Source organism: Anthonomus grandis, chromosome 7, assembly GCF_022605725.1.
Source record: "Anthonomus grandis grandis chromosome 7, icAntGran1.3, whole genome shotgun sequence".
NCBI classification, from domain to species: domain Eukaryota; kingdom Metazoa; phylum Arthropoda; class Insecta; order Coleoptera; family Curculionidae; genus Anthonomus; species Anthonomus grandis.
The window spans coordinates 30,772,122-31,925,386 of NC_065552.1; the positions used below are offsets into that span (position 1 = coordinate 30,772,122).

The following is a 1,153,265-nucleotide window of genomic DNA, read 5'->3' on the forward strand; positions in this document are numbered from 1 at the left end:
TAACAAATCTTATAATCTAGATCGTATGCATTAATTAATTATTATACGCATACCTACTTGGAAAAATCATGAGAGTCTCCCTTGAATATATTTTTTATCATTTATCAGCAAAAAAAAACATATTTATTTTGACAAGAAAACTGTACATTTGATTGGCATTGCTTTTAGATATTTGTAAATATTTTTTTAATAATTAGCGATAAGAAATGATACAGTATTATGATGGCGATCATCGTACATAAAATTACTGTTCTATGTAAATAAATTCTTAGACATTTTAATTTCCGTAATGTAGAAATGTTCCAGGGGTAAACAGATAATAAAATTGGCAATTTAATTTACTTCAATCATAATTATTCAAGATTTCAGCACGTGTGTGGGTGAGTTAATCTGTAAAAAGGGTTAAATAATTGTGGACATTTAAGCGTTTGCTGAATTTATTAATAATATTCGAGAGTGCTGTTGTAATTGCATTACGGGGTTTTACAAATTAGTCAATAAAATCAACTCTTGCATTTTATGGCAGGTAGCAAGATACTTTATCTAAATATCTCGTCGTCTTTAAGGAAGTGAATGCTTAAATGATTCTAAGAAGAAAACTTAAACTAAACTTTTGAGCTACAGCGTGTTTTTTGCAAAACATTGTTTTTGATAATTCCTTAAATATTTATTGTCACACCTTTAATGACTTCATTGGTAAAGCTAAAAAGTTTTCAGTCAGAAAGTTTCCGATGTGGCTCTTCACTGAACTAAATAAACATAATATGCAAATTCAAAGACTAGCTTTATTATCACAAACAGAGTTAAGGTAAAATGAAGATCCTTTAGTCTCCCTCCACTTATTTATTAAACATTTAGTTAACTTAATATTCTCTACATATTTCGGACACAGTGGTGTCCATCATTAGGGAGTAAAAGGTTTAAAATTGGTAACAGGCACACGCCCCAGAGTTTGATTACATATCAAAAACTTGATGACTAAAAACTACTTGACAAGTGTCGAGTAGTGAAACTCGACACGCAACTTGTACTTGCCGTTCGGAGTCGGTAAATCACTCGATGTCAAAGGCGCCAAGTATCGAACTTGGCAAATCTTTTTCTTCGCGCCACATTACTTGGCGACTTTGGGTTAAATACGGCACGTTTTTTTAGCAAATGATGGAGTGCTCTAATGAGGTAACCTTTGAATTTTTGGACCTTTATGAGAAAGAAATAATTATTTGGGACCCGTCTCACGCATTACACAAAAATCGAAATGAAATCTACAATGCATGGAAGCGAATTCATATGGTCTTAGAAAATTATATTAAAATCACTCGTGACTATTACATTCCTGTTGACCGGCATATTGGACAAAAGAGGTTCAAGCTTCTCCATAAAATGAACCACATTTTTAGAAGGAGATCTGTAAATAAACCAACTTATGCAATAAACCATTAAGAATTCAAGAACTTTTCGAAGTCATTATAAATTATAGAATATTTCCTCCATGATAAAACTCACTTCAACGACATTTTGAGACAATCGTGTTATCAGTCAAATAAATTGGCTCATTTGGCCTCAACCAATTTTCAGTAAGGCCAACCCATAGACTCAATAAATAGTTTAAACTCACCCATTTTATTTTTAGCTAAATGTATGTTTAATAATATTGTGCTCCTGCTGGCACGCAACTCCTCCTGGCTTTCTTAGTATTACAATGTTGCCAAAAAAAATTCTTAATACTGCAATTGTCAATAGAATCGGAAGGCCGACCATAAATACCAATAGTGCTCAAAGTCAAAATTTAAAAAGTCTATGAATAACTCTTATACTGCCGGTATTTAAATTTGAAAGTTCGTTAATAGTGTTCTTAATATATTTATAAGTATATGGAGAGCAGAATGAAAAGTCGCACCACAAAACTAAAATTAAATTTGTATCTACCTATAGATAGTAATTTCTGCTATATATATTGTACCTATAGATAGTAATTGAGAAAAGGATTGTTTAGTATAAGTTAAATTTAAATAAACAATAAAGCTATCATTTTCTCCGTGTTCAAAAGACTAGCGAAAATTGTTATTTGTAACATATTTACTAATGCAGTTGCTGAAGACAGTACCTGATATTTTAAAACAAGAACCCAATATATTTACCACGGGACTTGCGCAACCTCGAGAGCTGCTTGTTATTCAAGAAAATAAAGCTCATCAAAATATAAACTGAGAAAACAATTAAAAAAAAATATGAAAAATTTTGATCTTTTGTTAGTAAACGAAAAACTTGTTCCCTTCCGCAATAGCCTTTATTATTTAAATAGGAAAAGTCAGGTGAGGCAATCGCTAGTTTGTTTGCTAATTACTTATCAAGTGATTATTAATCACCTGTATCTGTACGTAATATTTTTGATATTCCTATGCCTAAAATATTTATTTCCACCAGTCCGTTATCATCACCATATGATTTTAGGTATATTCAGTAATCTATGTTCTCTTGACACAAACAAAGGCCCTGGACCAGATGGAATACCTAAATGTTTTATAAAAGATTGCAGTTTTAACCTATCTAGATAGTTGCATCACATCTTTAATCTCTTTTTATAAACGTGGGATGTTTTCAGATTGTCAGAACGTTTTAAGTCAGATAATAGAGTGCCTATCACTAATTATCGTCCTATATGCATGCTGAGTGCAATTCTCAATGTTTGTGGCTTGGTACATCAAGGTCTGTAACTTTTTGCAGATCAAACTATTAGATCCAATATTGCTGCAACAACAAAATAGGATTTTGACTTTGTCTCTGTTACCAGAGGCCTTGGCGTTGCCCTTAATGAAAACTTTTAGTTTATTGTTCATTTGGGTAAAGATGTTGCTTAACCCGTAGCTACTACTGATGGGTCCTAAGGACCCATCCTATTTTTAAATAGGGTATAATTTTTAAGTTTGGCAACATTGGATACTCGCTGTCTCGGTACTCCTCCGCAATACCATACGCAATATCATACGTGATTTCGCTGACATAGATTCATACTTCAGAGTTCAGTATTCGTTCGTGCCGGCTAGGTTCGAAGGCAGTGTTTACTGGATCAGGAGTAAATACGCGACAAGTTAATAACTGCTTATTGGTTTGAAAGTATCTATTTCGTTGTTATTTTTTGCAAGGTATTTATCTATTTCACAAGAATAGGTACTAGTGGCCATAAGGTATAAGTTAATAGATATAAAATGTGTTTTTTTACTATCTTTCAGTAAATGCAACGCAATAACGTCCAGTTCTAGGGCATTGTCAGAAGATGCATTAAGAAATATTTTAGACTTTGAAGACTTTTGGGAAAGTATGGAAGACTCAAACCAAATGGGCTCGAGCAAGAAAAGTGTATCCGTTGGTGTTCCAAACATAGAAGCTGTGTTAGAGGAACTAGAAAGATTGGCTGAAGAGAGTGACGAGAATGAAGAGGACAATGAAATACTGAGCGACCACAATTCCGAAACAGAGCAAGAAAACTTCAGGAACAGTTGGTATGGGAAAGATAATACCAAATGGTCAAAACAGCAGGTATTAGAGGTAGGACCCCTGCTCATAATTTGGTTACTATCTTGCCTGGCCTTATTGGCCCTGCTCGTAATAATCCTCCACGTGAGCCTGTAGATGCTTGTAGTCTACTAATTTCTAATGAGATGATACAAAAGTTAGTTGAATTTACCAATTTAAAGATAACCTTCACCAGAGAAAACTAAAAAAAGTCTAAAAGGTTTTCTCAGTCACAAACTAAATTTTGGCCTTCGTTTACTGAAAATACCAACATATGTGAAATCAAGGCGTTTTTTTGTTGTTGTATCTTCAGTCCATCTTTAAATCTAATCACGAAGACGTCCGTTCTATGTGGGCCACAGATGGGACAGGAAGACCTATTTTTTGTGCTACTATGAGTCTGGCCAGATTTTCGTTTTTATTGAGCTGTCTCAGATTTGACAATGTAGAAACCCGAGAAGAAAGAGTAAAAACTAATAAGTTGGCCGCTGTGTCGGAATTATTTGATGAGTTTGTAGCTAGATCAAAGTCATGTTATTCACCGGGAATTTACCTAACTGTAGACGAAATGCTTGTGCCGTTTCGAGGAAGGTGTGGATTTCGGATGTATATTCCGAACAAACCTGCCAAATATGGAATTAAAGTGCAGGTTTTGGCTGACGCTAAAACCCATTATCCTCGTAGATGCAGAGATTTATGCCGGTCTCGAAATAAAAGTTGATGGTGCAAAAAAGCCTACATTATCAAATCCAACAAGAGTAACTTAGGCTTGTGGAGTGTATTAAAGGCACCAACAGGAACATCACCAGGGACAACTGGTACAGTCCAGTGGAACTCGTCGACGAACTCAAGAAAAACAGTTTGACGTACGTGGGAACGAAAAAATAAAAAATCTGTACCACCTGGATTTTTACCGAACCGAAAACGTGCAATTCATTCATCAACGTTTGGATTTACTTCTTCAACCACCATAGTGAGCTATGTACCAAAAAAAAGTAAAAGCGTTATATTACTTTCTAGCATGCATCATGACAATTCTGTCAACGAAACAACCAAAAAGCCGGAGATAATTCATTTTTATAATGAAACAAAATCTGGAGTTGATGCATTAGATGCGAAATGTGCGTTGTATTCAGTATCCAGAAGAACTAACCGTTGGCCAATGGCAATTTTTTTTGCTTGTGTATAAATTCTCGAGTATTGTACCAATTTGCATCAAAAGGTAAAGAAATAAAATGATACTCATTTATCAAAACTCTTAGGAAGCAATTCATAGATGAACATTTGCGACTCAGAATGGCCAACAAGAAGGTGCAGTCAAATGTACGAATCCTCATTGCAGAACTTTTGGGGGTTGCGAATCCAGTTTCTGAGCAGCCTCAAGTACCTCCTTAAAAAAGTCAAAGAAAAAGGTGTGCCATATGCCCCACTAACAAGGATAGGAAAACTGCTATCCAGTGTGACATATGTAAGTTGCCCATTTGCAATCAATGCTGCAAGAAATTGTGCTCTAAGTGTTCTGAAAAATAATTTTAGGTTTTTTTCGGTTTATGTACTGTAATATACCCAAGTAATTTTAAATTTTTGAATAAAAGTTTTTTTATTGATTATATGGCAATTTTATTATTATGGGTCCTAAGGACCCATCAGTAGTACATATGTAATAAAAATGTGTCGGTAGTAGGTCAGGGTTAAAAATTCTCTACTGTACCCTTGTACATCCTCACCTAATATGGATCTTGTATCTGGTCCCCATACTAGGGAATTTAGATTAACAACCTCAAATTAGTTGAGCATAAGTTTCTAAAATGTTTGAGATAATTATAAAGATTCCCAAATATCTGAATTGCTAAATATGACCTCTATTACAACACGTCATTAAAAAAGAGATTTCTTAAATTGATGTGTATGTTCCATCAAGACCAGCAAATTGCAATATTAGTTTATATAGTGAAACTTTTAAGGTTAAATTAAATTAAAATGTAATAAAAAAACTGCTTTAGTTATAAATTATGTTTTTCTTAATTTTGAACAGTCGCTTCATGTATTTTGTTGAAATGCCACTAAAACAAAAATTATGAAATAAACGTCGAATTTTTCACTAATAATTTTATTAAAATGTAATAAAGCAGAAAAAAAAGACATAAATATAAAAATAGCCTGCATCGGTGGATCTTTGTTTTAGGAACTCTCACTCCTAATCGATGTGTATAATATCAGATAGGATAAAATATATTGCATTATTGCTAAATTGTGTTCAAAGATAAACATAATTTCACTTTACCTATACGCGTTTATTATTAAATTGCCTTTTATAAATATATGCTAGCAGTTTTTACGTTAAATTAAGTATTATCATTGTACATATATTTTTTTGGCATAGGAATTTGTATATCGATTTTACGATATACAAATCACGCACCTACGGAAAGGCACCTACGGAAAGTAGGAATCTAAACATTCATTTGCTAAAAAATAAAAATGTTTAAGATGTATGTAAGAATGTGAAGTATTTATTACATATTTACGAGAAGTAAGTTGATCTTTGTTAATGACTTGACAAACTTTTTTTTTTAGTTTTTCGTGTAATAGGTGTAGTAATAAATGTAACATAGATTTACGATATATTTTAACATTAGTCTAAACAAATTGTATTTAATTATTTTCTAATATGTAGAACAGCTTTTGTTATAGGTTTACTTTAGGAATAGTTATTATGAAATATTATTTAATATATTTTAGATAGTTTATGTCTGAGTGTGCATGTTTGATCATTGAATGTATACATCGTATGATTGCGGTAATAAGGTTCCAGTGTATTGGTGTGAACTAGTTTTGGGTAGAACTAAGAGAGTGCTATTATTAAAAAGTCGGATATTGGACACTAACTTACGAACGCTGTAATAGAATGTAGTAAAATGTTCCTCAAAGTGTTTTTTTGTTAATTTCTTCCATGCGTAGAACTGGTTTCTAAATATCCCTTAAACTGGATATTACATGACGACCCTGCCAGTCGTATTGGAAGGATGAATAAGTTTTTTAATTAAAGCAACAAAAAATTACATATTTTTAAAAAAATGGGCACTAATCAATCTAAGGAAGAAATGATAGTGACGCAAGCTGGTAATAGTAGTGGCGTAACGGCCGATGTTCCTGTAGGAAAGCTGCGAATTTCTGTGAGTTAAGGTTTGGGCATAGCAGCCTCCTGCCTCATTTTGGTCATTGTGGTATGGGTTTTGGTGCGATAAGGCAAGAAGATGTTGGAAAAAAAAGATAAGGAGAGAAATCAGAGCCAGCCAAGAACTTCTGTAGGCTATGGAGTGAAGGAATGGGGCGGAATGGAATAAAAGTGTAGCAGTAAGTCGTTTAAATTCCGTTGTTATATTTTATCCTAATTATATGTTTGTGTAGGAAATTAGATAAATCACTATTGTTAAGGAATTTTTAGATTTAAAGGATATATTTAGTAAATTTTATGATAATATTAAAAAAGAGCCGAAAGATAGGCGAGGAAAGCCAGAGAGAATCAATAAGTTATTTTCAGATTTAGCAAAATTAGAACTTAAATTTAATGAGTTAGGAGAAAAATATTCTGAAACGAATGACTCAATAGAGGATAGTATAGGTTTTATCAGAAATATTTAAAAAAAATGGTAGGTTATTATTAATAAGTTGGGTAAAAGTAGTTAGGCCAGGTAGTACTACTAGTTCGGGTAGTAATACTTGAATGTCATTAGGAACTTCTTATCCGGTAGGTAATATTGTCGAGGAAAACATGTCAGGGAAATTTGATTTAAGGACAGCCGCGTCCCTCTTACCAAGTATGGATGGTACGGAAGACGTGACAAAAAAGTTGATTGAAGCTATTGACTTATATAACGATTTTCTAGATGACAGTGAGAAATCACATTCAATTAAGTATGTTTTGAAAGCAAAAGTGTCTACAAGTGTTAATTACGACTTAAAATGCAGTATAGAAGAATTAATCACAGATATGAAAAACAATTTGTTGACTAGAAAGGCACCAGCGGCAATTTCACGTCAACTACATTGACAGACTATTGAAGAATTTGCTAAAGTAGTAGAACAATTGTTGGTTGATTTGACGTTAGCGCAAGCGGATAACGATAATAGGGTAGTTTAAATTTTGCAACCAATAAATGAAAAATTGGCCATTAATTCATTTTGGTTTAAAAACCGACGAGTTGTAAACAATGATAAAGGCCAGAAATTATGAAAATTTAAAACACGCAATAATGGGCGCAAAAGAAGCTGAAAAAGGGAGATCACCACAAAATTTTATGTACCACGTACGAGGCAGAAATTTTAATAACCGTGGATTTAGGTCACGACCAAATTTTAACAATTTTAATAATCAGGCTAGAAGATTTATTAATAATTTTAATAATAACAATAATTTCCGTCAGTTCCATTACAGATAGAATAATTATCCGCATTCACATTTTATTATCCATAATAATAACAACAATAATAATTATCGTCACCAAAACACGAGGTTTCAAGGACAGTCGCGAGGACGCTGGATGACTTAGGGCTCAGCGGTAGTAAATCGGGGTCGAGGTACGACCATGCATAGAGGCTACTTTACTGAGGGAGCACAAATTGAGGAAATTTAGTGGAGATAGGTTTTTTCGAGTCTAAGAGTGAATGTGATGTAAATTTCGGTATGAATGGGATAAACTATGTATATGCAAGATGTGAAGGACGAATGTTTAAATTTTTGATTGATACAGGAGCCAGCATTAGTTGCATTTTTGCTGAATATATTAGAAATTGGAGTAGTGTTGATACATATAACAAAACAAAAATACAAGGCATTGCCGAGTCGACAATATCAGAAGATTCGGCAAATATTTTATTTTGCATTGGTAATAAAAATTTTTCGCATGATTTCAGTATTATTAAAATAATATGAATCGAATATTAGAGTTACCGTGCCCTTAGAATCAGAAACAGATGATTATATTATTATTCCACCTCGATGTGAAGTAATAAGGTATTGTTCTGTTAGTATGAATGAGGAATGTGTGAGGGTGTAATGATGGCCAGTGTTATTGCTGAACCAAAAGATAAAAAAGTTCCCACAAAAATTTTAAATATAAATGAGAGAGAGGCTAGGTTAAAAAAATTTCGACCAAAAACGGAGAGTCTTTTTAGCTACGACGTATGTGAGTTTCAGAAAAATAGTATAATGTGAGTCGAGTAGATAAAGTTTTGGATTTGATAAATACTAAAGAACTTAATAAGGAGGAAAAGTTATCAATTGAAAAAATTTGTGCAAAATACGCTGATGTGTTTCATTTGGATGGAGAGCCACTGAGTGTGACAAATATGTTTAGCCAAAAAATTCGAGTAAAAGATGGAGCAAGTCCAGTGTATGTGAAACCATATAGAATACCGCATGCGCAAAAGAAAGTTATGAACGAACAAATTAAGCAAATGTTGCAAAATGACAATATAGAAGAAACTCGCTCAGAATGGTCTTCACCAATATTAATGGTACCCAAAAAAGTAGACAACAACGGTGTAAAAAAATTAGGAGTTGTATTAGATTTCAGGTTGTTGAATAGGCAAACTAGGGATGATGAAAAGTTTCCTTTGCCTAATATTACAGAAATTCTGGACTCTTTATCAGGCACTAATTATTTAAGCCATTTAGATTTAGCCCAAGGATATAATCAAGTAGAACTTGATCCTGAAATTAGGCCATACACAGCATTTACAACAGATAAGTTCCATGCGTAGAACTGGTTACTAAAATATCCCTTAAACTGGATATTACTATCGTACTAATTATGACTTGATTATCTTGACCTCTAAAACTAGCAGACTGGGTAAGCAACACTCTAAAATTGACTCCTTTGGTTCGTTACATACATTTCTGAGGCAGACATTGGACAACACCCATATATTCTTATTGTTTTAAGTTTGGCTTATTTGATTTATGATTTAAATAAATAATATTGCACTGTTATTTTTAAGATATTTGATTGTTAAGTTTACATATTTTGTAATTCCAATAAAGAAAGTTAGCAAACGCAGATCTTCTTTCGATTCTTCGATGATCATCATTAACCTAGGTAGCTTCCCAGCATTTTAAATGAGCAAAAAGAATAAGTTTATGATCCAAATATACCTCACCTAATTCACTCATTATCCTAGTTATTAAATATCAAAAGTATTATTATATATTTGGCATGTTGTTTTAATAAAACTGAAATACATTAACTCTATTTCGCTACAGCATTAAATTGTTACTCGAATATGAATAAAAGTAATTAAATATTCAATGTAAATAAATTTTTAAATTACTATCTACCTATCATTTACTCTTAATATTTTATTAGTCGAAGCATACTAATTTAAATTGTTCGCTTACCATGCAGTTGAGCGCATGTTCTGTCCGCCTCTTCCACAATAACAAACTTTAACTTCGAAAGTTTTCGAGGCGCGCTTTCAACAGTTTGTTCCAGACTCTTCATCTAGAAAAACGCGCTGGTGAGTCCAACACAAAGTTTTGTATTTAGTTTTTACTTTAAATGTGGGTAGATTATCTTAGTTTTATTAGGAATTTAATTAGAAAAATATTTCTTGAGGCTTAGTAAGCTTTTCCTTAATTTTTAGCCATATTTTTTAAGATATACAGGGGTCTTTGGAATAGGCTTAACTCATTGTTTTAATTCCTTATATGAATTTTTTTTTTTGGTCTTATGTCGAGTACATTTAGCCACAAGTTTTAGGCGAAACAACGATATTCATGTTGTATGATGGCAAAGCCACTTATAGACCTGTGTCTCAAACAAATTAGAAAAACCCATTGCTTTATTACTTATTATTGCTTGATTATCCAAAAAGTTATAGCTAACTCTCTATAATATAAATATCTGCTTATATCAATTATTTTTATATCTGCGCTTATAATGCTCATTTACTTTATTTATTTTTATATATCTCTTACCTAATAGGAAAGAATAGGAGATGTTTTGAACATTTTAGACAGGGTGACTCAGATAGCTAGGAAAATAACACCAGGAAAAATATAGGGAGTGTTTTTAACTATCTTATATTTTACATCATATGTCTAATTTTATCTAGCTAAACTAGCATAGTATACAGTTATAATTTTACTATTTATTACTGCAAGTCAAGTTTTTATGTGAATTATATTTTATTTTTACATAGCTTTAAAAATTTTTAAAAAATTGCTTATACTTTTTTATTTGTGGTAATTTCTACCATAAGTAGAAGTGAGGATAGTTTTCCAAGTTCCATGTTTAAAAATTAAATGGCTTGAAAATTGTTTTTACAAGCAAAAGTCTATGATTCAGATCATCAATTGACTGATTATCACAATCGCAAATATCTGTGTCTTTCATGTTTATTTTATATAGGTATTGATTAAAATTACCGTGTCCTACCGAAAATCTTGGAAAGTTATGGCTAAAGACTAAAGTGTTTTTGTCAGCCTTTTTTTAATTAAAGTATAGGTATTTTTTGTGTTTGATACATATTCTAAAAATATGTTTTTTCAGCATTCAAATGCTTTTAAGTAAATAAAAGGAAATAAGTCCCTGTAGTGTACTTTAGGTATAAAGTTGTTGCAAGAAATGGCTTTCTTTGCTTCCTTATCTACTTACTCATTACCCAATAATCCTGAGTGAACTTTTATCCAAACAAAGATAATTTTTTTGTTATACCAAAACAGCTCTAATTTTGAAAATAATTGGATGGTTTAAGTTGTGTCCATTACCTAGAGTTTGTATGACTGATGTAGAGTCCGACAGAATTAAAATATTAAAGGAAGTATTGGCATTGTTTACATGTTCTAAAGCTATATGGAATTTTTATATTTCTGATTAAATTTAAGCAATTCTTAAGTTACATATCATTTACTTAAAATAATTTATTTTTAAACTATAGAATTTGCATTAAAACACTTATTTGCCTTTAATTTTGATAACCTCTTTAAAAAATAATGAAAACTTGGGTTTGGTTATTTTTCGAAAAATGAAGATTCTGTAGGAAAAAGTTTATATAGTAAAACTTTCAAGGTTAAATTAAATTAAAATGTAATAAAAAAATTGCTTTAGTTAAAAATTATTTTTTTCTTAATTTTGAACAATAGCTTCATGTATTTTGTTAAAATGCCACTAAAACAAAAATTATAAAATGTAAGTCAAACTTGAAAACTTACTTATTCTGATTAATATATCAAAAACATTTACATTTCATTAATAACTTTATTAAAATGTAATAAAGCAGAAAAAAAGACATAAATATAATAAAATTAGACATAAATATAATAAAAATACCCTGCATGGTAGATCTTTGTTTTAGGAATTCTCACTCCTAATCGATGTGTATATATAATATCAGATAGGATAAAATATATTGCATTAACGCTAAATTGTGAAGTTCAAAAATAAACATAATATCACTTTACTTATACGCGTTTATTTTTAAATTGCTATTTCTATATGCTAGCTGAGCAGTTTTTACGTAAAATTGCGTATTATCGTTTTAAATATATTATATTTTTTGGCAGAGGAACCTGCATATCGATATTTATTTCAAATTTGTCTTTAAGCTGTGAAATATATACCGAGTGGCGCATCGAAAACGAAAGAGAGCCAATTACGGGCAGTCCATTAACTTTTAAAAAAAAACGCGCGGATCCGTCGATTTTATTTTCGAGGGGGACACTTAATAATCACAAAATCAGTTTCCCACCTACAACCCCCTAAGCGGGGGTGGCACTACCCCTAAAATCTTAAATGGGAAGGGAGGTCGAGTGATACCTCATTGGAAAGGTCTTTTAATTCTCTCTACAAGGGTTTTCGCATTTAAACCTTAAAAGGTAATTTTCAATATTTTTACTTTATCATAGACTACTAAAGGTACTTTTAAGAAAAACAATGCCAGGCAGTAGGACAAAACCATCAAGTATTATGAAATTATGAGACAAAAAATGAGATAGCTCTATCATATTATAGAATATTTTGACTTTAAGTCTAGTCATTCAAAAAATTATCGCAAAATTAGATTTAAAAAGAATTTGCTTAAGTGTTAGCTTATAATAAATGTTCAAAATGGCCACCTCCATTCTTCATACAATAAAAAAGATTTTGCTCAAAGCGTTGTCGCACGTTCTGCAATACTTCAGACGTGATTTGAAAACACTCATTTACAATTCTGCCTTGTAAATCTTCTAACGAAGTGGGTTCACTCTCATAAACTTTGCTTTTTAAGTGACCCCAAAGAAAAAAGTCTAGAGGTGATAAATCCGGCGATCGTGGAGGCCATTTAATAGCACCTCTTCTTCCAATTCATTGTCCTGGAAACGTCCGATCCAAATATTCTCGTACGAATAACGTATAATGTGGTGGGGCACCATCCTGCTGAAACATCAATCTATCCTCATCGTATCTGTCATTTTGAGTTTCAATTGTAGCTGTTAATGCTGGATCAATGGCCTGTTGTAATAGCTCTAAGTACATTTCACCTGTCAGATTTCCAGGTAAAAAAAAATGGTTAAAACTAAATTATCACCAAAGATAACAGCCCAGACATTTAACTTTTGTGGGTATTGGGTGTGTACCTCACGATACACTCTAGGATTATTATCGGACCAATATCGGCAGCTATGATGATTGACCAAGCCATTCAGGAAAAAAAAGCTTTCATCAGAGAAACACGTATTAAACAAAAAATTTGGGGCATTAATAATTCGTTCACTCATAATTTCACTAAATTGTGATCGCCGATCGAAATCATCTTCATTCAGCTCTTGCACAAGATGTATTTTGTACGGATGAAACTTATGAGCTTTTAAAGTTCTTTGGATACTATGTCGACTAATACCTGTGACAGTTTCCAATTGACGGGTACTTAATGTAGGATCTAGTTTAATATGCCCTAGTACAGCCACTTCCATACCTTCATTCCTTACGGGATTTTCAATATTGCGTTTGCGATTCGCCACTGATCCAGTTTCTCGAAATTTGGAAACAAGCTCCGATACATACTTTCGCTGCACCTTGCTGTTTTCATGTCGCTCATTAAATAATTTCGCCGTTCTATTAGCACATTGATTATTTCCAAAAAATAATTCAATTATTTCAACTCTTTCTGCCGTTGTATGCACCATTTTTATTTTAAAAAATAGATATTACCTAAAAAAGACAAAGTCCCGCACTATAAATCACCTTTTTAACAGCGTACTACATTTAGAATAAATTGAGAATAATTCAATTTTTAGTTTTGGTCAACAAGAAAATTTTACAAATATTTGTAAAAATTTTTGGCTGACCCGTTCTCTAGTTCATCCATATTATTCTAATGATATTTATTACCTGTCGTTAATAAATTAATATTAATACTTACGTGGTCTGTGATTGAGATAGTGAACTAAAGTAAATTCTTTTTAAATGTATTTTTGCGATAATTTTTTAAATGTCTAGACTTAAGGTCAAAATATTCTGTAATATGATAGAGCTATCTCATTTTTTGTCTCATAATTTCATACTTGATGGTTTTGTCCTACTGCCTGGCATTGTTTTTCTTAAAAGTACCTTTAATAGTCTATGATAAAGTAAAAATATTGAAAATTACCTTTTAAGGTTTAAATGCGAAAATTTTAAAAAGTACTTACTTAAATTGCGTCAAGCCAAGTACCCTTGTAAAGAGAATTAAAAGACCTTTCCAATGAGGTATCACTCGACCCCCCTTTCCATTTAAGATTTTAGGGGTAGTGCCACCCCCGCTTAGGGGGTTGTAGGTGGGAAAGTAATTTTGTAATTATTAAGTGTCCCCCTCGAAAATAAAATCGACGGGTCCTAGCGTTTTTTTAAAAAGTTAATGGACTGCCCGTAATTGGCTCTGTTTCGTGTTCGATGCGCCATCGCGCCACCCGGTATGTTTTATTTAATTGGGCACCCACAGAAAGTAGGAAGCTAAACATTCATTTGCTAAAAAATAAACATGTTTAAAATATATGTTAACAAAAATGTTTAGTATTTATTACATATTTACCAGTAGTAAGTTAATCTTTGTTAATGACTTGACTAATTTTTTTCTTTGATTCCATAATTCGGTCATTTTTAAGATGTCGAGCCTATACTCCCTTTGTGTCTTGGAAAAAAATTTGGAAAAAAACTATGGAGGACAAATTTGTTTTAATAGATATACATTTTTATGCCTCTTAAAATATACCGAAAAGAAAACCCAGAATATGTCTTATGGTTGGCACGTTCGATGTAATGCTCAAATCATAAAACTGTAAAATTATATTGTGTGAACAACATTTCATAGTATACGGATTGAAAATTTTCACAATAAATTTTGCAAATTTTTGCTATAAATTCAAATGTTTTTAACAAGGAATTTCGTATGTAATTAGAAGTTGGCTTGTTGGTCTTTAATCCTTAGAGATAAGCAGAAATCAGTTTATAATTTTTTTTTATATTATTAAATTGCACTATACCGGGTGGTGCATCGCCAGGCGGAACATAGGAAATCCCATTTCTATACATAGTATATAGTAACAAACTTAAAACAAGAAAAGTTGGAAATTTAAGCCGGTAAATACACTAAATATGAAAAAATCAATCATAGATAAAAATAATTATCCTTGTTGTCCAAAATAATTAAACAGGGTCTAGTTTAGTTCTATCATGCTTCCCAAATTGCAATATTTCTGATTATTTAGTATATACTAATTTGTGGCTTTTATTAACATTTTACAATTAGTTTATATTTAATTGGGATTTTATGAATAGAAAGTATTTTATGAATTGAGATTCTATTCATTTAAAATAGCGAATAAAATATCCAATATAGTTATCCAATATCATTAACAAGTTCTAATTATATTATATAAGCATGTCCATAATAACTAATGTAATGCTTCAAAAAACATTATTTTGCTAAATAAATTTAAAAAATCATAATTAAAATGTGTTTAATTTATACATTTATTACGTATATAGGGTGTTTCAAAATAAAATGTTATTTCTTGAGAGGGTGAATTTTTAGATGATTAAAAAAAAATTAATTAACTTATATCCTTGGTCTCTTAATTTTTGAGCTACAGATTGTTTTATTAATATTTTTTTCTCCGTTTTAATTTTTTAATTTTATTATGTTTTTATTATAGAAAAAATTTATTCAGTGGTGTCTAAAAGAGAGGAGATAATAATATTTGTAGATCGGTTGTAAAAAAGGATAAGAAACCAAGTTTATTCTACAATGAATGGAATTAGTACAAAAAAATTTTAATTTTATATTTTATATTTTTCTGTGTTATTAGTTTGACAAATTAAAATTATTAAAAATGACGAAAGAAAATTCATTGACAAACAGACAAACCCACACCTAAACGTATGCTAAGGTAATAAGAAAAATAAATTTACGGTTGAGTCATTATCAAACTTTTAAAAAGTGCCTGTTAACGTGTGCCGTTACCGTGAAATAAATACTTTGTACGGAAGCTGTCTAGTTTTTGACAATGCTTATATAGGGTCTACCAATAAGAACGATATAAGTTTAAATTGCTAAAAAATAAAAACGAATTGGTTAATTTCTATGATTGATGTTTCATGTTGTAGTTTATTATGTAACATTATATTTTAAACAAAATATCATTAAGATGTCCACCTCGGCTACGGCGGCAGACGTTTAGACGATGAACCCAATTTTCAATCACATTTTCTAACAAGTTGGGCTGAATTTCGCGAATAACCCTAGTTGTGTTAACTTTCAACTCATTGATGGTTTGAGGATTGTTAGAATACACCTTCGACTTCACATATCCCCAAAGAAAAAAGTCCAGGGGAGTAAGATCACAGGACCTTGGTGGCCAGTTGATATTGCCATGTCGCGAAATTATTCGATCTTCAAAACGCTCTCTTAATAAATTAATTGTGGCTCGGGCGGTGTGTGATGTTGCTCCATCCTGTTGAAACCAATTCTGTTCGAAGTCTCCACCATCAATTGCAGGCCAAAGAAAGTTTGTTATCATGTCGCGGTAGCGCTCTCCGTTGACTGTCACAGTACGCCCCCCTGCAACCTCAAAAAAGTATGGACCGATAATTCCACCGATATGCAAACCACACCACACAGTCACTTTTAACGGGTGTAATGGCACCTGTACTAATTTCTGGGGATTGTTCTGACACCAGAAGCGGCAATTTTGCCTATTGACAATGCCACTAAGACAAAAATGGGCTTCATCGGCGCAAAATAGACACATTGTTATTCGCGTCAACACTTTCTTTTGCAGCGGCGATATTTTCAGCGGTCGTTGCACTTTTTTGTCGCGTTAGTGGCTTATTATCCAGAAGAGTGTACTCCCGTTCAAACTTATTAATTGTGCGCCTTATTGCGAGCTCAGAAGGCCGTCCACGATGGCTAAAATCTTCTCTAATAGCACGATAACAGACTCTAACCGATTGCGCATTTTCGTAATACGTTGCTCTTGACTTAAACGATTCATGATGAAATGTCAAAGTATACTTAACACAACTGACGCTTGATCCGCGTTTTGACACATACCATTTTGCGTACATGGCCCACTAAACTTCTATCACTTCTATTGGTAGATCCATTATTTGACTCCACAAGCGGTCTATAGGAGTTTTAGCATGTCCAGTTAAGATTATTTTTTAAGTATAATTCTCGGAGGGCTAATTTTCCCTATCTTTACCAGCTTATCTCTGATGTGGATTGGACTTTTATATACACCCAGTCAGATGTTAATGAGGCAGTTAAAACCTTTTATGATAAAATCCATGAAATTTTTCATCTAGCTGTTCCTCGTTTTCGACCCTCTAATAGTAAATACTCATATCCTGTGTGGTACACTCATGAAATTAGGAAATTATTAAAATTAAAGTCTAGGCTACATAGGAGATGGCTTCATACACGGTGCTCTGCTGCTTATGAGGATTTTAGAGCTGCTAGGAGGGTAGTAAAAACAAAAATGGATCTTGCTTATCACGAGTATATATCCAGGACTGAGTCAGCTATTCGGAGTGATCCAAAGCAATTCTGGAGGTTCATTCACCTTAAACGAAACAACTCTCGTATTCCAGATTCTATAAGCTATAAAGATACCACTGTTGTGGGTCCTAAAAGTATTGTAAATACTTTTTCTGATTTTTTCAGGAGTGTTTATGTTGAGTCCTCTATTGCTCAGCCCAAAGAATCTGATACGTATGGTTCAGACAACATTTTGGTCCAATCTTTTGTTGAGGCAGATGTAAGAAAAGCTTTACAGAAGTTAAAAAACAAAGAAACTGCGGGTCCTGACCAAATACCTTCATTTCTTTTGCGTGACTGTGCATCGGCCCTGGCTGTACCACTCTTACAAATCTTCAACTTATCACTCAAGACCAATAGATTTCCAGAAGAGTGGAAAAAGGCTAAAATATGTCCAGTGTTTAAGAGTGGCGACCATGGCAGAATAGAGAACTATAGACCGGTGTCAATTCTCTCTAATTTTTCGAAGGCCCTTGAGATATGTGTGCATGATAAATTGTCTCCTCAAATTAAGCACATAATTACAGAAAAGCAGCATGGTTTCTTTCAAAAAAGATCTACTGTCACAAATATGGCTTGTTTTTTGGAAACAGCATATCTAGCTATAAATCAGAAAAGCCAGTTGGATGTGCTGTACACAGACTTCTCGAAGGCTTTTGATCGGCTGGATCACGGTTTGCTGGCACGGAAGCTGGCTTTGGCTGGATTTCATCCTTGTCTGGTGGAGTTCTTCATCTCATATTTGACTGGCAGGCTTCAGTATGTCAAATTTAATGGTTTTGGGTCTGAGTATTACATGCTTCGAGTGGTGCGCCCCAAGGCAGTAACCTCGCCCCAATGCTGTTCGATCTATTTATTAATGATTTAGTTGATTGTATGGCGAGTTTCTGTCTTTTATTCGCTAATGATCTGAAGTTGTTTCGTATCATTCGTACTATGCTGGACTGCCTGAAGCTACAAGAGGACATGAATAGGGTCTTTGAATGGTGTGAAAGAAATAAACTACCCCTAAACTGTGACAAATGTAAAAAAATGACAATTTCTATTCTTCATAAAGAGATTTTATATCCATATATATTTAGTGGTTCTCAGTTGCTAGACTGTTCTTCAGTGAAGGATTTGGGCATTGAAGTAGATAAGAAGGTCATCACACGTCACTAGTTCAGCCTTAAAATCCCTCGGGTTTATAGTAAGGTCCACTTCTCAATTTAAGAATATATCCAGCTTGACTGTATTGTACAATTCATTAGTAAAGTCTAAATTAATGTATGGCTCTATGTTGTGGTTCCTCATCTATGATGTTCATGTTAACAGACTGGAGTAAGTACAGCGCAGATTCTTAAAGTTACTTTCTTTTAAGTTGGATGGAGTATATCCAGTAAGAGGTGTGGAACAGGAGTACCTGCTGAATAGATTCAACTATTTGTCACTAAAGCAAAATACTATTCTCTCTAGTCAGATATTTTTATATAAACTTTGCAATAATAAAATTGATTGTTCTGAGCTCTTAGAGAGGCTACCTCTATTTGTTCCTCCTGCCAATACAAGGAGGCACCATATATTTTATCCCTCTCTTAACTTAACAAATCTGTCCAGCAAAGCTCCACTGTGTCGTGTTTGTACCTGGTATAATCAGATGAATGCTATAGATGTCGACATCTTTAGCAGCACTGAAATTTTTTTAAAAAAAGGATGTGTTCCTCTCTTAATTTGAATGATACCTGATTATTTTTCTGTGATTGTTATCATTTGGTTAGTGTGTCTTATATTCTTACAATTATGCTATTGTTTTAAATTTTGTTATCACTCTATATTGGATCTTATATTTTTTTTGTGCTACTTATTTAAGGTGCTTATAACTTGTACTGTTTTAATTTTAATTATTTCGATTGTCTTGTAATTGGGAATTTTCCTGTTGGACAATAAACTATTTGAATTTGAATTTGAATTATTAAAATTAAAAAGAAAATTCTAAATAAATCCCCTTAAAAAAAGACGCAGCATAAAAAAAACAATTTGCTTTTACCTGCATTGAAACTACTTAGAACAAACATATTTTTTAGAGGTTGTTACAAGTTTTATTAGTGCTTCTTTAAAAATTTATAGTGAGAAAGGAAAATATGCTCTAAAAAGTGGACTTGGCGTTAATTATCAGGATTTTCCTTAACATAATTTGAAAAAAACATTTCATTGCCTTGCAGTTAATATAAAGTAATGCTTTTTGGTAAGTGTAGCTTTAAAAAAAAATGAGATTTGGAAAAAAAAATTTAATCGCAATAATCTCAAAATGGATAACGAATTAAAAGGACGTTTATAAAACCAAAGTTATTCATTTTGGTCAAATAAATTTTAAATATTGCGGGATAAACTTGGATCACCCTGTATAAAGCAACCTTTATATTTTCAGCAATATTTTTTTAAAAACCTACATATAAGAGGTAAATTTACACATTTATCCATTTAAATCCATCCAATAAAAGTATGATAAAAAATCGGCTCTGTCCATCTGTATGGAACTAATCGAGAGCGAATACCTACGATATATTTTTCGGCGGTTTTTCGAAATCAGAATCCCGATATTTTATATTATATAGGTGATACGTCTCCTGGGGGTAATGGGATACAGAGATTATATTTTATTGAAACGTTCAAATGGATTCGATTTATGACTTTGTGTAACAATTTAACATGATCAGATTCAATACCTTACACATTTCTAATTTTAATTTTTAAAATATTATACAAAATTTATTAGTATTATTAATTTATGTTTAATCTAAATGTCATAATTATAAAGAATATTACTTGCAACCAAATACAGTGTGCCAGCGATAAAAGGAACAAATTTATTTAAAAGTCAGGTAATTTTTCTTCTTTTATTTTTTTGGTTACATTGATTATTAGTAGTATCACTTGCGCGTTTTTTAAGATAAAAAATTCTTTACAGGATGCCTCAGATAGAAACTATGGCGTCAACATTTATTTTTTTTTAAATGAACTACCCTGTATATTATGGAGATTTACAATTCTATGATATATTCCGAATACTTTTTGTATAGCAAACCATATGCCTAAAGTCAATGGTTTGTTAAATATGACGTAACAAATTAACGAAACATGTGAAATTAAAAAAAAAATTAATTCTAGATTGATTTATTGCAACTAATGTCTAATTTGTTTTCATCATTTGATTCAATGCGCCCTTTGTACTGAAAATTTTGGTTATAGGATGTCCCAAGTAGAAACTGTAAAGCCAACTTAATTCTTTTATGTGATTTCTAGAAAGTAAGTATGCCTTATTATATTCAAACAGTTTCCAATTTTAGAATCTATTTGATAACGGTTTATTATGCATTTGTGAGTATAATTGTCATATTCATCATTGCACGCATAATTTTTTTATAAAATGCATTTATCTGAGAAAGAATGAATTGAAATACTCATTGGTTTTGGAGACCGGCTACTTGGACCTAATAACCAGATATGCTTTCAACACTTTGCCATCTTAATTCTTGATCACAACTTTTCTTAACAGATGGATTGGACGAAGATGACCGATTGAGTGGCCACCAAACTCACCGGATATAACCCTATTAGATTTTCTCTTATGAGGCTATTATAGGCATTATAAATAACGTTGATGATTTAAAGCAAAAAATTCGACAAGAAATTAGACTAATCGATCCGCAAGTGATGATGAAAATGTGCAATTGGAAGTTATTTACCGAGCTCAAATATCCCAAATAAATGATACACAAATGTAGCTTTCATGTTTATTATTAATGTTTATCTAGTAAATTAAATCAAATAATAAATAAATTCTACAAAAAGAAGAAAAAGACGCACTTTGTCATATTATGATTTATTACAAAACATTATGATCCTTAACCTAAGTTTTTCATTAAAAAAAATCTTAATTGTCTAAAATTATTAATAAAAACAATAATTAATTTTTGTGGTGGCTAGTGTCAGTTTCTTGAAAATGGAATGCTGTCAAAGTATTGCTGAGCCTCGGGTTCGCAAAATTTTTTAAGATCTTGTAAATCTTTCCACTTTGCATGACTCAATGGTAATGGACCTAAAATTTTAAATTCCCTATAATAGTAAAACTATTTAAAAATTTATCATACACTAAACTCACCATCAAATAACAAATCGGGAAGATTAAATTCTCTAGCTTTAAGCAGTTTATTAGGTCGAAATTTTCTGTTTGTTATGGGGCTTGATTCCTACATCCCATTGTAGCTGTTTCTGGGTATGTTCTCTCACAATCTTCAGTTCTCTTATCGGTCTTGTTGAAAAAGGATATTTTCTTCTATATCTGGGCTTCAAAAAGGACGTCCAGTTTTTACATCATACGTAATCATAGTGATCATACCAGTCTGTGGGTAATTCTGCACGTATTTTTTGGTTAATGAGACCAAAATCTTTGTCACATTCCATGTAACTATGGCCTCTGATTGGGAGTGTTATTTTAACTGAATCTAGTTTCTTTTCAGTATGTACTATGTAATGAAGAGCACGAATTAAAGTGTAATTTTTATTTTGGCCTCTACACGAGTCACAAAAAATCTCCAAATGTTGAACATATTCACCAAGAAAGTTAAATAAAAAATGATGGAGTAGAGAGCTAACGGAGTCACTACCTTTATTTCCAGTAATTTCTGGAGTCATGTAAAACACTGAATGGGATGTGGATAAAACATGAATGTTGAATGAATAGATGGAAAGTTGTCTTTTTTAATAAACATCATTCGTTGTTATATTAGAAACTGCCAGATTTTTTGCGTAATCTAAGCAGAATGCTCTTCTGGCTGTTTTTCTTTGCATTTCGTTTCCTCTGGTAGAATACTTCTGCTTTTAATTTGTGTAACTTGCTTTCCATTTCAAGTTTTTTTATGTCTTTCTCTATTTGTTTATATTTTGCAGATATTTTGTCTTCTATGCTTTGTTTACTGGCTTCCAAATTTTTTATTTTCGCCAAATGTGTATCACACTCACTGCAGGTGTCTGACCTTGGAAAGCCGAAAGCTAAATTAAATTCTAAACTAAATATAGTTCGATATGTTTTATATGAAACTTTTATCAGGGGAAACTTCTCTTCAAACATTTTAAACATCTTTTTAATGTTCAAGTCTTCAGGCAAATAAACTTTGGTGGTTTTTCTTAGGCTATAGTGCGTCTTACGCCCTTTAAAAGATTTAATATGATCCCGGACTAGGTTTTTGCAGTTCTCTGAAAGCTTATGAGGACGATTCAAGTGTTTGCCCCTGTGGTCACGTGGAGCCTCACCTTTTTGTTTTAAGGACCTTTGAAGTACTTCCAGTTTTTTCCTTTCAATGCCATGCTTTTCTTGTATGCTTCCATTGGCAGAAAATCTTATTCTATAATGATAGGAGGCATCGTGAAGTACAGCAGCTTCTTCTGTTTTGCGAGGCCTTCTCTGTTTTATTGGTAATACTGTGATTAAACCGCATAAGTAAATATTTTGCTCATCAACCGAATTTAATTCGTTAAACCGCCTAATTACCTGTAACCTTTCTACTTCGGGCACATTTTCAAAGCACTGTTGCAACCACAATCTTTACAGACAGGCACTACTACATCACTACTTTCAGATTCCGACATAATTATTGTGCATAAGCACCACATGTTGAAATAAACAAACTAAGCCATAATTTACTACGAAATGCAAATAAATAACAAAAAAGCAAAGGTTTAGTCTGACTAAGAGGCTTCTTACCCAGCACCGCACTGACATGGCGCCTGTTTAGGCTGTTCGTCAATATTAAAAATTGAAATTACTCCTGACTGAGCGCATTTATAGCCTGAACGATAGGATAGGGTTAAACTTTTGAAATTTTTCTAATAGATGGCACTGATAACTCAATTTCCTTAAATAATTGACATAGCGCCTTCTGTGCCTGTGGTCTTCATATTATAGAATTGTAAAATATCATGATTTATAGGGTGTTCCATTTAAAAAAAAATGTTGATGGCGTCAACATTATATTATTTAGTTTATTCATTAGTTTCTACTTGAGGTAGCCTGTAGAGAAAATTTATTTTAAAAAACGCGCAAGTGACAATAATAAAAGTAAAAAAAAACAAAACAAAAATAAAAGAAGAAAAAAACACCTGAATTTTAAATGAATTTGTTCCTTTCATCGTGAGTATCCTGTATAATAAAATCCAATTTTTTAACATGGATTACCTGCTTAAATATAACTGAATAAATTGTATATAATATTACTATTTTCCCGTGCAATTAGAATTTCTTTGCACAAATTACTGGCGAAATATTGGTTCTTTTAAAATACTATTAGATCTCTTTTACGAAGGTGGTCCCGGAAGTACCCGGCCTGACCTAGAGATGTCGGTACTAGTTTGAAAAATATCAGTGTATTAGAAAGTATACAATCTGTAAAGCATATGTTTCAAGTTTGAAGACGCCACGTTGTTTAGTATTTGTTTGGCAATAGTGAATTTGTGAAAATGGAGAAAATTGGTCATCGTTATGTGATACAATACTTTTATTTGAAAGGCCTCAGCCCAACCAATATAAAAGCTGAACTGAATTCTACTCTGGGTGAGTCTGCTCCTTCGTTAACAACAGTAAAATATTGGATAGCAGAGTTTAAACGAGGCCGTACGAGCTGCCAAGACGAGCATCGCAGTGGTCGACCAAATGAGCTGACGACTTCAGAAATTTTAAAGAAAATTCACAAAGCGGTGCTGGATCTGGCTTCGTCGACTGAAAGTGCGCGAGCTAGCGGACATAGTAGGCATTTCAAAAAGTCGCATATTAACTGAAAATTTTGTAATGAGAAAGCTGTGTGCAAGATGGGTGCCGCGTTTGCTCACACTCGAGCAAAAACAGTGTCGTGAAGATGTTTCAATTGAGTGTTTAGCGAAATTTAATAGCAACAAAGCAGAATTTTTGCCTCGTTTCATAACTTTGGATGAAACATGGGTCCATCACTTCACACCTGAGACAAACGAACGATCAAAACAATGGACTCAAAAGGGAGAACCGGCTCCAAAGAAGGCGAAAACCGTTTCATAGACAGGCAAGGACATGGCGTCGGTTTTTTGGGATGCGCGAGGGATAATTTTCATTGACTATCTTGAAAAAGGTAAAACTATCAACGGCGAGTATTATGCGAACTTATTGCAACGTTTGGGCGAAGAAATCAAGTAAAAACGGCCGCATTTGATTAAGAAGTATGTGTTGTTTCATCAAGACAATGCACCAGCTCACAACTCCGTTATTGCAATGGCCAAAATTAACGAATTAAAGTTTGAATTGCTACCTCGTGCACCCTAATCGCCAGATTTAGCCCCCTCAGATTAGTTTCTGTTTCCAAACTTAAAAAACTGGCTCAGTGGTCAAAGATTTTCCAACGATGAAGAAGTGATGTCTGCAGTTAATGGCTATGTCGAGGCGCAAGACAGTTCTTATTATAAAAAGGGTATCGAACTTATAAAACATCGCTGGGAAAAGTGTATAGAGCTGAAAGGAGATTATGTTGAATAATAAATACTTTTTTTCCAAAATTTTCGTATTTTCTTTCTTGGGTCGGGTACTTCTGGGACCACCCTCATATATTACAATTATTTGATCAAAAAATTGTAACACCGAGTATATCAAAATTCAAAATAAATATCTTAAGAGCGTATTGTTGAAGTCAAAATAAGAGTTTTTTCCTATAAGGATGTGTCCTAAAATGTACTCCCTTGGAGCTATGATTCGTTAAAGAAAATCAATTATTTCGAACTGTAACTACTGCAATGCGTCAAATCTGCTGAAATTTTGAAGTCACCGTTTACTTGGCTACCTTTTTTAATCTTTCTTCCAAAAGTGGTGTAAAGTTAATTTTAGGATAAAAGAGGATAAAAGGGAATTACCCTTCTGATGAACCTTATCTTATGTATCCAATAAGAAAATTAGAAATATAGCAATATGCCATAAAATAATCTAAGATTTTGGTTTTTTGCATTTTTTTTTTAAATACAATTAATCGTTTTCGAGAAAATAGCTGCTTAACGACAGGGGAGCTTTATTATTATATCTAATTTCACGGTGGGTGCTGGATAATATCCAAATGGGATTATGGTAATTTACCCTGATGCCACTGGGACATTTGGGCATTAAATAACCGTCATGCTATTTGGACATGCAATACATGGACATGAACATGTCTTGAAATACTTGCCTAGATGATATTATTGTGGTAGGAAAATCATTTGAAGACCACATAAAAATCTAAAAGACGTGTTCATGAGGCTACGAGGTTCTGGATTAAAGTTGATCCCGAAGAAATATCATCTGTTTCAAAGAGCTGTGTAGTATCTGGATTAAATCTTTTCCTGTTAAATAGTTGCTGTTGATTTTTTTTTTATGATAAACAAAAGCACAAGAGGAAAGTCCTATGTCACTCTTGGAGTGGTGCTTGCGCGAAGATATTTGTAGGCATTTATCTTGAATCGCTGCAGGTTGTATGCGTCGGGAAATATGTGAGGTGGAAGCCCGTTCCACAAAGAAGATGTTCTCCAGATGAATGAGTCCCGATACAGCGACGTCCTTGGGGTAGGCAGGTGGACTCGATGTTGATGAGCCGCAACTGCTAGACGCGTCCTTCTTGCCCAGAGCCAGCTCAGGGGAGCACTTACCGTGATAATAACGGTAGAATAAACAGAGATCAGCCACCTTTTCTCCTGTGCTACAGACTATCCAGACTCTTTGTCAGTTCTGGATTGTCGATAAGACGAATAGCTCTCTTCTGTATAGAATCCAGCAGCTTTAAACTATGCTTGGGTGCAGAGCTCCAGACATGCGAGCAATACTCGAGGGAAGGGCGTATTTGAGCCTTATAAAGAGTCAGCAGCTCTTCTGGTGTATACAGTTTTTTCGTTTTGAAAAACACTCCGAGTTTTTTGGAAGCTGCCCTGGCGATCTCGGCAACGTGGTCATGCCAGGACACACTGTTGGTGACTTGAGCCACCAAGGTTAGTCTTCATCGTAAATACTGCAGCCTGCGTTTTTTTAGCGTTAAAATTGACCAGATTGTTACCGCCTTACTCCAAGATTGCTCTAATATCGTTGTTGGTTGAAGCTACTTGTTGCTGCCTAAGATTCTGAGAACTTGTGGCGGTCATTGGTTTGGCGGACTTAAATGTGGAAATAAGTGTGTGATAAGGCCAAGGTCTAGACTACCAAAGATTGGCCAGTTTCTAAAGGACAAGCATGACGGACGCAGCTACTTGGGATTATGTACTACTTACCAATGCTATCTGGAGGGATGTGCCAATATCGCAAAACCATTGAGTGGACTAACAGAAGGAGAACGAGAATTTCAATGGTCCCGAGGCAGTCAGATAACCTTCGATCACCTAATAAAATTTCTGACAAGCGCATCTATCCTCAACTATCCTTGATCTGAAGGGAAATTTGTCACACCAGCCCAAGCAATGTGGGTATAGGAGCTGTGTTGTCCCGAATCCAGGATAGTATAAAAGAAAAAGTCATTAGCTATTTTAGTAAGACGCTGTCCAAGCCAGAAGGCATCTATTACGTCACTCGCCGAAAGTTGGTAACTATTGTTAAGGCAATTTATATCAGTAATTTAATAAGTCGATCTATGGGAGATAGTTTTTGCTGAAAACTGACCATGTAGCTTTAAAATGGCTTCTTTAGTTGCAAAAACCAAGAAGGTAAAGTGAAAAGATGGAGACAGAAGTAACAGAAGTTTGACTTTGATACTGAACATCAAGCATGGAGAGTCCATGGAAATGCAGATGCCTTATCAGACCCTTGAAAGACCCTTTAAAGAAGAAAGAAGGGCAGAGGTAGTAAGCAGCGTTGTTAAAAATCATAATCGTCGATAATACTTGCAAAATTGGGAACTTATAAGAGATCAAGAGGAAGATCTTAATATCCAGATCGTCCGAACCTGGATAAAAGAGGGAAAAAAGGCAACCTGAGAAGAAGTTGCCAAGTATTTTTCCAATATCAAACCATATTAGGCAGAATGAAACTCCTTAATATTTAAAGATTCTTAAGGCAAAAAATGTTTAATGATGACGGCAGAGGAAAAGAATCATTCATTCAATCATCAATCAGAAAATTTTCAATAGGAAAGAAAGGAAATCGTTGTGCTTAATGTCGGATTTCGGATTTGCTAGAGGAAATCCATGCCGTAAGGCACTTTGGAGTAACAAAGGCTCTGGAAAAAGTAAGGAAAAGATTTCACTGAGTCAATAGCATGGCAGACGTAAGACGACTTGTGCAGGAAATTCGTTATATCTGCGGCAAGTAATGCGCCGCCGCCGCAGAGGAGTCAGACGGCTGCATCAGCACAATATAGGACACCCTCCCGAATCACAAGTAGGGAATAAGTACGTCGCAGTCATGATAAACTACTTCAGCAAATGGGTTGAGGCATTTGTTAATGGGTTGGTGATAATAGGGCTTTAAGACAAAATAGCGTGTCACTTGCATTCTCCTGATGCTCTAGCCAAGGCCATCTCAGCTCTTATTAAGGCTCAGCAGCAGTACAAGATCCATTTCTGTACAGGCAAAATTTGAGAAATCAAATAATAACAGAAACTTATAAAATCATTTGATAAAGAGCTCTTCAGATAGGTATTAGTGATTAGAAAAATTTAGTGTTTGCTAGAGAACACCTCAACTAAATCTTATATAACTAAAGTACTGCCCAGATAGCACAAATCTATCCAATGAATATCCATTGGATATCACCTTTTGAATAAAGGGACTGTCCGATAGATATCCATGTAGGAACAGCAGTGGATACTACGAATGATACACTCATGTAAATCCTTATGGACACCATTTGTGGATACCCGCTGGATTCCAATATCGGATATTTAGCGTTACGGTTTTTACTCGGGAGCAATAAATGGTGCGTAGATCTCGTATTTTAAATTACAGTACGCATATTTTTTAACAGCAGCAAAAACCTATCTAGTGGTGGATACCAAGCGATAATCTCATATATTGATTATTATTTATTCGATTATTTCATATATTGCTTTCATCTCTTGACCACTACCAACTTAGTTTTTCCTTAAGGCACCCTACTTAATTGAAAGCAGATATCTGTATGAGATTATAGGACTTGTTGAAGTATGTCAGTTCTTCTTCTACGGTTTGGTTTAATAAATAATTATCAAATGTAATAACATATCCATACTTATATGAAGGTCCCCTGGAATATAAAACATCTTTTAATAAATAACTTTAGTCATGCCGAAATTGGTATATCCACTGGATATCCGTATAGCTTACCGGAATGTATTTGGACATTTCATGGATATGTACTGTAAAGTCTGTGCTATCTGGGTGTATTGTTCTCAGATGTATTATGAATTATTCTACAGCATTGTTAATAGCATTAATGGAATGTTATTGTTAATGAGTAGGTTCATGAAAGTATGAAAAGACGTTGCAGAGTAGCGATAAGAGCAAAGCGTGACCACTGTAAATATTAATTTTTAGATATAATTAATATTTCTATTTAACTCTAAAAGATTAAAGGTCTGCTTATTATTTTTTTACTTTTACATATATCTGTTTTATTTTTGATTTTTATAACTACGTCTATTATCTTTCTACCTAAGAAAGGGGGAAGTACAGTGACATTGTTTCCCATTATAAATACTTTGTAAATTTTCATTAAAATCTTTTCGGAAACTAACTACTTATCTTAACGTTAAAATAGAACATATTCCAAGATTTTTCGCCAAACTCGAGAGAGAGATTTTAATTAACCCGCTAAGAGTCTATTTAAATGAGATCTTCATTTCACGAACTTTGCGGCCGCTAAAAAGGATTAAAATATTTAATTGGTCCAAATCCAGTTTTACAGCTCTGTAATCTTTGCTTTATATTATAGTGAGGAACTATTATTTTCATTTAATGATCGGTTCATTTAATTATTTAACTAGATGGATTCAAGAAGGAAATTTGTTTGAAAATGTTGTTAGTGGTGATTCATGGGGACAAAAATTGGCAATAGATCACATGTAAGATGGGGTTAGGAGTTCAAGGCAATATTTGTTGTTTTTTGGAGGGTAAAGTGACACAAAGCCAATGGTCTTAGTGTATGTTTAATTTTTAAGAAACTATTACACGTGTTTCACTTTTCGCTTTATACACATATATTTTTTTATCGGTATGTCACATCTTATTATTGTAATTCATTTACGTAATTCGTGTCTATGTGTCTCATGTTGTTGTTTTTTATACTGAAGTTGCTTTCTACTTTGAGATCTGATGATGCCTTAGGGCAAAACACGTATCATAGTTTTTTAAAAAATACATGCACTGAGAACGTTCACTTTGTATCCGTTCATCCTTTGAAGTAATCATCCTGAAACAGACCTAAAACTGGTATCAGGGCTTAAAAATTAACAATTTTTTTCAGTTAAAGAGTTTGAAAATTACCACAAATAGGGGAGAGTGTTCCACAATCAGACACAAAATAGATTATGCTAAGTATTGACCTTGTTTATTGAACCAACCAAAATATGATTATCACTAAAATAAATTAAGGCTAAACATAAGTTTTTATGGCAAAACAAACATCATGAACCAAAAACTAATTTTAAAAAAGTTTGTTTAACAAAGGAAGGACAGTTGTCTGTTAGTGGAACACACATGTTCCACATCCAGACACTGCATGTTCCACAATAAGACAAATGGTAATAATGTTTTAACGAACTTCTTAAGCTGAAAAATTTACTTCAAACTTCAAATAAGATTGTTGCCGCTTTGTTGTTCCCACATGTGCTGGTTTTGGTAACACCATCTTAATGTTTTCCAAACATACCAATGAGACGTCTTCTATTTTGGGGTAAATGAAACTGTTATTATACGGACTTTCTCAAAAATTTGACCTCGCATTCCTTATCCTTTTTACAGAACACTCCAACTATGTAATATTTTTTTCTTTTTGTCCATAAATTCTATCAAAATAAAATCGCCAACTTCGGGCTCTTTATTAAGCTTATCTAGAAGTGGTGGTGGATCGATTTCTTCTACAAAATCAATATCATCATCGGAACTTTCAGTTACAAGCATCGTCGCGTCTTCATTTTCTTTGTCTTGAGTTGAGTCTTCATCGATTACTTTTCTTTTCACGACCTTATTCTTCTTAACACTTTTTTTTCTTTCTCGCTCCATTTGTTTAGCTTCTAGGGCGATCTTTTCTGGAGTTTCCGTGGCGATAATACTTTTGGCTTTTTCTCTCTTCTTTCTCTGATTTTTTCGTTCTTCAGCTTTTGGGTATCCTTTAAATTATTGTGGACTTACAAAAGTTTCTTTGTGATTTTGTGTAGGTATTTAAACTAACTGTTATTAAAACTAAGGAGTCTGATATTATATTTTCTTCAATGCATTTTGATGTTGATGGTTGATTTGGATACATAAGTCGTTGAGCTTCTTCATTGTTTTGATCCACATTCCTATCAGTTACGCTGCTAATTGCAAAGTCGTCATCTGTAAATATGAATTTATCGAAGGGATAAATCCCAGTTTTTCGAAATCCGGATTTGATATTAGCGGGAGTCATCGATTTTTCAAATGCATAAGCAACACAGCCAGCGATATTAAAAATAGAAACAGGTATTCCAGGGTGCTCTAAAAGCCATGTTTGTAAGGCAGTATTGTAGAATGATTTAAACAAAAAAAACACCGAGACATCTAATGGTTGCAGCTTGTTGGAAGTATGGGGCGGTAAGGTCAAAATGATCACTCCATTTTCCTTGGCTAGATTTAAACCTTCTATCGTTAAATGACTCTCGTGATTGTCAAAAATTAGGAGAGAAGGGTTTTCTTTTGTGCTGGACGTATGTTTAATGAAGTGCCTTACAACGCTTGGAAACAATTCACCAGTCATCCATCCAGAATCGGAAACTAATCCCAAAGTACCATGCGGTGCTCCATAAGTCATTCGAGGATTAAACTTTTTTCGTGGAAAAATCATGACTGGTGGTATTGTATTCCCGGATGCTGATATAATACAACAAGTGGTGACCAGTAAACCTCGTTCGGCGCTCGTGCAGGAAGAGACCTGCTTGATCCCTCTCTGAGCAACAATCTTTTTCGGTTTTTGGACGGTTATGGTGGCAGTTTCATCTAAATTATAAATTCTTGTACCGCTGTAAAAATTTCCATGGTTCTGAAACACTTTTTCCAAATTTTTGAAAAAAAGTCCAACATTGTGTTTATTGCATGATGTCGCTCTGGAGAGGCTACATCCTTCAGGCTTAATTCTGCATGTCTGGACATAAATCCAAGGAACTATTTTCGTCCAGCTTCCTTGTTTGTTTGCCAATTTTCCGGAATTTTACAATTATTAATAGTTCCCATTTTATAAGCCAGTTTTCTGATATTAATGACCGTTTGTCCGTAACACATTTTTGAGCAAGTTAATACGTAATCGGCTAGGGCTTTTTCTTGATTTTCAGAAAAAACTTTTCTATAAGCATAGTTTGGAGTCTCTTTGGTGGGATTCTGTTTTTGCCTTTTTACATATTCATAAACCGTTTGAAATTTTAAATTGTATCTTTCAGCTGCTTGTCTTGATATCTTCTCTTCGGTGACTGCTCTAACAGCGGCTCTCATGGATTGTTCATCAAATTGCCCCTTATCGCTTTTTCGCTGACGTCCTCTAGCCATTTTTCCTGAAATATAAATTAAATTTTTACAAAAACAGTTACTTTTTCAACAACACTCCAAACAAGCGTTGTGTTCTGTGTGTTCAGTGTCTGATTGTGGAACAAACATGCTGTCTGAAGGTGGAACACAACCTACAATACAAAATTAAATTTAATTGTGACCTTCATGCATAACCTACAAAAGTAAACTTGCTTATAAAATGTCGACAAAATAGCCCAAAATCTGATGTAAAGGTTGTTTTTGTAATACTAGTTTCAGAAGAAAAATTAGAGCATATAATATCATTTCAACGATAGAAAAAACTTACCTTGAAAAACGATTTTTTATTAAAAAATGCACAAAACCAAGAGAACAGCGCTCAAACTTTGTTTACCACATCGGCGTGTATAACCGCACTATCCGAACGAAAAACGTCAAACTTGCGGCGGGAATTTCAAAATTACATGCTTTGTCTGATTGTGGAACATTCTCCCCTACATTATTCTTATAATAGAAATAACAATACTACTATATATAGAATATAGAATGTACGATCTTGATACTGTTTCGTTTACATTTTTTGATGAATCTCTTTGGAGTTTTAGAACTCACAATACTTTACTTAAATCGCGAGTGGTCAAACGTAGTTGGGTTATTGATGCAAATTAAGTCGGGAGATCTTATAGGTCCATTTATTTTAAAAGTTTAAGCCAATAAGTTCAACTTTAACCCGTTCTTACAGACATGAAGGACTGGTGTAGAGTCCTGTATCAAAGTTATGACCTAATTTTAGAATGTGATTGGTGAAAGGAGAAGTCGTATTAACTATCACAGCATCTCTTTCCACCTTGACCCACGTAGCAAACCTTAGATTCTGTGATTTTTTTCCAGTTAAACCGATTCAAAATAGGCCGAATATGCCAACAATTCTATCGTTATGCCAAATTTTATTTGTTTGAAAAGTAAAAAAGTTATCTGCATATCTGCAAATATTTAATTTTTTAAGAAAAAATAAATACCTACAGATTTTTTTATGGCTCTATAGCCAATAAATGCAAATAAAATTTTGGTTGACGTATGTTTAAAAATTGTTTCATAATTTGCACGCATACATAGCTAAATAAATAATACCATTACCACTAATTAGACTTCTTAAACTTTTTCTAAATTGGTTTATAATCAAACTATACCTGCTACTTACTTGTACGTTTTATTAAATTCAAAAAGGTCACAATAGAATATTTCGGAATAAATTCATTAAAATTTCGCTTGACATGCGCTGACTATAAGCCTGTTTATCGGAAGCCCAGATTTAATATAAACCGAGCGTAAACTGATTTGAAAGGTAAACATAATAATAATCAATTGAGGCACTTTGCTTTGCATTTGGTTCGTTTGTCTTCTTAAAATGTGGCAATTAAGGCGACGAAACTTGACTGTAATCTAAACGCTATTTGACGCCTTTTGTCTCGTCTGTTTCTTTTTTTTCATAATTAAAAAAAGTTAAAGTTAACCTGTACAAAATAACTTTTTTTTATTGAAATAGAGAATATTTTTACATAAAAACTTCGAAATCTTAGTATTTGTTTCGATTTACTTTTGCTTCTGAAATTATATTCATAATTTTTTTAACCATTTACTAACTCTCTTTAAATGTTAATAAAAAATGTATTAGGGGTCAAAAATACCCAATTTTTATATTCATAGTATATATGTCATTTGTTCCGAAAAAAGCCTACGTCTAGATTTTTTGTTTAAAATTTAAACAAACTATTTTCAGGCTGTCTACTTTTAAATTATTGATAAATTATTTGAGCTCTGGTTGAGTTCAAGAAAAGTAAAATAATTTAAATAAAAAATGCTGGTCACAAATGTATTGCAACTTTCACAGATATTGACCTTTTTTACAGTCGTTATAATGTAAATGTAATAATAAGACACAAATGTAACTTTTCTTTGAAATTTATCCTAAATTACCTGAATTTTATTCTAAACCAACTTACTAAATAAGACTAATAGAACTAGTAATATTACGTGATATATTAGCTTTAATATATTTGTGCAACAAGCATTCTGGTATCCATTTAAGTTATGCCTTAAATGGATCATTTAATATTTATTTTTAGTTTCTAAATTTTTTTGTACTTCTGTATATAAATTAATTAAATAGAAATGTGTTTAAAGTCAAGAAATAGCGGATAGGGATGGCCATATTTTTTACTAAGAAAGACTTATTGTTCTAATGACTTTTTTTGAATTATGACATTATTCAAAGAAAGTCACTAAAATTATTTGAATCTTATTAGTGAGTGATTTTCTTTAAATTATATTTTTTAAGTATTTTGATGCAGTCACAATTAAAAAAAACCCTGGGATATGTGAAACCCTTTATTCTATCTCTGATCTGAATAGTATACATATACAGGGTGTCCAAGATAAGAATCTTAAGCATGGGGATCTCGGTACCTGTTGGAGATACAGCTTCGGTTAAATTAGGAAAAAGTTGTGCACTTTGAAGCGTATTTACATGCCGTTGAGAAACTTCAAAAATTTCCATGGCCTGCTGAGATATTTAGTAAAAACGGAAATTTGCCAATATCGATTTAATTTTTTCCTGGCTTGATATCAAAAAACTATTAACACTTTCTCATTAACACTTTTGAAGTAGTACGTGATGGCGCTTTTAAATTTTATATCCGACGTTTCGTTTCCGAGAAACCACCATCAACTTTATTTTTTTATATGGCGTGAAAAGAAAGTACACCCTGTATCTGATTCCATTTTTTATTACAAATTCAACGATGTACCACATATCACATTTTTTTGTTAGTTAAAAGAAAAAATACAATTTTTCTTTTTTTTTTAACATATTATTAAGTAGGCTTTGGAAATAAATGCTTTGACACTTTGACGTAAATACCTTTTACCCTGTCACATATTTTTTATTAAATATTAATTGCCGTTGTTGTTACCGTGATTGTCGAGGTGTTGTTTGTTGAGTAATTATTGTTATTATTATTTACTGTTGTCGTTATTAATGCTAAAATTGTGTTATTATCTTCAAATATGCCTGGTGGTCATTATAGTCATGAAGAGAAGTTTGACATGCTGTCGTGCTACATTTTGTGCTACAAAAATACTGTAAATACAGCAGTAATGTATCTTAATAAATTTTCAGATAGAAAGCAACCATGTAAATCCATTTTATTAGAGTTGGCTCGAAATTTAAAAGAATATGGTTCGTTTAAAAAGCCTGTTTTATCTCGAAAAAAGGAATCTCTTGAAGAAACTTAAAATAATGTTTTACAAGTAGTTATTGAAACCCCGAGATATCAACCAGGCAAATTGAAAAAAATGTAGGAGTGGCCAAATCTACAGCTCAGTTTATTTTACGTAAAAGCAGATATCACCCCTACAAATTTAGAATTTGCCAAGGACTTAAACCTGGGGATTTCGAACGACGTCAGCATTTTTGTGAGTGGTATACACGTGCCTGTGAAGAGCATTTTAATTTTCCATCAAAAATAATATGGTCCGACGAAAGTATGGTCACTAATATTGGTATCTTCAACCGCCGCAATAGTCATTACTTGGTCCAACAAAATCCGCGTGTTAAGAAAATATCTAGACATCAACAACGTTTTGGGTTTAATATGTGGTGTGGAATTTTAGGAACCAAAATACTAGGTCCATTTATTTACCATTATTCATTAACAGCAGAACGATATCTTAATTTATTGCAAAATGATTTAGAAGACTGCTTAGATGATTTACCTCTGGCACAAGTCAATAGCTGTTGGTTTCAACAAGACGGGGCTCCTGCACATAATTCTGGGCAAGTTGAACAGTACCTTTCGCAGCGTTTTCCTGAAAAGTGGATTAGAACCTCCAGTGAAGTGTCTTAGCCAGCGCGATCCCCGGACTTAACCCCTTTGGACTTCTTCCTTTGGGGATTTATTAAAAACCGAGTCTATTAACATTCTTTTGGAACTCAGCAGGAGTTACGAGAATGTGTGACGGCCGCTTTTCAAAGTATTACGCCAGAGATATTGCGTGATGTTTTAACTGCTACTGTAAGAAGATCATACTTATGTCTAGAAAATAACGGAAACCTGTTTGAACACCTGTTTTAAATTAAATTTATAAAATGCGTTAATTTATTTGCTTTTTTCGTTATTTTTAAAATGTATTCATTATTTGTTGCATATCGTTAGAAAAATCATAAAACATTTGTCTATTACTGGTTACATTTTTTTATTTATAAGTAGTACAATGTACAATACAAATCAATGCTTCATTTAGCTTCATTACTCTCTAAATAGATATTAAGAAAAATGTGACAGACTAGGTAACAGGTATTTACATACGTCAAAGCATTTGTTTTCAAAGCTTACTTGCTAATAAATATGCTAAAAAAATAGAAAATTTGCATTTTTCCTTTCAACTAACAAAAAAAATGTGACATGTGATACATCATTGAATTTGTATTAAAAAATGGAATCAGATACAGGGTGTACTGATTCTTTTCGTGCCATATAAAAAAATAAAGTTGATGATGGTTTCTCGAAAACGAAACGTCGGATATAAAATTTAAAAGCGCCATCACGTACTACATCAAAAGTGTCAATGAGAAAGTGTCGATAGTTTTTTGATATCTTTTAAAATAAAGCCAGGAAAAAATAAAATCGATATTGGCAAATTTCCGTTTTTTCCAAATATCTCAGCAGGCCATGGAAATTTTTGAAGTTTCTCAACGGCATGTAAATACGCTTCAAAGTGCACAACTTTTTCTAATTTAACCGAAGCTGTATCTCCAACAGGTACCGAGATCCCCATGCTTAGGATCCTTATCTTGGACACCCTGTATATTATTTAAATAGTATACTGTTAACTAAAAATCTATATACCTGGCAATAAACCGAAACTAATTATTGACTCTACTATAAAATCTCCAACAACAATTCAAAGTTTTTGGCAAGGCAATTTGTTACATTAACATTACCTTAAAGTTTTTTTTTAGTAAAGAACAATTTTTTTCTCCCAAAAATACGTGTCGTTAATAAAATAAAGAGTGTTGGTGTAGTGATTTCAATGTCATACCAAAGGTTCCAATCATAGCACTATAATTTAATAGTTTGGAAATATGTTTTCATATGCATCTGCTGCACTTTCATTCGTCAAATTTCTGTTCAGATCAGTTTCAATAAAGACATCGTTTGTCATTTACAGATTTGCAATATATGGGTAGTACTATACCTGTAAAAATTATTACTGCACATAAAACAAAACTATTTTAGAAAATATATGCCTTTACTAAAAATGAGTTTTATGAAGCGATCAGAATGGTTGCTGTTTTATCAAAAGTACTTTATGTATACTGGTCGTAATTAAATAGGATAACAGATTGATTTGTTTCAGTGGAAAATATTTTTACGGTATCAGTAAAATGCCGTTGTGGCAGTTAATGTTTAATGGAAATAATTTAAGTTATATCTTCTTAGGTAATCTGCTTTGGGTGTTAAAAATGCCAAACGTTATTTATCCCTAGGATAAAATAGGACGAAAAAACTATGATGGCTAGAACGTTTTTGAACCGATAAGATTTATACCGTTGTTGCTCGTATACCTTTATTCCCTTTTTAAATATATTGCAGGTATTGCTCATATTTGCTTCCGAATAATAATCTACCTTGTGATGTTTCTATATGATCTTCCTAAATAAATCCTCGATTGGCTTGCATTGTAATGTATTGATTGTAATTGTTAAAATCTTAAATTTTCTATAGGAACCTTTAGTATATTTAAGAAAATTTTTATTATAGGAAGAGCTTATTGTAACAAATTTATTTGCCATACATAGACAAAAGTTAGTTTCATACATTAACAGGAGCAGACACAATCAAGTTAATGATATTAGGGAATTCGATACAAAAGTTCTAAGTTATAAAGGGTGTTTTTTTAGAGGCAGAGAACTTTTATTTGGCAACACTGTTTTTTATGACAGCCGACCTGACAGTTCTGAGTTATTTTTAGATTAGTTTGGTTTGGCAATTCATCATGAACAGACTCACGCCGGAGCAACGTTTTCAAATTGTTCAAATCTATTTTGAAAGACATGGTTCTATTCGAGAAACACATCGGGCATTACGTGAGTTTTATGGTGCTCATAATCGTCCTTCAGAGAGATTAATTCGAGAAACTGTTGATCGTTTTCGCAATACTTTTACTCTAGTCGACAATACGCATCCCGTGTGTCAATTCGTCGTCGTTCTCAACAAGTGAACTTATGTCCATCCACTTTATGGAAAATTTTGCGCAAAGATCTCGGATTGCGAGCATATAAAATTCAACTTGTCCAGGAGTTGAAACCCCAGGATCATCTTTTGCGCCGTACATTAGCTGAATGGGCGGAAGGCAAGATTGTTGTTGATTTCATATGAAAATTTTGTTCAGTGGTGAAGCACACTTTTAGTTAAATGGCTATATAAACAAGCAGAATTGCCGAATTTGGGGGGAAGAGAATCCACGAGCTATTGGCGAAAAACCGTTACATCCAGAAAAACTAACCGTTTGGTGCGCTTTATGAGCCGGTGGAATCATTGGTCCTTATGTCTTCAGAAATGCTGATGGTCAGAACGTTACAGTAAACGGTGAGCGATACAGAAACATGATAACCAACTTTTTTGTGCCTCAATTGGAAGCCGTTGCAGGCGTTGCAGAAATGTGGTTTCAGCAGGACGGTGCCACGTGCCATACAGCGCGCCAAACAATTAATTTACTGCAAGAGACATTCGAGCAACGAATAATTTCAAGAAATGGACCTGTAAAATGGTCAGCTCGTTCGTGCGACTTGACGCCATTAGATTATTTTCTTTGGAGTTATGTTAAGTCGCATGTCTACGCTGATAAACCCGAAACACTTGAGCACTTGGAAGCCAACATACGACGCGTGATTGCCGAAATACAGCCTGCAGTACTGGAAAGAGTGTGTGAAAATTGGACCTCTAGATTACGCCACGTACGCGTCAGTCGTGGGGGTCACATGCCCGTAATCACTTTTAAATATTAATGCCAAAAAAAATTCTTTAATATAAAAGGAAATTCATTCATATCAATAAAATATTTTGTGTTTAATTTCAATTTAAAGTTCTCCGCCTGTATTTCATGCATTGAATTTGATGAATCAAATGATGATAGTATGGCTGATATGCATTTCGTATCATCAAATGATAATGAAAATTCAGCTACAATACAAGTAAGGCATGAACTTGTTTTTGTTTTTATGCCTCATCATAATGTTGATCTTAAGAATATTTCATCATAGGGAAGCTCTTATTTACCTATACCTACTCAATTATCAAGAATAACTGAAATTACACCTGAGGCAAGGAAAGGACCAGAACTATAAACGAATGAAAAGGAAAAGAAGACGAGAATATCTCATAAAATTCTAGATTCCTATGATTTTCCGAACGGTTCTCTTCTTGGTGCAATTAACTACTTGCTGTGAAAAAAACAAGGTCAAGAATTTAGTACACAGCTTACAGCTAAGTAATGGATGTTTATTTTCGCTACATGAGAAGTTTCTATGGTTTGGCAATTGTCAATGTCACTCTGCGTTGACATTTCTCTTCAGTGGCATTTCATGTTTCTAAGATTCGAAATAAGAATATGAATTAAAAAAGCTCGAAACGCATTCAACAATAGAAAAAGTGGTTCATAAGCAAAATCTAACAAGTCTGGTCAAGTATTATATATTCCCAGTCTTGTTTATGGAGCAGAGGTATAAACTACAAGGGAAACCACTTTGAAGACATTTAAATCCTTTGAGCTCTGGATATCCTGGATTGACTAAGATGAAAGTGATGCGCAGAATAGACAAAAGGAAGTTCGGAAGTTTGAATACTTCAGACATATAACGTCTAGCAAAAGATCGGATATCACAAGTAGAACAAACACTAACTTCTTTCGCATTCATCAAAAACTTTAGGTTTTCCAAAATAAAATTATTTATTTTCTTGCATCTCAATATATGGTGTTCCTGGTTTATTTGTAATATTTTAATGTCTACTATTGTTAGTTAATCTATAGCTTGTATGACACTCAGTATTTTATTATTTCCCTACAACAGTTAATTAATAAAATATAAAAACTGCTTATAGTATGACTATCTGGTTTTTCTGGCAATACAATTAAAATAAAAATTTGCTTTTACATATTAATTAGGTGCGTTTACACGATTCCGACTATTTCATTATCCTAAAAGGTTTTTTAGTTGTTTTTCTGATTCCTAGGAGAATATGTACACTAGATACATATATAAAAAACAAATTCAGATCGATACATTTACGTTGCCAGTGTTAAATAAAAAGATATAATGAATATGTCTAAAGGTATAAAAAGGTTGTGTATACAGGGTGAGTCGGGAGAAACGCACCAACCTCGCGTATTGAGAAATTAATTGTAAAAAACTCAAATGTTCTAATGGGATTTTCATTTGTTGTCAAAGTATAGCAAAATTAAAAATACACAAAACTACTTATATTAATATGATTTTAATTATATCTCTGTTTTACCTAGTCTTGTTATTTTTCTAAGTAATTCCTGTCTTTCTTAAAATTCCAATAAATAGTCCACCTTTTCTCAAAGAGACCGCCTTAGATTAAATAGTAATGAAAACAAACTCCAAGTCACAGGTCTCAAATTTATTAAATTATAGTCAGCGGATTACAAGTGTTTCGCCCATACCAGGCATCATCAGATCCACTTGTGTATTCACTAATAAAAAAGAACAAAAAAAAAGCAGAGGACAACATTACATGATACAAATCAAGGGGAGAAGAACACGTGTAATCCTCTGACTTTAATTTAATAAATTTGAAACCTGTGACATGGAGTTTGTTTTTATTATTATTTACTGTTTTTCTTTGACAAACGTCGCATTTCTACATAAATACATTTCATGAGTCTAAACTTTCACTTTATACACTTTATTTTTAAACCAGCCCCACAAACAATATTCCCATGGTGTGAGGTCTGGAGATCTTGGAGGTCAACTAATAGCACCACCGAAACCAATTCATAGTTCTGGAAACTCGTCGTCCAGATATTGCTTGACCTGACGAGCGAAATGTGCGGAAGCTTCTTCGTGCTGATAATATATTTGCCTTTGGATGTTTTGAAGAACTTCCTCTAATAATCTTTTCAATTGATTTTGCGCAAAAAAGTAAGTACTTCTCTCCTGTGGAATGATTTTTCAAAATGTGTGGGCCAATTAAATATCTAACAACTATACCACACCACACGTTTACCGAATACTTGTGATGAAAATTAGTTTAGACTGTTCCGTGTGGATTTTCGTCTGACTATACATAAGAGTTGTAAGCATTGATGCCATCACGGATGAATGTTGCTTTATTGGTAAAAAGAATGCCCGATAAAACAGCACGATTATTATTTATCGCAAAGCTTGTTAAAAACTCTGATTAATACGTGTTTGTCCAGATTTTGTAAGTGTGGAAATTACCGACGGTATTCTTGAATAGCAGCTAATCATTCCCATTACCAAAACCATATTTATACCATTTAAATCGTGCAAACTCGTACAATGTTGTATGTACAATGCTCACCTGGAGTTTGGTGTGTTTCACCCGCCTTATCTCTCTGCATATAATTTATCAATTGTTCATTTTTAATGCATTTATCTTTCTTTACAGTTATGGCTGCCTATATCCACCACGTGGCAGTTACACTGATTTTACTGCTAACGTGGTTTTTTATATCATCAGCTAGAATAGTGTCTGATATATCCGATAATGATCCTGACAAGGAAATGCCCCTGGAAATTAAAGAAAGAACCAGAATCTTCCCTGATGAACTCAAATTCTCCGATTATACGTTTAGTCGTCCATATAGGTGAGGGCTTGATAGACAGAGTTTGATATCCATTTAAGTTATGCATAACTTTAAACTCTTTAACAAAATCGTTCTAGAGCCATAAGAAGAATAATGAAACCCAGAGCTACACGGATCGGTGAAAATTTATTCACTGCAAGAGGTTACGGAAAACGGGCTGGAAAAAACGACATGGAATTATTGAGTGCTAGAACCTATGGAAAAAGGAATGAGGATCAATTGTCTTCTTATTTGTGGTAAGTGTTAGCTTAGTTATTGTATTTATATCAACAATATCCAAATATTGATAAAAAGTTAATTTTTTAGTAAGAATATAATATGTTTTTTTTTAGTGAGAATACAATAATTAATACAAGAGGATTACAATCAATTTACTAAAATAAACTTTTTTAACAATTTGGATTTTTAAAGGGACATGTGCTTATATACATTATATCCTAACTCTATTTACACATGATTTTTGTTCGTCACTGTATATTATATGAAAAAAAAGTTAAGATAAAAAGTGTTTGTTGAGAAATACTAATTTTGTTGACAGTATTGGTAAATGTACAGTGTCTCAAAAAAAACAAAGTTTTCATTGTCAAGTAACTTTTTTCAAACGGAATGTTTTGCATATTTTACCAAATTTTTACTCTGAAATGCTACACTTATTTTTAGAATGTACATCAGTTACATGGGGTACAGCTGGACCTCAACTATAAAAGGGCCTAAAATAGATAATATATGATTATATACAAATTATTAATTATAACAATTAAATTAACCCTGGATTTACGATCTTCGCTTCTAGGGCAAAATGTACATCTGCCTATGATAGAAGCTGGTCTTATTGGTGCTTTTACTACATTTGTTTTAATTAGTACATTAGAAATGGTTTGGCGAAGTTCGCTTCCTAAAGTCGAAGTCTCCAAACGATGCTCTATTTGAGGATTTATTAAATCAATTGCTAGTTTTTTCAAGTAAGCTGTTCTGTTAGCCTCATAAAAGAATCATTGAGTGATACCTTACAATGGTAAACAAATTATAGAATAGGCATAAGCTCCAACGACGCGTTTTTCGACTAGTAGCATAGGTGCGACAAAGTTGGTCCAAGGTGTGTACTCCTCCCTTAGTGGAATTATAAAATTTAATAATTTCTGGGAGCTCACTCGAATATGGCTATATATTTTTGATGCATTATAGAGAGCATTAAAACCACTGTTTTTTTATTTTTCAGTGAGGCTGGCAATAAGATAAATGTGTTAGTTCTCCACTATAGTACAACATAGGAATATTTATTCCCGTCTCCTTAACTTCCAAAAATGATGGAGGAATCTATATGTATGTACCTACAACCATAGTTGGCTTATTTAAAAGCATTTTTACTTTGCTTATAGATGTAAGCCAATTGTCTGCAGTCAAATTTCTATTCGTTCCATGAAAGGAGCAGGTAGTTTTGTCGCAATAATACTGGGCAATAGGAACATCAATTGGTGTGGAGTCCTTATTAAAATAAACTTTAGCATTAAGTGCAAAAGCTGTTTTAGCATCACAGCACACCATAGGTTTGATGCCGTATTTATCCGGTTTTCAAGGAATGTACATTTTGAAAGGACATCGACCACCGAATCCTATTAATAGCTCATCAATTATTGTAGTATATTCAGATGGTACATATAAGTTCTTCATTTTATTTATGGATCTTTTAAATATCTCTCAGAACGCTGCCAGTTTGTTAGTTTTTCTTCTTGAGCTTTGGTATCTTTATTGTCAAATCGTAGGCAGTTTACTAAGCATGTAAAACAAGTTTCTGGCATTGTTGCTCGAAATGGGTAGATTTTTGGCGCCCAACATGTGAGTGGCTCTAATGGATTATATTCCACGAATATACCAAACTATGAATAAATAATATTCAATTTTTGATATTGAAACTATAGGCGATAAATCCCCTTTTTATAAATTCTACGCATTGAAGAAGAGAAATAATAAACGTAAAAAACCTATTAGTTGGTTTATTTAAGTAACTCCAATCAATCCGGTTACGACTGCCCTTCCCTATTTCATCCAATTACCTAATAAGACCAAACAGGCACACTAACCTCAAAACCATTTTATTTCGAATTCATATTGTTTAAGAACAATTAATGAGTACGAAATCTAAAGTTTACCTAAGATGCTTGGAACATAAGATGTTATAGATATTTACAATTAACCATATTTTGCTTATACTAATCTATAAAATTTCATTACATCTTTTAGTATTTTAAAATATTAAAACACTATGTATAACAAAAACTTAGAAAGTCGAGAAGGATCCAATGATAATCGCCTTGGACGTTCTAGCACAATAACGACAGATAAAAATGTTAAATCAATGAATAAATGTTTCTTGCTCAAAAACCACCATATCCACCAAATCCAGTTTCTTGCGACTGTTTTTGAATTTATATTGCTGAAAAGTTCCCTTAAAGAGCAGACGTTAAACACCGAATTGCTAGAGAAATTGGTACACCAAAGATCGCCTATAAATAACTTGGAGAAGAATTACTTACAAAAGAATAACATAAATCCAAATTTTTTGAACATATCACAACTGACTTTATTTATTTAACAAAACTAATATGTTACTCATGGAGATCTTACCTATCACCTGAAACAAACTACAATTTGGTAAAGAAAAATCTTGGTAACAATTAAAAATCATTCAACAGCCAAAAGTGTTTTTAAATTGAATTATATCAACAATTATTGAGTGAAGATTTTTAAATTAGACGTGCATTAACTTGAGCGATTTAAGATATGCATGCAACACTAGTGTATTCGACGAAGCTCCTGTTATATGTCCGCTAAAAGTTGTTAAATCAAATAAAGCTCCTTTATCAGTATCAACTGTTCAGCCTGTTTCTACCGCTTTTCTTACATTTTTTCTAAGAATTAAAAGAGTAAGAGAAAGTGGAAGTAACCAAAGTATTAGGCAATTACAGGCTGTAAGTATAAGGGGGGCAAGGCAATACCCAAATCCTCAAACAATAATAATTTAAAAAATATATAAATAAGGAGAGTATGTATTGTAACTTGATCAAATTGTACAAATTATTATTAATTATATTCTTATTGATGCTGATCAAACTGCAAAGAAAAAATAAAGGTCTTCAATATCTTTAACCCTAAAATGGCTAAAAGAGATAAATCTTAAGAGAGAATGGTGCTAGTGATTGTGAAAAAAATATTATATAAGTAAATTTTATTTTTAAATTAAATGAAAAAAGCTTATAAATTTAATAAAAGTAGAAATTTGGGGTATAACCAACCAAAGATTGCAAATAATTAAGTTTACTCTAGTAGAATTCGATGGAATTTTAGTTCTTCATTTTCTATACCAATATCAATGCACAATTGATTTAATAACGAGATCACTTTTTAAAAATATTAAATTCTTTGTAATTTTCGATAGTCTAATAATAATTATTGAATTCAAACCCTGCTCTTCTTCTCAGCAGCATTTTTGTTAGTGCAAATTAATCGCAATATGAAATAACAATAAAATTAAAATTAAAAGATCTGTATGAAAAAATTCAGTTTTAAATTTGAAGTTAATAGAAAAATAGCGCACACACAAACGGTATATACCTAACAGTGGGTTACAGTTGATATTTCATTTGGTTTAATATGAGTGGGGTATAATAGGATTTAATATTCTATTACTCCCGTCAAGCCGCATATATGGAATATTTCTCGAGGAATTAAGGCTTAATTTAGGATATTAAAAAATGCTATTTTTAGTTACTTAATCTTAACAAAATATATAAAAATAAATTACTCGCGTACTTTTTAATAATATAATTGTGGTGTTGACTGAAGCGACATTATACCTAATAATTTTACTAACTTAGAACTAAAATGCCTTCCTACTTTACATAACCATACTACTAAATAGGTCGAAGGAAGGTCTATTTTACAAAAACTGTTTGTTTAAACTTATTGAATATCAGAACCACGTTTTTTCGTCAAAATGTTAATCATTTATCTCCGAAGCTGCTCAGATATAGAGGTTCGGTTTTTACATCTTTAATGAAGTATTTTTAATAATAAATACATTGTATGAAAATGTAAATGCGTTAATTTTTTTCACAGTTTTTGTACTGTTTTGCTCATATTTTGTCGTTTAAATTGATTGTTAGTTAGGGTTCTACTTACAGTTTATAATAAACTACACAGTTTATTATTTTTACTCATAGTGTCTAGTTTTAAAGCAGTTATTCTTGTTTCAGGGCCCTATTTGGGCCTCAATTTCGCTTATATTATTATAAATCCCTATAGTTTCATAGAATTTGTATACTTTATATGCTTTAATTATTAGTATTTTCTTGAGATTATTGGTCTCCATAGGAAATACTAATGTAGAAAATTCTAAACATTTCTAAATGATTCCATCGTTTTGATTAGCTTTGTTGTTTATCTTGGAAACATTTAAACGACAGTCAAAGCAAGTCAAGTTTGACGTTGCCAATAAATACTGTGTTCTTGACAAAAAGTATTCCTAAATGAATGTGTTCCTGAATTACGATACAATTGGCGTCAGAAGTGGGATATTTCGAAGCTCATTATTTTAGTGTATGCCTTTAGCAAAATGTCAGGCCAAAATAGACACCGAGAAATTAATGGAGCTGCTATTAAAGAAGTTTGAAGAGCAGAGAGTTGAACAAGAGGAAGAAGACCGTAAACAAAAGAAAGAATAAGAAGAACGAGACAAGAAACAGGAAAATTTATTAAAGACAATTAAATCGGATCTGAAGAAAGAAAACGAAGATCTGATTATGACCATGAAAGATGACCTGAATAAAGAAAATAAATATTGAGACAGATAACAAGAAAACTTTATAAAGGCCATGAAAGAAGACTTACTGAATTTAAAAGATGAACTTAAAAAAAAGCAGGATGAATGAGAGAGAAAACAAGAGGAACGAGATTTATACAAGATATGAGAGTAAACCGTGGCCCTCTTTATCTCGATCCTCAAATACAAACAATTGTGAAAGTAAAGCCTCCAAAATCCAATGGCTAAACTTGAACCAGTTTGAGGCAGTTAAGCTATGTCTGAGAGGATAAGCTACAGAAATACTAAGAAAAGTGCCATATGAGGATCAGCTTAATTTCAACGTACTGGTGCGTACCTTAACGAGATACGTTGAAGCCCATCTACAACAAATGTAGCAGGCACAATTATTGAAATCTAAGGGAAAACAACCCGGGAAAGCTCTCCAACAGTTTGAGGCCAATGTGGCTCGATTATTAAATCTGGTTTACGCTTCAACCTTAACCGAGTTCTGGGAATAAATTTATACAAATTGTTGTATTGACGGGGTTCGAGATTCAGATACTAACTATACTCTAAGGATGCCTCACCATAAAAGTATTTTGGAAGCTTTGGTTCATGGACTAGAGTATGAGGAGCAACTAGAAGGCAGACCCCGACAAGACAAATCAGAACTCTGGAGTGACCTCGAAGACCGCGTGAAGAACCTTGAGTCATTTTTGGGCTAGAAAACCTAAGAGATTATTCCGCTGTTGAAATTGTAAAAGGAGGAGTATCTTATACGTCAATGTCACAAGCCTTTACCAGACCCAAAGAATCAGTGACACTTTACGAGGTTGAAGCTATCTGGCTGCTACGTGTTGGAGAGAGCTTGGTAGCATCAGGAAAAAATATGCGGCCGTGATTGTGAGATGATGGTTAATACAGTATCCAGTCATACCATCGTAAAGCCAAATAGCGTAGCTCACTATAGAATTTCACTACCATTAAATTTAAACCTTGAGTCATTGAATCGAAAAAGAATCCTGACAATTGGATTACATAAAACTAAAGTCACCATTGGCTTAACAATATTCCAGTAGCAAGTATTAGTATCAGAAATTATAGGTGACGTTATATTAGGATCAAATATTATGAATGCTCAAAAGTTTAAAATGGATATATATATAACTAGATGTTGATAACGAAAAGTGAAGAGAAGAGATCCTCATGCAGCTACAACCGTAGGTGCGTGAGGGCATATCCAATATCTACATGAAGATTCGTTAAGTTATCTCAGGATATTACCATACCACCTAACTCAGAGATATTGGTGGCTAATACCACAAAGAGAGGAAAAACTGTTTTGATTGAGCTCATAGATAGCTGTAAAATATATGGTCAAGAAACTCTTTCAGAAAAGATGGTATTCAATACATCAAAACAGTAGTTTTCCTCATTTACCAGAGGAACACTTTTGTTTTGATTTGAATTGTAAACTTTAAAGGATTAATGCCTGAAACAAGGAGTGAACATTGGCATATGCTTTGAAGTAGCGAGAGTCATGAAAAATGCTGATAGAATTCCTCATTTAAATAAACCTGTTCCTGTATAACAATGTTTACAAGACGTTTTTGAAAAATCTTATGCTAATTTGACCATGAAACATGCCCATGGAAATTACGACGACTTATTAAAGATTTGATTGAAATCAAGATGTGTTTTCCTTGCACGATAACAACCTGTGAAGTACGGATTTAGTGCAACATCCAATTAACACTGGAGACAATGCTTTGATAAAACAAGCACCTCGAAGAAACGCCAATAGATAAATAATTGAAATTTCCTCCATGTTTCAAGAAATGAGGATTCAAAGGGTGATAGAACCATCCAGAATTGGCCACACCCTGGAAACGCTACCAGGCTCAATTTTGAAAACTGAATACTGGCAGCTGAAAATGCATCCAGAAGATAAGGAAAAGAATGCAATCTCGACTGCTTATAAAAATTTTAACTATATAGCAACATTGTAGTAAGTCCCCCTCAAAATAGCAGTTCCAACTATGATCCGCGATCTCCAGATAATGAGACCTGCAGTCTTTTTTGCATTATTTTTCAGTGAATTTTCCTCACTATTAACCCTTGAGGCAACCTTATAGGTCTCTGGATTTCTTTTTATTTGCTATTTATATCTTATCAAAAGCTTAACCTCTATACTATTCAAATTTTCAAAACTATAAATATTGCAAAAATAAGTGTTAATATTAAAATCAAACAGACCTATTAAAGTCCTGACAGACGTAGCGTCGGGCGATAATTGATTAAATAACCGAGTGGTGCTATTGTTGATATATTGTTATCAGTCAACTGATAATGTGTTGATATCCTGTTAAAATTATTTGCAATACAATAAGGATGAGTTGCCATTTTCTAAATTGTGGATTTTTTCGCAATTACCCCAGACCACAATTTTTTTAACACTATACGTTTTTTTTCAACCAGAAGAAAAATCCATATGTATGTACTAATAATTTCACTCTCATATATAAGTCAGTGTAGAGCTTTTGACCCCAGTGTATATATACCAGTCTTTATATACTTCTTCTGGACTTACCTTTATCCCGCTAATTATTTTTTCGTAACTAAAAGTTGATCGAGTTAATTCGTAATTAGGATTCACGACATAAGAGTGACAGGCTTTACTCGATACTATCAAATAAACAAAACATATCAAGGTGAACCACTAAGAATAATAATCCAGACCCTAATATCATTTCAAAATTTTCTATACTTAGCGGAAAACGAAAAACTTGCCAGAGAAACGGAACGCAATAAAATCCTGGAGAAAATATTTGGCTGCAGTACTATGGATACTCAATATCTTATGATGTTTTAATCTTTAATCAAATTAATTCATTATTGAATTATTTCAGGTTCATTTTATCTATAATTAACGGCTCCCATAAATAAAATAATAATAGTAAAGTTGTAAAAGATTGAAGAATACATCGTTAAATACCTAAGCCATGTAATGACCAAGTGGTGTACTACGCTGCAACTTAACACCGTTGCTAATTAACAGCTAATTAACGCAAAAATAATGAAAATTGAATGTGGAATTTTGCAATGAGATGCCTTGAGTGCCTTGTATTTGTCTTAGGCCTTAAAACCGTTAACTTCCTTGCTGAATAGCTTAAGTTTAGCTTAAGGATAGCTCGAATATATAAATGCGGTTTGGATTTGAAAAATGCAAGGTCAACAGCATGGAGAAAGGAAAGTGGCAAAATAAGCCAGGGTTTAAAATACATGCTACAAATCTATTTTTCTAGACTGAAAGCAATACATCCAAAATCATAACTGTGAATGCTGCTTCCATGCTATTATACACCTTTGATATTCTTAAATGATCGACTACGGAATTATAAGATTTAGAAAGACAAACAAGAACACACTTTCGCAAACACCGCTGTCATCATCCTCAAAGCTCTATCGAAAGGTTCCATTTACCGAGAAATAAGGGTGAATGTGAAATACTAAGCATAATTAGGGAACATACAGAACAGATAGACAATCTGAGAAGATTCTGTATCAATTAAGCTAGGCCCAGCAAGGTATTCCAAGAGCTTAAAGATGCGGACAAAAAGCGACCGTACTGCAGTAATGTAAAAACTTTAATCCTCTTCTAAATATAAAAACATGGGAAGAATTTAGAGATCAATGGCGTAAAAAATCAATGCATGGAAAACACCTAACCTCAAATCATCAAAAAACCTATCAATCAACACTGAACAAAATTTATAAGTACAAATGCTATAGTTAGATAAATTTTCCTTGTGAAAAAGTACAAATAGGGACAATAATAAATTATTAAAGCAATTTCTATAAAGTTATAATTCTATAAAATGTCAATATTCTGTATTCAATATTTCTGTAATATAATGAACGTTGCTGCAATATAACATGCCGACAGGGTACAGTCATCATAACAGACATAACAATAGTTGACAAAGTAACAAAAGAAGTTATGCTCATTAATATTTCAATCCCTAATAGTGACAATATTGAGGCAAAAATTAAGGAGAAAGTTAAAAAAAACGAACCTTTTAAACATGTAATCAGGGCACTCTGAAAGCTTGAGCATGTCGAAATTGTCTTGTTTAGTTGTTTAGTGAGTGATATTAGCAGTTGGTCTCATCTCGAAGAACCTGAAAAAAACTTAATTAAACTAAAATTATTAAAAAATACTTACTAGACTATGCAAAAATCTGTAATCCTGAACACCATGCACATCATAAAGTCAGTTTGGAAAACTTGAACCAACGTACCTATTCTACTGTGAAAGCCGATACGTCACCTGAAATAAACCGAGAAAACTCGAGTATACTAAATAAAATAATGACTTAACTATTAAAAACCTAAATCAAAGCATATAAAAGGCGAGGTTGAAGTTTAGCTTCAACTATGTTTTATAATTTTACTTTTAGATAATAATAATAATTGTAACTTGTAACTTGTGTTAGATGTTTAGAATATTTATTTTAAATTTTGTTATTTTATTTATATATGGCTATTGCCTCTATAAATTCTAGATAAGAAAAATCAATATATCCTATGGAAGCTAGATCCTCCTTTGTATGACATTGGTTTGTCGTCCTGTATACATTTTGTTGGCAAATAAAGAATATTATTATTATTATTATTATTATTATTATTATTATTATTATTATTATTATTATTATTATTATTATTATTATTATTATTATTATTATTATTATTATTATTTTTACAGCCAGTTAAGGCTCGCACTCCCTCTAAGGGAGGAGGGGGGTGATCATTTACTTATTCCAGATACCTCCGATATCAAAAGGATTAAGCTCTGTGGTCTTTGGGGGCCTTTTCGGTGCCCTTAAGTCACCTGAAATGTAGAGTTATCTCCTAGGAATTTTCGGCTGCTACGAGTACTGCCTTTTGCATGTGCTTATATAGATGTTCGCCAGTTCCTATTTCTTTAAGGTATTCCAGTAGACTCTTTGGTATTACACCCGTTGTCGATATAAAAATTGGGATGGTCTGAACATTATCCATTCTCCATTGCCTTCCGATTTGAATTTCTAGATCTCTGTATTTGGCGATTTTCTCAGTGTGTTTCTCTTGCAGGTTATTGTTGTTCGGTATGGCTACGTCAATTAGAGTTGTTTTGCTGGAAATTTTATCTATTAAAATAAGATCTGGTCTATTATGCCTTACATGTTGATCGGTAAGTACACTGCGGTCCCAATACAAATTATATCGGTCATTTTCCACTACGGGTTTTGGAGTTTATTTATAATACGGAACCTTCTCTGTTGTAATAAGTTCCAACTTCATTGCCAGCTCTTGATGTAAAATTTTCCCAGCTGAGTCGTGCCGTGCCGTTCTTTGTATTCTGTCGCTGCAAAGGACTGAGATCCTCCTGTTATGTGTTGGATTGTCTCTGATGTTTGGCATCCATACCAGCATTTGTCGTTTTGTACGGACGGATCTCTGACGATGTGCTTGAGATAATTATTTGTTGGTATAACCTGATCTTGGATGGCGAGTAAATAGCCCTCGGTTTCTGGAAACATCTTGCCTGATACCAACCAATAGTTCGACGAAGCAGTGTCGACATGATTTTGGCTGATCTCATTAGGATGCTGCCCATGAAGGGGCTTCTCCATCCAGATACGGAGTTTTTCCTGGTCCGTATGATGGTAGCTGCGCGCTTCCTCGCTCCGAGTGGAATCGTCTATTTGATTTATTGCGCGATGCAGCGTGGAATTTTCTCCTTGCCTGTAAAAATAGGATCTTAAGTAAGTGATTTGTTTTTCAAGTTGTTTACCCAGATCTTTAATCCTCTTCCTCCAAGGTGGCGGGGAAGCATTGTTCTTTCAATGGCACTTCGAGGGTGGTGGTTGTATGTTTTAGTAAGTAGGGTCCTCACTTTTCTTTGTAGCCTTTCTATGTCTGTCCTACTCCAATTAATTACCCCAAAAGAATAACTAAGAGCTGAACATGCGTAGGAGTAAAGTGCCTTAAACATATTTTTGCTGTTGAGATTGGTTCTCAAAACTTGTCTTACCCTTTTCACAAACTCGTTAGTCAGTTCGCATTTTATTGTTTGTTGTTCAATCGTTTGTGATTGTTTCATCCCCAAGTATTTGTAAATTTCGTATTCGCCCATGACCTCGATGGTCTGAAAATTCTGCATCTGATATTCTCCTGGCTGAATTTTTTCTCGGATTATATTGAGAGTACGGCATATATCTAGTCCAAATTGCATACCGATGTCGTTGGAGAACTCTTCTACTATATGCAGCATTTGGTTTAGCTGGTTCCTAGTTGCAGCCATTATTTTTAAATCATCCATATACAGTAAGTGATTTAACTTTGCAATCTCGGTGTTATTATCTCGGATGCTAAACCCATAGTTGGTAGAGTTAAGACGGTTCGAAAGAGGGTTCATAGCAAGGCAGAACCATAATGGGCTCAGTGAGTCCCCTTAGAAGATTCCTGTTCGAATTGGAATGTTGTTTGTACTTATTGCGCTTTTACCCTGTACTTTGAGCTAGATCGTTGTTCTCCAACTTGTCATAGCGCTCTCTAGAAAAGACAAAGTATTATTATCAACTTTATACACTTTTAAAATGTTTATAAGCCATTCGTGTGGTACTGAGTCGAAGGCTTTCTTATAGTCGACGTAGGCAGTAAAAATATTTCTCTTGTTGTGATATGCCTGGTTGTTGATGACAGAGTCGATAAAAGAGAGTTCTTTACAGCCCATAGAACCTTTAGCGCATCCTTTTTGTTGTGCGGCTATGATGTTGTTTTCCTCACAGTGTTGATAAATGCGCTGTGTTAAACATGAAGTGATAATTTTATACAAAGTCGGTAGGCACGTTACCGGTCGGTACTTAGACGGATCTTGTGTGTTGTTCTGGTCTTTAGGCAGTAGATAGGTTACTCCTTGCGTTAGGAACGCTGGCATTTCCTGTGGGTTAAGAATAACGTGGTTAATTAATTCTGAGAGTTTAGGATGCATACTCCGTAGTTTCTTTAGCCAAAAGTTATGAACTCCATCTGGGCCAGGTGATTTAAAATTATGCAGTTTTTGGATAATCTGGTTGACTTCCTCGATAGTGAATGGTCGATGTTCCATCTGGCTATATTTATTACTGTTTTGTTTCTCTTCAGTAACCCAGCTTGCGTTGATATTGCATGTTGTTTGAGTTGCAAGTTGTTTGGCCCAAAAATCTTGAATTTCTTCTTTCGTGGGGTATTGCTTATCTGGGTGATCTGATTTTGAATTTAGCTCTCTATAAAATTGTATTTCGGCCTTTTCAAAACGAAGATTGTCACGTTTTCGGTTATTACTGGTCTTGTATCTTCGTAGGCGCCCTGAAAATAAGGAAAGTTTCTATTTTAGAGTATCCAGGCATTGTTGAGCTGTATTATTTTCTGGTTCATGCCGAGTGTGGATGTTGTTTCTCTGCAAAATTTCATCAACTTTCTATTATTATTATTATTATTATTATTATTATTATTATTATTATTATTATTATTATTATTATTATCTTAAGCCTAGATATTCAACAGCATATTTTATTATCTGACCCGCACAGTTTAATAAATACATAGATATTGATACAATAAATAGACATTCTTATTAGCTAATACATAAATCTAAAATGATATTGGCTAATTCCTCTTCAAATTTTAGCAAATACGTAATTAAGTATTTCTTAAATCTCTTTTCTCTTATTGATTTCACTTACTCTCACTCTACACTCTACTTCTACATATTAGATTGAGCGAAGTCCTGTACATTTTTCCAGTATTTGGAAACTAGTCGCTATCTCAAATATGAACCTAATTGCTGCTCTGATGTTACTAAGGTAGTGCAAAAAGTGGTTTAGGTTAGTTTTGTCGTTATTCTATATATGTAATATCGTCCACATACCGGGGCCTAACTTTATCCTAAATAGTTAAAGTTACACATACTCATTGCATATTCTTCATGTCTTTCATTCAATGAAAATATTTGCTGCACACTGGTGACACAAATTGGAAGTCTCTTGTCAGCAGTAATATGGCTTTCACCTTTAAAAGCTACAGAATCGTAAGATATCTACTAAGAAAGAAAACAAACAGGAAACAATCATAGGACCAGTGGTTTTCCTAGTATATATTAATGATTTACTTAATCTACCAAACCCTAGAGGAAAAACAGCATCAAACGCGGATGATACAGTAGACATTGTTGCTGAAAATAGTTGTGATGAAACAAAGATTGCTGCTAAAAATAAAATTCAACAAACCTATGCTTGGCTGAATACTAACTTCCTTAGTTTGAATACTATACAAAATTCCTTGTTTTTTCTGTACATGAACGCTTAACCAAATTTTAACAGTTCATTCTTGTAATAATAAAATTAACTGTAGTTGCAACCTAACAAAAATTAATGACATATGATATTTTCGACTACAAATAGTTCAACATCTCAGGTAGAACTATCATGTTGAAATTACTTCGAATAAATTAAGGCGTAACATTTATAAATTGAAACACCTAAAAGGCTTTCTTAGTATCAAAATACTCGAACCTCGAAACCTTGTTTACTTTTACCTTTTACCTTCTAAGGATGATCAGGGGCAGCTCATAGAGGTCAATAATATCCATTATACTTGTCGAGGAAATTATTTATTTATTCACCTATCTTTAACAATATTATATAGTCTTACAACTGAGACATGCATTTTAAGCAGTTACTTTGAGTTTTTTTTTATTTATATTAATAAAAACGTTACATGATAAAAAGATTGTGTAGAGTCTTAAAATCAACGCTTAATTAGAGAAAACTACACTCACTTTTAATTTTTTGACATTATCTAGTTTGATCTTAAGTATTCTCTATTTCGACCCAAACTGGATATTGAAAACTGAACAACAGTTTGCTCCCTACAACTACAAATATAACGACAAAAATGCCTGTTAAAACCTATACTTACCAAGTATAATAATACTAAAAAGTGACATTTTTATTTAATTTTCAATAAGCCCCGTATCAATATTTAAGACTGCTTCATCTGTATCAACAATAAAAATATCACGTTTAATCGCATGCCTACACGTTCAACTAGAAATGTTCGCACATTTAAGCAAATTGCTTTTTTTAACATTGTATTTTATAATTTAATTATGGCACACGAGACAACAATTAGCGCTAACTTAAGTCTATTTTTGCATTACATAGGGCGAATACAATAATCTTTATGGTATAAACAATAAAACATGTATTTAATATTTATTCAATTTTATCACTTATCAATAAAAAAACGTTTCATTCAACAAGCGGATTTATAGTGATTTCAATTTCAGTTTTTTAATTAATGTAGTAAAGAAATTTTATTTTTATATTTTAAGAAATTGTGATGACCTTTCAGTCACTACCTTCAATTTATCTAGGTAGTAAACATCACCCCCTGTAAGAAAGATGAAAAACTTATTGTCTCGTATTGAAAACCTAAATAAGTTGCCTCAAGCTTTGAGACTTCAAGAAGAGGGAAAGTTAAGAGGGAATCAATAGATTCAGGTGAAAACGCAATCACGTGATTCCAGGAAATATTTTCTTGAATTGTTTACTTGTTTTCAGGAGGCTCAATCGTGCCTTATTGTCGAATTTTCGACGTTTAATCATTTCTCGTTAATGATTACTTTTTGTGTCTTATCTTAATACGACAGTGACTCAAACAAAATGGCTAAAAAATTGTAAAATTACTCTTTTACTCTTAGTGTACGTGCACCAGGACTACGATGCTATGCCTTTGATTACTTGCTATATTTTGGTTGTGTTTTAATAGAAGGCGATAAGCAAAAGCGTAGTAACTTTTAAACCTCTGCCTGCGTCAGTTACAGCTACCATGGAATTATTATTATTAGAAAATTAATTTTTACGATATATGTATATAAAAAAAATGAAAAGTAAAAAAAAGAAATGGGTACATGAAATTTATCGTGAACGATTAACCTACGGAGAAATTTAATTATTTGTTCTCCGAATTAACCCTATATCCTGACAAATTTTGAGAATATAATGAGAATAATGTCTTTGGAAACATTCATACTTATTGAAAATAGTATAACACCATTAGTGGAAAAAGTGACAACAAAATGGAGGGTTCCAATCAGCGTTAAAGAACGCCTTGCCGTAACGTTAAGGTAAGAAAAAAATGCTTAGATATATGCGAGTACTTAAATATTTTATTTAAAATTCGCTACAGTTATTTCAGGGGAGAATTGTGTAAGAACTATTTGTTTCTGTGGAATAACCGTGTGAAGCCAATGGTGTTGCCACAAAAGTGTGTGTCATTTGAGGCTGATGAGGGCAAAACTTATATTTTCAACATGGTGCTCGTTCACTGTGGCTTGGTAAAGCAGTTCCTGCATCTTGAGATGAAACCACATCTTTGTTTCAAAACGCTTTTTTTTTAGCGGTGTATGGAAACTCATAAGAAAGTGATAATCATCATCCTGAGTAATCTGAGATTGTGTCGATAAAACGGAATTATTTACTTTAAGAACGTCAATTTTTGGTTGCTCTAATTTTAAAAATTCTTCAATATCAAAGTCTTCTTTCTTTTAGCTACTCTTTTTGTAGGACGTTTTGGCGGATGCCCACAGTCAATTGGCTCTTGACGTACATTTTTATCTGAACTAGTAGTTGCAATAGTTTGGTTGTTGTGATCAGATAATAGTTGTTCTGATTCAATTCTTTCATCCGGAGTAACAGATGTCTCATCGTCGATGTCATCAGGAAATAAATGATCATTAGATATATCTTCGTTTAGTTGGCTTGCGTTATCGTCAGTGGGTAAGTTGCCAGTTAGCTATCTCGGAGTCATTTGATCCTTGAGGAACCATAAAATCTTAAAGTAAGTCCACTTTGAACTAAAGTTTGAAGGAGTTTCGTCTCCAGATTTAGGTTTCGGTAACTTCTTCAGCTCATTTCTGAAGACATCTCGTAAAGATCTTTTTTTAGCAGCTTCTTCTAAAAAAAAAAGAATAAAATTGTATGTTTTCCAAAAGTAATCTCGTTTTAATGAATCAATTATTAGTTAAAAATTAACAGTAGAATGTTGACATATCCCTTAACATATCACTACAGATAATTTACTAAGGGCCAGTTCTACAAACATGGTCTAACTTTTTTCCTGGAGTAATTACTATCACAACGATTGTTGATACAATTGTAATTTTAGCAATTATTCTAAAAATAAACTTATACCATGATTGTAGAACTGGCCCTTAGTGATAATAACACACTAATTGATTCTCCTTTTTCCAGGTTTCTGGCGACAGGTGCCTCTTATAGAAGCCTAGCATTCTCTTTTCGCATTGGCGTTTTAACTGTGGCAAAGATAGTTAAACAAACGTTGCTGTTAAATGTTGCTGCATATTTGCCGGTCCCGGCGAAAGAAATTTTTAGTCCTTCCGCCTCTGACTATTGGAATAAATGGAATTTGCCTCATTGCATCGGCTCAATTGATGGTTAAACATGTACGAATGAAATGTCCGGCGAATTCAGGAACAATGTTTTACAATTATAAACAATATTTTTCCATCGATTTACAAGCTGTGGCTGACGCCAACTATAAATTTCTGACCATAGAAGTGCGTGCATATGGAAAACAAATGGAATCTTTCAGTCGTCACAAGCATATGCTTTGTTAAAAAATGAAAAGTGTAATTTACCCAAGACAACAATATTACCTCATTCAGACATAGAATTCCCGTTCTATTTGATTGGAGATAAAGCATATCCGTTGACACATTTCCTAAAGGCAACTCACAGATGAAAATGAGAATTTCAACCGTAGGCTATGCAGAGCTCGGAGGTGTGTGGAATGTCCATTTGGTATTCTAGTGGCTAGGTGGAGAATATTAACGAAAGCAATAGAGACCGACCCTTCCGTAGCAGAAATCATAATTAAATGCGCTTGTTTTCTACACAATATTATAATATACCGAGAAGGAATCCATGATTATGATATAAACAATCACGAACAAACTTACAGTAACATGATCAGCCAGCCTGCCGCACGTGTAAACAACAGAGCGTCAAAACAAGCATATGAATTAAGAGATATTTTGAAATCGAATTTAGTAAACCACTTATATAATTGTTATTATATTTATCGTAAATTAAAAAAAGTTTTTTTTTAATATAAAATAGACTAGTATGTAAACACCATGTTTAACTTACTTGAAACGTTTAGTTCTGCAGCTTCCTCCTGCCATAATTTCCCAACTTTGTCCCGATCTCGATAGCCTTTGTTTTGTTGATCCCAAAGTGGAAGACGCACTCGGACTGCATTTATTAATTTTTCTGCATCCATACCACACGAAATACGGAAAAATATAACTAGACAATAACTAGCAGCGCGAGGACCCAAGCGATTAAAATCAAACTTGCTTGAAAATCAAATAGACGCGCGAGATCGCGTTGCATCGCATCGCATCTTAAAGCAGCAACAAGCGCGCTGTTTGAACGCTTGCTTGTGATTTTAGAGGTTTGTATTAATCGCACCGCATCGCATAGCATCGCTTAATCGCGTCCTGTGTGCACGTACACTTACACGATTCTTGAGGATACCCAATAATAACAATACTAAAAAGTAAATTATAATAGATCGCGAAAAACATAATAGGAGGTATAAGAGAAATGAAATAGAACACCAATCAATAGAACCCTCACTTTTCTTATACTTTTCTTAGATTTATAAAGTACGAAACAATCAAGCCAGGTGTGTTTGAAGCAAAATTATTAATTTATTAATAATTTAGCAGAGTACTTTTTATGAGCTTGGTGTGTTTTTTATTTATTTTTTTGATGTAAAGAAAAAATTATTTTAAAATTAAATATAAAGAAATAAAATGTACTGACGTGTCAGTAATGCACATGATTCTAAAGACGGATAACATTTAAGACACACCACTTAACGAAAAAAAAAGGGAAATTTCTAAAGAAAGGGGAAACGTTGGTGCCCTTCCATGTTTCTGTTAAACAGCTAAAAACGCAACGTTAAAATGGCTTCGAGTCATCTTATTTTCAACTTTACTTCAAAGTCAGCATCATATCCTTTTGAAAGGATATTGGCAAAAGATGGTAATTCTAATTATATAGTTTCTAATTCGTTCTAATAGTATAGCTTTTCCCGTTCTTTAGGTATGCATTCAAACAATCGAAAATAGTCAACTAATTTATTTACATACTTCTATATTTATTGGATATTTATTTTTACACTATTTATCCAGATATATTTAAATTTCGCGTCAATATGCCGAACTTTACTTAACTGAACTGACAAGTGACAACTATCGGCGATGCGGCTCCTTATATACTCAGCAGAACGCTGTTGAGAGTTCATCTATATCCTGTTTTACCACAAAAAGGTAATGCTATTCTTCACCACTTCAACAATGATTCTAGTACCAGTGTCAGACGAACCAGTAATGTATTTACATTTCTCGAGAGACCATTAGGCGAACTTTAAGAAGAGATGGCAGATATTGTATCAAATTTGCCGAGTACAAGAACTTTTGACTAGAGATTTTGAAAGGCGTATTCAATTTTGTCAGTGGTTTATTAATGCCGTTCGCATTACTCGAATAGGGCTTCTAAATATGTCAAACAAAAATCTGTGGATGCATGAAAACCTATATGCTATGCGAAAAGATCGCTTTCAAAATCAGTTTAGCGTAAATGCTTGGATTGGAATGATTAACAATCAACTTATAGGTCCATTTTTTCTTCTAAGCCGTCTTATTGGTAAATATTTTTTACACTTATTGCAAGAAGAACTTCCTATTCATCTGGAAGATTTAGCCCTAAATATAAGACAGCGACTTTGGTTTTAATTAGATGATTGCCCTACACATTATAGTCGATCTGTTTAAAACTGGCTAAACATTAATTATCCTGGGCGCTGGATCAAAAGGAGTGGTCCTGTAGCTTGGCCTGCAAGATCTCCCGATCTTACACTGCTTGATTTTTTTCTTTGGGGGTCATTTAAAAGCCCTGGTTTACAGATATCGATTAAAAACAAGAAAAGTGCTTATTGATTTAATCCAGCTTTGCTGTCAACAAATAACACCTGGTCAGATAGCAGCAGCAACGCGTTCAGTACTTCAAAGGTGTCGAAGTTGCGTGGCACACAATGGAAGCCATTTTTAAGCACTTCCTCGCCAGTAATTTAAATTGACATATAAGGATTTGTGTATTACGAAAGAATTTTTGTATGATGAGTTTGACAAATTAAAAATGACAAAAAAAATTCTTTGACGAACATTGACGAACAGACAAACCCCTAACGTATGCTAAAGTAATAAGAAAAATTAATTTACGGTTAAGTCATTACCTAACTTTAAAAAATGGGCTATTAATCTGTGCCGTTACCATTTTTTCGAATGTTGACAAGTTTACAAGTTTTATTAGTGCTTCTTTAAAAATTTTTAAAAAGAGAGGAAATTTAGAAAAAATTTTTAATTTTGGGGCTCTAAAAAATGAACCTAGCGTTAATTGTCAGGATTTTCCTCAACGTGATTTGAAAAAGCATTTCATTACCTTGCAGTTGATATAAGATAATACAATAAAAGTTATTCATTTTGGTCAGTAGAAGTTAAATATTGCATACTAAGCGTGGGTCATCCTGTATATATACCATGTGTTAAAAAAGTCCTGAATTCCTTTAATAATTCGTGAATTTTTATCAAAAGGTGTCCCAATTAAAAATCTCTTTCCGATCTACATTAGGAATATGCCTTTGCATATACAGGATGCTGTGATGCCTACAGCAGTAATAGACCAAACTTACCTTATTTTAAATAAAATGGTGTATTTTTTTATACATTTTCCGATTTTATCTAAAATTTTAACACAACTTCATGTAACATATGCTATACCTAATTTCAACAGATTAAAAGATAAAATTGTTTAAACAATTATTATGTAAAATTTATAATAAATAAAACATTCAAATACTAATCGATATAAAAAAAAGTATTTAAACAATAAACCTCTTTATTTCAATGATGAAAATGACCGACTTAAACGGTTGGACAATGTGCCAAATTGTAGTAAAAATCCGTTTATTTTATTCAGAATATTATAGATCTCACGGTTTTTATATTATCTTTTTTCGTAATTGCTATCTATATAACTTAGTATATGTTTTTATTTTAGCAATTGTAGGCTAAGTTAATTAGCTCTAGGCTAGGTTTTGCTTGTGTACGTTTTGGCATAGTAAAGACATTAATTATTTATATATTTATTTTCGTAATTTCAGCACGGAGTATTTCACTATATTGAATTAATTAAACTTTACTAAGGAACGCCACTGTGCTACGAGCTAGTGTATTTTATACTAAATAATGAATATACAGTGACCGCCTAAAGTTCCGCATAAATTCGATAAAAATTAGAGACATGATTTTTTGAGAAAAACCGTCGATTTTTATTTTAAGTTGCGCATTATTTGACATAAATTTTTGTGTACAGGGTGGAATAAAAAAAAAGATATGACGTCATCGGTCATTTTTTTAAATGGAATGCTATATTTTGTTATTGCATCTATGAAATATAGTCGAAATTCCAAGCAAGTTTCGTATAACACACCTTATCTCAAAACTCAACTGTTTCAGAAATATTTACATTTAACCAACAAGAAAGCAAGTAAGTACGTCTATTTACAAACTAAGATAAAATGTTATAAACTGTGAAAACTCTTATTAATATATCAAGTGTTCACACTGATCCCCATTTACTTCTTGGCAGAAAGCAAGATAATTTACAAACTCATGTAAAACACTATTAATTATCACACTATCTAATTCTATTTTTTAAATCTTCCACGCTGTTTGGCTTCTCAATATAAACTTTACTTTTCAGGTACCTTCATAGACAATAGTCGCAGAGATTTAGATCTGGTGACCTGGCCGGCCACTCTATTGGCCCTCTTCGTCCTATCCATCTTCCTGGGAACACTGTATCCAAGTAATTACGGACATCTCGAAAGAGATGTGGCGTTGCGCCGTCTTGCTGAAACCACAAATTATCTGTCGGGACAGCAGGATCTTGTTCGTCTGGGTATAAGGCAGCCAAGTGGATTTGACACTGATCAGTACCAATAATTTTGCCGATTTACGACACCGTTTAAACAAAAAGTTGCTTCATCCGAAAACAAAACTCGTAACACAAACTGACGGTTATTATTGCAAATGTTCATCATTTGCTCGTAAAATTAATTTCTTCGATCAGGATCGTGCTCATTTAATTCGTGTATTAGTCTAATTTTATAAGGGTGGTATTCATTTGCTTTTAAGATGCGTCCTACTGACGTTCCGGCTATTTTATTATCAACTGAAATTGTGAAGTTGCATTGTTTGGATTTTCTTCGACGGAGAGCAGAACGTTTAATTTTGTTTCTTCGGAAATTTTTGGACGACCTGATCTTGGCAAATCCCTAACATAACCTAAGTTATGAATTTGTGCTCTTTTCTACTAACTGTTGACTAAGAAATAGGTTGGTTTAGGTATTTGCCATTAAACAGTTCACTTACTTCTTTTTGCGTGCGCACTCGATCCCCGTACCCTAGCATCATCAAAATTTCAATTCGTTGGGTTTCCGTTAAAATAGCCATAATTTATTCTGATAAAAACTATTAATTTTTGAACTGACAGTGACATTCGAAAATGGAGATTCTTTACAAGTGCAATCATGGAAATAGAAACAATTGGCAGTGTTTATAACATTATTTTTATCCTTGATTTTACCTTAATTTGTAAATAAATAGACGTACTTATTTGTTTTCTTGTTATTTAAATGTTAATATTTCGGAAACAGTTTTGAGATAAGGTGTGTTATACAAAACTTGCTTGGAATTTCGCCTTTATTTCATAAATGCAATAAAAAATATAGCATTCCATTTAAAAAAATGACCGATGACGTCATATCTTTTTTTTTGTTCCACCCTGTATACAAAAATTTATGTCAAATAATGCGCAACTTAAAATAAAAATCGACGGGTCTGAGCGTTTTCCCAAAAAATCATGTTTTTATCGAATTTATGCGGAACTTTAGGCGGTCACTGTATGTATAAAAGGAATATAGTCATTTTCAGCTTTGGCCTTTAAATCAACGCAAAAAAGGAATTGTATTCCTGGACTGGACGGTCAGTAGGCGATAGACCCTTTGCAATTATCCTGAAACAAATTAAAAAGTTCGCCAGACCACATCAATAAAACCACATGAAAATATTAAATATACCAAGTTAATAATTTTGCCTTATAGTGTTGCTCATCTAAAAGCCTGAGATTACTGAGTATTTCAATAAGGTTAAAATACACTTACTTGACTTATGATTGCCTTATTGTACCTAGTTTGCTTAATTATCACTATCTATTAGTTTTTAATTTTTTGACATGAATGGCTTCCTAGCGCAATATGAGTAAATAAAATCCTAACAAAACCAGATATTTGCGCTAGTAAATGGGTGAGTTAATAAGTTTGGTAAAACAATGAAAGCTCAATGTAAAGAAATTGCCTTTTCAGTATATCAAAAGAAATTGAAAGTACAAAACAAATCCTGGATACATGCATGGAAACGTTTCTCGTAATAAAAGTCTGGAATTAAATTTATTTTCAATAATACGAGCTGAAAGCCGGAGTGGAGGTGCTGCTAGCCGGGCTATTCCCTGGATTCTTGTTTTAGAGATTTCTTCGATATAAAGTTAGATTGCCTATTATTTTAAAAAAATCCATCCGTTCCAACTTTACCCAACTACATCTCTACCTCATCCAAATGCTGATTTTCTCGATATAGATGGAATATTAAATTTAGAAATAGTTTGAAATTAAGTAATGAGTTTTAGGTAGCTATAGAGAAAAGTTATGAAAATGCTAAATATTTCTTGTTACTTATATACCTTAGTAATTTAACTTTCTTTTAAATATCAATGCTCTTTATATTCAAACTAAGTTCCGGAAAAACGCGTTTAACATAAACAAATAAAAACCATCCATTAATCTGTCTACCAAGTAATAGACTCCCATAATACGGTAAATCAGCGGTCAGTATGGGTAAATTAGACAAAGCAAACCCTATTATCAGCTGTTATAATTAATCCGGTTTCACCCCTTTGATAAGTCCATATTACGCTGTTTAGTATCCTATATTAAGGAAATCTAAATCAGATAGTACATCTGCCATGGTAAATATATGTGCGTTATTGTTTAGAATATTATTACTAAAATAAATTGATTTGATTTGCATCTAACAGGATCAAACATAAACTATTGTTAGCATTAATGTATTTATTTTAAACAAATCATAAAATAAGAGACACATTTTCTTCTTTACCACTCTAATATCTCAGCTCTAACTCCTACAGTTTATGTATCTGAAAACGCTTTTTCGTTGTTGTGAGGATTAAACCAGGAAAATTGGCATTTCGTTTAGTGTGACGAAAGAACCATTCTCAGAATTATTATCGAGTTAATATTTTTTAATTTTATGGATATTGCAATGAAAAACTTGGCAACACAAACAATTTCCAAGAATACTAAAGGACCGTTGTATGGATTTTAATTTTTTTACACAAAAACGGTGCGTCGATGCGCAAAAATTAAATGACCCTTTTTCTGTTAAAAATTAATTGAATCTATAAAAAAAAATTCTTTACAATAAAACAGTATTGTATCCTTTTTAATACTCATATGCTGCAAATCTATCGCTGGAAAAGTCAAATTAACCGGTCTATAACCACCACTATTTCAAACTTAAAAATTTTATTAAAATCGCTAGAAGCGTTTTTATTGCAGGGAAGAAAAAAACGATTTTTTTGAAAAATTTCAGTAACCCGTATTTGGGCAATGACGCAGTTTTGACGATCGGTGGCCTATCACAAACTAATTTTCTCTTGTTCTTGTACATACTATAGCATTTTTGACCAGTCGAAGGGGAACATCCTGTATAGACTATTCCAAATTCTTAGTATCGAAGCAAATTTTAATATTTAAAAAAATTATCTTAGATTTATTCGTATTTAGGCAGCGAACAATTACTTATTGTAACGGAACGCACTCCTTCCTGGAACATTCTATAAAAATGTATCCGATATATCTCGTTCACTTTATCACAGTCACATTTCTATACCGACATCCTTTTCTAGCATTAGAGAAGGTAAACAAAGGTGGAGCCACTGCAATTCAATCAACGTTCCCAAGATATATATGTTACGCTCAATAGTCGAATTTCTAAATTACCAGCTCTAATTCTGCTTTTTTTATTCAATTAGCGCCAGCATCGGAATAAATTAGATATAAAGTTGGAAATGGTATTTAAATTCATTTTATTTAAATTAAAAATATTCTAACAAATACAAAATCAAATAAATAATTATTCTTTGGTAAGTATCCAGTTAATTTAAAAATATTATATATTTAAATAAGAGCTTGAATGATGACATTTAGAACTACAGAGGACATTTTTCTTTCGACAAGAGCATGATCTGCTAATACACTTTTTAATGCTATGCAATGCTTTTCTTTTCTTACAATTTTGCTTATCAAATAAATTCTTTAAATTTGGATCCGGACCAATTATCAATTTCTTGTAATACTTTTCGTAGGAGGATGATTGTACATCTAATGAATCAGCAGGGTATATAATTTAAGTTCTTTTTTTTTAACTTTTTGAATGGTTGTTTTCTTGAGTAATTTATTACAATTTTTGGTATTGGGATCATTTTATTTATTTATTTATTTATTGTCTGCAGTAATTTTTCTATTTTTTGTTAATTAAAAAAAAAATTAATCTGTTTTTTGGGTATTTGCAGTGTGTATTGTTTTGCTTGATGTTGTGTCTTGATTTGACTGTCAAATTTAGAATTTAGAACTCTTATATGTAGGTTTATTAGGTATATGATTAAAGAAAAAGCTGTATTTAATCAGTTATTAGTTAAGCGTTACTGTTAATGAGCGTTACTGAAATTACCATTTTTTTTTAATGAAGTGTGGGGCCACAATGTTAAAGACCAGAATCTGCCATGGCAGAATTCTGAATTTGTAGGCCTTTTATTTGCGTAAATTTATTGCTAGATTTTGTAAACTTGTATTTTTTTTGTTTCTTCTATGCAAATAAAAAATATTTATTATTATTATTATTATAATGCACATACATGAAATAAATCCTTGTTTAGGCCCTGATATATTGGATGATGCTGTTCTAAGTGATATTTCTTTGTCGTTCTTTTCGCCAAAATTGTTTTTCTCTATAAAAATATTATTATCAGCCAACTGAAACTCGTTTCTACAAAAATGTTTTTGTAAAATTGCAAACTTTGTTGCTAATTTGTAAAACCCATCATCAATTAATTGGAAACGTATCATCCATTTTTTCTCTAAGAGACCAAACGAAAACAAAATAAAGGTAAAAACACAAAGTCACGGTCTCATCAAATCCATATAATTTTTTTAAAGCTACACGTGTTTCGCTCCTAGAATTAAAAATTTTTTTTTACTCCTAGAGTTTTTTTTTTAGAGTTGTAATGTGATCTGTCTGATAGGAGCGAAACACGTGTAGCTTTTAAAAAATTATATGGATTTGATGAGACCGTGACTTTGTGTTTCTACCTTCGTTTTATCAATTAATTGAACAACTGCCATTACATTTCGTGGTGCTAATCTGCCACGATCCACGTCTGGTATGCGTACAAGGACATTGTCACCAACTGAGGCTGGTTTATATGTTTTATTTGATTGTGCGAGCATTAAATTGCCTTGTACTTCCAAACCTCTTTTAGCGTTTTCACGATTCGTAATTGTATCGCAGGAACGTTGGCAAAGAAAACATTGAAACTCTGATTCCAATTCGTTGTTAACTTTTAAAATGCTGTAGGCAGCATGAATTTTTCCTTTGCACTTTGAGCAATTTTCCACGATGGTGTTAGGCATTTGACACACAGTACATAACGAAAGTCCATTTTCTTTTCTCGTGTTTTCAATGGCTATATTAGCTTTAGAAGTTTCATCTTCTCCTTTTTCTCTATCTTGAATAAAATCCTGCTCTTCACTATCTAGTTCCACTTCGGTATCATCCATATTATCCTTGTTGACTATAAGAACTTCCACTTTACTATTTGCCATATTTTCCCTATGAATCATAGAAACTTGCACGTCATCTTCAACTGTTTCGGTTTCATCTATAGATCCTCTAGTATTTTGAAGTTCGTTGCTTTCATTTAACAGTTTTTCGAAATCGTCTTCAGTTTCCAAAAAAGCAACTAAATCTTGGGGCAAGTCAGTATCCTTTAAACCATTTCTCTGAGCGCAACCAAACATAGCCTCGTATGGGGATCGCTTAATTGCACTGTGGTAGCTTCTATTTTTTTTTCTTGACTGGACGAAACACAGTCCATCGGCCCAGTGTTTTGTATTTTCATCCAACATATAAGAGCATCTCGCACATCTCTGTTATACCGTTCCACAGAACCTTGACTCTGTGAGTGGCGCGGTTTTCCATGAACGATTTTCAAATGTGGGCACTGGCATTTTAAATTATTAATGACCTGATTGGAAAAATTCACGGCCATTATCAGAATGAAGTATTGACGGAGCTCCAAATAAACAAACAATTTCTATTAGGTTTCTGGCAGTTTCTACAGCAGTTTTACTTTTCATTGGGCGTAGAACACAAAACTTAGTCAAATCGTCTTGATAGTTCAAGATGAATTTGTAGTCTCCATCTGGGTCGGTCTGCATATTAATAAGATCAACTTGGCACCGAGAATTCATTAGTTTACTTAAAATAGGCTTAACAACGATTCCTTTTCTAGGTGCCGTTTTTTTCAGTTGACATATTTCACACAGTTTTAGGTATATGTTAATAGTTTCTCTAGTAATGTTTGTGTATTTTTTCTTTAACTCTTCTTCCAATGCTGAAACAAAATGCATACATTATAAAAAAATTCTAGATTGAGATCTAACGTGCCGGTACCGGTATCCGAATAAATCCCGGTAATAAGACGTTCTAGGCAACCAATAACCTAAATATTAGTTTATTGGTTGCTAATAATTTTACCTAACCTTATAAGTTATTGTTAATTCTTGTTGTTATTCTACAATTTCCTGGCATTTGTTTGGATACCGGTAGCGGGAGGCATATTTACTAAATTAATTTAATATTGTATAACTCAAGTACCGCCCGGACGCACCATAGCGTGCCGTCCCATTGGCTAGACAAGCCGTTAAAAACAGCTACATATTTCAGGATTCTATTGGGTGATTTAGTTTACAACTTTGTTTGTGTTAGTCCAGGTTGGTTTTGATTAGCTTAAGTTAGTTTTTTTGGTTATTCAACACGCTAAATCAAAACAAACCAACTTAAGGTAATCAAACCAACCTGAACTAACCCAAACTAATTTGTAAACTAAACCAGCCAATAGGATCTTGTAATATGTGGCTGTTTTTAACGACTTGTCTAGCCAATGGGGCGGTACTTGCATTGTACAATATTAACATTAGATTTGGTACATAATTAGTGTTGTTCCAAAACATACTACTTTTATGCCGTTTATGACCCGTAGAAATATGTGCCTGGTGAACGATAGGAAACACTTCATCCGTGGAAACAAAATATAGTATGGCATCAGAATCTTCTTTGCATTTTTTAATTAATTTTTCCACGCCACTTAAGCACTTATACGTATTATATTAAAACGCTTTATTCTTCTGTACTGTTTAGCAGATAGGGGTTTTGATTGGGCTTTGCACAAATTTGCTTCCTTTACATCATTAAGTATAGTGAGGTAATAATCTTTCCCCATAAGATTATGTTTTTGAGTACCTTAAGCCTCCAATAACCGAACTAATTGTGACTTGAATTCAGCTTGCATTTTTATAGAGGTAAATGGTTAAATATCGTACTTAAAATAATTGTGCATCAACATAAACATAACCTACTTTTTAGCTGGGTTTGGGAGGCTGCAAAATAAGCAAAACTATTTGCTGATAACACAGAAATATACAGAACTAGTTCTGTTCATTTCATATTGCGCAAAACTAGTTTTGTTTATTTTAAAATGCTCAATAGTCGTATAAAATATTTTAAAAAATAATATTTCTTTCTGTTTTGTGATTTATAGATATAAATATTATAGGAATAGGAATGGCGTCTTGTCAAATCAATTTTTTATGAAGGTATAAAAATCTTTAACCACCTACCAGAGGACATTAGAGGGGCAAAATCTCTCATCAAATTTAAGTTTCTCTTGAGGAGATTTCTGAGTGGTCGAGCTTAATACTCTGTGGCTGAATATTTCAACGACAATCAGATTTTAATTAATTATGGGAGACCTAGCTCTTTTCCTAACCTGTTTATTTTAAATGTTTTTCTTTTTTTTTATCCCTAAATGTTGAACTGTACTTAGTTAAGAAAAGTTAGATATAGTTGATTTTATTAATTCAAAAAAAAAAAAAAAAAATTAAATTTTAACTGTTTAACTTTGATTCGTCATTGTAACTTGTATTTGTAAATATAATTCTAACCTTGTAACTCTGTCTCTTTAGGATTGGGTGAAGCTTTGTTTATAACAATATTTTGTTCAAACAATAAAGCATATTTGAATTTGTATTTGAATAATTTGTATATTTGTCATTTGATATCGCATTTTTTCCTTTTCTAGTGCCATTACAAAGTGCCATGAACCCTATCAAACGTCCCCGAACATAAACGAAAATATGATGGCCCGAATGATGGAACGGCGAGATACAGAGTTGCCCAATGAACTGGAAATGGACGAAGACTGAGTTAAATTTAATATCCTTTAAATAACTAATAATATTATAACTTTGCAGATTAATAAAGTAATCCTTTAGTATGTTAAAAAAGTTACAAATGTGATCCTGAACGTAGTATAACTTCTTGTAAGATAACCTTAACGAGTAAATTAAGTTCACAAAATATATATAGATGACAAAATATTATGTTAACTGTTAAACTCTATGCAAAGTTACTTAAAATATCAGTAGTTTGCTTAACAAGTATAGGCCTTATACAGACATCATCTGTCAGTATGTTTTATTTATTAGTGACAATAGAGGCACCTGCCAAGCAGATTGCTGGTATTCCAAATGACATTATATAAACTATAGGGAAATTTATTTTATTGGAAAAAATAGCTTTTATTATTATTAGATTATTCGAACAGGACTCTATATAAAAAACGAATTGAAAACAACAATAAAACTTTAGGCAAAGTAAAAGTACGTAAATTATATTGTTATATAAATATGTTACTTTATATTATTGAAATATCTGTTAGCCTAATGATAAACTATATTAAATTAAGTAAATAAATATAGAAAAAAGCAATATATGTTGACAAATATTTTTTGAACTAACCCATTTAAAATATTCTTTTATTAGTGAATGATCCTTGACAAATGCGTTTTTAGGTCAATACGGTGACATTCTCAAGATTTAGTTATTTTAATTTCAGATTTAGCTTACTTTGAATAAAAATATGATATCCGTGTTCTTTTCAGGTTTACCTAAATTTACGACCATTCAGGTATGTAAGTTTGTAAATTTAAAAAATCATTACAAAATAGTAGTTTTCTGTGCCCACCTTTTTGTATATTAAAAAAAAATAATTATCTTAATATAAAATAATAGTATGCCCAGAAGAAAATATTGTTTGTTTCATATTAAAGCATAAAGAACCAACCTTATTTTTTTCAAATCTCTAATTCTTATTTTAGTTAAAATTTTGGAAATCCTTTGTCAGGTTGTAGGCAAATTATTTTTTTTTATTATTTAATAATTTAAAAATTGTTCTTAATTTTTGAGTGTCAGTTTTGTAAGATGTTTAAGATTTTCTAGTCAATAAAATGCAACTAAAAGAATATTGTCTTGCATTTCTAAATATTGTAGCGTTTTTTTTTTGTTTGTTAGTTGTGAATTAAAAGAATTGAAAATGGTCAACTAATACACACTTACACTATGAAAATATAATAACTGGCGACTACTAGAGGTACCTATTTATTTTTGCTGTATTTATTTACAACTAATTAAGTCTCGCGCTCATATTTCGAGCTTTACTTCACTGAACTAAAAACTGACATTCATCGGCGATGCGACTCCTTATAAACTCGACAGAACGATACTTCGGAAGATTCTCGCTAACCTTCGAGACGTTGTGCAGTCTGTCACTTGTGTCATTCCGAAATGACGAAGAATCAGCTGGTTTCTTGGTGTTTGTAATATTGTTTCACTACCTCCTCCTTAAGCTCAGATCTTCCCGAAGAGATTTCAAAGATGGCGGATGTCGATATTGGGAGAATATTGCTCGACCTCTTGTAGGAATAACAATCAATGGTTTTCTCCAGAAAAACAACGTTGGGGACGTGTGACACACCTATAGACCTGAAGACCACTCCTAAGATGCTGCAAATCATTCTCCAGTCCAGGTGTCCAGGTTATCGAGTCCGGATGCGAGTTTGGGAATTTCTAGGCTTCCCAGATTCTTGTCAAGTAACTCTTACTTTATAGAACATAAAGCATCCCAAACGTCCTTATGTGTTGGCTTCTGATGTGATGCCTCTTTCATAACCAAGTGGAAGATCTTTCTACTCTGGAGAGTCTTTTCATCGGTTATCTTAAGTAGCTGCCCGATTCTGGGGTTGAATCGACACAGCTCTTAAATTTTTCCGAACTTTCCACAACTTTGTATGGCCCATTCGATGATGTTTGACGTTTCGGTGACAAATATTTCCACAAACGCCAATAGCACTCCGTTCAAAGGGACTTGCCAAGTTTAACTGACGCATTGAAGCCTGCTGCTTTCTCTGCGTCCCGTTACTTCCCGCATATACAACGCATTTCCTGCACCAGTCCCTTAGGTGTGCCTTGCTTTTGACCCAGTAAAATCTTTCCCTCATTTTTGAGATCAGGATCTTTGTTACTCAAAGGTGTTTTCCTGACACATTGGCATGGGTTTCCTCTATCAACTCCGAAATCCTTTTAAGATTTGCCTTTTTTCCTCTTTGCCATCATCTTCCGCCTCAAAAGTCTTTCAAAATAAGGAGTTTCATTGAGTTCAACTTGACATTGGAAGAATATACTTGGCAACTTCTTTCTAAATTGGCTTTTTCCCTTTTTTTAGTCAGGTTAGGACTATCTGGATATCGCAATCTTTCTATAAGTCTCTTATAAGATCCCCATTTTGCCAAGTACCATCGACCATGGTAGTTCTTACCAACTGAGTATCTTTCCTCTCTGCCCGCTAACAATATTTGCAGTTCTTTGGATGGGTTCTTGATGATAAAACATCTGCATTTCCATGGATTTTTCCTGCTCAGTATTTAGTATGAAAACCAAACTCCTGTAGTCTCTCTATCCATCTTGCCACTTGACCCTTTGAAACTGAAGGAGCCATTTTAAAACTGTATGGCTCTTTAGAGCTGCTTGGACAGCGTTTGACTAAAATGGAAAATAGCTTTTTCGTCTTGGACATCTAGGATTTGGGACAAAACAGCACCTATGCCCATATTGCTAGCATCGGTATTCAGTACAAATTTTCCTTCAGTTAAGGGATAGTTCAAAAGCTTGTCAGAGGTGATCGATAGTTTCCTGACAATTTGGGAACTTTGCCTTTAGTTGCCTAAGTCTGCTCTTGGAAGCGTAATTGGTCCACTAATTATAGAATATTTCAGATTTTAATAAACTTGTCTCATATGTGACACAGTAGGAGAAACCCTTTACAATTTTTACAAATACTTTTTAATTAAATTTAATATCTTAATCTCCGCTGTATTAATATTTTATGGGTTCCTTATTACGAACATTCTGTTACAACTGAAACTGGTCACACCAATATTAAATTGTTAAATATTAATTTAAGGAAAGGTCAATGTTTATTCCAAATTTGTGGTTTAAATGTCAGCTGTGAGTCATTAATTCTCCATTCTTATAAATAAATATTTCACTCATGTACAGGATGACCATGTTTTTTAATGTGAGAACTTTAACAGTATACAGGTAGGGGGAACTAAAGGGTGTCCCAATAAGAGCGCACGTTTTAATTAGTAAATAAAAATCATAATTTATATTATATTTTAATGAAAAGCACTGCAATTAAACGTGAAAAATAATATCTGGCAAATGGCCGCCTCGACTTTCGTGACAGACTCTTATTCGTTTTGAGAAATTTTCAATTACATTTTCACATAATTGCGGCCCAATTTCGCTAATGATACGTCTAATTTCATTTTTCAACTGTGGAATTGTTGTTGGGTTATTAGCGTATACGAGAGATTTTAAAAAACCCCAAAGAAAAAAGTCACAAGGCGTTAAATCGCATGATCTTGCGGGCCAGTTCTGGTCTCCATTCCGTGAAATGACACGACCGGGAAACTTTCTTTGCAACAATTGAATTGCTTCACGTGTAGTGTGACATGTCGCACCATCCTGTTGGTACCACATACCGCCCGTATCCATACCATCCAATTGAGGCCATAAAAACTCAGTGAGCATATTACGATAGCGTTCGCTGTTCACGGTAACTGTATGTTCAGCCTCGTCCTCTAAGAAGTACGGTCCAATTACTCCACCTATCCAAAGTTCGCACCAAACAGTGACTCTTAATGGATGCATTTTCTTCTCATGAATGTCTCTAGGATTTTCTTCGCCCCAAATTCGGCAATTTTGTTTATTAACAAAGCCATTAAGGTGAAAGTGTGCCTCATCGGTAAATAAATTTTTTTTCGAAAAATCGACATCCATTTGTTGTTTTTGCAATACCCAAGAAGAAAATGTACGGCGCGTCGCATGGTCCACTGGCTTTAATTCTTGGGTCAATTGAATCTTATAGGCATGTAAGTGAAGATCTTTTGTTAGAATTCGGTGGGTAGTACTCTTCGAAATGTGCAACTGCTGTGCACGATGACGGATAGATGTTCCCGGATTCTCGCCAACACTTTCACGCACTGCGGCAATATTTTCAACAGAACGGCTAGTACGGTGACGCACTGGTGTTTTTACATCCACGACAGAACCATTTTGTTCAAATTTATCAATTAGTCTTTGGACGGTCGTGTGATTTGGTGCATCGTATCGACCAAAAATGCCCCGCAATTTACGAACTGTTTCCGCAAAACATTCTCCATATTTGTAGTGTGTTTTAACAATAATAATTCGTTGTTCGACCGTATATCGTTCCATGGCTACTAATCGCAAACTGTATTATTTTATTTAATTAGATGCTCAAAATGCATTCCATTTTGTATAATTTATATAAACTATTTTCAAATTTATTTCTCACAATTTGAAACACTTCTCTTTAAAAAGACGCATATATAATCCGTTGCCGAAGATCATCGAGTGAATCTGGTTGCGTTTAAAAAAAAACGGTTTTTAAGCGACTCCAGAGAAAAAATTGAGAGGTGTTAGATCTGGTGATCTCGCCGGCTATTCCATTGGACCTCTTCTCTTATGCACTAAGAAAAATTCCAAAATTTAATTGCTTCGAGACTTTCATTGAGAAATAATGTCTTCGTTGCTAAGAATTATAGGCATCCATATTTTGAAAGTGGTGTAGAAAAAAAAACGACAAATTTTATACAAATATTCCCGAGTATAATGATGAAGAGTTTTACAATTATTACAGAATAATATGTAAAAAATAATTTGGCGAATTGTTAACTATGTTAAAACAAGACATTTAATGTAAAAATTTAGGTGAAAATGTTGTTGTTGTGTTGTCGTACCAATGCGGTACCGCTGCGTTTCTACCGCATCCGTTGAAACCGGATCGTGTATACCCGCACTAACAAAAACCCAAAAAACGACAAAAAACGTCACCTGCGACCCGTTCATAGCGTCACTGCAGCTAGTGCTGCCAACTTAAATCTGGCGCCTTTTAATTTCTAACCATTAATTAAAAGATAACTATGTAATTTTTATGGCGGTTAATTTAAATATATAACTTTAGATAATTTTGCAAAATATCACAGGTAGTTTTTTGTTTTGAATTTTTTAAACTATTTACTGCTATGGTCTCATAAAATAATTAATGTGTTATTTATCGTATACATGTTACTAATTTTTATTTTGGTTAAATATATTGTTGTATCACTCTTTTTTATATATATTTTACGTACATCATAACGTTATTTTAATTACATAATAGTTTTTTTCTTACTTCATCCAAAGAGCCATAAAAATATTTCATAGCCTCCATATAACATGAGTTTCAAGGAAGCGCCGACATAATTAACAAGTAAATTCCACAAAAAAAAATCATGCAATGTATATTTAATTTAGCATGCCAATGGACCAGTCTAAATAATAACCCTTGCGGTATCGTAAAAGATTAAGTGTATTGTTTAAGTTGCTATAAGCGCTAGTAATTTGTTGTCGTAAAAATATAACCATGAACGCGAAACAAGCAATTAAAGCTAAGAAAGGTGTAAATTATTCGGTGCACATTGTGGAGCTCCGAAAACAATATAATCCTTAATTCGGGTGAATTTAAATTAATCATAAGTTTAGATAATTAATGGATCAACATTGGAGGAAAAATAAAACGAGGTTTTCTGGTTTTTGATACAATTTAATAAATCAGATATTAACGGACATGTAACAGACACGGGTGTTTCGCATGGGCGGAGTTAGGGGGGGGGGGGGGCTTAGCCCCCTTTAAAATGAAATTAGCCCCCCCAAAAAAATTGTTCAAAACGTAAAAAAAAACAGAAAGTATAAGACTTAAAGAATATGTGGTTGAAGCTTCCACTTCCGCAGTACACGAAGAAACGTTCTTAAATTCACCTTTGATAAAAAATGAGGCACAAAAGGTTTGGCTAATTTCAATTTATTATAGGTCTCTCGACAATATAACAAATCATCTAAAAATAAGATTTTCTTCCGAAAGTCAGAAATTAGCTACAGAAACGAGCCACAACATTACCATTTCTGATATTAAAGATGTATTAAGAAAAGAGACTTTTCCAAATGCATATACCCTTATGCAAATAGCATTAGTTTTGCCAATTTCTTCAGCGTCCTGCGAACGCTCTTTCTCAACAATGAGAAGAATTAAAAATTGGTTTAGGCCAACGATGGTCAGGATCGATTTAGTTCTTTAGCACTAACCACTCTTAGGCCGTCGTCCCACCAAAGATACGCGACGGCGACGCGAAGGCGATACGATTTCGCCTGGACACATTCAGACGACATGCAGTTGCTCCACCAAAGATACGCGTTTCGTGTTTCCTACGTTTATAGTATTGAAAGTGGTCTAACAAAGTCATTGTCACCAGATGAAATTTTAAAAGAGTTTTTAAAAAAAAGGAAATCGAAAACTTTTATTAGAGTAGTTATAAGATAATTTTATTGGATTTCATTTTATTTAAGGATATTTTAAATAAATTTTGCGTTTACTATTTTTGAAGAGTTATTGCGTTTTATTAAAATGATATTGGTTTTGAAGGTGGCAGACAATGGAGAAGTAATATCTAATTGTCGGATTTGCATTGTCTTAATTAATTTAAATAAAGTTACACACGACGTTTTGGTTGGTAAGTATCTCCAACCGTTACCAAGTGTAAACTACTAGTTTACACTTAATATAACATTTTAATATAATAATGGTTGGAGATACTTATCAACCGAAACGTCGTGTTTAACTTTGTCTAAATTAATTAAGTCCGACAATTAGATATTAAAATGATATTATCTTAAACTTTTAAATTTTTCTTGAAAGTTTAAATTTTTTTTAAAAACTAGCAACTTTTGACTTTTGCTGTGTATGCAATATACTCCAATACATATACAGAATGGTTCATACATTATGGATATTGCAATAAAATTCAGAAACGTTTTCCTTGGATGAAACCTAATATGAAAATAAAAGTAAAACAAATTCATGATATTATGTATATTGTACAGCAAATTAGAATAGAAGCTGTTTAAGACTATTCCTTTTTTTTAATAATTTTAACGGCTTATAAGTGAAAATGAAGGTGCCCACCAGAAAATTTGTTACCTCCGGCGGCGCCTGCGGCGGACTTTTCTTTGATGGCCACCCCCTCACCTCTTCGTGTAACTGTGCCCCTGGATGGGGGCTTTAGCCCCCCCATTTTTGGGGCTCTACCTTCGCCCATGGTGTTTCGTGTGGAACGTTTTTTTTAATGATTTTATATATATATTTTTTAATCTTCTCTAGGTTATAGAAATACTCATTTTTAACCTAAAATTGTTAAAGAAATAGAAAATTAGTTTGATATTCATGGTTGGAGCGCCACCCCACTATGTTCTTCCTGTGAGTCCAATTTTTACATGATGCGTCTCCAGATCAATTTATTATTATTATTATTATTATTAAAAAAGTTTATTGGAACGGATGTGTAAAAGAAAAAGTAAAGCCACCGGAGAAAGACTATCGGAAAGACTATAAAGTCGGTTATTACCGACATCCTAGAACCATCGAATAAATCAATATATTCACCGGTAAACACAAATGAAATAATTAAACATATTTCGACACTAAAAAATAGTGCTGCATCAGGAATAGATCAAATTCCAACGTGAGCCATAAAAATAGCAAATAACTATATAGCAAAGCCTTTGAGCAATATTATAAACCTTATTTTCACAAACGGCTCAATACCAAAATATTTTAAGCAGTCGATTGTCACGCCAAAACATAAGAAAAATCCCACAGCAAAAATTGAGAATTATCGCCCAATCAGCCTAATAAACAATTTTTCAAAAATTTTAGAAAAATGCATTAAAGATCGTTTAAAAATGTTTTTGAATTTACTTTTGAGTTTTATCAGATATTAAATTTGGCTTTTCAGAGGGTCAGTATCAGTACAGCACATGCTATATATAAAGTAACATCAGAAGTCACTAAAAATGCATAGCTGTTTTTATTGATCTTGCTAAGGCCTTTGATACAGTTCCTCACAATATCCTTTTAGATACGTTAGAGCATTATGGGGTTAGAGGTCTAGCAAAAAAGTTACTCCAAAGTTAGTTTGAAGAGAAAAAACAATACGTCAAACTAAATGGTACCTTCAGCGATCCAGAGATAATAAACATAGGTGTGCCACAAGGTACAATACTGGGACGAATTTTATTTGTCTTTGTATTTGTGTATGAATGTTATGTGTAATTTTATATACATAAACTCTTTGCTTAAACTAAAAATATCTGGCCAAATAGTCAGCTTTGCAGATGACATGACGTTAATATTTAGAGGCAATACATGGGAAGAAGTAAAAAATACTTTACGTGTGGGTTTTGGGGCAGCTAAGAGATTGGTTATGTACCCAGAAACTCATGATTAACATGGAAAAAATAAATTATATAGCTTTTTCCTTATGTAATAAGAGCAGACCACTTTTTACTACTATCACTGTCAACACTACAAGAAACGAAGTAATCACAGAAACAAACAAAACAAAATATCTTGGTATTATAATTGACCAATACTTAAAATGGAGTGATCATATTTATTATCTTTGTGGTAAATTCCGAAACCTAAAATTACTATAAGTCAATATTAAAGTCAATACATTAATAAATGTATTGACCTATTATATATAAATTTATTAATGTATTGACCTATTAAAAAGTACAATAGGAAAACAATACTTTTTCGAAAAAAGAGTAAAACCTAAGATATCCCAGGTGCCAGTCCTTTTTTAAATATTAGGTGAATCAGAAAGTGAATTTGGGTTTATAATATTAACACCTATAATTTTTCGTATTAAAATATTTTAATTAATTTACTTATTACAGATTACCTATCTAAAAATAAATTTTAGGTAATGGGAAGTTTTTGTCTTACATTACATTTATACCCTAGAGAATGTTGAATATTGCTTTCTTAAAAGAAATTTACACCATACCCAAAAAAAAATGCTAGTAATCAATTAAACGGGAATAGGCTTTAATCAGACCACTAGTTAACTATCACCTGACCGTCTAACCCAACCAGACGCACTGTCTCGCCACCCAACGCATATTATTACCATAACATTAATTAACTTTCTCTCAATAATTATAGTTTTATTCTTCATCTTCTAGATTCTTATAGTGACATTCCTAATCGACGTTAACAAAACGATACTTGACAAGCGAACGATGTTTATATTTGGTTTATACGTTTACGTACGTACCACGTTATAGTTGTACCGTATGTACAGTTTGGTCGGCATTAAAACGATAATCAGGGGTCACGTGAACGCGAAATTAAAAGTACTTAGACGCACGCGATTCGGCCGCTGTCAATCAGTGACCGGAGGTGCGCTGATTCGAAACAACCGCGAAATTCTCTTGAAATTTAAAGAAAAATTACTTTTTTTACGGTTTTTTTTTCAACCAAAGATGGTTTCAGCCTAATTTACAAAAATCTGCATTTTTTTCGGTTTGGTCTTTTTATTTCTGCTAAAATCTGCAAATATGGTGCTAAAGCTAAAAGAGATGATGAACATTTCGGAGAACGAGAAGAAGGCACGCGATGAAGACTCCGCGCCTCAAGGTAAGATAGTTTTTTTTATAATTAATATATCTTAAAATTATTATAACATGAACATAAATAATAATAAGAATTTTTTTGGTTGATGAATTTTACTAATTTTCACTTAAATGGATTTAGATTATACCTATCGAAAAATATTACACATAAATGATTTAGAAATACTTATGGTATTATGATATGTTGCAAATAGCATTGCAATTACAATAGATTCATTTTCATCTCATTAAAGGTAAACGAAGAAATATTCAATTGAAAAATGATTAATTCCTTAATAGTATGATTCTTGAATAAAAAATATTTTATTGCGAAACTTATTTAGTTAATTGTAAAAAAGGATATCTACTACTTATGTTGGCGCTAATAACCATCGAGTTAATTTTTTTTACTGAAATATTCTATACAAGGTTCACATAACTCATAGTCCAAACTCAAGTAGTTGATAAAGGATAAAGTTTGTTTCTCATCATAAAGAATTTATACTTATAACATGTTGTCCAAGTCGTCACTTTTTGTCATTTTTACAAAGAAAAACTTTATTAAAACATGATATAGAACTAAAGTACTTTTAATGATTCTCTCACAATTTTCTAATATCCTGTATAGTGTTAATATGTTTTCTACTCTATGGGAATCGAAACTATGTCCTGAGAATGGCTTAATATAAGTCACGAACAAGTTGTATTTTTGCTTCATTTGAAAATATTTTTCAAATTTCTACCATGATACTGCTATTGGGTAATAAGAACTTTAATTACATATAAAAAATATGGGTCTTTATCCTCATCATAAACGAAAAGTATTTTGTACACATTGTGATAATATAGTTTTTTATACAAACGTGTTTTTTTAATCAAGTAAAACAGTTCCTATAAATGTATGTCCTAAATGCCTTAGATTTTACACTACAGGGTGGTAAAGTTGAAAGAAAAAATATTTTTTTTGAAAATTGGTACACACTAAGCATCCATAGTGTTCTTCCTACAGACAGTTTTAATTTTTATATTCGCCATTGGCATTCATGCGGAGTTTGAACTGAATATTTCTTTAAAAAAAAGGATACGCCACTGGTTCTTCTTATAATAAAAAAAATTTTGAATTCTTTTTTTCTTTCGGAGCATATCTGATTTCTTTGTCGTTGTTCGCTAAATGTACGATTTTCGCATAAAAAACCAATAATTTTTTATATTATTTTACTGCATTTTTTACGAAACTGAAAATTTGTAATTTAAGAAATTTTCGCTCCTCCATTTTTTTCATAAAATAATATAGTTTTTGAGTGATAAAATAAAATACGCCATTTTTATTAATTATTTATTCAAAATATAATTAAGAAAAATTGTTCAAAGTGTCCACCTTGAACATCAATACAAGCATCTCGTCTACCTCGCATTGATTGGCGGACACGTTCAAAAATACCTGGGGTCTGTCGAATTATTTCACAAGACTCTATAATGTGATTCCGTAATTCCCTCATATTTTCAATTGGAAGTCTATAAACCAAATATTTAAGGAGAGCCACAAAAAAAATCAAGTGAATTTAGGTCGGGAGACCATGGGGTCAAAGGTAAGGTGTACCCAAAATGTGCTGAAGCACCGTCGCGTCATGTAAGAAAAACATTCCTTGTCTAAGCTGAATAAGAACATCTTCAAGTAGTGCTGCCAAAGTATTTTTAAGAAATTTATTATATACATGTTTAATCTTCCCAATAAATAAAATTGGCCAATCAGAAAGTTTTCAATAATTGCAACTCAAGTATTAAGCAAAAACTGGTGCTGATGACAGCTTTCCGAAATGGCTTGTGGGTTCTCATCACTCCAAATGTGATTGTTATGGAAATTTCATGATTAGTGATTATTCGTAAAGAGTACTTTTTTAAAAACGGTGCATCTTGTATATATCCATCCTTGCATCCAACGACACAATGCCACTCTTCGAAAAATCATTCGCCAAAAATGCCCGAATGTGATAGAGCTTTAAAAGATTCCTTTTAAGGATATTCCAAACTGTAAAATGCCTAATGTGTAACGTCTGATGCATATCTGTGCGATATGCACTTTGGTAATAAAACATTTCTATGTTTGTACCGTTTATGAAAATAATCACTTTGAATGATTTTACTGATTCCAATGTCAACTGATGAAAACAATGCTTATAAAATGTAAAAACTGGTGGCAAACAAATACTTTTTTTTTGGTCAAGATGAAAGTACTTAAATGTTTTAAATAAAATCCATTTTTGATGCATATCAGATGATGTGTTTTGATGTGTTCAGATGTTTTAGCGGAAAATTTTCAAAATAAAATTGCTGAAAATAGAGTTATAAAAGTAGTACTTGATTAAGATAATCAGATTTAGACGTTATGCCTATCCACAATAATAATTGAAAAATACACTTTTTTACAAGAATAAGCAGTGATGTACCCTTTTCTTTTAAAAAATAGTCAATTCAAAGCCCGCGTGAATGTTAATGGCGAATATAAAAATTTAAATTATATATAGAAAAACGCTATGGATGCTTAGAAACTGCGTACCAATTTTCAGAAAAATATCTACAGGGGTATCAAGTTTGTCGAAAAATAAATGTGTCCTTTCAAATCTATCACCCTAGTCTAAAATCTTTCAGGACATATGTTCATAGGTACTTTCTTGCTTGATTTCGCCCAAGGAATACGCCTCTGAGATTTTATCACAGTATTAAAAAACACCCTGCATAAGCAACACAATAGTTAGACTGTCAATAGTTGGACTGTCTTTAGACATTCGTCCTTCAGCCGGGATAATTAATGGTACTGTAGTTTTTCAAAACTCTGTTTTCCCAATATTATATATCAGTAACACTACAATACCAATTATTAGTCCAGATAATTGTTTGTTATCAATAAAATCAGATCTAGTCTATTATAATCTACGGTTCCAGCCGTTTTTAATAGTCTGTCCCAATAGACAACTGCTAGGTATAAATCTAGTACTGCTACAGATTGATATTTTTAGAATACTGGACAACTATTTAATAATCCATGTTTAAGTGCCATTTGTTTATGAATTATCCTTGCTCCTTTATTGTACCGGCCTATATAGGCACTGTTTGCAAGGCTTCGATGCACTGCAATTATATATTTAATAGTATCGCTGATTATACCGCATTTCCTACATTTGTCCTCTACAGTTTCAAACAATGCTTCTCATAGCTGTATATTTGTATAACTCTATAGTAGAAGTCAAAGATGTTACTTGATCATTATCTTCTTCCTCTAGGTCTTTGGGAAATTTACCGTGCAAAGTTTCTTCTTGCCCTAAAGTTTTTTCTTCATTTCAGGTGGTAATTTTGAATTCCATTTGTTGGTGTTGCATTTCATTTGTCGAAAGTGTAGCTCTTTTTTACTATTGCCGCTAACTATCTTTACTCGATCAAGCTCTCAGCAGATTCTCCTGATTGTCTACAGAGGTATAGGCCCTTTTATTGAAACATTGGTATGCAAACAATTAGTTAGAATTGGTCTAGCTCAGATACTTTGCTATCGCTTTATAAAATTTATCAATAAAATTTACTTTTAATTGGGTGTGGATAATTAGTTGGTTTTGGATGTGCCTAAATATTTGAATATCTTGACAAGTAGGGAAAGCATTTTCCTCAAAAAAAATGGGTTATAGTTTATTTTTTGTGAACGTGTCAATATAATTAGTTTAACTTTCTAGTCTGATAAAGAACACTTGCCGAAATGATGAGCCTCCTGATATTGGAATTGGCATTTTATTTGTGGACAAAAGACGTCCAATACTTTTTCTTAATTTGTATCTCTAATGTCATGGTAGCGTTGCTCGACATTCTACACGTCACCCTTTTTAAAGTTAATTAAAGCACCTATCAAGATACCAACCGACATACCAACGTCACTATTTAAAATTCGCAGTAGATCTATTAGCGAATGGACATCAAATGATATTTTAATATTTTCAGCATTGCTGTTATTAATTAGCATATTTGTCTAATGTTAAAGCACAGCTCTTTTGAGTGGACTTATAATAAATCTTTAGTATCTTCATAAGCCAATGATGAGGCACTGAGTCAAAGTTTTCTACTAGTCAATATAACACATATTTAGATTTTTCTCTCTGTTTATGTTTACTTTAGAACAACAGCGTCTATAGAAATTGGTGTTGCAATTTATTGATCCTCGAATAGACCTTTATGTTCTTCTTCCAATATATTGGAGTCAATTCGTCACTGTGCAAGCAATAACATTGACGATATATATCGTTATTAAGAAGTGAAGTAAATACTTGATGAATAGAATTACCTCTAAGCAAAAATCAGAAATTCCACTAAAATATACATTGTATATTTATATAAATAAAAAAATCTAATCTCAAAAAAGATATATCATATTAATTTTAAAGCTTTTATCTATTTCGAGCGAGTCTTCATGATTTTTAAATTTTTAATGGAAACCAAGCGAGTCTAAAAGTAGGTCATGGTGAAGTAAAAGAGATCAGAAGATATTTTAATTAGATTCAATATAATACTTAGAAGAACATTTCTCAAATATATAGTTGAACTAAATTTTTAATAAATTTCATACCTACCTACTGATTATACTCTGGATTAACGAACTAACGACTAACGTAAAAACGCACAATGGGCTATAATTTCTTAACCAAAATAGATTTTCAAAAACGTTAAAAACCATATCGTTAGTACTAACAAAAAAACCAAAACGTTAGGAGGATCATTTGATATGATGCATCATTGAAAATTAGTTCATCAAGTTGTGCGAATGCAAAAGTTAAATCTTATTTTAAGCGAGAAACTAATAATCATTCCAAATTGATTAGTTTTTAATAGGCAACCATATAAATTACTGTTGTTCACATTACAAATACCAACTGATATTCGCTATATCTAAAATTTACTACTACTACTACTTACTACTACAGAACTACTTACTCGCTAAACAAAACAACAATTGTATTTTGGAAGTAGCGCAAGATATATAGCAAACCCTAAAGAATAGATTCTAAATAGAAGCATCGCTACTGAGGTCTTGAGTGCAAAAGTCCAGATCGTAACTTGGGAATCTATATAGGAATCTGGGAAGCATTATCATTCTCTAACGCTTTTTTGATTTACTCTAAGAAAGAGATTTGCGAGATATGATATCATCGTCAATATCATATGGGCATTGTCTCATGCAATGAATACCATCAAGAATAGAACCTATATCAGAATAAAAGTCACAACAGAGTTATAAGATCTTTAATAACAGTTCTCTATTTGGGAATAATAATGACAAACTTCAACAATTCACTCGTTCATTTCTGGGTTCGCATCGTATTACCACTTTAGAGTATCTAGTATCGAGAACTATTATTTATAAAGTAAATTGCTTTAATTGATTCCTGCAATTGCTCTTGCATAAGCCGTACTCGTAGATTATTGAATATCAGAACCCCCTACCCAAAATTACTTCTGCTTTTGGTAAACGTATTAGTTCTTTCAGCCACAGTTTCAAGTCCAAATTTTACTCTCAAGATTCGTTGCAACATTGTACCTAAAAATTTTAAACGTGTTATTTTTAGATAATAATAATTATGTTACTAAGGAACTCAATAATCAAGCCTTCTCGTTTTAGTGCACAAGTGAATTTTCGTGAGTCTATTCTCTCATACTTATTTCTCCATTTCCGACTTCGCGATTCTTTCGTTTTTGCCGTTTGAATGTTTTGATTTCGTTGTTTAACAAAATTCGTTGTCGTTGTCATTTATACTATTTATGAGTGAGAGTCCTCTAATAGATCTCCACATCTTCATTTACGTTGTCGTCAATAATCTTTTCGTATATCTCTTGCTTTTGCTAATTAGCTCTAATTCTAGGTGCGTAGGTTAGAACCAGTCTCACAAATCATCTCTTACGTCATGATTCATTCCTATTCCTACTCATTTTTCCATATTACGCGGTGCTTTTAATTGAAAACAAATCAAGGAAGTTTAATTTTGCATTTAGTAAAGGTCTATCAATCACTTCCTCTGCAGTTCAGCGAATCTCACTTTAATATGTCAAATAAGAACCCTCATCCTATGATACATACAAGCAAATAGTAAGAAAAAATGTGCGGTAATAATAGATATTTTAACTTGCACTTTAGAATATGAAATAGCTAAACTATAACGTAATAGGACTGCCCTGAGGTGTCAAAAAAGTTTAAGCTAATTGACTCATAAGCAATTATGGTGTAAAAAGACGTGTTAAAATAAACAGTTTATTTAATGCAAATCTTTTATTTTATTAAATGCTCAATTTTTCGACAATATTTGAGAGACAATGATTATGTCTGAATTGTCGAATTGAATTGTCGAAACAGTGGGCTGCCAAGGCAGTTGTGCATATAGGTCTCCTGATGGATCCGTCATGCCCCACCGGGGTTTAGCAGAGCCCAACGGCCTTAGAGAATCCGATAAGGCTCTCTGGTCTGAAGGACTTTAAGTCACTCGGTACGCTGAAAGTGTTACCCAAGTATTTGAACCTGGCGCGCGTGAGTGCTAGGCACTCACAGGGTTTCATCCTCCTCACAGCACCATCGTGCGCTTTGGCCTGTCTAATACCAGGGGACTCAGTCCATCTTCGGTGGGTCCACTTGTCCAGTAGACCCTTCATTGACGCGACCGCAACGCATTTGGCGATACCAACTATGGGTTCCGGCCCCATCGGCACATTCGCGGAATTCAGTCTGGCCATAGAGTCCGCTTCCTCATTGCCTGCATGGCCTGCGTGGCCAGGTATCCAGACGAGCTGGACCCTACAGCCAACCTGTACCAATTTTTTCAGGACTTCTATGCACTCTAGTACAAGCTTGGAGCTTACCTTTGCGGCCGTGATAGCCTTAATGGCAGCTCTGCTGTCCGAGCATATTGATACGACTGTATTGCGGTGTCCGCAGCTTAGGATTTTCTGTCCGCATTTTAATACAGCGAATACTTCGGCCTGGAAGACAGTGGCGTGCGCCCCCAGCGAGTATGCCCTACTGATGATTATGTCTGTTTCGAAATTCCTCAAGAATATTAGCAAGGGTTTATCCCCCAATACCTCTAAATTACTTTCATTCAATCTTTTAAATCATTAATATATTGAGGTATGCCTTTTTAAATATACCTAATAAAAAAAGTTTAATGGAGTTAAGTCTGGGGATCGTGCGGGCCATTCAATCGCACCACGCCTGCCACGTCACTAGAAAGTTCATTATTCTCAAACTAGCAAAACGGAATGCAAGAGAGCTCCATCTAGCTGAAACTGCATGAATATTTTCACTTAGTATCATAACATTATTTTCTTCTACATGATTTTCTAAAGATGGGACAATGGAGGGTATATCGCGTTTTCTAAAAGGATTAAATAAATATGCCCAGCTTAATTATCTTTCAAAGAAAACATCTCTATGATTTCATTACCTGCTCTGTTCATTTTTTCTGGATAAAAAAGGTGCGGATTCTTATTATGATGTATCTATTATTACCACATATTTTTGCTGCTTGTTATTCGCTTGTACATCAATGAATTACATTTTTATTAGTTGAATAGACAATTTTATACTGCCTATAATGATGTAAGGTTCCATTTGACATAGGTTAGCTAGAGGTAAAAAGATCATTGACATAACTTGATCCACCTTCCCCTGTATATCTAAATTAACGCTTATTTTTAAGAAAGGTATTGAAAACTCTGTATATTCCATGTAGCATAATGTTCTGCTACTTTATTTTTTATTCCTTTACTTCTTGCACAGTGTATCTATTGCAAAATACCTCTATTTGCTTATTATGATCATTAGCCACGTGGCAGAATATCACAATAATTTGCTATTATTGCTTCTCCTATGATCATATCGAAGAGATATAGGCTGAGGCTGTTCCTTTGTCTCATTCCTGTTAGCAGTTCCCATGTAAAGTATTCGTTTTAAAAATCCTTTACTTTATTAATAGGCTTAAAAAGGGTTTAATGTTTGTACTATAGTATGTGTTTACCGTCACACGTAAATGTATGCTACTACAGCATAGCTTTAATCTTAAAAAAGGAGGCTTATTTATAATAAAATTTATTTATTGTTTTTAAATTATAAATCTCAAATAAAAGAACAAAGAAATCTTTTAACCTGATCTTATTATTTAATTTAAATGAAATATAATCGTCTAAAGTCTATGTCGAAACCATAACCATATATCGGTATTAAAATTTACAGCAAAATCACATTTGGCACGTTTTCGCTAATAAATTAGACCTTAAAAAGATAATCGTTTAGGCAAACAATTATATTTCGCGATATATAGCAATACTAATTACCTGTAAAAATAAAAATACCTTTAGCGCAGGTACGTCTAAGTAGTTAATAAAATTGCGCACACGAGATCATCACGAGATATTTTGCCAGAAATCTCGTGGATTTATTTGATTTGTTTATTAGATGGCACTTAGTGGGATTTGTCGAGAGTGATTGAGCATATATTTAGTCTAAAAAGTTTATTGTTGATCTTTAAGTAAATAAGTTAAAGGTATGAAAATGAAAATGCTTTAATAGGATCTATTATTTAATGGCCTAATCATATTGTTGGAGCCTATATTTATTTTCCAATTTTTGATTTTAGAAAATTGCGGCACAATAAATGCAGATCTAATTTGTAATTAAACATTGACATACTGCAAAATTTGTGCTCTTAGAAATTTGAACATATCGCTGGTTTAATATATTTAATTATCGAATTTTTGTCATTTATCGTAGTGGTTGTTGTTAGTGATTTTCATTTTATTCATTAGACTATTGTATTTACCTAAAAAAAAATTGATTCACTACAATGTATGTTTGCACGTGTAATATTTATGGACCGCAGGTTTTTACTTTTCATCGCCCTGAAGATGGCCTTTATAGGCTGAAACGTAACAGGAATATTAAAACTTTAACCCTGATGAAAGATTTTTATTTGACTCCAAAAGCGATTGACTTAGCACAATGGCACAATTTTTGCGACTATTCTGTAATAAAACAAACATGTTAATATAACAAAATAAAAAAAATTATTTTCAGGAAGCGCACATTTTATTCCATGAGGTGAAGGTCATTTACAGTCAAGGTTTTCGTTTATTCTTTTGATTTTATTGACGGTCGATTTACCTAAGCTATTATATGGATTTTATTTTCCGCTAGATAATATAATGTCTGACGGGACAAATATATTTACAAATAAATAAATTTAATTAGAATTTCAAAATATTCTCAGAACAAGGAAGTAAAGAAGCGAGTAAGAATTGTAAATTAGTTAAAGTTATTTACGACATAAAAATCCAGAAATAGTGAGAGAGTCGAGATTTGACGGTTACTTTAGGACTCACAGACTAGCACTAAATAAATATAAAACTAATACAACAGAGACCTGGGAACAATTGAATACATTGAATGCCCTGTTGTTCCTTGTTGTATATATATAAAAAGATAGGCTATTTACATAACTTAGGGATTCTTTAAAACAAAGAACATATTTGATAAAAAATAAAATTAAAAGTTAGGGCAGCCCATAACTCAGATTTTTAAATATCTGTTTGGTTTTTAAACATGTTTGAAAATACTCAAGAAATGATATTTTAAAACATTAGGTTAGAAAAACTGCTTAAAATAAAGCTCGACAATACTACCATAATTTACAATAGTCACTTATTGTCACTTATTTCATCCTATATCTCTACAAACCCAAAGGTCCTCATGCTATCTCACAATTATTTCACTCCTTTATATAAATGTTTCCGTAAATGTATGCCGTCTTTTTATAAATTTATTACTAGAGTCTTCAAATTTGTCAAATTGCCAATAAAAATAAATTATTTGAAAATTGGAGTATGGTCTATATAACATTTTTAAGACCCTTTTTTAATAGCCTATTCAATAACAAAAACTAATAGTGCAGTAAAAACGCGGTCGAAAGACGCTTATTTATCGATTTTTTTTTTTGATATAGATATAACCAGATCAAATCTATACTATCTTATTAGGCATGTTTATTGGAATCTGAAATCGAGTTTTACGACATCGCTAGGGTGACCCAATTTTTTTCATATTCAAAAAACCTCAAAAATCGCGGTAATTTTAAAACTCAACTTTTTGACACATAACTCGCTCTATCTCAAAAACCGCTCTACCTACTAAAATGATTTTTTTTTTAAATTTTGAAACGCATCTCTTTGCGCACATATTGCAATAGAAAAAACTGAAGTAGTGTTTTTTTTGTTTATCAAAAAATTTAAAAAATGTGCTGGTCACCGTTTATTGAGAGACTTTTTTCAGCAATCGAAAAACTTTTTTATTTGAAGGAATTTTACCATACAGTCTGCGAAAAAATATAGCAGACACATTAAAAAAGTTAAAAAAAAAACTGCAACCATTTATCTCTAATAGATCTTGAGTTATCGATTTTTCAATTCGGGGTTCCAATCGCAGGAACACTTTCGAGGTTGTCCCGCGGCAACTTTCTACTAACCGCGCGCACTGCAAGTACGCTTTACTAGGTATTTATTATATTGAAATTTTTAATTTGAAATACCTATTTATTTGAACAGTTGATACCCCAAAATTTGAAATTCGAAAAATTGGCATGCACAATATTTTTAAATGCGTTTAGTATACAAATCAACCGGCGCGGCATCCCGGCAATCCTGCGCACTCCGTTTCGTTGAGATTAGTGGCGAGTCGAAAGTTTTTCAAAGACGTTTTCATGTTAGTTGTTTTTATGACTTCTTGCGTTGTTTTACGAAAATAATATTAAAAATAAGAATCAAAGACGATTAATGTGCGCATATAGTATATAGTGAGTAGTTGTGTTTTAGTTAGTATAATATAGTAAATGAGTGGTTCTAAACATTGAAGAGATGGATGTGAAATGTATTTTTTGTGGCAAATCTGTAGACCAAGGTGATAGTTTGGTAGTTCAGAATCCTACCAAAACCGGCCTGGAGACAATACTTCAGGCAGCAGAAAAAAGAAAGGACACTTGCGGGAAAAAATTATTGGAAATGAAAAAGGAGATTTTGGATGGTAGGATTAAACTTAAATTTCACGTTGCAAGTACTTACCCCAAATATTGGACTCCTATATTAACCACGAAAGAACCTGTACCGGAAAATCTTCGAAGTGCTCTATCAATTTGCTGTTCCGACAGAGGCTGCACCACTCGATGTGTTTGTGTGCTGCCAATGCAAATGCAAATCGTGCAGCAATAAAATGCAGTACTAAATTTTGGAAAGTAAAAAACTAATGTAACGAGTGCCTTTTATTTATGGAGAAAAGTTTTACATGCAGCAAGTGCATGGGAGCAAACCGTTCATAATTTCGATTTATCCTCAGAACGCCACTCCGACTATTTTTTTTTTATTTTTTTAGAATTCGTTTCCCTTGTCAACCCTATTTTCTGCCTTTTGTTTAATCCAAACCCTAATTAAAATCGTATTACATCGAAATCACTAACCGGCAAGTCAGACAGAAACGTATATAGTAAACTGAACAGACTGTTACAGTAGTAAAATGCCCCAAAACTGCTGGGTGCTCCTACGGTCGAATTTTCAGCAGGCGGATGGAAAAGCGTGTTGAATTCGACTGATCCATTGTCGTGTTTCCACCGGAAATTGATAAACCTCTTTGATGTCTCTTTTCCCATGGTGAAAATTAGACCAAAAAAGAACAAGAAGTGATGGTTAACTAGGGGACTTAAAACTTCATGTAGAAATTTGAGATCTTCATCAGCTTTTCATCAATATTTTAATTCTTATAGGTCTTTGTATCGGCGACTAATAAAAATCGCCAAAAGATCCTTCTACTCAAATTGCCTAAATAAGGCCACAAACAAGTCTAAAGAATGCTGGAAGATTGTTAATGATATACGTCAATCATACAGCAATTATTCCATGGCAGTCCTTGAATGTTCTGCTAGTCATATAAATGATTTTTTTTATTGGAATTGCTGATAAAACCCATAAAGATTTGGGTTTCCCAACAACAGATCCACTTACTTATTTATCAAGCACCAGTATTCAAGGATCATTTTTCTTTATACCTACAGACTTCGTTGAGTTTAAAGAGGTATTAACTTCTATAAAAAACAAAAATATAAGGTATAAATATAAAGAGGTAATAACTTCTATAAAAACTCAGCCGGGGAGGATGGCCTATCTGCCAAAATACTCCTAAACATGCCAGACATCTCTCTAAATGTCCTTGTTGAAGCTATAAATGCATCATGGGTTATGGGCACCTTTCCCGCTTGCTTAAAGTCTGCTAAGGTTATCCCAATTCATAAGACGGGCAGCCTCGCTAAACCATCAAACTTTAGACCAATATCCCTTCTGTTCACACTTTCAAAGATTATTGAAAAATTGGTTAAAAAACGTGTGATGTCTTATTTAAAATCAAAGATTATTCGTAGTGGTTCTCAGTTTGGCTTTCAAGAAAATAAAAACACAAATGACGCAATGTTTAACTTTATGAATGATATCTACTGTCAGATTAACGATGGTGGAGTTTCCGCTGCTGTGTTTTGTGACTTGTCGAAAGCCTTCGACTGCGTCAGTCACGAGGTTCTGGTGCGGAAGCTCTTCCACTATGGTTTTAGGGGCTTAGCGGCGAGTTGGTTTTGTTCATATCTATTCAAGGGTCATCGTCAGAGAGTGTGTGTGTGGTCGGAGTATTCTGAATATCAATCTGTTGCCTGGGGAGTACCTCAAGGGTCGGTACTGGGACCAATACTTTTTCTTCTATATATTAATGACCTCGTCCGACTTAATATCCAGGGAAAATTCACGCTCTTTGCTGACAACACCACCGTTCTCTGGCATGGGTATGATACCGACTCTTTAAGAATAGCCATGCTGGCTGATCTTTAACTTATATATGAGTGGTTCAGGGCAAATTTACTATCATTAAATCCAGAGAAGACCAAACTAATTTGTTTTACAAATAACCGTAGTCTTGATAATATTCTTATTGCTAACTGCCCTGTCCCGCCTTATTCTAACAATAAGTTTTTGGGTCTGGTGATTGACAAGGAACTTAAGTTTGAGGACCATATACGGAGTCTCAGCAATAGGGTTTCTGCGGGTTGTTTTGCTGTTAGGGTGACCTGTCGGGAGCTTAGCATGGGGATTGGGAGAGCCGTGCACTTTTCCCTGATTGAGTCCCATCTCAGGTATGGTGTCTGCTTTTGGGGTAGTGCAAGCAACTATCTTCTACAGATGTTGTTTGTTCTACAGAAACGTGCTGTGCGTTATATATGCGGGATATCACCTAGGGAATCATGCCGACCATATTTTATCAGGGAGGGCATTCTTACAATCTACTGCCTATACATACAGGAGGTGGCATGCCTTATTTTCTCCCATCAATACAGGTTTGTCCTACAGAATCCACGATATGTCACTCGCCAGCTGAATAATTTGCGGCTTCCCATTCCAACATCTGCCTTGGTAAAGAGATCAATTTTTTTTTATTTGAAATTTGAATTTGAAAAAGTGCAGTTAAATTAAGTATAGTACAATAAAGTACAGTGAGTAAAAAGAAGAAATTGTCTGTGACTACAACCCGCGGTGAGTGAAATAAACCCCTTTTCAGTTGGCGCGCGATCACTTGCGATTTAAGCTCCAAATTCAAAAATCCATAACTCAAAATCTATTAGAGATAAATGGTTGCAGTTTCTTTTAAAAACTCTTTTAATGTGTCTGCTACATTTTTTTGCAGACTATATGGTAAAAGTCCTTTAAATAAAAAAGTTTTTCGATTGCTGAAAAAATTATCTCCATAAACGGTGACCAGCACATTTTTTAAATTTTTTTGAATAACAAAAAAAAACACTCCCTTAATTTTTTCTATTGCAATATATGCGCAAAGAAATGCGTTTAAAAATTAAAAAAAAAAAATTTAGTAGCTAAAGCGGTTTTTGAGATAGAGCGAGTTATGTGTCAAAAAGTTGAGTTTCTAAATTATCGCGATTCTTGAAGTTTTTTTAATATATAAAAAATCGGGACACCCTATCGATGTCGTAGAACTCGGTTTTAGATGCCCAGTAATATTCCCAATAATTTAGTATAGGACTTATCTGGTTATACCTCGAAATAAAAACGCGAGAATTCGAGCCGGTTTTTACTCCGCTATAAACGATGTTTCTAAACAAAGCAATTATTTACAAGCATTTAAATTTATATTTAATTTTTGCGATGAATAAGGAGTTTAGTTATTTTGCTATTTATAGCGCGTATTTTCCACCATTTAGAGCTCATAAAATAGTTAAAATGAAATACATCATTATAGAATATGTAATATATCATTTTTTTCTTAATTTTATGCAATTATTTTGCTATTTTGAAAAAAAATTTTTACTTGTAGTTTTTTATAATCCATCGATTATTTTTTACGGAGGACCGTTCTCACCATAGTCTACTGGGAAAGTCAGACTATTATAGTGGATGATGGTAAATGGATTAATTGTTGAAAGTAGCTTAAGCTTCTTAGTCCATATAAATAAGAAATTGAGCATTGCTTATATGCATCTAAGTGGTCTGCATAATTTAAATGTAATAAATTAATACTATCTTTGTTTGACTATTGCGATATGGTTTATAATAATGCAATTTCTAATTTTATCCAAAAATTACAAAATTCCTGTGTGAGGTTCTCTTAGGGAATCTCATGCAGAAGTCGCCTAACTCCTTTTATTAATCTTCACTCTAATCTAAATATGGAAATAGCCAAAAATATTATTTATACTGTTTCATTTATCGCATAATCAAAACTGGGCAACCACTGTACATAAAAGAGCTATTTAATATTTGTGATCACTCCCACAATACAAATATAGAGTAGACCAACATCGTACAGCCGAGTATCAGGAATCACTTACCCGCCTATGCAGAAAATTATTCTTTTTATAGATTCAGAAAATGTATTAAAAGGTTTCTTTTTAGAATTTCAAATCAATACATCATCCATTATATGCATTCATAGTTCCTTGATTAACTATTGGTAATAGATTTTTTCTTTTATTTTCAAATGAAAAATTTGCATTGTGTGCGTTATTGATATCTCTGTTTTGTCGATGGTTGTAAGTAATTTAATTAAAATCGATTTAATTTATTTTAACTTGAATTGCATATTCTGAAATAATATTAGATATTCATTTTTTCGCTTCTGCCTACGCCTTCCTCTTCTGTTCATTGCCTGCCCTTACCCTTAGCATCCACATTGTGTGTTTTTTTTTATTTAGAAAAAGTAAATATTTGTGTTCAACTTAAAATATATTTTCTAAGGGTGCATCGCATAAGCCCTTTTATATTTAAAGTGGGTTTATGGATCACTTCTTTTAAAATCGAGATGCATACCTATTTGATAGGAAATTAACGTTATAAAGTTAGTAATTGACATTTTATATTTTTATTTTCTTTGTCAAACAAATGTTTTTTGAATATGAATTTGAATTAGAACTCCTGTTAATATCTTTTTCTATTTAAATTTCTTATATTATGATCAAATTGCTGAGCAGCTTAAATAGCACTGGAGTAAATGAGTAAAGTGCTTTTTCCTATTTTATTTGTCATAGAGTATGTATTTAAAAAACTAAGAGACTACTATTCTATTAAAACAATCTTAATTTTTTTTTATTGAGTTTCCCGAAAATTTTCAAAAAAACATTGCAGAACCATTGCATCCCCAAGGTTGGTAACTTCAAACATGTTATAACTTTGGCGGTATGGTCCCTAAAGGATATGTATTATCAGGGTATATTAAATTATTTTTAACTTTATCATATTATACTATAGTCTGTATAATTATTACACTAACTTATACGATACTAATAAAGTTAGCGAAACACGTTTAGAAATTTTAAGAAAATGTTTTTCAAGTGGTTACATATTCTGACTCCAAACAAATATTTATTTACATTTTAAAATTAACCACTGATTTGGTGTTTTGTAATTACTAAGCCACATATGTGTAATTTATAAATTAAAAAAAAAACTTGTTTACGGTGAAAAGTTAAATGAGAAAATTGGCGTTACTCATGTAATTTGCTATTATTATCAGCCCGTGCGTAATAAGAGTTGCAAATTATTTCAAAATTACCTAGATTAAATAATAAAACAGGTCGTTTATTATTATTTGTTAGTACTCAATATAAAACAACTGTTTTTCATAAATAAATAAGGATTCTTAGAATATATTACAGTAGCTTATGGTCTTATGTGGATATGCTTTTTTAGGCTTTTTTTTGTTGATTTAACAGTTTAGCATGAAATATAAAAATAATAAAATGACATAACTTATTCTTCCACCGCGGAATAATACCTTGATATTGTAATGTTGAAGGTATATCAATGCCATGTAGTTGACCATGGTGTGTATTTTGTTTGCGAATTAAGTTAAACAACTCGTAATGCAATTTACATAAATTAAAACATTATGAGAGTTTTCATGAAATTATTTAATATAAGTCACTTAAGTCCACTTCCTTTGTCGTAATAAATTGTATAATAAAGTCATATGTTGAAAAATGCATGTAAGAAAAAGATCATTTTGAAAATAATTAAATAATTAATGCCTTTTATTTTATTATTATTATTAAGTTGCAAATAATAAATATTTTTTTAAATACATCTTAAAATTTTGTAGTGATAGGTTAACTAGGTTTATCGTTAGTTTATTTTGAATTCTTGCTGCGTTATAAGAAAATGATCTCTAGAACCTGGCGTTGTGCTGAGGTGGAATTGAAATTTTATTATTAAACCTAATATTCAAGTTATTATTAGTATTACAAAAAAAATTATCTATTTTTAAGGGAGAGAGCAGAAAAGTCTGCGCATGCACATTTTTATCCATTTAATATATGATACAAATGAGATATATGATCAAATTTTTAAAGTCGATAGACAAACCTCACAGAAGCATTTTAAACTCTTTGAATATTCCAATTAATTCCATAACAAATATTTAATTCCAATTTTCCAAATCTAGGGCAAACCGACAAAACGGAAAGTGCGACAAAGCAAGAGAATCGCATAATTACTTTTGTATCTTTAGTTTTATTCAGGGTGTCCCATTAATAATGGTATATATTTTAATACCAGATTCCTCTGATAAAAATAATGAGGTTACAAGATACAGGGTGATAAACATTAAGTATTTTTTTTGAATTTTGTCTATAACTTTAGCAGTTGTTTTTTGTTTTTAACTAAATTTGGCATTTGAAAGTTTTTTTATATGCCAAATCTAATTTTATTAGGTTTTTTTTAATTATCTCATAGAGGGAGCCACATTTTAGTGGTTTTTTGAATTCCATAGCTTTTTTACGCCCTGTATAATTTTATTTTTTATTTTAAATAAGCATTCTACAAGTATTTTTGCTTACAAAAGGTATACTCTATGATTACTCTTTTTCTAGATATTTACATTTAAAGATTTTAAAGACATCCATGAAAACCATATTTTAAATAATTGATAAATAAAAATATAAAACCTAAATAATTACTTAAAAATAAAAATTATCAATATTTGCCAGTAAGTGTTCCACATCGCCTCCATTTGTCTCAAGACATTTTAAAATTCTTTTATTAAAAGACCGCAGAATCTTAAAAAAATAATTGTTCATTTCAAAATGGCTCAGCAGCGACTTGAATTTTTTCTAATAATTGTTCCCTTGTGTTTATTTGATTTTTGTAAACAATGGATTTCATGTATCCCCATACGCAAAAATCCAATGGGTTAAAATCAGGACTTCGTGCGGGCCAAGGTCTTCTTGACTTCCACGTCCTATCCAGTTGAAATTATCATTAAGATATTCTCTCACGGGTCTAGCAAAATGCGCAGGAGCGCCATCTTGCATAAAAATCATATCTCGGCGCAGATTTAAAGGCAAATTTTCTAAATAATCAATGAGTTTTGTTTCTAAAAAGTTTAAATATAATTCACCGTTTAGATTTGGAGGTCCTAAAAAATTGTCTATAAAACCACACCAAATATTAACTTTAAATTCGTGTTGAAAGTGTCTTTCAGTAATGAGGTTTGGATTTGCAATATTCCATGAAAATTCCCCGTCAGATAAAAGTCGCTTCATCCGTAAACATAATTTTATTAATAAATAGGGGATCTTGATTTTGTTGTTCCTGGATATAGCGGGCGAAATCTAATCTCGCTGGAAGATCTGTCTCCAAAAGATTTTGTACTCCATGATATGGATAAAGACGCTCACTATGAAAAATTCTTAAAACTGAGAACTTACTAATTCCAGTTCTTGCCGCCATACGCCTTACACTTATTTCTGGATCTTCAGCAACCTGGACTAACAGTTCTTCTTCTTGGTCCACATTACGTCTATTTGGACGCCCGACATCTCGCTTTGGCCTGAATGAACCCGTTTCTCCAAGTCTCTAGTAAACGTTTTTAAAGAGTTTAAAATCTGGCTGCCTCCTATTTGGATACAATTGCGCATAACGTCGACAAGCTCTTAGACCGCTGTAATTTGCTTGGGCATAAACACATACCATATCTCGCATTTCCGAATTAGAAAAATATTGATGTCTAGGCATTTTAACCTAAAGTGATAAATAAAGACTACTAGAACTAACACTAACGCAACAAGTAACAATTAATAACTAACAAAAATAACGCAATAAAAGGTAATAAAGTAACTAATCGTGTGAGCTATAACGCGCCACAGCAACTAAAAAAACATAAATCGTGACAGTGACAGTGACAGTGACTTTGTTTGTTTTAATTTTTTTGTTAGATATAGCCTATTTTTTTTTAACTTAAAGTAGAAAAATATTCATTTTTTCTTGAGCGCATTGCAAGTTTTAAGTCCAAATATCTCGAGAACGGTAAATCCTAGCGACATTTTTAAGGTATACCTTTTTTAAGGAAAAACACTTGCAGAATAGAAATTTATAATAAAACATTACATTATACAAAGTGTAAAAAAGTTATGGAGTTTAAAAAAGACTAAAATAAGGCTGATGACGCCCTCTATGAGATGATTTAAAATAATTTAAAGTTTTATATTTGGCATATAAAGAAACCCCTACAAACCAAATTTCATTAAAAACAAAGAACAAATGCTTAAGTTATGAGCAAAATTAAAAAAAAACTTAATGTTTATCACCCTGTATCTTGGTTGCATTTTATTTTCGGACTAGAAAAATTTAACCTAACCTCATTATTTTTAAGAGAGGAATCTGCTGTTAAAATATTTACCATTATTAATAGGACACCCTGTATATTTCGATATTATATAGTATTATTAATGACACAGTGCTTTGGAAAATGTTCTTAAAATTGTCTCTAATTCTCAATTCATCGTCTAAAATGACTCCAAAGTTTTTAGGAGAGCTTACATATGCGAATCTTATATTATCAATTATTTATTAGGATTTAGTTTTAAATTAAGAATATTTGAATTCATGCCCGTTTCTAGCTCGTCATTCGTAAGTAATCATGATAGTCAATGAAATCAAAAAAATTGTAAATTTGCGTATCTCAAAAGCGGATATAAAATATCTACAATATAGATTATAAAGCATGTAACATCGCAAGTAAGACTATCTGTTATAAGAAAAAAAGTTTGATATTTATTTTATAAATATAATTGTAAAAGCAAATATAAACCAAATTACGAGACAGTTTTACTACTAACCAAAACTCTTTATTTTTGGTTAGTGGTAAAACTGTCTCGTAATTTGAGTGTTTAACCAAAGGTTCCAACCATAGGACCAAATTTAAACCAGTATTAAAACCGTAGTATTTAAGCCTTGTCTACAAAAAATCATGGTTGATATTGTCAAATGCTGCAGAAAAATCCAGTACTCCATACATATTTTTATCCTATGATTTAAATATATCATCAGTTACACTAAAAAGTGCTACTAAAGTGTTAAAGCGTATTTGGCATTATATGATATACAAAGAAGATTGAATTGAATCATTTTTGTTTTAATAAATATTAAAATTTGTCAGTGCATTCCGCAACTGTTAAGGTTTATTTTTATTTATAAATAGTCAATGAACATACTTCCTCTTCTCCCTCTGGACCTTAGTCAAAATGACATTTCTTAAATTTTTGGAAATATTCTAACCTTTTATTCATTTTTGAGTTTTTAAATATACATAGAGCCACTGCTCTATGTATATTTAAAAACTAATATAGTGTCATAATTTGTTTTTGTTTTTTTGTGAGCCATTGTGCCTTAAGCTTTATACTGCGGGACTTTAGGCGTGTCAAACAGGTGTAAATAAGATCATTAAGAATATTTATTTTAATATTTATGTTATTTGAGTAAAATATATTATTTCAAGGTAAATTGTGCATTTTGGCATTAAAACGGTATACAGGGTGTTTCAGAACTATGGGATCAAACTTCTAGGGGTTGTTCAGTGGAACAGTAGAATCCATTTGAGTATAGAAACCCATGTCCGGAAATGTGTCACTACGCCACTACGGCCCTAAGACGCGTTTAAATTTAGAAAAAATATTAATTACCTAAATAAGATCTGATGCAATGATTTTTTTTACCTAAGTTTGGCGTAAATTAAATATTCATTATTTCTAGACATTTGCGCTAACTATTTGCTTACACATTTACCGATTTCATTTTTTGTTGGTACGTTGAATAGAGAATTTTACGCTGCTTACTATGATGTATCACACGATTTTTAATTTTCTGGCATTATTATGATGAATTTTTCATTGATAAAAATTCTCGGCTTTCTACATGCTTGTGAAACAGAAGACAAAGAGAGAACAAGAGTAATAAGAAAATACCAGGAAAAAATATATATTTCTTATGGGATATTACTACCTATATTTCTATAACCTTAAAATATTCTTTTTAAGAAAAAGTAGGAATCCATTTTCCCATATATTTCCAGTAGAGGAAGATTTTAATTGTGACCCTCTATTGTCGTAAATACATAAAATTTTAAAAAATGTCACTTTTATTAACCGGCATAAATCAAATCTAATTATTTATTTCCAATAAGAAAAATGATTCCGGAACTAACATTTGTACACATACATCAACTATTATAGCTTTCCATTCTGACATGAATTTTTATCACTTTTTATCAGAAATAAGAATGTACGCGATGATATCATCGAAAGCCTTCAATGACAATAGCCATAACTTACTTACGTACATTCATAGGTCACATATTATCGCTATTTTTTATTTGTACAGCAGCTTTTATGTGGTATTGGGTGGCAAGGTAAATGACAGCCTTTACATACTAAAATGACAAAACGGATGTTTATTTTCGCTTCGCTTGCCATAAATATTTATGAAAATTTTCGGAAAGAACCACTATTGTTATTATTGTTTTAAAAAAAACCGTTATTATACAACAAATAATCGATTTGCAACAGCTTAGAAAGCCGTTACAAGAACTGAATCATTTCAAGGTATTTGTTATTCATAGTTGGTTGATTAATGATTATTAGCATGTTTTTAACTGACGTGAATGATGAAATAAGATCGGTGTAGCTAGTAGTTATTTAAAAATTCGAATCTGTGCACAGATATTTCTTTTGTAGCTTAAAATACATTTTATTTTGTATCTGTAATAATTATATAAATTGCATAAGTTAATTCTAATATAAACATTTTTCTTGTCAAATCATATCAAGTTATTTGCGCTAAATTAAGACAAAAACGTTAGAGTTGTTATCTGCCCTACTGCTCTTGGAAATTTGATTCAACGGGTCAGAATCATCTCACTTGCATAGATAGCACAAATGGACTCGAAAACATGCCGGCATAAATTAAATAGTAAAAAATTAAACTTCAAGTCACAGGTCTCAAATATATTGAATATAACGTCATAGGATTATACGTCTTTCACACCTGTACTAGGCATCATCAGATCTTGTGTATTTACTAATAGAACGGAAACCAGAAAAACAACATTACATGTCCAGGATAAAAATTAAAAGTTAACAAAGTGAGACGGGCAGACTAGTTATCGCATATTAAAAAAAATAGTACATGCGAAACACGTATACTACTTTGACCTTATATTCAATATATCCTCCTAGGACCCGGACATGATTTGTTAAGTTAGGGTTGTGAGGCTTTTAAATATAATAAAAAATACATAAATAAACATTGTTTACTAATAACTTTTCTTATTTTTTTTTCTTACTTTCACAGATACATGACGTCCATTAAAATGGACTTTGGGTCTTAACCTAAACAAAAATTCCTAATATATAATTTTTTTTTCAATAACATTTCAGTCTAAACCCATGAAAACGCAGAAAATAAATGTAAACTTAAATTTATTTGCTATGGAACTTCATGAAACAGTGTTTTTTTTGGCACAAGAGTCATTTTTACATCTAACCGAATTTTTTAAGTCTGTGACAATTTGTGGAAAGTGTTGTTTCCGTTTTCTTTTGGTGCCTAAAGATGACGGTGAATCGACAAAGACATTTCCCCCAGGATTTCTTCTAGTATCTACACCTCGGATGTTTTCTTGGGACTCACTTTGTGGGTTGGGTGTATTTGTCAAAAGTTAAGTGGCAATTTCGATTTTAAAATCTAAATATTGTTGTATTTTGTGTGGAGGGATTTTAATTTTTTTTTTCTTTTCGATAAAAAATCCATGATCTAGCCATTGCTAGATCAAAGAAATGGAAAATGACCCTTACAGTCCATTTTTTTGATCTGGCTCGAATTCTATAATAGCTAATCATTCGGTCTATCAAGTCTATTCCTCCCATACAATCGTTGTATTTAGCAACAACGTAAGGTCTTTTAACCTGAATGTATTTAGTCTTTCTTAGACCACCTTTTACATTCATCGCTAGGTTGAATTCCTAGAGCAGTAGATGCCAAAAGTACAGATTTCAGATCATACCATTGTACAACTATTATTTCGCCATCTTGTCTTACAATTTGTTCCGAGCTGCCTCTACCTATCTAGGCCATCATTTTTTCCGAAGTTAAATTTACTGCCGCTGGTACACGAGATTTCATAATGGTTCCAGTACAATATTTTTTTTGTTGACGAAAATATTCGAGAAGTGGTATTGTCGTGAAATATCTATCGCAGTACACATGACTTCCAGGAAATAATGTCCTTTCAAGGCGAACAAAAGCAGAAGGTCCAACACCAAGTCGTTTTACAGAATCATCTGGAAAAGTATCTTTTTCTTGATTTAATTCAAAGTCTACGACAAGACCATCAGGAGCAGCAACAACAAAATTTTTCAAACCCTTTGGATTTGGCTTTCCTCTAACGAACTGCTTTATTTTACAAGTCGCTGTAAATGGGATCATCTGTTCATCTACAGCAACCACTTTCTCTCTAGGTAGCTGCAAACACCCCTGCCATACTGCTTTTATAATAGGACGTACTTTCCAAAATTTGTCAAACAGACCTGCGTACCTCTTTAGCGATGCTGCCATCAATGACGATTTTAAGGTTACTTCTTATAGCAAGAAATCTATCTTGAGTCATTGTATCTGCAATAGCTGAAACTTTAGTGGTTTTTGCCTAATACATTCTGATTTTGGGATATTTTAGAGAGGACCTCAAACAAACTATTCCAAAAAAAATGTTTAATCTCATTAAAAGTCAATTTAAGAGATACTCCTTTAAGTTCAACGTATCTTGCATTTGTGCAATCACACACTTTTTGGAATAACTAATCTTCAAAGTACATGTCTAAATACGATTTTGCAGTCCAATCATACCGAAGCTCTGCATTCACTAGAGAAGCCTTCAAAATTTGGAGGTGCAAAAGTATCATCTCTTCTCCAAGACTTTCGCTTTAAAGGATCCACAGATTGCTTGGCCATTTTTAAGTTTTCTCTGGACACTAAGAGGAATTCTGTCTTCTTCTTCTTCTTCTTCCTCACTGCTGCTTACTAGCTCTTCATTAATTATTTCTTCTTCTCTCCCCATTAAATTATCCATAGTTTGTTGGGTAATAGTTAAACTTTCACCAAAATCATTATAAAACGTTTAAAAATAGGCTACATACCATCATAACGAGAACCACGTGCAGCCGCCATCATAACAGAAAACAAACAACTGATTCCCAGCACATGTGCACAATTAAAGTCGACCAAATCGGACTGGGCGCATCCACTACGAAGTGTCCATCGTAGTGGATGCGAGGTCTAAGCTGCTTAAATAATAAATTAACTAAACTGGAGACATAAAACTGGCTTGTCCATTTAAATGGACGCTAGGTTCCAGGAGGATATTTGAAACCTGTGACTTGAAGTTTAATTTATCTAAAGATTTCCTCTATTTAGAAATATAAAGGTCTAATGCAAATCCATTTAAATAATTTAAAAAAATCTAAGGGATCAGACAATTATTATAAAATACAACCGCCATAGGACAACTGAATAAAGTTCGAGAAGAATAAAATATGGAAATCTAATAATGTAATATCTACGATAGGTTGGCAAACTTTATCTAAATATTCGTTCCCCTTAAGAAAACTCCAAAAATAAAAGTCATATGAGAACAAATCTGGAGGTCTAGTAGGCCATTTATTATCGTCAGTCTCACTAATGAGTTGGTTGGGAAAAGTTAGTATTTTTTGTCATAACCACATTATAAATAGGATAACCGTCTTGTTGAAAATCGACCAATCCTAGGTCTAAATCAAAGAGGAACTGAATGGCAAAAAGAACTTGGTTTTGTAGCAACTCATATCATTCAATAAAAAATTACCCTACAAAAACAGCAAGAATTGGGTTTCCAATGTAATGGAAAAGAAGATTTATCGAAAATTGGAATATTTCGTAAAAAAAAATTAATTTTTATTTGCTTTTTAATCATCATCATTTTAGCAAATACTGGTAATAGTTTTATGGTCCACACCCAGTTTCTCTTCAATACTTGTACTTGACTGTAGTAAATCCACTTTTAGGGCACTACAAACCAGTCGTTCTTGCTTCTGGACTCTTTCGATAGAAGGTTCTTGCACTTCAGTGTGGCATTTATATGTTGAAGACAAAAGGATATTACAAATATTCAAAATCACAATTCAAATTGTTTTTGTAAGAAATCGATATATATTCAAATGTAATTGGAAGCAAATTCCTAAATTGTACTGCCAAATTGCCTCAATAACACGATTATTTAATAATTTGAACTCTTTCAGAAGAAGTATAAACAGCTAAAATAGGTTGGACAAAATAGTGCTTTAAAATTAACAGTGCAGCATGCAGTCACATGGTAAAAAGAGGCATGCCGATGTTATTACTGTTATTCTTTAACAAATAAAAAGAGCATAATATACCTATCAAACGACCGGAGACTAATTTTTAATTCTCCAACCTGTATTAATAGACAGATAAAGGACTAGGGAGTACTATTCTCTCTAAAACCTCTTAAAAATTATGAAAATGGAGAAAATTTTATATTGAGATTCTAAGTACAACCATGACTTACTCCAAAAAATGCATTTAATTTTTTATAGACAAAACTTATTCAAAGAAAAAAAATCATTTTCTCTTAATAAAAATCAAGGATATAAAACACTTTTATAAATTTATGTATGTGTGTTTTAATAATCTTATTTTAAATTAAATGTTGTACTAAATAAGAGTATTAAAAAAAATGTAGAAAAAATGTTTTCTAAGTTAAATATTGAAAAATTTATTTTTTTAGTTTCGTTTAAAACGCCTTAAGATTTATATTTGCAATTATTTTTATATAACCCTAATTTAATAGACTTAATAAGAAATAAATTTCACTCAATTTAATTATACAACCAAAAACAAATTGTGAAAATTTTTATCTGGGTTAAACGGTGATTATAATAGAATAATACCATTGGCAGGAAATGTTTTGTTTAACGCTAAACGGCCGGAATGCATTTGCTTTGCTTGACTTAATGGGATAACGCAATTATGCAACTGATTTCCTTTTTTTTATTTGCCCTGATAGGATTTTTGTTTCCGGATTTAACAATTATATCATTCGCATAGTATAGAGTAAATCAACTCGATTTTTGAGTAAATTATTCGTGTATACTCTCAGCATAAGGGATTACATGCAAACTGCGGCAACTAAAGCGATATAAAATCTGTTCAGCCTTCCGAACCTGGTGGTTTACATGTATCTTCCTACATATCCTTGGGGAACTATGGTCTGGTGAGACTGGTCATGCAAAAATCTGGTCTTGTACAGAAGTACCATCTCCTTCTAATGGGAATTTCCTGTATGGCACCTGAGACTGTGGTTTATAAGGGTTTTGTGATCCACATTTTAGGCAGAGAGGAGTGGCAGTACTTCAATGGGCCTACACTATTAAATAAAGGGACCAGCTAGTATACAGATGGGTCCAGAATGAATAATAGAGCTGGTGCAGTGGTAGTGAGTTCCCACAGACCATCGGAGAATACTCGCGGAGGGAGCAAGCTGCTATCGTTCAGGCTGAAGTTTTTGCTGTGTTGAATTTCGGAGCGAAAATCCTAAATCCCGAGTGTCCCAAAACTATATTTCCATTCAAACTTCAAGAGGTGGTAGGGCACATCAAAACAACTATTCTTTGTCCTGTAAACGTATACCACCAAACATAGCCGTTTGGACTCTACATTAAACAAACTGTTTTTGGTACTAATATTTTATACATTAACTGAATTGCTATTTACAGTGCAAAAAAACATTTCTTTATTATTAACATTCCAAACACTTTTTGGGATTAGTTGACATTTACATTAACTTGCATTAATTTAAAATTTGCAATAGAATAGCAAATAGTTTCTCACTCTCCTTGAAGAAGACCTTGCCGATATGCATCTGGCGTACAGTGCAGCTCTGTGCAATGGAAGACCAGCAGTTCGCTTGTATGAAGAGGGATATTCAAATCATACAACCTTTTCTTCTATTTATCGTCGTCTTGAAAAGACTGGAACACTAAGACCACCAGCTCTATCAGGATGCTGGTCACCCAAGAACATCGAGTACTCGCTTTTCATTATTTTTTTTGTTAATGGTTTCATGAATCGTAACGAGCCTGAGGAATATTAATTTCAGATAAGGTTTGTTTTACACACGATGGTTACCTCAATATCAGAAACAGCCATATTTGGCATGATGAAAATCCGCACGCTGTGAAGACACCAACAATAATTTTCTGTAAATATCTCAACTGATATTTTTGGAGAGAACATAATTGTTTTGCGCGTTTGAATTCAGATATTTGCCTTCTTAGTTTCTACAAAATACTTTGCCTCAATTATTAGGAAATATCTTTATAAACCTTACAAATAACATCCAGTCTAAACATGACGAGGCACCTCCACATTTTGGTGCAAACGTGCGCCGGTATTTAGATCAACGATTTTCCCAACGATTGGTTGGAAAAGGAGGTCCCGTTGCCTGGCCTGCGCATTCTCTTGATCTCAACCCTCTAGATTTTTTTCGAAACACTTATTCTTAATTCCCGCCTGCTAGTAAGGATAATGGCAGTCTGTACCCATGTAGAAGTTATTCCCGGAGTGTTCCAAAGATTTCGCGTCTTAATAACCCAACGGGGTAATCTTTGCATTGAAACAAATGGTTGGCATTTTGAGCAACTACCGTAAATAATAATTCAGTTGCCAACAGAAATTCAGTTAATGGGCAAAATGACCAAAAACAGTTTTTTTTTTAAATTTTAGTTTCATTTGCGGACATAAAATATGTGTTTTGAGGTCCCCCTGCCACCCCCTGAAGTTTGTAGGTATAATAATGGGATACGCTGTATAGTCGTATCAATTTGCTCGGATAGGAGGGCTGCAATTAGGGCTATCTCGGCCAAAAATATAAAATCCAAGCTCGTAATGGAGTTCGTAAAAATCCTGGAGGAACTGGTAAAGGTGAACTGCAGGATTCAACTTGTCTGGCACTCAAACCATGCTGGAAATGGGGAAGTGGATTCCCTTACTAGACAAGAATCTGCGAAACTACCAGTGGGGCCTAAACCTCAAATTGGTATAAGTAAGTGTTTAGCTGCATCAATGAAGAGTTTGCTGGACAAGTAGATCCTTTAAAGATGAACTAAAGCACCTGGCAGACCTAAGAAAGGCTAAGGCACTCATACGTGCCGCACCAGAAATTTACTGTGCTTAATAAGACTGAAAATTTGGCTAGTGACAGGTCTGTTAACCGGACATTAGCATTTAAAGGATCATTTGCATACTATCGGCATTGCAAAACTCAAAATTTGGCTAGTGACAGGTCTCTTAACCGGATACTGGCATTTAAAGGATCATTTTCATACTATCGGCATTGCGAACAACCCGGAATGCCGATGGTGTTCGAAGGAGGACTAAACGTTACAAAGGTGACCCTCAGTGGGGCACAACGGGTCCATCAGATGACCTATGTGCATAACAGCCTGCGATCCATCTTACACTACAAATCAATGCCTATATCTGAGGAACCAAATTAAAAATCGCTGAGAACCATTTTTTATAATAGGGAAGGAAAAACAAAATAATAGATAACATTTGTTTACTTACGCCTTTACCTCCAGCGAATTTAGCTTTATATTATTGAATCGCAACCTCTTGCTTCTGATATCTCATCTAAAAGCCCTTAAAAAATGTTTTTCAATGGTACCCTACAAAGCTACTTTAAATGTTGTAGTTCTCGTCTTGCTTTGAAGTTACACGTTACTTAATTAAATTAAAATTGTATTTTTTATTACTTATTTTAAAAAAATTCTAATTTAAAAATTTTTCTAGTTTTATGCTTATAACGTACATACATTTGCAAATGTTTCTCTAGAAATAAATCGGCATTCTATACTATTCTTTTCATCAGTTACTCTGTTGCTAGGTTGCATCTTAAAAGATCAGATTTTCGATGGTTTTGAAGCAAGAAATTTAAAGGCGATAGGTCCAGGGATGTAGAAGGTCATTCAACAGGACTTTTCTTTCTAATCCCTGAATTAGGATAATTATTTTCTAACTGCTTTCTAATTGCCTAATTACATATACAAATACAAATACAAATACAAAATCGTTTATTTGTCAAAAGAAAAAAGAAGAATACATTTTATGAAAAAAGAAGCATGACAAAAAGGACAGTTCCTCGATTATAAAAAACCGCTTCAGACTTAGAACATTGAAAGGCCTTTCAATATTCTAAGGCTTCAGATGCTCCTTATATTAAGGAAAGCATATGTGAACTATCCTATACATAAAACACAACATAACGTGACATCCTGTAGAAAAATCTCGTAAAATCAACTCTGATTCTCTAAATTATTAACAATCGAACGTTCGATAAATGAACCTAGCATGTTGGCATATAATTTGCTTATTAAATTCCCTATAAATACCGGAACAATAATTTTCTAATATAGCCTGAAAGTTTGTGAGGGTATTCCGTATGTCCTACTTTAAATACTCGTGGATTCTCGTCATTCCAGTAAGTACAGTTCTGTATTTACATGCGCATTCAAATAGAAAGTGCACTCATTACTAAAACAAAAATTGTTGATAAAGCTGTTGATTCTGCAGAAATTGTAGATATCACAACTTTACAAAATTTAATTATCTACTTACTTTTCTTATAGATTCCCGGGATTTGCGTCTATTTCCAAGTCGATAAACTAGTTTATTGCTCTAGCTAAATACTTGGTAGGTATCCTCAGGTATCCTTACTCCATATTGTTGCAGATTACTGCTATTTCTTCTGCAAATGCATATAACGAAATGGTTTAAAGTTAATTAAAAAAAAACCGTTTTATTTTTTGACGAGAAAAATGAGTAGTACGATCCTTTATAACTTCGTAGAAGCTGCAAATTCTACTAAGAGGAATATAGGAAGGTTGTGGCAAGAGACTGATGATATGAAAGAAAGGTATAATGATCCAAGAAGAGCAACAGAACCTCTACAATCCATACGATTTGTTTGCCTTCAGGTATTACGAAAGCCCGATATTACTGCCAACTAGATAAGAAGATGGTTTAAAATATTCATGACGTTAGTTTACAGACACTGCTTAACTAATAAAAGCTGCCGTACCAGAGACAACCAAAGAGACGCGCAACTGTACGCTAATAAAATATCCGATTATTTTCCATCTTTGTCTCTCTTCGTGAAAGGTGAGTGTAGATGGCGCAGATAGCGTTTGCGGCCATTATTCAAACCTCGTCTGTTAAGCATTTAATGAATTATTTTAATTAAAATCAGCCGTTATGTCTCAGAAGTCAGAACAGCATAATTATGTTCTGAGACAGAACGGCTTTTAATTAAATCAAATAAAAAAGTATTGATATGTTTTTAATTGCTCAGAACGATGGTAGACTTTAATTAAAACAATGCAATTTAATAACATTTAAATTAGGGAACTAAATAAACTAAATATAATTCTGAAACGTTTCGTATTGTATTTTCAGTACATGGTATAACTATAAGATGTGCATGCATTTTCTTAATTATTTTCATAATTTATAATTAGACGGTAACAGTAACATGTATATACATAAATGCAATTAAAATACAGAAAGATTTTAATTATCACAGTACTATAATAATATTCCAAAAAATATATCCTTTGGTGTAACACTCCATGGAATACCTATTTTAACTACAGCCTTGACAATTACCTGATTACCTTAATGAACATATTTCTGTTCCTAACACATGTCAAAACACTGAATTCTGTATCCTACAAAAAAGTACAACTACTAACTACTGTAACCAAGTTCACCTAAATCCGGTAGGTAATAAAATACGTAAAATTTAAACACTCGTCCAAAATCTCAACTAATGATGTAAAACAAAACAACATTAATCAGCAGCAACAACTATTCAGCCATATTGAAATTCACGCGTTCATGTTGAGCAAGGATTGCACTGTTGCCATACTTAATTATAATTTTAGAAATACTAGAGAATTGGACACAAGCTATCCCGTATTTTTGATTCATTTAGACGGAGTTGGAAGAATGTTTTCTCTTGACTGCTCTGATAATTAAATACATTTACCATTGCGATAGATTAGTATTGTGGCGCCACCTTAGCTCACCTTTCATAAAGGAAGAGAGAGACAACGAAATACAATATATACAGATTAAAGAGAGCAACAACAATAGGATAAAAATTTCTATCTAGTTGCACGTCTCTTTGGTTGTCTCTGGCCGTACTATCCTGTAAAAATCGCGCGAGAAGATTAGGATGAGCCGAAAATCTCAGTATTGGAAGAGAGTGAATGCGCATGTATTCTTTTTACCGGAGGATCAAGGTTTGGTTTACTTCCTAATTCAAGAAGGCTAAGGGTATGGCGAACAACTGGCAATACGTCTTGCTTATAAGTTGACAGGTACCAAGGTGGAACTCTGGTGGTTTGAACTGGAGCTTCGATAGATTTTCAGACTAATTGGAGACTCCCATTGAAGGGTTTTTAACAATAGACGAACATCAGGTTTCAACTTTGGAACACATTTTTAATCCACCTGCTACAGAATTTTACTTGCGCAATCCCCTGACTAAAATCCTATCGAGCACGTTTGGGATATGTTAAAAAGGAATATTTTGAACTAAGAAATAATGTTTAATTAGCAAAACGGAATTGACAATTTAATTATCAGCATGCTAAATAGATGTCGAGCTGTTAATAATAAGAAATAGTTACATTTTCTGTTTTTTTTTCTATTTATCACGTAATTATCATCCATAATATCTAGTTTTTTCTAGTTTATATTCATGATTTCCATGCTGCATCAAACTGATCATATTGGGTTTTCAAGTAATGACACAATTCAAAAATTAAAACATTATAAATATTTTGAGAAATACCGATATATGTACATATTTATTTGCGTATGCGCAAAAAAGTTTCCTTTATGCTATTTTGATTCCGTTTTTTTAACTTTTATGCAGCAACATTTACGTCTTATTAAATCGTTATAAATGGTATTTTAATAATGGAAAATTTAATTACAAAATGCTATTTAGGTGACTTAAGGCGAATGAGTGAGACACACCTTGATACGTTGCCAAAAACGTCGGACAGCTCATTATATATTTAATCTAGACACTCCAACCTACTATCTGAGCAATTAAAACCCATACCCATGTTAGCGTTAAGTTTGCTAAAAAAATCGCAACAATAAATAGACAACAATTCCGACCTTGACTCGTTTTTTCTCCGGCCGCCTTAGGATCGTAGGCGCACCGCAATGCTGTCATTAAAAATTTGTCGGGCAAAGGTATTTTAGGTCTTGTTGATTCCGGCAATTTAGTTTCGGTGTTTACTATTGCGATATCGTGTGTGAAAGCCTTTTTTTCCTCGACATTTTCGGTTTTTCAATTTGTTGTGAAGTGTCAATTTTATTAAGTGTTTATCCGGTAAAAAATATAATTTTTTGCGATTAGTGGGCCCGTTCTCCTTCAGACTACGAAAGCTTTTATCTTTTGTCAAACTTTTTGTTTTATTCAATGGATTGTAAAAAAAAATGAGAGTGAATGTGCTTTTTATACTTCGCCATAAATAAATGCAGTCTTTATCGTTATATCTTTAAAAAAATCTTATTTTAGATTTAGATATTATAAATCCTGTAATATCTTCAGCATATCAATTTTTCTAAGAAGGTAATATCAAAGAGTTTACAATTTTTATGCACATTTAGAAGGAAACATGTTCTTTACTTTCCTTGTATTTTTCAAGAAATTCAAGATTATAAGGCAATTTAGGTATTTTACTTTGCAGAACTTGAAAAGCGTAGGAAAAAAACTAATGCATGAAAAACATTTCTAAATCTTTTTTAATACGTTTTTATTCAACTGTTTTTTCTTCGAGTTTAAATACCTACCTACATCGATTGTCTTACATTTTTTGCAAAGTACGGGAAAATTCAAGAAATTCGCAATTATTCCTCTTAAATGGAAAACCTGGACCTGTTAAATGATTATTAATAAATCCATTTTTGTTGTTTATTTTAATTAATTCATTCAATGAATAAATTAGGTAATACTGCAAATCCACCAACTTTTGTCAAAATGAATTTACTTCAGTTTTTTTTTTGTAAAATCACTCCGTTTAACGTAAACTTAACCCAACCCAATATACCCAACCCAGTTGGTATACTGGTAAAAAAAAGTATGAATTTTTATAATAGCACGACGACTATATTTCTTTGTGCAACAACTTGTCGCATACACATAATTAAAATATAAATTCCATTATAATTCGGTGTTTTCGTAATGTAGGTGATGGGAATAAGCCACTGATAAGGGTTTCTATAGCTATTTTCAAGTTTAAAGAAAATCGATTTTACGCATTTTCAAAGTGCTATAATTCCCTTAGTTTTTCTCGAAACTCATTATAACCCGGTGTTTTCAACAAGCCGCTGGTATAGTTAGTTCAAATTCGAAATAAATTAATTTTTGGTGAAAAATTCGATACGTGGGGATATACCCTTAAAAATGAAAAATCCCAAACTTTGGAGGTCCATATCTCGGCTTCTATGGCAACTATCGGGAAAATTCCAACGATTTTGACTTAGGTTCGTCCTTCTGAATCCAACGAGACCATCCGCAAAGTCGTAGCTCCCATAGTAGTTGAGATCTCTCATTTTTAGAACCCATTTTTGGGCTCAAAAGCGGGGTCAAAAAATGAATTTTTTCCGAATTTTCAAAGTGCTTTAATTCCACTTGTTCTGATCCAATTCCGTTATAATTCGGTGTTCTCGTAATGTAGGTGATAAGAAAAAGCCGCTGATAGGGGTTTCTATAGCTATTTTCGGGTTTAAAAAAAATCGATTTTTCGCATTTTCAAAGTGCTATAATTCCCTTAGTTTTTCTCGAAACTCATTATAACCCGGTGTTTTCGTGTTGTAGGTGATGGGAACAAGCCGCTGGTATAGTTAGTTCAAATTCGAAAAAAATCAATTTTTGGTGAAAAATTCGATACGGGGAGGTATACCCTAAAAATGAAAAATCTCAAACTTTGGAGGTCCATATCTCGGCTTCTGTGGGCCCTATCGGGAAAATTCCAACGGTTTTGACTTAGTTTCGTCCTTCTGAATCCAACGAGACCATCCGCAAGGTCGTAGCTCCCATACTAGCTGAGATCTCGCATTTTTGTGGCCCATTTTTGGGCTCAAAAACGGGGTCGAAAATTGACTTTTTTCTGAATTTTCAAAGTGCTATAATTCCACTTGTTCTGGTCGAATTCCGTTATAACCCGGTGTTTTCGTATTGTAGGTGATGGGAATAAGCCGCTGATAGGGGTTTCTATAGCTATTTTCGGGTTTAAAGAAAATCGATTTTTCGCATTTTCAAAGTGCTATAATTCCCTTAGTTTTTCTCGAAAGTCATTATAACCCGGTGTTATCGTGTTGTAGGTGATAAGAACAAGCCGCTGGTATAGTTAGTTCAAATTCGAAAAAAATCAATTTTTGGTGAAAAATTCGATACGGGGGGGGTATACCCTGAAAATGAAAAATCTCAAACTTTGGAGGTCCATATCTCGGCTTCTGTGGGCCCTATCGGGAAAATTCCAACGGTTTTGACTTAGTTTCGTCCTTCTGAATCCAACGAGACCATCCGCAAGGTCGTAGCTCCCATACTAGCTGAGATCTCGCATTTTTGTGGCCCATTTTTGGGCTCAAAAACGGGGTCGAAAATTGACTTTTTTCCGAATTTTCAAAGTGTTATAATTCCACTTGTTCTGGTCGAATTCCGTTATAACCCGGTGTTTTCGTAATGTAGGTGATGGGAATAAGCCGCTGAAAGGGGTTTCTATAGCTATTTTCGGGTTTAAAGAAAATCGATTTTTCGCATTTTCAAAGTGCTATAATTCCCTTAGTTTTTCTCGAAAGTCATTATAACCCGGTGTTATCGTGTTGTAGGTGATGGGAACAAGCCGCTGGTATAGTTAGTTCAAATTCGAAAAAAATCAATTTTTGGTGAAAAATTCGATACGGGGGGGTATACCCTGAAAATGAAAAATCTCAAACTTTGGAGGTCCATATCTCGGCTTCTATGGGCCCTATCGGGAAAATTCCAACGGTTTTAACTTAGTTTCGTCCTTCTGAATCCAACGAGACCATCCGCAAGGTCGTAGCTCCCATACTAGCTGAGATCTCGCATTTTTGTGGCCCATTTTTGGGCTCAAAAACGGGGTCGAAAATTGACTTTTTTCCGAATTTTCAAAGTGCTATAATTCCACTTGTTCTGGTCGAATTCCGTTATAACCCGGTGTTTTCGTAATGTAGGTGATGGGAATAAGCCGCTGATAGAGGTTTCTATAGCTATTTTCGGGTTTAAAGAAAATCGATTTTTCGCATTATCAAAGTGCTATAATTCCTCTAGTTTTTCTCAAAACTCATTATAACCCGGTGTTTTCGTGTTGTAGGTGATAGGAACAAACCGCTGGTATAGTTAGTTCAAATTTAAAAAAAATCAATTTTTGGTGAAAAATTCGATACGGGGGGGTATACCCTGAAAATGAAAAATCTCAAACTTTGGAGGTCCATATCTCGGCTTCTGTGGGCCCTATCGGGAAAATTCCAACGGTTTTGACTTAGTTTCGTCCTTCTGAATCCAACGAGACCATCCGCAAGGTCGTAGCTCCCATATTAGCTGAGATCTGGCATTTTTGTGGCCAATTTTTGGGCTCAAAAACGGGGTCGAAAATTGACTTTTTTCCGAATTTTCAAAGTGCTATAATTCCACCTGTTCTGGTCGAATTCTGTTATAATCCGGTGTTTTCGTAATGTGGGTGATGGGAATAAGCCGCTGATAGAGGTTTCTATAGCTATTTTCGGGTTTGAAGAAAATCGATTTTTCGCATTTTTAAAGTGCTATAATTCCCTTAGTTTTTCTCGAAACTCATTATAACCCGGTGTTTTCGTGTTGTAGGTGATGGGAACAAGCCGCTGGTATAGTTAGTTCAAATTCGAAAAAATCAATTTTTGGGAAAAATTCGATACGGGGGGGTATACCCTGAAAATGAAAAATCTCAAACTTTGGAGGTCCATATCTCGGCTTCTATGGCCCCTATCGGGAAAGTTCCAACGGTTTTTTCTTAGTTTCGTCGTCCTGAATCCAACGAGACCATCCGCAAGGTCGTAGCTCCCATATTAGCTGAGATCTGGCATTTTTGTGGCCCATTTTTGGGCTCAAAAACGGGGTCGAAAATTGACTTTTTTCCGAATTTTCAAAGTGCTATAATTCCACCTGTTCTGGTCGAATTCTGTTATAATCCGGTGTTTTCGTAATGTGTGTGATGGGAATAAGCCGCTGATAGAGGTTTCTATAGCTATTTTCGGGTTTAAAGAAAATCGATTTTTCGCATTTTCAAAGTGCTATAATTCCCTTAGTTTTTCTCAAAACTCATTATAACCCGGTGTTTTCGTGTTGTAGGTGATAAGAACTAGCCGCTGGTATAGTTAGTTCAAATTTAAAAAAAATCAATTTTTGGTGAAAAATTCGATACGGGGGGGTATACCCTGAAAATGAAAAATCTCAAACTTTGGAGGTCCATATCTCGGCTTCTATGGGCCCTATCGGGAAAGTTCCAACGGTTTTTTCTTAGTTTCGTCGTCCTGAATTTAACGAGACCATCCGCAAGGTCGTAGCTCCCATATTAGCTGAGATCTGGCATTTTTGTGGCCCATTTTTGGGCTCAAAAACGGGGTCGAAAATTGACTTTTTTCCGAATTTTCAAAGTGCTATAATTCCACTTGTTCCGGTCGAATTCCGTTATAACCCGGTGTTTTCGTAATGTAGGTGATGGGAATAAGCCGCTGATAGAGGTTTCTATAGCTATTTTCGGGTTTAAAGAAAATCGATTTTTCGCATTATCAAAGTGCTATAATTCCCTTAGTTTTTCTCAAAACTCATTATAACCCGGTGTTTTCGTGTTGTAGGTGATAGGAACAAACCGCTGGTATAGTTAGTTCAAATTTAAAAAAAATCAATTTTTGGTGAAAAATTCGATACGGGGGGGTATACCCTGAAAATGAAAAATCTCAAACTTTGGAGGTCCATATCTCGGCTTCTATGGGCCCTATCGGGAAAGTTCCAACGGTTTTTTCTTAGTTTCGTCGTCCTGAATCCAACGAGATCATCCGCAAGGTCGTAGCTCCCATGTTAGCTGAGATCTGGCATTTTTGTGGCCCATTTTTGGGCTCAAAAACGGGGTCGAAAATTGACTTTTTTCCGAATTTTCAAAGTGCTATAATTCCACCTGTTCTGGTCGAATTCTGTTATAATCCGGTGTTTTCGTAATGTGGGTGATGGGAATAAGCCGCTGATAGAGGTTTCTATAGCTATTTTCGGGTTTAAAGAAAATCGATTTTTCGCATTTTCAAAGTGCTATAATTCCCTTAGTTTTTCTCAAAACTCATTATAACCCGGTGTTTTCGTGTTGTAGGTGATAAGAACAAGCCGCTGGTATAGTTAGTTCAAATTTAAAAAAAATCAATTTTTGGTGAAAAATTCGATACGGGGGGTATACCCTGAAAATGAAAAATCTCAAACTTTGGAGGTCCATATCTCGGCTTCTATGGGCCCTATCGGGAAAATTCCAACGGTTTTGTCTTAGTTTCGTCGTCCTGAATCCAACGAGACCATCCGCAAGGTCGTAGCTCCCATATTAGCTGAGATCTGGCATTTTTGTGGCCCATTTTTGGGCTCAAAAACGGGGTCGAAAATTGACTTTTTTCCGAATTTTCAAAGTGCTATAATTCCACCTGTTCTGGTCGAATTCTGTTATAATCCGGTGTTTTCGTAATGTGGGTGATGGGAATAAGCCGCTGATAGAGGTTTCTATAGCTATTTTCGGGTATAAAGAAAATCGATTTTTCGCATTTTCAAAGTGCTATAATTCCCTTAGTTTTTCTCAAAACTCATTATAACCCGGTGTTTTCGTGTTGTAGGTGATGGGAACAAGCCGCTGGTATAGTTAGTTCAAATTTAAAAAAAATCAATTTTTGGTGAAAAATTCGATACGGGGGGGTATACCCTGAAAATGAAAAATCTCAAATTTTGGAGGTCCATATCTCGGCTTCTATGGGCCCTATCGGGAAAATTCCAACGGTTTTGACTTAGTTTCGTCGTCCTGAATCCAACGAGACCATCCGCAAGGTCGTAGCTCCCATATTAGCTGAGATCTGGCATTTTTGTGGCCCATTTTTGGGCTCAAAAACGGGGTCGAAAATTGACTTTTTTCCGAATTTTCAAAGTGCTATAATTCCACCTGTTCTAGTCGAATTCTGTTATAATCCGGTGTTTTCGTAATGTGGGTGATGGGAATAAGCCGCTGATAGAGGTTTCTATAGCTATTTTCGGGTATAAAGAAAATCGATTTTTCGCATTTTCAAAGTGCTATAATTCCCTTAGTTTTTCTCAAAACTCATTATAACCCGGTGTTTTCGTGTTGTAGGTGATGGGAACAAGCCGCTGGTATAGTTAGTTCAAATTAAAAAAAAATCAATTTTTGGTGAAAAATTCGATACGGGGGGGTATACCCTGAAAATGAAAAATCTCAAACTTTGGAGGTCCATATCTCGGCTTCTATGAGCCCTATCGGGAAAATTCCAACGGTTTTGTCTTAGATTCGTCGTCCTGAATCCAACGAGTCCATCCGCAAGGTCGTAGCTCCCATATTAGCTGAGATCTGGCATTTTTGTGGCCCATTTTTGGGCTCAAAAACGGGGTCGAAAATTGACTTTTTCCGAATTTTCAAAGTGCTATAATTCCACCTGTTCTAGTCGAATTCTGTTATAATCCGGTGTTTTCGTAATGTGGGTGATGGGAATAAGCCGCTGATAGAGGTTTCTATAGCTATTTTCGGGTATAAAGAAAATCGATTTTTCGCATTTTCAAAGTGCTATAATTCCCTTAGTTTTTCTCAAAACTCATTATAACCCGGTGTTTTCGTGTTGTAGGTGATGGGAACAAGCCGCTGGTATAGTTAGTTCAAATTTAAAAAAAATCAATTTTTGGTGAAAAATTCGATACGGGGGGGTATACCCTGAAAATGAAAAATCTCAAATTTTGGAGGTCCATATCTCGGCTTCTATGGGCCCTATCGGGAAAATTCCAACGGTTTTGTCTTAGTTTCGTCGTCCTGAATCCAACGAGACCATTCGCAAGGTCGTAGCTCCCATATTAGCTGAGATCTGGCATTTTTGTGGCCCATTTTTGGGCTCAAAAACGGGGTCGAAAATTGACTTTTTTCCGAATTTTCAAAGTGCTATAATTCCACCTGTTCTGGTCGAATTCTGTTATAATCCGGTGTTTTCGTAATGTGGGTGATGGGAATAAGCCGCTGATAGAGGTTTCTATAGCTATTTTCGGGTTTAAAGAAAATCGATTTTTCGCATTTTCAAAGTGCTATAATTCCCTTAGTTTTTCTCAAAACTCATTATAACCCGGTGTTTTCGTGTTGTAGGTGATGGGAACAAGCCGCTGGTATAGTTAGTTCAAATTTAAAAAAAAATCAATTTTTGGTGAAAAATTCGATACGGGGGGGTATACCCTGAAAATGAAAAATCTCAAACTTTGGAGGTCCATATCTCGGCTTCTATGAGCCCTATCGGGAAAATTCCAACGGTTTTGTCTTAGATTCGTCGTCCTGAATCCAACGAGACCATCCGCAAGGTCGTAGCTCCCATATTAGCTGAGATCTGGCATTTTTGTGGCCCATTTTTGGGCTCAAAAACGGGGTCGAAAATTGACTTTTTTCCGAATTTTCAAAGTGCTATAATTCCACCTGTTCTAGTCGAATTCTGTTATAATCCGGTGTTTTCGTAATGTGGGTGATGGGAATAAGCCGCTGATAGAGGTTTCTATAGCTATTTTCGGGTATAAAGAAAATCGATTTTTCGCATTTTCAAAGTGCTATAATTCCCTTAGTTTTTCTCAAAACTCATTATAACCCGGTGTTTTCGTGTTGTAGGTGATGGGAACAAGCCGCTGGTATAGTTAGTTCAAATTTAAAAAAAATCAATTTTTGGTGAAAAATTCGATACGGGGGGGTATACCCTGAAAATGAAAAATCTCAAATTTTGGAGGTCCATATCTCGGCTTCTATGGGCCCTATCGGGAAAATTCCAACGGTTTTGTCTTAGTTTCGTCGTCCTGAATCCAACGAGACCATCCGCAAGGTCGTACCTCCCATATTAGCTGAGATCTGGCATTTTTGTGGCCCATTTTTGGGCTCAAAAACGGGGTCGACAATTGACTTTTTTCTGAATTTTCAAAGTGCTATAATTCCACCTGTTCTGGTCGAATTCTGTTATAATCCGGTGTTTTCGTAATGTGGGTGATGGGAATAAGCCGCTGATAGAGGTTTCTATAGCTATTTTCGGGTTTAAAGAAAATCGATTTTTCGCATTTTTAAAGTGCTATAATTCCCTTAGTTTTTCTCAAAACTCATTATAACCCGGTGTTTTCGTGTTGTAGGTGATGGGAACAAGCCGCTGGTATAGTTAGTTCAAATTTAAAAAAAAATCAATTTTTGGTGAAAAATTCGATACGGGGGGGTATACCCTGAAAATGAAAAATCTCAAACTTTGGAGGTCCATATCTCGGCTTCTATGGGCCCTATCGGGAAAGTTCCAACGGTTTTTTCTTAGTTTCGTCGTCCTGAATCCAACGAGACCATCCGCAAGATCGTAGCTCCCATGTTAGCTGAGATCTGGCATTTTTGTGGCCCATTTTTGGGCTCAAAAACGGGGTCGAAAATTGACTTTTTTCCGAATTTTTAAAGTGCTATAATTCCACCTGTTCTGGTCGAATTCTGTTATAATCCGGTGTTTTCGTAATGTGGGTGATGGGAATAAGCCGCAAATAGAGGTTTCTATAGCTATTTTCGGGTTTAAAGAAAATCGATTTTTCGCATTTTTAAAGTGCTATAATTCCCTTAGTTTTTCTCAAAACTCATTATAACCCGGTGTTTTCGTGTTGTAGGTGATGGGAACAAGCCGCTGGTATAGTTAGTTCAAATTTAAAAAAAATCAATTTTTGGTGAAAAATTCGATACGGGGGGGTATACCCTGAAAATGAAAAATCTCAAACTTTGGAGGTCCATATCTCGGCTTCTATGGGCCCTATCGGGAAAATTCCAACGGTTTTGTCTTAGTTTCGTCGTCCTGAATCCAACGAGACCATCCGCAAGGTCGTAGCTCCCATATTAGCTGAGATCTGGCATTTTTGTGGCCCATTTTTGGGCTCAAAAACGGGGTCGAAAATTGACTTTTTTCCGAATTTTCAAAGTGCTATAATTCCACCTGTTCTGGTCGAATTCTGTTATAATCCGGTGTTTTCGTAATGTGGGTGATGGGAATAAGCCGCTGATAGAGGTTTCTATAGCTATTTTCGGGTTTAAAGAAAATCGATTTTTCGCATTTTCAAAGTGCTATAATTCCCTTAGTTTTTCTCAAAACTCATTATAACCCGGTGTTTTCGTGTTGTAGGTGATGGGAACAAGCCGCTGGTATAGTTAGTTCAAATTTAAAAAAAATCAATTTTTGGTGAAAAATTCGATACGGGGGGGTATACCCTGAAAATGAAAAATCTCAAATTTTGGAGGTCCATATCTCGGCTTCTATGGGCCCTATCGGAAAAATTCCAACGGTTTTGTCTTAGTTTCGTCGTCCTGAATCCAACGAGACCATCCGCAAGGTCGTAGCTCCCATATTAGCTGAGATCTGGCATTTTTGTGGCCCATTTTTGGGCTCAAAAACGGGGTCGAAAATTGACTTTTTTCCGAATTTTCAAAGTGCTATAATTCCACCTGTTCTGGTCGAATTCTGTTATAATCCGGTGTTTTCGTAATGTGGGTGATGGGAATAAGCCGCTGATAGAGGTTTCTATAGCTATTTTCGGGTATAAAGAAAATCGATTTTTCGCATTTTCAAAGTGCTATAATTCCCTTAGTTTTTCTCAAAACTCATTATAACCCGGTGTTTTCGTGTTGTAGGTGATGGGAACAAGCCGCTGGTATAGTTAGTTCAAATTTAAAAAAAATCAATTTTTGGTGAAAAATTCGATACGGGGGGGTATACCCTGAAAATGAAAAATCTCAAATTTTGGAGGTCCATATCTCGGCTTCTATGGGCCCTATCGGGAAAATTCCAACGGTTTTGTCTTAGATTCGTCGTCCTGAATCCAACGAGACCATCCGCAAGGTCGTAGCTCCCATATTAGCTGAGATCTGGCATTTTTGTGGCCCATTTTTGGGCTCAAAAACGGGGTCGAAAATTGACTTTTTTCCGAATTTTCAAAGTGCTATAATTCCACCTGTTCTAGTCGAATTCTGTTATAATCCGGTGTTTTCGTAATGTGGGTGATGGGAATAAGCCGCTGATAGAGGTTTCTATAGCTATTTTCGGGTATAAAGAAAATCGATTTTTCGCATTTTCAAAGTGCTATAATTCCCTTAGTTTTTCTCAAAACTCATTATAACCCGGTGTTTTCGTGTTGTAGGTGATGGGAACAAGCCGCTGGTATAGTTAGTTCAAATTTAAAAAAAATCAATTTTTGGTGAAAAATTCGATACGGGGGGGTATACCCTGAAAATGAAAAATCTCAAATTTTGGAGGTCCATATCTCGGCTTCTATGGGCCCTATCGGAAAAATTCCAACGGTTTTGTCTTAGTTTCGTCGTCCTGAATCCAACGAGACCATCCGCAAGGTCGTAGCTCCCATATTAGCTGAGATCTGGCATTTTTGTGGCCCATTTTTGGGCTCAAAAACGGGGTCGAAAATTGACTTTTTTCCGAATTTTCAAAGTGCTATAATTCCACCTGTTCTGGTCGAATTCTGTTATAATCCGGTGTTTTCGTAATGTGGGTGATGGGAATAAGCCGCTGATAGAGGTTTCTATAGCTATTTTCGGGTATAAAGAAAATCGATTTTTCGCATTTTCAAAGTGCTATAATTCCCTTAGTTTTTCTCAAAACTCATTATAACCCGGTGTTTTCGTGTTGTAGGTGATGGGAACAAGCCGCTGGTATAGTTAGTTCAAATTTAAAAAAAATCAATTTTTGGTGAAAAATTCGATACGGGGGGGTATACCCTGAAAATGAAAAATCTCAAATTTTGGAGGTCCATATCTCGGCTTCTATGGGCCCTATCGGGAAAATTCCAACGGTTTTGTCTTAGATTCGTCGTCCTGAATCCAACGAGACCATCCGCAAGGTCGTAGCTCCCATATTAGCTGAGATCTGGCATTTTTGTGGCCCATTTTTGGGCTCAAAAACGGGGTCGAAAATTGACTTTTTTCCGAATTTTCAAAGTGCTATAATTCCACCTGTTCTAGTCGAATTCTGTTATAATCCGGTGTTTTCGTAATGTGGGTGATGGGAATAAGCCGCTGATAGAGGTTTCTATAGCTATTTTCGGGTATAAAGAAAATCGATTTTTCGCATTTTCAAAGTGCTATAATTCCCTTAGTTTTTCTCAAAACTCATTATAACCCGGTGTTTTCGTGTTGTAGGTGATGGGAACAAGCCGCTGGTATAGTTAGTTCAAATTTAAAAAAAATCAATTTTTGGTGAAAAATTCGATACGGGGGGGTATACCCTGAAAATGAAAAATCTCAAATTTTGGAGGTCCATATCTCGGCTTCTATGGGCCCTATCGGGAAAATTCCAACGGTTTTGTCTTAGTTTCGTCGTCCTGAATCCAACGAGACCATCCGCAAGGTCGTAGCTCCCATATTAGCTGAGATCTGGCATTTTTGTGGCCCATTTTTGGGCTCAAAAACGGGGTCGAAAATTGACTTTTTTCCGAATTTTCAAAGTGCTATAATTCCACCTGTTCTGGTCGAATTCTGTTATAATCCGGTGTTTTCGTTATGTGGGTGATGGGAATAAGCCGCTGATAGAGGTTTCTATAGCTATTTTCGGGTTTAAAGAAAATCGATTTTTCGCATTTTCAAAGTGCTATAATTCCCTTAGTTTTTCTCAAAACTCATTATAACCCGGTGTTTTCGTGTTGTAGGTGATGGGAACAAGCCGCTGGTATAGTTAGTTCAAATTTAAAAAAAATCAATTTTTGGTGAAAAATTCGATACGGGGGGGTATACCCTGAAAATGAAAAATCTCAAACTTTGGAGGTCCATATCTCGGCTTCTATGAGCCCTATCGGGAAAATTCCAACGGTTTTGTCTTAGATTCGTCGTCCTGAATCCAACAAGACCATCCGCAAGGTCGTAGCTCCCATATTAGCTGAGATCTGGCATTTTTGTGGCCCATTTTTGGGCTCAAAAACGGGGTCGAAAATTGACTTTTTTCCGAATTTTCAAAGTGCTATAATTCCACCTGTTCTAGTCGAATTCTGTTATAATCCGGTGTTTTCGTAATGTGGGTGATGGGAATAAGCCGCTGATAGAGGTTTCTATAGCTATTTTCGGGTATAAAGAAAATCGATTTTTCGCATTTTCAAAGTGCTATAATTCCCTTAGTTTTTCTCAAAACTCATTATAACCCGGTGTTTTCGTGTTGTAGGTGATGGGAACAAGCCGCTGGTATAGTTAGTTCAAATTTAAAAAAAATCAATTTTTGGTGAAAAATTCGATACGGGGGGGTATACCCTGAAAATGAAAAATCTCAAATTTTGGAGGTCCATATCTCGGCTTCTATGGGCCCTATCGGGAAAATTCCAACGGTTTTGTCTTAGTTTCGTCGTCCTGAATCCAACGAGACCATCCGCAAGGTCGTAGCTCCCATATTAGCTGAGATCTGGCATTTTTGTGGCCCATTTTTGGGCTCAAAAACGGGGTCGAAAATTGACTTTTTTCCGAATTTTCAAAGTGCTATAATTCCACCTGTTCTGGTCGAATTCTGTTATAATCCGGTGTTTTCGTAATGTGGGTGATGGGAATAAGCCGCTGATAGAGGTTTCTATAGCTATTTTCGGGTTTAAAGAAAATCGATTTTTCGCATTTTCAAAGTGCTATAATTCCCTTAGTTTTTCTCAAAACTCATTATAACCCGGTGTTTTCGTGTTGTAGGTGATGGGAACAAGCCGCTGGTATAGTTAGTTCAAATTTAAAAAAAAATCAATTTTTGGTGAAAAATTCGATACGGGGGGGTATACCCTGAAAATGAAAAATCTCAAACTTTGGAGGTCCATATCTCGGCTTCTATGGCCCCTATCGGGAAAATTCCAACGGTTTTGACTTAGTTTCGTCGTCCTGAATTTAACGAGACCATCCGCAAGGTCGTAGCTCCCATATTAGCTGAGATCTCGCATTTTTGTGGCCCATTTTTGGGCTCAAAAACGGGGTCGAAAATTGACTTTTTTCCGAATTTTCAAAGTGCTATAATTCCACCTGTTCTGGTCGAATTCTGTTATAATCCGGTGTTTTCGTAATGTGGGTGATGGAAATAAGCCGCTGATAGAGGTTTCTATAGCTATTTTCGGGTATAAAGAAAATCGATTTTTCGCATTTTCAAAGTGCTATAATTCCCTTAGTTTTTCTCAAAACTCATTATAACCCGGTGTTTTCGTGTTGTAGGTGATGGGAACAAGCCGCTGGTATAGTTAGTTCAAATTTAAAAAAAAATCAATTTTTGGTGAAAAATTCGATACGGGGGGTATACCCTGAAAATGAAAAATCTCAAACTTTGGAGGTCCATATCTCGGCTTCTATGGGCCCTATCGGGAAAATTCCAACGGTTTTGTCTTTGTTTTGTCGTCCTGAATCCAACGAGACCATCCGCAAGGTCGTAGCTCCCATATTAGCTGAGATCTGGCATTTTTGTGGCCCATTTTTGGGCTCAAAAACGGGGTCGAAAATTGACTTTTTTCCTAATTTTCAAAGTGCTATAATTCCACCTGTTCTGGTCGAATTCTGTTATAATCCGGTGTTTTCGTAATGTGGGTGATGGGAATAAGCCGCTGATAGAGGTTTCTATAGCTATTTTCGGGTTTAAAGAAAATCGATTTTTCGCATTTTTAAAGTGCTATAATTCCCTTAGTTTTTCTCAAAACTCATTATAACCCGGTGTTTTCGTGTTGTAGGTGATGGGAACAAGCCGCTGGTATAGTTAGTTCAAATTTTAAAAAAATCAATTTTTGGTGAAAAATTCGATACGGGGGGGTATACCCTGAAAATGAAAAATCTCAAACTTTGGAGGTCCATATCTCGGCTTCTATTGGCCCTATCGGGAAAATTCCAACGGTTTTGTCTTAGTTTCGTCGTCCTGAATCCAACGAGACCATCCGCAAGGTCGTAGCTCCCATATTAGCTGAGATCTGGCATTTTTGTGGCCCATTTTTGGGCTCAAAAACGGGGTCGAAAATTGACTTTTTTCCTAATTTTCAAAGTGCTATAATTCCACCTGTTCTGGTCGAATTCTGTTATAATCCGGTGTTTTCGTAATGTGGGTGATGGGAATAAGCCGCTGATAGAGGTTTCTATAGCTATTTTCGGGTTTAAAGAAAATCGATTTTTCGCATTTTCAAAGTGCTATAATTCCCTTAGTTTTTCTCAAAACTCATTATAACCCGGTGTTTTCGTGTTGTAGGTGATGGGAACAAGCCGCTGGTATAGTTAGTTCAAATTTTAAAAAAATCAATTTTTGGTGAAAAATTCGATACGGGGGGGTATACCCTGAAAATGAAAAATCTCAAACTTTGGAGGTCCATATCTCGGCTTCTATGGGCCCTATCGGGAAAATTCCAACGGTTTTGTCTTAGTTTCGTCGTCCTGAATCCAACGAGACCATCCGCAAGGTCGTAGCTCCCATATTAGCTGAGATCTGGCATTTTTGTGGCCCATTTTTGGGCTCAAAAACGGGGTCGAAAATTGACTTTTTTCCGAATTTTCAAAGTGCTATAATTCCACCTGTTCTGGTCGAATTCTGTTATAATCCGGTGTTTTCGTAATGTGGGTGATGGGAATAAGCCGCTGATAGAGGTTTCTATAGCTATTCTCGGGTTTAAAGAAAATCGATTTTTCGCATTTTCAAAGTGCTATAATTCCCTTAGTTTTTCTCAAAACTCATTATAACCCGGTGTTTTCGTGTTGTAGGTGATGGGAACAAGCCGCTGGTATAGTTAGTTCAAATTTAAAAAAAAATCAATTTTTGGTGAAAAATTCGATACGGGGGGGTATACCCTGAAAATGAAAAATCTCAAACTTTGGAGGTCCATATCTCGGCTTCTATGGCCCCTATCGGGAAAATTCCAACGGTTTTGACTTAGTTTCGTCGTCCTGAATTTAACGAGACCATCCGCAAGGTCGTAGCTCCCATATTAGCTGAGATCTCGCATTTTTGTGGCCCATTTTTGGGCTCAAAAACGGGGTCGAAAATTGACTTTTTTCCGAATTTTCAAAGTGCTATAATTCCACCTGTTCTGGTCGAATTCTGTTATAATCCGGTGTTTTCGTAATGTGGGTGATGGAAATAAGCCGCTGATAGAGGTTTCTATAGCTATTTTCGGGTATAAAGAAAATCGATTTTTCGCATTTTCAAAGTGCTATAATTCCCTTAGTTTTTCTCAAAACTCATTATAACCCGGTGTTTTCGTGTTGTAGGTGATGGGAACAAGCCGCTGGTATAGTTAGTTCAAATTTAAAAAAAAATCAATTTTTGGTGAAAAATTCGATACGGGGGGTATACCCTGAAAATGAAAAATCTCAAACTTTGGAGGTCCATATCTCGGCTTCTATGGGCCCTATCGGGAAAATTCCAACGGTTTTGTCTTGGTTTTGTCGTCCTGAATCCAACGAGACCATCCGCAAGGTCGTAGCTCCCATATTAGCTGAGATCTGGCATTTTTGTGGCCCATTTTTGGGCTCAAAAACGGGGTCGAAAATTGACTTTTTTCCTAATTTTCAAAGTGCTATAATTCCACCTGTTCTGGTCGAATTCTGTTATAATCCGGTGTTTTCGTAATGTGGGTGATGGGAATAAGCCGCTGATAGAGGTTTCTATAGCTATTTTCGGGTTTAAAGAAAATCGATTTTTCGCATTTTCAAAGTGCTATAATTCCCTTAGTTTTTCTCAAAACTCATTATAACCCGGTGTTTTCGTGTTGTAGGTGATGGGAACAAGCCGCTGGTATAGTTAGTTCAAATTTAAAAAAAAATCAATTTTTGGTGAAAAATTCGATACGGGGGGGTATACCCTGAAAATGAAAAATCTCAAACTTTGGAGGTCCATATCTCGGCTTCTATGGGCCCTATCGGGAAAATTCCAACGGTTTTGTCTTAGTTTCGTCGTTCTGAATCCAACGAGACCATCCGCAAGGTCGTAGCTCCCATATTAGCTGAGATCTCGCATTTTTGTGGCCCATTTTTGGGCTCAAAAACGGGGTCGAAAATTGACTTTTTTCCGAATTTTCAAAGTGCTATAATTCCACCTTTTCTGGTCGAATTCTGTTATAATCCGGTGTTTTCGTAATGTAAGTGATGGAAATAAGCCGCTGATAGAGGTTTCTATAGCTATTTTCGGGTATAAAGAAAATCGATTTTTCGCATTTTCAAAGTGCTATAATTCCCTTAGTTTTTCTCAAAACTCATTATAACCCGGTGTTTTCGTGTTGTAGGTAATAGTAACAAGCCGCTGGTATAGTTAGTTCAAATTTAAAAAAAAATCAATTTTTGGTGAAAAATTCGATACGGGGAGGTATACCCTGAAAATGAAAAATCTCAAACTTTGGAGGTCCATATCTCGGCTTCTATGGGCCCTATCGGGAAAATTCCAACGGTTTTGTCTTAGTTTCGTCGTCCTGAATCCAACGAGACCATCCGCAAGGTCGTAGCTCCCATATTAGCTGAGATCTGGCATTTTTGTGGCCCATTTTTGGGCTCAAAAACGGGGTCGAAAATTGACTTTTTTCCGAATTTTCAAAGTGCTATAATTCCACCTGTTCTGGTCGAATTCTGTTATAATCCGGTGTTTTCGTAATGTGGGTGATGGGAATAAGCCGCTGATAGAGGTTTCTATAGCTATTTTCGGGTTTAAAGAAAATCGATTTTTCGCATTTTTAAAGTGCTATAATTCCCTTAGTTTTTCTCAAAACTCATTATAACCCGGTGTTTTCGTGTTGTAGGTGATGGGAACAAGCCGCTGGTATAGTTAGTTCAAATTTAAAAAAAATCAATTTTTGGTGAAAAATTCGATACGGGGGGGTATACCCTGAAAATGAAAAATCTCAAACTTTGGAGGTCCATATCTCGGCTTCTATGGGCCCTATCGGGAAAATTCCAACGGTTTTGACTTAGTTTCGTCGTCCTGAATCCAACGAGACCATCCGCAAGGTCGTAGCTCCCATATTAGCTGAGATCTCGCATTTTTGTGGCCCATTTTTGGGCTCAAAAACGGGGTCGAAAATTGACTTTTTTCCGAATTTTCAAAGTGCTATAATTCCACCTTTTCTGGTCGAATTCTGTTATAATCCGGTGTTTTCGTAATGTAAGTGATGGAAATAAGCCGCTGATAGAGGTTTCTATAGCTATTTTCGGGTATAAAGAAAATCGATTTTTCGCATTTTCAAAGTGCTATAATTCCCTTAGTTTTTCTCAAAACTCATTATAACCCGGTGTTTTCGTGTTGTAGGTGATGGGAACAAGCCGCTGGTATAGTTAGTTCAAATTTAAAAAAAATCAATTTTTGGTGAAAAATTCGATCCGGGGGGGTATACCCTGAAAATGAAAAATCTCAAACTTTGGAGGTCCATATCTCGGCTTCTATGGGCCCTATCGGGAAAATTCCAACGGTTTTGTCTTAGTTTCGTCGTCCTGAATCCAACGAGACCATCCGCAAGGTCGTAGCTCCCATATTAGCTGAGATCTGGCATTTTTGTGGCCCATTTTTGGGCTCAAAAACGGGGTCGAAAATTGACTTTTTTCCTAATTTTCAAAGTGCTATAATTTTCTCAAAACTCATTATAACCCGGTGTTTTCGTGTTGTAGGTGATGGGAACAAGCCGCTGGTATAGTTAGTTCAAATTTAAAAAAAATCAATTTTTGGTGAAAAATTCGATACGGGGGGGTATACCCTGAAAATGAAAAATCTCAAACTTTGGAGGTCCATATCTCGGCTTCTATGGGCCCTATCGGGAAAATTCCAACGGTTTTGTCTTAGTTTCGTCGTCCTGAATCCAACGAGACCATCCGCAAGGTCGTAGCTCCCATATTAGCTGAGATCTGGCATTTTTGTGGCCCATTTTTGGGCTCAAAAACGGGGTCGAAAATTGACTTTTTTCCGAATTTTCAAAGTGCTATAATTCCACCTGTTCTGGTCGAATTCTGTTATAATCCGGTGTTTTCGTAATGTGGGTGATGGGAATAAGCCGCTGATAGAGGTTTCTATAGCTATTTTCGGGTTTAAAGAAAATCGATTTTTCGCATTTTCAAAGTGCTATAATTCCCTTAGTTTTTCTCAAAACTCATTATAACCCGGTGTTTTCGTGTTGTAGGTGATGGGAACAAGCCGCTGGTATAGTTAGTTCAAATTTTAAAAAAATCAATTTTTGGTGAAAAATTCGATACGGGGGGGTATACCCTGAAAATGAAAAATCTCAAACATATCTCGGCTTCTATGGGCCCTATCGGGAAAATTCCAACGGTTTTGTCTTAGTTTCGTCGTCCTGAATCCAACGAGACCATCCGCAAGGTCGTAGCTCCCATATTAGCTGAGATCTCGCATTTTTGTGGCCCATTTTTGGGCTCAAAAACGGGGTCGAAAATTGACTTTTTTCCGAATTTTCAAAGTGCTATAATTCCACCTTTTCTGGTCGAATTCTGTTATAATCCGGTGTTTTCGTAATGTAAGTGATGGAAATAAGCCGCTGATAGAGGTTTCTATAGCTATTTTCGGGTATAAAGAAAATCGATTTTTCGCATTTTCAAAGTGCTATAATTCCCTTAGTTTTTCTCAAAACTCATTATAACCCGGTGTTTTCGTGTTGTAGGTGATGGGAACAAGCCGCTGGTATAGTTAGTTCAAATTTAAAAAAAATCAATTTTTGGTGAAAAATTCGATACGGGGGGGTATACCCTGAAAATGAAAAATCTCAAACTTTGGAGGTCCATATCTCGGCTTCTATGGGCCCTATCGGGAAAATTCCAACGGTTTTGTCTTAGTTTCGTCGTCCTGAATCCAACGAGACCATCCGCAAGGTCGTAGCTCCCATATTAGCTGTGATCTGGCATTTTTGTGGCCCATTTTTGGGCTCAAAAACGGGGTCGAAAATTGACTTTTTTCCGAATTTTCAAAGTGCTATAATTCCACCTGTTCTGGTCGAATTCTGTTATAATCCGGTGTTTTCGTAATGTGGGTGATGGGAATAAGCCGCTGATAGAGGTTTCTATAGCTATTTTCGGGTTTAAAGAAAATCGATTTTTCGCATTTTCAAAGTGCTATAATTCCCTTAGTTTTTTTCAAAACTCATTATAACCCGGTGTTTTCGTGTTGTAGGTGATGGGAACAAGCCGCTGGTATAGTTAGTTCAAATTTTAAAAAAATCAATTTTTGGTGAAAAATTCGATACGGGGGGGTATACCCTGAAAATGAAAAATCTCAAACTTTGGAGGTCCATATCTTGGCTTCTATGGGCCCTATCAGGAAAATTCCAACGGTTTTGTCTTAGTTTCGTCGTCCTGAATCCAACGAGACCATCCGCAAGGTCGTAGCTCCCATATTAGCTGAGATCTGGCATTTTTGTGGCCCATTTTTGGGCTCAATAACGGGGTCGAAAATTGACTTTTTTCCTAATTTTCAAAGTGCTATAATTCCACCTGTTCTGGTCGAATTCTGTTATAATCCGGTGTTTTCGTAATGTGGGTGATGGGAATAAGCCGCTGATAGAGGTTTCTATAGCTATTTTCGGGTTTAAAGAAAATCGATTTTTCGCATTTTCAAAGTGCTATAATTCCCTTAGTTTTTCTCAAAACTCATTATAACCCGGTGTTTTCGTGTTGTAGGTGATGGGAACAAGCCGCTGGTATAGTTAGTTCAAATTTTAAAAAAATCAATTTTTGGTGAAAAATTCGATACGGTGGGGTATACCCTGAAAATGAAAAATCTCAAACTTTGGAGGTCCATATCTCGGCTTCTATGGACCCTATCGGGAAAATTCCAACGGTTTTGTCTTAGTTTCGTCGTCCTGAATCCAACGAGACCATCCGCAAGGTCGTAGCTCCCATATTAGCTGAGATCTGGCATTTTTGTGGCCCATTTTTGGGCTCAAAAACGGGGTCGAAAATTGACTTTTTTCCTAATTTTCAAAGTGCTATAATTCCACCTGTTCTGGTCGAATTCTGTTATAATCCGGTGTTTTCGTAATGTGGGTGATGGGAATAAGCCGCTGATAGAGGTTTCTATAGCTATTTTCGGGTTTAAAGAAAATCGATTTTTCGCATTTTTAAAGTGCTATAATTCCCTTAGTTTTTCTCAAAACTCATTATAACCCGGTGTTTTCGTGTTGTAGGTGATGGGAACAAGCCGCTGGTATAGTTAGTTCAAATTTAAAAAAAAATCAATTTTTGGTGAAAAATTCGATACGGGGGGGTATACCCTGAAAATGAAAAATCTCAAACTTTGGAGGTCCATATCTCGGCTTCTATGGGCCCTATCGGGAAAATTCCAACGGTTTTGTCTTAGTTTCGTCGTCCTGAATCCAACGAGACCATCCGCAAGGTCGTAGCTCCCATATTAGCTGAGATCTGGCATTTTTGTGGCCCATTTTTGGGCTCAAAAACGGGGTCGAAAATTGACTTTTTTCCGAATTTTCAAAGTGCTATAATTCCACCTGTTCTGGTCGAATTCTGTTATAATCCGGTGTTTTCGTAATGTGGGTGATGGGAATAAGCCGCTGATAGAGGTTTCTATAGCTATTTTCGGGTTTAAAGAAAATCGATTTTTCGCATTTTCAAAGTGCTATAATTCCCTTAGTTTTTTTCAAAACTCATTATAACCCGGTGTTTTCGTGTTGTAGGTGATGGGAACAAGCCGCTGGTATAGTTAGTTCAAATTTTAAAAAAATCAATTTTTAGTGAAAAATTCGATACGGGGGGGTATACCCTGAAAATGAAAAATCTCAAACTTTGGAGGTCCATATCTCGGCTTCTATGGGCCCTATCGGGAAAATTCCAACGGTTTTGTCTTAGTTTCGTCGTCCTGAATCCAACGAGACCATCCGCAAGGTCGTAGCTCCCATATTAGCTGAGATCTGGCATTTTTGTGGCCCATTTTTGGGCTCAAAAACGGGGTCGAAAATTGACTTTTTTCCTAATTTTCAAAGTGCTATAATTCCACCTGTTCTGGTCGAATTCTGTTATAATCCGGTGTTTTCGTAATGTGGGTGATGGGAATAAGCCGCTGATAGAGGTTTCTATAGCTATTTTCGGGTTTAAAGAAAATCGATTTTTCGCATTTTCAAAGTGCTATAATTCCCTTAGTTTTTCTCAAAACTCATTATAACCCGGTGTTTTCGTGTTGTAGGTGATGGGAACAAGCCGCTGGTATAGTTAGTTCAAATTTTAAAAAAATCAATTTTTGGTGAAAAATTCGATACGGTGGGGTATACCCTGAAAATGAAAAATCTCAAACTTTGGAGGTCCATATCTCGGCTTCTATGGGCCCTATCGGGAAAATTCCAACGGTTTTGACTTAGTTTCGTCGTCCTGAATCCAACGAGACCATCCGCAAGGTCGTAGCTCCCATATTAGCTGAGATCTGGCATTTTTGTGGCCCATTTTTGGGCTCAATAACGGGGTCGAAAATTGACTTTTTTCCTAATTTTCAAAGTGCTATAATTCCACCTGTTCTGGTCGAATTCTGTTATAATCCGGTGTTTTCGTAATGTGGGTGATGGGAATAAGCCGCTGATAGAGGTTTCTATAGCTATTTTCGGGTATAAAGAAAATCGATTTTTCGCATTTTCAAAGTGCTATAATTCCCTTAGTTTTTTCCAAAACTCATTATAACCCGGTGTTTTCGTATTGTAGGTGATGGGAACAAGCCGCTGGTATAGTTAGTTCAAATTTTAAAAAAAATCAATTTTTGGTGAAAAATTCGATACGGGAGGGTATACCCTGAAAATGAAAAATTTCAAACTTTGGAGGTCCATATCTCGGCTTATATGGGCCCTATCGGGAAAATTCCAACGGTTTTGTCTTAGTTTCGTCGTCCTGAATCCAACGAGACCATCCGCAAGGTCGTAGCTCCCATATTAGCTGAGATCTGGCATTTTTGTGGGCCAATTTTTGGGCTCAAAAACGGGGTCGAAAATTGACTTTTTTCCTAATTTTCAAAGTGCTATAATTCCACCTGTTCTGGTCGAATTCTGTTATAATCCGGTGTTTTCGTAATGTAAGTGATGGGAATAAGCCGCTGATAGAGGTTTCTATAGCTATTTTCGGGTTTAAAGAAAATCGATTTTTCGCATTTTCAAAGTGCTATAATTCCCTTAATTTTTCTCAAAACTCATTATAACCCGGTGTTTTCGTGTTGTAGGTGATGGGAACAAGCCGCTGGTATAGTTAGTTCAAATTTAAAAAAAATCAATTTTTGGTGAAAAATTCGATACGGGGGGGGGGTATACCCTGAAAATGAAAAATCTCAAATTTGGAGGTCCATATCTCGGCTTCTATGGGCCCTATCGGGAAAATTCCAACGGTTTTGTCTTAGTTTCGTCGTCCTGAATCCAACGAGACCATCCGCAAGGTCGTAGCTCCCATATTAGCTGAGATCTGGCATTTTTGTGGCCCATTTTTGGGCTCAAAAACGGGGTCGAAAATTGACTTTTTTCCGAATTTTCAAAGTGCTATAATTCCACCTGTTCTGGTCGAATTCTGTTATAATCCGGTGTTTTCGTAATGTGGGTGATGGGAATAAGCCGCTGATAGAGGTTTCTATAGCTATTTTCGGGTTTAAAGAAAATCGATTTTTCGCATTTTCAAAGTGCTATAATTCCCTTAGTTTTTCTCAAAACTCATTATAACCCGGTGTTTTCGTGTTGTAGGTGATGGGAACAAGCCGCTGGTATAGTTAGTTCAAATTTTAAAAAAATCAATTTTTGGTGAAAAATTCGATACGGGGGGGTATACCCTGAAAATGAAAAATCTCAAACTTTGGAGGTCCATATCTCGGCTTCTATGGGCCCTATCGGGAAAATTCCAACGGTTTTGTCTTAGTTTCGTCGTCCTGAATCCAACGAGACCATCCGCAAGGTCGTAGCTCCCATATTAGCTGAGATCTGGCATTTTTGTGGCCCATTTTTGGGCTCAAAAACGGGGTCGAAAATTGACTTTTTTCCTAATTTTCAAAGTGCTATAATTCCACCTGTTCTGGTCGAATTCTGTTATAATCCGGTGTTTTCGTAATGTGGGTGATGGGAATAAGCCGCTGATAGAGGTTTCTATAGCTATTTTCGGGTTTAAAGAAAATCGATTTTTCGCATTTTCAAAGTGCTATAATTCCCTTAGTTTTTCTCAAAACTCATTATAACCCGGTGTTTTCGTGTTGTAGGTGATGGGAACAAGCCGCTGGTATAGTTAGTTCAAATTTTAAAAAAATCAATTTTTGGTGAAAAATTCGATACGGTGGGGTATACCCTGAAAATGAAAAATCTCAAACTTTGGAGGTCCATATCTCGGCTTCTATGGGCCCTATCGGGAAAATTCCAACGGTTTTGACTTAGTTTCGTCGTCCTGAATCCAACGAGACCATCCGCAAGGTCGTAGCTCCCATATTAGCTGAGATCTGGCATTTTTGTGGCCCATTTTTGGGCTCAAAAACGGGGTCGAAAATTGACTTTTTTCCTAATTTTCAAAGTGCTATAATTCCACCTGTTCTGGTCGAATTCTGTTATAATCCGGTGTTTTCGTAATGTGGGTGATGGGAATAAGCCGCTGATAGAGGTTTCTATAGCTATTTTCGGGTATAAAGAAAATCGATTTTTCGCATTTTCAAAGTGCTATAATTCCCTTAGTTTTTTCCAAAACTCATTATAACCCGGTGTTTTCGTATTGTAGGTGATGGGAACAAGCCGCTGGTATAGTTAGTTCAAATTTTAAAAAAAATCAATTTTTGGTGAAAAATTCGATACGGGAGGGTATACCCTGAAAATGAAAAATTTCAAACTTTGGAGGTCCATATCTCGGCTTATATGGGCCCTATCGGGAAAATTCCAACGGTTTTGTCTTAGTTTCGTCGTCCTGAATCCAACGAGACCATCCGCAAGGTCGTAGCTCCCATATTAGCTGAGATCTGGCATTTTTGTGGCCCATTTTTGGGCTCAAAAACGGGGTCGAAAATTGACTTTTTTCCTAATTTTCAAAGTGCTATAATTCCACCTGTTCTGGTCGAATTCTGTTATAATCCGGTGTTTTCGTAATGTAAGTGATGGGAATAAGCCGCTGATAGAGGTTTCTATAGCTATTTTCGGGTTTAAAGAAAATCGATTTTTCGCATTTTCAAAGTGCTATAATTCCCTTAATTTTTCTCAAAACTCATTATAACCCGGTGTTTTCGTGTTGTAGGTGATGGGAACAAGCCGCTGGTATAGTTAGTTCAAATTTAAAAAAAATCAATTTTTGGTGAAAAATTCGATACGGGGGGGGGTATACCCTGAAAATGAAAAATCTCAAATTTGGAGGTCCATATCTCGGCTTCTATGGGCCCTATCGGGAAAATTCCAACGGTTTTGTCTTAGTTTCGTCGTCCTGAATCCAACGAGACCATCCGCAAGGTCGTAGCTCCCATATTAGCTGAGATCTGGCATTTTTGTGGCCCATTTTTGGGCTCAAAAACGGGGTCGAAAATTGACTTTTTTCCGAATTTTCAAAGTGCTATAATTCCACCTGTTCTGGTCGAATTCTGTTATAATCCGGTGTTTTCGTAATGTGGGTGATGGGAATAAGCCGCTGATAGAGGTTTCTATAGCTATTTTCGGGTTTAAAGAAAATCGATTTTTCGCATTTTCAAAGTGCTATAATTCCCTTAGTTTTTCTCAAAACTCATTATAACCCGGTGTTTTCGTGTTGTAGGTGATGGGAACAAGCCGCTGGTATAGTTAGTTCAAATTTTAAAAAAATCAATTTTTGGTGAAAAATTCGATACGGGAGGGTATACCCTGAAAATGAAAAATCTCAAACTTTGGAGGTCCATATCTCGGCTTCTATGGGCCCTATCGGGAAAATTCCAACGGTTTTGTCTTAGTTTCGTCGTCCTGAATCCAACGAGACCATCCGCAAGGTCGTAGCTCCCATATTAGCTGTGATCTGGCATTTTTGTGGCCCATTTTTGGGCTCAAAAACGGGGTCGAAAATTGACTTTTTTCCGAATTTTCAAAGTGCTATAATTCCACCTGTTCTGGTCGAATTCTGTTATAATCCGGTTTTTTCGTAATGTGGGTGATGGGAATAAGCCGCTGATAGAGGTTTCTATAGCTATTTTCGGGTTTAAAGAAAATCGATTTTTCGCATTTTCAAAGTGCTATAATTCCCTTAGTTTTTCTCAAAACTCATTATAACCCGGTGTTTTTGTGTTGTAGGTGATGGGAACAAGCCGCTGGTATAGTTAGTTCAAATTTTAAAAAAATCAATTTTTGGTGAAAAATTCGATACGGGGGGGTATACCCTGAAAATGAAAAATCTCAAACTTTGGAGGTCCATATCTCGGCTTCTATGGGCCCTATCGGGAAAATTCCAACGGTTTTGTCTTAGTTTCGTCGTCCTGAATCCAACGAGACCATCCGCAAGGTCGTAGCTCCCATATTAGCTGAGATCTGGCATTTTTGTGGCCCATTTTTGGGCTCAAAAACGGGGTCGAAAATGGACTTTTTTCCTAATTTTCAAAGTGCTATAATTCCACCTGTTCTGGTCGAATTCTGTTATAATCCGGTGTTTTCGTAATGTGGGTGATGGGAATAAGCCGCTGATAGAGGTTTCTATAGCTATTTTCGGGTTTAAAGAAAATCGATTTTTCGCATTTTTAAAGTGCTATAATTCCCTTAGTTTTTCTCAAAACTCATTATAACCCGGTGTTTTCGTGTTGTAGGTGATGGGAACAAGCCGCTGGTATAGTTAGTTCAAATTTAAAAAAAAATCAATTTTTGGTGAAAAATTCGATACGGGGGGGTATACCCTGAAAATGAAAAATCTCAAACTTTGGAGGTCCATATCTCGGCTTCTATGGGCCCTATCGGGAAAATTCCAACGGTTTTGTCTTAGTTTCGTCGTCCTGAATCCAACGAGACCATCCGCAAGGTCGTAGCTCCCATATTAGCTGAGATCTGGCATTTTTGTGGCCCATTTTTGGGCTCAAAAACGGGGTCGAAAATTGACTTTTTTCCGAATTTTCAAAGTGCTATAATTCCACCTGTTCTGGTCGAATTCTGTTATAATCCGGTGTTTTCGTAATGTGGGTGATGGGAATAAGCCGCTGATAGAGGTTTCTATAGCTATTTTCGGGTTTAAAGAAAATCGATTTTTCGCATTTTTAAAGTGCTATAATTCCCTTAGTTTTTCTCAAAACTCATTATAACCCGGTGTTTTCGTGTTGTAGGTGATGGGAACAAGCCGCTGGTATAGTTAGTTCAAATTTAAAAAAAAATCAATTTTTGGTGAAAAATTCGATACGGGGGGGTATACCCTGAAAATGAAAAATCTCAAACTTTGGAGGTCCATATCTCGGCTTCTATGGGCCCTATCGGGAAAATTCCAACGGTTTTGTCTTAGTTTCGTCGTCCTGAATCCAACGAGACCATCCGCAAGGTCGTAGCTCCCATATTAGCTGAGATCTGGCATTTTTGTGGCCCATTTTTGGGCTCAAAAACGGGGTCGAAAATTGACTTTTTTCCGAATTTTCAAAGTGCTATAATTCCACCTGTTCTGGTCGAATTCTGTTATAATCCGGTGTTTTCGTAATGTGGGTGATGGGAATAAGCCGCTGATAGAGGTTTCTATAGCTATTTTCGGGTTTAAAGAAAATCGATTTTTCGCATTTTCAAAGTGCTATAATTCCCTTAGTTTTTCTCAAAACTCATTATAACCCGGTGTTTTCGTGTTGTAGGTGATGGGAACAAGCCGCTGGTATAGTTAGTTCAAATTTTAAAAAAATCAATTTTTGGTGAAAAATTCGATACGGGGGGGTATACCCTGAAAATGAAAAATCTCAAACTTTGGAGGTCCATATCTCGGCTTCTATGGGCCCTATCGGGAAAATTCCAACGGTTTTGTCTTAGTTTCGTCGTCCTGAATCCAACGAGACCATCCGCAAGGTCGTAGCTCCCATATTAGCTGTGATCTGGCATTTTTGTGGCCCATTTTTGGGCTCAAAAACGGGGTCGAAAATTGACTTTTTTCCGAATTTTCAAAGTGCTATAATTCCACCTGTTCTGGTCGAATTCTGTTATAATCCGGTTTTTTCGTAATGTGGGTGATGGGAATAAGCCGCTGATAGAGGTTTCTATAGCTATTTTCGGGTTTAAAGAAAATCGATTTTTCGCATTTTCAAAGTGCTATAATTCCCTTAGTTTTTCTCAAAACTCATTATAACCCGGTGTTTTTGTGTTGTAGGTGATGGGAACAAGCCGCTGGTATAGTTAGTTCAAATTTTAAAAAAATCAATTTTTGGTGAAAAATTCGATACGGGGGGGTATACCCTGAAAATGAAAAATCTCAAACTTTGGAGGTCCATATCTCGGCTTCTATTGGCCCTATCGGGAAAATTCCAACGGTTTTGTCTTAGTTTCGTCGTCCTGAATCCAACGAGACCATCCGCAAGGTCGTAGCTCCCATATTAGCTGAGATCTGGCATTTTTGTGGCCCATTTTTGGGCTCAAAAACGGGGTCGAAAATTGACTTTTTTCCGAATTTTCAAAGTGCTATAATTCCACCTGTTCTGGTCGAATTCTGTTATAATCCGGTGTTTTCGTAATGTGGGTGATGGGAATAAGCCGCTGATAGAGGTTTCTATAGCTATTTTCGGGTTTAAAGAAAATCGATTTTTCGCATTTTCAAAGTGCTATAATTCCCTTAGTTTTTTTCAAAACTCATTATAACCCGGTGTTTTCGTGTTGTAGGTGATGGGAACAAGCCGCTGGTATAGTTAGTTCAAATTTTAAAAAAATCAATTTTTAGTGAAAAATTCGATACGGGGGGGTATACCCTGAAAATGAAAAATCTCAAACTTTGGAGGTCCATATCTCGGCTTCTATGGGCCCTATCGGGAAAATTCCAACGGTTTTGTCTTAGTTTCGTCGTCCTGAATCCAACGAGACCATCCGCAAGGTCGTAGCTCCCATATTAGCTGAGATCTGGCATTTTTGTGGCCCATTTTTGGGCTCAAAAACGGGGTCGAAAATTGACTTTTTTCCTAATTTTCAAAGTGCTATAATTCCACCTGTTCTGGTCGAATTCTGTTATAATCCGGTGTTTTCGTAATGTGGGTGATGGGAATAAGCCGCTGATAGAGGTTTCTATAGCTATTTTCGGGTTTAAAGAAAATCGATTTTTCGCATTTTCAAAGTGCTATAATTCCCTTAGTTTTTCTCAAAACTCATTATAACCCGGTGTTTTCGTGTTGTAGGTGATGGGAACAAGCCGCTGGTATAGTTAGTTCAAATTTTAAAAAAATCAATTTTTGGTGAAAAATTCGATACGGTGGGGTATACCCTGAAAATGAAAAATCTCAAACTTTGGAGGTCCATATCTCGGCTTCTATGGGCCCTATCGGGAAAATTCCAACGGTTTTGACTTAGTTTCGTCGTCCTGAATCCAACGAGACCATCCGCAAGGTCGTAGCTCCCATATTAGCTGAGATCTGGCATTTTTGTGGCCCATTTTTGGGCTCAAAAACGGGGTCGAAAATTGACTTTTTTCCTAATTTTCAAAGTGCTATAATTCCACCTGTTCTGGTCGAATTCTGTTATAATCCGGTGTTTTCGTAATGTGGGTGATGGGAATAAGCCGCTGATAGAGGTTTCTATAGCTATTTTCGGGTATAAAGAAAATCGATTTTTCGCATTTTCAAAGTGCTATAATTCCCTTAGTTTTTTCCAAAACTCATTATAACCCGGTGTTTTCGTATTGTAGGTGATGGGAACAAGCCGCTGGTATAGTTAGTTCAAATTTTAAAAAAAATCAATTTTTGGTGAAAAATTCGATACGGGAGGGTATACCCTGAAAATGAAAAATTTCAAACTTTGGAGGTCCATATCTCGGCTTATATGGGCCCTATCGGGAAAATTCCAACGGTTTTGTCTTAGTTTCGTCGTCCTGAATCCAACGAGACCATCCGCAAGGTCGTAGCTCCCATATTAGCTGAGATCTGGCATTTTTGTGGCCCATTTTTGGGCTCAAAAACGGGGTCGAAAATTGACTTTTTTCCTAATTTTCAAAGTGCTATAATTCCACCTGTTCTGGTCGAATTCTGTTATAATCCGGTGTTTTCGTAATGTAAGTGATGGGAATAAGCCGCTGATAGAGGTTTCTATAGCTATTTTCGGGTTTAAAGAAAATCGATTTTTCGCATTTTCAAAGTGCTATAATTCCCTTAATTTTTCTCAAAACTCATTATAACCCGGTGTTTTCGTGTTGTAGGTGATGGGAACAAGCCGCTGGTATAGTTAGTTCAAATTTAAAAAAAATCAATTTTTGGTGAAAAATTCGATACGGGGGGGGGTATACCCTGAAAATGAAAAATCTCAAATTTGGAGGTCCATATCTCGGCTTCTATGGGCCCTATCGGGAAAATTCCAACGGTTTTGTCTTAGTTTCGTCGTCCTGAATCCAACGAGACCATCCGCAAGGTCGTAGCTCCCATATTAGCTGAGATCTGGCATTTTTGTGGCCCATTTTTGGGCTCAAAAACGGGGTCGAAAATTGACTTTTTTCCGAATTTTCAAAGTGCTATAATTCCACCTGTTCTGGTCGAATTCTGTTATAATCCGGTGTTTTCGTAATGTGGGTGATGGGAATAAGCCGCTGATAGAGGTTTCTATAGCTATTTTCGGGTTTAAAGAAAATCGATTTTTCGCATTTTCAAAGTGCTATAATTCCCTTAGTTTTTTTCAAAACTCATTATAACCCGGTGTTTTCGTGTTGTAGGTGATGGGAACAAGCCGCTGGTATAGTTAGTTCAAATTTTAAAAAAATCAATTTTTAGTGAAAAATTCGATACGGGGGGGTATACCCTGAAAATGAAAAATCTCAAACTTTGGAGGTCCATATCTCGGCTTCTATGGGCCCTATCGGGAAAATTCCAACGGTTTTGTCTTAGTTTCGTCGTCCTGAATCCAACGAGACCATCCGCAAGGTCGTAGCTCCCATATTAGCTGAGATCTGGCATTTTTGTGGCCCATTTTTGGGCTCAAAAACGGGGTCGAAAATTGACTTTTTTCCTAATTTTCAAAGTGCTATAATTCCACCTGTTCTGGTCGAATTCTGTTATAATCCGGTGTTTTCGTAATGTGGGTGATGGGAATAAGCCGCTGATAGAGGTTTCTATAGCTATTTTCGGGTTTAAAGAAAATCGATTTTTCGCATTTTCAAAGTGCTATAATTCCCTTAGTTTTTCTCAAAACTCATTATAACCCGGTGTTTTCGTGTTGTAGGTGATGGGAACAAGCCGCTGGTATAGTTAGTTCAAATTTTAAAAAAATCAATTTTTGGTGAAAAATTCGATACGGTGGGGTATACCCTGAAAATGAAAAATCTCAAACTTTGGAGGTCCATATCTCGGCTTCTATGGGCCCTATCGGGAAAATTCCAACGGTTTTGACTTAGTTTCGTCGTCCTGAATCCAACGAGACCATCCGCAAGGTCGTAGCTCCCATATTAGCTGAGATCTGGCATTTTTGTGGCCCATTTTTGGGCTCAAAAACGGGGTCGAAAATTGACTTTTTTCCTAATTTTCAAAGTGCTATAATTCCACCTGTTCTGGTCGAATTCTGTTATAATCCGGTGTTTTCGTAATGTAAGTGATGGGAATAAGCCGCTGATAGAGGTTTCTATAGCTATTTTCGGGTTTAAAGAAAATCGATTTTTCGCATTTTCAAAGTGCTATAATTCCCTTAATTTTTCTCAAAACTCATTATAACCCGGTGTTTTCGTGTTGTAGGTGATGGGAACAAGCCGCTGGTATAGTTAGTTCAAATTTAAAAAAAATCAATTTTTGGTGAAAATTTCGATACGGGGGGGGGTATACCCTGAAAATGAAAAATCTCAAATTTGGAGGTCCATATCTCGGCTTCTATGGGCCCTATCGGGAAAATTCCAACGGTTTTGTCTTAGTTTCGTCGTCCTGAATCCAACGAGACCATCCGCAAGGTCGTAGCTCCCATATTAGCTGAGATCTGGCATTTTTGTGGCCCATTTTTGGGCTCAGAAACGGGGTCGAAAATTGACTTTTTTCCGAATTTTCAAAGTGCTATAATTCCACCTGTTCTGGTCGAATTCTGTTATAATCCGGTGTTTTCGTAATGTGGGTGATGGGAATAAGCCGCTGATAGAGGTTTCTATAGCTATTTTCGGGTTTAAAGAAAATCGATTTTTCGCATTTTCAAAGTGCTATAATTCCCTTAGTTTTTTTCAAAACTCATTATAACCCGGTGTTTTCGTGTTGTAGGTGATGGGAACAAGCCGCTGGTATAGTTAGTTCAAATTTTAAAAAAATCAATTTTTAGTGAAAAATTCGATACGGGGGGGTATACCCTGAAAATGAAAAATCTCAAACTTTGGAGGTCCATATCTCGGCTTCTATGGGCCCTATCGGGAAAATTCCAACGGTTTTGTCTTAGTTTCGTCGTCCTGAATCCAACGAGACCATCCGCAAGGTCGTAGCTCCCATATTAGCTGAGATCTGGCATTTTTGTGGCCCATTTTTGGGCTCAAAAACGGGGTCGAAAATTGACTTTTTTCCTAATTTTCAAAGTGCTATAATTCCACCTGTTCTGGTCGAATTCTGTTATAATCCGGTGTTTTCGTAATGTGGGTGATGGGAATAAGCCGCTGATAGAGGTTTCTATAGCTATTTTCGGGTTTAAAGAAAATCGATTTTTCGCATTTTCAAAGTGCTATAATTCCCTTAGTTTTTCTCAAAACTCATTATAACCCGGTGTTTTCGTGTTGTAGGTGATGGGAACAAGCCGCTGGTATAGTTAGTTCAAATTTTAAAAAAATCAATTTTTGGTGAAAAATTCGATACGGTGGGGTATACCCTGAAAATGAAAAATCTCAAACTTTGGAGGTCCATATCTCGGCTTCTATGGGCCCTATCGGGAAAATTCCAACGGTTTTGACTTAGTTTCGTCGTCCTGAATCCAACGAGACCATCCGCAAGGTCGTAGCTCCCATATTAGCTGAGATCTGGCATTTTTGTGGCCCATTTTTGGGCTCAAAAACGGGGTCGAAAATTGACTTTTTTCCTAATTTTCAAAGTGCTATAATTCCACCTGTTCTGGTCGAATTCTGTTATAATCCGGTGTTTTCGTAATGTGGGTGATGGGAATAAGCCGCTGATAGAGGTTTCTATAGCTATTTTCGGGTATAAAGAAAATCGATTTTTCGCATTTTCAAAGTGCTATAATTCCCTTAGTTTTTTCCAAAACTCATTATAACCCGGTGTTTTCGTATTGTAGGTGATGGGAACAAGCCGCTGGTATAGTTAGTTCAAATTTTAAAAAAAATCAATTTTTGGTGAAAAATTCGATACGGGAGGGTATACCCTGAAAATGAAAAATTTCAAACTTTGGAGGTCCATATCTCGGCTTATATGGGCCCTATCGGGAAAATTCCAACGGTTTTGTCTTAGTTTCGTCGTCCTGAATCCAACGAGACCATCCGCAAGGTCGTAGCTCCCATATTAGCTGAGATCTGGCATTTTTGTGGCCCATTTTTGGGCTCAAAAACGGGGTCGAAAATTGACTTTTTTCCTAATTTTCAAAGTGCTATAATTCCACCTGTTCTGGTCGAATTCTGTTATAATCCGGTGTTTTCGTAATGTAAGTGATGGGAATAAGCCGCTGATAGAGGTTTCTATAGCTATTTTCGGGTTTAAAGAAAATCGATTTTTCGCATTTTCAAAGTGCTATAATTCCCTTAATTTTTCTCAAAACTCATTATAACCCGGTGTTTTCGTGTTGTAGGTGATGGGAACAAGCCGCTGGTATAGTTAGTTCAAATTTAAAAAAAATCAATTTTTGGTGAAAAATTCGATACGGGGGGGGGTATACCCTGAAAATGAAAAATCTCAAATTTGGAGGTCCATATCTCGGCTTCTATGGGCCCTATCGGGAAAATTCCAACGGTTTTGTCTTAGTTTCGTCGTCCTGAATCCAACGAGACCATCCGCAAGGTCGTAGCTCCCATATTAGCTGAGATCTGGCATTTTTGTGGCCCATTTTTGGGCTCAAAAACGGGGTCGAAAATTGACTTTTTTCCGAATTTTCAAAGTGCTATAATTCCACCTGTTCTGGTCGAATTCTGTTATAATCCGGTGTTTTCGTAATGTGGGTGATGGGAATAAGCCGCTGATAGAGGTTTCTATAGCTATTTTCGGGTTTAAAGAAAATCGATTTTTCGCATTTTCAAAGTGCTATAATTCCCTTAGTTTTTTTCAAAACTCATTATAACCCGGTGTTTTCGTGTTGTAGGTGATGGGAACAAGCCGCTGGTATAGTTAGTTCAAATTTTAAAAAAATCAATTTTTAGTGAAAAATTCGATACGGGGGGGTATACCCTGAAAATGAAAAATCTCAAACTTTGGAGGTCCATATCTCGGCTTCTATGGGCCCTATCGGGAAAATTCCAACGGTTTTGTCTTAGTTTCGTCGTCCTGAATCCAACGAGACCATCCGCAAGGTCGTAGCTCCCATATTAGCTGAGATCTGGCATTTTTGTGGCCCATTTTTGGGCTCAAAAACGGGGTCGAAAATTGACTTTTTTCCTAATTTTCAAAGTGCTATAATTCCACCTGTTCTGGTCGAATTCTGTTATAATCCGGTGTTTTCGTAATGTGGGTGATGGGAATAAGCCGCTGATAGAGGTTTCTATAGCTATTTTCGGGTTTAAAGAAAATCGATTTTTCGCATTTTCAAAGTGCTATAATTCCCTTAGTTTTTCTCAAAACTCATTATAACCCGGTGTTTTCGTGTTGTAGGTGATGGGAACAAGCCGCTGGTATAGTTAGTTCAAATTTTAAAAAAATCAATTTTTGGTGAAAAATTCGATACGGTGGGGTATACCCTGAAAATGAAAAATCTCAAACTTTGGAGGTCCATATCTCGGCTTCTATGGGCCCTATCGGGAAAATTCCAACGGTTTTGACTTAGTTTCGTCGTCCTGAATCCAACGAGACCATCCGCAAGGTCGTAGCTCCCATATTAGCTGAGATCTGGCATTTTTGTGGCCCATTTTTGGGCTCAAAAACGGGGTCGAAAATTGACTTTTTTCCTAATTTTCAAAGTGCTATAATTCCACCTGTTCTGGTCGAATTCTGTTATAATCCGGTGTTTTCGTAATGTGGGTGATGGGAATAAGCCGCTGATAGAGGTTTCTATAGCTATTTTCGGGTATAAAGAAAATCGATTTTTCGCATTTTCAAAGTGCTATAATTCCCTTAGTTTTTTCCAAAACTCATTATAACCCGGTGTTTTCGTATTGTAGGTGATGGGAACAAGCCGCTGGTATAGTTAGTTCAAATTTTAAAAAAAATCAATTTTTGGTGAAAAATTCGATACGGGAGGGTATACCCTGAAAATGAAAAATTTCAAACTTTGGAGGTCCATATCTCGGCTTATATGGGCCCTATCGGGAAAATTCCAACGGTTTTGTCTTAGTTTCGTCGTCCTGAATCCAACGAGACCATCCGCAAGGTCGTAGCTCCCATATTAGCTGAGATCTGGCATTTTTGTGGCCCATTTTTGGGCTCAAAAACGGGGTCGAAAATTGACTTTTTTCCTAATTTTCAAAGTGCTATAATTCCACCTGTTCTGGTCGAATTCTGTTATAATCCGGTGTTTTCGTAATGTAAGTGATGGGAATAAGCCGCTGATAGAGGTTTCTATAGCTATTTTCGGGTTTAAAGAAAATCGATTTTTCGCATTTTCAAAGTGCTATAATTCCCTTAATTTTTCTCAAAACTCATTATAACCCGGTGTTTTCGTGTTGTAGGTGATGGGAACAAGCCGCTGGTATAGTTAGTTCAAATTTAAAAAAAATCAATTTTTGGTGAAAAATTCGATACGGGGGGGGGTATACCCTGAAAATGAAAAATCTCAAATTTGGAGGTCCATATCTCGGCTTCTATGGGCCCTATCGGGAAAATTCCAACGGTTTTGTCTTAGTTTCGTCGTCCTGAATCCAACGAGACCATCCGCAAGGTCGTAGCTCCCATATTAGCTGAGATCTGGCATTTTTGTGGCCCATTTTTGGGCTCAGAAACGGGGTCGAAAATTGACTTTTTTCCGAATTTTCAAAGTGCTATAATTCCACCTGTTCTGGTCGAATTCTGTTATAATCCGGTGTTTTCGTAATGTGGGTGATGGGAATAAGCCGCTGATAGAGGTTTCTATAGCTATTTTCGGGTTTAAAGAAAATCGATTTTTCGCATTTTCAAAGTGCTATAATTCCCTTAGTTTTTTTCAAAACTCATTATAACCCGGTGTTTTCGTGTTGTAGGTGATGGGAACAAGCCGCTGGTATAGTTAGTTCAAATTTTAAAAAAATCAATTTTTAGTGAAAAATTCGATACGGGGGGGTATACCCTGAAAATGAAAAATCTCAAACTTTGGAGGTCCATATCTCGGCTTCTATGGGCCCTATCGGGAAAATTCCAACGGTTTTGTCTTAGTTTCGTCGTCCTGAATCCAACGAGACCATCCGCAAGGTCGTAGCTCCCATATTAGCTGAGATCTGGCATTTTTGTGGCCCATTTTTGGGCTCAAAAACGGGGTCGAAAATTGACTTTTTTCCTAATTTTCAAAGTGCTATAATTCCACCTGTTCTGGTCGAATTCTGTTATAATCCGGTGTTTTCGTAATGTGGGTGATGGGAATAAGCCGCTGATAGAGGTTTCTATAGCTATTTTCGGGTTTAAAGAAAATCGATTTTTCGCATTTTCAAAGTGCTATAATTCCCTTAGTTTTTCTCAAAACTCATTATAACCCGGTGTTTTCGTGTTGTAGGTGATGGGAACAAGCCGCTGGTATAGTTAGTTCAAATTTTAAAAAAATCAATTTTTGGTGAAAAATTCGATACGGTGGGGTATACCCTGAAAATGAAAAATCTCAAACTTTGGAGGTCCATATCTCGGCTTCTATGGGCCCTATCGGGAAAATTCCAACGGTTTTGACTTAGTTTCGTCGTCCTGAATCCAACGAGACCATCCGCAAGGTCGTAGCTCCCATATTAGCTGAGATCTGGCATTTTTGTGGCCCATTTTTGGGCTCAAAAACGGGGTCGAAAATTGACTTTTTTCCTAATTTTCAAAGTGCTATAATTCCACCTGTTCTGGTCGAATTCTGTTATAATCCGGTGTTTTCGTAATGTGGGTGATGGGAATAAGCCGCTGATAGAGGTTTCTATAGCTATTTTCGGGTATAAAGAAAATCGATTTTTCGCATTTTCAAAGTGCTATAATTCCCTTAGTTTTTTCCAAAACTCATTATAACCCGGTGTTTTCGTATTGTAGGTGATGGGAACAAGCCGCTGGTATAGTTAGTTCAAATTTTAAAAAAAATCAATTTTTGGTGAAAAATTCGATACGGGAGGGTATACCCTGAAAATGAAAAATTTCAAACTTTGGAGGTCCATATCTCGGCTTATATGGGCCCTATCGGGAAAATTCCAACGGTTTTGTCTTAGTTTCGTCGTCCTGAATCCAACGAGACCATCCGCAAGGTCGTAGCTCCCATATTAGCTGAGATCTGGCATTTTTGTGGCCCATTTTTGGGCTCAAAAACGGGGTCGAAAATTGACTTTTTTCCTAATTTTCAAAGTGCTATAATTCCACCTGTTCTGGTCGAATTCTGTTATAATCCGGTGTTTTCGTAATGTAAGTGATGGGAATAAGCCGCTGATAGAGGTTTCTATAGCTATTTTCGGGTTTAAAGAAAATCGATTTTTCGCATTTTCAAAGTGCTATAATTCCCTTAATTTTTCTCAAAACTCATTATAACCCGGTGTTTTCGTGTTGTAGGTGATGGGAACAAGCCGCTGGTATAGTTAGTTCAAATTTAAAAAAAACAATTTTTGGTGAAAAATTCGATACGGGGGGGGGTATACTCTGAAAATGAAAAATCTCAAATTTGGAGGTCCATATCTCGGCTTCTATGGGCCCTATCGGGAAAATTCCAACGGTTTTGTCTTAGTTTCGTCGTCCTGAATCCAACGAGACCATCCGCAAGGTCGTAGCTCCCATATTAGCTGAGATCTGGCATTTTTGTGGCCCATTTTTGGGCTCAAAAACGGGGTCGAAAATTGACTTTTTTCCTAATTTTCAAAGTGCTATAATTCCACCTGTTCTGGTCGAATTCTGTTATAATCCGGTGTTTTCGTAATGTGGGTGATGGGAATAAGCCGCTGATAGAGGTTTCTATAGCTATTTTCGGGTATAAAGAAAATCGATTTTTCGCATTTTCAAAGTGCTATAATTCCCTTAGTTTTTTCCAAAACTCATTATAACCCGGTGTTTTCGTATTGTAGGTGATGGGAACAAGCCGCTGGTATAGTTAGTTCAAATTTTAAAAAAAATCAATTTTTGGTGAAAAATTCGATACGGGAGGGTATACCCTGAAAATGAAAAATTTCAAACTTTGGAGGTCCATATCTCGGCTTATATGGGCCCTATCGGGAAAATTCCAACGGTTTTGTCTTAGTTTCGTCGTCCTGAATCCAACGAGACCATCCGCAAGGTCGTAGCTCCCATATTAGCTGAGATCTGGCATTTTTGTGGCCCATTTTTGGGCTCAATAACGGGGTCGAAAATTGACTTTTTTCCTAATTTTCAAAGTGCTATAATTCCACCTGTTCTGGTCGAATTCTGTTATAATCCGGTGTTTTCGTAATGTGGGTGATGGGAATAAGCCGCTGATAGAGGTTTCTATAGCTATTTTCGGGTTTAAAGAAAATCGATTTTTCGCATTTTCAAAGTGCTATAATTCCCTTAGTTTTTCTCAAAACTCATTATAACCCGGTGTTTTCGTGTTGTAGGTGATGGGAACAAGCCGCTGGTATAGTTAGTTCAAATTTTAAAAAAATCAATTTTTGGTGAAAAATTCGATACGGGGGGGTATACCCTGAAAATGAAAAATCTCAAACTTTGGAGGTCCATATCTCGGCTTCTATGGGCCCTATCGGGAAAATTCCAACGGTTTTGTCTTAGTTTCGTCGTCCTGAATCCAACGAGACCATCCGCAAGGTCGTAGCTCCCATATTAGCTGAGATCTGGCATTTTTGTGGCCCATTTTTGGGCTCAAAAACGGGGTCGAAAATTGACTTTTTTCCGAATTTTCAAAGTGCTATAATTCCACCTGTTCTGGTCGAATTCTGTTATAATCCGGTGTTTTCGTAATGTGGGTGATGGGAATAAGCCGCTGATAGAGGTTTCTATAGCTATTTTCGGGTTTAAAGAAAATCGATTTTTCGCATTTTTAAAGTGCTATAATTCCCTTAGTTTTTCTCAAAACTCATTATAACCCGGTGTTTTCGTGTTGTAGGTGATGGGAACAAGCCGCTGGTATAGTTAGTTCAAATTTTAAAAAAATCAATTTTTAGTGAAAAATTCGATACGGGGGGGTATACCCTGAAAATGAAAAATCTCAAACTTTGGAGGTCCATATCTCGGCTTCTATGGGCCCTATCGGGAAAATTCCAACGGTTTTGTCTTAGTTTCGTCGTCCTGAATCCAACGAGACCATCCGCAAGGTCGTAGCTCCCATATTAGCTGAGATCTGGCATTTTTGTGGCCCATTTTTGGGCTCAAAAACGGGGTCGAAAATTGACTTTTTTCCGAATTTTCAAAGTGCTATAATTCCACCTGTTCTGGTCGAATTCTGTTATAATCCGGTGTTTTCGTAATGTGGGTGATGGGAATAAGCCGCTGATAGAGGTTTCTATAGCTATTTTCGGGTTTAAAGAAAATCGATTTTTCGCATTTTCAAAGTGCTATAATTCCCTTAGTTTTTCTCAAAACTCATTATAACCCGGTGTTTTCGTGTTGTAGGTGATGGGAACAAGCCGCTGGTATAGTTAGTTCAAATTTTAAAAAAATCAATTTTTGGTGAAAAATTCGATACGGGGGGGTATACCCTGAAAATGAAAAATCTCAAACTTTGGAGGTCCATATCTCGGCTTCTATGGGCCCTATCGGGAAAATTCCAACGGTTTTGTCTTAGTTTCGTCGTCCTGAATCCAACGAGACCATCCGCAAGGTCGTAGCTCCCATATTAGCTGAGATCTGGCATTTTTGTGGCCCATTTTTGGGCTCAAAAACGGGGTCGAAAATTGACTTTTTTCCGAATTTTCAAAGTGCTATAATTCCACCTGTTCTGGTCGAATTCTGTTATAATCCGGTGTTTTCGTAATGTGGGTGATGGGAATAAGCCGCTGATAGAGGTTTCTATAGCTATTTTCGGGTTTAAAGAAAATCGATTTTTCGCATTTTCAAAGTGCTATAATTCCCTTAGTTTTTCTCAAAACTCATTATAACCCGGTGTTTTCGTGTTGTAGGTGATGGGAACAAGCCGCTGGTATAGTTAGTTCAAATTTAAAAAAAAATCAATTTTTGGTGAAAAATTCGATACGGGGGGGTATACCCTGAAAATGAAAAATCTCAAACTTTGGAGGTCCATATCTCGGCTTCTATGGGCCCTATCGGGAAAATTCCAACGGTTTTGTCTTAGTTTCGTCGTCCTGAATCCAACGAGACCATCCGCAAGGTCGTAGCTCCCATATTAGCTGAGATCTGGCATTTTTGTGGCCCATTTTTGGGCTCAAAAACGGGGTCGAAAATTGACTTTTTTCCGAATTTTCAAAGTGCTATAATTCCACCTGTTCTGGTCGAATTCTGTTATAATCCGGTGTTTTCGTAATGTGGGTGATGGGAATAAGCCGCTGATAGAGGTTTCTATAGCTATTTTCGGGTTTAAAGAAAATCGATTTTTCGCATTTTCAAAGTGCTATAATTCCCTTAGTTTTTCTCAAAACTCATTATAACCCGGTGTTTTCGTGTTGTAGGTGATGGGAACAAGCCGCTGGTATAGTTAGTTCAAATTTTAAAAAAATCAATTTTTGGTGAAAAATTCGATACGGGGGGGTATACCCTGAAAATGAAAAATCTCAAACTTTGGAGGTCCATATCTCGGCTTCTATGGGCCCTATCGGGAAAATTCCAACGGTTTTGTCTTAGTTTCGTCGTCCTGAATCCAACGAGACCATCCGCAAGGTCGTAGCTCCCATATTAGCTGAGATCTGGCATTTTTGTGGCCCATTTTTGGGCTCAAAAACGGGGTCGAAAATTGACTTTTTTCCGAATTTTCAAAGTGCTATAATTCCACCTGTTCTGGTCGAATTCTGTTATAATCCGGTGTTTTCGTAATGTGGGTGATGGGAATAAGCCGCTGATAGAGGTTTCTATAGCTATTTTCGGGTTTAAAGAAAATCGATTTTTCGCATTTTCAAAGTGCTATAATTCCCTTAGTTTTTCTCAAAACTCATTATAACCCGGTGTTTTCGTGTTGTAGGTGATGGGAACAAGCCGCTGGTATAGTTAGTTCAAATTTAAAAAAAAATCAATTTTTGGTGAAAAATTCGATACGGGGGGGTATACCCTGAAAATGAAAAATCTCAAACTTTGGAGGTCCATATCTCGGCTTCTATGGGCCCTATCGGGAAAATTCCAACGGTTTTGTCTTAGTTTCGTCGTCCTGAATCCAACGAGACCATCCGCAAGGTCGTAGCTCCCATATTAGCTGAGATCTGGCATTTTTGTGGCCCATTTTTGGGCTCAAAAACGGGGTCGAAAATTGACTTTTTTCCGAATTTTCAAAGTGCTATAATTCCACCTGTTCTGGTCGAATTCTGTTATAATCCGGTGTTTTCGTAATGTGGGTGATGGGAATAAGCCGCTGATAGAGGTTTCTATAGCTATTTTCGGGTTTAAAGAAAATCGATTTTTCGCATTTTCAAAGTGCTATAATTCCCTTAGTTTTTCTCAAAACTCATTATAACCCGGTGTTTTCGTGTTGTAGGTGATGGGAACAAGCCGCTGGTATAGTTAGTTCAAATTTAAAAAAAATCAATTTTTAGTGAAAAATTCGATACGGGGGGGTATACCCTGAAAATGAAAAATCTCAAACTTTGGAGGTCCATATCTCGGCTTCTATGGGCCCTATCGGGAAAATTCCAACGGTTTTGTCTTAGTTTCGTCGTCCTGAATCCAACGAGACCATCCGCAAGGTCGTAGCTCCCATATTAGCTGTGATCTGGCATTTTTGTGGCCCATTTTTGGGCTCAAAAACGGGGTCGAAAATTGACTTTTTTCCGAATTTTCAAAGTGCTATAATTCCACCTGTTCTGGTCGAATTCTGTTATAATCCGGTGTTTTCGTAATGTGGGTGATGGGAATAAGCCGCTGATAGAGGTTTCTATAGCTATTTTCGGGTTTAAAGAAAATCGATTTTTCGCATTTTCAAAGTGCTATAATTCCCTTAGTTTTTTTCAAAACTCATTATAACCCGGTGTTTTCGTGTTGTAGGTGATGGGAACAAGCCGCTGGTATAGTTAGTTCAAATTTTAAAAAAATCAATTTTTGGTGAAAAATTCGATACGGGGGGGTATACCCTGAAAATGAAAAATCTCAAACTTTGGAGGTCCATATCTCGGCTTCTATAAGCCCTATCGGGAAAATTCCAACGGTTTTGACTTAGTTTCGTCGTCCTGAATCCAACGAGACCATCCGCAAGGTCGTAGCTCCCATATTAGCTGAGATCTGACATTTTTGTGGCCCATTTTTGGGCTCAAAAACGGGGTCGAAAATTGACTTTTTTCCGAATTTTCAAAGTGCTATAATTCCACCTGTTCTGGTCGAATTCTGTTATAATCCGGTGTTTTCGTAATGTGGGTGATGGGAATAAGCCGCTGATAGAGGTTTCTATAGCTATTTTCGGGTTTAAAGAAAATCGATTTTTCGCATTTTCAAAGTGCTATAATTCCCTTAGTTTTTCTCAAAACTCATTATAACCCGGTGTTTTCGTGTTGTAGGTGATGGGAACAAGCCGCTGGTATAGTTAGTTCAAATTTAAAAAAAATCAATTTTTAGTGAAAAATTCGATACGGGGGGGTATACCCTGAAAATGAAAAATCTCAAACTTTGGAGGTCCATATCTCGGCTTCTATGGGCCCTATCGGGAAAATTCCAACGGTTTTGTCTTAGTTTCGTCGTCCTGAATCCAACGAGACCATCCGCAAGGTCGTAGCTCCCATATTAGCTGTGATCTGGCATTTTTGTGGCCCATTTTTGGGCTCAAAAACGGGGTCGAAAATTGACTTTTTTCCGAATTTTCAAAGTGCTATAATTCCACCTGTTCTGGTCGAATTCTGTTATAATCCGGTGTTTTCGTAATGTGGGTGATGGGAATAAGCCGCTGATAGAGGTTTCTATAGCTATTTTCGGGTTTAAAGAAAATCGATTTTTCGCATTTTCAAAGTGCTATAATTCCCTTAGTTTTTTTCAAAACTCATTATAACCCGGTGTTTTCGTGTTGTAGGTGATGGGAACAAGCCGCTGGTATAGTTAGTTCAAATTTTAAAAAAATCAATTTTTGGTGAAAAATTCGATACGGGGGGGTATACCCTGAAAATGAAAAATCTCAAACTTTGGAGGTCCATATCTTGGCTTCTATGGGCCCTATCGGGAAAATTCCAACGGTTTTGTCTTAGTTTCGTCGTCCTGAATCCAACGAGACCATCCGCAAGGTCGTAGCTCCCATATTAGCTGAGATCTGGCATTTTTGTGGCCCATTTTTGGGCTCAAAAACGGGGTCGAAAATTGACTTTTTTCCGAATTTTCAAAGTGCTATAATTCCACCTGTTCTGGTCGAATTCTGTTATAATCCGGTGTTTTCGTAATGTGGGTGATGGGAATAAGCCGCTGATAGAGGTTTCTATAGCTATTTTCGGGTTTAAAGAAAATCGATTTTTCGCATTTTCAAAGTGCTATAATTCCCTTAGTTTTTCTCAAAACTCATTATAACCCGGTGTTTTCGTGTTGTAGGTGATGGGAACAAGCCGCTGGTATAGTTAGTTCAAATTTTAAAAAAATCAATTTTTGGTGAAAAATTCGATACCGGGGGGTATACCCTGAAAATGAAAAATCTCAAACTTTGGAGGTCCATATCTCGGCTTCTATGGGCCCTATCGGGAAAATTCCAACGGTTTTGTCTTAGTTTCGTCGTCCTGAATCCAACGAGACCATCCGCAAGGTCGTAGCTCCCATATTAGCTGTGATCTGGCATTTTTGTGGCCCATTTTTGGGCTCAAAAACGGGGTCGAAAATTGACTTTTTTCCTAATTTTCAAAGTGCTATAATTCCACCTGTTCTGGTCGAATTCTGTTATAATCCGGTGTTTTTTTGTAATGTGGGTGATGGGAATAAGCCGCTGATAGAGGTTTCTATAGCTATTTTCGGGTTTAAAGAAAATCGATTTTTCGCATTTTCAAAGTGCTATAATTCCCTTAGTTTTTCTCAAAACTCATTATAACCCGGTGTTTTCGTGTTGTAGGTGATGGGAACAAGCCGCTGGTATAGTTAGTTCAAATTTAAAAAAAATCAATTTTTGGTGAAAAATTCGATACGGGGGGTATACCCTGAAAATGAAAAATCTCAAACTTTGGAGGTCCATATCTCGGCTTCTATGGGCCCTATCGGGAAAATTCCAACGGTTTTGACTTAGTTTCGTCGTCCTGAATCCAACGAGACCATCCGCAAGGTCGTAGCTCCCATATTAGCTGAGATCTCGCATTTTTGTGGCCCATTTTTGGGCTCAAAAACGGGGTCGAAAATTGACTTTTTTCCGAATTTTCAAAGTGCTATAATTCCACCTGTTCTGGTCGAATTCTGTTATAATCCGGTGTTTTCGTAATGTGGGTGATGGGAATAAGCCGCTGATAGAGGTTTCTATAGCTATTTTCGGGTTTAAAGAAAATCGATTTTTCGCATTTTCAAAGTGCTATAATTCCCTTAGTTTTTCTCAAAACTCATTATAACCCGGTGTTTTCGTGTTGTAGGTGATGGGAACAAGCCGCTGGTATAGTTAGTTCAAATTTAAAAAAAATCAATTTTTGGTGAAAAATTCGATACGGGGGGGTATACCCTGAAAATGAAAAATCTCAAACTTTGGAGGTCCATATCTCGGCTTCTATAAGCCCTATCGGGAAAATTCCAACGGTTTTGACTTAGTTTCGTCGTCCTGAATCCAACGAGACCATCCGCAAGGTCGTAGCTCCCATATTAGCTGAGATCTAGCATTTTTGTGGCCCATTTTTGGGCTCAAAAACGGGGTCGAAAATTGACTTTTTTCCTAATTTTCAAAGTGCTATAATTCCACCTGTTCTGGTCGAACTCTGTTATAATCCGGTGTTTTCGTAATGTGGGTGATGGGAATAAGCCGCTGATAGAGGTTTCTATAGCTATTTTCGTGTTTAAAGAAAATCGATTTTTCGCATTTTCAAAGTGCTATAATTCCCTTAGTTTTTCTCAAAACTCATTATAACCCGGTGTTTTCGTGTTGTAGGTGATGGGAACAAGCCGCTGGAATAGTTAGTTCAAATTTAAAAAAAATCAATTTTTGGTGAAAAATTCGATACGGGGGGGTATACCCTGAAAATGAAAAATCTCAAACTTTGGAGGTCCATATCTCGGCTTTTATGGGCCCTATCGGGAAAATTCCAACGGTTTTGTCTTAGTTTCGTCGTCCTGAATCCAACGAGACCATCCGCAAGGTCGTAGCTCCCATATTAGCTGAGATCTGGCATTTTTGTGGCCCATTTTTGGGCTCAAAAACGGGGTCGAAAATTGACTTTTTTCCTAATTTTCAAAGTGCTATAATTCCACCTGTTCTGGTCGAATTCTGTTATAATCCGGTGTTTTCGTAATGTGGGTGATGGGAATAAGCCGCTGATAGAGGTTTCTATAGCTATTTTCGGGTTTAAAGAAAATCGATTTTTCGCATTTTCAAAGTGCTATAATTCCCTTAGTTTTTCTCAAAACTCATTATAACCCGGTGTTTTCGTGTTGTAGGTGATGGGAACAAGCCGCTGGTATAGTTAGTTCAAATTTAAAAAAAATCAATTTTTGGTGAAAAATTCGATACGGGGGGTATACCCTGAAAATGAAAAATCTCAAACTTTGGAGGTCCATATCTCGGCTTCTATGGGCCCTATCGGGAAAATTCCAACGGTTTTGACTTAGTTTCGTCGTCCTGAATCCAACGAGACCATCCGCAAGGTCGTAGCTCCCATATTAGCTGAGATCTCGCATTTTTGTGGCCCATTTTTGGGCTCAAAAACGGGGTCGAAAATTGACTTTTTTCCGAATTTTCAAAGTGCTATAATTCCACCTGTTCTGGTCGAATTCTGTTATAATCCGGTGTTTTCGTAATGTGGGTGATGGGAATAAGCCGCTGATAGAGGTTTCTATAGCTATTTTCGGGTTTAAAGAAAATCGATTTTTCGCATTTTCAAAGTGCTATAATTCCCTTAGTTTTTCTCAAAACTCATTATAACCCGGTGTTTTCGTGTTGTAGGTGATGGGAACAAGCCGCTGGTATAGTTAGTTCAAATTTAAAAAAAATCAATTTTTGGTGAAAAATTCGATACGGGGGGGTATACCCTGAAAATGAAAAATCTCAAACTTTGGAGGTCCATATCTCGGCTTCTATAAGCCCTATCGGGAAAATTCCAACGGTTTTGACTTAGTTTCGTCGTCCTGAATCCAACGAGACCATCCGCAAGGTCGTAGCTCCCATATTAGCTGAGATCTGACATTTTTGTGGCCCATTTTTGGGCTCAAAAACGGGGTCGAAAATTGACTTTTTTCCGAATTTTCAAAGTGCTATAATTCCACCTGTTCTGGTCGAATTCTGTTATAATCCGGTGTTTTCGTAATGTGGGTGATGGGAATAAGCCGCTGATAGAGGTTTCTATAGCTATTTTCGGGTGTAAAGAAAATCGATTTTTCGCATTTTTAAAGTGCTATAATTCCCTTAGTTTTTCTCAAAACTCATTATAACCCGGTGTTTTCGTGTTGTAGGTGATGGGAACAAGCCGCTGGTATAGTTAGTTCAAATTTAAAAAAAAATCAATTTTTGGTGAAAAATTCGATACGGGGGGGTATACCCTGAAAATGAAAAATCTCAAACTTTGGAGGTCCATATCTCGGCTTGTATGGGCCCTATCGGGAAAATTCCAACGGTTTTGTCTTAGTTTCGTCGTCCTGAATCCAACGAGACCATCCGCAAGGTCGTAGCTCCCATAATAGCTGAGATCTGGCATTTTTGTGGCCCATTTTTGAGCTCAAAAACGGGGTCGAAAATTGACTTTTTTCCTAATTTTCAAAATGCTATAATTCCACCTGTTCTGGTCGAATTCTGTTATAATCCGGTGTTTTCGTAATGTGGGTGATGGGAATAAGCCGCTGATAGAGGTTTCTATAGCTATTTTCGGGTTTAAAGAAAATCGATTTTTCGCATTTTCAAAGTGCTATAATTCCCTTAGTTTTTCTCAAAACTCATTATAACCCGGTGTTTTCGTGTTGTAGGTGATGGGAACAAGCCGCTGGTATAGTTAGTTCAAATTTAAAAAAAATCAATTTTTGGTGAAAAATTCGATACGGGGGGGTATACCCTGAAAATGAAAAATCTCAAACTTTGGAGGTCCATATCTCGGCTTCTATGGGCCCTATCGGGAAAATTCCAACGGTTTTGTCTTAGTTTCGTCGTCCTGAATCCAACGAGACCATCCGCAAGGTCGTAGCTCCCATATTAGCTGAGATCTGGCATTTTTGTGGCCCATTTTTGGGCTCAAAAACGGGGTCGAAAATTGACTTTTTTCCTAATTTTCAAAGTGCTATAATTCCACCTGTTCTGGTCGAATTCTGTTATAATCCGGTGTTTTCGTAATGTGGGTGATGGAAATAAGCCGCTGATAGAGGTTTCTATAGCTATTTTCGTGTTTAAAGAAAATCGATTTTTCGCATTTTCAAAGTGCTATAATTCCCTTAGTTTTTCTCAAATTTCATTATAACCCGGTGTTTTCGTGTTGTAGGTGATGGGAACAAGCCGCTGGTATAGTTAGTTCAAATTTAAAAAAAATCATTTTTTGGTGAAAAATTCGATACGGGGGGGTATACCCTGGAAATGAAAAATCTCAAACTTTGGGGGTCTATATCTCGGCTTTTATGGGCCCTATCGGGAAAATTCCAACGGTTTTGTCTTAGTTTCGTCCTTCTGAATCCAACGAGACCATCCGCAAGGTCGTAGCTCCCATATTAGCTGAGATCTAGCATTTTTGTGGCCCATTTTTGGGCTCAAAAACGGGGTCGAAAATTGACTTTTTTCCTAATTTTCAAAGTGCTATAATTCCACCTGTTCTGGTCGAATTCTGTTATAATCCGGTTTTTTTTTGTAATGTGGGTGATGGGAATAAGCCGCTGATAGAGGTTTCTATAGCTATTTTCGGGTTTAAAGAAAATCGATTTTTCGCATTTTCAAAGTGCTATAATTCCCTTAGTTTTTCTCAAAACTCATTATAACCCGGTGTTTTCGTGTTGTAGGTGATGGGAACAAGCCGCTGGTATAGTTAGTTCAAATTTAAAAAAAATCAATTTTTGGTGAAAAATTCGATACGGGGGGTATACCCTGAAAATGAAAAATCTCAAACTTTGGAGGTCCATATCTCGGCTTCTATGGGCCCTATCGGGAAAATTCCAACGGTTTTGACTTAGTTTCGTCGTCCTGAATCCAACGAGACCATCCGCAAGGTCGTAGCTCCCATATTAGCTGAGATCTGGCATTTTTGTGGCCCATTTTTGGGCTCAAAAACGGGGTCGAAAATTGATTTTTTTCCTAATTTTCAAAGTGCTATAATTCCACCTGTTCTGGTCGAATTCTGTTATAATCCGGTGTTTTCGTAATGTGGGTGATGGGAATAAGCCGCTGATAGAGGTTTCTATAGCTATTTTCGTGTTTAAAGAAAATCGATTTTTCGCATTTTCAAAGTGCTATAATTCCCTTAGTTTTTCTCAAAACTCATTATAACCCGGTGTTTTCGTGTTGTAGGTGATGGGAACAAGCCGCTGGAATAGTTAGTTCAAATTTAAAAAAAATCAATTTTTGGTGAAAAATTCGATACGGGGGGGTATACCCTGAAAATGAAAAATCTCAAACTTTGGAGGTCCATATCTCGGCTTTTATGGGCCCTATCGGGAAAATTCCAACGGTTTTGTCTTAGTTTCGTCGTCCTGAATCCAACGAGACCATCCGCAAGGTCGTAGCTCCCATATTAGCTGAGATCTGGCATTTTTGTGGCCCATTTTTGGGCTCAAAAACGGGGTCGAAAATTGACTTTTTTCCTAATTTTCAAAGTGCTATAATTCCACCTGTTCTGGTCGAATTCTGTTATAATCCGGTGTTTTCGTAATGTGGGTGATGGAAATAAGCCGCTGATACAGGTTTCTATAGCTATTTTCGGGTTTAAAGAAAATCGATTTTTCGCATTTTCAAAGTGCTATAATTCCCTTAGTTTTTCTCAAAACTCATTATAACCCGGTGTTTTCGTGTTGTAGGTGATGGGAACAAGCCGCTGGTATAGTTAGTTCAAATTTAAAAAAAATCAATTTTTGGTGAAAAATTCGATACGGGGGGGTATACCCTGAAAATGAAAAATCTCAAACTTTGGAGGTCCATATCTCGGCTTCTATGGGCCCTATCGGGAAAATTCCAACGGTTTTGTCTTAGTTTCGTCGTCCTGAATCCAACGAGACCATCCGCAAGGTCGTAGCTCCCATATTAGCTGAGATCTGGCATTTTTGTGGCCCATTTTTGGGCTCAAAAACGGGGTCGAAAATTGACTTTTTTCCTAATTTTCAAAGTGCTATAATTCCACCTGTTCTGGTCGAATTCTGTTATAATCCGGTGTTTTCGTAATGTGGGTGATGGAAATAAGCCGCTGATAGAGGTTTCTATAGCTATTTTCGTGTTTAAAGAAAATCGATTTTTCGCATTTTCAAAGTGCTATAATTCCCTTAGTTTTTCTCAAATTTCATTATAACCCGGTGTTTTCGTGTTGTAGGTGATGGGAACAAGCCGCTGGTATAGTTAGTTCAAATTTAAAAAAAATCAATTTTTGGTGAAAAATTCGATACGGGGGGGTATACCCTGAAAATGAAAAATCTCAAATTTTGGAGGTCCATATCTCGGCTTCTGTGGGCCCTATCGGGAAAATTCCAACGGTTTTGACTTAGTTTCGTCCTTCTGAATCCAACGAGACCATCCGCAAGGTCGTAGCTCCCATACTAGCTGAGATCTCGCATTTTTGTGGCCCATTTTTGGGCTCAAAAACGGGGTCGAAAATTGACTTTTTTCCGAATTTTCAAAGTGCTATAATTCCACCTGTTCTGGTCGAATTCTGTTATAATCCGGTGTTTTCGTAATGTGGGTGATGGGAATAAGCCGCTGATAGAGGTTTCTATAGCTATTTTCGGGTTTAAAGAAAATCGATTTTTCGCATTTTCAAAGTGCTATAATTCCCTTAGTTTTTCTCAAAACTCATTATAACCCGGTGTTTTCGTGTTGTAGGTGATGGGAACAAGCCGCTGGTATAGTTAGTTCAAATTTAAAAAAAATCAATTTTTGGTGAAAAATTCGATACGGGGGGGTATACCCTGAAAATGAAAAATCTCAAACTTTGGAGGTCCATATCTCGGCTTCTATGGGCCCTATCGGGAAAATTCCAACGGTTTTGTCTTAGTTTCGTCGTCCTGAATCCAACGAGACCATCCGCAAGGTCGCAGCTCCCATATTAGCTGAGATCTGGCATTTTTGTGGCCCATTTTTGGGCTCAAAAACGGGGTCGAAAATTGACTTTTTTCCTAATTTTCAAAGTGCTATAATTCCACCTGTTCTGGTCGAATTCTGTTATAATCCGGTGTTTTCGTAATGTGGGTGATGGAAATAAGCCGCTGATAGAGGTTTCTATAGCTATTTTCGTGTTTAAAGAAAATCGATTTTTCGCATTTTCAAAGTGCTATAATTCCCTTAGTTTTTCTCAAATTTCATTATAACCTGGTGTTTTCGTGTTGTAGGTGATGGGAACAAGCCGCTGGTATAGTTAGTTCAAATTTTAAAAAAATCATTTTTTGGTGAAAAATTCGATACGGGGGGGTATACCCTGAAAATGAAAAATCTCAAACTTTGAGGTCCATATCTCGGCTTCTATGGGCCCTATCGGGAAAATTCCAACGGTTTTGTCTTAGTTTCGTCGTCCTGAATCCAACGAGACCATCCGCAAGGTCGTAGCTCCCATATTAGCTGAGATCTAGCATTTTTGTGGCCCATTTTTGGGCTCAAAAACGGGGTCGAAAATTGACTTTTTTCCTAATTTTCAAAGTGCTATAATTCCACCTGTTCTGGTCGAACTCTGTTATAATCCGGTGTTTTCGTAATGTGGGTGATGGGAATAAGCCGCTGATAGAGGTTTCTATAGCTATTTTCGTGTTTAAAGAAAATCGATTTTTCGCATTTTCAAAGTGCTATAATTCCCTTAGTTTTTCTCAAAACTCATTATAACCCGGTGTTTTCGTGTTGTAGGTGATGGGAACAAGCCGCTGGAATAGTTAGTTCAAATTTAAAAAAAATCAATTTTTGGTGAAAAATTCGATACGGGGGGGTATACCCTGAAAATGAAAAATCTCAAACTTTGGAGGTCCATATCTCGGCTTCTATGGGCCCTATCGGGAAAATTCCAACGGTTTTGTCTTAGTTTCGTCGTCCTGAATCCAACGAGACCATCCGCAAGGTCGTAGCTCCCATATTAGCTGAGATCTGGCATTTTTGTGGCCCATTTTTGGGCTCAAAAACGGGGTCGAAAATTGACTTTTTTCCGAATTTTCAAAGTGCTATAATTCCACCTGTTCTGGTCGAATTCTATTATAATCCGGTGTTTTCGTAATGTGGGTGATGGGAATAAGCCGCTGATAGAGGTTTCTATAGCTATTTTCGGGTTTAAAGAAAATCGATTTTTCGCATTTTCAAAGTGCTATAATTCCCTTAGTTTTTCTCGAAAGTCATTATAACCCGGTGTTATCGTGTTGTAGGTGATGGGAACAAGCCGCTGGTATAGTTAGTTCAAATTCGAAAAAAATCAATTTTTGGTGAAAAATTCGATACGGGGGGGTATACCCTGAAAATGAAAAATCTCAAACTTTGGAGGTCCATATCTCGGCTTCTGTGGACCCTATCGGGAAAGTTCCAACGGTTTTGACTTAGTTTCGTCCTTCTGAATCCAACGAGACCATCCGCAAGGTCGTAGCTCCCATACTAGCTGAGATCTCGCATTTTTGTGGCCCATTTTTGGGCTCAAAAACGGGGTCGAAAATTGACTTTTTTCCGAATTTTCAAAGTGCTATAATTCCACTTGTTCTGGTCGAATTCCGTTATAACCCGGTGTTTTCGTAATGTAGGTGATGGGAATAAGCCGCTGATAGGGGTTTCTATAGCTATTTTCGGGTTTAAAGAAAATCGATTTTTCGCATTTTCAAACTGCTATAATTCCCTTAGTTTTTCTCGAAACTCATTATAACCCGGTGTTTTCGTGTTGTAGGTGATGGGAACAAGCCGCTGGTATAGTTAGTTCAAATTCGAAAAAAATCAATTTTTGGTGAAAAATTCGATACGGGGGGGTATACCCTGAAAATGAAAAATCTCAAACTTTGGAGGTCCATATCTCGGCTTCTGTGGGCCCTATCGGGAAAATTTCAACGGTTTTGACTTAATTTCGTCCTTCTGAATCCAACGAGACCATCCGCAGAGTCGTAGCTCCCATACAAGCTGAGATCTCGCATTTTTAGGACCCATTTTTGGGCTCAAAAACAGGGTCAGAAATTGACTTTTTTCCGAATTTTCAAAGTGCTATAATTCCACTTGTTCTGGTCCAATTCCGTTATAATTCGGTGTTTTCGTAATGTAGGTGATGGGAATAAGCCGCTGATAGGGGTTGCTACAGCTATTTTCGAGTTAAATTTTGGAGGTCCATATCTCGGCTTCTATGGGAACTACCGGGAAAATTCCAACGATTTTAACTTAGTTTCGTCCTTCTGAATCCAACGAGACCGACATGCTCTGCACAAGTCTGATCCAAGAAATTCATGTAGCGTATTAATATCAATAACGTGACCCTTATCGGAAATACCACATTCGATCCATACTTTAGATTTAATTTTATGAAAGTTACCTTTAATTACTTAATTTACCTGAGACACTTCCAAAAGACGCCAGTGAGTTCTTATTTTTTTCAGGAAATGTCAATTCGGTATATTTTTGTAGGTACTTCTTTGGAATTGCCAAGAAATTTTTAGAACAAATTGAATGGCACCCATGAGGTTCAGTCACATATTCAGGAAGATCAATTTCGCCGTATTTCATGTGCACCGCTTTACGAACACATAGTTTTTCTTGGCATTGTTTTAATTTTTTTTCAGTGAAAATTAATATTTTCTCCTAAAACTTGTAATTCATCGCAAATAAATACTCTTGTAAATGAGTCGAGAACATGAGGCCTAATCCTAAAAATGAATTTCGATAACACTATTGTTACTTTTACAATTCTACTAATTGACTCATTCATTTAACTGCGCTCAATAGGGACTAAATCCGGTCGAACGGTGGGCCCACCGCACTTTTTTAACGAATCCAACAACAATACAGGAAAATATCGATCGATGTATGGCCATGAGTCGGATAATTACTCGTAAAAAACCCCTTCAAGAAGTACGAGCAGCCGTCATCAGTCACCAAAAACGCAAAAGGCTTAAAAGAAACCGGTTTTTATTATAATATATCGACTTACCTCACATTCAGTTGAGTTAAGCCGGACCGTTTTTGAATTATTTACTCGCGAAATTTACTCGTGTAGGAAGCCGGTAGTGTAATTAATAATAGCAATGAGTCGGATCATGAAAAAATCAAATGTTTATTGTTTGGAGGCGGTGTACGAAAAGGAGATGAATGTGAAAAGTAACAAGGAGGGTAAGTCATTGAAAAAAATGTTTTGTCTTCTAGTTAGCGCGAAAATAATTTAAATATTGGCCTGTGATTGGTTGGCTATATGAGCCGACGTTTAAACAGCCAATGAAAAAGTTTCTTGATATCTAGTTATTATATAATTCGAATTTGTTGAATTTCTTATTGGATTTAATTAATTTTTTTATTATGAAAGTGAGATATTGCTCTAAAAAAATATTTAGTGATAGTGCAAGAATTATGTTTAAAATGAAAAAAAAACTTTGACAAAAAATCTCTGTAAGGTTATGACCTATATTTTTTGTATACGGATATTAGAATAGATTTTTGGCAAAATTAAATTATGATATTATGTAATCAATAGTTGCAACCTTCTAAATGGTTTATACTTCATTCCACTATGTATTTATATTTTTATAATCAATGTAAAATAAATTTATACATTAATTGCCTAAATTATGCTAAAGAGAAATTCATTTAGAAGTTTTCTTAGGTTAAACATTTGTCTTAAATCTTATACTTCATAATTAATCTTATACAGGGTTACCAGGTATCCCAACTCTATTTATTTGGAAATTCTAATTTTGTTTAGATTTTTGCTAAATGTATAGAGTGTCTTGAAAACAAAGTTTTCATTGTCAAGTAAGTTTTTTAAATAGAACGCGATTTACCGAGCAAAATTTTGTGTTAGTTGCAAAAATGAGGATAATTTTGAACAATTTTTGTAAAAACCGATTAATTTAATTTGAATATTGTATGTAAAACTGGGGAGGCTTTTTATAGAACCTTTTAATAATAAAAATGTAAAGGTATATTTGAATTTAATACCTCATATCACATTTCAGGAATTACATAAACCTATTATGAAACGTATTATTAAGGCATATTGAAAAATTGACTAAAATAATATTTACTAACATTTACTCAGGAGCAGACCTTTTTTTTAAATAACACATAAAAGGGAATATACTATTTAGAATATAATGGAAACATAATTTTTGATTCTAAACATTTTGTAGTATCATGTCAGGGTACCTACATATATATACGATTGAATATGAAACATCCTGTTTTTCATATTTTAACTTTGTATGTACCAATATATAAAAAATTCAATTATTAATAATAAATTTCCTTCAAAAAAAATGCCAAGTAATCAGTGAAACACAATAAGAGAAACAGATATGCCTTAGTAACACACAATACGATCCTTATTCGTCATCTTATGTTTCTTTAAGATAAGACTATTATAATACATTATTATGGGTTAAAAAGAAAACAAATAATACTGTAAAATCCTTTATTGTCTGGTTTGATCTTTTGTTTGTCCTTAGATATTTATTTTGCATTTCTTAGCTTTTCTCGGTGATTCATTTAATAAAGTAACATAGCTTAAATTTTTTATGTCTGTTTATTGACAATTACCTTATAGTCGTAAAAAGGTAAAAATAATTATTTTATTTCCGGTTCTTCTTTAAAAAATGTCTTAGTAATATTCCCTGACTTCTGAAATTCTTCTTTTTTAAAACTTATTCAATATTAAAGATAACGATTTGTAGAGTTTAGCAAATTGACCGAAGAGAACAATCTTTTATCATTGCCAACAAATATTCAATAACTATGACGCATAGTCTATTTAAAATGAATTCGAACAGCAAAAAACCAAATCACAATGAATAAGCGGCATCTTCTTTATAAAGCATAGGCGTGCAAAAAATAGACAGCTATTATTTCTTAAAATATTTTAAAAATCCATTAATTGGTTATATTTATTAAAATTTTAAAATCATTCTATTTTAGGATAGTTATTGCCTGTAATGTTACGCATGTTTTATTATTTAGCTAATATTTTATATACTTTTTTTAGTAGTTTTGTTATAACATATTTAACTTAAATTTGAATAGGTACCCTATATAGATAAAAACTAGTTATATTCAGTAAAAGTAAGCGATGTATGGATAATGTAATTCAAATGATTTATACGAGGGTTTATAAACTTATTATATTTATTATTATTCATTATACTTAGTAATTAAAATGTTTATAAAAACACTCAAAAATCACTGTTTGAATCTTCGAACCTGGAGTCCAAACTTGGATTTATAATACTGGGGTTAACATGAGGTAAAATACCATACTCATTCATTCTCTTTTTCAATAACACTCCGAATACAATTCCTCCATATGTCTGTTTTATTAATTTCTTCTATAACTGCCCTTATAGTTTCTAATACGAAAGTATCGTTAGTTGGAGATTGATTATATTTTCTAATTCGGTCCTTTAAAGTAGCCCAAATCATCTCTATGGGATTAAAAGTACAGTAGTACGGCCGTAGACGTAATACGGTGTGGCCATTTGCTTCGCAGAGTTTATCGATAACGTATTCTTTTTTAAAATGTTCATTTTTTATGGATTCTAACCAAATTTTCTTTGTGGCTTTTTGTGAAATGCTCATATTTTTGCTTTCCATAAATTTAAGAATTTCATCCTTTTTTGTGGAATTATCAGCCGACGAATCCTTTATATTTTTGGCCGACAACAACAACGCATTGGGGATGAAGCCGTTATCACCACCTGCATGTAAAATTATAACACGTTTACCGCGAGAACTTGGTCCACTTAGTGAGCACTTTTTAGTGTCGTCCACCCAACCATACTTAACGACATCATGAGTATCATACCAAGTTTCATCTAGGTAAACTATGTTCCTGTTTAATTGACGGTATTCCTTTATTTTTTCTAAATATTCCTGTCGCCATGTTACAATTCGCGGAGATTCCATAATAACCATACTTTTATCAAACTTTTTATATTTAAATCCACATTCTGCTAGAATACACAACGTAATGTAGCAAGACTTTTATATTTGTAGTCGGGATAATCCGTTAGCAGCTTTCTTTGAATGTCTTCTAATGATGGAACTTTGTTTTCACTATAAAATTGATAAATAGATCGACAAATAACATTTTTGTCGCTATCATCAATTTCAAGTTTTTTATCACATTTTTTTCGTTTTACAGAATGATCAATGACATTTCCCGCTTTTATCACACTGCAAACAGTGGTACGAGCCAGCTTAGTAAGCTCACAAATTCTTGTTAAAATTTGATTGTGTGAGGCTTCAGGCATTTCACTTTTCAAGCAATTAAAAATATTTAATATTAGCCGCTGTGATTGAACATGTAGGTCTTTATTTAAAAATTCGTTATGTTCCGGCCTTTCAGCTTCGTTATCTGACACATCAAAGGGTCTCCACAATGCCATCTTGGTCGTATAATTTACGACAATTAACGACACAAAAAAAAACATATTTAGCAATAAAAACAGCAACACAGCAGCAACAACAACAACAGCAAAAACAGAACAAAAAACAGCTTATAAAAAGAACTGCCAAATACAAAAAAAAGCGATAAAGAAACGACAATAAGGGAGCACACTTTTAAGTACCTGCCAAACAGATATTTAAATGTAAAATAATAGAAATTAGAAATAAAATATCATCCCCGGCCGCCCGCACATGGAAAACCACGGCCCGTCCAACAATCAAACCCTCGAGCTCGATTTCGCAGTTTTTTTCCTCGTCTGTTACACGATATTGAGCTCTCATCGGCGTATCTCTCTCTGCCAAAAAAATCATTGTTGAACGGTCCGGAGCCTGGTGATTCCGTGGCCAGACAGCCTAAAGTATACCAGGACGGCTCGCATATATTTTGTTTATTTTTTTTAGTACCTTGTTGTGGATTCTTGACCGTTCCTGAAGAATGAAAGGATGATTGCTGAGGGATTTATTTCAGGATTTATGACAATGATTCTATGGATATAATACTCAAAATACTTGACTAATACCCGAAGATATCTCAAGCGAAAGTTGATATCAATCAATGCTTTATTGTCAAGAAATTGTTACAATTTGTAGACAAAGCTGTAAAACAAAAAAGACACAAAAATACAAATAAAACACAATTAATGAAAAGAAAAACAAAACAAAATTTAAAAAAAAAAAAAATAATCATTTTTAATTAGTACCTAACTACACTCGCCGGCACAAAATTCCGCCACCCTGAAATATTGGCCAAGTTTGATGTTTTATAAATTTTTGATTTTTTATCAGATTCTCACGATGTTGCCATCAGTTTTTAGATACATTTGTTGTGATTTTTTAAAATCATTTTGTAAAGAGGCATTTTTCGATTAGGCTATATTATACAGGAGTATAATAGTTGTTTTTTCTCGTAATTTCAAAAGACCCTGTAGGAAAATTAAGGTGGATAGTTTACATACTGTTCCTTGTAATCTTTGATGTATTTTAAACATTTCGATTTTGATTCATTCCATTATCTCATTTCTGCTGCGAGCTGCAAATTTTTTATTAAAACGCTGATTTGAAGCTTATTTTTAGATAATTAATGTCAAGTTTTTGGTTAAAAATTATCGACGTTGACTAAGGACGCAATTAATGTTACATAAAGTTTGACAGCGTCACTATTATAATTTGTTGTGTGTCAATATGGTATTAACTCCAGCAGACGTGGGTAGAATAGAGGATGGCCGTAGCAAAAGTTATGTCGCCCGTACTCTGACACTGGTATTCATAGTCCATCTCCGAGAGAGCCGCTGAGATATCTCTCGCCGGCAAATATTTCGGCGGACAAATAGGTGGCAAATCACCGAAATGTGTATTTCATAATGGAACGCTGAAGAACGGACGTCGCCGCCGCCGATCCGTCGTTACATCAGGTATATCCTCCTGTATATTCTCATTGTCCTGAATGAATATGTCGCCGAGATTATCGTTTAGGCCAATGGCTTTATTATGTAACACCGCACAAGCTACAATTATTGTAAAAATCGTTTCCAATTTATTACCTAGACCTTTCGCCAAACAAGGAAATCGTCTTTTCCAGGCTCCAAATAGTCGTTCCACTATATTCCTAGTTCTTATTTGGCTGGTGTTATATCGGTTTTCAGCATCATTTTGTGGATGTAATAATAGAGTCATAAGATAAGGTAAACAGGGATATCCACTATCACCTAATTGATATCCATGTAAGTGACCAGCTTCAAATCTGGCTTTTAAAACACTATTATTAAAAATCATATTATCGTGTTCTCGACCTGGCCATCTAGCCACAAGGTCCATAATTTTTAAATTTGGGCTTGCAACCGCTTGTACAGTTATGCTGAATGTACGTTTTCTGTTCCGATATATTTCAGCAAATGGTCCTCCGGGATTTTTTATAGGAATATGCGTGCAATCAATGCATCCAATAACTTCAGGAAAGCGAGAGATTCGGTAAAATGCCTAATAAGTTCGCTGTTCCTCTGCAGGTATGATAGGCATATTAATTTGATTTCGAGCTTGGTGGGCTATAACTACGGAAACTTTTTTTATTAAAAAGTAAAAATTATTTCAGATAATAGAATAGAATTACATACCTGGAAACTTCCTGTTGCGTAGAATCTTAAAGCACATAATAAAGCAATTAGAGCAGGCACCGGTAAACCACGCATATTCACTTTCTGAAAATGCGGTTGTATTAACGCTGTCAAATGATGAAGAACTACAATTTTACTAAATCTATATCGCCTCCTAAATTGCACATCATTTTAAAAATCAAGTGGATTGTCAAGGTCCCTTATATATCTTCGACGAAGTACAGGCCCATGTAATATATTATTTATGTCATTGATTTCATCTTCTTCTGCATTTAATCTCACAATATCGTAGGCGTCTTCCATTATTATCGTTTACCAACGTGTTTCCTTTTTGGCGCGTCGCGGAAGTACCTATCTACGAAATCCGATCGCCACGCTGAAATCTGGAGGAATATTCAAATTGCGAAAGTATTATCCCGACGGGAGATTGTCTGTGAAACACTGCTCCCGAGTTTTATCAAATCGCCCGCCGGCGAGAGATCACCTTGTTTTCAGTTGACATTACGCATGCGACATTCGGCGGGCGATCGACTATGAAACGAATTTGACAAAATCTTCGAAAATTTCTTCTGGCGAGCAGCTGGAGACGGACTATGAATACCAGTATAAGATTTCCGCGGTCTACAGTTCGAGATGCCTGGAATAGGTATTTACAGACGGGAATTTTTACTAGACGACAAGGCTCTGGCAGAAGGAGAATGACCACTGCAGCTGATGATCACTTTGTCACCATTAGTTCTTTAAGAGATCGAAGATCTACTGCTGTGTGTCTAAAAATGACTTGCGAATACTTCATGGAGTAAGTGTAAGTGAAAGAACGATACGTAAAAGATTAGCAGAAGCTGGACTTTATTCACGAAGGCCAGCAAGATGTCCACAATTACTTCCTCGGCATCGGCAACACCGACTGAGGTTTGCAAGATCGCATTTTGAGTGGACACTAGAACAGAGGGGAAACGTACTATTCACAGATGAATCAAGGGTTTGTTTAAGGACGCCGGATGGTCGTGAGCGGCTATACAGACGTAGAAATCAAAGATATGCTGACTGCACCATTTCAGAACAAATATCGTGGCGATTCAGTCATGATTTGGGCGGGTATTTCTACCGAAGCACGCACCAATCTTGTATTTATTAAAAATGGAGCTTTAACCGCCCACCGTTACATTGAGGAAATCATTCAAGAAGTTGTTGTCCCATTTGCTCCATTCATTGGGAACCAATTTACATTAATGCATGATAATGCTAGACCTCACGTTGCACATGTAGTGAGCGAATATCTGGATGAAGTTGGACTCCCAAGATTGGAATGGCCCGCATGTAGCCTGGATCTCAACCCAATAGAACATCTTTGGGATCAACTTAAAAGGGCCGTTCGTCGTCGTCCTGTACAACCACAAACCTTGCAAGACTTACGACTAGCGCTGATCGAAGAATATGAGGCTATTCCTTAAGAAAGAATAAGGAACCTTATTCATTCGATGCCGCATAGACTGCAAGCTGTTATTGCTGCGAGAGGAGGAAATACACGCTATTAAAATTGTTTTTTTTTTAATTAACTTTATGATATACCTAGTGTTTGTTTCTCCTAATAAAAATACGCTTCGAATCAGCGTTTTAATAAAAAATTTGCAGCTCGCAGCAGAAATGAGATAATGGAATGAATCAAAAATCGAAATGCTTAGAATACATCAAAGATTACAAGGAACAATACGTAAACAGAATTATCCACCTTAATTTTCCTACAGGGTCTTTTGAAATTACGAGAAAAAACAACAGTTTGTTTTACTCCTGTATATAATATAGCCTAATCGAAAAATGCTACTTTACAAAATGATTTAAAAAAATCACAACAAATGTATCTAAAAACTGATGGCAAAATCGTAAGAATCTAATAAAAAATAAAAAAATTATAAAACATCAAACTTGGCCAATATTTCAGGGTGGTGAAATTTTGTGCCGGCGAGTGTAGTTAGGTACTAATTAAAAATGATTATTTTATACCCTTTCGAAACCTTTTGGTAAAATAAACTTAATAAGAAAAAATACATATTACTAATAGAAAAGGGAATTTTTTGAGCTATCATGAATAGTAAAATATCAAAACCTCTGTCAATTCCCATTATTATCTATCTCAAAATTCTACTTATAAACATAATTAGCAGATTAAGAAAATTGGCATGGTTTTAAAGCATCATATTGTATAATAATAAAATACGAAAAATTAAGAATGCTATAAAAAATTATTCGTTGACGTTGTGAATCACTTTATATAATCCTATTATTACCTTTAGACTTAATAGGCTTCGTTGTTTTAAAATATGTTGTCATTTAGATATTTTTTAAATCTCAACTTAAAAAAAGTTGGGGAATAAATTACTTTTCACCTGTGCCAAACGTGATTTTATTATCACGTGTAAAATGGATGAGTTCCAATTTTTTTCTAATTACGAACCCGTTAAAATGTCAAAGTGAAAACAATTTTATTAACATAGATCCAAATGGAAAATTTAGGGATTTTGCGCCGAAGCTTTTTAAGCTAAAATGGAGTGGTTAAATTTCTATTGAAATATCATTTGTAACCACAACCTAAACAAACTGACATGTTATTTGAATATATAGTAAAGGTTATGAAAAGTGCAATTTACACCCCAGAATGACAGCAAAACATCTTATATTTATTTTATAAGTAGATTTAAAGTATATTTACATGACCCCTAAGAAAAAATATGAAACCTTTGAAGAAAATTCTCCACTACTCCAGTTGAACCCGAAAAGTAACTTTTTTTAATACATATGTTTTTCCTAATTTCCTACTGAATATGTTTAACTATTAAAATAATAATAAAATTAAATATTACCTAAAAATAATTCTCAATATATATTTTTTTTAATATTTCCAGTATGGTTTGGAACAAGACACTTCGTAACATTCATGCTCTTCCTGGGCATGGCAAATGCTTACATCATGAGAACTAACATGTCGGTCGCCATAGTTGCCATGGTTAACCACACCGCTATCGGAGCAAACTCACATTCCTCCAGTGAGGGAGTTGATATGGAGTGTGGAGTAGAGAGTCTCAACACCGTGAGTAAAAATTTTCGGTTTATACTTAATAAAGCTACAATACTCTTTTTTTTTTATAATTTCAGTCCAGTTCCAGCTCAGAAAACGATGGTGTATTCGTCTGGGAAACTGATATCCAGGGATATGTGCTGTCATCTTTCTTTTACGGTTACGTAATAACTCAGATTCCTTTTGGAATTTTAGCCAAAAAGTATGGAAATATTTACTTCTTGGGTATCGGTATGCTTATCAACTCGTTGTTTGGATTGCTAGTGCCTATCGCTGCTTATATGGGCATCTGGTGGTTGATTGCTGTTAGGTTTATACAAGGACTTGGAGAGGTGAGTTTAAAACTTACAAAAAAATAATTTAAATTAAAAAATTGACATTTCCTTTACTATCTGAAGTACCTAAGTAACCAATTTGAAGCTCGAAAACCTATAAATACATCAATAATTTATATCAAAATTTGGGTTTCTAATTCAAAGATTTTCTTTTAAAAAAAATTTATTGATTTGAACATTATGCACCATCTAACAAATAAATACTAGTTTTAGCCTGATCTTAGCATTAACATAGGACAACAGCGCTGGACGAAGTATTTTTACTACTGGCGACACCTAAAAGTCAGGTTTTAAAGCATAAATTAAGGTCACTGGAGAAGAGAATAATACGAAATCATTCTTGTTGATTAAAATATTGTTCTCGTATTGGTTATAATACCAAACGAATCAGAAGCTAGAATTATGATTTATAAGAAGGATTGATTGTATTATTGAATTACTAAAATTGTACTTTAGGAATAAAGGACAGAAACTGGGTCGGCGACGAGCGAAAAAAGGACGTTGATCGGAAAAAAGATGAAGTAGATGGATGAGAAAAGTTATCAAAAGAAGACGATGAAATTTCAGTAAACAAAAATTGTTTTAAAGGATTCTGATAGTGAACAGTAATGCTACACAAAGAGTAGGACAAATTTTAATAAGGTAAAATTAAAAACGATACGCTAAGAAAAAGAAGACCGGTGAACACAAATATGGACAGCGACAGATAAAAATAAAAGTATGAAAGACGTTATAAAAAGAAAAGAAAACCAAATATTAAAAAAGTATTAAAAAGGGAGATACAAGGGTGAGATAGAACATAGCTGGAAAGAAATGAAAGAAGAAGCTTGTGTTAGGACTTAAAATATTTAGAATGTAAGTTGATGGGAATGCAAGAGTAATAACAGAGAGTGAGGATCAAGAGATAAGGAGAAAACTGGTAAGAGAAATATGACATATAAATAGAATATATATAGACCTAATACATAAGGAACAACAGAGATATATTCGATGAAAAACCAAAGGAAAAATCAAGAAAGTCAATAATATAAATTAATAAGAGATAGTAATGAAACAAATTGCAGCGGATAAAAAGAACAATGCCAGCGATTAAAAAAAAGGTATTTGGAGTATATAAAGAAAAATAAACGTTCAGAACATTAAAAATGGTTTAGAGGTAGCTAAATCATTTTATCTTAAATTCTGAAGTTACTTGTTTTAATGTTATCCGTCTTTTCTTTTCTTTTAAAATTTCTATAAAAATACTAACACGATAATAAAATCAAGAGAAATATAAGACATATATTAAAAAGGAAAGACTGTTAATAATATTCATATTTATCTATCAATTACAATGTTAGTAATTATAAACATGAAGAAACAATTGATAATAATAATATTAACAAAAATTAAGATGAAAAGTGTTAAATATAAAGAGAGAAGTGGGAAGAAATGTAAAACGTGAGATAAAAGTTATTTTTCAAATAGATGTAAAGATATAAGAGAAAAGTGGCAGTACGATAAAAATTAATATAAAAGAAAATAGAAATAAATGTGTTAAATTAGGAATTACCTAGATATGTTAAAAACTGATTAACTTTTGTTCTTTGTCAAAGATAATGGAAATAATATAGAAAGATATAAAAAATATAAATACGAAGAAGAAAGATGCTGAAGTAGTCAAGCAATTATAAAATATGTATCTGTAATTAAAGAGGGTGGTGCAAGCACCATAGCACTTAGGCCGCACTAAACCCATTGTTCACCTCTGTTCTTGAGAGAAAAGAAAACTTCTCCTTTAGCTCGTCATTCAGTCCAGCAAATCAATCAAGGGATGGATTGGATATACTTAGAATGTTGCTACATATTGACAAGAGCGCAGGGCAGTCACAAAGTATAGGCTCCATTGTCTCGTCTTCATGGTCGCATGCCCTGGTTAGTTTCATATTAAAAAGATTTTAGCCATTTTATTAACAGTGACCAGTTAGGATTCCTGTTATAAGACGTAGTTTCCTTTTAGTCAGAGACAATTTGCGGATTAGCTCCAAGTTTGTTCGGGTAGCTGAGAAGCTCATTGGACAAATTGCAGCCTTAAGTATCATGCCAGTGAGATATTATTAACTTTTTGATATTCAGCGGCCCGATTACCCTTGCTAAAGTTATGCCCCTTGATAGTCGACTCTGTTTTTGGAAGAAGCTTCCACAAGGGTGCGATCCTCCAGTATAAGGAGCGAGTTTGTTGGTTCTTGCTAGAGGCGGGCTCTTTGCAGGCCTGTCGCCATATTTCACTAGAATGAAAGCGCATCATTGTAAATAAATTGACCTCCTTGATATGAAAGAGTCTAGAGCTGAGTCTGTTGATCTCTTTGGCGTGTATGCTTGTTGGTTAGGATGAAGCGGGTTAGACATCAGGATTTCATCCCTTATATATACCTTTCGCTCAGCTTTTCTAATTGATAGACTAATAGGGCGATAAGCTTTGGAAGTTCCATAGTTCAACCTTCCTGCTTTATGAAAAAATGTAACTCTGACTTCTCTTTATGCCTTAGGAGCCTATCTTAGCATCCAAGATGCTTTAAACGTTCCCACCAAGTGCGGCAATTAGTGTTTCAGGTTCCACTGAAGTAATGCTGAATACTTATTGCGCGATTGTCTTATTTTGTCATTGTTTGATTATGGTGTCTATGGAAATTCTTTATCTTCACAAAGTAAAAAAATTATACAAAAAGTCCAAAATTCCTGTATGAGCTTCTCTTATAGTATCCCCTACAGAAACCATATATCGCCAATCAATAATAATAAATTATTAAATATGAACAATAGAAGAAAGCTACATATGTATAATTTTGTATATCGCATAGTAAATAATAATCAACCATTTAATTTAAGAAGTCAGTTTCAAGAATTCGAACATGCGCATGCCACACGAAATAACAACGTTTTTATCGTACCATTGCATAGAAGCGCAGCATTTCAACGTTCTTTTAAGTATGTAGCTGTTCAAATGTGGAATGGCTTAAACAATGACATAGCCATAACAATGACAAGCAAATGCCCTTGGGAGCTTTCTCTAGTCAAATCAAAACTAAACTACTTATGGAACAAAGAATTGGCAATTAATTCAAGTAGGGTGATATATAAAATGTGATAATGCGTATAATAACATAATACAAGAAATAGTAACATAAGATATACATGTGTATATAATATGCTAATTTTTTGTGGAATGTTCGGAGATTATATTTTAAAATTCCGTTTTTAGTTTTATTCTTTCTTTTTCCGTAACATACATACGTATATTTTTGATAGCCTAGGCACTAGAGGCACTTGGGGTTATTTTTTTTTTTTTTTGGAATCTTTTCGCCTCGTCTGTCCTCTCTCCTTGCTCGTCCGTTGTCGCACTGCCGCTGCCTGACTTAAAATCTTAGGTTAATTAATTGTATATCTTACTTTGCATTCCTATATAAAAACGTTATTTTTATTTTATAAAATTGTAAAATTGTTTCTGTAAATTGTAAAGGGCTTTTTCATCCCTTCTTTGCTTGTGCTTACCAGGGAAAACGGTTTTATAATCGAGAGAATAGTCTTATTTGTCAATGTAATTTTTTTTTCCTTGTAATTTTTATTGACCAAAAAAACTGTAAATTTTGACAAATAAACCATTTTGATTTGATTTGAATAGATGCAAGTGAGCTGTATCCGATCCTCCGTAACGCTGGAAGTGGTATCAAGAAAGTCTGTATCAAATATAGCTTTTGGAATCTCGAAGCATTGGTATAGCGCCCTAATTCCCTGCAGTACGTTCTCCATGCTTCTCTCTTCTTTTGTCTTGCAACCTTTCTATTTTGATAAAGGTACCAGTTCTCTGCTACTTTGTTTTTTTCTGCTTTATTGAAAGCTTTTCTTGACTCTGTCCTGAAATGTTGGCACCACCAAGCCCAGGTTTTACCAGAGTTCTGGAAACGCCTCAATGGGCATGACTTTATAATGGAGATTTGTACGCTAGTGTGTTACTCATTACGATTCCAATTCCTGCTCATTATTGAGTATTTAAACAACTATCATTCATAGGGCGTTCTTAAGACAATTACAGTAAAGAAACCGTTTTCTTAGGGTCTCGATACAGTCTAGAGGTTGTGATATTACAGTTAAGCTGAAAGTTATCTAGCGATGATCGGCCATGGAAACTTCGTCAGAAACAGTTAAGTGACTTTGATATGAAGTGGGGTGCACAGTTTTATATCTACTACATTTTGACTACGGGAGTTAATGAAAGTTGGTAAAGTTCCAAAATTGCAAATAAAGAATCTTTATCTATGACTAGTTCGTAGAGCGACAAGATTACAACTACGATAATAATACTACTATATATTCAAGAAATAGTATGAGAAGAAAAAAGATGATAACAAAAATACTAATAAGTTTTTACTAGAAGCTTAGCTTTTAATAAAAATAACACAATTCTAATATTTGCTTGACTTAACAACAGAAGATATTATTATAAAAAGATAGTAAATATATGCTTGACTATAATTTGATATTAATAATGTTTTTTATTTATCACTTAAAATTAGAACACAATTTGTCTTTAATGTAGATTGATTTTTTTGAACTCCTAGAACTTCTAGAGCCTATGTTCAAATGTCTGTTTTTTTATTAGTTAATATTTTGCTTAAGTCACCTCTTTAATTTTTAGGGCCCAATAGTTCCATGCACCCACGCTCTTCTAGCCAAATGGATTCCACCCAATGAAAGAAGTAGAATGGGTGCATTTGTCTATGCAGGTAATTTTTTTTTATATAACCTAAAAATAAATAGTAATTTTTCTATAAACTCGTAATATTTTTTAGGGGCACAATTTGGTACGGTCATTTCTATGCCGCTAAGTGGACTTTTGTCAGTGTCACATGCAGGTTGGCCCTCAATATTTTACGTCTTTGGTTCAGTCGGGACGATCTGGTGTGTGGCATTTTTGGTATGGGTCTACGAGGATCCAGAGGTAAATCCTAAAATCAATCCTGAAGAAAGGATGTACATTCAGAAGGCTTTGGGAAGGATTTCTGGACAATCGGTAAGGATAATTACACGAAGTAGATATATTATAATAAGTTATTTCCAAGTTTGTGTGTATCCACCTTAACCTTTAATTTAAAAAATTTAAAAAGTCTATTTATTTTTTTTTAATGTGTATAGTTGCTTCCAGAAAAATTATTTTCGTATTAATAAAAATACAAACCCATTCCAATTGGAATACTAAAAATTTGATAATTTTGTAAAGTTGTCTCTTCTTTAGAACGCAGTAGAAAAAAAATTTAACTTTTATCTTAAAATCACGTCCATGCAGTAGCGCCTCGAAAACATCCTGTAATATTGACATTTATATATAATTATTAATATTTTATCAATTGACCATACCTAATTCAGGTAGACAGTTAATTGTTGATTGTCTCCGTTATAATAAATGGTTATGTAAGTCACTTAATAGCTTCTCATCCATTGTTATGAATAAATGAATCAAACTCAGACATATAATCTACTTAAACTCTTGTTTTTTTTTACATAATTTTACAACTAAACTGTTACCGTGTATCCGTGCCATACCAAGAACAACTGCTAACGGTACCAATTATTTTATTATCTTCCATATTGTTAATCTTATTGGCCTTGATAAAATATTTCTGCAATTGTAAATTCCTACAATTTGTGTTCATATTTTATACAATTATGTTGAAAATGCGTTGTTAAATAAAGTTGTAAAAATTCCTTGAAATGCGATGCAATAGAAAATGTCTGAAACTAATTAGTTATTATATTTTACTTACAGACATCTTTACGGTATCAATAAATTCACTATCCGAATAAAATGAAGTAGGTACTGGCCTGCAAACCTTTATGAGTTATTAAATATATAATCTTCAAACCCAGTGGGTAACGTTTAGAAACCCACATTTCTTTTGCTAATATAACCCTTTTTTATAGGTTTTTTTCACCAATCTATGGAAAAAGGTTTGTTGGATATCTAAAACTGCTGGAAAATATAATAAGAGGTGTACTAATATGTTTTAAACCATTAAAATATTTAATTGGGAAATTTGTATCTTTCTGAACTTTCACTATACTTTTCATGTAGTTATAAGTATATATTAATTATTTGTCTAAAATATTTTAAAAAAACAAGGCCAAAGAGCCCTAGGAAACAATATTTTTTAAAGCCGCTTTTCACATTCACCCAAATATCTAAATAGTTATAATAATTGTGATTAAATTTAATCCTTCATTTGCAATGATGTCATTGCTCACATTGCATAAACCTAGACGTATAAAAGGAACATCTGAATTTACTTCATTTAGCTAATAATTTACTAAAAAAGTAATAATATTTTTTTTGCTTGCCTGGAAACTAGATGCATTATCTTGCTCGTTAAACACCTTTAGATGTTTTTCTTCATTTCGGTGGTTAGTTACCATTATTAATATTCCGACTTTAAACACAGCTTCTTTGAATATTTAAGATGACCCGGCGAAACTATTAGCTCAAGTTTTAAAGGCAAGATATTCTTTGCCTTCCAATAGTCCTTCAAAGAATTTCAAACCGTAAACCCTCTAATAATGTGGCCGAGATATTGCATAATCTCTCCATGAGACTTTCACCATCCTATGGCAGGTTCACATCTCAGAGGCTTCTAGCTTCCACTCTCAATGTATATTTAGGTTCTAACTGTGGGACTACAACGTTACTGATTTAGTCGGTGCTGCGTCCATTTTTCGACGACTTGTTCCCGTGTTGCAGGTAGGAGCGCACGTAAAAAGCAATTTTTTTATTTCCGAAGTTTGTGAAGCAGGAAGTGGTCAATATGGTTTGTAATTTATAGTCCTTAATCTTGTTCCTTTAGGGAACCGTTTAATTCATAATTCTGATGCAGGATGCCCAAGATTTTGATGGATAGAGAATGAAACTTAGCAAGGGTTTTACTTTTCCGTTTTCCTCTATATTCTCCTTCAATTGTTGATGACTGCAAGCTTTTGATTTCCCCGGAAATTGAAATTGCTGAAAGCGGTAAAGCTGGAGCCAGAGTTAGAGCTAGTATTAGAGATTCCCAGTCCGGATAGCTGAGCTACAAACGGCATACATTCATAGACTCGGTTTTGAAGGCTAGTCGTTTATTTCTTGGAAGAATATACAGGCCAGTTTATTCCATTTATTTAAATATTACTAACCATAGATTTGTCTCACTTATTTAAATTTTTATTAATATACCTTTAATTTCAATTTATTGCTACAAATATTTAATCAATATCATAATTTAATACGTCAATTTATTATCTATAATTTTAGTTATTTTTTGTTCAGTATTTTTCAGTAGCTTTTTTGGTAGTTAAGTAGATATAACTCGGTTAAGGCTGATATGCCTTAGGTAAAAAGGTTCATGAACTTTCCCCTGCGTACTACAAATATATACAAAAAACTTTAATAATTGCAATTTATTTTTCAAGTGCTGAAATCTACCTAGTAGTGAAATCATAATTTAAATGTTACTTTTGTCAAATTTATTTTAATCATATCAACATTATTCATATTTTAATTCATAATAAATTATTAATATTTAACAGATTAGAACATGAGGTATACATACATCTTTGATGTAAATATAATTTGGTTGTATTGTTAAGATATTTTTTTGTCTCTTTAAATCTACTTTATTCAGGGTCATTTAATTGTTAATTGAAACCTATATACCAAGTCTTTTTCTTAGTTTTCTTTCTTTATAAAAAAATTAAAAAAAACTAAGTGGCGCCCTCTTATTTAATAGTTATAATCAAGTTTAGATTCTTTAATAGCCAGTCATAAGTGAACCTTCGAACAATCCCAAGCCTCCAATAATTCTGTGCTACCGTGTGCAAACTCTTGGCAAAATAGTAACACTGTTAACGCCACAATATTTGGAACGTTTTGCATGTTTTTGGTAGGAAGTACTATATTACTACACCGCAATTTACACAGTAAGATTTTATCTAAGTAACGGATAAAAAGCAGGAGCGTCGGAAAGGCGGCACCTTGGACTAACGCGTCACTTAATTTACACTGACCTCATGAGTTTTGATTGGACGTTGGCAGAAGCTCTTTGACTTCCATAAATTTTTACGACTATTTGTGTATCTCTTGTGTCGAAGTTTTTCGTTCCAGTGTTTTTTACTGTATTATAAGCTTTGTTGCTTAAAAAAAATTGGCGTACGTACTTTGATTAACCAAATACATACTTCGTAATACATTACATAATCACTTTCTAGGCCAAGAAAGCTTCTGTTGAGACAGACACGTCTAAGCCAGAATATCAGGTATATTTTGTTCTAGTTACATTCCACAGTGGCCGACTTTAAAAAAGATCTTTGGTGTATGGTTCTTTAGACTTATCATACCGTGTATTCTTTCCAGTTTTTGGCACTCTACTTTTAAGGAATTGTGGTAAATGTAGAATGAAGCTGTTCATTTTATTTATCTTATTAAATCTTTACATCGTCTAAATGTTGTTCTTCATTTAACTTAAGTACATGATCATTAATAGTAAGTAAAAATTATTTGTACTTTATCTTATTGATGGAATAATATTAAGCGATCCTTTAAGTTTTTTTCTAGTGATTTGAACAAAACATTTTTTCCTATATCATTTCTAATTTAAAAATAATATTTGATTGAGTAGACTTTATGTCTATACTCTCTACATTTTGATTCATACCTTAATAGGTATGGCTAAACTAATACCTCATAAGTTCCTTTTGTTCTTGTTTTAAAAATATTATATATTTTTTATTTTTCACTAGATTAGATTAGATTAAAATAAGGGTGAAGTTACACTGCGATCTATAAGATCTATTGTGTGCCGCTTTTTAATTACTGCTTGATAAGTCAAATTACTTCATAAAATCCGATTGCTTTGATAAAGGCTAGTATTTGCGACGTCTATAGTGATGAGATGATTCTTTCTAAAACTTCATAGCTTCCAAGTCGTATGACACGATTCCTCTGCAACGGGCTCGCATGCAGTTACTAGGCATTCTGGGATTTCTTCCTGTTCCACGCAGATTTTGCATTCACTTGTCTGTTCTAGTTTTAATTTCCTTAGCTGTTCTCGAAAGTGACAATGTCCCGTTAAAAAAACTGTGAAAATACGTAGTTAAACTTACTAGCCTTAGATCTTTTTGGAGTGATTATTCCAAGGAACATTTTGGATTGCCTCAACCCCGAACGATCATCCCAGAGGCGTTCTCTGAGTTGTTTCTCTATTTTTAAAAGCTTGTATAGGTGAGGACTCTTGCTTATGCCGTAAAAAGGTTCCGGTCCCATAAACTGAGAGCCGTAACTCTTTTTTGCTAAAACATTGGCTTTATCGTAACCTTGCTTGCCTGTGTGCCAAGGAACCCAAAATATAGTTCTATGGTTGTAACCTTTGGTACAATACTCTATAAAATCACAAAACAGTTTTACCACTAACCAAACCTCTTTATTTTACTCCCAAAACGAGTCCAGGATTAATTAATCACATCTTTCTATAGCGTGTATTTCTGCTTGAAAGACGATGTTGTGTTTACCCAGCGACTTTGAGTGTTTGGTTTCATGTGCGAATACTCCAATCTTTTTTCGATTTTAAAACCATTTGATGGTATTCGATTTAAGTGATTTTTCCATTTTTCCAACCACTTTTGCTATGAATTATTAAAGTGAAATTCCTCACAAAGTGATATTTCTTAGTTATATTGTCCTTAAGAAGATCGATCAGGGGAATAGATCTTATTTGAGATGTCCGGGCTCTCTGATCGATATTCTTGCTGTTCGTTCTATCCTTGACTAATCTAAACAGGGCCCTTTTAGCAGCACCCTCTACTCCTATATGAAGAAATTCTAGAGTAGGTATAACTTCTAGTGCTTAAGTACTAGAAAATACTTCTAAGCATGTGAGTCTTTGCACTTTGTCAAGTTTAGGCCTTTCTGTGCTGTGCCTAACTTTGTTGAGTCATATTATTCCTCATTATCTTCTACGTCTTTTGGGTGGCTGCCTTTATAAATGAATACACGAACGCGTACCTTTAGTGAATTCTACGGACCATTTCCGCGACAAAGACTTTTAGCCTGTATTTGTTGATTAAATACATTTAATTCTTTTGTAAAATAAAGTCACCTTATTTTTTTTCAGATTCCACCAATTCCTTGGATGTCCATTTTGAAATCTTTACCGTTTTGGGCCATTTTACTTGCCCACATGGGACACAACTATGGATATGAAACGCTTATGACCGAACTACCTACGTACATGAAGCAAGTGCTGCATTTCAGTATTAAAGACGTAAGTATTTTGAATTATTTAATATACATATTTTTACAGGATGACTTCATTTTAAAGCATAGTGATTTACGCGAGTTTTATGTGGTTTTTGTAAATGCTTCTCTAATGCACTTTCTGTAGTTAACAAATGGATGAATTCTGGATAGTCCAGTAGGTATAGTTGTTGTTACGTAATTTTATTTGTAAATTTCTTTATTTGTCGTAATTTATTTCTAAGCAAATAACATTATTTCTATGAAAATATGTATTTAGCTATTTGCTTAGAAATAAGTTACGATAAAGTATGTAATTAATATAATTGTTGCCGTAATTTCTGTATGATCTGTACTGGACTAGACAAGGCTACAACAAAGGTACTTTACGAACAAAAATACCACAATATTAGATTTTTTTGCTTATCTGTGACCCTTTTGGTTGAATGTATCATAGCTGGAAAAATCGTAGACTCCTCTTAAAAATTCCAAAGCTTTGAGAACCTGTCTAAAAAAGAATAAGACCTTTTTCCTGTTAACAGAAATTTATGAAATTTTAAGCAATCATGAATCCCAATGTAAGAAAAAAAAATATACAGTGTGGCCCAAATTGGGTGTACATGTATGGGTATCTTGGAAACTATAAGAGATAGAAAATTCTGAAAAAAAAATGGGGAAAGTTGAAGGGCATTTAGTTACTAATTAAGTGCCGCTTTCAGAATGATTTTATCTTTTTCCGATTTTGAAATATAATAATTTGGGCCACACTGTATAACGGTCACAGCTTCTATTTAAAATTATATATTAATAGACTGGGATCTGTATTTATTAAAATGAAAGGACAAAATAAATAATAATAAATATAAAAATAATAAATAATGATAAATTACTTTCTCAAAAAATTACTCTTCATAACTGCAAATCCTTCATAAGGAATGTGTCAAGGATCAAAATTCTTTCACCATACTCACTCAAGCAACTTGCAAATTATATAAAGGAAAAATTACTACTCACCTTATCCGATGTTTTCCAATGTTGAAGAATAAGACAGTACGTAATGCAATATCTTATTTTTGGATCATCCTGTATTGTTTCGCTCTGGATAAAAAGACATCTCCCTAGAAATAAAAATTGAGTGTTCGAACGTTTTTTTCCAAACCATATAGGAGTATCACAAATAAGGGTGGGACCTTTTCGGTAGGCCACCCTGTATATTTTAAACAAATCATAAATATTTACGATGTTCCTGCAGTTGAATATTAAACATTAAATTTTAATAACTTACGTTTACAATATTGGCTAATAAATTGCAAAAATGTATTACTTTGTTTTTAATTCGATGAGGCCTATAGTTAGTCTGTGTATGTTTCTAATTGGTTTTGTCTTCTTACTTGATTTTAATTTATAATTATTTCATTGCATTAATCTTTACACGTTCGAGTGTTTAGTCACCAAGGTGCTACGTTGCAATAGTTTTCTTTTTATTATGTTAAGTATTTGTCAAATTATTCGTGGTTATTACAGCTCTGATTTTGTTATTATAATAATAATTATGTCCGGCTAAATACTACAGATAATTATAAATATGCGAAGGCAGAGGGTGCAGGACTATTATTAATCCAAATAAATAAAAGGTACCTTTATTGCTATACATTTGATTTTCTTCCTTCGTTTTTTAAATCTGAAAAAAGTTATACAGGAGGTAATTTCTAATAAAAAAAAATGTAGTCAGCAAAGTTTATATTATAATATAGTGCTCGAGTAATAATACTATTCCTCATTGTGTTCAAGCACAAAACATATATTTTTTTAACCAAAACGACTAAATTTAATTTATTAAATTTATAACCCTGGGTCTGTATTATAGCCCACAAAACACTCTTTAAAATAATTTTTACTTTTTTTAGAACGGATTTTTATCTGCCCTACCATACCTCGCTATGTGGCTCTTCTCCATTTTCATCAGCCACGTCGCCGACTTTATGCTGACCAAACCATACTTCACAATCACCATCGTCAGGAAAATCATCAATGGAATTGGTAAGCTTCCCTATACAGATCATTGTCAATAATTCTATCGTCATCATTCACACTGATTTCGAAAGCGAATTTTCTTTTATCGAATTCTAAAAGAATGATTTTTCAGGTCAATACGGTCCAGCAGTAACTCTTTTCATAGCAGCTTTTACTGGATGCGACCGGTGGCTAACCGTTGCCATTCTCACCATTGGAGTGGGACTCAATGGTGGAATTTATTCTGGATTCAAAGTAAACCATCTGGATATAAGTCCTCAATTTGCTGGTATTTTAATGTCATTTACAAATTGCTTGGCCAACTTAGCTGGGCTGCTGGCTCCTATTTATGCTGGTTATATGGTTAAGGGAACGGTATGTATCTTAGGATTTTAAATTAAAAAATTAATTTCATGTTCAATTTTTTCTTCTTACAGCCTAGTATTGCAAAATGGCGCAAAGTTTTCATAACAGCCGCAGGTGTGTACGCAGCCTGTTGCACATTCTATATCCTCTTCAGTTCGGGCCAAAGACAACCCTGGGACCAACCACAAGAGCCAGAATCCAAAGATAAAAAAGAAGAGGAAGAGAAGCAACAAAAGGATGATAAGCCCTCCATAGTTATCACTACGCAAACGTAGTAGTTGTAGAAATGTGTGGGATTCTGTTACTACCTGTACATACTTACTAACTATTATTGTTATTAAAAATATGGTGATGTAAATTTTGAAAAAAAAAATATGTGATTGATATTAGTTGTGTAGTTAGTTTTATCTTTGTTTTATTTCCTAATGTAAATATAAGCTTCTAATCAGTATTCAATGGTTGATAAACTAAGTCGCTAATGAAATGTAATAATAGTAGAGATTTTTACGGTTCCTTGTTATTATTTTGAGTCTAATGTATGAATTGTGTCGCGAATCTTAAATGATTACACTATTTTGGCATTTTATATTTTACCAAAGAACAAAACAGTTATTATTACTTGTTGATTTTTTTTCTGGTTGTTTCATTGTAAGTTTTAAAAAATGTGTCAAGAATGTTGTGACTTTACACTTATATTATTTTTTACTTTGTCATTACTACTATTTCTATTGTTTAGTTGATATTTTATGATAATATTTAAACCATATGAGTTCAAAATTGAGTTTTATTTTAATTAGAATAGTTTTTTTACAGCTCAACCCAAAACGTAAACCACTGCATATAATACATATAATAATTTCTTAAAATACAAATAATTATTTTAAAGGACCAAATATAATAGTTAAATCATCTGGAGTCTAGCTTAAAAAAAAAGTTATACTAGACTTACAGTTACAACTATTTTTCTAAATTGTCAAATGCTTTTAAGACATCTGTATATACGGAATCTGTTATAGGAACAGCTTTCATAGTTAAAGAATTAAATTACTTATTATCGGTCTATCGAACACGTTCTTTGCTTGATATTAAAAATTCTGATTCTCCGGAATGACACAAGTGGCACACCGCACGACGTCTCGAAGGTCAGCGAATCTTCCGGAAAGGTCAACCGAGTATATAAGTCAGTTGTCTGTTCAGTGCAGTAACATTCGGATTATTAACGCGAGATTTAAATCAGACATAAATAGTTGTAAATAAATACAGTGAAAATAAATAATTCAAGTAGTCGTAAGAGGTCGTGTTTAGTAGTGTAAGTGTGTAAATAAATTAGTTGACTATTTCTGTGCAATCGAATATTTAATTCATACATAACGAAGGAAAAAAATTGCTTTTTCCTGGTGGGAACTGCATCCGGCTTTAAAATAGCTCTTTTATTTAAAAAAAAAACCAGAGGGTCAAGTGAAAAGATGAATAGAGAGGATAGCGGAGTTTGACTTTGACACTGAATATCGAGTAGGGAGGATCTATGAAAATGCAGAAGCTCTATTAAGAAGACCATGTCTAGAGGATTCGAAAAATTGTCACAGAGCAGAGAAGAAATATGCTTAGTATAAGATATCAAGAGGAAGATCTCGTTTTCCAGATAGTCCTACCCTAGATAAAATAAGGGAAAAAGCCAATTTTAAAAGAAGTTGTTAAGTATTTTTCAATGTCAAGTCATACTGAGTACAATGGCAAAGAGTAAAGGAGGCAAATTGTGCCTAAATGTCGGATTTCGGAGTTGTTAGAGGAAATCCATGCCGATATGTCAGGAGGATACCTTGCGACCTCACAAACACCCTGGGAAAAGTGAGCGGCAGATTTTACTGGGTCAATAGCAAGGCAGACGTAAGGAACTGATGCAGGAAATGAGTTTTATGTCCCTTTGAAAGGATTGCTATTGCCGTTATTGGTCTGTTTCCCAAAGCAGAAGTAGTGATTAAATACATCGTGGTCGTGATAGACTACTTTAGCAAATGGGTTGAGGTTTGCTCTCTACCGAACTGGGAAGCCTCTACTATTGCCGACGTCTTCATAAGAGAATGGATCTGCCGATTTGGTGTATCTTTAGAGCTACATTCAGACCTCTTGGTCTTCTGGATTTAAAAGTTCGTCTTTACGAAATTTAAAATCCAGCTTGTTCCAGAACGTCTGTAAGACGCTTGAAATTAAGAAAACGAGAAATAATGTATTATATCCGCAATCATATTGCATGATGTAACGAATAAATAGGACCATTAATCGGTATTTGCCCAAAATAGTCTCTAGCCACAAAGGAGACTGGAATAGGTTTCGTTATTTATTCCTGCTGGCTTATCAATTGGCCATCCATGAAAGCACAGGTCAGCCTCCGGCTCCAATATTGATAGAAGAGAACTTTATCTCTCATGCGGTTTGAAGTTTAGTTGCCCGCCAGGAACCGATGTTGCTAAGGAGGACTACGTCAGTGAGTTGCGTAGGAGAATGGATCTCGATACGGCGTGACCTGTGAAGTACAGGAAGACTTGCTTAGTGGTCTAGCTGAGTATGCTCTGGCAAATTGTGTAGGTCTGGATTTACAAATGTCAGGAGGAATGGCTAAAGCTTTCCGTAGAAAGTTCGGAAAAATTCAAAAGCCGCGTTGGTCTAACCTAAAGTCGGGCAAGTCCGAGTACTCAAATAACCGATAAAGAGACCGGTAGAAAATCTTCTATCTGGTTTCCAAAGAGGCGTCTTACCAGGAGCCAACCTATAAGAACGTTTGAAACGAGTTATGTTCTCTAAAGGAGTTACTTGCCGAGGATCTGAAACGTCTAGCAATTTCCAAATTTGCATTCGGACTTAATAACCTAGACTGGTTGTAGAGGATGATTCGCAGCACGTTAGAAGTGGTTTTTAGGTTTACAGGCGTACAAGTGTTGGTATGCTGTTATACTCCTCACCATCGTTCTCTGGAGAAAACCGTCGATTGTTATTTCTACAAGGGGTCTAATTGCAAGAGGCGAACCTTCTACTGATATCCACCATCTTTACAACCGAGAAACCAGCTGATTTTATGTTATCCCGGAACGACACAAGTGGAACACCGTACGACATCTCGCAGATCAGCAAATTTTCCGAAATGGTCAGCCGAGTATATAAGGACCCGCGTCGCTGCTGGCAGTGAGTTGTTAGTTCAATGCAGTAAAATTCGGAATATTGGCGCGAGATTCAAATTAGACATAAATAGTTGTAAATAAATACAGTAAATATAAAATATATTTCTAGTAGTCCTAAGTGATCGTGATTATTAGTGTAATGTGTTTAAAAAGTCAAAAATGACTGATTCAGAGAGATTGGGTATGAAAGAAAAAATAAAATACAAATGAAAATAGTTCCACAAAAAACTTTATTTAAAAGTATATAAATGTTAAAAATAATAAAAGTTATGAAAAAGTTAAAAATGGAACAATTCAATGACAGCACTAAATCAGCCTAAATTCTCTTATATAGTCCAATCATTTTTCCGTCAATGACAATTTACATTAAAAAATAAAGGAAGTAACTTATACTTAACTATAAAATTATTTTATATTATGTTACAAATAATTTTTAGAAAGCATACATTATAATAAATATCGTTGACAGGATAAATGAACTGAACCCTCTAGGAAGCCTTTAAATAATACTTGTGATAACCCAAATATTATACTTAATAAAATCAACTCAGTCGAGAAAAATTATGATTTGAGATTCCTCAAAAATAAAGTTAAATTAGTTTATTGCGGAATAAACTTAATTTCCGTATGCATTTGAGAGAACAATACGTAAAGTTGTGAATCGAGACCGATTCTGCTAATTTCTGCCACTTTTGCGATGTTACTCTTGGCTTCTTTACGGACCACGGCAACACCGGAAATTCTCATCATGTACGAGTCTTGTTCGGTGGAGGCACCACCTGGACGTTCCAGTTGGATGTGGCAAATCACGTCTACGTGAATGTGTTTTTCTATGGTAGTTCCTTTTGGAGTTTGTATCTGAAAATAAATAATTGACAACTATTAAAAAGGATCCAAATTCATAGTAGGAAAATAACGGTAGTTTTGATCAATAGATTATCATTTTGAAGCGGTACTTTCTTTGCATTTCTATTTAAGTAGCAAGCCAGTAAAACACTTAAAATCACCACCCTTAATAAGAAACAAAAGCTATTTTAAACGAGTTATATATTTCACTTAAAAGACAAATTAGTTTCGACTTTCTAAACTTGCATAATTAAGTTTATAGAACCAAAAAATACTACGAATTATACTGTATTTTAAATAGGTAGAGAGAACTAAAATGTTAATTTCCGGCGTAGGTAAACTTAGTACCTAGTTAATTAATAAAGCGAAAAAAAATATAGGGTTTGAATGCTATGAGAGCGGTCTGGTAACTCCTTTTATGGATCACTTTAAAATATATGGATTTTGCATGGAAAAAGCATAATCGCAAATCAATTCTACTGGAAAACGATTAAATTGTTTGCTGGAGAAAAAAATTCCTAAGAACCAGAAAGCAGTACCGCAAGAAGCAAAAGATATTTTTTATCTTGATGACACCTGGCTTACCGAAGGACATCTTGTTCAAAAAATACGGCAAGATAAAAAGATAGCCATCAGTGCCCCCCAAGTATACATGGAAGGCATGTCAACGGGCATTAAAGAGGCATCGGGAAAAGGCAAAAGACTTATAATTACACATATTGAGGACAGTTTCGTAAAAGAAGGTTTTTCTAAGTTTTGAGTCATGCCGCACAGAAGATTATCACGAGGATATGAATGCAAGATGTTTTCGAACATTATTTTGGAGAAATTGTAGACTTAGAATAAACTTAAGTTGGCTGATTCGGTGGTGGGCTTGGACAAGGCAAGCTACCTTTCACGGCGCATAGAGAAGACCCCCGTTAGATGCTGGAGAAAACAAAAAATTATGTATTGACTAACTGACAAGAATATTGAGTTTGAAGCCAACCAAAAGAGTTTCTAAACTGGCAAACCCAGGTGGTACTATCTGCACCCCGTAAAAAGAATGAATTTCGCAATGGAAACTGGAATGCAATGAAATACATTATAAACTGTACGCCTTTTGCATAGTTAATCCTTATTAACTACTACTTATTAATCCTTATTAATCCTCATTACTCTCTACCGATTTAAAATAGACTATAGGTAACAAATGAAAGCAGTGCCGGATACGAAGATATTGATAGGGACGAAGAGGAATGGAGACGATGACATGGATGTAACACATTATACTCAATCTTGCTCAGAACCTACAGTATGTGGAAGTGAAGAGAAATAATAATTATGAGAATGATATTTTTTGATGTCTTTCTTGGTTATGGACTGACCTAACAACAAAAATCAAGATCCGAGATATTTCATTTGTAGCGATTTAATTTCAGTTTACTATATAGGGTGACTCGGAAATCTCTCGGATCCAGGTAGAAAATAAAAAAATAATATGGAACTTTCTTGTAGGCCTTCCCTACAAAGATACGGTCACTTAAAGACGCCGCTGGAAATCGGGTTTTCTTGGATAACTTTTGAAATATTTGGTATAATTTAATAAAAATTTAATGTGAAGCTACACTACTAAGGATCTGTGGTAGATTTAACGTATTGGTAGTTGCAATGCTAAAATGCGAACCAACCTTTACGAATATCTTGTTGCTAAAACCACTACAAAAATGTATCTCTGGTAAATACTGGGAATTTTTAATATGGACTATTTCTTTAAGTCATATAACCTACATTCGACAATTTCTTGACGACTTTAAAAAGACATCAAACTTGTCGATTTAAGTATTTAGTGAAACATAAATATGATTAGAGTAGTATACTAATGTAAAAAAAATTAGATTTATCCTTGGATTTAACGTGGTTTAATTTGTATAAAGAAAATCAGATCATATTAGGAAACTTGCATGGCGTAATGGACTAAACTGTTGCTTACGAACTTTTGCGAGTAGAACCAAACCTTTCAGTCATGCAAATAAAGATAGTAGGTCTTATGCAACACAAGGATATCTGATATATAAGTTAAGGAATATTTTTAAGAGATATCGTAGTATTGCATCAAGTAAAGGCATTCTTTGCGATATTAAATATGCAGTCATCTCAGAATCGCTTTTCTTTTAGATGTCCTAGTGTTACTCTGATGCTCTAAAGAGAAATTGGATTTGCTCGTGCTTAGAGAGCCACTTCAATCAGTTTAACAACAATGAACTAAAGACATTATACATGAATATCATATCAGGGTGTCCACATCGACTAAAACCGCATCTACGTACAAGCGGCAACGGCAAATGCGTAACTTCACCAACGAGTATGGAGTAAAGAATTCAGAATGCTACCTTTACATTACTGCCGAGATATTGCAGAAGTTTCTAGTAAATTACCCATGAGCCCTACTCTTAATCCTGTACCTAATATTCAAATATTTAGTGTATGATTTCCCATATTTTTTTCCATTCGTTTAAGAACATAGCATAGGAGTGTATATTAAGGAAACTTGTTTAAATTTAGCGGGATTCTTACCCCCACGTAGGTGAATTTGTTTATGTAAATATGTTGGAAACAAAGTCAACAACCTTTTATTTGTATATGTTGTATGTAACATTTTGATGATAATATTATATTGAATTTAGCACGCCTATGATAAAACGCCGCGCCAGTATTTTTTCAGTCTGAAATGTGACAATGACATTTTGACTAATAATCGTGAGTTAATTGCGCGATAAGAATTTATCGTTAGTGCATCTTTGACAGTGAATGAGGCATGTACTTCATGTTTCCTCAAATTTTAATTTTAAAGCAGAAATGCAACTCGCTGCACATAAAATGTAAATAGGTGTAAATAAAAGTTTCCTGAACCATGTAGTGTCTTTTCTCCTGACTCGAGCGACATACAGTCCACTTTTCTTACGAAGCCATTCCCGAATATGTGCTCCAACAAAAAGCCTTGCACAAAATATTTATGAGTTAATTAATTCTCTCTAATCCTAACTTAAATTCCTTACTTAACTGAATATTTAGGTAAAGAGGAGTAAATACTAATAAATTTGCAATTACATTCCGTTTCGGATTTATTTTCCCTAATCCTAATTGTAAAACTTACCTTTTCAGTTTTCTCCTCAAATTGTGGTTTATCGTCCCTAAAAACAGTCGCTTCACCAATAATTTGATCTCCGGCCTGAACGTTGAATTTCATTCCTTTGCTTACTGCTCGCGGTTCCAACCCTAAACCATCCGGATGGTTATCTGACCACAAGAAGTTATCTGGATTGTTTAGCGTATCGGGTTCAAAAGTAAGTCTCTACATAAAAAATGTAAAATTATTAAACTTAGTGTCGAGTTCAAAAAAATAGATTATGATTATAAAAAAATAGCTTGATCTATTTGGTTTTAATTTTCTGAACAATTAGACCTTAGAACTCAAGACAAATTAAGCAAAAAAAAAACATAACAAATAGGGGAAGTCTTTATCTCCAAGAAAAATGCATGTGGGACACTTAGGTAAATGTCATATGTTTTTTGTAATGTTCTGTATCTGATGATGGCTGTTTACACAGCCGAAATGCATAATACATTTACCTAAGTGTTCCACATGCATTTTTCTTGGAGATAAAGACTTCCCCTATTTGTTATCTTTATATACGCATTCTCCTACAAAATATGGACTTCTATTCAACAAAAAAAAAAAACATTATTGTTAAATTATTACTTTATTTTCCTTACCTTTGCATATCCCATTCCTATGCTAATAAGCCTTAGTGCTCTACCACCAAACAGATGGTACTTTTTATTGTTAGGCCTCACTTTGTAGGAGAATCCCGGGATTACTCTCGAGTCCACGTAGGTACCTAAATTATTAAAATAAATACCATAACATAACAAATAACCATTTATAATTTCTTTAACGTACCTACGACAGGTAACTCGTACGGTTCCAGTCCAGTCATAGTATACTTAGTAGGCACGTCATTAATATCTTCTCCTCTAACAGTGACTCTCCTGTAGTTATTTTTAATTCCAGGCACCAAATAATATCTCTGCTTCTTAATGTGGATATTGACCACTTTAATTACTTCTGCGGCATTTTTGCCTTTGAACTTTAAGGCGACGGCCACACCGGTTAGCAAAGTCGGCTTTGCCACGCCGGTATCGTAAAATTCTACTTTGCCTGTAAATTTAACATTGGCCCTTTTTTCAATGCCTTGTTTAGTAAATGAGCTAGAAATTTCTAATTGAGGACCCTGAAAGAATGAGCATCATAAGAAATCTGGGGATTGGTTCTAAACGATCTATATCGGGCGGATTTGATAGTTGAATTGATTATTTTAATGAAATTATTAATAAATGACCTTCTTTCAAAGAGGTTTCTAAAAAATCCGAAATTCTTACTTAATGATAAAAAAAAATTTGATAGTACATTCTTTTTTACGCTGAATATGTGGTTTATTTTACTTTGACTTTCCCGATAGTCAATTACAGCATATACAACTGACGAAGTCTATTGAAAAATATTTTAATAGGTTGTAATTAAACATAGAACTGTATTAATAATAAGCATTTTTTTTTCAATTGCAGGTATCAAAAATTGTTATTTTCTAAATATAGAACTTGTATGACTACCAAACTTCAGAGACAGATATCCTTCTTAAATATTTAATTATTTAATAAATAAATCGGTCACTTACGGATCGGTTCATCGGTCATAGGAACTGGATTAGAGTTCTTAATATTAGCTGTCAAATCAGCAGTTTAAGATTAGACTAATAGCTAAGTTTTAATAACATTTAAATTTTCAAAAATAAAAAAGAAATTTGAGTATTTAAATAATGCACATTGCCCTTAATCTTGCTCACAACCTATAGTAAGAGGAATACAAATAATTATGAGAAGGATGTTTTGGATGTCTTTCTTGACTATGGACTGACCTAATAATAAATATCGAGATACGAGATATCTAACTTTTAGCAATTTTTTTAGTTTCAGTTTAATATCTTTAGTTTAATGTCTTTTTTTCCAAACTTAAATAACGCACCATTATTCATTACATTGAAAGTAGTTATGGCTTCTAGATTAAAGTCCGAAGAACTTGCAATTGATTTTTAAGAAAAATTGCCAAAGAAAAAATTAATAATAATTAATTGAATAAATTCATTTTTTCAGAATTTTGAATAATTTTATTGTATAAAACACATATCAGTATACATCACTTATTTCATGTTCTACCTAATGTCTTTATTAAAAATACATAGGATTAGTAAATATGTTTGTAAACAAAATTCCCCCTTGCCCCTAAGCGCATGTGTTGGACTCAAACAGTCTTTTAATGTTCTAAATACAGGGGTCATAGACAATTATCTCATTTACATTGTAATAAATTCTAGAATTTACTTAAAATAAACAATTCAACTTTTAAATTGCCCAATACAGGTGTCACATATTTTTAAAGACTTACGACAGCACCATGCCGAACGGTGGTTTATTAATTTTTTGGTCCATAGTGTATTTTTTTGACTTTATTGTTTCCAGATGCGGCGACTCGAGGTTTATTAGAGAGAGAGCTCCGGCTTCTGATAAAATATGGGTTTTCTTGCAAAATTTACCTAAATTTACTTTCAGCGGCCCCAAAACGAAACCTTAAGTATTTACAAAACTTAAGGTTTACACATACTTTGTTAGGTAATATTTTATGAATAATAGTTTCTTGGTACGTTAACATTATTGCAAATAATGTCTTTTATTCGTCTTTTATAACATTAATGGATATTTTTACCTATTAAAAGTTGAAAATTTAGCTATTTTGACTATTTACAAGAAAAAAAACTTAATTTCTCATAAAATCTCAGTAGTTGAGCTTTTTTGTTTAAGAAAAATCAATACGGATTTATTTTAAAGATAAATCAAAAAAATACAATTGGATTGAGAAAAATGTGCAATACAATGTAATTATTGTATCTATTCTCTTCCTTATATCATTAAAAATATCCATTAATAGTCTCTTTTTCCGCGAAGATCACACAATAGGGGACGCTGAAGTCCACTAACTACACCACATAAAAATGATTTAAAAAAACGCCAACTTACTTCAACTTTTAAGATTTCCACAGTTCCCTGGGCTTCTCTATTCATATCAAAAATGGTAAATTTATCTCCTTCGGAAACGACTTCGAGCTCGAAAGCGTAACCCTCCGGCCTGTTGTCACTATAGAAGTAGTTGTCGTTGTTGTTTAGGTGGTTTTTATCTGATTCGAATGTTAAACGCCTGGCAAAACCTTAAAAATAATAAAGTTTCTTTACAATAGGATTTAAAGGGTTGATTCATTTAAAAAAAAGCTGTTTTATCCAAAAATAATGTTCTTATAAGAGATATATTGATGATTTTATGATTATAAGAAATTCTGAACTTATATTATAAAATATTTAAACACTGTAGATACAGATGCAAATAGAGTTCAAATTGGAGTTGGAAATAACGACTGTGTTCCAATTCTAAATATTGTACTTATCAGAAATGCAAAAAAAAATTAATTCGGATGCCATAAGAAGATTTTCTCCAAAAATAATATATTACAACATTCCAGACATAAATTTTCTAGCTTTAATTTATTTTTTTACCGGTGTTTAAAGTACTATACATATATTGTATAAAATACCTTAGTTCTGAATTTGAATAAAACCAACTCGTACATGTTCTACAAATTCGCTATACATTTCTTACTTTGGTAATTTATTTTTATAAATTTTTATTAGTATTTCTAAATTTTGACGCATCTCAATATCGTTTTTTTTTCTTTGAAAACAAGTAACCCATGTTAAATACTGGTATGAATTGCTATTTGCTGGTAAGATATACTATAAATAATAAAATGGAAATGCCCAGAGATTAATGTAGAGTGGTGGCCAAAAGTATGGAAACTTTTTTTATTTGTATTTTTTTTAAGAAACCAGGAACTATAATAAAGTTACTCATATTGTGATAAAGTATATATAATATATTACCTAACTTAACATATTAATTTGAAATTAAACGTATTATAAAAAGAAAATGAAATAAAATTAATATTTCCTTGGCCAGAAGTTTGGAAACTGAAGAAAGTTATTTATAAAAATTATATCTAAATCAAAATCTGCTAATATTTTGTGACATATCCCTCCGAAATTATTACTTCTCTACATCTTCGTGGCATAGAATCGACAACTCATGCACAGTCTTTACTGGAAATAGCAGCCCACTCAGTTTGCAGTATTTCCCTCAGTTGAGCCTTATTTGAAATCGAATGGTTTCGAATCTTCCTGTCCAAATGATCCCATAAATTCTCTATGGGATTCAGATCTGGGGACTGTGAAGGCCAATCCATTAAAGCAATGCTCTGTTCATTTAACCAGTTTTTCACAAATTGAGACTTGTATTTAGGGGCATTGTCTTGCTGAAACAACCATCTCAATGGCATTTCCTCCTCAGCATAAGACAATTGTTGTTCTCCAATATGTCTTTGTATAGAAAACGGTCCATTATTCCATCAATTTTAACCAGGGGGCCAACACCTGATCGGGAGAAACAACCCCACACCATTACGCTTCCACCACCATGTTTTACCGTAGGCATTTGGTATTTGTGGCTGTACCTGTCGCCGGACATAACGTCTCCCGTCACTCCCAAATACTTGAAACTAACTTTCGTCACTAAACAATACAGTATTCCAATTTTGGTGAGACTAGGTACGATGATCTCGTGCAAATTTCAAGCGATCCTTTCTATTTTTCTTTGATATTAGTGGTTTCTTTACAACAACTCTTCCAAAAAGCCCCACTTCATTTAGCCTTCTTCTCACCGTGCAAGCAGACACAAAAATCCCCATTTCACTCATTTCTCCAGAAATATCTATAGAAGTTTTCTTTGGGTCGTTCATCGATGTTCTTTTCATTACCTTCATAGCCCTTTTGGACAACTTTCTTGGTCTTCCTTGCTTGTGGGCTACCGAAACATTTCCTCTCTCTTCAACTTTTTTAATTATTTTTTAAACAGTGCCTTTTAAAATGTTTAAATTTTGACCTATTTCAATTTGTTTATAACCCTTCTGGTATAGTTTAACTATTTTACTTTTTTAATCACTAGATAAGTACTTACACTTAGGCATGATGCCTGTCTTCACTCAAACAAAATCGTACCGTTAAACAGCTTGTAGTAAACAATTATTATGATTTTATCAAATGTTTCCATACATTTGGCCACAGAGAAATAACTCCTCTTTCATCAAAACTAATAAACAACATTCTTTTGCTTTACCTCCATTGGAATTTCTTTATTTGCTGATAAGCTGTTTATATATATTTTTGAATGTTTTCGCATTGCGACATTTTCTGAATTTTTTGAAAAAGTTTCCATACTTTTGGCCACCACTGTAGTTTGGCCGATTAATTTTCTTTAAAATCCAAAAATACAAACATCAGTTTTGTTAAATCTTGCGATACAGATAAAAAAATCTGAAATTACTTTAAAAATCATTTGTTATCCGCCAAATACTCATTCCCTAGTTGCTAAGAAAATATTCGAGGATTAGAATTAGGTATATGTATTGAAAAATATTTCATAAGCGAATAAAAAACTCTAGACTGAAAGAACTATTATACCAAAGCCAAAGGAACAAACTGTCTACTCCTATAGAAACGTATCATCCATTTTTCTCTAAGAGACCAAACAAAAACAAAACAAAGGTAAGAACACAAAGTCACGGTCTCATCAAATCCATATAATTTGTTTAAAGCTACACGATAGGAGCGAAACACGTGTAGTTTGAACAAATTATATAGATGATGAGACCGTGACTTTGTGTTCTTACCTTTGTTTTGTCTACTCCTATAATTTGTAGAATTTTGTTTTATTATAAAATTACCCAAACCTGCAATGAAACAAACACAAACAACCTGTCCTATTTATCGCTTTTTTACAAATAGATTATATTAGAATTAAATTATTTTGCTATTAATTAAAACGTTGGTCTGCAATACATTTGAAATTTAAAATTGTATAGTCTCATTCTAATAATGCACTAACGTTGGTTTGTGTTTTTATCATATTAGTTGTGCTACACCTAGTATCATTATACAGTGCGTTCCAAAATTTAGGTCTAAATTCATTTAAAATTAAGCGATAAGTTTTTTGCAAAACTCAGACCTTGCACTTTTTTGTACGTGAAGTTTGTGTATAAAATGGTTGCTCAAAAATAAATTTCGATCATGAACTCCATTTTTTCAAATAAAAGCACCTTTTTTTATTTCATTTTTGATTGTCGCGTGGAATTCTACGTATCTTTCGTGCATCATGTCCTATACCTAAAGTCACCAATTATCGAGAAAAACACGATTCATGTAACCAAATAATAAAAAAAGAACAAAAATTAAATTAAATGTTCAAAATGGTTGCCTTTCACGGCTTGATAATATCCAAGCGATCAATAAAATTTCGTTGCACCTCTCTTTTAAGTAGTCTAGTCATTTAGACGTCGCCTATTAACAAATACCATCAACTTGAAATATCCCCATAAAAAAAGTCCATTGGTGTTAAGTAAGACGACCTAGCAGGCCATTTGATGGGTCCTCTCCTTCCAATACACCGATTGGGATAGGTTTCATCCAAAAAAGTAGTAGTGCGGAGGAGCACCATCTTGCTGGGAAATTAATTCTTCGTCAGGATAGTCTGGGTCCAATGGAGTTGGACGTAAAGCTAATAATGCTGGAATTTATTCAATTTGAAAAAAAACGAGATACACTTGTCCCGTTAAAGTCTCTTCAAAGAAAAAGGGTCCTATTACTCTTCCTCGTACTATTACCACACATTTAGTTTTTGAGGGTCCTAGGTATTTATTTCCATCCAATTCGGATTCTCTGTTGCCCATTATCGACAATTTTATCTGTTCGCACACCCATTCAAGCAGAACGTGGCTTCATTGCAAAATTGATATTTGTTACTAAATTATTATTTAGATTAAATTTATTTGAAATTATTATTTTTGCACATGTTTTGCAAGCGGTCACAAAACTCATTTCGCTTATCAGAATCGTCATCAAATAACTCTTGCGGTGAAATAACTCTATATGAGTGATATTTGTGCTTTTTAACTGTTCCATGAACTTCAGATTTCACCATGTGTAAATTAGCCCCGATCTGTGACAGAAGAGTGGTAGAAAAAAAAAGAAAAAGAAAGCAAAACGTCAAAATGTTCATTTTTATCTCGAGCTGGACGACTAGATTTCGGCATATCTCTAACATTACCGAATTCTGTAAATTTAGCCCCTATTCTACTCACCGCCTTTTGACATATCGGAAAACGATCACAATGGATTTTATTGAATAAATGAGCACCTTCTCTTCGAGCACATGATCTGCCACCAAATCCAACTACGTACAAAATTTCAATTTTTTCTCGTTCCTTTAACTTCACCATTGTCAAAACCGCAACTTTGTTCGCACGCTTGACGATATCTGTTTGGCGTACAACTGTCATACAGTCTATGAAAATACACAATCTTTTGCTCTATTTATAAAAATTCTCAGAGATAAGGTACGGCTTTCAATAACAATGTTCGGCGGTGTTTTTTTCGATAACTGTGTAACTAGGACTAGGTATAGGACATGATGCATGAAACATACGTAGAATTCCACGCGAAATTTAAAAATTAAATTTAACCTTAACCCTGTATATACAAACTTCACGTACAGAAAACCGAACGTATAAATTAAAAGCGACGTTTTAAAATTTATACATAACTTTTGGGACGCATTGTATAAATTTAACTAAGATTCAGTATTGCCAGATGCCGAAAAATGTTTACATGAGAATATTTCGTAAAAGCATGAGATTTAAAAAAAAAAGCATGAGATCGCGCTGTTGTTAATAATACCCTAGCAGGGTGTTCATTTATTGTTATACAACGTATTTTTTTACCTTGATTTTAAATTAAATTTAAATTGATATTAAAAAAAATATATTTTAAAATAAAAGAACAAAATATATTGCCCCAGGAAATGAAAAACTAACAATATTTTAAAGATTTTTTATTTATGGATAGGTTAAACGGGATAAACACATAACATAATAACATGTCCTATATTTAAAAACTTAAAGATTATATCTAAGTGCATATAATAGATTCATAGTTTAGATTGTTTGTTTTGTTTTGCAATTTAGGTTTATATTAGGGCGAAAAAAAATACCAGCAAGTCCTCGCACACCGTACTAGCTCCTGAGGGCTGGGGGCATTATGTATTTATTGTCGATGTTTATTAAATTGACTGGTATTTCTTTTGTTATATTGCATTTGAAAATAAACATTATTATTATTTTATTATTTTATTTTATTTTATTTTTATATTATTGTATAGAATAATATATTTAAAAATAAAATGTTAATCAGAGTCAGATTCGTAGATCTGTTGGCTGAGGTTTCTAATCATTTCTTTTGATATTGAGAAATTTGCACAAATAAATTTGTTTTTGTTCACCAGATCTTTTGTATGCAGTATTGCTGATAGTAATACTGCATATAACTGGTAGTAATGATAGAAGTTTTTAGCCTATTTCTTTGTTTTGTTTTGTTTAAATTCATGGCGAAAGATACTCTTTCCACATTAGCACTTAAAACAGGCAAAGTAAGTAAATTGAAGAAGAATTTTGTTAGATTTGGAAAACGCTGACCACTATTATCTAAAGTTCTTATTTGTGCAATATATTAACAAAATTCACTCATCCGTCATGCGTCTTATCAGTCTTAAAATCAATTTCAAAGTTTCTTAGAGCTAACCACTCATTATCAATTTCTTGTATATTAACATCAAGCAAGTTTGGAAATAATTTGGAAATATGACTGATAGATCTGATCTTTCGAGATTCAACAATTTCTGGATCTGTAAATTCCATTTTTTCAAATATAGAATCTTTAAGAGGAAATCTTGTATACATTTGCTGAATACTTTCGATCTAAAAATTTAAGCTACTTAATTTAACTGTTTCTAGCCTATTTTTTTCTAAACTGCTTGAATTTATTTCTGCTGAGGAATACACTTCATCCCGTTGTAAAAAATTTCTGAGGCTTTTAAAATTTATTTTATAAATAGTTGTAGAGCTAATATTCTCGTCTTTTATAAAAAAGTCTACAATTTTTTTTACTACGTTGGCTATTTTTTTGTAAAGAAATAGCCAACTGATAAAAACTCCAGATGATTTTCTTCCCTATTCAGTTTTTCTCGTTGATTGAATAATAAGCTCAATGAACGGTTTTTCTAAAATAAGATCTGCCTGACTAATATTATTGGCAGTTTGATCCGTAAAATAAAGTTTTAGAGCGTTATATTGATTTAACAGTCTTTTCACCACACTCTCCAATTAAAGCCAACGGGTTTGGGTTGTATGAAGGATTTTAACTGGAGCAACACATATATATTCCTGAAATTCCTTTAATTCTTCCACTGACTAAGGAATTTCTAATACCCACCATATTACTGGCGCCATCCGAGGCAAAACCAATAAAGTTTGTTTTATAAGGTATATTGTGTTTTGTGAAAAAGTCCATAAACATCTGTAAAAAAGCTGCTCCTGTAGTTTCTGCTACCGGTATCAGATCCAAAAAATTATTTTTAATTTCCATTATATTTTATTTTCAATTTCCATTCTAACCACTGAACACAAATGTTTGATGCACGAGTTATCTGTCGATTCGTCAGCAATTAAACTAAACTTATTATTTTTCATGAGCTCTCTCAAATACGACTTTTGTGAAGATCCTGTTACTTTTTTAAGAACCCTAGTTATTTTGGTTCTGCTTTAATTTTTTTTGCTATATCGGAATCGGTACACACAGCATTTAGTTAATCAATAAAATGTTACATCAAGTTCATGGGTAGATTATGTTCGGCCAAAAAACCTGCTGTACGTATAATACCTTCTTTCGCCTTTTGGTCTAAGCTTATTTTACTCCTACTCTCAGCAAACATATCAGCAATATTCTGCTGCTTTCTACTGCTAGTTTCAGCCTCCTGGACTAGTCTTTTTATATTTACCGGAAGTGTTTAGAAAGTTGCGATAAAAGTTAATGATTTTTTTTTCTTTATGGGTTTCTTGCTATATTTTTAATAGCAAGAAAGAAAACCATAAACAAAAATATAAAATTTAAAAAAGTTTTTTTGGTATAGCTAAAAAGGCTAAAAAGCATGAGATTTTTAAGCAAAATATTGAAAACATGAGATTTGTTTAAAAAACATGAAATCTCATGCAAACACTTCAGACCTGGCAACACTGCTAAGATTTACCAAGATGTATGCAGAAATGTTAAAGCCCATAGGTAACGAATGACGAGAACCAAAGCAATATGCAAGTAAAAGACAAACCCGCCCTTCTATTTGTTGTCGCTCATCCATCGTTTCTATAATATTTTTGGGTAAAATTGAATGAGAAATACATTAGTCTAACAGTAGTTTTAAAACTTTTGAAATAAAAAACATACCTCTGCCAATGCTTTGTAACATAAGCGCCCTCTCTCCAAACAGACATTTATTAACTGTAGACTTTTCGCCGACACGTGGTAACGGACGCACCTTATACTTGAACCCTGTAATGATCCTGCTGTCGATGTACACCCCGCAAACGGGCAATTGGTGAGGCTGTAGAGCACAAATGGTATAGTGCGCAGGTAGATCTTTTAGCGTTGAAGCGTCTAGTTTTACGCATGATTCTTGTGTCTTAATGTAGTGAAGTTTCGATAAGATTGATGACTCCTAAAATGCATAAAAATTAATAGGCTTTGTATTTTAAAATGGTTTATCAGCTTACAGTTAAGTCGAGGCATTCGTTATCGCTCTCTACATCGCTGCAAGGTTTTTCTTCTTGTGGTGGCGGAACGCAAAGGTGGTTCCAGGTGTTCTAAAACAAGAAGTTGCAGGTAAATAGAAAGTAAATTAGGTTATTACTTTTATTGTGTGTGTTTAGTAGTGTATATAGAACTTGTGTATAATAGAACTTGAATAATTGCTCATTTTTGAGAAAATTCCAAATACTTCTTTTTTAGTACTTAATGAAATAATAAGTAGAAGAATATCTTTAATCTAAACAATCATAGCAATAATACAGATAACATTAGGTTGCTCTCTATGCAATTTCTCTGGACTCCGTAGATTCAATTATTTTAGCGAGAAGTTAGAAATACTATTTTAGTTTTTGGAATGGCCATCAGGTAGTGCATAAACTTTAATGAGTAAAAAGTGTTATTTTTTCTATTCATATCCTTGTTTCACTTTATTGAAAACTATTTTTGACATTTCCATCATCAAATAAAACAAAAAAATTAATAGGGTGAAAAAACGAAGTTAGAAGCAATACGTGAAAATATTTACTTTCATGTCCAATCTTTCAAAAGCTTATTAGAAATGCTATAGTTGCTGCAAGGGTATATATGCATCAATATCTGAATAGACGCCACTCGAGAAAGAAAGCTTTCTTCACATATTCCATCATCAATGTAATCGTAAATCAACTGGAATCATTCCCTGAACTCATTTTAATTCTTAGCAAAACTTACAAGTTTAAACCACCACTACAAACTTTATAATAAACTGTTATACTGTGATACAACATATTACTTTGCTTGTTCTTTAGATTCAGAACTTTAAAGTACATCCATAATATTAGTTATTCCCACACAGTGTCCTACTACAGTCGTTGAAACAACTAGTATTCTATTATGGAAAGAACGACATTTATAGTTCTTTTACAGTTCCACTTCTCTGCTACGTATGGACTTTTACACTAGTATTTGTTCAAAATCTGCCTTGTCTATTATGTATTTGTAACTTGTGATGCGAATACCATTGTACTTAGGACTCGGTAATCGCATTGTGTCTGCTGAAATAAAAGAGAGGCTGCTACCCTCTACTTGTCATTCAGTCCAATGAATCAACGATAGCGACAAAGTTGCCAAAAGGAGATTCGTTGATCTTTCCAAGGCATGGATGGGACACCAAGAATTTTGCAGCATATTTACAAGAGACAGTTGACTAGGTAGATAACATACATAACATCAGTTTTTAAGAAGCGTCTAAGTAAGTGTATGTTTTGATATTTGTCATGGGCAGACCTATGAAAGGGTCCAGCCCTACTAGTTTAAGAGTGGCAGCCCTCTTGGGGAAGAAATCGGCGACCCAATTACCCTGACTGGGTTTGAGTCTCTTGATACAACCAAATTGTAGGCTATTTGTGATGAAAGCTTCCCTAATAACTACGCTATTGTTGCACTCGTTCTGACATGAGGAATAGTCAGTCTATAGTAGCTATTTGAATAAAATCTGTTTTTTCAGTTACCTTATTGCTGTCTAGTAGTCCTACGGTCAGAATTATGGCATGTATTTCTGTTGAAAGAACACTTGGCGTAGCCCCTAATGAATAAGTTTATTGGAAGCACAACCTAAGTCTGTCTTGGTTTTGAAACCATCTAAGTAGATGTTAGTGATGCCTGCCATTTCATTGATACTAATGCCCCTTATGTCGATTATGGATAATACATGCCAATCTATGCATTCATGCTGAGTTTAATAGAGCGAAAGCGAGTCTTTGTGAGTAAAACAACCTTCTTGACATAAATGTCCAGGGGCGCCAGGCACAGTAATATATAGAAATCTCTAACTACTAACTGGTTCTCATGGCTCTCGTTATATTGAGGCCATTCGTCAAATGGTCTAGTTTCTGAAAAATTATGGCCCCAGACAACAGCATCTTACGTTAGCATAGATCTTATGATGAGAGGCCTCAGATCCTACCAATTGTGCGCCTACACTGTTCATCTGAGATGTACGCTTTCTGTATTTCCTTTGTGATATTTCCAACTTGATTGATTGCTTTGGAGTGTCACATTAAAGTACCTAAAGTACCTATTATTTGATAATTTAGGTACCAGAAGAGTCTCAGTCTTTGGAGTTAACTGCACACTATTTCTCTATTATTTAAAGAGCTGCTCGTTTACGTTCGCAAAACGAGTACTTAAATCTGCTTATTTGTAGAAAAACTAAGTTCCATAGAGACCTAGCACACGATTGCCCTGGATGCAAGAATTCCACCAGCAGCGTTTTTAGCCTGGAAATTATGTACAGAAGTTCCGAATGATAAAAGGATTTCCAAATCTATAAAAAACGATGGAGAGTAGTGTCAACATTTATGATATGATTAACTAATTTATTTTACATATAATTTTAAAGTGTGATTTGTGATTAAATATTCCTAATTTAGTTAACCTCCATAAAACTTTGCTCTCTAATTCAAGGTGATCTTTCGGAATCACTACTTTAACTAATTTATCATCTGTTTGTCCTGCCAAATCATCTGTCAATATTTTTTTGAGAGTTCTTAAGATATAGCCGAGGCCCATTCTTAGATGTCATATTAAATTAAAATAATACTTTATCTAATCTCTATGTTATAAAACGTTATTGTTTTAATATAAAAAGAACATTACGGTCATAAAATTTGCAAGAAGATAAATAAAATAATTACTTTTTAATTTTAAGTATTTATATCCTACTCATTCAAGATGCATTGTAATTAAATTGATTGAATAAAGAAATTGAAAATATCTGTCTGTCATTGTTAAAATACAATTAATTTAGATAAGTTTAAACAATAAGTCATAACAATGACATAACAGAAGTATTTTGATTATTATTTGATTACAAATTTCCCCCAGACACAAAATCAGCAGCTATTAAGTCTAGCCATATGTACTTGGCGCCAAAGTCAAGTGTGCAAAACTACGTCGTTAAAATTTAAATGTGGTAGAATAACAAACTATAAATAGTCCGGTTAATCTTAATTACTGTAAATGAAAATAAAATGCTTTAATGAGCGGTTTGTTATGTAAATAGATGCTTAAATATCCATGATTAAAAATAATATGTGAATTAAATTAATTTGATTTACCTTTCATTAAATTAATGTCTCACATAAATCAAAATAAGAGTGTTTTTCCGTGACTCATGTTAGATCGTAAACTGATATAATATCTACATATTCTTTTAGAGAAGGGTTTGAATACACAATATATTTATAAAAATACGTTTAAAATTTAATTAATGTCAGGCAAAGTAAAATATGGCCCAACACCGACCCACGGTCCTCAAGTGGTAACCCGATATTTATTGAAAGCTAGGCTGGTTATTAATTTCGGTACTTAAGATGGGTTTCATGGAATCGTATTGATGTGCTGATGAAAGACTTTTAGTGTTATCATTTTATTTGGAAACAAGCTAAGAAAATATATTGAGATTTTAGTTTTAATAGACGAGTCTTAAAAAGCACATCCGTGTATTATTGAGTCATCCTGATATTAATAAAACTTTTTTTTAACTGACAGCATTTTAGAAAACTAGTATTTTATATATCTATCATAGTTGTGATAGATACTGAATGAAATGCTAAATTGGTTTTTGCAGAACTTTTGAATGTTTGCTCAAGAATCTTTCATAGTACTTAATTTAATTCGAAAGTAGTTGTCCATTTTTTCTTAAAGATACTTACTTCTCCAAAACTTAATGTTTTCCGTGTTTCGTCCCTAAAGGCATCATCAGACTTAAATGAAAATAATTAAATACCTATTCAAATTAACATATATAATGGAAAGAAGTACCTAATCAACAGTTTCTAAAATATACATTCTGCTTACTTGTTATTTGAATAGGTTATAGTATATTATACGTTTATCGGGATACTCCGTAAGACGGGAAGCAGAACATGTAAAGATGGTACTTGCCGACACGTGTTTCTGCTTTTTGACTTCTTCAGGGTAGGGCAACCACAAACCCAAAGAAAAAAGTTAATAAAAAAAATTAATAAGGGATCACCAACAGGAGGAAACAACCAATTTGTGTAATCAGCTCTAGTAACTTTGGTTTTGGAGGGAAAATACAGCATCTACACAAGTAGAGATATATAAAGATCAAACAAACAACGAAAAGGAATAAAAACTAAAAAGAGAAGAAAAGAAAAGGCAATAAATAACACAAAACAAGAATTAAAAAAATTAAAAAAAATCTGATCAACAGATACATAACTAATTTTAGATATCAAAATGAGTGGTTAAAATACTCTTTAATGCTTGTAGTAAGCTTCTGGTAAGATTAATTTTCTCTTCTAAGTTCTGTAAGAGTAAAAGTTAAACACTCATCATTTCCCAAAATAACATTTATATTTCCGTAATATTAATTATAACTTATACATTTATTATAATAACGAAATATTCGTAGCCAACAAAATATTCGAGGAACTTCAACCGATATCTTTTAGTCACTCCTTTCTGCCTCGCTGCGATTCTTCACAGTCGTGGCTTATCGCTGACGCATCATTTTTAGAATTCCTTAACAGTTCCCTCCTAAACTTTTTAAGGTCTGTAATAGTCCTAATCGAGAGAGGAACATGATTAAATATTTTACGACTCATAAATATAAGAGAGTTTCTTTGAAATCGATAATAATCCCTACTATGTAAAGGCCTAAGCGTAATAGAATAAAAGTCTTATCAACATTGAATACAAGATGATTACATATGCACCATGCTTTAATTTTGCGAAGTCCTCTACTATGAGAGATCCAACTACTTATTATTGATCTTTGTTATGCTACAGTATTTTAGTATCATCGGCAACCTAAACCACTAGTCCATGCAGTGGTAGAGAGCTTCGGTCATTAACGTATAATAGAAATAAAATAGGACCTAACACTGACCCTTAGGTGGGGTATACCACACTACGGTTGTGTAATCTGGGTGCGACCAGATAAGTATGATTTCAACTATTTGAAAACCACCTCTCCAAATCCGTAAAAATCAAACTTTCACAGCAGTATTCCATGATCCACACCATCGGAAGCTTTGATCAAGAACACTGCTGCTGCAGCATTTTTGGAGTTCATAGATAGGTACAAACCCTCCAAGAATCTGAAAATGACATTGAATTATCTTCAAGCATCTATCCTATTCCCGCATCAAACTCTCAATTTGCTGTTCATAGTCTGACACCTTTCCGTCAATAAAATGTATAGTCTACAAGCCTTATAACCCTCAGATTGACATTCGAGGCAACTAGGGCGAAAGATGAGTTGCAGACTAAAAAATCCTTATTTTACAGCACTTAAAGCTACGATTCATCTTTCCTAAAATCTAATTCTAAGGTGATACTCTAATAAAACTCTAACCAGAAACTTCTTAAAAAGCATTTTTCCTCAGGCAATTATTTTCTGCAAAAAAACGTGTTTTATTAATCATACCCTTAGCCCCCCACCCACCCCACACAACTTACCAGTAAGTAATTGATTTAAAAAAATAATTGTTTTTCAAAATAATACGCATGAATAATAGCTGGTTTCATATTTAATATCTTATGTAATAACACAGTTTGTATATTTAAATTTAATATAATTATATATATGTAAATTAATAAATAATTAATACAAAAACAGTACTATTAGGTTAGATATTATAGACGAAAAACGGTGATTTTTCAGCAGAATTTCTTACTGGGCAAACGTTTAGGGTCGGTGGGGGGTTAAGGGTTGTGTTGATGAAAAACAATATTTTAGCAGAAAACATATGTGCATTATTACATTATTAACACTGTTTATTTAAATTGAATATAATTTTATATGTCTATACATATTTAGTATAAAAACAATTTCTTTAATTACGGACTATTTGACAAGTTAGCAGTGATGTAATATTTGTGAAATAACTGATAATGTGGCAAATTACAAGTCTCTATATTTATACGCAGATGATAAACAGATAGTGTTTTTGATCAGCGTATTAACACGTATGCCAGCGGTTCTTCAACTACTAGATGCTGTGTGAAATGCTCTTAGCCCAAAAAGACTAAAATGGTGCTAGTTATTAAAAAGATCAACTTAGTATTCCTATCGGTACCTAAACTATCAGGTACCTCGCTATGTTGTGTTTTGGAAATCAAGTACCTTGGTGTTCTTTGGATTCTTGTTGGATTCTTAACACCAAACTAAATACGAGCTTCTATATCACAAAGACAATACCAAAATCATTGCATCTGAATAGTGTAGGGTCACAATTGGACCTAGGGCTTGTCTCCCAGTATAGGTGTGTATATATATTAAAATATATAAGAAAGTCGACAAAATCAAACAATAAAGTCGAGCGAGTCACAATTTCTCGTCATGACTTGATTAACTTGCTCACAATGACTCGCTTCCGGTATGTTGGAAGCAACATGAATCCGATAAGGATCGCTTCTAATAGGAATCAACAAACTTGCTTTCTCAGCTTGCTTGGAAATGACACCAATGAACTGGTCGGCATCACTAACATCTACTCAGATAGGGGTCCAAACTTAGATAGGCTAGCCTAACTTTTATTTATAAAAACAGTATTAATTTAACGTAAATAAGAGAGACTTATCATTTATTTTTTAAGAAATGTTTTCACACTGCTTCTTTTAAAAAAATGATCAGTCATTCTCCTTTTTAAGCACAAATTACTTAAAAAAACAACAAACGTTTTTTAATAGATTTGAACTAATTTAATATATTTTTGTTGCATCTTACTTGTCTTGGTAAGGTGGTCAAAATATCATCTTCAGTTTCATTGACTTGCTCGAAGAATGCCGTGGAAGATGAGGCATTACGTCTACTTCCTTGCCAAACTCGTTGCATTACTTCGAGTTTCGCTTCTTCTTGAATATCTTGGTGGTGAGCAAACATTGTTAACTTTTCTGAAAAAAAAACATCAATATTATTTGAGAAAGCAATATTGAAAACATACAAAATAATTAACAGGCGCAACAGTCCAATTTATAAAAAAAAATAACTGATACATTAGAAAATTCAATATTCCACAAATATTGTCTCATATGACTGGAATAAAAATAACAGATATCGATATCTGGTTTCTTAAAATGTGTCAAGGAATACCTCGCGGTAATATAACTGTTTTTGGGTGGTAAAAATATATCAGACGTTCAACTGAAGGTAATGAAACTCGACCTTGCTAAGCTGGTTTGTGATTTCAGATGAGCAAAAAAGACTGGTTAATTTAATTTTATAGTTTAACAGTAAAACAGCAATTTGTTTCAATGAAATGTAAAATCATCTTTTAATATACATATATCGATAATTGAATATACCCAATATACAGAATAAACATTAAAAAACACGAGGTAGAAAATTTCCAATACTTTTACTATACCGGGTGTCTTAGGAAAGTAGTTCGCTTCTATAACTTTTTTAATTTTTAAGTAAAAAAAAATGAAATTTGGTACGTAGGTGTAGCACCCAAATTGGGATTTGCTGACGTATTCAGTTGTTTTCTGTCACTTCCGGTTTAACCGGAGATGGCCCTAACTTGCTTATTTTAAATAGGATCCCCCAATTTTTTTGACATATTTTGATAAAAAATGACATTCTAAGAAATATAATACCCCATATGTCAACTTTTGACATCTAACGTTTAAATTATTTAATTTTTTTTAAATTTCAATCTATAGAGTGCCATGAATAATTTAAAATCGTAATTTTTACATCAGTAGTCTTAGAAAAATATAATTGACTCTTTTTTGGTTTTCACAGCTTTCCTAGATGCGTCTAAAGTTTGCAAAATCGTATTTTCGGCTTTAACTCAATTTTTTCAAATGGAACTAGGGTGGCTCATTACCATAGTTAAAAAGTGTATTTTTTTACAAATAATTTGATATAAGACTATCGATAGTGAGAGTCCAATTTATCGTTAATCTTGGTTTTTTAATAGATATTACGCAAATGCTACTAAATGCTAAAAAGTCGCTACAAAATCTATTTAAAACAAAAACAAATAATTTATTAATTCACAGCAATCTTTGGGTTTTTCAATTGGGAAAAACTGGGAAGGTATGCGGCGTTAAACTGTTTTTTACTTTTTCACTTTCTCTCACAAAAAAGTCATAGTGGCGAACCACTTTCCTAAGATACACTGTATAGTTTGCTAAATCCTAACTTCAGTTGTTTTTCAAGCATTAATAATAACAAAAGATTACCAACTAAATCACACCTTTAATGAGGCATAACATCCAAACGACTTAATTTTGTTAACAATAACATTTTCCTAACAATTTAGTACCTAAACCCAAAGAGAAATTAGGCACACTGGTACCTGTTGATGAATTAGGAATGGACAAGAGTCCAAACTATGGACTTAAGGTTATATATTGAACAGTTTAAAGAAATTAAATTTTGATTTTTTTCTTATAGAAAGAAATAATTATATATGAGAGCATACTCATCCTATAAAATAAACATATGTTATAATCTAATGCATTAAAGTCAATAAATGAAAAAGAATATATTTTAGTATTTTGCAGAAGTATCAACTTTTGAGATGATATGCAGTGAATTACTAGTTTATAAAATTTCATGACTCTCCCTTTAAATTGGTTTTTTAAACGTAACATCTTTAAGTAATTGTCGTCATTTTTAGAAAACAAAATTGGGTTTTTTGCCTAGATTCAATAGGACTATTGAATAGTCTTTCTCTAGTTCCTGTGATTATTCATCACTAACAATTACAGGTTATTTTATACTAATATTTGACATTTTTGTAGTACACATTGCAGTGATCACCTATTTGATTGGTAATGTAAATTAATACAAGCTGATTGAGTTATTTTTAATAAATAAAAAATATATAAGAAAAATATAATATAAATAAATAAATTTCTAAGACATTTTAAAAACGTACCAACAAAATTTTGCTAAAATGCCCTTCAGTCAAGGTTATTTTGCTGGTGAGGTGGCAATGGATAGGATTAATTTTATTATTGAATTATTTAGTTTTTTTTTAAATTTTTACAAAGATAATATTTCCCTTCCCTGTTTATTGTTATTATTTTTACATGGTTTGCAATTTATTTCGAAATTAACACAATAATCAGTTTGACAAAAGCAAATTTCTATATTTTTTATTGAATACTATATTCCGTCCTAGAAATGAGTCTAGTCGCTAGTTTTAAGTGAGAATTACAGGTAATTGTAAATTAAATCGTAAGCGCTAATAAAGCTAGTTGTTAGCCGTAAAATGACAATTATAGATCCAGAAAATTAGTATTGCAATTGAGTAAATTACTAGTGACACAAACAAGAATTATAAAATTAAATTACAAATAAATTTAACGAATAGCAAAATGAATAGATATTTCTTTATATGTTTAACATAAGTCCATTTATTAAAAAAAAATGTGACAAAAAAATGTTTTCCAAGAGATCATAGACTGTAGTTACCAAGACAATTAGATTTCTTTAGTTAAACTTTTTAATTTAAAACCTTAAAATATTTGACTTATTCCAACTCTACTTTCACGTAAATATACAAGCGATTATAACCATCCAACAACAATATAATTAAAAAAATGGTAGAATAATAGCAATTGCATCTTAACGAGTAAAATGATTCGAAAAACAGTTATTAAATGTTATTAATGATACCTTTCTCTGTTAATTTTATTATATGTTGCACATCGTACTAAAGTTAATCTCTTATGAAAAATTTATTAATTAAATAATGTAAATAATATAATAATTCTTGCTTAGTATTCCAAAAAAATTTAACTGTGTTATTTATCAAACTACTAGGTTAAAAATATATATAAATGTATGAACGTGCATTCTTATTGAATTTATTTCTTCTGAATGTACATTTCAAAATGATTTTAGAATTTGGATAATTCGATTCGATTTGACTGTATTTGGTTCGAACTATCCAAAATTTTTTTGTTTTTTGTTAAAGAAAAAAATTATGACAAAATCCATCAAAAAGCAGAAATATTAATATAATTTATTTACAAACAACTGTTCCAAAATATATACACCTAACTCATTCATGACATTTAAGATTTTCTACTACGTAAATACTTTATCACTAATTAATTAAAATACTCATAACATGGATCAACCACGATGTTGAACGTGGGTTTATTAATAAATATATCAAATAAAAATGATAAAAATATTCCACTTAATGATACAGGAAATTTACCCCCCAGATATGCAATAAAAAATTTGTTCGTAATAAGGTTATGGGTCAAGAATATAAATTTGATTGTAATTGAACATTATTATTTTGCACACAAGATAATATTAGATTGACGTCAAACAGCATTTGTTTATAATATTATTAAGCCCCATGAAAAACTGTTAAATGTTTCAAAGTCGAGGAATGCATTATGGTTCAGTCGTTTCAAGTTAAGTAACCTATAGGCATTTTGCCAGGTTAAAAATAAAACTGCAGAGTAAACAAGGTTGATGATTAATGTTTACTCCTGTAAACCAAAAATCTAGAAAATCAGGAAAATAATTGAGAAACATTTATCTTGTAACAAAAAAATGCCATTTTGGACGATGTTTAAAGAGTATAATATTTGCATATTATAACATATAAGCAAGTTCATCAAAAAACATTGAAATACACATTTTTTCTAACACGGTTGCACTTTTTGACTTGATTTTTTATCTTTTAAAAAGAATTGAGATCTGATTGTAATTATAAGAGAAGTCAATTTTTTAGATAATCGAATAATGACGAGACCAAATCTTAGTAAAATTTCTAAGGTAGAAATAACTATATACAGTGAAACCTCCCGATACGGACACCTCCAATAGACGGACAACTCCCTTGAGCGGACATTTTTTTTGATCCCATTGAAAATACACTAAATTCCCATATGCTTTAACGGACACTCTCTCGGGCGGACGCGGACACCTAAAAGTGGTCCGAAGAACGGCTAAACCACGCTAAACCTTCTCTTGAGCGGACACAGAAAAAATTTAAACACGCAATCGGGGGTTGCATTGGCGCCAGAGCCTGGGTTTTCCCCGATACGACGGTACTCCTCGCATGGCGCCGGTTTGTCGGGATGTTTTTGTGTTTTGACTGTTTTGTTAATGCATTTGGCTTTAGTTTATTGTCGTATCTTCTAGCGTTATTAGCGTAACAACCGATATGTCGTCGAAACGTCGAAGTGCTAACTCTTAAATAAAAAGTTGAGGTAATTCAGATTTTTAATAAAGACAAACGGTTTGGAATAGGAAAAACACAGGCAGCTGAGATTATTAAAAATAAGGATGTTTTATTAAGTAAGTTCCACTCAAATGTAAATGTGAATGAAAAAAGAAGCTTCCTAAGAGAAGAGGGCAGAAATATTGACAGACAGTGCTATGAGTGGTTCATTAGAGCTCGAAGCAAAAATATTCCATTATCAGGTAACATACTTCAATTATTATACATATTACTGTATATTTTACATGTGCCTATTATCTTTTTAGGTTAAAACGAAAAGCCAAAGAAATCACTGATGGTTTGGGGTATAGAACTTTCAGTGCATCAGAAGGTTGGCTGCAAAAGTTTCGTACCCGGCACAACATTGCTTTTAGAACTATCAGTGGGGAGGACGCAAGTGTGAACTCTGCCGATGTCACGACATTTTGGGAGAAAGTACCATCTATAATTAAGAACTATGCTCCCAAAAATATCTATAATGCTGATGAGACTGGGCTATTTTTCCGAGCAGTGCCAAACAGGACTCTACATTTGAAGCGAGAAAGAAATTGAAGGTAAATTTTCAAAAGAGAGACTGACTATACTTTTTTGTGTAAATATGGAGGGACAAAAAGAAAAACCTCTAGTGATCGGAAAAACGGCCAAACCAAGAGCATTTAAAAATATTAATGTGAAAGAATTGCCAGTTACTTATAGGTGGAATAAAAAAGCTTGGATGACCGGTGAACTAATGGCCGAATGGTTAAATCAATTTGATGAAAAAATGATGCGTGAAAAACGAGAAATTTTATTATTTCTCGACAATGCATGTTGTCACCCAAAGGATATAAGATTGAAAAATATTAAATTGATTTTTTTGCCTCCAAACTGCACTTCTATTGTACAGCCTTTAGATCAGGGCATTATTAAGGGTTTTAAAACATTTTATAGGACAATCATTATTAAAAAACTTTTATTAGCCATAAATACTGCTGAATCAGCCCAAGAATTAGCCAGAAAAATACACGTCCTAGATGCAATTTACTTTATAAACATTGCATGGGACCAAGTGACAAAGAAAACGGTTCAAAATTGCTTTATTAAGTCTGGAATTACACACTCTAATAGTTTAGAAAATAGAGCAGAAAACCTGGAAATGTGGGAAAATGAACACGACATTCCATTGTCACTTTTAGCTCAAATGTTGAGGAATAAGGATAATTTTGGAATGATAAACAATAATGATATCAACAAATTTTTTAATGTAGACAATGATTTAATATTGGAGCAAATTAATGACCTTTCTCTGGACGTTTCGAATCAAGAGGAAGTAGTGGTATCATCCGATGAGTCAGAAGAGGAACACGTTGAGGAAGAAGAGGTATTGACTACCTATCAACAGGCTTTTAATATGACGCAGTTAAAACGCTTCACTCAGGCTAGGGGTGACCTATCTGCTTTAGATTTACTATCTAAGCTTGATCTTCATTTCAAAGATACTTTGCTCAACAAAAAAAATCGACAAACGTCTTTATTAGAATATTTTAATCATAAACAATGATCTTAATTTGTACATGTGTTCCAAAATATTTACATATTATTTCTTACAAAAATCTTTATATGTATGTATGTACTAGTTTAGTTTATTTTCGGTTTGTTATTTCTTAAGTTTTTGTTTTGGTTTATTTTTTTTGCATAATTATAATTATTTTGTAACCCTAATTATATACTTATTGTCATTAAATAATTAGTATTAAACTTGTTTAAAAAAATAACATGCTGTTTTAATGTGAATTAAACCTTTTGCGTCTTTAATTTTTTGACACTCTCATTTTTTTATATAGTTTTATTTCTGTATATACCGGGTGGCCAACAAAGGGAACTTTAAGTAAATAAAATTTGGCATGTAGTTATGTTACGTGCATGCTAATATTTTGAGGTATTTTTTAATTCGCCGTTTTATTCGTAATTACCTTAATTCGCATTACCTTGTGGTACGCCGGACGTTTTATGTATTTCAATAGAAACATAGGTACACTACCGGCCAAAAATGAAGAAACATTTACAAATTTAACAATAACATCTTAACATACAAGATATTATTTTACATTTTTAGTAGAAAATATTTAGCTCTATTATTGCAGCATAAAAACACATCCTTCTTGTTTGTATTTACCTTATCAGTTGATCAAAAAATTATTTATGCTATTTTATGCGGACAAAAGTGAATAAACATTCCATAACAAATCTTATTTGGTATTTAAAGTGATTATTTATCATTAGTTTGATCTTAACGTTGAGTGTTAAACTGTTATATACGATTTGTGCAAAATGCCTCGCGGAATAGATCTGAGTATTGATCTCCGAAAATTGTTTCAAAATTTCAAGCTGGTGTAAAACAAAGTGAAATTGCTAGGCAAATTAATCGTAATAGATCCGTAGTTTCAAAAACTATTGCTGCTTTTAAAAAATATAATAGTGTGACTACCCGTCCAAGGTATGGACGGCCAGGGAAAACGAATAAAGTTATTGAGAGAAAAATAAAAATGTCGGCAACAGAACATCCCTTTATGCCCGCCACAGAAATTTATAATGAAATACCTGGGGTTTCGGTATCTATGCATACTATTCGTCGTCGTTTGACTGAATTTGGACTTTATAGCCGTCGTGCAGCCAAAAAAACATTCATTTCTAAAAAGAATAGATTGGCTAGACTCCAATTTGTACAGGAACATCTTGATTGGACAACCCAAAAGTGGAAAACGGTTCTATTTTCTGATGAAAGTAAGTTCTGCCTATTCCGATCTGATGGAATGAAATGGGTTCGTCGTCCTGCCAATACTAGACTTAATCCAAAGTACACCAGGGCAACTGTGAAACATGGAGGAGGCAATATCATGGTTTGGGGTTGCTTTTCCGGATCAGGAGTAGGACCATTAAGAAAAGTTGAAGGAAAAATGGACAGATTACAATTTTTAAGAATTCTTCAGAATCATATGCTTCCATATGCAGAAGAAAATATGCCGCTTCGATGGTTGTTTCAGCAAAATAACGATCCGAAGCATACCGCAAAAGTAGTAAAGAAATGGTTTGAAGACAACAATGTGCCCCTTATGAAATGGCCCGCACAAAGTCCGGATCTAAACCCGACAGAAAACCTATGGGACCATTTAGATAGGAAAATCAGACAAAAAAATAAAGATAAATTTAGAAACCAGGATGATTTGTTCACAGCTCTTGAAGAGTAGTGGAATTCCATTTGAGCAGATTATATTGACTGCCTAATGAACTCTATGCGAAATCGGTGTGCTGAAGTTATAAAAAAATAAGGGTTTTGCTACACATTATTAGTCTTTGTATGTACAACTAACTAATACATTGTGTATAAAAAATAAATAAAAATAGTGTTTCTCCACTTTTGTCCCCTGTAAAAACAAGAATAAAATTAGGTGTCTAAAGTACGGTCTGGACCATCTGGAAAGTTTATTTTCCTGGCATAGTTTACTTAATTACACATTATAGACACTTAAGCAATATTTAAAGGGTCTTATTTTTTCATTAGAAAACTGTTTGTTTCAGATTTTTATGGTCAGTAGCTTTTGAGATATTTGACATTTAGTGACAGTATGATCGACGTTCTTTTCGTGAATTGATACCTGGATAACTTAGAAACTTTTACCTCAATCACTTTACACCTTAAGCAATATTTAAAGGGCATTGCTTTCTTATTATAAAACTGTTAGTTTTATATTTTTATCTTGAGTAGCTTTTGATATATTCGATTTTTAGTGAAAATATGATCGACGGTTTTCTCTTGGGCTGTTACTTAGATTTGGGCCTGGATAACTTGGAAAGTTTTATTTCAATCACCTTACACCTAAAGTAATATTTATAAAGTATTATTTTCTTATTATAAAACTATTAGGTTAATATTTTTATCTTCAATAGGTTTTGAGATATTTGACTTTTAGTGACAATATGATCGACGAACGAATGATCGAAGAAAGATTTTAGGCACTGGTAGTTATTTTAATACGCCCTCCTACATTAAAAGAGTATTGTGTTTTTAATCGTTATTTATTTAATATAGGAGCAGAGTAAAAATATTTTAGATAATCATAAAAGTGATTAGTCTGCGATAGAACCATAGCATATTTTTAATTTTTGTGTCCATAAGTAAATAGAAGCATAGGAAAATCGTGATCCATATACAATTTAATTTAAACATACGAAAAAAAAATTAATAATCGTTGGGTCGTAAATTGCTCAATCACCGAATTTAGTTTGCAGTAACAAATGTAAACTAATGTATGTACCTGCATAAAATGGCCTCTTTTTCGGTGAAATCCGGTTCTAGTATAATAAAGAGAGACTTTTCTCGAAGCTTCGAGCTTAATTCCGTATCTATTTATTCTGGTACCTGTTATATTATTGTCTACGCCCAACGAATATTTTATTTAATCCTGAAAGGCATTTGGAGTGGGAGAGGTGAAATGCCTAAGAAATTTTATAGCTTCAATGGCGTACGAAATTATTTTTACTATATCAGTACTTATTGCTATAAATACTGATATAGTAAATATACTAAAATATTCATGATAATTGAAATTATTTCTAAAAAGAGCGTTTTTCATTTACTTTACTTAACTAGTGTTTTACTTGCTTTATTGATAAAGTAGGTAACATTTTGTTTGATTCAGGGGTATAGTAAGAATTTTTGGGGGTTGTCGTATCTCCCCGCAAATTTTTAGAAGTCAGCAAATCTCGAATATTTAGGCATTTACTTTGCAAAAAGAAAAAGTAAGAAAATTCTCGTAATTTCGGAACAATGAATGTTAAAAAATAAAAAATTTCTATATTCTATTTATATCTAATTAAAGATTTTCACACTTTAAATATTATCACCGTTTTGAAAATTGTACTAGAGATTTCATTGTGATAAACAACTGATCAATTTATAGCATAACTCGAATTAAAAGGAGACGTAAATATTTGGTAACTTCATTAATATAATATTCTAAGGCAATGAAATATTTATTTAAGTATTTCACAGTTACTTAATTTAATACTCTTTATGAATATAGTAGAGCATATTGAAAAATTTAGTGTGTAAGTAAAAATGTAGAGGTTGTTCATTAGATTGAGATATTAGTTTTAATCTTGAAAAATAGTGTACACGAAAAAAGTAAGTCGGTGATTTTATAAAAGAATTTACGACAAAAATCCTTCATAATAAACAAGATCATGTTTTATATTATTATAATAATAACCTTTGACAGGATCTCCTACACTACATACACTCACTATCCTCTACAAAAGCAAAATCAGGACCAAAAAAAAAATAAGTAGGTCAATGAAAGCTTCCTTTTTGTCTTGCCTTTATCATCAAATCTCCTTCTTACTAATATAATACTTCTTATTGTATTTTCTTTAAAATTAAATAAGTTCTTATTGAGGGCTATGCTTTCAAAGTAAAAGTAAAGAAAGTATATTATCTGGTTGATGTGCAGACTCTGCAGCATACAATTTCTCTACATTACGTCATCCAACTATTAATTTAATATGTAAAACATTTCATTTTTATTATAAATTGTCCCAACTTAGACCTATGATATATCAATATTGTTCAGAAGTGGGAATATTATCATTGATTATCGATGTTCCAGGCAAATTCTAGAATATTCCGGAGTAAGATACAATAATTGGCTCCAACATCGCTACGGCTTGCTATACTATTGATCAGGTAAACTGTTAAAGATAGACTTAAGACACCAAAAATAAGACCTTAGGGATATAAATATATAATCATTAATAACATAAAACATTACGCATATAATTAATTATGTATTAAAATAAACTTACCAATTAAATCACAACAATAAGATCAGAGTAAGTAGTCTCAATGAGAGTAATTCACAACAGAATTATACAGGAATTCGCTGAAAGTAACGGTGAACCACACGCTGAGACGTCTAGAAACAAACTGAAACGTTGCGTATTCGGCAAGTTTCGTCGGTGACTAAATTTATGTTTTATATCTCGATCTCTAGACTGGCAGACAGGCGCTCCCTGTGCATGGACTTTGCTCGATAAATGTTTGTTTATCGACCCAAAGCTCGTGAACGAAACCTGCTTTCACAGTGTGAGGCATTTACAATAAGATTAGTTAATAATATACAGTGTGTCTTTAAGAAAATTTGGGCAAAACTTATAGCAATACAGTTTTTTTTTAATTTAAATTGTAAAACGTGAGTTTTATTACAATATTTCACAATGTTAAAATTTTTTTAAAGCGACATGACCCAAAACAATAGGTTTGTTCTAGCAGATAATCTTTAGATAATCAATAAGAAATGTATATCGGATTTGAAGTTTGATCTTGTGGTTTGATCACGTTTCATTGTGGGATAATTGAAATCTTAAATATCTAAAGGTAGGCATATAAAAAATTCAATAAAATTCTGTGTAATTTTACATTATACAGGGTGTTTCCTAACTACGGTACGAAACTATACAGGGTGAATCGTTAGGTCGTTTTATGAAAAAAAGTTCCTATGAACGTATGTTAGGACTTGCTTTGTTTCTGAGATACAGGGCGATGAAGGTTCAAAAAAATAGCGGTATTTTAAAAATACTATAACTATCCTTAAACCGATTTGGTTGAAATTTGGTGCAGTTATTTGAAGTTATAGGACGCTTATTTAGCTGTAACTAGATTGAAATTATTAGGTCCAGTGGCGTGTCAGTGGGCACCACATGCTTATTGTTGAGAAAAAAACAAGGCCAATAATTGTTTTGCAGCTTTTTATTTATTTTTGTATTTAAGCAACTAAAAATACAACTTTTTCGTATCTTATCTTATTATCTTCATATTTGGCTTTGTTTCCGAGAAAAAAAATTTAAAGTATCTTTAACTCATTCTAAAAATTATCCATGGACAACAACATGAAATAAAAACCAATTAATTCGATAAACAATTTCGCCCTTAAAGTAAATTAGCAAAATGCCCACCTTCTGATAAAATACACGACTGCAAACGATTTGTCATTGAGTGTCTGACATGCTCAAAAATACCTGGAGTATCCCTTATGATATTGCAATTGACAATTATCCGATTCCTCAAGTCATTCACATCTAGAACAGGAGTTTTATAAACAAGAGTTTTCAGATGGCCCCATAAATAGTAATCCAGGGGATTCATCTCAGGACTGCGAGCCGGCCAATTTTGAGGTCCTGCACGTCCAATCCAGCAATTAGGGTAGATGACGTCGAGATGCTGACGAGCAAGAACACCGAAATGAGCTGGAGCACCGTCGTGCATAAACCACATGTTGACTCTTACTTGTAGGGGTACTTCTAATAAAGTGGGTAAATGGTGTTGCAAGAAATCCGTGTAGGATTCACCTGTTATTCTTGCCGGTAAAAAAAATGAGCCAATTAGGTAGTCACCAATAATTCCTATCCAAACGTTCAGCGAAAATTGTTGCTGAAAATGAGTTTCTCTAATAACGTGGGGATTTTCGTCGGCCCAAAAATGATCATTGTGGAAGTTCATAATAGCATCTCTAGAAAAATTTGCCTCGTCCGTAAATAAAATATTTGGTAGGAAATTATTATTGTGTGCCTTCGTATGAATCAACCACCTGCAAAACATTAATCTTGGATGAAAATCTCGAGGCAGTAGAGCTTGTACACGCTGTATGTGATATGGATGCAGGAGGTTTCTTTTTAGAACTTTCCAAACGGTTTTTAAACTGACTTCAAGCTGCAGTGCAATCTTCCCGATACTATTGGAAGGATCTTCTTCTATCGCATCAAGTATAGCTTCTTCCAGTTCAGGCGTTGTTATAGTTTCTGGTCTTCCACCACCCATATTTTTATTAAAACTCCCAATTTCACATAATCTTGCATGTAGTTTTCTAAATGTTTTTACACATGGAATTACTTTGTTAGGATATCTGTCCTGGTAAATTCTTCGTGCTTCTTCCGCATTTCCATTTGCTAATCCATAAATAAAGTGCATGTCGGTCATTTCATGGTTAGTAAAATTATTCATGATGGAGTAATGAATCACTGCTAATTGACAGCTGAATTTTACTTATAGCAATTCTATCACTGTCAGCTGGTCTCCAAAGCAGGTAGGTACAAAGGAGGTACTTGAATGGACTTGCCAATTATTTGTCATAAGAAGCAATGTATTTGTTATTTTGTTGTATTTCAAAAATCTGATAATAAAAATCGTAGAAGTTGAATATTTATTATCATAGTAAACAAGACACAAGAGACCAAAAAGTCGTGCATTGGAGGGTGGACATTTTGCTCATGTACTTTAAGGTCTGAATTGTTTATCGAATTAATTGGTCTTTATTTCATGTTGTCGTCCATGGATAATTTTTAGAATGAGTTAAAGATACTTTTAATTTTTTTTCTCGAAAACAAAGCCAGATATGAAGATAATAAGATAGAAAGAAAAGTTGTATTTTTAGTTGCTTAAATACAAAAATAAATAAAAAGCTGCAAAACAATTAATTATTGGCCTTGTTTTTTTCTCAACAATAAGCATGTGGTGCCCACTGACACGCCACTGCACCTAATAATTTCAATCTAGTTACAGCTAAATAAGCGTCTTATAACTTCAAATAACTGCACCAAATTTCAACCAAATCGGTTTAAGGATAGTTATAGTATTTTTAAAATACCGTTATTTTTTTGAACCTTCATCGCCCTGTATCTCAGAAACAAAGCAACCCCGACATACGTTCATAGGAACTTTTTTTCATAAAACGACCTAACGATTCACCCTGTATAGTTTCGTACCGTAGTTAGGATACATCCTGTATATTGGGTATATAAATATATCCTAATTTCTATTATTACGCGTTTTAAGAGAATCCAGAATGTCATCAGACTTTTCAAGTTCGGATTCAAATCATGGATTTGATTCTAATGTATCGAGTGATGATGAACTAATAGATATCCTGTTCCAAGGCCACGGGAGACCAATAAACGCGAAGGCTACCTCAGAGTTACTGTACCACTGTACCAATTAAACAGGAATTTGTTGAGCATTTTCGAGTTAGCAGACAAGTGGCTCAAGATATTAGCCATAGATTTGAAGAAGTGAGTTTTTTCAGTTACAATCTGGTAGAAATAGTAGTCAAGCTATCAGCCTATGAACAAACATAATTTTTTTTGTGGTTTGCTGGTCATGAAGCTTCTTCATTTAGAGATGTTGGAGATAGATTTAACATCACAATTAGCTGCCTTTTTTACGTTCTTAAAAGGACGATACATTTCCTAAGTAGAACGTCACCAAATGGTCATCTCATCTTGAAAAGACAACTATTGAACAACATTTCAGAGAAAATCGATTCCCAGGAGCTATTGGGGCTGTTAATGGTACTCATATAAAGATTGATAAGTCTAAGAATGATCCAGACTCATATTTAAGTATAAAGAATTTTTACTCCATCCAGGTCAGTTAAATAAGAAATACCTATTTATAGTTTTTACTGAGTTTTACCACTTAAACCTCTAGTATTTTTTGATTAATATAATTTTGGAATATTAAGTCTGAAGATTCTATTTTTTGACCTAAACAACTATTTTGTTCACTCCACCTTTTAAAATTATTTTTACGGGAAAATAAACCATATATTTTCGATAGGCAGTTTTCATGCTAAATTATGTATGAAAATTTTAAATTAAAATATGTCTCCTTAGTAATTGAATATTATCTAAGGCCAAGCTTTCAAAAAGATATATTTTTCAAAAACCCTAAGTATTTAAAATATGCTAGATTTGGGGGTAATTAAAAAATATAGATAAACATTAAATGTAGAAAAAACTAGGTAATAACTTATATAAATAACTTCTTACTTACTAAGGTTATAAATAATATAATATGCTTATTAATAATATCTTCATATTGCTTTTTTTATCATCGACTGATGTGACATTGTACCACTTTATACATATCTATATAGTTAACCTAAAAGCCTATTTAATATATCTATTACAAGAAAATATTTATATTTTTATAAGAAAAAAACTGTTATTTATGCATAAAATGTACAATAGTAGTACTTATACATATATACAGGGTGTCCTAGAATATTCGGGTAATGTCCCTTTTTTCCTAGAGCCTTGCTTTTCCTGTTTACGAAGTTATAAGACTCTAAAAGAAGCCTCTAATAATAATAATATAATACGCCGATAATATCTGCTGAGCTGTTGAGGCAGATAGTGGAGAATTCCTTCAACTGGAAAGCAGCTGGTAAACACCGAATTCATAACTTTTGGTACAAACGGTTTAAATGCACTCATACACATTTAGCTCGTCATTTTAACAGATTTTTGCAGGAACCAACCACAGTACCAACTTACATTGCGCAAGGACTAACATATTTGCTGCCAAAAGATAACAAAACCGAAAATCCTGCAAAATTTAGGCCACCTGCCTGCCTACAATCTATAAACTGCTTACAGCATGCATTGCAAAAATAATTTATAAGCACTGCGAAGACCACGGAATTATCGCTCTAGAACAAAAGGGCTGCATTAAGAGATCTCAAGGATGTAAAGAACAGCTACTTATAGACACTGTAATTATAGAACAAGCAATACAGAAGCAGAGAAACTTATACACCGCCTTTATAGCTAACGAGATAAAACAACAATGGAGGCAAGATAATGTATATATACTCCCTCTAGTTATTTCATCCACTGGAATTGTCCCTTTAACACTGTCCAAAAACCTTAACGCATTGGGTCTTTCCTCCTGGACGATTGTCACTATACAGAAATCTGTTATACTGTATACATGCAACATTGTTCGAAAGTTCCTAAATCTACCATAGCAAAATTCATCTTGCTTTTAGGCGGATGAAATTGACAACAGCGAGCTAAAACAGAAAAATTTTAATAATAATGATCACAGTCTCTCACCTCCGACGAAATATATAGTAAGAGAGAAAATTTGCAGGATGACTCGTTGAGTTTACTCTGATTTTGCTTGGCCACGAATCCTCTGTCCATGATACCTAATAGTACAGGTAAGGCATTTTAACAGAGAAAACTACCAGACTCCATCTTCCATCTTATGTACATGGATGAGATCAACCACTACAGCCAACAAGCGCTAGGCAACTAAAAGACCTTATTGATTTTGATTGATGCGACTTACACCTTCTCAAACGACATTCGGATGGAATTTGGACTAGAAGAATGCAAAGGCATGTATATTGAAAAGAACAAAATCATTAATGGTGATGTTGCGCTACGAAATCAGGATATAAACTAGGGAGAAGCTCACAAATATCTAAGATATCAACAAGCTAAATTTCTCCAAGACAAACAAGGCAAAGTGAGGAGAGATGGATTAGTAACCCCACGAGTAAAAGCTCTAGTAAAAATAGAGCTAAACGCAGGAAATCTCATGCCAAAATATCACCCTAGAGCATAATACGGGGGATGGTATACTCAAAAAATGAAAAATCGCAAACTTTGGAGGTCGATATCTAGGCTGCTGTAGGCACTATCGGGAAAATGCAAACGGTTTTGACTTAGTTTTGACCTTTTGAATCCAACGAGACCATCTGCAAGGTCGTAGCTCTCATATCTACCGAGATCTTGCATTTTTAGAGCCTATTTTTGAGCTCAAAAACGAGGGCAAGAAATGACTTTTTTCCGAATATTCAAAGTGCTCCCATTCCCTTAGTTCTGCTCAAATCTTATTATAACACGGTGTTTTCGTGATGTAGGTGATGGGAATAAGCCGCTGGTATAGTTAGTTCAAATTCCAAAAAAATCGATTTTTGGTGGAAAAATTCGATACGGGGGGTAGGGTGGAGTGAAAATGGCCGATTTTTTTTATTTGTGAGATATGGCAATGCCTATATTTGAAAAAGTTGCCTTTTCAAACCGTTGATTACTACGCAAAATCTGGGTTTGGTGTGACCTTATCTTTGGCTGCCCAACGAGGCATGAATATTTAAAAAAAAAATCAAAATTTTTCCAAATTTCTATGCAGCTCTTCGCTTATTTCCTTTTAAAATTTTATTGAAACTACTTTTTTAAAAGAAAATAACCCAGAACTCACCACTATATTATATGCTCATAATTTTTTTAGTTCTCAAAAACTTTATAATATTGACTTTTTGTTTCAGATATTGACAATGCGGCTCTAGAAGCTATTTTGGACCTTATATAACCATCACGCGCATCAAAGCCACAGACTGCAGCTGATACTTCAGTTACCAATTTGACGCAGCGTTCCACTGCTTGTGAATGACATGGAAACTTTAAAATGTCAATTTCACTTGGAACTGCTGAGATCATTTCCATAAGGCTGCTATCGGAAATCCACACTGTAAGGGGAGGCTCGGTAATTGTTATCGACTGCCAATCAATTAGGTCAATGTAGTCTGTGGCCTTGAAATTTAATAAGGGTACCTTAAACTCACGTACTTTTAGTCCTAATGGCTTGTGTTGTCTACATTTTAGCAGTCTTCTTAAACCTAATTCTCTTACTGCTTTTCTACTATCAGAGAGCATAGCTAACAACATGTTTTCTGGGTGAGCGAAGTACCCGTTTCTTTGAATGACTAGGTGAGGATCAATAATATTTCTAATTTCTTCTGGTAAGAATCTGGATTTTTAAATAGTTCCAAAAACATGTTTGCTGCCATGCCTACAGGAAGGTTTAGATTTTATTTCAAACCATGAAACAGCATACACTTTCATAATATATTGCGTTAAAATTTTAAGATTTGTTGATGGATTTTCGGTACCAACATATAGTCTCAAAATTCGATTGGCTGTAGTTAACCACCTGGAATGATTCAATTTTCCTGGTCCTCTCTGCGACAAACTCAAAGAAATGTTTCCTGTTGAAATTGCAGTATATATTTCTTAAAGGTATTGCTGGTCGGTACTAAGTTCACTTGGAGTAATTGCAGGCAAAGTAGTTTCCATTTTTTTAAACTTTTTAACAGGCATTTTTTCACAGTTTTCCAAATGTTTTCGTATTTCGCCGCTATATCCTTTAGGCCCAATAGTACCGCCCTCCAAATTTTGCAGTAAATGACGCAAAGGAAGTTCGTTTGCATGTATCAAACAAACGAACCATTGTAAAGGTCGTCTAAGAGAAACTTCAATTTGTCTCAATATTCCATTTTTTATACCAGTATTGACTATGGAACTGAGATCATTTCCATAAGTATTGACTGGTTTCTTGTACCATCACATCCAATAGCCTGAAGTTTAGAAAGATCCATGTTTTTCTCTAGGAAATCTAAAATGCTTTTTTTGATGTTGGTCGAATGACCAGAAGTTGGAGTTACATGACCTAAATACGTGGATCCTGGCTCCGATACTAGTACAATATGCTCTTCTATTATGGTTTTTCTTGAACATGTATTTTCGCCTTTGACTTGAATTATTTTTTGGTCTGTCCGTCCGTCAAAATATAAACCATATAATGGAAATGATATTACCTTATCTTTTCTTTTTAGGTCATTACGCGCTTTTGTTCTCTCTCTTCTTATTTTGCTTCGATCGACGATCTTGGAAGGGTCTTCTTTGGTTAAAATTCCCTTATCTGTTAGAGCTGCATTTACAATAATTGCGGCAGATCTATCGGATACGCCTGTTCTATTGCAAGCTTGCACTAAACTTGGAAGTTTTAGTCTCATTTGAGAAGTTGAGGGGCAGCTTTCTTCTATAGAACTTTCGCTATTTGCCTGGGAATATTCTTTTTCTATAATTTTACTATTTTTACTGGAAGAAGAAGGTACTTCCGACTGGTTATCTGTTTCAGTTTCTTTCAAGAGATGTCGTTGTTTTCTTTCTTCCTCCTTAGTTTTACGCTCTAATTTTTTTTGGATTATTTTACTAACCTTGGCGTCAATATTGCCAATTGCCATTTTTTGAGTGGTTCGCTGATCTAACAGAAAATCCCGTTCAGCTACAGGCATTTCGGTCTTGCAGGCACATTTTTTAAAATCTTTATATAAAAGGCCCGCGTAATATTAAAAGCCAATTTTTAAGGTCATTTCGGCAGCCAAAGGTGACGTCGTAGAAATCTGAAATTTTGCACACCAATTTGTAATAACAAGACGCAACTTTTCCGCATATAGGCATTTTAAGTTTCAAAAAAACTTTTTTTCGCTCCACCCTAACTGGGGGGTATACCCAAAAAATGAGAATCGCAAATTTTGGAGGTCGATATCTCCGCTGCTGTAGGCGCTATCGGGAAAATTCCAACGCTTTTGACTTAGTTTTGACCTTTTGAATCCAACGAGACCACCGTCTATAGATTACAACTAAATAAATATTCTGACTAATATAATTACAATAGACTGACAACAAAATATAGTTGTAATCTATAGACGGTGACGAGACCATCTGCAAGGTCGTAGCTCTCATATTAACCGAGATCTTGCATTTTTAGAGCCTATTTTTGAGCTCAAAAATGAGGTCAAGAAATGACTATTTTCCGAATATTTAAAGTGCTCTCATTCCCTTAGTTCTGCTCGAAACTTATTATAACCCGGTGTTTTCGTGATGTAGGTGATGGGAATAAGCCGCTGGTAGAGTTAGTTCAAATTTCAAAAAAATCGATTGTTGGTGAAAAAATTCGATACGGGGGGGTATACCCAAAAAATGAAAAATCGCAAATTTTGGAGGTCGATATCTCTGCTGCTGTAGGCACTATCGGGAAAATTCCAACGGTTTTGACTTAGTTTTGACTTTCTTCATCAGAATGAGACTATTTGCAACATCGTAGCTCTAATATTTACCGATATCTGGCATTTTTAGGGCCCATTTTTATGCTCAAAAACGAGGTCAAGAAATGACTTTTTTTCGAATATTCAAAGTGCTCTCATTCCCTTAGTTCTGCTTGAATCTCATTATAGCCCGGTGTTTTCGTGATATCCATGGCCTTAATTCTGCTCGAATCTCGTGATAACCCGGTGTTTTTGCGATGTAGGTGATGGGAATAAGCCGCTGGAATAGTTATTTCGAATTCGAAGAAAAATTGATTTTTGAACTGGTTTGAAATATTTTTGAGCATATACTTATTTTTTTACTTCACTAATATACATTTAATAAAAAATCATGATGGTTTGTATAATACTAAGATTTATAAAATGTTGCCATACTTTTCTTTGCAACTGTAGATGGAATATTCTACAGATATTGATGCCGTCTGAAAGTAGAGTATCGCACAGTTAAGGTCAACAAAAAAACCTTAAAAGCGTACTGAAACCATAACCTAAAAGAAACTCTTATTAGTGACACAAAAACAACTTAAAATAGGTTTATAGAGATATAAAATATAAAGAAACCATTAATTTCTATAAGAGTAACAATAAAATTATTCGGTTCATTTATACACTATAACTAAAAAATAAAATTATACTAAATATCTATATAAAACAAATCTAAACGAAATAACGACGTATTTATTGATCAAAATTTTTTCCATGTAATCAAAAAGAAATATACAGACTGGAAGGAAATATGTACCACAATTTTATTTTAAATAAATTACAATTATGCAGTTCAAGAACATATATCTGGGAGCCATCTAGGAGAAATCGTTTAACATGCGAAACCAAGTTTGCAGATAATTACAAACAGGTTTTTCATGTTTGAAGACATACGCGATAGATAGCGCCAGGCAAATGAATAAATTAATCAAAAAAATAATTTGAATACTTTTCGAACAGGGATTGAGTGCCAAGCTAGGTATAGCATACATCATATAGAGTTTAGCTGTTTTGTTCATTTTTATTTGCTTATAGTCTGTCCAACTTTTATTCCTGTACAGTCAAAATAAATTAATCCGCTGCTGTTATTTCGCAAATGTATGGGTACTTAGTGAAGAAAAAAAAAAGAATTTTCTTTTTGTTGAATACTTATTGCTACACATTTTAATTATTATTAATTATTTATGTTTTTTGTTTTATAAAAATACGAATATAAACTTATAAATTAATTCGACTATACGTTTTTAACTTGATTGTTAGAATTTGAACTTGAATATCTTATCTTATAGAAATTAAAGATTTAATACAAAAATTTTCGAATAAAAGAAGAAATTTTCAATTACATATTAAATATAATCAAAGTCAGCCTAACGGAATATTGTAATTTTCGTGAACCAATTTCTCAAGAAGAACGCATGGCTGTAACTTTAAGGTAAGTTTTTTAATTTACTTTCAAGAAACCCAAAGAATGAAAACAACAAACTATATAAGCAATTTTTTTATATTACATATACCTCAAGAATACTTTTCTTGTTATGTTTTAACCTTAACCAACTACTGTATAATAGTAAAGGGATTTAACTAGAATTAAAATTTATTTATTAAAATAAATTTATTTATTAATATATTAAAAGTATTGAAGTATGTCGGATTAAACTGTTGGAAATATCAGGCAAGGACTGGTAACTCTCTGTAGGGCTTTGTAAGTCAGATTGAATAGGAGTGGTTGCTGCAGAACTTAAATATCCACTGAGCGAATTTCTAGAGGTCGTTCAAGATGCAACTTGTTGTTTGTGCATGTACTAACTGACTCGAAGTGAACATTTGTTCATTGATTAAGACCTGTTGTAATTGTGATCTCACAATTAATTTTCTTGATACAGGTACAGCTTTTAAGTAAGGCAAAAGGCTCATTAAGAAATGGTAATCATCATCTCTTCCATTGTCTTCAAAATACTTTCATTTTCTTTCCTTGATTTTCAAAAGGTTTTTATCAATAATAATATACTTTAAGCTTTTTTAACTTTTGGTTTAGGATTATCAAAATTTTAGTTTTGTGCATGATTACTGTTTATCGGTAAGTCATGATGCAGTACACCAGCCTCTTCTTGCTATATGCTCTCTTCTGCATATCTGGATTTTGTGAATCGTCAATTTCATAATCTGACGCTTCTGATTCTGCTTCTGTGGTGCAATGGGCGCCATCAGGAACACTGCTTTTTAGCCTTCTGGGGATCATTATATCTTTAAGAAATAGTAACATTTGGAAAAACGGCCATTTAGATATGAATACGGTATCTGCTCCATCACCTGCCCTACTTTGTGTAGACTTTTTAAGCTCTTTTCTGAACGTTTCCCTTAAGTTTCTCCATCGTTGTTTCAACTCGTCAATTGCAAGCGAATTTTTTAGGTATTTGGCAACGGGATCTTCGTTCATGCATTTGGGGTTTTCTTTTAGAATTGAAAATAATAATATAATGAATACGGTATCTGCTCCATCACCTGCCCTACTTTGTGTAGAGTTTTTAAGCTCTTTTCTGAACGTTTCCCTTAAGTTTCTCCATCGTTGTTTCAACTCGTCAATTGCAAGCAAATTTTTTAGGTATTTGGCAACGGGATCTTCGTTCATGCATTTGGGGTTTTCTTTTAGAATTGAAAATAATACTGTAAGCAAAAGTGTACATGAAACATGTAAAGTAATTTGGGATTGCGTTCATGAAGCTCATATGCCTTTCCCATCTAATGAAGCAGTTTGGAGTTTTTTTATAGTTTTACAAGCTCTAGCTGATCCTGACTACAGATTTATTTGTATAGATACTGGAGCTTACGGCAAGGAAAGTGATAGTGAAATTTTTGATAATTCCAACTTATCGAGACAACTAGAAAATGGCGCCTTAAACATCAACATAGGCAAAGCATTGCCAGGAACTGACATTCACATGCCTCATGTTATATTGGGAGACGAAGCATACCCACAAAGAAATTTGGGACCCGAAGAAGAAATATTTAATAGGTGTTATATAATACACGGCAAGTGGTAGAATGCTCATTCGGAATTATGGTTAGTAAATGGAGATTATTACTAAAGGCTATTGAAACTACTTCAGATCGAGCAGATGTAATTTTTAAATGTATTTGTTTGCTTCACAACGTAATTATTGATAAAGACGGTATTACAAATATGAATATGGAACTAGCTAATCAAAAAACTAGAAGATCTGGTAGAACTCTGGGTGAAAACAGAACTCGAACGGTAGCTTACACAGTCTGCGATACATTAAAATCGTATTTTGTACGTAACCGCTAAGTTTATTTAGTACTTTAGTAAAAATAGTAATTTGTTAATACACAAAATTTAAAAAGTACGTACTTGGAACGTTTATTTCTTTAGAAACTTCTTTCCAAAGGCACCTTTGTATATCACGGTGATGGTAATTTGATTCTCGCTGATACCAAAGGCATTTTCTTTCTCGTACGAGTTCTATTAATTTTTCTGTATCCATTTTTTTCAAATGAAAATGTAAATCAGCAAGAACAACCTACAATTCGTCCGAAAAAAAACGCAACAATTCCCAACCAAACGGGACACGTTTGCAAGTCGCAATTGTACGCAAATATACGCGCGAACCGATCCGCAGCTAATATGCGAACTTGTATTTAAAGAAGCAGTTAGGATGAATCATGCGTAATATTCAATTGTAGACGCGTCCACTGTGAGAGTAGCCTAAAAAAACAATGAACGTCAGAGCCGTATAATGAATAAGCAATTTCTTGGTCTTAAAACTGATAGTCTCTAGAACAAAATAATTAAAAACATTTGACATTTTTAATAAAATCATTAATATATAGTTACAACCAGAATAAAACATGCTTTGACGTGACGTGACTTTCTGAATTGAAAAGCTGTTAAATATTGTTTTTAACAACGATTACTTTACATGAGATAAACCTGTCATAATATGAATTTATTTAGGTACAGGTGCATTTTTTCGGTACAAAAATATTGTCGTTTATCAAAAATTTCCAGAAAGTGTTTTTTTTTACCTATAACCACAAGTTAATTCGAGTATATGTATTTCATTCTCTGTACCATTTTATCAAAGAGGAGACAGGCACTTTCTAGTGAGAGGTGGTAAAATTCAGCATTATTGCTCTACTTAAGTACCCGAAAAGATAAATGAAAAACAGAAAAACATTTTTAACAAAATATTAGTCTTAATCCTAAATAAATGATATAATAAACGTACCTTACATCATAACCTTTCAGGCCATCAGAAGAACAATCTTTAGGTAAACCTGAAAAATACAGTATTACTGCCACTTCTACCTCAGTATTTGACTCAAATTTTCTTCCTCTGAGTTTTTTTTTTTTTAAATCAACAAAAAGTCACTCGCAGCTAGTTCTGGTCAATACGGTGGATGTTGAAGCAATTCGAACTTCAATTCTTCTGAGTTCGACATTGCGACCATGCACGCACTCGCGCGTTGTCATGATCAGACAGCATCTTCCACCTTTAATCGGTCCAATAACGCAGCATAATAGAGTCCATTGATGGTTTTCCCTTTTTGAAGGTAATCAACCATAATTACACTACGGCTGTCCTAGAAAATTGTCGTCATCACTTTTCTGGCAGAAAAAATGACCTTCACCTTCTTCGGAGCTGGTTTCCCTACCCCAATCAAGCATTGACGGTTGTTTATTCTCCGGAATATCGTGATGGATCCATATTTTGTCGACAGTATATGTAAAAAATAGTATAGACTTCAAGATGTGTGACCTATGGCACACTACGATTGATCTAAAAAAAATCTGAAAACGAACTCATAAATATCATTCTTTGTTGCCAGATAAGTATTAAAACCAAAGTATTTTAACTTTTTTTAAGAGTGTTGCATGGCAAGGGTTGTCAAAAGCATTGTTGAAGTCCTAAAACACAACCGTTCATTTCTTTAAGACTTTAATTTTTTAGTAAATTTTTGTATTTGTAAATAGTCAAAAATATATTAAATTATAGCCTAAATTAGCATAAGCAAAACAAAATAATAAAACCTGAAAACAGACGAATAAATAAAAGGTCAAAAAATCCCTATGGCATCCAGACCCTCTTAGAAAAGCCGGTGAATTATTGAATCGCTTTGCTCCTCCTATCTTATCTGTCCGTTGTTGTCTCTCTAATGTGAGACACTCCTTTGTAGATCCTGCAAATTAAACTTTAATTCGACCCTTAAAGGAGCTTTAGGGAACAGAACCCCACTATTTAAGATGACAGATAAAATGACAGATTTTTCGTTCAAATTTGTTGAAGGGAAAAATAGGTTTTTAATGAAAATGTCCGCAGCGTTAAAAGTTTTCGTGCTTTTTATGTCAGATTATATCTTAAAAAGGTGTGCCAATCAATATTTAGCTAGCATGAGATGGGTTTAGGAGTAATTGTACAGATATTGTAAATTTATTAGACTTTTTTATTTAACTTATGTCTTAAAGGCTTTTATTTTAAATTAATTACAGCGTGTTCTGAATGAGGGATCTCTTAATTATTGGACAGGCAAGAGTGGTAGAATAAAATATTCCAGGAATATGCAAATTGTTGGCATAGATTATTCCTTAAATATTGACCCTCAAATGTCCATAGATATTTTAATAAATAGCCTGTTTAATGCATTTAACTATAATATAGGTTAGAAAATCCATTTATCTATGATTCACTAAATAATCCAAAAAAAAATTAAAAGTTACATGGTACAATGACCATTACTATTCCACTCAAATTTAGCAAATAAAGTTTTAAATTATAAGGTAATTTAAATATTACCTTTTATGTTTCTTGTCAAGCAAGTGTCCCCTAATTGAGAACAAAAACGTTCAATAATTATTTTTACATGGAAAACATGTAATTTTTTAATGGATTTTACAGTTAAGGTTGTATATAAAAAATATAAATTTAGCATATTACTTTTTTGTTATACATCAGCCTCTTATTAACATAATGTTAGGCAGTTGTGCTGCATTAGTAGTTGTTAGTGTTATTAGCTATGGCACTCATGGGTTTGAGACACCAAAGCAGAATTTCGTAAGTTTATTTATTTCTTTGACCAAAGCTCTTTAACATAACATTAGCAGCTTATAAGGAATCAAATTACAAATGAAAATTACCGTAAAAAGCAGGTCTTGGTAGAAAAAAAAATTGGAAAGATGTTGCGTATGATAGGCATAACTTTGCAAACATTTTTGTTCATTATTTTAGTACTTTTGGAAAATAATTGACAAAATATCATGCTATCAAAAGACTAAACTTCAAAAACCTAGATTTACTATAGAGGATGCAATAGTATAGGACTTTTGTCTATAAAGGCCACTAAATTCCCTTTAATCTTAAAACTTTCGTAAAATTTTGAAATAATTCCTAAACATTTGTGATATATACGTTTTAGGAGACAATTTGTTTTTGTAATTTCAGACAAATGTAGTAGAAAGTTTTGGGTATCCCACGGAGGTGCACGAAGTTGAAACCGAAGATGGATATCTTCTTAACGTCTTTAGAGTTCCTTATGGACAGAAGAGTGAAGCAAAGCAACCAAATGAGGTAGGATTATATGATTTTGATTAGATAATTTATTATAGCACAACAAATTATGTGAGGGAATAATTTAAGCATGGCAAGTTGTATATATCTTTTAAGAAACTTCATATTATCAGAAACAATTTAAAATGTCCTTTCAGAAGCTAACCAGAAGTAGTAGTAATAGTAGTAATAGGAAAGGTGGAGGAGCCCAAGCTCGGCAAATACATAGGCCTAATAGTCCTTTTTGCCAACCCCAGAATTACCCACCCCTATGCCTCCACTCCCAATGCGCGGTCTTCACTGAGTCGGCTCGTCCTACGGTCCAGATCTTTAAGACGTTCTTATAGAAGTGCTATAGCTCCAAAAATTTTCCTTCTCGGGTTACCTTATCTATTGTAAATTCCTAATATGTGGTATGAAGTTTCCTCCCCTGTACCGCAATTCGGACACAGTGGACTTTCTCTTATACCAAGAGGTGTAGACGCCTGTTCAGGCATTTATGCCCAGTAAAGATTCCCACCAAGTCTTTGATCCTTTGTCGGCTCCTTGTTAGCGTAATTTTAGAGGCATCATGATCTGGTTTCATCTACTTGGTCTGTCTATATTATTTTCTCATTCACCCAATCGTTCCTTTTTTTTCCCAGGCCCAATTATTATTAAGTTCCTGGGAAATTTGTTTTTTACTGAGGTAAAATTTACGAGACACGGCTCGGGACCTACGAAGGGGCTAACGAAACTTTGTCTTGCTAGTTCGCAAGCCCGTAAATTGCCCTCGATACCCTGGTATCCTAGGATCTACCTCAATCTCAGTTTCTTTTCTGCTGCCAGTTTTTCCAATGCGTCTCTGCACTCCTGGATTACCGCTGAGTTGGCCCTAGGTTTTGGATTGCCTTGAAGGCAGCTTGACTATTAAAGTAGATACAAATTTTCTCATTACCTTCCAATGTTTTCCATTTATTTTCTACTTCAAGTATAGCAAACACCATACCCATCTGTGTACTAGGCCTGACCACCGCTTAGACCCTAGGTTTGGCTCGTTCGCCATTCTTCCCTTGTCGGGATTTCCACTCGTTATCCTTGCTTTAACGTTAGTTTGCCACTTGCTGTAGTCCATCAGGATGTCAGAATTGGTATGTTCTTATAGATCCTCAGAGCGATCGTCATGTGGTCTTATCCCAAGTGAATATTGCGCCATTCTTAGCTATCCTTTATCCTCTTATGTGTTGCCATCGCCTTCCTTTCAATTCAAACTGGGAGTTCCAGTAAGCTATCTAGAGCTATCTAAGTTTTCCCTCTAGAAAATTTACTGAAACTCTTTTTAAATTAAATCGGTTCTACCACCTAGGGGGCTCTATTACTTAATTATAAGGAATAAAAAAGGTAGTTGAACAGCTTGATATATAGAACATTTCTGATGAGAACAAATAGTGTTTCTATTATTAATTCTGGATTGCACCCTGGAACTCAAGAATAAGGTCCAACATATTACAGTTCTTAAAAATTCAGTATTTTTAATAATATATTATACACTGCTTTTTTTAATTAATCATTTATTTTAAAGGAAGATTAATCGCGTGGATGTTTTATTTTTCCTCTAAAATAGAGGAATTTTAAAAACAGTTAATATCTACCTCCTTTGAATCATGAATTTCGAGTTACTTAGCATATCCTCAGTTATTTCCAAAAAAACTCACATGAAAAAACAACGATAAACGATAAACGAAACAACTGTATTTTGCGTATTTAATGCCATACAGACTAACTTATAAAAAAATCATATTGTCATGGACTGGTTAATTATTAAAGCAAGAACTCATTATAATCAACTAAATATTGTGACTGCAATTTGGTCTTTAAGAAATTAATATTTAGGCGAGTTTTCTCCAAAACAGCCAATCTCGTCTATAGAGTATGAAAAACGACTAACAATAAACAGTCTTAAACTAAAAAATATCAAAGCTTTGTGAAAAAGCCTGAAATTGCTGCATTTTATGAAAAAATTATTATGACAGAACCTGTTTCTACTATTGATTGAATGTTAATCAAATCAATTAACAATAAACAAAAATAATAAAAATAAGTGAAAATAAAAAACACAAAATCTTATCCTCCGCTTAATTTATTAGGTTCCCATTCCTTTATTAGTAGAATGAATGAGTAAATTTGTTTTTATGTTATCCCAACATAGTTCGGTTGTAGAATAAGAATTTTAAAAAGAGCTCTAAAAATTCAATGTGAAGGTTTTTCAACAATTAAAAAAATTGAGGAAAAAAAATTTAATTTTTTTTTAAAAGTCTTAGGCTGTATAAGTTAGGCAAAATCATTGTTCGAATAGCTTTAGTTAAGAGTGTTTCACAAAATTTTATTATGTAGGCTTTTTTAGAGGTAAGAAGACTTTTCTCTTCTTATAATTCATTTTTGGGATAATTTTTACTTAGGAAACTTTTGTTATCAGAAGCATCCTGATATTCATCAAATGAGACAATTACTCACACTTAATATATTATAGCATTTTTCTCGTTCGTTAACGTGAATTAAAAACTTAATTCAACAAAAATAGTCAACTGATTCATTTATACACTTACACTACTAAACACGATTATACTACACACATACAACTACTAGAATGTTGATTTTAAATATGGCGCCAATACTCCAAGCTTCACTACACTGAACTGTTAACTGACTTCTCTGCGACGACGCGGCTGCTTATATACTCGGCCTAACGCTGTCCGAAAGATTCGCTAAACTTCCATGCGTCTCCAGAGATGTCGCGCGGTGTGCTCGCTTGTGTGGAGAACAAGTAGTATTGGCATTCTTGCCAATATCGTTACAATATAATTCTCATGTAAAAAATGGATGGAAAATCCGAACCAATTGGTACGCCTAAAATTTTATTTTCGCTAACATAAGAAATTATGTTGTTATTTATTTTAACACTAAAACTTTTTTTAATGTTTGAATCCAGAGTATTATTTTCAAGGCACAATATTGATCTTTTGATTTAATTAATTTTTTTAATTGTTATCTCTACAAAATAATGCAATGCTTTTAACATCAAAATTAAACTTAATGTTGATGTCCCGCATATCTGTTAATGGAAACGGCATATCTGTGTATATATCATTGGTATATTGCTGTGTTTTAGAATTGATCGGTTCACATCAGAAACACAAATTAAAAATAACAATAGCCCCACTATAAAGCCCTGATCATATTTATAATACTTATACACATATACTTCTATATTTTTTTTAACCTAACGTATCTCCCGTTAACATTTAAGGAAATAAATATATATAAGCAACGGTTAGCCTTAGTTGTACCTGTATATTAGAACTGAACTATACAAATCACACAATATTAAAAAACAACTAAACAAGTAGAAGTGCACATTTAAATAACTTGACAAATTTCCAAATATTCCAACATATGTAATTTTCTGCTATGGAAGATGTTATGCATTTCAAAATTGGTACTCATTTCAAAACTATAATCTGTCTGTTTCAACTGAAATTTAACTGCAGGTTCATTATCATTTTAACATCGTTAGGTGTTTAAATATAAAGTTATAGACGCCACTTTCATCAAAGGTTTCTTTCTTATCATTGCTTCACAAATTATTTTTTATTATTAGATCTCAAGAGGGCACTCCTATAGATGTTTTAAACATGTTTTAAATATTGGCTTTATAAGGGTTGTTTTCTAATGACTGAAGTAACCGGCAAGTAGCAGTATAGGGGCAAGTAAAACAAAACAAATAGAAGTTGTGAACGTTTTCTCTCTCGTCTCTTATGTCTTTTAACTTTATAGGTCTCGGAGTTAATATTTAATTAACTCTAAGCCTAGGTTTCAAAATCACCATTTTTTCCGTTTTTACTCTTTCAAGTTTTTACTCTTGCCAGAAAGATTAACAGACTTCTTATTCTAAATGTCTTTTAATCTAAATAATTATAATCGACTAAAGTATCGGACTATTGCAGATATGAAGCAGTTGAAGATATCGTCAAAAATTGTACGGATATCTCATTGGCCGAGTTCGTATACTTAGTTGCAATAATTAATTCTAATTAATGCAACTAAGTGTGTAAATAGTGGAAATAAATTGTTACATACAAGATAACTGGTTACAAAAATATTTTTTAAATAACGAGTAATATCCACAAACCATACTAATACTGCTGATTAGTGCTGAGACACCATAATTCCCAATATAAATAGAAATAGTATTATTAATAATTAACATTAGATCCGTGTCAAAGCTAGTTGCTGTTCGGCTAATCTTTCAACCTAAAATTAAGTTTTAATTAATCATTTGTACAGTGTGTGTAATCCTTTTGTAGTAAATAAAAGTTTTTTAAAAGGAAGTTTGCCGGCCTGTGTATTTAATTAACGTACAAACAGAACAAGTAATTAGTGCAAAGTATCTTTGAACATAACTGAAAATCGCCGTCCATAGGAAACATTCAATACATTTTGCAAGACGTACTAAGGAAAAAAGGTAATTCGATTTCTAGTCATTACCTCCAATGTCAGTTCTCGAGTGTCAATTGTTCCCAATGACCACTTTCCAAAATTGCAATTGCCCCAAACATTTTTTTCCGGACTTATCGTATTCCCAAACAACATTGTTCCCGAATCACTATTATCTCGAAAAAAAACGCTTAAAACACCATTTTTTCTAAAAAGAATATCACCTGAACTTTTAAGCTACTTAGGGGGTCAATAGAAACAGGCGTTTTTCTTTAAATAAAAATTGTTGAATGGTAGTCGTAAAAAGTCCAACCCAACCGTAAATTACTCAAAAAAAAAAAAATTGTACTGTAGTGTATGAAAAGTGCCATAAGGTAACTTAACGAGAAAACTAAGGGTAAGTTAGTACAAACATCAAATCCTAGAAACTGACCGAGCCCAATGAATGCTGGAAACCTGAAAGGACGTGAAAATTCTTGTGGCTCTCATTTGGTCAATTTATACACCAAAGTTGCTCAATTACAGAACAGTTTAAAAGCTTCCCCAAGTAACAATTTGTAGTCACCTAAGTTGAGATTACCATTATTTGCACTAAATGCAACGTTGTTTTTAGTGCAAAATTTAGTTGGTTTTGCAACGACGTTTATTTTTGACCTGTACGTACTGCACCTATGTCGCAACTGTTGTAGAGCTCTGCTTTACAACGTATTTTTTTACTATATATGATAGCAGTAGTAATTTACACTTAAAGCAACGACGTGCAAACGTATACAATTTTTCGAATTAAAAACCCATTAAGAATAACGTTACCTCATCGTTAGCAAATGGGGATTACATTGCCTGATTGTTTTTGTTGAGCATTTTTCGCTCTATCTAGATTTTTAATTTTTATAATTAATTTTTTGCTTGGAATTATTGAGATTTATTATTTTCGTTTTGCTTTAAAAAATGATAATAAATAATGAAATATGAAGACCTTAAATATTCTGCAACTTACTACAGACGCAAAAAAAAGTTGCAATAGAAGCAAAAATACCTACAACTAACTTACCTGCAGTTGATATGGATTATGTAGAATTTATGGAAGTGGCGGAAGATACCAGTAAAAAGTAATTGTGTAAAATAGTAATACTGTAAATTCAGAGCGCGCGTGTTATTTAGGGCTAAAATAGCATCTTTCACAGTAAACTACCTTCTGTTTATAAATTAAGTTGTTGTAAATCTTTCAGAACAGCTATTTTACCCGTATAATTCACTATATTAAACTACATACAAAACAAATATTAATTAAGGACTGTTCAAAAGATGGATTAAAAAGGTTTTATTTTAGGAGTAGCTGCCTCCTAGAGTTATCTATTAGTTTATTGTTAAAAAAGTAATTGATTTTTCTGGCTTCCATCCGTCCAAAAATCAATAACTCTAAAATGGTGCAAAAGCGTTTAGAAAGTTAACGGGTAGTCACTGCGTAACGTTAAGACGACCAAAAAAAATCTTTTTCAAATTGATGTAAAACGGGGTTGTCTCTACAGTTAAGACAACGTAACAATGTAACGTTGCGTCGCAATTTGCAACGTTGTCGCGTCGAAAAATCGCTAATTGGGTCTAAACTAAATTATAATGTCATAATCATTCAAATAAATAATATCTTTAATAACAAGAAAAAATTCAAGAACTTACAAAAAATAAACACGAAATTAAAAAACATACAAGCAGAACAAGTCTTTTAATCTGAAAAAAGAAGAGCCATCTTACCAGATCCAGATTCAAATCAAGTTCAGAACTCAGACTCTGAAATAGATTTGGATAAGACACAAGAAACAAAAAACAAAACAAGACACAAACAAAAACAATACAACGAATACCGATAGAACAATTTCCTACATTAAAATTCAAGAACAACAATCCTTTAATAACACCACACAGTAGTTTATCATTTAATAACTCTAAAACTAAGGCAAAAAAAGAACAAATCCCCTTTCTTGAAAAATTAAGGACGATTTAATTATTGCAATTAAAACGCAGTACCTTTTTAGAAAATCCAATTATCGGTGCTCTTTTCATTGTTGTTAATCTAAATTGAGAAAAATATCTTAATCTTTTGAGAGAACAAATTATTCTTACTCTTTAGCGCCCAAAAATTAACTTGAAATGACGGTTAGCCTGTTCATAGTGGAAACATGGTTGGCTATTTTTCAGAAGCTACCTTCATTGATTTCATTCATTAGCACATAATTTCTAATTTATATGCACAGTCATGACGTGCCCCTATTTAAAAGAACTTGGTATCAAGGTATGTGCAAGTAATATTACAACACTAAGTACTATTCCAGCTGTGTGTGTGTGTGCAAGTGTTGCAAAACACTGATGGAGAGTTTTACAACAGGTTCGGATATTGTTTGGCTTAAGCCTCTGGTACTTTTGAATATCTAATTAAATAGACTCTTTAAGGCTGAAACATTATTTTTATTACAATAATTATTATTAATTTGCAAAGCATTCATCTTGAGGCAGCCGTGCAACATCGATACGCAGCTTTAATAAACAAAATTATATTTTTTATATTAAATCGATAAGTTTTAGGATCTTCCTCTTTAGCTACAACTGCTGGCCTTGTTACATTTTTAAAAGCCTGTCCTCTATGTACGGGTTGTATGGATAAGGAAAAAAAGCGACTGTATAATAAAGTTTAAAAGGGATATTTGCAAAGAGAAAAGAATATTGAACAATTATTTTTATTGTTTATTAATATTTTAACTTTTAACTATCAAAACTGTTCCTACTTTGAACCTGACAAGCAATCTAAAATAGACCATTAGGGGATTAATTACATCACATTCGTTTAGAACACAATTAGCTAAGTGAAGATTGGACAGGGATAGAGAATAAAGAAACGATGAGATATATTCTATGTGACTGTCCAGAACTGGAAAGAACCAGACAGATCACCTTGGGATTACCTTATCTTAAGGGGAAGATATTAAAACGTGGCCCCCAAATAATATAAAACTGCACAAAAGGGTGAATTTGGTTAGTGAAATTAAAGTATATAAGACGCAATAGGTCAGTGAGTTGCAGTGGAGGGCTGTCAATCAATCACTTATATTTAACCGAACCTAAACTTATGGATTAATGAGGTTCAGCCGCTAACCCTACTTATCCAGACACCCTGTAAATAAAGCTTGAAACAGTTATTGCCTTTAAAAAAATTCACATTCACATTCTTCTTCACAATTCTAGTATCCCGTAATTATCAATCATGGTCTGATGGGTTCAGCTGAAAATTTCATCATAGGAGGACCGAAAAAGGCGTTACCGTACGTCTTAGCAGATCACGGATATGATGTATGGTTATGCAACGCTAGAGGCACTCATCATTCGAGGAAACACAGGACCTTAGATCCAGATAAAGATATGGCCAAGTTTTGGAGATTTTCGTAAGCAAACTTGCATCTGTAAGTGCTTTTCTATACTAAGTTATGTTTTTTTTAGTTGGCACGAAATAGGAGTTTACGATTTACCAGCTGTTATTGACTATGTTCTAAACATCACTCAAAAGTCTAAAGTTAACTTTATAGGTCATTCTCAAGGTACTACCACATTCTTCGTTATGGGAGCTGAGAGGCCCGAATATAACGATAAAATTGGCGTTATGGTTGGGATGGCTCCCTCGGCTTTTTTGGGGCACCTGAAAGATCCATCTATAAGATTTTTTGCTCCAAATTATCGATATTTACAAGCAAGTTTTTGAATAGGGGTTATAATAAATATAACAATTATGTTTATTTTAGTCTCTAGCAGAATCCTTGCAAGTCTATGAGCTGATACCAAAATTTTTGCTTTCAAACGAAGCCTTGAGATCAATTAGCAAAATTCTGTGTGAAGAAGATGCTCCAACTAGAAATATTTGCTCTAACGTGTTGTTGGCAATGGCAGGATATACTCCTGGACAAATAGATCCTGTAAGTTTTTTTCAAATTGTATTAAATGCAGTTATAAGAAAAGTTAAATTTTTGACCATTCAACCAGTAGGTACTATGCTACATAATTATTGAAATAATATTCATTAAATAAAGTATTTTAAAAATCTTGTTTAGGACACGATAACTTTAATAGTAAGCACCGGACCTGGAGGTGCTTCAGTTTACCAAGCCTTACACTATGCTCAACTAGTAACCACAGGTAAGTTTAGTTCACTCACTAATTTCAATAGAAATTTTCGTCTTGAACCGAGCTCATAGTAAAATTGCGAAGTATCTTAGCCGGAAGGCAAACATATTTCACTCGGAAACTCTACGGCGCTATTTTTTGTTCGGGGTTTTAAAGGGAAACTTTAGTTCGTTGCCGTTGTTTCGTTGAGTTTCATGGGTGAAGTTTCGCCCTTAAGGGCGGATCTGGAGAAAATAAGAGTTTAAATTTAACAAGGTTTTTAAATTATATCGCTGAAGTATATAAAACTTAGTTTAATTTTTATAGTTTTGAGTTAATTTTTAGTTTTTTTTTAAAGTCATATCCCCTAAAATATATTTTTATTGCTATTCATTAAAGATAAAAATGTGAAGTTGCAACAAATTTCCGTAGACCTCGCTAATAATAATATTTGTGGTTTAACGGCTATACTGTAATTTTAAGATGTACTGTTTATTATTAAAATATCTAATTTTATTTATAGCAATAGAGATAAATTCTGAAGATTATTTGGCCATTTTTATTACCCCTCATCACATTCTGTACGCGAACGACCCATTATTGTTTACATCTGCTTCTGATTTTAGTGTTTTAAGTAAACAAATCTTTAATTTAGCTAATTAAGCTACTATTCTGCGTTTTCTCTGCTTATTCTGCCATTGTCATTTAGTCAATAAAAAATTGCGCTATGGGGTAACTATACTACTGCTCTTATACCGACCTCATAGTGAAAATGTGCATTATCTTAGCCAAAAGGCAAACCCATTTCACTTGGAAACTTTAAAACGGCGTGCTGAGGATCTTTGTGGTATTAGCCATAAGGCAATGTTAGGATTTTAGCGATTTTTACTAGTATATGTAATTTGGCATCCTTCATTGTTAGACATTAGACGAAGTGTTTATATATACTTTTGTATTACAGCGGCAGGAAACATTTATTATATACTCGTACATTTTCTATGCTATTTTTGATTGGTTTTAAATAGCCTGATGATTTAGGTATCGTATAAAATCAGATTTTGATCATGAATTTTTTGAAGTAGATTTGATATTTAGTAAGTGACATTAGGCTTATGTAACATTGAAAAATATTGGCAAGCATTTGGTCTGTTTGGCTACTCTTAAGTCGGTAAGAAAATTTAGCGATGTGTATATTATATAGAAGATTGAAAGGCTAGAAGTAGCATACCGTGGACCTATGGGCAGTTTGTTTGCTTCCAATATCTCTAATGTAGAAATTGCAAATAAAAATAACTTTATAGTATCGTAAAAAAGACACAAAACAACACTGCTGTTCCTCCTCACTAAAATATCATTTTTTTTAATAAACTATAAAAAGATACTTTTTAATGAAGTCGATATTCAACGTTAAATGAATGTTTATAATGTATTTTAAAGAAAAAGATAATGACATGGCAACACTGCTCGATCCTTTGTTGATGTTACCGACACAAGAAATCACTACCAATGGCGTCGTCAAAAAATATTAACGTGATAAATATTTATTAATAATAGAGAATGCTTTAAATAAGTATAAGTAATACTACCGTTTATGAACTATTTATGTGTTTTTTAACGTACTTCATTACAGTAAATATACCTAACTAATAAGAAGCATTTCTATGTAAATTAAATATGTAATAGATTCCTTAATAATTTATGTTTTCAGATATACATTTTTAATATTTTGCTTAATTTTATTGTATTAGACAAATATCAGTTTTACATCACTGATTTTATATCACATCAGATAATATATCAATATAATATACATCAGATAATATACCTAATGTCTTTATTGTAAATATATAATAACTATAAATAGATATACATAGGTATTATGCCATTTTTCTGCCAAAACAACAACAAAACATAAATAAAGTCCTGTTAGTAAAACCATGGACACGTTTTCTTTTTTTTAACTCTATTAATAGTTAATTTTTTTCAAAAAAATATTAAACTTTAAAAATACATTATTATTTCATTTATACTCGTATTTCACATACACATTCACATTCAAGTTTTGATTTAGGCTTATTTCTAAGACCGCCATTCTACGTTTATGAAGACGGTTCTCCCATGACGTGATGTTGTGAAAGTGTCGGCATTTACTTGTGAAAAGATCGGCTTTAATTGCCTTTTTTCCATGCTGCGGCACAAGTTTTTACCGTCGTAACATTTCACAAAAACTAAGTCTTTGATTTTTGTCAGTCGTGGTCTTATATGAGGAAAGGTTATAAACAAATCTATACAGATCGTGTTATCGTGAGCTACGTATTACCCAAAACAATGGCAACACCGCTTGGTTGCGGCTTGCAGGCGGCGGAATTTTTCGTTTTTATTTTTTGAACCGGGAGTCAGCAGACCTTACTTTGCTGTGTTACTGCACGTTGCATTAATAATTTTTGAGCGTTATTTTCGTGTATGTTTCAACGAGACCATCCGCACGATCGTAGCTTTTACGATAGCCCAGATATGGCATTTTTGATGCCCATTTTTGGCCTCAAAAACGAGGTCAAAAAGTGACAAATATCCGAATTTTCAAAGTGCTCTCATTCCCTTATTTCTGATCGAATCCTGTTATAACCCGGTATTTTCGTGATCTACTTGATAAGAACATTCCGCTGGTATAGTTAGTTCGAATTCGAAAAAAAAAAATTTCTGAAAAAATTCCAAACGTGGGGGTATACCCAAAAAATGAAAAAACCAAAACTTCGAAGGCCGATATCTCGGCTTCTATGGGAGCTATCGAGAAAATTCCAACAGTTTTATCTTAGTTTCGTCGTTTTGAATCCCACGAGACCATCCGCACGATCGTAGCTTTTAGGATAGCCGAGATATGGCATTTTTGATGCCCATTTTTGGCCTCAAAAACGAGGTCAAAAAGTGACAAATATCCGAATTTTCAAAGTGCTTTCATTCCCTTATTTCTGATCGAATCCTGTTATAACCCGGTATTTTCGTGATCTACTTGATAAGAACAATCCGCTGGTATAGTTAGTTCGAATTCGAAAAAAAAAAATTTTCTGAAAAAAATCCAAACGGGGGGGTATACCCGAAAAATGAATAAACCAAAACTTTGAAGGCCGATATCTCGGCTTCTATGGGAGCTATCGGGAAAATTCCAACGGTTTTATCTTAGTTTCGTCGTTTTGAATCCAACGAGACCATCTGCATGATCGTAGCTTTTACGATAGCCGATATATGGCATTTTTGATGCCCATTTTTTGCCTCAAAAACGAGGTCAAAAAGTGACAATTTCCGAATTTTCAAAGTGCTCTCATTCCCTTATTTCTGACCGAATCCTGTTATAACCCGGTATTTTCGTGATCTACTTGATAAGAACAATCCGCTGCTATAGTTAGTTCGAATTCGAAAAAAAAAAATTTGTGAAAAAAATCCAAACGGGGGGGTATACCCGTAAAATGAAAAATCCCAAACTTTGAAGGCCGATATCTCGGATTCTATGGGAGCTATCGGGAAAATTCCAACGGTTTTATCTTAGTTTCGTCGTTTTGAATCCAACGAGACCATCCGCATAATCGTAGCTTTTACGATAGCCAAGATATGGCATTTTTTGATGCCCATTTTTGGCCTCAAAAACAAGGTCGAAAAAATACTCGATTTCTTAGTTCTGCTCGGATTTCCTTATAACCCGGTATTTTCGTGATCTACTTGATGAGAACAATCCGCTGATATAGTTAGTTCGAATTCGAAAAAAAAAAATTTCTGAAAAAAATCCAAACGGGGGGGTATACCCAAAAAATGAAAAAACCAAAACTTCGAAGGCCGATATCTCGGCTTCTATGGGAGCTATCGAGAAAATTCCAACAGTTTTATCTTAGTTTCGTCGTTTTGAATCCAACGAGACCATCCGCATGATCGTAGCTTTTACGATAGCCGATATATGGCATTTTTGTTGCCCATTTTTGGCCTCAAAAACGAGGTCGAAAAAATACTCGATTTCTTGATTCTGCTCGGATTTCCTTATAACCCGGTATTTTCGTGATCTACTTGATAAGAACAATCCGCTGGTATAGTTAGGTCGAATTCGAAAAAAAAAATTTTCTGAAAAAAATCCAAACGGGGGGGTATACCCGAAAAATGAATAAACCAAAACTTTGAAGGCCGATATCTCGGCTTCTATGGGAGCTATCGGGAAAATTCCAACGGTTTTATCTTAGTTTCGTCGTTTTGAATCCAACGAGACCATCCGCATAATCGTAGCTTTTACGATAGCCCAGATATGGCATTTTTGATGCCCATTTTTGGCCTCAAAAACGATGTCAAAAAGTGACAATTTCCGAATTTTCAAAGTGCTCTCATTCCCTTATTTCTGATCGAATCCTGTTATAACCCGGTATTTTCGTGATCTACTTGATAAGAACAATCCGCTGGTATAGTTCGAATTCGAAAAAAAAAATTTTCTGAAAAAAATCCAAACGGGGGGGTATACCCGAAAAATGAATAAACCAAAACTTTGAAGGCCGATATCTCGGCTTCTATGGGAGCTATCGGGAAAATTCCAACGGTTTTATCTTAGTTTCGTCGTTTTGAATCCAACGAGACCATCTGCATGATCGTAGCTTTTACGATAGCCGATATATGGCATTTTTGTTGCCCATTTTTGGCCTCAAAAACGAGGTCGAAAAAATACTCGATTTCTTGATTCTGCTCGGATTTCCTTATAACCCAGTATTTTCGTGATCTACTTGATGAGAACAATCCGCTGGTATAGTTAGTTCGAATTCGAAAAAAAAAATTTTCTGAAAAAAATCCAAACGGGGGGATATACCCAAAAAATGAAAAAAACCAAAACTTCGAAGTCCGATATCTCGGATTCTATGGGAGCTATCGAGAAATTTCCAACGGTTTTATCTTAGTTTCGTCGTTTTGAATCCAACGAGACCATCCGCATAATCGTAGCTTTTACGATAGCCAAGATATGGCATTTTTTGATGCCCATTTTTGGCCTCAAAAACAAGGTCGAAAAAATACTCGATTTCTTAGTTCTGCTCGGATTTCCTTATAACCCGGTATTTTCGTGATCTACTTGATGAGAACAATCCGCTGATATAGTTAGTTCGAATTCGAAAAAAAAAAATTTCTGAAAAAAATCCAAACGGGGGGGTATACCCAAAAAATGAAAAAACCAAAACTTCGAAGGCCGATATCTCGGCTTCTATGGGAGCTATCGAGAAAATTCCAACAGTTTTATCTTAGTTTCGTCGTTTTGAATCCAACGAGACCATCCGCATGATCGTAGCTTTTACGATAGCCGATATATGGCATTTTTGTTGCCCATTTTTGGCCTCAAAAACGAGGTCGAAAAAATACTCGATTTCTTGATTCTGCTCGGATTTCCTTATAACCCGGTATTTTCGTGATCTACTTGATAAGAACAATCCGCTGGTATAGTTAGGTCGAATTCGAAAAAAAAAATTTTCTGAAAAAAATCCAAACGGGGGGGTATACCCGAAAAATGAATAAACCAAAACTTTGAAGGCCGATATCTCGGCTTCTATGGGAGCTATCGGGAAAATTCCAACGGTTTTATCTTAGTTTCGTCGTTTTGAATCCAACGAGACCATCCGCATAATCGTAGCTTTTACGATAGCCCAGATATGGCATTTTTGATGCCCATTTTTGGCCTCAAAAACGATGTCAAAAAGTGACAATTTCCGAATTTTCAAAGTGCTCTCATTCCCTTATTTCTGATCGAATCCTGTTATAACCCGGTATTTTCGTGATCTACTTGATAAGAACAATCCGCTGGTATAGTTCGAATTCGAAAAAAAAAATTTTCTGAAAAAAATCCAAACGGGGGGGTATACCCGAAAAATGAATAAACCAAAACTTTGAAGGCCGATATCTCGGCTTCTATGGGAGCTATCGGGAAAATTCCAACGGTTTTATCTTAGTTTCGTCGTTTTGAATCCAACGAGACCATCTGCATGATCGTAGCTTTTACGATAGCCGATATATGGCATTTTTGTTGCCCATTTTTGGCCTCAAAAACGAGGTCGAAAAAATACTCGATTTCTTGATTCTGCTCGGATTTCCTTATAACCCAGTATTTTCGTGATCTACTTGATGAGAACAATCCGCTGGTATAGTTAGTTCGAATTCGAAAAAAAAAATTTTCTGAAAAAAATCCAAACGGGGGGATATACCCAAAAAATGAAAAAAACCAAAACTTCGAAGTCCGATATCTCGGATTCTATGGGAGCTATCGAGAAATTTCCAACGGTTTTATCTTAGTTTCGTCGTTTTGAATCCAACGAGACCATCCGCATAATCGTAGCTTTTACGATAGCCAAGATATGGCATTTTTTGATGCCCATTTTTGGCCTCAAAAACAAGGTCGAAAAAATACTCGATTTCTTAGTTCTGCTCGGATTTCCTTATAACCCGGTATTTTCGTGATCTACTTGATGAGAACAATCCGCTGATATAGTTAGTTCGAATTCGAAAAAAAAAAATTTCTGAAAAAAATCCAAACGGGGGGGTATACCCAAAAAATGAAAAAACCAAAACTTCGAAGGCCGATATCTCGGCTTCTATGGGAGCTATCGAGAAAATTCCAACAGTTTTATCTTAGTTTCGTCGTTTTGAATCCAACGAGACCATCCGCATGATCGTAGCTTTTACGATAGCCGATATATGTCATTTTTGTTGCCCATTTTTGGCCTCAAAAACGAGGTCGAAAAAATACTCGATTTCTTGATTCTGCTCGGATTTCCTTATAACCCGGTATTTTCGTGATCTACTTGATAAGAACAATCCGCTGGTATAGTTAGGTCGAATTCGAAAAAAAAAATTTTCTGAAAAAAATCCAAACGGGGGGGTATACCCGAAAAATGAATAAACCAAAACTTTGAAGGCCGATATCTCGGCTTCTATGGGAGCTATCGGGAAAATTCCAACGGTTTTATCTTAGTTTCGTCGTTTTGAATCTAACGAGACCATCCGCATAATCGTAGCTTTTACGATAGCCCAGATATGGCATTTTTGATGCCCATTTTTGGCCTCAAAAACGATGTCAAAAAGTGACAATTTCCGAATTTTCAAAGTGCTCTCATTCCCTTATTTCTGATCGAATCCTGTTATAACCCGGTATTTTCGTGATCTACTTGATAAGAACAATCCGCTGGTATAGTTCGAATTCGAAAAAAAAAATTTTCTGAAAAAAATCCAAACGGGGGGGTATACCCGAAAAATGAATAAACCAAAACTTTGAAGGCCGATATCTCGGCTTCTATGGGAGCTATCGGGAAAATTCCAACGGTTTTATCTTAGTTTCGTCGTTTTGAATCCAACGAGACCATCTGCATGATCGTAGCTTTTACGATAGCCGATATATGGCATTTTTGTTGCCCATTTTTGGCCTCAAAAACGAGGTCGAAAAAATACTCGATTTCTTGATTCTGCTCGGATTTCCTTATAACCCAGTATTTTCGTGATCTACTTGATGAGAACAATCCGCTGGTATAGTTAGTTCGAATTCGAAAAAAAAAATTTTCTGAAAAAAATCCAAACGGGGGGATATACCCAAAAAATGAAAAAAACCAAAACTTCGAAGTCCGATATCTCGGCTTCTATGGGAGCTATCGAGAAATTTCCAACGGTTTTATCTTAGTTTCGTCGTTTTGAATCCAACGAAACCATCCGCATGATCGTAGCTCTTACGATAGCCGAGATATGGCATTTTTGATGCCCATTTTTGGCCTCAAAAACAAGGTCGAAAAAATACTCGATTTCTTAGTTCTGCTCGGATTTCCTTATAACCCGGTATTTTCGTGATCTACTTGATGAGAACAATCCGCTGATATAGTTAGTTCGAATTCGAAAAAAAAAAAAATTTCTGAAAAAAATTCAAACGGGGGGGTATACCCGAAAAATGAATAAACCAAAACTTTGAAGGCCGATATCTCGGCTTCTATGGGAGCTATCGCGAAAATTCCAACGGTTTTATCTTAGTTTCGTCGTTCTGAATCCAACGAGACCATCCGCACGATCGTAGCTTTTAGGATAGCCGAGATATGGCATTTTTGATCCCCATTTTTGGTCTCAAAAACAAGGTCAAAAAGTGACAAATATCCGAATGTTCAAAGTGCTCTCATTCCGTTATTTCTGATCGAATCTTGTTATAACCCGGTATTTTCGTGATCTACTTGATAAGAACAATCCGCTGGTATAGTTAGTTCGAATTCGAAAAAAAAAAATTTTCTGAAAAAAATCCAAACGGGGGAGTATACCCAAAAAATGAAAAAACCAAAACTTTGAAGGCCGATATCTCGGCTTCTATGGGAGCTATCGGGAAATTTCCAACGGTTTTATCTTAGTTTCGTCGTTTTGAATCCAACGAGACCATCCGCATAATCGCAGCTTTTACGATAGCCCAGATATGGCATTTTTGATGCCCATTTTTGGCCTCAAAAACGAGGTCAAAAAGTAACAATTTCCGAATTTTCAAAGTGCTCTCATTCCCTTATTTCTGATCGAATCCTGTTATAACCCGGTATTTTCGTGATCTACTTGATAAGAACAATCCGCTGGTATAGTTAGTTCGAATTCGAAAAAAAAAATTTTCTGAAAAAAATCCAAACGGGGGGATATACCCAAAAAATGAAAAAAACCAAAACTTCGAAGTCCGATATGTCGGCTTCTATGGGAGCTATCGAGAAATTTCCAACGGTTTTATCTTAGTTTCGTCGTTTTGAATCCAACGAGACCATGCGCATGATCGTAGCTCTTACGATAGCCGAGATATGGCATTTTTGATGCCCATTTTTGGCCTCAAAAACAAGGTCGAAAAAATACTCGATTTCTTAGTTCTGCTCGGATTTCCTTATAACCCGGTATTTTCGTGATCTACTTGATGAGAACAATCCGCTGATATAGTTAGTTCGAATTTGAAAAAAAAAAAAAATTTCTGAAAAAAATTCAAACGGGGGGGTATACCCGAAAAATGAAAAAACCCAAACTTTGAAGGCCGATATCTCGGCTTCTATGGGAGCTATCGGGAAAATTCCAACGGTTTTGTCTTAGATTCGTCGTTCTGAATCCAACGAGACCATTCGCACGATCGTAGCTCTTACGATAGCCGAGATATGGCATTTTTGATGCCCATTTTTGGCCTCAAAAACGAGGTCAAAAAGTGACAAATATCCGAATTTTCAAAGTGCTCTCATTCCCTTATTTCTGATCGAATCCTGTTATAACCCGGTATTTTCGTGATCTACTTGATAAGAACAATCTGCTGGTATAGTTAGTTCGAATTCGAAAAAAAAAAAATTTCTGAAAAAAATCCAAACGGGGGGTATACCCGAAAAATGAAAAAACACAAACTTTGAAGGCCGATATCTCGGCTTCTATGGGAGCTATCGGGAAAATTCCAACGGTTTTGTCTTAGATTCGTCGCTTTTAATCCAACGAGACCATCCGCATGATTGTAGCTCTTACGGTAGCCGAGATATGGCATTTTTGATGCCCATTTTTGGCCTCAAAAACGAGGTCGAAAAAATACTCGATTTCTTAGTTCTGCTCGGATTTCCTTATAACCTGGTATTTTCGTGATCTACTTGATGAGAACAATTCGCTGGTATAGTTAGTTCGAATTCGAAAAAAAAAACATTTCTGAAAAAAATCCAATTTAGAGTTTTCTAAATGAGGTCGAGGATACATATTTTCGTTTTTAAGCTTTCGCCATTGAATAACTGAACTTTTTAGATAACTGAATGACTGTAGAACATCTTCTTTTCATCGCAAATATATCAATTATTGGAATTTTTTGATCAAACATTATATCTTTCCATAGCATCTCAATCCCGAATTTGCGTCGAAGGCAGCAAATTAAGTAGCATAGGAAACAATATGCTTCAAACATTAAAAATGTCAAATTGTTTGACGTAACCATTTTCCACATACTTTTAATAGGCCAATTAAAGTAAAATAGCTGCCTTTTTTTAGGTGTTACTATTTTCATGAAAAAGCAAAACTTCAACAAAAACTTCAAAACAATGGTTTCAGCCAACAATAACAACTTTTATTTTTTCATTCGTCGCTCTTTTATTTACCTTGACTGAATTGGTAATCGAATTACACGCCTAGGTCGGTAAACGAATATCAATTAATTTTTTTATATTCTTATAATGTTTAAGTAGAGCAAAATGTCTCGATTTTGACGAAATTAGATTGGTTTTCAAGTCTCCCAATAGCCGTGATCGTCTAGTGGTTAGGACCCTACGTTGTGGCCGTAGTAACCCAGGTTCGAATCCTGGTCACGGCAATGTATTAAGCATTGTCACGGGGGAGACTTAATTTTTTTTTTTAATTTTATAGAATTTTATCATCATATAACCGTTTGTAGCATTACACCCTTTTATACAGGGTGTGTGATAGTAGTAGATGATATACAGTGTGTCTCAGAATGAGCGAATTTATACGTAAAAATGACAAGAAATTTTGTAGAGAAATTTTACTGTTTGGCATCCAGCTTGATTAAAAAATAAAATTTAGCATATTTTTATTTTTTTAAAATCAAGCATGCATTGATATGAGCATTTTTAAAATTTTATGAGTAGGTAAAGTAGTATTTTCAGGCAAGATATTAAAAAAAAATTATAAGCAAAAGTTGTTTGAAATGCAAAATTATGCCTGAGTACCCAATTTCATAACCATAGGCCTACTGTGATTTTTACATTTTGTGCACCAATTTTTTTTACTCATATTTAATTATTAGAGAAAAACTAACTGATTTATTTATCTAATAGTTAAATCACTGATCTAAGAACTACAAACCATCCTCAAAAATATGTTTGTAATAAAATGTACGTCGAATTTAACAAGAAAATTTCATTTTATTTACTTATTTTAAATTTATTCAATGTCGAAACATTTTTCAATATCTTTCCTAAACATTTTAAAAGAATTTCTAGTTTCTTCAATGGAAATTGAATTACAAGCGTCTCTAATTCTTTGTTTTAGTAATTTTTTGTTTTAATTATTTTTTTTTTAATTTTCTTTGTTTTAATTCCCTGTTATTTGATAATGGCTCGGAATAAACAATTTGTTTGAACCGACTGCATAATAGGAATCAGAAATGGTTAAATCAGGTGACCTTGGCGGCTACTCAATTGGGTTGCATCTTCCAATTCATTGATTCGGCAAAGTTCTATTCAACCATTCGGCTACTCAAATAGAGGAGTGCGCTGAAAATAAAGATTTATTCTTTGATCAACTGGTAAAGGATCTAAGTATTCTTCAAAAAATCATTCCAAAATTTGAAGATACGTTTCTTGATTAAGAGATCCTTCAATAAAGTATGGTCCAATAATACCTAAATGGTAAGATATGGCGCACCTAACGTTGAAAATATTGCCTCTTGCCATGGATTACAAATTTTGGCGTTTCATTGGACCAAAATCGACAATTTCGGGATGAAATTACACCATTTGTCTTGAAAGTAGAATCGTCCGAGAATATTATTTTTTTATGAAAATCCGTAAAGATTATGGAGTGATGTGCTGTACATCTACTTTTTTAAATACAATTTAAGGGAGAAAACAAAACAGCTCGTAAACACACTCGACGCAAGTCGCCGATGAGTGTGTTTACGAGCTGTTTTGTTTTGTAGGAAATTTTGAATTTAGACATATGAAGTAGAATTTACTTAAGTCATAGAAGGAATTGATCAGCAAGAAAAACTGGTTTTCCATAAAAAAAGCAAAAGAGATTTAACATATAAGATTAATTTGTCTTTAAATATATAAAAATATTTGCTTTATCTCTTTTCTAGCCTTATAAATTGTAATATTATAATAATAATAATACACCCTATCGATATTTTACGCTGAAAATCTGATTCGTGTATTTTGCAGTTAAAACAAGAGTTGTATGAAAACCAGATTAATATACACACATCAAAATGGTCTAGGGAACACATACAAATATGTTAATATTTTTGAGAAGATTGGAAAAAAGTTAATTATTGCAATTTTTTACATTATTCGAATAAAATAACAATATAATTATTAACTTTTTTTTGTAGATTATAATTTACTCATAATTTAGGGTCCAAATAAAAATAAAGAACAAAATCCCATTTATTACCGTTTATTAAAAAAAATATAAAAATAAAAATTTACCAAATACAAAGTAAACTAGTAGCCAGATGGTCCACCTCTATTATTAATAACACTTTGGCATCGCCTAGGCATACTTAAAATTAAATTATTAATTAATTCTTGGGGCAACTCCTCCCAAACATGTATCACAGCAAGACGAAGCTCCAGAGCGCTTTGAAAAAAGTCAAATCGTTGAAAAAGTTGCCTTTTTAACCAATCCCAAACATGCTCAATTGGATTAAGGTTCGGTGAGGTAGAGGGCCAGAGTAGAAGATTGATTTGATTTTCCTCAATAGCGATTCGTACAAGCCGTGCTCGATGTGGTGGGGCATTATCTTGTTGCAACAACGAATTTGGGCCCATTTCGCGTAAATATGGAACAATTACAGGCAGTAGTATATTATCTCTATAACTTATTCCAGTCATTGTATTTTCCACAAAAATGAGGTTCGTTTTTCCGTCAAGTCTAATACCACCCCAAAACATTAGTGATCCACCACGTTGCCTTACTACTTCCCGGGCATGACGCAAACGACTTTCATTTCCTTCCTCTCTCCAGACACGAATTCTACCAGAATCAGAATAAAATGAAAATCGAGACTCATCCGTAAAAAGAACTGTGGCCCATCTTTCTTGATTCCAATTAACATGTTCTTGGCACCACGTTAATCTTGCACCTCGATTTCCTAAAGTTAACCGAGGAACCCTTAGGGGTCTTCTGGCATGAAGTCCTCTCTTATGCAAGCGGTTTCTAATAGTTTGACCTGAAACATCGACGTTATGCACTCGTGAGAGCTGCTGAACCAAAACAGAGGCTGTTACCGTGGGATTTCTTTGAGCTTGCAAAGTTATAAAACGGTCTTGGGTAGGTGTGGTAACTCGCGACGGGCCTTGATGCCGTTTTCTAACATCATTTGTCTCTCTATATCTTGTCCACAAACGGTTAATTGCACTGGGAGATGTATCCAAAGCTCTTGCAACGTTTTTTTGACTTATTCCGGCCTCAAGCATTCCGACTGCTCTTAGCATTTCCTCTCGAGTTAAATGTCGTCTTTCCATTTTTATTGAATAAAAACTAAATCACAATTGTTCGGTTGGAACCACAGAAAGTGCGATATTGCGTTAGAATTTAAAAATTATAATCTGCGTTATTTCGACAAAATGTGCAAGTAGCAAAAAACGCTGTTCTGGCATGATTTTTTGTACCCAAATATTTATTTTACTTCATTGGTATCTTAATATTAAATAGTATCTATTCCGTATGAAAATATAAATATATAAAAATTTATAAGGCGAAAGCAACTATTTTTCTAAGTGTTCCTTAGACCATTTTGATGTGTATATAAGATACTGAATGACCAATTGATACTGAAGACCCATTTTACGTTGATTGACTAAAGGTTAACGTTAATTCGTTTGATATTACTAATATTGGATCTTTGTAAATATTTGTATATACGATCATTGGTTGAATAATATTAAGTATATAGAAAAAGAAAAGGAGAGAAAAAAAGAAATTAAATAGAAATCAAGACCAGCAGACAGAATATTAATACAAATGAGTATAAAGTAAATAAGAGATTACTTGTTGCTTATAAATTATCGCAGCTTTAGAACTTTTTAACTATAAAATCAGAAATTAATTTAGATTTTGCTAACGTTCAATTACTGTCAAATTACTCTAAATTTTTAGAACAAATAAAAGAATATTTATTACCATTAAAGTTTAATTAACTAATTTAATAAAAGCTTAAATAGATTAGATGATCCGATCAAGAAATTCTCTTACAATTTATAAGCTTAAAAAGAGACAAAAAAATTTTCACGTAGGTATTCAATTGCAATAAAGACAAAGAATTCAGAAAAGATTTATATTAAAAATAAAGTATTAATAATTAAATATTTTTATTATACTTGTGACTAAAAATTGTGAATTAGTAGACGTGATATTTTGTAGACAAAATGGTCAATTTCTGAAGAAAACTATTTGTTTCTAGCCAACATTTTGAATTATGTTTAACTCAAAGTCATAATAACTAATTAAAAATATTAAGTATTTAAATTAATATCGAATCTCATTTGCTCAAGAGATATCCAACTTTGTCTTTAAACCTTGCACATTTGGGCAAGAGATATCCGTATTATGATGTTTATTAAATCGTTAGTATATTAATTAAAAAATGTATTGCTCATAAATTTATCAATTTTTAAGATCCTTCCTTAATCATATTAATACTTTTTTTTTTTATTTTCGACCGTTTTGAGATTTTATTTATGATATTCGAAAGTATTTTTGTTATTTAACAATTATTTAATTAAACGTTGCCTTGTTCTTTTTCAGGTCGATTCATAAAATACGACTGGGGCTCGAAAGAAAATCTTAAAAGATACAACTCGACCAAACCCCCAGAGTACAATTTTAACAATATAAAGAGCCCCGTCGCATTGATGTATGGGGAATCCGATATTGTTGTTACCAAAGAAGTAAGGAATAAGTCAAAGAAAAAAAAAATAAATTGGCTTTATTGCGGCGTTTCTTTTTTGCTTTTAGGACGTCGAAATTCTGGCAACTCATTTACCAAATTTGGTCGATTTTTATAAGGTGCCATATGAAAGTTGGTCCCACATGGACTTTGTGTGGGCCAAAGACTTGGATAAATATGTTAATAAGAGGTTATTAAGAATACTAAAGAAATTTAGAGAATAATTAGATTTTAATAAAATATAGCCATAAATAAATTGTTAAAATATTAATGTAATATAGCGTTCGTTAGGTGCGAATTAAAACAAATGATTACGCATGAAAATAGTCAACTAGTTTATTTCCTACTATTTAAATCCGATTTAAATATCGCGCCAATATTCCGAACTTCTCTCTCAACTTAGTCCCAGCAGCGATGCGGCGCCTTATATACTCGGCTGACCATAATTCAGGACGATTCGCTGACCTTTCACGCGTCTCCAGAGATGTCGTCCGGTGTGTCACCTGTGTCATTCCGGAATAACGGAGAACAGCTGTTATTCTACGCATTTCCAATATCGTTACAGTAATAGTAAGTTAAGTGTTTTTTTATCAGTTAACAGAAACTGTTTATAAATGTTTTTTAAATGGTTCACATAGGTTATTGACGCACACTATTATATCTAATAGGTACAAGCAGACTACCTAAAAACAGTCATTTTAGAAGGAAACATAATGTTCAATGTCTAATTTTCTTTAATAATAATAAATTTTGTTGTATCACGCTTACTTATTAAAATTAACTGTGAGCTTAGATCAAGATTGGGATTTGCAGGCTCGAGTTTTCTAAGTAGTAGAGTGATAACAGAATAGATACAAAAGTAAAATAACAAAAAGAGTGAAAAGTATATTGAATTTGATTGAACTTAAAATTTTATTGATACTGAAATTGAACATTTTTTTACCGAAGCCTTTAAGCCATTAACATCTAGCGTTACTATATAATAAGAAGTGTTTAAGTTCCCTATAATGGATGCTGCAGGTCTATTTTTAGATCCCTTGGAGAGATGGCACTGTCAATCTCTTGAAAATAGTTCTAACTTATTGATTAGTTCATAACAGATCTATAGGACATTTATACTAAGTACCTATGCTTGTAATTCTTAAGGTGTTTTTGCTACGGCGCATAAGTGCTATGAAGCTAAACTTTACCTAGGTATATATGAAGTTCGAGTTTTTTTTTATAGAACTGTTTCGAACTTTATTAGAAGAAGAGGTATCAAATATTGTATTAGTTATTTTCCAACCAAATATGACTCATGCCATGTAAGCTATAGATGTATACAGGTTGGGGAATCGATCATTACTTATAGAAAGGTGCTTAAAGGTGAGATATAGCAACGCGCACGCATGCATTTCGTGTGCTCTGCTACTTGCCTGCGACGTTGTTGGTTTTCATTACGACGTCTGACTTTGATGGAGCTAATTTAAAGCTTAATAAATGAAAAATTTGTGTACTACTTGCAATATAATTTCGCAAAATATTAAATTTTTCTGATGCAGGCTTATCATACATCGGTGTACAACCCACATCGTATTCTCAAAATGTTAATTATGCTGTTTATTGTATAACGAAAATTAAAGCGTTCATCTAATAAAAATAAAATATAAACTCTGATAAAAGTGAAAAAAACTAACACGATATAAAAATAAAATTAAAACTCTTAAAAATTAACTTAACAAAATCAAACAGATCTCATTTTGCACTTCCAAAATAGTTTTTGGTGAAATAGAATTGACACATTCAAAAATTTTCTAGTAAATTCGTGTTTGTAAATGGTCTCCTTAAACCCCAAAAATAAAAGTGATTTGGAGACAAATCTGGAGATCTAGGAGGCCACTTAATTTCGTTAGTCCCTCTAATAAGACAATTAGGAAAACTGTTTGTTATGACACATTCAACGAATTTCTATTAAATTCGTGTTTGGTAATGGTCTCCTTAAACCCCAAAAATAAAAGTGATTTGGAGACAAATCTGGAGATCTAGGAGGCCACTTAATTTCGTTAGTCCCTCTAATAAGACAATTAGGAAAACTGTTTGTTATGACACATTCAACGAATTTCTATTAAATTCGTGTTTGTTAATGGTCTCCTTAAACTCCAAAAATAAAAGTGATTTGGAGACAAATCTGGAGATCTAGGAGGCCACTTAATATTGGCAATCTCTCTAATAAGACGGTTAGGAAAACGGTTTGTTAAGAATTCTTTTATCATATCCGAATTATGAGCAGCATAGCCGCCTTGTTGAAAATAGACTGATCCTAGGTCTAAATCAGGGAGAATTTGAATTGAAGGAGGAACTTTTGGCGTTTGAAATACCATCAATAAAAAATGGTCCTATAATATGGTCGCACAAAATACCAGCCCAAACATTCTGTGCTCATTTTCTCGCGACCACTATCGATCACTGGAAGGATTGTATTTTCCATGTAATGGAAAAGAAGATTTATCTAACTATAGAATAATTCATGAACATTTTTATGTTTTTTCATCACTGTTTCACATAATTGAATTCTTCGCCACTGGTCTTCGGGAAACTTCTTATGAGTTTTGAAACATTTGTACCCATGCTTTTTCCGAATACTGGTAACACGTTCATAGTCCATACCTAGCAGAGGAACCTCTCCAATACTTCGTTGTATTGAATCTACATCTAGGATACTACAAGCCATTTCTTCTAGTCGTTTTTGCTCCTGAACTCTTTCGATAGCAGCTTCTTCTACTTTAGTATGGTATTTATAACAATGTTAAAGACTAAAGCATGTCTCTTTGAAACCACATTAATATTATTATTTCGAAATATTGTAATTGAAATCAAATCCCTACATTGTACTGCCCAAGTGCCTACATAAAACGATTTTATAATTTGAACTCTTTTGGAAGGAGTATAAACAGCCATAATAAGTTTAGAAAAAAATAATAGCTCTTTAAAATTCAACAGTGCAGTGTGCAGTCACACAGTAAAACAAGGCATGTTGAACAGTTCGATCCCGTCTCCTTTGCCAACGCAAGATATAGTATCTTCCATTACAAAAATTACTGTTGATGTAGGAGACTTCGACTGGATTCAACGTGATTTAAAACCAAATCGCCAAATTTTTCCAACACGTGAGCTCAAGCCATATAAACATTTAACTCCTATGGAATTATTGGAATGGTTTAGTGATGACAACATAATATGTATGTATGATGATCGAGGAAATGTTCAAGTATGCTTAAATCAAAAACTATGCTGAACCTAAAGTATCTATAGAAGAAATAAAATGCCACATTGGAATTGTTATTCTTAGTGATTATAATAATTTACTAAGGAAAAGACTCGAATAATGAAAGGAAGAATAAACTGGCTTAAATCAACTGATTCCTAGCGGCGATACGGCTCCTTATATACTCGGTTAACCATAATTCCGGAAGATCTGCTGATTTTCTAGGCCTCTCCAGAGACGTCGTGCGGTGTGCCACATGTATTTTAATCAATTACAGAAATTGTTTATAAGTGTTTTTCAGTATGCAGGGATTGCATTTTGCAAATTTTAATCCCTCTTTTATATGATGAATATACATAATATTTGTATTAACCATATACTATATTAAACCCGGTCAGTAAAATGTTTGAAGATAAACTGTTTATGGACAAATTTATTATACAATTTATGTCATACATATTAAATAAACACGTTCTAATGGCCCATTAGAATAAATTCGTGCTCTCACTAAAGTAAATAAATTATAAACGTAGTATAAATTATAACGTATCACATAGCTGTAGGATTTATATATTTGTAAGCTGAAAATATAAAATAGTTCAAGGCAACCATGTTATGTGTTTTAATCTCGTTACTATGAAGCTTCATTTTAAATAGATCAAGAAATAATCATGTCGCGATTTTATATGACTTCCGTATGGAAATCGATCGAAGTGTGAAAGGGTGTATTTTCTTATAAAGAAAGAAACACTGAGGGAATTGCTTAGTTTTTGTTAAATAAAGATGAATATCAGCTTAATGAGAATAATATTGAAACTGTTAAATAAATAAATGATAATCGTAGTTATTTGTAAAAAAAATTAAATGTACCGTCAAACGGGACCAGGGGGTCAATCGGGACAGTTTGACATTTTTTTACAAATACGTGATTTTCATGCATGCAGCAAATGTTTTTAGGATGGGTATTATGAAAAACCTGTTGTAGACACAACAGCTGTTTGACATTCACGCGTGGCCGTTAGTTATTTGGAAGATTCCAGTGCGTACAGGTGTCCACGTATTAGAGCGAAATTTAACGTTTTTTCAATCTGCTGCTAACTTTATTTGGAAAAGGTATTTATTGGGGGATTTGAGCATTGGATTGGTAATATAGTATACCTGTGGGTATTTTATAGATGTTGAGTGGACTTTTGTGAAATTATTTTGCCTATAGTCCATTTCTTAATCCGTAGGAGCACACGAAAGGGTCGATAGCCATAAAACGGTCGTAAACCATTGGCGTCCCACTTTTCAAGTAGATTAAGACCTGAATGTTTTCATTTGTTGGGTTTATTTAATAGTGCAAGAAATAGGCCAATTTTAGCCATAAATTCTTTGAATTACTTAAGTACCTAATGAACAAGTTCTTTTAACCCTTATAAGTAGATATTGTCTAGGTAGGTAAATATGAAGGTATAAGTATTATAGGTACCTAAATTGTGCAATCTTAAATGCAAACAGGTAGCTATATTTTATGGTATATAATGTAGATTTATCCTAAAAACTTAATTTATTTTTTAGTATTGTTGCGCATTTGTTGTAAAAATGTCAAAGTTTAGCCCCGTAGTGTGTAAAGTTGTTTTAGATTTTAAAGCAAGGACTATAGTACTAAACGTACATGATGCACTTGTGCATCAAATGCCTCTAAGTACTGTTAGAAATCTAGTTTCTACATATGCCAATATGACAGGCATAAGGAAAGCAACAATTTACAGACTTCTTAGTGACAGAAAAGTCTTCTTAGAGGCCTAAGAAGAGTGTAAAGAAAAGTGTGTGAAAAATAAGTGCCGGTAGGAAGCCGATAGCAGTTGATGAGACAGCAAAGCATATCATCAGGAGGACAGTACATTCATGTTATTTTAAGAATGAAATCCCAACTATCGACAAAATTTTGACACTTATAAAAGACGACGAAAATGTACCAGAAATGGGAAGATAAAAATTATGGAAAATTTTACAGGAATTACATTTTTCTTGGCAAAAGCAAAATAGAAAATCTATTTTAATAGATAAAGAAGAAATAGTCTGTTGGAAAAGAAAGTATTTAAGGTAAATTAAGGAGTATCGAAAGGAAGGAAGAAACATTATTTGGATGAAACCTGGCTTAACGAAGGACACACCATGAGCAAGTGCTGGCAGGAAATGTTGGAAGCTCCCGTCAGGCTTTTTTAAAAGGTTTATCGACTGGCTTGAAGTCTCCTGGGAAGGGCCACAGATTAATAATTACACATATTGGGAGCTATAAAGGATTTTTAAATGGCGATCTGTTTAAATTCGAATCGAAATCAACTAAGGATTACCACGAAGGCATGAACGCTGATGTTTTTGAATATTATTTTTCCGAAATGATTCAATTCCCGAAAATTCAATTATTGTTATGGACAATGCCAGCTACCATTCAAGATTAATAGAAAAATTACCATCATCCTGCTGGCGAAAAGGGGAAATAAAAAACTGGCTTACCGAAAAAGAAATACCTTTTGGAGATGACGCGGTAAAAGCAGAGCTTCTGACAATAGTTACAGAAAATAAATCAAAATATAAAAGACACATTCTTGACGAAATGGCAAAACAAAACAATATAACTGTACTTCATTTGCCACCTTACCATTGTGAATTAAATCCTATAGAGTTAATTTGGGCTCAAGTAAAAGGATTTGTGGCTAGAAATAATAAAACCTTTAAATTTGAAAGATGTGAGAGAACTTCTGAAAGCAGCAGTGGATAACGTTACCCAAGAAAACTGGAGCAATGCTGTGAATCATGCTATAAAAGAAGAAGAAAAGATGTGGACCCTCGATAATCTTCTAGAAGAAACTGTCGAACCCTTAGTTATAACAGTGAGAATGTCTGATTCGGATGAAAGCGATGAGAGTGATGAAATGTGTGATTTATAAATTGATTTTTTTTTTGTATATTTCGTAAATATTTTTATTGTAATATATGTAAATATGGTTAATAAATTAAAAGATCCTTATATTTATGTACCTTTCTTATAAATGAGAAGATATGTTTGGAGAGTTGCATTTTTTATTGGTTGGTATTAAAAAAATGAAATTTTACAACAATTTTTCAAACATTTAAAAAACAATCAAATTGCGGTATTAATCAAATTTTTATATTTTATTTTATTTGCCATAGTTTTATAATGAGGCTTTTCCGCTTTTAAGAAATGTTTCTTGGTAATTTAATAAATATAGGTTATACCTACCAACCATACTTTTTCTAAAAATCTTTATCTAATAGTTAATAGATAAAATCCAACATTATTTATAAATTTTTCATAACAGATAATTATTTAACTTAAAAATTAAAATCAATATCCATAGTCTGGACGACACTGGCAACCCGTTTGTCATAAAAAAGAACTCGAAACCATTGTTCCGAATTTTACGACCTATTGTATCTGAGACCATACAAGACTTGTCCACTTAAAATTGGTAAAAACAGCCTGGTTTATCATTTTGTTACATGTAGAAAAATGGAAGACTCACCCTATATTTATGCTACTTCTGCATAAATAATGAGGCACTGTGCTCTCACCAAAAAGGAAATAGAGTATAATTTTTTTATTATTAATTTTTAAACATAAAAACTCGCTTTCAGGGGTGAATCGGGACAATGGTCCGGAAATACAAAAAAACGCCTGGGACTAAGGTCGATCAGAATAATTATAGTCAAGAACAACTGGAAAAGGCTCTGAGGCACTTCAAAAGAGTAACTCTTCGAGACGCAAAGGAGTTATATAACATCCCGAAATCGACATTACAGCGTAATGCGAAGCAGAAGCCAAAGAAACAAGGTGGTCAAACAATTTTGACAGGAGCTGAGGAATCCAGACTGGTCCATTTAATGGTACTGGTGGGAGAGTGGGCATACCCAATGGAGAAAACTACTATTCGATACATTGTAAGGGGATATCATGAAAGAAAAGGGGTAAGAGTGGCGAAATTTAAAAATAATATGCCCGGTGTTGATTGGGCGAATTTGTTTTGTGTCCGACATAAAGAACTTCTGACTGAGAGACTGTGGGAGAATATCAAACGGTCTCCTGCAGCCGTGACTCGGGAAAGAGTAAATAAATACTTCGATAATCTCCAAACCAACTTGCAAAACGTTGAACCTGAGTCCGTCATTAATTATGATGAAACATGCTTTGTGGATGATCTCGGACGGAAAAAGGTCATCGTAAAAATAAAAACAAGGCATCCAGAACGGATCATCGATTCAACAAAACAATCGACATCAGTGATGTATTGTATATTATTGCAGTAAGTGGTGATGGCCATCTATTACCCCCATTTGTTGTTTATAAAAGCGAGCATCTTTACGATACCTGGTTGACAAATGGGCCAACATGTGCGCGGTATGGACGAAATCAAAGTGGTTCGACCAGCCATTGTTTGAAGACTGATTCATTTCCATAGCTCTACCTTTCTTGAAGAGGCGTCCGGCTCCAAGGGTTGTCATTGGCGATAATTTGTGTAATCATTTGTCGCATAGGGTGATTGAATTATGCGAAGAAAATAATATTCGGTTTTCTTTTTTGCCGCTAAATTCAACTCATTTAATAGAGCCACTTGACGTGTCCGTTTTTGGCCTGATGAAAAGGGCTTGGAGGTCAACTCTAGAAGGTTGGAAAAAATAATACAAGGGTTCTTTGCCGAAGGAGTATTTTCCTTCTAGTTTGCTATTTTAGCAAACTAGAAGCAACTCTAACACAAAATATTTAAAGCGGTTTTCGTGGCACGGGAATCATTCCCATCGATAGAAATTAAGTTTTGAAAAGGTTGCCACCAGAAAGAAACCTCGAAGAAGATGATCCTAATGACTGGACGGAATCTGTGGTAGAAGTGCTTAACGAAAGCAGGAATGCATGCAAGCCTACTGTAGCAAGGAAAAAGAAAGTTACAGTCGAGCCAGGCAAAAGCATTTCTACCATAGATTTTTTAGAAGTGCAACCGCAACCATCAACAAGTAAGACAACAGTGCCTTAAGACTCTCAAGGGGATGACATTTTCGAACTTGAGCCAGATAAAGCAGAATCTGAAGCAATGGAACTGGACGAGTGCTTTGATATACATGGCATCCAATGGAAATAGCATTGCCACTGACGATTTTGTCGAGGTTAAGTTTAAGACAAATAAAGTGGAAAAATATTTTATCGGGCAAATTAAGGGACTCTTTGGTAAAAGTTTTGAAGTTAAATTTCTCAGATCAAACCGAAAAATAAAAAATTGTTTAATTTTTCCAACAGTGGAAGATATTTGCATAATTACGCCGGAACAAATTAATAAAAAACTACCTAAACCAACCGAATTGAGACGAGGGGGATACAAATTTCCTTTACAATTGATGTTAAAATCTTATGCCATCTAATATCATTATATTATTTCTGAAAATATATTTTTTTAATGGGGTTATTTGAGTTTGTAACTAAAAACTGTAAAATAAAGACTGTTTTTGTATTTTACTGTAATATTTTTTTTGTTTTTATACTTAAAAATATATATTTTTTTAATTTTTGGTCCCGATTCACCTCATACGCGGGGCGACATGCATTTTGCATGGCCTAAAATGGCGCGTCCCGATTCGCCCCAAAACAGGGTCTATCGGGACACCCTATATTTATTTATTTTTTTTATAATTCATGGAAATTAAAAAATAATCGAATACATATTTTTGCTGCTGTATAGACTACGGTCACTTTTTGCTAAATTTTAACTTTGGCAGTTGTATAATAAAAATATAACATAAATATCTAATAGTCTCCCCGATTCAACCCGCTTGACGGTACGATGATGAAAGTTAGAAGACGGGAAAATTCCCAATTATTTTATGAATATCATAAGAATAATTAAAGCTCTAATCTTAGAATTAATCTTAGAAACACAATAGGCACAGTTAAATACGAAGGTGGAAATATCAAACTGTGGAGCTGTTTTTCCTACAATGTAGTAGGTCCCATATTTTGGATTAAAGAGACCATGACAAAAGAAATTTATTTGGATATATTGGATAGAGTCGTGGCTACCATATGCTGAAAAAAACATGCCTATTAGATGGATGTATCAACCAGATAACCATCTTAAACATACGGCAAGGATTGTTAAACAATGGTTTACACAAAATAGGGTTTCGGTTCTGGAATGGCCATCATAATTGCCGGACCTTAATCCTATTGAAAACCTGTGAAAGGAGCTGAAAAACCGATTAGCTTGTAAAAAAACAACAAATAAGCAAGATTTATGGAAGGAAGTTCAGGATGCTTGGTATTCCAACCCAGTTAAAACATGCCAAAAGTTGTTCGATTCGATGCCACGAAGATCTGCAGCCGTTGTAAAGAATTAAGGTGATTCTACCAAGTACTGATTTACTTATCTAATGCTTTCGTTTTTTTTGTGGTACATTGTAATTATAATTGTTTATGGCCAATTTTGAAAAATACTCTTATTTTTTTGTCCACCATAAAACGTGTAAGAAATAAATTATTTATTTACAATTACAAATTAAACTGGCAAAGAATAACGTGTATTTATTTTTTTTATCACTGATGGCATATGTTGTACAAATATGAAATCGTTATTATTTTTTTTCTCTATGTAGCACAATATATTATTAAGAATATTCAAATAAAACCAGGCACTCTTATTTTTTTGGCCACCACTGTATATCATGTTTAATAAAGAAACATGTTTACGTCAATAAAAACAGACAAATTGAAATTTTGATAATATGTTTATTATGTTCATAACTTATCCTATTTACAGCAGTCTTCTATATTCAGTCCTCTCGTTACCAAGCGTTAAGAGCAGGAGTAGCATAAGCATATGCAGCTGGAGCATGAGCTGCGTAACTGTAAGCAGCTGGGATATGATTGGCGTAACTAAGAGCAACTGGAGCCTGAGCAGCATAACTGTAAGCAGCTGGGATTTGGGCAGCATAACCATAGGCTGGTGCAGCATGGGAGTAAGTAGCCGGAGCTACAACTTTAGCAATAGTTGCTACGGCTGGAGCGGCATATGCAACGGCGGCAGCTTTTTGAATAATATCTTCTCTGTATGTATGACTTACAGCAGCTGGAGAAACAACGGTCTTAGTGGTAAGAGGAGCAGCTACAGCAACTGAATCAGCGATAAGGGTTTTTGCAAGGACTGGCTTAGCAACAACTGGAGTAGGTACGGCAATGGGCTCAGCGACAATAGCTTTAGTTACAACTGGGGCAGCATAGGCAACAGCAGCAGGTTTATGGATAGTGTCTTCTCTATAAGTATGGCTTACGGCAGCTGGGGACACAACAGTCTTCGTAACGATGGGAGCAGCTACTGCAACTGGTTCTGTTACAATGGTTTTAGCTACCACTGGTTCAACGATAGCTGGGGCAGCGGCATATGCAATTTGGGCAGGCTTGCTGATAATATCTTCCCTATAAGTGCTACTTACGGCTCCAGGTGTTACAAAAGACTTAGTAACTACTGGTGCAGCTACCTCATGGTATAAGCTAGGCTTAGCCAAAGCAACGGCGACGAGAGCAGACAACACCACCAATTTGAACATTATGATTGTTTAAGAGGTCTGTGTTGTGAGTATAGAAACTGACTGAATGAGACTGATATCGAAATGTAATGGAAGGCACATATTTATATGAAATTACGAATACCCAAAAAAAAGATGTAGAAGATAAAAGTATAAGTGACATTGAAAAAAACCAGATCACTGAAGTAACAGGATCACCTTATTCGCCCGGAAGAATTTTGCGTGTCATTGATTACATTTTTAAAGGTAAACGGGTCCAACGCCCATCAAAGAATTCTTTTAATAGATTTGGCGATTTATAATAATTAATTTAATTCATATAGTATTAAATGTAAGTCATCTAAATTGTTGCAAATTCGGTTTCTAATTAACTTTTTTTATAAAAACTAATATTGGGCATATTTAATTATATTGTTTTTTTTAAGGAATTTAGCTTGATAAGAAAAAAAAACAAATTATTTAATATAATGGTTATACACATGTTTAATGGTACAACCTAAAACATTATTTATATTATGGTCAAATCAAATTTTGCTCAAAATAATCATATACAAAGATGATATTTATGGGTGTCGTGTTTAAGTGTGAAAATTGGGTGCTTAATTACCCTCTAATAAAATATCTTCTAGAGTTGTGTGTTTTTAACAATAAAAAAACTAACTTACATTTTGTTATATATTCTAAAAAAAAATTATATTAAATTTGTTCTATTTTTTTGTCTAAAGAATGAGTTTGCTTTTGAAAAGGCAAAATTTAACGCTTTATTGTCTTTAATTCTTTTGCAGTTATTAGATTTATTAGAGCTCCCTCTTTAACCTTAAACCATCACCGAATTTTAAAATGATCCATTTTGTTCCAGTTTTTCTTAAGGAGTTATAACCTCTATCCTTTGCATACTCCAGTACCTGCAAATGGCCCTGAAAATGGGCCTTTAATTTATAACTTTTCAAATATATCCTGACAAACCATTACAGTCAATAGCCCTATTATCGCTTAATGTTACACACTTAAAACTTTTAAGTTGAACTGGCATCTTTTCATCCATAGCAACTTACAAAACTTTCATCTTACCCCGTTGGCTGTCTAGCTGTAATGGTTTTCAAGATAAGCAACATTACTAATTAAAATGTCAAAAAATATAAAGACTTCGAACAATTTGGAAATGCTTGGAAATTTCTACATTATTTTTGCCGATGGAGGCGAATAATTTCAAGAGAACACTGGAAGTATATTAAGCATTTTATATACTTCCAATGTTCACACACAGTCTATTTTTATTGTTAATCGTAAAATTAAAGGATATTTGAAAGCCGAATTTAGTGTATGCTTTCAATAAAAAGTTAGGCCAAGATAGAGACCGAAAAATTAAGAGAAATGAGTCAGTACATAGGAAGAACCAGGTAAGAAGCAACAAGAAGAACAAGAGCAATGTGACAAGTAACATAAGTCTTCATGTAATCAAGAAAAAAGATAATAAGGAGAGATGAGAAACAAGAAAACCTAATGAAGACTATAAAAGACAAATTACTTAACTCAAAAGCATTTCTTAAAAAGGAGCAAAAAGAACCTGATGATCTTGGAATGCAAATTATGAAAGTTAAGCCATTAAAGTTCGACGGCATAGAAGCATGAAGTATTTTCAATTATGAGATAAGTAAAGCAGGCTCAATTAAAGTGTAAGAGACTACAACCTATATATAGAATGGAATCACGATATGACATAAAGGCGAATTTTACCGGTTTAAATCTTGGAGATATAGTCTGATTATATAATGCATGGAGGACGAAGGACGCTTTATCAAAGCGTCAGAAGGTTTTGGGTTCATTTCATATGATCACCAGAATTGACGACTTGTTCTGGATCCACCATCGGCTGACAATGAAGATGAAAATTGTAAATATCGGCGTCTAGCGCTTTATGATTCAAGTAGGCGTATCTGTGACCCTGAAGGTGTTGATTGCGAGAATCGAGACAATCAAGTTTCAGAGGAAAGCAGCGAATTAAAAATGTAATTCTATCAGTTATTCTCATAGTTTTTGTACTGTTCTGCTTGTATTTTATTCTTTAAGTTGGTTATTTTTAGTTCTGGTTTGGCCCTGAATTTAGATTATTTTATTGTAAATCCGGGTAGTTTGATTTAAAATATTAAAAGTAATATGATCAAAGCAAATCGATGTCCTGCTATCAAATGCTTGATAACATGATTGATATCTTTCATCGTGAAGCGTTTAGAAGCAACTGTAAATCTTGGGGTATTCATCACAGGGTATATATAATTAAAATAAAATACTTTCCATTCTTTTACAATTCTTTAAAAGAATATCATTTCTTTTAGTGCTGATATGCTCTAGCTTGAAAACAAAGCCAATTGCGAACTCCGTCTCGAAATTGACCAAGCATTCGATGGTTGAAGTTTGTCTACATACTTTATTAATACATTGAATATTTAGTATTTTATTTAGCAGGGGAGACTGGAGTCAATTGTAACACGGGTCAATTGAAACAGTAATCTTTCTTTCGCTACAAGATAGAAACAAATTGCGCGCGTAATATAGACCATAATATCGACAACCATTTTCTGGCAGTATGCCGTGGGCCATTAAACAAAGTATAGAACGTACCTAGTGCGAGATTTTGTGTTTTCACGTATCCAAAGTAAGTATTTGCTATATTTCTTATGCATGTGTAAATGAGTCTGTATGTGTATTTGGTTAGTTTGTCGGTTTTCATTAGTTAGGCCATTAACTTAGCTTTATTTTAATTTGGTGTCATTTATTTAAAAAAGTCGTTTGGGGTCAGTTGTAACGTTTCAACTGACCCCGCCGTTCATTTCTAAAATGAAATAAATTGTAATTGAGTCTGTAGTGTGTTTAGTTTGTTTGTCAGCTTTCATTAGTTAGGACATTGATCTAGTAAATTAATTAGTTTATTTCATTTTAGATGCCCCGTAAAAGAGTCTCGAAAACTGACCGTTCAAGTCGAGATATATCTTTATCTGAATCTACATATGCAGAGCTCAAAAATGAAAGTTCTCTACGCTTAGCTGCCGACCAATTTGGGATCTCTCATGTGTCTTTGTTGAGATACAAGCGAAAGAAAGAAGCTGCGGGTAAAACTGAAGGTCAACCACCTGTTACAATGGGCTATAAACCTGCAAATAAAGTTTTTAATGAACTTCAAGAAACCGAAATGGTACTTAAAGCGAAAAGTACATAAAAAAAGCTGCAGACCAAAGATATTCGGAAACTTGCGTTAGAATTAACCATTAAATATGATATAGATAAACCGGACACTTGGATTAAAAACGACATGGCAGAAGAAGACTGGTTTTCCGGTTTTATGTCAAGACACCGTGACTTATCAATAAGAGCACCACAAGCAATCAGCTTAGCCAGAGCAACCAGCTTCAATTGTGCAAATGTTTTTGTATTTTTTAATAATCTTGCCAAAGTTTTGGATCGAGACAAATTTGAAGCAAAGGATATTTACAACGTAGACGGAACTGGTGTGACAACAGTCGTGAGCATGAAACAAGTGGGTGCAATTACCTCACAAGAACGTGGTATACTCGTAACAGTTACGGTGGCAATAAACGCACTAGGCAATTCGATTTCGCCCATGTTTATTTTTTCTCGACTGCGGTTTCAGGATCATTTTATTTGTGATGGTATATTCTACGGTATATTGGAGCTGGAAACGGGTCAGGATGGATGCAAGAAAAAGAGTTCGTCTTGTTCTTAAAACACTTTTAAAAGCACACAAATTCTTCACAAGCTCATAAGGTTCTACTCACACTGGATAACCACTCATCCCATATTAGTATAGAACCTCTAGACTATTGTAAAACTCAGGGAATAGTAATGCTTTCTTTCCCACCCCATTGCTCGCTTAAATGTCAGCCCCTCGATAGAACAGTTTTCGGTCCTCTTAAGAAAGCAATAAACTCTGCTTGTGACGATTGGATTCGTAGTCACCCTGGTAAACCGATGTCTATATATGATTTACCCGGAATTGTCGCAACATTATAGGAAGTCAACTGTGTACACCGTTATACCGGAAAAGGAGGAAATAGAGAGAGAAGCTAATAAGAAAACACAAAAGGTCAAACGGAATCTGGAAACCGAAAAGAAGGGTCTAAAGAAAATCCCAAAAAAAGCACCCGTGAGAACAAGAAAGAAGTCATCTGAAAATTCTACCGACGACGAAAGTGAATGTTTTTGTTTGGTGTGTGTTGAACCATTTAATAAAATTAAGCCAGGTGAACAGTGGATCCGATGTACTAACTGCAAAATGTGGTCGCATGAAGCATGTGCACCACAAGAGCTTACATATTATGTTTGCCATAATTGCCAAAGTGATTGACCAAAAATTGAAAGTTAAGTATTACACATCTATATTATAAGAACCACCAGTTGTTGTTTTTTGTTTTTAAACTTTTCCTAAGTTTTATTTTATGTTCCTACGTTTCTGTTTAATGTTCCTTCTCATAAGTAGAATATTAGCTTCTGTTATTTTTTTGTTGTTGTTATGAGGCATTTTTTACAGTTTCTATATGATTTTGAGTCTTTTTTGAATAATAAAAGAAAATAAAAAGAAATTGTTTTTTTTATTTAATCTATATTGCTTTTGTTACAACTATGCCCATAATGTGTTTCAATTGACCCTTGATCGGGGTCGTTTGAAGCATTATGCTCCACCACTTATTTTTATTTGAATATTTTTTTTCGCTTATCTATAGTCAAATTTAACTACTAGCTCAAGTATGTCAAGTTTCCAGCTATATGTTACCTATTTTTTGATCATATTATAGTATTTATCTAGCCAGAAAAAAAATATTTGTACAAAATGGTTCAATTGATCCCAGTCTCCCCCACTCATTAGAAAACGAACTTTTTTAGGAAGATGAATGGAATAAAAAAATCTTATATTTCGCTCTCATATTGCAGTAAAAAAATAATCGTAGGACTTTATATAGATGATTGATTATCGGTGATACTAAATTTCAGTTTGCGAACAAAATTTCCCTTGGGCTTTTTTAAGGGGTGATTGAAGATTGTCTTAGATTGACGCCAAACTAATAAAAATTTTACGACTCCTATCTTATAAAGTAAATTCATTTGAAAAAATTAATCTACTTAAATAAAATTTGTTAGTTTTTTGAACATTTAGAAATGTCAGCCTTTCCTGGCAACTCATTCATTTTAGATACAACAAATTAAATTAATAAAAAAAAAAACTCTAAAAGATGTTTCGAATAAGTTATCTTTATATAAAGTAAATATACATTTTAATTTAGTTTTCTTTAATGTCTTAGGAATAGTCGAAGATAGATGGCCATACACCTTTAAACATCTGATAAAAAAACATTTTTTTTTACTAACAACTGAAGAGGAAAACAAAATATGTAGTGGCTATTATTTTAGATCAGCGTTCATGTAATACATTATAAATATTTACTCCTATCTGGAAGTTTTTATTAAAGAATTAAGAACATCTGAAGAAACATCTAAGCTGATTCAAGTCTAGGCTCTGACATCGGTAGGACCAGAACACTTACTGTTTTTTAAAGACATGGTTTTCAGAAGCTGTTGATCAGGTCTGATGACGCCTTTAGGAGCAAAACACGTGTTTGAGACTTTTGATCAAACCTATACGAGTAGTTTTCTTATATCAAGTTACAAATATACAGTAATAATGAAAGTATGGGCATTTGCTTAAATAAGTGCGAGGCCACTGCGTAAGGAAGTCACTGGGATAATGAAAAAAAGGCAATAAGAATGCTGTCACCTGAAGATCAGCCAAACTATGACGACTTCTTCAAATTTAATGATCAATTCTTTAGGAAATCTTGTCTCTCACCATTTTTGAGCAAGGTCTTCATGAGTCACTTGGAGGAGAAAATCATGAAAAGTCGTTTTGCAGGCTTTTTGAGAGCTTATAAAAGGTACGTGGACGATTTGTGCGTGTTGTGGGTTGGTGACTTCTTGTCATTTATTAACCCCCTTCATAATCAGATCTCTTTTACGCTGGAAAGAGAGACAAACGGAAAATTACCCTTTTTAGATCTTCTTTTATACCGAAATAATAACAGTATTTCTTTTGAAGTATATCGCACACCTTCTGCAACAGATAATATAATCCAATTTAACTCCAATTCCTCTTATCAACACAAATATGCAGCCTTTCATTCAATGTTCTACCGTTTATTTAAATTACCTTTGTCCAAAGACGCTTTTCAAAAAGAACATAATATTATAAAAATAATTGCTGTAAACAATAATTTTTCACTTTACAGCTTGAACAAATTATATTACAAATTTTATAATAAATATAAACTGTCCTATCACATCGTCCACCCACCGAGCAACATCACCAACAATAATAATTTTAGATGCTTTAGTTATTTCGGCGGCATTTCTCAAAAATTTGCAACATTTTTTAGCCTTTCCATAGCTTTCAAAACGACTAACTCGCTAGGAAAGAACCTAGTAAAGACGTTGGATAAAAGTGACCCTCTATCCAAATCGGGTGTATATTGTCTTAATTGTAGGGATTGCCCTGCTGTTTATGTGGGACAATTAGGAAGGAGAGTATCCACAAGGGTACAGGAACACCTAAGCCGCGTTAATGAGTTCAGGGACACCGACACCACAGAAACTAAGTCAGCATTTGCTAACCATTTATTATCAACGGGTCATAGTTTTTCCGTCCCTGAAAATGTTTCCATTGTTCACGAGTGCCTTAAGGGTAGAAAGTTGGATCTCTTGGAGAAAATGGAAATCACCAAAGCCAAAAAGAGTCCAATTTTGACATGCGTTAATGATGTTTTCACCTTTGAGCCAGGACTTATCATCTTATCTAACCTCCTGTTTCTGCTCACGATACGCATATATGCCTTTGACTCTAACATTCATAAGCAGGGCTGGCCGAGTGGTTAACGGTCTGGTGTTTCACCGATATCAACTTTAGAGCGTGGGTTCAAATACTACACTAGTAGCGTTTTTCCTTTTTATATTTTTTGTTGAATTTTTGTGCCATGTTATTGTTTTTTATTATAAAATATGTGGGTATTCCCAGACCTAATGGTCTAATTGAAATCTAGAAGAGACTAGATCTAAAAAAGGCCTTTAAGGTTTAAGGTCGATGTTGTTCGATTGGTAAATCTGACTTAACCTTCCACACCAGCATAGTTTGGAGAATAAATCTTTATATCAAATTGTTTTATTAAAATTGATTTTATATTTATTATTTTATAGTTTATTTGCCAAAGGTGCCGCTAAAAGACTTTGACAGCAGTAGATTTGATGACAAAAAAAACCACAAAATAGATTATAGGTAGGAGTTTCGGAGAGGGCTAAAACGCGTCGAGCTAAGTTTTCACCCAACAGTGGATATTTGGATTATTTATTTTCTTTCCTTTAATTACTCTTAGATACTTCTTTTAGAAAATATTTAAATATGGTTGATATCCGTCAGCTCCTGCTTTACATTAGAAATGGGAGCTTTGCCACCGGTTCACCTTCTTCGCGTAGAGAATGGATTCGGAGTCGTACGCACGCGTTTTTTCTTTCCTCTTTTTCTTTCATGCGGATTTTTCAGCCTGAGGTTAAATTGAGATGCTAGAGATACCCTTACTTGATTTATTATGTGAAAATTAAATTTACATTTATATAAGTGTGTGTAACTCTTCGGAAATGATATTTACAAATAGAGTTGGCAACATCATGTATTTCTACTAACAGAAATATTACTCAGTTTATTTTTCTTTTATTAATTAGTCATATAATAAAGAATATGTTATCATAAATCTAAATATGGCCTGTTCAATACCCATTTATGTGACTGCATCGTTTATCACCCTATACAAGTTAGGTAATGAAATGTATAAGGGTCAAACCAGTCTGAATGACGCCAACGCAAAATGAATGTGACCAATTACGTAAGTATGAAAGTATCTCTTTCGCTTGGACTATGATGTGTAAGAGAATCAGCAAGAGCAAGGAAACCCCAAGAACGTATGTCTCTTCTTTATCCAGCTAAATATTAATCTGTTGCGCTCGGCTGCTGACTAAAGCTAAAGTTATACTAAAGAGTATGTGCTAAAAAATAGATTAATGACACAATTTACATAATTGAATCCTTTGAAAATAGTTCAGATGTTGATACTGTTTTTTGTTTATTGAATTATGTGTTAAATTGGTTTTAATTGAGATAATTTTTAATCCTGGGTAAGATCGTTCTAAAAAGTATTTGTCACTAGCATTTGGTATAGTTTCAACCCCTATCAATTTTTTTTTCATTAGTATAATATATAACAAACACAAAAGTCACTTTATTTTGGCTAACGACTTAAATGATCCATTACAATTTCGAAATGTTACTATAAAAGTTTGTGATAATAAATATATGTTATTCAAGGTATATATGTTATTATCCCTATTTCCCATTTAAAAAAATTGACATGGTGGCTCTGGAGGATGGATCTGGATCTTAAGGAGATGACGTCAGAAAAACGCAATTTCTGTCAATCCTTCAATATTAAATTTGACGTGTTCAGGCGTTTTTGGCTAAACAGTTTATTTTTCAAGATTTTCAGGGTGGACTGTTTTGTCTCGGACAGCCTGTATAGCTTAGGCATTTTTGTGGGGCACTAAATATTGTATGTCCATATTCGACCATTTCACTTAACATAATTTTTATATTAGTTTTTAATTATTAAATACACCGGACACATTCAAACAGCCATGCCAAGACTAGGGCTCGAACCCAGGACCTCACGATTGCACGGAAGGTAGTTAACCTATCACGATGCTCTGTTTAGCTCTCCGGATTCCTTTAAGTTTGTTTTCTTGGTAGCTTAAATTAATGTATTTAATTTATTGGCAAATACTATACCATTTTCACTATACCATTTCACCTTTTTTTCTAGAGAAGAGTTGCAAGACCTATTTTTTCTTTTTTTGGTTCTTTAGTCCAGTCTTTGATATCCGGTCTAGGCTTATTTTCTTTCTGTCTTAATTAAAGTCCAGTCGCCTTTTACCTGTCGTAGACTACCACGTGTCAGGAATTCTTCATTTCAAATTGTAGTTTTCTAGTTTTTGGGAAACTTGCCATCGAGAAGTTAAGCAACAAGATTTTGAACTTTCATGTATTGAATCTAAAAAACTATCTTTAACTATGCTAAAGGTTTTATTAAACAACTGATAATATTGTATTCATACAATATAATATTCATACAAAATCGAGTTTTTAGACTTTTTAATGTAGATTAGAAAAGATTCATATTTATTTGCATGTTTTCACAAAATCCTTTAATACTTAATAAAGATAAAGACGTATTCTAAAAAGTTATTAGCAATATCTTTTTTATTTACTATTTGCTGACCGTTAAGTCTTTTAGCCATTGGACAATTAGTACCTACTTGATGATCTGTTGCTGTAGTAGCTACGAACATTTGCACCGTTAACATTTGATTCCGGAATGTATAGTTTACCTAATATAAATAAAGTGATGTGTATTTTAAGCTTTAAATATCGGTTATAAGCAATTTGTCACTATGGGCTACACGGATAACGCAATTTAAAGAGGATTCTAGACCAGATTCCGATACATTCGTCATTACAGTAGAGTCGTACCGTACCGTTCAAGCAAAATTTGTTTTTGACAGTTTGTGAATTAAGTAAGAGCCACCTGTTGACAGTTAACCTGCTGCTTCCGAGCATATTTTCTTATTTTAGATGCTTGGAAAACGTAGGTGATATTATTATTTAGTTGTGAGTTTTTCTCTGAGATTTATGAATCTTTACTAGCCCGATTTATTTACTTTTGAAACAGTTGTTTGGTCCTATCTTTCTTTGGTTTTGTAGCGCAAACAGTAGACGCACTCAACCATGTCCAAGTGGCCGATGAGATGCGCAGACGACAAGTCAGTGTGCAACAGGAACAGAAAACGATAAACCAAAATTACTATATTTTAACTGAGTTTACAGTCGCCATATTTTAGCCGTGAAACTTCTGAATTTCGCAATTTTAAGTAATATTTTTCAGATAAATATAGTAAATAAAATTCTTTAAGGAAGTAAATTAAATTTTTAATATAAAACATTTTTAATATACAGAGGTGATGTTCTATTTATTATTGTAATCTTACGTTGAAATAAAATAAAGGTTTTATAGGCGTCAAGGCAAAATGATTCATTTTACAAAAATGTATAAAATTTGTTCTTTTTATTTTTTCAGTTTTCTCTTACTCTATAATGCAATATTTTTCTAGATAAAATGTTTTACTCTCTTTATACTGGACATTTCTTATGTTAAATTCAAATGTAATTTATTTATCTAAAAAACAAAAGACAAAATAATATTTAAAAAATCCATATATTATTTTACAGTTTCTTCTTCGACGGTTAAGTTTCGTAATTCTTTTTATATTTCCGGCAATTCGCGATACGTTCAAAATCTGTATCAGTTTCTGATTTACAAATCCGTCTGATCAGTTCCTTCCTTCTACATTATTAAGAAGCTGATCCCCAACAATATCTACTAATGGCTCTTTTGAAATGGGGTTCCATTTGTCAGGCAAAAATTCTTTAAAAGATTGATCACAGCATACCACAACTTAATTAAAATTAAAATATGCGTTCTTTTTTACTACATATCTATTTAATTCAGCTCAAAAAAACTCTTGGGCTTAGATCCGCATGTCATGACTTTTTGCTTTAAAGAGTTCATCTATTACATAACACTTACACTTTGGTTTGTAAAGCTTTATTATATTATATAATTTTGGCTTCAACATAGATTCATCATAAGCAAATCCATTCTTGCATTTCCACTTTGCTTGACAAAGTTGCTGGTGCTTTTACCACAGTTCTTGATTTAAATTTGGAATCAGAGTCTCCGTGACCCACTTTTTATAATGTTCGTAGTCCATGTCATGACGATTTCCAATTTACATATGCATTGGAAACAAGCCCGTTTTCACTACTTGCATGTACTATAATAAGACGTAGTCCTTTGCCTATCAGTTTTTTAATAACTTCAAAACTCAACCACAAATGGAATGATGAAGTTTATTTTTTAGTGTGGGTATGAGATAAATTTTTTCATCAATGCACATTATGTCGCGCTTTTCTTCTCTATACTAACGCATTTTTCTAGGAAATGCAATCCTAAGCGATCCAATGTGTTGCAACACTTTTCGATTGTTTGTTGAATTTTCTCCATCAGAAATCAATTTGGTGGTCTCTTTACATCCTTGGTAGTCGTTATTTTTGACAAATTTTTTGTCAATTGCTTTTAATGTACGAAACGTCTTTGCCATCACATTATGATTAATAATAGTTTTCCACAAAATACTCAAATCTGCATTATCAAGAAGAGTTTTAATGCTTCTGTTTCGGTTTCTTTTTTTGGAAGTTAAAAATGATGTTGACTGCATTATGGGTGGATTATTATTTATATTTAAGAAAACATTTATTAGACAGTAACTTTTTAGAGGAATCTTAACTTTTCCAGCCACTGTTTTAGTTTCCATAAAATTTAATAAATTGTTAATTATTTATTCTGGACTTTGGTCAATTAATAATTTATTTTTTATTTTACTTTTAAACTACATTTTAAAATTAATAAGGCTGGAAAATACACACAAAACACCAGTCACTATCACTGGATTAATCTCGATTAAAATAACACTTTAATGTAAACTAATAGACATCTACGACCGAAGTTCTTTAAATGAGCTAAGTACTGGGATTCTAAAATTACGATTCGACACGATTACTCGATATGACTGATTCTAAATAAAATTTTCAATCCTGAGTGTCTTGCGGATTGGCTAGTTTTTAACGATTTGTCGCCGACACGCTTGGGTATATCGTATGCACAAGACGATATAGCTTCTTCCTTATTTAATACGTGCATAATGTGTCAGCATCTTTTTTTAAATGTATTTGCTTCATTCATTGTTTACCAATAGTTATACCGGGTTTTCATTAGTATATCAAGAGGCTTTCTTAAGGGCCAAATTATGGACCGGCTGGTAAAGTGTCTGGAAAAGTTATCCTGCTGGTAACATTTAAAATTGTATTATGAACTTCTTACCGTTTGTCTTACAAGCGAGATAATTCTTGCTTACCGTAGAATAAGTTAACAACAGGAAAAAGGAGCGTATAGAAGGTTTACCAGGAAATTTATAACTTCAAATTTTTCAAAGAGTTGGAGCTTGCATAGTTTTGCATAATATTCTAAGTTTTGCATAATAATCTAAAGTTTGTGTATAATATTCTAAATTTTATTCTTAATCTGTATAAGTATTTTGTTATTTTTTATCTGGTTAAATCTCTCTTTATTTAATATGATAATGCCCGACTTTAGGTTACACCCTTCCCTCACCTGCCCCTCTTTGCTGGCTATGCCACTGTTATATGACTGAGAAATGAGAAGAAAACATACATCTAAGAAATCCCATATAGGAACGTCAAATTTGAGACCTCAACACTCTGTTATTAAATTATAAATTATTTCCTTATAGGTAGTAAAAGGTGTTATGGTTGCACTACCGCCACCAGTTTTAAATATTTTCTGGTTGTTCTTGGCTACTTTTTTTCTTAGATCTTTTATATCTTGATACTTTCTTCAAAGATTATTCAGGGTTTGAACCACCCCTGACATAGGGGTTTTTATATTAAACTCTGCTGTCAATTTTTCCCAGGTCTGATCTTTTTCTTTCCGAGATGTTGCATCAGTCTTTTTGATTAAATTGTACCTGCATATTGACTACAGAGCAAAATAACTTTTTTTTCAGAAAAGCTTACCGACCTCTTTTTTTATTAGATTATTGAGACATCCTCTAAAAAAATAACGTAAAAAAAATGATTAAAATTTTACCAAATTCATTGCCCAGTGTACAATTTCTAAAAAACTGTGTACTGTGATTCACTGGCAAATGTCTGGTGGGATACTTACAAACAATTAGTATGGTATTAATACTAGTACCAACAGAAATAATATCGGATTTAGCATAAAACAAGTATACAAGTACCTTTAACTATTATCACAAGTGAAAAACCAAATACTTTCATTATTTTTGTTTGTTTTATTTATTTTCTCAGGACCGGTTATTCATAACCCTAATCTTTTTTTCTTAAGATTATTTTACCGGCCACAACAATTATGTTGTTGCCGAACTTTAAACCTTCTGCTACTTAAAAACAGGTTAAAATTTGGTTCATAATTCCTCCTACAGCTATTGGTAGGTTTACCGAGAGGATAGCATTTATCTACCTGATAACACACAGGAACATTACCAGCTGGTCCGTAATTTGGCCCTAAATACAACAACTAATAGATCTAATTCGACCCTATTTTCCACAACATTCTGTTAATAATAGAGGCAGAGGAAGTAGAGTTACCATTCCATTGAATGGGTAGTTTTAGTATGTTTTTGAAGGTGGTAGACAATGGTACAGTGAAAACATCTTGTCGGACTTGCATTGTCTTATTTATTTAATGTAACACGACGTTTCGGTTGGTAAGTATCTCCAACCGTTATCAAGTGTAAACCAGTTTAAAGAATGAAAACGTCGTGTTACATTAAATAAATAAGACAATGCAAGTCCGACAAGATGTTTAGTTTTAGTATGTCCAGATTTTATTCCACAGATTGTTACCAAAGAAGCATTGGACAAGATTTTAGATTTGGAATTAGCGAAACTACTGCAAGTCATTGGATCCATAAAATTACTGAAATCATTGACGATCACCAAAAGTGGATGAACACAACAAATTTTTGTGATTTTCCATGAATTCAATTATTATTTCCCAATGGGTAGTGGTGTATATAGGAATATATTTAAATAAAAAAACACAGAGGCAACAAAAAATTAACAAAATAAACGAATATTCTTAGTGTTTATCAATAGAAAAGACAATTGACGTTCCCATCTGTCAAATATTAGGGAAAATAACAAATATATGCCAAGAAACCTAAATCTAATCGAATAAAATGAGTTTAGCCGACGATTGAAATTTAGAATCACCCTTCTCGTCGGCGACTGAGTCGCGATCGAATTCGAAGTCGTGATCGTATCGAGATCGAGTAGTGATTTTAGAATCTTAGCCAAGATTTTATGCCACAAGTTAATTTTAATTTTGGAATTAGCGAAACTACTGCAAATCATTGGATCCATAAAATTCCCGAAATTATTGACAATCACGTTGCTGACCGATCCATTAATTTTCCAAATACCAGAGATGAGAGACAACTTAATAAATTTGTTAGTATAGATTATTATATTATTATATTATGTATAGATGCTATTGATTGCACCCGTGTTGCCCTATTAAAACCAAAAGTGAAATTTAGAATCACCCTTTTCGACACGACTGAGTCGCGATCGAATTCGAAGTCGTGATAGTATCAAGATCGAGTCGTGATTTTAGAATCCCAACTGCGCATTCAAATTTTATTGGCCACTTGGATATGGTTGAGTTGTAGTAATTATTACTCGGGCTTATCTTTATTCGGTTTTGTAAGGCAATTAATAACCAGTTATAAGTTTAAATGTTAACAAAGCAGTGGAAAATGTTGAGCTGTTTGCTTGGTAGTGCTGTATTTCTGGCTTTGCTACTAGAATATCACTTGCATCCGTAACCTGTTATAGTATTAAGTTGTCATAATAAATGTTGGATCACTACCTGATTTGTCAACTGTTTACAAGCTTACCCAAGAGGCAATAGGGGACTCCTTTGATTACTCCCGAGAATTTTTTTGTTGATTATCCTTTTATTTTTGTAGATAACAATATAGCAAACATTGGGGAGTCGACAAAAACCCTGGATCGCCAAAGTAAGAGGTAAAGTAAGAAGTAAGGTATTCCGCACAAAGGAATTTTTATTCCATTGTGCATACATTAATTTACGTACACCGGAAGAAACCCACCACACATTTTTCTGAAATTGTATTTAATTTGATCCACTTTCTCACTGAGTTGACTTTTTTTTGTTTAATTTCACTTTTCGATTCAGCAGAAGGTTCCGAAAACACCTTCTAAGTTTAAATCTATTTTCTCTTCTGACCCAAGCCAATCTCAGTCTTAGCCATCTCCTTTATTATCCAATATTTGAGTAAAGACCTAAGCTTATCACTGCATGACTGCTTCCGATACTGTCTTTACATGAAAATATAATAATAATAATAATAATAATAATAATGGCTTTTATTTGAAAATATACAATAACAAATACAGTAAAGAGCTATTACTACAAGATATAATATGGCGCAGTCTAGCTTAGACGCTACTCTACTGAACCATTTGATATTGGTCTAAATCTAAATAACAAATAATAACACAGATCTGTCATAATAATTAGCATATAACCCCAAAAAGCATTCACTTATCAGAAGAATATCAATAAAAAATAGCAATATGTATAAGTTAATAAATAAACATAGGAAAATCAATATTTCATGTACATCCAAATTTAAATGCCCTTACTCACAGTATGAACCCAATTACATTGACCATTTTCATAAAGAAATAACTATTGTAATATAAAGTCTTCTACATGAATAAGTAATCAATATTAGATCTAATAAACCTTTTGAAAGAAACTAGTGTGAGAGATTTTATATGTAGAGGAACTCTATTATAAAGTCTCGCTATATTGTAACTAAAAGACCTTTCAAAAATAGAAGTTGAGTGAAGAGGTATAGTTACACAGCTCGTATCGCGAAGATCTAGATTATTATTTTATAAAATAACAAAACTGACGCGGCGCCTCTCATCCATTCTAAGCCAATGCACATCTCTCAACTTAGCCGACATTCCCCGCTCTCTACCCCGTATACCCCCAATTAGTCTTACACAGTGGTTTTGTATTAACTGAATGCGATATTTATCCCTTTCCAGCAAACATGGGCCATAAACTACATCGGCATAATTGAAGTGCGAAAGCACTAAAGAGTCACAAAGCATTTTCTTTAATGACTCTGTCAATAGATGCCTTTGTTTAAATATAAGCTTTAGATTTAGGAATGCTCTCTTAATACATATGCTGACATGCTCAGTAAACCTCAAATCACTGTCCAGAACCAGCCCTAGATTTTTAGCGTGGTCAACAAGTGCAAGTTTATTATTATTATTTAAATTTATTTGAATGCTATCCTTATGCAACTGTCGTGATTGAGTTCTGGCAAAGAGCAACACCTGAGATTTGGAGGGGTTAAGAGTGACGCAGTGCTTATGAGAAATTAAGGGCAGTGACTCCAAATCTTTATTTATTTCATTTATGCAATCGAGAACACGACCCGGATTTGTAGACCTGCGTATCATCTGCATAAAAATGTACATTACAAGATTCAATGTATTTTGCCATTTGAGAAGTAAATAAGGTAAAAAGAAGAGACCCCAAAATTGAACCTTGTGGAACCCCAAAACATAATGGCACGGATTCAGATACTTCGCCATTGACTTTAACCCTCTGACTTCTACCCTTTAAATAACTGGTAAGCGGTAGTGTCGAATCCCAGATATTTTCAAATCGCCAAAAGAAGATTATGATTTATTCTGTCAAACGCTCTTGAATAGTCTAGAAGGACTAAAATAGTTAATTCGTTATTCTCGATAGCTTAAAATATATCATTTGTTACTTTCAAAAGCGCTGTTGAACAACTATATCCTAGTCGAAATCCAGACTAAGTGGCTGGTAATAAATTGTACTGTTGAACATATTCTCGCATTTGATTATTAAGAATACGTTCTAAAGTTTTAGACAGAGTAGGGAGAATGCTTACTGGCCGTAAGTCCTTTAGTTCAGTTAAATTATTTACCTTAGGTACAGGTATTACAATGGAACACTTCCAATGATCGGGAAAGCATGATGTTTCTATGGAGAAGTTCACTAAGTGTGTATTTACAGGTAATATTAGCGGGCAGCAAAAGAGTAGCATCTCAATGCCAATGTCATCATTTCCAATGGCCTTGGATTTAACTAAAAATAAAGCATCTTTAACTTCCTCAATATTAGCCAATCTAAAACGAAAAATATCCCGATTTGACAATGTATTATTTAAGTAAAAATTTAGAATATCTTCATCTGGATCAATCTGCGGAATATTAACAAAGTAGTTATTGATTTCATCTGCTGACCAGCGACCGCTAGGAATTACCCTACTACATTTCCCATAAACGTCCAGATCCCTCATAAGTTTCCAGTTTTTTTTAGATCCATTTATTCTTATTCGATGTTCCAGATAAGCTTTCTGTTCCCTCCTGGTTGTTGCAGTAACTTGATTTCTTAGCTGTCTATAAGATTCCCAGTCTTCAGGAGAATTGCTTTTTTTGTATTTAGTCAATGCTTGATTTCTAAGTGACATTAGATATTTTAAATGAGGTGTTATCGAAGGAAGTTTTTTCTTGGTAATCCGTGCCGATCTTTTAGGCTTTCTTTATCTTTTAGCTCTTTTTTCTTATATCAATATGATTAACCACATTTTGCAGTATTCTATATTTGTTGACTGAACCATGATGAATTTAAAAACACACAAAATACAAATTTGTTTAATAACAAACACTTTAATTTACAGTTTATGCCTTGAGTATTTCAATCGCAAATCTAACCCTTTGGGTTCATTAAATTATCCCTATTTCACTACGCTCAAGTATATCTAAGCCCTAAACCCTCCCGTTTTCCCGTTACGTTATACCTGCTGCTGCTGCCTGAATATTATTGACATTTAGTAGCAGCAGCTCCGCGACTGCTTCCAACGGTCCTGCCGCAGTATTTTTAGACGCGTCCTGCTGCGAACTCGCGCTCTCTCCAATTTCGTTTTCGCGGCGATCCGATCGATCTCCCAGCCGTTTCCAGTTATTAACTGGACTAGGATTAAACGCAGCAAGAATTGATATTCACTTAAAAGTTTAAATTCTATTCACTAAAAATGGCAGACGATCAACAGGAGATGAATAACGAGGACTCGAATGACATGAACACCAAGTTCGGGTTACGATTGAAGGGACGCAAAGGGGCCCTGAAAAAGAAGAACGTCTATCAGATCAAAGATCATCGGTTCATTCCGAGGTTTTTTAAGCAGCCCACCTTTTGCTCCCATTGCAAAGATTTTATTTGGTGAGTGCGTCTATTAATTAATAAATAGCGGCTACATGACATTCGTTGCAACAGTACGTGTTGCATGTGTTTAATTTATGTGATTGCGCTCAATCAACAAATGGGTGTTTTTGTTTGTAATTGTAATTTAGCAGATATATGATCCAATTACTTTGGGTGCATTCTACGAAATGTAGGTTGCCGTGGATGCATTTAAGATTAGCCCTTTCGCACCGGTCGATATCGCTATTAACATATAAATTAGATTTTGAGAATTCATTTTTACATTAGTTTTCTTGGTACAATACAATAAAAATAATAAACGCAGTAAATTTACAGGATCTCATTAAGTTATGTGTTACCCAAGTTGGGCGCCAAAATGTTTTTTTGTTCTATTTAAGGATGAAAAAAGTAAATTTCATATTAAAGACATAACAGTTAAATGATTAATATTTTTTATGCCAAAGGGGTAAGTAAGTACAGTAACTATTAGTACTAGAAGCATTTTTTTATTTTCTTTACAGATTTGTAAATAAAATTAAAAAAAAACATTTTATCTACATTTCACTTTTTTGTCATAGGGTTGAAAATAGCTTTTTGCTTTTCCATTTGAATTTCTATATAACTGCATAAGAAGGGATCATTGTCACTTAAGATTTTCGCTAGAGCTAAACTTAGGATGCGTAATTTATAAAAAAATATTTTTTTTATAAAGACTCGTAATTTAGTTTAAAAATGAACCTAAGCAACTGCCATGGCATGATGTACATTATACTAATAATATTACTGAAAAAGTGACGATAATGAATAATAATATTACTTATATAATTAATAAATATGCCCATATTAAAACAAAACTTTTACTGAAAAACCATTTACTCCTTGGACTACTACCAATTATTATATTGGTCGTCAAAAATTAATGAAGCAGAAAACTGAAAATAGTATTATTACAGAGAGTTAAAAAATTAGACTAAATGCGTAATAAATAGGGAAGAATTAGTTTACTTTTAACAAATGTCATTAAAAAAAGAAAGGAATTTTGGAATAATGCTAAAAAACTAAATTTTACAAAAAATAAAACCAGCTAATTGCTTGATAATTTAAATAATGCAGAAAACTTCATCAATTTCTATCTTACTAATAAAAAAATATAAATCAGCTAGAACTTAACATAAATTTAATAAATGAAGAGAAAGCTATACATATTATAAAAAATATTGGAATTAATGCGGTAGGAATTAATAGAATTGCTATTAAAAATCTTAGGATATATCTTCCTTACTGCCTGAAACCTTTGGTAAATATTATTAATTGTATTTTGCAAAACAATTTCCAAGTAAATAAAAGAAAGCTATAATTGTCCCCTTGCCCAAAGTACCATGTCTTTAAGATTTTAAAGCTATTAGACCTATCAGCATTTTACCAGAGGTTTCAAACATTTTACAACTCATATTTATAATGGAATTTTAGGATGGATTTTGTCTATCAGTTAAAAACAATCCCATTCTGTCAACCAGGTTTCCGAAAATCATTTAACACTACCACAAGTCTTTTGAGTATTGACATTAGAGCCAAAAATTATATTATAAGAAATAGCGCGTTTAAGCTTGCTGAACTTTATTAAAGCCTTTGATACCATACATCATACATTACTACTATCTAAATGACAGTACTCTGGGTTTTCTTATCTTCAAGATCGCTGTTACCGTGTTCGAGTAAGAAAAGATTCAGATCAAGAATATTCAAACTTCTTGCCATTAACTACAGGCGTCCTACAGGGTTCTATATTGGAACCATTACTTATATGACTGATATGGAGGACTACCTATAATATTCTAAATTGGCACAATACGCAGACAACTCTCAGGTGTATATCTTTTGACACACCAGACTTGCTCATAGCTCAAAATAAAATTACCAGTGATATAGAAAAATTGGCTCCATTCGCTGAAAATCATAAGTTAAAATTTAATGCTTTAAAGTCTTGTGTGATGGTTGCTACAAACAATAAAAATAAATTAACTGAAGTTATGAATACTTTTAAAATAACTATAAAGGGTTAAACTATACCCATTGTTATTCAGAAAAACAGTTTAGAAGTGGTAATTGAATGAAATTTAATTTTTACAATACATGTTAATAATAAGATGAAGGCCGCTTATCCGTGATTGAAAAGTCTACATCATTACAAAATCATGCTACCACCAAAAATAAAATATTGATGTGCTTGTTTTATCATTACTCGATTACCGAGACATTATGTATGGTGATTCTTAAACAGTTTATTTATCTAAAAAAAATCAAAATTTACGAAATAGTCGTAAAGTAAGATGACAGCATTTTAATTTAACAGTAGGAATGTAGCCTGCAGAGAAGATTTAATTAATATATACTTTGGAGATATTAAAGCTCTCGCTCGATTTACTTTTAATATAATAGACAGACCTGCGAGCGCCGAATTTTACTTTGCAACTGCACTTTAGAAACTTATATTAAATCCATGTGGGTATGAGAATGTTAATGATAATGAGGCCGTTCCATATGATTGCATGGAAAAGCATGTTTTTACCTATTGAATTTTTATAAACGTACTTAGAGATCAAATAGATTGTTGGCTGATGTTTTGCTATCTTCACTTCTTCTTCATTCTTCTATTTTTGCAAACTTCATTTTTTCAAAAGGCAGCCTTTCATTCATTTTTAAACTTTTCTTATAGTTCTAAACCGATATTATGTATAACAAAAGGCAAAAAAAACTAAATCTCGATACGCCCTTTAAAGGTACGTATAAATTTGTTATAAATTAATCGTTTTATAAATTTAATATATGAAGAGTGGAAATTCCAAACGTTCTAAGTGCCTTTAGCTATTTTTTTCAGGAAAGGAAAAAAACTGTCTAAGTCAAATGTTAAGTTAAAAGCTTTATTAAAATGTATTTTACTTGTAACTCTTAACCTCTGTAATTAAAAAGAAAAAAATAACTCCATATATGCTAAAAAAAACTGTATTTAAAGAACGTTCTATGTACCGTGGTACTTAGAACCATTTGAACGGAAAATGTATTATTACATAAAACATAACTAACCAAAGAATTATGAATGACATACTAAGTTATTACAAATTTTTATTTTAGAATATTTTGGTAATAACCTTTAGCAGTTTCTGGCAAAAAATCCAACATAGCTGACAAATCTTTTTTCTTGCCTTCCGGCAAAAGTGGCTTAGAAATTAATGGTATGCAAGCTTTTCCAATATCTTTAGGTTTAGCACCTTTTTTTAGTACATTGATACATTTCTAAGTTTCTATGTCACTGTATGTGGTCTTATACTGAATAATACCTGGATAATGTTTAGAAACTTTTACCATAGTAGCTTTTGATATTGGAAAATTTACTTTTAGTACGGAATCGCAGACGCTTTTTAGGTCTAAAAAGTATGAATTTTCCATGTCAACTACAGTAAATGGTTCCCCTGTAACTTTAGCTAAAGCAACCACTTTCTGTAAATCCATCGGGGTAAAACACTTTGACTCTTTTCCTTTTTTCAATAATCGCAAAGTCCCGATCACACGATAAGAAGCTATGCCCGCTTAATAGAAATTTTTGAACAATCTCTTCAAAATGTCCAATTTGCACCAAAAACATCATTAAAAAAATAAGAGTGCGGTTCTTATTTTGTCTTGCACAATTGTCTGACTATAGAACGAGTTTCTTTTTATCAAAAATTTCATAATAATTCACTAGACGTAAAATGCAGGATCCAACTTCATTGCTTCCACGACAAGGTTTTGTTTCATCCCACATACACATAAAAGCTTTATTTAGATGAGATACATGGATGTAGTACATATTACTATGAGTTAAATTTGGTACCAGTAAAACTTGCTGAAGATCCACAGATATCATATAAAAGTCACAATTGGGAAAACGTGAATCGTAAGACTCCTTATTCATACATTCAAGGGCTCTCTTATACTTGCTGTGATGAAGAAATTGCTCTCGTTTAGCAGTTACTAACCCAGATCCACTGGAACATGAAATCTTACAAGCAAGCAAATCGCAGGTCCTGCAAGTATCGGTCCTGGGACGGCAAAATGAAATATGTGGAAAACATTTCAGAAATACTTTTCGATAGATTTGTAAGTAATTTTGCTTCCTGGATTTTTGCTGGTAAAACTTCTGTAAAGACGACTAATATTAAGATCACTACTAAATGTTACTTTTAGCGCGACCATAGTGACTTTCATCGCATGGAAACGAGTTAAAACGAGCTCCCAATCTTCGTTTGTGTACTTTTGGTGATGTGCGTTTCCCTTTCTTTTGTCTGTGTAAGTGATAAGTCCTTCTTGACACCGACTTTGTAGAGTTTGTAGACGTCTGTGCGATACTGCAAAAATATCCTGGAAAGTTTGCTTGCACACTTGGAAGGAGCTAGCTGTATTATTAGGAACAGAATAACAAATGGTACATTTCCTGCGACTGTTAGTCGGGGTATCATAGGTCCCATGGCGCCTCCGCTTTATTTGTGACATAGACAAAAGTCGCAGCAAAAAAGTGTTCTGCAAGTTGTGATTTTCCATCTTCATAAAATCTTCAGGTAATTTGAGTTTCAAATCGAGCGAGATATTTTTGCAGCCGTATTTGCCTTTGCAAATTGCCTGTAACAATAAAAAGTGATTAAATTTGCGATAATGATTTTAGTAACAAAAATATGTAAGTTTTTATTACTGCACGCACTTAAGAAAATGTTTTGACTAAAAATTTTAAAGAGCCCCCCTTGCTATAACTTATTACACAATTTATTGACATTTTTTATATAAAACTTAAGTGCATTAAAACAAAATACTCACGTTTTCTTGAGGAGGTGGCAGCGCTGGAACACTTTTATTCTTTCGATTTTTATAGGATTTACCAGAAACGCGATTTTTATACTGTTCTGCACGCTTAGAAGTTTTACTGAGTTCACACACATGCTTATCTGTTTTATTTTCCATTTTGTATTGGGTATTTTCTAAGAATTAAGCGAAACGCTTCCTAACCTGAAAGTCTCTAAAACAAAAAATAAATACAAGGCAGTGACTCGAGTCCGTTAAACGGACGGCTAATTTCAATAAAATTCGCTGACGGCACATAGAACGTTTGGAAAAATTATAGGTCGCGTACTTAGAACATTGTCATTCTTTAGTTAGGCAACATACCACGTTTAAAGGGGTTTGGTACTTGGAACGTTTTCAGGGTTGTTGGCGATGGCACATAGAACATTTTTAAGGCAATATCTCTATTTTGAAAAAAAATGGCACTTTGGAACGATTGGAATTTCCACTCTTCATATATAAAAAAATAAATAAATTACGTATTTTCGAAATTGCAAAATTTTGGTACTTGGGAAATATTTTAAAAATCTGATTGGATAAAACCATTTCGTATCCACATTAACTTGCAAACATATTTGTAGGCTTCCGAGATCCCAACACCAACATCAATGACCAATTTGGGACACTTTATATTTAATAGTTACAGTTTGATATTTTACAAAATTATATATATATTTATTTGAATGATTACTTATAGGGTTTCTTGCTGATTTGCCGCCAAATGTTTTTTTTGTCATCAAATCACTGTAGTGCTTATTACTTAATTAACTATTTCTTGCCTCTCGTTGACTAACATAATAATCTTTTTCTATTTTTTTCTATTTTACCTTCCATTTTTCTATCGAACGACATGCAATTACCAGTAACTACTGTACACTATCCACAATCAACATCTATCGATATTTGTCAAAATCTAGTTGTGCTGCGCTAATACCGCGCCGCGTTGTTTATGTGTTTATAGGTATTGTTCCATTTAAAAATCCGGATATTTTTAGGGGCATCACTAGTTGGTAAAGATAACAAAAATGTGTTATGAAAATTATGCCTAATGAAATTCCTTTGGCGTTTATCGAATTTAATGATTTAGTGACAGTAATTTCAAAAATTGAGCAATAAATCACTTTACCAGCGCCATCTCTAAATTGCCCCCAATTAGCAATTTTTCGACGCGACAACGTTGCAAATTGCAACGCAACGTTGCATTGTTACGTTGTCTTAACCGTAGAGACAATCCCGTTTTACACCAATTTGAAAGAGATTTTTTTGGTTGTCTCAACGTTACGCAGTGACTACCCGTTAACTTTCTAAACGCTTTTGCAACGTTTTTAGAGTTACTGATTTTTGGACGGATGGACGCCATAACGACAGAAAAATTAATTACTTTTTTAACAATAAGCTAATAGATAACTCCAGTAGGCAGCTACTCCAAAAATACAACCTTTTTAATCCATCTTTTGAACAGCCCTTATTAATATTTGTTTTGTATGTAGTATAATATAGTGAATTATACGGGTAAAATTAGCAAGAAGCAAGAGGAAGAACGGATGGACCGAACCTAAAATTTTAATATTTCAATTATTATTTACAGTTTGTTGCGCGTATGCAGCTCGTTTTTTTACAAACTTTAATAAACAAAAACTTTAACTTTTACAAAAAAATTCATAAGCTCTTCGAAAAATATAAACTCACAATGTAATGCTAACATTACATTCTGAATTCTCATTGCTGCTGCTCCTATATAAATCCTAAAAAATTAAACTTTCTAAAACTTACCATTGTTTGTAAACTGGTTAGTCGTAAGAAAGGCTATAAAGTAGGATATAGGAACCATGAAGGAGACCATTTACAAAAAGTAAACCCAGTATTTTAAACTTTAAATATGTAGAATTTAATACAAACCTTTTCACTACTATCTTTCGCCACTTCCATTGATTCTACATAATCCAAATCAACTTCAGGTAAGCTAGTTGTAGGCATTCTTGCTTCCATTGCAAGTTTTTTTTGCGTCTGTAGTAAGTTGCAGAATATTTAGTCTTTATATCTCTTCATTTTTTAAAGCAAAACAAAAATAATAAATCCCAATATTTCCAAGCAAAAAATGGATAATAAAAATAAAAATATAAATTAAGTAGGTTATGTTGAATTGAATATTTTTTCTTCCTCTTATTCTCTCTACCTTGTTTTTCATCTTCTTCCTAAAACTCTTAACATGTCAAAAAGTTTCCTCTACAGCGAAAAATGCTTAACACAGACGATCAGGCAATGTAATACCCATTCGCTAACGATGAGATAATGTTGTTCTTACTGGGTTTTTGATTCGAAAAATTGTACAGGTCTGCACGTCGTTGTTTTAAGTGTAAATTACTACTGCTACCATCTATAGTAAAAAAATACGTTATAAAAACAGCAGAGTTTTACAATAGTTGCGATACAGGTGCAATACGTCGAAGTTTGGTTGAAAATAAACGTCGTTGCAAAACCTACTAAATTTTGCACTGAAAACAACGTTGCAACTAGTGAAAATAAGAGTATTCTCAACTTAGGTGACTTTTTGTCACAATTGTTACTTGGGCCGTCTCTTTTTTAGAAGGCAGTTTAGGAAAAAACTTAAACTTTTGTCCTAAAATAACGGGTATGTTACGCCCTTAAAGTAGCGGCCTAAGCTTTTGCAACTCCCTGTATCTAAAAGATGACTGCCAATCCAGAAGTAAATTTTACTGAATTGTCATGTTGGGGTTGCGAGTAATTTCCTTGTAATAGGCTTCATTAGTATCAGAGCAAAATTAATATGTTATAATAAGGGTACAAGCTAATGGGTAGACAGTCTCCGTAGTCATGACAGGGACAGATCTACTTCAGGGATGCGACCCTGCCTACGCTAGCTTTCAAATATTCTATACCTAAATCGAGAGATACACAGGTCCCAACTAGAAGCCAATTATCCTTTCCTGTATCTATCCTATAACTACACCAAAGAAAGTGGTGCTGCCTCAGTGTGTCACTTCGCTTCAATAATCATCATGAATAAAGGAAAGTATACGACCCAACTAGCAATGAAAAAATGGGTTACCGGTCATGATCATCTAGGAGACCACACATATCATGAAAACCGGGTGTCTAGAATTAAAATTTCGGACATTTTTTAAATAAAAGGTTCGTGGTACTTCCTGGCAGTAGTAGTTAAACATAGTGTAAAATAGTAGAAAATAGTCATTGATCGTATCATTATTGTAAGATTTAAGAACATTCCAAATATATGCTCCAACAAGCGAAGCGAAAGAAGATTAAAAAAGATGCTGGAAAAACTACCAAATAGAGAAATCTAGATAGTCCTAGATGATTTCAATGCTTAGAGTGTTGCTTCTAACAAAGATATATGAGGATAGCGTCTCTTGCACTTCTGTACTGAGACAACTTATTTATATTATTGTTAGAAGTTGTAAATGTATTTGCGAAGCTTGTTGCCTAACTACAATATGTAGTTTTTAATTAAGCTCGCGGACTATTAGACCCCTGTCAAAACATGACAATGGTACGCTTGCAGCGGACTATTGTTTTTTCGTTTTTTGTAAAAAGACAGAGCGTTGATCTGCCTCTTTCTTTGCAACTATGAGTGTGTAAATAACCTTGGCATAAAACCAATACCTTTACCGGTATCTAAGTAGGTTAATCTTGTAAAAGGTGATCGGAGATGGACATTCACTTTTGTAACCAATTAATTATTCAAAGATGAAAGAACTCTTTTAATACACCCGGCTGTCTATCGCATAACCAAGAGATCCTTATAGCATCACATAATTATATACCAACCTATTTATATATATTATCAACTTATATGAACAGAGGCTTTCAGCACCACTCGAGACGTTTGATATAACCTTGCAACAAAACAGAAAAATTAAATTATGATAAAATCTCGCTGGAAAACTAACGGAAGCATAAGAAACGATAAATGATCGTCCTAGATGGCATATGAGATCCAATAACACATACATAAGAGCCGTGATACCGGATTACCTATACTTAAACGTGCCGCAGAATCACAACAGTCGCTTAACATTGTCTGGACGAAAACAAAATCCATATTAAATAATGCTGCTAAAACCATCAAATGTCCTGGAAGAAAAGAGGAAGCAATGGATAACAGATTTTACTTGGGACAAAATTCAAATAAGGAAACAACTAAAAGCTCCAGAACTAGAACATAAGATTGATAGAGAGGCCTATCCAGCACTGAACATTGAGATTAAGTGACTCTTTCAAAAAGACAAAAACAGCCACCTATATTAATTATGCAAAGAAATAAAAGAACATAAAATCAAAACTGAGAGTAAGGAAATAAAGCAGATAACTCATTCCTTCGCACCAAACCGTAATGCCATTAAAGATGAAACCGGGGTTCTACTCACAGCCAGACAAGACTATAATAAATAGATGAAGACAATACTGCGAAAATCTGATAATGGAGTAGGATGTAGAGAAGTCATCAATATAATTGAATAGCCATTAGAAGACAAAAAAGCCCCACTGGTATAGATAATTTACCCATCAAAATGATTTGAGCAGACAGACGACTGGACAATATCAATATATATTCTACTTACATAAAAAAGGAGCAAGGAATTTATGCAGCAACTACTGCACAATTGCGGTAAAATTGTTACAAAGAATTCTAGCAAAGGATAAAACTATTGCTACTACATGATATTCCAGAAGAACAGGCAGGTTTCGTCCCAGGACGTGGCACAAGAGAGCAAATATTGAATATAAGGAAGATCATTGAAAATGATATACATATGTATTCGGCGAATAGATTATGCGAAAGGCCAGTAATGCATGAAATAACGGGATCACTATTGAAGCAAGAAAGATTTTCAATCTAAGTGTGAAGTGAAACTGTGCCAACTGTTAGGTAGAATGAGAAAATCATGAGTAACAATAACGGACCCACGTGAGTTTGGGACAATTATTTTGCGTTACAATTATGAGCGAGACGCTATTCACTGAAACATAGTTCAAGCAGCTTTCCGTAAGCAGTTTAAGTAGAGTAAATGGGTTGGAACTTATCATGATATTTTGTAGACAGTTTTTAGGACTCTGGGAAGACTACACTACTTAAAAACTCGTTGATAACATCTTATAGAAGAGCACACCACAAAACACTTGCTTTGATGTGTCACTTGTACCACCACCAAAGGTCATTAACTATTTCTTGTATTCTGTCATTCAAGTATTAGTCCATCATGTACTTGCGTTGTATTTTCAAAAATTTTATCTGTTTATCGTCAAGTTATAAAAACAGTTAAGCAACAATATTTCTATAATGGAATTGAAACTTCTTCTAACAAACAGAGAGAGTCTTGGCAAATTATGAATGAGCTACGGAGTGTGGCACTTGTTGGGAATAGTTTGAAATCTACATTGATGGCTAATGATCTTAATACTGCAGCGTTTGTGCCATTAGATAGATGTGCATTACATACTCGATTGCACAGAAATAGTCAACGAAACATTAATATAAATGCAGGTCGCAAAATAAACAGAACAAAGACAATTCATGGCAATAGATAGAGCAAACCACCAAACGAAAATAAATAATATCGCTGTTGTTAGTCAACTTGTATACCTGGTATCTGCAATTATGGCAGACGCACTAAGGCAATTAAACGTAGAGTAAAGTGGGGCAAAAAGACACATTTAGGAGAAGTTAACTTATAAAACCTAAAGTTTCAAAAAATGTTTTATTGATGTATAAAACTTAAAAGTTTAATCCCTTGGTAGTACAAATAAATGCTATTTTGTATTTAAAAATACGTTTTTAAACATCACAAAAAATAAAATATTTAAACATACAAAATAAGACTTTTGCCCCACCCACGGGGTAAAAGTCCGATTGATATGGGGCAAATATCCGTAACTAATTTAATTGCAAAAGTCGCACTGAAAAGGTCCAATATTCTCATATTCATACAGCTTTCGTGCTACCACTCCTTGCAGTAATGCACTGGATCCAGGACTCAAGCGGCGGTTCTTCATACGGCCCGAGGCAGCCCGGACATGCGTTCGATTTGGTTTTCCGTTGTTTTAACCCTTCGATCTGATCAGTATTTTTTCTCTTGGCGCAGGTTTTGGATTTCAGGCTTTTCTTTCTCAATTTTTCTTCAGCCAGTGCTTCCTATTTATTCTGGTTGGGCGTACTGGACAAAATTGTAGACTTTTTATTTTGACGCCTCCTTTTCTGTTCTTCCTTTCTTTTCGAAAACGGAATAATTTGTTCAGGTGTAACCGATGGAATTTTGTGTTGATGTAGACGGCTTTTCTGGTGTCAAAAGATTTATTGTATTGGAAGTGGATGGTAGTATTATTGCTTGGTTTCCAGAATTCTCTTGTGCTCGGAAGAAAATAAGACAAAGGCATATCATCCGAGTCTGCTACAGAGTCCAAGTCATTTTTCTTTTTCTCTGCTTCTTTATCTGTGACTTTGGAAGAAAGAAAATCATCTTCTGTAAACAGGTTCCTGTTTATTGGATATATTCCACACACTTCAAAACCGGTAACACCTCTGTCCATAGTCAAACAACGTTCGTATGCCTTGCCAAGTAGCTTAGAAATTTGGAAGTGAGCAATTTGCCTTCCTGGATTGTTCGTTAACCACTGGTCACATTAATCTGTATAGAACGTTTTAAGGGCCTTAAAGTAGCATCTGTCTAATGGCTGAATTCTGTGACTACTGTGTGGAGGTATCGTTAACAAATGTATGTAATTTTCTCTGCAGTAGTTCACGTCTTCTAAACTTTCATGGGAGGAGTGATTATCCATAATCAGCAGCACAGGATGTTCTTTATCTGGCCTTACTTTAAATTTAAAATTCTTAAGCCACTGTATGAACAAAGTACTGTTTATGTATCCCGAATCGGAACACATTGCAATGGATTCTCGTGGAGCACCATCCATAAGCTCATTTTTTAGTTTTTTACGGGGAAAAACTATGGCGGGAGGCACAAAGCTTCCCGCAGCACTCATGCAACAAACAATAGTAACAATTTTCCCTCGTTCAGCGAATGAAATCTTTCCCGCCATCCTTTTTCCCTTAGCAGTTACAATCTTTGGTATTTTATTCGGAACAGTTGATATACCGCTTTCATCCATATTAAATACAGCGCTAGGAGGAAACTGAAACTCGTTATAAACTTTCGTCAGATTTTCAAAAAATACATTTATTTGGCATTTATTGAACCCCATCATCCGTGCGAGACTCGTAGCTGTAGGAGCTCTTAACGAAAGGTTATATTTTTTAATAAAACTAAATGCTCAGTCTCTGCCTGCCATTTTTAATTTTGAGGCAAAAGGGTTTTTTATATTATTCAAAGTGGCGTATTCGTATGCTATTTTTCTTAAAGCCTCGAAAGTGAGATTGTAAAAACGATTATCCAAATCTTTGCAATGCTGTACAAGTTGAAGCTCCATTTCTTCTGAAAAAACAGATCTAAACCTTCCTAGCTTTTTCACTCCGTGTCCTGACTTTAACAGTTTTCGTAATGTAGACTCATCTATTTTTAATTCTTTTGCTGCAGTTTGAAGAACCATTATTAATCATTCCTCTGGCAGTGTCCAACATATCCTCGGTACATATCTTACGATCGGTTTTCCTTTTATATAACCTAAAACAAAATAAGTGAGGATAAATACCAAAAAAAATTTTTGATTCTTATGGGGCATAAGTCCCCAGTGCGGATTTTTACCCCACACACTACTGCGGACTTTTTCCCCAAATGTAACGGGCTCACAAAAATATTACCTACGTACAGCTAAGATGGAGGCACTACTCTTTATGCTTTGCAACCAAACTTAATCTATATATTGTAAATATTATAAATGCGTATTTAAAGTAATCAGTTTTTAGGTACACCTTAAATAGTATGATAAAAAAATTACTTGAACAGCATGTAAATCTGTAACTTACCTCATAATTCGCACAATTATTCACCTAAACCAGAAATATTTTTCTCGTCGATACATGCATGTGTAAGGCTAAAACCACTTGTTGCGACATTGTCAAATTGCAACGGATATATCAGTAAAATCACTTTCGGACTTTTGCCCCATGCGACTTTTTGCCCCACTTTACTCTAGATCAGGAAACTGACAAAAAGAGTATAGATGCATTCGAGATGTTTTGCTGAAGACGTTTTCCTCATAATTCCTTGGATAGCTCACAGAACAAATGTGTCAATAAGAATAATTTAATATTAAGAATTGACTGAGACCAGAGCAAATAATAGGCTATTTTGGACAGGTGTTTTGAAGAAACGCTCTTGAGAAGCTTGCGATACAGGGAGGCGTGAAATATGAAAGAGCAAATATTGGCGTCCCACTATGAGAATGTGCAAAATTGATGGATTACTATATTTATTTTGGGTGGTTAAATATGTCGTACCGACTTATCCATAGTATTTTAATATCACATTGTAACAGAATTATTATATCCTCTGTATGATGATAACGAGTTTCAAACAAATATATCTAGAATATCTCCGTTGATACATTTATCATTTTTGTGTTATTAACATAGTAGCCAGTGATGTCGTCAAACACCCAGAAATTCCAATCAATATAGAGTGGATTTAAGTGTTATAAATTTCTGAGATAGATGTGATATAAATTCTTAAAAATCTTGTTTTTTTATGCTTTGTTTGTTTCTAGGTTTCGTTCGTACCCCATGATTTTTATTCGGGATTTTCTCACCTTTGTTATGACACTATCATAATCCATATGCTTGTTTATAGTTTTTTAAAGATATCTAGGTCTCTTCTATTGTTGCCACATTTTACTAAGACATGATAAGAACAGTTATTTATATTAGGTATCAAAATCCATAATGATAATCAACATTAATAAAATGTGACATTTCCATTATATGATATAAAACACAATTACTTTTATAGTTATAAAAGTAAAACTACCGATAATAAGACATTAATAGTTCACTATTAATTTGTCTAACAAAAAATAAATAAAATAAGTCGCAGGCTGTTATACCTTCTTTATTTATTCAGAAACATTATAATATCAAATTAATAAGTAGGTATCCAAACAAAGTAACAAAAATAGCTTCGGGAAACTTATAATTAGAGGATCGATCGAGCGAATGTAATCCAGTTACCCATGTTGCATCCTGTCATCGATTCACTGGATCTTTTATGCTACCACCTTTTTTAAATTATTTTATAAACCTGTCGAAGCGTTGCGACAACAATAATAAATAAAATCTATTTTTATTAATATTATAGGAAAATTACCCATTTTTATTATACATAAAACACACTTAGTATCATGTACGATTTACGTTAAAACAGATAAGTTAAAACCAAATTACCGCAGGATCGGTTTGATTTAATACCGATTAATTATGGCAGATTGTCTTATTTTCTACATTCTATATATTAGCAAAACGCCAACAGGCATTTAGTGATAACAGCATTTATTTACATCATTTATCGAACAAAAAATAACAGGGCATTTTATCTATCAAATGCCACATTAAATATGTATAAGCTTTTTATTTGTTTAAAAAATTACCTGCGTAATAATTAAATTTAAGTCATAATGAAAACAGTAGCGTAATTAGGTAATACTACTTAATGCACCACAGCGTAATATTATGTGATACCTACATATCTTATATTATGCAAATATACTACTGAATGTGATGCTATTTTTATAAGCGTAATATGGAATTTAGTATAAAAAATAAAATATAGTATATAGTTTTTAATTTTAAAGTTTGAATTTCGCGCCTTTAGCTATAACGTCATATGTGCGGACAGTCATTACGTTTTGTTAGGTTGACATGAGTGATGAAGAAGGACAAGTAGAGGTTATTATGATGTGACTCAATTATGGCGAGACGTATTAATTTATGTATTTGAAATTATGGATTTATTAGTTATGAGTTGTAATTTGCGTATTTGTTTAATTAGTTTAATAAAAGGCTATTCTAGAAGTATATAAAAGGTGTTTCAATAAGAACGCAAGATTTTAATTGCAATTATAATGTCACATGATTATGACGTGACAGATCGAAAGTTGACAGATGGGAGCTAGTAAACTTGGAGCATTACCACGAACTTATAAATATGGGTATGTACCGTTTTCAACTGTCAGTACAGGATTGTACTGTGCTGATTTTACTGTAATTTGTCGTTCCGATTTTACACAGCGTGCTATTTTGCTCCAAAAAAGGAACAGTTTTCAGCACCGTTTTCACAACCACAACATAACCTATAAAACCTAACCTATAAAACTTTCGATCAAACATATTTCCTGTGAGAAAGTAAAATACACATGTACTTTTGTGCCTTTTTATTTCTGCAGTGCAGTATGTGCACAATTACGAGTTTTCTCAAAAATTTAAAGGGCTAAAGAGCGCAAATTTGTGGTCCTAGGACTTAGGACTTGAGTGAAAAATATCGTTTTCTTCACTAGTAATGTAATATAATATATTATCTTTTGAATTTGTACCTAGGTACCTGAAATGCATCCTAAATTCCTCTTCGGAATATAGGTTTATCACGTTTTCCAAATAATTTGGAACGCGAATACGGGCCTGTCCTTAAGCCTGTAATTGGCCAATATAAAAGTCTTCTTGGTCCAGTTCATCTTCCTCATTATCAGTTAATAATAAAACGGAAACGGTGTTTGCCACTATCATGGCTGCTACATTATTGGGGTTCATAGCCATAGTTATTTTGAATAATTTATGTTTTGAACTTGGAAAATAATTCGCACAAGGTAAACAAGAAGATTCAAGAAATCAACATCAACAATACTTCTGACAGTTTTGATATTCCCCCACTATTTTACTGTACCTACAGTAGCTTTTATCCCCAGTCAATCCAGTAAAGATTAATGACGTCACTGACGCATTTATGACGTCATTAAGTACTGAATCAGTAAACTGAAATAAATATCGGAACGACGTCCAGTAAATTCAGTACTGACAGTTGATAACGGTACATACCCTTAATATATTTTTTGTTGGCAACACTAAAAATTTTCAGAGTGACCAACATCAAAAGGACACAACTACTACAAAAATGGCGGCCACCATGCAGTGGTCATTTTTATGTATCGTGGCCATATGCATTAGCACTCCAGGTATATTTATAAGTTCGTGAGCATTGCACGTTCTAATTATCAAAAATTATTATCAAAATGAAAAAAGTTTAATTGCCACTATTCGTAAAGTGCGTCCAATGTTTGGTGGAAATAAGGTTCCTAATTCATTTATTATAAAAAGAATAATCAAAAAATTGAAAAGTATTGATTTAAGCTCGTAGAGGTCTTACTAAAGATTTACAGCTGCATGCCCACAAAATCCATATATTTCAACAATCAAATAACTTCTTGGTCCAATCTGAGAATTCATCAATTGAACCCTTGAGCAACCTGCTGATTTTCCAAATAAAATTGTTTTTAATGATGAGGCCCATTTTCACCTCGATGGCTTTATTAGTAGGCGAAACTGTAGTATTTGGGGCTTGGAAAATCCACGAATGATTTATTAAAAAGCAATGTATTCACAACGTGTCAAACATCATGGTCTGGAGGAATAATTGGACTGTTTTTCTTCGAAAACACAGAAGATAATGCAGTTACGAATGATATCGTGCTATAACAGTTTCTTGTGCCTCATTTGGAAGCAGGACGGTGCTACATGTCATACCGCCCAGTGAAACATTGACGATCTTTCATGAATTTGCTCCTGCTCTTGTGTTATTGAATCTAATGATACATTACAGAAACGTTTCTTTCTGGATTGCTAGGCAGTATTTTAAGATTTATTCAAGGACAGTCTTTTTGGGAAATAAAACTTAAGTACTCTGTTTTTCAATAGTTCTATAAGAGACAACTTACAATTATCTTAATTTTTTCAAGTAGTAACAATTTTGTTTAAGGCTTTAAAATACTACATTACTCCCAAACCTTTAAAGCAATAAAAAAACAACTTGAGGCATAAATTTGACCCTAGATCTAATCGCACAACCTAAATGACGTAGTTCTCACTGGTCATTTTCGATCCTTTAAAGCCACGCGCCCCTAGTTTTCCTTATAAACTATTTTAACTGTAATAACGGTTAAAATTACGTTAATCTCCATCCTCAAGGTAAACCTTCATAAATATATCCAGTTAATTTGAATAAAGTTGATAAAGCCCAGGCAACACATACATTGAGACAAAATATAAAAAAATCTAGACAAATTTTAAAACACACTTCTTATATGTTGTCTATGGTGTCTTAAGACCTTAATGGAGTACTCAAAAAAACATGGCTAAAATATTTTTGGGTTGATGATAATGACATGAGAAAATTATTGGATAACTATTAAGTGTTATCTATTTATAATAAATCAAGATTTAGACGCCTTTATAAATTTTTATTAGAAGATGCAAGTTTTATTCAGTAAGAACTCGTGGACAAAGAATATTTAATAATGGCTCAATATCGACTGTTTGGCAGGCTACTAATTAAATTGTCAATGACATTTTGCTTAATTTGTAGTCATTGCTCTTGAACAATGGATTCCAGAATTTAATCTGGTTAATCATTTGCTGTTAAAAACCCTTCAATAAGAACAAAATTTGTTCAAAAGCCTATTGAAAATTCAGACTCAACCATCAAGGTACCCCCTTAGTACCTGTAAACTTCTGTTTGTAAGCGAGACGCGTTGCCAGACATTCGCCATGACTGAAGCCAAACCTTGATTCATTCAGAAGAAGAATGCATGCTCATTTACGCTCTTGCCAATCCTAATCTTCTTGTGCGATATCGCATTAATCACATAATGAAAGTTTGAAACTTAGATTATGGATTAATAACTCAAAAATCATTTGGACACAATATGTTGTTTCAAAAACGAAAATAATTTCACTTTTTGTATTTTTTTTCTTATTTTGACCCACTATACGATACCACCATCTAAATTAAACAGGCCAAGGGTGATTTTTTCTCGCGTTCGACCTTCTTGTAAATCTCTTGTAGAAATTCAGTAGTAAATTTCTGTTTTACGTGTTTCAAGGGCTCTAAGAACGATTAATTCATATATATTTTTATGAAAATTTTGTTTTTTGTTTGAATTGCAAATGTGATTTTCCAGATCGCCATAAAACTCGGCTTACTTTATTAATTACCGTACTGTTTATATTTAAAATAAATATTTGCCAGTAACTTGTATACATTTTTTCCCGTATATATTATGTTTATGGAGGCTTTTCAGTAATTTTGTTGATATATTATTAGAGAGGTAATAAAATGAATGTGTTTTGTTGGTAACGATGTTGGTATATTACTGTATGTGGTTATCGTCAAGAAATAATGTTTAGTGTAGTATACAGTTTTTTTTAAATAAATGCAACACAATTAACTATTTAATTTGTTTCAGGGGCTTCGGAAAACAAGGTTACCAGTGTCAAGGTAAGTTTAACCAAAAGGTGTGAAGAGAATTTTCAATAACATTTTGGTTATTATACAGGGTGGTAATAAAAAAAAAACCCAAACTTTACCCCCATGGACTCTAATCATCGAAAAAGCAACAAGCTCGATCCCTTATTGATCTACCTAATTATAATTTTCTAAATCTTCCTGGGTACACACAGTATATTTCGCATCCTAAGAAAAACAAAATGCCCTATAAGTAAATTCTATAACAATTTAATTATTTTAATTTCCTTTTTGAGTCCATGTGGCACCATCTAAAAGTAGTACTTCGAAACATAAATCAGGGTCACTGGATCCGAAAAGGTACATAGAACATTCGAGTGAATATGCATTGAAAGAAAAATTAAACAAAATAAATCGATAGTCGTATAAAAACTAAGAATTCCAAATAAAGTATCAAAGATAACCTGCGTTCTTGTATCACAATACAGGTGATAGTTTTCTTCCAAGATTTGTAGGCTTCGTATTTATTTACAGAGAGTACGTCAAGGTTCGATTAGGATAAATCTTCCAATACAGAAGTTCAAAGTTTGGCCTTAAGCTTATTACATTGATTGGGTTCTTCAGAGAACTACTGCTTGCCTAAAAGCTCTTATTATCTTGTTTGACTTTAAGAGGAGGAAAATATAAGACTGGCTTTTAATAGCAGTCCCGCTGATTGTATTCAAATATTAATATTCATTTTAGTTTGATCATTGCCATCCATATTACGAGTGTCTCTTTCCTGTACTACTGTAGAATTTATCAAGGACATAGGTTGTCAAAGTTTTTATCTTAAACATCTTTTTGAACAAAGTGCTCGTAAACTTTTGAACAAATGGTATAAAATAAGAATGGGATCTTCTAGGTTGAACGGTTATGCTCTGAAATTTGTAATGTTAGATTCTTATCTCTTTCCCAGTACTCCGGTATTAAAGAGAGTAGAAAAAAAATTGAGCTAATTTCATAATGGAAAAAGAATATCACAGTAAGGCTTAGCCATGACCAAAATTTCCTTGACTTCCGCAGACATTCTATTTGAAAGCAGCTCCTTTGCCTGAAAGGTCCCAAAATGGTTTGTTCTTTAGCCTCTCCCTTTCTGATTATAAAAATACTTATAGAAAGGTTTAAAAGAACGCATAATACAACGGAAGAATGTTGACAAATCACAAAAAGATCGTCTAAGTAATGGTGTTTAAGAGAATCTTTCTTTGCTTTAAAATGAGGATAATTTTTATGAATTTGTGTATACTGACGATGAACTTGTGACAGTTTAATATTTGGATACTAATGTCATTGTCGCTTCTGTGCCTTTTGCAGTTTAAATTGACGATGATGAGGTTCAAAAGGACAAAGATAAGAAAATCTGTAACAATGGAATCGATCCCTATTTCTATCACATCAGCTGCACTCAAATACATTAACGGTATTTTCCAGTTTCTTCAGTCGCAAAATACACCACAACATAAATCTGTTCGTTTAGCCAAAGTGAAAATTAGTTCAATAAACATCGTTTATCGCTATCAATTAGAAATGTTTGTAAAAATAGTTCTTAATTATATTTTTCATTAAGCAACCAATTACCATCATTCTAAGCCTTCCTATCTCATTTTAAAATTAAAGCAACAATAGTTGCTATGCAGTATTGTCTAATTAACGTCAGTTCAACGTTAATTTTTCTCGAGTGCCAAACACGCAGCCCAACGACACCCCCGTGAGAAATTTCGTGTTCGAGGGCCGTTCTCTCATTCCGCATTTCACATGCGATAAAGTTCAATTTGTGGAAAAAGGAAGTTGAAAATAAAGTTCTAGAACGCTGTTATGATGATTTTAGATGATGTTCCTTAGGTAGTAAGTTTTGTTTTCTTGTATCATAAAAAAGTATAAATCTTTAAGATCTCAAGAAAATGTGAATATAGGTATAGTACATATTGCTTACAAATGAAAAATACATGTTGGCCTTTTTGAGGCACTGTATTGTTTTATTATTGTGACAAAATATGGAAAAGGAGCAAAGTTCTATGAGGAACATGATATATTGAATTTAGTTTTACTGTTTGACCCCATTGGCTATTACATTGTACAGAGTACATCAATTAAGAAGAAGATACTGGGTGCTTGGATGGCCTCTAAGATAACCTCTGTCTGACAGATTAAATTGTACTATTTCGGTTTCCTGGCTTTCTTTGACTTATTCCCCTCTTGAAATCATATTCCATCAGTATCCATCTTGAAAATAGTGAACACTTTTGTTTGAAAGTCACTACGATAGATTTCGGCTCTTGACAGATCTGTGTGGGCCATTCTTTAATCATCTGTGTATTATATTTGCAAATCCTTCCGACATCGAACCTTTGTGTTAGGCCCTTCATGCCTACTTACCATATCAACTCTAAACAAATCTCTTAGCCATAGAGTGTTCTCCGGATTTGTATTAAGAGGCAACAAAATTGACGTTTCCCTCTACACCAGTTTGGTGATGGATGTATATCCTGCTACCCCAGGTCGATAGTGCCATGTGGCGCTATCCTTCATCCTTACATAGGCCTCCCTCTGACAGTGGCAGTTCCGGCAAACACAGGATGATATTGAGCGATGCACCTGGTGTGGTTCCCATCCCACATGTAATGCTGGAACAGGTCAACCTTTGCAGTCTAGCTAGTTTTTGAACATTTGAAGCCTTGTTTGTTGTCGGCCATCACCACGCAATACATTATTCCAGATCTAACCACAGCAGTATCTGAGTGTAGGATATTGGCTTTTATACTCCACTTCCTACGGAACTTGACATAATCATCAAATGTAAGAGCTCTTATAAGAATAAACGAGGTCTGGCTATTAAATAACGAGATATAATAACTGGTTATGAAAAATGGTTTTATTTTTCGTACTTACGTTTCAACGTATATTATTCTCCATGTGAATGCTCCCCTGCAAAATATTTCCCTCACCACACACCTTTCCATACGTTTTTTCCATTGATCGCAGCATTGCTGGAAATCTTGTTTGGTGAGGGCCTCTCGACTCAAATCGGGTACCTTTCAAGGCAGAAGCAAAATCCACGGCTTATTTTTCCACAAATCGGGCTGTTTCTTACTATCTCGTTCTCCCAGTGGTGCCAAAACTGACAAATAGTGAGTCTGGTTAGCACTCTGACCCTCTAGATCTCATTCAGTCATTATGATACTGTTAATGTCGAAAAAAAAAATTAACATTGCCTTGAATTTTGATTTGCACATCCTTGCTTTTTTGATTCTGGGCGATTCAGATATCTTCCAATACATCGATAGCCGCTTTGTTTTAACATCGTGTTCACGTGTGTCATCGCAAGTAATAATGTTTTTCATTAGTCCCGGATCTTCTTCTAACCTTTCAAAAAAATCTGAGCAAGCCTGTTAAAGTAAGAGCTTTAGGTCAGGGGTCAGGTTTTTTGGCACCAACTTCGCACAGACTTTTGTCATGTGTAATTCCTCATGTAAAATTGTTCTAACCGTTTCTTCATCAGTGCATAGTGTGTTTCTTCGGCACAATTTGGTTGATTTTGGTCACTGTTTCCGATGTTGAAATACTGACAGGGCGACCTGGGCGCTGATCATCTTCAGTGCTCCCTCGATCCTTATAGAAATGCTTATATCACTCAAAAACATGCGCACAAGAGAAAGAATTGTCCCCATAAGCCTCTTGCAATAATTTATAGGACTCGGTTAGAGCCTTTTTCAATTAAACGAGAAATTTGAAAGTGATACGTTGCTTTTTTCTTAACACATGGTTTTTGGCACGAGAAAAAACACGTTCGTTTCAAACCGCTAGTGCCTAAATACTATTATAGTGACAAAAACGTGTTGTGGTACATAAATAGAGAAGATTTCTAGCTACCCAACGCACTACTTGTTTTTTCCCACTCCTCTAGGGCGCTCTCAAACTCTAGTCCATTTTAGGAACTGATCTTATCTAATAATCGCTTATATGTATTTTACGATATTAAGGTTATCACCTAACAACAATATTTATCATCATCATCGTCATTTGCTTGGACATTATCATAATCGTCAGTGGGCGCAACAAGACTAAAGGAAAAGAAAGACAGATTTTTGCAATCTCGGTAGATTCAATAATTTTATTTCTGTTCAAGAATAATTTGGCATATAGGAATATTAAATATTGTTATCTATAAATATTTGTTTTTTCTGCCTTTTTCAGCTACTCTATATATCCAAAAAGTTTTCAAAAATAATTAAATCAACAGTTTCTTTACTCTAATTGAACTTTTGCATAATTTTTATCACATTGTAATTTACAAGCATTAAACACCATATTTTATAACGATATTAAAAAAGCAATATTTTACTTTTAATAAAGTAAGCTGGAAACGATCCGGAAGTTTATAAGTTTCCTATCTCCACGAAACTTTTTGATTACTTCGAACGTAATCTGAAACTTTTCTATACGTCTGGAAAAGTCGAAATGCCGAATAATTCTGGAAAGTTTAAATTCAATGCCACTTGTTTACTTTCAGTAATTAATTTATTTAAACTAGTTTTATTATAGACTTTTAATTAAGTTTAAAGGGGTTTTTAATTATTTTTTTTTAATTTTCAGTGTGCAGCTTCGTTGTACACAAGCGCTGCCATGAGTACGTCACATTTAAATGTCCTGGGGCCGATAAAGGAGCTGATTCGGATGTAAGTAGATTAAATATACTAACCAATTTTAATGCCGATTCAACTATGTGTATCATATATAAATGCAAACAAAAGAAATAAATAAGTTCAAGCAATATGCGATGTTAATAAATTTGCTCAGGTTAAGAAATAATCTAAAATAATCAATCATGGTTCCTGCTAAGTGAGTTGGACGTGAGGTCGAATAAAACTCAAGTTGTAGATTTTAATATCACAGAATTTCAGATTACCATATTCAACAACAATTAGTCAGATGAAACCATGGACAGATATGAGATATACAGAATCCAGACAACCTGTGAAGATAAAACTTAATGAATAACGTCGAATCACATAGATTTTTTTAAGAAGAACCAATACAATCTATAGGAATCTTGCATCGATCTTTCAGAACACAATAGTTTGCATTGCTTCTTGAATGTGCAGGCAGGCCTGAAAGTACTTGCTTTGATTTAACCCCAAGATTAAATTAAAGCTAGAATAACTGCCTGATAAAATGTAATGTTAAAGTTATGTGAGTATGTACCCACAAATGAGAAAGAGGATGAATTTACTAGGAGAGGATTTGCTAGTTCCATTATTGGACCAGAGTAGTTTGTATTGAAAGTGCCAACGAGCACCACATGCGCAAAAATAGGAATCTGGGTTTCGAGGCCACATCAAATTTACTGAATAGAAATACGATAAATGAACAGGGACAAGGTGTTTATGAAATTTTCTATAAGCAAAAAAACACCAGAGATGTTCTAACGTTTACAAGAAACAAAGTCTGGATAACTATAAGGCTTCGAATGGAATACATGGCAATTAAAGAACACCTTGATAGAGTTAGTGTGTACAACGGAAAACAGCATCTAACACGTTTAATAGAGGAACCAAAAATTAATACCATGACAATCAAAAATCTGTACAGGCTAGTGCAGAGCATTGTTAGGCTGGGTAAAATTTACAAAGATAATAAGATATAATGAGGTAAGCACAATAGGTCTGTTTAGGATGAAGTGAACTCGAGAATAAATACAATTCCCAGGAAAGGAAAAAACTTCAAATGTAATCTATTATCACTAATGAAAGATGATTGCTGATGATTTTTTTAGATGGAGCTGGAGAACCTATCTATCCAAGAGAGCCTGTGAATAACTTTATTATTTGGGATGTTTCTTCCAAATTTTGATGCTTCGAGAGATATGTTGTCTTCACAGTAATTCTTAGAGAATACTTTAAACAATTTTTAAGTCAAATTGATAAATGCAAGATATCGATCCTAGTGCTATCTATAATTTACCATATTAAATCTATATAAATAGAAGTAAATCTCTGAGCTAATAAGTTGAGACAAGAAGGTGATAAAATAGACTAAATTATTTCTTTTATAATTTGTTGAACTATTATCGGTATTCGATTTATTTGGATTTCGAGTAAATTATTGAATGGAGCAAATATATTAGATATTAAAAATTGTATGATCCTCATTTTTCAAAGAAGACAAACGTATTAATTATTTTTAATTGGAACCCAAATTCATTTAAGATTTGTAATGTTTAGTACTTTAGGCAAACTAAATCTTGAGTTTTCCGAGTGCGCAAAAAGTGAAGAGAACTAGAACTTAGAAAAACGAAGAAATTTTCCTTTTAATTAAAGAAAATCTTAAATCTTTGCATCCATTATATATTTTACCTAAAGACTCTACCTTTACGTAAAATATATAAGACAAACATATTAATTTTCTTAATTAATATTATGTGTAGTTGAGCAACAAGAAGTATTGTATGTCTATCGAATCTGCGGCTACAAAAAGAATTTGGATCAAAATTTTCGAGGTTGTCATTTCATTTTGAAACTCATTGTTGTGCAATCATAAAAAGATATGTAGGAATTGTTACATGATCTTGAAAGTTATTTTGATATCTAATAGCTACATTTTCTTACATCTTGATATAGTTTAAAGTTAACATTTTTCCAAAGATCTAATCCGTATCGGTTAAATTTGCAACGTCATGCAAAAGAGGCGTATTGATGAGGTCTTACAGCATCCAATTGGTTGCTGGAGATTGGAAATTGGTTCCTTGGTTACGGAGAAATTCAACTCGCGATTGGAGATACAGGGTGACAATTTAAAAACTTGAAATAGTTTGAAATTAGTTTCTATAAATCTTACCTGCAACCCCTGAGACAGGGTGGAATACATTAATACCATAGGAAGCCATTCACCAATACCATAGAAAGCTACATTTTAGAAAATTCTTCGCTAATTCTCAAGGAAAACAATAAATAAAAATACTATTTTGATTTTTTTATTATTATTTAATTAAATGTTGAAAATAATTTCCGATATTTTGTAGACAAATCTAAAGCCTACTTCTAAATTCTTCACATAAACATATATTTACTGGATATAGCACGGAATTCCTGCACTATTCTATGCTGGAGTTGTTCTAGTGAATCAGGTTGCGTTTTAAAAACCACAGATTTTGGGTGACCCCATAAAAAAAGTCAAGTGGTGTTAGGTCCGGGGATCTAGGTGGCCATTTAATAGGACCTCTTCTTCTAATCCAGTGGTTAGGATAATGATCATCCAACCACTGCCTAACGGGAACTGCATAATGAAAAGGTGCTCCATCATGTTGGAATTGTAGTAAGCCTTCTTCTAAATATAAATTTCCGTGTATGTCCCTCTGAATTCCCGCCCTATTAGTAGTTCGATAGATCTCTGTAGCATTTCAGCATGCATGTCGTCATTTAAGTTTTCTGGTATAAATATTCGGCTCCAATATACCAGCCCAAACATGTTATTGCAATAATACAGTAACAACAGTTTTGCCCTAATAACATGTCCATTTAAATAAAAGGTACACTCATCACTGAATCAAATAGTTTAAACTGGATTCTTCTGTTCTTAATGTCAGTATTTTTAGTTGATAGGAATGCAAATTAATATTTATAAACAACCATTACAATACAAAATATCTAGGGGCTTGCCTGTATATCAGTGGCTATTAATTTAAACATTTAATTAAATAATAATAAAAAAGTTCAAAAATGTATTTTATTTATTATTTTCCTTGATAAAAATTTTCTGAAATGTAGCTTTCTATATTATCATTGGAAAGTATTTTTCAAGAAACCCCTTTTGTTCTATTTAAGATTTTAGGGGTGTATCTCCCCCTGTCCAAGAGGTTTCAGATAAGGGTAAGATAATATGCTTGTTTTTGTTTTGCCTTTGTTTTACAGAAACGCAAATTACAATTATTAAGTAAACCTCTTAGATTAATGTAATCGAAGCAGGTACTATAAGTAAGGCTATAAATACCAAGTTCACAGAAAATAAAAGTCAAATAATGTCGTTTTGCATAACATCATTTTATTTGTCCTGCTAAGCATTTCCATTATTTTTTAATAAAGATGTGATATGTTGCTTAAATCGCAGTTTGTTATGTATCAAGACACCCACAGCGTTGCAACTTTTTCTCTAAGTATATATTATGTTACTACGAATGTAAATATCTGCCGTATATGAAGTAACATAATTTGATAACAAGGAATCAAATCACATTTTAAATTTGCATGACAATTCTACCTATTATCTAAAAAAATTTTATACATTCTTAATAAATCTCTAGAAAAATATCAAATGCGAAAAAAACAAAAATGTATCAATGTATCTTCCTTTTTATTTTTTCCGCAATAAAGTGACCGCAGTTTTTAGTTTCTTTATTTACCATAGAAGTTTTAATCGACGAGTTGTAAATCGAATATTATACCTAATTAATTAATCACCGTTTTAATACAAATGGTACGAAATGTGAAAAGATACCGAATAAATTTAAATATAATATAGTATTTAAGTGGGAAAAGGTGTAGAAGTTTGTTTATGTATCGCATGAGAAAATTCCAATATAATTAACTATATCCGCCTTACTATTAAAAACTAAAAAAACAGATCCGTAATGTGACAAATACAAAACATTTTATTAATACAGAAATAATAATTTAAAATATTTTTATTGTCAAATTTTATAAACTAGATAAATCTATATTATTATAAAAATTGGTAATTAATTTAAAAATACTTTATATACCAATTTTGTATCATAATATATTTTCGCTATGGCTCACAAAAAAAGTACCCTAAGCATATATCTACAGTGTCAATGTGAATATCTAGCAAAATAAAATAGTTGAAAAAACCCGGTTTGGAATATCTGTCAAAATAATTCCAAACAAACTACATCAAATCAAATAAAGTAAGAAAACGATATTTCACGACATAAAACTGTCAATAATAAACTGACGAACAGGCAGAATATACTGAACCGGTGCTCCAACTTCCTGAACATTTAATAAATCATCCACCAGACTCCTGTTGGCATCAATATCCAACTGATCTTCTAGTTTTTCAACAAATAGTAGTTAAATCTTGGTTTCTAAAATTTCCAAATAAATATTGCCATTGAAATTATTATTAATAGACATTAGCCTGACAACAGTCTCACCTTATATTCCTCCTACTCACACGTTTATTCTTTCTTTATACTGTAAATGTGTCATTCCCTAATGTGGGTTTTCATCACTACAGGATCTGCAATTATATTTATTGATAGAACCGTTAAATGAAATATAATGGTTGCTGGCAAAAATATTCTTCAAACATTTCTGTTTTTTCCTCGCAAAATTGGCAAAATTATGCTGTATTCACGCAACTCTGTTTAGGTGAATAAAGGTGTAAACACTTACAATTTTAACTGGTCTTTTATAGATAAGTTGCACTAGTCTTTTACTATTAATTTGCACTGTAATTTTTAATAATTAGCTATTTTATGCGAAGCGGAATAAAATATTGTTTACTATTCTGCGAGCCTACAATATGATTGATAATTGTCCTGATAATTAGCTCCTTGACACTTCCACCTATACCGCTTGATCAAATAATCTTCCTAAAGCCCTCTTCCTATTTGTCAGATCCGTATTTTTCAAATTTGAGAATCAATTTTCTGACATAAGTGTGACTTACATATTCTCCAGGGTTTATGTTTCTTAAATGCTTCATTGATATGTTATTGGCATGACGTGAGTATTTTTAGCAAGATCAATTATGTTTTAAAGAATTTGATGAAATATTTTTAGTAATAAAATAACCCTTACCAATAATGTTTTTTTAATTTATTATTTTTAAAAAAGAATCTAAAAAAACGTACAAAAAAAGCCTTTTACACTACAAGTTAGTATAGGTAATTTCCTTGTTTATAGATTTATTTTCTCGTATACGTATAAAATGAACAGCAGGTAATTACAATTTTTATTAATCATTTTAATCCCGGATATTGAATTTTTACGATCGGTTTAGCCGAATATAAATTAGTTTATTCTCGAATGTATGAATACGGGCCCATTTCGAAATAATAAAATTCTTTTAGCTTAATTGCCAAATTGCAATTTTATGATGAAAAATGGGAAGTTTTAGTTGCTAATGTTTGGCTTTATTATTAGGTAAAATACCAGGATGTTTATAATTTATTGGTTTTTAAAAATCCAATTTTCCGTTTCAAATACCCACTTATCGCAGATTTTTTTGATTCATATAAACTTTAAACTGGAAATAGAATGAAATTTTAAACAAATGATTTTATTTATACGAAGATAGCCCAAAATAGATTTTATATTATGTATATGTTACAAACCATATGTAAAATATAACAGTATATTATACAGTATACACTATTTATTTAAAAGGGGGAATTGAGTTAGCCTAAAAGTGAAATGGTGTCAAATGATGTCCAGAACGAACCCGATAGCAACCTAATCCACCAATTATATTACCGTTTAAGCAAGGCTTGGTCCAAAAGTTATTAGTTTAGGAAATAGAAGGTATTGAAAAGCATGACTTGAATCAGTCCAACACTGTAAAATTGGACTTAAGACTAAAATTGTTATTTTTTGGGACAAGAGACGATAAAATACTATTTTTATCTAAACTCTTAGACGTCACCTTTTTCTGTAATTGCCTAATAAATATCTCTTCATATTCGTACGTGTTACCATCTAACGTCTCATTTATAGAATTTAATTGGCAGAAGGTGATCCTGATCGACGTATGGAATTCTGCGAAGTAATGACCGAGAGAATAGAACGCTAACTTGCTTATGTGAAGAACGGTGATAAATGTACTTTTTTTTGAAAGTTAATGTTCATGTCCGTTGTTGGAGCGAGGTAATTCCCCACATATTTCGTGAAACACACACACAATACCCAGAAAAAAATTAATGTGTAGGCTGGCATATTAAGGAATCACATTGTTGGGCCTTTCTTTTTAGACCAAAATTTGTCAAGAGAGCTTAACTTAAACATGTTGGAAAATGCAGTAGAACCACTGATCCTTAAGATTATTGAAGACAATCCTGATGAATTTGAGTTGGAAACAGTTTTTCTATAAGATAAGGCACCGCCTCACTTTAGCAGAAATGTTACAGAATATTTGACTAATACTTCCCGTAATGGGTGGATTGGTCGTCGAGGGCCTACCGAGTGGCCAGCCAGACCACCCGATCTTACACCTCTTTTTTTATGGGGCTACTTGAAGCAGCCACAGATGTTGAACTGGTTCAACATCGAAAGAACTAAATTATGATGTTCAAAGAAGTAAAAAATAATCAATAGTAATATTTGTATCTCTACCTCAGTTCGGTCTGTCTTAAAGAATACTAAATGCATAATTCTTGTGTAAACTACATTAGAAAAAATTAATTTTCATACTATCCAGGCAGTAGTTATTTTTTTAGGAGTATAAATATGGTTTATAGTCATATATATCCCCATCTCCATCTGATGATGTTTCTTACTTCATTATGCAAACTATATCAGCAAAATCTAATTTTCTCCTGATTGAAGAGAAACAACAGGAAGTTAAAGAAAAACTATTTATTAGACCCATATTGTAATACGTAACATTTAATTAGTTATATCAACTTATAATTTAGATCTTCATTTAAACCTCTAAATTAATTAAAAGTCTGAAATAGTCTTTGCTTACTTGAACCCACAGATTTTGAACCAGAATCTTCGATCAACGTCAAAAAATAATTGATGAATGTCGCAATATTGATGTTGCCACTTTCCAAAATGTTGGTAAAGAGTTTTCCAATAGATTATTTTACTGTGTTGAAGTTAATAGCGCAAATTTTCAACATTTTTTGTAATGCAACAATTACATTTCTGTATTACTTAAAGCTTAATTATTTTAAATGGAAACAATTTTTTATATAAACGCATTCAAAAGATAAGAGGGGGGAGGGGGCAAATAAGAGCCGCACTGTATATAATAATAGGTATAATAGTGGCTGTGCTGCATCCGTGCCCCTTTTCGAAATCTCATTAATTACAATGAACAATTTTATTTACTGTGAGATCTCTCACGATGATGATGTTTTGTTGTACGCATCATGGTGCGACTGGGATAAGTCCCCTTTTCATTGCCTAAGATTTCTGAAATGCAAAAGAGAGATGTCTACGCAATTGAGGACGATATAGGCGGTTATAGACTGAATATAGGTTTGGCAGATCCGGATAGGCCCTTCTGAAGAGAGGACGGATAGCTTCTGATCGAGGACAACACCGAAACAACAGGCCTGAGTGGACCATCTGAGATTATTGGTATTTTAGATGACCGCGTGATACTCTTGACCTTCAGTCTCCATTAATCCATTCAGAAGTAAATTAATGAGAGCTGTCTTTACAATCGGAATTTTATTTTACAACGCTTTGTGGGAAGCGGTTATCATCGGTGTACTGCAGCAAGATTAGTAGTTACTCTACAATTGAGGCAAATCATCCATAAAGATACTAAATAAAAGAGAGGATGTGAAAGCATCCTTGGGGAACTCGTGCTTTTGTAAGGCGGTAGGTGAATGCGAATCCGTCAGCCCAGACACGAAATGATCGGTTGTTTAGAAATAAATGAACAATTTAATTGAAGAAGGTACTCGGAAAAATGGACAGGGACAAATTTAACGATAACTATATGTATATTCTTATTGTTTATTATGAAATCGGTAAAGTTGTCAAAGATGTCCATGCAAAGGATGTTTTTATATGTAATAAAGAATTCATCAATTTAAAAGAAAATTAGGATCCATATAAGCCATGATACTATTTTTTAAGGTGCACAATACATATTTGTTAGCAAATCAATGAACAACATTAATTTATTTAGATTATAAAAGATATCAAACAAATCTATAGTATTTTTATTTAATTGTTTCATGTTAATAGATAGCATATTGATTTAAAAAAAATAGCAATGAAATAACCAGTTCGTATAATTTTTATCCTCATTTTTCAGGACACCCGAACAAAACACAATTTTAAAATCCACACATATTCGTCTCCTACATTTTGCGACCATTGCGGATCTCTGCTTTATGGCGTCCTGCATCAGGGCATGAAGTGTACAGGTAAGAATCAACAAAAACAATTATATTATAAAATGAACTTAAAGGGACAGATAACTAAACGAAACTCTCTATTAATTATAGAATGTCTCTTAGATTATAGATTTTTTTTCAATTTTTTTAATCTTGAAGCTCCTACGTGTACCATCAACTTATGTCAATACTTTAAAAGGCTAGAAATAAAACGAGAAGCACTTAGCGTGCAAAACGTGACTATTTCTTATTATCGAGCAGACATTACCTGCCATGTATAAAAAGGGGAAATTACAGTAATGCGCGTTACGATACTCCGGTGAACCGGAATAAAACTCAGAGGTGAAACGAGAGGCCCTCTAAAATAATTGAATTAACAGCGCAAGGTGAGAGAGTGCACTTTTCTCCAAAGCTTCGGGGTTCCGCTTTTAAGGTTTAACATCCATTTAAAGGATGTAAAGATTCGCTTCCATTTGCGAAGTGTTCAAGAATGATTTTATAAAAAGTTCCATTTTCGTTTGATTTATCATAGCGAAATTCAAAATCAACAAAATGGGGATACTTAAAATTATTAAGGGAAACAGTCAGTTTAAACAGATTTCTTTTAATTACCGTTATTATCCTTTATTCTGTCAGTTGTATTCTACAGGGTGGTCCAGTTTGGAAAGCGGAAACTTAAATGACTAAGAAAATCTCAAATAAATACCATTTTGTTATATAAATTATATAAAGTTTGATTATATTTCCAAAACTACTTTAGATATTTAATTGAAATTAGTTATATTTTGATAAGTAGCAAAGGTAGATCTTTTTATGAAAAAAAATATTATTTTACTTCAACTAGTACCGTGCGTACATATTTGCACAATTTTATTGGAAAAAAATGGTGCGTCACTGGGTTTTCTCCCATCAAAGTTTTTTTTAGAATCTTTATTATAGTTTACAATAAAAAATTGCGTTTAAGTTTTTTTATTTGATTTGCCGTTTGCCACAAAAAAATTAAGATACATACTGACTCCAAAAAAAAAGTAACAAAAACGAAAATAAAAAACTTATTAAAATTTTCACCAACAATAACAAATGTAAAAAAATAAATAAAATTCAAAAATTTTTAACAATTTAGTCCGCGATGGCGTCTGCGATATTCACGAACTGCTGCTTCCACATTTGCATCACAAAATTCGTTGAAAAAATAAATATCTGCGTATTCGTTTGTTTAGATATTTTTACCGTATTACATAACTTTAATCGCAATGTTAATAATAATTATTTTGAAAATAAATGCCCTAACATTTAAAACACTGACAGTGTTTATATTTTTTGTTTCATAGCCTACTCAAAAATGTTTTAAAAAAATTAGGTCTAATTGCCTAAGGAATTTATTTTTTTTAGCAGGTTACGTATTTAATTTAAAAAAATAGTAATTTTTTGTTGCAAACTAATCAAGGACTCTAAAAATAATTTTTATTTAAAATAATATCAGTGACGTAAAATTTTTGTCATTAAAATTGTGCAAAGATATTTCCGTACGCACGCCACTGCCCAGGTAGCAAAATGACGCCTTGAGAACGTCGTTTTTCGTACTTTTTGTTCTATTTGACGAGTCATTTTGACGTCCTTACGACCTTAAAGTGACGTACAATTATCACATCCAAAATGACGTCTTAAGAAACGTCGCTGAGAGTTATGATGACAAAATTATGTACTGAAAAAACTCAATATTTACCTGTGGTAAAAGAAACTCATTTTAAAGACCAGAAAGTAGACGCCAAATAACGTGAAATGACCAATCAAAACGATATAAAGACGTCTATCATTGACGTCAAAGTCTGTGACCTAACTGCGACCTAAAAATGATATCGCGTAAAGTCATTTGACGTCAACTTGCTACCTGGGTAGTAAAAGTAAAATAATAAAGTTTGCGCTAAAAGAGGGCATACCTACTAACATAGACTACCTCCGACGCTTGTATATCCGTTTCCACGACGTCTATGGAATTGGTGCAGCCGAAGTGAAAGAAGAGCTCTCCGCTTTTGGATCCTTCTTTTCTTCAGAAAAAATTTTAAGGCTTCAAAAAATACGAGAAAGTCAATCTAATTATTTTTCCAGTGGTTCCTCATCTAGGAACAAACATTTTTAAATAACGTGACGCGACCAGAGGATCAAGCACCCTCTAATAAATCGGATGATAGCAAACTTAGCGTATTTCTTCTTAACATTCAGTCCTTAAGACACAAAACTAATGAATTATTTCTTTTATTAGAAGAGCTAAATTTTCCAGAAATAGTTGCTATAACCGAAGACTGGCTAAACATTGATGAACCTGTTTTTGTTCAAAGTTACACTACAATAGCAAGATTTAATTGTGTTTTGTGATCTATCCAAAGCATTTGACTGTGTGGATCATGGAATACTGTTATCTAAGCTCGATAAATATGGTTTTAGGGGCGTAGCGTTGCGATGGCTTGAGTCCTATCTATCAAATCGTACTCAGAAGGTTACAGTGTCTGGGCGTTTGTCTGCTTCTAGATCCCTGAAATGCGGCGTTCCCCAGGGTTCAGTGTTAGGACCACTGTTATTTTTACTATATGTGGATGACTTGGGTTCATTGAAACTGCATGGCAAGTTGGTTCAGTTTGCTGATGATACCACCATACTATGGAGCCATAAAATATATTAAGACTTGTATCCTTGAAAACCTTCAGATTTTATCAGGGTGGTGTGCTTCCAACAGGCTCGTGTTTAATGTAAGAAAGACGTCTATTATGGGGTTTAAGTGCGATGTTCAGGGTCTGATGTTTGACGAAAATTCCCTCTTGCAGAATAAAGAGTGCTGCAAGTTCCTAGGAATTACCATTGATGGTCGCCTTCGGTTTGAAGATCATATTTGACATTTAGCTGGGAAATTGTCTTCTGGATGTTTTGCAGTAAGATTTTGTATCGATTTCTTCGTATGATATTTATTATTTTATGCGTTACTTAATTTTAATTGATTGTATTTAAGTATATAGTTAATTAAATGGTTTTGTATCATTCCACGAATTATATCAATATGTGTTAGGATGCTTATTCAATTGAAATTAAAACGATACTCAATATGCATGCTTGCCTGCATCTGATTTCCAGGCCAGATTCCTCATCAGTCATGATGCGATTTATCCGGGATCTGGAATTCATAGAAAATTATTCACCTTTTTGTAAGACTTTTGCATCAGGGCTAAACTGATTAGTAGTTAGACACATTGCAATTTTAAAAAACCCTTAAAAAATTGATAAAAAAAATCTTCATAAAGTTATCTGTTATGATATGTCTACCGTATGCACCTTACATGTTAGTGGGTTTTCTTTGAAAGTCTTTTATAGTTTTGATGAAATAGGTTTCTGATGATTGTCACATACTGAGAAATAATTTGTCTTCTTCTTCTTCTTCTTCTTCTTCTTCTTCTTCTTCTTCTTCTTCTTCTTCTTCTTCTTCTTCTTCTTCTTCTTCTTTTTCGCGTTCTATTTCCTCGTCACAGGTTCGAACTCATCGAGGCAATGCTCACTTCATTTATATGGCTTCTAAACAATTGTTTTAATTTTTATCCAAATGAATCTCTTAAGTTCTTAACCTAAAATGTTCTTCTCCCTTCTTGTCTCATTTTTCTTTTTATTAGGTATGTTTGGAGTCATACATATTTCGGTCCTCTTCGGTTTTTAATATTACTTCCTCTTTTGGATTCTCAGACGTAATTCAGTGTAGGAGACTTTATAGATTTATGAAATTTTCAATAAGGGTCGATAACGCTGTCTTTCAAATGCCTCAAGCTCTTTCAATTCCACCTTTCTCAGCGCTCAAGCCTTTGCAGCAAAGACAAGACTTAAAAATATTGTATCACTAATCAGATAATTTAAAATTACTCTTTTTACTTGTTGGTGTATTATATTCCGAATGTATTTTCACTATATAATATCTACGTTTTCCGTTAATACAGCCTTAATATTAATATTTCAGGGGCCGTATTTTTGAAACCATTCGACGTTGATTCGCATACGAAATTAGAGGATTTCGCACGAAAAATCGATATTCGTATTTTTGACCGCTTCGTATGCGAACTTTTTCGCATGCGGTGTCTCGAATGGGTATATACCATTCGAATTTCAAAGTTCGTGTGCGATTCTGCCACTTGTCTTGTTTTGATTTTAAATTAGCTTTGTTTTTTTTTTTAATTTGTGAGTTGGTTACGTATTTTTGTAGTGTTTTCTTGTTGTTTATTGAAAAAAAAAACAATAATCAAATGGCAAGATTAAACATTCTTGTGCAAAGAAACGTCGTCGATGCACTGGAAGAGACTGAAACTCTGTCAGATAGAAGAAATAGGATGTACTCTTTATTTCTTGACCCATTTGAAATGTATTCAGATGCTCAATTTAATAAATTATATAGATTAAGCAAACCTATTACGATAGAATTGATGTGCTCTTTATGAGCTCCAGAGACTGTGTAATCTGTCCCCTACTTTTATCCACAAGGCTTGTGCAGGTTTAGCCGAAAAATTTTGAGTGAATTTGCCCGACCTTAATTCCGGGGGCTCTTCCATAAATGAAATTGGTTCTTTCTTTTGCTCACTCGACACAAAACCGCAATATTTTTTATTATTTGAATTCATTAAAAAAAAAAGTAAATTCGCAAAAACCCAAGAAACGCCATGAAAAAACCTCAAAATTCCCTGATGTTTTTAAACTTAAATTTTAGGTTAGGTTACAAAATCTTTATCATCTTTATCCCGGTTGACACGGCCTCCAATAGCACTCGACTTTGCTACGTTGCCACTACATTTCATGTTCGCATGCGAATGAAATTTCGAATGCTGTTCAAAAATGCACTTTTTAATTCGTGTGCGAATTTTGCCGCTCGACTTTGTTCGCATTCGAAGATTCTCGCATGGTTTCAAAAATACGGCCCCAGGTTACGTTACATACCCTGAATAAAATACTCTTTAAATTAAAAAAAATAGTCTCTTCTGTGACAATATTGCCGTGACCAGGATTCGAACCTGGGTTACTACGGCCACAACGTAGGGTCCTAACCACTAGACGATCACGGCTACTTGGAGACATGAAAACCAATCTACTTTCATCAAAATTAAGATATTCTCATCTAGTTTAACAATCAATAGACTAAAAAATTAATCGACTTTCATTTACCAATTTTGGGCGAGTCATTCTGATCTCGGTGCGTTCAAGGTGAGGCCAATTAGGGCCATCAAATGAGAAAAAACTAATTATATATTATAGTATATAATAAGGGACGAAAGGTGGTGATTTCAGACGAGTGTTTGACGTTTAAATTAACAACAAATTTAATGTACTAATTGAAATCTTATTGTGACCTTAAAACCGACGCATTTTTTTCATTAATTTTCGCGTATTTTTTAAATCTAAAGGTTCCTACAGACTCGTTCTTTGCCAGCCAGTTGTATCGCCAGGATTCGTAACCTCAAAAACAGCAAATACCGTAGTGGTAGAAGACCGTTGTATTGCATAGTCCTACTAAATATCTGCTGAAGCTTGACTTTTAAAACGACGTTTCGTCAGTTGATTTCTATACTAAGAACCACTTCACACACCTTTTTTTTCACCCGTTTATCACCGAGATTCGGAACGTCCTAGACAGCACCCAATAGGTATCCGTACAATCTACCATCTATATCTCATTTAACCAAATATATAACCATATGCCTGGCATATGCAGAGGCAATATTCCTGGCATTTCTTTAACAGGAGTAAAGTCTTCTTGTACAACCGTAACTTCAGTAGTACCGCAAGGTTCTCATTTGGGAACGATTTTGTTCTCAATCTTTTTAAACGACATTGGTTAATGTTTCTCTATCTGTAAATATCTTGCATATGCAGATGATCCAAAAATTTTTACAAGAATTAAGAGGGTATCAGATTTTCGTGCCTTGCAATCTCAACTTGCAAATTTTGAAAGGTACTGTACTTTAAATAAATTATTTATTAATCCAGAAAAATGTCATTCTATACTTTTAGCAGAAAACCATCTTAGACACAAAACAAATGTGATGTCTATCTCAGGAGCACTATCTTGAAGTATGTAGAGTTTATTAAGGATTTAGGTGTGACGTTGGATTCCAGACTGCTCTTCGACGTTCATATACAAAATATTGTTCAGAAAGCTCTAAAAAATCTCGGTTTTATATCTTGAATTACAAAGGGTTTTAGTAATCAAACATCATTAATACAATGCATTCATTAAACCTACTATAGAATATGCAACAGTAGCTTTGAATCCGATGTGTCACAAATATATTGACCAAATTGAAAAGGTACAACGCAAGTTTGTAAATATAGTAAATTTCCGCTTTATTAGACAACGACATTTAAAGTTTTATGGTATGAAGCCCTTCGAGAGTCGTAGAAACAATTTTGATTTAATTTTGATTTATAAAATTATTAATAATTTAATAGACTGCCCTTTCTGTCTGGAAAATTTACATATCAACGTTAATCCCTATATTTTGCGTAATAGATCGACCTTTAGCATCTCAAGATATACTTTAAACTATTTGTCTAACTCTCCATTGTTCAGATGCGCCCGTAGTTTTAATAATTTGAATATTGATATATTTTTCGCCAGTTTGGCTTGAGCTATGTAAGCTATGGCTATTTAAGCGATACTCCACCTAATTTCGCAAGGAACGATAAATCTTGTCCTATTTTTCCTATTGTCATATGTATAGATGCTTGTTTATTGTTTGTAAAAGATATTATTAAATAAGGTAGTTAGGTTTATGTTACTTGGTATATTTGTTAAGTTTGGTGAAAATGTAATATTTGGCGAAGCGCTTACTTGTATTTAAATTCATAAGACATTTTGTACTTTCCTGTTATTGGATTGCTTAGTCTGTAGGAGAGCCTTGTACTTAAATAAATAAATAAATAAACAGATATGCAGAGAATATTCAATTTCCATATCTCTGTGATACTCCAAAAGCATAAGTTATTTAAAGTAAATAACAGTTTTTTGTAATTGTAAGTAAAGTATATATTTAATTTTCAAAATTTTTTGGGGGCGGGTAGTGTCTTCATTTTATCGAATATATATTTCATTTTTGCACTTAATATACCATTCAAAAATATTGGGGTGAGGGTGCTTAGGGATGACTCACCCCTTGACAAAATACGGTGGCTCAAGTTTTTCCTGTCTCTACGACTGTTATTTCATACCGCATTCTTTCAACTCCTATATTATTCAAGTTATATGTTCACACAAAAACTTTTTAAATTGTCACTCTCTATAGATAATTAGGTATACCAGGTATTTTATAATTTGGAAAAAATACCGCAGGCCTAAAAATTAAATATTACTGAAATATCAAGAGATATGCCTAGATTATATTCTAGCTTATGGTGGATTTTATTGTGACCTTAAATATCTCCTAAATATGACCAGAATATGCCAAGCGAGATATCAGATATTCCTGGCAGATATGAATATACCAATTAGATATCCTGGGGATATGCATGCAATGTGTTTCTGCTGTCGGCGTTGAATTGCAATTCAAGTATTGTAGTATAACAAACCCAGGTTCGTCCATAAAGAATGGATGAGATAAGTTTTTTTTTTTTAATAAATAAGAAAAAGATCGAACGAGAAAAAAAAAAGAAACCAATACCCTCCCTACGTTGTGTTTTGTAATAGAATCACTCTCTCTACTGTTATATTGGCGGTTTCAGATGATAATTATTTTAATTTAGAAGCTATATAGCTTACCTGCTTTATCGAATTAATCTTCAACATAATGAATTTGCTTGGACACTTTTTCTAACGGCTTTTGCACTATACTTAATTTCCGCTTTTTGCTTACCACTCATAAACTTGACTGCTTTAAATTTTGATCTTGTGATGTTGATGCGTTAGGAGACATGAAAGTTCCTTCAAATATCAAAAAATAGTATAAGATTGTAGAAGTATTTTATGGCACAGCAAGAAATGTAATAATATTTTAGATTTCGGTACAATTTACTGTAAAGGAATTATCCTCAATTCTGTTTGTACTCGAGATGCTTTTCCAGATAACTTGGTCGACTAAAAATGTCAAATAGTGAAAATACCATAAATGTAGCTTGTAAAAATCATCTGTCCGAGCGTCAGATCCTAGTATATCGACTTGAATAGCTTTTTAAATTCTTTTATAAATGTTGCGCATAAAAAATTTATTTTATTTTTTATGGTTTGTATTGTTGCTTTACATTTACTTCCTAATATTTGCTGCTATTTTGTACACGTTATGTTTTTTGTCCCTATACTTTTAACATTTTATGAACAATAAATATAGAAACTGTCGATCATATCGATAAAGTGAGTTATAAATTTTTTACTAAGAAATCTTTGATCCGTTTTTAACAATAACTTAAGGGTGAGTCGTTTTTAAATGTTAACATCAAAAGTCTTTTAGCTTATGAAACTCGTTTATATATATATATATTAATAGAATGTTTTTTGGGGTGGTTTAATTCATTTATTTTTATGTAACTCTAGCTTGCTTTGGCATTCTTAGCATAGAAACCTTAGAGAAGTTTTTTTAATATTCACCTAATAATTTTTAATTGTTTTATTAAATGTATCCGAATAAGTCGTAAAAATAAATTAAATACTTTTGTTTTAAGAATCATTTTACAATCACCCTTCCCACTTCACTACGCGCCATTCTATTGTATTTTTCCGTTGATCAAGCAATGTTGGGAGTCTTTTTTTGTAAGAACATTTAGGAGTTCCGTCGATTTTTGCTTCTTTTCTTCCAACATCTGAAATCGGATTTTTAAAAACAGCCTTGACGTTTGGAAGCGAAAAATTCACAAGATACTAGGTCAGGCCAGTACAGCGGTTCTTTCTTTCAGTACTGGTGACTAAATAACGCTTCACAGATAGCGCTTTATGGGTAGATGCATTATCCTCGTGCAGGTATTTGACTTAGATTTCTTAATTTTTAAGTGGAAAATGCACGAAACAATGCACAGCAATCATTATTTGTGATTTTTCAAAAGCCATTCATTGTGTGAATCATAATATTTAAATTTAAATAATACAGGAATACAAATTTAGAGCAATACAAATGCCTATGTATAAAGTGAGTCAATGTCTTTAGGCCAATAGAATGTGGAGTTCCCCAGCATTCGGTATTCGGTGCTATTTTGTTTTTGCTTTTATCAATGACATTGCTAGTCTGGACATTAGCGGTAAAATTTATCTGTTCGCAGACGACTAATTGCATATGGAGCAACCCAAACATTACTGCACTTCATAGGACCGTGTAGTGACTTAATATTCATCAAATCATGCTAATTACGTCTTGTTTAATTCAATTTAAGCTGTCGTTTTTTTTTTTCATTTAAAATATTAATTCTTCCGTTCTTGTCTATATCTAAATCTATTTCTTCACTCTGATCCAAATCTTCATCTCTGCAAGGCTAATTTATAACTAGCCTCTTGGGATTGCGTAGTATGATCTTTATCTGCTAAAATTACGCTCACAATTAAAAAATCCCTGCATTCTTTATTAAGAAAAAAAATGCACAATCATCTGCCATTTTAAATCAGGTCCTCAACATCCCTTCCCATATTTCTCAAGACTTTAATATTATACTTACGGCAGAGCCTCATATGAAATTTTATATGCAGTAAACGAATTTTTTATGCATATATAATTATGAACATCTCACATACTGGATTCTTATTAATTGTATTGTCTACAAATTTACAAAATGAATTGACAATCAAGCATTATGATTTACTTAAAGCATGTCTTGTCTTTCCACAACTCCGGCCGTTTCTTACAAACTCGCATCCGCAAACTTTACTTGTTGTCAAAACTTTCAGTTAATAAGTTTGGTTTTCGGTCTGTCCCTCTGGAATCCATCAAATTCTCAAACTGCCGTTGATATTGAAAAACCACAATTAACATGGCTTAATAAATTTTCAGTTCACAACATCTTTTTCTTTCGTTTTCGAGTTCTGAGTTGGCGCTTAGGTTTAACGTGGTATTAAAGCATCCACTTTTTATCGCAAGTAGAAATGTTTTCTATCAATTGATGCTGTTCATCTAATTTATTCTAAATCATCATTAGGTAAATTTTTTTTTAAATGTTACTGTAAAATGATGCTAATCAAATGTCTTATGTTACGTTAATGTAAGTGTTAAATAATATACCTATTTTCATCACAAATATTGAAGATTGCTCCTGACATAACATTTATGTGACTTACTTATAAATATTATTTTTCAACTTAACTTAAAATGTAGCTTTAACAATTTGGTCAATGAAACTTTGCAATTATTTGATATTGCAAAAGAGTATTATAATACAACAGTATATATTGTCTTCTAGTTTCTTTTTACACCATTTGTTCATCGAGGGTGGGCCAAACTAAGGATAGTATAGCCAAGAAGGTGACATTTAAAATATATTTATTTGCTGTTTTCTCAGTAGCGTTTTTTTCCCATTCGTTAGGTGTGATTTAAAACAATCGAAAATAGTCTACTAATTTATTTACTTACTTTACTACGAAAACACGTTCACTGACGACTACTTCAGCTATTTATTTTTACTGTATTTAGTTATAACTATTTAAATCTCGCGCCAATATTCCGAACTGATAACTAACCACTATCGGCAGTGCGGCTCCTTATATACTCGGCAGAACGCTGTTTTAGAAGATGCCCGCTAATCTTCTAGACCTCATGCGGTGTACCACTTGTATCATTTCAGAATGACAAAGAATCAGCTGGTTTCTCGATGTCTACAATATTGTTACAATACATACTACAAGAACGTTATCATTAGCAGTCATGAAATATCACACTTTATTCGCTCTACGCGCCCCTAAAGACTAGGTCTCCATAAAAAACAAGATTCGTATGTATGAAACTTACATTATCCCAATCATCTTCCTCTACTCGGACATTTCTATCCGCCATGTGAAAAGACTTCAAGCAATGAGAAGCCGAGCTTTATAATCTCAGACTTACTCTGCTACCTGCACACTATCCCTTTGACATTTAACTTCCTTTTTTCAAAACTATATTGACTCAGGTTAAAGTTATATCATACACGTTAAGTAAAGCCGAATCCAGATTGTCTAACAAAATATATTATATAACTTATACAACAAATTTGTTGTACAACTATGCTTTAAAAATTGTTATAAAATAGTAGAGGCATCCAGACTATGTAACAAATCAAATCTAAATAAAATGAGTGTACATACTGCGTGGCAGTTGCAGTATTTAAAATGTCCCCAAATATAAAAGACAACTCTGATAAAGGATTTAGCAATGGATGACATAGACCCACTGACAGGAGACATTAAATGTGATAGTAGTTAAAAAAAAGAAACGACATTCCGAGATGCAATACCAGTAAAAGAAAATTGATGGTTACGTTGAGATTTATAGTAAGTATACTCTATGCTCACGAAATAACTTAATTAAATGAGTTGTGAGTTCCTTTCACTATTACATCGCGTAAAAAAATTAAGAAAAATCAATGTGCGCAAATCGAGAGTTCTGGCAATACTAATTTCAAACTCCGCTGTTCTGTTTAATAACACAAGTGTGGACAAATCGTAGCGCGTTATAAAAAAAAGTTTTACAACTTTCTTTGATCTTTACCGACACCTAATGGATATGATAAATTATGCTATATAGCAGAAAAATTATGTTATATAATCTTTTTACTTCAATTTTTTTAGTTATACAGGGTGCCTCCGATTAAGTCGGCACTATTGGTATCTTTGTTAATATTTAAGATACAGGGTCGGTTAAATTAGCAAACTAGTAGGATTTTTTCTGTTGATTAAAATGGTGAAAACAGAAAAAAAATTGAACATCACGTTTTCGAGAAAATGTGAAAAATGTACTTTTGTTAAATGGAATCCCCTGTATATTTTTACATAAATCAAAAGATAATAATTTTCTTAATAAAAAAGTTTATTTACACTAATAGCCTAAACCTAAAAATAACAAAGTTATAGCGATATTAATAATTTTGTCAAATTTAGGCAAGTTGGCTTTGAAATAAATAACATCAAGTAAAACTACTAATTTACAATAAATGTTCTAATCATTTCTGAGCACACTTAAGCATACGTCTTGTAGCTTTTAAGATTGATCTTCTATCTATTGATCCAATTATTTGCCTAATATGTGTTTGAAGTTCATCAACGGTTCTGTATTTTTTTTATACATTTTTTATGTAACCCCAAAAATAAAAATCTAGAGGGGTTAGATCTGGTGACCTAGGTGGCCAACGAATCGGGCCACGTGTCGCAATCCATTTATCGTCAAACAGTCTATTAAGTAATATTCTTACATCATTTAGTTGATGGGGAGGTTCTCCATCCTGTTGAAAATAGATTTGTTGCCGTCCCTCCAAGTTAACATTATCCAAATAATCTTCCAGCGCTCCAGATAATATGAGATGAACATATCTCCTTCCAGTCAAAGTGCCATCATAAAACACAGGTCATATTACTTGGCTTCCTATTAAGCCGCACCAAACGTTTATACTAAATTGATTTTGAGGATTTCTGGGATCAGTAAGGAAAAGATTTTCTTGGGACCAATAGTGTACATTTTTACGGTTAAACATACCTTTGTTTGAAAAATTAGCTTCGTCGCACCAAATTATACGGTTTAAAGTATTATCATTAGCTTCATATGCATTCCGTAACCAGTTGCAAAAAGCAAGTCTTCTTTCGTTATCGCCAGGCAACAATGTTTGTACTGGTCGATACTTATATGGCACAAATTTGTGTTTCTTTAAGACCCGCCAAATTGTTACTAAGCTCACACCGTAAGCTCTTGCTAAATCTCTAGTTGAGTTTTCCATATGAGCTTCAAAATATGCCAAAATAGAAATTTCAACATCCTCGCTTACTATAAATTGGTTCCTTCTTCTAGTTCTTTTAAACACGTTTTCGTTACTTCTAAATTTTCTGTAGAGAATTAAAAAGTATCTACGGTTTGGCAAGTTACGAGTCTGGAATCTTTGGCGGTACTCTTCTAGCGCTCTGTCACTATTTTTTCGACATACAAGGTAACATTCTAACATATCACATTTTTCAATATGCGTAAAAGGCATTTTACTAATTTAGATTTTACAAAAATCACAAACTTTGCTAACATGTAACTGTCAGTATTTCTTTATTTAATAAAATCTCTACAGCTACTGTCATTTTATTATTAAAAGAATGATTTATTTGTTTTGCTCTCAAAAAGTTCAAGGCCAACTTGCCTAAATTTGACAAAATTATTAATATCGCTATAACTTTGTTATTTTTAGGTTTAGGCTATTAGTGTAAATAAACTGTTTTATTAAGAAAATTATTATCTTTTGATTTATGTAAAAACATACAGGGGATGCCATTTAACAAAAGTACATTTTTCACATTTTCTCGAAAACGCGATGTTCAATTTTTTTTCTGTTTTCACCATTTTAATCAACAGAAAAAATCTTAATTAAAAAAAAGACGTAAAGTTGTGTCATGCTTTCTTAGTAAGGCTATTATTTTCTTCTAAAACCGGAGGTACTAGAGCTGTTTAAACAAATCGGTTATTAGCTCTTATTCTTAATCCCTAATGTATTTTTTTTTGTTTACTGGTTCCTTGCCCTGAAGAACCCAATAAGTCGAACCAAGTTTCAATGAGTTTTACCTTCATATTGTCTACTTCCTTGCTTACGAAGTATCGCCACAAATATGAACTTTTACCATTTTTTCTCATTGTTTTAATTTTAAATGGCCACAATGTTTTATAAGCGTTACTCTATATAGTGAAAAATTAAAAATAAAAGAATTGTCTCTCTCATTGCCGTGACCAGGATTCGAACCTGGGTTACTACGGCCACAACGTAGGGTCCTAACCACTAGACGATCACGGCTATTGTAAGACATGCAGTACAATCTAATTTGGCAAAAAAACAAGATATTTCGATCTACTTTAACTATCAATAATACAAAAAATTAATTGACGTTTATTTACCGACCTGGGCGTGTAATTCGCGTAAGGCGTGTAGTGCATTCAAGGCGAATCGAATTTTTGATATTTTTACATAACAAGACAATAACCATTATTTCTTTCTTTTAAAAGAGACAACATTGGTGATAACTCAGAAATTTGGTAATTAGTTAAAAACTGTCGGGGATCAAAGAATGCGTCGACGTTGACCCTGAAACTCTTTTTCAAGGTTATTTTAGACTGTCCAGTAGTCTTTATATATTGTATTCGGCTTTACCTAAGATTTCTTTTAAATGGAAAAAGAGATGCTAAATATAAGAGGCATATAAGATTTTAAAATCCTAGCCAGGTTCAAAGTAAAGAAATATAACTAAGCCAGTTCCAAAGCAACGTGAAGTACCTATAGTATTAGCCTGAGGATTGTGGTACTTGTATAGGAAGAAGGAATGCTAGCTGGGGTTCCAGTTTTGGTGAATAAACATTTGGTACCAAGGGTGTCGGTCCAAGATGCTTTCAGTAGGAAAGGGCCAGATCTTTTGATACACGATAGAGAGAGCTATAAGAAGCTGCTTTCAGGATCCACGCTAGTAAGAGAAAGGATCGTTTCCCTGTTGGCATATGATAGAGATGGATCACACTTTATTCGCTCTACGCGCACCTTAAGTCCAGGTATCCGTAAAAAACAGGATCCGAATGTATGAAACTTACAATCTCCCATAATCATCTACCTCTACTCGGACATTTCTCTCCGGCATGTGAAGACTTTAAGCAATGAAAAATAGGGTTTTATAATCTTAGACTTTCTCTGATACCTGCACACTCCCCCTTTAATATTTAGCTTCCTTTTTTTTCAACTATATTGACTCGGGTTAAACTTATATCACACACCTTAGTAATGCTGTAACTTTCTTCGAAAAGCGGAGGTACTAGAGTTGTTTAAAAAAATTTCCTACTAGCTCTTGTTTATGATCCGTAATGTATTTTTTTCTTTTGTTTCCTGGTTGTCTTGCCCTGAAGAACCCAATAAGTAGGACCCCGTTTCAATGAGTGCCACCTTTATTTTGTCTACCTCCTGACGCATGGAGTATCTGGACAAACCTGAACTTTTTCCACTTTGTCTCATTGTTTTAATTTAAAATACGCATAAGATTTTATACTTATTCTACTAGGTAGTGATAAAATAAACATCAAAAAAATTGTCTCTCTCATTGCCGTGACCAGGATTCGAACCTGGGTTACTACGGCCACAACGTAGGGTCCTAACCACTAGACGATCACGGCTATTGTAAGACATGCAGCACAATCTAATTTGGTAAAAAAACAAGATATTTTGATCTAGTTTAACTTATCAATAGTACAAAAAATTAACTGACGTTTATTTACCGACTTGGGCGTGTAATTCGCGTAAAGCGTGTAGTGCGGTCAAGGCGAATCGAATTTTTGATATTTTTACATAACAAGACAATAACCATTATTTCTTTCTTTTAAAAGGGACAACATTGGTGATAACTCAGAATTTTGGGTTAATTAATTAAAAAATGTCGGGGATCAAAGAATGCGTCGACTTTGACACTGAAACGGTTTTTGAAGGTTATTTTAGACTGTCCAGTAGTCCTCATATATTGTATTTGGCTTTACCTAAGATTTTTTTAAAATGGAAAACGAGATGCTAAATGTAAGAGGCATATAAGATTTTAAAATTCTAGCCAGGTTCAAAGTAAAGAAATATCACTAAGCCAGTTCCAAAGCAACGTGAAGTATAGTATTAGCCTGAGGATTGTGGTACTTGTATAGGAAGAAGAAATGCTTGCTGGGGTTGCAGTTTTGGTGAATAAACATTTGGTACCAAGGGTGTCGGTCCAAGATGCTTTCAGTAGGAAAGGACCAGATCTTTTGATATATGATTGAGAGAGCTATAAGAAGCTGCTTTCAGGATCCACGCTAGTAAGAGGAAGGATCGTTTCCCTGTTGGCATATGATAGAGATGGTTCACACTTTATTCGCTCTACGCGCACCTAAAGACTAGGTATCCGTAAAAAACAGGATCCGATTGTATAAAACTTACAGTCTCCCAATCATCTACCTCTACTCGGACATTTCTCTCCGGCATGTGAAGACTTTAAGCAATGAAAAATAGGGTTTTATAATCTCAGACTTACTCTGATATCTGCACACTCCCCCTTTAATATTTAGCTTCCTTTTTTTTCAACTATATTGACTCAGGTTAAAATTATATCACACACCTTAGTAATGCTGTAACTTTCTTCGAAAAGCGGAGGTACTAGAGCTGCTTAAAAAAATTTCCTACTAGTTCTTGTTCATGATCCGTAATGTATTTTTTTCTTTTGTTTCCTGGTTGTCTTGCCCTGAAGAACCCAATAAGTAGGACCCCGTTTCAATGAGTGCCACCTTTATTTTGTCTACCTCCTGACTCATGGAGTATCTCGACAAACCTGAACTTTTTCCATTTTATCTCATTGTTTTAATTTAAAATGCCCATAAGATTTTATACTTGTTCTACTATGTAGTGATAAAAAACATCAAAAAAATTGTCTCTCTCATTGCCGTGACCAGGATTCGAACCTGGGTTACTACGGCCACAACGTAGGGTCCTAACCACTAGACGATCACGGCTATTGTAAGACATGCAGCACAATCTAATTTGGTAAAAAACAAGATATTTCGATCTAGTTTAACTATTGATAATATAAGAAATTAATTGATTTTTATTTACCAACCTGGGCAAGTAATTCGCGTAAGGCATGTAGTGCGGTCAAGACGAAACGAATTTTTGATATTTTTACATAACAAGATAATAAATATTATTTCTTCCTTTTAAAAGAGACAACATTGGTGATAACTCAGAATTTTGGGTTAATTAGTTAAAAACTGCCGGGGATCAAAGAATGTGTCGACTTTGACCCTGAAACTGTTTTTCAAGGTTATTTTAGGTCAACCAGTTTTATTCCCCCATTCCCTCGATGCTCCATACCGACTTTCCGATGTACTCTGCCATTACTAGCCTCTTCTTTTTTTATCGATGTTTGCCAACGCTCTGGCTTCCATCTTTGTCTGACAGGCAGTACCAACCACTATTCAGTGAACCTTTACCTAAGATTTCTTGTAAATAGAAAAAGAGAAGCTAAATGTTAGAGGCATATAAGATTTTAAAATTCTACCAGGTTCATAGTAAAGAAGTGACGCTAAGCCCGTTCCAAAGCAACGTGAAGCATAGTATTAGTCTGAGGATTAATTGCATTACTTTTACAGACTTGGTGAATAGGCATTTGGTACCAAGGGCGTCGGTCCAAGCTGCTTTCAGTAGGAAAGGGCCAGATCTTAGTAAATAGATCAGCTAGTAAAAGAAATAATCGTTTCCCTGTTGGCATATGATAGAGATGGATATAGTAACTAAGCTACTATTAAAATTAACGTCAGCAGGAGGACTATGAATAATAATTGCCACTTTCATTAATCTATGCCTGCAAGGACTAGTTTAGACCGTCATCTTTATTGCTATCAGCAAAAAAAGAGATGAATTAGAAAATTGATTTTTTATAGTAAAAAATGCATACTAAGTTAATTTTTAATATGCACAACATCCACATAAACGCATAAACTTTTTTTTACCGCATCTATTAGTCCCAACTCATCAGCCAGCAACCCTCTATTTTATATTATTCCTCTACGTATATGCAGATATATCGATATTAGCGTCACCCTCACATCCTCGCACCTCACCCACTCCCCTTCGAGAGCCTACTATACAACACGTTTGACATTTGATATTTAAAGGACAATAGAGTCGCAGAATGCTGTCAGGGACGCGCTTACAATTTGATGTATTATCTGGAAAACAAATAAGGATCAAATACGTCGCGTTAGAGCCACTGGCTGGTTGGTGTTTGCCAGGTTATAATGCCACTTTAAATTTAAGTGGAGACGTATGAATAAAACGACTTATTTCGCTTGAAAAAATTATTAAATCGGTTTATTTGCTAAATCTAACTTGAGACCGTTATTCTTTCTGGTATTTATAAATGATTTAATCACTATCAATAAGAAACTCCTATTTGCCGATGACCTCAAGATATTTTCCACTATCGTAAACATAAATGATTAATATTCCTTGCAGAGCGACTTGAATTGTATTGGTTTGTGGTGCACTAAAAACAAATTAAATCTTAATGTCTTAAAATGTGAAGTGCTTACTTTTTCACGAAAAAACAATCCAATTGAATTTAAATATAGTTTATGAACAAATCTAAATCGGTGTGAATCCATTTCGGATTTGGGTGTACTCTTTGACCCTAAATTAACCTTTGTGGATCAGATGGAGTCTGTCTCTGGTAGGGCACTGGGCTTTATAGTACGCAACTGTCGGGGTTTTAATAACATAGAAGCAATAAAAACATAATTTTTTAGCTTTATACGTTCTACATATTTGTAATTCCTATACCAGAAGCTTTGGAATATCTTATTGAACTTCTGGAAAGTAATGGTTTCGATAATATCCAAGAAATAATGTCACAAAATATTTTTCCGTTTAACAACTCATACTCTCAACTAGAAAGTACAGCCATGGCTGACCTCTCTCTCCCTTCTCAGCAGAGCTATTTAAGAACCGTTTTGAGTTAAATGCAAAAAATCCATTCCAATACTTTCCACGAGTTTGGTTAAGATATGTTGATGATGTGTTTGCCGTGTTCGACAAAAGCAAATGCAATATTGATAATTTTGTAGAACAACTCAATAACGGTTTTCCATCTATTAAATTTACCTTCGAACAAGAAACAAATAACCAACTTACATTCTTAGATACTCTTGTCATCAAAAATAATAAGTTAGAATTTGATATTTATAGGAAAGAAACAAATACTTTTAGATATATAGTGGCTCTAACCATTGTTTTCAACATAAAATGGCTAGCATGGTACATCGTTTGGTCTCATTTCATCTAAGTAATAGCAGATTTAATAAAGAAAAAGCAACAATTAAAATAATTGCTAGGGTCAATGGTTATGACGATAAGATTATTAATAAGCTGATTAGAAGACATAGGTTTAAAGTTAATCTTAATAACTCTACTCAGTTCAAAAAGATAAAAATATGTGAACTTTTGTTGCATTGCCATGCGATCCTCTCTTGACGAGAGGCTTTGATAGGGTTTTCAAAGACTTAGCTCTAAAAATGGTCTGTCATCAAAGTTCGGCCAAGTTACGAAATCTTTTAGGAAACCCAATAGATAAAATGAGCAAATGAAAAAATGAAAAAAACCCAATAGATAAATTGAGCAAATTCTGATTCTATGCCAGTGTAATGGGACTAAGTTCATTATTGGTGGTGTTTATATACCTCCACAATCACCTCGGGATACTTATATCTGGCATTGTCAAACCATGAAGTGTGTTACTACTCAATATGCCAACCTAAATGTATATCTGTTTGGAGATTACAACCTACCAAGGGCTGCATGTGGCAATGACGAGCATGGTCTCCTGGTTCAATGCCCAAGAGGCGACCCAGCTTTAGATGTTGCACAAAGATTTGGTTATTTAAAATTTTATCAATGTAACTTGATTCCTAATGATAGAAATGTATTTTTAGATCTGGTTTTTTCTAATGTTAAGGATTTAAATGTTCTTAAAGCTTCTGACCCTCTTTTTGAAGCTAATTTTCATCATATTGGATATGAGTGTCATTTGGATATTTCAACAGCAAATAACTCAATTTTTTCAAATCTAGCTTATGAAGAATTTTTTTATGATTTCCGAAACGGTTACTACAATGTGCTTAATATCTTTCTATCCTCAATTAATTGCAACGAGTGTTTATCTCATAGTGATCTTAACTTATCAATCAGCGTTTTTTATGGATATCTCTCTATGGGGATTGCATATTTTATTCCTTTAAAGAAATATAGAACTTCCTCATTTCCTAAGTGGTTCTCCCCTGAACTTAGAAAGTTAACTAGGAACAAAAGGAGTGCTCATTCATTATATATGAGAGATAATACAGACAAACTATATAAAATTTTCTCGCCTTAGGTCTGAATGCAAACGTATGTCTGATTTGTGCTTCCGACAATATATTGAAGGGATAGATTCCGGCTTACAGAATGACCCTAAATCATTTTGGAAATATATCAATGATAAGAGGTCCAATTATACCCTTCCCAATACCCTCTTTTATGGTGACAAGCAAGCGTCCAGTGGTTTGGATATTGCAAACATGTTTAAAGAATTTTTCCAAACTGTTTATTCTCCTGGTATTGATAATAATCAGCTGCAAAATGGTCCCGCTAATGGTTTAAATTTAAACATTACTAAGATCTTAACATATGATATATTTGAAGGTATTAGCTCACTCCCTAACAAGATTACTGCAGGCCCAGATGGGATTCCGAATTTTTTCTTGAGGAGATGTGTATGTACTCTTGCCATTCCTTTATCTTTGTTATTTAATGCTTCCTTACAAACATCCACATTTCCAATTGCCTGGAGGGAAAGTTTTATTGTGCCATTGTTTAAAGCTGGCCGTCGGGATGTCATAGATAATTATAGAAGTATTTGCATTCAATCTTCAATATCTAAACTTTTTGATAGCCTTATAGCTAATCAACCTTCTTGGTTATGCAAAGGCTTAATATCAGATTCACAGCATGGGTTTTGCAAGAATAAGTCTACTGCCACTAACTTGATCTGTTACCAATCTGATCTTATGAGTAAATTAGAGGATCATAAACAAATTGATTCTATATACACCGATTATAGTAAGGCGTTTGATCGTATTGATCATCAAATTCTTCTGTCAAAACTGATCTCCGTAGGGTGTCATGTTGATTTTGTGAGTTGGATTAAAAATTCTTTAACTGGCCGTATTCAAAGGGTCAGGGTAGGTGGACATCTTTCTGATCCTATCAGCGTAACATCAGGTCTCCCTCAGGGAGGGCATACTTCACCCTTATTATTTAATTTATTTATTAATAATATAGTTAACTGTTTCCTGTATAGTCAGTGTTTGATGTTTGCAGATGACTTGAAATTTTGGAGGGTGGTTGGTAGTATTGTGGATCAAGAATTACTACAAGCAGATATGGATCGCTTAAATAATTGGTGTGAAAAAAACAATCTTCATTTAAATGTTAAGAAATGTTGTGTTATTAGTTTCACTCGCAGGATCAACCGGTTTCAATCCAATTACTTCATTAATAATGACCCACTGAATTATGTTGCATCTATTAGGGATTTGGGAGTTATTTTTGATGAGAAACTCACATTTATTGATCATATTAATTCAATTTCTGTGAAAGCATCAAAATTGCTATGGTTTGTTATGAGAAACTGTTCATATTTCTCAGTCTCTTCAACAAGAAGGATTTATTGCTCCCTAGTAAGAACTATATTGGAGTACTGCTCTGTAGTTTGGTCTCCATACCACCAGATTCATATCGATGCTTTAGAAAGAGTTCAACATAAATTCCTGAGATATTGTGCTCATAGAACTTTAACTGTTATTGAGAACCATGACTATTCTTATATTGAAAGTCAATTATCTATTCCGACACTGTTGCAACGCCGTAATATTTCTGGTGCTAGTTTTATATATAAGATCGTTAATAGGCTTATTGATTGCCCTGATCTGTTGGGTCGCATACGATTTAATGTTCCTCATCACGGGTTGCGCTATAATGTAACCTTTAACATTCCATTCCACAGAACATCTTATGGAATTAATAATCCTATGGATAGGTATATGAATTTGTTAAACAATTCGAATATTGATTTGTTTAACATAAGTTCCTTAATGCATCTAAAGAGGTCACTTACTTCATAATTGTGCATAAAATTTTGTATTTACATTCTTGCATATAAATTATTAAGGTTGTTTCTAGTATATGTAGTACAGGTGTTTTTTACTTTGGTATTAATTTTTTAAGTAGGTTTAGATTATGATAGTTGTTTATGTAAATATTATTGCTTTGTAAAATTTACAGTTAATGAGGTTTTCCCGTAATATAAATAAATAAATAAATAGACCAATGAAAAGGGATTTATGAGATTAATTGCAACAATTGTTATAAAAAGTACATAGGGTAAACCAGAAGATCAATTAATGTCAGATTTGAATGTGAAATATGGAAGAGCTGGAAAGTCAAGTGTGGCTAAACATATTTTAAATACTGGTCACTGTAGGGATAGACAACTTAAAATTACTTAAACCAGTTAATAACAATAAAAAATTAGATGTTTAATTGTTAAAATTAGATAAAGGTCTAATCCCTTATAGTCAATTATATAGTTTAGTTAGTATTTAAGATTTCTTTGACCGTGCTTCATTGCTTTTTCCGCTCTATTAGTTACATCATTAGTATATAAGGAGATTTGTAAGTGGTTTTAGTTTAGTTTTGGTTAAGTGGTAAAACTGTCTCGTAATTTGAACATCACACCATAGGACTATGAGTAAAACATGTCAATGTGTGACCTAAAAACAATAATTAATTTTTTTTTTATTGTACGCCACAGAAAAAATTTAGGATAGTTCCAGTCTGACCGAGAAAGCGCTAGTTTTTGAAAAAATATCACTGTATTAGAAAACATGTGTTTCAAGCTTGAAGACATTGGTTAGGCAGCCATCGATAGTGAACGCTTTCAATGAAATTGTTAAAATGGACAAAATTGGTCATTGTTATGTGGTACAAAACTTTTATTTGAAAGGCTTTAGGTCAACCAATATAAAAGCTAAGCTGGATTCTACTCTGGGTCAGTGTGCTCCTTCATTTACAATCGTAAAATATTGGGTAGCAAAATGGAGCATCGCAGTGGTCCATAAAGCGATACTGGATGATCTTTGGCTGCAACTATAGTAGGCATTTCAAAAAATACAATATATCGCATATTATCTAAAAATTTGGAAATGAGAAGACTGCGTGCAAGATGAGTACCCCGTTTGCTCACCCTCGAGCAAAAACACCTGAGATGAAAGAACAATTAAAACAACGAACAATTCAAAAGGAAGAGTCGGCTCTAAAGAAGGTGAAGACCGTTTCATCTGCAGGCCAGGTCATGACGTCGGTTTTTTTAGATAATTTTTATGGACTATCTTGAAAAAAGTAAAACTATCAACGACAAGTATTATGTTAACTTATTGGGATATTTGAGCGAAGAAATCAAGCAAGAACGACCATATTTGGGTAAGAAGAAAATGTTGTTTTATCAAGACAATGCATCAACTCATAAATCAGTTATTGCAATGCCAAAATTAATGAACTAAAGTTTACATTGCTATTCTCTGGATTTAGCTCACTCAAATTATTCTATGTTTTCAAACTTAAAAAAATGGCTGACTTTCTAACGTTGAAGAAGTAATGTCAGCAGCTAATGACTATTTTAAGGAAGAAGATAGTTCTTATCATAAAAAGGGTAGCGAATTTATGGAACACCGCTGGGAAAACTCTATAGAGCTGAAAGGATATATGGATGCATTTTGGTATAAATACGTGTCAGCAATATGTAGAACATAGGTAAGCGGCAAAAAGTAAGCAAATAAAGAATGGAGCAACAGATAACGAAAAAAGTAATAACATCCGAATTTAATAAAAGGCTAAATCAACTTTTAAAAACTGGACTTAATTGCAAAAACCTATCTATGGCTTTTAACATATATGTTTGCTTAGAGCTATATCCATTGAATTGGAATTATTACATGAAGCCAAAGCGACAATAGCCAACTTCAAAGGAAAATTAAGACATTAGTTACTAAGCACAAAAACCACTAACCAAGGACTTTTCCTTGTCCAAGAGAAAATTTCTAAATGCCCCAGAGCTTAAACCCTTTTCCCCTTCATAAGTAGGTATTTGGGATAGATAAATATTTCTCTATGAGGGCGGCAAGCTCTTTAGTTAAAAATCGTTCGAAATTGTTTAAAAGTTCAGTGTTAAAAAAATGATTAAAATTGCCCTAGATTGAAAAGGTAAACTCTCTGGAAAGTGCATAAATTAAGTAAATGAACTGACGGTTTGCGTTAGTAAATATTAAGTAAGGGATTGGCTGATATTTATGCATTTCTATAAAAATGTTCGCATTTCCTTTTACCTCCACCCCTCATCCCCCAACAAAATGCAAGCTGCATATCAAACGATATTTCCTTTATGACCCATGAAGATAAAACAGAACAAATATGTATATGACACCTTGAGCGGATTTGAATGCGGGAGCTTTTACATGCAAATCGATCCATAACAACTACGCTAACAAAACTGACGAACAAATTTTTGAGAGGAGGGCAATTTAAATAATATTGCTATTTCTTATTTGTAAATATTTTTTTTGAAAACATTGCTCCAAGAAATGTATATAATATAAACTTTTAATAATCTCTAACTTTTTCGTCCACAATGAAATTAATATAAATTTTATATCGCTGATAATTTTGACAAATAATAAATTAAATTTTCATAGAAAGAAAGCTAACAAAGTGAGTAATAGAATGAGATTTTTCAAGATACTCCGTAAGGCAGCGGAAGAAGTAAAGGTGGTAGGTGCCAACACGTGTTTCTGCTTTTTGATTTTTTAAAGCAGATTAACCAGAAAAAAAGAAGGAAAAAGCACATACAGAGTTAACGAACTCTAGTCTCTCCGGTTTTAAAGGAAAAATACATATACTATGTTATGTAACCTTATAACCTGAATAAACATAGTTTCAAAGAGAGAAAGCTAGCACGGAAAGTTCAATGGTAAAATGATAATGTAACGATATTTTAAACACCGAGAAACCAGCTGATGCTCTCGATATTCTAGTATGACACAAGTGGTACACCGCACGACATCTCGCAGGTTAAGCGGGAATCTTCCGGAACAGCGTTCTGCCGAGTATATAACAAGCTGCATCGCCGATAGTAGTCAGTTGTCAATTAAGTGAAGAAACGTTTGGGATATTGACGCGAGATTTAAATAAATACAGTAACAATAAATAATTGTAGTATTTGTGAGTGTTCGTATTTTCGTAGTGAGGTGTTTAAATAAATTAATTAGACTATTTTCGATTGCTTTAATTCACACTTGACGAACAAGAAAAACGCTACAAAAGATTTATCAAAATACTCTTTAAATGTACCTTTACTTAAATTATCAAAATAATGGTTAATGATCCCATAATTGTCTTATGTCTAAAGATTTTTATCCAAAAGGTTAGCAACAGAGATAAATTTAAGACAATTTTGCTAATCCATATATATTTTTAAAACCCATAGACTGAAATAAAATTTTTAGACTAAACATAGAGTTGCCAAATAAATTTCAGCAGGTATAGACGAAGTGCCAATAACAATACTAAAATCAGTAGCCTAATTGATATGTACACCTCTAACCCTTATGGTTAATGAATAATATTTATAATTTATATATAAGCAGAAATGTTTCCTTTCAAACTTATATAATGACTAAATTAATTCAAAGAATCTAAAGTCTTTGAGAAGCAACTTGCAGCCGAGTAATGAATTTTATAAGTAGGCATAATATTTTAGTATACTATCAATATGGTTTTATAGCAAAGAAATCCGATTTCTTAAATGCAGCATAGATGACACAGGATGTTCTTCACATCTTCATCTTAGAGTCTCTATTTTTTCTTCTTTGTTTAAATGTCTTCCAGACCTTAGGGGGTTTCTCAGAATCTTGTACTTAAATAGTTTATGGCAAAATGAAATCAAACAAAACTTATCTCATTTAATTTTCTATAAAAAAATCTTTATATGCTATATTAGAAAAATGATTTTTACAATTTGGAATTGTTATATTAATATTTAAATTAATTTATTTATTATAAACTAAAATAAAAATGTATCTAGATCTGTATTTAGACTATTTTTATTACTTTTATATAATTAAAGTTAATCTTTTTAATAAGTATAAATTTGGGTAAGAAAGTATATAATTTTTTAAGGATCACATTCTTGTAGCACAATAGTTCTAATTATATTTGGTATTTTACATTTTTATTTTTTATGATTTTTTTTGGTAGGACGTATACTAAGTGCAAATTTTTTTTATACAGTGCTTTCATTTCAAAACGAACTACCCTTAATAACCTCTTTAAAAAAATCACGTCAATCTAGATATACATAGAAGAAGTTTAATTTTATTTTTGGCAAACTTCTGTCAATCACCTTCTCACCTCTAGCTAACCTCACTTTGATATGTTAAATGGAAACGTCCATCGTGTAATACATTATTGTAAGCAGCATTAAAACGGCTCTTCAACAGTGCCAAAAAAAATTAAATCGGTTGACGTACCAGCAGATAGTGACCAAAAATGTCCGTTTTTTTTTTTTTTTTTTTTTTTTTTTTTTTTAAGAAGGTATTAAGTGTTGTTTGTTTTGAAATAAATGCACTGTATAAATAACAGTATAGCCCAAGAGTTAAGAGACTTCATAGGATTATTTTAATGTTCCTTCTTAAAAACACTTTCATTTCCCCCTCGATTCATCTCTTTAAAGATTAGCGTCGTATTTTGAAACACTTTATATATTAATGTATCTTTTATAAACTTCTCCGGCTTCTGGATCATAAAACTCGTTGTAATAAAAACAAACTTAATAACCAATAGATTCTAAGTTGCCTGTAGAATCATCCTCAATTGTCTATAAAAGTGTCTTTTTGGCAATAAACGTAAACCTCGAACACGTCTGACCTACATTTTAGTCGCCCTATTACTTCGCCTCTAAGGGCCTTAATGAACATTTTTCGAAACGAACGGGCCCCTGAAAAAAACGACTGAGAGCCCTCGAATGACGAATAAAATGCCTCCGTAAAACGTTTAAAACTGTGCCTATTTTTATCGATTTTTTTTTTCGTTTTTTTCAGCATGTGATATGAACGTTCACAAAAGGTGCGAGGAAAGTGTGCCAAACTTGTGCGGCTGCGATCATACCGAACGACGAGGGAGGATTCAATTGAAAATTAGTTGTGTGGGCAATAAGTTAACTGTTGTAGGTAAGTGTTTAAATACAGTATGTACCACCCTAATTGAAAAAATTCGATTAAATGGAAAAACAACCAAAGACGTCTCTTGGTAACTTAAATACGGATTTTTTTCATTTATCAGTTAAAACCAACTTTCTTAGTCCTAATAGAACACTTTGTATTTTATGCAATTTTTCGATTCCTCGCTATTATTATAGATAGGAAATATTATGTATTTTTAGATTTAATGCAAAACTGTATATAATTATTTTAAGGTTTAATTTTGTAGAAATTTGTTCCGACATTCCCCTATGATGAAAAGTATAATTGTGTTAGATCAGGGAGTTATACTGGCCATACCTTCGATACCGTTCTTCCTATTAACGGGAATTTTATTTGAAAATATTTGCTGGAGTTTATATACTTACCTAAACCATATCATATTTGCTGGAGCTTATAAGATAAAATAAAAAAGTAATAATTATTAACAAAGTAAGTGTGAACCAGCAATCTGTTTTTATATCATACCTACATATCTCAAGTTATCAAAGCATCTTTTTCGCCCTCTAAAAAATACGGAATTAATAGCAAGCTATACAGGTTGAAGAATCAACCATTACGCGTGATTGCTTCCATTGATGTTTTACAGAGAGGTACTTACAAAAAAAAATTTGAAATGTGATTTTAAATTGTGAGACATGACTTGATTTGTCATAAATGCCACACTAGAGTGCAAGTACGTTCTATCGAAAGGGTATCATTATTATCATTCTATTTTCAGAATCTGCGATAATGATCTCGGGAAAATGACCATAGAAACTTTCAATTCAGTATCAATAAAAATTGAATGTTTGGGCTGGTATTTTGAAAAACCATATTATAGGGCAATTTTTTATTGATTGTACTTTAAACGCCCAAATATGCCTTAAGTTGCTGCAATACTAAGTTCTTTTTGCCATTCAAATCATCCTTGATTTAGAGATGAGATCGGTATTTTCAATATTCTCCTTATATACCAAAATATCAATACCTCATTACCAAATACTTTTCTTAGCCGTCTTATTAGTGGTACTGATGATATTAAATGACCTCCTAGCTGTTCGGATTTGTGCTCAAATGATGAATTGAGATGATGAAAAAGTTGTTAAATATGCAAATTTCACTCAGCATAATCAACATTTTGAAATGATAATTCTATGCGGGTTGTACACTCATGTTTATATATAAACCCTACATCAGAAAAATGTTTTAGAAATGCCTGAACTTCCACGTAATATTTTGAGAAATGCTATTGCAAATAATATCATCAAAGCCAGATACTTACTAACGTCGTATGGAAAAACAATGACTTAGCAAACGAGTAGCAGAGCGTACGACATGCATAAATACGCGTTGCTATATTTCGCTTTTAAGTTAGTAATGATCGATTTCCCAACCTGTATATCTAAAATGCCAAGTATCTTCAAATTGAATATTATAAAGCATGTTGCATTTAAAATGCGAAAGTCGGTATTGGCTTCTGTTACAGGACACATTTTATCTTAAAAGTTTATGTTAAAGAAGATACGCAAGAAAAAAAATAAATTAACATGTCCCAGTTATTTCGTATTATAACACTTCGAAACTTCATTATAATTTGGTGTACTATTATCCTATTGACTCTGAGTTGGATGAGATGGATTGTTGCAGATAACCGCATTCTTCAGTTTTCTGATCACTAGATATGTCATCTATTTGATCTACGTTCTCCTGGTGTGTTCTTTTGAAGTGGTTCAGAAAACAAATAAAATCGATATACTCAAATTTTTATTACTCCAAGATTCAAATCAAGCTCAATTTCTAACAGGACCTCATGCTTAGATCCTTACCTTGGACTAAGTATTCAAATTGAGCGATAAATATTCTATAATGATATATAGTGATTATAGTGATAACTTATTTTTTTAAATCATTTACCGTGATATAGACGGTATTAGCTTAGGTTAATTTTACAGTCACTGTTTTGAGCCCATACTCCTCTGAGACTCAATGGTCTATTTAGATTTCCTCCGGCAGATCCTATCTTAAGGAGGACCTTGAGAAGTTCGATGCATGATGCTATCAACACCTATATTTCGTAAAATTTTATTAATTCGCCGTGATGAATCCTATAAAAAAAGTATTTATTTATTGAATCAGATAGATCAGATATTCAAATATGCCATGTCTTGTAAATCTCGAAATGATTCGGACGAGTTTTCTTAAAATTCTTCCATTATTTTAAATTGTGCGATCTTTAAAGGCAGTTTGATTGATCACGCCACTTAGTATCTGATATATTGCGGTTATTTCCATTTATTATCTAGAAATTTACAAATTGAAACTTTCCACCTACTATCTGAAGTGGAATTAAAATAATTCCTGCAATGGCCCGTACCATTTAAATTCTCGAACCTAGTATTCTTGGTGTATTTTTGTTTTTTAGTATTTCAATCAATCTTATAATTTCCAATATTAAAAGATCACAAAAGAATGTCCAAAGAACTTATAAAAATTGAGCTTTAAAACTGGCAGTTTTAACCTTTAACCAAACACATACATTTTTCATTTTATATCTTAAATTGACGTTAAATGTGTGCTTTTAGTATGCCAGGGAAGAAACTTGATACCCATGGACCCAAACGGCTTGAGCGACCCATACGTAAAATTAAAACTAATCCCGGGTGATTCGGATAATGTCAAAAAGAAGACCAAGACCATTAAATCAAATTTGAATCCAGAGTGGAATGAAACCCTTACTTTGTAAGTAGCTTTTGTTTTTTATCAACACCTATGGTATAGCTATAGTTTCTATAGAAGCAATACTTTAATCGGATAGTTTCAACCTCAAAGTGACAAAGGTAGAAAGTTACTTTCTTTTATCTTGTATCTTTTAATAAACGTATGCACAGTCTTAGTATTTATCATTAAACATCTACGGCATAATTTTATATAGCTAAATCTTTATAATTTTCTCTATTAATATCATAAATGGGCATTTGCCATTATTAATATCTCCGAAACCTTAATATATTAACACACACACATACTCCTTAAAAGCTAAAACAAAGTCGTTTAAATTAGAAAAAACTTATAAAAGTTGGTTTTTTAAAATCCATAGTATCCGTACAAGTCATGGAAATTACAATCAGAATAATCCATCACAAGTAATAATAACATAATAATTTCTTTAAAAAATTCTGTTTTGTATGCCTTTTACATTCAAAATACTGATTGAGAAAATAAGTATTGACGATTTGACGATTTCTGATTTACTCGTTTGGTTTTAAATTAAGAAACACATCTGAAAAAATATTCTGCTTTAAATTAGCAGCCCTCAATTATAAATCAAAATATTAGCAAAGCTAGTATGATGAAATGAGAATACATAAGGCAACTAAACATCTGGAAGACCATAACTCATAAAGTAAAATTAGCGAATAAGTAAGTCTCAGCAAATACAAAACCTAATCCACTGGACAAAACTGACGTAATTAAATAGATACAATATGCTACAAAATTAATATTATATAGGCAAGAAAACCAAAATGAAAGGCATAGGCAAGGTCGAGTAAATAGAACTAGAGTGTTCTACTGAAATTTCAAAATATGCAATAGGGAGCTTAAAACTGTCCAAAACGTAATTTGTACATGAGGAGAACTGTGATACAGCATATGCCAAAGATTTAGATGAAAGAAGGACTAAACCCAGCAGAACTAAGAACCACAGAAGCAAACAACTTGTACAGGGTGTCCCAAATTCGAGGGTGACCATTGGGATCTCGGAAACCTTAAGAGTTACGGGGCCGGTTAAATAGAGGCAAAGTTGCGCAATTTGGAGCCTAATAAAATGACGTTTAAAAAATTTTAAAATTCGGAGTTATACGAAAAAAATCGAAAATTATCAAAATCGTTTTTACCTTCTACTGACTTTATTTAAAGAGACATCGGAAAACTAAAAACAGTTTTTTATTGTCACTTTTTAGCCAATTTATATATCCTTCTCTCTTGCACTCATGGAGTTCTTATGGGAAGTACTAGAAGGAGTAATCCGACATGCAAGTGCGATACCTCATTTTAAAAGCAATTAAAAATACTTTTTAAAATCTAATATGGCGCCCATAAGAAAATATAAATTGAAAAAATAAATTAATGATGATCGAAAAAAAAGGAAACGTCGGATTTTTTTAGTTTGTGCGCCACATTGTAGAGCATAAAAAGTGGCAATAAAAAACTTTTTACTTTTCTGATGTCTCTTTAAATGAAGTCGCTAGAAGGTAAAAACGATTTTGACTAATTTCGGTTTTTTTTTCGGATATCTCCGGAAGTATCCGGAATTTTAAAAGTTTTTAACGTCATTTTATTAAACTCCAAATTGCGCAACTTTGCCTCCATTTAACCGACCCCGTAACTCTTACGGTTTTCGAAATCCCAATGGCCACCCTCGAGTTTGGGACACCCTGTACACACCTGTGCTTAGGTAATACCTTAGGAGTACCTTATATGTTAGGGAGTTAGGGTAGGTACAATAAGTATTTTTAGGATGAAGTGTATTTGACATTGTGAATGAGTTGGAATGAGCTCAAATCACTAGCTTTATAAAATACAGAAATGTTAAGACAAGAAGCAGTAATCATTAAAAAAAAACATCTGCGCAAACAGTTTTGAATATTACTCCAAGTATATAGGCACTGCAGCTGGCTCAAACGAAGCGTAATCTAAAAATTCAATTCTCGACACATTCAAAAAATCTTCCTCCGAGGCCTATTGGTGCACACTTAAGACATATTTTCATAAGAAATTATCCATCACTCTAATCCAACTCACAGGTCCATTGCGGTTAAATATGCAGGAATTGAACGTTTATTTCCATAAATTGAGTTTATCTAGCAGTGTCTTTGAAGAAGTACGAGCCAATAATTTCACTAGCTCCTAGAGCACATAAAGGCTGTTTTTCTTACACAGATACTGTAGTTTTTGACTAACGATGTAAATCGCATAAAAAAAGTGCCTCGTCCCTAAATAAGATAATTGGGTAAAAATCCCGAGGCAGCAGAGTTTACACCAGCAGGTTTGCGGTCTTCTTACCACTATTTCTCTAGATCTTTCTTAAAAGATCTTCTATCGCATCAAGTATAACTTCTTCTACTTTAGGAGTTGTTACGGTATTCCGTCAACTGTATTTTTATTAAAGGTCCCAGTTTTATATAATTTTTTAAAATATATGCCCTGGTAAATTTTCCGATTACCACTAATCCATAAGTAAAATGCATCAGTACGAGTAAAATTATTTATGATGCTGACTGACATCTATGAATTTTACGGCTATGGAATACTGTCAGCGTGGTGTGTACAGATAAGAAGGTACTTGATTGGACTTTTGGTAATATTTCTGAAAATAATGGGTTAAAAAAGTAGACGTTATATTCCAAAATTTTGATAATAAAAGTCGTAGAAGTTTAATGCTTATTTATCTAGGAAACAAGAAATAAAGAGAATACAACAGGCCAACAAGTTGTGTATTTATTTACCTAGAAAAAATCTATTTGTTAACTAAATCTAACGATTTTAATTTCGTTGAAGCTAAATAGCGCCTGATATTTTAAATATCAGAAACGAAGTAACTCCGGAGATAACTATATTCATAGCAGCTTTTCTTTTTATAACGACCTAACGAAGGTGAAGCGCAGTTAAGAAATAACCTGTTTAATAGTATCTCTTGTGACAAAAACTAATGAATCTAAAATATATTTTTAAAAGTATCTATAAAATAAGATCTGCTTTCGATTAGTGTATAGGTGGTATATATTATCCTTGTACCTTATAGGGTAACATTTCGAGACTGGATTTTTTAAAGTATACATAGAAGTTGCACCGTTTAGTGAATAAATGACAATACTGTTTTCAATATTTTGTATAGTTATATCAAGTAAATTTGTCGCTTCTATGTCTAAAACCAGATTTCATTTCTATGTCCACATATTATCTTAATGAAATATTCTGTACAGAAAAAAGAAAAAAGTCTTATCTACCTGATGTGCTTTAAACTCGATCTCCATGTTGTCCAAACTAGTTAAGAAGAGAAACAAATAAAATTCATTTTAGTGATTTGAAGCCTGAAGACAAAGACCGTCGATTGCTCCTAGAGGTATGGGATTGGGACAGAACGTCTCGAAATGATTTTATGGGATCCCTATCATTTGGGATTTCGGAAATTTTAAAAGCCCCCGCTGACGGTTGGTTTAAATTACTTACTCAAGAGGAAGGAGAGTTTTATAATGTTCCGGTGCCGGAGGAGGGTATTGATATTGCACAAATTAAAACGCAAATGAGGGTAAGTCATATATGTGCCAAATTTAACCTGTTTAACTATATATAATCATGTATCAACTGATCAGCGAACTTCTTACATCAAAGTGTTCTTCTAGGTCTACAATAGATAAAATTCTTATTAGAAGAAATTATTGTTTGCTAAGATCAAATGTTTTTATTATTTATTGACAGATCTTTAGACCTCCGCACGTTTATCCTATTAACTTAATTATAAGTGACCTAATTAACTTAACTTATGTGTTTATGGATCGAAAAAGAAATAATTCTTTAAAGTATCTGCTCAACTGAGTACATGTTTTTTATTCAGTAAATCTACAACATCTAAACCGTCAAACATAGTTATAAGCTATTGATATAGATATTGCAGAATCTTTATCTTCGAGAATGAGCGTTTTTTAAGGATTTGGCAAGTAAAAGAGAGACATACTGGTCCCAAAAGAGCCATACAATGTTTCTTACTGTAAGTCAGCTGAGAAATGAAGCTCAAAATTATTGCATGAATATTGCCAGTGTATAAACTATTTAGAATTAATGACTTCAGAGCAATATTCACTCACGGCATTCTACTATTATGTGCTTATTGGGTTCCAGGAACGTGGCACCCAGACTCTAAAAAAATTGCATCATGCAATTAGAATGAAGGGAGAGGAGGGAGATGATTCTCTCTTATCCTCTCCTTTTAATAGAAAGCGACTATAGCGATGGAGCATTGATCGGAAATCCCTTGCTGCAGGATCAATGTGCTTACATCGTAGGCAAATCTACAGAGACGGCGCTGCATAGGCTCATAACTATGGCAGAGCAGACTCTGGAAATCAAAGAGTTGTTACTAACTGCCTTCCTGGACGTCGAAGGAGCTTTGACAATGGAGTAGACGCGAGAGCATACAGGTGGATAGACTGCATGCTCAGAAGCAGGACAGTAATATGGGAACTGCTGGATGAAACTCTGGAAGCCTTTGTAACTCAGAGATGTCCACAGGGAGGTATTCTTTCACCTAGGGGAAAAAAGCTTTAGAACTACAGGATATGCAGGTGACTTGGTGATACTGGTCCAAGGAGAATTTAATATAGTGAGACAAATTCCTCGGAACATCGTGAAAAACTGGATAGAGAGGGAAGGTCTTAAGACCAGTCCCGTTAAATCCGCATTTGTACCATTTATCAAAAGACGACAGATTGAGGACCTTGGGTGACTATTCTTGCATGGTAAAGAAATTCCATTGTTGGGAAAGGTAAAATATCTGGGGCTTACCTTGGACTCCAAATTACTAGCGCATTAGGAACGCATAGGATCGACAAAGTAACCAAGCGATCGGAATTAATTTTATTGACGACCAAACGCAGCCCAAAATAGCGCACTGGATCTATACCAGAGTTGTAGTGCCCACTATAACTTATGCTGCACTAACGTAGTGGCCAAAAACTTTGCAAGTAGGAGCAAGGATTAAGTTGAGTAGAATACAAAGACACCATACACCAACCGCATCCATGGAAGCCCTTCTTAACCTCCCACCATTACACCTGATTCAAGGAGAAGCAATGCTGAGACTGGAGCAAATGGGAAATAACAGTTAAGCTAATTTGACAAAACACCAAAGAATATCAAGAATCTGTGAGGTAATCAAATTAAAAATGATTTCTAAACGCATGATTCCAAAGTATTGCTTCCGCACACCATTTAAAGTTGAATATCCAACAAGAAAAGAATGCAGAACCGCAGACCAGACGGATCTCTTATTTGGTACAGAGATAGATCCCAGACCGACAAGGGAACGGGAGCTGGAATTTCTTGAGAAAACCCTAAGCATGAATCGTTCCATCCGCTTGGAAGACATGCCACAGTTTTTCAGACAGAAATATTTGCGATATAATAATAACAGATAGCCAAGTCTCCCTAAAGGCCCTATCAAACCCTAGGGTTACTTAAAAGCTGGTTTGGGAATGCCTCATAGAACTGAAAACCTTAGGAGACCGCAACTCTGTGTTTGTTTTAAAGTTTTATATGGGTTCTGAGGCGTACAGATATTCCAGAAAAGGAAATAGCCGATGAATTTGCAAGTAAAGGCTTGACGACACCTTATATCGGACCAGAACCTGCACTGGAAGTGCCACGAAGGGTGAAAAGAAAACATCAAGCTCATTGGACAGAAATGAAACAGCTGAAGAGAGAAAAGTGGTTTATGAACTTTAAAATAGACGAAACAATGACAAAGGAACAAACTCAGAACACTTGTAGATATCAGAACGGGAAACATGGTCGATAAAGAACACCTGAACAGAATTGCAGTGTATAATGGAGATCTTAATTGCTAATTGTGCGAAAATGAACTAGAAACAGTCCGACATGTAATTTGCAATTGCAAGGCCTTGTGCCGCAAAATGCAATAAATATTTAGGACTAGACACACTAGACCCAGAAGCACTAGTTGCCACAGCAGCAAAAGACCTGTACTGGCTGGTACAGAGTAGTATAGATTTATACCAGGGTGAGCACAATAAGCCTTTAGGCTGAGGTGTATTTGGGCACAATGGACGAGCCCCAAAAGAGAACAAAAAGCTACTATATGGCACCTGTGATAGTAAACTATAAAGGTTTTGTGACCCATATGGAGAGGAATCGCAGAACTTTAATAAACCTGCATGGGGGACCAACTGATACATGGACAGCTAATTATACAACTGGTGCAGTCCCCACATACCACCTGGGGAGCATGCTATTTTCTGTGTAACAATGCGAATAAAAGATGTTGATACCGCAACACAGTGGCATGCATTTGGTTGGACAGCAGAGTCGCCATTAAGATTACTAAGGGTTGAAAAAGTGGGCTTCAAGCTTGTGCTGGATTATACAAAAGTCTTAGAGGCACTATTTGAAGTTTTAGCTTGTCTGAGTAACCGATCACTCTGACAACGCTGGAAATGTGGAGACTGGGATCGTAAGAAGAAAGAGACACGAAATGTGGCTAGTGACCGGTCTTTTAACTTGACACGTGAGTGCCGTTGAAGTAAGGAGAAGGAAAGAACTGCAGACCACGTTATCGGAACTGCCCAGCACTTACAAATGCTAGGTTTAAATATATAGGCAACACTTATACATAGTTTGCCCAACGATATACAATTCATTAGACCAAAGTACCTGATTGGCTTTTCCAAGGCTATTGGCCTCTGATAACCTTTGGTAGATTACGACGGTTTCATCAAGAAATCTATGTGCGCAGCAGCCTTCTGGCTGCCGACTGTTTCAATTCATTCATTCACTCATTAACTTTGGAAACTTTATCAAAAACGAGAACCGTCATGAATTGCATTTAAGATAGAGGATGTAGTAAAAATCATGCTACGCATTGTACTTGCAATTCATTCATGAAATTAACAGAAGACACTATATAGAAAATCCGATGATATGAGGTTTTTTGAACTAATCTCATTCCTATTAAAAGTTTTTCCCTTTTTTTCATCCACACACGGCACAAATCGAAGGGCTTTTATAATGCGTGACAATATTTTCCCACTCAATTCTCTCCATGTTCCAAGAACCATGAATAACTAACTTTTGGAGCAGCACAACATTTAGATATTGCGAAGGCTTAGGCAATCATCCGATTTGAATTCTAATGAGATTATAGATAGGGAAAGGGATTAACTGTATGGCAGAGTAATAACAATTTGTTGACCAAGACGATATTTGATAAGAAGTATACCAAACTTATATCAAGCTATGAACAAAGATGCAATTATTTTTAAATTTTCGTCTGGTTTTTGAACTTCTGATAAATTAAATTAAAATCAAATATCGAGATTTGTTTAATTTCAATATTTTCTGAATAAATTATCGAATTACCATTTTAATTAATTTATTTTCAATCACTTTGTCCTCTAGACTATTTTGATGTGCGTATGTACTTTGGTAGAGTGGTAAAACCTGTCTCGTTTTAAATAAATTAAATTTTTGCAATAAAAATGGAAATATTAAACATTTTAGGAATGTTTGATTCTTAGCGAGAAATAAAGGTATTTTTTATGAGTTTTTTAATCAAGCATTGAACCTAAATTAATTAAATACTAAATTAGTTAAATACAACACTAAATTTTCTATGTTTGTTCTAAAGTTTTTGGTTCCTATAAAATGTTTAATTAATTAAAATCCAAAATTTAATTTTCGTTTATAGTTACAAACTACTAAAAGTTTCTATTTATTTATCTAATTATTTATTAAAAGAAATTAATTTCTAGAAAACCTCTATTACGAAGAAACCTTCCATCACCCAAGACAAAGATGTTCCACACAATATGGGCAAAAAAGACATCATTAGGGCATCAGATTTTAATTTTTTGATGGTGCTGGGAAAAGGATCTTTTGGAAAGGTACTAAATAAACTAAGCTTAATTTATGAGAACGTTTTTTGTATTGTACTAATTTATAGGTTATGTTAGCCGAAAGAAAAGGCACTGATGAATTATATGCCATTAAAATTCTGAAAAAAGACATAATTATTCAGGACGATGACGTTGAATGCACCATGGTTGAGAAAAGGGTGTTGGCATTATCCAGTAAACCACCGTTTTTGGTTCAGTTACATTCCTGCTTTCAAACTATGGTAAGTAGTAGCTACTGGATTTTAAATATGGTTTTGGAGATCTTTCATTAATACGTGATTATCAAAAACCTATTTAGAAACTCGAACTGGCTAAACTACTTTCTTGGACTTCAGCTTGGTTGTATTTATTTTTAGATACACTAAATAATTGATATAATATATAAATAAATAAATCGGTGAATGTTCCTGTATTATCTGACAAAACTATAGTTTAAGTTTTAATATTTTAATAACCTTACTATCCTATATTTGTTATTTTAGGATAGACTCTATTTTGTGATGGAATACGTAAACGGGGGCGATCTCATGTTCCAAATTCAACAATGCGGCAAATTTAAGGAACCTGTTGCTGTGTAAGTATAAAAAAATAATTTCATTAAATACGTACCTCAAATATCAAATCCATATAAAAGTAAAATTAAAAAGTAAGCTTCAATAATTCAATAATCCATTCCACTTTTCACTGGCAGTCTATCAAATTCAGCATTCTATTAAACGTAATCCAATAATACGGCTTTTGAACCCAACTGAAAATATCAAAAGGGAATTAAATAACTTCGTTTCACTTTATAGCTTTTATTTATTTAAATTAATGCTTCGATTCGAACTCGGATTTGATAACAAAACTGTTAAAATAGTCTCGCAGGTAATTCTTGAAAAATTATTAAAAAAATTAATGTGAATGTTATTTATGTTTTGAATATTTTTTTATGTTTATTAATATTTCAGTTAATATAATAACTGGTTAAGAACAGTCTAGTACATCCGCAATAAGGCACCAAAAAATTAAATAAATATAGCACTTAGGTTAAATTTATCAAATAAATATATAAAAATAAAGGTGCCAAATTTTTTAAAGCAAGAATTTTTTTTCATTCTTTAACCTTTCAACCAAAATTTTTTTACTTTTTACAATTGGGAGGAAAAATTCAAGAGTTTTTGATATTTTTCTTCAATTTATACAATAAATAAAAGAAAGATTTCGCCTTAAAAAATAGTGGCTCTTTATGTTTCTACAACCTTATCCTATTCCGTTAGTCTAAATTTTCTTATCCTATGGAAAATTTCATGAATCCATGAATCAATCCATGTGGCATAAAGCGTGTGTCGTCGTTCAATATATTATAAGTAAAATGGCATAAATAACCAATATAATATAAATATAGTAATATACAAATACATACTTTTACTCTTTCACGCATCGATCGATTATGTTAAAACTATAATTGGGAAAATCTGAAAATTTGATAATATACCTACTAAAGTTGATGATGCAACAATGGGTGAGGTAATATGCTTGTTTTTGCTCTCCTTTCGTCTTATATAAACTGTTTTCAGCGTTTTTTATTCAGTTTTTTGTTCCTAATATATGGCCCATTTAAGTTTTTAAATTGTCACCGTGTATATATGATAAAGTTCTTTTAAGGATGTGAGATCCATTTGCGACCCGATTTTCGGAAAAAATAGAAACCAGAAAAAAAATACTGACAAAAAATGTATACAAAACTTTGGAATAATAAGAGTCAATGTGCAAAGCAACGGCCAGAAAAATCCACTAATTATTACGAAAGAAAATAATCATAGAATGAAGAGCTACAAAAATCATTTTAATAAATCTTCTGCAGAAAGATATGGGAAACTGGAGAGTGGTCCGATGACTAGACAAAGTCGACTTTCATCCCTCTATTAAAAAAAGAACTCTGCTAGATTGCAATAGTTAAAGAATGGTAGCATTAATATCACACGCAAATAAAGTTATACTTTATATCAGCGTTACTCAAAGTGTGAGTCCGCGGAGCCCCGGTAGGGCTCCGCCAGCAGTCATAATAAATGAATGCATGTATTCATATTGAAAAGTTAGTAGGGGAAATAAGCAATCGAATAATCTCGGTTCGTCGCGCTGTTTTTCGTGCTCGTGCGTCGACGCGTACTTCGGAGAAAATCGTCTGGCTCTCCGAAGTTTCTGAGGAATTCGAGATGATTCGATGGTTGCTGGTAAAATATAAAGCCGCGTCCAGATCTGTACCACGTCGCGCAACCGTACCACGTCGCGTACCACGATGCGAGCAGAAAACCCACGTTCACGTATGCTGTACCGAACAACGCTTCGCACCTCGCATTGCAACCGTTTGTGCGATCCATTTTACTGATATTTTAATTTTTGTCAGTAGTTAATTTAGAGTTCAGAATGGATGTTGCTGCTGCTGCGTATATTTATATTCATTAGGCTTTATCAAGTAAAAAACCGAAACGGAAACAAAGTCGATGGTGGCAAACAGAAATTTATAGAAATAGACTGAAATATGGTGCGAATAATTTGCTTGCGGATTTAAAGATTACTGGTTAATACAAAAATTTTACGCGAATGTCAGATTTTGAGTATTTCGTGAATGCGATTAGGCCCAAAATAGGAAAGTACGATACTAAGTTTTGAAAAGCAATCTCGGTTCAAGAAAGACTTGCTGTAACCCTATGTTTCCTGGCAACAGGAGATTCGTACACAAGTTTACAATATTTGTTCAGAATCTCTAAGCAGTCCATTAGCGAAATAGTTCCAGAAGTATGCAAAGCTCTAGTTGAAGGACTGAAGGGAAATATTCAGGTAAAATTTTAACTCCTAGCATATTTTGTATTTATGTATTTTTAAACAAATTTACAAATGAGTTGCGTATCACTGCATTTACAAGGTCTTCATTATGTAGGTTCTTCTGACGAAGGGTTTCCAGGAAAACATTGGGGGGGAGAACAAAGTAATGAAGGTGAATTACGGTAGTCTGGTGGCGACATAGGATATTGAGAGAGCTGAGAATTTGGGCGTTGGTTCTGGGAATATGACAAATCTTGAGATGTTATTGTAGAAGCAGAAGAATAACTTTATATAAATAAGCAAAATAGTTATCTTCTTTTTAATTTCATCCACCATTGTAATTAACTTAGAGAATATTTGAGTCCAAGAATCAAATTTTTTATTTTTGTTGTAATAGAATGCATGTTTTAGATTCCATAAACATTCATGATGCCTATAGAACGCAATTAAAAGAGATATACGCTCGTCAGTCCACTCCATGACTCCTGCCGATAGCCAAAATAATACTAAAATAAAGAAACAAATCGTGTCGTACGGTCTCGTCGTTCGTTTCCCATCCAGACTTGCTTGGCGTCGTCGCGTACCAATCCTTTAATGTTTCGTCAGAAAACCGACTCGCCCTGGATCGCGACGAGCGCCGAGCTGCAACACTTTTTAAGTTCGCGACGGCGTTCGTTTCGATGTCCAAATTGGTTCGCGACGTGGTGCAGAGCTGGACGCGGCTTAAAGGAGGATTGTTTGGCGCGGAGAGTTTATTAATCAAGCAACGTACCGTAAAATTTACTCACACCGCGCTCAGTATTTTATGTTCGCTTGTCTTGTTGTTGTTCGTAGTTATTGTAAAATCTTGTATTTCGTGCGTCAAGAGATACTATTTGTCATAAAAATTACCAAATAAAATTAGTGTTAAAGAAGAATGGAGCGCTGGCTTAAAGGTGTTGCAAAAAATGTGGTTCGCTTGGATGATGCGTCAAATTCAAATCAAGGTGGTATGACGGCGTCAAGTAGTAAAACATCTAATGACACACTGAAGGTGAAAAAACGAAAGTATGACGAATCATACGTTAATCTCGGATTTGTTGATTCCAACGGCTCACCTCTTTGTATGTTGTGCAGCAAACTCCTTCCTAATAGTTCGATAGTACTTGCTAAGATGCGCCGACATTTAGAAACTGTACATCCTGACTTCAAAAACAAAAGTAAATAATTTTTTCTACGTAAAAAAGAACAATTATTAAGAAGCCAAAAAACTATGACGTATGCGACTCAGACTATGAATGAAAAGGCCGCGGAGGCATCGTATTTGGTTAGTTACCGCATTGCCCAAGCAGGAGAAGCGCACACTATCGCTGAAAAGCTAATAAAACCATGTGTGGTAGACATAACAAAATGTATGCTCGACGAAAAATCTGTAAAGCATCTTTCTACTGTGCCGCTTTCGAACGATACAGTTACGCGCCGAAACAAATTCGTCTTGCAAATGGAGAGTTGCTAGTAATTGTGTGATATCCATATAAATATTCGCTCGAAGAAAACTTGCTTATGTACTCATCGCTGCCTACTAACACAACCGGAGAAGAAATTTTTAACACGATTAACATGATTGCATTGATATTTGTACCGATGGAGCCAAGGCAATGACAGGTAGAACAGCAGGAGCAATATCACGAATAAAAATGAAAGCTCCAAATTGTAGTTCCAGCCACTGCATCCTGCATAGACAATCACTCGCGGTTAAAAAAAAGGCCACCAAATCTAAAATTGGTTCTTGATGAGTCTGAAAGTTTGAACTAAGAACAGAATTAGAAGCTTTTCTTACAGATGTTCCTTTTAATTTAAAAGACCGTTTGTCCGATAAAAGCTGATTATTTAGACTAGCATTTTTAGCAGACATGTTTGGAAAACTTAACGAATTAAACCTGCCACTACAAGGAAAACAGACAATAGTTTTCAATGCTAACAACAAGATAGAAAAAGAGAAATCGAAAGCTTTTCATTGCTAAGTGAGTTCCTTAGTCACCATAGTCTTAGTGATACAGAAATATTCAAAATGAAATATTTGTTGAATTGGTGCAATACCTCAATGATCTGCAAGGGACTTGAATCTTACTTTCCTGAAGAACAGAATACAAAACTGAAAATAAACTCATGGATTCAAAACCCTTTTTCATCTAAATTGCAGAAGCCTGAAAATATGTCAAATCAGATCTATGAATCATATCAAAAAATGACATCGGATATAAGTATGGAATCATTGTTCAAAACAATTTCGCTAAATGATTTTTGGTGCAGGGTTCGTGATGAATATCCATAACTTGCCACAGAAGCTTTGAATGTTCTTTTGCCGCTCCCAATAACATATTTGTGTGAAACGGGATTTTTAGCATATACAGCTAGAAAAAAAAATACCACAATAGACTGGATGCCGAACCAGATATGAAAATTCAACTTTCTTCTATCAAGCCTGACATTACCCAGTTGATGAGGAATAAAAAACAATTACATGCCTCTTATTAAATGAACTTAGTGTTATCATTTGCTTACTAACTCACTACTTACTGGATCTATCTTTTTTTGTATGATTATTAATAAACAATTCACATATAACTGCTTTTGCTTTTAGTTTAGAGTTAAGAGTTCCGTTAAAAATTAAGTTTTTTAAAATGTAACACTGCTTTATATAATGCACGGAGGACTGAAAAATTTTCTCTTTCCCAAAATATCAAAAGTACTATGGCATGAATTAGCTCTAGAAAAGGCACAAGAGAATACATCCTAAATGTGAGACAGTTAACCAAAAAAAGTCGTAAATTTAATACCCCTATGTTTATGTGCTTTGTGATTTACACAAAGGCCTTCGATAAAGTAAAATGGCAGCATCTATGGTTAATACTAGCGGAGATTGGGACGAAAATAATAAGTGCAGAGAAAAATAGATAACACACATTTCGATAATTTTAGAACTGACACCGGTATTAGTCAGGGCTGCATCATTTCTGTTTAATATGTACGATGAAAATATTATGTGAAAGGTACTAGATACGAGGGCGGGTCAATAAGTCCGTGACTTTTCGGATAAAAGACAGGTTTTTATATAAAAAGTTATTTTATTTTTCAACATAGTCTCCTTTGAGTTCTATACACTTAGTCCAACGTTTCTCCAATTTTTTTATCCCTTGTGACGAAATTTTTTATCCCTTGTCCACGGTGACGAAACGACGCAAAAATTCGTCCATATTGCGGTTGAATAACGCCAAACCCTCCTGGGAAATTGTCACACGGTTGCGTTTGTGGTCGATTGTGAGCAAACGCGGCACTCATCTTGCGTAAAGCTTTCTCATACCCAAATGATCATTCAAAATTGAAACTACTGAACCATGTGAGATGCCTATGGCTTCCACAATCTCTCTCACTTTCAATCTCCGATCGGCTAAAACCATATCGTGAATTTTTTCGATTGTTTTGGATATAGAGACCTCGACTGGGCGTCCAGAACGTTCGGCATCTTCCGTGCTTGTACGGCCACATCGAAATTCAGTAAACCACTTCTTTACCATGGAAATGGATGGTGCAGAGTCCCCATAATATTTATCAAGCTTAGCCTTGGTTTGAGTGATTGTTTCTTTCCGTAAAAAATAATGCTTAATGAGCACACGAAATTTACTTTTTTCCATTTTCTTCTCAAAACGAGTGGTAGTCTGCTATTAACAGCTGTCAAACACAAACTAAATGACGCAGCTTGTTCAAATTTTGACAGGCGTCAACTGACAGTTCTTTGTTGACAGGAGCAGAGTTGTCATTTCCATTAAAGGGCGGGAAATTCAAAAAGTCACGGACTTATTGACCCGCCCTCGTAGATAGAGGGGTGGAATATCAGTTTAAGATATGCCGATGACATATTCGATGATCATCGCTTCAAATCAGGAAGAAATAACAAACACAATGAGAAGTCTGGAAAAGAAAGCAAAGAGTTTGTTGCCTAAACCTTAATAGGAGTAAGACAAAAATCATGATAATTGACAACAGATCAGGGAACAATCTTGAAAACATTAAATAAGTAGTAAATATCTTCATATATCTAGGGTCTCTTATAACAAACGAAGGAAGTTGTGACAGAGAGATCCGTAGAAGAATTATACTATTGCAAGAACAGCTATGGTGAAACAGGTAACAATTTGTAAAAATTATATTCTAATTTCAATAGAAGTATACACAACGAACAATACATACAAAATTAAGGCTAGTAAGATCACTAATTTTTTTTAATGAAAATAAAATACTTGAACGAATAAATGTATCAATACTACAACTTACAGTATAAAAGATATACTGCTTCAACAAATAATTTAGGTCACATAGCCAAAAGAACAGGTACGATGGAAAAACTGATAATCAAATGCAAGAGTTGAAGAAGGGTGGTAGTCTCTAAAAATTAAAATTCAAAATTCGTCAAAAGACTGTTTTTGAAATTGTATGCTAAAAGAAAAACAAACTTTTAGCAAGCAAAACGAAGACTTTTTATGTTGCTAATATTAGATATAAATTCCTAATTATACTTATTTATACATCTTAAAATTTGAATTAACTAAAATTTAGAGCAAAGTGCATGTTTAAAAAAAAATTCACTTTAATTGTCATGAGCATTCAAAAAATACAGTTTAATTAGTTGTATCTGTCGAAATAATGGTTTAATTGAGCTAATTATTCATAAAATATATGAAATGATTTAAACAAATAAGAGTAAACAGATTTTTTGGCACGAAAATAGTAAAATTTAAAAATTGTTTTCTCGTAAAACAGGAATTACATTTGTGCCCTGCCAATAAAAATATTGTTTGTGAACGTTTTCTCCGTTTTTATTTTGCTATTGTGCGGAAAATTACCATAAAATAAAATCGTAAAATGGCTAGAGACAGATGTTTTGAGCGTGCTTGAAAGACTGAAATCAATACTTCACAATACGGCGAGTACATACATTTTCATTATCCTATACATTTTTTAAAACCACTAGATTCCGGCAATTTTCATTTTTGTTCATAATTTTTTTTAATCCATCGAGTTGCCTACGTGTATCAAATGTAAATAAAAATAGGTTTTCTAGAATAATGACGAAATGGTCCAAATTTATCCGAAAACTCTCTCTAGCTAGATTCCTACAAGTGTCTTCAAGATATTTAATCAATTCTCTCAATATTGCGGCCTATATAAATATTATAATACATGCAATTAATCTGGTAAATAGGCAGACCATTTCATTTTTTGAATACCGTGCATTGTACCATGTTTTTGCACCGATTTCGATAAAATGCTCACCAAACATCAAGCATTTACTATGTAATGGCACAATAATTGCTTCAACATGTCTATATGTTTGAGGGAGCATTGTCAATAATTAGAACTAACAAGTCTGCATAGCCATTGAAATGACTTGTTAGTTCTAATTGTCTGAATGAGAAGTGCTGTTGAAAGTACAATTTTGTTACTATTAAAAGTTGCGTTGTGTTCCCCAGCTTATCATCACCTATACAGACTCTACATTCTCTATTTAGAGTGAGCTATTTGGTTTGAAATTAGAAGTGTGTCCATCGCTTGATTGAATCGAGACCACAGTATACCAAACATAATTTGAGTTTCGCCTCGTAGTAACTTGTTTAGATTTTGCGGTCATTATCCTCTCTTAAATAAACATATGCTCTTTGCCATATAGCAGTAACGTTGTGTAATCCAAAGCAATTTCGAATATTTTCGAGACCAATCATTATATTGTTTTGTGACCTTACATGGGAGGATAGGACATTAAAATACGGATCATAAAAGATACCGTAAACAGTTATTTCAAAGGATTTAGTTGTTGAACGAAATTAATGCATAATATTGAGAATTGAAAGTATGAATTCTTTAAAGTTTTGTAACCGTAGATTTAATAGCCTTATGATACAAAGCTATTATATATTTATACAAGCTAAACATTTAGGCTATTTATGTCAGCAATAACAATGAGCGTTCTGTTCTTTTTTATTGAGGTTAGTATTTACATCATTTAAAATTCACTTTTTCCTAAAGAAAATTATAATCTTTACAGTCGAAATTTAATAATTATTTTCGGTTTAGTACAAATTAAAACTTTGCTTGTATTTTTAAGAAGTTGACAGATATCTTAACAAAAACAGGTTACTCGACATAGAAAAGTAACAACGGTAACAAGGAAGACAGTACGGAAGTAAGGCTTAGTTTGGCGATTGCTGTAGCCAATGAGATCTTAAGGCTTTAGGTGCGTGCGTTTATAGCACGAACTTAATAAATATACCTGGACTGCCAATCCATTAAAAAATAAATGACCTCTACTAGGTGGCTCGATGTTGGTCACTCTGACAAATTTCAGTAGTGCCAATTCAAGGGAAACAAAATACTTAAAGTTTTTGGAAGGTTATGTTTATAAAAACAAAATATAAACTAGAAAGTTCCACTTTCGCGTCATGCTTTACTCAGTCAATACGTGGTTATTCTCCTCCTTTCCTATCTTACGGATTGCTTTCCTTGACACCTTCCTAACCCTTGCCGTTAGTTACAACATGCATTTCAGAATAAAACTTTGTGAAAATTTTTATCCCACTTCCGCGTTATCCTTCATCCCATCAACACGTGGTTGTTCGTCCTTTCCTATCCTTTAAATTCCTTTTCCAGGCCCTTCCCTACCCCTTGCCGGTGGTAGCTGATCCTATAGTTTACGCCGGTAACCATGCCGGATGATGCCGGATGCATCGTGGGGGAGGCGACATCGTGAATTGAAAAATTTCGTATTGTGATTGAGGAATTAATATTGTGAAAGTGTCGATTCGGGGAACAGGGTACGTACCCGACGGTTTTCCCGAATCTCCAAATCGTGCTGGCAATTGCCTCGTAGCAGCGCCATTAATTAAACAAGAGCAACAAGAACAAACTAGAAAGTTACATTTAGTTAAGAATTTAAGATAGTTGCATTAGTTCTGATATTTTTCTTGTACTTGTTTAAGAATCTCGTCAAAATTTACGAAGTTTCAATTAAGTTATAGATAGATGCACGCACTTAAGAATAAGTGTTTTATGGTTCTCATAAACTTGTATCTTACACCATAAAAATGATAGCCTTAACATTTTTTTTAAAATTACAAACAAAGGTTATCGAAACCCTTTGGTTTCGAAAATCATTTGGTTTTTATTTCACTTACCCATTTCAACATCTCTGATCTCTAGCACATATGTTCTAATTTAGAATATGGTTTAAAATCAATGAAAATAATCAGATGGCGAATAAACATTATAAAATGATGTAACTAAAAAGTATGTACTTTATGGTTTAGATAACAAAATACAAATGCGCTAACCAATACTATAAAGTAGGTTTTATTATTTAAATAAAATTATACATGGAATGGAAGGTAACTAGTTTCGCGACTTAATGAATACTATACTCTTTAGAGAAAAGCTTTCCAGAACATGGACAAAAACCTCCTGCAAAGTTATATACCTTCGTTAATTTTTGAACTATGATTTTCATATAATATATAATATGATTTAATTATTTATGAGTAAAGAACGTGCACGACGCTGTACGAGTCACGACTTTTTATATTTAAGTTCATGCAGATCAAAAGTCAAATTTTAGCGTCGTCAACTTCATTACCTTTATTTAATAATAGGTATATCTTTATTCTTTTGTTGGCACACACTGAAAATGTTCAGAGTGACGGTTATTTTTGATCATGGTGGCCATTTGCATTAGCAGTCCAGGTATATTTATAAGTTCCTAGATTATAGATTTTGAACAAAACGTTTTTTACTTCTGGCTTATTAATGAATACGGCATCTATGTACCTAAGAGACGAAGCTCCTGAAAATTTAATTGACTTTGTTGCAAATGAAAATAGAGAACTGTAATTTAATTTTTTATAGATGAAATGATACTGAGGATATAACAGGATGTTGACGATTTTGTAATATTAAGGAAATATTTAAATTAAATAATAAATATAAGGAATATCATTCTATAACGTTGACATGTTATAGTTGCCGTCAGAAATAACGTATTTTGGACACCTGTCCAAACCGCTTTTTACCTGTCTTGTTTGCAAGGTTCTTTAACACGTTCAAGCAGGTAAACAAAATAAATTAGGCGTCGACTATATAACTCTTGAGTACCCAGTAAAGTGGAAAATGCAAAAGATGATTAAAAGCACTAATAAAAATAAAAAAAAATTGTGATAATTTAAAGTTTCTTATAACCTACTCTAAACTAGATTCGAATAAAAACCAATATGTACTAAGATCAGGAAAGACTTGACAAATATTCTTAGTGAACCTCTTTAAATGATTCAAAGATTTAAACAGTGACACAGACTGTTGCAATCTGCTTGAAAGACAGAAGACAGACTACAACTAGAAAAGCCCTCGTATTATATAAATTGTGAGTAGACTCAGTTTAAATGAAATGAATATATTTTCTAATACTTAAAACTTAAACTCTCATTTGCTAAAGATGAGGATGGGGATATTATAGGGAAATTGTTTCCGTAATCAAGTAAAAGCAAATCGTTTAATAGCAGTCAGCTACGAGGCTTTTTAACTAGACAGACATATCGTGAAAGATGAATCTTTTAAAATAAATTAATAATATATTTTATTATGGAAAAAATCGATCCTTCTATTTTCATGCTAACATACGTTTAAATCTAAATCAAAAATTGAGTATTTGCAGCAAAAAATACATTGTTATTAAAATCCCTATTTACTTTTGTTATAGATTTTATTCGGCTGAAATAGCCATAGGTCTCTTTTACCTCCATACAAGAGGAATCGTCTACAGAGACTTAAAACTGGACAACGTCCTGCTAGATCAAGACGGTCATATTAAAATCGCCGATTTTGGCATGTGTAAGGAAGGCATCAACGGTGATAAAACTACCAAAACTTTTTGCGGTACTCCTGACTATATTGCACCTGAAGTAGGTTTACCGTTTCTATCGTCTAATATAATCGGTTTTAATTTATATTTTGTCTCAGATTATTTTATACCAGCCTTATGGAAAATCGGTTGATTGGTGGGCTTATGGGGTGCTCCTGTACGAAATGTTGGTAGGGCAACCACCGTTTGATGGTGAAGATGAAGAAGAATTATTTGCATCTATTACCGACCATAATGTTAGTTATCCTAAAGGATTGTCCAAGGAAGCAAAAGAAGTTTGCAAAGGGGTAAGTTATTTGTCGTTATAATTATAATAAATGTTTCACTGCCGTCAGTAAATAACACACTATAAATTCATTATGGAAATGTGTATTAACATGCAGGAAAGGTGTAAACTAAGAAAAAACAAATGTCGCACTTGGTATGGTTATTTGAAAAATACTACGCGTAACACAAATATAATAATAAATAAGGTGTTTTACGCTGAGATTATTATTCTTTTTACACTGGCTACGTTTATTAATCAACTCTTACCTTAGAATTTAAATGAAATTAATTTACTGTTGCTATAACCCAATTGTTATTTACAAAAACAGTAAAACAGAACAAATTTTATTTAATCACGTTTTCCCTCCACAACCGACAAAATGGTAACTTTATTACGTTTTATTCCAAATTTACTTTATTACGTGCTTGTTCACTTTAATTAAGGTTTTTATTTGAGATGTCGGGTATTTTTGGTTTTAAATTGAAATTCTTGGATCGTAGAAAACTAGTTTATATCCCGCAGGAAGTAATGAGATTAGAACATATTTTCTTGATGAAAATTGCATTTTTATTGGGTTTATCAAAATGTAGTAAGAACTTCTTATTAAATTAAGTGAATGTAAATTCAAGACTACTCGCAAATACCTACAAGGTTTTGCGTTATTTTACTACATATATTATATACTGTAGCGTTCTTACCGTTTGTCGAGGTGTGAATTAAAATAATCGATATACGAAAATAGTCAACTGATTTGTTTACACACTTAAACTACTAAACACGATCACTTACGACTACTATAAATATTTAGTTTCACTATATTTAGTTACTACTATTGTGTTCGATTTGAATATCGCGCCAATATTCTGAATTCACTGCCCTGAACTGTTAACTACTACCCAACGGCAACGCGGCTCCTTATATACTCGGCATAACACTGTCCGGAAGGTTCGGTAACCTTCCAGGCTTCTCCAGAGATGTCGTGCGGTGTGCCCATTTGTGTCATTCAGGAATGACGAAGAACAGGTGGTATTGGCGGTGTTGCCAATATCGTTACAATGCAATACAACATATATATTTAGATTTTTTTAGATGATGTAAAAAGTTTTTTCAATCCATTGAAAAACCACTTAATAACTTCAAAATTATTGTATTTATAAGTAAACCTTTAAAGTAAAGAACTTTTTATTGAAGAAACTCATTAGTGAAAATAAAATGGCCTTAAAGTCTGGCAAATTATAGTTTTCATAAATACACCTAATTTATTAAGTTAAGATTGACTGATTGATTTAAATTGCGTCATCACATGCATAAGATTGGGCGCGTGGAAATGCCATGAGTAGATTATCGCATTAGCCTATTTGAATGCCTGGTTCTGCAAAAAATTAACGTATTATCGTTAAAACTTTGTCACTTCATTCAGAAGCAGAAGGGAATACTCTTTACTGAATTCAACTCCTAAGCAGCTCAAATTTTTCCATATACTTGCCCTGTAATAATTACTAAAAGATCACTGCTCAGAAGTAAAGCAACAAGGGAAAGCATAGTGAAAACTATGATATAATAGAGGTTATACTTGCATTTCAAGCATTTCTCAACATATTGTGTAAAATGATTTTACGGTTTGTCCTAACAAAATTATATTAATTAGCCTAACTTATTTCCGTCTTCTTTAAGGTGGTAAGATCTGGTAAGTACCATCTGGTGCATTTTATCTATCTTCTCCATGAATGCCTTTAGTAAGTAGATTTCATTGATGATTGTCGAACCACGCATATGCCATCAGCTTTACTGTTACAGCCTTTAACTTTCCTTTATAAAAACAGGTTTTCTCAATTAGGCTCAGTAACCATTATTGAAGATACGTAAAAATATTTTTTTATTTTTACCCAAAATCCTCTAATGGTGGATTCTGAACCAATGTCTTTCAAAACATAATAAAAGGTACCTGAGGTTAATATATATACTTCTTTATCCTCTCAAGAATTTTTACATTTCCTTGGTTAATGCCAGATGGGTTTGACCAGATTCCTTCAAAGTTTGCCAATATGTCAATTTGAAGTGTTTTCAGTTCAAGTTCTTTGATGAGGCTTTGGCATTTTGGTTCCATTAATTTTTTAATACATGTCGATGCTTACATTGGAAATATGATCTGGGAGTATTCAGCTAGGTTTCAGGATTTTAGGAAATATAGTTGACTTCCAATGACTCTGATCAGCTTTAACTTCATTGGTTGAGTTTAGTGAGAGAGAATGTAAAGCCAAAACAAAATTAATAAATTCAAATAGGTTTTAAATTTCTAAGCTCAATATATTTTTTTATTATTCTGACATAAGGAATCCATCCAATATGCATACATAGCTATACCAGAACTAAAAAACTAGAATTAGAAAACCTAATAGGAAAAGCAAGCACCAATGTTTTGCATTTGCAGCCCAAAAAGATGGCGTGATATTAGGGTCAACCCAAATTAATGAAAACAATTACCAACAAAAGCACACTATTTAATACTGATAGCAAGACCTAAAGACAGTAAGAACAAGAACTTTTTCGCATTAAGAGTGCATACATATAAGAAACGTACCTAATATCCTCGGAGAATAGAATAAGCATCCACAGTTGCCATCCGGAAAACAGGACACCTATTGGACCCAAATTAATCCTCCTGATAACTATTTACGCTGTCCGAAAACAAATAAGTGATGAAACAGATAAGTGATAAGGAAACAGATCAAACTGTCCCTAAATAGACCAGGAAAATTCAACTTTAAATACGTCCTAAATTTTCAAACAAAAACTAAATAGATCTGAGCTACAGTACATCGAGTCTCGAGGATTGTACGATTGAACCATTTTACTAGTAAGGTTTCTTTTCTTCAGAAGTGTATAGAAAAAACGAACTTCATAAATATACCTGGACGTGGACTGCTAATGCATATGGCCACGATACCCAAAAATGACCACTGCCTGGTGGCTGCCATTTTTATAGTGGTTGTATCCTTTTGATGTTGGTCACTCTGAACATTTTTAGTGTTGCCAACAAAAATATATTAAATTACCGTAATGAACTTGACGATGCTGACGTTTGACCTGTGAGTATAGCGGATTGCCTAGTTTTTATGGCGATTTGTAAACGACGCATGGATATATCGTCTGCAACAGGCAATATAGCTTCCTCCTTATTTAATACGTGGATGATGTATCACCATCCTTATTTAAAAGTATTTGGTTCACTGTTTCTCAGAACTGAATTATTGTGAATTGTCTGTCTATGTTTATAATAAAATAACATATAGTTGTTTATTTTTACTAAATAAACCTTTGCGAATTACAAACCCATTTTGGGTGGGATTTTTTTGATGTGGAAACACTGTACATAGAAGGAAAGTAAGAGGCCTAATAGTAAAAATAGAAAGAAAATAAGTATCTTTAACTTAATTTGTTAAATAAATACAAGCAAAAATTTAAATGAAGATTATCATTTTCATGGTATTAGGATTTATAAGAGTCAAGATTATCAGAATAATAAATCAAATATTTTAAACTGCATCTATCCCAAGTTAAATGAAACTTGAATGAATTATTAAAGAAGTATAAGAAAAATCACAGATCTAACGCAACTATCTTAAATTCTTAACTAAATGTAACTTTCTATTTTATATTGTTGTAAACATAACCTCTCAAAAACTTTAATGGTTTTGTTTCCCTACAATTGGCACAACTGAAATTTATCAGAGTGACCAACATCGAAAGGACACAATCACGCAAAATGGCGGCCCCCTAGTAGTGGTCATTTACTTTTCATTGAATTGGCAGTCCAGGTATATTTATTAAGCTCATGATAGAAAGTTAAACTACTTTTGATTTTTTCGCCTCTCGTATTTACTTTGTGATCAAAATGACTAGCAATTACTAAATTATTAAGGCAACGAAGAAGAGCACAAAAAAAACTGTTTCAGAGGGCTTCCAGTAGTCGCAGATCTATTGTAGCAAAACCAATCCTCCTAATAACGAATAGTTTTGATGACTATACGAAAAGAAATAAGTGGGGATGCACTATAGATGTTCTCTTTAAATATACTCTTCAACTATAAAAAAATGTTGAACTGATGTATTTACTGCAACTATGCAAACTCACGAATCACTTAAATAAAATTGATCTCAAGGCTCAATATTTTCATGTAGCCAGTTTAAGAATACGGTAATTAGAAATTTAGGATCTAAGCATCAAAGAGAAAATTGAAATAAATTCAAAAACGTTGGAACCTTTCCGAATAATGAAAGTGTCTAATTTTCGCATTTTAATGTAAATAAAAAAATTAAACTTTGAAATAATTGTAAGTCATTTTATTATCATAATTGTAACCTTGTCCCTTTAATGAATTGCTTATTTTTAGTTCCTGACTAAAAACCCAAATAAGAGACTAGGGTGCGGAAACCGAGGCGAAGAAGATGTGAGAGGCCACGTATTTTTCCGGCGGATCGATTGGGACAAAATCGAAAATAGAGAGGTTCAGCCGCCTTTTAAACCCAAAATCGTAAGCTTACATCATATTATTTAGCTTATATACACTTCTTGTTAAAACGTGTTTTTTTTTTTGCAGAAACACCGCAAAGATGTGAGCAATTTCGACAAGCAATTTACGTCTGAAAAAACTGATCTAACCCCTACAGATAAATTATTTATGATGAACCTTGACCAAACAGAATTTATGGGATTCTCTTTTTTGAATCCCGAATTCGTACAGCATGTGTAAGTAAGCATCAATGGCTCAGTTTCCAAGGTAATCTTTTACATTTTTTTATAATCTATAGTTTATGTAACATTCAATTTTATTCGGCAGGGAAAAGTTGTTTATTCTGCTATTGGAGATATTGGAAGAGTTATCTTGAAAACACATATCTGTATTTATACTCTTCTTCAATATGGTATATTCCAGATATTAAAAGAGAGGTTGTTGACATTCCAGTACTCTGTACATAACATTGTACCTTTTTATGTTCCTAAAGGAATGTTATGCATTTTATTATAGTTTACGCGAACTCATCTCAGCGGGCAGAACATTTCGATTGAGATAATCAAGCACTAGTGCTTTCAGGGGAATTTATAAATAGAATCTTTTTTGGGATAACCCTCGTATAAACATTTTACCACACACGCTAGCATTTTAAGCATCTCAGGCTAGAAAAGGAATAAATAAATTAATAATAATATTTCTGCTATATTTACCGCGTTTAAGTGCATTTTACATTTTAATCTAGTATAGATTCCAATTTTGGTCATCTAATGTGATTTTAATGTTCTCGTATAGATTATTTTAGATTTATATATGAAATAGGTATATGGACACTAATTCTTTTAATTTTCTTTAAAAGTTATTATAATTTAATGCGAATATTTTAGGAGGTAAACATCATGACAAAGTTGACATTTTCTTATATATACATGTATCTGATGCAAATTAGAAGTTTTGGAATAAATGAAGACGTGAAAAAAGAAATTAATAAAATACTCAAGACACACCTGCTTAAGCATTTGAACAAGATTATGTCACAAATAAATTACACTCAAGATATGCGTCTCATAGAAGAAAGTATTTACTTTAAAATTTCTTTCCTTAAGATTTATGTTGATCTATTATTCCTTTTGGCGTGCTTGTTTACATTCCAAATTAAATCATCTGATTTAGTAGATCCCTAAATAATAAAGGATGGATTATTGACTAAAGTTTTTAGTTAGAAGAGTCATTTCTCTTTTTCAAAAACATCAAAGAAAATTATTTTAATTGATATCATATTTAAGAATGTCCATCCATAAACATCGCCAAGGGTATCTGTTATTTACTCATTTTTGTCTTTCTGCTTAATTTTAGCTGTATAATGAAACTCCGTGAATCTAAATCATTTAAAACACAATATATATTGACTAAAAGTCAGAAATCTTTATAATAAAGATGATGCTGGTGAATGGTTTTTCTAGTATCTGATGAAAAGTACAATTACTTCAAATTGTGTAGATTGCATTAGTGTTACGGTATTCAAATCATAAACGTCAGGTAAATCTTGGATTATTCCACATTTTTCGTAATACTTACAGGTTTATTATATAATTTCTCAGTTACATTACCTATGAATCATCTTGAGATGTTTAATTATAGCCTGAACTCGTTAGCAGGCCTCTTTCTGTAGTATTGTCGGATACCTACTTCTTATATGGTACTTACAAACGTTACTTACGTCATAGGACATAAAATAGTGACAACAAACTCTATAGAACCTTTTTTTGCATTATTTTTATTAGTATAGCATTAGGAGCTTAACTATGATTCTGATTAGAATTATTAAGTGATTTAACTGCGATGTATCAAGGTGTCCAGAAAATTGGACTCACTTGGTTACATACAGATGGGATAAAAGCTGAATCAACATCATGTTTAAACCATACATGTAGGAACTGACCGGCTTCTATAATTATTATGTTGCTTATTGTTGAAAAATTTACTAAATTTCTGAAAAAATCCAGTAAAAATATTATAAAATATACAAAAAAGCAATAAAGAAAAAAAATCACAATAACAAACTACATAAGTAACAGAAAAAGGTAAAAAGCTATACATCTATTTATTTATAGAAAAAAACATAGGGTAGGCGCGCCTAAGAGTACGCACTTAATATTCTTTTCTACATAAAACTACAATAAAGAAAAATAAATAAAAAAAATAGTGAGCAACCAAACATATATTCTATTAGCCAACAAAAAAACACAGTTCAAACCCTTTTTTAAAAAAAATACAACTGCGTACTCTTAGCACCACATATGCCAAAGAGTATGCAAAGGTTGGGCTAAGAAATGTTTAATTGCATAGGTCGCAATGGAATTGCTTTTATCCCAAGTAGCTTGTGCAAATTTCCTGCCACCAGGACTTGCATGTTGCGCACCTGACCCAATCGCCTCGACCTTAAGAATTGTTGTAGTTCTCTTCACATTCAGGACAGACAGCATCTTCTTGATTGCTGTTGATGCTGATACTCAAAGCTTTCAAAGGCATTTTCTTCTTCTTCTGCTTAGTGCTGTCAGTAAGTTTCCTTTTAATGCTGCTCGTCTTGTTTTGGGAGGTGGATTCTCGCAGTGAGTCTTTATAAGGTGTAGATGATAATATTTCCGACCTAAAAAATGTGAAAATATCTTTATTAAATACTAAAAGTAGGAGAGCTTTTATTATTATTGTTGTTGCTGTTATAATTACCTTTTGGAGCGAACACTTCTAATTTGCTCGGGTTTTGCCTTTGGTAGAGGTATGATCATTTTTGGAGTGACTTCAGATGTCCCAGGTACGGCAAGATCACATTTTTTAGGGGAAGAAAACAGTTTAGACTTTACATTTTCGATATCTTCGCTACCTTGAATAGATTCTGAATTTGGCATTGGGTTATTTAAACAACTGCTATCAATATTTTTGGTTGGTGTTTTGAGACTAGCACCGTGTATTTCTGTCGGAGTAACAGGCTCTTTACGTATCCTATCTTTCAAAACTGAAATAGGCAAATTGTCATCATCGTCGGAGTCGGAGTCGTGGTTGTCTAACACTTGAACATTATCTTCATTTTCATGTCGCCTATGGTTTGTTGGTTCAATGTGTAAGGCTCGATCAGTTTCCTCTGAAGGTGCAAAATCCTACTCTGTAAACACATCTGGGTTATAAGGATACAATCCTGTATTTTCACAAATCTGAATTGTTGCAACCTTGGAATAAGCTGCATGAAATAGTCTAGACATTTGTTTCAGAGTCACTGGTCTACCAGGATTTTGAATCATCCATTTTTCGCTTTCATTCGAGAATGTAGTTTTCAATGGACCAAAAAAGCATTTATCGAGGGGCTGCATTTTGTGGCTCCCATGGGGCGGCAATGATAGAAAAACTATACAGTTATTCCGACAAAAATTAACTGCCTTACTGCTCTTCTAGGGTCGGTTCTAATAACCTATTTGTTGTCTCAGCCGGCTCAAAAAACTCGTCTGGGATAATATGTGGATGAAATGGATAAATTCCCGTATTTAAAAATGCGCTTGTGGCATTTTTAATTGTAGCTGCTTTCCCGTAAGCAGACGTAAACAGTTCACCAATTTGATGTAGTGTTATTACTCTCCCTGGATGGTTTTTCAACCAAAGTGCACATTCCTGGTTATAAAATGTCTTTAGTGGACCATAGAAGCTGACATCCAGGGGCTGGATACGATGGGTACAGTGGGCAGGAAATCATAAAGGGATTATTCCATTTCTTCTGGCAAACGTCAAGGCATTTAATGATTTGTGGCTAGTGTGCCCATCCAGAAGTAATAACACTTTTGAGTCGGGAGAAGCTTTAACAAAAGTCTGAAAATGCTTTAACCATAAAGCAAAGGAATCAGATGTCATCCATCCAGTCTCGTTAAATAATCCCAAAGAACCTGGAGGTAAAGCATCTAAAAGTTCCTCCTTTCTATTTTTCCTAGAGAAAATCAAAGCAGGTGGCACAAAATTACCTACACTATTCATGCAGCAAACACAGGTTACATGCTGACCTCTTTCAGCACTGGTTAATGATCCTACTTGTTTTCTTCCAGTTTTGGCAAAAATTTTTGAAGGCCTTTGCACTGTGGACAAACCACTTTCGTCCATATTGTAAATCCAATGCACATCAAGTTTTTCTTTTTTTAGGGTATTTTCCAACGTATTAAAAAAAAATTGCACTTGGGGCCTATTAAATGTCATGGCTCTAGCCGCAGACACAGCTTCAGGCTGCCTTAGAGATATTTCAGGATGTCGCATACGAAATCCTGTCAGCCACTCTCGTCCAGCGCTACGATCTTTAAATCTATTTGGAATCGAAACGTATCGTCCATTTTTCTCTAAGAGACCAAATGAAAACAAAACAAAGGTAAGGACACAAAGTCACGGTCTTATCAAATCCATATAATTTCTTAAAAAAGCTCAAAAAGTGTTTCGCTCTTGAGCATCATCAGGCCTAGACCTATACAGATCACATTACAACTACGTAATGTGCAACAACTAAGTAATGTGATCAATAGTTGTTGCACATTACGTAGTTGTAATGTGACCTGTGTAGGTCTAGGCCTGATGATGCTCCGTGGAGCATCATCAGGCTTGGGGAACATTGAACAATTTCGATGCTTTCAGCCATCCCATTGGGCCACCTTTTACAGCGTTAATTGCACTTAGCATTGCTTGTTCATCCCACGATTGTCTAGTTGATGTTCTTTCACGTTTTCCCACCATAATGTAACTAAAAATAAACAAAAAATACAATATTCCTTAAATTTAAATTAATTTGATGTTTGTTTGTAAAATGACATAGTATGCCATTTTACCTTCATGCCTATCTGTGTCGTTTTACCCGCAGTAACAGATAGTCCTTTCATATTAAACGACATTTCCGCGCACGTGAATCTGAAGTATACACTTACATTTAAATACTAACCCTGGTTTTACTTTAAAATCAGCACAATTTCGTAATAAAAACAAACTTTCAAAACAGCACATGCAAAATTTCTACACCGCTAAAAATAATTTTTTGAGGTTATCTTCTACATATCATAATCGTAAAACAAATAGAGTGCCCACATGATATCTGGTCTTGGTTTGTGACATGCAAGCAAACTATTGACTAAATGGCGCCAGCAGTTGGAGAATAAATATCGCTATGTCATTTTACATGCTATGTCATTTTAGGACACCTTCCCCTATATATGGATATTTGGCAGAGATTAGCTAATAGTTAAAGTAGCATTTTGTTTTGCTAAGATATAAACAACATTATTTTTAAGAATACAATAAGAATCTCCTGAATTATTAGCATGGATTATTAATGTAAAAGTACTCGTTTTTAATTTTTTGTACGAGTGAAATTAAGATTCGTATCCATTAAACGTTAATGGAATTTTATTTAAAAGCGATTTATCTTTTTTCTGAAATGATCGATCTATTATACAAATTTGTTTCGGTGAGTCTACGAATAATCTGTTGCAACGGCCGCTTTTTAGAACCTTACCAGTTGCTTTAAATGACCTAAATAAGTTTCAGTTATAAATGTTGAAAAATTATTCAAGCAACCATATTTCGTAACATCAGATAAGTGGCATATAACAGGTGAATATTATATTTTAAATACACTCCATAATATTCTTCATTTTTGAATTTCTTCAGTTTTCATTTGTGAACATAAAATTAGAATACTTGAATGAAAAAAATGTTCATAAACCTCTATGGGCAAAATATTTTTTTAATCTAAAAAGGACCTAGATATAGAAAGAAAAGTCTATATTCCGTGGCTTTCTTTGAAGGAAATTCTGTTAGTAATCGTGATTTTCTATTAAATTTCACTGAAAAATAAGCTTTTTATGATATTAATCTACTTGACTAGGCAATCGAACTTTAAAATAATAAATTAAGTAATTTTGTCATTACACCCAAACAAACTGCATGCATATAGCCTATTGGAATACAAGTTACCAAACATATAGAGGCATTTCTCTAAGATGGTGATCTTCATCCAACATTAATTTAAATTGTAAATCCATTCTCCTAGGTTCATCAGTATTTCTCATTATCACTCTCGCATTAATGTATTCTCCAGATATCATACACTTATCACATGCAGAATGGCCATCATGAGATGGAGTACTTAATAAAGGCTCGAGTAGGGACGTCACAATTAAAACTGTATATTCCATTGATTAACCAGCAAATTTAATTGCTTATAAAACTATTTAAAAAATTGTCAAGATAGAGAGGTGTTGTTGAACTACAAAAAAGAGCAATCAGAAAACGAGAAATGTTAAAATTTGTCACACAGCCTAAAATGGGCCACAATTAAACATTAGAACTGTGGGAAAGAGGTAGGGCTATAAATCTTATTAATATAGAATTGTCATTCCAATCTACACATTGTGATATCCTTTATTTAAAATGCCCAATATGCAAATTCACCACTTTGAAGTTGAACTGTATTAGTGGTTTGAGGAGTATGCAGAAGCGAAGAACTCCACATTCTATTGCCTGGATGAAGTCATTGACACACCATCAAAGGCTCTTGATACATCATAAGAAATTGTTACTCTGGAGTAATGTTTGTTCATATATAAATAAAAGAAGTTTACAGAAGCTCTCTTGTAAATTTTCTAAAAATAGCACTAAAGAAGACTTATAATGAATTATTGAAGAGTCACGGGTAAAATATCACTCTCTATTATAATACTAACCTATAGACATATTACCTCCTAAAATATTCGTAAAAAAAAATATTTTTAAATCTTCTAAAAATGTACAAGGTGTTATCAGATTTCATTACTGGGATTGTATTATTTTCTGCTTTTACTGATGTGTAAAACGAACTGGTTAGATTTCTACTAACTGATTAATCTATTTATTGGTTGTTATAACACCTTGTATGTTACTCACGAATTGCACAAAAAAAAAATAGTAAAAATTTAATAAAACAATATGTATATTTATTTAGTGTACGTACTTAAGTAAATTCTAAGACAATCATCAGTAAATTTCGAATTCTAAAAAAGGCGTATTAGGAAGGTATACAGGAATAATTTAAGCAAAAAGCTAAAATATGTTATATTTATTTAAAATATTAATAAGGAGCGATATTTTTTTATCAAATTAGTATCATATAATTGACCCTTATTGAGGTAAAAAAAAACTGAAGCTTAAATAAATATTTTGGTCAATTTTAAATAACTGATCAATACCATGTTTATTCCGGTGAAGTCTTATTTATTCGGTAAAAACTATGGATATTTCGTAGAAATCCAGTTTATTCTTACACCCAAAAAATAACATAAAACAAACAAAGACTCATATTTATTCAAACCCTAAACACACAAATCCGCTGGTATATTGCCAGACTTTGTATGTATGTATCTAACATGGCGTATTGCAATTTCAATAAACGTTATGTGTATTTAATATTTGTACTGTGTGTGGTATTTGCTTTTCATAGCAATCTAGGGAGGCTTTAGGATTAAGTAGACTTGTACAGATTGATGTACTAAGTTCGACCTATATGCAAATGAATCCCATTTAAACTACGCTTCATTATAAAAAAATTATCGGGTAAAAACGAAAGTAATGACAAATATTTAATAATAGTGAAGTAGTAAAAAATAATTAACTCGTTTATTTATTTACTTATTCATCTCATCAACTTAAGTTAATTTACACAATACAAAACTTAAATAGAGCTAAATTATAAAATGAACATGAGATGAATAACACTGGGTGTAAATATTTTTCTTAAAATCTGTACGGTAAGATTTTATTTTTGATAAGCATTAACTATTATTCTAAACCTTGGTGAACCACTCCCTAAGGTTTCCAGAAAGAGCATTAAAGAACTTAAATGACCCTTATCGTGGACTAGTCCACTATACAGTATTCTTCTTGCTTCAGCTATTGCTAAGGTGAAAATCTTAATGATATCAGATTTACAAGGCTAACAAGAAAGAACATTTTCCAAGATATGCTAAAATGGAAATGTCAAAATCTTTAAATGCCTGCCGATCAGTCATCACGAGTTACGACGAAACCCAAGTAAATTTTTTTTTTTAAGCAAATATCTAAATTTATTTATATTTATTTATCTAGCTATTTATATAGAAGTTCAAAAAAATCTGCTCGCGAAAAAATAGACCAAGAAGCAGCAAGATAAAGAAAAAAACAATAGAATAACAGAAGTAAGAAAGAAAAAGATGCTGCATGCCAATTATGCCAATTCTGGCTGTTCTAAGAGTCAAAAAGACACATAGTAATCCCACCAGTAATAGATACATAGAATATGTAACCATTTTTTTTAGTTCTCTATAAAAACTTATTTAGTCTTTTGAGTAAGTTGACTAATACTTTGCCCAGAATCTCCAATCTACCAGTTGTGACCTTACTCTCCTATTGCGTTGTGGAGTGGTTGAAAATCAGAGAGTTAATCATAAGTATTCGGCTTGCACCCTTTGTTCGACCTATAAATTAGGTCAGGTCGTCGTTCGGAGTATATCAGCAAATGATTCTTACATTTGGCTTACACAAGAGATGTCGGCTTCCTGATTGATTCTGCAATCTTCTTCTTCTTCTTCCTCTTCTTTTAGGCTCTAGGAACATAGGCCTCTCCAACTTCCTTCCATGTCTTTCTATCCTATGCTACCTGTACTACCTGCACCCTTTTGAGGTCTGCCTATGTTTTTTTTTATTTGTCTCGGTCTCCATCTTGTTAGTCTTAATGTTCATCTATCTGTGTCATTTCTTGCACCTTACTTCTTCTTCTTCTTATTTCTTTATTTGTTATTTTTTCTCTTAGACTGATGTGCAATATATATTTTTTTATGACTCTCAATAAACTGTAAGTTTTTAAACAGTTCTTTCTGTGATAGTCATGGTTTCCAGTCAGTAAGTTATCACTGATAAGATAAGCTACCTTTCTATTCAAGTTTATTAGTATATATTTTTTTAAATACATCCCATCTTCCCAAATGCGGCTCACGTTGGTGCAATTCTATTTTTAATTTCCGATGTCTGATTTTTCTTTCCTATTCTGATCTTATGTCCCAGATATATATACTGGATGATTTTTCCTATTTTTTTTGTTGTCAATCAACACTTCAATTTCGTCATTACTCGTTATTTTTGTTTTTTCGTAGTTCATCTCCAGTTTGATTTGGCACGATCCATTCTTTAGTTGAAGCTGATCTATATTGCTAGTAATGAGTACAATATTGATTCAACGCCCGTCGATATTAATTCGAAAATGTTCCCATGGAAGCTTTTTAAAGGTGTCCTCCAAGGCCAAGGTAAACAACTTTACTTTGGAGAAATAGTATCTCCTTGTCTTACCCCTGTCTGTGTTTTGACTTTATCTGTTATTAGATCTTTTACATGGTGGTGTGCTCATATATGTCTTTAATAATAAAAGCGCATTGAGTCTATTCTGGCATTATTCATTGCTGTTATGAAGGTCTTCTCAATTAAAGTTCGTATAGTGTGTAAGTGGTCCACTGTATTATATCCTCTTCTGAATCCAGCGTATTTGTTTGTCTGGTACCCATCAAGTTTTTTTTTTATCGGTTAATAATAATTCTTGTTAGAAGTTAGGTAATAGTTTTACATATTTTTGAGGTACCCTTCTTAAATAGTAAGACTACTTCCGTATTCTTCCACGCTATTGGTATTCGTTTGAGAGACATTTGTTCAGAAGCATTTTTTATTTATCCCTTAGTATCTTTTCTTCCAAGCTTTAGCATTTCTGTTATTGTTGTCTGTATGATATAATTAATTTGGTCTTCTATTTCATGTTTATTATTCTAGGTCTTTCCTTCAACGATTGTGTTCTCAGTACTTTCATACCTTTATTTTTTTCTATTGTGTCCTTGATCTAACAGGTCTCGTACAATCGAATATCCTGTAGGTTTTTTTCTCTATATCCTTATTAGGTTGCCTGTGTCGATCACTACCTTTCTTGCATCTTTTTCTTTTTACCATTAATTCTATTGTTTCTTTATCTTGCTGCTTCTTCATCCTTATCAGATTTTTTAAACTAAAACTTGGATACTCCCGGTTATTTATTGCTTAGATAACTCATCTATGGTTAAACCTTCAAGGGAGCATAATTGGTTTTCTATTTCTGTTTTGTTGATATTTAGCCTATTATTGTTAATTCTTTATTTGTTGGAAATCATGGTTTTTTGAATATTCCTTTCCTCAATCCTCCGACCTTCCTTGGTTTAATTTCCAAAATTGCTTTTACTGCCCTGTGATCGCTATCAGCAACAAGTTGATTTAGAACGGTGAAATCTCGACAGATTTTTCTACGGTCTAAGAAAATATAGTCAATTTCGTTTTTTACTTTGCTCCATTTTTTATTCGAGGGCTTTTTGTAAATTAAGGTGTTAAGACATCATAACTCTTCGGTGTTTAAGGAAGTACTAACATATTGCGTCTATACTGTGTAGTATATGTTCTCCTGTTTTCTTGCAATTGATATGTATATGTATAATTGTTCTACTTCAAGGTCGTCTGTTGTGCATGTTGGAGCGTAGGTTTAAATAATTTGCACTCTGGATCGCTTGTTGATTTCGAGGGTGAAATATACACATAACTCGAACTGACGCTGCACAAAATGTACTAATAGTAATGTATTACCAGGTATTTAAGCCTTTTCTGAATCATGATCGCCACGCCTCTCTGTGCATCTGAGTTCTTTTGGTATGTAATATGTCCGGATTTCAAGCTTGTGCATTTTTCACCTTACAGTCTGGTCTCAGAATATCCCATTTGATATTTTCAAGTTCTTTCTGTAACTCTTCAAGGTGTTGACTCATTGTTCTTATGTTGTATGTGGTTATATGTATCCGTTGCCTTTTATCTTTTATTTCCCGTTTAGGTAGCGGTATGCAAGACGAGTTTGTACCTTCCCCAGAATCTTCTCAGAGGTGCTTCCTTCCCGAATATGAAAACCGTATTCTTTCCGAATATTTAGTTTATATGTCTGTCGACATGTTTATACGACTGTCGACTAGTTGCGTTAACGCAACATATTATATGGTGTCTATCCATGATTTTTCCTAGTCGGTCAGTTACCCTACGGATCTTTATCCCTACAATAACTAACCTCTACGATTGATTAAACATGATTAGACAACAAACTTCTCTACTGAACAAATATTACTTGTTCACCCTACTATTGGCATTTGGTAGCTCTATGTCTCAGAAAGCTTATATCCATTAGACCAAAGGGTAAGTGCTTTCTCTTTTCTTTTTACGTCCTATTCGTCCAATGATTGAGTTATGTACAAAAACATATTCCTACTATGAAAATCTTCAAAAAAATTGAATTTCTATACATTTATTTTTTCAAGTCATTATAAGTGCCTTTTTAATGACTCTTCGAACGGTAGAAGTAATCACCTTTGTCCCTATTAGCTGTCGGCAAATAGGAACGAATTTCAGCCTCGGATCTTAGACTATAAGAAGTGAAGAAACAAGAGAAAATAGATAGTATGATAATTAGTCATGCGAATTTCCAAAATGCGAAAGGGGACACATTCAAGTCAAGTGACGCAATCTCTAATTTTACACTTAAATTATTACTTACTGCTTATCTTTGAAGATGAAATTGAATGGAAATGAGGCTTTAGGCTAGATCACTCTCGGGTTTGACCTTTAGAATACTGAAAATTGACTGGGTCCACCTAGCGGATTCTGCTGTCAGTTTTTTGTTGTCAACTGTAATTTCCCACATAAGGAAAGAGAAGGCAGGGTACGTATTAACACTAGTGCTAATACAACTTTACACATGATACTCATATACATATATGGAGGTTTGATTAAAGATTTGATTATTTTAATTAGATCGATTTATATTTATATTTAATTAATAATAGGTTAATTTAAAGTTTTCTTTGTAATAAATTTTACAGTTGCCTTAATTATCATCAGCTAAAATTCTTCCTGTATAACCTTTACGTTTCAATTATTCATACATGCAATTTATTTTACATATTTTTAATTAAAATAAAAACTATTTAATTCTTCGTAAAGTCTTCCTAGTTTAACTTTATTCTATGATGAATACTAATACCTAGTTAATACCGCGTTCGTGTACAGAGTGTATCATAAATAAATGCAGATATTAATTTCAATAAAGAACATAGTAACATTTTTAGTTTTCTTAAGAAAATGCATAGTTTATGATCCATTCAGTATACTCACAATAGGTGCCAATTTCAAAAATAAATAAATTACTACTATATTATACTAATAGAACTAGAATATCTTGCCTTCAACTGTTAAACTACGTAATAGTCTTTGCTTCTGTTTAACACCATTTAAAGCAATTATAATACTAATAATAGTGGTAGGAAAAATGCTCTAAGCTCATAATATATCTTATTGTGATCGAGCCGTCGCCAGATGGCATTTTAACTAATTGTTTACTGTACTTGTATATACTATTTTAATACCCCTTTGCGATTTATTCAAGACATCTATCTAAGCATGTGCCAAATTAAATAACAGATGGCGTACCAAGGGGTAGTAAATTTATTCTTTCATCTCCCGCTTCTGCCTTACATTTAGAGAAAGGAAAGATAATATTATATATTAAAAACTAGTATTATATACTACATTTTCTGCGATAGTATATTAAGAACTAGAACTATTTCTACATAAGGGAATATACTCTTATATATAAATTTAGAACAAACTTTTTCCATTCTGATTAGCAATATATAAACTTAGATATATGTCGCATATATATAAATATATAGGTAAAATTCTCACGTTCTATATTTGTTATTAGATAATTTTTAAGATATACTTTTATGTTGTGTTTATTACAATATATTTATTTGGGTTGGTTGTTACGGAAAGAATGGACCAAACATGTATATATATAGAAATTGATTTTAATGTGGTTATACTTTATAATTCAATGTTAATAATTATTTTATATAACGTGTAAACATTGGGCTTTTAGAATAAATTTAATTAGTTTAATGTAGAGTGAAGCATAAGTGTTTTTTTGTAAATCACTTTAGAATGAATAGAGCCAAATCTGAGATTTAGGCAATCTCTTAAGACCAACCTCAAGGTTTGAAATTTAGAGTGAGAAACCATATTCGGCTCTATTATATGATTGAACAGTTGCGTTATTATTCTTCCTTAATTTGATGTTGAGATTCAGAGATTCTACTCTAATTAACTCGAATGCCTCTCAATGGTGTGGAGAAGTTTGTCTCGGTATTTTAATGCCACCTCATCAATTCTGTTAAATTCTTTTTTAAATTTTGTATCTCTTACATCTGTTATTTGTTAGGAAGATCAATTTTAAAGAATACGTTTATTTGCTCTTTGCCAGTGGCGAAGCGTGAACTTTTTTTTCGGGTAGACAAACAATAAAAATCGTTAATTAGAAAAAAATGTGTATTTAATATTATTCATTTTAATAAAATAGAGAATGAAAGCGCATGAAATATTACTCAAAGAGAAAAATTATATAGTGATATAAAAAAGAAAAAAATAATTACTATAATAGCATAAAAAGATAGATAAATAAAAATAAATACTACTTAGAAAAAAACACAACATAGGTATAACTATAACTTATAAATCCATAAAATCCATTATTTTAAAATTAATTAAAGACAAATAAAAACACAACTAAAATACAATTGCCAATATCGAACAGTCGTTCATAAATAACCTCTAAAAAAACCTAAGATGTAGATATTGCGGCCGACCAGATCAAGCGTGTTCATAAACAATAACCCTCAACAGCATAATAAAATAGCTGGTCGACTTCGATAGACAAAAGCTCGAATGTCTTTTCCGCGAGTAAATTTTGCATACGTAATAGGCTGAATGGTGATGCGGCCGGACCTCTGCCACCTGCTTGATGCGTATATGGTTCGAATTGCTCTAAATTTCGGAAGACAAATATCAATGTGTCTTTCTGAGGCTCGTATACAATAATTGGGTGTCAGCCCTGCATTTTTATTTTAATTGGTGCGTCAGGCGAGGCGCGCCTTAGATATTATAGATAGATAGATATTATAGCCGTTTAGATACTATATAATAATAGTAAGGAGCGACTACGTTCTGTGTTATTTTTTTTTAAATTGTAATTCAACAATTACATGAAATAATTACGTAATAAATTAATGACAAATAACTGGATAATTTTGGGTAGACAGTGTCTACCTTGTCTACTCGTACGCTTCGCCACAGCTCTTTGCTGATACTTTTTCTGGAATATTTTTGTAATTTACAAAAATACAACTTGTTTGGGATAATTGAATCTTTCCTATTCAGATTTTTTTAAAAACCACATTCGTTTGTTGCACACAAAGCACTTGCTTTAAGTAAATTCACGACGTTTAAAAATCGATAATTTCATGTATTCGTCTACGTGGCCAATTCGTCGCATATGATATATGGCATATCGAATTTAAAAAATGTAGTTACTTTAGAAACGAAAACTATTTTGAAAACAATGAAAGGGCAACTTAAGTGGTCCAACATAGACGCAGTGATAACGGTTTAATCCAAAACACAGCATCTTACATCCCCCTGAGTATAATAGGAATGATTATAGAAGTGCACCAAAGCGAGAAAAGGTGTACTGTAAGAGTAGCCACTACCTGGAGTTCTGACAAGTAGAGATTTAACTGGATGGAAAATTGTGCTTCTTTCGCACATAATAAACTTATGGATCAATGTGGAGTTTAGTGCTCTCGAAATACTTCGTTGCGTTTATCACTTGCGGTATACAATTGCTTAGAAGAACAAAGTGAAAAATGCATCCCTTCAATTACTTTTTACTAATTGCCACCTTACTTTGTTGTTACTTTAACCCAGATGCGAATGTTCCGACCCGTATGTATATCAATTCTCCGTCTAGGTCCCAAACCGTAATCTGCAGTTCTGAGCCTTCTCTTGCAAATCCATTTGCTTCTTCATTTTCTGGTGACTTTTACACCCAAGGTCTGATACCCAAGTTACAGTAAGTTTGTTTTCAGAGAGCTACAATTTCTAAGGCATTTATGCCGTCTACAACTAATCTGGACTTGACTTTGTAGGAACTGATTGCCTTTATTGCAGTCTGTGTAAATAAATTACTATTCTTGGTACATCTGCATCTGTAAAATGATGAGAACACCACTACACTTATGTTGGGACGAGGGTAAAAACGTTGAGGAGGGGGATTCCCTGATTTCTTCAAGGGGTTCTGAGGAATTCGTACGTATTGATATGAGACCAGGAAAATCGCAAAGTATATGTTCCATTCTCTCATCTTCGCGGTTGCATAGTGGGCTCGTGCTTATAGTTTCAATTTGAAAAAATGGCCATTTACTTAACAATACCTAGTGAAAGATCGAATATCTGTTACCAGGCGTAATTTCTTTCTATAAACTTCTTAGTCAAAGACAATTTGCGCATTGCCACCAATTTGTACGGGTAGCTAAGAAGCTCCTTACATAAATTGCAGCCATAATCTCACCGCTTTTTAAAAAGCGGATGAGACTGTTTTGATTAGCTCTCCAGATATTCGTCATAGTCAAGTTTATAAAAGACTCCTGCCTGTTTTGGGTGAAAGCTTCCATAAAGCTGCGACTCAAAGTTGCAGTGTCTCAAGTTGTATTATGTTTAATTGAATGTGTTTAATTTTGGAACAATCTGAGTAGATGTTAGCGAAACCCACCATTCGATTCATGCCAATGCCCTTTATGTTGATTGTGTAGGTATTTTCAAGTGCAAAGATTGGCAAAGCAGAAGAAACGAGCTTGCTATTACTCGCCAGAAGCAGATATATTCAAACAATGTGTGGCATTCTTTAAATATGGTCTAGTTTCCGCCAAATTGTGACGTGACCTATTTTATGGCTCTTCTTGGATATAAATTGCACAGCATCTCTTTTAGTATTTCTTGTCTAGATTTGTGACAAATAAGTGTCTGGTGAAGAGTTAAGCTGTCATTTTATCAGATATAGCATGTAATCCATTGACTTGACCTTTTGATTTTTCTCCAGTTGCCCAAACTTAGACAATGGCTTTGTATGAGTATTTTGTTGAAATTGTTCTCAGGTGCTCGAAAAATGCACGAACTTTTTCGCATGCGGTGTCTCGAATGGGTATATACACAGATCTAAATAGCTACACACCCCTCAGCGTTAAAGCAGAGAATAACATTAAAATTATAAAATCCCTTCTGACGATGCAAAATAATTTTCATTCGAAATGGTCGTCCGTCTCCCGTCTGCGGCGATTAAACTTGGGAACGAAGGAAGGAAAATCTTCGTTTGGTCAACCGGCTTAAAACGTCGGGCGACATTTCGGGCCCGCACTTTGCCTATTGGAGTATTTATCTGTTGCGTAGCTATTTAGATCTGTGGTATATACCATTCGAATATCAAAGTTCGTGTGCGATTTTCAAGTTGATTCTGCCACTTATCTTGTTTTGATGTCTTGTTTTTTTTTTAATTTGTGTGATGTTATTTAAAAAAATAACAATAATCAAATGGCAAGATTAAACAATCTTGTGCAAAGAAACGTTGTCGATGCACTCAAAGAGACTGAAACTCAAGCAGATAGAAGGAATAGGATGGACTGAGTGTAATCTGTCCGCTACTTTTATCCACAAGGCTTGTGCAGTTTTAGCTGAAAAATCTTGGGTGAATTTGCTCGACTTTAATTCCGAGTGCTCTTCCATAAATGAACTTAGTTCTTTCTTTTGCTCACTCGACACTGTAATATATTTTTATTTTTTTGAATCCATCCTAAAAAAAAAAGTTTATTCGAAAAACCCAAGAAACGCCATGAAAAAAAATCTTAAAATTTCCATCCCGTTTGACATGGCCTCCAATAGCACTCGACTTTGCTACGTTGCCACTACATTTCATGTTCGTATGCGAATGAAATTTCGAATGCCCTTCAAAAATGCACTTTTTAATTCGTGTGCGAATTTTGCCGCTCGACTTTGTTCGCATTCGAAGATTTTCGCATGGTTTCGAAAATACGACCCCTGGTTTGTAAGATTAAATTTGGTACTTTAAAAATTCATTTGGTTATATTCTGTTTTTTTCTACCTTATGTTTTTCTTTTTTGATTGCGTCAAATTTAATTCCAGGATTTGATATTAGGAATAATAAATATTTAATGAGAATTAAAGTAACATCAGTATCCTATTATTCCTTATACAGGGTGTCCCAAAATTAGTGGACGAAACGCGAACCATGTATTCTTTGGTCAAAAATAATCTCACTTTTTCCTATAAACATATATCGGCAAACGCTCCCCAAGGGAGCTACGCCCCTTTTAAAGGGGGCACCTGAAGATGGTTTTTTCCACTTATTTTCGAAACGGGTAAATATAAAAATTTTAAATTTTGGTATTCTCCCAATTTTGATATGCTGAATTTAGTTGTCATTTCATAACTTTCATTATTTAGTCAGGTGCGTATCATTTAGGGGGTGAACCTAAAAAAATACTTAAAAAAAAATTGTTTGCAAAGTTTTTGTTTTTGTTTCTTTAAATTTTAAAAATTTAAAGCTTTTTACGTAAAAAAGTACCTCTTGGTCAATAACGCTAGGAATTACCATTTTCGAGAAAAACGCATTTAAAAATAACGCTGCATAGTATTATTAATAACAATTTTTATTAAAACTCAATAGCACGCTTCAAAAGTAAATTGACAAATAAAATTGCAAACAGATAAAAATACTAATTTATTTGAGGCAAAAGTTTCCGTTTTCCTGAATGCATAACCTGGATCTTTTTTGAATGTTTTGGGTCGATCTAAGAATTTCAAATCGGTCTCTTGGCCTGCAGCTGCGAGAATTCGCCTCTGAAGCTCTTCTGGAGTATCAATTTCGGTGGCATAAATAATATTGCACATATTACCCCAAAGAAAATAATCCAGAGGATTAAGGTCGGGCCATCGTGCAGTTTATTGGACAGTTTATTGGACCACCTCGGCCTATCCATCTGCCTGTAAAATTATTGTCCAGCCAGTTTCTCATCTGTCGACTGTAGTGAGTTGGTGCCCCATCGTGCTGAAAAATCATTTCCAGCCGAGTTTCTATGGGAACATCGTCCAGTAAATCTCTGAGATTGTTTTGAAGAAAATTTAAATAATGACGATCAATTTATCTCCTATCAAACCCGCCCATACGTTAAAGGAAAATCTATGCTGAAAGTTAGTTCGTCGAACTACTCTCGGATTTTCGATGCTCCAAAAATGAGTATTACGGCTGTTAAAGCCCTTACTCCTAGAAAAAGTTGCCTCATCTGACCACAAAATTTTTTGACGAAGATTTGGGTGATTTAAAATCCAATGACAAAAGTCTACTCGAGCTGGAAGATCTTCTTCTTCTAACTCCTGAACCCTTTTATAATGGAAAGGATGGTATCCTAACATCTTAGTCATTTATTCCGAAATAAGCCTAAACCTTAGTAAGCCACTAAACATTCCAGTTAGTCGTCAAAAGAATTTGTTTTGGGGTGTTTGATGTTTGTGATAAGACTTATCCAAGTAAATAAAGTAAATAATAATAATAATAATAATAGTAATTAGAGTATTTTGAAATGAATTTAATGCGATCCGACGATAATAATTAATAACGGGTCGAAAAGTCTTCCATAGTTAAATAGATATTAACAATTTGAATGCAAAATGACAACTAATCAATTACAACAAATGTTAATGTCATTATGCAGTGTGTCAATTTTTCCAAAGCCTGCTACTAAGTTTTCATAAAAATTGGTAGTGAAAATAATACTATGCAGCGTTATTTTTAAATGCGTTTTTCTCGAAAATGGTAACTCGTAGAGTTATTGACCAAGAGGTACTTTTTTACGTAAAAAGCTTCAAATTTTTAAAATTTAAAGAAAAAAAAAACAAAAACTTTGCACACAATTTTTTTTTAGGTATTTTTTTAGGCTCACCCCCTAAATGATACGCACCTGACTAAATAATGAAAATTATGAAATGACAACTAAATTCAGCATATCAAAATTGGGAGAATACCAAAATTTAAAATTTTTATATTTACCCGTTTCGAAAATAAGTAGAAAAAACCATCTTCAGGTGCCCTTTTTAAAAGGGGCGTAGCTCCCTTGGGGGCGTTTGCCGATATATGTTTATAGGAAAAAGTGAGGTTATTTTTGACCAAAAAATACAGGGTTCGCGTTTCGTCCACTAATTTTGGGACACCCTGTATATATACATATATATGTATATATCACTTTTTTGTTCACAAATATGCTTTGCTCAAGAACATATTGTCCAAAAATACAAATGTCTAAAGGAATATAATAAGTTTAAAAAACATGCAAATTTTTTTCATAAAAGCTCATTGTTTACATTAGTCTCTCTTATAATTTCATAAGCATTTGATTCAGTAAATGTGAACAAAACGAAAAATTAAAACGTACAATAAAATTTTGTAAAATTCACGTAATTAAATAATACAAAGTATGGTCCAAATAACACTAATATCTATATTCAAGTCCGTGCAGAGTCAATTAAAATATTATTAAAATAATTCTGACCAAGCAAACAAATCTGAATAATCAAAAATTATCATAAATTTTGGAGTCCTAATTGACTTTATACAGACTTTTGTATTAATCAATATATTTTTTTAATTTTGTGGTCTCTAGTCTATGGCTTTGTTCTTATATAGGAAGTTATTATCTGAAATAAGTGTCCATTAGCAATTTTTTGAATCAGCAATTTAGATTTAAAACCATTATTCCTTTTAAATACAAAAACAACAAAGTTAATAAACAGAAATAATATAAAAAGGGACAATATCTCTAGAAGACTTCTTGTCTGTATAAATATATGAAATTCACTTAAAGTTATCGAAGAATATTAGAAAAATTATGATTAAATTCTTCACAGCACTAAGGCAAATATAGTTAAATGGATTTCTTTTCACTTGTACTGTATCTTGTAAAGATTGTAAAGAATTTGAACTAGACCCTATATACAGGACAAAGCTGATTTATTTAGTATTTAATTGCCATCAGATATCTAGTCATTATAACAATATTATAATTAAAATCTAGAATAAAAATGTTTATTTTTTTATCTCTTTAAAGGCTGTTCAGTCAGGTCGCTGTATTGATGGATTTATTTATGATAATAATTTTAAGTAATATTTTTTCCATCTTGTTCAAGTTTCGTAAAATCCAGTGTTAATTCTAGTAGTCTTGTAAGTAGTGTATTTCAATTTAATAAAGATATAAATTGTAATCTGATAACCATGTTTTATTTCAAAATATTCCCAGTAGTTTAGAATCTCACCTTTTTATAATTTTTTCCAGTTAGTGTAAAGTAGACCGTAAATTCTTTAGCCAAATCAGTGTATAGTAGGATAATATATTGTATACCATGGAAAAAAACATCTCAAGCGAAGAATTTATGGATAAAATTTTCAAATTCGATTCGGATGATCATAGGAATCTCGAAAACCGTATATACACACCCAGGAAGTTTCTTTCTTAGGTGCTGCGACACTCATTGTTGTGCGACTACATTAGCATTTAACAGAAGCTCGTAGAAAAAGCCTTAAGGTAAAAGGAGAACGATAATGCTTCATCAATGATTGCCTTGATTCCCTACTTTCACGTATTTTGCTTGCCATGAAATACGCCATTCGTTGGTTATTTAGATGTTCAATTTGGGAGCAGTAGAAGAAAACCCTATCAGTCTCTTTTCAACTTGAGTGAGTTAGAATTGTTATTGTAAGTTAATACATTGATTTACGCACCCAAGTTCTTCGTTGGCCGAGCGTGTATACAAGATCAGGGGCCGTATTTTCGAAACCATGCGAGAATCCTCGAATGCGAACAAAGTCGAGCGGCAAAATTCGCACACGAATTAAAAAGTGCATTTTTGAACAGCATTCGAAATTTCATTCGCATGCGAACATGAAATGTAGTGGCAACGTAGCAAAGTCGAGTGCTATTGGAGGCCGTGCATAGAGAAATGAATATTAAACATACCTTTAATTACTCTATGAGGCCGTGTCAACCGGGATGAAGACGATAAGAATTTTTTAACCTAACCTAAAATTTAAGTTTAAAAACATCAGGGAATTTTCAGGTTTTTTCATGGCGTTTCTTGGGTTTTTGCGAATTGACTTTTTTTTAAATGAATTCAAAAAATAAAAAAATTATGTTGAAAAAAATTAATTGTGTCGAGTGAGCGAAAGAAAGAACTAATTTCATTTATGGAAGAGCACCCGGAATTAAAGTCGGGCAATTTCACCCAAAATTTTTCGGCTAAAACTGCACAAGCCTTATATAAAACTAGTGGATAGATTACACAGTCTCAGGAGCACATAAAGATCACATCATTGTAATATGCTTAATCATTCTGTCGTAATAGGCTTGCTTAATTTATATAATTTATTAAATTAAGCATCTGCATACATTTCAAATGGGTCAAGAAATGAAGAGTACATCCTATTCCTTCTATCTCCCAGAGTTTTAGTATCTTCCAGTGCATCGACGACGTTTCTTTGCACAAGATTGTTTAATCTTGCCATTTGATTATTGCTATTTTTTTTTTCAATAAACAATAAAAAAACACTACGAAAATACTTAACCAACCAACAAATTAACAAAAAAACAAAGCTAGTTTAAAATCAAAACAAGACAAGTGGCAGAATCGCACACGAACTTGAAATTCGAATGGTATATACCCATTCGATACACCGCATGCGAAAAAGTTCGCATACGAAGCGGTCGAAAATACGAATATCGATTTTTCGTGCGAAATCCTCTAATTTCGTATGCGAATCAAAGTCGAATGGTTTCAAAAATACGGCCCCAGGTGTCAGGTATTTTACAGTAGATTTGATGCTTATTAATAAGCCGTTTCTTAAAACCGCCAAAATTTTAAAAATTTCGAGTATATCCGAAAAACTCTTTATTTTTTCTGAGGATATTTAAAGCTGTAGCACAAAATACATGATACTTTCATCACACAATGATTTTTTTTAATTTCATTTCCAAAAATATTTAAAGTTGTTTTTTACGAGAATTTTAAGAACTTAGTCATAATTGTACAGATCTGGCATTTTTTTACGGTTTTCGAGATCCTAATGGTCAATTTCGAACTTGCCCTTTTCAATTTTGAACATAAGCCCTGTTTAGGCGTCAAAAAACACGTAAACTTTGTTTGTTAGAGGGACATTTTATGCTTGCTTATTTTCATTCAAATCTTAAATCTAATCTCCAGTGGCTTTAAAAGCAGCTGCTTAATTCTTAAATAGGAGAAACCCCCTCAATAGCTGTTCAAAATGTTACAGTCGCTCTCATTTGGGCTTTTAAGCCCTCTCAAAATTTCGGGAACGTACTTTATAAACAATCGACTTAAGATATCCTCGGAGAAATAAATGTAAAAGGTATAAGTCAGGTGACTTCAACTGATGGCTCTATTTGATCAATCTATCAGCTGGAAAATGTTCATCCAGCCACTGCCTAAGAAAATAGTGAGCTGGGGCTCAATTTTGTTGAAATTAAATAAGATCTTTTACAAAATTTACAATTACAGACACATGGTAAGTTAATACAGACTTAATTAATCTACATTTTCAGTTTTCCAGAAACTGGAAAATGTAGAGGAAATTATATATGCAATAGGAATAGGCAAGGAGAATCAAACCTCATAGATAATATAAAGAGTAAGACTAACTTGGATGGCTTTCAAAAAGATGAGTTATATATTTAAAGCTGGTGAAATCCATATAAATCTCAAAAAGAAAGTTTTTGACACAAAAGAGCTGCCAGCTAGCTAAGGGTTGTTGCAAAATGAGATAGAGCAAGCGATGATTGGCATCAGAAGGGATAGGAGAAGAAACGAAGAATTCCAACAACAAACTAAATTCATGTATATAGTAACACATATTGCCCAATTGAAGTGCCAATAGGTAGAGCATGTGGCTCGACAGGATCAATCAAAATGAACATCTACATTAACACTCTGGAAATTAAGACAGCCAAAAGGAAGCGTTGAAAAACCACAGAGAAGATGATTCTATGATAATCAAGCAACAAACAGGACATCTGTGGTTTTAGGTAATACAGGACAGAACAGCGTGGACAAACATGAAAGAGGCTTACATCCAGGATTGGACAACAGGAAATGACTGAAAAAGAAGAAGTAGAAGTAGAAATTAATCTAAATAAATTAATCCGTTGAAAAACTATGAAATTAATAAGAAATATAAGGTAAGTAATTATGTTTTATAGACTAGGCATCAAGAAGGATATATACTTTAAATCTTTCATCTAAATCACTCAATAATATAAGAACGTTTATTGTCCAGGTTCTAGTGCTAGTATTCGATTTTCGTAATATGGATGCCAAGTCATACATGCGTATTAAAGTTTTGTTACAAGTCTTATTTTTATTTTCATTTTCTAAATAATTTTTCAAATTATGACGATATTTGAATCTGAAAAATACCTAAAGATTTTTTGATATGCGAAATACGAATTCTTTTACACTTTTGATGCGTCAGGCTTGATTTAAATTTTCAAGAGAAAAAAAAATCTTTATCATTTCCACGTAAAAAAGGTGGCTTGGTAGATGTCGCTATGAGCCGCCGTTTCTGAGATATTTGCATTTAAAATGATCAATGCAAGATAGGGATAACAGTTGTCCAATTTCAAAATTTGACTACTTAAACATTGCGTGTTCTTTCAGTTAGGTGAAAGAGTCTATTTTCTTTTTCCTGTATTCTCAACAGTTATTAATTTATTTAAATTTTTACATAATATCTACTTAAGTCGGTATCTTAATAATATAGGTGTAAAACTAATGATTTATCAAATATCTCTGTGTTCTTTTAATAGAAATTCCATATTGTACCCTGAAGGTCACGGTCATTATGGAGAAAACTGAGATAATAAATTCACGGGAAAATAGGGGATTAGCTAAGGGTGATTGTTGCCGCACCTTAAAATTATTTTATCATGGTCAGTCACTTTTAGTTGGTCGAGAATACCTATGTGGCTGGATTGTGTTTTCTAAAGGAAAAAAGTTAATTAAAATCGATTTACACTAAGGTAAGTCTATAAAATACAATACAATACTATATTAATTAAGAAAAATAAAATGTTTGCCAAACCGATATTATTAATATTCGAAAGAATTGTGAAAAAGTTAATGTGTATGAAGAGGTATACATACAAAACAGGGCATATTCTTTAAATGTATCGATATTTATTTATGTTATTTATATTAGAAATAAACGCATACAACTATAATTTATATTGTCTTGAGAATGACCTCATAGAAGTCAGACGCTGACATAATATAAATAAATGTAACATCTTCTTATTTTGGTCCGAAATAAAAGAAACAAGAATTAAAGAATTCAAAAAACATTGGTTACGCAAATATACCCTTTTAAAACCAAACAATAATAAAGATTTTGTTCAAAACGGCCCCGGACATTATGAAGCATTTCTGGTGTAATTGCCGGACATTCTTCAGTGATGCGCTGGCGTAATTGATTTATTGACCCTGGCTCACCAATTTTATAAATTCTGCTTTTTAAGTAATCCCATGAAAAAAAATCTAAGGAGGTCAGGTCAGGTGATCTTGCACTCTATTGGTTCCTCTTTGGCCGATCCATTTACCAGGATGCGTCCGATCATCTTGTTGAAATCTTCGGCAATGTAATTAGTAGCATTTTCTAACGTTTCTGTCAATGCAGCATAGATCGCGTCTTCTAATAATTATAGATACAGTTCTCTATTAAGATTTTCTTGGATAAAAAAGGACAAATTAAGCAATCGCAATAAATTCCAACCCAGACGTTTAATTTCTCAGGATATTGAGTATGTACCTCATGGACTAGATGTGGATTTTCGTCAGACCAGTATCGACAATTGTGACGGTTAACAGATCCGTTTAGAAAAAAACGGACACTCGTTGAAAAAACAAATGTTAAATGCTAAATTACACTGGATTATTTATTATTTGTGGGGGTGAAATTTATACATCCTTAAAATGTTGCGAATGATCGAACGAGATATGCTACACACTAAAAGTGGAGCGTGTAAATTATTGCCTGGAGCTTATTATGGAGGGTCCATCTTGACGTGGTCCAAAACAGCAATTTTCATAGGTTCATTGAAGCAATTGCTTTTGGTTTGCAACTGATCCTGTCTCTCTAACCTTTGCCACTAGCTCAATTATGTATTTTCAAGAATTTTTTTTTTGGATTTAACATTAGCATTTTCGTAATAGAGTTCAACCAGCGATACTCTGTCTGTAGTTAAATCAACAATTTTAAAATTAAATAAAATTTTATCACAAATACTTTGAGATTCTAAATTAAAATAAATAAACTAAATGTAAATACTCGGATTTTCTAGTGTTTACATATACCTATTATTTTTTTCTTCAAATGATAAAGTTTATATTTATATTATGAGTTTTAAGCGATAAATCTAGAACAATTTATTTTTCTGTTGAGTGATATTGGATACATTCAAAAAAGAATTGATCACCATCAAATTCAGTATCACATGGTATCATGAGGGATGAGGGTGTCTTATGTATGCTTAGAAATAGGTCATACTGATGAAAATGTGCTACTACGTTGGAAACTGTGCCAAGGAATAGTAATTCTTTAATGGAACTTGTAAACTGATGCTGATTAGATATAGGACTTAGATATCTGGACGACCTCCATTATTTTAAACGCGGACTACTTGTAAAAGCGTGGAATTTGGCTTCAAATGTTGTGAAAAATATACCTAATGCGAAATCACACGGTGCAGATTATTGTTATATACAATAAATAATTATTGTATTGGTATCGCAGAAACTATGACAGAATAAATGGACAGTCTTCAAGAATTTCTTTGCAAGCAATGAAAAGAACCAGGAGTGAACTTTTTTTGGATTTTCTAATCATCTGAATATTTGAAAAGTGGGTCTTTGCAAAACTTTGGAAATAATTATTTTCTATTATAGAGGGTGCTTTGAAACTCCGGGTTAGCCATAAAGTTATATGGGACGTTAGAGGTCTACAAGTCCAAGGAAACTGGGAGAACGTTTTAGCTATGATTAAAGGCTAACCATCAAAATATCAGAAGTGAACGATGTTCAGTAGTCAGGTAGAGAGATTGCTTAAACTAATAACGAGGTGTTTTACTATTAGAACAATCACAACTCTGCGCACCGCTATGGAGAAGCAGTCTAGACAAGTTTGTGAAGTACTCAGACCGTCAATGTGAATGCTACATTTTTCAAATTGTTATAGGTTTCTTATAAGTGTATACAACTGATTGATTTCATCATATAAATATCGAAGTTTTTTGCGACCTGGTCACGCGACGAAGTTGCTGCTTGAAGTGAAAACTTGGCTTAAACATTTTCTTATTCCGCCACGCAAAATCATCTTGTGCTGTGAATGGGCCTTGAGTAGTAAAATGTCATCTGTCATCATTTTCCAACAAGCTGTCAACTGTCAATTTTTTTTCTATTTTTGGTTTTGTTTATTTAATTTGTTTACGTTTTTTGTCCTTATCAATTTATTTACAATTTATAAATAGTTAATTACCCTTTAAACTTTATTTGCATTCCCGCCGACGGTGACGTCGATTTACATATTAAATATATCCGCACTTTTGTTATGTTGTTTATTTTGTAATACTTTGAATACACCTGCTTTTGTAATGTATATCTTGAGAATTTGATGAAAAATGTAAGTTTTATATAATAAATAGATATTGACACTATTATACCTATTAATATTTGATTCCTTTATCAAATTATAAATTATGGAACATACCTTCAATGTTTTATAGAATTGGAAGTGCTTAAATAAAATTCAATGCTGCAAATTGGAGAACATTTGAAAGACTGATTTATGCAATAGATATAAAAACAATTAATAGTCCATTTCCTTATCACAGCAGAAAATTAAATAGTCAACTTGTTGAAGAACTCTATATTATTATATTATAAAATATGTTTGCCTTTTCTAGATGCATTGGCTTATTTTGTCAATATGTCTACTTTATATTCATCCAACGAAATCTCTACTGCCGCCCGATGATAGTAGTTGCAGTAATCAGTGCTTCCATCAACTCCCGTCCGAATGTCCCAGCCCAGAGAATCCATGCAGATGTCGGCAGTTGACCAATTGTCAAAAGGCTGCTGTATGTTGTAATGTGAACCGATTTACTCTGAAGGAGGGACTTGCATGTGGTAGTAAGAGAAAATTATTATTTATTTTATTTCAAGGGAATAAGCTAAAAGATGTTATAAGGCCAATAGCCAAAGTTAGAATGTTTTTGTGTACTAAATTTTAAAATATAAAATATTTCTTACAGCTCAAAAAAAAATTCCACAAGTTAGGGTAATATTCTTGGTATTTACTTACAATATACACATTTAAAAAATACACCACCATCGTAAACTATGCTCAATAAATAATAAAAATATCTAAATTAAAATAAGATATAAAATTTCAATTAATTAACAATAATTTATTTATTTATTTTTCATTAACATTTACATTATTTACAAAATACAGAAATATACATACAATATATATGTATACCTCCACAATTAAATTGGCTAATTGATCAATATTCACAACTTGTTGTCTTTTATATAAATAAGATTTTAGAATATTTCAAACCAGACCTCTAAATCCCATATTATGTAATTTTTCAGCACATCTTAGCTAATGACATCAATAGTCACTTTTTTAAGGTTATTTATTTGATTTACAAAATTCATTTTAGCGCTTTGTGTTATTATTTTTTAAGAAACCATAGTCAAATGTATCCATATTTTTATTTATAAAACACAACATTTGGGCTTTCAGGGCCCATTTTATTATTTTTGCCAAAATATTTATTAAACTAATTGGTCTATAGTTACTTAAAGAACCAGACTGAAAAATAGGCTTTATTATACTGACTTTTAACTTATCAGGAAAAAGTCTATAAGTAAAAATATTGTTAACCAGTTTTGTAAGAATTATCAGCCTACAAAACAGGTGAAGAAATTAAACTTTAAGACATAATCATAGACTACTAAACAAAAATTAGAAAATAACTATGGAAACAAATTAGATTAAAAACGCCTTTATAAAAGAAGGACAAAACCATTGAAACACAAAATCTCTATAATAGACAGGATTAACTTTAGTGACTAAAATAATCTATTAAAGCTCTATTAAATTGTCTAGGCAGCCCTGGCAGGTTAGCTACCTGCCATTTGCAAATTTTATGCTATAACTGATATGTCTTTTGTTCTGGTTTTCTGTTATCACATCTTATCCAAACCTAAAATTTTAATAATTTTAAAATTGTTCATGATGAAATAATTGTTGCACTTATACAATGATTTTTTTTCTTATTTCTTTTGTCATTTGAAGTACCACTTAATTTCCTATTTTGCTTGTGAATTAAATAATATTAGTATGATACTTCAGTACTTACACAGGTACTTACCCAATAGTACATAAACCTGTGAAACCAGTTTTGCTTTTTGAGATAATATAAATTTAAATAAAATATTTTTGTAAAGTAGTGAAACTGATTTTGTGCATAAGTAGGTCTTTTGTATGTTTGTGAGTGTGTTGTTAACAAATTTGATTCCACTTTAAAATCAAGTGGTTTAATAAGTGCTATTGTTAGTATAAATTAATTATCAGTTTTTTAAAATAATACAGTATCTCAAAATGGCATTAGTAATTTTTGGATTTGTAATCAATTATTGTGAAATGAACCTAGATGATTCCTTTCATATGAAGCATAAATATTTTTATGAAAATGTAAATACGTTAATTATTCTCCTAGTTTGTGTACTATTTTATATGTATTTTGTAATTAGATGATTCATAGGGTTTATTTAGGGTTCTACCTACGTAGTTTAATATTTTCATCTATAGTGCTTGCTTTTTTAAGTAGTTCATCTTGTTTGAGGGCTCCAATTTAGGTTATATTATTGTAAATCTTTGTATTTTAACTTTTCTAGAATATGTATACTTGCTTGCTTTGACTCTCAGTATTCTCTAGAAATTATTGGTCTTTTTCAGCAAAAACAATAAAGAAAATTCTAAACATTTCTAAATTATTCCATGGGGCTTTAAAAGGGACGAGTCTCATGACATTTTGTTCAATTTTAATTGTTTAGTTAGTTTTTACCTTGAAAGCAATTAAACGAGAGTTAACGCAAGTTAACTCTCGTTTAATTGCTTTCGTTAAACGTTAAACGTTAGAGTTTTTGGCGTAGAAAAGTATGTTCATGAATTTCGTTATAATCCATTTGAATGATCCGATGGACATTTTTAGTTTAAATGGTTTTCTTTTCACAGATATAACAGCCGCCAGCCAAATCCAGTCCCTCCATATCCGCAATGCGTCATTCGACTCGTTCAATTTAAGCGCTAATCAAAACGTATGGAGAAATCTTCGTTACATGACCATCACCGATGGCCACATAAAAAAAATCGACGGCGAATTCGCCAAACAGAACAGCATATCGTGTCTCAACTTGTCTTCCAACCATATCAACTCAATTGAAGATAGAGCCTTAAACACTCTTTTCAACCTGAGCTTCTTGGATTTGAGTCATAATAATTTGACTGACGTGCCCAGTTTTAGAAAGGATCATACCATTTTTTTAGATATATCTAGTAAGAGCCTTAAAAAATTATTATAAATTAATTATGAAATGTGAATTCCTTTTTTAGATAACATGTACCTGAATTGCTCAATTTTAACCAATACGTTGCAAAGTCATCCCGAAATCGCGTTCGTTAATGAGAATCAGACTTTTTGTTATCCTACAAAGGATTTGGATTTTGGTTGGTTTCAGTCGCAAGCCACGTTAGCCTTTTCGCAAGTTAAAGCCAAATATGAGGTAAAATAATTTGTATAAATTTTAAAAATTATGTGTGCACAATATGACACTTTGACGTTTTCCTTTCAATATGCAAGCTGTCAAACTTAATAACTTGATAAGAATTGTTTATAACTCCTGATAACTTCTTTTGAGATAATAAAAAAAATGCTTTATTGTTATTAACAAAGAAAAATTGTTCTAAACAAAGCTACCTTAAATTACTACCACTAAACTTAACCACTACACCCCATACACACTCGAGTTCCAAAACAAACATCAAAAAAAAAAATACATAAAAAGTAAATTAAATTCCATAATTATCTCCTCAAGTATAAGACAGCAAAGAATTCAAACCATACAAACAAATCAAATAAAATTCAAATACTGTAAACTTACACTTAGGGAAAATTAGAATGTGTCGACGTAGTATTCATCCAGTGAATAGTAACATTTTTTGGTCAAAAGTATTTTCAATTTACGTTTAAAAGTGTCAATACATGTTGCCTCCCTGATTCCACCTGGTAAACGATTGAAAATTTTGATTCCCTCGTAGAAAATAGATTTTTTAGTTAATGTGGAGGAGGGGATTGGAAGATTTAGATCGTTCACTTGACGCGTTAAGTATCTTGGATTTGGGGTTATAAATTTAAAGCGATTTGCAAAAAGTAAGCAGGCCACTTCCTGAATGTAGAGGGAGAAGACAGTGTGTATGCCTAGCCTAACAAATAATGAGCGACAGGAATCTCTTGGTTTAGCCCCACAGATGTAACGTACAGCACGCTTCTGTAAAACAAGCAGCATTTGTAGAAGGTAGGCAGCTGCATTACCCCAGAAGCAAATGGCATACCTAAGGTGGGATTCAATTAATGAAAAATATACAGATCTTCCAAACTCCATGCCAAGCTCCAGGGTAGCCGCTCTGACTGCAAAACAACCTGCAGACACCTTTTTGCAAGTACCGAGGATATGCTCTTCAAATCTGAGTTCTCTGTCAATGAATATACCCAAAAATTTTGTATTATCAAACTGCTGAACTACTGAATTAGAAGAAGGCACGTGGTCTAGAGCACACTTAAAACACAATAATTTGGTTTTTTGAGGATTTAGTGACAGCAAGTTTGATTCAAACCAGAGATTTACTGCCTGAAGATCAGTTGCTAATGTAGTTCGCAGAGTATCTGTGTCTGGGCTGTGCCAAAGAAGTGTGGTCAACAAATAGAGTAAATTTCCCCTGTACATTAAGATTGGTAAGATCATTTATGTATAGGAGAAAAAGTATAGGCCCCAAAACTGAACTCTGAGGGACTCCCAAGGTGATAGGATGGTAATCAGAGTACTTAGATCCTACAAGCACTCGTTGTTGCCGATCTTGCAGATAGGAAGCAAACCAAGAAGATGAAACTCCCCGAAAACCATAATGATGAAGCTTCCGCAGCAGAATCCTGTGGCAGACACAATCGAAAGCCTTCGACAAATCACAAAAAACTGCCGCCGAAACTCCACCAGCATTTATCTGGGAGTAAAGCTCATGAAAAAAATTAAACATGGCATCATTGGTACTGGTATTTTCACGGAAGCCAAATCGATGTCTGGTGAGGATGTTTTTGGACTTTAAAAAGGACATTATTCGATTTTTAACCAGTTTTTCGATTACCTTTGATAGCGTAGACAAGAGAGAGATGGGACGAAAGTTGGAAGGATTATCAAGAGCTCCACCCTTGTGAATTGGGATGACTTTAGGCAAGATGGAAATATCCCCTTGCTCCAAGAAAGGTTAATTGCGTCAACTAGTGCCTTTAGCGCCGTTTCTGGAAAGTTGAGAAAAATCTTAGCTGAAAGGTTGTCTTTTCCAGTTGAATTTTTATTTTTTTCAGTATATAGAATATCCTTGAGTTCGTTTAGGTTTGTAGGTATAAAGAAGAAGGAATTTGGAACATGAATGGCTGGCATAAAGGAAAGAGGATCCACAGAAGGGTTCAAATTATCAAAATAATAATAACAATAATAAAAATGATTTTATTTATTCATTAAAAAAGTTGAAATAAATTGATAAAAAACATAGACAAAAATTGCGTCAGATATTGTCTAAATTCAAACTAAATAAGAAAAAATATTCTTTCCCAATAATTAAAAAAAACAAAATAATGTCTAATGGGCAACAAGTAACACCAAGGTACTATAGAGGGAAATATCGCTGGGGAACCCTATACAGATCACCATTGCGCGTTTGAACTGAATGTGCTGAATGATGTTACGATTGTTCAACTAATTTGAAAGTAAGTAACTAAAGATAAAGCAGGTCATCTCGAAGCTGATAACTTTCGTTAATTAATTAATCAAATGAAGAAAATATCTAGGAGTTTTTTAATTCACAGCCTGGACGTTTTTAACTTCATTGTCTACTACAATTTAAGTATGTGTAAAGTATATATGTTGTCATTCATTTCAAAGAGCCTTAACTCAAATTTAGTCTGAATGTGTATGTACGAGCCATTAGTACAGTTTAAATTTTTGTAATTTGCTTCCAAATTCCATCTTTGTACTTTCGACACTTATAGTCCTTATACTAATGTATCAAATATTACGTTACTTACGTTATTCATAATTTTTTTATACGTTGTTATTTGCAACCATTACCACTATGCAGAAAAAAGCGATACGAAAAGAAGAGAACTATGCTATGACGTCGTGCAAGTCTACTGTACTACGTTCAATGTGCGACTGACCTTAAACGTGCTTCAATTTTCAGGTATCTCAGAAGATTTAGGTATCTCAGAGACAAATTTGATTCTGTATATGTATATTGAAAGAAAAACGTAAACCGAACAAGAAAGAACTGAACTCTATTATCTCAGTGTTAATCAGCTGTTTATTCTACTGATTTTCTTTTTTTCTAGTAAAGTAATATTAATATTTTTTAGCTAGAAAAAAATTGCCACCAAAACTGCTCATGTAAAACTGTGAGTGTAAATTTAGCCCCTGGGAAAATGGCTATGTTCGAAGTTGAAATGAACTGTGCCAACATGAGTTTTTTAAATTTGCCCGTCCCTTTACCCGATAACACGGTATCGTTAGATGTTAGCAATAATAATGTAAGTATTAAAATAATATCTAAAATTACTTTTTCTTTATAGTTTAGTGCTGGTTTTAGATTACGTCCATAAAAGAACTAAGCGAACCGTCGTATCAAAATCTGAGAAGTTTTATTGCGGATAATAATAAGATTTCCTCCGTGCAGCCACTTGAAGGAACGAAATTTATTAGTCATTTTAATACGTTGAGTTTGCAAAGGAACAAGTTTAAATTTGTAAGTAGTACCTAAATAATATGGAAACCATTTAGTGATGTATGAAGTATAAAATATTCAGCGGTAAAATGACCCTGTATAATGTTATGACAAGCAAAAACACTGCAAACTACGTAAAACCTGAGACTCACAAACCGAATTTGTTAATTATTGACTAAAAAGCGGTTTGAAATTCGCAGTATGAACAGAAAAATTTTGTAACATTAGGGGTAACCTAACTAAAATATTTTGATAGTTTGTTTGAAATGGAACACTCGACATGACTCTACGTGAAAATTCTGGAACGTTTTTGAAATATTTTAAATTTTATGTGAAAAATTTTGTATCCTATCAAAAAATGATGGGGGGGGTTTTCATTATTAAAATTGAAAAGACGTTAGTAGTATATTTGACAAATACAAGTAATACAAGGCGATTAAGAAAGAAAAATGAAATTGGAAATTGAATTTGTTGAATTAGTGAAATTTTAACTTTTTTAAGAACTCCCAAAATGAAAATTTTTTAACTATTTTTATCCTAACAAACTTAAAACTTTTTTAATAAGATTATCAGAAGTTAAACAAATTACTGTATGTTAACACCCACTAATTGTTTGTATTAAAAATTTTAATAAAAATACCGACCCTGCATTTAATTTGTTAAATTTAAGACTGGCGTATCTCCAACCAACCAATTCCAACATAACTCCACCATTCTACCGTATATTTATGGGAGTTGTGACATAAACCGAAGACAAATGAAATAAATACTAATTTGAATTTTATCGCAATAAGTATTGCATTCATATACGACTCATGCAACAAAACGTCTTATTTTTTTATGTTATATTTTATTTATTTAGTGTACGACGAAATTGACGTGTGACGAAATTCAATTATGTTTAATTAAGACTCTTACTTCATACGCTGGGAAAATAGGCGAACAAAAGGGTTTGGCTTAGGCACAAAGTCATAAAAACTAGAAAGTTGCCCTTATTTTTAATTTCATCCAGACATTTGAAGTAATTGTTCATTTTATACCAGTTTGATGTCCGTAATTGGGTCTAGATTAAGTAAAGTTAAATAGTTTTCTGTTAATCAGTTTTTAGACGTATTGTTTAGGTATGTTTAGGTTTTAAGATAGGATAATGGAAGTTTTTATATTCATTTAAGCAAAGAGATTCAGGGTATATGATTTTTGTCCCTGGTTTTCAAATGAGCCAGAAATTAATTGTGCAAAAAAATGCAACATAAATGTTCGTTTTGTTTTGCCGAAAAAGAGGCTGCTCGTAGGAAATATAAGTGCCATATGTTTTAAGAAATATAATGATTCGTGAATTTTTACTATGATTTTGACTAAGGGAGAGCTACAAGTTAGTTCAAAAGGCTTCATACGATGATTATTTAAAGAACATGGGGATAGATATCACTATTAAAGTTTTTTGACGACATGTACCCCAATACAATATTTTTGGAAGATGGAGTGGACGAGTCCGGTAATGATATGGTGGATATGTTTGCTAACCATTTTTTAGCTACCTATGCCAAAATGGGATGTTAATGATATTAAGCAATGTCGATTAGTAAAATTAGTATGGTCTTGTATTAGTGTGTCAATAACTGGTGCATTTAATGGTATAACCTGATTGAAGCTATTATATGCCCAGCGTCCTGATGTTATTGGAAGCTTAGTTTTTTTACACTTATTTTTAAATATGGCAACAGAGAAGATGTTGCTATTTACAGAGGTATTTTAGTACACTTTGGCAAAGCTTCTAAATAAAATTGATTTATGACCAACTTGTTTGGAAAAGAACATAGGAACTAGTTGTCGATCAGCAGCCTGAGTTTGTGCAGGATAGGTCGGTCAACGGTCATTAAGCTGATTGCTTATCATTATATATGTCTGTTTTTTATATATACATACAGTAGTGGAGAAAAGTAGAGAACATTTTTTAATATTCGTTTTTATATAGAGAGAGATATAAAGAGAGAACATTTTTTAATATTCGTTTTTATTACATCTTCACAACGTTTTGGCATAGATCTTATTAGCTTAGAAATAATCCCTGGATCCATATTCACCCATGCTTCCTTCAATGCTTCAAACAATTCTTGCTGATTTTTATAAGATTTTCCTCTGATTTTGGAATCTAAAATGTCCCACAGATTCTCAATTGGATTGAGATCAGGGGATTGTGAAGGCCATTCCATTACATTAATGTTTTCCTTTCTGAACCAAGCTTTTACGAACCGAGAAGAATGCTTGGGATCGTTGTCCTGTTGAAATAAATGTCTTAAAGGCATAGTATCATCAGCATATGGAATCATTCGGCTCTTTAATATGTCCTTATATTGAAACCGGTCCATTATACCTTCTATTTTATACAGGGGGCCCATACCATAGCCCTAAAAGCATCCCCAAACCATTACTGCTCCACCACCATGTTTCACTGTAGGACAGGTATACTTGGGGTTGAGTCTTTTATTTACAGGGCATCTAACATACAGAATTCCATCACGTTTGAACAAACAAAACTTGGATTCATCGCTCCAGATTACCTTTTTTCAATCATGCTCTGTATAATGTAGATGCGTTTTGGCAAAACTTAAACGGGAACGTCTATTTTTTTTGACAGCAGCGGTTTTTTGGCAGGTCTTCTGTCAAATAACTTGGCCTCTAATAGTCTATTTCTCACCGTCCTCGCAGTCACGTTTACTTCAAGCTCTTCGGATATGCGGTGCTTTATCTTCTTGGATCCCAGAAAAGGCTCATTTTTAGCAATTTTGATAATTTGTTTATCGGTATATGGAGTGGTTTTGCTACGTCTCCCTGACTTTTTCTTAACAAATAAATCGCTATTTATATGAAACTGCTTAATTATACGAGACACGATAGATCTATGTAACCTAAATGTCTTTGCAATAGCAATCTGCTTTCGACCACTTTTGTATAAATCAACAATTCTATTTTTAATATCGACAGATAAATGTATACTGCGAGGCATCTTAAGCAGCCAAATACCGTCAACTTATCAGTTTAAACTAACACTAAGTAAAATATTTTGCATGATTTGATTTCCTTTTTTCCACTCTGAAGTATTCTTTTTTGTGTCCCTTGGTAAAACGAGATAAGAATTAACAGTTTTTATTGGCAAACCATTTATAAGTACCATATGTTTTTATCTACAGAAATTTTATGCTAAAAGTCATCATCTAATATTTTATTTTAGCAACTTATTAAATGTTGCTCTACATTTTTCCACTACTGTATATTATACATTCCACAGGGATCCGATTAATATAGAAAAATACTTCTGAATATTTAAGTCTGTATAGATGTCTTGAACTTACAGTCAGGTGTATTTATGTGACCACTGTCTAATGGATTGGATTTGAATATAATAAAAGATTTCTCTATAACGTTTAGACGCTCTCGTGTCAATAAACTGGAAAATATATATATTCTGAATGGGGATTTTCTTGACTGTATCGGAAATACGTGATCCGGGTATACTATTTGATTGCAAATTAAACTTTAATAAGTATATTAATGCAATTGTGAATAAAAGCAATGAAATGTTGGATCTTATGGCAAGAACTACTAGAGACCTGAGTCATCACCCTGTTAGATTATTATATAATACAATTGTGCGCCCGGGACTTTTACCTGTGTTGTTTGGTCGTCATTGTATCAAAGATAAATTCGTTTTCTGGACATAAACTATGATTTTCATCATCCTATGGTTCGTATAATCTCTTTGGCATCATATGTTAGCATCTTTTAAGAGAGTTTTAAGAATAACTTTTATTTTTTGAATTTTTATTTCTGAAATGTTTAGAAATTGCTGTAAGGAAGCTTTCTTCTTCTTGATTAAATATTTTAATTTTAAATTAATGTTATGTGTAAGACTCGTTTGCCAATAATATTGTACTTTGTAAAATTCTGAATTATTAGTTTGATTATTTTTTGGAATAATGAATTTTGACTATATAATCACTAAAATTCCACATAAAAGACAATAGAGATCATAAAGATAATAAAAAAAAGTCATTAAAATATCTTTATATAGTGATTATAACAACTTCTATTTTTAGTTAGAAACGTACGTCCTCGATAATATCCAATTCGAAAGAAACTTCAACCAAAGAAAACTTAGGTTAGGATACAACACGTTACAATGCGACTGCAACACCATGAAACTAAAGGTAAAAACTTAAAATAAAGGTTCTTAAATTAGGAGTAAAATGTTAATACGACATAGGTGTGGCTGTTGTCGAAACTAAGCCACATCCCGGACTACAACCACATTAAATGTGACAATTTAAACGTCAGGATCATCGATTTGGATGCATCGAAAATGTGCCAAAGTCCTCAGGACTGGACTGATTACATTTATTATATTATTACTGCTGAAGTACTACTTTTAGTTGGTAAGCTTAATAAAGTATCACAAATTCTTATTTTTTTTATACATTTTTTATTTTTGAAATCTAGGATTAATTGCAAAAGTTTCTTATGACTACTGGGTGTTTAAAACTGCAGGTTATTTACCCTGGCCCGCAAATAGGATGCCAAGACTACCTTGTGATTGGTTATGTGAATAATTTATATTTTTATATGTGGACAAATAGTGCCTTATGTATGTGCTCGTGGCGAAATTTAGATTTTTATGATGTTATATAGGAAGAGAATGTCTTGCCATTTTTATATAAGTTTTAAATAAACATATTTTTATGTTGCTATTTTACTATATCTGTTTAAAAAAATAATTAATAAACAATGCTATATTTATATTGCTGTTAGTTTTTGTTACCTACATTGTGATATATATTGTAATTTAGCGCCAAATTCTTGTTCACAGTTAAAAAGGCACCCATAAACTTTATGTCATTATTAGGCATTATTTTACAGATAGTAACTTTTCCTATGATGGCTTTTGCTTCTTTTTTAACTGGGTAATCATGTCGCTATTCATTCAGTCGGCTGTAATAGTAAATGAAGAGTAATGAAGAATTTGTCGCTTAGTATCGATTGTTATTTTCTTTGGGGTATTACTATACAGAAACAAAAAGTAATCAATTCTAGTGCGTTTAGCGATAAACTTTATACGAACATAACAGTAAAACCAGATTGAACGAAAATCCGTACGTTACACAAAAATCTAAAGTATAAATAGCCGTTCCAAAAAATGAGTCAAAGTCCTCTAGAACTTGTGTTTTTAGTGTGGTCATTCTAGGATTTTTCTCCTTTTTTGACTTATAGCACATCCTCGACCTTAACGAGCAAGGCAGCTATCTTAAGAAATGATTGCAAGTTTTGCCATTTTAACGTCGCTGCCTTGGTAGTTAATCCATCCGATCGGCAAGGTAATGTAAAAAAGTATGCAGGAAAACTTGTAAATTTTTTTATCAGTTGAAAAAAGATTATTATACTTTCTAGAAAGAGATAAAAGAGGATTTATCGGGGAAACATTTTATTGAACATTCTGCATGTACTTGCTATTTTTTAAACACATATCGGCAGACAGCTCGAAGAATGACCAAGAGAGAGGAGATTGCTAACATTGCTGAAATTATGGCCATCATAGAACCATCTAGCAGTCCATGGTCTTCACCGGTGGTACTGATAAGGAAGAAAGATCGCTCGACCAGATTCTGCGTAGATTACTGGCATCCTAATAATGTGACTAAAAAGGACAGCTATCCTTTTCATCGTACCGATGCCACTTTGGACACCACAAATGGTACGAATATCTTTTTCACGCTAGACTTGAACAGTAGATACTAACAAGTTAAGTTGGCCTCTGAAGATCGGAAAAAGATCACTTTCACGGTGGATGCTGTATTATGGCAACTTAACGTGATGCTTTTTGGACTTTAAAATGCTCTTGATATGTTGGAACGGCTTATGAAAACGATTTTAAGAAAGCTGTTGTGGAAGACTTGTCTGGTTTACCTCAATGACCTTATTGTAGAGGAAAAATCGTTTAAGGACCACATGAAGAATCTAGAAGTCTTCCTAAGGCTACCGAGTTCTGGACTAAACTTGGCCAAAGAAATTTCATCTGTTTGAAAGGGCTGTGCAGTATTTGGGTCACGTGGTTTCCAATCAAGGAGTTGCGGTTGACAAGGCAAAGGTCCAGATCGTCAAATATTGGCCTGTTCTCAAAAACAAGAATGAGCTATGCTTGCTTTTTCATTTAAAAGAGGTTCTAACAAGCACATCTATCTTGAGCTTATCCTTTACCTGAAGGAAAATTTATACTGCGAGCGATATTTTCCCAAATCCAGGATAGTCAACGAGAAAAAGTCATTGGCTATTTTAGTAAGACGCTGTCCAAGCAAGAGCTAGATTGCTGAGAGTTGCTAGCTGTTGTCAAAGCGATGGAGCACTTTTATAAATACCTCTATGGGAGGAATTTCCTGCTGCAAACCGACCATGCAGCTTTAAAATGGCCCTTTCAGTTTAAAAATTCATAGGGTAATGTGGCAGGATGGATAGAGAAGCTACAGGAGCTTTACTTTGACAGTAAACACCGAGCAGGGAGACTCCATGAAAATACAGAGGCTCTATCGAGAAGATCCTGTCCAGAGGACTGCAAACATCAGCGGCCAGAGGTGAAAGACTTTACTTGCGGTAAAATGGTTGATTACGACGGCAGAGGAAAGAAGAAAAATCGTTGTACCTGAATTTCGGAGTTAGCGGTTAACTTAAACGAGCTGGAAAAAGTGAGGAAAACTTTTTATTGGGTTAATAGCAAGGCAGACGTAAGGGACTGGTGCCAGAAATGTGTTATACGTAGAGAAAGCAGAAGGCTTTAATGCGTCAATTTCATGTGTGAAGTCGCTTTGAAAGGATTACTATGTTGACCTTGCCAGTCCGTTTCCTGGAGAATCTTATGCCGCTATCGACATCCACCATCTTTGGGATCATTTCAGAACGAAATGATCAGTGAAAGAGGCAGTGAATCGATATTGGTAACGCCACAAATCTTAGCTATTCATCGTCAATCCGGAAGCCGGTATACCGCACGATATCTCTAAAGACGCGTGGAAGGTTAGCGACTCTTCCGGAACCAAGATTCGCCGAGTATATAAGAAGTCGGATTGGACATTCGATTAATTCATAGCTTATTATTCTAATACCCGAAAGAGTCAGAACAGCGTGATCTGTGAAGTGCAGCAAAACATGTTTATTGCTCCAGCTGAGTATACTCTGGCACATTGTGTGGTTAGGAATTTACTATATTTAGAGAAATAGCTGAGGTTTTTGAGGGCAGCCAATAATACATAACCATCAAAAGTAAAGACTATGCCGCTTCAGTTGCACTGATCAATATTTGTCTGGTGTAATCGAGCCCTAATACAAGTAAAATTTATTTTATTCCGCTAATGATCCGTAGTAAATTATATAATTGTAGATCCGACCTTAGTGAAAATGACATTTTTGACAGATGACATAATTTTTGCAATACAGATGATTGATATTCAACCATCATTACCCACATTGTTGATTTTTGTTTGGTATCGTGCACAGTTTGACGCTTTTTGTGGTTTTTTCATGAAATGGAGTAAGTAAAAGCCAACCTTTAAAAAATTCTATTGTTTTTTACATTATGCAACCATTCGTAGAGCTGAATCTCCACCGAAAATAGACAACAGATTGTATTTACGTTTACCTGTGAAAATATTAGACCAGCACCAAATTTTGGAACTTCATCCTAAAATTATCAGAGTTTATTTGCCCAGGCAGGTAAGTGGTAGTATAATTTACATTTATATAGTATACGTAGTTTATAGTCGTACTTTATTTTATTTATTTGTCACACGGTTTAGATCTTTTATTTGGCACCTAACTGATGTTAATAATAAGTACATTAATTTTTATAACAATTTACAATAAAATTTAGTCTTTACTTGACATTAAATAACACAATATTAAAAATTAATTAAAAAAAGTAAAAATTGTTGAAATTCTGCAGTTTAGCAACTTTTGTGAAAATCGACTTATTTCAGTCAATTTTCTTGTTAAAATGGCTCATTTTAACAAAAAAAAAATTTAAAAATATTCCTTGTAAATGAAAACTGATAAAAGATATGTTGAACCAGTATTTTGATTATCATTATGGTCATTAGTCAAAGTTTGAAGCCAAAAGACACAAGTAGATTTGATATTACAGCATATTAACATAGAATAACCAGACAAATTCTCTTGTTAGCCTATGATATTACCTAGCTATAATTATTGCAAAATTTTAACTTTATAACATTGTTCTACACAGTGAGAGTCTCCACCAAGTAAACTTTAAAATGACTCAAAAAACTGTGTCAGTTGAAATTCATAATGAGCTCTTTATGCAATAAAGTCATTTTTGATTTGATATGATGAGAGGCCAGCAAATGATTCGCAAACACTGATTTGGTATCACTGACATTGGTATTTTTAATTTTTCAAAAAGAGCTATGTGTTCTTTAATATGTGTAGAGATTTTTCTTCCAGACTGGCCAATGTATACTGCTCCAATTTTCCCATTTCCCAAGACCAGTGGTTTCCTTTGTTAACTCCCCATGCTATAATCTTTCCTCTTGGTTGAATAATGTTCTCAGGGAGGTGACCAACTTTAAAAGTATTTATTCGACTAAGAATTCTGTTGATCTAACCAACAGTTTGAAAAATCTTAGTATCCCTCATGGTTCTAAACTTATTTCCTTAGATGTAAAAAATCTTTTTCCCAGCATCCCTCCCAAAGATTGTTTAAAGTTAGTGAGAACTCTCCTATTAAAAACATCTCTTAGTCGTATAGTCATTGAGGGTCTTTTAGACTTACTCGATATAGTGATCAACCAACATTTTTTCCAGTTTGACAATAAAATTTTCAGGCAGGTCTCAGGTTTGGCTATGGGTTCTTGTCTTTCCCCTCTGCTAAGCGAGATTTTCATGAGTCATCTAGAAAGAGAAATAGTTGAGGGTAGGTTTAGAGATTGCCTCACAATATATAAGAGGTATGTGGATGACATTTTTATAATCTGGAATGGCAGGGAGGAAGACCTACCAAATTTTCTTACTTTTGTAAATTCCTTACACCCTAACATTTCATTCACAATCGAAGAAGAACAAGATAGTTGTTTGTCTTTTCTTGACCTTCTAGTTAAGAAATGCAACAATAAACTTATTTTTGAAATATATCGTGAGCCCACTACTACCGATAATGTAATTCAGTACTCTTCAAATTCTCCCTACTCATATAAATTTGCCTCCTTTAATTCATTTTTCTAAAGATTGTTTAATATCCCCTTGTCAAAAGAAGCTTTCTCTAAAGAGTTGAATATTATAAAACATATTGCTCTCAACAACGGATTCCCCCTTCATTTAATAGACAAAATTTATTACAAATTTTTAAATAAATATAAATTGACCTACAATATTGTTCATAATAACGACTCAATAAGTTCCTTTCGATCCTTGACCTTTTTTGGTTCTATCTCCATAAATTTAGTAGGATTCTTTAAATCCCTAAATGTAAAAATCGCGTCTAAATCGGGAATTTACTCTTTAAAATTTGACGATTGCAATGCAGTATACATTGGCCAGTCTGGAAGAAAAATCTCTACACGCATTAAAGAACACATAGCACTTTTTGAAAAATTTAAAAATACCAATGACAGTGATACCAAATCAGCATTTGCGAATCATTTGCTGGCCTCTCATAATTTTTCTCGGGGGGTGGGAGCAGAAATGCTTCATGAATGCCCTAAAGGTAAGAAGCTTGACCTTCTGGAGAAAATGGATTTTACAAAAGCTAAAAAGAGTCCCATTCTCATGTGTGTGAATGACGTATTTACTTTTGAACCTAATTTAATTTTTAACAATTTAATTTAGCTCTGTATCGTTTAACATTTTCCTTGTAGTCACTTTCTTCAATTTACATTGGCTAACGTGTTAAGTTGTTTTAGCAGTAGGTCCGTATAGCCGATAGGTTTTACACTTATACTTATAACCTTGTTGTACCGGATTCGATTTTCGTTGAGTCTATGTTGTTGCGTTCCACTTTTTACTTTTTATTTTTTGCTTTGAACAATTATAACCTTAAAATTATTGTTTATTTATGTACTGTGAAGTGTGTGGATGGCTTCTAAAGGTTTTTTATTGTTTTATGTAAGTTTTTAGTTTTGTTTAAGTAGTATTTTTATTTTAGGCCTGATGATGCTCTAACTAGAGCGAAACACGTGTAGCCCGTTTAATTACATGTTGTGAGACCATGACTTTGTGTTTTTCTTCAATTTTGTATGTTGGTCTCTTAGAGAATAATGGATGAGATTTTTGGAGATATAAAATATGAAAAAAAAAACTGAAAAATACAATATGTGCTTAAGCTATATGACCTATACATCTAACTTAAATAAGAGGAGAGACAATTTCCCTAATAAAAATACCTACTTGTCTAAGAGAACAGTTATGTATATCGCACAAAGCAGAGATGCTGTTAAAACTTGTGGTCATAACAAAAATTGGTGACTTCTTAGCAATGTTAGTTCTCGAATGAGGACAATAAAATGTTTCACTAAGCCGTGAGTTACATCTTGGTACTCTAGTTTAACATTGATAAAAGATGGGGCGAATCAATAAGATTATGAGTAAGCTTATATACAAAGTTATTAGAAATAAGCATCCTTCTAAAATTAAGAGAATCAATATTAAACTGAGACAGTAAAAGATCATTATCAAATCCTCTTTGAGGATAGACACCAGTTTCCTTCAAATGCAAAAATTTGAGGAATTTTCTTTGAACATTCTCTAGTCTTGATCGAACTAGTGAGTAAAACAGTGTTTTAAGAGATGTAATATTAGTGAATTGTTTACAGTTTCTCATTATGAAACCAGAAACTCTATTTGCGGATGAAAGGACTGACTGAGTGTGGGGAATAAATGTCAGTTGGGTATCAAATGTAATCCCCAAATCATGTATATTTTCCGAATGCTCTTCAGAACTGATACTGCATACGTAATTTAATGGTTTGCGTTTCCGAGTGAATGTCACTACTTTACATTTAGATATATTTATATAAGTTTATTCTTTATACACCAGGTGTGTAAAATATTAAGTTGATGTTGGAGAAATACACAGTCGTCAATACTATTGATTCTGCTATATATTTTTAAATCGTCGGCAACGTAAGGCCCCAAATTCGATCCTTGAGGCACCCCAGATGAAGCCAAATACAACTCAGAATTGAATCCGTTATAAGAAACAAATTGTTGCCTTGAAGTAAGATATGATCTAAAAAAAGAGACAAGTGATGGACTAATTTATTTGGGTACAACTAAGTACAACTAAAATAATGTAACACATTACAATATTTGTTAACCTTATTTGAGATTCAGTTTACTGAGCTGTAAATAAAGCAAGGAACATGTTTTGCAATATGTCACATGCAAGAGGGATCTATTACGTGTTTGGTATGATGGTACATGGATTTTAAAGGTGGCTAAACACTCTGGGCTATCTATATAGTTACTTAACACTTTGTATGCAAAACAAACATCATAATACTCCCTTTTAGCAGATAATAGACTTAGGTTTAGGTATGACATAGTAAGTTCACTATTCAATATTATCCCAGACTTAGGGCATGTATAAAAATTAAAAAAATTAAATAAATTTAAAAATAAAATAAATTTATTTTGAATTGTGTCAATTCTGTCAGTATGAATTTGAAAATAGGGCCACCAAATAATGTTAGAAAATTCAAGTAAAGACCTCACATAAAGCAAATACATTTTTAAAATCCTTGCATGACCTTTTGATAGAGCCTAACAATTGGTTGGCTCTATTGGGAATCTAGATACATACCCAGGTCTTTAATTACACTGACCTACAAGAATTACATTGTTAATTGAATACGCAACTGGTATTTTATTGGAGTTTAATGGCATATCATTTGCCTGGCACCACAAAAAAAAACAAAACATATGTATAATAAAATATATGTATATATTTTGCATGAAGGTGACCAGACAATAAAAGAAAAATGTTGAAACATTTAATGGAATTTAAAAAAAAACATCTAATATGTGCAAAACTCAATTGCTAACAGAACAATTTGAAAATTGTCATAAAAAAACAATTGTGCAATTTTTAAAAGCCTGCAATCTTTATACCAAAATTACTTGTAAAAATTCTCTAGTCTATCAATTTAAATGCAATCTTAGATTGATTCAAAATCAGTTACATATATTTTAAAAGTCTTTGTTAATATTCTAGGCTTGAAAAACTCATTTATTAGATTAATTTTTTTTTTTCAGAAAACCCGCCGTTGGTGCACAGTTGAATTTGCAACCAAATCTGATAAAGACGAAGCACGCCGAACACTAAAAAAACTTAAAATAAATAATAAGAAAATTAAGATATCTAATTTTAAAGTCAAAGAAGCTGGGAGCCAAAAACCTGTAAAGGATTTAAAAGAATTATTATAACTTTATCAATATTCAATAGTTTGTAATATAATTCTTAACTATGAGGGACTTTATCGGAAATCCCTTCGAAACGGAATTCGAGAATGATGCTGAGGAAGATGAACTGGAAATGATTGATGGGAACAGACTACTTGAAACAATTCCAAACCTATTTGGCCCAAGTCCTAATGATTCTTTTGAAAGTGAAGGTGATAATTTTAATCAAACAGATAATGATGATGATGATGATGATCAGCTTGATGAGCATGATGAATATCTCCCTGATGAAGATGATATCGAGGAAGACCATTATGACTTTGATGTAAGTTTTAGATTTAATGGTTTAAATATGACTGATTTTTTTATCAATTTCACTTTATCAGCCTTCAACACCAACTTTCTATTATTGGTCTAATAAACCAGTCTAATGTTCCAGAGGAATTTAATTTTATTGATTAGTACTTACGCATTATCTTATTAAATGATGAAAATGTCCGCCGTTTACCTCCATACAATAGTACAGTAACTGTTCAAAGTGTTCCCGAACATTGTGAAGAATATTGGGTGTTATTTGTTGGCATTCATGAATGATGCGGTTCCGTAAATCTTCTAACGATTCAGGTCGGGTGTATAAATTTTCGATTTCAGAAGTCCCCACAAAAAGACTGATAGGAAGTTGCATTTAGTTAAAAATTTAAGATAGTTGCATTACATCTGAGATTTTTCTTGTACTTCTTTAAGAATTTCGTTCAAATTTACAAAAGGAAGTAATCCTCACCTACAATGAGACAAAGTTTCAATTAACTTCGGATAGATGCATGCACTTTAAAATATTTGTTTTATTATTCTGATAAACTTGAATCTTATAAATCCTAATACCATGAAAATGATAATCTTGTGTTTACTTAACAAATTTAGTTACACTTTTATTTGTTTTAATTTTTTTTCTATTTTTTACTTTACGACTTTGTTTTCCTTCTATCTACAGTGTCTCCACATTAATAGGTACAGTACAACCATCTATAAAAATCAAAATATAGATAATTTTATGGGGAGGGTTTGGGTTGAGGGTTTGTAATTAGCAAGGGGTATCGTGGCCATATGCATTAGCAGTCCAGGTATATTTATTAAGTTCGTGGTTCATGTATTTTGTGGGATGTTTGATGTAATGTCAAAACATTAAATTCTACAGCAGCTCTCACCTGGTGAAAAAATTGATGGTTTTATTGTAATGATTTTTGATTAGCACTTAACTTGGCATTACCGGCTGTGGTTCTTCCTGCGTTGTATGACGTAAGACGATTGCTCGTTTGTACAGAGAATAGATAGTTGTTAGCATCACTACTTGAGTGAGCTATTGAGTAATTTGGTTAAAAATTAAATTATTTAATCCAAATATAGCCTCCATTCTATTTATTACGACAATACTATTGCGATTTTCTAATTTCTTCAGTTCATGTTTTTTTATAGGAAAATAGCGATCCAGATTTTGATTATGAAGAAACCGTAGACTTGGACAGTGATTTAAGTTACATGGTCGAATCGGATATCGACAGTGAAAATTCGGACTATTTCACGTTTCCAGATACAGGCAAGTTTGGATTAAAGTATCTAGTGATATTTTATTGGAAGATTTTTTTTGTAGATTTGAATCCAGAAGCACGTCTGATACCACTTCATTTTAAGCCAATATGTGAACAAGCCTCGACCTCTGACAATCCAGAAACAAATACGTTACATAATATAATTGAAGAAAGTGAACAAGAGTTTAGAAACGAGTAGTATTTTTTTGGTAGTTATATAACATGAAACAAATACATTCTATGTACAGCCTTGTTTAAAAATAAACGTAATTTAATTTTGTTGCCATTTCTTGGATTTAATAGTTTAAATTTCTGTTTTGATTATGAGGTAATCACGCTTGGTTATTATTATTTTTTTAAGATATAGATATGTATCCTGCAGTTGTAATTATAAAGTTTTGATGCTGATCCTGAATAATTTTGATCAACAAACAATCAAGAATTATTTAATGAATACTGATTACATTCGCAATGTATTTTGTAAATTAAATAAAATTCCACCAAAACTACTAGGCCCGTGAACTTTTTTTTTTGAATAAAAAATAACACTAAGTAGTGTGTCTTGGGAATTTTCGTTAACGAAGAAGTAACTGAATCTTGTGTTTTATTGTTTTATATATAGAAGGTAAAAATATCTAAATGAGGAGCCTACCACATGTCAAGATGTTTTGCATGCCCACTCAGTTTTGCACAATTGCTTTATAAATTTTGAAATACAAATTATGACAAAAGTAATAAATTTTGGATTTTCGGACCATCTGGGTTTGGAACTGTCTTTACAGCAAACAAGCGAAATAAATATCGTAACAATATATATACGGTATTTTCGTGACCTATTAGGCGCAGAAACGTGGATAAACGTGACGACCACAAACACCAATTAGGTTTTGCTTATTTTATCAACACAAAAAAACTTCAAGTCAGGGTCTCTAACTATCAAAGTTGGTTAACACAAAAGTTTATTCTCATATTGCTTTCCTCGAAAAAGTAAAAGGATCAAAAAACTATGCGGGTTAATGGCGATAATATAGAGTTCAGGAAGCTAGAAAATTTCAAATCTCCAAATCCGAATAAAGAAAGTGAAGGAAAGAAGTTTTCATCAAGAAATCCAGGTATGTGGCTTCGAATATTATAGATTAATTTACTAAGAAAAACGCCTCTCCAGGCCCTTCTATAGAATATAGGAGAGATAATAAAGTAGGAAAGTATCTAAAAAAACTCCAGATTTGAACTAGGTACCAGGTATCTTTGGTTATTCAGCAGAACCATTCACATCAATGATAAAGAATTTATAAGTGTCACTTTCCATCCAAAGTGATCCTCAAATTTAAAAAAAGTGAAAAAACAAAATGTAAAATTATAGAGCGGTTGCAGTCCCTTCAATATTTTATAAGGCTTCAGGAAACCAACCTATAAGCACAGATCTAAGAACAGCGTATATATTTGCGTAGCGTATATTTATCTGTGCTATAAGCAAATGTTAAATTAGGTCTAATCAGCATAGGTTAAAAAAAGAATAGTCTACTCTTTAGATGCTGGAAAATCAACCTTTGGACTCTATTTTGATTCAACAGAGGTATTCGATGTGATGTATCATAACATTTTTATTGTAAACTTTAAAAGTTTTGATTTCACAGGTTTGTGCTTGTTGGATTCTTCTCAATAAACCGTTTTCAAAAACTACATACAACTTACACTAGAGCAGTATTTCTCAGTCAGAACCAATTCAAAATAATATCGACACACTTCAAGGCTCAATCTTCGCGTATCTATTAGATCTCTCTAGATCAGTTTACTGATGATGCCTCGGCAGTGGTAGTTCGCAAAAATCATGCTACTGCCCTCAACATAGTTAACTGTTGTACGCTGTTATTTATTTTTCTGTTATCGGAAAATTCAAATGAAATAAAAACACGTTTTTATGGTAAGAAGTTAGTATAATAATTCCTTCTTACACTGAATTGTATATTGTAGCGTATATTTATCTGTGCTATAAGCAAATGTTAAATTAGGTCTAGTTAGCATGGGTTAAAAAAAATAGTCTACTCTTTAGATGCTGGAAAATCAACCTTTGGACTCTACTTTGATCCAACAGAGGTATTCGATGTGATGTATCATAACATTTTTATTGTAAACTTTAAAAGTTTTGATATCACAGGTTTGTGCTTAAGTTGGATTCTGCTTAATAAACCGTTTTTCACACAACTTACACTAGAGCAGTCAGAACCAATTCAAAATAATATCGACACACTTCAAGGTTCAATCTTCGGGTATCTATTAGATCTCTCTAGATCAGTTTACTGATGATACCTCGACAGTGGTACTTCGCAAAAATGCTACCGCCCTCAACATGGTTAACTCGGTATCAGTTGTACATTGTTATTTGCGTTTTATTAATGCGTTAACAGTTTTATATCTAACGCAAAAAAAAAGTTTAAACAAGCAGTAACATTATTCTTCATCAAACATTCTTTTTATTCCATAAACAAATACTTTAAACATAGAACATAACTGCTGATACTGTTGCGGAAAATGTGAATGTTACTAGTTAGGTATAGCAATTTACATTTTTAACCTTTTATACTTTTTACATAATTTTCACATTCTTGCTATATCTAACTAATAAGGTAATACATAATGTATAGTAAGTACGTAAAATCAAAATATAGTTGTCCCTTGCCCATACTATAAGGTTTAAATATTAATAATTTAAATCGTTTTTGCGGTAACTAAAATAATATCTAGTATTTTGGTATAAGTAAAAGAAAAATTATGGAATTTTTCCTAACAAGACCTAGTTTTTCTTAACTTGAAATTTCAATGTTTGTGGGAATAATTTGTAAGTTTCTTTTTAATTAATCAATTTTTTTACAAATGATGTTTTCATATGCAATATTTAAACTTTTCGCGACCACCCAACAAAAATCATGTGATACTAAATGCTAAAAATTCTAAAATTTACTTTTGACCATAAGCCTAATTTAGCTGAATTCATTTTTATAAAACCTATTAAAATCTTTAGAAAAAAACAATACACTGTATTTTTTAATTAAAATATTTACCTTTTAATGAGATGTTTCATTTAAACTTATGCCTTATATCAATTTTTTTAAATGTTCACAATTAAAGCTGTAAACCTAGCAGGACTGTTTTCAATATATAATAAATAGTTGGGTGGTTGTCTTTGCGGCTTTTGTGTAAGGTATCTAAGGTCTGCACTTGGGAAGCACCCTCTAGACTGACTAGACCCAGAACTAAATACAATAGCAACAAAAGACCTAGACAGGATAGTGAAGTGTTGGGCTGGGTAGAATAATTAAACAATGAATCTGTTATAGGCTAAGGTGCACTTAAGAGGAAAGCTGGATAAGGCCAGGAAAGAAAAGTTGTTTAATAAGCCTTTGCACTATCTATCGTAAATTTATCCTATTAACAATTACCTATATGGGTGAATACCTAATAATAAAGTTGTGCCCCTGGAGGCTTAAATACATGCAATTGAGAAATTTGTAATCTTCAATAGCTGGGTCATCAATTCTTAGCAATACCCAATTACTTTAATACTTTATACTAAATTTAAATTTCTAGCAATTACAATTCACACTACAATTCTAATCTATTTTATTTCCTTTTACCATATATAATATACCTGATTTGGACATGAAACTCAAAGGTACTTCTCTCCCCTGAATGATAATAAATCCTTGATCTATAAATATTTTTTGGAACAATCTTAATTCTTTGATACATACCTTTACCTCATGTATACTTTACTAAAACTATTATATAGTGGGTCATTTTTTTGAATAATTATTTTTTATATCATAAACAAAGCAATTTAATAGAAAATACTTTATTTAATAATAATCAGCTATCTATTACAAAAGGAATAACCAATATGCAATTCTTGGCAGTTTTAACAGTGTTCCATCTCCCCAACCTGTAATCCCTACTAACACATACCAAAATCTTACTTCCATCTGCAGTAAATTGTAAACAATTCACCAAACCATGTACAGGAATCTTTAACAATAAAGAAGACATTTTAAAATTATCTTCCAATTTCCACAGCCTGACAAACCCATCATATGAACCTGTTGCCACCAGGTCTGTATTCATTAGGGCTGCAACTGCAGTTATCCATCTTGGCTGTTCATTAGCATCCTCTTTGCCATGGGCATGTTCTATGGTTTGAAGTGGCTTTTTCCTGTTTATACTCCATATACATATCTGTCCGTCATCACCACCCGATATGAAGTGTTCCTCATTAATAAGTCTTACATTATCAATATTTCCTGTATGTCCATTATAAATTAGTTGAGTCTCTTCTGTGATTTTCCATATTCTTAAGTCATGACCGCCAGAAGTAACCACTCTGTCTCTAAACAATGTGTCCACTGAGGCAACAATATCTTGATGGCCAAACAGTGTTTCTACATATGCCATTTCATCCAAGCTCCATACTTTTACTGTTTTGTCTGCACTACATGAGTATAATGTATGAGAGTCTTTCTTAAATACTAATCCTAATATGGATTTTTTGTGACCAGTAAGGGTTTTTGTGTGTTTTAAATTATTTGGATTCCAAATGTAGATGTCACCTTTTTTGTCACCTACAGCCAAAAAATTATTGTCTGTAGACAATGTTATGCTTAAGATTTCACTTGGATGACCAGATATTTCAGTACTATTGGTTGAAAAAGGAATTAAGCCCACCTTTTTGCCATTTAATAATGAATATTTTGCTACAATTCCATCCTTGCTTCCAGTAAATACATAATCACTATCATTTGAGATACACAGGCAAGTCAAGGTGTTTCTTTGCTGTTTACACTTTAAAATCTTTATTTGGCTAGTGTCCACTTCTCTATACTTGTCAGCAACGACTAATCTTAATTTACCTGTTTCTTTTAGGTAGTCCTCCTTAAGTCGTTTTGAAATGACACTCTGGTGAATTTCCTCTTTTTCCAAGCGAGCCTTTTCTTCCTTTTCGATTTCTTCAAGGTATACTTTGGCTAAGCGTACCTTCTTCTCTTGAGCTGTCTCGTTTTCGTCCTCGGAACCACTAAGATCCAAATTTTGGTCCTGAAGTAGGTCTTCATCTTCACTACTTGTTATTTCGTCGTTTTTTGACGGTTTAGAATCGGCTTTTCGTTTTTTGCCTTTACGATTCGCCGGCTGATTTTTTTTATGTCCGTTCGATTGCTTTCCTCTTATGAAAAACGACATTTGTATTGAAATTTGTTGAAAAATCCCTCACATGCGGGTTCAAAACAACATTTTTCTTGGTGCGTATTTTTTGGAGGTTAGGTTAAATGTCAACATGCTGGCTGTCATTAACTGTCAAATACAACGTGGGATAAACTTTAGTATTTTACAGGAATGAGCAAAATAGCGTAGCGGAATAAATTTCTAAGGTGCGTCTCTATCACTGTTTTTTTGAGTGAGAAATTATTCAATTTGTATCAGTTTTACAATTTCACTTTTTGTACCGTCGTATACAGGTTGGGAAGTCACGCATTACGCGTAGAGGTGCTTAAAATCGTAATCGCAAAATGTTGATTATGCTGCGTATTGTATAGGGAACATTAAAGCATTATTCTAATAAAAATAAAATATAAAGTCTGATAAAAGTTGAAAAATTTATACAGTAGACAAAAATTATTTCTTAAAAAAAACGCTTCTTCTGTGGCTAAGCAGTTAATATATAACAAAAGCCATTTCCCACTTCCGAAAGAGTTTCTCGTGAAAAAAAATTTGGCACATTCAACAATTTTCTCTCACAACTCCTCTAAATTTTTCGGACTACTAAATTAGTGATTGTAAATGGACTCATAAAGATAACCCCAAAAATAAACTTATTTTGGGGCAAGTCTGGAGATCTAGGGAAGCCCTAATCGCCAATACCACTAACAGAACGGTTACAAAAATTATTTGTTAAAAATTCTTTTACCATAACCGCATTATGAGTAGGACAGAAGTCATGTTTGATTTAAATTGACTGGTCTTAGGTCTAAATCTGAGGATTTGAATGACAGAAAAAACTTGATTTTACATTAACTTGAGGTATTTTTGGGTATTTAAAGTACCATTAATAAAAATGACTTCATAAAAGGGTGGCTCAAAATACCAGCTTAAACACTAAATTTTTGAGAATACTGAGTACGAAATTAGAAACTTCTAGGCTCATTTTTCTGAGACCAATATTGAATAACGGAAGGTTTGCGTTTCCCATATAATAAATAAAAAAGAAAACTCATCTGAAAAGAGAATATTTCGTAAACAATTTTCATTTATTATTTCCATCTTTATGTCAAAAAATTCTATTCTTCGCAAATATCTCCTGAGTTTTGAAATATTTGAAACATTTGTACCTACATTTTTTCCAAATACTAGTAACAGTTTTATGGTCCATACCCAGTTCATCTACAATGCATCTACCTGATCGTGTTGAGTTCACTTCTAGGCACTACAAACCATTTCATCTAGCCGTTCTTGCTCCGGATCCTCTCGATAGAATGCTCTTGCATTTTAATATGGCATTTATTACAATCTTAAGGACAAAAGGATCACAAAATTCGAAACATATTTAAAAATTTTTTTTGCAAGAAATCAGTCTATTTTCAAATGTAATTAACAAAAAAACCTACATTGTACTGGCAAATTGCCTCTATAAAACTGTAATAATTTGGACTTTTTCGGAAGGAAACATTTTTAGTTCCTGAGCACGGTAGGTTTTCTTTTCCCACGATGCATACTGCATTATCCAATCTGGATACTGGCGTGAATAGATTAAACTAACCACCGGCTAGCGGTCCTCTCTTACCTTTAGTCGAGGTTTAAAGAAAAGGACGGGTCAAAGAACAATCACGTGTTGAGTGTGTAAAAGTTGACGCAAGTCTCTTTAATCTCTAAAAAGTTTTAAATGGTTTAATGTTTGTACTGTTGTTTGTTATATTATTAGCTGATGATAGGAGGTGTCTACGGAATTATCCATGAGAGGCGGAGTCATTTCCGCACCTTACACCACATTTTTCCTGTCCTAAAACCCTATCGTGTGTATTACGCAACACCGATCAGCTAACTTTACACTGTTACAAAAGAAAAAAGAAAATTTCAAAGACTATGGACTCGCGAATCACCATTTACCTAGCCAACAGGTGGTTTTTCTATGTCATAGTAGATACTCGAAGAGAAATCTCGAATCATCAAGAAGCCGCCTAGTGGCAGAACCCACAAAAAAGCAGTCAGTCAGTTAGACAACCATTAAAAGTCATGTCGATTTTTGTGTTGGCTTGAGTATCTCCGTCATTTAAAATGAGTACAATGAGTTAAATTTGGCTCGTAATTTCATAATGATTTTTAGAGTAGGTCAATTTGAAAACTTTATGCTTTAAAACAATATACAAGCTTTATCAACTAAGGAAAATTACATCTTTCTTTTACGTTTTGGACTAAATCCTTAACGTATATTCACTATTCATACTAAAAGATACCCATTAAACCTGTTTTTTGTGAGGAGAACAAACTTTTAACAGTCAGACATATATTAAAAGAGTTGGGCAATTTATGAAAATGAACCAAAATTATAAGCAAATCATAATTTTTCAACAACATCAGTAAATAGTAAAAATTTGGAGCACCACATGCTTATTTTAGTTTCAGAGAGACATATCTAGCACACTCGACGGTTGGAGCTTTGGCAGTTGTTACACATGATATTATTCAAGCTTATGATGAAGGTTTAGAGAGCGTTCTAATACTTTTGGACTACTCAAAGGCCTTCGATACGATTAATCACGAACTTCTAATCGCCAAGCTTAAATATTATGGATTCAGTGCTGATGCTCTGGCTCTTATGACAGCATACATTTCAAACAGAACACAGCGAGTTAAAGTGGGTGAAGAGTATTCAGAAGAGTGTAGAGTGTCATCCGGAGTGCCACAGAGGTCAATATTGGGTCCACTTTTATTTATCATCTACACTGCTGACGTCTTAAGATCTCCTCAGTGTTGCAATGTTCAAGCGTTCGCTGACGACACTCAGCTTTATTGTCATTTTAATATTAAAAATCATAACCAAACAATAGAAAACATAAACAGGGATCTGCAATTAATAACAAACATTTCACAAGAATATTCATTAAAACTTAATTCATCAAAGTCTAAGCTTATGTTTTTTGGCCGAAAAAAAAGTAAAAATATATTTTCAGTTGTTAGTAATATAAAAATAAATGGTGAAAAGCTTGAATTCTGTGAAGAAGGACGTAATTTAGGGGTAGTAATAGATACTGAATTAAATTTTGAAAGCCACATTAAAAACCTTATTCAAAAAGCATATATATCATTAAAACAATTATATAATAGTCGTCAAATTTTAAGCGTCGAATTAAAAAGAAAGCTATGTGAAACCCTTGTTTTGTCTCACTTTAATTATGCAGACATAGTTTATGGCCCGTGCCTCAGACATTGTGACAAGTTTCGAATACAAAAAATCCAAAATATGTGTTGCCGTTTAATATTCAATATTGGAAAATATGATAGCATATCTTATAAAATTAATGAAACTAAATGGTTAAATATGACAAATCGAAGGCTATTACATCTTGGAATCTTTTTTCATGAACTTATAAATAAACGCAAATATATTTCAACGTGCTTCATAGAAAAAATCAAGACCAATGACAGTGTACACTCTAGAAATACTAGAAATAAAACAAAGTTCGTGATTCCTAAACATAAAACAGCATTTTTTCAAAAAAGTTCTTTGTATACCTCTGTTCATCTTTATAATTCTTTGCCCGATTATATGAAAGTATTTACAACAAAAAAATTTAAATCTGTGTTAAAGTCTATAATAATGAGTAAGCAAGTACAGGACTATAATTTGACCCACCGCTAGTCTATCGCCTGCTGCTCGAAGCGTAAAATTTTCTCAGTAAAGTAACCATTTCTTTTTGATGTTTTTGCTTATTTATTTATTTTTTGTTGGGTGTATTACGGAAACATTTTCAGGTTCCTTTATATTTGCTTTTTTGTGCATTTTTTTTTCTTTAATTACTGTTAACTATAAGTTAAGACTACATTATTTAAAGTGCGTTTCAAGTGCATAATTATTTGGCACGTGTGTTATTTAGCATTTATTGAAATCTGTTAGAGGGTTGAGTTTCAATAGCCCTAGGCTAGACTTCGCCAACTGATAGGTTAGGAAATATATTATAATACAAATATTATGTAATGAATTTTTGCAAATAAAAGTCGTTTATTATTATATTATTATTATTACATATCAAGTTGAATTTACGAATATCGAATTTGTTTTCGTTTAACACATCCAGGCACAAATTCGAATGCCGAATAACAGATTTTTTAATAACAGAAACTTTACCGCCAGAATTTTCAAAAGCTTTGCCAGCTTCTTGCAAGCAAAGCAATTCTTTGTCTTGTTACTATTTGTGATATAAACTTATATTTAATTTTTGTTAATTAAATTTAAGTTTACGCCTTCAGACTAATATTAATGTATAGGGAGAAACAGGAATAAGTAAAGTATAAGTATGTATAGTGTTTAAGTAGATATCTGTAATTGGCATTAGCTCTTGATATATTTTGTGGATAAACAAATAGTCCATAGATACAAATCAATTTGATATTAACTAAAAATTATGTTTTAAACAGACAAAAATTCACAAGAATTAAAAAAAATCAGATCAGATATTTGCACGATGGTTTAAATCTGTGCTTGAAATTAAAAATATGTGATTGTATAGAATAGAAAGAGCGTTATAGCTTCGTCATTTGGATATATAAAAAAGCGAATTTTTATTCCGTTCCAAATACTGTATTCTAAAAATCGTAAATTAACTAACTAAATATTGTTGTCTTGTTTTGTTGATGGCTTTGCTGCAATGCAATTGCCAGCCCCTAACTAAATATTATTACGTTAAATATTCTTCATCTTTTAAACGTAAATGAACCTTAATCTCCTTACTCACGTAATTTTACTTAGCACTTGAATTGTCATTTAACATAACCTCAACTTGAATATTCGGCTCAGTCCGTAATTATTTACAAATTTAAGAGATTGATTAGTATTAAAGCTTTTTCTGTAAGACTTTAATTCTACAGTCATAAGTAATGAGATACGCTCAACTAGTCATAGGACCGGCTGGTAGTGGCAAGGTATCAACATAAATCTGATATAATACTAAAAACTAATTTCTAAGGCAACAATTCTTAAAAAAACCTAATGCTTTTAGTCCACCTACTGTAGTGCGATGTCCCAATACGGCGTAGACCTGAAAAGAAATATTGAAGTGGTAAATTTAGATCCTGCAGCTGAACATTTTGATTACACCCCCTTGGTTGATATCCGAGAACTTATTCAGGTACAAGACACCATGGAGGATGAAGAATTACACTTTGGACCCAATGGTAAGAAGGGGACCACAGTATGATATCAAACCAGCCTAGTGGTTTGAACTCGAATAATAAATTTCAGAAGTTCCCACAAAAAAACCTGAAGGTTTCACTAAAATAAATAGTAAATTGTTTTCATTCATATTAATGGGTAATATTAGGTGTTGGGCTGTGTTTATTGTGGTTCATAGAACTTTGGAAATTCTGTTAGGGAAGTTGAATAAAGAATTCAAACATTTTTCAATTGTTACCAATTTGCTTGATCTGGTTTATATCATATCTAGGACTGGAATTGAGACAAAAATTTTCAATATTGCCTAGAGCTTAATTGCAAAAAAGAGCAATTCAGCTAATAAATTTTTCATGGTATTTGTTAAGTACAACATTCTTTTACAAGTTCTCATGTCATAATTTAAAAAAATCAAAAAACTTTAGATGAGGTTTAGTATATATGAGGAGCGCGCAAGCAAAAGCAAACAAATGCCTGAAATAAGAAACTGAGTTAAAGCGTAAAATGTTTTTATTTGAATTGTAGTTTTATTTTATTATAATTGAACTAAAGAGTTAAAATTATATTTTATTTTTAAAAGATTTATTTACATTTTTATTATCCATTTGTTTGGTTTTGATTGGGTTTAACATAATATGTTTGTTTTTGATCAGACTATTGAATGAGATATTTGCTTTTGTTTAAACCATTTAATTTTGCTAAGTTTAATATTATTGTTTTTGCAGGTTCCCAAAACTGATAGTTAAAATTAATCTTTATAATAAAACAAAAATTAAGCAGACACAACTTTATTTATCTTCAAATATGCACACCAAGATCATTGTCTAAGCAGTTACATTCTGCGGTATCTTCTTCTGAACTTGCCGATACTTCTGGCAGGGTTGCTCCAACATCAAGGATGTTTGAATACCAGTTTCTAGCAGAAAAACTTTTTATGTTTCACCATAAAGTTGAGTTAGAAGGGAATCCACATCTTTCTTTTTCGGGCCTGCTATTGCGTGTAGTGCTATTGCGAGGCGACACTCCTCTTTTTAATAGTGTAGCATGCGATGTATCTTCATCAAATCTGTGGTACATATGATTATGTACTAAAACAAAAAAACGTTTTCCTTTTTTTCTTTGAGGATCTTTATTCGCTTTAAGTTGCTAATATTGTCTAAATTACGATATATTGCGGAAAGCGCCTTAGTATCTTGTAAAACCCAGTCCTCGCCGAGAGTACGAACAGTTCCAAACATTTCATAAACTTCAAAATACTCCTTCTTGGAAACTATAGTGGTCAGTTTCTTCAATTTTCGTTCCACCCTTCAAAACACTGTCGAACTGGAAAATACAAAGTTATATTCTGGACAGAACTTTCACTATTTTTGGAGAACCAGGCCATCAGAGCATGAAGCACAATATTGTTTTTGTTCTGTCCTGCGCATCCGTCCCAAAACAATCTAACGTTTTTTTTATCACAAATTCAAATATTTTTTTCAAGAAAGTCTAATAAGGCTGAAGATATTTTAAGTAATCCCCTACCAGCCTGATCTTCTGTCCATGTATAAAAAAATGGTTCTTTGGAGTATTGGTCAACAACACCGAAACAGTAAAAACTAATTTGACAAGAATAAAACGCTTGCTGGATCGGTGTCTTTGGTAAGGGCTGTACTTGTTGCAAATCAAAACAATACGTTATCCTATCCTCGTTATCATCTTTACGTAGCAGAGAATAGAATGCAGCTGCTCTCATTTTATGCACTCTTTTCTCCAGCTGCAATTTATTTTTGTTTGCAACATCTTTTTCACTTTTTATTTGCAGTGATAGCCTCGTGCAGTATGTTCAAACATCGCAAGCAGGCGATTTAAAACCAATGTTAAATTGTGACACCTGAAATTCAGGAGCAATAGATGCGTTATAGATTGCACGAAGCTTATATTGGCGTCAGTTCACTACGCAAATAAATTCGTACAGACTTTTTTCTATTATAATGTGATTCGCTACCTTTTAAATTTTCTATGAACTCTTGCTCTTTTTCCTTTGTTTTTAAATGATTTATGGCCAACACGATCACCTCCTCTCCTTTCTGCAATGCACTCTCCAGATTTCATTAATTTGCAAAGGTTATTTAATCTATTATTTTTTAAACAAGTCAAATGCATAAATAATTTTTTACACACAGTAACAGTTTTTCCTGTCTGCGTTGGCACACAATATTTAACGTTAACGTAAACAGGTGAGGTTTAACTCGATAATTTTCTTGATGTCTATGTTTCCTTTTAATATCTGAGACACTTATCCAATTCGCAACTTTGTTATCTTGAGCAACTTTACTCCCACACGATTGCAACTTTCCACGAATTAACAAGGCATCACCAGGACGAACTTTACTGCATGAAAAGCGTGCTGAATTATGAGTACATCCCACAAAAACCTTGGAAGCCAGAGGTCTACAAATCCGCGCTTTTTTTGCTTGTTCTCGCTTAGATTCTTTCTTTTGCTTCTTTCTGCTACCTTTTGCTGCTTCCCTTACTGTCACTGAAGCCTCGTCCATGCCAAAAAACTTAACACTCACACTTTTATTTACTTAAATAGGTACTTTAGAAAAACGTACTAAATACGACGTACTGACTACTGTCTCAAAACAAAAACACGTGAAAAATAAAAACATCAAACGAACCTCTAGCCCCAAAGCGCGTAAATCAAACTTCCGTCACCTGATCAATTTTACCGGATTCTGATTGGCTGGTAACATATATGTTTGCTTTTGATCGGGCGCTACTTGAGCATTTGTTCGTTTTTGCTCAGGCCAGCAATGTTTAACATATGAAATGGTCCGGATTTATTTGCTTTTGGTTAGGTTACTTTTAAGTTTTGTGCATGTGGCTACCATTACTAAGCGATCCAATATTTAACTCATTTTTTTAAATTTGATCATATGTTTGCTTTTGCTTGGGCGCTCCTCATATGTTAAAACTGATTCTGCAAGTATAATTTAATCAAATGTTTACCAGGAAAGACCACAAACACTTATTAAATAGTATATGAGCAATGTACAATTTATCTTTTTTAAGCATAATATGCAATATCTTATAATTAATTCCACAAATGCTTTACGTTTTCAAATTTTGTTAGAAGCATTCATGAATTTGCCATTCACACCATTTCACGAACCTATCGATTACAACAACTCCAAATTATTTTGTAGATGAAGTTTCCCTAATACAGTGATTTTACTTCTAGAATTTGGTTTATTTGTCTTAGTGAAAAATTTTTAGCTATGTGTAATGGTAACTTAAAGGTTTGAAGCCATTTTTTATTGTAGTTCAATTATTTACATGTCCCAACTTTCCTAAAATGACAATGGTCATATCATCTGTGTAAGATACTAATAAATCATCCACCTGTACCTTTAATAATAAGTTATAAAAAGTACTGAACCCAAAACTGTTTTTTACTTATTATTGAGATTAACCAGTTGTAGCTGCTCTGATAAATTGAAGAGGTATTTTCTAGTTTCTAATATAATATATGTTATAGTGGATTAATCATTTCTAAATGTATTTGTTTAATGATATCCTCTTGAACACTATCATAGCCTGGTAAACTTTATTTTTTAATGTTACAATTTTTTAATTAACTAACAATATTCATTAGACTTGACATTGACAGTCTATGTCAATTCAATGAAACAAAATACCACTGTGGTAATGAGAGTTAAAGACAAATTCCTAAGGTTCAATGTCACACTTATTATGGCTATAACTACTATTTATCCAAACCTGCTAACCAGAATTCTGGCTAGATTTTTTGGAGATTAAAATATTTTATATCAACTTAAATTCTTTATGTGATGTTTTGATGCTTGATTTATGTGATATTTTGAAGAGGTCATTATTTAATTTAATGTTTGTTTTAAAATATCTTTGTATACTTTATTATACATTTATTACATGCTACTTCTAGTTTTTAGGTATTTTCTGTGATATTATGCTGAAATAACTATTTTGCACATTTTTTTTTAGGAGGCCTCATATTTTGTATTGAGTACTTGCTCGAAAACTCAGATTGGTTAAGAGACAAAATCGGTAAAAAAAAACTAAGAATGATCAGCAACTTTCCACATTACATACCAATTTTTAGGTGATAGTGAAGATGATTATATACTATTTGACTGCCCGGGGCAAATTGAACTTTACACACACCTAACAGTAATCAGAAAACTGGTGAAACAACTTCAAGACTGGAATTTCAATGTTTGTAGTGTTTTTTTAGTTGATGTTCAGTTTATGACTGATGGGGCAAAGTTTTTGTCAGGAACAATGGCTGCTCTTAGTGTTATGGTGAATTTGGAACTACCTCATATAAATTTGCTATCAAAAATGGATTTACTGAGTAAAACAGCACGGAAGAGACTGGATAGATTCTTAGAGCCTGATTCACATGCTATTTTAGGTGAGTTTGGTTTACATTGTTATCTGAGGAAATGCAGAATTTGATTTTTTTTAATTGTAGGTGATGTGGAACTAAACGGATTGTCTGCATTTAATGAAAAATATAAGAAGCTGACAGAAACCATAGGGAAAATTGTTGAGGATTATTCTTTGGTCAGGTTTATTCCTTTAAATCTAAAAAATCATGAGAATATGGGTAATTTATCTTCTACAATTTAGACAAATCTCTTTTGATGTAACACACAAATTTTAGGTGATGTCTTAATTACCATAGACAATGTTGTACAGTGGGGTGAAGACCAAGATGTGAAAACAAAAGATTTTGACCAAGAAGAGCCAGAAGATATTGAGGACTATAGTAGAGATGATTAAGTTAATTTTTGTTGTACATTATATATTTTTTTACATAAAATAAAACAGTAAAATCGAGAATATATTCGATTTATTGACCACATTTACATAAATACACAAGAAACAACATACAGTCTTACAGCTAGCGAAAAAAATACAGTAAACAAACAAGATGCCCCACATTTAAGTTCTGTTTAACGATTCAACCACTGGCCTTTTTAGTGGGCATTAAAATCATTCACAATAAAAATATTCAATATCTAAAATATTATAAATTATTACCAAAGTAAATCAATTTTAAGTACATTTTGTAGCTCTACCTACAAGGGCGACAAATAAACTATAATCTCTATCGTACATTCATATTTTATGCATTTGTAACAAATTACATTAAAATTTGTTAAAACTGGTAAAAATATTTAAAAGTTTTTTTTACAGTCCGTTAGAGAATTTAGTGTTGATCGAAATATAACATATAACGCCTAAAATTGAATTTTTCTTGGAAATATACGAGTGTTTATAAAATGTTAGTCCCTTTCGGAGGATGTTGCGGGTGTAGAGTGTACATCTACCGAATAAGCGTGCAAATAATGGGTTTAAAGGACTTCCAACTACCCAAACGTAAAACTAGTCCAAAAACCCAAGCTAACCCGAAAACATTTTTGCATTTCTTAGTAAACAATTTACACTGGATGATATATAAAAACCCCAATCGCAAATTATCACGTCCAACTTCGTTTGACAACTTCGAGCAGAATATAACTGGTATTCAACTAGTATTAAGGGCTGAAGTGTAAAGCTTTTGTTTGATTTTATAACAAACAATTTTTTTGCGTGCAATTTTCCCGTATGCATACCCAATTCCTTATTTACTTTTGAAACAATGATTCAAGCGTTTTGTCACAAACCAAAATTCAAAAGTTAAAGTGAAAGGGTAAAATGAGAGTTTTAGTTGGATATTGACCAAATTAAATTTGATCCATATGATGTATATACTAAATAAGACACAAATTGTCCATTATTTTCATGATTTACAAATCCGGAAACGGTAACTTATTATTACTTATAGCAAAACAAATATTTTACATATAGTATTTGGGCTATACATTAGAATGCGACCATAAAGATAATATATATTTGTTTCGACGAGCATACATTAATAATAAAATAAATTTAGAGTTACAACTATAGAAGATTAGAATAAAACTCAGTTATAGACCAAAAATAATTTAAATATTTTTACTAGAAATTGATTGACAAGCAACATTAATGTTAGTTGTCAATTTGGGACATCTTTAAAAAATAATACAGGTCGGTCCATAAGAAATTGCATTGTTCGTTGTGTGTCGGAGATACCAATGATCTTAGATGGAAAACAACACTCTTCTTTGAAATTTGTAGTTTTGGACTTAATCGCTATGTTGGGAATGATTAAACTTTTTATCTTTGAAGAAAATCGATGCTGAACCACTTGCGATGCTACATCACAATACCAAGACATTCTTTAGCCCCATATCTGTAAAACTCGTACGACTGTAACCTAAATAGGTGATTCGTGTTTCATGCAAAAGGCCGTCCCATTACTCTAGTGGGTTTCCTTTTTTGGGGATACTTTACGTATATAGTTATACTTTATAAAAAAATTATTATAATAATCCTGACTAGGGTCGCTTAACCAGTGAATGAACAGCACCCAATAAATGAACAGTGAGTTTAATTTCTTGAAAAATAAGAATATTCGATGGAAAAGCTCTATTATCTCTTTCTAACACGTTGCGCACACATCTTCTTTATAGCGTTCGTTCACTAGCCTCCATTAGGCATAGGCAAAACAGTTTAAAACAAGCGACTGTGTCACCGCGAACATCCCCATGCCCATCTGAAGTCAATATGGCCTCAGGTCGAGATGGTTCTTGGCTTGTTTCCTTCTTGGGAGTAATGGTAGAAGGAGTTTTTTTATGGAAGTTTAGTTGGAATGGTTTGAAGTAGTCAAGAGAATCCAGTGACTCAGGTTCCACTTTGTTTGTGGCCTTATTGGGAGGTGCGGTAAGGGGAGAAGGAGTTGAGGTAGCAGTACAGCAGAAACGAACGTGATATTTGGAAATTTAGACAGAAAAACAAGTTGGAATTGTTCGAAAATTGTTGAGAAATTGAAGATTTATGTCAGGAGAAACCAGTCACCCAGGTTCCACTTTGTTTCTTCATTCCTGGGAGGTGAGGTAAGGGTAGATTGAGCTGGGGTAACAATACAGCAGAAACGAACGAAATATTTGGAAATTTAGACACAAAATCAAGTTGGAACCGTCCGAAAACCATTGAGAAGTTGAAGATTTATGTCAGGAGAAACCAGTTACCTAGGTTCCACTTCGTTTCTTCCTTCCTGGGAGGCGAGGTAAGGGTAGATTGAGCTGGGGTAACAATACAGCAGAAACGGACGAGATATTTGGAAATTTAGACACAAAATCGAGTGGGAACTGTCCGAAAACCGTTGAGAAATTAATGATTTATGTCAAAAGAATCCAGTGACCCAGGTTCCATTTCGTATGCTTCCTTCCTGGGAGCTGGGGCAAGGGTAGATGGAGCTGGGGTAACAATACAGCAGAAACGAACGAAATATTTGGAAATTTAGGCACTAAATCAAGTTGTAACGGTCCGAAAACCGTTGAAAAATTGTGATTTATGTCAGGAGAAACCAGTCAACCAAGTTCCACTTCGTATGCTTCCTTCCTGTTAGCTGGAACAAGGGTAGATGGAGCTGGGGTAACAATACAGCAGAAACGAACGAAATATTTGGAAATTTAGGCACAAAATCAAGTGGGAACTGTCCGAAAACCGTTGAGAAATTGATGATTTATGTCAGGAGAAAGTAGTCACCCAGGTTCCACTTCATTTCTTCCTTCTTGGTAGCTAGGGCAAGAATAGAAGGAGCTGGGGTAACAATACAGCAGAAACGAACGATATATTTGGAAATTTAGGCACAAAATCAAGTTGGAACTGTCCGGAAACCGTTAAGAAATTGATGACTTATGTCAGGAGAAACCAGTCACCCAGGTTCCACTTCGTTTCTTCCTTCCTGGGAGGTGAGGTAAGAGTAGATTGAGCTGGCGTAACAATACAGCAGAAACGAACGAAATATTTGGAAATTTAGACACAAAAACAAGTTGGAACTGTCCGAAAACCATTGAGAAATTGAAGATTTATCTCAGGAGAAACCAGTCATCCAGGTTTCACTTCGTTTCTTCCTTCCTGGGAGGTAAGGCAAGGGTAGAAGGAGCTGGGGTAGCAATACAGCAGAAACGAACGAGATATTTAGAAATTTAGACACAAAATCAAGTTGGAACTGTCCGAAAACCGTTGAGAAATTGAAGATTTATGTCAGGAGAAACCAGTCACACAGGTTCCACTTCGTTTCTTTCTTCCTGGGAGCTGGGGCAAGGGTAGATAGAGCTGGGGTAACAATACAGCAGAAACGAACGAAATATTTGGAAATTTAGGTACAAAATCAAGTAGGAACTGTTCAAAAACCGTTGAGAAATTGATGACTTATGTCAGGAGAAACCAGTCACCCAGGTTCCACTTCGTTTCTTCCTTCCTGGGAGGTGAGGTAAGGGTAGAAGGAGCTGGGATAACAATATGACCATTTTGTGTCTCTATTTTATAATATTAAGGTAAGCACATGTTTTTTTCTAGGCTTCATAGCTATTATATTTTATGAAATAAGTAAAAGAAATGCACTTTATAGGTTAATACACGCATAATTGTTTTCTTTAAAATAAGTTTATACCTAATACTTTTCTAGTATTGAATAATTCCTGCATGTTCAATTACTGGTTTAAATTTTTTTTAAAATATAGTAAATGAACAGTGTGTTCATTTACTGGATTTTACTTAAAATAATTTTTTATGCGAATTTCAACCTTAAACATATCTTACATAGAACTGAACTAACTTGAATAATAGCATTTATACCCAAATGCAGTCAAACCAGTAAATGAACGTTAATAGAAAACGTTCATTTACTGGTGTTCATTTATTGGACGACAATTATTTTTCAGATGGCTCCAAAATATTCACGTTTTAAATACACGGAGGAAGCTTTGGATGCAGCAATTAGTGAAATTCAAGCTGCAACTATTTCATTAAATAAAGCTTCTTCTAAATATGGCATACCGAAGTCCACTTTACATAACAAATTAACGGGAAAGGTGCGACATATTCGAAAAATGGGCTCCTCTACAGTCTTGAGCGCTCATGAGGAAACTTAGTTAATTGGATTTTGTCAAAAGCCAAATTGGGATTTCCGATGCATCCCAATGAGGTTGACCAAATAATTTTAATGATGATAGACCAGGAGATAAATGGTTAAAGCTTTTTCTTCAGAGGCACCCACAAATTTCAAAAAGAAATACAGAGATTATTTCCAAAACTCGTGCTGCGGTTACTGAGGATGGTATAAGGCAATGGTTTTTAGAACTTATCCAGTACTTAACCGACAAAAATGTATTAGACATGTCTGATCCAGCCCGCATTATAAGAACGTGTATGAAGTCAGGTTTGGTTCTAGGGCGCTCCAAAAAGTTTAAAAACCTTTACGAGATTGCAGGCGGAAACGAAAAAGAGTCAATTACAGTGCTGTGCAACTATGCTGCTAATGGTGTGGCAGGCCCACCAATGATTGTTTTCCCATACAAAAGAATTCAAAAGTGCCAAAAGGTTGGGCCATTGGAAGGTCCGATTCTGGGTGGATGACCAGTGCAACGTTTTTTTAATATATTGCGAATATATTTTATCCCTGGCTTTTGGAAAATAGCGTTATATTTCCAGCAATTCTTTTCATAGATGGACATGGAAGTCCCACTATAATTTGGACCTGTATGAATTCTGTGTGGAACACAGAATCATCCTTTATTGTTTATACCCGAACCCGACACACATACTACAACCTTGTGATGTCAGTATATTTAGACCCCTAAAAGTTGAATGGAAATCTGTGTGCCGACTTCATAAACAAAAGAGTTGTACACCAATTACTCGGCACAACTTTAGCATCCTCTTTAAAGAAGCTTTTGATAAGGCTTCTAAACCAGAAACCATATAACTGGTATTCAATATATAAATGGATTCAGAATTTGTGGCCTTTATCCATTAAGCCCTGACTCAGTTGATTATTCAAAGTGTATTTCGACCCGGCGTAATGAAATCTTTCAGAAAAGATCCAGTACCGAATTATCAATAGAAGACTATAAATGTTCCATGAAAGTATTGGACCATTATTTAAAGGTCAATAATATACAAATTTGTCCAACAGTGTAGATTCTTTAAAAAAATTTTGCGAAAAAAACGCAGGTGACTCAACAAGTTTTAATGACAGTAGCGATAATGTTGACCAGTTATTTAGCGAGTCTGAGAGCGATATATTTACAGATCCCTTTTTAAACGACTTGCCCCTTGAAATTGACGGAGTTTTATATGAGCCTCCAACTTTCCAGCCAAAACTCTCCCTTGCAGCGAATCGAAGATTAAAATATTATCCAATATTGTCATTAATCCAGGAAATAAAAGTTTAGATAAAGTTTGGGAAAATCATCTTCACTGGCCAAAGCAAGAGGGTGTATCAAAAAAGAGAAGCCAACGTGTTCAAATGCCCTACGCAATAACATCCGATAAGTGGGTGAAACATCATTCTGAACAAGAAAAAAAAAGAATAGATAAAGAGAATATAATAAAGAAAAGAAAACTGGAAACGGCTTTAAAGAAAACGTCAGCTGAAACTAAGAAATAAGCTAAGAAGCTTAAAAGAGTTGTTAAAGAAGGGGGACCAGAAAAAACAGAAGATTCAAAAAAGTTCATAAACTGAGTTCGAGAAAATCAAGGTAATTTTAACTCTACCTACTAAGAATTTAGAATAAAAAGAAATTTAATGTATTATGCTTTTAGTTAAAGAAAAACAAAATGATGTGGAAGTGACCAAGATCCAGGATGTTGATGATGAAAATAAAAAGTTAGTCGGAAAACAGAACAAGAAGGTAAAATTGGCTGTTAAAGAAGGGGAATCAGAAAAGTTTATTGATGGAGTTCGAGAAAATAAAAAAAGGTGAGTTTAGTAATTATAAAAAAATGGATTAAAGAAATTATAATGTTGATATTTATGTGCTTTTAGTTGTTAAAAAAGAAATAGACGTGGAAACGAAGAAGCCTGACAAAAAAAGCAGTAAAAGTAAGTAAATAAATAATGTGTCTGGTCTTATATCATATAGATACATGGAAAATATATTTTAATCATATAATGTATTCACATTTGCAGCTTTTAATATTGGAGACTCGTGGTTATAAGTTACCAAAAGAAGAGGTATCCAGGTTTAATAAAAAATATAGATCAGGGTGCCCAAGAATATGAGATCAGCGTTATGGAAGACATAAAACCAAATTTGGAGATGGCCCAAAAATGTGAACCAAATTTGGTATAAGAGAAAATTTGTTTTAGAAAAAAATTCAGAGCCAATATCATCCAAAGGCAGTATATATAATTTAAATATTTGAAAATTAAAAAAAAACCTTATTAAAAATAAACATTATCTTCATTTACTAGTCTTATAGTTTTATTTATTGGAGGAGTTCGTTCATTTACTGGGATTTTGGGCATTTGTTATAAAAATCGGCAAAATTTTAAAAAATATAAAGGGTAACGTATCTCTTGTTGTTCATAATAAGAGAAAATTGTCGAGACTTTAAAAATAGTACTTAAGTAAATGTTTAACTGATTTACAGGTCCTCTCAAAACTTTTCTTATTTGCTCATTTACTGGTCTAGTGACCCTACACGTCAATTTATGAACAATATCCGACAGAAAAATAAATTCATTGGGTTCGGTCATCAGAGAAAACTGCCCGATTGTTTTTTTTAACAAAAAATCCCATATACTTGCCATATTATTAACCAATTCAAAACAATCCAAGTGATTTTTTTTTATTAAACATTTTAAAAAATGAATTTTCTTATGGGGTCCTGTACTTACGCCGGTAAACGAATTGCCACATATACATTTACTACTTATTTATTTAAACATCCACGTAAGCGACTTCTATAATCTCATAAAAAATAAGTTTTTTAACCTTACAAAAAAGTTTGGGACACCTTGTATACATATCTATTCAGGGAAGAAAAAGATTATTCATGTCTTACGCAAAATTGAAATAATTGCTTCTACAGGGAAGACAAAATTAAATGCACATAAAAGCTTACTTGAATTTACCTAATTATTTAAACACTCTGTTTATACACACATTTACTAAAATATATTATATATTTTCACATATAAATAGTTTGTTAATAATTATTTGAACACACAACGTTAATAATTTTAAATTGTATACATGGTAAAGACTGGAAATTCGTGCTGATCTAATTTATAATTAAAAACGGTGCTGGCCGAATTGGTAATTAAAGCTGCACACATTTAGGAAGTAAAATTGGAGCAAAAATGCCTAAATTGTATAAATTTTCTAATAGTGTTACTTTTTCCCATTACGGTTTTATAGAAATAATATATTTATTATAAACACCCTGGAAAATTGTTCAACTACTAAAATATTTTTCAATATGAAAGAAATAATGACAAGCCCACATATCTTAAGCCAAAAGCCATTTTTAAGTAACTCAAATTCTACCATCTTTCTCGTTCTCATTAATAAATAGAAATAATAATCACAGCCTCTTCCTAAACTCTAACTTTCACAACTACAGATCGAGACTCACGTTTCTTCTTTTTATCTTCGTTGCACAGTCGTTCTGGTCTTTTTAGCGTACTTTCTTTCGTAAATTGTTATTGTTGGCGACTTTTTCAGGTTTTTCTTTGATGAAGAGGATTTTCGTGGCTCCTTTAAGCATCAGTCCGAACCAGTACAGTTGCGGGAACATAAGTAAAGCGATGCTTATTTTGCAGTTTTTTGGCAGTTTGGTAATGGCCTAAAGAAAAAAAAACTAAATAATACTAAAAATTGACGAAAACACAAAGTCACGGTCTCACATTATCTCTATTTATATAGTGTGAAATTTTTGTATGGCCTTTAAAGGCCTGATGATGCTTTTTAGCTAGAGCGAAACACGTGTAGCCTGTGATTATATGCTGTGAGACCGTGACTGTGTGTTTTCTTTGTTTTCGTCAATTATTTATGTTGGTCTCTTTGAGAAGAATGGAAGAGATTTTTGTATTTTAAGATGCAAGTTATTAAGTATTAAGAGGTGATGGCCGGTTCAATGCAAATCTTTGATTTATCTAAAACTAATTAATTTATTTTAACAAAACAATTATTAGCTAGTTTCATAATGATTTCTGTCTTAAAAAAAGAGGAGTGTCAAGGGATATTGCAAAAACTAGTATAATCTGCATAGTTGGTGAATTCAAAGGTATTACCGTTGTAGAAATTTGTGAGGTCTTTTATGTAAATAATGAAAAGTAACGGCCCGATAACATTGTCCTGTATACTTAAAGTAATATTTTGTAATTTCTGAAAAGACCCTATCATGACCCTTTTCAATATATACTTTCTTATAAGTATGACCTAATCTACTTTAATGTTCCATCACAAATTCCATAAAAGATAACTTTTGAAACAAAATTATTAAATTTCATAATTTAATGTGTATGCCTTGGTATAAGCTCATAGGAATTGTACCTCTATCCAAAGCTCTAAGTAAGTATTCAACAAATTCAAAGATTGTTGTATTAGTAGACTTGTTCCTTAAATATGTTTCGATTTAGAGACTTTTCGACAACTATTCCCTATGTAGTACCACTTAATCATAGTTATTTTCTCTTGATTATACTGACCGTTAAATAAATAGATGACAATGCTGACATAACATTTTAATAATTTGGCTAGTGGCTTCATATTTTAGTTTTTTTTGAAAAAATTCTAAATAGCCTATTAGAAGGCTTACCTTACTCACACCTTTAAAAAGATGTAAAATATACAGGAGAGCCAATATTTGAATGTATCATAATTTATATGGGATTTTGTATGGCCAGGTTAGCAATGCACCACCCGGTATAAAATAATAAAAATTAAAACGTTTATTAATCCTCAAGAAATAGTCATATGGATTAAAAGGCAAATTTCAGCTTCTAAACAAAAAGTTAAAAGCTGTTGCAGTCTTAGCCTAACCCTTCTTCCCACCCCACACAACTTACCAGTAAGAAATTGTTTTCAAAAGTAATTGTTTTCCAAAATAATACGTATCAATTACAACTGGTTTCGTCGTTAATATCTAATCTAATAACACAGTTTGTTGCATGCATACATTTTTGGGGTGGGTTGGGTATTGAGTAATTGAATTCGCGTTGAGTGGAACAACAGTATAACTCCAGCTTTTATATCGTTCTTCCACCCAATGTGGGAATATTGCGCGTGAGCTGCTTCAGTCGGTAAGTCACGAGTCACGGCCAGTTTGCACTGTATTCGATTGATCCTAAACTTTTGAGTGTAAATACCTACTTGCTGATAATTTCACTAAAAATCATAATGTATAGCAGTAGTAGTAGTGAGAGTTCTAGTACAGATAGAGGAAATGAAAGAAAGAAGGCTCGCCTTCTTGGAGAAAAATATACAACTAAAACTGGCAAAATAATACAATCAGGGAATATTTTTATTTAAATCACAGAAAATGTACATTCAAGTTTTTTTATACATTCTATTCTACCAACAGTCTGTATTATAATATTCTTTTTTTTTTCAGATGTAAAAATAAATGCATGTCAAAACTTACACCGGATGAAAAAGAAGCAGTTTTAAGAAAAGTTTATGAGAAAGGTTCAAAAAATGAATAGGATGTATATTTGCATGAATTTATGGATTGTAGACAAGTAGCTAGGAGGCGACCAGATGGGGAAGATAGGAAGAAAAATAGGGAAGTGACTTTTTCATATTACATACGGAATAATAATTTAGAGAGGCAACCAGTTTGCAAGGCAGCTTTCTTAGTCTGCATTCAATATCAAATTCTAGATTACAACGACTAAAAAAACTCTTGGTTGCTCAGATGTCACCTAGAGACCTACGTGGTACACATAATAATCGACCACATGTCTTAAAACCCGAGATTATTACGAAAATACAACAACATATCGAATCGTCTCCCTATAAAATCTCTCACTACAGTTCATTATCTTGATTCAGCTCTAAACGTCAAAATTATGTATAATCTTTTTGGAAAAATACACCCGAACTTAAAAAATACAGTAAAATATGAATTTTATTTAAAGTTCTTTAAAGAAAATTTTGCAAGTTTGGAAGGCCCCAAGTTCACGTTTGCAGTCAATGCGAAGAATTAGGTACAAAACTTAAAAGACCAAAATTTAAACGACAACGCAAAGAGAGTGGCTGCTGCCGAGCTAATGATTCATAAGCGTATGGCTAACAAATTTTACTACAAACTTAAAGATAACTGCTTTGTGCCACGAGCGTAATGATGTTGGTGGAATAGTATTTGACTATATTCAAAATATGCCACTGCCTGTTATACCCGTCCAAGAAATGTTTTATTTAAGACAATTGTGGCTGTATGGATTTGAAATACATGATTTAAAAAAAGATACTGAACACTTTTATACATATCATGAAGGTCAAGCTGCGAAAGGTCCAAATGAAGTATGTTCATTCATAAAAATGAACGATTATGTGCAGAAAATGCCTGCAGAGATACAGGAGCTTCACATATTCTCAGATGAATGCCCGGGCCAGAACCATAACAACACCGTAGTGAGATACTTATTGGCTCTTGCAGCTTCAAAACGGTTTCGTAAAATTCATCAATACTTCACAGTGCGTGGTCACTCTTTTTTGCCATGCGACAGAGACTTCGGCTCGCCCAAGAGAGTTATAAGAAAATATGATAGAATCTATGTTTCAGAGGATTACGAAAACATGATACTTTCTTGTCGCAAATTAAAACCATTTACGACGACAAAAATATGCTATACAGATATAATCGAGTACAAAAACTGGTGACCCAACCACTACAAGAAAATCAATGTAACTTGTCAATCTTCCAATGAAAGAAAAGCTAAATTTGTAATATTAAACTACAGGCAATTCATTTATGACAGTTCCACATTCATTTATGTAATAACTAACGACTATATTGGCGGAGTTGTCACAAGAAATTCCAAGTTAATCAAACCTAAAGCAGTCCCAACTTTACCGACAGCGCCTGCATACTCAAAAATGTTACCGATCAATGTAAAAAAAATTGAAAATTTGAAAAAGGTCATCAATATATGACTGGAGAAATTTTGGAATTTTTCTACCATATAACGTCATTGGAAACCACCAACATGGAAGCTGAAGACTAATGGCCTTGAAATATTAATGTTTTTCGTGTTATAAGAATCAGGTTTGTAATGTATGTTAGATACTATTATAAATAATAAACAATTTACAAATTTGCAACTCTGTTTACCAATTAACATTAACAATTTAAAGAATTTAAAAAGTTGAGCGGAAAAACCGTATAACTCCTAGTGACTTTCTGTCCCGCATCTTAGATAAAAATAAATTTAAAAAATATTTTATTTTATATTCGTTTAGAGAACCCGATTTCATATAACTTTGCAATGTTGAAGACTCTCGTAAAATAAATACTTTTTCCACAAAACAGTTTTTTGTGATTATCTCTAAACCACATTTTTGGAGTTATATAGTTATTCCACTCACCGATTCAATTTTTTAAAAGAATTCACTAGGTTCTGGTCCGCATGGACACCACTGATAAAATAAAAAATTAAATTATGTATTAAAAAATAGTACTAGATGCATAGAAACTACCTATTAATTTTCAGAAAAATATCTAAAGGGATGTCAGATTTATCGTAAAAAATAAGATTTTTTTTTAAAATTTCATCACCCTGTATCTCAAAATCTAATAATTTTCGGATAGGGGTTTAATACGCAAACTTGCTTATTTTGACTTCTGAACCTCTCGAAGTTTGTTCCACTAATTATGAAACACCCTGTATATGTATAATATAATATTCTTTTCAATTCTTTCTATGTCCCTATTCTTTATATTATCTTTTAAGGTCTGAATGGTCTTCTTGGAATCCTTTTGGTAATCTGATAACTGTCTCGTTTTTCGATACTTGGAGTGACGTTGTCCATTCTGTAGGATTTTCTTTCTCTTCTGTGTTTTTTGTTAAAATTTTAGCATAGGTGCATGATTGTCTTTTTTTTTTGCTCTAGTAACAAATTTTCCTCTTCCAAATGCCCTAAACTGTGTGCCAAATTAGTCAAGTGTTTTAATAAAACAAATGTTGCCTTTCTAACCTCATCGATTTCTCATCCAGAGAAAAAACACTTCTCCGTTTTTACTTTTATTAGTTGCATTCTTTATAATCTCCATTTTATCATCGTTTATTCATCATTTTCTGTGTGCACATTTATTTTCCTCATGGTATGGTTTTCGGTATTTCTGACTCTTTTTTTGGGAAACAGCCATTTCCTTATCATTTGTATAATGTACACATTGTACAGTGCTTCGAGGAATACATCTTTGTTGGCCTATACGTCGCTCTCGGAATCCCCGGCGATCGCCTTATCTTTAATAGTTTTTTTTTAGATTTCTTGTTGCTGGATTTTGGATATTTTTCATTATATATACAGTACCTATAATGTAGACTGGTCGTTTCTAAATAATTTAAATAACATTAATTTGGCCTGTCAACTATTTTATGATAGGCTTTACCAACTGCTTGATTTGCATGTTCCCTTATTTAAAATTAATAAAAAGAAGAGGTGGTTTCCATCCTCGTATTCTACTGAACTTAAACACAATATAAAACTCTGCAGCAAAATGTCACAAGGCATTTAAAAATTCAGGTAGTAACTACCACTTTACTGAATTTAACAGAGTTAGAACTGTTGTTAAATCACAGATAAATACTTGTTATGCATCTTATATAAATGAATTTAAAATAGTATATCCACTAATCCTGCTTTATTCTGGTCATATATACAGACAAAGAAGGGTTGTTCAAGAATACCAGGTAGAATGCATAACCATAACGGAGTGTATGAGGAACTGAATCACATAGTAAATGCATTTGCGTCCTATTTCCAAAGTGTTTATACCTCTACAAACAATGATGAAACTGACCATCTGTTATTCAATCCAAAATAATAACCATGTAGTTTCAAATCTATGTGTGCATATAGATGATATTTCTGAGTTGGAAATTGAGCAAACTTTGAAAAATATGAAGAGTAAGTCTAGTTCGGGCCATGATCTTATTTCCTGTTTTCTACTAAAAGATTGTAGTGCTGTTTTCACTGAGCCTCTTAAATATCTTTTTAATTTGGCCTTAAAGACATGCACATTTCCGTCATGCTGGAAACTGGCTAGGGTATGTCCGATATTGAAAAAGGGGCATGTTTCTGATATTGCCAATTACAGACCAATTGCGATTCTCAGTAGTTTTGGAAAGGTCTTTGAGAAAGTCATATACAACCGTATGTTTCCAGCAGTTCATAGACTCATCGCCACTCAGCAACATGGATTTATGCCCCAACGTTCTACAATGTCTAATCTGCTTCAATTTACTCAATTTTTAAGTGATGCTATTGATGACGTCGGCCAGACTGATGTAGTTTACACAGACTTCTCAAAGGCCTTCGACTGCATTGATCATTTTACTGTACTTAAAGAACTATGCTCTTTTGGATTTAGTCCATCACTTATCTCTTTTTTTAGATCATATCTTACTTCAAGGCAACAATTTGTTTCTTATAACGGCTTCAAGTCTGAGTTGTATTTGGCTTCATCTGGGGTGCCTCAAGGATCGAATTTGGGGCCTTTACTGTTCTTACTTTTCATCAATGACCTTTCTCGCGCCTTAACTTGTGAAAGCTTACTGTTTGTCGACGATTTGAAAATATATAACAGTATTGACGACTGTGTATTGCTCCAACATCAACTTAATATTTTACACACCTGGTGTATAAAGAATAAACTTAAAGTAAATATATCTAAATGTAAAGTAGTGACATTCACTCGGAAACCTAAACCATTAAATTACGTATACAGTGTCAGTTCTGAAGAATTAGAGCATTTACATTTGATACCCAACTGACATTTATTCCCCACACTCAGTCAGTCCGCAAATAGAGTTTCCCGTTTCATAATGAGAAACTGTAAACAATTCACTAATATTACATCTCTTAAAACACTGTTTTACTCACTAGTTCGATCAAGACTTGAATATTGCTGCTTAGTGTGGTATCCAATATATCAGATTCATGTTATGGCTCTAGAGAATGTTCAAAGAAAATTCCTCAAATTTTTGCATTTGAAGGAAACTGGCGTCTATCCTCAAAGAAGATTTGATAATGCTCTTTTATTGTCTCAGTTTAATATCGATTCTCTTAATTTTAGAAGGATGCTTGTTTCTAATAACTTTGTATATAAGCTTACTCACAATCTTATTGATTCGCCCCATCTTTTACCAATGTTAAGCTTTAGAGTACCAAGATGTAACGCACGGCTTACCGAAACATTTTATTGTCCTCATTTGAGAACTAGCATTGGCAAGAAGTCACCAATTTTTGTTATGACCACAAATTTTAACAGCATCTCTGCTTTGTGCGATATACATAACTGTTCTCTTAGACAAGTAGGTATTTTCACTAGGGAAATTTTCTCCCCTCTTATTTAAGTTAGATGTGTAGGTCTTATCGCTTAAGCACATATATTACAGTATTTTTCAGTTTTTTTTTCATATTTTATATCTGTTACTTGGTGTGCTAGCTTTGTTCTGTAAATGGTTTTGTACTGTTGAACAATAAATAAATAAATACATAAATTAATACCGGATAAGCTTGAGTTTAATTTGAAGCAGTAGAGCATAATACAGTAGCCCTTTTTATGCTCACCTTATCATGGTATGTTAAAATTGATACTGAAAAATTAAAATGGTGATGGCAATTATAAATTGATAATACGATGTTTTTTTTTAGCTACCATCATCAACTTCTTTTTTCTTATGGTCCTTATATTGAGGATCAAAATTTATTTATGTTGAAAAATTATCTACCCAACCTTTTCTCATAACCTAATTATAGAACTATTTAAATCTGCTAGAATACGATATGGCGAAGCTTTAAAAAAGTGTCATTATTTTGCTCTACGGCTTTAAATACCGCCAGAAGATTAGTTTTTGAACTTGTATCTTTTAAAGTTTCGATAGATCCCAAGTTTAAACACGAATTTGGGACATCTTGTACAACCAAATTTTTACAGAAGCAAAATAGAACTTATTAAGACTTAATTAAGTATATAAAACTTACCGTTAAAAAGTCAGTATGTATGGATTGCGCGAACAAGTTTATCACATACGGAAACATTGCCACTCGAAATACAAAGAATGTAAAGAGCATCGAAAGCCCATTTGCAATGTACCTGAAATATATTCTGGATTAATAGAAATTCAGAGCGAGCAAAATAAACCTTACCATTTAGAGTCTTTAAGGCCCATCTTTGATAAAATGCCCCTTAAAGATACAAAAGGAGTGCTGGCTTCCATTAGAAAGATGTACCCGAAAAAACAGTCACCTAGTCCACCCCTGAGATACTAAAAATTTCAAATATTCGTTTATAAATATTGCAGCATATAGTACAAACACTTACGGTAATCACTAAAAACCCAAAACAACCAATAAATATATGATGAAAAATCATAACGAAGTTATCGGAAATGTATGCGACCATTTTCATGAATTTTAAGATCACTTGATTAGCCATACCATCTAGTTTCGCCTGAGATTTCTATAAAAAAATTTCAAATAGTTTAACCCAACATGAAAATATTAACTATATACCTTAACGCTCCACACCTTATACATCGACCAAATATCATAAAAAAAGTAAGCTGCACCAAACCATGCATACGACTCAGTTGCATAATGCGAAGTTCTTAATATATTTCTTGTGCAAGAATATTGCACGGAAATAAGCCCTGAAATGCAGCAAAACAATGCTTGAACAGCCGACACTAATCTGTAAATTAAAAAATTTAAAATACTAAACATCGTTTTTAAATAATCACTTACTTATTGCATATATCGAAAACATCGCTATATTTTAATCGACGCGCCCTCATCAGTTTCCTGCCCCAGTGCGTATGACCCAAAAGGTTTTTTAAGGCGACAAAGAGTGAGGGGAAGAACAAGAGGCCAGAGCCAAAGAGACAGAGCCCTCTTTGGTTGGAGATTCGGTCCTCCCATTCCAAGTCTTTGAGAGTGAAGTAAGTGACCACTAGTGAGGTCGTTGCAAGGAAGAGTAAAGGGAAACTTATGCCTACTTTTTCGGCCTAGAAAAAAATTTAAGAATTCTTACAAGGAGTAGTAATGAGTTATTATTGTAGATTGTTAACCTATCCAGGAAAAAATTATCAAAACAGTGTGAAATTTGGATTCCATGATACAAGGGCAACGGAAAGAGACAGACATGCAATCTATTAAGCATTATTTATTTCCTCCCATGGTGAGTGTGTTATTTTTTTGGTTTTCCGAGAAAAAACGTGGCTTTTTTTTTGTTTTGCCGCACAACAGTTTGTTCCCATAAACTAGAAAAACAATTATTTGTGCCAGTCAGCATATCATGACATATTACCTTCAAAAAGAATATTGTCGTTTAAAGCCACGTGTTATATTTTATAAATAAAAGTAGGTGCTATCTCAAATTTGTAAAGCAGTAAAATAAAAACTACACATTCACTAATTCAATATTTAAAATAAGAAATTTACCTGTACCGGATCACCCATCACAAAAAAAGTAAATAAATTATTAAATTTCAGAAGTGCACAATTAACCAATCTAGAAAACGTTATCAGAGCAGCAGGCAAGATTATCGAATGTTTACCTTTACTCGCTAAATAATTAATAACATGCTATTGTTTAAGTAAAAGTTTATTTGGTGTCATTGAAAAAGCAATATAAAAATATAGCCTTTTGTTTTTATTAAATGAAATATTATAAATCTTTCATTTTTAAGCTTAGTTGCAGTAGAAAATTTTGTGCAAATCAAATATTATTGGTTAAGAACTGAGCATGCATGTTATCACTTATTAGAATGAATAAAGCTGTCCATGGCTGCTATATTATTAATTTTTTAAAACCATTTTTTGGGACGCTGAATATTGTTTAAAACTCATTATTTAAAATTAATTTATTTCTCAGGAAAAATTCATTGGTTTTGACAATAATGAAAGGTTTGTATACATACATTACTTATAAACTGAATACTCACATTGTATTTAAATTAGTTTAATGTATTTGGCCTTTGGTAAATGAGTTTGCTGTATTTATAAATATTCGTTGGTTTATGAACCTACACAAAATAAAATTTAATTAACTAAATAGTTCTGTGGCATCAAAATGTTCCTTTAATTTATTACTCCAAAATTGTGGAATAATACTTGTAAATTAGAGACAAAATAGTACTCTCTCATCTCGACTGTATTTAATTTCACAATTAATATTTATCTCACTTTATAATAATTGCCATTTAATATTCTGTAAAAATTGATGAAATTATGTATAAAGCATTGAATTAAAAACAAAGAATCATTAAGTAAACCTTATCTACCAGATTAAAAACAAGATATAGTGCAAAAGCTTAAAAACTAAAAAAGCAGTAAAATTTATAAATTATAAAAACCTAAGATTTCTTTAACGTCTTCTCTCTAGGAAACGTTAGATTTTTGCATACAAATTTTTACTAGCTTATGATTATATGTTTATAGTAACTATATTTTTAACTATCAATATTTGGAATTTAAGAAGAAAAAAATAATTTATATGCAATTTGTTAGCAAATGATCTGTTTACCTGTTACCTGTAGTAATTTTATATTTAAGAAACTGCAATACACAATGACAATTGAATGACACAATCGCAAGACCTTTATCTGATTCAAATACATTCCTCTTTAATCTCTCCTAATTCTAATGGTATACCTCCACACTCTCGGCACTTCAGTACGAATTCAAGATGGACGAAGTAGAAATTGCTTGTGCTTTTGCTATGACTACGTGTGCGCATTATAATTATTGTCTAACTTATTTTCTAACTAAAGTGAAAGCGGATAATAAAAATAAAAAAAAGAAGATGGTGGATGACGAAAATACATAAAAATAGAACAAGGTAGTAATTTTTAAGTACTACATAAATTAATATGGAACCTATGTATGTTTGTGTTTTTGTATGTACCATACCATTGTTGCATATTCTAAAACAAAATACATATAATAATTATGTATTCAAGGTGTTAGTTAAGTATGTGGCCATACTTTAGGGGATGATTCGTGCAGTGATTATATATATATATATATATATTTTATTACATTATATATACATTAAATTTGAACTAAACACATTTATTTCTATTTATTTTACAAAAAAAAGGATTATCTTTAACGTTCATTGAAATTTAACCATCATTTTCAGTTGCGTCTAAGTAAGCATGTTCCAAACTAGTTGTGTCTCTTGGACTTGCGGAAGACTGGGACATTATTTAATTTCCTGGGAGAATTGTATACTGATTCCCAGAATATATAGATTTGAGGGATAGGGGAGAGGGATGATCAGAACAATGGGAAAAGGATGTTGAAGGGCGAGTAGAAATGTATGTCTCTGAGGACGAGGGCAAAGATTGATTATCGTATGTAGTTTGAATGTAATAAGAAGAATGAGAACGTGATGCCTGTAAACGTTTTATAAACATGTCATCAATTTTGTACATTAACAGCTGCGTTTCTTCGTAGGGAAGCTTTCTTAATTTTTTCGCCAGCATTTTTGCATAAATCACATTCGTCTTCTTCAGAAGGTCTTTTAAAATTATAAATTTCATAATTTTAACTTTCAAAAATTATAAATCTCAATGGCCTCAGCTCCGGATTTAATCGATTCCTTTTTTTTTCTTTAAAACTGGTATAGTAATATCCAGTTTCTCGCTTAAACGAACCCATGCATCATTAATCTTTTTTTTATCTTTATGGAAATTATGTTTTGGGTCCCATATCACATCTTCCACTTGATATTCTTCCAAGAACTGTAGTGTGAATTCGTTAGACCATTCTGCCATTTTTTTAATAACCACTTCCAAAAAACAAAATAACTATAACACACTCGCAAAAGTCGTACCAGCTAACTACAGAATTTCAGAACGACGTCAAATACGACGGCAGACGATAGAAACGAGAGTATGTACGCTACGCTCGCGCCTCCCGACCTCTCGCCTCATGCTTCCTTTCATCTGCGCCTGAAAAACCGACAAATAGTGGAGACATGTCCAGACAAGGCGCGAAAGGCCGAGACGAGGCGAGCGCACATACTACACTCTCGCTCTCGCTTGGTCTCGCAGACACTCACCGAGAGTGTGGAGGTAGCATAAGATGTATAAGTAGAATGTACAGACATAAAATACATATTTTTTTTAAATATTGCAAAATAATTGTTGGTTTGCTGATAGTTTTTTTGATTTATCTGGTCAAAAATCACAATAATTAATAAGTATATTCAATTTCTCATTCTCAAAGCTTTTCAACACAAGATAAACTTTATAACATAGAGAAACTAAATAAACTAGTACTAAAAAATGCAATGATTCGAAGGTCAAAAATTTGACATCAATTTATTGTTTATTATTGTTTGCATAGCTTCCCTTCTAGCATATCAAGTTTATTAGTAGCCTCGGAGGACCACTAAGAAATGGTTAAAGCACCTTATAATGAAAAAATAAATACTTAAAACGAAAAAGAACCGAAACTGTAGTAGACGAAGAATTTAAAATGGATGGCCGTTGAAGAAAATCCAACAAATAGTCTTACTCAGTTTGCTGAAGTTATCAGAAAAAATAGGAGTAGTTGTTATAAGGCAATCAGAAAAGAAAAATACAAATCTTTTAAAGTTAGAAATGGTCAAGAACTCTTGCCAAATGATTATTTTCTTAGAATGCAGGTTTGTGAACAGTGGATGGAACGAATTAACAACGACCCCACAATTACAAACAAAATACTATTTTCAGACAAAAGTACTTTCTGTACAAATGGTACAGTCAACAAACAAAATACTCGAATATGGGCGCGAGAAAATCCTCACGTCATCCAGGAAACGCATACCCAAACAAGACAGAAACTTAATGTATGGACAGGAATTCTAGGAGATCGAATAATTGGACCATTTTTCATAGAGGGTAGCCTAAATACTGCAAAATATTTAGAATTACTCAGGTGCAGGTCATTCCCGCATTAGGAAACGCTGTTCAAAATGGCAGGATAATTTTTCAACATGATGGAGCCCCCGCTCATAGTGCAGCGACTGTTACCGAGTTTTTGAATGCCACGTTCCCAGGACGCTGGATTGGACGTTTTGGGCCATCTAAATGGCCGGCGCGAAGCCCCGATCTTTCGCCTTTAGATAATTTTTATTGGGGCTATCTATCATCGAAATTGTTTGATATTGTTAGAGGCAGACCCAACAATATCAAAGAGCTTCGTAATAGAATTATCGAGGCTTCGCGTACCATTACTCCCCGGCAGCTCTTAAATGTTAAAAGACATTTCTACAACTGTCTGGGCTTTTGTTTCGCTCAATTTGGAGGTTACTTAAGAGAACAATTTATTTGAAAGGTTTTATTTGTTTATTGTTGATTTTTGAAAATATATTTTTGAGATTTTAAGGAAATTATTTTGTGTCACTGTCAGATATTTGTCTACCTGCTTTGAAGTGGAAAGGTAATGAAGGTTATGAGGTGCAGAAAAAGCAAACTTTTTCATCAGAAAAACGTATTTTAAATAGGTTTCTCGCAAATTTTTTTGCAAAATAATGGGATTTTTTAAAGTCTGTTAACTTAAACTTCACTTGTTCCAAGTTTCAATCCTATCGATTAAATAGAACAGGTTCTGACATAAGGTTGAAAATATTACACGTAAAACCCTATGACCCGAGATTAAAAAAATGCGCTGTATCGATCTATGTATCGATGACTAGATCGATCAAATGACATGCCTTAAAGATGCTTATAGGAGCTTACTCCCTAAAATATTGCTAAAACAAGAAGAAGTATAATCTTAAAATGTAAAAAGGTTTTCTTTTGAGTGAAAAATATAAATTGCAATTGAAACAATAACCAATGCTATCTGTACATTGGTTGTGCATTTATTGGTTTCAGAATCCAATCACTTATCAAAATGTTTACATTAAAATATTGAGTTCCACTAGTATTTTTCAAAAATTAATCAATAAATGTGAGGTTATATAAGCTATTTTTATGTTTTCACTATATTTTGAACACTTTAAAGACTAATTATAATTATAAGTATATTTTTAATTATAACTACAATTATATATAATTCATGTAATACCTGCATTTATTTTATAGTTGGTATGACACAAGGGAATCAGCCAGTGAATATTTTTCATAAAAAAAAACCTCTGACATCATTGATATAGAAGTAAAAAATTTGTATAAATATTATAAATCAAAGTCTAATGCTATATACTTAAATATAAATAAATATGAGTGTAACTAGATGATTTGGCAGATTCACTGTCCTTGCTAAATTTTAAACATCAGTAACAAAAAATCTTACCTCCTTTGAAAAGAAATTGGTGGTATAAAGTTTAGATCTTTTATGCATCTTTGCTTTTCAAATTGGTGATTTCTATGACCTAATTAACTTATGCTCTACACACAACTGACTTCAATACCGTAAATAGAAAATTTCCATTCTTTAATTATATAGTTACCGGTACTTTACTTAATTAGCTGTTATTAAAAAAAATCAAGAAAATTTAGAGGATGAGTGTTTACACTTTGAAATTAATATATAGGTTAGGTTCGATTAGATCACGGGCATAAACGTCAATGTCAATAATAAGTGACAGGAACAGTGCGACGTCATTCGTCAAAGACATGAGCTTTATACTTCTTAGATAGGAAACTCCCATAAGAGCTAATGAACGGTGATTGACTGTTGCGCCCTCTGAATGTTGAGGAGTAGTACTAACCAGAAGTGAAAATGGGTTTGTGACTTCATAAAAGCGGGTAATTTAAAATTTGATTATACTGCCCTGTTAAAATAAGAGTCGTATCTCCATATTTGAATATTTTGAGAAAATGAGAAAAAACATTTTGCCTTTCTGCCATCGTAAGTACTAATATCCTTGAAATTGAATTAACCTTAATGTATAAATTTTGTGACGTAAAATTTAATTATAAACTTGTTTTCAAGAAATTAAGAGTATAAAACATGTTTTTGTTAGTTACGACAAATTTGCCTAAAAATCAGCAACTAAAATAGTAATGAAGATTAACAAATCATAAGTGACCATGTCTATAGAAAAACTACACTTAACAAAGGTTTAAATATATATTATAACTTCAAGTTTTTCATATAAATGATTCTACAAAATGATATATTTAATGCTTATGAGACGCTGAGCTGTAACTTAATAGTAAACCTAACTGATAAACTTAAACAACGTTTAACGTAACTAAAAAAAATAATATTTGTATTTGTAACTAAAACGAACACTTTAACTTATCCAATAAATACACAGCAATATTATGTCAACTGAAATTTTGATTATGATTAATAATTTATTCATCTTCATTCACAGGATGTTCGGATACTGGCAAATTATTCCAAAAATTCATTCTGGTAGTGGGAATAATTCCACCAAGTCATTTTATAAGAGTGTCCTTCCTATTTTGACTTATGCCACGAAAAACGTTCGGACGGTGTTTTGCTACTAAAAAATTTAATGCTATAGCCTCTTGTTCATTAAATTTGCATTTGTACGATAATAACTGATTTTCTCTTTCAAAATCAACCTGCACCATATTGTTTAAATATGGCCGAGGATTTATTCTGCTTAAAATATACTGAGAACTTTTGTCTTCCCAATTGAACAAATTGTTAATTTTCATTTCAATTAATTTTACTTTGGACGAGTTAGCTTTTTGAACAGCATCTTTATAATCTTCGAAATCAAATACCTTTTTCCGGTGTTAAATCAATTTGACGTATCTACTTTATTATTAAGTAAATATGTCGCATGTATGCTATGTTAGGTTTATTTGTCGTATTTGAACAGCAAATATGACATATATACCTAAAAATATGCAGTTTGGACAATTTTGCTTAACAAAGTGAGCATAATTTCACATACGACAAAGAAATAATATAGTTTGCTGGCCGGTAATGAATGTTTTACGACATTTTGATCTAACAAATAGATGTAAAACTTTGATATGATGTGAAATACCAGAAAATCTCAAAATTGAAAAATGCAAGTCTATTTTTCCTGATGCGGATAAAGAATTTGTAAATAAAAAAATAAAATGCTTACGGGCATCGTTTCGAAGAGAACTCAGAAAAGTAATCAAGTCAAAAGGAACGGGGACCTCACCTGATGATGTATATGAACCTTCTCTTTGGTATTATGAGCTTCTTTTAGTTACGGCTGATTGTGAAACTGTAAGAAAAGGCAAATCGTCTATGATTGAGATTGAGAGTGATGAGGAAAGTAAGAATTCACAGGTAAGGAAGATATAATAAATATTTTCGAAGTCACAAAGTAGATGTATTTTATAGATAAGATCATAGGTACTTACACTAAAAAAATAGGTAAAAAAACACCTCTAAAGAAAGATTTAAGTTCTTGCAACAAATTCATGTGCGAGTACTTTGTCCGGTTTAAAAGCCACTCTTATTTTATTTTTCTTTTTCTCAGATATTATTGTGAGGCCTATTGCAATTGCCAGCTTCTGTCGCTTCGATAACAATTCCATGCTAGGTACAATGGGCCGACTTCGACTGAATGTGCGCACTTGTTAAACTGATGTTCGATCAAAATTTGCAATTGTGTGTGGCCACCGCAACAACATGTTAGGCTCGCTCGATGCTCGCTCGTGAGTGGGCCGCTTTATTCTTAACACGGCAGTATAGCTCCAATTAAATTTCGTTCTACTATACCATGCCCTTAAATTTAGTGGGAAATATATAGTTCCCTTGGAAATTCTAGTACGCAAATAGAAAAAGTGAAAAAATAGAGAACTTTAATTAATATGGGGACAAAAAAATACCAATATAACACTTTTTCAGGCAAATTGAAAAAGAGCATATTATTCACCATCTTTTCGTACTAAAAAAAATATATTTTTACCTATTTGTTTGAATTATTAATATAATTAAATTAGTTTATTTAGTAATAATATCACTTAAATATATACCAATAAAATATTCGAACCTTTTCGCGCGTATTATGCGAAACTAACCAAACAATACAACAACAATTTTATTAAGATACTGGCATAGTACTCTCTCAGGCACCATCCTTGGTCAAGATTATGAAGGCGGGAAAAGAGAAGGGGCGATTGACAGTCTTTCATACGGTACTGCTAAGTAGGTAGAATAATCGCGTCATCGAGGTACTGAACACAAAAGAAACGCCTTAAATTTCGATCCGGGATCGACAGTACCATATTTTTTCTTTCCTTAAAAGTTACCATAGTTTAGTATATAATTTAAGTTATTTTAGCAAGGATTTGAGGAACAAGTAAGTTGATATAATTCTATTGAGTAATAAGGTCATTGTTCTAATAAATTAAATATGAGTATAATTAAGATTATTGTGGGGAAAGTAGGAAATATATTAGCTTAATGTGGGTCTTTTTTCAAGGCCTAATTGACTTATTCGTTATTAAATTTTAGGAATGAAGTCTCTAATAACTATAACCTTTTTTTGCATTTTCTTCGTTGTAACCCTAGCAGCAAAAGATATTATGAGAAAGAGTATTGTTTTCGATAAAAATACTCCAGATGTGTTTTACTGCCCTATTCATAAGCCTACAGGAATGGATAAGCTTATAGTCAAGTAAGTTTTTTTTTATTAAGGATTTAAATTGAATATTTTAATAATTTATACATAGTTTTTAGTCATTGGCTTTAAGAATTATTTAATCGTAGGTATACTTGATATATTTTAATGAGTTGAACTAGAAACATATTTGTTACTTTTAAGTTTTTTTGTGTCATCTATTAACCCGCAAGAATATCTGTAAATTTAAAATAATTTTAATGTATAAATATAAATACAGTATGCAAGAAGCTGAGTGGTTTTTTTAAAGCTGGGACATTTTGATCTGTGGCTCTCAAACCACTCTAAGAGCTACCTACTTCTCCTTATTCCACTTCAACTTCACTAACAAATTATCATAACTAGTTTTTTACAAACATTTCTTTTAGAGAAAACATTCTTCTTTTCTCGATCGTTATAAAAAATCTCTAATTAGCGTAGATAAGTGCCAGAGGATCGTATCGACTATACGACGTAACCTTACCGACAATTTGTATTTGCAGGAATTCTCTTCAGCTGAGTTGATATTTTGGATATATAAATAATAAATATCATAACAAGAATTAAGTTGTAATATGATGAAAATTTCTATTTTCAGAGCCAAACCGTTGAAAAAACTGTGCGAATTCGAAGGCGGTCCAATTCCCGAAGACTACAAAAGCGACTGTTATCAAGATGTTGATGAAAGTAGTTATGCTTGCAAAGAAAAATACAGAATAATGGTAAGACTAAAATATCAGAAATAACTAGAAATATTTTAAAATACATTTGTAAAAAATAAGCATTATCTTAGACGCCAACAAATTTGTGTTTACGGCCCACGTGGCAATTTTAGACAACCAACGCAATACATCCAATAAACACTCCGCCAAGAAACTATCCGTGGACGTACACTTGCAAATTCACACTCTTCTATTATGCAGTTATTAACCTTAGCAGGTCTTCAAGATTAGAGCTTGTTTCAAACGTACTATTTCGAATTTAAATCAAAACTGCATAGGCTGGTCAGCCTCTGATATCCTAACGACCTCCTGAAGATACTTAGTACCTATTTTAGCTACATGCGGGCGGGCACTATCATGCAATAAGAGAAAATCGTTAGCTATAATTCTGACATAAGGCACAACATGCTATAAAAAATATATCTAATATATCTGTCGGCAAATAAATCTCAACACTTCTAGAGCACGTTACCCCCAATCTGTTCCTCCAATCTTCTATTCCAATTTAGTGCTTTCTGGCAATTGCTAACCATCTGTTACGATGAACTTGTAGAATCAAAAATCGATTATATACGAATGCAGTTGATAGTACTATCCTATTTCCTTTCTAGCAACCAATGGAGAATGATTAACGCCAACTAAATAAGTAACATATTGCTGACTGCGTCGATCTTCAATAAGAGAAATGAATCTTGCTTAAAAGGTAGTAATGTAATTAAAGACTAAGAAGATTAAAGAAACAATTATATGCCGACAGATTTTGTATTTTTAATGGCGATGCGATACTTTCTTGGCGTAGTGCATTCTAGGATATTCAACAAATAAAATGAGACTTGCTTCTGTGAGGTAAATACCTTTATTTGTTGGTCAGAAACAACATTTTCTCATAAGACTTAAATCCATGTAAATATCATCTTTATTCATTTAAAAATATTTAATTTTTTTACAGAAAAGACTAAAAAAGGCTTCGTCGGAAGACTAACGCAAAGGACACAGAAAACTAATCTGATAATAAAATAATGATACCTGCTTCCTATTTATAGCACTGCCTTGTAGTTTATTAGATATTTTACCACATATATTTGGTTACCCTTTTGTATACTTTATAGTGTAATATAATATGGGTTAAAATGGTGAAGGGTAAGGGGTTTTAACAAAATGGTGATGGTTTAACTTGCTAACAATGTATTTAATTTGTAAATGTACTAGTAAACATGTATTCTTTTACCATATATAACACACAATAAAACACTATTTTTACACTTTTTTTCCCACTTCATTATTATGTTTCTTTAAAAGTATTTTGAATGCGATTTTATTTTTCTTCGCATGTCGTATTTCAATTTGCTCTTTTGAAGTATATAGTTTGGCATTACAATTTAATTGAAGTATTATCAGAATGGTTATCTAAAGAAATGGCGAGTTCCTACATTGGCTTTATAAGCAGGTAGGTCCCACAAACGATTATGTAAAATAAATATATGTTTGTAGCTGTCAACAATATTGATGAGAAATATTTAGGCACTTACAAGTTGTAGTAGATTATTCTCAATATCAATGCATAAATTGCGATATAAAAAGGACATCCATAAAATAATGATATAAATTTGTCTAAAGAAGTGTGACATTCAGTTATTGCTTACAAGTTATACAAAACAAGTAATAGAAAGTATTCAATACAACCAACTTTGAATTATTTTATCCTTAATATTTTAAAATTATTTTTTTGACGCTTTTTAGATGAGAATGCATCCCCCCGGTGTTGAACTAGCAGAAGAAAAACCAACAATGGATGAAAAAGAAATGAAGCAAATGAAAAGGCTTGCCAGATTCATCGATGTCGATAAGGAGTATTATGAAATGAAGATGGAGAAAAAAGTATCAAAACCTAAACGTAGATTAAGCAACAGGCTGGATCACTTTAGACGAATTGTGAGGAAGAAAAATTAATAGATATTCACTAAAAATTATTATACTTTTGTTCACTGTATCACAAGACATGGTCCTAAATGTCTCGCGATACTGTCGATAAATTCATTTTTTATTTGGCCATTGTCGGTTTTTTTCTCGTGCCATTCTTAATATGTACTTAAAAAAACAAAATTAAAATATAGCAAAAATCGGATTGTATACTAAAACCAAAGCCTAATATCGTGATTAACTTATGAAAAATTGCCCTTTTGTAAAATTTTTCTAATATTTTTTGTTTCTTTATTGTTATTATTCTAATTATACTATGTTTATAAACTGTATCGTTTTTTTATTTGATTTTTGTTTTCTATCCTTAAATAGAATAGATTACATCTATTAAAGAAAATTTAAATGGTTATTATGTTAAAAATCCCAATCAGATTGATTTATTTTTAAAGGCGTATTAAATTATAAAGTTCTACTAATATTGTTGTTCAAACGTTTATATTTTGTCCAAAGATGTTTCTTGAGTTTAACGATTTTAAATAAGATTTTGTTTATTCAAGGTGTATCCTTATCTTTCTGACGCATTGGCTATTCTTAAGAATTTAAAGTGATAGAGTCGCAAAGAAGATAAAAAACTGACCACATTTCAGAGGCAGATTATTTTGATATAGGTACCATTAGAAATTTGCACAGCTTAGTCATGAAACGGAGATTTTTAGATGAAACTCTGAGGTCTGATGTTACCTATAGTTTTCTATTTCTCATTTTAGGCCTTTTTTAGGAAAACACTGATGTATCTTACCACATAGCATATAAAAAAATAAGATAAATGGATCAGGAGCCATTCCAATTAATCAATGCTGTAGCAGAAGAAAATTCTTCTTACATAATGAGACAAAGACAATCTAATCGTGCATGGAATCTAAGCAAGAATGGCTTGATTGGTCAAAAATACAAGAGGAGAGTACTGTTCACGACACATCATTGAAATTTGTACACAAATAATCAATACGAGTTGCAGATGAGAATGTTATTCGTGTGGGAGAGAGTACATGCAGTTTTAAGTCGTAAGACTCCAATATACTTAAAAGAGAAGTACGATGTGGCAATGTTAAGTCAGTGAAGTTAATATTAAAGATACCAGCTAATAAACGTTTAGAATGTAGGGACAATTGAGCCGCTCAGAGGAAAAGTGGTATATGTCAATATTTTTTAATTTTTGAGTTATACCATTAATTATGTTTCTACTGGTCTAATATATTCAGTCGAAAACTGGTATAAGTCAAAATTTTAACTTAGCTAAGATAAGAGCTTCCTAACGTTATTTCTCTCAACATAATGGATTTGTTCGCTGGAATAGTGGTATAAGTCAAGGCACCACGCTGTTCCGATGTCGCGCCAGATCCTATTAAACTTGCTTTTTCTTGTTTAGTCAGGTTTCTTTAGTGTTATGGTACGTAGTGTGTAGATCAGTTACTGTAGCTAAGAAAAAAGATATGATAGAACTTCTTCAGTGGATTCCCCTGATTCAGCATCAGTTCTTCCTGGACTTACTGACAAAAGAAGATGCTGTATGGTCCATTATCCGATTCTGATGAAGATCAATTTGTTTAATAACTTGTTCTTACTCTCCTTACTGTAAGTTTAGTATGTAAGATAAGTAGTAGTAATGTTTTGCTCTTCAAGCTCTATATTTTTTGAACACTTTTATCAGTAATAGATATCATAGTAAACATACTACAGCTATTATTTTTCTTTGGTTCATCAGTTTTGTGAAATTTGGTTAACTTTTACGAGGAAAAGTGATATAACTCTCCAAGTTATACCACTTTTCCGCTATGTTTTTGAAAAAAACTTACTGGAAGAATGACATTGGGCGGCAAAAATGTAATTAATGGGCGCAATCAGTAAAAATGTTTACCATATGAAATTTTAGTAAAGGGTTATTATAAATATGTACAAAAAAGTAAAGAATATGTTACTGTGATTTTTTAATTCATCCAGATGCAAAATATCAATTTTCTAAATTTCTACTTTAAGGGAGTTAGACCACTTTTCCGCTGAACGGCTCAATTGGCATAAGAATCATGAGATGCGCGCGAGAGTCATGGAAACATGCTGCTTTCCGTAGATCGGCTCCCGAATGATGCATGTATGAGGCAAGCATAACAGATATAACTAAAGTTATAGATTTTAATACTGACATCTCGATCTATATTAGGCTATCCTTAGAGTGCTACAATGAATGTAATTGGTTCTTATTTAAATTATAAAATAATTGTTAAGAAATAGTCCATACTTGCAGTGGAGTCGTAGTGTCCCTGTCGTGCAGTCTCCCTCCACTTATTTATTTAACATTTAGTTGTTTAAAATTCTCTACATGTTTTGGACACAGTGGACATGTCCATCATCAGGGGGTACTAAAAGAAAAAAAAGACAAACAGACATAGAAAAAACTTAAAAAAATAATATAAGGTACACTTACAAAGGTTTAAAATTGGCATTAAATATGCGCCCCAGGGTTTGATTCCATATAAAAAAACCCTCTATTTATTATATTTTTTTAATTTTATTTATTTACATTCTGTTGTTGACAAGCACCAAACAGTGTGCTAAAAAATATATATTCTAAACTAAAACGTAGGTGACAGCTATGGAAGAAGTTCTAAAAGTACCATGGTACCTGATGGTGTGCAGTGGCGAAGCGTGAACTTTTCTTTCGGGTAGACAAACAATAAAAATTGTTAATTAGAAAAAAATGTGTATTCAATATTATTCACTTTAATGAAATCGAGAATGAAAGCGCATGAAATATTAACTGAAAGAGAAAAATATGTAGTGATATAAAAAGGAAAAAAATAATTACTACTAGCATAAAAATATAGATAGATAAAAATAAATACTACTTACAAAAAAAACACAACATAGGTATAACCATAACTTATAAATCCATAATATCCATTATTTTAAAATTAATTAAAGACAAATAAAAACACAACTAAAATACAATTGCCAATATCAAACAGTCGTTCATAAATAACCACTAAAATATCCACTAAAAAAATCTTTTCTATACACCCGAAAAATAAAAATACTAATTATTAACAAAATATTATAAAACTAATATATAACAAAACTGAAGATGTATTGCGGCCGACCAGATCAAGCGTGTCCATAAACAATAACCCTCAAGAGCATAATAAAATAGCTGGTCGACTTCGATAGACAAAAGCTCAAATGTCTTTCCCGCGAGTAAATTTTGCATACGTAATAGGCTGAATACTGATGCGGCTGGACCTCTGTCACCTGCTTGATGCGTACATGGTTCGATTAGATGCTCCAAATTTCGGAAGACAAATATCAATGTGTCTTCCTGGGGCTGGTATACATTAATTGGGTGTCAGCCCTGCATTTTTATTTTAATTGGTGCGTCAGGTGGGGCGAGCCTTAGATATTATAGATAGATAGATATTATAGCCGTTTAGATACTATATAATAATAGTAAGGAGAGCGACTACATTCTGTGTTATTTTTTTTTTTAATTTGAATTCAACAATTACATGAAATAATTACGTAATAAATTAATAAGAAATAACTGGATAATTTTGGGTAGACAGTGTCTACCTTGTCTACTCGTACGCTTCGCCACTGATGGTGTGTTACTACGATTTTTTGGTAAAAGCAAGAGGAAAGCAGAAGGTTCATAGAGAACATATTAGATAGCGTGGTTAACATAATGATTCGTACGTTGTGAAGAAGGAAAGCAACGGATCAGTACTATATAAAAGAAATTGTAAAGGGTAAGAAACGATGTATTAAGAGACTATAAAGAGTTAAGACACAGTGAGTTGAAAAAGTAAAGGCAAGAATGATGTACTTGATCATTAATACAGTAAGCAATGGTGGTTGTTTTGTGTAGCTTTATTTATTTCGAGTAATTCCAACAGATCAAGTTTATTGCTTTTCCAGCAGAAATGTGAAAGCTTTAAAACAGTAGCATGTATTTGATGCTTGTAGGGCAAATATTCCGGATTTTTCCCTTCTCAATCTCTCTACAGTGTTCATTGATACGTGTAGAAAACCTTCTACCGGTCTGTCCAATGTAAAATGCATTGCAATTCTCACTCGAGCACCCCATCTGATAGACTCCTGATTTTTTTTCTGACGGGATTTTGTCCTTACAGTTGATAACAAAAGATCTTAATGTATGTTTAGTTTGAAAACTAGTATTGATGTTATATGAATTAAATATGTTTTTGATTTGGTATGAAATCGTACCCCAAAAGGGGATTGGATAATATTTTTGATCGTCTGGTTGTTTGATTATCAGATTTTTATTTAAATGTTTGAAATAAATTTAATTGATTAATTTCAAGGGAGAGTGGTTGTTAGAAGCTATTTGTTTTATAATATTTAACTCTATGTTGACATAAATAATTCAGTTAAAAGAGGGGACAGGCTAGAATCCATTGCAACACTTGAGTTTACAAAGAGACTGAGTTTAAACTAAACTGAGTTTTACAAAGTGTTTTTTTTTTCTGGAACATATTATATATATATGTAAGACCCTGTTTATTTTCTAACGAATTGAAATATTTTTCTTAGTCATTAAGATGAAATTTATCGGTCTGACCGAAAAGAGGTCCAGGATATTTACAAAACTAAAGCTAGCTCAGCGGTAGTAACCAAATACGTTTTACACTTAGCGTTTCCCCTCGGGAATTATTTTTATGGGTTTCGATAAAAGAGTCTGAGATAATTATTTGGTTTATAAAATTCATTTAAGTTTTGGTCACTAAAGAGTGAAGTTATTTAATAAAAACAATAAAGGGTGTTGCGACGTGAAATAAGCTGTGTTGGTTTGGTGTAGTGTTTTACTACAAGAAAGGGTGAGTGTTATCACAGAGTATGCTTATTTCTATCTTATTGATTACACCGATATTTTACCTTTTTAATTAAAAATGTGATTAATGAAATATTTTAATGACCGATTGTTGTTTGTCTTGCTTGTGTTGTTGTGACGATTGTTTATTGTTTCTTGTTTAAGATACTGAACTGGTCTGGGACCATTGCACAGCTCGTTGTATTTAACAAGGCTTTGTATTTGCAGAGGACCCTCGCGTTTTGGTGTCCATTGCACCCCTCAGTATAAAGTGTGTTATCGTTAAGTGGTCTAGATCGGAGATTGCTGTCTCAATCTCATGTTTTATGATAATGTTTTTGGTAGCATTTTGGCTACGGTTTGTGAGTAATGTAGTGCTCACGTTTTGGCATATTGAACGATTGTATATCATTCAATATCAGTACGTTGTCGTTACTGGGACATTTAACAATCGGATAAAATTAATAAATTGGTGAATAATGAATTTTGGTATATTAAAGTAAAGTGGTTAAATGTTGGTGAACATGAATTAAATGGTTATCGTAAAAGTTAAATCACTGAGTTTAAAACATATTAATTCATATTTTTCATATTAATTAGTTTTGCTTAACTTCTTTTTAATTAATTAATTTTACGGCAAAAAGTGTGCTCAGGTTACTTTTATCATTTCAGGTCTACACGTCACCATCTCTACTTCGGAGTCGCCCAAGCGCTCAGTTGTTTTACAAGGTGTTTATTCTATTTTTATCATTTATTTTGGACTATTTTGAATTTATTTAACGTATTAAAAATTATAAAATTATTTAAATGACGCTCACAGGTTTTAATTATTATATATATTATAAAAACTAAGACCTGAGTATTACTTGACCCCAGATTCAACTCATTATTAAGAAGCTTAAAAGACTTTTGGGTCACAAAAAACAACAATTCATAACAGATATCTCTCCTCTCTCCAGTCTTTTTAATTTCAACATTAGCGGAATAAAAATCCGCTACGCAATATTAGCAACCAATGGTATTCTTTTCTTATTCCGTATAGTTCCGTATGGCCGATCACGAGCAATGTGACGCTTCCGAGTTGTTTACATAGGTTAAGTTAAGAAAGAGAAAGTAGATAAGAGACATTTTCAAAAATTTGTCAGGAGCAAACCACGTTTGTTATGTTTGATTTTTTTTTTGGTAAATGTGATAGAAAAGTTATACAAACCCTGAATTTAAACTAAACTATCGGGTCTCAAACATAAATCACTAAATAGTCTGAAAATTATATTTTTCTTTTTGGTATAGTGACAGTTTTGAACACAAGCATGGAAAATCCAAAATCGAAAAAAAACTCCCCAAAAGCGAGTAAAACGGCACTTTTACTAACACAGGACTTGAACTATGCGCGGAATCTTGCCGCTAATGACGAAAAAGTCAGGAACAGATCCCTTAAATATCTTAAGAAATATTTAGGGCAAAGGACTAAAGCTACAGGTAAGTAATTTGAAAAATGATCTATATTATAAAAAACTAAGCAATAATATTTTACCATTCACAAAAAAACTTATTTGTACACCACAATTAGTTGCTCTTTTTATAAACAGGGTATAATGTGTCCAAGAGATCATTCATTCCGTCTCTAAGATTTTGGGAAAAGAATGAAAAGAAAATATACAGCATCAAATTTTAATTTTCTGAGCAATAAATTTTCTGGTGACATACATTTTGCCCTAATAGGCATCATCAAACTTACAAAAAATAGAACAAGACACAAAATTTCAATTCACACAAATATAAACTATGATATACTTTTGAATATGAAAGGACAATACAAGATTCAAATTCTTAAAATAGGTGACATCCATGTTTAGTTCAAGACACACAAAAAAAAAACATGCTTTATTGTTATTAACAAAGAAAAATTGTTCTAAACAAAGCTACCTTAAATTACTACCACTAAACTTAACCACTACACCCCATACACACTCAAGTTCCAAAACAAACATCAGAAAACAATACATAAGAACAGCAGAAAGAAAATACATAAAAAGTAAATTAAATTCCATACTTATCCCCTCAAGTATGAGACAGCAAAGAATTCTAACCATACAAACAAATCAAATAAAATTCAAATACTGTAAACTTACACTTAGGGAAAATTAGAATGTGTCGACATAGTATTCATCCAGTGAATAGTAACATTTTTTGGTCAAAAGTATTTTCAATTTATGTTTAAAAGTGTCAATACATGTTGCCTTCCCGATTCTACCTGGTAAACAATTAAAAATTTTGATTCCCTCATAGAAAATAGATTTTTTTGTTAATGTGGAGGAGGGGATTGGAAGATTTTGATCGTTCACTTGACGCGTTAAGTATCTTGGATTTGGGGTTATAAATTTAAAGCAATTTGCAAAAAGTAAGCAGGCCACTTCCTGAATGTAGAGGGAGAAGACAGTGTGTATGCCCAGCCTAACAAATAATGGGCGACAGGAATCTCTTGGTTTAGCCCCACAGATGTAATGTACAGCACGCTTCTGTAAAACAAGCAGCATTTGTAGAAGGTAGGCAGCTGCATTACCCCAGAAGCAAATGGCATACCTAAGGTGGGATTCAATTAATGAAAAATATACAGATCTTCCAAACTCCATGCCAAGCTCCAGGGTAGCCACTCTGACTGCAAAACAACCTGCAGACACCTTTTTGCAAGTACCGAGGATATGCTCTTCAAATCTGAGTTCTCTGTCAATGAATATACCCACAAATTTTGTATTGTAACTGCTAAACTACTGAATTAGAAAAAGGCACATGGTCTAGAGCACACTTAAAACACAATAATTTGGTTTTTTGAGGATTTAGTGACAGCAAGTTTGATTCAAACCAGAGATTTACTGCCTGAAGATCAGTTGCTAATGTAGTTCACAGAGTATCTGTGTCTGGGCTGTGCCAAAAAAGTGTGGTATCATGGGAAAATAGAGTAAATTTCCCCCGTACATTAAGATTGGTAAGATCATTTATGTATAGGAGAAAAAGTATAGGCCCCAAAACTGAACCCTGAGGAACTCCATAGGATGGTAATCAGAGTACTTAGATCCTACAAGCACTTGTTGTTGCCGATCTTGCAGATAGGAAGCAAACCAAGAAGATGAAATTACACTTTTACAAGACTGGCATCATTTATGTGGGATATTAGTAAAAAAACTTTTTCTGAGTATCTCTTCTAATAAGTGCATACTATTGCCTAGAGATATATTGTAATAGAAACTACCAAAAATGTGTAATCATGAAATACAATATTAACACTTCTAAGCCCAACAACACTCTTGGAAGCCACCTTGTTGGGGTTAAGTACAATTTAGATCCCTTGAATTCTTCAGGAGTATATGAAATCAGGTGCCCAGAATGTAGTAGAAAAAACACATCACCCTTATTGCATATTTGCATAATTTGCAACAGTATTGCATATTTTCAACAATGTTGGATCTTTTGAAGGCTATGGATATAAATAATAAAAAGCCCTAGGTTAATGATAAGACATCTGCAACAGTGACTACATGATCCATAAATCATACAAGCTGTCCCACATAAATGATTCCAGTCCTTGTAAGAGTGTAATTTACTGCTTACCTTTGACACCATGTACTTTAAACTCCTATTTTAAGAATTTTAATTGTGTATTGTACTTTTATATACATATAGATCCTATGTTATGTTTGTGTTTCTTTAGTGGTTGTGGTAAGTTCAATATTATGTATTTTTTCCATTATTCAAGGTTAGGTCTGATGATGGCCCATTAGGGCAAAACATGTCACCAGAAATTTAAACTTTAATGCTGTAATTTTTGAGATTTTTGTTTCATTCTTATTCTAAAGTTATATTATGATTCTATTCACAAACATTTTAATGATGGCTTCTGATTGTCTTCCCTCACCTGAGGATCTTTAATTGAGGAAAAAAGAGTGTTGAGAAGTATTTTAAATCTTCATTATCCAGATAGGTTGTCATTTTTATAATGAAATATCTTTACCTATCATTAACTTGACAATCAAAATTAATAAAAACCTCAATGCATTTCAAAAAAACATTCTTTTAAGACATTGATCATCAGTTTTATTAATTTCACTACCACCTTATAGACAGGGTGTACCATGGTCAATGGTTAGAATGATCAATATTTACTGAGAACAGGAGGTTGCGTTTTCATGAAACATTAGCAATTTAGGTATTTGCTAGTGATTTGAATGAAATATATTCAAAATATTGTAGTTGTGCCTTATGCTACTTAATATAACTTGAAAACTATTAAAAGTAGGAATAGAACAATATTAGAAAAAAATATAAGAAAGTAATTATACAACCAAAAATGAACAGATACAGATCTCCTATTTAAAATATGAAGGATGATGCTCCTTTTTGGTATAAGCAGCAATACTACATCTCTAAAAATATTTTAGGTCGTTAAGTCACAACCAATTACATGCCAAATTTTTAAAAAAATCTGTCTAACCTACCATAAATGTCTAACCTACCATTAGTTTTTGTTAATATGTTTTAAGATTGTATCTTGTACTTTTAAGTTATTTTGGCATTAGGAGGTCAATCAGATCTTGTTAATTTTATTTGCTTTTAAATTTACTTAGACTTATGTATTTAAATTATCATGTGAGAACACATACTAGCTTTTACTTTCCTCTTAAAATATTGAATGAACTAAATCCTATATGGGTTGTAATTCCCATTGGTAAGATAACTATAGGGTATAATTTAGCTTCTTTTAAATTATTGTGATATGAAAACTATAATTTGTTTATAAGCCATTTTTTACCTTATTACAGCATTATTACAGGTACTGAAATTGATCATCTTATTATTTAAAAATTAACAAGAAAACTCTTCGAAATGGCTGGTTCCATACAATTTATGAGTTTATTGCCAAGGTCTTGATTTAAGACTTGGAAAGTGATACTATATAAATTAGGCAACTTTATACTACAATTACTGTTGATTTTAAATAATTCAATGATATGTTTAATTTTTTAACCAGCTATATCAGAAGACAGTCTAAAGATAATTTGGAAAGGCCTCTTTTATTCAATGTGGATGTCAGACAAGCCTCAGGTGCAAGAAGACTGTGCTGAAAACATATCAAATTTGATTCATAGTTTTGAGTTTGATGAGGCCATGCAGTTTTTTAAAATTGGACTTATTACTTTACAAAATGAGTGGGTTGGGATTGACCAGCTAAGACTTGACAAGTTTTTAATGGTTGGTATACAGTTGGTCATTTTGCTTTATAATTTTTTTACAATTTTGCATTTTTTAGTTAGTGAGAAGGCTTTTGCGGCAAGCATTATTTGTCCTAAAGAAAAATAATTTTAAAAAACTTACAAATGAAGCCTTCACTAAAGTTTTAGAAGAGACTATTTTATCAACTGAAAAGACTCCCCCTTTGGGTTTGGTCATGCATTTTATCGAAATATATTTAGAAGAACTTGCCAAGGTAATGCTGACAAACAATGCATACATTTAAGAGCAAAGTAATTATTTTCATGGTTTTTAGGTGTCTGATGGTATGCTTCAAAAAACTAGAACTATTGACTTCTTAAGGCCTTTTATTAATAGATTGGCGTTTGCAAATGATGCCAGGATTATCCAGTGGATAATCAAGTTTATTTTCACCCATTTGATGCAACAGCATAAGTTGGGGCTTGAATATGAAGAAAAATATAAAATTTGGAAAGCGGTAAGTCATGGGTTTTAGTTTTGGTAATTTATAGTTTCTTGTTTTTTTTTTAATTATATTTTTATAAATTATATATTAAAAGCAGAAAAATCTCTTTTCTCGATTCAGGTCGCTTAGAAAAAGCTATAATAATACTCAATAGAGAACCAAAGTATTTGTATAATCCATACTTGTACAGTTGATGTGCTTAGTATTATTTGTTACTTATTATTTGTTTATGTTTGGGTGAATAGTTTATTCTAAATGACTTTTAATAATACCTCTACATCCTATGATAAATAAGTAATTTTCAGAGATCCCTAAAAAGGTACTAATAAAAAACATTCAATTTAAAATTTACAGCATGGTTTTGAGGGTTCAATCAACCAAATCCAAAAAGTAATTATAAAGGATTCCAAAAACGATGAAACAGAAAAACACGACAATTCGCAATCCATTGTAAACAAGCCTTTAGACCCTCGAGCTGGAAACGTCAACGTCGAATTACCCCCTATTGTATTCGATGCCAAAGAAATTTCCGAAGCTTTATTAATTCCAAAAAGCGACTCTCGTACCACCAGTCAAACCAGGAACCATTTGACTATTTGGTCTGGAAAGTAGGTGAAATAAGGAAACAATAAAAGATTATGCTATATTGCCTTACTTTTTAGGTTTATGACTTTATATGAGGGAGTGTATCCCTTGGGTGCGAAAAACCTGGAGTCAAGAAAGCGAAAAAATTCTGATGTCGATACTAGGATTGACAAGGCGGCCAAAAGGTTAATGAAATTCGAAGAAAATTTATTAAAAAGAGACGAAAAAGAGAAGAGAAGGAAGAGCAAAGTGGATGAGGAACAAGTTGAGGAAGAGCCGGTTCCAAAAAAAAAGAAAAAGAACGAATCGCCAGTGAAAAATGAAAGTCTACAAAAGGAAAATAGCAAGAAACAATTACCGGAAAATAAGAAAAAGAAGGTATCATCAGTGAAAAATGAAAGTTTACAAAAGCAAAATGACAATAAAGAGTCGCCAGAAAAGAAAAAAAAGAAGGAATCGCCGGTAAAAAGTGAAAGTTTACCACAGGAGAATGGCATGAAAGAGTCACCAAAAAAAAGGAAAAATAAAAAACCATCCGCGGAGCTCGTAGTAGAAGCTCCCGAAGAGTCAAAGAAAACCAAAGCGATTAAAAAGGAAAAAATAAATGACGTAGAAACTGATGAAGGTTTTATGGACGAGTACAATTTTTGCTTTGAAAGGAATTCGGGTGTTTGGTTTGTCACTCCTGAATTTGATGCTAAACTTGGTAAAACTCCTTTTTAGGTTTAACTTTTCTTTCGTTAACATATATTTCCTATTTTAGATAAGCCCAAAACAATTAAAAACGACGCCGACATGGATGCACCGGATGATGCAACCCTAAAATTAACTGATGAAACAAAAAAACCGAGAAAGACTAAAAATGGTAAAATTGACAATTTAAATGGAAATGATGAATTAAAGGAAGGGGAGTACGAAATATTTGTACCATCCAAGAAGTTTATTAAGAAGCTGAAAAAAACGAAAAGCAGTGAGCAAATTGAGGAAGTTTTGGGAAAATTAAGAGGCAAAAATCGGGTAGGTAAGATATTTGCGTTTTAAGTCCATTAGTATTTTATTAACCTTGAGACGAACTTTATCAAGTTCATTGGTATTTTACTAACATAAAGATCGCATATAATTAAATATTTTATATCATTTAATGGCAATTTTATTCATATATACGCATGTACCGGGTGTACAACAAAGAAAGGTCGTTGGCCATATCTCAGTAACTACTCATCTCACAGTGTAGGGAAAAAAATATATATCATAAAAGCGGCAAAGAGAAATCGCTGGAAATTATTTACAAGTTCGTAAAATAGAAAGAATTGGTTTCATTGAAAATATTCAAAGTGAGTCCTAGAGAAGGATGATGCCATTTTAAAGTATGATAAATTCCAAACATTTTTTATCACAAACTTTTTTTTCTAATCTGTCAAATAATAGGTGGGGAAAGGGTTGAATATTTATATCTAAAATTCTTGATAACTTGATTGGCCTAATGAATTTTAACGAGGCTTGATTTTGCATTAAAGGATAATTATTAGGCTTTTATGTGGTATAATTACTTAGCCGACTTAGTTGTTTTGTTGAGCGCGAGAGGGCGGTTTGTGTTAATTTGGACTTTTTCAGCTATTTACATAATACAACGATGTAATTTTTCTCATTTAGGCTAAAAGAGCATGAAAAAACTTGAAAACTGGCGCAAACCGCAACTCGATATTTTTTCCAATTTTATTCGGAAATTATTAATTAAAATGTGTTTAAACAATGAAATCCGTCGCGGCGCTGGAATTATTGCGTTTATGGTTTGGCATTATTGCGTAAGTTTTGGAAATCAATTAAAATTGATAAATATTTTCGAGGCCAAGATAAAACGTTTATGATTAGTGTCAACTGTAACGTCAAACCCGTTTTTGAAATCATTGGAAGTTTTTAAAAATGCCAAACGTAATTCCAAACAACATGCTTTTGATATGCTAGCAGTGCATTTTGAGTTAATGCAAAATGCACGCATTGCAGCCTGTATATATGCCGAAAGATATCCTAACCGAAGACACTATAATCATAGAGTCTTTAATGGTTTAGCTACCAGGCTAAAAAATACAGGAAGTATTGGTGGCAATATTCATCGAAGGCGAGGGCTCAGAGAGGCACACGTTGTAAATGTTTTGGGTTATTTTGTAATAAACCCTCACATAAGCTTCGAAATATTTCTAGGAGTTTGGGAATATCCCACGGTACACTAGAAAATATTCTGAAAGAGCACTGGTATCCATTTTTGATTGTTACAACACTAATAAGCATCCTAATATCTTATATTTATTGTTTTTAACTTAGACTTCATCCATATCACATGGTTCTGCACTAGGCGCTTCTCGAAAGAGACTTTGATAACATACTCAATTTCTGTCATTTGTTGTTGAACATGTTTAGAGAACATCTCCGACTTATCTATAGATTATGGACGGACGAGGCATTTAGCAGCGGTGATGGTGCAAACCTGCATAATCTGCATTATTGGTCAGAAGAAAATCCCCGTTGGATCCGCGAGATTCAACACCACAAGGGAGATGGACTGTAAATGTGTGGTGCGACATTATTGTCGGAAAATTTATTGGTCGTTTCTTTTTCAATCGAACACTTTCTGATAATGTGTATTTAAATTTTTTGCAAAATGATCTCCTGGGATTACTAGAAGATGTTGATTTGGAAACAAGAGGACAAATCATTTTCCAACATGATAGTTGCCCTGCACATTTTCGCAATTCAAGTTCATCAATTCTTAACCAGGCAGTATCGTTTGAGTATAGGCAGAGGAAGTATATTTTCTCGGTTCCTAGATCTGACTGTCCTAGATTTTTATCTGTGGGAAAGGATTAAAGATTTAGTTTTTGCCATCCACCCACAACACAGGACGACATGCAGGACCGCATACGCAATGCAATAAATTCCTTACCCACAGCAGAATCCAGACAGCGCTTCTGTCCACCGACATAACGACTTCTACTGTGTATTGAAATGAAGGAAAACAGTTTGAGCATCTAGGACCATTAAAAATATAAAACTATTTATTACAAAAATTTGAGTTCTGGAATTTTATTGTTGTTGTTCAAAAACATTTTAATTAATAATTTCGGAACAAAATAAGATATCGAGTTGTGGTTTGCACTAGTTTTTAGTAATTATACCACATGAAAGTTTAATAATTACCTTTTAAAGAAAAACCAAGCTCGTTAAAATTAATTAGGCAAATAAAAGTTATCAACATTTTTAGATAAAAATATTCAATTCTTTCTTCACCACCTTCTTCAAAAGTTTGGTCATACTTTAAAATGGCATCATTCTTCTATTTCAATGTCGTATTACTCCCTCTAGCGGTCATCGTACGAACTTGTAAATAATTTCCAGCGAGTTCTCTTTACTGCTTTTATGATATATATTTTTTTCCCTACGCTGTGAGATGAGTAGTTACTGAAATATGGCCGGCGACCTCTCTTAGTAGTTCACCCGGTATGGTGCGGCTTTAAATTGTCCCCCTTCTCTCTTATCTTTTGAATGCGTTTATATAAAAAATTTTAAATTTGGTACACATTATTAGCAACCTAACTAATACAACCTAACAAATATTACTTTTTGTATATATCTCGGAATATCTATCTCTCTCTCGGATATCTCCGGAACTACTCGGAATGTTTTAAATTTTAAAGTGGCATATTATTGAGCACCCAAATCTGCTAAATTCTTCCCATTTAACCAACTTTCTATCTCTCATAGCTACGGAGAACTCTCTACTGGCCTGTATTACAAATTGTTTAAATTTTGGACCAAAATAAGATTAAAAAGTTGTAATTTAAAAGTTTATTCCAACAAAAAATAGGCACATATTATATTTTTGGGTGAAAATTAAAATAAATAAAATTGATTCCTCTTTTCCAGACTATTATTAACAACCAGAAATCGTCAGCCGCCAAATTCGACCATGTTGTAATCCCCAGAAACTCACTGAGTCCGAAAAAAGTCGTCATAAACACAAAACTAAACGTTGCTCAAGAAATCGACGATCACATAAACCAGGTAATATCGTCACCGCAAGTCCCGTTCGACAGCACCAAAAAACCCGGAAAACCAGTGCTGAAAACTCCTCTTAAGCCCAGCCCAATAAATCCTTTTTATAAGTTAAAAAGATTTTAGAACCTTCCTCTGATGCCGCTATTATTATATAATTTGAGAGAATTATAGTATTTTGTTTGTAAAATACTGGGAGGGAGGTTTGTAAATTACTATAATGGCCGGTATACGGTTATATTTGTATTAGTGGACATTTTGATTTTTTTAGATATATATTAGGTTTTTATATAATTTTGTATATAATTACTGAGCTTTCTTAAATTCACTTTATTCATTTAGTTACATTGTGTTCTTTAAGATTTTTTAGATAAGTGTATTGTGCCTAATGTTAGAAAATCTATATTTCTATTATAAATCGTTTTTTTTTGGTGAGCAGCTTTGTTTTTTTTAATACCTTTTATTACCGTCGTTAGTAATAAGTGGCAATCCAAACAGAAAAAAAAGATTGTTTCCCCCATATCAGTATTAACTATAATATTCAAATAACCTTCTAGGTCCTGAAAATCCCATGGCATTTGGTTACAGCAAGTTGTAAAACTTGTTCTCCATTTTGTTTGTTTCTTGTAAAATCTTTGAGCTTTATTTTAACTGGTTTCAACTTGAACATCAACTTGAAACTTTGTATCAAGGACTGATGACAATGCGATAATTTGATAACAGTCTCTCATTATCCTGATTAGGACTGCCAGGATTAATAAAGGTTTTTTTCTTAGATCCTCTGTAGGAGAGTAAGAGAGATAGAGCTAGCCCGCGATCTGCGCATGCCTGCACTCTCAGAGTTACTCTTAAGCCCTCCTCACATGGGGAGACTGAAAGGAAACCGTAGTAGCTTAGAGACTGGGCGACTACACTACTCAAGTTGTTTGTTCTCCTCACACAGGAATCAGGATCAATACAATAGTCGCCACGTTGGTTGTTTATTTCTGGCTTTGCCTTTAAAGTGAAAATGTCAAGTTCTAGTAGCGAAGAAGAAGCAATTGTCCTCTATTATTATCATAGGCGATACATAAAGAAATGTAGAAGACAATTCTGGGTCCATCCGTACATTGAGAGAAATATTAACTGCAGATTGTTTGTTGCTGCGAAAGAATTGCAAGAAACTGACTCAAAATTCGGTGCATGTTACAGAATGAAGGAGACGTACTTGGAACTTACAAAAATCATCACTTACAAGGACACCAACATGAGGGAATGCGTGAGTCCTGAAGAAAGGCTATTGATTACTTTAAGGTAAATGTCAAGTTCACATTGCTTCTGAATATTCTTTATTAAGTTTTTTTTATGGAAAATGTGAAAATAGGTACACAGTAGAAATTATAAAAGAATACAAGATATAATAATATTATATCCAGTTCACTGTCCTAAAGCTTCTCGAACAACGTTATAATAATCATTTTTGGCAACATCTGTTTCGTTTGGCATTTCGTTTTGGGGTGATAAACTGTCAGAAACTTTTCCCATCTTCCGGTTTTTTGTCCCCTTTATTTGAGGTATCGCGAAGTCGTTTAGTTTTACCTTCTAGATAGTTCTCGAACGCCTTATCTCCGTCTGGAATTGTCCGTTTTTGAGCTTTTCGGGTTGTTATACGTAGGTGAGACCTAGTAGAATCACTTGGTACTTCCTGAGAATGTCCAGTTTCTGTACTTTGTGATGAACTTTCGGGTAACTGGCTGGAAGGGGTGGGTGTTGCTGGTGACAGCAGCTCTTGGGTTTGTGATTGATTCTGTACTAAAGAGTCCGAATTTTCTTCTTTAGCCGGTAAGCCATCTGCAGACGAATCTTGTTCCGGATCTAGTGTAGACAGTTGGCTGGGGTTTGGGGGTAAATTTCCAGCTGGTGTACATAACGTTTTGATGAAAGGAAGTGTCAACTGTATGACTTCTGCCAAGTAATATGGCTTTTTATTTTTGGTGCCTGAACCACTGGGAGAGGGTTTCATATGCCGGACATAAACAGAGCGAATATTCTTCCATTTTTCCTGCAAAGAAAATCCTTATATAGAAATAAAAGAATGTAGTGATAGGTAATTTAATAATAAGTATTATTAAGATCTTCACATTACAATATACGGGGTGTTAATTAAGTATGTACAGGGTGTTTCCTATAAAATTATATCCCCCCTTATTTTGGTCAATTTTGACGTACCCTGTAGGTGAAAAAAATATTTTTTCTAAAACTTCATTTTAAATCATTAAACTTTTCTATTAAACACTTTTTTGAGAAACATCAAATAAAAAAGATAAAGGGAGGTCAATAATATAAAAAAACACCCTGTACATACTTAATTAACACCATGTATTATGTATTGTGTAAAGTACGATTGTGTCAATAATTTATTAACATGTTTGCGATTTGCGATCATTTAAAAAGCGCTGCCTCCGACTGGCATCACTTAATATAATATAGCAAAATATGATAAAAGTTAAAATTATATTTTCTCTTTTGCAGGTAATTGGCAACAGGATGCGCTTTTGTATCACTTTCGTTGTACTTTGCTAGAGGAGAGAGTACCGTTATTTACATCGTACGTGAAACTACTAAAGTAATTTGGAGAGCTTTGAAAGATTCTCATATGGCTATACCAACTGTACAGAAATGGAAGACCATAGCTCAACGTTTCTATTCACTGTGGAATTTACTGAACTGTCTAGGTGCGATAGATGGGAAGCACATCCGGATTGAAAAACTACCTGGCACAGGATCAACTAATTTCAATTATTAAAGTTATCACTCTATAGTCCTATTGGCATGCAATGATGCAGATGGGTTTTTCACTGTCATCGAAACCGGGTACGCTGGCAGAAACAGTGATGGCGGAATATTTCATTCATCACTGGATTACAAATGAAAGACTAAATACACCTCAGCCTTCAACATTGCCAAATGATTTAAATGAGTACGTTTTCCCTTACTACTTTGTTGGAGACGAAGCTTTTCCGTTGACTCCATATCTACTGCGACCATACCCTCAAAGAACTCTTGATAACGTTAAAAGAATTTTCAATTACAGATTGAGCAGAGGAAGAAAAAGTATAGAATGTGCTTTCGGCATGATGGTTCAAAAATTTCAGGTACTCGACAGGGCTATTCGCTGTCGGTCGACGGCAAGAGTAATTGATATAATACAAGCCGCTTGCATTCTTCATAATTTTGTTCGTTTTATAGAAGGTACACCATATACTCAACCGCAATCTGACTCCGAAATGACCGATGGCACTACTGCAATAATACCCCAAGCCCTCGTATTACATCCACGGGCTACTGCTAATGAGATCAGGAATTATTTAGCAAACCACTTTCTAACTCCTCGAGCTTGGCTACCATGGCAATGGAAATATTGCACATAAAAGTACTTTACCATGTATAAAATATTTATCAGAATATAAACTAAACTGCAGGCACACTTTTCATTTATGTATTTAATTTAAGATATTGCGAGCTTACCTGTGAGATCTACTACTTTGCCGACTTCACTCCAAGCTTTGTCAGTGATATCTCTTCTTGAGTACCCTTTTATTTTATAATTATAGAGTACAGGGCGTTTTTCCACTTCTTGTACGAATTTGCTCCATTTTACTAATTTGCTCCATTTTTAATCGCTGCGCTTAAGATACTGTCGATACTGAAGTAGCACGGCGACAAGCATGTTGTGTCGCGGATACTCGGATTACGTTCGTTTCCTAGTCGCCGCGATTCGAGTAGCTCTGTGTGAGTGGCGCCATTGAAATACGCAAGCGGAATTGTCTAGTCGCCCAGTCTCTAAGTATCTAAGCTACTACGGTTTCTTTTCAGTCTCCCCATGTGAGGAGGGCCTTACTGATTTCTGGAGTCCAAAATGTCTTAGTTGCATTCTCACCTTGTTTATTCCTTACACATGCGTGCGTACTAATGAGTCTCGTAAACGCAAGTACCTCTAATTAATATTCAGATAAGATGTAATATGATAACCGTGATTTACAAAGGCTTCTTATTAATTACAGCAAATTAATCAGAACATAAATTTCGAAATTATTTTACGGAACAAAATTTGGCAAGTAAAATAAAAAAAAAACACGCTTTTATTGCTAATCGAACTAAGAAGTAAAAAATAATTTTAAATTACAAAGAGTTTTATTACAGTGGTAGAAGGTCGGACAATCAATCATAATTAATTAACTCAAATAAAAATCATAATAAAATCTAAGTTATTAACAGAATAATTCAAATCAGAGTAAAACGCGTGGGGTGCCCGTTATATTAAGTATGAGTTATTTATTCTATTGGAACTATCTATGAGAGAAGAGTTATGAAAATGAAGTAAAATGCACCCCACGCTTTTTACTCTGATTTGAATTAATTATGATTAATAATTAATATATATAATATTATAATAAATAATTAATAATGATTAATAATTCGAGGTAATTAATTATGATTGATTGTCCGACTTTCTACTAGTGTAATAAAATCTCTTTGTAATTAAAAATTATTTTCTACTCTTTAATAGTTCGATTAGGAATAAAAGCGTGTTCTTTTAGTTCTTTTAATTTCTTTATTATTTATTCATGAGGGGATAGTCATACAGCCAGTTGCAATATTTTTTTTATAGATATATTAATTTTTGTATTATCTATTCATACTTATTTTATATTTTCTAACAAAGTAGTTATTTGAAAAAACGTTATTGATGGCTTTATATAGAGTTATTTCTCAAAACAATTTATGAATTCGAACGGCGCCTTTAGGGCACAGTAATAGTCTTGTTACATATGCAATATCTTGGACTGCGAACGAGTATCTAAAGAGTAAATTTTTTGTGAATATTCTCTGTACTTTTTCAATTCTTTGTCTATTACAGGTATAAGCAATATTGGAGAATGCTTGATACTAGGAAATTGAAAAGGCATATTAGGTATAAGCCTTGCACTTGCCGATTTCAAATCGAAGCATTTTAGATGCTTTCTACATAATTTTATCATAAGGTCTTTATTAAATATGACCGCCGAAGTCTTGTAATGTGATGGACTTGCGCGTCACAAGTGAATTTTTGATAAATTTATGATGAGGATTCAGGGAATTTTTACAATTGGAAACATTTAATGAGAGGTAGTTTATGGCACACTAGGTGGTAAAAAGGGCTCAAGTCTGTTGCAATTGCATTAAAAAATTTGAGGTCATTTGCAATAGAAATAAACTGGGTACGGTTGCATACAAGTGATTATTTTATCCATCCATAGAAGAAACCACCAATGCCAATAGCCAAGAGAAAAAAGAAGAATATTGAAGGCGTAGCAATATTTATGTCTGAGCAATGAATAATCCAAGAGCTTTGGGAAAAAAATAAATACAAAAAGTGAGCAAAAGAAATTCAAAAAAGAATTATGTATATTCAAATTTAGAATTTATTGACTAATTGGGTAACTTTGCTCGAAAAATTACTACAGATGCCTTAAAAACATTAGCAAATTGCATGGCAAATAGAAACGTATCATCCATCCCTCTCTAAGAGACCAAACGAAAACAAAAACAAAGGTAAGGACACAAAGTCACGGTCTCATCCAATCTATATAATTTATTAAAACAGTAAACAACAGTTGTAATGTGATCTGTGTAGGTCTAGGCCTGATGATGCTCCGACAGGAGCGAAACACGTGTAGCTTTTAAGCTTTTTTAATAAATTATATAGATTGGATGAGACCGTGACTTTGTGTCCTTACCTTTGTTTTTGCATGGCAAAGCATGAAAGAACTATCTGAAAGAAAAAAAAATAATTTGAGATGCCTGAAAAAATAACCAGAAATTACTCCATCTGCTTTGAATTTAAAACAGCTGAATTCACCTGCTTTAAGTAAGTTGCTTAAAAGAACCTACAAAATTACAGTAAAAACGGAAAAAGAGCAATAACTGCCTGAAAATAAGAGAAATAACTCAAAAAATTATTATGATAAGAATACCTTAAAGAAAATAGGAATTTACGCTAAAAAAAATTAATTCAGCTACATGAAAAAATAATATATACATAGACACTTAATTGTTATACGTTGCGTTTGACTTTGTTAGCGAATTATCAACACTCGATGGTCCTGCTGAGGTTGCATCTCATGCCGACCATGGTCGGCTGGTGGTGATATTTCGAGCATGTTTCGACAATGCAAATCGAATAACAAAAAAGGTCATAATTATTACAAAATTTTACATTATGTTACAATACAAATATAAGTTACATACAAAAAAATTAAATATTTATATACAGCAAGGTCTTATAAAAAGTAGATACAAATAATGACTATTATGTACTCTCAGTAAACATTTAAAACTATCGACGTTATTACACAATTTTATATCATCTGGTAATTTATTGAATTCTAGCAAACCTAACAAAGACTCAAATTGCTTAAACAAACATTTAAATGTATGGTCATTATATGGTAATTATAACTGCTCAGAAAAAAACTCCAGATAATTAAGAAAATTATTCAGATGCCTAAGAAAAACTAAAAATTATTCCTGGTAACTCCTCGGAAGTAAGAAAAATTACTCCAGAAAAATTAAAACATATAAAATTACATAAAACGAAAGTATTTATAATTTTGATTTAGCTTAACAGAATTGAAAATACTTGATCGTTTAAGAAAATAAGGTTACGTATTAGTTAAAAGAAAATAATTAGAACATTGATTTACTGCATCCTCACTACGCTACGGGCGCTATTTAAAAAACTTTATTTTTTTTAATATTTCTCTGGAAATTCAAGTAGATATCGCAATCAGAAAAAAAAATGCATTCGCAATCAAAAGTTAAGAAAAATTTATTTCATATTACTATATAGACTTTGCCATACTTAACAAAACACCCTGTATATTTCTATTTTATTTTTCTGAAAATTCGCTATTCCTACATTCGCTTAAGCATTTTAAAAGTTAAATATCGGATTAATTTGAAAAAAAGTACTACGTGCAGAACCTTGGAAGTCCATAAATATTTAAATTTTGCATCTAATTTCGTTGATGCCTTGCCATTACATAATCTTTCTAAAAAACGCCTAATTATATTAATCAAAAAACTAAATTAACCTTTTTGAAGTATAATTTCTGTCAATAATTTACATAAATGTATATATTATTATCTATTTTAATCTTCTCAATATGCAAATCTAGTTATATAAAAGTACCAAGTACCAAATCTTTTTTACTAATCATGAATGAGGTATAAGCATATAAGAGTGATACGTTATGCGCTAAGTAATAATACAACTTACGTGGTACTGATCTTCCTGCTTTCTCTCGGTGGTACTGGTACACATTTGTAGCGCGAACTTTTCGCGAAAATAGAAACGATACGGCAGTATCAGTGGGATAAAGACCTTAATTCAGTCGGTCAGTGTGTTCCGCATTTTTGGATCTGGATTTTATATGTAGCGCAGAATATTTTACGTAAGTACTAGAATTTTCTTAGTAGGTAGTAGTTTTTTAGAAAATATTTTTGGTTTTGAAAATATTTATAGGTAAGTAGGGCGCTTTTTACAAAAATCAATTATTAAAAAATAATTAGGATTGAATTTTTAATTATTTTACAATTTTTCCACATGTGAAATTTTTTTATACCTTATATTTTTATATATGTGTAAATTATCTTTCAATTTCATAAGTAAACTAAAGAATAGTATTAATTTCGTTTCTTTAAAATAATTATTATAACAAAATTTTCGTCGCTATATTATATAAATACAATTATACTTATATACATATAATAAATCAATCAGAACTAGCGTGTTGTCTTGTAATTTAAAAAATTGCTCACTAAATATATTTTTATCAGTGGCGTAACTACCGGTGTTCCACTGTGTTCTATCGAACACGGGCCCCCTCGCTCCGCTTACTACTGCTGACTGATATCGGAAAAATTTTTAAAGAACTTTCGGCTATTTAAATTTAAATTTTTTCCTAACATTTAATTAGTTATTACCTGAAAAATCTGTCCTGTAAAGTTGCAGGGGGCCCCCAAATACTTTATAATTTTAATGTTTGCAAGATTATCAAAATTTTTTTCGCAAAATTTTCGTTTAAACGTAAACTATAAAAATATTTTCAAATGTTTTTGAGTATAGAGTTTTTATAGAATATATGGTGCCCCTACCAAATTTATGGTTACTGAAAATCATATTCACATTTTTCTACATTTTTATTTAATAATGATCTACTGGGGAAGATATTTGAAGCAAAGAAAATCGGACACTTTGTTTGTAAATCTAGCCTACTTCAGGCATTAAAAAATTAAGATATCTTCGTGTCTTGGCCAAATAATGCAAATACAGGTCGGGGGCCGCGACATTCAGCTCCTTGAACTTTATTAAGGTTTTTTCACGGGGAACAATGACAAGAAAAGCATCGAGATTTCATAAAATTATTTTGAGATTAAAAAATTATTGTATTTTCACTTATGATATGCAAGGACCGAAAAAACAGGGGGCGGAGGGGGCCCCCGTTAGTGTAGGGGGCCCCGTACGATTTTTCGAACACAGCAAATTTCACCGTTGTTACGCCACTGATTTTTATGAAGTTATTAATTATTATAAATTATACCTAAATAATAATTATCAATATTTTTCGTGTTTTAGAATGTTTTTGAATGTTTTAGAATTTATATTGCCAGACAGATCTATCGGCTAGCGCCTTTTGCTCCAAAAAAAAAATAAACATTTGTTTTTATTACAAAGAAAATGATCTCACTCATATTTTTAATGATTTTTTTTTAGAAGTAGCAGGACTTTCTCATTTGTGATATATTATTTGTAACAGTTTCATAATTTCAGGTAAATCTCAGAACCTCGTTTTTTGTATAAATTCCGTTTTTTAAGAATTGCCAGCTTTCAAGACAATACAGTCAAAACATTACCCTTATTGGCAAACATTAATAAAAATGCAATATGAAATGCTTTATGAAAACCCTAAGGAATCAGATCCTATATTATATCAACCACCATGATATCTTATAAAAAATTGGATTAATATTTGACATTAGAAAACACACAGGCGTCTATCACTGATGTTATGTGGTTGGAAATCTTTGATTTCCTTTTAGGAAGTTTAAGTAATTTATTGTTTCTTTATATGCAGGTCGGTTAATTTCTTTTTTCCGTTAAGGTAAATGCTTTTTCTCATTCTGCCATGATGCTGAAAATAATTTGTTACTATTTTACTGAACTGAATTATGTATTTATTTATTTCTATGAAAGGAAATCTATGTAGTTCAAATGTTAATAAAAAAAATAACATTCAAACTATTTAACAATCGTCAAAGTGTCGCTTCAGGTTTAGGACTTCAAATAAAACTGATTTTATTTTAGAAGTAATGCCCAAGTTTTGACTTTTATTTAGGCCACCTTCAAGGCTATTTCTGTTTAAAAATGAGCCTAAATAAAGGTGCGGCATTTCGTCTGAAATGAAATCAGTTTTGTTTGAAGTCCTAAGCCTGCGACACTTTCTAAACTTCCAGAACCTCTTTAAAAAGAGCAGCCCGACAAATTGCTTTTTTATCATTGTGACACAGAAAATTCCTTTATTTATCTTTTACCATAATCACTGTAATATTTTTCCGATGTAAAATTTAATAATACTTATACGATATTTATTAGTCCTTAAGGCTTCTCTAAATACTCAGAATCTCGGTAAATTGATTTTGAAACTACGATGACAATAGAGATATCGCCGAGTCTTGTTTTTAAGATTATTAAGATCTGAGTGAAGTTCAAGATATTTATATACCTTCCAACATATTTGTCCAGCTTTATATCGTTATCAAATATTATCAATTGAATGATTGTGGAATTTCTGATGATACTACAGATATTAACCTCACGGTAAAATGACTCTCCAAAACACACTTGCTACGGCCTCATGAAAAAACTTGCTATCCAAGTAACAACGGATCCATTTTCAATCAATGATTTTTAATCCACTGGTTTACTCTATCGAATACCTTCAAAAAATCGGTATAAATACTGTCAACATAACCCTTTTTGTCAAAGGCCCACAGGTATTGCTGATAATCAATTAGCCTCGTGACCGTTGACATATTCTGAAGAAATCAATGCTGATAATCAACAAGTTTCCTATATAGCCAAGCATCTAGTGTTAGATTATTCCAGTTTTGTCCAATTTTGCCTGATAAGGTCAAAAAAATAGATTCAAGGTTTTTCTAGTAATGTCTTTTTTACAAAATATAATTTACTAATTTAATTAAATAAAAATCGTGACCGTAAGAAATTAATTCCGTCAAAAAGTAAAGCTCCTCTTGGTTAGCAATGTCAAAAAAAATCGTGGTGTTTTGTGGGTAAATTAGACAGGTTTAAAGAAAACTATTTGTTTCTTATCAAGGTTTCAAATTATAGTAAACTCATCTTCAGGACTTCTTGCGTTAAAATTTGAATAATGCATATCGTACTTATATAAACAACAGAGATATCCCAAACCCAGCATAGGGACGATACAATATAAGAAAATAAAAACTAGTTTTAGTCTACTGGTTTGTTAACATCATATATATTTTATTATGTATATTTTAATTGTATCATCTCCTGTAGGTAACCGGCACTATACTGGAATATTTATGTTTTGTAATATGTATTGTTCTAGTTTTCACGTGAGAAGACCACAACTTAAACTTGAAATAAATATAATTTAAAACGTTGTCAAGAACAACAGTTTCCTTTATAAAGTTACAATTTTGATCAGCAATTCACAAAAAAAATGCTTTTAAATAAGACTTAATTTATTAAATGGAATCATTTAATTCTTTTTATAATATTTGAATTAGTCTTAATGATATGAGAATCTGATTCCATTTCTATGATTTAAAATCTATTTTATGAAATACCAACTGTTTAAAAGCATATTTAAAATACCTTTGAAGTTGTTTTCCAACTTTCGCTATGTATTTTCGCTAGGTATTGTAATTATATTCATTCAATAAAAACAAAAATGTCTACAACGTCAAAACAATATATTAAAAACAACTCGCCGTTTACCACTCGTTTAGTTAAGAAAGCTAAGATTTTTTAAAGCAATTATTTTGTAAAATTTTTAAATTGTATAATTGGTATTTACTCAATTATATGCATAATTGTTACAATAATAATTAATGCATCATTCACATAATAGACGGGATTAAAACTTCACTTAATTACTAAATTCATATTCTGTTCTGCTTAATAAAACAATTTCTCCACTGCAGAATTTTTAATTATAATTAGAACCTACACTCTAACAAACTTAGATATTAATAGACTATAGATATTAATCAAAAAATACACGCATGATAAATATTCGTGAAAACGCTTGAAGAACTGGTTGCACGAGTGTCGTCATCTCCGTAGCCTACATTTAATTTCTATACAAATCTGCGAATATTGCACTTTCTTTATTAAACGATTTCTTGGCCTAAAATGATGAAAGAGAAATGTTGATTTCTTACAGTTATGTTCAAAACAAAATTATTTCGTGAGAAATAAATAGCATGCATATTTTTTTAGTTCTCTAACGAAAATAGTTTTCTTCTTTTTATGCAGCGAGGAAAATACTATTTTTTTTATAATAGCATATAGAAAGGTGGACTGGAACTCTATATATCATGTTATAGACTGTTTTTGATTATGTACTTGAGAAAGGAACTAAAAGTCTTAAGGAGGTGATACAGCAGACCATTTAGTCTTTTAAACCAATCATACTTCAGTTCAAAGCATTATGGTTTTCGAGATTCTCGACCTTTAATGAAAATATTTTTTGGGTTTGTTTCCTAATATCACTAAAAAACATAATAATATCTAAATGGAATTTAAACATCCTAATTATCCAAAGACAGCAAGTTTTAAATTATTGAATAAAATTATTTTGTTAATATGCACACTTTCTTTTATTCATTGGGTGGATATCGGTATATATTTCATAAAGCTTTCTATATGACGTTGTTGTGATCGCTTATGAGGAACGACTAGTTTTATCAAAACTTGCTATTTACATGGCTGTTTTTTTCTATGTTGATTATTATTGATGCATCAATAATTCATGAACTGTAATTATAGACTACCCTAAGTAATATAGGTGCTTAAAATTATTAATGTTGTAAAGCTTTAAATTTGGAGGCTTCTGTACCTTAGTTGCGATAATTGCCTCTAACCTAAAATCACGTTCTAATCTCCTTTAAATTAAAGTAAAATAATCAAATATTTCCACTGACTGCTAAGTTAATCCTCGAATAGATTCGCTTTAAGAGTCTATAAGATAATATAGAAAAGAAAGCTTACAAAAAAAAATTAAATAGTTAAAATTTAATAAGAATTCAAATTTTAGATACCAAAAAGCAAAGCGATCAATTACACGGAAAACCCACGGTGATTTTTGGTTTGCGTGACCTCGTGACATCAAAATGACATCAGGTTTTTTGAATTTATTGTAACGATCTTAACAGTTGCGAATATACCAGCTGTTATCCGGCATTCTTGCTCTAAGAGTCGTGAATTCTGCGAATTAAAACTTTAAACTAAATTCTGCGAATTCACGTTTCTTTATTCAAATTCAAATTATAAAGAAACTTTATTACCCCAAATAGAGTTATTGACAAAGCCTTATTTAATCTAAGTCAGAAGAACTAGTAGATGTCAGAAAGCAAAATAGAGTTACATTAAATTTTTTTTTCAAATCACACATACATGTTTAGTATATATCAGGATAAAACATCATTAAGAAACGCGTCTAGAGTATAATATACCTTAGTAGCCAATAACCTTTTTGAATGCTTTTTGAATCTAATACAAGAATTAGGTTTTCTTATTCGAAGAGAAAGGTGATTAAACTTTTTCTTATCCATATAACCAAAAAAACTTCTCACTTGCTCTGAATGTGGAATAGTTAACCGAAGAGAGTATGTAAGACGAGTTCCAAACGAGGTTATTTTTTCAAGAATATATAAGCAACAAAAGGTCTATTTGGCACAAAAAGTACCTGCAAGATTTACGACACCTCACTCTACAGAGGACTCTAATTGCTCTTTTTTGCAGAACAAATACTCTATTAAAGATATAATAGGCACACGATTCCCAGAAACAAATCCCATAGCGAAGATGTGATTTCATTCAAGGCCCTGATTCAAGAGCCTGATAAACATTTTTTGCCATGTAAACGTTTAAGTTCTTAGAAATTATCCTAAGGGCATAGCAACCCGAAGAAAATCTAAATAAATTTCATTGGTCAGTGAAAAAAAGAAGGGTTCAGCAAGGATGCAATTAACCTCTCCAGCCCAAACATTTAATAAAAAATCTATGTTAAAAATTAGATCAGCATGTGGATTTCCTACTGGCAAAACATGATTATTTTGGAAATTTTGCACTCCATCTCGTGTAAATGTGGCTTAGTTGTAACGCTTCTACCCATTGATAATGAGAAGTATAGGACTGTTCTTATCGTATTGTCTTCCACACATTGCTACGAGAAACTTCATATACTTCTCTTAAATACCCTGCGTCACGAAGTTTAATAACTAAATTTACAAACAATAAACATATTTTAATCTACACATAAAGGAACGGTAAAAAAAGGGACACAGGTGTGGGATGTGAATTGGGCGTCAGTTAATTGGCCATTGGTAAAAAATAAATAACACTGAATTGAGATAAATCGGACTATTAGTGTGTGAAAATGGCAAAGCTGGTAGATCTAAGAGTCACTGAGCTAAGAAGGAAGCTGGAGGAAAGGGACTGCAATACTGCCAACCAGGAAGATAATTGGTAGAAAATTCTGCAACAAAAGCCGCCATGGTGTAAAGCTCGAGTAATTCACCTTAATCTTTAACCAAACTACTGGCTCCTGATTATGGAAACCACGATCATGCTAAACTGCAGCAAATGCAACCAGAGCCAGATTTGACATTCGATGAATTACTGACCCATCGTTTTAACAATGGCGGAAGGAGTCGGTACGGCCTGACCTTTGAGTTTCAGCAAAACTTGTTTACTGCTCCAGTTGAGTATGCTCTAGCACTTGATATTTTCGGAAGAAAGTTCGGAAAAATTCTGGAGCTTGATCGGTCTAAGCTCAGAGTACGGCAAGCGCTCACGGTAACCGATAAAGAAACTAACTGGTAGAAGGATTTTCTTTCTGGTTAATAGAGAGGCGTCATATCAAAAACCAACCTATAAGCACGTGTGGGACGCCCTAAAGGAAGAATTGGTTGCCAAGGATCTGGGAAACCTGGCTATTCCCAAGCTAGTATGCGTACTTGATAACTTGGACTAAGGTATGGTTCATATATTACGAGTGGTCTTCAATTTTACAGACGTGTAAGTTCTGGTGTGCTACTATACTCCTCAACGTCATGCTCTGGAGAAAAGAATAGATTGTTACTTCTACAAGAGGTTTTGTTGAAAAAGAGGAACCTTCGGCTGATATTGACATCTACCAACTCTGGAATCTAGATGAAATGAGCTTAAAAAGGTCGCAGTGTAACTAGTTTATTCAGAGACTATCAGAATTAACAATCCAGAAATATTCCCTCAGAGTTTGCAATACGCAAACAGTAGTTTGAACTTTTATGGCATTTATCAAATGGTTGTTGCAAAAATAAAAGATGATTGGTAGATATATTTACCGGTCAAAAATCTTCGTCCTTTTGCAGAAATAGAGTTAAAAAGGGATCAGTATATTGCGATATCTAAATAATATACTTGGTCAAAAAAAATTAAAATATTAACCTTTATCGGTCTCTAGTTTTTAATTAATGACTTATCTGCTGTTTTGTAAATAGGCGTTAATTGATGGGGTGATAAAACGTAGCAAAAGTTGATCAAGAAAAATTAAACAGCCTTTATAATGATATAATGTGATATTTTATCATCTGCACTGGATCTCTTAATGCCTTTGATTTTTGAATGCAATTGTCTATGCTTTTTTTTTGTTAACTACTACACAATTGCTATAATTTTTGGATCCTAAGCATTCTGCTTACCATTTAAAGCAATATAAATAGGACCAGAAATTACTCTAATTCTCATTTGTAATTTGCTTTCCAGCCTCTAAAATTTGAAATGTAAAAGCATGTATAAAACTGCCTAATCTTTTCATACATACTTAAAAAATATTTTCTTACCGAATCAAATTAATTGAGAAATATTTAGGGTGTTGATACATATTTCGATTCTTTTTATGAAAAAAATCAAAATTCTTATTATTATACAGTGAATTTCCTCTTAGCGGACAGCTCTCAATACTGGACATGTCCTATTAATGGACAGTATTTTTTGTCACGAGATTTTAAAGAACAATTTCCTATAAAATAAATTCTCATTAGCGGACGCTGTGTCGGACGGACAAGGACAAACATTTTCAACCCCAAAACGCGCAAAATTCCCCAACAACGGACACGGACCTTCGAAAGCGGACAAAAATGACCGTTACGTTACTCCAGGAAAAAAATCACGCCACTTTAGTATCCTCGTATGTATTGTTTTAGTACCGTCTTGTAATTGAAGCAGGTGACATGGCGCCCGTTAGAAACTTTTTAACGCTGAGGCAAAAAATGTAGGTTGTAAATATTGCAGAACAGGAAAGTTTAAATGTCCGTAAACTGGGAGAAAGGTATGGGTGTAGGATTTTAATTTTTGTATTTTGTGATCACAATGTACATATTATTCTAGGTTTAATATAAGTAAAAGTCAAGCGGCGGAGATTGTAAAAAATAAAGAAATTATTCGAAGACAATGGCAATCGGGAGAAAATTTAGATCAGAAATCAGCAAAATTGAAAGGTGAAGCTGCCCAAATAGACCGAGTTTGTTTTGAATGGTTTGTTCGCGCAAGAAATCAAAAAAATTCCCATCTCAGGGCCTCTAATAAAGATGGTTGGCTGAATAAGTGGGAAGAAGGCATAATATAAGCTTTAAGTGCATCTCAGGGGAGTCGGCAGATGTAAACCAAGAAGATGTGAATCAGTTCTTAGAGAGGCTACCAGGAATGTTGCTAGGATATAGGCCAGAGGACATCTATAACGCAGATGAGAGCGGTTTATTTTTTAGAGCTTTGCCAGATAAAACTTTAATGTTTAAAGGTGAGAAATGCACAGGGGGCAAAATGTCAAAAGAACGATTAACAATACTATTTTGCGCCAATATGGCTGGTGATAAAGAAAAGCTTTTGGTTATTGGAAAAGCTGCGCGCCCACGAGCCTTAAGAATTTTACCACTTAAGAGTTTGCCGGCTACATGGACATCAAATAAAAAAGCTTGGATGACAAGAATTATCATGGCAGACTGGCTTTTGGATATCGATAAAAGAATGGGTTGTCAAAAACGAAAAATTTTACTTTTTTTTGATAATGCCGGTTCACACCCAAGAGAACTTAACCTTAAAAATATTAAATTACTTTTTTACCTCCCAACACAACTTCTATATGTCAGCCCATGGACCAAGGTATAATACAAAATTTTAAATTATTTTATAGAAGCCAGATTTTAAAGCACATCCTATGAAAAATGGATGATGTATCGTCTGCTTCAGATTTATCAAAATCGATTAACATTTTGGAGGCATTATATTTTATTAAGAACGCCTGGAATAAGGTTACCCCACGCACTATACAAAATTGTTTTGTCAAAGCTGGTTTCCAAAAATCACCTCAAGGAGATACTCGAGCAGAAGACTACGATCCAGAAGATGACTTACCTTTGGCAACTTTAGCGGAATTCTGGAAAAACTGTCAGGAACTTGGCCAAATTTCTAACGCATTAGATAATGACTTTATTATATTGGACCAAGAACTTCATACGGAAGAAACATTTGAAGGAGGTCTAGAAACCATTGCTGATGAGGTACAAAATACAATTTTGCTGGAGAGTAATAGTGAAGAAGAGGAAGAAAGGGAAGAAGCTTTGAGTACTGTGAATTCTTATGCCGATGCATTAAAATGTGTTGATTATCTAAAAAAAATTACAAAAAATGATTTTGTCGCTTTTGAACACCTTAAAAATATCGAATCGCATTTTCAAACCTGCTTTTTTCAGGAAAAAATGAAAAAGAAGAAGCAGGCAAAAATATCTGACTTTTTTAAGGTATAAGATCTGAATTTTGCAACAAATTTTTAAGGATTTTAAATTTCAGTTTTCTTTTTCTGGTATTTAAGGTAGCAATGTACCTATGTTTGTTTATACTTGTAATTTTCATCAATACATGTTAGTTAATAAAAATTATGTACATACATTTACATATTTGGGTTTTCTTATTAGCGGACACTTCCTATTAGCGGACAATAAACTTGGTAACGTCAATGTCCGCTAATGGGAGATTTCACTGTAATTAGCTAGACTGTAATTCACTGTAATTAAATAGAAGACTACACATAGGCATTATAAATGGTAACACCGTTTCTGGATTATTTCTGTACAGCACAATCGGCAGACCTCATTTTGCTGTGTGATGATTTTATTTTTTTTTTAATAGTTATCAAAATAATTTAATATATACCTCTTCCAAAAAAGTTCAATTGATTAAATGGTTTTATGGAGGTAATTTGGCAGTACAATACAGGGATTTATTCTCAGTAAATTTAGTAGATGCGGTAGTTTTGGATTCAATACGAAGCCCTCTTTTCCATTGCATGGTAAACACAATCCTCACAGAAGTTTTTAGTTCTGTACTCAGTACCCTCAAAAGTTAAATGTTTGGGCTGGTATTTTGGACGCCAATATTATTGGGCCATCAAGACAATCTTTCGATATATCACCAAATGTCTTTTATTTGTGGGGTTATTTTAAGGAGACTAGGTATTTATAAACATCAGTATAGCTGCAATGACTCTTTGCAGTTATATAGTGTAAGAGTCAAGGTTCTATATTATAGCCATATATGAGTCTGATGATAATGAGTGAACTCATAGAAATACGTTTTACTCCTGACTAAAAGATTTTTATTTGTGGAGAAAAGGCTTGCTGCCCTTCCTAATCCGCTATATTATAACCACTCGGCTTCAAAAATGGACTTGTTCTTACAAACTTAAATTTGATCAAAAATTCTCAGGAATATTCGTATATTAAACCTTTTTAGGTACGCTGCAAAAAATGGGAGTGCCTCAACAAAAACTATTCACCACCCAGAGCCACTTTTCCAGCCACTTGATTGACGATAACCAAAATTATATGTTAGATCCTTCTGTAAACAGCATTTCGAAATTTTACGAACACTCCAAAATCTTTATTACTGGAGCTACTGGTAAGCTTTAAAATATTTTTTAAATACTTTATGCTAATATTTCTCATAGGTTTTGTCGGTAAAGCTTTAGTAGAAAAGCTACTAAAATCATGCCCAAAAATAGATGCAATTTTCCTACTTATGAGGCCCAAGAGGGGCGTACCAGTGGAGCTCAGACTCAAAGAACTATTCAAAAATTCTGTAGGTATTTTAATTTATTAAAAATAAATGATTTATTTAATTAATATTAACTTTAGGTATTTAACCGGATAAGAGAAACGGATCCTGATGCATTTGAAAAAGTTAAAGCTATACCGGGAGATGTAGGACTACCAAACTTGGGCCTATCGGATGAAGATCGAAATTTTCTGATTGAAAATATCAATATAGTATTTCACTCTGCTGCCACAGTCAAGTAAAGTAAAAATTATTTTATCAAATCCGTTATTTTATAATAATAATTTGCAGGTTCAACGAAGATCTGAAAACTGCGATTATCTTGAACACCTTAGGGACCAAAAGGCTTTTGGAACTATGCGAAAAAATGATGCATTTGAAAGTAAGTATATATTCAATGCCATAAAACTAATAAAATAATTGCATATTTTTTAGAGCTGTGTTCACGTTTCTACCGCTTATTCTAACTCTGACAAACAAACGGTTAATGAACAGGTTTACGCTCCAACCTACGACGCTTACGCCATGATAAATTTAATCGAAAACCTACCAAGTGATATTATCGAAGCGATATCTCCAAAATTAGTGGTATGTGATTAACTTACCCACATAAATTAAAATATTGTCATAAAAAATTTTCAGGGAAACCACCCCAATACGTACACTTTCGCAAAAGCATTGGCGGAGCAACTGGTTATGGAACATTCTGGAACTGTACCAACAGCGATAGTGCGACCCTCCATCAGTAAGTTGATTTATTCAATGTTAAAAAAAAAAATGTATATGTTAAAGTAAAAATAATGTATTTTTCACAAAAAAAAAATAGTTACAGCTGCTTGGAAAGAGCCATATCCTGGATGGGTAGACAACGTAAGCGGAATAACTGGAATCTTAATGGAATGCGGAAGAGGTACCATCAAAACGATCATATGCGATGATAAATGTCGCATGGACTTGGTTCCGGTAGATATTGTGGTTAATACTTTGATTACTAGTGCCTGGCATACAGTTGCTTATAGGTAAAGTATAATATATAATTAAGTATTCTTATTAAGGTTAACGGATAATGCAGATAACGCCTAAGGCTAAAAACGAGGTCGTTTTTAATTTGACGTACCCTTACTGCCATCGTCATCTTATAGCCGGTATTATACAGGGTGTCATTGAAATGGTGTAAAAAAATTCGGGGGGTGATAGTACTCCTAAAAATTTAAAAAAAAGTTCCTATAACTATAGGGTGGAAAATGCATATTAAGGGAGTTAGGGGCACTGAAAGGGTAAATTTAAAAAACGGTTTTTTGAAATTGTAGGCTTAAAAAACGAGATAACATTTCGAAAAAAAATCCTCTGCCATAAATTTTAACCCAAAATCAAATGGTGATACTGAAAAATAATTTGGAAAATCGGAAAGGGTAGTTTTTGCAAGGGTAGGGGGTTAATTCGTGAATAACTTTTTTTAGGTTATTTTCTTCGCAACGTGGGTTCATTTCTTAAAAACTACATACTTTTTCCTACAAAAAAGGTACTCTTGTTGCACATCGCCCAGAACGATGGCACTGAAAGGGTAAATTTAAAAAACGGTTTTTTGAAATTGTAGGCTTAAAAAACGAGATAAAATTTCGAAAAAAAATCCTCTGCCATAAATTTTGACCCAAAATCAAATGGTGATACTGAAAAATAATTTGGAAAATCGGAAAGGGTAGTTTTTGCAAGGGTAGGGGGTTAATTCGTGAATAACTTTTTTTAGGTTATTTTTTTCGCAACGTGGGTTCATTTTTTAAAAACTACATACTTTTTCCTACAAAAAAGGTACTCTTGTTGCACATCGCCCAGAACGATGGTTTTCGAGAAAATTGAAGGCAAAAAGTTTGCTCTGATGGGCTGCTAACTGTAAACCAAGTTTTTGAGAGGCGTTGGATAGGACGTGGTGGTCCACAAGCTTGGCCAGCAAGATCACCAAATCTTAATCCATTAGATTTCTACTTCTGGGGCCACTTGAAAACTTTGGTTTACTCAGTGCCGATTAATACTGAAGAGCAACTACGTCAACGCATTATCGACTGTTCCAATCAATTTCGTACAACCCCAGGGATATTCCACAGGGTACGCAGATCATGGAGAAGAAGAGCAGATGTCTGCATTGAAATGAATGGTGGTCACTTTGAACATTTACTATGAATGAATTAAGAAATGCATTATTTTAATAAGGAATTTTGGTAATTGGTTTATTTCGTTTTTTAAAGCAATAAGATGTTTTAAAAATCATAAAATTTAGATTTTTCAATTAATTATTTAATAACTACGTGTTTACTTTTGAAACCCCATAACTTTCATAGGTTTATGTTGTTTAACCAGTTAGCAACCCATCAGAGCAAACTTTTTGCCTTCAATTTTCTCGAAAACCATCGTTCTGGGCGATGTGCAACAAGAGTACCTTTTTTGTAGGAAAAAGTATGTAGTTTTTAAAAAATGAACCCACGTTGCGAAAAAAATAACCTAAAAAAAGTTATTCACGAATTAACCCCCTACCCTTGCAAAAACTACCCTTTCCGATTTTCCAAATTATTTTTCAGTATCACCATTTGATTTTGGGTTAAAATTTATGGCAGAGGATTTTTTTTCGAAATTTTATCTCGTTTTTTAAGCCTACAATTTCAAAAAACCGTTTTTTAAATTTACCCTTTCAGTGCCCCTAACTCCCTTAATATGCATTTTCCGCCCTATAGTTATAGGAACTTTTTTTAAAATTTTTAGGAGTACTATCACCCCCCGAATTTTTTTACACCATTTCAATGACACCCTGTATTTATTGTTATTACCAATAGCTATTGGTTACTTAAAGTTCTGATAAACGTATAAATTACATGAGTTAATTGTAATAATTTTGTATATTATATAAAGCGTCTGGATAGTAGTTGCAATCCTATAAAAATAATCCGTTTTCAAATTTTTTAATTATCACTTTTGCAGGTTTTTCCAATAAATAACTAAATTTTGCACTAAAGATAAGCAAAAGGTATTACTAATAAACTGATTTTACTTTAAAATACAATCTCGTGGCTGTTTTGCTAGACAGCAAGAACTCTTTAAATCAATTTAATAAAATCAATAGGAAATGCACCAGGTGCATTTAGGTTATGGATTTTGTTTAATGTAATACCCTTTTTTTCTTCGTTATAAACTGCCCTGAAATCATATTTCATAGATAGGTAGAAAATGCCTTCATTCAACAAATAAAACGTTTAACAAATTTCAATAATAATTATAGAATAAGAAAAGAAGTAATTTTTTAGACAGATTCGTGAAACTACAGCGTTTCTAGGCGTAGTACTCTTAGTCAACCTATAAATTTCAGTCATCTCACCTAAATAACCATTAAGTTAAAGTTATCATAATAAACAACATAAACAAATTTCATATTTGTCTAAAAAGCAACAATTATTAGTTTGAGGTAAAAAGAATACACAAAAATACTAATTTTTTTATTTTATTAATATAAGCTAATTCACAGGATTTAAACACCTGCAACTAACAGTATACACTTTGTTGTTATTATTGCCCAATTTGCTTAGAAACGAGTGTTTCTCGCATCTTATATTAAATTTGACTGACATAAATAAATAAATAAATAAATTTGCACTCGTATTTCTTTATTCCGTATAAGAGTCTACAGCATACATTTTGTATATAGGTACTGTATTCCATTTTTGTTAGTGGGCATAGAGGCAAGATCTATATACTGCAATAAAATTGCAGTATTCGAAGTAATAGTACTTAGTACTACTACTAGTATAGGCTTTCGCATATTTTTTTTAAATTAAAGTTTAGAAAGTGATAATTGCTGCCTGAGAATTTTAGGGAGGCAAATGCTTTTCCTAAATCTTTCCCAAAATCCTTACATTTTTATTGAAAAGTTAGTAGGGGAAGTCTTTTCTCCACAAATAAAATGCTAATCCTCTAATTTCAGGAGTGATGCATTTCGGCAAGTGTTCTTGCCATCATCAGACTTGAGTTATTTAACACATACAGAAAATCTCTCACTGTTAAGTAACTCAAGTCTGATGATGGTAAGAATACTAGCGGAAATGCATCACTCCTGAAATTAGAGAATTGGCATTTTATTTGTGGAGAAAAGACTTTTCCTACTAACTTTTCAATATTATATTGACTCCACTTCAGAATGGACTTTTTCTTTTTTTTACCCTTACATTTGTTGCGCTTGTTACAAATGATAAAGGAGAGTTTTGCAAAGAGAGAAAGATATTTTGTTTCGATCAATGCAAAGTACTTTACTTTGATCAGAATTTACTCTTAAATTGTGTTGTAAAGATAGGGCTCTAACCGTCAAAATCCTTTTTAATATTACATAGGGCTTGTTATATTTCTGATAGATTAAGTGAGTGATAGAGTTGTTTGTCAACATTCAGGAGTTCAGATAAAATATTTACAGTTTATGCTTCTTTGTTGTTATATGAGATTTTTAATTGCCTGTAACCATAGTATTTTAATTTTGCCAGGAAAAGCCGGTAGTCGAGCGTATCAAACGCTTTGGAGAATTCAACAAATTAAGTACTAATTCCATGGTCCTCATTAATTTAGTTAGTGTTTTAACTGTAGTTAGTGCTGTTGCGTGATTTTTACGAAATCCGTATTGAGAGTTTAAATTGGTGTGAATTTCTTCCACTGCCGCTGGTCTAAAGTTAAAATAATTATTATGTACCTCCAAACCAAATGATAAAATATCTGACCAATATAGCAGGTCTATCTACCTGATGAAGTTTGCTTTCCCTAGTATTTCCATATTCAGATTAATTTGTGAAGTGAATGCGTCAAACTAGTGCTAGTTTTACACATTCACACATACGGTTAAGTTCTCCCGCTCCCTTTAAGGGTCTTTTCATCTAAGGTCATTTTTCTCAGCCTATCCACCTTGCTTTTTAGTCTTTATTTATTTTCATACAGAGTATATAGTTACTGAGAGAAGTGTATCGGTCTAATGGGTGTGCCATCCGACGCCCTCTTGGCCAATGGATCCGCCACTACATGAAAAAAAAATAATTTTCTTACACATATAATATTACACATAGACATATATAAATAAACATTAGTTTATATTAGGAAAAAATAGATCCTTTCAAACCAATTAACCTTTACTATATTTTGTTTGATTTTCCAGATCCAATTCTATGCGAGTGTACAACTGCACCAGCGGAACAGATAATCCAGTAACTTGGAAACAGTTTGGCGAATACACTTTAAAACATAGCGTAATATGGCCTAGCAAATACGTCACTTGGTATCCAGGTTTCACTTACAGAACCAGCAGAAGGATTCATGATTTGTGTACCCTATTGTACCATAATATTCCCAGTACGATATTGGATATATTCTTGTATTGTACCGGAAAAAAACCCATGTAAGTTTCCGGGTGTGATAAGTTTTTGGATAATAATTTAAATATTTTTTAGGATGTTAAAAATTAGTAAAAAGTTTAACCAAGCTCTGATAGCCGGAAGTTTCTTTTCGACAAATGAGTGGATCTTCGGGTCGTCGACCTTTAAAAGTCTAAGAAAATCTGTGGAGTTTGCTCAAGATGGAAAGGAGTTCTCTGTAGATATGACAGAAGAAAGCGGTTTTGATTGGGATGAATATATCGGGGAGTTCTTGAAAGGCATAAGGCTTTATGTTCTGAAGGATGACTTAAGTAGTTTACCTAATGCTCTAAATAAATTAAACAGGTAAAACCAACTATTTCATATAATCAAAACTCAAACTGTTAATCTATCCTAGCAACAGTTACTTTATATTTGTCATAAAATATAACATACAGTAAAAGCTCTTTAATCGCGGGGTATACGTTCCGTAAATAAGCCGCGAATAAAGAAACCGTGAATATGAAATGGCAATTTATATGGGATTATAAGGGATACGTTCCTAGGTGTCAAAATAACAAACAAGTACATACATATAAAAAATGAATTTAATTGACGTTTTTGACCATATTGATTAATTATTACCTTCAGGCTTCGGCTTAAAGAAATTGTAATGTAATTTTTTTTTGCTTGGCATTTTTTAAAAGCTCCTTCAATTTATACTGATATTCAGCAGTGGCATTAGCAATTTGCCTCTTAAAAATAAGACTTGGTTCCATAGATGCATCAATTTTCATACAAAAATCACAAAGTTCATTTGCCATTCTTAAACCTTCGCTAAGATTTTTTGAATTAAATGTCACGTTTCCAGTGCTTGTTAAAGCCTCTTTTTCAATATGCTGCGAACTTAACATTTTCTCCAAGTCCGTTTCAGTCAAATCTTCATCTTGCGATTCAAGCAACGTCTAAATGTCACTTGATTCTATCTGTTCGAACCCATCTCGTCCTATTTTATTCGCAATTTCGGCAGTTTTTGCCAATGTTTGCAGTCAAAGTTTGTATTTACACAGATTCTTCGTCATTTCCTGTAGTTAGAGCGGCCTATGTCAAAGGAGCCAATACGGCGGCGATATCATTTAACAATATACTTTGGATATAGTTGTAATAAGGTCAATTTTACTTTTTTACTAGTCCATTTGACGATGCGTTTACAAAGGATATTCCGTTGAATACTTATTTGAGTCCTTTTTATCAAATGCATCGACGTACTGATTCGATCCGCGAATAAAGAAATTTTGAGCCGCGAATATAGGAATTGGGTCGCATTTTTTTAATCCGCGAATAGTAAACACGCAAATGAAGGAATCGCGAATAAAGAGCTTTTACTGTATTTTCAACATGTTATTGATCATCTCTATAACCGGGCTTTGAAATGCTACTGTGAGTTATTTTTAATTTCCAGCTGCCAATCAATGGAAATTTCTAGATAAACGCTAGAAAATTTTATAAACCTATGACAGTAGTTGGCCTACAGAATCTGGTTTCTGATATTTTTATTGCTTTCAAATGCTTAGTTTACAGTGACCCATAACTAGACCTACTACTATCCTTACAAATTTTCTCTTGTAGTTCAAAGGGTCCATCATGAATTCAGGTCTTTAAGTTTTTATAAATATTTGAACCTGCCTCTGACCTGGTTTCTGGGGTTACCAACTGTGGTAACTAACATAGTGTTTAAATGTCATCGTACAAGGTCTTTCTGCAATACCACGTAATGGCTCTAGGTTTATTAATGTGCAGCTTGACCCTTCTTTGGCTTCTCTAGTAGCCGTCAGGCTTAGTACCCAGTACAGTTACTTTAACAAGGACATTTATGATATCTCCGACTAATCTGGAATTGAATTCCGTAATTGCCTTTATTGACTAATGACTGAATTGTTACAAAGAAGTTTTCCAGGGCCAATACTTTTTTGTTGTCTTTCTGTAAGGCTAGGTTCTACTTGTATGAAGACGTGGATTGGCGAAAATCCAGAAGCATCCAGAGCCATGCTAGGCTTTGAACTCGCTAACCATTGCCGTAGTTTGTATAACCTTTCTTTCCTATTATCGTAGGATAGACTTGGCCTTCAGGATTAGGTACTTTGCTAATCATTTCTTTGGAAGAGACCTCTTGATTTGTGCAAAAGCTCTTTTCCTTCTAAAGGAATTAATGGTGGTGTTAAATGCATTTACCGGCCAGCCTTCTACCATTTATTAATTATGCTCAGTGCATCTTGCTTTCTATCTGAGATGTTATTTATGCGCCGTAATTATCTCTGGCTGCTATAATCAGATCGTCTACGCAATAACTGCGGTGCTTTTCTTTACTAGATTCTTATTTACTATGACTAAAATGGCCATAAAATACCTTCCTGGGTGCAGCCTCGTTTCTCTTTCTTCCACTGTGTTTTTACCTAGTTTTGAACTCACACCACACTCAAATGTATTTGCATACGTACTCGACTAAGTAGAATGTTAAATTTTTACTTAGTATTGCCTGTATCCTTCTTTTGCAAAACTCCATTTATTCCATAAAAATGTTTCCTTAATATATGTAAATGTTTGCTTATTAAAGTCCAGTTCAGAGATCTATTAGAATCTTTGATGTGTCGCAGATGCCGCACTAACTAGTCCGTGCGCCTATGTCGTATTTATTGTCGCATGATATACATGTTATTATATCTGTTATTTTCCACTTATTACCTAAATTTCCAATTGCTTTGCAGCAGTTGTTCATTTACTAGCTGAGAGCTGGAAATTAAAAAATAAATAACATGCAATGAAAGGACATTCACTTAATATTAGTAATTACTAATACCTTTTACTAATACATTTTTATATTTGTTTCAGATTATACTGGTTTCAAAGGATATTTCAAGCGATTACCTTCTATATTTTCTTAAGGATAGTGTCGTCTTATTTCTAAGATATTAAGCTATAAAATAAATAGTATAGTTTTGTATTTATTTTTACGAATATGTATATAAAGTGCTGTCCAAAACTTCATTAAATAATAATATTTAAAAAGATTTTCAAAGATCCTGACATTAAAATTTAAAAAAACTCTTCTTTGTCACTTATTATCTAAAACACTTAAATGATTTGGCAAAAGTAGATTTACTTAGTTTGGGGAACCGAGCAATTTTTAAACAAATTCATATTGACTTTATATTGCATTTTTTTTCCAAATATCTTTTGGACCGCACATTATACTTTTAGTGGAACTTTTGTTGTATCCTAATTGATTTATTTTAACACAAGTTGATATTTATTTAATAAAAATAGTAAATAACAAAAGTATATTTTAATTGAGAGATTCCTTTATAAATTAATAATCACCATATATGGAAATATACACAATATATCTTAGTGTTTATAGACGAATACAAATTTTATAAAATAGTCAATGTTAATAATTTTATTGTCTTACAAGAACTAAATTATTAATAGATTAATTATTAAAATATAAACCAATATAGTAGATGAGTACTGAGTTAGCTACTTAGACAATATAAAGTCAGTATATTAATACAATACAACAGTAAAATGTTACAAATATTGCTAAATCAACCAAAGGTATAACATTTGCCGATACAAGAGGCTTAAATTTACGGAATTAACTCATGGCATGCATAAAAGCTGTGGGAATGTCAGACTAAGATCATTATTCAATTTGCCTTAAACTTGAGCTAACATATGTATGGTCTTTAAATAAAATATAAACAATCAATGTGAAAATGAAATAAGACGATTTATATAAATATCTACTTATTTTTCATCATACGCTTGATAAATATAACTAAATCTTATTTATTTTTGGAAACCTTATTAAAGAACCGATTCACAAGTAGTTTAATTAAAAGTCTGTGTAAAGTAGACGCTTAATATATAGAGAAATGGTGGTTGCATACAAACTGATTCTGCTGACAAATCAGGTAGCGTCGTCTCGCTTGGCAATAGGGTTGCCAGATTTTAAAAATTGAAAAGCGGGAGGTGGATAATGCCTTTGAGGGGAAAATAAATAGCGGCGCAGGAAATTTTGGGGTGTTACGCCTTAATTATGCCACACTTTGGCATAAAAAGCATGAGAATATTATAGATATAGAATTATAGATATAGAGAATATTATAGAACAACGTAAAAAAATTATTTTTAAAACCTTAAACTAAACAAAAAAATACCTATACTAAATACAAAATTTATTTATGTAATTGCAAAAATAAAATATCACTAAACTCTAAACACACTAAAGGTTATTAATATTTTTGGCTAGATTTAACCTTTTTTATAATATGTGAACCATTCTTTTTTAAAAATTTAGCAAATTCTTGGCAAGATTGGGTGTAATTATGTTTGACCATTAATTCGGCTTCTAATGTTTTTATGTCCAGTCGGTTTCTCTCTTTTCTCCATGCCAAACCCGTTAAATTAAAAATTCTTTCGCTCATGGCATTTGAATGCGAAAGGGAGAAAACTAATGAGCCAAATTTTAAAAAAATTGGGGGCATTACTTTTTTTGAAATAGGCTACCCATTGCTGATCTGTAATTAGCTCATCAAAATTTCCCGAAAATGTTTCTATAAAATCTAGTAAGGTAACATATTCATCAAAAAGTAAATCTTCATTAACTTCGATATGGAAATCTTCGCAAATTTTCAAAAAGTTATTCATATTCATGGCTTGTTTTGCAAAGCCATTGCACTAAGTGATTTAAACTTATTATCGTCATCAAAGTTATACCTACAAATTAATTTAAACACGTTTTTAACTACTTTAGTTGTTAGTTTATAAAAAATATTTACCATTTCTCCAAGTAGTTTATAATTCTCTCTAAAAATACATCTGCTTCTCATTTAAACATGGTAACTTTCGTGTGATCATCGCACTTTCTTAATAGAGAAAGCGCTATGGATCCATAAAATCGTTGTTCCTTTTTTAATTTTAATGAGCATCTCAGTGATTGCATAATATTAAATAATTCTATTGATAACGTTTTTTCAGATTCTAACCTAGTTATTGTATTGTGCATCGAATTTCCGATATTAAGTAATAAACCTACAATTAAAAAAAAACGTGTAGCTTAGAAGAACAATAATATTTTATATAAAGATATTTATCATAGAAACAACACTCAAAAATTTTCACCAGCAAAAGATTAATACCTTGACACACAAAACTGGAAAAAACGTTAAAATAACAAATTTTAAGACGTTGAAATAATTAATACGTGCTTACCTAAATAAGCTTCACCAAGCTCATCTTCAAAAAAAGTTTCCAGTAATGGCGGGGGTCGTTCTTGCGATTGAAAATATGATTTAATGGGACTAAAATGCTTTAAAAGACGTTCAGTGGCAGGAATTAAAGAAAGCTATCTTGTTGGAACGGCTCTTAATAAATCAGACCATTCTTCTTCACAAAAAATGAAAAATTCTTTTAATTCATTCACTTTTTTTGTGCTACTACTAAATTCATTGTAACACTTAATAACTTAAGATTCAACATCATACTTAAGTGCTACTTGCCCGTGCTTCCCGGCATTATGTATGATATGGCAAACACATCCAACAGGAATAATATTTTGATTTAATTTGTTGAGTTCAGTAATAACACTTTGCTTTTTGCCGAAGTTTACGGAAGCGTTATCTGCGCAATAAGCCGTAAGGTTTAAAATATTTAAGTTAGCTTCTGTCAAACTTTCGACCAAACATTTGGCAATATCTTCAGACTTTTCTGAGGTGGCCGAATAAAATTTCAACAACATTTTTTGTGCAAACACCAACGTCCTTTTTAAAATTACTAATAACAAGGGGAAATGTTTTAACATTCCCTTTATTTGACGCATAGCAACTGATGCAGAATTGCTGATTATTGGCTAAGTCATTTAAAATAATATGTTTAGATTCTGGGCCAAGAATGTTTGTAACAATTTTTGTTGCTTTTGTTCTACCGCAGGAATAACGTTCGGCATTTTTTGAGTCTTGAAAAATCGTTTTAAATATTTTTCCCGCACAATCAGTTGATAAATAACTATGAGCATGTTTGATAGAGTGAAAAACGAAAGCACATTCTGCTTGAGCGGTTAAATCCAAGTCAAATTGTTTTTTGAAAAAAAATATAATTTTTTTTTTCTTGTGAACCTTTAGCCGAATTTTTCTTGTGTTTTTCTGTTTTCATGTGTTTAATTATATCGTTTTCTCCGCCGTGATTTATTGTAAATTGTGATTCACAAGTCGTACATTTTCAAGAATAAGTTTGGCTCCATTCATTATTAAACTTTACATTCCATTTAGTTTTTTTAACAGAAGGTCCAGCCTCCTCTTGATTTGGATTATTTGTCTCAAATATCAGAAATTTTTTTTCTTGTTCATCATCATCTTGGTCAATACTTATTTGCCCAACCCAATTAATCTCATCACTTGAATCACTACTGCTAGAAAGATCCATATTATGAACCTCAAGAAAACACATCTAATAGAAAAGACGTCGGTAAATATGGCTATCCTATGTATGGCGATAGCCGCGAAAAATAAAATCCTGACCCGAACGACGCTTCGCTGTCGTTTTGTTTTAGTTCCTAGTCCACATCTATTATATATTTGTGTTCTGTGGTCCACATCATCCACATGTGAAATAAAAAATAAAGCGGCATCAAGGGTTGCCGGTTGGCGTGTTTTGCGTGTTACGTGTTTCCGAGTTGCCGGATTGATTATAAAGTAATAAGTATTAATAAAATAAAATTATGGTAAACATTGAACTAGGTGACGTAATTTAAAAATTATGTATTTTTTTACTAGAGATTTTTTTACCGAAAAGCGGGAGGTTTGTTTAAAGGCGCGGGAGCCGGGAGGTTTAGTAAAAAAGCGAGAGCCTCCCGCCTAAATCGGGAGGATTGGCAACTCTACTTGGCAACAGAAACTGTTGTAACTAACTTGACAGTTTGACGTGCCTAATTGGACCAATCAAAATGGTAGAAAGGCGTGGGCAAATTGAGGCAGGAACATTAAAAAAAGATGAGTTCTATCTTTGTTTAATATGTACTTGTTTCTGTTTACTAAAGAAAAGCAACTTATTATAGTATAACATATATCACTTATATAGCTTATACCTAGGTATTTGATGGTGTCTCATAATACTAACAACAGAACTTGTAACTATCATATTAAAAAAAAAAAACAAGATATCACAAAAACATTAATTCTGATCCGTTCTGGTCTCTATACCTATCTCGTTTCAGTAGGTATCACAGGAAGTGGTATAAAATAAGCATGAAATAAAATTTAAGTAAAGATAGTGCAAACCTTATAAATAAATTCACTAAATGATTCATGTGAAAAATAATGACAAAACGCATGTTTAAATAAATATGTATTGTACTGTAAAGTGCTATTAAATATAGTATTTTAGAAATAAGGGTATCATATATCACAGATAATTGAATAAGTCATTACTTATCACAGAAATTTGACAGACTTTCCGGCAGAATTTATCTGGGCGACTGTAAAAATTTGATACTCGTTTCTGATTCTGTTGCTAACTTCCATGGGGTATCTTACTTAAGTAAAGTGAAAATATTAAAAAATTAGAAATTTTATATTATTTAATATATTATAAAAGATTAATTAGATAACACATAATTTGGACAATCAGGAAATTTAACATAGATTTTTATGGAATTACACTAAGTATCCTAATCTCTAATATCTAGGTGGCTATGATTGAAACGGCCCGCAAAATAATTAAACAAATGCTACATGACAGCCGTGTCTTGGTCGCCATGTTTGTTTGAATTTCGGCCGTTTTTTGTGTTGTGTACGTAATTAATTTTGTTGGTTTGAATATACCTACTTCGTATTATTACGATTTAACAGGCAATAAAACGTGAGTAAACATTAGTTTAATTATTTGTATACTCTATAATTTTAATAAATAATAATCACATGCAACCGCGATGCGGTGCAATTGCGGGTAAAAATCAAGTCTTTAAAATCGTATTTAATGCGATTAGTAGGTTATACTGCTTTAACGGCTTAATTTTATTAAAAAGACGTAATCATATCCTTAATATATTTTTTATTTTAAGTTTTCTATATGGTGCAAAAAACCAGCAAGTTACAATATATTATAGCCGATTTAAACGATAAAGACAAAGACCATACTCCACCAGTGCTTATAGCAAATTTACAATATTTCGTATTCTAGTTATTCTAGTAAAAACCGTGTGGAATCCTTTCTTGTTCTTTCAACAATATTTATGTCATTTATACGATGCGCGTGTGAAGAATTCCTCTTTTGGGAACCAACGATAAAAATCGTGACAACTGACAACTGAAAGTGACTGACTGCTTATGGACCTCTTACCATAGCTTACACTTTTGACAAAATGTAATCAAACCTTTATTGGAATTCGTAATCGCAATAATTTTTAATTAGGGTACTGCGATTTTCCTTATAATTAATTAATACGGATACTAACTAAATGTGTGTGAAGCTAGTCCAATCATATCCATCAACCAAAATCGAGAACGCAGCATATATCGTTTGTCAGCAATCTATTTATAGTCCGCGCCCGCTGTTATTTAATCGATATAATGCCCGTATCTCCTGAAATTCCTGAAGGAATTTTAATAATTGTTTGTCCAGGTATTAACAATGAATAACTAAATAGATTTATGGTGGTTACAAACGAAAGTTTCTTAATACCTAAATAAATATTGAATTATTAGATGTAAAAAAAATCCTTTGGGAGTTTTAGGATTATTTATTATCTTCTTTTTTAAGTGGCTATACCTTCCAAAACCCTCAAAGAATTTGCATAAGATTTTTTTCTGTAGTAGATGCTAAATATCTAAACCGATTTCAGATGGTTGCAAATGGTTGCTTCTTTTGTAATATGCTGCCTGCTTTGTAATAAATTATTCCTGGCCACCCTTACAGCATAACAAGCTGATGCCAATAATGCTCTTCCTCACACTTTGAGCATGTAGTTCAAACATTAATCTATTGTCATTAAACAAGCTAAGAAATGTATCATTATTTTTACTGTTTAAAGTGACATTGTTTAATATGTTATATTATTCATCTAGCATTTGAAAGATAATATGCTGGATTTTGAGATATCAAATACTATAGCTTGTTACTCGTACACCACTGCATTATCACCCCAACATCATGATGAAATGTCTGGAAACAGTTCAGGCTTCACAACATTATGTCGTAAGTTCGTCTCATTTAAACCGATAATGTCCATTTTCGCTAAACAAAAAACTGAAAACAATGTTCAGTGCGGAAAACTAAAATGTATTGAAGAAAAAAAGATAATTATAGTTCCCGAAGATAGCCACCCATTCAGTTGATATATTTAGATACAGTTCAGAAATGACAAACTCGATTATCACAATAAAATTTACTGGAATCGATGGCGCAAAGAGTAAATAATTATACCAACTTATTGGTGACTCGACAATTTATTCGAATGATGTGTCGACATTAAAGTGATATAAGACTAATCACAGGATTCAGAAGTCTTTCATCAATTTAATCTGGTTGAAATGACATTGTTAATTGAATAGCTAACAACCTAATGGTGTCTGTGTCTGCTAAACCTCATAAAGCAGCACCTGCTGACATTAAGCACCATAGAATTTACTTGACACCAGGATGAAATTTTATCAATGTCTTACTGCAGAGTCAAAATCTCATTTGGATATATTATCTGTCTATACACCTTCAGATCATCAGCAAAAAAATGCAGAAAATTTCTTCAAGATTTTCTTTAAGAATCTGTTCGGGACATCGTCGATCCCAAACCTTTATTGACATCTAACCTTGAAAGCGCTGATACAACATTGGTGGGACTTAGTTTCAGATTAGATACCAAGTGGAATTCATGTGAAAAGTCATAAGGCGATAAATCATAATTGCAGCATGCATTACTTACATTGTTCACATTAAAAACAGGGTGGCAAAGAGCTTAAGAATACCGATGCCAGTACTTGCCGACTTGCTTAGGCATATATTAAAGCAAACTGTTTGTCTAGGAAATTATTTATATTTCTTCGTGTCGAATCGGTTTTGAAATTGCCAATATTTTGACCTCGAAAGTAGTAGAATAATAATGAAAATAGAGGAACAGCACAAGGATTGAGCTTTTCCACTCCTAAAGTGTAGAAGAAACTAATTTGTTAATTTAAAACTTTGAATTATATCTTAAAATTAAATAATTTAAAAGGACCATTTAGTCAAGAGTAGAGGAAAGTTCAAAAGAAATAAAGCAGACAAATTTTAATTATAAAATATTTTGGCTATGAAAGATATTTAGTATATTGTTTCCTACCTCTAATTAAATGCAAGGCACCATGAATTTTCCTCTAGTCTGAGGTATTTTTGTTACCTCCTTTTGTATATCATTAATACATAATACATCAAAAATGTCTTAATTTAAAACTGTTCTTTCATTCATGTTGTATTTCCTTTTCTCCTCTCCTCTTTTTTTTTTAAATAAATACAGTACACTACAGCAGCATCTATTTGTCGAGATCTGATTACTCTATACTTTTTACAAGTAATTAGTGAAAAATGATCGTGAATGGACAAAAGTTGGTTTTAACCATCCGGTAGACAAATTTTACACATATTTTTTAAGACTAAAGCTGCAGATTTCATCCTTCAATATCGCACGCACGTGGCATAATTTTCAAGTTATTCCCTATTAGTTTACCACAATTTTTGCGCCTTAAACGAATATTAAAAACGGGTTTTCAGCAACAGCACCAGGGTATTATGAATATGGATTAAATTTGAACTTTATACTGGTTTAAACAACTTACTCTTCGTCCGTATAGTCATCATTAATTTTAGTATAATCAATATTTATTTTGCTATAAATAAATATTTAGACCCGTTTTTTTAATTAAACATAAAAAATATCTATAATACTGAACTCCAGAACATCCAGATCCAGAATGACCTCGAGAAAACGCAGACAAAAGTTCTTGCGAATAGCGCCGCCGCTTTCTACTGAATTTTCATCAATATTTTCATTGCAAAATTTTACCATATATAACATTTTATAAATAAGGGGTTAATTTGATTATCTGATTTTTTAGGCACTGCTTAATATTCTTGACAGGCTTTAAATCAGGACTTCTCGCTCGCCAATTAATAAGTTTTGCCAGTAAAATAATTTTGATCTATAGTATGGTCAAATAAAATAACTGTTCGCATAAAATTCACTATATCTTGCTATAAACGAATGATTTATTTTAACCGAGCTTCTTTTGTTTTAGGGATATTACCGAATAAATAATTGAAATAAAATTCATTCAGCAATGTTTCCACCATACAGCGGTAATAATGAAAATGGATCGCCTACTGAAGTGGATAGCAAAAGTAACGAAGAAAGCCTTTTTAGTATCCACAAAAAAATCCAGCTTCACCTCCAAGGAGTCACAAACCTTACAAAATCCGACGTAAGAAGATTAGCAATGAAGCTCGAAAGTTTCGCTTGCTCGTCTCCGGACCAATTAATCATTTTAACGACCGCTCAAGACATTTTGCTTAAGATATTTCAAAATTTAAGCAAAAACGAGGAAACGCAGGTTTTGGCATCCAGCCCTTTAAAAGCGCCACGTAAAAAACTGCTAGTGGTAAAAAGATCAACTTTAAGCCCATACAATGTCCCAACACATGAAGTTGGAAATACGGCTTTTTCCTTTGTATTTAGTCAGGGATCAGAGTCTGTTGCAGCATCACAAAATAATTTAAATTTAACACTGCCGAACTCTCAAAATCCATGTTTCTCCCCTCCTAGAAATACTTATGAGCAATCAGAAGTAAACATGAAAAATCCGTTGATTATGGAGAGTTCTGAATCCTATCAGAATCAGGGTTTTATTTCTTTCCCACAGAATGAGCAACTCGGATCAGAAACAAACATGAATAATCCTCAGGCGAAGAATAGCGACTTAGCACAGAAACAAAGCTTTATGTTGCTGCCATGCACTTTAAGCCATCTAGGATTTGATGAAAGTTCAAATTTAAAAGATAAGTATTTAGCTGTAAGTAATTACGAAGAAATATCACAAAAGGATTATAATGCTTTACCATTAGAAGATAATGTACTGAACCTTCAGTTTAATAGAGTTGATAATAATAATGAGGAGATTAGTTTTCCTACAGAGCTGTTAACCAATAATAATTTTCAAACCCCGTTAAGTGATGGGGAGGAAATAGAAGGTAAGTTATTTTCACTTATATACTTTATATACATACATATACTTGATTAATTTTCTAATATATTTAGGATCAGTGGTTCAATATATGTTAACAAGCACTGATAGAGTAGTTTGGGCTTTTGCATTCAAAGTTGAACAAATGCCTTCCCTAAATTATTCAAGTTCTGAGTTTCTCAATTGTCTACAAATTTCCAGCGATTTTTTTTACATATCCATCGTGTAGTTGGTCTGCCTCTACTCCTCCTTTCAGCTCCTAGTCTCTCTATTTAAGCCATGTTATACGTCCTAGTACTGACCTTTCAATTCTTTTTTGGGCTATTTTAGTTTGGTTGCGGTGGCCTGAGTTAAGGAGAGTGTTTTGTAAGTCATTGCTGATATTGAAGATGTCTGATAAGGTTTTTTATGCAGCCCATGCCAAAGTAACTCTTTTTTGCATTTCAGTAGTTTAGTTATCTCTGGTAATTTGGATTTCATGACTTAAGTAATTATATCTGTGGACTAGTGTTGTTACGTTACCTTTAGGTTTTCACTTGGTATCAAATTTGTCATGAATTCTTTTCAAAGTTCATGTTTAAGTCGACTTCTTAGCAAATGGCATCTAACTCAGTAATCTTTCTAATCTCTCCCAAGTTGTCTGTTATTAGAAGCATGTCTTCGGCAAATCACAGGTGTATCTTAATGCAATCTTATGGTCATGGTAGCAGTGTTGCATATGTCTTTGATTAGTTTAGAATGCAGATAGTGTATGCGGGTTTCATTCAGCGCTTTCATTACATTGTTTGTTTCGATTCCATCGAAGGAAGTGGCCAAAAGCCAGGACCAGGGGTCAGTTGTATTTGATGAACTTTTCTATAAAGCCTTTTATGCAGTAGACGCGGTCTTTAGTGCCAAAGTTTGTCCTAGAACCCGCCTGTTCCCTAGGTTGATAAAAATCCAACTTTCTTTCTGATCGATTTGCTGCTTATTGTACTTGGAAATAGCTTGTCGAGGTGGTTTAATCGGCTTATGAATCAGTAGCTTTCAAGATTTGTTGAATCGCCTTTCCTTTGTAATAAAATGGTTAGCGCACTATGCCATCTCACAACATAAGTTGAACAGTTCCTTTCTTTTCTCTAAAAATCTATCCTCTCCAACCTTTACGGCTTCTATAACAGTGCTGTCTTCATCGGGAGCTCAATTTCTTTAGTGCGTTTCTTACTTCACTATTGTTATATCTAGCATTTCTTTCGGTCCTTGGTTAACTACTCTTTTTCCAGAGTTATCTAAGTTTTTCGCTTATTGCTTATTAAGGTTTTGCCGACTCTTGTACAGAATTTTTCTACTGCCCTTAATATTTCTTCCCTGTTGGTGGTAATAGTTCTATTTTTGTCTTTTAATTTCATTTTTTCTTTTTTATCTCTTTAAGTTCGTGGTAATTTTTGGCAGTGACTCTCTGGCTTTCTTGTAAGGCTTCCAGTATATTGTCATAATGTTGACATCTTGGAATGGGTTTTCCTTGGTTTTAAGGATAGTGTGTCTTACTTGATCGCTATCCGTTGAAAACTGGTTCACAGCTGTAAAATTCATTTTGGGTTTTTCCATCGGGGCTATGTCATGTCCATCTTCAATTATCTTTTTTGTAAGAGAAGCTGTTTATTTCGAATAGGTTCTTTCGACCAGGAAATTAAGTAAAGTTGCACCGCGTTCGTTTTTAATTCCCAAACCAAATTTTCCCAGTTTTGTTTCTGTAGGATAGGGTACTTTTCCCAATCTTAGCTTTGAAGTCCACACATACTATGGTGAAATATGTTACTGCATCATTTAGAGCTAATGTGACCTCATGGTAAAATTCGGCTTCATAGTCCAATGATTACCTAAGATTTAAGATTAAGAGAGCTACTCTAGCAGAGACGATTTAGACATTACTGACATGATGTTGATTTCGTATTTTTGGTCTACAAAGTAGAAAGCCGACGCTCATCGCTGTTTCAGTTCCGAGAGCTCGTCTAATAGAACATATGTCCTGATTTTAGTTTCTTTAGGCTTTCTCCTCGTTGCTTTACCTCACTGACACCCACTATATCCCATTTCTGATATGAGATATAATGGGTATCAGGTTATGCCTCAGTGGGTCTGTGTAGTTGGTACCGGATATCCATCCGGAGACATTTCTGTCTCCATCTCAATGACTCAGACTTCTCTTTTCGATCAGGGATCTAGGCATTGTATAGTTATTGCATATGGCGGCATTCAGCGTTAGGGGCTTTTTACGTTTAGTACGGGTTCTTATCATAGACTTTCTACTTCGCTCCCCTTAGAACTCGGACTGACTAAGAATTTAGTGCGAGATTCTGGGAACCATTTCCTACTCGCCTGGGGAGATAATAGTCGATAATGTGTTCCTGGTGTTAATGTATTATTGGATATTTTCCACATTTCATCAAATCAATAGTTTGTAATATACCAGATGCTTTCTGTTTCTGAAATTATTATGTTATCTGCATACAATTCCGCGCCCTTTTTACCGTTCGTAATTTAAAAGACTCGATACACAAAAGTAGTCAATGATAACCAAATTTATTATACTAACCGATTATCAACATTTTATATATGTAAAGTTATAAAAAAAAAACAAACATACCTAATCTAGATTTTTGTATTAAATCGAAGATTGATTAGAAGATTATCCTTTATGAGCAATTTTATATCATACTTTTGAAATTTTTTTACGCATTCCTTAAATTCTTTATTATTGTATATTTTAGGGCAACAATCCATTAAAAATTCCTCGAACAGCACAGAGATCTTCGAAACTTTCGGCTATAGTATTCCCAATTCAAATAAAATTATTAGTAGTTTAAGTAGCTGTGATTCTATTGAAATAAACACCGAAGCGAACACCTCTACAAATGACAGTGTCCATCTCCCAGCGTCTAGTGACAATACTTTTGTAGCAGCCTCCATTATTAATAATGATAGCTATATTGTTGAAGAAGCCATAGCTATCCCATCCCAGCTTTCTCCTGACTTTCTTCATCACGAAAATCCCTTGATCCGGTCAAATGAAGGAGACAAACAAACCCAGGAGAATTCTTTGTATCCTGACTCATCTTGGGATAAAACTACTGTGAACTTAAACAAGTCCATCGAACAACGTAATAATGATGGCGATGCAAGTGTTGATAGTGATCTAACTCAGATTGTTGAAAACATGGTTATTGATGAAGAACTCAATTATGAAAACGAGTAAGTGATTATTCTTTTTTCTAAGTAAACAATTATTATTTGTCATGTAGTTGTTACAATCTTATCTCAAGATTTTATTTCACAGAAAGCTATGAGGGAGAAGGTTAAAAAGATTCGTATCTTATAGCTCTTTGCTTATCAGAATATTTAGATTTCTTTCATAGCAAAGTAAGGATAGAACACTATAGTCAAAAAATTATAAAGTTTGATGTTAGACATGTGCCCGCCAGTTTAATTTCTCATTCAGTATTTTTTTGAGGCCAATAAGTTTTATAAAATAACCTAAGTAAGAAGTGGCAAAAATCTCCTTTTGATTCTTCTCTTGAAAGATTGGAAAATAGCATTGGTCTTATTCGAATTGACTTTGGAATTTTTTGGAACATTTTTATAATACGAAGGCGGTTCAGATATGATGGGGACAAATGCTGTAGATGGCGTGCATGTATGTTTTGAAGGACTTGGCTTGAGTAAGTGACAGTTTACGAACAGAGTGGCATAGTTTTCGGCAGCGAGATTTCACGCGCATGCTTACAACGATGAGTAAGCGTCAAATACTGACCTCGCATGGTTATTCGTTTTTTAGTATGGGAAGACGTTAAAAACACGGAAAGTTTTCTACGTTTGCAAAATCAGTTCGGTAGTGAGTCCCTGAGTAGGGCTGCTGTATTTAAATGGGCCAAAACATTCAAAGATGCAATTCAACACTTAATATCGCAAAATAACAAACATTTACGCGGTTAGACGTTTGTTGCCGCCTCCTGATGCGAAAACATGGGTACACTATTACACTCACGAAAGGAAAATGTCATCTAAAAAATGGAGAAAGAAGGACGAAGACAACCAATCGGCGGGTAAGGATCTACTGTGTTTTGGAACCGGCGGAGCGTGCTGTACGTCGATTTCCTGTGCTTTCAACATTCCGTCAATACTGCATACTACTCTGAACTTTCTAAAAACATACGTGAAACCTGCTTATCGCTCAAGACGGAGGAGCATTCCAGCGAAGTGCGTTTTTTCTCCAGGATAATGCACGACCTCATACCGCGTGTCTCACTCTCGATACTATATCAAAATTGAGGTGGAAAATACTGGACCACCCTCCCTACAGTTCGGATTTATCAACCTACGACTACCACATGTATGGACCACTGAAAGAAGCCATCGGAGGTCAAAGATTCAATGCCCACGATGAGAAGTTGTACTAGAGTCTTAGTTGCCTAAAAATAAATTTTTCGATATCCGCATCTTTCGACAAGAAGGACAAAATGCGTAATTAGTGAGGCTAGAAAAACTGTTAATTTTTTCGATAGTAAATAAATGTGAGCATTTTCCTCGATCATATTTTAACCACCCTCGTATATTTGTACAGATTGCGTTTAGGTATTTTCTCGTAATAGCTCTATTTGCATAGTTTAGTAGAATATACCCTCCTTAATTATTAAACTCATAAAAGTTCTATGGTTGGAATTTTTGGTGACACTCAAATCACAAAATAGTTTTATCATCAATTAAAACTCTTCATTTTATTCTCGACACGTGTTTCCCTAACCATGTTATGCATCTTCGGGAGAACACCATTTTTAGACTTAAGTCTTTGATAGGGTTTTTAAAAATGTAGACCTAAGAATGGCTTCTTAAAGTTCGGCTAAATTAAGAAAGTCAAGTTTGGCTGAACACGCTTTAAATACTTGCAACCTTGTAGGGATAGGTAATTTAAAATTACTTAAAGCAATTAATAACAATAAAAAAATAGATTACCATTATCAACAGGGATAAAGGTCCAATCCATTAGCGAAACACGTTTCGAAAATAAAATAAGGAGTTTTGGTTATTCATAAAACTGTTTTGTGATTTAAAAGGTTTAGCTATTCTTCTTCTTACTTCTCAGATTTATCTGAAATAACAAGGTTTAACTCCTAACTCAATAAATGATAGTTAGTTACTGTCATTTATTTCGCTTTCCATCTTATAAACTATAGCATGTTGTTAAGTTTGTATCTTCTCTTTGAAGTTATTTCTACTTAGTTAATTTGCGCTCTGGATATCCATATTATGTAGTTGCCTTGCGTAGGTTTCTGAAAGGCTTGTATAGTTTAGTGCATTACAACAACACATAATATTAGACCCTCATTTTACTTAGATTCCACTCCATGTTCTCCTATAATTGGATCTATTAATTGATATTATGTGTGCTCTAAAGAATAGCTAGGTTACTGCTTGCTACATATAATAACAAATATAATCCTGGTCTAGCTTCGTAGAATTAATTCGACTCTAACATTAATTATTATCCAAAATCAAATTAACTAACCTAAAATCACATTTCCTTTTCACAGTTTCCAATCCCATAACACAACTAGCTGTACTGAAATGGTTGAGGTTACTCAAAACAACAGCACTAGTTTAATAAAGTTTGAAAGACAGGAAAGTAATTTGTCTGTTATAGAAAATACACCGCAAGGTAATCGAAGAAAGCCAAAATTAATATCGAATTTTAATATTTAGTTTTCTTTTTAGCAAAATATCCAAGCTATGCCAAACTACTTAAGAGCATTCCGCCTCAAAATCATGACGCTGTGTCAGATATGGTGATTGATGAAACAGAATATCATACACTAAGCAAACATGATTCTATTGAGCAGCTAAATAAACTCTGTTATGATTTAAATCTAGGTTTATCGGCTAACGAAACTAATAAGGCTTCTGATAATCTTTCAAAAAATAATAATAACAAAATTTGGTGCAAATCCCAATCATTTAGTTTACTAGATATTCAGTCTCTTAGAAATGTAACTAATACAGTATGCAGTGAAGTTGAGGCTATAAAACCTATTACAGAAGAAGATACTGCTATGGATAAAAAGACCGAAACTGAAAATATGATACTCATAGATGGTGCCTTAGTTCAAAATGATCAGAGTGATGAAAATGACACTGATGAAAGTTTTGCTAAAAAGCAAGAATTAAAAGCTGATAAAATAGTCGAAATACGTGCAAAATATACCGACATGTGGAACGCCATGCCTTTGTCGGAACGGGTTTCGAAAAGGTTTGTCGAAAAATTTCAAATTAGAATTCTAGAGGATCCCGTAGATAGTTTGCTTGATATTAATTATAGGCCGAATTTAAATAGTTTTTACTTTCCAAGGTAAGCATCGTATCTAATATTATATTTATTCGTGTATAACAAAATCATGTACTTTCTAGAGTCAGCCAAAAGGAATTGTTATGTAACCTTAAAGAATCAAACGATTTATCTGTTCAGCTTTCCACAATTTTGAGTACCGTTTCAGCAAATATGCTACAAAGAGATCATATAAAAAATATGAAAGTTGCAGCAGTTGCTGATAAAAAAATAAGTTCACAAACCAGTATTGAACATTTTGACATGGCAGTGAAAAAGTATGAGGAGGGGAATGAAGAAGATAATCAATTAGGTAAGAACAGAAAATGTATTTTTATATTCATATCTTCTTTTAAAAAATTCTTATGAATAAATTATATTCAGCACAGTAATAGGCAGTTAATTCTTGCCGTGGGATTTTTGGAAATATATAAAACTTATCCAATAGAACGCCTGATTTGGATTTGTGCCATTTTTGTTTGTGCAAATGTTACGATGTTTATTGATTGACATCTGTAGTTGTACAGGCCATGCGATTAGAGGTCACGGCAGTATTCAAACCAGCGAAGTTTAATTATCCTGAAAACTCTTTATGCGATGGGGGAAATTGCGAGAAAATAGTTTGAAAATTACTACAATTTCTGGTACTTGCTTAATTGAAAATTATAATTTTTTCCTTCAAATTCAAATCCGGCGCTCTTATTGAAACTGTTTTTTTATTCCCGTTGTCCCAATTTTCGATATACTAATTTATATTTTACTTATTGATTATTTTCTTTTGTGTTTTTATCAAACTTATTGTTCTGCTTTTATTGTTACCTTTTTTTTAATTATAAAAATCAGGAGTACTAAGAAAACCAAACTCATGTGACACTCTCCAAAATTTAGGGCATATTTAACAGTTAAATGTACGCCGATCTTATGCTGAGTTAAATCGAAATATCTCTTCGAAAATATTTTTTAAGTTCCAAAATAGAATAGCAATGTAATATTTTGATCTTCAATTTCTCTACTTTACCTTAACCATTTATAATTCTATAAATTATGTTTCTTATTTATCTGAAAATGTCTAGGTTCCAGAAGTTTGTAAATTCTTAATCTAATAATAGAACAGACACCATTCCTAATAATATATTTACTGATAAATATAAACCCAACATACTTATTAGGGTGTATAGGTAGAGACTGCATTATCAATTTCAATTTTCGAGAGACTATTGTGAATCAGCAGCATGCTGCCGTCATTGGATATTTAGTTAGTCTTTTCCTATTTGTCAATCCTTTTTAAAAAGGCAAAAACCATATAACCTATATACTGATTTTCGCAAAGCAATTTGACAAGGCATATACAAATAATATAATTTGGCTTATTTATTTTTAAAATTTGGTTTTTGTAATCCTTTCTTGTCTTTGATAGACTCATACTTAATCAACTGTAAACAAGTTAGTATGTACGCTATTATTTATGTCGTTAATTGCTGGACGTGTGGACCTCTGCGTTTTAGTATACTTAGGAAAGATCTGGAATTTCTCTTCGGATATTATTTCCTTCTCTTTACTGATGGTTTGAAACTATAAAAACAGACCATGGCTTCTCATTATATTACTGCTCAACAAAGTGACAGAAACAAAATATTTTTCTAGTTCTAGCAACGTGATATTTCTACTTTATCAATTTAATTAAATAGTTTAATAAAATGATTCATCCATTTATATCTATGTTTTCTAGAATATTGATGACGCGAAGTAAAAAGCAGCTAAATCAAATGCACTAACACAAAGTTTCGAAATTAAAAAAAAATCAAAATTAACTAGTAGTGGCTGATCCTGCTGGAAGGCTTTTAATCCAATAGACATTTTATCACCCTACGTTTTTGTCTTGACAATTTAAAAAACTACATTATTTCAAGTTCTTAAACTCTTTATCATAAACAAACATTCCTAATATTTTTTGTAACTCGTATCCATTTCTATCGATATCGCCTTACCGATATTCCTGATTGATAGCAACTTACCTGAGAGGAGACAGTTTGTCGATATTTTGGCTAGTTTTGCATCACCTTATTTTTATACGAAGACATTCTTTAATGTCCGCAATTTTTTGCGGCCTTGTTATTCAATATTTTTCACATTCGTCGCATTCATTGCTAGGCAAAAATGTTCACAAGTCTTCGATTTTCGGATCGATTATTAAGGTCAAGAAAGTTACGAGTTTACGTGAAGTGATGGGTCTTGCGCACTTGAAATCGTTATCTCCAGAATAATGTCGTCATTAAAAACCGAGAACCAAGAGAAAGCATTTAACTAATCAACAACAGCACTGTTATATTTACCTAACAATTCAAAGAAACCCAACTATGGCAATACCAGCGCTCAGATGCAGCTGCTTTGGGAGTTCAAGTATCGATCTCATTCTGAGGCAAATAGATTCGAGGTATCACCGACCATTAAGAATACCCCGACTACAACCTGAGCATAAAGTTCGTAGACAACAGTGGGCACAAGAGCACATGGATTTACCTACAGAATTTTGAAACTCTGTGTTTTTTTCTTATGAAACAAGAATTTGTTTGGCGGAGGATAATCATCGAATACTGATATCGAGGGAGCCAGCAAGAGCTGCCCAGCTTGCTCAACAATACTCCGTACCACCCTTTGCAAGAGTAAATGCTATGAACTGGGATGATAACATATGTAATGGTCTCACAGAATTCATTTACATTAAAAGCACAATGACAGATACATGAAGGAGGTTGTAGACTCTTACGTCAGACTATATGTGGCGAGGAGCTGTTGGCGAGCCTTTCGTTTTAATGGCAGATAACGCCCCATCTCGCTGTAAATGAGTATCTGGAATCGAATGGTATTGACCATTTGGACTGGCCTGCACTATCGCCAGATTCTCATAGAATAGGCTTGGGACGTGCTTTCCAGGGCAGGTGCAGCACACAGAAACCCACCTAGGACAAGAGCTTGTTGATGCTCCTTGGAAAGAATGGAACAATTTTCCTTAAGAGCCTAGCTTTAATCACATAGACAGTATATGCAGACATCGCCAAGCTTTCCAGTACTTTATTAAGACAACCCAAACTTTTGATAATTTTAATTTATATTAAAAAATAACCCTATATTTATTTTAAAAAATCTTGTGAGTAATAAAGTTTTTCAACAAGCATTTGAGTTGTTTTCCTAAATAAAACTAATCAATTCATAACTTTCTAATCGATTCTTGCCAATAAAAAAAATGTCGGAAATATAGGTAGATGCATTTTTTTAAATTTATGTGTACAACCTGTATAGACAATGCATCTTTACAAATCTCAAATAACTCATTAGCATTCTCACATTTAATTTTTAAATTACAGATACAAGTTCAACATCGTCAGAACATTCTCCGAATCATCAGTGGGTCAAAGCCTATTTGAACAAAGCTAAAACAGACATTTGGAAGAATCTTCAAAACGAAGAACTACCGATTGAAAGGTTAAGATGGAACGAGGATCTGAACGAAGGAGAGACATCAGAGCCAGATCTGACTGAAGATGAGCGTTTCGAAAATATGTGCCGCCAGATCGGCACAGCGGATTGGTTAAATGTAAAACCAGATGATTTATAAATATTTTATTAAATTAGTAATTATATAGTTAGATTGCCCTTGAAAAAATGTGTTTCAGATCAGATTATCGGGCCTATTGGGGAATCCAGTACTTTTTGATATTTCATGTTTTTATGTAGACCCCACATTCAGGATATAATAATAAAAACTATTGCAGGTACATATTTCGTGGTATTCTTGTTTTTGTCAATTATTTTGTTTAATTAGACAAATGTGGAAGTTTCTGGAATTATCAATAATTCCATAATTTATTGACATCAAATTTTGTATTTTTCTGTTTCGAAAACTTGTATTTTCACTTTCTTAAAAAAAAAACGAAGTTTTAGCACATATTTAGTGTCTCATGTCCATTGGCACAGAAAGATGCTATTTTCACACTGCTTCTGAAAAACTACGAAATATATAAAAGACTTCAATATGGCACATGGTTGAATTTGGTGGATAAACATAATTTTAAAAGGTGGTTTATTTTGCTTTAATAGCCGCGAATTTGTTAATAGAAGGAAGCATCCTCGAAATGCATCATGCTGGAAGGTGGTCGACGAGTTTAAATATGCTGAATCTTCACTCACTTGAAGTAAGCATTGGTAAAAATGAATCACTAGCAAAGTCTAAAAAATACGAATTGGGTTGTTCACATCGTTGCTTTACGAGGTTTTCATTGGTTCGTTGTTTTTTTTTTCTCTATTCTATTTCTCATCAGTCACGGTGATCCATTCCTTCCACAATGCATCCATTATCTGACCTGGCTATAAGTAAATGCAGAATCAGCTAGTCATCAGTTAGCTGTGGAAAGGGGTCTAGAAATGATCTTTGATATAAAGGAAACAAAAAGAGACAACGAGATGTCGATTGGACGAAGGATGATGCTATATATTTTGTTGTCAATTTAAGCTTATCGAGAGTACTGTAACGATATTGGAAACACCGAGAAACCAACTGATTTTCCGGAATTACACAAGTGGCACGACAACTCGAAGGAAGCGAATTTTCCGCAGTCAGTCGAGTATATAAGGAGCCGCGTCGCCGCTGAGAGGCAGTTGTGAGTTCAGTGCAGTGAAGTTTCAGCAATACTTCGACAAGGTGTGGCTGTGGACATCTGAACTGGGAAGAATAGAAATAAATTCTTCCATACCGGAAGAATTAGAAGAACTGGTATAGTTGTCGAGCGTCGGTCTAAGGTCATACCAGAGAAGGAGGCTGAGTCATTTGGTCCATAGATATCCAGACGTTTATGATACTGGGAAAGTCAACATATTTCAGCCCAAAATCAATACAGGAAATGCTCGTCCCATTCGGCAGACAGCTCGAAGGCTACCACCGCCTATCACCGTACTGTTCTTCACCGGTACTGGTAAAGAACAAAGACGGTTCGAAAAGAATCTGTGTAGATTAGCGGCAGCTTAATAACGTGACTAAAAAGGACAGCTATCCTCTTCCTTGCATTGATGACATTTTAATCACACTGGCTGGATCGAAGATCTTTTCCACGTTAGACTTGAAAAGTGAATACTGGCAAGTTGAGTTGAGGCAATCTAAGCTGATTACTATTTGGACTGTGCAATGCCTCTGCCACTTTTGACCAGCTGAAAGAAACGATTTTAAGAGGACTGCCCTGGAAGACTGGCCTGGTTTATCTTGATGATATTATTGTGGTAGGAAAATGATTTAAGGATCACATGAAAAATCTAGAAAAAGTGTTCCTAAGGCTACGACGTTCTGGATTAAAGATGAGCCCAAAGAAATTGCCAATTATTTAAAAGAGCTGTGCAGCATCTGGGTCAGGTCGATTCCAGTAAAGGAGTGGCGGTTGACAAGGCAAAGGACCAGTTCCAAAAGACAAGAATAAGCTACGCAACTTCTTGGGATGATGCACTTACTATTGGTGCTATGTGGAGGGATTTGCCAACATCGCAAAACTATTGATTAGGGTGACAAAAGGAGAACGAAAATTCCAATGGTCCCAAGTCTGCCAAAAAGTCTTCGATTACCTAAAAGAAGCACCTAAAAGCGCACTTATCCTGAGCTATCTCTTACCTGGAAAAAAAAATTGTAGTATTGTGGGTGTAGGAATCTCAAATCCAGGAAGGCTTAAAAAAATTTTGGCTATTTTATTAAGACGCTGTCCAAGCCAGAGCGTAACTATTGGATCACTCGCCGAGAGTTGCTAGCTGTTGTCAAAGCGATGGAGCACTTCTATAAGTACCTCTATGGGAGAAAGTTTCTGCTGCGAACTGAGGATGCAGCTTTATAATGGGTCCTTCAGTTTAAAAATTTGAAAAAGATGGATAGAAACTATAGGAGTTTGCTTTTGACAGTTAACACAGAGCCGGGAGAATCAATCAAAATGCAGATACCTTATCAAGAAGACCTTTTACACCCGTTTAGAGGAGTGCAAACTTTGTTAACGGGCAAAGGGGAAAGATGCTCAGTTGTCAAAAACCACCATCGTCTTTCCACGATACTTGGCAAAATAGGTATCTTATAAGAGACCAAGAGTAAAGTTCCGATATCCGGATAGTCCTAACATAAATAACAAAAAGGCAACAAACTAACTTGGGGGAAGAAGTTGCCAAGTCAAATCATATTGACCACAATGAACCGCCCTAATTTTGGATGGAGGAAAATGATTGATCACGACGGCAAAGAAGAAAGAAGACAAAATCGTTGTACCTAAATGTGAGAGTTTGGAGTTGCTAGAGGAATCCCTGACGATGTGTCAGGAGGATACCTTGGCGTAATAAGACCTTTGGGAAAACTGAAGGAAAGATTTTAATGGGTCAGTAGCAAGGCAGACGTAAGTGAAAGGAGTGTAAGTGCAAGTGTGTAAGTGCAGGAAATGCGTGGTATGTGTGGCAAGTAATAGGCCGCCGAGAAAGCAGAAGGCTTTGATGCGCAGTATAAAGTTTTGGGATGCTGTTATACTCCTCAACGTCGTTTTCTGGAGAAATAACAAAATCGTTGATTGTTATTTTTACAAAAGGTCCAATTGCAAGAGGAGAACCTTCTGCCGATATCGACATTCACCATCTTTGGAAATTCTTCAAACTATAGGAAATATGGAAAAGATTATAATTTAGATCAATCTGTGTATTTGAAACCTTCTGAACACAACCTTAACTGATTTTATTAACCATATTTTGAAATAAACCGGAAATTTTTATCGATTTTTTCTCGTAATCATTTAATTTTATCATAATAAACAGTGAGAAATATGACAATGTAGCATACAATTTAAAAAAGATAGGAAAAATTGTATTTCTATTTAATGTGCGCGGAAAGATTTGAAAACTGGTTTTACTCTAATGTGCACACATTTCCTCTAAATATAACCTTTTCCTTATCTCGTATATCTATAATCATTGGCGAGATATATTGATCATGAATGTGTAGTACCGGCAGACCTTAAATTTGAATCTCCCCCCTTATACTGAATTCGAAAACTCCCAGTTTTTCTTAGCATGGCTCAGTCTCATATTTATTTCTCAAATAGTTCCAATAGCTGGAAAGAGTGCGCTGTTGTTACGTCGTAGCGTAGTGCCACCTGGTATACATGTGATTAACTCCTCTTCTGATTTTACTTTCTCTAAGGTTCCATCTCTCTGTCATTTGTCACTACGTCAACTGTCACTCATTAATGTCACCGCGCTGTCAAAAATATATATAAAAAAATCAAAACCAAAACGTCAAAGGGAACGCTCTAACTATAATATTCCAAAGAGAATTTTGGATAATCCCCGGTTTTTCGTTGCATATTGACTCCTTTTTCCTCAAAATTAACAGATTTGTGGAGTAGATGAAGGTACGTCTGCCGTATATACGGGCTTTGATGCGTTTTGAAGCCCATATGAAACTGTATCTGATTATCCTTTACCTTTTGTGTCCCCATCTGCGCCATATCCATTTGTAAACAAACTCCACAGCCATACATGGTAAAATAAAGAAATAAACCATATTTTTAAAACATAACTGTTAAGAAAACCTTCTATAAGGAATATATATAATGCTGGAAAGTGCTAGCAAATCAACTTGCCCTAGAAGAAAGGACTCTATAATATATTGCCCTTTTAGGTTTAAATATTAAACTGGATTCCTTTTAGGTTAAGGTATGCCTCGAAACAACCCAAAAGAGAAGTACGAGTCAACCTCTCAGATGTATAACAGTGGCACTGTCCTCTCTAAAAGGAACACATTCATGTCAATGGAGGAACAGGCCAGTGGAAAAAAGTCTACATGGAGTGAGCTTGAGATAACAGGGTCCATCAGGAATTTGGCACCTAGTTTATTTCAGATGACTCATATAACACGTAAGGCTCTAAAGATCCTTTTAAAATACTGGATAAATAATACTACAATTAATAAATGAAGATTGTCATCCTTCGGATGCTAAAAGTGTTTTTTAGTTTTTTTTTAAATGAAGGTGATCTAGTAATAAGAATTTAATAATCCCAATAAAAGACATGGTAAAATTATTTTTCACAAAAAATCAACTTAAATATGTAATTTATGAAAAAAAAATTTTTCCTTACAACATTTTATTTGATAAAATAGAAGGCATAGAACATAGTTAAAGTTAGAATTATCATAGTAAAGAAAGATACGCAAGCATTGAAAACATTATGCTTACCAACACATTCATGTGTCACATCCTTATACTCATTGTCATCATAATATGTCATTTATAGTTATATTGTCGGGTGGTCCTAATATAAAGTGGCAAGTATTAATAAAATAGGTTTTATATCAAAATTACAATTAAGGAAGATTAAACAGCCTTGGTTGGCCACAAAATTTTTAAAATTTGATGACAAATTTAAGTTTTATGTAACCCACCTAGTGGTGGTATAGAGCAAATTAGGAAAGAGAATAAGACAAGAGACCATATTAATAGAACATCACAGAACCTCTCTAAATAAGATACAGGGAGTCTAGTTAAGGCTTAATTTAATGAGTAAACTATCCAAGAATAAATAATAAAAAATGCCTCAACCAATATGTTTCCCATATAACTTTAAACATACTGTAGAATAAATCTCTGATTAGTTGTTTTACTAACAACTGTATCTTGTTATGTTTAGAGAAGCATATGCATATGCTTATGTGATATGCATTATATTTGATATAAAATTGTTCACAAAAATAGATACTGAAGATGATTGCGAACTCCTTCACATAAATCTTAAAAAAGTTGAGAATTAATAGAATCTACTTAAATGTTATTAAATGCTGTAACCTCTCATTTTCTAGAAAACTGTTGCCAATAAATTTTAACTATTTGAATATCAATCTATTATGAATTACTTATGAGGTGAAATTATGTTTCGCCAAGCATATAGCAAAAATAGTTTCTGAGTATGCCAAATTGTTGGATTTTATTTATCGAAACTGTCATTTTGAAAATATTATTACCCTAAAACTACTTTTCTTCTCTTACAAACACTCAAAATTAAAATATCGATCTCTAATTTGGTACCCAATTTATAACTACCAGATCAATATTGAGTGCATTCAGAGCAAGTGTATGAAGTATCTCTGGTTTAGAGAGGAATGTGTCTTTCCGGCAAGAGGTTTGGATAGTCAATTACACTCAAATAAATTTAATATTATACCCTTAGCAAAAAGAAGAGAAATTCTTTCCATAAAATTCTTACATAACCTTATTCATAACAAGATTGACTGTCCCACCCTTTTGACTGGATTAAATTTTTGGGTGCCCGGAATAAACTCTAGGTATTTTTTTTTTTATGTAAATCCTGCTAGGACTAATATTTTGTTTAAATCCCCTATTAACATACTGTGTCAGAAATATATTAATAATAATGTACATGAACAGTGTGATTTTTGTTGACAGTTTATTTATTTTATTTTATTTATGTACGGACTTGCCATTTTACAATAAATAGAACTAATTACTAAATACAGTATAGATATACATTGCTATACAAAAAGAAAATGAAAGTATATATCACAATATATGCCTTAAAGATCCTCTAAATCTTGCCTCTAAAGTTCCAAAAAAAATCTACAGATTGTTGCATAGAGTTTGCATTATTTAACATTCTTGTAATGGGGTTATTTTTGCCATAATTTGTAGAATAGTAAGGAACATAAAAAACATTAGTATGCCGATTCCTTCTTGTAGGTACATTCAGACATATTAGATTTAAAAGATCTGGACAATCAATTACACCATCAATAATCTTGTGAAGTAAATGAATTTCAAGATTTAGTCTCCTCCCTTACAAAGTATCAATATTAAGTAGCGATCTTAATTCACTATAAGAATAATCATCTCTGATATAACCACACCTGTAACCAATATAATGTAGAAACTTATTCTGCACTCACTCAATTGCAGTTACATGTGTTACATAACAAGGGTTCCAGATAGGTGAGCAATACTCCAGAACACTTCTAACTTGCGAGCAATATAGTTTCTTTATTGTAAAAATTGAAAAGTCCTTACTAGACTGTATGATGAAACCTAACATTCTATGAGCCCGAGAGATAATACCTGATATATGAATATCAAATGATAATTTGCTGTCCAATACAACACCAAGATCCTTCATTTCATTGGTAACCTTTAAGTTAGTATGGTTGATGGAATAATTGTAAGAAATAGGACTTTTTACTCTTGAAAATGATATTTGATAGCATTTTTTTACATTAAGGTCCATATGATTTGCTTGACACCAGCCATAAAAATTATCAATGTCTTCCTGAAGAAGCTTAACATCAGTCATTGTTCTAATAGGCCGAAATATCTTTACATCATCTGCAAACATTAGTACCGAGCTATTTTTTATATTTTGAGGTAAATCTAATAGGAACAAATTGAACACAAGGGGACCGCAGGGTGACCCTTGAGGTACCCCTGATGAAACAATTATAGGTCTAGACACCGAACTACCATATTTGACTCTCTGCATTCTATCAGTTAGAAAACTATTTAACCAATCAGCTACCCTACCGCTAATTCCCAAGGCCCTTAACTTTGCAACCAAGAAATTATGGTCCACTCTATCAAAGGCCTTGGAAAAGTCAGTATAAACAGAGTCGACTTGACACCCTTGCTCCATATTGCTTAAAATAAAATTTATGTACATTAAAAGATTTGTATTGGTAGATCTATTTTTTTAAGGTCCATTATAGAAAGTGTAAAGTAGATAGGTGCTGCAGGGTCTTTCTAGTATGTATATAGTCTAGTTAAGTACATAAAATGTTATGCATTTTTCACTTTCCTGTAATTGGGTAACAAACCTGTTGGAAATGAATGCCTTTTTTTTAATTGCTTTTTCATGAACGAATGATATTCAGAGATGTTTTGGAAGACTGCAGTTCTGCAGGTTCTGCTTGTATGCAGTAGTCCTCTTTCTTTATTTTCAACTTATAGCAGTGAATGTTGGTTCATTATATTCAGCTGTCAATGTTAAAAATAAATATGCCATTGGTCACTTCTTGGGAGTGAGTAGTAAGACTAATTTTATTGTAACATAAAGGCTAGAGTGTGGGGAAGGAGGAGGTTTGTTTACATGCTGAGATTTTGATAAGATTTTGCTCTCAAGTGAGCCTTGGATGAAAATGTATACATTTGCCTTACTGTGCATATTCTACTAAAACATCCTAAATATGGTGTTATTATGTGAAGGGCTTGTTTGTTTCCTTGAGGTTCTTTGTCTTGGTCCTGATACCAAGTTATTCTTACTTTTTTAAGACTAATGCAATAAAACACATTCAATTTTTTCAAAAGTTTTTTTTATGTAGTAATTTGTGGTATTAGAGGTAAAATACAATAATCAAATTTAATAACACATTATAATTTGAGCATTTTAAACAAACTCTTGCACCTAGATTGCAAGCAATGGGTATGTGCAAAATCCAAGGGGGTTAAGTTAGTTTTTAAAATATAATGGACTAAAAGAATTTCTTTTACCTGCTATAAAATAAACATACTAGTGTTAATTACATTATTCAATAGGATAGAATCTAAGAATTACATTAGTTTAAGATATGTTTTGTAATTGTTGTAATATTGTAATAATTGGTTTACATTTTTTGCTAAATGTATCATATTTAATGATATTTATTATACTATATAATTGTTTGCAAATATAAATCTAATTAACCTAATTTTAACAAAATCTTTTAGCTATACATGAATGCTAAACTTAGTTACTTGTACATTTTTATATTTTACATATTTTTATTTAATTTTAGGTCTGGGATTAAAAAATAACTGCCTACATCGCATACCACCAGACATAGCCAGTTTGGTAAACCTGCGCAATCTAGACGTTAGCCACAACAAGCTAAGGTCTCTACCTGCCGAGTTAGGAGAACTTATTTATTTAAGGTATAATAAATAAATATATTGTTCTTTTCAACCTTTAATAACTTTTCTTCAACCGTTAACTCATTAAAATTGTAAATACAGGTAGGATATCCTCTTCCCTAGTTGTCTTTCCTCCCCTAGCCTATGTTATGTGAAGAAATACCCTTCCTGATAATCCTTGGTAATGAATATGATGAAAAAATATGGTTAAGTAAGTCATTAACGCGGTTATTTTTATCCTTTTTTCTGCAGAGAATTACATTTAGGACACAACCTGTTAAGAATCCTGCCATATGAGCTGGGCAAGCTCTTTAACTTGATGATTTTGGGTTTGGTGGGGAACCCGCTTAGTAAAGACATCATGACCATTTATAGTGAACCCAATGGGACTCAAAAGTTGCTTACTTTCATGCTGGATAATCTGCAGGGTAAGTGATTTTTTTAATTGTATATGAGTGTAGTAAAAAAATCGATGAATACAAAGTTGTTCATCCTTAATATCTTGCTTGCAGTTGAAAATATGAAAAATCCGAAAGACGCGTCAATTTTATTAGTGGGGACACTATAAATGATTATTTTTAGACTTCTTAGTTCAGTCCCCTAGTAGAGGTCAATGTCACCTTTAGAATTTTAAATGGGTGTCCTATTTTGTTGTCTCTTGGCAAGAGGTTTCCGAATAATCGCGTTTAAGTTCGTTCAGATTTTGGTTTTCAGGTTAATGTTAACACAAAACTATTGCATTGGGTCTAAAGATGCGTTGTTTTTTCTAACCAAACTTGGTAAGCAAATTTAAGAGATATAGCCAAAACCAGTGGCGAATTTACTGTAAATGCGACGTAGCCATGACCTGGGACGGCAACATTTGGGGCATTTTAAGTATGGAAAAGTATATATTTTTTGAACTCTCCACTTCAAACTATAGCGCTGAAAGATCATGTTTGAAACAGTAAAAACTAAATTCATAGGGAAAGGACAAGTTAAATGCTCTTGTATTGTAAACAGTAGGCAGAATTGTTCCTATATATAGATTGTGAAGAAATTATCAAAAAATCTGTTACAAAATATAAAATTACAAGTTTGATTCAAAACTAAATAACAATTAAAAAAAGGAAATATCAATAAATGAAGTAGATAAACATAGAAATGCTACTAGTGGTAACCTGCCTCATAAGCAGTCCAAATACTTCTAACTAAATTATTGATAATGACCCATATATAATCTCAATTATTATAAAAAAGACATCTTAACTGATTTAAACACATGTTGAATACATCAACATTAAGATCATTTATTAGGGCCAAACTTCGATTGATGAGAGTTATTTACACCATAAAAGGTTCTATAAAATGAAATATAGAATATTGGCTGATGTCTTAGCCGTTGGTACGATACAATTAAACCAATTGAATTTAAAAGAATAGGACAGTCCAACATGCTATTCATAAGTTTAAACATAAACAGTATAACAAATCTCTCTTTGCGAATATTGTGTAAGTTGAGGAAAGTTTATCCATTTTTCCATCACACTGTCATGGATTCCATAGGCCTATAAAGCAATTTATTTTTTTGTCATATTTAATTACTAGGTTTTTTATTTAAGAATTATTAATCAATTATGATTAAAAAGTAAATAAGTATAATATATAATAATTATATTGAAATATCTTGCATAATGCTTAGTTGTTTAAATGCATTATATTTATTTAAAAGGTTGCTGTAGATGACTCAGGCTCGAGGTGACCATTCTTAAATTTACACTATCTTTACATAAATAGATGTGAATTATTTCGCTAATATTTCTTTTAGTGTTGTTTGCTTCCTGATCTAAAATACCAACATTATTAAATAAAAATCATGTCCAGCGAGCTAAGGCTGTTTTATTGCTTTTTTTGTACGTTAAATAGGATAATCGTTGGTGTGTTGTTTAACCCTACTGTCTAGTTTGTCCGACATACGATTTCCCGTAAGAACATAGAACACGATAGATAACACTCGATTGCTTAGAGTTTGTCTAGCTAAGGAAAGGTACACCATCTGTTTCAAAGCTGCGCCAAGTTTTGACCCCTAATAACGCGCGATTAGCGACAGTAGCTCGCCTTTTTTTAATTTAATTTAAAGGCACAGAACACAAATATAAGACAACGCAACGGCACTGTTTTTTATGCAAATCGGAGCGATCGATACCGTCGCTTTGGCAGCGGCGTAAACAAATTTACTGCGCAACCGAGCCGAACAACACGTGCTGAAGCTTTCCTTAGCTAGACAAAGTCTATCTAATGGAATCTTATCTTTAAGTCTAGTAAACAATGGGCAGGTGGATTTTACGTTATAAAAGGCCAGGCATAGTCCCAGTATTCTTAATTCGATAATAATTTAATTCGACAAACCTGTAATAAAAGGAAACTTGAAATATAGGACATTCCCCTTATGAGTTTGTCCAGCATCTCCCTTTGTAAAGTATTTTCTATGGAAAGTGTTAATAAAACTGGTGGAATAATTGTTTTTTTAAGTACGAATTTAATCTTGTTAATATTTTCATTATGAAATGATTTATTACTTAAATGAAATGATCTATAGAGTAGTCCCATCATAGTTCCCACCTTATTATACCCATGGTATGACTAGAGTAAAAATGTATAATTCTTCCACTACTAGTATTTTTAGTTATCGTAGTGTCGAGAAAAGGGTATTCTTTACCATCTCAAAAGTAAATTGTATTTTATTATGATAGCTGTTAAAGTGGTGGAGAATGTAAGATAACTCACCCCTAGGAATTATGAGAAAAGTGTCGTCAACATAATATTTAATAAAAGGTATTTTGTTGTGTAATTTTCCTTATATGCTTGAAGCAAGATCATTCATTAGAAGATTTGCTAGGATAAGACTAGCTGGATTCCCCACCGCGCTATCATCTAACTGATTATAAACTACATTATTATAACTGAAATAGCTAGTCTCACAACAAAAACTAATGATTTCAATTAGTAGTTCCTTATCGACAAGAGTATAAGATGAAATGTACTGCCAAAAGATTGACGAAAATGGCCATTTATAGTGCAATACAATATATCATGGAGAATTTTGAGAAAAAAGTTGCTGTAGCTGGACTGTATTTCGATTTGTCTAAGGCATTTGACATGGTAGACCATTCTTTACTGCTGGACATCCTGGGATGGAATGGCATCAGAGGTGCACCATCTAAATTACTCAGTTCATACCTAGATCATAGATAGTATGCATGACACATTCTTGCTCACCAACCTTTTCGTGTTCCCAAATTATGGGAAGAGGTGTGCCTCAGGGCTCAGTCATAGAACCTGTGCTCTTCCTATTATATGTTAATGGTTTACCTGAGCTGTTTGCTTCGGATATGGTTTGTCAATTCGCCGACGACACTGTAACCACTTTTTATTAGTTTTCTGTTTTTTATAAAAAATTTACTGATGTTGAAAGTCTTTAATAGAGTGGCACATATGCTAACGGTAGCTTATCAGTCTGGAGAACACTAATTGGTGGTGGGCTGGCATAAATTATTCTACGGGTGCGTTTAAATTGTGGGCGCCATCTAGTTTGGTGTGTTTATTTAAAGTGCAGTTGTAAGAACCTTAAACTGACAAATTGGTTCTCTCGTAAACAAAAAGGATGCTAAGAAATATAACAAATAGTAAAACACTAGATAAGCTTCAATCATTAACGCTACTAAAGGGTGTTTTTTTGAGAGGTATACAAATTTGAAGTGAAATAAAACTATTAAAAAAAAATTATTGACATGGTATTGGTTTTATTTGAAAGATATTGTTATGCCATTAGTGCTTAAAAATGATTTCGGGCATATGAGCGCCATGGCTGGTTCGAATGTAGCGTAATCGGGAAGTCCAATTTTCGACCACTTTTTCAAGCATCTGGGGCCGTATCTCGGCAATAACGCGGCGAATGTTTGCTTCCAAGTGATCCAACGTCTGTGGTTTATCTTTGAAGACATGTGACTTCACAAATCCCCAAAGAAAGTAATCCAGGGGTGTGAGATCACACGATCGTGGAGGCCAGTTCACAGGTCCATTGCGTGAAATTATGCGATCATGGAATGTTTCCCGCAATAAATTGATAGTGTCACGCGCTGTGTGGCATGTTGCACCATCTTGTTGAAACCAAAGCTCTGCCACATCAAGTCGGTTCAACTGAGGAACAAAAAAGTCGGCAATTATGGCTCTATAACGTTCTCCATTGACTGTAACATTCTGGTCGTTATCATCTTTAAAAAAATATGAGCCAATGATTCCTCCTGACCATAAAGCGCACCAAACTGTGACTTTTAATGGATGTAAGGGCGTCTCAACGAAAGCTTCTGGATTTTCTCTACTCCAAATTCGAAAATTTTGCTTATTGACGAAGCCGTTCAACCAAAATGAGCCTCATCGCTGAACAAAATTTTGGATTGAAAAAATACGCCAAGCTGAATACTGTTTTCCGCCCATTCACCGAACGTACGGCGCGCATAATGGTCACGCGGTTTCAGTTCTTGCACAAGTTGGATCTTGTAAGCTCGCAAGCTAAGATCTTGCCGCAAAATCTTCCACAAAGTGGATGGGCACAGCCCCAATTGTTGTGCACGATGGCGAATCGACTCATTCGGGTCCTCTTCAACACTATGCTCCACAGCAGCAATAACTTCTTCTGTGTGCACTTTATGGCGTCTTTGTGGATGCCTATTATCAACTAGAGTATGCGTGGTACGAAAACGATCCATGGTTTTTCGAATAACTTGCTCGGATGGCCGATTATGTCGACCGTAAAATAGACGCAGCGCACGGTAAGTTTCGCGAATTGAACTATGATTTTCAAAATATATTTGCTCAATTTGAAAGCGTTGTTCTGGAGTAAGTCTATTCATTGTGAAATGGCAAACTGTACTGACCACGAATACACCACCAACTGTCAAATTGACAATCACCAGAAACAGTTTTGATAACTTAAAATCCAAACCTCTAAAAATAACTCCTTTATATTATAAAAATATGCAATTTCTTGTCAATTTTCATGGTTTAACCTTTCACTTAAATAAATCATTGTTGTAAAAATTATAAGACAGTTTCTTGTTAAAAGTACAACCCCTGAAATAAAAAAACTATGCACCAAAGTTATAAAACATTAAAAAAAAATCAATAACCCGCTAGTATGTAACCAAACTGCCAAAGTCAGTAACCTACCACACAGTAAACTATACAACATGTACTAAATCAAATAAAAATAAATATACTTTTCAGTGCGGTTACTTACATATTATACTGTATGTAATTCAGGATAGTAAAATTAAAAAGTATTGAATAAATTATTATTTAGGTAGAGATGCAAATTACATTACACTGCAAATTACCGGGAAAGAACCTTAGACCCTAGACAATAATTAATAAATTAAAGAGCCATTAAATAATATAAATTAGTCAATATGACTACTCCCAAAATAAAATAATAATGACAAATCAAAAATCATAACATTGCTTACACATTCCTTTTATCTGGTCTGACCTGGTAACCCACTGAGCAGATTCAAGGACAGCAGCTGACTAAGGTCCAATCAATAACACCATGAAGAGGAAAGGATAAAAAAAGATAAAAGATCCTGATAAAGCTCTAATTTATGATGGGAAATGGGAACAGCACCTGAAATGGCTCGGAATGGTCTTGGTATGGCTTTTAAGACGTAATACTTCGCTGAAGATCCGACTTAAGACCTGGCTTAAGATCTAGCTTAAGACCCTGCATAAGATTCTAAAATTAACGCGTAAAACTTCAAAGATTACTTCCTTAAAAACCATGAAAAAACGTTTTACAAAGAAAAGGAATCAAGCTTACCTCAAGATGTTGGAGGGTCTTTTATTAAAAAGATGGCTAGTATTGCTATGAGGAAACCATGAGGTCGAATCCAAACCTCGAGCAATTAAACTTGTTAACCTAAAGACCACACCATTTGGAAAGGAAAAGAAAACAAAACGCAATTTCTGGGTACTTCTTCGATGTATAATCCTAGGTAGGCCCAGTTTTACAAGAATTGACAATACAACGTTGTTACACTTAGATTTAAGTTGCAGCGAGTACGGAAATCAATCTAATCCCAAAAGGTGAAGTGTTCAAATTACAGGAAAAACCATGGCAACAACCGCCCAGTGTCGAAAATGCCAATACGTATAAAGTTGATCCTTGAGCATGGCGTACGTGACCAACGACAATGGACAGACCGATAAGAAAATCACTTTAGTCAGAAAGAGAGAGAGAAAAACAACCTGATTCCAGTAAATTGCTTAGAATTCATAACGAAGAACAGCTAACGCCATCTAGATATGTTATTTTTTTTACAAGGTCATTAACCCACTTTACACTAGATGTCGTGATCAGTACTATTTTTATACAATATTAAATTATTACTTTATAAAAGCCACCAAAAACGTAAAAGTGCTACACACACATAGTTATAGTTGCCAGGAAGACAATGGTAGATCTTTTACGGGGCTGCTCAACCGCAGTGGAGCGCAAGCGGATCTGGTGTCTGGACAGTAAGTTGTCTTTGAACTCTAGTAAAACGGAGTTGATTAATTTTTCGCAGGCCACTGTATCTGTTTCTGCGGATCAACAAGAGAAGCTCTAGATATATTTAGAATGCAAAAGCGTATCATTCGTTGTGTATTGGGCCTGACCTACAGGACTTAAAATACTCACCATTCCCTCCTTATATTTTTCTTCCTTGGTGTTATTCATGAAAAAACACAATCATTTGTTTGTTTATAACTGGGCAATGTACGCTGAGGATGTGACTATGATTACACGACATAGAAACGATCTGCGCATTCAATTGCATAATTCAGCCTACTAAGACAAGGAGGCCTCATTATATATCAGGGCTTATAGAATGTTACCTGCTGATATTAGGAATATTCAATCTACAGTCCAATTTAAAAAAGCTGTTTACCACTGGTTACAGATTAAATGTTAACTTCAGTAAGACTTATTCGAAAGAAAGAGGAAGAGAGAGAAAATTTATATTTTTACTTATAAATAATAAATGTTTACCCTCAAAATGAAAAAATTAAAGGAATTGTTGAAAATTATCGCATTTTGAAATATCCAACGAAATTTTCATAAGCATTAAATTACATAACTTTGACTCAATTTAACCGAGTTTGTATCTTTTACAGTTTCCGAGATCTTAATGGTCGCCCTTAAGTTGCAGACACATTGTTTTTTTTCTGGGAAATAATTTTATTGTTCTTAATTCTCTGGACATATGTTTTATATTCCCAGACTGGTTTAGATAATTGCTAAATAAAATATTATAAAATTCGTAGATATAAAAATAAATTTGTTTTAATGAAGCAGAAAAAAAATAACTGTGCATCTAACGCAATAAAACCGTACAAAGAAACCCGTTTTAACAGAGATTACGTAATAAAGGTAACAGAGTCGCTTATTATGTTATCATTTTGTGCGTGTTTATGTACGACAAGTGAACGCCGGTTAAGTAGCCGCTCGTTTTTCGACGTTAATTGCATTAAAAACGGGATTATTTTTTGAAGAATTTGCATGCATCACTTAATTGTTTGCTGAACTTTGACTTTACCATTTGTTTAACAGATAGAAAGAAAACAGTTATTGTTATGAGATTAGATGTACGATTTAAATGGCCCGTATAATTCGATGTTGCATATAATGGTAATGTCAACGAACGTATTCAAATAAAGGTTACGAAAACGCATTTTCTTGTATAGAGAATAATAGCGAAACAACCAATTACTGTCGGGGGAGTTACCTTGTAACGCCGGTCATCAAAATTCACTTTCACATTCTTTACAACTTGTATAACAATGAAGATTATACGGCCATTATAAGTACATATATTAAATGTTAAAGAATGGCTTCGGGACATTGGGAAAACCTCTTTATTTTTAGAATGGGATTTTTAAATGATTCCACATGTGAAAGTGGTAATAATAATAAAATAAAAACAACACCACTATGCATCACTGTAGGTTTCTCATGTTTGTTCGTAATTTTTTGATTCAAGCAACTTTTCCCAACAGCTTGTTGTTCAAGAAGTATCGAAAATTATAGGATTTTCTGAATCCCAGAACTCTGAAACCCAGAGTAATAGTTTTTGTTTATTTTGCCGAGAGACAAGAGGTCGACATCCAGATACAAATAGTCAAAATTAAACCAAGAGCATGCTTTATAAAGGTTCAAAAAGTAAAAAATGGTTTGTCTTCTAGTATTAATGTAAGGCACAACAAAGTATAGAGCTGCCAACAATTCCGGGCAGTACATTTGGTTTCCTAATAAAGGGAAAGCATATTGAATCTGCTGAGTAACAAGTGCTGATTGCATCCTTGTTCGGGCTAAACTCCATCGGTGTTAAAAGCGATATATTTAAGAAATTTACGTTGAACAGATTCAATGTGAACAATATAGTTCGGATACCAGAGTGGAGCCGCATAAAGTAATCGCGATTTTATTAGGGAATTAAACAAGATAATTCTACTTGATATATTAGGGAAGTCTGGTGTATGATAGCACACCATCAAAACCGGAAGTTTCTTTGTTTTTAAGTTTTTTAAGATAATTTAGCACATCTGCATGATTCAGTTTTAAAACTATTATATTTTGAGAAAGGACGTCATTAAATAAATTAGGGGAGGGTGGAAACTAATTAAAAATTGAGACTGATTAAAAACGGCAAAAGTATTGACTATATTATCATTTAATGCTTAAATAATCCTTTTCACAATTTAACAACAATTAATATTGTTTCTATAATTTAATATTCTTCTCAGTATTAGCTATACAGGATGTCAATTTGAAAAATTTGAAAAGTTTCAATATTGATAGATATTTGATCTCTAAAACTAAAAAAGTTGGAGAAGCGTAATTTGGTACAAATGTTAAGCAGGTAAGAGGAACTACAACCAACATATTTTGGTTATAAGGTGAGTCACTACTTGGACCCGATACACCCCAACTCCAAAATTTCACACTACCACTCCTTTTGTGATACATTAAATTAAAGGTCTTTTGGAGTAGTATTCACCTGCACAACAATTTTTCCTAAATTTTATACAGGATCAAAGAAAGGTATAAGTTAAATAAAATAAACTCTGTTTTCATAAAATGTTATTTTAATTAATTAGGTGCTCAGAATGCTTTCCATTTTGGGCTAAACAAAAGTATAATCTATTTTCAAACTCATTTCTCATATTTTGAAACACTTCCCTTGGAATAGATGCACATTCTGTAATAATCCGTTGCCGAAGATCATCGATTGAAGCTGGTTGCGTTTTAAACACCAGTTTTTTTCAAAACAGTTTTTAAGTGACCGCAACGAAAAAAAATCGAGGGGTGCCAGATAGTGATCTCGCCGGCCATTCTATTAGACCTCTTCTCCCAATCCACTGATCTGGAAATGTATCATGTTAAAATTGGAGGAAAAAGGAAAAAACATAGTGGGGTGGTGCTCTATCTTGTTGAAAATATAATAAATTTTAGTTAACAATTTTAAATTGAATTGTGGCTTCCAAGTAGCTAAGTTTCGCTATTAAGGTTACTAGTAATAAATAGAGGCCGGACAATAGTATCACCCAATTTTCTCGCCTACACATTGGTTTTTTCTGTATACTGTGTGTGTTCTGATGCGGATTTTCATCACTACAGTATATACAGTTGTGTTTATTTACAGAACAAATTGTTTTTAGCAACTCAGGAGTATGTACGTAATTTTTCTGTAATTCCCTCACAAAATTCTATTCTTCGGTCGGGGTCGTCTTCACGCAATTCCTGCAGAATTTGCATTTTCTATAGATAGAAATGACTTAATTTAGGTACCTGACGTATAGATTCGTAACAAATTGTTGTCATCGCTTCGCATAGAGACAATGTAGGATTTATAGCAAAATGTCCTACTTCTAGCTTCGCTAAGCTGCCGCTTCATTAAGTACTCTACGCTGAACAATTTTTTTGTTTTCCACCGACCCTGTTTGATCCTGCAAACGTCAAATCTCTAGTATTATGAAAACCATATCTTTTATAATAGCCCCTTTGTAGGTACAGCTGAAGTGATCACTATTAGATAGTATCCCACTTTAACCCTTCAAAACTCTGAAACCACATACTCTGTTATACAGGGTAGCGCATCGAAAACGAAATAGCGGCATTTACTAGTATTTGGAAAGGGGGGTGGAGCAATACCTTACTTAAAAGGTCCTTCAATTCCCTTTATGATGATAAAATTCATGTGCTTCAATTCAGTAGTTTTGGAGATTTATTGATTTAAAGCTTAAATAAAACTAATACATCATCATTAGCGGAGATCAGTACATTTGGCAGGAAATTAGTTTAAAGATGACGAATGAACTGACCCATCAGGCAAGTAAATGTTGGAAATGACCACCATGACTCTTCATGCAATAATAAAGAATAAGAAATAATTTTGCAATATTTGAGGAGTAATTTAAAGGCAATCATTCACAATTCTTTGCCGCAAATCTTCTAACGATGTTGGCCGAGTAGCATAGATTTTGCTTTTTAAGTGACCGCACAAAAAGAAATTTAAAGGTGATAAATATGGCGATTTTGGGAACCATTCAACGGCATATCTTTTACTAATCCATCGATCTGAACACGTCTGGTCTCTCATATTGTCAAACACTGTAATGCGTAATGTGGTGCAGCACCATCCTGTTGGAACATCAACCTATTCGCAATGTACCGCCGATCGTCTTGATTTTTAATTATGGCAGATAATGCAGGATCTATGACGCCTTCCAGTAATTCCAAATACATTTCAACGGTCAAAGTAAAAAAGTCTACTTAACTTCCTTTCCAAGTAGAAAGTACCTTTAACTTAGTTAAAGTTCCTTCTTACTTAGTTAAAGTTACTTAAGTAGAAAATCGTTTTCATTGAGTTCTCGTACAAGGTGAATTTTATACGGATCAAAACTATGGCCTTTAGAATCTGTTGGATACTACGTCGACTAACACCACGCACAGTATCCAATTTGCGGGTACTTAACGTAGGATCTACATAAAATTACCCTAAAAGCCCCCTTCTATTTCTTCGTTCCTTGTGGGATTTTCAGTGTTGCGTTTTTTATTGGCGACTGATCCAGTTCTTAATTTTTATTACAATATTTAGCTACCCGATATTTAGCTACAAGTACTAAAACATATTTTCGATGTTCTACTAGAGCACTGATTATTTGCAAAAAATATTTTAATAATTTCAACCCTTTCTGCCATGGTTAATTTATGCATAAAGGGTTAAAAGATATTTTAGCAATAAAGTTTGGTCGAATCAATAGCATACTGTGTACTAAATTGTTATTTAAAATAAGTACAAGACAATATCTTCCTATTTTTCTTCAATAAACAACTTTTTTTGTCACAATAAATGATCCTATCGCTATTTTCAACAACAAAATGATAAACAAACCATTGGCGTTGTCAAGAAAATCACGTAAATGCTCTTACTTAATTTTTTCTGAAAGTAGTACAAACTAATCTGATGTACCTATTAAAGTATACTTTAAGCTTTAAATCATTAAATCACCAAAACTATTGAATTCAAGTACATGAATTTTACATCATTAAGGGAATTGAAAGACCTTTAAAATAAGGTCTCATGACTCAACCTCCCTTTCTAGTTAAGATTTTAGGGGTGGCGTCACCCCCGCCACGGAGGCTGCGCGTGTTAACGTAATTTTTCACAACTTGTGTCCCTCGAAAACAGAATCGACGAGTCTGACCGTTTTTCCAAAAAAAAAAAACTGATCTGCCTGTAAATGCCTCTGTTTCGTTTTCGATGCGCCACTTTATATATAATAAACTATTTTAATCTTACAGTTACTTTATAATAAATATAAAAATTCTAAAAATAAGCCTGGAATATGTATAGTATAAAATATAAAAGGAGATGCAGTAAAACACATACTAATTTAAAAAAAACAATTATTTTTAAATATTTAAAATGGTGTTTCTGAAACCGAATAGTACAGCAGTTAGACAGTAAGGAGGCTTCCCTGTATATCGTTGATTTCGCTAAAGCTTTTGACAAAGTTTGTGACTCTAAACTGTTGAGGAAACAGGAACGTCGTGATATTAGGAGAATGTGTCTTGAATTAATTAACAGTAACTTAGCGAATAGACAATAAGCAGTACAGATAATTACCGACGGCGTTGCTAATGGATAGTCCTCGGCCCGTTACTATTTATTGTTTATATGAACGATATCATTGACCTGAACATAATTAGTATATTAGCAAGTTTTGCCGATGATGTTTTTATGTTTGTAAATCGCATAATGAAACATAAAAAATGGCAAAACGTGCACTAAAATTTATGAAATGGTTTTATTTCATGCACATAACTAAGATAAGAAAAAAACATAAATTTTTTCGAGTGAGGAACTCGAAATGTGAATCTAGAGTCGGCTATAATTATTTACCAGTAATAATTCATATACCAGCGAAATGTTCGGGGTCATCTCACACCAACTAAATTTGACCTATGACCTATGGGGATGGAGAGGTATAATTAAATACAATACAAAAATGGACGAAGCAATTTTTATTAGAATCATAAATTATATGTGAGAGCAATTATATAAAGAATCAGGAATATTGAATATAAGATAACTATTTGGTCGCAAAATTGATACAAGAATATTTCGGGGAAAATAAAATACTGAACTTTACATTAAAAATGTATAGTATTGATGTTCCACTCAATGATCACCTAAGATAATTGCAATAAAAGTAATTTATTTCTCTAGCTTGTAATGTGGTTTATTTACAAACTTAAGGCAGTTGTGTATGTAAGCTCAAAATGTTGTATATCAAGAATAATAGTTCACCGTACAGGACACTTTTTAGCGAGTGTTGAATACATACTTGAAAGTTTGTATTCATGTATTCATTCATTCAAACATATTTTATGCAAAAACATTGTTTTTCAATAACACAACCCTTACCCCCTCACCCACCCCAAACATTTGCCCAGTAAGAAATTCTGTTGAAAAATCACTGTTTTTTGTCCATAATATCCAATCGAATAGCACTGTTTTTCTATTAAATATTTATTAATATACATATATGTATATAATTATATCCAATTTAAATAAAGAAACTGTGTTATTAGATTAGATATTAACGACGAAACCAGCTGTTATTCATGCGTATTATTTTGGAAAACATTGATTTTTGAAAACAATTTCTTACTGGTAAGCTGTGTGGGGTGGGTGGGGGGGGTAAGGGTAGGGTTAATAAAAAACTTTTTTTTTGCAGAAAATAATTGCCTGAGGAAAAAATGCTTTTTAAGAAAATTATAGGTCATAAATTATAGGTCATAAAAAATCTATAGTTTTTGCATCTATACTTTTCTCACATAACCTTAAGGTTTTCGAGTAAAACGTGAAAAAAACCCCATTTTATTTCTCGAAAACAAGGCGTATCGCTATGAAAATTGTAGTAGTTGTGCCATTTTTCATCGCAAATAAGTGGAAATTAAGTTTTTTTTTTAAATCAATCAAGTTCTGAAAAAAATTCTTTTTTTTTGGTTCTAGACAATTTTTCATTATCTAGGTTCAAAAATACAGTTTTTAAATTAAAACTATTGGCGTATTTATCAACCGTATATGGTCAAGGTATATTTATTAAAATGTAAAATATACGTATATCATATACGGTTCTGATTACACAAGGAAGAAAATTTCGGCATTTAAAAAAATTGACAAGGGATTTACATAGCTAGACTTTACACTCGATCACTACACCTCCAATATGTGATAAAATGACTCCAATATCAAATACACTATCGGACAAAAGTAGAGCAACACTTCCAGAAATATTTGCAAATACCGATTTTCAAATTATAAATGCATGATAATGTATACAAATCCACTATGCTTTAAAACTACAAAAAAGGCCATGATTATCAATGTCAACAAAAATTTTCGCAATCAAAACAAATTATTTTATTTTGACGTTTAAGTTTGACGTTTAAGTAAAGCAACATAATTTGTTCAAAAGAAGGGTTTTAGCAAAAGTAAAAAAATTTTTTTGAACATTTCTGTGTAAGATTAATCATGCCGAGAGGAATTCCAATTTCAAAAGACTTGAAGCAAAGAGTTGTGAATGGATTCATGGAAGGTAACAAGCAAGCCGATATTTCAAGACAGTTTGACAGTTACCCCGGTATACTGTGTCCAAAATAATATCATCGTATAATGAGAGGGGACATTTAGAGAAGTTGCCAAAATCGAAAGGCCAAGGAAAACATCGGTAATGACTGACAGACGCATCAAAAGAATTTCCCAAAATGATCCTTGGAAGTCCGCACCTCGACTTATTGCCGAAATGCCGGTTGGTATACGAACAGTACAAAGAAGGTTTGTAGACGCAAAGTTATTTAGTAGACGTCCAGCTAAAAAGACGTTAGTTTCAATAAGAAATAGAGCAGCCAGGTTGGCATTTGCACGCCGACATTTAAACTGGACCGTCAATGACTGGAAAGTGATGAAACGCGCTACAAAATATTCAATTCTCATGGAATGAGGCGTGTGAGGCGACCAATCAATACAAGGTTTAATCCTAAATACGTAACACCTACAATTAAGCATGTTAAAGGTAGTGTATTTTTATGGGGTTGTTTTACATGGAATGGGGTAGGCCCTATGCACTTTATGAATGATACGATGGACCGATTTGTTTATAGGGATATCATGCAGAATGTTATGCTTATGCAGAATGGGAAATGCCATTGCGTTTTATTTTTCAACAGGAAAACGATCCAAAACATTCTTCACAAGTTATTCAACAGTGGTTTTGGGAAAATAATGTTCGTGATTTACAGTGGCCAGCATAATCCCCAGATCTTAACCCCATTGAGAATCTCTGGGAAGAAGTAGAACGTCGTATTCGTACCCAAATGTTTCCAAATAAACAATCCTTAAAAAATAAAATTAGTGAAGTTTGGACAAGTCTTCCCGAAAATGTCATTCAGAAGTTGATTGCTTCAATGCCGCGCCGTTGTCAGTAAGTAATTAATAATATTGGATATTCTATCAATTACTAATGTATTACTTTCAATTGTTTTTGTTGTTAAATGTGTTAAATCAATATTTTTTGTTGAACTAAAGTAAAATAAAATACTGTTAAATACAATTTGTTGCTCTACTTTTGTCGCCCCCATTCTTATCAATTTTTATAATCATTAATATTTACCGTTCTTAAAATGATTAAAAGTAAGTACACCAAAATGTACTGAAATATTACTTTCAGTGTAAGGATAGTGTGACATTAAGCTTAGCGAAAAATCACACACCCAATCATTTTTTTTATTCAAACCTGAATAAAATTGAAATTTGTTGCTCTACTTTTGTCCGATAGTATATATGCCACTGTGTAGCATACAATATTCTTTTCATACACGTATATATCTTATAGCGTAATAATGGAATATCAGACACAAAGAAATCTAGAAAAAAATAGGAAATGCTAAAAATGATTTTTATTACAAGTTTAGTATGGCTATTTTTACTTACAATATAAATTTTTTTGTACAAATTAATAAAACATATTTTTGTTAAAAGTGAAGTTTTTAGTTTTCCATAAATATGGAATTTATCACCCATTTTTGCCATGTTTTCATCCATTTTTATCATTTTACAATAAAAATTAAACTTTAACTGTCACAAAATATCATGTATTAACAAACTTTACGTACAATTTAAATGTTTTTTCATTATTTTTTAAAACTAATATTTTAATGCTATACAGGGTGTTACTTAAAGGTATGTCATAATTTAAAAGGGACATTCTTGGACCGATTTTAAGTCGAAAAGTTCATATAAACATGGGTCCTAAAATTATTAGTTTTTAAGATTCAAAGTTTTATTTTTTTTTCGTTTTTAATAAATTTTTCAAATACGGTTTAAAATATTGAACTGAATTTTGGCACAGGATATTATGGCATAAAAACACATTTTTTAGATGTTCACCTACTTTTTTTTAGCAACCAGTGGCGTAGCTATGATGAATTTTTTAATACAATTTTACAAAAAAAATACTATGCCATTGACTTACGAAAAAAATTATGATTTTATCTTAATTATCAATTAATTATAAGCAAAAAATTCCTCCATGACTTTTGCCGTAAATCTTACCGTTTGGGTGTAATCGTTAATTAAAAAAACGTCTTTTATGCATAAAATGCATCTTTAAAAATTATATCAAGTTAGCTTTGCTCGTTGCCAGAAATAGTTTTTTGTTATTTTAAACATTATGACACTTGCGTTAGTGATTATTCTTGACAGTTTGTTTTTAGTACCTTTTGAATCTTAAAACGTGAATTGTACTAGTTAAAAAATGGTAGATTATTCTATTTTGGAAATGACGCAAATGCATTTCCTTTATGGACTTGCCAATGGTAATGCTATGGAAGCGCGGCGTTTGTATCAAGAAAGGTATCCTAATCGCGCTGTCCCAGATAGAAGAATATTTATAAACATTCATCGTCGTCTGGCTGAATCTGGGAGTTTTAAGGCTAATTCTGCCGAGGGAAGGCCCCGTACCGTTAGGACACCGGCAGTTGAAGAGGCTGTCCTATATGCAGTCGAAGAGGATCCGACCACAAGTACACGAAAAATTGGTATGGTATTGAACATCTGCTACAATAAATAAATTAAAATTTAAAAGTTAATTAAAAATAGTACGATTCTTTGTTATATCCTTTTTACATACAAAGGGTTCAGGCATTGCTTCATCGAGATTATGAACCCCGTACGCAATTTTGTAGATTGTATCTCCAAAAAGTAACACAAAATCCTCAATTTGGTGCGAACATCTTGTTTACGGACGAAGCTAATTTCTCCAGAAATGCAATTATCAATTTCCATAACATTCATTACTGGGCTCAAGAAAACCCTCATGCGATTACAGAGACACATTTTCAGGAACAATTTTCAATAAACGTTTGGATCGGTATCGTATCCGATCATTTAATTGGACCATCTTTTTTACCAGGACGCCTTAACGAACAGAATTATTGTAATTTTCTCCAAAATGATTTGCCTTTGCTTCTCGAAGATGTTCCTCTTCAGTTACAGCAACAACTTTGGTTTATGCATGATGGTGCTCCAGCCCACTTTAGCATATTGGCTCGTGAGCATTTAAATAGAGTCTACCGAAATAAATGGATAGGCCGTGGACGACCACAGTTTTCGCCACCTAGATCACCTGACTTAAATAGCCTAGATTTTTTTTTGTGGGGACACCTAAAAACATTGATTTATCAGACACAAATTGTGACATTAGAAGAACTATAAGAAATAGAATTATTGACGGATGTGAAACTATACGAAACACGCCTGGAATTTTCGAAAGAGTTCGTGATTCTATGAGAAGAGGAGCAGAAGCCTGCATAGAGGCAAGAGGTGGTCATTTCCAACATTTGTTGTAAATTATGTATGTATGTATTGTATTTAATTGTTGTTGCTTTTTGTTCACCAGTTTGTAAAAAATAGCTTGAAAATAAATATTTGAAAAATGTACCCAATAAAAACTGAAAATAAAATCAAACTTAACACAATCAAAAATAATCATTAATGTCAGTGTCATAATGTTTACAACAACAAAAAAACAGTTGCTGGCAACGAGCAAAGCTAACTTGATTTATTTCCATAATTTTTAAAGATGCATTTTATGCATAAAAGACGTTTTTTTAATTAACGATTACACCCAAACGGTAAGATTTACAGCAAAAGTCATGGAGGAATTTTTTGTTTATAATTGATTGATAATTAAGATAAAATCATAATTTTTTTCGTAAGTCAATGGCGTAGTATTTTTTTTGTAAAATTGTATTAAAAATTCATCATAGCTACGCCACTGGTTGCTAAAAAAAAGTGGGTGAACATCTAAAAAATGTGTTTTTAAGCCATAATATCCTGTGCCAAAATTCAGTTCAATATTTTAAACCGTATTTCAAAAATTTATTAAAAACGAAAAAAAAAATAAAACTTTGTATCTTAAAAACTAATCATTTTAGGACCCATGTTTATATGAACTTTTTGACTTAAAATCGGTCCAGGAATGTCCTTTTAAATTATGACATACCTTTAAATAACACCCTATATACCTACAAAATTATTATTTTTTTTGCATTATTCTTGTCAGACAATAAAATGTTATATCATTATTAATTGTAATATATCACGTGGTATCCGTGTCCGACATGTCTTACATAATCTCACATAATCTGCAAAATGTAGCTGTCGGACTGCAAACACGCAGCAAAGATTTTGTAGGACACTATTACCACGTGATAATATAAATAAATAGAAAAAAAATAAAAGAGGAACCCGTACCTCCCACCCAAAGTCCTGAAGGGACAATCGGGCGCCTTCTAAAAAGAATTCCTTCCTTCTTTATTATGCCACTTTCTTTTTTATAAATCTTTATTTCCTCAACATATAAATACAATATAATATATTACAAGAGTACATGTTTATTAGAACTACTCCTAATTAATGGGTAGAAAACCCGGGAAGTACCAACAACCTTCCCATTATACAAATTTAAAATTTATTCAACATTTAATAATAACAAAGAAAGATAAATAAATAGAAGACGATTCTGCAAATTTGGACTATGAATTTATTGATTTCAATTAGTCACATAACTTGCAACTTTGGGGTGTTAGATCAGCTAATCGCAGCTCAATTGTTGTAGGCCAAAATTGGGTCCGAATTTCTTATAGCATTAGCTATTAAATATTATGTTAAAATGAAGTTTGTATTCAGCGACAAACCACTACTCATGTATTCGACATGTTCCAAAATTTCCGGGTCGGAAAAGCAGCAGTGTTAAAACTGGCAAGTGTTAAAACAGAAACCCTCACACAAACTTTCAAGTATGTATTCAACGCTCACTAAAAAGTATCCCGTACTGTGGACTATAAAGATAAAAATATTGTAATTTTAAAACCATAACTAGAACTTGATAAACATATTTCTTGATTCAGCCTGTGTTAAGTTGTATTTGTCATTGTTTCAATGAATTGCTGTCAGTTTTTTTAGAAGTATTTTCGACTTAAACTGTGTAAATTACACAATATAGTATCCAGAATGCTGTATTGACCGCCTATTAGAAAAAAAAACTTTTTAATATCCTTAACCATACCAACACATGTGTTCTTAAAGATTTCTTATCCTGATTGAATTCCACTATTTCCTATCTCAATTTCCATCGTTTTAACTCCACGCTTCGCACTTTATTGTTATTCCCTTCCGTTCGTTTGTATCTATTTAAAAGAAAAGAAGTTAAAAAAAACAGATAGCGCGTTACTAATTTCAACCTACGAGAGCCAAGAATAAGATAGCGCTGGTCGTAATATGGGTTCGCGGTGCTCAAGAATTAAAAGATAACCATCGATAAAACTGTGAAAGCGAACCCGGGGTTCTTTTTTTTTATCTATATGCCTCTCGGCCTACGAATATATATGTATTTTCCGCGGCTATGGTACTATTCGAACCCCTTATCTTACTCCTCTTCGATTGGAAGATATGAAGTTAAAGTTCACCGGGGAAAAAAGTCTAGTAGATAAGAAATACATTGGGGGGCTTGGATAGGTACTTACTGAGTTATCTCTTTATTGGGATCTACTGAAATGGTTAAATATAAAGAGTACCTTTGATACTATTGTGATCAGCGGATCGAATAAGTAGTTGTTCAATTGAATTCATTCATAAAATATTTATAGCAATAGGGCTACCGACATCGATTTTTTGTTGAAATTAATTGATTTCTGCTTGAAATTCCACTGACTGTTCATAGAATTAGCCTTATACTCGTATATCTAGAATGGGTTTTAAGCATTCTTTGTTGAGAAACAATACTATTTTTGATTTTTATCTTATATGATCTGCCCGATTTAGATAAAAACATCTCATGGTATATGTCCAAGATAGAAGCATAAATATTAAATTAATGGCACATCTTGAAGATGCCTGAGTTCTTATAAATATTCGTTCTCGAAATCCTAAATCAAAATGTTTCGTTTTGTCTTCTATATCCACAAAGTTGACAAAGCATGGAAAACTATACGAGCATATAAGGAGAATCACTTACAATAAACAGCAGATATGTGCCAATTGTAGGTACTGCCTAAGACTAAATTTACAATACTCTGGGTCAATATTAATGCTTGAAGCATACAAAGTAATAGCACATGCTATAAATTGGTGAGTTTTTGAATAAGTTTGTGCAAGGTAGCAAACATTTGTGTTCCTACAGTTAACTGTTTACTGAAAAAGGTAATTGACTGAGGAGATCTGAACAATTATACAGGGTGGTCCAGTTCAAACGTCATTAACTTTAATACGTGATAGAGAATTGAAAGAGAAATAGTCTTTCATTATAAAATTTTTCTCAGAAATGTTTAATAACAAAGAAACAGGGTGTTAAAGTTAAGAATAATTATTTGTTTATTTATCATAACTTTTAAACTACCAGTTCAATTGTAATTAAATTTCGCATGCAGATTATTGTAGTGAATTGTCAATTACTCATGAAGCCAATTTTTAAAAAAATTGCCAGTGGCGTAACATACGGAGGGACGTGGTCGTTTTTTGTCTCAAATCTGCGAGGTGAACTGTTAGATTCTTTATTTAATTAAAAAAAAAAAAAAAGGTTACTCTTGCAAAATTATGATTTAACGCGCTGTAAATAAAGAAGTCACTTGGTGCTAAACTAGGGCTGTACGGAAAAACAGAACAATCCTTTTTTGTCGCTTTTTTTTTCATATCTTACCAAGTACTTCTAGCAAACAAAATGCTTGTGTACGATCTATTGGAAGACAAAAAATAAAGACCTGCCTTTCCAGGTTTATGCGCGTAGATCCAATATTCATCACCTTTGTAGTAGTATTATACTTGTATACTATACACAGTTTTTAATGTACCGTAATTGTATTTCTTGAGCATTTATTTGGAACAATTGATAAGAGCATCTTTTTGGGTTTTTGTAAAATTATGCGGTATCCATTGCAAACTAGTTTTTTCACACCTTAATGATTATTTATATATAATTGATCCTAGTACTCGTAATCCCAAGGTGGAACCATATAAACTTTTTATTGCTAAACTTGTACTGTGTTATTATACGGTCATTGATTATTGTTAAGTTGGGACTGTAGGGATTAATTAAAAGTTTCAAATACAGATATTCAACAGACGTTGGCGACCAGGTGCTAATGAGTATAAAAAAATTTCACAAGATGAGATCGGGACATAGTTCTTCTGATGTTATAAGGATGAATAGTTCAGCATGCTTTTCTCAGCTGGTTTTGATTCGATATGCACTCACTAATATAAATACATCAGTGTTGTATTTCAAGCAATCATAATCAAGGTTCTATTGTCCAAGAGGAAACAAACCGTAATAATAAGACAATTATTGAAATATCCACAGATAATACAATGAATTCGGTAATGTAATAAATAACAATATCAAACTCACTAACTAGTGCAATCTAAAACTAATAGTATGTAATACATTAAATTCTTAAACAGCTAACAATCTAATTCTATTTGAAATTACTCAAGGTTATGACAAACAGATCAACATCAATCCTTAACTGAACATCATTGAACCAGTTGCATGCTCTATGTATAGGCTCTTTCTTGGCCAAATTACACTGTCTTCTTGTATCGATGTATGGAACAACAAAGTTTAAAGCTGATAAGCTTTAATAGAATTTGATTGTTGCATATTTTACATAAAAACACCAAACTCTCATAAACAGCAGATTGCCGAAGAGACAGTGCATCAAATCTTGAAAGCAATAACTGCTGACTGAAGCCCCTATCAGGCTATGCACCATCCAATCTAAAACTAATATATTTGTAGAATTTTCGTTGCACTGATTTGAGCCTGTGAATATCCACTGCATAATTAGGAAACCCTAATAGAGAAGCATACAGTAGGCATGATTTTACTAGGTCTTAGAAGATCTTATGATGGTATCTATATGAGTATTGAAGGTGAACTTTCTATCAACACAGACCCCCAGGTCATGAACAGAGTCACAATTTGAAAGTGTGGTATCATTTATTATGTAACCAAAGTCTATCTCATCTTTGAGCAAGGTAATTGACATACATTTCTGAAGATTAAGTGGTAGTCTCTTAACTTCACACCATTCGTAAATCCTATCAAGGTCAGCTTGCATCTGCTTGCAGTCATGACGACTCTCTTCATAAGACGAAAAACCTTCATGTCATCTGCCAACAGTAGAAACACTGCCGATACTCTTAGAAACGTCATTGATAAAAATCAAAAACAAAAATGGAGTAAGGTTGTTCCCCTGGAGGGCACTACTTGAGGCAATGTAGTTAAATGATCTAAATCCATTGAATTCCACAAATTGCGGTCCAATCTATTGGAGGCCTTGGCAAAATCTGTCTGGATTACATCAAGTTGGTATTTGCAATTTATAGCCTCATATATGCGTTTCGCAGAAATGATGATAAATTAGTGAATGTTGATCTACACTGAAAAAAACCATGCTGATTAGGTCAAATACGATGTTTAATTTGTTGAAACAGGTTTCTATAAATGCAGGTCTCAATGACTTTGGAAAGTTTGGACAAAATGGAGATTGAGCGATAGTTCTCCACTATATTTCTGTCTTCTGACTTAAAGACAGGACGAATTTTTGGTTATTTCGTTGGAAAAAGTGCTTGTACGTAGTGACAAATTGAAAAGTATATACATATAGTTTAGCAAAAGCAAAAGTACAATCACGTAGGAGAAAAGAAGAAACACTGTCAAACCTAGGATTCATACATCCCTCTAAATCTAGGATCCATCAATACAAATCCCATTAACTTTGATACTAATATTAGAATAGTTGGTTTTCCGCCTTATGAAATTTATTTTTTATTAGCGGTAATACTTATTACTATTAACTATCATATAATCTAACTATCATAACTAACATAACTATCATATAACGTGTAATCTAAAAGTAAGGTGAATTTTCAAATTTAGCGGGCTACACCCGTTCGATCTTCGATGATTTCATTTGGTTATGTTAGTACACTTGTCTCGAGCATATGTCCGAAATTTCTGCAGTCGCAAAACCCAAAGAGTTTGAATTAAATTTCGTGTGAAAAATGGAATCAAGTGTTCCAAAACACTTCAAATGTTAAAAGTAGCATACGGTGAGTCTACTTTAAGCTAAACAATTGTTTGCAAGTGGTATGAACTCTTTTAAGAAGGCCGAGAAAACACCAATGACGAACCTCGCTCTGGACGTCCCAGCACGTCAACAACTGATGAAAACGTTGAAGGAGTAGAGAGAATAGTGTTGGGGAATCGTCCAATTACCATTAGAGAAATTGCTGATAATATCGGCATCTCGTTTGGTTCGTGTCAAGCAATTTTCATGGGTGTGTTGGGCATGAGACGTGTGTCAGCGAAGTTTGTTCCGAAATTGCTCAATTTGGATCAAAAGAACTGTGGCATGAGCATCGCTCAAGAATTATTGAATGACATCAACGACGATCCAGAGTTACTCAAAAGAGTCATAACGGGGGTATACGGTTATGACGTCGAACCTAAGAATCAATCGTCTCAGTGGAGGAATAAATTCGATCAAATGTGAAGGTTTTGCTTACAGTTTTTTTCGATTGCAGGGACGTGGTGCGTCATGAGTTCTTGCCACAAGGTAAAAGGGTCAATAAAGAATATTACCTGCGAGTTATGCGCAATTTGCGCGAAGCAATCTTTTAAATTTTTTGCTAAAACCAATACACTAATGATGCCGCAGGCACCATTTCCCCCTGTGACTTCTTCTTGTTCTCGAAACTGAGACACCATGAGACCATGGACCATGAGAGGACGGCGTTTTACAACGATTGATGAGATAAAGACGGCATCGAAGGACGAGCTGAATAAGATCGCAAAAAGTGATTTTTGGTAATACTTTGAGGATTGGAAAAAGCGTTGGCACAAGTGTATTATATCCCCGGGAAGGGAACAAAATAGAATTTGATGAATAAATGAATATTTAAAAAAAAAAAATAACAGTTCACCTTATGTTTTGATGTATCTGCTCATACTATTCCTATATCAAAAATATTTTACTACTTTGAGGTTACCGAGATCCAATTTAAATTAACAAGTTTAATCCCATTAAGCAGCAACCCGACTAAGAATAAAGGTTCACACCATTGAAATGAATAAAAACGACCTGTTGCGACATCATTTACTGTGCACGCGAGATCTCTTATCGCACTTCGCCGTCGTCAAAACGAGCCTTTTGTTCTTCGTAGAATTATACAAAAAAAAAATATATTTAATAGAGGATATTCTCATTTAATAAAAACATTTCGACACTGCTACATTGTCTTATTCAATGCGAAATGCATTTTAAATTTGTAAGTATATTGCCGCAAGTACCTCGAAGACGAGACTATAAAGTATCACACGTGAATATATTAGAAAGTGTACACGATTGGCTTGTTTGCAAAAGATTTTATTGCAATTTATTATCACCGGTGAGGTTATCTATTCGCTTAATCTTCCTCAAGTAATTGACAGTTGATGAGAGATTGCTTATGAAGCCAGTTATGCATTCATATATTCCTAGGAATTATACTTTTTCACCTAATTTCAAATTAAATATATATTTTTGTAAGTTAAGGAGTGAAAGTATAATAAACTTAACCTCCCACTAACTATTAGTGATTCTTAATTTCGTCTCTCAGTAATTGTCTTGAGAAGTGAAAGTAGCTTAAAAATAATGATTTTATCATTCATCGCATATACATGCAAAGTGAAATTTTCGACGAGTCCCGAGGTGAATGCAAGCAAGAGAAAAGAAAGTAAAACGATAAATTAATGTTGAATACAAAGCAAGAGCCAAGCAATTGAATGTACCTATTAATTATGTGCTTATTATTTTTCCTGTGAAAGATATTTGTTTTTAATTACCAATAGAGTTTAATAGCCGTTAAAATAATTATTAATTTAATGTCCCCAACTTTGTCCTTCCCCAAGATTCTAATTTTTTGAAAAGATTTTTAAGAAATCTTAGCTAATTTTACTGTTAACAAACTGACAGTATTTTTGAAAAAAAAAGGATAACACAAAGTCTCCCAAGGTTTATATAGCATAGCACCACTGCTCCAGGTGTTTTATTCAATTTAGAGCATTATTTAGGACATCTAAATATACTTATATACTAATTTCAAGCATGACACTAACAAAAAATTCAAACTTAGGTTAGAATATTACTATCAGAAAACATAAAAAGTTCCATAAAATAGAAGATGGTAGAGGTCGTTACCCCTTAGAACCTTCCTCTCGAGCCTTTGGTAGAAGAGGACCGAAAGAATGGCCTGCTAGGTCACCAGACTTAACGCCGTTTGTTTTTTTATATGATTTTTTTTATAGGGGCATATAAAAACGGTTCTTTCAGAATTGGTATTTTAAGATGTTCGGGAAGAATTTGAATATAGACTTCATTTTTGTTTAGAGAACAATGGAGAACACTTTGAACATCTCATAAACAAAACGTGTTAATAAAATGAATTTTTTGTAAAGACCATTATTTAAACAACTTATTCAGCCATGATTGTACCGACTACATATGCAAAAGTTTAATAAAAATAATATTAACCTAAAAAGACGTGTGTGGATAAATTTAATAATTTTAGCGTTAACGTAATTAAAACATAATTTAATAATGTCTAATAATAAATTTAAAAAATTACCCCAGACATTAACGTGTGTCTAACATCTGTTTAGACACACTTACTATTAACTGCATTTTGGAAGAAATATACTATAATTCAGTTTCACTCTCAGTGTCGTCATCCAAGTTGATAATTATTACGCTCTCTGGGTATTAAATCGATATTTAGGGACGATTTTTCAATTCGGATTAAATTAATACTGTAACAGAAGAATTTAAAGTTGGTAAAACATTATTCCTATAATGATCTCAATACCGTATGACCCATTTCTGCCGCCAAGTTATGACAATAATATTGCTTTTTTGAATAATTTTTTTCAAAGCAAATATCATTCCTCATCATATAATTCTGGATGCTACCGTTGGTGTCATTGGTACACGTCATTAAAAGTTTGACTGTGATAACTCGCGTTATCCATTACTATGACACTATTTGGAGGAATATTGGGTAATAATTTATTTTTAAATAAATTTTGTCTGACAATGCTTAAAGCATTTGTGCATAAATCCCTTGTTTGTTCCAACATGAATTATAGTAATTCGCCTACCTTTATTCGATGGAGCTTTGGTTGTGCACTTGCCCGATGAATCTACCCAATGTTTATCTGGAACTTCATGAGTGTCATACCACTCCATGTTCCATAATGACTCGCCGTTTATTAATTTTGAAACCATTTTTAAGCATACGTTTTCTGAGGGTCTCACGACCACAATCTATTCCTGAGTTGGCTGTACATAGCATACATTTTTCTCCTTATAATATTGACATCGGACGGAATCTTTCCTCTTCTTTATTACTGGTTGACTAATGATTTCCCATTCCGTTTGTCAACTCTGCTGCTTCCTTTACTGTATTATATTTTGAAAAACCACATTCTAGAAAATTGGAGAAGATATCAAAAGAAATTTGGCAAATAGTTAACGACTTAAGGGGAAGCTGTAATAAAAAGAATGTTTATCAAAATCACATTCTCTTAATAATTATTATTGTACAATTGTGGAAAAATTGGGACAAGATGTAAATAAATACTTTTGTCTATATCATACAGATGTTCAAGAGTTTAAGAGTATTTTAGGAAAAATTAAAAAACTCTAAACTCTACTCCGACCCATCTCAATGTTGCCAACACTCTCAAAGATTGTCGAAAATTTATTTATTATGTTTGCTTTAGGTATAAGAGCAGTACTAGTGATGCCATTTTTAATCTTTTGGACAGACTATACTTGGGTCTAAATGAGGGACAGATGACTGCATCAGTGTTTTGCGATTTTTCTAAAGCATTTGACTGTGTGGATCGCCGAATACTGCTGCTGGACCTTTTTTTGTTATTCATTTAGAGGATATGCTCTTGAATGGATTGAACCAAATCTAATTAGAAGTAGTTGGTGGGCGACACGAGATGTCATCTGTGTGCAGGATTGATTCTGCGGTTCCACAGGGGTCAGTTACTGGTGTTTTATTGTTTCTTGCTTACATAAATGACTTAGCATTCATCAGCATGAATGGATTCATTACATTGTTTGCTGATGATACAATATTGTGGCTAGGAACAAATCACACTACGTTGACAGAAACAGTTCAGAAGGATATAAGCAATATTAAAAGATGGTGTAATGCAAACAAGGTTACATTGAACATCAGCAAGGCAAATTCAATTATGTTTCAAGGGGATATTGCAGGTCCTTGATTAAATGGAGAGCAAATCGCAAATAAAGTCTGCACCAAATTATTAGGCATTTATATTGATTCTGCCTTAAAGTTTAATTTCCATATTGCGACGCTAAGAAAGCAGTTGGCCTTTGTCTGTTATGCCATGAAATTGGACCTGGACCGTCCCACGCTTCCAGAAAACAGGCAATTAGATATTTTGCTCGATTTACAAGAAAATCAACATAAATCAACTCGACAAGTTGCTGCAGGTCAGTCGGTTAGTAAATCATGTGTTCTAAATTATTTGCATAGTATCCACACAAAATTCATTTAATTCAGAAGCTTATTGAAAATGATTACATCCGCAGAATAAAGTTTTGCGAAATAATGATGAATAAATGTAATGTAAACCCACAATTTTTAAGTAAGATTGTTTTTTCCGAGGAGGCAATTTTTTTTTTAAATGTGTCTGTGAATAGGCAGATTTTTCGTTATTGGGCACCAGAGAATCGACACTGGAGTATGGAAAGTCACACAAAATTTCCCAAGAAGTTAAACGTATGTGTTGGTCCCTATTCTATTGAGGGCGCACTTACCTTTGAAAAATATTTAGAGTTGCTTCAAAATCAGATAGTACCTAGTTTAATTGCACTTTATTCAAATGGCGAAAACCCATTTATACCGGCAGATTCGATATGGTTCCAACAGGATGGCGCCCCCCACACTATTCGCGAACAGTACGAGATTACCTTAACAATATTTTCCCAAATAGACAGATTGGCAGGGGGCGGTATTATTGAATGGCCAGCAAGGTCGCCATTGGATTTTTATCCATGGGGTTATCTAAAATCTAAAGTTTATTTTGACAAATCTGAAAGTTTAGAAGAATTAAAAAATAGAATTAGAGCCGAAATACAACAATTCCGACCTCAAACAATAAGTAAAGTATTACAAGAATTTGAATATCGACTTGGTTACTGTCAGGAAGTTAATGGTCAACAATTTGAACATTTATTTCATTATTCATGGTTATTTATAAAAAATGTAATCGCAAATTTCTTAATAAATATTGAGGTTAGGTATAGGACATGGTATATAAAACATACTTAAAATTTTATACAAAATTAAAAAATAAAATAAAACGGGTGTTTCTATTTAAAAAAATTAAGTTGATAGTCGTAGCTTATTTTTGGTCCACCCTGCTGATGGTGAATTCATACATGAATTCACCATCAAAAAAATCGCGACAAAAAATAAAAATTTACGTGTCCGAGCGTTTTTTTTTCGAACACACTCCTGAATTTTAAATGAATTTGTTCCAACTTGCTCGTCCTCACTGTATAATTACTATTATAAAGAATTATTAATATATAATTAGGTATTATATTCTTCACCTGAACTTATACCGCTACTTAATATTCTAAGAAAATTATTCTAAAAACTATATACTAATAAAAGAAATAATATTAAAATGAAAGTTAATAATCTCTTATAGTCGTTATAATTTAAAGATAAAATAAAAACTATAGGTATAATTTTAATGCCTAAAAATATTTAAATGGTATTATTGTAGTCTTCTAGGTTTGTACCTGGAGTGGCCGAGTTTCCCACTTTTTCCAGTAGGTCTTTATTGCGATAAGCATTTATAATTACTTTCTTAGATCTATGGTACGACTATACAATGCATTCTTTTTCATTAACGAAATATCCTATATTTACTTAGATCCTCATCGGTACCTCAATACCGTCTCCGTTGACCCATTTACGTGGGTGACACTAACTCTTCTTCCATAAGCTCCATCGACTACAGCATCACGGCAGTACCACGTCGTAAAAGTAGGTCGATGCAATAATCCGCACACACGATCGACGGCGGCGGTCGAGTCTCCTCCAGCACCAGCAACATCAGACCTAAGTGGGGCTCGATTTACCATTCCCATTCCCTCGTTTTCACGCAGACACTGTCGCCTTTTACTTTATAATATTATAAACTTTAGTCAGTTCTGAATGGTACCTCGTTGCGCCGCGACGGTTTTCACTTATTAATAATTAATTACGCGAAGACTTGTGTGTTTGTTGTTTGGTTTTTTGGTCCGGCATGGGCCCGATCACGAGCCCTTTGCTACCATGAGCCCCGCGTCCTGTGACGCCTTAGAAGTAGAGCGTTATATCGGCGCGTGTTTGTTCACAAAACATCACAGGAATTACCACAATAAAAATGTCTCCGGATATGTGAATTATCAGGAGGCGTGGGCCGGCGGGGCCCCACTGATTTCTTTTAATAATAACCATCGCAGACCGGTGCAGAGGTATGTCAGGGACGAGCAGCTGGCCCAGTTGGCCCAGCATACCCAAGGGGCTCCCCTGATTGTCACGAAGAACCATAATAATAATTTTCGAGGGCGTAACAGCTACGTGCCGCAACAAACAAAAGTTTTTGAAAACTCTAAGAGGTTGCAAGTAAACAAAAAAGGCCCCCAAGTGGATACAGCCAGCGTGACTAGTGACGAGAGCTACGGTTCCCAGAATTCTGAGCCTTGTTTGCCTAGAATACTCAAGCCGAGAAAAAGGCGAAAAAAGGACAGAAAACCGTTAAACAGGAGCTACAATGACCATCAGTACCCATCTCATCAATATTTACCTTATGTAGAACCGCCTCCAAGCTACTCTGATGACAGCTCGGAGGTGCCTAAGCTGCACCACTCCTTCGAGGAAGTCGAAGAAGTTGAGGATGTGAACGGCAACTTGCCCAGCACCTGTCAATGTCGATATTGCGATCCTAATTGTCAAATTTGGGATGTCGATAGGAGCTGTTACTCTCCCTTTTTGACGCCTCCAACTAAATCGTTTGAGTTTTCCAATCTGCTTCAGTCATCACCGGATTTGCCTTATGGATTGAGTAACGAACTATCCCGACTTTCCCTGAAAGAATCTTGGGAGAATCCACACAAGCCGGTTTTTTCCAGATCCTCTTCGAATAGTTCCAGTTCGTGTAGCGGTGACTTAGAAGTGTCCACAGAAATAGTCACGTCCCCAAACGGTCATCGGGACATCGAGATTAAGTTTTGGTTAAGTGGTGATCGAAGTGTACAGAGTGATGTTGGTAGTTGACAACACGGGATTTTTGTGGATTAAGGTATACTGAGGTGTTTTTGGGGACGGGGTTGTTTTTTTCTGTTTAAAAAAAAGGATGACCCCGTCATAAATGAAAACGAATGTGGGATTCGGTGTCGTTTTTAATTTATTTAAATTATTGTCTTCAAATGATTCTTTTTTTTTGTATCTTTTAAGTTAGTGTAATTAAATTTTTGATTTAAAAATTATTGCATTTTTATTTGGGTTTAGTTGCGTCCATTATGATTTCATTTAAGAGGTTTGATACACAGCATGATGTCAATACTGAGTTTTACGAATTACAGGCAGATAAATTTTATTTTTACTGAGTCCATGCGTACCGGTAGTTAAATGAAATATTTTTTATCCCTTTAGAAGATTTTTCTATAATTTTACTCTATCTAAGAGATTTCGTTATATTTCTTGAAGCGCTCTTAGGAATATAGAATATTTTGCAGTTCTGGCATAAACTGAATTCAAACCCATATTAAAAACTAACTGCTCATTAGAAGATTCTCAGTTCAATTACGCCCATTTGGAAGTTAGATCTAAATGAAAAGAGTACTTGTCATATACATAATTTCAATCAATTCAATTTTAGAATAATATGTAACATAAGATCATAATGTGGTTGTAATCACTATCATTAATTACCGATGGCTAGTAAACTAATAAGCAATTTTGAAATTAATTTTCGGTTTATGAACTCATCTTAATGGCAATAAAAAAATTAATTATGCGTTTATCGAGCAGTCACGTACCTAATATTCGATACAATAGGTACGCACTATTTAGATTGATTTTCCATGTAATACATATATTTCCAGGTGCATCAGCAGCGCGACTATTTAATGCATTTCGTCTTATATAAAAAAATAGGAAAAGGACTGGCTTTAGTTAGCCATGGTCAAAATTTTCTTTATGTTTGTGTATGTAAATTAGATTCTTTAAAAAATTAAGTATATTTTTAATTTTGTCTTTATTAAAAATCATAATTTCTTTGAAATCTTCTACTAGGTTACATGCTTTTTTGCTTGCTTCGAAATTGGGTGTATATTATGCACATAGAGGGGTTTTTCTTTAGTTTTTTCTTGATAGGTATGCAAGTTGGAATGTATTTTTAAATATAAAACCTATAGTTTTTTGGAGTTTATTGTTATTTTCCGCAATATCCCAGCTGCTTTATTCTAAATCATCAAAAAAATTGATATCAAAATCCCTTCTGCTGTCTATACATGGTTTTCAAAGTTAAATCGGCAATATTGCTAACTTCGTTATTATTGAAGTCGGTTAAACCGTCGGAAAACTGTTAAATAGGAGCTACAATGATCAACAGCATCCACCTCATTAATATTTACTCTATGTGGAACCGCCTCCAAGCTACTCTGATGACAGCTCGGAGGTGCCAAAGCTGCACCACTCGTTCGAGGAAGTCGAAGAAGTTGAGGATGTGAACGGCAACTTGCCCAGCACCTGTCAATGTCGATATTGCGATCCTAATTGTCAAATTTGGGATGTCGATAGGAGCTATTACTCTCCCTTTTTGACGCCTCCAACTAAATCGTTTGAGTTTTCCAATCTGCTTCAGTCATTTTCATCCGGTTTTTTCCAGATCCTCTTCAAATAGTTCCAGTTCGTGTAGCGGTGACTTAGAAGTGTCCACAGAAATAGTCACGTCCCCAAACGGTCATCGGGACATCGAGATTAAGTTTTGGTTAAGTGGTGATCGAAGTGTACACAGTGATGTTGGTAGTTGACAACACGGGATTTTTGTGGATTAAGGTATACTGAGGTGTTTTTGGGGACGGGGTTGTTTTTTTCTGTTTAAAAAAAAGGATGACCCCGTCATAAATGAAAACGAATGTGGGATCCGGTGTCGTTTTTAATTTATTTAAATTATTGTCTTCAAATGATTCTTTTTTTGTATCTTTTAAGTTAGTTTTATTAAATTTTTGATTTAACAATTATTGCATTTTTATTTGGGTTTAGTTGCGTCCATTAATGATTTTATAATTTCATTTAAAACGTTTTATGCACAACATGATGTCAATATTTAGTTTTACTAATTACAAGCATACAGATTTGATTTACTGTGTCCTTGTTTACCCGCAGTTTAATGAAATATTTTTTCTCCTTTTAGTAGAATAAAAGATTCCGATACATCAATATTTCTTGAAGAGCTCTTAGGAATATAAAATATTTGGCAGTTCTGGCATAAATTAATTTTAAATCGGCATGAAATACCAACTGTTCATTAGAAGATTCTCAGTTCCATTACGGTCCGTTTGGAAGTTAAACCTAAATGAAAAGGGTACTTGTTATATAAAGTATTTCATATATGAATAATTTCTAACATAAGGTGGCTGTAACCACTATCATTAATTACTGGTGGCTAATAAACAAACAAGCAGTTTTTGTCGGTTATAAACCGACTTAAAAATTAATTAAATTACTTTTTTTTTAACGTTAATTGAAAAAGTCAGTTACGCATTTTTACAGTAGTGACGTAATACTTCGGATAAAAGGTACGCAATACTTAGATTTACTTATTTTCCAGGCGCATCAGCATAGCAAGTTCATTTGGTGCCTTTTGATTTATATAAAATAATGGCAAAAAGACTGACTTTAATTAATCATGATCTAACTTTTGTTTATATTTTTGTTTGTAAATTAATTTTTTTTAGTGTATATTTTTAATTTTATCTTCATTAAAACTCATAATAGAGAAGAAATAGTCCATACTTGCAATGGAGTCGTAGATTAAGGTAAAATGAAAATCCTACAGTCTCTCTCCACTTGAACATAATCAGGTTCATTTAGACATGTTTCGGACTCATAATTTCTTTGAAATATTTTACTATGCTCTTCCATTTGCTTCCAAATGGAATTCATTACATTGAAAATGTATGAGTCAGATAATGTGACCTCTTTCGGTCTTTGACATTTGGGTTTGACGTTTTTTTACATACTAAATGTTCTCAGGAACTACAAGTTTTGTAAAAGACTTTTTGGATTCACATAAAAGCGGCGCGTATTGCTGTGGTTAATTAATTTAGTTATTATTTTTTAGGTTCATTACAGAAATTTTAATATTATAGAATATATTTTTTTAAACAAAATTTAAAAGGAAACAAAAAAAATCGAGCTTTGCGTCGAGTGCCAAGATGCAGCAGATCGAATTGTCGATACACTTGGTATGAGTATCGAAAGCATATAGATTGTTATTCGTGGCAGTTGGTATATAGTTGGCACAGAACTGCATATTATTTAAAGTATTGATCCTGGAAGTCCAAATGAAGAGGTATTGCTTGAGAAGTGTGGTTTCCTTTTACCAGAATATAAGTATAATATCAAATAAGCTCTTTTGAGACCGGGATGATTCAGTTTTTTGTCGTAAATAAATATAGTTTTTTTATTTTGGTATTACTCAAGATAAACATGACATACACATGACATATTTTTTCCTCGAAAAATTAATAGAATAACTTGCTTCAATTAATATGTTGTATAGTTAAATTAATAATAATTTAAGTAATTGAATAAAAAATTACCACATTACACAAAAAATCAAAATATTCACTTAAAAAAAATAATATATTTCACGCATATATCAACAAATAGGTTTTAAGTAAAATATATATTTTTGTGACGAATTTATAATATGTTAGTAAATTCATCATAATAGGCTCCTATTTTATTACGTATTACGTAGAACGTCACTGTTTAAATATTAAAAAATATATATATTGTAAATACTATCTTATAACTGCATTTATTGGAAAAGGCATTAGTTACTTTAATTAAATGAAAAATATCGTTTAAAATGCATTTTAATAATTCTTTTAAAGAGTCTGAAAAAGCCTATAGCATTAATTATAGAATTTACATTTAAATTAATTACCTTCAACAATACGCAACGCTGTTATGTTGATCCCAAATATTTTCACACCATCATCATTTTTGATAAAATTACCATAATTGTTACATTGTCAGTATATTTTATGTTATTTACTAGTTTTATTTATCAAGGTTTTCTTGGATTAAAAAATTATTTTTTTAAGACGCATAGTCGCCCATACTTTAATAATATCTCGCTAGGTATTAAAAAACTTTTGGTTGCCTTTTTACAGTATTTAAACAACTTTATATGACTATTAACAGTATTTATATGACTAAATTTTTTATCTATTAATTTATAAGAGATTTAAATTTTTTAATTTAAATCTCTTATTGCAAGGATTTAGCGATATTATTGATGCCCTTTATGTTAGTACTTATGCTATTTTGCAATTTCTAGGTTTTTTTTCCGCTGGATTAAATTGTTTATGATTCGAAGCACTTGTTTGCTAAGTCTCCTTGTATATTTTCGTTTTTAAGTGGAGTAATTCAGGAATCTGTTTTTTGTCTGTCTTTTTTTTATTGAGACCTTTAAAAATATTAATTTTTTGGTTTTAGAAAAGATTTCTTCTTTTTTTTGTTGCTTCTTTCACGTACTTCATTTTTACTTTCTGTCACAAATATTGTTCTCCAATATTTACATTATTTTTCTGCAATCATAAATTATCATACAAATGGTGTTCTATTTTTTTTAGCAGCCCTTCATCAGAAAATTTGTTTCAGAAATCGCTCCCCTCCTTATTCAAGTGAAGATGCATCAAAATTCCTTTTTTCCACCAAAAGACATCTGATTTCCTAAATACTATGAATTATGTTTCATTGAGTTATTTACAATATTTGAATTTATGGCCATCATTTCTATACTAATGGTTGAATTTCTCTGAATTTCATTGAATACTGCATCTACTTATTTCATTATAAAGAGCATCGCTTTTAGAGCTCACCAGTTACCCCAGAGCCTTTATAAGAAGAAAGATTGTTGAAGAAGAGACTTTACTTGAAAGAAAATTTTACTTGAAGATAAGTAAAATCTTCAAGCTTTCGTGGAAATATAAAACCTATAGGTCTTTTGCGCAACAAATGAAAGATTAGCATTGTAAATTGACCAAATAACCTAGCACCCTGCTACACTTAGTAAAGTTTGAAATGTGATAGTAAGCAGCACCTCTTCACTTTCAATACATCTTAACATTTCAGATTTTACTCAAACGTTTTTATTGTACTACTGCAAAAAAAGCAAATAAAATAAAGGAGAAAACGCAATGGGACACGCACATTGCGAGATGGTACATTTGCACATTTTCTTTAGGATGTCAAAAACTTAAATATTAACTTAAACTTAAATTCTTATTAAAAGAGGCTGTGGTTCAGTTTCGGCAAAGAGTTTCAATCATCAGAACTTTGAGACGAGATTGAACTGAGCTCTTGTACAAAAAAAAACAAACCAACAAACGTAATGTGTTTACGTCCTGCTTCAAATAATTCAAACTGTTAGTAATTATTAGTTGTGACAAATTAAAGCATAGGCCAACATACAAACGAAATGTTTAATTGCACACCAAAACTATGGAATAGTACTTTCAAATTATTATTCTCCTATTATCGTAGAATGGTTGTCGTAGAAAATATATAGTTCAGATATAGTTCTTGTAAGCAGACCCTTGCTGCGTTTATCTGGCAGTTTTTGGTTAGTAAGTTTTGATCTGTGGAAGCTAAATTGATAAAACAAACGTTAAATGATTAGCAATAATTAGCTCTTAAATATTAGTAATATTTACCAAAGCTCTAAGCTTCATACTTACGGACATATCTTGTTGGTAAATAGTTTATTTTCTTCAAGGAGGTGACGTTACCAAAAGCGGTCATATCTCCTTTGAGAGTTCTTTTACAGTCATTATTATTAGAAGCAATATTGAAATGTAAATAATTTACTATAAGAATGTTTTTACATTTTGTTAATAGTGTTAACCGTTTTGGAGCTATGACCATTTGACAGCGTTATTCTAGCAGTTTTTTGTTGATAAGTTTTTATCTACTGACCGCCATGGACCATAAGATAAACTTTACTTGATTAATATTGATCAGCTCTAATATATTGAGAATAATTATTAAAACCTTAAACCTAATACTTTTTGAAATATCTCACCTGTTAAATGCAATGTCTTCTTCAGTAGAGTGTCGACATGAAAATTACTCATATCTTTTTTGGTAGTTGATCTACAATTATGAGCATAATATCCAAAATGGAAGTAAAATCTATTTTCCCACAAGAATCTTTCAAAAAATGTATATTAGCATTAACAATCCTGAAGTTATGACCATTTGAAATTTGCTTCACGCTGCGTTTACTGAATTACTGAACTTTGAGCCCCTTTATAACATACACTGAGTAAAAAGATAGGAAAAGTAGAATATTGATAATAGTATGTTTGGTTTGAAGTGATTTAATTGGTCAAAGAACTCTCCATAGCGGCTAAATGGTCTATTGGGACTCACACCTACTTGAAGTTCCCTCAGCAGATTCGATATTAAAGGTTTCATGAGATGTGTGTCACGGTTTTATCCTTTTCCATGCATAATTCAACATTATATGTCAGGTTAAACTTGGCTTATGATTCTGCAGAGCTGTTATGTGTTTCTTGCTTAATCTTTTAAGGGAGTCTTTACCTTTCTTTGTAGTTATCAATATGAATACTTTGACATGGTTAAGATTTGGTAATCTGTCCTTGAAAGTTGCTTGAATTTTTCAGTTGTTTTAAGAGGTTTTAAATTTATGAAATCATTCTTGCAATTATTTCTGTAGTCCAATTCATCCATTACTCTCACGGCCTTTCTTTCCATGCTGAATATTTTTTTTAAAGATGAATAATGCATAGGAAATCTCAGACTCAATGAAAGCATGATAGACGGACAAAAGAACAAACTCTGCGACCAGATTCGGAAAGGCATACATACTAGAAGCCAGCTTTTTACATAATCCGTTCATATGAATATTCCATATTAATTTATAATGAATCATTTAATTCCTGCATATCTCTTATTGAAAGTTAATTTAATTGTTATTAAACCAGTTTGTACCTTTAGTTGGGTCTCGCTTATCATAATCTGGATTCCACCATATACCATATTGGCTATATTGTAACTCTGCTAAAGCTGGACTGCTTTTGAATCCAAATTAATAGTTAATTAATAGATGTTGTTTTCCGTAAGTTTGAAACTGTTTTTCCGTAAGTTTTGAAAAGGTAGCGACTATAGTCTGGCCGATAATTATTAAATCAGTTTAGCCTTTTTTATGTACAGGAATAACTCTAGCAAGTTTAAGGATGTTTGGAAAAGCACCATACTTACTTACTTCAGAGTTTACAAATTTATCTCTTTCTAATGCAGCTTTTTTAGAAACAGCTAATTTTTTTATAAGCTCTGTGATAAAGGATTATCTAGTATTAGAATATACTGTCCTTAATCATAGCTTCCTTGTAATTCCACATTTCTCTATAGGTGTGCATTGTAGTTTGTTGGATTTCAGCTGCTGTTCTTCTACTGAGAGTGTCCTGAAGTAGCACTTACATTAGCACCCTGCATTACCTATTTGTAGTGCATAGTAATAACTAACTAGATATTTCACTCCCCATACCTAAATTACTACTTCAAAGTTAGATGATCCACGAAACGTAGCAACCTAACACAGGATGAATCTAGAAGTTTTTTATCGAATACTTAAAAGTCCTTTTTATATTAAAAAAAGTGATAAATAAAAGGCGAGTTACGTTGATACCACATATGTATGTAGTGAAATCACATTCAGCAACAAATTCATCGTTGCGTACATCCTTTTCTCTTATCATACATAACAAAAACATGGTTGAAGTTACTGTTTTATGTTTATTTAGATTGAATCCTGCTGTTTTAATAATAGTAAGACATTTGTTTTTTAATTGGCAACCGTTATATCAATCGTTATCGGATTCTAAATATAGGAGAGTAGCGAGATTGTTTTTGCTTAAACATTTAAAACAATAACAGGAAGAGAAGTTAGCTTACGATAATTTATTAATTCTAGAGACATTTTTGATATGGGCTTGATTTGTTATATGTGAAATATTCAACTATTTAAAACAAAAACCTATGTGATGACTTTATATTCTCATGGGAAAAAATTATTAAAATATCAATTGGTACTAGGCATTTTAATATTTAAATATTAAGTACCACTAATCAGTAACCATAACGGTAATATATGTCCACCATTTTAACGTTTTCTATTAGGGAGTTTTCATGAACCACTTAATAACAATGATTCTATTATTATCTCGAAAATTGAAACTTATTTATTTAGTTATTTAACTGGATCCCACATGTGTCATTTCACATTTCGAAAATAACATTAGATACACAAGATATGAAATCATGATCATTAAATTTAAATGATGTTAACAAAAATTTTCACAATTGATCATGAGAATTGTACTTAACCTAAATTAAATTAATCTATGACACGGAGACTTGAATTGATAGAGAGAAATGCCAGTGAAGTCACAATTGATATCATTTGCCAATCTGAACAAACGGCTCAAAGGACTATTATACATATACTTTGTTTGATGGTAAAAGATATGGAAAAGAGAATTATTTCTAGTGTTTCCGCTTGGGAATTGATGCTGCTCAAAAGATCAGGACAGTGTAAGTCACCTGAAATCAGTTTAAATAATGTGCATAAATCAGAAAACTTTCAATCGCCTTCTAAACTCCTTACATTGCACATTGCCCTCATATGTCCACTGTTCCATTAGGAATAAGAAGCCTAAAGCCACAATATCTCAGAAACTTATTCTGTTAGTACCGAACTGTACTGTCAATATGGACCTGGTAAAACGGAGACCACACAGCATAATTGAGCAATGACTTTACTAAGGAAATATAAACAATTCGTACTGAAGACACAGATAGTTCAGCAGAATTGCGGAAAATAAACCTCAATCTCTAGCAATGAGTGAATCAATGTGGGATTGAAATGAGAGCATACCATCCAAAACCACCCCCCCAGGTGGGCAATCATATTGACCCTGTTGATGTCTGTAGAGTCTATATAATAATTAGATATTATTGGTGACTTCTCCATGAAAATGTTATGCAATGGCATTTCCCAGTGTTCAAAGACATTTTGAACAGACCATGCAACCAAAGTATTAATGTCAGTCTGAAATTTGTCATAGTCCTCAATACTCTCAATTTTCAAATAAATTTTCAAGTCATCAGCAAAAATAGTGCTTTACAATGTTTAAAGCACTTGAGTAAGATCTAATAGATATAAAATAAACAAGTATGGTCTAATATGGGACTCTTGAGGAACTCTGGACAGAACTGAAATCTCTTGTGAACAAATTTGTTTTATTTGAACACATTGGGTTCTACCAATCTTTCATAATGTACAAATCTTCCTGAAGTCTGGATGTTCAAGCTTGGAGCTTGCTAAAACTGGGACCTCTCTAGTATAAGACTTTACAAGACTTGGTTGTATATGGTTCAGTGGTGTATGTTCTTCGCCCAATATTTTAGATAATTTTATTCTTTTATGTAAAAATACTAGCACCCTAGTTATGACCAGCCCCTATTTAGGCCTTAATTCTGATATTATTTTTAATAGCGATTTGTCACTATTTAGACCGTTACTCCAACAAAACTGTTCAGTGCCAAATGGTTGATGCAGCCCTTAAATATAGAATAGTGGATTCATTTAATTGAAGTTACAGTTAAATTTCTAAGACAGTAAGAGTTAAATTTCTACAAAAACAGTTAAATTTCTTAGTACAGCAGAAGCTCATAATGGATACTTTACTCAAATTTGTGTCATCTTATCATGTGGACATTCAGGCAAATCTTTGGCTGGCAAGTGTGGATTGGCCTATAGAGATGACTGCCGTCAGTTATTTACAACTGTGAATATTCTTATTTTGCTTTATATATATAATTATACTATAATTTCTTCGTCCTACGACTCAGCCTTTATTATAGGGCTTTTAATTTGGATTAGTAGAGCGGCAATCGGAGAAATGGTCTCAACACACTGATTTTTGCACCCAAAACCCGAGTTGGCCGGCCGTGTATATTGGTATATCATCATATATCAAAAAATTTTCATATCTATTTTTCATAGGCCTTTATATCTTGGATCTTTCATAACCCCCCTATTAGAAACAATAAGGTTTTGGTTCAGGACCTTAACAGGAATGCTTGTAGTTATCTCGCAGTGATTGTGTTTACTACAAGTATCTACTTTTTATATTTTGTTTCATAAAATATTATAAAACCCTATCCAGTCTTAAAAAACTCAATTGACTCACCCCATTTTTAGTGCAATTTTTACAAAAAAAATAAGAATTTTTGAATGAAAAAAGAAAATTACCCTGATCAACAACTGTACTGTCCTTGACTTATGACGTCAATAAACGCTTATTCATTGAGAAAATTATTTGGTATGTTTTCATGGAAAAATTCGTTAGAAAACCTCAAAAGGAACCTTAGAACATTAAAAGGCTAAAATTAGTAAACAACAACTTTGAGCCCAATATTTGCACAGGGGTAACGGAGATGTTGTTTACAAACATATTCATCGATTCCCTGTTGTCAAGTTTAAACGCATTTTCAAAAGAGGAAATTTTGAGATACATATCAAAACATGTAATGAAGTTGAAGAAGTAGTTAATTCATAGTTACCCATTGACATGTAATAATGTTAATTTAACTTATTGGTTTTAGATTTTGGTTTGGAAATAAAAAGTAGAAATAGATATATGTTATTCTAATCGCAAAAATTAAATCTTCAAAGTAAAAAAAATATTAATATTCTTATTCTTAAAACCGCTTCTAAAAAATTTGAAATGGAAACACCGCAGGCAAAATCTGGCTTTCTGCTTGAGAAAGGAACAAGGTTGAGTCATTTCAGTGTTTTTGTGCAGTTACGATAGTAAAAACTTGTGCGGTTTGTACCGCACCATGAGAAAAAGGCGATTTAAGCCGATCTTTTCACAGGTAAATACCGATATTGTCATAACACCATATCAAGGGACAACCGTCGTCAAAAACGTAGAATGATAAAAACTTAATAAGAAACCTATAATAATTATAAAATATTTAATTTCCATAAAAATGGTTTTTATTAAATAAGTACCTATACTCTAATGAAGTACGTTAAAAACACATAAAGAGTTCATAAATCATAAACGGTAATATTGTTTTTAATTTAAAACATAATTTATTAATAATAACTATTTATCATGTAAAGATTTTTTTGACGACGTCACTGGTAAAGATTACTTGTGATACGATGACCGAGCGGCGCGGCGTTGCGATGTTGTTGTCCTTTTCTCTAATATACGTTATCTACATTCATTTAACTATAAATATTGACTTCTTTATAGAGTATCCTATCATATTTTATTAAAGAGAAATAGTATGGTTTGACCTATTGCTTATAATTATATTTCTTAAAGAGAGAGATCTAGAAAAAAGAGTCGTATTTTAGCGGTTTGGACTCAAGTTGCTTACTGCACAGGCTATTGATGACTTCAACTATTAGATCGCATTGCTGCTTCATCTCATAATTGAACAAAATATACATAACCTGAATACTTAATGACTTAAAAATTGATGTCAATAATTTTCCTACCATTTGTGAAACCTTACGTTTAAAATTTAATAAATTTTTGATTTAATGATTAGTTACACAAATCACACAAATCTATTAAAAAATTGCCACATGATTCTACAAATCTACACAATGAGAGGATTGAAGAGTAAAGCATAGTAATTACAATATCGTGATCTGACATGCAACCTAAAACCATGCAGTTTGTAAACGATTTGGCGCTTTAACTTGCGTGTTAACCAGAAATTTCAATGGAAACGGTATCATTAAAACACAGTGACTTAGCATACGTGGCTTACTTTGTCAAACAAAAGTAATTCGAATATAGCTTGAAGAAAATTAGAATAATACTAGTATTATTCTAATTTTCTTTCTCTTTATAGCAGAGGAAACTGGTGCAAACTGAAAACCGATTTTATTTTCCGTGACTCAAAGTAATACACAGGTGTGGTGTTCTTTAACGCCTCTCTAAAAATTTGAACCTCATTTTAGATAAACACATTATTAATGATTTTTTGAATTTTTAATTATTAAGAGGTCTGAATGGTTTGTCCTGAATTTTTATTGTTAAGAGGTCTCTTTGAGAAAAATGGATTACTTTTTTGAATTCATATTAGATATGTGGTATGAACGTTGTACTGCAGATCAAAGTGTTAACCCAGTGAAAAGTCAAACAGAATTGAGTTTTACTTATACCTAGAGAAAATAAAGATAAAGATAATTAAGTTTCATAACATGACTGCAGGCTGTCAGCCATTTATATGTTTGGATATTCTTATTCTGCTTTATATTTTATTATTTCTTTATTGGATGTTTGCTATTTGGATGTATATTGACGAAATCCCATACGAAGTCTTAAATTGAAGGTAGAACGACAATATCTTGGCCTTTTTTTAAATTGGGTTAGTACAGAGGCAATAGGAGAAATTATATTCCTGTCTTCTTAATTTAATATTTATATATTTGTTATTGTAGTTGGCTTCCAAGACCTTAGTTGGCCAGTCCTGTATATTGGGATATCAAACAACAAATTTATATCTATAGGTCTTGATAATTACATTACTAGGATAAATTAGGTTTTGGTTTAGGACCTTACGAGGATATATAGGCTGTAAATATGTCGCAGTGAATTTTTTAAATAAACTACCACCAACTGTTAGGACTCTTGGAAACAAGAACTCCAAAATAAAAACGACAAAATTATTTAAAAAATTAAAATATATAAAATATTTTAATTTTTCAGTGGGTAAAGGGACATAAAACCAATGGTCTTAGAGTATGTTTATTTTATAAAGTTATGACACGTGTTTCGCCCTAAAGCCTCATCCGATCCAAAAGTAGACAGCAACTGCAGTATAAAAAAACAATGCATAGACACAAATTACTTAAATGAATTTTAAACATTATTAAAATGCGACTTACCGCTTACCAGTAAAACTACTAAATATGAGGCATCATCCTAAATTAGTCGTAAGCGTTCATACACATTAAGTTGAAAAGTTAACAGTTAAAATAAACAATATAAAATGTGATCAAAGGAAGAGAAAGTATACTCAAAGTCTCACAAATCAAGCGTCTATTTAAAAGGTTACGCGTTTCGCCGCATTAGGGCATCATCAGATTGATTGTCACCGTTATTGAGTGATTAGGAGTCAATAACGGTACACGATGTTGTAGACATATTATATTTTATATTTTTATTTATGTTAGTGAGAGTAAGTGTGTAGTTTTTGTATTTAGATGAAGTCTAATGATGCCCTAATGCGGCGAAACGCGTAACCTTTTAAATAGACGCTTGATTTGTGAGACTTTGACTTTGAGTATACTTTCTCTTCATTTGGTCATATATCTAAGTCTCTTTGAGAATAATGGATGATTATTTTGAATTAATATAAAATGTTATTGACGCGCACATTATATCAGAAAAAGTTTTACATTTTTTGAACCCAAATGAGTTTGTACCGATTCCTAGAGCCACAACAAACTTATTTTTTAATAAAGTTGAAAATACTTTATAGATAGGACCGCACTCACTCTCGAGTTCTTCTACACTAATACGTATAAGTTATACCCCATGAACCGGAAAACGCATTTACTTTACGATCTACCTAAGGTCCGTAAGATTGGCTATTCGTCCTGTAATTTTTTTTTATATTCACCTTGTTATTTGCTATCCTCGTGGCTTAAAAAAGTCTTAAGAGACATACATTTAACAACCTTAACTCCACTAAAAACCCCCTGAAAAACACCCCAATATCGGGAAAACGACGTTAATATCACTTAAATCATTTGAGTCCTCGATTTGTCACTTTTTCTATTTTCGTACTATAATATCTGGAAGAATCACGCATTTACTACTAATTTTAAGCGCCCGGTATAGTAGAGCAAAATTCAAATTAGGCGCCATAATTATATTTTAAATTTCCCGCTGTTATCACAAGCCAATTTTTACGTCCAGTTAGTACTACACCTCAACATTTAGAGGGCGCAACAGATAATGGACGTCCATTGACTCTTATGAGAGTTTCCTATCTACGAAGTATAAATATGTAGGTATATGCGTAATCCACAGCCGATGCTGTCCCTTGTCACTCTTTTGCTCGAACTTTTTTCATGATTCAGCATTTTACATTTTCTTCACTTTCATATGTTTATTTACACTTTTTTAAGTTTCATGTTCTTTAAAAATTTAATAAACTGTAAGATAATCAGTCTAATATGACCCCAGATCAACTCAATTAGCAAGAAGCATTAAAAACCTCCTTCCAAGTATATCAAGAATTGCGTTGATCTCGGCTTGATTTCGTTAAATAAAGCATCTTTACCTAAATTAACTATAGAGTATCTAATCTATCCATTATTTTTTTAAATCAGCCTTATAAAAGGGATTTAGTTTTAATATGGATTTATACTATTCTATTCAAACGGACTATAGAATTGATTGGTAAAAATGTATTTTAGGACAAGTACTATTGCCAATAACTTTGATTGAACCGTGAGTTTATGGACAAAGTCAAAGTCAAATTGCCGAGCACGACATAAAAATAATGTAGTGTCACAATTTAAAAAAAATATATATTATACCCCTACAAGTTAATAGATGTTTTCTATTGCACCTTATACAGTGCTGGCATAATAGCTACTACTTTTTATATCTCTTTAAAGCTTGACTAAAAGTCATTCTTATGTCAAATTCTCCATTTAAAAAAAGTTAACTAATTTATTTATTTAGCCTTACTTTTAGCTGCCCATTTACAAGAAATTTTATTTTTACATTTGATACTAACATAAAATACAACTTAAAATTTAACTAAGTTTTAAAAATAAAAATCTATGGCTATGAAACTTGGTAATAAATTAAACGTATATTTATTATCAAAAAATAGGCTAGGATTAGGAGAGAGCTATGGTTGTGAGAGTATTACAATTGATATCGTAAAATAAGAGAATTTTATTGCAATTATAGCACATTTTGTGAATGGGGACAACAAACAAGGGGAATCAATTTTAACTTGTAGAAGTTAAGACAACCGACGTAGCGTTAAAGTAACTTCATTAAAGCTGGTAAGCAGGTAAGCCTTTAGCTAGCATGACGTTCAGGGTAAACACCTTCCTCCTTAAATATTTGAAAAATCTTCTTTGTACAGACTCAAATCAATATCTGACAGAAATGTTTACAATTTCTTAATATGAAATCCAACGATCTAAGCGCACTTTCCACCATCTGATCAATATATGGAACAAAAGATAATTTATCATCAAATACCGCTTCCAAGTCTTTCACCACAGCAAGCCTATTTAAGAAAGTACCATTGATATAGTAGTTAAAGGGAATTGGGATTTTTAACCGACCATAAGAAATAATGTTACACTTTAAAACATTAAGGACAAGGCCATTTGTTATACACCAGTGACAAATTGCAATAACATAAGCTTGAAGGGTGGCGCAATGTTAGTAAAAAATCTTATACAATATCGTCGTCTTAAAATATCGTCTGCATTGGCCAGCATTTTGCATCTCAATAAAGAAAAATCATTTATGAAGATAATAAATAACAGTGGCCCCAGATTTGGTCCTTGAGGCACACCTGACGTTGGTATGAGAAGTGCTGACCTCATACCTTGAATTTCGACAAACTGCCGAGGCCTATAAGGTAGGATACTAATAACCTGAGAAGGTTGTTAGAAAAACCAGATTGTTCAGCTGCCTTCATTAAGAGAATAATTAATACATTAATTTGACCAAAGGCTTTGCGAAAATCGGTGTATATTACACCTACTTGCCCTCTATTGTTTAGATTTAGAATTTCGCAGACAAAAGACGAGAAATTATAGGTCTTTTGGCGTAGAATCCTTGTTTTAAATTTTGTATAATAAGATACTTTCAAACACTTTGGAATAATTGTATAATATGGAAATGCCAGGATAGTTCTCAACCGACATCAGGTCGTATTTTTTATAAATAGGGATGATTTTTCAAACCTTAATTCCATAAATCCATAATAATTCCATAAATCCATAATTCCGGAAACACACCACTTTTCAAAATGAAATTAAAAATATGTTCTAAAGATATACTCAGAACACGAGAACAATCCTTAACAAAAGAACTATAGGAATTCCATCAGAACTAGACGTAGATTTGTTTCTCAGATTCTTACAGGCCATCATAACGTCATCGAGAGTAATTGAAGGACACTCTATTAACTCCACTAACTAGAGAAGACTACACAGACAATGTCTAGATGAAACACCGAGACTGGATGTCTGTAAGTTAAGACAGTTTCATTTGGAACTCGCTGCAAAGGTTTCTAGACACCTTTAAAGTAGGTAACTTGCAAAACCAGACACAATGTTAGCGTTCTTTTATTACTAATAAAGGACCAAGAATCAGAAGGGTCGTTGTGAATATTTGGTTCAGCATTAGTGATGAAACCTTTGTACGTTTGCTAAGATTGAGCTTTGATTAAAGTTCGCAAACTTCTAAACCTTTCAACATAATGAGGACGCTTTCTTTTTCTTGAAAATGTTTTTCATTTTTACTTCTTTTATATATACCAGGGAAGAAAATATCTTCAATTTGGGAGATATACAGGATGCGAAGTGATTATTAAAGTTTTTATAAAAAACCATCACAAGCCACAGCAGACAAGTGGACCCACCGAAGATGGACTGAGTCCCCTGGTATGAGACAGGCCAAAGCGCACATAGGTGGGCCCTCTGCCTGTCTCACCAAAAATCTACTACGCCTAAAAAGACGCGAAATTCGGCTAGTGACAGGTCTTTTAACCGGTCACTGGCACTTAAGAAGCCATCTCCATACTATCGGTATTGCGGACAACCCGGAATGCCGATGGTGCTGTGAGGAGGATGAAACCGTTGACCATGTAGTCAGGGAGTGCCCAGCACTCACGCGCGCCAGGTTCAAATACTTGGGTAACACTTTCAGTGTACCGAGCGACTTTAAGTCCTTCAGACCAGAGAGCCTTATCGGTTTCTCTAAGGCCATTGGGGTCTGGTAACTCCCGGTGGGGCATGACGGGTCCATCAGGAGACCTATATGCACAACTGCCTTGGCAGCCCACTGTTTCGTCAATTCGTTCATTCAAGCCACAGCAGCGTTGGCGGACTTCGTGATAACAGACCAGTCGGTTAGAAGAATTAAGTCGTACAGCTCAGGAAAATTGACTTTGAGAAAATTAAAAAAATTCCTGAATCCAGCTTGTTTACAGAAAGTTCACCAGTTTCAGCTAATGTGGCTTCAAAATCAAAATATAAGGCAGGGTGGTGAGATTCTTTAACTACCAGATTAATTTTAAAATTTACTAAATCCAATATTCGATGATTAGAATTAGAAGAGCTGACCAAGATTTATTAAGCTCTTGTGTCCGATGATCATGTGTTCATGAGCTACTGAAGCTGTCAAATATGACACATTGAAATCCCAATAAAAATAAGGTTTTTCTGGGTCATTAAATCTGACGACGAAAGTAAATAACAAAACAGTTCTACTTCGGCGTTGATTACATACAGCGGGGCGGGAAGACTTTTCTCCACAAATGAAAATTCCAATCTTTTTGTTAAGAGTTACGCATGCAAAAGTTTTCACGCACTTCCCAATCCGCTATATTATCGCCACTCCACTTCTACTTATAAATAAAACCTCTACATTTGGTAGCTGTGATACTTGAATTATTTGTCATGATTTGAACACGTTGAACTATATTTCGTGTTAATATATTAATTTTAATATCATGATAGATGTACGGTTTTATCATTTTATAAGTATAACATAATTTTCTTTTGACACATTAAGCTGTTGTTTTGCAATCTTATATAATGCACCTTTTCAACTTTATTGAATTGTCTAGAAGTAGCTGAGTTAATAAAAGTACTCTATATCACTATTCCCTCTTATCAGAAACATAATTTAAAATTTGGGATCTCTGGTTGTTTTGACAAATTTATTTTACTTTATCATTGAAATATATTATTTGTATTTTACTAGCTTTAATCGTTATGATATGGAATAAGTACGACTCTGCTAATACGTAGCAATTTGTATTGGTATTGCATATCATAATATTGCTTTGTATGTCATTAAAGTCGAAAGAATGAACCAATTCCCTAACATGTTCAACTAGTACTATAGTGTGAATAACATTTTTCTTTAGGACATCTCTTTTGTGTTCGTTAATACATGCTTCGATATATCTACCAGTTTGTTTTATATATGTAACTCTTGCCATAGTTGTTATAAGGAATTTTGCATAATACATCTCACTGCAAATGTATAGGGGTTTTAGTTTACTTTTAAAGTAAGTGCATTGTATCTCAGGCCGTAACCAATGATAATCAATAATACGATTTAATTAGTGTCAATCCCTCCAGCAATTATATAATCGGTAAAAAACAAAATACATTCTGCACCGCCCTGAATATACCGAGCATTGCATTATGCATGACTTCCCACTTCTCCGAGTCATTGTCCCGTCAGATTATGATTACCATGAGGAAATGACAATAATAATATTTTACAATTTGTATTATTCTTAACCAGGTTAAAAATAGTAGGTTCACACGTAACACCTTAACGCCATCGCATGCTGTATGATCGATTCTGTGACCTACTAGCGCTGATAATATTCGTACCATACCAGCCAGCCAGCTTTCACCTAAATAAGACACCGAACCACCGATCATTACGTACCTACCTACAATAATAATTAGTTTTTTTCGTACGATTACTACATTGTTTTTCGTTCGCAAATTACGATGTTATGTTACTTTGGTGTTTATGTGTGGTCATTACTTTATCGAGTTTGATATTATTTCGCCTATACATTATTCTGTTTTCTTACTCCGTTGATATGATAATTATCTGTAGATATAAAATTTTTAACTAAGAACCAGGAAATCTGCATGTTAAACAAAATAGGCATTTAACTTGTATTTTTTCATGACGATGCCATTTTTGTGTATTTGTTATCAACTAAGTATTCAGTTATTTGAATTTCCGTAACTTTTTCTAAACGAACATTGCATATAAAATGCATTTTAGCAAGGAAGAACTTGTTGACATGATATTTGTGTTGGCTGAATGTCAAAACAATTGCGTTTTAGCGTTGATTGAATAATAGGTTATTATTTTTATTCAATCAACGGTTTTAGCCTTTCTCAAACTAAGTTGGGTCTATTGTGATAGAGAAGGAAGGCATCTCAAAATTTATCTTGGGGGGATGCTTGTAGAACTTGTTGCTAAGGGTATTTGGATCATATTATTGTTTATGGTACTTTTTTAAAATCCATTCACAATATTCGTAGGATCTCTGGATTATCTGCTTATTCTACTAATGCAGAGGCGTGTTATCCTGATAGAAGATGTCCAGATGACAAATTTTTTAGAAGGTTATTAGCTAGAAAGGTAGAAGGAATAAGGCCCCTCACTGATCATGAGCAAGAGTTAGAAGATCCTCACTAAGTCAAGCAAATATCTGAAGAACAGTTGGAATAAGTGAAAGATCAGTGCGACGAATTTTAAAAAGGAACCATTTTCATCCATACCACATCCATTAACATCATGCACCTTTTTTTGATAGGGATAAGCAAATCCGTCTTGATTTTTATACTTGGAGCAGAAATACATTACGAAACGACCCCATATTTTTTAACTATGTCCTATTTACAGATGAGGGAACATTTAATAAAAATGGATCAGTAAATAGACATAACTTTCACTATTATTCATCCGAAAACCCCCATTTCAGGCAGCGGATCGACTACCAGCATAGGTGATCATTAAATGTGTGGGGTAGAATTATTGGAAGCACTATGGAGATGGTATGATATGGAGATATAAATGGAGAAATGTACCTTCTTAATCTCTCTAGTGGTATGGTACTTTCTGAACACAATAAACTGCCTAGATTACTTGTGAATCTTCCATTAATTACTAGAAAGCGAATGTGGTTTCAACAGGACGGAACTCCTGCTATTTTTCTCGAAATGTCACTGAACATTTGAATGTGACCTTTGAAGGAAAATGGATTGGAAGGAATGGGCCTATTAATTGGCCAGCCAAATCGCCTGACCTGAGATGCATTTTCTCAAGTAACTCCACAAATGTTCCATGAAGTAGAAAGAAGTTTTCAGGAACGTATTAATTTATGTTTTGAACAAGACGCGGAGTATATATTGAACACCTGATGTAATAATAATAAAATGATTAATATGGTTGTTTAGTTATTATCGTGAACATTTTAAAAATGACTAAAGATGGCTAATATGTTCTTATAATAAAAAAAAATCATTTATTAATTCTTCATTAAATGCATAAAAAATATACCGGGTGTTCCATTTGAAAAAAGCGAGAAATGAAGCTTATTGAAATTCGTTAAATTTAAATGGTAACTACGAACACCCTGTATATGATAGAAAGAAACCATTTATGCGAAAGTAATCCTCTATTCTTCTAGAATCTGAATTTGACCTAATATTGACAATAAATTAACTTTTCTGATGTCAAAATGAAATTATTATTGATTTTTTAATTTTTTTTGTAAAAAAAATTATTGCAGTCAAACTGCGCATAATAAAGTAGCCATATTTAGCGCATATACTAAGCAGTCTGAGGTGGTTCCAAAAATGAAATAAAAAGAATGACACTCTATTTTAAAAAATTCTGCCACACTTCTTGTATATTTCAAAATATTTTTCAGACATGAGCTATCAGGTCCCACAAAAATTTTAAGAGGTTAGAAAATGTTAACCCTTTTTTTAGGCTTTATGGAAGACCGACGCACTGTTGCAGGATCGTATATGCATAACACTGAAAAGTTGTAGATACAAGATTTCTGGTATATATTTCCCATAAAAACTTTTTTTTTTAGCAATTGTAACACTCAATATTAGATTTACCTTTAATTCATAGTATAAAACAATTGATGATTTTTTTTTAAATCGATGAAAACTCCCAAAACTATGTTTGTTATTTACGATTTAACCAAACGTACATTTTCAATCTAAACATTTTTTTAAAGATCGTAGTGATCGCAAAACGAAACACGTTAACTACATAGTACAGCGAAACAAAATGTGTGTCAGGCAGGCAGGCAAGTCAAGACAGACGGGCAGTCGGTTATAACACAGATAGAGCCCGTGCAGCACAATGATCGGTTTCGCGTTGTATTCGTATGTTATTACAATCTAATTGTAAATTTAATGACTCCTCTCTTAGTCAGACATACATACGCCATCATGATGGTAGACAAGTTACTGCCAAGTTGCTTACCGAACTGAATCATTTTACCGAGTAAGGAAGAAGCAAGGTGTGTTGTTAAAAATGATTGGATTATACCACACATGTATCTGTGTATGTAGGTGAATTTATTGTTGCAGTGCGAAGATTTGGCCTGTTTTTCTGCCAGATAAAAGGTGTTATTAGTTGAGAGATGAACGGGCTTTACGGTTATTTCGGATGATGATGAGCACTGATATTAGAATTGTAAAAGAAAAGAGATTTTTGGACGTGTGTCTTGGTGCTTCTTATTTTATAAAGCATTTTTTAATATTGTAGGAAGTTTATAAATAGTGACGATAATGACATCTCCGCTGATGTTTTATATCATCCTGGTCGCGGGATGTACTTCCTGTTATCTAGAGGTTAGGATATTGAAATTCACAGGATGGAATACCGATTTGTTTAGGATATCTACTACTTTAATGTGTCTCGTATTGCTGCAGAAGTTCAAGAAATATGATTTTTTGATCCTCTGCTCATTCCTAGTTGTTCATACTCTCCTTTCAGGGTAAAACTAAATTAATTTCTTAAAACATTGCAAGGCTAGAAGTTTGAAACTATGGGCAGTTTGTTTACTTGCAACATCTCTGATGCAATGATGGCAGCTGCTTGACAGACACAAAACTCAATCAAATATAAGACATTTTTTAAAATAAACTACGATAAGATACTCTTTAATGAAGTCAATATTCAACATTAAATGAATGTAGATAGAAATGGCATGGCAACGCCGCTCGATCCCATTGTTGATGCCACCGATTAAAATCACTATAATCACACCGCTATTAAATCACTACCAGTGACGTCGTCAAAAAATATTTACATGATAAAGTATGAGAGTATGCTTTAAATATAAGTAACATTACCGTTTATGAACTATCTAATAAGAAGCATTTTTATGCAAGTTAAATATTTAATAGATTTCTTAATATTTCATGTTTTAAGATACAAATTTTTCACATTTTGCATAATTTTATTGTATTAAACAAATATCAGTTTTACATCACTTATTTTATAACAACATCATTTTACAACTAATCTACCTAATGTCTTTATTAAAAATACATATTAACTTAGAGGTTAACTTAGGTGTTCATAGGTATTATGCCGTTTTTCTGCGAAGATAGACTTCACACACACACATTCACATTCAAGTTTTTATTTAGGCTTATTTATAAGATCTCCCTATTCTACGTTTACGAAGACGGTTCTCCAATGATGTGATGTTATGAAAGTATCAGTATTTACTTGTGAAAAGATCGGCTTTAATTGACTTTTTTCATGCTACAGCACAAGTAATTTACTATCGTAAAAGTTCACAAAAACACTTAAATGAGACCTTTTGTCTTCAACTAGAAACTAAATAGCAAAAGCACAGAACCTCAAGTTCGACTTTGACAAGATAACATTTCGCTTATGTGCCCGGAATGCCATGCCACGTTTTTTAAAAGCGTTAGGAATAAGAATGGTAATATTTTTTGTTTTGTTTAATGATGTTTTATTTACTCTTAGAATAGGTTATATTTATTTCTACGTTTTATTTTTAAACCAAAATCCAATACAAATAATTTATATTATGTGTTAATATATAGTTAAAAATTTCCTCTTTTGAAAACATGTGTAGGTAAGCTTGACAACAGAAAATCGGTAAATATGTTTGTAAACAATAAAACGTCCCCTTGCCTCTGAGCACATGTTGAACTCAAACAAAGTTGTTGTTACTGATGCTAGTCTTTCAACGTTCTAAGGTTAATTTACAGTGCACAGAGTTTCACAAGGTTCAGTTGTATGGTTTATTTTCCATGATGAATACAAAAATGTAATGTAACAGAAATAGTACTTGGGGTAATTCCTAAAACCCTAACTAGTTGCTTACTTTTTGAAACAACTAGAAAGAATTCGATCTATATAGTCCCTGCAAAAAGGAGTTACAGATTCTGCTTTGGAACATCCACCGTTTTCACATATTCACTGAACCTCGCTTGCTGACTGTAAAATGAATTATATAAACATGCTCTTTGCAAACCACCCTTCTTATTTTGACCAGTGGAATATTTTCGTATGGTAGTGTAGAGCGACGAATATAAAAGAAAACTTATATACAGGGTGTTTCATTAATATGGCGAAAAATTCAGGGGGAGTTTCCTTGCTTAAAAATAATAAAAAAAGTTCCTATAAACCTATGTCCGCAAATGCTTAATTTCTACGATACAGGGTGTTAAAAGTTTTATTTTTATTTTTGTCTTTTTCTTAATATTTCGGTAGTTATGCAGATATTTGAACGAAAATTGAGATCAGGGGGTTTTTTGATATGGTAAATTTAAATTTAATGTTACGAGGGTTCTCACTTGTAAAGGGCGCTACATACACGGTTTTTTATACTTTAAAGCGTGATAATTTTCTTACGGTTGCCTAAATATTTAAAAAAAAAAAAATTAATTTATCTATCATTTTCACGTAAAAAAGATATCTTGGTTAAAGTCGCTACGAGCCAGCGTTTTCGATATTTTTGGAATTAAAATAATAAATGCATTACATTTTAACGTTTTAGATTTGAGATATCATCACCTTTAAATATGGGATTTGGGGTTTTTATTCACTATTCAATGCTCTTTTGAAACTTCAAAATAAATGTCAATATTTTATTAAGTTTTATTTTATATTTTTTTGTTACAAAATATTTTTTATTTAGTGGAAAAAAATTACCCAAAGTTCTTACGACAAATATCTATTTTTAAAAAGGCCACTTGGTGGAACATAAGTTATAACAGTTGTTCAAAATGTGAATCCCTAACTGCAATACAGGCCTCTATTCTACGACGCATCGATTGGCGAACTCGTTCAACTATTCCGGGTGTGTGTTTAATTGTTTCACAGGATGCGATAATGCGATTTCGTAATTCTTCCACAGTATCTACTGGGGTTGTATAAACCAAATGTTTAAGGTGACCCCAAAGGAAAAAGTCCAAGGAATTAAGGTCTGGAGATCTGGGAGGCCAAGGTTCAGTTCCTCCTCGGTCTATCCAACGATTCGGATACACTGTGTTCAACTAAATTATTATAATTATTAAAGATACTCTTAATATAACTATTTCTCTTCTAAGTATGGGGTCTGACTTTATATTAATTTGGATCTGATGATGCCTCTTAATATAAAAACCTCAAAATATAAAAAAGGAGAGAAAGTAGTGGCAGTACAAGGCAAAGATAAAAAAAAAGCAGTGAAGTAGTTAATGCTTAATGAAAGATAAGTCATTCGTCAGTTTTAGATTAATTCCTTTTTCAGATAATGGAAGCAGTTGATTAGAAGAAGATGAAGCTAAACATAATCCGAAGTATTTATCAAAGATATTTGAATAATGGAGAATTGAAATTAGGTTTACTCATGCTTAAAAGAGTGTGACCCATTAAAATTCATGCAGAATCCAAATAAGTAATAACACTAAGTGTTTGATTTTAAATTAGAAGAACTTACGATTTCTTCCATCCTGTATGTAGAGACATTCTGTAGTATTTTTCAAAACAACTCAAAAAATTATTGAAACTTTAGATCACAGGATTCATTTCTTATATAAAACATCTTTTTAGATGCAAATATCTTTAATGTTTCAAAAACTATTCCAGTTATTTAAATAAGGGTTTCATTTGGAGTCGAGGCCATTCCTAAGAAACATTTTCAAATATGAACGATTCTTGTAGCCAAAGTATTTTCTGAGCCATACCCAGATTTATATGAGGTAGATCTAGCAATTTTCGAGATGCAATTTAACATACTTGGAATCGTGACTACAGTTATGCGTCAAATATCCTGAAAATCTGCAAATCTCCGTTTTTTTTGGGTGCTCATTTCATTTCCCGTGGTGTAAGTCCAATTTTAGGGAATGATTCAGGGAGCCTTACCCTATTTTATGTTTAAAATAAGAAATTTAAAAATCTAGCAATACCATATAATTAGCCTAAAATTTTTGGCTTTTGCATTTTTTTGATACAATTAATCATTACCTAAAAAGTCGCTAATAAGAGAAGCATTATTAAACCGGTTTAAACTATCAAATTAGAAAACCCTGTATAACCATTACATTAACTAACGACTTTCTGAGCATAAATTACAAGGTTGTAAAGGATAATGGTGATTATTAAAATAATGTGTAACAATCTGTTCGTAAGTGACATTTGTGTTTCACTCTAACCTCTGACATCATCCTATGACAAACTTCTCTATCATATGTGGTTCTCACGATTATCAAAGAATTTCCACTATATGGTATGATTAAGCTTCTAAGGTGTGGTACTGCACCAAAGTTGACTAAGGTAACAAACAACAAACCGCTGTTGTTTATTAATTCACCTCATGTACGAGACGATACCATTAAATTATTTTTGTTCGTACTTCGTGGTACTTTTTTGGTAAACAAATACAGATCTTTTTGTTGATTTGTGTGGTACGTCTGATGATGACTGGCCATACGTGTTCAGTTTACCAGAATTTAAATCAATTGTTACTATTTAAAATCTTATTGTGTGTACACAGGCTCAAGTGCGTGTAATCGGTAAACCAAAGAAACTAATTTAATTTTACGGTTTTTACGTAACCTTAGAAAGGTAATCTGTATACGGTCATTACACAACGTAATGGTTTTGCGATTTTTGTCATTTCATTAGCCGTACAAAAACTACTACTTTAGATATGCTGTTAACGTCGAGGTTATCAGTGCTTTTTACCGTTAAGTTTTGCCTGATAGTGGGATTAATTTAATTTAATTAGTTCGATAATTTTCTTATAATCTTTTAGGTTTTTCAAACTCAAGTGTTATGCAGTATAAATAGTAGATGCATTCAGATGATATCGAAGAGTATTCTGGTATTACTCTAATCACAGGAGCAGGAGAAGTTATAGTTATTGTTGACCAGCGGAATTTTTAACACTCAATTAAACCAAATATTATAAGCATAAACACTAAAAACTTCTAAAAGCAGTATGATATCCAGTGTGATTTATATTTTTTTTTCTGATTAGAACAAATGATCTTGTAAATTGTTTCCGCAGCTTAGAATGGAATTTGGAGGTACTGTACTCAGGTGAATCATTGTGAATCTAATTGATAAAATATCTACATTCAATCCTTTATAAAAACCAAACCAACTTCTTTTAGCAATCGTCTACTAACCCAATTAATTCCTGAGAACTGGTTTATCTGGTACAAAACGCTCATTTCGTACGCTACAATATCGATCCGTCTCGATTAAATACACTGTTTTGTATATTAAACTATTTACCATTCTTCACAGTAAAATTAAAAGCCTTGAAATTCTCACCGTAGAAGAAATCGCAGTCCGTTATCTATAATTAATAAGTCATGAAGCAGAGATTTTTTTTTTATATAGGTGCCGAGGTTTCTTTGTTGTGTGTGCGGTGGCGTTTTCAGCCATTTCAGTACAAGACACTTTATTTGCAAGTATGCATGTATATCAATAGAACCATCGAATGTACCTGACTCGACTACAAAATAGATTGTTCAATGATTAATCATTTAAAAGATTATTTATATTGAAAGTACGAAAGATTTGAAGGAGCGGTCAGGTGGAACGACGTCAATTGCTCGTTGAATTATGTTTTAGTTGGTGCAGCTGCAACTTGGATTTTACGTACCAGAAAAGTTTGAATTATTTGAAAAAAAATTATGAGTCGAAATTAACATTCTCGTAACATTTCCTGGTCGGCGAAACACACGTCGAAAAATACGGCCGCAGCACGTGTAACAAAAAAGGAACCAAAACGTGTCATGAATAAACATTTTTTAGTTGTTACTTACGCCAAAACGTTCGCGGAATAATTTTGTTGCGTGTTCGATTTTTGGTGTTCTTTTTCTAAGTTAATCGCAATTATAGCTTTAATTACACCGAAAGAAATTCGAATTTCTCTTGTTTCCTTCTTTACATATGATTTGAAAATTTCAATAGGCTGCAATATTGTAAGCAACTGGCCAAAAGTCTATTTTCACCTCTCGATAACTACCTTTGATGTGCTGTCAAATTAAGATTAATGTTACTTTTCATTTAAAGAAAGAAAGAAAATGTGCTATATTACGTAAGACAACAAAATCTTGTGTACAAGCATCCTAAAAACTAAAAAATTCCAAATTCACTTTAAATTTCAAATTTCAAACAAACATAACATCTAAAACACTTTACCATAAAATTTACACACATTACCAAAATTAATCATAACAAAACAGATTGAGAAAAAAAAGCATCTTTTTGATAAATTTCATTAAAAAATAAGTAAAGCTGTCAATAAAACAGAATTTAGAAGAAGTAAATTAAATTATTTAACAGGAAACAAAACTAAAACACTAAAATGATGTCAGAGCACAGGTTAAAAGGTATCATTAAAAAAATCGTCAAGGCTATAATATGCCCTGGATAATAAAAGTGATTTTAATTCCTTTTTGATTCTCTTAACTTCTAAAATTTGTCTGATACATAGAGGAACATGGTTGTAAATTTTTTTGCTAAGGTATATAAGTGAGTTCTTGGTGAGGGAGGATGTAGGGATTGGTAAGGGAAAATCGTTAACCTGGCGAGTCATATGACCAGTGTTAGAGGGAGGTTTAGGACATTTATGAATAAGAGTAGAAGTAGTATAGTAATTAATTACAATCTCTTTTTTTTATTTTACGTAACTCTCAATGACTCAGTAAGTGGAATGGAAGGAATTTAGGAAAATGATTTTGGTTGGTACTAGATAAGTTGGTTCTTGTGCTAGGAGCTACTTGCTGTATTTTTGGGTAGCATGTATCGCAAATATATTTTATTAGCCACATTTACCAAATATATCTAGATGAGAAATCCTTTTTATGGGTTATTATGAAGGTGATAAAAGATTGATCTGTGTACTTCAACTCGCTTATATTATCGAATATATTGAATCACTTTGACCTGCTATTAAGCCAGCAGAGTTAAAGGAAGCAGCCTATCGACAATGGCAAAATTGTTTTTCAATCAAATTTTTCTCAACCAAAGAATGTCGTTTTTATTAATAAAACTGCTATCGTGTTAGGTAATTAAACTCCAAATTAAACACAAAAGAACACAAAGTAATTTAATTAAATAGACAAATGCAATTCAAAACACACATCCAATTATCTCATGAATTTAATAATATCAGTGTTTACTATTCAATTAAATTTTTCACAATTTAACAATATATAAATTGATGCTACTTATATAACTTGCATAACAATACCATAAAAAAAAACCTCTCCTCAAGTAACAGGCGATAAGACTATATGTTCCATTCTAGTTATTTGGATAGAGTTAACTACGCCCATGAAGTGGGAGCGATAGATGGAATGGAATAATGAAGATTGTTCTGGTGAACATTCTGAATAAGGGTGTTTATTACTAAAATTTATTTATTTATTTTTTATTTATTTACACCACATAAACAGATTACAAAATCCAATTATTTAGTGGTAAAAATTTAATAATTACAACTTACAATTAACTATCCAAATACAAAACTAACGTACAATGAATAAAGATAACAATTTAATGAACTTAAACTACAAAGTTTACATTTTTAATATTTCTAATGCTGCAGCTAAATATGTCATACTGGCTCTGCACAGCATTATATATATCCTCAGTTCTGGGCAAGGGAGAAAATTTAGAAATATTAGTTCTGGCTCTTGTTGAGTAAAAGGTAGGAGGATTTGTTAAGACCATTGGAAGGTGAAAGTTTAACATTCCCAACAAGTCTGGCGAGTCGATCAAGTGGTTTACCAATTTATATAAAAACTGCTGATTTACGTCGAACATTAAGCGGTCGTATGGAAAATCTATCAAGTAAAGTTTGATGTGGAAAACCGATCTTCGGATACACTTTGTCACATTTTAACCAGAGATATTTCAAAAATTTTCGTTGGACATTTTCGATATCTTGAATATGACATTGATAAATAGGAGACCAAACTTGCGAAGCATATTCAAGAATGGTTCTAACGAGCGAAAAATATAATGATTTTAATGTAAATATATTGTTAAAATGCTGTGTATTTCGAATAATAAATCCCAAGATTTTATAGCTTCGGCTCACTATATCTGCAGTATGTGGAACAAAAGATAGACTGGTATCGAATGTAATCCCCAAGTCCTTAAACACCTCTGGTCTAGGAATAGGTACATTGTCTATAGAGTATTCGTAATGTATGGGATTTTTCTTCAAAGTATATGAGATCACAGTGCACTTGGCAACATTAGGAGGAAGATTGTTGTTTTTACACCAGGTGTTTATGAGGCTAAAATCATTTCAAGGCAATCAGACATATTGTTGATTTTAAAATATATTTTATTATCACCAGCAAACAATAGACTTTCCACTTTAAGATGCTTGGACATATTATTAATAAATGAATCAAAAAATAGTGGCCCCAAAATTGAGCCCTGAGGTACACCAGATGTGGGATAAGGGAATTATTTTAACCGAGGTATGACCATAGCACTCAACATGCTGTATGCGTTTTGTTAAATAGGAAATAAAAAAATTATTTAACCGTGTGGAAAAGCCATAATATTGATCAAAATTATTTATGAGAATGCTATGGTCAAGTCGGTCAAAAGCCTTAGAAAAATCGGTGTATATCACGTCTACTTGAGAATTTGAGTTAATTGAGTCGGCAATAAATTCGGTTATAGTAACTAAATTCGTGGTAGTTGATCTACCCTTCATAAATCCATGTTGGCGAATATCAATTATATTTTTCATGCGTAGATAAAGTATAGAATGCAGAGTTCGTTCAAAACACTTTGAAAAATTACTGATAATAGTTCTAGGCCGATAGTTTTCAATTTTATTTTTATCATTATTTTTATGTACAGGAATAATTTTTGAAGCTTTCCATAAATCTGGAAATGTTTCTGGTTTTAAAGACAAATTAAAAACGACTGTTAGGGGCTTGGCAAGTACGTGTGCACAATCAGAAATAAAAAACGCTGGAATCTTATCTGGTCCCACAATACTTTTAGGTTTGATTGTTTTTAAGGCACATAATACTTCTTTTTCTGTAAATACTGTTATGTTAATTGTATCGGCATTACTATTGGTATTATTTTCCATATTACGGGTATGTGTAGAAGTGGTATATGAGCTTTGAAAAAATTTAGCAAATGCATCAGCTATATATAAAAAATAAATAAATAACGCCTTTATTCAAGTATTTCTTTGTACATACAATGCAAAAACATATCAAAATGTACACTTACATCATATGCACAAGAAAAGTGCAACTGGCGAAGTTTAGCCTCCTGGCCCTTCTTCCACTCAATTCATTTCAAATTGGCTGAATATTAAGTTCACATTTTTAAATATTAAGAAAGGAAGTCCAATAGAATGCTTTTAAGAGATAACACTGAAGATGAAACAGTTTTAACCAAACATAATAATATAACAATACAGTACATATATACATACGATATATCTGTCACTAAAAAAGTCTTAAAAATCTACTGCACATCTAATAAATACCTCTTGTACTTAGAGCTTAAATAACCAGTATTGCATACCTTAAATTGAAGAGGTAAATTATTATATGTATAAGTAAATACAATTATAACTGAAGCTCTGTTGTGACATTGTTAAATAAATCTCGTAAAGAGCGATTATGCACAGCCTCCCTATAAATTAGTTTTTTGGTTGATGACGCATATTTAGTTTTCTAGAAAATAGAGTCAAGCTAAAATTACACCAGTTATCACACATGATCTAATTTTGATAATTTATAAACAAATCTACAGCATGTATTCTGAACGAATTATATTCGTTTTTTATTTACAACATGTAAGAATGGATAATATACTATGAAACAATACGAATAAATAGACATAATAATTATATATGTTTTTTAAAACTATTATTCCACTTTACTCATATTATGTTCCAATACACAGCTTTCTTTCTCTTAACGTTAAAATTGTAATAGCTGATTAAATGAGTAAGTTGCAAATAGTCGTAGTGCCAACAGGTTTATAGGAATACCCTTGTATGAAAATAATAATTATAAAAGCACATTTCTAACTACCCCAATCCATTAAACTTGAATGAAAAGTAAGGTCTTGTGAATGACAATATCTCATTTTTAAAACATTGAACGGCTAGAAGTAGCATACCGTGGAACTATGGTCAGTTTGCTTGCTTGCAACATCTCTGATGCAATAATGTCAAATAATTGAAATTGCAAAAAAAAAAACGTTTTATAACATCATAAAAATTTGTCACTTAATTTGACAAACGCAAAACAATACTACTACTGTTCCTCCTCAATAATATATCAAACATTTTTTTAAATAAATTATGATTATGATAAGATGCTTAACATTAAATGAATGTAAATAATAAAATAGTATTTGTATTTAAAAAATAAAAAATAATTAAAAAATAAATTTTTCTTTAAAAATAATGTATTATGGCAACGTCGCTCGATCCCATTGTTGATGCCACCGACCCAAGGAATCACTACCAGTGATGTAACTATTTAAAACAAAAAAGAAGCCACTTGAAAAAATTTGAATCATTTTTTGTGTAATAGTTTTTTGCAAAAGTTATCTTTTTCTCTTTTATTTGTGAAAGACAAATGTTAAAATTGTACATGCCTTAAACCTGTCGGATATGTTATTTAGGGAAAAAAAATCAAATTTTAATATGTCAATAAATAATGATTTTATTTTTTTCCATCGTTTAATAATGCAGTGTCAAAAACTATTGATAATATCTTAAAACTACTGAGTCTGATAGCTTTAGCACAACTGGGCATACTCTCGATCAAGTTTCTGATCAACTCCTGGTGTTCTCAAGTTCTTTAAGTTGGTGGATGCTTTGTATAGGCTGCAGCTCCAATAATCTTCGTCCCAATATATCCCACAGATGTTCGATAGGATTGAGATCTGGACTGTTAGCCGGTTATTCCATAACTTCAGTATTATGGTTATTTAAAAAAATCGTTGTTATCCTAGCCACGCGTGGCCAAGCATTATCGTGTTGTAAAATTAAATCTGCTCCTATATTATCCGCAAAAGGAATCATGTGTGGTTTTAAAATTTCCTTACGGTTACGTAATGCCGCTAAGGAACGGTTTGCAATTACCACTAAGTCGGTACGCCCATTTAAACATATACCAGCCCATAACATAATAGACCCTTCGCTAAACCAAACAGTCTCTTGCACAGTTGAGTCCAAATACTGCTCACCTGTTCGTCGCCATACCCGAACTCGTCCATCGTGGTGATGCAAGCAGAATCTGGACTCATCCGTAAACAAAACTTACTCCATTGTAGTATTGTGCTCCGACAAATTTTTTTTGAGCTCTTCGATGCTCTGCTGTTAAACGAGGCACTCTAACCGGCCTCCTAGCACGCAACTGAGACTGATGACGTCTATTACGTACTGTTTGATCAGAAATTCTGATTCCCGTTGTAGCTGCTGTTGTTAACTTAATTTTGAAGCGCTCGTGCAGCAGTTGTTCGTTCCCTAATCATCCACAGACTTAATAAACGGTCTTCTCGAGGTGATGTGGCACTTTGACGTTGAGTATAAGGCCTTCTTCTGATAATGCCATAAATTATATATCGAATCCATGCTCTATTTATAGCGCCCCGACTCACTTTGAGAAGTTCGACGACTCTTCTTCTGGAGTAACCAATTTACTCAATTAACGTTATGGCCCTAGGGATTTCACACGCTTCGGTATATATCTAAGTCTGAGAATAAGAAGAGTATGGGAATAAAGTGACAAATTAAGGGAGAAAAACAATATTTCCAGGCGATCCAGGCATCATTAAGAAAATGATGCGATGATATAGAAAAAGGTGGAAAAGTTGAATTCTTATTTATATGTATATCCCTATCTCAATTTGAGAATAAGAAGAGTATGGGAATAAAGTGATGTTTTTCGGGTATAATTTTTCAAATTAAGGGAGAAAAACAATATTTCCAGGCGATCCAGGCATCATTAAGAAAATGATGCGGTGATATACAAACAGGTAGAAAAGTCGAAATCTCATTTATATATCCCTATCTCAGTCTGAGAACAAGAAGAGTATGGGAATAAAGTGATGTTTTTCGGGTATAATGTGACAAATTAAGGGAGAAAAACCATATTTCCAGGCGATCCAGATACTATTAAGAAATAGATGCGATGATAAACAAACAGGTGGAAAAGTCGAATTCTCATTTTTATATCCTTATCTTAGGCTCATAATAAGAAGAGTATGGAGTCAAAGTGATGTTTTTCGGCTATAATTTGAGATGAAATTCAATAATGTAGTGATTTTTTAATTTTTTTTGTAAAAAAACTTATTACAGCCAAACTGCGCTTAAGAAAGTAGCTGGCATATACTAAATAGCCTAAGGTGGTCCCAAAAATGCATTAAAAAGAATGGCACTCTCCACACTTTTTTGAAGCACGCTGTATATCTCAAAATATTTTCTAGACATGCGTTATCACGTCCCAAAAATTTTTTGAAAGTCACCGTTGCAGGACCCTGTAGAGTTATACTGGAAGTTATATAGTCTTCCCTTTCTCCTGAACCACCTGGTATAAAGGCTTCTTCAATATATGAATTTTCTACAACCAAATGTATAAGCCCTAAATTTTTAAATTCATAACCATTCTCAACAATGAGAGATTTAAAACTTTATCGCGCAGATTTTGAGCGTTATCGAGTAATGGTTATGGCAAACAAGCAATTTGTATACAATTCCGTCGACAGGCAAATTACCCCGTGGTCTCGCTCTCGCGACAATTTATCCGCTCCGAGTGGTTCTAGCAACGTAATCTTCCGTAATATGCGGCGCAGGTACCCATGCTATATATATAGATATAATGCATTAATTTGACCTTTATCGAGCGGAGCCGACCCAACCAACAGGCGGCAGCGGTTTTGATACGCTTTTGCCGTTTTAATTTAGCCGATTAAATCTCGGACAACGGTACATCATACCTAACCCTTCCTCCTATCTGCTGGTTCCTTTTTCCATCGGATCTAACTCGCCGATCAGATTGAGAAAAATCGGACGATTTTTGCGTGACTCTTTGACACCTTTAGCTAGGCACACCCACCTTATGTCACTAATACAGACAACGTCGAGATCCGTTCGAGGAAGCGAGTAAAAATTCTGCTGAAACAACTGTTTCTTCGGAGATTAAGAATATGGCGAAGTGCGTCTCTAATGGATGTCTTAACAATTTATCATCTGTTAAGTCTCCAATTTTGATAGCCTTTATTTTTAGTTCCGTAAAGTTAATGTGTTGAATGTAGCTAGTAGCTGAATCTTTCTTTTTTGCTCCTACGAATACGGTTGAGCTTTAAAGCTCATTCAACAGTCAAACATAACAAAAGTTTATCAGGTTGGTTTTCTAGAACACCTTTAAAACACCTGTCAAAGGCACTTGACTGTGTGAGTCAGAGAGTGCTGCTGGCGAAATTAGAGCTGTATGGTTTTAGGGGAACTACCCTTAAATGGTTTCATTCTTATCTTTCAGATCAGGCAGTTCAGATTAATGGTGATATTTCTGAGGAACTTGATATAAATGTAGGTGTGCCGCAGGCATCAGTGCTTTGCTTTTCCGCATTTACGTGAGCGATCTTCCATAATTACAGATATCTGGAATTTTTACATTGTTTTCAGATGATACCACTATCCTTTAGAAGGATTCAGATGTTGCTCCAATGGAGGGTAATATAAGAACAGATTTGTTGAAAATAAAAAATCTGATGTGACGCAAAATCTTTGACATTCAATGTTTCTAAGACTAATATTCTTGATTTTAAATGTAAAACGAATTGTATTTATCTGAACAATGAATACATCACCATGCCACCTTTCAGTAAGATTTCCGCTATATTTGTTTTGCAGAAAATGTCCAATAGGTATCTATGTGGATCTAAGCCTCGTGACTCTAGTCGCCTTCTGTTCTTGACTCAATATTTTAGCTCTGTATTGTCTTTTTCTTGGAGAAACAGTTTGTTTTGTTTTGTCTAAAAAAATATAAACATGAACTAGAGTTAGGTAATCATTACAACACTCGACAAAATTACCTTCTGAGGCTACCGATCCCTCATTCTGAACTTATACGTGGGTCTATTCTATATAAAGGTAAAAAGCTATTTAATAATCTTAGAATCCACTAGAAATAAGAAAACCTAAGACTGAAAAAAGCTTAAAAAACGTATAAAAATAAAGGAATTTCTCGCCAGTAAATCTTAATATAGTTGATGATTTTATTCTTTTTATTCTTTATGATTTACATTTTAATCTAATTTTGATTAAGACATTACAATAAGTTACAATTATTGTAGTCTTATATTATGTTTTGGGTTTGTCTACAACTTCTATGTTTATGTTTTTTGAGTTTGAGTTTGTTGCGCATTTCGATTATGTTCATGTGAGTATATTGCCTTATGACTTAGTAGCAATATCTAGTAAACATAACTTCGTTAACGAATCTCATTGTCACTAGGGCATAATCTACATTCAAAAATAGTTCAACATGTGAATGAATCGGGTAAGTAAATTCCACTCAGAAGTTGTCACTTCTGCTATGCTAAAAGGTTTTTCTAAATTAAATAGTCTTTCAAAAAAGTTAAAGAATTTTAAAGATTTTTCCCAACTGGATGCATCACATTCAAGGCAAATCGCCAGCACTCGCCACTCGCCAGAATTCGGTAATTGACCTTTTTATCAGTTCCATAAATGATTAAGATGAGGAACAAAACAAATTTGACCGCATATTACAAACTTCTGTCGCAACTGACCTACGTTGTTCTCAAGAGGTATCATCGTGTTCCTTTTAGCCACTACCATACGATGTATCGAATGTTCAGCATATATCGTGGTTTTGATTTTTTATTAAATTGTACCAAAGAATTTAGTTAGCTTCACAGGTCTGTTGCAAGTAGCGAATAGTCCATCGCTCTCTTGTGAAGGCACATCTTTTGGCAATGAAAATTGGAGATAGTTGGGATCGCGCATACGAGTCACAGAACGAATCACTTCAGCGAATACATAATCTAAACCGTTTTGATCAATAAGTTATCTTCAGAAAATGTTATTTAGATTTGTCTTTAATTATTATATCAGCATCTGCGGATACGGAAAACCTAGAAAGAATGATTAATTTAACTATAGACCGGTATCTAAACAGCATTTTTCTCTTTGCTTTTTAGACAGACTCAAGTGTAGGAATTTTTTAATTTAAATTACCAAAAATTTCACAGATCGCGCAAATTAAAATGTAAGGATGATATTTCATGGTGCATTCATGTATTCAGATATGCTGTTGAAAATTAAGGATCGTAGGGATCGCGCATACGAGTCACAAGACGAATGAGGTTAACGAATGTATAGTCTAAAAATTTCCCTCTCTGTCCTGTGAGTGTTAAATCACAATTAACCATCAGTACGTTTTTTTTTAAAGACTTTCATTTAGATTTGTTTTCTATGCAGTTGAAAAGCACTACATCAGCATCCGTGAATATTATGGTATTATCAAAAGTAATGTACATACGTTATAATAATGACAACTGATGAAAGTCTTTTCTTGATTATTCGAAGTCGGTAGTACTTTTGTCTGGTTTTCTCTGTGTTCCCATGAACATTTCTTTCAAACACTACGTCATTTCCATTTTAATCAGGTACCCGCAGGAAGCCGATATGATACTGAATGTTACATAAAACTATAGCACTGCACATGTTCCAGATGATATTTCACCGTTTACTTCAACTATTGATTTTCTTGGGGTGACGAATAATATTTCAGACTAAAAGTGCGGAACAGAAAAAAAATGAAATTTTAATTGTGGTGTGCGTTCATCATAATTATTTTAAACCGAGGTACATTCACATGCAACTTTCTCCAATTATACAAGTTATGCCACTAAGAGTTACACAGCGAAGATAATATCTGCTGATGAGGAAGAGTCCCATAAATCAGTCGTAAGCCTGAACTTTATCAATCCTACGTGATTCGAAACTGTCTAAACAAGGGCCGTAAACGATGCGCTGCAACGATTTATGTTCTCTTTGTGGATAGTGACGATTGGCGTAATAAAGTTTTGAAATTTAGTGCTCACGAAAAAAACTCAAATTAATATTGACAATTAAACCCACGTTTACTATATCAGCGTCGCCACTAAAATGTCATTGATATATTTTCAATTGATGTTTAAAGAGAACGGGTAACATATTTAAAAGTTCCTGGTTAATTTGTTCATTAACAATATTAAAACACTGAAAGTATAATATTATCTACTGTACTTTAGTTGGTACATCTAAATGGAATAAAATCCATTAGCTCCAATAAATGAATAGGTGTATTCTAAAAAAAAAACGTATTTTTACTTTTTACTTACTTTTGCAAAAATTCGTTACAACACACTCAATACCTATTTCCCATTTCAGTTTTGATAATGGGAAAGTAAATATAAAGGATTTTAACGTACCTCCTTACTGATATAAGATTTAATTAAAGAAAAATTGTGTTCTTCACTTTTATTTAAGATATTTGGCCTTGGAAATTATTGTCTGTCAGCAATAGTTGTCAGTGTCATAGCAGTTTGAATTTCGTATCGAACTACTTATCGGAAGAATGGTTCATTTAACAGAAAGTAAAGTAATAATTCTACAAATGAGTGAGATAACATACGGAGACAAGTGCAACTTGCTCGCCTATATTCCACTATATCCCAAGGGACGACTAGTAAAATAGAAAAGCAGTTTTGCGAGCTTGGAAAGGCATATTAAAAAAACAGCTGAGAATGCAATAGTCATGATACTAAATTAGATTTTATGCTTGAGTTTGAGAAAAATTCAAATAGTTCTGGTCGAAAACGAGCGCCAATGTTCAATGTTAGCCATTCATCGATTATGCGATCATTCAAAGAAAATAAAATACATCCCTATAAATTATAGCAACTTATGAACTCATGGAAAACGATTTTGGTAGGAAAACGGATTTTTCTGAGCAAATGATGGCAAAGTTAGCTAACAATGAGATCCAATCAGAGCATGTTTTGTTTTCTGCACCTCTACACTAAAGAAAAGCCTCACTCTGGTCTAAAGAACATTCTCATTGGATGAGAGAACAACATACCCAATACCCTGAAAAAGCCAATATTTGGGCAGGAATTGTTAAAGGTCATATTGGTCCCTTGTTCATCGACGACAATTTAAATGGTGATAATTATTTAACACTGCTTCAAAATAATCGTCGTTTGTCAAAGTCGTGTCAACTTTGACAAACTTATATCCTGATCCAGCAAACCCACAAGTTCCATATCATTATTCTCTCGCCGGTAAAAAAGATAAAAAATAAACATATATATACATTTTTTTTTCATCCCCTTTTCCGTTCCTTATCCCTTAATGCATTAAATATGTGTATATGGGCTTGCTTCATGCTGCTTGCATTTTTAACTTATATTATCTAACTTTTTTTTTGTTCACTTAAAAGCGTCATTCTTATATTTTGTTATATTTGTTAATAGGTATTTACTTGGGCCTAAACAGTTTCTGGCTTCGCCTGAAGGCTGCATTGACATGGCCTTTTATTTTTCATGTTCTATTACTATCTCTTATATTTTTCCGTATATTATTGTAAATCTGTCATGAAAAGTAAAAAATTTAGTTTATTATTATTATTACTATTATATGGTTTCACTAAGACGGAGCACCCCTCATTTCCAAATCAATATCCGGCAGTACCTCAACTGAATATTTCCAAATCGATGGATAGGGAGACCAGAACCGATGGAATGGCCAGCACGATCCCCTGATCTGACATCATTGGACTTCGCTTTATGGGGATACGTCAAAAATATTATCTACAAAACTAAACCCCTCGACTCGTTGCGATTAGTTCGGTCACGCCTGAGATGTTAAGTAACATTAAAAGAAATTTCTATTTAAGATTAGGATGTTCCAGGACGTCCATGGCGACCATATATTGAACATCTCCTACATTGACATTAATGTTTTTTGTTGTTGTTTAATTAAGAGATAAACAGTATTACTTATTAGTTTTTGAGTGTGTTGTAACGAATTCATGTAACCAAATAATTTAGTAGTTAATATGCCCGAAACAGTTGAAATTTGGTATAGGATATTGTACATGAAATATGTCGAGTATATTTTGAAGAATCCAAAAATTAATAAGTAATATACAGCGTGTCACCTTTTAAGTGAAAAAGTTGATATTAGCCTCTGCTACATGACACGTTTTTTCGAGAATACCCTCATTTATTTATTGTGGAATTTATTCCATTTGGCTGATACACACTGTATTATTTGCATAGAGACAGAACTGAAGAACGCCGGTGATAATATGAAGTAAAACAGATATTCTGTCTTGGTACCCAACATAAAGTAATACAGTAAAAAGAATAAGGTGGTTTAGCATATCAAAAACTTTGATAAAGTCAAGGAGTGCCAAGGCAGTAATCTTACCTTTATCAATTGCTTTTACTCCATCATCTAATATCGCAGAAAAGCGATCATGTCTAGGACGAAAGCAAGATTGTTTGTGAAGAATAAAGTAAATTTCATCTATTAAACTTGCAACACTCTTTGCCAACCAACAACAAATATACTTTAAAGACAGATAGTTGATTTTAGGTAAACAATTTAACTAAGCATACATTAAGTCTCCGACTTAAAAAATAGATAGGTTTAAGACAAAATATTTATTATTTGAGTGGTTACTAATTAAAGGTATAGTCAATTTGCTCATAACCATAAGCCTATACGGAACCCGTATTTATTTATTCATTTTCAAATTATTCTGTATCTATACATTATTTATAGAATCTAATTATATACATTATTTATAGAATCTAGTTTTGTCTATTTATTAATTGAGTCTTTCAGAATATTAGCTTCTTTAATACATCTGAAAAATGCGTTTTCTGCAGGTCTGCAAAGTAGGCCTACGTGGAGGCGAGAGCCTCCTCATTCGATTCGAATTTCTGCCCGGCGAGTGATTTTTTAAAGTTTGGAAACAAGAAGAAGTCGCACGGGGCCAATTCTGGCGAATACGGTGGATAGGGCAGAAGTTTGTAGCCCAATTCTGTCGAACTGTTTGTAGACGAATTGGCACAATAATTTGGCATAGTAGAGCCCTTAGATTATTCTACCCTTTTCCGGGTAGTCGATGAGGATCACACTTTGTGAATTCCAGAAAAGTGTGGCCATCACCTTTCCAGTCAATGGGACCGTCTTTGCCTTTTTCGGAGCATGTTCGCCGGGTAAAGTCCACTGTTTCGACTGTTCTTTGGTCTTTGGTGTATACTAGTGCTTCCATGTTTCGTCGACCGTCATAAGACGACGCAGAAACTCCTTCGGATTACGCTTAAACAACGTCAAACACTGCTTTGAAATGGTCTCATTGTTGCGCTTGTTGTCCAGAGTGTGCAAACGCGGCACCCATCGCGTCGACAGCTTTTTCATGCTCAAAATTTCATGTAGGACCTACGCGGTCTTTCGAGATGCCTACTGTCTCAGTTATCTCGCGCATTTTCAATCGGCGGTCTGCCAATACGAGCTCGTGGATTTTCGACACATTTTCCTCCGTGGAAGCCGTTTTGGGAGCACCTGGTCGTGGCTCATCAAAAACCGACGTGGGACTACATTGAAACTCGTTAAACTAATTTTTTACGGTTGCTATCGAAGGATAAGAGTCACCGTACAATGCATCCAAGCGGCCTTTGATTTCGCTGGGCGATTTCCCTTCCAAAAACAAGAATTGAATCACCGACCGATGTTGCTCTTTTTCCATTTTTCTACAACTGTTGACACTACCGTTTTCACAAGCGGTCAAAACAAAACTACAAAGTAAAGTAAGATAAGTAAGATAAGTCTTTCTCAAAATATTCAAAGGATTATCCTGAACTCCTTATTCCGACTCGCGTCTGCCATGTTATTTAGGTGTAACATGAATAGATGGTCGTTTTATTGATCAGGATAGTCGTTATCACCTTTATATGCCTCAAATAAATAGCAAGCGTATTCCCATTATTTAAAGTTCTTGTGTGTAATTTTAAGAATTGTTGGATGGAACGGTTCTGTCTCTAAAAAGTCGAACATCCGCTGTATTTTAATGAAGGAATGATCTTTGCTATCTAGTAATTAAAGTTTTATAAGCGAAGTGCATATCATGTCTACTGAAACAATTCTTCTGATCACAATAAATTTGCTCTAGGCTATATTATATGCATTATTTATGTAGCAGGCGACAACGGTGTTTATCAAATGTATATATTATATATATCTAAATTGCTTAATTGTATAATATTTTATCTATGGCGTTAAAGTTCTTATACTTTTAAAGGACTTTCCACCTAATATTGGCTTATAAAAGTCATTTATTTATTAAACCGTAAAATGAAAGTAAAAGTACTCCCGTTACCGGGCAAAAAAGAGATTTGAATTTATTGCCGCTTTGGCAAATTAAAAAAAAAAAAAAACGCACTTTTCGTGGCACTTTCCAATATCGGCGGCGCGTTACACGTGTGACTAAGAAATCGAGGTTAATCATTATCTTTAATTTTATTAATCGTCCATAATGTGAAAGAGAAATTTTCGTGATAACTATGTGCTCACGCTTACTTTCTCCGTGTACGAGTCGAAACTGGGTCGGCTAGTGAAAACAGAAGTTTTAACTACCAAATAGAATAATTGTTGTTTAGCTAACTTTAATTTTTATTATTTTGTTTGTAGAAATTTTTTATTATTTTTTTATTATTTATTATAGTTTTATTATTTTTTAACTTATTATTTTGTTTGTAGAAATCGCTTATTATACTCTCAGGATTTACAGTTAGACAATATTTCATTGTTATACCTCTCTTAAATTATACCAAGATGTTAGGATGGAAGGAATAGGAAGTATTTAAAAATTATATATATTTATAATTTATGACAAATTAATCTATAGTCAATGGAAATTTATGAACCAAGCATTTCCATTGAGATTAGCCTTATTTCAGTAAAATCTGTATTGTTGTGACGAAGTCATACTGAGTTACTTATTTTGTTGGGATTACAATAGATAGTATATGTAAGAACTAAAATAGATAGGCAACTGCTTAACAATCGGTTGGACTTTTACGCTGGTGGTGACATACTGCGACCTGTGTGTCAACTATTCACCTGATCCGCTCAATGGCGGGCTTTTTAAAATTATTTATATTTTTTTTACATTTGAATTGTTTATTAAATATTTTTTGTTATACTCCATATTTTTGTTGGTATAAAATATGAACAAATATCATATTTAAAACTACAGAAAACAAAAATATGAAATTTAACAATAAAATATTTAATAAACAAAAGCTAATATGCAAAATGGGAAATTAATAAAAAATAAAGCAGTATATAAAATTTAAACTTCATTATTACATGTTTATTAATATTTCATAATTAAATTTAACACAAATACAAAGATATGCGAAAAATGGCACTAATAAAAACTAAAATCTAAATTATCATAGAGAACTTGAACTATGAAATTAAAATATATAATCTCCATATGTGTAATTTAAAAACTTTCAAATCAGAAAATGTTATATTTTTTATAAAATTGAGTTTTCTTTATTCAAATAATCATATGATATAACTTTAAAAAATTATTTCACTGTATGAAATCTTAATATCACAGGTAAACCTTATGATATTTTTGATTCATATAAAAAAAATTTGATAAACCTTAAAAAGGGTTTTAGTTTTATATCATCCACTATATTTTAATTTTATTTCCTTCTCACATAAAAAGAAATAAAATCATCATTTTTCCATTGTGAGACAAAAATCACATTAAATATTGCCATTACAGATGCATATTTTTCCTTTCATTTTATGACATAATAATATATTCCAAACAATAAATAGAGGGTAATGAGGATCTAATGTTTTAGGTATATTCATTTCTAAATAATATATTAGTAATAATACTTGAAATCTTAGCAGGTGTAGATACAGGGCATTTACCCTCAGAATTTTTTTGTGGTCTTCTTTCAGGAGAAACTGCAGTAATGGAGGAGGATTTAACAAAAATATTAACTTCTTGTTGGCTAATCCCAGAAGTTACAGTTACTGTTTCTTGATTTGTGACTTGAAGCAGTTCTTCTATCGTGTCCCAAGTACTTGATTCTACAGAAGAGTAAAAGAAAAAGTAGAATATTATTTCTAAATTCTAAATCAATCAATATTAAAGTCTTAGTATAGAGTTTAATATAACTACATGATTTGCAAATTACTTACTTACAAATTACTTACCACCAGAATAAAGTGGGAGTAGTGTCAATTTTTATAAGTGACTTATGTTCGAATTTAACTTTATTGTCTAAAAATAGATATTCCGTTCCTAAAGCTTAGAAAGTAACTGAAACAATCATTCATTCACTAATCTCCAAATCCGGTATCGTCTTTCAGATATTTCAATATTTTATAAGATTTTGAATTGTTTGTATAATTGTTTAACCATTTTGCAAGCGCAGCTTCCTTGAATATCTATCAAAGAACGGTTGCTTTTTGAAAAAACTGCTGGATTTTGCTCCCCTCTTACTAGGACTTAATGATATTTGATGAGTTTTCCTAAATGATGTTTTTGATGATCCTTCAATTGTTTTTAAATGAAGTTTTATATTATCCGAGCATTTCAACGGTTAGTTGTAATATTCATTCATAGATTGCGACGACTCCAATACTAGGCTTAAAACATTAAAAGGCTAGAATCGGCATTGCCGTGGAACTATGGTCCATTTGTTTGCTTGCAACATCTCCGATGCCATGTTGCCAAATGCTTATGTAGAAATGACAAAAAAATCACTTTATAATATCATAAATTATAAAGAAGTCAACATTCAAAGTTAAATGAATGCAGACAACGTCCCTATGTTAGAGAAAAAGGCATTAGAGAAAACATCGCAATGCCGCTCGAATCTTTACCAGTGACGTCGTCAAAAAATATTTACAGGATAAATATTTATTATTAATAGAAAATGGTTTTAGGAAAAAGAATGTTATTTTTTTTTTTGCTTTGAAGATGTTATTTTTTGCTTAGAATAACATATATCTATTTCTACTTTTTATGTTTAATCCAAAATCTAACATCAGTAAGTTAAATTAACATTATTATATATTAAACTTGATAACAGAGAATCAATGAATATGTTTGTGAACAAAACACCTCCCTTGTCCCTGTGCACATGTTGAACTCAAACAAAGTTGTTGTTTACTAATTCTAGCCAATTTTCTAAGAGACTAGGCAAAAGTCGATAATTTTTTTAGCCAAAGCGGCTCGTTCTTTCCTTAATAAATAGAATTCAATAAAAAAAATTTAAGGTAAAATCAAAATCCCTCAGTGCAGTCTCCCTCCACTTATTTATTCAACATTAATTATTTAAAATTCCCTACATGTTTTGGACACAGTGGTGTCCATCATCAAGGGATAAAACGTTATTTATTTAAGGTGCCCGGGGGTAATAAGGCCCACCTAAGAAAGTATAATTAATATCTATGAGAGAAATTTACTTTTTCAAAACTTTTATTATTATAAAAAATAGAAAAGGGTATAAACAACATAATGGTAATGTTTGAACACAAAATAATCATACTTATAAGTCGAGACGCGAACATTAAAAAAATTGTCTTCTGGGCCTTAAAGCCTGCAAGTGCATATAATCAGGCCCATATATTTAAATGAACAAAAAACTATTAAACAACACAAAAAAAAAATAAAAAGAAAATATTAAAATAATGATATTCAAACATAAATATCAAAAATATCCTTTTGGGCCTTAATATCTGCATTGACATATAAGATTTGAATGAGAAATAAAAAAATTACAGTTTAACAAAATACTGAGAGAATAAAAAATAAATGTTACACACTAAAAAAACAGTATCAAAGATAGGTAACGTATGGTATTAAGTATAAATCTAATACTTAAAGCATACAGCCTAGACACAAAAAATTTTCAGTATCGTCCTCAGTCAAACCAACACAATCCTCATGGACCCAAAAACCACAAGAAGCTTCCTACATAGTCTTCGTAGCAAATCACACAGTGCCATTCTTCGTTATGTTCTGATGCAATGGAAGACACATATTCAGATGGCGATTTAGCGGTATTCGGTAAGGCTGGAACGGGATCAAGTTGAGACTCCACCTCCTTTAAAAATGCGGATCGCTTGACTTCAATTGCTTTGTAATTTATAGCTTTACGTCTTAGAGCAGATTTTTTTTTACTAGATCTGGTGTTGGTAACACTTCCGCGAAGGAATTATTCAAAGGGATTAATTTTTTACGCAATTCACTTAAAGTCATCTGAGTCATATTCCGAATCATCGGCGGCGGCGGTCGTCTCCTGGTAAGGTCTCTCAGTTACAAGACTTGGGGCAAATGCTTCAATGGGAAGAATATCCTTATCATAAGGGTATATCCCCGTAGCTCGAAAGCCGCTTGTAATATTTCTAATGGACATTGCTTTCTGCCATGTAGATGTAAAAACTTCAGAAAATCTTTCCCTGTTTAAATCACGTGTAGGATGTTTATCCCAGTACTTTAATAATTCATCGTCCCAATAAGCTTCAAATGCTCGAAATATAGCTTTGCCCATCGGCTGAAGTTCATGGGTGGTGTTACTCGGCAGACAATATAAGTGAATGTCATGAGCTTCTGCTTTCTCAGCAATGCTAATATCCAAATGGCATTTGGCCCCATCAAAAATGAAAATTACTGGCGGAGGCGACATGTATTCAATAAAATGGTCTAGCCACTTATCAAACGTTTCTATCGTCATGCTCCCTTTAAGAGTCATCATAACTTTTGAGCCAGCCGGTAAGCCGTCTGAGTAGGTTGGCTTCATTCTCTTGCCCTTAAAAAGAATGACAGGCGGTATGGCATGTCCGAGAGCATTAGCGCAAGCGACAATAGTTGCGTTTTCGGCGTGTTCATGAGAAATAAAATGCACTCGTTTTGCTCCTTTGGCTGCTAGAACGTTTTGTTGGTGGTGAAGAGTCAAGCGACAACCCTTCTCGTCCATATTATAAATTTTTGGTTCTTTATTTTTTAACTGAGTCCACTCCAACAAATCTAGTTTTTTGAAATGATCTTTTACGAAAAAACGATTTAATTTTTGGGCTCCTGCTGGATTCAGAAATTGAGATCGACGTTTTGATATTCTCGGATGATTTTTTAGAAAAGTCCTTATCTACTCCCTACCAGCGAGACGTTTTTCCTGATTGAAGCAATGCTTATTGTTCTTCTGGGTATTCCGCATTTTTGTGCCACCCAGCGCAGCGCTGAGATTTTCCCTCGTTAATATAATTTAATGCCTCTCTCATCATCTCTTCATCCCAATTTGCCCTTATCTCTCTGCCTTTTTTACCCATTTTCTGTAAAGAATAAATAAATCGCTGCATAAAATGAAACTACTAGAACAAGCCAGGAGGCTCATAACCATAGAACATAATTAGATTTCCGGCCACAGTAATACCAAATATTATTAACAGATGGCGATATAAATATTTTAGGCGCTTTCCATCGGGCAAACCAGCGTTGGGCCTTAATATCTGGTGGGCCTACGACTCCACTCCCAGTATGGACTATTTCTTCACTATTAAAAATTTTTTAATTACAATTTTAATGTTTTATTATTTAATCAAGTTAGGTAAAGACTATAACTTCCCATGGCCTATAATACAAGCCACCATCCGCGAACGAGACGGGCCCAAATTTACGATTCGACTTGGAATCGAGATTACGACAAGACGACTTTTCACGATTCGGCGTTTCGCAAGTTGGGTTCACTTTTACCCGCTGCAATACCGATTTATCCGTATCACCTTTAAATGTCAATTTATTCCTACGGTTTCCGTCTAACATGTATTTATCATGTATACATTTAACATTCTTTCCCCGCGAGTTAATGACTCCACCTTGTACTATATGCACATGTCAGAATGTTAAGATTACGATATACTATATTTACTACCTACCTATTAATATATTATTCATGACGGATACATACTTTTAATTTACATAAAGGACAATTCATTGGATGTTTGATCTTAAATAAAACTTAGCTATTATCGACTGTTTATAGTATAATAATTTGCAATTTTTCACATTTTCTTTAACATCCTAGTCTGTCGAAATTAAGCCAGGCAAGCCGTGACTATTCCAGTTTTTTTTACTTAAATTTTGATGTTTCTTCACAGCTCTAGTAAATGAATACTAGTAAATGAATAAAATATCTCAACCTTTTTGAGTTTTGAAATTTGAGAATTGGCTATTGTCAAGATCGGTGAACTGGGAAGGTTTCTTCATGCATCTCCCTCAAAATACCTTGAATGAAAACTTCAGCTCTTTTTGATTATAGAAAACAATAAAACAGAAAAGGCCAACACAATCCGTTTCATATTCTAACCAATTTACCTTTTATGTTTTCATAAAAGGTAATCACATTTATTCTATTGATAATAAAGACTCATCAACTCTTCTTAAGAATTCAACTGAATTCTTTCTTGCAGCGGATAAACCATTGTTAATATTTATAAAATACTATAAATATCATCAGGACTAGATTAAACAAATACTTACAAACAATACTTAAATACGTGTTACTGTTGTTATTGCTCACTTCAACAAAACACTGATATCAAAATAAAATATAATAACTAAACCAACAAAGCGTCGTTGTAAGTTGAAATAGAACGAAGAGAAGCTTGTCACCTCATTCTTATTCATCAATTAATTAAGTTTCATCAGAAAAAAAATGTTTCCGTTAAAAAAAAAGAATAAGCCTATCACCTTATTCCTTTTCGTTATCGAATAATCCCGAAGGTGCGCCATCGACAATAATTTTCAAAACAAAACTACGACTTAAAGATTATGGAGCAACCCAAGCATCTAAATCGTATTTTAACGAGCAGAAAAACCATCTAAAATTCGCAATCATTACTGCAACAACGCTGACCTTAATGTACAGCCGAATAACATAAAAAAGACAACAATTAGGAAGAATTCTGGTGACCAAATATGTAGTTCTGTAGGTAAAACATCGCGAGATTCGGAGCATGTCAAATTAGTGGGATCAACTTATGAACCAAATGACCGCGACGATCGCATGAGTCATTGTTTTTGATCTTGTAAACTATTGTGCGGAATGACATGGTTAGAATGACTCGGTGAACCTTTATTTTTTAGAGGTTTTTATTTGTTATCTCGAGGACTACTAGCAAGATTGTGCTAACTAGCTTTTATATAAAATATAGTGATATATTGGGTCCATTACAGGACTCAATCTAAGTTACTCAAACATTCATGGTATTCAGTGGCGGAAAAAATTTTTTTCGCGAAATTATAAAAATATTAAAAATGTCCACCAGAAAAAAAAAACGCTGCTTGACTTATCAATAACTCGTTTATTAACGCCTTCAATGCTAATGAGAAACACTTTTTCAGGTGATAATATCCAGAACGCCCTTGATCAAGGTTTTTATCCTCTTTAACATGGCGAATCATTTTTCACCTTCGGAAGTTGACATGGGTGTGGTTGGTTACCAAGACTTCCAGCAGCTTAATAGTTTCTTGAAAAGTAGTCTCTATATCTTCCTATGTAACGATAAAAGAGGAATGGCGCCGGAAATTATTTGAAATTCTTCTCGTTCTTAAAGTACTTGCAGTTCTGTTTTTAGACGGGTTTTCTTTAACAATGAATAAACTTGACCTGTCACAGAAAGCAATTTATTTGGAAGCTTTTTTACTATTTAATAAAGTGTACTGTCACAAATAATGCGATTGCTACTATATGTATGTCCTGTAAAAGTAAATCGAACCCTAATTTATTCCAAAATGCAATCACAAACTTCCAAGGTCTCTAGTTTTTTATTAATTAAAACGGATATATAGGAGCCCCGAGTCTAGTGTGTCAATAACTGCATCGATTTTATCACGAATTTTTTGCATTGCATATTCAAAGTTTTCAAAAGATCTTGTTTAGCTTTAACCGGGTTAGTATTAAGTAATTTCAGTTGCTTAAAAATTATTTCAACATTTAACATGATTTTACTAAACCCTGTTGATCAAAATATGAAATATCTGTCCTTCAATATAAGTTTATATACACCAACTTGCTCAATGGTTGATTTTAATTTAATATTTTTGTCGTTATCTCAAGATCCATAACTCTTTATCAGCTCTTTTCGCTAATTCTTAAACTCTACGCCATTGAAAATTGCATCTATAGTTCTATGATGATCGTGGTACTCGTTTATGCACTACCTCATCCAATACTTTTGTTCTTTGAAGTGAGATGCTAAAAAACAAACGAATCCCAGTTAAGTGAGCAAAAAAATCCGCGCAGAGGCATTAATTGAAGCCGCGTTGCTCATTATGAGATTCATTTGATGTACATAGCCTTGTATAAAGTTTTCAAATAAATATTTATCGCTAATCATTTTTTATACCCCATTTACACCGCTTATTACTGATGCAGCATCATACTTTTATACTTTTAACTTATTGAGCATGGTGCTGTGTCCAGGAGAGTTTAAAAATTTCCAGAATCTTACCACTGGTTTATTGGAGACAATATATCGTAAAACAATTACTAATTAAGAGTTGCTTGCGACATTTGTCGTTTCCTCGGCAATTCTTCGTGGTAAACACCAAGCATATAATTTAATAGTGAACATTTGAATAGTCCTTTTAAACACTGTTGCTTTGTCAAAATAATTTTTCAAATCTTTATCTAATTGAGAACTAAAACTTATTAATTTCCGAAAAACTCTTTTATTTGTGAATTCTTCCAACACATCATGACCTCGCAAGGCTAATTCTAAAACGCAACAAAACCTGATTTGTATTATCTTCTATAATGCGGGTATGTAGAAAAAGATTTTTCCAGTAAATTGTTTAATTTATTTATCTTCCCTCAGTCTCAATCGTTCTAGAAATACTAAAAAGTACAGTTTAAATTGGGATATTAACCAGCCAACACTTTACTGCGAATTCACGAACCCAAAATGCAATTAAAATGTTAAATTAGTGCTCAAAAAATTCATCCGAGCCATCCGAATTTGTGCTCGGTTCCAACGTATTCAATCCTATTAAAAACACATCGGCAGTGTGACCTCGAGTAACCGTTTCCAATTAAATTTCCTTAAAATTATTTAAATTATATATGCCGATAATACATTGTTTTTTCGTAGTCGTGACTCAACAAGAGCAAAATGCCGAAAAATCCGAACTACCCACAGTTCCACCAAGCACCTCAGTAGCCATATGACACCAATAAATTTTCTACTATAACACTAGGATATTGCACATTCATTCCCAGCAATAGAAACATTGCTTAGGTTGCCTTTAAAGAACAAAACATTCGTTTTACTTCTTTTGGTATTTCTTTAAGTTATAGCTGATAAAATTAATGCTCGCCACATACAAAAAATAGCCTCATCATTTCATTATCTCATGAAAAAGAAAAAATGAGAAAGATGAAGATGTCGAAGGATCAAGAAGTAAATTATCAGGGAACTGGAACGCTAATTTAACACTTTCAATTTAAAGTATTAAAACACTTTTATTGCACAACAGGGAGTATCATAAAATGTGCAAATTTGATAATTAATTGGAAATCCTTGACGAGAGAAGATCTTGCAGAGATATAGGTAGTGGACAGCCTTAAATGAAAGATGCTTAAATACAAATACCGTTTCCTCTAGAGGATATAGATTTTTGATCTTCTGCGACCAGCAAAATGGCTTTTTCAATTGCAGATAAAGTGGCTTTGATAAATAAGAAATCAACCTACTTAATAATCAATTGAAATCAGAAAAATAGCATTTTACATAAAAATAATAAAAAACCAACAACAATACTTTCATCCAATATAGATATCGATCAACGATATTATTCTCGAGCAACAATCGACCCCATAGGAAAAAAAAATTATAATTCCCCCTTATGACAATGTTGAATCAAGGCCAGTAGATCCGAACAAAAGATACGGAAATACAAAAGAATGCTAATCTGTTTTAACACTTGAGAGGAAAAAAATTACTCACAATATTCATTAATCGAACGAAAAGTGGAACGGAAGATACGAAAGAAATAAGAAAAAGAAGTGTAACGAGACGTTGTCGTCGCATCTCGAGTGGTCGGGTTTACTTTCTCTTTTCTAATTCGAGTTGACTGCCGCAGACAATGGGGCAGATTCAGCTGATGAGAATCGGACGATAAAGGAGTACATGCACTGAAATAAGATTATCTGTATGAACCTATTATTTGAGAGATGAATAGAAGCCTATTATGAATGTGTTAGAACTACTTACAAATACTATTTATTTACAACGCTTTTGTTCCTTAAGTTTTTATTCAATAAATAAGGCAGATAACATTTTTAATAAAGAGAGACATTTAGCATTAATCTAGAGATATTTTGGTCTCAACAGGATTACTTATGGATCCTTAATATGAATGCGAGTATTTATCAGGATTAAAACGTTGAATCCTTGCCCGGTTTGTTTTAAGAACACATAAAAAGCTACAGTAATTTGTCTTATAAAAATTCGCGATTTCTTAAAAATTTGTATTTTATTGGACCTTGCACTTTCTTGTTTTTAGTTAAATTTTTTAAGAATTACTTTATTTTTCTTTAATGCGGCAATAATTAAGAAAGCAAATGGAAAAAAATCTTGATAAGGATTTGTAAATAATAATAATAATAATAATAAACGACTTTTATTAATTATTTAAAAAATTACAAAAAAACAAAATATTGCTAAGTTAACATAAAAGAATATTTGTGTGCCTTTGATAGTCTAGCAAATTTTGCTATTCTCACTTAACCATATCGAATTTCACATAATTTTATAAATTATGACTATTAACGCATTTCTGTAAAAGCTATCCACATAAAAAAAATCATATGACATGAATATTATTTTAATAAGATACCCACAATTTTGCCAACTCCTGGCTATATATTGCTGTTCTAGCTAAGGTTATAACGAAAATAAAGATTAAAATGACCAACAATATTAAATGAATTAAATTAACAGGTCGAAACTTCCAACAGGCAGTCAGCCTCCCTCCATCACAAATCACCCAGCAAGTTCATAGTTCATTGTCCATTTGTTTGTTTGTCCATAAAAAACTGTCGCGACTTAAATTTCAATTCTCTATAAAGTATAATATCCCTATATAGTATAATTTGACAAATCACGCAAGAAAAACGCTATTTCCAGGCGATCCAGACACTATTAAGAAAATGAGGCGATGATATTGAAAAAGTCGAATTCTCATTTATATATCCTTATCTCAGTCTGAGGATTAGAAGAGTATGGGAATAAAGTGATGTTTTTCGGGTATAATCTGACAAATTAAGGAAGAAAACACTATTTTCAGCCCATCCAGACACTATTAATGATACGATTAGAGTGGTGTGCGTCTAACCGTCTGGTATTCAATGTGGACAAGATTTGTTTTGCTGCAATATTTATGGTCTTTTATTTGCTTCTACATGATAAAGAAAAATGTCGATCTTGATTGGGTTTTGTTATATTGACGGGAATCTAAAATTTGAAGATCATATCTTGACTTTTACGTCCAGACTCCCTTCGAGATGTTTTGCAGTTAAAGGGACAGTGCAGGTACTGGGAAAGGTGCACTGATTGAGTCGCATCTCAGCTATTGACTACCCTTTTAGGGTTTGTGTACAAAAGGAATGTTAAATGTTGTCTTTGTGATTCAGAAAAAAAAAAGCTATCTAAGAGTTATCTTTGTTCTGTTGCTTTAAGGCGTGTCTGCAGACCACTCTCTATTTCGGAGCAAATTTTAACGATGGACTCACTGTTTATATTGGAGACAGCGGCACTCCTCTATAAGAGACCACCATAAAGTATTGGACATGTTACTCGTCAATTCCCTGATTTTCCTCAGCCCATCATCTCTCACTAACAACTCGCTTATTTATAATATATGATATTACATGCATATATTATATGCATGCATGTCTCCTTCTCTTGTAGCATGCTTGAAAATGTCCAGGAAGCGCCTAAAAAATCAAATTTTGCCTAGAGCCTATTATAGCCTTGAGGAGTTTTTTAATGATTCTTTTTCAGTAATAGTTTTTCTAGTTTAATGTTTTATGTTATCTTGAATGTGTGAAATATTTTATTTTTTAATTGTTAACCTACCAACATGCAGTAATGGCCATAATGGTTGGAACTTTTAATAATTTGAAATATTTGTGATTGGTTTTCGTTAATTGTAAAATCTTATTAGCTTAACTATTGGATATTGAAGACCAAAGATAAGTAATGGTAATATATGCATGAATCAACTAGCAGATAAGCTTTGGAATGAACCATCAAAAATAGGCTGGACAAAATACTTGAAACAAAATCTTCTAATTAAATATTATATGAATTAATATAACGTGATAACCTTGCATTAACTACTGCTTTCGTTCTTCTAGGCATTGATTCAATTAAATTTTCTATTATTTTCCTGTATGTACTGGCCCAGTCTTCAAGAAGTTTTTGGAAAAACTCGTCAGCATATTTGACCATTCCAGAGTCACGAATTTTGAGATCCAGAATTTCCCATAAATTCTCAATCGGATTTAAATCCGGACTTTGACTTGGCAACTTTAATAATGTCATTTTTTTCTTGATCCAACCATGCCTTTACCAACTTTGAACTGTGCTTAGGATCGTTATCCTGTCGAAACACAAAATTAACTGGCATTGATTAAAATGTGTAGGGCTCCATTACATCCCGCAGAATATCTCGATACATACAGGCTTAATTATTGTTGGTCGAATATACTTCTTACAGAATCTTTAGCCCTTTGGTCGCTGAACAGTACCTTTGTCTAATCCTGCACTGTCCAGTTAAGGTGATCTAGTGCAAATTGTAGGCGTAGCTTTACGTTCTTCTTTTTTGCAGGTCCGTAGCTCTTAAGGCCACTAGAACATAGTCTTCTTCGTACTATCCTTGCCGAGATACTGGAAGGCTCACTTTCATTTAGTGTTTGCAAAATTTTGGATGAAGAAAAAATGGATCATTATGGGCAATATTTAAAATTCGCTTATCCATCCGGACAGTAGTAGGTTTAGGCCTTCCATACCTTTTTCCTGGAATCATATGACCAAATATTGTGTATCTTTTAATGATTCATGACGCGGTGTTCTTTGGCACTTTCAATCTTGTAGAAATATTACACTGCTTAATACCCTGTTTCTTCAAGTCTATAATTCTTTGGCGAATATCGCTTGAATATGATTTTCCTGGCATTTGATGGTCCAGAATTCGTTGTAGTACTTTGGAAAGGGTGGGTAAAATACTTATTGATCTAAAGTGGCCGAATTCAGAAGGGTTTGAGATTTTAGGTAAAGGCGTAATAAATGCCTCTTTCCAAATTTTAGGGAAGTATTTTTGTGTTATGCACTCATTAACTATATGGGTTAGGTATTTTACAATAATGGGACAACAAAGCTGAATAAGAGAAATATTTAAATTGTACTCCAAAGGCCTTGTATTTAATTTTTAGTAAAATTGAAATTACTAGAGGCTCTTCGACATTTTACAAAATTAAATATGTTCTTCGTAACACTGTTATTTGTGTAAAATTGTAAAAGTTCATGATAGTTTGCATTTATTAGATTATTACCGCTACCAGCAAAATACCGACTAAAGTCATTAACATTTTTCGTATTATCAGAAATTTGTTGATTATTAATTCGTTTTAGTTTATTTAATTCTTGCCATTTCTCTACTAGAACCTTGGAATTTAATTTTTTAGTACGCTCTTTTTTCAGCTTTTAATGCAGAGTTTGTAAAGTTACGTAGTTGCTTATAATAATCCCATTTAGATGCTAATTTGGAAGTTTTAAATTCTTTTAAAGCTTTATTTGTTAATTTTTGTAAACACTTTATATTATCGGTCATCCATATTTTGTGGTTTTCTTTATTTAGTGCTGTGTTATTTTTTAGGAAGCATGGTAATGCAAGTTACATTTACAATACTACGTAATATTTACAAAATTGAAAAGTTCCACCCATTATGGCCAATAGTGTAATGTATATTCTATTGTATGTGTGGTATTCACAAAGTTCTAATACTTTATTTTACTTTTTTAAAATTTTATAAGAAGCTTTGTACCCAAGATTTGTATCTTTTATAATAAACTAAATTATATTAAGTCTATCCCTTTATCTAAAACCTAATACGTCAGTGTACGACCACCTTTATAGATTCTCAAGTAATTCGCATATTATAAGCAAAGAAGCCACTTAAAATGCGGCCTACGCCGTGCCGCAACCGTAGGACCAAGGAAAAGAAACAAACAACAAAGGGAAAGTTATAATCACCACTGCTTTATTCGTGAATTTCGAATCGATTATCCGGCCCGGGACCGTAAAATGTCCCAAAAATCGTAGTCCGGAACGCTCTCGTTTTTAACCGGATTACCATACTCGATTTTCGATTGTGTTTTTTGCAAGCGAGATGAATAACTAGGACAAGATTTTTTTCAGTATTAAAATTAGTTTTTGGTTAGACATGACTTGAATAGCAATTTTAATTTTTATTGCAGTTACAACTCCCAGCCCGCCCCCCAGACCTTGGATACCTCTGGCAAGACCTACGAATAATCGTCCAGCATGTAAGTATACGTTATATTAATGATTGAGTCAGCTTTTTAGTAGTATCCCAACATGAATCTTTTTATAGGATTTTCCCTTCTGGGTCAAACTATGTTTCATTTCATATTTGATAAAAGTTTTAGCGTTGATTAAAGAGGCGAGTCCCTTTTCAATCAACGGTTTTAGCAATTACCTCCGCACTTCCAGTGAAATCGGTGGAAGATCGGTGCAGTGGGAAAATCACCTTCAGTGGGATCGGAGCGAGTCATTAAGAGCTTATCGAGTTCGAATTCCAGATTTAACTCGTCTGATTTTTTTTTCTGGGTTTATTTAAAAGTATATAAAATTTCAACTACATAACGATACCTGAAAGCAATAGTGAGATAACTCGAAATTCATTGTTTTAAGATAACCGCTTTTTTATTTTCTATAGTAGTAGGTTAATATTTATGTTGTAAATTTTTCTTTAAGTCTAGAGACATCAGGTTAAGAAAGTTAATAAGTTTTATGTAAACATTGACAAAATTGTTTTGGCCGTTTAGTCTTTAATCTAATCGCACTATTGCATTAATTTTTTTAATTTAATTTTTAGTTATCTTAAAGTGCATCGAAGACTGTTGAGAAAACAAATTTATTAAAAAAATATATATATTTTTTTAAATTCTGTTATTATAAATGAATTTTATATTCTAAGGAGAGTTCTCATCACTATTTTGTTCTGTACCCTCAACATTTTCCTTTTCTTTTAAATTAAGAAAAAAGTTATGATGCCTTTGGGGGATACTTCCACTTTCACATAATGAAATTATTTGATGGAATTCGAGGTGGTTTATATGGTTCTAATTCAATAATGAATGAATGAATGCACATTTGATAAATCTAATTCATCAAATGTGCTTCTTCTACGACCCCCCCTACGATCGATATTTAATGTTGGTAAAGTTTGTTTCTAAGTAAGAAACCTTATATTTTATTAGATCTGGATCATTAATATTCACCTAAATCATCTTTACATTTTTCTCCATCATTATTTACATTAAAGTTTTTACCCGTTTGGTCACACACCTTTTTCCAGTCTACAAAGTCTCGAGTTCCCATTTCTTTAACTGTATACAAGGGAGCATCTTTTTTGGCACATCGAATAATCATGGCTAACTCTGATGGGAGAAAAATGGGTCCTTGTTTAAAAAATCGTTTCTTTTCAGTAGAGGTACATACAAAACATGAATTTATTTTTATTTTGGGTAATGCAATTGACGCTGTAAAATATAACTTCGTTTTTACCTTGACAGTAATCTTTTAACTACGTATAGATTACAGTTTCAATTTCTATGGCACCTCTTTTCGCAACGCTTTCATTTCATAAGTAACGAGGACCCTCCTTACTTTTACTGTTATACACAGTGAAATTATAGGCATTTAACTTATTCTTATAAAAGAATATCGAAATATGTCCATTTGGAAGTGGCATCACCGCTTGCAAATCAAAGGTAACAAGTACAATATGATACAATGATTTCTTCTGCTAAAACCAAATTATTTTGTATCGAAATATTAAAAACGTTATGTTTAATTTAATTTTTTCGTGAATAATAATAAAAAAACAAGTCAATACCTACAACAAAATTGGTGTTGGTAACACGGCCTATATTTTCTATTCCTTGAAAATCTTCTTGTAGTAAACTATTGCCACTTTCATAAAAGTTTGTATTAGTTTGGATTGGTTGATTTGCAAGAAACAGTATTATTTTTTATAATATATTATTAGTAACAGGTGATAGAATAACCTTGACTAAATATCACATAAGGTACTTTTTGTGCCTAAATCTCTATTTAAATACAAAAAATGCTCACCTGTTTTCACTTCACCAAGAGCCAAAGCACGAAGTCGTTTTCCCCTTACACCCATATTTTTTTGTATTATAGTCAATCGCAATAATATACGTTAAAAATCAAAATTTCACAAAAGAATTACTCACTAACAAATTAGACCGCAACAGTTATTGTTAGGTTAAAACACTGGAAAGAAATAAAACACAGAAGATACTTAATATCCCAATGAAAGTTGGCGGTTGTAGTGCAACAGTGAGCTATTTCATATTTATCTCAGTGTAGCATTAATGTAGCTGGAGGATTATCTAAGCAGCCTTGAGATATATATAAAATCTCAATTTTGCAATAAAAGGATAGGCCAACAGGTCGAAACGCAACACTGATTTTTACGTCTTTTCAGTATTTTAAATATTTTTGTTGACTTGCATTTACCATAATTAGTTTAAAATCAATTTTTTTAGATGTATCCAACTGTTGCTTTCAGGTATGGATAAAGTGAAGACGAAAGAGCCTACTCGTAAGGAGACTGATCTGTATACTAAGCATGTGTACCCAAAAATGAACGGTTACTAGTTTTAGAAAGTAGCTACATTGGCGCTGTTGGTCAGAACTGTACCTCACTCTGATTAGCTCAACCCACATTTTGACAGTTCATAGTGTTGTTATTTGCGGAGCAGTAATATTAATTTCATTTAAAATTATATCAAACAATATTATTTGAAAACATTCAAATTAAAATTATATCGACTCGGATTAAGGTTGTATCACACAGGTAGCTTATGCTTCCTTAGTGTAGATGCTATTTTTTTCCTCCAAAATCGGAGTTAATAGTGATGATTAAGCAAATTGGATGTTTGCTCCTGTTCGTGATCCCTTATGTTTTTTTTTTCACTTTTTCCTTTGGTTTTCTGGTTGCCCTTGCAGAAACACGTGTCGGCCATCTTTACTTGTTTTATGCGGAGTGTCCCGATAAACCTATTCTTTAGTAATATTAATGACAAGGATAGAATACTGCCACGTACAGAGTAGCCAATTAGAGTGAGAAACAGTGCCGAGGTGGCTATTTTGCGAACCCAGTTATCGTTCAATTTTACGTACGGGACGGGACACCTTATTTGGGAACCGCGGAGATCAGTCTCCTTGAAAATAAAATTAGTGAATACAGAGGTTATCAATCAAACTTGACTGAGGCTCCCATTTGACATATTAAATCGATATTAGCTTGAGGTGATTAATAACAACTCTCTGTCAAATTTGAAAATAAAACTTACTTTGATTTTTGGTCAAAGTTTGTTTTTTTTTGTTGTCATTTGAGCTATTGTCTTTTTCTTAGAACATTGAAAGGCTAGAATTAGCATTGCCGTGGAATTATGGGCAGTTTGTTTAGTTGCAACATCTCTGATGCAATAATGCCAAATGCTTTTGTAGAAATGGCAAAAAAACACTTTATAATATCATAAAAAAATTTCAAAAATTTCTCTTTAATAAAATATGAAGCATTTTTTTCCATAATATATGATAAGAGTCTCTATAAAGAAGTCAACATTTAAAGTTAAATGAATGTAGATAACGTATATTAGAGAAAAAGGCAACAACATCGCAACGACGCTCGATCGCATTGTTGATTACACCGACACAAGTAATCTTTACCAGTGACGTCATCAAAAAATATTTACATGATGAATATTTGTTATTAATGTATTATGTTTTAAATTATAAACAATATTACCATTTATGAACTCTTTATGCGTTTTCTAACGTACTTCGTTAGAGTAAAGGTACTTATCGAATAAAAAGCATTTTTATGGAAATTAAATATATTATAATTATTATAGAGTTCCTAATAAGTTTTTATACTATGTTTATGATGACGGTTCTCCCTTGATATGATGTTATGACAATGTCGGTATTTACGTGTGAAAAGATCGGCTTTTTTTTCAATAAGCAGCACAAACGACACAAGTTTTTACTATCGTAACAGTTCACAAAAACACTGAAATGACACAATCTTTTTCCTTTTTTATTTAACCAAAAACTAAAAAAAAAAACAGAACTTCATAAATGCCGAATGCAAACACGAAGCCGTTTGTCAAGATGAAATTTTGCCTGATGCGGTCTTACCATTTCACATTTTTTTAAAGCGGTTTTAGAATATCACCGTATTTTTTTTTCTACTAGTTTTTGGCTAATTTCCCATTTTTTAAACATAACTGCTTAACACACTTTACTAACTAGCACTAAGCTTGCGAATTATGAGTCCAAGTCGTGTGCTGAATTAAGACCTAGCGAACTTCAAATATTCCCATACTCTTATATAACTAAAGATATATTTGACATAAATCCGATTTCCGTTTTAATCCTTCTCATTAGGATCTTGATTTACGCCTGATCGCAATTAGTGACTTAAAGTATTTATTGATCTTAATTTTATGTGTCATTAAGATTTCATGTTACTGCGTTATTTGTCCTAGTTATGGTAATGTAATTGGTGTATAAAGAATATACATAGTGCCAAAGAAACTTTATTTGTCGCTTAAAATTCTAATAATTAATACATCGTGTCTTAGCAATTAGAATCCGTTAAACTTTTTTATACTTATTATCAAGGATCATTAATTACCTAATACAGGTTTCCTAATATAGGTTTCCTAATATCAATAGACAGAAAAAGTACAAAATAAGAAATGTGTAAGCTTTATCACTTAAAAGCATAATTAGATAAGAACAGGTCGCAAAGTTCAAAATTCAGGTGTAGGTGATCTAGACAAGGCAGTAAAAGATATTAAATTAGGTGACAATAATTAAAAGTTTATAGCAGTTACCTAGAGGTGATAAAAGAGAAAAACTGCTAGCTGTAGATTTGTTTATTATCGCATTAATTTAGGGGACAGGAGATAAATGCTTTTTTAAGGACCAAAACATCCAATGGCAAACTATAATTTTCATTAATTTAAAACTTTACCCAATGACAACTAATCAACGTCTTCTTACGATTAATAAGCTTATGTATGAGGTGCTGTAAAAACTGCCTTCAGAAATAACGCTTCTATTTCAATAGAGAGGTCAAATATTATTTTAATATATTGTAGGATGAATATAGGTTTTTTTAATCTACATTTTTAAATGTGAGAAGATTTGCAGATATTCTATACGCTATTCAAGCTGCTACCAATTTTAAGGACGCAATAAGGATCTTGGTAACTGGCGGAGACTATGGCAACATTTACAATAGGTCGTTAAAAACTTATATTAAAAAAAAGGTCCGGAGATATACGACAAAAAATTTCAATTTAAAAAATGTTTTTTTTTCTTAACTTTGCTTAAAAATTGGTTCTAAAATACCGCTAGGAAGTACCAAAAGCAATTTTTACAACATAATTGTGCCTACATATACTATTGGATATAATTTTTCCCTAATTTAAACATCTTAGTATCGAATTCACAACCTGGATAATTTCTTCATGACATTCGTAAGGCGCCGATGCTTATTCTAACCTCCCTTAGACGTTATGCCCGCGTTATATACATATATTATATAGGCGTTATTCTCGGATATCTGCAGGTTTTCTTATGAGTGTTGCTCTTTGCGTCTCCTTAATATCGCTCATTTTATCAGAGAAAAACAAGAAACACAGAGAACCCAATTTGGAGTAGTCTAGTGATAATCGTAGAGCTGTACTTTCTTGCATGATATGCTCAAATTAAAATGTGAGTTTGTATGCTCAAACAAAAAAAAATAATTTTAACATTTAAATAAAATGCTGCAATTTTATTTGGAATTCGAATAAGGCCGTAATTAAGTCACTAGTTTAACTTAAAGACTAAATATGAAGATTATGAGTAATTAATTCTATTGTAATAAATTTAATAAAGGTGATTCCAGTGAAAATTATAGAGCTTTTCATCTACCTCTAAATTATAAAATAGATGTATCACTACTGTGTTAAATCTAATAATTATTTGATGAGACTATTTAGAAATAAATGAATAAACTTTTATGAAGCAAATCCGTAAAATAAATAACTTCAAAGTCACACTTATCATTTCTGAAAAAAAAGCGTTATTTTATTAATTATTTATCGAAAAAGTGATGTTGCAGTCTTTATCTTTCTTTTCGTCTTTTTCCTTTTACCTGGTCTATTATAACCTAATAGGTTTCATATTTCGCTATTCCAGGATGCTGTTTACGAAAATTCTCCTATTACCTCCCTCCTTTTCTTTTGCTCTTTTATTTAGTTTATACAAATGTCCTAAAAGGTCCACAGTTGCTTGAATACCAGATTTAATGACATTTCACAGGGTGAATAAATCCTTAATGCGGGTCAAAGTCAGGGATTGGCATTAAAATGGTTGGAGACTTTTTTGTAGAAAGACACCCGTGTTTTAAAATAAATAATTTTCTTTCAAATGGGTTCTTGGCCCCCATTTGGTGTGTGTACCTTAGTGTTTTCGTTATGGGTCAGTACTCTTCAAATTTATCACACGAACTGCTCACGTGGGAACTACTCTTAAATCGTAACATTCACTATTCGCTGATAAGTTGAAACTGTATCGAGCCATTATTCATGGAGGGTATCACATAAAAAACGTAGCTTTTCCCTTTATATGTGTGACTTAAATTTGAACATATTAAACTGAACATCAGATATTAAGGATGTGGAATCTAACATTAAAGCTACATGTTTCAAGCAGTTAGGGTTTATATTTATACTGTAGTAGCGCTCCAATAGTGTGGTCCTCTTTCTATGGAAACGACATTGAGGCAACATATAAATTGGGTATTGATATTTCTGCTCTGGATTTCTCAAATAGATATTCGCTGCTCGGCTTAACTCGTTGAATAGATGTAGAAGACATTGAAAATTTCTGTTCACATATAATCATATCTTTGCTAAAACGAGAATTGTTTATAGGTCAATACGAATGAATTGCGTTATGTGTTATTTCTGCCAACTTTTAGTATAGCTATAATGTTGGTATTTTGGTGTTACTTAATTAAATGGTGTGACCGTTTATTAAATAAAATATAGTACAACCTCCTCTGAACTAACAAACTTTTTCAAGTCATTTCTGAATGAATTAATCCATTTTTAAAATTCATTGAATTGACACGTTTATTGATGTAATTTATTGTAATTAGTAGTAATATAATTGTCTCACTTTTACCCGGTGGACTATTTATCTATAAAAGTGATAAATAAGAACTGAACTCATATTGTTAATATTTTTTGTAGGTATCTTCACTGTGATGTGTTACAACGTACTATGTGATAAATACGCCACACGGCAAATGTACAGCTACTGCCCTACGTGGGCCCTTAACTGGGACTACAGAAAAAAAGGAATCCTCGAGGAGATTCAACACTATTCCGCCGACATTATTAACCTCCAGGAAGTCGAGATGGATCAGTTTTACAATTTTTTCATGCCCGAACTTAAGGTGAGGGACCCGTTCACCTTTGTCATTGAGCGGTCAAGCCGTTACCATTATTATTAATATTAATTTGGTTTCAATTATGTTTGCGAGTGTAGCCGTTCAGCAGGTTCAATAGAGATGGTAATGAATTTTTTTTCAGGCTCAAGGTTACAATGGTATTTACTCGCCGAAATCGCGGGCTAAGCACATGGCCGAGTCGGAACGAAAGTACGTGGACGGGTGTGCCATCTTTTATAGGACTTCTAAGTAAGTTGTTTTTTTTTGTGTTAGAAAGAAGTTTGGTATAAATATTATTAAAAAATTATGGACTCTACAGGGTGCCCCCAATTAACTCGGCACTATTGGTATCTTTGTTAATATTTAGAGATAGAGGGTCGGGTAAATTAGGAAACTATTCGGATTTTTTCTGCTGATTAAAATGGTGAAAACAGAAAAAATATTGCTCAACATTGCGTTTTCTAGAAAACGTGAAAAATGTACTTTCCTTAAATGGAATCCCCTGTATATTTTTACATAAATCAAAAGATAATAATTTTCTTTAAAAAAAGTCTATTTACAGTAATAGTGTAAACCTAAAAATGACAACATTTTAGGAATATTAATAATTTTACCAAATTTAGGTAAGTTGGCGTTGAAATACGAAAATAACATCAAGTTGACCTACTTTTTTTCAATACATTTCTGAGCACACGTAAGCACATATCTTATAGCTTTTAAGATTGATCTTCCATCTATTGATCCAATTGTTTGCCTATAATATGTGTTAGAAGTTCATGAATGGCTCTGTATTTCTTTTCATACACTTAGTAGCCTCAAAAAAGTCGAGAGGGGTTAGATCTGGTCACCTCTCGCGATTAATTTATCGTTAAACAATCTATTAAGTAATATTCTTACATCATTTATTTGATGGGAAGGTGCTCCATCCTGTTGGAAATAGATTTGTTGCCGTCTCTCCAAGTTAACATTATCCAAATAATCTTCCAGCGCTCCAGATATTATGAGGTCAACATATCTCGTTCCGGTCAAAGTGCCATCATAAAATACAGGTCCTATTGATTGATAGTTTTGTTCTTGCAACAGGGCAAGGTTTTAATAAATCCCTGACACTGCAACTGAATGCTTATTGCATCCCCTGTTGCAATTTTCCTAATTAAAACCTCTTTATTAGTTTTTTCTGTAAGTTTTCCTTCTGAGGAAAGTTGTCCTCCTGTAGGTTTTGTTTTCTCCGTTCGATCCGGCTGATTCATTGTCCTCTTCGCAAAGTCTACATAAATGTTCTCCTTGGAAAACTCCTATTGTCTGTAGGTGTTTTCTCAGTGTGCAGTTCCCAGTGAGTAGTCCTGGCACTATTCTGGCTTTAGTATCTCTCAGGTAAAAGTGGTCGATGGACCTTTCAGTATTGTTTTGCTATAATTTAGCCCCGGTAAATGGTTCCAGTGGTTTTCGTGAGTCTCTTTAGTCCAGTTTTTGAGACTGCCACGGACCGAGATTTTTGTTATGCCATATACAGGTTCAGAACCTATGAATGGTTTTTCAGATCCTCGCCTTTCTAGGTATGTTGTACGAGTGATGCAAACAAGTTGACTCTCGGGTTAAGACCATATATTCCTGCTACTGGTCCACAATCCGCCTTTGATCCGTCAGTATACCATACTAACTTACTGTTTTGGATTAAGTGATTTTTTCGTTTTATCCTCCCGGTTCAGCTGCATTAGAAACGGTTTACTCATGTTGATTTTGGTCGTCATAGCGTCACTGCTTATCTTTAAAAGTGAGTTTCTTATTCTCGTATTACCTGTAGTGTGCTTTATTTAAAATTAGCTTCGTCGCTCCAAAGAAGACTTCATTAAAATAATTTCAATAAATGCCCATGTATTTTTTTTTGTAATACTCGTATCATAAAATGGATAAGAGCATATTTTTTTTAGATTCACGTTAGTAAAAGAACATCTAGTAGAATTTAATCAATTAGCGATGGCGAGCGCGGACGGATTAGAACACATGTTGAATAGGGTAATGCCTAAAGATAATATTGGACTGGCAGCTCTTCTGCAAACAACAGAAAGCGCTTGGGACAATGGTAAGTAATCTCCTAAATAGCGAAGTCTAGCTATATTAGTTAGTCAACTTAACATACACAAAAAAAAAAACGATGAATATAATTAATAACCTAATTTTCTCTAAAGAAAACATTTAAAAAAAAGTCACCTAACATTATTCAGCTCCACTAAATTGGCAATAGGTTAGATTTAGCCTTCTTTGTAAGGTTTTCGTTTTAGAAAATGTTCATAAATTTATTATAAAATTTTACAGCGTGAGAAGTAAAACATCTTATAAAGATCGAGGTAATATGTCGAGGCATTTCTTTAAAGTTCTTTAACGTCAGACTATTTACTGCCCGTTAAATAGTCTGGGAGAGATGTTTTTAATATTTTAAAAATGAACACTAACATTTAATATTGAAATAGATGCGCAACTTTGAGCCAATTCATTTCCCTTATACTGGAAGATACATGGTCACATTTTCTTAAGCGAATAACAAATCTAACACTATTATTCTGTATGCCTTGCAAGCTTGCTTTGCCTTGATACTTTTCTTCTTGCGTTAAGCCAGGATAGTATAAAAGAAGGCAATGAGATAAAGGAGAGATATTATATGCTTCACATAACTCTTTTCTTACCTTATAGTTTAAGATACGCTTATTCGCATATAGAATTTTAAGTGTTAGATATGTCTTTTTACTCAGATTAGGCAAATAACTACTAAACCTAAGGTTACTATTGAATATCACTCCCAGGTTTTTGGCAGATTCCGTATAGTTTAGGGGTTGACCATTGATTAAATACAAGATATTCCTTTAAAAATTGAAAATTTGGGTTTTGGTGCAATTAAGTTTAAGATTATGCTTATTGCTATAATCAAAAAGACTTAACAGATGTGCATTGACATTTGCCTCACCTTCATTACACAAAATGGATCATAATGAAACAAAAGCCGTGTGTCATGTCAGGAGTATTGCTTGTAAAAATGAGGAAACTAAATTAAGATCAAATAAATAATAAAAATAACAAAGGTCCCAAGTTGTAGCCGTGGAATACGCCTAAGGAGACAACACCTACGGTAGATTTTGAAAACAATTTTGTGTCAGCAATGTTATTCACAAAATAAGCAGTTTTTGTATGGCTATAAAAAGCAGATTATATGTCAAATATTTTCTTAATATCATATTATGTATAGAGTAAACTGTTTTTTAATGTAAAGAAAATATTTAAAGTTTCTCCTTTTTTTGTCGGGTACTGTATATCAGCATGTATGGTTTAAAATGATTAATAAGAGTATCATTGGCTCGAGCTCTAGAGAAACATGAAAGAAAATGATTATTAATAATGTCAGGGTCCTTTATTTGTTAGGTAATAACTACATAAAATTCTATTTTTTGGTTTTGCTTTTATTATTACCAGTTATTTGGCAATAACACCGGAACGAATAAAGATGTCGATATGCTCTCCAAAATTTAGATTGTATAATTCGCTTTTATAATTTGTAAGGTAAAGCATACCGATCCATTTGAAATTAGAACTAGAAAAATTTCGGGTAAACTCTAACAATAGTAAAAGCATAACATAAGCGCCCTATAACTAATTTTTTAAAAACGAACTTATGTCACCGGAAAAATCCATTGAGAGAGATGAAAATTATCTTTCATATGGCACCTTGTTCATTAAAATTGATTAAGAATTCAACATTCAGTTATTTCACCAACTTTTATTAATGATCCGATTAAAATTTGGCTTAAACCGAATTCATAGAAAATTTACTCAGCTTTCTAATGGCGTGCTCTGACTTATTAACTTATCTTAATTTAGTAATTTTGGTCAAATTTTAAATTTGTATTTTTATTTGGTCGTTGCGCCCTCTTACAACTAAAAAGTTAACTGCTTTGCAAAGTTAAAAATATTTTTGGACCATTTCTCGTTGCCATTTTTGTTATGATTTTTTTTCCTACGAATATGAAGATTATCATCTTATGACTTAGCGTGTCAAAATATCTTTAAATGAGAGATGAACAAATCTTATTTCGGCTTCTTCGCAAAAAAAATATTTCGAAAATGAACCACAGCTTTCCAACAACAAAACTCTGAAGAACTAAAGTTTAATGATAAATTTAGTAAAACTAAATTACTTTTTAATAAAATCAAAATTTATTCGTAGCTTCGCCAGACGCCCAGTATATCTCGCAACCGATATTGGTTTGCACCGCACATATCCACTGGGATCCAGAATTCTGTGACGTGAAACTAATACAAACGATGATGCTCGGCAATGAGCTTAAGACAATCTTGGACGAATCCGTACAAACGTTAAGATCGAATAATATGAACATCAACGACCCTAACAACATACAAGTGGTAAGTAATTTATAGTCTATTTTTCATTTTATAATATCGTATAACTCTTTCAGGTGCTGTGCGGTGATTTCAACTCGTTACCAGACTCGGGAGTAATCGAATTTCTGAGCACGGGGCGCGTGTCCCAGGACCACAAAGACTTTAAGGCCTTGAGCTATAAAAGTTGCCTGGAAAAAGTTCTCAGCTGTGATAAGCCCAATGAATTTACGCATTCCTTTAAGCTGGCTTCCGCTTACAATGACGAGATCATGCCTTTTACTAATTATACGTAAGTTACTTTCCTATATCGCATACATGTGTATATATTACGGGTAAAGTTAGAATAAGGGTTAAACTTAGGTTTACCCGGATAAACTGCACAATACCCAGAAAACATGGGTAAAGTCCGAAATAATATTGAAATTACACATATTTCGGATTTTACCCGGGTAAACCGCGTTCTATCCGCTTTTGCGTGGGTAAAGTTGGATGTAGGAATTATTATTGCATCATCTTTCACCACGTTCAGTTCAGTTTTAAAATGGAAACCGAAGAGAGTGGACGTGCGCGTTTAGCACAGCGTTTTTATGAAGTTTTTAACGAGTTGGTGTCTACGAAAAGTGCAAATAGTTTTTATTTTAATAATGAACAATACCAAGAAATGTTAGAATCAGTCAAGTTGGCAAAAAACTAAAACTAAAACTACGCTACAATATCGGCGGTTAAAGAGGTTTGACATATGTTCTGTTAGAGGCGTTGAAAAGCTTATTGCTCGTGTATCGTCAGGTGAATCTAGCATTAAATATTACGTTACAAACGACGAAATGTTTGACATTTTGCATGATGCACGTTTAGCTATAGGACATTGCGGTAAGCACCGTATGGAAAGTGAATGTAAAAAAAAGTACAAGAATATAACTCAAGATGTTATTAAGTTATATCTGCGCTTGTGTGAGGGGTGCCAAAAGAAACTGAAATCTGCCAAAAAAGGACTTGTGGTTAAACCAATGGTTTTTTCGGAGATGAACAGCCGTTGTCAAGTGGATCTAATTGACATGCAATCCCATCCGGATAGAGAATACAAATTTATTATGGTGTATCAGGACCACTTAACTAAGTTTGTTCAAATACGTCCATTAACGTCGAAAAGGGCTGAGGAAGTAGCTAAGAGCCTGGTAGACTTATTTTGTATTTTCGGCGCCCCATCTATACTACAATCGGACAACGGCCGGGAGTTCGCCAACCATGTCATTGAAGAGTTATGTACGATGTGGAGTGGCCTTAAAATAGTCCATGAGAAACCACGTCACAGTCAGTCACAAGGCAGCGGGGAAAGAGCAAATCAAGATATACAGAACATGCTTATGACGTGGATGGACGATGAAAACTGCACGCGATGGTCAGAAGGTCTAAGATTTGTTCAGTTAATGAAAAATAGGGCATACCATGATAGGATAAAACAAGCTCCTTATGCCGCCATGTTTGGGCATGATATTAAAGTCGGCCACACGGATTTTTTTGGAAATCCACATCAGCTTTTCCAAAAAAAGCTATTGAAAATTTCAGAAAATCAGAGCAAGTGTGTAGAGTGTGACAATTTAAATACATCAGGGAATATAAGGTGTGAACTTTGCTTGTACCAAAGGAATATATAGTCAAACAGACTAGACGCAAAAAAAAATTTAGAAAATCAAGCAAAGAAGATGAAAGCTTTATCTAATTCAAAGTTTCCCCCATGTTCTGTTGGAGATACAGTGAGAGTAAAAATTCCAGACGTTGATCGAGAAAGGGGTGATTTTAGAAACATTCTCATGACAGTTATCGAGAAAACTGACGAAAATGTGTATAAGCTAGCGCACAAGAGAGGAACTATCGAAGAAATGTTTTCTAGGAACCAATTTTCTGTGTGCAGTGAGAAGCTTATTGAGATGGAAAGTGTATCACCGGAAAAGAAAATTTTAAGACAACTTGCAAACGAACAGTCACTTTTAGGAGGTCAAGGTTATAAACGATGCAACTGTAAAACTAAATGCATGACCGATAAATGTAAATGTAAAGCTATTGGAATTCTTTGTAACTCGAAATGTCACAGCAGCTTGTCTTGTTTGAACAAATAGATTATATTTATTTTTACTTTGTTAGGATACAGTTTTAGTGTAACCTTTGATTTGTAAAATCTGTTTTTTTAATTAAATAAATTTCTCCAAATATTTATGGCGTTATTTTTTAACATTAACCACGCCAAGGCGGATAGAACGCGGTTTACCCGGGTAAAGCCCGAAACGTGTACAATTTTATTAATATTTTGGACTTTACCCATGTTTTCTGGGTATTGTGCAGTTTATCCGGGTAAACCTAAGTTTAACCGTTATTCTAACTTTACCCGTAACATATATATATAGTGGGTGATACATTAATTTATCCTATTGTTATTTAGATTTGAATTCAAAGGAATAATAGACTACATATTTTACGCGAAAAACTCAATGACACCGCTGGGTCTGTTGGGTCCGATATCTCAAGATTGGATTACGCAAAACAAAGTGATTGGCTGTCCGCATCCTCACGTTTATTCCGATCATTTTCCGTTGCTGGTGGAGTTGGAAATGGTACCGACGATATCCGGACCCATGAATGGAATTATCAGGTAAGCTATTCTTTTTTAGTTTCATGGATGGGTATGTACTTTATCACTTATTAAACTAGCCATCAAATATACAATGTGGACCTTGGGAGCGGGAAGTTTTAATAATGTTGTTAGTTCGTAACCATGAATAGTTGGCTGTGGACTGTTTTGTTAAATTATCATCGTATGCCATTTAGTAATTCAAATTCACTTGAAAACATCTTGTCGAACTTGCATTGTCTTATTTATTTAATGTAACACGACGTTTCGGTTGGTAAGTATGTCCAACCGTTATCAAGTGTAAACTGTTTAATCAGTTTACACTTGATAACGGTTGTCACGTCGTGATACATTAAATAAATAAGACAATGCAAGTTCGACAAGATGTTTTCACTGTACCATTGTCTACCACCTTCAAAAATCAAATTCACTTATTGCTCTTTTGATTTCATAAATTAATATAAGGACGTCGATTTAAGAATAGTACTAAAATTAAGATTAAGTTAAAAAGTTTCAAATTTCTATGCACGCAAGTGTAGATAACGGTTAAATAAAGGGGTAAGTTTGCAATTTGTATGAAACATTTTGTTTTCAGGTAGCAACCGATGATTTACTAAATGGAAATGATACAAGAAGATAAAGAAAATAACCACATTGTCGCCTTCGCATCCATGCTGAGTACCTGTACCGGATAAAACACGCCACAGGTTTATTTTTATCTACCCTACATGTATACAAACCATTCTTTCTTTTTTGCCTTTTTTACAACTACACTTTTTATCATAACATGGCCACATTTTAACAACTTTAGTGTAAAATTCGATTAGCAGTACGATCTTGAATACTTTGTTGTCATTAAATGTGCATTATATCGCAATTTCTTTGTAAATAAATCGGTACCTGACGGCCTCACAAAAAATCCATTATAATCATCGTTATGCAGCTGATAAATAACTCATTTTCTTCGAACACATTATATAAATATATCGGTCTTTACACCACACGCACACAAAAAAATCTAAAAATCAAGTTGAGGTTACTGTGATTTTGTATTCTTCTATTTTTATTTTTTAAGGAACGAGCTTTTTTAGCATACGTACAGAATATTATAAATTCAGCAAATTAACTATTAAATAATATTAATGTTAATGTTAAAATGTAAGTTGCATTAGTTTTTCTAGAGATCTCAAGTTAAGGGCATCGAATTTGTAATATGCTGTAGCAAGGTAAGTAACATGTATTATATCAATGTAATAAAAAAATTAATATTAAATATAAATATTGTGTCAATTTTGTGCTGGTTTTGGTTTGGATATAAGTGCAATACTGTCCAATGTAAGAATATGATAATTTGTTAACTTTGTTAATAATTGAAAATTAATCCTTTTATATAGTTGCTCAAAATTGTGAAACATGTTTTAATTAAATGAGGAGGTTATCTTGGCCTAAATTCAATTTTTTAGGTCTTGTACTGAAATATTTCACATTTAAAACTACTTGACTTAATGTTTTCAGAGAGTGTAGGTCATTAAAAAATGCGAATAAGAGTGGTCGAGCTAAGTTATCTAAGTGCTAAAATTAAAAATTGCTAGAAATCAAAGAAAACTTGACAAATAAGGAAAATAAAACAAATGTAATTTTTTTATGGAGAATTGGCTTTATTAACAAACACAGAGATAAACTAAAATAAATGTTCTGTGGTAAGACATCAAAGAAACTTCGTAAAGCAAAATAAGTGAAGAAATAACGGAAATGATCTAAGTCCACAAAAATAATAAATGATTAAAAATCTAAAATAGTGGTAAAAAATGCCCTATTGTTCTGATCAAAGTACTTTAGCATTGCGCGAAGGTCTTTTTTCTTACTTTCCTTTATTTGCTCAACACCAGGCAAGGCTAAGAGCTCAACCGACTTTAAATTTTGCACAGTCACACCCTTTTTTAATACACGGCACTTCTCCCATCCTATTAAGTCACTGAAATTTTTCTTGTACAATACTATGCCGGACTCTCCTTTCGTTACACGTAACCACGACGCTTGTGTAATGCCTAGTTTAGTTGTATTTATAAGTTTTGATGATAGTTTATCAAAATCAAAAAAAGTACATTCACCCATATCTAAGAGTCTGTATGGCCTGGAAGGTCTAGCAGCCGCAATTGCCGCTTTGACATCGTTTACTGTCTGAAGCTTAGAACGTTTTGCTTGTTTCTCGATAAGGGCAAAATCTCTATCTGAAGACGAAAAATTTATGGTCGATGGTGTCAAAATGTCCATTGGCTACTAATAAAATGTATAAGAAAATGAACATTCGGTTTTTTAATAATTGCCCTGCGCAGTTGTCACTCCATATACATAGTTTTCGCTTATAAGTTGAAAGCTGACCTGTGTTCAAGGCTTGTAGAAGACATGATGCCATTTGGTTGCCACCTCGGCCCGACAGTCCTTCATGCCAGATGCACATTATCCGATCTGACGTATCTTGCACATGTATTCCAAAATTGTAGCATGACAACTGGCGGCTGTAATACATACTACTATGCGTTAATTTTGGTAGGGAAAAAACTTTCTGTAGATCCATGGTAATGGTACAGGTATCCCTACCCGGAAGAGTACTACTCGCACTGTCTTCTTGAATGACCTTTAGAGCTTTATCTGTTTTTCTATGATGCAACTCCAGCTCGTTTTTAGCTTTTCTTGATACATTAAGTCTACGTCCTTGCTTCTTAAAAAAAATAAATCACAAGTCTTGCACGTATCAACTCTAGGTCTTCTAAAAGAAAGATTTGGAAAATCCTTTATAAAAACTCCTCTATAGAATTTGTATGTTATAGTGCAACCAGGATGCTTTATTTTAAAAGCGTTGAATAGCTTATAGACATTAAGGTCCGGACTGAGATATTCTTTTTCACTTTTTGAATGGCTGTAGTGGCTCTCGTCCCTCGGAAAGCTGTTGATGTGGTCTTTTACCATCTGTCTATCATGAAGAGTGTACTTGAATTTTTTACAACCTCCTCGTTTATCCTTGAAGGTTGTATGCCCCTCCTTTTTACGCCTAACAAGCGTGGTAATCTTTTGCGGACTGATTCAAGGTCATGGTATAGATCGAAAAGCTTAACTTTTATATCAATCACATCCCTACAGCGAAATTTACATTTACAGGTGATCTGAAATTAAAAAAAAAATCTCAGGATAATGTAACTATCGGCTACAAAGATTTGACTATCGGGCCGCGCCGCGAGTGGTCTAAAATTTCAAGCGAAATATCGTTAAAAATCTCGTACTAACCTCATTTTTGGGAACGGCTTTTCCAGGTTTTTGCAGCTTTGATTTTTGTGTAACATAAGATTTTCCACTCAATCTAGCTTCACTCTGTTTTTTTCTTCTTGATTTCGTATTTGTATTATCGCCAAACGCAATAGAGTTCATTGTAATTACTTTAACATATAAATACACAGACAATAACAATCGAATCTAACGACAACCAACCAAAAATATCGACCTGCATACCGGCACTTAGATCAATTAGCAAAGAATATGATGCCGGACATAGAGGTGGCCCCATCTTTGGACTTCGTTTGCAAGCCCTAGGTTGAAATTGGCACTTAGATCTCATAATAGGATATTGGCGGTGGCATAGAATATATTGAAAGAAAAAAAATGAAAATGTATATTTTGGCACTTAGATCATTTAGCTCGACCACTCTTCAATTATCAAACGGTGACATGACATTTGAAATTGATTGAAATATCACCAAGTCATACTTCTAGTTAAATTTCATTATATCTGCTCTTCCCTTTCTCGTAGACAACCCTAGGGTTTGTTATTGTTTGGTTATGTTATGGTTAGTTTGTTGTTTTTTTTCTTTACTATTACTTACAGTTAACACAGATTGCAGAATCAAACGGTTATTTAAAGTCGAAAACTTAATCTCCAAAATCGAAACTTGGATAACAATCATTTAACAGTAACAACAAAACACTATAAACCAATTTACATTTTTGGCTTAGAAAAACATGTAGATCCCTATTTTTTATTAAGTCATTTCATTAAAAAAAATCAATTGACACCCAGTAAAAGAAGATATAAAATCATATTATATTTTTAATATTCCCTTCATATCGATCACACTATACAAAAAAAACCAAGATAACTCTCTTCTTACCTTATAAAGGCATTGTCTTAATGAAATAATTGCATTTTAACATCAGTCCCAATAAATTAATATTTCTTTTAAGGAACTGTGATACTGTGATATGCGTTATTTTCCCCAACGTTTCCTTTAACGTTGCTTCTATTTTATTTCATGAATTTTTAACTGCTATGGTGTATCTTTTAACTTTTTTTCTGATGTTAAAATGAGATTTATTCAACATTATACTACTGTTACGGCCCTGCTTTAACCTCTACTTATTTCGATGTAATTTTGATGCATAAATTAATTCCGTTAGGTACTTAAGTCGTTTAGGAAATTGTTAATTAAATGTATGTATTATAAGGTTAGCAACAATGTGACATATTATTATGATTATTTGAGGGGCGAGAGCAAAACTGCACTCTAGACAGAATATATTTTACAACATGGCCAACGTTAGGTAGCTATATGATTTTTTAATTAAAATAATTTATTGTCATTATATTATTTAATTTTGTATATTTGGTTTGTATTTTTTTAACTGATTCGCTCTGGTCAGAACTATTTAACTTTTACGACTAAATGAGATGTATATGTTGATTTTGGTCATATTGTAGATATTTATTGCGAGTGTGGGTATCAGCCTATAGTTTGTGTAAGCTGAAAAGTGAAACCAATAAGACAGTAAATATTTTAACATTTATATACGTTTTTATTTATTTCCTTTTTCCTGGATCATTTTAGGGGTAAGTAATTTTAAAGTAGTCGAGAATATTGAATGGAACATTTTTAATATACAGGGTGTCCCGTAATTAATTGGAGATTAAAATGGTCATAACTTTTCTAATGCTCAGATGCGGGATATGGTCTGTGTATATGCTCAAGAAAATTTTCGTAGTCGAAGAGCAGCGCAGCGTTATTTAGATCTGTATCCGGATAGAAGGCAGCCAAATCATCAAACATTTAAAGCGTTGTAGGATAGATTAGGCGAAACGGGCTCATTTCGTTCAAAAGACGTAAATGCGGACAGACCAAGGATAATTGGAGCAGATATGGAAGATGAAATTTTGGTTCGTGTTATCAAAAATCCTGAAACTAGCACAAGACGTATTGAAGCAGCCACTGGTGTAATGAAATCTTCGGTGTTTAAAATTATACGCCAAGAAAAACTGTATCCGTATCATTTCACTCCAGTTCAAAATCTTCTTCCTGCAAGACTCCAATTCAGTCAATTTTTAAGAGAGCGCAAATTGAATGATCCGTTTTTTTGTAATAAAATGTTATTTACGGATGAAGCCACGTTCACAAGGAGAGGTGTTTTTAATTGGCGTAACAATCATATCTATTCGATGGAAAATCCTCATGCTTTCCAAGAACACCATTTTCAACATGAGTTTTCAATAAATATTTGGTGTGGTATCTTTGGGAATTGTATTGTGGGACTGTTTGAATTGCCAGCTAAGCTTAATGGAGAACGTTATCTAAATTTTTTGAGGAATGATCTACCCATTCTTCTAGAAGATGTGCCCCTAAATTTAAGACGTGACAGTTGGTTGCACCGGCACATTATTCAGTCAGAAATTACTTAGACGAAATTTATCCTCATAAATGGATTGGTCGAGGTAGTGAATATCCGCGGCCTGTGCGTAGTCCCGATCTTAATCCCTTAGATTTTTTAATTTTTGGGGTTACTTGAAATCACTTGTGTATAAAAATAAAATAAATAACGTCAGGAATTGTGGCAAAAGATTGTGGAAGGAGTCAATACCATCAGGGCCTAAGAAGAATCATTGTTTGGAGTCAGGCAAAATTTAAATAAAAGAATTAGACGGTGTGTCCTAGTGGATGGTGAACATTTTGAACAATTATTATAATCAACAGCCTTTTCTAATTTTATCGTTGTTAATTAAATTTTAGATTAAGTGTTCATACGCAACCTAATAAAAAAATGCGTTTATTTCGAAAACGGGCTACTTTTTGGAGATCAAAGAAGTATACCTATTTTGAATTAAATGCTGTTTTATTATTTTCACTCGCAAATGTACGTACAGGGAGGTCAAAAAAGTTATAGCCGTTTTAATCACTCAATGTTGTTGTATGTGGCGCTATCTAGTGGCAATAGCAAAATAGATATCATATTCGTGTTCCTCATCACAAATAATAAGAGTACGCCAAATTTTAGGTTCATCTGTCCAGTGGATTCCAAAATATTTCAATAAATGTTTGGTAAAAAATTAGTTTTAACACCCTGTAGAACGAAAAACCAATAACATTTTGCTAAGCGATATTGAGCTCAAACGGTTTATTTTCTTGTCAGATATCCTACATTAACCTATGTCCAATTAATTACGGGACACCCTGTATAGGGTGTCCCATCTAAGAAGATGGGAACTACCAGCATGCACTGAAGGGAGGTAAATACAGGGTACATAGAACTGAAATTAGGAGACAGATAACAGTTTTTAAAGCCTGTAACTCAATGTCAAATTCTAATATATCCATAACTCCACATAGATTCTGCTCAATTTACTAAAAATATTCCGGTTGGTGCCTATAGGCCCAATAAATAAAGAAGAACTTGGAAAAGAACCATTTAAGATTACGCTTCTTCTTGGCTTTTTAGCTAATTAGATGATAATAAGATTGAAAAAAAAAACAAATAAAATTATACAAAAGCAATATATTCTCACTTATAATTATAAATTAACACTCCAAAATTATAGTGGCAGTGAAAATTTAAACTCTTAAAATAATTTTTTAAGCAATACAATGTTCATAAATAACATTGATGATACAAATATTAATGATAAAAAAATAATAACCATGCTCAATGTTTAACATAGAAACTATAAAGATATATGACAAAATATCATGAGTCAAAAAGGCTTTTTACAGAAGAAAAAAGAAAGGAGACCATAGATTTTACCATCCGTTTCTTGTTCTCTTTAGGTCAATTATTTAAAACCCTGTCATAATACTAACCCTATTCAACTTATGACGTTACAACAAATCTGTATTTACTAATTCTCCTTTTCCTCTGCTGATATGCTTGGAGACGTCCATGATAGCCTTTCTTCATAAAACTTTATCACCACCTGAGGACATTTTACGTTTGCTTGTTTGGCTGGCACTAAGTCTGCCTCATCTGTACCTACCCACTTCATTAAGAACATTAATGGTCCTAAAAGTGTTTTTAATATCTTAGTTTTTATGCATTTATTTCTAATAACGTAATTTAAAATGAATATATCGAGAAAATGGTTTTAAGTTTTGTTTTGATACAGTAGTATAGTTTGTAACTGAAATATAAAGTACACCTTCATCCAAAATAACTGTAAGGGGTTAAACATCTTATTGATTTTTTAAGGTAAATCATTTTTTTTTTGTAAAAACTTAATTAAAAATGTATTTTTTAATTAAGTTTTTTAGTTAAATTTCTTGAGAAGATTCACAAGCAGCTTCTCAAACACGTATACGAAAATGCGACAATCACCGTTAAAATCTCGGCAGAGATTTGCAAATGGTGAAACAAACAAAATTCAAATAAAAAGAGGAGTAAGACAAGGGGACACCATCTCCCCAAAGCTGTTTACACTGGCACTGGAAGACGTTTTTAAAACTCTGGACTGGAACGAGAAAGGCATCAAATCAAAATCGACGGCAAACATCTGAGCCATTTACGCTTTGCGGATGATATAGTACTCTTTAGCCAGAATATAATAGAATTACAGGAGATGTTGGCAGAACTTCAAAGAAAATCGAAAAGAATAGGTTTAACCATGAATTTAAATAAAATAAAAGTCATGTCACCTGACAATATTCAAGTACATATAGAAGACCCAATTATTGACAACGTCGAAGAATATGTATATTTGGGACATTGCATCAAATTGGGCAAAGAAAATCAAACTGCCAAAATAAACAGACGTGTTCGTTTGACATGGGCAGCCACGGGTAAACTGTCACACGTCTTGAGAAATGAAACTATTCCAATTAATTTGAAAAGAAAGGTCTTCAATGCCTGCTTACTGCCCGTGATGACTTACGGAATGGAAACCATGACACTCACTGTTAAATCAGCTAACAAGCTTAGGACCACCCAAAGAGCGATAGAGCGGATGATGCTAGGAATAAGCCTGAGAGACCATATCACAAATGAGAGTATTAGACAAAGAACTAAAGTTGAAGACGTCATAACACGCATAGCCCACCTGAAATGGAGCTGGGTAGGACACGTCGCCCGACAGGACGACTTGAGATGGTCAAGACACATCGTTCAATGGAGACCTCGCATACATAAACGCAGCGTTGGCAGAACACAGTTACGCTGGCTCGATGATGTCAAAAACAAAGTGGGCAACAGATGGCACCAACTGGCACAGAACAAAGAAACATGGAAGAATATAGGGGAGACCTATGTCCAGGAGTGGATCATGGAATTGAACACTATTGGGATTATTGTTCTTATAATTTATTGCACACATTATAATAATAGGTCCCTGACAATTTTCAACCATTCGCAATCATAAGTAAAGAGCTTAACTTACACAGAGATTTTTTGGATAGAATTAAAAGAATTGTTGACAGCATACCCCTTTTCCATTCAGTGTATAAATGGATTCTTTCTAACTACTCTGTTATAAAAATTGTAAAACTTGATCTATTTTATTAATGTATATATGTACAAAATTTTATACAATAACACACATTTTATTAATTATGACCATGTTATTGCACATATTATAATAATAGTTCCCTAGCAAGCAATTTTCAACCATCTGCAAATATAAGGAAAGAGCATTAACTTACATGGAGATTTTTTGGATAGAATTAAAAGAATTGTTGATAGCATATCCCTTTTCCATTCAGTGTATGGATGGATTCTTTGTAACTACTCTGTTATAAAAATTGTAAACTTGATCTATTTTATTAATGTATATATGTACAAAATTATATGCAATAACATACATTTTACTTAATATGACCGTGTATTATTTTAATATTGTAATATATAAGCCTGAAAACTTAATGTAAATTGGGTTTTATTGTTCTTTGGTGTTCCCACAAGGTACATATATTTATGTTATGAAACTAAATAAAGTAAATGCGTGCTTTGCCTTGTACAAAATTACAATATTGCAATATCTGGGCATACTGACAGAATCTAAAGCCAATTGCCAAATATAAAGCGCAAGCTGCTCCTCAAAGTCAGGAAGTAATAAATTAAGATAAGGGATAACTGGCAATATTCTAAGGGAATGGTATGATCAATCAAAACTACTTTAGTACCTCTCGAGACAAAATATTTGATTTAGGGGCAAAAAAGAGTGAAAGGTCCCTGTTTATTTAACCTTACTTAAAAAAAAAAAAATCTTGTTGCTTTTTTAATTTGTATGTGCGGAATTAGAATATCAAACAAATTTCTTTGCTACATTATTATTATAGTACCAAAGTTTCACAAATGAAAGAAGAAGCAAAAGTAAGTGAGCAAGTTTGCTTACATTACAGAACAGATTTCCCTATCCCTTAATGCTACTAAGAAACTCAAATAATGTGGCTTTTGCAGAAACTTATTCTTTAGTAAAGAAAACATACCTGAACTATTAGTTGCCCCAATAATTTTTTCAGGTTCAAGTCCACGATCAAATCCAGCCAACTTTTTGTCTTCCCCTTTCCATTTTTTACCACCTTTTTGATCCGGTGTGGGTGTGCTAGTACTTTTTCTCTTTTTACTTCTTTCAGACTCCTTTTCTGCCCTGTCTGCTTCAAAAGCTTTTATCAAGCCTGGACAGTCTAAATTACCTAAAAGCAAAGAGCTTTTTACAACTTTGAGGGAAATATATGCAAAAAAATAAAAAAAAAGTCTGTAAAAGCACAATAATTAGTTAAAATCAAAATCTACTCTACAAAATATCAAAGAACATTGTTAATTCCAAAATTCAGGTTGTGTAATACCATCAGACTGTCAAGGAATACTGATCAGTTTTACTGGTGTTTTTTAGTCATTATGTTTATGTACTGGCATAATTGGCATATTACAATGCTCCTTTATCTTCAATGGGCAAATGTCCTTAAACTTCATATTTCAGCATGGCAAAGAATAATTAATTACACCAACCACATGGTCAACCTATTGGGAATATGATCTATTCACAATAAAGAGATTCAGTTTAAGAAGCCTAGTCAAACCTAAACCCAATTGCTAATATCCAAGGCCTCATTCCTAACTAAATATTTATTACAATTACTCCCCAAAAAGTATAAGAGAATAATTTCGATATTTATCAGTTATATTAATATTTTTTTTGTACTGTATAGTAAGCAGCATGTTGAAAATGTTACATATTGTATGCCAATATCAATTACTTTGCATATCAGATCCAAAGTAATAATTGATATAAGATATTATGGTATTATTAAAATTTAACAAATAATTTTTTGTATATAACTCCTTCCTGAGATTTTATAATTTTGTCATGCATTCAGTTGCAAAGTTCAACCTTTCAGACTAAAAAAAAAACCTAAAGATGTTGAATTTCAATATCAAGTTGTTATTATACATACTATGGTTTTAGTATGTCACTTATAAGCATTAATTTGCCCAAAAAATCATGTCATATCATCAGGCAGACAAAATTATGATGTCAAAGAGTAATTAAAATAGTTTCGGTCATCCTCTACTAAATATAAGAAGTTGTTAATTTTTGTTGACATAACAATTATCCTATTGTGCTAATTATGTGATTTTAATGTTTGTGTAGACCCTGTTTAGTCACTTTCTCATGCATCTTAATATGCCCTTTTTATTTATTGTTAGTAATTTTAACCTTTGACCTTGCCAGAAGCACTGTGGCTTTTTATGTGTTGTGACGAAAACCCTCATTGTATATCCCTGATGATGGACATCTTATATGTACGAAACATATAGGATAGATGGTTTTACAAATAAATTTAATGGAGGATGACCGAAACTATTTTAGTTACCCTTTGACATATTAACTCCACTGCAAGTATGGACTACTTCTTCAACTTTAAAATTGATGGTTTAGTGGCTTTTGTCAAAACTAACGAAAAATGGTTGAGTTTTTTGCAAAATGGGTAGATTTGGATATATATTTATTACTTAGACTGGCAGAAACTCAAATTTTATCATAACAAGGGTGTTATCACTTACTAAGTCACTCACTATGGAACATGGGCGGAGTTAGGGGGGGGCTTAGCCCCCTTTAAAATGAAATTAGCCCCCCCAAAAAAATTGTTCAAAACGTAAAAAAACAGAAAGTATAAGACTTAAAGAATATGTGATTGAAGCTTCCACTTCCGCAGTACACGAAGAAACGTTCTTAAATTCACCTTTGATAAAAAATGAGGCACAAAAGTTTTGGCTAATTTCAATTTATTATAGGTCTCTCGACAATATAATAAATCATCTAAAAATAATATTTTCTTCCAAAAGTCAGAAATTAGCTAAATCTGTCTTCAATTTTTTGCAGATGGATTTTGATGGTAGTTTGGAATTCATTAAATTGTATGGAGATACCTTTTTAATCGATAAGGAGCTATTAAAAGCTGAAATGACCATTATTGGGAATTGCATAAATAAAAGCCAGAGCCGCAACATTACCATTTCTGATATTAAAGATGTATTAAGAAAAGAGACTTTTCCAAATGCATATACCCGTATGCAAATAGCATTAGTTTTGCCAATTTCTTCAGCGTCCTGCGAACTCTTTTTCTCAACAATGAGAAGAATTAAAAATTGGTTTAGGTCAACCATGGGTCAGGATCAATTTAGTTCTTTAGCACTAACCACTCTTAGTATTGAAAGTGGTCTAACAAAGTCATTGTCGCCAGATAAAATTTTAAAAGAGTTTTTAAAATAAGGAATTCGAAAACTTTTAATAGAGTAGTTATAAGATAATTTTATTGGATTTCATTTTATTTAAGGACATTTTAAATAAATTTTGCTTTTACTATTTTTGAAGAATTATTGCATTTTATTAAAATGATATTGGTTTTGAAGGTGGCAGACAATGGAGAAGTATTATCTAATTGTCGGATTTGCATTGTCTTAATTAATTTAAACAAAGTTAAACACAACGTTTTGGTTGGTAAGTATCTCCAACTGATACCAAGTGTAAACTGCTAGTTTACACTTAATATAACATTTTAATATAATAATGGTTGGAGATACTTACCAACCGAAACGTCGTGTTTAACTTTGTCTAAATAAATTAAGTCCGACAATTAGATATTAAAATGATATTATTTTGAACTTTGAAATTTTTCTTGAAAGTTTAAAATTTTTTTAAAAACTAGCGACTTTTGACTTTTGCTGTGTATGCAATATACTCCAATGCATAGATACAGAATGGTTCATACATTATGTATATTGCAATAAAATTCAGAAACATCTTCCTTGGATGAAACCTAATATGAGAATAAAAATAAAACAAATTCATGATATTATGTATATAGTATAGCACATTAGAATAGAACCTGTTTAAGACTATTCTTTTTTTTTTAATAATTTTAATGGCTTATAAGTGAAAATGAAGGTGCCCACCAAAAAATTTGTTACCTCTGGCGGACTTTTCTTTGATGGCCACCACCTCACCTCTTCGTGTAACTCTGCCCCTGGATGGGGGCTTTAGCCCCCCCATTTTTGAGGCTCTAACTTCGCCCATGCTATGGAACATGATTAATCATTAGAATAACCCTGTATTTGATTAGTTTAGGGCTTGGTTGTATTGGATTGGGATGTTTTGGGTTGGGATAAATTGTTTTGAGTTTGTATTTCATTTACGCTCTATATATTTTTTTCATACAAACATAGTCTAAAAATGTTAGAAAATATGAAGAGTCTGAACCTCTACATGAAGGAGTCTGCATATTAAGCACATGGATGGGGTAAGCTTCCCATGTGCTCGACATCCTAACTCAAAACAATTTATCCCGATCCAATCTAACCTATCCCAACCCAACCCTTTCCGTCCCATCTCAACCCCTTGTAAATAAATGTTAAGCATTTACAGTTGTCATCTGCTTGTTGACAAAACTAATCAAATACTTGGGTATTCCAATGATTAATCATGTCTAATAGTGAGTTAAAAATGAACATTTTGTTTGGGAAATTAATTTTTTACATAGTTGATATTATTTTACTACAACAAACCAAAAGTGAGGTTATAATTTCTGTTGATGTATTTGTGTAAATGTTCTATTAAATGACCCATAAGCAGCATAAAATAGTGATTGTGGTTATAATTATGATTAGGTTTATCCAGTTATTACAACAATTGAAAAAAAACATACTTTCGGGCTCCCAAGTGTTGTCCTTATCATCATAACCAATCCATTTTAAAAGGTATTCTCTGACGCCGTTCTTTACTCGTACGTCGATTATTTTTTCAACAACGTATTCTTCGGCTGGTTCCGGACTCGGTGACGCTTTTTTTGATCCCATTTTTGAAGCTTTTTGTATTTATTAAAAAAAAAATTCCCAAGCAGTAAACACCGCGGACGAAAATAATAAGAACATAACCTTAAATACTTTTAGTTTTGTTGAGAATTGGCGGCGTGTTCGAAATCGCAATGGATTCCGCTACGCTGCCAAGTGTAATAATTGTCCGAACGGAATAAATATTTGGGTTATTGCCAACTGTACCAATTTTTACAATGTTGTAGCGTTTTTCTCGCTCTATAGGTTAATTAAAATAATCTGAAATAGTCAACTAGTTTATTTATACAGTTTACGACGAAAACATGATCACCCACGACTACTAAATATACTTCTTTTTAGTGTATTTATTTACAACTATTTAAATTTTGCGCCAATGTTCCAAAATTTACTGCAATAAACTGACAACTGACTTATATACCAAGTTTAACACCTTAAACTGGTCTAGTGGAAATCGGTTTAGCTTAAATCGATTTAAATAAATGGATAATCTGGTTTTAAACCGTTTTAAACTACCGTGTAAACACTTATGCAAATGTTGTAGAAAAATAAATACACCGATATTTTAGGGTTAGATGTTAATATTTTGCCAAATCATTTTGTTATCACTTGTTAAACTAGTCAACTTTTTAAGTAATGAACTAACTAGTCAGCCGGACCCTTTTTTGAATGGTGGAATCCCTTTCTTAATCCTCTCATGTAAACACTAGCCAAACCGAATTATCTTTTAACCGGTTTAATCCGGTTTAGCCGCTAAAATAGTTTAATTGCCCGTATAAACTTAGTACTATAATCGGCAGATATAATCGGCAGAACGCTGTTCTGAAAGAGTTCCGCTGACCTTTATGACGTCAGTACATATGTCTACGATAGAGTGAGATTGTGTAAAATCCTAAAATCTTGATTAGACTTAGATGTAACTTCTTCTATTACTTGCCTAATTCAGTCATATCTAAGTAATATTATTAAAATAAACCAGGCAAGTCTTCTAGGACAGTCCTATTAAAATCGTTTCCAAGTTACCCAATAATTTCAGTCATAATCTAGCACGCACCGTGAAAGCCCTCTTCTCCTGATCTTTAGGGACCAACTTAACTTGCCAGTATTCCCTTTCCAATTCTTGCATGAAGAAGATCTTTGATCCAGCCAGGGTGTCCAAAGTTATCTTAAAAGTTCCATTAATCCGAAGAAGACAATAGCTGTCCTTTTTAGTTACGTTATTAAGCTGCAGAATCTGGAGAAATCTGCTGAAGACGCAGAATCTGGTCAATCCGTCTTTCTTCTTTACCAGGTACCACCGGTGAAGAACATGGGCTGCTAGATGGTTTTAGGACGCCTTTCATGGCCATACTCTTAATAATTTTATCAGACTTCTCTCTCTTTTGTCCAGTGGTAGTCTGCAGGCTAGGAGAAGCATTTCCTATATTGATTTTGTGCTGGACTATGTTGATCCGGCGCTTTTTTCAAGTTTCAAAAACATCTCAATATCTAGGGATCAAATGTCTCACCCTTTTTCTTTGGTCTGGCCTTAGATCGTTGCCCCACGACGATACCACCTCTTAATTCTTTCAGAATAATACGCTGTCGCGTATTACTTTGTTAATTTCTAATTTCTAAAATATTTTACGCATGCAGGCTTTACATACATTAGTGTACAAACCACATAGAATCGTAATCTTAAAATTATTATGCTGTCTATTGCATAATAAAAATTATTATTATTCTGTAAAAAATGAAAAGAGCAAATACCTATCAGAGGCAGCCTCTCATCGACGAGAGGAAGGGTTATTGCCATTATTTTAGACAATGCGTCTTGCAATCTTCAATTCCCCAACCTGTATATGAATTACAAAGCTGGTACCGCTTTGCGTGTAATCGACGCCACGCATTTATTTTGTGCACAAGTTTGGTCGTGCAAGGTAAAAAGCAGTAGTATTGGCAGGTGTACAACCTAAATTATATACTATGGCAAAATAGCTTACCGCTCTATAGACTACCACTAACGTCATATGTTATCGCAACTCTGATGAGAGCTCTCTGAGGCTCCTCAGTAAGTAAAATGATGTAACTATAATATAGAATAACAAGAAAATAATTAGAAATATAGACGCTTGCTATTAAAAAATGCTTGATATGTAGTATTAAACAGAAATATAGGGAGTTACAGGATAAGATGCTGATACTTAAGTCGAAAAATTAAATCCATTATCCCAAAGATGCTGGTCATACACTTTTATAAAAGGTAAAAACACAAAATCACAACAGCATCACAAGATTTTGTGTTTTTACCTTTTTATATAATTGATACTACTTTTATATAATTGATTTTATATAATGGGTGTTAATTCATAGGTGATTTTAAAAAGAAAAGTTCAAATAAAGCTTTTTATATAATTGATTTTATATAATGGGTGTTAATTCATAGGTGATTTTAAAAAGAAAAGTTCAAATAAAGCTGTTTTAAAGTCCTTAACTTTTGGGCTAGTAGAGTGTTATAATCATTAAAAAATCGTTTCTTCATCATAAGCTTAGTAACTTCCTAAGATATGTTTCTAAAATTTAGCACACACCCTCTGAGTATCAATAGCAATTTTTTGATCTAGGAGATTTTTTCTAAGTTTAACATAGTGGCGTTTGTACAGGAACGTATACTCAATATTTTTGAAGAAAATTATGTAGTACGCCACTACTTCTCCATAAAATTAAAACTATTTTTATAATCCCTATTCATTTTAGGACAAATTTAATTTTTGGACTTTTTTTTGTCCGACATGCGATTTTAGCGAAAAAAAAAACATTTCGATGCATGGTCAAATCATTACGAAACTGTGAAAGCCACCAGAAAGGGGATGCCAGAGTTTCGTAAGCCCATAAAAAAAGGAGAAGTTGAGAGTGCATCCACTGAAAACATGTTAGCCCTGAAGTGGCATGATAAGAAATTTGTGCACATGTTAACTTCAGTATCAAAGCCATGCCTCAAGGAAACCGGAAAACTCAATCTTAAAACTGGTGATCGTGTTTTGAAACCTCAGTGCGTGTTAGAATATAATTTAAAGATGGGAGCAGTTGGATAGATTAATTGCAAATTAGTTTTGTTGATTGTGCTAGAAAATCATTGAAGTGGTATAAGAAACTGTTTTTCCATTTAATGGACTTATGCTTGTATAATGCGTATATTTTATTTCAAGTCAAAACAGGAAATAAACCATCGTTTTCAAACTTTCGATTGCAAGTGGTGGCTCAAATATTCAAAAAATATCCCATTTCTTCGAAGAAACGAGGCGCACTTGGTAGTGTTGATAATCGAGCTCGACTAATTGAAAGGCATTTTCCAAGCCCCGTTCCACCAACTGCAGCTCAAGGATCGAGAACACAAAGAAGATGCCATGTTTGTGCCACCACACAGCTTCGAAAGAAAAAACGCTCAGATACCCGCTTTATGTGTAAAGAATGCAATATTGCACTTTATGTGCACCCTTGTTTTAAACAGTATCAAACTCTTAAAAAGTTTTAGAAAACTATATTTGTTATTTGTATTTTCGTTCGTTTGTGTTTTTGGTTTGTTCTTTGTATTTTCTATATAAGAAATTAACTTTTGTTTTTTGATACTTACGAGTTCCAGAATTTAAAAAATGTGAATTTATGTTGTTACAAATGCCTTTTACTTGCCCCTAAAAATACAAAAATGCCGTACCTGTAGTCCGTACCGTCAGTCGTCCTGCTACTAAAGATAAGATATGTTTCTAAAATTTAGCACACACCCTCTGAGTATCAATAGCAATTTTTTGATCTAGGAGATTTTTTCTAAGTTTAACATAGTGGCGTTTGTACAGGAACGTATACTCAATATTTTTGAAGAAAATTATGTAGTACGCCACTACTTCTCCATAAAATTAAAACTATTTTTATAATCCCTATTCATTTTAGGACAAATTTAATTTTTGGACTTTTTTTTGTCCGACATGCGATTTTAGCGAAAAAAAAAACATTTCGATGCATGCTCAAATCATTAGGAAAAAAATTATTTAAATATTCTACATAATTAATTTAATTAGCCCACGTTGCTGTACGGCCGCTACTGGTTAAATTTTAAAAAAATCTCCTACACCAAAAAATGACTCTTAATACTCAGAGGGTGTGCTAAATTTCATAAATATTGACAGGTTTTTTCCTTAATATTTTAACACCCTCTAGCTCAAAAGTTTACATCGTCTGATTTAAACTTTTCCTCTTAAAATCACCTAAGGATTATCATTCTTAAGGATCAGCATCTTATTCTGTAACATCCTGTATAGTGCTATTTTTATACATAAAATATTTTTTTTAAACAATCAATCAGACTATAATTTGTAAAAAAATATATTCATTTTATTGAAAAAAAAAAGTACACATATTAATTTTATTTATTTTGACATCTAATAAGTGTAGATTCTTTAAATTAATTAATTGATTTTTAAATAAAGTTGATCCATATTTTAGTCACTCGTTGAATATTCCACTTGATCAAAAAAAACTGGGGTGTTGTAAATCTTGCAATGTCTTAAATCTACAGCGACTGCTCTATCAGGTCAGCAGATGGTAGAATGGTCCATTTTTCATTATTTGGAGCTCATGCCCTATATGATTATAGTATATTGTCCTATCATTGTTTCTTATGGGATCAAGTGTTTTAAGCTTAATAGAGATGGAGCATAAACTCGTCGTGTTCAAGAATTTATAGAAACTTATGCACTAGTTAGTAGTAAATATTAATCTAAGATAATTCTAAGATGATCCAAGATGAAAAAAGTTGATCCTCAAAAATACTGTAAGATATAAGATCCGGTTTCTGGGAAGTTTTACCCCCTTAAAGGGGAGCAAACTCATTGCAACCCCTTGATGAAATCCGGCAACAGAGCTGCCGAGTTAGTCATGACGTGCCGTGGGGAGTCCGGTCGAACCCTCCGCCCTTCGCGCTTCGATCGAATCCCCTTTGTATCTTATCTTTCATTCCTTGATTATATTTTAATAAAATACGGAAATGTAGACACAGAACGTTGGGCCCTTAACTACAAGTATTGTTAAGAATTCATTTGTAAAATTGCCGCGATATGTGAATGTAAGCAAATATTTTGTCACAAACTCGAGTATTGATTGGTGCAAATTAAACGTGTAGTGATCTGGAATAAGTAGTTGCAAGGTGTATTTTTATGGATGGTGAAGGATAAATGTAAGGATATGTTATTGATTATACTAATTTATATTATAAAAGAACTGTACAGAACGCGCGTTATTAATGTCAACCATAACATAATTTTCAACAATCATAGTTCTACGGTTATTAGCCGAACAAAATTTGGCCTGTGTTATTACTAAACTAATTTTTCATTTTCCAAGTTGCCCAACGTATTCCGGACTTATTGAGGTTTATAGGCGCATAAAATCCAATTTTTACTACTCATAATATAAGAGGGGAATTTGCGCATCTGGGTAAACATCAGACTGACAAATTCATTGCCGACGATTTCCGCGTTTTTCGAGACGGTATCAGGAGAGATGCCAAGAAATGTATTACGATTTCTGGATATGAGTTCTATATGATTTATAATATTCCGGAAAGAAAACATGGTGACCCATTTACAACATATTTTTTTAATATAGATTTTTCCTTAATAAAGGTCACCGTTTTTTTGATCTCGGTGTCTTTTTTGTTATTATTTTTGTTCTTCTGAAACTTGTTATTTTATTCTTAACCAATTGTTTCCGAAAATCCCAGTGGATCTGCAAAAATAGTTAAAAAAAAAATAGTTAAATATAAACAAAAATAGTTTCACCACTTCACTCAAATACTTCACGTGTTTCGCTAACCATTTTAGCATCTTCAGAAAAAAATAATCTGTTAATAGGCAAAATTAATTTCCAGTTTTACGCCTTTGTTAAGTTAAGTAATATGTAGACGAACACATGTTGAAATTTTTGACGAGTAGACTTTTGGTAAAATGACAATTATCAAGATTGTTTTTATTTCGTTTTAACTGTGTTGTCGGGTGAATGTTTTTTAAAGAAACCTTTTAGAAGTGTATTTATGTATTTTAATATTTTGGAAATTTTAAAGAAATGTACGTTTGTCGTCTTTTAGCCATAGTATATTTGACAATTTTTGTTTTAACTAATGTAGGCACTTTAATTCTTTTATATTCAAATCAAATCAAATCATTTATTTCCATCGACATCAAAACAATGTATAGGAATTGTCAATAAAAAACTACAATGCTAATAAAAGTAGTATAAAATTACAAAGATATGAAAGGAAACAAATTTAACTTAATTTAATCAATAAATCTACAGTTAAAAAACTCTGTCAACGAGTAAAAAGGAAGAGAACTAAGAGCCCTCTTAAAAGTTGGAAAAGTCTTAGCTTTCTTTATTCTACATGGGAGATGATTAAAAATTTTGAGAGATGTAATTTCCGGACCATCCTGTACCTGCGACAACCGGGTAAAAGGGATGTATAATTTATCTGCATTTCGAGTTTTATAAAAATTAAGATCTCTAGATCTCATGTAGTTTGAAAGATTTTTATGTACTTGACATGCTCCAAGATATAGATGTTAATTATAGCATAGATTTAACTAGCTAACGCAAGTTAGTTGCGTTAGCTACTAACTTGCGTGCTAACTTGCGTTAGCTAGTTAAATCTGTGATTATAGTTAGGATTTTTTCTTCTTTAAAAATATCACGGCAAGTTTCTCTGAAGTAAAGTCTAAACAACGTACGTACAATGTGCTTTTGATTTATTAGAACTCTTCCAATACTGGAGGAATTACCCCAAGCTAATAAGGCATAGGATAGAGTGGAATGCACTGAGGCATAATAAAAGCTTTTAAGTGTATATGCATCCACATAGTCTCGAAGTTGCAAGATAGCATAATTGCTGCGGGATAATCTATTGCACATAGGTTCCACCTGAGGATCCCACGATAGATGTCTATCAATTAGAATTCCCAAGAAATTGGTAGTAAGCTCCGGTCCTAAATAGCTTGACAACTGCTGATGTATCGTCGTCAAAAAGTGTTATGTAGCTGTCATTAACCTAGAAGTCATTAATAAAAAGTAAAAATAAAATGGGCCCAAGAACACTACCCTGTGGAACCCCAGTGACGACGGTTGCCCAATCAGATATGGTCACCTGACCACTAACTCTCAATCTAACAATCTGGGTTCTACTGTCAAATATGATTCAAGCCATTTATAAGCCAGACCTCTTATACCATAATGAAAGATCTTATTTAATAGTAAAGCATGATTAATGGTATCAAATGCTTTAGTAAGATCAAAAAAAATACCAACAGATTTTAATTTCAATTCAAAATTATTTAATATATTTGTATAAAGAGATATTATAGCATCTGATGTAGAGTCCAGACCTGAATCCAAACTGATGACATGACAGTATAGCAATATAATCTAAAAATGCAATAAGTCTTCTTTTAAAAGATTTTTCAAAGATCTTTGAGAATACAGAGAGGAGAGCAATAGGCCTATAGTTACTCACTTCTGCTGCCTCCCCCTTTTTATGAAGAGGTATGACAACAGCTGATTTTAGCTCTTAAGGAAATATCCAAACTGAAATGATAAATTCAGAAGATAGGTAAGTGGAGAGATAATATGCTCAGCACATGCTAGCAATAAGTAACAAGGTACCTCGTCTACACTGGATAACTTTTTCCTGGAGGAAGATTTTATAATCTCAAGTGTTTCTCCATCAGTGAGAGGGAATAGAAAAAGAGATTGGGATAAACTGTTGAAAGGCACATTCATTCCCCATGGGTGCCTGAAAATTATCTGTGATCTTTCGCACTGACTCTACAAAAAAATTATTAAATGTATTAGCAATATTGAGGTTGCCAGTAACTTTCTTTCCATTATCAGTAACCAAATTAGGAACACACTTTGTTCCGCGATTTGAAAAGTTCGTGATTGAGTTAATAATTTCCCATGAGGCTCGAGTTATATTGTTAGAAGTAAGCAACTTTGTTGAATTATAGGCTTTTTTAGCATTTACGATTTTTTCTCTATGTACCTTCAATCTCCTTCGATAGGATGTCAGTAACTCATGGTCATGAACGAATATTATTTGAATATTAATTGAATTGATTGAATATTAATAAGTGAGCGTGCTTATTAGGACCTAATGCATTTACCCCACCCCCCTTTTTGATTTTTAGTCCCCGACCTGAAGATGCGCGATAAGCTTTGTAATCGCGAAACCGGTCGTCACAAAAGAAAAAATAGGAATTTTCTGGAAAAATAAAACCTTTTTTTACTTTCACCTTGTAAATTTTAAAAATTTTTGATTTGGTAAGAGAACTCCTCTTCTGCAATTCTGTTTTTCTATTTCTCTTCATTTATTATGAGGGGATAGTATAGATAATATAGAAATAGGATAAACTAGAAAATACCTGGGTAGGTGCCAGTGAATTGAGTTGTGAGTGAATAGTTCCTGCTTTGACACGTTTTTTATTGGTCTATAAAAAAATTTTAATTAATCTAATAATTTTTACTGATCAAAACAAAAAAGGTCACTAACACAATTTAATATATATGCGTAGTTTAAAAATGAATGCTTTTTTGTGTGCTTAATGAAAGGCTATGAACACCATAGAGTGAAGATGAGTATGAGTGATCACTAAAGCATATTTACAAGTTACAATTATTATGTGTATAAATACGCAAGTAATGGGAAATGGATGAGTTAGATAAGTCTAGGGAAGCGTCGGCGTCCAGAAACTGTCTGTGATCCTAGCATATTAAATGGTTAAAAAAAGTAATTTTAAAAGAGCCGTTTTACACCGCACAGAGTCACTCTGAAATTAACCAGAAAGGATTCGTCAAAACTATTTTCACAAAGAGTTAGCTCCACCTTGAATAGAGTATATATAAGTTTAGTGAGTAAGTGAGTGAGTGTATATAAGTCAGTAAGTTTAATAAAAAGACCAATTGCTCCATACTGTTATCCTCTCCTGTTCGTCATCAGGGGTCTGGATTTATTTCCTTAATATCTCGGTAGACATTTTTAATCTCTTAGTCTATTTTGTGACTTATTGGATTTTAAGCTGTCATATACCTAAAAACTAGTCACATAGACAGAATCCGGTATGGTAGTGGTGTATATTTTCCATTCTATTTTTTTTCATGAGGGGGGTTGTTGACCTGTCAGGCAATACATATAAAAAATATAAAAATGAAGAAGTAAATTTCATCTGTACAGTTTCTCTATATTTAAAGTGCCTAATGTTATATTCTAAATAAGTAATTTAACTTAAATTTTTGGTTCACATGGAAACTTTAGTTAAACTGTCGAAATTTTGGACGTAACGAACTCACCCCTGAGTAGAGTTAAACATTAAATGGTTGCATATCTAATTTAGTTGGGCACAAGAAGAACCATCCAGGTCTTTAAGATTTTTATTTGCTTTTTAAAAATAATTAGCATGTTTCTTTTTTTTATAATTAAGCGCGGATTTATAATAAAGAGAGCATTTATAATAATGGCTATATGATAAATATACAGAACAGATTAAATCCTTAATCTAAAAACTTCCAAGTTTGGGTAACTAATTGCTGGTAAACCGGACATCTGGTTTTTTAAAGTTTTGTAGCGCAGAAAATATACTTCCTGAACACATACAATTTCTTAATACACATTTCTAAATATTTTTAACAGTTTATTTTTTTAATTTTTAGATGTCCGTTTGAAAAGCATAAAATGGTATATCACATGGATTTCGGATGAATATTTCCAAATTTAATTGTTACAATAAAGGTAAGTACTCACTTCTCTAATTTGTTTGTACAATATCTTAATGGTAGATGTACATACATTCATAGATTGATCCCGTGACAGTAATAATTCATATACTAATAGTCAAAATTGTCTGTGTAATAATTCATTCGTATGCATGAAACGAAGAAAGAAAAAAGAATGTAGCGGTCTGAAATTCGCTTGCGCCAGTCTTCAGTCATCTATCCATAAGAGTAAAATTTATTGTTTCTTGCACGTGCAAATAAGAACTTACGTGCCACGTGCCTATTCCGCTAGGTGATTATGAATTTGCGTGTGGCATAGGAAATCGATTTTTTATATTTCCTATTTCATTATTTTCGTAAGGGTTTTTATCGATTTAAAAACTCTTTCTGACATTTATCACCTAAGTATAATGATTATATGTATAAATAGCTAAGTACAAATTATCTAAAAAGATTCACATATGAAAGAATTCATCCAGTTCGCTTAAAAAGACCCTGAACATAAATAATGAAAGTAAATAAAAGTTAAAACATAAACAAAAACCAGTAGGTCATGAGGCTTAAACCAATACCTTTCACTCTGTTTATTATAAGCTTTATACCCCTGCGAATTCGAAAATTGACTGAAAAATGACTGAAAGAATAAAAGAATGTAAGCGTAAGACTAAGTAAGATTTTTAAGATTATTAAAAATGAGGCCTAACTCGAAGGCGGAAACATCATTTACGCATGTTTAAATGGGGCTTTTTATGGGTAGCAAAAGCAGACTTAATTCCTGTATATAAAACTTGTATCCCTAAATTTATTTACGAGACTAAGGTGCTCTTGTACCCTAGCTGACACTTTTCTTCCAGATTGTCCTACATAAACAGCAGAACAATCTGCACATTGTAGGCAATATACACCAGATTTAAAGAGACGGTCTGGTTTATCTAAAGTCTTCATTAAGTTATTTTTAAGTGAATTAGTTATCTTAAAAGCTACACTAACAAGAGGCTTTAAAAATTTGGCTACTTGTTGCGCAATACCACCAAAATAGCTTAAGCATCTAGAATTTTTAAAATTTTGTTCAGTATGATAGTTTGTACCTTTTATAAAATTTGAAGTAAAGGCTGTACAATTTGTGTAAAGAAAAATTATTATTTAAAGCATTCTTTTAGAAAAGCTTCGATAAAGGTAATTTAAAAAGGCGATAAAATAGAGAATTAAAATCAGAAAATATATGTTGATGGGGTGAATTAAAATTACATTGAATAACGTTGTCAGTGGATGACAGTTTTCTGTATACTTCGAACAAGACATTGTTGGAATTTCTTTAAGGAAACAGATCTAAAAAGGTAGTTTTTTATCTGATTTCTTTTCCAAAGTAAATGCTATATTATGATAAATTGAATTGACAAAAGTTAAGAAATCGGAAAGAGCCTCATCGCTGGCCATCCGTAAACTTTTGTATGTAATGCAAAGCAACTGGACATCATCTGTTGCTCCAAGTCATTCATAAAAACCTCGCTTAGAAAAGGTGAAAGACAAAAACCCATAGCAAGACCTGAGCATCCGGTCATCAAACTTAAAGAAATTCTGCTAAATATGACTAGTTTGGGAAGTTTTGTGGAAATAAGGAGTTTTTTAATAATGATGGTAATACAGTCCTGTGAGGGTATACTGGGGAAAAGATTTTTAACGACCAAGGAAAGTAAAATGGCGTCTTCTGGGATTACAAAATTTTTAGGTTATTTACAAATTCTATTCTTGAGAGAATATATATTATGAAAACCAGAAGTCTTTCTTAAGACATTATTGAGCGACGCGGATAATTTGTAACAAGGCGAATCCATAATAGAAACAACAGGTCTAATTGTTATCCTTATGTATTTTGGGTAAAACATACAAAAGTGGTGTTTTAGGGTTCATGGAGTATAAGTTAGACTTGGAAGTTCCAAAATATTTCTCTATCTAACCTACTTTGTACTTTATTGAAAAAATTACATGTAGGATCTTTATTAACCATAGCAAAGTCATCAAACGAATGAAACTCGGTCACCTTAGAAGATTTATTCATGACCACCAAGCACGAACCTTTATCAGCTTTAGTCAATAGCAAATTATAAGATTTGATTTTGTTCTTAAGAGAAAGCAAGTGGGTTCTACTGACATTATTTGATGGAAAATCTTTACCTGAATTTAAGAATTTAAAAAACCCCATTCAAAGATGCGTAAATGATTTTTTCACCTTCGAGCCAGGCCTCATCTTTTATAATCTTAAAAATCTTTATCATGGATTGTCTTGCTACAGACGATCTTTACGAATGATGAAAATGTTGAAATGTGTATTTATTATTTTTTTTATTGAGTCGATGTTTTTTTGTAACTTTTATTTATTTTTCCGCATATAATCACCGTCTTCTTTTCCCTGACGATGAATTAAATATAATTCAAAACGTTGGCCTAGAAAACAATTGTTTTCTTTAGTTTTGATCAATAAACCCCCAACCACGTCATTTACTTAATATGTTTTAAGTTTCTTTCTATTTATTATAATTATTTATTTTTAATTATTCTCGTTATGTGTTAGAATGTGGAAGTGTTATAGTGGAAGAATACTAGTGAAAACTGAGTATTACTAAAGTAAACTCCGCCTTTTTTTCTATTTATTCTTCTAGTAATTTTATGTTTTTATTGACAGAAATAAAGAGTAGAGTTCATAATGGTATTAAATTAGTTGTTAAGTAGGGAGCACGTAATAAAAAACTTTAACTACCTGGAAAATATAAAAAATCATTTTAAAATGCTTAGAAGTCATAATGAGTTAGCGATGTTAAGAGCTAAAATGATAAGACGAAATCTTAAAAACGCTAAAGCTAAAAAATACTTCTAATAAAAATAAATACATGTTTTACTTTAAATTTTAAAAAATGCACTTTTGTCTGTTTTGACCTTCATATCAAACAAAGCATGAGCCGCTACTGAAGTTTTATTAGAACCATTGGATGCTTCTGTTAAATCATTTCATCTGATCCTCTTAAATCATTTCACAGGAGTTTTACCCTATTTTAATGACGGTTTTATAACGGCTGGTTGTTTATGGGGTGTAACATAAGTGTATAACTTTAATTTTAAAATGTCACATAACGATCCGTAACTCATAACCTGGCTTCTTTCATCGTTTCCGAGCTATATTTAGAGTGATGTTCCTAGGGATGCCTAGGGATGAAAAATGTGCCAAATTTATTTGACATTTAGCAATAGCATAGCCATTGCTTTTTATTTGCTTTAAATATTTATTTTATGGAATTTATTTTCTTGTAAAACATTTAGTGTTTATAAATGTGTTGTAAACTAGAGTAGTTGTTTATTTATGATTTTTGAACTCAGTTTTAATACTCCAAAATTTTTTTTTGCGGATGTCCCAATGTTTTACAGGTTTGCGTCTTCTGTCGATGCCTGTCATTGGCTTCAGAAGAATTTTAGTACTTTCCTAAGATGGTGTTGTGATAATGAAGAGTAATTGAGATTTACCAAATAAACTTACTTAGTACTCACTTTTAGAACTTACCTCAGTGGCCCAGTGAAAGACCTTGGAGTTACACTGGAGTTATGTACCGTGTATCATGTATGTATGTGTTATGTATGACATATAAGCGTAAAAAATTCTGTTTTTCTAAAATAGCTTCTATGGCCTAACCACAATAATATGTCATGATCAGATTCGACAGCTGCTAAATCATTAAAGATTTGTGGTTTTCTGGTAAGGTGTATCTCTGATTTTAATGAAGTAAATGCTATTAATATTGGCTTTTATTATATCATAATACTCGAGCGTCATTGCATTAAACTGAGCAAGATAGAAAATCATCAGAGAAGATTTGTAAAGTAACGGCACTTTTTTAGAGTGTCGCTGGCCTAGGAAAACGTAAGAGTTATCTTAAGTAATAAAATCGATTGTTCTGAATTATTAATTTGTTTGTATTTTCTTATACCTATGAAACATCTCTTTAAAACTGCACTTTGTATTTTGCGAATACACGCACTAATATCAATATTGTAAAAATTTTGGCATTTTTAATGTGAGAGATTTCCAACAATCAAAATTTTGAATTTTTTCAAAAAACGTTAAATTTATTGAGAAATATAAAAAAATCTTAAATTATTTTAAAAATGTTTATAATATATCTTTTTTTATCTCATCGAGTATAAATTTAAATTTTACTTTATTTATAGAAATATTCTTATAGGAAATTAGTAATATACACATATATTATTCAAAAATAAATATTAAAAGATGAAACTTTATTTCAAATGCGATATTATGAATTACATGCATTAATATTTTGGACGGATTTAACGAGATCGTTAGCGAAGCCTTTGCCATTCCATATGTACTAGAAGTAGATGACGTTTTTAATTGCTATTAACTAGGCTTATTGTTTTATACTGCAGAAAACTAAAGTATAAAACAATTGTAATTGTAGCAGAAACAATACAAATTAAATACGATGAGCTCATTTTAAGTTGCCTCTGAATTTTAAATTAATATTATGTACCCCAAAAATATCAGTTAATTAAGGCCGATAAAGGGGAAAATAAAAATTAATTCATCGCTACTAAATGAATTTATTCCCTTATGTTACCGTACATACCACAATATATTAGTCACCGAATTTGTGACGATTTTACTGTGACAACTAAAAATAACATGAAATTATGTACCCAAAATAAAAACTTTCACTTATTTTAAAAAAGTACATCTGGCTTTTATCTAAAGCGGTTATTAATAGTTTTTTTCGGGAATTACGAAAGTTATGAACCATGTTATTTCTATTAGAGTACTGCCTAAGTTTTTTTAATGTATTATTTATGTTCAGCTTCCTATAAGAATTAATTTGGTTTTACGTAAGGACCTTCGAAAGTCAAATATTTAAACTTCAAGCTTAGAATTCGATTAAGAGCTCTTGGTGGATTACTGCAAAAATTAAAATGGTTGGTATTACATTTGTTATTTGTTTTAATTGTATGCACTAGAGCCAAGGATAATATAGAAGTATTTTTAGAAATATTTTAGTTGTTTCTCGAAGGGTCATCTTGTATATGTATTGATTATCCCTGGTTTATAATGGGTGACTTTAATTGTAGAATGGGAAACTTGAAGATATTTCTATAGAAGAGCTACAAGGTATAGCAAAGTATGGCCTCTCGATGCACCAAGGACGTGAACGTTGATTCTAGAGGAACTAAGCTTGTTTATTTGATGTCCTGTGTTTAATTTCCTTGGTAGGCTTAATGGTAGATTTCGGAGCGATAACCCTGATCAGTTAACTTTCTGTAGTCAAGGTATTAGAACAAAGGGTCTTTTTTGCAAATAGTTGTGGTCTGCCATACATATCAGACCAGACTTTAAAGTTTACCATGATTACTTAATGGGCGATCACTTTCTTATATGTACGAAAATCAAAACTATAGACAATATTTTTATAAATTCTAAAAATGGCATGCAGATTGTATTCTCCAGCATACCATATATTAAATGAAATAAAACTATTTCAATCTGTCTTAAAACGCAATATTTTTTAGCAATAAAATTTCAGTAAGCAATAGGTAGAACATACAATAAAGTTTGTACCACGGTTTACGAGATCCAAAATTCGGGATGTATAAGGAAAGCGATCTCTAAGATTGCGTGGTTGAATGTCCAATTAGATTAGAAAGAAATAATGTAAACTACCAAACTAAACTTTGCAAAAAAAACAACTTTTCACCTATCTATCGACGACAGTTTATTGATGCTCAAAAAATCTAGGTACTCCGTAACTATCAAAACCAAAAAAGGAACATCACAAACATATGGCTTTTATTTTATGTAATGCAAAAAACCTGTTACGTTTTGTCGCTTAGTCAACACCTTAATAAGTGAAAACCTGTTGCGCACAATTTAAATAAACAAAGTTGGGAAGATTTTTTCACGCAAGTTTACCCTGTTGATAATTTAAAAAATTATTCTTAGTTTCAGTGGAAAATATGGTCCAATTCTTGACTCTGCTATAATAATACAAGAACTTTGTCAACCCCTGCCGAGATGCACAAATAATATAACTCCAGAAAATTATCAAATTGCTTATGAGCTTCTAAAAGCTTTGCCAGAAAAATAACAAACTTTGAAGGTCTTGGCTTCTATGGGCACTATCGGGAAAATTCCAACGGTTTTGACTTAGTTTTGTCCTTCTAAATTTAACGAGAACATCTGTAAGTTTGTACCTCTTATATGCTGAGATCTTGCATTTTTAGAGTCCATTTTTAGGTTCAAGAACGAGGTCGAATAATTACTTTTTCCGAATTGTCAAAGTTCTTTCATTCCTTTAGTTCTGCTATTAGTATCCCGTTATAATTCGGTGTTTTCGTGATGTAGGTTATACGAGCAAGCCGCTGGTATAGTTCGAATTCGAAAAAAACTGAATTTTTGGTGAAAAAATTCTAAGGGGGGGGGGGGGTATATCTGAAAAATTAAAAAACAAACTTTGGAGGTCGATATCTTGGTCGATAACTTTGAGGGTTTTAACTTAGTTTCATCCTTATAAATCCAACGAGACTAACCGCAAGTTCGTTTCTCTCATATTAGCTGAGATCTCGCCTTTTTGGGGTCCATTTTTGGGTTGGGAAACATGAAACACGCAAAAAAATTACGTGTCTGAGCGATGTTCAACCAGATTGTTATATGTTAATACGTTTACCTGTAACAGATATTTTTCCAGTCTTTTTGGACACACTGTATAAATATAATATAAAAAAAGTTTCAAACTGACAAAAAAGATAGCAAATGTAACAGTGTTCGTTACTAAGAACACTATGCTCTCTATAAGTAATCTACATTTTGTAATCTATACAATGTTGTACATCTGTGTTTGTCCTTCCCTTGAAACATAGGTACGATGTTAAAAAAGTTATGTGTTTTATATTTGTGATATCCTCATGACAACATTTGGTCATCTGGGTAGTGGTTTAAATTTTTTTCGAAGATAACACATCTTATTTCCACTACTTATTACTTGATATATAAAATAGTACATATGTTGTTTGCTTCTATTTATCATTATAAGTATTTTTTGTCTATTAAGGTAAGGTGTTATATTCTGCCTGTAGGCTATTTTATAAGATAACCTCATACGACAGTTTTGATTTTTTTAAGACTTTTCTATTTTATATATTATAGAACTACCATAGGCAACGTCGGAATAATCAAACAAGGGTATTACATAAACAGTATTTTTGTTTTTGCAGTAAATCTTTTTTCAAGTTGTAAATATTTTTGAGCCTGAGATATGCTATAGTAAATTTATTGTTTACATGATGTTGAACAGATAATTCCTAATCAAAGATAATTCCTAGATGTTTGAAGCACTGGTATTATGCCATTATTTATTAATATCTGAAAAACATTTTTTTTGTTTTTGTTTGTTGTCTATCTTTACTAGCTTTATCTTTACTTATGATCAATATTTGTGATTTTTGTGCATTTAATTTTAGGTTTTAATTTTTTGAATGTAAACATATTCTGTTTAATTCAGAAATAAGTTTTTCTTTGTCTTATAGGATGGTAAATATATTTATATGAATGGTAAGTTGAGGGTGGTCTGCAAATTGATTAAACTTACAAAATTCAAAACGCTTATATATGTCAGCATATAAATCGCGAATAAAAGAGGCGAAACATAACTATAACGGAATTATATGAACAATAAAAAAATTTAATTTAATTAAATGAAATTCGATTTAAGATAAACTGTTTATAAAGTACATCAGATTTTAATATTTAATTGCTTTTGATTCCAAAAATATTGCAAAAAAAAACGAATTTGAGATTATGATTCCTTATATTTTATATTTTTTATTATGCAACGAACAATAATAAAATCTAGTTTTCAAATTTCCTTATAGTATTTTTGTTTGTGGGTGAAAAAGGTGAAAAAATTAAATAAAACAATAAGAAAAGTTTCGTGTCACGAGAATATTACCCATTGAGGCAAATTATCACCCCAATAAAATAGATATTAAGATAAAACCACAGAGACGAAAGATCTCCCCTGCCATAAAACCTAAATATACCCTCATAATTAAGCTAAAGTGGGCGAAAAAAAAACGATAACACGACTTAAGGGCACCATGACCCAAAGTTAATAATAAAACACGCATCCGACGACTCTTGTTTACCACTTGGGCTTTTCTATTAATTTGTCAGTCTATAATTAACACCAAACAAAAATAATCCCGCTTGCATCAGGTCCATATGCCACACTCGGTTTCTAATATAGAACGTATGTCGTAGTAAAATCTGGACCCTCTGGAAGAATGCCAGTTTTAAGGCGCACCCGCCTCTATTACTCAGTTTAAAGGTGATTAAGTGACGTGCGCCATTTTCGTTTTGTGAATAACTCGAGAAATATGTGAATTTTGGACTTTTTTAAGACTATTTCGAGTGACTTTTTCAACGATAAAAGGACTGTAATAGTGTGTACTAATTATTTAGTACTTATATATACACGCAACAGTGGATTATATTAAATATTAATATCGTGATATCTGGCAGCCATTTTTACTGTCACCCAGGAAGTACCCAGTGTGTTCTAATTTTGATAATAATTTATAACAAATTTGTCGTGATTAAAATACTTACTATAATTGGCTAAAATACAAGAGCTTTGCATGAAAGAACCAACTCTTAGTCTAAATTTAAAATTTGTTTTGTTTGGCGCCTATAATCAGCTAAATAAATGTAGTTTATAAAAGAAGGATTTTTCAGGCATGCGCCTCAGTTTAGTCAAATGGTGAAACTGTTATATCTAAATACAAAGGCCATTATTTATAAGAATATTTTTGGGGCTATATACAATGGATGATTTTAAAATTATACGCATCTAAAACTTTATGGACAAGTAAACTAATTACCTCGTATTAGTCAAAGCTCAGTAAGCGACATTTAAACGAAATAGCGATTAGCTATGCAACATAATATATTTACAAAAAACAAATTTTATATTAACATTTGATTTTTTTATTGTCACAGTTATTGTATAAAAAATTCACAATTTACTTTATTTATATTAAATACTGGCACTAGCGAGAGAGCTTGAGATTGCAAAATAAAATATACGACTGCTACTGGCGAAAACTAAAAGATATTTTTGAAGGAATTATTATTAATGTCACATTTAATAGCGGGCATGACTTATGTATATGCTATATGAGACCAACTTTTATGATACGTTTTTATTGATAATTAAATATTTTTATTAAAACATATCTAAAAATACAAAACACAAGCCTTATAAACGTAATTAAAAAAAAGGATTTACAAGAATAGACATTTGAAAAGAAGCATTAATAAGTAAAAATTGTGACAGTTTCCCTTAAAAAGCTTTGTTTTTTTGCGCTATGGTATTGGAGCTAGAATATGTACAGGTTTTGCAAATTAAAATAAAATAATGACGGATATTTCATAAACCGTTTGCTGAAAAAAAAACGTTAAACCTCTTGCGAGGGTCTTCACCAATCCCATCTTAAATGGAAATAGGACTCAGGTGGTACTTTATGGTAAAGCGGTACCTTATATCAAATTCTCTTTTCAATATATTTAGGTTTTTTAAAGTATATAAGTCGTTTTTAAGAAAATAAGAAAAGAAGAACAATGATAATGAAAAAATAAAAGATTTCTCAATCTATCGCTTTATAAAAAAAATTATAATCCTTATTTTCAATCTAGCTTTATATCACCCGCAGGAGTGAACAAATGACAGAAAGTATCTCGTGGGCATACTTCATTTTAATAGTCAAATCATTTCAATAAATCCAACAACAAATTAGGGAAATTAGGGTTTTCTATATTTCTCATTACATTTATGAACCAAAACTGTGTTTCCTTAGAAGTTCAGTGTATTTACATTTACAATTTGTTTAAATTAAGTATCTCATAGGGTTTTGTCGGTGACTAAATTTTGTTACGATCTTTATTCTGCTACAGAAAGAGTATCGCTGAACTCATTATAAAAATGGTAAATGTACTAATATTGCAGCACAGGTATTTAAGGAAATGATAAATAAGCATGTTCACCAAACATAAATTAATCAGGGTGGTAGTCAGAAAACCAATCGCACGAATTCGAAGGACAATAAGACCGTAGGGTCTTATACATTAGGCAATTAGTTACCATTAGTTTATGGCATATTTCGTACCTATATTTGAAGAATTTTAAGGACATTGAAATTTTATCATCATAGATTTATGAAATTTAACAAGTCATCAAATGAATTGCGTCAGTGGATCGTTGATGAACATCAGGTCATATACAGTTTCGAAACTTTATTGTATGAATGCAGTCGGTCAACACTTTGAACACTTATTATCATGAATTGATACAAACTGTTTTCACAGTCCTATACTATTAGTGGAGGACTGGCTTCACAAATTTGACCATTAAACGAAGAAAAAGATATAAAATTCGTGTGACGTGACTTACACATTCTAGCCTCACATTTCGCTTAAAAAATAAGTGGTACACAAAATTTTGAATAAAATAATGATTTTAAATTATTAAGCTGGTAAAAAAGAGCCCTAGCGCCCATTAATCACTTAAAAAAGCTTCTTAGGGGAAATTTGTTTTAACGAACTAGTGTTTTAGAATCATTAAGTATTAATGAAATCAAACAAATGCTCTTAATGCTGGTATATCAGAGACTGACATAACCTACTTTAATCAGATTATAATTAATGTTTACCATTTTATAGTGCATTTTACTAATGTTGCAATCCTTACATACTGAATTTCCACTAAATGATAAAAGTCAGCAATCATGACGCGACGAAATTTTATCATCTAAATTCAACATTATCCCTAACTCCATGGTCTTTTATAGTTATCGTCAACAATCTTGGATAAACTAGCCATATAAAATTACACTATAAACTGATTTGTACACTCTATGACCGAAGTATATAAAAATGCATCATCCGTCACAGTGCAAAAAAATAATGTATCTCGCGATTTCGGGAATAATTCAGCCGGGAATGTGAAAAGAAACATGATCGTCTTACTGTTGTGTGTGATGATGAAAATCGTGGAATACGGGGGTGGGAATACCCCCCAAAATCAGCAAAATAGGCCGAAGTGTAAGAGGTATAGGAGACAACATCGGAGAAGACATGAACATAAAGGTAAACCATAGAAGAGTTTAATTTTTCTGCTTACAGAGGCATATTAAATTAAGAAAATACTGAAAATAATGTTTAAACATATAACTTGGAATTTTAATTTATCTATAAACATTAACGTATAAATAGATGTACAATATAAAAAAACAGCATGGGAGAGGGGAAGATCTATTAAGTTTAATAAAATATAATTAAATTGTTAACATAGTTTTAATCTGGATCACAATCAAACTTAAGAAAATTGGTTTCTTTTCAGAAAGAAAACTTTGTCCTTTGCTGAATACATAGAAAATAGATTAAAAGTTCTTAAAATAATTAAAAAAAGTTTAAACTTTTAATAGTCGAGCATCTTCTAGCATATAAGCTGAGAAGTTACATACTTATTTGTTATAAATATCATAAAATCTTTAAGAATTAATGCAACTTGGAGTGCCTTTTAAGAAATATCTTCAATTGCTTGTTTTCTTATTGTTGTTTATCCACATTTTCATTTTTCAATACAATTATTTTATTTGTTTAAACTGTTTAAATCTTGTTTATATTTACAAGTGTTTGGTATTGATTTTTGACTTCTTGTTGCCTTAACCTTTAAACTCTTTGAAAATATTTGGGCGTTATGAAAAAAACTTGGATATTAAAAAAATTATATTTCCAAAGTCACGTTGCGATTTTGTTCTCCGGATCCGGTCGATATTAATTTTTATGGCTGATACAATCAGTATAACAAATATATTAAAAAAATATAATCGAAATGTTATTTCTCTTTTATCTTTTAATCTCCGCTACCTTTTTTTGTGTTTGCAATTATTTCGAACATTGATAATTTCTGAGCCTTTTCGATATTATTTGAAGAGTACAGGGAAAAAACGTGCAAAGTCAGTATTTTATAAAAATTAAGATAATACGTTTATGTGTTTCCTTTCAAAGAATATTTTCATATAAGCAATTAATACCGGCAAGAAACGCACTGTGTCACTGGATATTTGCAGTTTTTAAATAACTATGCAGGGAAAGAACGTGCAATGTCATCGCGATACTAGATAAAAATGTGTTAAGTCAGGAAAAAAGGTGTTGGGTTGAGAAAATTATATTGTTTTTTTAAGCTCGTAGGTCAGTCTGCCGATTATTTTAACTGAGTGAACATGGCGAGTGACACTAGTGGTGACGAATTAGATAAAAAAATATGTAGACTATCTAAAAAACGTAAAATAACTGGTCGTATGTCTGATGTTTTAAAAAAAAAAACGCTTACAGAGTCATGAAGTATGGCCAGACTGTCATTGTAAGCGATTTCAGTGCTTTGAAAAAGTTTTACCTAATGAACGGGCTAAAATTATTAAACATTTTAATGAGTTAGGTTCTTGGGACGAACAAAGTGCCTATCTGTGTGGCCTTATTCTTCTAACTCCTGTTTTCCAACGAAGAAATCGTCGCCCAGAAGAAGAAAGTCACTTCCGGCAGGCTAGTTACTTTTATAAGGTAAGAGTGCTACGTAATGAAGGAACAGTCGACATTCCAGTATGTCTTAAAGCATTTTGTTCACTTCATGGAATTACACGAAGAAGAGTTCAGACTATTCACACTTCACTTCTAGTCAAAGGAGTTGCTCCTAAGGACAACAGGGGGAAACAATCCTATAAACATCGTGCACTTAAAGAAGATATAAAAAACTGTGTTATTTCTCATATTCGTTCGTTTAAGGGTAGGTCTAGTCATTATAGCAATAAAAAGTCAAAGAAAATTTACTTACCTGAAGATTTGAACATTCGCAAAATGCACTCAATGTATAAATTAAAACATCCAGATAAATCTGTGTCTTACGAAACTTACAGAACTATTTTTTCGACTGATTTTAATATCAGTTTTGGATATCCCCGCTCTGACACCTGTTCCAAGTGCGATGAATTCAATGCTAGATTAAAGTCGCTAAATTTAAGGCTTACCCAAAACATCACTTTGGAAATAAAAGAGTTCCTAAATCGCAAAATAAGAAAGCTTACATTAGAGAAAGAACTTCATAAGAAAAAAACAGAAGCCTTTTATGCTAGGAAGAGACAAGCTCGACTTCAAAGTAGGAAATCAATAGAGATAGAAGCGGTGGCCATGGACTACCAAAAAAACTTACCAGTCCCGAACATAACGACTAATGACGTCTATTATAAGCGTCAATTATCTTTTTATTCTTTTAACATCCATAGACTTTCGGATGCTGATTCAGTATTTTATACCTATTCAGAAGAAGTAGCTAAGAAGGGTTCTAATGAGGTATGTTCTTTTTTAGAAGATTATGTTACTCATCATCTTCCTAGTAGCGTTAAGATTTTAATAATTTTTTGCGACTCTTGTGGAGGACAAAATAAGAACTTTACAGTGTTTCGCTATTTGCACTACCTGGTCCACCAAAAAAAGAGGTTTCAAACTATCAAAGTTGTATTTCCGATTAGGGGCCACTCATTTATGGAGTGTGACAAAAATATGGGTATAATTAACTGCAAATCCAAGACCGAACTACCTTCAGACTGGGTTCGGGTTTTCAAGGAAGCTAGAGTTAAACCAACACCTTATAAAATAGAAGAAGTTAACGACAGCCTTATAAGAGACTGGAGTGCATTTTTGTCTCCTTTGTATGTAAAGAAGTGTCCGTTTTTGAGTCGACCAATAAGAGAGTTGGAAGTCACTGTGAATCATCCAAGAATGATTCTTCATCGTGAAACCTATAATGGATCTTGGACTACTTTCATCGTAACTAAACCAGTCTCCAAACTCATACGAGGCCCACCTTTATCTGAAAAGGAGTTTCACTATCCACCACGAGCTTATAATGGTAAGTTTGTTTTTTAATTCCTTTAAATAATAGTGTTTTTGTTAATAAAATATTTTTTTAGGTAAAATTCCTATTTCAAGAGAAAAATACAAAGATCTACAGCAACTGAAAAAATTTTGTGACGAGAGCACGTTTTCCTTTTACGGCAATCTTCCTGTACTACCCGCAAAGAAAATCCCTAAAATGAACAGAAGAGAAAAGCCCGTTAAAACAACAAAAAATAGGCGCTAAACACCAATATAGTAAATACGGTAACATTTAAAACAAAGTGACTTTGCACGTTTTTTTCCTGTTTTTTTTTGTACTTTGGTTGGTTTTGTAATAAAATTTAAAAAACTAATTGATATTTTTTAATTTCATTACATAATTTAAAAAGCTAGTATACGGTATAATAATTGTTTCCAAAATCAAAATTTTAAAAAAATTATTAAAAAATTTATAGCGTTTTCAAATTTAAAATTTTATTTTCTCAAATTCAATTAATAGTGACTTTGCACGTTTTTTCCCTGTGGTCTTCATTTCTAATTGTTTTTAGTTGATTTTAGTTTCTGTATTTTCTTCTTCCAGCTTTGTAAATGAGGGTGTAATACACTCTTTATGCAATAAAGCATTTTTTGATTTTAAATTTTTATTTAGGAAATGCCACGACTACGATTTTTGCATTACAAAGAAAAAAATATTGGTCTCAAAAAAAATATTAAAAATAACCAAGATACCTTGCGATTCCAACTAAAATGGGACTCAGCGTATGTATCTACTAACTTATCTTTATGTAATAAATTGATAATTTAGTTCCTAAGTAAAAAAAAATCCCCTAGATACGCATTTTTCAAAAATCAGTGTGTTTCGGCCTTATGAATCATAAGAAAATTATTCCGTTACGCTTCGTTTTTTTTTACGAACATTGCTTAAGCCATTATCTGTCAAATTAAATGTCATTGGTATATGTCAAAGCGGTCTTGTCACGATGTATTAAACGTCAAAATTGTCAACATAAACCATCCAATCAAAAATATTTTAAAATATTAAACTTGTTTGTTTTCTTTTTATTCGGAAATTGAATAGATAACAAAAACCCATCAAGTTAACAACGGTGATTAATTATTGACCGTATTAACTCAACTCTAGTGCCAAATATTTTTTAATCACTATTACTTCCCGTGGTAATTAAGTAAAGTATGCGTAGTGATTTCACCTTTGCCATCCCTATTATAGAGTGATTGTGAAAGCTATTTTCATTCCATCAATTTCATAATAAAATATTTGATTTGTGTAGAATTTTGTTGGCGTTTTGAAATGGGAAAATGAGACTTGGTAAGTGTGTAAAAGAATGCAGTGTTTGCACAAAACTATTGTCCCCATTATACAATGTAAATGTTATAGTTAATGAGTGTAGTGAAACCTGTGTAGGAGTATAGATAATTCAAATAATCTTTAATTTAATCACTCCTATTATAGTCATCATTTACTTTTCTTAGAATTGATCCTATCAATTGTATTATTATGTTAAAAGGTGATATCTTTTTAAATATTAGTTGCATATACCTTTACCATGCCACTAAACCTTAGGATAGGATTACTCTGGGCGAAACCCTGGATCAATTTTGCTTCGCACTTCTTTTAGCTCCTTTCACTCTAAAACCTTTTAGGTCAAATGACATAAAGCAAAATTGTGATTTTTGTTATCTTATGAGTACAGTAAATTTAGTTTTTATCAAAGTGTCATTTCTTAAGTTCCTTTCCCAACTTTATGTCTGATGTGATTTTAAATTTCATTATTTAAAGGCATTTGGTATTTATTATCAATACAACTAGATAAATAAAGTGTGTCTCTATAAGTTTAAGCTAATTTTTATCAGTTTCTGAATTACAGTGTGCAAAATATCAAGATTTATGAGAATAACTTTTTTTAAAACTTGAAAATTTTAGAAACAGTTTCAATAGAAATTTTTTACATATAATTTCCTTTTGTATGCTCTACAGACACTACAACATGATTAATACACTTAAAGATGTTCTGGATTATTGGCTGTTGTTCAAAATTTCAAATTATTACATGTCCATGTGCACCATATCAATGGTGTTATTGGGCCAATAAACTGGGCACATTATGCCATGGACTTTGGAATATTTATTAAAGTATTTAATATTGGGTTTATCAAAGTACTTGACAACTAGACCACCTTATTATAAAAATAAGGGATGTAATGAAATTACAGCAAGCATATTAAAATTTTTTAATCATTATTCTAAAATGCAATGTTGTGTTTACAGAATAAGAGTGGTATTTTCAAAATGTGCAATAGTTTCGTTTACATTAAGCTTTTAGTTTATAGAAGTTTGATGTTTAGTAATTTTTATGTAATATTTCTCCTACTTTTCTATGAAAAAAAACAACACAATTTTTTCTTCTTGAAACCATCTGCAGCTAGATATATTGAAAGTTGTATTACAAGAAATATCATTTAAATGAAAAATGAAAAATGTTCTATACAGGATATTTTATAGGAGGTTTTTAATCAAGGTTTCTGTTACTTTTTGATATAAGTGGTAATATTGTAATACTGAATTATTTTAGATAATAGAGTAAGGCCTGTTTCATTGTTTGCTAAAATTAAATTTAATTTTCATCATCAAGTCAATTGTCATCATCAACCCCTGTATACTTTATTCATGTTAATCTAAAGGGAAATCTGGAATGTCTTTTTTTTTCTTTATTAAAAAACCAACATATTTTTCTGTCACTTAATAATTTTGTAGGACGTTATTCAGCTAAGATAGCTGGTAACAGGATAGCTTATAAATCTTTTAGATTAAAGTAATAGTGTACTATTATAATAGTTGGATATAGTACTTCAAAACTCATCTTATATATTTGGAATTTTTAGCGAGGGTATTACTTTACTAGGACTTTTTAAAATTTTAGTAGTACAGTTTCAGGTTTCAGGACAATTCTACTATAATGGTTTGTTTAAAACTTTGACAATTATATTGAAACATGTTATGATCTTAAATTTTATATAATACCTGCTTGCTTTTTCCGAATTCCAAGGCATATTAGAAATAATAATTCACATAAATTCTTTTGGTTGGAATTCATACAACTTTTTTAAAACAATACTTTAATGACACTAGTCTGAAAAATTTGAACCTTTACTTAATTAGTTATTCCACTTGTTCTCCATATATTAATTAAATAGTTATTTATCAAAATAAATTATAAAATGTTAAATTAATGCACTAAGATAACAAATTAAATCTACCTACAACAATATTAAATAAAAAAAATTGTGAAATATGTAGAATTACCAGAATAATAACCCAATAAGCACAAAAACTTAAAATTCGATGTAAAATTAATTTAAATGTCTGTCTTTGTATGTCCCCATACAGATAAATAATTATTTTTTATTAACCTTTTATTTATTATTTAAACATTTGCACTTCATCATAAATACAAAATACAGTATCAGACAAAAATTAAGCAACACTGTTATATTCCTAAAAAACTTTGTGACTGTACCTCATATAATTAGGAACAATTTTGTGGTATCAGTACATACCTTTGTTAATCGTATTTAAACATTCTTTGCCTCTTGTGATGAATAGCAAGAGATTAGTAAATTGTTTTGTGTTTAAATTGTGTTTTTATGCATTTTTTCATGGACAAAAATAAAGCGACTTCATCAATATTGTTCATACCATTAGTAGATCGTAACATCTGTAGTAACCCATGTAGTAACATCGGTTTTGGTCAGTATCAAATCTATATTTTGTTTAAAAATGCCTTGTGGTAAAAGTTTTTCTATTGATCTTAAAGAAAGAATTATTGCATCATATAAGATGGGAACACTACAATACATAATAAAACGAGAACTAAGGGTTTCAAAATCTGTTGTGTCGAGGACCATTCAGAACTATAGAATTAGAGGAAAAGTAGTTAACCGAAAACAGACGGGTAGACCGAGAAAAACTTCAAAGACACTGGATAGAAAAATTAAAAGTATCTTCCAGGCAAATCCTTTTCTGTCAGCAAAGCAAATTCTGGCTGAAGCTGGGGGCTCTAATGTTTCCTCTCGAACGATACGACTAGTTGAAGCAGGCTGAAAAGCATGCAAACCTGCCAAAAAACTGCTTCTTAGTAAGAAGAATATTAAAGCACGTCTTCTGTTTGCAGAACAACATACTCACTGGGCACCAGAGCAATGGAAAAAAGTACTTTTTAGTGATGAGTCAAAGTTTAATTTGTATAAAAGTGATGTGTTCAATATGTTCGTCGTATTGCAGGTAAAAGACTTGACCCAAAGTATGTCCAAGGTACTGTAAAACATGGAGGTGGCAACTTGTTAGTGTGGGGTTGTTTCTCTGGCTATGAAATGGGACCAATTTACCAAATTGAGGGCATTATGGATAGGTTTAAGTATAAATATATCCTTGAAAATGTCATGCTACCTTATGCCACTACGTTTTGTTTTCCAACACGACAATGATCTAAAAAATACAGCAATATATATAAAAGAATGGTTTAATGAAAATAAAATAGCCATTCTTAAATGGCCAGCCCAATAGCCCGATGTTAACCCGATCGAAAACCTGTGGGAAATTGTGGATAGGCAACTTAGAAGTAAAACCTATAAAAACAAAGAGTACATTTTTGAAGAAATTAAAAATATATGGAAAAATATTGATCAAGATATAATTGATAATTTAATTTCTTCCGTGCCTCAAAGGTGCCGCCAGGTAATCGCAAATAAAGGCTTGTGGACTAAATATTAAGGGCGCAATCTGATAATGTTTTCTTTTATTTTTATTGTAAGAGTCGCTTGATTTTTGTCGTATAGAAATATTTAACTTTTCTTTTTCTTTTTATGATCTTGTTTATACGGAAGAATTTTGGTATGTTATGTAATAAATATATGTTTATTAATGAGTGTATTTGTTTTATTGAGTTTTAATTCTTCTTGTGTTTTTGCTTTTTTAATAAAAGAAAAAAACTGTATAGTCGCTCTATTTTTGTCTGATACTGTATCTATTAAATATAATAATCAAAATGGCAAAACTTATTCTATATAAAAAAAGTTTTCAAATGTATAATATACATATGTAAGACAGTACAATTAAAGATGCTTACATAATATTATGTTCCTAAAAGTGCTAAAAGTACATAGAAATCACAGTCCTTACAAATTAAATTAAAAAGATTTTTACATTCTGGAAATTGGGGTATAGAAACTATAAGTGCTTATATTTTATGTGGTATAAAATATTACTAACCAATCCAAGAATGGTGCACTATCTCTACAATTTTTACAAAAATTTTTTAAACAAGATTAAACAATAATATTTAAATAATAAAATGGAACTTAATAAGACAAAAGATAGAAGAATTTGATAAGAATCAAGCCAGTTGGGCTAAAAATTTGGAGAGTGAATATGGGCTGCCAACACCACATATCTGTCACACTTAAATGATTTTGAAAGTTAGTGTTTCACCTAAAGTGTTTTATCTGGAGATATTTTATAGAAATATTCTACAATTATAAATTAATATAGAGCAATTAATGATAATTGCTTTTCTGTTGAATCTGAGCTCTGCAACTTCAACAAATATGAAATACATAAAAAGGTTTTTACGGGACAACAGGAACATGTTGGGTCCAATTTGTTTTGTCCAGACTTTCTATTTCTAATGTCTGTTTAACTTAACAGAGTTAACATGTATGTAGTTAAAAGTAAAAATATTTTTCCTACTGTGTATCTAATAACTATATTTAATAATAAATTACCCCAATAAAATACTCCTTCCTTTACCACAAATTAAACACTGAACAAACATCTCTTTTTTTCAGGCAAAGGCATGAGTGAGTTGGGGGTGCCTCGCATGAGCCCTGACTCAGACTGCAATAGCAACCTAAAAGGCTCCAGCCTCAGCATAGCCTCTTCCCAAGATATTGAGTTTGTACAGGACAATTCTGATTATCAATGGTTTTTGGATTATGGGTAAGAATTTTTTTTTCAAGTACAGGGTGAGTTTTTCAAAGCGCGGAGTAGTATTAAGCATTGATGATATTATTTATCGATGACGTGCTCCTGGACTATCATTTGGTTAAGCATTCTTCACATTTTAAAAATATTTTGGACTATACAGAGTGCTCCGAAAAAGCAGGGCACTACAAAAGTTAATTTTTTTAAATGGAACACCCTGTGTTGCAAAACATTTTTGAATTCTTTGCGTAATTACCAATCTTTTTTGATAATGGTTTAATATGCCAAAAACTAATAGTTTAGGAGATAAATCAAATTTTGTTAAAAATTTAGAATTTGCACGCATCTCTTTAATATTAAAATTTAGCACCTAAATTTTGAATACAGACTTAATTTTTATCATCAGAAGTAAAATAAAGTTACTTTGATATGCGTGCTATGTAAAATTATTCATTTTGTTATACAGGGTGTTTTTTTTGAAAGGCCAAACTTGCCCAACTTTAAATATAAAAATCTCTCTTATTTTAAATGAAACACCCTGTATATTTTCATGTCATCTAATAGCTTACTTAAGAGCCTATAAATTTTATTAATAATATTCTATCCCTATCTCTAATAGTTTTTGAAATATACTTATATTTCTTCATTTCGTGTTATTTTTTTCTTATAAAATGAAACAAATTTATGGACGTTTCTTTTTATTAAATTCACTTATTTTTATAAAATAAAAGTTAATTTCTGTTCAACAAATGTTTAAAGATATGTCCTCCTTGTTCGATACAAATATTAATTCTTTTAATTATATTTTGTCGAACATGGTATAACATTCCTGGTGTTACGGTTTGACAGTCATCCCTAATTCTAATAATCATATCCTCCCTTGTAATTGCTTTTGTTGCATAGACTTTATCTTTGAGATAACCCCACAGAAAGAAATCTAGCGGCGTAAGATCGCAAGACCTTGGCGGCCATGCAACAAATCCTCCGCGACCAGTCCATCTTTGAGGATATTCTTGATCCAAATATTCCCTTACTGCACGATGAAAATGGGGAGGCGCACCATCTTGTTGAAACCACATACTTTGCCGTTCCTGGAGATTGACTTCTTCTAATAATTCAGGCAATTGCTGCTGTAAAAATACTCGATATGAATGCCCATTCAAAGGTTCATTAAAAAAATATGGTCCAATTATACGGTTATTATGGATGCCGCACCATACATTAAGGGACCAATGATTCTGGTGCTGAACCTCACGTACCCAATGAGGGTTCTCTGTTGCATAATAGTGCATATTATGCCTATTGACAGCACCATTGCTTTTAAATGTCGCCTCGTCGGAATACATAATATAGTTAACAAAATTTGGATTAATTTCAATTTTGCGAAGTAACCATTCACAAAAAGTTACACGTAGCTGAAAATCTTGATTGTGAAGTTCTTGATGCAACTTAATGTGATATGGGTGGTATTTATATTTCCGTGTTGTCCGGTTTACCGTTGTCTGCGAAACATCAGAAAGTAAGGCTAACCTACGGCTACCAATGTGGGGATCCTCCTCAATTTGCAAAAGAATTTCTTTCGCAAAAAAGAAAAAAAGTTCTTTACCTTCATTTGCCACCCTATTAGCAACATTACGTTTTGGCAGATCCACGCTACCAGTCGTGATAAATCGGTCCATAACAACGCGAAAACTGCGGGAATCGGGTGTGCGCCGTTGAGGATATTTTTCTCTAGATAGCCTTTGAGCTAGCAGACAATTTTTATTTGCTTCACCCAAAACAAAAATCATATCAATAAATTCATTTCTTCTTCAATATTGAAAACAAATATCTAAAAGACACCTTAAAACAAATCTAACTATTAATCTCTAATTAACTAATGTAACTGTCTTTTTGTTATTGAAATTTTTTTAATTTGTTTCCACGGCGCCTTGATGGATACATAAAAAATACGAGGTGCTTCAAAACTTTAAGTCGGCATTGTCAGTTTTTACAGGAGAAAAACAGAAAAATCCATGATATCTCAAAAACTGTTAGATATAGAGATAGGACATTATTAATAAAATTTATAGGCTCTTAGTAAGTTATTAGATGACATGAAAATATACAGGGTGTTTCATTTAAAATAAGAGAGATTTTTATATTTAAAGTTGGGCAAGTTTGGCCTTTCAAAAAAAACACCCTGTATAACAAAATGAATAATTTTACATAGCACGCATATCAAAGTAACTTTATTTTACTTCTGATGATAAAAATTAAGTCTGTATTCAAAATTTAGGTGCTAAATTTTAATATTAAAGAGATGCGTGCAAATTCTAAATTTTTAACAAAATTTGATTTATCTCCTAAACTATTAATTTTTGGCATATTAAACCATTATCAAAAAAGATTGGTAATTACGCAAAGAATTCAAAAATGTTTTGCAATACAGGGTGTTCCATTTAAAAAAATTAACTTTTGTAGTGCCCTGCTTTTTCGGAACACCCTGTATAGTCCAAAATATTTTTAAAATGTGAAGAATGCTTAACCAAATAATAGTCCAGGAGCACGTCATCGATAAATAATATCATCAATGCATAATACTACTCCGCGCTTTGAAAAACTCACCCTGTACAATAATTTTAGTTGAAAAGAAAAAAAAGAAGTTAAGTTTCTGAATACACTAAAAATATACTTTTTTAACTATTTTCTATTGCACTATTGTAGCAAAAAATCTTTTGTGTCATTTAACAGATATGAGAGAAACGACTTGGTGTGACCACATATAGTATACAAATACTAATCTCACACAGTATATTTATTCTATTTACCAATTTATACTTATCTATAATTCAATGTTTGTAAAATTTAATTTTAAGACACTCCTCCACAGTAATTACAGTTATTTATGATCCAGATTAAACATATATGATTTATAAAATGCAATAACGATTGATGACTGGGTGTAGTTTGAAGTACGGTTGTGTAAAGGTGGGCATTTTAGTTTTCCTGTCCTGTGTGATGTAATTCTTTTTAAATTTCTACTTTAATTTAGTGAGTGAAATATTTAATGGAGATCATTTTATAAAAACAACAGGAATATTGTTTAAAATTAGAACAAGATTGATATCAGTATGCTCTTATCACTTGGATTCATTCATTTTGGATTACCGTAACAGGTAGGGCGATATTTTTATTTGAATACATCGTATTGTGAATCTTGTTATCTCTATATGAAGATCCCTTATATTTACTTAGATTTATGCTATGGCTTTTTATGTGATCATGAGAGCCTCACAGGCTGCTTTTATAAAATGCTTCTATTTTAATGCATTTTTATTTACATATCTAATATTTTATTATCTGGAAATGGATCAAATGGTTAATAACCTCCTTATTACTTATTTATAGTTTTAAGTATTATTACAAAGAGAGTTATAAGAAAAATTGTGATAACAAAGTTTTCTCTATCATGAGAAAATAAACCATATTTGGGGACTATATGTAATAGTATTCTATCCCATAAGTAATTCGGCTCAAACAAGGACTCAGAAGAATACATATTATAGTTTAGATAATGGAAACAATGTGAAATCCTTAATTAAAAACACTGATACCTATGTAGTGTCTGCTTAAATATCAACACAATCTACATAGGTACTAGGTCTTAAGGGTAGTATAGCCTGCAAATTAAACTATTTGATTTTGGAAAGCAATTTTGCATTAAGGTATGCAAAAAAAGTGTCATACAAAAAATTGTTTGAATTCAAGATTTTATCTATAGATATTAGTCACTTTTCTAACCCAAAAGCACAAATAAAAAATCTATTGTAATAAGATTGTCAAAAAAAAGCAGGGATTAGATTTGGTGTCAAAAGAAACACAAAATTGACAGCTTTAAGACTTAAAATTACCGTACATTTTTGTTATACATAGTTGGCATATATGTATAATGGGTAAATGTAAGTATTCAGGTCATACTCCGCTAAATTTATTTAAAAACCATCCATCCTACCTATTTTGGACATAGAACATGTCCATCATCAGGAATACTACCAAGGGATCCAAGAGAACTTATCAGATATAGATTGAAACTAATTTTTAAGGTGTTAAATTACAAAACGTATTCAAATTACTTACACGATTAAGGAGTTCTGTCAAACTTATATGTTTAGTGACATCTACAATAATGATAACATGCTTAATTAATTAAAAAATAAATGGAGGTGGAATATAACATAATAAATGGAAATAAACTACCTTAAATCTATAAGGACAAACTTAATGTGGCAAGTCGATGAATTATCGTAGTTAAAGGCTTCATTCAAAAAACACATTTGTAGTAGGCGTGGGTCTTTTTTAATCCTGTTAAGTGTAACTTGAGTGTCTGACCTTATAATTTTATTAACAAAAGACATATGCCTTTGGTGCATATTTAAAGTTGGGAGCTATTATTATTTTCAATGGAAAAATCTTAATTTTGGTACTATTTAATATACTTCCAACAATAATATGAAAAATGGAGATCAGATGATTGACACAACTTTATTAAATGCAAAATTCAACTTTCCCGTGTATATCTAAATTAACACCTCAATAAATAAACTCCGATATAAATATTAATTCGCGCATTTAGATTTCAGATGGTGTGCAATCATATTTTTCAATTTTAAGAGACTAAGATACTTTGTACTCTACTAGATGTATTTCATATTTTAAATATTAATAATAATAATTATATTAATATATACACACAAATAATTATGACTAAATATAAAATTTCCAAGGGATCATATATTTTTACTATCAACAATGTGGATATTATCTACAAAGCTGTTGTAACCGGGTGTTATTGTTGGTTCCTTAAAAATATAATTCTCACCAACTGATAAAACATGTTTAGTATATACCGGATATAATAAAATAATCTTAATAAAAACATGCTTTTTCTAAAGTAATAAAGGGTTTGCTTCTCTAGTAATAAAGATAAGGAAATACATTTAAAAAGGAGAATGCTAAGGGTCTAAGGAGTTTCACTCACTATTGGTTTTAGCCCTTAAAAAAACTATTTGGAATATTATACTGGGAAACAGAGAGCTGCACTTTTATATTCTTGTTTTCAACTGGAAGATTAAAGAAACTAATTAAAATGTTCTGTCATGTCACTGCACAATGTACACCACTTTGACATCTACAAGACTTCAGATATTTCATATTTTGTCACAAATTTTCTTAAATACTTATAAAAATATTATAGATATCTGAAGAATAAATCTGTTTTTAGTTACAGAGATGGCTGCACGAACCACCACACGAGCATCCTCTCAATACCGGAGTCATACGAAGCAGGAGACAACTATTACGACGCCATGGCCAAGAACATGGACGCAAATCTCGCGGAAGCCGATATGGAAAGTTTCAAAACTGAGGACATTCACGCTTTGCTGACTAACCTGCCTCCGATGTGCACTGACCACCTCAGCCAAGAGGTTAGTGCACCTCGCATGCTTTTGCTGTTCTTTTCTTGAGTGATTTTTTTTTTGCGATACAATTAAATAATCTTATGATTGCATATTATAAAAAGCAATAATACAAAACAGAAAATCTAAAGCATCACATAATACATTTAATAAAAAAGAACATAGGTGGCCATCAAATTCGAACCTTTCATTAACACATGACACATCTGGGATTATTTCCATTATCGCCAGCATGTCTAGTTTTGTAATTTTATTGCATTGATGAAGTACTTTGATAAAGTCAAGGAGATGATTAGCAAAAACCGATCTCTATTTTGAAATTTGTTATATTGGGCCTTGTGTTCACTAATCCTAGTAGAAATCTTCCTACCAGATTGGCCGACATAAACTGCAGGGTACTTCTTCGCACCTAATTTCATAAACTTTTGGAGAAGATAGCGGAGGTTTTTTTAATGAATTAATAATTTTATAAGATGGGGTTATGCCAAAGGGAGAAAACAAGTGGGATATTTGTGACCATATTGGTCCAAAATAAGTAAACAACCTAAAAGTATTAATAGAGTTTGTTTGTTATTGGATTGAATTAAATGATAATTTAATTACTTGTTCACATACTGAAAATACATTTTATATATAGGTTTTAGAGGGAGTTATTGACTGCTAATTGTTTGAATGGTAAGAAGTTCTTTTTTAAAAGCGTCATGATAAAGTGGGATGTTAAATAGGCCTTTTACAAGTAAGGAATGGAAAGCAGCAAATTTATGACGGTGATGTTGAATTGTATTGTATATTATTATCTTTTGCGTCTTGTTAGGTAGGAAATATTTCCAAGGATATCTTATTCTTTTCTTAAGTAATAAGTCTAATGGTAGGGTATTGCTCTGTTCTCTTTCGATTGTAAACTTAATTTTGGAGTGAAGAGAGTTGACATAAGTCAGGAAATTTGTGAGGTCTACCTCATCGCCATTCCAAATCACACAGAGATAATCCACACACCGTTTATAAAAGATGATGTTATTTTTAAAGTTACCGCTCATTATTAAGTTATTAACAAATACTTCATTAAGACATGGCCCTAAGCAAGAGACATTCCTTCTTTCTGTTTAAAAAAACGGTCGTTAAATTGGAAAAAGTTTTGATCTAAGACAGTAGAAAGAAGTAAAAATAGATTTTCTACTACAAGTGAATCAAGTTTCCCCCTGAGAAGCTTTTTGACTAAGACAAGACAATCAGCCACTGGAATACTTGGAAATAATTTTTTCACGTCTAGGGATATAAGCTGGGCTGTATCTGGAATGTGAACATTTTGAATACTCTTGGCAAAATTCACTGAATTTGTTACTGAATATTAAAGTTTAAACATTTCTAAGGACTTTATTAGGCCAAGATGATAACTTGTAACCAAGGGAGTGAACAGGTCTAATTGGCATGTTACTTTTAGATTTTTGGCAACCCATACAATAGGGGTGTTGTAGGGTTTATGGGATATAGTTTTTGCTTTATTGAGTTAAAATATTCAAAGGTTACCAGGGTCATGCCTTTCATTTTTTAAAGAATGGATCTGTAGGATTTCTGTGGACTCTTTCAATGTAATAGGTGTTTAGGAAATCCGTTACTTTATTTATTTAAGCATCCCTTTTTAAATCAAGTAAGCAATTGGCTTTTGTAAAAACTATATCGTTGTCCCTCATTTTCTGTTCTGTCAGCCCAGATCTGTCCTGCGTTAATAAAAGGTTCGAATTTGATGGCCATCTAGTTTTTAACAACCTAAAATAATTTTGGATAGTCAAATGATTGTTAGTTATCTGGAATGTATTAAATAATTTGATCGTTTAGTTAATTTCATGGATATATAGTGCTTCCTTATTGTAAGCTTTATCTATATGTTAAGTGTGTTGTGAATGTTATGGTAAGTTTTTTCTTAACTTTTCTTATTTTTTATAAAATTTATGTTTCACGTGATGCTGTAGATTTTATGCTTTGTGTTATTGTTTTTTATAAAACGTATGACCAGCATCTTTGTGATAATGGATGAATTTTTCGATTTATTTATGATTACATATGCTTCGATTTTTTTTTATATACATGTTAGGTGCATTCGCATTTCTTGCACCACATTTTTATAATTTCTTTCCACAGACGAACAGACAGGGTGAATCTTTTGCCGAGGTGTCCGGTTCGATGATGGTGAAATTTAATCTGGATAGTTTTGTTAGCCCCCATGGCAGTTCTCAGGTATACACCTTTTTTACATTATAATTAACACAAGTATTAAGATAAACTAAAACTATTATACCTATCTAGTTTACAAGGTTTATTGTGAATCAGCGCTACCCACACTGTTGTTTGTTTTGTTTTGAATAGTTCAAGTTCGCCTTTTAAAAATATTTTCCATTAATTTGCATTCGTTACTTTTTTTATTATAGGTGGTTAAGTAAAATGCATCAGACAATAAAATTTTAAAAACCAAACTGGGTGTTGTTTAGTAGTGAACACGCGTTGTAATTTAGGCAATAATATACAGGGTGCGTTAACAAGGCGTACGGCAAACGTAACGTCTAAACTATACGACATAGAGCAAAAAGTTCTGCAGCAAAGTTGTAGGGTTCCCAAAAATCTACAAACTAAAAATGCCTTTATATAGGTTGGTCACAAAAAAGTTATATGTATTTTATGCATTAGATTTCTGCTTCTTTCGAATCTGTCCTTTAGATTTTGAAACAATTGTGGTTGCGGATATCTTCTTTTAGGATACAGGGTTGTTCTTTAGATTTGGACAAAGCCTAGCTTGGTTATTATATGGAGTGAAAAAAAACTTTAAATATAAAAGTTGTAGAGTTTACCTTAAATCGCCAGGAAATGTAAAATATAATACAGGGGTATCGCAAAGTTAATAAAAAATACAAAGCTTGTATTTTTTAAATGTATTGTATGTATGTATTTTTTAAATTTAAATTAACACCTTGTATATTAAATGTAATTTTCTTCTAATATATTGAACATATTTTTCTTCTGATTTAAGAAATATTAAATATGTTAATATTTGGTTTACCTTTTTTTAAATATTAAAATTTTTTAGAGGGCGTTAGTATTTTTAATACAGTTTCTATAACATTTGTACAATTTCAACAGGTCATTGAAAATAATCTCAGGAAGTTTTTAATTTTTAAGTAATTTATACTTCTTTGGATTATTTCCCTTATATCCTTAAAATTTTCACGTTTTTCGTTATAAACTTCAGTTTTTAGATATCCCCATAGAAAACTGTCTAATAGAGTAAGATCAGGGCTATATGGTGGCCAGTTAATGGAACCGTGAGATCCTTCATTTTCTAAATATTGGAAATTTCTATTTCTAGTCAAGAATCCTTGAAATATAATGGGTCCAATTAGTCGGTTTCTAAGGATACCAAACAACACATTTAATGACATCCTACCCTGGGTTGTTCTTTCCATATAAGTGTGAGAATTTTCTGGTGACATCCCTGCTGTGGTAAACACGGCTTTGTCGCTCTACAATATTTATCTCAGTTTTTTATATTTAGTCTTCTTATTTCATGGTTATTTGTTAATTTTTGTACTGGCAGCATTTTGTAAGGATGATGTCCATATTTATGTAGCACTCTTTGAATGTTTTTCCTAGAACATCCAAAGTATCTACTAGCATCTACGATTGATAAATTTGGTTTTAAAAAAAAAAACAAAGCATAAATTATGAACCTGATAAGATTCTTAAATATAAATTTACTTTTTCTTTTAAAAATTTGTAGTTCTTCATCCGTGTTAGCTAAATCTGTGCGTTTTTTCTGTGTAGATTTTTGCTATTTCTCATACTCCTTTCGGTGTAGCAAAAGGTGCACCTAGCAGGAATTCTCATTTCGAGATTAATGTGGTGATACCTTTTCTTCTTCTATATAATCCGTGTTTTTTTTGTTAACTTTGCGATACCCGTGTATTATATTTTAGCACATTTCTTGGCGACTTAAGGTAAACTCTAGAACTTTTATATTTAAAGTGTTTTTGCATTCCGTATAATAACCAAGCTAGGCTCTATCTAAATATAAAGAACAAGTTGATTATAAATTCTAGTGCTATTTCTTTTAGCAGCCTCCAGGGCAAATATCATATTCTGTAATAAGTTCCTCGCTTAGAAAATTCGTCACGAATAATTAAAATTAAAAATCTTCACTAATTTAATTAATATTTATAATAGATTGATTAATTAGAGGAGAAAAATATACTTAGTCGCAAAAATGGCTATTAAAATGATTGACAATGACTGTCTTTGGTAATGAACTGCACATTAATAAAGTTTCAATTTTTTAAGCAACCAAAATTTCCACAGAACTCAAGATATCTTTAAAAATATACGGTTTAGTTATAAGACACATTTAACGAAAAATTAAGGTATTTCACAGATGCATTTAATAACATAAAAACATACCGGGTATTCATTTAATATTTTTGAGATATTGTGTATTTCATTTTGATGACAAAATATACAGCCAGTCCTTGCAGGTATCTTAGATTAACTGTGGTACAAATTTCGTAAGTCTAGATCGAATAACCTGGCAATGCAGGATGCAAATTTAAAAATGTTATATCAAAGTAAAGCTCTCTTCATGTCTAATCATTTTGTGAAATAAGATATGTATATGGGCATTCCATTTTTTCCCAGCAAAAATTTAACTGCTCTATAAAGAAAAATTAAAAATATAATTAATCGACCAAAGTGATAGAAAGATCCTTGAAGCAAAAATAAATCAAAAGCCATGTGGCAAATGATTCATGAATTGCAAAAAAATAGAAAAAAAAGTGGCTGCTGTTTAATGAAAATAATGTAAGAGTCTCAGACCAAATTGTAGCCAATACCTTTAACCAACATTTTGTGAATGCCAGTTCTGATTGGAGATTCTATTGACTGTAATTTTGTGTCTGATCCTTCCATGTACCTTTCCGAGTCAATTCTTTTTTATGCCACCATGGTTTGCTCTCCTTATGTAGTATCTTTGATTAGCATTTTAAAATGTTCAAATGCTATAGGTTTTGACGAAATTTCGAATAGTTTTTTAAAGGTTTTCTAAGGTCTGTGTTGTCATGTCTTAGCTCTCTCTAATGTAATAAATTTGTGTTTGGAAAAAGCAATTTTTCCTGACAAGCTAAAAGTAGCCAAAGTAATTCCATTGTATAAAAAAGGTGATACTAATGATTATTCTAATTATAGAGCAATAAGTTTATTATCCAGTTTATTCAAATTTGAACTGTTAAACATATTAAAAATTCGTTAAGCTACTTTTTTGCAAAATATAAATTACTAAGTTCTGCGCAACATTGTTTTACTTTTTCTGCATTGTGTGATTTTCAGAATTACTTAGTGACTGCCCCTGATACTTAGCGACTGTTGCAAGTTAAGAAGTAGCTGCTATGCTTTGTAATTTCTTTCACACCATTGCAGCAAACAAGTCCTTTTAACTTTGTATTATGCAAATTTTCATTCTTTCATGCGATATGGCATTGTTATATAGTTGGGGAATGAGTTCAGGGGCTTCTAGAATATTTTTAATGCAAAAATACGCCATAAGGATAATTAGTAATCTCAGGCAAAGAGATTAATGTAGAAATCATTTTAAAGAAAATAAAATCCTTGCATTAACTGGTGTCTACATATTTGAAATGGCTGTTTATGTTTATAAAAATAAATCAATTGTTTGAGCCAATAGACCTGCACATGTTTATAATACACGTCGGCGAGAACTTCTCTTGCCAAATGTCCATCAAACTGCCTTTTATCAAAAAAGCATTATCTTCAATGGTTGTAGGATTTTTACCTTCTTAAACCCTGACATTACCAACTCTCCAAACATATAAATATTTTTAAAAGGAGGCTTAAGAGCTATCTACTTGAGAAATTAGCTATAATTTAAATGATTTTTTTTCTTGACTCTACATATGGATACTAGGTACAAACTTAAATTTTATACCGTTTTTCTTTTCTTTATTTTAAATTATATGTATTTTATTTTTAGGTAGCTTTAGCCTGTTTGACCTTTTCTTTAGTTAAAGAACTGTATTTTATTATTATTATTATTATTTAATAAAACACATATTTTATGATAACTTTTATAGCTTGTAGATTTTTTACAACCCTACAACTTTTCTATAGAACTTTTTGCTCTATGTCATATAGTCTAGACGCCACCTGTGCCGTACACCTTGTTGACACAACCTTTATATAAAAAATCTGTATTGTTGTGACGAATTCATAATGAGTTACTTATTTTATTGGGTATTACGTCACTTATGGCAAAAATCAATTTAGAAATTACTATCTCACATGCTCAAAAAAAATGATTTTTGCTATAAGTGACGTAATACCCAATAAAATAAGTAACTCACAACCTTTATATTACTATATTTAATTTCAAAATTACTTCATAATTATTAAATAAAAGCATAAATTCAAAATGTCAAGCTATATAGAGTTACATTTTGTACTTAAATTTACGATATCTGGGAACAGCTTTTCGTGGCTCGATTTTTCTTGGCTTTTTGCCGAGGCTGGACCTGGTAAACAGCATGAGTCGCGTAAAATAGAAAACACTAACGATTTTTCTATGACATGAATGCAGTAAAGGTCCGGGGTCTTAAATTGTAATTTATAATTTTATGACAGCTCGTAAAAGGGCGAAAACGAACTAGTCATGACAACTGATCTAAAAATGTTGTAAAATACACCTCTTTTTGTAGAACTTTTTAAGAGATAAAACTTATAGAAATAAATATAACGTTTTTAGGGGGATGACTGTTCAGCAAATTCCACCTCAATGTCCATATGCAAATCGGAACTTCTCTTCAGTCCGGTAAAGGAAACTCCAATGCCATGTGCCAATTTTTCAGTCGATTCATTAGATTGCGATCTGCACGACATGATGCTCACTTGTCAAGCTAACAAAGATAATTATACCATTGCCTTTGAAGGATCCGTTACTACATATAGCGAAGAAAGCGACTATCATGATACAGGTAATGGTAATTAAAGTTTTTGCAGAATTTATTTATATATTTTTTAAATTGGAAAATAGATAAGAGCTCTTCAAACCAATCCGGCAGCTTGAACGCAGAAATGAACCAGAAAAATCGCAACTTAACCGACAAGATATTGGAGAGGTCTATGACCCAGTCTGATTCAAGCAGTTTCACCACTTGGAGCAAACTGAAGGTAAACAGTAAATCTTATTTATGATAGAGGAGGGTTGTTAAAAAAATGAGACCATTGATTTTTTGAAAGAGTGTTTTAGGTGATTTAAAAAACTTTGTTACATATGTGATACCAGAAAGACTCAAAAAGTTCCTTCAAAATTTCAAATTTTACCAAAGCACAAAAAATTTAAAGTTAATCCATAGAAAAAAAACTGAAAAATCTTTTGTAAGAATTAAAAATGCCAAAACTTTTTTAAAATTAGTTTAAAACATTAACATTCTATAAACGCAATTTAATAGAAAAAATCTTCGTGAATGTGGAAAAGTCACTTTTTAAATAAAGTTTTTTCTAAACTATTAAAAATCACGTAGTATAATAATAAGATAATTATAGTGAGCAATACCTTACCAAAATTAAAACTTTTTAACAATTAAATATATACAGGGCGGTCTAGTTTCGAAAGCGAAAACTTAAATGGCAGATAGAAAACCTCAAAATAATATCAGTTTGCAATGTAAACTTTATTCGAAAAATGCTTCGTTACAAAGATATAGGGTGTCAATGTTTTCATTAAAATATTGAAATTTGATATGTTTTTAAAACTACTTTAGATATTTAAATGAAATTGCAAAAACATCTTCGCACAATTTTATTGGAAAAATTGTATGTCACTGATTTTATTTTGAATACAAATTATTACTGGAATTCTCGCTTAGTTTACTTCAAAAAATTAATTTTTTTTTAAATATAATACGTAGTTTGGTAAAAAAAATTAAATCCATTAGGCAATTGGACCTAAATTTTGTAGTAGACGATGAAACACAAAAGATTATCAGTGTTTCAGATCAGTGTTTCGTACACGTAGTATGTTGTAGACGCTATCCTAATAAAAGAATTCGAGATGCTCGTTTCTATTTCGTTTATTCGTTTTAGTTTTCATTAGAACTTAACAAAATTTTCGGTACTTTGGCTTGCGTGCTAATAATGAACAAAATAGAAACGTCGAAATAATAATCTAAATAACCGTACACTTCGTACTTTTGAAATAATTTGGATTAGTTGTGAGCAAATTGCTGAATAAAAATTATCCACAATGATGGATTGGCCGTCTGGGCAGAAATTACTTAAATAATGAACTTGTTAATGGTATTGGACGAGTGGCGTGGCCACCCAGGGCCCTGTAACACAACCACTACAAGTTATACAATTGTAAAAATATTTTCTAAACTTGTAATTTTTCCGTAACAGAACAATCTTGTAATTACCTGTGCGGCTCTAGTAATTACGGAAGATTTTTTACATATGTAGACGTATTCTGTAAAACAACTTCAGCACTTGTATAGTTGTGTTAAAGTATTTCCCACAATTGTAAATAATGTTCTACCCATTTATATCAGTGGGTAAATTCGGTAAACGCAGTATTTTAATACCAACTTGCTCACTGTGAACATTAGTTTTCGTTTTCGGTATGTGGTCAAGTGACTCGGAAAGTGACAATGAAGGTGCCCCCCACAGGGAATACCGATTCAACATAAGAACAGACTTTAATTTTCTTAGCGATGGCGAGTTCAAGGAAAGGTTCCGTCTTAGCAGACAGCAATTTCAATGTCCTGTTGGGGATATTGGAGCCGCGCTAAATAATAACAACTCGGTGGTATGGTTTGAGTTCACAGCAGAAGATATTAATTGCTCTACATTGGCTAGGAAATGGAGGTCAGTATCATGGCCTTTGCGATATGCATGGAGTTTCAAAAATGACTGTGTGCCGATGCGTACATGACACTGTTAATGCGGTAAATGATAAAAATATAATTGATAAAATTTGACGAAATCGTGTCATGGCCACATAATACACTGGATATTATTCAAAGATTTCATGGCATCGCCGGTTTTCCCGAAGTATGTGGTGCTGTCGATGGAACACTGATAAATATAGATGCCCCGACTATAGACGAGCCAGCCTTTGTAGATCGCCATAGTAAACATTCAATTAATTGCATGGCTGTTTGTGGTCCTGACCTAAAATTTTATTATGTTAGTGCTAACTGGCCCGGTAGCGTTCATGACGCAAGAGTACTTCGTAACAGTAATTTATTTTGAAGAATGGAAAATGGTTGGAGACCCCATCCTAATTCGGTGATTCTGGGAGACTCAGCTTATCCGCTAAAACAATGGTTGATTCCACCAACATATGAAAATCCACTAAATCAAGCCCAACAGGATTTCAACAGAACTCACAAACGAACAAGAAGAGTATTGGAAAATGCGTTTGGGATTTTAAAAGAAAAAATTATCAGAGCAATCTATTTTCACTTCAAAATTTAGTGGCTTTGTTACTAAAAAACTTTAAAAAAAGTATTGCTCGCTAGTAGCAGCAATTTGATGAGTGGCACATAAAATCGATGCTTTTGATTACTATTAGCTGTGTTTCGACTTTCGTTTTTTACAGATATCTTATTATATTGATCGCAAAAATTATGATTTAAATAGCATTTTATCCATAAACCTGTCCTTTTGACATTCATGATACTGCGGCCGCATTTTCCGACTGAATAACTAACCTCGAAATTTTGACACAAACCCTTCTCTAATTTTCTTATATACACGGATCATATTAGAAGAGCATGAAAACTAACCGATAACATATTAGAAGAGCATAAAAACTTCTACCGAAATACTGGAGTTTCTTCATTTTTAAAATATAAATAATAAAAAGTTAAAAAATGTATTACATACACAATTAATACGATATGCAGCGCAGTTATAAATAAGATAAAATACATACTTGAATTTCGCGACCGTGACGGCGGGCAAAGAGTGAGAACGCGCTACTTTTTCTAGATAAAAAATAGTATAGCTGACAAAGATGCACGCCGCGAGCAAAGACTCTTGGCGATTATAAGGTGCGTTTAGCGAAGGCAATGAAACAACACCTTGTCCCTATCTACCATCCATGCAAAATCTGGTGCAACCTCTGCTGAACGATTATTGTCCATATTTTAACTTTGACGCTTAAAATTCGATTCGATTTTACCATTTAAATCTTCGTGCTAGGTTTCTTTCTTTGAAACTATATCAACTCGGGTTAAGATTCTATCACATCTTACGCTTCCTTAGTGTGGATGTTGTATTTTTTTCTCCAAAATGTACTTTCTGTACTAAAGCTGATGACACAAATTGGTCGTTTGCTCCCGTTCGTGATTCCTTATGTTTTTGTTCTTCACTTTTTCCTTTGGTTTTCTGGTTGCCCTGCCCTAAAAAAGCCAAAAAGCAAAAACACGAGTTGGTAGGTACTTCCTTTACTTCTTCTGCTTCCCGTCTTACGGATGATCTCGATAAATCTCTCCTTTACCATTTAGTTCTCCGCGCTAGATTTCCTCGATTCTTCAAATAAATTTATAAACGCGTTTTTTGTAAATATTTATTTTCTCAATCCCAAAACTGCCTTTTAATCCTCTCAGGTACAAATGATTAATATAGAGATAAGATTTATAAAACCTTTTAAAGCAAAATGCTATTTTATATTTCTACCTGAATTACAGTAATAATAAAGTAGTTAATTTTAAATAATATGAAATGTGCTTTATCGAGTAAATTAGTATTAAGTCAGTTATTCAAATAAGCGATAAGACCATTTCAAAGAAATCAATTGGTCATTCTCTTAATGTAGTTTGTTAGATGCACATTTAAACGTAATTTAATGAAAAATAAACAAATTTAGAAAAGGAACAGCGACGACCATCTACGAAGACCATCTGGTAACAATAACAATTCAGAAGACGAGAGTAACCATTTAGTGTTGAGTGATACGGCGCTTAAAAGTCAAAGTATGCCGAATTTGAGAAGGCAAAAAGTGAGGAAAGTGGCTAATTTTAAGGACGAAAATAGTCTAAGTAATAGTTCGGTAAGTACTTTTATTACATACTTTCTTATTTGATTCCTTTGAGAATAATGAAATTTGGAAGTCATTAATTACTGAGATATGGTAATAGCAAAGGGGGCAAAGTTCAATTCATTGGAGACAAAGCAGCACATTTTAATGTTCAATAATGGTTATGCAGATAATTGAAAAGTTCGGAAAATTTTAGGGATAAATCGATGAATAAAAAAACAAAATTTTAGGCAAAAGAAGCCTCTTTTATATGGGGTGTAAGCACTTTATATACCATTACTTAATTAACACACAAAGTGAGTCAAAAATTATGAAAAATCATGGTTCGAGTTATTTCACCACCATCAAGGAGGTTTTGAAAAAATGTCCACCTTTTTATTTTTTTTTAATAAACGAACCTACCAACAAATTTAAAAAAAAATGGGCCTAATATATTTTTTTAAAAATGTAGATCAAATATCAAATGTGTCACTTTTTTTGGAACTGATTGTAGGTTAGATATACTAACAGTCGATTTAGCCAATAAACCCTAAATATCTACACTACTGTGTTTATTTATGTAGCGTTTTTATTTAGAAAGAAAACATATTTAATATATTTTTAATGTAATCGTTTTTTGTCTCTTTTATAGTGGCTTTAACAGTTTTTATAAGTTAATTTTTCTAACTTTAATAGCAATTTTAGTTTTTTAAAAAAAACTGGAATCATTATTTGTACTTATGTGATTTGTATTTTCCTATGAATGGCTTATTGCAGGTATAAATCGAAGCATAGACATTTAAGTAAACAAGGATTCTATTTTTCCTTTGATCCCATTCAACAAACTTCCACCATAACAATGATATTAGGTCACAAGAACTTAATTATATAAGAATGCTACACTTTTCAATTTTCTTTAGATCGAAAATACGATAAAAAGACGCCCAGTAAAAGTGTTCGATATCCACCATCAAACACAGCAGAGCAGCAGCGGTAGTGTCGCTTCATTTTCCGATATGGCAACGTCGGTCGATGGCTCTAGTATGGGCGATGGTACTAATAAACATCCGAATTTCAGTTTGGTTAAATTGTTTATGAAACAGAAGAGTATGAGTCAAGAAGGTACATTTTTTGGATTGATTACTTTATTAAATCGTTCCAATATGTAAACCTACTTATCTTGATTTTCTCCATTTAAAAGGTATGTCCCTAACAACTGATCAGCTGTCTTCTTCTGAAAACTGGCATGCCTCTCAAAGCGGTGAAAGTTCGGGCTCGGAAAATAAACATTCAGCCAAAAGTATGGATCTGAGCGTTAACTCTAAAGGGGGAGTGTATGATCTTATCGCCGAAGAGCCTGAAGATAATTCCGCTAGTGAATCGATAGAACAGCTCAGCGAGAGTGTGTCCATTGAAGGGAGTTACAAAAAAGATAGTGGTGTTAGTGAGAATATTAATGAGCCTTCAGTTCAAAAGGTAAGTTAAACGATTATCTTTTTTTATTTCAATAGGAACATTTTTAACAAATAATAATCTTTATTCAAGTATAAGTAGATTCATATACAATGAAAAGGCAACATAATTTGTTCAGCTGATTTATACACTTATCCTTTAGAAGTTTAAAGAAAAATCTAACAAACTTAAATTTAAAAAAAAACTATAATTTATCATAAAACAAGATGATGGGTAGGCACAAGATATTAATATTGGCAGAATTATCTATTAAATCAAGGAGATTGGGGCAAAAACGAGACGTAGTTTTTAATATGGTTATAGAAACCTGAAATAGAGCAGACTTAAAAGACAGTAGACTATTAAAGACTTTAGCCAGGTCATATGTAAAAGGTATCTCGAATTTTTCGGATTGATGGATTCCATTGAATCGGAAATTAAGTGTATTAACATCCGTTCTGAACGTGATTTTTTGAGAAAAATGTTGAGGAGACTTTAACTTTATTATTTTATTATATAATATACATCAATGAATGAAACGTTTCTGTTTCATATTAACCCCCCGGTGACCTCTAGTTTATGATTTATTTACTGGTGGTCTACTGCTTTTTCTATAACTTTTTCTATCTTCTCACAATACTCTTGAGTCAATCAAGGAACATAAATAACATCATAATGATTAAAAACAGAGAGAACCATTAAATTTTCTTAATTTTTTTGATTAAGAAAATGTCGGTTATATAAATCACGTGGATTCCCTATACAAATTTGAATGCACATGGAAAATCGTTTTTCAAACCTTAATTCGTTATCTAAAATAAGCCCCGTATTTTTGCATTCTCAACTCACGAGAATCTGATCGCCAATCTTTACAACAACTCTTTTAATCCGTTGTATAATATGTTTAGATCTTTAATAATAGAGTGACAACTATGAGCCAGTAGGAAGGGCGAAAAAGAGTAATTCATTTAAGTGTCATCTACATACTTTTGTATTTTGCAGTGGTTTAAAAATTTTGAAACAAATTATATGAACTAAAAATAATTGGTCCTAACATTGACTCCTGCGGGATACTTGAATTAACGCCAAGGGTTCAAGTCTGAGGATTGAGATGGCCGTTCAAGAACCGTTATTTTTTTCTCACGAAACCGATTTTTTACTAACTTGGACAAATGTTTCGGATCATTGTCCTGTTGAAATATCCATTGCAATGGCATATCTTCTTCTGAAAATGGTAGGATTATATTTTTTAATATCTCTTTGTATTGTAATCGGTTCATTTTACCCTTCACTTGAATAATTGACCCTGTCCCAGATCGGGAAAAACATCCCCAGACCGGAATTTAGTACTTTGCTTTGAATCTTGCACCACATCCTTCTCTTCCCACCAAAAAGACCTGCATCAAGTAGATGGTTTCTTACGGTTCTTACGTTAACACCAAATTGCTCCGAGATTTCGTTTCTAATTTGTGTGGAAGTTTTTCTAGGATCAAGTTTTGAGATCCTTAAAATAGTTTTATCCATTCGAGGAGTAGTTTTACGACGTCTTCCCGACTTCGGCACATTTCTTTCATGATCACGGCTATCGAATTTTTGTATTATTTTCGTTACAGCACTTTTAGAAATATTCAAAAATTTTGTAATAATCGACTTTTTTCTACCCATTTTAAATAAATCCACATTTTTTTTTGTCTGAGATCACACAGAAAATAACGGTGTTTTGGCATGATAAATTAATATTTTACAAAAATATTTGCACTGAAGAACTAAGACTAAATACTTTAAACACAAAATAAAAATAGCTTCCATACATTTTTCCACTACTATATATTGGTAAAAATTTTAAGGAGGTAAGAAGTAAGACAACATTTAAGGATCTGTATTGTTGTGACGAATTCATAATGAGTTACTTATTTTCTTGGGTATTACGTCACTTATAGTAAAAATCAATTTAGAAAATACTATCTTACACGCTCACAAATTGAAACGTTGATTCAAATTAGGTATTTTTATTATAAGTATACATAACAAAGTTAGGCAAGATATTGAATAAAAAAAATGAGCTCAAAGATTAATAGATTAAACCTCAGCTCCTAGTTATATCAAAAAAATATCTATTATACTTAAAAAAAAATTAAAAACTTAAATTAAATTAAATATAACAAAAGATATCATTAAAGATTTAAGTTCATATTTCTTTTAAATACGTGAATAAGTCTATTTTCTTCTTCTTTTAAATTTCTGAGCTTGTGAGATGGTATTTTCTAAATTGATTTTTACTAAGTGATGTAATACCCAAAAAAATAAGTAACTCATTTAAGGAGGTGACGCATGACGGTCGCTACAATATGTGTAATGGTATCACACGTACGGTATGTGATATGCAAACATAAAATAATCTATAATCATAATTAGGTTAAAATGATATACAGTATCTTATAATTTACAAAAGTATCACATTACTCATGAATTTCTGCAGAAATATTTTGGTGGTATATTATTTACGAAATAATTTTAATGTCATTTAAAATGTACATCCTCTTACATGACGGATATTTACAGGTAAATTTTAATGTTTTTTTGATTGCGGAAAACAAAATGAGAGTCCAGTCATTTCGTAATATGTATTCATAATTAAAACTTAAATATTTGTTAGATAAAACCTCTTGATTGAAGCTAACTGAATTTGATTTTATTAAAGGCAAAAATTATTTACTGACAATACAAAAATATAACAGTAATAAATTAAATCACATTTTCTTACCAGAAACCTGAAATTGCTGTAAATCAATTAAAACATTACTACTGATATTAAAGGAGACACTGTACGAAAAAAAGTCATTAATTTAAAGATTGTTACTGTGGAATGATTCTTGACAATTATTACTCGTCTTTGGACTTGGGTTACTCTTTCGGTTATACAGTCCAGAAGAGGCTATTTTTACTTTTATAAATTGAGAAGATGAAATACCGATTAGCTTTAAATTATCAAGAGAAAGAAGTGGTTGTAGTTGAGGAAGAAAATATCTACAATAATCAAAAAAATCGGCTTCATTTTTTAGTCAATCAATAAAATAGCATCCTTAAAACCAAACCCAACCCCCGCTTACGGCATATATTGAAAAACTAACTCAAATTTTGTTCATTTCATTTTGTTCATGTTCCATCATTTAAGTTGGTTTTTGGTCATTTCTGTCAGCCAAGCAAGATGGCCGACATACGATTCCAATTCCCACCATAGAAGCTTGATACATGTTTTTAGATTCTCTAAAATTCTAAAATTCTAGAATTCTAAAAATTGTGAGTGTTTCTTTGCAAAATATTGAATAGATAAATCCTAAACAAATCAACATCAATATTGTTTCTTATAGTAGAACCAAAGAGTCAATATGTTTAGGTATGTTCTAATTACTTTATATTAGTAATATTTCTAATTCTTCTATAGGCTTTGTGCCTAAGGACTTTATATAAAGGCTATCATTTTCGACCATAAATTTTCTTCTTTTATTCTATATAACAATCAGGTGGTTGATATCGCAACTAGATCGCTGGGTTTGTTATTAAGAAACTGACAACATTACTCTCAGTTTTCCACATTTTAACATTTGTATTACTCATAGATGACATAGATAGATTATAGTTCTATTACACGGTCCCTTATTTAAACGATTGTCATAGAATATCGATCGAATCTGTCCAAGAAGATTCTTAAAATATCACATATCTATAAAATGTGAGTCATATTTCTATACAAATTATTACATACATGCAAAAATCGATGGTCCATATTTTTAACTGTAACTAATTTTTCATCTATTCCCCGTATGGGTCACTCTCATACCACTTTTTTTTCTCGTGCTTGATCAAATGTATATGTGTTATAAGTTTAATAACATTTCCTTATTTTGTGACTTTGTAATTGTAAACGGCTACTATTGTATTTGTTAGTTTGAATTTTTTTCTTAAATTGGGCTACTTTCTGTTAGAAATGTAAATAAACATAGCTAAATAAATAAACAAATTTTTTGAATCCTACTTTTAAATCGTTTCGCGTTTGTACTTCTAAGGGGGTCCATAAAACAGTTAAAATAAATGTATTCCAAATGTTACATTACGTTTCCGCTTGATATGTTTTTTACCCTTCTATTACTGAGGTATCCTGGTTCCATATCATACATATTTTTTATTTTTCTGTTTTTAGGAAATAAGAAAACCGCTTAGTCCGAAACATAAGAGGCTCCTTAGTAAAACTTCACATCTCGACCGTAGCATTCAAACCTCCCAATTTTCCGAAATAACTAACTTGAAAAACGCGACGAAACACCGATCTCCCTTTTACCAGTCACCGATAAAAATGATCGAACCCTCTTTCCTCAGCAAACTAAAGGAGGAGGGCGAAATGCAGAAGCCAGTATATGTGCTTTATCCGAATTATGTGCTACCCGATTTGGAGTTTCTAAATGAAAAGAACGATATCAAAAATATTCTAGTTATGCCCCAAAACGCTCCCAGGGTTCCCATCGGACAAAAGCAAAGGCCATTTAGTTTTAACGACGTGGAGATGTTAAAGAGGAAAGGGTTTACGCACGTGAAGGATTGGGATTCTTTGAATATTTTGTTGCCACAGGAGTACAGGAAGATTTTAGCCGATGTGCCCGAGATTTCAGGACATATTAAGATCGGGGGAAGTTTAAGAGAAAAACCATCGTTTCTGAGGTAAGTTGAGAGAGTCTAAGAAGAGAGAATATTAATATAACATGTAATTTAATGCATGTTTATAATACTAGAAATTGCGTAAACAAACACTTATTAGTAACTCCAAAAATTAATCGGTTATCTAGGTGCATAATTCGAAAACTTCGTATGTCTATGTTACATATTATATTTATGTATGTGGATATATGAAATAAATAAATAAAATTAATAATAATGTAGAAGTATTTGTGTCCAAAGAGAGTGTAGAAATTATAGTGGTAAGCTTCGAATTGTATTTCATTTATCATCAGGAGGCTTCGTTTATATAGAAGAATAACTGGTGTGATATTATAACGGTGCTCAAGATAATTGAAAATTATTTTAAAAAAAACTAGTACACATCGGTATAAAATGAAAACCGAGCACTGTGCACCCTATAAAATAAACTAACATTTAAAACTGCAATTCACATTCTAACAGCATCAACTGACATCAACTAAATCTTTGGTACTATAGAAAATATAAGCATTGGAGACCTGTTGTTTAATAAGGTAACGCCTAGTGAGTGATATAGAAAATGTTGGTATTTTCCGTGTAACTCATAAAATCAAATCAATAGGTTTGTGTGTATTTAGTATGAATTTTTCTTATATAAACGTTTAGATGGTTATATTTTGTTTATTTAAAATCTTGGCATTTTGAAAATTAAAAGTCTGGTTTTATTCACTAATATTTTCAGCTAAAACATTAAAATTGATTATATTCTTTTTTTTAACTATATCTATTTTAAATTGCTATAAATATCTTGCAGTCTGGTCTACATGAAACAATTCTATTACGATTGTTAAATGGAATTAATGACAGTACCATATTTTAGATGACAGACTTTACTTTAGAGTTTATTAAAAAACAATTGACCAACCTTAACTTTTTCGTCGCGAATTTCGTGAGCCAATTTATTTGAGAAATCTTTGGCGTACAGTATTAATGATATGTGTGTTATGCGAATTTCAACTAATTTTAAATTAAATATGATAGATAATTTTTTAATTAACTTAAACTTTCTATCGTGGAACTACGTGGATAAAACAAAACAAAAGTAAAAACTCCGAGTCAGGATCTCATTAAATATATATATAATTTTTTAAACTTTTAAAAAGCTACACGTGTTTTGCTCCTAACGGAGCATTATCAGGCCTAAAAATAAGTAAAAATTTGTACAAATTTACATGTCTTAATAATAATGTCTTCTTGGTAGTATATGTTGTATTGCGGTCTTTTTTTAACTCTTTAAAATTATTATTAGAAAGAAAGTTTAAGACTTTGTCTTAATAATCTTTTTTTATCTAAAATAACTACACAGTTACCTTTACCAGCCTTTCCCAAAATTAAGTCATGTGTTTTGATTTTTCGTTTAATAGAACAAAGTGTTTTCGATTTCTTCGCTGCATTTTTGTTTGCATTTTGTCCGATTTGCTAGACTTACCAATTAAGCGTCTACACTCCCTCGTATGGAAATACTCAATTCAGACTGATCAGTGCCCAAAGCTAACTCTATGTCAGCCAACAAAGAAGTTATACTTTTTTCATTGTAACACGTATTAGGACTATATTTAAGACCATTTTCTAAAAATTGCACTTCATATAATGAAAACTGACAAGCGGATAAGTTTAAAACAAGTCTTTTAACATTATTGTACCTAACTTTAACAAGTTTATTTTCTATGTTATCGTGAAATGTATTTACTTCGTTGTTGGGTAAACGAGTATATATCAGTGACCAAATAGAAATAAACTTTAAAATTAAAACCAGATTTTATTTTCTTCCTTAATTGTTTGACGTATTAGTTTTTGTAAGTAATGTAACGATCTGACAGGCAATTGAATTTTCTTTTTTGAAAATAAACATTGTGAAGTAGAAAGGACTTTTGCTTTGGATAATGGTACTTCATCCACGAAAAATCCATCATAATCTCTCTAATATGTAATGCATAAAATTGTTTTCTAAAATATATTCATAGGAAAGATAATCTATGTTTTCTTGGAACAGTCAGCCTTGCATGATTATAAATTTTTGTATAAATACATATTAAGTAATTATTAGACTTCATGAATATGTATTAAATAAACAATTTTTTTAGATGTAAAAAGCCATCGCTGAATGACACAACTACAATACCAAACAACATATCATCTAGCTCTAGTACTGCTACTCAACCTAGTAGCGGATATCGCGGCTCTTCCAGCTTACTAACAGATTCTCAAAATAGTCCGGCCGCTCAGAGTAACAATAATCCTTTGTTCGTTTATCGGTATGATAGCGTTACTAGTTCGGAGGCAAGCCTGATTAATGGGTAAGTTTTAAAGGAAAAACATTTTTCTGCATGAATAATATAATATATGATTTATGATATATATTTTATGCTGTTTATTGTTGACGAAAAGAAACTTTCCATATTTCTCAGGTATCTCGTTAACTTAAAATCTATTGGTCTAATTAATATTTAAATCAAAAGACAACAACATATATTCTCGGTCTGAAAAAAATTATTTTATTAGTAAAAATGGTAACACGTCTTGCGCTCCTAAGAGCATTATCAGACTTAAAAAATAATCTAAACAAAACCAAATAAAATTACATAAAGACCTAAGCGAAAAAATTTACCTTAAAAAGATTAGAACACGACCGACTGGGTCAATTATAGACACACACTGACCGGTAAAATATAAGTTTAAAAAACTGACGCCACAAATATATAAAAAAGGAGCGAAACGCGTTAAGACCGAGACTTTGTGTTGTTGTCTTTTGATTTATTTATATCAAGGTCTCTTTGAGAATATGGACGACTTCTTTCATTTAAGCAATATTTGTTTTAAGAGGGAGCAATTTTGTTACCACCTACTCTTACGTTTAATATTACGTTGTTTTTTTTGCTATAAACCAAGATAACAATGCATGTGTTCATATCTGGCTTTTCTCCAAATCATACCTAAATAGTTACAGTAATAAAAGAATTATTATATTTCTCTAAAATTTAATATATTTTATAATCGAAAAGATGTGTGACGCCAGTTACATACTTTTATCTTAGGAAAAGAATAAAGTTAAAAACGTAATATATTATTATTTTCAAAATTACACCGAAAACTCCTCGTTCATTTCATTCATAAAAATGGCGTGTCCTTTTATGTTTTGTTAACAATATTTACGGATTTCCTATATAGGTAAACAAAATAACATATATTTATTTATTTAAACTCTTACAAACTTATTTGAATGTAGAGACTTTAAACCTAATAAAACTATAATGACTTTTTTTGGTCGTCCTGGCTTTTGCTTGGGAGATTCCGCTTGACCTGCTACTTTTCTTTTCCGCAGCAATTTGAAAATGGTGACTTTCCAATTCCATTCATTCGACAATTTCTTGCACAGTAAAACTAGGGTAATCGTGTTTTATGCAATCATGTACATTGAAAATAATAACTTTTTCACTCAGTGATAGTGTAGAATTATTAGAACATCTTTTCGTTGGACTGAATACCTCCATTTTTTAAAATATTGTTATAATAATATTCTGATTACACTACAGCGTAGCAGTGAATACTAACGTTTAAAATATGATTTAAAAGTATTTATATTCTGTATATATTACCTGTCCCCATTTTTGCATGCTATAAAGCGTTAAGAGGTACCTATACAAAAGGATTAAAGTATTAAATTAGTATTTAATCTCTTTCAAAATAAAGGCATTTAATGCATGAAAATTAAATTAATAAATACCTAATTATAAGACCAGGAAATTTAGCTAAACAGAACGGAATTCCCCATTTTATTACTCTATACATTTCTGAAATAAAGTATAGCCTACATAGTCTACTCACAAATAAAAAAGAAAGAAGAAACACATAAATTAACAAAAAAAAACATAGGCATGTTCCAAAACAGGTCTTACAGGTCAGTTACAAAATTATGGACTTTAACTTCTTTAAGATGCTTTTTTTATTATTGATTACAAAACCAAGTCTATTTCCAGTAGTTTCACGTTGATTAAATTTCAAGTTAGTTTGAAAGTGAGACTTAAACTAAATTATCAATTTTATGTTTAATATGTATAAATTGTGTTTTCCAAATTTTTTAAAACAATCCTTAAGACAAGTTATGTGTATGAATAGCTTGAAATAATCAGCAAATACAAGGCATTAAGTATGCTTTACATAGTTTGGAAAATTGTTCAGAAAAATTAAAGGATTAAGAATAGTAGTGGCACATGGTTACTGTCCTGTGCCACCCTAGATTATGTTATTTAGTTTAAATAGATTATGTTTTTAATTGAAGTTAAATAGCAATGCTATTTAACTTGATGTGCCAAAGTTATGTCGGATGCTCAATAAGGAACCAAATTTGCCCCACTTATTTACTAAAAGATCTTGATCAACCTTATCAAAAGCCCTTGCATGATCTGTGAAAACAACATCTAAATACTGTTTGTTGGTGGTGTTGAGGTAACAAGACCTGTTCTTGCTGGAGAAGTGACTCTGGATTAATACTAATTAAAACTTATTAAATTATTAAAACTAATTTGAACACTGGATTAACTAAAGTATATTTGAGAGTTTCTGGATATGTGCCTAAAACTGAGTGCACAGACATTAGAATACCCCTTGTAAATTTATGACTGCATATTATTATTATTAGTGGCCTTCTACAAACTCAATAAGCTAGCGGAAAATTTATGTATACCAATTTATCACTAATTACAGTTACAGAGTGGTAGATTATTAAAAGCTATGATGCAAAATAATAATTTCTCTCTTCGAAGTTTAAAAACAATGAACAATTAAAAATGTCTTAACTCAGATTACTTTAATTCCAATTAATTTAAAATATTATACCTGCTTGCGGGTATTATAAAAAATATTTAGGGTAAAAAATGAATTTTTATAAACCTAAAGACTTATTTCAAATATGTAAACTTCAAGTAATGTAAATGCTTTATTTTCTTTAAAATGATCACAACAGGAGTCTCTAAATATAATATTATTACATAAAATTATTATGATGACATACTTCTGAATTATAAATGTCCTTGAAGCTAGAGTCCTCAGTTAAGAATCCCATATAGCAAAGAAAATTAACATTGTATAATATGGATCAAATTACTCTATCTAGGGGGTAAATGTATTTCATAATAGTTCATATTCCTTAGAATATAAACAATGTCTGTTGGTTGGAACATTAAAAGAAGTATATGGTATTAACCTTATACACAAAAAGCAAATCAAAAATATCAAGCCTAGTCCTAACAATTTGCCAGTGAAACTACTTTATAAATACTACACTCGTATCCTCTGTAAAGACTCGAAATTTATAGACTGCAAATATTTATTAAAATGCTTGTTTGTTGATTTTGTAAAACTAGATTTTTATGGCTTATTCTGAATTGCCACACTAAAGATCAAAACAACATAATAAACAATAATAAATAAATAATAAAAATAAATAAATAACAAAATAATAAAGTTTATGCAACCTCGCGAAATAATAAACTAAATATACTTGTGAAAAATTATATTTAAATAACTACAACTTGCTTTAAAGATAGTATCGACAAATTCTTACTTCTTACTTAACCCTTATATAGATCCAGCCAAAAAACTGATTTTTTGGAAAAAAAAATGGAATCTATTAATATTTTTTAATATCCGTCTCTAGTATCTCTAAGATTTAAATTATCATTTTGTCTTATTATCTATTATCTTTTTACATACTGTTAATGGTAATTATTAAGAAACACTATATTAATTAAAAGTCCTTTAATGTCTAGTGTCCGCCTTTTTATTACCAAATATTGTCATATAATTTGGATTCCAGGCACGACCCTGGATAACCAATTTTCTATTACAATCTCCTATAAAATTGGCTTCATTAATAATGGAACAGTTGTTTTAGGATTTGCGCCATACGGCAAGATAGCCTGGGGTTAATAGCACTAGCTAACGTTATAAACCCTTTGAACCTTGCATGCAATAAACTCATTGTTCAATTAACCCTGTGGCATAAAATAAATTAATTACGTGTATTTATAGATTACCATATTTAATTAATTATTTGATTAATATGTAATTTATTAATTCGTGTTTTCTATCAAACTAAAAGATGATGAAAAATAGTGAACTAAATAAAGTAAAAAAAAAACATAAGGCTTTCAAAATAAAGTATTTGTCATAATATTTCCTAACCATTTTAAAATGTTTCTTTCTTTAATTTTATCACATTTTTTGCTTACGCACTTTTGAATGAGAATTTTATTTCTTTTGCCATGCTGTTATTAAAATTTTAAGGATTATGTTACATTCGGTGTTATATATAGGAGTGGGTTGGTCAATTGTCCAAAATCAACAAAAATAATGTTAGGTCAGTGATTTTTTTTATAAAACACCAATTTTGTGTTGTCATAAAAACACGTCATTATCTTCTGACTAATCCTATTTTCTGCCCTTTTGTCCGAAATTCCAGTCCCTGAAACTCAAAAAAAGGACCCTCCAAAGCTTAATTTGAATTCCCAAATTAATTAAATGAATTGAAGGTTTCAATAATAATAATATTCACCTTACCGCATTGAAGATTTAGATTCACTGAATGTAGTGATCATTCTGTGCCATATCAATTTATCAATTCAAATTAAATAAAGAACAAATAATTCAATATTTACTTGACCATGCTCCTAGCTCAGATTATATTTCTTATTCTCCTTTGCGTACTTTTAATTCAGTCACGACTGGTCGTTACAAATTCTTGTTTTTTTTTTAGCGAAAAACTCCCTCACTGTATAACAACTACCCCTCAAGCAGGCGTAAAATGCGTAAACTCCTTACCTCAAGAAAATCGTTCAAACAAATCTCCGTACATTAGAGGGATTTTAAGAAAAGCCGAAATAAATAAGAGGTTCAGCGTGTACGAACCTAGCGAGGAGGATTTAACTGGCAATGATGTAAGCACACGTTTTTATCAATTTGGAGGTGTATTATTAAGTGTTTTTTTTTAGACTACCTATAATAAACGGCGATCCCTCCCGGATCCCTATTATTTAAATCGGATGAAGAGATTCTCGGAAACTGAAGACGAAGGTGTGGACGCAGGCACTTCTAGTAGCAGTTTGGACGAAAAAGAGAGTTTGTCGAACAGGAACGATTTTCTCCTACCTCACGGGGGTTCAGATGAACTAATGCAACTAGAAGAGTATTTGAAATTAAGCGGATTTTCATCCACTGACGAGGATAAAACAGAGGAAAATTTGCTGCAGCTGCGCAGTTACGTCAGCAAGTTTTTGGCTTTAAAAATTAATCAGGTAAGATGAGTCTCTATTGTATTTTTAGGCCATTATAAAAAAAATATAATTCTATGCTCTAAAGATCAAGTTAAGTTTTATCCTAATTCTAAAAAATCAGTAAAGTATAAAGTTTTACAATTTTATGAACTAAAATGACGTGTAAATTTTTAGTATGTCTTTGTATTGTTGGCTGTAATTGTTGCTACAAGGCGAATTTGTAGAACGTTTTAAGTTTTAAAAGAAAGAAAATTCTTAAAAAAATATGATATTGCATTTTAGATTAAAATTGTCAGTACAAGCTTTTTTCAGAAAGTCTAGTACGCCATGTATGGAACGCATGGACATTATGTTATTATGGTCTAAGGTTATTTATGCTTGTTCGTTGAACATTCTAAGTAATCTACTAGGCGAAAATTTCGCCAAAGGTCTTATTTTTCACTTCAGGTTCAAAATAATGAAGTTAGGCGCATATCTCAGATTAAGTCGACGTTAAACTGACACATTATTTATACAAATATACAGTATTTATACAAATATTTACCGTTAATTAAAAAATCTTTAAAAAAGAAAAAGCCACTATCGGTAATTTGTTGACCAACTCGTTGGCCGCCGAGATCGCCTGACTTAATCTTAGCTGACTTTTACTTTGGGGCAAAGTTAAAGACGAAGTTTACAGAAAGAAATGCGAATGTACTGCAAGACATTATTACAAGAACAATGTCATAGATGCATATACCGTTAACAAGATATATCGGTATAAATTTATTTATTATTTATAGCTAATTTTTTTGTATAAATTATTGAATGGTCAGATAATTTGTCCAGAACTTCTGATGACAATACAATTTAATATTCCATCTAGGAATTTAAAGCAGTATCGTGTCTTTTCATTACCATTTCATAGCGCCAATTATGTATTATATGCTCCTATTGAAAGAACTCGTAAGAATCGTCAATACTAGGGAGGTTGAAATGTTGGGCATTTCCTTATCTAGATTTAAGAGTCAAATAAGAGAAATTGTTTAATTTTTTTTTAGTGCAATACTGAATATTATACTTTAGTAGGGTATGTTTTTAGTATTTTTAGAATTCTGTTATATTGATTTAAGTTATAAAACTATTTTCGGTATTTTACATTTATAAGTATGGTTAGGTTCAATTCATTTTGTATTTAATTTACTGTTGTAATGGGGTTGATCCCGTAAATAAATAAAAATAAATAAATAAATAAATAATATGGTGAATCAATGGCTGATCTATTCCAAAAGCGACAAATCGTGTTCTGAAATGTGCAAGAAAATGCGTGGAATAGAATAGTGGTGTTTTTAAACATTTGTGATTTAGAAGAAGTTATTCAAAAATGTTTGACATTTAATAAAAATCTATTAAAGATTTTAAATGCAATCTTCAAGAAGGAGTGATGGATTAAATGAAAGATTATTGCGATTTTAGTTCAGATATTTTTAACTCAAATATATTTAACCTCGTGTCATATATTCTTTATATTATGTTTTTTGTTTAGAAAAAAATTATTAAGAGTGTCATAATATGTGTATGTCTCATGTTTTTTTGAATATTGTTAATCGTTTAAATTTTACTTTGCTCATTTATTTAAATTTTTCTAAAAATATGCATTCTAAAGTGGTAAAACTTTCTAAACATATTGTTAGCACCTTCATAAAGTACACTATAGACGGTTAACCTTCCGTTTTGTTTTTTTTATGACGATTTATACCTATCGTCATGCTGAATAGAAAATTACATACAGTGTGAGCCAAAAGTCCTGAATAAATTCATTTAAAATTCAGTGGTATGTTCAAAAAAAAAACGCTCGGACACGTCGATTTTTATTTTTAACTGCGGGTTTTCTTACTATAATTTTATGTATACTGGTCCAAAAATAAGTTACGACTATCAACTTCAATTTTTGAAATGGAAATACCTATTTGTTATTCTGTATTCTTAAAGAACAGAAAATTCTAGACATATTTCATGTACAATGTCCTATACCTATCTCCATTTGTTTTTGAGTTATTTACAGTTGAAGATCGGCATATTTGCACTTTTGACATGTTATAAAATCCAAACGGTTAGACATAGACAAATGCGGTTTGCACTTTTTATCGAAGCTTTTTTAAAACCATCTGTTGACACTAGCTAGTTAGTGTCAACAGGTACTGAGAAATTTACGGTTGAATTTCTGAACATACAATAATACATGCAACTATGTATGTAACACCCTTACTAAGGTAACCTTGTTTTTTGTGTTTTTTCATCCATTGTTGCAATGATGTTGTCATCATTTTTTGAAGTGACAGCAGTCTTATCCTTGTTTATTGTAAAATTTAATATTGCCTGAAAAGATGAATAAGTTAAGTGAAACTGAGAGAATAGAAATACTAATTATGATAGGATGTGGTGATCGCATTAGGACCCAACACCAGGTTTGTGAAATGTTTAATACCAAGTATCCTGATAAGACAATATCTCAGTCTACCGTTAGCAAACTAGAAAGAAAATTTAGGGAATTAGGTCACCTCAGAGATCGACCCAGATCGGGTCGTCCCTCAATTTCCGAGGAAAATAAGTTAAATGTTGTTTTGTCCATTGAAGAAAATTCTCATACACCGACTAGACAGGCAGCACTAGATAACGATGTTGGAAAAACATCTTTAAGAAGGATTTTGAAAAAGGCAAAATATCATCCCTATAAATTAAAATTAATCCACGAACTTAACGAAGATGATACAGATCGTCGATTAGAGTTTTGCGAAACTATAATGAATGTCTGCCATAACGACCGTCTTTTTACTCATAGAATAATTTTTTCTGACGAGTCGACCTTCTGCCTCAATGGTACAGTGAACAGACAGAACTGCCGTTACTGGTCTTCCTCCAATCCAAATTGGGTGATTGAAGCTCATACCCAAAATCCTCAATCTGTGAATGTTTGGGCCGGCATTATCAATGACAGAGTCATAGGTCCATTTTTCTTCGAAGGTACCTTAATAGGTCAACGTTATTTGGAATTCTTAAGGAACGAACTGATTCCCGCTTTATGTTTGATGTTTCCAAATGCAAATAATCCCAATATTCCAGAAGCTTCAATTTGGTTCCAGCAAGATGGCGCGCTGCCACACTTTAGCAAAGCCATGCGGCAATATTTAAGTGAGGTATTTCCGGGTCGATGGATTGGGCGAAGGGGTCAATTGGAGTGGCCTGCTAGGTCCCCCGACTTGACTCCTTTGGACTTCTTTTTGTGGGGTGATTTAAAGCATAGAGTGCATGTAAATAAACCCAACAATTTAGAAGAATTGAGAAATAATATAAGAAATGAGATTCAACGAATACCTTAAGAAATGATACGCAACGTTCTGAGAGAATTCGAATCAAGACTCGCTTACTGTCAAGAAGTTAATGGGGCTTAATTTGAACATTTAATTCGGTCTAGATTAGAATAGTTTCTTTTTGTTTAACGTTTATGCAATAATTTTGATTAAATACATTAATATTTTGAATGTTTTTTTATAAATTTAACCGTAAATTTCTCAGTACCTGTTGACACTTACTAGCTAGTGTCAACAGATGGTTTTAAAAAAGCTTCTATTAAAAGTGCAAACCGCATTTGTCTATGTCTAACCGTTTGGATTTTATAACATGCCATAAGTGCAAATATGCCGATCTTCAACTGTCAATAACCCAAAAACAAATGAAGATAGGTATAGGACATTGTACATGAAATATGTCTAGAATTTTCTGTTCTTTAAGAATACAGAATAAAAAATAGGTATTTCCATTTCAAAAATTGAAGTTGATGGTCGTAACTTATTTTTGGACCACCCTGTATACATAAAATTATAATAAGAAAACCCGCAGTTAAAAAAATCGACGTGTCCGAGGGTTTTTTTTTAACATACTCCTGAATTTTAAATGAATTTATTCCGGACTTTTGGCTATCACTGTATATGTCATTTTCACAATACAAATGATTTTTATCAGAACTTCAAACTAAATTAATTCTAAAGACTTCAAATCACGCTTATTTTAAAGGTTTTTGAGAGTACTTCAAAAAATGTATACATATAGAAGGGGTATTTTTAAATGATTTAAAATTACTTGCACAGTTGGTTCCTTGTGAAAAAGAGGTTACGTTCAAACAGCTGTATCTCAGTAGCTGTTAATATACACTGAGTACCTGTAATATAAATGAAACAAAAACCAATCTTTTACTATTTTGATAAGCATAATTTTCTCCCTAACACTAGGATAAAGTTGTTGGAAAGTAACTGATGACAACTTTTTTTCGTGAAAAATTTTTTGCTTCAAACTCATGGCGATATCTGCAGTTATTTTTTCCTAACCTATTTTCTACCTCCTGCCCAATTTACACATATATGGGAACAGTTTCAAAAATTTTAAACCTAAAACCATTTACTAGCCGATTTCTACAAATAAATATTTTTTAGGACGACTCCGAACATTTCGGCGGCAAAAAATGCGTGAGCTTCGCTGAAAAATCTGGCAGCACAAGACATTTGGACGCCAAGTTGGCCAATAATCCACCGAATAATTCTCCGAACGTTTCGGCCTTTTTACAACAGCGAAATTTCCAGACGAAAACAGTAAGCCGGAGAATTATAATAACAATGTATTTTTGATAATTTATTTACAACATTGCTTTCAGGTTGCCGACATGACAATTTGTGAGGAAAACGAAAATAGTCCGAACTATTCTAGTCCGCAAGCGACGCCGGTTCACTTATGCAAAACCCCTTCGGATTATTATGTGCAAAAACGATCTCTTATTAATGGGGTGATGGATGCGGTCGATCAAATTATGCAGCATTTTTCACCAGCTAGTAATCAACAGGAACTTAATACTCTTGGTAAGTTAATGAATATGTTGATTGCATTGTACGTAATATAATTGTAATCTGGGGTGTACTGTTTTACACCATATATGGAGGAACAATTTAAAAACTTGAAATGGCAAGATATTAGTAACGAAAAAATGAATTAAAGAACGCTGAAAAGAGTTTCTATAAAATGAAGGGGGTACAAAAAAGCATATCATCTCACCCCCATCTGCAACCCCTTGGACAAGGTGAGATACACCCTTAAAATCTTAAATGGAAAGATGGGTTGAGTGATTTTAATACTCCTGAAAAATCCTCTCCAATGATGCTATAGAAAGCTACATTTCAGGAAATTATTATCTGTTTATCAAGGAAAACAATAAATAAAAACACTACAGATATAGCATGGCATTCTTGAACTATTCTTTGCTGGAATTGCTCAGGTTGCGTTTTAAAAACCACAGATTTTAGGTGACAAAAAAAAGTCAAGAGGTGTTAGGTCCGGGGATCTAGATGGCCATTCAATAGGTCCTCTTCTATAAACTGCGCGTTTCTTTCGGCAAAAAAAACCTAGCAAACAAACCAATACAAAATACCTACGGGCTTGACATCGTTAAAATTCTTAAGGCACATGCTAGTATATCGGTAGCCATCATTTTAAAAATTTAATTAAATATTAATAAAAAAAATCAAAAATGTGTTTTCATTTATACAGAAGAATTGTGGCTGAAATGTGGCTTTCTATGCTATTATTGAAAAGCATTTTTCAAGAGCTTCAAGATGAGATGTATCATTCGACCCTCGTTTCTATTTAAGATCTTAGACTTTAAACTATGGGTAGACAAAAACTGCAATGCAGTAAAATACATCATTTTTTGTTGGGAAATCCTAATTGAAGTTACCACAAATAATTAGAAATTTGTAGACTTTTTGTCAAACTTTTTGTGCTTCTTTTTACGATTAGATCGTAAAATGATTGAAAAATTGGATGCAGCAAATTCATGAACGCCCAAAACTTTATTGTTGTGCAAAAAAATTGTTTTGCGTTATGCACCAAGGCATCGCATAGTAACATTTCGATATTTCAATACACGAAAACTATATCCGAAAAGGTATCAGAAGTTCTAAACGCATACTCCGAGGCGTGTTTTCTATATCCCTTATTGTTTTTAAATCCCTAAATAAATACTTTAGCCAACCAAAAAATAAAAATCGTTTCCTTCAAAAATCTAAATTGGTATTATCCATTACAAGATAACATTTATGTGCCTCTTTAATATTCATTTTTGTTTTTGCAAGCAGTTCAACAGAAGTACATTTATTGTATGAATACGTTTTGGCTTTATACTTTTCCTTAGCAATACAGTTCCAAAGGAAATATATTTTGAGAAATATTAGATAGAAAAATCGTAGATTCCTTTTTCTTCCGGATCATGTTAACAAAAAAACTAAACTTAACTTTACTTAAACTTAAAACTTAACTCTAAAATACTATATTAAAAAAACCAAAAGGAGTTTTAATATTTTCTTAAAAAGTATGAAATTGAAATAACACAGATTAAATTAAATTCTTATTACCTTTGTCAAATAAATCCAGAATCCTACTTCTTTTGCCTGATATTTTTTTCAGATCTTTTTCATAAAATCAGATCGTGAACATTCCCTTTATATTCTGTAAAAATACCGTCAATAAAAACTTCTTCATTACAATAAAATCTCCATATTTTATCACTGAACTTTTACCTTAAAGGCGATTCGAGCGTGAACCCCTCCTGCGCCAAACTGGCTCTAACGACCCTGTGTCCGGCCCTTTACGCCGTTTTAAGCGACGGCCTAAAGCCTTGCTTAGAAACTAGCTTTGGGGCCATAAATAACTCCGTGTGGCAGGTGGTGGAGGCCTCCTCACAACAGGGCCCCCTTACCAAAGCCCTTAATGATTTGGTAATGCGGATCAATAGTGAGGACGTTATAAGTGAGGGATTAGGTAAGTTGGGAGTTAATTTTTTTATACCCACACATTATTTGTCTAGTAAGATTTTGGGTTTTGGGATTAGTGAAATAAAAGTCCAGCTTAGCTCAAAATGGCCTATGTTTCGCAAAATCTATTTGCTTCGTCAGGGCGCTAAAAATACAGGAATGTTTTTTTTTTTTGTTTCACCTATATTATCTTTTATTGATTCTCCACTTTAAATGTAACTAAGTTTATTAGTACTGTTTTAAGTCAAATATTTATCAAAGACGAACGATATGTCAAGAATTCTTTTGAATTTGTACAACATTAGGCACACTTTTACCCAAAAAGTGCGAAATTATTTTCCTAGATGTTGTATCTCTCTTTACCAACATTCCAACTGACGTCATAAATATTGTACAAGAAAAATGTCAGTTAGTCCAAAATAATACTACCATACCACTTTCACTTTTTTAGATATAATAAATTTCGTTTTTAGTAATAACTATTTTCAATTAAATAATGATTTTTATAGTCAAACACAAGGTCTTGAAATGGGTAATAGTTTATCTTCAATATGTGCAGACTTACAAGATTTACAAGAAAAAGCTATTAAAAAACTACCTTAATTATTAAATATTTTAACGATATTTAATAAGAATCACCCGAAATTACAACGGGTATTTGAATAATTATTTAATAATTATCAGTCTTGAACGGGAAAAAAATAAAAAAAATATATTTTCCAGATATTTAAATTATAAAAGGGGAAAATGGTGAATTAGAAAGCAACTGGTACCACGAAGCAACATTTTCAGAAAGGTACATCAATTTTGCTCTACATACATTAAAGGATAAATTAACTATTATTAATAACTTAAAGAGTAGGGCAACATCACTATCATTAACAAAATATCACAATTCAAACATAAAATTTATTCAAAAAATGCTTATAGATAACGATTATCTATTATCGATAATTAGGAGAATTCTTTACAAAAAAATAATACCGTCATCCTGCAACGAACAATTTCAAACGAAAACAAGACTATTGAAAAGTACAGAACCTTAGACAACAAACAACAACGTAAACACAATTAAAACAAAGTACTTTTCAAAACTAAAAACTGAAAACCTGCTAATAGCACACGTGATTTATCGCATATGTGATACATGGTACAATTGTGACAAATGTTATGTAGGACAGACATCGAGGTATTTAAAAGACAGACTTAGGGAACATAAAAATGACTAAAAGAACTACCTACTCAAACCAAATCCAACTGCCTTAGTACTGCACAAACAAGACACATGCCACAACTTTGACTTCTATCAGTTTTAGATCAACATACTAACTCTAAAAAGGGAACAAGATCCGAAATGATACATATTAAAAAGAAATAATTCTGTCAACAAAAGAGCTGATATAGAAAAACTAACCTGTGCATAATATGACATCTTAGATAAAATAAAATAACTACTGGTAGTGCTAAAACTATTCTTAAATTCGAGTCACGAAAAAAAGTCAAAATAAATAATTAATACCCATCGATAGTACATATTTCATTATTGCACTTTACCATTATGCCAAAACATTTTAATTCCTACGTGTGTTGTAAGTAATGTGTATTTTATTTTATTTAAAAAAAAAATAGGTTTAAGTAGAAATAATTTGCCCCCTTTCTCATCCAAAGATTTCTCATCCAAATTATATGTAAAAGTTTTTAGTTTATATGGATAGGGTCACAATTTTTAACTTGTAAGCCTTAATCAACAAAAAAAATCATATTCTTATTTTCACAAAAAAAAAATAAAAATTCCTGTATTTTAAGCGCCCTGAGGAAGCAAATATATTTTGCGAAACGTCGGCCATTTTGAGTTTAACTGGACTTTTATTTCACTGCCCGAAACCCAAAATCTTACCAGGCAACTAACAAAATTTGGATCGTTAAAAGATAAACCACAAATTATTGTTTTATATTTTTTTTTAGTAAAATTTAATGCCTTCATTTTCGGACTCTTGAATGTTCGTTCACTAGACGCATGGACAAGTTATTTAAGGACTAGAGAGAGCATATTGAAAAAACACTACACCGCAGATTCCTTATTGGTACTATCACATACAGGCGGTACTAATCTGAGAACTATGTTGGACACGATGGTGGCGGCGTTGCAACCTTTGGCATTTCTACCCTTTCAGTTTGATTTGTTATTTGAATATAAACAATTGCATCTCAGTTTTAAGAGGATGGATTCGTATAATCAGCCTACCAGTCCTACGTTGAAGGTAATAAACTATTAAAGCATATTTTAAAAGGAACTTATTGTAGGCAATAAAAAACCAAACTCAATAATATATTACATATAAGATGTCAATTTAAACACATTTTAGCACATTTTATGAGCTTGTTTTCAGTCAGATTATATTAAACCTTTAGGGATGCTAAAAATAACCCGTAAAATTTTTAGTGTTGGGTGACTGATTGCATTTTAAAGGATATTTTGTTTTTTTACTATTAAAAAAAAAAAAGTAGCAAAAAATGTTTAGCCAAGGTATTAAAAGTAGCAATTAAACATAAAAATCATTAAAATACTAATGTAATGGTAATAAATAAATAATAATGGCAGAATAAGGCATCTTGTGTTTCTAAAGATCGGAAACGTGGAAAAAATTTAAGAAATTTCACACTTCAGCAGACTCAAAGTATACTGTGTAGTGTTAAAGTATACATAAACTTCATATTAAATAAACAGCGTTGCACGTCACAGGGGGTGGGATTAACCTGGCCTGGTAATACCAACCCACAAATCAACTGTAATGGGTCGATTACATTGAATTTTAAAATCCCGCGTGGCTATTCGCTAATCGATATCGGTTGGGATATTGATTTTGATACCGGCTGATTGACTTTTGATCTTTTAGTTTTATGCGTTTTGTTCTTGTGTTCAGAGTGATTTTTTCTCTCCGTGTTTTGTATACTTTAAGTTATCGACAAAATGCCAAAGCAGTTAAATAGTCGTTGTCAGGAGTAAGTTGCATCGCTATTGCAGTATTTTGAGATAGAACGGGATAATAAGGGCCCATTGCTTTCACACTAACAGCGTTCGTTAGAGAAGTAAGGTATTATATATAAATATTTAGACAAAAATATACAAACATTTTATTTATTTCTTGCAGCGTGTTGCAGAAGCCTTACGTTTAAATATTGCAACAGTTAGTAGAATCTCCTGTAAAATAAAAAACAATATCACTTTAAGTTCGCCTAGAAAACGAAAGTTAAGCAAAAGGGTTACAGACTGTACAATTTTCGATACTGCTGCTATACGTAATACTATTTATACAATGTACGAACAAAGTAAGTAGCTATATGAAAAAAAATTAGATGCTAATTTAAAAAATAATTTATCTGGTTAATTTTGTTATTTGGTTATATATTTCATGTAACCAAATTATACAATTCATATTGGAAATGATGATAGGGACTCTAGTAGTTCCGAGACAGAATCAGATCAGCAGTAATATCTACTAACCAAAAAATATAATTTTCGTATTATTATATATTATTTTAATATATTTCATATTTGTTAAAAAGCTTTTCGTTTATTCTTTAAACTAAGGTGGGTGTTAATATTTATTATACTGTAATAATTTTAAACTTAACAATATTTTTTAAATAAAGTGTGTTACCTGATACCAGGGAGTAGATGAAATCAGGTGAATTTAGGCTAATAAAACAGATAATCAGAAATTCAAATCAAACAAAATTATAACTTACAATAATAATTATTAAAACTTATAATTTCCTAGTATCATAACATTTAGATACCTAAATTTATTACAATCCGGCAACCGCACTCTCAAGTAAGCAGCGAGACGGACGATGACGTGCAACGCTTTTTGTTTTGTATGAATGTTCAGCGAATTGTAAAAGAAACGTGACATTTTTGTTTTGAAAAGTAAACCACTAACAATTGTGTTTGCGTAAAGCAAAAAATTTATTCAGAATTATAAATACATGCTCTAAAATAATTTTAATTATTATAAAAATGTCTATATAATTTTTAGATTATATAACATAAAAATCTCATTGTTTCCCTAGCATTCTACATCACCGAGCTTCAAACAGTTCTTCTCGGCCAAATACACGCAATCTCCCAAATCCAATAGCAGATCAAACTCAGAATCAGACGTTATTTCTGCTGTTACACTAAGAAACATATCTGAGGCGTCCGGATACAAAGAGAGACCGCGCAGCAGCTGCGTTGAACCTGGAATGTTAAACTTCAAATTGGGCGAAGACGTTAATAACGTTGCGAAAAAACGGTATTTTAATAATTACACGCCATAGTTTGAGTTTTTGTAATATAATTAATATTTTGTTTATTAGATGGTCAAGTATTGCCACAAACTCCAAACTCTTCCAAGTTTATGATCGATTGGCAAAAGATGACGAAGAGTACGCGGACAGCTTGGAAACCACTCAAGGTTCACCAAAGAAAGAAAGACCCGCGCAGTTAAAAACTAACGAGCCTGAATCGTTGGATTCGAATTATGCCGATGATAAGCCGATAAATGGAAGGAGGTTCAAGAAGTTACAGCAAAAGTGGGAGATGTTAAGTAAGGAGTCAGTGGATAAAGAGTCGCCTCCGCCTAGTCCTACACATGTGGGGAACAAATCAAAGATTCCAAGGTAAAAATTTGAGTTTTACGTTTGCTTTTGCGTATCTGTCTAAATACTGGCAAAATTTTTCAAAAATCCAAATATTTTACTTACATTAAATATAAACAATGTTTTTTTAACCATACGCTATAAGTAAATATGTTTTGAAATTTATATATCTTGGTATTTTTAGGATATATAATACATATTTTTGAAACTGGAGTAAAAATTGTGAGCAAGTTGTTAAAATTTAGCACTTTTAGGTTGAATTTTATTTCTCTATTAAAATCGCTCTTTTTACTTAAAGTTTGTAGTGTTACTTAAATAAATTCTTAGTAAGATAAGTGATGTCAATTATACAGTGTGTCCAAGATAAAGATGCCTATCATGGGGATCTTAAAGGACAAAAGAGATTCGAAGATGGTTAAATTAGAAAAAAGTTGCGCATTTTTAAGTCTCACAATATGCTGTTTAGAAACTTAAAACTTCCGAATAGTTCCGGAGATATGCCTAAAAAACCGAAATTTGCCGATTTCGTTTTAATTTTTTTCTGACGTTATTTGAAGAGATATGGAAAAACAAAAGACTCTTTCTGGGCATTTTTTAAGCTTTACAAAACAGTGTTGAGAGATTTTCCATACAACCTTTCGTTTTGGTTTCTGCGACCATCATCAACTTAATTTTCTTATATGGCGCGTAAAAAAAGTATACCCTATATTGAATAGCATATTTTATTAGGAATACAGTGATGTTAACATAATATAATCCTGCAATATTTAAATTGGAAAAATTAGTTTTTATTAAATTTCGAATGTTTTGGTGTAGTAGACGGTGAACTGATGCCGCTGAGAAAATTTCAAATTAATTTGATTGACACTTTTTGAGCTTTGTTCTTGCGTTTTGTTGCTACGGTTTTTCGTTCTGTTTCAAAATGGAACGTGCTCTTTTATCTGAGGAAAAGTTTGATATGATAAAATGTTAGATCCTATGCTAATAGTGCCCTAGCTAATGCTAATAGGGACTATCGCCTAGTACACCGAATGGTTAGACATCAGCATCGTTTTGGTTTTAATATGCGGGTTGGCAGATTTGCAACAGATTTAATAGGCCCCTTTTTTATTTATTAACAATTTCTTTACCTTATCGCAACATATTGGAACGCGATTTGGAAGAATCCTTGTTCAACTTACCACTTGCAAGTGTTAGAAAAAGTTGGTTCCAGCAGAATGGTATCTATCGAACAGATTTTCGGGAAAATGGATAAGTACACATTCAACAGTTCCGTGGTCCTCTCGTTCGCCGGACATAACTCCTCTCGATTTTTTTTTCTGGGACTATTTCAAAAATTGTCTTTACAGCCGGGTTTTTGAATCTGAGGATCAGCCGAGAAGAATAGTTCTTGAAGCATTTGAGAGCCTCAAAAGCGAGAGATGTCAAAAATTCGACAGTTGGAAGGTGTTATCTGTGTTTGGGGAATAATGGTAATTTGTTTTGAACATTATCTATAATCTAAATTAGTTTGGGTTTCTAGTAATAGTAGGGGAGCCTGGGATGCTAAATTTGCAGTTACTTAAGTTTGCGTTTTTAGTGGGGAGGTGAGTGTGTACACATCTTCAAAAAGAAGTTATTCAAGCGTGTCAGATATTCAGAGGGAATGTTAAGTAAACTCTGAAATGTGTCCTATTTAAATGTCTGACGATTTGAAATTTGAAATACTCGAGCCCGTCAAATTTTTATACAGACAGTTCAATTTGATGTCCTGATCGTTATAACTGCTAACAATTATACGGAGGAACATTGTTAATCTGACAATTAGAAAAAAAGATTTTTTTTAATTATTGGATGGAATAAAACAATATACATTTATATGTATAATTCTATCATTTATTCATATAAAACTAGATAGGAAAACATAAGAATTGAGTATCTTAATCTTCAGCCTCACTGGATTCGTCTAGGAAGTTGGTTTCCACTCGGTCAATTTTTTTATCATCTCGTGTTTTGGTAAGCAAACCTGGTTATGAACTTTACAACTTTTTATTTATTTTATAATATAGTACTAAAAGGAAAACGAACCCGAGTGTAAACTATCTCCTAACATGTCAGGTGTTATGACGATATCTTTGTATGCGTCTGAAAGTTGGTTATCAACGAATCGCTAACAAACCAAAAAACCAAACTAAGTTTCTTCTCCACAAAACACATTTTCTGTTTCATACTTTTCATTTTTCAGTTCTGTTCCATAGTTTACAAAAAAATAAATCCAGAGAAGTTAAATCGGGATTCCGAGGCCAGGCGATTGTACCTTCCTTACCTTTCCCTATGGTAAAAATACCCCTCTCCCTTACTACCTAATGAAATGTTACCTCCATAGGTATAGGAACTTCTTGTCAATTCTTACCTGCTTTTGCCATGCCATTTACGTATACTATTAGTGTAAGTGTCGGTAATAATTTAATGTTTATTGGTTAGCATAAGTTATTGCCGTTTGATTTTTAAATTAAAGCATAATGCACACAATTTTGCCACATTTTTCATCAAAATCAAAGTTTTTCGTTTTTTATTTTGAGTTATTTCTTTGTAAATATGGTTTTAAAAGCTGGTAAATGGGTTTTAATCGCATTTAAAATAAGACAAGTTTTATGCACGTAGAGGACAGAAAAGTGAGAGAAAAATAAGTTTCAGTGAACTCGTCAAAAATCGACAAATAAAATTTTGATATGGTTCCCATTCAGAGTGCGACCTCCATTTATATGATTTTTTGTCGATAAAATAGAACGTATAAGTGGGTAAAATATCGTAAATCGAACACCTTACACACTATATACGGAGTTGTCGAGCATTTTTTTATAATATAGTTCTTGTAACTCTGTTATTGATATGTAACTATCAATTTGAACGTGAAATATTAAAATACTTAATTTTTCTTCTAGGCCCATAACATCTCCTGTCAGGCCCTCTGGCATACCAGTCCTAGTTTCACCAGCGACCAAACTGACAGCCAGTAAAATTCCCTCGAATATCGCCACAAAACAGCTAAAAGGTGCAGTGAAAAACTCACCAGCTAAAAAACCCGGTTCTAGAACGAGTAGGGTTGACCAGGTGGAGGGAACCCACGCCGTTCAGAGGCCGAGTAGTTTACCGTATAACAAACCATCGACGGTGAACGGGATGCAATCCAAAGGGGTGCCGCAGAGGAGGGCGGCGAGTAGTTCGTTGAGTAGACGTCCGATTTCGGTGGTTGGAGCGAGGAAAACGAGTACTCCAAAGTAAGTATTTTTACGAGTGAAAAATGTACGAGTGAGAGTTATTACTACTTTGCATAATTATGATAATTTTGTCTATATAATTTTTTGAGCACGTTCCTTATGCTGCATAGAAAAAAGTTATTGTTCTAAAACCAAATTGAAAGAAGCTAAAACTATTTAAATTTTCTTGTAGAACAGTCCGGACGTTGAATCACCGCCTGCCATCCGAAAGCGGACACCTATCATATAACGAGGGCGAAATACTCAAAGTCGTCCTCGAGGTGGACGATAAATGGCTGTTATGTGCACGTGGCACTCAAAAAGGTCTCGTGCCCAAATCGGCCGTTATACCCGACACCGAAAAGTTCTGATAAAAACTGTAAGGTTTACTATATAAATAATGACCCTTACTACTGTACGTTTATTTATAGGTACTGAAGGTTTGTACTTCTCCGATTTTTCCCCCGAGTTAAGAGCCTCCTAGGTGAGCTCCGATGGTGATGTGGTTTTTCGCTTTCGGTGAATAACCCCTTTCGAATATCCTTTTTTAAGTATATGGAATATATTTTACTAACATAAAATGCTTTTAAACAAAAATATATAATGCTCAAAATGGATACAGTCATATGTGTGTACTGATCCGGCCAGTTTAGGGGGGCAAAAACAAGAGTAAATCTAGTCAAAAAATCAAAGCAGTACATACACTACGTGAACAAGCGAGTTACCTCTGATTAAATGTAAAGAAAACCCAAGCTAGACTGGTGTTGTGATGTATTATAAAATAGCTTTAAGCGAGTATTTATTTAAAGATGGACTTCATTCACTCATTCATTTGCACGTTCTATGTGTCTGTCTGTCGGCTAGAGCTTTAACTATACATCATTATATATATATACTTTCAGTTACCGCGCGCGCTTTCTCGTCATTGTTACTAACATATTTTGATTTTATATATAAGATAATTAGAGTATATTATATAATTATAGGCTAGAAAATGGCTACTGTAATTGGCTTCCTAACTTTTTTTTTCCGTAAACAAATTTTATTGCTTTGGTTGGCTCCAAGGGTTTTGATTTATAAGTTTGGCTGCTTCTGTTTATCAATTTTTGGGTAACCTTTACTATTTTATTTATTCTTATTGTCGATCCATGTTGATTTATTTTTCGCCTATTTTAGATATTGTGTACCTACTCAGTATTTTTTAGCCTTTTTCTATTTCATCCCGACGAACCCTTAACGCATAAAGTTCGTCGCAAAATTATCACATTTAAAAATCAACCAAAGCAAACGTATTAACCTAACGTATATTTCCTCTAATTTGACCTATATTATCATAGTATAGTACAATTGCTGCGTTTGGCTTAAAACCCGAACCTGGCTCCTAAAAAGTATTATTACAAAAAAATTATATAATTTAAAAAATTACAATAAAACGATAATAAATTACACACAATATAACTAATGCTTAAAAAATAGACATAAGTTATGACTTTTACTTTTTTTAATAATATGATTTTCAAGTGTTTAAAAAAAAGTCTATATCTTTCAACACTGTTGCTTAAATTACTAACAAAACTACTTGGGTTTGGTGGTTGGGTCTGCACTTAGTTTAAATACAGAATTTGTATAAAGAAAACATTCCAAATACTCTAAATATTATTTAAAACCTTAAATTATGATATTTACCCCCACATAAAACTTACCTTCCGTCAAAGTGGTCTTAGAGTCTCATTTTTATTGGTTAATCACATCCTAATCCTTGCATGCTAACATGTTTCAGACCTAGTTTAACTTAATCGTCACTGGTAAAACTGAGGTTTAGGGCTGCTTTTCACCCTTCCTTGCATGCTAACATGGTTTTGATATCATAATATGGGGTGATTGATTCTGTATTTTAACTTGACTGGGTTTTACTAGAAATTTTTGGTAATTTCTATGTAAACGGGCACTTTTTAGCACTGGCACAGTAGATATGCTACTCTTATTTGAAGAATGAGGGTAGGATGGGTTGTGTGCTCCAAGTATTAAAATAATACCTAGGATCCACCATTATAGCCCTAGTATCTCTATCTTTATTTCTTCACTAATTTTTTCATAGAAGCACCTACTAACATCCCTTTTTACTAACATTTACCTAACTAAGCTTCGGTGTTGGATTTTTTTCACTTTTTATTAACGCAAACTTTCGTAAATGATTACAGATACTTCTTACTAAACAAAATTGAGGGGAAGCATAATACCTGCAGTATAGTAAGAGTGTTAGATATTATTTGCCTTTTATATGTATATATTGAAATAACCATTTATTTGGGTGTTTTTCCCTTAAAATAACAGGATTTGCATTATATTCAAATATATTATTCGATCGATCGATGATTTACGCGAATAATAACGATCGAGTTGTGATTCCAAACCTAACTTTAAGTTTTTTTTTTATACATGTATACATTATTATTTCTGTATTTGTTAAGATATTTGTTTGTGCCATATTGACTTCGTCAAATTTCTTTTTTTTTTGTTGCTGGATAGCGTTTTATTTACATTTGTATATTTACTTTACTACGTACTATTTTTTAGTTTTAAATCGTAATGATTATTAGCAAATAAAGCGTAATGATTACTAAACAGATTAAGTTTTTTATTGCAACTTAGAGAAGCAAGAAAATTAAGTTATTCCGATATTTAAAAAATCTTTCATTTCTCTTATTAAGTTAAATGGTTACCGTTTAAAAATTGCTCAAAATTGTCGCCATTTGTTCGATTAACACACAATCCTGTTCGGCGAATCCACGACTCTTTAAAGCTTTGAAAATAAAATACTGGTGATTAAATCACAACAATTTTTAATGCGCTCTTGAAGTTCTCGCAGAGTATTTACTACACCATCATGATACACCAACTCTTTCCAATAGCCTCACAGCAAAAAAACACAAGGCGTTAAATCTGGGGAGCTAGAGGGCCAAGAAATGGGTCCGTGAAATTTTTGTCTGAAATGTGATGGAACCCCATCATGTTGGAACCACATATTCTGTTTCACATTTAAAGGAATATCTTCTAATAACTGTAGCAGATTGTGTCGAAGAAAATGTAAAGAAATTTCACCGGTCAGTCGACGTGGAAAAATTCCTTCTCCAATTGAACTAATCCAGAAATTCAGGTAAGTGCCATGCTTTCCATAAGGTCATAATCTTTCTTCATACGTCTGCAAGTATAGGGACTTATTATTATAATTTCAGTAATATTTGCTTCAAAATGTCACTACGACTTACGCACGGTCTTTTTCTAAATTCTTATTTTTTATAGTTTAGTTCTAGTATATAGTTTTTGATGATCATCACATTTACATGCAAATGAATCCATGCGAAAGTATTAAAAGAATTTTTGTAACAAATTTAAACAAAAAAATGTATTCAATTTAAGACACAATTACAAAAGAAAAATTAATTATATAAATCAAACATCGCGACATGATCAGTCAATGTACATAAAATATTTACTTTAAGCGTACATTATATAAATAACTATATTCGTGTAAATATAATTAATTTTTAACAGCAAAATACGAAACCAATAATCAATCAATTACAAATAAAGGCAAAAAGAGCCGACAATACTCGTTTCTTGTTCTTCCTTAAACCTACACTATTTACAATTTTAGAATTGAACGCTATAATAATACAGTAGTAATACCCAATAGAGAATTGAATCACTATTACAACCCTAATATAGTCTATTTGCAGGAAAAAATAAATAATGTCTTATACATGTACAACATTACACCATGTAACATATTACAACCATGGATGCCACGCTGGATCCATGCGACAGAGATTGTCCCAGCTGCTTGCTGCCGTTACCAAAGTTGCCACCTAAAACAAACCCATTTTTTAATCATTTATAGTGCTTGATATCATCATTACGATACGAAAATTTCTTTTTCGCGTTAAATAGAGAGTAACTTCGATATCAAGTTTGTGTTATCACACGGTGTAATTGCTTCTTCAAGAAATTGAAAAACAATCACTTCAAAAATATAGCCGACGGCAACTTAGTGGGACACCCGGTACAAAGAGTTAACCCATTTTGAGGAGAATAATTCCTCATTTCATAGGTATTCAAGAACGCTTGCAAGTACTTCGATACGAGATTCTATATATTATTATATGCATAATTCTTTAAAAACAATATCTAGCAATAGTTTGTGCGTCAAATTAAAAACTTTGTTGCTATTTGATGTTTGTTATTCCGGCACTATTGTACTGATTTTGCGCAAGAAAAAAATGGATAGATGGATTTGGGTAGTTTCACTAATTTACCTTTCACGTAATCGAAAAAGAGATGGTTTCAGTGCAGTTTAGCTACAATTTTTTTACAAAGTCGCATTGAGCGTAAATAAAATATGCTACTAGATGTATCGAAGTTTCAGTTGAGAAAACATAAAATTATCCCTGTATACAAAAAATATGATGAAAATCTTATTCGAGAATTATCGTCCTCTAACAATAATTAATCATTTTTCTAAATGTTTCAGACGAGTACTGCATTCTGCTTTATATCGCTTAATGAACAATCTGATTAATACTAGATAGCATGGCTTTGTGAAAGGTAGATCTACAACAACAAGCCTGGAATTTAATTCGCAATCAATAAACGCTAATTAACAATTTGACGTAATCTATACCGACTTTATCAAATAAAAATTTACTACATTTTAATTATTGTTAAATAGCAGTCAGATTATAATCGTGTCTTTCAATGGATCTATAAAACACTAAAGAGTAAAGGAAACAGTTAAAAGCTAGCTTAATATATAATAAACAAACGAGTCAATTTACCTTACTATCAGTTCCATCAAACTGCGCCAGACTATTCAACCTACTCGATATCGAATTAATCGCTTTATTGACCATATTAATAATCTGTTCTGCTTCAGACATTTTTTCTTGGGTGTTCACATTTACATCTTCAGATTTTTTTGTCACTTTTGACAGCACCATTTCATCGCGAAGAATCGGCTTTAATATACTTAAAACCTTACCAAAAAAAGACATATTTAAATATCCATATTTTATACTGTAACTATTTTTTTTGGAGTATCCTTACCTTAAAATTAGGATAAACGAAACAACGTGCTGTGGCAATAATTGAAGCGGTCAGCGGCCCAGTTATTCCGATACTGGCCAAATATTCGATTATGTTGGGTGTTAGTCTAAACGGTACGGGTCTTGTTTGGTCTAATTCACCTAAAAATTATATTTAGTTACATATAAATGAACTTATATTACATATAAATACAGGTTTACTTTTAATACGAATTCGAGGCACACCGTTACGTATACCGAGTGACACAGGAAATTGTATTTGGAGGTCACGGATTTAAGAAGTCTTTTGTGAAAAATCCAACAAAAAAAAAAAAAGATGTAAATTTAAAAAATATATTATTTGTAACTCTAGATGTTACAAATCTACAATGTGTTTTACTAAAAATAAATAAATAGTTATATTTAAAAACATTTTTACTGTGAAAATTGTTCCCATTTGCTAATGCATGAATAGCAATTACATATCGGATAGCGGTTCTCTTACGCATACAAGGTAACATTTTAACATCATATTTTCGACATGCGTAAAAGGCATTTTACTAATTTAGATTTCATAAACCGTGCTAAGGTGTAACTGTCAGTATTGATTTATTTTATTAAATCTCTATGGCTATTATCATTTTATTATTCAAATATTGTTTTATTTGTTTTGCTTTCAAAAAGTTTAAAACCAACTTGCCTAAATTTGGTAAAATAACTATTATCGCTATAATTTTGATATTTTTAGGTTTGGAATATTGGTGTAAATAAACTTTTTTTAAAGAAAATTATTATCTTTTGATTGATGTTAAAATATACAGGGGATTCCATTTAACAAAAGTAAATTTTTCACATTTTCACAAAAACGCAATTTTGAATTTTTTTCTATTTTCACCATTTTAATCAACAGAAAAAAATGCTGTTTTAGTTTGCTAATTTAACCTATTTAATCGGGGGTATCATAATAAAATATAATAGAGGTCCTAATATTTTAATGGGAGATTCCTGTTCACATGAATTCGATGAGATTATTTTAATTACAATCTAAATTTAAAAAAACTTACCAGTTCCATCATCAACATCAAACTTAAAATACGATATGTTCATCAATCCTGAATCCTGATGCAAATACATCATGTCCGGATTCAGCCTCGTTAAATGAAAAACATATTCAGCAAAGCACGCCAAAGCCAACTGAAGAGTAAACTATGAAAAAAAATAATAAAATTTAAAGAAAACAAGCTAGTGTAGTCGCACTTACGATTTTCCTAAAATGCCAATAATCGGTGGCTGAGGGGAATGTTTCGGTGGCCCAACTTTTCAGAACCGTTCTAGGCACCATTTTGTCTTGGACACTTTTGAAAATATCTCGGTATATTTGGTGGCTCGCTTTTACGCCCTTACTTTGCACCGAAGCTAATCTTTCGTAGTAATATTGAATTGGATCATCGTGTTCTATACCTAAAGGAAAAAAATACAACGATAATTTTATTGGAAAGTTATTTTAAAATGCCTTTTTAATGAATAAATTGAACTATAAAAATTACCCTGAATAATTATTTAAATTTTACCCTATTAAATCATACCTTGTTTTCCTAATTTAGCACATCTTTTCTTGAATACATCAAGATATGAGATCGAAGCAGGATTATCCTCGACTAGTCGAATTTGTTGGGAGACAGCCACGACCCTTGGTACTGTGAAGTGTAAAAACCTTCTGGATGTTTCCTAGAGAGAAATATTTAGTTAGGAAAGATTTTGGAATATACATTATACAGGTCCCCAGGTACACAATTGGAACATTTTTATAGTTTTGGCATTTTCGGATATATTTGCTTCGACATATATTTATACCTTCGACATGTCAAATTCATTACTTTGAGAAGAATATCCGATAGATTCTACGTGAAAATTATTTTATATATTAAAAGCACGTATAACGTCCATGTCCATGCATATATTAGGTATGTATATTATGTCCTGTACCTAATTAAAATGATATTAAGACATTTTTGATTTTATGTAAAACACTACGTTTAGCTTGATAAAAAATCAGCGTTTTGTACTATACATTTTTACTATTAAATTTCAGTTTTATTTCCTATAAAAGGATATTGACTATAGTAGTATTTATATTAATTTTGGCAAATTGTAATACAGGTTGAATTGTAATACAGAAAGAAGCACCAAAATATAATTAAAAAATATTAAATTTTTTTACAAATTAGAATCCGCTATATTTATTTTGGATTAAATATAAAGTAAGTTAGCATTCTGTTAAAATTCTAGAAATTAGCAGAAGAATCTTATTGGGTATATAGGTTCCTATATACCCAATATAGGAACAGAACAATATATAGGCTCAGGTCCCTACTAAGTCGATGTTAAGTTTAAGTTTATAGTTGTGATTTAAGTACGCTAAATAATCAATAAGTGAATAAAAGTTTAGTGTTTAAGTGTGCTTATTTATTGAACCCATGGAAAATCCGTAACAATAATTTAGATAATAAATGCAGAGCCGCTTAAATTAAACAAAAAAATTAAAATTGTTTTTCTTACATCACAAATATGTTTCGCTTCCTGGACAAACGATATTAAATTTACGAAAAATTTTAATCTGAATTACTGAACTGCTAAGGGCTATTATTAAATTTAGCTGTAACTAAATCTGCAGTATTGTACTGAAACTTTATTATATTTCTCTGAGCGTCTCTGTATGTGTCGCAATAACGGAACACTCATTTCCAAAATTGAGTTTTCAGAAATACAAGGTTATCTATTGAAAAACAGTATAGGAAAAGTTATGATTTTTTGACGACCTGCAAACGTAAAATTTAAAATATCTGAAAAACTAGAAAACGTACTTAGGGCCCTATACAAAAAATGTGTTAAGATTTTCACGTTGTAGAATCTAAAATCTAGGGTGTTATAATGGATTTTTATCCAATCTATCTATTGAAAGTAACTTGTTAATTAAGTACCTAAAATAATAACCTAAATAACCTTGACCATCGTATTCAAATTGATGCCATTTATAGTATTTTAGTAAGGGGTTTGATAAGGTAGATTTCTCCATAATACTAATATAAACCATCTAAAATTGGTGTGTGAGGTTCTATATTAAGATGGGTTACCTTATATTTACTAATCGCAAGTTTATGGTTCTTTAAAAATATCTGGAGTACATCAAGGACCATATTGGTTCTCAAGAATCCCAATTACAATTATTTTATCATTAGCTCAAGAGAGTGCAAGAAGTGAGAGACTCGGTATAATCTTTGACAATCAATTTTTATTTGATAGAAAAGGCAATCACTTGGTTCCAAAATGCTTAGAAATGCTCGGATTTATTAATAGATAATCTAGGTACTTCAAAAATCTAAATTACACAAAATTTAGATAATATAGAAGATCTAAAAATTCATTTTAAAATATTCTCAAAAAAGTCTAAGAGGACACTAGCGCATATTATATATTTTCAAAAAAATAGAATCTATTAAATAATATGATTGATTCTTCTGTGTTGCTGTATTCATTGTATCATACTGTTCAACGTTTTACCTAGACAGCTTAAGTACAGTTATCTTTTCCATGTACCATTTTCAGTTGCGGAATGCTAAGGTTTGATAATACTAACAGTACTAAACAAAATAGATTTCTTTTTAGTTTTGTTGGTGCTTTAATATTGTACTTGCTAAAAGAATATCATTTTTATTTTTTTTACAAGTAAAATACAGTAAGTTAGTTTGTTAAATAGTGGTTACTGAAGTGGATTTATCTGGCTATGTCCCAAATAAATAAATAATAAAATCCCTTGATTCAGTTTCCGGATGATCTAATAAATTTGCTTGAAAGACTTACCTTTTGCTTTCCTAAGAACATATTCATCATTCTCAACATTTGCAAAACTCTTTCCTCCCGTCTCGCATCTGCCAAACCAGAACCATTTACCACTAGGTACGGGTAAATTTTGCCATTATGACCCCTTAAATCGAAAATAAAAATTAAAACCCAAAATGTGGATAATAATTTTTTTTTTACCTAATATAGAGCCGTCGGGCAGCAGCATTATGCTTCTGTACCACGTCCACCCTGGGCATAAATCTAGAGATTCTCACAAAATAGTGGTTGTGCTTTGGTAACAAAAATTCGCCCGGTAATTCAACTTCCGCTGTTTTAAGCGTGAAATTTGATAAAAATCTACATTTCTCTTCTATTAAAAATGATCTAGAATAAAATGTTACTTGTAAAAAATTAAACTAGTATTCATAGACTTAAAGCCTTACTGTAGCATCATTTTGGATCGGTTATCAAGGATTTTAATCCACTTTTTAAGCTTAAAAATCAACGTGTGCAGCCGCATTGAATTCGACTGAGAAAAGTCAAAGTCTTTTTTGAATTCTTCCTTCATTTCTTTAAAAACGGGATCTTGGTAAGTCGCTTCAGCCCTCCTACAGGATAGATATGATTAATATGTCAGAAGTAAATCTATTTGGCAAATATTACCTAGCAAGGCTTTCGGATGCCGCCGAATTAAAAGTGGCGGTTTTTACCGAACTGGAAATATTTTCCACACCGATACCAAAAGTCGACATCAATTTTTTCACGAAATTTAATATATGCGGTGTGATTTTGGCTTCGTTTACCGACTCACGATTTTCGAAGGCTATGGCATAGCATTTCGTTAAACCTTGACGTAACTGACGTAAAACCTATAAGAAAATATGATCAAGTAGTAAAGATATTAAAATTTCATAGGTAAATTTCAGTAGTATGCAAATGTTAAAAGTCTGTAAGTTATTGAATTAAATTTTTGGCAATAGAATAAGATTTTTTTTTAAGAATTTTATTAAGAAAGACCTCTCTAAAAATCAACTTGACAAATTTACTAACAGTGTACAGGATGACCATTTCATTAAAGGGCTAAATCTTTTTAAAGAACTTAGGGTATTTAAAAAAAAGTCTTAAGTATACCCTTTAGCTTCAAACATATTATTCTATTACATTTTGGTATATTAAGGATATTTTGCTTGTTGAGGATAGAAATCAATGTCGTTATTTTAAATTGAATGCCCTATACATGGTGTTTCAAATTCGACCCTCAACATGGGGATCTCGGAATCTATAAGAGATACGAAGATGTTTAAAGCTTTAGAAAAAAAAGTTTAAAGAAAAATTTAATGTTAAAAGCCAAAAATTATGAGCTTAGCAATATGCCGTTTAAAAAAATTGCCGACACACACAAAAGGTTGATTCTACTTACCTCTTCGTACCAATTCTCCCTAAACCATTCCATCTGAACGGCGATACCTTCCAAACTAGATAAGACAGTAGTATGAATGCCTCTTAACATGTTCATTATTTTCACACAATGGACCATTCCGGGAGGAGCTTTAAAAGAGGCGGCCTCGACCATGTCGCTGGTTTGCGAGGAAGCACCACCTTCCTGAGCAGCTGCAATACGGTAAAAATATGATTAAATAATGTAAAATAACATAATTCCAAAACCCATATTTACGTATTTGGTACGGGTACTTTAGGACCTAGTTATAGTATCCCTCAGTGCAATATTAGTTCTAGAATTATTTAGAGATATCTTCTTGTTTCTTAGATATTCGTATGTTGTTTGAAAAACTATGAATGTTATTTAGAATTTTATAAATGAATTTTGACTGGTTCAACTATATTGTTAAAAAAGTATTTACATTTATGAAACTCTTTAACAAAAGGTTTTATTTCATTTTTTATATGTTCAATTATATTTATAGGGATTTAAGATTAACATTTATAAAATTTATAGAGATGTATCAACTATATTAGATTAATTGTTTTGCTTAAATAAAGAGTATTTGGTTTTGAATCATTTTAAGATTAATTTGTAACCATTGACTCTAAATTCAATGCGTTATTTATCCATTTGACTAGAGTTTCACAATTATACAATAAAATATAATAAAATTATGTACAGGTACTGTAACAGTACTGAGCATCTAACTCCAGACCAAAAACGTAAAGAGATAATAGCGGTAACCCGTTTGCTGCATTTATATGTCAAGGTCCCGAACATTAAGGGAAAAATATAGCTTCCAACTTATTTAATAAAACAATGATTTACAATCAGATCATTTAAAAAAAAAAACAGTTTTGTATAAATGAAATGATTCGTTTTTTTTTATCAATCATTGTTTGAAAACAAACTATAAAAATGTGTTTACAGTTAGAACATAATGATAACAAAATAAAAACTCAAATATCATAAAACTCTTCATATTTGAGTTTTTGGCTTCGCTTTGTCAATCCTTGATTGTTGAACCTTAAAATTCCTCATTTGAATAAATATTTTAAGAGGTTTTCCAATCGTTAAACCTCTTAAAATATTTATTCAAGCTATTTGCAATTTCTTTAGCATCATTTGCGTACATCAATAATTTCAATTTGATTTGTATTGCTATTTAATGTGGTATTATTTAAGAATGAATTTATTGCATTCCATTGTACTTTTTAGGGTATTATTCCAGTTTTTATAATTATAACATATACGTATAAAATAATGATATTAGTTGAATACATAAAGTATATTATTTGGAAACATATAATATACTTTATGTATATTATATGTTTACAATATATTTACTACAATACTTTATCTACAATATATTTAAATTGTAAAAATATATTTCCTATAATCTCTTAGTAAAATATGTAAGATATTATCTGAAACACCCTGGAGAAGTCGAATTAGTTATTTAAGGGCATAACTGTATATTTGTTAGAGAAGTATCTACAATGTGTGCTGAAATAAGATAATAAGTTAATGTTATACTGAATTTTGGTTAACCCGAACCCAATATAGGGAGCTGAGTATCATTTAACAAAGGAAAGTAGTATAAAAAAGGGAATATGATAAAAATAACCGTACTCCTTCAGGACTCGTAAATGGACTAAAACGCTTGACTAATGTGTAATGAAATGTCGATTTGTTTGATTATAAGAAAAATATATCGATCGAATAAAGTTGTCATGAAAAGTCTAGATTTTAGTATTAATTTAGTTTTTAGCATGTTTAGTGTACTATACTAAATTGTATGCTTACCTTCAGCTTTTTGCGAATCCTGGCCATGGGTTTGCTGCTGAACTGTATTGGTTTTTCTAGCAGTGGCAGTTCTAAATGTCAAATATAACAGTCTTACAGGGAAATATACGGCCTGAGGGAACATCCTACCAGCCTAAAAAAAAAATATTTTAAGCGTTTTTTTTAATAATTAAAAGATTTAAAAAAAAATTATAATTAAAAGATTATAAAGGATCTTGGAACAATTTTTCATAAAATGTTTAGTTTTTATTATCACACTGAGGCAGGAACAAGGCTTTGAGGATGTTAGATATTATAAAGTGCAATACAATAGATTTTACTGCTATTTCTAGGGTTAAAACGGTATTGGTATCATTACGAAGACCACACATAAAAAATTGCCCTACAGTGTGGTCCCCCTATTTTACATCTTGTCAAAATATGCTTGATGGGGTCCCAAGAGAATTCTTGAGGTATATTGGTATGAGTTATACAGGTTGGGGAATCGAGCATTACACATAGAGAAAGTGGCAACGCGTACGTATGCATTTCGTGCGCTCTGCTACTTCGGTTTTCAGTACGACGTTAGTAAGCATCTACTATGTGACTTTGATGAGGTTAATTGTATTATCTACAATCAAATTTCGCAAAATATAACGTGTAAGTTCAGGCATTTGTAAAATATTTTTCTGATACAGGCTTTACATACATCAGTGTATGTAAAGAATCGTAATATGAAAATGTTTATTATGCTGTATAGCGTTATTCTAATAAAAATAAAAATTGATAAAAGTAGAAAAATCTAAACAAGTATTTCCCTTTGGCCAGGTTATTTATACAGAAGGGAAAAGGGAAACTTTTCTATTACTAATTTTGGGAAAAAAAGTTTTTTTTATATAAAAAGTTCTGCATGGTCCCAAACCTAAAATGCAATAATTAAATATCAAATTATTATATAAGTCGTATATGAGGTTTGTCAAAAAATTTGAATTTTGCTTAAGAGTAAAATACCTTTATATCCTGCTACTTACATTTTTATCCCTATTTACAACAATGCAAATGTAAGTGAAATTACGTAAAATCTGGGATACACTGACAAACAAATGAATTGTTTATATAATTTATATAATTTCTGACACTAATGTTGAAAAAATCAGTTGTATTTAGAATTTGAGTAAAAAATTTAGCAAGAAACGCAAACAAAAGGTTGTCAATGATGACATGTTTCAAATTTTTTTAAAACACATTTTCCCCATACAAGGCACAAAACAAAGATGTTTTCAACAGGATGGTGCTCTATGTGGCCTATGCCACAGTAGATTGGATGTAAGGCAATACCTTGAAAATTATTTTAATGAAATAGTTATGGATACATGGATTTTTGGAAATTTTTTGGTCACCTCGCTTTCCGGATTTGATACTACTGCATTTTTTTCTTACCGGGTTATTTAAAGCAAAATGTATATCTTCAAAAGCCATTTACAGCTGTTGTTTATTTGGAAAAAATCATTGAGTAATTCACAGTATTACTCTATAATAGTTATGAGTAGAAGAGTATGGAAAAACATTTTTGAAAGAACAATTACCTCTATTGAAAGAGAAGGCGGATATCTTGAGGCAATAGCGAATTGAGTCAACTAAGTGCAGCGGCTGATTTTTTCTTGTATTTTGTGAATATCTTAGTGTTTATTACAGTTAAATTATTTTTTATTAGTAAAGGAATAATTTAGATATACAAAAAACTATTTTAGTTTTCTTGTATATTTGTTTGTTGTCTGCTGAAAAGGGTCAGTTATTTCCAAACGTCGAAGTTATGGTCTTATACAATTATACAAACTGATTAGGAGCGACAAGAAGCTAATAATGCTCGTTAAAATTATTACAATTAATTATTATAATATTGTTCATTTAAATACATCGCTAAAGTGTTACCAGGCAGGTATCACGTAATTACAAGCGTACAATATAAATTAAGAAAATACTTGTTATTCTAAATTATTTTGTTTTGTGAAAATTTGCTCATTATTTTTTGAACGCAAAAGTTATCATGTTTATAATAAATAAAAGGCATAAATGTCTGGTATTCCAAGATAGTTTGAGAAAAAATGCAAAAAATATGTTTTAAGTACCAGTATTTAATTGCATGTTTGAACATCGTTTTTAGTTCTAACCAACTTCTCTTTATAACAATTTTCGGTATTGTCAAAAATAAAGGTACTTTAACAAACTGCGTAATATACGACTAATAAAATTTGATATTTGATTATTGAATTTTAGGTTCTGGACTATGCAGAAATCTTGTATTTATTTTTTTACGGCTATGGTACGTACGGGGTTGCATTATACGTATCAAGGATTTGAGTAGATAATAGGCGTCAGTAAGTCCTCTTGATAATAAATACTTATACAGTTAGTCAGAGGGTTTAGCTAGTTATTCGGTTAGTGTCCGTAGTAAAAGATATGATGTGAAGGTAAACCTAGATTATAAATTAATTTGTACATTTTTCATACATTCATACATTTTTGGCCTTGGATACAGAATTTATTCAAGGATTTACAAATTTTAACTTCACCCTGTGCTATGCGCATTAAACAAAATATACCAACATCAACACTAGTACCCTACAACTAACAATACCTATTATCACATTTTGGCCATCTTAAGAGATCCACAAGTGGCACAACATATTTACCAATTAAATTCTACAACTGCTTATCTGCCAGAGTTAATGCTCTCAACTTTAATCAGTGCAAACATTGAATCAAAAGATATCTTATGTAAAATTTCTTTTTTCATTTGACGACTATTTCAAATTACACTATAATCTATAATAGCTTTCGTTATTTTACTCTTGAAATTAATAGTTTTTTTTAAATCAATCTTAAAATTGTTTGTAAATATAATTCTTTAGCTTACCTGGCATAACAAATTTAATATGACGTTCCCCTTATACTGGACTAGACAGTTTAATAGTTGCGGGGTCCATGGCAGCCATAAAATCGGAGGTACTCCCACGGCATACTTATCTAACGCTTCTATCAGGCTATTTTTCTCGTCGTCGTAACTCAAAAGCCACAAAACTTTCGCGATGTATTTTCTCGCCTTCGCTTCGTTTTGATGTCTGCAGGCGTGCAGGAAACATGCCATAGCATTAACACCCAAACTTATCTGCAATTAAACATTCAATAATTACTGAAGCAATGGTCATTTCTTAAAAAAGAAAAATAACTCTTTTTCACTTCTGTGAATAATTGAAAACAATCACATGAAAATATTTTGAAAAACCTAACGACAAAATGTCTTAACATAAATAATATTTATGCTACATTATTTCCATTTAAGGAATATATTCCAATCAAACAATGAAATTTGTACTACCCCTAGACAAATAGCAAACACCTCTAATACACACTATGCAGAAGGAGCAAAATATGCTAACAAATTAGTGCCTATGTTTCTTCCCTAATATTTATGAGATCAGTCAAAAATAAATTCGGCATAAATTCGTTGTTTTACTCCCCATACAAAAACCAAATTTCTGAAATAATTTCTACAATGTATAAATAATAAATATTTTCCGAAAAACCTTAATGTGGGGGTTAAAAGTCGTAAGAAATCGAATATAATTAATTATAGACTTTAGCCGCATTACCTCAATTTTAAATAGCTTTATAAGGTATTAAGAAATTGGTTGTCAAGTACATGTGAAATACATACACACATAAGTGTTTGTATAATTACAAACATAGTAAGTATATACTATTTGAAAAAGTACTGATTTAGTTATTATATTTTTCTGAAATATTTAATGAATTGTTAATTGGTGTTTTTGTTTTGCTTATATTTGTAGATTTTAAGATCTATCGTGTCACATCTCACATTGACAGTTGTATATTATAAATTAATTGTTTCACATACTCTCCACTACAAACTTTTTCTGATAACCTTATCTTTATTATCATCTTGGACATACTAAATACAGGCTTAAATATATGATTGTTTTAGTTTGTAATAAATTAATCACTTAAAATATTTTAAAGTAAAAAATAATTAATATTAATAATGAAAGTCTTATTTTGATTATTAGTCAAAATATTATTAATATTATTAAAAATATATACAAGGTTTGAACCCGGGACCTCATGATTCATGTAAATCAGATACCGTGACAACTTTTTATGTTCCCAATGAAATTAAATTAAATTTTATGTCGGCGATAATTTCGGAAAATTATAAATTAAATGTAAGATTTTTAACACACCACATTAAGTACTGCATTAAAGAAGTAAACTTGAAGATTTTTATTTAATCAAAATAAAACTACTTTATATAAAAAAGTAACTTATAAAAGTTCAAAAGAGAATTCCTAAACTTCATAAAATAATCCCTAATTGAGTAATTTACTACCTAACGATTTTTAGATTTTTTTGGTTTTATATTTATATAATTACAATTTTTTTATGCTCCTATTTATACTGATATAAAATATTTTTTTTATTCCTATATTAAATAAATAAAATATAACAAGCAAATAATACTTTTTTCTTTCCCACACTATCTTGAATAATTTGGAAACGTTGACATAACCCATTGAAGTGAATCAAACTAATAACTACAGTATTGCCAGATTGTAAAGCTAATTTCTTAGGTTTCATTCTTTAGATATTGTTTAAGTTCCTTAGATTTTTTTAAACAAGTACTTTATAGCACCTTGTTTCACCATCTCAGATTATTTATATTAGTAATTTTTTAATAAATAAGATAATAAGATTTTTGTTATCACAATCAAATCAAACCTTTGTCACAATTCTCATGAATAAGGTAGGAGGTGGGTTGAGATGGGTTAGGTTGGGTTGGAGACATAAGCTCTTATATTTTTACGTTTTACATATCAAATGCGAAATCGTTACCATATTTAGTTAAAGAGGGAATAATATAAACAGTGCGTGTTATTATTGAGTAATTATTTTAATACTTTTATATTAATAATAAGAACATTAAGCAATAGGAAACTCCAAGTGAAATCCAGATTTTATCATTGACTATACCTAAAACGTTGCCAAATATCCTTTTAAAAATTAAATAAAGTCATTTAGCAAAAAGTTTTTAAAATTTTTGTTTGTTTTAAATTGTTTTGTTTTAAAATGTTCTGTAGACCGTACCACTTCCACATAACAAAAAGTTTTTCGGAAAATTGTTGGGTCTCAAAATTACTCAAGCACCCCTAATAAGATAAAAACGACTGAGAAAACCTAAATATATAAGAAGATCCTTAAAGAATGGATTTTTAAATCAAAACCGGAGAAAAATTCGTTTAATTATACTGTTAGCTTTATCTTGAGTATCATTTAAAGTAGGTAATAATGCCGTTTCAAATGTGCGTTGTTTATTACAATTTTTTAAGTAGAGTGTGCATATGGTAGGCAAATAAGTGAGGTCAACCTGTATTTGATTGACAACCTGTTCATCGGGCAACAATAGCAATGTTTTTAAAATTATTAATGTGGTCACGAGAACATACTGAAAATTATTTTCAAGTTTTGAATTTTAACACTTAAGGTATAATTTATCCCAATTTTTTCCCAAAACTAATATTTTAACTTATACATATTAACTGATGATACATATTAGCTGATGATTGATTATACTTCAGAAATTATAGACAATTTTAGTTTGCGGTTTATTGGTATACTAACCAAAAATATGAGAATTGGAGAAAACTATTAAAAGTATAGTCATTAAAATTGCTGAAAATTTTTAAACCTAAACGACTCATCCGAATTTAGTAAACAAAAGGTTGTTTGGAAGATAATAGCCGTTTTAAATTTTCGCTTGCATTGTTACCTAATAGTTAGTTCCTAATTAGAGCCTAAGAGTCAGTTCTTTATCAGTTTTTCTCATTTTACGCCAAAAATTTTAATCACATGGTATATTTTTGACACCCTACTTGAAAATAATGTCAAGAATTTTCTCAAGACCATATTTGTATTAAAAAAAAATACATGGTTGCCAAATGAACATTTCTTGAGATACCTGCTTATCTCGCTTACTTGCCAATCCTGTACAAAAATGAGAATTTAATTTTATCACTACTATTAAAAACTTCTAATTCTTACCTGTCTGGGATCTTTAATAAATACACTCTCTAAATAATCTCCATATAATGCCCAAGCTTTTACCGAAGTGTCATGCATTTGAATGGCCGCAGAAAATGCTTTATTCGCTTCATCAGACTTGCCGCTCAAATGCAGCATCATACCTTTCAAAGCATAGAATTCCGCCGTCATATCTTTACCGAAATATTGCATTTTCGTGTGGTTAATAACTTCGAGACCTAAAAAGATACATATAAGTTTAAATTTGTAAATCGTTCCTTTTACTAAGCACTTTTTTACCTTCTTGTAATTCGCTCTTATTATTATTTAAAGAGGCCATCTGCAAATAACATTTAACCTGCTGCCTCACTTTCTGGAAACAATCCACCACCGGGACGCTAGAAATACTGTAAATTTTATTCAATGAATCCAGGCAAACGTTTGCCAATTTGTGCTTTCTTGCAATTTTTCCAAAATGGATTATAGACTGAGCGGACGCGTGCATCCCTAAAAATGTAATAAACTTGTTTAGGTACCTATTGAATATTTTAAGGTTGATTCTAAAAAGTCTAAGAGCAAGCTAAATCTTCTTGGTCTAAAATCTTGCAACTTTCTATCATGCCATAACAGACTTTGTGCCCAAAATAAAAGAAACCCTTTACTCTAATCTAAACTAAGAACCAAAATAAAATACCGTGCCACGACACCTACATATACCTAGTTTCGAGTTGGCCGTGTTGTCCTTGTTTTGTTCATAGTGTTTTACGATCACTTGATAATGATGCTGGCGCCACGAGAAAATATCGCTCCAGTGCACCAGATCGTCCGCGATCACTGGTAAGCGATTGCGCCACGTTTTCACTATCGCTTTCATGTCATGTAGGGAGCTCTGGTGACCACCTAAATATGAAATTTCAATTAATATTAATTGAATATACAGAGTGGGACAATCAAAACAATAGTTCATCTCTTCTCAAAGAGACCGGCTTACATTAAATAGTAATGAAATAAACTCTCTAAGTCACAGGTCTCAAAATTTATTAAATTAAAGTTAGGGATACACGTGTTTCGCTCATAGTAGGCATCACCAGATCCACTTGTGGATTCCCTAATAAAAAGCACGAAAAAAGAAGCAGAGAACAACACTACATGATCCAAGTCAAGGGTAGAAATACGGTTCAAACTGGTAAAATCGGACGGACACTAGTTACTACATATTAAAATTATACAGGATAATTTTTAAGTTGATACTTTTTTTTAACTGTGTATAGAACTCGGTAAAATAAACATTTTTTTCAAATACCTTTATTAAAAAAACCGAAAAATAAAAAAATTGCATTGCCAAAATGTTATAAAATGAGTCCAATACGGTCCTCTCTAATTTAAATAAGTTGTTCAAAGTTGTTACCATTAACTTCAACACAACGATTTGCTCGACGTAACCACTGTTCCGTAACGGCACGCAATAGAGAAATCGATTTTTGTCTAACTGTTGCCGCAGCCTGCTCAATACGTGCTATTAGTTCTTCTTGTGTGTCGATAGGCGTCTTGAAAACTAAACTTTTCATATACCCCCACAAAGAAAAGTCACATGGATTTAGGCGACCTTGGTGGCCATGCAACTGGTCCATTTCGGCCACTCCACCGATTTGGGTAACTTATATCCAAAAATTCGCGCTCACTTCTCGTCTAAAATGGGCAGGTGCTCCATCCTGCAGGAGCCACATAGCTTGTCTGATATTCAGTGGCACGTCTTCTAACAGAACAGGCAGATTATTTTGCATAAAGTCCAAATAAATATCGCCCGTCAAACGGTCTGGTAAGATAAATGGTCCAACAAGTATCCCATTCACAATTCCTGCCCACACATTAGCAGAAAAGCGGTGTTGAAAATAGGTTCTGCGAATTGCATGGGGATTATCAACAGACCAAACATACGTAATTCGAAAATTGTTAACGTTCCGGGTGAATGTTGCCTCGTCCATGGCTAAAATTTTGTTCGAAAAATGTTGATCATTTTCATGTTGTTGTAGAAACCATTCACAAAACTGAACTCTGCGGGGGAAGTCTTCAGGCAGTAGCTCTTGGACACATTGAACGTGAAAGGGAATAAATTGATTCTCATGCAATGTTGTCCATACTTTTGTTTGACTTAATCCGACCTGCCCTGCAACAACTCGAGTACTTGTTGTTGGATCTTCTTCGATGAGATTTAAAATTTGTTCTTCCCTATGAACATTTTAAGGTCTCCTTCCTCTTCCTGCATGCCCTCCACGATGTTCCCGTAAATCGTCAGTATCCCTAGCCCGTTGAATAAGATTTATGAAACTTCTGGGTGTAAGATGATTCGCAAAGGAAAGCGGTCTGCGTATAATACCGAAGCAGCAGCAGCACTTTGAAGACACTCTCCATAAATAAGCAACATATCCACAAGTGCATTGTTTTCATAACGATGTGCCATTTTTAGGATTTGCTAATTTAAAATTAACAACAATAAACCAAAAGTGTCTAAGACTAACTGATCGATACAATGCGTGATCGATAATACAAAAATTCGAGCAAAAACTAAACATAAACAGACGATGAAAAACAAACCCATATTCACTTTTTTTATTCTGTATGTCCCTTGTTTTTGAGTGTATCGAAAAAAGTCATTTGAAAAAAATGTATATTTTACCGAGTTCTATACACAGTTAAAAAAAAAGTATCAACTTAAAAATCACCTTGTATAAACAAACCTTTCGTTTTTTAAGTTTTAAGGACTTTACATTCCTAAATAATGACGTCTTGGTTGCGTTAATTTTTAGTAACTAATCAATAATTAGTAGTGAAATCAATCGCTTTAATACTTAAATCAAAATGTGTGCATAATAAACTAAACTTACCTTGCAAAAGTCCTTTATGAATTTGATGCGCCTCTTGCAACTCCATAATTTGTTGCGCAGCTTGCAAATATTGTAAATGTATGTGGCTTACTATATGAGGTAAGCGCCTCCATTCATTTAAACATAATGCCGTTGCAGTATCCACGTACCTAAAGAAATAATGTAGTACTAAGAGTTTCACTTTAAATGTAGCAATTACCTTTCAAAATAAGGTTTGCTTTCCTCCGGTTGACAGATTAATAAAAATCCACCATACAGCGTCACTTTCCAAGCGATCTCTTTTGGACAACAGAATTCGACGTTCGAAAGCGCCTCTTTCATGGATTCCCAATTCGGTTTGGATGTTCTCCAGCAACTCTAAAAATTATATTGAATTACCAAACTCTAGTTTTGTATTAATTTACAAGTAGGAATTTTGTGTGAAAGTAATTTTGTATAAATTTACCTCAAGTAAAAGCAGCGGATCATTTATACCAGTTTTTGCATATTCAGTCAAAATATCCCACATTTGAAGTTCTTTAGCGCACCGGATCCAGTGATCGCTCCATAATAAAATTTCTCGTTGATAAGAAGCGGGAACTGGACCCAAACTTGCGTCAGCTAGAGGAAAAATGCAGTTTTAATCAACTATACAATAACCTCCTAAACTCGTAACGTCCTAATACAAAATACAAAAAAAGATAAAGGGACACGACTGGTATAGTCTTTTTAATCTCACTTGAATGACGATAAAAACGATAAAAGCGTGCCGACGAAAAGATTGATAGACCGAGGCCAGTTTTAAACCTACTTCTTTTCCCAGAATTATCTTAAGATGGCGGTACACTGGCAGCATACTATGCCGCGGCGGATTTGCAAAGAGACCGCCCGATGCAGAAATTGGATTATTTTAAAACATTGGCATAGTATTAAATTATATCGTAAATTAAATAAACTTAATAGTATAATATATTTAGATGAAACATGGTTTTACGCATGACGTAATTAAATACCGTTGGGTTGAAAATTTCACGGATTGTGTTTTGAATACGCCATGCTCAATAGGCAAATGAGTCATTATACTTCATGCGGAAAGTACAGAAGGATTTGTTAAAAATGCGTTACTTTTGTCTGCTTAAAATATTTTTCAATCTTCAGCTGATTCCCTTGAAGATATGACTGCGGCATTATTTAAAAAATGGTTTTCTAATCAGCAACATTATCTAACATTTATCCAAATTCAGTAATTGTTATGGATAATGCATCTAACCATTCAAGAATGCTAAATAAAATACCAAATACTAGTTTCAAAAAACAATATACATATAACTTTTTTGAAAATTAAGGACATTCCTGTTGACGACAAAATCCTATTCAAAAAGGGATTAAGGTCTTTCATTAAGATACAAAAAAAACTAGATTCATGTAACTGGAGAACCGCAGCATATTTTTGCACTGAGATCTGTGTGGATATTGGACAACTGCATCGCCAGCACGGTCAATATTTTGATTATTGTGCACATTTCGTACGATTCCAGAAGGATGAATAGTTTCAATCCCTTTCTTCAAATTTCTTCATCCAAGAATTGATGAGATTGGTACTAGGTGCTTCACTGACGTTGTGAAGAGCATAACGAGCACCCAACCGACGTAAAACTGCGATGTAGGAATGATTTAATTTATAAAAGCTATGGACATAAAACGCACGTTGTTGGGTACCAAATCGATTCATTATTGCATCTGTCAATGCTGACAATAAATTTCGGATTGCATGATCCATTGCGAAAAAGTAGGCAATTTAATATAAAAAGGTATTGTATAATACGTGCATTTTTAAACCATATTGTATTTTAAATTAAACCTTATGTCCCTAACTTAAAACATTGTATAACGTTTAAACAACTCATGTAAGCTTTACAATAATACATTTTAACAGTATCAATTCTAAATCTCTTCAAAACCAAAAACATATTTAGAATTGATAAAAATTCCGTTAGATCAAAGCAATTGAAGTTAATTTTGTTAGTAAAACTATTATAAAAAAAAACTGAATTGAAACTATGAAGATAACTTTATTATATTACCCACCCGTTTTATTTTAACGCCACGCCTCTGAGGCCGGCAGAGTTCAATATATTTTTTTGCGGTCGCTTAATATTTGGCTTCTTCAAGTAAGAATAAAAGGACCATACGGTTTTAGTAACGTTATTATTGAAACATTTATTTTATAATGGTGATTTTCGATACGGGTTTGCATCTTTATTAAGCTAAAAGTATATCTGACAAAAGATATAGATAATATAAAAATAATAACCAGAAGTTAAAATATATGTAGTTTAAACGTTATACAGGGTTATTCACGACATACGACACGGAATATTATGGCTATACAGGGTAATAAAAAAAAATTGGGATTATCAAAAGCGTTCCAGAAGAATCTTTTAAAATTATTTTCATGACATACAGGGGTTTTCAAAGTGCAGAAACATATCAAAGTTTTGTTTCTTTTAAATAAAACATCAATTCAAAACAACATATAGAGACGATGATATAATACGATCTCGTCTCTAAATGTGTGAGAAAAATATTTTAAAATTGTGGCGTCCAGTTTTATGTTATGTTACATATTGATAAATGTCCAGCCATTTTAAAAGAGTTTTTTGTAAATGTTTGACACGTAAGTTATTTTTGTTTTAGGAAAAGGAAAAAAAAGAAATGTTTTTAAATGACATCCCTTTCAGATGATGGCTTAGCAGCCGAAAGCTTTGCTGTAAATTTTTTTAAAAATATACACGTTATACAAACATTTTAGTCTTTTATTTAGACTTTACGTGTACACAGCTAAAACTTCAAATTAATAGTTTCATTTTTAAAATGTTTCTTGGGATAAAAAACGTACATTTATGTTTAGCCATTGCGGCCTCATAGGCTCCCTGTGCCTGCTCAAAGAATCCGTGTTGCTCATACGCGATTGCCATACCAGTTTCCTTATAATGGGCGTGTTTCTGCCATAGCCCCGCCCACAGATCCTCCTCGCACATTTGCTGGTATAAGTCCGCAAGGGAGTCGAGTAGTTCGTTCTTAAAGAAAAAAATTGTATAAACATTTTAAGGAAATGATAATTTTCAAAACTAACTTGTTCTCCTTCAAATTCATAACAGCTGGCCGGATTTGCGTTTTTAGCTGCCGCACTAAACGCTTGCTGTTCCATGGTTAAAGCCATCCTATGCCACAAATTGTGGTTTTTACCGATGTATTTCATGGTAGGAGGTGCCAGTTGTATTTGAGGGTTACATCTGTACAGTTAGGTGAAAAATTAACAATTGCCTAAAAAAATGGTTTACCCTTACCTAAATAGGGCTTCTATGAAAGTGTTCAAAGCGCTAGGCTGGCAATCTTTTTGGATAATATGCGTTCCGGAAGTGATGAACGGCACCATTTCTTGAGCTAAGATTTGACGTTCTTCCTCTTCCAAGACTCTCCACAGTTGGGGAAATATGCTGAGCCACACTTGTTCAGCTAAAGCGGTGTCTATGTGGCATAGCTGAGCTGCTGCTAGGAGGAATTGTTCGGTCGTGATGTTCCGAGAAATCTAGATACAGAATAAAATTTATCTCGCTTCACTAAGAGTTTACTACCTTCTATATGACGTAGTTTGGATCCAATTAGAGATCTACCAATAACTTTGAACAAATTTGTAAATGAAAAACTAACTTTATTTTAAACAAAAGGAGTAAATATTTATGTAAATATTGAGACCGTGAAATTGAATTAGATAATAAATTAATCACTAAATCAGCTCGTAATTTCACATAAGGTTTATCGAAGCATGTGATATTGTAAACCATAATTCTATAAAATTATAAATTTATGTAATATTAAAGTTGGTACCAATTTTTTTTATTAAGTTTTAACTACGGAGTTCATCAGCTTCATATTACTTAGTATGTACATGTTGTCTCATTTACTCCAGCCTTTTGTTGGCAATAAGAGTAAAATTAAATGGATATTCTAAGAATACAAAACTATTCATTGTGGGTCTGTAACTTGGAATGAATTCAGTAGTTCATATAATTTTTTTTCAAAATAATCCTCTGACTTATCGATTAGTATTTTCAGTTACGCTATTTTTTGTTGAAAACAAAGTTATACTATGTAAAATTATACCACATATGTAAAAAATAAGATATGACGTCATCGACGATTTTTCTTACTAGTAACCCTAATTTTTTATTGCTTATTTTTAAGAAGCATATCAAATTATAGATTAACAATAAATCATTTTCAATATAATTATATTTTTTTTTAAATTTGATATAAATTATAAAATCTGTTTTACCGAAAAAATGTTCGAACAAATGTCTAAAATATAGTCCATTTATTATTTAATATTATCCGAAACGTACTTAAAAATCGTTTTGAACCATTTATATAGAAATTAATATTCAGTGAGTTCCAAAATTGAAATACATATTATAAAGTTATCGATGATTTTTTTATAAAATGGATTTTACTACTTATTTCTAAAGAGCATATCGTCTTATAAAAAATTGCAAAATTTCAATATTTTGAGACCTGTAGTTTCCAACTACTTGATTTCATTGAATAATACTGTAAAATACGATAGGTCAAAAATAGGTTTTAGGCTTTAGAAAAATATGTTGCACTCCATATTCGTTCAAACAGTAAAAGTAGTAAATTTTAACACTGTTAAAAGACTTGAGTGTAAAGTCTATTAATTTTTAGTAGATCATTACAAGTCAAATAATCAGATTTAAGTACTATTTTTAATTTAAATGCAATGCCCTCTTTAACTGAGAAGCAGAAGATTAAAATCTTGATGATGATTAGATTCGGACATAGAACCAGAACCCAAAAGGGGATTATGGACTATCAGTTTCGGTAAAATGACCACATTAGAAGAACAACTATTTCTCGTAAATCTGCGCTCAATGTGTTCATGTGTTCAAGAAAATCCTAATATTTTCACTAGACAAGTACCTCGCGAATTAGAAGTCAGTCTTCAGTAGTAAGAGCTCTGAAGGCACAGGAATTTGATCCCTAACAATTTTCCAGGAACTTAATGAAGAGGATGCAGATAGAAGATTCGAATTTTGCGAACAATTTATGGAACTGCTGTAGAATATAGACAAAATTGTCCTTATTGGGCACAAGAAAATTCATGTTGCATGAGGCAAGGCCACACTCAACACCCAGAGAAAGTAAATGAGCGGGAATTGTAGGTTAGCAAATTATAGGCTCAATTTTCTTTGAAGAAAATCTAAATGGAGCAATTACAGTTTTTACAAGAAATACTAATTCCTGATCTAGCTGCTTTGTTTCCTGATCAAATAGAAGCTGCTATATCAAATAGGAACATCTGGTTTCAAGAAGAAGCCTCCCGATTTTGCACGTCCTGTTCGGATCTAATTGGATACTATATTTCCAGCCATATGGATTGGTAGAATAGGACCTTCTGAATGGCCACCAAGATCTCCCGATCTAACTCCTTTAGATTTTTTCCTATCAGGACATTTAAAATCGAAAGTCTATTTCTCCAAGCTCGCAAACATTGAGGAGTTAAAAACCAGAATAAGGCATGAGTGTAGATTAATTTATTCTACTTCAAAAACGAATTTCAAGTACGTTTAGGGCATTGCTAATTAGTAAATGAGCTACATTTTGAACACTTATAAAAAGAAAAAAATTGGAGTAAATTATTGTTTTTCTTGAAAACAAGGTGTTTCAATTTTCTCGTAAATCATAAAAAAACAAAAATTTTGCAATTTTGTATAAGTCGATATGCTCTTTACAAATAAGCAATTAAAGCCATTAAAAAAAAAATTATCGATAACATTATAATAAGTATTTCAATTGTCTGCCTCACTGAATATTAATTTCTACATAAATCGTTAAAAATGTTCAAACGATTTTTAAGTACGTTTAGGATAATATTAAATAGTAAATGGACTACATTTAAAACATTGGTTAAAAAAACTTTTCGAGTAAAACAGATTTTATAGCTATGTATAATTTGATACGTCTTTAGAAATATGCAATAAAAAATCATCGATGAAGTCCTATCTTATTTTTGGAACACTCTGTGTTTTTAACAAAAAAGCGCGAAGAAAACTAAAAATACTAATCGACGGTTCAGAGGATTTTTTTGAGAAAAACATATACAAATAACTACTGAATTTATTCCAGGATACAGACTCAAACTGTACATCTTAAAAAAGTACCAAATATTTTTATTATTTAATCTTTGCTTTAGTATCCATCAATTTAATTTAATAAGCAAAATTATAATCTTAAAAGCCATTTCCAACATTTTCTTTACCTCTGACGCAATTTTTCATAGACCGGCATAATAAATTTTCAAAATATTTGAAAAATTGAGCACAAAAAACGCACAATGTATAATTTTATCAGATTATTATACTCACCTCTATATACTCAAAATGTTTGTTAATCATTTTAGTAATATTTTCAGCCCGACTAACAGGTTTCTCCTCAGGTTGGGTGGATTCTACGTTAGACAAATCCATATCGATTACCTAAACAAAGACGAATACTTACATCTAGGGTGAAATACAAAATATATATTTATACCTCTTCCTTTATTTCAGTACAATCATAAAACTTGGCGTTTTCGGGATTGGTCTTCTGAAATTCATTTCTTTTTTCCTGTTTAATTACGGAGGTGATACTAGGTAAAATGCTACTCTCATGAGCCATTTCTATGCCTAAAGTTGGTGTAGCGGTGACTAAAAGCAGCTCGATGGCCTGTTTGATCCAGTAGTGTTGCCCGATTGCCTCCCAATTTTGGGAACAGACAATATAAAGTAGTCGATCATAAAGCCGACGTTTCATCGATTCGTCAAACACCTTTCCAAGAAAATTTGTTTATTTAAAATTTAAATATTTAAATGCTAACTAAACTAAATGATACCTTAAAGAATTTCGCTCTAATATGGGGTTGATTGCACCTCAATCCGGCTAAAAAGGCCGGTTCCAACTTTGATGTCAACTCGGTCGTTTTTAAATGTTCGTCAGTATAAACGTAATTAACCAGTTCTAAAAATTGAGCATTTAACTCGTTATCATTTGGAAACCGTTTCTCAACGTATTGCGTCAATTTTACAAGTAAAATCGATTTTTCCCTGGAGCTGGGCACTTGGTTTATCATGCTCTGGTTCTTACATTTCATCCATTCTTCCAACATGCGAGTAATTGCCCGCATGACCTAACATAAACAAAATCATTTAAATATTTTTAAAAAATAGAAAAATTTAAAAAAACAAACTTTAGCCTCAGCAGTTTTCTCCATTAATCCAACCAAAATGGCTCCGATAAAAGTCTTGCGCATATCCACCCCCATGGGTTCGATCCTGTTCTTCACCAAATCTAAACTGAGAATTAAAACGTCTACGGTCCTCGAGGAGAACTCTTGTGATGTCGGTTGCAAATGTTCTTTGGCTAAACGGTGTAAAACTCGCATGAAAGGGGATATCATCGTGTCGATGTAAGATGGACGAGTAGTGCATACCGCTTTTAGGATCATAACTGTCCTAAATAATCCTGTAATAGAGGCAATGCAAGTATATTACTAATATTAGCAAATAAGAATCGTAAAATCGAGAATAATTGAATTGAAGTAACAAAAGCTGTCATCGAGTTTTAACAACTTATCTCCGAAATTTTTACTAAGGTTGTCAGAATTGCTGATGTTTTAAGTGAACCACAAACAGTTTAGTAAGTTACTTGGACCAGTCCTGTTGTCATGTTGATATGAACTATCAAGCTCGAAATAAATGGAAAACTAATTGCCTATGTTGATGACACAGCGGCAATAATTCATGTGAGGACATGGGATGAGAGAAGCTCCAAATTAAATGCCCCTTAATTAAAAGTTTAATTAAAAGCTAAAATTGAAAACTTTCTCGAGACATTTAAATTAACATTAAATATAAAAGAATCTCGTTACATTACATTCTCTCTTACAATGGCAAATAAACAAAAAGCTTCGATGAGATTAAACTTAACAATATAGATGAGCTCTTGCTCAAGTTTAGTACTTGGGGATTATTGTTAATAAGCATCTAAAGTGTGATCAACATGTGCTTTATTTAAAAATAAAAACGCCAGATGTCTTATTCATAAATTTTACATTTTGCGTAACAATCTCAACTCAAAAAGTAATTTTAATAATATATTAACCACTTCTTGAGCCTCCATGGCATAATTATTTGGGGCGAGGCATATGGTTCACATCTAAACCAATTAAAGGTAGTGCAGAAGATAATTCTAAAAAAGCCTATATTTCCTTCAGAATAACTTTATTATCTGGAAAATAATGATATTAAAATTTTGTACATTCTTGCACTGTGTAGTTTTGCATATGGAAATGAGCAAATGAAATTAAATGTCTCACAGAATTATATGAGTAAAGACCGCTAACAATTTGAAGGTTTCGCAATCTAAATGTGATTCAAATTTACGTTTTATTACTTACGTAGTTTCGAAATTATATAGCTATTTAAGAAATTGTTTAACTAGCTATTTAAGAAATATTGTTGAGACTATCTAAAGAGATTAATATGCGTGTTTTAAGTTTTCTGTTTTTGATGTAAGTTTATTTTTGGATGCATTTTAATGATTTTTTTTCTACTTTCCTTAAAATAAAATATAGTGATAATGCTTAGCTATTAGGTAAAAATAAAAAACCGAATTGCAATTGCTTTTTTGTATTTTTAGTAATATTTTATGGAGGGTATACAAATTTATATTTATTATATAGTATAATTTGTTGGTATTGTCAATTAAAAATCTATTTGTATTTTATGTACTTATTTTGGTTTATTAGACATTAATATTAGCGCATACAGTTTTTTATTATTTAAACTTAGGCGCTTGCTTTAAATAAATGTTAGTAGATATTACTACACATATGTATATTATCTTTTTCTCTTTTTGTTATCTATTTCTTTATTGGGAAAATAAAAAGGGCAGAGATCAGGATATACTCTTCTCTTCAAAAATGTAAATCAGTTACTAATCTGGTTGCAACTTAACAATATAAAATATTATTTATGTTTTACCTATCTATTATTGATTTATAATACCTTAGAAACGGAATATGTTATGGTAGCAATAATACCTGCTATCAAACCTAGGGCTTTATAAGCTGGCATTATGATAATGCCCGGAAATTTTATTGCTTATCCAATTTTATTTCTCTCATAATAAAGAATAAACATCCATTTTATACAAAAAATAATGTTTCTTTAAATACTAAAAATTAAACTTTATTTTCAAAATAAAAATTACAAATTTGAAATGTCCCGGAAAATGTAGCTGATCCCACTATAGAATGGTCGGTGTTTTTTGTGATGGTAGAGGTGGCAGCACTAACGCTATTTTGCATAGTTTGAAAATTGTCCATTAAAGAATTTTCAATAGTCGATACGGAATTAACCTCGGAATTAACTGAATTGGCAATCATTTTGGCTACTTTATTTTTGGATGAAATACTTTCTTCTATATATCCTGCAGCTACTGAAGAGCTTTTCCATTTCCCATGTTGTTTTAGCATTTCAAACGAAGCACCTGCCTCAACAAGTAAAGTTGACGATGTGCGACACAAACAGTGCCCGGTATAAGCTTCTGCATTATCCAGTTTTAAAAATTTTGCGATCAATGTTGGGACGCTTCCTATGGTATTTTTTCCAACAGGTTGTACTGTACAGCGACTCTTTCTATAGGTAAGAAAGAATCTTCGCTCCTTTATTCCAGCTGTTCTTAATGCTGCGTACTTTTTTATTAAATTTAAAGCGCCGAAATCTTCTTCAATGATAGTAAAACTTTTTGAAGTTGAAGTTTTAGTTTCTGGTACCTTTATAACCAAGACCGTTCCTCTATTTTCAATATCATCAATGGTCATTTTGGCCAACTCATCTCGTCTTAAACCTCCAAAAACACCCATTACCAATATGACTTTGTGTACCAAGTAGATATCATCAGGAACCTTCTTAATAAATTTTATTATTTGTTCTCCTTCCAAAACTTTAGACTTCTTCGGGACATATCCTTTCGACTTAACTTTTAAAAAAGATATGAGACGATGGTATTGCGAGATGTCTATATTTTTATAGACCATTAACGTAGGCCTTAGGGTAGAATACTTGGTCCAGAGAGAGTTCGGACTGTATTTTTCCGACTAAAAATATTAAAATTTGTTAAACATATGTACCTATTAAAATAAAATCAATAACTTACCAGTTCCTGAAAATATGCCATTAGAACGGTTTCGGTTATTTGAACAATTGCGTTGGCATCTTTCCAAATACCAAATATGCCATACTCCCGATCATACTGTTGCCTTGATTTAACTGGCAAAAAATTTTCGGTCGCTTTAATGGCCTTTTCTCTTATATTTTGTAGAATTTCTTCCATTTTAAGCAAATATTTAAACAAAAAATGCCAACTGACTAACTGACAGAAACATCAAAGTCAAACTTAAATAATCACTGCAAGTCACTTGATAAATTTCTGAGGTATACCTACCTGTACAGGTAGACCCTATTTTTTAATTAATATTAAAATTATTTTTGTTCATAAAAATCAATTTTTAGGTAAAACATAAAGCATTGTATGCACCACGGGCATTGTTAGACTCTAATGCCCATCAGGTGGAAATAGTATTAGGCTAGGTATCTCCGGGCATTATCGTCCTTACAATGCCCTTGATACATAAATAGCTATAAAATCATAAAACAGTTTTATCAGTAACCAAAATTCGTTACTGATAAAACTGTTATCTTATATCTGTTAATCTATATCTTATTCTTCACACGTGCTTGGCTAACGATGTTAGCATCTTCGGGAGAAGATTAAAACTGGTTTAAAACTGGCTTAATCATCTCCCGAATGCTAACATCGTTAGCGAGAAAAATAAAAATTATGGAATGATTTTATTTGTGTTTTTGGAGGCCCGAGGAGCTCATAGAAATTGAAACGTCAACCAAAATATATAAGTCGACCGTCTGAACTTCTTTAATTTGACCTATATTCAAAAAAAAAAATTAACCAAGCTTATAATTCCTGACGTATACTTTTAGCAGGACAGAGATCCACCCCGTAATTATTTAAATGAAATTTCTGAAAGCAGATGGATTGGTCGAGGTGGTCCCGTCAACTGACCTGCTCGTTTGCCAGATTTGACCCCCTTTGATTTTTATTTAGTGGGGATTAATAAAGGCACTGAAGTCGTACTACTTATGGACATGAAAAAACCGAATTAATTCTGCTTGTTTATTAGTTATACTAACAATGTTACTGCGGGTTCGAAGTTCGTTCTAAGGAAGAGTAAAAAAAGAATAAGAATAATATTCTAATCAAGATTCTCTCATCATAGAATTCCTTAAATCCGTGTAAATCAAATTTTATTAATTTTTAAAATTTAGCATAATGTATAGGTTTTTATCGTAGGGTATAAACATCAAATGTCCTAATTTTAGATTATTTATTTATGTAACCCATCAGACAATTACATAATATGGTACAAGTTTCAAGTGGTGTTCAAGGCCACTGGCCTGCAATCAAATATACATCATATTATGATGAAAATGAAAATAAAGGGTGATTTAGCAAAAATGCAATTTTTGAATTTACCTTTATACAGGGTGTTTTAACTCTATTTACACAGGATTTTTTGTCGCCCCTATATATATAAAAAAAAAAGTTAAGGTAAAAAATGTTTGTCTGGAAATACTAATTTTGTCGACAGTATTGGTAAATGTACAGAGTGTCTCAAAAACAAAGTTTTCATTTGAAGTTGAAGAAGTAGTCCATACGTGAAAGTTTTCATTGTCAAGTGAGTTTTTAAATGGAACGCCCTGTATATTTTACCAAATTTTTTATCTTTATTTAATTCTACATCAAAAATGTATAATACACTAAACGTCAAATATTGATTAAATTATTAAATTATTGATTAAATTCCAACGCTAGTGAAATAAATTTCTCTAGCAGAACGACGTAATATGTGGCACCAGCAAAATTGTGCTCTACCTCATAACTCGCAGATTGTAACAAATTTCCTTGACAATAGATTTGGAAGGTTCTAGATCGGAAATAGAGATCCTGTCAGGTGGCCAGTCCGGTCACCTGAATCAACACCGCTAGATTTTTTCTTGTGGGGGTATTTTAAGCGACAAGTTTACATTGAAGAGCTAAGAAATTTGGAGGACTTAAAACACAAAATTACAGCCATCTTGTATAGCAATTCTGGAAGAAGTAATAAAAAGCGCCTGTACTACTGAGCTAATAAAAAGGTATGAACTCTGTCAAACTCAGAACGCTCAGTTTGAACATTTACAAAAGTTTTTTAAATTATTCTAGTTTTTTAAACATTTTTAACTGTTTTAATAGTAGATTTAATAAGAATTAAATAATACCATAATAATAAGCAATTATCTCAAAAACCACGACGTATAGTAGATTATATATTTTTTATTTAGAATTAAATGAATTTGGTAAAATATACAGAGAGTTCCATTTAAAAAAAAACTTACTTCAGTCAAGTCAGAACCTTTGATATTTTAAAAAATAAAAATACAGAAAAGAGAAAATCGTAATTACTCTACAACCCTACACACCCCAAATGGTATTTATATTGCATGTTTCAATAAGAAGTTTATGTAAGTAGGTGTTATTAACTGTAATGTTTAATTCTCTCTGTGAAATGTTTAATTTGTTACATTTCATAAAAATTTAACACATTAATAATTAATAAAATAAATATTCATTAGTTTTGTTGACGCTTGTTTTCCAATTATAACAAAACTGTTTTGTTTACTTATAATAATTAATTACATGATATTGACTTACCAATTGGAGATTTACTCTCATCATATGTATTGAGTCCATTCAGAATTTCGTCATTAATTTTTGAATAGAGAAGATTCAACTCCTGTATTTTATTCACCCTTTCCAATGGGAATATCGAAAATAATTTGGTAAGTAGATTGTGGGTGAGTTGAATAATTTTTTCATCAGATGAAATTACACACAATGTTAACCCATCCTGCAAAAAGCAATACAAAATAATTAAAAAAAATAAATATAGAAAATAAAGGCACTGGATTACCTGTAACAGTTTAAACTGGACCAAAATCTGTTCTTTTTTCATTACTGTAAGCAAAAATGTAAGCAACTCCAAGGCAGTACAAATGTTGGAAATGTTCGGAGTGGCCATGCCAAGAGAACTTAAGATCTTATGGAAAAATCCCAGATTTAAGTCAACCGGTTCTTGCCATAATTCCGGTTTTAAAGCGTTTTTTAATAAAATTACACAACGACGCGACAAAAGCTCTCCCGGGCTATTAGCACCTGGATTAACGGAGTTTTGGGGAGCCATTTCGTTAACCTAGAAAAGCAATGTGTTTTATTTCACAAGTTATTTATATACTGAGTAACTTACCTGACACGCTAATCTAAGTAAGAAATTCAACACATTATCGGTGTGCCGCTTATCTATATGCTCCTGAGCAGCTGGTTCTGCAGATTTAACCGCAACCGGCATCGGCTGACCTGTAGAAGATGCTACTGCCATCTTTTTACGTGTTTGTTCGGACTCATCGGTCATTGGACGACGGCCATCTATATACTGAGGCTAAAGAATTAATAATTTAACATTAGCATACCTGGGTATAAAATTTAAGATACAAAATTACTAAATGGTTATGAATGAATGGTTACTAAATGATAAAATAGGTAAAGTCGGGAGACATGACAAAATAATATAGGAGCATCATCTCTCACACACATTTGGGATAGACGACGTATATGTGTTGGGGACATATGCTACAAAAATAAAACTACGAAACTAAGAAAAAGAAATTCCTGACAGAACGCAGAAAAATTGTTGATGGAAAAGCTTTGTGAGCATATTAAAAAGCAACAAAGTTCTGGATTTGAACCAACCGGGACAACTTTTAGAAATTTGCCTTAAAATTTTGCAATTTGAAGAACTGGTTAAAGCTTTTTTTACATCAAAATAAAAATCTTTCTATAAGAAAAGCAGATAGCATATCTTTGGCAAGAGCTCAGCGACTTAATGAACAAGAGGTTAATACATATTTCCGATTATTATCAGAAATAATAATAATAATAATAATAATAATAATAATAAATACTTAATTTTCACAGTTTAAGTTAGATTTACAAATAATTCTATCCTAAACATAATTGTACTATTGTGAAAAAAGGCGAAGTCCAGATGTAGAAAATCTATACAAATAGGTTTATCTACCCTGCTCTACTTAACCTTAGATATCCATAATACCTTAATTTAAGACAAAAATCTTACAAAACATAAATAAATATATATTATCAATATTATCAATAGGGCATATATTTTAAAGTAGCAAATAGAAAGGAGACAGATTTTAAGAGTTTGAAGAAAAAAATGTTTGAAGTTTTTTTATAGGCATATTTGTTTTACTCAACTCTCCTGCTGGAAATAATAATTAAAGATTTTATGTTTAAAGATTCGTGGTTCCAAAATCCTGAAACAGTCGGAAATAGAGCTGTAAAGCATTGAAATATTATAGGAAAACTCCGTTCATAAATAGATGTTTGATGTAGAGAAAGTGTTATCAAACCTTTAAATTTAATATTTATATCATGTACATGTGATCTATAAATACTTTATTGTAAAGATATATAGGTGTCTTATAAAATAATGACCTATTATAAAAAGATGCACAGTGCACTGTACGCCTGGTCCATTTTAAGCCAGTTTGTTTCAGCGAGTTTATAAGAAATTTTTTCATATTAACGGATTCCATAGATATACCACAAACAGGAATTTTGCACTCCTTGTATAAGTTTTTTTTTTGAATTTGTATCAAGCAGTTTCCATAAACGACATCTCCATAGTCAAACACAGAGAATGAAAGCGTTACATAAAATTGTTTTTAATCTTTGCAAAAGAATGTGTCGATTGCTGTATAATAATAAATATACTAAGCAAACCTATAAGAATGTTTAATATGGATGAAACTGGTCTGAGCTTGACAATGATCCTGGAAAAGTTATCACGTCAAAAAGAAGTAAAGATATTCATGACATTAATGACCAAGAAAGAGGAGACCACAGCTACCTGAATAGGTAAAACACGCTACTTCAAGTCACCAAAATAATAAATTTTAAGCAGCATTAGGGCAAATTGTTTGGTTCAATCTACCTGGAATAAGAACTATGAACTGAAAGGGCACAATACATATGTCAAGTACTGATATTAGTTTTCTTTTATTATTTATCTATGTTTTCCCACACTAAATGAAGTTTCATTAATGTATTCATAAAGAACGTAAACAGTACTTTCATTTTCAAATAAGCACCGCATGGTAGTATTTAAGACCAAATTGCCAAAGAGAAATTGACTATACTATCCATTCAAATATGTTATAAAACCAAATTTATACTTCATCCCACTTGTCCAGCTAATAACTATATGATTTTATAGCAACGTTTCTTACCTCAGAGCCATTATCTTCCTTAATACCATTAAGTTCCCATTTAATGATCACCTCAGCCAACTCCACAGCCAACTTTCGATGCTCCAAAGTAGCTGTGGCACTAAAACCCAATCTTTGAATCGAGCTGACCATATGCTGAACCAAGTCGTGCCTGACTGGGTAATAAACCTACAAAAATATTAAAACATTAGTTAAATATTGGTTGCTTAATTAGCTTGATAATTGGATTTACCTTGTAATGTTTTACCACTAGCTGTAATATATGGTAAAGTTGTTGCATGGAATGACCCTCATCCATTAGGATTTTTTTCGTCCAGTGAGTTAACATATCATAGCCTACATTAAAAGAAACAGACATTTAGGGTAATTTTATGTTGGTTGGTTAAGTTTCACAGACCTTTTTCCATTCTGAACGGCATAGAGGGTGTCAAAATTTCTAATGCTTGCCGCACGACATTTCGGGCTTCGACTGCATGAGCTTTTAATAAGGAATGAAATACTTGAAGGACAATTTTACGGTGGATGGCAAATTTGTCGATTATGTGAGAGAGTAAAAGATGTCCATGATATCTGGAAAATAAAACGATATCAATTTTCAAGCTGTAATAAATAAATTTAAGTAAATACAGAATGATTTAGGGAACGCATGTTATGAATGAATGATAAAATGACCTATATTAATTTCAGTGTATTTTAAAAATATTTTATTGAAAAATCGCCAAATCTTAATAATTGCTAATTTCTAAATGACTCAGAAGTAGTGTTTATTGTATTTTCGTAACCAATTGATTTAATGTATCCCCATATGCAAAAATTTAATGGGTTCAAGTGGATAAAATCCTCACTGGATGAGAGCAGGTGAAAATTTGGTCAAAGCTTGTGAGGTTGGATTAAATTAGCTACCTTCATTCGAAACCAAATTTTAAAAAGAAAATATTAGAAAGCAAGATTAAATAAACATTTAGTAGACATGAGACATACACATTTTTTAGCTTACCTCGTTGCAGGATCAACACAATTTTCCACCAACAAGCACGGCCACGCGAACGTCATCAACCGTCTTAATTTGAACCCTTGCGCCTTATTATTGGCATCGTGATCGTGAATGTGCGGACTCGCCTGTTCCACTAGTAGACAAGAAAATTGCAACAACGAAATACGAACGCAGTCCGCTTGTGGATACGGACTATCGGGATCGATTAATTTGTTAATGAAGACTGAGACCACATTTTCGCTGTTATCCTAAAATGAAAATATTTATGTATTATTCAAGATTCATACAAAAGGACACCTTTGGTGCCCCCAAAAGGTCTTACAAAATGTCACCACATATTCCTAGAGGACGGTAAAGCTAAAAAATTAAAATCGACATTTTTAAAATCTATAAACATTTTTTAACGTATTATTTTTAAAATTTGTATCCAGGGGTTTTTTGGGATGCAAAACACGAATATGCACACCCTTTCACAGTGGCCATCAGAGGGTGCTTCAAACTGCATTTCTTGGTTTGATTGGTTTAAAATGTCCATAACTTTTTTATCAGTGTAGTTCTTTAAATTTTTGTAATAAAAAAAACAATTACCTCATCAATATTAAACAATAAAGGCTCTTTTGTTAAAACTTACTTAAGTTTTCGCTATAATCCGGTTTTTAGATGTTCGATTTCGCAACGATATATAAAAATATTTTAAATAAAAATATTTAGTTGTTTTATTTAAGCAGGAGATTGATTTATTAAACAATACGGAATTTATAAAAAATGTTTAAAATGTCCCCCGTTTTCTCAAATACAAAGATTTACACGCCTAAGAAAATTAAAATTAAATCTCTGCATAACTTCTGCATGCATTACTTTGAAGATTATTTGTTATCTATTTCCTGTGCACGTTTCTTGATGGAACAACAATGTTTTTTTAACAAATTGTAACGGTAGTCGCATTTTATACCTACCTAAGAAAATATCGTATAGTAGTTTCATAAATCACACTAATACACTATTGTTCAACTTTGACAATATTTAAATTATTGTTTTCTTCATCAATTATCATGGCGGCTGTACAATATACCAATGAAGAATATACCAATATGTTACTAGTGTTTGGTTATTGTCAAGGCAATTGTCGCGAGTCTGTAAGGGTGTACTCTGAAAGGTTCCAAATCGTTGTATTCCAAGCCATCCAATATTTTCTGCAATAGAATGAGGTATTCGGGAGACTGGTTGCTTAGCTCCCAATACCGTCCATTATAGGAGGGAGCATTTTGTGAGGGAATTCTAGAATTCTAGAACGTGTTGATGAGGATCCAAGACTAAGCACCAGATGAATAGGTATGGAGATGAGAGTATCCAAAAATGTCGTTAATAAAATGATCAGAGAACATTTATTATAGCCATACCATAAGACGCCAATTCAAAATCTCTTACCCCAAAATTCTGGAATGCGCCTAAATTTTTAATACGGTTTATCCATGATGGTGCTCCACAACATTTTTCATTAAATGTCAGAAATTATTCGAATGGTCGGTACCCAAATAAATAAGTGCATAGGTAGAGATAATGATGTCCCCGTAAATTGGTCCCCGCGTTCTCCAGATTTGACTTCTCTGGATTTTTTTTTCTGCGGACATATTGAGTCCGTGGTATATAAGACAACGGCGAATAATGAACTATGGCAACGCATTCAAGACGCAACAAAATAATTTTCGAGCTAATGCAGAAGTTATTCAGAGAGTTAATTTTAATTTTCTTAGGAGTGTGAATCTTTGTATTCGTAAAAGTGGAGAATATTTTTTACAATTTTTATAAAATCCGTATTATTTAATAAATTAATTTCCTGCTTAAATAAAGCAACAATTTTTTTTTATTTATAATATTTGAATTTGGAGGAATTTCTTAATCAATTTTAAAGAAAAAATATCATTTTGTTAAAACCCGCTAAAGTTCCGTTTTCGCGATTATTCGATTTTTAGATGTTCGATGTCGCAACGGTATGCGATTAAGTGTGCATATTGAGTGAACAGGTGTGCATATTCGGGTTTCGCAGCGCAAAAAACCCCTGGATACAAATTTTTAAATCAATACCTTAAAAAATGCATAAGTTTAAAAAAAATCGATTTTTTTAATTTTATAACTTTACGTTCCGGGAGGAGGGAATATAGAGCAATTTCGGACTAAGGTAAATTGCTTTAAATCGGCCTATTTTGATCTCAATAATATCTGGTGAAACTTTGGAAAGATCTTTTTATATATTAAAGTCAATGTGTTACCTGATAGGGCATAGGAGGGCCTCCAATTAATTTATTTGTTTCGCCCCTTTCAAAACTAACAGCAAAGCAAGGAATCAAGATAAGTTGTAAGACCTAAACAAAAAAAAACGTTTTTTTTCCACACAAAACATAAAAGAAAATAGAATTCTACTTACTTTAGCCTTAAGCTCTTGCGACATTTCATTAGTTTGGAACAATTCTACGAATCTGAAGAAAGCTGAACGTTTCCACTCAACAGTGTAGTTTTGAGCGACTGTGTTTTCTAGGAAATCTCTAAGAAACTGTCCAAAAAAAATAAGATTACATCTATTCATTCCCAATATTCTAAATTGCATGATGTGTATCACCAGAGCCACACTGCGATTTATCAAACTTACTTGGAATTCAGGTATAAACCGATCCGTGGTGGCCCTCAAAAGTTGAAACAGTAAGTCAATATCATTGGGATAATGACAAAAATAGTGCAACAAAATTTTAACTAATAATTTAGGTTCTTTCCAGTGCACGTACTCCAAAAACTCGACGTTTTTGTGCCTCTCCTGAAAATGTAATCCCTTATACTTACCCAGGATTTTGCTTATTATAAAAACTGGTCTACATAAATCATAATTTAAAATAAACAATATAAATGTTTTGAGAAAAAACTGGCTTTTTCATTACCTGATAATTATCGTCGCACCAAATCTGCTTTAGGGCCTCAACCAGGTCCTGCTGCGTAGATAACCACTGATCATCGTATTTAATCAACAAAGAAATAATTCTGATTCCCTGATATTGAAACTCGTTTTTCTGGTTATCGTTACGATCTTGCAATCCCAGGTTGATGCTGACATAGTTGGATTGCACCAGTATTATTAGTCGATTTATCATATGATTTTGTATGTAGTCTCTAAAAAAGGAAGATATTTTTTCGAGGCATTTGACAAGAAAATATTTTTTACCTAAAAGGCTTGCCATCTTTATGCTTAATAAGATACTCCAAATAGCGACTGAATTGCTTATCTTTAATGTAGTTATCGTCCAGGAACCCTGTCAAGGTTTCACCAGGATAGCGTAGCAAAAATTTCATGAGTACACCCCTGAATGGACTACTCGCTTCTAAAATAGTGTAATTTTTATAAAAAAGTATTAATTTAAATAAAATAAATATTTACCGTTGGCCATGATCTGTTCGGCCTGTAAAACTTTCTGACTAAGTTTCATAACGAATTTGCTGGATGCAGCGGGAGTTTGATGGAAAATTCCGACGATAGTGACAACTTTTTGTTCGTTCTCAGACTTTTTGGGAAGACCGTTATTACTTATTCCGGATTCTAAATTTAAAGAAAAAAAAGGTTTATAATAATCAGAGAAGAGTTTTTTCTTTTTAATTTTATAATATATATTTGTATAGTCCTATGGTTGAAACGTTTGCTATTTTACTCAAATCACAAAATAGTTTTACCTCTAACCAAAACTCTTGTTTCGTTAACGAAGCAAATTTTCTGTTTACAAAGCTTAGGATTTTATGCGATTTTTGTTTTCCAATTATCGTTGTTTTTAATGTCTTTTATTTTGACATAGGTAATTATCTAGATCTATTAATTGAATCATTTTAGAAATCCAGCATTTCCGCTTATAGAAAAAGTAGAATCTTTTTTGATAGTTCAAATAGAACGCCCTAGTATTTTTGGATCCATAATTTTTTTCTTTCTCTGAGGATAATAATATTAAATCTCGCTTTAACGATACTGTAGTTGATAAAAAAGTTGATATACAGATTGGAGAATCGATCATTATGAATTATTACACATTAGAAAAATAGAAACGCTTAAAAGCGAAATATGCCAACGCGCACGGACGCATTTTGTGCGCTCTTCTACTCGCCTGCTACGTCATTGTTTTTTACTACAACGTTAGTAAGCGTCTGACTTTGATGCAAGTACCTATATTTCTTGCCATAAAAAATCGCAAAATATTACTCAAAAGTTCTAGCATTCCTAAAATATTTTTCTGATACAGGATTTACATACCACATCGAGGTACGACAACAGTTTATTATAATGTTTTTTGCACTGAGTTAATAGTTTCCATATAAAAGTAGTAGAAGAAGTGGTTTTAATCTAAACATAAATACGCTAGATCGAACCAATAGAGTAGAGAATTTTTAGGCATTCTCATAAATGATTATAATAGCAATTATAATAAAATGTGATACAAATGAAAATTTGTACAACATTTGTACAACACTCTCACGTTCCTCACAGCATTGACTAACTCTAGAAAATGTCATTATTAGCGTAATGATTCTTAGATAAATTTAGAAACCGACGAAATGAAATGCTTAAATGTTTTTTGAACTTTAAGTTGCAAACCATTGATACCAACCAGATCCTCCTGCAAGAGTTGGGTATCAAAAGAGAAGTTTACAATTTTATAGATTTTAAGGGTCGATAAATAATAAGAAATTAGGCTCCGAGGTATAAGTGAGAGAGGAGGTAAATATGGCCGCTTCTGGAATATGTCACCAATGTCATCACTTTATAACAAGAAATAACAATGATATGACGAATAAATAAAAACGATACGATATTTTACTACGTTGCAATATTGTTCAGATTGGAGAGCAAAAACAAATTACGGAATAGATATTAAAAAAAAACGAATAATTGCGTCGGCTTGATTTTTAACAACTTTACTTCAAAATTTTAATAAATTGTTTTGCGAAATTCAGAAATCTTTGTCCGATATTATATCATTGACAAAAAGGTTGAATAAAATAGGACAACCAAATTTATGGGCTGATTTAACTTCAATAACACAGAAGACTATATTTTTTGTGGTTATAAATTTATTGACACCGTAACAAATAAGGTAAATACAAAATGTGTCAACAACAAAACATCTTCTCTGTTCAATCGAGTTCAAAAAATTATCCGCGCGTGTAAGACCTCCTTTAACAGACCCCCTTTTATAATGTAAATCCTTTAATTTAGTCATAATGTACCAATAAACTATATAGGACAAGGGAAACCGTAAGGAAATATAGGAAATATAACAATTGGACTAAATATAAAAAAGGAACAGACTTACAGACAACCCTGAGGCCACCAGAGAAAACATAAACTTCATGCATGGTAAAGTTATTAATCCATTTTACAAGGTTCATACCAAGACCCAACCTGCTCATAACTTACTCTGTCGAAGGCCTTCAAGAAATCAGTATAAACACGGCGCCTAACAAGCAAATTAGTTATGGTGAATTTACGCGCAACAAACCTAAACATTCTGTTTATCTAGAATTATATTTTGGCAATGCCACGTAAAAACAGCACCAAACTGCTTTGATTCTAACTTCATTTTACTTTTAACATTATAAATAAACTCATTTATTCCTAATTATTAAGTTAATTCTGTATTCCTTACCAAGATTCGCCTTATGTGCAGCCACAAGCTTCTCCAACAATTTCTCCAAAATCAAGTACAACTGCTCACAGAGCAGCTCATTAAACTCATTGGGAAACAACTGTGTCAAATAGGACAACATTTTAAATCCGTTTAATGTAACCACCTTCTCATCTCCAAGAGTCATCAATAGAGGGCGAACAGTAGGATTAAAAAGTTCCTTATCGATCGGGTACCCTGCTATAAACGTTTTCATGCATTCAAACGCTGTTTCTTGGAGTTCCGCGTTTGGCTTTTCTAAAGCTTTGTATAATACCTGCGAGGAAAAAAAATAGTTTTGAGCCATTAACTTGTTGAAAAAAAAAATCAATATTCAGTGAATAAAAAACACAATAATACTCACCTCAAATATCTGATCTCTAACCTCCTCCAAATAATGACAGGCGGCTAGACACCTCAAGGCACTTTGTCTTAAAGGCACAAAATTCGTGATTGATTTATAGCAAAAATAAGTAGCCAGTTTGGAATCGTCCATTTTACAGAGCGCTAGCAGATCGGTGATAAAGAGATTATGCTCGTGTATTTTTAGGTCTATGGTGAACAGTCTCGGTTGCAAGGTGGTGCAGAACATATTACCTACAGATACAGGGTAATATATTAAGCAGTTTTTTAGAATTAGATATTTAGTAATGTTAATGTAAAGTAGAAAAAAATACTCAAACGCACTCTTGATATACATTTAATAAAATAGACTTCAGTCCTCATAGAAGTTTTTTTTTTATTTTGATACATTTTATTGACGTGTGTTTTCATTTTATATTTACTGTATACACTCATAAAATTTACTCTAACTCTATCCACTGTTTTAAAGTAGCATTGGACTGATCAAATCATAAGATTTATTACCTCTCTTTGGCGGATTTTAAAAGTTTTTGTTTAAAAGACATTTGGAACAAGTTAGATATTTTATGATAAAGCAGAAGTCGGTGACCATGAGATAATAAGTGGTTCATTAATTTCGGCCACGGTTTTTTGTAATTAATTGTGTATAAAACTGTATATTACATGTATAAAAATGTGTACATATGTTTTAACCGTAAGCTACCTCATCTTGAAAACATTTAACTACTGGATTACATTTTAAATGAATTTTCAAACTTAAGTTGATAGACTGACTTAAAAGATAGTAAAATGAGTTGAGTTAGATTGGATTCAAAGTCTAAGCTACCTCTTTTTTAAATTGACAAATCGGCTTTTTTCATAGATTTTTTTTATTTCATTATAAGGTTGGTGAGATTGGTTTCATCGCATTATACAAATTATGTTTTATTTTCCAACTTAAATTGATAAAAAATATTGTATAATTGTTTTTTCGCATTGGTTAGGCTGAATTGCCGATTCCTGTCTTAGAATTTGGCTACATACTCTATTCTAAGATGAGTTTTTAAGGTGTCCGTTCTCTACACTTAGATTTTACCAAAAACTATAATATGAGAACACAAATTATTTCAAATTAATTATAGAATCTTACCGATTAATTAAAATCATTTTATGATTTTAATTATTTATTTATTTATTTATTTAGAAAAGTTGCTACTGGCAAATAAAATCCGTGGAACTGATGCATAATTATATTCCAATTACGCCTTGAGAGCTATTGGGCAAAAAGGCTGTCAATAATATTAGGTATTTCAGATCGAATACCTCCCTGTAGCTGGTAATTTCAATTCTATCATCACTTCTATATATCGGAGTCAAGAAAATTGTTTTCCAGAAGTCTGGACACATCCTAAATCAAAAGAGGCAAAATAGATAATGTAGGAGTGTGGTTTGGAAACAGACATCATTTTTTAATAAGACTGATGGTGTGACCACAGGTCCATGAAAATGTTTAGTTTTTAGGCCGTTAATCGCTTAGGGAATATATATTTTGGATACAAAATCTAAATAAAACATTTTTTTGAAGGTCTCTATGAAAACTTTCAACTAAATCCGATGTACTTTTTAAGGTTCAAAATATAACACATAAAGTCTAAACTTTACCGGATACTTTAGAAACTCCAGATAAACACACAACTTCTGCTGGAGATCCCATTAACGATACTGAATAAGATAATAACATAAAAAATTTAAAAGAAGAAGAAAGTTAAAAAAAAAATTAAGAAATATATTTTTATAAGGCTTTTTTTTGTATAAAAACAGAAAAATTAAACTTGGTATTTCTAAATCTTATTAATATTCAAAAATGTGATAAATAATATTTTTCTTACTATAATCAAAAAGTTTTTAAGACTTTTATTTTGTATTAAGTACCTACTACAATTTTTGAATGTACCTTAGTAATAATAGAAAATATAGTTTTATTTTTACACAAAAAAGACACTTTAAAAAAAAATTACTTTAATATAATTTGTTTTATATTTATGGAAGAAGACAACTTATAACCGCCCTACACAGAAAAGAAGCAGGTTTTGAAGTATAAATCTGATATGCATATTTAATGAAAATCTTTAAAATCGTTTTTCTCAAAAATTACTGTCTAATTGAACTGTCTAAATTTCTTCCTTAGTCTGATGTAAAACTGTACTTCTTTATCTATCTAACAAATCCAAGGATTATTCGATTTGAATGAAATAAAATAACGAAGAATAGTATTAAAAATTTAGATTAAAATTCTTTTAAATGTCATGGAGCTAAATATTTAATATAAAAAGTCTAATACACTATAAATCAATAAAAATAATAATTGGACTTTATAATTAAATATCCAAAAAATCTATTTTATTCATTTGAATTATTACGCATACAAGTTACAGTTATAAGATATTTTTTATTTATTTTAATATGGCGTAACATCTAATTAAATGCGTAACTTTACCAAATAGATGGTTAACCATTATAGCTCAATTTGCTATTTTTTGTTATACTATAAAAACACAGTTATTTAAAAAAATTATTAAACAATGCTTCGGTAGCTTCTGGATTGGTTTACAGCATTTAGAGATATTTAAATTAACTGATCTATTCTTAGTTAAATTTAGAATATAACATCTCCCTATTTCTAAAGCCGCAATAACTACAACAGATTTTCATTCAAGCACTTACCATCCATGAGTCCCATTTGTGCAATCGCAGGTTGATGCATCAGCAAATGGTTCTTGGGAGGAACCATATCTGCCAACACGCATTTGAACGGTTCCATTACTTCAGTGACCGTCTTGTTTTGTTCTTTGGATAAAAGTCTGAGACTCGCCATTGCTTGTTCACGAACCATGGTATGAGGACTTGTCACTTGCCTTAACAAATATAAAAATAATATATAATTTTTGTCATATTAAAACCAAACAAGGCTATTGCCATATTTGATAGCCTAATTAACGAGTATTCTTAAATAACTTTATTATATAAGAACTTTGAGAATAACAGATTCTGAGGGTATTGAAATTTTGGGAAGTTTTCTTTTTTATCAGAGATCTATTGATTATTAATAGCTTAATAATAACTTTATTATTGGAGCAAAAATAGCTTTTTTGGACAATGTATTTAAACTTTTGTTGCTACAAAACCAACGTTAAAACTTGTAGCCACAAGGCCAATTAAGCATGAATTTTTTAATTCAAACAATTTTTTTCTAATTTTTAAATTTATTTTTAAGTCTACGACTTCTTTTCAATGTAAATAGCAAAAGTGGCATATTGTCGTAGTTGTTTGTAAGAATTATAATATATGTCACTTATCGGTTGCTTAAACTGAAGGAGATCATTGATTCCTAGTTTTTTAAGGAGTTTTATATTATTTGTAATCCCCGAAGCATATCTGTAGTTCTTTCTTCTTTTAAACACAGGAGCATATTAATCAGTGCAATTACACTATTATTTAAAAACCGAACTTTATGGTCAATACTGGAAATATTATAAAGTTTTTGCCAGTTTTGCCACTCTACATCTCTTTAAAAGTAATTTAAATGCATGTTCTGAAATGAACTCATTTTTAAATGTAAACTGTACTTATAGGACTGATTGATGAAAATATATATTTTTTGTATGTATTGAGGAGAATCTGGTTAAAAAAAGTATCGTTTTAGAATTAAAGACGTAAAAATAAATGGCGAAACGTCCAATTTTAAATATTGGAGGTAGTTTATTTTGAGTTGATTTTTTTTTTAGTTCATTGTGAAATAATGGTTAGCATTTTTTTTAAATGCATTATTTTATTATGTAATGAGGTTGAACCTGTATATTATTAATAAATCAATCATTTAAAATCATCCTAAAATAAACTGGCAAAATTAACCGGACAACAAAATTTGGTTCAAATTCTTTCCTTAATAACTTTTTTACTATTGCATCGATTTGGATATTTTTTTGCTGAGTTTTAGACGTTTTATTGTCATAATTTTTTCATATCAATGTTACAAACATTTCCAACTGATTTGATGTTATACAGAGGTTAATGAAAAGTTGAATTTTACTCTAAACTTTTAAACACCCTGTGGAAAAAAATTCACAACCGAATAATGCATCTTTTTGCTGCATTTTCAAGCCCCATCTTTTGTGAATAACTTGTTTTTTGATTCATTCGGATATTTGTATTATTAAAGAAAAAGCACTGGCTTAAGGGAAACAATGCAATAAAGATTTATTAGCAACAAAATTTTAAAAAAAATATGGATAACGGCGGTATTAATATTAAATAAAATGGAAACAATTTAAACGTTTTGGTCATCTTCAAGATTTAGCCAGATTTAAAGAATTACGTTCTAAGATTAAAAGAGATATTGATCTGTCTTATAAGCAATATTGTAGAGGGCTTGAAGATGAGTTAAAATTAAAACCTCATAATTTTTGGAAGTTAATTCAGAACTTAAAAGAAAATAGCTCGTTACCACAATCTATGTTTGATCAGAGAAGAGAGCTGTTAAGTAGCCCTCAGGGTATTGCCAATGCATTTGCCGATTACTTCCAGAGTTCTTACACTACTGGTGAATCGCCGCAAAATAATGTTGATATAACTCAAAAGCCTTATGTCCATAATTTTGTCTGATTTCACTGAAAATGATGTTTTACTGGCCTTAAAGACTATCAAGCAAAAATCAATAGTTGGCCCTGATAAAATACCAGCTTTTCTCTTATATGATTGTGCTTGTATTTTTGCTAAACCGTTAACAGTTCTCTTTAATCTGGCTCTAAAACAAGAATGTTTCCCGAACCTCTGGAAGTCATCAAAGATAATTCCAGTACACAAAAAAAAATGATAAAAATCTCATCGAGAACTATCGGCCAATTACAATAATCAACAACTTTTCTAAATGTTTTGAACGTGTTCTTCATTCGGCCTTATTTCCTTCAATGAGGGGTCTTATAGATCATCGTCAACATGGATTTATGAAAGGTAGATCTACCACCACAAACTTAGTTTGTCTTACAGAACATATATCTGAGTCAATAAATGCCAGGTCACAGGTTGACGTTATTTATACAGACTTCTCGAAGGCTTTTGACCGTCTAGATCATGGTATTCTTCTAAATAATCTTGACCAAAGACCAAAACTACGGTTTTTCTTCTCACCTAATACACTTTTTTAGCTCTTATCTTACGGGTCGTCTTCAGCACGTGGAATGTTATGGCCGTAGTTCGGCTCAGATTGTTGCAACGTCTGGAGTTCCACAGGGCTCCATATTGGGGCCGCTCTTCTTCAACACATTTATTTCCATTTTGTTCCTTTCATATAAATGTGACGGAGTGTACCCAGAAATTGGTTTTTCACATCAACGCCTACTAGAAAGGTACTCCTTTAGTAGTCTTGAGCAGAGGCGAAAATCTGCTGATCTGAAATTTTTATTTAAACTTCTTAATAATAAAATTGATTCGCCAGACTTATTACGACATGTAAATCTTCATGTGCCCCGCATATCATCTAGAAATTCTGACACATTTTACCTATCTAGACCTAGAACGAATATTTGTAAATATTCTCCAATGCGTAGAGCATGTGGCACTTTTAATTCTGTTCAGGATCAATGTGACATATTCAACTGCAGTTTGTCCGAAATTAAAAGAGTACGCTTTTCCTAGATAGTAGACATAAACAAAATTATTTTTTATTCAAGTATTGTATAATATTATAGAAAACTATTGCTATTAATAATGTATTCTTTTTTTTTCTCTAGTTTTGGATTGTAATTTGTATAATATTGTATTTTTTTCCCCCACTCAATAATTGGAATTTTTTCTGTGGAGTGGTGTAATTAAAATAAAATAAAATAAAAATAAATAATAATTTTTCCTAAAATCGGATATTTTTCTTATGAGCTTGAATAACAACTCTCATTCTTTCGGGCATAGGCTTAATTAAAGAGGCAGTCGCATCTTGGGGTATTTGTTACCACTCGTTTGTCAGTGCTTCTTCTAACGCAGCCAAAGTTTGCCGTAGATCTGCCTAACTCTTCTTCCCAGTATATTCCACAAGTACTCAATAGGGTTGAGGTTTGGACTTCTTGGGGGCCAGTCCAATACATCAACGTCAACCTCTAGTAAATATTGCCGTGTTATTTGTGCTATGTGCGGTCAAGCGTTGTCATGCATCAAGGTAAAATGTTCTCCTGGCTCATAAGGCACCACATGCTCTTCTAAGTACTCCCTAATGCATCTATCGGCGTTAATACCCCTTGAAGTGTAACTAGGTCTGTAGGGCTTCGAATGAAAGTCCACCCCAAACCTCACCCGTCCACCAGCAAATTGGATTCTAAGAAAGATACAACATTAGGAGTATCTTTCTCCAGGCCTTCTCCATACTCTTTGACGTCCGTCAGATGAATATCTCGTACAACGAGACTCGCCTGTAAAAAGAACATTTCGCCATTCCTCAAAGTGCCAATCTCCATGAATTTGAACAAACCCCAGGCGCAGCCTTCGATGACCCGCATATAATAGAGGACTTGTAGCAGGTACACAAGATGTTAAATTCTAATCCGCTAACCTTCTTCGTACAAGGTACCTTAAACTTCTGCCAGTCTTCTTACCAAAGCTGGAGCAGAGGCTGTTCGCTCTCGAAGAACTTGAAGACGAAGAAATCGATCCTTAACTGCGTTTGTGGCCCTTCGTTTTCCTTGTCCAGGTGTACATGGATAAGAACCAGTTTGTCTGAACCTTTGTGTCGCATCGGATATCGTACCTTTATGCAATATACCTAATCGGATGACCATCGCCTCATAGAGTTTTTAAACGGGTCGCTTACGCAACAGCTCCGAAACACACTTTCAAAAATAACTTAAAAACCCCTTCAAAAAACTCAAAAATGTACAGCAAAATTAAATCTGTAATTCGTTGACCACAATCTCTTTGACATGCCACCGTCCCATGGAAACTTCTACCTATTTCTTTTGTCATAAGTCAACTTTGCAATATTTTTAAAAACAAATTCTTGCTACTATATAAACCATTATTGCTTGTTCCCTTTAAGTTAGTGTTTTTTTCTATAATAATACAGATATCTGAATGAATCAAAAAACAAAGTTGTTAAGAAAAAATGGGGCTTGAGAATGCAGTAAATTATCAAGATTGGTGCAATACTGAAAAAGTTATTAAGGACTGAATTTGAACCAAATTTTCGTTGTGCGGTTAATTTTGCGATCCAGTGTACTTTACATCTTTTTAAAATTATTATCTTACCTGACTAGTTCGTGTGTAACTTTATGCAAAGCATCCGCTTGTAAATTCATAGTTTCATCATCACTGCCAATTGGGGGCGGCGTGACAAGAACGATTAGCATTTTTTGCAAATTTTCTCTAGCCATATCCAATGCTCCGCTCGAAACCTCACCCGTCAAATCCATCATTACAAAAAGCAGTGCTTTTAAGAAGGTGAACATGTGCTCGTAAACCCATTTTAATGCGCACTAAAACGATTTTAATTGTATTTAATGTCCATTCATTCGGGCAGATTCAGTAAAACCTTTTCAAACATAAACTTAATAGCAATACAACCACCCAACTTGGCATACCACGCCCTCTCGTAGCAAAGTCCGCACATCTTCTCCGATAAATATTCAATAAGTGGCAATCGGCACGCCATTTCTTTGCTACCCAATAAAATAGTCGCCGTATCCACGATTAACATCTAAAAATTCACAATTTTAACAGACAACTTGTTTTTTCAAAATCATGTTGTCATACCATTCCTAGATGTCCCGGTTTACACAACTCCCTCTCTTCATGGCCAATGATAACCGCTAAAGCATCAACCAAGACCAACGGATCTAAGTCTATTTGCTTGTTTGGCTCTGGAGTGTACGCGAATGCGCCGCACTGCTGCGCGACGGCCACCATCGTATAGTGACGCACAAGAAGTACGAACGTTTGCATTGCGGGTTTACGCAGTTCTTTGATTGCTGCTCCAATTATCATACCTTGAAAGGAAATAATTAGATTATAGAGTAGATACAATTATCCGGGAGAAGCAGCAAAATTTTGGTTGCATCTCGTACTGATACGAATTGTTAAAACTAGTCGATTCTTACGTATTCTTATGCTAAACAGCATAACTTACCAGGCTAAATGTTGACGGAGGCACTGTAACTAATTATTGAATATTGATTGAACCAAGATATATCGCGTCCCGCGATAAAATTACATGAACGTAAATATAAAAGACATCACGAATCCGAGTCTTACGACTTGCTGGTCCTCAACACAGCCTCAACCCTCGGCAAGTCATTTTTTAAGGAGTGCATTTAAACGAAAAATTGCTACATCGCGTACCGATATGAGACTTAGGGAAATTGTTACGGACATTTTTTTAATAATAAATGGCCAGTGATAAACAAAACCAGTGAAAATCTTGCCACGGTTTTATTAACGATTCCGGACAGATGATGGGCACATTTATAATTCTCCTTATCGCATAAAGTATGATTTTTTCGACTTTGAAATAAACTTATTCGATGCGATATATTGTTAATGTTAATTGAAGTACTTAGACATTGAAGTCTGAATCAATTTTAATAAAACTATGTAATACCTCGTCCGCTGAAGTTGCCGTTATTTTTAATAGTATGTCATTCTGTCCGTCAAAAATCCTGAATGGCAAAGTTGAAACGAAAAATTTTCATGCAAATAATATCGAACAAAAAATAGAGATATTTAAACAACCTTTTTCTATAGAATATACACAGGGTCTCAATTTGCAAACTTCCCACCTCTATTTTCTCGAAACGGGTTAGGTTTTTATTAAATCGCTAGGACACGTCAATTTTATTATCGAAGAGGAATTAGAAATCAGAATCGAAAACCTGAAATGACAATAGGGGTTGAGTAATACCTCATATGAAAGAACTTTTCATTTTCTACATTTTGGCACCTTATTTTTCAAATTTGAGTGCTGCGTTACCAAGTTAGGGTTATTTAAACATTGCAAATTACTTATTGTTAGACATTATTCCTGTTAGTGTTTTAATTACGTTAAAGCTTTATTTTTTTAAAGCTTATTATTCAAACATGTCTTTTTAGGTTAATATTATTTTTATTAAACTTTCGCATAGTCGTTACAATTGTGGCTAAACAAGTTGTTTTAATAATGGTCTTTACAAAAGCAAGCTTAAAATTTATTTTTTTATCACGTTTAGTTTATGAGGTGTTCAGAGTGATTTCCATTATATTCCAAACAAAAATACAGTCTAATCTTAAATTCTTCCCGAAGATTTTTAAATACCACTTCTGGATGAGCCCTACAAGTCCCTGCAATCCTTCTTTTTAAATCATCGATATTATTAGGCTTGAGTATTGTAAACAACCGTTTTTATATGCCAACTTAAAAAAATCTAACGGCGTTGGGTCTGGTGACCTAGCAGGCCATTCTATCGGTCCCCTTCTATCAATCCATTGCTTAGAGAATCTGTTATTCAATCACTCTCGCACTGGCCGAAAATAATGCGGCGGAGCTCCATCTTGCTGAAAATATAGTTCGTTTTCTTGCAAAATGTTACCACCAACTTGATTTTCCAGATCAGTCATTATTAAAGGATCAATTATATCTTCAAGTAGGTGTCAATAGAGCTCTCTAGTCTCTAGTTAAGTTTTCTTCAACGGTCCTATAACAGCATCTCCGAGAATACCGGCCCAAACATTAATTTTTTGTGGCCACTAGGTAGCATCCTCTCTAACAATGTGGGGATTGTCGTCACTCCAATACTGACATTCTGTTTATTGGCATGGCCGTTTAGGAAAAAGGTACATTCATCACTGCAGCAAATGTTGTTTACCAAAATTTCACTAGTGTTTATTAAGTTGGACCTGGTTTCGCAAAACTCTATTCTCTTATCAAAATCGTCCTTATGAAGTTGGGAACCTGTAAAATTTGCATCTTGTACGGATAATATTTATATAACTTTAATGCTTTTCGTACAGTTTCATGTGATATTCCAGTTAGAACTGCTACTGTACGGAGAGAATTGGTGGGTTCTGCAACGAATGTTCGCAAAATCTCTACTTGAGCACCTTCTTTTAAAACAGGCCCTTTTTTTGTTTCAGTAAATTTTGCTACTAAATCTAAAATGTATCTGTGACCTACATTAAAATTAGGATTTCTTTTATTAAAAACTTTTCCCGTTTTTCTTGAGCATCTTCCTTGCTCGCCATAAACAAAAATAAGCGTGTATATCATAGTTATAAACAATAACACACAAATTATAGCAATAAATTGTAACTGATTTAAATACCTAGTGACATTGACTGGTAGGAAAGTTCAATAAATAATATTTTGAATTTCGGATCATATCATCAAACTGTATTGAGACGAATTTCATTGCAAACAAAAATAAACAAAAAAGAAACAAAATGTAAATGTTTATCTTTCATGACCAAAAGAATTTATCGGATTGATAAACACTTTCAGTGATAAATGCACCTTTGCTCTTTATGGTCATGTAATGTAAATGTAAAAACAGTAAGCGAATAGGTTAGTAAAATCATGCATGTAAAACAATTTAATAACCTAAAAAAACATGTTCCAATACAAATCTTAGCTTTACCGTAATTAAAATACTTACAGGAATAATGTCTAATAATAAGTAATTTACAAATGTATGTATGTTTAAATAATCTTGACGTGGCAACGCAGCACTCAAATTAAAAAAATTGGGTGCCAAAATGTAGAGAATAAAAAGCTCTTTGAAATGAGGTATCACTTAAGCCCTATTGCCATTTAAGATTTTCGAGAGGGAGGTTCAGGAGGGTAGGGATATAAAATTTACCCCCTCGTTAATAAAATTTACGTATCCTAGCGATTCTATAAAAACCTAACCCATTTCGAGATAATAGGGGTGGTAAGTCTTCAAATTGACACCCTGTATATTCATGCTTCACATAAAACTGTCAGATTAACTAAGCTAAAAGCTCCTTGGTTGACCATAACTTAAAACTTCTTAAGAAAGAGAGAGATAAGGCTCTTCAAAAATTTAAGAGTTTCAAAATCATTAAACGATTGGAATAGATATAGAGTTAAGGAATTATTCACTTTCTATGGTCAGGTCTGAAAAAAGAAACTATATCATTTTTATTAGTACCATAAAGTCACTTAAATAACTATGAGCTACTCTTAATAATTTTAGCGTTTATACTAGTTAGCAAGAAGACACTGAATCGCCAAGTAGTCTTGCAAATCCTGAATTAATTAATCAACATTTTGCCCAATATATACAAGTAACAAATTGTAATAATATAATTAATTTTTACAAAAATATAATTATACGCTAGGGAATTTCGCTTTACTTTATGCCTCATTTGATGGAATAATGAGTTACTGATTATATTGGGTATTACGTCACTTATAGCAAAAATCAATTTAGAAATTTTTATCTCACACGCTCAACAATTATTGAAAAGAAGAAGAAAATAGACTTATTCACGTATTTAAAAGAAATATGAACTTAAATCTGTAACGATACCGTTCGATATACTTAATTTAATTTAAGTTCAATAAGTTTTAAATACAATAATTTACTTGAGGTATAATAGATTTTTTTATATACCTAGGAGCTGAGGTTCAATCTATTAATCTCTGAGCTCGTTTCTTCTTTTCAATATCCTACCTAACTTTGTTATGAATATTATAATTAAAAAACGATAAAATACAACAAGAAGACCTACTTTTTTTAAAAATACCTAATTTGAACCGTGAATAAGTCTATTTTCTTCTTCTTTTCAATAATTGTTGAGCGTGTGAGATAAAAATTTCTAAATTGATTTTTGCTATAAGTGACGTAATACCCAATATAATCAGTAACTCATTATGAATTCGTCACAACAATACAGATTTTATTTGATGGAATAAGTCGGGCACTTCCTAGCATAAAAACTGATGCTTGTAGTAGTTATGGCATAATGGCCTTTGCTAGCTTAAACAACTGTAGCCCTTTTATTGGACTTTAACAACATTATAAATTCATATATTGAACAAAACTATTTTCCAGATACTTGAAAAATTAGTATAGGCAAACCGATATCTAAAACAAAGTCACCTTAGTCACTTAATGATCTGCGAATAATTTCAATTCTACTAGCTATGTCAAAAATCTTATAAAAAATATTATATAAGCAAATTTCTAAATATTTTAATTCAAAGGCTATTATTACAGATTTTCAAAATGAATTTCGAAAAGGGCATTTAACAACTAGTGTTTTAGCAGTTGTTACAAATGATATTATTAAAACACATGAGGGATTGGGGAGCATCCTCATACTACCTCGCGAACTACTTATAGTAAAGCTTTAATATTATACATTTGAATTAGACTCTTTACAACTCATTACTTCATATATCGAAAACAGAACTCAAAGAATAAAATTAAGTGAAAAGTATTCCAGTGAGTGCGCGCGTGATGTGTCCCACAGGAATCTATATTGGGACCGCCGCTTTTTATCATCTATACTGCTGACGTACTAAAATCACTACATTTTTGGGCAAGCGTTTGCGGATGACACCCCACTGTTCGGTCATTAACATTAATAACGTAGATTTAACAATTGATAACATTAACAGGGATCTTTAAATTATAACTAATATTTCACAAGAGCTTGCACTAAGACCTAACTCTATTAAATCAAAGCTTATGTTTTTCGGTCGTCACAAGAATAAAATAGTTATTTACGAGTATGTAACAAGTGTGTAAAATAAGCGGTTTTTGATGAATGGGAAACTTGTCGGGAAACTTTCGCCTACGGCTTATGCGACAATTCCCATGAACGCCACACAAGTTACAGAATTCAAAAAATGTTAAACATGTGTTGCCGTTTTATATTTAACTTAAGAAAATATGTTAGGGTATCACATAAAATCAATGAAATTCAGTAGTTAAGTATGTCAAGTAGAAGGCTCCTTCATTTGGATACATCTTTTAATAAAATTAAGAATTGTGAGAAATATATTTCTTCATCTTTTTTAAATAAAGATTGTAACCAACTGAAATATCCATTCTATAAATTCTAGAAATAAAGATAAGTTTATCATCCCAAGTAAACACAAGACACAATTTTCAAAAAAAGCTTTAGAAATAAGGCTATAAAACCATACAAAACTCTGCCTACAATTTAAAACAAGCATATTAATATGCATTAAAGTATCAAATTAAAAAAAAAACAAGTAGAGAATTATGAATTGCATCACTAGCCCTTTTGCGGCTTCCCAAGGTTTGAAATATATAAATAATTAAGGCCTTTAATATTAGCGACTTTTAGCGCAACATAGTTTTTTTGTAATTCAGATTAAAATAATCCATTGGAGGTTAAGTTTGAGTAGGCATAGGCTAGACTTCGCCTTCTTGGAATACAATTGTAACCAGTTTATCAAAATTATACAATGTTTAATTTGATTTAATAAAAGACGATTATTATTATATATATCCTATTAAGTCCTTACCCGTCAGAGCCATCTGATGAGTATCCCTCGCCAACTTATGTATGGATTTAAAGTTGGATCCTTTAATATTCCTGATAGTTGAGGGATCTTCGAAGCTAGGGTGCAAAAACAGGTTAATAAGGGTGTGCTTGCTATCGCTTAAGTCTCTCGAAGCAGTCAAATAGCAATTTATAACTTCCCATGCTTGTTTTCTGTAGAAAGGATCAGTGACACTTTGCTTTAAAGCGTTAAAAGCGGTGTCCATAACCTACAGAGATTAATTTCGAGATTACAGTTATGTTGTATGTTATAATATCTTACTTTAGCCACTGGGAATTGAACCGCTTGCTGGTAATCGTCAAATCTGGCCAATATGGCCGGGGGATCGAAATCTGACGAAACATATTCGAGTTTTTGAGGTTCTATCATCATTTTGCGGTTGCCGCCACCAAATTTGCCCAAGACTTTGAAAGCTACTTGGGCAACCTAAAAGAAAAAATCTCGTCATTTAGAAGAAATATATTTTATTTTTATTTTATTTACACTACTTAAACAGATGACAAAATCAATTAACTAGTGGGAAAAAACACAATAACAACTTAAACCTAACTATCCGAAAATAAAACCTTAGTAGTTGCTTATGCTGATGATACGCAACTCTATTTTTCATTTCGCCCAAATAGCTTAATTGAAGCCAGTAATGTGGCTAATAATGAACTTGCACAAATTACCCATTTATCATCGGAACATAATTTAAATTTAAACTCCAAAAAATCTAACGTGATATTGTTGGCAAGTAAGAGTAAGGTTGAGTTTTTAAAGGATAATGTTAAGATTTGTATTGATCATATTCCGCTTGAGTATGTGGATGTGGCTCGCAATTTCGGTCTATTATTGGATTCACAACTAAAATTTGATCGTCACGTTGCTGAAGTTAGGAAGACAGCATTTTATAGTTTAAAGTTATTGCATTGTAATCGTCATTACCTTAATTTGAACTTAAGAAAGGTATTGTCTGAGTCTTTGGTTCTTTCAAGATTCAATTATTGTGACTTTATATATTGTCCTTGCCTTAGTTTCCTTGAACGAAATAAGGTTCAAGTAATGCAAAATGCATGTTGTACACTTATTTTTGGTCTAAACAGGCGCGACCACATATCTCAGAAATTGGGTTTACTTCGATGGCTAAGAATAGAAAACTGGTGAAGACTTCATCTGGGTGTCTTTCTGCATCAGATTATCAACTTTTCCGCCGGAAATACCCAACTAGATAGTATTTTTGTTACAAGGTCAACACTTCATAGTGTACCAGGCACACATTTTTGTACAATCTTCCTAAAATTAGAAGTTCTTTTTTTTACCTCAATTTTTCTTTTGAACTAGTGGCCAACAGAGTTTAGAAGTTTTAATATTTTAAAGTTTGGGTATAAGCTTAAAACAGTGCTTCTTTTAAATCGGCCAAACTAATGAACAAGTTTTTTTTTAACATTCTTAAATGTTTGTAAATTAATGTGTGCCATATTTCTGTTATCACCGTACTGTAACTCTTGATATGTTTATCTCTGTTAATCTTAAGGCTAACTTTGGTGTTGGAATTTTGAAAGTAGGTTTGTTTGTCTCATGAATTATTATAATTGTTAAGGGTCTCATGGACTTATTGTACTATCATAGTGTTTTGTTAAACGAAACCAATTTTCTCATGTAATGTGATGGTTAAGTAGAATATCAAACTTTGTTAGACTTCGCCATATTGATATTTTCTTTAGTTTTACTTAATAAAGTCCAGATTTATTTATTTATTTTATTTAAAAATAGAAGAGAAAACCTAAACTATAAAATTTATATTTTTATTATTACTAATGCTACAGTAAACCTGTCGCACTGGTTCTGTCTGTGCGTATAAGTACGTTTTATGGTTCTGGCAACAACCAACTGACCAGCATCTATTCTGTACAGAATTATAACAATTTGCAAATCTGCGGAAGAGAAATTTAGAAATATTAGTTCTAGCCCTTGTTGAATAGAAGGTAGTATTAGGTTTTCTTCTTAATGCTCTTGAGAGATGAAAATTTAGACTCCCAACCAGTCCGGCAAGTCGATTAGATTATTTACTAATTTGTATAAAAACTGCAGACCAGCTGATTTACGTCGGTCATTGAGTGATTGTATGGAAAATCTGTTAAGTAAAATTTGATGTGGAAAAATGATGTCCGGATATACTCTTATACCTAAACCATGGATATTTTTAAAATAAGGAGATATATTATGAAATATACAATGCTGAGCAACTGAGCATTCCGAATCACCAATCATAATAATCCTAATATAATTAACTACGGGTTATTACAGTTTTTACTTAACTAAGCTTAACTTTAATTGAGATTAAAAAAAACTCTTTTTGTTTCTTGGCCATAGCAAATATTGTTAATATTTAGGCCTTGCTATCAATAAAGATAAATGTATGCTTGAAGTTCAGCGATAAATAAACGAAAACAGTTACCTGGTCGTTATTCCTCAGAGTTCTCCACAAAGCCTGCATCAATTCAGCCCGCACAGGCTGAATATGTTCGTATAAGAAATCGTGCTGCAAATTATCCACGCACAATTCCAAAGTTCTTAGGCCTTGACTTATAAGCGTATGACATCCATTTAACGCTGAAACCTAATTTTCAAAATAAATTTAGATATTGCAATCACCTAGAATATCAATACGAAAATGCCCTAAGTATTTTAATATATAATTGCGAAAACTACGAATTTTGACTATAGACAAAACAAGTTGTCAAGCAGCCACTTTGACCTTAAAACTATTTTTCGAGTGTCATTTCAAAGTTTAGTTGTTTTTTTTTAAATTTATTTATTTATTAGGAAACCTCTATTTTTAAATCTAATTTAAACAGTTCATAAAATTTAACTTTTTCCAGACACTACTTATCTAACTGGCTTTTTCTATTCAAAATTCTCAGTTATCCCCAATCATAGATAAAATGGAATATTCTGTATATTATAAATGAATGTATATGTCATTTTTGTAAATAATATGCTTACCAAAGGGTCCATCAACATGGGTAAATAAGGCAACAGCGAACTCAGCCTCACGGGAACCGTCAAACACAATTCGACAAATAAATCTTTCATGTCTTGTTTGTGAAGACCACTTTGTAACCGGTTAAGACCTTCCAGCAAATTAGGAAGTAGCGGTAAAAATTCTTGATATAATAAGTCGTGGCTGCCACCACCTATAGAACGGAAGAGGGCGCGCAGAAGCAAGAAGTAGTTGTGGGGTTTGGCGGCTGTCATTGCCAGTTCCATTGACCTATAAAAATAAAATAAATATGCATATTTTTCTTCTTAATTAAATTGAGTAATTAGGAAAATTTCATCATTATTTAAAATTAAAAATTCAGGTTTCCTTCTTGCCTCTCTCCTCTTCTGAGTGAGTAAGTTTGGTACTTTTGTCACTCTATATAAGAGATACGTGGATGATATTTTTATGGCGGGGAATGAAAACGATCTAGAATTGGCGGATTTTCTAAGTTCTATAAACTCTCTATGCAAATATCTAGTGTAAAATTGAGGAAGAAAAAGATGGAAGGTATCTCTTGACCTACTTATTTCAATAAATACCAACAAACTTGAATTTGAGTCTATTTGATCTACCGCAAACCCGCCACTATTCAACTTATGTTCTCTTTTCAACTTCCCCCTTTATAAAGAATACTTTTTTCTGAACTAAACATAATTAAACATATTGATTTTAATAAAGGTTTTCCACTTGATATAATTAATCGCTCTTATAATAATAATAATAATATCTAAATTTTATAATAAATACAATTTCACCGACAACTTAATTCATCTTAATAAAGAAAATAGCCAATTTTATAGATCGATATTCGTTTTTGGTAATATTTCTTTTGAGGTTGCAGGTGTTTTAAGCCTGCAAAGCTCACAATTGCTTTCAAAATATCGAACAATTTAAAAGGGCAATTAGTTAGTGTGATTAATAAGGCTGATTTCTTTTCAAAACCAGTGGTATACTCCTTAAGATATAATGACTGTAATACCAATTACATAAGGGGGCGAAATATCTCCACCAAAATAAAAGAACATACAGCTTTAGTAGACAAGTACAGGGATACTGACACGGCTGAAACTAAATCGGCGTTTGCGCATCATTTATTGGCCTCCTCATATGGTTTTTGTCTAACCCAGAGCGCTAATATTTTACATGAAGACTCAAAAAGTAAAAAACTTGACTTGTTAGAGAAAATGGAAATAACTTAAGCTAAGAAAAGCCCCGTCCTTGTATGTGTTAACGATATTTTTACGTTTGAACCTCTCCTCATTAATAATAACCGCTCTGATTAAATTCAAGCCCTTTTTAATTTGTATTTTTTATTGTTAAAGTACTTTAACATACAAGTATACTTATTGATATTGTTAGATTTTTTTTCCATGTTTGTTATGTGACTTGGTGGCCTATGGATGAAACCTGCACCTGTAAATCTTAAGGTTGCTGAATGGTTTCCCAGTTGTGACATTTAACGTTTTTACGGTTTCTCTTTATTTTTTAAATGTTCATTTTTATCCACGGTGGGTATTTTTGACCTAAGCGAACTTGTGATTTGTTGTTATTTGTAATGTGACATGTGTAGGTGTAGGTCTAGGTAAACATTTTTATTGTTTTTTTCAGGGTTCTTTTTGTAAAAATTTAATTTATTTTTAGGCTTGATGATGCTCCTATATTATATCCGAAAATTAAATACAGCTAATGAGACCGTGACTTTTGTTTTGTCATGGTAACATTTTTAACGTTTTTATTTTGAAAATGGGTTATTCAGACGAAGAAAAACTTTAATAGTTGCTTCTAACATGGTTGCTAGAACCGTGCTAGAAGTGAAGAGGAAGACGTGACTATTTCACTCTTCATTGGAGATTTCACTAAGTAGAATTTATTTAGTATCTTATATACAAGGTGTTAGTAAATAAATGTAACAAACTTCAGAGGCTGCTTCTGTATGAAAAATAACAGTTTACTATATAAACGCATGTGCGCAAATGCTTCATTTTCTGAAATATATGGGAGCTGAAATTCTTCTTACAAACTATCGATTTATTTATTTCTCTAAACCTGGTTGAGACATGCAAGTAAAAGTTGGTGGATTTTAATAGAATTTTACGTTTAACATTGGCGAGTACACGGGTAATACTATCATGTAAAAAAATGGTACGCTACTAAGTTATTTCAAATTAAAACTCATTTTTTAATTCCTGGTTCCATTTGTGACAAAAGTCTTGTAATTTTTATTCCATATAAGGCCTTTCTTATGCAACGAGATAAAATATATTAACGCGTATTCACTAATTCAATATAAGAACGGAAAATAACACTAATAAAATTTTAAATAGTCGCAAAGCTATAACAAAGGTTATAGCTTTCTTCACCTTTTTAATTGTCGTATTCGCGCAAATATTCTTGGTGTACTTCTATTGTCTTACAGATAGCTATAACTCAATTCCTCAGATCAACATTTTCGACGAAGGTGCAATAAACTAAAGATTTTACATGAGTATATAGTTACCATGTTTTTACTTGCCTTACAAATCTGAACTGAAGATAGACCCAAACAATACTTTTCATTAATAAAAACTCTAAAATGAGACAGAAAATAGGCTGTAACAGAGCAGAAAATAGAACTCAATAATTAAGATTAATAATCCGACACATAGTCATATATAGTGATTTTCCATTTTAAAAGAAAATATATTTCCTCTAAATTTCTAGGGAATCTTAATCAAATATCCCACACATCTGCCCTACAAAATCGAAGAAAGATAGACCCAAATAAGGGTTCTAAAAGAAAATAAAAACGGTGCCTAATTTTCCTAGCGCTTGTTAAACCCACTGCAGGAGATTAGCCGAATGTTTACGAACGACTTTTGAGTGTCAGAAATAAGTGTTCACAAAAATGCAGTAGGGAAAACAAACGAAACCGAGTTTTTCATCAAAAAAACGGTACAGGTAAGTAGTATTTGATACTATACAGTAATCCATGTCAGCCCTCAAAACCAGGTATTTTAGGTGAAAATAGTGTTGACAACACGTGAACAAGAAAACCGGGCTTTTCGGTAAAATCCTGAATAATTGGACTAGGATTTGTTATGTATATTACAATGTTGTTACGGTGGATTTCTGCTACAGAAGGAACAATGAAAAAAGTTATTACAGCAAAAACAATGTTTTGTTTTGCTGTGTTTTTTAAATGTTCGTTATGTTCCTTCTTTTAACTAGCCTTTCTCAAGTATGTAGGTTTAAAACAAGCCTAAAAGGATATGTAAAGAGTGTGAACATATTAAAAAGAAAATTCATGAAAATAATTGGCAAAATATTACGTGTTGATTTATTGCGTCCCTTAATGTTACAAGAATCATCAGAATAGAAAACACTGAACACCAGAGACTATAGCATCGTCTACGGGAACACCATTTATATACAGTCTAGAAACCTATTTAAGTTATTGTATCAACGCATGTTTATAATTATAATTCACTAATAACCTAAAGCTAAAACATCAGTACAGTAATACTTCATAATACTGAAGTTGATACCTTTATCTGTCAAAAAGTAATATCTGACTTACAAAACAAAAATAGCCTTACAAACTGTCTATTTTTGTTGAATTGTTAGTCTGCATTAAAATATTTATTAACATGTAGCGGGCATATATAAAAACCCTTACCTGTTCACAATTTGATGTAAATGCGGCCTAAGCATATTTTCATTTTCCTGCGGAAACAGAGACACACTGCCAAACACTAATTTAAACAGTTTCAAATATAGTTGACTTCTGTCCAAATTAGAGCCCATTTCTTCCATTCTTTCTAGTAAATATTCCACCAATACTGTGGCAAATATCGGACTGGTGGCCGGATTGGCTAGCAACGTATTTGGTACCGTTTGCAATGTGGAATTCTATCATAAAAAAATGAAGTTTACATAATAAAAAAATAAATACTTAAGCTATACCTTATGTACTCTTTCAACCAAATACTCTATAGTAGTAGAAAATATATCATGGAACGTTTGAGCGTTCATCATGGAAAATACTCCGCTAAAGTGCTCTAAAACTTCTTTCTCTTCCTTGCTTTTCACCGTTTGAAGAATCTGAAACGATATCTTTAAAACAATATTAAAATCTTATTAAAACAAACCTTTGGTAAAGGAACTCCCGGCTGCGGTCCTATACTCAGGGTGTAAATATCCAATGCTTTTAATGCCCATTTGACTAATCTTACAAAAATTAATGTTTCATGAGGTTGAAAGTTCCTCACTTGAGAGAGGGATTGGCTGGAGTCGGTTTTTCTACTCGAGGCCACCCACGTGATTGTTTTTACGCCACAAACCTAAAAAACAAGAGAAAACATAGATTGTATGTTTGCGTAATTTTTGCTTTTGTTAGATATAGATAAAAAAAAACAAATAAAATAATTGAACCAATTTTATAAAATTAAAATCACATTGCATAAAATGAATTATCTTGAAAAATTTGTTATAAAACTTAACCCAAATTAAAAAAAAAAACTAATACTGAACACAATTTCTAAACCTTCCAAATTTAAAAACTAAAAGGGGAACTATAGGATAGAATATAAGATTCTGTCAAAACGAAAAACTGGATATACCCTTACATAGATTGTAGAACGTTCTCATGTTTTCGTTTTTATGAATGCTACTTGGGTGTGTAATCTATAAAATTCCATGTTTTGAATGCGATGGGGTTTACACCGGTCAAACGTCAAGATATTTAAAAGCTAAAATTTCTGAACATAAAAGAATTATAAAACTTCATATACTTATTACCAGTAATTTAAAAACAGCTCTTGCTGAGTACTTAGAAAAGTTTCAACATTCATTTAAATTTCGAATTATCTAGACAGCAAAATTATAAAAAGAATAAAAAGAAAGAGACTGAAATTAAAAAACACCCAAAAAGCATTAATAAAAAACAGCACGTTGACAATCTAAGTAATGCCTATTTCAACCTAATTAGCAACATCTAAGAACACCATGTACATAGTCTAAGAACCAACACTATGTGAGTCCCCAGGTATATTTATCCAAAAAAAGTTTATAACAATGGTTTGCTTTTTTCTTCTACAAAGAATTGATAGGATTAGATGCTTGAAACCATTATCTCACAGCTTTGCTCAAACTCATCTCCCAACATATCGTTGGGTGAATATTATATTGTTCTATCAGCATTTTTGGCGCGAAACATTCCGTGAATGTATTTGAATATATATTTTTTTAATTGTTCTATCAGAATTCAAAACGAGTGAATCTGAATTGCTTACAACCGAAGTTAAAACAGATATTAAAATGTTCTATGTGCAAAATTTAAAAAATAATTAGTATTATAATGCTCTATAACAGATGAGCCAATCAGATTTCAAACTCAACTGCTGATAGAACAATATAATATCATTTCGCACTAGTCAACATCGAGCTTTGTTTTGTCAAACCGTGTGCGGGTGTTTTACGGTTTAGTGCTGTTTTTTTAGCCACTTTGAAAAAAATGGACTTCGACATGGAGCCGTAAGTATAATAAATTGTCTTAATGAAATGTATTTTAGAAAAAATTGTATTTTAATTGGTTTAACTGTAAACATTATTTTATTTAAGATCAACATCAGGAATGAATCCACGTGAAAGAATGGAGTATATAGAGAACAGTGATGATTCGCATCTTCATCCAGATTTTGTCCCATCTGACGAAAGCGTGGAAGGAATGAGAGGTTTTATGTCTAACGTTACACAGGAAAATGGTATGCAACTAAGGAGATATACATTATTTTTAAAACTAAATTTTTGCTTTTTAGTAAAAAATTATAATTTTTTTATTTTCTTTATTGCAGACACACCTTTGCAAAGTAACTCTGAAGCACCCGAAGAAACCAATCAGCAAAATTCCGCTATTTCTGATGAAAATAAATCTACCAGAAAACGAAAACTAAAATCTGAGATGTGGAAAATGAATATTAATACATTTTTATGCCAAAGAGGAAAGGAACATAGAGATGTAAAAGGAAACATCCGCAAGGGAAAAAAATTAAAAACTTTTAAAAATTGTGAGAGCAATTGCAAATTTCTGTGTGGCAAAAAGATAAGTTTACCTGAACGAGAAACCATATTTCAAAAACTTTGGGAATTATCCAGTAACGCTAAATGGCACTTTTACGCAAAAAATACCGAAAGAAGAAACAAAATACGAAAGCAAACTTTACGAGAAGTATCACGTAGAAGTTATTCATTTAAATATTATTTTCAAGTAGCAGATGAAAAAATTCGCGTATGCAAGACACTGGACATAAGTCAGCAAAGAATCAACTATTTTCATGAGAAAAAAAAAGAAAACCTTACAGGAATTCCTTTACCATCTCGTCAAGGTTATCATCCCAAGAAAACTATCAGTAATACAAGCAAAGACTACGTTCGACTTCACATTAGTCAACTTCCGAGAGTAGAATCTCATTATTGTCGAGCTGACACAAAAAAGGAATATTTAGAAGGAAACCTAAGTATTAATAAGTTATATTCTTTGTCTTTGTACACTGAATTTTGCAATGAAAAGCAAATTGAACCTGTTACAAAGTTTGTTTACAGAAATACTTTCAACTATGAATACAACATTGATTTTTTAAAGCCAAAAAAGGATCGTTGTGAGTGTGCCAGGAGTACCGAATAAAACAAAAATATGGTATGACTGATGAAGAAAAACAAAGATTTGAAAATTATGTGAAATTGAACGCGATTTGGATAGATCCAACCAAGATCAAACCACTGCTATCATGTTTTGACCTAGAGAACGTTTTTGCACTACCGCGTTCTAAAATATCCAGTTTTTTATAGCAGAAAACTAAACACCTACAATCATACTGCACACTGTAATTTACGCAAACAAGCGTACTGTTGTATTTGGAGCGCAGGAACGAATGGAAGGAAGGGAAGTGATATTGCTTCTGTAGCAGCTTACCCGCATATTTCAAAAATCGTTTTGTGGTCTGACTCCTGCGTACCTCAAAACAAAAACTCTATTATGAGTTTGGCTTTGATAAAGTTCCTAAAAAAACATCCCTCTGTTAACGAAATAGCACAGAAATTTGGAGAACCGGGACATAGCAGTGTTCAGGAAGTCGATAATTTGCATAGACAAATCGAAAGAAAACTGTCTGGTGCAGAAATATTTAGCCCTTTGGGATTACTTCGACTTCTTCCTTCAGTGAATCAGAAACGACCTTTTGTAGAATTTCATATAAAAGCACAAGATTTTGGTCTATATAAAGAAGCTTCACAGGCGCTTAACTTTAAAAAAGTTCCTTATGCTTCAGTACGGCAATTAAAATATGTGGGACTCTATCCAAACAAAATTAGTTACGAGCTTAAGCACAGTGACAACTCTTTTACCGAAGTTCCTATTATATCTCAGACTAGTACTAGGACCAAAATAAATACTTCATATAATCTGCCTGAAGTACGATGTGCACTAGAGCCAAAAAAGTGCCTCTTACCATTTGCCAAAGTATTATTTAAATTTATGCCCCCTGTTGATGTAACGTTTATGAAATGTTTGCTTAAAGAATACAATAACCCGTCAGTTTTTAAAAATAAAAAAAAGAAGTTGAACAAAAATAAATAAAATGTTATGTTTACGTTTTTCTAAACAAAATATTATCACCACTAATGAATCTTAGTTTTTTTTCTATGTTGTTAGAACATTTATTTTATTTTTGTAAATTTTCAGATATAAATAAATTATTTTTGTTCTATCAGATAAATGTGTATTTTAATTTTTAACAATCCCAATAAATATTTATCGAAACTTTAAATGAAATCTTAAATTTAATTTGCTGCTTAAAACAACCAATAACATTCCTAGCCAACAATTACAACAGTAACAAAAATTATTTAATCGATATTTTTAAATGCATTATTTTTCATTTTGCTGGTACTATTAGAACAATATAATATTCACCCAACGATATGTAGATGGTTATAACAAATCAAAAAAATATATAAAAATTCAAAACTTTAGAGCATGGAAGGACTCATGAATTTCTTGTACTAATTATGATATTACAGTTATTATTATTAACGAGGGCGATCTACAATATATGTAAGAAATATGCAGTTTTTCGTTTTGATAAAATCTTCCTAATGTTTTTTCCCTTTTGAATTTTAAATTTGGAAGGTTTAGAATTTGTTGAGGTTTTTTTATTGCTGTTAAGTTTAATGTATAATCAATTTTTCAAAATAATTAATTTTATTTAATGTGATTTTAATTAAGTCTGAAGTAGTTTTTTTGACCTATATCCAACGAAAGCAAAAATTAAGCAAACTTATAAACTGAGGTCACGAGAAATAGTTCACATAGATTGTACCACGTTATTTCTTTTTAGAAATATTGAAAGACTCAAATAGTTTATAACTAAGTTTAATTTTAAAAAAAAAACAATTTAGGTAAGCAAATGTTATCTAAACAATAATCGGAACAACTTTAATAAAAAACAAGACAACTTAGTGTTAATATATAAATATTTTAGTACTCGTATTTTAGAGATTTAAGCTGTTACAATAAGAACTAAAATAATTTCTTACCAAAGTCTTAACTAAACTCCTATAATCGGACACATTAAAATTGATCGGTTGTGGTGCACCAAATCTAGATTTAGTCTCTTTTTCCGCCGGTTGGCTTCCGCTCAAACTATCTAAAGATTCTGTTGGTTCGGTTTTAACCTAAAATACATTTGCAAAAAAAAAAATTAGGAAAAATGTGTAGGTATAATTTTTCATAATTCATTTATTGTTAGCAGTACAGCCCAACAGAGTAATCATTTACAGGGCAAAAAAATTACAATGTTGGAATAATAGTCCTATGGTTGGAACGTTTGGTGCGACACTCAAATTAACCACAAAAGACTACCACATTTCAAAAAGGTAAGAATAAGTTATATAATAAGTAACTTGAATGGTCATTAAAGTTCGCAACAACAAGAATGGTCCAGTAAAGTTCGGCCAAGTTACGAAATCTTTTAGGAAACCCAAAAGATAAAATAAAGACTAATCAAAAGTCCACGATCTATGAGATTAATTGCAACGATTATAATAAAAAGTACATGGAACAAACCAGAAAATCAATGTCACGTTATCCGGTTTACGAAGATCTAAATGCGATATTTTAAGTGCCAGGGATACTACCAGGCTTAAACTAAATGTAAGAACAAACCAATCTGTGCAGAATGTTCTAGAAACTACGAGACAAATAAATGTAGCAATCCAAATAAACAATGTATTAATGGTATAACAGCCAACACGAATTTAATACGCAGTACAACCCGAAGCACTCTGCTATTTATTCCATAAATTTGATTTACGAAGGCGAGGGCCAACAATATCAAAATCGATTTTTTTCTGCTAAAAGAGTAGAATAGTTCTGTAAATACAATTTCTACTTCTAATATGTACTTTTTGGGGGACTAATGTATTAATGCTCTCAAATTTGATCAATTTGGATTGAGATCGATCGACGGAAGAAGTAAACTTAAAGGTCGTCTAACCAACAATATTTTATTCAAATAAATTATGGAAATTATAGATTCTGTATAAAAAACATATTTCAAAATTCAACGAACTGGGGTCATTTTGGAATCTTTCCATGTTGTTAATTCTTTTAAAATGTGAAAAATTTTTAGTATATTATTTTAAAATTCTATGAGGCCGTCATGTTTTTCACACCAACAAGTTTCACATAATCCATTTAATGATCCTACGAGATGATTTTTGTAAACTTTAACTCGCTAAGAAGACGATCTCGGAAAAACCGTTTGTGAAACTTTGGATGTTTTTGCGACTGTGTTATATAAACCATCGTTAAAGCATGGACAATGAGAAAGACTGTTCATCCACAACAAACCTCTCTCAAGTAAAATTGATGACGTGCTCAAAAAATCGATTATTTGACAATTTTTGGTTGATAGGACTCTTTTATTTAGAAATTCAAATCTTAGAGGTAAATAACTTAAATGTATACTTCATGTAGTATATACGTATAAGCGAAAGTGTATCTACAGTATAAGCAAACATTTTAATAAGTTTATGCTAATGTTAGAGGCTTATTATTTGCAATTTGTTGAATGTTTTTATTCTTAGTGAAACATTCATCAGACATCACAGACATCCTCTGTAGATCAATATAATATAAATAATGGATACACTAGATAATACAACTTTTAAAATTTTAACAAAAATGATGGGGTAATATTACTAGTTAGGTCAAATATAAACCCTAATTTGGCAGCACTTTTAGGCAGAAGCTTTTAAATTCAAAATCGACCAGTGCTGGACTAACCTGTGTAAAAAATAATAATGATTGAAAAAATGATATTTGACTTGAGATATTGAAATATTAATTATTGGTGACACTAACAAAATAATTTTGAAAAATAACTATTATCAAGATTTAATAACAAAAAATAATAATAATATGAAAGAAAAATACAACATAATCAAGCGATGATAAACTGCTATTCCAGCAAATATTGGAAAATGCATTCCAGAGTCCTCATACTTAATACCTGTACAAGAAATATAAACTTAGAAAACATATTTCAACCTTAAAAAACAACACATCACCTAGTTTTGACAATATCCAGCAAACCTGATTAAAAAAGTGCATGATTTTGATCCCACTCACTCACAACCTATTTAACAAAGTTCTTTGAAAAATATTTAAAAAACAGAATAATACATTTTTTTAACAAAAATTAAATGTTGTCTCAAAATTAATTTGCAGTACAGTTGAAGCTCTATATAATTTTACATCTGAAGTGGCAAAAAAACTTAAATAAAGGTACCCAATGTCTGAGTATTTTCATAGACCTCGCTAAAGCGTTCGACACGGTCCCACATAATATATCGTGAAATATTGCGTGAATATGACAGAAATAAATTGATTATCATTTATGATGCATAAAGGTGTTCTCACCTAGGCGGCATATGGAAGTTAGCAACTTATAATGTATTATTCTTAAAATATTATACTCTAAAAGGTTATTGTAATTATTTTATGATAATAAAGTAGAGTAAGATGTAAATATACGCTCGACAAATTTCTTTCTTAAGTGCCGAATACCCATGCATTAACATGCAACAGAATATCATAGGCAACGCCTTAGTTAAAAAGAGAATGATAATGCAAATCCTTGCCTTTATCCTTGCCTATTTCTTTCGTCTCTACGTTTTACGTCGCACTGAAGTTAGTAAAGAGGCACCCAAAATCTTCGTTGGCCGAACGTGTATACAGATATGATCATTCTAACTTCGCCTATAGGAATTATATATCGCGATAGGTCTGGCAACGTTGTGACAACATACTCGAAGCAGCGGACCCCGCCGAAGCCCGAAACCGAAACCTTTCAGTATTCTTAAGGCGTTCAAGCGAGGATGCACTGCTCTGTGGCAAATTTAAAAAAAAAAAAATTGTTTCGTTTGAGTCTTTGCTGCTGCCTGTACTAACAGCAAAAAAATAAACTAAAAACCGACTGCAATAATGTTGTACACATAAATTAAGTAAATATTGGACAGGAAATAAAAAAATTAATTCAAAATAAAGCAAGAAATTAAGTTAATTTGATAATATTAAATAAAAATTAAAATGATCTTATGTCAGGGTCAAAAACGCCACCCTGTTTAGCAGTGCAGTACGTTAATCGATCATAAAACGACCTTCTCGTGTTCGACAACATTTCAATGGAGATACTATTAAATGCTTGCCTAATTTTAACACAAAGCTCTTCTAAATTAGTAGCCCGTTAATTTTCGTGCCTATAAATTTGTTCTTTTAGGTATCCCCAAAGAAAAAAATCATTGGGGGCTAAATCGGGGCTTCTGGCGGACCATTTAATAGTACCGTTTCCACTGATTGTTCGATCAGGGAAAGACGTTTTGAGAAATTGACGTACCACTAATGCGTTATGAGCGGGACAACCATCCTGTTGAAACCAAACTTGTTCTAAATTGATATTGAGCCCTCGAATAGCAGGAAGAACTTTATCCCTCAAAAGATTAAGGTATTTGTTGGCATTAAGATTTCCATCGATAAAAAAAGGGCCCATAATTGAATCACCTAAAATGCCAGCCCATACATTAACCTTTTGAGGGTATTGTGTATGTGTTGGTATGCTTATGTGCTTATTTTCTTTCGAATAACCCACTGTAATGGACGGATTATGTTTACCACAAATAGAGAAAGAGGACTCATCTGAAAACAAAATAACTGCTAATAAACATTTCGTCCCGATTTGCCCTTTCCAATACTTCATGGCAAAATTCCATCCGTCTCTCAAGGTCCTGTGGGAAAATTTCTTGGGTTTTTCGCAACTTATAGCACTTGTACTTATTTCTTTTTAAAATTTTTCTAACCCTTAAAGGCTCAATACCCGTTTCTTTGGCAATGTTGTACTATTGCAAGGAAAGTTCATTTCAGCAACAGCACAAACATTAACCTCTTGAAGCTCCCTTTCTTCGCCTAGCGGTCTAACAACAGGTGGTTGCTCATTTGCGTAGCATTTCCTGCAATTTTGCAAGCACCCAAAGGTCTCAAACCTATGGATAATTGCAAAAATTGGCCGATTTTTGAACGTGAATGCAATTCTGCCTGATATTTCATCGACAGAACTGCCGGCATAATACCACTTAATGATTTGCTTTTTTTTCTCAAGAGAACACATTTTAACAAGAAAATAGCGAGCGGTTTTAAATTTAATCTTTGCTGATTAAGCAGGAAGCTAGGAATAAAAATAACGTTATCGTTAAACGTTTAAAATGCAATCTCATATTGGCGGTGAAGTGTGACGGGGATAAGAATTATCTCGTTTTTCGATGAACGAGCGGAGAACCGTGCGGCAGAAATATCAATGTTGCCAAACGTATTAATTTGTAGCGTATTGGAAACGGCATGTATTGTGCCCTCTGTCTGTCTCATGCGGACTCCATATGCCCCCTCTCGCTTACGGTCATAGACTATTTCCTATAGGCGAGGTTTGAATGATTATATCTGTATAATATATTTATGTATGAATATGTCCGAACGGTCAAAGGTATACGAAACATAGGCAGTTTTAAGTTACAATTTAATTTTTTGGGTATTTAACAAAATCGCAAATAGTTATTAAGATTTTATAAAAGATAAATATAAAGAAAATATATAGTTAATAATAAAATAATTGCAACAAACAAGACTTGTTTAAAAAAAAATTTTAGGAAGTCTGTTTAAAATGTTAAATAAAAAACGAGATACAAGAATTAAAAAAGTAGACTGTACAAAATTACTCGCTTTTTAAAATTTTGGTCTAAATTAAGTTATCAAAGAGACATAAACTATTTTAAAAATTTCACGAAATAACTAAAGGAATTTAAGGAAAAAGTAAGTGAAAATATATTTTATCTACAGTTGATATTAATTCGAACTATCTCTCTAATCCTTACAATTAATTGATATAATCAAGATAAAAGTTATTTAGGAATTCTAAATGAAACAACCAGAACGTAGACTTTTGTATAAATAAAAGAGCTACTAATTCTTAATTTTGATTGCTTAATAAAAGTGAAATATAATTTAATTACTTAAATACGCTTTACACAATGATATTGACAGGTACAATAAAAACAAAAAACTTACATCGGTTCCACTCTGAGTTGACAGAATTGGCTGTTGACTTACGGAATTCGTTTGAGACTGCGACATTTCAGCCTTTCTCTGTTCACTGCGCGCAATTAAAATGGGCAACTGAATTTTCGATATGGACTTGAATTTAAGGACAAACACTTCTAACATACGCATTAACAGTTCTCTTCCCTCCTGACTAAAATTGAAGAAATAATATAATAAAAATGATAAAAAATTTATTAAAAATATCATACCTATTTTCATTCTCGGACCGATGCCTGATACAATCGGCCAAATTAAGTAGCAATTTACAAGACATCGTTTGTATCGTGGTGGCCAAACTGTCGTCGTGAACGTTTTTACTAAATAAATGAACGGCCCGAATGAGATCCGTCAATGGCAGATGTTGACGCACGTGATGTACCAAATCGGCCAAGGTGGAATAGGCTAAGGGTCGCAGTGATTCGTGAGTAGTCCAACCTCTGCCTAATAAAACGTCTTCGTCGAAGAGCCTTTCCATATGTGGCACAAATTCTAGAAATAAAGTTTCGTAAAACTACTAAGACTGAGATTTATTTGCAGATTGCTGAAGTCTGCCAACCAGATAATCTGCGTGATTTGCTGACATCTTATTACCTACGTTATTTGGATGGTCGGTGGTTGAATTATGGCTAATTTAAATCCAAATTAGCGCATCCATGTTCGATATACTGCTGGTTCTAGTTACTATTAAGTTTTTCCTTATACAAAAAATGCCCTAAGCTCCCAACAATTTTTCACATAAAATATTCACTAAATATATTAATACTTAGATATTTATGGAAAATAACGGAGATCAAGAGTCAACCGATTTTAGTAAAATAAAAAAATAAAAAAAGGAGAAACGTGACTTAATATGAAAGGCGAAGAGCAATTGACTTTTATTTTAGCCCTGTTAATAGATAAAAATAAGTCCCATAAACGTTAAATAATCCTATGATATTTTGCCGCGAAGTATAAGAAGTTATGCTTGTGTTAGTCTTAACATTGGCCTATAAGAAATTGTATAATTGGTCGATTATTAACAGCTTTTAAATTGTAAATCCAAACATTATTACATCCAAAAATATTACTAAAGACCCAAGAAGTGAATAATGAATTACCTCATACCCCATGAGAGTTTTCAAGTCGACCAAATTAAGTTGTACGCATGTGTTCATTAAAAAATCACAAAATTAATAAATTCCAAAAAACTGTCTTATAACATTATTACATAAATCAATATAAAATATTACAAATTATAGAGATATTAGTATTTGACCTACCATACCAAAATTGTTGATAAATTAGTTGCAGGACAAGGATCTTGTGGGCCATTCACCTCTGGATTACCTTAGAGAGTTGGTGTTAAAATCTTCAGGGCTTATACTAGAGACTCATATGCTTTTTCCTTTTTTTATTTGTGGAGGTTGTAACAATATTATCATTGGCCTGTCTTTTAGCATCTTTAAGAAGCTTTATTGTAAACTTCTTTAAAAGATTTGTATTCTTCTCTATTACCTGAGGTATTGTAAGTTTTGCATACGTTTCCAAGAAAATGTAGGTGATCCCTCATTTTACAGAGAGAGTTACATTTAGTGTGTCATTCTGATCTTTGATATTTCATTCATTTCTAAATGATATTCCAATATCTTGCAGAAATAAATAATAACTATATTAAGAATATTCAGTTTTTAGTTTCTGCAGATGATATAAAAATTTATAAAGAAATTAGTGGACTAACTGATTGTGTCACAAATACAATCTAAAGCGTGTGAATCAATGGTCAACTCAAAACGCGCTATATTTAAATGTTAATATATGTTACATCGTCACTTTCTATTGTATCTTCAACAGGCATTCCCCTATAACATAATTATTATAATAATAAATAAACAATCCAAAGTTAAAGATTTAGAGATATACTCTAACTAAAGTAAAATTGAAATTCCATAAAGCCCATATTTCAAATACAGCATTGAAACTGTTAGATCCTAGTCTCATAAGATTAAAAGTGCAGTATACAATTGCACTACATGATTGTGAGTGCAGAATTTTATGATCAGAGAATTTCCAAATTCCATATTAAATATGAAGAAACAGAATGGTGATGCTATTTAAAAATGATATAGAAGCAACACAGTATATTATATAATTTAAATAATTGGTTGTTCTCAAATATATATAAAACTGAAAGAGTTTAATATTAACAATTAAAATTATAACTTAATCATCAGTAATCTAAAGGCCGATGCAGCAGTTGCAGGTATGTTATTTCTGACTTTCAAGTGAGAAAATAATTTAACTATTTTTATTAACGGATGGGTATTGTCCTCAAAAAGACGAGCTATTTACAACACAAAAAAATTATTTAAAATACTTTTTGACTCTATATCTATTTTACAACAAACTTAAATATGAAAAAAATATTTTGTACTTACTAATTCTAAGCTCTGTAGCCAAAATATGCCGTGCAGCAATAAGTAACTCTCGCCTTAAGTGAGCCACTTCCATGGGGCATAAGGTCAATAAGCCTAACATGCCTTGCACCATCATATCTGAATGTTTTTTTACCTAAAATCCCATTAGTTTTAAAAATAAAGTACATCACTTCTGGTCCTTAAACTTACGACATCCAAATAACTCTTAATAATATAAGCCAAAAAGCTTAGGGTTTTAATCTGAGCCCCCATGAAATCCACAAAAATTTCCTTATTAAAAGTGTCCATCTGTCTTTGTTCCAATGCTGGATGTAAAGTGATGGTTTTCATTATAAGAGGTATAAAATCACTTACATCTTGATGAACATCTTGCTTGTACAGTTGGTACATTAAAACAACTATTATGGGCAGCTCTTGTAATACTTTTAGAGATAATACTGCCTTAGGTATAAGATAATACTACAAAGATTTCAGAAAATAATATATTTTTTATGTAACAGCAATTAATACAAACTTACTGCTATAAGAGTCCCATCTTTATTTCTCTTTTCAGTTTGAATTCCTGTTATAGTAAATGTCTCCTTAAGTAGCTCATCTATATTAACATCACTTAAATCTTTAACTTTAATCTGAGACTTGGGTTCAAAGATCTTTGGCATATGATTGGGTAAATTTGAGTAAATTGACTTTACAAACTGTAAAAACCTCTGAATTCCACTACTTAAGGCTGGTTTGTAAATTTTATGCAACTCTATAATAATTTTTAGACAAACCAGAACATTCTCTTCATTATCTATTTCTAACAACTTCAACATAAGAAGCAAAATTGGTTTTACATAAGGTTTTAGATGGTCATTAGTAGGGAGCCGATACAGGATTTCCAATATAAGTTTTCTAACCTAAAAATGCACAAATTGGTATTTATTTTAGACCTAACAGTGTTATATGTTTACCTGTTGTATATTATACTCTGCAATAAAATATGGCTCACCCTCCTCCAATATACTTAAAAACACTTTAACAGATAATTTTAGAAATGTAGGGTAGTGGGTGGAGTTTAGTATCATCTCAAAATTCTTACTAATTTCCTGAATAGCCTTTAGTTTAAGTACATCCTTACATTCTGGGTTGCCAAGTGTCTTAATATAAGACATAAACTGGTTCATTTGAGTAGTATGGGGATCCACAGAGACCTCCATACTGGTCGACGGTTGCGCTTGCATTTTGTGTGATTTTTTTTAAATGGCTACATAGTAATCTGTAAATTAATAAAACTTGATTTACAAAACATTCTAAGGATGGATGTCATAATCAATATACAGGATGTGTTATGGTTGACTATAGGCTAAATGTTTACAGAAAACAGAACATTGGCTGTTTATGAAAATTTTTCAATAGAGGTAATTGTGATCTACCAATTTAAAACATTTTTAGTGATGCAGCTTTTTTTGAATCTGTAATTATTTTTTATATGTTTTGTCCTATTAAAATCACGAATTTTGAATAGTCCTATATAATTCCACATTTTGCAAATAAGATTTTAGAAGAAATTTTACTAAAACACATAAGACAATTAAATAAAAATGATATAATTAAAGGTGGATTTTAAACAAAAAGTAATAGAAAATAATTATAAGCTTAAAAACCGTTAAAGATATAATATATAGGATAATATTCATTTATCTAATAAAGGAAGCAACCCCATTTTTAAACCAAAAATAAAGAATAAAACGAAATGATAATATTAACATTCAACATAACATGGGCAAAAAAATTACAATTGAATTCCAATTTCTCACCTCCAAAAAACCCCATACTACCAAATTACCATGGTTACCACAAGTTATGGGACACCCTATATACATACTCATGGACACAGAGGGCAAAAAAAGAGGATTTATACATTTTGAGAGGAACCAAAAAGCTATTGGCATATTTAATATATTAAAGAATCTATGACATGTAAAAAGGATTTAACAACAAATCTGACTTAATCCCACATATAATTAAAATAAGATATTAATGGCATTATAGTCTGCATTCCTAAAGGCATAATAAAATCCTTGAGTTAAAAATTTTGAATAAACCGAGTACTGAAACTAAATTGGAAATTATATACATACTTTAGAATTATAAGATTTGCCAAAATGATAATGAGAATAGGAAAAAAGATTCATAAAGTAATTACAGATCAAGGAATTTGAAATATCAAAGGTAATATTTTAAATATTTTTACTGATATACCAGTGTATCACTAAAAATATTTTAGCTTGTCAGATTGACATATAGTATTGAGTTTTTTTTTCAGATCAGGGTATGGATCCATTGAATTAAATAATTAGGAAATGGAAGGAATAGTAGATGTCGAAATGTATAGGGATATCCTGCAAAACCTCTATTGTGCTGAATTTTAATAGTTATAGTTGTCTCCACCGATATTCTAATCTGTAGCATATTTGGTTAATAAAAGGTGCTTTAAAATGGCTCTGCCAGAGGCACCTTTAATGATGAGAACTATAGATGGAAACTATAGTAATATAACTTTTTTTTAATTTAGTTGTACAGTGATACAAAATGCCATATACATCTCTCAAAAATATCCAGACAGCAATGCAATATGATTCTACATAATACATCTAAAGCAAAGATTTAATTTAATAATTACAAATAATAAAGTATATTTTATAAGCTTAAGAGTATATTTTTTTAACTGTTAAATAAAACTAGTGTAGAAAATAAAATTATACAAATAAATAGCAAAGCTCATATTTTGCTGAAGAATGAAATTAGTTTCGACTATACATTAAAATGGTAGAATTCTTTCTAAATGTGATTATATTTGTCATCTGGGTGTCTCTATTGACAAGAGACCTAATTTTTGCATATAGATAACATCATAAAGTCATCTTTAAAATTTCTTGGTTTTATTATAAGAGCTACATCAGACTTCACTCATATATCAACTAGAATCATCTTGTTTAATTACCTATTAAAATCGATTACTTTATGCAACTCCACTCTGGTATCCAAACTTTATTGTTCACATTGTTAGACTTGAATCTGTTCAATGTAAATTTATAAAGTATATAATTTTTAGAACTGATGGAGTTTACCCCAAACAAGGAATGTTTGGGGTTGATCAGAACTTGTTACTCAGCAGGTTTAATATGCTTGCCCTTCATCAGAAAACCATTTGTGCTGGTTTGCTTTTTCTTTTCAGATTATGCAATGGTCATATTAATTGCCTGGAATGTCTAGCAGCTCTACACTTTATTGTGCCTTACATTAATACTAGAAGACAAAACATTTTTTACTTACAAACATATTGCACACATTTAGCAAAGAAACGGCCTTTATACAGAGCACTTGGATTAATATCTCCTCGTCATTAAAAAAAAATATTGTCAAATAATAATGTAAACCTAATTGGTTAATGTACCTCATGTACTTATTTTATGATTACCTATTAGTTATGTTTTTATATATGCATTATTATCACTGCAAGAATAAGATTCCTCTAAGACAATAAATATATTTGAATTTTAATTTTGTGGCTCCAAAAATATTCAGACAATTAACAAGAATGAGAATAAAAATGTTTGAGACTCTTTGGGAAAAATGCATTATCTACAGCTCATTAATAAATATCAATAGCAAGTTAAATTCCTTTATGCAAGCTTATTAAAATGGGTCATATGCCATATAAAAAAAATATTAGTGTGCAAAAAAGGAAGTAAACAATAACCCATTATCAAAAAAGGGCATTGTATAGAAAAAAAGTCTTAATCCTTGATTTAGGTAGAAGTACTGTTGGAGACGTGGTGCAACACAACTATAATAAAAATAGTATTGTGCTAAAGAAACAGTCAGCCACAGTTATTAAATGAGAAAGACATGAATAAATAAATGAAAAAGAGTTATTATGAACGAAGTTTATTAAAACCCAAAAATAAGTGGTGTAAAACTCAAAGTTTGACTGGAAAATCATAACAATAAATTGGTAAGCACTAAAACAATCCTTCAGTGCCTAAGGAAAAATGGATATAATGGTAAGCAGGTAAAAAAAGTTTTGCCAATGAGTACCTTTCTAAGCAAGAAATGTATTGGAATGATGTTATCTTTCAAGATGAATCAAAATTTAACATTTTTTGATTGGATGATCGTCAAATGGTATGGAGGAAACAAAACAAGCCACTTAAGAAAGGAAACCTATGTGCTACTGAGGCTACTTAAACATGGAGGTGGCAGTGTAAAGGTGTGGGGGATATTTCATCAACTGGTGTTGGTAATTTAATGTTTATTGGAGAAGTAGTGGATAAAAATGTCTAATTAAGCATATTGAGAGAAAATCTCAGGAGAAGTGGCAAAAATATGGAAATTCTGAATTCTTTCAAAGATTGTCCACTCAATGTGAACACTCAAAGGTTGTCTCTCTCGATCTGAAAAATATTATTGCTCTTGACATTCAAAAAATCAATGATTGGTGTGATGCTAATCAACAAGCTCTTAACTCATCAAAAACCCATGTTATTAAATTTAGACATCCACTTGGAAAATATTGGCAGTGAGACTCAACTTTTGAAGAGTGTTGAAGATTCTAAATATCTGGGTTTAAACTTGACTTTCATGTGAGCTTTCTAAATAGGAAGCTGGTTTCTGCTTGCTATACTGTAAAGGTAAGTGCAAGGTAACTTGGTCCTGTTATTGCATGTACTAATTATTTTACCTTGGTGGAATCACATTAAAGATACTGTATGCCATTTTGGGATTTCTATACCCAATTTGTTTTTTAATACTCTTTTGTTTTACAAATAAGAGCTGTTCGATCACTGTGTCTTGTATATCCATGTACTCATTGAAAATAAAATCCTTGCCCTACCAACTCTGTTTGTTTTGGAAACAGTGTATTGTTTACAAAGATCTTTTTAATTTGTCAAATCAAATGCCAGAACTTATCAAACATGCCAGAAACATGATTTTTGTTTGCCTATTCCTCACTTTAGTTACATAAAGGACTCTGTATAACGTCTTGCCATTGAGTGATTGTTGTATTGAGAATTATTAGTATTATTTTAATAATTAGTAATTATTAGTATTTGAAAATGTTTTGACATAAGAGCAAAAACCTTTTAATTGACCATCCATTTTATTCTGTTGATAAATATTTTTTGTTTAATCTTGAGTAGCATCTAGTCTTTATTAGGATTTTAAGGTTCCGCAATTTGACCAACAATTGTATTAGTAAAATATTTCTGTTAAATTGTTAAATAGAAACATTAAAAAATAAATTACAAGAAGAATGGAATAAAATTGATACTGATTATTTAAAAAACTAATGGATGATGGAAATCCCATGCCTAGATATTTATGAGAAGTCATTGGAGCAAAATTAGACTTGATGTCTGAATATTTTTGAGACCCACTGTAGCTACCAACAATTAAATAACATTATTGCATGTAGTTACAATAACCCCAAGAATAAATGGAATGTCAAAAACATACCTATGTCGCAAACATACCATGGGTCATATTTAGGGGTGTTGTAATTTACTCATAATTAAAATATTTTATGATCTTTCATTAATTTAGTACAAAAAGAGATAAATTATAGGATCATAAATGAAACAAAAATAATAACATGAATTTATTTTATGACTTTTGTCTTTATTCAAAGTATTCAATAGATTGCAAATGAGACTCTTCTGAGGTCCTTAGGAGCTTTAGTAAATATAATTATATGAAAAATACTATGATAATAATATTTTAGTATCATTATGCTTTATGCAATTTACCTAAGGGGGTGTGATACCCTCTGACTGAAAACAAACCTCCCTGACTACAGGTTATATTGTGATTTTTCAATTAAAATAATTACACTTTTTAAAAATCTATAAACGCAAAGTATAAAACTTACTCAATACGGCAATTCTAAATGAAAATCCTTTTAAAAAAACACGCGTTTCAACAAATTTTCACTATTAATTGTTTGTAAACACATTGCGGGTTGAAAATTTTACAATCAATTGACAAGCCGAGCAGTCAAATGACACATCAGTCATAACTAAGGTCATTTGAATTAAGTAACCCGTTAGTAGTGACTGAGAGAGAGTCATGTAACCCTTGGCGCCACCTGCGTGTAGCTAGGACAAGAGCGAAAAAACTAAAAGAATTAAAAGATCAAAAATAGTTAAAATACTTAATGGCACTTGTTTACTAAATGAAGACAAGATGTTCGTGGTAGACTGCTTTTGATTTTTTACTACTATTTACGCTGTTATCTAATTTTTGCACTGGGTTTAATAAGCTGCAAGCACTATGACAAACTTTTGACAGGTGCTTAATGCGTAAACACAGTAAACATATTTGAGGAGTTTGGGTGCAAAACCGGATATATCCACTTTTGACCGAAAATCGTTTTTTGACGGTTTTTGGTTCTTTGTTATCATTTCTATAGGTTCATATATTTGTTTGGAAGCAAAACTGAATAAATCTCATTTAAAACGCTTTAAGTAAACTTCGACATTTGGAGCAAAACCGCATATATCCAAATTTTGATAACAAAATCGAAAATATTGAAATAAACAAGTTGTGCGTGTTCTATTGCACTTTTCATTATCTATTCTAGTAGTTGTTGTTTGGACGTTGAGTTGTAATTCCACGCGCTTTTAACTCCTGTAAGACCAGTCAAATAAAAGTGTTCTTTTAGTGTTTGAAGTTGAATTTTGTGTATCATGAATGAGAAAATAGGTGTAATAGTAGGAATTACTTTTTACAAAACGTGTTAAAAAACTCTTAGTTGCAAAGGGCTATTATAAAATAACTGAATTTTTGTCGGATAGATTTTAGTCATTTTTACCTTTTTCTTGCAGGACTTTAGGTATATTCTTTATATTTTTTACACCATATCATTTCGCCTAATTTATTTCTGTGATTCATTTTTTTTACAGTTTTACATTTAATAAAATTGTATATTTCGGGAGTGAATAATATCTGTTTGTGTTATACATATTGATGCTCTTGACATTACATTAGCTTTGTATGTTTTGGTTCAGAGTCTTGGAGGAGAATTTCTGATGAATGGGGATGTTGTTGGTTTTACCGGTATAGGTAAACCATATTCATGGAAGCAGAATGCCTTTAGGATGATGGACCATAGCATGCTAAATAACCTTTTTACATGTTTGTGTATATGTTTTTCTTTTTTACAGCTTTGTCAACAAATTTACTTTTATGATAATAAAGCATATATTGATTGATTGATTGATTGATTGAATTGATGGAAGTAGAAAAAGAAAATGTCGTGAAATCAAAAGAGAAGTGCGTAAAAAGCAGAAGTAAGGTTAGATGCTTCTTCAAAGCATACGAATTGACTAGATTTTTTATGTAATTTGGCGGGGAGAGGGGCTATTTAAATTGACTTTGCTTTGTTCAGTCATCTTCAAAACTTAAATTATGAAGGAATAAACCTTCTCAGACTATTCTGCCATGGATGTGGGAGGCAGAATAAGAATTCGCATATTATTCATATGCTAATATATTGGCTTAAAAACAAATCCCCATATAATTTAAAAGAAGTGAATAACTTTTCCAGTCCGAGGGCGCTTTTGTTCCTGCGGACCGATCATTTTGTAGAGTGGAGAAAATCTTAAAAAGACATCCAGTCATTACAACAAAAGAAAAATACGTTGGATTATATTCGGAAGTGGGTTTGGTAAAAACACTGGGCCTTGACTGGCAAATGTATAATTGTAAAGAACTGAAAAAGGTATATACAAAAATAAAGGGAATTTCAGAATGCAAAAGAATTCACTTAAAAAAAAATGAGAATGATTATAACAAAACCACTGTTAAAATTAAGATGTCTCAATTTTATAGGTTTACATCATTAGGTAACACATCTTGGGAATCACTTCTTAAGAAAAAAGCGTTCAGCTTAGCACGCTGCCACTGGGTAGTTCCATACCAGAAAAAAAGTTTGAATCATTTGATAAAGGAGCATTTTGGGGATGATGGGCGAAACAGGGAAGATTGTGGGGTCAAAAACCTATTATAGATAGTAACAATACTGGAGCCAATGTGGATACTTCGGTAAATTTTGAAACCCAAGAAGAAAATGACCTATGCGATTGCCTGTGCGAATCGGCAGAACGCTGTTCCGGATGATTTCCGCCAACCTTCGAGACGCCGTGCAGTGTGCCACTTGTGTCATTTCGGATTGATGGAGAATCAGCTGATTTCTTGATGTTTACAATATCGAATATCGTTAAAATCGTTACAAATGATGTACTAAGAAATGCATGCTAGCAATTTTCTGTTCAAAAGTTCAAAACATTTTATGTTAAAGTCACTAGTTACGTATATAAAATTATTTTTTTCTTTTCTATAAATATCAAATTCTATGCTATTATTATTTTTGATGACAAAAATATCTAAAAATGGGAGTCAAAATTCTTTTTTTTTCTTCCATTCTTTTAAAAAGTTCAGCTTGATATTCTAGAGTTTCTGATATAGGAAAGCTTGGAAACAAAGGAGATACGTCGAAAGATACAAGTGTTTCATCATTTTCACTTAAAATAAATTATTGACTTTTAAAATAAATTGTTGACTGAAAAACATTCATAAAAGATAATTGTAATGTCTCAAATTTCTAAGCCAAAACTTGTGTCTGTGTGTCATTTTATTCACATTTATGCGGATGTTTGGTAAATATAATATTGGAATTGTTGGTTTCGAGTTGTAAATTGAATTTATCTGAAGAGGAAGCAAGGTTATTGAGATCATTTAATGTTCTCTTAAGATGACAGGTTATTTTTGATAAGGGGTCTCAGAAATCTTTTTATATGGACCATTTTTAATAAGATCATCAATTCGTTAAAGATATTCTGCTTTGTCTAAAATAATAACCTTATTATTTCCTTTGACAATTAATAAAATCAATATTTTTCTCTAGGTCCTTTAAGAATATTAGAATTTGATTTGGTAAGATTTCTTGATATTTAGTGGCGAATTTTTTCTCTAGTAAATTCTTTTAAAGCCAAATTGAAGTAAGTATTGAAATGATGATTTAACATTTACTATAATCTACTCCAGGTTGTTGCAGTTTTCGCAACAAGTTCAGTTTTCAGTCGCAAAGCTAGTGCAAAGTCAAGACCTTTATTAAGAACATTAAATTCTTTCTGTATTTTCCAAAGACTGAAAGGACTGAGGAATTTTAACACTAAATAAAATAAAATATGAATAATTTAATCATTTTTAGGTAGCTAGCATATTGTGTCTGTTATTGTGTCAAATTTGGTTGTCTCAATTAATCAAAAAAATACGGATATAGAACGTACACTCTTGTGTATTCTATTTGTAGAAGTGTTAACTATATTGTGCTGTCATATTGTCCAACTTACTCACCTAACTAATACATATGTACTACTCATAGATGACTCACTCATGACTCATAGGTGGCACCATCTGTTGACTTTAAGTAAAATTACTGAATGACGATTTTGATGTCCAAATCCTAATTGGTTTTGGTTTTTTTTTGGTTGTTGGTCCATGTATTTTAAATTGCAATCTTAAGTGTATCATTAATATATTTTTAATTTAGTTAAAATTATTGTAAATGGTCATTGTAAAAAAATTTATATATGTATTGTTTTTTTGCCTACTCCTGATCAAAACGGTTTCCGAACCTTTACTCAAGGTGGCTGGCTCTCTGCCAGTACACTTTTCAAAGGATTGATGACGATGAGTTTTGTATAAGTAATAGAAGTTAGAAGAAAATTGCACAGAAATTTTATTATGTAATCTATTTAATTAAATATCTTAAATTCTCTATGCTTCATGAGCAGTCTGCCTCTTACCATTGAGCACAACATTCTATCGCTGTTGTCAATCCAATTAAATTATCATAAAGGTTTTAGTTTTTAATAATTGAATAAAAGGAGAATATAAAAATTCAAATATTTTTGCTTATATAAACATATATTTATACAATATTTAAATCTTATAAACATCCCTTTTTCTCCTTTTTTTATGCACATAAATCCCTGGCTCTTCAACCCCCTGATACCCATAATGCTCCTTTACTAAATCATTCCTCGAGTCCTTATCATTAACGTAATGATCAAATACTCCTCCTCCTCTAGTTCTTCGTCTAAAGCAATTGATTAGCATTAAAATGACGGCGATTTTTGCTGTTAGAGCTGCTTTAACGAACAAAATAGCGATGGAAAACAGCATTGGAGGTATAAGTATGGAAGATAGTAAAAAGGGGATGATCATCATTGGTAAGATTCTTTGGGTTAGGCTTCCTTGTTGGTTACCGTTTTGGCCTTTTATTCTGGATTCTAGTTGGAGATCTAAAATGTTAAAAAAGAATTTATTTGGCTTTTCATGGATTTAGGCCATTGTCAGGATCCGGTAAAACATTAAAAAATAGCAATCGAATGTACCTTCTGAGTAAGCACGTCAGGAAAATAATTATTAAAGGGAAGCAAAATTTGATAAAATAAATATTGTAGCGAAAAATATAAAATATCTAATATTGGTAGCATCGACTCGAAGAACAACATAAAATGAACAAGATCGAACCTGGATTGCTTTCTTCGATAAACTCAACATATTTACGTAAATTATTAACCACCCCTTAATGAAAATTTTTTAGGCTATTATTATTTTAAGTAAACGTTGCTTTTCCTAAATTAATTGCGACAGTTCTCCTGAAGCCAAGTTGTCATAAGAATGTTTAATCAATTTTATGAAATTTAATGTTTTCTGACGTTATACTAATTATTACTTCTAAAATTTTCAGGTATTTTGTTTTTTTTCTTCCGAAATTTTGATTTGTTTTTACTTTATTTTTGCCTCTATGTACTTTTATCATAAATAGCTGCTTTACTGGCCAATTTCCAACTTATTTCAAGAAACGAATAATTGTTTCTTATAATAAGGGTGATGAGGATTATGATCGCCTTCTTGTAGAGCGTGAATGTATATTATCTTGAATACTGTGATGGTGGTGGCAGCAGGCTTCTTTTATCAGTTTATAGTATTTTTAGATCAAATTGTCTAAGCTCGGTATTATCTATCTACAACACGATATTAAAACCCTATTATAAAGGAATCTCTCTAATGATGCTTCAGAATACTTTCAAACTTTATAGTGGTACATACATTCATATTCTGAATATTGTAAGTACGTGACGAAACTTTGGGGTTATTATCAAAGAAGTAATTTTTTGTTAACAATCGTTTCTAGGTGATTTTGCTGAAATTGAGCAGAATAATGGTAGAAAAGAGCTGAATAAATTAAAAATATATCCAGAAGTGTTCTGGAAGGAATCTAAAGTTTTTTTTTTTAAATTTACTGGATATGCATTTAATTTTTTTTTATAGAAGAATTAAGATCTAAAGCAAAAAATATGTATATGGTCATATTATCATATACGACCGTATCATATTTTCCTTAATTTTGTGTAATGTAATCGATAATATAATGTAAATGTAATACCTATATTTTCTATTATTTTCAACTTTTCATTTTGGAAAACCTATTTTTTGTATTTAAATTAATCAAGTTTGTGTCATTTAAAATCTATTTTTTTTTGAGTTATAAGATATTAAAATTAAATTTTCTACAATTCTTAATTTAATCAAATAAATATTTTGATTATAAATTACAAATTATAATCAGAATATTTGAAAAATATTAAATCTTATTTAATATTAATTTTTTATTAAAAAATTTTAAAGTTCTTTTAATATATATTTTTTTGTTCATTTTGTATCCCTAATTTGAAGAAAACAGGCAAAAAATCAGAAAACAATTTATTATTTTTATTCAATTAATTTTTCGGTTAATCTTTGAAGCAAGTTTTTTTTAGTATGTTCTTATATTTTATTTGAAAACATGCAAACCTAATAGCATTTTCTTAAAGTTCACAGATATAAAAGTGGTAGTAGTTCGACATGATAAGAGTCCAAAAATAAAATTGCCTTCCCATTCCTTTCCATATGTGGAGTTACCTAAAAGAACTTACCTACCAAAAAAGAAATCTTATATAACATTTCTTTATTATATACAAAAAAATATTTTTAATGCATTCAGTCCTTAAGTTAACCATTGATTATTAAATGTAATTAATAATAATATAAATTTAATAGGGGACCTTGATAAAATATCGCTAATTTTGCATAAGGGCATTGAACTCTATACGGTTTTTATGCTTCGCATTATTAGTAATCATTTGTCTAGATTAACCCAGTAGATGAGCCCAGTCTGCCTAGTACGAGTAGTACACAGTACGGCCATTTCCCTTTGCCTAAGCTTTTGTATTCGCATTTTATATTTTTTTAATTTTGTAGAGCGTTAACCTTAATATATAAAACAATGAAAACAATGTGGATAAATATGAAAATATCCTCGTGTTTGACCCTTTGAGTTAAATAATATTTATTTTATTAGACTACGCCTAATTTGTATCTGACAGTCACAAAAATTGGTAATTCATGTAGTTACTATAACAAAAATATAAAGCAATGCAGCAATATTTACCTTCTCGCTCCATTTTTATTTCAGCCACATTAGATTCATCAGAAGCTGTATTAAGTCCAACGCACTTCATTGCAAAAACCACTACTACAACAATATTTCTTAGTATCCTGAACATTGTAATGCGCTATAGCTCATTATTATAAAAATAATAATTTTACGATCAAAAGCACTGTTGAACTTGACCAATTTAATAAAGATTAAAGAATACTTAAGGCGAGATTTCTTTACTCGTGCGACGGCGATCAGCTTTCAGTTGATGTCAGTCGTTCTACTGCTCTCATTTAAATTCGCACAGCTTTCGATCTTAAATTCTTGTATTAGTTAATAATGAGATAAGGAAAAAGTTTTTTTTCCTTATCTCATTAAGGAAAAACTTTTATTCAATTGTAATATTATTTATTTAGTTACAATTGTACTGGCAGGCTTTTTCAGGTTTCTAAAAACTGAGCGGATCAGAATGTAGGGGACCACATGTGAACCAATTTTAATTCTGAAATTGATCACATTTGTAATAAATTAAATATTGCTTTGTATGCAAATCAATAACTTAAAAATCTCGTCAATTTACAAGGTGTTAAACACCCGATTGAGATATTATTCCTGTCTGATGATATCGATACTAAGTCTACTAGGTTTGTTAAGCCATTATCTAGGGAGACAGGGTCTATTGTAAATTAATTAAGACGTAAGGTTTCTTCATCTGGCTCAATCCCTTTATCACCTGAATCCCTTAAATAATAATTATTTTGTAAAGGTTGCAAAAAACTTGGTGAATGCCATAATTCCTACTTATTATCTACTTTTATACCTCCTTGATGAGAATTTATACAGTTTCTTTTTCACGCCCGTGTAATAAATGATACTAGTAACAAAACATCATCTGCGACAGATGTGCTTACCTTAAAAATCTGCCAAAATGCACCTTAAATCTTAACCCGCACCTTATACGAATTTAATTATTAGGTCATTTCAAAATGGAGCTTTGCCATGCTGCCTGAAGATGGCAATTATTATTCTGTTGCATGAAACAGGTGACAGAGATCAAGTTTTAAATGATCGTCTTACGGCACTCCTTCTTATGTTATATACAAGATCATTGAAAGATTGGTTGAAAAAGGATTCTTTCATTTCTATTTAATTATAAAATACTTTCTCCCTATCTTGAGTAACAAATGCACCAACGATGCCATGTTTTCTCTTTTTAGTAGAGTACACTTCTGTCAAAACAAGGGTCACTCGACAGCAACATTTTCTGCGATTTCCCTAAAGATTTCGACTATGTAAATCATATAATTCTAAATTAATAAGTTACAACACTGCAGAAAGACCTCTCAAATAGTTTAATCCTTAATAACAGAAGTCAGGTCTTAAGGGTTGATATGATGAGGTTCGTATGATATGATAAGGTTCAGTTCTAGAACCTTTTTTTATTTCTACTCTTTATAAATGACACCGCTAGTCTGGACATCAGCGGTAAGATCTGTCCCTTTACAGACGACACTAAGTTGTACTTGCAGCAACCCGGATATTATGGCACTACATAGAAGCACATCAAATGATCTAGTTACCTCCTCTGTACCTTAACATTTCTAAAACTAAGTCTTGACATACAAAAATACGTTGGAACTTTTTATGCTTCAGAACACTAGTTTAGCCGTCGTTGAATCTGTTAAGTTCTTGGGACTTATCGTAGAGAAGTCCTTAAAATGGGACCGGCACATCGATGCTTTATAATAAGAATATGAAATGAAAGCGCCCAATTAAAGTTTTGCTAACCTAAGGATAATAAAACAAAAAAATAATTAATAAAAATGATACTCTTGATCTACTTATTTATTATCTCAATTCAAAAGTCAACTTATACCCATCTTTGGGCCTTAAAACCATATTACTTTTTAGCTCAATATCCTTCACACTCTTATATGAAGTAAACAGCTTGTATCGTCTAATTACTGTAGCCAGAAGGGTCTTCATAGCCATCATGGCATATTTCATTCCTAAAAATGATACAAACGTTAAAATTAATCTTGGTACTATTTCACCAAAATGCTTTATTTATTACTTGATGCGTGTTTCGCTAACCATATTAGCATCTTCAGAAAAAGAAACTATATTCTTCTGTTTTTTTTAAATATTTTGTTCTTGCCGGTGTATTGGTAGCGAAACATCATCAGGTAAATAAAGCGCTGTGTCAAAGAGGCAAAACCGATGTTGTTTCGTTCTATGGAATTATACAATATTTACTGTTGCTTACCAATACAGTTTCTGGGTCCATAGGAAAATGGTATAAAACAACCAGGTAAGATCTTAGCAGCTTTTTCAGGTAAAAATCGATCGGGATCAAATTTAAGAGAATCCGGCCAGTATTTTTCATTTCTGTGTGACCTTAAAACGCCTAATACTATGGAGCAACCCTTTTGAATAGTGCAATCACCTAAAAATGATGGTAGCTTACCGTTAAAAGAAGTTAATGAATACAAGCAGTAAATATTTAGATGTTAAAGCTACACTTTTTTTTAATTATTGCCTGGTGAAAACTCTGCATATTGTAGTGTAATAAACCAAATAATTTAAAAATAATACAGTACTTTAAGTTTAGTCCTCTATAGGTATAAGTGTTCTTCATTTATATTATTATCTTCCAACGAAATTAAAAAAATAGTTAATCTAGGTATTCTAATCTAGAATATGTATAAAATCTAGGATACTAATATATAGTTGGTTTTATTGACCACACAATGGAAAACAAATATTTTTGGGTGATTATTGGTGTTTGGGGTCGGTGTCGATGATTTGGTGTGCAGGTGCAGTGTACTTGGCACAAATTTACTCGTTTCTAAGCTTTACTGAAAAAAAATATTTTTGCTACAGTAATTACCTACTTATTACCGGTAACTAACTCCTAGTTAATAATTAATTTGCATTAGCTAAAGCAGTTGGGAATAGTGAAATAGCTTTGAACTTAAACAAATAATTTTTTATTGCCAACAAAACATAGAAATAGAAGGCAACATTACATTAGCACGTACCAAAGACAAAATGCATAATAGGAAATACTAATTTGAAGGCAAAATTTTCTCTAGTTAATGTTAATTGAATTAATAGGAGTCTTTTCAGAATTGTGAACGATCTTACTCGAATTTCAACCAAACTGGTAGTATGGTTAATACACTTACCGAGGTCAATATCTTCTTGGGCCGTTCGCACTAAGAAAGGACCATTTGGAAACAGCCTCAAGGTTTCCTTAATGACTCTTTCAAGATATTTTAGATTTGGTAGGTGGGATAGTTGAACGCTTCCTTCCTCTCCCACTACTTCAAGAATCTCTCTTAATACATTTTCCTAAAATGTAGTGATGACACATCAATGGTTCCTTCTAAGGTTCATATTTGGTATGAAGGGGTGTGGCTTTGGAAGGTCTGATTCAGTACCATCTTGAAGGTCCAAAAGGTCCTTTAAGATGGTGACGATGATGTAAAGGTTAAGGAGTACTTTTTGAATGTGGTGGAGGTGGAGGAGGAGGGGATAGGGAGGTTTTTCTACTTCATATGGGTTCCCCCCAGTTCCAGGCAGTTGAATTAATTATTTTCGTCTATTGAAAAGGAAACTATTTGGTTCTTCCAGGCTCTTGGGCGTTACACTTCTTAAGAGAGAAAAAAACGCACGCGTAAGATGTTTTTAGTACAATTTTTTATGCAAATTGTATAAAATATTAACAGAACTAAGTAGTATTTAAAAGTTTGTACTAAAAAGGCCCTTGTGCGTGGCCACCAAACAACTTTTGCACCTAAATTGAGACAATTTAAAAATTGCTTATTGATGCAAGGCCTCTGGCCACGCATCGGCCTCTTTAGTACAATTCTCAATACAAAAATTGGTGAAAATTTGTACAAAATTATTTGAAGACAATTTATGTAAAAACTCGTTAATTCGATTCTAACTTTATTAAAAAGATATAAGATAAAAATATATAAAAACATAGGATCTCTTAAGCCTTCTCAATCAAACTACCTCTATAAATCCATAATAGATGCTGCTAAATATATGAATTATACTGTCGAAGTCATTGCTCTGCAAATTAAGGGACCAGGTATATAGAAGTTATAGGAAAACCAACATAGGAAAATCAAAATGTATTTAAAACGAAATGCTAGTTTCTGTATTACTTAACTAACCCATATATTATGCCCTTAATGTCACTTGTAGCAAAAAATCACTCATTCAAAGGCGGTAAACTTATTGCGTGCTCAAATATTGTGCATATTCACTTATTAGAAGACTTATTACTAATACGCTTATACCGAATTTTCTCAAAGAAACTGTAGGATGATATGCAGTCTTGGGAATCAACTGGAAACATATTTTATAATTGTCCATGATTGCCTGATATATGGTTGTGTGATAGCTCGCCTACACGTTTACTTACAGGAAGAGGCCCTTAAGCCACATATACGATGGATCACGAATTAAATGACGTTTTGGCTAGAAGTTATATTTAGATAAAATGAATAGGGCTACTGGATAAAATCTGTAAGCATAAAGGTGTGCTACTTCATCGATTTCATTGACACACGTTCTTCATTCTGCATTTATGCACGGTAGAAAACTACAGGTTGAGTTCAAATAATCTTGGAAATCACACGGTGATGTTTCAGTTAAAAATCACACTATTTAAATGTGTGCAACATTTTTAGCAGACCAGCAACTGAAACCATAAAAATCTATTTTTTGGATAATCAGACGGGAAACTACCAAGTTAAAAGGACAAAACGCATATCATCAGGAAACTATGTAGGAGATGTATATAATAGCTCTAATATACACGGACTCCGATCTATCGATTTAAATATGAATAAACAAAAAAACTAATTATTTATATTATTTAATAATTATATTCTTACTTGAATATCTTGATGTAAACCTAGCATTGTTAAAACAAAACAGTTCGTGGAGGCAGTAGTATCGGAACCCTAAAAGATAAAGATAATTTTAAAAGTACAAAAATAAACCCAATTTTCATGAATTACCGCGATCATAAAAGTAATTGTTTCGTCCATCAGTTCCTCGTCAGTGAACTGGAAGTTTTTTGCTTCATAGTTAATGTCAATTAGGAGGTCTAGAAAAGCTGTTCTTTTAAGCATTGTTCCTTAAATTGTAAACATATTATTCAGGTTTTATATTTTAAGTATTTATAACTTGATACCTTCTGCATCAGACGAAACTTCATTATTCTCAAATTTTTCGTTGTAGCGAATTTTTTTCTTTTCAAGGACAACCTATATAAAATAAATTATAAGAAGTATAGCCTATATAAATAACGAATAATTACATTTTTGGTGAAGGTCCTCACTTTATTTGTAATGTCATAAAATTCTTTGCCAAGACGCGAATTGGCGAAAATAAAGTCGCTATGGTAGTAGATGTTGAATATCCTTATCATAACGATTTCCATTAATCTAAAAAATTAAACCACAAATCATTGTTAATTATCAATTTTTGTCTTACCTGTCCACCCATTTAGGAAAACTCGTATCTGTGGATTGAGCTTTAATTTGAACCCCCATAGCAGTTTCTAGAATATTAAGAATAGTTGTATTTATTTAAGTTAAGCTACTTTATAATGTTACCACTAATAATATCCAAAGTGCATCTGGTCATCAGCTTTAGAATATCATGCTCTTCTTTACCGGCATATTTTTTTAAAACTTCAATAAGTATCTCAGATTGTTCAACGAACACCACCATAAATCTATCCAAGATTTGCTGATTGAAAGTCGGATTGATTATTTTTCTATGCTTCTTCCAATGAGCCACTAAAAAAAAAGTCTAGACACATTTTTTTTGGATGCAATATAATTACCTGATAAAGTAGAAAATAAGCCATGTCCGGTAACTGGTTGGGCCATTCTATACAAATTTTCTTTAGCTAAAGCCTGGGGACTTGTAAGAATAATTTCCAAATACTTTGGATCGGAAACTGCGTAAAACATCCGCGGCCCAAACCATACTCTAAAGATTCCCGGATAGTTATTGAACATATGCATAATTTGTCCAAAAATGTCTGAAAAAATTAAATTATTAAAGCCGATCAAGACTAGAACCGCGTGCCTTACTATAAGGTTTTCCAATAAAATAAAACGCCGATCCTATTATTGGTAAGGCAAAGGGACCGGGTAAGTTTAGTGAAGCCTGATATAATTTCCTTTTCCGCCATAAGAGTTGGAGGAACCAGGTCAGCATAGTACATATTAGAAATATAAGCAAAAATTCAGTTATGACGGAAGATTTTCGCTGCCTCAAGAGGATCCGTAGGTCCAGAACCATTTTACTACAGAAAAAAAAATTGTATCAATATATTTAGTCCGTGTCTTCTGGAAACTATTAATTATTATAAAGAATCGCCTGGATTAACTTTTTGAATTTTAACAGGTTGTTGATCTTACTAGGTTTTTATATTTTACTAATATACATGAGTGAAATCACTATAAAAGACTTAGAGATCTTACACTACCGATAATAAGAAGGGAAAAAAGACAATATTTAAATAATTCATGTCTTGAGAAAAACCTTAGAAAAACTTCGAAGTTGTATGTCCAAAAGCTGATACTTAATTATTTAGGTACTGCTGGTCATGTCACTATTCTAAGTTGGTTTTAATCGTTAACTTAATTAACTTAAATTATGTGGGGCACTCTAACTCTCAAAAGCTTAAAGCTTTGATGATGGAATATATACTGTTGTATGGGGACATGATCATGATCTGATGTTAGGTAGATTTAATCTGCAATCTCTGGCCATGAGGAGAACAATTCATTTTGTAACATTCTTATGGAAGTTGATCAATAATCAAATAAATTCTCCTCTCTTGAACGATATTTTATTTCATGTACCACGATTTGCTTCTAGAGCAAATATCACTTATCACTGCTTTAGATCGCGCCAGAACTAATATTAGGTTTTAGGATCCCGTATATCAAATGTGCAAAATTTTTAATTCAGTATTATCAACCTGTGACATATTTGTATGCTCCATAAAGGACCTAGTTTTGTCTCTGACAAACCAACAGTTACCATAATTCCTTTTCTCTTCCTTTTTTCCCATGAATCCCTTTCTTTGTTCATTCTAATGTTAATTTACATCTCCTTTAATTTTGATATATACATGATGTTACTATAGTAATTTAAGTTTTCCTTATTTTTCTTTATTTTTATTTCTTTTTGTTATTTAATTTATAGTAATTTAATACTTGTTTACACTTTCAAAACATTAATAATTGTAGATTTTCCTGTAATTGGGCTTTGCCTGTTGGAAATAAACTGCTAAATAAATAAATAAATAAAATAAATAATATTAGTTGAGTTGAATTTATTAGAATATTTTGGATATACATGTAAACTCTAGAATTTATAGCTATTAATATATTTAATTATGTATTGCGGTGAGTATGGATACCAAATCTGACGGCGCAGACGCCATGTCTTAACTGATAATTGGCAGTATAAAATGTTCCTTTCAGATATCTGATTTGATAAATACCTATTGATTATCATTAACCGACCGATTGTTAAAAAGAAATATTTGCATCTACGACATCGGTTCTTAAGATATTATATTCTATAATTATGGTTCATCATTACCGTTATATCATTTGAATAATTACTCTGATACTATACAGACCAATACCTGGTATAAAGATGACGATCAAACGTTCCTTCATCTTTAAAGGAAAGACCATGCCTACAAAAATATTAATAAACCTCTCTACAATAATTTAATGCCGGATTTAAGGCGGATATTTGCTGTCTAAGGCATTAAACTTCATGGCTACGTTATTTGTAATCATCCTTAGCAGTGTATCAACTTTGAAATGTATTGAAAAATCAGCTGATCCAGCTCTGACTCTTACTCCTCATTCCGGAATGTTAAGTGGCAGACCGCATGACATCTCGAAGGTTAGCGAGAATCTTCCGGTTCCGGAACAGTGTTCTACCGAGTATACAAGAAGCTCCATCGCCGATAGTTGTCAGCAGCAGTGAAGTAAAATTCGGCAAATTGGCGCGAAATTTAAATATTAGTAAAGAAATACAGTAAAAATAAATATATCTAGTATAATAATTGTCATAGAGTGATCGTGTTATCGCAGTGAAGTGGGCAAATAAATTAAATGCCTATTTTCGATTGTTTTAATTGACACCTAACGAACAGGAAAAACGCTACATTATTATGTGTTGTAAATTCTTAAATTGCGTAGATTTTAAGTGATAGTATTTAGAGTTTTCATTGATCAAGTTCATATCTTCAAAAATTTGATTTGCTTATTATTATTCTAAAATGTTTCACAATTTAGATGCATTTAATTTACAAATCCTCTCCAAAATATACGACATGCCTCGCGGAGTCAATATTACCAAGTTTATTTACACAGCGTATAATTTACCAAGTTTATACGGGCAATTAAACCATTTTAGCGTCTTAACCGGTTTAGAGATAATTCAATTTGACTAATATTGTTGGCTTTGTTTGGCTAATAAGTTTGACTATAATTCAGCGTTTATGTGAGAGGATTAAGAAAGGGATTCCACCTTAAAATTAAACAGCTGTTTACCATTGCCAACCTGAGAATTAAAAAAAAATTGGTTGAGCTGACTAATTAGTTTATTATATGAAAAGTTGACTAGTAAGAGTGATAACAAAATGATTCGGCAAAACATTAAGATCTAACCTTAAAATATCGGTTTATTTATTTTTTTTCAAGCATTTGCACTTTGTGTTGCTAGCAGTGAGAGTTAAATCGGTTGAGTGGTTAAAAACTACTGGTTTTAAGCTGCACCCCAAAATTTTATCCTTACTTCACATCATAATAAACTCACAATAAAATAAAAAAGAAAACAACTGTTAGAATTCCAGCTCAGCTTTTCGACCTCCAGCCAAAGCTTGCATTGGCAAATTGGCAAAGCACATTGGCAATTCAGTCACCAAACTCCTCAATAAATCTATCTTTTGAAATTTAAAAAAAAATCTTCACTTCTACATCCAAGAAAAAAACAAAGTCCAAGAAAATTAACCCATATTTCCCACCAAAAGGAAAACCAAAATATAGTTCAGAGTAATCAAGCTAGCCGTTGACTCACAGTCCAATAAGGTGTTTACACGGTAATTTAAAGCAGTTTAAAATTGGATCATCCACTTATTTAAATCGATTTAAGCTTAACCGGTTTATGATCGCTAAAGCGGTTTACGGGTGTTTATACAATGACATACGAATTATATTAAACCGATTTCCACTAAACCACTTTAAAGTGCTCGTATAAACTTGATAGTTGACGCTCGTACTAGAGGAGAGCGACAAAGTGATTTATCGCTTATTGCCCCACGGATTAAAGACTAAAATGATACGAAATCACAGGCTCTATTGAACACCGCCTTGAGTCGGATCGTCCGCAAAAAAGCAACAAGTACTGACGAGTGTTAAAAGGAATAAATTCCATTAATGCAATTATGTGATCCAGTCAATTAATGATATAGAACTGGAAACTTAAGACATATAGAGCGTATTCTCAATAACAATACGGAGGAAATTGGTCGAACAGAAACTGTTCAGTCATAGGCCAGTAGAAATATTTGCTGTCCAAGACAAACTGCCTAGACCAACTCGAGATCGTGCGCCAGCATCACCACTGAATCAAAGAAAAGAACGTAGTTTAATTTCGATGGAATTCAACATGTGCAGCAGGCAAGCGTTTAATCAACAAAATCAACAGTAAAGCAAAGCGATAGATCTGTAATGGAATAGGGATGTTTTGTCGGAATATGTTATCGAACATGCATAACGTTTTAGGGGCGATGAACTGGTTTATGTACCGTCATATCATATCCATAAAAATATATTTTCCCATGTAGAGCAATGGTTGTCGTTAAAAGTTCAGCAAGATAGCGATGCCACACATTTTTCAATGTTAGTAAAACAGTTTTTAAATGAAGAACAAATTTCTGTGACCATTTAGTCTTCGGGTCTTACCACACTCGATTTTCTATGGGAAATTGTCGACAAAAGTTAATTATAAGGAAATATTATTAATTTGCGAGTTTTCAGGAAAAATGGTTCATTATGTCACGCAGATAAAATAACAACTTTTATATACAAAACTGTGAAATTTCTACACTTGTTATATATTCGGTAATAGTATATTTCAGTCCAGTCCAAATTTAAGAATTTTATTACAATATGCATACTAGAAAGTAATATATATTAATTAGTAAGTAAATTATTTTAATTTGACTTAAGATAGTTTAAGAAAAGAAATAATAAAAAACACAGATAATTATGTATGTCTGCTTATGTATGTGAGATTTATAACTTTAACTTACCTTTATATCCACAACCAGTCTCACCAACCGCCCTCGACTGTTAAAACCAAACTACAAAACCATTGAATAGCGTATTGTATTTAATCGGATTTTTCCTTTCGTAATTTTTTTTCTAAAAGAGTCTAACGAGGGCAAGATCATCATCCACATCAAATGGTCAACGTATTTTCATAGATCAAGTTGCAATGGACAATAAACTGCATGCTTTAGGTCACCTAGTTACGTAATTCTCGTTTTTCTTTGGGTAAATCAGATAGCATTTTTTTTTGTTTTATTATAATAGTATGTCGCAAGGATATAAAAAAAAAATAAAAAGACAAATAATCATGCCTTAAAGTGGTGAAAATTTGCTGAGAAAATAAGAAACAAAAATTCTATGATTTTCAGAAAAAGCTTGGTTTATTAGAAACATTTTTAGAAATATCTTCTCTGTAAGGGATGTAGAAGATTATAATCCTTCTATTTAATCCTTCGTTTTTTCCATCCCTTAATTAAACATTAACATCTATCTTAGCTATTATACCCCAAGTATCCAGGCCCAGGGTATTTTGTAATATTGCAAAAAAATTCAGGGACATATTACTGGGACAAAATCAAGCAAAAAAGTCTATATATATTTTATAAACAGACTCTTCAAACATTTGGACTTAATTGACCAAAAAGTCTGTTTATTCAGGATTGAATATTATAAATTTTTCTAGTAAGTGCACAATTCCGTAGAATAATAACCGTAGAGTCAAATATGGTTAATATGGTAGAAACATAAAACCCCTCTTCTTCCCTAGAAAAGTTTATTCACAGTAGTCATCTAGTTAATTATTTTAATAATAGCAAAACTCTAAAATAATAATCAAAATTTAGCCTTACCATCCTATTAAGTCACGCTAAGCTTATTTATCATCGGGACTTCTGACTAAACAACTACATCTATCGATTTCCTTAAATCTGAATAGTTTGGCGCGTTATTATCCTGACGTCGAACTATTCTCTCAGTTCAACTTTAAATCGCCGAAAGTTTACACGATGTTAATTATAAAAAGAACCAAATTCTTAAATAGTTGATTTCCCTCATAAAACGATATAAATCAAAATGGATGATAGAACGATAGATTTGATTTTCGCGGGGTCGTTGGAAAGTCTGCCGCCGGTCAGTTCGAAAATTGTTAGGATTTTTACAAGTTCCACTTTTACAGGTACGTTTCACTATAGATAGATTTTCAATTGGAAAAATTGTATAATCATTGCAGATACGACCATGGAAAGGAACACGCTAATGGCAAAATGTTACCCGAAAATCAAGGATTATTGTAGAGAGAAGCATGGGCTTGAATTTCAGGTAAAAAGATGTCGTATATAGGAAAATTTAACGAAAAATTTGTTCATAATTTTGGTATACTGTAGCCAATGAATGTCTTAACAGTTGTGTTATATTCATAGTCGTAATGGTAAACAAAAAGAGCACATTTCAAAAATATTGAGAGCTTATTATTGCTTGATATTAAAATATTGACTATTATTTGTAAAAACTTGTATCAATATATAGATAGATATTCAGGAGATCTACGATATTTACCATAGTCGCAAATTATTTACTAGAACGTGGGGTTGACAATTTCCATAGAAGCATGAGTGAAGTTATTGGTATATCCACAAGGAAGCAGGTATTCTAGTCTTATGCTATTGATAATTTATTCTGCAGACTTAGAAGACTTTATTTGAGGAGAAATTAAAATCATCCAAATCGTTGATGGCACTTGCCTACACAAAAAAAACATAGATCAACCTTGCCTAATAGAACTACAAAGAGCTTTTCCATAACGATATCTTGTAACTTTAATTGAGATCGGATTGCAGTTCCAATTAACATTACATTTGGACATATAACTGTTTCCCAAAAGATTACGGTGTTATAGAGCTCTACCTAGATGAAAGTCTTACTTGGCAGGATCATATCCACTACTTACTGAAAAAGGTGAAAAACTGAACTAATTTAGTCATCAAAAATACAAAGCATATGTACGACCTCTACTTAAGGACTCGAGCATGTTCTATGAACTTTTCAAAGCTTGAGCTCCCTTACGCACACTTGTTTGTGACAAATTTATCTTATAATTATTTAATTAAAATAGTTTTGTTATAAATCATATCTGTAATCTTACAATTTTAATGTATAGTAGAAAGCTATTCGTAGACAACACAATTTAAATATTGTTGTTTACTACATATTTCCAATTAAATTATTCGATTTATGAAAAATTAGAAAGATACCTTAACATTTAAACCAGCCTTTATTTAATTAGAAATATGAAGGAGTTTTATGAATATTCACTGATGGTTCAGTAAATATTTTAAATGGTCAAAGCGGGTGCGCCCTTTACCAATACAACATAATAAATATATATTTATTATATTGTAATATATTTATTATATAAAAATTTCAATACAATAGAAAAATTTGAATATTATAAAACTTCGGAATCGTATGCAATGTACGAAGCTCCTAAATTTTGTTATAACTTACAAAATTCAAGCCTGCTGCCATGTTGTCGTTATCTTTCCTGATAGTGAAAGTTTTAGTTTTTAGATAGTAAAAGTATTTTTTTTTTCTGACTGCAGGCTGCACTGTTAAATTACTTGTTTAAACCGCTTTTATTTTTTTGTCAACTTATTCCTGTTTCTTGTTCCGAGAGTGTTAGAAGTGGATTCAACACGGTCAAGTAGTCAAATACTTTTTCTAGCCGTCTTTGTAATAAGATTGGCGATATTAAATGTTAAATGGCCTTCTAGAACTCCAGATTTGTCCCCAATTGACTTTTGCGGTTACCTTAAGGAGACCATTTACAATTACGAATTTAGAAAGACAACAAATTTAGAGGAGTTGCGAGAGAAAATTGTTGAATGTATTAATTCCATTTCACCAGAAACTTTTTTTGGAAGTACGAAATTGGTTTTATGATAGGTTAACTTATTGTTTAACGAAAAAAAGTAGGTATGTCTGAGTCTTTTATTTAATCAGTTAATTTTTGTTAAGTCTATTGTTAAGAGTTTTAATTTTATTTTTGTATAGTTTTTAAATGTTCCTACTTTTATCTGAGTTTATATTTTATATTTAATAAAACAACGGTTTAATTTTCATTATGCAATATACATCAAAATAAATATTTTGAGTTTACGATTCTATATGAGTTATACACAGATGTATGTAAAGCCTAGATCAGAAAAATATTATAGAAATCCCTGAAATTTCGAGCAATATTTTGTGAAATTTTATACATTTGTAATGAAGATCCCCCAACAAAGTCAGATGGTTAATAATGTCGTAGATAGTAAGCTAGTAGAATGGCACAAAATGCACGCGTGCGCGTTGTCATATTTCGCCTTTAAGCACCTCTCTATGCATAAGGATCGATTCCCCAACCTGTATATACGTTAATGTATAAAAATATATTAACGTATATACAGGTTCAGTAAGTATTAATAAATATAGGTATAGCAACCTAACAGCTGGTAAAACATGTAAACTTTTGACGAAGACGAGATGTTATTTAATGAAATATTAATAAATTATAGAAAAAAAAATTATAAATAATTTATTAATCAATGAATAAGTTGGTTTTTAACAGAGAAATAAAACATACTCACACACACACTTATATTAATATCAAAGATCGTCTCTTGCAAACAATTTGGCGATCAAGACAAAAAAATTGAAGAGCTTTAATTTGAATCTAAATTACTTTTTACAAAAACGTAAGTTCCGCTGGGCATTAAACATTTATTTCTCCTTCCACGAGTGGAACTAGAATTTTTAGGTTATGTTCAGGATATCCCTTAGGTTCCACTTATATATCATGAAATGATATTCCATTATATTTTCACAATTTGTATTATCTTTTTATATGCGTTCAATCAGATTTATATTTTTTTGGAATACCATGTATTTTGATATTTTTATAATGCGTTATTTTTTAGATTTTAATGTAAAGTATTTTTTTTAGTAAAGCATTTTTTTTACTTCAATCTTCAATAGTGCAATATATTTGCTAAATGCATTTATTACAACATCAATGCAGCACAACATGGCACGTATATAAAAAAAAACGGCTATTGAGCGTCATAAAAAAGCAGCATTTACTTAAATATCACTTTCCAGACAACTTTTTCTACCTTAAAGTCTCAACTATAATAAATTGTTAACCCCTGTGTTGCCCTTGCTCCCATTAGTGCCACCTTATATCCTGGTACGCGGTTTGACCTACAAATTTCGCGAATAGTTTAGGGTGAAATCGATTATGGCGATATTTTGTAGCCTAATTTAAGGAAAACATGCATGAAAATAATAGAAACGTTTATACAGGATGTTAACGATTAAAATTTAACAAATTTCAGGTGGTTGATATGAGATGGGGTGTAAGAGACGAAGCTACAGACGATCATATGACTACCGAGTTATGCATGAAAGAAATTCAAAATTGTCAAAGGCTGTCTATGGGTCCGAACTTTGTCGTAGGTATTTTTACGTAAGATCGGTAAAAATCTTTAGGTTGTTTGTATTTTGAGGTTTTTCTTGGCCAAAAATACGGATATCGCCCTATCCCAACCTACATTTTATCATCAGAACTACAAATGATAAGGGATGAGCTACACGCGACTGGACACGACGTGATACTAATAGACACTTGGTACAGGAAAGACAGCAATGCTGTACCACCTATCTCTGTTCTACAACCTATATCATCAATTTTGATTAATTTCAACAATAAGGTAAGCTCTAATTAAAGAATGATAAAGTGAATTTTAGGTTAAACTTTTAGAGAATACCGAAATTGCAAGCAGAAGACCAGGCAAAATGGTGGGATACTTTGGCCAAATTTCAGAAGCTGTTCAGAAAGGCTGCGGCCTCTTTAAATCAGCAAGGAAAAATGGATAATGATGCTACTCATAATTATTTTATGTCTGGTAAGTCTAAAAACCTTAGGGAGCGTTCAAGTATTACGTAAGGAACTTTTTAGGGGTTTTTGATCCCTTGCTCTCTCATCGTAACGCATCATAAGAAACAGTCAGTTTGTTTCTTATGATGCATTATCCTTTCTTCCTTCTAGCTCTATAGAGTTCCGTGAAGTGATTTTCGTTTATTATTAAACTTTCGTTAAGACTTAAGGGTTTGTAAACTGGAACACTAACCTCTTACGCTTTGTATGTAGTATTCTTTACCATTATTAATAAATATTCTTCACTGGTTTTTCATTGATTTTGTGCATGATAATTAATTTGTATTATACTGGCATTCTGACCATCATTCGACCATGGAGTAACCATTCTATTTTATAGTTGATAAGAAGTATTTTATAGAAGAAATAGAAGTTGTTGATTCTTTTATTTATTGTTCTTTTTATTCCCGATAATAGCGGTAGTTTTTTGAGTTTTATTTGTTGAACGCATATCTTTTTTGTGATGTTCTGTATCTGACGATGGCTGTTTACACAGCCGAAATGCATAATACATTTAACTAAATGACCTACCTGCATTTTTTCTTGGAGATAAAGACTACCCCATTTTGTAATATACTTTCTATTTTATCCATGATTGAAAGACTCGAAGCTATATAGAGGATGAAACTTGAGTAGTAGTGTTTGATCAATGTCGTCTCATCTAAGCCATTCGGCATCTCCAAAATTCTGTTCATCGTTAACAATGCACAGTAGTTTCTTTGCTCAATAAAATAGTTGTGCGTCATATAAATGGGTATTTTGTTGAGATGAAAAGTAAAGACCACATTTATTGCTCACATACTCATTTTTTGAGTTCACTCTGGATAGAAGAACTAATATGATAAGAAATCACCGAAATGTAATGAGATATTGAATTATAGTACTAGTTATTATAGTACTAACAGTAGAGCTAATCTACAGGGGGCTTTCTTGGGGCAATGTTGGTATTTCAAAATCTTGACAATTTAATTGTAACAAAGGACATGGACGTGGCACTAATCCTCTACAAAGAAATTTTCAAAGTACAGTTTATGGCTGGCTGTAGCAGGAATCATCTTCACATTTGACAACTCGTAACAAATACCGTGATTTATGAACATGCTTATCGCACCAAGCTTAATATTTGATACGAGGATCTTTGTGATCTTGATCTTTGCTGCGATATTCAGCTACGACATCGTAATCGTCTATTTTCATATCAGTCCAAACTTATGAAACTGTTTCGTCAGTTTGTTGAAAATTCTGCCTTTGGAGATCCATATCGATCGTCGTTTCTTTCGAATCCAGATGAGAACTAAAGTGTTCGACTGGAAAGATAACTCCTTAAAGATAAGATAATATAAATAGCGTCTAAATTGTTTTTTAGGAAATATTGATCTGCGTGATTCTTCACTTTGCAATAACGCGGATTTTTATCTTGCCCTTCATCCACTACAACAGTAAAAATAGGCTTCGCTTCATCTGTATCAGTTTTTATGAATTTTATTTAAAAAAAAATCAGAAACGTACTGGAATTAAAATACTGGATAAAAATATGCCCGGGAGATCTTTGAAACTTTTGCGTTAGGTACTTAACGCAGGAGTCGATATCCTTGTAACACACCGTAATATTTATGATGACCTCCTCTACAACTACGTACGTTACGTAATACTTACATGCTCCGTAATACTACTACCATATACTTATAATATACGGAATTGTGATGTAACTGATTTTTAGTAACTGAGAGAGAGGTAATTAATGGAATCCTTAACGTGAAAAATACCAAAAACCATTGCCTTGCCTATATAAGAATGATCAATAATATCAACCTTCAAAATTTGAAAAAAGCATCGTTATTCGTCGATATTATTAATAGAAGCTTGGATACTGAGTCTGCCAAATTATTGGGTGATTTACGGGATGTTAGGCTACCTAATAAGATTGAAACAAGTAATTTTCAAAAGTAAGAATTATTTTTCAGTACTTCTGCAAATTGTTATTGTGCTTATGTTATAATTTATCCTAGATACACTGTTGAATGGATTGGGAGAGAGGGTTTAGATCCAGAAACCCATGAGGAATATTTGAAACATTTTATAAGTCATTTTTACAAGAATATAATCAAACTGGTTGACAGAGCTATGAGAAAGGAAGATTCTAGCGCTCAAGGTCAAATTGTTACAGAGATCCTTCAGCATCTTCATGCTTGTAATAATTCCGTAAAGGTATGAGAGAATAAACTGATGAAAAATATGTTGATGAGTTTTTTAAAGGTTTTTTATGGGAGGGAAGAGAATTTAGAACATATTCATCAATATATGCTGTGCGATTCTGATAAATTGCTCGTATTATTTGGAGAAGGTGGATGTGGAAAAACGTCTTTATTAGCTAAAGCTGCCAGCATGTCCACAGCACAGGGGTGGTTTGAAGGAGCAAAACCGATGAGTATCATTCGGTTTTTGGGTACTACTCCGGATTCCAGTGCCCTCACTCCTACTTTGATATCGATCTGCCAACAGGTGAGGATATAGACAAGTCCAATATATCATATTTTGCTTGTGGAAACTCATTCGATTCCATTCGACTTTTGGAGATACATTATTTTATTATTTGTAAAATGTACAATGTATTAAGCTCTCTATTAAAAAATAAAGTACTTTTTAATTTTGTACAGATATCATACAACTTTATGCTACCTTTCGATGGTATTCCAGATGACCTAGTACCATTAACAGCACATTTTAAGCAACTATTAACCTTGGCAACCAAAGAGCAACCCTTGTTGCTCTTTTTGGATTCTGTTGATCAACTTACTGGTACAGCTGATGCAAATAAAGTATACTCGCAATAATATCTATGATTATTCCGTATATAATTTATTTCAATAGGTTTCCTGGTTGCCCACACGGCTGCCTAAGCATTGTAAAATTATCGTTTCTTGTGCCTCGGAGGAATCAAACCCAGAAGTATCCAAAGAATATCATATATTAAGGAGGATGGTCGATGTGGAAGAAAATTTTATAGAAGTAAATGCTTTAGGTGAAGAGTTAGCTATGAAAGTCATTAAGTGAGTTAACTGGAAAATTTCTTAAGATTTTTAAAAATTTATTTAAATTTATAGAATGTGGATGAGAACCGCTTGTCGAGACTTGACCAACTACCAATGGCGACTCGTTTCAAATGCCATCGATAAATGCAGCCTTCCTATTTTTGTAAAATTAGTGTTTGCAGAGATTTGCAGATGGAGAAGCTATACTAAAAGTCAAGACACCCATTTGGCTTCTACTGTAATGGATTCCATTATGATGCTCTTTGAACGAATCGAAAAACAAGTAAAGCATTAAGAACTAAAACTATTATTAATTAACCAGCAATAAACCGTAGCATGGCAGAATCTTAGTATTCCACGGTCTGGCTTACATAACAGCAGCAAAAAGTGGGTTGTCAGAATCCGAGCTGGAGGATCTCATATCTTTGGATGATAAAGTACTTGATGACGTGTATCAGTACCATTTACCTCCGGTGAGGAGGATTCCTCCTCTTCTTTGGACCAGGATCAGAAATGATTTGCCCAATTATCTTTCTGAAAGAGAGGCGGATGGAGTAAGTGTAATGAATTGGTATCACAGGTGAGAAAAGTGAGACTCTAAATTCAGTTTAGTAATTGTTTAATTATTTTAGACAGTTTAGGGATACAGCGAAAGAGAGGTATTTTAAAAATATGAACATGGCAATGTACTTTCACTCAATGATTGCTGACTATTTTCTGGGGATTTGGGGCGGGGGCAAGCCTAAACCATTCAAATATACTGAAATCCAGAGGCACAGGTAGGCTTATGTCCAGGCTATTAAGCGATGAAAAATAATTATGTCTGTTTCTAGATTTAATTTGACAGATAAAGAAGGTGTTGCTGACAGAAAAGTACCTGTACAACCGCTAGTTTTTTATTCTAAAGACGGCAAAGTTTCTAGGTATAATTTGAGAAAAGTAAGTGAGATCACGTAAATTCTGACACTGTATTATATCTGATATATTTTTAATCTACTTAAGTTTGGTGAGCTGCCCTTCCATTTAGTACGATCTAGAAGATTTAAAGATCTATATGAAAATGTCCTGTTTAATTATGAATGGTTGCATGCAAAGCTATCAAGTTGTCCTTTGCAGTCGGTGCTGTCAGATTATGAAGATGCCAGTGTGAATATTGAAGATAAAGAATCCAGAAGGTAAATTTAAAATTCACAATCTACATTTATATTTATTGATAGGCAAATTAGGTTAATCAATATATTACTAAAAATATAAAATATCAAAATTATTTTCACAAGACACCTTTTTATTTTATACTCGTATGTAGTGCGTTTTTCTAACATTTAGTTTTTTGCTTAAACAATTGGAGAGATGTATCTTTTCACATGCATCAAAGATAATGGTTATATATTTTGACACTTTTATGAAATATTGATCTTCTTCTGAAGGACGTCTCCGTATGTTCCATTTAAATATCTCAAGTCTCTTAAGAATAATTTTCCTTACTATGTAAGGATGATGCAAACAGTTTCTAGAAGATAGATAAACGTCAAGAATTTTTTTATGTCTTTTTAGTATAATAGATTAAAAAAACTTGTTGTTAGTAAGTACGCCATTTACTTTTGCTGTATATCACGACAATATTTGTATTATGCAATGGTAAGGTAATGGTATTATCACCAACAAAAATAGTAAAATTACCACTTAACCGGAATCTTGCCTGATTATTAGCATACAGTTGAATCAATTCTGAAATCAAAAAACACATCCATACCGTTTAATACCCTATAATGACGAGGCTCATGAGTAAAAGCAAAATAACCTTTTGAACGGTATTTTTTATAATGAATTAAATTCTATTATATTAAATAAATAAAAAAATTATTTTTTTAGAGAGTTAATGTTAGTGGCCGATGCCCTTCGTCTAGGTGGCGCTGTGCTGGGTCAATATCCAAACATGTTAGCCCCACAACTAATCGGTAGGCTCTTACCGGAAGTAACTCATAATGCCAACATTAAAATGTTACTTAACGATTGCGATATAAAAGGTCCGATGCATTGTGCTCTATTGCCTTTGTACCATTGTTTGCACACTCCTGGAGGACCATTAAAAGTACATTTTCAAATGAATATATATTTTAATTTAATAAATTCTTACATGATTTTTAGTATTCATTGGAAGGTCATCAATTCGCAGTATTTTCCATTTGCCTGACCACCGATTACAGATACATAGTATCAGTATCAAACAGGTTTATAACATGGGATTTATCCACTAGTGATCTGACCAGGGATGTTAATCCTAACATTGAAGGGATTATGCAGCATTTGGTGCTTAGTCCTGATAATAAATGGGCTGCTGCTTATACCAACAACAATCAAGTAAATCAATTGTGTTGCGTCTCGCTTGGACATAAATTTATTATTTTTAGACGGTTTTGTTGAATATGCTTTCAAGCGAATTTGTGATAATCGAAAATCCGTTGGAGGAGGGAGATAATGTTATAGGAATTTATCTGTTAAACCATAATATATTCATTTATGGAGCGGATCGTTGGATTAGGTTTGATATGAGGGGAAATAGAGAGGAAGAGTTTAGTGGACCTTTAAATAAAGAAGACTGGCCCATATTATGTAAATTATTTCGCTTCATATGTTTGTGCTAGTCACACAAATCTTACGTTATTCGATCTAAGTAATTTTAATATATTACTATAAATTTTTAGTGCTGGAATGGGAGAATGAATTGGAATATCGCATAATATTCTGGAAAAATAATTTGGACGATACAAGAATGAAAATTTACTGCAAGTATAAAGAAGGGGAGCTTGAAGTTCTGGACTATCACAGGTTATTTATTATATATCTTAAATGTTTTTTTACTATTGTAGTTTTTAGTGCGTTAATTTTAACAAAAGACAAATCAACTTTATATGCATGTACCACCAAAGACATCAGTTGCGTATCGAAATATAAAATAAATCTTGAAACTCTTAAATGGGAGAAAGATTGCGACTTGCCCAGATTTGAAAAAGACGATACTGAAGCCATGCTGCAACTAAAATTAGATAAGCATGACAAGGTTTTATTTGGTAAATAATTAAAATATTCTAAACAAATTTATATGTAAAACAAAATCTATTTATAGGTACCACAAGCAATGGCTTCGTCATATGGGACTTTAATGAAGAAAATAACATAGAGCCCAATGCAGCGGTAACCTTAACTTTACCTTATGGTACCAGGAATATAACCACAAAAATGCTCAATTCTAATTCGATAATGCTCAGTGGTAGGAAAAATTATGCTATTGCAGGGGTGCGTAAAAATCTGTACGTATGGAGTGTGGAAACCAAAAAACTAGTTAAGATTCTGGATGCTCATTTCGGACGTATAATTCAACTGGAGGCACTTACGGTTGGAAATTGGAATAGTATTGTTACCTCTTCCATAGATCGGACTGTGAAAGTGTGGAATATTAATAATATTTTTGAGCAGGTGCATGTTATTGATAGGCATGAGTTGCAAGTGGATTCGATTAGGTAAATATTTTTGTTAACTTTAAACGATAAATATAAAAGATATGGCCTTAGCAAGTTAATTTTTTATAAACTATTCCGATTGTTAATAATAGTTGTATTTAACTTATAATATACACTAAAAGCAGCTAATGTTTAAATAGCGTAACCTAGAGCTAGTGGCATCTTATTAATATAGATAGTATATCATTATTATAGAACTTGTTCCGTATTTCTTTGGAATTTTTTGAAAAGAACAAGCACATCTTTATATAATAAATTAAATAATTCCTCACACTTCATATCATGGAGAAACTTGAAATTGAATTAAGCGATTCCTATAGATTGGGCCATTTTTTTCTGTTGTATCAGTCGTTTAAGCATTTTTCCCCAAAAATAACGATAAAATTAATTTTTTCTATAGTGTCGATGACTAGCACTGCATCATCTTGTCTCATATCCACTGTTTCAATAGGTAGAAATTTTTATTTTTCGAGCTTTCAGTACCAGTACATTATCGATTTAATAAAGTAATAAAAAAACTGCTGTAGTCCATTTCGTGTTAAACTAGCGCTGCGCCTAGTGTTACGCGTACACAAGGTTCCATTTTATTTAAAAAAGCAGAATAAGAAAGCAAACGCAAATAATAAACTGCATTCCTGCCAAAATTTAACTTATTGATCAAATGTCTAAAGTCGGAACTTGTGTTGTAATCAATAAAATCATTTGAATATTTGAACTACCAGCTTTTAACTAATTGGTTGTACATTTCGATTTTTGTCTTTTATTATGATAGTATAAAAAAGAAAAATTCAATTTTCAGAGTTTAATTATTTTTTCTTGCATTTTAATAATATTCATACCGAAATGATTTTTTGTAGTTTATCCGAGAATCTAAGTTTAGCAGTGACAGCAACGAGAAATTGTGTAGGAGTGTGGGACTTAAGAATTGGTAAACTGGTTGCAAAATTGGCAGACAGTCCTTTGGGTGCGATCGTCACTCATGCCATTATCACTCCCGATGGAAAGTATGATTTCATTAAAATCAATATGTTTAAGTCCTAAATTGACAACTTTTTAGATACATAATCTCAGCCGAAACTGGCAACATCCTAATCTGGCTCCGATTAACCCAACAGGTGATTTTTAAAGATGAACAACCTGGAGTAAAGCAACTGACCCTAATAGAGGACGGTACAAAAATATTGGCAATATCCAAACCTAGTAATCCGCCTGGTACTGATTTTGTAAGAACCACTGCAACGGTATGCGTCCGACAAGTACCTAGCGGTGAAACAGTATATACCTTCGAATACCCCGTGAGAAGTATTACAGGTGTACCATTTAGGCCTGCTGTAATTACCTCGGATAATCAGCATTTAGCAGTTTGTGCAGCCGATAAAACTAACAGAGATTGCGTTATCATCTTTAATGCGCAAACGGGTAGTATGGTGCATAGGATTCCTTTGAGAATGTGCGGAATCAAGGTAAACACGATGTTTCGGTTAATTCGGTTGACATGATCTTCAACTATTATAAAGTTTAACCTCAACTAGTCAAGATTATCGATGTGAAACTATACTAGTTCGTTATGCAAAGGTGTCGATATCCAACAAATTCATTCATTTACTATTCTACTTACTATCAAAGTCATTGAAGGTAACTTAAGTGATGTTTAAAATCAACTGTACTTTGGGGTCGGGTATAAGAGAATATTAGGTACTGGCACATACAGATAGTATTTGGTAGATGCTGTTCTTAGTGTCTTCAAGAGAATCTGGTTTTGTTCTAAATATTAAATGTCCTATGGTATTCCCTGATTTGGAGGCTATTCTGAAGTTGTATTTCCTGACAATTCGTCTAATTTTCTCTAAAGTAGCATTTACATATAACTGAGATCATCAATAGCCTTGTGGACACATCTACTTGCTGTTATTTTCCCTCTGCCTTAATTTTTGAATCATCTTTCTTATCCGAGTCCTAACTCGTCTAACAATTTGAGGTCTTCCTGAGGTCTTTGCCATTATTTATTGCATGTGGTATAATAATAGCAATTAAACTTTTGTCACGAAAGAATTATGTGACTCAAAATGGAGAAACTTCTTTTAAAGCATCGGTTTCGTATAGACAGTTATTCTCTTGTTAGTCTGACTGGTACCTTTAATTTGTCATTAACTTACTGGTTGGCTTCTAGTTGTTGAGATGATACAGATGAACCTGAAGTTCGTACTCTCCTCGATTCCATATTATGTAGGTGTCATCCACGTATCGCAGCCAAAGGTTAGGTTTATATTGTATGTTATGAATTGATTTGATTTCACAATCATGAATCACGGATAATGTTAAGGAATTCCTAAATTAGTACATTGATGTAAAGGCTTATAACGTCAAAACTGACTAATTTTCAGGTTGAATGTTGCTGAAAAGAAGTAGCTTTATAAAATGCGCATAATGGTTAAAGAAAAGATGGAAATTTCCTCGTAAAGGCTTGATGTTGAAAAGAAATTTGGTACAATTGTATGTTACTGGGCTACAAACTATTTTTTAAATCTTATAGAATTTGCTTTGGAGACTTCAGGATCCAGGAAAATCCTGCCCACCGCCTTCTAATGGCAACTACGCATAGATGATAGGCCTGGAATATTTTTACTACGTTTTAACATGTAGACATAGATATTATCACACATAGATATTACGATATGTATTTAATATTGTGCTATATTTTCATTAAGTTCGTCAGCTGCGTGATGATGTATCATATTAGTATAGAATAATTACAACGGGTTGCTCTTTTTATAAAAATAAATTTTCTTCTTGGTACAGGATATCACAGGTCTGGTTGCCATGCCTCATAAAGGTCATTTATTAGCAGTAATGACCACTGACAAGGGCGCTATTATCGATATAAGAAATAAAAAGCATTTGAGGTCAATTCCTAAATGGGGTGGCAGCGTCACCAAGGATGGGAAACATGGACTCTACGCACCCCAAAGGTACAAAATTTGTTTTTTCATATGCAGTGTTTACTGAATTTTTACAGATATGCTATAACGTACGTAATCAAATTCGAGCAATAGATAGATATACAGGCCTGGCCAACTGGGGTCTTGAGTGCGGCAATATCCATGCATTAGCATACAACAGAAAAACTTATTAATTGTCTAAAGTTAAAGAGAGAACAATAATGCGACACCGATTCCCCACTGTGCTGGCCGCTAAGAGGTTTTGCGTCTTTGGTTACTACGACCACTTCGTGGGATATGATCACTCAAAAATAAAGCGCCCAATCCTTTACACTCTATGCTCCTAGATATCACTTAATAAAATTCAAAGAATATATTTTCACCAAAATCTTAGCGTGCGCCGTGAATTAACGCCAGACGTGGCGTAACTCAAGATTCATTGGACGCCAGATTAGCCTGTCAGATCTTTCTCGTCCTTCTCCTACCTCAATATAGAGCAAGCTTTAGTTATTAGCGGGGGAAATAGAGACATAACGCTATATTTGTCTTTTGTTTAACGTCTGACTTTGTTATCCAGAGTCCAGACTTGATTTTCGCAAGTAAAACCTAAGTTGGCCGGACCGGTATAGATAGATTGCTGTACAGATTAGGTATTTAACGATTATACACAGTAAGATATTTAGGGAGATTCTTAACAGAATGTAACATGTACATACACATATATTTTAGTAATATTAAATTTAAGATTAAACTTTTAGTTAGGTTGTTTACTATGTTAATATTAAAATAAGAAAAGAACCAACCCATGATTTATTGTTTATATTCCTGGTATTTAATGTTACATCGACTATATTAGAAAACACCCTTCTGCACTTGCGTATTATATTTCAACTTCAGACATCACTTCAGGGTGCAGGCCAATAGCAAGGATATTAAGGGATTTATTGTAATATTCTTTAATATAGTTCAACCAATTACTTAAAATGGTTATCGCTTTAAATTGGTGCCGTAATAAATGCAGCTAATCATTACAAACACGGAGTTAGGCGGACTAATAGGAAAACGAGCTTCAACTTATAGATCAATGGTAAAATCAATAGCTTGCCAAAAATCCTGCTTTGTCACAAAATTCACACTAATACATTTCTACCGGGCTCTAAAAAGTTGCTAAGAATAGTATCTCCAAGGGAAAACTTTTATTATACTCCTTATATTTTTTCGATATATCGACTATTTACGATATAGGTTTGTAACCATAAGTTTTAGTCTAATAAGAAGAGAAAAAAGTCATTGAGAATAAACTTAATGTCATTTACCTATTACTGTTAAGGAGTGAGTAAAGAATGATTCAAAAACATACAATTTTTTTCGCAATTTTAAATACAAAGGAGAGATATTCTCGTAAAAACAAATATACCGGTGTTTCCTGACCAATGGCATAAATAAGGGAGTCCTACAAGAAGATGTCAAACACTTTGTCACACTATCTCACAACTTTTGATACCATTTGCAATCACAATCCCTCATCTTTACACTATTAACACTTAGTAGTTAAGTGTACAGTCAGTTGATTAAATACATCTTATGGCCTTACTAAGCTTATTTGCCAAGGAAAGTACAGATGTAAATAAGATAAAAACTGAACATTGAAAAATTCGTTCTCTTAGAGATCTTCTAGCTGCATTCTTAGTAGCAAAAAATCCTAGATTATTAAATGTTTTATAAAATTTATTCTGTAGAGGCGGTTTGGAGTTAATCGAATTAAAAAAAGGAACCACAGTGACAACATATATACCCAAGGTGGCCGAAGGAGTTTTCACCATAATTTGTCTATTTAATAAGACCGATGAATACGTGCTCTATTATCATAGTGGCAAGAAAACTTTGAGGGTATTTAGGTCAGAACCATGTACTATTTTCTTTTGATTATTATTAAAACAATAATATAATTTTAGAACCACAGATGCAGAAATGGTGGCAAACTACAGGGTACAAGCTGAATTAACAGCTGTAGAAAGTACCCCCGATGGTAATGCTTTGGTACTCGGTACTGTCGATGGTTGCGTGTCAGTTTTGGCTATTTTGGACCCAGCCAAAAATGAAAGTGATAATTATTTGTGTGGGATGCCATCTAGAGACGAAGGAGTAAAGCTTTTAGTAGTTTTCAATTAATAGTTTTTAAATTTGTATTTTTAGTGGAAAAAGAAGGTAGAGAAGCAAAAAGCCCATACGAGATTCAAGGCGGTGCAACACATTGCAAAGCTTTCAACTACTTTTAGTAGCGAAACTACAAACGCTTCAGCTAATATTTTGAAAACCTTTGAACAGACAGAACGAGTTGTGAATTTAAAAGAATAAAGTTTTTTTAAAACGATGTGATAACAAAGTAAGAAGTAAATTCTAAAATTATTTAAAAATTTGTCTGTTAGGAAGAATTCAAATATCTCCAATAGTCCGACGTCGTTGCTTAATTAGTTACTATAATAATAGTCAAGTCATCTATATGTAGTGGCACTGGTCACGCTACTAATATATATTTATAAATGAATAAAACTCATAAAGATTCATGAATAGTTAACATTCATGATTCAGTCAATAATTTTCGAATTTTATTATTATATACATTGAATTATAAAGAATGTTTTTCAAAATAAATATATTGTAACGTCTCATAAAAATAAAAAATGTTTTCTTTAAATTGACAAAACAACAAGTGATACAAACTATAGCAGACTTTACATTGACCTTGACCTTGACTACAGACATTGTTATTGCGGAAGACTAATAGGACTGATGATGAGGGGCGCCAAGCAGGAAACTTGCGATTAGTCACTGCCAAACATTTTTTAGCATCCTGGATCTATTTCTCAAGACGGATCCTGATTCGTACAATATTAGCGTACATACATACACCACTAGAAATATTAGATCACAATTTATTAACTACAACAACAAGTTGGTCAAGGTTTTGGGTAGGTCAAAAATTCGACCATTGATAAGGGAAGATAGTTCCAATGCAATGACCTCACTAGGAAAAGCAGCTTTCTTGGTCAGATGTTCGCCTCAAACTCTACCTCAAACCTACAAGGCCAAACACCACCGACTTTGGCAAAAAAGGCTTCTTCGAGGCCAGAGATACGCTTCCGTCACAGACATTTAGAAAAAGTTCTGAAAGACTTTTACACTGACAAGGCCACCGATCCTGATAAAATACCGCCAATAGCATTAAAAAAGTGTTCAATCGTGCTTAAACCACCGTTATGCAAATTGTTTTTCTTTCGTATAGAAGAGATCTCTATTCAGGATAATTAACGACCGTCAGTATCGTTTTCGAAAATACAGGTCTGCTGACGATCTGTTAGCCTATATCACGCATGTTTGGTCCGAGGCTATAGAAGAATATGATGAGTCTTTCAAAAAGGTGGCGGACCTGACTCTGTTTAATCAACTTTATCACAGTAAATGCTCTTCCGAACTCCAAACACCTAGAGCTGTACACGCAAGATCTACTCAACAGACAGATGCACTCATATCAAGTACATCTGCAGACGCTTAGAACGTCACATTATCGGGCCTCCTTTTTATGGAGAAGTCAAGCCTGTAGAATCAACTCTCAAAGTACGTATTTTCCAAATATTTCAACTGGCAGAACTTTAAGATAAATATCCACAGATACTTTTATAGCACGGTGCTACTAGTGATACACAAGTACCAGGTAGTAGTAGTAGGTTCTGCTATTTTGTGCCAGTGTATTCCATAAAAAAACAGCAGCAAATAAAAAAAACATAAGGTTTTAGATTTAGATTTATTCCAAGGATGAAGAACTGCAAATTGAAGTACTTGGATAGTTTGCAACAAATCCTACTTTATCGACTCATCAGGCAACATAGGCAGTAGAGCAATCGGATTATTCGGCAAATCTGTATTTGCCTTAGTGATGGTTACACTTTTTATTTACAGGGGCACTTCAATAAATAAAACTATTATTACTAGAATGACTGGCATATTAGGAATTTATGAATTAGAGAATCGGAAAGACGCACATGTTTAGAAGACAATATATTATGTAGCTGTAGTTAGAAAATAATTAGAAAACATGCTAATCAATGGATCAGACGAGGTTCTTTTGAATGGTCTCCTAGATACACGATACTATCGCCTCTTGATTTCATCCTCTGGAGCCACCTTGTTTTTAAGACGCAACTTGAATTACCAAAGCAATTGACTGATTGGAAAGAATAGTTCAAGGATGCCCATGTTGCTAGAAAAACAGTTGCAAATGTACGTCATGAGGTTGAAAAATAGACTTTATTATCTTGAAAATAATGGAAATCATTCTCAACAAATCTTAAATGTTTAGAATGGTTTCCATTTGTTTCTTTTTTGTTTTATTTAATAAACAAATACACTACTACATTGAAGATAGCTTTCTAGGGTACCATTGGAAAGCATTAAGAGCTTTCAGACGAGAAGTTAGAATCAGGGAGTTTCCATTTGAGTTTATAATTTTGTTTGGCGAAGGGGCAAAAAGAGAAAACAAATACATTTTTACTTTATTTTGTTTCCCCCCTTGCATGTAATTTTATTCAGATTATAGCTTTTTAGACTCTGACGTAGAGTTTAGACTCTGACGTAGCTGAAAGTACTAATTTTGCTCCTGTGTCTTCTTACCTAAGCTAAGCTTCCCAATATAGATTTGACTCACGGTTTATACTTTAAAAACGAGCAATTCGCCTTTTGTCTAGAATAGGATACCGTGAGTCGTGCCGGCACTTTTTGTAAAACATAAAATCTTAACACGTTTTTTTTTCTTATAATTATATCTTATAGACTGCATGTTTTATAACTAAAAATCATAAAAATGAAAATTATAAGAGACAATTCTTGTTTTTGATACTAGACTCCTTTAAAGTTTCAGATTGCCCATACCACATACTGAGCAAATAAGACATTTGTTTATATGGGTAAGAAAATCTTTAACCACCTTCCTCTTGAAATTATAGATCAATAGACTGTCCTGTTAAATTTAAGACAGCTTTAAAGAAAATTTTGGTCTCAAAAGCTTGGATGAATATTTTAATTTAACTGGAATTGGTAGTCTACTTCTATTTTATATAATTAGTGTATCTTATTATTTATTTTTTATGTATTGTAATGTTGTTGGATTTTTAATGTATGTATATTTAATTTTCTCTACTCAAGAATAACATTCCGTACTCTGTGATATTTTATTAGGATTATTTTACCTTATCATAGCGAGGTCAACAACTCTTATTCCGCTACGCTAGTTGTTATCTTATTTCATATTAATAATGTAAATCGGCCTTAAGTATCTTCTGTCATTTCTATTTGACATTCACATTACTTTCAGCTGTCACTGTTGTTGTTTCTGTCCCACTGAAATAAAGGGTGAAGATGTCGGAAAATCTCGAAAAAATTTTACCGGAAAATTCGGAAAATGAGACGAAAATCGACGGAAATATATCTAACCAGGCGGCTAGTAAAAGGTAGGAATGTTGCCTATTCAAACTACTTGGATTTAATAGTGTATTACTTCACCTAACCCGTTAAATAAATCTAGTGTAAAAGGGCTTGTTTTCCTACCTCTCCCATGAGTTTTCTGATTTATTTATTACCTTTTAATACTATTGACGGGACAAGGCAACTTATAGATTTTTTCATTAACCTCGTATTGAAAACTCATCGTCTGGTATTAAATTCCAAGTCATCATATAAAATTAATCCTGGCTAAATTTAACCTCAAATAAATACTGTACTGGTACAATACACCTATTTCTTAATGATTTAATCATGTTTTTAGAGACTATAGTAAATTTTATGAAGTGAAAGATTAGTTAACTGGCATTCTTCATTCATTTTTTTAGTATAATGTTAAATTCTTAGTTTTAGACAAAATTTCTTCTAATCTATTTATTTTTTAATGCCTAGCCCAACAATATAAATTAGTGGAGACTTATGGTATTTAAAACATGTGAGGCCCAAAAAAAGGAATAAATTTCTAAGTCACCTTGGTAGTATTCCATGGCTCCTTGATCTTCTTATAAGGAGGTCATACTATAACCATAAAAAAATTAAATTCTAAAATAATTATTGACCTGCCACAAAAAACATAACAGACAACATTAACAATAAACATTATTATCAAGTACAACACAATAAAATAACAACAAAAAAATTCCAACTCCTAATCTTTTTTTTATATTTTAATTTATTATTGCCTGTCTTTCAAATTTGCAATGGATCATCACTTATACTATGTAGAATCCCATTCTCAATACTCACAAATAAAATAACCAGAATAGCTGACCATCCGCTGATACCAGTGTATTTAATACTGAACTGGAACCTGACTGTTTGAGAAGAAAAGAGGCGAGAACAGTTAAGAAAGGCTTTTAAACATGTGGTGACACCTTCAAATTTTTATAATTTCTATTCTTCTCTGGCTTAGGGTACTTGTTCAGCTTGATGTAAGTTATTATGTATGTTGTTGATTAATCAGTATTTTTTTTTTATTTTTTTAAACTTGTAATTTCACCCAAAAGCTTGGAGATCTTTTCCACCTGTGTCTTCTTCCTTCAACTTTGGCCTTATCAGTTTTTCCATTGTATCTCCCTGTAATCTTTGTTGTATTTGTTTAAACAGTCTATATTTGAAAGAACTCGTCCATTATCTCAAAAAGACCTTCGTTACTAGAGAAAAAATTAAAACTCTAAGTCTCAGTCTCAAAATATTTCCTGTTATTTTGAGACTGAGACTTATAGTTTTCATTTTTTTTCCAGCCTATATTTGCCAGTCTATTATTTGATCTTCAACCCTGGATATGAACAGATCAATGCAGCATTTTCTGTATTGAACATACAGTGGTATAGCCACATTTTCAGATCAATCAATATCTTTAATATATTGCAATTATGGTTTAAAAGATCTTCATTAAATTTGAACACATAGGTTTTTATGCACCTTTTAGCCGACCTTTGTCCTGGTGTTTGAAAGTTCCAGCTATATTGCAGTTTTTGACTTTGCTGTCAATGGATCTAATTTTTGTCCTGCAAAAGAGAGCCATTAGATATATTCATACATCCTATCTTTGGACATTATAGTTTCGACCATTACACTTAAAATGTATCTCAGAATTTCACACACACAACCCTGTTCTACTTTGGAAAAAAAATCTGTTATATTTGAAAGTATCAAGATTTATAGCCATTTGGTTGGAATTTTAAAAATGAACACTTTGCTGAAGCTGTTCAAGAGTGGGGAAACTGGGTTTAAAGATCGCTCCTTATAGTTTTACTTAGTTTTATGCTGATTGATACTTGTTATTTGTGTATACTTATTTAATAAAATACAAGTATAATGCTTGATGTGATCTATATTGGTAATGTATGACTATCTTACTATGTTCTGGGACCCCTGTTGTTTATTCTGTACATCAACTCACTTACAACTTTAAACATAAACGGTATAATTATTTCATACGCAGATGATACTGTTGTTGCTTTTGACGGAGATACGTGGGAGGAAGTAAAAAAATGTGCTCAAACTGGAATTATGCTTGTAAAAAAATGGCTTGATATATACAAATTAACATTAAATGTCCAAAAAACCAACTATATTGCATTCTCAAAAACTAAAATAAATCGACCATTGTTCACACACTTAGATATTCAAAATCTACCAGATAAAATACAGGAAGCATCAAATGTAAAGTATTTGGGAATTATCATTGATAGTAACATGAAATGGGACTTACATACTGCACATTTAACAAAAAAATTAAATTTCGTAGTCTACAAATTTTACACTATTAGAAATATTTTAGACAGAAATATGCTTATAACCATATACCAAAGTTTAGTGGAATCAATACTAAGATATGGAATATTACTCTGGGGCAGTATGCATTACAATTCTTTAAATCCTGTTCAGATAATACAGAATAAAATATTAAAAATAATCCTTAAAAAACCATTCTTATACCCTACTAAAGAAATTTATAATGAAACCTATATAAACATAAGAACTTTATTCTGTATAACTATTTGTTGCTTCATACACAATCGTGAAAATATTAGATATCCAATAAACCATAACCAAAACACTAGATCTAATGAAGATAATCAACTAATTCTTCCTGTATGCTATAGTGAGTTCGGAAAGAGATCCATTAAATTTATAGGACCAAAACTGTACAATTTATTACCTAAACATATTAGAAACATCAAAAATAAAAAATTTTCAAAAATAGTGAAGGAATATATTGTAAACAATCTTAATAAGTTTAAGTCTGTTGTATCCTAATATTAGTAGATGCCTTCCCTTGTTAAATTGTTTGGGTACTTTATTACCTCACTGTTATTATTTTATAAATATACTTAGGAGCTCATATTAATGTATATATTTTTTCTTTAAATAAGTTGAACAGAAGAAAAATGTTTATTGTACACTGTTCATTTATTACTTCCCATACAGATGCTTGCATCTAGGGGAATAGAACTGCATAATTTTGATATTGTAATAACTTATTATAACTGTGTAACTATAATATGATGTTATAAATAAATAAATAAATAAATAAATAGTTAATTACGGCTTGGTTATTATTGGTTTAAATATTTTTGTGGTAGTGAGATGACACTTATTAGTATATATATATTTTCGTTTATATTAGTGTTATAGGTTAATGCATTTTGTTTTTATTTTTAGTTAGGCTGTTTAGGCTGTTGATACCGTAATAATAAATAAATGACAATTTCAATAAATAAAACCCAACATTTTTGATGAATTAAAGTAGATTCTCTCAGTATGATTGCTGTATGTTTGGCATCCATGATGATACTTAGATCATGAATACAATTTTCGTTTATAGTTTAATTTTGTATTATCATTATTTTCCCTTGTAAATGAGCTTACTGAAATTACGAGACAGTTTTACCACTAACCAAGGCTTAGTGATAGTGGTAACATTGGTTAGTGGTAAAACTGTCTTGTAATTTGAGCATCACGCAAAAGGTTCCAACCATAGGACGACCTTACTGAACATTAAGTAGTGTTAAGCATCACTTACACCTTAAACACAGTTGTGTGCTACAATTGTGGTATACCAGGTTTTGTAATTTCAAATAGTCTTCTAGACTTTTTATTTTTAATAAAAATTTTATGCCATCCGCAAAAATTTCATATACAGGCATCACCCTCAAGATATTTTTCACAAAAATAATAGAAGATAAAGAAATATACCAAAAATAATGTTATCAAAAACCTTTGAGAAGTCAGTGTATGGTATACAATGACAACTACAAGACTGACATCTACATCTGCCATCAACAATCTTTATAAATGACACAAGTGAGATTATATGGTGGTACCAACTCTTAAAAAACCCTCTCTTCTGTAAATTAAAGATTCAAAAATTTTAAATATCTTTGACAAATCATATATTAAGGCTGACTTTGTGAGTGTGTGAGTTTTAAATATTTAATTTTTTTCTGATCCTAATTACCCCTGTCAATAGCAACTAAGTCACTCTACATAGGTTTAATAAGTAGGCTTTGTTAAAAAAAAAATTCTCAATTTCACCATTTAAAGAAAATTATCCATTTTCAACTAGGATAAATTGACAGCCACATAAAAGATGTATATCTTTCTGTTGAGCTTTCATTTTCGTTAATGATAGAAAGTAGTTTTTATGTGACATCCAAATCATGCATTTAACAGGTGTTTGTGAATTTTCTTAAGCTGCCATTTTTTCCAGTATAGTGGTCTTTTTGATAATTTGGGAAACAATTTATAAATTATAAACAAACTGTGCAATTGTACGCCAGTATTAAAAATTGTAGGAAATGCTTGTACAAACTAACAAGGAACAATTGTTTAAACTTGACATGAGATAATAAATTCTGATTCTAATTATGTCCAACCCAACAATAAACACAGATATTTTCAAGACAAGAGGGTTCTATATGTCAAACATTTTATTGATAATTGCAAATTAGAGTGGTATAGCTTTTAAAACTTGAATGAAAAAAGTATATTTTTCGACGTCAATGAGAAACAAACGCTAAGTTGTAACATATAATAAACCATAACAGTAAAGACAGTTTTAAAAAGGTTAAGACAATATTAACATTAAAATTTCAAACATTCAGTAACAAACTTGCACAATTTGGCTTTATAATGGTTTATTTTGGTATTTATAGTTTACCCGGAATTACTGATATTAACGCGTATGCATCCATTTTACGAATTGGTCACTACATTCTGCTACGTCATAGAAAAAAAACCGTTATTATGGAAGACTCTTACTGTTTCTAAACCTTGAATTCGCAAAAAAAAGTTCTAAAAATTTAAAATATTTTAACATATTGCCCGCTAATACTTTTTTAATGTTTTTTTTTTAAGTAATTTTGGTTTTATCATTGGAATATTTTAATACTTGTATTATAAAGTGGCAGAGCACTGAAAAACTTAGTTCCTTGAAAGACCCAAGTACATATTGCATCATTAAACACCATTATTTATTCAATCTTCTTTACTGCTTTCTAACATTTCTTTCTGAATAAGGTATACATTTTGAATTAGTTATTTCAGTAAAAAAAAATAAATAAGAAATATAATAGAGTAAATTTCTACCATTTTAATAATAAATAAAATGTTCAAAAAAATTAATTTAATGATAGTTGTTTGCCTGTTCTCGCTTAATTTAATGGCATTTATCCCAATACAGCGCCAAGAAAAGGCAACGCAATAAAAAGAACAAAAACAATGAGGTGGTAAAAGATGCCCCAACAGAAAATACAGAAGATGCTGCCATAATTAGCTCACTTTCTAATCCGCTAAATACAATTTCTATTAATGAACTTAAGGCCGCCATGGAATTATACTCTTTGTCTCAAAAACCCGCCAAAACCCAGGAGGAGGCCTTAAAGAAATCTTATCAGTTTTGGAATACGCAACCTGTTCCTAAGATGCGTGAGTTTAATTCTTTAATGATTTTAACTTTGTATTACTGATAATTGTAAACCTTTTAGATGAGAAAATTACTGTTAATGAAGCCATAGAACCTGATAAAGAAATAAGTGAAATCAGAGCAGAACCTTACTCTTTACCTGACGGATTTAAATGGGACACTTTAAACCTGGATGATCCTTTAGTTTTAACTGAACTCTATACTTTATTGAATGAAAATTATGTGGAAGATGATGATGCGATGTTCCGGTTTGATTATCAACCAGAGTTTTTGAAATGGTACATGTTATAGGGTTTAATAAATGTGTTTAAACAAGTTATCGTTTTAGGGCGTTACAACCACCCGGCTGGAGAAAAGAGTGGCATTGCGGTGTTAGAGTGGTAAAAAGTGGCAGATTAGTAGGGTTTATATCAGCTATACCTGCAACCTTAAATATCTATAAAAAGTATGTTGAGTGCTTACAGCTTCGTAGCTATATTGCATAAGTCGTTTTCAGGCAACAAAAAATGGTAGAAATAAATTTTCTATGTGTGCATAAAAAGCTGAGGTCAAAGAGAGTGGCTCCAGTGTTAATTAGGGAAATAACCAGAAGGGTGAATTTAACTGGATTATTCCAGGCGGTTTATACAGCAGGAATAATCTTGCCTAAACCGGTTTCTACTTGTACCTACTGGCACAGATCGTTGAACCCAAAAAAATTAATAGAAGTAAGTAATTTCGATATAAATTATTAAAAAGTGGCTCTTTTGCTATTGGGTCTTTCTTAGGTGAAATTTTCTCATTTATCTCGTAATATGACGATGCAAAGAACTTTGAAGCTTTACAAGTTGCCAGACGCTCCAAGAACGCCAGGTTTTCGGAAAATGAAGAGTGAAGATGTTGATAAGGCACATGCTTTATTAGCTAAGGTAGGATTTTTTTTTGACATGTTTTGTGTTTTTACCCTTCAAGCAACAGATAAAAAATTATTTTTTTAATGGAAAAGTTTTTTATGCTTATAGCCTAAACCTACAAATTACAAAGTTATAGTGATATTAATAATTTTACCAAATTTAGGCTTTAGTTGGCTTTAAAATATAAAAATAAAATCAAGTAAATCTAATTAATTTACAATGAATGAGCAAAAACATCGCCATCTCGTTCAGTACATTTCGGAACACACTTAAGCACGCTTCTTGTAGCTTTTAAGATTGATATTGATCTAATTACTTGCCTAGTTCTGTATTTTTTTTTATACACTTCATTCTTTATGTAACCCCCAAAAAAATAAAGTCGAGAGGGTTTAGGTCTGGTGATCTAGGTGGCCAACGAATCGGACTATGTGTCGCAATCCATTTATCATTAAACAGTGTATTAAATAATATTCTTACATCGTTTAGTTGATAAATGTGGTTGTTCGTAATAACGTGCTATTTAAAAGAATAAAGTAAATGCCAAAAATACTGGTTGGGAAATTTTAAATAGGCGTGTAAAACAAGAAAAGTAGAGGAAAGTCTCCTAATATGGGGTACTTTTTTTAAAAACACTGTTATAAAAAAACGAAGTTAATTTTAAACACTACTTCCATATTTTACGATTCATTTTACACTGTTTAAGGATTTGATAAAAGGAAAGATGTTAAAAATTAAATGCAGAAGAAAACATGCAACATTAAAAAAAAGTTGCACCACCCCATATTAGGAGCCATGGTATCCTAATATGGGGTACACCCCAAGTTTGTAATATGGGGTACCCAATTTAATATGTAGTAACAAAAAATAACCAAAATATGTTTGTTTTTTTTTGTATAAAAGTATTATTTATTAAAAAAAAAACTAAAAAAATTGTATGTATTATTTATTAAAGTAAATACCTAAAAGTAAAGCAACCAAAAAGACAAAACAAATCTATTTCGTAACGCAAAAGTCACAAATATAGTGGCTTCTTTCACAATCAGCACACTCAACGTGAGCCCACTTGAAGCAGCCTTGGCACTTCACCCATTCCTCGCCTCTGACATCTTCAGAAAATGGACTTTCTCAAAACATACAAATAGCATCTTCCTCAAAGTTTTCTACCTCGTCGTCGATATGCCGGTTCAGGAGCCGAGTCTGCAGAAGAAGAACAGCAGGATACTGATTTCCTATTTTTTCGTTTTTGTTTAGCCACTGACAATTTTTTTTCTGTTGGTTTGGTTTTAAATAACCAATTTTTCTTTTAGTGCCCGAAGTTGAAGGTAATTTTCTTTTTTCCATGCTGCTTGCCAATTCTTCTTTGTAGGGCGTGCTAGTTATAACCGCAGCTTTACCCCTTCTTATACTCTTTTTTTTAATAATATCTTTAGAAGTAGTTGGAACAGGCATTAAATTTGCAGGAGTAACTTGTTTCAAAGCAGTAATCTGTCTCTCTGGGGTAATCCGTCTCTCAGGGCTTTTTTCTTTTGGCTCGTTGTTATCTAATTCATCCTCTATTGTTTCTATTTCTATATTTTCTTTCTGAACTGTTTCTGCTTCTACTAGTTCTTCACCAGATATATCCTGCACTTCTGCCACAAAGTCATGTTCTTTAAATATGTTTCTGTCATGAGGGAACATTCCAGTTTTTCTAAAGCCGTTGGTGGCCGTGTCCATGGTGGCCGCTTTTATGTAGGCTTTCCCAAAAAGTTCTCCTATCTGATCCTAGCCTGTTACTACACGTCCGGGATTCAACCTTAGCCAGTTAGTAATTTCCTGTGTGTAGTACGTTTTAAACGAAGACATAAAAGCAATATCCAATGGTTGCATCCGATAAGTTGAATGTGGTGGAAGGCATATTATGTGAACATAATTTTCTCGCGCCACAGTTATGACCTCCAAACTTTTTGTGTGGGAATAATGGCCGTCAAGTATTAAAACCACTGGATCATCAGAGCTAGGCTTTGTCAGATTAATAAATTGGCGAAGCCATTCCACAAATATTTCTTGTTGGATCCAGCCAGATATATGGCACGCATATTTTGATCCTGAAGGAGTGCCATTCATAAGCTCCATTTTCATGTTTTTTCGTCGGAAAATTATAAAGGGCGGTATGTATACTCCTGTTGCACTAAAACACATAACTGTGGTTAACAAAGACCCACGCTCAGCGGAGGTAATAGCACCGATTTGTTTTTTTCCTTTTTTTTTCCACGACTTTAACGTGCTTGTGTTGCACTATGGTGAGGCCAGTTTTATCGCAGTTAAAAATTCTGGCTGGATTATGATTTAATTTTTCAAGAAGTGGATCATACAAATCAAAAAATGCTCCAACATTTTCTCTAGTGAAGGTTTAATTCGTGCATATGATATTCCTTGAGGCGTTCGTAATAATAATTCTTTGTGAAGAAATGGTTTCTTCCCAGCAGATTCTTTGGCTACGCTAAATGGATTTTTTATATTATTAGTTTTGCATAAGCTATATGCTAATCTGCACACACTTTTTATGTAATACCAAAAAAAATTCTTTTTATTTCTAAGCAGTGCGAGCAGCGATTCCATTTCTTGTGAAAAGACAATTTTGCGTCCCAGAGAAGAATTCACAATATCTTCAGGATTGCCTTCCATTTTTACGTACCTTTTCAAGGTTGTTTGGGGCACATCGTGGGTTCTCGCACTATTTTTGTAACCCATCTGACCTTGTCTGACAGCTAAAGTTGCTGAAATCATTTGCTGCTTGTCCCAAACTTTCCTTTTTTACTAGGCATCTTTTCTTTCCTTTTTTTTAGGCATCTACAATAAAATATTTGGTATTAATCAAAAAGTAAAAAATTATCTCCTAATATGGGGTACCCCAAATTAGGAATTGATAGGAGCAAATTAGATTTTTGGAAAGGGCGACTTTTTACAAAAATTAAGATGTTTTTTTAAAATCATATTCATTTTTATAAACTACGCAAAATGTAATACAGAATAGTTTTATTAAAAGTTTTAAAACTTACCTTTAAGTCGCTTAAAATATCCAAATCTACAACCGGCAAAAAAACTTTATTTTTCAAACAAACTTATTTTAACCTTAAACGTAAAAAAAACTACGTCTTTGCTTCGAGAAAGGAATAAGCGCTTCTGGCGCATCTTCGTGGTTGGTACGTAATGCAGATAATAGATGTTGCAACTAGTTCTAGACTCAAAATTGAACTACCCCATATTAGGGACTATCCCCATATTAGGCGACTTTCCTCTGAGACTCGGTATATTACCTTTTATCAAAATACGTAATAATATACCAATTATCCCATTTAAAATAAAAAAGTTAGGGTCACTTCCTGTTAAACCGGAAGTGACGAAAAATAAAAGAATATGTCAAAAGATGCTCTTACGATATTTTATTGATATACCAAATTTGATTCGCTTATCTTAAAAAGTAAAAAAATAATTAAGTGTTCCCCTTTTCCTGTGTCACCTAGAATAATCATAAGAGCATCTTTTGGCATATTCTGTTATTTTTCGTCAATTCCCATTTTAAGGAAGTGATTTTTTTTATTTTAAATGGGACAATTGGTATAATGAGATATAGATGATTTATGATAATTATATTTAAAACGAACATAGTATCCCGTTTGAACGTATGTAAAACAGGAATAAATAATATTTTGCGTTTAAATCAACAATTATATAGAACATAGTTAAAGCAAGAAAGAAAAATGGCAATTTAAATCTATCTTTCAAACTAAAGTTTTTAAGTAGACATATTAAAATGTGCTGAGGTAAAAGTAGGTACTTATAAGGAGTGATTATCTTTCAAATTACTTACTAGAATCTTCCTTGGTATGGAGACTTTAAATAAAAACAATATTTTCTCCTTAACTCTAAGGAACTTGCTTCAAAGTAACCTTTTGAGACTATTGTTTCTTTGCTTGTAGTACTTGTCCAAATTTGATATGGCACCCCATTTTACCAAAGAAGATTTCATTCATTGGTTCATGCCCCGAACCAATATCATTGATAGCTTCGTCGTTGAAAACGACGGAAAAATTACCGATTTTGTAAGCTACTATACACTCCCCAGTAGCGTAATGCACCATCCCGTACACAAAACATTAAAGGTAAGAAATCTTAGAAATAAATCTTATCTTATCTTAGAAATAAATATTAAGAATAGTTTAATAGACAATAGCTGTTTAAGACAAATATCAACCTTTTTGTAGGCCGCCTACAGTTTCTATAACGTAAGTGACTCGACCAACTGGATAAATCTTATGCAGGACGCGTTGATATCAGCGAAGCAACTAAATTTCGACGTGTTTAATGCTTTGGATTTGATGGATAATCAAGAGTTTTTGGAAACGTTGAAATTTGGCATTGGAGACGGGAAGCTACAGTACTATCTGTATAATTGGAAGTGCCCACCGATGAGCCATTCGCAAGTGGGCCTCGTTTTGCAATAGACACAACCAATTACTATGTTTAATATTATTATCGGTCGATGTTTTTATATCCTCGCGCAGGCATGAGAATAGTTTTTATTAATATTTTTTTTTTGGTACATGTGAATATATTAGAATGCGCCAGTTAAGAAAGATCATACATTTGCAAAGTTCAAAAAGTGGTTTACTACTCTGAATAAAAAAAATTGCAAACTTAAGGTAATGGTAAGTGCAAAAATATAGCATTATGTAGATTTTTTCTTAGTAAATATCATCCAAATATAAATAAAACATGTAAAAGTAAACAACCATTAATATTTATGCCCAATTTTTTTCGTTGATCGAATGCGGGTAATTATCAGTATAATATAAAGATAAATAAATATTTAAAAATCACGCGGAACTACATTACTTAAAAAAGACGATTTATGTTTTTTATTACAAAAAATAATCGCGGAAGGCATGCGCACTAAATGGGGATTTAATTGGCTATCCCAAGTATCCCCATACTTTTTACACTTTGTTTTCTGACAAGAAAGAAATAGCAAACTAGAAAGTAGAGGAGATTAAAAACATATCGATGGCTTAAACTGCAAACCATCTAACTCCAAAAAGGGTAATTTTATTTAGGAGGAGGATAATCTGATTTTAAACACTCGCCATAAAAATAGAAAGGCTTTTCTTGTTATTATTTTAATCTAAAATTTACTCAGTAATTTTTCTAGTAAAACACGTTTACTTAATTTGATATTTTTTGTATTATCATTATCAATGGATAACTAAAAGTATTTCGGTCATCCTCCACTAAATTTATTTAAAACCATTAATCCTGCATGTTTCGGACATATGAGGGCTGTTCAATATAGACTCAGGCTATGAAAATTTCATTACAAAGAATTATACATCAATGCTTCTGTCACGTTCAAAGTAGTCACCATTCAAGGCGATACATTTATTCCAGCGCCGCTGCCACTCCAAAAACGCGTCCTCGAAGCTCTTCTTAGTCATGCGCTTAAAAATCGCCTCTAAAGCTTTAACAGCAGCATCTCCGGAAGGAAAACGCCTTCCTTTCAGGTCCTTTTTTGCAGTGGGATAAAGAAAAAAGTCGTTCAGTACTAAATCGGTAGCAATTAGACAGCCAGCTGTGTTTATCGTTTCTTCACGAAGCGCAGTAATAGGCGCTCCTGGACCGCATTCCAGTTCACAGCTCTCTCTATCTTTTCGGAAGGCATCGTGCCACTGTAAACACGTGGATTTTTTCATGCAAGCTTCACCGTACACATTCTTTAACTCACGATATGTTTCGAGTGGTTTTTTGTTCGATTTCACCAAAAATTTAATCGCGTAACGTTGTTCTCGATATCCTGACATTGTAAATATTAGAGGCGACTTTCATACATGTTTTCTTCGCAATGTCACTACTTGAGCACTAATGATCAGATCGCTACCAAATTTGTACTGTAAATAGGTATTAGTATATTGTTTCATGTCATGACCACGAGATCGCGCCACCTGTATTACACAGCTGCTCGTGGCGAGAGTCTGAGTCTTTATTGAACAGCCCTCATATAACATGTCCATCATCAGGGTTAAGAATTAAGGGGTTCTGTCAATTCATCTTATAGTTCTAATGCCTCAGATAAGGTTAAAACGAATAAAAATTACATATTAAAATACATGTAAATGGGACAAAAATTGGATTTACTAAAACTTAAAACTACATACTTAAAACAATAGGCCAATAATAATCATATTACTATTATGTTTTATAATAAACTAAATAAGAAAAAGGAACATTATTATTAATTACTCAAATGCAATTTTGATGGGACTATTTATTCTTTATGGACAATGTGCTCAAATTTTGAAAACATTGTATCTAAATTTAAAACCAATGGATAAACAAAGCTTATACTACAAAATACTTCGTTAGCTACTCGTATACGTAAAAGTAACAAAAAAAAGTATTATTATAGGCAATTTTCAAAATGACTAGCATTATTCTCTTAACAATTATAAGATCGTTTTCTAGTGAATATATTCATCGCTCTCCTAATTTCGCTTTCATTTAGCTCTTCAAAACTCGCTGAGCTAGCTCTTCTTTACTGTTTACTGATGTTGCTTACACCCTTTGAATTATGTAACTTCTTAAATAAAAATCAAGGTGTGTTAGATCTGGCGTTCTCGCCGGCCTATGGTCCTGATGTCTAAATCATCTACATCAAACATGACGTACAGTTTTCTTGCTACATTGTGTCCCACAGTGAGGCGCAGCTCCGTCAAAAATACGAAAATCTTGCAATGTCAGATTTTACAAAAAATTACCTACACTTCTCAAAACTTTGGCGGAATTTAGTGGTTTATTATATGCTAAAAATTTTACTTGAAAATCTTTTATAAGGCAAAATACATTTCTTTTGCGTGTGGATTTAAATCAGTTCAAAAATGATTATTTCTTCTATTGAAAATTCCCTCCCTGGAAAATTTAGCAGAATCAAAATGTTTTCACAGACCCTTCTGTGATAGTGGTTTCAAAGCCTCAACTTTGAATAATAAGACCTAAATCGTCCTTAGCACTTCTAATTGAAGCTTTTGGATATGCAGTAAAATATGCCAATAATTCATAATATTATCTTCTTCATTGGTAACTGGCTTTGTTTTATTTAATCCAGGTTTTAATTTAGAGCCAAATTAATAAATTTATTTTGTAACCTTACAAACTTTCGCCGATTCATTGATGGTAGATCTGGCTACATTTCGTTAAATTTTCTACATATTCTTGCTATTATTGGATCACATTGTCCCTGGAAAATAAATAGCCTGATTAAAACCTCATTAACCCAGATACCCCTGAAACTCTTAACGTTTGTTTTTTGTTATATACTTTTGTAAATGTACTTATTGGGTTAAAATAAACATTATTTTCTAGTAAAATTTTTTAGTTCCGCTTTTAGGTTTTTCTGTAAAAGCCGTCGGTTTAAACATACGGTAGCAATATAAGGTACTAAAACTCAATTATTCTTATAAACTTATAAAACTTTATTTAGAAACGAGATTTTTTTTTTAAACCAATAATAATAGATTAGTTTTTAGTACGATAACTTAAAAAACACATTTTTGGATGAAGTGCAACATCACACTTCTGGCATCTGAATCCTGCTTGTTTGTGGCAAAATGCGCATCGGATTTGCTTTTCCTGATAATTCACAAGATGATCATATATGGTACCATCCGATCATATCTGGACTCATAATGCAGGTATTTGCCTGGTTTAGATGGCCCCCGTTTTGTTTCTTTCTTATATGTTTCTAATAATCCCGCAGCAATACACCTCCTAAACTACAAATGGTCCATTTTCCCGCTAGAATGTTTATGAAGTTGCCATGCGTTTTGTTCTGCCATATCCAAAGCATGTCAAAACAAGCAAAAATACCACTTCTTTCCTCTGATTTCTACGCGGTAAAGGCTTATATTTTGGTCAGCCCTATCAACACCGCCCATGTTTTCGTTGTATTTTTTTATCAAACATAGCTGCTCAACATGTATCATTTTCTTTTCTTTCTGAGAGAAGCGTTTGACTTGCTGTGTCGGAAAAGGAGATGTTACATTTGAGGCGATTGTAACAACACTATTTTCTTTTTATTTACATACAATATTATTTTGGTTCTCCTCCAAAAGATAATCAAAACTACCACGGGATTTTTTCTTGAACATACTGGATTTTTCAAGAGGGCAATCTGATAGTCTGTTTTCTCGCAGAGTTCCTGTACATTTGAGCCCCCTGGAGGTCAGCTCAGCCAACAGACGTAATGACGTAAAAAAATTGTTACAAAAGATATGAAATGGAGCTTTTTCACATTGAGACTGAATAATATCAGCAAACTGAAGTACAACACTAGCCCTTAAGCCAAGAGAACGATATTTTTCAGAAATAATAGTTGTGGACCCTTGATACGGCTCAAACCATTCAATGTACCCCTTTTTAGTTGTTCTCACCCATACCTTATAACCCCAACGAATGGGCTTTCCTCGGATGAACTGTTTTGATCCATGACCGCCGTAATAGGGTACCATCGACTCGTTTACGCTATGGCACTCTTCAAGGGGTGCAAATGACTGAATTTTCTCATTCAGAGTAGAAAACAAAGGCCTCAGTTTCGAAAACTTATCGGTATTTTCAAGATTGTTGTTATCATTCAGGTGCAAATTCTGCATTATAAAACTAAAGCGATCTCGAGAAATCGCCGAATAGACTAACTTATTTCCTGCGTCACTGTTATTTTCCCAATACATTGACCGTCGAGGAAATTAGTTGTATCCAGAGAGCAGTAAAACACCAACGAAACATTTTATTTCACTGGAATGTATATCACCTTGGCGATTATGCTGAATAGCATACAAATTGGAATATTTTACAACCAAGTCAATAATTTCGTCATCTATAAACTGAAAAAATAGTTCTAAAGGAGATAAAGAATTTTTTGGACCACGTGCGTTTACCCATTCTGGAAAATCTTGGTTGATGTCACCATTTTTCCAAGAATAATTTGGTTTTGAGGTCGATAATTTTGGTCGTTTTTTCGTAAGAAAGGTAGACAAAGGTAGGTCATCGTCGCTATCAAAATCACTCTTAACTGTAGTTTGGTTAGATCCCTTGTTTTCAAATATTACCTCAACTTCAGTCATCAGGTGACTTCCAGGGAGGTTGTTATCAACTCGTCGTCATCAAGGTTTTCAATTTCTGCCATGAGTTCATGAAGTTTCAAGGGCCGCTTCCAATAACTGCCAATATAAGGAAAAAATCAAATAATACCGGATTTTCCTACTGTCCGTTAAAACGGAAATCGGTATTTGAGGTTATATTTTGCCGGTGATGAAAATTTTTAACTTATTTGTTTACAAGTATAAAGATTGATGTTTTCCAAAATTACTTATTCACAAGATGGAAAAATAATATGAATAGTTTATCAGTATATTTACCTATAATTATCCATTGTTTACAAGAAACTAAGAACCTGTTATTCTAAACACTTTCTCGTATACAGAACTCCCTTTAAGAGGTTAGAAAACAAAATTTCGCTAAAACACGCGTTTCTAACAACGAATAACCCAACGCCATCTAACGCGGAGTGACAGAAGTTTAAATTAAGTTGATCATAAAACACAATGTTAGTTTTTACATTCATTCGTAGCATATTTAAATTAATATATTATGCTACGCTAATTAATTAAACACATCGAAAAAAAAAGCAACTAAACTTATAATTTGGTTTACGTCCTGTTTTTCTCATTTCTCGCAATAGCTGACAATTAGACGTAAAGAGACAATAACCTCTCATACGTAGTATAAAATGATTTTTTCATAAACACCCTACTTGGTTCAGTGGACCTCGATGTTTTGACCCACTGACAATAACCGCATTTCAAATTATTTACCAAATATAAATACTACAACCCTGGAATAAACTAAAAATCACAAGGATCATTGAAAACTAGTCTTAAACTTTTTTCTAAACTTGTTTATAGAACGTACTTTTATACATAATTGGAGGTTTTTAAGAATCGTCAATACTGCTTAAAAAAGTAATCTAACTGATTTTTTGTTGCTCTTGTAAATCTTTTTACTAACTGGCGAAACATATAGAGTTTCTTCAGGTAAATAACAAATATATCCCTTTGTAAAAGCCCTACCTCTGACATGACCAAATGGTAATTTTATTTGATCCAATACAATAAGGGATACTTTTTTTATTGAAGACTCCTTGTATAAATATAGTTTTTCGCTTTTTATGGATTAGAGTAATGAAGTTTCCACCAACGTTACGATTTAATTTACTATAATTTTAGTAAGAGTAGCCACTATAAGTGTGAAACTAGAATAGACTGTAAGATTTTTCTATACAAGGCTAAAGTTTGTTCCAAAATAAATATTTTTAAACAAACTATGCATTGTTCTTAATATTTTGATAAAAGTTTTAAAAAAAGTATACATTGCAAATTTTAGCTATGGACAATAAGAGAAGGTAATGAATGTACTTTTTCACTTTAACGATAGCTCTTTCTGGTAAAATTGCATATCGCCTTTTTTGCTACTTTAACTTAAATAGGTTGGATTCTGTACATACATTTACAGCATTTTAATTATAATAAATCAAGTACTTCTGGTTCTTAACGTTCTGGTATTTCTGAAAGTATTGCTTGTAGAAAAATGTATATACCTTTCCTTAATGGCCACAACTAAATTTGTAAAAAGCTAGTGGGAATAAAGGAGGAGGTCATTAAACAATTCCACTATAATAACCTAAATAACATGCAGCGCCACTATCGAACACAGAGAAAACTTCATCTCATTGAAAATGTCATATCTGTGATATATATAAAAAAAGTATTCAAGTCTTAAGTAATAGTGGCAATATTCAGTAGGCGTTTTAACGAATTGGTAACACATGCCTAATTGAATTTAAGATAAAAAATCGTTTTTAGTCTCGATTTTTGTAACATGATGTAATTTGAATTTTAGTTTCTTAATATATGTAATGTTGTCTTATATTTTCAAACAACCTGGTATTTGTACTATTGTGAATATATTATAATTTTAATGCCGAATTGTTTATTATTGTTATTTAGTGTAATGAAAGTAATAAATTTAATTACCAATCTATTTAAATTGCCAGTCAACCAAAATTTAATGATATTAAAAAGTTAATATGTAGTGCAGGTGTACTATGGTTTTGAAAAAATTCTAACAGGCTAACCTCATCGGGAAATAGTAGAAACAGGAATTATAAATACTTAGATCAAAAATGCAGGAGCTAGATTTTCCCGAGGCCGGAGGAGTGAGGGTGGAAAACTAGATAATTAAAGAATCCGCAGTTTTTATTTGAAACATTTTTTGTCATAACCTAAAAATTTCGAAGAATAGTGGAAAAAACAATTTTTTCGTTTTCATTTTTAACTCCGCCAAAGAAAATCCAAACTTTATGAAAATTGGTTTAATTCTAGCTGTTTGTATGCCAAGAAAGTGTTTTTTTTTAATCTATATTAAGTTAATTAGTTTATGAGAAATTAACGATTTTCCAAAAAAAAATACAAGTTTTTTTTCAAGCGACGCGAGAACCCTTTTTTGATGCCTTAGGGTACGTCCACAATGGCGCACCGCACATAGCATGGTCACAGATGTAAATAGCTTCGCACCGCACTAAGCTGGCTTTTGCTTCGCACAGTAGTGGCCTCACTGGCGCACCACATCTTGCCTCGACCACACAATTTGCTTCTACAATTTCGACTGGAAAACATGGCATTTACTTCGTCATCTTCCTCTGATGAAGAAGATATTATTTTAAATTCAAGTTTAACAAAGTGGTATATGTATAATAGACAACAGCTAAAAGTAGCTGTTCATCCCCTCAATAAAAAGAGAAAAAACTACGGGGAGTCTCACCACCTTTATGAGGATCTTAGAAAAGATTCAAAGCGCTTTTTTGAATATATGAGGATGGAAATAGATACTTTTAATTATGTTTTAAAGAAAATTGAAGGCCGTATAGATAAAACATGGAAGAACTGCCATTCCCAACCAATAACAGCTGAAGAAAGACTTATGGTAACGCTACGGTAAGTAGAAAATTTTATTTATTACTAAAAAATATAAATGCTAATACAAAATCGTTAAGAAGTATTAATATTATCATCAGATGTTTGTATATTTGCGTAATGAATGCTGAACGAAATATCTTGCATGATTGGCACTCTAGAAATGTCTGAACTGTTTTGGGAGCTTGGACTGCTTGCACTCTGCTGATAAATAGAATTTTGGAAACAATTCTCATTTGAGACATCTCTGGGTGACGAATTAGCGGACCGAATGTGTTGACTATTGTGTGACAGGTCATGTTGATTGGGATGAGAGCCACTAGTCCTTTGACAGGAACTGTCATAATTAATACGTCTTAACAGTGTACTGTTCTGGAAGCATACAGGTTGCATCACTGAAGTACTAGTGGATTGAAATTCACTATTAACTTGTGGTACATCTTGTTGACTCTTATGATAAATGGGTTTTAGCTGTGAACTGTTCAGGAACACTTCGGGTTGACTATCCGGGGCAATAGACATTTCGGCTTCTAAAAGTTGTATTACTTTAATTCTAAACTTCATCTTCTGCTTTGGGTGAAGTCGTTCAACATGCGGTAAAATACTTTTAAAAAATGCTTTATCTTCGCCGATTTCTCTTTCTTCTTTCTTAGTTCTGTACTCTTCTTTTCTTTTCAAATAATCAATTTTTTCTTTTTCTGTCTTTAATAAAGCCTCTTCTAGTTGGTCATTTTTTTCGCTTACTATTTTACTTCTTTGCTCAGTCTTGGCTTTTTTTGGTAATGGGACGGGTACGAATGTAGTATGTTTAGGAGTAGATGAAGGTGAACTATCATTACATACTGTAGTTTGTGAATGAATCCCACTTTGAACTTCATCTCTATTAGATACTACTACTACACCCTCATCACTATGTTCTTCGGTTGACAAATCAAAGGCTTGAATTTCTTCTAATGGAAAATTCCCTGTACTTGTTCTAGGCATGCACTGATTTTTCAAAAACAGAAGTGAATCAAAATATACCCAATCCGATTTATAATCATCATCTTCAGCTGTGTCCCCGGATGTTTAACTGGTAGCTGCGAAATTTTTTTAGAAACGTCTCTCTAAGCCTTTTTCAGTTTCCTTTTGCAATAGTTACTGTAAAAAAAAAACAGTGTAATGATTATCATTTGTCAAATTGTATATTATAATTATATATATAATTTTAATTGCCATTATTTTGATGTAAATATGAGTGACTTATACCTATAGTAACTGTGAAGTTAACATTGACTTTTTCTATTAGTGCGTTGAAATATTATACGAAAAGTCTTTAAAATTTCACGCAAATCACATAAACGCATATGGTGGAGCTTGCCTAAGAAAAAGGTATTGATGTTGACTTCACTGTTACTACATATAAGTCACTTTGTATAGTTCATATACACGTCAAAAAAAGCACAACTAAAACTAAAAGTTTACATGCTCGACGTTTCTCCTATAAAGCAATAGTTGAACTTTTAGTGAATCCATGCGAAACTTTCAATATTATGTATCTTTACAGGTTTTCCACTGGAATGTCCTTCAGAAGTTTAGCCTTCTCATTTCGTATGGGTAAAACTACAGTAAGCAAAATTTATATGAAATTCATATGCCCGTGCTATCTCAAAAGCAAAAGATTTCTATGAAATTTGGAATTTTCCTAATTGCGTAGGAGCGCTAGATGGGAAACATATTCGTATCCGTTGTCCAAGCAATTCCGGCCATGTTCTTCAACTATAAAGGTTATTTTTCAATCGTGCTTCAAGCTCTTGTCGATGCAAATTACAAATTTATAAACATTGAAGTCGGGGGTTACGGTAAGCAAAGCGACGGCGGTACATTTAATGCATCCCCCTTATACAAAAAATTGGCCAGTAGAAGAATAAACTTGACTGAAGACACTACTCTTCCCGGTTCAAATTTAATTATGCCATACGTAATAATAGCAGACGAAGCCTAATTGATGAGAAATATAATGAAATCTTATAGTAGGCATGATTTGAATGCAGAGCGTGAATGTTTCAATAAACGATTATCTCGGGCAAGACGGACCGTAGAATGCGATTTTGGCATTCTTAGAGCAAAATGGCAAATTCTCGATAAACCAGTACTAACCAGAGTAGAACTGGCAGATAAAATCGTTAAAGGAATGTGTGTTTTACATAACGCAATAATCGACAAAGAAGGAATGGGACATAACCTACGAGAGATTCAATTGGCTCGCCAAAATCAAAACATATATGTACCTGGACCTGCAGGAAGGCTTAATAACGAAGCAAAATATGTAAGAGATAATTTTAAAACTTATTTTTGCAATCATCCTATTTGAAAAATTCCTATTTTGTTCCGCCAGTGGCAAGAGGCGATTTACTTAACAAGTTTGACTAAATGGCAATATGTTTTTTTCATGAAATCAGTGTTTCTAGTCTTTATAAAAATTTCAGCTTAATAAAGTCAACAGTTTTAAATCCCTTACCTGTTGTTTCACATTCATCTGCCACTTCTTTCCAGCATTTCGCTAAAATGACGCTATTGTGATGACTTTTACTTTTTTATTCCAAATAGCTTCTCTGGCAAACACACTGCTAATTAATTTATCTTTATTTACGGCCATCGCAGATTTATCGTAGACAAGTGCGAGGGAGCTAGGCTTGAAGCGCCGTTGTGGCCGCCTACTTAGACTCCTTAGAGACTTTGATGCTTTAGACACTTCATCCAGCGCTTAGTTTTTTTTTGTCGACTTCAACTTTAATATAAAATTATACCCCTGTACGTCAGTATTCGCGTACACTGTAAATTTTATATTATGTTAATAAATTTAATTTACGGTTAAACCGGAATATTGTGCTTTTTGTAGGGTTGGAAAACGGTCAAAAATATTTTAAAAGAAGAGACGCTTACCTGACGACATCAAAATGGCGAAAGAACGACACCCAAGCAACTCGATGTTTTTTAAGATGCACCGATATTTAAAAATGTCAACGTTTGTCTTGTGACAGTAATAATTGAATACTTAAAGTTTTTCAATTATTGGCAGTAATATTCGTTGCTGATTTTATTATACAAGGTGTCTCTAAAGGTCTGCACAAAATCTTGGCATATAATATTCCTGTGGTCAAAATAAGCCGATTTAAACCAACTTATCTTAGTCCAAAGTGGTCGAAATCGATCTTATTATCTATTTTTTATTATCTTTTGAGTAAAAGCGGTAATCTTGTGAAAACCCGCTAAAATTAACCGTTGCCAAGATATTTCGTGTTTTAGCCTTTGATGCTGCACTGGAATACGCTATTTTCGTTTTAGTGAGGGATCCATTAAATTGATTGATTCTTCATTTTTTACTAATAGAACATAACAGGTTTCTCTGGATGGTATGTGACTGCATCAGGTGTACCTCAGGGAAGTATACTTGGGCCTCTGCTCTATACTCTATATGTTATATAGCTCTCAGTTCTTTAAATCTTTAAAATATTGTAACGATCATTATGTACGAAGATGATACTCAGGTGTATTTTTCTTTTAAGTCCTCTCAAATTTTGGAAGCCAATGCTCAAATTAATTCTGATTTAGAAAGTCTATTTCAAGCACCTACTAAGCATATGCTAAAAATTAATCCAGCAAAATCGGTTGCATTAGTATTTTGTAGTGAAAGCATAAGAAATAATGTTCTTGAAAACCTTAACTTAGAAATTAGTTCTAACTTAATAGATACCAATAAAAAAACTCTGCACAAAAATTAGGCCTAATTATTGACTATTTAAAAAAAAACGTTTCAATTGAAAAAACTTAAAAGTACTGATTTCTCAATGTTGATTTTTTCAGCATACTGAAAAAAGTCTTTTTATTGATTGAAATACCTGTTATAAATTTATAGAAATGAAAATATACGATTTGTTTTGCTTGGAGGGGTATAATTTCATTATTTTATATAAAAGTTGAAGTCTTTACAAAAAAACTAAGCCGGATGAAGTGTCTTAAGGCATCAAAAAAAGGGTTCTCGCGTAGCTTGAAAAAAAAACGTCTTTTTTTCGAAAATCGTTAATTTGTCAAAAACTAATTAACTTTAACTAACGAATTAAAAAAAAAATCACTTTCTTGGCATACAAACAGCTACAATTAAGCCAATTTTCAGAAAGTTTAGATTTTTTTACGGAGTTGAAACTAAAAAATTGTTTTTCCCACTTTTCTTCGAAATGTTCAGGTTATGTCAAAAAATAATTCAAATCAAAATCGTGTATTTTTTTATAATCCACAAATTTTCCATTTAACTTTTTTTAATACGACAAGTTTTTGTAAATACTCAGTTACCTCCACCAATTTTCTATTTTGTGTTTTATTTGTCAAAGGTTCAGCTAGCGTCATCTGGGATGTTAAAAGAAACTGCAAAATAGATTATCGTTGACGGCAACTATTCCATTTTGTATTATACATTATTTTTTTGCATTAAAGTCGATCCATTTTATCCAGTACTTAATCGTTAAAAACATAAGCAGCCAATTATGTTTCCTACTTCCTGATTCATTGTACTATCTAAATACTTGCTCTGAGCCTGGTGCGAACCGGTCTACTTAGATATTTCCTGCCATGAGATTAAAATAGTGAAAATTTGCATCACTTCACATTATGGTATTTCATTTTTCTTCATAGAAAGTGTGGAAAAAATTCAAGAGCTGCGTCGGTCTAACCTCAATCAGACAAGCACGGATAACCGATGAAGAGGCAGGTAGAAAGATTTCCTACCTGGTTATCAAAGAGCCTTCATATCAGAAGCCAACCTATAAGAATGGTTGAGACGCTTTGTGTTCTTTAAAGGAGGAGCTTTGTGTTCTTAAAAGAGTTGCTTGCCGAGTATCTGAGAAGCCCGTCAATTCCCTAAACTCGCATGCGCCCCAGCTTGGACTATAGGATGATTTGCAGTTTGTTAGGGGTAGTCTTGAGGTGAACTTTTCATCTTGAAATTACTCATACAATCACCTCCTGGAGTTTGACCACGTACTTAAATAACACCCTGTATAAATGAGAATTCGACTTTTCCACCTTTTTCTATCGCATCATTCTCTTAATAGTCTCTGAATTGCCTGGAAATAAGGTTTTTTCTCTTAATTTGTAAAATTATACCCGAAAAACATCACTTCATTCCCATCCTCTCCTAATTCCTTAACTGAGATAGGTATATATCAATAAGAATTCGAATTTTTCACCTTGTTCTATATCAACGTTTCATTTTTCTTAATAGTGTTTGGATCGACTGGAAATAGTGTTTTTCTCTCGTAATGTGTCTTATTATACCCGAAAAACACTATTTCATTCCCACCCTTTTTTGATTTTCAGATTGAGATGGGGATATATATATAAGAATTCGATTTTTCCACCTATTTTCTATATCATCGTTACATTTTCTAAATAATGTTTGGGTCGACTGGAAATAGCATTTTTATTTTATAATGTATCTAGTTATACCCGAAAAACGTCATTTTATTATTAGTGTCTGGATCGTCTAGAAACTGTGTTTGTCGGGTTTAGTTCGTCTAATTATACCAGAAAAATATCACTTTATTTCCATTTCTCTCTAATTTGCAGACTGACATACGGATATATAAATGAGAATTCAATGTTTTCCTCTGTTTTCTATATCCTGTTTCCATTTTATTATTAGTATCTGGATCGTGTGGAAATTATGTTTGTCGGGTCTAGTTTGTCTAATCACACCAGAAAAACATCACCTTATCCCCATTCTTCTTTAACTTTTAGACTGAGATACATATATATATATAAATGAGAATTCAATTTTTTATTAGTTAAAAATAACTGTTTTAAACTATTAGGTTATTAGTTACTTTTAACGATGCTTTTGTTATCTTAAAATATATTATTCACATATAAATAATTAATAAATGAATATTTTATACAAAAAAGTTGTTTCATTAACCTTTAATATTTCGGAACACTTTTTTTAATATTATTAATAGAAAATGTTAATAAAATGGTAATAATATGCCAAAACTAATTTGGCAAAAATGATGCAAACAAATTTCTTTAACATCAGTTTACTTCAATACTGATCTAACGAAAAACCTAATTCTCTTGATTAAAAACTTTAGTGCTCGCAGGTTAGTTCTACCGTTGTTACTTGTACCTTAGAAACTAAAAATTAAAATATTTTTAAATCATTTTTTTTTAAATAAGATGGCTTTCGAGTTATTAATCCCTAATATGGAGCAGAAAATAACCTCTTTTTTTCTCATATTCCTGGCATGTACCATATTAATCTGGTACCTCCAAATGTTATGGAAGAAAAGAAAAATTTATCAGGCTTCCCTAAGCTTACCAGGCCCTCTTGCCCTGCCAATTATAGGCTCAGCGTTGTATTTTATTGGAGCTAGGAAATCTTATGGTAAGTCATAAATGAATCATTCTTTTAACAAATTTTAAAAAATATTAACTACCGACTTTTTATTGTAGATTTTTTTCAGAAACTAAAACATCTGTTTAATAGCTACCCAGGAATTTTCAGAATCTGGTTAGGTCCCCAAATGTATTACGCCGTTTCCGAACCAAAATATGTGGATATTATTCTGACGAGTCCTGCGGCTTTACGTAAAGATAATTTATACAGATTTCTCGAACCTGTTTCTGGGCATGGCTTAGTTTCTGCTTTATTGGGTAGTTAATTATTCTCTGTGTCAATACTATTGTTTTGACCGAATAAGTTTTTAGTGTCTCAATGGAAGAAGAATAGAAAATTGATAAACCCGGCCTTTAACCAACAAATCCTGAATAGTTTTATGGTGGTATTTGTGGAACAAGCTGAGGTCTTCGTTGACATTTTAAAAAAATATGTTGGCAAAGGAGAATGCGACATTATGAAGCTGGTGTCCAGGTGTACATTAGATATTATTTGCGGTAATATTATGTTATTAGTATTAATTTGAAGAATAATATCACAAGAAATTTGACTGCCAAGATGAAGCCGATACAAGTATGCTGACTTTCCGGATTTACTGAGAAGAAAAATGAAATTTTCGTTATGACAATTTGTATTATTTTGCTTCTAGGAAAACATATTTATTCTAACAAGTTATCCTAAAGTCGTGAGTTTTTACCCAATTAAATAGGATTCAGCTGACAACGTCATAAGCCTCTATAGGGCGGGCAAAATAGAACCGTTTCCAATTAAATAAAAAACCGTATTGGTTTTTTATTGATGCATAAAAGCGTTATTAATTGAAGTACGTGCCAGTTTTTGAATCAAGTCTCTATCTCAAATAGGAAGGAAATTAAGAGATTTTTAGTAAATGAATAAACATGAAAATTGCAACAAAATACAAATTGTGATTTTGCTCAATAACTATTGATTTCTCAAATATTTTGATTATTAATTAAAAGTCGCTTAATTCATGGAGACACATGGCAATTTTTAAATCTAAATTTTAAAATGCTCTATCTGTAAAAGCAAGGAAATTGTGAGATTTTTTGAAAATCTTCTCGAAAATTATCAATTTTTCAGTTTTTTTTTTATTAATACATAAGTTACTTCATCCATTGGGGACATGTCAATCCTTGAATTACATATCTATTTTTAACAGCAAGAAAATTATGAGGTTTTTTAAAAATCACCTGAAACCTAAAAATGGCAAAAAAGTGAAAGTTTAATTTATCTCAGGAACTATTAATTTTTAGTTTGTTTCGTTCTCTCTTCTTTTATTACTTTTGCTAATTTTACTTATTTTTAGTTAACATAAGTTTTCTTTAAAGTTTAAGATATTTAATAATTAGTTCGGTAATACTTTGTTTATTTTGGTTTATTTACCTTGATTTTGCATATAAAAGTTCACCCGGTATAACACACGCGTTTCTTAGTAAATTGTGAATATTTAAACTCGACCTATCTTACATTTCCTTACTCTCTTACTCCAATGTTCCTTCCATAAAGCCTTGCTCTTTTATCCTACTTTACCTTATGGTCCCCTCGGGGCGAGAGGAGTAAGCTATTTGACCGAGGTCATCCGCCAAAATACGGAACAGGTGTGCGATACCGGAAAGCAGTAGTACTACGGCAATTATTGAATCGGTACCTAAATCTCATGCGAGATAATACCGAAGTGCATCACGTCTTCGTCGATTTAATGAAAGCTGATTGGGGTGTTCCTTATATTAACATCCTTTACTTCATCTATTACTAGGGTAAGTCGAGTCATTCTTTTTTCCTGTTGCGATTTATAAACCCTTGTTTTATATTTAATAATTTCATTTATCAACGCGCCCTCGTATATATTTAATTTTCCTATTATGATTGCCTTATATGGGTATTTCAGCCCGACTGTGTCGCTCCTCTCTTCGCGATTCTTAAAAGTATATTTTTAGAATAGTTTTGTTTTTGTAAAGCGCTTTGATGCCGCGAGGCAGAAGACAATCACTCTGATCAGTGCGAAAGACTACACAACAGGCTTTCAAAATCCCGATTATACGTTGATACAATTAATGTAAACGTTTAAGTAGGAATTAATGGCAATAAGTTAAAAGTTATTTTTTTATTTTATTCGACGTTTTTAATTAAGTTCTCCGGTCCATAAAAATTTGATATTTTTATAATATTAAATTACAAGTTGAAGAAATTGTGTATTATTTATGCATACAAGGTATGCGGGAAAATTAGTGGTCCTTCGAATTTGGGAAAAAACTATAAGAACCAGCAGGCACAGTTAGCAGGTGCTAACATTTCCTTTTACGTTAAATTGTGTCTCTTCTTATTTTGTTTCTATTTTATTTCGCTCATTACATAATCACTAAGGGTGTGCGTCGAAAACAGAGGGATCACCTTATTTCAGTGTGACTGGAGCAGCGTCCCTATTTCTTTACAGTCTGGCCTTGATAACTTGATAAATAATTAAGATCGAAATAACCTTGATTTAATTAATTAAACATATATTATAAACAGGCCCGAAACATAGTTCTTTTGTAGATACATAAAAATTACTTCCTGGATTAAGACACATGCCAACCCTTGAATCAGGTCTCTATCTGTAAAAGCAAGGAAGTTATGACATTTTTAGGAAATCACTTAAAACTTAAAAATGGCCAAAAAGTGATTTTTCAGTTTTTTTATAGCTACATAAAAAATTTTTCATTGATTGGGACTTATGCCAATCCTTGAATCACGTGTCTGTCTCTAATAGCAAGGAAGTTGAAAATTTTGAAGTGAAATTTCGAAGTGAAGAAAAATCACTTAAAACATAAAAATGGCCAAAAAGTGAAATTTTTATTTATCTTAGAAAATATTGATTTCTCAGCCTTATTTAGGGATATGTAAAAGTTGCTTCAGTTATTGAGTCACATTTAAATTCTTGAATCATCTCACTTTTTTTCATCAAGCTTGTAAACAGCGTAGCTTGTCTTAGGAAGAATATCATTTATATCTTTATCTAATCAAATTCCTGTTTCGTGATTTTTCTCGGCTTCGTCTCGGTCAAAATACTTTTTTTCCCTATCTAATTGACTATTCCATATTTAAGAAACTGCCATAGGTGTCAAAATACAATCACAATCGACGAACTCATCTATTGCTGAAAGTGTGGAGAGGTAAGAAACACGGCTATAACAAAATTATTTAAAAGTAAATCCTTTAGGTTTCTTGGTACATATAAAATACTAAAAATGGGCGACTAAATAAGCATTTTTTATTATTTTCAGAAGCATGGAAATTGTACTAATCCGAATATTAACTATCTATTATCATAGTGATTTGGTATTTGACCATTCTCCGATAGGCAAAGAATTCTACGACGTTTCGAAAAAACTGAGGGCGTATACTGAAACCGTATTTTTTAAATCTATTTTATATTAATAAATTACTCTTATAATTTTATTTGTAGATCATTGAGCAAAAGAAAAAGCAACGAGAGAAAGAAAAACTTGAAAATAAAGAGTTATTTTTCGAAGAAGGTATACCCAATTTCAAATAACAAATACAATTACGTGTTAAATATATTACAAAATTTAGGGGCAAGCCTTAGAAAAAAGGTATTTCTGGATCTTCTAATCGACATCAATGATAATTGCCAAACAAAATATGTTCAGTTCACTGACGAGGAATTATTGGATGAAACTATGACGATTTTGATAGCGGTATATACATATATTTCCATTTTTAATATTAGTTTTAATATTTTCTAATTGGCAGGGATCCGACACGACTTCCACCACTACCTGCTACGTTTTGATGATGCTTGCTATACATCAGGACATTCAAGTAATAATATATTACAACTTTTTTATCTACACAAATATTCTAGCACATTTTCTAAAAATATTTTAGGAGAGAGTATTTGGAGAAATCCTGGAAGTAGTGGGTGATGAAGAAAGCGTTCAACTATACCACTTACCTAACCTAAATTACCTTGAAAGGATTATCAAAGAAACGTTAAGGCTATTTCCAATTGTGCCTTTCTTGCTTCGAAGAACTGAAGGAAACATTGACATTGGTAAAAATATTATTGCGAAAATAAATCAGTACAAAATCAACTAAAGTCTATAGTGAATTAAAATGACCGGGTAACAAGCTAGTTATAGAAAAACAAAAAGGGGCATTCAATTCATCATCGAAAATTCATAAATAAAAACTTCGAAGTTGCCACTTAAAATATTTGTATATACAGGGTGTTTCAGAACTATGGAATCAAATTTCTAGAGATTATTCAGTGCAACAGTAGAAAACATTTGAGTTTTCAACCTAATTTTTAATGTTTTATGGACCGATGAAGCTTCTTTCACAAGAGACAGTATTGAGAGAAAGAAAGAAAATATTCTTAATTGTTTACATTATTTGTAGATTAATAATCGAATACTATTAATTTCTAGGTGATTATACCATTCAAAAGGATTGTCCCATTATTATAAATACTTTACATTTACATAGAACTGAAAAATATTGGCCGAACTCCCTTAAATTTGATCCTGATCGATTCTTACCTGAAAGAGCGGCTAAAATTGTACCAGGTTCATTTATACCATTTTCCTATGGACCGAGAAACTGTATTGGTAAGAACAATATAAAATACAGAGTGTTAATATGAATATTATATCATATGACCTATGAGGCTATGCACAATTCTCCGTTTGTAGGAATATTATTTTTTAGGAATGAAATTTTCCATAATGGAAATGAAGACCATTTTGACAACAGTAATAAAACGATACAGACTGTTAACTTCATATAAAAGTGTGGAGGAAATAGAGCTGGACAGCACTCTACTTTTAAGACCCAGAGATGGGTATAAGTTGAGTTTTGAGTTAAGAAATTAATTTGTTGTCCTAGCTTGCAATAAATCGGCTTACCATTCCAATCATTTTTATTTTTTTATAAATAAACCTTTTTAAAAAATATTTTTCTAAAATATTTTGACACATAAGATTTAAGGGCAAAAGATTTGTTGGTAAGAGTGCAATTAAGATTTCATCGGACAACAACACTAGATTGATCACGTTATTTATTGTAAACTGCCCTATTCTCCAAGCCTTATAATAAATCGACTGCTACGTCAAATTATGATAAAGCTCGCTACCAGTTTTAATTCTAGAAAAGTGTAACTTTTTTTGAAAGTTACACTTTTCAATAACTTTCTGGAGTGTAAACCGTCGATCAAACTTAACCAATCGTAGTTGGGTATCATCAATAGACGGATGTATGTACTAAGGCTGTAAAGAATGTTAGAATATATTAGACAAACGTAAAGAGAGAATACAAAACTCAAACTAAAGCTCTGTCCAATAAAGTAAGAGAGTCTGAATCAAAAATAATAAATGTCAGTTTACTATTAAATACATAAATCAATATATCGCAGAATATTGATTTATATTTAGCTAATATTCTCTAGGTATATAGTTATACAGGGTGTTCCGTTGATCATGTTACAAACTTCTAGGGCAGATAGAAAATGTCAAAAGAAAAACAAAAGTTCATATAAACATGGGTCCGGAAAAGCTTCCTCAGTGAACTAGAGCTCTTTGAAAATAACCTTTAAAAACTAGTTTTTTTTAATAGCTGTTCCGGAGCTATTAAAAAAAACAGTTTGTAAAGCACTTTAGCTACCGCAACCAATTTTGGGAGGTAAATTATTGTTAGTACGTTTATTCTTTTGAACCTACTAAATAAAAAAAATATTTACCAGGGGCTTCAGGGGGGTATTTGGTAAATTTAGGCCCATTTCTTTAAGACTTTAATTTCTGCCCGTTTGGGCATTAGATTATGATGTTCCTATGCTTTTTACATAAAAAAGGTGCTCTTAGTAAAAGTCGGTAAATGGTAAATATCACCGTTTTTGTGAAAATTGACGAAAAGCAAGTTATGAGATACAAAAATTAATTACCTACTATTATTAATAAACAATTTAAAAAAAATCTGGCGTAAATAAAAAATAAATGTTTAAAAAAAGTTAAGGTAGTCACTTTATTAAATTGGTACTCAAATTAATTAACTGTCACTTTAATTACCTTGAGGCATAAAATGTTTAAATAATTTTAAGTGTAATAAAAAACCAACAAATTAACAATTTTAGAAACGTAAACAAATTTTATTAAAGATTGGTATTATAAAAATAAACTTAAAATATTAATTGCTCAAAATTCCGGCCACCACGATCGATACATTTATTGTATCTACTCACCATATTAAGGTTGACGTGGTTAAAAATATGATATCGTGGTTTGAATTACTTCATCAGCTGCGGAAATTCTGGCCACCAGTCTTCTTCTGACTCGACTGGAGTTTCATATACGAGACTTTTCATATGCCCCCAAAGAAAAAAATCTAAGGGTGTCAAATCTGGTGAGCGCGCTGGCCAGGTGACAGGGCCTCCGCGGCCATCCAGCGCCTTCCAAAATTTTAATTTATAAACTCACGGACAATAAGTAAAAAATGAGCTGGCGCTCCATCGTGTTGTAGCCATAAGTTCTGTCGTATATTTAGGGGCAGATCATGTAATAGTTCTGGCAGTACATTTCTTAAAAAATTTAAATAAATATTTCCCGTTAAACGAGGAGGCAACATAATTGGACCAATTAAGCGTTCTCCAACAATGCCGGCCCACATATTGACCGAAAACTTATGTTGATAGCTCCTAAAATGAATACCATAAGGGTTTTCCTCACTCCACACATGATTATTCTTAGAATTAAAAATGCCTTCTTTTGTAAATAAAGCTCGTCAGTAAAAAGGACATATTTTGGAAACTGAGGTTCTTCTGTACACCGGTCAAGAAACCACTGGCAAAAATTCACGCGGGGCATAAAATCATTGGGTCCTAATGATTGCACCTTTTGCAGGTGGTAGGGCCGAAGAAACTGTTCCTTAACAACGTTCCATACCCTAACATGATTTACATGCATCGCATCAGCTACTGCTCGAGTACTTACTGATGGGTTATCTTCAAATCGCTGAAGCACTTCTTCCTCAAAATTCGTGATTCGGATGTTCCTTTGCGCGCCATTATCTTGGCGTTTTATTTTAACGGAGCCAGAAACCGCTCTTCATATAGTCGAGAAGCAGCTCTACCATTACATCGAACTTCCCCATAAATTAAAAGCATATCGGCGTATTCAGCAAAAGTGTAATCTTCCATTACTTAACCGTAATAAAAAGGGAATTAATATCATGTAAAAAATACTGACACTGACAAATTTAAAAAATACTGACAGTGGCAATGAATTAGCATTATTATTATTATTATTAAAATAATTAATTCAGGTGCTGTATCTTAGTTTGGTTTTAGTCAATTTCCACAAAAACGGTGATATTTACCGACTTTTACCAAGAGCATCTTTTTTATGTAAAAAGCATAGGAACGCCCAAACGGGCAGAAATTAAAGTCTTAAAGAAATGGACCTAAATTTACCAAATACCCCCCTGATTCTGAAGTCCCTGGTAAATATTTTTTTTATTTAGTAGGTTCAAAAGAATAAACGTACTAACAATAATTTACCTTCCAAAATTGGTTGCGGTAGCTAAAGTAGTTCCGGAGCTATTAAAAAAAAACTAGTTTTTAAAGGTTATTTTCAAAGAGCTCTAGCTCCCTGAGGAAGCTTTTCCAGACCCATGTTTATATGAACTTTTGTTTTTCTTTTGACGTTTTCTATCTGCCCTAGAAGTTTGTAACATGATCAACGGAACACCCTCTATAGTGTATCGATAGCACCTATTACTACGAATATTGCAAGTATTCCAATCTTTATTAAGATTCGAATCATATGACTATTACTAACCTAAATATTCGTTTTCGTACTAAATCTTAATCAGAAATGACGACGAACTATTGCACCTATGGCCACTAAGCCCTTAAAAATAAATTTAATTTTTACATGAATAGAATACGTTACATGCAAGCCAATCATTGTGTAAGGTTGAAAAACAAAACGTTCCTTTTCAATTAAACCTTACACAATTATATAATATTGCCTTTGTAAAACATAAATAAATTGTAAAATTTTTAACTCCTCATTTGCAATTTACTTAATTTGGTATCATGTTTTTGATTTCACTTATTTAATTGACCTTTAAAAACTTGTTTTTACAACTTATTTTGCTTTTAAATATTTTAGAAAAATCCATCAGAAATACACATTTTAGCGAAATTTCTTTTGGTTACATTTAAATATCCCGCCACTGAATAAATTTAAATCCCCCGCTCATTTTTTAACGTTCCTGTTTTCTGTAGTTTCAAGAACAAGAAATGGAACGCTCTATTTTTATTAATTTCTCTATGGCCCGAATTCGAATTCCCCGCGCTTAATTAAATTCAAATTTGGCGCAGGATTTGATAACGCTTTCTTTCCAATCTGATTGGTTCAACCGGCTGCCAATAGGATTACGGGTAATAAATGTCCAAATTAGTTCGAATTAATGCACCTTCAGTAGAGGGCCAGAGAATTTCTTCCCGTTAACAAGGCAGCCCGGATTTCTCTATATTTACGCTTTGTGGTCTACATTCTAACCTATATTGTGTTCTGTCATTCTGTGATTCTAACCTTGAAAAACCGTATAGGTTATACGTGTTTCTGTTTGGTAATCGAAGACTGAAGAGGGAATTGAAAATAATATCATTTTATTTACTTCAACAAGGTTTTATAAGTACTTACACAATGTCTGTGTGGAAAAAAGCCTCAAAAGCTCACCAAAAAACACATAGAGAAAGACATCAGCCAGAGCACAGAGAACATTTGGGGTTACTGGAGAAGCGCAAGGACTATCAGAGACGAGCTAGAGATTACAATGAAAAGAAAGAAACCCTTAAAATATTAAAAAAACGAGCCCTAAATAAGAATCCTGACGAGTTTTACCACCACATGATAAATTCCAAGATTGAGGATGGTATGTATTTAATGTTAACAACCATGGCCTGTTTTGTACAAGAATACCTATACCTAGCCAAAACCATAAGCCTAGATTATATTTTCGATTGATATACCAAACCATATACAAATTATATTTGGTAACTTTTGGTTTGTTTAACATTTTCTTTTTCTATTATAAAACTGGTGCGACACATTTTGTTGGCCATTTTTATTTAGATATTTTACTTAAGGTATAATTGAATATTTGAGAAACCCGATAAATTCATCATTTTACAATAAATAATTTCTATATAACTAGGTACATCATTTGCTTTATAAACCTTACAAACCGATGCATGTACCAGCAGCAGTGAACTTATTATGATATAGTAACAAACAAGGCAAAGTTATGTTCACATTAAAAAAAAAAAGAAGTATAAAAAAGATGATAAATGTGTAATATGGAAGTGTGGATGAATTAAAAAGATGACAGTATTATTAAAGATTTCAAGTCTTGGTGGCACAGATATTTTAAAAGAAATTGCTTATGAAGTACAGATCCTGTAAAAAGTTCCATATAATGTATCCAAGCTTATGCAGTTTTCTTAAAATAAAAACTTATAAGGGACAGTTATAAATAGGAAATGGAACTTCAAATGTGTCATACCTTAGATTTCTTTTCTGGTTTACAATCAGCGCACATGTTTCCATTTAGTTCGGACACTTTGCCACATAATTTTGGTGACATGAAACCATGACTTCAAATTACATATTTCAGTATTATTTGGGTACAGGAGTGAATATAAAGAAAATATAAAATAAAAGAAATAAATTGTCTTTTATTAATCATGTACATTACATAGATATAAATCTGTTTACATAAGTATATACATAAAGGTTAAAGAATACAAATAGGGAAGTTTAGCCTTAGGCTACTCATACACTTAACCATTCTTATTCTAAACAAAAGAAAAACTAAAAAGTTTACATAATTCATAATGATAGAAGTATTCTACTAAGTATTTTGCAAATTAAGCAAATAAGTTTTAAACTAAAAACTCTTGAACTGATATGTCTAAAATAGGGATCCCAGGCATTATATAAAGATACTGCATTATAGGTAAAACCTATCTCAAATAGTGCTGTATGATGTTGCAGCTTAGTAGTATGAATTCCATAATGAAGCTCATGGTTATGAACTTTTCTCTCAAATATATAGGAATATTTGACATTAACAACCTTATTAGAAAAGTAGCATAACATCTTACTACACCAGACATATTATTTATAACCACCTTGAAGAAAACCACCTATTTTTAAATTATATGCGTAGTATATTATATTTGTTTGGGTTTGGGATTCAGCATGTCGCGTCGTCTTTTGTCGAAAATCTTTTTAATTTTTTTGATTGTATAACGACAGCCCTATTCATGCGCCGAGGGTTGTTTGTGTTAGCATTTCTGGGCGTTGCTTTTCGGAGATGTTTCGGTCGCGCGTGCCGAGGGAACGGCAGAAAGTAAAACCCAGCCATCGAGGGTACTACTTTAAAAAATTTATTGAATATTAGTTTGTTTTTTTTTTTTATTGGCAATGTGTAAATATATTTTTATTAATGTTTATAAATTTAATATTTTGCGTGAATAGGAGGAAATAACTTATGCATGTATTTATCTAAAATTGTTTCATGCTGAAGAGAAAATTAATATTAAAGTGATCGACTGAGATAATTGATTTACTGAATTTTTAGGCATATTTTCGAAATTAGTTTTTTTTTTTAATTTGTTTGTGTGTTTCAAAAGTAAGCTAGAGCCTTGTTGAATATAACTAACATTTCGACCCTGACTGGGTGAATATGCAGGCGTAAATCATACCACAGATAAATAAATATATGTTTCGCGCATTTGCCCGTCTATCTGTGTTAATACCTAGAATATTGACTCAACTATTCAACTCATAGCTGGGTAGTCTCCCGTATGGGACCTCAGTACCTTCTAGTGATGGCTGCATAACTAACCCAACTCTCTTCAGTTTTAAATGAATAGTATGCATGAGGAATTAGAAAGGAACAGTAAATATTCGATTTTTGGGGAATTGAGATCGAGAGTTTCTCTGCCGTGCTCTTTCCCCTCGTGAATTCCAGGCTGAGTACGGCATTATTTTTTTTACATAAATAAACTAAGTAGGTGTATTATCAAGACTTCACTTTCTTTAATACCATCTTAATAATTCAAATTTCCGTAATTTTGTCTTGTCAAGCGCATCCGAGGTAAGTAAAAGAGAGAGTGATTCTGTTACAAAACACAACGTAGGGAGGGTATTGGTTTCTTATTTATTTATTTTTTTCTCGTTCGATCTTTTTTTATTTATTAAAAAAAACTTATCCATTCTCTATGGACGAACCTGGGTTTGTTATACTACGACCTTAATTGTTTAAATTATGCTGAAACATGATCAAATCTTCTCAGACCAAATATGAAGCAACAACAGTTATTTTATATAACTTGCAGTCGATAAATCTAAACATTAATAATTATATTACAATAACTATAATTCATAAATATATTACAATAATAAAAAATTGGCAAAACTAGAGATTCACAGAGTTTTTTCCTAATCTTAAAGTCTAAAATAAATCTTTTTGCATAAAGAACTTTCATTTTCACATAACTTTTTTGAACTAACCTCCTCACATGATCCCTGAACCTTTAGTCAGTATCAATAACAAGCCCTAAGCTCTTCGCCTCTTCGCATATGCATGAATATGGGATTGTATAAGGGACAAATAAAGGTGATGAAATTTAATAGAAAGAACAGCATACAATTTGTGCTATAGGTATTTTAATTACTTTACAACAATACTTAATATCAATATTTACTTAGCATAAAATTATTCACTTATTCATATTTGAAATATATAAAAACTAGCTATTTTATTACTGCTAAAGGTCTATTAACACCTAAAGTTAAAAATGAAAAAAAAACACATTTTAACCAGGTTTTTAATTTTACATTTTCAATGCAATTAATTTTAAAACTTATATGTTTAGATTATGTCATCTTCTCTGAGACTGAAATTATGTGTCCTTAATAGCCTTCGTTTCATATCCAACAGTATTTCTTGCATAATATATTTATAATTAAAAAAAATCAGTTTCACATAACTAGATAAAAGATTTTCTAGATTTTCCTATATTGCTGCAGTCCTAAATAATAAAGTATCACAAGCTCTTATGCGGCTAATTCGGGCTTATGACTATTATCCTGATTGTGGATTTCATTTTTGATGTCAGCTATATTAACTCATCTTTTAGGCTTACATTTTGAAAAAGAAAAAGAAGAAGAAGATACTCCGGAGCAAATCCAACTAATGAAAACCCAAGATTTAAAATATATCGTAACAAAACGAACACAGGAGCAAAGAAAAATAGAAAAACTACAGGCGCAACTGCATTTGATTAGTTTAGACCACCAGAGCCAAAATCAGCATATCGTGTTCGATAAGAAAAAAAAAGGAGAAGGTTTTGAAAACAGCAGGCTTTTGAGACTTTCTGAAAGAGAGCTCTCTGATATTGATCCCGACATTTTAGAGGTAAGCATTTTCTCCTAAAAAAATATATATATTTGATGTTTGCTTTGTAGAAATCAGCTAGAACCAGAGAGGCCCTTTATAAAGAACTAGCGAAAAGAATAAAAAGAGAGAAAGAGTTGGCCGTGACTCAACAAAAATTGGAAATTAGTAGAGCAGTACAAGGGCGCAGAACTGTTTTGCCTCCGAAAAAAATCAAGAAAGGATCTAAGGATTGCGCGCCTGTGTATGTGTGGAAGTATGAGAGAAAAAAGTAGATTTTGTGATTTTAAAGCTGAAGTATATTAAGATTTCATTAATTTAGAAGATTTTTTTTCCATCCTACCAAACCTAGTAAAAAAATTAATTACTCATTTTTAAATCACAATAGAATATGTTTATTTATTTAAGCGAAAATGTGCAAGTACAAATTACGGTATCCACGTCTTTGTTAATAAAATTTTTAGAAAGTTTTGTACTACATAAAATTTTTTTCAGAACCAGAAGATATAATAAGTAATTAATTCCTTTTTCATGCACAACCTATTGTGGCTTAGGAAACATTATAATAGGATAGCAACAATGATAATATATATGAGGGGCTAGTTCCAAAGTGTGCAATCACCATTTTTTAGAAAAAAATAGTAAGATGTCGCTTCGGATTCAATTTTCAGCAGTACATACTAATATGAAACTGTTTTGTAACAAAACGAGCTATATTCTACCTATTTTTAACCTTAAAAGCCTTGGTAGTTAATTCTTCCGTTGGATTTTTTTTATATAGAAGTGGGATTTCTTTTGGCATATTTATAGAATGGCCTTTTTATTCGGTTAACACATTGATGGACAGTGTGAACATGTCGATGTTCCAAAAAAATCACATTGATATTTTAGAAACATATGAACTGATTTTTTTCATATTTTGACCATATATATAAAATAGGATAAAGTTTAAAAAAAAACAACTTTGGACGCCATACTGCCATAACAGTTGTGACCCACCAACATTACTTTCTGACAGGACGCATTACTGCATAAGCAGTAATTTTTTAATGGCAATGTTGGGACACTGTACTGCTAAAGCATTATAAATTCCTAAAACGTTTTAACTTGGAGAAACATTTATTTTGAAGAAAGAAATAAAATACAACTTAAAGTAAAAACTAGTTCCTAAGGCTAAAATGGTAACTTTCAAAGCATGTCGGACATAATGCTGGTTTGTCTTCACAACCCTTACATCTGTATGAAACTTGTGTCCTTTAGTCCTTTTTGAGACACTCCTTGCAGTTTAAAAAGTAATTCTTCCTTTTATAATTCTCAGAGGGCAAGGGGATTTTTTCGGGAAAATGTGGAGTATCATTATTATCTGATGGTCTTGCTGGTGTTCGCCGATTTTCATGTACAGCAATATTTTTGTTTGTTTTAAAAAAAAGTCTACCATTTTTTTCATTTGCAGGTATTTCGAGCAATCCTCGAATAATCTTTTCTCGAAATTCGATAATTCTGATATTTTTTACTTTTTCCTTGTAAATAAAAAATGCGTTAAATATTGTAACGTCTAGTAAATGAAAAATTATTTTCTTATACCAACTTATTGTTTTTCGTGGGCATGAGTAGTAAGATACAAGCTGATCCAGTCTATCAATCAACACCATATATATATTTGTTATATTCTGCTACTTCAACTGGTTTTAATTTCACCTTAAAAAAATATATATTATTATATTAGTGTACCTATTTTAGAAAAACAAAAAATGTACCTTGCCAAAGCGACTTGAGACTTCAATTAACTTGGCATGATACTTGGTGGTTAAAAGTAAGACATCTCTGTTGTCTCTCCATTTAGAGACGTATACACCTCGACGTCTTCTCCAGATGTATTCCCCCTTTTTTAACTTTTTCAAAGTCACAACTTTTGGATTGCCTTTCCTATATGCATTATACTGTGGTCTGTTTTTTTTTTGTCTAAATTTTACGTTAGGAATAAGATGCGGTTTTTGCGAGTCTATTTGGGCGTCATTTAGATACTTTTTTATGAGAAAAAAATAATCCCAATGCGTTTAATTTTTTTGAGGAAATTTACCATTTCTGTCGGAATGTTCAAAAAGGCCCTCTGGCGGTGACATGTGTAAACTAACAAAACTTCAAATACTAAAACAGTTAAAGCCTAAGAAGGGCCCTTTTTAAAGCACACAATTGTGTTAAAGTCGACTAAGCCATTTCTAACATACAGGATATTTTTTACGGAAATCTTTGAATACCTTCCCACTATTTTATTTTCAGAGATATAGGAAAAATTGCAAACAAAAAGGTTATAGATTGTCCTCTACTTTAAAGACCAAGTATTTCTTTGTTAGGTTAATATATCAAAATTCACAAAAACTTATTTTAGAAACATAAAATTATTTTCCGGGTTTTTTCTCTGCGATGAGTACTTTCTGAGATACAGTATCTCACATTCTTAGTTGGCCACCCTGTACAAATATCAGCTAATATAAATCGATTATAATAATCTGGCTAAGACAGGGCCCTACTAAGACAACTCTGTAATATTATGTTTTTCTGTAAAAAATAAAAATAGTAATTTCCTATCAGACGATCGGAGACGCGTTGTGCCATTATTTTCGTCAATGCGTAATATTCAATTCTCAATCTGTATATGCATATGTATGTTTTCATTACTTGAGTTTTAATATTTTATTATCGGCAGGGATCCAATACAACAGCCAGTACGACCTGTTGGGTATTATTGATGCTTGCTATACATCAGGACATTCAAGTAAGATTATACTACATACATAACATCTGCTAAACTTTTTAATCTACACAAATATTCTTATGTCCATTAAAAAATATAAGCGAATTTTCTAAAAATATTTTAGGAGAAAGTATTAGATGAGGTCCTGCAAGTAAAGGCTGATGAAGAAAGCGTTCAACTATACCACTTGCCTAACCTAAATTACCTTGAAAGGATTATCAAAGAAACGTTAAGACTATTTCCAGTTGTGCCTTTCTTACTGCGAAGAGCCGAAGGAGACATTGACCTTGGTAAAAACATTATTCCTAATTTTAATCAGTAAAAAACTAAAGTCTAGAATGAAATAGAATTTCTGGGTACCAAGAAAGTTGCTGTAATTTTTTAAATATTTGACGAATTAGTTACAATATTTTTAAAAGGGCTATAGACGTATAAAAAGGGCATCCAATTCTTCATCGAAAATTCATAAATAAAGAAACTAATCGAATAGTATTAATTTCTAGGTGAATTTACCATTCAAAAGGATTGTTCCATTGCTATAAACATTTTTCATTTGCATAGAAATGAAAAATATTGGCCGAATGCACTTAAATTTGATCCTGATCGATTCTTGCCGGAAAGAGCGGCTAAAATTGAACCAGGTTCATTCATACCATTTTCCCATGGACCTAGAAACTGTATTGGTAAGATCAATATAAAATACAGTGTGTTACATAATAAGATGCTAATCCTTAAAGGGGGTAATTTTAAGAAGAAAAGTTCAAATAAAGCTATGTCCTAAACTCCTTAACTTTTGAGCTACAAGGTGTTAAAATCTTAAGGAAAAAATCGTTTTTTCTTAAGATTTTAAACTTCCAATTCTATTCCATAAGATTTCTTAATGAAATTTCGCACAAACCCTCTGAGTTGTGAGTGAAGAAGTTTTCTTCTTAAAATGACAAAACACCTTGTATTTACATGACGCATGTAATGCACAATTCTTCCTTAATAGGAATATTACTTTTAGGAATGAAATTTGCCATGATGGAAATGAAGACTATTTTGGCAACAGTAATAAGACGATACAGACTATTTAGTTCATATAAAAATTTGGAGCAAATAGAGCTGGACAGCAGTATATTTTTAAAGCCCAGACATGGGTATAAGTTGACTTTAGAGTTAAGAAACTAATTTTTGTCCTTTTTTTAATAAATTGGTTTACCTTCTAATAATTGTTTTGTTTGTACATGAAACTACTTAAAAAAAATTGTGAAATAACCCTGATAAGATTTAAGGGCACAATATTAGTTCGTAAAAAATAATTAAAATTTCATCGCACGGAAATTATTTACACTAATACAGCCTAAACAAAACTAAAATTTATTAATATTTTTAAATGAACTTTAGCATTATTAATAATATAATTAATTTTGTTGCTGTATTTTAATTTACTTTTAGTCAATTTTTACAAAAACGGTGATTATTTAGTGATTTTTACTGAGAGCACCTTTCTAATGCAAAAGGCAAAGGAGCATCATAATCTGATACCCGAATGGGCAGAAATTGAAGTCTTGGAGAAAAAGAGGGTAATTTTACCAAATATCCCCTGACATAAATTATTTTTGTACTAGCTTCACAAGAATAAACGTACTACCAATAATTCATGTCTCAAAATTGGTTTTTAAAGGTTATCTTCAAAGAGGATAGAGAAAAACGAATAAGAGCGTATTACAGGTAGTTTAGAAGCAAGAAGAGCTAATTGTGGTCTAAGTTAGGTTAATGCTTTAGGTTAATGGGGGTGGTGTGCTAATAGCGGTTAAAAAAGATTTAGGAGCAGTCGCCGTGTGCCATTTTTTCAGTGAAGCTGAGGATGTGTGGATTAATTTTGGTGTGGGGAATGTTTGCGTTTTTGTTTGTTGGGTTTACCTCCCTCCTAAGGACATTAATGCTTATTCATATTTTTCAACTAAATTAGAATCATTAAATCAACGAATAAATAAAAATAATGTAATTTTGGTTTGCGGCGATATGAACTGTTCAACTGTGCGATGGGAAAAGGAAAACAATAATTTATTTGTAACCCCTTTTCAAGTATCTAAGGAATACTTCGATATCATCGAAAATCTTTCATTTGCAGGTCTAATACAATTTAATTACCTAAAAAATGATTGTAATAATACATTAGATCTAATATTATGTAATGAAGGACGTGTTTCAAGTTTGTTGCATTGTGATAGCCCCTTGATTGTGGAGGACCCTAAGCATCCAGCCATTGAATTTAACTTTCAGGTTAACAATATAAAAATTTTAAAACATAAATCACTTTCTTACTTTAATTTCAACCAGGCAGATTATGTGGAGATAAATAATGTATTAAAAAACAAACCTTGGCCAAATATTTTTAATAATTCCTTAAATCATAATTTAAACACTTTTTATAATATTTTAAATGAAATTGTTGAAGAGAAGGTACCCATCGTGCGGAAAAATGCACGTTTTCCGGTTTACTTTACACAGGCCACAATAAAGGTTGTAAAAGAAAAAAATAAATTCCACAAAAAATGGAAATTTTACAATAATATTTCTGACTACAATACTTTTAGGCTTTTGCGGAGTAGATCTAAAAAACTTATAGAACAAGATTTAAGGAATTATGTAGAATCCTTAGAAAGTGATATTCTGCATGATAGTAAAAAATTCCGGAAAATGGTTTCTATAAATAAAAAAGGCTTAGGCATCCCAGCTAAAATGAAATATATGGATAGGGAGTCCTCGAACAATCAAGATATCTCTAACATGTTTGCGGAGTTTTTTGAGAGTGTTTTTGTTAGACCCAGCTCTTTGGTATACGATAATAGCGATGATTTAAATACTAATAAGAATTTTTTACATTCTATTTATCTTTCTGAATCTGAAACTCTCGAAGCATTAAAAACACTTGATCCCAAAAAGGGCGCAGGCCCAGATAATTTTCCATCCTTTTTTGTTAATAGTTGTGCAATGGGTCTCGCCCTTCCCCTGACCTTAATTTTTAATCAATCACTGTCGTGCAGTGTTTTTCCGGATAAATGGAAACGTTCATATGTCATTTCAATATTTAAAAACAATGAAAAAAGCGTAATTAACAATTACCAACCAATAAATAAGCTTCGTATTTTTGCCAAGGTTTTTGAAAAAATAATTTATAAATATATTTTTAATGTTGTGAAACGTTTGCTAATTTCTGAGCAACATGGATTTCTACCAAATAAATCCATTGAATCTAACCTTCTTGAATATACGGAATACATTACAGAAAACATGGATAGCGGAGTTCAGGTGGATGCTATCTACACCGATTTTAGTAAAGCTTTTGACAAAAGGAGTCGGTGTGGATGGCATTTTTCTGGACTGGTGCGAATCATATTTAAGAGGTCGTACTTTTTCTGTATTGGTAAATGAGGTTGAATCTATGAATATAAAAGTTACCTCTGGGGTACCGCAAGGATCCCATCTAGGACCTCTGCTCTTTCTTATTTATCTTGATAATGTAAAACTTTGTTTTTCAAACGCTATGGTTCTTGGATTCGCCGATGACTTAAAAATTTACAAACAAATTAAAACTCCGCACGATTGTGAATTGCTGCAAAAGGAACTAGATCAATTTCATAAATACTGTCTTAAAAATAACTTGTTTATAAATTCAAATAAATGTAATGTTATCAGTTTCACTAGAAATAAAAATCCAATTCAATACAATTACAGAATTGGTAACAGTGCCTTAAATAGAGAAAACGAGGTTAGAAATCTGGGCTTGACAATAAACTTACATTTGAAAAACATATAGATTTAACAATTTCAAAGAGTTTTAAAATGTTGGGCTTGATAAATAGACAATCTAACTTATTTTCAAATCCAAATACATACTTAACACTCTATTATGCTTATGTACACAGCAAGCTTAACTTTGCTTCAACAATCTGGAGTCCTTATTATCAAATTTATAAAGACGCAATCGAAAGGGTACAAAAAAGGTTTTTCAAGTCATTTTTATTCAAATATGGTAACCAGCTTCAGCTTACTAGTATAGCATCTGTGAGAAATCATTATAATATTTTAACTCTTCAGGATCGAAGGATTTTATCTGATATTATGTTTCTTTATAAAATATTAACAGGTAAAGTAGTCTCCTCATTTGTTAAGCAAAATTTTATTTAATATAGCGCCGAGAGCATTTAGGGTAAAGGTCCCATTTAGACACACTTTGCATGCTCAAAATTCTCCTATAAGGATGATGCGTGAGTAACAATGTGCCGTCGGCAATATTTCCATTATGGGAATATTCCCAGAAAACTGCCCAGGATCTATTTAACTTTCCAAAACCGGGAATTTTCATAGCGGCAATATTGCCAAAATGATGGGAATGTTATCACAATTCTGGGAATATTATTGGCAATATTGCCCACATTTTATTTGTGCATTCGCGTGGCGCGAGCGTGAATCGTGATTATATCGGGCCATATAGACGGCGTCAATCGCCGTCGTCATCCCCGAAATAGATTGGTTTCGGATCGGGATTCGCTCTAGTGCCACTGACTGCTAGTTTATAAGTTATTTATTTATTTTGTACGCTAAAGTGTGGTAAATTTGTGTAGAAAAATATAATAAGGGTTAATTATGAAGCCAAAAAGTGATATTTGGAAGTTTTTTTTAGGAAAAACGTGCAATAATAAGACTGTGTACGAATGTAAATATTGTGGCAAGATTTATACAAATAAAAATGCCACCAAATTTACACGGCATATTAAGAAATGCATTAAGTGCCCTATTATGCTGAAGAATGAACTGTCTGAGAAATCGAACTCAAACTCGGTGGGAATGGTGGGATTGGCCAAATTGAATTATTCTTCAGCTGGTGCAAGTGTCGATGTTGGATGTTCAGAACAAGAACCAACCAGAAAGCATCGACCTTGATATGCCTATGATTGAAGTAAATGAGGAAGGTAACAGTTTAAGTTGTGCCAGTTCCGCTTCAATAGCAATGCTTGAGTCTAAGTCTGCGAAGATGTCCATGTCTGTTTCAAAATTCATGACACCATGAATACTAAAGAACAGGTATTTTTATGAAATGGCAAAAAAATTGTTTAATTGTTGTGTGGAAATCATAAAAATCATAAGAAATTCACAGTTGTTAACAGCGAAATTTAAACAACTAAACATTGAAAAAATTATACAATCCTCTTTACATTTGCCAGTGAAAACGCGCTGGGGAAGTTACTTGGAGTGTCTAAATAGTTTAGTCGTTACAAAATGTATATTACAAACAATGGCAATAAACGAAGATGCCATAAAGACTTTCACAAATCATAAACAAACTTTACTCGATGATCAGATTTAGAAAACTTTCGCAGTCTTTTGAAACCAATTGTACATTGGATTACGTATTTAGAAGGTGACTACAACACCATTCACGTAGTCCATTCGGTATTTTTAGAAATAGAAAAAAACCTGGAACAGTTTTTACCTCTGACATTCCGTACCACTGAAGCTGGTTTAATTACGCAAAAATTCAAAGATAGAAGACTACGCGCTTTAAAACCTATTCATTTAGCAGCTTGCCTGTTGGATCCCAGAAGCCAAGGATTAATAATGTCTAAGTGAAGAAGTTGACGATCACAGTGACAGTGATACAATTACAAATAGTTATTCTACTACCTCTCCATCATCATGCTCCTACATATCGGAGTCTGAGTTTGAAGCAGAATTGGATATTGACTTTTATGGTTTCGATGCAGCAAATAACACCGTGATTTTATACAGTTAGGACTATTTTTGGGAGAGAATAAATGTTTTAAGTTACATAACATTCATAAGAATAGAATATGCAGTTTGTTTAATATTTTCTTTATAAGTTTTTGTTCATTTGTTTTACGTATAATAAATAATTTTTGAATAAATCATTAATTTTTTTGGTCTTGATTTTAACATAGTATTTAAGTAAGCGAATTTGAGCCTCACAAGTTAAATTGCCCTAAGTTGCCACTTTAAGGCAATATTGCTTCTAATATTGCCCTCAATCTAAATGGCTGGCAATGGCACATTGTTATGCGTGAGGCCAATGTTTTATATTCTGATTTAGATTTGGATTTTTTCAACCTGTCTGAAATAAAACTGAAGCAAATAATTAAAAGCGCCCTTCTGTCAAAGATTTGGATATTTAAGTTTAGGAAAACATTTCTTTTTTATATGTTTCTATTATTTCCAAAGTAGGTAAAATTTTCTTGATAAATTTTTTTGGTTTTTTAGTTAGTATTTCTTAGTTTTTAGTTAACTCAGTATACATTTTGATGTGGATACTGTTGTAGGTTTACCTGTTTGTATCCTAAAAAGATTATAAATAAATAAATAAATGCTTTAGTTATAAGTGATATCTACAACTTATGTAAATGCTCAGTCGTAAGTTAATAAATAAATTTAAGTAAAAAAAAAACAACTTTTTAACAATCAGTTTTTATTTGAAATACTTCCCTTCTTTAGGAACCAAAATTTCATAAAGATCAGTCTTAATAATTAAAAAAAAAATACAAATGAAAAATTCTAAGTACAACATAAATTAGAACATATTTACAATATATTTCATTTTTATACAATCAAGCTACGGATCGCTTTTATATACAATTCATTCCTAAATTATAACGCTCGTAGGTAAACCTAATTACCGAACACATACTTCAAAATAATTAAAACAAGAGATACAGCTATTATAAATACTGGGCTAAAAACATCACGATTCAATTAAAGCAACGCTAATTGCTTTGTGTCATTTATTAAAATATGCTTTTATTTTAAAAATAATTATATAATTGTATCAGAAATGACGTTTTCAATTCTGCGTGGATTTAAAGTCTCGTATACTGGCCGACAATTCGTTTTTTTCGCACGGTGAGATTCAGATTTATATTGAAAACATCATTACGAATATTATTGCTTTTTTATTTCACTATTTTCAGAGTGGTTCGGTTGTCAGTAGAAAAGTAAATTTCTATTATATTGTGAATAAGTGTTATGTAAAACTGATTCAAATATTCTAACATTTTAACAGCTAAACCGATAAATGAAACTGTGTAGTATTAATATTTACTTTTCTAAAGCGCTACCATGTGGTTTTTTACGATTGACAATTTGTTACCCTATTATTTGTAGAACTACATAGAAAGATTTTGTACATGAAAACGACGGCCAGCTTTTTTGTGCTTCTTGAATCACATCTTATAGCGGATGGAACTCAATAAATACTTAATAAATTAACTTCCTAGGCAAGCAGTATATAAATAATAAATACATAAAACCACGTACTACATCCTAAAGCGTATGTTTATAATAGGTTTATCACAATCTTAAAACAACACCGATTTTTGTGCCAGGTGAACAACATTTGTCCTTAAAATTAATTAAATATAAAAAAATAGCTGCCACAAAATGACACCAGATTTTCAGCCAATATAAAATTTAAAGCTGATAAGAGTTATTAATTAATTCTATTTATATTGGCATACCATGGAGGGATCGTAAATATTTATTTACATAAAATTTATTAGAGAGTGACAAAAGTTTAACAGTTAAAAATGGATATTGGATACTTGTCAATATTTAATACTTTGGCCATTCAATTATCCGGTTCTTTTGACTGCAAAATTTTTTTCGACTTATTTTTTAGAAAGTTTGAAACTAATTCTACGATACTCCTAACTTCTTTATCCTTTGAAATACAATATTGACATTTCTTGTGCTGTTTAAAGTGATGAAAACAGAAAAATAAACAAATACCTTTAAGGTATTCAGAATAAAACTATTCACATATACATTATTGGACCATCAATAGCAATTGCACTTTTTATCGCAAACGAAGAAGACACATTTCATTTTTCAACGGACACTACCGTTAACTATATCTTTAACTCATGAATGTATGGAGTTGCCATATAGCAACACTAGCATTGACGCACGAAACTTATTATTTTGAAGCAGCGTTGTGCTTGCTATTACAATTGAGGGGTCCAATGCATAAACCGGCCAAGTCCATTTTTTGGGCAAAATGAGTTGGGATTATATTCTTGCACAGTTTTAAATTCTAAACCTTCCAATGCATAAACCAGATCTATAACATTTAAAATGTGGAAACTGAAGTGTATAATTGGTTGCCTACCCTTTAATACTTTGCATAAACCGGCCAAGTCCTGGACTTGACTGGTTTTTGCACAGTGCTGTCAGTCAAAATAAATTAATTATAAACGCGTGTTGTTATTTACATTGAGCCAGTACTTTCTTGAATTAGTTCCGTTTCACGTTAAAAAAATAATGTTGTCTGATAGTGAAAATGATCCTTTTGGAGATACGCATACAGACAGCGATGAAGATTGTGTGCCAGTTAATAAAAGACCTAACCTCAAAAGGTTAACTTCGACAAGTTCGTCCTCTAATGATTCGGATGAAGAAATTCAAGGCATTCAACCTGTCCTTAGCATGTTAGAAGACGTCCCTATTATATCCGAAGGTGGAACTGATCAAATTCCTGGAATTCCTGATAACACGTCACAGTGAGGAAAAAAACGACTTGTACGTAAAAAATTATGGAAAAGAAATATACAAAAGGCGAGACGAACTAGGGGTGAGCCTTATATAAATGTTGCTGGTATTTATAAACCTGGAAAACATATTGGTGTAAACTGCCATTGTAAACTAAAGTGTTTTGATGAAATTGGACCCGACATTTGTGAAACAATATTTCGTGATTTTTGTGCTATGAGATCAAAAGACCTGCAGGATTCATATTTGTACGGCAATATTTTAAAGACAGAAGCACAGCGCGTTAGACCACGTTCTGGCGATGGAAATAAAAAGAATGCAACATTCACTTACAAGGTAATTTATTACTTTGAATACAAAATTACTCATTTTTGTTTAACTTTGCTGTATTATTTCAGATTCGCCACAATGGTGTGATGCGAAAAATCTGCAAAAAAGCATTTCTCTCATTGCATGGGATCACAAAAGCAAGACTTGAGCGATTACAGCAGCACCTAAATATGGGACACGGAACTCCTCCTATAGATAAACCTAGGGCCTAATAAACTACCAGAAGGCACCGATGACAAGTTACGTGAGCATATTCTTAGTTATCCAAAATACAAATCACATTAAAGTCTAAAAGACAACTTACACCACTATTACATATCACCCCTTCTCAGTATTGCAAAAATGCATCAAATGTGCCTACAGAAATATGAACCTCAGCAGTTACTTCATGGAAATCAAAATATTAAGTCTATTGTAAAATATGAATATTACAGAAAGTTTTTTACAGAAAACTTTAAAATGTCTTTTGGTAAACCAAAGTCGGACACATGCCAGAAATGTGACAAATTAATGAATCAAATTAATGCTGGTGACAATGAAGAACAAAAGAGACAGTTAGAAATAGAAAAAGAATTACATATTAAAAAAGCTGAAACTTTCTATACAGATATTAAAGATAAAACAATTTTAGCTTAAAACGATTCAACTGTAGAAGTGATAACATATGATTTTCAACAAAATTTGCCCCTTCCTGTATCCTCCAGTGGAGAAGTGTTTTACAAAATTCAACTTTGGGTATATAATTTTTGTGTCCATGTAGGAAGTACTGGAAAGTTTTTTTTTATGTGTATGATGAAACACTGGCCGCTAAAGGACAAAATGATGTAGCCGGTCTGCTATATAATTTTCTAAATAACCACATTAAAGAAGAAGTAACTGATATATACATGTTTTCTAACAACTGTTCGTAGCAAAACAAAAATTTTGTTTTAGTGCAGTTCCTTTATACTTTATTGGTAACTACTGCAAGATTTAGGCTAATACAGCACAGGTACCCCGAACCCGGACATAGTTTCCTTCCATGCGATAGGAGCTTTGGAGCCATAGAAATACAAAAAAGAAAGCACGACAAAATATATCTTCCTCAAGAGTACTCAAATTATTTGATTATTGAAAATACAAACAAAAACTTTAAAGTCGTTTCTGTAGAGCAGGATATATTTTTAAATTTCAAGGTCCATTTGCAACAGTTTTTTGTAAAGAATCCTTTAAGGAAGAACAACAAACTTACGATTTCAAAATATCGAATCATGCGCTATGAAAAACTAGATAGTGAAATATTATTTAAGTGTAGTGAAACAGTCTCCCTCCATCAGTTTATGAGTCAAGTCCATTAATATTTCCCTTATAGCTCATTTATTTTTTTTGATTAAGATATTGAAATATTTAAAAAATAATGCAGCAGAATCATCTGCAAATGACAACAAAATGCGAAAATTTTCAGTAACTAAGAAATTTACATAAAAAATGTTTTTTATGTTTCCTCAACATTTCTCCTCATGTGACTTAACTGGTTTATGCATTGGACCCCTCAATTGTACTAGACCTATTACAATTGGACATTGGCTATTACGCGATTACTACAATAGCTAAAATCATATTACATATTCACAAGCATTGGTTTAATCAATACAACCCAAGAATACAACAATCCCAATAAGCTAGTAAACTAATATTTAATAAATACGACTTAAAAATGTTGATTTATGGGCCCTCAGCGTAGTGCCTGAACTCTCTATTCGATAAATTCAGGTGAGATTACGCGGGGAATCACGCGGAGGTATCGAGTTCCTGTTTCTTTATTTTGTTTACAACAGCAGTTGTGACGCTGCATTCAGCATTCATGCAGTCCATAAGAGACTATTTGTTTGTGTTTCTCTGTATGTTTGTGTAACACTACATACTTTTGGTTTTATATATTATACAATAATTATATTAGTAAAGTACGAGACTAGCTAGAAAAAATGGATATCTGATGGACTCCTGTCTTAAAAACGAAAAGTTTTCTATTTGGTTAGAACTAGAAACCCAAATAAAAAAGATGAAGCTTTCTGTAAAATATGCTTAAAAGCAATTTCGGATGGAATTACTCGGTAAGAATTAAAATTGAGAATGGCACGTCAAGTGGAATGTACGAAGCTAATTCAAAATTTTTCGACGAAAACAAAATTCCTCGCAAAAATCTATTTGGCTGCCACATGCAATCTTAAGACCATCTCAAACAAGGTGGTTAAGTCTTCAGTTGGTAGTGGACAGGATCCTGGAACAATGGGCAGCTTTACAGTTATTTTTTATTAACCAGGCATTGGTAGAAAATATTAAAAAGGCCAAAAATATATTAAATGCTTGAAACAATCAAACTTTTAATCTGTATTTCTCTTTTTTATCATATATTTTAGATATTGTTAATAAAATGAACCTAGAATTTCAATCTGAAGGTTTTAAAATGCTTGTTTTGCTAAATAGGATTACAATCTTGTAAAAAACTATTCTTTGAAACTTTATGAATCATACCTATATTAATGAAAGACCGTTAAATCAAGTTTCTTTTTATCCAGAAAATTATTTACCGCTGGATGCAATCCATGTAGTATAGTATTTCACTAGAAAACCACATCCCTGATCTAATTTAAAACATCTTAAGTAAGTTTTTAGGTGGAGCTATGTTTTGAAATTAAAAAAAGATTCAACTTTGATGACCCAGTATCTATTCAAAAAATCAAAACCAAAAAAATCAATCCTAAGAACTGACAATACATTTTTGGAAACAATTCTAGTACATTTGCTTTACGTCAAAAGCACAACACTGTTTTGAGGTTATGTTAGTTTGTTTTGTTTCCAAGAACGTGCCGATCTGCAGCAAATAAGTGAGTTGAAGATATACCTGTAACAAAAACTTAATTCGTTGGGGTTTGTGAGATTTTATAGTCACCGTTTTTGTTAGTGGTGAAAATGGAAATAAGATTTGCGTAAGTATCTCAATTTGTCAATTACTTCTGGATAACTATTAGAACTGAGTGGCTAGAGTAACAATTATGCTTTATTAGAAAGGTCATTTTTCCCTCTGTAATAATAATTGACAACCCACGAAAAAAGCGAACTTTTACAATATTTTGCTTCTTGCCATATGGCAACGCTAGTATCTAGTGGCATCTTTTTTTTCAGACGGGGGTTCTCTCCAGAAGAAGCTTTAAACATGGTTTTAGGAAGATGACGTCAACGTTAGAAATATTTATGGAAGCAAATGTTGAGGTGCAATTGTATGGCGAAGAAATAAGGTGGAGGATGACGACAACGAAGAAGATGCAGTTCAGACGATGGATCGTCCCACATACTACGCCTATGATATGATAATGATTTAACGTTATATACAGGGTTTTTTTCCTATAAACATTTGTCCTAAATGCACCCTCTCAGAGCTACAGTCCACACAAATTGCTTGAAGAAAATCGATTATTTGAAATTGTAACTACAATTATGCATCAATTCTTCTGAAAATTTGTATGTCCCCGTTTTTTGGGTGCTATTTTTATTTTCCGTCCCAAAAATGGTGTAAATCCAATTTTAGGGGAGGATTCAGGGAAGCTTACCCTTCTGATGGCCCGTATCTTATATTTCCTATAAGAAATTTAAAAATCTAGCAACACCAGCTAGTTCGCCATGAAAAAATATACATTTTTTGTCTCTTGCATTTTTTCCACATAATTAAGCGTTTTCGAGAAAATCGCTGATAAACGAAAGCGCAGTATTATTAAACCCTATTAATCTATTAAATTTAAAAAAAAAAACGAAGTGGGCTGTGACTGTTTAATTTTTTGTCAAGTTGAGTTAATTTTATCCAAAAATGAAAAAAACGATAATTTTAGATTTTTCCATGGCTAATTAGAATGTGTTCTACATTTTCAAATTTATTATTGGAAACATAAGATATGGGCCATCATAAGGGTAAGCCCTCCCCCCGATTCCTTTCCTAAAATTGGGTTTACACCATTTTTGGGACGGAAAATGTCAAGAGGACCCCAAAAACGAAGAAATACAGATTTCCAAAAGTTTTACGTATAACTGTAGTCAGTGTTCCAAAAAATCGATTTTCTTCAAGCAATTTGCGTGGGCTATAGCTCTGAGGGAGAGCATTTTAGGACACATGTTTATAGAAAAAAAAGTCTTATTTTAACCCCAACAATACGTTCTTAAAATATTTGCACCGATTTTTGTAACACCCTGTACATATACAGTATCGGACAAAATTAGAGAGACTTCTCTATTTGCCAACTCCAATTTTTTGTACTTGAAATAATATTAATATTTGTTAAGCAGTGTATACCGGAGTTGACAAGAATTCTATTATCAACAATTCATTTTTGTAGCTCATGTTTACATTTATTTAAAGAATGTTTTTAACATTGATAAAAAATTACTGCGACAGAATTAAAGAGACTCATTTTGTATTTAGTTTCGCTGAAGTCGCGATTAGTTTAATTTCTGTTTATTAGTTTGAGAATATCATTAGCAATGCCTCGTGGTAAACATTATTCCATAGACCTAAAAGAAAAAATTATAGAAGCCTATAACTCGCTCACAAAAATTAATAAAAGAGCAATTCAACGTCAGTAAACAAATGGTTTCCAGAACAATAAAAAATTATCAGCTCCGTGGAAGAGTGACAAACCTTAAAAGAGGTGGCCGCAAGAGAAAAACCTCAGTACTGCTGGACAGGAGAATTAAACGACTAAGTCAGAATAATCCGCGTCTATCTTCAACACAGATTTTGGCTGAATTGGAGGCGCCTGGGGTTTCATCCAGGACTGTGCAGCGGCGATTAGTGGAAGCGGGGCTTCCTGGAAGGAGACCAGCAAAAAAACCCCATCTATCAAAAAAAATGTAGCTGCTAGAATGTTATATGCAACACGTCACCGTTACTGGACAGCTAAGGACTGGAATAAGGTTTTGTTTAGTGACGAGTCTAAATATAATATTTTTGGAAGTGATGGAGCGCAGTTCGTACATCGCCCAGCAAACAAAAGGCTTGATCCAAAATATGTTTCTGGTACTGTGAAGCACGGAGGTGGCAATTTAATGGTTTGGGGTTGTTTTTCGGGTTATGGAATGGGTCCTATCCACAAAATTGAGGGCACTATGGATAGATTTATGTATCGGACTATACTGGAAGATGTAATGTCGCCTTACGCCGAATGGGAAATGCCGCTAAGATTCACGTTCCGACACGATAACGACCCCAAACATACGGCCAAACTTGTGAAGGAATGGTTTTTGGCTAACAAAATTCAAGTTTTAAAATGGCCACCGCAATCGCCGGACTTGAACCCAATTGAAAATCTTTGGGAGATTATAGAGAAAAAGATTCGCACTAAAAACATCGGGAATCGTGCTCAATTATTTGAAGAAATCGAGAATGCCTGGAAATCAATGGATCCGGCTGTAATTTCGAATCTCATTGGATCGATGTGAAAAAGTTATCCAGAATAAAGGGTACTGGACAAAGTATTAGGTTAGTTTCATTAGTATAGGGTACAAATGTACTTTAAGGATAAGTCTCTCTAATTTTCTCGCACAGAATTTTTTGCATTTTTTTATTTTTCCTAATAAATCTTGAGAAATGTTTTTTTTTAATTTATTTTAGTGCCTTTTTAAACTACTTCAAAACATAACATCCTTCAGCAGAAAAAGAGGAATTTAATCATTTTTATCTTACATAAAAGACGTACGTAGTCGAGTCTCTCTAATTTTGTCCGATACTGTATAATGCTAATGATCCGCCAGTCCAAGAATGTGTTTTTGTAGTATACTTTTCATGAGCTGAAAAATAAGGGAAAGAGGTTGAGATGCTTAGTATGTCATGACAGATACTCAGAAGGATTAGGAAGAAAAGTAGCACAACATAAGACTCCACGATCGATCTGGTGCAAATCGGCCTTTTGTGTATCATGTTTTTTTGTTAAACATAAAATGTTAAGAAAATAACTGATTTCTTTAATATACGAGGACGGGTCAATAAGTCCGTGACTTTTTGAATTTCCCGCCCTTTAATGGAAATGGCTACTCTGCTCCTGTCAACAGAGAACTGTCAGTTGACGCCTGTCAAAATTTGAACAAGCTGCGCCACAACACGCCGAAGACCAAACAGCAGTCAAAACAGTGGATTTCTCGGGGTGAATCGGCGCCCAAGAAGGCAAAGGTGGATTTGTCAGCCAATAAAGTCATGGCGACCGAAGGGATAAAAAAATTGTAGAAACGTTGGACTAAGTGTATAGAACTCAAAGGAGACTATGTTGAAAAATAAAATAACTTTTATATAAAAACCCGCCTTTCATCTAAAAAGTCACGGTAACACATAATTGACCCGCCCTCGTACCTCTATGTGCCTATTTTCTTAGTCCTTAGGGTTTTTATTCTGTTTGTACGGTTTCTTGAACATACTTAAAGTAAATATATAATTGTACCTCTAGGTCTGGAGTATGCATTTAATGAGGCTCATGGCGGTTAACGTGTTAATTTTGCGGATTCCTGCTTTCATTAATTTGACTATCGATGATTAGAAGAAAATCGTCTTCATTTGCGTATCCAAATGATGCTGTTTCAATATTTCAACATAATAGTGACCTGAAGCATGCTTATTAGTTTGTTAGGTTATTTGATGGAAAAACTAAATGTTATTATATAGAAAATTGAAAAAGTGAAAGAAACATGGAGTAACTAAATTAGATTTGTTTTAATTTGCTTACTTTATATAATTTAAAATGACAGGGTAGCGAGAAAAACGATGTTTTCGTAAACTAATTGTAATGTTTTTTAATCTTGTATTGTTTCCGTGTGAGTGGACTGTATAGAATGAAATACTGGTAACTTTAATAATTTAATTGTCATGAACAACTTAAAAACGACAAATTACAAAAAGCCCCGACATAGAGTTACGGGCGATTCTAAAGTCAAGAAGCAAGTGCTAAAAACAGGGCGGGCGGGAACCGATATTTTGTTTCTTGCTTCACGCACAGCACAGGCCCGCACTAAGGACAAAGTATATAAAAAAATAGTGCTCGTCAACCACAAACTGAACTGAACATGCCCCCGGCCTTGAAAGTCCTGGGTTAACTTTCAATGGGAAGTGGGCAAAGTCTAGTTACCGCACGAGAAAGTTCACTGTCTGCCGTCTTCACAAAAGCAACACGGTTAATACCATCCTTGCCTGGTATTAACTTAAGAACTCGTCCCAAGCGCCATCTGGTAGGCGGTAGATTTTCATCCCTTATTAAGACCAGCTGTCCAATGTCAACGTTTCCTGATGACCTTTTCCATTTGTGCCTTTGCTGCAACTCATGGATGTATTCGCGACTCCATCTGCTCCAAAAGTGCTCGTACAATTTTTGCAGAAGTTGATATTGACTGAGTCTGTTTTCTTTAATGTCGCTGATTGGTAATTCGGGTATGGTTTCCATTGGTCTTCCAATTAAAAAGTGGGAGGGAGAGAGACAGGTTAAATCGTCGGGATCAGTGGTTAATGGAGTAAGGGGTCTAGAATTGAGCACTGCCTCGATCCTAATAAGTAACGTTTGAAAATCATAAAAAAACAACTTATGCTCGCCTATTGTACGCTTAACATGATATTTTAAGCTCTTTACCCCCGCTTCCCAAATACCCCCAAAGTGTGGCGAATTGGCTGGGATGAAATGCCAATCAATATCTAAATGGGAAGCCTTTTCGATGATATCCAGGCTATGAGTCTTAAAAAAAACACTCAATTCTAACATTTCGCGATTAGCTCTGACAAAGTTGGTTCCGTTATCGGAGAATACCTGGGCCGGCTTACCACGACGGCTTATAAAACGATAAAAGGATTGCATAAAGTCATCGGTACTAAGAGACAAGACAATTTCTAAGTGTATAGCCCGGGTCGTGAAGCAAATAAAAAGGGCTACCCAACATTTAATTGGTCTGCAACCGCGACCTCGCCTATCTTTCATCCAGAAAGGTCCGGCATAGTCAACTCCTATAACGCTAAATGGGCCTGAAGGCCGAACTCTTACCGCTGGTAAATCACCCATAAGCGGCTGAATTTTGGCACCGCTAAATCTGGCACACGTTACGCATTCTTTTACAATTTTTCGCGCATAACTACGACCTGATATGGGCCAAAAGGTGTTTCTTATTGAAGACAGTAAGTACTGAGGCCCTGCATGAAATAATCTTTTATGGGTGCTTTCAAAAATTAATTTAGTAATATAATGTTTAGTGCAAAGTAACAAAGGATGCTTTTTTGAGTATGAAAAGTCTGAATTGGATAATCTGCCGCCTACCCTTATTAAACCGTTCTTATCAATGAATGGGTGCAAGCTTAAAACACGGCTATTAGAAGGCAAATCGTTACCTTTGGTGAGAGTAAGATATTCCTCCGGAAAGGACTCCCTTTGAGCTATCCTAATTATAAAGTAAAGACTATTTTCAAGTTCATCCAATGTCAAGTACGGAAGTAATATTCGGTTTTCGGGCTTATTTTTACAATTTTTTAAAAATCTTAGATCCCAAGCAAAAGTCCTTTTTAATTTTAAAAAATCAGAAAAACGCTCGAATGAGTAGGACTCTATTTTGCTTACTGAGGAAGTTAATGTAGTACGAATTTCTGGTAAATCGATTACTGAGGTCTGTTTATTAGGCCAATGAATAATATCTTTGTCTAGCCAATCGGGGCCATGAAACCACATACGAGAAGAACACAGCTGTTGAGGAGGTAATCCTCTCGAAACTATGTCGGCTGCATTATCCAAAGATGGTACATGTCTCCACTCAAAGTTAGCCGTTAACTTCTGAATTTCCGCCACGCGATTGGCTACAAACGGTTTTAATAAATGTGGGGATGCGCGCAACCATCCCATCACTATAGTGGAGTCAGACCAACAAAATGTTTGGTCAATTTTAATATTTAATGATTTTAACACCTTTTCTAATAACTGAGCCAGTGTTAGTGCCGCACATAGCTCTAACCGTGGCATTGTTAGATGTTTAACTGGAGCTACCTTTGATTTGGCGCATAGTAAATTAGAAAAACGCTCTCCTAAATTATTTTCAGATATAACGTATACGCACGCACCGTAACTAGTCTGACAAGCATCAGCAAAACCGTGTAAACTGATTTTAACTGGATTTTCACAAACAACCTTCCGTTCGATATTTAAACTATTTATGGCTTCAAGATTCGAGTACCATTCTAACCAAGAATTACTTATATGATCAGGAACCGGTTGATCCCAGCCTAAATTTTCACACCATAATTTCTGTAAAAGCACCTTGGCTATAATAATACAAGGGCTGACCAGACCTAAGGGATCGAAGGTAGTAGCGATACTGGAAAGAATAACACGCTTGGTTATTAGTTTTTTCGAAAGGCTGGGTTGATTAATATTATATTTTAAAATATCAAGTGAGCTGTTCCAAGTTAAGCCTAAAACTGAATTTTCCTGCGCCTTATTGGAATAAAACTCTACCAACCTATTTTCGGATTCTAAGTTACGGATAACATACTGATCATTTGAATTCCACTTTCTTAATTCAAATCCATGCTTAAGTAAAATTCTATTAATATTATTAGATATATACTCAGCCTCGTCTCTATTATCTACAGTTGTCAATAAATCATCAACGTACATATCATTACGAATTATATTAGCAATTAAGGGGAAATCGCGTTCGCATTCATTTGCAACCTCAAAAAGGCAACGTATGGCTAAAAAACTAGCGGCAGTAGTACCATAGGTAACCGTATTTAATTCAAATATTTTAACATCCTCATTGGGATCGGAACGCCAAAATATTTTCTGTAAATGACGTTGCTCGGGATTGATTAGTATCTGGCGGTACATCATCTTTATATCACTTGATAGGACAATATTTCGTGTACGAAACCGTAAAATAATGGATAATAAATCCTGTTGGATAGTTGGACCAGCCATCTGAATGTCATTTAAAGATAGTCCTGTGGTGCTTGGACTAGACGCGTTAAAAACAACACGTAATTTGGTAGTATCACTCGAATTTTTTAATACACCATGATGAGGCATAAAATAACCGATATTTTTGTCGTCTTCGAATTTTACTTGAGACATATGTCCTAATTGCTCATAAATTTTTAGAAAATCTATGTATAATTTTCTTAATCGATCATTAGTCATAAGCTTGCGCTCCAATGACAAAAAACGTTTGAAAGCTAAGTCGCGAGAATTACCTAACGCTTCAGATGGTTTTTTAAGAGGTAATGATACAACGTATCTACCATCATTATTCGTATATACATTGGTGACAAAATTGTCCTCACATGCTTGCTCTTCAGCCGAAAATATTTTTTTTATTTCGATCTCTTCAACTTCCCAAAACTTGGAAAGTTGTTCCTGAATGTCAACATTTTTAGAAAAGTTACAACGAATTTTTGCATTATTTGATGGTTGAAATCCGCCAGCAACCACCCAGCCAAGGTGGGTGTTTTGTAAAACAGGGCTAGGATAACCAATATTAATCTGGCCCACACTTAAAATCTGCCAAAAAATGTCTGCCCCTAACAAAATGTCGATAGGCGAAGGGGAATAAAAATCCGAGTCAGCGAGCTCAATGTTTAAAGGAATCTGTATTTTTTGCATGTCAATAGGTGTCTCAGGTAAGTCTGAAGTTATTTTATCCAAAACAAAACATGACATATTGAACGTAAGATCACTATTTACTGATTGAATTTTTAGGTCGCACCTATATTTAACGTATGAAATTTTTTCGCCTATACCAGAAACCGCCAAATTCGTGCTTGTTTTTTCTAATTTTAGTTTTTCGCATAAATTTGTTGTGATGAAACTTGACTGCGAACCGCAATCCAACAATGCTCTAACTACTACAAAACTCTTGTCTTTACCAAATGCTTTCACCTTGGCTGTGGATAATACTGCTTGCTGAGTTGTTGCTATACCGCAATTAGTAAAACTTGCATTGGTAATTTCTGAGGTTTCATTTTCGCTTATGCCGCTTTCTTTACACAAATGCGACATTGTTCCAGCCTTTTCCCTATCGTCCCTACCATGATCATGTAAAATTGTATTGTGTTTTGCTCCGCAGATCTTACAACCAGACCAATTGCAATCCCTTGTCAGATGGTTGCGCTTCAAGCAATTTAAACAAAGACTTAATTCCTTGATTTTGTTTACGCGATCAAAAGTCCCTAGTTTTAAGAAGTCTGGGCAGTAAAAAAGACTATGATCCCTTTTGCAATTATAGCACGCAAATTTTGTTTTGTTTGAATCAGAGGGTTTATTCGCGCTGGTTAATCCTCGGGAATAATTGTATGTTTTGCCTTTTGAGTAATTACCTGTATTGTTGGAATTTTCTCGAATATTGCTATGTTTTTCGTTGACTCGCTTATTTTGCTCTGTGGTTTCAATGGTTTCTAGCAGATTAGCGCGCCTTTTCAGAAATTCTTTAAAGTAATTTAAATTAATCGCATCGCAATTTGACTTGTATTTTTCCCATTCTTGGGCCGTACTTTTATCGAGCTTACTCGAAACAATGTAAATAAGTAACGTGTCCCAAGATTCAATAGGTTCACCTAGTTGCTTAAGACTATTTAAATGCTTGTACAAATTTTCATATATGTAACGAACCCTAGCAGCAGTAACCATGACAATGCTTTCCATGTTAAATATTGCTTTTAAATGATTCTGTATCAATAAATTTTTATTATTGAATCTTTCACACAATGTGTTCCAAGCCATGTCATAACTATTAGCGCTAAAATCCAACGCTTGTATAACGACAGGTGCAGATCCAGTTAAGGATGCCCGCAAATAATGCAATTTCTGAATATTACTAATATTTATATTGGAATGAATTAACGATTCGAACATGTCCCTAAACTCCATCCATGTCTCATAGGTACCGTCAAACTTTGGCAATTTAATTTCTGGCAACTTAACGCCTTCTGAAACTGTATTTATGCGGCCGATAACGGAACCCGATCTGACAGAGCTTGATCCACTTGGATCCGCATTATTTGAATCGTATTCAGCTTGAAACGCCTTTGCCCGTGAAATAGTTGTAAAATACCTATTCGAAAATTCTTCCCTCTCGACTAATTGTGCTGCCTGTTCATCAACAAGACAATCAATGTCATTTTGGAGTTCCTCAAAACTATTAATTAACGTTTCAATGTCATTAATTCGATTTTCAAGTTCTAGAATTTTACAATGCTCCACTGGTGTGGTAGATCTATTTAAATGTAAGATCTCAAATGCATCAACAAACTTTTCAAAAAGGGTTAATTTAGTTTTGAGGGTACCTCGCTTTTTAATTAAATGTTTTACTTCACTATTATCCCCTGAATCAGTCATTTTATATAATGATTTCCTTTTTATTTTTTTTTTATTATATAAAATTTTACTAAGTACGCATCTGAATATGACTTTACTTCTTAACAACAAACGTCTATGCCTACAATGAATAACGTAATGCTATGGGTATAAACCGTGCTATTATATACCTACTTAAACCTGTATTTTAACTAGATATTTATTTTTTATTCCTGAATGTGGACTAGGCCAATAATAACTGAGTAACTGAATAAGTACTAGGTACCAAAAATCAATAAATATCTGGATTAAAATTAAACATCTGCTATTAAATTATGACTCCCAAACGCACCACCCAACCAAGACAGTGCATTTAATATCGGAAAAATCAATGAATATGGGTAACGGGATTAAAATAATATTCGCTTCAAATAAACCATGCAAATGTAATACATCACCGCTTCAAGGTCTCTGCATCCATCAACACTCGCGACGATACAATTGTCCAGCTCAAGCCGCCGCGAAAACCTCGATTCACTGATGCGATAATTGACTGAACTACTGCTTTACTTTATTTGCGTCGTGCCTAATATGGCTACCGAATTTTACTTGTAGAAATTAGGAATATTTACTTCATGACTTATTGTTCAAAATTGTTTATTATCCCGTTCGAAAGGACCATGTTTCCGTGTGAGTGGACTGTATAGAATGAAATACTGGTAACTTTAATAATTTAATTGTCATGAACAACTTAAAAACGACAAATTACAAAAAGCCCCGACATAGAGTTACGGGCGATTCTAAAGTCAAGAAGCAAGTGCTAAAAACAGGGCGGGCGGGAACCGATATTTTGTTTCTTGCTTCACGCACAGCACAGGCCCGCACTAAGGACAAAGTATATAAAAAAATAGTGCTCGTCAACCACAAACTGAACTGAACATGTATAATTTTCTTTGGTTAGTATATCAAACATTGTGAATAGATATAAAAAGGAAATTATCTATCATCATACTATCATCTTTGTGTTTGCTATAACATTGTAGATATGTGTATATCTGTAAATCTTTAAATTAATTAACTCAACTTCAACATAATTTTCCTTAGAAAAAATCCTTTTTAATGTATATATAAGTATAGTGAATAATTTTCATAAAACATCACTTCATTGGTCTGACATTCCAAATTAAAAAAGCATAAATAGAAATGTCTGACACTTCAAGTTAAATCTTAACTATCCCCGAAGATATCTTTTTGTCTAAAACAATAGTGAAAATACACTATTACATCACCCTATTAAAAAAAATTCAAAAAACTTTAAACATTTGTCACTTCCATTGTTAAAAAAGGTAAGAATTTACCTTAGCCAAAACATGCAGATTATAGAGATTTAAAATAAAAACTTATTCTCATATCTCTGTTACAAGTCGTGGGCTTCCTTATTTTATTAATCGCAGAAAATCGTAAAAACACCATTTTATAAAAACCAAATTCCTTTTAACATAAACTCTCGAATCTACCGATATCCCATATTAAAAACGAGACATTGTATTTCTTAATCCAAGTGCCATTCTTATAAAAACTGAACTCGCTGGCCGCCAAACATTATAGTCACCACAAAACAATAAAAGTAGTTCTACCGTAAAATAAATAAACAATTGAAAAAAAAATCACCTATACAACTCGCCGTCATGACAGCAGCCCGTCCAAATCCAAACTCTGCTGTTGTTGCTGTTGCAAATTCAAAATGCTATTGATGGCGCTCTGCACCTGCTCATCGATACTGTTATTGGTGCAATCCGACTCCTCCTCTTTGCTGCTATTCGCCTGCGATGACGTGGCACTCTCATAACCGCACTTTGATTGACCCGGACTCACTGAAACCACGCCCATCGCGTCATGTTTTTTCTTGTCGACGCGAAACCGTTTTAACGTTTCCAGTCGCGAGTCGCTACTCGAGGTGCGTTTCAAGTGGTTGTGAAGGTGATGATGGTGAATCGGGGTCGATGAATGATGATGGTGGTGGTTATGGTGATGATGGTTATTGTGGTGGTTGTTGGGATCCTTGTGATCCGGTGGGAGACAGCCCAGTTCCCGCTGGATGCACGCCCACTCGTCGTATTCTTCGCTATTAGTAGGCGGATCGCCTGGTTCCCGGTTCATCTACGAAATAAATCCCAATCAATAAGATAATAATTATTGAAATATTTAAATTTCAAACATTCTTATTCTCATTATTAGAAGATTAGTAGATGGCGCTAGAGTGAGTTGTATTAGCTTATCACGGTGCTCCTAATTATAACTACATAATTGACTATAAGGGATTGGATTGGACCTTTATCCCTGTTTAGAATGTATTTTTGATTTTTGAATATTGATAAACTTTCGTATGCATCTAATTTTCTATTGTTATTAACTGGTTGTTATTCATTGAAATATTTGAGTGAACTTCTGGAAAGTAATGGTTTCGATAATATCCAAGTAATAATTAAATTAACAAAACTTTGTATGTCACAAAATATTTTTCAATATAACAACTCATACTATGAACAACTGGAAGGTACAACCATGGGTAATTGCCTCTCTCCCTTCCTAGCAGAGCTCTTTATGAACTGTTTTGAGTTAAATGCAAAAAAAATAAATTCCATTACTTCCTACGAGTTTGGTTACGATATGTTGATTATGTGTTTGCTGTGTTCGACAAAAGCAAATGCAATATTGATAATTTTGTAGAACAACTTAATAGCTAAATTTAATCTATTAAATTTACCTTCGAAACAAAAAACAAATAACCAACTTCCATTCTTAGATACTCTTGTCATCAAAAATAATAATAAGTTAGAATTTGACATGTATAGAAAAGAAACAAATACTTTTAAATACATAACTAGTGACTGTAACCATTGTTTTCAACATAAAATGGCTAGCATGCATTTCTTGGTACATCATTTGGTCTCATTTCTTCTAAGTAATAGCAGATTTAATAAAGAAAAAGCAACAATTAAAACAATTGCTAGGGTCAATGGCTATAACGATAAGATTATTGATAAGCTGATTTATAAGTAGTTTTAGTTTAGTTTTAATCTTCTCCCGAAGATCCTAACATCGTTAGCGAAACGCGTGTCGAGATTAAAAATAAAGAGTTTTGGTTAGTGGTAAAACTGTCTCGTAATTTGAATAGTAGTGGTACCTAATTTTAGTAACAGCTGACAATTTAAATGAAAACTTCAATTGAAATAATAGTATTTTTCTAAGGATCTTGCCTTTCCCACCAAGAACATGGGACTGTAATCGGCTGTTATACGTGAAATTAAATCAACCATCATTAGCACTTTCAATGACAAATTTTTAAATGAAGTGGTAGAAAAGGTATCAAACATCATATAAACAGTTGGCACAGCAACTGGAAAATCAGAGATAAATAATCGACTCCATAAATACCAAGGTTAAAAATTTGCTGGAAAAAGTTGTTTCACTTATAAATTATAAATTAGAGGTAAAAATATGGCGAGATAAACATCCTAGTGATAAGCGGCCTGCAGTTCTCGTGCGGTTTTCCACATGTTTTACGGGTATCTGTACTTAAAGGTTCCCGTAGATAAATTACAGAAGAATTAACTAAAACACGTCTCAATTTACTTACTAGTGCCGTTTGGTTGTTCAAAAAAAGATGCGTGGATATTTAATGCAAACGTGAAAAATGTTGTGCATCGCATTTCCGGGGAATTAGAACTTGCTGACTCCAAAAGGGACGGTTAATACTTTATTTTGGATATATTTAAAGAACTAGTAAGTCATTAGTATTATTGGAATCAAGAATGTTTAAACATTTTTTTATTTCTTCTTCTTCACAAAATTTGGAAAGGGTTGGATAATATTACATAATATATTTGATTAAATTACCTAAAATAAATGTTTGGGGCATTTTTATTATTTAAAATGTATTTTTATATTTTTTTTGCCTCTATAGTCAAAGATTTATTTTTCATTAATAAAATAAATGGGCTTGTGAGCCATAGAATAAGCAAAAATACAAAAATGACTTACTTTTCCTAGGTACAGAACTTATTTTAACTTACGTTTTGTTTAATATATATATAGATTTTTTTTTATTATATAATTGGTAAATTATCAATCAGATGTAGTGTGACTAGCATATCACGTTGTCTGTTAGTTATACATATTTATTACTTGTGATTATATTTTATTATATTTTTTTATAATTTTTAGTGTTCATTATTATTTATATACAAGGTGACTGGTAAGTGGACGTATTCCTTTGAGGAAATGAAAGTATAACTTATTTGGTGTCGATTAAATATAATTTACCTCTATACATTTCTCAACGGTTTTGGAGATACATTAGAGTCTCGATACCGTGAACTAATTAGGGATGACTGTGTTCATGTTTTCGAGGAGTTCATGTTACTGGATAAAGTTAATCGCATGATAAACTAACACGTATATGTAGTAATACATAGTTGATAATGTATATGTTTATACATGGTATAAAGAAAAAAATATTTATTATATAGGTAAGTATACATACATATAATAAGTAAGTACAATGTACATTATTTATATTTAATCCGTTGTTTTTTAAAAAAAAGTTATCTAACTTTGTTTGACGGATACGTTGTTTGTTTGAAAGAATAGTTGCACATTCACGTAATTTGTGTAAAGACTGAATATCCTCGAAGTCGGCATTGTTTTGCTCCGCCCATTCTAGACCTCTATTAAATATACGAACTGCCTCAACGTGAGTGACTTTATCCATAGCCTGAGAAACCTCTGGATCTTGATCCTGTTCGGCTTCTGAATCATTAGACACTGCAGTACAATTCTCATCATGTTCAACGAAGTCATCTTTATTCCATTCTTCGATATCTTCACGTTCGAAGTCTTGCCCTGGATCAATTTCTTCTAATAAATTGAGGTTAGTCTCTAGAATGCTATTCAGGCTTAGCAATTCTTGACGAAGAGTTGCCAAGGGTATTGTGTCTTCACGATCATCATTGCTTTGGCTTTCGAAAATATTTTTCCAACACTTTTTAATGGTTACTGGTTCTAATTTATTCCATGCTCGTGATCACTTCTAAAATAGCATCCCCGAGGTTGTATTTTTTGATAATGACATTCATGTCCTTAGATTTATTAGCTACAACCATTGCCAAAACCATGGAGCGATAATGCAGTTTAGTTAACCTAATAACGTTTTGGTCCATAGGTAGAATTAAGGGTGTCACATTGGGAGCCATATACATAATTTGAATTAGTCCATCATCAGATAAAAGTTCCTCTACTGAGGGATGACTGGGGGCATTATCCAATAAAAGAAGTGCTTTGTCTGGAAGACCTTGTTTCTTAAGAAACTTTCTCACCTATGGCAGGAAATTTACCTCAGGAACAAAAATTTCTTTGAACCATTCCTTAAAAATTCCGGCTGTCATCCATGCAGATTGTGAGTTTTTGTAGTGTACAGGAATGTAAGAGTTCTTAAAACTTCGTGGTTTTTTAGCTTTCCCTATTACCAAAGGAGTCAATTTATGTAGTCCAGTCGCATTTGTACATGCTAGAAACGTTATTCTTTCTTTGGCTGTTTTTCTTCCAGGGGCAGTTTTTTCTTCACTGGATACGTAAGTCTTTCCGGGTAAAAGCTTCCAGTACAAGCCGGTTTCATCGGCGTTGTACACTTGGTTATAGTCTAAGTTTAGGTCCTTGATTTTTTCTTCAACTTTACGTAAGAATGGTGAAATTAGCTCGGGCTAAGAAGATAGTTTTTCAACAGTTATTGTTAGGAAGCGTATGCCAAATCTTTTCTTGAACTTTTGCAACCACCCCGAGCTCGCAGAAAAAGTGGAATTTTTTGTCGTACAGTTTTTCGTGAAAATATTTGGCTTTCTCTTTTAAAATTAAACCACTTATTGGTGCATTCCTCTCTCGTTGTCGCAAAAACCACTTATCCAAAGCTTTTTCCATTAATGGATATTCAGAAGGTCTAAGAGATTTTCGTTTACCTGGTCCAGAAAAAGTCAAGGCAACTGTTGAAGTAATTTGATCTTTTTTCTTCTTAATTGCACACACCGTGGATTTGGCTATTCCATACTTTTTTGATAAAAAGGTAACTCCGCAACCTCTACTAACATCGGACAAGAGTTGGGCTTTTTATTCCAGAGTTAAATAATTTACTTTCTTAGTAGACATCGTGCTTGTTTCGTATTGATCGGCGAACAAACACTGAATAAGACGCAAATTTCATATCTCTTCCAAACATGTACAAACAAGATATACAATTTGGCGGCGATATGCAAAAGCACTAAGTTAATACTAAAGTTGCCGACAAAGGGAACATAGGAAATGCCGCTTAATGCCTACGGGTAAAACGATATAAATATTTTTTTGTTCACGTTATAGAGGCGAGATATTTTTGGCGTTCACGTTTTAGAATAGGCTGAATACCAATTAGGCTGTTCACGTTTAGGGATGTTCACGTTATGGACCGTTCACGTTATCGAGACTCTACTGTATTTTTATTATTTTTTTTGTATTTTTAAGAAATATAATTATTCTCCATACAGATTCCAAAAATTACATAATATAATAAAAGCTGTTTTAAAAGTCGCTTTTTAAATTATAACCAAACACACACACCTAAAACTTAGCAATAAAAATTATGTATAATATTAATGTTAACCATACTTTATTTCAGCTTAAACTTAACTTTCCTTGTTAAATTTCTAACTAATCTATCTATTAGACTTAAAAAATTCCAAACTTTTATGGTGCATGAAACATACAAATTATTGTAAAAAGTACTCCACTCTATAGTCTTTAAAATAAGGTACAAAATTTTAAAATTGGTTCTTTGCTAGTGGTTTTACTTTTGCATGTAGAAGAAATAGATCATCCTGTAGCAAATATAATAATTTTGCCATATTTTCTTTGTATCTCTTAATTTCTATCGCATTTTGGTATCATATTCGCCAGAAATGTGGGTATTTATATACCATGAGCATTTCTTTTTCTTTTGTGAATTATTAACAATAATAAAAATTAGTTTTAGTTCAGTCGTCAAGACTTTCGATTTGAATTTTTGTTACGGTGTTCAAAGTGCCAACGTTTACTAATGATGAATATGCTGATATTTTATTTATTTATAGTTTTTGCAATGGGAATGCAGCTGAAGCTTTACGTGACCATTTCCAAATAGACGCATTCCGCAAGTAAGCGTGTTTGGTACCGCCGCATTTCTGAATTTAGCAGCGTTCAGGAAATAGAACGCGTAGGAGCACCTCCTGCAAACGCCAATATTGATGGTGAAATTTTAAGACTAGTTGAAGAAGATCCTACCATAAGCAAAAGAAAAATTTTTCAACAGGCGGGTAAGACACATTGTAAAGTTTGGCCAGTGGTTCACCAAAATGGCCTTCGCCCGTTCTATTACACTCGTGTGCAAGGTCTGGATTAAAGTGATCCGGTGTGCAGAGTTGAATTCTGTAGAATAATTTTGAATGCAGACATTGATGATGCTACATTTTTAACAAGAATTTTATGGACCGATGGATCAAAATTTTCTAAGGAATTACAAATTTTCACAATTTGCACTATTGGGACCAAAATAATCCTCATCAAAAAAAGCAAGTGAGTTTTCACGGGGAGTTATTTGGAAGAATTTCATTGGTCCTCATATTTTACCGGATAACCTTAATGGCGAAAATTATAAAGCATTTTTACGTAAGAGCCTACAAGAGTTACTAGAAGATGTCCCTTTAGTTAACAGACAACAAATGACCTTCCATTACGACGGCTGTCCTGCACACTATCGTCTAAGAATAAGGGAATTTTTATACCAACCATTTCCAGATGGTGTGAAGGGGTGGGCCAATACTGTGGCCTGCCAGAAGTCCTGATTTAACACTGTTAGATTTGTACGTATGAGGAAAACTAAAAGAAATCGAATGTGCAACGGAAGTAAATACGTGCGAAGAACTAATTGGAAGAATACAAAACGGATCTGAGATATTGCGACAAAAGTTTTCTAATCGAATTACCAGGACAGAAATAAGAAAACGGGCTCATGCCATTTTGAAAATAAGTTAACTCGCATTACATGATTTGTTTTACAAGTTCTTCGATTTAACTGTAAGAATGCTATTACTATATTATTTTATTATTGTTTTTTTTATCAAAACAAGAAAATAAGGTAAACATTTTAAATAAGCCGCTCTCGAATATTTGGGAATAAATTATACGTTTAATTTAATAAATGATGTGTAAAGTAAATTTAATAAGTGTTATACCTTGTTTTAAAGACAACAGAATAGAGAACTTATTACAATCAGTTGTACGTTTTACTATACATAGTTGTACTATGAAATTTTCAATAATTTTGAGCATAATTTCAACATTAGTTAGATGCTTGATAAGAAAAGTAAGTTTTAGTTTGAAATAATTTATAGTTAACAATAATATTTAACTTAATTTTCACTATTAATATTCGTGTGTATGTGTCCCTTTTAATTTAAGAAGGGAGTATTAAGTTTGAAGTGAATGGTAAACTGATTTTGGCACTGTATATAGACCACCTTCTAGAACTACTGTCACTTTTTTAAAATACATTTGCAATGTATGTTAAAATAGGGAAAAAATTTAAGTAGCAGGATATATTTGCATATAGGTTTTAGTTAGAAATGCCTTTTTTTATAAAAACTTTGGTTATGGTCTAGCAAATTTAACATTTTTAGACAAACCTCGAATATGATAAATAAAATTTGATATTTGATTATTGCATTTTAGAAACTTTTTATAAATCATAACTTTTTTCCTAAAAATAATAAAAAGATTTTCCATATGTTAGGTATGCCAACTTAAGTAGACAAACCGTATAGTACTAAAAAGAACTACTTACAGGTCCATTCTGCATGCCGTGTCTTTTATCCTGTTCGGAATCGTAATGGCCTCGTCCGGGGAGCGTTTCCGATGCCTGAGTTGGCGTAGTTAAGTTGTGCAACTCAGTCTCGTAGTCCTGCCTCAACCTGATCAACGACTGTTGCTCATCAGCCAAAAACATCCGATCCAACATCATCAATTCCGATGTTTGCACTTGGCGCTACAAACAAAAAATTAAATTTTAATTTAACGACCTAAATTTGGAGTAGCAAATGTGCAAAAATGTTTTGATACACTCATGGGTAACTTTTGTGCACCCTTTTAAAACTTTTAGAATGCAGCGGAAAATGGGGCTCACAAAATTCATGTCTTAACACACATACATTTTTGTCTAATCACGAAATTTAAACAAATTACAATTGATAAAACCTATACCTTTATAAATTTAAAAAGAAAAAATTATTTATAAATTTGTTTTCATAAACCTACGGACAAAAGTTACTATTCGACCTTACTGTACATACAGGGTGTCTCACGACGAATAGACGCGATCGATATTTCGGAAACTAATTTTTCAAAAATTTTGAAAATTTGGCAACATAGCACAGTCGATGGGGGCTACACAACTAAAATATTTTGACAGTTGTGACGTTTCCGGTTATACCGGAAGTAGGTGTCAACTTCGTTATTTTAAATGGAACATCCTGTATATTTTTACTTTTTTGGCTTTTACGTGAAATTCTAAGTATATTTTGTGTATAATGTCCTATACCTAAGTGTAACCGTTTTTGACATATTTTTAATTTCATGTGAAAAACTATGTTTATAAGCCCTAACATAATTACCGATTACTCCCTTTTAGTAGCTTTTATTTATTGGTTAGTTTTGGTTTTATTTTAGAGGAAGGACCACTTTAAAAGACTATTTTAAAATTTGGCTAAAAAAAAGATACAGGGTGGTCAAAAACTAGCATTAAAAATTAAAATGAAAAAATCATTAAAAGTCAATTTTTTTAAATGGAAACCCCCTATTTTTATAATTTTTTCATTAAAATAATTAAAAATAAGGTTAACTTTGTATAAGGTTATCTAGTCCAAAAATTGATAGTTTCCGAAATATTGGCAGTTTAAATTTGGCCTAATATTAAAAGCCGTATAATAACACGGCTCAAGGATTGTTGATTAGTTGGGCATGACGGTTGTCATAGTTACCGCTAGAAGCGGCAGTAAGACAATGGATTATATGCATTAAATTTATAAGTTACTTGCTATTTAAGTTTTCTTCGTAAAAGTGTAATTTAATTAAAAAGTGTACATTTCTGTTATAATCCATTATCTTACTGCCGCTTCTAGCGGTTACTATGACAACCGTCATGCCCAACTAATCAACAATCCTTGAGCCGTGTTATTATACGGCTTTTAATATTAGGCCAAATTTAAACTGCCAATATTTCGGAAACTATCAATTTTTGGACTAGATAACCTTATACAAAGTTAACCTTATTTTTAATTATCTTTATGAAAAAATTAAAAAAATAGGGGGTTTCCATTTAAAAAAATTGACTTTTAATGATTTTTTCATTTTAATTTTTAATGCTAGTTTTTGACCACCCTGTATCTTTTTTTTAGCCAAATTTTAAAATAGTCTTTTAAAGTGGTCCTTCCTCTAAAATAAAACCAAAACTAACCAATAAATAAAGGCTACTAAAAGGGAGTAATCGGTAATTATGTTAGGGCTTATAAACATAGTTTTTCACATGAAATTAAAAATATGTCAAAAACGGTTACACTTAGGTATAGGACATTATACACAAAATATACTTAGAATTTCACGTAAAAGCCAAAAAAGTAAAAATATACAGGGTGTTCCATTTAAAATAACGAAGTTGACACCTACTTCCGGTATAACCGGAAACGTCACAACTGTCAAAATATTTTAGTTGTGTAGCCCCCCTCGACAGTGCCATGTTGCCAAATTTTCAAAATTTTTGAAAAATTAGTTTCCGAAATATCGATCGCGTCTATTCGTCGTGAGACACCCTGTATATTCTTTTACTTATTTATACCTAATTATCAATATGTACCTACTTTTGTAAAATTAATTTTTAAAATAAAATAGTCTCTTAAAAGTATGCCACTTTTAAAAAAATGAGAGCCGCCTACAGAAGTAGGAAGATGGCAAATTTACTCTCAGAACTATTAATAACATAAGTGAGTTTTCTAAAGGTTACCTACATTCATTTATTTGTATTTTATATTTCTTTACTTTGGTTTTTTGTAAATATGTTTATTATATTATCGGAAAATCATTAAGATATTTTCTCTGACATCTCGAGTGAGAAAATGGGTTATTTTATTGTACCCAAATTAGTTCGTACGAAAGATTTATTTGAAAAACTACTCACTTTTAAACAAAGATATAATTTTTAAATGGTTTAAAACTGTTGTTCGCTAGTGTATATAAAATAGTAGTTAACAAAAGTCCCTTGTACTCTTGTAGGCAATTAAAACAATTTGTCATATTTTATTAAATTTGAAGATTTTTCGTATTCTAAATTTACTCCTAACCGATATTCAATTATATGGATACCAGAGTAGTTCATCTGGCAACAAATATGTCCATGTCAATGTCAAATACGCTTCGCAATCTTAGAATCGAAGGTTACGGTTTATTAACCCAATAAACCAAAATCAAACCATCGATCTTCATGGATCCTTTACTATAAGAATCTTTTATATATATATATATATATATATATATAGCCTTTCTTATTATAGTTTACCGTCTCCATTACCAGCAATGATTTTCTTAGTGAATATTTACTTTATTATAAATGTATAGACTTTTTATTATAAATTAACGTAATTTTTTTTTTTTTAGTGAATTTTGGTATAACAAACCCCAGGATGGTCTTTACAATTCTAATTTAATTATCTTTTGTGTAGAATAATATTCTCACATGTAAATATTTTCCAAAGGGCAAATTATAAAAATTCTTTCCAAAAGCTCAGTGTTTTTGGATATCTAAATATTGTATATAGACCTTTTCAACTGAATATAATAAATATAAAATTCAGAACTTATGCTTGCCTCACCTAAGATCTGTCACAGAGAGAACATGTTACATAGCACGTAAAAGCTGTTGATGGTCTCAATACAATTCAAAGAAGATTTATGTGTATGAATTTTTAGGCTACCATTAAGAGTTTCTTATTCTAAGAGGTGATCCAGCTAATGTGAATATTCGCTTTAAAGATACACATTTAGAACATAATTTCTCAAGGGCTAATTTGTCATATACCTCTGTAAGATATATGAAAAATTAGCCTTGCGTATAAATATGCCCTTGGTAATAGTATACCTGCAAAAGTTTTGGTCTGTTCTCTTTTTTTATGTTTGTTTAGTTTATTAAGCCTAGAGTTAGACTTAAGATATTTTTTCCACAGATGGCTAATTACGATTAGCGGTACTTTCCACCTTTATGTATGTGTATTGTCTTTCTTTTACATAACGTGTAATAAAGAATATTTAATTATTTTTTAATTGTTTGTTAACACATGGTTCTGAAGATTAAAGATATCCGACAAATTCTTACTTGCGAAGAATAGTTTCATCAGCGGAATATTATGTCAATTTCCTTTTGCCGGCAATTTATAACATTGATATAACCAATTAGAAGATAACCATTAAAAATATATAAGCAAAATTAAGTTATTCTTATTAGTAAATTATCCAGTTATTTTTCTAATCAATGTGCTTAGATTTCATTAATTATAACTGTCTATATTTTGTTTATTTTTTCTTAACCAATATTCTAAATTGGAATAACATAGCATTTTTGTTGTATGCTCCTTTTTCCTTCGCAGTTTTGCTTTTTTTCTCTTTAAATGTTTGATTGTATTTTTTTCTTTTTGTATTTATTAGTAATTACTTCAATTGGAAATTGTGTTTAGTCTGGATGACTTGGAGGAGTATTATTTAACAAATAAATCATAAAAAGTAATTTTTGTTGGCTTAGTTAATGCTCTTCCTCGGAATCAAAGGCTTAGTATTGTACAAATGAAAGGCACCGTACCATGTTGCAAACTTCTACTCACTAATAAATTGTATTCTTTTGTCTACTTTTATTTATATAAATTTGCATATCACAAGATTAGTACTTTTGGTTCATATAATTATAATTATTTGACTAAAACATATCCTTGTATGGACAACTCTACAAGCAAAAAAACTTATGAAGTCCGATTCCTCGCCTTTTTATTAAATTATTCTTTGCAGGTAAATTAATTATAGCTAATTAATAGCCAAATTTATACATAACCCAAATACACTTATTTTGGAGGGTGCAAAACTTTTGCTCATAAATGTACGCAAAACAAATAGTACAAAACCCTATCTAATAAACAGACTTACTTACCATACTCTCCTTCATCAATAAATACTTATATTTATCATTCATCCGGTCAAATTTGGCTATAAAATGTTTGGCGGTAACTTCGAAAATTTCATCAGCTTTACTGAGATCTTGTTCCGATAGGACTGGCTGATCGTAGCAATGGTAACGGATAAGTCTGATGCATGCTTCTCTTTTGTCCCTGAACGGTTTTTGTAAGTCCGGTTTCGACGCGCCTTGTTGGTCCAGTTGATATTGAGATTCGATTCTGCAAAGGTACAATTTTTCATTAATATTTTAGTAATTTTTAACCACATTACTTTAATTAAGCATAGTGGCGGCTCGTTTTCAATTACCTAGGTATAGAATTTACTTTCATTTTACCTTAAGGAATTACGTGAAAAAATTATATGCACCCCTTATTATGAGTTATCACAAATAAATTTACTAAAATGATGAATTTCATATTATGTAATAGGATTAACTACGTCAGCAAATACAATTAAAATCGATTCTGAAGTGGAGTCAATATAATTTTGAAAAGTTAGTAGGGGAAGTCTTTTCTTCAGAAATAAAATACTAATCCTCTAATTTCAGGAGTGATGCATTTTGGCAAGTGTTCTTGCCATCATCAGACTAAAATATATTACAAACAGTTCAAAAATATAAACGAAAATTTTTTTTTCCTAGACCGGTGACATAAAAAATACAGACAAGATTATAAAATACTACTGAGTTTTAACACATACACAAATTCTAAACAATACAAATACTTGAATGGTACCATTGCACGACATCTAGTGAACAGTGAAAATTATAACAAAATTGAACAATATGATATTAGAAAATTTCTACTGAGAGCAGTAGAAATCTCAACTCTTTCTGGGAGCAGTAGAATTCTCAGAACCTCTCAACTCTCACTCTCAAACTTCTCTCTCACTCGCTCCCAGTACTGAGTAGAAATCTTCTAATCTCTTATTGCTCAATTTTGTTATAATTTTAAGTGTTCACTAGATGTTGTGCAACGTACCACTCAAGTATTGTTTGTTATTGTTGAATTTGTGTATGTGATAAATAACTCACTTAGACAGTGATAGGAATATGAAATAAAGATACAGAAAAAGGACGAGAATTTAAAATTGGGTACAAAAGATTTGCAAGTGAAAGAATGACCTATGGATAAAGTTTGCCACCTGTAACACTTGAGTGCGGGCATATATTACTTATATTTGTATATTTACATTATGTCTAAGACAATAAAAGACTCTTATTTTCTTATTAATAGAATACAATTATTATAATATTCAAAACAGTTTTATTGCTGAGAAAAATAAATGCTCTTTAAATTTAGAATGAGTTTAGTGCAACGAAGTAAACTTTACAAATCCAAGAATTTTATTCGCTTCTTTCTAATAAACACGAAAATACAGGTCGAATTCTTGATGCTATCGGGGAGGATGAAATCTCTCTAAGATCTTTAAATATGCATACATATATAATAGGTCCTTTAGCAAATACATGTCCATTGCGGGGTGTATTTTCAGAAGTCTGGAACAAGAGCATAGTTAGACCGGTTCCAAAAAATGCTGAACTGGCTAGTCTTAATCAGTATGCTACCGACAATGTCCAGTTATTGAAAAACTTATCTTTAAACAAATTAGTGAGTTTTCAGAAAATTTTAAAATTATTTCAAGTTGTCAGTCGCGGTTTAGAAAGCAGTATAGTACGTCGTCATGTTTGGTCAAAATCTTTAACGGCATTAAAAATAATGAGGAGGTAAAGTCATCGACACTCCTTACAATGTAGTGCAATGCATTTGATACTTTGAATCACAAAATGATGCTTGCGAAACTGCAGTACTATAATTTCTCTCAACCCACAATAAACTTTTTTTCAAATGTCTTGATTAATAGAGCGTGTTGTGTGTCAATTGCAACTGAATCTGGGAAAAACAAATCAAAGTACGAACCCATAAAAAAGGGCGTTCCACAAGGATGAATTCTATCGCCTCTTTTATTTTCGATTTATGTAGCAGAAATGTATAGTTGTCTTTTTTATATTTTTATAAACAATTAACCGTGAAGATCTATCTGGCCGAATGTAATCTTAAAATAAATCAAGATTTAAATAGAATATTTAATTTCGCCAATGATCATGATCTTAACATCAATGTAAAAATCTTGAAAAATAAATTGTTTAGCCAAAAACGGTCGAACACGTCAAATTTAATATTGATGCGGACATTTATTGACAGAAATTGTGTTTCTCTGACGTCATCCTCTCACCCCTCAGAGACCCATGTCAATTTTTTTGAAGGGTCGAGTGATACCTTGAATTTAAGGTCATTTTATTCTCTACATATTTTTATTTTATCAATTCGTTCTCAAGAAATATGAATAAACGTGACCGACATTCTTTGAAAGTTTAAATCTTGTAATTTTGTTGCCTGCATAAATTTTCTTTTTTTTTTTAATTATCCAGGTATTATCTCTAATCAAGAAAAAAAAATTAATTCCGAGAAGTCAAGTTATTTTAATAAAAGCGTCAAAATACCTCATTTCGATGGTATTTTGCTATCGGTGTTTTGTTAAAGTAAGCAATAACAACAGTAAAATGAAGTATTTGTTTAATCTAGTCCTGGTTATATTGATAGTATTGATAACAATGGTTTATACGCTGCAAGCAAGAATTGAGTTCGTCATTTTTTGAACGACATATTTCCTGGACGATGGATTGGCCGGAGAGGTACCGTAGAATAGCCGGCTAGATCTCCCGATCTTATCCCTAAATAAATTTTGCTGTGGTCTTATAAAAATGTTAAGTACATAATATTTTTTATTAATAAAATTTAAATAATTGAAATTGTTGTTACTTAGCAAGTCGATTTTATCATAAGAATTTTTAATTTTTGTCATAAAATATTTGTAACTAAATAATACACAGATGGAGAAAAAAACCTTATTAAAAGGCTCAAAAAATAAAGAAACATAGAACTAAAAAATCAAAACAGAAACTGCTACTTAAAACTTTACTCCTACAACATGCGTAAAAACTTAATCGCAAATAAACTTGTTTATTTAATCGAAACGATGACGAAACATAGACGAGGTTGGTGCTTTAACTCCAACAAAGTATATTGCAAATTGCGACGTTTGACGTAGGGAAATAGCAGCCAAAAGATAATTTTGCAGATATTTTAAAAATGTAATACGAAATCATGTAGCACGAAAAAGGTGGCAACGCAAAAGTCAAAATTATTTTAAAATCGGATAAGAAATAAGCTTAGGGAAAAATAAAATCTATTTTTCATAATTTCGTATTTTTTTTTTAATATCTTTGGAATCATTTGGAATTTTTAGTTTTTTAAACTGCATATTACGCTCAAAAAAAAATCTCAACTTTGCCCCAATTTAACCTTCTTCGTATCTCTTATAGATTCCAAGATTTTATCTCATATTTTAATTGTAATGCCTTCTCTACGTAACCGCTTTAACTATGTATTTGACGAGAGAGAACTACGTCTTAAAGTAAATGTTTTTGAAAATTTTCCTTTTCCCGCCCATCTTGAACTCTATAACATGCAAACTGTCATTTTATAGTAACTTATATCTTTTATCAAATATTTATAAAAAATGGATGAATAATGTTAAAGACCATTTCATTTCATCTGTTGTAGAGCGCTGAAGATGAATTAAATATAATTCGAAACGTTGGCTAGAAACAAATATTTTGCTTTAACAATTGACCACAAAAACCCCCACAAAATACAAACTCTATTTATTATATTCATTAATCTTACACACTTTATCTATTTTTATTTTTTGGCCTTTCTGCCTCCGCTGACCAGCCGCCACTAACTAACTAATCTTAAAAATAATATAAATTATCCAACAAATTGTTCAGAAACTTACAAATGCGCCTTTTTCGCCAACGACATCTGCTGCTCCTGTTGCTGTTTCTGCTGCTGAGCCACCAATTGCAGTCGCTGGGCCTCCTTCTGCTGCTGCTGACTGAGCAAAAGTTGCTGTTGCTGATAATGTTGTTGGAACAACTGTTGGCTCGGCGTGGGTTGTTGCTGACTCTGCAACGTCGCCTTATTTCCCGAGGCTTGTTGAATTTTCGGTTTGATCGCTTGAGGTACCGTCTGGACGTGGTTGAGCGGTTGCGTCGGATTGGTAGCAGCCGACTGTAGCTGACCCGGTTGCGGAGAAGGTAACTGTGGAGAGTGGAGTTTTGGCGAATGTAACTTGGGCGAGTGTAACTGAGGAGAGTGGAGTTTGGGTGAATGTTGTATGGTGGGATGCGGTTTCGGGTACAAAGGAGGTAGTTGGGGCACCTGAAAGTAAGTCAAAGATAGCTTTATTATCATAACATAGTTGTTGACAAAGCCATTTGGTAAAACAAAAATTTAAATGTAGATATAAGGTATAAATTATAATACTTATAATAGGAACAAGAAATACAAAAAAAACTTGAGAAAATATGAAACACAAAAAAATACAATAAGAACAGTTATTCATTAAAATTACATACTTAATACAACATAACACATAAGTAACCTGGATGCAATAAAATTAAAATTTCGTCAATAGCGATAAACAGAAATATTAAAAGAAGAATCAGATCAAATTATCTGCATAAAACTCCTCCAAGCTATAAAATCCCTTATTTATCAAGTGTTCTTCCTTGCTGCTCTTCTAAACTTTTTTTATATATTAACATTAGCTTGGGTTTATAAGTTTTCATTCTAAAATACTGAGTATATTTGTTTATGCGCTTTTTAAGTTATAGTTTTTGATATACCTACTCATGATGTACTTAAATAAAATAAATCATCAAAATTTTAATTTTGGCTCGCATCAAAATAAAAAATATTTGCTTAACAAATTGGTACGTAGAGATAAAGTACATAATGTCTGTTCAAATTCTCTCACCCTGTACAAATTACTACTCGTTTCCTCGAAATTATAATACCCCGCGGCTCTCCACAAACGACATAACTCATAACAAAAACGTTTAATCCTATTGGTCGGTTTCGAGGCCGCTCCACCACTTGATCGGCAAGTCTTGAAAAAAATATCGAAAATAAGATTGGGTCTGTCTCGTCAATTCGGGCAGTGCCAGTGGCCGTCAAGATTTTAATAGGGCAAGTCACGCGCGCTCTCATAGTTCACCCGCTAAATTGGCACAAGTATGCCTCTAAATCTGCCCTTTTTGTGAAAGAATCTCTCTCTTTAAATAAAATAACTCCCTATCGATCTCTAAAGCCCTATTTCACTAAATTAAATAAGTAGTGACCTAAAACGTTTATGGATGTAAACTTTAAGAATTTATTTAGTTTAAGAATTGTTTGCCCGAGTGTCCGCCGAAGTAAGAGCTGCGTTTTGCGGATATTATTATCTCATTAAACGGATTGAATTTATCAGAACAAAATGTGTGTTGTGATTTCTTCCCCATCCTTTAAATCACCGGATAAATTAAAATAAAAACAGAATCAGTTCCTATGGAAATACATATAATTATTAAAACCTCTATCTATTATGTTGGGAAAGGAATTAGAGCCCCCGACAATGTCAATGTAAGATTTTTGGATGGGGTATGCATTCCTCGGTATTATTTAACATATTTCAGGCGTAAGCATACTATTATGTATTATGTATATTATTATAGGACTCTCTATCAGGTAATGTTTCAAAGACGCATATTTTATATTTTAAATGTGATATAAATGAAGTCTGCATGGGTGGATAGAATATTACACTGACTGATTTAAATAAATGTTTAGGCTTGGTTATTAGGAATAGGTTAAGGTTTGATAAACGCATTGAGCAGCTTTGCTCTAGGTTGAAATCAGGCTGCTATGCAATATTTTATTTAGTGAACAATTTTAAAAATCATCTTTATATGTATATGCCTCTCAACTTTCAAATAAATTACCTGAGGATGTTAAAAAATTTTGAAAAAAAATTCACCATTACATTATTTCGAGTTATTTTTGGAAATTTCCAAAAAAATGCAAATATTTATTTTTATTTTAAACTGCCATATTACAGACATTCTAAATTTATAGAGGTGTTTATTTTACTCGAACTATAGTCCTATGCTTGGAACCTTTGGTGTGATGCTTAAATTAACTAAACTAGTTACATTATTAGTATATAAGGAGATTTGTAAGTAGTTTTAGTTTAGTTTTAATTTTCTCCCGAAAATGCTAACATCGTTAGCGAAACACGTGTCGAGAGTAAAAATAAAGAGTTTTGGTTAGTGGTAAAACTGTCTCGTAATTTTTACTCGAAGTATGTTTGTCTTATTTTTATTTTGTTGGAATTCCAGATAAAATTTGAATTAACATACCTTTTTTTACTTGTAAGTTTTATTGGTAAAGTTTATCATTTGTACTGAAAATTTACATTTGTGAGGTACAGCGAAGCGTTTATTATGGAACGTCAATCAAGAAATTTGACGGCCAAACAATGTGCGCAGGCAGTCATTTTACTGGAAGAGGGCTGGAGCTTTCGAAGCTCCAGCGATTCGATTGGAGAGAGATTTGGTGTATCGCATACATCCGTTTCCCGTATGATTGAGCGTTATAGGGAAACAGGTCAACACTTAAGAAAACCTGGTCAAGGCAGACATCGCATAACCACACAAGTTCAAGGCCGTTTCATAAGACTTTCTGCTTTAAGATAAAGGTTTGTGACAGAAAGATATCTGCAGACACAGCTACAGGAAGCTGATGGACTCAGAATTTCAGCTGATACTGTTCGTAGACGCCTAGCTGAATCTAATCTGAGACCAAGAATCCCAGCGCGAGTACCAGCTTTGACCACAGAGCAACGGTTAACTTTTGTTAGGGAACACATCGATTGGGCTAACGACGACTGGGAAAGAGTTCTTTGGTCAGATGAAACCAGAATTTGTCTCTACAACTCAGATAGACGTATAAGAGTTTATCGAAGACCAAATGAAAGATATGCCCAATGTAACTTCCAGAACACTAGATTATTTGGTAGAGGGTCACCAAATAATCTGGGGGAGAATCTCTGAGATTTCCAACATAATTTTGGGGAGGAATCTCTTTAACTGCTTGAACTGACTTGATGGCTATTAATAATGGCAGTTTACCAGCCGATAGGTACATAAAGGAGATCTTGCAAGAACATGTTATTTGGCCATTTGGCCCTTACATTGATGATAATTTTTCGCGCGTGTTGCTCAGATTGTTCAAAATTATTTTAATGATGTTGGAATTGAAACTATGAGTTGGCCAGCAAATAGTCCTGATCTTAATCCAACTGAGAATGTTTGGGACACGATTTATCGCCGTTTTCAAGAACTTCCTAACCCTCCTAACACTTTATATGGACTCACTGGCGATATTGTGACTGAATAATGTGGATCAAAACGAGATAAGGCCCATAATTTTAAGCCTGAATAATCGATGCCGTGCTGTTATTCAAAATAGGGGAGGAAATACCCATTATTAATTATTTTTATTAATGTTAGTATTTTTTTAATTTTCTTGTGTTTTTTCTATACCTTTTTTACGTTCTATTGGCATTTTCCTTATGTTAATACTTTTATTACGTTAGAATAAGAATACACTTAATTTAGACACAAAAATATTTGATCAATATTATAATTTTTTTTTTCAAAATATAGAAGAGGTGCGTTAATTTTGCTACCCAGTGAATATATTTAAAATCTTGCTTAATTTAATTTGAAATAAATACAATTTGTCACGTTTTTCCTTTGCACTCCGTGCGCGTCTATCTAACTTATTTCCCTCTAGAATTTCTTTTGCTGTTAAATTTTTTTTTAAACTGTATTATTATAAATTCGTGTTGAAAAAAGTTGTTATAAGTTAATATTTATTTATTATTCGTTTTTAAAAGGACCTTGCCACACAGTCCTATTTACCATAATGACTTATTTATTGTAAGTTGTCAATTATGTTTTTTATTTTAATGATAAATAAATTAATTTTGAATATAAAAAAAATAAAAATATGTAATACTGACCTGTCCCATGATGCCTAACCGCTGGCCGATCACGTGATTTTGATGGTTGTGTATCGCCTGCGCGGTTGCTTGTGCGTTGGCCACGTGACTCGTCGTCATTATCGCTGGATGATGTTGGTTCTGTTGTGACGTAACTATGGTAGTAGGGTGGTGATGAATGGTAGATGGCAGAGTAGCGGGCGAGATTAAAGGGAGATCCCCCGTTGACGTCGATACCGATACGGAAACGCGAGGAGCGGTGGGCTGGTGCAGTTGCGAGACGGTGGTGATTGGCTGAAAGAAAGAAGGTTTAACTTATAGTATTTAAATAGAATGGCTTTTACAAAACTAGCTTCCAACATTTTTTGCTTTACTTCCTAAAGTGCAGTGATTCATGGTTAAAAGATTACCGTTGTAAAAAGGGACTGAGAACAAATTTTACAACCAAAAAGCCATATGCTTCTACTAGGTGTGTCCAATATAAGAATGTGAGTAGTTCCGGAGATATACCTAAAACACCGACAATTGCCGATTTTGTTTTTATTTTTTTCTGACATTATTTAAAGAGATACGAAAAAACAAAAGACACTTTCTCTGGCCACTTTTTAAGCTCTACAAGACGCAGTTCTTGTGTACAAGCAATATCACAATTACAGAAAACTTACAAATTACTCTTAAAAATAATACCAAATGATCATACAAATGCAACACAAGAAGTCCACAAACAGGTCCATAAAACTATACATCAATCAGAAAGCATCCTGGAACAGAGCACACATGAATGTGTTCATGTCAAGTGCACTAGGAAGGGTGCATGCATTTCTTTGACTTCTAGTCTATCGGTAAGGGATTGGTCTGCAGCAAAATACATAAAAACATATATAGAAGGAGGGAAAGATAGGGCATGACTTCGTCAGGTGTTTTGTTGGATCCAGTTTAATTATAGGACTGTAAAAGAGGGATTAGAGGAAAAATAACTGACAGCAATCTTCTTAAGTCTTTCTTCCCACAGAAGTTTTTGAAATTCTTGTTCAGTACTGCCAAAGATAATTTTTTGCCTGCAGATTATCGCAGTGTTAATAAAATGTTATAGTCCCTTTCATAAGTAAGATAACTAAAATAACATAACATAACTGATACTTAATATATGCAGCAATGGACAGTGTCAAATGTGGTCATACAGATATTCCTCAATACTGTAAAAAGCCTTGGGCAGCAATATTTTTGTTAGTTTTCTTTTAAATGATTTCAGATCAAGAATATTTCTTATAGAGGGAGGAACATGATTATAGATTTTCAAATAACCGGTAAAATAACAGGTGGGATTTTTCGAGAAGACCTAATAAACGTATGAATCAGCGCCGATGTTTCCAAAATAAAGAAGGAATCAGTGTCTAACTATCTTCAATATTCTACAGGTTCACAAAAACAATCTATTTACTATATATCCCCTGATGATGGACACTACTGTGTCCGAAACATGTCGGGAATTTTAAAAAAACTGAATGTTTAATAAATAAGTGGAGGGAGACTGCAGGATTTTCATTTTACGATAATAATAATCTACTAGGAGAGAATTAAAATAAGATTTTAGCTTATTATTATTATTACTAGAGCTTATGTTTAATTTGACGAACAAAAATGTTAAAAACAGCCTGAAATTTAAGAAATTGAAATTAGAACATACACATTTTAAATGAAATAAATTCCTATAAATAATTACATTAAGAGATAAATTCCGGTTGTTTAACATAGATTTATATTTTACATCTATTAGCAAAATAAAAGCCAATAAAAAAGGAAAAGATGTACTAAAAAGGTTTCACTTGCACTCGAGTTTCTTCCTGAATATTATTTAAAAACTGTTGGACTACTGATCAGAATAAATTATATTGCAGAAAAGCTTGCACCTTCAACAAGTTTTATACAAAATCTATGTAACTTTTATAAATTATACATCCATATATAAGAGACCTCTCGAAGCCGGTCGGATTTTAATTGCTATAAGATACTTCTTGTGACTTATTAACTTCCGCATTGTATTTAAAAAAATTACAACCTTAAAAAACGAGTAAAAGTACTCCGGTAGAATATTTTTATGGTAACCTACTTATTTGAACCAATTTAAGCACAGCATTGTAATATTTTTACAATCGATGAAATTTTATAAATATCCTGATACCTATGTTATCTAGCAAATAAATCACACAACTTGACAAAATCTTACATCAATAAACCAATACTCCTCATTAGTCCACCTAAAACAAACATTTTGATAAAACTGTTCTGGTCTATATCTGTAGTTATTTTGATACATTATATTGTCACTAGCCAATTTTAATCACACGTCACAACTAATTATTATTAATCACACCTTCACAGTTTTTAATTTAAACGATTTCTCTTTTGGCAATATCAATATTCAAATAAAACGCGACTTTAAGTGTCTGGCTCTTATCAATTTCCGACTTTATTAATAAGATTATTATTTGGTTTTGATATTGAAACAATTGTAAAACTTATTATCTTTTAAGCATTGGTCTGATAACGAAGCCAGTTTTTTTGAAAAATAGTGACGAATATTATCAATTAACCGGTAATTAAATTAGAGTATAGTCAAAAGGGGCTACAAAATCCAACTACAGGTCCTTTGGAGAAAAAAACCGACCTGAAAGTCAGTGGCAAACCGATTTGTATAATTAGTTCTAGTACCTCCGGTCTTGGAGGAACAATATAGCATCTACACTAATGAAGTTACCTACTTGTGTGATAGAACCTTAACTTAGGTCAATATAGTAAATGATAAAAGGAAAACCTATCTTTGTCATAGGTTTTAGTACCTCCAAATTCAGAGCTTATTATGTATTTTATACCTTTTCCTTTCGTTTCTTGTTGCCTTTCCCTGAAGAAGCCAATAAGCAAAACACGTATCGGCAACTACCGTTTTTTTTCTGCTTTCCTACTTATGAAATACAGTAGTGGCCAAAAATAGATAGACAAAGTATTATTTTTATATAATTGTTTAAAGATTTACCCACAGGTCCTCTAGATTTTAAATTATTGTTATTTGTAAGGCGGTCTATAAAAAGATACCAATAAATTTCAGTTAAATATTTTGCTTGCTATCAAATAAAGCAATAATATAAATATAGCTGGTCAAAAGTAGATAGACAAAAACAATTTTGGAATTATTTTTTTGTCTAGATATTTATAAAATAAAATTAGTATAGTATTGCTTCTCTTTAACTCAAGGTGCAATCCGTCCGTCAGCATATACACTGGACAAAGCATGAATGGCAACGTGTTTGCTGGAGCGACGAATCGAAGTTTAATTTGTTTAATTCCGATGGAATTCAATATGTTAGACGTCCTTCTGACCAGCGTTTGAATCCCAAGTACACAAAACCCACAGTTAAGCATGGAGGTGGATCAGTGATTTGGGGTTGCTTCTCAGATTATGGAATGGGCCCGTTACATTGCATAGAGAGCATAATGGACAGGTTTATGTACAGGGATATTCTCAGAGATGTTATGTTGCCCTATGTCGAAGACAATTTACCACTTAGATTCCAATTCCAGCAAGATAATGACCCGAAGCATTCCTCCAAAATTATGAAACAATTTTTCGAAAAAGAAAAAATACCAGTTTTAAAATAGCAATCCCAGTCACCCGATCTTAATCCCATCGAAAATTTATAGGAAATTGTAGATCGTGATATTAGGGATACAAACTATTCAAATAAAGGTGAATTATTCGAACGGTTGCAACAGAAATGGAAAAATATTGGTTTTAAACTCATAGACAATCTTATTGAATCAATGCCACGTAGATGTCAGGCTGTAATAGACAATAATGGGTATTTTACAAAATACTAATATTGTAGATGGTTTAGTTTGTAATTTAAAAAAAATACTTCGAAAAAAAAAGAATATTGGTTATTTTCTAAATTTGTCTATCTACTTTTGTCCGCTATTCCTTATTATTTACCAAATTAGGTGATTGTTTCTAAAGAATGTTTTATTATTTTTATACATGTTTATGTTGCCCATAATTTACTTAAATATCTTTATTATAGAATTTTTATTTCCTTTGATTAAAAAAAAAAAAACCATTTGTCTATCTACTTTTGGCCATTACTATATCTCGACAAACCTATCCTTTTTAATTTTCTGTACTAACTTTCTTTTCAAAATTAAATGAGTAGTAGCTTTATAGAGATCAAACCTGCGTTTAATACGAATCGACGAAAATCCTTTGCATTGCTATCTCAAGCAAATTGATGTCCCAAATTGTAAACCAAAATCTAGAAAAAAGACGTAGAAAATAATCTGAACTGTTTCTTGTGAAAGTCTGGAGAATATCCAAATTTAAGTGGATTTATTTCTTAAGATAAAAAAAACAGTAACAAACGTATATTTAAACTAAATATATTAGAGTATGGTTCAACAAAAATGCTCTAATGCCGAATAAGAAATACAAAAAACTCTAAATAATAAAAAAGAACACGAAAATTCAATTAAATCCTATGACCCTTTGATGACCATACAACCATAAAAGGGAATTTGTATACTTGAATTTAAACGTGAATATTATCTTTTATCACTAAAAAAATAGAAGGGGATGGACAAATCGAGGGGAGTGGTCAAACCGCGGTTTGTGGAATATTTTCATAAATGTCATCAGTCTTTCTTTGGGATGAATAATTTCAGTAGATATTGGATGAAAATTAAATAGTCTGCTGGGACAGTAACTTTAAACTTTTGTGTTTTGAAACTTGCTCTACAGATTATTTTAAAAGTGTGCACCAAAAGAATAATTAAATAAAACAAAGAATTAAATGTCAGACATTATCTCAATGGTCGGTACCCAAATAAGTGGTAATGATGCCTCCGGCAAATGGACCCTCACCTTCTCCAGATTTGACTCCTCTGGATTTTTTCCTGGGAACATATTACGTTCGTGGTATACAAGAAAACGGTGAATAATGAAGAGGATATATGGCAATGCATTCAAGATGCAACAAATAATCTTCAAGCTAATGCAGAGAGTAAATTTCAATTTTCTTAGGAGTGTAAATATTTGTATTCGTGAAACATTCGATCCAAATGCCGTCCCACTGGTCGCGCAAAATGTGGTGGAGCACCATCGTGAAGAAACCACAAATTCTGCCTAATGTGAAGAGGGACTTCTTCAAGGAGTACCGGGAAATTTTGTCGCAAGAATTGTAAATAAAGAGCACCAGTTAGACGATTATCCAAAATGAAAGGGCCAATAAGTATTCCGTTTACAATTCCAGCCCACACATTTACTGAAAATCGTTGTTGAAAGTTTGTTCGCCGAATGGCATGCGGATTTTCAACTGCCCAAAAATGTGTGTTGCGAAAATTGTGAATACCATTGCGTGTGAAAATTGCTTCATCCGTAGCTAAAATGTTCCTGGTAAAGTTTGGGTTTAACTGCTGCTGATGTAACAACCACTCGCAAAAGTTTACTCGAGGCGCATGATCCCTTGGAAGTAAAGCTTGTACCCTTTGGACGTGAAATGGATACAGTAATTCATGCCTTAAAATCGCCAAACTGTGACTGGCGATAATCCAAATTGCGTTGCAATTGTTCTAATGCTTCTGTCAGGATGCACTTCGATGATATCTAAAATCAAATTCTCCAGATTTAAAATGTGCCTAGGTCTAATGGCTCCACCATGTTGCCCTGGCCTCGGCCGCAAATTTCCAGTTTCTCTACCCCGCTGAACCACACGCAAAAAAGCTACACGCGACGGATGATTCCTATGAGGAAACCTTTGTGCATAAAGATTAGCTGCAGCCACACTGTTTTGTCTTGATTCCCCGTATGCCAGTAACATGTCCATTAGTTCCTCATTTGAACAATTATGCGGCATAATTTTAATAAAAAACGAAATACGACCACAACTGTATCAACTGATAGCAAAGAAGGTACTACTAAACATAATAAACATCATCCGGACTTGTTTACTTCCTAATTTGAAAACAAAATTCCACCTGATAAAGTTCCTACATTTTTGTGAAAAAAAAAGAATTATCTCAGAAACTAAAAATATTTTACTTAAATTTTTTTTCACTATTAGTCATTATTTATCATTAGCAATAATTTCCCAAGTTTATGCGTATAGGTTAAGAAACACCCTGTATACTATATATTATACCTCTTTATGTAGCGAAGATTTAAATAACTAGCTGCATAAAAAATGTATAAACACAAGGTGACAAAAAACATTTAAGTTTAGCTTTCACCTTAACTATAGTATATTCTAACGAATATAATTATGCGAAATAAATGCTGTAAACAACTGTTCACAGATAAGTCAATAACATAATTTAAGTTCTAAGATGAGTTAATGTTTTCAATGGTTCAATAAAGGTTCTCTGGTGCACTAGACTTAAAACTGCCTTGGGAGGAGGCACATTAAAAACTAAATTAATTCCCGTAAAATATATAAGTAAATTGTCTTATAAATTTGCAAAAAAGTAAAATATTATAAGATGTTTCAAGAAAATTAGTTTTAAGTGTTCTACTTGATGAGGCGGATTAGTTGAAATGGAACTTTTTGAAACCCGTAGCAGGATTTTGTAAATATCGTTAAAGGATTTATTAATATCAGACTATCCCTAAGATAATAATTTTATTAGCGTATGAAAAGCTAGGTAAGCAGGTATAACGTTTCTGATTACTTTTTTAAAAATCTTATATGGTAAATCTTATTTTTCGTTTGCTTAGGCCAATATCGTTCTTAACTCTTAAGGGATTAAATTCGGCAAAATATTTACTTACTTGATGGTTAACGGTACTAGTAGTATCAGAGCTTGTACTTCTAGGTACCGACACTTGTACTTGCAGGCCCGGACTAGGAGGTTCGCTTTTTATAGAACTGGCCGGCGATGGTAAGTTCAAACTGGACGGATTCACAATGGTTAGTTGATTATTCAAGTAGTAAACCTAAATTTAAAAAAAAATGGTTTTTGCAGTCATTCATTTAGGGTAAATGTTATTACTATATATTAAAAGTAATGCAACCGTATTCTGTATAATTCATACTTGTGTTTCAAAAGATCAATAATAGAAAATGATTTTTTTATAGAGGCTAATTTTTTTTTACTCTACTATATTCTTTGATATAATATTTTTCACAAAAAAAATGTAATACACTTAAAATACAATTTATACAGCGTGTGTCAGCCAAATGGAATAAATTAGCTAATAAATAGATGGGAGCGTGTTGGAAAAAACGCTCTTTTTTTTAATGAAAACTTTTTATACAGGGTGTATCAGATTACGGTGGTCAATACCAACTTGCTTAGTTTAAACATAACACCCTGATGTTAATTAATTTTTAGATTCCTCAGATCATTTTAGACATATTTTGTATACAATGTCCTATACCTATCTTTGACTGTTTCGGAAATATTAAGTAAAATTCAAAAAATAACATTTAGAAAAGAAAATTATTTATTTTTCAAGATTCTTTACAACTCACTTAATACTTCTTGCCCATTTAGGTCTTGGTAATGATAAAGCAAGCAAAAACTATTTCAGCCTTCCTTTTTATTGATATGAGAATAAAAAAAACTAAAAATTGTTGTTTACTTTGGTTTAAAATGCCAGACTTAATGTTGACTCATGTTGCATGACAGAAGTAGTCGTCAGTACTATAGTCGTTTGAATTTTATTAACTACAAACCAGAAAAATGGTTCATTTAATAGAAATGCACAAAATAACAATTCTACAGATGATTGGCTATGGAGATAATACACGGACGCAAATGAAAGTAGCTCGCTTATTTCACGAAAAATTTCCAAATTTTCCGCTTTTAACCCAAGGGACAATCAGTAAAATAGAAAAGCAATTCCGCGAGCTGGGCCATGTTAGGCAGGTAAAAAAAGCAGCTGCCAATGCAATAAGTGAGGATACCAAATTGGCTGTTATGCTTGAAGCAGAATTTATTGCTGAAAGCAGCCCCAGTACTCGATATTAGCTATTCATCAGTTATTAGAATATTAAAAGAAAACAAAATGCATCCCTATAAAATTATACCCACCCAGGAGCTCACGGAAGACGATTTTGACAGTGAAATAATGTGAACAAATGATGGCAATGTTAGATAGCAATGTGATCCAATTAGAACATGTTATGTTTTCTGATGAGTGCACCTTTACTCTTCACGGTCATGCCAATCGTCAAAATTGCCGCTATTGGTCCAGGGAAAATCCTCGCTGGACGAGAGAAGACAATACTCAATACCCTGAAAAGGTTAACGTGTGGGCAGGAATTATTGAAGATATATCAGATCATAGGTCCCTTTTTTATTGAGGGCAATTTGAATAGCGATAATTATTTAGAATTGCTTCAAAATAATGTAGTGCCAACTTGTATCCTGATCCAGGAAACCCACAAGTTCCAGCGAATATGATATGGGTTCAACAAGATGGAGCACCACCCTACTACCAAATAAATGTGCGGCAGTACCTCAACCAAAACCGATTCCAAGCGATCTATCGGTTTTAACCGCGGTTAAGCCCTTGGTTCACCTTGAACAGTCCCTATAACATAACCAATCGTGTCCGCTTGGACGTGTTTGGTTGAAGTAACTTCGTAATTTGTCAGCTGACACTATCATAATTTTGTTTGTTTTTAAATGATACCCCAGACGCCAGTAATATTATATGTAATTAGTTCTTAAACATAAATATCAAAAAAGAAAACTTATTAGCCATAATAAATTTTGTGTCATTTTTAAAAAGGAAATAATTTGTTGTTTGTTTTTATTTTTTCTCGCACTTATTTCAATATCTTTGACATTTGACGTTTAGAAAACAGCTCCGGACGTGGGTAATTACTGTTCCAAATTGATGACGTATAAAGGGGCTAATTGGTGACGTCACGTATCTCAAGCGGTTATAACTATAACCCCTTGGACGTGTTTGGTTAATACCATTTAAGAACGGTAATTACCGATAGACCGCTTGGAATCGGTTCAAATATTTCCAGATCGGTGGATAGGGAGGCGAGGATCGATGGAATGGCCAGCACGGTCTCCCGATCTGACGCCATTAGACTTTTTCTTATGGGGATATGTGAAAACTATTGTATACAAAACTAAACCCACTGACTTAGCTGACTTACGAAGACGAATAACCCTGGCAATTAGATCGATCACACCTGAGATGTTGAGTAACTTTAGAAGAAATTTCTATTTACGGGTAGGGTGTCGCCAAGACGTTCGTGGCGAGCATTTTGAACATCTCCTACATTGCCATTATTGTTTAGATTTGTATTATGTATAAGTTTTTGAATATGTTGTAACAATTTTCGGCAAATAAATAATTTTCTTTTCTAAATGTTTTTTTTTTTGAATTTTACTTAATATTTTCGAAACAGTCAAAGATAGGTATAGGACATTGTATACAAAATAAGTCTAAAATGATCTGAGGAATCTAAAAATTAATTAACATACAGGGTGTTATGTTTAAACTAAGCAAGTTGGTATTGGCCACCGTTATCTGATACTCCCTGTATAAAAGGTTTTTATGAAAAAAAAAATGCGCAACTATAAAAACCAATCGACGTGTTCGAGCGTTTTTTCCAACACGCTCCCGTCTATTTATTAGCTAATTTATTCCATTTGGCTGACACACACTGTATATACAATGCATATTTCGTCAATTATGTTAAATATTATGTTAAGTATAAGTTTGACTAGATTGCTCCAAAAAATATTCAAAGGACTAATTAAAAATTATTTTGTAAAACAATACTTCGATTCTCTAATATGACAATTGTCCTTGTTAAGAATATATGTCCGATTTTTAAACATAACCAAATTTTCATATGAATGTATTTTTCTTTTAAGTCTAAATTAAAAAACACCCTACTATATTCCATAGAAAATTAAATATCTTTTTTAACGTAGTTTTAGTTAATCTATATGTTTTTCCAAAAAAACTCCTTAATCCGTAACACTCGTTAGAGTGTGTGAAGTATTAAAAGAAATAATGCTGATTCAATTTAATTATTTAAATACACACATCAAAAAGGCCTAGAGACAGAAGTTTTAAGCAAAATCCTGTAAATAAAAGAGAAGTATTATAAAACTATTAAACTAAAATAATATAGCGTATGGAGTCTGTTTATGTTTACGCACTTTCATTCGGAAAGTTTTAAATAATTCGTATGTTTTGAACTCTCTTCTCGGCAAGTATGATTGAATTGGTAGTTGGATTACTCTTGTGAGTTATCTCAAAAACCTTAACATTTTACTATATCTGTCATGTAAAATTCAGCTAAAATATAAAATTTCTTCCATTTAAAATTCTAATTCCAATATTTAGTTTTTTTTTTCAAAAAAAAAATTGTTTAGTTAACATATACTTTTTGTAAAGTTGTGGACAAAAAATATATAATAAATAAAACGTTTTTTAAGATGTAATAATCTATATGTTAATGTTCTAATATCATTTAGCAGTTTTATATTATCTCTTACCTTATCTGGAGGCAAAAGTTTCCCAGTAGCCAAAATTTTTTGTTGTTCCGCAAACAAGACTTTCAACGTGTTATGAACCTCCGTGTCTCCGCTCTGCAATCTCGCCGATAGAGACTGAATTTGCATTTGGATATTTTTTAAATGCTGCTGTTTTTGTGGAGTTAGTTGAATTGTTGTTATTCTCTAAAAAAAAACATTTTTTTTATTATAACATTGAAAAACATTAAATATGTGAAATCAAAATCAGTGTAGTTTTTTACCTGTTGCTGACGTTCACCTCCATTAGTATTATTATTGTTATTTGGTGTGTTATTATTTCGATAATGAAGGAGGTCCGGATTGTTAGTTTCCTCTAATATTTGGCCTAAAAGCTTATCGACTTCGTGGCTGTTGCTGGAACCATTACCCGAATTTCCCGATTCTTGCTGGAGCGAATGGATTGTAGGACTGACTTTTTGTTGTTTTGGCGTTATTTGCGGTTTTTGCCGTTCCTGAAAATGAAATAACTAATTTAATATGTTGTTTTGGTGACCCAGTTTAATTGGGTTTACTTTCAAGGGTCAATTAAAATCCAAGCTGTTTCGGCCTATATTAGGCCTTCTGCCTTAGAGTGAACAGAAAAATTAAAGCTTTTCTTATTAACAATTAAAGCAGGACATAGCTGTATTTTTTGGCAATTTCATTTAGTTTACTTGGTTTTCATTTATCTGGTTTTTGAGGAAATAGAAGTGTTGGTGTGTATCCAACAAAATTAAATTAATTATAGAAGAACAACGACAGAAGAAAACTGACAGAACTATTAAAATAATAAAGTCCTTAGTGTTAAATCGAGAGAAAGTGTAGCAGCTTTAGGACCTCAAATAAAACTGATAAACTTGTTTTTTAAACAGAAATAGCCCTGAAGACATTTATTTATTTATCAAAACGCATATGATGTTAAAAGGTCGAAATCCATAAATCATATGGATTTCGACCATAAATTAAAAAGCTTTTCAAGTGTACTTAACTAAAAAATAATACAAGAATAAAAATACAATTATAATTTAGTGTTTGTTCTTGTTAATTAGAACTAAGACCTCTGATTCTCTTTTTAAACATAGAAAGATAGCGACAAAATAAATAAATAGACTAAAAAATGTGGAATTATATAAGGAAAGCATATGACTTAACGGAGAATTCCTAGCTACATTAGTTCTATACGAAGAGACCGAAAACAAATAAGAATTTTGATATATGGAAAGGTATTTGAGATATTAGATAACTCAAGTCAATATGATAGTTAATTAGTTTATATGGAAAGAACATGTTTGTGTGAGAACACTGTGTTTCAAGACAATATAATTTTGACTCACAGCTATCTTTTAGGGCACATATTAATCACATAACTAGTAAAGCATCTAGAATGTATGGCTTTATAATTCGTAATTCTAAGGCATTCCATGTAACTTGTGCTAAGATTTTGTATGTATCTTATGTTAGAAGCGTTCTAAAATATTGCTCTGCCATATGAAACCCATAAGCATTGAAAAGCATATAGAGAAGATTCAAAACAAATTCCTAAGATATTTATATTATAGACAAACAGGTGTATATGAAAAGCACATACGTAGGTTAGAGATAATCAATTTGCACAACCCTCAAGGCTTAGAAAGTAGGAGATATATTTTTGCAATATCGTTTTTGCATAAAGTATTAAATAATTTTATAAATGCTCTGGATTTACTCTACCAAATTAACTTGTATGCACCTAGGTATATAAAACATTATCCTATGACTTTTTATATGGACACTACTTGTACCAATTATTATAACAATTCACCATTTTATTGAACGTGGAGTCAATAGCCAGGCTTAAGACAATACTCTCTAAGATTTGAGAAATGTAATAAAAAGTATCTGTAAATCTAAAATTACCAGATATGTAATAAGCATTGAATTGCATTGTATTATTTTCTTTCTCAATTGTATGTTAGTATATAGAATAGTTTAGTTAAGTTTCACCTACTCTGTAAATCGATGTATATCTGTTGAGTTTGTATTAAATAAATAAACCTAGTTGGAAAGTTTCCATTGTAAAAACACTTGTTGCTATTTTTATTTTGAGAGCCATTAATAATGGCCCAAATTACTTTGAGTTTGTTATTATTTTTATTATTAAATATATTTACAGAATAAAAAAACCCTTTTTGCTTGATCAATTTTTTGCTCTTAAAATTGTTTTTGTTTATTTAGAGCAGTTAATGTGCGGATTTTGCTTATTAAGTGTTGTAAAATTTAATCTGTCTCTTTGCAATTTTAACTTATTATAATTTAACTTATTATTATTATAGTAAACCACTTTTTGCTATTGTTATTACTATGAAAGGTTTTAGTTTTTTCTGGAAAATAGAATTCAAAAATGTGTCTAAAAATCTATTGAAATCGTGGCCTATGTCAGCATTAGATAAAAGTGCAATCCACTCTCAACTTTTTAATGCTATATTATATTGTTTGGGCAGAAAGGTCTGTACTTAATAATGTTTGTGTAATTATGTGAAGTAACTTTAAAATTGTGTCCGTAGGTCTACATTTGACTAATGTAATATTTAACTAAAGGTAGTTCCCTAGAAGTCATCATCTAATGAAGACGTGATATAGCGAAAAAAATAATTTAGCATAGCAATTTATAATTTAATCAGATGTTTCTTATTTATCTACATTTAACTATTTGATTTTTAACTAGAGGTAGTTTCCTACGGCTTCCATCTAATCAAGCAAAAATCTTATGGTAATTTTTCACATATACAAGAAAACACTCACCATTTTAGCCTGATGATGTTGAATACTAGGCTGGACCATCGCCTGTGGCTGTTGCTGCTTCGTAGGCTGTATGGGCGGTACGTGACTGTGTGGCAACACCGTATGCAACTGTTTTTGAGGAGGTTGCTGTTGTTGTGGCTGTTGCTGTGGTACCGGTTGTACGGGGCTGCTCATAGGTTTAGTCGTATGCGCAACGGGCGACGGAGACTTTACGTTATGATCCAACGTTGTCAAGTTCGGTTTCCGGTCAATCATCGTTGCGTTATCGCTTTGTGCGTTGTTTTGGTGATCTTGTGGTAGAGGTTTAAACGGAGCTGCTTGGATTTTGTGCACCTATATAGTTAAGAATATTGTTTTTATTTTAAAATTGTAAAATTTTGTATAAAACTAGGTGAAAAGAATTTTGTAAAGATGGTTGTTTTGAGAAAAAGACCAGCGAGCAAGATTTTATAGAAAGAAATGTGTAGTATTAAATAAAACAATAAATCTTAAAGAAAATTCTCGTTTAACGTTACCTCACTTACTTTCTTCACAGGTTTCATTTTTGGGCTCAATTTCTTCTCGTTTTGATCTTTGTTCGGTCTCTGCATGAAGATGGTTTGACCATTTACAGTTACTTGGCCATTTCTAAAAAAAAGGGGGAAACAAAGATAACCATACAGGGTGTCCCATAAATAATATTAAATAATTTAACAGCAGACTTCTTTTTGAGAAAAAATTAAATAAAGTTAAATTTTCCTAGCCCGACAGTCAAAGACAACCAAGATACAGGGTGACAAAATTCATGTCATTTTTTTGAATTTTGGCCATAAATTTAGCATATATTCTTCGTTTTTAACAAAATTTGGGCAATAGGTTTGTATATCGCAACTCTTAGAATGACCCTTAAATTATGTCATTGAGGGCGCCATCAGCAACATTTTAATGTTTTTTAAACTCTAACTTTTTTACGATTGGCATAATTTATATTATGCCAATTTATAGTAGTAGCGATTTTGTAGCTTCATTGTTCATTCACAGTTTTTATCTAGAAGTTGTAGCTTCCTATTTTATGTTTCTTTTATCTTCAATGTTTTTTTAATCCTTGCAACTATTATATGTTCACATTATGTAATTTTTTAGTAGATATGATCAGAGTTATGAATTGTTACTAGGTACATATATTTTCTTCAATAACAACACAAATATATTCTACTTGTGTTAATATTAAGATATTTTTAAAAGTGTTACCGAACATATAAGGCAACAAAGAGAGCTCTTTCGGAGATCATTTAGCTGTATAACTAATAGCTTAATAAATAATTTTCTAGTAAAACTTCATTTCAAAAATGTATTACAATTTCTTTAAATTTTTACTAAATACAAGTGTTTATATTGTGAGAGAGGATGCTGTTAAGCACACGTTTTTTTTTACTCGTTTTATAAGCGATTATTTAATAATTTTCTCATGGAATATCAAAGAGATGATTACTTTTAGTAGATTTTGGAATAAAAACTGTGACAACTAAAAAAAAGTATCCTAAATGTGCAGAAAGACGAGAATATTCCTTCTCCAAAAGAAATACCCACGGCAGATCTAACAGTTAAAAAATACCATATAAGGATATTTTGTTGATTTGCCATTGAAAAATGTTTAATGGTTTTGTGGCTGCTTACTATATTAGAATTACTGATTTTTATATTACTGACCTCTTTAACTGCTCCAACTGATCCGGCGTTAAATTGACAACGTAAGAAGTGGGATTGTTATTTCCGCTTTGCTGGTTTTGTTGCTCTTGCATATTCTGATGCTGATGTTGATGCGATAGATTCTGTATTGGTTGTACTGTTTGTACAGGCGGTTGAGATTTCTGAAATGGTTGTACCTAAGAAACAAAGATGTGATTGACAGAACTTTAACATTGAATCATAAATCACCAATAGCTAACCTTTAAAATAGGTTGACTAGTTTGAGTATGAGCCTGTTGAAACCCTTGCACGGTATGCACCGAAGACTGAGGCACGTTCTGCGTTTGCGTTGGCTGAACACTCTGTATATTCTGCATATTCTGGGCGACCACGTTCTGTACAGAAGCGCTCTGACTCATATTCTGCGACAGGACGTTTTGCACCGATGCGTTCTGACTCATATTTTGAGACAAGACATTTTGTACTGAAGCGTTTTGGCTCATGTTTTGGGAAAGCACCGAACTCTGAGCGGCCGTCATGTTCTGCGCCAGGTTTTGAGCCACCACGTTCTGTACCGAAGCGTTTTGGCTCACATTTTGAGACAGAACGGCGCTCTGTGCAAGGTTCTGAGCGACGACGTTTTGAACCGAAGACTGAGCCAGGTTTTGTACGTTCTGCGCCATCACAGAGCTTTGGGCTAGGTTTTGAACGCTTTGCATAGCCTAAGAATAAGGTGAAATTATTTAAGTTAGTATGGGTATAAGAGAGAAAATATATGAATTTAATATGTTTGAAATAATGCGTTTTTTCATTAAATTTCAAACATAAAATATTTGGCACTTTAATCTAATACACGTTAAGTCAAAAAGCTTATGTATTAATAACTTTTATATCTAGAATTTTTTTGGTAAATTATCTATTTTAAGCATATGAAGCATGTATAGTATGTTCATTTGAAATTGAAATTAATTTAAGTATCAAATTAAGTTAACTGCACAAAAAGCTTTAAAATTTGTCTTAAAAATTGAAAAATACTTAAAAAACGCGCCAAAGTTTTTTTTAAATGCACATATATACCTAATATGCACAAAATTGAATAGGTATCTTAAGTTCTGTTCCTCAAAATCGTACATTCAAAGCTTTCTAAAAAGTTTGGCCGAGTTAAACCTATCAAAGTAAACCTGTAAGTAGTGCCACCAAGCTTTAAAATTATTAACTTATCGACATAGGTAATGATACAAATTATTGTATGAACGTTTATTTGGTAATTGCCCAACAAAAGCAAAATTATCCAGTGCTTGAAAAATCATACTTACTTATTATAAAAATTAAATAAGTTTAAATTATATACATTAATACATGTTTAAAAATATACATAAATTCAGATTATGATTAGATCCTGCTGATTATATCCGATAGGATTCTGTTCAGACGTTAAAATATTTATTAAAATGATCTATTAAATGCATAAAAAACATATTTCATTATATTTTAAAAATAGAACAAAAAGAATCTAGCTAAAAAGAGAGGAATTGCACCTGGAATTCGGAACAGAATAATAATTAATAAGGGAGATATTTTCTGAAGGAAGTTGAAGAATTATTCACTCTACTTCCAAAACGGACTTCAATATAATAAAAATTAATGGTTTACATTCAATTTTTTATAAGCATAAGTCATTTTAGACTAGGCAAGATAAATTTTATTTTCATTCTAAAGATTCCTGGTTTCAAGATACAAACTAAGATGGTATATTTCACAATATTTCTCTGATGTAGTTTTCATATCTGCATGTTGTCAAGGTATGACTCATAAATGGTGTCGTAAGTTCAGTGGAGATAGTATCAATATATTAAGGGTGACTCGTACCTTGCATTCTAATTTATGATGAATCAAGATTATATATAAGTCCAAGATTATAATAGAGTATATCAGAAACAACAAAAAACTTACAAGAAATGAAAAAAGAGTTTAGATGAACTTAGTCCAGGTTTTTATTTATCAGATTAGTATTTAAAAAAATGTTAATAATCAAAACGAAACTGATTTCACGATGTTTCCTTCTAGAAGAAAAGTTACTACAACTCATATATCATTAAAAATAATACGTAAACTAGAAATAAAACCGATATAATAAAAAAAGCAAGGATCCTCACCTGCGAGTGAACGCTATGTGGCACATTTTGATGTACCGCCTGTGCCTGGACAACGTTCTGCTGCGCCAACAAACTTTGAATTTGGGACTGCAGGTTATGTACTTGAGACTGCGATATACTGTGAACGGTTGGTTGTACCTAACAGGTAAACAAAACATTATAAATACGAAAGAAATTTGCGTGTACATCTACAGGCAACCTCGATAGTTTGAGACTAGTAAATAATTCGGACTACTGAAGCAAAGACCCTACTTTGTTTATTTATAAAAAAGAAATATTTAACCGAAACATTTAAAAAATATTGCAAAACATAACTTTTAAAAATAAAGAAATAAAATCATTTATTTTTCATACTACATATTTTGCTAGGGGTACTCGGGATATAAATTAAACATTTAAGTTCTCATATCCGTTATGGGTTGCCATTTTGGGGATTGTGCTCCAAGGGACTCCTTAACATAATTTTTACTATTCAGAAAAAAGCATTAAGGTATCTGTGTGGTGTTGGTCTGAGAGTCTCTTGTAAACCTCTTTTTGTAGCTGAAAGAATTTTAACAGTTTTCTCACTCTTTATATTGGAAACTGCAACACTCATACATAAGTCCGTAAGTCCACCATCCTGTACCAGTCATAATACTCGTCAAGTGGGCAACTTATCTCTTCCAATCCCCACCTCCTCACTTACGAGAAATTCTCTTATATTTATTAGTCGTAAAATATTTAATCATGTTCCTTTTTCGATTAGGACTGTTACAGACCTTAAAAAGTTTAGGAGAGAACTAAAGAAATTAATCTTACCAAAAGCTTGCTACAGCATTGAAGAGTATTTTAACGATTCATTTTAATATTTAAAATTATTTGGTTTTGTCTTGTTTATATAAAATATGCTTCTATGTACAATCAAAATCGATTCTGTATTCTGTTTTTGTCCTGTATAACCAAATAAATACTTGTATTATAAATTCTAGGATTAGGAAGCTTTTAGCATAAGTTTGTAAACTTGGCAAATAAAGTATATTTTGACTTTGACTTTGAAAAAGTAAAAAAGTAATAATAAATTCTCTTGCTGTAGCTTATTCAGTTTAACAGTTTAACTGTACAAAAAAACATATTGCACAGGTAATTTTTATAAAATAAATTCACCACTGTATATGACACTAGTATCACCTAGGTAGGAAGACCAATGTTCCATCTGTTTTGCATATAAATTAGGACAGGACGACGATGAAAAGTACATTTTACATATTAAAATGAAAGAAGAAGCACGAAAAGAAAAAGATTTAGATAAAGAAAGTAATAATTTGGTTTTCATCATGGATTTATAGGCTGTCCCTTTAGTACCCCATTCGAATGTCTGGTCCATAATTTTTGTTTGTTTACCTTAAAAACCAAATAGGGAACATGATATTTATGGAATGAATCAAATGGTGGTCTAAATGCTGAAAAGTTTGCCACACTAATAAGTAAATTTATGTTTGAGAAGGTAGTTTCCCAAAAAAAAGAAAAAGATGAAAATAAAATTATTATATATAGCGATGGATGTACGTATCAGACATGTCACGTAATATTGACCAATGCATTTTTAAATTTGGCTATCACAAACAATATTGTAAATGAACAAACGTTTTTGGAAGTTGGCCATACTCAAATGGAAGTGGACAGCTTTGATACAGCTAAAGAATAAAACTATAAATATTCCTGCCGAATATATTCCCATATTCAGAAAAGCGAGAAAAGTGCTGGAGCCTTATGATGTCGAATATATAGTCAAAGTTTACTGAATAAAATACAAGTTGCTTCACTCGGCGAAAAACCTTTTATATTTCGATCTCAAAGGCAGGCCGCCGAGCTCCTCGCCGACTGGGAACTAGCAAAAAATGTAAAGGGGAATTCTGGTAAAAAATAGCTATTATTTTAAGAGTTTCGTCTAATCCGAACTGTAGGGAAAGACGGAGCACGATTTTATAATAACTTTATTATCTGGCATAAAATTATTATTTAATGTACCTACTTGGGAAAAATATATACATTGATAATACTATAAATTATTTGTTTTTATGGCCACCAAACTAAATAAACTTTACATTATCAAAGCTTACGTAATTCAAGAACTAAATGGTTAAGTTTTTTTTTGTTAATAATTAGGTACTTAGATATCTTATTAAAGGTTGTTTTGGTACGACTGGTTTCCTTAGGATTTATTTTTAAATCAAAGTCAAAAGTTTGTGTGAAAAAATGCATATATTACTGTTACTAAACTTAACAACTAAAGATAGACATAACTACTAAGTACTGACATGTTTGAATTTTAAATGATTGATTACTACACTTTTTGACGTTTTTGTTATTTTGTCGGACTAATAATATCATTACCAAACACATTATAAGTAATAAACGTAATGTTTCATTCATAACCAGCCCAAAAATGTGGTGAATAAATTTGACTTCTAAAAATTGATTTTTTAGTTTATTTCCAACATTGGTTTGATGAGCTAGTTCTTCGAATTTACTAGTATATACTCAATATATATATTTAATATATTGTATATATTCTTAAATGGGACTACTAATCCAAAATTAGTTTCACTGTATGATTTAAAATGACAAAATTTAGTTTCGTCTTCGCCTAACGTATTAGATTTCCTAAAGCTTATACATACATCGCAAGAATGTTTTTCTACACATTTCCTTAAAAAATATCCTGTAACATAAACTAAAGCATTACCTTCAGGGGTCTTAAGATTCTGATAATATTTTGTTAATACTTAAGACTTGTTCAGAAGAGATGACTTTTAAGGAATACACAAGAATATGCTGGGTAGTTGTCATCTAGGAATTTTTGAACATCGTCCAAAGTAACTCCTACTTCCAGGGATCTTTTTGCGTGAGAGCCTTCCTTTTCCAGAGTTTAAATTTCTTATCTTAATTGAATTTTTCTTGTAGTCATTGCCGAAATCTTTATTGACGTTTGACAGAACTTATCTTGAAAGTAAAATTTATTTTAGATAGACGATACCTGTTTAAATACAACATTAAAATTTAACTCGAAATAATTTAAAAAAAATTAAGGTAATGTTTTTTGGAATTTAGTCAACTTTACCCAAACTGAAATAATAAAATCTAGCAAAAAATAAAGATTTTTTTACTCAGGAGCTAAATAACTATTATAGGGGTAGCGTCGTATTTATTATGAAATTACTAGGTTCTTCTTAATTTTTATTGTACTTTAAGTAAAACATTTGAGTATGGTGCAAGTGTAATTGTTTTGCATATTATAAAAAAGTTCACAGTGCTGATTCTTTCACTTACCTGTATTATTACATACATCCTTCTGGACAGAAACATTAACCTGCATCGGAGTGTCAGTTTGCACGCAAGCGTACATTTTCCTATACACCAAAAAATTGCAAATATTAAAAGGTACCTTCTATAATACATATTGCCATTATAAGTGCACAAATTAGAAAAAAACATAAAACATACTTGTCAATGCTCTGGTCAGGAACAATGTAGGAATTGCGTCGGATCTAAGACGTTGATTTGAAGGGGACATAAAACTGCTCTCCGCAAAATGCAAGCTACAGATATTAACATTGTTCCGGAGTAAGATCGGCATATCTATGTTCGCCCGTAAATCCCAAAATACCTTTCCAGAGTTGGCACCTATAATCCATTTTTTATATTAATTTAAAAAAAGAAACAGGAACCAGATCATAAACTAGGAATGCAATCATGAATTTAATAAACAACTAATTCCAATGTACTTACCTATTTTCATTTTTCGGACATCTAAAAAACATTAAACCACTTCCACGCTTTGTAAAACAACTGTCTACCGAACAATAAGTCGACATTTTAATATAATAGATTATAATAATAATTTACCAGTCCACTGAGTCCACCCGGTACAACTAGTAATAAAACGCTCGCACATCAAAACGATTTATACTCTACTCACTGTGTAACCGAACAGATTCGATTGTTAGAGCGTCGCCCGGCAAATGAAGTGAGGGGCGGTGAATAGGTAATTCGGCGCGTGGAGCCCAGTGAAGCAACTTGTATTTTATTCAGTAAACTTTGATATAGTGCACAATACATTTAAGAACTTCCGAGACATCAAAGTCATAAAAGGTCGTCATATGAAAGGAAGCCCCCAAGGTTTGTTTAGTTCATAATTTAAGTATTTAAATAAATTTACCCTATAGTATTGTTTTTTTTTTAGTTTACGGATATAAGAGCTCTTCAGTATCATATCCCAATAGAAAATGTTTTGGAGAATTTTTTTGAGAGTTTTATTCAATTTCGTGTTTGTTACCCAATATCTTCACTATTGCGGAGGGTTGTTGGGTGAGGTCAGAAATAAAACAGAAACCTGTTTACCTAAATGTCAAATGGATTCTAGTTTGCCCACAATAACACCTACAATTTAACCCATGTTAAAAATAATTCCATGCTCCTATTATAAATGTATTTTAATTATAACTAAAGAAACCTAGACTTAGTGTCCTGAGGATGACTTAATATAAGTCGCTGACCCCATCCAACAACTCTCCGCAATAAAGTTTTATGCAAGTTGAGTTATTTAAAATCATTTTTATCATTATCCTATAAAATTACCCTTTTGGGGCTTTAGATGGTTTGCAGTTTATACCATCGCAAGATTATAAATATTTCCTGCAGCCATATTTATTATTATGCTTACCTGTGAATGTAAACTGTGTATAGGTTGGGGCTGCACTATTTGCATCGGCTGTTGAAGCGCGTTTACAGTCTGATGTTGAATTGTTTGCTGTACCGTTTGTTGTTGTATTTGAGGCTGTAAGGACTAAAGATCACAAAAATTAATAAAAAAAAAATTCAACAAATAACTGATTGTACTTGTTTTACCTGTAAAGTGTGCTGTACTTGAGGCTGCACAGTTTGCTGTTGTACGGTCTGTATCGTTTGACTTTGAACCGTTTGCTGCTGTATCGTTTGTACAGACTGTTGCTGTATTGTTTGAACCGTTTGTTGGACTGTTTGTTGGTCCATTGAAGGCTGTAGTACTAGACCGTTAAGACCCAACAGACTTTGAAGTATCAACTGACTTTGAATGTCCTAAAAATAGAAATGGGTGTAGATTGCAAGACGTAGTATATAATTTTTTTTTTAACGAATGTGCCCTCTGGATATGATAATAATACAGTGAAAAATTTAATATGTATTAGAGTAGAGTAGAATTAAGTAGCTTTTTCATGTTATCAAAATACAAATAAAAATGTGCAAATAATGTTGGACAAATAGGTTATGTATTTAAAAAACACTTATAGTTCCAAGGCAGACAACTGATTTTACTATGCTGTTGCGCCACTGTGAAAAATAATCATTTTTTAGGTTAAGAGTAAATCGTTAAAGTAAAAGCTTAGTGTTTCCTCAATTGAATAAAAAAAACCTCCGATTTTAAGGACTTTTTTTAGTGTATTTTGAGAAATCTCTGGAGAAAGTTCACGTATTTCTGGGGGTAATTTGCTAAAGACCTTTGGACCATAATAAGATAAAATTCCAGTTCTAGTTTTTTTCCACTCTATGGTATGCAAGATGTATATTGTTATAAGTCATTAAAATAATAATAAAGTCCAACATATTGAATTCGCCCTGAGGATGAAAATATATTTTGCGAAACGTCGGCAAATTTAAATAGACTTGGACTTTTATTTTATTGATCCCTAAACTCAACAATATGCCAATCAATATAATCTTATTTGGATCATTAAATTATTTAAAAAAAAATGCATAAAAAATAACTTAAAGCCTACCTGATTCAAGGTTGGATCATGCTGCAACATCAAACGTCCATCGTCGCCGACAGTTAATTTAAACCCCCCGCTCCTCTGCAACATCAGACCGTTATTTATGGTAAAATTAGGAGTGATAAAGGTAGAATTAAATGGTGACGCCTGCGCCGTAGGCGGAGGGTTGTTTGAGATCATACTTCCTTGGAAGTTTTGGTTTAGCACCTGCATAAACAAATTATTATTAATATAAATTGGAATTGTGTTTTCAAAGTAACGAGCTTAATCATAATCAAAAATTGTTCCTGTATCTTCCTGTTCATGATGCCTACCCATTTCAAAGAAATTTAATGAAAACCGGGAGGTCGAATACAGATTTGTGTTTAATTTGCAGACAAGCTAAAGATAATCCATATCATCGCTTTTCATGTTTTAGTCAGGTCAGATCTTTGTCATTATACATTATAAAAATCATTAAGCGATTTACAAATATTTTAATAACCAATTTAATCAAGTTCAAATTTAAGGTTAAAGAAGATTGTAAAAATAAATTAGTCATAGCATTTATTGAGAGATTTATAAATTACATATTAGAAAACCGAAATATCAATGATAGTCATTTTCTCAGGAATTATAGAGAGTACATCAATCCAATACTTAAAAAAATCTTAGTAAAGAAATGCAACAACAATTTATTAACTTAATGGAAAAAATATGATGTAATATTTTACAATGTCAAAAACTCTAACAATAACTTGCTATCTGCTAAGTTGTCGGTAAATTTATTATATACACTATCGGCAAAAAGTGGAGAACGAAACACATTTTTGTTAATTATTTTTTTTGTTTTTGTAATATTTTGTTCTTATTTAAAAAATAACTTTAATGGGGCACAATGAAACTTTACATTAGATTTTTTACACTTTAACAGGATCCAAGCGGAAAATTTATAATTATATATTTTAATAAAAGGCAAAAAGTGGAAAAACAATGTATTTATTTAATTTTTCCATAGAGTATATAATATCATACTCATGGAAATCACCATAATTAATATCGAGTTGCAAACCCCTTAGTCTTAATAACTTTTATACACCTCGAATTCATTGACAGCATTAGTCCCAACTAGCATTTTTGTCAACAGCTACGTAATCGCGACTATAAAGAATACTTTAAAGTTGTGGTTACTAGTCGCGGGAACCGTTTAGGCACCGTTCTGTTACCACTTTTTTACCAAAATTGGGAATGATTTTGCTGTAGCAAATACGTAATTCTATCGTCCCGGGAACTTCTTTTTAACGTCCCATAGTTGTTTTCGGGATGTCATAAAGTAGTAATTGTGCGATGGCGTTGTATCGGGGTTAATCTACTTCATATTATATTTAATATAGCTGATATTATCGCTTACCGGAGTGGAAAAATGTAAACGAAGCAAATTTTACTGTTAAACATAGGCAATATAGGACGAAAATAAAGAACGCCTCATTAAAATAAAATCAACAAAAAAATATACCAAGTCTAAATATTTAAATTTAATTTTTTAAAGAAGGTAGATAATTTTTTTCACTCCTCTTTACTCCTATGAATATAAGAAGTCTATAATTTAATAAAAATTGCATAAAATGTAAAAGTATTCCAATTTTAGCAAATTCATAAAATCGTGCAATACCTTTTCACAAAATGGAGTCAAATAATTTAAAAAAATATGGCGAATTGTGGTTAGAGTTACCAAGAAGTTTCTTTTGTTACTTCAAAGTAAAAATGACTTAGGAATAAGTAAATTATTTCAAAAAAATGCTACTATAAAGTATATTTTACTGCATAGTAGAAATAATTACTTAAAGGTAATTTGCTTTAATAGCCAAGGTGGTAAATATTACTTTAAAGAAAAAATAAGGGTAACTATTTCGGTATTGTTACTGATAATATTACTTCAAAGTGTATTTCAAAGTTCCTATGTAGTCGCAAGAACTTGAAATTTAACTTTGTAATCGCGCTTACTTAAAAGTTCCCATTCAATCGTCCCACCGACCAATATATTCTACTTTATAGTAACGACGTTGTAAAGGTAATTAGGTCAGGTCGCTAAGCGGTATCAGCTACCATCAGAGTTACCGCAAAGTAATAATTACTATATAGTCAAGTATTAAGTTAATATTACGTATTTCTTACTACTATTTTTTACTTGGCAGTTATTTAAACTTATATATATATTTTTTTGGTACCAGTTACCGATTTATTACTTGAATAAAGTAATATAGTCAAGCAATGTTGTAGCCGTAACTAAAATTGCTAGTTGGGGTTTGTTAATATATTCTGGACTTATGGTCAATGGTCAATTTTATTTAATTCATGAAATAATTCATCCTGGTTTCTGAATTTAGCCTTGTTCGTTGTCGTCGATCCAATTCTTCCCAAAGATTTTCTATAGGGTTAATATCCGGGCACTGAGCGGCCACCTCATGACATTAACTTTATTGCTAGCTAACCATTGTTTCACAAGTACTGAGGTATTTTTTGGATCGTTATCGTGTTGAAACGTCCACAATAATGGCATGTTGTCTTCAGCATGTGGAATCATTTGCTGCTCAAGAATGCGCCGATATTTAAAACGATCCATTTTACCTTCGACATGCACTAATGGACCAACACCCGCATCATAACATTTCCGCCGCCATGTTTTATAGTGGGCAAAGTGTATTTAGAATTAAGTCTACAACTCTTCGGACATCTTACCCACTTTACACCATCGGATCCAAACAAATTAAATTTATTTGGATCCAATGGTGTAAATCATCATCAGTGTCTCATCCGAAAATAAAACAATTTTCCATTTTTCCACGGTCTATGAAAGATGATCCCTTGTAAACTTTAGTCTGGTAGCCCTGTTCCTAGAGGAAATAAAAGGTTTCTTTGCTGAACGCCGCCCATACAGTCCCATTTCACTAAGGCGATACCGAATGCTTCGAATTGAGAGTGAAACTTCTGGAAATTCTTGTTTAACGCTACTAGCTGAAGCAAATGGGTTACTGGTTAGAAACCTCTTAATTTGTCTATCTTCAGCATCATTAGTTTTTCTGGGTCTTCCGATCTTCGGAGGGCTTTTAATAGCTTTTCTGATCTTCCAAAAGGAAATAACCTTGCTTAAAATTGATCTATTAAGATTTAAATCTTTAGCTATTGAAGCTTGCCCACTATTAAATTTGTCAACAATTATTTTTTTACATCGTCCGATAAGCTGTATCCGCGGGGCATTTTTAAACCGGTATAGGATACAACGTAGGTTTAACTGAACTCAATTTCAGTCAAACTTTGCAAAATTAAAAAAAAAACAAAGAGATAAGACAGGATTGCTTCTTCACTTTTTGCCTCTGCTAAATTATACAAATAAAATTATTTATAAAAAGGCGGGTATTTCAATGTTTATTGGCAACAAAACAAACAACATTCCAAAGAGATTTAATATTAGACCTCGGTAAGAAAAAAAGTGTTATACAGCTTAAAATAATACAATATTTTAAATGTTTCTCCACTTTTTGCCGATAGTGTATGTGTTATTTAAATATTGGTGAGAAGAGTAGAGTATTAAAACTGAAAATAAGTTAGAGAAGTATTATTAATAATGAATTATATTGTTTATTTAGGAATATGTATTAGGTTTTTGTAGATCTAATTTATATTATGTATTATGTATATCTAATGTTTGAGTTTTTATCACTATTAGATTTAAATACATCTTTATCATAAATGAAAAGAATATATTATAATTCCTAATCATTCTTCTTAGGAAAAAGTAAGACTGCAAAACGGAATGGATAAAAAACTTGATACAACAGAATGAGATGCTTGTTAAAGCAGTACAAGAACTGGAAATTGAGGCGACTGAACGAGTGCAACATCTGGAACAAAAGCTACAAAAAGGCGCAGAATCTCTTTGTCAGGTGAGTGGTTTTCTTATTAATAAAAATAGGAAAGTTTCCCTGCTTATTTTTAATCATCTTGAGTGAAAAATCCATGTTTCCAAAGTGTCCGATCCTAATAATTTATTAAACCTAAACAGCAACATACTAGCATGCCTTATTCACTAATTAGGTGATTAGTGAAGAAGTTTAGGGAACATGACTTTGTTGTCGATTTACTGGAAGAACCTTTACAGAAAATCTCTCACCTGGAGGATGATATTAAAAAACATTCTTGAATTTATCAGACGCATAAGGGAGGATGGAAAGTGGAATACCGATGGCTTGTTCTTTTATAATATTACTAGGGATGAGCTGTTGGGGCCTAAATGCAAATGCTATACAAAGAATCAGTTTATGTAAGTTTATCTATTTATTAATCTATTTATAAAAGGGTAAAAAAAAATTATTATTTATTAATTAGGAGGATATACGTATTTTTTTCAAGATCCTACCTGTACTACCGGCGTCGCTGGATTAATTGTAGGTTGTGGCACTGCAGCACTAATCTGGATATTCTGAATATTTTTCTTAGGATCGAAGGGCGATGGGGAGGCGGGGGGCACTTGTTGAGGGTTTTGGGGAACAGGTTGTGGCGTAGTAGGCACCGAGTTGTGCTCGCTCTCGCTCTGAGAGGTGTCGCTCTCAAACTGAATGTCATCCTCGTCCCCGATACCTAAAAGAAAATGTAAATCAATGCCTTTTTCATTCACCTAAAAATTTATTATTCTCTTAGTATTGACGGTATATACAGAGTGTTAATATATTATGTATGTATAATAAATTTCAGGCGATTCTTTGAGTAATTTTAAGACAAAAACTTACATTTTAAGACAACAGCTTTATTTACGAGATACAGGATGTTAAATTTAAATAAACATATTTTTTTCGTGATATCTTAAATATTATTTATCTAAGTTTGTTGTAATTGCGTGGTGTAATTTACTAGCCTTACTAGTGTACCTTACTAGTAAGGTGTTGATATCAAAATCATTTATTACCAAAAAATAGAAATACATAAAGGGTGTAAGATTACTGAACATTTTGTGCAAACAAACTCCTTCTTAATGCGGGCAAGACAAATAGAATGATAGGTTCACTAAGAAATGGGGACGATACTATTAATCAGAACCAAAGTGTAAAATTCTTAGACATTCATCTGGATGAGATTCTGCAGTGGGACATACGTGTCCAGGACCTAACGAGCCCACTATAAGAAGGGCATACTTTGGACTTTTTCATTCTATCTTGTCTTATGCCATACTATCCTGGGGACACGCACCCCAAGCAATTCGAATATTTAAAATACAGAGAAAAGCCATCAGGATCCTGGCAGGTCTAAACTATAGAGACTGTTGTAGGAAAGCTTTCAGAACTCTTGTTATACTAACTATGCCTTCTCTTTATCCACTTGAAAACTTTTGTCGATAAAAATAGACTGGGTTATGCGACTCATGCAGAGGTTCACGATTATAATACCACGTCCAAACATAAATTGGTTCCCATTTACCAACGTTTGGTGAGGTGTCAAAGTGCTCCAGAATATGGGGGTATTAAGTTTTTCAATAGAATACCTTTAGAGATGCAGAAACTGCATCATTTTGAGTTTAAAAATAAAATTAAAGAAGTTCTAGTTCAGGAATCCTTTTATTCATTTGAACAATTTTTGCATTACAATTTTTAACTTTTATACTTTAAACAACACAATTTTAAACAGTATAGACAGATTTTGTATTGTACTTTGTACCTTTTGTATTGTGTAAGCACTACTTTGTGTGTTTACATTAATAAAAAAATTGAACATAATATATATACATTTTTTCCTCCATGTATGTAGCAAAAGGTATTCTCCCGCGATTATAAATGCCGATTACGTTGACATCTAACATCTATGTGGAATGACCCTAACAAAAACTAACTAAAACAAAAAACAATTGTGACAAGGCAACGACAAGGAAAGAAAGCCGTGGAGAAGAGGACCACAAAAGCAATACTATTAAATAATAAGTACGACTTTAAGTCAGCATGAACACATTACAAATCAATTATAAACAATAAAAACTATTGAATTCAAAATATCAAAAACTCAGTGTAATAAAGATGATATAAACCCTGATTAGTAAAAAGATCATTTTTAATATAACTTTTAAATTTATGATAGCTTAAGTTTTTCACAAAATTTGTTAAATTATTCCATATTTGTACACCTACTACTGAGAAAGATCGATGTAATTGATCGGCGTTGAGGTACTAAAAAGTTCGTTTGAATATATTTGTTATATTTGTTATATAAATAAATGAAAAATTACAAAGAGCGCAGAACTCTGAACGCCCGACTGTCCTCAGATTCTTAGTAAGCAAACTTTATGCAGTCCGGAAAACAAAATACATAAAAGATCAAAAAAATCGAGGCAAATACTACTATTCTTAATCCCAAACTTACCAGACAACTTCATAATATTGGCCAGGTCCAATCTCTTCTTCACCTTCACTTTTGGCTTCTTCTTCAGCAATTGCTGCTGAATTTGAATGTGTTGCTGTTGCTGCGCCTGTTGCTGACTATTCACGATCGTTTGCTGAATATGCGTCGCGTTAATCGGCTGATTTGCCATCTATAAATAAACGTTTTAGATCCTTAAAAAGTTCACGAAAAATTTAACTAATTCTGACCTGTGTGGTAACATAAGTGGTAGAGGTGGCGGGAGCGAACTGCATCCCATTGGTCAACACCCTCACCATGGGTTGGGACCGCGCAGGTCCACCCAACTGTAGCAACTGCTGCGTTCCACACGCGGGCTGTAGTATCAAGCCTTGTGGGGATTGAGATGTTGCCTAAAACACAGTTTTTGCTTCAAAGATTTTTTTTTGTGAAATAAGAGATTATTTACCTGAAGTTTGGGAGCGGCTGTCGCCATGGGCGTAGCAGTTTGGGGCCTCAAAATAAACTGTACGCCCGGGGCTGCCAACATCGGCATCTGATTGAGCAACAGCGGCTGAGGGGTTTGCATTAGAGTGGCTGTCGCTGTTGCCGTCGTTTGGTTTGCAGCCGGTATCACAATTTGAGGACTAATAAAAATGTATTTATTTATTTCAATATACGGGAAAACCAATTTACAAAAATATTATTAGAAAATAGAAAATACTAGATAATAAAATAAAATAAGGAACATTATACAAGGAACGTACAATAATATACAACAATATATAAGGAACATAGAATAAAGTCTTAAGTCTTAGGTTAAAGTCTCAGATTAAAAATTTTTGATCTCAATGACCTAAGCCGCTGAAAAATGGAACCAGACTATTTTCATTAAAAAACGAATTTGTTTAAGAGAGTCACAATGGAGAAAAAATACCCATAATTGAATAAGGTTAAAAATCATTCTAAAAAGATTTGGTCAAAGGTTAATAGTTGGAATGTTCACTGTAGAGCTTCTTTTGAAATCCCTGAGATGTCGCAAGACTTAGCAATTATTACTTTGCCAGTATAGGTGATCTCAGTAGCGCCGGAACTGGTCAAATATTATTCTTCCAATACTATGTTCTGTTTATCAAATAACACCTTCAAATTAGAGAATCATTACAGAATATGATGTTTATAGATGATTTTCACAAATTAAGTCGAAATGTATGGGTAGTGATGAGATTAGTTATGACATGCTTCTTTTTAACATCGACTTTTTGGCTCCGGTGATAGCGACTATTTTGTCCTGTGAAAAACAGCTTTAGTAAACTCCCTGCCCAAGACTACAAATATTCTGGAGGAACTACGACCAATTAGCCTCTTAACGATCCTTGGAGAAATGTTTCAACGACATGATCAACAATTTTGTTCACTCTAGATACTTACTGCCAGATGTTCAGTCTGGATTTAGAGCTTATCATAGCATAGCAACAGCACTTAGTAGGATTACTAGTTGTATATCTAAAAACATGAATGAATCAAGGATCTCCTGTCTTGTACTTTCAGATTTTAGTAAGGCATTTGACCTCATTAACCATGATATGTTAATGGCTAAGCTGCACTTTTTTGGGTTTTCTGATCAAGCTTGTGGTTGGTTCTCATTGAATCTAAACCACAGAAGGCAGGTTGTGGACCTTGATGGGACTAGGCCTCACATTCAATATCAACATGGAATTACTCAGGGGTCCATTCTTGGACCCATACATTTTACCCTTTTTATTGCCGACTTACCATCTCAGATTCATCAACGCTCATTACATCTATATAATACTAAGACTTTATTTCCAACAGGCAATTTGCCCAATAACAGGAAACAGTTGCAGAACAATAAAAAATATATTTTTAAGAAAAAAAAAACACAAAAAAAATCTAAAAAAGTAAAAGAAAAGAAAAAAAAATAAAGTTACAATCTCAAAAATTATACAAAAAATTAGAAGAAATAACTATTAATATGATATAAAAACCCAATTATAAAAGTTTAACAAGATAATCACATAATTATTCATATTCAACAAAATTAAATTAAATTAACTGCAATATATCTACTAACTATAACTAGCACATATTGTACAATAGTGGCAATTTCAACAGGATGTTAGTTTGAGGCATTGGCAGAAAGAATGTTACAGGACTATCAATGAATCCATTCAGTAACCCATGCAGGAATTTTACAGAGAAGATCATTCTTCTGAGATGTAATGGATGTAGATTGAAGCGTTCCAATAGTTGCCGATGATCAAACCCTCTAACTGGATATATGCCATCCTGCCTGAAGGCCAAAAACTTAGCAAATCTACCCTGAACAGATTCAAGTAGACCAACATGGTTCTGATAGAGTGGGTTCCATATAATGCAGCCAAACTCCAGTTTTGATCTCACAAAGCAACAGAAAAGCAGTCTTAATGTAGATTCCAAAGTAAAACTCTGAGAACTTTTAATTATGAACCGAAGCCTTCTGAGAACTGACTTGGCGATGTTGTTGAAGTGTGGAACGAATGTAAATTCAGAACCAAAGGTGATACCAAGATCAGTCATTTGCTCTAATCTACTCAAACTAGTATCATTAATAAAGTAATTAAAATTTAAGGGTGTTTTTGATCTAGAGTAACTGACCACACTACTACATTTAGCCGCATTCAAACCTAACCTGTTAACAGTGCACCATACCCCCAATGTATTTAGGCAGCTCTGAAGAAAAACACAATCCTCCAAACCATATACATTTAAATATAGCTTCAAATCATTGGCAAAAGCCAGCCTGTGACAAGTGAGTAACTCAATGAAGTCATTTATAAAAAAACTAAACAGGAGAGGACCCAGATTCGAGCCCTGTGGCACACCCGTCGTTACGTTAAAAAGTTTCGATTTAAAGCCCTCATATTTGACATATTGAGATCTACCAATCAAGTAGGAATAAAATAAATTAAATAATCTCCCTGAAAAACCATACCGAGTTAATTTATGCAGCAAAATATAGTGATCTATCCGATCAAAGACTTTTTGGAAGTCGGTTAATCAAAAAATCAGTAGTCACCTTAAACAGTTTCAAATTTCTACCATCAAAGCATAAAAGTTGTTAACTGACATTTTGTGAAAATCGAGTTACATGGATTGCAAACAAAGTTACAATGGATTAGCAATGGAACTCTATATGTGACTATTCTTTTCATTTTACAAAGACGAGTATTGTTTGTGAATAATATTGATCCAAAGATTACTATGCATGAGAGAATCAGTACACACTGAAGTAGTAAAACTTGATTTTCTCAGATTTAACTTAAATGGAGTTAGTCACTTTTATGATTTGTGCAGATTTGATCTTAACCATTGTATGTTCACCCAAGTAAGATGACCCAAGCACAACCTAATTATTGTACTATACACTTGTAAATTGGCAAAATAAATATTTGATTTCCTTTTTATAAATGGTTAACCACATTGTACAGAGCTTCAGTCAATCTTAAAAAAACTTATAATCTTAGTCTAAAAATGTTACAAAACCACTTCAAAAATATAGAAATCAGTATCATGGGCCTCTGCCTTTTTATAATATGGCAGTTTTATGGTCTTAAAAAATAATTCTCTTATTAATGAACAAAATTATTAAATTTTTGCACTATTTTGAAAACATAGAAATATTTTTGTATGAAGTTGTGTAACACCCTCTCTACATAATATAGTGATATAAGGAGTACCCACTTCCAATATTTGGAAAAGAACCTTTTTAACAGAACTCTTAAAACAGTATTTTCACAGATTTCAACTAACCTAATAACCCACTCTAACAAGCATTAACAACTTGAAAAATCTTCTTACTTACTTAAAATTCTAACTTACCTAACACTGGGTTTAGGCGAAGGCTGCGGACTAGCACTAGGCTTGGGCAATATATTCAAGTGAGGCTTCAACTTGATAATATTCTGCGCCTGGGAAGTCTGAATCGGCCTTGAAATCAAATTATTATGTATAATTTGCATCACAGGAAAGTTAGGCTGGGGCGTCGGCGGCTTCAAACTAGGACTAGGAGACTTTAGGCTAGCAGGAGACGAATACGGCGATTGAGGATGATAATTCGGACTTGGATTCGAATAAGCCGGCGACATGTTCGCCATCAATTGCGGTTTCTTCACCAAGTTGAGATTGTTCGAGCCCACCACTGTACAGTTGGTGCTCATATTTTCATAGTCAATCTTCTCCTGCTTGATCTGAAAGGTGCTGCTACTTTTCGGTGACTTGCACATTTTTTGCAGCTGTTTGTTGGGGGTCTGAGACATCTTTTTTTACACTTATGCTGTTGAGTGGTTTATATCACTGGTTTTAAGTACATGTTTTAGTTTGAATATTTACACCTGGAATGTGGTACTACCTGAAACAAATAGATTAAGAATTATTTAGTAACGAACCAGCATAATACAATCAGTTCTTATAAGCATTTTTTTAAAATTTGGATTAATAGTTTTTAACAAACTGGTATATTTCCTAAATCCAACTAAACTAGAATGTAGTTTGAACGTTTTGCTGTAAAATGCTTTTTCTTTTTCATCTCTTGAGGAAACTTACCCTACTTAAAGATGTAAAATTTTATATAAAATTTAGACCACTTTCTATTCTTTGACAGATTAAGTTGATTTGGACAGATCCTATAAATTTTATGTATTATATAGGGTGTCAATTTGAATATGTACCACCCTCTATATTTCTGCCCCTGTATAAAATTTAAAAATTTCCGAAAAAGGGGATCAAGTGATTCCTCATTTTAAAGGTCTTTTAATTACCTTATCAAAAATACCACAGAGTCGACCTTTTTATTAAGAAGTGACATGAGAGATTTCCTCGACTAGTACTTGCATGGTAATCACTTTAGTAACAATTGACAAATTATTAAAAAAGTCAAGCATTGTGCGCTCTTAAGTATTTTTTTTTAAATGGTGTTTAATCTTGAGCAATGAATGGAAATTATTCTTATTTACGGGGAAAGTCAAAGATGTGCAAGAAGAACGACAGCATTGTTTAACGAAAGATATCCTAATAATCAATTGAAAAAACAAAAAAGAAGTAATTGTCGTATTTTGGATGAAGCTGCACAACTGGAATTTTTAGGTACCTTTAATGCACAACCCTCTACATCACTTTGCAGTGTATCACACCAGGTAGAAATGTCTTACAGTAAGAAAAGTACTAATGTTACATCATTTTCACAGCTTTTTGATAAAAGAATTAAGTTTTGTGAAATAATGACTAATTTTATAAAGAAAACCAAAATGTTTTACCAATTAATTGCTTTACTGATGAGTGTTAATTTTTTTTACATGGAAATGTCAACAAATAAAATTGTCGCTACTGGAGTAATGAAAATCCGAGAATTTTTAGAGGAGGTCACCTGTATTATAGGGACATTATTTATTGAAGAAAATCTAACTGGTGAACTCTACCTTAAACTGCTGGAAGACACAATAGATACACCCTTAATAACATCTAGCTTAGAAAATCAAACTGATGCAGTGGGTAATGTGATTTTGCAAGAAAATTTAATATACTTCCAACAAGATGGAGCTCCACCACACTATTTTCTTCCTTTCTTCCAGTTAGAGAGTGGTTAAATGATAGATTTCCTGGAAGATGGATTAGTCGAAGGGGAGCAATTGAATGGCCACCACAATCACCCGATTTATTTATTTATTTAATAGACGGAATCAACCCCATTACAAAAAAAAAATAATATTACAAAGTTCAATAGTAAATTAACTTAAATAACTTAAAATAGCTAAAATACAAATATGTTTTTACAGGCAAACCAACATAAAATCAACAGAAGAGTTTACACAATCTCTCTAATTTGATTCCTAAAACTAGACAAGCCAATGCCCACAACTTCAATATCCTCATGCTTGATAATATTTAAGGTTCTTTCGATAGGGGAGTGAGTGGCATAGTTGGTACTGTGAAAAGGCAAAGCAAGTAGTCGGTTTCGTCTCAAGAGTCTTGAGGGGACATTGAAGCTAATTCTACCGAGAAGGTCGGGGCATACAATCAGACCATTAAGAAGCAAAGGTTAAATCACCACGAATACACCTTTCTCTCAATGTTGTCATAGCCAGCACTTCCCGTGCATCATCATAAACATGATCGTTCGGGATTTCCAAATTTAATTTAAATAGACAAAATCTCAAAAACTTATTCTGAATCCTTTCAAGGGCCAGACAGCTGTTCATGTAATAGGGGAACCATATCATTGAGCCATACTCCAATAAAGAAACCACCAAAGACATGTACACTCTGTCACAGGTCTCGAGTAAGAGACCTGAGTGGGAGTCTGGATTACTCTATAAAATTTCAGGTCATCTGCAAACAATAAAAAGGCACTATTTTCAAAACATGTAGCTATATCATGAATGAAAATGTTAAAGAGCAATGGTGAGCAGTGTCCACCCTGAAGTACACCAGAACATACATTGATATTGCTGGATCTAGCACTACCCAATCTAACCTGCTGAGCCCGGCTTGACAAGAAGCTTGTGAACCAGGCAACTATATGATTGGAGAAACCAAACACTCTCTCAAGTTTCTCCTGCAAGATTCTGTGATCGACTCTATCAAAAGCCTTGGAAAAGTCTGTATAAATCACATCCATCTGACATCTCCTCTCCTAGGCATCCAACAGATCCTGCTGATAAATCAACAAGTTAGTGATCGTAGATCTGCCTGAATTAAACCCATACTGCTGATTGAGCAACAGCTCCTTGCAATAGAAATAAATTTGGTTGTAGATAAGACTGTCCAACAGTTTTGGAATGGCTGACTGGATGCAAACGCCCCTATAGTTGCCTATTGGGTCATTATCATCTGATAAATATTGGTACCACAAAACTATGCTTCCATAATGACGGAAAGAGTGCTGAGCCAAGGGATTTCTGAAAAAGGAAGAATAGAGGGAGAGAAACAGTACAGACACATTTTTGTAAAAAATATTTTGGTATCCCACACAGACAGTTGGGAATTAGGAATTTAAATTTTAATTAGGAAAATTTATCACCTTTAGATTTTTTTCATAAGGGCATTTAAAATCAATTGTTTTTAAAACACAACCTAGTAATTTGGAAGATTCAAAAAGAAGAATCACAGCTGCGTGTAGAGAAATCCAGGCAGAAGTTTTTCAAGAAGTCAGAAGTCATTGAGAGCAAACTGTATTTTACTGTTTGGAAAAGAATGAACAATTTTATTACTTTTATATGTTCTATTTCATTACAATAGTTATTACTTCAAAAAATAAACATCTTTACGGTTTTAATTTGTTTCTTATAAAGTATTTACAAAAAGATAAAGTATGTGGTATCTTTGAAAAAAAAAGACCTTTAAAATAAGGTATCACTCTCAGCTTATAGCGGTTAAATTATTCAATAAACTGCTAACAAACATAAAAACCTTGCAGTACAGGTCTTTTAAAAATGCAGTTAAGAAAGAATTATGCTCCAAAGCCAGTTTACAAGAGTTCCTACAACCCTAGAAACCTTCTATTATGTATTGTACAATATTTTTAATGTTTGTTTCAGTGTAGGTCAAGTTATGTTGATTTTAGTTATTAGTTAGCATGGTTTTGGTTAATTTACATATTAAAAATTTTGTTATAATTTACTATAAGCAAAAACAGATATTTAGGCATCTATGTGCCTGTCAATGACTATATGCCTTTTAATAGCTAGTAAGAATTTGTAAATCAATTACTATTGTAACAGAACCAAGTTAAGTAATAAATTTAAACTATTTCATGTTTTATGTATGTTCATAAATAAATAAATAAACAAACACAGATTGCTAAACACATGTTCCTGTGTCATGTCATTACTCCAATCAATATTTGCACATATGTATTTGCATCCCTAATTTTGGTTGTTATTAAATTAGACTGGAAATTAAGGACCATTAAAGCTCACATCAAATCAAAAATCAAAATAAGCTTTATTGTTATGAACTAATATTTGTTGTTAACAAACAACTTGTTCAGAATATTGTCTCTTAAGGGTTATAAGATTGTTTAATGCCTGTCAATGGAGATAGTTTTGTTGTGTGATCTCTCTATAATTAAACAAATTGTGTACCACTGTGGACACATTTGAGATGAGTAAAATTTTTATGTCGCAGAGGCACTAAAATGTTGGTTAAAACTTCAAAATCAAATGCTATACTTTATTGGGATAACTGTGCACATACTTAGGATTTCTCTAACAATCATATTTAAGCAAAAAAGAACTGAATAATGCCAATCCTCTTTCAGGGATCATGGAATATTAGCAAGCACTCTGTATGGATGTACTAACTTTGATACAATTAGTACATCAGAAAACGCAAAAAAAAACCAAATTTCACCCTGAATATAATGAAAATGCCACCGTTTAGACCATGCATATATTTGCATCTCCCACTGAAAAATGTGCATAACATTAATTGACACCCTCTATATAGGTAAGATCTAAGGCATTCAGGATGTACTCTTATCTCGGCAGCTTTTCAAAAGAGTTTTTTTAGCTATTTATAAAATGAGAATATTAAGTTAGACCCAACTCTTTCATTGCTCATAAAAAAGTAAAACATTCAACAAAGTGTATTAAGATTATTCACTTTGGTACCATTAGAAGCAGAAGAATACATTCAGAAGCATTTGAGTTCTTAGCATGAATGTTTTGGAATACTAATCTTTATGATTTTTTTTTTAATAGCAGAGCATTATTTGACAAAACTTAAAGCTTTTTTGTGGTTTGTAAAACTTTAATTATAACCAAGTTTAAATCATTGTGTATATTAGATTATGATCTAATATTTCTGATCATGTAAGTGGAAGGTTGGGAATACTCCACAGCTGCATAAAATAGCAATTTAGGTAGCTGTGCACTGGTTTTTGAGGGAGTTTATGATTATCAAATCCTGAGGCAGCTATAAGAATAATATAGTGTAATTAATTTTTACAGTAATGAGTGTTTTTTCAAAAGGAGATATTTACATTTTCAGATTTTCTTATGCCATGTCATGGATTTATTTGTTTATGCAAAAATGCATACTACTGTGATCATCCTACATCGAAACAAAATAGGATATATTCTTAATAAATTATATTGAAAAAATTGTGTTCTCTTCAAATAGGGAAATTTATAAATTGAAATATAGAGAATAACATTGCTGCTTTTAGTTTTTTTCAAAAGGTGATATTTGCTGTAATAATTGTATAGCTGGAAAATAATAACATATATTATTTTCATTTTGTTTTAATGTTTGATTTGAAATTGAATTTTATTATATACCTGCTTAAACTAATTTTATAATTTTATAAAAAAGTGGACGGTATCAAAAAATTAAAAGAATAATTTTCACTAAAAAGAAGTTTTAGGTAGATGCACGGTTGAATTAAATTGATATGAAACTAATAAATTTGAGAATTCATGGGAAAAACCTACGACAACTTTTCAAAAAAGAAAGATACATCATTTTTCATTGGATAATTTAAACAAATTTAATCAGAATAAACAAAGGGACCTAAATAATCTACTGAACAAACAGTTTGGGGATGAATGGTTTAATTTGGACGAATAGCAATTGGTACAAAATATTATAATAATTTTTAACCCTACTCTTTCATTTTCTAAAGACATTTTATGTAAAGTAGAAAATGCCCAAAAAATTGCTGAAATTATTGTTAAAACCACCAAGTGTTCAAGTGCATGCATTTAAGGGAATTCGTAAACTTTGTGAAAATTATATGCTTCCAATATTGACATTGATTCAATGAGTCTGAGTCAGTTTAAAAAAATAATACTAAATAAACTTTTAAATTAAAAAATGATTTTGACTAATTTTTTTATTGCAAATTTTAATGTAAGTATTTTATTCATTCTTTGCTATGACTAGTCATATAAATTGCTATAAGTTCTTTCCTGTAATTTGCTGTGGTTTCATTGATAAATAGATTTGGTTTTCTTTTTTTTTTATATTTTTTTTTTAACTGAAACAGAACTGAACTAATCAGTGATATATTGGGTATATGTGTAGCTGATTTCTGTGTTATTATCTATGTTAGAATAGCTACATTTACAATGCGTGTACCAAATATTTAATACTTGGATCAAATGATGTCATGAGGACTATTTTTTCGGTGTAAATGGCAGGACACTAAAATTTAATACCCAAATTTGATGCGTCCCAAAAAGAATAGATTAAATTTTTTTTTCAGTGTAAACACTTAGGATCTATGTTGAAGTACCAAAAGGATGAGTTTGACATTTTTGGATGTTAGATTAGGAAGTTTTTATTTTTGTACACATAAATAAAGAAGAGGAAGAGAAAGCCTTAAAAAAAAATTGTTAGTGTATTTTTAAACAACAATAACACTTTTAAAGATTTAGAGGTTATGTCCTATAATTCTTCATCTGAGGCATATAGGATCAAAACCTGCTAAATCCAATTTTAGTCAAAAATATGTTATATACATGATTATATTCGTCATAAAAATATCTATCCACATGAACAGAAATTCAGTAACAAAATCCATCTAATCCACTATAAAATATAGTTTAAAAACTCGGTTCAGTTTCAAATTCCCTTAAATCCAACTTGGTTTATTTTCAAATACCGCCAAATCCAAATTAGCCAATCAGATACTCAGCTAGGTGGTCATGTGGTCACAATAGTATTCCGTTGATATTATTATTTCAAACTCAAACTCTCAAACTCAAAATGTGGAAAAGACCAGAAGGTAATGAGTTTGGTTTACATTTTTAAAGTTAAGAAAAACTAAGGATGGTGTGTTCTTCTTTTAGATATTTTGCTGTAACTCTACCAAAATACCCAAAATGTAAACATTGTACTAAAAGTTATAGATGCAGTGCTTTGACAATCTTAGATATTAAAAAGTTTCATAATGCTTTTTACGAGAACCAAATTAAGGTGGGTCAAGACAACTTTATCATAAAGTTCTCCCAGATCGAGGTACCACGTCGCCGTCGAAAAGGGAACATCCAGTCGACAATTTGCGTGCAAGTATTTCATCCCAAAGAATCAAAATAATAATTTGGTACCAGTTTGCCGTGAAAGTTTTTTAGGTGTACTTTGCCTTTGCCCAGATAGAGTAAAAGGTGTTTTGCATCGACATTTCACAAGTCGTAATATGGCAAAAGAAAGGAGAGGTGGAAATAGAAAAGAAAGATTCTTTCAGCCTAGAAGACATGCAATAATTATCTTTATAAAAAAATTTAAGGCTATTGAGTCTCACTACTGCCGCAGCAAAACAGCATGCAGAGTTTATTTACCCAGCAGCCTAAATATTCGGCGTTTGTGGAAATTATACAAAAGCGAGGCTTCTCTGGAGCTTCAGGTAAAAGAAAGTTATTTCCGATCAATTTTTAATACCCATTTTAACATAGGGTTTGGATCTCCACATACTAATGTATGTTCAAAATGTTTGGAGCTTGGAGAAAAGCTAAAAGAGGAAAAAGATGCGAGTGAGAAAAACAAGATAATGATTGAACTTCGAATTCACAAACTGAGAGCAAAAGCTTTTTTTGCAAAATTGAGAGAAAAAAAAGAAGGGCTGCTAATAATAAGTTTTGATTGTCAAAAGAATTTAACTCTGCCCAAAATTCCAGATCAGAGTGTATACTACAGCAGACAACTGTATATGTATAACTTCACAACAGTCACAGGAGACTCTCATTCTTCACTTACTCCAGATGTTCGGATTTTTGCATGGACTGAGGATAAACATCGCAAAGGAGCAAATGAAATTGCATCTGCTGTTTTTTATACTTTAAACCATAGTAATTTTGATGGTATTGAAAAAGTTCGTCTTGTAGCTGATGGATGCAGAGGACAAAATAAGAACAGCATCATGTTGGCAATGTGTTTTAAATGGTTGAGTACTGCACCTATAAAAGAACTAGAGCTTGTCTTTCCTGTTGTTGGACACACATATATTCCTCCGGACCGGGTTTTTGGTGATATTGAGAAATCCATTAGAAATATTGAACAGATAGCAGAACCTATAAAATACTTGGATATATTTAGACAACATGGAACAGTTGTTGAACTGGGTAAAGATGTGCCAGTTATGGACTGGAAATCTGCTTCACAGGAAGTCTGTCTGACCTTAATCAGAGCAAATCTGTCTGTAAAAAAGGAAAATCTCTAGATTCCTTAAATCCCTTGCCAATAGAAACTGGAGTACCACCAAAAATTAATAAACTACAGGATGTGTCATCGCTATTAATTAAACATTATGGAGCCCAGTGGAAAGATTTTGGTAGTCTAGATTATTATAAGCTAGTGTTAGAAAAATATCGAGGAGGGACTTATTCGCAAGAAAATTATGAAATCGATGTGGACAACCAAAAGGATCGTTCTGGATTTAGTAGTTTAGATTTTTTACTTGAAGTGTGTCTTTTTGTGATCTGAAGATACTTTAAAAAAATATCTTTAAGTAGTCCTATATTTCTTTTTGTTATATCTGTTACATTTTCGTTGGTTTAATTTTCTATTATAACTTTGTTTCGTGACAAACTACACTAAGTCCATTTTATTTACGATCAAAATCCACTAAATCCATTTTCTGAATTTCGGGTAAAAATTCAGGATATTTTCTTTTACTTAAATATAGTCTAATAGTATAGAAGAATCTATAAACAAAACTTTAACCCTAAAGTTGATTATAAAGTTAGTTAAATAGTTTTTGGATTTTTCTGAAAATTTAAGTAAAGTGGATTAAGTGGCGGGTTTTAATCTTATATGCCTCATCTAAACTGATAAACTTCCTTCAACTGATATTTTGATCCTAGAAATAATCCTGCACTAATTTAACTCTCAAAATCATTCCTTGTAAACAGGGCTGTACTAAATAAAAATAGTCTAATCATATGATCCATCGACCTAATAGATCCACACATTGTAAACATAGCTATTGTGTATTCACTCATTTTTGTATTTCCTTTTATTATTTGTTTCAGTACTTTTGATGGCATATTAGGTTAGTTACTGTACTTAGCCTTGGAGCTATTGATACTTGTAACAAATAAACAAATTATTAACTGGAGATCCAAATAGCAGTCCCGAGGTACAACCAAAGCCAGAAATCAAAAATAGGTATGTGCGCTTGCCTCAGGGCTGGGGTTGGTGAAATAAGAATTTGAGCCAACTTTATACTTTTAATTTTGTTGTTATGACCTAAAAAGTTTCTAATTTGTTTAATTTTGATAGCATCTAAGATATTTTTATTAAAGATTTAAAGAACTCTTTGTATTTTTTATTACTCCCCTAAAAATCCGCATTTAAAACAAACATTCATATTAAATAATGATAAACAAAACAAAAGCGGATATTTAGAATTTGTGTAGAAAGAAAAAGGATGGATATATTTGGTATTAATAAAGTGAAGCACATGCTTTTACTCTACCTCCGTCTTTTTTTGTTGCATTAAAGGGAAATTTGTTTATTTCAAAAGACTTAAGCAAAAGCATGTGCGTCTCTCTTAATCATATGAGCCACTGAACTGAACCTGACAAAGACAGATAAATTTTTGTAAATTTATATCATCATAATTAAAAGTTGTAATATTTTTCTAAATATGGAGTTTTAAGAAAATATTAGGGCAGACAGGTGTTTTATGTAATGTGTAGGTCACATTAGGTTAAAACAAATAAATGAAGTAATGAGATTTTTCTGTTAATTTATGATTTAAATTTTAATATACCTAAGTGGTGGGGATCCAGGGTGTGCTGACCCCTCCCAGGAAGAAAAAAGAGTATACCTATATATTCTTTGTAAAAAGTAAAATCTATTGCCTGCAAATATTATTGGTATATTGACAGTTTAGATTTTTTGAAAAAAAAAGATGAGATGTAGATACCCCTTATTGAAAAGACACTCCTCATTACTAGAGCTATTATAGAAAACAAAAAACATCCAAATCTGGTTTTTAAGTGTATAGACCTGATGTATTTTGTTTTTATGTGATTAAATATTAGGAATAGGATCATGCTGTTATGTGGTTTAACACCTGGGTTAATGTTCCCTCCCTTACACCACTACTATAAAGAAATTTTTGAGGTAGTACCTTAAATTAACTGTTCTCATTGTCTATAATCAACTTATCACTATTTCCCGCACTTAACCAAACTCGAACAAAGCCATTTTTTCGTTGTTTGCCTCGAATTTATGTAACATCATTTCATGAAAGGTGAAAAATGCATCTTGACATCCAAGTAGGCTTTGAAAAAAGTCCTTAAATCACGCACTTGTTTATCTCGTTCAATTGTTTTTCCACCTCTCGCAAGGCTAACTGGGACCTAAGGTAAGCTGGATCCACCTGAAACAAACGTTGGTTGTTTCAAACATAACCTCTTGTAAAACTGGTAAATTTTACATTTTAGGCGCCATTCCACGCGAAATAACGACCGTAAAACACTCTAGCACACTTTTTACCGTAAACAAAGTGCCTTCTCACTGAACGCCGCAATCCGAGTTTGTTTATAAACAAAAAATTTGCAAATTCGCAACAACGATAATCATTGTGCCGCCATCTTTTACATTTTACGATGCTCTTTTTTCTTGCCGTCCCTTGTTCTTACGATCGGCAATCAAAGCAGGCTTTGGCTTACCCCCACCCCTCTTGTGGCATTAATATGGACCCGATGTCCGCTTCCCCTATATTTTTAATTGACCAATATTTTTATGTTTTGAAGATTATTTATTGTATTTATGTTAGATTTATTGATGCGATAATTCGGATTTTATAAGTCCCTCGTGATTAATGGTGAATTTTCGACGCCCACCATTATTGAAACAAACAAATTTAGTTTGTCTCGAGGTATAGACGTTTTGCGACGTTGCCGTCATTAACTTTTTTTATGTACGTTTTTATTTTGTAGGTCTTTTCATGTTTATTATACAGGGTGTCCCGAAAGTAATGGGACATAGAACAACAATAAATTCCTTAAGTCAAAATAATGTGATTGAGGTCAACTTGCCTTATCTTAACTTTAATAGTCACTGAAATACAGGGTGTCAAAGTATTATTTGATTTATCGTTTGTTTCTCATAGGTCCTGAACCAATTGACATATACTGACAAGAAATGTAAAACATACGAGTCTTTTGAAAAGAAAAATAAAATTTCGTGCTCGTTTTGTTAAAGTCGAAACTATACCCATTTATAATGACGTCATTTTTGTTTATCCTTGTTTAGCATATTCCAAACAGCGGCGACAGCAAACTTTTGAAAAAAATTGGTGTCTGATGATTATTCATCTCTTATATACTAGGTTATGTGAAATATCCGTCACTGTCAATCAAAAATATTGGTTTGTCAACTTGTCCTTGAAAGTTATTTCGAAAAGTGTTAGATAATGCCTAAAAAAAGATATAATAGGTATAATGAACAATCGCAGCCAGTGTTGCCAACTTTGTTACAAGACATTCCACCAGAAACTATATTAAATCTCACTAGAAATCCACTAAATGAAAAAATTAAATTCCACTAGAATTCAGCTGAAAAATAATCAAACTAGAATTCCACTATATATATATATTTTTTTTGAGAAAAATATCATTTAATTATTAGGATAATATGATTTATCATCTTTTCTGCGATTTTTAAAAATCTATATTATTTATAGAATTATATTATTTACAAACAAACAAAATGACAGCTGACAGCGACAGCTGACAAATTACTAGGGTTGAGCAAAATTTCACTACCTCTGAATCATTCACTGTGAATAAAAAATCACATTCACGACTTGATGACAACTTACAAATAAACTGTGAAATGTGAATAAGAAAGGCGCGTTCACATAAAGACAAACGAATGCGCGTTGAAATAAACCGAAAGAAGTAATTCATTCATCAGCGATTGGCCGTCGTTAAACAGACTATCTGACTCCCATCGTCTATCCGTCTCTCTCGTTTGTGGGGAAAAACGAGAGAACAATCATTTCTTATAAATTATTTTTATGGTACATGTATTATATTTTATATTGTCATGCTTATTTAGTTTTTTTTACTGGATTTTTATTATGATAGAATATCTTAATTTATCTATTTCTGAGGAAGGTCGAATATTAAAGATGTTTGTTTTTATCATTATTTTAAACTTTTAAAGACAATTATTTCTTATTAGGACATCGTGATATTAGCTTTAAAAATGTCTATGAAAATATATATTTTTCCAAATGTGAATAATGAATAATTGTTGTCATTGTTAATGATATTGTCTCCAATTTTTATTTACTTTTAGCCCCCTTAATATTTGTATCTGGTATAGGAACTATCCTTAACACAATAAACACAGAATAGTAATACTTTTCTTATTATTAGGCGAATTCACTGCCATGATATTAAACTACACGATAAGCAAACTCGCCAGCCGGCGCTCAATCGTGAATTCACGTTCACAGGTTATTTTCACAGTAAATAGAAAATCGCGTTAACAGTTATACCTGTGAATTTAAATTCACGACTTGGCTCAAGCCTACAAATTACGAAGTTTCTTCAACCAAACACGTCCAAGGGGACACGATTGGTTATGTTATAAAGGGACTGTTCAGGTTCAACCAAGGGCTTAACCGCGGTTAAAACCGATAGATCGCTTGGAATTGGTTAATATAACACGCGTTGACGTTGACATTAGTAATTGATCTAGGCTGCGTTCATCGGAACAAAGCGATGCAGAAAAACTTTGAAAATAACAAAAGTACCATCATTTTGCAAAATATCTTATTTTCACTAAAAATTCCGCTAAAAAATTTCATTTCCACTAAAATTTCCTTCATGGTGGATTTTGATAACGCCGTTCCACTAAATGACTATCAAAACCACTAGATCTAGTGGAAAATCTACTGTGTTGGCAACACTGATCGCATCTGATGATTTTAAATATATTAACTTTTTGTCAACTGGAAAAGGAACAAGTCCGAAACGGAATTGCACTTCAAATTGAGAATGTGATAGAGCGAGCCGCAGATGCAACAAAATTGAGCACAACAACGATCGCAAATATAAAGAAGAATAGGATAAAATCAGATCAGGATTACGCAGCCCGTATATCTTCCAAGCAAAAGACAGCAAAAACCAAAATTACAACATATTTGAAACATAGAATTCGGGATACAATTTATTCTATGTACGCCAGAAAAGAATATGTAATATTGGCAACAATAAGAGAAAAGTTCAGGGAAGAAATTGAATATTTTGAGTTTTCCATTGCCTCCTTAAGAAGATGGATCAATAGTATAGGCTTCAAGTGGAAAAAATCAAATAACAGAAAATATTTGATGGACTTGCCAAATATTGTTCATAAAAGAATCAATTTTTTAAGGGAGTATATCAAAAATAGAAATGTAGGTCCGAAAGGTTTTACTCCAGTTTTCATTGACGAGACGTGGATTTTTAGCAAGGGATCATTTCGTAGTAGCTGGCAAGATGACACCAAGCACACGGATTCAAGGAAAAACAGTGAAGATTAAAATTATCTGGTTACCTTTTTAGATTTTTTTTTTTTGAATAAAAACTATTGCCCTTGTAAGGGCCCTCTAACTTCATAATTTCATCTGTTCCATAGTTTCATATTATAATTTCTCTCTAAGACAATATGAGGAAATTTAACTCGAAAACATCTTGTCGAACTTGCATTGTCTTATTTATTTAATGTAACACGGCGTTTCGGTTGGTAAGTATCTCCAACCGTTATCAAGTGTAAACTGAGAGTTTAAATAAATCGTCTGCAGTCCGCCCAGATGAAACATCATGAAACCCCATAAACCGTTCTACTACCTTGCCGTCTTTGACATACCTAAAAGCAATAGAAAGTTGGGAATTACAAGTAATATCCGTAGTCTCGTCTATTTCCCATGCAAAAAAGGGACTGCTTGAATTTCTTGAAAAATATGCTCATCGACGACATGTGACAAACTTTCAATGATTTCATTTTGAATCGTTTTTGATGTGCCCGAAAAAACATTACCTTTTAAAAATTCGTCAAATTTTGAATCGTATTTACCCCACAACGTTAAAAGTTCTTTATAGTTGCCACGATTAATCGACTCTTCGGTCTCATCATGTCCGCGAAAAGCTAGTTCTTGTGAAGCTAAATAAAGAGTAATGTCAACAAGCCGCTTTAAATTTGACCGGCTTTCACGTACTTGATTGTTAACAAAAATAATGGCTTCTTTTTGAGCATTATCTAAAGCAAAAGCAATATTTTGTTTTCCAAAAAGCCTTAATTTACAAGACGAAGAAATGTGCTCCTTTGATTTTAAATGTCTTTCAATGGACCGAGGCAAATTTTTTAAATCAGAAATTCCAGTTTTCGACCACGTAGAATATTCAGTTTGGACAGAAAATAACAGACAAGCTCAGCAAAAAACTGAGAGTTTACACTTGATAACGGTTGGAGATACTTACCAACCGAAACGTCGTGTTACATTAAATAAATAAGACAATGCAAGTTCGACAAGATGTTTTCACTGTACCATTGTCTACCACCTTCAAAAACAGAAATTTAACTCCATACACTACTCGTATGTGCATGGAACATTACTTATTAATTATATTAAATTTATGTTCTGGAAGAATGAGTTCTAAAAGAAGAGAATTGAATTATCTTTTATTTTTAAGGTCATCGTTATATCGCGTGGTCCACGCCGGAACCAAAGATGGCTTCATCAAGGGTGCAAATTTAATATTCAAGAGTGGATTAAAGACGGGAGATTATCATGACAATATGAACAGGAAAAACTTCGAAAACTGGTTTAATACTCAGCTGGTTCCAGATCTTCACCCAAAGTCATTTATAATCATGGACAATGCAAGTTACCATTCTGGTTTATTAGAAGAAATCCCGAGAAAATCTTGGACAAAGCAGAGACTGACCGAATGGTTGCAGAAAAAGAATATTGGCTTTCCAGAAAAAGCCATGAAAGATAAAATATGGAGTATTGCACGCAGAAACTGCCCTAGTGAAAAAAAGTACTTCCTTGATGAATATGTTAGGAAACCTTTAGGACACAAAATTTTGCGACTGCCACTATATCATTGCCAGTTTAATGCAATTGAAATGGCATGGTCGGAATGTAAACGAAAATATGATCAATATATTTCCAATTTTAAGGGGTCACCTTCAGAAGTTCTGATTACATGGGAAAGGGTAATAAACGAAATTTCTATAGATCATTGGCAAAAATATGTTTTTTATACAGAAAAGGTAATTGAAAAGGCTTGGGAGGCAATACAAGTGTGTGATGTCTATGACATTCTGACTTGTGATTACAACTGACGAAGACGACGATGACGAAGACAATATCTCTGATTTCAGTTCTGACTCTGACAATACTGACGAGATTGATTAGGCTTTTTTTGTTCTAGCAAATTTTATTTTATGATCGTCGTTTAAGTATTCAATCATATCGTTGCAATTTCATTAACTTGGTAATGGAATGTACCATTACCAAGTTAAATTATTAACTTGGTCATGGCGTGTTTCTTTTGAGTTTGTATGTTTTATTTTTTGGAATGGTATTTTCATTTTAATGTGTTAACATATTCTTTCAAGCAGCATTTTTTTTCATGAACAAGTAAATTAAATTGTCAGTAGTTAAATTTTTCCCAGTGAGTTAAAATAATTTTATACCATTATTCACAATTTTTGTAAGCTCGGTTTTGTTATGTCTACTGCTCGTGCCGAATTCTACTTTTCAAATATGTTGTAGATTTGGTTTTTGCGGTCTTTTGCTTGGAAAATATATGAGCAGCGTAATCCTGATCTGATTTTATCCCATTCTTATTTATATTTGCGATCGTTGTTGTGCTCAATTTTATTGCATCTGCGGCTCGCTCTATCACATTCTCAATTTGAAGTGCAATTCCGCTTCGAACTTGTTGTTTATGTCCCATTATTTATGATTAATTATAATAATATTTGTTAATTGTTAAGTTTGTTAATAATACAATAAATACTGCAAGATTTTTTAAATTTTTTGGGAATGAAAGTATATACACGAATATAAAAATATAATAATATGCTGCTAAAATAAATCATTTGTTAATTTCTGAACGTATAAAAATACATAGCAGACTATTAATTTCTGAAGGCGATGGTAAAGTTTGTAACCTAATATTGACTGGCAAAAATATCTACGCCATACGTTTTTTCTCACCTGGATGACGTAACTACAAATGGGTATAATTTCGACTTTACCTGGATTGCCAATCCATTGAAAAATAAATGACCACTACTAGGTGGCCGCCATTTTGCGTGATTGTGTCCTTTCGATGTTGGTCACTCTGATAAATTTCAGTGGTGCCAATAGTAGGGAAACAAAACAATCAAAGTTTTTGGGAGGTTATGTTTACTAAAACCAAATAGAAACTTATATCTAGTTAAGAATTTAAGAATTTAAGAAGAAGCTATTAATTCTGATATTTTTCTTGTACTTGTTTAAAAATCTTGTGAAAATTTAGAAAGTTTTAATTAGTAAATTTAGGTCACAGAGATCCATGGAAAAATTAAATTTAAAATATGTGTTTTATTGTTCCCCTAAACTTGTATTTTACAAATCCTAATACCATAAAAATGATACTCTTCATTTAAATTTTTGAAATTAAAAATAAAGGTTATTGAAATCCTATCATTTGGTTTTTATTATTTCAACAATTTTAATTTAGAATATGGTTTAAAAACAATATCAATGAAAATGATCACATGGGGAATGAACGACATAAAATGATGTAACTAACAAATATGTACTTTATGGTTTAGATACATTAAAATATAAAATAAGTTTTATTATTTAAATAAAATTATAAAAAGGGAAATTAGTAATTTAAGAGAGAAAGAAACAGAAGCTCTACATGTAAATGTTTTAAATAACTCAACTGGAATGGACAGGAAAGAGGTATAGATGTTTCAAAATTTCTCATTTTAAAATTAAGGTACCTTCGTGAATTTTTAAACTATGTACCTTTGCTATAGTTTGTTCTATTAGAATATCGGGCGTCTTAAATATTTTCTTTATTTGTGGAAATGTATGACATTCTTTAAAGCCTACATTTCTGCTCGGAGTAGTCTTATGATTATTCCTTCGTTTGTCACCATTTAATAAAGAAGTGTGGCGCCTTTGACTCGATGTGATTCCGTTAAAAGGTTTTAATCCGGGTCAGTGCTTTTATTATTTTTATTATTAAGGTAAGGTTACAACTGTCCTGTTCTTGGCTAGCAATTTATGATGCAAATTATGATCTATTTTATTATTAAAAGGTGTTAAAACTAAGCCCGTAACTGAGGTTAATAAACTGAGATTTCCCGACATTAGTGGTTTCTTTGACCTACGAACTACCGGGACTAAAAATCCCATTACAACTTGGCTGCCCAACTGGGACAAAGAATCCACGTCTATGGGTAATCCACGACCTCCAGTAGTTCATTCACCGAGGAACTTAAGATCTCGAAGACCATCAAACATGGATGGATCTAGGAGCTTTTTAATCGACGAGAGGAATACGACAGGACCATTACCGACAGTCGCTTCGGGGGCGAGTCCAGAAGATAACGCATCTACGAGCAGGCCAAATAAACACCTCTACGAGAGCGAGTGCGGAAACGGGCGCAATCCATAGAAATAATGGACAAACAGCCGCAGCAAGAGGGTTGCCGCCATACCCGGAAGCGTATTGGCATTCTCTACTACGATAGGACACAGGCCTAAAAATTACAGCGTCGAAACTCAGTAGAAGATGCCAGACTTAGTTGCCCGAAAACGTTGGCCATTCTCTAATGCGATTGATATCTTATTGCCAGATATCTTAAATGACATAAAAAGATATCCAGAAGCCAGATATCTTAAATGTCTTTACCGGCGTTTGGTGCGTTTGTTGCATTTGGCGACAACGCTGTGATTTTATTTACACGCTAGACAGGAATTAACGTGTTAGTATTTATTTATCGCTTATAAAGTGTAGAGTAGAGGGTATATAGTTATTTGTAAATTATGGAGGAAAGTGTTCGAAAATTGCAAAGTCAGTTTTGCAATAATACCAAAAACAAATTAATTCAATTTACTTTGAACAAAGAATTTAATTTTATTTGTGAGTTCCGTACTGGAGTAGGATTCTCAACTTCTCGATAGGTGACGACTCGGAAGGTCACGACTACTCGAAGCAGATTTCGATACCTAGGGAATAGGTGATTCTCAACACGTCTCGAGTCGTAGTCATGCACAATTGCTGCAAGAAATGTTATGGAGAGAGCTATTGGAGTTTTAAAAACAAGATTTAGGTGTTTATTGAGGGAGCGAGTCGCAAGATACTCACCAAACTTTGTTGGTGAGCTTTTAAATACTTGTGTAACACTATTTCATTACTTATGAGTGAAGAAAGTGTTCACAGGGACAGTGACAGTGACTCGTGTCCTTTCGATGTTGGTCACTCTGACAAATTTCAGGTGTGCCAATTGTAGGGAAATAAAACATTTGAAGTTTTTGGGAGGTTATGTTTAAAAAAACCAAAAAAAGTTACATTTAGTCTATATATTTGTGTTCTGTGCATTTAGTTAAGAATAGATGCGATCAGATAGTTGCGTTATTAGATCTGAGTATTTTTCTTGTTCTTCTTTAAGAATTTCATTAAAATTTATGAAAGAAAGTAATCCTTTCCTAAAATAAGACAAGGTTTTAGTTTTAATTAATGGCACTTCTGATAAATTTGAAATTCTGATATATTAAATAAGGAAAAAGCTATATCGCCTGATGCAGACCATATACCCAAGCGTGTCGTTTATAAATCGCTAAAAACTAGGCAATCCGCTATACTCACAATTGACAATTTTATTTAGAGCCAGTCATATTAAGTGATTTTGGAATCCCAATGATGGTTTAAAAACAATGTAAAGAAAATAAATAAATTTAGATAGTGACAAGTCACACGTCAAACGTCAAACTTCATTACTGTTATTTAATATATTTTTTGTTGGCAACACTGAAAATGTTTAGAGTGACCAATATCAAAAGGACACAACCACTATAAAAATGGCAGCCATCAGGCAGTGGTCATTTTTGGATATGGAGGCCATATGCATTAGCAGTTCAGGTATATTTATTAAGTTCGTGTGCCTTTAATTAATATATCTTTTGTTGGAAAAAATACTGAAAATATCAGAGTGACCAACCACAACCACTATAAAAATGACGGCCACCAGGCATATATTTCTGGTCGGTTATTTGTCATCGGTTATATTTCAGGCGGTTATTTTTTATCATGGTGGCCATTTGCATTAGCAGTCCAGGTATATTTGTAAGTTCGTGCTGCTGTGAAAACAATCGTTGTGAGAATAACGAATGAATATATAATATTCAAATAATTTTAATAAGTTTGGCAACGCTACGAAATGCGAATAACAGCGATGACAATATGAAAAAATGTTTGGTGTAGGTATCTGATATGCCAAGCAAAGTCTATATTTTTTAAATATATAAGACTATACCTAATATAGCATTGTCTTAAAAAATTAAAATCAAATTAAATCATTAACGAAAAATCACTCATAAACAGCGTTAAAATTTACAGTTGACATGGCACATTAAAACTTAATTGGCTATCGCATTACAATAACAAAATACCTATTACGAAATAAATGTAATAAAAACGGAAGTAACATCGGCAACGTCGAGCACACCGTATAGATACCCGATTCCCCTCGCCGGCAACCCGTTTCGCTAGATAAACCGTCGACGGTGGTGGGGAGGGAAAAGATACGATTTAGAATACAAAAGTGGTGGGGATGAAAACTAGGCCAAAAATTGAAAATCTTTCTGTTTACCAGTCCGTTTGCCACCAAATCCATTCCTAATCCCATTTAAAATAACAACACAATTAATTAATTAAGCGACAAAGAGTGATTGACGAGAGGCGATTTAGAAAAAAAATCGATATATAAGTAAGGTTACGAGGTGAAAGAGACGTAAATGTGACGAAATTCGGACACGACAGCCCGTCCGGCAAGCCGAATTGAAAAAAATCGGCATTTTTAAGTGTTATTTTCAGCATAAATAGTGTTGGGAATCCGTGTACGGCAGTGTTCGTGGGTAAAACGATAAAATTCTACGTACCTTTTACAATTTTCACTTGACGGGTTGCGTCGGGGCACACGAACTGGGCAAAAGCAGGGAACGGCGCGTTCTCATTGGTCGCCGCGGAGCGTCATATGATACACAAAAAAATAACATTTGCTTTGAGGTTAAACGGTGGCGGCCGGGCGAATTTCGTCCTTAAGGTCGTCCTTTTTAAGGCGAAACGTATTCTTTACGGGAAATTATGTTTGAAGAATGACTTAATTTCGATTTCAATGCTATATTTTTTTTCAAGCTATAGGAAGAAGGTAGTAGGCGGTAACCAATGGTATTTTAGGGGTTTTACTGTATACAGTTTCAATTTTCATTTTAGTTATTATTATTAATAGCGAGTCGAGTTACGGTAGATACGAGGGGCATTGCGGAAGTTTGTACCTACTATCCCAGTTCGTCCCGTCTGACCGTTAATTAGGTTTGTTTTACTAGAGGAGTTAATTTTAAACTAATATTTACATTAGCTACGTTTACAACGCGCGTACCAAATATTTAATACTTAGATCAAATATGACGTCGTGAGGACTATTTTTTCGGTGTAAGTAACTACGTTTACAACGCGCGGATCTATTAGGTCCATGGATCAAATGATTGAATATTTTTATTTAGTACAGCCCTGTTTACAAGGATTGATTTTGAGGTTTAAATTAGTCCAGGATTATCTCGGGAGGAGATCTCTGTCGAGGATCAAAATGTCAGTTGAAGTGAGTTTAGACGACGAATTAGGTATAGGACATAACCTCTAAATCTTTAAAACTCTTATTGTTTAAAGATAATAAAAATAAACTAATAATTTATTTTTCAAAGCCTAAGCTTTTCCTCTGTACTTTCTTCTCTATTTTTGTGTACAAAAATAAATAATAAAATGTCAAACTGATCATTTTAGTACCGTAAACCGGGGTTACTATGAGCCACTTTTCAACTTCAAATGAGTGTAACTTTTGCCAGTGACGTCTAATTACCACGGTAAATATTGGAAAACCTTGAAGGCTATGTCTACTTTCAACTTCTATTAGTCAAATATGATATATATATTCGCATCTATGAAAAAAAAAATAAAAACATGGTGGCCATATTCACCCCGCATTTTGGGGTGTCTATGGCCTCACGCTTAAAAACACGGATAGGCTTGTTTGAAGGCGTAAAATGAGTGACTATGGCCACAAAAAGTGTAAAAAAAATGTTTTTAGTGTTTTTTATTTTACTTTAAATAAAAATACTCGTATTTTTATAGCTTTTTATTGAAAAAACAGAAACAAAACTAATAAACCTTTTGATTATTCATAAAAACAAGGTAAGAACCTACAAATAACCACTGTATGTACCTATTTAAAGAAATAACTAAAAAATAACATTCTAAAACTAAATATTTGGTAACAAAAAGGAACTTAAAAATATAATACTCTAGGTAATAAATAGGTAGGTAGGTAAACAAATAGGAACTAAAAATTATTTGAAGAAAACAAAATTTTTGTACTTCATCATTTCGGGAACCACAAAAATTGCCCTTGAAGTGGTAGAAACGGGTTCTTTAATTTTCTCCATTATTTCTATGTTGGGGTACCATAGAACGTCTTCGTTTTCGGCCACTTCCAACCTTTTGGCCCGGACTCAATCATCGTGGAAATTTGTGCTTCATTTTTATTGGTGGAAATCATTTTTTCCTGGATAATATTTTTGATCATATTTTACTATGACAAATTCCCCACATTATTACACATACATTTTATTGGATGAATTTTCAACCGGTAGCTGTTCCACTTCAACTGCCTCATCATCACTACTTAGATGTGCCCAATTTTCCCCTTCTGCTTCAGATAAAGAAGTGTAGCCTCCAGAAGAAACATCACTTTCTTCATTAAAATTCGTAGACCTTTTTGTGGTTTTTTTTGCCTCTTCGCAGATTTCACACCTTTCAACTTTTCTGCCCCTTCCCTACTGGTTCCTGGCATTTCTTCTAGCTCGGCAATATTGTTATTTTCGAAAACATCACTTATATCATCTTCCTCGTCATCCTCCAAAAGTGTTGGATCCTCAAAAGGTGTTGGATCCTCAAAAGGTGTGGGATCCTCCAAAGGTGTTGGGACGTTCAGAAGGCTTTTACCAGGAGTTATATTAATCTTCGTTCTCTTTGATTTGGGTTTAGCAGATCCTTTGCCAAATCTTTATTTTTCCAATAAATCTAAAACAGAGTCGCTTATCAAAGATTGGTTCTTAAGTGCGTCCACATCTTTTTTTGGGAGTCTATCTATAACTTGCTGTCTATTACATGGATAAATTCCGCATTTTCGAAAGCCAGAGATTAAAGACTCTTTGCCAGTTTCCTTTAGATTGGCCATTAACTGTTTTAGGAGGCTTGGAAAATGGGATTTGTTAGCAACGCATCCATATTTATATTTATATTCCTCCAAAATTTTTCACCACGCTAACTTCATTGGTCGAAAATATGCCACGTCTAACGGCTGAGTTAAGTGAGTTGTATTGGGAGGAAGGCAAACAAATCTAACATTATTTTCTTCACATAATTCCAACACATGGGAATTTATGTGGGATGATAAGTTGTCACCTATAACAACTTTAGGGCCCTCTTCTTTTTTTAAAACTGGAAGTACGAGGGTTGTGTTTTAAGTTTTGCATATGCAGCTGGAATAAAACAAAAAATAACTTTTAACGACTTTATTGTTTTTCAAAGTATTCTCCACGAAATTTAATGCACTTTTGCATGCGCTCAAACCAGTTGTCAAAGCTGTTATTCCACTCGTTTGTGGGTACTGTCAAAATTGCATTTTTAAAGGCGTTAACTGCTTCCTCTGGCGTCTGAAACCTCTGACCACGCAGTTCATTCTTGATTTTTGGAAAAGTATAGAAATCGTTGGGACTTAGGTCGGGACTGTACGGAGGATGATCCAATAATTCGACGTTTTGATAAGTTGAAAATTCAATAGTTTTCCGGGCTCTGTGCGAACTTGCATTGTCTTGGTGGAGGATGATTCGTCGTTGTGGGTTCGCTTTTCGAAGCTCAGCGATGACTTTCGGCAAACAAATGGTAATGTACCAATCGGCAGTAACAGTTCGTTGATTCTCCAGAGGAATTGTTGCAACATGACCTGCTTTTGAGACAAATGTTGCAACCATCTTTTTGGATACACTTCGAGAACGAATGACTTTTGTTGGCTTTTCTTTATCTTGAAATACCCATACAGACGACTGACGTTTATTTTCAGGTTTATATGAGTAAATCCATGATTCATCACCACTGACAATGCTGTACACATTTTTAGAGTTTCCTGCCTCAAAGCGGTCTAGAGTTGTTTGAGACCACATCACCCTAGCTTCTTTCTGTTCTTCAGTTAACAGATGCGGTATCCAGCGAGAAACTAATTTTCTTACCCGTAATTCTTCATGCAAAATTTTTTGAATTGCGGTCTTTGAAATCGCCAATGAAGCCTCAATCTCACGATATGTCACATGTCGATCTTCCGTGATAAGCATACGCACAGCATCGATGTTTTCTTGGGTGACAGCCGTTTTTGGTGCACCTGACCTTGGATCGTCGCTAAGACTAACCCGTCCACGCTTGAATTCTGCATACCAACGAGAAACTGTCGACTGATGTGGTGCTTCATTACCGAAAACAGAAATCAACTCAGCACAGCATTCTTGTTGAGATAGTTGCCTTCGATAATTGTAAAAAATGATGGCCCGAAAATGTTCTCTGTTTAATTCCATGGTATGCGCAATTTGCTACCTTTAAAAATTCACTGTAGCTGTAAAACTATATGTATCACACTGACGTTTTGAATTTAAGAAAAGTAAAGTTTGAGGTTAAGTTTGACTAATGACATTTGATTAGTGACGCCCTCTATGTTTCTATATGCAAAACTTAAAAGACATCCCTCGTAAAAGATGTTCGAACCAGTCTTCAAACGTGCAGGAATCGAACCACCCTGATTTTGTTCGATTATATCTTACATTTGGTGGTCCGCCTTGGACCCAAGACTCATATAGGTTCGTGGAACGATAGACCACATACGGTGGTAAAATAGTCCCAGCCGCATTTCCACAAAACATTATTGATGTGGATGTTTTCGAAGAATGAATAATTCTCTCAGGGTATTTTGTCCCTTTCTTCGCGATAACTTTCTTTTTCCCGGGGTTATCGGCCAAGTTACTTTCGTCAAAGTTAAAAATATTTTGTGGCGGAATATCTGCAAGTTCCTTTTCTAAGTGATTAAAATAATTATTAAGTGTTGCTAAAGAAACTGCAGCTCTGACATTTTTAATATTAGCGGCAAACCTAACAGTCAATTCCTTGTGTCTTTTAAGAAATAGCTCGGTCCAATCCGCACCCGGCAAATTTTCTTTAAATTTCGAATGTGTCACCCCTTTCCTATCCAAATAATTTTTCACTAACATTCTTAGCTCGAATTTATCAACAGGAAACCCAAACTCGGACAACTTAAGAATATTGGCTACTATTACCTTCTCTTCTTCTGCAGACAAAGCGGTCTGCCCCCCATGCTTTTTTTTCGCTAAACCTAATTTTAAATTTAGCTGACGAGTGCTTCTAGGGATTTTATACCTTTTTGATGCCTTTCGTTGACTTATAGTCTTGTTTGTAATTTCGGCTAACGCTTTCTGAAGAGTGTTATCAGTATAATCTCGATACGACCGGCTGCCCAATGGTCTTTTGTAAGTTCTTAGCATTTTCTAAAAACAAAAATTTGTTATTAGTCAACACCATAGCATATGCACCATATGCATAGCCTATTAAATTATAACATTCACCGTTATCTTTAAAGTCTTTATAAAACGAAACACAAAAAAATTTGATCAAAAACATGAACCTAACCTCAAAATGTTGAATCAATCAATATGGTTCAATATATGCCGATAATTAAATGGATATGAAGCCCTATACATTTAATAATATCCTAATTAATGGTTAAAATTGAAAAAAAAAACACTTTTTTATTTTAATCGTGATCTGCGAATGTAAACAAACAACTCTTAACGGTCTTTCAAGCCGGCAAACAAGTAACAAACTAAACGCAACCCGTTAAATGCAGCGCATCGGTAATAATTTACTAATATTTTCAAGGTCGCTTGGTGGCCATATTGACCCCAAAACGTCTGTAAATCTAAGGGGTGAATATGGCACCCCCCTATTACCTAAGTAATTCTTTTTTTAAGAAAAAAACATACTGAATTAAGGTCACAAGTGTCCAACGATCCTTATTCACCCTTTTAGTTGGCCCCAAAGAGAAAAGAAAGACTTCTGGAGACAAAGTTTTTAGAGGTAAAAAAATTGGCAAAAAGGTCATTGAACTTTCATCATCCGCCAGAAAAAAAGTATAAACGTAACAAATTTTTTTTCATGGTTAGTACATTTTTTAGAATGTTTTCTTTTGAAATTAAGTACTAGAAAATTTTTGTAAGTAATTGTTTTAATGTTGTAACAAATCTAAACATCTTTCCAAAAATGGCCATAGTCACCTCGGCAGGCCGAAGTCACCCCAGTTTACGGTACTTCAAAATAGGTCCTAAGGTGTTTACACCGAAAAAAACTAAATTTAATCTACCCTGTTTGGAAAGCATCAAATTCGCGTATCAAATTTTAGTGCGCTGCCGTTTACACCGAAAAAATAGTCCTCGTGACGTCATTTGATCTAATTATTAAATATTTGGTACCCCCGTTGTAAACGTAGCTGCTAGCACTAATGATGGCAGCACACTAAAATTTAATACGTGCCAAACAGGGTAGATTAAATTAATTTTTTTCGGTGTAAACACCTAGGACCTATTTTGAAGTACCAAAATGACAAGTTTGACATTTTATTGGATGTTAGCTTAGGAGGTTTTTATTTTAAGAAGAAGAGAAAGAGAAGGACAAGCGTAAGCCTTAAAAAATATAATAGTTTATTTTCATAATTTTTAAACAACAATAACACTTTTAAAGATTTAGAGGTTATGTCCTATAATTCTTCATTTAAACTGATAACTTCCTTCAACTGACATTTTGGTCCCAGAACTAATCCTGCACTAATTTAACCTTCAAAATCAATCCTTGTAAACAGGGCCGTACTAAATAAAAACAGTCTATCATTTGATCCATGGACCTAATTGATCCGCGCGTTGTAAACGTAGCAATTGTCACGACCAGTTTGTGAAATTCAAACTTAAAAAAAAAATATTTAACAAATATATCTGGGTGCTTAAGCAATTTAAGACCAAACAATTTTGCAAAAAATTGTTTGTTGGATAAACCATATTCTGCCTTAAAAAATCAAAAAAACTTCTTACTAAATGACGTGATTTTCATTGCTATGCGAAAACTCTCCAATATATCAATTTTGCACAAGGATATCGGCAGTGTTGCCATACTGGACAAAAGTCCATAAACTTACAACTTGTAAGTGAATTTCCCATTGTTCAACGCTTGTATTTTATCATGCAACATCTGTTTATATTATTTTTTTTTAATTAAATAGTTTTATTAATTTTTTTTTTAAATTAATGATAAGGATGTCTCATTTGATATATAAAATTTAGGGGTGAAAGGGCTGGTATTTGTTTAATCCATTCGCCTGGGGCTCATGCAACAAAATGTAAGATAGTGACACAAGTTACTATAAAATCAAAAAAACGTCTTACTAAATGACGTCATATCAAAGCATCGCTATGCGAAAACTCTCCAATATATCAATTTTGCAGGAGGATATAAGGCAGTGTTGCCATACTAGACAAAACTCCATAAAGTTTAGGTGAAAGTCGGCAATTATTAACAAAGTTAATGGAAGGAATAAATTCCGGCTTTCACTTTCTTGGTCTTGAATTTCTTGGAAAACTTACTAGTTGTAAGTGAATTTCCTTTTGTTCAATGTTTGTATTACCAATATAAAAATATTGAGATAATTACTTTATTTTAACATGCACTAGCTGTTTTGGGACTGCTTTTCGTTATTTAATTTATCAATAAAATATCTGATAAACTTACCCTAAAAATCTATTATATGCGGACGATACTCTATTATAAAATTGACAATATTATGGGTTGCATTGGCGGAAAAAAATTGCTTATTCCGGCTAGCGGATTTTTTAGCGGAAAACTGAGGTTTACCTGGGGGAAAAAACATAATTTAGCGTATTAACTGCAACTGTCCTTTTAAACAATTAGAATAATTTTATTGTTTTTACAAAATTTATTGGTAATAGGCAACATCGCCTTTGCTTGCTTTGTCGACTGATATATTCGAACTCCTATTGGCTGCATAATTCAGATCTCGGGGATTCCCTTGTTCTCGGGGATTCTCTTTAGTTCGTAACTTGCCTTATTGGGAAATAAAAAACATAATTTATCAGGTCAGAGTTACGTTATTAGGTTATGCTGTTTAGTTCTTTGCAATTTTGTTGTTATTGTTTTACATTGTTCGTTTTCTGCTTAAAAACAGAATAACTGGTAAGTTTCATTGTTATTGTTATTGTTTCAAGTGTTAGGTACGTTATGGGTGAAATGCGAAATCTGGAAACACTGCGTCTTAGCTGGATAATTCTAGTAAATATTGTCTTGGTTTGGGTTATGATGACATAAGAATAGAATTGTCGTTTTTTTATTATATTCTTAAAATGATTTAAAAAATACCGAATTAAGCAATTAAAATACTATAAAGATTGCGTTTTATTCAAATAGTGCATTTTATCCGTAACATACATATTTAAATTTTTATTATTTAATTCTCTATTAAAAAATTATTTCTATGGTTACCAATCGATTTACTTTTTAGAAATGGCCGAAAAACCTAAGACAAAATATTTCCAACATTTTCGCGAGGAATGGTTAACTTTTCCTCAATTTTGAAATTGGTTAGTGCAGGTTGCAGGCCATCCAACCCGTGCAACGTGCAAATATTGTAAATCTGATTTTTTTGCAAAGCTATCCGATATAAAAAAACATTTGGCATCCCTTAAACATGTCAAGGCAGCTGAACCATTTGCACCGAGTAGATCTGGGGTCCAATCAAAAATAAATTTTGCCGGTATGAATAAGGATAACCCTTCAGCGACTGCAGAGGCAAAATTATGGTTATTTGTTTGTGTGCATTCGTCTATATTACCCTATAGACTATCGTCGGTCTATAGACCATCTTGGCGATAGTTATGTAAAAATACATTCCAGGATGTGTCCGCCAAAAATTTAAAAATACACAGAACAAACTGCAGCGGGATCATAAGAAATGTATTTTACCCCCATTTTCAAAAAGATTTGTCAAAATCTGTAATTACTGGTTTTTGTAAATATAGTTTGTTATTGGATGAATCCAATGACATAAGTGTTACAAAACTACTAGGAATGGCAATCATTTATTATGATAATCAATTGGGTAAAAGAATATCAAAATTTTTAGCGCTTGTTGAGTTAGAGCATTGTAATGCCGAAAGTATTGCAACCGCCGTTAAACAAATTTTAAAAACTTTTAACGTTTCTCTAAATAATCTTGTGGGAATTGGTACCGATAATGCCAGTGTTATGACAGGTATTAACAACAGTGTCTACGCTCATTTAAAATCTGAAATTCCAAATTTACTTTTAATTAAATGTGTCTGCCATTCTCTACAATTAGCTGTATCTCACGGAGCTAAGGAAACATTCCCAAGAAATTTGGAATTTATGATTTCTGAAACGTAAAATTGGCTAGTAAGTCAGAAAATCGTCAAAATAATTACAAGCATCTTTTTAATGCAATAAATGATGGAGCAGATCCAAAAAAAATTGTACGCGCGTGCTCCACAAGATGGTTAAGTATTGAAGTTGCTGTAGACAGAATCTTAAATCAATATATTGAGTTAAAAACCCATTTTGAAATAACGCGTCTTTCTGAAAAATACTGTATCGCTGAGATTTTGTACTCAATGTTTAAAGACGTAACAAATTTGGCATATCTTTTATTTTTAAAACCTGTACTAAATGAAGTGCAAAAAGTTAATAAAATGTTTGAATCGAATAATGTAGATACGAGTTTATTGTTACATGATTTAAATATGTTAATTAAGAGTATTGGAAATAAATTTTTTGTTCCCAATTGGAAAACTCAAAATACAGACGGCGATAATATATTTGAAATTTTAATAAATCCCAAACCCTATTTGGATTACCAATTTGAGACAAAAATTTGCGAATTATTAAACCAACAAAAAGTTACGCCTGCAGAAGAAAAGGTGATAAGAGAGCGGTGCCGTAATTTTTTAGTAGAGTTATTCAAACAACTTAAGAATCCTCTTCCTGAAAATGTTAAACATTTAGAAAAAATTTCATTAATTTCTGTTCAGAATATTTTAAAGCAAAACAAAGAAATCGAGCCACTGATTTTATTATTAAAAAATATGCAAATTGCTGATAATGAAATAGAAAAAATTATTTTGAAATATAACAATATAACTTTTATTAAATGGGAAAATATAACCCACACCATTAACTTTTGGACTGAGGTCGTAAAATATCGGGATGCAAGTGGGAAAAATCCCTTTATGGAACTTTCCAATTTTGCATTGGGAATTTTAGTACTGCTATTTTCTAATGCAGATATGGAAAGAATTTTTAGTTCCCTCAATATAGTGAAAAACAAATACCGAAATAAAATGAGTAAAGTCCAGTTCAACGATACATCAGAATGGTCAGCATTCCACCTGCCAAACAATGTCATCCACCTTCTATTTACATTGTTTGGCAGGTGGAATGATGGTGTTTTGACGGGTGACCATTCTAATATATCGTTACACTGGACTTTACCAATATGGTAAATGCAATACTTTCGGTAAGATATGGACTCAAAAGGTATAACAAATGTTGTAATGATTATGATGTGCCTCTTGATATTGTCAATCAAATAGGCACAAAAAAGTGTTATTATGACGATGATACCACAGACTTTAATATTTTGTTAAAGTAATCTTTTTTAACATACCTTTATTTGTCATTTTTGAATCTTTAAATTTTTTTTCTCTACTTTTAGTTTTTAAAACAATTTAGAAATAACTTTTTTTTATATTATTTTTATGAGTTCCGCCTTCAATCGATGCAATAACGCAGCGTAATAGGATTCATTGATGGTTTTCTCTTTTTGAAGGTAATCAACCATAATTACACCACGGCTGTCCCAAAAAACAGTCGCCATCACTTTTCCGGCAGAAAGAACGATCTTTGCCTTCTTCGGAGCCGGTTCTTCCACCCCAATGCATTGCATTGACTGTTGTTTAATCTACGGAGTATGGTGATGGATCCATGTTTCGTCGACAGTAATTAATCGGCGTAAAAACTCAACACGATTCTTTTGGAACAGCTAAAGAGTCTCGCGCGACATGTCCATCCGTACGCGCTTTTGGTCGATTGTCAACATAAGCGGATAATTTTCTCATGCACAAATCTGCATATAAAATCATATGCACCCATTCAGTCGATATCCTGCAAGCCTCAGCAATTTCTTTAATAGTTAATCGCGATCTTACATCACAGTTGTGTAGACTACGCATCGTCCGTGGTAACAGCTTTTGTACGTTCAGAACGTTCATAATCAAAAATGCGCGTACGACCGCACGTAAACTCGGCCATCCAATGTTTCAGGGTTGTAAATAAGGGGGAAGATTGACCATACACGACATCTCACTCTTCTTTCACTTCCTGAGTTTTTTTCCCTTTCAAATAGAGAAATTTTATCACCACGCGATATTCGATTTTATCCATTTGTTTAAACAAATGTCAACTCTCAACTTTGGAAGGGTACCATGTGTATTGTACTTCGGAATGACTTGAAATTTTTATGCCATACATATATAGGTAAAGGCCGTCTATCCGTAAGCGAGAGATCTCGAATATACAGCGACGTTTTGCCGATAAGGCCGGAAACTTGATGACAAATGACCCTCGTATAAACATAACACCCTACTTGTTTGCACTCTGTATACTCGAATATGCTTTTCAAGTCTGGTCCCTACACGACCAAAACCTTATTAATAATATTGAGAATATCCAAAGAAGATTTTTGAAATTTCTATGGTTCAAGTGCGACGGAGTGTACCCGGAAGCTGATTTTCCACACACACAACCTTTGGAAAGATCTTCGCTTCTTACCCTAAAGAAAAGGCGGAAATTTGCTGATTTCCAGTTATATAAATTGGTAAATAACTCGATTGATTTGCCTGAAATGTTAGAACAGCTTAATTTTTGTTTGCCGCGCATATCAGCCAGACACCAACAAACGTTTTACCTATAAATATCATCAATAAATTTATAAATAAATTAAAACATTAATAAATTTTCTCCAATGCTTAGAGCGTGCAATACATTTCGTTCAGGATTAATGTGACATTTTTAACTGTAGTGTTGCAGCTATTAAAAAAGTATACTTTTAATCACAAATATTCGTATATTTTATATAAGTGTAATTTAATCGAATGATATTTTTTTATGTAGAGTTCTTTTTTGTAACAATAATTTTTTAGTTGTATCATTAATATTTTTTATTGCCTTTTTCCTTCACACTCGATAATTGGATGTAAATCTGCGGAGTGATGTAACTAAATAAACAAAATTAACCCTCTGTGTAAGCCAATAACAGTATTTAAAAAAAAACTAATCCCTCATAGTATTTTTAAATACTTCCCGACCGCCAAATACGATTTTAAAACCATACATTAAGTTCCACTCCACCTGGGTAGTTTTCATTTACGTATCCTTTTCAACCACCCCTGTTAACTAACCCTTTACATCTATATATAGACGACTTATACATTGATCACCTTCTGTAAGATTATAATCCTTTTTTAAAATGCTTTAGGGCGTCATTCAAAGTAATATCCGTAAGAAACAACCCTATTTTTTTTCCGAAAAGCCTAAACAGGATACGAAGAGACAAAAGGGATAACAGTTTCATAATCCAAGGTCAAAACCCCAGGTAGACATAATAAGGAAGCGATGTAAAGAGTCACGTAGTAAGAAGGGCGTGGATTTCTTACCCCTCGAGCCAGTAGGGGGTAAAGATGACCGTTAGGGCACGGACACGTTATGTACGCAATCAAGTCAAAATATTAATCAATGATATGCAAAGAAGACAAAAGGCAATCAATAAAAGGGCTTGCGCGACGCATATCCGTTTCCTTACTCCTCTTTTCTTGGACGAACAAGACTGTTGTCACCATTAAACGCAAGCCCTTTTCCCGCCATTAAGTCACTGTTGTTATCAGTTGACTTCCTGAAATGTATTTCTTTGGAATTATATCATTTAATAAGATTCATAAGGGTTGGAACGGAAGTCCCTCCATCTCTCCCCCTCCAGGATTCCTGTGAGGAGCAGTGGTGGGGGCTGGATAAAAGACCGTTTAATTTCCCCTCATTTCCCACCATTTTATTTAGGCAAGGACCTTGGGATAAGGAGGGGGAAGGAAGGGAATGGATGAATGTATAAGAGAAAGCAACGTTGTCATTTATTTTCGGGATCTTTGCTTACAATGGAGGCAGAAGGTGTACTCTTGATTCTTGTTGTGAATAAATCATGAAAGGGATTTTAAATAAAAATTTGTTATACATATTTATTTTACTTTTTATATAAAATTCCTCTTCCTATTGAAGATTTTATATAAATATTGTAGCGTTTCTTCCGTTTGTTATTCACAAAAATAGTCAACGGACTTATTTTACACCTATACAGTAATCACGATCACTTACGACTACTAGAAATATTTACTTACACGGTATTTATTTACTACTATTCATGTCGATTTAAAAATCGCGCCAATATATATACGCCTGACCATGGTTATCTCAGTAGCGAATCTTCCACGCGTCTCCAGAGATGTCGCGCGTTGCACAATGAATTGAGCATATGACACATGTAGTAAAAAACCGTATCTCGGATTACCAACCGTTTTAAACAAAGTAAAAGATTTAAGAGATAGAAATGCCTTTATTTTAAAACACATTTAACTTAAAGGGCCTTGAAAGCTTGGGCGATTTACGAAAAAGCTTCTGCTCGACATATAGATGGCGGTAACAAAGCAAAATTACCTCCTCGAGACTATACATGGACTGCATCTGATATATGTCATATCAAATTCGGCCATTTTCCATAGTTCTTTAGCTGCAGATGCGTTCTTTTTACTTCCGACGAAAAACTAACTTTCATTAATCATTTTTGCGAAAAATCTTAACAAAATTAATTTCTGCTCATGATTTGCACGAAATTTTTTCAGATGTTCATTTAGTTCGGTGTCAGCTGTGATTAGTTTTCATTTAGATGGGATAAAAGAAAATTTCTAAAAAAGCAAGCAGGTCTTTAAGATCCTAGATGCCAAAACGGGGTAAGATTTTTTTTTGATTGATTTTAAAAATTAATACTTCGAAATATGCTTTCTATTTCTAGACATTGGAGACCTAAATAAATTACCCAGTGAAGTTCAATACGCAGCAGAATTCGTCTTGTTTCTGTATAGACTTTTTTTTAAGGTCAAAACTTACTTGAAAGCTGACACCAAACCTGAGTGAAGAGTAATTTCACCAGTTTCAATACATGATCAATTTTGATTCTGTACAAATCTTGGAGTTTATCAAGTTTTCAAAGGCAAGGTCTCTTCTGTAAATTTTACTAGAGTTTCCAATAAAAGGTTTTATTTTTGTATTCAAAGAAAAAATGCCATCTTTTAAGATAAATGATCAGATATTTATTACATTATAAAGAGGAAGGTATGCCGTTAATAATGGAAAATAACATCAGAAATGACCACCACGATTACGCCTACAGGACCATATCCTTTTTATAAAATGTCCTCGATAGCCTCACGAATTCTATCCTTGAATCGATTTTCTCTTTCACGTAGCCCCGAAGGAAGAAGTCGCAAGGTGTTCAATCACAAGATCTTAGTGGCCAATGGTGATCACTTCTTTGAGAGATAACACGGCTTTGAAACATTTCCTGTAAAAGATCAATAAAAATATCAAAGAATCAAAATAAAAAGGTTTCGTTACTTGTGTGGCACGTGGCGCCATGTTGTTGAAAGTATACGTTATCCAGATCAATACCATCCAATTCCGGCCTTAAAAAATCATTATTTATCTCTCGATAGTGCAGTCCATTCACCGTAACCGTCGATGTAGCCTAATTTTCGAAAAAGTAAGGTCAAATGACTCCGCCGGACCATAACCCTTACGAAACAGTCATAGTTGAGGATATGGAGGCTTTTTAACAATAACTCTCCGAGTCTCAGATGCGGCAATGCTTGTTGACAAAGCCACCGGGATGGAAATGGGCCTCGTCAAACAAAATGATTTCTCAATGGAATTCCGGATCATTTTTATGCATTTAGGATCTAATCAGCAAAGATACGACATTGATAAGAATCGGCCGACTACTAAGATGTAGCCTAATTTTCGAAAAAGTAAGGTCAAATGACTCCGCCGGACCATAAACCGCACGAAACAGTCACAGTTGAGGATAAGGAGGCTTTTTAACAATATAACTCTCCGAGCCTCAGATGCGGCAATGCTTGTTGACAAAGCTACCGAGATGGAAATGGGCCTCATCAAACAAAATGATTTCTCGATGGAATTCCGGATAATTTTCATGCATTTAGGATCCAATCAGCAAAGATACATTGCTGAGAATCGGCCGGCTTGACTTCTTGTGTTAACTGAACTTTATAAACCTTAAAACCCAAATTTCTATGCAAAATATGGTGTAATGACGTTTGTGGAATGCCTGATTCCAAAGAACGATGAGGAATAGACAAACCTGGGTTTTCTTCAACACTTTCGGCTACAGCAGCAATATTCTCGGCTGTTCTTGAGCGACGTGCACGGGTTTTATTTATCACATCACTAAGTTGTCCTAACAGCTCGAATTTTTCCACCAATTTATGTATGGCGGTCCGATAAGGTGCTTCACTACGACCCAAAAATGTTCGAGTTTTACGAACCGTCTCTGCCAAATTTTATAGTGAATTTTAACAATTTTAATGCATTGTTGAAGCGTGTATAGTTTCATTTTTATTAATGGCGTAGTTTCTACTTGTCAAATATCAAAAAATTACAGCTTCAAAAGTAACATCTACCGAAATAACGGGCTATTCAAAATAACACGTCTTATTGAAAATCCTTTATTTACTTATTGCCTCTTTCATTGCTAATTTGTTGATAGTTATATACTTTATAATATTTATAATAAATTATATAATTAATAAAATAAATAAATAATTATAAATTTTATAATTAAGGATCATTACTAGTGAAATGACTAGTGGGTATTTTATTGCCTTTATACATTTACTATAATCTTTTAAACACCCTGTATAAATTCTACTATGCAAACTTTGCTTTTCATTTAAGTTCCTAATTAAATTAAGTTTATACAGTATGGAATTTGGACGAATTTTTATATTTTATTTATTTATTTTACCAAACTTGTATAAATGTTAATTTTTATTGTATAACTTACGGATTTTTTGCTATAATCTCTTCTCACAATATAGTGATACAGTTTGTAAATATTTTTTGTTTAATTTATGAAACCCAGAGCTATGTATCTGGTAGGAAATGTATGGGTCTTTCAGAAATTATAGTATGCAAATAGGAAAGTTATAAATGGAGGACTTTGTTTAATATGGAGATAAAAAAGTCGCAATTTAACACTTTTTATTTATTAACTATAGTTTCCGAATGAATCACACATTTTTTACTAATTTTAAGCGTATAGTAGGGCAAAATTGAAATTTAGCGCCATAATCAAGTTTTAAATTTCCCGCTACTATGGCGTCACAAATTTATTTTCGTTTCTGGTTAGTACTAGGCCTCGACGTTCAGAGGGCGCAACATTCAGTCGACGGTACAGTGTTCTTTCTATTGGCTCTTATGGGAGATTCAAAGTTATATCTCTATACTTTCGTGTACTGTGGTTTCATATCTAAGAAGTGTCTATAACCGATTTTAGGCGGATAACCACAATTTATTGGTAATTACCAATAACCTATTTGGACATTATTCAGGATCTATGTTTTATTGCTTTGGAAGTATTTTTTGTTACATTAATTTGATTATCCATGATGGCCAACTCTATTTGTAATGCTGATGTTGCTAATCCAAGAATAAGACTTATATGCTTACTGGCGGTCGATTTTTTTTAATGAAAATTTCGTGTTGGTTTTAAAATATTTAGACGGCAGTCACTTTATTTCGAAACGCAAGAAATAATTTTTTCTTTGAAGGAGAAATATATCCCTTCTAATAAAGTGCCTTCAACAGAACTTCGGCTAATGGCGTACAACGTATATAAATTCGGACTTTATTTTTATTGTTTTTTAAGAACGTTTTGGCATTTCAAATAACCATAAATAAAAAACTACTAGGCAGTTGACAACTTTGACAGTACATTGATGCCACTTTTTAAAACCAACAGCACCTAAACAAACGTTTTGGTAAATACCAATCGGAAATTGGTAAAAACCAAAACGCTTTGGTTATTCGCCTAAAATCGGTTATATTTTTTAAAAAGAAAAACTCCAAAGTAAGTGATATATCGAGGGTAGGAGAAAAAGGAAGAAAACAGTTTTTTAAATCTAGTTTCACTTGCATTGTGTTTAAAAAGTAAACGCAAAAACTCAATAAGTCACGCCCTCTAGTAAGGATGAATAAGAGCTTAGAGCGCCATTGATTTTATATACATTTTAACCGATTCATATTTTATCTATTTTTGGTTTAATGCGACTCAAGCCCAAAATAGAAGAATTCATTCACAGGATCATCGTCTAGTATAACCACCGTCTATAGATTACAACACGTCTATAGATTACAACGTCTTACAACGTCTATAGATTACAATTGTAATCTATAGACGGTGATATAACCACATGGTTGTATTTTTCCCATGTTATACACAAACAGCTCTAAAATGGAATGGCTCTAATTTGACGCCACGATAATCGAAATATACAGTATTGTGCAAAAAGATAGCAATATAGAACTTTCCTGTTATACATCTTTTAGTATCTATTTTATAAGTAAGGCTTATATATTATTTACAAGAATAGTTAGAGCCTGTTTATATTTTCATATTATCATATTTTTTATATCATAATAAATAAAACACCAAATTATTTTATGCAAATTTATTATTCAAAAATATAGCAGCAAAAAATAGTTTTGATTCTAAAAAAAATTAAACCCAACTAAATTAAAATCAATTCGATATTTCGTGTAGTACCCCTTCTCCTTTATAACATCTGCACATCGTCTTGGCATGGACTTAATTAATTTCATAATATAGTCATTGTTCATTTCTTTCCAAGCTTTTTCCACTATTTCAAAGAGAATATTTGTATTAGAGCATGTTAGGTGCCTGATTTTGGTGTCAATGTAATGCCATAAATTCTCTATAGGGTTTAGGTCTGGCCATTGAGATGGCCAGACCATTACATTTATTTCTTCATCGGATAGCCACCTCTTAACAAATTGAGAAGTATGTTTTGGATCGTTGTCATGCTGAAATATGGCTGTTACTGGCATGACTTCATCCATATATGGCACTAAATGTGTTTGCAGAATGTCTTTGTACATGAAACGGTCCATTTTGCCCACTATTCTTACTATGGGTCCCATGCCACGAGCCGAGAAACATCCCCATACAAGAATATTTCCCCCTCCATGTTTAACTGTGGGGCAAATGTACTTTTTGTTTAATCATCTTTGTTCACTGGGGCGTCTGACGTATATCACTCCATCAGTCCTGAATAAATTATATTCAGATTTATCACTAAATACGACTTTCTTCCAATCAGCTACAGACCAGTGGACATGAGATTGGGCAAAGTGAAAACGAGCCTTGACGTTCTTCTTTGAGAGTAACGGTTTTTTGGCGGCGCGACGAGCAGGTAAGTTGGCATCAAGTAATTTTCTCCTTACGGTACTGGAACTGAGGTTTACTCCTCCACCCTCTTTTAATTTTGCTAAAATTTGAGAGGAAGACAAAAAAGGATTTTCTTGGAAATTCGTAGCAGCTGCCTATTCATCCTCAAATTTGTTTTTCTGGGTCTACCAGGAATGGGCGCCGCTTGCTGTTCCAGTAAGGCGAAATTTTTTGCAAACTCTGGATACGATTGATCTGTGAAGCCGTAAGCTTCTTGAAAGGTCACTCTTCCTAACACCATTTTCGTAATGCTCCACAATAATTTTTCACAGAGACGGTTTTTGAGCGACCAATCATTTTAAGTTAATTCTGAGATTCAAAAATAACAATTTTACAGCAGGTAAATCGATATTTAACTAATAAAATAAATGCGAAACAAGAATGTTGCTATATTTATGCACATTGTGTAAATAAACAAACATGAAGTTCCTTACTCTGCATTGGCATTCTTATGATATCTCGGTATATTTATAAATAATACAGAGGCGTGTACTTAAAAGTAAAGAAATAATATGGAATAAATAAAGGAGTAAATAATATTTTTGAAAACATCGCTTGTTGCTATATTTATGCACAATACTGTATATAGGTACACCGCACTTCGATTATCATGACCCTCGTTGGTTGTAATTTCCACACTCCACTAACCATTTAGCTCCATACAGATTTTTTAAAATAATTTTTAATAATGTGATGCAGGGTCGTATCTGGACCAAAATTTTGGGGGGGGTTAGGCCAGTGACATTTGAGATATTAGGGATAAAAAAACTTTAATTTATAAATAGGTTTTACTAAAAGAAGATACCAGTTTAAACTAAAAAACACATTTAACAACGTTAAAATTTTAAAAATAGTAATTATAATAACAACTGAATATTTCTTTGCTTTTCCCTCGCAAAACGATTTAAGGCCTCTGCGGTATCAATTATAATATTTCTATGCACGCTTAAAAGGGCAATAGTCCTGTTAGCCGCTCCTGACCAGTTGAATTGCGCAAATAGTCTTTTAAACGCCTTAGCGATGAAAATGATCGTTCTGATGAGGCTGTAGATACAGGTAACGTAGCCAGAATTTGCAACAGAGTACGAATATTGGGAAACAAAGATGGATTACATGCTGATAATGCACCAAGAGCATTTTTTGGCCTTTCTGCTTGAGGCAGCTTAATCCATTTTTGTTTCCACAACTGTAGTTCTGCAGATAACGTATCTAGGTCCAAAAATTCCTCATATGGTAACAAGTCTTCCATTTTTACTATGTGTGCTTCGCACATATTTGGTACTAGACAATATAACAATGAAAGTGATTTTTCGTGATTTGCAAATCTTGCAGATTTTCATCAGTTCTTCTATAAATTGATCAAAAAAAGGAATTGCAACTGTGATTCGAAAATATTCCTCTGCAGTAGCTACCATGGCATTACAACGATTCTGCTGTCGTGAAACTATTCTAGGTATTTTTATGCATTCTTCATCATCTATAGACTTTATAAAAGCTTCAGATTTCTTACAAATATTTTTGAATTCTTGATCTATATTCAGTCTCATATTCCTGACCTGACTAATAACAGTATTCACATGCTCAACAGCGCTAAATAGATCAAAATCCACAGTCTGGAGAATTCTGCATAACGGTAGAGTAAAAGCAAATAAAGTGGACGCTGTTAACATACTGATAATAAACTCACTGGTCATAATAGCTCGAAGGAACTGCAAAGCTTTTGAAGAAGTTTCGATGTCTCTTACTTGTTTTAGTTCTTCTAATGTTTCAATAATGGGTTTAAAAACTTCAGTAAACCTAATTAGTCCATCATGATTTTCCAACTACCGAGTTTCACACATGGATGTTAACTTACTCCATTTACTATTTGGAACATCTTCTTTAATTTTATTTTTTAATATCTCAGTGCGCATAGCTGATATTTTTATAAAATTTGCAATAGATTTTATTGTTCCAATACAATTTCTGATACTCTGAACCTTACAGGAATGGGCAAGAGCTAAATTTAAAGAATGAGCACTACAGTGCTATATTGCTGCTGGATATTTTTCTCTAATTATAGCCTGGACACCTTTAAAAAGTAAATTTAAAAAAAGAGTTATAGTCGTTTCAATTTTATTTTACGTTATAAGATTTTCGGGGGGGGGGGAAACCCCGCCCTAGATGTGATGTGATGTAAACGCTTCTCAAAATGGACCTGATTTTATTGGTGTAAAATTTTTCAATAAACTTCCGTTGAGTGTTGGAGGACTTCCGCTTGAGGCTTTCAATAATTGATGCTCCGATAAGAGCGAAACACGTGTAGCTTTTAAAAAATTATATAGATTTGATGAGACCGTGACTTTGTGTCCTTACCTTTGTTTTGTTTTCGTTTGGTCTCTTAGAGAAAAATGGATGATACGTTTCAATTTCAATAGCATGGTTCGAAAAATCCTTATTAAATAATAGGTGATATAATACATTTTACTCGGAACAAGATTTTTTTGAGTGTAGTCAAGAGTGTTTTAATCTTCAATACTCAAATATTTATTTCCATAGACTCATACAAATAAGTATCGGATAATGTCAAAAGATAAAACTATAAGACCTAAACACAGTCAGACAGGTTACGCTTTACTTATATGCTTGACCGAGTCGAAAATAAATTGGCATAATTTTCAAGTCTGGAAAGAATGTTCTACAAGAAAATGTATCAGGCTTAAATAAAATAGTTCTAATTATTTTTTTCTAGGCTGTAAGAACTTTACCACTTCTAGAACAGTTACCCCAACACATTATGCCATATGACAAACATGACTGGACATAACCATAGTAATAAAGAAGTATCAGACCAATATATATTGCTACATAAATTGATAATTTCTTTAAAACCATATCTACATGATAAGACCAACTAAGATGTTCATCGATTATGGTTTTGTTATGCATTTTAACATGCAAGCTTTTATTCAAATCGGTAAGACTAAAAAATATCATTTGAGTTTTTGACTCATTAAGAACTAGGCTGTTCCTGCTACTGATACTCATTCGGTCTACTACCCCGGTTCTCTAGATAATTCTTCTAAGTCACCACTTGACGTTGATATGACATCATCTGCAAACGCCGCTATATGGTTGCCAGGAAATTTGTCCAAGATGCTATCAAAAAATACAACAAATAACAGTGGCCTCAAAATGCTACCCTGTGGGTAACATTTCCATTCTTTAATATCGTTGTTTGATGTCTACCGGTCAGGTATGATTTAATCCATTTATGGGCTAGACCACGCATACCACAGTCATTAAATTTATCTAACATTAAGTTAATATACATCAAACGCCCTTTTTAAATCAACAAATAGGCTTACATATTTATTGTTTCATTTCAAATTAGACAAAACATATATGAATATAGGGACAAAATTGCATCATGTGCAGAGCGACCCGTCCTTAATCCAAACTGGTATTTACAAAAAAAATTTCTCTGAGTAGAAAAGATTCTAAACGTTTACACAAACACTTTTCAATAACTTTCGAAAACACCGATAAGTGATATTCCTCGATAATTGGATATCAGATGCTTATCACCTCCTTTATGGATAGGGACATCAAGAGAGTTCTTCACAGCAGATGGAAATGACAGATTAACAAGATATGTAATCGGTGTCACTAAAAATTAAAGGACGTTTTGATAAGAGAGCAGGGAATTCCATCATCACCAGCCGAGTGTTTGTTAGTGACATAAAATAATTTGACTTTCATCATACAAACAACAAAGTTTTGCATAATGAATTTAAAATTATTTAATGTTTTTGGCGATTTATTTGTTAGGGTTAAATTCCTATTATGCATTTGCAATTTTGATACAGACTCAATAAAAAAATGGTTAAAAAACGGTTTTACAAGTGTATGCTGTGTAACTTATGTTATGTTAGTTGTCTATACTTTGCACGTATCGGTACTGTATATCTTTTACCTTTCATATACAATTTTTATTGTAAACTTTTAACACATGATGTACCAAACCTACATTTTATTCCTAGTTCTTTCTAAGATTTTCTTAGTGGACTTACGTAAAAATTACAATATAATTCTCTGAACATAACACACTGAAATATTATAATTTTGATAAATATTGTAATGAAGCCTTTTGACCTTATATTACCTTCATTTTGTTTATCGTATTTTTTAACTAAAACATTTTATACTTACCTGCTACTAAGGATTTAACATATTATGTACTTTACTAATTATTTATCATTATTTTATTTTTTTGAATCCAACTTATATTCAGACGAATATTTTTTGTATTTTATCCTATGATTAATTTTTTGTTCATATATTTTACTAGTTGATTAAACATTTTGATGCCATCTACGTGTTTTAAAATTTTTCACTTTGAATTCTGTTATTTAAGATTAAGTGTATTGTAGTATTAAGAATGCTCCTATCTAAGGTTTGTATTTTATGTAATATAGCACTTTTCTATTAATAAAAACCAAACAGACGATAGTCTTTGCTAATGTTGACACACAAAATGTCGTCTCTCAGTATTAGTTGTTTTTTGTGATGAGCCGTAAATGCTAAGTAATTCAACAATTCAAATAACTTAAATAAATATATTTATTTATACAAAAAAAAGAGACCCATCAACAAATTCACAGTCAAAAAAAATCGGCAGCAGCTTTCCTACTCGGCAAACTAATATTCAACAAATCGTCGGTGGACACCTCTTTTTCAGCAATTCTGATGCCCAAATCGAGTTTTGGAGTTACGCCACGTTTCGGCGTTACGATCCTCTTCGGTGTAGGCGTTTTCACTCCTAAATTGGGAGTTTTCGCTGTTCGATGCGGGCTCGGTGATACTCTTGGCACCGACAGACCCGTAGCTGGAATTTTGAGGTGCGAGGTGGCCAATTTTCTTGCTGCTGGTGACATCGTCGCCAAGCGCTCAATCGTGGAGGTATTTGGACGTGGTGACGGCCTGAAAATTTTGTTCATTTACATAGTATAAGTACAGTATCAGGAGAAGCTCCTAATAAATATACCCCCGTTGCTTAGCAAGCTTATTTTGACCTCAGGAATACCCCCGACATATTCCTTTAAAGCAACTTGTCTTAGTCTATAAAGTTGCTTCGTTGTTTCTTAGTTACAGGGTGATAAATTGAAAAAATAAAAATCGATTTTATTTAATTTTTTTTTTACATTTTGTGACATACCACTATGAAAATTGGTCAGTAATTTTCTCGATTTCTCTTTTAATCTCGATCAGTAATTTTTCTAGTTTTACTTACGTGCTAAACTGTCTTCTTTGTGCATCGAGAGCCCTCTTCTTTTGATCCCTGTTTTTCTCACCCACTTTTTCTGCCAAAGCTAAAGCAAGTCGTTCTCTTCGTGGCGGTTCTGCCATTTTAAATGACGGACCCTGAGATCTAAAATTAAAATATTTAGTGGTGTACATGTATATTAATTTTTTTTTCAAATGTTAATTACTGAGTTTAAAACTATTTTTAGTTACAGTTACGGCTAACTTACTTTGGTAGAGGTGTATCACTGCCATCTAATCTGAAAGGAGTCCCTTCTATTTCACCCCAAGTCATTAAAGGGGTTCCTAGTACGCTTGGAGAAGGTGAGGGAGTGCGCACTAAACTAAAACCCCCTATTTTAGGGGTTTCTGGCTTTAAGAGCTCTTTGCCGTCCACTCCAATTTTTCCATCCAAAACCTTCAAAAAGAAAAAAGAATTTAAAAGGTTAAATATTCTAAGATATCATTACTATGTTATGTAGCCAGTTTTTGCACGTATAATCACTTCGACTTCTTAATCTATGCTGTACGATTATCTAAAGGAATCGAAGGAAAATCGACAAAACATGCCTTGAGCGCCACTCTAATTAAATAAAGGAGCTTCGAGAACCCTATTGCCTCTCTGGTAAGCTTTTAAATAGTGGAGAAATTAGCTAGTGATCATTTATTATGATTCTGAATTATGAACTTTAAAATGGCGTCCCGCCGCCATTTTAAAGTTTTTGCAAAATGAGCTAGGGACTAAAAAGTAGTATTTATGTTTATTTTGGCAATTAAGAGCCGCACTATATTAAGCGGTTACGGATGGGGATGATATTTGATATTATATAGAACCGACAAGCAAGGTAAAACAAATCAAACACGTCAACATCTACCTCTGCTCTGTCAGCATTTCAACGGTAATTGAAGAGCGGAAATAAGAAAGGGCTTAAGCTAGAAAGTGCCAAAAAAAAGTTTTTAAGATAATAGAGGAAAACTAAATAAAAGTCAGAGAACTTTATTAACTATTATGCATTTAAACTGAAACGGAAGATCTACTTCTTAACAAAAATTTGCAAACTAAACTTCTTACTACAAAATAAAAATGTTAAACAAGTAAAATTAGGAAAAGGCCTAAGTGCCATAACTGATTTTGAGTATAAAAATATTCATAAAATACATTTTACTTCTTTTTTGTTTTAAACGATTGTCTTCAATCTGAAGTAGCTGTTTATAAAAACGTTGGTGTTCTGGATTTTGAAGATAAGGAATCATGCTTCGAAGAGATACCTTTTTATTTTCCGACACCTTGCTTTCTGGTGGCAGCTTCATTATATTAGCCTGTCTGAGTCCAGCTAAAGTTTTCCCTTTCTTTAAAACATTAACTTGCATCCCTTCTTCAAAATCAGAAAATGAAGTTTTTATCTTAATAAGTGTAGGATTCGTAGCTTCGATCGTTATTACTGTAGCTTTGCTGATATTTAACTTGGTAGTGTTAATATACTCATCCGCCGCTTGTTTTAGGTCCCAAAAGCCGCGTGGAGTCATGTCAACAACATTAAAAGGTGGTGCGTACCTTGCTGATATTTTACTATTGCTTGGAGATCTGAGGGTACAAATTAATGCTTTAGATACTTTCCTCCGTTTTTCTACTAAAGCAAAATCTCTATCGCAGGGCATGAAACTATGGCCTCTTACAAGAAATTTCTGTTCAATATTGTGGAAAACACCATTGGCCACCAAAAAGATTAATTTAAACAATAAAATTCTATTCTTATTTTGGCCCCCGCAATTATCACACCATATTACCAAATGCTCCTTAAGGGTCAATCCACAGTTAACAATGTATAAAAGACATGATGCAATTTCGTTGGCTCCACGAGAAGCTACTCCCTCGTGCCACATACACATGTAGGCCTCATTTGTATCCCCAATATAAACTCCTAAGTCGTAGCAGGACAGCTGCGAAAGGTAGAACATGCATTTGTGCTTTCGGGATCTTGGGACTCAATCGTATCTTTTGCAGATTGACTTGATTTAATGTTGGTTTTAATTTGACACTCTAGTTTGTCACATGTGCTACACGTATCAACTCGTGGTCTGTGGGAACTTAGGTTGGTAAAACCCTTGATGAAAACAGATATATAAAATTGTGACTGGCGAATCTGGGTGTAATTGCGTAAAAGCTTTAAACAGTCTGTATATATTTAAGTCAGGACTAAGGTTTTTTTTTCGAATTTGTCCCTTAAATAATGACCAACTTCCCTTGGTATCATGTTTACATGATTTTTTACCAGAAGACGATCAGCTTCAGAAAATTTTGGAGCAGCATGTCTGGTACGTTTATCATTATAACAGGTCTCACCCATTTTCTTCTTTTCAATGAGGACCCGTACTTTTTTACAGTGGCGTGCAGTTACATTAAAGTGCAGTTACATTAAGAATAGGGTAGGCACTAGGCAATAAGGTAGCATAATTTTTTTGAATGTACTTACCATTAGAAAATCGTCGAGAAGAATCGTTTTCTTGATGAAGTGGAACATTGTCTTTATTTACACAAATTTATTTAAAAATGTCTGACTAACTGAGAAACAGAAACAATCATTTTTTATAAATTTGTTCAATACGACGATTTTTCACCAAAAATGCATTGATAACATCATCATAAAAAGTCGACTTACGTTTTAAATCTAGCAAGAGTTCTTTCTCCAAGAAAATTATTGATAAACTGCTAAGCCGTTCTTGTCCTTGAGTATTACGTAAATACGTGTGGATGCGTTTTAATCCAGAGAATGAACGTTCTGCAGATGCCGAGCTAGCGGGTATTGTTACGATTAATTTTGCTAATTTGATTATTTGAGGAAGCACATTTTTTTTCCTGGCAAAAACGTATGACTTCATAAGCATTCATGCCTTTGAATTCTGATGATGAATACAAACAATTAAGCTCATTTTTCAATCACTCAAAATCAAACTTTTGTCCGTATTTCAATTTTAATCCAATGAATATTTCATCTGGAAATTTATTTCTAAAAGTTTCGAAACAATCAGAATCCAAAAGACGGAAAAAACCTAATAGTCTAATTTCCCTGTAGCGATCATCAATTTCGCTTTTGACGTTGTCAACTATTTCTCTGAAAATTCGCTGTAATGTGTTTTAACATCATCCATATTTCGTTTTCTTCGAGGTTCGCCATAAGCATTCGCACATTTACTATATATTTTTTCGAATTCTATGAATAAATTTTCAAAAAATGCTTTAAAACTCTCAATTTTTTAATACAATAGCCAACATCCGATAGTTTCGACTGTATTATATTATACAGTACACCCGTCTGAAGAAATATTTGATTGAAAATTTCCAAAAAATAATTGAATTCAAAATCTTCTAGTGTAAATAAATACATTCTAGCTGCCGAAAGATTCTCTCCATCCCAGTTTGATTGATTTTCAAGCATATCATTAAATAGGTTTTTCAAATTAAAAAGTTCACTGAAAATTACGTTTTCAGTCCTGGAATTATAGGCCCATCGAGTCTGTACTACACGCGGTAATTTTTTAGAACAAAATCGATTATAGAAATCAGAACGTTTGGTACCCGTGTGGAAAAATGTGCCCTAATTTTTAATTGTTCCAAAAAAGTGTTTGGTTTCCACTACCCTCTCGCAGGATTTCGACGAAACTAAATTTAAAATATGAGCACTGCACCATACGTATATCGCGGCAGGACAAATTTCCCGCATTTTTTGCTGAACCCCATTTTTACTAGACGATAAAACAGCGGCTCCATCGTAAGTTTGAGCTACTAGTTTATCAGTACATTTCTAGTCATTCAAGATATCCGTAATTATTTTGGTTACCGCTTCTGCAGCTTGATTTTCACTTACGTCGATAAATCCTATAAATCGATCAACTATGTCATTTAAGTCTGTAAAATATCTAAAAATTACACAAAGTTGTTCTTTGCCGCTTATATCTGGTGTCTCATCAATCATAATAGCCACGACGTCTTTTTGGTTCAACTCATGTCGTATTTTTTCCTTGAGTACAAAAGCTATTGAAGAGATTAAATCGTTTTGTATTCGATTAGAAAATCCTGAAAAACATTTCTCTTTTCACTTTCATTGCATGCATGTAAATGATCTTCAAGAATCCCATCATATTTAGCTAGAAGTTGTATGCATTCTATAAAGTTGCCCCTGTTGGACGATTCAGTATTTTCTGTATGTCGGCGGAATGGCAGTTCCTGCTTTCCCAAAAAGCAAGCTATGTCAATAAGTCTTCGCATTAGGTTACGATTTCTATCCACTTTAGAATTATGCCGCTCTATTTATTCTTTAAATTGATGAAAAAGGCTCACTTCTATCCTATTTTGTTCAAAGTTACATAAAGAAAGGGCAGATTTTAGATGATTTTCGGATTGATGTTTTTCTGCAGCATTTGAGAAATTATTCAGGTCTGCGTAACCGGCATTAGTCCACACATTCTTTTCGTTTGAAAATAATAGGCATGCCTAACAAAACAACTTATTATGATACATACATACAAACATTAATATGTTTCCATCCTGTAAGCCATTTAAAATGTTCATAAAACTTATTGTTAAAATACCTATTATAGTTTTTCTTTTGCTGAACAATTTTAAGTGAAGGGATAGGCCGCCCTGGGGGTATCGCTCTATTTCTTTTCAACACACACCTTAATTTCGTTCGCTTGTCGCATATAAGCGCTATAATAGGTGCTGCCTTCGTATATTCATCTCCATATATTTTTCATATCAAGGCAATGTCCACCTTACGAAGCCCGCATATGGGCCACCTACATGGGGAATAGCAAGTGCGCCTAAAAGCAAGATTGAACTATTTTGGATTCCTGGAAATGTTTGCGTTTGCTTTATAATGCAGATGAAAATGATATTTGATATTTTTGATAAAAGGAAGAGGTGAATATTAATTTATTTCTCTAATTTTACAAATATTGCTAGGGTAGGCAATGCCTTTTTGCCTACATACTGTTTGCACGCCACTGCTTTTTTATCGTTAACACCGAATGTATTCTGAAATGTTTTCTTACATACCCGTTTAAATTTTCCTTGGCCATTAGGAAGGGAGTAATATATTGTTGCTTGACGTCTGCTATTTTGCTCATCCTCATACGAACCATGTCGCCTTCTTTGAACATCACAAACACTTATAGCCCCATTAGCGTTGAGAACCGGTTCGGAATAATCTCCGCGAAAATAGCTAATAAGTTTGTATTCCATACCTGCTGTTCTGGATAGTTTTTTTCAGGTACTATCTTCTTTTTATAAGTTTTGTATAACTGTCCACTTGTTTTTAAACGACTCTGTTCACTTCTAAATGAACCACTGCCTTTACTTCTCCTTTTTCTTTGGGTTTCTTCCATTATAATGTATTTCAAATCAAGAAATTGTCACACACAACGTACACATGCAAATGTCTAGACATAACTAAGGTAATAAATATATGGGACTTAGGACCTTTCTAAGGAAAATGCTTGCGCACATAAAACTATCGACATTTACGAGGGACTCTTATAAAGGTAAAAATGTAATTTTGGCACTTAGAACCTTTCATAGGACATAAAGCATGGCACATAGAACGTTTCTATGTAAAAAAACTGAATTTTGGAAAAAAAAGGCACTTTCTAATTTCCACTCTTCAATTAATCATGATGCGGACTCGAATATTACTTGCCTTACAAAAACAAAGAAAGATATTCCCAAACAACAGTTTCAAATTAAATAAAACGAAGCAGAATGGTCTAGTAAAAAATAATAAATCTGAGAGAAAAACTCACAACGGAAAAACCGGAAAATAATGTGTACTTTGCTTGAACGGTATAGTACGACCTTACCGCAACGTATGTATCAGCGTGATGGACCAGTCGCCTTTTTATATCAATGGTAGGAATTTAGCAAATGTTTACAACGCGAACGTTTACGAACCATCTTCTTTAGGCTTCGTATTCGGGTCAAAAAAAATTAATAATTGAAGAATTGAAAATAAGGAAACTCAAAGGAAAATGAGTTTGTCCAGTAGGAATGAACAGAAGATGATAATATATGAAAAACCAACTTAGTTTCAGTCCGCAAAAACAGGGGATCAAGGGTTGACTACACGTGCACAAGAAAACCGGGCTTTCCGGGAAAATTGGACCATAATTTATCATGCCTTCTGCACAACAAGTCATGTCCCCTCTTTTACCAGGCTTCCTAAGATAATATGTAACCTTTGGAACTAGTATAAAAAAATATAAGCGATGAAAACAAAATGAGAGGAAAATTTTGCTCGTCACAAGACAACCAGGACTGAAAACAACAAAGGCAAGGGATCACAACACAGGGACAACCGGGTACAATCTATTCAACCAGTACAATCTTTACCTATTATAAGAAATCTAACCTTACATACTATTTGGTTTAGAAATCTCTTTAAATTGCTTAATCTATGTAGTTAAAAGCTACACATAATCCACAAGTAGGGGAGTGTAAGGCAAAATGGCATACTTTCCCAGTCTACGGAGATTTTAAATATATTCGGCAACACTGTACCCAATTACTATAAGCTTACTCGCGGATGCGACTATTAGTAATGATCCGGCCATCAAACAGGGTTACGTGCTTGTCAAAAAACAATATCCAAAAAACTCAAAAGATTGTTGCTCAAAAAGGCAAGAAGCAAGTACGGTCACTAACAAGCGGATTTCATACAACTGCTGTGATTTGCGTAAGCAGCATTGGTAACTATATCCCTCCAGCTCTAACTTTTCCTACCAAAAAGAAAAATGAACTACTTTATGATGGAGCACCTCAAGGAACGGTTAAATTGTATAATAAACCTGCCTATATGATAAAACCATTATTTTTTAAATGGATTAAACATTTTGTTCAATATGTTAGACCCACTTTCGATAATAAAGCCCTGCTAATTTTGGATGGGCATACAAGTCACAAAGATTATAGTGCCCTAAAATATGCAAAAGAAAATTATGTAGTGGTTTTTTGTTTACCAGCGCATTGTACCCATAGACGTCAACCACTAGATGTGTCATTTTTTGGACCTCTGGCGATCCTATTATGATCAAGAAGTAACGAACTGGTTAAAAGCAAATCCTGGGAGGACAGTGTTGATGTATCACATTTCTTCACTGTTTGAAAAGGCGTACAATAAAGCAGCCATTGTAGGAATTGCTGTTAGTGGTTTTAGAGCAATCGGTATTTACACTAAATCCACAAACTTTTCCGGATCATCTTTTTGCCCCCAGTTTAGTAACATCGCTGGTTGAGGATACCGAAAACACGGATATTGAAAATGCAGGTAAAAATTCACCTAACAAACATAATGATGATAAGGATGACAATAACCAACCCGGATGCTCGAAGGACAGTGGCTGTTCAACTTTCGGTAAGGTCCCTACTTTGAATAATAACGGAAATAAAATGGCAAATATATCGAAAATAGATAAAATTTTAGCAGAAATACACCCCAAACCTGTAGCTAAGATAGCAATAAAAAAATCAAGAAAGGAGTCTCAAAGTGTCTTAACAATTTCTCCATTTATTAACGAGTTAAAAGAATTCGAAATAAAAAAAAGAGAAAGAGAAGTCAGGAAAAGTAATCGAGCCCGGGTTACCAAACAAGTTTTTCATGATTCAGATGAAGAACTTGAACCTTTTGGAAATTAATCAGAGGACGACGATGATCCAGCGTGCATCTACTGCAATGAAGTTTTCAGTAGATCTAGGTCCAAGGAGCAATGGATAAAATGCCAACTCTGCAAAATGTGGGCTCACACTGACTGCGCAGATGTGTCAAAAAAATCCAAGCAATTTACTTGTGATGTATGCAAAGATTAGTTTAAGCAAATGTATTTTTTAAAGACTGGGATCTTTAGAATAATGTTTTCCTTTTGTTCTTTATGATTTTATTTGTTTTCATTAAAAGTTTACTTTATATACATTTGTTTAATAAATGTTTTAAACCGTACATATTTTTTGTTTTGAAATTTAATGTCATTATGAATATGTATGTCATTTTGCCTACCTGCCTATGTTATCTTGCCTACACAGTGGTGGGCAAAATGACACTTTGAGGTATTTGTTAAATATTTTATTTCTGGTGAACATGACCTGCTTTTAGTCTTAAACTTTTTTATATATAGTTTAGATACACCAATAATATTTTAAACATTAGAATAATTCGTTTAACATTTTTTAAAAAAAAATTATGCGGTCTTAAACACAAAGTATGCCATTTTGCCTTACACTCCCCCAAAGCTTAAAATACACATATCTATTCGGCAAATTATACATTCCAGAATTAAATGTCACCGGCAAAACTATCTATGTTTTCTGGTAAAATACTGCCTGGGTAGTTTTATAATTGATGTTTTCCAAGAATTGGGGAAATATTGTTGTTGAATACAGCAATTGACTATATGTAGAATACATTTGGCTAAAAAGGGGCCAAATAACTTTAACATGGAAATAAGGATGTCATTCATACCATGCGAATTTGTTTTTATTGAGTGTATAGCTCTATGGATAGCTTCTGTATTATCTGCTGTAGATAGAGTGGGGTTAAAACGTATGTTTTCATTCCATTTCTTATTTTTATAAAAGTTAGTTTTCAGTAAATTTAATAATAATGAAATATACCGTTTCTGAAAAAATGCCCGAACCCGTCGAACCGTTTAGGGTTTTTTACGTGGAAATTAAATATACGTGACTCAAAAGATATGTCGTTTTTTAAACGCAAACCACAATTTTTTAAAGCAGAATCAAAAAGAACCCATTTAAAACAAAGGATATAGTACAAATGAATAGCGGTTATATAAGCAATTTTGAACGAGAAATGATGATAAAATGTAAAATTAAAGAAATACCTATCTAAATTAAATGTTGAGCACCGTTAACAACCTGACAATAACCCAGGCGATTTAAAAATTATTTTTGAACATTGTCAATGGCAAAGAAATTAGAAATATTCTCACTGAAATCTGGAGTAATATTTCTAATTTCCTGGCGTATTTGTTCTTTTAAATTTCTAAACTCCCTGGTTTAGTGACATACACTTTACTTTTTAAGAATCCCCATAAAAAGTAATTGAGGCAAGTTAAATCTGGTGGTCTGGGTGGCCATTCAATGAACCCTTGTCTACATATCTAATGATTTGGAAAAACTTCATCTAGATAATTACATTTCTTTTACTATTTTAACTAAGTTGTTACTCATTGGTTGTTTAAGAGGCGAGATTTTCATTTGAGCGATTTTGTTTAAAGTTTTGTTAACCTCAGTTTCATTTATTTTGTGCTGTTACGACCTCGTTATTAAGCCACGGAGCAGGTTTTTTAAACATCCTATAAATAAAATTCCTATACCTTACCTTTGCCTGTGTTTTCGCTAATTCATTGATAGTTTCTTTACTCTGGACTTCATTGAACGGATTAACTTTTAATCTGGTATTTGAATAAACAATTTCGTGCCTATGTTTATTAATTTCTAATTCTCTCTCTTTAGTTAAATCGACGCCTTCCGGATTAAACATCAGGCAGTTTCTATTTGTATACCTAAAATATTGATATTTTAAATAAAAAAACTGTAGAAACTAATCACTTACAACTCACCCCCATGTATCTAAATTAAAAGGTTTTTCTGGTAAAGCTGCTTGTTGCTGAATGGAAGGCAATGCAAGCAATTTGTCTTGCTTTCCCACACTGCTCTCTTCCTCTTCATATAAGTATTTATATTTCTCTCGTTGTCGCCTCTCTTGCACGTCCAATATTTCCTCAAAACTTTCATTGTCTTGAGATGTATGCGAATTCAAATATTGATCCAAGCCGATTGACTTCTTTTTTTGGGTTGGCTCAGCAATATTTTCAGGGCCTTTCTGTTTAATAAAGTCAGGTAGGTCCGCCTGGGAAGGGTGCAGATTGGTGGGTGTTTCGAATGTTGCAGGACTGGGGACTAAAAGAAATTATTATAAAGTTTATTTGTTTATTATAAAAATACTATTTTAAGAGGATAGTCTATAAGTTCTCTTTGTTTTAATTTTGTTTCATTTTAAAACTGAGAACAGATAGTGAAAAACCTGAAGTTTTTATGCTATTTTAAATATTCATATTAACTTTTTACATGATTGAACTATAGAGAATATATACTTCTTTCTGTAGGTGGTCTTTTGCCACTGTATTTCATATAAAGCTCCCGCAACCTGACTGAGTCATTTCTTTCCATTGCATCTAGATAATCATTTTGGGCCTTTATTTTTTCTAGGTCTGGGAAGAAATCTCGTTGAATTATGTTGCCAATTTCCTATAAAAAAAATTGATATTATGCTTAAGACCTAATACTGCATGCTTTAAAAGATCTTTTTTTCCAATTTTAATTAGAAAAGGGTTTTAAAGGAAGGCTTTATATTTATACTATTTTTTTATATGTTTTCTACCTTCTAAATATGTTTTAAATTGCATATTGTTTTTAAGATCTATGTTTACGAAATATTTAATCCAGGACAAACCCATAATAAACAGCAAGACAGGATGTGCAGCAATGGTGAACTCTTTGCAGCACTTAAAAGAACTTTGTATTTTATTTTTCCTTCAAAGAATCTTTTAAATAAATTTGTAAAACTTTGATAAGCAGGAACTATTGAGCTACCAGGAACGACAAGCACAGCTAAACACAAGTGCATACTAAAGTACAGGTTCAAGAATTCAACAAAGGTGAATGGTAGCTAAACAAAGTCCAGTTTGGTCAAAACATGTAGTGTTTATCAAACACGAACAATTAATATAATGCAAACTTAATTCAGTAGGCAGCGAATGTAAACAGAAAAAATTTTACAGGTCAATAGCACTTATTTGGCAGATCTACTGATGCTAATTTGGTGCTGTATGTCAACTATCTCTACTATCTCTGCTTGGAGAGGGGACTTCAGGTTGACCCAATATATACAGATTTTTCTAAGGCTTTTGATAGGGTTAACCATGGGGTACTCTTGCAGAAGCTTAGGGCTTTAGGTATTATGGGGCCTCTTCTTCAGTGGATCTCGGGATTTATCAGAGGTAGAACCCAGGTTGTTAATCTTGGAGGTACACGTTACACTGAAATTTTGGTGCCATCTGGGGTGCCACAGGGCTCTTACTCAGGCCCTGTTTTGTTTTGCCTCTTCTTGATTGATTTAGTTTGGAAACTTCAAAATTGTCTGGTGCTAATGTTTGCTGATGATGTGAAGCTATTTAGGCCTATCACATCCCTTTCCGATGTTGTGCTCCTGTAAAAAGACCTTAATTTGTTCTTTGACTGGTGCCACTTGAATAGAATGTCCCTTAATATCAGTGCCATAAGATTAATTTTTCTGAGCAAAGAAACCCTATTGCTTTTCTTTATAAAATAAATAATGTAGAATTGGTGTCAAAACAGAGGTTTCTGACTTAGGAATATTTATTTACTACAGGTTGTCTTTTAAAAGCCACACCAATCAGGTGACTGGTAGGACCAATCAGGTGACTGACAATGAAAATGCTGGGTTTTATCCAACGGTCTAGAACTGATTTGTCTTTGTTTACTTTTAGATTACTTTATTGCTCTCTTGTTAGGCCCATGTTGGAGTATGGCTCAATTGTGTGGTCCCCGTCATATAACTGCTACATTGAGCAGATTGACAAAACTCAAAATAAATTTTTAAGGGTGGCTGCTTTTAGATGTGGTGACAGGAGATAGGAGTATTACTATCAGTGGGTCAGAGATAACCTGAGCTTACCCACATTAGAGTCACGAAGAACATTACTCGACTTATGTAAGGTTTTAAATGCTACTATAGATTGTCCCGACTTATTGTCTCTTTTTAAACTTAGGGTGCCTTCCAGATTGAATAGACAATCAGAAATATTTTCAGTCCCATTCCACCATACCAATTATGGTATTAATGAGACAATTACACGAATGGCTCGAAGTGCTAATGGTCTGTCAGGACAGATAAACTTTTTTGACTCTAGGATTACATCTTTTAAGGGGCAGTTAAAGAATATTATTTCATTGGGGCTTTAGTTAATTAACTCATCTACACCTTTCATTGATTTATAGATAGTTTTGTATCTGAATATATATGTTTGTATGGGTATGCTATGTAACACTTTTGTAAATGGATTCCGTAAATAAATAAATAAAAAATTTTGGGGTCAAATGAAATTGGATTATAACAAAGCAAAATTTTTCAAAGCAGAACAAAACTGAGCACTGACGAAGCCTCCTATGAGCAAAACAGGACCATCTCATATGACTGCTACTGCATGACTATTCCTTAAACAGCTTTAGCTATGAAACAAAGCAATATAGTACATATGCACTTCTAGAAGGCCTTGGATAAGTTAAATCAAAATCTGCTTACATTGAGACTTGAATTTTATGTCAAGTCTTTTTTGTCACTTTCACACTTAAGACTGGCAAATAATTATGATATTCTGTACCCCTCAGAAAGAAACCTTGCACCATTACTGTTTCTTAAATTTTAGTATCTTATCTTCATTAAATTCAAATATCTTATCCTTACTACTATCTTATCCTTAGACTTAGAGCTATCTTCTAATTTAATTTACAAAGTTCCCTGTCGTAACTGTATTGAGAGTTATATCGGACAAACTAGACAATACATCAAAAGCAGCATAAGTCAGCACAAGAATGATTGCAATATCATCAATAAAGACAAAAAGTTTTGATTTTTTTTAAGTTATAAGCATGAATAGCACAGTAAATTCTAGAATAGACACCCAATACATTCAATTACTGTATATCTGAAAACATGGCCTCAAACCCCCAATGCAAGGACATAATTCTTATTCCATAATAAAAACCCAGTCTTAAAAAATCTCGTAAATAACATTCCAGCAGCAATCGCTGTTAAGTGTATAATATTACAATATCAGACAAAATTACAATATTCCAATGCCCATCCTGAAAAGTGAACTAACATGGAATTCCCTTATATACTTGAGCATAAATATATATAGCATAAATGTCAAATTCTAACCTTCACAAGAAAAATGCACTTTATAAATTTTGATTACAAAATTGATAATTTATCGTTAACTAGGAAAAGTAAATTTAGGGATCTTGGAGTCTGTTTTCAAACAAATCTCAAATTTAAGCAACACTATGAAACTATTGTAAACAAAGCATATAAGCTTCTTGGTTTTGTAATAAGAAATACAAAACATTTTAAAGAAATAAAATCAATAATAATTCTGTACAACTCACTGGTCAGACCGATCTTGGAGTATGCCTCAGTTATATGGGCACCTAAAGCAATGGTGCATATTAATATGATTGAGAGGGTCCAAAAAAGATTTTTAAGACACCTGTACTTAAGAACACATAATGCATATAAAAATTCAGAGAATAGAGGGACACAAAGTCAATGGTCTCAAAAGAGTCTTTGAGTTCTTTTGAGACCATTGACTTTGTGTCCCTCTATTCTCTGAATTTTTATTATCAAGAGGTCTCTTTGAGAAAAATGGACTACTTTTTTGAACATAATGCATATCCTTATATGATCTCCTATAATAGTATGCTAATTGAATTTAAAATGGTACGATCAAGTGTTAGGCGTAATATGAATGATGTCTTATTTATTTACTACATAACTAACAACTTAAAATATAAGAACTGTTCTTTAATTAATCATCTATCATTTGCTGTTCCTAAAATCAATTTGAGAATAAGAAATAACAATCTTTTCTAGTGTTCACCCTCAAGTTGTTCGCCATTTAATAGAATGATGCAAGAATGTAATAATTATATACAAAAATATGATATAGATGTCTTCAATATTAGTATTCGCCAAATTAAGACTGATTTTGTATCCTTATCTGATTAATCATTTACTTTTTAATCTGTTCTTTTTGTTTTTGATTTTTAATTGTAAGTAGGTGTATTTTATTAAATGTTATTAGTTTTAGTGTAGGTTTAGTTTCATCATTATTATTGGTTTTCCTCTTTCTTTCTGCAAGCCAGTAAGCACTCCCACATATAATTACATTTCAAATGTGTTTGTAAGAGTATAAATAAATAAATAAATAAAAATTTCTAGCCATCTTCTAAATTGCATTAAAGCCTCTAAAAGTCCTCCCTGCCTTAAAAAGTCTGACTTAACGGAACTGCTTAGAAGCAAGTATTTTTACAGCCTAACAGAGTTTTTTGAAGATAATTGGGAATAGGCCCATAGGACATAATTAGTTTTTAATAAAGATTTAAAGGTTTTTTTTTTGCCATGTTTATGTTATATTATTTTTGTGATGTTACTCTCAGAAAATTTTAACTCATTTTATCTTGAATTAAGTAAATTTTGTGCTATTATTGTTTATACGAGCATATTGAACCCAGTATTGTGTTTTTTTAAAAATTGCTTGCTACTAATATGTCAATTTATGTTCATATTTTATAATATAAGTAGCTTTATTAACAAATACCATGTATTTATGATAATAAAGCATGTTTTGAATTTGAATTTATTTACAAACTGTTTTGTTTTGTTAGTTGAATTGTGTTTTTTTTTTTAATTTGTTAACATAGATGTAAAGCGTAACACTTTATAATGCCAATAACTTCAATCATTTCATATCTTGTCACTGGACATAGATATGTACATCTTAGCACTATCCTTATGACTATCTATATAAATATGATGTAAACTTTTGGAAATTATATTTTACTTATAATCAACATAAATAGTAAATAGTCAATTACAGCAACTGATAAAGTCTATTATAATCCGCTTGTTTCACTTTAACTTTATATTATTCAGAAGTAACACACTAATTTCTAAAACAAACTAAAGCTGAAATACCTCCACATAGCTTTCCTCATCCAGAACCTTCATTTTTTTACGTTTCCTCGCTACATCTGACGGCTTTTTGAAAACTAAATCTTTGTGCACCGTTTCCATGACTTCTAGGGCCAATCTTCCTGGAGTATTTTCCACTAAATCGGTCATTATTCCAAATTTTCTTCAAAAATAAATAAAAAAACTATCTTTTTTATGAATCACACTTTGTTATTTGTCTACAGCTGATCTGATCTGTCTCTGTCAATAGTGTCAATCTTCTTCTTCTTCCCCTCGTGTCTCTTTCTTCTTTTCAAGAGTTCTTTCAAAAGAATGGGTTATCGCCATACAGTTCGTTTCAACTTCTTGCTTCTGACACTTGACAGTTAGTAGTTCCAATGGCTAGAATGGGCGGCGCCACAGACACTGGGAACTAAGAGCTAATATTGACGTTGCCGAAATCGTCAATATTGTTACTCTTTTACTCCATCATCGTTTCCATCACCTTTTCCATTTTTTAGAAAAAGTAAAATAAGAACAGGAGTTCACATATATATCAGATGGCATCATGCTTACAATGCGACTACAGTGCAAACATTGGAACTATGTGAGAAATAAATATGAATTATCGATATTGCAGGTAGTTACAATATCGAGTGATATTTGAATTCATGATAAAGCGGGAGATTTAAATTCAAGGCGTGCACGTACTAAGCATTCATGACTAGATTAGATATATGCATATTAGAGCAAAATGAGTTTTTAAGTCTTTCCGATGACATTAAGAAGAAATATAATTTTTCTCATCTTTATTTATGCTGCATTTTCATATTTCGAACTGTTTATCATCTTTTAACATTTCGTTTTTTGAAAATATATAGTTTTTGTATTGATCCTCATAGGGAACATAATATATAAATAATCAAAAAAATACATGAAAACCAAACTGTCAGCTGATAAAAATAAATAATTGTGAGGAAAAATCGATACAAATTTTCGATTTATTTAAGAACATGGTTAATAAAATCAGTTAAGGGTTTGTTCATGAGGATTGGTTTCAAATGCACGTTGGTCTAAATTATAACCATTAATATAACCAACATATTTCCTATAGTTTGCAAGATAAATCCTATAAACCAAAATATAATTAAATTATGCTATACATATAAAATACATTAAAAAAAGTAAAGTAATTGGTATTGAATTATAGGAGTTCCTTAATGAAATTTAAGAAAAGATTTAGGCCTTGCTTAAGTGGCCCACCTCACAGTTAGACTATTACTATTATTATCTCTCACTACTATGCTGTTATTCTTATCTTCATTAGAGAAATTAATCTGCCTTTCTGCTGAGTTTGTGAACATTTACTAAAAAATGTTCTCATAATCAATTCCCTTTTTTTTTTCCAAAACTCAAAAAAAAGTAAAGTTTCAAATTTTAGTCAGTTTTTTGTTTGGTTAGTCACACAAAACCTGCAATAAACTACAGTATGATTTTTTCTGTAAAAAATTATATACTTGCTTGCATGGGTACCCCTGGATACTCTAGAGAAAATCTGATTGATTTAGTATTTTGTCATCATAACTTTGAACAAACATTAATTTGTTATGGCAAATATCCTAAACCTTTTCATATAAATGGCACGCATTTTTTTCGCAATTTTTATAACTGCGCCCATATCAAAACGTTCCTTATTCCTTATTGATCAAGACCTTTAATAATAAATTCATATTGTCATAGGCTTGAAAGCAATCAAACAATTTTATTTTGCTTTTAACAATTCAAAATTTGGGTGCGACAAGGCCATGGAGTACCTTTAAATTTACCTATGCATAGTTAATTATGGCTTATAGTTTTTATTAGATAAATTACTATACCTATACCAGATTTCATCAATTTATAACAAAGACCAATTCTACATCTTCTTCTGTCTATAAAAAGATTTCCACAATGCCTATGTTAGAACAATAAGGATATAAAAGCATAATTTCAGTTAAAACTGACTGCTTATGTAACTAATATAAAATTGCATGCCTCGGGTTTCTATTAAGTAATGTTCTCACAAATTACTTGAAGACAAATTCTTGATCGTCGAGATTATACCATTAAAAAAACAATAAAGAATGCTCTACTTTTTGACCGCGAAATATAGATTAAAAATTTTTTTTACAAGGTTTGCATCACTTAAGAGGTAAAGTGCTTTTGATATCTGGGTTTATTTGTGATTTAGAAAAAAATAGTTATTATAAAATACATTCAATTAAAAAATTGATTTGTATTAACCGGTTTCTTCCTGTTTAAACGGGAAATAGAGCAAATTTCCTACTCCCCTCAGGATATGACATTATAGTCTATACATGATCAAGATAGACGTGACGTCAAAAATGATAGTTTCCATATAGTTTTTTAGAGTGTATACTCAGTAAAAACGTTGGAATTTACAGTTTTAAGTTTATCGTTTTGTGTCCCTGTTGCACACTGACTCTTTCACTTTTTCGTCTGCGCATGTTATCGACCACTTGGATATGATTGATGTGTATTTTATTTTCTCTATGCCAAATATACTATACTCCTATAATTGGTTGGGTTAACTCCTATTAGACAACACTTCAACTTCAATAATTTTGATAAGTAAGTGGGATTCTACCGACTCGCAACTAAATTAATTTGTTCATCATTTAACCCTTTGAGGCCGGATTTATTTTTTTTAACTTTTGGTGAAAATTTTTGTTTTGCTCGATTAATTACAGATTATTTAATGTTTTTAATATTAAATCTTTTTTTTGCATATGAGTTAGTTACAATGAGGTGTGGTCACTGTAAGGACACTAGGTAGATAAACAAAAAAAAATTGGGAAAAACTAATTTTTTATTGCTAGAAAAATACATTGATTATAAAAAATTTATTTGGTATGATATTGACGGAAACAGTTTTTCTTATCTGAAAGGCACAGGGCAACATCACACCTAAAAAAATAACAATAATTAACTATGTTTATTTATCTATCAATGTAATATCAACAGCTACCTTGTACAATGCCATCTTGATTTGTGAGGTTCTGCCTTGGTACTACAAAAAGCACATCATCCAGGCTTGCCATATAGAGGCATGTGGGAACAAGAGTCGTATCGAATTTCGTATGGTACAGTACATTTGAAATGATTCACCGTTGCTGATGGCCGACCCCTTTTCGGTAAACCTTGTTCAGCTCCCACAAGTCCTAGGCCCACTGAAAGTCGAAAAAATTTTAGCGAAAGTTGCGCATTAGAATCCGTTCTTTTTTGATACAATATGAATGCATTTACTAAGGATAAATTTATGAAATAGAAAAAAATTTTATGCCACCACTTTTTCGACTTTCAGTCAACCTGATAAAGAGTTTTTAGCATGTCCGTCTTATCCACGTATCCCATATGCGTATTATATTTGTTTACTAGTTCAGGACAAGTAACATCTTCGGCGGAACCATCTTTTTTTTGCGGGAAATCCATTGATTTTTGCATGGATCCAAATAATTAGTTAAAAAATGGACTGGCCTCTTTCAAAAATGTCAACCCATCAGTGCTAACTCTTCAATCGAATTCACCCCTTGTTAACTGCTTGTCATCTAGTAGATCTGTTGGTAGATTCTTTCGATCTTTTCTGACGGTACCGCAAGCGTAAATCAACTCAGTTTGCAGTTGCTCAATTGTCAAAATATATTTCGTGCCCTTTTCCAACTAAGTCTCTCGTAAGGTCTCTAACAACTCTACCACCAAGAGACTTTTCGGTCATTTGACCTATTTTACCAGTGTAAATCTGAAATTGACATACGTATCCTGAATTTTCGGAACGAATCCAAACTTTATAGCCACGTTTTACTGGTTTCTTTGGCATATACTGTTTTAGGGAGCTTCGTCCTTTGAATCGGATCATCGACTCATCAATAGCTTGATGTTGACTTGGTTTCAAAGCATTTTTATATGTATCAGATAATACATCTAACAAAGGCGGTAATTTGTAAAGCTTATCAAAGTTTTGGTGATCACGGCCAGGTTGTACAGAGTTGTCGTTTAGGTGCAGGTTGGCTAACATCCATGCAAACCTCTCATTTCCAATCGTGAGGACCAGTAATCCTTGTAGCTGGGTAGCTTTTTTATGCCCATTATCAAATTTATTGCAATAAAACCCTTTATTTCCTTTACATTAGTAGGCGTAAATGCATGACTATTACCTCCGTTTCTTTGCAAGGCATATCAGTTAGTTTGAAAAGCTATGTGATCTAACAGATGCTCAGGGAATATATGCAAAAACATGTCGGTAGGGGTTTCTATATCGGTGGGAATGCTTGGTCCTATTTCTTCTCCAAATTCTTTAAAATTTCGAACACAGTGTGAGTTGGAGTTAGTCCATATAGTTTTTTTGTGAATTTCCTGGGCTCGTATTAAAGACAAAGGTAGCTCATCCTCACTGCTCCATTCGGCTAAGTCAGCATCAGCGTCTTTGGACAAAGTATCATTCCCAAATATAATAGGCATATTTTCTATGTCAAACAAATCAATCGCTGGCGACGCCGCTGCCGTTGGGCCTACTATATCTACGTCCCCTTCAATCTCATCTTCACTAACATCTCCTAACTCGCTAATGTTGTCACAAGGAATGTTTTCCAAATAATCATACAGGTCATTGAAGTTGAGATTTATAAGAGCAAATATATATTTATAAAAGCAAATCTTACCACCCATGGTCCCAAAAACTGCTCTAACAACCAAAAAACAGGGAAACTTGTTACCACAACAATACCACGTGCGAACATTAATATGCAAACTGTCCAAATAATACTCGACTCTTGTTGGCGCTTAAATTTAGAGGAGCGACACGCTTCCGCATACGTCATCATTGATATCTTCGCTGTAAGCACACCAGGACCGTCAGTAAAAATTAATTTGTAAGTGTCCTCACCGCAGGCACACTAGCACACAAAGGGTTAATTTAAGGTAATTTTATATACGACATGCCAGCCACTGCATTTCGGGAAAAAAAACAGAAAACGATGTAAATGAATCGAAGTATTTTAGAAAAAGGAATAGAAAATCCTAGTATTAATATTGTAATAGGCATTAAATACCTGAAGATCCCTTACATAAATTATGAATAAGAGTGGTACTCTCTAGTCTGGATAACTCTCATAAAGTTGTCGTTTCTTTTAAAGTGCAATTTTCCAGTCTCCTTAAAAAGGCTAATAGAAATTATGCTACATGAAATGTCTTGACGCGTAAATTGAAAAGCTGTGTAAAACTGCGTAAAAGAAGCATAATATATTAATTGATACATCAAAACAATTTTTTTCTCAAATGGTCCAAAACATCCTTCCTCCCCTACCATGCACTTAACCATTACCACAGTAAATCACCATCAAGAACCATGCCTGGTTAAACGAAGAGAGTTATACCAGTTTATACGATAAAAGTACCATAAGCGGCAGTACTATTTTACAAGAACCGCGGTTCGTAATTATTTTTTTGTACAGTTTCGCGTCTGTTTGTTTTTGTTTATAATAAATTGCACGAGTTTACTGTTTTATGGTTTTGTGGGTGGTAGTTTTATTAAGTTCCAATTGTTAGGTAAGTGGACTTTTAAAATGCACTGCGGTTTCGCGCTACTTTAGTACTAGTGTCTTGTTTTGTAATTTGCCGGTTCAATTTTAATTTAGTGCATTCGTTATAAAATTAATTATTAGAACAATCAATTTTATATTCTTCGAAATAAATAAATATTGCTTAGCCAATGCTGGGAAAAAAGTATAGTTATTTTATTTACCTAAGAAAAAATCTAAAACTTTATATCAAATTTAACAAAAAATTACGGTTTTTAAAAGCAAAACAATTTATTAAAAATTTATCAGTCACTTTTATTTAATTAAACAAATAAATTATCATAATTTAATTAATTAAATATGTTTACAAAATAGAAATTATTAGTTACTTAAAGTTATTATTTATTGTAACTTTCCTCTGCCTACCTACATTTTCTAGCTCTTTTTATCATGGACTAATGCACTCTTCCCAGAAAATTGTGCTAGCTCAGATATTAACAGTCATAATTTTATTTCTTAACTTATATTTGGTTTGGGACACTTGTGCATAGATCGAACTCTTCATGTACCAAAGATAATAGCCCAGAGACAAGTATGAAGACCATGGTGGCCGGCCAACTAGGCCTCTTTTCATCCATTTATTAGGAAATGAATTGTTGTGATGAGTTTATTAATTTTAATTTATTTATTTATTTATACAATCTGCAGACACGGAGTTCATTAAATGATTACAATTGATTTCTAATAACTAATAATATAGATTAGACAGATTACAAATAAGGCTCCTCATCCCAGACAACCCATTGATGTAATGAGGTGACCACAAAAAAAAGAGTAAAAGAATTCTGCAATAAATATGATTTTTTAAAACTAATCCCAAATAAATCCTAAAACATATTAATATCAAATAGTAGGTTTGTGGCATTAGACATTTGAAAAATGGGCGTTGCCTTTTGAGTTTTTGAATGTGCATAATAAATCTCTACGTAAAATGGGTGACAAAATTCCAAAAGGATGGAAAATAAGAAGGCAGAACATGCAGAAATTCAGAAGTAAGGGTGCTTTATACAGTATTGAACCATATTTATTTATGGGGAATCTTTTTTTTTTTGAATATTTTAAAAGAAATTTGCATTTCTCTTTTCTCAGGTCGCGTTAAAAGAACATACTTCGAAATTGATGTGTGTAAGAGCTATTGGCTTTCTGTTCAATATTTCAATCAAATATTTTCATATAATCCAGTAGTTAACAGAAGATATACGAAAAAGAGCAAGATGACTTTTTCCGAATTTTCAAAGTGCTCTTATTCCTTTAGTTCGGCTCAAATCTGAAAAAAAATTGAATTTTTAGTAAAAAAATTCGATACGGGGGGGTATACCAGAAAAATGAAAAATCCCAAACTTTGGAGGTCAATATCTCGGCTTCTATAAGCACTATCGGGAAAATTCCAACGGTTTTGACTTAGTTTTGTCCTTCTAAATCCAACGAGACCATCCGCAAGGTCGTAGCTTTAATATAAGCCGAGATTTTGCATTTTTAGGACCCATTTTTGGGCACAAGAACGAGGTCAAAAAATTACATTTTCCTAATTTTCAAAGTGCTCTCATTCCCTTAGTTCTCCTCGAATCCCAATATAACCCGGTATTTTCGTGATGTAGGTGATATGAGCAAGCCGCTGGTATAGTTAGTTCGAATTTGAAAAAAATCAATTTTTAGTGAAAAAATTCGATACGGGGGGGGTATACCAGAAAAATGAAAAATCCCAAACTTTGGAGGTCAATATCTCGGCTTTTATAACCACTATCGGGAAAATTTTAACGGTTTTGACTTAGTTTTGTCCTTCTAAACCCAACGAGACCATCCGCAAGGTCGTAGCTCTAATATTATCCGAGATTTTGCATTTTTAGGACTTATTTTTGGGCACAAAAACGAGGTCAAAAAATGATATTTTCCTAATTTTCAAAGTGCTCTCATTCCCTTAGTTCTGCTCGAATCCCGTTATAACCCAGTATTTTCGTGATGTAGGTGATATGAGCAAGCCGCTGGTATAGTTAGTTCAAATTTGAAAAAAAATCAATTTTTAGTGAAAAAATTCGATACGGGGGGGTATACCAGAAAAATGAAAAATCCCAAACTTTGGAGGTCAATATCTCGACTATCGGGAAAATTCCAACGGTTTTGACTTAGTTTTGTCCTTCTAAATCCAACGAGATCATCCGCAAGGTCGTAGCTCTAATATTAGCCGAGATTTTGCATTTTTAGGACCCATTTTTGGGCACAAAAACGAGGTCAAAAAATGACATTTTCCTAATTTTCAAAGTGCTCTCATTCCCTTAGTTCTGCTCGAATCCCAATATAACCCGGTATTTTCGTGATGTAGATGATATGAGCAAGCCAATTATGAGCAAGCAATTTATATTTAATTATATAAATTTAAAACCTATTGAGAAATTGAAATACATGAATTTTTATGAACTTGAACTTAAGAATATTCTTTTTTTTTATTAACACCTATATATAATATATTATTTATTAATATTTAATACAATTAACCTTACTATGAGTTATATACCATACCAGAATCCAGATACAAATCGTTGACAATTTCCGTAATAATATACAGGGTTATAGAAAAATTTCATAGAAACGAATAAAAGTCCTAAATCTTTCGACAGAATGAACCAAATAGTAAATAAGTAATATACAACAATAATATAAATTATAATATATTGGTATAGTAAACTAAAAGTAATATATCACTATAATTATCAAACTTAGCCATAAATAGATCAATTTTCTTGAAAATAATTGAAGATATGTTCTTCTCTATCTTAATTGGTATATAATAATCTAAGCTACATAACGTACGTAAAAGCAAATGATTAAATATTTTCTAAGAATTGTAAAAACTTGGTTAAGCTAGATGATGGAATTAATAAAGTGAGATCTTCTGATCATATTGAATGAAGAGAAGGGGGAATATTTTACCGGTACTAAACATTAAGTTTACTGTCTCCAGTACCAAAATACCATCCAGTTCTACATGAACCAAACTACAGAAATATCCCAGAACTCTGACTTTTCCTGAAGAACAAACATCCGTTGATAAAAATACATATTCCTAGAAGGGACAATGTCATCATTATAAAACATTAGCCGAAAACTATATAGACAGAATCTATAAATCTTCTTCTTCTTCTTCCTCTTTAACTAAATGAAATTATTGAATCTTTCTTTTACAGGCAGTTATGCTACTTCAGCCCATAATTTATCCTCTTCTACTTTAAAGACTTCAACTGCCTGGAAGAAATTTTTAAATTTTTCGTTGACAGGCAGTTGAGCTATTTCAGCTCATAAGTCTTCTTCTTCTTCTTTAATAACTTCAATTGTCTGGATGAAATTATTAAATTTTTCTTTTACAGGCAGTTGAGCTACTTTAGCCCATAATCATTCTATAGACCTGTCCAGTGACTTGCCGAGTTGGGACTTTTCCATATCGTTCTCACCATCATATAATCCCAAGACCTAAGTCATGTCAGAGTTAATTGGTTAAGAAATTTGTTTGCATCATTGGTGCTATTTAACTCACCATTAGCTGACATTAAATTTATTTTCATTGTAAAGTTTACGATATTGGTCTTGTTAACGTAGTGCCTTAATAATTGCAGTAACCAGGTCCAACCTTAGAAAATCCTTTAAGAGAGCAAGGTCTCTATGATGGGAGAGGATCGTAGTAAACGTTTAGTAGTAGGTTCACAGTAGATCTTATATAAAGATGATTCTATTTGGATTTTATTGTTGAATATTGACTTTGAGAACTTTTCTATGCTAATGATAATATGTGGTAATACACAAAAGTTTATATTCTACATTTGTGAGGCTATATCGCTCACTTTTTCCACGAGGAATTTAGTTTTAGTAGAGAGACATTAAGTGTTTCTTCAAGTTGCGATTTATGAAATTGTAGTAAATGTACTTTATTACTTTTTAAGAGAAAATAAAATAGTACAAAATTAGATCTCTGATACATCTACTGATACATACATGTATACCTAAAAAATCGGTAATTCTTTCTTTTTTCATCATCTTTTTTCATTTATTCATGTTTTTTTTTAAGAAAATAAAATTTCAATTTTTATTTCTAAAACAAAAAAATCGTTTTAACTGAAAAAAAAAACCGATTCAAGCTAAGCAATAAAGATTTTTATACTTTCTGACCTTAAAATCCCATCATGACCTTCTATTGAATGATGATGATCTCTCACGATTTATTTTGAAATAATTAAAGGAACACGTTGATGATCATCTATGTAGTCATCAATTGCCTCGATTGTAAAAAGAGGTTCAAAAATCAAAGACAATGGTTTTTTTTACTACCTAGGTTATACCTCATTGAATTTTGATTAAGATGTTTCCTTTAATTGTTTACGTAACTACAATTCTTATTCTGACACGTGAATTATTAATTATCGCTTTATCTTCAATTAGGAGTCTTTCGCAAAAAACAAATCACTGACTTAGGAAGATTATCTACCTGTTCTATTGTCATATTTCTTTAATGAGTGGCAAAATGAACTTTTACTACACAGTTTCATACACACATGACCTAGAATTGCAGTAAATGCTGAGTTAGGTAATACATTTGCATAATCATTTACTAGCATAGGGAAGCGCCGGTTTAATTTTTGTTATATCCGTTCATTTTTCAAAAACAATTCAATTCTTTTTATAAAAAAACAATTCGTCATGATATTGACCCAAAATAAATTACACCTTAATTTGTTGTACCACAAATTTTCATTGATATAAGAGGGCATTTCAAATTTGATAATAACATGTTATAGGAGCAATTAGTTACGAGCAGGTTTAATCTATCTAGAATTATTTCCGGCTAATTTACATACAAGCATTGCTTAGAATAAGTTATAGAAGAGTTATCACTATACTTTTAACTCGTTAAAATATTATTTATTCAAACATATTTTTTTAAATAGTATTGCAGTTCAAATCTTACAAGCTTAGCAAGTAAATCGTATGCAAACAACTATATTTATAAAATCTATAATATTCTAATTTCTAATAATTGGGAACAAGGTAGGTAAAACAAACTGCGAGCAATACAAGGTAAGTTTGGAGTAAAGTATTGGAGCACATTCATTAAAAAATAATGAAATATTTATATAAAGTCTATCGGTGGATGCATCTGCAGTCTTTTGTCTGTATATATACAGGGTGTCCGGAAAAAGGAGGCCAATCTGCCAGCCACATATAGGGTGGACCAAAATAATGCAACTTTCGTTATGCCATTTTTTAATTGGGTGCTCGGTATTCAATATTTTTTTGAAGTAAGTCGAGTGTTTCGTAAGATATTAAATTAAAATTTGGTGTGAGGGGGTTTTTTGGAACGAGAAATTGAAATCCGTTCACGGATTCGTTATACCTTGCAGAGGGCACCACCTCACTCTCAATATGGAATCTCAACCAACATCTGGATCTTACAAGCGATCTCTGGACCACAGACAATCTAAACCAAGATTTATTAGATCTAAGAACCCACAAGAGACAGCTTCCTCAACCTTAATGAAATATTTAATTGAAAAAAAAGGAAGTGCGGACAATACGTCACAAAAGGATTCCTTGGATCTCTTTTTTGAATCAATGTTAAATACTGTGAAAACCTTCTATCCTATAGATCAGCATCAAATAAGGGGCCAAATATTTAATGCAGTATCGCAGATAGAGGCCAAATATTTGATGCCAATGCCACAATCTCGGCACTCTTTACCTCAGCATGGCTCTCAGCTCTCATAGTATTCAGGTACAAAATACAACAACTGGAACAGACTTGGTGTAGTTGGAAAATACAAGCAATCGTTATGTCTTAACCCCAATCACTTCACCCGACCCTGGTTCATCAAATTCTGGTTGCTCCACTTACTTTTCACAGTTTTCTCCTGAACAATATTAATTTTTTCTTATATATTTCATTATAATATAAAACTTTTGTTAAAATATTAAAAATAAAGGACACTTTCTGTTTCAATTCATGCTTATTTTTTATTTAATTAATGGAAGGTTTAAATTGAAAATGGCCAAGTATTGAATTTACAAAATGTTTCTGCTTTAAATATTAAAACCTATTTTTTTTTATTAAAAAAATTGAAAAATATATCTACTTACCTTAACCAAACTGCTAGTTTCTCTCTTGGTGAGATTGCCGCCCGAAATTTAGTATCCTGTTTTTTGAGGTTACCACCAATTATTGAAAGCAACATTTCGAATCGCTCTTTTAACATCCTAAAATACTGGAAGAACTTAGTTTCGTCATCAACTAATTGCGGATATAGTGTATGAAATTCCCCTTGCGTGGATCTGTACTGCAAGGAGGGATGTACCCATTTTCTTTTTCTTTTGGATTTTGGCTCATCTTCATCTAACAGCAAGGCGATCAACAACAACTCTTCATCGGAAAAATTCATTTTATCGAATTAAGTTTACTAGCATGCACCTTCATTAGGAAAAATCAGTGATCATAGTGTGAACACGCACGAATCTTGAGCGTACCTTGAGCATCGTATGAGTGGAGCGTGAGCGTCATCTTGGTGTGAAACAGCCTTTATTGTTTGTTTACTTGAAATGATTAAATTAGTGTTTCGACTTAAAGATGTGTTCTATGTTCACTCCAGAGTGAACCCAGGTTCAGCCTCACTCTCTCAATAAATTTTAGTGATATCGTCACACATTATTGTTCAATTTTGAAGGGTCCATATTTCTTGAACGAGTGACTCGATTTTTAAAAACTAAGCAGCGTTGTATAGGGAATGACAACGCCCTTTTAAAGAGGTACCTCTTGACCCGTCGTCCCATCTTAAAAAAATTAGAGGGTGTCACTCCCAGCTTAGGGAGTTGAGTTTTTTGAAATGGTGTTTATGTCAAAATTTGTCCCCCTGACAAACACACTTGACATATTTTTGGATTTTGCCGAAAAGTTTTTTCCCACCCTGTAATGCCTTGCGGTACGTTTTCGATGGGCCACCCAGCATAAATATAATGCAAATGCATTAAACTTCTTTTAGAAGCTCTTGTATAGCTTATGTATTATTTAAATAAACTATGTTGACAACCTTTATAAAAAAATTACATTCATTTATAATAAATTATTATTTTTTTCTAAAACCTAATAGGAAAATATTGTTATTATAATTACATACATTGTCTCATTGTTCAAATCAAAAAACCTATATCACTTTTAATACACAGCATATATTATGTGATATTAATCTTACAATTCATTCAAATTTATCCTTTTATTAACAGTTTCATAACTGATTCAGGTTTATTGCATATTCAACTTATCTCGAATTAAAACGTATATTGTGTTAACCCGTCAAAACCAAAAAATTAGAAAGGAAAAGGTCATAATTTACTTAAATATAATAAACGAAAAGTTCAAGTTTATCGTTGTCATGAAACCGGTTCCTAATTAAGGCATTTACACGTACTTATATTACTTAATTTTTAATTAAATCGTAATTATGTTAAATTTGCGAGAAAGCTCCACTCGTAAAAAATAGTTGACTTTCTATGCTTGAAGTTTTCATCACAAAATTATTTATGTAGCTATAAGCTTATAGTTCGTGACTGTATTGTCTTAAAATCGGTGTATTAAGCATTACTAAATAAATACACTCATCTTCCATTACTAAACATACACGAAAAGTTACACAAAATCTTCATTCAGCAGAATAATTATTTCACTTTTAATTGCTACTGGTTCTTTTGTATCTTCTATTGTTCTTTTGAACTAATTTACTTTATTTTCCCCACTAAACGTTTCGCGGTAAACAAACATATTCTAACGGTCATTTATCACTTTCTATGTTTTGTAATTTGATAGTTTTAATAATAATAGTGGATTAGATATATTTGATTTTGAAACCTGGTGAGGTTTACAGTATAAGTTTAAACAATCAAACATAATTGAATTTCGTGACCAAAACGTTTAGCAAATTTTGAAATGCAAAAGGATGCTTGAATAAAGTTCAAGATTAATTTGTAGATACGAACCATGGTGGAGGTCAAATTATTGAAACTTAAATGTCAGGTCAAATAATGATTATCGGATTTTAAATGGGTGCACTAGTCGTTACTTATTCAGGTAATATACATATGTACATACATATGTAATTTTATAGGTATTTATAGACTCTAGGGAATATCAGCTAGTAATGACATTATCTATAGTTATAACTATCAATATTATCAATCTTCTGCTTCATTTATTCATGACTCAGCATTTTACATTTTCGTTTCACTTGGCACAATGGATAATATTAAGTTCAAAACTTAGAACATTGAAAGGCTAGAATTAGTAAACAACAAATTTGTTTCAGTTCAACATGAGGGGCAAGTGGGGTATTTTGTTTACAAACATATTTACCGATTCTCTGTTGTCAAGTTTACACACATTTTCAAAAGAGGAAATTTTCAGCTATACATTAACACATGTAATAATATTAATTTAACTTATTGGTGTTAGATTTTGGATTAAAAATAAAAAGTAGAAGTAGATATATCTTATTCTAAGCGCAAAAATAACATTTTCAAAGCAAAAGGTAATAACATTCTTATTTCTAAAACGGCTTCTAAAGAATTTGGAATAGCAACACCGTACGCCAAAGCTGATGTCATTTTGCGAAATGTCATCTTGGCAAACCGCTTTGTGTTTACATTCGGCATTTTTGAAGTTCTGTGTTAAGCCTATGGTAAAAACTCATATATCTATGGTAAAAATTCGCGTTATTTGTGTCGCACCAGGGGAAAAAGGCGATTCAAGCCGATTATTTCACAAGAAAATACCGATACTGTCATAATATCATATCAAAGGAAAACCGTCATCATAAACGTAGATTAGGGGATTAGAGAAATAAACCTAAATAAAAACTTACTAAGAAATCTATAATAATTAGAAAATATTTAATTTCCATAAAAATGCTTTTTATTAGAGTACCTATAATCTAATCTAATCTAATCATAATCTATTATTAATAAATATTTATTGACGACGTCACTGGTAAAGATTCTTTGTGTCGGTGCAATCAATAATGTTGTTGCCATTTTCTCTAATATACTTTATCTGCATTCACTTAACTTTGAATATTGACATTTTATAGAATCTTATCATATTTTATTTGAAAAATGCTTCATATTTTATTAAAGAGACACTAGTATTTTTTTGTGCCTGTTGAAATAAGTGACAAATTTTTATGATACTATAAAGTGTTTTTTTTTCTATTTCTACGTCTGTCGGTTTACTTTTAAGTCTTCTACCGGAACAAATCAATTGGGAAGCATTAACTAAGTCAAGGGATGCTTGACGTCAACAGATGCTACAAGCATAATAAATATCCAGCTAACGAATGATGCAAACGCATTTACTAGTGCGTGCAGATCAATGAAAACCGTAGTATAGAATAAAGGTTCAGAAACTAGATGGATCAGTATATATATTACTTTCAAAGTTCCATACATATGGTTTATAATCGTTACGTATTTGTAGTTTAATGTAATGAGACGCATAAGAGAATAGAAGTTATTTCAATATATAGCATATATGGTGTCGGTTTTCCTTTAGTGGAACAAATACGCCAAATATACAATTCAGTATGTCATGTCATATCAAAAATATCTTAGGAACTATAGTATGACCAACGGAGTTATCAAATTGGTGTGTCAGATATGGTTGTTAGATCGATGGTTTTCCTCGGATGAAATTTCTTACTGTCAAACCAATGAAATTTCCTTAAGAGAAGTTTTAAAATTTTGATCGCCAAGTTCTTCTAAAAAGTTGCCCCAATCAGTGCCGTCTATAAGGTATGAGGCGCCCCGGGGCAAGTAGTGTCCACACCTCCCCTGACAAGGGTGGATTTTCGTCTGCAACTTCGTAACTAAATTGTTGACGTTTCCTTTGAATTCGGGTTACAGGAAATTCTGTTTCCGTTTTAACATCTTGGGCAATTTTCTTTGCTCCATCTAATAGATCGTTGAACTTTTCATCACATCTGTTACTTTGTAAAAATTCCAAAAGATTTGTCAAATATTCTTTAACTCTGGGCAAATTTTGTTCTGGATCTTGCAAAATCTTACTGACAACATTGACCCTTTCAAGTATTTTATACTATATTACCAGCGACCATATAAATTTGTAACTTATTATTTTTTCTAAAATATTTTTTGCTTGATTCCTCGCAGACATATCCTTACTTGCATCTCTCAAATCTTCCAAAGCGTTACACGCATCTTCAAAACAGTGCCTGAGTGGTTCTAGGGCATCTACTCTACTTGACCACCTAGTATCTGATAAAGCTTTTAGTGTCAGTCCTTTACAATGTTTTTTAAAAATATCTCAACGGTTGGTGGAAGAAGAGAAAAATACATATAGTTCTTGGACTAAATCAAAAAAGTTTGTTGTTTGAAAAGTCGAATGAGCAGCATCGTTTACCAAAGGGTTTAAAGAATGTGCAGCGCAGGGCACATAAAAAGCTCGAGGATTTATATTTAAAATTTGGCGCTGCACTCCTTTATTTTTGCCTTTCATATTGGCTGCGTTGTCATAGCTTTGTCCTCGCAATTTATAAATATCAAAATTTAATTCCTTTAATTTTTCGGTCACAAAATTTGATATCCCTTCGCCTGTCAGTAATCTGGCAGAATCCTAAAAAATGTTCTCTTTTTCTTATCTTCTTTAAGTCATTCATTACATCCACAAATCTAATTATGATTGATAATTGTTCTTTTTTCTTAAACATCAGGGGTACCATCCAGTATGATTGAAAAATACGTATTTTTTCGTATGTCAGATAAAATAATTTTATTGATTTCTGCCGAAATTAGCGAGATTATCTCATTTTGAATAATTGGGCCCAAATAGTGGGGAAACCGTTTCAAGTTTTTATTGCTCTGGATGCGTCTAAGGTGCTCTGCCATAACGTTGTCAAATCTGGAAATCATCTCAATACACTGAAGAAAATTGCCATTTAATATTCATTTCTCTATGGCCGGCCGGGATGCGAAGCGCACGGTCATGGAGCGGCAATATCAGGAGGCATTACTAGGTGGCAATTCGGCCGCAAAGAAAAAATATCAAATTATAATTACTACAGAAATAATAGGAAAAAAGGAATTTTGATTGATTGAAAACGATTTTTTTTCATTTATTATTCAGCAACTGCAAACATCTCGAAATTCTTGTCAAGCATTTTTCCGCCCCCAAGAAGCAGGCCGCGCCGGCTTCCCCGGCGCTAAAGACGACCCTGACCCCAATATTCATTTATGAAGTCGAAGACTCTGTTTTTAATTCTTTTTGCAAGATTATTCGCAATCTTTTTTGCCTTTGGGTCTTTTTGCATTCAATCCTGTTTATTTTTATTTACCTTTTAATTCTCATCGGGAAGACTATGGAGTGAGTGTTTGGGATCTTAGTGGTTACTAACTCAACTATATACTAATTTTTTTGTTACCTCAATAGAGCTTGGAGTTTGAGAGAATTGGGTAGTCTTTTGCAAGTATATGCTTAAACATTTTTCAGTTAATTAAAAGGGTGAGGTTCCGACATAAAGGTTTGAGTTAAAGTGATTAAAACTTAGGGAGTTCATATTTTCAACCACAATGTTATGCATTGAATTTCGTCAGTTGTACGCTCTAATTGATTATCGGGAAAGTCAAATATTACGTATTCAGCCTAAGAAATATATTGAGTGGGTAATGCACGTTCTGTTTACGGCCATTTGTATAACGATGATCTTCGGTTTTCCTGCATGTTCGTTTAAGTAGAGTCGTCCTTTAACGAAGTCATAGCCCTGAATACGTGTTATTATTCCATTTGACTTTCCCACAATCTTATAGCCAAAGTTTTTTGTAACAGCTACATCTAGAATATCAGGAGTGGTATGGTATGGTCATATGTCCACTTATGTATGTTTCCAGTGTGAGAAGTACGTTGCGGTACTTCTTGGTGGGTAATATCCACTACGTTTGGCCAGTCAACAGCGCTATGTGTATGTTGTTAATGTTTAAGGACTCAAAAGTTCGATGATTGAGTCCGCCAATCGACGAGTATGCACCTAGGCGTAATTTTATCACTGAATTTCTGTTTAAAACGTTAAGTTTATTAAGAAGATTACCTATTTTTTAAAATTTAATTTATGTTCAGGGAGACTTAGTAATTGTAATTAGAGAACTGAGTTATTTCCCGCATTATCAATCTTAAGGTAGGATATAAGAATTAAAATTGTTTTGATAAAAACGGTTATTTGCGTATGAAAGTCTTTAAATGGCTTCCCCTCCCCTGTAATTATTTTTAAATAAATGAACAAATGTACCAAAATTTTCAAGGATAATTTTATTTGAATAGAATTTTTGGACTGAGGTCAAGTTGACGCCAATTTATGATTTTCAACGCTTCGCCGCACGTGAAATCAATGTCATTAATTTGTCTAATTTTTGCAAAACTTTCGCATTTCATTTCGACAAAATGAATTACTTAATACTCCCTTTTGTTTACGCTATAAAAATAGTGCCATCCTTATGAGATGAAGAGTACTATTTAAATAATATTAAGGCTATTGTATGTCTAGTATAATGGCCCATTGAAAATAAGAGTGTGATGAAAGATAAAAATGAAGTCGTAGTACGCTCGTTATAAATAAATAGAAGATGGCATAAGAGCAAAAACCTCTTGAACCAAAGAGAACATTTGAAAACGGAGTCATGAACTATTCGCGATGTCTCTCGACTTCGGAAATCGTGAGAGAATTTACATTGATATTTTATAAAAAAAATATATGTTCCACGTCTTCTTGTTATTTTGTAACCGCTAGACGTTAAAAAAATGCAAATTTTTTTTTAAAAAAATAGGCCGATATAGATTGGCACTTAAATAGTAGACGGCGACAGTTTGGCATGATAACTAATACTCATTAGTTTTCAATTTTATAATGAATAATGTGATACACCTGTAACCCAAATTGAAAACTGATTGCTATGAATAATATCATACTTTTAATTTATATGGCAATTATATTTTTTGTTGCTACTGATAATTACTTGAGAAACTGACATATATAATCTATGATTAGCAAGTTATGTAAATATGATTTCGTAGTCGCAATCAGATGGCGATTTTCATTTCAAAACTTACTATTTTATGACAATTTTTCAGTGATCTTATTTTCGGCTTCAGAAAAACTTGCATACTTGTAAAATGTCACATCAATTAAGAATAGCAGGAATTTTTAATAAATCATAAAATATAGCAAATATAATTTATCTCTAGTGACTTTATATTCCAGAAAGTTTTTCATTTAGAACTCTCTGAAGTGTAATATGTTTGCTAAATCGAAAGAAGGTGTTTATTCCTCCTTCAAAACATAGAAATCTTCTGTTTTCCGATACTCAAATAGTAGAAGGAGTCTCTAAAAATAAACAACACATATACTTATAGATTATAACTTGTTCGTCAATATTTGTTTCTATTTTAAATTATTTAAGTTTTATAAAATATTAACAAAATAAGCTTCCTGAGCAAGAGCCAAAGGTCTATTTTCATTTGAGACTTAAAGAAATTCGACTCTTTAGCAAATGAATCAAGGTTTAACTCATTATATACTTATATACGCTCAAAGTACCCGTGACAGGAGAATGAATCTCATAATCAGAGTGAGCTTCTCATTAATTGTAAGCTTACAATATTGAATTGCAAAATCCCAAATAGGATTAAGGGTCAAGTGATACCTTATTTTAAAGGTACGGCTTGATGTATACATTTGTTAGATTTGTCATAGTTCTGTAGCTAGTAATATGTAAACGTATCTTTAATCTTCTGTCATTCATGTCAATGTCAGCCTTGTCATTCATAGACGTCTTTTTTTAGCGTTAGAATCTTAGTTCAATGCTTTTCGATACCTTTAACACACATACAGGGTGTCCCGAAATTAGATCGCAATATTTTACCAGCCGCATCTTGTCTAAAGATAAGATAAAAACTTCATATACAGGAATCTTGAAAAGTGAATCGTTTTCATGTTACAGGGTGTTTTATAATTCCTATTGAAGATGGTTTTTTGTTAATATTTTCGAAACGCCTGGTCGTTATTTTTCGAAATTTTTATCGTATACTACTGTTATTCCTACTAACTGATTTTATAACATTTTATGCTAAAATGTATACAAGGTCGATTAAAATTAATGGTCAGCAAAGATAAAAATGTTATAATTTTTTTTTCCAGTTACTTTTTAATTATTTGGATAGTACAATTAAAAAGAATCAACATTTTTACATAAAAAGGCACTCTTGTCTTATTTCGTTAGAAGCCTCTAGTTTCAAGAAATTTTTTAATGTTTGTTTGTTTTGTTTGATATTTTCAGTTTTTTTCTTAGCTAATAAGTTTAATTGTTTTAATTTTTCTAAATTATTTACAATTTTGAAATAAAATTTTAACAGTTTTTGATCTTAAAATTGAGTATTTGTAATAGTCTTATGTCACGTTTATACCTGATGATTTGTAACATACCTTTTAATTTTATTAAACGTGATCAAAAATACTTTATGAGAGTAGGTTGCAAAACATTTATGTCTGATTATTTCAAAAACGGGCGCTTCTATCGAAATAAGATAAGAGTACCTGTTTTTTGTAAAAATGTTGGTTCTTTTTAATTTTACTATCCACAAAATTAAAAAGTAACCAGAAAAAAAGTTATGTACAAGTACAAAAAGTTATATATATTGTACGATAAAAATTTCGATAAATAACGACCAGGCGTTTCGAAAATATTGACAAAAAACCATCTTCAATAGGAATTATAAAACACCCTGTAACATGAAAACGATTCACTTTTCAAAATTTCTGTATATGAAGTTTTCACCTTATTTTTAGATAACGATGCAGCTGGTAAAATATTGAGATGTAATTTCGCGACACCCTGACGTGGCCCATTTGACGTTTGCAACTGATCCTGTCTTTCTAAACTTTGCCCAGCTCAATTATACAAGGTGTTTCACAACTTGTCCACGATATTTTAACCACATATGCACTGTTACAAAAGAAGTTAATTTCTCAAAAAAAAAATTAATAAAAGTCCTACAGAAATCCAGATAATAAAATAGTATAGTTACCAGTTTACTCACTTTGCTGTTCAAAATTGTTTCCATTGGCTTTAATTCAAGCTTAGGCGCGTCTAATTCAAATACACCTCCTTCCTGCTGTGCTTGAAGGGAAGGCTCAAATTATTCGCAGCCACTGTGATCCGGTCACGCAGCTCTTCAATATTCTGAACTGGAGTACAATATTTCGTTTTTCAAGTATCTCTATAAAAAGTCCAGAGGATTTAGATCGGGCGATTGTGGAGGCCGATTCAGCGTATTTAAAATTACGAAATTCTAAAGGAAAATCCGGAGGTGAAAATCCACATCCTTGTTCGGACCGCCAATAGCACATCTTCAAGAAAGATCGGCAAATCATTTCAAAGAAATTTGAAATACTGGAGGCCATCCACTCCGATCTAGCAATATGAACGGTTAGATAGGTTAAAACCAATTAATTATAGACGTTCATCGACAATACCTGCCCACATATTTAAAGAAAAACGATGTTGGAAGTTTGGGTAAGTTCCGTAACCGAAGCTTGGTGAATCATCGGTTAGAAGCGGTATTTTTACGGTTCCTGAAAATATCGGTTTAAAATGGAACGCTCTGGTTTCTTGTTGGTCTTGTTTTCATTTGTTGATTTTAGGTTATAAATGGCATTTTTGTCTTATAGGTACCTATTATTATTTATTATACCCATAATTAATCTCCTAAGCAGTGATAAAAAAAATATATAAATACATACCTCCATTAAATCAAGATCAAGTACTGAATTTAAACTGCAATCAAGTGTATTGAATGCAATGAATTGAAACAATCAAATGATCAAATTTCATAAACAGGAAAAAACCACGAAAAAATCAAACCAAAACTTCATAATATAATCTATAAACACAGGATTTCCCGATATCGTAGATTAAACTCAGAATATAAATACCTTTAATCCATGATATCTGTAGGAAAAACCGAAGGTACCGAAAAAAATGATCGATCGTTTCGGTTGACATTTGCAACCAATTTTTCAGGAACCGCGTTTTATAACCAAACCAAATTTCAGAAATTCTATAGTTATGGAACGGTAACCGACACAACTGGAGGAGCCGGTTAAGTTACGGAACTTACCCTTTATCTGGACCGTTGCGTGAGGATGTTTAAAGAACCAAACGGGTGTATTGTGAAGATTGGTTATACCATTACGAGTAAAAATAGCTTCATCGGTGGCCAAAATATCAACTGTAAAACGGGCATTTCGAGCATTTTTTGCAACAACCACTCTCAAAATCTTACTCTTAGGGAGTAGTCTGTAGGTAGAAACGCCTGGACTTTCTGGACGTGATAAGTTTACATTTGGGCCCCATGTAATATGCGCCACCCTGTTGCATGTGACATTTCTGGGACCTGTTGGGCTAACTACATTGTGCTTATTCCTGGATTTTTTTCCACAATATGCAAAATGTCCTTTACGGAATTTGTAACGCGTTGTGGGCGAACCTGACCCCCATCCACCCTACGTCTGGGACGCAAATCTCCACTAGCACGTGCACGTAAAACAATTGAAGTAAATGTTTGGGAATGTGGAATAAGCCGCTTGCGAATTTTGCCCTGCTTCTCCGTACGCTAAAATACTGTTCACTAACTCCTCATTATTATACATATGTGCCAATTTTAAATAAATATCTAAAAACGTAAAATATTTTCTTTAAATTCACAAAAATCGATCAGATCACTCACGATACAAATTAAACCTTATTTACATGTTTTTATTAATATGAGAAAACAAAAAAATTTTGGTATTTTTTTTAGTGGTTTGGTACAACATTTGCTGCAAGAAATTATTAATGCGTAATCTGATTTGACAACGATGAATGCAAAATACAGATATTTATTTTTCAATTTGTTATTGAAACTCAGGGTTATAACTTAATTTCTGTAGGACTCTTAATACATTTTTTTTACATCAACTTTTTTCGTAACAGTGCATATGTGGTTAAAATCACTTGGATAAGTTGTGAAACACCACTTGGATAAGTGTATATTTTCGGTGAACATGTCTATTTGGTTTCATTTGATATATAGCTGAGCAAATTTTCGTAATACAGTTCAATTAGCGATACTCTTTCTGCAGTTGAACAAACCATTTTAGGGTTAAATAAAATTTACGAAATAATCAAACAGATGTATATTCGGAGTAAAGTACCAAAAGAGCAACTTTGCTTCGAATATATCTGGTTTGATTATTTCATATTATATTACGAGCAACACAACCAATTCCCTCTTTTAAATAAAATTTAGTAACAAAACTTTGAAATACTAAATTGAAATAAATAAAAATCTAAATACTCGGAATTTCTAAGGAAGAAAAAAATCGGAAATTTGTAAACACAAACAGTAATAACAGTTTTAAGCAATAAATATAGAAAACATTTATTTTTTTATATTCGGATATGTTGAAAAGAGAATTGTTGGCCATTAAATTGAGCTATCACAGAAGTTTAACCTCATTTTAATGTAAGGGTTAGTGACGAAGTTGAGCAGAAAGCCTTTTCTTTTAAAAATCGTTTTCCCAATATTTTTGTCTCAGAACATCATTCTTCTGGCAATCAGTATTTAGCTAGAATCGTTTTTTTTAAAGGCAAATAAAGGGTTTTAAAAGTATTTTATTGCTTAATCAAAACAGATATCTTATACCCAGGAGCCTAATTATTTAATTGTCAAACGCCAACTAATTATCACTCTCTTTATAGAGTTATGTAATGTGTCTTCATTGTTTCTTAAAATTTTTATTATTGACAAATATCAGTCAAATTTGGGATCAAGGATATTTCTAGTTAATGGGCTTATTGCAAGCATTACATAATGGTGGCTTAAAAGAACTACCATTAAAAAGTACGAAACAAGAGTCATAATTAGGCAGACCTGACCCGTGGAAAATGATTCGACTGTTTAAAAAATATGACTTCACTTATACAGATCACTACAAACTTAGTATTAAAAATTATACAACTTGAAGATAATTATGGCAGGATACTGGATAGCTTTGGCTAAGTTATAAACGATAACAAAACTGTTACCACTATTTGTATATAATAGTATTCAAAGCAAATAAAAACTGAAAAGCTTGAAACATAAACTATTTTAGGTCTCTAATCTTATTGCTAACAACACTCTTAAGGAAATCCAGATGTATAATTTAATTCCTATTTACTCGTTAGTCTTTTTTTATTAATTCCGAACTTCTTCATCGTTTACAAAACATGGTGCTATCATCATCATTAACCTTATTTTCTAAAATTGTCTTTGACATTTTTATTTACTGATGGATATTCACAACGGTTTCAACGACCTGAGAATCGAGAAAGGTCAATGCCAAAGAAGAGCGGTTTAAAACAAATTGCAATATTTTATGATGTAATTTAATCAACATAGTAGTAAGATACTATCTCTTTATACATGAAGCCGTTTAATATTTATTGACATATTTTTTTACATGCATGTAATAAAAAAATGTGAAAATAAGCGTTACGTAATCTGTTTAATATTTATTTATATTAAACATGTTTTTCGTATTAAATTGTTTTTATTTATAACTAAGATTTATTACAACCCATATTATCAAAAATTATTACGGCAATCACCACGTTAAGAGTGTAAAATCGATTAACTAAATAAATGCCCGGTTTCCGATTTCTACACAAATTATATCTATGTGCAAATTTGAAAAACTAGGTCGTTATTTAATAATTATGACTATTTAATGTATTTTCTTCCATGTCACAGCAGTAAAAATATTGAACAATGAAGACTGAAATAGGGTATTCCCATCCATTAAGGAATTTCATCTATTATGATGAAATAAAGCAATTGTTCATCATTAACTGTTAAAGATAAGGCTCTTCTTTAGTAGTGTAGTAAATCTGGTTAAATATAATATAATAACAATTTTCCATAATCAATTCCCCTATTCTTTAAGATTATTCACGTTTAGTGAATAGCAGTCGAACTGTCCATGCTAGTCGACTATTAACCGAGTTCAATATACGCGTATTTGATTATGGACAGATGTTTTTGGATGCACACGATATTTGTCGGACAATACTATTGTGTTTAATCTACAAGTTTAGTTAAAAATCGACTATGTTGCAAGAAGAGTATTATGCAGCCACACGTCAAAGTAAAGTATACAATCATTTCCAAAGGACGTGTATTTACCATGCTTCACTATTAATGATGAGATATTTATGCAAATAAGAAATGAAAGAAGGCCAAGTAACACCCAACTTCTCTGATTCAGACCCAGCAAAGCGAATTCTTTGACACGTATAGGTTTCAAGTTTTCTCAGCAGTACATGTGACACACAATTATAATGAAGCTGAGGGTTAAATAGAACTCTAACCAATTTATTTGAAATTGTTACCTAGTTATCAAGTCCAAAACATTTGGAGTATTCATAGTCTCTTCAAGCCAGATTTTCTACTATTACTATTATTGTTGTTCAAATAGATTGCATAAGAATCCGTAAAGGCATATATTTTACAACCGAAAATTAGTATACTAATTCTTAATTTAAACGAAGGTTAGAACGACAGATATTTTCTAATTAAATAGCCAAGTCAAAAATGTATTAAACCAAACTTTACTAAAACTAATTTATAAAAGTTAACGAAATCAAACTTACTATGCAATTTTCATAAAAAGCAGATAAATTAATTAAAACAAATCTCTATTTAATCCACCAAAAAGTCAAATATATATATAGCATCCGCATCAATATTGGATTAGACTTGGATGTCGTGACTTTTTATAGGGTAAATTTTACGAGATTTCGGAAATACGTTAGACGACTTAAAGTAACCTTATTAGGGTCCGTATCTCGACTCTCAATTCTGATCATATATAAAAAAACTTCAAACAACCCTAGTTAGCCTAAGGTTTTTATTTTAGACCGGAAATTACATGATCCCAAAAAATAACTAGGGTAAGCAATTTTTAATGTATAAACCTTCCCGAGAAACTAAAAAGTTTAATTTTTAAGTTATTTGTTTATTAAAGTATTTTTTTTAAATATCTTTGTCACTTTTTAACATGCAATCAATTTTAATAAATCAAATTATAAGTTATCGGATTATCTACAAGTCTGTAATGTTAAATTGTTGGTTTCGATTTAATATTGTTTATTTACGAATGGTATTCATTTTTTCGCAAGACGTGTAATCACGCAGTTCACTTTTTAATTTTTTTTGTTCATAGAACTGACGAAAATTGTTGCTTACATTTAAATAAAATTTATAAATAATGGTTACTACAATTCCTAGGTCCTACAATTTCCATATAAATAATTTATGATTTGTAATTGCTGATTTTCGACATTTATACGTTACGTAATAACCAGAGTATGTTTCATTTGTTTATAACAGTAATTTTTTAATCATGTTTTTTAAATATTTTCTTTTGTGGACAATCGCACTAGACACTAAATATTACGTAATATAATTCAAGCCTCAAATGCATCTTTATAATCATAAGACCCACGTATGTTTCATATGTGAGAATAAGAACGCCAGATTTGAATTGCGCGCCATGTTTGACCGTTAATGTCACGTAATTATGACATGACAGATCGAAAGTTGACAGATGAAAGTTGACAGATGAGTGACGTCCATTTTCACATCGATAGGTTTATTACTTTTGGCCTAGTAATGTTGCATTTCGGACTTAGAAAATCCACGAATGAATTAGAACCAGGCAAATACATATAATAATATAATATCCAAGAAATCCTATCAAGGAACAACCTGTACTATTGATCAATTGGTGTAATATAAGTGGTAACACTCGATGACAGTCTATGGTATATTCTCGGTGAGCCCTAGTAAACTGTATCAATTTCTGAACTAATACTATTAGTATTTAAGTGTTCGTTCACTTTTATACACAGGCCATGATAGATTAATAATAAACTATTTACTATTCTGTAGACATTAATGAATTGTAATTTTACTCTCCTCTGTAATTCAACAGCATAATTATTTTGTAAATCAATTAAGTATATAGGCACATTTTGACCTAGAAAAGAAATGGTAAACCCAAGCTGTGTTACTCATATTACAACCGGATTAAATAAGAGAGATAACTCGAATCCGGTTTTGCGATCGAATCAATTGCCTTGTAATCAGACCTCTTTGATACCAAGTAATTGTTATTTATATTAATATGTACTTACAATTTATGTTTCTTTTTTTAATTAAAAGTACAAATAAGATAGCCCTAATATTTATTTGTGGATAGGTGCTCAATTAACGATAGCATATTCCTTTTAATCATATCCTTTTTATTACATCTAGATTTGGCTATAATCCCGAACATACATCAGCCCAAGAAACTAACTGCAGTATCCTAACTTGGTATTTCTCATCTGGTGTTAGTTAAGAGCTGCGTTAAATCTCTACGATTTTTTAAATCAATACCGCATTAGTGCAAAACTATGATATCCCCGACTTTGTGGTTCGGACACGATTTAGCACCTAGGCCGTTTATATCGGTACTGGAAAAAGCTATGAGGAACCTTTTGGAATTGTGAGAATGGATCAAAAACGCTCTAAGGAGTTGGAGCAGGCATAGTAGGGCCTAGAACACACAAATTCATAATATTAAGCAAAGTTCCAATAATTTTTGAAGCGGAACTATACGCGATATTGGAGACTGTGGATATCTTGAAGAGGACACAGGGGAATAGGAGTTTAGATATTGTCGGATAGCCACTCGGTTTTTAGGGTGCTAAGAGGCTGCATATACAAGTTCAGATTACTTCTGGAATGCCACAACAGGCTCAATAACCAGGCGACTTGAAATGAGATCACCCTGGTCTGGGTACCAGGACATGAGGAGCATGCCGGGAATAAGATGCATATGTAAAAAAAGGGGCTGAGAGGAGCTTTATGGTCCCACCCCATCTTAAGGGTTCAACAAAGGTTTCTAAAGGATACAACAAAGGGTCCAGGATGATGTGATATTGGAATCACATCAAAGGGCTCTTGAGTTTGAAAACTAGGAGGGCGGGGCGGATCTAGCTCTAAGACTGAATAGGAAACGACTACAGATGCTGGTACGGGCGCTGAGTGAAGAAGATCCGCTAAAGCTCCTACTGAAGGAGCTGATATCAGAATAGATCAACAATGGTCGCAGTGCAAAAGGCCACCCTGGTTCAGATCCCATTACACTACATTACAAATTTATTTTAAATAAAATACTTATGGGGAATTTCGTGTAAGTTAATTAAAAGTTGTAGATGGTTAAGATATATGAGCAAAATTCCATGTATTGAATAGAATCGATTAATTCGGGTTTTACTAGAAAATCAATTTTTTTACTGAAATCGGGCACTGATATTTAGACCTTTTATCGAAACCTGAATCCTCTTAAAGATGACTTAAATCCCTTTAAGCTTGGCACCATGGAAGCTATAGGTATTAAGCTTCAACAAATAGTATTCTGTCACACAATCGAATACTTTTGATAAATCACATGATCTTCGTTTATTTAAGGAATAAAATAAAATTTCATAATAACACATCTGCCGTTCCTTTATCGTTAACGAGCCAAACTTATTTTCAGTTTGGAGTTAGTAAAAAACTCAACGTTGCGTAGGCGTTAAGCGTTGTTATTGTAAAACCAAAGTATTTTAAAGCTTTATCTACCTTTAAAATTTAAGCGTAAACGGCATCATTTTTCAGGCGTACCTCTGAATTTTATATTATGAGTTATTGATAGGTTAAAGGAAAGTTAATAAGCATTACACCAAATCTTGATGTTTTTAGTGTCCATTGCGATAATCTCTTGCAAAACATAACTATTCAATAAGTGATTGATGTAAACGAGGAAGAGTGTTGGTCCTAATACAGATGCTTGAGGCACGCCATTAGAAATTATTTGTTGTTATAAATTTGGATCAATATCCACATCTTCTTCTTGTCAAGATTCTTGTTCGGACTCGGTGTCATGGTTACTGTGTTCACTTTCTGCATCAGAAATGTCATCACTTTCAGCATAGATTTCTGAGTCGCGAATATCTTCTACATCCTTATCACGATCTAATATCTCTTCTAATTCACGATCCGTTAAAAATTTACGAGACAATTTTTTTTTCCAAATGAAAACTTTACTGGTATCGTGGGATCTCTGCTGACCCCAACAGCGTGTATTTTCATGATACGGCGAGCTATATGTACGAGCGTCAGGTATAACCTTATAGACGAGATGTGTTTAAAAGTGTTTTTTATCTCTTTATCTCTTTACTCTCGCCAATTTACGAACCTACTAAAGTGCTCAAGGCGATGTTGCCAATATTAACAAGTTGGCGACTAACTATGTGTGATTGGGGTCAGCCAGGATCCCGCCGTACCAGTTAAGGGTTAAAACGTTTTAAATATGTGGATGATCTTGCTGTAATGCGCATTAAGGTCCGTGTGTACAGACTAACAAAAATTTGAAAACAGAGACCGGGAGTAAAAATTTTCACTTCTATTTTGTTCTGTAGTTATCGTGTTTTCGCAAAATTTAAAAAACTATATTCTCTTATTAGATATATTTTTATTCAATTTCCTTAAAGTAAGTAATTTATCAATAAGTTATTTAGGTTGGCATAAAAAAACAGCTACGTAACGTCAATGTTAAAACCTCTTCTTAAAGGTTCGTTGTGTTAAACCGTTGATTGAAAAGGGAACTCGCCTCTTCAATCAACGGTTAAACTCATGCCAAAGTGTTTTTGCTCTAATTAGCATTAGCGGCTAATTCGTATTAATTTCTTGTGTAAGCTTAAATTAACACCTCGCCTATATTTTGCAGCTAGGGTTATTCTAGGTATTCCATATTCTAACTACTATATACAACACCCTAAGTTTTTTACAAAAAGGGTGACTCCCTATTGTGAACAACTTTCACGAATTAGGTAATATATAAAGTTAATGTAATTTATTTAAGAGAAAAATTAAAACAAACAAATTATGTCATGTAATGTATATGCATGCACATATCAGTAAAATCAAAATAATTACAGTTTAACAAGAAGTAAACAAACTAACAAGGTAAAAATGATATAATTTTCAGTTTTTTACAGATTTATTCGATCGAAGATAAGTCGTTTTGAAATTTCCGTTGGCCTGCCGGTGAATAAATTTTTCCACTTGATTTGAAATAGCCGCGCACTGTTGCTCCTGTTTCTTACACCGTTCTGTTATACAATTTTGTTTTATTTTCATCGAGTTTTAAAGTGACATAGTTAGGTTTTTCAAAAAAAGAAATAATTTCCGTAAGTATAGCAAGTACTGTTATGACTAAAGTAAGAGGCAATACATATATATGGCACCTGAGGCAACGTATTCGGCTAAATGTATTATAATAGAGTCTAGTTAAAAGTTTAAATTCATATTTTTTTTTTTGCCTAGTTATGAGATATTATTCTGAATGTAATATTTGTTTAAATAGTGTTATAAATTTTAATAGATGTAAAACCTAATAAAATACTGTGATTTGGTGTTTTACTTTATTGGTTTCTACTTAAAGAAATATTGAGAATTTATTTTTTAAGCTTATTCCTCTAACTAAAAGTGTTCAATTAGCGTTAGTTGCACGTTACTGCATTACTAAAAGTGGCAAAAGAAATTGTTCTTAAGTATATTTCAAGTCACTTTAAAAAGGGCAGAACATATTGGCTAAATCTTCTAAGAATTCGAAAAATTTGGTACACAGACGCTTCTAGAATTGCTTACACGGAGCACAGAAGCCGGAGTGTACCGAAGCAAAATGTCTTTAATCGAAGAGAGATCTTTTCTCTTGAAAGCTATACAACGTTCGATGTTCAAATTCCTGACGGACATTTTCAAAAACATGTTGTGGGATATCATGGCAGCTGTCGATGATGCGTTGACAAAGTTCATCTAAACTTTCAGGTTGGGGAGTAAACACAATAGATTTCAAATGACCCCATAGAAAAAAATCTAACGGCGTTATATCAGGAGATCTAGCAGGCTATTCTATAGGCCCCCTTCGCCCTATCCATTTATCTGGAAACTCGTCGTCTAGCCATTGTCGAATGTGAAGAACATAGTGAGGAGGAGCGCCGTCTTGCTGGAAATATATTTCAGCCTCATCAGGTATAGGGTTTTCATCATCATCGATTTGGTTTTCAATGGTTTCAGTGATAAGCGGATTGATGGTATTTTCCAACATATCCGAATAAATGGCTCCATTTAAATTTCCGTTAATAAATATTGGCCCAATCACTTTATTTCCTAAAATGCCTGCCCATACATTAATTTTTTGAGGGTACTGGGTATGCCCTTCTACAAATGCATGAGGATTTTCATTGCTCCAATATCTACAGTTATGCTTATCAACAAATCCATTTAGATAAAATGTGCATTCATTGCTGAAGCAGATATTCTTTACATGAATAGTATTATCATAAATCGTTTCAGTCATTTTTCACAAAACTCAACTCGCCTATCGAAATCGTCTTCGGTTAACCCTTGCAATATATTCATTTTGAATGGATGAAATTTATGAAGTTTGGTAACTGTGTGAACAGAGCCTAATGAAGTACCAGTGGCAGCAACAATTTTGCGTAATGAAGTATTAGGATTTATTCCAAAATGACCCAAAACTTCAACTTGAGCGGCTTCATCCACATTCTCCGATGATCACGTTTTTTATTTGCAACAGACAGTTTCAGTAAAGTTAGTCACAAGGTCCAAAACATACCTATGCGAAGTTATCTTTTCCGGATGTCTGGCGTTAAACGTGACAGCAGTTTGCCGAGCACATTGATTTTGGGCACCATAAATTAGAATAATTTCCACTCTTTCAGCTAGTGTCTAAACCATTTTGGAAGTAAAATCTTCAATTCAACAAATAAATTTTCACTATTCCAAGACTGTCACAAATGTAACTGACGGCAAAATAAATTCTTTATTTTCCTTAGCAACTATAAATAACTAAGTAAGTATAACAATAAATACAGTTCGCCCAGGATCTCTGTGTTGATGAAAAGAATGCGGAAAAAAATTCAGGTTGTTATTTAGTTTTTGCCACGACTAATCTTCCGAATTGCTGTTTATGTTGGTTCCGTTTTAAATTATAAACGAATTGTAGATTTGGCAAATCCTAACAGGCAAGGGATGAAGTAATTTTAGGTTAGAAAGTTGTCCCCTTTGACAAACCTTTTGACGTATTTCGGCGTTTTTTTTTAACAGTAGTTTTCGATAAATCCGTGGTGGGCAGTTTTCAAATGAACACCCTGTATATAATGTCGCGGTTTTTTGCAGTAATTATAAGAAATGGCACCGTTTCCTAAAGCCACCGTAAAATGTCCCACACAATAAGAAATCGCAGAAAATGCTATTTTTCAAATAACTGAAAAATTGTAATCCTTAGATCAACTCTTTAGTACATCTGTTTTAGAAAAGCCTTGAGACATGCCATCATTTCTAAACAAATTGAATTTTTTACAAGGAGTAGTCTTCTATGATTTAGGTGTCATGTTAGCTTAGTAAATTCCAATAGAAGCTTTTGCTTTGTAAGACCACGTTTAAAACATGATTTTTGGTATGCCCCTGGAATTGATTTTTCTTTTAGCATTTTGATGACATGGATTTGTTTAAGCCCACTTCAAAATTATAGAGAATTTTACGTGAAATATAAAGTGAAGAATGAACATGAAGTTTATTATTAGATACATAGATATTAGAATAAGATTTTTTAATAAAAGTCCAAAATTGTATAATTAAAAATATCCAATTTGCAAATTAAATATAAAAGACCTCGAATATTATTCCCATGACATTCAGTGACTTGACCTTAGTAATAATTCATCTTCGGCTATCTAATGTTATGTAATATTTTTTCTTGACGTCTATCGGAAACCACATAACATTTAGAGATGTTTAAGGGTTATCTTTCTTGCACTATTAATTAACTGGTTAATAATTATTTTCAGCTTATTTCTATATTGTTTTTTATTTCACAAGAGGGTAAAAATGCACCCTGTGGCGTTCCTCAATTAGCTACTATTTCTTTCGAATTGTATTCAAAGCTTTTCAGTGAAATATGAGGAAAAGACATTTTTAAATGAGAGTAATTTTAAAAGAACTAATAATTAAAATAACTTCATAAATGTTGAACCTATTCAAACAATTGACTTAGGAAGCTGAAATTCTCGCACTTTATATATCTCTGCAAATCTCTCGATAGCACAATTTTTCACATTTTTACATTTCGTACTAAGACACATTCATTTTTGGAGATAAAAACAAACCTGGCTCGTACCAATTTAAACTTAGATTATGTAAAATTTTAAAGATGAACAGACTCAATTCTTATATCTGCTGCACCAAAATTTCGTATCTTTTATGTAATTTGATAGAAAACATTCCCTTTTGCGTCTTTTCATGTTTTTTGTTTTGCATCATGTTTTTTATTTTGTTATATAGGATCCCATATTAAATGCTGCGTCTCATATTGGTCTCTAAGTTCACGTTTGTTCCATCTCCAGTTCATTAGTGACCTCGGAAAATACTCACTTATGTCGGGCTCACTAATTATGTTTAGCGATATTTACTGACTAGACAATTGTGGCGTAACGTACTGACTGTTTCTGCAAATCAATACTCTTTTTTTTCTTTTGTTTTCTTCTCAGAACAGTTTTAAACTATTTATTTGGTGTGTTTTGATAACCTTCTCTCCTTGTTTGGTATCCATAACTGTAAATATTGTTTAATCAAATTATTTCTAGCGGGTATATTTTGATTTTTGGATTTTTTTGTGTATATTTTGCCAAGCTGTAAAAGTAGTTATTAATTTTTTTATTTTCTTACCTGGTTACCAGAAATGCACTATCGTATTGAGTGCATATTAATGAGATTTTTTTATAAGTATTGATATTGAAAGATGAAATTGTTTTATATTTATATGGTAGGCATTTAATAAGAAAATAAACTGGTTTTAAATGTACTGCAGTCAGTAGGTAACGAATTCTTAAAAAAACCCCGAAATGTTGAAGTAATATAAATTAGGTTAAGGCTAAATATTAAAATTTCTTAATTTGGACCAGAATTTTATTTTATCTCGAATCTCATAGTAACCTTACGAATTTTAAAAGAATAATCTGGTCAAGTTCTAATTTTGCAACAATTTGAATCAGTAAAAACAATACGGTTTTGAAACGTTTCTACTCCAATTTCGCAATAACTAAGATGTTCAACCAGTTTGAGACCCTCTGTATATCCAATCACGATTATCTGTAAGCCATAAAGCGTCTGAGTTGCGACAACAATCATTAGATGATCTTTCCATGGCACGATCTGTGTGACCTATAAGCCTACAATAGGGCAAACTATGCACTTTTAGGCTCGTAAATCTCTGAAGAGGATCGTAAATGGCCTTAAAAAAACTGACTTCGTGCTTGTGAAAGTACTCGAGTAAAAATGCCGGTCTATAAAGACGGATATTTAGCTCACGCAGTGTGTGGTAATTGCTTAATTGAAATAATTGGCTATTAGATTGATTTGGGTCTAATGAGTATTAATTAGAATTACATACGTTGGCAGGTTAAAGCTACTATTTGGTTTATTTATAATTGAGGTTTTTCAGTGATTAATTACATGCTATGAAATTCCTTTTTTACACCATCAAAAGCAATGCAAAATTTGATTTTCGTTACCTCTATGGAAAAAAAACTGTTACCTATTTCAATAAAAATATTCTAGAGGAAAGAAAACTTTAGCCACGATAAAATTATCTTAAGATATGTCACTTTTATCCTTAATTTTTGTTGGATATATGAATTCACTTATAAGTGATTACAAAGATAAAATTCTCAAGGTGCACTGGATCTGATTTATTATTACCATTTTGTTTAGGGCCCATTCATAAGTAAATTACGTATAAGTAAAATTTAGATGAAGTGCACTAAAGTAAAATAATTTGTACAGCCATAAATTTGATAATGGAAAATAAAAAATTAGTGCCAGTTATACATTTTACATGTCAAATATTATTTGGAATACTGTACATACATACATGGAATTATGTCCAGTCATTATGTAATCACATTCATTATGTTCTTTGAAGCCCTAATAATACATGGATTTCTTTTCGTAAGAAAAATAAGTAAATTAGAAATGTCGTCTATCAAACACAAAAGTGCGAAAATACTCAAATTACTGACCCTTTAATAAAGTACATTTTTTAAGCCTTGACAATCATTTGAATTACTGTAAATATTGACTCATCAGTCAAAAAATATATTTTTAAACAAATTACAATTACACTGCGGATTGCGTTATCTGATACACTAGACTAAATACGTGATGGTAGCCGTTTCAAACTTTATGCGATTTTCTATCAAACTGACGAAAATCCTGTATTAACGATCACTTAATATAGTCAGAACGTCTTACTGTAAAGGAAATATGTTAATAAAGTTTTTATGATTGTGCTAAAACAAAAAACAACCGGCGTTAAAAGAGCAATTGCTCATAACCAGAGGGAAGGCACTAATATGTTTAGAGTTTCTTAAATGTAAAAAGTAAGCTGTAAATAAGAAAACGTACACTTAACATAGCTGTCTATTATTATTATTTAACCGCCAGCAAAAAAGTGATTTATTTGAAGTTTCTTTATAAAAAATTATGATTTATTATTACTTTTCTTGTTCCCCCTAGTTTGGTAAAAACGAAGGTTTTATGAACGATCAAGAGTCCACCCTTGGTGTATCTATTGACATTGAAGGAGTATTTAAAGGAAAACCGTACAAAAATCAACACTTACAAACTCTTTGGCTAGAGATGAAGAAAGATGTGGAGACTGACTGAAGTATAATATAATGCGCTCTTTAAAAAAATTATAAAAATAACTGATCCTTTATACCTATATCTTATCGGAATTATTATAAAAACCTATCTACAGCAAAAAGTGTTCTTACTCCACTATCTTTCAAGCACATTAAGCTTTACTTATTCCAAGAAACAATCTGAAGGTGAAAGGTTTGGCGAGTTTAGTTTAAGGAACTCGTATCGGTTTTTCAAATTGCTCTTTTTGTAAAAAGAAATTTTATTATGTTCATATCCTTGCCTTGCTTAAACTACTTGTATTAGCTGCTTGTGTTGATGATTACTTGTTTTAATATGCCCGTGCCGTATAGGGCCCTGGAATATGCAAACATCCATTTAATTTACGGAAGATGCAGAAGAAATGTTCCAGCAGTAGCGAACCTTTATCAAGAAATATATATTCAAATTTGTAATCAGTACATCATGCTACTGATTATCATTTGTTTATCAATGTTCACCGAGCATATACCGAAGGTAGGATCCCTTATGCTCCTGTTCGAGAGGGGACACCCCATATCGATTATTTATTTATTTATTTACATCAGTCAATAGAGAAACTCCAATAATAGAGTGGAAATGATGTATATAAACATGAAATCGCCTTATCAAAATAAAACTAATATTATAAACAAGATTATCTAAACTAAGCGAATTCTATTAATTTCGGCTAGGTTACAGTTAAATATATCGCATTGATTCTGTAGAGAGTTGTATGTATTGCAAGCTCTACGTATAGGCGAAAATTTTGTAATGTTGGTTCGAGGTATTGAAAGGTAAAAAGTTTGAAAACTGCTGACAGCCGAGGAGTGTGTAAATTTAGAAGTTGCAAGATCTCTGGCGAGTCAATTACGCCATTATTTAATTTATGTAAGAACTGTAAATCTGCCGAATCCCTTCTTTCCTGTAATAATTTTACCTGATTTTACCGATTTCCGGGTACATTCTTTTGCATCTAAACCAAAGGAATTTAAGAAATTTTCGCTGTATAGTTTCAAGCTTGTTAATATGGTTCTGATAGTATGGCGACCAGACTTGGGAAGAATATTCCAAAATTGAATGAACATAGGTAAAGTACAGTTTAATGCTAGAGATATTCTCAAAGAATGGAGAGTTCCTGACAACAAAACCCAACATTTTATAACTTCTTTTTATGATATCTTCTATATGAAAACTAAATGAAAGTGAGCTACTAAAAACGACTCGCTTAATGACAGCGTTAATGGCTGCTTGGAGTTTAATGCAGTCGTCAATAGTATCAATTCTACAGTATAATTTTTTATCATCACAGTATATTAAGCTGTTTACTTCTAGGTCCTTATAAATGAGTTTGAAAAGTAGAGGTCCTAATATGGAGCCTTGTGGTACGCCTGAAGGAGCGACTATTTCAGTTGAGGTGTGTCCAAAGCATTCAATGTGTTGAGGACGTTTAGTGAGATAAGAAGAGAGAAGAGAAATTAAACGAGATGAAAACATAAATTGGTCAGAAAGATTTCATATAAGAATGGAATGGTCAAGACGATCGAAAGCTTTCGAGAAATCTGTATAGACTACATTAACTTGAGAATTATTATTTATAGATTCTCATATAAATTCCGTGATGGTAATAAGATTAGTGGTAGTGGATCTGCCCTTCATGAAGCCATGCTGTCTAGTGTCTATAAGATGTTTTATAGGAAAGTATAATGCTGAATGAAGAACCCGCTCAAAAACTTTAGAAAGTTGTTCATAAGTGTAACTGGCCGATAGTTATCTATAAGATTTTTATCATTTTTTTTAAGAACAGGAATAATTTTAGATTTTTTGCAGAGCAAAGGAAATTCTCCAGTTCTGAGGGCAAGATTAAACAATACTGTTAGCGGTTTACAAAAAGCATACGCACAGTCAAATATAAAAAATGCGGGTATTTTATCGGGACCAACTATAGCTTTTTTCATTATCTTGACTTCTCACAAGCACTCGAAATTCAAACAGGGATACCTAAATCGGTGCTAAGATCACTAGGCGGATTCGATATCACTCATATTACGTATAATTTGTGTAAAACCTGGGACTCGGGACTACGAACTATGTCTATGGTTTTCCGCAGAATGTTGCAAAAAAATCGAGAGGTGCCGAACTGGCAGACTTGTTAATAATGATTTTGTCAAAACAAACTACTACTTCTTTTAGAAGATGTTCTGTTGGCCAAATAATGTATTTCCAAAATGATTGCTTCCCAGCACATTATTCCCTTCAAGTTCGTCGTTACTTAAACCAAACCTATTCTAACAGATGACTCAGATGACTTGGTCCAATTTTATGGCCTTCCAGGTTTCCAGACGTGAACCCCCCAGATTTTTTTTACTGCGGTTGAATATGATTTTTGCATTAAGGTTTATGCAAGACAAATAAATAATATTGCTGAAATACGTCAGCGATTAAATGACAAGAAATTAACGTTGCCAAAAATGCAAAATGGAAAAAAGGTCGTTCATAAAAAGATGCTACGCCTGCATTCGCGTTGGTGGTAAGCAGTCTGAACATATTATTTGATTTTTTATTTTTCTAAGGTAAATAAAAACATTTTTTAAACAAGGTTCATTTTTAGAATGATCTAATGAGATATATATTATCTTTCACTCTAAGACTATAACAGTAAGCTGTTAATCTTGATCTCTGATCAATGAAATGGCTATTTGGTGCAAAACTAAAATGAGACTCTAAAAAACATAAATTTTTAAGAGCCAATATCTCGAAAGCTATAGATTTTCTAATTACGTCATTCTATGTTTTACGCTTAAAAGCTGTTCCACCAGCTCTTTCAGTATTATAGTTGATATTCCGGACACCCTGGATATGTCAATTGTAATTGACAATTATACCAAAATGCAAAATATGTTTAACTTTTCAGCAAGTAAATAACTAAGGGATAAAATTCTAGTGTTTAGTGTACTTGTACTATGAACATCTTATAAAAATAAGAAGTTCTTATGAAGATATTTAAAAAATAAGCCATTAAGGAGTATCTGGACATTTTCTCAGTCCAATAGGACAGGATATGAATGAATCCATTTCCAAGTAGATAAAAAACTATAAACGGTGTCATCTTTAACTTAATAGCTGTTAATATTTCAATTTATAAATTAAGTACTGTTTACATCATCTACCTTAGCAACATCTAAATGTAAGCAATTAAAAGAGTATTACTTATCTATAAAGTAAGAAGCTTAAATTAATATTACAGCAACAAATCTGCTTGTTTTTTAAGTAAAGACTAATTTTACTACAGGATAATAGACTGTCCGGCTTTGGTTTATCAGAGACTCATCCATTGCTTTTGGTCGTTCTGTAAGCCCTTAGCTTTAACAGCCTAAAGGTCAATTCCCGGTTTCTACCAAAACTACCAAGTCAAACGACTCAGATAATCAGTAATTGCCTTATCACTGAAACAACAAGAAGAGTTAGGGAGAATCCTAGTACGTTCGAGCGCTAGAGTTAGTACGTTGTTGCTAGAAGATTTTCTGTTATACCACTCAGTCTGTGTATGGAAGTTTCCGAAATTTGGAACCTATAAGCCTACTACAAAGAAAAAATCCTTGGATAATATTTTAAGGCAATCCGGAAATGGTTTTGGGTATCTAAGCATTAAATATCCATAAAATATTTTTGAAAAGTCATTAAAAGATCAAGAAATGGTACAAATAATAAGAAATGATATGGATCTTTGCCTTTTATTGAGTGACAATTTATTAATCTATAAAATATAAGGTTTTAAAAATTATAATTATGTAAAATGCATATGATGACTCAAATAAATAAACTTTAGTACTAAAATAATTTTCATCAAATTTCATCAATAATCTATACGTTATATTTTCTTGCAGGGTAACTAGGCAATAAAAAACCATGACGACCTGCAACTGCCCTGTAACCCAACCAGGGCCAACTCTAGCCTCGACATGCGGTGGAGCTCCATTTATGCTGTTTATGGGATTGCTTGAGGTATTTCTGAGGTAACTTACAATATAGAACACAATCAAAAAGTCCTACTTTAATATTTGTATTGTTTCTTAATTTAAGCACATTTATGAATGTTATGTTTAAATAGGTCGCAATGCGATTTGGAAGATCCATGCGGTCGTCCAAAATCCACACCCATTTTAGACGAGTATGATTTCATTGTTGTTGGGGCGGGAAGTGCGGGGGCGGTGGTGGCGAGCCGCCTCTCTGAGATACCTGACTGGAAAGTTTTGTTAATTGAAGCAGGTACCTAAGTATATTGGAAAAAAAATATTAAAAACCAGTATTGGTTCTAACATGATTGTTTTTCCATTAGGAAATGATGAACCTACGGGGACACAGGTCCCATCAATGTTTTTAAATTTTATTGGCTCCGACATTGATTGGGCGTATACTACTGAGCCTGAGAAGCAGGCGTGCTTGGCTGAAAATGAGCAGCGATGTTATTGGCCTAGAGGCAAAGTAAGTATTTTTTTTTAATGTCTTTAACAGTGTTAGATTCAATTCATTATTAGTCAATAATGGTAAATGAAACCTAAGTACATGTTCCTATTTTTCATTTAACTAAGTTGTTTCACCACCATAATCTAATAAAATAATATATATAATATTTATTTTATTTGAATTTAGTTTATTAAATTTATAGGAATCCCCATTATACAAAATAAATGTACAAAATAGATTATTACATAATAGATAACTTAACCTAGTGAATTGATACAATGTAAAGAAAAAAAGGTCAGGAGCATTAATCATGCCATTAACCAGCTTAAAGACAAAACAAAGATCAGCGTTCACACGCCTTTTGGCCAATGTATCCAGTTTAAGTCTTACTCTTATGTCCTCACGATGATACTCGTCAAAGCTAATGCCCATTCTAAATGCAGCACACCGTAAAAATCCATCTTGCACTTTCTCAATCATATCTATTGAATTCTGATATAGAGGAGACCACACTACTGAAAAGAATTCAAGATTAGCTCTAACCAGTGAGACATAAAGGAGTCTATAGGCTTGCAGAGAGAGATGGGAACTATTCCTGTTTACAGCACCCAACACTCTTAGTCCCTTTAAAGTTATTTTAGAGATGTGATGAACAAATCTCAGATGCTGATCGAACCACACGCCTAAATCCTTGACTACATTCACATACTGCAAGGACTTACCAAGGATACTATATGTAGAATTGAATCTCCTCGAACCTCTATGAAATGATATGTAGCAACACTTGGAAATATTGAGCCTCAATCCGTTCATCACTGACCACTCACACAAAGCATCAAGGTCTGCATGTAGAGCTTCAGGTCATCAGCAAACATACTTACAGAACTATGATTGATCACATTAACAATATAATTCACAAATAGATTGAAGAGCAGAGGGGCACAGTGAGATCCCTGAGGAATCCCTGAGATTACATTAGTAGGTGCAGAAGTACAGCCATGCACCTTCACACTCTGAGTTCTTCCTATCAGAAAACTCTTTAGCCATTTTAAGAGGGAGTCATGAAAACCAGCACTTTCCAACTTGGCCAGCAAGAGACCAAAGTTCACGCTGTCGAAGGCCTTGGAGAAGTCGGTGTAGACCGCATTAGTCTGAACCCCCCCTCCCCCTTCAAAGCCCCCAGCAGATCACACTCGTATTGAACCAAACTGCTGGTTGTGGATTTCCCAGAAGAGAATCCTGACTGTTTTTCACAAATGATTCCTTTGCATTGCCATGTTAGCTGACCGCAAACCAAAATATCAAACAATTTGGCCAAAGAGTTTTGAATACATACTCCACGATAATTGGCAATATCCTCCCTATTGCCAGCCTTAAATATCGGCATGATAAAAATGTGCTTCCAAGCTTCTGGAAAGGTAGAGTCCTGTAAAGACATATTAAAGACCATCTGGAGAGGCCTACTATGTTATTGTATAAATACAGTTCTTTAAAAAGACATTAGGTATATTACCTGGCCCACAGATAAACTTGTTAGGTAATTTCTGGATCTTAGAAAATACCTCCGAGAGAGTGAAGCGTCCAATAATAATATTCTGGGAACCAAATTCAAGAGAATCAGGAATGGGATACGTAGAGTTGTCGTAAACTGTAGCAAAAAATTTTGCAAACAAATCAGTAATTGCTTCCCTAGACTCTGCCATTTCCCGGCCCAAAAACATCGAACTTGGAAATGCATTGCTCTTTCTTTTGTCATTGACAAACCTACCAAAAGTAACCACTATCATCCACCACTGACCTCTCCACTTTACCAATATATTCACTAAAGCAACGATCGTGTTCTACTTTACATCGAGATCTAAGGGTTGAAAAACGAGCATAAGAGTCAGGTGAGGGAGTAGACGTATATTTCCTGTGTGCAGCCTTCTTTTAATACATTAAGTCTTTAAGTAAAGGACTAAACCATTTAGGAAAAGATGAAGACCTTAGTCTCTTTTTAGGAACATACAAATCAAGGCAATCCTATAAAATATTGTAACGATATTGTAAATACCGAGAAACAAGCTGATCTCCATCTTTCCGGAATAACACAAATGGCACATCGCACGTCGTCTCGAAGGTTGGCAATAATCTTCCGGAACAGCGTTCTGCCGAGTATATAAAGAGTCGCATCGCCGATAGTAGTCAGTTCAGTGAAGTAAGGTTCAGAATATTGGCGCGAGATTTAAATAGTTTTATAAGGACGTTTGTATTCTCTAAAGGCCGAGTTGCCGCGGATCTGAGAAGCTTAGCAATTTTTAAACTCGCAAGCGGACTCCATAGCCTTAACTGGAGGATGATTCGCAACACGTTAGAAGTGGTCTTGAGGTCTACAAGCGTGCAAGATCTGATGTTCTGTTGTCCCAACGTCGTTCTCTAGAGCAAAGCGTTGATTGTTATTTCTGCAAGAGGTCCACCTGCAAGAGAGTCGATATCGACCTTCTGCCGATATCGACATCTACCATATTTGGATACATTTCGGGATGAAATGATCTTAGGGAGGGGACAGTATAACGATATTGTACACCGAGAAACCAGCCGATTCTCCGTCATTCCTAAAGGTTGGCGAGATTCTTCCGCTACAGCGTTGTGCCGAGTATATAAGAAGCTGCATCGCCTACAGTATTCAGTTCTCATTTCACTGACGTAAAGTTCGAAATATTGGCGTGAGATTTAAGTAGTTGTAAATAAATATAGTAAAAATAAATATCTCTAAAAAATAAGTCTCGTCGTCTCTTAACCTCAGCTAATGGCTATACCAATACTGGTGTGGTACAGGTAATGAAAATAGGAAGATGTGGGTTCTAAAACTTACTGCGATACTAAGGCCTAAAGGATGATGTTTTTGAAAAGAAAATTTTAAATGATCAAATTTCGAATATAACCAATCATTTTTAAAATGTAATCATTTATATTTTATAGTCGTCAAAAGGGGAATTTAACCATATGTTATCAACAAACGGAAGATTTATACTATAGAACGAAATAGATTTTTGCCAAGACTTTTCCTCTGACTTTGACTACAAAAAAAAAAGAATATCGAGACTTAAACTTGTAGTGCTTTGAGACAACAGCATGATACTGATCCGCTCTTGTGGTATTACAGATTTAAGGTATGAAAAGACCCCAATTTGATAACATTGAAGAGGTCAAGAAAGAAACGAGGGAGGAGCTATCTAACAGTGAAAGCACAAGTAGGAAGTACAATTTATTAGCTATAACTGAGAGTACTTTAAAAGGGATAAGATTGTTTTGTAAAATACTTAAAATTAGATAAATTTTAATAAATAATTCCGATTTTATTCGTGTACCTTCCTGTATGTCTATGCTTTCAACACACTTTTAACATGCAACAAACAAACCTATCCTATCAAGAAAGAATTAGATAGATATTACTAATTTAGGTTAAGATATACAAGTTTGGTACATATCTTCGCCCTTGACTAAACCATTATATATCATAAACTTGATCTATAAAGTTTCAGTATTATAAAAACGTCTTCGTTTACATAGGTAATGGGTGGTACTTCGGTTATGAATGGAATGATGTACATGCGCGGATCACGCAAGGATTATAATGATTGGGAGGCATTAGGAAATGATGGTAATTAAAATGACATAACTCGTAAATCATATTTTTACCAATCCACTTTATCCTTCAGGCTGGGGATATAACGACGTCCTTCCATATTTCCTTAAAAGCGAAGATAACAAACAAGTGGATAAAATGGACAGAGGGTACCATTCAGAGGGCGGACTTTTACAAGTCTCGCAGTTTCCTTATCACCCTCCTTTATCAAGGGCCATTATAAAAGCTGCTGAGGAATTGGGTAAACATAAATGAATATTTTAGCGTTTGTTTTTAGTCAACTATATCAATGAATTTCAGGACAGCCAATCAGAGATGTTAACGGTATCTACCACACTGGGTTCCAAATAGCGCAGACCACAAATAGAAATGGTTCAAGGTTGAGTACAGCGCGAGCATTTATTCGTCCCTTTAAAACTCGAGAAAATCTGGATATTTTGATGAATTCCACTGTTACTAAAGTTTTAGTAAATCCTCAAAGTAAACAGGCCTACGGGGTGGAGGTTTTGACTGAAGGAGGTAGTAAGGAGATTTATGCTACAAAGGAGGTTATTGTCTCTGGGGGTGAGTGTAGTAGCTCAGATGTGGAAGCTTTTTTATATTTCACATAAATATACTGCATCTTCGGGGGTGTCACAGGGCTCTAACTTGGGACCGTTATTCTTTCCGGTATTTATATATGATTTAATTACTATCCTTATCAATAAGAAACTCCTATTTGCCGATGACCTCAAGATATTTTCCACTATCGTAAACATAAATTATTGTTATTCCTTGCAGAGCGACTTGAATTGTATTAGTTTGTCGTGCACCAAAAACAAATTAAATATTAACGTCTCGAAATGTAGAGTTCTTACTTTTTCACGGAAAAAAAATCCAATTGAATTTAAATATAGTTTATCAACAAATCTAAATCGGGGTAAATCCATTTCGGATTTGGGTGTACTCTTTGACCCTAAATTAACCTTTGTGGATCGGGTGGAGTCTGTCTCGGATCGCGCTGGTAGGGCACTGGGCTTTATAGTACGCAACTGTCGGCGTTTTAATAACATAGAAGCAATAAAAACATTATTTTTTAGCTTTGTACGTTCTAGACTTGAATACGCTTCTGTTATATGGATCCCTTAGTATGAAATTCATAAGTATTCGATGGAAAAAATTCAACTAAAGTTTCTTAAGTACATATCCTTCCAAGTTGATGGTTTTTACCCTTTACAGCTCATTTCATATAATCTGCTTTTAACCCTGGAATACTACACTTAGTTCCCACTCTGCATCTGCTACACAGGGGTACAACCGTACCCTAAATAAAACACGTCGTATTTTAGAAAAACGAAAAATTTATTCACTTATAGAAAAATAATAACTTAAACCGAGTCTCTAAGAATACTTTTAACGCACATCCATAATAAAATGTTTATGCGGCACACACTGAGCATATTTTTTTTAATGTTGCAAACACACGAACTTTTTGCATACAGCATAGCTAACTCTCGATTTTCGATCCTCTCTTCTGGGACAAAGCACACACCTACCCACTGTTGTTGTAAGCCTAGTAGGTACTTCTTCTGAAGTGGTTATCTTGAGGACCCTACATATAGTTTCACGGAGTTCGCGCCTCAAAGTTGGAGCTTCCAAATGACTCATCAAGACCAGGTCAAGGGCAAGCTTCTTGAGGTATTCTCTCCTGTGCTTTACAATTTCTTTATTCACTTCACCAGAGCCACGCAAAAGAATCATTGAATTATATCCCAGAATATCCAACAAATTATAGAACAGACATAATGGCCAGCGACGTGTTTTTCTACCAGTAGAATAAGTGTGGCACAACTGGTCTAAAGTATCCACTCCTCCTTTTGTAGAATTATAAAATTGAATAATTTCTGGTAACTTGGTCGTAAATGGCTCATCACCTTTTTCGTGCATTGTCGAAAGCATAATTACTGCTTTTTTAGCACTCTTGGGTGGACAGTATGATAACAGTGTCAGATGTCCACTGTAGCAAAACATGGCAGAATTTTGATTCCTTTCTTTGAGTTCCAAAAACGACTCGGGAATTTCTTTTTTATTTCTTCTCACAGTACCAACAATGGTAATTTTCCTCTCCTAAAGATGTTTCGTGGTCTCAATAGAAGTAAACCAGTTATCCATGGTCAAGTTCCTATTTGTTCCTTGGACAGAACTGGTTAGCTTATTACAGTAATACTGAGCTACAGGAACATCAGTTGGTGTGGAACCTTTTCCTATATAAATTTCAGCATCAAGTGTAAAAGCTGTTTTGGCATCACAGGACAACACAATTTTGATTCCGTATTTATTGGGCTTTGAAGGGATGTACATTTTAAAAGGACATCGCCCTCTAAAACCAACCAATTGTTCATCAATTGTAATATATTCTGAAGGAGTATATAGGTTTTTCATTTTAAAGATTGATCTCTCAAATACCTCTCGAAAAGCTGCAAGCTTATCAGTTTCTTTTCTTTCAGCTCTGGACTGCTTATCATCAAAGCGAAGACAGTTTATCAAAAACCTGAAATGTGCCTCGGGCATGGTAGCACGGAATATTGGCATTCCTGTATCTTTATCAAATAGTTCCTTGGTCAAAACTCCGGCCATTTTCATAACACCGGCATAATAAAATAGCCCGAAAAGTGCTTGGAGTTCAATGCTGTTTGTCTCTTACCTACTGGCGTAATAACAGGTGCATCAGTATCTTGGTCATCGTTCTTATTTGAATATTTTAATCGTTGAACTTGGATCTCGTTATTAGTATATTGGGTAATTTTATCGAGAGTTTCTTGAGTGAAACATAATTTCCAAGCTTCAGTTCCCGATGTTATATGTTTTGCTTCGTTTTTGTTTCCAGGTAAATGTAAAATCAGATTTCGTTTTGGTGTACGATGAATTGCGCCTTTCTTACCTGACCACATAAACCCATTTTTACCCCTTAATTTGGTAGGCACTGGTAAAATTTCCACCATATCTCTGTTGATCGCCTGTATTTCTGCCAATGGTATATTGTCATCTTCCGAATCTGTATCAGATGGAAAGGTATCCTGAGTTTGTTCTGGTGCAATAAAAGAATTAAGATTGATTTGATTGCCGCGTATTTCATCCTCTTCTGGCTCCTCTCTAAAATCAGGTATAACGGCATCTTCCTCCTCGCTGTCTCCCGAAAAACTGTCTGAATCAGATTCATAGAGAATGCGATGAATTTCTCCGACATCTTCAGGCTTTGTTAGGTCGAAGAACTTTTTCTGCCCATTATTCGTGCAGCCTAACAAAGAAAATCAATAATAACTTAAATATCAAAGAAAAATATAATAACTTAAAAAAAAACTAAAATATTTTATATAAGTATTATAGACATATTTTAGAAATTTCTCTCTCTTTTCAAAAAAAAAGATACTTACTCATATAATAATAATCACCAAAATCTACTGAGAAGCGAAATAATCACAGAGTATATTTAACCTAAACTGCTACACTGGGGTACGCGCTAACCCCAAATATCACAAATCTCGAAAAGCAAAAACCGTGTGCCGACGTCAATTGTCGCACGCGAACTGACTTGCCGCGTCTTGAAACTAATAAGACTTCGGCGTTCGTTCCCCCGCCCACTTCCATTTAACTTGAGATATGATTAATGATGGGGTACAAATGTATCCCAAGTAGCATTCCAGGGTTAACTCGATTCTCCGTGGACTCACTTGAATTCAGGAAAAAAAAGCCTCAGTTGTATTGTTGCATATAATTCTGCGTGGGGATATTAACTGTTCTGAATTGCTAGATAAATTAAATTTTTGTGTACCACGACTAAATTCTAGGAATACTAAAACCTTTGGTAAGAGCGTTTTTGGGATTATCCAATTAACTTTGCTGTTTGTATTGTTGTTATGTTTTTTTTCTCTCTTTGAGATTTAGGTATATGGGTATTTATTTTGCTTGGGGTTTATAATTTGTGATTGCTTAGTTTTATATTGGAAGCCTAAGATTGTTGCTATAAATTGTTAAAACATAGTTTATACTATGATGTCGCGGAGAATATTTTAGTTTTTATTTATGTGTGTCTTTATTATATCTTAAAAATTGTTTAAACATTATTGTAACCTTTGGCTCTGTAAATGGTTTATACTGTTGGGCTGTATTGCTAAAAATAAATAATATTGACACATTTCTTTAGGTGCCGTAAATTCTCCGCAAATTTTGCTACTTTCTGGGATAGGACCAAAAAATGAACTGGAACAAGTCAAAGTGCCTGTAGTCCACGACTTGCCAGGTGTGGGTAAAAATTTACAAAACCATGTGGCATTTTTCCTAAATTTCAATATCAATGATACTAATACCGCTCCTTTAAATTGGGCAACCGCAATGGAATATTTACTATTCAGAGATGGACTAATGAGCGGTACAGGTGAGAAGCTATGATTATCCGTTTTTGCGTTTCTACTTAAGAAATTTCCAGGAATATCTGAAGTGACTGGATTTATCAACACTAAATATAACGACCCGAATCTGGACCATCCAGATATTCAATTCTTCTTTGGTGGTTTCTTAGCAAATTGCGCCAAGACCGGTCAGGTCGGAGAGAGGGTCGATAACGCATCCAGACAAATTCAAATAATTCCTGCTGTATTACATCCAAAAAGTAGAGGAGAGATTCGGTTAAGGGATGCCAATCCCTTAAGCAAACCAATGATTTTTGCTAATTATTTTACTGATAATAATGATGTTAAAGTTATGATTGAGGGTATAAGATTTGCCTTGAGGTTAGCTGAAACTAAAGGTAAGTTCGGTGATTCTGTACTGAGAAATATTATTTTCATTTTTGTTTATACAGCTCTAAGGAGATACGGGTTTCAACTGGATAAAACACCGGTACAGGGGTGCGAAAGTTTGACATTTGGATCAGATCCGTATTGGGAGTGTGCGATGAAACGACAAACCGGTCCAGAAAATCATCAAGCTGGAAGCTGTAAGATGGGCCCTAGAAATGATCCTCTGGCCGTTTTGGCGCCTGATTTAAGGGTAATTTTTCTTTTATAAAATGTTTAGAGTATGAGAGCCATTTTTTCCTTTAGGTGCATGGGATTGACAGACTACGAGTAATAGATACCAGTATAATGCCGAAAGTAACAACTGGCAATACAAATGCTCCCGCCATAATGATTGGAGAAAAGGGGGCGGATATAATTAAGGCGCGATGGTTAACGCCTGCTCAGGGTTACTTTTATTCGCATAGCCCTCCATTAGGTAGTAACAGGGTGGTGAGGCAGTGGAGTGATGTACGAGGTTGGGCTCAAAGATAATGTAGCCTGTATTTATTAAAAATAATTATTACAGTGCTGGAGATTTGAAATTGTTATATCGGTAGTGCGATAAAACTGAAAAAGAGTTTTTCAATTATGTATTACTTGTTCAAATGTCTAATACTATATTATAAAATAATTTATGGTTATAATTATCTTAAAAGTAATTTTCGAGTTTAAAAAGTAATAAAATTGTCAAAGAACTTGTTCTACTTTTGAAAATATTTAATTATAATGCCAGTTAAGTAAGTATAAAAATATTGCACATGTAGTTCCTTTTTTTAATGCAATTTTGTACATATATTATGTAAATTATCGTAATTTGTTTTGTGCTATCGATTGTAAAAATGTGTTATTGTAATAATAATAGTGATTAAAAAAAATCTTTTTAAACCAAGCAATTCTACTAATTCTTAAATACAATTTAATTGATGTACAGTATTACTGTGCCTAAAATAAATAGTATATTACATATCAATAGGAGTCTTTTAATAAATCAATTTTGTGTCTGAAATATTAAATGCAAATTTAATACATTTTGATGTTAATGTTAATAAAATTACAATTTTTTCCTAACAAACGTGTTATTTTTGACTGACATTAAGGGATTTGTAACCATTAAGGGATATTTTATTTATTTATTAATTCATATATCAATATAACATATTTAATATAAATTACATGGATGCAGGAATATATTTAAAGCCACTAATATTGATATGAAATTCAAAATGTAAGATTTCCAATTGCATTTCAATGGCATGATTTTTGTCTTTTAAGAAATAGACACGTTGACTTTAGACCCCATAACGGAACTCTGGAGTGAGAGTTTAATGAGGTTAATTGAGGGATTTTCTGTTGAGGCTTTGGAGAATACACACTCAAAAAAGATTGGAATTAGTAGAAGGGTAAGTTCCTAATTTGAGTCAAATTATTTAACTTAGTAATTTCTACTTTAACAGTAACCGACTTCCATCTGGTGTACATTAAGGGTCTCATCTCTCCTCTTTATCGCCTTTCTTTAGAATATATTGGTGTTTCACTTCTAATGATTTTGTCTAATGATTTCTTAGAAAGATATTTGATAACTGTAATAAGCTTCAATGTGTCAAATATGTTGAACGTATCCAAAGATTTCGTAGCTTCTGCATATAGTACAGGTTGGCCCAAATTCCGAGAAGAGATATGACTTTATTAAGGCGACGTCTTATCCTCTACAAAATAACTTTTTTAGGTTTAACGTCCGACGTTTCGTCTTTTAGAAACCATCATCAACTATTTTAATTTATATATTTTTTTATACGTTTTAACCACCTTAATATCATAACATATTAAAATATTCAACTTGTTAATGTTTTGATAAGATTAAACGATTTTTTATTTCTCTTAACAAAAAAATAAGTGCGGTCCTGCGCTTGTGGTTTTCTCTACAGTTAGGCCACCTTACCATGGTACTATATTAAAACTTTTAAGCTAAATCTACAAGAATCAAAACGAAAATATTTCATATTTAACAAACAATTATTTTATAATATTTGGGGACAAATCGGGAAATCTAGGAGGCCATTTAACATCGCCAGTCCCATATATTTAATTTTTAAGGTTATTGAGTAAGGAATTAAAAACTTTTGTGCTCATTTTCTCGAGACCACTATCGAACAACGGAAGGACTGTGTTAATGAAAAAAATAATTCATCTAAACATAGAATATTTCCTAAAAAAATTAAATTTTCATTTGCTTTTTTCGTCATGGCATCACAAAAGTCCATTCGTCGCCACTGGGATTTGGGATATATCTCCTGAGTTTTAGAATATTTGCAACATATTGTAACCGTATTGTAAACACCGAGAAACCAGCTCAGAGTCTCCGTCATTCCGAAATTACACAAGTGGCGCACCCCACGACGTTTCGAAGGTTAGCGAGAATCTTCCGGAGAAGGAGCCGCATCGCCGATGGAAGTCAGTTGTTAGTTCAGTGAAGTAAAGTTCAGAATATTGGCACTGGATTTACATCGAACATAAATAAGGTGAAAAAATAGATAAATAAATAAGGTGAAAATGCATATTTCGAATAAGTAATCGTGTTTCGTAGTGTAAGTGTGCAAATAAATTGGTGCAAACAAACTATTTTTGATTGTGATTGTTTTAATTCAAGGATGCGAATCCTGGCTGGATCGAAACTCTTCTCAAGGATAGACTTGAAAAGTGAATACTGGCGAGTTCAGTTGGCTCCTAAGGATCGGGAAAAGGGGTCTTTCATGGTGGATCTTGGATTATGCCAATTGAAAGTGATGCCTGTGCAATTCTCCTGCCATTTTGATGAGACGCACGACTTTTAACAGATGTACATGATGTTAATGCTAAAGATCAGAGGTATAATAACGGTGACATGGTCTGGACATCTCTTAGGGTCAAGACTGAAGAGTCTGTCACTGAAATTTCAAACATCCTGGGATGGTCCATTTAAAGTACTAGTACTAGCCATCAACGACGTTCTTTACAGAATACAAAAGGCGCCAAACGGTAAAGCTGAAGTTATTAACTTTAACCGAATGGCTTTTTATTATCGAAACCACGAAGACGCTAAGATGCGACAAATCCAACTAGAATCGGATTTAATATTCAATTTCACATATTTATAGCCCATCATTCTAATAGCCGAAAGAGTCAGTACGGCGTGACCTGTGAGGTGCAGCAAGACTTGTTTACTGCTCCAGCTAAGTATACTCTGACACATTGTGTAGCTAAGGATTTACAAATGTCTGAAGGAATAGCTGAAGTTTTTCGTAGAAAGTTTCGAAAATTTTAAGAGCTCGTTGGTCTAACTGGAGAGTCGGTCCAGCACTCAATATAAACCGATGAAGACTGGTAGGAAGATCTTCTGGTTACAAAAGAGGCGTCACACTAGAAACCAACCTATAAGGATGTTTGGGACGCTTTGTGTCCTCTAAAGGAGCAGTTGCTTGGCGCGGATCTGATCTCAGCAATTCCCAAACTCGCATGCGGATTCGATAACCTAGACTGAAGGATGATTCGCAGTATGTTAGAAGTGGTGTTCAAGTGTACAGGCATGGAAGTTCTGGTGTGCTGTTATACTCTCCAACGTCGTTCTCTGAGGTCTACGACAAGAGGTCCAGTTGCAAGAGGAGAACCTTCTGCCGATCAATATCCACCATATTTGTAACGATTTCGGGACTACATGACCTTAGGGAGGGGACAGTGTACCGATACTGTAAACACCGAGAAACCAGCTGATTCTCCGTCATTCTGGAATGATACAAGTGGCACACCGCACGACGTCTCAATGGTTAGCGAGAATCTTCCGGAACATTATTCTGCAGAGTATATAAGAAGCCGCATCGCCCATGGAAGTCAGTTATCAGTTCAGTGATGTAAAGCTTGGAATATTGGCGCGAGATTTAAATCAAACATAAAATGAATATGTGAAAATAAACTAGTTGATTATCTGTGATAGGTAAAAACGCTACCATATGTTTTTTTCCAAATACTGGTAACAGTTTTATAGTTTACACCCAGCTCCTCTTTAACACTTCTACTTAATCGATACTTCTACTCTATCGACACGACTACCAATTTTATCTTTGGTAGTCGTGCTAATCATCGCTAGCAGGTCAAAAACAAATAACTTCTTACTAAATTTAACATTTCATGCACATGATGGTGCACGTTGCTACTATACAGGTTGGAGAATCGATCATTACCCATAGGGAGGCGCAATATGACAACGCGCACGTATGCAAGTATTGAAGTACGCCAAACAGTTGTTTGTAATACTCGAAATTCTCTTGAAGTAGTACTTCAATATGTCTTTGAAATGTCTCGTCTGTGTGTTACCAGAAATATTCTGTATTTTCCGGTAAATAAAACATGGCTGATTTGATATAATAATTATCGTAGAAAACTAAAAGTATATATAAACTTAAAAGAGCGCTGTATGAAACAAAAACCCTCATCACTGAATACTTTCATATTACACTTTAAGACAAAACCAAATACCAGGTTGTCTGTGAAATATAGTTAAAATATAAAATATTAATCGTGTTGAATTCACTTTAAGGGCAATACGCTTTTGGACCCTTTCTGTAGAAGGTTCTTGCACTTTAGTGGTAAATTTACGACAATCTTAAAGAAAAAAGGATGTCTCAAAACTCGAAACTACATTTAAAATTGTTTTTTTTGGCAGAAAACGGTCTGGTTTCAAATGTAATTGAAAACAAATCCCCACATTGACATACACTTGAGCAGAGGCAGCCGCTTATTAAAAAGAGGAAGCGGTATTGCCATTATTTTGGAGAATGCGTAATCTTCAAATTCCCAACCTGTAGGGGTAGACGAAATCCTATTATGTCGATGGATTCTTGAAGCATACAGTTTTCCCAGATTTCCAGGATATACCCTGGTTGGTATTCAATATAACTCTAACGATTTTCTTGGTTAAAGGAAAAATAATTTGACAAAAATATATAAATTTATTCATCAAATTTTTTACTTAAAATAATTTGAGACAAAATATTTATTTATAATGTAATAATACCCAAAGGATGTATAATAAAGGTAATTTTAGTTTTTGACAGCTATGTTTTTGTTCAATTCGTTCTTTAAGTTGTTGCTTAATTCGACTACTTGGTCCAACAGGGTCTTGGCAGCTTTGGTTAAGTCATCTTTAACTTCTAAAAAAAAGGAATAAATATATTAATACAGTGAGTTTTTTTCCAGTAACATAATCACTTATTAAAAGGCAAAAGGAAATATGTTGCAACCACGATGTTTTTAATATAAGTAAAGACTTTTTAACTGTAATTTTAAAGTATGTAGCTTTAAATCTAAACCAGAAAAGTACCAACTAAAGTTTTGTAAATAGTTTAGCAAAACCCATATAACTTTATCTTTAAGAGATACCTTCAAGTTTTTAAAAATAGACTTATATTGGGGAAGCTATAAAGTAGTAAAACTTACTGTTAGCTTCAGGTTCAGCAGCTTTAGCAAGCTTCTCAGCTTCTGCAATAGCCTTGTTTAAACCTTCATCTAGATTGGCCTTGACTTCTTTGGCTTTTTTAACGGCATCGGGTCCAACAGCTGTTTGTAGTTTGCTGGCGGTAGAGGAGAGGTTGTCTTTAATTTGATTTACTACTTGTTCGATGTCTCCTTTGTGGTCTTGAGCCTGAAATTTGTTTTTTAACATTTTATAATTTTGAGATTAAGGAGTCTATTATTAATTATTAAATTTAGTAATTTATTGTTGGTAGTTTTATAATTTCTTTTGAAGAAGTTCTGGATATAGGCAAATTATGGTCTTGGGACATTTATCTGATCTGCGACAACTTATTAAAGCAACGTTCAGATTTTTTATTTATGTGTTTAAGGAAAAAAAAGATTCTTCTGCTTATGTTCAAACGTCCCAAAAGCATCTTATTGAAGGCCTTGAGCTTAAAAGAACAATTCGTCAAAAACTTAATTTTGGACCTTCTCATTGCTATCAATTAAATAAAATGGATCTATAAAAAGAAGACCATACAGGGCTAGCAAACTGTAGACTGAGACTAAGGAATAGTACCAGTACTTTGTAGACAAAGCAAAAGAATTTGTGACTACATTTAAATATTAGGCCCAAGCTTATATAAGCATTCTGACTTATAACAAAAACATGAATAACAAAACTCCACTTTGAATCGAACAGTATTCCTAGATCTTCAACTTTCACTAATCTTTTTAACACATATGAATCTATTATTTTTTAACATTACAAACCATTGCGAAGGCATCACTGTCATCACTGCAATAATTGACACTGATATTCAGATTCAATAGACAAAAATAATTTGAGGTCATTAGCAAACAACAAAATATAGATATTCTTAAGCAATAATCCTATATCATTAATATATACTAACATAATATATAACTAACTTAAAAAGTAGATGAATCTAATGAGACTACCCGATGGCACAAAAGCTACTAGATGAAACATTATTAGTTCGAATGCATTATGATCGACCAAGCAAGTAATCTCTTAACCAACAAATACTTAGCACCCTTCCTAAAACAAAGGGCCTGAAGCTTGGCCAGTAGTAGGAAGTGGTTGATCCAGTCAAATGCTTTCGAGAAGTCTGTATACACAACATCAATATGCTAACCTCCTTTAAAAGCATTAAGCAGATAGTCCTCTTACCATATTAAATTAGTTACAGTTGAACGAACTGTCTAAAAGCCATGGTGATTGGTCAGATTAAATGAAGTTACAATTGGCATAGATGCATTTGCATGCAAAGTATAGATGCATTTACGAAGCAGCAACCTGAGTATGCCATCAGTTCGCATATGACGTATGCCATACAATGTAACACAGCAGTAGAACGAGAAGAACAATCTCATAAAAACACTTCAACCAATGACAGTTTCATTACATTTTGTGAATTCTACACATATCGGTTTTAAATTTACTGTATGTCTTCGTTAATCGCTACTTTCATCATACAGAAATATAAGTTTAGGAGTCAAGCTTGGCTTTATTTTTTACATGTCTCCAAAATAACTTAAGATTTAATGACATACTAAATTATGTTAATAAGATATAATATCAGTAGCACTGCTGTATCTGCTCGGTAACAAATGCCGAAGCTGGAAAACCAAAAAATAACAAATAATCATTTTGTAACCGTGATTCTCTATATTTTTTATTTGAATTCATTACAAAAAACTAAGTCTCTTAATTCTCTAGAAAACCATACAGGAAGATTTCCAGTATTATATAACTTAATACACTCCATACACTTAATCAAATTCATAAAACTTGTTTTCGGAAATATTTATATCAGAAATGCTGCTTATAAAAGACCAGTCGACAGATTTAACAATGTAAAATCACCAGAAAAAATAATATTAGAAAAACAAATATCACGAATTGTGACTTCGGATTTGGCATAGGAAACGTTTGCGTACTATATAGATAATTGAAATCCTGACCAACCAATGAAGAAGGCACGATATTCGAACACCCATCCGAAAAATTGGTCTAAGATTATGAATATCGTTATACAAAGTACAGCCAGGTAAGTTAAAGCCACCAGTAATAGCAAATTAGCAATTCGCAATTCAAGCAAGTAATCTCTTAACCAACAAATGGCGCTCCGTCTAAAACCAAGAGCCTGAAACTTGGCCAATAGTAGGAAGTGATTGATTCTGTCAAATGCTTTCGAGAAGTCTGTCTTTCGAGAAGCCACCAAAGGCATTAAACAAATAGCCATCTTACCATATTAAATTAGTTACAATTGAACGACCTGTCTTAAAGCAATGTTGGTTGGTCATATTCAATAAGGTTACAATTGGAATAGATAAAGTAGACGCATTTACAAAGCAGCAAACTGGGTATGCAGGTCAACTGAGTTTGCTGGGTAATAGGTCCCATAGCAGTGTTCAAATCTCATTAAATACTTCAACCAAAGATAATTTCAGGCAATTTTGTCTTTTCTTAATTCTGCACATATCGGTGTTTGAAAATCCCCATTTTATCCTATGCAAGAATAGTTTTAAAAATGTTTGTCCACCCTGTGTCTTTCAGTTTATAAGTTTTGCATCCTGTAGAACTCATATTTGCTTTAAATTTCTTTATGTACCCTTAATAGAGTTGATACATAGGAATACCTAGCCAAATATGTAAGGGTTCTGCTAAAATAGATGGGGGTTCTGAGTAAAATACATGAAGACTTACTAAAATATATAGGGGTTTGTAGTAAAAAATATATAGGGGTTTCTAAAAAAATATTTGCGAGCCCCTTGAAAAAAATTTTAGACTTCCTTTGAGATCGTGATTCTTATGACTGCCAAGGATACGATGTAATATTAATTTTTTTCCCAGAAAAATTGATTCATGAATTGTGATCTAATTCTTGAATAATTTTTTCCAAAAATTATAAGGAAAATGTTCAAAAAACTACACAAAAAGTAATTTTTATCCTTTTCCAAGCAATCCTAAAAATTTGCTTTAAGAGAAAGTTATTCGTCTCAGAAAAACCTACAAAATTCATTTAAAAAAGATTCTTGACTGATACACTGTTTATCAGTTACCACACATGACTATGACCATTGAGTTTTGTATAACGAAATCAAGTTTTTTTGTTACTGAAAACTTACTGTTTTTTGTTATAGAATATACACTAGCAAGGTACTTGGCAAATAAATTTACTAAATTTCCTTGTTAACATATATGTTTAGGAATCATGCTTAACTTAATTTTGCAGATGAAAAATTTGCTTAACATCTAAATAATTAAAAACCTAACCAACCATCAATGAAGCAGGTGCGATATCAAATATACATACACCCATATGAAAAATTAATTTAAAGATTATGAGTATCGTTAAATAAAGTGTAGCCAGGTACGTTAAAATCACCAACAATAATAGCAAATAAACAATTCGAATAGGCTTCAAAAATATGTAAAACTGTATCACAAAAAGCGGTGTATTGCACCTCAAATATAGGCGGTAAATAAACTACGCCAAAAATAACAAATTAAGATTTAAGTTATTTAACAGATACAAATAACTGTTCCAGAGATGTACAAGATTGACATTGGATGTAACTCCCATTCAAAGGGATTGACATATCCCCACCATTATTGAAATAAATGCTTGTAAGAAATATTAACAGTTATACATTTTGTCAAGAAATATTGACATACTGGTGAATGCTATAAACTCTTACATTTAATGAATAAGTCTCTAAGATCTTTAGAATTGCGTAGGATTTATATTTTGAAATAAGAGGGATATTTCTGCTTCTGTGCATGAGTTGTCATTTTTTTTTCAAGTAATCAAAATAATGCTAAAGAAAGAATGAACTCACCTGCTTGGTAAGATCATCGACAATTCCCTTTACTCTATCAGCTAGTTGTTGAGCAGTTTGGCTAATAGTTTCGGATACTTGTTTCGAGTCAGGTAAGTTTCCTTCAATGACAGCGCTGACGTTTTGTACTACCTGGCGGGCGTTAGAGGCAAGCTCGTCGATTTGTGATTGTTCTGCTGGGGCCTTTCCTTTCGGTTTAGCAGAAACAGCCTATAACAAAAATGTGAAGATATTAAAAATTAAAAAAAAAAGTATTTATAAAGAAATACAAACTTATTATTTGGTAGCCTGATAATAAGTTTGTATTTCTTTAAATAGTACGGTCGATAGCCAAGGTTTTTTTTATTTTATACTAGGCTAAAATTAGCCTTGCCATGGAACCATGGGCAGTTTGTTTGCTTGTAACCTCTTTGATGCAACGATGCCAAATGCTTATGTAGAGATGGCAAAAAAAACTTTATAATTTCATAAAAATTGGTCACCTAGTTTGACAGGCGCAAACCAAATTATTCCTCTTCAATAAAATATGAAGCATTTAAAAAAAATATGATAAGATACTCTATAAAGCAGTCAACATTCAAAGTTAAATGAATGTAGATAACGTCCCTATATTAGAGAAAAAGGCAACAACATCGCAACGCCGCTCGATCGCATTGTTCATTCCACCGACACAAGGAATCTTTACCAGTGACGCCGTCAAAAAATATTTACATGATAAATATTTATTAATAATAGATTATGCTTTAAATTATAAAAAATATTACCGTTTATGAACTCTTTATGCGTTTTTTTTAACGTACTTTAATAGAGTAATGATCTAACAAAAAGCATTTTTATGGAAATGAAATATTTTATATTTATTATAGATTTTTTTGATTGAGAAGTTTTTATTACTCTACGTTTATGACGACGGTTGTTCCTTGATATGATGTTATGACAATATCGGTATTAACTTGTGAAAAGATCGGCTTAAGGCGCCTTTTTCCTTTGGTGTGGCACAAACGGCACAGGTTTTTTAACAGCACAAGCTTTTACTCTCGTAACAATTCACAAAAACACTGAAATGACTGCCCTTTTCCTTTTTCAACCAAAAACTAAAGAAAAAACAGAGAACTTCACAAATGCCGAATGTAAACATAAAGCCGTTTGTCAAGATGATATTTCACAAGATGGCTTTTGCCAAAATTTAAAATCAATAAGTTAAATTAACATTATGATATGTGTATATAGTTTACATATCAATTTAAAGAAAATTTTATTTTATAAGGTGCATTGTTAAACTACACTTGCGTGCATAGAAATCAACCCACTGTAAACTTTTGACGTTAACTGTATTTTTTTAAAATAATTATCCAGATCAAAAAAAGAAATGTGCTGTTTGAAAGACGAAGAATTTAATATACTTTGATATGAGTATAATTTTATGAGAACTTATTTCGACTAAATTACTTAAACATGAATAGGGTTATTGACAATTTAACACTTAATTTTTTAATATTGGGTATAACCTCCTCTTGTCCTAATAACATCTCTCATACAGTTAGGCATAGATCTAATCACGTTTGCGATGTTTCTTGTGGGATGTTAAGCCACTCTTCTACTGCAACAATAAGCTATGTGATCGAGTTTGGGGGGATATGAAGTCTAGCTCGAATTCTATTCTTCGTTTTGGCTCATCCCATAAATTTGTGATCGGATTCAGGTCAGGACTGTATGCTGACCACTCCATAAACCGAAAACCGACTTTTGCAATGTAATCTTGCACAATTCTTGTGGCGTCCGGGCTTGTATTGTCAGGCATAAAGGTAAATTTATCTCCAATGTAGTCGACGTAAGGTACCACATGATTTGCTAAAATCTACTCAATATATCTAACAGCCGTTAAACCTCTTCTTCCCTTAACACGGTCGCCTCTACGAATGAACTCAGGGTAGGTTCGTGCTCCTCTAGAAATTACACCCCAGATTATGCAGGAACCACCTCCATAAGCACTGCGCTCTTCAAATTGTTCTCTTAGTCTTCGGCACGCTTTCCTTCCTCGGTCGCTATCATGGAGGTATATTCTGGTCTTATCTGAAACAGAACAGATGCCCAGCGTTCCAACGTCCAATTCAGATATCATGCAAAACACAGGCTTGCTTGCCTAGGCAAGCAGGCTGGAGTAAGTTTTGGACCAATCGCAGGTATTTTAGGAGCCAGGCTATTTTCCTGCAGTCTTAGTCTTACTGTCCACTGATTACTAGCCGCTTCTCGCGGAGCTGTCGTTGCACTTGAACGGCATTACGGTGATGATTTCTTAATATTGTCGACACAATAAAGCGGTCATCACGAGCGGTTGTAAATCGCCTTCTGCTTATTCCAGGTCACCTATGAAAGGATCCAGTCTCCTCATCACATTGAGACAGTCTTTGAATCGCTGCGCGTGTTATATCCAAGTAGCAACATCCTATCAAATTACATTTTCCGACCAAGTGCATATTCGATTAAAGCAATAACTTGATCGCGAAAACGAATAATATGCAAATACAAGTTTTAGTTGTAAACGCAATAACTTTAATATTTTACAATTTGTTATTTTTTGTAACAATCACCATAAATTTATACTCACATTAAAGCATATTAAATGGTCTTTCAAACTGCGTATTTCTTTTTTGATCTGATGAATAATAAATAAAATAAATGTCATTAAAGTCAAGTTTACAGTGGGTCGATTTCTATGCATCCCAGTTTATATTCACTATTGAGTCCGATGGGTCTATTATTCACAGTTCGGAATCGACAAATAATCTAAAGAAAAATTAGTTCTTGATTAGTTGGAAAAAATCAAGTGGCAATCATAAAATATTTAATGTCAATCATTCTTATAGGCATCGGCGAAGTACGCGAATGACAAACATAAGACTGTGAATCTGAATTGAACTTAAGTTTAGCCAAGGAAATTTAAATCTTAGGTAAATCTTTTATAACCTTCAATGTACTCAGGGACGGATCCAGAGGGAAGTCCGGAGTGTTCAGACTCCTCCCTAAAATATCGGAAAATTTTCAAACGAGTCTTTCAGAGTGTTCTTGCTTTAATTCGAACGAACGAATATAATTTCATTGACAGTGTTCGAGCTAATTTTCGGATTAATTAGTTTGAGTCGTAATTTACAAACACAAGACTCTGACTTGAGTAAATGCATTAAATACGCGAATGATGTCCATGATGAAATAAAGGAGATGCGTACGAAGCATTCCGAGAAATTGTAGAATCAGCGACATACAATGCTGAATGGATTGATCCATGCTGACAAATAGCGTCGGAAAGTCGATACAAATATGATGAAATCTACTTTTCTACTATTCTTGGACTCTAGAGCCTGAATCAAAATGTTGAAAGACGTGCAGAATTGGACAAGACCATCTCTGTTTTCAAAGAAGTATTCATTTAATTTACTGAAACTAATGAAGAAATAAAATCTGATTTTAAAATATGGAAACGTACTAAATGAAACTTCACATCTTAGGTAGCAATCAAAAACATTTCTCGAAACTCTCGATCGGTGTGTTGTGCAGTTTTACAAACACATCTACCTAGTTTCAAGTGAACAGTCATTTTTAATTTTACGGAAATTCAAGACGTATCTGTGTAACAAGACTAGAACAGAACGACTCAATCTGATTACTCAATATTCAGCGTGATATTCCAGTGACTAGTGTACAAATACTGGATATTATTGCGAAAAAAAGAAAAGAAGATTTACTTCGTATAAGATTGTTGATAAATGCCTAAAAAAGTTTATTGATTTCTTATAAGCAATTGAGCCAAACGTTTCTTTTCTTCTTCTTCTTCTTTTTCTTTCCAAGAACATCACATACCTAGAAGAAATTATTGAATTCTGATAAGGAATACAGTTAACCATATGTAGGTTAAATGTCTGAAGGAAATTATTGATCACTTACAGGAAGTTGAGTCAAATGTTTCTTCTCTTCTTATTTAAGATTTACTTCGTAAATGCTGCTCAACTGCCAACTACTTTTATTAACTATACATTTTTAGTGACCGTTGCTTGACAACAGGTTCATCCAGAGGATCATTGAATTCTATTGTGGCTATTGACGTAAGTTTATATCTTGATTTTGAAGTACACTTAAGATATTAACCCGTTTGTCACGAAGCTCAGGAATCATTTATAAGAAGAACTGATTTGTATTGAAAACTATGCATTGCAACAAAAAGAATAGTGATTTTTATTTTACTTTGCTGCATCATACAAGATTATGACTATGATGGAACTTTAATTGATTCTCCTTTTTTTAACTCATCTTGTTTTAGGTACATTGCAGTGAACTAAGTCGATTTAAACTCGATAAAAAATTACAGGTAAGCATATAGAAAAAGTTGGTTACAAAAAATCACTATACTTTTGAGTAAACCGAAGAAGAACATGATATAGAGAATATTTTGACAGTTGGAGGGACAAAATGAGCACTATTACATCCATTCTGAATTATTACTATTAAGGAAATCGGGCAGCCCTCTATATAGACTATAGAGTATTTGGAGTGCTCATCTCTTACCTTTTATCGTGCACTGAAATTTGTACTCAGCGATATACAATGGTCCTTTGTGTATCGCTGAGTACTGGGATTATTTGGACTCCCCCCAAAAATATTTTCTAGATCCGTCCCTGAATGTACTCTTATAAAAAACGCTTATAGAAATATAAAGTTCTTCTGGAGAATACTGGTATTTTAACAATAAAGCAGTGTTACCACACTAACTTATAATACTTGAAACACAGAGTTACTTTTACTCAAGTTTAACTAGAAATCATACATTTAAATGATGAGTCAAGTAGAGAAAATGTAATGCTGATTTGAGGAGCATCATCATGTTCTGCTACGTTGTGAGAATGATTTATAAAGATGGATAAATGCGTCATGATATTTAAACAGGTGTATTATAAGTGGCACTTAAGATATAACATCTAATTTATTGCTGATGGAGTTTAAACTCAACTTTCGGACATTCGGTAATCACCCAACATTCATTTAATAAAAACTAGTGGTCTGTTTTAGAGAATATTGTCGTCCTCTGCTAATGCAGGACAAAATTCGTGCTGTTTAATTTTTATTTTAATCCAAACTTTTATTTCTAAAAAATATTGAACTTTTGGTGTTTTGTCCTATTTTTTTTTAAAAAGGCATGTTAAGCATGGAATTTTCCCAATTAAACCGACTTAGTTTCTTTTACGTTTCTTAAGATCTCAATGGTCACTCTCGAATATGACGCTATAAAAACAAAAATGCCTTTTCTTCGTATGCTATCTGAGGCATCTTTTTCTTTTCCTGATTAAATCATTAATCTGTTATTCTTTACTATACAATAATATGTATTTTCTAAAAGTTATTTGCCAATGCCTAAGAAAATAAATTTAATTAATTACTAAAGATGAATTATGAAGGAAGGCCTTATATAACATTAAGCATATTTATTGTAGATTCCTATCTCAAAATTTAGACGGCTTTACTCTCTATTAAATCATCAATATTTACAAAATAAAATGGCAACGTTACACTTAAGGTATGTTGTGAAAATTATGATAAAAATATGCACACAATGCAGATTTCTAAGGTGTTTTAATATTCGTCACACGTTTGTTTAATGAAAATTGATCCTTCCTGTCTAATTTACAAACTTAGCACTCGTTTTAAACTTATCGTAATTGTTTTAACAGCCTATATAAAAAAAATTAATTGTCTTGCTTATTTAGATTGCAATTCAAATATTTCTTATAGTTCAGATGACCTTATGAATTCGCTGATTTCTAAAATATTTTTATTAGTTTGTAAAAAGAATCAAATTAAAAATATTATTATGTAAGTACCATTTCTAAGAAAATACCGATAAGGTTTGACCTTTTATATTAAGTAATTTTTTTACGGGTAATGCTAATTTTGCAATACAGTATTGCAAAATTAACTGTAGCGATTTTAAAATCACTATGAATTTTTAGTCTTATTTTTATGGTTAATTAAAAACTGCGTCCCTTTCAAGAAACATCCTTTATAATTATCACATTAGTAAAGAATTATATAATATAAACCGAAAGGTCTACCCCTATTTTGACTCTTCTCGTATGTCTTCGGAAAAACGCAAACACGTCAATTTTGATTTTTAGAAGGACTTATTTTACATCTTAGGGTGATCCAAAACAGGATGTTGCGTTACACTATAGATTTTTAAACAGAAACACCAATTTTAAAAAAAAAATCTCCATGAATATTTATTTGCTATTAGGTCAATGTGGTAATAAGTGCTGCCCATTTACCACCATGCAATAGTTTTTATCCACATAAGCATGCATTTTTTGTTCAAGTTAATTCCTCACATTTTCAAGAATGTCTTGAGTTATTTGTCTATATTTTGCCGTAATCCACTCCCGAAGTGGGAGTCCCGAGGATCCCGAAGAACTTAAATGAAATCTGGCTTCGTAGTAAGACTTTACTTTTCAAATGCCCCCAAAAGAAGGAAATCTAAAGGACTTAAGTCCGGAGATCTCGACGACCACTCAATAGCCTCGTGTGCCGATCCACTGATTTGAGGAATTGGTGTCCAAAAATTGGCGTGCAGGATCTTCGAAATGAATGTCTTTTTCTTCATAATTAACGTCATTTTCTATTACTTGGTACTCGTGGCTCTATTGTATTTTTTAACACGTCCAAGTACGTCTCGCTTGTCAAGGATTTTCCAAGAATAAAGAATATGGATTCGAATTACTCCAATATCGACAGTTATGTTAATTTACAGCACCAAGTAAACAGAACGTACACTTATCCGAGAAACGAATATTAAATAACATATTTGCGTTGTTCAAACTTCAACCTACTATCAAAATCGTCTTTGTAAAGCTCATGGACAAGTTTTTTTTTTGGCTTGGACTACTTTTTAGTCATTCAGCCTTTCATCAATCATTCAGTTTTATCTTGCACGGGTGAAATTGATTATCTTCTAAATTCTTTGTACTGCTGAGCGTGTAAATCCTAAACATATGGCAAGTCTGCACGGGCTTTGGGTGTTTACTTTAGGCGTGCCCTAAAGTAGAAAATCAAGTTCTTTGTAGTTCGTCTTGTTTATGGTGGTGAGGACGTCAATGCAAGTCAAGCAACAAGTCAAACAACTAATAAACATTTTCTAAATACATCAAAAGCGCAGATATTTGTGTTTTTTAAAGAAAATGTTCAGATTTTAAGATTATATCTAGATTCAGAATTGCGCTTGAATACTCATGTAGTAATACACACGTTAAATTTGGATGTAATACATTCTTACTGAGACAACCCAGGTTATTTAAGCATTGGTGCTTAAGCAGGTATACAATTTACTATACCACTGTTATTTGAAATTATTGCTTAGTATCCCTAAGTATTCTCAAAGAGACTTAGATATATGACCAAAGGAAGAGAAAGTATACTCAAAGTCAAAGCCTCACAAATCGAGCGTCTATTTAAAAGGTTACGCGTTTCGCCGCATTAGGGCATCATCAGACCTAAATAAAATTATCATAATTAAATATTAAGGAACAAAAAGCTAATTAACAGAAAATACATAGCTCATCTAAATACAAAAGCTACACACTTACTCTCACTAACATAAATAAAAATATAATATGTCTACAACATCGTGTACTTATTAACAAATTAAATATGAACTTTAAAACGCCAAATATCACCTAAATCCAGTACATTTTATACATAATATCTTATAAAGAACCAAATCAAATACAACCATGAAAGAAAAAAAATAAAAGAAGTTTTTTAAAAAATTAAATAGGGATCGAACCATTAGCGTTTTGTTCCTTAATATTTTCTTTAAATTTTGATAAATTTTGTTTCTTTCAATTTTGATAATTTTATTTAGGTCTGATGATGCCCTAATGCGGGGAAACGCGTAACCTATAGACGCTTGATTTGTGAAACTTTGACTGTGAAGTGAAGACTTTGAGTATATTTTCCCTTCCTTTGGTCATACAGTCCAGAGGCTAAGCATGTTTACTATGCCACAGACAGCAATTAAATTTTGTATATTTTGATCTGACCTGCTTTTGTTACTCTAAAGTTTTAAATTCTTCAATCCACATTCGCTTAAGAAAATTTAATTCATATTAACACTCAGTAGGTACATTTATCCAACACTAGCGACACACGAACTTTGGATATTAACTAATAAACATATGACCAAAGTTTTATAGTTTTCTTACCCTTTCAACTAATTCCGGCACCATTTTAATCAAATCTAAATTTTAATTTAAAAAATTGCTGCATTAGTGTGCAATTCTAAATATTTAATTGTAAAAAACTAGTTTCTCGTAATTTTAGTATAAAGCGTGTTTTAAATTAGTAAGTTTATCTATTTATTCTTTGTGTCCAAATATGACACACTCTCGATGTCGTGATCTTTTGTAATAATAACTTGAAATTTAAAACACATTTGGTTCTCATCCATTTTGTTCGGCTTTTTAATTATTTTATGATTACAAAACTTAAATTAGTAAGAAAAATGAGGGCATTAACGGATTATTGTAAGGTGGTTTATCAAACTTTTATATATTTTGTAAGATTTTTATTTAGGTAATACTTGCTTCTCAGGTTATCTTAAGTAACTTGACTTTGTATTTGTATTGTATTTAATAAAGGGTATAACACTTGAAACAATATTTTAAGAAATATAATTTTCGTCTGGCTATTTTTATCATGAAAAAGCGAATGTTTCCAAAAATGTTCCGTTTTAATCGAAACCCTTGTCTAGAGTTTAATGTTGGAGGAATCTGAATATTTGATCTATTAAAGGAACCAATACACAATAGTTCATGGTTCCCCTAAAAACTCAAAATAATCGGGATGATCACTGAATTTTTCTTGACCCCAATACATAGAACATTTAAAACATAGTATTAAAAGTATTTTAATTAAAATTATATTATAATTTTATTATTATTTAAACATAGTATTAAAAGTATTATTATAGACATAAATTTTTGCTATTTAAATATACAAAAAAAAAACAAATTCATATAGACAAAAAATGTTTCGCTCAATTACTTTTATATTCTGCCCATTATTTTACTAGTTTTTTATATAAAAAAAATAAATTAGATGTGCGATAAAGGTTAACGTTGACACCTTATGATAAAAGTTCGATTTGTCTTTTGTCTTTTAAACAAATTGAAGACCACTGAACCAAAACAAAAATAGTACTAGACACTTAAAAAATTAAATACACGATTATAACAATATTTACAATATTATAATTACTATACATGGATCAGTAGTTAATCTAGGGGATAATAGGATGCAAATTTATTTAGCATATCACATTTTAAATTTAGATATATAGATGATGTAAAAAGTGAGATAAGAATGAATTATTATTTCCACGTACCTGTAGAGCCACAAAGGCAATAACAGCGATAATCACAACCTTGTTCATGGTAAAAAGAAAATTTCTAAACAATAATGTAACTCGACAACCACGAAAGTCTGACTGAAGTTAAACGCGATAACCCCCGCTGCTTTTATAGTACCTACAGCATCGTACCCATAGTTTTGAAATTTGATTGTTTTTTTTTTGTCTAAAACTGTAAAGTATATCCGGCTATTTTATCAGTATGTCTAGAACCCTTGGCCCCTGGCGGACGATGATAAGGGATGACCTTTTTAAATTTGGAGATCCGTGTACAGAGCAGGACTTCAAATAAGTCCATTTTTGGTTTGTAAATGCGAAAATTTTTTTTCATAGATAAAAGAAACTGTTATCACTTATTGGCTAGTCGTACTTTCAAAGTTACATGCATGTAAATTGATTGGGATTATTTTAACTGATTTTAAATTGCTTCTGATGTTTTTATAAACTTATAATTTCTATTATGGCTTCATCATTTTCAAGATATTGACAGTTAAAAGTAAACGTTTGTCGTGTTATAAAACTGTAAAGGAAAAAATTTATGCCTTTTTAAATTCGTTTTTGAGAATATATTGAGGAGCCGCATGCTACTATTAAATTAGAAAACAATTAGCTATCAATTCCGATGACTCTTTTTTATATATTTTGATAGTAATGTCTGCTTTACAAGCTTGTAAATCATTCCACTTAGCAGTCGAACTTATACTTATTTTTAATTTAAGTGAATGATTTACCACAAATTGGGCCACTCGTAAAAGTTTCAATTTTTTCCGATTACACCAGCATCTCAGCCTCTGCACATTCTGCAGTAAAAACTGTGCGGGAGCGAACCAAGATTTAGTTTGCAACGAAAGGTCTTCACTTAAACGAAAACAAAACAAGCAAAATGGTGTTTACAGTTGGGTATTTAAATAACATCAACATAGAAAATAGTGTTTGTAAATTTTTGGGAGTTTACCTTCATCCAGGATTGTTATGAGAGGGTCAGGTCGACAATTTAGTAGCTAGCCTAATAAGCGACATTTTTATGCTTAGAGGTTTATTTTTACCCAAGTGTTTCTCAAGGGTACCTCTCTTGAGACAAAATTTGATAGATTTAAGATCCAAGACATTTGTTAATGTGTTAATTTGACATGGTGACACTCATGCCGTGCTCATATGATATTTAAATTTTAGAGATGATAAATAATAAAGGTTGGGGAACTAGACTATAAGAAAGATTGCAAGGAGCTTTCATTAATCTTCGAGTTCTTACATAACCATCTCTATTATATATATAAAAAAAATTTATGTATATTAATGTGATGCCCACTTCTATAAAATACATTTCTTATGCCTCAATTTTCTTAATTCTTCTAATAAACAACGCATTTTATAATTATAAAGAATTTCTTGAGAGACTGGTCAATATGTATAAGAACCAGATTTTTGTTCAATTTACAGAACAAAAACCTGGATATACAAATTTTTTTCAGCAACTAGCCTCCCGTTTGTATCTTCGGTGGAGGTTGATCTGAAGGGTTCAACAGCCATGAAACCTTTAAGAGTAGATCTATGTAATATTAGAGGTCTTAACACAAACATAAAAGCTGTGCGCCAACTTCTGCAAACAAGCAGACCTTACATTTTAGCTCTAGCAGAGACGAAAGTGAACTCGGAAATAACCAAGGTTCATATGTTGTATCCAGGATACGACCTCCACATCCGATTTAGGTACAACTTCGAACTTGCAGTCTTAATTTGAAGCGATTTATCTTGCTAGTGGGAAAAAGCTCTGGAGCCCCCAGGTTTCGATGTTACGTGGTTCAAAATAACAAACGAAAGATTTACAAAGTTAAATCTTTCGGTTGGTCTATATTCCTACAGACTATTCAGCATATACACTTCAGAAGCTTTTTCACCATCCTTTTAACGTCCACAATGTACACTTGTTGAGTATTCCAACAGGATTGATAATTCATGCCTTCAAAGACTTTTAATATCAGACTTCCTCTTCCTGTTCTATTCACTACCTGTTATGTTCGTCTTCTTAAAGTTTAAGAATGTCAACAGACATTAAGGCTTGCATGAATAGATTAGGTTGTACCCTGATCAATGAGCGAGTATAAAAGGTTTAATATTTTTTCCTTAAGACACTTTTAATCCATAAATTAAAAAAAAATTTTAGAACACACCAGTAGACTTTGCGATTGGTCACTGCTTAACTCAGCTTATACGGGGGCCAACGAAAATCTCTGATGCCACCACATTAGATCACAACTTAATAACCGTAATATGTGAACTAGAAATGCAAATTCAGAATCCATCAATTCTGCGTAGTTTTGCATTACAGATCAGGCAACTTGAGTTATTTAAAATAGTTCCTCTCTTCGTTTTCTTAAAATAATGTTTGTTTCAGGACCAATGATCCTTCAGTGTGTGCAAGTCAAATTTTAGATGTGGTTTTGGCAGGTATGGAGGTATTATATTCCGAACACCTTTAAAAGCTCTTCAAACAGCAAACCGTGGTTCGCTAAAATTGCGACATGACGTCAAGACCCGTAATTCGTATCAACTTTGTTGCCTTGAAAAATGCGTGCAAGCAGACAATCGATACCTGCAAAGAAAAATCTAATGAGAAAGTGAAAAACAAATTTCTCAAATGCCCAAATGAATTAAGATCATTCTGGTCAGTAGCCAAAGCAGTTGACCAAGGTTTCTTTAAATAAAAACACAGGTCTACTGGTGATCAATTTGGCCTATATCATGGTCGTCTAGACCAACGCTGTTAAGAAATGTAATGAATCATGTGCAATAGCTCTCATTTTTCAAATGAATTCGATAGGGTCTGGCATGAAAACCTTTTAAATAAACTGTATTTTTACGGTATAACTCTCGTTACTTGGCTTGGAAGGTTCCTGGAGAACCGATCCATCCCGGTTGTCATTAGACATACCTCGCAGAGGTTTCAAATTAACGATGGTGTCTCTCTTAATATATATTAACGGTATTCTCGACAAGACTTTTAATCCAATTTACAGTACATCAGTGTCTTCTTACATAAAAATATCATCTCATAACCAGATGGCATCAGCCGACACCCAGTGCCATAGGCGTCGCCAGGTAACTACTATCAATGCCGACCTTAACATCATTTTGGAGTGTAATCTGATTTGATCTGAGTTTAACGCAGCTAAGATTCAGGATGCTGTATTTACAAAGAAGACTGCTTCTGTCAGCTGAAAGCTGTTTACGGGTCGTAGTACGTAAAAAGTACGGGGGTCTTCGCTATTTTCGCAATTTAGGCATGATCAGATACTGGGAATAGCTAAAGCAGCTTTGGCTCAAAAACTTGGGCTCTTTTAAAAATTAACTATAAAATATCATTCATAATAGCGCAATTTCAATAAATCTAAATTAACATATCTCAAAATTTGATACTTTCGCCTTTATATTACTGATAATACATATCATCAGTGATATATATCGCCTATATATATATACTGATGATACTGATGATGATGGTCTCTGAAAATAGGTTGAACCCTGAATGGTAAGCAAAATGACCAAAAATGACCACTGCCTGGTGGCCGCCATTTTTATAGTGGTTGTGTCCTTTTGATGTTGGTTACTCTGAACATTTTTAGTGTTGCCAACAAAAAATATATTAAATAACGGTAATGAAGTTGACGACGCTGACGTTTGACGTGTGAGTATAGCGGATTGCCTAGTTTTTGGCGATTTGTAAAAGACGCTTGCGTATATCGATAATGTATCAGGATAGTGTTTTATAGATGGTTGTACCTATTAATGTGGAAACACTGTACATGGAAGGAAAGTAAAACTTGTAATAGTAAAAACAGAAAGAAAATAAAAGTGTTTTTAACTGAATTTGTTAAGTAAATACAAGTAAAAATTTAAATGAAATCCTAAACTTTAACGAAATTCTTAAAGGAGTACAAGAAAAATCACAGATCTAACGCAACTATCTCAAATTCTTATCTATATGTAACTTTCTATTTTGTATTTTTGTAAACATAACCTCTCAAAAACTTTAATTGTTTTGTTTGCCTACAATTGGCACAACTAAAATTTGTCAGAGTGATCAACAGCGAAAGGATATAATCACGCAAAATGGCGCCCCCCTAGTAGTGGTCATTTACTTTTTATTGAATTGACAGTTCAGGTATATTTATTAAGTTCGTGATGGTAAGTCATTAGAGCAATACTTAATCTTTTTGAATTCATATAAATAGCAAGTGGGCTAGACTGGACTACTTAAATCACATGTTCAAACAACTCAGCTCGTACGTTATTAAATGTTGCAGACCTGAAGGAAATGTTTTTTTAGAAATATTAATGAAATGTTTTAGTTTTCTGAATACTAAACATCTTCCTAATATATATTTAATTTTATTAATTCAATACACATTCTTACCTATATCCTACCAATGTCTCAAAAGGTATGAATCATTTTTTTTATTTAAATAAAGATTACTTACATTTAACAACCAAATTAATTGCAATAAAAAATGTAACACTTTTAATTCAATTCTTTTCTTTTAATTCATTGTTTATAATATTTCTGTAGGACATTACAGGAATGTCTATTTTGGTGACATGATTTTTTCCAGTATTCCATAATAACCAAGGAATGGACATTTCTGGACTTAAATCAATATCAAAAATACCCTTTAAAACGTTTTACTGAAGAGTTAAATGTTGATTCCTGTCGAATGTCAAGTTTGATAACAATAATTCACAGAAGTCATATATGTATATACGTTTCCACTCAAGATTCCACTCAAGATATTCGCAGTAAGCATGTTGTGATTTAATAATTTCATAATATCTTCTACCTAATAACAATTAGAGGCAAAAGTCCATTTCATGCTATTAAAATTGTCGAATTTTGATTTTTCTTTTCCACTAAACAGTAACACAATTACATTTCGCTTAAGGTGGAATTAACTTAGGAATTTTATAAGTAATTTAAACGTCCTACAGTCCTGAAATCTATTGATATTTGTAAGCTTGTAATCTTGTTTTCCTAATAATTTATTTATTATGAAGGAAAATTTGGTTCTGTGAATTGAATATTTAAAGAAAAATATTTACTTTAGCGATAAAAGTACGAACTACTGACTGACCCTGTATTAGTTCCTGTTTATCTCTTAAAATTGATATTTATTGACTAAGATAAAGCGAACAAATTTTAAAAGAACATGTTGGGCTTGGATAGGATAAAAAGGTTTCTAAGGGTTTTAATGGAACCCAGGTACTTTTACATTTACACAGGACCATTTTGCCAAGTGCGTAACTTATCACTAAGAACAATCTTAAATGACCGTAAAATGTCCGTTCTAACATTAAGCAATATGCAAGCCAGGTCAAGATAATTTTCTTCACAGTATTTTTTAGTCTGCTAGCAAAAATCTTTTAAACATACTCGTATTAAGCCACCTAAATATACGCAATAGCCTTGCTCTGCGTTTTATTTTACAAGGAAACCTTATACTCGTACACGTAATGGAGATGATAAAAAACTATGGAAAGCTATAAATAACCTTAGACTGAAAACTTCTAATTGTTCTATACCTATAAACCTCAAAACTTGCTTTAGAATCTAATTTGGCGTGACTGTATTTTAGCGAATATGCTCCAGCATTGCATTTAATCATCTTGCTCCTCACTTAACTCATATTATAATCTGCTGATTGGAAAAGGGTTATTTTCCTGATGTTTGGCACTTCACATATAATCAGCGGTTCAAAAGACTACTGCGACCTTAAACTTATATCAATGATTACAGTAAATTCAAAAATGTTGGAAGTTTACTTAACCACAAATCTATAATTTTTTTATTACAAATATCATTATTCCTCAGGATCCGTTTGGATTCCGAAAGCAGCACAGTATAACGTTTACCTTGTTGAAAGTTACTTAAGAAATCAGTTGAGGGGTTATACTTCATCGGTCGTATTGCTTGACTTTAATAAAGCTTTGGACATGTATAGTCAGCTTTTTGCAAAATTATTATAAATTCGATAATATTTTATTAAAGTCTCAGTCAATAGCTTTTACATCACTTTTGGTATATCTCACAGATTCGACTTGGGTTCCATTTTGTTTTTAATGTATCAAGCAGATATGGGAGAGGGACCCAGATAAAAATAGTTGACAGCCTTAAAAATCTTGGTATAATTTTTAATGGTGACTTGAGATTTAAAATGCACGTTTCTAGAGTAATTAAAAAAATCATATTTTGCCCTAAAACTATTGTACGCTACTAGAAGTATTACTAAGTATAAAGTAAGAAAGAAATTATGCCAGTCTTTAGTAATTTCCATTATGAGCTACTACAACATTGACTATGTTCGTTCGATAAAACAACTTTGTATCGTCTGCAGGAGCTTTAAAAACAGGGATGTAGATTTATGTTTAAATTAAGAAAATATCCAACTGGAACTACCAGGTGAACTTTTTGGTTGAAATACGTTTAATAGAATGAGCTTCTAAATATGGGGCATAGATTGACGGTGTAACTCGTGATATTGATTCTTGTGGATATTTTATATGAAATGGTTCCACTCTCTCGGCCGCTGTTGTAACATTGTCCACCACAATTGCAACAGCGGTAGTATAGGATAATAGAGTACAACAAATATAGGCAATAGGATGTAGTTAGGAATTATCTGGCCTCTACAAGGTAACGGGATATTCCTACTTGTACAGGGTATCCCAAAATCACACAAGGTTGATTAAATTGGGGCAAAATTGGATAATGCTTTTTAAAATGCTGTTGGAAAATTTAAAACCATCCGAATATTTCCGGAGATATGGCGAGTGGTTTAATGAAGATTTAAGAGCACAGATGGAAGATGTGAGAATGTGGGCCGAGTTGAACCACCAATATTAAATCCCCCAGTTTAAATCGATATTGTTCGAATGAAGGAGGACTTATCGGAGTGCTGCAAACATTTCTGCGAGTGACATAAACAATTCCAACCCTATCAATACGATGTGGCAGATACTGCAAATGTAAGAACCATAAGGAGTTTAGTAAATTTTTTATACCACCTTTAACACCCACCTTAGATATTTTAATATTTTTTTTCACCATTGCATCAGAGGTATCCATTGGATACATCCAATATCGATCCTGTAGAAAACATTCCCCTGCATAACGTTACCTCTTTCGAGTTTGTTGAAGTCACATCCTTAGAAGACAGGGATATAATCTACAACCTAAAAAATAAAAAAGTAAGAATCCTTTTGGCTTTACTGACCTCACTAAAAGCGTAAAATACCTGTTGGTGTCACCCCTAATCAGGCTATTTAACCAAGATATAAAAAATAGCATCTTTCCAAGTATCCTAAAACATGCCACTGTTGTACCAATATTAAAAAAAGATGCAATAGATGACGTCTTTAATTACAGACCAATATCTCTACTTCCTCTATTCTCAAAAATATTTGGAAAATGCCTGGCTACCAGAATTGCCCAATTTTTTAAATCCAACAATGTTTTCTGCCTATTGGTTTGGCTTCCGAGTAAACCTGAGTACATTAATGTGAAATTTTCATCGTTATCAACTTTCAAATTATATTTACGATTTTTTTGAGAGAGGTGACTCAGTGGCTACTGGCTTTTGCGACCTTAGTAAGGCCTTCGATTTTGTTCTCCATGACACTCTCATCAAGAAACTGCATAGTTATTGTTTTGACACAAAAAGTGTCTCTTTTATAAAAAGTAACCTCAGAGAATGGTTCCAGGAAGTCCGGGTGGGTGGATCGGTGGACCGCCCCTGGAACGGACTCTGTTCTTTTCGTTGATGACACCACATTTGCTTGCTCTGCTGCAAGAAGTGCACAGGTAGAGGGTATAAGAAGGAGGCATAAGAGGCAAGAAAATGACCTTTTCTTCGTCGTGTTAGGGATAAGAAGGGCATTGGTGAAAATGTTAAATGCTCATGCTAATTCTTGCGAAATTAGCAAACTGTATTTCCCCACCATCCCTTAAGCAGGCTTATTATTCCTTATGTTACTGCCCTCTTACATATGCATTTGTGTGGGGACACAGTCTTCTAGGGTGTTCTCCTTGCAACGCAAAGCAGTCAGGATTGTGACGAATCTTGCCTATGTAGGCCTGCTTTTATGCCCTAGGGATTTTGACTATTGCTTCGATCTTTATCCTTGAAGTCTCCTATATATTAAAACCTTATTTTCCTAAAAAAAACCTACCTTATTTTCCAAAACCAGATTCATTAAACGGAATGTATCTGGTACTACTACTACAGTTCCATAACACCAGAAACAAATAAGTTCTTGTGGAATTTCAAGTTATCAGCGCTTAGAGAGATGCATGGATGGTTCTAGGTATCTGGCAGTACAGTTCTATGAATGAATGAATTGTCGAAACAGTGGGTGCCAAGGCAGTTGTGCATATAGGTCTCCTGATGGACTCGTCATGCTCCACCGGGGGTTACCAGAGCCCAACGGCCTTAGAGAAACCGATAAGGCTCTCTGGTCTGAAGGACTTAAGGTCACTCGGTACACTGAAAGTGTTACCCAAGTATTTGAACCTGGCGCGCGTGAGTGCTGGGCACTCCCCGACTACATTGTCAACGGTTTCATCCTCCTTACAGTACCATCGGAATTCCGGGTTGTCCGCAATACCGATAGTATGGAGATGGCTTCTTAAGTGCCAGTGACCGGTTAAAAGACCTGACACTAACCGAATTTCGCGTCTTCTTAGTCGTACTAGATTTTTGGTGAGACAGACAGTGGGCCCACCTATGTGAGCTTTGGCCTGTCTCATACCAGGGGACTCAGTCCATCTTCGGTCGATCCATTTGTCCAGCAGACCCTTCATTGACGTGACCGCAACGCATTTGGCGATACCAACTATGGGTTCCGGCCCCATCGGCACATTCGCGGATTCCAGTCTGGCAAGAGAGTCCGCTTCCTCATTACCTGCATGGCCTGCGTGGCCAGGTATCCAGACGAGCTGTACCCTGCAGCCAACCTGTACCAGTTTTTTCAGGACTTTTATGCACTCTAGTACAAGCTTGGAGCTTACCTTTGCGGCCGTGATAGCCATATTGGCAGCTCTGCCGTCCGAGCATATTGATACGACTGTATTGCGGTATCCGCAGCTTAGGATTTTCTGTCCGCATTTTAATACAGCGAATACTTTGGCCTTGAAGACAGTGGCGTGCTCCCCCAGCGAGTATGCCCTACTGGTATGTGGGATCTCACCACAAAGCTCTGATCCAGCTCTGTTATTCATTCTGGAGCCATCTGTGTACCAGATGGTCCCCCTATTTAGCAATGCAGGTCTGTTGGAATACTGCCACTCCTCTCTGCCTGCAATGTGCGTCACGAATCCCTCGCAGTCCACAGTCACTGGAGCCATGCAGTCACTGCCCATCAGAAGGAGAGCACATTGCTGTATGGCCCGTGACCAAATTTTTGCGTGACCGGTCTCGCCAGCACGTAGTTCGCCGAGGACGTATAGCCTGAACAGTTCTATATTCGCATGTCTTAACTAGCTATTTAAAAAAAACATCAAGTCCCTTTAGTCAATAAAACCTTCTACAGCCTAGACGAGTTTTTAAAACACGAATTTTAACTGTTGTGTCCCATTACAATTAAAATATATTTTATTTGTTGTTGCTAGACATAGTTTTTATTTAGTCTTATTCTTTAAAAAATTAAATTCTCATTTATTGTTTTAAATACTTCAACATCAGTCTGTTACTATAATGTCCTTGTATTTTAGTTTTTAAGTTAGTCTAGATATGCTTAAATTTATTGAATATTGACTTATGTAAGCGTTTTCTTTTATTTATTTATATCTGAAACCAAGTTCATGAAGGTTGCTAAAAGACCAAATTTCATATCATCAATTTTACATCACCATCATGTACACCAAAAAATGGTCAAATCATTTATTTCATCTAGAGATTTAAATACAAAAATTTCATCCATGGCTGGTAAAGAGACCAATATACAAATTTGACATATATAAGGAAAACACACCGTCTCATAACATAGAATACATGGCTTCATGTATTTCTAGTATCAAATCCGTTACCATATCATCATAATATCGATAATTATGATGACATTTAAGCAATTTAGTATTAGTTCTAGTTGGAGTAAAAGTCCATAAGTTTTACAATCACACTTTTACTCTGAATCTTACAGTACCGGGCTCGATTCTCGGCCTGATGATGCAGAGCCAGAGCGAAAGACGTGCAGTCATTTATTATATTTTATAAAACCCTGACTATGTTTTCTTTGTTTTCGTCAAAGAAGAGCTTTAAATATTCGGATTTTAAAAAAATTATTGTACCGTATCAAGTTAAGCAAATTTGTCTTACTTTAATCGACCTTGTATCTTATAAGGTTCCCGAAAACCCAATGGTCACCTTTGATTTAGAACACTCTGCATATCTTACCTAACTTACAAATTTAAGTCTTATACTATCCATATGTTCAATATCCAAACTTTTGAATGTCCCCATGTTCTTTAATCTGTCTATGATAAAAGAAGCGTTATTTACCTAATCATAATTTCTGTTTATATTTTTATATAATATTTATTATAAAAACTGAGCAGGTTAACAAAAAAACTAAGAATAAATTACTTCTACCCTGAAGAATATTAAAAAATCTGCAGTTATTCCTTGTAATTGGTGATTGTGGCTGGTCTGGCTGGAAAGTCATTGTAGAAATGCAACAGTCCAAAGGCATTTCCGCCCACAATTGTTGCCACTAAGGTTCCGACTCCAATAATAAGTTCCGTATTATATTTTCGCTGCTTAGCATCGTAATGGGTCTTCCAATCGCCTGAAGGGACTGGCAGATCATCGTACGTACTTCTGGTTGCTTGGGGACCAGAAGATTTTCTCCTTACAAATTGTTCGGCAACCAATTTTATTAAGCGCCTCGAAGCTTGCATTTTAACCGGGATTAACTTATTGAATTTATAATTAAAAATGGAAAGTTTTCTATTTGTTTGACATTTCAAACGAACTTATTATGTCACCTTCACAACTAGTGTCATCTATCAAAATGTGTCAATGCGGTGTACTTTGTTCAGATTGGTTGTACCAAAATAATAGTGTGTTCGACCTTACTCTTCTTATCATCCAACAGATGTATTGTCTTGGAACTTGTGCTATAGTGAAAACTACTGCATCGTAGATTTTTATTATTACAGAACAGAAAAAAGGTCGGGTAGGCACAGATGTAAATAGCTCCGCACGGCTAGCTAATAGCACAGATGTAGCACTCCGCACGGAGCTATTTACATTTGTAGGGTAGGTTTTGAACACTCTTTGTTCTCAGGCGTTTGCAATAATATTATACACCCTTGTAAGCTGGGCATTTTAACCCCGCTTAAGTGGTTAAATTGTTGCTTTTACTATGCAGGTTGATCTATTAAACACTTTACGCAAGGCCAATTACAGAATGGGAAAAGGTTTTTGACGAAAATCAAAAACTTCTTCAAGTTTGTTTTTGAGGAGGACAAGTTTCAATTCAATATTTTTATTTAACTGTGCTGATTATTTTAATGAATTTTACTATGTACACATACATATTATGTCAATTATTGAAATTATGTGCTTTTACCTCTACTTTCAAACTGAGTAAATGTTCGATTTTGTTATTGTAGTTTTGATTAATTGTAGTTGTCATTATTATGCAAAATTAGTTTTGTTTGTTTTAAATATATTTCAGTGGCATTATAATTAGAATTTGATAGGAATAAAGCACACATTTTTAAATATTTACAAATAAATCGATCATATATGTTAACACTTGAACACACACATATTTTCTTAAAAAAAAAAAAAAAAAGAAACCGTCAATTTTTAATATGTTAAAAGGGGGTTCTCATTTGACATATCAAAGTGAGGTTAGCTAGATATGATTGACAGAACTTTATCAAATATAAAATTAAAGGTCCTCCTGTATATATAAATTGACGTATTTTTTTTAGGAAGGTAATAAGGGTGGTTCATTTTAAAATGAAATCACTGTAGAATAACTTTTCAAGGAACAAGTCAGAGAAAAAATATCAACCAATATTAATGATGAATTTGTTTATTTTCTAATCGGAATTTTATAGCAAATCAGAATGCTCCCTATAGTTTTCGAGAATTTAATGGTTGTAGCCTGAATTAATCTAGGTCTTCCAATTTTCCATACTAAATACGAATTATACTCTATATTTTTAATACCGTTATCCGAGTACATTTAATATTCCATAAATAAACGTTAACGTACATACTAAAGTGAAAAAACGAAAAGATTTGTTTGGGTATTCTACCAATAAAGAGAAGCAAAAAAATAAGACTGATACTACTTGCCGATATGCCTGTCCCCTAATTGCTTTCTTTAGTATAAGGCCTTCTTTAGTATAAATCGTTTTTTTGTTCAGGAACCTTCATTATTAAGAAATCCAGTTTTTTGTTCTGTATCTTTTTCTTATACATATAGTAAAACAGATTTACTTTACATTCTAACACTTTTCAATATTGGTGGAGTTGTCAGTGTTATCTTCCTACCTGATCTCAAGGAATTTAAATCAATATTTCATTTAGTCCTTATCGACTATTTGTCTGTGAAAATCAAAATTTCAAATAAATCAAAAAGTGGCCCTATGCAAATGAATAATTTGGACTGAGGAGGATTATAAATATTAAACCCGCGCAGAATAAAAAAAACATTGCTAAACGTTAAATTAACACATCTATATATTACTAAAGCTATAATAAATAAATAAATAAGCAAATAAATAAAATTTGTACATAGCTCTAATTTAAACTAAACCTATTTATGAAGGACATAAATTTTGAGTGTAAAAGAACTTAAAGCCAAGGCCTGTAATGTTGTCGTTGGTTCTAACGTTAACTACAATTGGACCGCTACTCATATCTAGAAGAAATATAAAAGTTGATGGTTTTTCTATAATAACTTAATGTGAAATAAATCAAACTAACCAGTTACAGAGGCATCAGTACTAAAATTAGCACTTGTAGACCCATCGTTTAACCTATCGCCACATAATCTCGTACCATCTATAATAATGTAATCATCAGGACAATTTAAAACATCCACGCCTGCTTGTCCTGCTGGTACTGTGGACTGACCATCTACAAAAAAAGGAAGATGTGGAAAAACTTGGGAATAAACGAACAATTTTGAGCTAGATATGCTTCTCGTATCATTTTCTTTACATTTAATGCTTAAGAGAGTAATCATATACTAATAATTGATTCACTTACTTGGCAAAATATTTACCAGTTGAAACGGATACATTTCACCATCGTTCGTGTTCATATACGTTATGGAACAATATCCCGCTTCTCTCCTAATACAAATAGCATAGTTTAAATCATTCTAAAAATGAAAATCCTAATAAAGTAATTGATTAAATAGTCAATATAGCACATACAAAATACCCAGGAACACTTCTATTAAACATCGCTGCTTGGTCATAGTTGAAACTCTGTATTGTTCCAGTGACTCCAGTATAATATTGGAGACAGTTGCTTTGGGAGGTGCTGCAGCTATCGCTATATTGACAAATCTTCATTTTAAATCGCTTTCTAGCCCCTGTTGTGGATAGTACCATTATTTTGAGAGGACCTTCTAGTTGAGATACATCCACATAAACTAAAACAAATCAAACAGAAGTAAAAATGAGATAATCTGTTGTCTAAACATCATCCAGCGCATTGATTCAGATATATTTTATAATAGAGAGAGTGGTATATTATATTCTTATCAATAGTTTAATTTCAAATCTGTATCACTTCCGAAGTCATAACTGGTCCTCCTTTAGTGATTATGTAGTGCCAGCATAAAAAAATATTGGTATACCCTTCCGGATCTTTGGACGGAACAACTTTATTATTGAGATAAATAGCAAATTTTACTAAGCTTTTTCCACTTAATAGAATCTGGTAAAATAAGAAAAATAGATATTTCAATTAGATTGTTAAGGGTAGGAGCAGGAGTCAGGAGGTACCTACACTTAATTTATGAGGGCATGTCATCTGAAAAAGTGAGGAATAACAGGTAAAATTACGAGAGCTAAAGAAAGCCCTACTCAAACATCTACGTGTACTAAAGGGAGACCATTTTATCTCAACTTCTTAGGAACTGGGAAAAAGAGAAGGGAAAAAAGCGAAAAAGATCTTCAGAAAATTAACAAGTCAGCAGTTACAGCAGGACAAGGCACTTAATATGTAACTGCTCCAAAAATCATTAGAATTATACAAATAAATAATTATATAAAATATGATATCAATGGTTTAAAGGCTGCTAAATATGTACATGCGACGAAGTCGACCGACTTGGCTCGTACAGACTCAGCCTAAGTCCACATTGACACGTAATTACGGATACGTGAGGCTGTCAAGCCTATCCGTGACTTTTATCCCATCCACTAGAGACATGCGTATCCGTAAAATGACGTTATATTTTTATTCGAATTTTTGGTGTTTACAGTGTTGACCTTCCACAATTGCTTCAACCTATTTTATGTCTTTTGTAAAGGAGTTCTCGGATCGGTTCATAGATTTTTTTCTGGCATAAACGAATAAAACCAACATTTCGTAATCTAATTTGCTGTGTTTTTGGCCCCTTAAGTTAAAATATTGTCCTGATTGACGCAAAGCTCGAATGTAAAACCCTGCTATTCCTCCATATATATTTGGAAACTTTGGTGTTCCAAATAATTTTGGCACTATTAATTAAAAAGCCGCAATAGTCACATTTAAGATATGTGGTCTCGAAGTTCTAAAAAGAATAGCACAAAATAACAACTAGTGAAAAAATTGGTAAAAACTCAGAAATAACAATAAAAAACAAATAGTACAACGGACCAAAAAAACGGAAATAAGTTCAAATTAACCAACTTCTATCCGCGTTTTCCTTCACGTAAGCACGTGAAACTTTTCGAGCCTCTTATTGGCTGGTAGCAATCATCCATGTGGTCCCAACGGATCTATAATTATTCAAATTATATCCAAACAAGTATCAATGTGGATTCAGGCTAAGACTGCCGACTTGCATGAGTATGTGCAGCAAAAGTCGTGGCTTGAATGGAGCCGAAAGTTGGGCTTGCGCTAAATCGGGCAAAACGGATTCTCGGCAGACTTGCTATTGCAATAAAGGGGAGGAGAAAGTAAACTCAAAGTCCAAGTCTCATAATCCGATTTTGAATTTGAGTTTACTTTCTCCTCCCCTTTATTCATATACTTAAGTCTCTTTGGGAATGATAAATGATTATTTTGAATTGCTATTGCAAGTTTGCGCGTGTGTAGCCAGTTATCTACCGATTTCGGAAGTTTATTTGCCTAAATCGTATATTCATGCAAGATTTTTGTAATAATTAATTTAACATTTTTTCAGAATTTATATATATTTTTAAATTTCAAGATGAGTGAACGACTTGGGGATTTACGAAGATTGTCACGCGAGTTCCTTGAGGAGTTTAAAGAAATTCTTCTAAAAAATTTATGTGCGAGTAAATTTTATGTTTTTTTAACCACTCTTTTGTCCATCAAGGCCGTTTTTTTTTTAAATATAGTGCAACGGCAGCTGCAACAAGAATATCCGTAGATTCCATGGAATTACGACTGATGCTTATTAGGACAATTTTAAATAAAACTTTATTTATGTACTTATACGTATACACTTTTTCAACGATACATGAAAACTAAACCAAATTGACAAATAAGTTGGTACGTGTGGAGATAAACGCTGCCTAACAGACTTTATTAGCAACTTGTTTCTCAAGCCAAGTCGGCCGACTTGCATGTACGTGTGTAGCAGCCTTAAGGACTATCTTGTAGCAACGTTCAACTTCAAGCAACTGACAGTCATGGAGAAGCTTAGAGTTTCATAGTTATGTATATAGTCATGAGTTTCATTCAGAAATTATATATAATAGGTATAATAAATTCTGGGATATTTATTTTCACTTGGGAATGATGTTCGTGGACTTTGAATCCAAGGAAACAACGGAATATCTGCATGTCCCAAACTCCTAACTAATAAGATTGCTATCAAATCTCAGGACATTACAAGTTTGGCAAGTCTCGATAAGAAGCTCGACTCTTAATTCTCGACTTAAGAAACACTAGGAAAAAGAGGAGCCGACGATTGACGATTCGTCATTCTGTATCTCACAAGAAATATCACGACCACCAATAAGGCTACATCAATAGTGACAGAAGCATACAAGACCGAGGGTTTGAACCTAGATGATCTACAGCCAATATTGATCAGCTTATTAATCAATGATGGAAGCATCAGTAAACAGAAATAAAACAAATACTAACAGGCACCCTGCGATGTAATTTTGCAAATGTTGGCCAGCTTTACAACTCTCCATGATCCAGAAGAAAGTTTGGTCCTCGGTTTATCTAAATTAACTACATAATCTACGGGGACTGCAATCGAACCCTAGTCCAAGAGATCCCAATAATTCCCAGTCATTTTCCCAAATATCAGTTACCGAACGTTGATTTATCTCGACCTGAATTTTTCCTGTACCATTCTGAATGAAGTATCATTCTCTGAAAAAGAATGTTACCCGACCTTTTAAATCAATCAATAGAAATAGGTGTTCTTTAAATAAAAATCGTTGGATGGAAGTACTGAATAACTTAACCCAATCGTGAATAAATGTTACTATTGGATAAAATACTATAGACTCGAGAAAAATAGTTGTTCTGGAGAAATAATATGCGGTAAAATAGTTTCGAGAAGAACGTATTCAGGCAAATGATAGTTCGCGAAATTGATTGTACGGGAAATGACTTCAATAAAACGATTGTTCGGGAAAATTAGTTGTTCGGAAAAAATAACATTCCGGAAAGTGGCTGCGGGATAATAATATTCGAGAAATATTTGAGAAAAAAATAAATGGTCATTCGGGAAATTGAAAATTCGGTACCGATTCGGGAAATCGGGCGAAAACGGTAGTAATTGTTTCAGAAAATTTTGACACCACCTACAGAAGTACAGTTTACTCCTACTTTTGCTCTGTAATGCGAATGCATACTATATAACTTAGGACAGTATAGAAAAAACATAAACTCCAGAGAAGAGTCTGCTTGAATAGCTAACTCACGATTTGAAATATGGGAACAACACCAAACTTTATGAATAAATCGGGGTTGATCGATCAGTTGGTAATGTCTATACATAGGAGAAATCACAAAAGGTGTACTTAGCTCTTTCGATTAAAGATAAATTTTAATATTTAGTTTTTGTAAGACTTACTATGCTGCCCTGTATTATAACCACATAAAACAGGAATTCTGCTATTCGAATTTTGGCCTGTAATCACCAGCCTTTCGTTTGTACATGTTCCATTCGTCGGACCCTCAAGCTAAAATAAAAACTTTACAAGACATCCAAAATTGAGTAAATCTTAAAAAATAGTCTAATGAAAGGCAATTCAATCGTTTCAAAATAGGGAACTTATACTTACATCTAAATCAATAAAGTCTATACGGAACTGCTGAATATTTGAATTAGTTTTATAGACACTAAAGATACATGACATGGTATTCGAAATAACTTGTCTACCCAAAACAATATCGCTTAAAAGCTTATCAGTATGTCTCCTGTTTTGACCAAAGTAGTACCAATATAACCTAAAAGTGAAATTTTAAATAAGAATCCCAGTAGCTTAGTATTAATGTTCATTGTGATATTTATTGTAAAAATATCGTACCTGGGATCTGGAGTCGGTGCTATCGTGGTTGTAGTAGTAGTCGTTGGGGTGATTACTCCTCCATCTGAAGGATAGTAATCCGGATAGTTAGGACTTTTAAAATATGAACAATTCATGCTAGAAGAATCGCCACAAGAGCCTCTAACTAAAAAAGTATATTTTAATTACGATGTGGTAATCAGGGTCTTCAGTTTGAGAATTCCTTCAATCATCCTTTATTGCGTTTCGAAATTACTAAATAGGCTGTGGATTAAGTGAATTATAATAATTTTAGATTTATTTCATTTTCTTCTTTTCTATTGTCTGACTGTTTTTGAAATTTTTTCTAAAAAGAATTAAGAGGCTTACCACCAATTAACCCTCTAGCCAGCAGACCCGCCTTAAGGCAGGCTTTATCAAAATCTCATTTAGAGATGCATTTTAAATTCTTTGGCCACATAGCGGCAATCCCGACTTTGGGGTGGAATTTGTTTCGTGTCTGACGTACTTAGAACGGCTATTGGTTCCCGTGTTTTTTTCAGTAGAGTCAGTCGCGTATGTGCCGGCTTAGTAAATTTACAGAATAATTATTTCGCTATAAATGATATTTTCTGTGCTATACAATAAATACATGTAGCGATCTGTTCAAGCCAAAAAATTTACAGGTGAGTTTATGTATGTTATATTTTTTAGTTATGCGTTGAAAAAAAAGTAGTTTATGTGTTTTTGCTATAAATCACTCCTAACCTCAACCTGCCTAAAGGCGGATCCACCGGTTTGTGTGAAAATTATCTCATTCATACGAAATATTTATTTTCTTACTATTTCTGTTTTTTGTGGTTAGATATGACATCAAACAAGAAAGGACAGCCCGGGAAGGATCCCCGAGGGTCTGAATTATATGACTTATCTCAAGTGACTTCGGTCGAAATGTTTGAACTTTTGGACAATGTAGATATAGGACCTGACACCGATATTGAAGATGGGCTGGAAGACGATTTTGACGATGATGATAGTCTTGCTGACCCAGATTTTTGTCTTGAAGATGAAATAAATCAATACAACGATTTAACTTCTGAATCTTCTACGCCTGACGACCAATTGTTGACATTAGATATTGAAACACCTGATACCTCACAGCCATCGATATCAGGGAATTATTCAACTGAATCACAAAAAATGTCTGTTGTTGCAAGAGTTTTATCCCCGTTGACTTCAGGTGAACCATCTACTTCATTTCAACGACAGCAAAAACGACCACGTTCTCCTCAGCCAGAATTTGAAGATGGGGCTGATGTTTCCGAGCCTAACACAGGTGGGTTTACGGGAAACCCAAGTGCACTTTTAGTACAGTCAAAAGAATGCAAAGAAATAATTTGGCGTAAACAGCATTTGCAGCTGCATAAAAATGAAGTGGTATTCCGTGGAAGCACAGAGCTTCCACTACACTTTCAGGATTTAAAAACTCCATATCAATGCTTCGCCTATTTTTTTACACAAGAGTTTCTTGAAAATATTGCAGAACAAACAAATTTATATGCTCGACAGTACGACATCAAGACAACATTTGTTACCTAAGATCCGTGTCTGCTGAGATCCGGAAGTACATTGGCATCTTGATATTTATGTCGATATATCGTTATCCAAATGCGACAGAATACTGGGGTAGTTATTCATTTGAACCAGTTCATACGGCAATGACATCCAAACGATTCTTTATGATTCGTATCTTCACTTCAACGATAAATCAAAAGAAAAAAAACGGGATCAACCTGGATTTGATCCATTATATAAAGTCCAACCGATAGTGAAACATTTAAATGAACGATTTCAAACAGTTCCAAAATTACCTCGTTTATGCGTAGATGAGCAAATGTGCGCGACTAAAATGAAACGCAGTTCATTGCGACAATACATGCCGGCAAAGCCCCATAAATGGGGGTTCAAACTATTTGTTCTATGTGACAGCAATGGTTATTTTTACGCCTTCGAAATCTTTACTGGCGCAGGGAGCAATGTTATTTTGCCCAATACGCCTAATCTGGGAGCAGCAGCAAATGTTGTCGTCCGGCTATCTCAAACAATACCTGACTTTGTCAATCATATTTTATATTTTGACAATTTTTATACGACACTGCCACTACTTATTTATCTTAGACGCCGAGGCATTTATTCATTGGGGACAATTCGTTCTCGTCGTATTCCTAATTGTAAATTGCCTAGTGAAAAAGATAAACAGCTTGCTACAGCAGATAAGGGATTTTCTGTTGAGTATGTGGGAAATGCGCATGGTGTAGATTTGACAACTGTATTGTGGAAGGACAACAAAAATGTGTGTTTGGCTTCTACATACGTCGGGGTACTACCCTTTAAAAGTGCTCTCCAAGATAAACAACCATCAAAGCCAACAAGATATGATCGGTCTGCAGAAAAGTACGTGCAAATTGAATGCCCCGCCATCATACGTGAATATAATTATCACATGGGCGGAGTTGATCTAATGGATGGATTACTTGGAAGGTACCATATTCGCCTAAAGACTAGCAAGTGGACATTGCGTCTATTTTATCATTTTATTGACATGGCTATGGTCAACGCATATCTGCTACACAAACGGATTCATAAAAAATCGCCGCCTTTACCAGTGTTTCGAGCACAAGTAGCTGCCGTACTATGCGTTAACGAAGCTGTCAGAAAACGTCCTGGCAGGCCTTCATCTGCTTCGAAGCAGGAAGAAATGCAACCTGGAAAAAACTCTAAGACATATATCCCCGAGCCAGATATCCGATTTGATGGTTTGAACCACATGCCCGACCTTTTGGATAGATCCGGTAAAAGGATGTGTAAAAACAAAGGATGTAAAGCTGAAACTCAGTTCTTTTGCACTAAATGCAATTTAAATTTGTGCCTTTCCTCAACTAAAAAGTGTTTTCAAGAGTTTCATACACAATAAAGCATTACACTAATCTTATTTTTTTGTATTGAGGCACAAAATATACATTTCAAGTTTAATTTCGCTTTTTTTACCCTGACTATTTTTGTCCCTTTAGTCGGCAGGTCTGCCTTAAGACTGGGGGAGGTTTTTTCATCCCCAAAGCTTTAAAGGTTTATGATAAACTTTTTTTAAGCCTCAAATTCATTTTTATGTTATGAATTTACCCGCCTATGATTTTTTTTCATAAAATAAAAATTGGCCCTTTAGAGGGTTAAAATAATAATTATAATAAAGTTCTTCCAACCCAACAGTATTTATATAAATATTGAATAAGAGGAGGGCAAGATCTATAGTGGGAGTGCCTTAAAACCTAAGTTGAAAGAACTACCTAGAATTGTAGGTTCCACTAATGTCACTTTATCTGTTTGATCTATCATAGTATCTTAGGATCATACATTTAGCAATTTTACTCATGTAGCAAATTATATAAGAGCTAAAGGGAAATCATGGTACCAAGAATAAAGTAGCTTATGTATGAAGCTGCAGTACTTCATACATACTTTCTCTTCTTGTTCTCCTCTTTTAATCTTTAGCACCTTGAGTTGAGCAAGAAATCTATATCGTGCTGACAATACCACTGCACTAAGGTTTCAGTAGGCACATTGTGCGCCTGTGGTAAAAGAAGAGAAGAGCCGCCCACAGCTCTTCATTAACCCCAACAAATCAATGTGCACAAAAACGACTCCCTTATCTCTAAGGGATACATCTTAAAGGAATAATTCTCAGTATAACCCATACCGAGTATACTGTAACAGGCAGTATATTAGCCGCATATGCGAGGCAGTATAACCCATACCGAGTATACTGCCGCGCATCAATGAGGAAGCAGGACAATCGGAAAGTATATGGCCCATAATCTCGTCTTCGCAGTTTTATGCCCAGCGTATTGGCCTCATGCTCAGTTTCAATTTGAACAAATGGTGATTTAATTGACAATAATATTGGATTATATAGATCTTTCAGCTCAGAAGAAGATATTTCTCCAAAAACCTATCAATTTTATCAATTTTATCAGCAAGGCATGTGATTTTTTAAAGAATAATGATGCTAAAAAGACTCTCTTCTCTAGTATAATTCCAAATTATTAGAAATGAGATATAACCATTATAATTATAAATATCCGTATATAATTTTTAGTAAGTTATGGATTTTTTTTTCAAAATCTTATTTAAAAAAACGTAGTTCGACAATTTTTTTGGTATGGACATTTTCTCAAATTTTATAAAAAAAATATGTTTTTTTTTCAATAATACTCATTATTTTAAGTATCTAATTATTTACTCACAAACACAACAGACTCCATATCCGTTTGCACAACTAGCTAGTGCTGACCCGTTAGATTGCGTACATTGATCAGCAGTTAAACAAATTCCTTGCCAAGTTCCGGCCCAATTAGTGGCGTTACACTCTGTATTATTAAATTTGATTATAGTAAATAAGCTAAACAAATTCTTAATTTTGTTTTTGATTTCCCAAAAATAACTGGAGTAAAACAGTTTTGATTCCATGTCATTTTTACTTGTTGGAGTTGCTGTAGCATTAGAGATGACACTAAAAAATGTTATATTATTTTATATACATATAATCTTAGATAAGCATATTACCTTTCTGAATATTTTCTATTATCCCTTAAAATTGTTCCATTAGTTAGACCCAATGTTGAATTATCAGTGTCATATTGAAAAGCATGGATGTCACTATTCTGCTCTTCGTTTTTCGGTTTAGATTGTACTTCTAATAATTTAAGTAAACTGTTGTTTAATAATGTTTTTATTTTATTTTCGGGCGGCCTAGCATCCTTCTTAATTTCAATAGGTTTAATTCTGGTGTCTGAACGAGGCGCTTCCACCAAATCCTCCTCAAGGTACTTATTTGAATAAACCTCTATATCTGCTGTAGCCTCAGTTGTAGAGCTTCTAAAAAATATACGTACGCTAGTAATTATGCGTAATTATGGAAATGATAAATTCTAATTACCGCCTGTTTTCTGTTATTTTCTGAATATAACTGTAAGGTTCTGTATAGGTTTGAATGTTCTGATTAGGGAAAAGTTGATTCTGACTTAGAAGATCTTCACTGTCATCTTCATTGGATATAGGAGGTCTGTAGTAGCTTCCGAAATTTTCAGAATCTGGTATAAGAAAGTCGTTTAAAACAAAATACTTATTGTTATCCTCATCTGACACAATATCTGCGTTGAAATTGATGGGGTCTTGATAAATGCTATCCTCTTTTGTGTGGAATGGTGGATGGCTTGGCGATATGTGATTATTATAATCTTAAAACATTTTTTTGTTGGTAAATAGACTAACAAAACATAGGTATTTATTACCACTGAATGCGTGGGGATCCTGTATCTCTGTAACAGAATGAATAGTTCCAATTTCGTCATTAAGATTTACTGGTAAGTATTTGGTAAACTCGTAGTCATTGGCTTCCAACTGTAGATCATTATTATTATATTGTATGCCTTTTCTGTCCGTTTCATTTATACTGTAATTTAACTCAAAAGGTTTTCTGGTATGAGGCTTGTGGATATAGTGCTGCAAGACCTATGGTTGTAGAAAAAGAAAAAAAAATGTTGGTCAATTCTACTGAAAATTCAGGCATATTAGTTAAATTGTACAGTTAAATAATAATTTTTCTTCAGAACCAGTTGCAATGCAAAATAGAGATTACATTTTGCTTCTGAAAAGAGAGAACATAAAGAAGTTTCTAAATTTTCAAAAAATTTCTGTCATGGTTTATGAGAGGAGATATTGGTGTCAACTGAATACATCCGAAATAGAGCAATTATTATTTAGTACATGTTTGATGGATTAGGAAGTCCGCGAACACATATCCTCTGGATGTAAAATTGATTTTTATGAATATTAAATTTTACATATTGATGAAGGACAGATAGGAAACGTTTTTTTTATTTTAAAGCCTTTTTACACATAAAAGAATGATTAAATTACGAGGAGAAGCAGGTACTAAGACTGTACTAAGTACTAAGGTTGTCCTTTATTTCATAAGTAGTGGATGCTTAGAAGAACATTTTTGATCTGCAGTTTTTGTTTTAACCTCATTACATTTTGTATAATAGCTTACTCTTTCACAAAGCTGAAAGCTTCAATTTATTTGCAATTTAACTTCAGTTACTGAGGAGCCAATGCCCAACAATTAACAAGCACTCCTATAGCAAGCTATTAAATCATATAATGATGACACTACGTTCCAATACTAAAATAGACTATTATCACTTAGTACTTACCGCTCCGTTTGGATAGATTTCAACAAACTTTGGCTTTCTTAACTGAACACTTTCCTCACTAATCACCGTTTCAGGATTTTGTTCGTCTTTAAAGAAACTAAAATTTGTTATGTCATAATTCAATTTATCACCACAAAATATCGTTTTAAAACTGCACATAAGTAACCATGTAGCGATGATATTTTCAAAGAACACCATTTTAATAAACATCATTAAATTTGCAATATCTTAACCATCTTAGAAGGAATCGTCACATATGTCACAGTCGGATGCAAAGACAATAATCGCGTTAAGTCGGTGAATCTCACATAGAGCTCTTGAAAAGCAACAGGGTGTGAAGTTAAATAGTGTGAAATTGCTTGGAAAATATATTTTTAAATTGGAGAGAGAGTTTTCAGTATCTATACCGTTCCTTTTTTTACGTTTAAAAAATTAATGTAATAATAATTAATTTAAATAAGAGATTTTTTAATTATAGTTTTAATAGAAAATATAGATCTGAGAATTTAGAATAAAATTGAATTTTATAACGTTTTATTGAACATTAATTTACTATCAGAAAAAAACTTCCTTCTGCATCTCAAAAAGTACCAGAGCAGAAACAATTGTTTTTATATGGTCCATATATTTCAAATTGTTTAATGTTAAGGTCACAGATACCGTCACGTTTAATGTGTGCAACTTTGTCATGTTGTTAGGAATTATCATTAAAAGAAGATGTGAACCATGCATTAGCAATAGTTTTTAGGCAAATAATTAAACTCTATTTTAGGTTATTTGTGTCCAAGAAACTAAATAGAGAGTGTCTGCGAAAGGTTGGGAAATCTCAAAACTGGAGATACCGAGATATGTGGATTGAAAAATGGAAAGGCTTGTCTTGGTGCGTTTCTGGATATGGAAATGCTTCTTATTTAACAACACTCCTTACGGAGTAATCTGCCAAGCAGTTGAAAAGAACCCTCTGTGGTCAGATGGATAAAGTCCATGCTCTTACAGCCCTCTGTCAAGATTAATACTGAGGTTATTGCTGCTATCCATAGGAAGGAGTACTCCATCTATACGGAGAATATCCAGCTATACGGTTTCTAGTAGGGAAGACCGGGGATAATTATAACAATTTCCAAATATAAATTTTTTTCTCTTAGAGAAAATCATATTAACAGCTAAAAAATTTTTTACAAGGACATTTATTAATTGCTTGTATATTTTAAATCAGGTTATTTTACTTATTATATAATGCCTGTAAGATATTAAAGGAAACATATAGCCTTGTATATTGTTTCAATTGTCACGGAGAGGGGGACAGTTGAAACACCATTAAGAATAAACAAAATATTTATTTTAATACTGAAATAACATTCAGTTTAGAAATACGAAGAAAAAAACATTGATACATATAATTTTTACACTTAAATAAAACCAAATTTTTTATTCAAAAGTTTTAAACAACATAATAATTATCCTAATGCTAAAATAAAGATAAATTAGCAAAGTAGAATATTTATTCTAACATGCAGTTATGACAGATATACAAATCTTCTTGACGAGTGCATTCTACATGTGACCATTGGTGGCAATCAATGCATTGCAGCCATTTTTCCCCTGAACGGCTATTTCTATACGATTCCAAACATACTAGACAAAAACAGTCTTCATTGTCACTGCTGCTATCGTCCTGACTATTCTGTTGACGAGTTTTTTTGGACACTGGTGTTTCTGATGTATTTTTTGGATCACCATTTTCTTTTTTTCACTTTCTTCTTTTTTTTTGCTTCATATTCTTGTTGAATAGCATCTTTTTCTGGTATGTCCGTATAAATGGTGGATTTTCCCTGTAGTTTTCCGAGGAAGAGCTTTTGGTAACGGCCTTATTAGCTCAGGTGAAAACACATCCAAAGAGAGGTTAGAGGCTGACTGGACACTTGTAGACAACTGGAGGCGGGGTGCTTGGTGGCTCTAACGAAACAGTTCCGCTCGTTGACGCTCTTGGAGAGTTAAAATTTACTAATTTTGGAAAAGAATCAGTGTTGCTTAAATCTTTATTCTTGAGCCTACTGCCTGGACTTCTTGTGGGATATTTAACTGCAAATTTTCGGGAGCAGGTCTATCAGTTACATATGATGGAGCAAAATCTAAAGCCGTAAAAATATCTCGATTAAAAGGCCATATACCAGTGCACTGGAATCCAGCAACAATATTAGATTGTGTCAAAACCATAGAGAGACTCTGTTTAACGATGCTGGGGATGTTATAAATTGTGATCGTTTTGCCTGGGTTGTTTCTCATCCAAGAATCGCAAGTTGAATTAACAGCTTTTTTAAATGGACCATAAATCGATCGATCCAAAGGTTGTAGTTTATGTGAACAGTGTGGGGGAAATGAGAGGACAACAATGCCGTTTTCTTTGCAAAAGTCCAAGCATGGTATGCTTACATGAGATTGATGGTTATCTATTAAAAGCAAGACTTTATTTTCAATTGAACTGTTGGTATGCTTTTGAAAGTGTCTTAAGTATAGCAAGAATTCATCTGGTTGCATCCATCCACTAGCATTCCCTGCGCCAATGCACCCAAGTGGACCGTCACGAACGAAATGATCCTGATTGGAAAGATAAAGATTGGTGGGATGCTATTTCCAATTGCATTTACCGCTATTGCCACTGTAACCAAAGTGCCACGTTCTTCTGATGTAAGTGCTTCTACCTGTTTGCGTCCCTTTTCTGCTACGATTTTAGCAGGTTTTTGTACCGTCGTAACACCGGTTTCGTCTATATTATAAATGTCCTTCGCTTGGAATTTATATCTGTCTATTACCGTGGCAAGATTGTCAAAGAAAAGTTGTACATTTGTTGGGTTAAAACAGGTCGCTCTTGAAAGGCTTGTAGCCTGGGGACAACGGATTGATAGTTCAGGATTACGTTTCATAAACCCGGAAAACTAATCTTCTCCTGCCAATGAGTTTTTAGTCCATGTATTCAAATGAATATTTTACGGCTATTTGGTAGGCCAGTTTACGTATTTCTTTTGGCGATAGACCGTAACATATTTGAGATGCCTTTATTATGTATTTAACAATGGATTTTTCCTGCTCAACGTTAAATACTCGTCGTACGCACCTATATCCCATTGTTATAGTTTCAGTGGACCCTTGTTTAATAGATTCTTTCTTTTTCTTAATAAATCTGTCTAATGTAACATGATTCAGTTCAAACAAATCTGCCGCAGACCTTACGGATGCTCCATTTTCAATAACCTCCTTATACGCATTTTCGTAAACCAAGTTGGATTTGGTACCTCTATTTGTTTTCCTGACCCTTTCACGTGGCATTCTATAACAAAATAATAGCCCTCAGAGAGTTTGTTACAATCAGTACAAAAGCCTTCTATAAACTATGTTTCAACCGTCCCCGTAAAATTATTTACATCTTGTTTCAATTGTCTCCTTCAGGTTTTTTTTTTGGCAAAATATTATTTTTCTTTAAACTCTTTAATTAAAACTAATAAGTTTAGGCTGCTAAACCTAAGCAAAAACATAAAAAAATTGATTAAAAACAAAAAATTGGTGTACTTACACTTAAATTTCTTGTTTCCACACTTTTTAGATGAAACGTAAAAATTACTTTGTTGACATAAAATAAGAGAGCCGAGCGCAAACACACCCACTTTGCTCAACTGCTAGTTTCACACTGTCGAGTTTAGTAACTTACGATACTACACTAGTAACTTATGATACAATTCAAGGCTATGAAGACGTGTACAGACTACATGTTTTTAGTTCACTACGGACCAGTGATCTAAAATGTTTAAATCTGGTTATCGCAGGCATATGCTGTCCTTCTGCTGAAAAGTGACTATATGGTACACGCGACCGTTGAATCTAAGGATTTTATGTATCATATACAGGGTGTTTACCAAATATGTGACAAACATTGAAGGGACTATTCTAAGAATATTTTGTCCTTTTATGATTTTGGATAGGACGCTTTATTTCGAAGATACAGAGCGAAAAAGAATGTCAACCATCTAATTTTGGTAGTTTTAAAACTATTAACCTAGCCGAAATAAAAGTATAGCGTACTACACTGGACCTACCAAGCAATAAAAAATCTAACAATTCCGTTGGAATCTTTCAAAAGCATTCCGATTAAGATGACGTAGCCGAAAAATTTGAGTTTGTCAATCAGTGTCAAAATTTTAAGAAAATTTAAACGTGTATTTTCTGTGGGTAATTCTTAAAGTCTTGTTGGTCAAGTCGTCTATTATAGATGACTACACGAATGCCTAGATGACTGACATGCATTACATTTATGGACTTCCTAATGGCAATTCATTAGAAGCTAGTCGGGTGTACCGTAAACTATTTCTTAATCGTAATGTTCCTAATCGAAAAACCTTCTAAAGGCCTGGTTTCTCTGACCAGATTGGTCCGAAATATTTCGGCGATATGGAACGATAAGTTCGTCAGCGCCAGCGGTTCCGGTGAAACCCAGGATGTGCGGAGAACATAGTAGTGGTTCTTATAAAAGATCGGAACGAAATTTCGGGGAGGTGTGCGAACAGCAGTTCGTCGAAATTAAACAGTTTTTAATTTGAACGATTTTAAACGCCTCAGTGTTACGACTGCGTGTTAATACAACAATATTTCTATAAAAAATTACTTTTTAATACTGATATATTAATAGAAAAATGTCTGTGCCTAAAAAGTACCATAAATTAGTCTTTTCTGCGTTAGAGGATGAAATATTAAAGTAAAAAAACGTCCTTCGTTATATGCAAAAAAAAATAAAAAGTTACAAGCCTCCTGATCAGGAGATAACAGATTGTACATTAAACAGCTACTTAGCACTTGAAACCCATGGAATAATACGTAAAATAATATACATGTCTTATAATTAAGGTATATTTTTATTTATTTATTTTTTATAAAACTTTTTATAAAAAATAAATAAATAAGAAAAATATTATTTCCTAGATCTTCCTTAATTTGAAATGCTCACACTACATGCTGAGATATAACTTTTCCGCTGGAGAAATAAGGGTCGGATTTTTATTTGTAGGTTGCGTACTAATTTCGTCCTTTATATGATGTAGTACAATGTAAAACAGTTGCGGCGTTAAACAAAAAAATTCTTTAAACTTTGTGTAGTTATCCGAAAGATGCTTTAACACTAACAATTTATACACTCCCTCTTTACTCCGATTCTTGAACATTTTTAAAACTATTCTTCTATTTTCATTGGCTACTGCTAACAACGCAGATACATCATCATCATCCCGTTCTTCTTCTAAAATCATACCAGTAAAAAATCCTTTTTTAGTTTTTAAATGCAAGATGTACTGCACGTAAAATTTTAAAAGACTGAAATATATATAACGAATTAATTCTGAAGCTACTTTCAGAAAAACCACGAAATGACGAATCTTCTGAACGAACTGAGTTCGGAAATCTGGAACGTCTTTTACACGAATATTCACCGAAATATTTCGGGCCGATCTGGTCAGAGAATCCAAAGCATAAAGTATACATCAACGACTCCGTAAAAGGAGCATTGAAGCGAAGTGGAAGACCAAGAAGGACAATGACAGTAAGAACGGTAGAATTAAGGGAGAATGTGCTGGCCATGGCATAAGAAGATCCAGGTACCTCTACTCGAAAAATTGAAAATACTTTAAATGTTGTACCCATACTACATACATCGAGTTCAGGTACTTCTTCCTACAGATTTTCTTCCACGTATTGCATTCTGTCAATGGATTTTGCATACATTGGCTCAAAACCCTCAACTTCTGACTGTTATTTCTTTTACCGATGAAGCCAGTTCCTCAAGAAATGCAATAAGATATTTTCACAATAACTATGTTTGAGCAGAAGAAAATCCATACGTGTTGCTTTCAATATGGGTTCTCGTTAAACGTTTGGGTGGGAATTATACCTGACTTCTTAATTGGACAGCGCATTTCTGCCAGGAAGACTTCTGAGGTACTAACGAGGTATACTGCAACTTTTTAGAACAAACGCTACCTCAGTTTCTGGAGGATGTACTATTGGCTACAAGAAATGCAATGTGGTTTATGCACGATGGTGCACCAGCGCATTTTAGCATTTTGGCTCAAGAGTTTTTAACAGTAACATACCGTGTTCGTTGGATTGGTCGAGGTGGACCTGACATCGTTTGCTCGATCTGCGGACTTAAATCCCCTGGATTATTTCCTATGGAGATACCTAAGGTCATTAGTCTACACTACTCCCGTGGAAAATGTAGAATATTTTAGAAATCAGATAATTGCTAGATGGAAGGCAATCTGAAATGATTGGAGTGTTTTTAAAAGAGTTCAAATGTGTAGTTGTCGAGTGACTAAGGAGTTTATTCGTCAGCAAGATACTCTAAAGATAGATGGAAGCACCTCTGTCACGTGACGGGCTAAGTCATACATATCTGGATCCTTATTTGGTGAATTTAGTGTATCTTTAGATACGAAGCTAGTGACGGGTCTTTTAACTGGACATATACTTAAAATGCTATCTCTACACCCTAAGTAAGCCGAAGTGCCATTGCTTTGGAAGGAGAAATAAACTATTGTGTAATGGACCTCTGGTAATTCTCGACATAGGTCTACCATGACGTTTATATAAATAACCACCTCACTGCCCGCCAAATTCAAAAATTCAATTCAATATACACACTGTTCATTATGACCAATACATGAAGCATTCAATATGCTTTATAATAATATCGTATACCTCACGTTACTCTTAAGGCCCTGCCACAAATTGCATTTAATTAATAATTTTAACATAATTGAAGAAAAGTTATATAAAATTTGTATTTGATTACATATCATACTTCAGTTAATATAGATTGACCCTATAAGATACTTAAAAAAGACTCTTTTACGAATTACTATAAATAAACTAAATTTTTTCCACATTTCTTCAAGATGACATGGATATCTCAGTAGTATGTGCACACTTTTTAATGAAGTACCAAAATTAGTTAAGGTTGTTTTAATTTCCCGCAGATTTTGTTTGCAATTCAATATAAATTATTTACATGCAGGGTGATCCTTATAGTTATTTCCAAATGCTGTAGGCTCCTCTCTCTTATTTGTAAATTGTGTGCACGCTGAATCTTTGATGCGTTCCCAGAGATAAAAATCTAGAGGATAATTATCAAAGTATCTAGGTAGCCATACAATAGGACCACTACGATTAATCGTTTATAGTTTATAACATTCCAGACGTTAATTCCAAAATGTGTTTGTGCATTATCTATTTGAGACCACAGCTCTCTTCCTAAGATTGGCGGTAATTCTTTATCATTGATTAAGCCAGCCCGAACTTTCACGTAATATTATGCTGAAAAATGAACGTATTTATTGGACTTTTAGGACTTCTTATCAGATGCATGATGAGGAGTTTCAGATAGATTTCTCAGATTTATAATAAGGTTTTTTGCAAATAAAACATTCGTTTAAAAGATTTTTCTGAAGAATTGAAAATTTAACCGAGACTTTTCAGATTCCAGGTATTATAAACTAGACCATTCCGATACTGATATGGATGTAGGCCCTTACATTCACCAAATTTGCCAGTTGTTTATGATAGCTTTAATTGTTTGCTAAGTCAACGTACATTGATAGTTGGATTCCTAGCATCTAAGACTGGTTCATCTAGACCTACAAATATACTGCCCTGTTGCAAAAAAAATTACGTAATTTCCAATTTACACTGACAGTTTCGATTGTCTAACTAATCCCAGTGCATTCCCATATAACCATAAATAAAATGCATGTCTTCCTGAGAAGAAAATCAGTAAGACTTTTTAAATAATTAATTACACATTTGAAACTGAAATCAAATTTGATATTTTAATAAAATTTGCCTTGAGTGACGTTTATTTTGGTGTGTGTATCACCTTGTTCGAATTCAAAACAAGTTTATAAATTTGTATTTGGTGTAGGAATTCAAATCTGTTTATTTACTGTTTACATACAGGCTTGTAGGTTTGAAAACAATAAAGACCGACCAACCACTTTTACCTTTTTTTAGTGTTAGAATTAAGTCTACTTTATCCTTCCAAATTTGAACATAACGGTACGGAACACCCTGTATATACATTTATATAATATGACACATATAAAACGACAAAAGAAAAAAGGACACTACGGAGCTTTTATGAATAATAAATAAAGTATAAACCGCCCCATTTCTTCAAAACAGTCTGGGAAACGGAACATATTGTGAGCAAGTGCTTTACCACCGGCCATCCAGTGGCTTGAAAATCAAATATGAACAATTTAATAAAACATTCTTACGTAGGAGGCCACGTTCGCCCCATAATTGTCTCTATGACGTTATTGGGGGGTTAGATAAAGAACTATATGCCCTTCAGGACATGGAATCAAATAAAAAATTGAGGTTTCAGGTTATTTACTTGAATATCGTTTTATTTTTAGAATAATGACTATACACGAACATTTAGTAACCTAATAATAGAATACGTATATACATATGTGTATGTCGAATTTTTTATTGAATGGTGAAATACATTTTTGATAAATTTCAGAGTTTTTACACGGTATTAAAATGAAATCTGCTTTTCTGGTTATACAGGGTGTTTCAGAACTATGGGATCAAACTTCTAGGGGTTGTTCAGTGAAACAGTAGAATCCATTTGAGTATAGGAACCCAGCCACTACGGCCCTAAGACGCGTTTAAATTTAGAAAAAATATTAATTACCTAAATAGGATCTGATGCATTTCACCTCCAACCTCAATACACCGATTTAAACGCCGAACATGATATCGGCGGACTACACTAGAAATTTGATCCTCGTTTTGAATGATTTCAAATGCTACTGTTATTCGTCCAATTAAGTCTAGCTCTGATTCTACTGGAGTTTCGTAGACTAAAGACTTTACATGTCCCCACAGGAAAAAATCGAGTGACGTTAAATCGGGTGACCGGAGGACAAGAAACTGCTCCACCTCTGGCAATCCAACGGTGCTCAAACCGCTGAGCCAAATACTCGAGTCCTTCTTCAGCAAAGTGAGCCGGCGCTCCATCATGTTGAAACCACATTTGCTGTCTAACGTTTAGTGGAACATTTTCAAGGAGTTCTGGGAGAACTTCCTCCAAGAAATGCAGATAAATAAGTCTTGTTAACCGTCCCGGTAGAAGGTATGGCCCAATTAAATAATCATCAACAATGCCTGCCCATACGTTGACAGACCAACGATTCTGATGTTTTTTTGGAAAAATTACATAAGGATTTTCTTCGTCCCAAACATAGCTATTCCTACTATTAAAATACCGTCTCTTATGAAAGAGGCTTCATCGGTCCACAAAACATATCGTAAAAAATTTGGTTGTGCAATGATGTGATCCAGAAGCCATCGACAAAATTGAACTCTAGGATGATAATCGGCTGCAGTCATACCTTGAACTTTCTGGAAGTGGTAAGGATGGAGTTGTTGCTCGTGTAGTACCCGCCAGATAGAAGCGTTACTCGTATTCATATTCTTAGCGACGTCACGTGTGCTATTTGATGGTTCATCGGCAACTCGCTGAAGCACCTCTTCTTCAAATTCGACCGTTCTAACGGTTCGAGCAACACCAGTATCATGCATCTTGGTCTTAAACATGCCTGTCTCAGCGAGCCGCCGATGAACCGCAATAAACTTTGTGTATCCAGGATGCTGTCGTTCGGGATAACGTTCATGATACAACCGCGATGCTGATTGCTGCTCGTGCATTGCAGTTTGTTGCTCCGTATGACAAATGCATATCCGCCAAGGGTTAAATTTGACTACTAAGGTCAAGCATCTTAAGTAATTTTTATAGCAAACTAACCTGTAAATTTAATATTACCAAGAGAGAACAAATAGAAACTTGTCTGAATAATGTGGGTCGAAAAGCTTGATATTTCTGTCTTAAAACTGTCATATGCATCTACGCAGTTACCAAACAACTTATACATTATTACACATTCTTATAGAACACTAGCCAAAAACTAAAGCACGCTAAAATACTGACGTGCGTAAATGGATAGATCAAACTCCTCTATTATTCTCTTTCTCCCATTGAAATTTACATAGAATGAAGACAAGTATTCATAGGGACATTGCGCACACCAATTCCATCTTTTCTTAATTATTATAATACAAGTTGGACTGCCAGAAGCCTATAGGATTTAAACATTGGATTCAGAGTACCCCGAAACATTTCAAATAGTGGTACTCTTAGTTGCGACCTTTCAAACGTAATTTTCAGCTACCTAAAAAAGGTTGCAGCAAAACGAAATACTAATCTAAGATTTATTATCTGTCAATGAAAAGCTATTCTATGGTAAGGGGCTTCCGATAATCCGAGGTACTATTAGATTACTATGCAGTCTCGGCCTTAAATATCGTCAACGTAATCCGTGGAGAGGTACTTGATCTAATATTTTCTACATTTCTCTATTAGTCTATAAGATTCGAACTAAAATCTGCGAACACAACTCGAATTGAGGAACAAAACGAGTGCTTACAGGAATCCTAGAAAAATGAACTGGAGCCTCTATAAACAGACACTAGATCGCAACCTGGATAACTGACCAACGGAGGCCGAAAACAACCTGAAGCTCGAAGTGCTGAGAGAGTCAGTTACAGAGGCTAATAGAGATGCATTGGAAAAATCATATCCCCCAAGCAAACCATGTTAGGCAGGGAACACCTCCTGGTAGAACCAAGAACTGAGTGAGCTTAGGTAAACAGTAAGAACACTTTTTAGCAAAGAGAACTCGGGAGTGGAATTTATGCAGACAAAGCTTAACCATATACAATGATGCCATAAAAAAGGCAAACCGAGAAGGATGGAGAAAACTATGTAGGGACCTAATTGAAATACTAGAATATGCAAGACTCCACAAGGCAATAGCTTAGGCGGCGCAACAGACCCTTGGTAAATTCCAATGGAGAATATACGACAACCGAGAATGAAAGGCTCAGCTTAATGCCGGAAAATCGCGAAATATAAGCGATTAATTATGTTTTTTTTGTCTACTAAGCGAAAAATATGAAAAAAAACACTTAAAAACAGAAGATGCATGTAATTACTAATTACTAAAATGATCTATTTGATAAGGAACTGTCAATAAAAATCATTGAGATTACGAGAAATTGAAGTTATAAATAACAGAACCTCAGAATTTAATGGAGACTCAAAGTGCAAGAGGCACGAAATTCACAAACAAAAGAAGACCTGTTCAAACTAATCGAGTGCACGATGTGCTTAGCAGAAAAATAGAACAGTGGACTGAATGCAATATTTTTTTACGCTAATTAGAACAGAAATGATGGAATGTTATCTCTCTGGAAAAGCTCTATGTTGTATGTCAGTTGTATTTTTAAAAATGGTCAGACCAAAGAGAATGCAATAGTGAGATGTAAAAGATAATGTAGACAGATTTTTCTTAAATACTTTTCAGCAAATGTATTCCTCATAATCGCAATATTTTCTGTTATGATATCAAAAATAGCAAAACTACGCGAACATGCAAGTGAGTATTTAGGGTTATAAGCCTAATTCAAAGCCATCAACAGGCATCGTAGTTATATTGGATTCCTCAGTAATTTAGTAGAGTATATGATTTTTTCGTATCACTGTTATTGCTATCAATGGTGTAAATATAGCAATGAACATGCTAATTTATTAAAATATAAAATATAAAACATAAAATATAATATAATAATAATAATATATATAATAATAATATAAAATATAATATAATAAAATATAAAAAAATTGTATGTACATTTTTATAATTTTAATTATCAAATACGTTCATCTTCATAAAGCGGAAATAGGTTAAAATTGATTTTTATTCTTTGTTTATATGATGCGTTTCTATGGCGCTTCGTTAATTTTAAATGTGTCTTTTACTCAAAAGATATCGACAAACGAGCTAATAAATTGAAGGACTTGCCATAATAAAACTAGAAGGTTATAAACGATAAATCGTTTTAATGTAAAAATACATGCCAGGATAAGAATATATTTAGAGATAAATCTGAAGGGTGGTCTACAAGTCTCTCTTCGAGACAAATACCAAAAACATCTAAGTCTCTTCTGAAGAACAATACTCGCTAAAGAAATCTCTTGGTGAAATAACACTAAAACATAGCAGATGGCCAGAGAAGTTCTAAGTAGAACAAAGACGGCGTAACCCCTTGGACACTGATTTTTCAAGCTCTGCTTTAAAATTTACTATCTTGTTAATGTGAAAGCTTAATCTGTGGTTAATGCACTAGATGTCTACAGCAACCAGATCTATCCTTACAAAACCTTCCTCTGCTACTAGAGAAGTGAAGGTACTGCTTCACTTCAAGCTGAAACATTCAAAAGTAAATCCTCTAGTTTTACAATTTGACTTTCATGTAAGCCAATCAGTTTGTTCCTGACAATAGATCTACTATCTCGAAAATTTGACGTCATTCCAAAAGAACAAAAGAAATAACACCGTTTAAAATTCATAACTCTAATTAAATAATTTATATAAACATTATAGTCCATTTTGTTATACCTCGTTAGAATCAATTGTCCAATACATTTGATTTACGTTAACCGTATTAGTTTTAAGGGTCGAAAAATGGACAGTCACTCCGCGAACGAGCGCGACTACACATTTTTAATAATAAATTGACAGATATGAAAAAAGTGTTTTAAAAATTCGCGGGAAAAGACATGATATACTTTATGTTAAATTATTTTTTCGGTGCAGATGTGGATTTATTCTACTTGTAAAAAAGATATAACGCTAAGTATTTTTTAAAATTTTTAACTTGCACCAAACAGAAAATAAATTCCCTTATGACCTTGCTGACGTTAATAAATTATCATAATCACAAGATGGAATATAATGGTTATCCAAATGGTAAAGAATACAATAAGATGTTTATCGAAAATGAAACTTTATCGGTATCTGGAGGTAAGTTGTCTTAATTTTTTATAGTTTAATGACTTCTATTTATCACAATCAACCATATTAGACTATTTAGTATTTGCAACCTTAACTTTAAAATATTGATATAAACAAATAAAAGGAAAATAGATATTTAATTGACTTTGATTTAGTTAATATTAAAAAGGTTACTTGAATTAGCTCATAAAATAAGAAAAATATTACTGATTAAATTAAGTAAAAAAAGATTTAAAATATACTAAGGAAATATTTAAATAATAATATTAACAAAACTTCCTTACCACTTAATAATCAATATTTAGTATAAGAGATTTAGTTGCTTACCACTATTTATATACTATAACTCATCAGCAATTGAGTTTTACCGTTAAATAGTATTATATAGCTTGGTTTATACAGAAAAATTTGTTTAGACAAAGCTCTGATAACATTGTGTAGTAAAAATTCATAGATATGTAACTCGATAAAGCTTGAGAGTATAACGTAGCTCTTAAACCAAATTTGTCTCTTAGTAAAAAAACGCATGTGTGAATGTTAAAAAATGTATGCAGAATATTACCCTTATTATCTACTTTGAACTCCTTTGAAGCCGCAACGTTGCTGGTTAGAGAGATCATTTAACCCCCATTGCTATTTCCATTGTGTTAAATACAAAATGAAATACAGGATTCTACAAAATCTAATAGACTGTCTTATAATTAAAACAATAAACACAATCACATCACTGACAGCAATAGGTAAACAATTTAGGCCTGAAAGTTCATCGACGTATAAGGATTATTAATTTAGTGTATTTGTATTATTTGGAAAACAAATTATAAACTATTTAAATTGGTAACTGTGACCAGATTAAAAAGGAATAAAAAAGAATTTGAAAAAAAATGGAGAATGAGAGCCCTACTTAAAGCGTTGAAGGTTTTGCTGTATTTTCTGCGTCAAATTCGCTCCTTCAGAAAAAAACTTGATATGTTTTTGGTTCTCTTAATTGCAGAAATGAATATGTTTGGGATATTGAGAACCCTAATTTGAACACAGAATGTCACATTCAGCATTAATTCAAAATGTTTGGTTTTCTATTATTGGTAATTACTTTGTGGAAACAACAGAGTTACCACCAAAGTTAAACGCCGAACTTTATCTAGATTTTTTACGAAATAAGCTGATCGAGCTTTTGGAAGATCTTCAAGGGACGCATGGTTTTCATGCGGAATGGTCACTTTTACAGACCTGTCAGGGAATATCTTGATCAAGAATATCCTAACCGCTAGATCGGTCATGATAGTAATAAAATGCCTTGGCCGCCTCGAAGCCCTGATTTTAACCCCCTTCACTTTGCCCTCTCGGAGGTACATGAAATTAGTTGTTTATTACGGGAAGAGCTATGGAAGAAAAATCCAGAATGCAGCAGAGTTATTTCGAGACATATTGTTTAATAGATCAGGCAGAGTAAGATAATATATCTCCATTGCTGTTGATATTACCGTTTTGCTCTTGTTCCATATTCTTGTATGTAATCATATAATAATAAATATTATTATTTATTTTGTAATAAATGATTATATTAAACCCATATTTGACAATTAAATTAAGTCATCATGTCTTTACAACGCATGACTATGCTGGACACTTTATTTCCATGCTATTCATCAAACGAGCAAAATAAAAAATGGAAGCATTGAAAATTTAAAAATTAATATCTCAAAACGGTTGCTCAGAGCTATTCGACAAAGGTATACCATTTCTTTCTTAAGTAATATTGATGGAAATTTTAAGATTTCTATGAAAAATCCATGTAAACTAAGGCACGAAAAAGTTGTACACGTTCTTATCCAGTCAGAGATTCGCCGAGAGCACCCTCTAGGAATTACACATAAATTGACATTGAATTCGATTTTCTGGAAAAGTTCTTCATCCGAACAGATTTCTCTGATGAAATACTGACCAATGGGAATAGAAATCACTGTGAGTTTACGCCTGGTGAAACCACGTTGACGTGACCGGCAACGTCACTGCGAATGTGTGAATCGACCTTAATTAGCAGTAATGGGGGATACTATTTTTTGCCCTAAATTACATATGAAAGGACTTATAGGCGATTCTTTGACCCTCTATTATCAAATTTTGTGCTGATATGTTTGTTTTTGTATGAATTATTAGGAAATCATGATACAGGATGTAAAACTTTAACATCCTGTATCTCGGTTATTATCAATTTAGGTATGAGATCATGCTTGCCAAGTGTTCCAACAAATTTCGGACAAGGTTGATCTTAAGGAGGAATCTTATAAATTTGTGATTTCAATATAAATATGTCAGACGAGTGCTGCTAATAATAAAATAAATTTTTATAATTATAATTTTTTCAATGCAATTAGTAAATTCTCTTTTAAGCTAATTCTGTAGTTGTTTCTATTGAAGATTCTTCTGATATGCATATCATCAGTATTTTGTCAGCAGCATCAAAAATCGTTAAAAAGCTTGTGTCTAAACAAATTCATGATTATTATTTGATTAAAATATAATCACTTTACATTTACAGTTCCGATATTCTAACGCCCTTTGGAAAACACCATTTGTCATGTCTTATATTGATGACACTCAACCACACATATTTTTTAAATTTGATATACTTGCTGATGCCTCTGACTTTTTAAATGAAGAGCTTAAAAAATTATGCGAGTTATCTCATGAACATCATTAAATTCAATAAAATCGAAGTTAATGGCTTTTGGAAATAAAATTGACGTTATTACATACCCAATACAAAGCTGCAATTGGTCGATCTCTCTCGCAATCTGGGTGTTTGTATTGATTTTCAATTATGATTTAGCGAGCATGTAGAACAGTTGAGATGAAGGTCATTTTCTAGGTTGAAAATCGTTTCGCTTGCCTTTCAGTATTTTACTATTTTAGTTTATACTAACTCATACTATGTTTGCCATGATATGCTTCATAAAAATATGATACAGGTCATGCAGAATACCTGTGCTCTTTTGACTTAAAAAACATGATATTCATATCTCAAATGTGAAAATGATTGATTTGAAATGGATTCGTATTGAAAATAGCTGGAGATATCATTTATACAATTTCACACATAAACTTTTAGTTTATCATGATAGCAATTTTAATATTGTAACGATATTGTAAATACTAAGAAACCAGCTAATTCTTCATCATTCCGGAACACAAGTGGTACACCGCACGACGTCTCGAACATTACAGGGAATCTTCTGGTACAGCGTCGAGTATATGAGGACCGCATCGCCGATAGTTGTCAGTTCAGTGAAGTAAAGTTCGGCATATTGTCGCGAAACTTAAACAGTTGTAGTTTAGTAGTCGGGAGTGGTCGTGTTTTTGTAGTGAAGTGTGTAAATAAATTAGTTGACTATTTTCGATTAGGAATACAAGCTTGGTTTGAAAATGTTTTGAAAATCTAACTTAAGCCATCAAAGTTTTGCATTGGTAACTGTCAACTTCTGAAATACTTTGTAAACGAGATGCGTTGATAAATCTTCGATAACCTCTTAGCATTCACCTCATGCATTAGGACGTAAACTAAACTTTGATCTATCGGATTTATGCCCATTCAGGTCCTTGGCTATTTGCGTGATTTCCACAGGATAGTACTGAAGCTCTAATAGGACGATGTCGTAAAATCTATTATTTCGTAAGCGGGGCACTAACGCCATGAGTATTTTTAAGTCTAAAGGCGAATATACCTAAAATGTATACGTTGTGTTGCTCTTGTCCGACTAGCATAGCTTTCTCTTACATCACCTGTCTCTTCAAAACTCTGCCTATAGTGCTCTTGATAGAATTTACAATTTCTGATCAACTTCCGACACTACGAACGTCACCATATATACCAACAGCTTGTAAATGTATTTTACGATTAAGAAGTCGCCTTTGCATGTTGACTATATTACACACGCAACAAATTCTCAATACACTAACAGCAAAAATTATACTAAATACATTTTTCAGTTTATCTAATAGGCTTTCAAAAATTTAAACTATTTATTTACTATCAATAATAAGTTAATACAGGGTGTTTCAGAACTATGGGATCAAACTTCTGGGGGTTGTTCAGTGCAACAGAAGAATCCATTTGGGTATAGGAACCCATGTCCGGAAATGCGTAACTACGCCATTACGGTCCTAAGACGCGTTAAAATTTATAAAAAACATTAATTACCTAAATAGGATCTGCTGCATTTATTTTTCCCTTTTGTACATGATATCATAACAACAATTGTTTAAAATCAACGCTTATCAATGTCAATTCTCAATGTCATGTTTAAAAATTTTATAGCTTACAATTTTTAAACATTTATTGCTAATGGAAAACTTTACCAATTAAGAATTGGCAGATATGCCTTTGGCATACGGAGCAACAAACTGCAATGCACGAGCAGCATCGCGATTGTATCATGAACGTTATCCCGAACGACAGCATCCTGGATACAAAAAGTTTATTGCGGTTCATCGGCGGCTCGCTGAGACAGGCATGTTTAAGACCAAGATGCATGATAATGGTGTTGCTCGAACCGTAAGAAGGGTCGAATTTAAAGAAGAGGTGCTTCAGCGAGTTCCCGATGAACCATCAAATAGCACATGTGACGTCGCTAAGAATATGAATACGAGTAACGCTTTTGTCTGGCGGGTACTACACGAGCAACAACTCCATCCTTACCACTTCCAGAAAGTTCAAGGTATGACTGCAGCCGATTATCATCCTAGAGTTCAATTTTGTCGATGGCTTCTGGATCACATCGTTGCACAACCAAATTTTTTATGATATGTTTTGTGGACCGATGTAGCTTCTTTCACAAGAGACGGTATTTTTAATAGTAGGAATAGCCATGTTTGGGACAAAGAAAATCCTTATGCAATTTTTCCAAGAAAACATCAGAATCGTGGGTCTGTCAACGTATGGGCAGGCATTGTTGATGATTATTTAATTGGGCCATACCTTCTACCGGAACGGTTAACAGGACCTATTTATCTGCGTTTCTTGGAGGAAGTTCTCCCAGAACTCCTTAAAAATGTTCCACTAAACGTTAGACAGCAAATGTGGTTTCAGCATGATGGAGCGCCGGCTCACTTTGCTGTACAAGTACGCGAGTATTTGGCTCAGCGGTTTGGGCACCGTTGGATTGCCAGAGGTAGAGCAGTTTCTTGGCCTCCTAGGTCACCCGATTTAACGTCGCTCGATTTTTTCTTGTGGGGACATTTAAAGTCTTTAGTCTACGAAACTCCAGTAGAATCAGAGCTAGACTTAATTGGACGAATAACAGCAGTATTTGAAATCATTCAAAACGAGGATCAAATTTTTAGTGTAGTCCGCCGAAATCATGTGCTGCATTTAAATCGGTGTATTGAGGTTGGACGAAGACATTTTGAACAATTGTTGTGATGGTATCATATACAAAAGGTAAAAATAAATGCACCAGATCCTATTTAGGTAATTAATATTTTTTCTAAATTTAAACGCGTCTTGTGGCGTAGTGACACATTTCCGGACATGGGTCCCTATACTCAAATGGATTCTACTGTTGCACTGAGCAACCCCCAGAAGCTTGATCCAATAGTTCTGAAACACCCTGTATGATGAATATGATAAGTAGTAATGTTGGAAGAAAAATTTAATAAATAATATACACAATTTATCCCCTAGATCAGTTTAATATGTGTAATTTATAGGATCTTCACGAAGAGCAAGCCACGATAGCGTAAAAAGCATTAATTTGCCCATAGACCCAAAACCATTAGAAAGCAAATTAAAACGAGAACCGACTCCACATCCTCATCAATTGGACTCCACCTCTATTGATTTTATCGGACAAACGACAAAAACTAGATCAAAATCGCTTGTAAACATTTCAAGACGAAACAGGAGCCCTAGCTTTGACCACGACGGGCTTGGAGATATTGAAGAGAGTCCAAAGTATACGACTTATAGAAGAGGAAGTTGGCAACATTCGGACAATGTTGATAGGGTAAGGCATTGATAAAGGGCAGAGTAATTTTTTTTGATTATAATAATATTGTTTAGCCCAAGCAGTTGTCGAGGTTCACATGCATAAAAGATGCTTTTGGAGCCCAACTAAATTCGGAAGAAAATATCACACTGCCAGGTACACCTCTTCCATCTTTAGTGCAAGACTCGACACAGGAAGAAATTACTGTACCGTTTCAGCTTCCAACTCCGGATGCAGAAAAAACACAGGTAACAGATCTTAAATAAATGAATTAAAAGGAGAATAAAAATGTAGTTAAATATTTCTAATATGGCAGTAAATTTAAAAAACATATATCATTCAGTAGGAGCAAATTTTGAAGTAAAAACATAGGTAATTAACACATCATACTAACAATATCTGTGATATCTTTTTGGCTGGTTATACCTATCTTTCTATTTTTCCAGAATGTATTATATCCATCCTGGTCCTACCCATAAAAGTAAAAAAAATTAAATACTAAAAAAAAATTAAATGATTTTTTTAAATAAAAGGGTCAAACAGACTTTTTGTTGGCCTACTAAATTTTGGTTTATAAATGGCCTCTTTATGATAACCCTAAAAGAAAAACTCATTTAGAGACAAATCTGGAGACCTAGGAGGCCATTTAATATCGCCAGTCCCACTAATAAGACGATAAGTAAAAATGTTTGTTGTAAGGACAGCCGTTGATTGAAAATCGACCGATTTCAGGTTTAAATCAGCGAGGATTTATAAGACAGCAAGGATTTTTTAAGTAATATCTCCCTTATATAGTATTTATGGGAAATATACAGCGGTGTATCTTTAACCTTTAAAGAAAAATCATAGGTATTTATTTGCTTGTACAAAATTAAATTTTTAGTAAAATCTTACGTGTACCAACTGAAGTCCTATAAAAGTAATATAAAAAATGAGGATAATCAATAATTCACTAAGAGAATTTAAAAGCTGCTCATTAACAAATAATCGGTCGTGCTTACGGCCATATTATACTTTGCATTAACTATTTATGTTAAACCAAAGAAGTAGGTCAGCGGGGCGATTAATACATTGGTTGGACATTTTGTTCACTGTTAATTTTTTATTAGTTTAACATTTTCATAATTCATTATATCGTTTATTTGCTTAACTACTTTGGGGTATAAAAGTTTTATGTTATAAGTTATTTAATAAGTCAAATCTAGAAAAATTATCTGAATACTTTGGTAACTTTGATTTTTACGAAATATACTGTCAAAATTATTCCGACGTATATTTCTCAAAAACAACTGATTTAAAGAACGACCTATTCTATAGAACATACCCTTTCATGATCACTCGAACCGTTATTTCATTTAATTTTTTAGGAGTATTTTACCCTTCTCAAAGATTTGAGCAGCAAGGTCTGAAATAGACTAAAGAGGTCGCTAACCTATAAAAGTGCTTCCCGAGTTCCACTGTTTTGATAAAAAATTAAACCGTTTAAGAAATATGAATTTTATGCCCGACTTTTGAGTAACCCTGGATTGTAAAACACACAAATGTAGAGAAATGTGGAATTGTCTTATTAACGGCAAGAAATCAAGAATCTTATGATGTGAAGCGCCCTCTACTGAAGGTATAATAATTCGAACAAATTTTGACATTTATAAGCCGTATAGCTCCATTGACAACCCGTTTAACCAATCACTTTTGAAAGAAAACGTGATCAAATCCGGCGCCAAATTTGAATTTTAACTATTATACGGTTTAATTGGTATTAAGGTTTTTGATTCCAAAAGATACATTGACTGGGTATATGCTATATATGTTTGTACAACTTAAAAGAACTTTATATAAAATTTGTATGAACAAAGTTTATTATATTGTCAACTAAAAAAGCTTGATTCACGTATTTCCTTGACGCAAACTTTCCTTTGATAAATTCAATTTCGTTTTTAATTAGTCCATTTTTGATGTTCTTAAGCAATTTGGTACATTAAAGATAGTAGAAATAGGCTGCCCATTAACGACAAAGTGATATGCTGGAGTTGGCTTATTGCCAGTTATCTCAATAATTAACTGTTACTAGCTTGATCACAAATCCTAGTTTCACAGACCTTCATCCCAATCGACTGCAAGTCTTTAATATAACTAGTAGATCGGAAAATCTAATGAAACATGGCTAAAAAAAATAAAGCACCAACTAAATTATACAATTGACTATAAGGAATTTGACCTACAAAGGGGCCAGAATTTTAAACACGTTCAGCCAAACTTGACTTTTTAACCATTCCATATTGAGCTACACGTTCTTCAAGTCTGACAGTAATTGATCTCCTTGTTCGCCCTATGTATTTCTTATCACAATCATTACTATTAATCTCATAGATCCTGCATTTTTTATTGTTCTTCATTACCTTTGGGATTCTTAAAAGATTCCTTAACTTGGCCGAATTTTGATAGTTTATTCTTAGACTTAACTCTTTAAAAACCCTATCAAAGCCATTTGTTAAAATAGGATCTTATAGTATAGCAACGAAAGTTTGGTTATTTTCATCTTATCGAAATGTGGTGGAATTTTTAAGATTAAGTTTAAACTTGTGTCTTCTAATCAGCTTATCAATAATTCTATTGTCAACCGTAGCTGTTACTACTTAGCGAAGTGACAGATTTAATAAAGTTAATCACTTCTTATATTAAATGAGACTAAACGATGTACTAAGAAAGCATGGTAACCATTTTATGTTGAAAATAACGGTTAAAATGGCGAGTTTTATGTATTTAAATTTAATATATGGAAAACAGTTATTGAGCGACATAATCACTACTATCGCATTTGCTTTTATCGAACACGGCTAATATATCATTAGGATGTCTTAACCAAACTAGCTATGGCCATACCATCAAGTTGTTCATAATATGAAATATTATTTTGAAAATTATGTGGTCATATATAGTTCTGTTAATTTAATTATTTCTCGTATCCTATCAAAACCACTTCTTTCCAAGAGATATTCCAAAGTTTCTGGCATAGGAATGCTTGGAATCAAAAAAGATCCAGGAAAGAAGAATATTATTTTATTCACTTTTTAAATCACTTGTTGACTAAAAAACATTCATAAGGTAATTTTATTGACCCTATTATTGTTATCTATTTTTTTGTATCTTCCTGTTTTACGTCGTATCTACAAGATCGATAACAGCGCGTGTTTGTGTTGCTGTGGTCCACTTTTATTTCTACTGCTATTCATAGATTAATGAATTGTTTCAGATTTCGGATCCAGACACTTTATATTTTCGAGATGGCAGACGAAAAATTGATATGGTGTTGGTTTATGAAGAAGAAGAGCTTGGAGTAATGACTGAAGCTGAAGCAAGAAAAAGGGAGAGCAGGAAAATGTTTCAGGTAGGAATAAATACCATCGTAACATCGTATTATTTCGTGTTAATAGGTATAATATAGTATATAATGCTGGCCAGATCAAAAGTTTAAGGCTAAGCGCGTACTAGCGATTTATTATCGTGCGACTTTTAGTCGCTAAAACGAAGCATTAACAGTATAAGGCTAAGCGCTCACTAGCGATTTATTATAGTGCGACTTTTAGTCGCTAAAAAGCATTAACAGTTTAATAAACATGCACGCATTCTGCGACAAAATAATCGCTGCGACTAAATAATAGAACCAGTCCTATTTGAGGAGCAACGCGACTATCGCTGTTTTGAATGAAGCATACCGACTCGTACATATATAACATGTACGAGTCTCTCGTACATATATAACATATTTAATTTTGGGTGTGAAATATTTGATATTAATAAAAAAATCATGTCTGACAGTGAAGAAACGACCCACATCGTTCTTGATACTGAGAGAATTATTGTGGAAGTGTCACAGGATTGATACCCAGAAATTTAAGAGCAGACTCATTTCTATCAAAGTGTTGAATGGAAAAAAGAAATTCTAAGCACATAAATAGCAATTATGGTTTTTAGGAGTAATAATATATAGGGTGACTCATTCGTCTTTCATAAACATTTTAAGAATCTAAATTCTTAAACAGTTTGTATGCCACTAGTAGAAGGCAACGCACCCGTTAATTTTTTTTCTAGTTTTGCCTGGAAAAATTTTATGTTGATCAATTATATTACATTTAGCGGTTACTAAACATGCATATTTCTATAGTTCTTTAATATTTTTATTCCAACTAATAAAGCAAGCTATTTTAAAATTTTCAAAGCGAAAAACTAAATAAAATTAGATTGAACCATCGTAAATATTTCCATGACTTCATATTATAGATCTCCATGATCTTCAATCTATTAATTGGCGTACATTGTCCCTCAATATTGAATGACAATTGAGAGTTTTTTTTACAAAAACAGCTTAAATAGATAAATTCATGTCATAAATTCAAATTTATTTTAAAATATGTTCACACCATGACGCTACTATAGTAATGAATTTATCCCCATTAAAATGTATCACAAATGTTTTATTTATGTACAAAAAAGTATACAAATTTACCGTCTTTGCCCAAGGTTTTAATAAAAAGGGACAAAAAAATTCAAATCAAATATTCTGAAGCACGCTGAAGTTAACGTATGAATTGTATGAATACTACATCTGACATTAAGTAGAGTTATTTGAACCAGTATTGGCAACTGAACTTCATTTAGCACAGCTATCTTCATTTCTAAAGAAGAAACATCATTCCTTTGGCATTTGCAAAAACTGTCACTTTCTCTTAATCAATAAATTCGGCTACGCACAATAAAACGGTTGTTTAGCATTTATATATTTAAATTCGTCATAAATTAGTAATTTATTTGGAAGTAAAAATACGAAAAAAATTAAAAAAGATGGTGGGACGAAATTCGTCTAAAACACATTCGGCACACATCACAACATCTCTGGGGACGCATGGAACGTCAGCGAATCTTCCGGACAGTGTTCTGCCGAGTATATAAGGAGCCGCGTCGACACTTTGAGACAGTTGACAGTTGCAGTGCAGTTCGGAATATTGGCGCGATATTTAAATAGTAGTAAATAAATACGGTGCGAGAGCCAATGGAGTTGGCCCCTAAAGATCGGAAAAAGACGGCTTTAATGGTAGGTGATGTATTATGGCAATTTACCGTGATACGATTTGGACTGTGTTTGAAAGGCTGATGGAAATAATTTTAGAAGGACTGCCCTGAAAAACTCTCCAGACTTACGTTGATGACATTATAGTATTAGAAAAATTGTTTGAAGACATGAAAAATCTAACAGAAGTGTTCCTGAAGAGGCTACGAAGTATTAAATTAAAATTAAGTTCAAATAATTGTCATATGTTTCATAAAGCTGTGTAGTATTGGGTCAAGTCATTTCCAGTTATGCAGTTGACAAGGCACAGGTCTAGATTGGCCAGTTCTCAAAGAAAAGCATGAGCTACGCAGCGTCTTGGGATTATGCACTTACTACCGACGCTATATGGAGAGATTTGCCAACATCGCAAAATCATTGGCCACCTTGATAGATGAAGAACGAAAAATCCATTCGTTTTAAGACTGTCAAGAAACCTTCGATCACCTAAAAGAGGTTCTGACAAGCGCAACACCCTGAGCTATCCCCGACCTGAAGGAAATTTAGGCAGAGGAAGTTTTAGCAGAATATTTCAGTAAGACGCTGACCAAGCCAGAGCCTAACTATGCCGATAGTTTCTAGCTGTTGTTAAAGCGATGGAGCACTTCTACAAGTACCTCTATGAGAGAAACTTCCTGCTGCAAACTGACCATGCAACTCTAAAATGGCTCCTTTATTTTAAAAGTCCAAAGAGTCAAGTAGCAAAATGCATAGAGAGGCTACAGAAGTTTGACTTTGACACTGAATACCAAGCATGGAGAATCCATAGAAATGCAAATGTTCTATTAAAAAGAATCTATCCAGAAGTCTCTATACATTGTCAGCGGGTAGAGGGTAAAGATGCTCACTTATTAAGTTGACAGTTCAGTGCAGTGCAGTTCGGAATATTGACGCGCAATTTAAATCAGACATAAATTGTAGTAAAGTGATCGTGTTTGGTAGTGTAGGTGTGTAAATCGTTCGTTGCCTGTAACTAATATAATAACTGTAATAATAACATTCAATATGTTTAATTCCTTTTAAATATTTGTTTTTTTAATATTTTAATTAATTCTAACACTTTTAACCATTTTTTATATTTCAAAAATAAAGTCTGCTTATTTTCAATGGATTTATACTTTGAGTGCTTTTTTTATAACTTGCAGATATATTTCGGTTTTGCTAGGATTGCCAAGTATTTATTAGGAAAGAGGATTCCTACAGCTCACCTGACAAAATGATAGTTGTTACTTTTACTTAATTTAGAAATACAAGAAAAACATTCACATTAATTACATTGCTACTGACTTACAGGTTCCTTGTACGGATATCTATAGTTGTATAAGATTATTCGAACTGTGTTGTCGGTTCTAGTTTTCTCACCACAGCCAAAGATATTATTGTTTCGATTCTCTAAATTTGATTGTAATGTATTGTAAATATTTTCAATTCACAATCCAGTTAAAACTTTTAAATAATTAACACTTATTTAAAAACTATGATAAAGATTCACAGAGATGTAGGTAACTGAAATGATTGGTTAAAGAGTGTATTCACGATGAAAGGAATAATTTCATTTTGAATTAAGATTTTAATTCGCGCATTGCTTGTTTTAATTCCTATCTAACAAACGCTAAATTCGCTATGTATACAATATGTAACTTTGATATTGACTGTACTAATGTAACAAATTAATCATGGATCATGGATTTGGTTGATTTTATTGTTTTATTTTTGCTGTCGTTTTTCGTATTTTGTACGTACGTCAAAAATTTTTTCAAGTTCAAATAATTGTCATCTGTTTTAAAAAGCTGTGTAGTATTGGGTCAAGTCATTTCCAGTTATGCGGTTGACAAGGCACAGGTCTAGATTGGCCAGTTCCCAAAGAAAAGCATGAGCTACGCAGCGTCTTGGGATTATGCACTTACTACCGACGCTATATGGAGAGATTTGCCAACATCGCAAAATCATTGGCCACCTTGACAGATGAGGAACGAAAAATCCATTCGTTTTAAGACTGTCAAGAAGCCTTCGATCACCTAAAAAAGGTTCTGACAAGCGCAACACCCTGAGCTATCCCCGAACTAAAGGAAATTTAGGCAGAGGAAGTTTTAGCAGAATATTTCAGTAAGACGCTGACCAAGCCAGAGCCTAACTATGCCGATAGTTTCTAGCTGTTGTTAAAGCGATGGAGCACTTCTACAAGTACCTCTGTGAGAGAAACTTCCTGCTGCAAACTGACCATGCAACTCTAAAATGGCTCCTTCATTTTAAAAGTCCAAAGAGTCAAGTAGCAAAATGCATAGAGAGGCTACAGAAGTTTGACTTTGACACTGAATACCAAGTATGGAGAATCCATAGAAATGCAAATGTTCTATTAAAAAGAACCTATCCAGAAGACTCTATACATTGTCAGCGGGTAGAGGTTAAAGATGCTCACTTGTTGACAGTTTAGTGCAGTGCAGTTCGGAATATTGGCGCGCAATTTAAACCAGACATAAATTGTAGTAAAGTGATCGTGTTTGGTAGTGTAGGTATGTAAATAAAACAGTTGCCTGTTTTCACGCATTGCTTGCTTTCATTCCTATCTAACAAACGGTAAAATCGCTACATTATTTATCATGTAACTTTGATATCGACGGTACCAATACAACAAATCAATCATGGATCATGGATTTGTTTGATTTTTGTTGTCGTTTTTCGTATTTTGTATATACGTCAAACATTTTTTACAAGTTTTACCTAGTTATAGCAAAGGTATTCTTTGGTCATCGCCCTGAGAAAGGTGAAAGCCATACCACCGAAACCTCAGAAATTTAACTTATAGAATAATTACAAAGTACTATTAAAGTAAACTTCAAGATCATTAAGATTTTCTTTAGTGATAAAGTTATCCAGATAATATTTTTAAGTAAAAAACGTTTTTCAATTTTATCCTCTATTCCAGATATTGTTAAATCATGCACATAAAATTCGAATATTGAATCGTTTTTAGGAAAATATGGTAAAAGAAGGCCTGGAACTGGAGCTCGAACATAAAGACCTCTCATTTGACGGTAAAACGTGGTTCTTAAAAATTCACCTACCATGGAAAACAAAAACCAGATACGCCGCCCTAATGGGAATAAAATTACCTTGTAAACGATTTATTACCATTTCGGTTAAAGCGTGGGTAAGATTAACGATTTTACTAATTTCCTACCAAATTCAATTTAATTTTTATAATAAAGGACGACAAAAAGGATCAAAACCAGAATAGTTGCTATCAATCATGCTATGAAAAATGGAATAAAAAATGGAAAGAATATTTTGAATATAATCATGATCTTATTCCGAAAGAGCCTTCATTTTATGACGCCACCGAGGGACGAGATAGAGAGGAACAGTAAGATTTAAATACGTTTGACTTATATTTAGGTTTACTAGGTTTTTTTAGGTTTGTAGTGAAAGATAGAGCTACGACTTATTCAAGTGCCCAAAGAAGTTTGATAGTGATGCAAATTCTTTTAAGAGTCAAATTTGATGAAACAGATAAAGTGAGTGTGTTTTTTTTTTGAATGTCTTATTACTAAAATAATAATATTATTAGGTTGGTATCAGACGACTACTAAACAACGGTACTTTTCTGGCATGCTTTCCGCTGCATGAAGGCAAATGGGAAGAAACAGGGAAGAACGGAGTATTATTAGATAGACGAGTAAGTATTCAAAAATGGTGAACAGGGGAGACCATATCTTTTGTCTAGTAATGAAGCCCTAAGTAAATGTATGTATAATTGGGTAGTATGAAAAACAAAAAAATCAATAATAATTGTAATGACAGTGTAACTACTTCATGCAAATTTAAGTAATAATTAAACAGTGTTCGGTTATAATCAGTCTGAACTGGAATTGGTGAAAAATAAATAATAGTGAACCAAAGTAAATCGAACTAAAATGTGTGAAAATGCTAACGCTGGTGTATTTAAAAGTTGATGAGGTAAAAAGGAATCTTGAGGAAAGACTGCGATACTGCCCAGACAACTTTATTTTTGCCAGTGCAAGCGATCGGTTACATATTGAAAATTCTCAAAGATAAATTACTGGAAAATACTGCAAAGTTGCAAGAAAATTCCGTCAACCTGGAGGCTAAATTGCCGAAAAAATCTGCAAAACTGAAAGAAAACTGTGCCACACTAAGAAAGAATTATGTCAAGTTTGAAGACAAAATTTTGGAAAACAATGCCAATTTGAAAAGGGAATTAAAAGAAGAAATTCTGAAAAAATCTTTGTCACTGGAAAAGCGAATTCTTTTATTGGTCCTCCTAAATCTCAGTATCTAGACAGATCAAAATCGCAAAACCGAATCGTAAAATTGAACTTTAACACCATCGATGCGCTGCCTCTTAGACCTTCAGCAATGAACAACAAGAACGAAGTTTGTGACAAAAAACTGTTCGCCATAAACCGCCTTAGTTTGATGGTACTACATCGTGGAATATTTATCAGCGTCAATTACATATTTACACCTAAAACATATCTGCCATACGCAGTTGAAAAATCGATACCAAAATTTAGAATGTCCGTACAAGAAGCTGACATTGCACGTTTGATTCGACAGGCATATTCAGATATCCCGAAAAGAATTATGGAACGTTTGAGAGTTCAAGCATCCTTGGATGGATTTCGCGATGGTGAATCTTCCTAATCCTCCTAAGCCAGTAGATTCAATTACATGGGCCCTTGGATTGTGAGCTGCCAAAAATATAAACAAGGGTCAGGATCATATTCAGCCAAAAGAGGACGATTTTCAGGAATCGGTCAAGCAGATGATTAGGGAGTGCAATTAGCAGAAATGTGATAAAGTACGTAAAAAAACCCATCAAAGCCACACCCGCCAAACTAAGGAAAGTCGTTGCGAAGAGGTGGTCGTTAACCCATATTCAGCAGGTCAAGAAAAAACCAACTTGGGAAAAAGTTCTCAAGTCCAATGTCAAATCATCTGGGGAATAATAGAGCTTCCTAATTTTGGAAGGCGGACTCTTGCGGTCGAAATAGGTTGACCACGACGGCAAAGAGGAAAGAAGGCAAATCGTTGTGCCTAAACGTAAGATTTCGAAGTTGCTAGAAAAAACCCATGCCAGTGCATTAGGAGGACATTTGAAGTACAAAGACTCTGGGAAAACTAAAGGAAAGGTTTTACTAAACAGATTTGGAAGTACATTTGCTTTACATAACTTTGATACAGCTTCACATAAACTTTAGTGAACTAAATTATCGTTTTAAACTTGTTAATGTTCTTTTTAGTTACTCTACTTGGAATGGGCAAATTTTGGAAAAATGTTAAAAAGACAGCCGCTAAACTTAGTCAGAAAATACTTCGGTGATAAAATAGGGCTCTACTTTTGCTGGCTGGGGTTTTACACCAAAATGCTTATTTCCCCTGCTATTGTTGGAACGCTTTGTTTTATGTATGGGGTATTTACCATGGATGGAGATGATAACACAGCAACGTACGTATTATATAAATTAGTTAATACACGCTTCTTATAAATCAATTGTTTATAGGCATGAAATTTGTGATGCCAATGGTCCAGGAAACATTACTTTGTGTCCTTTATGTGACAAGGCTTGCACGTATACTAGGCTAAAAGATAGTTGTAAATTTGCCAAACTAACTTATCTCTTTGATAATCCCGCAACTGTTTTTTTTGCAATTTTTATGAGTTTATGGGGTAAGTAGCACAGCAATCAAAGCAGGTCAAGTATTTTAATTTTGGGCTTGGGTAATCTTTAAAACTTATTAATTACTATTGATTATTTAATTTTCAGAATATTCCTTAGCTAAGAAACTGATAATTATCTATAAGAGACACGACAGGAATCCTATTCCTAAAATCTCGGTTTATTGGGATATGAATCGGTCACTTCATTGAAATAGGCAGGGTCTTATCTTAACAGAATCTTTTATTTTAGCGCCCAGCTACATTTGAACTGCAAAAATAATCAATAGACAATTTTGCATTATTCGCCCACTCTTTATGTTTAGCTGCCGCTTAACCTTCTCAAATTTGGTTTCACGTTTCGTTACTTTCTTATATTCGTAATTAGATTAACTACTAATTTGTTTTTCTTTGACGTAAGTCAATCCGGATTCGTTCCCAAAAGATCGACGGAAATGGCCATTTATAGTGCTATACAATATATCATGGAGAATCTTGAACGAAAGGCCACTGTAATGCGTTTGACACGGTTGACCATTCTTTACTGCTAGACATCCTGGAACGGTATGACATCAGGGGTGCAGTATCTAAATTACTCAGTTCATATCTAAAGCAAAGAGAACAAATAGTCTGTGTGACACATTCCGGCTGACCAACGTTTTCATCAACGTTATAGGAAGAGGTGTGCCTCAGGGCTCAATCTTGGGACCTGTGCTCTTCCTATTATATGTCAATGGTTTGCCCGATCTGTTTCGGCATGGCAGAAGACTGTTTTTCCGGGTTTATGTCAAGACACCGTGACTTATCAATAAGAGCACCACAAGCAACCAGCTTAGCCAGAGCAACCAGCTTCAATTGTGCAAATGTTTCTGTATTTTTTAAAAATCTTGCCAAAGTTTTGGATCGAGACAAATTTAAAGCAAAGGATATTCACAACGTAGACGAAACTGATGTGACAACAGTTCAGAAACCAAATCGAATTGTAGCAAAAAGAGGCATGAAACAAGTGGGTGCAATTACCTCACAAGAACGTGGTGCACTCGTAACAGTTACGGTGGCAATAAACGCACTAGGCAATTCGATTCCGCCCATGTTTATTTTTCCTCGACTGCGGTTTCAGGATTATTTTATTCCTGATGGTCCGCCAAGGTGTATTGGGGCTGGAAACGGGTCAGGATGGATGCAAGAAAAAGAGTTCGTCTTGTTTTTAAAACACTTTCAAAAGCACACAAATTCTTAACAAGCTCATAAGGTGCTACTTACTCTGGTTATCCAGAGTGAGTAGCATCATCATCATCAACTCATCCCATATTAGTATAGAAGCTCTAGACTATTGTAAAACTCATGGAATAGTAATGCTTTCTTTCCCACCCCACTGCTCGCATAAATGTCAGCCCCTCGATAGAACAGTTTTCGGTCCTCTTAAGAAAGCAATAAACTCTGCTTGTGATGGTTGGATTCGTAGTCACCCTGGTAAACCGATGTCTATATATGATTTACCCGGAATTGTCGCAACATCATTGCCCTTAGCTCTTACACAAAGCAATATCCAAGCCGGACTTAAGTGTACAGGGATATATCCTTTTAACAGAGATATTTTTACGGAGACAGATTTCTCGCCATTTTTTGTCACAGATAGGTTGCCTCCAATCGAACCTTCAGTTTCACCTGCTTTAGATCCAGGCAACAATCTGAATCTGACAGATCCTACTTTGGAAGATACATTTGATAATCCTACCTCATCTACGTCTGTTACCAATAGGTTGCCTTCAACCGAACCTCCAAATGATCATCCTAGTTCAAATCCAGGAAACAATCTGACTGTACCAACCTTAGAAGATGAGTTTCAAAACCCAACGCCATCAACTTCTCGGGGCCTAAAAATTGTGAAATTTCCGAAAACACCCAAAATAACACGTTTTCACTAGAAGTTGTTAGGCCTTTCGGAAAAGCTTCACCAAGAAAAATAAACGCAAGAGGAAGAAAAAGAGGAAGTCAACCATGTACACCGATATACCGGAAAAGGAGGAAATAGAGAGAGAGAAGCTAATAAGAAAATACAAAAGGTCAAACGGAATCTGGAAACCGAAAAATTATATTAAATTATTTTAAATTTTGTTATTTTGTTTATATAACGCTATTGCCTGTATGAATTCTAGATAAGAAAAATTAATGTATCCTATGGGAGCTAGATCCTCCTTTGTATGACGTTGCTTTGTCGTCCTGTATACGATTTTCTTGGCAAATAAAGGATAATATTATATTATTATTAAGCTAGCCACATTAGCAGAATAACGCGTAGGATTAACAACCATTTGGGACAAGGAAAATGTATTTAAAAAATTGAATAAGGAATTGGTTGAATTATTACAATTCAACATATTGATATTAAAAATCTCCCAAACATATCAGTTCGTCACTAAGGAGAAAAGCATTATGCTCTAATGCGAGGGCCATGAAAAATTCGCCCCGCTTAAAACGTTTAGAAGCCTACAGCGGCAATTTAGAGCGTCTTAAATGAGACCACGAGCTTTTCGCGGCGGACAGCGAAATTGAGCGAAAATAAAACATTTGATGCGTGGTTTACCTATTAGTTAGGTACTTAGGAAGAACGGTTATATTGTATGATATTTGTCTCTACATTTTAAGTGCGTTCTTTATAATGTCATTATCAAAAATCGCTCTGTATTGTTTCGAAAGCAGCTCTTTCATGTCACAAGATATAATCAACTGTAAACCAGGAGTCCACGATGTAAACAAGAAGAGACCAAAGCTGGGTGAATTCCACACACTTTATAAAGCAATTAGGCAGTTTCCTAATAATTTTTTTGAGTACACTAGGATTAGGATAGATACTTTCGACTACATACTACAGAATATAGAAGATTCCATAAAATCTACCATCAAAGGGCCAAGAAATATTACACCGACGGAAAAAACTATTTTTAACAAAAGGTAAGTAAATATGCTTTAATATTTTTAATAAAGTTAGCTGTTAAGTTTAGTAATTAAGCCTGGTGTCATATAATGACTTTATTAAACTACTGAATTTTTAACAACAAATTATAAAAATAACAATCCATATCCGTATGTTAATGTTTCAACCTCTTCCAATAGAGCTTCATTAAATTTGCTGCGCAAGCGTAACTTTTGAATAGGAGGCAACTTTTCCATCTGCGGCAGCAAGCTTATTAAAAAATGATAGTCATCTGATTTTGGCTCAGTTTGCGAACTGTTATTATTTTTAGATATTTCCAACTCCATAATTCTTAATTTCTTTTTCTTCTCTATTTCTAGGTATTCAGCTCGTATATCATTGAGTGTTTTGCATTTTCCAGATAAGGTTCCAGAGGTTGTTGATGGAGTACGAGACAGTGGCAGAGAACGAGGTTCTTGAGACGAAACCGATGCCCGAATTGAGTCTCTCGATGTCGATGGCTCACCAGACGTTGTTATTGTGAAGGCGATGGTTGAGTCTCACTGAATGTCTGGGAATTGCTGGAATTTTCTTGTTCGGAATTAGATTTGGCAGTGGCAGTAGTATATAGCTCAGAGTTCTCAGTTTCGTCCAAGGATTCCTGAATTGAATGATCGTCTTGAATTTCAAGGTTACTGTCTCCAGTTGTGATTATCATTTCGTCTCGAAGAAAAGACAAAAATTTGAAATATTTCCTCTTAACTTCAATATTAATGGCAGCATCTCCTGAGCGCGGAATTGGAATTTTCTTAAGTTCTTTTCTATATGTATGCTTTAGGCTTTTCCATTTTTTCTTCAAGGCATCAGCTACAAAAAATTTAATCTTAGTTCGTACTATTATTAATAATGATTATTCTTATATTATTACTATATATAGTAATAATATAAGAATATGGAATTCATATGCCACAACCCACTAAAAAACAGTTATTAAAGATATCAGAAGAATTTTTAATAAAATGGCAGTTTCCTAACTGCATCGGCGCGATTGATGGCAAGCACTTTCATATTAAAAAGCCCCCAAAAAGTGGTAGTGAATACTATAATTATAAAAAATTTTTTTCTCTGGTACTTCAAGCTGTGGCTGATGCAGATTATAAATTTGTTACTATTGAGGCTGGAGGAAAAGGACGGCAGAGTGACGGAGGAACGTTTTTTTTTCTTAAAGTTAAATAAATTACTTATGTCTGACAAATTTAATACTCCGCAACCCCAATGCCTTCCGAGTTCAAATATTACATTACCTTTTGTATTATTTGAAGATGAACCTTATCCATTAAAAATTTTTTTTAATGCGACCATATCCATCGACAAATTTAGATGACGAAAAAAGATCTTTCAATAAGAGATTATCCAGAGCAAGCGTTACTGTAGAAAATGCTTTTGGCATATTAACGAATAAATGGACATTATTCCTTAAACCAATCGAAGCAAATGTGACACATGCCAAATTACTTATAAAAGTGGCTTGTTTACTACATAATATTATAAGAGAGAAAGATGGAAATTAAGATGCTGACTTTCGTATGATAAATGAAGGTAAAAACTCTTGTACTCCTCAGTTATCTAGGCAATCAGTTTAAAAACAATTTTCAAACTAATTAAATAAAATTGTTATAATATTTTAATAATTAAATAAAAATTTACCTGAGTAGTCCGGAAATAGAAGTTTTATTTCGTCCCACAATCTCTTAACTACATTTTTGAATTTGTGCTGATGATGCGAACTCATCCAAATAGCTGGCCTTTCTTGTACAGCATTGATAAATGCTTCTATATTCATTTTATGCGCGATCAAAACAAAATATTTTGGTTTAAACGTCGAAATAATACGCAACAGGTCCTCACAAGTGCGCGACGCGTCTATTTCGTGTACACACTGAATAACTTTCCAGTCATTTGTTTTTGCCGCTAACAAAATACGCGCGTCTGAAAAGTCGCCACTGATGTAAATTCGCCCGCAGCTCGCAACATTCGTCGCGGCTTGCAGCGACTCTTCGTGGCCAGATATATACCCAAACGAGTGTTTCTAATAATCGCTCTTGGCTGACGCTGGGAGCTCACAGCGTATGTTTATGCCTCTACATTAGGCATCAATTTCAGGTTGCCGTTAGGTGGTCGGTAAATATTACCAAGACTTAATTTGATTCGATTCACTTATATGATTTGCCAAAGTTTGTCAAAACATCCATTTTGATTTAAAGGTTGAGCATTAGGCCATGTCTCTGATATATCCAAAATATCCAAATTTAAAATCTGAAATTAAGTCTTTAACGGCATCTAGGCACGGTACCAAAAATCGAATGTTTACTCTCTTGTTGAAGTAACCATTATGTTTTGTAATATCTACTGATTGCTTTTTAAGTTTATTTTTATTTCGACTCTATAAAAAGTCCAAAATATTTGTTAGAGAAATTAATTCCAAGAAATGCGATTCACGACAGAGATATAAGACGTAAAACTTTGACATTATCACACCATAATACAGCTCCTTTCTCACGTAGTTATACTTACCATGCCGACACAATTTATAAACGACTTAAACCAAATTTTGCTATTTTAATATTTCGCTTTTAAAATTATAAAACTTTGTTCTTGGAGAAACAATTGCACAATTAGTTTTTTTTCTGCGGACCTACAAATGTATTTGATTAGTTCTTTTATTTCCTTCCAATTTGTTCTTTGATTAATTTCCATAATAAATACTTGTTTAATTAAGGTTAGAGAAGATAAATGAAAAGATAAAAGTAGCTTCAGCTGATCTTCGCCTTTTTGGGAAACTGTAATGTAACATGCATTTGATACCAAATCAAGACATATTTATTGATTCATTTAATAATAAGCAAATCCATTTAATTTTAGCGACAGTATTTTTGGAACTGTGGCGAAGGAAACAAAGTGTGATACAGTGGGAATGGGATTTACAGGATACGGAGCAAGACGAAGAGGCGAGACCTGAATTCGAAACGAGCGTAAAAACTTTCCGGACGAATCCGGTGACCCGAGAAAAGGAACCATATCTTCCAACTTCCCAAAAAGCTTTTAAATACGTTATTACTGGAAGTGCCGTATTTTTTATGGTAAACACTCCGTTATGTTCCGTCCTAATATTCGAAATATTTGTATATTTTCAGATTGTTGTTGTGTTATGTGCAGTTCTTGGGACAATAATATATCGGTTGTCATTAGTGACAATCATTTATGGTAGTGAAAATATATTTTTTCAAAATCACGCAAAAATAATAACATCGGTTAGTGCCGCCATCATTAATTTGATTTTTATCATGTCGCTTACTAGGGTACGTTATGATAAAGGAATAGTTAGTTACATTCTTAACTATACCTATGGATATTTTAGGGTTATCATAGACTAGCAATTTACTTAACTAACCTGGAAAGCCCAAGAACGGACACCGAGTATGAAGACTCATATACCTTTAAAATTTTCTTATTTGAGTTTATGAATTTTTATTCATCTTTAATATACATTGCGTTTTTTAAGGTGAACAATTATATTATTAAAAACTGACTATACCATAAACCATTTCGATTATAGGGAAGGTTCTTTGAATATCCAGGAGATACTGTAATTAGAAAATCAGAGTTTTTTCGAGTTAAAGGGGACATTTGTGATCCAGCTGGTTGTCTCAGTGAACTTTGTATTCAATTAGCCATTATCATGATTGGCAAACAAATATTAAATAATTTTGTTGAAATATTTAATCCGTAAGTATCAGTATGCAGATCACCATCCACCAGCGGAGATTGGATAGCCACTAGGAAGTAGGAACCATAACTATGAATGATTTAGTTGTCAAATTAACAACTCATAATAGGTCTAGTGAGTAACTAAATATAATCTACGATGGTGGAATGTAGATCGTAAAACCCGTATTTCCAACAACAACTGCAAGTTTTTTTTTCTATTTTCAGTAAATTCTATAATTGGTGGCGCTATAGAACACACAGATCAAACACCAAAGATCTTACAAGGAAACACACAAGATGGGAGGAGGATTACCACCTGCAAGACCCCGGACGTCTTGCTTTGTTTGATGAATATTTAGAAATGAGTACAACATTGTCCATTTCTTCGTCAAACATTAATATTAATACACGCTTTGTTTTTAGTCCTTCAATATGGTTTTGTTACTCTATTCGTAGCAGCATTCCCACTGGCTCCCCTATGTGCTCTATTAAATAATATAGCGGAGATTCGTCTGGATGCGTATAAAATGGTGACACAAGCAAGGCGTCCGTTGGCTGAAAGAGTGGAAGATATTGGAGCCTGGTATGGGATTCTTAAAGCTATAACTTATGCAGCCGTTGTATCAAATGTAAGTTAAGTTTTACACCTTACAAATGTTAAATAGGCTAAAGATGACTTTTATATCAAGGGTAATTTCCCAATCTTCCTATATATTTACTAGAGTAATGGTAGAATTTATAATGAATGAAATGTGATTCGTTAAGTTACTCTATTCTTCTCGCAGCTGAGTATACCAGGCTTCGGTATTAAGCTGAGTAGCTGTAATAACATAAAACAAAAAACTTTTAGTGAATTCTTTTCACTTCTCCACTCCCTTAACATTTGTGGTTAAGACTCCCTCTAATGTGTTCCTAGCTTACAAATGGTTTATAAGCTATGCTTTCAGCCTCAAGAAAGAATGGTTAATCAATGATGACTACATCATCCGATATCTTCTAGAAGGTATTAACCGTTTCTAGCAAAAAAAACAGATAAAATTCGTTGCCTAACAGATCAAGGAGACTTCCACTGAACAAATGCAAGGATTCATACAGCACCTTAAAAACATCTACAAAAATAAAAGAGTAAACTTGTCGTAATCTTAACAGGACAAATTATTGAGGAAAACATTTTAACATTTCATGACTTTTGTAATGATAACAATGTGTTGAAGAGTAAAAATATATTGTAACAATAATGGCAACGCCGCAGTTAAGGTTAGCGAATCTTCCGGAACTATCTGCCGAGTATATAAGAGGCTTGCGCCGCCAGGAGGCCAGTTCAAATGATAATATTGGCGCGACTTTTAAATCGACATAAATTGTAGTAAATAAATACAATATAAATAAATGCTTTATGTGTAAAATAAAGCAGTAAACTATTTTTATGCATGAAGTATTATAAAAAAGTAATATAATTACTTAAATAAATAATAAAGTTGTGTGTTAATTAATACCGAAACAAACGGTAAAAACGCCACATTGATGTTACATTAACCGCTAAAAAGGGAGCTAGACGAATGGACCCGCGATACGACGGCAAATAAAGTGGATTTGCAAAAACAGCATCTTATTACTTGAGGAAGGTGACGACTCGGACAACTATGGTTTTGCTGGCGTAAGCAATGTCGGTCAAATGTTGCAAAACCTTGAAGCTATATTCTGGTAACCTGAAAGCTAAAATGCTAGAAAATACTGCAAAGGGGCAAGGAAATTAAAAAAAGCAGAAACTCTCTCGTTGGTGGAGGATACGATCCAGAAAGTTCAAGAATAAAAACCCAACATTTGCTAACACTATCGATGAGCTGCTCTCTAGACCTTTAGCATTGGACAACAAGAATAACGGTTGTGCCAATACAGAATCTGTTGGGCTGATGCGCCTCGAATCGCTTCAATTTGATGGTACTACATCATGAAATATTTATCAGCTTCAGTTTAAAGTGGCTGCAAAAGTAAACTGTTCGTCTTTCCTCGCTGACCCATGTACCCAGACGAATTTGGAGATGCGTTATGGCCAGTCAGACCTAGAATATGTCAACTATATGCAATTGAAAAATGGGTGCCAAAGGTCAGGGGAGTCATTGTTAGAATTTGAAGACATTGCCTGTTTGGTTTGACTGGCATATCCAGATGTCTCGAAAAGAATAATAATTCAAACATTTCAGGATGGACTCCGCGATGGTGAAATGAGGCAGTACTTACTATTAGCACATCGACCTAAGTTAGTAGATGCACTACCTTGAATTCGAAGCAGCCAAAAATACTAACAAGGATCAGACTCGTATTGGGAAAGTGATTTCAAGAGAAAATGACTTTACGAAATCGGTCAAGCACGTGATTAAGGAAGCTATTGGAGAAAGTAGCTGCCAGGATCGGAAGTTAGAGTGTCAGAAAGGTGGCGAAACAGATCACATATAAAGACATTGTCCAGAAGGCACTAGTTTCCCTTCCCCCAAACTAAGGAAGGTCGATGTAAAGGGGCGAAAGTCGACCTGCATTCAGTAAGCTGTATCAAAAAGACCCTGTTAGAGAAAGACACAGCATTGTTAATGGGCAGAAAAGACAAATGCACACTTGTTAGGAACTTCCATCGTCAATGATACTTGGCAAAATAGGGATGTTATAAGAGACCAATAGGAAGACAGCGATATTCATATAGTCCTAGCCTGGATGAAGGAAGGGAAGAAGCCAATTTGGCAAGAAGTTGCCAAGTAACTCAAAGGACACAATAAGAAACTCTTGAGAAGTTGGAATATTCTCGCAGCTTTCAATTCGATACAAATAGTAAAAAAATATATAGTATAGGTAAATATATACGTGTAAAATAAATCATTTGACTATTTTTATGTATCAGGTGTTTTAATTCATGCCGACACTCTAGTTAATCGATCTACTATAAATATTTATAAAGTCTGTTCTCTGATTTAGCGCAATCTTTATTCTTAGGTAATCGAGGGTGTAGCGCCTTATGTTAAGAGGTATCTAGTATTGTTACTGAGTTTGCTTCATAGAATTCTGCAAAAATTGCTAATATTTTAGTATCACAAATACAAATTATTATACTCCTCAAATATGGAAATATATCGTATTGCCATATTGCTAGTAAAGATTAGCAACTGTAACCAAAACAATTACTAAATTAAAAATTACGTATAACGTAATAATGTGAGTGCATCAAAAAACAATAAACTGAGTCTTTTGCTTTGGTTAGTTACTAAGAAGTCATAATTTCTTACAAAAATTAAATAACAAAGACATGAATAATTATTCCTTTCTATTCATATTTTAGGCATTTGTGATAGCATACACAAGCGATTTTATCCCTAGAATGGTATACAAATATAAATATTCCCTTAACGAAAATCTGGTGGGCTATATCGATTCGTCCCTTTCAGGTAACTAAAAGGTATAAATTAATGTATTTTTGTACCTTAAATATTATTTGTTTTAGTATTTAATACTTCAGACTACTATGATGATATGGGGCCTGCCGATAAAAGTGCAAACGTAGACTTATGCCAATATAGAGGTATTTGGTGTAGTAATCATGATAAACGTTCATCAGCTTTATTAATGTATTATTTAAGGGTATAGAAATGGTCCAAATGAGACGAATCCTTATGGTTTAAGTCCACAATACTGGCATGTATTTGCTGCAAGACTGGCATTTGTGGTGATCTTTGAGGTAAGTGAGTAAAAATTGATGCTTAAGTAAGAGTACGAGTTACTAAGTCAAATAAAAATTGAAAGAAATTTTTTTAATGAAAATTTAAGCCAAGAATTATTAGAAATTCTCCCTTATTCTCATCTGTGGGATTTGTTAGCATTCTCTGTCAACTTTATACTTTCTTTTTGGGCGATTCTTCCTTCTTCCAAAGGTTTTCTATAAGTACTGCTTCTTCTATGATTGTTGTTATTTGCCGCCATGCCTGGTTTATACAGTTGCAGCTAAATGTTCTAACAAAAAATGGTAGTTCTATTAAAAAACTATTTATTACATATACAGCAAATCGTCAAAGTAAGTGAGAGGATATGGCGTGCCTTAATTAAGTAAAATTGGTCCTTCAAATGGTTTTCGGCCCTGTTTCCTTTATGGTTATTGTTATTTGCCGCCATGTCCAGTTTATACAGTTACATCTAAATGTTTTAACAAAAACTGATAATTCCATTAAAAAAAAACCATATATAACAACATATAAAACGTAATCCTTTAAACTAGATCTTAAAGTTATATGAAGTATGTATGATAATCTAGGCCTAAAAGTATGCAGCGTTTTTACCGTTCGTTAAGGCGTAAATTAAAACGCTCGATGCACAAAAATATTCAACTGATTTATTTACACTCAAAGTAGCAAGCCTTAGTAGCTGACTTATGGTAAATTATCCTAAAATTAGGCTACTGCGCCCATTTTACCTATATTTCGATGCTGAATTACTTAGGATTGCCTCAAGATATGGGACTGAAATTGAGTCATATTATGGACTCGTTGTTTCTTTAATTACGTATTTTGTTTAATCGCATTACTTCAACCATAAGCTGACTTCAACCATAATCAATCTTCCTAAAATTAAGCGATTGCACCTATTTTAGTCATATTTTAATAAAGAATTACTTAGGGATTGATTTATGATATTGGACTAAAATTGGAAATTATACATTCGTTGTTTCTTTAATTATTACTTTTTGTTGTATCTTTTTTTTTGTCCATTTACCTATATTTTGATGTTGAATTACTCAAGAGTGGCTTTAAGATAGCAGACTAAAGGTTGGTAATATTAGATAGATTCTTTAATTATTGTTTTTTGTTCCATCGAATTGTTTTAACAGTAAACAATAAACAGTATGATTAATTTCCAAAAAAAAAATTAATTATTGCGGCCATTTAACTACATTTTATTGTTAAATTATTCAAGATTGGCCTAAGATATCGGACTAAAAATTGGTAATATCATAGATGAATTATTTCTTTAATTCTTGTTTTTTGTTCCATCGAATTATTTTAACAATAAACAGACTTATAATCAATTTCTCTAAAAATAAACTATTTCGCCCATTTGACCGATACTTCGATGTGGAGTTACTTAGAATTGCCTTAAGATATAGGAATATTTGAAAGTTTTTCATGGCCACTATTTAATCAAATTACGCAGCTTACATCAGAGATTTTTTAATGTAGATAAATGTGTTTTTTTTTTAGCATGTTGTATTTGCATTAGTGGGAGTAATGCAATATGTGATACCAGATATACCTTCAGAGGTGAGACCACTATAAAATTTTTATTTTCAGTTATGTTTGTATTTTCTAATTAAATATTTCCAGTTAAATACACAAATTCAAAGAGAAACATTATTGGCCAAAGAAGCTAAATATGAACACGGCCTAAGGAAGACTGATTATGACTACGAAGACGTGTTAAATACTATAAGAGAAAATGATAATTCTAATAAAAATAACGATAGCAAAATAGGTGAGGGTATGTTTTCCAAATAAAATCTGGAAAGAAAATTTTGAATTTTTGTAGGTATTCGCGGTTCTTGGGCGCGAAGGCTCAGCAAACTCTCGGACGGATTAGAAGCTCATGTTGAAGTGGTGAGTAAGAGGAAAAATTCGCTTACTTCAACAACCTTATGGGAATTTTCATAATAATTATTATTTAGATATAGCACATTATTGTATATAGAATGATTACTTTTTGTATTATCATTAATTTTTTTTGTTATTTACCTACTTAAGATCTAATTGAAGTTTGTTTATAGAAGTGTTGTGACATAAGTATAAACTACACATAAATATAGAAAATATTATGAGTGGTACAAAACCTAAAGGGCTAAAATTAAAACATACAATAGATGTATTAATTGATAAAAGCACTTTTTAAATGCTAATTATATAAACTTTTTGTGCCATAATAATTGCTTATAAATTAAGACTTAAAAAACTATCGTACCGTTGATATATTAATAAATGTTATATTTATTGTAAAGACTTTTAATTAAAGGACTTAACAAAAGACAATATTTTGCGTTATTATAACCAACAAATTGAAATTAAATTTTTCTGGGTAAAGTGGTGACTGGTACTCGAAAGAGTGAACCACTATTTTACAATTATAATATTGATCATGAAATTCTAGTGCATTGCAAAGGTATAGGCGACTTAGGTGTTACCTTTGATACTCAATTAACTTTTATTCCACACATTCAATCAATTGTATCATCGGCAAATAAAGTTTTAGGATTCATAACGAGAAATTGCAGATTATTCACAAATATCAAATCCCTTAAAATACTGTTTTACTGTTATTGGTGCGGTCAAGCTTGAGTATTGCTGTCTAGTATCGTATCCTATCTACCAGGTCTATATTGATGCCTTGGAGTGTGTCCAAAGAAAATTCCTCAAGTTTTTGCCTTTTTGGGCGAGTGGTGTTTATCCACAAAGGGGAATTGATAATACCATTTTAATACGACAGTTTAACATTGATTTACTAGACTTCAGAAGATCAGTTGTATCTCTTTATTTTCTTTACAAACTTCTTCATATAAAAGTTGATTCTTCTTATTTAATATCGATGTTAGACTTGCGGATACCACGCATGAATTCGCGACATTCCACAACGTTCTCTAATAGGGCTTCTAAAACCAATTTCGCTAGATCAGCCGTTTTTATAATGACCACAAATTTTAATAATAGTTCTCACTTGTGTGATAGGTATGCATTTCCGTACTCTTAAGCAACTGGGTATTATTGTTAGGCAATCTTAGGCACAATTTTGGTTGCATTGTAGTTATTTTTTTTCTTTTCTTATTTTAGTTTTACTTTCGTAGATTAAATATTGTTCTGTAACTGGTTTTTACTGCTGAAAAATAAATGAATAAAAAGTAATAGAAGTTATGTCAGAAACACCTTATACATGGAAAAATATTCTGAGGTGAGCCAATAAATATTTTCAAATTATACCCAAATTAATAATGGATTTTACAGGAAGTGATAAATTGATGGCAACTAGAGCTGTTCCTAGCTATGGGCGTATGAGGTAGCTCTTACGGCGGTACTTGATTCTCACAAGTAGATAAGAAATGATCATTGAAATACAACATAATATTGGCATCAACTTCTTCCATTTAAAAGGATTGGTCATGATCTCATCATACTAAAAATTAGAAAACATTTTCATGATTATACACTTATACCTGAGCGAGGGGAGCGTTGTCTCTCTTTGAGAATTAGAATATATTTTTTTAATATTATACACGAAATACGAAACTTTTTTATGATGAATATTTTTCTTATTTCAAATAGGTGATTACTCCTTGGTTTGGAGGGAATCCTTCAAAATCACACCGACAGCTAACGTAGTGGAACTACATTGGAATGGAAACGAGGCTGTTGGATAAAATATAAAGCCACAGTACTGTCCCTGAGCTTTCATCGTTTAAACCTATTTAAAAAGGCACCTTGTTATTGCCCTTTATTTTAAGCTATTATTTATGCCGATGTCTTGCCAATTTTCAGAATTAGGGTCTCTATTGTGAGGCATTTTATTGAGACAACATTTTAATGTTAATGAAATAATGCACAATTTTGCTTAAACCATTTCTAATATAGGCACGGGCCCTATTTCTTACTTCAGTGATGGTCACCCTTATCGCCATCTCTTCTTTCATTCTGTTAAATGCCTGATTCATTCTGCAAACCATCTTTCCCCTCGTTCTCATCTCTGTTGTTCGTTTGCTCGGCCCCATATGAAAAAATCAAGGAAAGTTAATTCAGGCGATCGAGGAGGCCAAGGAAAGGTTTCGCCTCTGTCGATCCA

At 32.8% G+C, this 1,153,265-nt stretch overlaps 35 protein-coding genes, 4 long non-coding RNA genes and 5 other non-coding genes across 78 annotated transcripts; 25 read left to right on the forward strand and 19 right to left on the reverse strand.

Moving 5' to 3' along the window:
- The first annotated feature begins 9,981 nt into the window (after positions 1-9,981).
- LOC126738814 (uncharacterized) lies at positions 9,982-71,394 on the forward strand. The gene is made up of 4 exons (XM_050444256.1): positions 9,982-10,032; positions 41,971-42,169; positions 42,247-42,405; positions 70,706-71,394. Exons 2-4 carry the CDS (start codon positions 41,973-41,975, stop codon positions 70,827-70,829), a joined length of 480 nt encoding a protein of 159 aa, XP_050300213.1. The 5' UTR covers positions 9,982-10,032; positions 41,971-41,972; the 3' UTR covers positions 70,830-71,394.
- A 44,100-nt stretch (positions 71,395-115,494) lies between these two features.
- On the forward strand, positions 115,495-138,330 carry LOC126738380 (uncharacterized). 16 transcript variants are annotated; one of them, XR_007661318.1, is made up of 8 exons: positions 120,516-121,009; positions 124,553-124,667; positions 127,199-127,291; positions 127,799-128,304; positions 128,812-129,109; positions 129,617-130,122; positions 130,479-130,984; positions 138,065-138,330. It is a non-coding gene; the product is annotated as an uncharacterized LOC126738380 (long non-coding RNA). The 16 variants fall into 16 exon arrangements; XR_007661322.1 differs by lacking the exons at positions 120,516-121,009; positions 124,553-124,667; positions 127,199-127,291 and adding exons at positions 118,056-118,365; positions 121,403-121,724; XR_007661321.1 differs by lacking the exons at positions 120,516-121,009; positions 124,553-124,667; positions 127,199-127,291; positions 127,799-128,304; positions 128,812-129,109 and adding exons at positions 115,495-115,561; positions 118,089-118,365; positions 121,403-122,022.
- Positions 138,331-165,415: 27,085 nt separating this feature from the next.
- Positions 165,416-187,839, forward strand: LOC126738659 (putative inorganic phosphate cotransporter). 2 transcript variants are annotated; one of them, XM_050444087.1, is made up of 9 exons: positions 165,416-165,814; positions 174,150-174,334; positions 174,400-174,654; positions 179,333-179,420; positions 179,487-179,707; positions 184,827-184,976; positions 186,856-186,988; positions 187,095-187,336; positions 187,399-187,839. In XM_050444087.1, exons 1-9 carry the CDS (start codon positions 165,730-165,732, stop codon positions 187,600-187,602), a joined length of 1,563 nt encoding a protein of 520 aa, XP_050300044.1. In that variant the 5' UTR covers positions 165,416-165,729; the 3' UTR covers positions 187,603-187,839. The 2 variants fall into 2 exon arrangements, with proteins under 2 accessions (XP_050300044.1, XP_050300045.1); XM_050444088.1 differs by lacking the exon at positions 165,416-165,814 and adding an exon at positions 173,875-174,023.
- A 2,877-nt stretch (positions 187,840-190,716) lies between these two features.
- Positions 190,717-222,464, reverse strand: LOC126738317 (uncharacterized). The gene is made up of 9 exons (XM_050443584.1): positions 222,297-222,464; positions 211,979-212,145; positions 205,206-205,295; positions 204,880-205,150; positions 197,464-197,651; positions 195,293-195,623; positions 195,106-195,230; positions 194,486-194,683; positions 190,717-191,361 (listed from the first exon to the last, which is right to left on the reverse strand). The coding sequence occupies exons 2-9, from the start codon at positions 212,132-212,134 to the stop codon at positions 191,104-191,106; spliced, it is 1,617 nt and encodes a 538-aa protein (XP_050299541.1). The 5' UTR covers positions 212,135-212,145; positions 222,297-222,464; the 3' UTR covers positions 190,717-191,103.
- On the forward strand, positions 216,047-218,198 carry LOC126738318 (tigger transposable element-derived protein 6-like). Its single transcript, XM_050443585.1, has 2 exons — positions 216,047-216,658; positions 216,722-218,198. The coding sequence occupies exon 2, from the start codon at positions 217,054-217,056 to the stop codon at positions 217,993-217,995; it is 942 nt and encodes a 313-aa protein (XP_050299542.1). The 5' UTR covers positions 216,047-216,658; positions 216,722-217,053; the 3' UTR covers positions 217,996-218,198.
- Positions 222,465-237,128: 14,664 nt separating the features above from the next.
- On the forward strand, positions 237,129-261,366 carry LOC126738843 (lipase 3-like). The gene is made up of 8 exons (XM_050444305.1): positions 237,129-237,279; positions 237,667-237,792; positions 245,482-245,678; positions 245,734-245,980; positions 246,033-246,203; positions 246,339-246,423; positions 260,899-261,041; positions 261,109-261,366. Exons 1-8 carry the CDS (start codon positions 237,196-237,198, stop codon positions 261,262-261,264), a joined length of 1,209 nt encoding a protein of 402 aa, XP_050300262.1. The 5' UTR covers positions 237,129-237,195; the 3' UTR covers positions 261,265-261,366.
- Trnah-gug (transfer RNA histidin (anticodon GUG)) lies at positions 256,649-256,720 on the forward strand. Its single transcript has one exon. It is a non-coding gene; the product is annotated as a tRNA-His (tRNA).
- A 9,676-nt stretch (positions 261,367-271,042) lies between the features above and the next one.
- LOC126738507 (cuticle protein 16.5-like) lies at positions 271,043-271,925 on the reverse strand. The gene has a single exon (XM_050443878.1). The coding sequence runs from the start codon at positions 271,878-271,880 to the stop codon at positions 271,119-271,121; it is 762 nt and encodes a 253-aa protein (XP_050299835.1). The 5' UTR covers positions 271,881-271,925; the 3' UTR covers positions 271,043-271,118.
- Positions 271,926-289,606: 17,681 nt separating this feature from the next.
- Positions 289,607-393,142, forward strand: LOC126739010 (protein kinase C, brain isozyme). The gene is made up of 15 exons (XM_050444534.1): positions 289,607-289,990; positions 308,288-308,319; positions 312,922-313,004; positions 321,340-321,451; positions 348,307-348,435; positions 351,030-351,186; positions 354,529-354,757; positions 358,992-359,123; positions 359,183-359,356; positions 359,618-359,709; positions 370,723-370,924; positions 370,983-371,171; positions 375,547-375,687; positions 375,754-375,933; positions 375,994-393,142. The coding sequence occupies exons 1-14, from the start codon at positions 289,803-289,805 to the stop codon at positions 375,904-375,906; spliced, it is 2,013 nt and encodes a 670-aa protein (XP_050300491.1). The 5' UTR covers positions 289,607-289,802; the 3' UTR covers positions 375,907-375,933; positions 375,994-393,142.
- Positions 326,437-326,508, reverse strand: Trnah-gug (transfer RNA histidin (anticodon GUG)). Its single transcript has one exon. It is a non-coding gene; the product is annotated as a tRNA-His (tRNA).
- Trnah-gug (transfer RNA histidin (anticodon GUG)) lies at positions 335,294-335,365 on the reverse strand. The gene has a single exon. It is a non-coding gene; the product is annotated as a tRNA-His (tRNA).
- Positions 336,652-336,723, reverse strand: Trnah-gug (transfer RNA histidin (anticodon GUG)). The gene has a single exon. It is a non-coding gene; the product is annotated as a tRNA-His (tRNA).
- Trnah-gug (transfer RNA histidin (anticodon GUG)) lies at positions 338,005-338,076 on the reverse strand. The gene has a single exon. It is a non-coding gene; the product is annotated as a tRNA-His (tRNA).
- A 9,086-nt stretch (positions 393,143-402,228) lies between the features above and the next one.
- LOC126739011 (protein halfway) lies at positions 402,229-413,677 on the forward strand. Of its 2 annotated transcripts, none has more exons than XM_050444536.1 (9): positions 402,229-402,439; positions 402,723-402,945; positions 405,068-405,388; positions 405,446-405,615; positions 408,519-408,689; positions 408,749-408,904; positions 412,981-413,091; positions 413,148-413,316; positions 413,381-413,677. In XM_050444536.1, exons 1-9 carry the CDS (start codon positions 402,431-402,433, stop codon positions 413,488-413,490), a joined length of 1,440 nt encoding a protein of 479 aa, XP_050300493.1. In that variant the 5' UTR covers positions 402,229-402,430; the 3' UTR covers positions 413,491-413,677. The 2 variants fall into 2 exon arrangements, with proteins under 2 accessions (XP_050300493.1, XP_050300492.1); XM_050444535.1 differs by having other exon boundaries at positions 402,230-402,439; positions 402,723-402,948.
- Positions 413,678-416,333: 2,656 nt separating this feature from the next.
- On the forward strand, positions 416,334-423,208 carry LOC126739012 (prostatic spermine-binding protein-like). Its single transcript, XM_050444537.1, has 5 exons — positions 416,334-416,456; positions 416,518-416,638; positions 421,190-421,661; positions 422,810-422,930; positions 422,985-423,208. Exons 3-5 carry the CDS (start codon positions 421,401-421,403, stop codon positions 423,119-423,121), a joined length of 519 nt encoding a protein of 172 aa, XP_050300494.1. The 5' UTR covers positions 416,334-416,456; positions 416,518-416,638; positions 421,190-421,400; the 3' UTR covers positions 423,122-423,208.
- Positions 423,209-426,759: 3,551 nt separating this feature from the next.
- LOC126738452 (U3 small nucleolar RNA-interacting protein 2) lies at positions 426,760-428,225 on the reverse strand. Its single transcript, XM_050443806.1, has one exon. It carries the CDS (start codon positions 428,149-428,151, stop codon positions 426,790-426,792), a length of 1,362 nt encoding a protein of 453 aa, XP_050299763.1. The 5' UTR covers positions 428,152-428,225; the 3' UTR covers positions 426,760-426,789.
- A 4,726-nt stretch (positions 428,226-432,951) lies between these two features.
- LOC126738408 (GPN-loop GTPase 3) lies at positions 432,952-438,220 on the forward strand. Its single transcript, XM_050443729.1, has 6 exons — positions 432,952-433,104; positions 433,182-433,356; positions 437,360-437,422; positions 437,478-437,789; positions 437,850-437,984; positions 438,042-438,220. Exons 1-6 carry the CDS (start codon positions 433,060-433,062, stop codon positions 438,158-438,160), a joined length of 849 nt encoding a protein of 282 aa, XP_050299686.1. The 5' UTR covers positions 432,952-433,059; the 3' UTR covers positions 438,161-438,220.
- On the reverse strand, positions 438,214-460,035 carry LOC126738407 (TLC domain-containing protein 3A). 3 transcript variants are annotated; one of them, XM_050443726.1, is made up of 7 exons: positions 459,781-460,035; positions 454,237-454,496; positions 454,006-454,183; positions 453,815-453,952; positions 453,640-453,758; positions 453,475-453,586; positions 438,214-446,104 (listed from the first exon to the last, which is right to left on the reverse strand). In XM_050443726.1, exons 1-7 carry the CDS (start codon positions 459,826-459,828, stop codon positions 445,937-445,939), a joined length of 1,023 nt encoding a protein of 340 aa, XP_050299683.1. In that variant the 5' UTR covers positions 459,829-460,035; the 3' UTR covers positions 438,214-445,936. The 3 variants fall into 3 exon arrangements, with proteins under 3 accessions (XP_050299683.1, XP_050299685.1, XP_050299684.1); XM_050443728.1 differs by lacking the exon at positions 459,781-460,035 and adding an exon at positions 459,553-459,574; XM_050443727.1 differs by lacking the exon at positions 459,781-460,035 and adding an exon at positions 454,933-455,089.
- Positions 460,036-460,692: 657 nt separating this feature from the next.
- On the reverse strand, positions 460,693-462,487 carry LOC126738724 (uncharacterized). The gene is made up of 4 exons (XR_007661425.1): positions 462,443-462,487; positions 461,808-462,174; positions 461,543-461,668; positions 460,693-460,942 (listed from the first exon to the last, which is right to left on the reverse strand). It is a non-coding gene; the product is annotated as an uncharacterized LOC126738724 (long non-coding RNA).
- A 90-nt stretch (positions 462,488-462,577) lies between these two features.
- LOC126738723 (uncharacterized) lies at positions 462,578-466,023 on the forward strand. The gene is made up of 4 exons (XM_050444163.1): positions 462,578-462,751; positions 462,907-463,069; positions 463,650-463,773; positions 465,514-466,023. The coding sequence occupies exons 2-4, from the start codon at positions 462,909-462,911 to the stop codon at positions 465,721-465,723; spliced, it is 495 nt and encodes a 164-aa protein (XP_050300120.1). The 5' UTR covers positions 462,578-462,751; positions 462,907-462,908; the 3' UTR covers positions 465,724-466,023.
- Positions 466,024-467,307: 1,284 nt separating this feature from the next.
- LOC126739009 (uncharacterized) lies at positions 467,308-623,935 on the reverse strand. The gene is made up of 3 exons (XR_007661520.1): positions 623,774-623,935; positions 467,990-468,110; positions 467,308-467,926 (listed from the first exon to the last, which is right to left on the reverse strand). It is a non-coding gene; the product is annotated as an uncharacterized LOC126739009 (long non-coding RNA).
- On the forward strand, positions 471,680-481,349 carry LOC126739005 (ribosomal RNA processing protein 1 homolog). Of its 2 annotated transcripts, none has more exons than XM_050444528.1 (8): positions 471,680-472,051; positions 475,599-475,819; positions 475,878-476,054; positions 476,115-476,297; positions 476,640-476,893; positions 476,948-477,576; positions 477,634-477,891; positions 480,792-480,940. In XM_050444528.1, exons 1-8 carry the CDS (start codon positions 471,883-471,885, stop codon positions 480,800-480,802), a joined length of 1,902 nt encoding a protein of 633 aa, XP_050300485.1. In that variant the 5' UTR covers positions 471,680-471,882; the 3' UTR covers positions 480,803-480,940. The 2 variants fall into 2 exon arrangements, with proteins under 2 accessions (XP_050300485.1, XP_050300484.1); XM_050444527.1 differs by having other exon boundaries at positions 471,682-472,051; positions 477,634-477,887; positions 480,792-481,349.
- On the forward strand, positions 488,077-507,981 carry LOC126739007 (putative fatty acyl-CoA reductase CG5065). Its single transcript, XM_050444532.1, has 11 exons — positions 488,077-488,395; positions 499,048-499,212; positions 499,262-499,392; positions 499,449-499,606; positions 499,660-499,750; positions 499,804-499,956; positions 500,011-500,113; positions 500,195-500,387; positions 504,545-504,784; positions 504,837-505,106; positions 507,630-507,981. Exons 2-11 carry the CDS (start codon positions 499,062-499,064, stop codon positions 507,703-507,705), a joined length of 1,566 nt encoding a protein of 521 aa, XP_050300489.1. The 5' UTR covers positions 488,077-488,395; positions 499,048-499,061; the 3' UTR covers positions 507,706-507,981.
- Positions 516,071-527,092, forward strand: LOC126739003 (uncharacterized). Of its 2 annotated transcripts, XM_050444525.1 has the most exons (6): positions 516,071-517,013; positions 519,757-520,237; positions 522,574-522,698; positions 522,755-523,385; positions 523,445-523,674; positions 526,727-527,092. In XM_050444525.1, the coding sequence occupies exons 1-6, from the start codon at positions 516,107-516,109 to the stop codon at positions 526,975-526,977; spliced, it is 2,625 nt and encodes an 874-aa protein (XP_050300482.1). In that variant the 5' UTR covers positions 516,071-516,106; the 3' UTR covers positions 526,978-527,092. The 2 variants fall into 2 exon arrangements, with proteins under 2 accessions (XP_050300482.1, XP_050300483.1); XM_050444526.1 differs by lacking the exons at positions 516,071-517,013; positions 519,757-520,237 and adding an exon at positions 520,823-521,088.
- Positions 530,624-641,040, forward strand: LOC126739006 (CCR4-NOT transcription complex subunit 6-like). Of its 2 annotated transcripts, XM_050444529.1 has the most exons (12): positions 530,624-530,779; positions 531,078-531,284; positions 535,198-535,333; positions 535,565-535,740; positions 621,871-621,939; positions 628,987-629,192; positions 629,329-629,435; positions 631,118-631,269; positions 633,403-633,599; positions 633,653-633,867; positions 636,016-636,225; positions 636,800-641,040. In XM_050444529.1, the coding sequence occupies exons 2-12, from the start codon at positions 531,086-531,088 to the stop codon at positions 636,801-636,803; spliced, it is 1,671 nt and encodes a 556-aa protein (XP_050300486.1). In that variant the 5' UTR covers positions 530,624-530,779; positions 531,078-531,085; the 3' UTR covers positions 636,804-641,040. The 2 variants fall into 2 exon arrangements, with proteins under 2 accessions (XP_050300486.1, XP_050300487.1); XM_050444530.1 differs by lacking the exons at positions 530,624-530,779; positions 531,078-531,284 and adding an exon at positions 535,415-535,493.
- LOC126739008 (uncharacterized) lies at positions 564,696-566,078 on the forward strand. Its single transcript, XM_050444533.1, has one exon. The coding sequence runs from the start codon at positions 564,886-564,888 to the stop codon at positions 565,867-565,869; it is 984 nt and encodes a 327-aa protein (XP_050300490.1). The 5' UTR covers positions 564,696-564,885; the 3' UTR covers positions 565,870-566,078.
- Positions 641,041-643,002: 1,962 nt separating the features above from the next.
- Positions 643,003-649,882, reverse strand: LOC126738872 (chromobox protein homolog 1-like). Its single transcript, XM_050444334.1, has 3 exons — positions 649,653-649,882; positions 645,933-646,139; positions 643,003-643,518 (listed from the first exon to the last, which is right to left on the reverse strand). The coding sequence occupies exons 1-3, from the start codon at positions 649,801-649,803 to the stop codon at positions 643,358-643,360; spliced, it is 519 nt and encodes a 172-aa protein (XP_050300291.1). The 5' UTR covers positions 649,804-649,882; the 3' UTR covers positions 643,003-643,357.
- A 4,896-nt stretch (positions 649,883-654,778) lies between these two features.
- On the forward strand, positions 654,779-726,942 carry LOC126738115 (uncharacterized). Of its 6 annotated transcripts, XR_007661222.1 has the most exons (24): positions 667,954-668,191; positions 670,486-670,783; positions 679,454-679,604; positions 684,853-685,057; positions 687,188-687,283; positions 691,842-692,070; positions 692,130-692,266; positions 695,970-696,152; positions 697,040-697,241; positions 697,321-697,595; positions 701,773-702,287; positions 704,408-704,620; positions 709,078-709,258; positions 709,313-709,615; positions 714,064-714,219; positions 714,282-714,483; positions 716,204-716,437; positions 718,396-718,691; positions 720,505-720,728; positions 720,793-721,095; positions 723,999-724,334; positions 724,507-724,692; positions 724,745-724,797; positions 726,515-726,942. XR_007661222.1 is itself a non-coding variant. In XM_050443274.1 (23 exons), the coding sequence occupies exons 2-22, from the start codon at positions 659,569-659,571 to the stop codon at positions 724,682-724,684; spliced, it is 4,653 nt and encodes a 1,550-aa protein (XP_050299231.1). In that variant the 5' UTR covers positions 654,779-655,006; positions 659,524-659,568; the 3' UTR covers positions 724,685-724,692; positions 724,745-726,942. The 6 variants fall into 6 exon arrangements, 5 of the variants coding, with proteins under 5 accessions (XP_050299231.1, XP_050299229.1, XP_050299228.1 ...); XM_050443274.1 differs by lacking the exons at positions 667,954-668,191; positions 670,486-670,783 and adding exons at positions 654,779-655,006; positions 659,524-659,602 and having other exon boundaries at positions 724,745-726,942; XM_050443272.1 differs by having other exon boundaries at positions 684,853-684,978; positions 687,187-687,283; positions 724,745-726,942.
- A 762-nt stretch (positions 726,943-727,704) lies between these two features.
- LOC126738113 (transcription-associated protein 1) lies at positions 727,705-806,787 on the reverse strand. Of its 4 annotated transcripts, none has more exons than XM_050443268.1 (60): positions 806,611-806,787; positions 801,650-801,954; positions 801,215-801,595; positions 800,886-801,155; positions 800,697-800,829; positions 798,492-798,771; positions 798,250-798,433; positions 793,170-793,307; positions 788,726-788,917; positions 788,541-788,678; positions 788,254-788,486; positions 784,559-784,826; positions 784,011-784,172; positions 781,832-781,996; positions 781,532-781,778; positions 775,795-776,027; positions 775,574-775,738; positions 775,291-775,517; positions 770,725-770,915; positions 768,023-768,255; positions 767,641-767,935; positions 765,390-765,548; positions 765,177-765,333; positions 764,896-765,124; positions 764,613-764,795; positions 764,391-764,516; positions 764,236-764,328; positions 761,969-762,213; positions 761,369-761,541; positions 761,204-761,307; positions 760,972-761,139; positions 758,910-759,101; positions 758,577-758,855; positions 758,318-758,513; positions 752,733-753,007; positions 752,379-752,672; positions 752,039-752,314; positions 751,873-751,983; positions 748,777-749,018; positions 748,563-748,722; positions 748,326-748,506; positions 745,893-746,047; positions 745,647-745,804; positions 745,448-745,596; positions 743,280-743,462; positions 742,863-743,069; positions 742,584-742,801; positions 739,384-739,635; positions 736,488-736,620; positions 734,658-734,848; positions 733,901-734,106; positions 733,681-733,845; positions 733,436-733,621; positions 733,256-733,379; positions 730,981-731,122; positions 730,656-730,855; positions 730,459-730,600; positions 729,417-729,556; positions 729,149-729,346; positions 727,705-728,182 (listed from the first exon to the last, which is right to left on the reverse strand). In XM_050443268.1, exons 2-60 carry the CDS (start codon positions 801,917-801,919, stop codon positions 728,105-728,107), a joined length of 11,475 nt encoding a protein of 3,824 aa, XP_050299225.1. In that variant the 5' UTR covers positions 801,920-801,954; positions 806,611-806,787; the 3' UTR covers positions 727,705-728,104. The 4 variants fall into 4 exon arrangements, with proteins under 4 accessions (XP_050299225.1, XP_050299224.1, XP_050299227.1 ...); XM_050443267.1 differs by having other exon boundaries at positions 743,274-743,462; XM_050443270.1 differs by having other exon boundaries at positions 764,613-764,774; positions 806,611-806,786.
- Positions 754,709-755,896, reverse strand: LOC126738116 (uncharacterized). Its single transcript, XM_050443277.1, has 2 exons — positions 755,705-755,896; positions 754,709-755,645 (listed from the first exon to the last, which is right to left on the reverse strand). The coding sequence occupies exons 1-2, from the start codon at positions 755,879-755,881 to the stop codon at positions 754,728-754,730; spliced, it is 1,095 nt and encodes a 364-aa protein (XP_050299234.1). The 5' UTR covers positions 755,882-755,896; the 3' UTR covers positions 754,709-754,727.
- Positions 806,788-810,650: 3,863 nt separating the features above from the next.
- LOC126738676 (uncharacterized) lies at positions 810,651-813,519 on the reverse strand. Its single transcript, XM_050444111.1, has 2 exons — positions 813,244-813,519; positions 810,651-811,048 (listed from the first exon to the last, which is right to left on the reverse strand). The coding sequence occupies exons 1-2, from the start codon at positions 813,356-813,358 to the stop codon at positions 810,687-810,689; spliced, it is 477 nt and encodes a 158-aa protein (XP_050300068.1). The 5' UTR covers positions 813,359-813,519; the 3' UTR covers positions 810,651-810,686.
- A 1,523-nt stretch (positions 813,520-815,042) lies between these two features.
- Positions 815,043-823,761, reverse strand: LOC126738746 (cytochrome P450 4C1-like). The gene is made up of 12 exons (XM_050444181.1): positions 823,613-823,761; positions 819,357-819,571; positions 819,104-819,304; positions 818,871-819,056; positions 818,749-818,815; positions 818,573-818,699; positions 818,447-818,519; positions 818,271-818,389; positions 818,145-818,213; positions 816,420-816,585; positions 815,498-815,677; positions 815,043-815,240 (listed from the first exon to the last, which is right to left on the reverse strand). The coding sequence occupies exons 2-12, from the start codon at positions 819,565-819,567 to the stop codon at positions 815,080-815,082; spliced, it is 1,560 nt and encodes a 519-aa protein (XP_050300138.1). The 5' UTR covers positions 819,568-819,571; positions 823,613-823,761; the 3' UTR covers positions 815,043-815,079.
- An 810-nt stretch (positions 823,762-824,571) lies between these two features.
- On the forward strand, positions 824,572-840,662 carry LOC126738427 (NACHT and WD repeat domain-containing protein 2). Its single transcript, XM_050443766.1, has 26 exons — positions 824,572-824,805; positions 824,860-824,948; positions 828,002-828,118; positions 828,173-828,376; positions 828,427-828,571; positions 830,324-830,549; positions 830,613-830,811; positions 830,860-831,105; positions 831,261-831,422; positions 831,475-831,653; positions 831,708-831,918; positions 831,971-832,215; positions 832,268-832,414; positions 832,469-832,574; positions 832,638-832,810; positions 833,508-833,727; positions 833,784-833,996; positions 834,047-834,248; positions 834,341-834,706; positions 834,763-835,156; positions 836,014-836,160; positions 836,214-836,619; positions 837,956-838,125; positions 839,835-839,993; positions 840,051-840,240; positions 840,292-840,662. Exons 1-26 carry the CDS (start codon positions 824,703-824,705, stop codon positions 840,451-840,453), a joined length of 5,181 nt encoding a protein of 1,726 aa, XP_050299723.1. The 5' UTR covers positions 824,572-824,702; the 3' UTR covers positions 840,454-840,662.
- Positions 840,663-843,467: 2,805 nt separating this feature from the next.
- Positions 843,468-861,043, forward strand: LOC126738468 (glycylpeptide N-tetradecanoyltransferase 1). The gene is made up of 8 exons (XM_050443830.1): positions 843,468-843,602; positions 848,843-849,087; positions 849,147-849,363; positions 849,414-849,530; positions 849,582-849,792; positions 849,853-849,993; positions 853,941-854,123; positions 854,226-861,043. Exons 1-8 carry the CDS (start codon positions 843,511-843,513, stop codon positions 854,463-854,465), a joined length of 1,446 nt encoding a protein of 481 aa, XP_050299787.1. The 5' UTR covers positions 843,468-843,510; the 3' UTR covers positions 854,466-861,043.
- Positions 861,044-868,057: 7,014 nt separating this feature from the next.
- LOC126738584 (cytochrome P450 4C1-like) lies at positions 868,058-873,396 on the forward strand. Its single transcript, XM_050443982.1, has 12 exons — positions 868,058-868,171; positions 868,248-868,455; positions 868,524-868,724; positions 868,779-868,964; positions 871,574-871,640; positions 871,752-871,878; positions 871,934-872,003; positions 872,062-872,186; positions 872,242-872,310; positions 872,377-872,542; positions 872,919-873,098; positions 873,199-873,396. Exons 2-12 carry the CDS (start codon positions 868,248-868,250, stop codon positions 873,360-873,362), a joined length of 1,563 nt encoding a protein of 520 aa, XP_050299939.1. The 5' UTR covers positions 868,058-868,171; the 3' UTR covers positions 873,363-873,396.
- Positions 873,397-877,084: 3,688 nt separating this feature from the next.
- On the forward strand, positions 877,085-881,271 carry LOC126738585 (probable U3 small nucleolar RNA-associated protein 11). Its single transcript, XM_050443984.1, has 3 exons — positions 877,085-877,422; positions 880,697-880,974; positions 881,025-881,271. The coding sequence occupies exons 1-3, from the start codon at positions 877,194-877,196 to the stop codon at positions 881,226-881,228; spliced, it is 711 nt and encodes a 236-aa protein (XP_050299941.1). The 5' UTR covers positions 877,085-877,193; the 3' UTR covers positions 881,229-881,271.
- A 116-nt stretch (positions 881,272-881,387) lies between these two features.
- On the forward strand, positions 881,388-884,909 carry LOC126738586 (cytochrome P450 4C1-like). Its single transcript, XM_050443985.1, has 4 exons — positions 881,388-883,729; positions 883,833-883,998; positions 884,212-884,391; positions 884,715-884,909. Exons 1-4 carry the CDS (start codon positions 883,703-883,705, stop codon positions 884,876-884,878), a joined length of 537 nt encoding a protein of 178 aa, XP_050299942.1. The 5' UTR covers positions 881,388-883,702; the 3' UTR covers positions 884,879-884,909.
- An 8,872-nt stretch (positions 884,910-893,781) lies between these two features.
- Positions 893,782-979,768, reverse strand: LOC126738943 (polyhomeotic-proximal chromatin protein-like). 3 transcript variants are annotated; one of them, XM_050444438.1, is made up of 23 exons: positions 979,659-979,768; positions 969,618-969,869; positions 959,366-959,894; positions 955,953-956,130; positions 955,735-955,896; positions 955,508-955,676; positions 953,520-953,740; positions 949,130-949,330; positions 948,222-948,431; positions 948,037-948,159; positions 943,335-943,472; positions 941,439-941,900; positions 941,200-941,375; positions 940,026-940,137; positions 939,511-939,843; positions 936,972-937,202; positions 936,712-936,894; positions 933,005-933,169; positions 926,215-926,487; positions 922,105-922,529; positions 918,218-918,461; positions 913,820-914,020; positions 893,782-907,074 (listed from the first exon to the last, which is right to left on the reverse strand). In XM_050444438.1, exons 3-23 carry the CDS (start codon positions 959,800-959,802, stop codon positions 906,601-906,603), a joined length of 5,118 nt encoding a protein of 1,705 aa, XP_050300395.1. In that variant the 5' UTR covers positions 959,803-959,894; positions 969,618-969,869; positions 979,659-979,768; the 3' UTR covers positions 893,782-906,600. The 3 variants fall into 3 exon arrangements, with proteins under 3 accessions (XP_050300395.1, XP_050300394.1, XP_050300396.1); XM_050444437.1 differs by lacking the exon at positions 979,659-979,768 and adding an exon at positions 969,927-970,287; XM_050444439.1 differs by lacking the exon at positions 979,659-979,768 and adding an exon at positions 969,927-970,286 and having other exon boundaries at positions 940,035-940,137.
- Positions 978,985-982,891, forward strand: LOC126738947 (uncharacterized). Its single transcript, XR_007661496.1, has 3 exons — positions 978,985-979,927; positions 979,993-980,211; positions 980,283-982,891. It is a non-coding gene; the product is annotated as an uncharacterized LOC126738947 (long non-coding RNA).
- A 19,308-nt stretch (positions 982,892-1,002,199) lies between these two features.
- On the reverse strand, positions 1,002,200-1,017,975 carry LOC126738946 (splicing factor ESS-2 homolog). Its single transcript, XM_050444442.1, has 7 exons — positions 1,017,745-1,017,975; positions 1,013,060-1,013,213; positions 1,012,526-1,012,865; positions 1,012,285-1,012,468; positions 1,003,129-1,003,316; positions 1,002,888-1,003,025; positions 1,002,200-1,002,577 (listed from the first exon to the last, which is right to left on the reverse strand). Exons 1-7 carry the CDS (start codon positions 1,017,889-1,017,891, stop codon positions 1,002,259-1,002,261), a joined length of 1,470 nt encoding a protein of 489 aa, XP_050300399.1. The 5' UTR covers positions 1,017,892-1,017,975; the 3' UTR covers positions 1,002,200-1,002,258.
- Positions 1,017,976-1,023,149: 5,174 nt separating this feature from the next.
- On the forward strand, positions 1,023,150-1,067,179 carry LOC126738945 (glucose dehydrogenase [FAD, quinone]). Its single transcript, XM_050444440.1, has 11 exons — positions 1,023,150-1,023,324; positions 1,057,185-1,057,313; positions 1,057,409-1,057,566; positions 1,057,637-1,057,782; positions 1,061,317-1,061,407; positions 1,061,466-1,061,633; positions 1,061,693-1,061,956; positions 1,065,576-1,065,806; positions 1,065,858-1,066,178; positions 1,066,233-1,066,420; positions 1,066,474-1,067,179. Exons 2-11 carry the CDS (start codon positions 1,057,207-1,057,209, stop codon positions 1,066,699-1,066,701), a joined length of 1,902 nt encoding a protein of 633 aa, XP_050300397.1. The 5' UTR covers positions 1,023,150-1,023,324; positions 1,057,185-1,057,206; the 3' UTR covers positions 1,066,702-1,067,179.
- Positions 1,067,180-1,071,171: 3,992 nt separating this feature from the next.
- On the reverse strand, positions 1,071,172-1,085,990 carry LOC126738548 (uncharacterized). Of its 2 annotated transcripts, none has more exons than XM_050443923.1 (4): positions 1,085,970-1,085,990; positions 1,075,567-1,075,776; positions 1,071,679-1,071,883; positions 1,071,172-1,071,392 (listed from the first exon to the last, which is right to left on the reverse strand). In XM_050443923.1, the coding sequence occupies exons 1-4, from the start codon at positions 1,085,973-1,085,975 to the stop codon at positions 1,071,283-1,071,285; spliced, it is 531 nt and encodes a 176-aa protein (XP_050299880.1). In that variant the 5' UTR covers positions 1,085,976-1,085,990; the 3' UTR covers positions 1,071,172-1,071,282. The 2 variants fall into 2 exon arrangements, with proteins under 2 accessions (XP_050299880.1, XP_050299879.1); XM_050443922.1 differs by lacking the exon at positions 1,085,970-1,085,990 and adding an exon at positions 1,084,991-1,085,158.
- Positions 1,085,991-1,097,818: 11,828 nt separating this feature from the next.
- On the reverse strand, positions 1,097,819-1,108,285 carry LOC126738482 (uncharacterized). Its single transcript, XM_050443846.1, has 11 exons — positions 1,108,067-1,108,285; positions 1,107,712-1,108,012; positions 1,107,339-1,107,650; positions 1,107,020-1,107,285; positions 1,102,761-1,102,905; positions 1,102,515-1,102,680; positions 1,102,304-1,102,412; positions 1,098,462-1,098,682; positions 1,098,292-1,098,406; positions 1,098,007-1,098,159; positions 1,097,819-1,097,941 (listed from the first exon to the last, which is right to left on the reverse strand). The coding sequence occupies exons 4-11, from the start codon at positions 1,107,240-1,107,242 to the stop codon at positions 1,097,841-1,097,843; spliced, it is 1,233 nt and encodes a 410-aa protein (XP_050299803.1). The 5' UTR covers positions 1,107,243-1,107,285; positions 1,107,339-1,107,650; positions 1,107,712-1,108,012; positions 1,108,067-1,108,285; the 3' UTR covers positions 1,097,819-1,097,840.
- A 13,356-nt stretch (positions 1,108,286-1,121,641) lies between these two features.
- LOC126738721 (anoctamin-4) lies at positions 1,121,642-1,151,395 on the forward strand. Of its 2 annotated transcripts, XM_050444161.1 has the most exons (22): positions 1,121,642-1,121,961; positions 1,127,662-1,127,957; positions 1,128,014-1,128,187; positions 1,131,193-1,131,327; positions 1,136,021-1,136,197; positions 1,136,256-1,136,410; positions 1,136,462-1,136,561; positions 1,136,615-1,136,722; positions 1,138,311-1,138,516; positions 1,138,572-1,138,738; positions 1,144,566-1,144,783; positions 1,144,838-1,145,002; positions 1,145,062-1,145,205; positions 1,145,260-1,145,429; positions 1,145,637-1,145,776; positions 1,145,835-1,146,040; positions 1,148,740-1,148,845; positions 1,148,902-1,148,979; positions 1,149,038-1,149,135; positions 1,150,649-1,150,708; positions 1,150,772-1,150,919; positions 1,150,974-1,151,395. In XM_050444161.1, the coding sequence occupies exons 1-22, from the start codon at positions 1,121,844-1,121,846 to the stop codon at positions 1,151,093-1,151,095; spliced, it is 3,291 nt and encodes a 1,096-aa protein (XP_050300118.1). In that variant the 5' UTR covers positions 1,121,642-1,121,843; the 3' UTR covers positions 1,151,096-1,151,395. The 2 variants fall into 2 exon arrangements, with proteins under 2 accessions (XP_050300118.1, XP_050300119.1); XM_050444162.1 differs by lacking the exons at positions 1,121,642-1,121,961; positions 1,127,662-1,127,957 and having other exon boundaries at positions 1,128,014-1,128,095; positions 1,128,158-1,128,187; positions 1,150,974-1,151,394.
- The last annotated feature ends 1,870 nt before the right edge of the window (positions 1,151,396-1,153,265 follow it).

Coding starts and splice junctions, on each gene's coding strand:
- LOC126738317 (XM_050443584.1), bottom strand. CDS start 212,134: ATGTTTGCTCACCACCAAGATATTCAAGAAGAAGCGAAACTCGAAGTA. Junction 205,296..211,978: donor TGACCACCTTACCAAGACAA/GTAAGATGCAAC, acceptor TTCTTGTTTTAG/AACACCTGGAACCACCTTTG. Junction 194,684..195,105: donor TAGGAATGGGATATGCAAAG/GTAAGGAAAATA, acceptor TTTTTTATGTAG/AGACTTACTTTTGAACCCGA.
- LOC126739010 (XM_050444534.1), top strand. CDS start 289,803: ATGGCAGACGATCAACAGGAGATGAATAACGAGGACTCGAATGACATG. Junction 348,436..351,029: donor CAATAAGTTAACTGTTGTAG/GTAAGTGTTTAA, acceptor GTGTGCTTTTAG/TATGCCAGGGAAGAAACTTG. Junction 359,357..359,617: donor ATTCCTGCTTTCAAACTATG/GTAAGTAGTAGC, acceptor TTGTTATTTTAG/GATAGACTCTATTTTGTGAT.
- LOC126739012 (XM_050444537.1), top strand. CDS start 421,401: ATGAGGGACTTTATCGGAAATCCCTTCGAAACGGAATTCGAGAATGAT. Junction 421,662..422,809: donor AAGACCATTATGACTTTGAT/GTAAGTTTTAGA, acceptor GTTTTTTTATAG/GAAAATAGCGATCCAGATTT. Junction 422,931..422,984: donor TTTCACGTTTCCAGATACAG/GCAAGTTTGGAT, acceptor TTTTTTTTGTAG/ATTTGAATCCAGAAGCACGT.
- LOC126738814 (XM_050444256.1), top strand. CDS start 41,973: ATGGCTGCCTATATCCACCACGTGGCAGTTACACTGATTTTACTGCTA. Junction 42,170..42,246: donor ACGTTTAGTCGTCCATATAG/GTGAGGGCTTGA, acceptor AAATCGTTCTAG/AGCCATAAGAAGAATAATGA. Junction 42,406..70,705: donor CAATTGTCTTCTTATTTGTG/GTAAGTGTTAGC, acceptor TTCCTTTTCTAG/TGCCATTACAAAGTGCCATG.
- LOC126738676 (XM_050444111.1), bottom strand. CDS start 813,358: ATGTTCAGGATACTAAGAAATATTGTTGTAGTAGTGGTTTTTGCAATG. Junction 811,049..813,243: donor AATAAAAATGGAGCGAGAAG/GTAAATATTGCT, acceptor TTAACATTTTAG/ATCTCCAACTAGAATCCAGA.
- LOC126738427 (XM_050443766.1), top strand. CDS start 824,703: ATGGATGATAGAACGATAGATTTGATTTTCGCGGGGTCGTTGGAAAGT. Junction 832,216..832,267: donor GTAATGAATTGGTATCACAG/GTGAGAAAAGTG, acceptor TAATTATTTTAG/ACAGTTTAGGGATACAGCGA. Junction 840,241..840,291: donor TGCCATCTAGAGACGAAGGA/GTAAAGCTTTTA, acceptor TTGTATTTTTAG/TGGAAAAAGAAGGTAGAGAA.
- LOC126738659 (XM_050444087.1), top strand. CDS start 165,730: ATGAGTCGGATCATGAAAAAATCAAATGTTTATTGTTTGGAGGCGGTG. Junction 179,421..179,486: donor GGGTGCATTTGTCTATGCAG/GTAATTTTTTTT, acceptor AATATTTTTTAG/GGGCACAATTTGGTACGGTC. Junction 187,337..187,398: donor GTTATATGGTTAAGGGAACG/GTATGTATCTTA, acceptor TTCTTCTTACAG/CCTAGTATTGCAAAATGGCG.
- LOC126739007 (XM_050444532.1), top strand. CDS start 499,062: ATGGGAGTGCCTCAACAAAAACTATTCACCACCCAGAGCCACTTTTCC. Junction 499,213..499,261: donor CTTTATTACTGGAGCTACTG/GTAAGCTTTAAA, acceptor TATTTCTCATAG/GTTTTGTCGGTAAAGCTTTA. Junction 500,388..504,544: donor TGGCATACAGTTGCTTATAG/GTAAAGTATAAT, acceptor TTGATTTTCCAG/ATCCAATTCTATGCGAGTGT.
- LOC126738116 (XM_050443277.1), bottom strand. CDS start 755,881: ATGGAAGAAATTCTACAAAATATAAGAGAAAAGGCCATTAAAGCGACC. Junction 755,646..755,704: donor TGGCATATTTTCAGGAACTG/GTAAGTTATTGA, acceptor TAATATTTTTAG/TCGGAAAAATACAGTCCGAA.
- LOC126738872 (XM_050444334.1), bottom strand. CDS start 649,803: ATGGGATCAAAAAAAGCGTCACCGAGTCCGGAACCAGCCGAAGAATAC. Junction 646,140..649,652: donor CAACACTTGGGAGCCCGAAA/GTATGTTTTTTT, acceptor CTTTGCTTTTAG/GTAATTTAGACTGTCCAGGC. Junction 643,519..645,932: donor TGGGGCAACTAATAGTTCAG/GTATGTTTTCTT, acceptor AAACACTTTTAG/GACCATTAATGTTCTTAATG.
- LOC126738723 (XM_050444163.1), top strand. CDS start 462,909: ATGAAGTCTCTAATAACTATAACCTTTTTTTGCATTTTCTTCGTTGTA. Junction 463,070..463,649: donor ATGGATAAGCTTATAGTCAA/GTAAGTTTTTTT, acceptor TTCTATTTTCAG/AGCCAAACCGTTGAAAAAAC. Junction 463,774..465,513: donor AAGAAAAATACAGAATAATG/GTAAGACTAAAA, acceptor GACGCTTTTTAG/ATGAGAATGCATCCCCCCGG.
- LOC126738946 (XM_050444442.1), bottom strand. CDS start 1,017,891: ATGACCGATTTAGTGGAAAATACTCCAGGAAGATTGGCCCTAGAAGTC. Junction 1,013,214..1,017,744: donor ATGAGGAAAGCTATGTGGAG/GTATTTCAGCTT, acceptor TTTTTTTTATAG/GAAATTGGCAACATAATTCA. Junction 1,012,469..1,012,525: donor TTTAATTTAGATACATGGGG/GTGAGTTGTAAG, acceptor TCAATATTTTAG/GTATACAAATAGAAACTGCC.
- LOC126738408 (XM_050443729.1), top strand. CDS start 433,060: ATGAGATACGCTCAACTAGTCATAGGACCGGCTGGTAGTGGCAAG. Junction 433,105..433,181: donor GACCGGCTGGTAGTGGCAAG/GTATCAACATAA, acceptor TAATGCTTTTAG/TCCACCTACTGTAGTGCGAT. Junction 437,790..437,849: donor TGATTCACATGCTATTTTAG/GTGAGTTTGGTT, acceptor TTTTAATTGTAG/GTGATGTGGAACTAAACGGA.
- LOC126738943 (XM_050444438.1), bottom strand. CDS start 959,802: ATGTCTCAGACCCCCAACAAACAGCTGCAAAAAATGTGCAAGTCACCG. Junction 937,203..939,510: donor AACATCATCAGGCTAAAATG/GTGAGTGTTTTC, acceptor TTTCATTTTCAG/GAACGGCAAAAACCGCAAAT. Junction 933,170..936,711: donor AACTTTTGCCTCCAGATAAG/GTAAGAGATAAT, acceptor TTTTAAATTTAG/GTTTACTACTTGAATAATCA.
- LOC126738482 (XM_050443846.1), bottom strand. CDS start 1,107,242: ATGGAATCAAAACTGTTTTACTCCAGTTATTTTTGGGAAATCAAAAAC. Junction 1,102,681..1,102,760: donor GCACCGACTCCAGATCCCAG/GTACGATATTTT, acceptor TTTCACTTTTAG/GTTATATTGGTACTACTTTG. Junction 1,102,413..1,102,514: donor TAGACTTTATTGATTTAGAT/GTAAGTATAAGT, acceptor TTTTTATTTTAG/CTTGAGGGTCCGACGAATGG.
- LOC126738721 (XM_050444161.1), top strand. CDS start 1,121,844: ATGACCTTGCTGACGTTAATAAATTATCATAATCACAAGATGGAATAT. Junction 1,144,784..1,144,837: donor GAAGTGCCGTATTTTTTATG/GTAAACACTCCG, acceptor GTATATTTTCAG/ATTGTTGTTGTGTTATGTGC. Junction 1,145,003..1,145,061: donor TTATCATGTCGCTTACTAGG/GTACGTTATGAT, acceptor TGGATATTTTAG/GGTTATCATAGACTAGCAAT.
- LOC126738113 (XM_050443267.1), bottom strand. CDS start 801,919: ATGCAAGCGCAACCGTCGACCAGTATGGAGGTCTCTGTGGATCCCCAT. Junction 793,308..798,249: donor CAACTCAGAGTGGAACCGAT/GTAAGTTTTTTG, acceptor AATGTATTTTAG/GTTAAAACCGAACCAACAGA. Junction 781,779..781,831: donor TTCAATTCCCAGTGGCTAAA/GTAAGATATTAT, acceptor TAATCTCTGTAG/GTTATGGACACCGCTTTTAA.
- LOC126738407 (XM_050443726.1), bottom strand. CDS start 459,828: ATGCATAAAAGATCTAAACTTTATACCACCAATTTCTTTTCAAAGGAG. Junction 454,184..454,236: donor GTTTTCGATATATGCAATAA/GTAAGTGATTAT, acceptor TTTAATTTACAG/ATTAGTGTCGGCTGTTCAAG. Junction 453,953..454,005: donor ATAAGGTGTGGAGCGTTAAG/GTATATAGTTAA, acceptor ATTTTTTTATAG/AAATCTCAGGCGAAACTAGA.
- LOC126738468 (XM_050443830.1), top strand. CDS start 843,511: ATGTCGGAAAATCTCGAAAAAATTTTACCGGAAAATTCGGAAAATGAG. Junction 849,088..849,146: donor GCAACCTGTTCCTAAGATGC/GTGAGTTTAATT, acceptor TAAACCTTTTAG/ATGAGAAAATTACTGTTAAT. Junction 849,994..853,940: donor CACATGCTTTATTAGCTAAG/GTAGGATTTTTT, acceptor CTTTGCTTGTAG/TACTTGTCCAAATTTGATAT.
- LOC126738585 (XM_050443984.1), top strand. CDS start 877,194: ATGTCTGTGTGGAAAAAAGCCTCAAAAGCTCACCAAAAAACACATAGA. Junction 877,423..880,696: donor AAATTCCAAGATTGAGGATG/GTATGTATTTAA, acceptor CTCATCTTTTAG/GCTTACATTTTGAAAAAGAA. Junction 880,975..881,024: donor TTGATCCCGACATTTTAGAG/GTAAGCATTTTC, acceptor TTTGCTTTGTAG/AAATCAGCTAGAACCAGAGA.
- LOC126738115 (XM_050443271.1), top strand. CDS start 670,552: ATGACCGAAGTATATAAAAATGCATCATCCGTCACAGTGCAAAAAAAT. Junction 697,596..701,772: donor ATGAGCCTTCAGTTCAAAAG/GTAAGTTAAACG, acceptor TTCTGTTTTTAG/GAAATAAGAAAACCGCTTAG. Junction 702,288..704,407: donor GAAAAACCATCGTTTCTGAG/GTAAGTTGAGAG, acceptor CAATTTTTTTAG/ATGTAAAAAGCCATCGCTGA.
- LOC126738548 (XM_050443922.1), bottom strand. CDS start 1,085,038: ATGAACAAGGTTGTGATTATCGCTGTTATTGCCTTTGTGGCTCTACAG. Junction 1,075,777..1,084,990: donor TTGCCTTTGTGGCTCTACAG/GTACGTGGAAAT, acceptor TTTTTGTTATAG/GCTGTTTCTGCTAAACCGAA. Junction 1,071,884..1,075,566: donor TCGATGATCTTACCAAGCAG/GTGAGTTCATTC, acceptor AACAAATTTCAG/GCTCAAGACCACAAAGGAGA.
- LOC126738318 (XM_050443585.1), top strand. CDS start 217,054: ATGGAGGGACAAAAAGAAAAACCTCTAGTGATCGGAAAAACGGCCAAA.
- LOC126738746 (XM_050444181.1), bottom strand. CDS start 819,567: ATGGTTCTGGACCTACGGATCCTCTTGAGGCAGCGAAAATCTTCCGTC. Junction 818,816..818,870: donor CACTTTGGATATTATTAGTG/GTAACATTATAA, acceptor TTAATATTCTAG/AAACTGCTATGGGGGTTCAA. Junction 816,586..818,144: donor GTTTACATCAAGATATTCAA/GTAAGAATATAA, acceptor ACTACATTTTAG/GAAAATGTATTAAGAGAGAT.
- LOC126738452 (XM_050443806.1), bottom strand. CDS start 428,151: ATGTCGTTTTTCATAAGAGGAAAGCAATCGAACGGACATAAAAAAAAT.
- LOC126739008 (XM_050444533.1), top strand. CDS start 564,886: ATGAGCCCCGCGTCCTGTGACGCCTTAGAAGTAGAGCGTTATATCGGC.
- LOC126738945 (XM_050444440.1), top strand. CDS start 1,057,207: ATGACGACCTGCAACTGCCCTGTAACCCAACCAGGGCCAACTCTAGCC. Junction 1,057,783..1,061,316: donor GTTATTGGCCTAGAGGCAAA/GTAAGTATTTTT, acceptor TCGTTTACATAG/GTAATGGGTGGTACTTCGGT. Junction 1,061,408..1,061,465: donor GGAGGCATTAGGAAATGATG/GTAATTAAAATG, acceptor TTTATCCTTCAG/GCTGGGGATATAACGACGTC.
- LOC126739011 (XM_050444535.1), top strand. Junction 413,092..413,147: donor GCAACACCATGAAACTAAAG/GTAAAAACTTAA, acceptor AATACGACATAG/GTGTGGCTGTTGTCGAAACT. Junction 413,317..413,380: donor TGAAGTACTACTTTTAGTTG/GTAAGCTTAATA, acceptor TTTGAAATCTAG/GATTAATTGCAAAAGTTTCT.
- LOC126739005 (XM_050444527.1), top strand. CDS start 471,883: ATGGAAAATCCAAAATCGAAAAAAAACTCCCCAAAAGCGAGTAAAACG. Junction 476,894..476,947: donor TTGACTATTTGGTCTGGAAA/GTAGGTGAAATA, acceptor CTTACTTTTTAG/GTTTATGACTTTATATGAGG. Junction 477,888..480,791: donor AATTAAGAGGCAAAAATCGG/GTAGGTAAGATA, acceptor CCTCTTTTCCAG/ACTATTATTAACAACCAGAA.
- LOC126738584 (XM_050443982.1), top strand. CDS start 868,248: ATGGCTTTCGAGTTATTAATCCCTAATATGGAGCAGAAAATAACCTCT. Junction 872,004..872,061: donor AGAGTTATTTTTCGAAGAAG/GTATACCCAATT, acceptor TACAAAATTTAG/GGGCAAGCCTTAGAAAAAAG. Junction 873,099..873,198: donor TGGACCGAGAAACTGTATTG/GTAAGAACAATA, acceptor ATTATTTTTTAG/GAATGAAATTTTCCATAATG.
- LOC126738843 (XM_050444305.1), top strand. CDS start 237,196: ATGTTAGGCAGTTGTGCTGCATTAGTAGTTGTTAGTGTTATTAGCTAT. Junction 237,280..237,666: donor AGACACCAAAGCAGAATTTC/GTAAGTTTATTT, acceptor TTGTAATTTCAG/ACAAATGTAGTAGAAAGTTT. Junction 245,981..246,032: donor CAAATTATCGATATTTACAA/GCAAGTTTTTGA, acceptor TGTTTATTTTAG/TCTCTAGCAGAATCCTTGCA.
- LOC126739003 (XM_050444525.1), top strand. CDS start 516,107: ATGTTTCCACCATACAGCGGTAATAATGAAAATGGATCGCCTACTGAA. Junction 517,014..519,756: donor TGATGGGGAGGAAATAGAAG/GTAAGTTATTTT, acceptor TGTATATTTTAG/GGCAACAATCCATTAAAAAT. Junction 523,675..526,726: donor TGAAGAAGATAATCAATTAG/GTAAGAACAGAA, acceptor TTTAAATTACAG/ATACAAGTTCAACATCGTCA.
- LOC126738586 (XM_050443985.1), top strand. CDS start 883,703: ATGCTTGCTATACATCAGGACATTCAA. Junction 883,999..884,211: donor CGAAGGAGACATTGACCTTG/GTAAAAACATTA, acceptor ATTAATTTCTAG/GTGAATTTACCATTCAAAAG. Junction 884,392..884,714: donor TGGACCTAGAAACTGTATTG/GTAAGATCAATA, acceptor TATTACTTTTAG/GAATGAAATTTGCCATGATG.
- LOC126738507 (XM_050443878.1), bottom strand. CDS start 271,880: ATGTTCAAATTGGTGGTGTTGTCTGCTCTCGTCGCCGTTGCTTTGGCT.
- LOC126739006 (XM_050444529.1), top strand. CDS start 531,086: ATGCCTCGAAACAACCCAAAAGAGAAGTACGAGTCAACCTCTCAGATG. Junction 621,940..628,986: donor TACGAATAATCGTCCAGCAT/GTAAGTATACGT, acceptor TATTTTTTGTAG/GTATCTTCACTGTGATGTGT. Junction 629,193..629,328: donor TTTTCATGCCCGAACTTAAG/GTGAGGGACCCG, acceptor ATTTTTTTTCAG/GCTCAAGGTTACAATGGTAT.